We start from the raw sequence: 1,153,433 nt of genomic DNA, 5'->3' as shown, positions 1-1,153,433 counted from the left end.
TTCCTAAGGGCTTTTCAAGCGTTCCAGTTCCACTCAACCGTTAGTACCTATCGCATAGAGAGTAATTGTTACTGTGATTCCTGTGCAGGACTGGGTTTCTAATTGTTGGTTCTTGTTCTTTCCCTATCTGCAGAAATCACCGGGGGGTCCTAGAGACTGGCGAGAGAGTGGGTGGACGGCATCCAGACATTTCTAGGAAGCCCTTTAGAACATCTTATCTTGTTTTAATCCCCCTTTTTCCCGGGAGGCATTTATACATAGTTGTGTTATCCCTGCACTGTGTGTTGTGCGTTCTGGAGAAGAGGGGGACTAGTCATCCATCCATCGTTCCTGCTGACATCTTTCAGAGGTTAGTGGTAAATACCATTGACGTCGTGACAGATTGACAAGCCCACGAAATTCGTCAGCCTGAGCGATGGATACAAATACAGTGTTGGCTACCTTGTTGGAGAGTGTAACTGCTCTCCAACAGGAGGTACATGCCACACGACAGGAGAATGCGGACCTCCGAACAGAAGTGAGTTCGCTAAGACGGGAGGTGGCAGGCATTTCTCGAAAAGGGAGGAGTTATATTAGGGAGGCAACACTTCCCCCCCCTTCTCAAAATCCGGATGGGGCGGCCATGGGAGGTGGGTTCTTTGCTTCTCAACCCTCTACTCCCTCACCTTTCAGTCCTGGTCCCACAGTCCATGTCATCCAGAATCCAGGTATACCATTGGCACCTCCCGAGCGATTCTATGGGGACACGAAGAAATTTGAAACATTTCTAAACCAGTGTAGGCTCCATTTCCTCTGTGAACCAACCATTTTTGTGGATGATGCTTCCAAGACGTCGTTCATGATGTCATACATGGGGGGAAATGCCGCCAGTTGGACTATTCCGTTGATGGAAAGGAACGACCCGGTGCTACACAACTTCCAGGATTTTTGTAGCGAAATGAGAAAGTTGTTTGATAGGAAAACACACATGCTGTCTCTAGATCGTGAACTGATGACACTTCGTCAAGGATCACAGGATCTGTTGACATACATCACCACGTTTAATCGGCTAATAGTGGAAACAGACTGGCCCCCTGAAAAACGCACCTCTTTGTTTTATCAGGGATTACGTGGGGAGTTAAAAGACGTGCTCTCCCAAGTGGTACAACTACCCAAGACATGTGACGAATTGATAGATCTTGCGGTTCAACTTGACCACAGAGTGCCAGACAGAAAAGGGGACAAGAATAGAGAAGAAGTACGTTCGTATTTTCCGAAGCCTCGCCCTCCACCAGAGGAATATACCAAGCCTGGGATGGGAGTAGAACCCATGCAAATCGGAGGGGTGAGGGGTCCTTTAACTCCTGAAGAAAGAGAGAAAAGACGCCTGCAAAAGCTGTGTCACTATTGTGGGAAAAGTGGCCATTTCATAAAAGAATGCCGGGCTAGAGGAAAAACATCCAATCCTAGTCCGGGTCCCCGGAACCAAGTTGCAGTAACACAGGAGTCGGAAAACTGAAGAGCCCAAGTACGGACGGGGTCTCCGTCTTGGGTTTGGACAAAGAAAAAAGGATCCCTTTATACCTTGCAAATACCATGCAGCCTTCAGTGGCTCATATGTGTATTACTGTGTCTTTGAGAATAACCGAGGACAATTCGTTTACAGTGTCTGCCCTGTTGGATTCGGGAGCCACAGGAAATTTTATCGATCAACAGTATGCCCGGAGGATGGGCATTCCTAATGAGAAGAAAAAGATCCCTGAAATGGTGAAAGCCGTGGATGGTAAGGCCCTGACCTCTGGCCCTGTTCGTTTTCACACAGTATCCCTAGTGATGTATGTAGGTGAGAATCATCAGGAAACCATACATTTCGACATCATTGACGCTCCTCCGTTCCGCCTCATCCTCGGAATGCCCTGGTTGACATTACATGATCCCGTTGTGAAATGGGCTGCTCGTACGGTGTCTTTGACATCTCAGTACTGTCAAGAACATTGCTGCCCTCCAGAGGCGTCAGATGACAACAGTGAAACACAGGCCGCTCTTCTTGCCCAAGGATGTATAGAAGGAATGTACTGCTGTGCTACCTCTCTTCCCTGTGAATACTCTTCTTACCTGGATGTCTTCGACAAAAGGAAAGCAACAAGGCTACCACCACACAGACCTTATGATTGTCGAATTGATCTCGTTCCCGGGGCAGATATACCCTGCAGCCGAGTGTATGCTCTGACCGAGCCTGAAACACGATACTTGAAGACATACTTGGAGGAACTCCTTGCTTCGGGGTTTATTCGCCATTCTACCTCCCCTGCTTCGTCTCCTCTCTTCTTCATATCGAAAAAAGACTGCGATGAACTCCGAACGTGTATAGATTATAGGTCTATCAACAAAGTGACCATAAAAAAATAGATACCCGTTGCCCCTCATACCCGTTCTTCTGGACCAGCTTCGAGGGGCTCAGGTGTTTACCAAACTGGATCTTCGTGGTGCTTATCACTTGGTACAGGTGAAGACCGGTGATGAATGGAAAACCGCCTTCCGTACGAAGTTCGGCTTATTCGAGTACCAAGTGATGCCTTTTGGGCTATGCAACGCCCCTGCCGCATTCCAGTACTTCATGGATGAAGTATTAAGAGGGCTGTTGGAAACGATCTGTATCGTATATATCGATGATATCCTGATATATTCTCGTAACATCGCAGAACATATCTGCCACGTGAAAACGGTACTGGATCGCCTTCGCATCCATTCCCTGTTCGCCAAGCTAGACAAGTGTCTTTTTCATGTTGAGGAGGTGGCCTTTTTGGGATACGTCATCAACGCCCAGGGGTTCCAAATGGACATGAGCAAGGTAGAAGCGATAACCCAGTGGCCAGCCCCTACACATGTTAAGTCTGTACAGAGTTTCCTTGGGTTTGCTAACTACTACAGACGGTTTATCAAGGATTTCTCTCGCATTCTTACTCCCATATCCAGATTGCTGAGAAAGAATGTATCCTTTGAGTGGACTCTAGAAGCGGATCAAGCCTTTGAAACGTTGAAAAAGCGATTCACTCAAGCTCCTATTCTGCGGCATCCGGATCCCAATCTGCCGTTTGTGGTTGAAACGGACGCCTCACAATATGCCTTGGGTGGGGTGTTGTCCCAGCGACATCCAGAAACGGGACAGTTACATCCAGTGGCCTTTTACTCCAGCAAACTCACACCCTGTGAGGTGAATTATTCTATCACCGATAAAGAACTGTTGGCCGTTAAACGGGCATGTGAAGAATGGAGGCATTAACTGTTAGTGGCTCTACATACAGTCGAGATTTATACGGATCATCGAAACCTGTTATTTCTGAAAACTGCAAGAGCACTAACTCCCAGGCAGCTACGATGGTCTCTCTTTTTCTCGGACTATGATTTTATCATAAAGTATAGACCTGGACCCCAGAATGGCAAGGCTCACGCTCTATCCCGCAGGGTGGACCTCACAGAACCCCTGCGGAAGGACGATACGGAGCCTCCTCCCATTATTTCTCCTTCGGCCTTTCCGGAATCGACGCTGGCTCTTGTGATATCACGGGATTTCTTGGACGACATCAAAGTAGCCGTGTCAGGAATCGATGGCGCTGCATGGATACAGGAAGAACCGGAACATAGAAGTTCCAAGGATGATCTACTGTACCATTATCATGCTTTATACGTGCCCTTGAAAACCCTCCAGGAGCGGACCATGCATTGGTGTCATGATTCTACGCTGGGAGGTCATCGGGGAGAGTACAAGACCATCGCTAATATGGAACGTTCCTTTTGGTGGCCCTCGCTGCGAAAAGATGCCAAAGACTATGTACAGAATTGTGCTGTTTGTGCTCAGAGTAAATCCAGTCATTCCAAACCTGTGGGATTACTACGCCCCATCCCCATTCCACCTTCTCCTTGGCATACAGTATCAATGGATTTTATCGTGGAATTGCCCCCGTGTGAGACCTATACCACGATTCTAGTCGTAATAGATCATCTGACAAAAATGGGTCATTTCATTCCCCTGAAAAAACTGCCTACCTCCTCTGAATTGGCCTTGGTGTTTCTCCAGCATGTAGTGAGAGCTCATGGTATACCTAGAGTCCTAATCACTGACAGGGGTTCTCAGTTTACCTCTCGTTTTTGGAAGGCTCTTTGCCAAGCATTGCATATGGAAGCTCGGTTATCGACCAGTTTCCATTCTCAAACAGATGGCAAAACAGAGCGGCTTAACCAGTCCCTGGAACAATAGTTACGGTGCTTCACTCTGCAGAACACCGGTGACTGGTTTCCTCTGGTCTGGATGGCGGAATTCGCCTACAATAACGCTGAACACTCCACCCTAGGGTGCTCGCCTTTTTTTTGTTCCTATGGGTTCCATCCTTATATGCTCCCTTTCGAGTGGCCTGTCACCTCCGCTCACCCTTCCATTCAGGAGCATCACGCTCATCTTAGGGCTGTCTTGATCGACGCTAGAAACCACTTGGCTCTGTCTCAAGCAGCCCAGAAACGATGTGCTGATCGAAAGAGGGTCCCTGAACCCGAGTACAAGGTGGGGGATAAGGTTTGGTTGTCCACTAGGAACCTGCGTTTGAAAGGGCGGGGTAAGTTGGCTCCCAAGTACATAGGGCCCTATGGGATTGAGGGGATTGTCAACCCTGTGGCTGTTCGATTGTCACTCCCCCTTTCTTGGCGGCTCCACCCTGTATTCCATGTGTCCCTGCTTCGTCCCTGTCGGGTGGGTATGCGTCTTCCTTCTCGCCCTGGCCCCATTGATCTTGACGGGGATGATGAGTATGAGGTGGAGGAGATTCTGGATTCCCGTCTGTCCCGTGGGAGGTTGCAATACCTGGTTTCATGGAAGGGGTATGGAGTTGAGGACAGGACTTGGGAACCTTTGGCCAATTTGCATTGCCCTCTGTTGGTAGACCGGTTTCATGAAGCTCATCCTGGCAAGCCTGGTCGACCGCCGGGACGGCGGTCCTTGAGAGGGGGCTCTGTAGCGTTTACCATGGGTGACAGGGTCTGGAAGGGACGGATAGCGGTAGTCAGACGATGTGGTTACCGCATCTCGCCACTAGAGGGAGCCTGGCGATTGCGGGACTACATTCCCCAGAGACCCATCAGACACGGAAACGGAAGCGTTGAATGTACAAAAGCCTTCCGAGGTAACGGCTCGGGGCTTGTCAATCAGGACCTTGCATGTAGTCTGGACGGAGCCATGCCTGTTTAGTCGGAGCGGAGATCCAGGTACTTTGTTAGTCTTGAGCAGAACGGATTCTGCTTCCCAGTTTTTCTCGAGACAGTTATTCTTGTATTATTGCTACATTCAGTGAGTCCCCGCATTGATAAGACGGGCGGCCTCGCTCTAGCGAGTGGCGTTTGTGAGACCCGCGCAGGAGCGCGTTGTCGTCTCCGTCACTGTATTTGTCCTGGGGAGTTCCTTTGGTGCATCCAGGCGTGCCGGTACCGGTGCGCTTTACAAGAAGAAACCCTTGCTGATTTTGTTTATTCTTTATTTTTGCACCTTCCTTGCTGATTTTGTCTTCATCTGAAACCTTGACCACTAGTTGCCAGGCTGCTCCTGAGACGGCTTGGTTCTATCGGATGAAGTACTGTTTCCTGTTTTATTTTCCTAAGGGCTTTTCAAGCGTTCCAGTTCCACTCAACCGTTAGTACCTATCGCATAGAGAGTAATTGTTACTGTGATTCCTGTGCAGGACTGGGTTTCTAATTGTTGGTTCTTGTTCTTTCCCTATCTGCAGAAATCACCGGGGGTCCTAGAGACTGGCGAGAGAGTGGGTGGATGGCATCCAGACATTTCTAGGAAGCCCTTTGGAACATCTTATCTTGTTTTAATCCCCCTTTTTCCCGGGAGGCATTTATACATAGTTGTGTTATCCCTGCACTGTGTGTTGTGCGTTCTGGAGAAGAGGGGGACTAGTCATCCATCCATCGTTCCTGCTGACATCTTTCAGAGGTTAGTGGTAAATACCATTGACGTCATGACACAACCATAGGTTTCAGGGAAGTTATAGTTAGAAATTAGCATATAAAAAAACCTTTGAAATTCACTGAAAAAAAAACACAGGTTTCAGGGAGGTTATAGCTAGAAACTAGCATTTAAAACCCCTTAGCAATTCATTAAAAAAACACAGGTTTCAGGGACATTATAGTTAGTTGGACATTTTACTCATACAAAACCAGAGAAATTCAGCCGTTATAGTTAGTTGAGCTAAGTATAACTTGTGCCCCCGCAATGCACTGCTGATGACTTCAAATATTACATCATTCATGTACGAGTAAAATGTCCAACTAACTATAACGCCCCTCAAACCTGTGTTTTTCCAGTGAATATATGTATATATATATATATATATATATATATATATATATATATATATATATATATATATATTCACAGAAAAAACCATAGGTTATAGACCATATATAGTTAGGAATTTGCATTTACAAAACCTTGAAAATTCACTGAAAAAACCATAGGTTATAGACCATATATAGTTAGGGATTAGCATTTAAAAAACCTTATTTTATTTGCACAAAACCATTGAAATTCCATATATAGTTAGTTGCACTAACTATATATCGCGGACCCGCAATCCACTGCTAATGATGTCACATATTACATCATTCATGACATGGTCAGTGACATCACTGATGACATCACTGATGACATCTCAAATGACATCACTGATGACATCACTGATGACAACACCCAGTGACTGTATGTTTCTGTAAAGTTAAAATATGTCTTACATATTGAAGAATGAGTGGATGTATAAGTGTCTGGATGAAGGATTTAGTAGGTGCATGACTGACTGTATGAGAGAATGATTAAATGTGTCTCACTGAGTGTATGGGTTAGTGATTAAAGTGTCTTAATTTGGCAATCATTATTTATGTTGTTCTGTAAACTGCTGCATGTTTAAATCAGTAGCTATATCAGTAACTATATGGGTTATTGAATGGTTGCCCAAGTATTTGTATGGGAGACTGAGTATGTGTGTGGGTGGCTGGGAGGTGTATAACTCTGTGCATAGATGTGTGAGCAGTTGATTCCCTAGGTGTATGGGTTCAAAAGTGCATGTAGAAACAGCTGTATGGACAGTTGACTGTGTGCATGAGTATATTGGTGAGTGAATGGATATCTCAGTGCTACATGTCAAAGTAAGTACATATGTAAAACACACTCCATGTGAGAGTTGACATATATAAATAACTGAACATAAGAGCCAGTGAATGTGTGAGTGGCTGTATGAATCATTGTGAACTTGTATCAAGGATTGTATAAGAGAGTAAATATGTGTTACTATATGTTTGAATAAGTAAGGTGTGTATAACTGTATAGTTGAGGAAATGGAGATGTGATTGATTCTTTGCATGACTGACTAGGTGTGTGAGTAACTCCATGGATGTGTGACAGTCTGTGAGTGCCTGTTTACACTGAGTGTATCTAAGGTTATATTAGAGTCTGAAGATGTATTATCACATAAATGATATCATCAGTGATGTAATCAGTAATGTCAAATGAGATGTCAGTGATGTCATCAGTGATGTCATTTGAGATGTCATCAGTGATGTCATCAGTGATGTCACTGACCATGTCATGAATGATGTAATATGTGACATCATTAGCAGTGGATTGCGGGTCCGCGATATATAGTTAGTGCAACTAACTATATATGGAATTTCAATGGTTTTGTGCAAATAAAATAAGGTTTTTTAAATGCTAATCCCTAACTATATATGGTCTATAACCTATGGTTTTTTCAGTTAATTTTCAAGGTTTTGTAAATGCAAATTCCTAACTATATATGGTCTATAACCTATGGTTTTTTCTGTGAATTTCATTGGTTTTTTAAAAGCTAATATCTATAGCTGTAAAATATATTCTTTATTAAGTGACGTATCACGTAGCCCGTGAGACGCCTCATGATGCATCGCATAACCGTGACGTATCGTCTCTGCAGCGCAAACCAAACCCAAAACGTAAGCGCGCCAGAACGGGCTTAAAGATATATATGTATTTTTTTAACCTTAATTAGACAAAATCCACACGTGCACATATCACAAACGTTCAAAAAACACAATATGTCGGACTCCCGTTACGCTGCCGGTTAGCTGCCCGGTTAACGTACCAGGAAGCACCTTTACCGCGAAAAATCGCAATTTTTTTTTTCTTTTGCCCCGCAGGGAACTTTAATAGCCCCCTCATCAATCCTAGGGGTTCAGGAGGGGTCTGCCTTACCCCTTTCATTCATTTACACCTTTTTTTTTTCCACCTCTTGTCTCTCGATCCTACCGTGAGACATGATGGCGGCCGCTCCGGACTGTTTACAATGTTGACAGCCAATCAGCTACTCCTCAGACTCCCGTTACACTGCCGGTTAGCTTCCCGGTTAGCTGTCCGGTTAGCTGCCCGGTTCGCGTACCAAGACGCGTCTCTACGGCGAAAAAATCGGATTTTTTTTTTTTTTGGCCCCGCGTGGCTTTATAATATCCCCCTCATCAATCCTATGGGGTCAGAAGGGGTGTACCTTGCCCTCTTTCCTTCATTTCCCCCTTTGTTTTGGTCTCCTCTTGTCTCTCGATCCTACCGAGAGACAAGATGGCGGCCGCTCCGGACTGTTTACAATGTTGACAGCCAAGTAGCTACTCCTCAGACTCCCGTTACACTGCCGGTTAGCTTCCCGGTTATCTGCCCGGTTCGCTTACCAAGACGCGTCTCTACGGCGAAAAAATCAGATTTTTTTTTAATTTTTTTTTGGGGCCCCGCGTGGCTCTATAATATCCCCCTCATCAATCCTAGGGGGTCAGAAGGGGTCTACCTTGCCCCCTTTCCTTCATTTCCCCCTTTGTTTTGGCCTCCTCTTGTCTCTCGATCCTACCGAGAGACAAGATGGCGGCCGCTCCGGACTGTTTAGAATGTTGACAGACACCGGAGAGCCAATCAGCTTCGCTTCGCAAAGTTCCGATACGCGAAAAGTTCGCTAACCGGAGCGCTACCCGGAGCGCTGTTACAGATATATATCTTGTTTTAAACGTTAATTTCTCAAAATCCACTGAAGCACATATATTGAGACCTAGCAAAGGCACATCGGGCTAACAGTCCCTACAATTTTGCCAAGTTTCGTGGAAATCCATTCAGCCGTTCGGGCTAAAAGTGAGGCCAACCGCCCTATGGAAATTAACATGGGAAAAACGCATTTTGGGACCCCCCTTTTTTCTCGGCCCCCCCTTGACGAACCCCCCCCCCAAATTTCCAGGAGCTAACCAGAAACAAAATGTGCCATTTTCCTGAAAATTTCAGCCAATTCCGTCCACAAACGCCAAAGTTATTAGGCATAGAATTTTCAAAAGTTCCATAGAGAAAAAATCCTAACTATATATACCTACTGGCTATCGCCAGTAGGTAATATATATATATATATATATATATATATATATATATATATATATATATATATATATATATATATATATATATATATATATATATATATATATATATATATATATATATATATATATATATATATATATATATATATATATATATATATATATATATATATATATATATATATATATATATATATATATATATATATATATATATATATATATATATATATATATATCAGCTCCGTATTCCTAGTATTACCCAGCCGGGTTCAGGAAACAGCACTCACGAGCACAGCAGTGTGTTTAGCAGGGGGGTTTATTCAGAACAGACGTGTTTCGGGAGAACACTCCCTTCGTCGGTATTCACATCAGAGTGGCAGTATGCAGCACCATAATCTATGTTTGTCAAAACTATTAAAACAAACAAGGGACTATACCACAAGCGCGACATTATGCGCCATCTTTGAATGTGCAATCTAGACATATGCTATATAGAATTGCTAGCAAATCAGTTACACCAGATATAAAGCCGTGTATCGGCACAGTTTGTTGTCTTGAAAATAAACCACATTATATATATTCAAAAACATTTGGTGGCTAAGACAACGGTTCGTTGTTCAACACAACTCACACCTCAGACAAAAATCACACAATAGATGCGAGAACGTCTGGCAAATCTTGCCGTGGATCTGCAATTGCAGCCCAATAGGACTGTCACACTAAAGGTGTAACAAAAACCAAAGCAATTCATCAAAGCAAATATCGCTTAAGGTAGCATCTTCCATCACAAAATCTCCAGAATATAATACATTTCATAACATCATACTATACTTGTTGCACTCACACAATACTGTAATCCATCTTAACAACCCAAGTGAGAGGCCAATTCTTCTCCCATGTTCAGACCTTTTGGCGCCTTAGTCTCCGGATCTATAATATATCGAGACTCAAGTCTCCTAAGTGTGAGCATTAGCGGGGTTGTTAGTTGGATCCTGGGACCAGGTACCAACTTGAACTGCAATACAAATAAGTATGTTCAATATGTCGGAGCGAAGAGATGCGGCTGGTGGCATCTTCAAGAACAAAAATCCAGACATTTCCAGACCGTCACCTATAAGAAATGTGACTACCCCTAACGCCTTGACATCCCAATTTTACAAATTGGAGAAACTTTATGAACGCGAACTCCGCAAGTGGTGGGAGGGAACCTCACTGCAGGGCTACATCGAGGTACAGAGGGTACCTAGAGGATTGAGAATCTTCACTGTCCCTGCGTACGAAAACCCAGACCCCCTCTTGCTAGAAACCTGGGCTGCCCACATAGCCAATTCATGCAAAGGCATGTTGGAAATTTTAATCCAATTTGCATGGAGTGACCGTGATAAAGTTGTGAAAGAAATTGAAGAACTGGAGGGGCTAATCTCACAGAATACGGATAAAGAGGAACAAGAACTCCTTAGGGCTAACATGAAGAAAAGACTTCAGAAATATGAAACAAAAATTAAACAAAGAAAACAAGAAAGGTTTGAACGTGACGAGCGGGACTATGCGATGGGAAGGGTCCTGACGTTTTCAAAAAAATATGACCAGCCACGCAAGGAGGTCACAAGAAAAAGCCAAATGCCTAAACCAACCGCGGAAACCAGAGTGGAGACGTCGGATTCCGATGTTAATGCCAGTGAACTATCTGGAGATGAAGCAACTGGCTTGGCGACCGCCCCTGAATTATCGGCTGATAAGACCCCTTTTCAACAGGAGTTCAAGGTCATCCAAGAGAGCTGGCTAAGAGACGGCAAGAACAAACCCCCAGAAGAGGGAGGCAAACCTGATGTGGGGGCTGGAAAGAGAAGAGGCAGAGGCAACAGCCAAACCAAAACAACCACGAGGGTAACCAGGAGCCAGAGGAGAGGAAGATGGTGAGGGCCTCTGAACAACTCACCATTGTAAATCTGTCCGAAAGGCAATTAACACCAGCTGAAGAGTCCATATTAAAGCTAGGACTCACATTTTGTCCGAATAAAAATATGGAGTACACGCAGACGCGGATGGATCTGTATACATTTATTCGGAAGGTCAAGCTACACAAGTTTCATAAAACCAAACCTACGGTTAAAGAAGTCAAGCAACTGAGACAGAGTCGAAAGGATACGGACCTCCTAACAGTTAATGATCTAACAGCCTGTGAAGTCCTACACAATTTGAGGCGAGAAGGCGACATGGAAACCAACACAGTGGACAATACATTCACTCAAAGATTGGTAAATGTCAACATTGATCAGGTTGCACCCAAGAGTGATTTCAAGTTGGCTTCTAAATTTGTCCCCCAGCTTGCAGTGGATCCGATTGATATCTTCTCTGATGCGGTCACCAGGGATCTGATGGCCATGAGAACAACACAAAATATTCAGAAGATACAATTCAATACCACTAAACAACAAAAACTAGCCATTAAAATATTAATGGAAGACAGGACTATTGTGTGTAAACCCTCCGATAAGGAAGGCAACATTGTCATCATGTCGAGGCCCAAATATGTTGCAGAAGCATGCGCCAACTACAGGATGTTTCTTGTTATGCCCCAATAAAAAAACAAGAATATCTAGCAAGCATTAACAATCTTCATGTCTTGCTTAAAAAGTGGTACGACAAACAGATGTTAGACTTGGAGGAATACCTATTTTTAAAGACCACCAACCCTATCTTACCTTGTTTCTATCACCTACCCAAGGTTCACAAAGACATTAATGATCCCCCAGGGAGACCTATAATCTCCTATATAGGAGGATTGACAGAGAATCTCTCTAAATTTCAAGATCATCATTTGTTTAGCTTTGTACTGTCTTTGAGATCATATATAAGAGACACCACGGATTTCATTGAAAAGGTGGAATTTCTGGATTGGCAACCATCTTACATACTAATTACCCTGGACATCACAAGTTTATATACTTGTATAGATCATGCACAGGGACCTGAAATATGCAATGCATAATATGATGTTATTGGAATTAATTGCATTCTGCTTGCTTAACAATATCTTTCTCTTTCAGGACACTATGTATCGCCAATTGTCTGGTACGGCCATGGGCTCCTGCTTCGCCCCCAGCTATGCAAATTTATTCGTAGGCTGGTGGGAGGAGCAGGTAGCCTGGGACCCCAGACTTGCCACATGGAACAACAAAGTGGTGGCATGGAGCAGATACATAGATGATCTGTTCCTAGTGTGGGATGGATCAATTGAGGAAACCAATCAGTACATTCAGATACTCAATGACAACGAGCATCACTTGAGATTCACTGGGGAAATCAACAGGGAAAAGGTCAATTACCTGGACCTAGAAGTGAATGTCAGTGATGGACGCATTTGCACACAACTTTACCGCAAACCTACTGCTGGAAACAGCGTTCTACACGCGTCCAGCGGTCATCCCCGTAAATTGATCAATAATATTCCATACGGGGAATTTTTCCGGTTGAAACGCAATTGCAGTCAGAATGAACATTTTGAGAAAGCAGCTAATGAATGTGTGGAGAGATTTGTAACGAGAGGGTATAATCCCCATCTTCTCCAAGAGACCCTTAGTAAGGTCAGGAAAATACCCCGCACCAGTCTTTTTGTCAAGAAGTCAGTCCCCAATACAGAAGGAAGATTTCGCATGATAACGCCCTATGCTGCGGACTCCTTCAAATTACGATCAATTTTGTCCAAACGTTGGCATATTTTAAAATCTGATCAAATTGTTGGGCCTGACATTCCCAGCGTACCTTTAATAACGTTCAGGAAGGCGAGATCCCTACGTGATCAAATAGTCCATAGCTCTTTACAACCTATCCACAAACAACTAGGCACTTTGAAGGACACAAAAGGCTTTTTCCCTTGTGGACAATGTAAAGCCTGTGCAGCAAGCAAAAGGACATTATTGTATGAGGTCCCTGGCTGTAAGGGTGGGAAGAAAATAAATAAATTTATGTCATGCCACACCGACTATGCAGTCTATTGCCTAGTATGCCCCTGCATGTTAAGGTACGTTGAAAGTACCATTAATCCCGTCAAATTAAGGATATTGGAACATATGCGGGCCATTGTAAGCAAGGATTTTTCGTATCCAGTGGCCCGTCACTTTTCCATTAAACATGACAGTGACAGAAATCTTTTAAGATACTTTTGTCTGGACCAAGTAGGAGAGAATCCAAGAGGGGGCAATAGATTGCTCACACTTAGGAGACTTGAGTCTCGATATATTATAGATCTGGAGACTAAGGCGCCAAAAGGTCTGAACATGGGAGAAGAATTGGCCTCTCACTTGGGTTGTTAAGATGGATTACAGTATTGTGTGAGTGCAACAAGTATAGTATGATGTTATGAAATGTATTATATTCTGGAGATTTTGTGATGGAAGATGCTACCTTAAGTGATATTTTCTTTGATGAATTGCTTTGGTTTTTGTTACACCTTTAGTGTGGCAGTCCTATTGGGCTGCAATTGCCGATCCACGGCAAGATTTGCCAGACGTTCTCCCATCTATTTTGTGATTTTTGTCTGAGGTCTGAGTTGTGTTGAACCACGAACCGTTGTCTTAGCCACAAAATGTTTTTGAATATATATAATGTGGTTTATTTTCAAGACAACAAACTGTGCCGATACACGGCTTTATATCTGGTGTAACTGATTTGCTAGCAATTCTATATAGCATATGTCTAGATTGCACATTCAAAGATGGCGCATAATGTCGCGCTTGTGGTATAGTCCCTTGTTTGTTTTAATAGTTTTGACAAACATAGATTATGGTGCTGCATACTGCCACTCTGATGTGAATACCGACGAAGGGAGTGTTCTCCCGAAACACGTCTGTTCTGAATAAACCCCCCTGCTAAACACACTGCTGTGCTCGTGAGTGCTGTTTCCTGAACCCGGCTGGGTAATACTAGGAATACAGAGCTGCCATATAACACAGCGGACACCATCGCGGTAAAAGCACCCGCTTGGAGAGTGACTCGTTTTCATGGTGTAAACTGGAGCGTATATATATATATATATATATATATATATATATATATATTACCTACTGGCGGTCGCCAGTAGGTATATATAGTTAGGATTTTTTCCCTATGGGATTTCTGAAAATTCTATGTCTAATAACTTTGGCGTTTGTGGACGGAATCGGTTGAAATTTTCAGGAAAATGGCACATTTTGTTTCTGAGCAGCTCCTGGAAATTTGGGGGGGGTTCGTCAAGGGGGGGCTGAGAAAAAGGGGGGTCCCAAAACGCGTTTTTAACATTGAGTTTTCCATAGGGCGGTTGGACTCACTTTTAGCCCGAACGGCTGAATGGATTTACACGAAACTTGGCAAAATTGTAGGGACTGTTAGCCCGATGTGCCTTTGCTAGGTCTCAATATATGTGCTTCAGTGGATTTTGAGAAATGAACGTTTAAATCAAGATATATATCTGTAACAGCGGTCCGGGCAGCGATCTGGTTCGCGTACTTTTCGCGTAACGGAACTTTGCGCACGGAAAGCTGATTGGCTCTTCAGTGTCTGTCAACATTCTAAACAGTCCGGTGCAGCCGCCATCTTGTCTCTCGGTAGGATCGAGAGATAAGAGGAGGCGAAAACAAAGGGGGAAATTTCCATAAGGGGGCATAGTAGATCCTCCCTGACCCCCTAGGTTTTATGTGGAGGTTTTAAAAGGGCCCAGCAGGGTTCAAAAAAATCTTTTCTTGTTTTTTTTTTCGCGTTGAGCGCCTAGTACGCGAACCGGAAAGCGTTCTAGGCAGCGTACTATAAGGATAATAGAATGATATACTTTTCAAAGACTAAATGTTAATTATTTGTTGTTTTGTTTGTTGTTTTTGTTGTTTTTTTTTGTTTTCTTTATTTTTAATTTTTTTTTTTTATTTTGATTGTTTTTCATAATTTATTAAACTTTCTAACATTTCAGTGTCTGAAATGTCATTATTTTCTTGAAATATTGTTTGCAAGCTGTGAGCTTGTAAAATGTCCTCATTTGCAAGGAGGGCATCTACTGCTTGGACACATTGCAGCAGTTCATTATCCAAGCTTTGATCCATAAATTCCATGTCAATTTGTTCAATCAATTCCTGGCTGCTTTCTTGCAGGTCCATTTCAAAAGAAACTTGGTTTTCGCCTTCCATTTTGCCTGAAATTTGGATTAAAAAAATATATATTAGTAGAGATAGGGCACTGTTGGGATTAATTTTAGATAGTCAGTTAGACAGTTTTTATCAGTGAATTTATCTTTTGGCAGTGTATAGTATCAGAGTGGAAATAGGACTATAAAAAAGTGTATGTGATTTAACCAAGACAAGCCTAACTCCATTCATAACTATAACAGAGAAGTCTATCTAAATACATTACTAGTACAGAGGGATAGTGTATATGTAGCAGAAAAAGTCTACTATATTAAGTTATAGTGCACAATATATTTCATTTTTAAAAATTATAACTTACCTTCACAAAGAAGTTGAAGTTTTTGGAAGCTATTGAAATGTGATGTACAACAAGAAGTAGTAGTCAAAATGGCTGTGTTTTCTTCTCTTCCTTTATATATTCAAGTATATAACCAATCAGATGTCAGGTAATAAAAGTAGAAAATGAAAGTAACATTTTCATTGGTTGTCAATTCCAACACTTCAGATGTGTTTTGTGAAGTAATTTACCTCACGGTACTTGGAGAGGTCTACAGGCTAAATGGCTAAATTAAATTTCAATCAAATTTGTGAGAATGAAAGGGATTGTTATGTAGTATGAGCTAATGTATATTTGGTGAGAGTGTCTCCAGTCGTTTTTCTGTAAATTACTTTCCCACCTTTTTTTGGACCGCTTCCTGGAAAGCGGTCCGGTCCGCGAACTAGGAGCGTAACGGGAGTCCACCATTTTGTGTTTCGGTCGAATCAAGGTATAAAATGGAGGGTAAATAATGTTCTGAATGGGTAGAAGGGGGCATGGTACAAGTAGTTTGCCCCCCTACGTTTTCTGAGGGTGGCTGAGGAGGACTATATGTGCGAAGAAAAAACTTTTTTTTTTAAATTTTGCGCGGTTAGCTTCCAGTTCGCGTACCGGATAGCGCTCTTTGAGCGTAGTCTGTTGAAAATTACAGAAAAAAGTTAGAAAAAAATAATAATTGTGAGTGATCAGATGAAGGGTAGCTCTGAGAAGAGCTTTTGGTTTTATGGTACATTTAGGTACTTATAAGTAGGTACCAATACACAGTCTTAAATTCAGAATGAAAATTCTGTTGCCCTCATCTGAGAAGTGAACTCCATCTCCTCTGTAGATATCTTGCATGTAGTAACGCAAGTTATCGTTGTACAGAGAGCCCATTCCATGGTCTCTCATGAAAGCTGAAACAGATTTGTTTACATGCTTCCTCGCTTTCTCAATTTGTGGAGAAAATTGGTTGGACCACCTCCATTTCTGTCTTTGGCATATATTGGAATATACCAAAGCAGTTTGAGGAAAAAGTGCCATTAATTGCTCAAAGGTGTCCTTTAAAAGCATTTCCAGACCTACCCCTGTCAAAGTGCCCAAATCATTACCTCCACAGTGCACTATTAACAGGTCAGGTTTTGGCAAATGCATAAAGGTTTTCACCAATGGTATCAATTGGTGACATTTTAATCCTCTTTGGCCCAACCACTTAATTTCCACATCCTGTAAATTGAGGTTGTGTAAATTTCTGTTCTCAGCATACCTTTGAGCCCAGTGGATGTAACTATGTCCAACAATCCAGACCTTAAACATGGTTGGAGAAGGTTGTGCTGCAGTCAGATGAAGTGTGGTAATGAAAGGGCAGTTGAAACAGTAGGAGTTTGTAAAGAAAAAAAACTGTGGATTTCCAATGCTAATGAATCATTAGCAGTGATTGGTGCATTTCCATTTCTGAAAACAGAAAGTTAGGGTGCATGGATGTGTTCTTTGAAAGATGTAATTTGAATGGTCAAGGAAGAAACATTTAATGAAAGATTGCACTGGATACGCAGGTGCACTGAGAGTTCAGAGTTCAATTGAAACATTGTTGTGTGAATTTGCAAACATGAGAGGTCTTCCAGGAGGTGGTTGCTATGGAAAAAAGGCAGAGAGGGCAGAGGGGGGAAGGGTTTTGATTTGAAAAAAGTGAGGGAAGAGTTATGATTGGCTAATATGAGAGATATGTGAAATGAATATCTGTATTTCTGTGCTTTCAATAGCTGCAGCCTCTGGAGTGCATCGTTTTTCTTCTGCTGAAGACAATTTGGTGTATTTCTGAGATTGTTTTCAAAACTCAAAAAGTATTTGCTAAGGTGAGAAAAGATTTATTTATTTTAGATAGAGAATAGTATGAATTAAGGAGAAAATGATGAAGAAAGCTGTGTTTTAAAACTGTGGCTTTGTCTGTAGTGATATAGAAATAGATTTTGTTACTTTGAGAAATTGTAATTGCATATTCGGTGTAGCATTCTGGCATGCAGTAACACAAGTTATTGTGGTACATGGAGCCCATTCCATGGTCTGTTATGTAAGCTGAAACAGATATGTTGTTTTTAAAAACGAATTTTGAAATCAATTATATTTCTGGATATGTACTGCTAGAGCTTCATAGGTTGTTTTGGGCCATATTTATAAGGCATTTGAGTGTCTATTATGCTATTTTACGTTCTTCATGGTGCAAATTTCTTGTAAATACGCTCCCACTTGTGCTTTGCAAATTTAGATTTTGATTATGGGAGTTACATAGCCATGTTAATAATGTCCAAACAATGGTGGTAGGGCATTCAAGAAAACGCTTTCCTGTGTCTCTAGGACATTTTCAGTCCTTTCCTCTTGAAAACAGGTATACAATTGATTTATATGCTGTGTTTAAAAACGAATTTTGAAATCAATTACATTTCTGGATATGTACTGTTAGAGCTTCATGGGTTGTTTGGGGTCATATTTAGAATGCATTTTAGTGTCTTTGATGTTATGTTTACCTTTTTAAATGGAAAGCGTTCTTTATGGGGCAAGTGTCTTGTAAATACGCTCCCACTTGCGCTTGGCAAATTTAGATTTTGATTATGGGAGTTACCTAGCCATGTTAATAGTGTCCCAAAAATGGTGCTAGGGCATTCCAGAAAACACTTTCATGTGTCTCAAGGACATTTTCAGTCATTTCCTCATGAATGCAGGTATACAATTGATTCATATGCTGAGTTTAAAAACGAATTTTGAAATCAATTACATTTCTGGATATGTACTGTTAGAGCTTCATAGGTTGTTTTGGGCCATATTTATAAGGCATTTGAGTGTCTTTGATGTTATGTTTTCCTTTTAAAATGGATAGTGTTCCTTATGGGGCCCTGAGCAGTTCTTAGCCATGTTATTTAATGGGAAGTGGATAACATGGCTAAGAGCATTTGCTGGAAAATGCATGAATATCGCTGACTGTTCAGCGATATTCATGCATTGCGGCCGTTTTTTTTTGCATTTGCGAGCAGTTCTTAGCCATGTTATCCAATGGAAGGTGGATAACATGGCTAAGAGCATTTGCTGGAAAATGCATGAATATCGCTGACTTTTCAGCGATATTCATGCATTGCGGCCGGTTTTTTTTGCATTTGCGAGCAGTTCTTAGCCATGTTATCCAATGGAAGGTGGATAATATGGCTAAGAGCATTTGCTGGATAATGCATGAATATCGCTGACTTTTCAGCGATATTCATGCATTGCAGCTGTTTTTTATCGCATTTGCGATAAATCTTGCTAAGGAGAAAATGATGAAGAAAGCTGTGTTTTTAAACTCTGGCTTTGTCTGTAGTGATATAGAAATAGATTTTGTTTCTTTGAGAAATTGTAATAGCATATTCGGTGCACCATTCTGGCATGCAGTAACACAAGTTATTGTTGTATATGAAGTCCATTCCATGGTCTCTTATGTAAGCTGAAACAGATATGTTGTTTTTAAAAACCATTTTTGAAATCAATTAAATTTCTGAATATGTCCTGCTAGAGCTTCATATGTTGTTTGGGGTCATACACCTTTTTTGGGAAATTATTAACATGCCTATGTAACTCCCATAATCAAAATCTAAATTTGCCAACCGCAGGTGGGAGCGTATTTACAAGAAATTTGCACCATGAAGAACGTAAAATAGGATAATAGACACTCAAATGCCTTATAAATATGACCCAAAACAACTTATGAAGCACTAGCAGTGCATATTTCCAGAAATGTAATGGTTTTCAAATAATGACTTATTTCATTGGTAGGCCTTCACATGTATTTTCTCCATGGTTTTTTTCAGTGAAAATCTTATCTGCAACCATGTGTTGGCCTCACCTCAAATAAACAAAACAGGTGTTGGACCGAATGTGGATCAATGACACACATTCATCTCAGTCCAAAGATCTGGGCCTATACAAACCTTTAGATAGGCTACATCTTATCGTCATCCTGAATTAATCATTTAAAATATTAGGGAGAGATTTATGATTGTTCTATGCCTGTTTTGTACCACTGAGTGTCATTTTTGTGAAGCAGTGCTGGTGCAAAAGATTTGCTATGTTAAATAATTAGTAGGGCATTAAGTTTTAGATGACTGTTATTCATTTACTGTTTGGTAATAGTGGTTAATAACATTTTTTATTATATTTTCCACAGATTCAACTGCAGATTCTTTCATAGTTTGGAAAATGCCTACAAAAAATAGAATTAGAAAGGCGAGAAAACGTCAAAGACAGCAGGATGATGTTTTATTGCAGCAGTCCTCTTCCCCAAATACTTGTCAAAACACCAAGAAAGGTCCGGGTAAGAGCACGAAATCATTCTTAAGAAATATTTGTAGTAAAAAAAGTATTTCTCCCAAAAATGTTTCAGTCCACAAAAAGAAAAGCAATTTAAATGGAAAGGAGAGACCCATCAAAAATGTTACTGGTAGAGGAAGAGATAACTCTGTGCATGATAGTAGAAGGAAAGAACAGTTTAGGGACATTCGACATCGAATGTTCCGTAACAGGATAATAGTTAATTTATTGAAAAATATTTAAAAAAAAGGCCAACAGAAAGCGGCATTTTATAAGAAGAAGAAAAATGTAGAGAAAATTATTGATCATGCTTTTGAAATTAAGCGAAAGTTGTTTATTTTGGTAATCAATAGAATTAGGAAACTAAGCAAGGTAATTTCTGATTTCAAAACAAAAAGTAGATGGAAGAGAGTAGTAAATCGTACTAACTTTTGTGAAGTTTTTTCCGGAGAATGGATGCATAGTTCGAGTTGTGAGGCATTTTTTAATGAGGAGAGTTATTTTCAGGATAATGATTTGGTGTTTGCAGTTGACACCAGTGGTCGAGCTTATGAAGTGAAGGATGGTTGTCCAGTTGAAAAAGAACAACTTGTGACAACAGAGACAGAAGAGGCGCTAAGTGATGAGGTTTTAGGAAGACGTCCTAAGGGTCCTGTGTACATTTGGAAGTGTAGTTCTATTTGCAGTGTGCGACAGGTTTCCATCAATTTGCTTTGTGATTTTATACGGACATTTAATAAGAAAAGTTTGAAGCAGAAAATGAAGTTGTTGCAAGATTTAGATCCTTGCAGAGTGAGACAAATGACAGGTTTGCGTGGTCATTCACTGGCTTGTCTTTCCAGGAGAGTATGCCAGAGTGTTTTTCATCATTTCAGGATGCTAGCAGTGCATCATAATAAAGTGAGAAAATTAGTGAGAATGTTGTATTATGCTAAGAGTCCAGCAATTATGCTTAAACAATTATGTGGTGCTCTTTTGCATGGTTCTGAAATAGATGTGAAGAATATTTGTGAAGAAATTGAGTTTTGTTACTTTGGTAGTAGAGATGAGAATGTTCAAATTGACCCTGAAGTAGAGGGTAATGTTGAAGATAATGTACAGGTTTCCAGTACAGATAATTTTCAGAAGGAAATTGCCACGTTTCAGATGAAATCAAGTGGGAGGCCTAATTTCACTTGTGTATGTTGTCGACGCACTTATTATAAGAATCAGACTAAGTTAGTGGATTTATATGCAAAAAACTGAAAGGGAAAATAATAGTGAATGGAAGGATTTTGCCACATACTTGATGGTAGAAAATTGTTTTGATTTGGGAGTGGATCAACGTGTGTGTACTTATTGTTGTAATAAATTAAATCAAAACCAGATGCCTGCTAGGGCAGTTCATAATAATCTGGAATTGGTTGAGATACCTTCAGAATTGAAGGATTTAAATACTTATGAATCTATTTTGATTCAAAGTATCCATCCCTTTCAGGCTATTGTAAGAATGGAGCCAAAGACAGGGAAGTTGCCTCCAGCAGATTTACAGAGAGGATTAAAGGAAAGAGTTGTTTATTTGCCTCTAGATTTGAACAAAAACATTAACACAATTGGAGTTGAGAAAGTGGAAGAGGAACCTCTGGTTATCTTGGTTAATGGGGTTCCGACAAAGAATAAGAAAATATGGCAAGATTTAGTGGATGTTAGGAAAGTGAAAAATGCAACTTTGTATTTGAAGAAAAATAATAAGTACTATAAGAATGTATATGTTGCAGAAGAGGAAGTAAGAGATGAAGAGGATAGCGTTTTGTGTGCTGGCCAAATTGAGAAAGTAGAGGTGTCTAATAGTGAAGAAATATATGAACATTATAGTGTTCATCCTTTACATTCCAAGGAAGTCATGGGAAATGCTATTGAGTTGTTTCAAATGAAACAAGCCAAAGGGAGTCCCATTAGTGTTTGGGAGGAAAGTTTGGAAGCTCAGTGTTTCCCACAGCTATTTCCCACAGGTCAAGGAGGAAGATATGATGAGCGACCTCATCAAATTCCTGCGTCTGAATACCGGACTTTACGATTGTATGCAGAAGATCCTAGGTTTCGTCAATGCATTCCCTATTTGTTTCATCTCCTGTTTGAAAGCGATCTGTCAGGACTGTCATATGCAGTGAACCACATTTTAAAAAGTGGTATACAGATGCGAAACATCTCGGCAAGTGACTTTATGCATAAAGTCAATGTCCAAGACAGTATTTTGGATTCTCACTTAATTAATCTCATGGCGTGTCAGCGTGGTACTAATGAGTACTGGTACCGTCGTCATGGTGATTTAAAATGTATGCTGAGGAACTTAGGAACTCTAACATGGTTCCTCACTCTGAGCTGTGCCGAGTATGGCTGGGAAGACTTACTTGAATTTCTACGAGAGGCAAATGGAAATATTGAAAACATTGAATTCAAGACACCTGGAGAACTGTGTTCTTTGGATCCTGTGAATGTATGCAGGTACTTCAATCATAGATTTGAAGCTATGATGTCTTTCATCACAAATAAAAAGAATCCACCTCTTGGAGAGGTGTTGGATTTCTTCTGGAGAAAGGAGTACCAAGCAAGAGGTGCCCCTCATATACATATGTTATTGTGGATCAAGGATGCACCTAAATTTGGAACAGATCCGGATGACTTAGTGATGAATTTCATAGAACAGTATTCTACGTGTGCTGTTCCAAACGCAACGGAGAAGAAAAGCCTAAGAGAACAAGTTCTACGTTTCCAAAGCCATCGTTGTGGAAAGTACTGTCGTCGTAAATTCAGAAACAAGGACAAGTTCTACACCAAATGTCGTTTCAACTTTCCACGACCGGTGATTTCTAAAGGAAGAGTGAACAGTTTGATGTCTTCGCTGCGACATAATGTGACGAGGAAATCACCCAAGAATACATACAATTTGAAAAGGAACGAAGAGTCCAAGTACATCAATGACTACAACCCAGTGATTTTGTCCATGTGGAATGCTAACATGGATATACAGTTTGTGGCTGACAACTGTATGGCTGTGGCTCGGTATGTCACATCTTACATCACCAAAAAAGAAAAGACAGAACTGAAGGATATGTGGGAGGACATTTCCCATGAAAAGAGCCTCAGCAAGAAGTTGTACAGTTTCAGTCTGAAGATGTTGTCGCATCGAGAAATCGGAGCTTACGAATGTTCTGATCGATTGTCTTCAGCAAGTCTCTATGCCAAATCCAGGAGTATCGTTTGGGCGAGTCTTGGTCTTGCTGCAACGCGAAATCGAGTTCTAAAACCTGTCCGGGAAATTGAGTATTTGGCAGAAAAGGAACCAAACAGTACCGACATTTTGAAGACCAACATGTTGGATACATATTATCCAAATCGAAGCAGTCACCTTGAGAATGTTTGTCTATATGAGGTTCTCCAAAATTATATATTCAAGAGGAACATCAAAGAAGATATTGAGAAAGGAGTGTATGCTGTAATTGGAAGTGAGGGATGCCTGGTCAAGCAAAGAAAATGCCAATTAGTAAACCATCGAAAATTGAGTGGTGAATCTCCAGAAAAAGAGTTTTTCTATTTAGCACTTTTGCAACTTTTCAAGCCTTGGCGTGCAGAAGAGGAACTGCTTGGAGATTTCCTCTGTTACGAAGACTCTTTCAATGCAGCCAAGGAGTCCATAGAATGTCCTGCTTTTCCTAAATATCAAGAAATGCTAACTTTGGAAATTGAGCAGGAAGCAACGATTGCAGCTGAGATTGCCAGAGACAGTTCTCAGGACAGTCAGAGTTCTGTTTCATTGAGTCAAGATCCACTTGGAGGACCTATTATCGAAAATGAAGCTGCCACTGCTATGAATGAAGTAGAAAGAGCCATGGCACATGCTCAGGAGGATTCAGTTAACTTAGAAGACTTGGAAAAACAACTCAACGTTGAGCAGAGGAAAATATATGATGAAGTTACCAAGGAAATTGAGCACGGATTAAGTCATGAGAAGAAAGAGTGCTCATGTACATCGTTGAAGCCTGTCCGACTGTACGTGAGTGGAGAAGCGGGAACTGGAAAAAGTTTCCTCATTAAAGCAATTTCTTGTTATTTGCAGGAACGGACTGAGTCATCGCTGTCTTGTGTTGTCACCGCTCCTACTGGACTGGCAGCACATAACATTAAAGGTATTACTTTGCATCGTCTACTGATGCTGCCGGTGGAGCATGACAACAAATTACAATACAACAAGTTATCTGGGGATGCTTGCTGTGAAGTTTCAAGAGTCTTGAGGAAAATGAAACTACTTATCATTGACGAAGTAAGCATGGTTTCCAATGTCATGCTTGCCTTTGTGCATTTGAGAATGCAAGAAGTACTTAAAACTGAATATGATGTGTTATTTGGTGGCAAACACATCATTGTTTTTGGAGATCTTCTGCAGCTGACACCAGTAAAAGGTCAACCTGTGTTCAAAATACTCACGCATGAAGATACCAGGAAGTGCCTAGGGAGCATTGGCAACGTCAATATATGGTTAAACTTCAATTATGCTGAACTGCATGAAAATATGCGTCAGGCAAAGGATGAAGATTACAAGAATATTCTACAAGATATTAGAATTGGAAAAGTGACCGAGCATGGGAAAGAAGCTTTAAATGCACGATTACTGTCAAATTTATATCCCAAACAAGAGATTGTGCCTGAGAATATTTTTCAGAAAATTACTGAGAAGAAATCCGGGGTATGTTTGATGCCAACTCTTGCAGAATATGCCATCTTCAACAACAAAATGTTGAATTTAGAAAAGCAAGAGATTGTGAAACTTGAAGCTATCGACAAATTAGAGCATATGGGATCAACAATTATTTTGTCAGAGAATTTGAAATCAAAATTGGATTCATTAGAGAAGACTATATCTAAAACAGCGGGTTTTGAAAAGACTTTGAATGTGTGTTTAAATTGCCGAATCATTTTGAGAAGGAATTTACATGTTGAAAGAGGTCTGGTAAATGGATCAATGGGTAATGTTGTTGATTTTGAGAAATACAGAAATAGAGATGGAATAGAATTTTTAAGAATTAAATTTGATGGCATTGAGGAAGTACAGCAAATTGGTCGTTGTTCTGCTAGGTTTTTGCTTGTTAAAGACTTATATGTTCGCCGTAAACAGTTTCCTGTTTGCTTGGCATATGCGGTGACAATCCATAAATCGCAAGGTTTAAGTGTAGACAGTGCATTGGTGAATATTGGCAGTTCTGTGTTCAAGGAGGGTATGGCATATGTGGCATTGTCACGAGTTAGAACTTTATCGGGATTGTACTTGATTGACTGTGATGTCACAAACATTTGTGCGGATCTAGATTGTGTTAAGGAATACAATAGGTTAAGAAGAGAGTATGCGCCACATTTGCCTCAATATCCTTTGTTTGAGAAACGTGTGGTAGGCCGGAAACGTAGAAATATCAGTAATAGTAGGGAGGTTGTTGCAAAAAGACTAAAAGTCAATGAACCGAAAATTGTTAGCAGAAAGAAAGTGGATTCTGTTGAAGATGTTGTCGGTTTTCAATTTGAAAACAGTTCTGGTGTCAACTGCTATGCAAATGTAGTGGTTAATGTTCTCTTTTCACTAGAGAGTTTAAGAGAACAGATTCTGTTGAATTCAGAAAAAATTTTATGCTGTTTGTTGAATTCTGTTTTCGAGAAATGTAGCACTGATCGAACAAAAGTAGAAAGTGTGTCTGAAGTTCGTTATCTGTTAGATGAATGTTCAGGTCAAACAGACTTCTCTGAAAATAATCAGCAAGATTGTCAGGAGTTTTTAATGTATATGCTTGATGTTTTGCAAGATGAGGGTGTAGATGTAGATTACCTGTTTGGGCTTTCTTATCAATGGCAGCATGACTGCGAGACTGTATGGTATCAAGTACTACTAGTGTAGACTCAGAAAGATTTATATATTTAACTTTGCCAGACAGTAAATCAGTGTCCTTTAATAAGCTAGTAAATGCAGCGGTTCACAACATGGAGTGTAGCCAATGTAAATGTGATATGATGTCACCATTATTTATACGTAGATATGGCCAGTATGTCATTTTAATGATCCAACGATGTAGGCCTGATGGATCAAAATTGTCAACTTTAATAAAAAATTTTGTGGGTTCTCAGCTGTCAATATCAGGGAGGACTTTTGTAACTGTAGCAATTATCTATCACGATGGTTTATCAACAACATCAGGACATTATACAGCTTACTTAAAGTCTCGAAACGGCTGGTCATTCTGCAATGATTCCGTTGTAACTTTCAAAAAAAAATTGCCGTTTGACCTTAAAAATTCTTATCTGGTGTTTTTAAAACCAAAATTTTAAGTAGAGGGAATGTAAGTCTGCAATGCTGTCTAGATTAAAAATCCAACTATATAAACCTGATGCAAGTAAGTCTGCTTCATAGTAAGCAGTATCAGTGTCATAGGAAAAGGAGAACATGAGTGACAAAGAAGAGTAAGATATTAGTAGTCCAGGATTGTGAAAATAATCTCAAATGTTTTCTTTTTGAAAGTTGCGAAAATAGAAAATGTCGGGATTTGATTGGAAGAATTACAAGACTTGCGAATCGCGGCAACATGATTTGGCCTAGTGGAAACATGTGATAGAATGAGAGAAGTCTTTTTTTCTATGTAACATATTTTTCGTATCGATGGAGGTTTTCTTTCAGAAAGTGGCGGGCTGAAAATATTTATAGCACAACAGAGTGGATGCTGTTTATAGGAGATCCTTCGACGTCATTGAAAGTAAGTTAATTTTAAGGAGTTTTGAAATCAGTTTTCTTAGTTTGTATGGGTTTTTTAAACACAGTCATTTTGATTGTGTTTTTTTTCCCCGCTGTTACATGATGAATACCTTCAAGTCACTGATTTAAGTGAAATTTGATACATTCTGAGAACAGCAAAAATAAACCATTTAACATGTATAATTAATGTTATGCTTTTTGAAATTATGATATACATTTAGAAATGTGAGGTAGATATGGAGAAGCTGAGTCTTCTGTAAGTGTCAATTTTAATGCTTACAGTGCTGTACTTCTAGGTACTGTTTTTAAAAAAAAAAAGAAATAGGCCTCACCTCAAAGAAAGCTCTTGAAAGCACACATCTTATTTGCATCCTAAAACAATCATTTAAAATGTTTGACACAATTTTATGATGGTTTTACATCTCTTTTGCGCTGTTATTGCATCACTATTGTGAGACATAAGCAATGCAAAAGAAGCATCATGTTTCAAAATAGGCCTCATTTCATCAGCATGAAGATACTGTTTGTTTAAAATAAATATCTTTAGGATTGTGTAGGGGTCGTAGAGAAGTAGAGGTTTCTGTAAGTGTCAAAGTTGTTTAAAAACTGTTTCTTCTTGAACCTTTTCCCTTCTTTTTTCTAATTTTTAAATATATGTTTTAATATTTTTGGAAATGTTTGTTCTCTCTTTTACAGATTGAATGTATGAAAAATTTGCTTGAAAAGTTAACATGAATTATAAGGTAAATGTTTTCTACTTTTTTAACCTGCATTCCACTGCTGATGATGTCACTGACTATGTTATGATTGATGTAATAAGTGGGCATGTTTTACTGCAATGGTAGGTCTTCACATCTATTATCTCGTCTGTATTCTTCAACAAGCATAAATTTGATATGCAACCCAGAGTACGGTTCACCTTAAACAAACTTTTAGAGAGGACACACCTTATCGTCACCCTCAATCATTCATTTAATCTATCACATTTAACATCTATTAGTTCTACTGCTTCATTTCTTTAATCTTTACTTTCCTGTGTTTGCTACTTCTCTCCTTCCTTTCTCTATTACTTAATTTTTCTACTCCTTCCAGTATTTTTCTCAGTCCCTCTCTTCTCATACTTCTTCATTATTATTCACTAATTCTGTCTCTATTAATGTTACTGTTTCTGAATGATCTCCAAAAATTTTTAAAACAAGAACAGTAAGTATAAGGATAGGAAAAGACATTTATGTTACAAGAAAGACAACTATAGGAAGTAAACAAAAAAAACTGTTACTCGCAATCCACTGCTGATGATCTCACTGACCATGTCAAAAATTATGTAATATATGACATGATCAGAAGTGAATTGCGGGTAACAGTATCTTTTCTTTACTCCCTATAGCTGTCTTTTTTGTAACATAACTGTCTGTTTCCTTTCCTTATACTTACTGTTCCTTTTTTAAAAAAAAAATTTTTTGGTACGCTCAAAGTTCGCGTACCGGAGTGCGAACTGGGAGCGAACTAATAGAAATAGAGCTTGGCAGAGTTCAAAGAATTCTACCAATTTTTTTTAATAATGGGGAGGTAGTTCTGAAAAGAACTGTTTTTTTTGTTTTTGTTGTTTTAAATTTTTTTTATTAGTTTTCTGAACATTTTTTATATTTTTTTGTTTTTTTCTGAACATTTTGTATTTTTTTTTATTTTTTGGGGGGAGGGGGGAAACAAAAATGATTCATCGAAGACGGCTCAACAGGAGCAACAAAAAAAAGAAGAATTTACTTTTTGGGGCGTTTTGGGCACACATGATTGTTGATGGCTCTCATTATAAGGGTAATGCTACTTTCGCGGTAGCAAAGTGTCTGGTTGCACCACACACAGACTTGCTTCACTTCTCCCATGTTGATTTGGATGTTCGGGATCACCTCCCTTGCCTCCGGTCCCGATACCTCCTGAACAACAGATCTTCTTGCCATTTCTGGGGGATTTTGTTGTTGGTCGCAAAGCTGGGCATTACTGTAATTGTTAGGATGCCACCGACTCATGTGCCTGTGCATTGTATGATTCCCATAGCTGTACTTTTTGTCTGTGCCCCTTGAAAGACGATTGCCGCAAATACGACAAAAGACGTATCTGGCATTGACTTTTTTTTGGTTAGGTGGAAATTTAAAAAATTGCCAGATGTAATTTTCTTTCCTGTTATATCTCCTGGGCTCCTCTGGCAAAAACTCTGAATGTTCTTCCTCTTCCTCTTCTTCTTGATTTTCCTCCTCTTCTATAATTAGTGAAGCAGGTGGTCCTTTCTTCCCATGAGGAGGTGGAGGAGGTGGTGGGGGCACACTGGCTGAAGCAACCATTGAAGCCATTGCTGAAGAATCAAAAAGGGTCTTTCTCTCACCAAGATGAAAGTCAGAGTGAGGAAAGAAGGAGGGGTTTTCATCATTTGGGAGAAGGAAAAATTCTAAACCAATGAAAAGTGTTAATTTTATATCACATGACTGTTAGATCTGGGGGTCTCTAGTTGGCATAGGTAAGTACCTTGGACCAAGTAGGGACCCTTGCTTCTAGTCAGGGTGAAGGAATACACACAGTAGATAACCTCCGCTCTCCTCTAGGTAGCTTGGCGCGAGCAGGCAGGCTTATCCCCAAGGCAATGTGTATAATATTTGCACTCAACACAACAATAATCCCCAATCCACCACAAACTGAGACCACACAGGTAAGTATATTTTATAAAAATATATATAACTTTATCTAGTTTCAGGCAGTAAAAGGCAGTAATACGATAATCACTTTTTCAGGTAAAGGTTGCACTTAATCTTAGTGGTTGCAAGTAATTTCAGGAAGTTCTTATGTCATCAAATGTCTCAAGTCTCTCAAATCAGTATCCACAAGTGACCTAACTGATTTAAGTCACGTAGGTTTTGAAATAAAGGTCTAGCAATGCCAATGTGCTAAGTTATCCCAAATCAGCCTTCTCAAGCAATAAGCCCCAAGCGCGGCGAGCCCGCCTCACCAGATACTCCTGGGACTCCTTGTTTACTGATCACGCTCAGCCTCGCAGCCCCGGTGGATTTAGGCGCACCGCGCCTCACAGAGCACACTCGCTCCTTGCCCCGGCCGGTCCCAGCAGCCCTCCGCCCGCTCTCGGTTCCTCGGGGAGCGGCGGGGGACTAGCGCTGCGTTCCAAGCAGGGACAGGCAGGCCAGGGGCAGGGGGCACTCACGGCGCTCCCTCGGCGAGGTCGGGTCGGTCTTCCCCGGCTTCGTCACTCCCACGCAGCTTCCTACCAAGGAGGGCGCCGAGGACCAATCCGGTCGCGGCGTTCACGCCAAGCCTCCACACACGCCCGGGAGTCAGCCAATGACAGCGCGGCTCCCGGGACCAGCCCCTGGATGATGCTGAGCCGGCAGCCAATCAGTGCGCGGCCTCGGCGATGACGCGGCGGCGCTGGGCCAATCCCAGCGCGGCGTTACTGGAGGGGCTCGTCTTGCTGGGCCAATAGGAGCGCAGCGGCTTCGATCTTTGCTGCTGCAGCTCCTGGTTTTTAAAAAAAAAAGAAATAGGCCTCACCTCAAAGAAAGCTCTTGAAAGCACACATCTTATTTGCATCCTAAAACAATCATTTAAAATGTTTGACACAATTTTATGATGGTTTTACATCTCTTTTGCGCTGTTATTGCATCACTATTGTGAGACATAAGCAATGCAAAAGAAGCATCATGTTTCAAAATAGGCCTCATTTCATCAGCATGAAGATACTGTTTGTTTAAAATAAATATCTTTAGGATTGTGTAGGGGTCGTAGAGAAGTAGAGGTTTCTGTAAGTGTCAAAGTTGTTTAAAAACTGTTTCTTCTTGAACCTTTTCCCTTCTTTTTTCTAATTTTTAAATACATGTTTTAATATTTTTGGAAATGTTTGTTCTCTCTTTTACAGATTGAATGTATGAAAAATTTGCTTGAAAAGTTAACATGAATTATAAGGTAAATGTTTTCTACTTTTTTAACCTGCATTCCACTGCTGATGATGTCACTGACTATGTTATGATTGATGTAATAAGTGGGCATGTTTTACTGCAATGGTAGGTCTTCACATCTATTATCTCGTCTGTATTCTTCAACAAGCATAAATTTGATATGCAACCCAGAGTACGGTTCACCTTAAACAAACTTTTAGAGAGGACACACCTTATCGTCACCCTCAATCATTCATTTAATCTATCACATTTAACATCTATTAGTTCTACTGCTTCATTTCTTTAATCTTTACTTTCCTGTGTTTGCTACTTCTCTCCTTCCTTTCTCTATTACTTAATTTTTCTACTCCTTCCAGTATTTTTCTCAGTCCTTCTCTTCTCATACTTCTTCATTATTATTCCCTAATTCTGTCTCTATTAATGTTACTGTTTCTGAATGATCTCCAAAAATTTTTAAAACAAGAACAGTAAGTATAAGGATAGGAAAAGACATTTATGTTACAAGAAAGACAACTATAGGAAGTAAACAAAAAAAACTGTTACTCGCAATCCACTGCTGATGATCTCACTGACCATGTCAAAAATTATGTAATATATGACATGATCAGAAGTGAATTGCGGGTAACAGTATCTTTTCTTTACTCCCTATAGCTGTCTTTTTTGTAACATAACTGTCTGTTTCCTTTCCTTATACTTACTGTTCCTTTTTTAAAAAAAAATTTTTTTGGTACGCTCAAAGTTCGCGTACCGGAGTGCGAACTTGGAGCGAACTAATAGAAATAGAGCTTGGCAGAGTTCAAAGAATTCTACCAATTTTTTTTAATAATGGGGAGGTAGTTCTGAAAAGAACTGTTTTTTTTGTTTTTGTTGTTTTAAATTTTTTTTATTAGTTTTCTGAACATTTTTTATATTTTTTTGTTTTTTTCTGAACATTTTGTATTTTTTTTTATTTTTTGGGGGGAGGGGGGAAACAAAAATGATTCATCGAAGACGGCTCAACAGGAGCAACAAAAAAAAGAAGAATTTACTTTTTGGGGCGTTTTGGGCACACATGATTGTTGATGGCTCTCATTATAAGGGTAATGCTACTTTCGCGGTAGCAAAGTGTCTGGTTGCACCACACACAGACTTGCTTCACTTCTCCCATGTTGATTTGGATGTTCGGGATCACCTCCCTTGCCTCCGGTCCCGATACCTCCTGAACAACAGATCTTCTTGCCATTTCTGGGGGATTTTGTTGTTGGTCGCAAAGCTGGGCATTACTGTAATTGTTAGGATGCCACCGACTCATGTGCCTGTGCATTGTATGATTCCCATAGCTGTACTTTTTGTCTGTGCCCCTTGAAAGACGATTGCCGCAAATACGACAAAAGACGTATCTGGCATTGACTTTTTTTTGGTTAGGTGGAAATTTAAAAAATTGCCAGATGTAATTTTCTTTCCTGTTATATCTCCTGGGCTCCTCTGGCAAAAACTCTGAATGTTCTTCCTCTTCCTCTTCTTCTTGATTTTCCTCCTCTTCTATAATTAGTGAAGCAGGTGGTCCTTTCTTCCCATGAGGAGGTGGAGGAGGTGGTGGGGGCACACTGGCTGAAGCAACCATTGAAGCCATTGCTGAAGAATCAAAAAGGGTCTTTCTCTCACCAAGATGAAAGTCAGAGTGAGGAAAGAAGGAGGGGTTTTCATCATTTGGGAGAAGGAAAAATTCTAAACCAATGAAAAGTGTTAATTTTATATCACATGACTGTTAGATCTGGGGGTCTCTAGTTGGCATAGGTAAGTACCTTGGACCAAGTAGGGACCCTTGCTTCTAGTCAGGGTGAAGGAATACACACAGTAGATAACCTCCGCTCTCCTCTAGGTAGCTTGGCGCGAGCAGGCAGGCTTATCCCCAAGGCAATGTGTATAATATTTGCACTCAACACAACAATAATCCCCAATCCACCACAAACTGAGACCACACAGGTAAGTATATTTTATAAAAATATATATAACTTTATCTAGTTTCAGGCAGTAAAAGGCAGTAATACGATAATCACTTTTTCAGGTAAAGGTTGCACTTAATCTTAGTGGTTGCAAGTAATTTCAGGAAGTTCTTATGTCATCAAATGTCTCAAGTCTCTCAAATCAGTATCCACAAGTGACCTAACTGATTTAAGTCACGTAGGTTTTGAAATAAAGGTCTAGCAATGCCAATGTGCTAAGTTATCCCAAATCAGCCTTCTCAAGCAATAAGCCCCAAGCGCGGCGAGCCCGCCTCACCAGATACTCCTGGGACTCCTTGTTTACTGATCACGCTCAGCCTCGCAGCCCCGGTGGATTTAGGCGCACCGCGCCTCACAGAGCACACTCGCTCCTTGCCCCGGCCAGTCCCAGCAGCCCTCCGCCCGCTCTCGGTTCCTCGGGGAGCGGCGGGGGACTAGCGCTGCGTTCCAAGCAGGGACAGGCAGGCCAGGGGCAGGGGGCACTCACGGCGCTCCCTCGGCGAGGTCGGGTCGGTCTTCCCCGGCTTCGTCACTCCCACGCAGCTTCCTACCAAGGAGGGCGCCGAGGACCAATCCGGTCGCGGCGTTCACGCCAAGCCTCCACACACGCCCGGGAGTCAGCCAATGACAGCGCGGCTCCCGGGACCAGCCCCTGGATGATGCTGAGCCGGCAGCCAATCAGTGCGCGGCCTCGGCGATGACGCGGCGGCGCTGGGCCAATCCCAGCGCGGCGTTACTGGAGGGGCTCGTCTTGCTGGGCCAATAGGAGCGCGGCGGCTTCGATCTTTGCTGCTGCAGCTCCTGGTCACGAACGGCCGCTTTGGAGGGTGTTTCTTGCCCCGGGCCGCGACGGTGATTTGGCGGCAATAGATTTTCGGGGCCCCAGGTCGCGGTTAGACCGTTTCTAACCAGCAGATCAACAGGGGGGATCCTGGGCGCAGGGAAACACCGCGGGCCTCGTTTCACCCCTGAATCTGTGCCGATGAGCACAGCGATCGCTCCTCACAGCTGGCAATTAGAAACACGCGTTGGGGCAAAACACCACACGATCTTCTCAGCAGTTCTTGGCAAAGCTTGGGAACCTTTTGATCCTGGGTTCCAAACAGGAGGCCAGCTCTTCTCAGGCCCTTGGAGATTCAGTAAAGACACAGCACACAGCAAAGTCTTGGAAGTTTCAAGCAGGCAGGGCCACAGCACACAGCAAAGTCCCTTTCTTCTCCTCTCCTTCAGTTGGACAGCAGGATAGGTCAGCCCTTAAAGCACACAGCAAGGCAATCTTCCATCAGCTCCTTCAGCAGTCCTTCTTCTGGCAGAGGTTCCTCTTGATTGTAGAATCTGATTTTCTGTAGTCAGGGGTCCTTCTCTTATACCCCAAAAAGGCTTTGAAGTCCTTTGAAGTCTTTTGAAGTCTTTGTGCAAAGGGGGCCCTGAGCCCGGTCCAAACCAGTTCTGGGGGTCTGGGGTGTTTCTGGTTTCCTTCTTCCTCCCTGTCCCAGGGACAGAGGTGACAGTCGCCCAGCAGGAGGTGGAGCCAGCTTTGTGGTTAGGCAGGCACAGCCCTTCACTATCAGGTGCTATCTCCTCCCACTTCCCTGGCAGCAGATGCTGCCTTTCATCCACGGGGCTGGCTCAGATAACCCCCTGGGGCTCTGCAGACCCTGTCATCCTCAACCCAGACAGTCAATCCACAAACAGTCCCAGGCACACAGAAAGGTTTAGACAAGAGAACAGCCACTTTCTAAAAGTGCCATTCTCAAACACAGAATTTAAAAACAACCCTTACTAAAAGATGTGTTATTAAATTCTGAGTTCAGGGATATCTTTCACTTATGTCCCATCTTGTTCCTATGGGAAGATAGGCTGGGATCCAATGGGACCAGCCTCCCCCATGTTACTCTATGGAGCAAGATAGCCTTACAGCAGTGAGCACACAAAATGGCTGCTGCTCACTACCAGAGCATGTTACCTGCACTAGTACATGCTCTACCTTATCCATGCACTGCACCCTGCCCAGGGGGGTACCTTGAGCCTTCCATAGGGGTGACTGGTGTGCACAGACAGGGAAGGGTTAGGCCCAGCCAGTGGGGACACTGGCCAGGCGGACATGGCAGTCCACTGACTGCACACAGGCCCTGCACTGGCAGGCCTGAGACATCATTTTAGGGCTACTCATGTGGGTGGCGCAATCTGCGCTGCAGGCCCACTAGTAGCATCTGTCATCACCAGCCCTGGCACACACAGTGCACTTTACTAGGGACTTCATGGTGACACAAATATGCCAATCAGGTATACCCAATCAATATATCAATTTACAGAGGGAGCACTTACCCTCTGACACTGATCAGCAGTGGCAGAGGGTCCAAAGCATCTAAACCAGCAAAAACGAAATCCAGCACAGCATCAAAAATACATGAGTCAGAGGCAAAAAGATGGGGGAAAAACCACGCCAAGGATGTCAGGTCTAACACGTGTCCCCTCCAGCTGAAAGTGGGGAGAACTACCCAACCTCTTGGGAGTCCTCATCACTAAGGCGGAAGAATCTGGACAGACCATTAGCATTGGCGTGTTCTGTACCAGGGCGGTGCTCCACCGTGAAGTCCATCCCCTGTAGGGAAATGGACCACCTCAACAGTTTTGGATTCTCACCCCTCATATGCATTAACCATCTGAGGGGCCTGTGGTCGGTCTGAACACGGAAGTGAGTCCCAAACAGGTAGGGCCTCAGCTTCTTCAGAGCCCAGACCACAGCGAAAGCTTCCCTTTCGATTGCACTCCATCTCTGTTCCCTGGGGAGTAGCCTCCTACTAATGAAAGCCACCGGTTGGTCTTCACCCTCCTCATTGATCTGTGAGAGTACTGCTCCCACGCCTTGCTCTGAAGCGTCAGTTTGCACAATGAACTCACTTGAAAAGTCAGGTGCCTTAAGCACCGGTGCTGTGCACATGGCAGTTTTGAGGGTGTCAAAAGCAGTTTGACAGGCCTCAGTCCAATTCACTTTCCTGGGCTGATTTCTAGATGTCAGCTCTGTCAAAGGGGCTACAATGGTGCCATAACCTTTGACAAACCGTCTGTAATACCCGGTGAGACCTAAAAAGGCTCTCACCTCAGTCTGGGTCTTGGGGGGTTCCCAAGCCAGAATGGTATCAATCTTTGCCTGTAGGGGCGCCACCTGGCCGCTCCCCACCTGGTGTCCCAAGTACACCACAGATCCCTGCCCTATCTGGCACTTACTGGCCTTGATAGTGAGGCCTGCCTTTTGCAGAGCCTTCAACACTGCGCAGAGGTGTTGCAAGTGTTCCTCCCAAGTGGAGCTGAACACAGCAATGTCATCCAGGTATGCTGCGCTGAATTCCTCCAGCCCTGCTAATACCTGGTTGACCAGTCTCTGGAATGTGGCAGGGGCATTTTTCAACCCAAAGGGCATGACACGAAACTGGAAGTGCCCCTCTGGTGTTGAAAATGCTGATCTTTCCTTGGCCCCCTCAGTTAAGGCAATCTGCCAGTAACCTGAAGTCAAATCAAAGGTGCTCAGGTACCGGGCAGCTCCCAACCGATCCACCAGCTCATCAGCTCGGGGGATGGGGTGCGCGTCAGTCTTGGTGACCGCATTGAGCCCACGGTAGTCCACGCAGAAACGGAGTTCCTGGGGGCCACCAGGGGTAGCAGCTTTCTTAGGCACTAAGACCACTGGGCTAGCCCAGGGGCTGCTGGAGGGCTCAATGACCCCTAGCGCTAACATCTTAGAAACCTCTTCTTTGATGCTAGCCCTGACCTTGTCAGCCACTCTGTAAAACTTCTGTTTCACAGGCAGGTTGTCACCAGTGTCCACATCGTGGACACACCAGTCAGTGACACCTGGGGTCAGGGAAAACAGGGGGGCGAACTGACCCAAGACTTGGCGACAGTCCTGTTGCTGCTCTGGGGTCAGGATGGGTGAGAGTATCACCCCATCAACTGACCCATCTTGCTCCTTGGTTGCCAGGAGGTCAGGGAGAGGATCACTATCCTCCTCCCCTCCTGCATCTGTAGCCATGAGCAAAGTCACTGCTGACCTCTCAAAGTGGGGTTTGAGGCGGTTTACATGCAACACTCTCAGGGGCTGCCTGGGAGTCTTCAGGTTAACCAAGTAGGTAACCTCGCTCTTGCGCTCCACCACCTCATATGGCCCAGACCACTTGTCACGGAGCGCACAAGGCTCCACTGGCTCCATCACCCACACTTTCTGCCCAGGTTGGAACTCCACAAGAGAGGTGTTCTGATCATACCATCTCTTCATTTCCTCCTGGCTAGCCTCCAGGTTCTCTTGAGCGAGCTTCCTGAAGCGCTTGGTCTGATTGCGGATGGCCAGCACATAGCTGAACACATCCTGAGGGGTTTTCCCACGGGATTTCTCCCACCCCTCCTTCACCAGAGTGAGAGGTCCTCTGACAGGGTGGCCATACAGCAACTCAAAGGGGCTGAACCCTAAGGATTTCTGAGGCACCTCCCTGTATGCAAATAACAGGCATGGTAACAAGACGTCCCACTTCCGCCTCATGGGCTCCTCTAGGCCCATAATCATGCCCTTCAGGGTGCGGTTGAATCTTTCAACCAACCCATTTCCTTGAGGATGGTAAGGTGTGGTAAACTTGTATGTCACTCCACACACCTCCCACAGAGACTTCATGTACCTAGAGATGAAGTTTGTACCCCTGTCAGAAACCACCTCTCTGGGGAATCCCACACGGGAAAAGATCCCCATTAAGGCACGGCCCACCACAGGGGCTGTGACTGTCCGGAGAGGGACTGCTTCAGGGTATCGGGTGGCATGGTCCACCAAGACCAGGATAAACCTGTTGCCTAAGGCTGTCTTGGGGTCCAGGGGCCCCACGATGTCAATGCCCACCCTCTCAAAAGGTGTGCTCACCACAGGAAAGGGTTGGAGGGGTGCCACGCACTTCCCTCCGCTCTTGCCACTGGCTTGACAAGTTTGGCAAGACTTACAAAAGGCAGCGACGTGCTTCTTCATCTGGGGCCAGTAGAAGTGGGTGACAAGCCTGTAATAGGTCTTGTCTTGCCCCAGATGTCCTGCGAGAGGCACGTCATGAGCCAGGCCCAGTAGGAAGTTCCTGAAGCGCTCGGGTACCACCAGCACACGGGCTGCACCGGGCTCAGCGAACTTAGGCTCACTATAAAGTAAGTCATCCTCCCAGTAGATCAAATGTTCCTTGGACCCCAGGCCTGCTGCCTGGTCTGCAGCCTGCTGCCGCACACCAATGAGGGAAGGGCACTCCTTTTGAGCTTGGCAGAATTCCTCCCTGGAGGGACCACCATCTTGCTGCCACTGGGACAGCTCAGGCAATTCCCCTAGTTCGGCCACCTGTTCCCCTGTAGGTTCCAGGGCATCCCCCTCAGGTTCTGCTTCCTCCTGGACCGTGGGAACAGTGGGGGCTGGTTTCCCGCGCCCTCTGCCCCTTCCTCTCTTGACAGGTCCCTGGGCCATTGTTCCAGGCTCCAGTTCTGCTAATCCACCCTTACTGGCTGCCATTGCACGTGTGGTCACACAGATCCACGCAGGCAAGCCCAACATTTCCAAGTGAGTCCTGTGCTCTACATCCTTCCATGGAGAGCTCTCCAGGTCATTACCTAATAGACAATCTACAGGCAAGGCATCACTTACAACAACTTCCAATGTACCGGAGACTCCTCCCCACTCAAACGGAACACGTGCCAACTTGCAGAGGCGCACTGAACTGTCAGCTGCCACCACAGGACGGAGTACATCGGGAATGATCTGCTCTTCAGACACCCATTGACACCTGACAGATGTCACACTGGCCCCTGTGTCTCTCAGAGCTTCTATCTCTTTTCCATTGATGGTCACCTTCTGCCCATATTTCTTAGTGTTTAAGGGCAGCAAGGTTTCCTGGGCCATCTCTTGGTCTCCTAAAGAGACAAGGGTCATCACTGCTAACCCCTCCTCCCCACTAGAAATCAAATCCCCTCCCAAAGCTACACTAGCTAATGCCGGTGTTGGAGCACCAGTGGGTGCTGGAGGTTTCTTTGGACATTTGGGGGCAATGTGCCCCACCTCCCTACAGGCATAGCAAGTAGGTGGGGGCCTGTTGTCCTGCTTGCCCTTATGGGGCCAGGACTTCTTAGACTTGGGGGGTTGAGACTCTTTCTCCTGGGAACTATTTTGGGGCCCTTTAGAAGACTCCTTTTGATTACCCGTGTCCCCCCCACTCTTCTGCTGGGGACCCTGTCCACCCTTGGCTGGGGTACTTACCACCCCCTTGTGGACCCTGGTGCTAGTCCAGCGGTCCGCCTCTTTAGCAAGCTCACTGGGATCAGTTAACTTGCTGTCTAAAAGATGCTGGCGCAGCTCTGGAACACATAAACTACTTAAGTGCTCCCAACTAATCAAGTGACACAACCCCACATAATCAGTAACTTTGCTGCCCTTTATCCAACCTTCCAGTGCACGCGTGTACATACTCACACACTCCACCCAAGTACTTGAATCAAGCTTCTTGAAGTTCCTAAACTTCTGGCGGTACTGTTCTGCAGTGAGCCCATACCTGAGGCACAAAGCCTCCTTCATGGAGGGGTAGGCTAAAGTACCTGTTGCTTCTAAGGGTGCCAAGACATCCCTCCCAGAGGCCTCAAAGTGCTTCCATAAACCTGCCCCCCAACTTTTCTCAGGCACTTCATTCATCTTTAGGGCTAGTTCATACGCTCTAAACCACGCATTAATATCCTCACCCCTCTGATAATTCTGTACCAGATCCTTTGGTATGTATACCTTACCCGCCTGTACTGGTTGTGCGCTGCCACCATTAGAGCTGGACCCCCCTTGCTTTTCTTTGATGTCCAGCTCCCTCATGTTCCTCTCATGAACCAATTGGAGTTTCTTCTCCTCCAAAGCGAGAGCATGTCTTCTCTCCTCCGCCGCCTTCTCATTTTCAAGGCGCATTCTCCTTTCATCTGCTTGGGCTCTGAGTTTAAAAATCTCAATCTCATGAGCCCTAGCTCTCTGATTTTCCTCCACCTCCTCTGGAGAAATAACCCTACTGGAATGGTTGCTGCCAGCCTTAGATGCTGGCCGCGCTGGCAAATCACTGAGCGAAAAAACATTCTCCGGTGCGCCTTCCACTTCAGTAGCTTCTTCTGAGACATGTTTGGCCTCCCACCAGGCCCTTAGAGCTTTCTGCAGCTCTTCCTTGTTTGCGCTGCCCTTCACTGGGCATCCAAGCTGTTTGCAGAATTGTTTCAGGATATCCTTTCTGTAGTTGTACAGCTCCTGAATTTCGAATTCCACTTCCAATTCTACTCTCACGCTTGCCGCTTTCACAGACATGATGCTTCCTAACCTTTTCAACAAAAGGTTTCACCAAAAAGAAAAAAAATCTTGCGCAACCTGTGCTGCTAAACTAGACTAGTGATGTACAAGAGATCACTGCAGGTCAAGTGCAATTATTAGTTCAGAATCTGCACCGCTGTCCAACAATGTTAGATCTGGGGGTCTCTAGTTGGCATAGGTAAGTACCTTGGACCAAGTAGGGACCCTTGCTTCTAGTCAGGGTGAAGGAATACACACAGTAGATAACCTCCGCTCTCCTCTAGGTAGCTTGGCGCGAGCAGGCAGGCTTATCCCCAAGGCAATGTGTATAATATTTGCACTCAACACAACAATAATCCCCAATCCACCACAAACTGAGACCACACAGGTAAGTATATTTTATAAAAATATATATAACTTTATCTAGTTTCAGGCAGTAAAAGGCAGTAATACGATAATCACTTTTTCAGGTAAAGGTTGCACTTAATCTTAGTGGTTGCAAGTAATTTCAGGAAGTTCTTATGTCATCAAATGTCTCAAGTCTCTCAAATCAGTATCCACAAGTGACCTAACTGATTTAAGTCACGTAGGTTTTGAAATAAAGGTCTAGCAATGCCAATGGGCTAAGTTATCCCAAATCAGCCTTCTCAAGCAATAAGCCCCAAGCGCGGCGAGCCCGCCTCACCAGATACTCCTGGGACTCCTTGTTTACTGATCACGCTCAGCCTCGCAGCCCCGGTGGATTTAGGCGCACCGCGCCTCACAGAGCACACTCGCTCCTTGCCCCGGCCGGTCCCAGCAGCCCTCCGCCCGCTCTCGGTTCCTCGGGGAGCGGCGGGGGACTAGCGCTGCGTTCCAAGCAGGGACAGGCAGGCCAGGGGCAGGGGGCACTCACGGCGCTCCCTCGGCGAGGTCGGGTCGGTCTTCCCCGGCTTCATCACTCCCACGCAGCTTCCTACCAAGGAGGGCGCCGAGGACCAATCCGGTCGCGGCGTTCACGCCAAGCCTCCACACACGCCCGGGAGTCAGCCAATGACAGTGCGGCTCCCGGGACCAGCCCCTGGATGATGCTGAGCCGGCAGCCAATCAGTGCGCGGCCTCGGCGATGACGCGGCGGCGCTGGGCCAATCCCAGCGCGGCGTTACTGGAGGGGCTCATCTTGCTGGGCCAATAGGAGCGCGGCGGCTTCGATCTTTGCTGCTGCAGCTCCTGGTCACGAACGGCCGCTTTGGAGGGTGTTTCTGGCCCCGGGCCGCGACGGTGATTTGGCGGCAATAGATTTTCGGGGCCCCAGGTCGCGGTTAGACCGTTTCTAACCAGCAGATCAACAGGGGGGATCCTGGGCGCAGGGAAACACCGCGGGCCTCGTTTCACCCCTGAATCTGTGCCGATGAGCACAGCGATCGCTCCTCACAGCTGGCAATTAGAAACACGCGTTGGGGCAAAACACCACACGATCTTCTCAGCAGTTCTTGGCAAAGCTTGGGAACCTTTTGATCCTGGGTTCCAAACAGGAGGCCAGCTCTTCTCAGGCCCTTGGAGATTCAGTAAAGACACAGCACACAGCAAAGTCTTGGCAGTTTCAAGCAGGCAGGGCCACAGCACACAGCAAAGTCCCTTTCTTCTCCTCTCCTTCAGTTGGACAGCAGGATAGGTCAGCCCTTAAAGCACACAGCAAGGCAATCTTCCATCAGCTCCTTCAGCAGTCCTTCTTCTGGCAGAGGTTCCTCTTGATTGTAGAATCTGATTTTCTGTAGTCAGGGGTCCTTCTCTTATACCCCAAAAAGGCTTTGAAGTCCTTTGAAGTCTTTTGAAGTCTTTGTGCAAAGGGGGCCCTGAGCCCGGTCCAAACCAGTTCTGGGGGTCTGGGGTGTTTCTGGTTTCCTTCTTCCTCCCTGTCCCAGGGACAGAGGTGACAGTCGCCCAGCAGGAGGTGGAGCCAGCTTTGTGGTTAGGCAGGCACAGCCCTTCACTATCAGGTGCTATCTCCTCCCACTTCCCTGGCAGCAGATGCTGCCTTTCATCCACGGGGCTGGCTCAGATAACCCCCTGGGGCTCTGCAGACCCTGTCATCCTCAACCCAGACAGTCAATCCACAAACAGTCCCAGGCACACAGAAAGGTTTAGACAAGAGAACAGCCACTTTCTAAAAGTGCCATTCTCAAACACAGAATTTAAAAACAACCCTTACTAAAAGATGTGTTATTAAATTCTGAGTTCAGGGATATCTTTCACTTATGTCCCATCTTGTTCCTATGGGAAGATAGGCTGGGATCCAATGGGACCAGCCTCCCCCATGTTACTCTATGGAGCAAGATAGCCTTACAGCAGTGAGCACACAAAATGGCTGCTGCTCACTACCAGAGCATGTTACCTGCACTAGTACATGCTCTACCTTATCCATGCACTGCACCCTGCCCAGGGGGGTACCTTGAGCCTTCCATAGGGGTGACTGGTGTGCACAGACAGGGAAGGGTTAGGCCCAGCCAGTGGGGACACTGGCCAGGCGGACATGGCAGTCCACTGACTGCACACAGGCCCTGCGCTGGCAGGCCTGAGACATCATTTTAGGGCTACTCATGTGGGTGGCGCAATCTGCGCTGCAGGCCCACTAGTAGCATCTGTCATCACCAGCCCTGGCACACACAGTGCACTTTACTAGGGACTTCATGGTGACACAAATATGCCAATCAGGTATACCCAATCAATATGACAATTTACAGAGGGAGCACTTACCCTCTGACACTGATCAGCAGTGGCAGAGGGTCCAAAGCATCTAAACCAGCAAAAACGAAATCCAGCACAGCATCAAAAATACATGAGTCAGAGGCAAAAAGATGGGGGAAAAACCACACCAAGGATGTCAGGTCTAACAATGACCAAGTATTACATCATTAGGAAACCAAAAGTGAAATGAACCAATGAAAAGTGTAATTATCGAGTCACATGACCTGCTGTGTTTACGTTTCGCGCTTTGCTCCGCTTTCCGGTCCACTTCCGGGTCCGCTAACTTGGCGCGTCCAATGACGTATTACGCGATAACGCAAAACGTCATGCAAACGTAACAGTTACGCTAAAGGAACGTTTACTGGTTCGCGTACTAAGCCGCGGCTTTAAATTGAGCAAACGGGAAGCTGACCGGTTCGCGGACTGGGAGCGAAACAAAAAAAAATGTTTTAAACAAATTGTCCAAAGAACATGAAAAATATATTTCAAGATTTAAAGAAGAATATATTTTACAGCTACAGATATTAGCTTTTAAAAAACCATTGAAATTCAATGAAAAAACCATAGGTTATAGTCCATATATAGTTAGGAATTTGCATTTACAAAACCTTGAAAATTCAATGAAAAAACCATTGGTTTTAGGCCATATATAGTTAGGGATTTGCATTTACAAAACCTTATTTTACTCGCATAAAACCATTGAAATTCCATATATAGTTAGAAGCGCTAACTATATATCGCGCACACGCAATCCACTGCTGATGATGTCACATATTACATCATTCATGACATGGTCAGTGACATCACTGATGACATCATCCAGTGACTGTATGTTTCTGTAAAGTTAAAATATGTCTTATATTTTGAAGAATGAGTGGATGTATAAGTGTCTGGATGAAGGATTTAGTAGGTGCATGACTGACTGTATGAGTGAGTGATTAAATGTGTCTCACTAAGTGCATGGGTTAGTGACTGGGTTTTAATTTGTGCATCATTATATCTGTTGTTCTACAAACTGCTGCATATGTTGATCAGTAGCTATATGAGTAACTGTATGGGTTATTCATTGGTTGTCCAAGTATTTGTATGGGAAAGTGAGTGTGTGTGTGTGTGGGTGGCTGGGAGGTGTGTAACTCTGTGCATAGATGTGTGAGCAGTTGATTCACTAGATGTATGGGTTCAAAAGTGCATGTGGAAACAGCTGTATGGGCGGTTGACTGTGTGCATGAGTGTATTGGTGAGTGAATGGATATCTCAGTGCTACATGTCAAAGTAAGTACATATGTAAAACACAGTACATGTGAGAGTTGACATATATAAATAACTGTGCATAAGAGCCAGTGAATGTGTGAGTGGCTGTGTGGATCATTGTGAATTTGTATCAGGGATTGTATAAGAGAGTAAATATGTTGAGGAAATGGAGGTGTCATTGATTCTTTGCATGACTGACTAGGTGTGTGAGTAACTCCATGGATGTGTGACAGTCTGTGAGTGTCTGTTTACAATGAGTGTATCTAAGGTTATATCAGAGTCTGAAGAGGTTCATCGTATAATCACATGAATGATGTCATCAGTGATGTGATCAGTAATGTCAAATGAGATGTCATCAGTGATGTCATCAGTGATGTCATTTGAGATGTCATCATTGATGTCATCAGTGATGTCATTTGAGATGTCATCAGTGATGTCATCAGTGATGTCATTTGAGATGTCATCAGTGATGTCATCAGTGATGTCACTGACCATGTCATGAATGATGTAATATGTGACATCATCAGCAGTGGATTGCGTGTGCGCGATATATAGTTAGCGCTTCTAACTATATATGGAATTTCAATGGTTTTATGCGAGTAAAATAAGGTTTTGTAAATGCAAATCCCTAACTATATATGGCCTAAAACCAATGGTTTTTTCATTGAATTTTCAAGGTTTTGTAAATGCAAATTCCTAACTATATATGGACTATAACCTATGGTTTTTTCATTGAATATATATATATATATATATATATATATATATATATATATATATATATATATATATATATATATATATATATATATATATATATATATATATATATATTCCTTTACTCTCTTCCACCAGCCTCTGCTCCACTTCGCCACGCCTCTTACCGCACGGTGGGGTGCGTTAAATTTTCAACAACACTCGATCCAATCCTCGGATCGCTTCCCAAAGAAGAGCACTCAAGCCATGTAGCGCAGTTCACATGCCATATTTTATTCATAGCATTTGCAGTTTTATCAAAGGAGGGTTTAACAAACGCGTTTCGGCGTCTCCGCCTTCGTCAGTGTAAACCTGCTCAACATTTTGTGTGTGTTAAATAAAGTTTCATTACGACTTTCAGTCGCGTGATAAAATGGAAATAAAAAACGGCACAACATATACAATTTTAGTCATTGCGGCGGCCATCTTTGAGTGATTAAAATAACTTATGCTCACTTTTTTTTATTTTATTTTTTTATTGATGTAAGGGGCCTAATTTTATTGGGTGCTATTGGATAACATGGATTAAACAATGAAGAAGAGATGTGGGCCCACATAGGATAGGTCCTAAGAAAAAGGGTGATCAAATCTGCCTACCTATTATATTTGTCCTCAGCTGAAACTTCCCTACACTGTCCGTTTTTTAATTGATTTACAAAGTACTCCAAAATCCCATTGGACATAGCCCATTCAGGGCTACATAACCTGAAGTGCCATGTTATCCAATGGCACCTAATAAAATTAGGCCGCTTACATCAATAAAAAAATAAAAGTGAGCATAAGTTACAAAATTGCATATAAAACACTGTGAATAAACAACAGTTGAATCCTTTATAATGGGAGAAACCAACAATGAATTGTTGATAGATGTTATGAATGATATCACAATGATCAAATAACAGGTGTATTCTCTATAATAATGAGATGAATGAACAATGAATTAATGATGGGTGTCATCAAAGACATCATACTAAGTGCAATTTTGATCACTCAAAGATGTCCGCCGCAATGACTAAAATTGTATACTTGTTGCCGTTTTTTATTTTCATTTTATCACGCGACTGAAAGTCGTAATGAAACTTTATTTAACACACACAAAATGTTGAGCAGGTTTACACTGACGAAGGCGGAGACGCCGAAACGCGTTTGTTAAACCCTCCTTTGATAAAACTGCAAATGCTAAGAATAAAATATGGCATGTGAACTGCGCTACATGGCTTGAGTGCTCTTCTTTGGGAAGTGATCCGAGGATTGGGATTGAGTGTTGTTGAAAATATATATATATATATATATATATATATATATATATATATATATATATATATATTATTCACCAAATGCCCGGAAGCTTTGGAAGGGCACTCGATAGGAAGCCAGCCATCTGGCTTTCACTTGCTGGCTCCTCTCACATTCACGATAGAAATTCATTTGCCTGATGCGTTTCGATGTATGGCACATCTCATCAGAGGCTTAATATCAACAGCATTACAGGCGAGGCTCTCTCAGAACCATACAGCACAGGAAGCCATGGAATAAAAGTGACTCCTTTTAACCTTCACGACCTTACTAAAGGAAAGAAAAACATGCTTTTAAAAAAGGACAGCAGACAGACACCCACTTAGGGAAAATAATTGCTCGACAAGGGACCACCTTTCCCAGCATGCAGCATGTTGGACTTTGCAAAATGCGGAGCCCACGGAGTGAAATGAACCAATTAAAAACTTGCATGCAGAAATAAAAGAGAGCCTCTCCTGTAATGCTGTTGATATTAAGCCTCTGATGAGATGTGCCATACATCGAAACGCGTCAGGCAAATGAATTTCTATCGTGAATGTGAGAGGAGCCAGCAAGTGAAAGCCAGATGGCTGGCTTCCTGTCGAGTGCCCTTCCAAAGCTTCCGGGCATTTGGTGAATAATATTTCTAACACGGCTGCCCTGCTGTGTGAAGGAGCAACATCTCTTCAATGTGCAAGAGAGGCTGTGGTCGGAACAGCTCCCAGAACCATACAGCACAGGAAGCCATGGAATAAAAGTGACTCCTTTTAACCTTCACGACCTTACTAAAGGAAAGAAAAACATGCTTTTAAAAAAGGACAGCAGAGAGACACCCACTTAGGGAAAATAATTGCTCGACAGGGGACTGTAGCGATCACCCTGGGGGACAAGGTCTGGAGAGGGCGGCTAGCGGTAGTCAGAAAAGGAAGTTACCGCATATCGCCACTAGAGGGAGTTCGGCGACTGCGGAACTACAATCCCCAGAGGCCCATGAGACTAGGAAACGGAAGCGTAATGATTACAAAAGCCTTCGGAGGTAACGGCTCGGGGCTTGTCAATCAGGACCTTGAGCGTAGTTTGGACGGAGCCATGCCGGTTTAGTTTGAACGGAGAACAAGGTACTTGTAAGTCCTGAGCAGAACGGAGTCTGCTCCTAAATCTTCTCGAGACAGTTTCTTGCAACTTTGTTACTTTCAGCGAGTCCCCGCAATTGGTAAGACGGACGAACTCGCTCTAGCCAGTGGCGTTTGTGAGACCCGCGCAGGAGCGCGTTGTCGTCTCCGTCACTGTATTCTTCCTGGGTAAATCATTCGGAGCCTCGAGGCGTGCCGGTACCGGTACGCTTTTCCAGGAGAATCCCTTGCTGATTTTGTTTTACCATTCCTTGCTGATTTTGTCTTCATTTCGAACCAGGATTGTTATTTGCCGGACTGCTCTATAGACGTCTTGGTTCTATCGGATGAAGTATTGTTTCCTGTTTTATAATCCTAAGGGCTTTTTTCAGCGATCCAGTCCCACTGCACAGTTAGTACCTTTTAGTAAAGTACATCTTGTCTATTTATATCCTGTACCGGTCTGGGGTTCTAATTGTTGGTTATTATTCTTTCCCCATCTGCAGAATTCACCGGGGGTCCTAGAGACTGGCAAGAGAGTGGGTGGACGATATCCATATATTCCTAGAAAGCCCATTGGGACATCTTACTTTGGTTTTATCCCCCATTTTCCCGGGAGGCACTTACGCATAGTTGTGTTACCCTACACTGTGTGTGGTGCGTTCTGGAGACGAGGGGGGCTAGTCATCCTTCCATCGTTCCTGCTGACATCTTTCAGAGGTTAGTGGTAATTTCCATTGACGTCGTGACAGATTGACAAGCCCACGAAATTCGTCAGCCTGAGCGATGGATACTACTACAGTGTTGACCACTTTGTTGGAGAGCGTGAATGCGCTCCAGCAGGAGGTACATGCTGCAAGACAGGAGAATGTGGACCTTAGAACAGAAGTGAGTACGTTAAGACGGGAGGTGGCGGGTATTTCTCGCAAAGGGCGGAGTTATATTAGGGAGGCAACACTTCCCCCCCCTACTCAAAACCCGGATGGGGTGGCCATGGGAGGTGGGTTCTTTACTTCACAACCCTCTAATCCCTCACCTTTCAGTCCTGGTCCCACAGTTCATGTTATCCAGAATCCAGGTATACCATTGGCACCTCCAGAGCGGTTCTATGGGGACACGAAGAAATTTGAAACTTTTTTGAATCAGTGTAGGCTCCATTTCCTTTGTAAACCCACCATTTTTGTGGATGATGCTTCTAAGACGTCGTTCATGATGTCATACATGGGTGGAAACGCCGCTAGTTGGACTATTCCGTTGATGGAAAGGAATGACCCTGTGCTACACAACTTCCAGGATTTCTGTAGCGAAATGAGAAAGCTGTTCGACAGGAAAACCCACATGCTATCGTTAGATCGTGAACTGATGACACTTCGTCAAGGATCACAGGATCTGTTGACATATATCACCACATTCAATCGATTAATCGTAGAAACCGACTGGCCTCCTGAAAAACGCACTTCTTTGTTTTATCAGGGATTACGTGGGGAGTTAAAGGACGTACTCTCCCAAGTGGTACAATTGCCCAAGACATGTGATGAATTGATAGATCTTGCGGTCCAACTGGATCACCGAGTTCAAGACAGAAAAGGGGACAAGAATAGAGGAGAAGTGCGTTCGTATTTTCCGAAGCCTCGCCCTCCACCAGAGGAATACAACAAACCTGGGATGGGAGTAGAACTCATGCAAATCGGAGGAGTGAGGGGTCCATTGTCCCCTGAAGAACGAGAGAAAAGACGCCTGCAAAAGCTGTGTCATTATTGTGGGAAAAGCGGTCATTTTATTAAAGAATGTCGAGCTAGAGGAAGAACAACCAATCCGGGTCCAAGTCCTCGTAACCAAGTTGCAGCCATACAGGAGTCGGAAAACTGAAGAGCCCAAGTACGGACGGGATCCCCGTCTTGGGTAAGGAAAATGAAGAAAAGATCCCTTTGTACCTTGCAAATACCATGCAACCTTCTGTGGCTCATATGTGCATTACTGTGTCTTTGAAAATAACTGAGGACAGTATTTTCACAGTGTCTGCTCTATTGGATTCGGGAGCCACAGGAAATTTTATCGATCAACAGTATGCCCGGAGGATGGGCATTCAAAAAGAGAAGAAAAAGATCCCTGAAATGGTGAAAGCCGTGGATGGTAAGGCCCTGACCTCTGGCCCAGTGTGCTTTCACACAGAATCCTTAGTGATGTATGTTGGTGAGAATCATCAGGAAACCATACAATTTGACATCATCGACGCTCCACAATTTCGTCTCATTCTCGGAATGCCCTGGTTGACATTACATGACCCTGTTGTGCAATGGGCTGCACGTACGGTGTCTTTGACATCTCAGTACTGTTAAGAACATTGCTGCCCTCCAGAGACGTCAGACGACCATTGTGAAACGCAGGCCATTTTTCTTGCCCAAGGATGTGTCGAAGGAATGTACTGCTGTGCTACCTCTCTCCCCAGTGAATACACGTCTTACCTGGATGTCTTCGACAAAAAGAAAGCAACAAGTCTACCACCACACAGACCTTACGATTGTCGAATTGATCTCGTTCCCGGGGCCGATATACCCTGCAGCAGTGTGTATGCTCTGACTGAGCCTGAAACGCGATACTTGAAGACATATTTGGAGGAACTCCTTGCTTCGGGGTTTATTCGCCATTCTACCTCCCCTGCTTCGTCTCCTCTCTTTTTCATCACGAAAAAGGACTGTGATGAACTACGAACGTGTATAGACTATAGGTCTATCAACAAAGTGACCATAAAGAATAGGTATCCTTTGCCCCTTATTCCTGTACTTTTGGACCAGCTAAGAGGGGCTCAAGTGTTCACCAAATTGGATCTTCGTGGTGCTTATCACTTGGTACGGGTAAAGTCCGGTGACGAGTGGAAAACGGCCTTCCGTACGAAGTTTGGCTTATACGAGTACCAAGTGATGCCTTTTGGGCTATGCAACGCCCCAGCTGCATTCCAATACTTCATGGATGAAGTATTAAGAGGGCTGTTGGAAACGATTTGTATAGTATACATCGATGACATCCTGATATATTCTCGTAATATCACCGAACATGTCTGCCACGTGAAAGCGGTGCTTGATCGTCTTCGTATCCATTCCCTGTTTGCTAAGTTAGACAAGTGTCTATTCCATGTTGAAGAGGTGGCCTTTTTGGGATACGTCATCAATGCCCAGGGGTTCCAAATGGATATGAGCAAGGTAGAAGCAATAACCCAGTGGCCAGCCCCTATCCATGTGAAGTCTGTTCAGAGTTTTATGGGGTTCGCTAATTACTACCGACGGTTCATCAAGGATTTCTCTCGCATTCTCACTCCCATATCCAGATTGCTGAGAAAGAACGTATCCTTTGAGTGGACTCCAGAAGCGGATCAAGCCTTTGAAACATTGAAGAAACGTTTCACTCAAGCACCTATACTGCGACATCCGGATCCTAATCTACCGTTTGTGGTCGAAACGGATGCTTCACAATATGCCCTGGGTGGAGTGTTGTTCCAGCGCCATCCCGAGACGGGACAGTTACATCCAGTGGCCTTTTACTCCTGCAAACTCTCACCCTGTGAGGTGAATTACTCAATCACGGATAAAGAACTATTGGCCATTAAACGGGCATGTGAAGAATGGAGGCATTACCTGTTAGGGGCTCTACATACAGTCGAAATTTATACGGATCATCGAAATCTGCTGTTTTTGAAGACTGCGAAAGCGCTAACTCCCAGGCAGTTACGTTGGTCTCTTTTCTTTTCGGACTACGATTTCATCATAAAGTACAGACCTGGAACCCAGAATGGCAAGGCAGATGCGCTATCCCGCAGGGTAGATCATGCAGAACCTCAGCAGATGGCAGATGAGGAGCCTCCTCCTATTATTTCTCCTTCGGCCTTTCCGATATCAACGCTGGCACTTGTGATATCAGGAGAATTCTTAGACGACGTCAAGGTGGCAACATCAAAAATCGATGGCACGGCATGGATGCAGGAAGAACCAGATCATAGAAGTTCCAAGGATGACCTACTATATCATTATCATGCTCTATATGTGCCCCTGAAAATCCTCCAAGAACAGACCATGCATTGGTGTCATGATTCTACACTAGGAGGTCATCTGGGAGAATACAAGACCATCGCTAATATGGAACGTTCCTTTTGGTGGCCCTCGCTGCGAAAAGATGTCAAAGACTATGTACAAAAGTGTGCGGTTTGTGCTCAGAGTTCGGCCAGTCATTCCAAACCTGTGGGATTGCTACGTCCCATTCCCATTCCACCCTCCCCTTGGCATACAGTGTCGATGGATTTTATTGTGGAATTACCCCCGTGTGAGACATACACCACCATTCTAGTTGTAATAGATCATTTGACAAAAATGGGTCATTTCATTCCCTTGAAGAAATTACCTTCCTCCTCTGAATTGGCTTTGGTGTTTCTTCAGCATGTAGTGAGAGCCCATGGTATACCTAGAGTATTAATCACTGACAGGGGTTCTCAGTTTACCTCTCGTTTCTGGAAGGCTCTTTGCCAAGCATTGCATATGGAAGCTCGTTTATCGACCAGTTTCCATCCTCAAACAGATGGTAAAACTGAGCGGCTTAACCAGTCCCTAGAACAATACTTACGGTGTTTTACTCTGCAGAACACCGGTGACTGGTTTCCTCTGGTCTGGATGGCGGAATTTGCATATAATAACGCTGACCATTCCACCCTAGGATGTTCGCCCTTTTTCTGTTCCTATGGGTTCCATCCCGATATGCTTCCTTTTGAGTGGCCTGTCACCTCCACTCACCCTTCCATTCAGGAGCATCACGCTCATCTTCGGGCTGTTTTGATTGACGCTAGGAACCACCTGGCGCTGTCTCAAGCATCCCAGAAACGATGTGCAGATCGAAAAAGGGTTCCTGAGCCTGAATACAAGGTGGGGGATAAGGTCTGGTTATCCACTAGGAACCTACATTTGAAGGGAAGGGGTAAGCTGGCTCCCAAGTACATAGGGCCCTATGGAATTGAGAGGATTATCAACCCTGTGGCCGTGCGATTATCCCTCCCCCTTTCTTGGTGGCTCCATCCAGTATTCCATGTATCTCTGCTTCGTCCCTGTCGGGTAGGAATGCGTCTTCCCTCTCGCCCTGGCCCCATTGATCTTGACGGGGATGAGGAGTATGAGGTAGAGGAGATACTAGATTCCCGTTTGTCCCGTGGGAGGGTGCAATACCTGGTTTCATGGAAGGGGTATGGAGTTGAGGACAGAACTTGGGAACCTTCGGCCAATTTGCATTGCCCTCTGTTGTTGGACCGGTTCCATGGCACCTATCCTAGCAAGCCTGGACGACCGCCGGGACGTCGGTCCTTGAGGGGAGGCTCTGTAGCGATCACCCTGGGGGACAAGGTCTGGAGAGGGCGGCTAGCGGTAGTCAGAAAAGGAAGTTACCGCATATCGCCACTAGAGGGAGTTCGGCGACTGCGGAACTACAATCCCCAGAGGCCCATCAGACTAGGAAACGGAAGCGTAATGATTACAAAAGCCTTCAGAGGTAACGGCTCGGGGCTTGTCAATCAGGACCTTGAGCGTAGTTTGGACGGAGCCATGCCGGTTTAGTTTGAACGGAGAACAAGGTACTTGTAAGTCCTGAGCAGAACGGAGTCTGCTCCTAAATCTTCTCAAGACAGTTTCTTGCAACTTTGTTACTTTCAGCGAGTCCCCGCAATTGGTAAGACGGACGAACTCGCTCTAGCCAGTGGCGTTTGTGAGACCCGCGCAGGAGCGCGTTGTCGTCTCCGTCACTGTATTCTTCCTGGGTAAATCATTCGGAGCCTCGAGGCGTGCCGGTACCGGTACGCTTTTCCAGGAGAATCCCTTGCTGATTTTGTTTTACCATTCCTTGCTGATTTTGTCTTCATTTCGAACCAGGATTGTTATTTGCCGGACTGCTCTATAGACGTCTTGGTTCTATCGGATGAAGTATTGTTTCCTGTTTTATAATCCTAAGGGCTTTTTTCAGCGATCCAGTCCCACTGCACAGTTAGTACCTTTTAGTAAAGTACATCTTGTCTATTTATATCCTGTACCGGTCTGGGGTTCTAATTGTTGGTTATTATTCTTTCCCCATCTGCAGAATTCACCGGGGGTCCTAGAGACTGGCAAGAGAGTGGGTGGACGATATCCATATATTCCTAGAAAGCCCATTGGGACATCTTACTTTGGTTTTATCCCCCTTTTTCCCGGGAGGCACTTACGCATAGTTGTGTTACCCTACACTGTGTGTGGTGCGTTCTGGAGACGAGGGGGGCTAGTCATCCTTCCATCGTTCCTGCTGACATCTTTCAGAGGTTAGTGGTAATTTCCATTGACGTCGTGACAGGGACCACCTTTCCCAGCATGCAGCATGTTGGACTTTGCAAAATGCGTAGCCCACGGAGTGAAATGTACCAATTAAAAACTTGCATGCAGAAATAAAAGAGAGCCTCGCCCGTAATGCTGTTGATATTAAGCCTCTGATGAGATGTGCCATACATCGAAACGCGTCAGGCAAATGAATTTCTATCGTGAATGTGAGAGGAGCCAGCAAGTGAAAGCCAGATGGCTGGCTTCCTGTCGAGTGCCCTTCCAAAGCTTCCGGGCATTTGGTGAATAATATTTCTAACACGGCTGCCCTGCCGTGGGAAGGGGCATTTGGTGAATAATATATATAATTAGCCATTACCCGCATTATTGTTGGATTTTACCCAAACACTGTATTTTTCATGTGCATTATGCTTATTTTTCTATGTGTCAGCAATAGTCTTTCCTCACTTGTTATTATTCACACAATACTGGAGGTTACCACCAGGGGGTGGTAACGGAAGGATTAGCAATGTATTAGAAAATCTATTGAATGTTCAGTTAGTCGCAGCGTGAACAAGGGTACTTGTACTCGAAACGCGTCGCTGATGGTTCTGTGAGAGACTAATAAACCACATTTGCTGATTTCTGTGGTCCGTTCCTTTCCTTTGTTGGCGTGGAGGCGTGGGTCCCGAGCGCAGAGCAAGCGAAGAAGGAAACTTTGGTATTTGCATATCTAAACCGGGAGAGGATTTGCTTCCGTTAAACGGACCCCTTCGCCTTTTGTTGGCAGCCGCTTACAAATCAACTTGCTTGTTTCTCGACTGGGAATCTTAGCGGCTGCTCCCATGATTGCTACGATTGCTACGATTTCACCTGTGACTGGCGGCGGTGGAGCGGTTCACTGAGTTGTGTCGGAAGACGCGGAGCAGGGGACAGCTTCCGCCAACCACGAGCGGTGAGTGTAAAAAGCACTTTTATTCACGGCGGCGAAGAGCATATACAGCGTAATTGCAGCGGGCTGGAAGAGATATTAGCCCGCTATTGTCCTTTAAACACACGGAACCTACTATGAACGAGGATGAAATTGACAAACTGCGGGAGGAAGCTGCATTAACTTTATTTGACGGGACTAACAGCCATCCCGCCCAGGCACCAACACAAAGTGGAAGTAACCCTACACAGACTAAGAATGTGAAACAATTATTTAAAGAGTTAGAGAAACTCCGTAAAACCGAGTGCACCAAATGGTGGGAACATAAATCCCTCAGCAAATATGAGGAAGTTGGGCGTGTCCCCCGTGGGCTGCGCATATTATTAGCACCAAGCTTCGACAATCCGGACCCCGCTATGTTCCTTGAGTGGGGTGAGAGTAACCTGGCGGCTTCAATGAATCTTGTATGTATCCTCATCAAGTATGCAGCCAGTGATCGTCTCAAATTGCTGGAACAGATTAAGATATTGGAACTTGAAATTAATGCTTGCCCAGATGTACAAGAGGTGAAGAAACTTAAAGACACTATGACTGAGCGTTTGCATAAATATGAAGAAAAAATAAAAGAACGCAAGGCATCTAAATTCTCACGAGATGCAGATGATTACAGTCAGGGTCGCATCTTTACGTTTGCACGCAAATATAATAACGCGAAAAGGCAAGCATATTCCAAGAAAAACACTGGAGCGAATTCAGTTGATAATGTTTCAGCAGCCCCTAGTGCACTCGCAAGTACCTCCATTGCAACAGTCTCTGCTAATGATGGCACTAGCAGCAACTCTACATCAGGGCAGAGTGAGTACAACAGTGACTCGTTATCCACATGCTCCTCCACTTCAGATTTAAACTCCATAGGACTTGCAAAGCTAAATCTACAGCAAGAGATGGATTTCGTAGTGGAGGAAAGATTGCAGACTCTGCGGTCTTGGCAGCCAAATACGCAAACAAACAAAGGCGGAACAAGCGCCGGAAAGCAAGGAGGCGCAAATGGAAACAGCGCCGCAGTACAACAGCAGAAGAAGAAAAAGAAGCCATGGGTGAAACGCAAGTAACAGACAACACTGTTATTAAAGCGGAAGAACAATTATTATCCCTTGGCTTAAACTTTTCTCCCATTCAGAGCTTCAACTACGCCATGACCAGGGTGGATTTATTTTGTTTCATTAGAAAACTAAAATTAAAAAAACATTTTACTCTCAAATCCACCAAAGACAGGTGAGAAAATATTTTGACAATCTCTGAAGCCACTGCCAACGATACTGATATTGCTTCACTAAATGCAGCGGATACGCATACATTTTTGGATGCTAACGATTAATTGAATGGTAGTAATGAGACTGACCACGACCCTGATGAAGCCACACAGACCAGGCTTCGCAGAATATCAATTCAACAAATTGGAGCGGGCCTTAGCCCATTTCGGAGTAAATCTAAATACATCCCTATGATGCCCAGGGATGCTGTGGACGTGTTCCACGATTGCGTCATCAACGATATGAAAAAACTTTATTCTAAATCCAACAATAAATATCGAAAAAAAGAAAAACACAAAAAAAGAACATATGACAATTTAATGAAAAAGCTGGGCAGTAATCATGAGATAGTCATCAAGAAATCAGATAAGGGCGGTAACTTGGTGATCTGGCCCAAAACAGATTACATTAGTGAAGCTAAACGACAATTAGACGATCCCCTCTGCTATATGAGAACTACTACCAAAGAGTATGAGGGTGCAAAAAATAAGTTGCACAAAATGCTGGGGCAATTCAAGCGAGAAGGTCTGATATCTTCTGAAGAATTCAAATTTATGTGTGTGGACTTCCCTATTTTACCATCTTTGTATTTAATACATAAAATACACAAAGCCGTGGTTCCCATACCCGGCAGACCTATTGTATCTGCTATAGGAAGCGTGGGTGAGAAAGTGGGGGAATTTATTGATTATTTCCTCCAAGACTTTGTAAAAGAGTTACCCAGCTTTGTGCGAGACACCAGTCATTTTTTGAGTAAAATTGATGGAATACCATGGGACTCTGATATGTGGCTAATCACCTTAGATGTTGAAGCGCTTTATACAAGCATAGACCACCAACAAGGGTTGGCAGCTGTTAAACATTTTCTGTCTAAGCGCTCCATCACACACTATGAACACAATAAGGTTATTATCGGTCTCATGGAGTGGTGTCTACACAACAATTTCTTCACCTTTGGTAAAGAGATATTCAGACAACTTCGGGGCGTGGCGATGGGGGCCTGTTTCTCCCCCAGCTATGCGTGCTTGCACGTTGGCTGGTGGGAGGAGCAGGTCCTCATGGTACGCCACAAAATGTGGATGGACAACCATGTTGTATGCTTTTTATGATACATTGACGATATCTTTATTGCCTGGCGAGGCAGTGAAGTTGAAGCGTTAGCAATCATTGATGACATCAGCAATAATCATCTCAATTTAAACTTTACTGCTCATATAGACAAACATAAAATTCAATTTTTGGATGCTGAAGTTTATATTGATGACAACAAAATTCATACCACTCTGCATAGGAAATCCACGGCAGGCAATGCCACCTTGCACGCTACCAGTATGCATCCCAAACATACGATAGCAGGTATTCCCTATGGCGAGATGCTGAGGCTAAAAAGAATCTGCAGCTCAGCATCTGATTTTGAATCTTGTCTTAGGGACCTTACTATACGCTTAAAAGCTAGGGGCTATTCAGAAGCGGTCATAAAATCTGCCTACACTAAGTCTCTCTCTCGGCCGAGGGAGAGCCTGTTCACAGACAACATTGATGAGACATTGATCACTCCTGCATCTGAGCTCCCCATTACTTGTCCACGTATGATCACCACTTTCAGCAAGGAGGAAAGGAAGATTAGAGCCATTCTCAATAAAAATTGGCCCATTGTGCTGAGTGATCACGTGTTGAATACCAGATTACCCTTAGCCCCCTCTGTTACCTTTAGGAGAGCTAAAACGATGGGGAACTCGCTTGATACACCCACCCCTGAGTTGAAAGCCAAAGCACCCTGGTTAAGACCTACCAGGGGCTTTTTCAAATGTTCGAGTTGCAGGGCATGCAATTTTGGTATTTCCACTGTACATTACAATACTCCCTTCAGCACTTTACCTAAAACCATCCAGGGTAATTTTTCCTGTAAAACGGATTATGCAGTCTATGTTTTAACTTGCACCTGTGGGCTTAGGTACGTGGGCAGTACGAAGCTCCAGGTGCATGTCCGCATTCTACAACATTTACGGGCAATACTGCATAATGATGCAGCTTATCCGGTCGCAAGGCATTTTAACTTATTTCACAACAAAGACTTATCTTGCCTAAATTATTTTGTGATCGGATCTGTTCCAGTGCTGAGAAAAGGTGGGAATAGAGAATTGGCACTTAGAAAGTTGGAAGCACGGTTCATTCTAGAGCTCGACAGTCGTTGGCCCAACGGGCTCAACAACATTGAAGAGTTACATCACTTCCTAGAGTAACACACTAGAGCCCCTCTAACACTTAGCCACCTGCCCACCTTTATAAAGATATGTATTATTACTACAGCAGCAGTTCGCAAGTTAGGTTCCCTGTTTGCGATCTGTACAACTATAATGCTCTGGTTTTAAGATTCTATGCTGATTGTATATTTTCATGGCACTTTGCGTCTTGTTGTCCTTTTTCAATTTTGATCAGATGTTCTGTATATATTGTGTGTTTTTGTTACGGTGCTGAAACCATATATGAATTTTCATATGGGATATAATGCTTTTTAGATATAGACCCATTTTTAATGTTTTCATAAGGAATTCTTTCGATACTAGTTTTTATTATATGGGATTTTTACATCGTTACTATTTATGGTATATATTGCTTACTAGCTGAGGGACCTGGGTTTTAGGATGCATCAATATTCTGTATAGTATGTTCAACCATATGATAATGCGCTACTTCCTGCATATGAGTAGAATAATTCCTCGTATTCACTTTTTGCACTTTATTCAATTATTTGCACTTTTTTGATCTATTGCTGCTATTTCAATTTTGCTATTTGCACATGATGATCTAATTCCTTCTATTGAGATGTGATGTTTTTCTGATCAATCGATCACTCTAACCATTCAGGCATTATGCTATTTTGCACTACTAGGATTTATTGACCTATTTTTACTTCTGGATTTTAACCTAGTTGTATTGTAGTGTGTTATGAGTATTTTTAGCCATTACCCGCATTATTGTTGGATTTTACCCAAACACTGTATTTTTCATGTGCATTATGCTTATTTTTCTATGTGTCAGCAATAGTCTTTCCTCACTTGTTATTATTCACACAATACTGGAGGTTACCACCAGGGGGTGGTAATGGAGGATTAGCAATATATTAAAAAAGCTAGTGAATGTTCAGTTAGTCGCACCGTGAACAAGGGTACTTGTACTCGAAACGCGTCGCTGATGGTTCTGTGAGAGACTAATAAACCACATCTGCTGATTTCTGTGGTCCGTTCCTTTCCTTTGTTGGCGTGGAGGCGTGGGTCCCGAGCGCAGACCAAGCGAAGAAGGAAACTTTGGTATTTGCATATATATATATATATATATATATATATATATATATATATATATATATATATATATATATATATATATATATTACCTACTGGCAGTCGCCAGTAGGTATATATAGTTAGGATTTTTTCTCTATGGGATTTTTGAAAATTCTATGTCTAATAACTTTGGCGTTTGTGGACGGAATTGGCTGAAATTTTCAGGAAAATGGAACATCTTGTTTCTGAGCAGCCCCTGACAATTTGGGGGGGTTTCATCAAGGGGGGGCCGAGTAAAAAGGGGGTCCCAAAACGCGTTTTTCCCATGTTAATTTCCATAGGGCGGTTGGCCTCACTTTTAGCTCTAACGGCTGAATGGATTTGCACGAAACTTGGCAAAATTGTAGGGACTGTTAGCCCGATGTGCCTTTGCTAGGTCTCAATATATGTGCTCCAGTGGATTTTGAGTAATTTAGGTTCAAAAAAAGATATATATCTGGGCGGAGCCTAACCACACATCTGATCTGATTGGCTGTCAGCACTTCATCCAAGAAGTGTTGGCAGCCATCTTGGGACCAATATACATGATAGCACCTCATTAAAAAGCATTGTAGTTAATAGAGGGTTTTAGGACTTTAGTTACATTATAAATCATTTGTTGATGGTACCATACTCGTTTTAGGAATTGTGGTGGGTTCTAAGGTGATTTTACCATGTGAAAAAACCTTCTGCTGTGATATCATGAATATTGTTTGAAAGAAAACTAATATCTCATGATTTTCCCACAGTGGTTTGGAAGGGGATCTGTAAGCTAAACTGAAAGCATATTTTCTGTAAATTCACATTATCTTTCTCAGTCATGTGAAAATGAAGTCTGACATTCTCAGTAAAACATGTACATCCAACAAGGACAGAGACTGTCAGTTGATTCCTTTGTGTTCTACTGCAGCCTCCTAGAGTGTTCTAAAGAACAACTAGAGCGCTAACAGTCCTACTTATTACAAAGGTATGGCACACCTGAAGCCATCTTGATTGGAATAAAGTGGTAACTCTTAAAACATTTAATTTAAAAAGAAACAACATTAAACATTCTGACATGCAGTCTCCCAAAATGGCCACCAGAGACAAAAGAGCCCAAATGTAGCCCAAATATCACCCAGATGTAGCCCAAGTATAGCCCAATGACAGAATGTCCCAGAGTGTTCTAAAGAACAACTAGAGCGCTAACAGTCCTACTTATTACAAAGGTATGGCACACGTGAAGCCATCTTGATTGGAATAAAGTGGTAACTCTTAAAACATTTAATTTAAAAAGAAACAACATGAGGGGGTATATTTTGCCATAGAAAGTATGATTAGTGCTGCAGAATGAAAAATTAGGGCACATTTTGAGTGACTTCTCAAATCCTTTTCTATTTCATTAAAACATTCTGACATGCAGTCTCCCAAAATGGCCACCAAATACAAAAGAGCCCAAATGTAGCCCAAATATCACCCAGATGTAGCCCAAGTATAGCCCAATGACAGAATGTCCCAGAGTGTTCTAAAGAACAACTAGAGCGCTAACAGTCCTACTTATTACAAAGGTATAGCACACCTGGAGCCATCGTGATGGGAATAAAGTGGTAACTCTTAAAACATTTAATTTAAAAAGGAACAAAATGAGGGGATATATTATGCAATAGAAGGTATTATTAGTGCTGCAGAAAGAAAAATTAGGGCACATTTTGAGTGACTTTTCAAATCCTCTTCTATTTCATTAAAAAATTCTGACATGCAGTCTCCCAAAATGGCCACCAGAGACAAAAGAGCCCAAATGTAGCCCAAATATCACCCAGATGTAGCCCAAGTATAGCCCAATGACAGAATGTCCCAGAGTGTTCTAAAGAACAACTAGAGCGCTAACAGTCCTACTTATTACAAAGGTATAGCATGTTGGACTCCTGCCCAACCCACACACTGCAGGAACGAGGATATGTCCAATCCGCTTCCCCGACTCACCAGCCACTCTCTGACAGGCACAGATGAGAAAGCTGCTGACTCAGAAAAGGGGGTGGAAAATTATAAGGCAACCACACCTTCCACCCATGTAACTTGTCACCAAAAGGAACACCCGCCTCCTTCTTCTGCTCCTGCATAAAAGGGAAACAACAAATACACCCAACAGTAATGTTTCAGTCCCCAGTCTTCCCTCTAAGGCATATATCCATATCCAATAAATATCATCACACACACTTACCATAAGCGTGAGCAGGCTTTGCTTCAAGGAGTTGTCAAATTAATTGGAACCTATATCCCAAGACAATGTCTCTTGGGTGAATTAGGTACTGGACTCTATGATTTGTATGGGTGTTTTGGCGTGGGCGATTAAGAAGAATACAGGGTAAAAAACCCACCGATAGCATTGGTATGTACAAAAAACCCCTGTTAGCGTGGTCTGGGGAATTGGGAACAAAACAAATCCAAGGACGTGAGCCTCTTCCGCGTTGTTATGATTGCAAAAGTAAAGAGAAAACCCAGCCGGGTTCCTCTCGCGGAACGGCCCAAAACGTCACGTCCACCTGAAACGAGGTGGAAAGGTAGCGCATATGCGGCAAGGGATCGCGCTGCGGCGCGAGTATCACCGGTTCGGTCCCCGCGTCTCCGTGACAGGAGAGCGGCGCGCACCGGCGCTCTGCAAACAGGGGCCCCTGAATGCAGGTAAGGATCCCAAATGCGCTTCCTCGAAAATAATACAATAACGAGGGCTGGACAAATAATAACCAGGACGCTGACTACCTTCTAGCTACAGGGGACCCAAACGGAGAAGGGGGGAGTAAACAAATTAAGGTATTAACCCAGAAACGAAGCACCAGGACAAGGAAATAGTATCAAGATAAGGGACAAAAAGGCAAAAATAAGGGGGATAGGGAATTCTCTAATTCTTTCCACGAGCCCGTGAAAAGACAGCAACCAACAACAGGAAACTCCGGAGCCAGGATGCAGGAACCCACAGGTTAGCAATAACAAGCATAGACATAAGGGTAGGACTCCTTTTTATGCTACTGGTGTGTCATGTGATGTTATTAGACATGGTCAACAAAAGAGGACTGGGGACCTAATCCTAACATAGCACACCTGAAGCCATCTTGATTGGAATAAAGTGGTAACTCTTAAAACATTTAATTTAAAAAGGAACAAAATGACGGGGTATATTATGCAATAGAAGGTATTATTAGTGCTGCAGAAAGTAAAATTAGGGCACATTTTGAGTGACTTTTCAAATCCTCTTCTATTTCATTAAAAAATTCTGACATGCAGTCTCCCAAAATGGCCACCAGAGACAATAGAGCCCAAATGTAGCCCAAATATCACCCAGATGTAGCCCAAGTATAGCCCAATGACAGAATGTCCCAGAGTGTTCTAAAGAACAACTAGAGCGCTAACAGTCCTACTTATTACAAAAGTATGGCACACCTGAAGCCATCTTGATTGGAATAAAGTGGTAACTCTTAAAACATTTAATTTAAAAAGGAACAAAATGAGGGGGTATATTTTGCCATATGAATTATGATTAGTGCTGCAGAAAGAAAAATTAGAGCACATTTTGAGTGACTTCTCAAACCCTCTTCAATTTCATTAAAAAATTCTGACATATAGTCTCCCAAGATGGCCACCAGAGACAAAAGAGCCTAAATGTAGCCCAAATATCACCCAGATGTACCCCAAGTATAGCCCAATGACAGAATGTCCCAGAGTGTTCTAAAGAACAACTAGAGCGCTAACAGTCTTACTTATGACAAAAGTATGGCACACCAGAAGCCATCTTGATTGGAATGAAGTGGTAAGTCTGAAAACACTCAATTTAAAAAGGAACAACATGAGGGGGTTAATTTTGCCATAGAAAGTATGATTAGTGCTTCAGAAAGAAAAATTAGGGATCATTTTGAGTGACTTCTCAAATCCTCTTCTATTTCATTAAAAAAATTCTGACATGCAGACTGAAACATGCACTTTGAATACCAGCAGCAGATGTCCCTGGTGAGCAGTAGCTTTACTACAGTGATCTAATGTGCAACTAGAGTGCTAACATTCAGAATTTATGGCAAATGTGTGACACATCTGAATGCCTTCTTGATAGAACCAAAGTAAACAAGCATTGAAAATGCAATAGATCTCGCCCTCGTTTAAGTTAAAGCCATTCTGTTTGTAATGAGGTGGCTTTTTAGCTTTGTTTTTATTAGTGTTTTTTCAACTTTCATGTAAATAACATGCATCTGTATGCATATAAGTATATGTATGCATGCATTTATGTTTGTATTTATATAGATATACAGATGATATATGTTTATATATGTATGTATATATATATATTCACTGAAAAAACCATAGGCTATAGACCATATATAGTTAGGAATTAGCATTTACAAAACCTTGAAAATTCACTGAAAAAACCATAGGTTATAGACCATATATAGTTAGGAATTAGCATTTACAAAACCTTGAAAATTCACTGAAAAAACCATAGGTTATAGACCATAGATAGTTAGGAATTCGCATTTACAAAACCTTATTTTACTCACACAAAACCATTGAAATTCCATATATAGTTAGTTGCACTAACTATATATCGCGCACCCGCAATCCACTGCTGATGATGTCACATATTACATCATTCATGACATGGTCAGTGACATCACTGATGACATCACTGATGACATCTCAAATGACATCACTGATGACATCACTGATGACAACATCCAGTGACTGTATGTTTCTGTAAAGTTAAAATATGTCTTACATATTGAAGAATGAGTGGATGTATAAGTGTCTGGATGAAGGATTTAGTAGGTGCATGACTGACTGTATGAGTGAGTGATTAAATGTGTCTCACTGAGTGCATGGGTTAGTGACTAAACTGTCTTAATTTGTGCATCATTATGTCTGTTGTTCTGTAAACTGTTGCATGTGTTGATAAGTAGCTATATGAGTAACTATATGGGTTATTGATTGGTTGCCCAAGTATTTGTATGGGAGACTGAGTGTGTGTGTGGGTGGCTGGGAGGTGTATGACTCTGTGCATAGATGTGTGAGCAGTTGATTCACTAGATGTATGGTTTCAAAAGTGCATGTGGAAACAGCTGTATGGGCGGTTGACTGTGTGCATGAGTGTATTGGTGAGTGAATGGATATCTCAGTGCTACATGTCAAAGTAAGTACATATGTAAAACACAGTACATGTGAGAGTTGACATATATAAATAACTGTGCATAAGAGCCAGTGAATGTGTGAGTGGCTGTATGGATCATTGTGAACTTGTATCAGGGATTGTATAAGAGAGTAAATATGTGTTAGTATATGTTTGAATAAGTAAAGTTTGTATAACTGTATAGTTGAGGAAATGGAGGTGTGATTGATTCTTTGCATGACTGACTAGGTGTGTGAGTAACTCCATGGATGAGTGACAGTCTGTGAGTGTCTGTTTACACTGATTGTATCTAAGGTTATATTAGAGTCTGAAGAGGTTCATTGTATTATCACATGAATGATATCATCAGTGATGTGATCAGTAATGTCAAATGAGATGTCATCAGTGATGTCATCAGTGATGTCATTTGAGATGTCATCAGTGATGTCATCAGTGATGTCACTGACGATGTCATGAATGATGTAATATGTGACATCATCAGCAGTGGATTGCGGGTGCGCGATATATAGTTAGTGCAACTAACTATATATGGAATTTCAATGGTTTTGTGTGAGTAAAATAAGGTTTTGTAAATGCGAATTCCTAACTATATATGGTCTATAACCTATGGTTTTTTCAGTGAATATATATATATATATATATATATATATATATATATTCACAGAAAAAAACATAGGTTATAGACCATATATAGTTAGGAATTTGCATTTACAAAACCTTGAAAATTCACTGAAAAAACCATAGGTTATAGACCATATATAGTTAGGGATTAGCATTTACAAAACCTTATTTTACTCGCATAAAACCATTGAAATTTCATATATAGTTAGTTGCGCTAACTATATATCGCGCACCCGCAATCCACTGCTGATGATGTCACATATTACATCATTCATGACATGGTCAGTGACATCACTGATGACATCACTGATGACATTATCCAGTGACTGTATGTTTCTGTAAAGTTAAAATATGTCTTACATATTGAAGAATGAGTGGATGTATAAGTGTCTGGATGAAGGATTTAGTAGGTGCATGACTGACTGTATGAGTGAGTGATTAAATGTGTCTCACTGAGTGCATGGGTTAGTGACTAAACTGTCTTAATTTGTGCATCATTATGTCTGTTGTTCTGTAAACTGTTGCATGTGTTGATAAGTAGCTATATGAGTAACTATATGGGTTATTGATTGGTTGCCCAAGTATTTGTATGGGAGACTGAGTGTGTGTGTGGGTGGCTGGGAGGTGTATGACTCTGTGCATAGATGTGTGAGCAGTTGATTCACTAGATGTATGGTTTCAAAAGTGCATGTGGAAACAGCTGTATGGGCGGTTGACTGTGTGCATGAGTGTATTGGTGAGTGAATGGATATCTCAGTGCTACATGTCAAAGTAAGTACATATGTAAAACACAGTACATGTGAGAGTTGACATATATAAATAACTGTGCATAAGAGCCAGTGAATGTGTGAGTGGCTGTATGGATCATTGTGAACTTGTATCAGGGATTGTATAAGAGAGTAAATATGTGTTAGTATATGTTTGAATAAGTAAAGTTTGTATAACTGTATAGTTGAGGAAATGGAGGTGTGATTGATTCTTTGCATGACTGACTAGGTGTGTGAGTAACTCCATGGATGAGTGACAGTCTGTGAGTGTCTGTTTACACTGATTGTATCTAAGGTTATATTAGAGTCTGAAGAGGTTCATTGTATTATCACATGAATGATATCATCAGTGATGTGATCAGTAATGTCAAATGAGATGTCATCAGTGATGTCATCAGTGATGTCATTTGAGATGTCATCAGTGATGTCACTGACGATGTCATGAATGATGTAATATGTGACATCATCAGCAGTGGATTGCGGGTGCGCGATATATAGTTAGTGCAACTAACTATATATGGAATTTCAATGGTTTTGTGTGAGTAAAATAAGGTTTTGTAAATGCGAATTCCTAACTATATATGGTCTATAACCTATGGTTTTTTCAGTGAATATATATATATATATATATATATATATATATATATATATATATATATATATATATATATATATATATATATATATATATATATATATATATTCACAGAAAAAAACATAGGTTATAGACCATATATAGTTAGGAATTTGCATTTACAAAACCTTGAAAATTCACTGAAAAAACCATAGGTTATAGACCATATATAGTTAGGGATTAGCATTTGCAAAACCTTATTTTACTCGCATAAAACCATTGAAATTTCATATATAGTTAGTTGCGCTAACTATATATCGCGCACCCGCAATCCACTGCTGATGATGTCACATATTACATCATTCATGACATGGTCAGTGACATCACTGATGACATCACTGATGACATTATCCAGTGACTGTATGTTTCTGTAAAGTTAAAATATGTCTTACATATTGAAGAATGAGTGGATGTATAAGTGTCTGGATGAAGGATTTAGTAGGTGCATGACTGACTGTATGAGTGAGTGATTAAATTTGTCTCACTGAGTGCATGGGTTAGTGACTAAACTGTCTTAATTTGTGCATCATTATGTCTGTTGTTCTGTAAACTGTTGCATGTGTTGATAAGTAGCTATATGAGTAACTATATGGGTTATTGATTGGTTGCCCAAGTATTTGTATGGGAGACTGAGTGTGTGTGTGGGTGGCTGGGAGGTGTATGACTCTGTGCATAGATGTGTGAGCAGTTGATTCACTAGATGTATGGTTTCAAAAGTGCATGTGGAAACAGCTGTATGGGCGGTTGACTGTGTGCATGAGTGTATTGGTGAGTGAATGGATATCTCAGTGCTACATGTCAAAGTAAGTACATATGTAAAACACAGTACATGTGAGAGTTGACATATATAAATAACTGTGCATAAGAGCCAGTGAATGTGTGAGTGGCTGTATGGATCATTGTGAACTTGTATCAGGGATTGTATAAGAGAGTAAATATGTGTTAGTATATGTTTGAATAAGTAAAGTTTGTATAACTGTATAGTTGAGGAAATGGAGGTGTGATTGATTCTTTGCATGACTGACTAGGTGTGTGAGTAACTCCATGGATGAGTGACAGTCTGTGAGTGTCTGTTTACACTGATTGTATCTAAGGTTATATTAGAGTCTGAAGAGGTTCATTGTATTATCACATGAATGATATCATCAGTGATGTGATCAGTAATGTCAAATGAGATGTCATCAGTGATGTCATCAGTGATGTCATTTGAGATGTCATCAGTGATGTCACTGACGATGTCATGAATGATGTAATATGTGACATCATCAGCAGTGGATTGCGGGTGCGCGATATATAGTTAGTGCAACTAACTATATATGGAATTTCAATGGTTTTGTGTGAGTAAAATAAGGTTTTGTAAATGCGAATTCCTAACTATATATGGTCTATAACCTATGGTTTTTTCAGTGAATATATATATATATATATATATATATATATATATATATATATATATATATATATATATATATATATATATATATATATATATATTCACAGAAAAAAACATAGGTTATAGACCATATATAGTTAGGAATTTGCATTTACAAAACCTTGAAAATTCACTGAAAAAACCATAGGTTATAGACCATATATAGTTAGGGATTAGCATTTACAAAACCTTATTTTACTCGCATAAAACCATTGAAATTTCATATATAGTTAGTTGCGCTAACTATATATCGCGCACCCGCAATCCACTGCTGATGATGTCACATATTACATCATTCATGACATGGTCAGTGACATCACTGATGACATCACTGATGACATTATCCAGTGACTGTATGTTTCTGTAAAGTTAAAATATGTCTTACATATTGAAGAATGAGTGGATGTATAAGTGTCTGGATGAAGGATTTAGTAGGTGCATGACTGACTGTATGAGTGAGTGATTAAATTTGTCTCACTGAGTGCATGAGTTAGTGACTAAACTGTCTTAATTTGTGCATCATTATGTCTGTTGTTCTGTAAACTGCTGCATGTGTTGATCAGTAGCTATATGAGTAACTATATGGGTTATTGATTGGTTGCCCAAGTATTTGTATGGGACACTGAGTGTGTGTGTGGGTGGCTGGGAGGTGTATGACTCTGTGCATAGATGTGTGAGCAGTGGATTCACTAGATGTATGGGTTCAAAAGAGCATGTGGAAACAGCTGTATGGGCGGTTGACTGTGTGCATGAGTCTATTGGTGAGTGAATGGATATCTTAGTGCTACATGTCAAAGTAAGTACATATGTAAAACACAGTACATGTGAGAGTTGACATATATAAATAACTGTGCATGAGAGCCAGTGAATGTGTGAGTGGCTGTATGGATCATTGTGAACTTGTATCAGGGATTGTATAAGAGAGTAAATGTGTGTTAGTATATGTTTGAATAAGTAAGGTGTGTATAACTGTATAGTTGAGGAAATGGAGGTGTGATTGATTCTTTGCATGACTGACTAGGTGTGTGAGTAACTCCATGGATGAGTGACAGTCTGTGAGTGTCTGTTTACACTGATTGTATCTAAGGTTATATTAGAGTCTGAAGAGGTTCATCGTATTATCACATGAATGATATCATCAGTGATGTGATCAGTAATATCAAATGAGATGTCATCAGTGATGTCATTTGAGTTGTCATCAGTGATGTCATTTGAGATGTCATCAGTGATGTCATCAGTGATGTCATTTGAGATGTCATCAGTGATGTCATCAGTGATGTCACTGACCATGTCATGAATGATGTAATATGTGACATCATCAGCAGTGGATTGCGGGTGCGCGATATATAGTTAGCGCAACTAACTATATATGAAATTTCAATGGTTTTATGCAAGTAAAATAAGGTTTTGTAAATGCTAATCCCTAACTATATATGGTCTATAACCTATGGTTTTTTCAGTGAATTTTCAAGGTTTTGTAAATGCAAATTCCTAACTATATATGGTCTATAACCTATGGTTTTTTCTGTGAATTTCATTGGTTTTTTAAAAGCTAACATCTGTAGCTGTACAATGTATTCTTCTTTAAATCCCAAAATATATTTTAGATGTTTATTGATAATTTTTTTTTAATATTTTTTTTCTTCGCTTCCGGTAAGCGAACCGGGAAGCTTTCTGTTAGCTCATCTTGATGCCGCGACCTAGTCCGCGAACCGGTAAACGTTTCGTTAGCGCAATTGTGACGCGTCGCGGAAGCGCAACGTATCATTGTTGCGTAATGCGTCTTATGACGCGCCGCGTTAGCGCTCCCGGAAGTGTTCCGGACCGCGAACCGGAAACGATCCGGGACGCGGCACGCACCGCGTAACGTAAGCGGAACAGGTCATGTGACTTGTTTATCAAACTTTTCATTGGTTCATTTCACTTTTGGTTTCCAAATGATGCATGACTAAGTCATGTGACCTAAAAATAACACTTTTCATTGGTTCAGAACTTTTGCTTTTCCCAAATCATGAAAACCCCTCCTTCTTTCCTCACTCTGACTTTCATCTTGGTGAGAGAAAGACCATTTTCCTGTAGTTCAGCAATGGCTTCTATCCTTGCTTCAGCTGGTGGACCCCCACCACCACCTCCACCTCCTCATGAGAAGAGAGGACCACCATCTCAATTCATCTCCAACAGAGAGGAGGAAGAGGATGACCTAGAAGAAGAGGACACAGATGAACCACAGTTTATACAGGAGTTGCCCCGTGTTTCCCGACGGAAAACAAGTTTCATACGGCAGTTTTTTTCAATCCCTCGAGGGGAAAAGAAGGTCAATGCGAAGTATGCCACCTGCCTCATTTGCAAATCCAGATTATCTAGAGGCACTGAAAAAAAGTATAGTATGGGAAACTATACTATGCATCGCCATATGGCCAGGTGGCATCCACTAAACTACAGCCGGGCAGAGTTAAGGGACCTGCAAGATAATCCCCCAACAACTCCTGTGGCCAGGTCAACGTCAAATATCTCTTTGACAGGAAGAGAGGCACAGGAAACCATGCCAAACATACAGCAAAACTTCAAACACATGAAGTTTACCTGCATATATTGTGGTGCTCTGCTCTCATGTGGGAACATGAGCGTGAAATTAATCAACATTGCATACGAAAACCACAATTGCCCTAACCCACCCAAACAGTAATTTTTTTTTTGCTCCTGTTGAGCCCTTTTCAATGCCTGTTTTTTGTTGTTTCCCCTCCATGAAAAACACAAAAAAACATAAAACTGTTCTAAAAATACAAAAAAAACAAAAAATGTTCAGAAAAAAAAATAAAATAAATAAAACAACAAAAACATTAAAAAAAGTTCTTTTCAGAACTACCTCCCCTTTCAAATAAAATTGCTAGAATGTTTAGCACTCTGGCAAGCTCTATTTCTTTTGGTTCGCTTTCCGGTTCGCTGCCCGGTTCGCGAACTTGAAGCGAACCAAAAAAATATTTTTTTTAAAAAAAGAAGAGTTAGTATAAGGGAAGTAAACAGAGAGTAATGTTAAAAGAAAGACAGCTATAGGGAGTAAACCAGAGATACTGTTTAATAGATCTATTTATTAATTCAGGATGACGATAAGGTGTGATCTCTCCTGAGGTTTGTTTAAGGTGAGACCTACTCAGGGTTACAGATCAATTTTACACTTGTTGAAGAATACAGAGCAGATAATGCATGTGAAGGCCTACCAATGAAGTAAGTCATGTCCTCTTATTACATCATTCATGACATAGTCAGTGACATCATCAGCAGTGCATTGCGGGTAAAAAGAGTAGAAAACATTTACCTTATAATTCTTGTTAACTTTTTAAAATATTTTTTCATACTTTCAATCTGTAAAAGAGAGAACAAACATTTCCAAAAATATTAAAACATGTATTTAAAAATTAGAAAAGAAAAGGGAAAAGGTTCAAGAAGAAACAGTTTTTCAACAACTTTCACATTTACAGAAGCCTCTGCTTCTCTACGTCCCCTACACAATCCTAAAGATATATATTTTAAACAAACAGTATCTTCATGCTGATGAACTGAGGCCTATTATGGAACATGGTGCTTCTTTTTCACTGCTGATGTCTCACAATAGTGATGCAATAGCAGCGCAAAAAAGATGTAAAGCCATCATAAAATTGTGTCTAACATTTTAAATGATTGTTTCAGGATGCAAATAAGATGTGTGCTTTCAAGAGCTTTCTTTGAGGTGAGGCCTATTCCTTTTTTTTAAAAAAAACAGTACCCAGAAGTACAGCACTGTAAGCATTAAAATTGACACTTACAGAAGACTCAGTTTCTCCATATCTACCTCACATTTCTAAATGTATATCATAAGTACAAAAAGCAGAACATTAATTATACATGTTAAATGGTTTATTTTTGCTGTTCTCAGAATGTATCAAATTTCACTTAAATCAGTGACTTGAAGGTATTCATCATGTAACAGCGGGGAAAAAAAACACAATCAAAATGATTGTGTTTAAAAACCCCATACAACCTAAGAAATCTGAATTCAAAACTCCTTAAAATTAACTTACTTTCAATGACGTCGAAGGATGTCCTATGAATAGCGTCCACTCTGTTGTGCTATAAATATTTTCAGCCCGCCACTTTCTGAAAGAAAACCTCCATCGTTTTGAAAAATATGTTACATACAAGAAAAGACTTCTCACATTCTACCACATGTTTCCACTAGGCCAAATCATGTTGCAGCGATTCACAACTCTTGTAATTCTTCCAATCAAATCCCGTCATTTTCTATTTTCGCAACTTTCAAAAAGAAAACATTTAAGATTATTTTCACAATCCTGGACTACTAATATCTTACCCTTCTTTGTCACTCATGTTCTCCTTTTCCTATGACACTGATACTGCTTACTATGAAGCAGACTTACTTGCATCAGGTTTATATAGTTGGATTTTTAAATTGACATTATAATTAAAAGTTTTGGACCAATAATCTAGACAGCATTGCAGACTTACATTCCCTCTACTTGATGAACCTTTTGCAATTCCTCACAGGAAATCCCGAGATTCTTTCTTTAAAATTTTGGTTTTAAAAACACCAGGTAAGAATTTTTAAGGTCAAACGGCAATTTTTTTTTTAAAGTTACAACGGAATCATTGCAGAATGACCAGCCGTTTCGAGACTTTAAATAAGCTGTATAATGTCCTGATGTTGTTGAAGGACCATCGTGATAGATAATTGCTACAGTTACAAAAGTCCTTCCTGATATTGACAGCTGAGAAGCCACAAATTTTTTTATTAAAGTTGACAATTTTGATCCATCAGGCCTACATCGTTGGATCATTAAAATGACATACTGGCCATATCTACGTATAAATAATGTTGACATCATTTCAGATTTACATTGGCTACACTCCATGTTGTGATCCGCTGCATTTACTAGCTTATTAAAGGAGACTGATTTACTGTCTGGCAAAGTTAAATATATAAATCTTTCTGAGTCTACACTAGTAGTACTTGATACCATACAGTTCTCGCAGTCATGCTGCCATTGATAAGAAAGCCCAAACAGGTGATCTACATCTACACCCTCATCTTGCAATACATCAAGCATATACATTAAAAACTCCTGACAATCTTGCTGATTATTTTCAGAGAAGTCTGTTTGACCTGAACATTCATCTAACAGATAACGAACTTCAGACACACTTTCTACTTTTGTTCGATCAGTGCTACATTTCTCGAAAACAGAATTCAACAAACAGCATAAAATTTGTTCTGAATTCAACAGAATCTGTTCTTTTAAACTCTCTAGTGAAAAGAGAACATTAACCACTACATTTGCATAGCAGTTGACACCAGAGCTGTTTTCAAATTGAAAACCGACAACATCTTCAACAGAATCCACATTCTTTCTGCTAACAATTTTCGGTTCATTGACTTTTGGTCTTTTTGCTACAACCTCCCTACTATTACTGATATTTCTATGTTTCCGGCCTACCACACGTTTCTCAAACAAAGGATATTGAGGCAAATGTGGCGCATACTCTCTTCTTAACCTATTGTATTCCTTAACACAATCTAGATCCGCACAAATGTTTGTGACATCACAGTCAATCAAGTACAATCCCGATAAAGTTCTAACTCGTGACAATGCCACATATGCCATACCCTCCTTGAACACAGAACTGCCAATATTCACCAATGCACTATCTACACTTAAACCTTGCGATTTATGGATTGTCACCGCATATGCCAAGCAAACAGGAAACTGTTCACGGCGAACATATAAGTCTTTAACAAGCAAAAACCTAGCAGAACAACGACCAATTAGCTGTACTTCCTCAATGCCATCAAATGTAATTTTTAAAAATTCTATTCCATCTCTATTTCTGTATTTCTCAAAATCAACAACATTACCCATTGATCCATTTACCAGACCTCTTTCAACATGTAAATTCCTTCTCAAAATGATTCGGCAATTTAAACACACATTCAAAGTCTTTTCAAAACCCGCTGTTTTAGATATAGTCTTCTCTAATGAATCCAATTTTGATTTCAAATTCTCTGACAAAATAATTGTTGATCCCATATGCTCTATTTTGTCAATAGCTTCAAGTTTCACAATCTCTTGCTTTTCTAAATTCAACATTTTGTTGTTGAAGATGGCACATTCTGCAAGAGTTGGCATCAAACATATTCCGGATTTCTTCTCAGTAATTTTCTGAAAAATATTCTCAGGCACAATCTCTTGTTTGGGATATAAATTTGAAAGTAATCGTGCATTTAAAGCTTCTTTTCCATGCTCGGTCACTTTTCCAATTCTAATATCTTGTAGAATATTCTTGTAATCTTCATCCTTCGCCTGACGCATATTTTCATGCAGTTCAGCATAATTGAAGTTTAACCATATATTGACGTTGCCAATGCTCCCTAGGCACTTCCTGGTATCTTCATGCATGAGTATTTTGAACACAGGTTGACCTTTTACTGGTGTCAGCTGCAGAAGATCTCCGAAAACAATGATGTGTTTGCCACCAAATAACACATCATATTCAGTTTTAAGTACTTCTTGCATTCTCAAATGCACAAAGGCAAGCATGACATTGGAAACCATGCTTACTTCGTCAATGATAAGTAGTTTCATTTTCCTCAAGACTCTTGAAACTTCACAGCAAGCATCCCCAGATAACTTGTGGTATTGTAATTTGTTGTCATGCTCCACTGGCAGCATCAGTAGACGATGCAAAGTAATACCTTTAATGTTATGTGCTGCCAGTCCAGTAGGAGCGGTGACAACACAAGACAGCGATGACTCAGTCCTTTCCTGCAAATAACAAGAAATTGCTTTAATGAGGAAACTTTTTCCAGTTCCCGCTTCTCCACTCACGTACAGTCGGACAGGCTTCAACGATGTACATGAGCACTCTTTCTTCTCATGATTTAATCCATGCTCAATTTGCTTGGTAACTTCATCATATATTTTCCTCTGCTCAACGTTGAGTTGTTTTTCCAAGTCTTCTAAGTTAACTGAATCCTCCTGAGCATGTGCCATGGCTCTTTCCACTTCATTCATAGCAGTGGCAGCTTCATTTTCGATAATAGGTCCTCCAAGTGGATCTTGACTCAATGAAACAGAACTCTGACTGTCCTGAGAACGGTCTCTGGCAATCTCGGCTGCAATCGTTGCTTCCTGCTCAATTTCCAAAGTTAGCATTTCTTGATATTTGGGAAAAGCAGGACATTCTATGGTCTCCTTAGCAGCAGTGAAAGAGTCTTCGTAACAGAGGAAATCTCCAAGCAGTTCCTCTTCTGCACGCCAAGGCTTGAAAAGTTGCAAAAGTGCTAAATAGAAAAACTCCTTTTTTTCTGGAGATTCGCCACTCAATTTTTGATGGTTTACTAATTGGCATTTTCTTTGCTTGACCAGGCATCCCTCACTTCCAATTACAGCATACACTCCTTTCTCAATATCTTCTTTGATGTTCCTCTTGAATATATAATTTTGTAGAACCTCATATAGACAAACATTCTCAAGGTGACTGCTTCGATTTGGATAATATGTATCCAACATGTTGGTCTTCAAAATGTCGGTACTGTTTGGTTCCTTTTCTGCCAAATACTCAATTTCCCGGACAGGTTTTAGAACTCGATTTCGCGTTGCAGCAAGACCAAGACTCGCCCAAACGATACTCCTGGATTTGGCATAGAGACTTGCTGAAGACAATCGATCAGAACATTCGTAAGCTCCGATTTCTCGATGCGACAACATCTTCAGACTGAAACTGTACAACTTCTTGCTGAGGCTCTTTTCATGGGAAATGTCCTCCCACATATCCTTCAGTTCTGTCCTTTCTTTTTTGGTGATGTAAGATGTCACATACCGAGCCACAGCCATACAGTTGTCAGCCACAAACTGTATATCCATGTTAGCATTCCACATGGACAAAATCACTGGGTTGTAGTCGTTGATGTACTTGGACTCTTCGTTCCTTTTCAAATTGTATGTATTTTTGGGTGATTTCCTCGTCACATTATGTCGCAGTGAAGACATCAAACTGTTCACTCTTCCTTTAGAAATCACCGGTCGTGGAAAGTTGAAATGACATTTGGTGTAGAACTTGTCCTTGTTTCTGAATTTACGACGACAGTACTTTCCACAACGATGGCTTTGGAAACGTAGAACTTGTTCTCTTAGGCTTTTCTTCTCCGTTGCGTTTGGAACAGCACACGTAGAATACTGTTCTATGAAATTCATCACTAAGTCATCCGGATCTGTTCCAAATTTACGTGCATCCTTGATCCACAACAACATATGTATATGAGGAGCACCTCTTGCTTGGTACTCCTTTCTCCAGAAGAAATCCAACACCTCTCCAAGAGGTGGATTCTTCTTATTTGTGATGAAAGACATCATAGCTTCAAATCTATGATTGAAGTACCTGCATACATTCACTGGATCCAAAGAACACAGTTCTCCAGGTGTCTTGAATTCAATGTTTTCAATATTTCCATTTGCCTCTCGTAGAAATTCAAGTAAGTCTTCCCAGCCATACTCGGCACAGCTCAGAGTGAGGAACCATGTCGGAGTTCCTAAGTTCCTCAGCATACATTTTAAATCACCATGACGACGGTACCAGTACTCATTAGTACCACGCTGAGACGCCATGAGATTAATTAAGTGAGAATCCAAAATACTGTCTTGGACATTGACTTTATGCATAAAATCACTTGCCGAGATGTTTCGCATCTGTATACCACTTTTTAAGATGTGGTTCACTGCATATGACAGTCCAGACAGATCGCTTTCAAACAGGAGATGAAACAAATAGGGAATGCATTGACGAAACCTAGGATCTTCTGCATACAATCGTAAAGTCCGGTATTCAGACGCAGGAATTTGATGAGGTCGCTCATCATATCTTCCTCCTCGACCTGTGGGAAATAGCTGTGGGAAACACCGAGCTTCCAAACTTTCCTCCCAAACACTAATGGGACTCCCTTTGGCTTGTTTCATTTGAAACAACTCAATAGCATTCCCCATGACTTCCTTGGAATGCAAAGGATGAACACTATAATGTTCATATATTTCTTCACTTTTAGAGGCCTCTACTTTCTCAATTTGGCCAGCACACAAATCGCTATCCTCTTCATCACTTACTTCCTCTTCTGCAACATATACATTCTTATAGTACTTATTATTTTTCTTCAAATACAATGTTGCCTTTTTGACTTTCCTAACATCCACTAAATCTTGCCATATTTTCTTATTCTTTGTCGGAACCCCATTAACCAAGATAACCAGAGGTTCCTCTTCCACTTTTTCAACTCCAATTGTGTTAATGTTTTTGTTCAAATCTAGAGGCAAATAAACAACTCTTCCCTTTAATCCTCTCTGTAAATCTGCTGGAGGCAACTTCCCTGTCTTTGGCTCCATTCTTACAATAGCCTGAAAGGGATGGATACTTTGAATCAAAATAGATTCATAAGTATTTAAATCCTTCAATTCAGAAGGAATCTCAACCAATTCCAGATTATTATGAACTGCCCTAGCAGGCATCTGGTTTTGGTTTAATTTATTACAACAATAAGTACACACACGTTGATCCAATCCCAAATCAAAATAATTTTCTACCATCAAGTCTGTGGCAAAATCCTTCCATTCACTATTATTTTCCCTTTCACTTTTTGCATATAAATCCACTAACTTAGTCTGATTCTTATAATAAGTGCGTCGACAACATACACAAGTGAAATTAGGTCTCTCACTTGATTTCATCTGAAACGTGGCAATTTCCTTCTGAAAATTATCTGTACCGGAAACCTGTACATTATCTTCAACATTACCCTCTACTTCTGGGTCAATTTGAACATTCTCATCTTTACTACCAAAGTAACAAAACTCAATTTCTTCACAAATATTCTTCACATCTATTTCAGAACCATGCAAAAGAGCAGCACATAATTGTTTAAGCATAATTGCTGGACTCTTAGCATAATACAACATTCTCACTAATTTTCTCACTTTATTATGATGCACTGCTAGCATCCTGAAATGATGAAAAACACTCTGGCATACTCTCCTGGAAAGACAAGCCAGTGAATGACCACGCAAACCTGTCATTTGTCTCACTCTGCAAGGATCTAAATCTTGCAACAACTTCATTTTCTGCTTCAAACTTTTCTTATTAAATGTCCGTATAAAATCACAAAGCAAATTGATAGAAACCTGTCGCACACTGCAAATAGAACTACACTTCCAAATGTACACAGGACCCTTAGGACGTCTTCCTAAAACCTCATCACTTAGCGCCTCTTCTGTCTCTGTTGTCACAAGTCTTTCTTTTTCAACTGGACAACCATCCTTCACTTCATAAGCTCGACCACTGGTGTCAACTGCAAACACCAAATCATTATCCTGAAAATAACTCTCCTCATTAAAAAATGCCTCACAACTTGAACTATGCATCCATTCTCCGGAAAAAACTTCACAAAAGTTACTACGATTTACTACTCTCTTCCATCTACTTTTTGTTTTGAAATCAGAAATTACCTTGCTTAGTTTCCTAATTCTATTGATTACCAAAATAAACAACTTTCGCTTAATTTCAAAAGCATGATCAATAATTTTCTCTACATTTTTCTTCTTCTTATAAAATGCCACTTTCTGTTGGCCTTTCTTAATATTTTTTAATAAATTAACTATTATCCTGTTACGGAACATTCGTTTTCGAATGTCCCTAAACTGTTGTTTCCTTCTACTATCATGCACAGTTATCTCTTCCTCTACCAGTAACATTTTTGATGGGTCTTTCCTTTCCATTTAAATTGCTTTTCTTTTTCTGAACTGAAACATTTTTTGGACAAATACTTTTTTTACTAAAAATATTTCTTAAGAATGATTTTGTGCTCTTACCCGGAGCTTTCTTGGTGTTTTGAAAAGTATTTGGGGAAGAGGACTGCTGCAATAAAAGATCATCCTGCTGTCTTTGACGTTTTCTAGCCTTTCTAATTTGATTTTTCGTTGGCATTTTTCAAATTAAGAAAAGATCTGCAGTTGAATCTGTGGAAAAATATAATAAAAAATGTTATTAACCACTATTACCAAACAGTAAATGAATAACAGTCATCAAAAACGTAATGCCCTACTTATTATTTAACATAGCAAATCTTTTGCACCAGCACTGCATCACAAAAATGACACACAGTGGTACAAAACAGGCATACAACAATCATAAATCTCTCCCTAATATTTTAAATGATTAATTAAGGATGACGATAAGGTGTGGCCTATCTAAAGGTTTGTTTAGGCCCAGATCTTTGGACTGGGGTGAATGTGTGTCATTGATCCACATTCGGTCCATCACCTGTTTTGTTTGTTTGAGGTGAGGCCAACACATGGTTGCAGATAAGATTTTCACTGAAGAAAACAAAGGAGATAATACATGTGAAGGCCTACCAATGAAGTAAGTCATTATTTGAAATCAATTACATTTCTGGATATGTACTGCTAGAGCTTCATAGGTTGTTTTGGGTCATATTTATAAGGCATATGAGTGTCTATGATGTTATTTTTCCTTTTTAAATGGAAAGCGTTCTTCATGGTGCAAGTTTCTTGTAAATACGCTCCCACTTGCGCTTGGCAAATTTAGATTTTGATTATGGGAGTTACATAGCCATGTTAATAATGTCCAAACAATGGTGTTAGGGCATTCCAAAAAACGCTTTCATGTGTCTCAAGGACATTTTCAGTCATTTCCTCTTGAATGCAGGTATACAATTGATTTATATGCTGTGTTTAAAGACGATTATTTGAAATCAATTACATTTCTGGATATGTACTGCTAGAGCTTCATAGGTTGTTTTGGGTCATATTTATAAGGCATTTGAGTGTCTATTATGTTATTTTACCCTTTTTAAATGGAAAGCGTACCTCATGGGGTAAGTTTCTTGTAAATACGCTCCCACCTGCGGTTGGCAAATTTAGATTTTGATTATGCCCTTACACCATTTTTGGGACATTATTAACATGCCTATGTAACTCCCATAATCAAAATCTAAATTTGCCAACCGCAAGTGGGAGCGTATTTACAAGAAACTTGCCCCATGAGGTACGCTTTCCATTTAAAAAGGGTAAAATAACATAATAGACACTCAAATGCCTTATAAATATGACCCAAAACAACCTATGAAGCTCTAGCAGTACATATCCAGAAATGTAATTGATTTCAAAAAATCGTTTTTAAACACAGCATATAAATCAATTGTATACCTGCATTCAAGAGGAAATGACTGAAAATGTCCTTGAGACACATGAAAGCGTTTTCTGGAATGCCCTAGCACCATTTTTTGGACATTATTAACATGGCTATGTAACTCCCATAATCAAAATCTAAATTTGCCAAGCACAGGTGGGAGCGTATTTACAAGAAACTTGCACCATGAAGAACGCTTTCCATTTAAAAAGGAAAAATAACATCATAGACACTCATATGCCTTATAAATATGACCCAAAACAACCTATGAAGCTCTAGCAGTACATATCCAGAAATGTAATTGATTTCAAAAAATCGTTTTTAAACACAGCATATAAATCAATTGTATACCTGCATTCAAGAGGAAATGACTGAAAATGTCCTTGAGACACATGAAAGCGTTTTCTGGAATGCCCTAGCACCATTTTTTGGACATTATTAACATGGCTATGTAACTCCCATAATCAAAATCTAAATGTGCCAAGCACAGGTGGGAGCGTATTTACAAGACACTTGCCCCATGAGGAATGCTTTCCATTTAAAAAGGAAAAAATAACATCAAAGACACTCAAATGCCTTATAAATATGACCCAAAACAACCTATGAAGCTCTAGCAGTACATATCCAGAAATGTAATTGATTTCAAAAATCGTTTTTAAAAACAACATATCTGTTTCAGCTTACATAAGAGACCATGGAATGGGCTCCATGTACAACAATAACTTGTGTTACTGCATGCCAGAATGCTACACCGAATATGCAATTACAATTTCTCAAAGAAACAAAATCTATTTGTATATCACTAGAGACAAAGCCACATTTTAAAAACACAGCTTTCTTCATCATTTTCTCCTTAAATCATACTATTCTCTATCTAAATTGAATAAATCTTTTCTCACCTTAGTAAATACTTTTTGAGTTTTGAAAACAGTCTCAGAAATACACCAAATTGTCTTCAGCAGAAGAAAAAGGATGCACTCCAGAGGCTGCAGCTATTGAAAGCACAGAAATACAGATATTCATTTCACATATCTCTCATATTAGCCAATCATAACTCTTCCCTCACTTTTTTCAAATCAAAACCCTTCCCCCCTCTGCCCTCTCTGCCTTTTTTCCATAGCAACCACCTCCTGGAAGACCTCTCATGTTTGCAAATTCACACAACAATGCTTCAATTGAACTCTGAACTCTCAGTGCACCTGCGTATCCAGTGCAATCTTTCATTAAATGTTTCTTCCTTGACCATTCAAATTACATCCTTCAAAGAACACATCCATGCACCCTAACTTTCTGTTTTCAGAAATGGAAATGCACCAATCACTGCTAATGAATCATTAGCATTGGAAATCCACAGTTTTTTTTCTTTACAAACTCCTACTGTTTCAACTGCCCTTTCATTACCACACTTCATCTGACTGCAGCACAACCTTGTCCCACCATGTTTAATGTCTGGATTGTTGGACATAGTTACATCCACTGGGCTCAAAGGTATGCTGAGAACAGAAATTTACCTAACCTCAATTTACAAGATGTGGAAATTAAGTGGTTGGGCCAAAGAGGATTAAAATGTCACCAATTGATACCATTGGTGAAAACCTTTATGCATTTGCCAAAACCTGACCTGTTAATTGTGCACTGTGGAGGTAATGATTTGGGCACTTTGACTGGGGTAGGTCTGGAAATGCTTTTAAAGGACACCTTTGAGCAATTAATGGCACTTTTTCCACAAACTGCCTTGGTATATTCCAATATATGCCAAAGACAGAAATGGAGGTGGTCCAACCAATTTTGTCCACAAATTGAGAAAGCGAGGAAGCATGTAAACAAATCTGTTTCAGCTTTCATGAGAGACCATGGAATGGGCTCCTTGTACAACAATAACTTGCGTTACTACATGCAAGATATCTACAGAGGAGATGGAATTCACTTCTCAGATGAGGGCAACAGAATTTTCATTCTGAATTTAAGACTGTGCATTGGTACCTACTTATAAGTACCTAAATGTACCATAAACCCAAAAGCTCTTCTCAGAGCTACCCTTCATCTGATCACTCACAATTATTATTTTTTTCTAACTTTTTTCACAAATTTTCCACAAAATACGCTCCCCGGGGCGCTACCCGGTTCGCTAACCGAAAGCTAACCTCGCGGAATTTTTTTAAAAAATGTTTTTTTTCCGCACATATAAGCCTCCTCAGCCACCCTCAGAAAACCTAGGGGGTCAAGATAAGTCTACCATGCCCCCTTCTACCCATTCTAAACATTATTTGCCCTCCATCTTGTATCTTAATGCGACCGAAACACAAAATGGTGGACTCCCGTGACGCTTAAGGTTCGCGAACCGAGCCGCTTTCCGGGAAGCGGTCCTAAAAAAAGGTGGGAAAGTAATTTACAGAAAAACGACTAGAGACACTCTCACCAAATATAGATTAGCTCATACTACATAACAATCCCTTTCATTTTCACAAATTTGATTGAAATTTCATTTAGCCATTTAGCCTGTAGACCTCTCTAAGTACCGTGAGGTAAATTACTTCACAAAACACATCTGAAGTGTTGGAATTGACAACCAATGAAAATGTTACTTTCATTTTCAACTTTTATTACCTGACATTTGATTGGTTATATACCTGAATATATATAAAGGAAGAGAAGGAAACACAGCCATTTTGACTGCTACTTCGTGAAGTGCACAACAAAAAATCAACTGATAACTTCAACTTATATTTAAAAGGTAAGATATTATTTATAAAACTTAAGTATGTTCTGTACTGAAACCTAAAAAAAAACATTTTCTGAGAATTATATTCTATCACTCTGTAATACTTATAGAAAAAAATAGACTACTCTGTTTTAGTTATGGCAGAGCCATTCCAAGAATTTGCAAGACCATAGGCTAAAAAGGAACGTGCGCGAAGCCCCCTCCAATTTACATAAGTGGCCCCTTGCAAGGAGACCATTCACAGGCACTGAGGGGGCCCCATTGTCCAGCATTTTGACGCCCCCACAGTTTTAACTTTAAATCCACACGCATATCTCACACCTTCATAGGTGTGAGAATTGATTGTGGTCTAAAAGTTAAAACTGTGGGTGCGCCAAAATGCTGGACAATGGGCCCCCTCAGTGCCTGTGAATGGTCTCCTTGCAATTGAGGGAGCGTCTCCTTCTCCCTCCCCTATACCTCCTGACACCATCCATGGGAGGCCCAAGGAGGGGGCCCCCTGCAATAGACCTTAATTGCAGGCGACACCTTTCTTTGTGAAAAAAACACTATATAAATAACCAAACTGCCAATCTGTACTGAAACCCAACAATGCCCTTTCTGTACTGATATATTTTTAAAAAATTCATTTTTCAGAATTGAAAATGGAAGAACAACAAAACAACATGAAAACTGAAACAGAAGAAAAAATTGAGACACAAGATTACATGGATTTCTACGACGACACAATAAATAATGAACTTGTGCAATGTGTAGATGCAGTAGATTTTCTACTAAAAAAATGAAGAAAAAAATGATCACGATTTTTTAGATTTTCTTTTAAATTTTGAAAAACAAAATGAAAAATAAATTTTAATTTCTTAATTCAAAAATTGTTTGACACATTATTTATTTTTATATGTTTATTGAATGTTAAAAGTTTAATGAATTATGACACACAATCAAAATTTAAAAAAAAATACTTTTAATATGAAGAAAACAAAAAAAAACAACAAAAACAACAAACAATTAACATACAGTATTAGAAAAGTCTATCATTCTTTTATCCTTATAGTACGCTGCCCAGAATGCTTTCCGGTTCGCGAACCTGGCGCTCACCGCGCAAAAAAAAAAGAATTTTTTTTTTGACCCTCCTGGGCCCTTTTAAAACCTCCACATAAAACCTAGGGGGTCAACGAGGATCTACTATGCCCCCTTATGGTAATTTCCCCCTTTGTTTTGGCCTCCTCTTGTCTCTCGATCCTACCGAGAGACAAGATGGCGGCCGCTCCGGACTGTTTAGAATGTTGACAGACACCGGAGAGCCAATCAGCTTCGCTTCGCAAAGTTCCGATACACGAAAAGTTCGCGAACCGGAGCGCTGCCCGGAGCGCTGTTACAGATATATATCTTGTTTTAAACGTTAATTTCTCAAAATCCACTGAAGCACATATATTGAGACCTAGCAAAGGCACATCGGGCTAACAGTCCCTACAATTTTCCCAAGTTTCGTGGAAATCCATTCAGCCGTTCGGGCTAAAAGTGAGGCCAACCGCCCTATGGAAATTAACATGGGAAAAATGCGTTTTGGGACCCCTCTTTTATCTCAGCCCCCCCTTGCCGAAACCCCCCCAAATTTCCAGGAGCTGCTCAGAAACAAAATGTGCCATTTTCCAGAAAATTTCAGCCAATTCCGTCCACAAACGCCAATGTTATTAGACATAGAATTTTCAGAAATCCCATAGGGAAAAAATCCTAATTATATATACCTACTGGCGACCGCCAGTAGGTAATATATATATATATATATATATATATATATATATATATATATATTACCTACTGGCGATAGCCAGTAGGTATATATAGTTAGGATTAATTCCCTATGGGATTTCTGAAAATTCTATGTCTAATAACTTTGGCGTTTGAGTACGGAATCGGCTGAAATTTTCAGGAAAATGGCACATTTTGTTTCTGAGCAGCCCCTGAAAATTTGGTGGAGTTTCGTCAAGGGGGGGCTGAGAAAAAAGGGGGGTCCCAAAACACGTTTTTTCCATTCATTTTTCCATAGGGCGGTTGGACTCACTTTTAGCTCGAACGGCTGAATGGATTTGCACGAAACTTGGCAAAATTGTAGGGACTGTTAGCCCGATGTGCCTTTGCTAGGTCTCAATATATGTGCTCCAGTAGTTTTTGAGAAATTAACGTTCAAACCAAGATATATATCTGTAACAGCGCTCTGGGCAGCGATCCGGTCCGCTTACTTTTCGCGAAACGGAACTTTGCGCGCAGAAAGCTGATTGGCTCTCCGGTGTCTGTCAACATTCTAAACAGTCCGGAGCGGCCGCCATCTTATCTCTCGGTAGGATCGAGAGAGAAGAGGTGAAAAACGAAGGGGGAATTTATTGAAAGGGTGCAAGGTATACCCCTCTTGACCCCCTAGGATTGTTGTTGGGGTTATTAAAGGGTCCCGTGGGGAAAATTAAAAAAAATGATTTTTCACGGTAGAAGCGTTTCCCGGGCCGCGAACTGGGCCGCAAACTGGTAGCGAAACGGGAATTCGCCATTTTGTGCTTCGTTTTAATTGTTTAGAGAAAAAATTATCGCCGCACATCGGCCACAATGCATGAATATCGTTGAAAAGTCAGCGATATTCATGCATTATCCAGCAAATGCTCTTAGCCATGTTATCCACCTTCCATTGGATAACAGAAAGCTGATTGGCTCTCCGGTGTCTGTCAACATTCTAAATAGTCCGGAGCGGCCGCCATCTTATCTCTCGGTAGGATCGAGAGAGAAGAAGAGGTGAAAAACGAAGGGGGAATTTATTGAAAGGGGGCAAGGTATACCCCTCTTGACCCCCTAGGAATGTTGTTGGGGTTATTAAAGGGTCCCGTGGGGAAAATAAAAAAAAAATTATTTTTCACGGTAGAAGCGCTTCACGGGCCGCGAACTGGGCCGCAAACTGGTAGCGAAACGGGAATTCGCCATTTTGTGCTTCGTTTTAATTGTTTAGAGACAAAAATTATCGCCGCACATCGGCCACAATGCATGAATATCGCTGAAAAGTCAGCGATATTCATGCATTATCCAGCAAATGCTCTTAGCCATGTTATCCACCTTCCATTGGATAACATGGCTAAAAACCGCTCTGTGCGTGAGCTTTTTTTTTTTTTTTTTTTTTTTTGCTGCGTGACGTTTGTTAACGTTCGATTCGATGGAAATCAGGAAGTGTTGAACACCATTTTGTCACTGCGAGTAAATATTTTGTTATAAATGAATCCTTATTGATAAACATTGTCTGCGCCATCTTGCGTTTTTGTCCAATGCCACAATTTTGTCGTGCACGGCAGCCATTTTAGATGCCTTGACCAGGGCCACTCTCTGCACGCCGTCGATTCTCAGCATGGCTCCCCACCCTCGCACGCATCTCCCCCACGCAATGGTCACCCCCGCTCTCTCTCTCATGCATGGGCCATATACTTCCCCCATCTGCGCTGCTCTTCTCTGAGAATCACACCCTGTGCCCGTTCGACACCTCCCTTTCACCCTATTCACTACCGCACCCTCTGACACTTCTCTTCCTCTGTGTCCGATTGTCCAGGCCGGACCTAGGCTATCACCTAGCCCTGCGGATGTAGTGTATGGCTCCAGCTGTAGAGTATCCAGACATGCCAACCCTCCCGATTCAGGTGTGAGACTACTGATTTCAGTGCTAGTCTTTCGTTTCCCGATTCCTGCAAGGAAAAACCCGGGGGCATATTTCCAACAACTAGCGGTAATTTTTGTCTCTAACTTGTTTAGAGACAATAATTATCGCCGCACTTCGGCGAATTTTATCGCACATAAACCTTGCTATTAGCAAGGTTTATCGCAAATGCGATAAAAAACGGCCGCAATGCATGAATATCGCTGAAAAGTCAGCGATATTCATGCATTAGTCAGCAAATGCTCTTAGCCATGTTATCCACTTCCCATTGAACAAGCGCATGGTCTTTTAAAGATTTGTGAAGTACTCGGGGCGGGGGGGGGCACTGGCAGCAATTTGCAGGCCAGGCAGTGTTCAACACGTGCATCACCCTTTCTCTGCCTGCTATTGCGCTCCATGCTTCGGAAAGGTAAGAAAAAGAACGTGCATTTGAGTTTGAAATGTCCGATCTTGTAGCAGTACACTTGCAAAGCCCACACATGACAATAACCCGATTCAAGGCCCCATTCACCCGATTTTTAAAAAAATATAGTACTCCAAGACAGTTACATTTTAAAACTTTATTAATATTTAAATATAACGAACGCAACAAAAACTGTAAATATATTTAACCATTTTTTGAAATTAACCAGAACTATAACGATAACAACAACAACAACAATAATATAACTTTTATGCCTAAATTACGCAAACATTTAGCTAATCTGCTAAAGGGGGGAGTCGCCATTTCTTTACAATAATCAATAATGAAAAATCCACATCAATAGGGTTGCCCGTTTTGTCGATGCAGCACTATAGTGCAATATACACAGCACCTGGGGTGTCAAGAGTGAACAGGTCTTTCTTTGTTCCTTAAGATGTTATCTCCGAGAATGCTGATGCATTGGTGTCTGTACACTTCTTTGTCAATTCTGTCAAGATGATAACTGCTTTATAAACAGACGATATCTTTGTTTCGTCATTAGTGTTAAGTGTGTCTGAAACTACAGTGCCCTTCTGTTTTTTTTTCTTCAGGCTCTACAGAGTTTTGTGTGTTGTTCTTTTGAGCGACAATTATTCCAGAGGTTTCAGGTTCACTTGTTTTGTTCTGCAGTGAGTTAACAGCTTTAGAGAGTTCATGTTTATTTGCTATGTCCTGCTGTTCGTGAACTGCTTCAGAGACGTCAGCCTCATTTTTTATGGTTCAGTAGATCCTGGACCTGCCCGGCCGCGCCCAAAATGGCGCCGGTGTAAATGGGACTCGTAACTGCTTGTTCTGTACTGGTTGCCCAACCTTGATATCACGAGATACATATGCAGTTTTGAAGCACATGGCGGAGGCTTGTCTGCTGTAGTGGGGCGCCCCTTTATCGTTTCAGTCGCCATTCCGCCCGCTTTTGCTACACTGTGCCTCATCCGCCATTCAGCTGTTTACCGCCCGCTCTTACGGCTACAGCGTCTCGCTCACCATGTAGTTGAGTTGCTCCCACTCTTGCGGTGCAGCGGTAGGCGGCTTCCACAGGACTCTTAAAATGGCGGCCGGCTCTTCGGATTGGGGCCTGGTCCAGTAAAATGGCCCTGGGACACCTTGGAACTCGGACGCTTGTCTGCCAGGGCTTGGGTTCCATTCTCGAAAGCGTCCCCTCAGCCTTGAAGATTGTACAAAAGTCTTGGGGGCCCTCGACTCCCGCAGGCTTCCGGTGGGGAGCGGCTGCCATGATTGCTTGCGGAATGGCCACGACGGAGCTACGAGATGGTGGTGCTCTCATGGTGACGCCAGCTTCAGTCTGAAACATCCAGAAACAAGGTGGGGCTTTCATCGTTTGGGGAAAAAAAATGTTTTAATCCAATGAAAAGTGTTATTTTTAGGTCACATGACCTAGTCTTACATAATTAGGAAAAGAAAAGTAAAATGAACCAATGAAAAGTTTTATTAACAAGTCACATGACCTGTTATGCTTACGTTACGCGCTGCGCGGCGCGCTCTGGATCGTTTCCGGGAAGCTGCGCCTTGCGCACCGGAGCACATCCGGGTGCGCTAACGCGTCGCGTCATATGACGCATTACGCGACAATGCAGGTGCAGAATATAGTCAAAATGTCTCCACCAACCAGCGGTCGGAATTCCACCGCTTTCAGCAGTCCAAAAAGTTCGGTCAAATCTTAAGAGCAGGAGCAACTCAACTACATGGTGAGCGAGACGTTGTAGTCGCAAGAGCGAGCGGTAAACAGCTGAATGGCGGAAGAGGCACAGAGTACCAAAAGCGGGCGGAATGGCAACTAAAACGGTAAAGGGGCGCCCTACGACAGCGTGTCTTCAGGTGAAACGGATTGTGGGACAAGGTCCAGAATGAAAGATTCTTCAAAAGGGAAAAAATTCCGCCGGACCCCGGGAGCCGGCCACCTATGCCGGGGGCGATCTCAGGCCTCACCAGGGCAACACGACTTGGGGAGGGGGCAGGAGCCAAGCGCCCCCTCTCAGTCCGCGCCATCTCACCGCCCCTCGGGAGCCTCCGTCAAGCGGTTTAGGGAGGCACCGTATCACATTGTTTTCCAATGCAGTCAGGTCCACAAATGGACCCCACTACTTTGAATAGTGAAGCTGCAGCAGGTGCAAATAAGGTTTAAACAGTGTTACAAGAACTGCTTAGAACTCTGAAGTATGGCACTCAATAACCAGGACTTATGCCATTTATGTAAGGCAGTGACATGGAAGCAACTCAGGGACAAAAAGCATGAACGAACATTCACGTATGAAAATCTTATTTGGAGAAGGGGTAGAATCCAAACGCCCCCTGCCAGTTCGCGCCACTACACTGTATGTGGAAAATCTGAAGCCATCATTCTACAAACTCTCAACGCTTGTTATCAGTGCATGACTTTCATGCTCGATCGATTGAGCTAGCCGGATCGGGCAATAAAAAGTATAAAATAGTTATGTAAATAGTTATTTAATAAAATGTTTTATTCTGTTTCTTTGGTGGTGTGTTGTGTATATTTATAATATTTGCATAGGGTTTGCCGTTATTTTGGGCGGTGTGGGTGGCGGAGTCGAGCTGTTTTGCAGCCCTCATGGTGTGGAGCTCAATTCATTTCACTATTTTCGTATTTCTCATGAAGGGTTATTCCTAATGTTTGTATTTTACCGAGGTTAAAAAGAGATCGAATTAGTGGTCTACTGATTTTGCTCGATTACTTTTATTTTTTTACACGATTTTTCACTATCTGCAAAGACTAAACAGAGTATTGCGACTTTGTGCTTGTTTGTAAATAGAGAATGATCCAAAGAGAACCAATTGTAAAACAGTAAATGCTTGGATAATAATCAATCAAATGGAGAGACAAGCAGGTACGACGGATTACAACAGGGGTAAAGGTCTGCGTTAACTACCGTTCACTATCTGCAAAGAGAGAGTACTACTAAGAGAAAAGAGGGGAGTGGGGGGGGGGCAGCGTTCAAAGCACATCAGCGTGCATAAACACGAAAACGTTTTTACCTATCACGTACTTGACATTTGACAGCTTTTGATGTTTGCTATTAAAAAACCATTGAAATTCACAGAAAAAACCATAGGTTATACTCCATATATAGTTAGGAATTTGCATTTACAAAACCTTGAAAATTCAATGAAAAAACCATTGGTTTTAGGCCATATATAGTTAGGGATTTGCATTTAGAAAACCTTATTTTACTCGCATAAAACCATTGAAATTCCATATGTAGTTATAAGCGCTAACTATATATCGCGCACCCGCAATCCACTGCTGATGATGTCACATATTACATCATTCATGACATGGTTAGTGACATCACTGATGACATCACTGATGACATCTCAAATGACATCACTGATGACATCACTGATTACAACATCCAGTGACTGTATGTTTCTGTAAAGTTAAAATATGTTTTACATATTGATGAATGTGTGGATATATAAGTGTCTGGATGAAGGATTTACTAGGTGCATGACTGACTGATTGAGTGAGTGATTAAATGTGTCTCACTGAGTGCATGGGTTAGTGACTAAACTGTTTTAATTTGTGCATCATTATATCTGTTGTTCTACAAACTGCTGCATATGTTGATCAGTAGCTATATGAGTAACTGTATGGGTTGATTGGTTGTCCAAGTATTTGTATGGGAAACTGAGTGTGTGTGTATGGGTGGCTGGAAGGTGTGTGACTCTGTACATAGATGTGTGAGTAGTTGATTCACTATATGTATAGATTCAAAACTGCATGTGGAAACAGCTGTATGGGCGGTTGACTGTGCATGAGTGTATTAGTGAGTGAATGGATATCTCAGTGCTACATGTCAAATTAAGTACATATGTAAAACACAGTACATGTGAGAGTTGACATCTATAAATAACTGTGCATAAGAGCTAGTGAATGTGTGAGTGGCTGTATGGATCATTGTGAACATGTATCAGAGATTGTATAAGAGAGTAAAGTAAATATGTGTTAGTATATGTTTGAATAAGTAAGGTGTGTATAACTGTATAGTTGAGAAAATGGAGGTGTGATTGATTTTTGGCATAACTGACTAGGTGTGTGAGTAACTCCATGGATGAGTGACTGTCTGTTTACACTGATTGTATCTAAGGTTATATTAGAGTCTGAAGAGGTTCATGGTATTATCACATGAATGATATCATCAGTGATGTGATCAGTCATGTCAAATGAGATGTTATCAGTGATGTCATCAGTGATGTCATTTGAGATGTCATCAGTGATGTCATCAGTGATGTCACTAACCATGTCATGAATGATGTAATATGTGACATCATCAGCAGTGGATTGCGGGTGCGCGATATATAGTTAGCGCTTATAACTATATATGGAATTTCAATGGTTTTATGCGAGTAAAATAAGGTTTTCTAAATGCAAATCCCTAACTATATATGGCCTAAAACCAATGGTTTTTTCATTGAATATATATATATATATATATATATATATATATATATATATATATATATATATATATATATATATATATATATATATATATTCACTGAAAAAACCATAGGTATTATTAATAGCGCAATGTGAATGTAATACGCTATATTTTTTATTCCAAAACATTTTATAGACATTTTCAGCAACAATGTCTAAAATCAATATAAAGTCTTTTATGTATTTATACAGTTAGAAATGTAATTACAATTATAAAAGACATGTATTTATACTGATAGTATTTTTTCTATATCCATCAATTGACATATGACTGCATTTGCACTTTAAAAAAAGGGTTGAGCACTCTGTAACGCCATGTGACCAAGGCCGCTGGGACGGCCGAAACGCGTCATGGCAGTCTGTCTGTTTGACAAATAAATGTATGCTGGTAAAAAGTTGGTCCTTGCCTCGTAATTCGTAATGGAGAGCGCAGCTGCTGCGAGGTATTGCCAGGGACGGAGAACAGAAGGCTCTGCAACACCAAATGGTCGAGGAAAAAATACTGGCACCAGACTGCTTGCAGCTGTTAGACGTCGATGGATCGACATTTCCTCAAGACCGCCAGTCACCACGGAACAACATGGGGAGATTTAAGGTATTTTACCTGCTTGGAGCTAAGTCCACATTGACAGCCCCTGCCCTGTCTGTTGTTCCATGAGGCTGGTTGTTGCAGTGTAAGGGGACCAAGGAAGTCGGCCGTGGCTGTTCGTCTGGATGGAATAACACACAGCCTACCTGCACCAGCGCGGACCTACCGTTCTGCCTCACTCCTCCACACCACCCGCCCAGGCTGGACGGTACAGTGCCTTCTGAGAGCTGTAGTTTACTCATTGACACTGAACTACTTTGGGTGTGGCGACACCATTAGGGGGAGGAGCAGCGTTTGCTGGGAAGATTTTTTAACAGGTGGACTATTAGGTGTGCTCAGTGCTGGGCGCTGAAGAAGGCTGACTACGCCGAAATGCATTCGCCCGCTGCCACTGCCTAAAGATGAAATAAAGCGAGCTGGCTTCTCTGAAAACCCCTTCAGGCCTCTGAGTCCTTCTTTCTGCGAGAGGGACTGTTTCCAAAAGTAATTGCTGCGCCTGCCAGGGATGCAGAACAGAAGGCTCTGCAACACCAAATGGTCGAGGAAAAAATACTGGCACCAGACTGCTTGCAGCTGTTAGACGTCGATGGATCGACATTTCCTCAAGACCGCCAGTCACCACGGAACAACATGGGGAGATTTAAGGTATTTTACCTGCTTGGAGCTAAGTCCGCATTGACAGCCCCTGCCCTGTCTGTTGTTCCATGAGGCTGGTTGTTGCAGTGTAAGGGGACCAAGGAAGTCAGCCGTGGCTGTTCGTCTGGATGGAATAACACACAGCCTACCTGCACCAGCGCGGACCTACCGTTCTGCCTCACTCCTCCACACCACCCGCCCAGGCTGGACGGTACAGTGCCTTCTGGGAGCTGTAGTTTACTCATTGACACTGAACTACTTTGGGTGTGGCGACACCATTAGGGGGAGGAGCAGCGTTTGCTGGGAAGATTTTTTAACAGGTGGACTATTAGGTGTGCTCAGTGCTGGGTGCTGAAGAAGGCTGACTACGCCGAAATGTATTCGCCCGCTGCCACTGCCTAAAGATGAAATAAAGCGAGCTGGCTTCTCTGAAAACCCCTTCAGGCCTCTGAGTCCTTCTTTCTGCGAGAGGGACTGTTTCCAAAAATAAATAAATAAATATATATATATATATATTTTTTTTTTTTCACTGAAAAAACCATAGGTTTCACACCAGTTATAGTTAGGAATTAGCATTTAAAAAACCTAGTAAATTCACTGAAAAAAACATAGGTTTCACACCAGTTATAGTTAGTATAGTCATGAGTGATGTCACTAACCATGTCATGAGTGATGTAATATGCAGTGCATAGCAGGCGCGCAAGTTATAGTGAGTCCAACTAACTATAACGTGGAATTTCACTGGTTTTATGTCAGTAAAATGTGCAACTAACTATAACTGGTGTGAAACCTATGTTTTTTTCAGTAAATTTACTAGGTTTTTTAAATGCTAATTCCTAACTATAACTGATGTGAAACCTATGGTTTTTTCAGTGAATTTCATAGGTTTTTTAAATGCTAATTTCTAACTATATATAGGGCTTCAAACCTATGTGTTTTTTAGTGAATTTCTAAGGTTTTTTAATAGCAAATGTCTATAGCTAAGAAAGGTAATTTTTTTAAAAAATGAATCCTATATTGTATTTTTTATTTTTATTTTTTTACCCTGGAGCGCTCCCGGTGCACATACCGGTGAGCGCACTGGTAAGCGCAGTATTTCGGCGCTCCCCGGTGCGCGTACCGTGGCGCGTCCCGTTAGCGCATCCTAAAAAAAAAAGTAATGAAGGGGTGAGCATGAGGAAAGAGGAATGGAAGATGACTGAGAGTGAGTGAAGGGGAGTCACAGAATGAAGGGATGAAGGGAGTGAGGATAATATAGAGGGATTGAAGAAAAAGGAGTGAGGAATTAAGTATATAGAGGGACTAAGGGAAGGACTGACTCAAGTGGAGTACAATGAGTGAGGAAAGGACAATGAGTAAGGGAGCAAAAGAAGGAAAGAAAGGGCAAGAGGACTAAAGCAGTGGTACAGAGACAATGTGATTTGGTGATGAAAGTAAAGAGAAGGACACTGAAAGATAGGAAATGCGGGGTAGTGATGGAACCGGAGTAAAAGAACTGGGGTTAAGAATGATGTGAGAAGAGCAGTGAAGTTGTTGTAAGAGAAATGATAGAAGGTAGATAAACACAAGTAAGCATAACACAAGGAGAGTGAGGGACTGAGGACATAGAGGTAGTGAACGAAGAAAGAGGTCAAAAGAAAGAAGCAAAGAAAGATAAGTGAGGGAGAATGGGTGAGTTATACTGACAGAGTGCGACAAAAGAGGCGAGTGAGTAAAGAGGAATTAGTAAAAGTGCCAAGGAGGACAAGATGGGAAAAGGAAGTAAAGTAGAGAGAATGAAAGCTGAAAAGTGGTGCAAGGGAGAGAGGGGATGCAGACAGTTGAAATGGAATTGAGAGGTTGTGGAAGAAGTGGAGTAAAGGAACAGAGTGAGAGAAAGGCAGTGTGAGTGAGTAAAGAGAGCTGAAAAAGGGTGGAAAAAGGAAAGTGAGTGTGAGACAATGGGAATACAATATAAAGTACACAATTCAAACTATAGAATAACTTGTACAACATGTTAGATAGTTTTTTCTGTTCTCAGAATATATTGAATTTCACTAAAAACAGTGAGTTCAAACTCTTCATCATATAACAGCGGAAAAAACCACAATCTAAAAGATTGTGTTTAAAAAAAAACATATAAACTTACAAATCATATATGTACAGTAATCTTTGATTCACTTACTTTTCCTCGAGGCCAAATAGTAGATCGTGAAGGTCCTTTTCGAAGGAAAATACTCTGCTGTTCTCTAAAACTTCCATTTCATCGACTTTCTATTAAAAAAAAAGCTCTAAGAACATCTGAAATATATCTCAATGTTTTCATTTCCTCCTTGTGTTAAGTCATAACTCTTTGCTCATTCCTTCACCTTTCCTTACGGCCAAATAGTGTCAGATATATCTGTATGTTTTCAAATTACTCAAATCTAATTCTGAAATTACTGTTTACCCGATGTTCTGAAAGAAAAGCTCATACAACATTTTCACAATGTTTAAAAATTCATATTCCCATCTTTGGATCACTCATGTTCAACATTTCCTATAATACTGATATCACTTACTATGAGTTCCACTTATAGTACCTATATGAGAACTGGATTTTTTATATTCTGTTGATCAGTTTTACTCACAATATAATTTTAAACAGTAGACTAACTTTTATTAACTACTCCCGTCTTCATAGGACAAATACCTTTACTTAAATTTTGGTTCTAAAAACGCTAGGTAAGAATTTTTTAAGTCAAAAGGCAAACGTTGTTTGAAAGTCAAATGAGTATCATTGCAGTAACTCCAACCTTTTTGACATTTTAAGTAGCATGTATAATGCCCTGATGTTGTCGAAGGACCGTCATGATAAATAATAGCTACAGTTGTAAAGGTTCTTCCTGAAATTGATAACTGAGAAGCCACGAAATTTTTAATAGAAGTTGTCAATTTAGTTCCATCAGGTCTACATCGTTGGAACATTAAAATGACATACTGACCATAAGTTTGTATAAATAATGTGGACAGCATTGTACACTTACATTGGGTACACACCATATTATGATCAGCTGCTTTAACTAGATTATTAAATGACACTGATTTGCAGTCTGGTAAAGTCAAATATATAAATCTTTCAGTGTCTATTCTAGTAGTACTTGATAAACTACAATTGTCGCAGTCATGTTGCCATTGATAAGAAAGGCTTAAAAGATTTTCTACATCTACACCTTCATCTTCCAATACACCAAACATATACATTAAAAATTCTTGACAATCCTGCTGAATATTCTGTGGAAATGTTTCTTGACCCAAACATATATCTAAAAGATTTCTAATTTCTGAAACACTTTCTATTTTTGCTCTATCACTGCTACATTTCTCAAACACAGAATTCAATAAACCGCACTATCTTTGATCCCGATTTTCAACAATCTGTTCTTGTAAAGTTTGAAGAAAAAAAACAACATTAACCACTACATTAGCATAGCAGTTGACACCAGAACTGTTTTCAAACTGAAATCCAACAACATCTTCATCAGAATCCTTTTTCTTTCTGTTTTCAATTACATTTTCATCTACTTTTTGTCTTTTTGCTACTACCTCACTGCAATTATTCTAATTTTTTCTTTTTCGGCCTACCACATGTTTTTCAAACAGAGGATATTGAGGCAAATGTGGAGCATACTCTCTTCTTAACCTATTGTATTCTTTAACACAATCTAGATCTGCACAAATCTTTGTCTCATCACACTTAATCAAGTACAATCCTGATAACGTTCTGACTCGTGATAATGCCACATATGCCATACCCTCTTTAAACACAGAACTTCCAATGTTCAACAAAGCACTATCTACACTTAAACCTTGAGATTTGTGAATTGTCACCGCATATGCCAAACAAACAGGAAACTGTTTTCGGCGAACATATAAGTCTTTTTCAAGCAAAAATCTAGCAGAACAATGACTGATTTCTTGTACTTGCTCAATGCCATCAAATTTAAACACACATTCAGAGTCTTTTCAAAACCAGCAGTTTTAGATGTACTCTTCTCTAATGAATCCAATTTTGATTTCAAATTTTCTGACAAAATAATTGTTGCTCCCATATGCTCTATTTTATCTATAGCTTTCAGTTTCACAATCTCCTCATTTTCTAACTTTAACATTTTGTTGTTGAAGATGGAACATTCTTGCAGAGTTGTCATCAAACATATCACAGATTTGTTCTCAGTAATTTTCTTAAAAATTTTCTCTGGAAGAATGTTTTCATTTTGATACAAATTTGAAATTAATCGTGCATGTAAAGCTTCTTTGCCACGCTCACTTACTTTTCCGATTCTTACATCTTGTAGAATTTTTTTATAATCTTCATCCTTTGCCTGTCGCATATTTTGAAGCAGTTCTGCATATTTGAAATTTAACCATATATTAACATTTCCAATGCTTCCAAGGGACTTCCTGGTATCTTCATGCGTGAGCATTTGAAACACTGGTTGTCCTTTTGCTGGAGTCAACTGCAGTAGATCTCCAAAAACAATAATGTGTTTTCCTCCAAATAACACATCATACTCTGTTCTAAGAATTTCTTGCACCCTCAAATGCACAAAAGCAAGCATTAGATTTGAGACCATGCTTACTTCATCAATGATAAGAAGTTTCATTATCTTCAGGACTCTGGAAACTTCAGAACACGCATCTCCAGATAGCTTGTTGTAATGCAATTTATTATCATGCTCAACTGGCAGCATCAGTAAACAATGTAGAGTAATCCCTTTAATGTTATGTGCTGCCAGTCCAGTTGGAGCGGTTACAACACAAGACAGCGGTGATTCAGTCCTTTTCTGCAGATAAGTTGCAATTGCTTTAATCAGAAAACTTTTTCCTGTTCCCGCTTCTCCACTTACGTACAGTTGGACAGGCTTAAATGATGTACATGAGCACTCTTTTTTCTCATGTCTAAATCCATGTTCAATCTGTTCTGTGACTTCATCATATATCTTATTCTGTTCAACGTTTAGTTGCTTTACCAAATCTTCTAAGTTAACTACATCCTCTTGAGCTTGTTCCATAGCTCTTTCCACCTTATCCATGGCAGTGGCAGCTTCATTTTGGATATTTGGTCCTCCTAGTGGATCCTGACTCAATGAAGTAGAACTCTGACTGTCTTGAGAACTGTCTCTAGCAATCTCTTCAGCAATTGTGGCTTCTTGCTCTATTTCTTCGTTCAACTTTTGCAGATAATTTGGAAAAACAGAACATTCTATGGTATCCTTGGTTGCATTAAAAGAATCCTCGTAACAGAGAAAATCTCCAAGTAGTTCCTCTTCTGTACGCCATGGCTTAAAGAGTTGCAAAAGAGCTAAATAGTAAAATTCTCTTTTGTCTGGAGATTCACAACTCATTTTCGATGATTAATCAAATGGCCTTTTCTCTGCTTCACTAGACATCCTTCGTTTCCAATGACAGCATATTTTCCATTATTCATATCTTCTGTGATTTACCTCTTATAACTATAGTTTTGCAGAACTTCATACAAACAAGTGTTCTCAAGGTGAGTACATCTATTTGGATAGTATGTATCCAACATGTTTGTCTTCAAAATATCTGTACTGTTTGGTTCTTTCTCCGCCAAATACTCAATTTCTTGTAGAGATTTCAAAACTCGGTTTCGTGTTACAGCAAGACCTGGACTCACCCAAATGATTGTTCTAGATTTGGCATAGAGACTTGCTGATGATAACCGATCAGAACATTCATATGCTCCAATTTCTCGGTGCGACAACATCTTCAGACTGAAACTGTATAATTTTTTACTTATACTCTTTTCATGTGAAATGTCATCCCACATTTCCTTCAGTTCTGTCTTTTCTTTTTTTGTGATGTAAGACGTCACATATCGAGCCACAGCAATAGAGTTGTCACCAACGAACTGAATATCCATGTTAGCATTCCACATGGACAAAATCACTGGGTTGTAGTCGTTAATATACTTGGACTCTTCGTTTCTTTTTAAATTGTATGTATTTTTTGGTGATTTCCTCGTCACAGCATGTCACAGAGAAGACATCAAATTATTTACTCTTCCTTTAGAAATCACTGGTCGTGGAAACGCGAAACGACATTTTGTGTAGAACTTGTCCTTGTTTCTAAATTTTAGACGACAGTACTTTCCACAACGATGGGATTGAAAGCGTAAAACTTGTTGCCTTCAATTGTTTTCTTCAGTAGTTTTCGGAACAGCACAAGTTGAATACTCTTCAATGAAACTCATCACTGTGTCATCCGAATCAGTTCCAAATTTGGGTGCATCTTTAATCCATAACAACATATGTATGTGAGGAGCACCTCTCGCTTGATACTCCTTCCTCCAAAAGAAATCCAAAGCCTCTCCAAGGGGAGGATTTTTTTTGTTGGTAATAAAAGACATCATAGCTTCAAATCTATGATTGAAATATCTGCATACATTCACTGGATCTAAAGAACACAGTTCTCCAGGTGTTTTGAATTTTATATTTTGTATGTTTCCATTTGCCTCTCGTAGAAATTGAAGTAAATCGTCCCATGCATACTCAGCACAACTAAGAGTGAGGAACCATGTAGGAGTTCTTAAGTTTCTTAGCATACATTTCAATTCCCCATGACGACGGAACCAATACTCATTTGTACCACGCTGACATGCCATGAGATTGATTAGCTGAGATTCCAAAATACTGTCTTGCAGATTGACTTTCTCCATAAAGTCCCTCGCCGAAACATTTTGCAGATGTGCTCCACTTTTCAGTATGTGGTTCACTGCATAAGAAAGCCCAGACAAGTCACTTTCATACAGTAGATGAAACAAATACGGAATGCATTGACGAAACCTTGGATCTTCAGCATATAATCTTAAAGTCCGGTATTCAGCTGCAGGAATTTAAACTGATCGATCATCATATCGTCCACCTTGACCTGTTGGAAATAACTGTGGAAAATAACGAGCTTCCAAACTTTCTTCCCATACACTAATGGGACTTCCTTTTGCTGCTTTCATTTGAAACAAATTCAATTGCATTCCCCATTACTTCTTCGGAATGCAAAGGATGAACAGTATAATGTTCATATATTTCTTCACCTCTAGACACATCAACTTTTTCAATTTGGCCGGCTAAACAATCACTGTCTTCTTCTGCAGCTATTTCCTCTACTCCATCACATACATGTTTGTAGTACTCATTGTTTTTGACCAAATACAACGTTGCCTTTTTGACTTTCCTAACATCCACTAAATCTTGCCAGATTTTCTTACGCTTTGTCGGAACCCCATTAACTAGAATAACTAAAGGTTCCTCTTCCACTTTTTCCACACCAATTATATCAATATTTTTCTTGAAATCTAGAGGCAAATAAACAACTCTTCTCTTTAATCCTCTCTGTAAATCTGAAGGAGGCAATTTCCTTATCTTAGGCTCCATGCGAACAATAGCCTGAAAAGGATGGACACATTGAATCAAAATAGATTCATAGGTATTTAAATCCATCCTATTCAGCAGGAATGTCTACCAACTCAAGATTATTATAAATAGCTCTAGCAGGCATTCTGTTTTCATCTAATTTATTATAACAATATTTACAAATACGCTGATCAAAACTCAAATCAAAAGAATTCTCCACCAACAAATAAGTTGCAAAAGTTCTCCATTCACTATTATTTTCCATTTCACTTTTTGCATATAAATCAACTAACCTAGTCTGAATCTTATAATGAGTCCGTCGACAACACACACAAGTAAAATTAGGCCTTTCACTTGATTTCAACTGAAACTTGCTAATTTCCTGGTCAAACTTTTCTGTACTTGAAATCTGTACATTGTCTTCCACATTACCATCTATTACTGTGTCAATTTCTACACTGTCTCTTTTTCACAAAAATAACAAATCTCAATTTCTTCACAAATCTTCTTCACATCTAATTCAGTTCCATGCAAAAGATCACTGTTTAACTGTTTAAGCTTAAGTGCTGGACTTTTTGCATAATACAACCTTCTCACTAATTTCCTCATTTTGTTATGATGCACTGCTAACATCCTAAAATGATGAAAAACACTCTGACATACTTTTCTTGAAAGACAAGCCAGTGAATGTCCATGCAAACCTGTGTTTTCTCTCACTCTGCAAGGATCTAAGTCTTGCAACATCTTCATTTTCAGTTTTAGACTTTTCTTACTATATGAACATAAGAAATTACAAAGCACATCGATTGAATCCTGTCGCACACTACAAATACTACTACACTTCCAAGTGTACACTGGACCCTTAGTACGTCTTCCTAAAACTTCATCAGTTAATACCTCTTCTGCATCTCTAGACACAAGTTTCTCTTTTTCAATCGGACAACCGTCTTTCACCTCATATGCTCGACCGCTGGTGTCAATTGCATGCACCAAATCATTTTCCTGGAAGTAACTCTCCTCATTAAAAAATGGCTCACAACTTGAACTATGCATACATTCTCCAGAAAAAACTTTACAAAAATTAGTTTGATTAATTACTCTTTTGCATCTACTGTTTGATTTGAAAGGATCTATGACAGAATTTCGACTACAAAAATATCGACCTACAAGAATATCGAGTCAACAATATCGAGGGCAAAAATATCGACATCCTATCTACAACATGGTAAGTACAAAAATATCGAAAAAATAATATCGTTGGAAAAAATATCGATGTTAAAAATATCGATTTTTTTTAATATATATAAATGTAAAAGTAAGTATATAACACTAATAAATAAAATATACATATTTAAAAGTATCTAATAATGTTTAAAATTAATAAATAAAACATATATATTAATAATACATTAATTAAATATATACAGTAAAGATATAATATATATGTACTGAACAATAAGTATTAATAATTAATTTACTAATTTCTAAATTAATGAAATATATTCTAATTTACTAATACATGTACAAACATAAAACAATAACATACATAAAATGTAAGTAATATAAAAAATAAAATAAACATGTGATATTTTAACAATTAATTATATAAAACGTTGGATAGCGTAAGGGTAAAAATTACTATTCCTACTCCAGAGAGTGGAACAGTAGGGAAAGCGTTTGATAGCGTAGTGATAAAATTACTATTCCCACTCCAGAGAGTGCAACAGTCGAGAAAACTGACCCTGAACCCAAAAACCACCCCTTTACCCACGAACTGAAAACTGACCCTGAACCCTAAAAATACCCCTTTACCCAAGAACTGAAAACTGACCCTGAACCCTAAAAATACCCCTTTACCCAAGAACTGAAAACTGACCCTGAACCCTAAAAATACCCCTTTACCCAAAAACTGAAAACTGACCCTGAACCCTAAAAATACCCCTTTGCCCATGAACTGAAAACTGACCCTGAACCCTAAAAATACCCCTTTGCCCATGAACTGAAAACTGACCCTGAACCCTAAAAATACCCCTTTACCCATGAACTGAAAACTGACCTTGAACCCTAAAAATACCCCTTTACCCATGAACTGAAAACTGACCCTGAACCCTAAAAATACCCCTTTACCCAAAAACTGAAAACTGACCCTGAACCCTAAAAATACCCCTTTACCCATGAACTGAAAACTGACCCTGAACCCTAAAAATACCCCTTTACCCATGAACTGAAAACTGACCCTGAACACTAAAAATACCCCTTTACCCATGAACTGAAAACTGACCCTGAACCCTAAAAATACCCCTTTACCCAAAAACTGAAAACTGACCCTGAACCATAAAAATACCCCTTTGCCCATGAACTGAAAACTGACCCTGAACACTAAAAATACCCCTTTACCCATGAACTGAAAACTGACCCTGAACCCTAAAAATACCCCTTTACCCAAAAACTGAAAACTGACCCTGAACCCTAAAAATACCCCTTTACCCAAAAACTGAAAACTGACCCTAAACACTCAAAATACCCCTTTACCCAAAAATGACCCTGAACCCTAAAAATACTCCTTAACCCAAAGTTAAATAATATTATTTAATTAGCAATTAATAATTAATTAACAATAACAATAAAGTAAATATATTAGCACATAAGCTGTAATTAATATAATTTAATAATTAATATCATTTTTCCCCAATTAATTAATTAACAGTAACTAAAAATTATATATATAAATAAATTACTCTAATAATGTAATTAACTAACTAATATTATTTAATTACCAATTAATTACTAATTTAAAATATGTACAAAATTATATTAATTAATTAACTAATTAATATTAATTATTTGCCAATTAATTAGGTATAAATATTTAAAAACATATATTAATTAATTAATTATTATTAAATTACTCCCCACCCTATTCCCCTATAAACCCACATCCCGCTACAGAAAATATATATCAATTAATCAATTAATTATTTCCCAATTAATCAATATTAATTAGCAAATAATTATAATTAATTAATTAATCCTACTAATTATTAATCAACTTACCATAATTAAATTACTTCCCACCCTATTCCCCTATAAACCCACAACCCGCTCCGGTACTAAAACATCAAATTTCCTTATAAATTTCTATATTATTATAGAAAATGTATACACATATAATAGTAATTATTTTAAATACTTAAATTAAACATATAACACATACATAATAAAAAACTATAAAATAATACAAATATCGATATTAGTGTCATCGAAATTATTAACATCGATATATATGCTATCGATATTACTAACTTCGATATTACTTACATCGATATTAAGTATTTCGATATTACTTACCTTGGGTCGATATTCTGTCCTACGATATTCTTGCTTTCGATATTATGCTCCTTCGATATTTCAGACTCGATATTATGGTAGGTCGATATTTCCAACTCGATATTTTGACTGTCTACCGATTTGAAAACATCAATTGTCTTGTTAAGTGTCCTAATTCTATTAATTACAAAAATAAATAATTTTTTCTTAACTTCAAAAGCTTGATCAACAATCTTCTCTATATTTTTCTTTTTCTTATAAAAAGCAGCTCTCTGTTTACCTTTCTTAATGTTTTTAACAAATTTAAAACTACCCTATTGCGAAACATTCGTTTACGAATGTCCCTAAATTGATTTTGCCTTCTATTCCTATACATAATATTGTCTCCTGCTGAAGTAGTTACATTTTTAGGGGGCCTGTCCTTTCTCTTCAAATTTGCTCTCTCCTTCTGTAAATTCACATGTATATTATCATTTTTTTAAATCTGCATATGTTCTGAAAAAAAGGCTTTGTTGTCTTACCAGGAGCTTTTTTCGCGTTTCTTTGTAGTATTTGTTGTAAGAGACTGCTTTAATTCCGTTGCTGTTTTGGGGTTTTTTCCGCTTAGCATCTTTCCTTCTCCTCTGCCTTGAGGGCATATTTCCTTACTATTGAAATCTTGATTTGAATCTGTGGTAAACAAAAAAAAAACACATTATAGACCACTATTACCAAACAACAAAGCAATGACAATAAGTAAACAATATAAACACTATAATGCTTATACATAATGACCTTATCTCTGTTTTTTAAATGTTATTCTAAAAAAATATTTCGGGCACATGAATTGGTTTTACATTATTGACAAGGATTAGATAGTATCTGCATGATTAAAAAAAAGCACATTTCACAATCATATCACCTGTGTTTCCTCAGATTAGTAAGCAGATTGTGCACATGAGGTGAGGCCTGTCCTGGGGAGCATAGGCGATGAAGCCGTTGTCTAAGACTGCACTGGACTGGACTTCATGAAGCCTATCCCCCACTGCACTCTTAGACACAGCCCTCACCTCCTATATACCCCTGGACAGACCTCTCTTGCAGTACACTCTTCAACACAAGCATCACCTCCTCTGCACCCCTGGACAATCCTCACCTCATCTGCAACCCTGAATAGACCTCAACTCATCTGCACCCCAAGACAGGCCTCAGTTCATATACACCCCTGGACATGCCCCATCAATTATACCCAATATATTGAGGCCTGTCCAAGGGGCGCAGATTAGATAAGGCTTGTCTAAGGGTATATTTATTTAATCTTTCAGACACTATTTATTCCTTCTCAAAAATGTAAAAGCCATTCATTTACCCCAAAATCGTTTTTTAAATAACATTTTAAAAACAGAGCGCAGGTCCTATGTACAAGCATTCCATTTCAGTACTAAAAACTCACTATTTTACAAAATACATTTCCTCTCTCTTGCAAACATTCCTACCAAGCATTATCAAAAAACATGACACAAACCAACAGCAAAGAAGCTCAGTGTGCTTCTTAATCTGAAGTAACATAGGTGACATCATTGTGAAAGTTTCAAATATATTTATTTAATCATGCAGATACTATTTATTCTTACTCAAAAATGTAAAAGCCATTGATTTGCCCCTAAAATCGTTTTTTCAATAACATTTTAGAAACACAGCGCAGGTCCTATGTACAAGCATTCAATTTCAAATACAAATCCTCTATCCTCTAAAAGTGACGCACCAGCGGCGCAAGGCCTTTATAAATAAGGCCCTCAGTGTGCTTCCTAATCTAAGGTAACACAGGTGACATGATTGTGAAAGGATCAAATATATTTATTTAATCACCCAGACACTATTTATTCCTTCTCAAAAATGTAAAAGCCATTGATTCCCCCCAAAATCGTTTTTTAAATAACATTTTAAAAACAGAGCGCAGGTCCTATGTACATGCATTCCATTTCAGTACTAAAAACTCACTATTTCAGAAAATACATTTCCTCTCTCTTGCAAACATTCCTACCAAGCATTACCAAAAAAATGACACAAACCAACAACAAAGAAACTCAGTGTGCTTCCTAATCTGAGATAACACAAGTGACATGATTGTGAAAGGTTCAAATATATTTATTTAACCATGCACACACTATTTATTCCTTCTCAAAAATGTAAAAGCCATTGATTTGCCCCAAAATCGTTTTTTGAATAACATTTTTGAAACTGAGCGCAGGTCCTATGTACACGCATTTAATTTCACTACTAAAACCCATTGAATTGCCCTAAAATCGTTTTTGAATAACATTTTAGAAACAGAGCGCAGATCCTATGTACAAGCTTACATTTTCACTACTGAAACCTCACTATTTCCCAAAATACAAATCCTCTATCTTGCAAATTTTTAAACCAAGCATTATCAAAAAACATGACACAAAGCAACATTAAAAAACCACAATCTGCTTCCAAATCTTTTCCATAGAGCATAAAAGTCTCTATCTATATTAAATGACTCATAGCTCACCTTTACAAATGCTTTGGGAGATCAGAACAGTGTCAGACACACACACCAATTTTTCTTTAGCAAAGCAAAAGGTATGCACTCAACACACTGCAACCATGACTGGCACAGAAAACCTCTACTTCTACACACATATGCCTCATGTCAACCAATTAAAACTCTTCTCTCACTATTTTCAAACCAACACCCTTCCCCCTCAGCCCTTTCTGCCTGTTACCATAGCAACTCCCTCCTCACTGAGCTGTCAGGTTCAAAAGTTTATTCTACAATGTTGCAAATCAACTCAGCAAGGATGTTTGACCTGTGAATACACAAGCTTATGCGGTGCAATGTTTCTTAAATGACTTTTACTTAACCATTCAAATTACATCTTACACAGAACAGAACCATGCACCCTAACTTTCAGTTTTCAACTATTTGAATCCACCAATCATTGCTTGTGATTGAAGAGCAGTGAAACTCCACAATTATTTTTTTGTAAACTCCTACTGTTCCAACTGCCATTTCATTCCCACACTTCATCTGACTGCACCAGAACCTTCTCTCACCATGTATTCTGTCTGGATTATTGGACATAGCTACATCCACTGGGTTCAAAGGTATGCAGCTATGAGAAATGTTCACAACCTTGATTTACCAAATGTAGGCATCAAATGGATTGGCCAGAGAGGATTGAGATGTCACCAATCGATACCATTGGTGAAAACCTTTTTGTATTTGCCACACCCTGACCTCTTAACCCCTTCGCTGCTAGGCCTTTTCCCCTCCTGTGCTAAGCCTTTTTTTGGCGATTTGGGGTAGTGCCCGCTTAGGCCCTTGTAACTTTTTGACCACATAAGGTATCCACGCCAGATTTGCGTCCGTTTCTTCCAACATCATGTGGATTCTAAAGGCGCCCAGGGTTTGTGGATTCCCTTGGAGGGGTCCCAGAAATTAACCAAAATATAGTGATTGTATTTGTTTTTTCAGAAAAATGGGAAAAACGGGCTGCAAATGAAAGCCTCTGGGTTTTTCCCTGAAAAAGTTATCAAAAAAGGGTTTGTGGGGCTGAAATCTCCATTGTCTCAGCTTTTAGGGAATGACAGTCTTTTGTCAGAGAACCGACATTTTTTACACAGTTTTGGCATTTTTCTGGGACATAGCTTTTTTTTGCTATTTTTAGAGCTTTCCACCTCCTTCCAGTTAATGGTAGAAATAAGTTTGGAAGCAATAATGGATCCTAGAAAGCTGTACATTTTCGAAAAGTAGACAAAATTCTGAATTCAGAAAGGGGTCATTTGTCTAAATCCATGAAGGTTTCTTTATAGAAACTAACAGTTAAATATTGGAATAATTGAAAATTTGTTGAAAAAAACAGTCTTTTGTCTCAACGTTTTTACCTATAACTTTTTTAATTTTGACAGCTCTTGGAAAGCAATATACCGTTACATTTGTTAGACCTTTCTGGTTGTGGGGATATATAGGACTTGTAGTTTCACCAAGAACCCGACGAACCCAGATCCAAAAACTGAGCAGCAACTTGCAATGGTATTTTTTCATTTACTGGGTATAGAACACTTTGTCTTGGAAAATGTATACATGGAAAAATCTGTATGAAAGACACCTATGTATTTCTGATTTGAGTACAAATTATAGAGTTCAGAAACAGTATATAATTGCTAATTTTCAAACTTGGGAATACTCATACTAGCATGAGAATTATTGGTCATTTTTCAAAAATTCTTTTTTTTTTTACACAATATCTTTCACTGAAAGGGAGAAATGCATGAAAGCTCATTTGGTAATAACAGTTGATTTACAAATCAGAATTACCCCAAGTCTCCTGATAAAAACGGTACCTCACTTGTGTGGGTCGGCCTTGTGTCTGCGACAGGAAACGGCGCAAAATGCAACGTAGTCACACCTAAATTTTGCAGTTACAAATTGACCCTTTTTTGGCAAAGTGCCTACCTGTAGTTTTTGCACCCTAGCTCTGCCGGCACCTAGGGAAACCTAGCAAACCTATACATTTTTGAAAGGTAGACACCCAGGGGAATTCAGGATGGGGTGACTCGACTGCCTACCACCAGGTTTTGTTACCCAGAATCCCTTGCAAAGCTAAGAATTCGACCACAAAAACCACATTTTCCTCACATTTCTGTGGTGGAAAGTTCAGGAATCTGCGTGGATCAACAATTTTCCACCCACCCAGCATTCCCCCAGGTCTCCTGAAAAAAATAGTACCTCACTTGCGTTGTTAGGCATAGTGGCTGCGACATGAAACAGCGCAAAACGCAACGTGGTCGCACCTCAATTTCCCAGTGAAATTTTGCGCTTTTTGGACAAAGAGACTACCTTTTGTTTTTGCGCCCTAGCTCTGCCAGCACCTAGGGAAACCTAGCAAACCTATACATTTTTGAAAACTAGACACCCAGGGAAATTCAGGATGGGGTGACTCGTCTGCCTACCCCCAGGTTTTGTTACCCAGAATACCTTGCAAACCTAAGATTTTGACAAAAAAAACACATTTTCCTCACATTTCTGTGGTGGAAAGTTCTGGAATCTGCGTGGATCGACAAATTTCCACCCACCCAGCATTCCCCCAGGTCTCCCGAAAAAAATGGTGCCTCACTTGCATGGGTAGGCATAGTGGCTGCGACAGGAAACGGTTCAAATCATACGGTGGTGAATTTACAATACCCAATTGCAAAACGACCTTGATTTTGGGGGGGGCACCTGAGTTTTCGGCCCGGGGCACGGTGGTATTCTTTGGAAAGTAACAAACCCAAACAGTTCTGAAAAGTAGACACCCGGGGGAGTCCAGGGAGGTATGGAATGCGTGGGTCCCCCAATGTTTTCCTACCCAGAACTCCTTGTAAACCTTAAAATTAGGTAAAAATATCACTTTTCCAAACTTATTTGCGTGGGATCTCTGTGACAGCAAAAATGTTCTACCACCCAGCGTTCCCCTTGTTCTCCCGAGTAAAAGGATACCTCACTTGTGTGGGTGCCCCAAAGCAGAACAGGCCAAAAATGCATTTTGAAAAAAGTAGTATTTAAGTTTTGCAATCATTTTACTCGGGAGAACAAGGGGAACGCTGGGTGGTAGGACATTTGTACCGACATGGAGATCCCACGCAAAAATGCCTACCCACGCAAGTGAGGTGCCATTTCTTTCGGGAGACCTGGGGGAACGCTGGGTGGGAGGAAATTTGTGTGAGCCCAGTGATGCTACGCTTTCCCACACAAAAAAATGTGAAAAAACTGATTTTTTCAGCAAAAATTGATGTTTGCAAAGGATTCTAGGTAAAGGAACGTTGGAGGATCCACGCAAGCCATACCTCCTTGGAAGCCCCCGGGTGTCTACTTTTCAGAAATGTGTGGGTTTGGTAGGTTTCCCTAGATGGCCGTCTGGCACGGGGCCAAAAACCCAGGTAACCCCTCTTGCAAAAGCTGGTGGTATTGAATCAATACCACCAGCTTTTGCAAGAGGTGTTGACTCAATACCACCAGCTTTTGCAAGAGGGGTTACCTGAGTTTTTGGCCCCGTGCTAGACGGCCATCTAGGGAAACCTACCAAACCCACACATTTCTGAAAAGTAGACACCCGGGGGCTTCCAAGGAGGTATGGCTTGCATGGATCCTCCAACGTTCCTTTACCCAGAATCCCCTGCAAACAACAATTTTTGCTGAAAAAATCAGTTTTTTCACAGTTTTTTTGTGTGGGAAAGTGTGGCATCACTGAGCTCACACAAATTTCCTCCCACCCAGCGTTTCCCCAGGTCTCCCGATAAAAATGGTACCTCACTTGCGTGGGTAGGCATAGTGGCTGCGACAGGAAACAGTTCAAATCGTACGGTGGTGAATTTACAATACCCAATTGCAAAACAACCTTGATTTTGGGGGGGGGGGGCACCTGAGTTTTTGGCCCGGGGCTCGGTGGTATTCTTTGGAAAGTACCAAACCCAAACAGTTCTGAAAAGTATACACCCGGGGGAGTCCAGGGAGGTATGGCATGCGTGGGTCCGCCAATGTTTTCCTACCCAGAACTCCTTGCAAACCTTAAAATTAGGTAAAAATATCACCTTTCCAAACTTTTTTGCGTGGGATCTCCGTGCCGGCAAAAATGTACTACCACCCAGCGTTCCCCTTGTTCTCCTGAGTAAAAGGATACCTCACTTGTGTGGGTGCCCCAAAGCAGAACAGGCCAAAAATGAATTTTGAAAAAAGTAGTATTTAAGTTTTACAAGTTAAGCCCCCCTGCCTTAGTCACAGACCTTTGGCCCACCCACACAAGTGAGGTATCATTTTACTCGGGAGAACAAGGGGAACTCTGGGTGGTAGGACATTTGTGCCGACACGGAGATCCCACGCAAAAATGTATGGAAAACTGTTTTTTTAACCTAAATTTATGGTTTGCAGGGATTTCTGGGTAGGAAAACATTGGGGGAACCCATGCATGCCATACTTCCCTGGACTCCCCCGGGTGTCTAGTTTTCAGAACTGTTTGGGTTTGGTAGTTTCCAAAGATGCCCGCCGAGCCCCGGTCCAAAAAGTCAGTCCCACCCCCCCAAAAAAAAAGGTAATGTTGCTATTGGTTATTGTAATTTCTCCACCGTACGATTTGGACCTTTTCCTGTTGCAGCCACTATGCCTACCCACGCAAGTGAGGTACCATTTTTATCGGGAGACCTGGGGGAACGCTGGGTGGGAGGAAATTTGTGTGAGCCCAGTGATGCCACGCTTTCCCACACAAAAAAAGTGTGAAAAAACTGATTTTTTCAGCAAAAATTGATGTTTGCAAGGGATTCTGGGTAAAGGAACGTTGGAGGATCCACGCAAGCCATACCTCCTTGGAAGCCCCTGGGTGTCTACTTTTCAGAAATGTGTGGGTTTGGTAGGTTTCCCTAGATGGCCGTCTAGCACGGGGCCAAAAACCCAGGTAACCCCTCTTGCAAAAGCTGGTGGTATTGATTCCAAAGGTCTGCAGGCTTCTAACTACTAGAATTCCTATCAGCAGCACAAAGGAATTAAAAGCACAAACTGGGCTCACACTCGGAGGCCCACTGGAGGGCTCAAAACATTCATGATAGCCAGCAGGCAGTCGATGGGAGAGGCTCTGCAGCACGAACTACAAAACCCAGGAGGCACACTCATGAGGCTCCCAGGTGGGCCAATTAAGGAATATGCAAATGAGTACAAGTGCAGCATGCAGAGACCGGAGACTGTGGCTTCCCCCCTCTGATGAAAGAGCAAGAGCTCTGAAACGCATAAGGGACTGAAAGGGATTGAAATAATCTGGATGTGCAAGCCGGTTTGAAAAATAAATAGTTCTGATGAACTTTCTTTTGTGGAGTAGCGTCTTCATGCTTCAGGGCAAACTTTGTTGGAGTTTTTACACGGCAGCCTGGCCGTGGAAGATGCACCACCTAAGAACCAAAGGTCTGCAGGCTTCTAACTACTAGAATTCCTATCAGCAGCACAAAGGAAGTAAAAGCACAAACTGGGCTCACACTTGGAGGCCCACTGGAGGGCTCAAAACATTCATAATAGCCAGCAGGCAGTCGATGGGAGAGGCTCTGCAGCACGAACTACAAAACCCAGGAGGCACACTCATGAGGCTCCCAGGTGGGCCAATTAAGGAATATGCAAATGAGTACAAGTGCAGCATGCAGAGACCGGAGACTGTGGCTTCCCCCCTCTGATGAAAGAGCAGGAGCTCTGAAACGCGTAAGGGACTGAAAGGGATTGAAATAATCTGGATGTGCAAGCCGGTTTGAAAAATAAATAGTTCTGATGAACTTTCTTTTGTGGAGTAGCGTCTTCATGCTTCAGGGCAAACTTTGTTGGATTTTTACACGGCAGCCTGGCCGTGGAAGATGCACCACCTAAGAACCAAAGGTCTGCAGGCTTCTAACTACTAGAATTCCTATCAGCAGCACAAAGGAAGTAAAAGCACAAACTGGGCTCACACTTGGAGGCCCACTGGAGGGCTCAAAACATTCATAATAGCCAGCAGGCAGTCGATGGGAGAGGCTCTGCAGCACGAACTACAAAACCCAGGAGGCACACTCATGAGGCTCCCAGGTGGGCCAATTAAGGAATATGCAAATGAGTACAAGTGCAGCATGCAGAGACCGGAGACTGTGGCTTCCCCCCTCTGATGAAAGAGAAGGAGCTCTGAAACGCTTAAGGGACTGAAAGGGATTGAAATAATCTGGATGTGCAAGCCGGTTTGAAAAATAAATAGTTCTGATGAACTTTCTTTTGTGGAGTAGCGTCTTCATGCTTCAGGGCAAACTTTGTTGGATTTTTACACGGCAGCCTGGCCGTGGAAGATGCACCGCCTAAGAACCAAAGGTCTGCAGGCTTCTAACTACTAGAATTCCTATCAGCAGCACAAAGGAATTAAAAGCACAAACTGGGCTCACACTCGGAGGCCCACTGGAGGGCTCAAAACATTCATAATAGCCAGCAGGCTGTCGATGGGAGAGGCTCTGCAGCACGAACTACAAAACCCCGGAGGCACACTCATGAGGCTCCCAGGTGGGCCAATTAAGGAATATGCAAATGAGTACAAGTGCAGCATGCAGAGACCGGAGACTGTGGCTTCCCCCCTCTGATGAAAGAGCAGGAGCTCTGAAACGCGTAAGGGACTGAAAGGGATTGAAATAATCTGGATGTGCAAGCCGGTTTGAAAAATAAATAGTTCTGATGAACTTTCTTTTGTGGAGTAGCGTCTTCATGCTTCATGGCAAACTTTGTTGGATATATATATATATATTCACTGAAAAAAACATTGGTTATAGACCATATATAGTTAGGGATTAGCCTTTTCAAAACCTTATTTTACTCACACAAAACCATTGAAATTTCATATATGGTTAGTTCCACTAACTATACATCGCGCACCCGCAATCCACTGCTGATGATGTCACATAATACATCATTCATGACATGGTTAGTGACATCACTGATGACATCACTGATGACATCTCAAATGACATCACTGATGACATCACTGATGACAACATCCAGTGACTGTATGTTTCTGTAAAGTTAAAAAATGTCTTAAATATTGAAGAATGAGTGGATGTATAAGTGTCTGGATGAAGGATTTAGTAGGTGCATGACTGACTGTATGAGTGAGTGATTAAATGTGTCTCACTGAGTGCATGGGTTAGTGACTAAACTGTTTTAATTTGTGCATTATATCTGTTGTTCTACAAACTGCTGCATATGTTGATCAGTAGCTATATGAGTAACTCATTGGTTGTCCAAGTATTTGTATGGGAAACTGAGTGTGTGTGTATGGGTGGCTGGGAGGTGTGTGACTCTGTACATAGATGTGTGAGTAGTTGATTCACTATATGTATGGGTTCAAAAGTGCATGTGGAAACAGCTGTATGGGCGGTTGACTGTGCATGAGTGTATTAGTGAGTGAATGGATATCTCAGTGCTACATGTCAAAGTAAGTACATATGTAAAACACAGTACATGTGAGAGTTGACATATATAAATAACTGTGCATAAGAGCCAGTGAATGTGTGAGTGGCTGTATGGATCATTGTGAAGATGTATCAGGGATTGTATAAGAGAGTAAAGTAAATATGTGTTAGTATATGTTTGAATAAGTAAGGTGTGTATAACTGTATAGTTGAGAAAATGGAGGTGTGATTGATTTTTTGCATAACTGACTAGGTGTGTGAGTAACTCCATGGATGAGTGACACTCTGTGACTGTCTGTTTACACTGATTGTATCTAAGGTTATATTAGAGTCTGAAGAGGTTCATTGTATTATCACATGAATGATATCCTCAGTGATGTGATCAGTCATGTCAAATGAGATGTTATCAGTGATTTTATCAGTGATGTCATTTGAGATGTCATCAGTGATGTCATTTGAGATGTCATCAGTGATGTCATTTGAGATGTCATCAGTGATGTCATCAGTGATGTCACTAACCATGTCATGAATGATGTAATATGTGACATCATCAGCAGTGGATTGCGGGTGCGCGATATATAGTTAGTGGAACTAACTATATATGAAATTTCAATGGTTTTGTGTGAGTAAAATAAGGTTTTGAAAAGGCTAATCCCTAACTATATATGGTCTATAACCAATGGTTTTTTCAGTGAATTTTCAAGGTTTTGTAAATGCAAATTCCTAACTATATATGGCCTATAACCTATGGTTTTTTCAGTGAATTTCATTGGTTTTTTAATAGCAAATATCAAAAGCTGTCAAATGTCAAGTACGTGATAGGTAAAAACTTTTTCGTGTTTATGCACGCTGATGTGCTTTGAACGCTGCCCCCCCCCCTCTTTTCTCTTAGTAGTACTCTCTCTTTGCAGATAGTGAAGAGTAGTTAACGCAGGCCTTTACCCCCGTTGTAATCCGTCGTGCCTGCTTGTCTCTCCATTTGATTGATTGTTATCCAAGCATTTACTGTTTTACAATTGATTCTCTTTGGTTCATTCTCTATTTACAAACAAGCACAACGTCGCAATACTCTGTTTAGTCTTTGCAGATAGTGAAAAATCGTGAAAAATCGTGTAAAAAAATAAAATTAATCGAGCAAAATCAGTAGGCCACTAATTGGATCTCTTTTTGACCTCGCTAAAATAGAAATATTAGGAACAACCCTTCATGAGAAATACGAAAATAGTGAGATGAACTGAGCTCCACACCATGAGGGCTGCAAGACAGCTCGGCTCCGTCACCCACCCCGCCCAAAATAACGACAAACCCTATGCAAATATTAAAAATAAATACAACACACCAGCAAAGAAACAGGGTAAAACATTTTATTAAATAACTATTTACATAACTATTTTATACTTTTTATTGCCCGATCCGGCTAGCTCAATCGATCGAGCATGAAACTCATGCACTCTGATAGCAAGCGTTGCTACTGATGCTATGCAGACCAAAACTGGTTTTCAGTTTGTACATTTTTCTAGATTTTTCCATCCAAGATTGGTTGAGTTTGTAGAACGATGGCTTCAGATTTTCAACATACGGTGTGGTGGCGCGAACTGGGAGGGGGCGGTTCGCTCCTGCCCCCTCCCCAAGTAAGATTTTCATACGTGAAAGTACGTTAATAGTTTTGGTCCCTGAGTTGCTTCGATGTCACTGCCATTCTCAAATGGCATAAGTTCTGGATGTTGGGTGCCATAGTTCAGAGTTCTGAGCAGCGCTTGTAACACTGTCTGAAGCTTATTTCCACCTACTGCAGCTTCACTATTCTCAAAGTAAGTGAGGGTCGTTTGTGGACCTGACTGCATTTGAAAACAATGTGATATGGTACCTCCCTAAACCGCTTGACGGAGGCCCCCGAGGGGTGGTGTGATGGCACGGACTCGGAGAAGACGCTTGGCTCCAACCCCCTCCCCAAGTCTTATAGCACTGGTTTAGCCTGAGATCGCCCCCGACATAGGCGTCCGGCTCCCGGGGTCCGGCGGAACTTTTTGCCTTTTGATGACTCTTCTATTCTGGACCTTGTCCCACAATCCGTTTGACCTGAAGACACGCTGTAGTGGGGCGCCCCTTTACCGTTTTAGTTGCCATTCCGCCCGCTTTTGCTACACTGTGCCTCTTCCGCCATTCAGCTGTTTACCGCCCGCTCTTGCGACTACAGCGTCTCGCTCACCATGTAGTTGAGTTGCTCCCGCTCTTGCGATGCAACGATAAGCGACTGCCACAGGACTCTCAAAATGGCGGCCTGCTCTTCAGATTTGGGCGTGGTCCACTAAAATGGCCCTGGGACACCTTGGAACTCGGACGCTTCCCTGATAGGGCTTGGGTCCCATTCTCGAAAGCGTCCCCTCAGCCGTGAAGATTCTACAAAAGTCTTGGGAGCCCCCGACTCCCGCAGGCTTCTGGTGGGGAGCGGCTGCCATGTTTGCTCGTGGAATGGCCACGACGGACCTACGAGATGGTAGTGCTCTCATGCTGACGCCAGCTTTAGTCTGAAACATCCAGAAACACTGTAGACTACCAATTCGATCAGTTCCGGTATAGCCCCAACATGACCCGGTAGAGAAGAACTTGCCCTCCCCTCTTTGACTGATGGTTCTTGTTGCCTGTCCCCTCTGTTGTCATTTTACAGAACTTTTTGGACTGCTGAAAGGGGTTGTCTTCCGAACGCTGGTTGGTGGAGACATTTTGACTATATTCTTGACCTACGTTGTCGCGTAATGCGTTATATGACACGCCGCGTTAGCGCACCCGGAAGTGATCCGGGGCGCGGCGCGCAGCGCGTAACGTAAGCATAACAGGTCATGTGACTTGTTAATAAAACTTTTTATTGGTTCATTTTACTTTTGTTATTTTAATAATGAAAAGCTTGGTCATATGACCTAAAAAATACGCTTTTTATTGATTTCGAAATATTTTTTTTAAACATATATATTATAATATTCCAGGCTAATGTACTTTCCCGGAAAATTTACAACTGTCCTGCAAGTAAAATATATTCCTTTTTCGAGAAAAAGGGCGTTTCTTTGTTCCATGACGGAGCCGTTGAGTAAAAGAGACTCGGCCTGCTGTCTTAGTCGCCGATACGCCTGATTATCAGATTCTTATCGATCACTTTATGTTGCAGGAGTGGAAAACACAACTGCCCTTGACCATTTATCTTTACTGCGTTCCTACATATTATACCTTTTATCCGTCATGTAATTGGACTGCTTTATTTCACTTGCCTTTTACTGATTCGAAAACAGTGACTAAAAGTAAAAACTTTACCAATGTAAATACTACTACCATGTTTTGTTTTAAAAACCTTTATTGTGAAAATGTCAGTATACAAATACGGGCCTATAACCACGTGGGCCGGCCACGGAGCAAACTGAATTCGTATATGATGAGGAGACATTTACATTATAGAGGAACGTAACGAGCGGGCCATTAGGTTGCAAGAACTAAGGTGTCTAACAGTTGCGGAATCGGTGGACGTACATTTTGTAATTAAAATACGACAGGGCCACTTACAAAAAAATCATCTAGATATACATTTGCGGGCAAGTACCATGGGTGACGTTAATTCAAACTTTCAATACTACAGTAATCAATAACACATCAGAACTTAATATCAATAGGGATGTCAAAATATTCAATCAATTCTCGTCCCTGCCCGCCATGAGCATCAAAACTGCATTCATATCTCGTGATATCAAAGTTGTTCAACCAGTACACAACAAGGAGTTACGAGTCCCATTTATACCGGCGCCATTTTGGGCGAGGCCGGGCAGGTCCAAGATATAGTCAAAATGTCTCTACCAACCATCGGCCAGACCAGAACCCCTTTCGGCCCTTTATGCTACAAGATGGTGTCTTCCATTCAGAAAATATTGTTGGCAGCATTTTGAAAGGAAAGATAAACAGCCGTTCTCCTAGTGAGTCTCACTTTGTTACATTTAGGAAGAATGTTGAAGAGTAGTATGTGGAAAATCTGAAGCCATTTTTCTACAAACTCTCAATCAGCCTTGGATGGAGAAAAAAAATCCTGAAGAATGTACAAACTGAAAACCAATTTTTGTCTGTATAGCATCAACAGCAACGCTTGAGTCAGCTTTGTGTCAAGCCGCCATTTTGATTCAATCAATAACGTCCCCCTGCACACATTCAGGGACCTGGTCGTGTCTTCAGTTGAAACGGATTGTGGGACAAGAAGCAAAAAGGAAAAGGAAAAAAGTTCCGCCGGACCTCGGGCGCCGGCCGCCTATGTCATGTGCGACCTTTGGCCACACCAGGGCAATAGTGAAGCTGCAGCAGGTGCAAATAAGCTTCAGACAATCTTACAAGCACTGCTCAGAACTCTCAACTATGGCACTCAACATCCAGGACTTGCCATTCGGATCTTGGCGCCTTGTGCTGGTTCCGACCTATTCACACATCGATCCACTACTGACATCACCTCATAAGCCAACGGGGCACCCCACGCCGACTTTCGGCGCAGCATTGTAGGATGGCCACACCAGTGCGGCAACTTACTGGACACCACCTCAGTGCCATCCGGATCTCGGCGCGTTCGAGTCACTGTACCGCAAGAGCGGGAGAAACTCAGCTGGACACGCCGTCTTTCGGCGCAGCATTGTAGGATGGCCACACCAGTGCGGCAATTTGCTGGACACCACCTCGGTGCCATCCGGATCTCTGCGCGTTCGAGTCACTGTACCGCAAGAGTGACCGCAACTCAGCTGGACACGCCGTCTTTCGGCGCAGCATTGTAGGATGGCCACACCAGTGCGGCAATTTGCTGGACACCACCTCGGTGCCATCCGGATCTCGGCGCGTTATGCTGCCTTCGGCCTACTGTAGCCGCAAGTGCGGACGCAACTCAGTTGGACGGCGAGTGAAAAGATAAGGGGTGCCCCACTGCAGCCGAGGAGCCTCCATCTTGGGGGCACAGGCCAATGGGGCGCCCCATGCCGATTTTCGGCGTGGCATTTTAGGATAGCCACACCAGTGCAGCAACTTGCTGGACACTAACTCGGTGCCATCCGGATCTCGGCGCATTGTGCTGCCTTCGGCCTATTCGCACATCGGTCCGCTACTGACGCCGCCTCACGTGCCAACGGATTTTCTACGCTTTTTGTAGCCCTATGCCGCATAACAGGTCATGTGACTTGTTTATAAAACTTTTCATTGGTTCATTTTACTTTTGGTTTCCTACAGATGGAAGGGTTGGTCATATGACCTAAAAATAACACTTTTCATTGGTTTAGAACCTTTTTTTTCCCCAAACGATGAAAGCCCCACCTTGTTTCTGGATGTTTCAGACTGAAGCTGGCGTCAGCATGAGAGCACCACCATCTCGTGGCTCCGTCGTGGTCATTCCGCGAGCAATCATGGCAGCCGCTCCCCACCGGAAGCCTGCAGGAGTCGAGGGCCCCCAAGACTTTTGTAGAATCTTCACGGCTGAGGGGACGCTTTCGAGAATGGAGCCCAAGTCCTAGCAGGCAAGCGTCCGAGTTCCAAGGTGTCCCAGGGCCATTTTAGTGGACCAGGCCCAAAACCGAAGAGCCGTCCGCCATTTTGAGAGTCCTGTGGCAGCCGCCTATCGCTGCACTGCAAGAGTGGGCAGAAGTCAACTACATGGTGAGCGAGACGCTGTAGCCGCAAGAGCGGGCGCAACTCAGCTGGATGGCCGCCACCTGGGGAGGCCCGTTCACGCCGCCTCCCCCACACCCCCCCGGGCCGCCCCACGCCAATTTTCAGAGCAGCATTGTAGGATACCAAAACCAGTGCGGCAGTTTACTGGACATCACCTGGGTGCCATCCACATCTCAGCGCGTTCTGCTGCCTTGGGACTATTCGCACTTCAGACCGCTACTGACGAGGCCTCCCCCCGCACCACCCGGGACGCCCCACGCTGTTTTTCTGAGCTGCATTGTAGGAAACCAAAAACCAGTGCGACACCCAGGTGACATCACCTGGGTGCCGTCCAGAACTCAGCACGTTGTGCTGCCTTGAGACTATTCGCACAAAAGACAGCTTCTGACCATTGTTGTTTTTTTTGTCAAAAAATGTTTAAATGTATTTACAGTTTTTGTTCCGTTCGTTATATTTAAAAGTTAATAAAGTTTTATAATCCTACTTTGTTGGAGTGCTATATATTTTAAAAAAATCGGGTGAATGGGGCCTTGAATCGGGTTATTGTCATGTGTGGGCTTTGCAAGTGTACTGCTACAGGATCGGACATTTCAAACTCAAATGCACGTTCATTTTCTTACCTTTCCGAAGCATGGAGCGCAATAGCAGGCGGAGAAAGGGTGATGCAAGTGTTGAACACTGCCTGGCCTGGCAAGTTGCTGGCAGTGCCCCCCCCCCCCGCCCGCTCCTAAAAGAGGACACACACACACCGCCGCCCCGAGTACTTCACAGATCTTTAAAAGACCATGCGCTTGTTCATGAGGCTTAAATGGTTTATCACCCCTTCTAGAACCCCTGCATCGACCCTCTGACGTTTCCTGGAAGAATTACCACGTAACACAATACCAAGCCCTGTCACCTGAAACCCCCGAGGAATCGTGGGGCATATTATCAAGGGGGTTTATCTCCGCTTTTTTGGCTTAAAAAGCCAAGAAAGCAGAGATAAAATTATCTCCCTATTACCAAGGTGTCGCTAACACCAGTTAGTGACAGCTAAAAGGAGATAGCGACCATCTTGGGCCCCGCTTTGCATGTCAGTGATATTTATCACTAATGACATGCAAAGTGGGCGTGCCAAGATGTTAGCGACTGGAAACAGTCCTTAACATCGCTATCTCCTATTACCAACTTTTGGAGATATTCGCGCTAAGCGCGAATATCTCCAAAAGCTAACACCTGCCCTGAGCAGTTCTTAGCCATGTTATCCAATGGGAGGTGGATAACATGGCTAAGAGCATTTGCTCGATAATGCATGAATATCGCTGACTTTTCATCGATATTCATGCATTGCGGCCGTTTTTTATCGCATTTGCGATAAACCTTGCTAATAGCAAGGTTTATCTGCGATAAAAATCGCCGATGTGCGGCGATAATTTTTGTCTCTAAACAATTTAGAGACAAAAATTATCGCTAGTTGTTGGTAATATGCCCCCGGGTTTTTGCTTGCAGAAATCGGGAGGCGGGAAACTAGCACTGAAATCAGTAGTCTCACGCCTGAATCGGGAGGGTTGGTATGTCTGGATTCTCTACAGCTGGGGCCATAAACTACATCCGCAGGGCTAGGTGATAGCCTGGGCCCGCCTGGCATCTAAAATGGCTGCCGTGCACGACAAAATTGTGGCATTGGAAAAAAGGCAAGATGGCGCAGACAATGTTTATCAATAAGGATTCATTTATAACAAAATATTTTATCGCAGTGACAAATTGGCGGTCAACACTTCCTGATTTCCATCGAATCGAACGTTAACAGACGTCACGCAGCAAAAAAAAAAAAAAAACACGCACTGCCGCTGGAAGACATGTATCAACATATATGAGCCTCCTCAGCCACCCTCAGAAAACATAAGGGATCAGGATACGTCTCCCGCACCCCCTTATACCTAGTAATTTAATTAAAACGAAACACAAAATGGCGAATTCCCGTTTCGCTACCAGTTTGCGGCCCAGTTCGCGGCCCGAGAAGCGCTTCTACCGTGAAAAATCATTTTTTTTTATTTTCCTCACGGGACCCTTTAATAACCCCGACATCATTCCTAGGGGGTCAAGAGGGGTCTACCTTGCCCCCTTTCATTAAATTCCCCCTTCGTTTTTCACCTCTTCTTCTCTCTCGATCCTACCGAGAGATAAGATGGCGGCCGCTCCGGACTGTTTAGAATGTTGACAGACACAGGAGAGCCAATCAGCTTTGCATCGCAAAGTTCCGTTTCACGAAAGGTAAGCAGCCCGGAGCGCTGTTACAGATATATATCTTGTTTTGAACGTTAATTTCTCAAAATCCACTGGAGCACATATATTGAGACCTAGCAAAGGCACATCGGGCTAACAGTCCCTACAATTTTGCCAAGTTTCGTGCAAATCCATTCAGCCGTTCCAGCTAAAAGTGAGGCCAACCGCCCTATGGAAATTAACATGGGGAAAACGCGTTTTGGGACCCCCTTTTTTTCTCGGCCCCCCCTTGACGAAACCCCCCAAATTTTCAAGAGCTGCTCAGAAACAAAATGTGCCATTTTCCTGAATATTTCAGCCGATTCCGTCCACAAACGCCAAAGTTATTAGACATAGAATTTTCAAAAGTTCCATAGACAAAAAATCCTAACTATATATACCTACTGGCGAGACGCCAGTAGGTAATATATATATATATATATATATATATATATACATATATATATATATTCACTGAAAAAACCATAGGTTATAGACCATATATAGTTAGGAATTCGCATTTACAAAACCTTATTTTACTCACACAAAACCATTGAAATTCCATATATAGTTAGTTGCACTAACTATATATCGCGCACCCGCAATCCACTGCTGATGATGTCACATATTACATCATTCATGACATGGTCAGTGACATCACTGATGACATCTCAAATGACATCACTGATGACATCTCAAATGACATCACTGATGACATCACTGATGACATCTCATTTGACATTACTGATCACATCACTGATGATATCATTCATGTGATAATTCGATGAACCTCTTCAGACTCTAATATAACCTTAGATACAATCAGTGTAAACAGACACTCACAGACTGTCACTCATCCATGGAGTTACTCACACACCTAGTCAGTCATGCAAAGAATCAATCACACCTCCATTTCCTCAACTATACAGTTATACAAACTTTACTTATTCAAACATATATTATACTACATATACTATTTACTCTCTTATACAATCCCTGATACAAGTTTACAATGATCCATACAGCCACTCACACATTCACTGGCTCTTATGCACAGTTATTTATATATGTCAACTCTCACATGTACTGTGTTTTACATATGTACTTACTTTGACATGTAGCACTGAGATATCCATTCACTCACCAATACACTCATGCACACAGTCAACCGCCCATACAGCTGTTTCCACATGCACTTTTGAAACCATACATCTAGTGAATCAACTGCTCACACATCTATGCACAGAGTCATACACCTCCCAGCCACCCACACACACACTCAGTCTCCCACACAAATACTTGGGCAACCAATCAATAACCCATATAGTTACTCATATAGCTACTTATCAACACATGCAACAGTTTACAGAACAACAGACATAATGATGCACAAATTAAGACAGTTTAGTCACTAACCCATGCACTCAGTGAGACACATTTAATCACTCACTCATACAGTCAGTCATGCACCTACTAAATCCTTCATCCAGACACTCATACATCCACTCATTCTTCCATATGTAAGACATATTTTAACTTTACAGAAACATACAGTCACTGGATGTTGTCATCAGTGATGTCATCAGTGATGTCATTTGAGATGTCATCAGTGATGTCATCAGTAATGTCACTGACCATGTCATGAATGATGTAATATGTGACATCATCAGCAGTGGATTGCGGGTGCGCGATATATAGTTAGTGCAACTAACTATATATGGAATTCCAATGGTTTTGTGTGAGTAAAATAAGGTTTTGTAAATGCGAATTCCTAACTATATATGGTCTATAACCTATGGTTTTTTCAGTGAATTTTCAAGGTTTTGTAAATGCTAATTCCTAACTATATATGGTCTATAACCTATGGTTTTTTCAGTGAATTTTCAAGGTTTTGTAAATGCTAATTCCTAACTATATATGGTCTATAACCTATGTTTTTTTCAGTGAATATATATATATACATACATATATAAACATATATCATCTGTATATCTATATAAATACAAACATAAATGCATGCATACATATACTTATATGCATACAGATGCATGGTATTTACATGAAAGTTGAAAAAACACTAATAAAAGCAAAGCTAAAAAGCCACCACATTACGAACAGAATGGCTTTAACTTAAACGAGGGCGAGATCTATTGCATTTTCAATGCTTGTTTACTTTGGTTCCATCAAGAAGGCATTCAGATGTGTCACACATTTGCCATAAATTCTGAATGTTAGCACTCTAGTTGCACATTAGATCACTGTAGTAAAGCTACTGCTCACCAGGGACGTCTGCTGCTGGTATTCAAAGTGCATGTTTCAGTCTGCATGTCAGAATTTATTTAATGAAATAGAAGAGGATTTGAGAAGTCACTCAAAATGATCCCTAATTTTTCTTTCTGAAGCACTAATCATACTTTCTATGGCAAAATTAACCCCCTCATGTTGTTCCTTTTTAAATTGAGTGTTTTCAGACTTACCACTTCATTCCAATCAAGATGGCTTCTGGTGTGCCATACTTTTGTCATAAGTAAGACTGTTAGCGCTCTAGTTGTTCTTTAGAACACTCTGGGACATTCTGTCATTGGGCTATACTTGGGGTACATCTGGGTGATATTTGGGCTACATTTAGGCTCTTTTGTCTCTGGTGGCCATCTTGGGAGACTGTATGTCAGAATTTTTTAATGAAATTGAAGAGGGTTTGAGAAGTCACTCAAAATGTGCCCTAATTTTTCTTTCTGCAGCACTAATCATAATTCATATGGCAAAATATACCCCCTCATTTTGTTCCTTTTTAAATTAAATGTTTTAAGAGTTACCACTTTATTCCAATCAAGATGGCTTCAGGTGTGCCATACCTTTGTAATAAGTAGGACTGTTAGCGCTCTAGTTGTTCTTTAGAACACTCTGGGCATTCTGTCATTGGGCTATACTTGGGCTACATCTGGGTGATATTTGGGCTACATTTGGGCTCTATTGTCTCTGGTGGCCATTTTGGGAGACTGCATGTCAGAATTTTTTAATGAAATAGAAGAGGATTTGAAAAGTCACTCAAAATGTGCCCTAATTTTTCTTTCTGCAGCACTAATAATACCTTCTATTGCATAATATACCCCCTCATTTTGTTCCTTTTTAAATTAAATGTTTTAAGAGTTACCACTTTATTCCCATCACGATGGCTCCAGGTGTGCTATACCTTTGTAATAAGTAGGACTGTTAGCGCTCTAGTTGTTCTTTAGAACACTCTGGGACATTCTGTCATTGGGCTATACTTGGGCTACATCTGGGTGATATTTGGGCTACATTTGGGCTCTTTTGTCTCTGGTGGCCATTTTGGGAGACTGCATGTCAGAATGTTTTAATGAAATAGAAAAGGATTTGAGAAGTCACTCAAAATGTGCCCTAATTTTTCATTCTGAAGCACTAATCATACTTTCTATGGCAAAATATACCCCCCATGTTGTTTCTTTTTAAATTAAATGTTTTAAGAGTTACCACTTTATTCCAATCAAGATGGCTTCAGGTGTGCCATACCTTTGTAATAAGTAGGACTGTTAGCGCTCTAGTTGTTCCTTAGAACACTCTGGGACATTCTGTCATTGGGCTATACTTGGGCTACATCTGGGTGATATTTGGGCTACATTTGGGCTCTTTTGTCTCTGGTGGCCATTTTGGGAGACTGCATGTCAGAATGTTTTAATGAAATAGAAAAGGATTTGAGAAGTCACTCAAAATGTGCCCTACCTACTTTGTAATAAGTAGGACTGTTAGCGCTCTAGTTGTTCTTTAGAACACTCTAGGAGGCTGCAGTAGAACACAAAGGAATCAACTGACAGTCTCTGTCCTTGTTGGATGTACATGTTTTACTGAGAATGTCAGACTTCATTTTCACATGACTGAGAAAGATAATGTGAATTTACAGAAAATATGCTTTCAGTTTAGCTTATAGATCCCCTTCCAAACCACTGTGGGAAAATCATGAGATATTAGTTTTCTTTCAAACAATATTCATGATATCACAGCAGAAGGTTTTTTCACATGGTAAAATCACCTTAGAACCCACCACAATTCCTAAAACGAGTATGGTACCATCAACAAATGATTTATAATGTAACTAAAGTCCTAAAACCCTCTATTAACTACAATGCTTTTTAATGAGGTGCTATAATGTATATTGGTCCCAAGATGGCTGCCAACACTTCTTGGATGAAGTGCTGACAGCCAATCAGATCAGATGTGTGGTTAGGCTCCGCCCAGATATATATCTTTTTTTGAACCTAAATTACTCAAAATCCACTGGAGCACATATATTGAGACCTAGCAAAGGCACATCGGGCTAACAGTCCCTACAATTTTGCCAAGTTTTGTACAAATCCATTCAGCCGTTCGAGCTAAAAGTGAGGCCAACCGCCCTATGGAAATTAACATGGGAAAAACGCGTTTTGGGACCCCCCTTTTCTCTCAGCCCCCCCTTGACGAAACCCCCCCAAATTGTCAGGGGCTGCTCAGAAACAAAATGTTCCATTTTCCTGAAAACTTCAGCCAATTCCGTCCACAAACGCCAAAGTTATTAGACATAGAATTTTCAAAAATCCCATAGAGAAAAAATCCTAACTATATATACCTACTGGCGACCGCCAGTAGGTAATATATATATATATATATATATATATATATATATATATATATATATATATATATATATATATATATATATATATATATATGCACAAGTGTGGCTCTCTCACCAAACTATCGCAGCCACCGCCACAGCAATGTTGGAAAGAAAAGCCACGCCATCCAACGTTCGTTATGGGCTAAAAACAATTTATTTAGCGTTCAAGGCCACCAGATCTTACGCGTTTCGGGCGTCTGCCCTTGTTCACAGATCATTTGTCAGTAAGTTCACAATGGCTTAAATGCAAAAAGTTTTTCCCGGGCATTTTTTTCACAACCACGTGTCAAATTAACATAGAAGACACACTACATAACTTAGGCTAAAGCAGTCTTTCCTCTAAGCCAGTGCCATAAAAAATGATTACATGATTAAGATAACAGCATAAATGCGTTGTTAAAATCACAATCATGATACAATTTATTTTATAATTAAAAAATAAATATATTGTAATCTATAAAAATACATATGCATTTTTATAAAAAACATGTGACTGAGACAATGTGCAAATATCGCAATTTTATAGTGATAACAGTTGGTCACTAATAAATAAATAGCACACTATGTACAAAAAGATATTAATATTGATTAACTAAAACCTAATACCAATATATAACAATGTACTGTCTCAGATCTATTGGATAAGGAACTTATCCAATATGATATCAGCATAAATGCTCCGTGTAATGATTATGATTCATGTTATATGAACACTGGAGTGAATCGTGCAATACGAAAGAGTTTGATGACTACCTATTATCATGCCCCCTTTGTCTGTGTCCGAATAAAAGTGCTCGTTAGGTTTTGGAATTGTGTGTGCCCCCCAAAAAAAAGGGAATAGAAAGGGAAAAAATTAAAGAAAGTTTTGTTTTCTTTTCTTGTTATCTTTCAATGTAGATAGTCGATGGGAGAAAAACTCCTTACCACTATCAAACATATGTGCCATGATGGAAGGGATTGATTCAGTGAATATAATTCGAAAAAGAGACTTTGAAAAGAGCAAGAGAGGCAGGTACTGGCAGGGACACTTTAAGTGAATATAAGCTGGTCAACAAAAGGACATTACAGGAATACATGAAGGTCTTCCGTTGTATTAAGACCGTTAGGGAAACGACTGTCCAGTTCTAGAATGAACTGAGATTCCAATCTCCTGAGCATGAGATCCCTATCCCCCCCCCTGATGGGTTTGGGTACGGAGGCTATGACAAAGTATGTTAAGCATTCAAGATTATTCTGATGGATGGCTTTAAAGTGACGGGCCACAGGATATGTGCTGTCGTTGTTCACGATGGCTCGCAGATGTTGTAGAATTCTGACATGCACCTGTTTGCCGGTACTGCCCACATATCTTAGGCCACAGGTGCATGTCAGAATATATACTGCAAATTCAGTTTTGCAGTTATGTTTCCCCCTAATTTCCACAGGGTCGGGTTTGAAGGGTGTGGAGTATTTGGTGGTGTTTACCCCAAATTTGCATGCTCTACAACTAGAACAACGAGTAAATCCAGGCCTAGCCATCCAATTATCTTGTTTGATCAATTCTGGAAAATCTCGACTGAGCTGTGTTCTCATGCTCAATCCTTTCCTGTAGGTGATATTGGGTCTATCTGCTATTCTAGGGGCCAGCACCAAATCAGTTTTTAATGCTGGCCATCTTTGGTTGATGATGGACCGTATTTTGCGTTCCTGTCTATTGAAAGTCAGAATCAATCTGGGTGGACTGCTGCTTGATTCTGTGGTTACTTCAGAGCTGGAGTCTGAGCTGGATATATATTACCTACTGGCGATAGCCAGTAGGTATATATAGTTAGGATTTTTCCTCTATGGAACTTTTGAAAATTCTATGTCTAATAACTTTGGCGTTTGTGGACGGAATCGGCTGAAATTTTCAGGAAAATGCCACATTCTGTTTCTGAGCGGCCCCTGAAAATTTGGGGGGGTTTCGTCAAGGGGGGGCCGAGAAAAAAGGGGGGTCCCAAAACGCGTTTTTCCCATTCATTTTTCCATAGGGTCTTTGGCCTCACTTTTAGCTCGAACGGCTGAATGGATTTACACGAAACTTGGCAGAATTATAGGGACTGTTAGCCCGATGTGCCTTTGCTGGGTCTCAATATATGTGCTCCAGTGGATTTTACGAAATTAAAGTTTAAAAAAACAGATATATCTGTGACAGCGTCCCAGATAGCGCTCCAGATCGCGTACTTTTCGCGTAACGGAGCTTTGCGTAGCGAAGCTGATTGGCTCTCCGGTGTCTGTCAACATTCTAAACAATCCGGTGCGGCCGCCATCTTGTCTCTCGGTAGGATCGAGAGACAAGAGGAGAAGAAAAACGAAGGGGGAATTTAAAGAAAGGGGGCAAGGTAGACCCCTCTTGACCCCCTAGGAATGATGTTGGGGTTATTAAAGGGTCCCGTGGGGCAAATAATAAAAATTTGATTTTCTGAGGTAGAAGCGCTTCTCGGTTCGCAAACCGGGTCACAAACTGGTAGCGAAACGTGAATTCGCCATTTTGTGTTTCGATTTAATTAAATTACTAGGTATAAGGGGGTACGGGAGACGTATCCTGACCCCTTATGTTTTCTGAGGGTGGCTGAGGAGGCTCATATATGTTGATACATGTCTTCCAGCGGCTGTGCGTGAGCGTTTTTTTTTTTCCTGCGTGACGTCTGTTAACGTTCGATTCGATGGAAATCAGGAACTGTTGACCCCCATTTTGTCACTGCGAGTAAATATTTTGTTAAAAATAATTGTTATAAATTAATCCTTATTGATAAACATTGTCTGCGCCATCTTGCCTTTTTTGCAATGCCACACTTTTGTTGAGCTTGGCAGCCATTTTAGATGCCTTGACCAGACCCACTCTCTGCACGCCGCCGATCCTCAGCATGGCTCCCCACCCTCGCAAGCATCTCCCCCACGCACTGGTCACCCCCGCTCTCTCTCTCATGCATGGGCCAGAAACCTCCTCCCATCTGCGCTGTTCTTCTCTGAGAATCACACCCTGTGCCCGCCCGACACTCCTCTTCCTCTGTGTCAGATTGTCCAGGCCGGTCCCAGGCTATCACCTAGCCCTGCAGATGTAGTTTATGGCCCCAGCTGTAGAGAATCACCCCTCTTCAAAGGAGTTACAGTAGATCAAGGCCCCCACCCGATGAGATCCGTCACACCACACGCGTTCCTACTATCTGATAACCATCCTGTATTGTGCTTGGGGAGGGGATTCTCACTGTGAGGGTGTGTGGGTCTGAGCCTGAAGCGGAAGATTCCAGGGATGCCTCTTTGTACATCAAAGTTTTTACAATTATGTGTCACATTAAAAATATATAGCACTCCAACAAAGTAGTAGGATTATAACACTTTAATAACTTATAAATATATACAACGCAACAAAAACAGTAAATACATTGAAACATTTTTTTGAAAAAAGAAGCAACAATGGTCAGTAGCTGTGTTTTGTGCGAATAGTCCCAAGGCAGCACAACGTGCTGAGTTCTGGACGGCACCCAGGTGATGTTACCTGGGTGCCACACTGGTTTTTGGTATCCTACAATGCAGCTCCGAAAAACGGCGTGGGGCGTCCCGGGGAGTGCGGGGGGAGGCCTCGTCAGTAGCGGTCTGTTGAGCGAATAGTCCCAAGGCAGCAGAACGCGCTGAGATGTGGATGGCACCCAGGTGATGTCCAGTAAGTTGCCGCACTGGTTTTGGCATCCTACAATGCTGCTCCGAAAAACGGCGTGGGGCGCCCCGGGGGGGGGGGGGGGGAGGCGGCGTGAACGGGTCTCCTCAGGTGGAGGCTCGTCTGCTGTACTGGGGCGCCCCTTTACCGTTTCAGTTGCCATTCCGCCTGCTTTTGCTACACTGTGCCTCATCCTCCATTCAGCTGTTTATCGCCTGCTCTTGCGGCTACAGCGTCTCGCTCACCATGTAGTTGAGTTGCGCCCACTCTTGCGGTGCAGCGATAGGCGGCTGCCACAAGACTCTTAAAATGGCGGACGGCTCTTCGGATTTGGGCCTGGTCCACTAAAATGGCCCTGGGACACCTTGGAACTCGGACGTCCCCTGAGCTTTGAAGATTTTACAAAAGTCTTGGGGGACCCCGACTCCTACAGGCTTCCGGTGGGGAGCAGCTGCCATGATTGCTCGCGGAATGACCATGACGGAGCCACGAGATGGTGGTGCTCTCATGCTGACGCCAGCTTCAGTCTGAAACATCCAGAAACAAGGTGGGGCTTTCATCGTTTGGGAAAAAAAATGTTTTAATCCAATGAAAAGTGTTATTTTTAGGTCATATGATCAAGCCTTCCATCATTAGGAAACCAAAAGTAAAATGAACCAATTAAAAGTTTTATAAACAAGTCACATGACCTGTTATGCTTACGTTACGCGCTGCTATAAAAAGCGTAGAAAATCCGTTGGCACGTGAGGCGGCGTCAGTAGTGGACCGATGTGCGAATAGGCCGAAGGCAGCACAACGCGCCAAGATCCGGATGGCACCGAGGTGGTGTCCAGCAAGTTGCCGCACTGGTGTGGCCATCCTACAATGCTGCGCCGAAAGTCAGCGTGGGGCGCCCCGTTGGCCTGTGAGGTCGCGTCAGTCAGTGGGGGCTGTTTGAGGATCTGACTGCATTGGAAAGCAATGTGATGCGGTGCGTCGCCCCCAAGATGGAGGCTCCTTGGCTGCAGTGGGGCGCCCCTTGGTGTTTCACTCGCTATCCAGCTGAGTTGCGTCCGCACTTGCGGCTACAGTAGGCCGAAGGCAGCACAACGCGCCGAGATCTGGATGGCACCGAGGTGGTGTCTAGCAAGTTGCCGTACTGGTGTGGCCATCCTACAATGCTGCGCCGTAAGTCGGCGTGGGGTGCCCCGTTGGCCTATGAGGTGGTGTCAGTAGCGGACCGATGTGTCAATAGGTCGGAACCAGCACAAGGCGCCAAGATCCGGATGGCACGGAGGTGGTGTCATAGTTGAGAGTTCTGAGCAGCGCTTGTAACACTGTCTGAAGCTTATTTGCACCTGCTGCAGCTTCACTATTGCCCTGGGGTGGCCAAAGATCGCCCATAACATAGGCGGCCGGCTCCCGGGTTCCGGCGGAACTTTTTTCCTTTTCCTTTCTGCATCTTGTCCCACAATCCGTTTGACCTGAAGACACAACCAGGTCCCTGAATGTGTGCAGGGGGACGCTATTGATTGAATCAAAATGGCGGCTTCACACAAAGCTGACTCAAGCGTTGCTGCTGATGCTATACAGACAAAAACTGGTTTTCAGTTTGTACATTCTTCAGGATTTTTCCATCCAAGGCTGGTTGAGAGTTTGTAGAACAATGGCTTCAGATCTTGCCCTCCCCTCTTTTGACTGATGGTTCTTGTTGCCTATCTCTTCTGTTGTCATTTAACTGAACCTTTTTTGACTGCCGAAAGGGGTTCTGGTCCGACCGCTGGTTGGTGGAGACATTTTGACTATATCCTGGACCTGCCCGGCCTCGCCCAAAATGGCGCCGGTATAAATGGGACTCGTAACTCCTTGTTGTGTACTGGTTGCACAACCTTGATTTCACGAGATAGGTATGCAGTTTTGAAGCACATGGCGGGCGGGGACGAGAATTGATTGAATATTTCGACATCCCTATTGATATTAAGTTCTGATATGTTATTGATTACTGTACTATTGAAAGTTCGAATTAACGTCACCCATGGTACTTGCCCGCAAATGTATATCTAGATAATTTTATTGTAAGTGGCCCTGTCGTATTTTAATTACAAAATGTACGTCCACCGATTCCGCAACTGTTAGACACCTTAGTTCTTGCAACCTAATGGCCCGCTCGTTACGTTCCTCTACAGTGTAAATGTCTCCTCATCATATACGATTCCAGTTTGCTCCGTGGCCGGCCCTCGTGGTTATAGGCCCGTATTTGTATACTGACATTTTCACAATAAAGGTTTTTAAAACAAAACATGGTAGTAGTATTTACATTGGTAAAGTTTTTAATTTTAGTCACTGTTTTCGAATCAGTAAAAGGCAAGTGAAATAAAGCAGTCCAATTGCATGACGGATAAAAGGTATAATACGCAGGAACGCAGTAAAGATAAATGGTCAAGGGCTGTTGTGTTTTCTACTCCTGCAACATAAAGTGATCGATAAGAATCTGATATTCAGGCGTATCGGCGACTAAGACAGCAGGCCGAGCATCTTTTGCTCAACGGCTCCGTCATGGGATGAAGAAACGCCCTTTTTCTAGAAAAAGGAATATATTTTACTTGCAGGACAGTTGTAAATTTTCCGGGAAAGTACATTAGCCTGGAACATTATAACATATATGTTTAAGAAAAAATAATGTTCGAAAGCAATAGAAAGCGTAATTTTTAGGTCATATGACCAAGCCTTTCATCATTAGAATAACAAAAGTAAAATGAACCAATGAAAAGTTTTATTAACAAGTCACATGACCTGTTATGCTTACTTACGCGCTGCGCGCCGCACCCCGGATCGCTTCCGGGAAGCTGCTCTTCGCGCACCGGAGCACTTCCGGGTGCGCTAACGCGGCGTGTCATATAACGCATTACGCGACAACGTAGGTCCAGAATATAGTCAAAATGTCTCCACCAACCAGCGGTCGGAACACAACCCCTTTCAGCAGTCTAAAAAGTTCTGTTAAATGACAACAGAAGGGACAGGCAACAAGAACCATCAGTCAAAGAGGGGAGGGCAAGTTCTTCCCTACCGGGTGACATCAGTGACATCACTGATGACATCTCAAATGATATCACTGATGACATCACTGATGACATCTCAAATGACATCACTGATAAAATCACTGATAACATCTCATTTGTCATTACTGATCACATCACTGATAATATCATTCATGTGATAATACGGTCAACCTCTTCAGACTCTAATATAACCTTAGATACAATCAGTGTAAACAGACTCTCACAGACTGTCACTCATCCATGGAGTTACTCACACACCTAGTCACTCATGCAAAGAATCAATCACACCTCCATTTCCTCAACTATACAGTTATACACACCTTACTTAATCAAACATATACTAACACATATTTACTCTCTTATACAATCCCTGATACAAGTTCACAATGATCCATACAGCCACTCACACATTCACTGGCTCTTATGCACAGTTATTTATATATGTCAACTCTTACATGTACTGTGTTTTACATATGTACTTACTTTGACATGTAGCACTGAGAAATCCAATTACTCACCAATGCACTCATGCAGATAGTCAACCGCCCATACAGATGTTTCCACATGCACTTTTGAACCCATACATCTACTGAATCAACTGCTCACACATCTATGCACAGAGTCACACACCTCCCAGCCACCCCCACACACACACTCACTCTCCCATACAAATATTTGGGCAACCAATCAATAACCCATATAGTTACTCATATAGCTACTGATCAACACATGCAGCAGTTTACAGAACTACAGTAATAATGATGCACAAATTAGTCACTAACCCATGCACTCAGTGAGACACATTTAATCATTCTCTCATACAGTCAGTCATGCACCTACTAAATCCTTCATCCAAACACTTATACATCCACTCATTCTTCAATATGTAAGACATATTTTAACTTTACAGAAACATACAGTCACTGGATGTTGTCATCAGTGATGTCATTTGAGATGTCATCAGTGATGTCATTTGAGATGTCATCAGTGATGTCATCAGTGATGTCACTGACCATGTCATGAATGATGTAAAACAGTGGGTTGCGGGTGCGCGATATATAGTTATTGCATCTAACTATATATGCGAATTTCAATGGTTTTGTGCGAGTAAATTAAAGTTTTGTAAATGCTAATCCCTAACTATATATGGGCTAAAACCTATGGTTTTTTCAGTGAATATATATATATATATATATATATATATATATATATATATATATATATATATATATATATATATATATATATATATATATATATATGTATATAGATATATATATATATTACCTACTGGCGCTCACAAGTAGGTAGTTATAGTTAGAACCCCGTTTGCATAGGAAAATAATTGTTTGATTTGCTAATAACTTTGGCCTCGTTTGACGAATCTTTCGCAACATTCTAAAAAAAAAGTACTATCCAGGTCAACTCCTATCCTGAAAGCTTGGGGGTGATTCGTCAAGCGAGGGCTGAGGAAAAAGGAGGGGTCTCAAAAAGTGTTTTCTCCATGTTAATTTCCATAGGAAATTTAGCCAAGTCTACAGCCCGAACTGCTGAACGGAATTACACCAAATTTGGCAAAAAGGTAGCGCTTGGTTCAGAAGGCGACCTTTTTTACAAATGGTGTAAATCCGTCTGTAGCTGCTGAGAAATTGGAAAAATAAAAGTCAAAAAATCAATTTCCCATAGGAAACTTTAGCCAAAGCTACAGCCTGATCTGCTCAATGGAATTACACCAAAATTGGTAAAAAAGGTATTTCTTGGTTCAGAAAGCGACCTTTTCTTAAATTGTGCAAATCCGTTTAGTAGTTGCAGAGAAAATAAAAAAATTATAATATAGATATCTAGGGGCACGGTGGGTTCGTGAACCCTCCCGGCCACGTGCTTCATTGTAATTGGCTGCCAACACTCCAAACCAGGAAGCCTAAGCAGCCATCTTGTGACTCGATAGAACCGAATCACAAGAAAAGAGTACGAGAAAGTGAAAAATAAAGAAAAGGGGGCAGAGTAGAAACACCCTGACCCCCTAGGCCTGCTCAGGGGGTCCCACAAGGAATCCCCCAATGTTTTTTTTTTTTTAACGTACGAATGCGCAATGAGTGTGCAAATCTGAACACATTTTTTTTTAATTAAGCGGGGGCTCCCTCACTTCATTTAAATGAGCCCCCAGGTGGGCCAGCTCCAGGGGGCAATCGTATAATTATACCACCACCTCCTCGGGGCTATGTAAATTAGGTGCGGGAGGGCACACAGCCCTCTCGCAGCCCCGGGGACCACCACCACCCCAGGGCTTTGAAAATAGAGGGAGGGGGGCCGTTAGCCCCATCCTAGAGCGCTTGATGGCCCTGGGGACCGTCACCCCCCAGGGCCAGGTCTTGCAATGCCTCGAGGTGTCCACCCTCCGGACATTGCCGTTTGCTATGACAGGGCGGGAGCATTGCTCGCACCCTGTGATAGCAAACCCTGGTTTGCTTCATTGAAGCGAGAGGAGTAAAAACCTCACTTCAATAAAGGAAAGGAAAATTGCTTTTGGGCAAGGGAAACTGCATGTCAGTAGCTCCCGTTGCCCTAAAGGTATGCCGGCTCCCACAGGAGGCAGGGAGCAGATGGGAATGTGGGGGCATTGGGGCTCCCCCCACGGTCCCCAACAGAGAGGCCATTCCCCAGGGGATGGGGTCCCCGGGGCTAAAAGGGGCCAGGGAGGAGGGCCACGCGCCCCCCTCCCATTTGAGAATAAATAATATGTAGATGTGGGCATGCCTCGGGGGATGGGGTCCCTGAGGCGAATGTAAATGAATGAAAGTGAACGATTTTTATTTATTTCTTTAAAAAAAAGTTTGGAGTCGCTACCCTAGAGCGGCCCCCTGGCGTGAACATGAAGGGTGCGCAGCTCTCAGCAGCCCCCTAGTGTGATTACTAAGGGTGCGTGGCTCTCAGCATGGCACTCAAGTACTTCTCAGGTCTTTAAAACACTGAGGTGCATATTCTCAAGGACACATCGCAGAGTTAACAGCACTTCATCACAGCCAAAATGGTGATAAATTTAACGTACCATTCACAAGCTGGTGCAAACAGCCGATATCACCAGTTTAGCAGCATTAGCAGCCTCAAAAAACATTGTCACGGATGAACATTGTCACGGATGACCCTGGCAAATATCGCTAATGAGATGCAGAGTAGGGGTTCCCATGCAAAAAGCAGTGAACACACCACTTCGCAACTTTCTCAACCACCAGCAAGATCTGCAAAGAGAATACAAAACAGGCGATAAGGTGCAGTTTACACCTGCTCTGACCTAGTGTAAAGTCGGACTACAACCTCCAATATGAAAGGGAGCCCAGCCTACAGCTACACCTGAACGACAACTGATGCAATGGAGTCAACGATCATGCAGCTCGGACACCCAACAGTGCCCCGAGATCCCTACCACCACCCTCTTGTCCGCCATCCCCCCTGACCACCCCGACAAACAAATGTGACAGCAACCTTCCATAATCTGAAATGTAAGAAATCAGCTGATGTTGCACAATTATAACAATCAAGATACATGTGAGGCTGGACAAATGAGAATCACAGTCATCTATGGATTTACATATAAAACATTTTATTTAAACAAAACAACAAATTAAAAGTAGGTACAGCCATGGCGTGTCATCCCTCGAAAAGCTGTGAATCACAGCCTGCATGACGAAAAGCAAGATAAGATTGTGCATCATGCGCCCATCAAAGGAGAGAGAGAGAAAGAGTGAGAGAGAAAGGAAGAGAGAGAGAAGGAAAGAAAGAGTGAGAAAGAGAGGAAGACAGAGAAAGTGAGAAAGATTGAGAGAGAGAAAGAGAAAGAGAGAGAGAGAGAGAGAGAAACAGTGTGAGAGAAAGGAAGAGAGAGAGAAAGAGTGTTAAAGAGAGAAAGGAAGAGATGGAGAGGGAGAGTGAGTGCCGACACTGCAGACAAAACCCTCACAGCTCACCTTTCTGCCACCTGTGCTGGGACATACACAGCCCTCAAGCTCACTCATCTGAAACATAGTATAGAATCAGTAATGGCAGAGTACATACAACTGTACATGCCTTCATTGCTGTCGCACCCCTGCGCACCCAGGCTGCTGCACCCCATCCACTCCCACCACAAAGAGGTGTCTGCCCGCCCTTGCGCACCCAGCTTGCTGCACACCATCCACTCCCACCACCCAGAGATGACTGCCCGCCGCTGCGCATACAAGCCTCTCTGCTCACCTTCTGCCACCAGCGTGTGCCCAAGAGGGCCCACCACGTGCCGAAGCAACCTCCTCAGCGGTCACTGGATTCCGCGGCACAGGCCCCCAGTGCCTCTTGGTGCACCGCAGCGATGAGTCATGTCTGTACAGCCAGCTGCCTTTGGCATACACGCGGTCTAGCCGAGCTCACAATTCAAATAGGGTCTTGCTTGCCAGGATGGCGTATCGAGGCCACCCATCATCACAAGCTGCACACCCGCTCAGCTCTGGTGGCAATAACTCAATGGAACTCAAGTCATCGCCACGTGGCCTCGGCTGCCACTAACTCTGTGTACTTCAAGTCATGGGAGAGAATGGAAACAGCCTCCAGCACGTGCGCCCGACCCTTTTTATTGGCAGGGTCACATGTTCTGTGGTGCCTGTGCTGCATGGGTGTGGTGTGGGTGTAAACCAGTTGTGAGGGAGTGGCTGTGGCATGCTGACAACTAGACCTGTGATCAGCAGATCACTACAGGGAAGACCTGGGACATGTAGCGTTGTCGTTCCTCCCTGTAAGCGGAGTGACTGGCCTGGCTTATGTTAGTCCTGCGTGAGGCTGTAAACAATGACCCCAGAGCTCTGTCCAACATGGAAGGTAGGGGGAATCACTGACCCTACATCCATCCATACTTCCACACACGACAGATCGTGGACATTACATATCTGTGTGGATATGAATGCTTATTGCACATTCAGTGAAGTGTTGCAGCAATACAGGGCCATGCAAAGCCCAAATTTCAGTTTTTGGCACATAGAGGGCAGCCAATTAGAGCCAAGCTCATGCTCAGGGGTCAGGCTCCACCAACATATGTACTTATCCAATCACTCCGCCAATCCCCAAGCACTTATAAATTCACTATACACTCTCCTTGCAGTACTCTAATGATCCAGTCTCTACCTATGTACTTATGCAATGACCCAGACAAAGTTACATAACCGAAGTCTTTCCGACTGCCAGAGGTAACATGGTTGCGTGTGCTGTCCACAGCACAATGTAATGTGGTGGGGCCCAGCGGCATCAATGATCCTGCATCCATAATGAACACACAGACACAGTTAGATAGATAGTGGAACTGGGTATGGGCATGTGTGCTCTGCCCCTTTTTATTACCAGGGTCACATGTCCAGTGACGTCTGAGCTGGATGCATGTGGGGTGAGTGTAAGCCAGCCCTCAGGGAATGGTTAGTGCTGGCAACAAGAACAACAGTAATTATCGGATCACACACAGAGATTCAATCACAAAGGGTCTACAACTTGTGCTGCACTAAGATAGGGGCACCATATGTGAAATAATACACAAAAGATTGTTTCGTACAGGGTCAATGACTTGTGGTGCACTGAGGTAGGTGCCGCAGATCTGAAATCATACACAAACGATTCTATCATAAAGGGTCCAGGAGTTGTAGTGCACTGAGGTAGGGGCATCAGAAACATTCAGCGTGTGCACAGCCAGCGATGATGCGTGGTCCAGGAGGGCCACACTGGTAGCAATGTCTGTTGCCTACTGAACTGCGTCATCTGCAATCGCAACTCGATCTGAATTGTGAGCCCTGCTGTCCGCAGTGTAGATCGAAGGAAGTAGTCAGCACAGACATCGAGGATTGCTTTTTGTCACTTCCTCTTGATAAAATCTGAGGACATAGAGTACAATTCTCTCTGCAATTAATAAATCAAGGCTAAATTCAAATTGTGAATTCTGCTGACCAGAGTGTAGGCGTATGGAACAAAAGATGAAATATGTATGGACTACATTGTCGAAATATGTAGGTTTCAGGGACGTTATAGTTAGTTGTCTACTGGACTCTGAAATAATGAATCAAGACTGAATTTTAATTGTGAGCCCTGCTGACCGCAGTGTAGGCTGGAGGTAGCGGTGTGCAAATCCCCACAGCCATGTGGCATTGACTTGAACTGCACAGATTGGGAGCATTTGGTCTTCTTAACCGATTATACAGCGGATTTATCAAGCTAAAGTGCGCTCGCAAAGGGCCAGATTCTGAGAATCTGGCCCTTTGCGAGTGCAATTTTTGCATTTGGGATTCATCATCCCAAATGCAAAAATCGCTATTTGCGAAATCGCATATTTGCGAGGAATTGGATTTAAGGCATCTCTATTAGAGATTCCTTAAATGCAATTCATTAACCAATTTGAAATTGCGAATTCGCAATATTTGGTCGCTATTTACCACGAAGTCTGACTTTGTGGTAAATAGCGAAAAATTTGAAAAAAGCACTTTAGTTGCATGTTACACACACACATGTCCTTTGGACATGTGTGTGCGCAACACCTGTGTAAATTTGCATTTATGGGGTGCTACAGGGTGTCCTTTGGACACCCCTGGCACCCTTGAAATCGCTATCTTATTTGCGATTAGCCAATTGCTAATCGCAAATAAGGAATACTCCCCATTCATTTACCAGGTTGAGAATGGGATGATCATTTAAAATTACTGAAACAACCATAGGTTTAATGAACATTATAATTAGAAATTAGCATTTAAAATACCTTTGAAATTCACAAAACAACCCATAGGTTTCAGGGACGTTGTAGTTAGAAATTAGCATTTAAAAAATCGTAGAAATTCACTGAAAAAAACATAGGTTTCAGGGACATTATAGTTAGTTGGACATTTCACTTGTACAAAACCAGAGAAATTCGGCCTTTATAGTTAGTAGAGCTAACTATAACTTGCGCCCCCGTAATGCACTGCTGATAACGTCACATATTACATCACTCATGACATGGTCAGTGACATGACTGGTCTGTGAAAAAAGGGGGGTCCCAAAACTAGTTTTCTCCATGTTAATTTCCATAGGAAACTTTAGACAAAGATACAACCCAAACTGCTGAACGGAATAACACCAAAGTTGTCAAAAAGTTAGGTCTTGGTTCAGAACACGTGCTTTTTAAAAAAAAATGGTGTAAATCCATTCTGTAGTTGCTGAGAAATTTAAAAAAAATAAAGATATTGTTATCTGAGCACCGAGGAGGATTCACAAACCCTCCTGAGCATGAGCTTAATACTGATTGACTGCCAACACTCCAAACCAGAATGTGTTGGCAGCCATCTTGTGAAAACAGTAGAAAAAAATTAAAAAAACAAGGTCCCATAAAAGCATTAAAACAAAATAATAGGGAGGAGCCAAGCTTGACATCGTGATGGCCGCACGGTAGCTCGGCTCCGCCGGCCTCCCTGCCCAAACTCATCTATCCTGCCGCCCATCCTGCCCAAAAACGATAACATTTTATTGATGAAGGTCTGCTGATAATAACCACCCGTCCTGGTGGCTCCGGCGTTCAGTGGGTCCGCAGCGGCGTCCTCCCAGGAAGTGCGGCCTCCGTGGTGTGGAGACCGGGGCCTTGCCTTCAGCGAGTAGCCGGCGAGGCGGTGTCGGTGGCGGCCTCGGGTGGAGGACGGAGACCGGCCGGAGGAGGCCGTTGTGCGAAAAAGCCGGAGGCAACTGAACGCACCTGGGACTACTGTCCGGTGATCCAGAGGTGCAGTGCGGCAAGTTGTGTTTGGGGGACACCGTGTTGGTGGCTCCCCCCCTTGTTGCCCTGCCCGGCCATTCCAAATTTCATCGCTCGGTGGCGGAGAGTGGCTCCAGCGGAGCGGTGGCGCCGGCGGGTCCCCCTCCTTTGGTGGCCCTCATTTCTGCATCGAGGTTGCTGTTTGGATGTTTGAGGGGGATCCCGTGGGGGCCCTGCTTGCGAGCCCGCCCCAGGAGTTGGTTCCGAAAAGACCGCGCGGTAATCGCAAAATGGCGACTGATGCCGTGTGCTGTGGAATGCCCCGGGATGTCGATGCTGTACCTCTGTACTGTGATGGGGCCTGCACTGGGGAGCGTGAACCCACGATTGGCGACGTCCTACGAGCGCTGAAGATTTGGCAAGTGACCTTGGCCCGGGATTCTTGTGTGCAAGTCAATGTGGTAACCGCCATTGCTCCCGGGCCGTCCCTCAGAGATGCGGATGGGCCCGAGGTGGTTGCTGTTTGTTTCCCGCATTTTGGTGGGGGTAGCGATGTCTTGGTTCGCCTGCGGGAAGATTTGCTGGGGACCATTGACACTGATGTACATGACTGCCGTAAACAGCTTTTGCATTACCGTCGGTGGAGGAGATCTCATGGGTTGCTTCCATTGGCCGTGCAGTGGCTGCTCCACGGCCTTTTCTCTCCGCTTTGTTTTATGCCCGCTACTTCGACATACACCATGGCGATAGCTAAGAAAGGACTGGGGTGAGCCCGGTTTTTAATCCGGAGGACTGCTGTTCGGTGCACGGAGTTATGGACTGCCCCAAATTGAGATAATTTGTCGAATCCTTACTATGTATGGCTACCTGAAAAACATGCCAGTTTCGCTTTGGGCTGCACTAATTGTTTGTATGGACGGGGGGTGGGGGCCGTGCGCCTTGTTACATGGTATCCTCCCCCCTGGCTTTTCTTTTTCCCTTTTTATCTGCTTTCTTCCCTTTCCCTATATTATCTCATTCTATATTTCGGGTTCATGTTTAGGGTGACAGGCACGCTGCTGGGAGGGGTAGGCCATAGCCTTCTGCAGGGGTGCAGGGTGGGGTGGGTGGATTGGGGTCTATTAGATAGTTACTTGTTTCTATGGCTCTTTTGTGTCCTTTTCTTGGGTCTCCATGACTGTGCGTGATTTCCGCAGGGTGAGTGCCTGGGGGGGGGAGGTTTGGGTATTCCTATATAATATGGTACTTTCAAGTTCTGCTTATCTTGACTTAGCCGCCCCGCCCCTAAGAATGTTTGCTGTCTGGATTGTTGATCGCCATTATCGCCATGGGGTGGGTACAGTAACGTGGAGTCCCCTTTTCCTTTTTTCTAGTATTTTCGTTTTCTTTTACTCTCCGGGTTGGGCTGTATAACGATTACAACTTTATCCGTCTCACTGATAATTTGATTTTCATGAGAGTGATGTTCTGCTTGTCTTTGGGCACATGAGGTTGCGGGTGGGCACTGACTGAAGAAGAATTGCAAGGGCATCTATGGCTTGAACGCTTTGGACTATTCTGATGACAGATCTATGGATTCCCTGTTATAATGTTGTTGGTTCTGTTCCCCGCCATGTGCACCAGGATGATTATTATACAACCGATCCTTTATTCTTTAACATAAAATTAACCTTCTGTGATCCTGTGCCGGGGGGTTACACTCAGTTAGCATTATGGACTCGCAGCATTGTGTAGTATTGCGTAACCACTCTGTAATTTTTATTGACATTGGTGCTTTCCAGTTTGTTCTGTGGCCGGCCTCTGGGTTGTAGGCCCGTATTTGTATGCAACCATCTACACAAATAAAGGTTTTCAAAAATTAAAAAATTAAAATTAAAAAAATAATAAAAAATCTCCGAATTTGCACTGAATGCGCAAATCTAGCCCAATTAAAAAAACATTTTTTTAAAGCGTGGGCTCCCAAGCTTCGTTTTCTATAAGCCCCCGGTCCCGGGGGCAATGTCCAATTAATTAGCGGGGGTCCATGGGGGCCCCCGCAGTCCCAGGGACCACCACCTCCCCTAGGCTTAAATAATGATATGTGGGAGACATGCAGCCTACCTGCAGTCCCGGGTACCCCAACTTCTCTGGGGCTATTTTCAAGATCAAAGTGTGGGGGCTCGAGCCCCCCCACACTGCCCTGGGGACAACCACCTCCCCGGGGCATTGAATATGTAAATACGGGGGTCCGTAGTGGACCCCCAGCCCCAGAGACCACCACCTCCACGGCGCTCTTTACATGTTAGGAAGAAGGCCAAGCGGCCCCCCTCCGGGAGCCCTCAATGGCCCTGGGGACCGCCACCCCCCAGGGCCAGCTTCTGCAATGTCCCCGGACATTGCCGTTTGCTATGACAGGGAACCTGCTCTCGCTTACAAGAAGCAAAGCAGAATTTCTTATGGGCAAGGGGAGCTGCATGTTAGCAGCTCCCCTTGCCCAAAAGCAATGCCAGCTCCTGCAGGAGGTGGGGAGCCGGTTGAGACCGTGGGGGCAATGGGGGTCCCCACATGGTCCCTAACTTGAGGGCTGGCCCAGAGGGATGGGGTCCCCAGGGCTAGAAGTGGCCCAGGAGGGGGCCCACGCGGCCCCTCCCTTTTGCAATTAAAAAATAACTAGACAAGGCCGGACCATGAGGGATGGGGTCCCCGGGGCCAAAATTGGCCCCAGGAGGGGGCCCACGGGGCCCCCCTCCACATTTTTAAAAATAAAGAAAGGCTGGCCAGGCCCTGGGGATGGAGTACCTGAAGTCAGGAAAGCCCAGAGAAGGGGGGCCACGCGGCCCACCGTCCAAAAATAAATATACAAAATAAATGGCCAAGCCCCTGGGGATGGGGTCTCGGGAGGGGGGGGCAAGCAACCCCCTTGCCGTTTAGAAAAAATAACAGTACAAATAATGGGTCTGGCCCTGGGGGATGGGGTCCCCTGAGCTCAAAAAATACTAAAAGAAGGGGAGCCACGCAGCCCCCCTTCTAAAGAAAAGCAAAAATAAAAGAAAAACTGGCATCTTGCCTGAGGCCCCGCCCCTCCCTGCACCACTGTGCAAACACTCCTCCTGGCATGTTCTAAGTTGGAGGATTAAGTCCCCTTGAATCCTGATGGTCCCTGGGAGCCAATTAGCCCACCAGGTACCTCCAGTAAGCCCTACACAGTGGGATTGCTGAGAGGTGGTCAGAGGCCACGCCCCTTTTCCACAACTCTGCAAACGTGCCTCTTAGCGCTCTGCTGGTAGGGAAATGAGGTCCTCTTGTGTCCTGAGGATCTCAGGACACAAGTGGATTTCATCCCCCGAGCAGCAGTGCTGTACAAAGGGGGCATGGTCTCAGACCACTCTCAGCAATCCAGCTGTGTGGGGCTTACTGGAGGTACCTGCTGGGCTAGTTAGCCCCCAGAGACCCTCAGGAGGCAAGGGGACTTCATCCCCTAACCAAGAGTGGTGGACAAAGGGGGCGTGGCCTGTGTCAACCTATCAGCAATCCCACTATCTGGAGATACTGGAGGTATCAGGTAGGCTAGTGGCCCCTAAGGACCCCCAGCAGCGAAGTGGACGTTAATCCCCATCCAAGAGTGTGCCAGGGAGCATGTTTGCAGAGTGGTGGTGAAAGGGGGTGAGGCCTGCTATGAGAACATAGCAATGCTGCTGTGTGGGACTTACTGGAGGTAACAGGAGAGGCAGTCGGCCCCCAAGGTTGCACTTGGGGGCCAACTACGCCTCCTGTTACCTCCACTAAGTCCCACACAGTGAGATTGCTCAGAGGTCTTCAGAGGCCACACACCCACTTTCTCTACCACTCTGCAAACACGTCACCTGGCATAGCACTGGTTGGGGGTTTAAGTCCACTTTACTCCTGAGGGACTTTGGGGGGGAAAAGCCCTTGTGGTACCTCCTGTAAGTCCTACGCATCAAATTGCAAAGCATTGGTTGGAGGCCCAGCCCTCTTTCTTCACCACTCTGCAAACGTGACTACCAGTTAAAGAAGCATTTGTAAATTAATAGGTCTTGCATTTCCAAGAGTTAGAGCTATTTTGATTGTTAATGTATACGTTTTGGGGAATTGGAGTAGATGTACGTTGTGTGTAGTGGAATTATGTGGTATGTTGTGCAGAACCAAAGGGGATGATGGACGGACCCCCAGTCAACTGATCTGGGTTGAATCCATCATCATTCTTTAGCTCACTCCGCCACCCCAGTTCAGACAGGCCACACGCAAATCAGTCTGACCCTGTGCCTCATGGGAACAGTCCAGCCCGAACTCCCAAGCCATGTCTTCCCTGGACCGGAAACAAGCATCCTGGGACCGGTTTCTGGCTAATCAGCTGTCATCAGCCAGAATAGCTTGAATCCAGTGGCAAAGTGAGCAAGGGACCCAAGTATGGGCATACCCTGCCAACATACGGCGAACAAAGGAAAACCAAAGGGCATGATGGACATACTGTTGAACATTGCAAGCACTCACCCCCAGTAAACTGATCTGGGTTTAATCCATCATCATTCTACGGTTTAGAAAGGTCCCTACAGTTAAGGTATGATCAGGAGGGTCTAACTAAACTAAATAAACTAAGGAAAGAATTTAAAATGCTGGTAAGGACTAAGAAGAGAATTTTTAAACAAAAATGTTGGGAGAATTTACTGGAAACAATAGAAACAAAATATGTGAAAGGGTTCCGGAAGTTGATCCAGGATGCCTCAGGTTGGACTCCAGTAACCCTGAGCTGTGTAGTCGACGAGGATGCATGGGAGGAGCATTTAGGTCAAATATATATGGCTAGTAAGGTGCCAGTAATAAGCAAGGGTAGGGTCTTTAAAGGATTGGAGGTAAAAGAGCTAATTCCATCCTTCTCAGTAGAAAAAGTGAAAGAAATAATTAGGAAGCTAAATCTAACTCGAGCTGCTGGGCCAGATAATTTGCCTGCTGTGATAATTAAAACTCAGCTAGATTGGTGGGCACATTTTCTTTCCAAGATGTTTTTAGCTGTTCTGGAGTCAGGGACTATTCCAAAATCCTGGCGGGGGTCCGTTATTAGACCTCTGCACAAGAAAGGTGATAGGAACGATCCTTAGAACTGTAGATTAACTAATCTGCTAGATATTAGAGTGAAAGTATTTTTGAAAACAATTTTGGGCAGATTAAAAGACTGGGTGGATTCACATTCGATCGTACCGGTCGAACAAGGAGGCTTCAAAGAGAGGCACTCAACTATAGATCATTGTTTTGCCCTATGGGTATTAGCACGTAAATCTATGGAACAGCAGGGCAGATTATACTGCTGCTTTGTTGATTTTGGTGCAGCATTCGACCTTGTGGATAGGGAGTGCCTCTGGAAAACACTAAGAAGGCATAATATTCCGGAGGAGCTCCTAACAATAATTCAAGTGTTGCATGAACAGACCTGGGCACAGGTCATTAAAGATATAAGAGGGGGTTTGACTCTGAAACTAGCTATAAATAATGGACCTAGACAGTGTTGCGTTTTAGCCCCACTTCTATATTCGATATTTCTCGCAGACCTACCATCTTCTTTGATGACCAATAGAAGTGCAGGCCCAAAGGTTAGTGGGAAGCATGTATCCTGTTTGCTGTATGCAGACGACTTAGTAATATTGGACCAAACGGAGTTGGGTTTTCAAAGAAAGTTAATTGCCTTCAATACATACTGTACATCCAAACGCCTTACAGTGAATATGGATAAAACAAAAATTCTGTGCTTTGGTAAGAGAAATCAAAAATCTAATTGGACTTTGGGGCAAACGAAATTAGAAATTGGTAACCATTATAAATATCTTGGGATATGGTTTGACAAGTCTCTAAAATGGACTACGCACCTGGAGGCCCGGAAAGTTAAAGCCCTAGCTTCAGTTTGCGGGCTGAAAAATGTCAATAGTAGCTATGGTGACATGTCCCATAGACTCCTGTTGAAAGCATTCAATGCAATGATCCCCCCACAAATGTAATATGGTGCAGAAATACTATGCTTAGGAGGAAAAAGTACCTGGAACAGAGAAGAGGGGAAATGTTTAAAAGCACTATTGTCATTACCTAGCTCATCAATGTTACAGTCAATTAGGTTAGAGCTAGATGTGACTTCGTGGGATGTTCAGGTACAAGTAGGTTTGTTAAGGTTTGGAAATGGCTGGGAACAGGAGAAGAGATGAAAATGTCACGATGGTGTATGGAGGAGATTCAGAAGAGTGAACTTAGGTGGGCGAATGAAATAAGAAAGAAACTGTACTCCATCTGTGATAATTTAAAAGTGGAAATGGACCCGCAGTCCCTGTATATTGCAGAATCAAAGAGTGAACTTAAACTCCTAGGGAAGGGATTGTCCAAATCAAACGATATGGAGTATCTGTTAAAAAAGAGCCTGTGCAACCCTTGATAAATAGCTGGAGGAAAGAATATTGGTATCCCTACTTAGACACCCTGCCAAATCTGGGGTTTAGGATGGAACTTTTAAGGGTGAGAACTGGGATTAACCCAGCTCGGTCAAATGACAAAATAAAAATGAATTGTTGGGTCCAGAGGGCACATGATGCACATGCAGGATTGGTACGGAATGTAATTGCTTGCATATATTAATAGACTGTCAAAAATTAGTAGTCCGGAAAAAACAGTTTTTACGACCGATATTTGTAAAATATAGCATTGGGTCCCGTCTGCAAGCAATTGAGCTCCTCACAGTCACCTTGGTATCGCCATTGCGGTGGCAAAGTTTATCCAGGCTGTTAAAAAGTTGTTCATGGAATAGGAAATGGAGAATCAGATTGAATAATGACAAATAGAGAATTAAGTTTTATTATTTTAATATCTTAAAACAGGTTTTAGTGAAGTCAATCTACCCTTAGGATGTTTGAATGTATTTTATTTGTTGTATGAAATTGTTTTTCTTTTTAACTTAATTTTTTCAGTTTATGCAACAGATACAACTAACCCCCCCCCCCTTAATTGGCATCGTTACCACACATGTACACAGATCGACCTTCTTATTATGGCACTTGGGGATATAGGCTTCACCTGGATAGTCACGGACACATGAAGAATAACAGATTAGCAGGCAAATAAATAACATTGTGAGGAAGCAGAAAGGCCTCGCACCCCTCCTGTAATAAATAAACTCTAGGAAACCCCCCTCCCTCTCCATCAGATCCCGACCCCCTTGGCGAGAACAATTCATCACTTGCCCCATCAGACTCGCTCTGGGAAGACTGCCCTCTCTCTGCCAGTCCCGAGGTACACATGCTCCGCCAGGCAAGTAAGTCCTCCTGCAGTTTCTCATCCCTCCGAGTGAGCTGCATATGAGTTTCCTCAGCCAGGGACCACTCTCTCACATCTCTAAGCCAGGTGGGCACCTCCTGGGCCCTCTGTCCCATCCAAGTAATCACCACCCTATGCCTGGCAATCACCAACATCAGTTGCAACAGTTTATAGGAGAGTTTCCGTTTCTTGGGCTTGGGGACTAACGCCAGTAAACAATGCAAGGGATTCATTGTGATCTGAAGGCTTGTAGTGGTGACTATGTGATCTACCACGCCCGCCCAGAAACTCCTGATCAAAGGGCAGTCCCAGGCTAGATGCAGGAAGCCCGCCCAGCGTACTACATCTGGGGCAGCTGTCCACCCTGTCTCCAGACAAGCACCTCAACGAGATTGGGGTTAGGTAGGTACGGTGCAGGAAATTAAAGTGTATCAATTTGAATTGTGCATTGCACTATACCTTGCATGTGAGGGACCCTACTCGCTTCCGTTGCCCCTGTTCCAATGGAGCACCAAGATCCCCCTCCCATGCCGCCCAGGAAGGTGGCACCAGCGGAGTGGAGTCCTGTTTCATAGCAGCATATAGCAGAGAGATTAGTCTACGCCCCCTGACGCAGGAAAGAAGAATGTGTAAGGTGTGAGTCATCGGTGGTGCATCCGGGCACTGAGGCCAGGTTACCTTTACCACATCCTGCAGTCTCCGATAGTGCAGGTACTGCCCTCTTCCTAGGCTGAAGGCCTCCTCCGCCTGCTCATAAGTCAAGAAGGACTCATTGGGGTATAGATCGGAAAGAACCCTGCATCCCCCCTCCCGCCAGTTGTGAAAGGATACAGTGGAGAAGTGTGGCTCAGGGGTTAGAGGCGGCAGACCCGGAAGCTGAGATCGGCCCTGGACCAGGGTTCAATTCCCCGCCTCGGCGGGTCTTGGGCTAAAAAATTCCACGGACTCGATAATTCTCGCTCTGGTGCCTTCTCGACTCACGGGTTCACACTCTGCGACTCTGGGCAATAGCTTGCTTAATCTCCACAACGGCCCCTCGCGGCGGGATGCCTGGCTTTCACCTTGTGGATACCCTGCCGGGGTTATCTCACAGGGGAATACCAGGACGGGTTCCCTAAGCAAGCGCTTAGATACCGACCTCGGTCAGTGATTTGCGCTATATAAATACATTTACATTCACATGTTTTTCCATTGCCACGAAAGGGGCTAGTATCCAGACCGCTAGTTCCCTATGAAAGGGCGCCTGCCGCAAGACTCTCTCTACAAACCGCTGCCAGATGCCCGCCGTGTGACGCACAACATAAGGCAGGTTTTCATCCGCTCCCCTTCCCTGCATCAATGCGACCTGTAGCTCTGCGCGGTCGCTCTGCCCGCTAAGAGGCACGTCTCTCAGTTATCCACATCTGAGAACCTCCTGGCGGCAGGCTGCAGTTGTGCCGCGTAGTAATATAAGTTGATGCGCGGTGCCTCCAGGCCTCCCTCCTCGTAGTTACGAACGACAGTGTGGAGAGCTACCCTGCTGCGCCTACCCGCCCAAAGCAGGGACGTAAGCAGCATGTTGGAAGTGCGAAAGACTTGTGGAGGAAGAGGACACAGCATATTCTGGAGGCTGTATAGTGTTCTGGGAAGCATTACCATCTTTGCGACGGCCAGCCGTCCCATTAAAGATAACGGCAAGGAATTCCAAAAGGACACCGATTGCTCTAGGGACTTGAGTATCCGATCGATATACCGGGCTAGCAATTGTGAGTCCTCCGGGGCCACCTGAATTCCAAGATAACAGAATCCCTCCCATTCCCAACACAGCCTGAGATCTGGCAAGTCTTCTAGTGGCACTGAGTCAAAGCCCGCCAGCGGAAAATCAGAGACTTGCCGCGTTTGAGTTTCAGTCCCGATGCCTCGCTTAACCGATCCAGGTGGGTCAACAATTTCGGCAGTGCCTCCCTCTGGGTTGTCAAGTAAAACAAGGCGTTATCTGCATATAAAGAGATGACATTGCATGTGTCTCCCACCGGAATGCCCCACTGCATCATCTCCGTGCGGACTCGAACAGCAAAGGGCTCTATGGCCAGGGCAAATAGGAGTGGTGAGAGGGGACACCCCTGTCGTGTACCCCGTCCCAGTCGCCACGCTTCCGACCGCGCAGCTCCAAGTGTTATCCTAGCATGAGGGGCCATATATAGGATGCGAATCCAGCGATAAAAGTTAGGGCCCAACCCCACTGCCCGGAGGACCTCCAGTAGATACCCCCAATCGACTGTATTGAACGCTTTAGCTAGGTCGATCGACACCAGAACCATCTGCTCCTCCCTGCCACTTACCTCATGCTTAAGCGCCGCAGGTTCATGGCCATGTTGTGCCCGGGAATAAACCCACACTGGTCTGCGTGGACCAGGTGGGACATATGCGGCGCCAGGCGCGTGGCTAGTAGCTTGGTCAATATCTTCACGTCTGTGTTGATCATCGTGATCGGACGATATGAAGAAGGGTCATGCTTATCCCCCCCCCGGCTTCAGGATCATACAGATTTTCCCCGTGTCATACTCAGTGGAAGAGTCCCATTCTCAAACGCCTCGAGAAAGACTTGCAAGATATGCTGGAGCAGGCGCTGCTGGCTCACCCATGCCATCTTTCGGGTGATTTGGAAAGCGACATTGAGGCTCTGCAGCTATGGCTCACTGACAGGCTGGACGACCTTGCCCCTAAGGCAGCCCCCCGGTCCTCGGCGGCACGGCAATCTGCACCGTGGTTTACGGAGGCGCTTCGTGTGGCTCGCAGCCAATGCAAGGTGGCCGAGAGGGCCTGGCGCCTTCTGTATGATGGGGAGGCTAAACTCGCCTATAAGGCGGCGGTGAAGGCCTACCATCGGGACATCCTGGGAGCCAAGAGGGAATGTTTGGCTAGGAGGATCGAGACATCTGCGAACTCCTGTAAGGAGATCTTCACCATTGTGAAGAAGTTTACGACCCCCAGCTCCCATTCGCCCCCATTAGCTTCTTCGGATGCGTGGGCGTGTGATCTTGCCGGTTTTTTTACCAATAAAATCAAGGCGATTCAGGCCTCCTTCGTGGAGGGACCGGAGGATGGAAGTGGCATCATCGGGGTGGGCTGCGGACTTCCGCACACACCTGCGGCGGTGCTGTCCGATTTCCCTGTTGTTTCCAGCGATGTGTCCAGGCTGCTGCTGGCCAATCTTAAATCTGGTTCGCCACTTGACCCCTGCCCCGCCAAATTCCTGGCTGGGATGGCGGCAGTGGTGAATCTGCTGGTCAACCCCATCCTCAATGCCTCCTTGAGGGAGGGGAGGGTCCCTAGCTCTTGGAAAAGAGCGATGGTGATCCCCCTCCTAAAAAAAACGGGTCTCGACGCCGAGGCTTTGGCCAATTATAGGCCAATTTTGCTTCTTCCAGCTCTAGCGAAGATCACGGAAAAACACGTCCACGGTGTCCTGTCGAGCTTTCTGGAAGCTAACAATCTGCTACACACATCCCAATCCGGCTTCTGTCCTAATTTTAGTACGGAAATGGCTTTGTTAGAGGTCACTGAGATCATCAGGGAGACCTTGGATGTCGGCGGTAGGGCCATGTTGGTCATGTTAGACCTTTTGGCGGCTTTCGACACCGTCCCCCACAAGGCACTTTTAGTTAGGCTGTATGACATCAGCCTTAGGGGGACGGTGCTCAGGTGGTTTACATCTTTCCTTGAAGGCCGCCGCCAGACGGTCTGGGTTTCCCAGAGTTCTGCCGAGATGCCGCCACTGGGAGTTGGGGTTCCACAGGGTTCTGTGTTGAGCCCCACGTTGTTTAACATCTTTATGTCCCCTTTGGCGGCCTTGGTGGAGGCATATGGGGCCCAGATCGTCTCCTACGCCGACGACACGCAACTCCTCTTCACATGCGGGAAAGACCAGGAGTTTGATGGAGAGAGAATTAGGGACTGCCTTGCTCTGGTCTTCGACTGGTTCCAACGGAACAGTCTGAGGGCCAACTCCAGCAAGTCTGAGGTTCTATTCTTTGGTTGCGTCGCCGATCCGGAGTGGCAGCAATGGTGGCCGTCCGACATGAGCCCTCCTGCACAGTCCTCCTTGGTGGCTAAAAATTTGGGTGTCAAGCTGGACAACCAGCTGTCGCTGAGAACACACATTCTTGGTCTGGCTGGCACCTGTTACGGAATCTTGAAAATGCTCCGCAAATTTCTGACCCTGCTGTCTGAGGAGCACAGGCAGATTACTGTGCAGGCTCTTGTTGGCTCAAGGCTAGACTATGCTAATACCCTCTTTCTTGGCCTCCCTGATTACCTGGTTCAGCACCTACAGGTGGTGCAGAACTCTGCCGCCCGGGCTATTTTTGGCCTGCGCAGACGAGCCCGAGCTTCCGGGCTGTTACAGGCGCTACACTGGCTGCCCATCCGGAAGCGGATTCAGTTCAAATCCCTGACTTTGATGCACAAAGCCCTGTTTGGATCAGGGGCTGGATATTTGCGGCGGAGACTGGCTTTCTATCGACCAGTCCGCTCCTTGCGTTCGGAATCCCTCTATAAAGCGGTGGTCCCGCGGGTGAGGAAGGCCCGCGCGGGAGGGCGTTCTTTCAGCTGCAGAGCTCCCCAGCTGTGGAATTCGCTTCCTCTTTCGCTCCGCAGCATTGCCAATTTGCTCAAGTTCAGGAAGAGCCTGAAGACCTGGCTTTTTAATCTTTAGGCTGTTCTCACTGTTTTCTTTTTGTTTCTTTTCTCATTTTCACTGTGTTGTGTTATTTTTACTCTGAGTTGCAGGTGGAAAGCGCCGGGACACTCCTCTCGAGTAGCCGTGTGCTATATAAAAGTCTCATAACATAACATAACATAACAGCAAGAGGAGGCGGGAAAGTGTACCCGCGAATGCCTGATAAAATTCAGGAGGGAACCCATCGCTCCCCGGGGACTTAGCGTGCGGCAAGCGGCCCAATGCTGCATGCACCTCACTCAGCGTCAGGGCCTCATCTAACTCCTCCCGTGCCGACTCAGGAAGGGACTGCAGGGTCTGTCCCTGGAGGTAATGGAGATAAGAGGCCTCAGTGATAGCGGGGTCTGCGGAATATACCTGTTGCAAGTGGGATTGGAGACCTCGGAGGATGCCCAGTTCTGAGTGAACCATGGCCCCGGTAAGGTCCCGCAGGGCTACAATACTCTCCGGGGCCTGCTCCCTCTGGAGGATCCAGGCCAAAAGGAGGCCTGATTTGTCGCCCTCCCTATGAAGGCGCTGTCTATATTGGCTGAGGGTATACTTGTCAAGCCGATCAAGGATGTCATATACGCGAGACCGAGCAGTCTGTTCCTCCTCCCGCTGTAAGGCATCAGGGACCATAGAGGTTTGCATGTTTAAGAGAGTATCCGCCGCCTTCTGGGGGTCCTGGTGGAGCTGTTTCTGAACCCCATAAGTGAGGCCCACACACGCCCCTCTCACCACCGCCTTCAGGGCATCCCACCTAGTGGCTAAGGTAAGTCTCTCCCCTCCCAGTTCAGCTCCACATAGTCGTTAAGAGCGGTTTCTACATGAGCTTTCCCCACCTGGTCCTGAAGGATATCTGCGGGCATCCTCCAAGTCCTGGGGCGGGAAACCAGAGCTCCCCAATGCACCATGCACGCCACTGGGGTGAACACATGTACCAACAGACAAAGGGTGTAAGCATGGGGGCAGCCACGGCTCCGTCCATAGCAAACATATATATGGCCTTGTTTGAATCTAGGCACATATATAATGAAATGGCCCCATTCTTTGAGTCTGTTTCCCATTGGTGGCGTTATATCGATGACATCTTTTTTATCTGGACCAATGGGGAACAGACCTTACAAGAATTTTTAACCTGGCTTAATCTGGCAGATACAAACCTTCGCTTCACTGCCCATATTGATACAACACAAGTTGAGTTTCTAGATATTTACATCAGAAATAATTCCAACATCCTTGAGGTTGATCTATACACCAAGCCAACGGCGAGGAATACCTTACTCCATTTCACCAGCTACCACCCGAGGAGCCAAAAGGACAGCATTCCGTTCTCGCAGTTCCTTAGGGTGAGACGAAACTGCACCAATTTGAGAGACTACGACATACAATCAGACACAATGAAGAAGAAATTTCTTGAAAGAGGATATCCCCATCGCCTCATTAGAGAGGCATATAAGAGAGCCCGGTTTTACGACCGAGATGCTCTACTTAAATCCCAAAAAGCAAAGCAAGAACCAAAATTGGTATGCATTACTAAGCATTCAACCTTAGATGCCACTGTGAGACAGATCATCAATGCCAACTGGCACCTTCTAAATATAGATCCAACCCAAAAAAGATAGACAAACAGATGTTCGCGCATCGCCGCAATAAAAACCTAAAAGATTTAATAGTACATTCACGTTACACCGGACAAAATAATAAACCCCCATTCATACAAAAATCCATAGACGGAAACAACGCTGTAAGAGGTACCTCCCGATGTGGATCTTGTCAGTCTTGTAACGGCATCATCACGGGAGAGACATTCAAATTTAATGAATTCAACATCACAGCCAAAGAACTATGGACGTGTAACACACGTAACATAGTTTATCTGATTTTATGCCCATGTAACTTGGGCTATGTAGGTGAGACCTCAAGAACTATGAAAATAAGACTTACAGAACACAGGTCCGCCATAAAAACAGCCAAACATTCAGCCCCTCTTGTCAGTCATTTCTCTGAATTCAAACATTCGCCCTCTGACATCAGATGGCGGATTTTGGAGAAAATTTAAACCCCTAACAACAGTGGGGGAGATACAATTAGAAAGAAAAAAGAGGTTTTCCTTACGTACATTTACCAAAGGACTAAATAATGAGTTACCTTGGGAAAATGCTATAACATAAAGCTGTATCCACATTAGGCACCAGTTAAGCCCCAACCTCAATTTAAAGACATGACAATCGTATTTTCATTATATTCACCCCCCACTGTCCCCCCTACTGCCCCCCTTTTTTTCCCCTTTTGCCTTATCAAATCATTTTCCTATATCATATGAATGGAATAAATACCCATTAACAACCATCCTATAGACAATCCCCATCTGTGTCTTTTAACATTCACATCGTAAATGAATTATCATATTCGACAAATCACTGCGGGTGGGAACTACTATCACTAAAAGCGAAATGTTTTCCCTTTTAGAAACTATGGAAATGAGGGATGTGTTCGAAGCCAGCGGGCAACTATCTATCCGTTAACGTTTAGCTACATATACATATAAGAGGCGGGTCCATCATTTCCCGCTTCCCATCCCCAAAAACAATATATACACGAATGAGAACGGCTGTTCCAAATTTGAATCCTTCCAGAAGGTATAGACGCCATCCTACACGACTTCGGCTTGTCCACGCGGCTCCTACAAATTAGGTAAATATTACTGTGCGATGTCCCCACTCGGCTGTAATTAAAGATTGCTGTGATTTACAGGCACAATCAACAAAAACTACTGGGTTTGGGCTCCCAACAGCACCGCTTGCCACAAGCTACTAACCAACAACCAGAATTGCATGTGCTGCTTATAATTTCACTCTCTTGTTTTTAGTTTAAACATCTGACAATGAAACAAATGTTTAAGTTGACCAAATGTGTCATTTATTTATTTTGTTTTGAAGGAAAATTATTTTGTTTAGATCTGTGAAAAAATTAAAGTTTTTTTTATGCAAAATTTTTAAGACCTTATGTACAAAACCAAACAACATATATTCAGAATGAACAATTTTTACAAATGAAACGATTAGAACCTTTAGACAACATATATACAATCAATCATACAACTCACAAACCACGCTATTTACATATTATATACAAACACAACAGAAAACGGAAACATGTGAATTATTTCAACAATGTAAGCACTTTGATTTACAAAGAAGCCAAAAAACATTTGTGTGTCATCAACAACTGTTTAGCAATTTATATCACAGTTTTATATTTTAGGCTTAAGAAGTCTACGCGTTTTGAACTCAAATTAATAGTTGAGTTCTCGTCAGGACCAAGGTCTGTAAAAGAGAGAAAGGGAAACTTATTGGTGTGCTGTTTTCACTATGATACTACGCTGCCTATCCCTACTACCAGCTACCGTCTCTTACCTCTCAACCGCTTTGAGACCAGAATCGCGTGTGGGGATTCCGAAATACAGAACCATCTGTCATGAGAAAATTTGAAACTCCATTATCTACTCACACCTGAAACCTTGTCAACAACAGGCAAGCATTCACTTCTCACATAGTGCTTACATAGTCAAGGGGCGGGTCTGTCCTCCGCAGTGAACCAAAAAGGGGGTTGTTTGGCGGGCGCCGAGTATCTGTGGGGAAGAAAGGACTTGCCAATTTGTTGAGATGAAGGTTCAGAGGCGATGTATCACCGAGGGGTGGGTGTGTCCTCACCTGACACAAGTGAATGAGTCTCAATGGCCGACACCAGTGGATGAGTCTTGATGGCCGAGGTAACCGTAAGCGTTGAAGTGTATCTGAAAAAGGACCGAGCAATCCTGTTGGTTAGGCTGTTTAGAGTTTGTCTATGTGCTAGTTTAGATGGCGACTCTTACCTCTAAAAGGTAACGTCAATACGGAGCAGGGTTCCGTTGTTTCTGCCAGTCGTCCTCCGTGCGCAATGCTTCCGGGTCCGCAAAGGATCTTGGGAGCTGAGTTAGATGCACAGTGTGCAGCGCTTTAAATGTCTTAAAGGGCCCAAGCGAGTGTCTATTTGGGCACTTGTGAAATGAAGTTGGCAAACGATTATAAATAAGTCAACGCGTTATTAGTTATCCGAAGTTCGATTTTTGGTGTACCTGAATGATATCAGTGAGCAGAGTATGACTAAGAAAAATCTTTGTGCACGCTGTGGCGTGTGATGTATTCTGGGAGTTGTAGTGCTCAAATTTGAGACATCATCAAAATAGTGGGTGCTCATAGATTCTCGGAGAGCCGATTATATTTTGTAGGTCCATGACTTGCGGTGATTGTTTAGAATGTCCAGTGGATGTCCTTCTCAAGTGCAGTTGTAATGCATTATAGTGACCAAGACATCGAGTGGGAGCCCACATCACTAGTGACTATTGCTGTTGGTTGGAAATGAACCAGTGCAGTTAGGTCCATAGTGTGAGTGTAGATGTCTCATGACTGATGTGAATTCAATAGTGTCTCAGAGTTTGAACATTTCTGACATTTCATTTAGCCCATAGAATGCTGTATTGAATTTGACAATTAACATCGCCTCAATTTTGGTCAGTTTGGCATCTAGGTTTCCACCTCTGGCATCACTTTCAACCTTTGCAATGACTGTCCAGATTAAATCTGTATCTTTGTGTTGTTTTTCATTCCAGTGATTTACTAGGGGAGCTGTGGCCACATTGTTCCGAATTCTTGATTTGTGTTGTTGTATTCGCAGACGGACTTCTTGGTTGGTTTTTCCGATATATGCCAGCTTACAAGGGCATATGATTCCATATACCACGTAGCGTGATTTGCAATTTGAGAACTTTTCATGTTTCCAACTAATTTGGTTATATGTGAAAACAGTTCCTTCTACCGTGGTGTCACAACATGTGCATGTTCCACATTTATGATGTCCCTGGATTGGCGGAAAATTTAGCATGGTCCTTAAGTCTCGATTTGTCTTTTTGGGCAAGGCAGCTCTTATTAGTTGGTTAGCAACACTGTAATTCTTTTTGAAAGCAAAAAGTGGCTCTTTGTTGAAAGTTTGATCCAAATTGCGTAGCAGATGCCAGTTTTGTTTCACTACTTTTTTCAAAGCATTTGAATTGGGGCAGAACGTAGAAACAAAGACCAACCTGTCTGTGTCCTTTTTTGCTCTTCTTTCTAAGAGGGTCTCCCGTGGTGTCCACCATGCACTTTTGGCTGATTTCTTGAGAAGTTTTTTTGGGTAACCCCGTATCAGTAAATTCGCTGTGAGTTTGTCAGCGTGCTTCCAGTATTCTTCCTTGCATTGGCAATTACGTCTCAGACGCAAATATTGCCCATATGGGAGGTTGTCTTTTAGACTGCGCGGATGATTGCTGCGAACGTGCAGTGCCCTGTTGCGATCGGTTGGTTTTTTATGGAGTGTTGGTATTAATTCACCTTCATAGGGGTACACTTCTACGTCCAAAAATGGCATTTTTTGTGCTGAATGTTCCATGCTGAATTTTATAGACGGTGTCCTATTATTGATCCAATCATGGAATCTTTCAAGTTCCTCTGTTGGTCCAGACCATATGAAACAAATATCGTCTATATAACGATACCAATGGCTTATCCATTGTGTGTATGGATTATTGTTATAGACGAATGCCTCCTTGTATCTTGCCATGAATAATACAGCTAATTCAGGGGCAAATGGGCATCCCATTGCCACGCCACCGACTTGGAAGTAGAATTCTCCATCAAAATTGAAGTAATTCTTTTTTAAAGCGAATTCTGCAAGTTTTAGAATGAAATCAGTTGATATCGGGTGAGGTCTTGGTCTTTCCTCCAGAAAAGCTTCAAGGACATAAATGCCTTCATCTTGCGGGATTGAAGTGTAAAGTGAGGTTATATCCATTGTAACCATTAGTTGGGAGTTTTTGTCAAATTTGATTGTCATCAACTTATTGATAAAATCTGTAGTATCTTGAATATGCGATTTGATATTCAGTAAAAAAGGTTTGAGAAAGAAATCAACAAACTTAGAGATAGGTTCCAATAAAGAATCACAGACGGACACTATTGGGCGTCCTGGGGGTGTTTTTTCATTTTTATGTATTTTAGGCAATACATAAAATAGAGGAGTCCTGGGGTGTTTTATTTTTAGGTACTCATACTCTTTTTTGCCTAGGAAACCATGTTCGAAGCCAGCATCAATGATTTTATGTAATTCATTTTTCAATTCAAAGGTTGGATCTTTATTCACCTTCCGATAGCATGTCTCGTCATTTAATTGTCTTTTGACTTCCATTGTGTATAGTTCTTTGTCCCAGATGATGATTGAGCCACCTTTGTCGGCCTGCTTTATAATGACCGATGTATCTGTTTTCAAATTGTTTAAGGCTTGTGACTCAGCTTTTGATAAATTGAATTTGATGTGCTTCTTCTTTTTCTCCATTTCCATGACTGCTGACAGTAAGGTCCGTTCAAAGGTAATAACCTCCTTTGGTATTTTACTTGTAGGCGGGCAAAACGATGATTTGTTCCTTAGTCCCGTTATATCAAGCCTAGGTTGGTAGGGCTGTTCTAGAAAGAATGTTTTTAATCTTATTTTTCGGCAAAATTCAATGACCTCTGTCTTTAGTTTCACGAAATCTATATATTTAGTAGGGACAAATGTTAAACCTTTTGTTAGGATATTTTCTTCTTCAGGTGTCAAGATTTTATTAGACAAATTAAATATCGGTGAGGGTATTAGTTTTTGTAATTGTGTCGTCTTGTTGACATCTCCCATGTTTGGGGGGCAAATCGAGTTTTTCCGCGTGGTTTGGGTTGGCCCCTGCCTAAAAAAGGGCTTTGTTGTTGTTGGAATCCTTGGTTTTGTTGGAATCCTTCTCTCCTGTTGTTATTTCTCCTAGGATTGGGGTCGTCTCCTTCGCTCCCACTTCCAGTTGACAACGTGTCCGAAGAGGTTGTGAATTTATTGAATGATCTACCCTGGTATTCTTGTAGATGTTTTCTAGAATCAGGTTTGGTGTAAAAGTCCGATTGTAAGTACGGGTATACTTTTCCAAGTTGAAGTTTTTTTTATCTTTTTCGAATTGCACCGTCTTTTGGTTTATTGTATAGTCTTTGAATTCCCTGATTTCTTTTTGTAGTTTTTCTAACAATGATTTCGAGTCTGTGATTAATTCGTTCGTGGAGATTGCTGTTTCCAGTTCTTCGATTTCCTTTAATTGTGCTTTTGAAAGTCTTTGGGCAGTTTCGATTGTTAACACCATCAAATCACGGCTGCATTTCGTCTCGATGTAACTATAACCCTTTTTATATATAGGATCTTCTGTGAATATTACCGGTACATTTTTGATCTGCAATCCTGCAGGAATTGTGCCACCTCTCAGATGCTGAAGCAAAAAATGACCATGCAGGTCGGTACGGATTTGTTTTTTCTTTAAGCGTGTTAGTTTGTCTATTTCATTCTGGTTCTGGGCCGAGACGCTCAGAGAAGCAGAAGCGAATAGGGGTGGGTCAGCGAGTAGGTTTTTTATATGTTCTTCAGTATACACAAAAGTTTCATTTTTACATCTACACTCACAATATGGACCTAACCACACTGGTTCATTTCCAACCAACAGCAATAGTCACTAGTGATGTGGGCTCCCACTCGATGTCTTGGTCACCATAATGCATTACAACTGCACTTGAGAAGGACATCCACTGGACATTCTAAACAATCACCGCAAGTCATGGACCTACAAAATATAATCGGCTCTCCGAGAATCTATGAGCACCCACTATTTTGATGATGTCTCAAATTTGAGCACTACAACTCCCAGAATACATCACACGCCACAGTGTGCACAAAGTTTTTTCTTAGTCATACTCTGCTCACTGATATCATTCAGGCACACCAAAAATCGAACTTCGGATAACGAATAACGCGTTGACTTATTTATAATCGTTTGCCAACTTCATTTCACAAGCGCCCAAATAGACACTCGCTTGGGCCCTTTAAGACATTTAAAGTGCTGCACACTGTGCATCTAACTCAGCTCCCAAGATCCTTTGCGGACCCGGAAGCATTGCGCACGGAGGACGACTGGCAGAAACAACGGAACCCTGCTCCGTATTGACGTTACCTTTTCGAGGTAAGAGTCGCCATCTAAACTAGCACATAGACAAACTCTAAACAGCCTAACCGACAGGATTGCTCGGTCCTTTTTCAGATACACTTCAACGCTTACGGTTACCTCGGCCATCAAGACTCATCCACTGGTGTCGGCCATTGAGACTCATTCACTTGCGTCAGGTGAGGACACACCCACCCCTCGGTGATACATCGCCTCTGAACCTTCATCGCAACAAATTGACAAGTCCTTTCTTCCCCACAGATACTCGGCGCCCGCCAAACAACCCCCTTTTTGGTTCACTGCAGAGGACAGACCCGCCCCTTGACTATGTAAGCACTATGTGAGAAGTGAATGCTTGCCTGTTGTTGACAAGGTTTCAGGTGTGAGTAGATAATGGAGTTTCAAATTTTCTCATGACAGATGGTTCTGTATTTCGGAATCCCCACACGCGATTCTGGTCTCAAAGCGGTTGAGAGGTAAGAGACGGTAGCTGGTAGTAGGGATAGGCAGCGTAGTATCATAGTGAAAACAGCACACCAATAAGTTTCCCTTTCTCTCTTTTACAGACCTTGGTCCTGACGAGAACTCAACTATTAATTTGAGTTTGAAACGCGTAGACTTCTTAAGCCTAAAATATAAAACTGTGATATAAATTGCTAAACAGTTGTTGACGACACGCACATGTTTTTTGGCTTCTTTGTAAATCAAAGTGATTACATTGTTGAAATAATTCATATGTTTCCGTTTTCTGTTGTGTTTGTATATAATATGTAAATAGCGTGGTTTGTGAGTTGTATGATTGATTGTATATATGTTGTCTAAAGGTTCTAATCATTTCATTTGTAAAAATTGTTCATTCTGAATATATGTTGTTTGGTTTTGTACATAAGGTCTTAAAAATTTTGCATAAAAAAACTTAAATTTTTTCACAGGTCTAAACAAAATAATTTTCCTTCAAAACAAAATAAATAAATGACACATTTGGTCAACTTAAACATTTGTTTCATTGTCAGATGTTTAAACTAAAAACAAGAGAGTGAAATTATAAGCAGCACATGCAATTCTGGTTGTTGGTTAGTGATTTACAGGCACAGCAACACCTCATCATTACTATGTTTCCCTCTCTTTTTCATTGTAGTTTATCGACAGCATCTACCGCATCGACATACAAAATACTTGCTCCATTAGCATCTTCTTAAGACCTTACACCGTTTCCTAAAACATCGCTGTCACTCACGTGTAAGGTAAAGGTTTACCTCCGTTATCTACATATTTGTTTCCTATCTGTTACTGTCCGCATAGGCTTCGTTTTCAGCCCGCCAGTTAACTGCTGTTCAATTTCACTAATTAAGACTTGCTCTAGCTAAGTCCAACGTTTAACCTAACTATAGATAATAGTTAATTCATGATATATTTTTTGTCTACAGTTTTACCAAGTATACACCGGAACGAATTTACCCAAAAACACGGGTCGGCACTCGTAGTGACCACGTGGTCAAAAACACACCGCCCATACTTCTTAAACAGCCTTTCGAACAGGTAAACAGCTGCTAAATGTTTGTTTGGTAACAGAGACTATTTACGAACCTGCTCTCAATTCGAGTGGCGTCACTAGGGGGATGCGGGGGGTGCGGACCGCACCGGGTGTCACCCCATCATGGGGTGACACCACTCTGGTTACGCAGCGCTGGCTCGCTGTGTAACACAAAGACAGCTACAGCTCTGCACTGTAGTGCAAACAGACAGTGCAGTCTCACCTCTGCTCCTTTGCTTTATTATAGTGCAAGCGGCCCGCCGTAAATTAAAGGGAAAAGAGTGTCTGCCTCGGCACCTGCTGCCTTCCCAAGCTTGTGTGTGGGGGCGGTGTTCCCTGGGGGCTGTGTTAGGAGGTGCCGAGGGCCTAAAGGCTTTGAAGACTGCGCACCATGCCCCTTTCAAAGGTGGTGAGTATTTCACGTTTGATTTATCATAACTTTTTGGAGATGAAGTGCTAAAATGTAGCGCTATAATGCAGTGCTTCACATCACTTGTGTAAAATTGCCTAAATGAAGAGGCATTCGAAGTTGAAATTATCGATCCTGCATTGATTTATCATAGTCTCTTATAAAATGGGGTTCTGGTTTAAAAAAGCAATTGATAACGAAGATTCTAAATGATCAGAACACATTCCCAGTTAACACAATCGTTTCCTATTACAGAGGCCTAAAGGAGCTGTAATCCGCTAACTATAGTTATTAGAAAATGAGATCAGTCCGACTGAGTGAGATTAGAAGTTGTACCGTTATTTCCTATAATACGCCACCAGGGAGTGATCAGATAAGAACCGAGCCTGGTGGGTAACCTCAAGGGACACGTCGGACTCTGCGTTTGTCACTAGTACCCTATCCAAGCGACTATGTGTGTTGTGAGTGGGGGGGAAAGCAGGTGTACACCTTCTGTGTCGGGTTTCTCTGGTGCCAAATATCAAAAGCACCTATATTCTCCATGACCTCCCTAAGCTTCGCAGTCATACGGGGCTTTGTGCCAGCTCGGGGCGGAGACCTATCCAGCGTGGGATCAAAGACACAGTTAAAATCCTCAAACCAAAGAACTGGCGCCTCCGGGTCAGGGAGCAGGACTTCCTGAAGGGTCTGGAAAAAGACTGGGTCATCCGTTTTGGGTGCGTATTAGTTTAGTATGGTGACGTCCCTGCCATTCAGTTTCTCCCAGAGAAGCAGGTATTTGCCATTTATGTCTGCCTCCACGTATTGGATAGCAAACGGGACCCCGGGTGCCACCCATGTCAGGACCCCTCTGGCGTATGTGGAAAACGATGAGTGGAATACCTGACCTCGCCACTTTTTCCTCAATTTCTTGCCTCCATCATCTGCAAGGTGGGTCTCCTGGAGGCACGCAATGGAAACCCCATGTCAGTAAAGGAAGGGCAGGACCCTATGTCGCTTTGTGCATGTGCCTAGCCCCCTCACGCTCCAGCTCATAAACTTATACCCCATGTCTGATGACGTAGCCGAACCAGCCATAGTACTCTACCCTTGGTGCCACCCCAACCCCGTGCCCGAAATGTGATACATACGACACCTGAAACATTCCCCCTCAATAACCCCTCCCAAAACCCCCACCACCCCCACCCACGAGCAATATACTAGCAACAACAAAACATGTCAATATGCCCTTTCCCTGCTGGTGCCAGGACGTGCACTGTCACCCCATTCGCCCACCAGGGCTGATCCACCCAACAGATAAAAAGAAGACTCCCCTCCCCCCACCCAGCTCCCAGCCCAGCCAGCTACCTCAGCATTAATATAGGGCTCGGACCGTCAAAGGTGAAATATACACAACTTTTAGAACCCTCTGGCCGCCGAAGAGCAGCACCTTCCCCCCAATCCAAGTATCCTGAGAACACTCTCCCCATCGTGAGAGGTTCCAGTTAGGCCGGCCAATGTTCACGGTGCAGAACAAGTCAGATCACAACCAGACACGTCCCTCAGGACGGGGCCACCGAGGCGACCAGCGGATTCCCAGCTGTTTCAGGAATCATGACGTGGTAGGCGCTAAAGCGTCTGTGGTGGGCTGTAGAGTGTCTAGGACCAGTACCTCATCCCGAGGGGGAGTCCACAAAGGCGCCGGAAGGCCCTCAGTCTCTGACAACTCTAGATGGAGGGTCCCATCGTCTCCCACCATGACACGCCGCCTCTCCTCGCGTTCTGCAGTGTCTGATGAGTGCCTACGCCTCCTCGATGGTCGTGTCCCCCATGTACTTTGGGCTCCCCCATTCGCCTGGCGGGAGGTCATCCCCCCTGACCTCTAGCCCCTCCCACACCTCTTCTGGGGCTTCAAAGAAATGCGCCTTTCTCTGGGATATAACCTTAAGCTTAGCAGGGTATAGAAGCATGTACTGTAGGTGTAGCTCCAGAAGCCTCTACTTGACTCCCAGGAAGGACTTCCGCTGCTCCTGGACCTGGTGGGTGTAGTCCGGGTAGATGGACACCCTGGAGTTTTCAAAAGTAAGGTTCACCGTTTCCCTTGCCGCCCTCAGGATGCAGTCCATGTCCCAGTAATTCAGGATCTTAGTGATGAGGGCTCGCGGTGGGGCGCCCGTCCTCGGGGGCAGAACCAACGCCCTGTGAGCGTGCTCAATTACAAAGACATCAGACAGACCCGTGAGGCAGAGTGTTGTACGGATCCAATGTTCCAGAAAGCGCTCCGCATTGCCCATCTCCGAACGTTCCGGAATGCCAAGAACCCTAATGTTACTGCGGCGTGCCCTTCCTTCCGCATCTTCCGCCCTACGCTCCAGTGCCCCCGTCGAGGCGGTGAGCTGCGAGACTGTCTTTTTGAGGGACGCCACCTCTCCCGGCAGCTGGACGATATTCCCCTCCGCTGTGGAAACTTTATCTGCCACCTTTCCCAGATCCGTTCGTAGTAGGTTCACATCAATGGACACCGTTTCTATCTGCCTCTCCAGGGCAGAATGGGACCCCTGGATTGCCTTCAGCAGCTCCGCCCGGGAGGGCTCATCGGGGATCTCACTCCCTTCGTCCTGCCCCGACTGACGCGTGAGCCGCTGCGAGGGGTGTCGTTGAGTGGTGTACTGCGTTATGGTGTTTGGCTGAGAGGCGCGGGCCATCTTGTCTTTACGCATTGCAGTAGCCTAAAAGGACCGCACCTGGGTGTCCGGGCAGCAGAAATGTCCCTAAGCAGTCCTACCCAAAGACCCGTAAGGATGTGCGGAATCCGCGACTGACTCCCTGGCCCCGCGTGGCCGCGTCCCCCCAAAACACCAGCTCCTACTCACCGCAGCGTCACCCTCGAGATTCTCAGCCCATGCAAAGGAAGTCCCTCGGTACCGGGTCACAATGTCTCAAAGCTCCACAAAGACCGGACTCGGTGCGGTCGTAACGGACACCCAAGGAGAGTGGGCACCACGCCAGTGCTGCAGGAAGGCCAGGTCCATAGGTCAGCTTCAGGCGTCGCCACTTCCCCCGCCGCGTAACTGGAGCAGCCGCGCGACAAAAGGGGCCCAAAGTCCTTGAACACGAGGAGAGGACCCTCACCACTCCTCAGGTCCCTCAGCTCCTACCGCCCCTCCTCGTGCGCCATGTGCATAGTCCAGGAGTCAGGCGAGGCCCCGGCCCCTCAAAGAATGTCGCAAATGTCTGCCGGTACATCCCGCGCCGTGACCCAGCTCTGGTCCTACACCTCTCCAGCGGAGGCCTCAGCTCCAGGCTCACCCATCACACCGGGTCCGCTCCTACAGGGCTGCGATGGGCCACAGGCTCACCTCACCTCTCGTAGTCCCCCTGAGTGCCTCCCTCGTTGTCCCGCTAATCCTCGCGAAGCTGACCCAGATCGCGGGCTGCCTCCGCCCCGTCAGCGCAGGCCGCAGTCCCGGCCTGGTCCGCCACAAAAGGTGTGTACCCATAGGGTCCTGGCGGCGTGCGTGAGGTCCTCGTTCCTCGGGAGGCCCCCAATGGCAGTGGGTGCCTCCCCTACTGGCCAGCCTTGCGGCAGGGTCAGTCTCGAGAAGGGCAGAGAGCGAGGGCCGCACCGGCCACAATAGTGCAGACCGCCACCCCGGCCTCACTCCCCACACCGTGTGTGTCCATCTCCGGGCCCCGACAAGCCCTTGAAGCTCCGGATTTCACGGGAGGCCCCCTGATGGCAGTGGGTGCCTCCCTAACTGGTTCGCTACTTATGCGGGACAGGCTCAAGGAGTGCTGGGAGCGTGAGTCGCCCCCGCCGCTCCTGTGTAGGCCGCTGCTTCAGGCCCACCGGCCACCCACCGCGGGGCTCATTAGGGCCGCAGGCGATCCTCTTTATGCCAGAGGCCCCGGATGGCAGCGGGCCTCTCCTGCGGTGATGCTTTACTGGTGGCCCAGCCTCGATGGGGTCCGGGTGCGCGGGCCGCCCCCGCCGCTCCGATGCAGGCCGCTGCCTAGGTCTCTCGGTGCATCTACCTGACGGAGCCCTGGAGTTCCACTCGTCACGGGGGGGCCTCGATGGCAGCAGGCGCCGCCTTGCCAGAAGCACTCAAATCACAGGCCGCCTCTGCCACGCCAGTGTAGGCCGCAGCCCCCGGCCTCGTGTGAATCCGGCCTTGCCATCTCATAGCCCGGGCTGCTGCCACTGCTCTCCGTCCACCGGGCGTGCAAATCCCGGAGCAGGATGTGCCCCTAGGTAACTGGGACTCGTGGACCCCCGTTGCTCGGTCCGAGAACCCCCGGAAAGGATATCTTGCAGGATTTCTGTGCTGGCCTGCCGGGAGCCGAAGGAGCTCACGTCCTGTCAGCCATGCTGCTTGGCTACGCCCGTAAGAAATTGTTTTTGATATAACTATGCTGGAGGATATAGAACCTCATAGTCCTTAAGGGAACGAGATGTGGCTTTAGTCATTATTTTGTTCCTTTCTACAGCTCTCTTGCTTCTTTCTGCACCCCTTGCCTCTTTCTCAACCCTGTTGCCTCTTTCTGCACCTCTGTTCCTTCTTTCTGTAATTCTTTTGTTTCTTTCTGTACATCTCTTGCTTCTTTCTGCACCACTCATGCTTTTTTCTGCACCGCTCTGCCCTCTTTCTGCACGTCTGTCACTTCTTTCTGCACTACTCTTGCTTCTTTCTGCACCACTCACACTTCATCCTGCACCGTTCTTCCCTCTTTTTGCACCTCTCTTGCCTCTATCTGCTACTCTGTTCCTTCTTTCTGCTCGTCTTTGATTTCTTTCTGCACATCTCTTGCTTTTTTCTGCACCCCTCTTGCTACTTTTTCCACCCCTGATCCCCCTTTTTGGATCTCTGTTGCTTTGGTCTGCACTTCTCTTGCCTCTTTCTCCACCCCTCATCCCTCTTTCTTCACCTCTGTTACTTCTTTATACAGTTCTCTTGCTTCTTTCTGCACCTCTGCCCCATCTTTCTTCAACCCTTGTGCCTCTTTCTGTACCCCCTCTTCCCCCTTTCTGCGCATCTCTTGCTTCTTTCTGTACCCCTCTTGCTGATTTCTCTACCCCTGTTCCAACTTTTGGCATCTCTGTTACTTCTTTCTGTACTTCTTTTGCGTCTTTCTCTACCCCCTTCCCTCGTTCTGCACCTCTGTCCCTTCTCTCTGCACTCCTTTTGTTTCTTTCTGCATGTCACTTGCCTCTTTCTGCACCCCTCAAGCCTTTTTCTGCAGCCCTCTTCCCAGTTTTTGCACCCCTCTTGCCTCTTTCTATACCTTTGTTGCTTCTTTCTGCACTCCTCTTGCTCTTTCTACACCTCTTGCTTCTCTCTATACCCCTCTTGCCTCTTTCACGCCCCTCTTCCTTCTTTCTGCACCCCTCTTGCCTCTTTCTGCACCTTTGTTCCTTCTCTCTGCACTTCTTTTTTTCTTTCTGCACCTCACTTGTTTCTTTCTGTATCTCTTTTGCCTCTTTCTCTACCATACTTTCCCCTTTCTGCATCTCTGTTGCTTTTTTATGCTTTGTGGCTCTTTCTGTACCCCTCATCCCTTTTTCCGTACTTCTCTTGCCTCTTTCTGCACCTCTGTTGCTTCTTTCTGCACTTCATTTGTTTATTTCTGCTCCCCTTTTGCCTCTTTCTGCACCTCTGTTCCTTCTTTCTGCTACTCTCACTTCTTTCTACACCCCTTATGACTCTTTCTGCATCCCTCTTGCCTCTTTCTGTATCTCTGTTGCTTCTTTATGCACTTCTTTTGTTCCTTTCTGCATCTCTCTTGCTTCTTTCTGCATCCCTTGCCTCTTTCTCCACTCTGTTGCCTCCTTCTGCACCTCTGTTCTTTTCCTTCTGTAATTCTTTTGTTTCTTTCTGTACATCTCTTGCATCTTTCTGCACCACTCGTGCTTCTTTCTGTACCCCTCTGCCCTCTTTCTGCACTTCTGTCGCTTCTTTCTGCACTACCCTTGCTTCTTTCTGCACCACTCACACTTCTTCCTACACCCTTCTTCCCTCTTTTTGCACCTCTCTTGTCTATCTGTTCCTTCTTTCTGCACCTCTCTTGTTTCTCTTGTTTCTTTCTACACCCCTCTTTCTACTTTCTCCACCCCTGTTCCCCCTTTTATGCATCTCTGTTGCTTTGTTCTGCACTTCTCTTGCCTCTTTCTCCACCCCTCATCCCTCTTTCTTCACCTCTGTTGCTTCTTTATGCAGTTCTTTTGCTTCTTTCTGCACCTCTGCCCCTTCTTTCCTCAACCCTTGTGCCTCTTTCTGTACCCCCTCTTCCCCGTTTTTGCACCTCTCTTGCCTCTTTCTGCTTCTCAGTTCCTTCTTTCTTCTCTTCTTTTGTTTCTTTCTTCATCTCTCTTGCTTCTTTCTGTACCCCTCTTGCCACTTTCTCTACCCCTGTTCCAACTTTTGGCATCTCAGTTTCTTCTTTCTGTACTTCTTTTGCCTCTTTCTCCACCCCCTTCCCTGGTTCTGCACCTCTGTTGCTTTTTCTGCACTTTTCTTACTTTTTTCTGTACCATTCGTGCCTCTTTCTGCACTCCTGTGCCTCTTTTTACACATCTTTTCCTTGATTTTGCACTTCTTTTGTTTCTTTCTGTACCTCTCTTGCTTCTCTCTACTTCCCTCTTGCCTCCTACTCCACCCCTCTTCCCCCTTTCTGCATCTCTGTTACTTCTTTCTGCAACCTCTTCTCTCTTTTTGCACCTCTGTTGCTTCTTTCTGCACTCCTCTTGCTTCTTTCTGTACCCCTTGTGCCTCTTTCTGCACCCCTTTCCATCTTTCTGCACCTTTCATACCTACCTCTCTCTGTACCTCTGTTTCTTCTTTCTGCACCTCTTTTGTTTTTGTTCTACAACTCTCTTGCTTCTTTCTACACCAACTTGCCTCTTTCTCTACCCCTATTCCCTCTTTCTGCACCCCTGTTGCCTTTTTCTGCACCCCTGCTGCCTCTTTCTGTACCTCTGTTCCTTGTTTCTGCACTTCTTTTGTTTCTTTCTGCATAACTCTTGTTTATTTCTGCAGCCCTCGTGCCTCTTTCTGCACCCCACATCCTTCTTTTTGCATCTCTGTTCCATCTTTCTGCACTTCTTTTGTTTCTTGCTGCACCCTTCTTCCATTTTTTGTATTCCTCTTGCTCCTGTCTGCAGTTCTCTTGTTATTTTCTGCACCTCTCTTTCCTCTTTGCACCTCACTTGCCTCTTTCAGCACTTCTCTTGCTTCTTTCTGTATTTCTCTGGCTTGTTTCTGTACCTCTGTTGCATCTTTCTGCTCCCCTCTTGCCTCTTTCTGCACCTAATTTGTTTTTATCTGTACTTCTCTTGCCTCTTTCTGCACCCCTATTGCTTCTTTCTGTACCTCTGTTGGTTTGTTCTGCACTGCTCTTTCTTCTATCTGCTACTCTCTTGCATATTTCTGCATCCATCTTGCCTCTTTCTGCACCTCTGTTGGTTCTTTCTGTGCCTCCCTTGCCTCTGTTTGCATCCCTGTTCCCTCTTTGTGCAACTTTCTCGCCTCTTTCTGCACTTTTCCTACCTCTTTCTGCACCTCTGTTGCTTCCTTCTGTACTTCTATTGCCTCTTTCTGCACCCCTCTTGCCCCTTTCTGCATCTCTGTTGCTTCTTTCTGCACTTCTCTTGCTTCTTTCTACATCTTTCTGCAACCTTCTTCCCTTTTCCTGCACCTCTTTTGCTTCCCTTCTTTCTGCACTTCTCTTGCCTTTTTCTGTGCTACTCTTGCTTCTTTCTGCACTTCTCTTGCTTCTTTCTATACCTCTCTTGCTTTTTTCTGCACCCCACTTGCCTCTTTCTGTATCCTTCTTCCCTCTGTGTGCACCTCTCTTGCTTCTCTCTATACCCCTCTTGCCTCTTTCACGCCCCTCTTCCTTCTTTCTGCACCCCTCTTGCCTCTTTCTGCACCTTTGTTCCTTCTCTCTGCACTTCTTTTTTTCTTTCTGCACCTCACTTGTTTCTTTCTGTATCTCTTTTGCCTCTTTCTCTACCATACTTTCCCCTTTCTGCATCTCTGTTGCTTTTTTATGCTTTGTGGCTCTTTCTGTACCCCTCATCCCTTTTTCCGTACTTCTCTTGCCTCTTTCTGCACCTCTGTTGCTTCTTTCTGCACTTCATTTGTTTCTTTCTGCTCCCCTTTTGCCTCTTTCTGCACCTCTGGTCCTTCTTTCTGCTACTCTCACTTCTTTCTACACCGCTTATGACTCTTTCTGCATCCCCCTTGCCTCTTTCTGTATCTCTGTTGCTTCTTTATGCACTTCTTTTGTTCCTTTCTGCATCTCTCTTGCTTCTTTCTGCATCCCTTGCCTCTTTCTCCACTCTGTTGCCTCCTTCTGCACCTCTGTTCTTTTCCTTCTGTAATTCTTTTGTTTCTTTCTGTACATCTCTTGCATCTTTCTGCACCACTCGTGCTTCTTTCTGTACCCCTCTGCCCTCTTTCTGCACTTCTGTCGCTTCTTTCTGCACTACCCTTGCTTCTTTCTGCACCACTCACACTTCTTCCTACACCCTTCTTCCCTCTTTTTGCACCTCTCTTGTCTATCTGTTCCTTCTTTCTGCACCTCTCTTGTTTCTCTTGTTTCTTTCTACACCCCTGTAATGGCCGGATTTTCCGCTTAGATGGGATCAGCCCCCAGGGGCCCCTATGACCCAGCCAAAACGTACTCACCTTCCCTCCTTAGAACGTATTCACAATGGATAGATATACAGATATATATAGGTCGCATCTAAGGATGGGGAATAGCAATGCACATGCATAGATTTTCTACAATATCTTATTCACATCAGTTGGTCTCGCGGTCACCCCAACCCAGACCGGTCTACCCTAGGGCAGATATGACACACAATCCGGTGCGTCTACACATGGGCCTGCAGAACCCAATGCTCCCTTTTCCAAACGATCCACAATCCGGTAGATCTACACGCCAGTGTCCCCCCTGACGCTCTCACTTATGCAAGCCACAATCCTGTGGGTATCCACGCTGGTATCCTACCCAACGTTCTCACTAACGCCGCATATCAACGACGACCACATTCCTATGAACAGTTATCGGGACAATGTCTTAGTTATCTACTTGGGATAAAACTATAATAATGACTTTTAGTACGGTTCCCAAATTATATGATGTACCTCCTATTCTTGGCATCAAAGGTCCACTCACTCCCTCTTTGTTCGATCACTATTTACCTGATCGGGATTTCATATCCGTTCATATAAACAATTTTCGACTAGGCGATCCATTTACCAAGATTGAACAGGAACACAAGGCACACGTTTGTTCTATAAGAACTAGGGTATTTATTAACAATAAACACATATCACATTACTATGCAACATAATTTCTGTAAAGAAAAGGTAAAGATTAGAATGCGCGCTAATTGGGAAAAGGGCAGAGGTCACCTTATTAATATGAAGTCTGGGCTCGGCAGTCATCTAGGTTCCCTTCTCGTCTCTGTGTCCTGGCTCGCCTCGCAGTCACACCCCAGCCGTCACAAGTACACGTCTGCACCGCTAGGCTTAACCTCGTCTGCTTCCCTCCAGGCCACAGGAACCTCGCTGGTTATTAGCTACCGTCTCTCTCTCTCTCTGTGCCAGTGCGCTCCGCGCTAAGTCTCCTTCAGCCTTGCTCAGAGAGTTTCGGTCTTAAATCTTTCTCGGACTTCAAAGATGGCGACTGCCCGCCATGAAATAATTAATGGCAGAGATGCTAATGGCTAGATGCCGCCTACGGACTAACTGACAAACTGACTAACACCTTCGCTAATATCAAAGCCCGTTCCTTCATGGAAAGCTACGGCCAGTAACCTGCCGCCCACCAAATTCTTGTACCTCCCCGTACCAAGGACACGTTCCCAGCCGGCCGGCCTGAAGTTGTGTCTTCGGAGTGGAGAAAAATACATTCCTTCGATAAGGGCCAGCCTGAGCCGGTTCTCTCCAAGCGAACAACAGCTTGAAACTAAAACACTACACTTGACCTAGAAGGCCTTCTCGAGCTACCAGGCAGAAAGCAAAATGGAGTCTGTCTCGTTTACGGCCTACAGGGCCCGCAATATGCGTAACTCCATGGAAAATATCCTAACACGTTAGCAAATGGGCAAATCATGATTAGTACTTATGTATCTATCCCCTAACTTAAATTCATAAGCCCTACATTAAGGAAAGTGACACGAAAATGCTCTAATATATGGAAGGCAGGGGTCCTGTCTATAGTCCTAATCCCTATACTATGGGGGTGATAGGCTGGAGTCACTCTCCATCATTCTCCCTCTTAAAGGAGCCAGAAAAGGTCAGCCATTACATTACACCCCTTGACTCCAGTCTATTAACCACAAATTAAATAGAACTAACATCAGTAGAAGAATAATAGGAAACAAAATTAACTGACCTATGTCTCTTGCTAAGTCTACAAAATTGGAGCAGGGAAGGGATGCACTGAATAAAGCAACAAATAGCTATCAGAACACAAATAGCAACGATAACTCCCCCTAAAATCTGTCGTAAAGAATGCAAGTCAGGTAACCAATTAAAGAGCCAGTCAAAGAAACCCTGATCTATGTGTTGTCTAATTTCTGCAGTCAAGTCGTGGAGTTTGTCAATATGGGATTGGATCGATTTAGAATGGTCAGACAAATTAAAACAACATAGGCCCTCAAAATCAGAACATTCATGTCCATGTTTTAACAAAAGATAATCAATAGCAGCGCGATTCTGTAAAATAGCTCTACGTTCGCCTTGGGCGTCTAACAAAAGATCAGATAAGACCGTAGAGGTTTGGTTGATGGACTTAACCATCCAGCAGGCCATCTTGCCGATCGTTTTGGCATTATAAACGGCCAATGCAGGCACTCCAATGATAGAAAAAGCTAAACCAAGATATTCTGATTTAGAATAAAGATGGACAGAGGAATCACAGTCCTCATGCAATGACATTGAATCACGTACAATACGGGAATGTGAATTAGGATGTGAGGAAAACATTAATAAACTCAATCTAGTGACGGCACATGGGCCACCAGAAATATTTGCAGGAATATAGGGCCAAGATGAATTTCCGCACGAAAAGAGCCATCCAGCTGGCAATAACATTGAACGATAATGACTAGGGGCAACTAATAAACATTGACATGTCATATTATTTTTCACAGAAAGACATGAATTCGGAAGTCTCTTTAAACACAATGATCGTTGATGAGCTGAAAAAGAAGTCGCAGCCTGTAGCTTCAGCTTAATACATTCGGTGATAGCTTTAGGATCACACGTCATTATAAAACATAGGTCTCCAGGGGTAATATTAAAAGTAGTAATTCGGGAATGAATAGAGATATCGAGGTCTGGAAGAGCAGTACATGATGGACAGAACTCATGGGCCGCGAAGTCGCCCAGAATAACATTTGGTCGGGCATTCGAGATATTAAAAATATGTTGCAAAGTCTCAGTAGATGCAGGGACGGCAACCAGACAGGTCGCTAAAATGTCAGTGACAGACTTCATTGGGGTAAGACAGAAATGTGGAGAGTTCGTCACCCGCTTTGCGAGTGTAATCCAAAAGTTAGATGAAGAGCTCCACGCAGACCGTGGAGCTCGGATTATCCCATCAACCGGCGTCGGTGGATCCTCTCCCCTCCCGGTGTAGCAGGCCAAAAGGAGTCCAACGCCGACACATCCTGCAGCAGCAGTCCAGAGAATGATCTGAAAGAATACAAACACAGGCCTTAATCATTCTCGTAAATAACATTTATCAGCTGGGACAGCTTCCCAGCCATCTTTCCCTGGCTTCATCACCAAAACGGTGTTGTCATGACCGGTCGCAATAATATCAGCCTGTTCAGGAGTATTTTTAGGTGATTGCACCCATATCTTAGCTCCAGGAAGATCAGATGATCCGAAGCCTTTTTGTCCTCGCACAGTTAGCAACGATGGGGCAGAGCCTTTTTTGATCTCACCACTGAAGACAGGCATAATCAGTAATTGAGCAACACGGTCAGACTTTTTAATCATTAAGTCAGTCTCACTGCTATTAAGCAGGAGAACCTTAATCTCTCCCTGATAGTCACTGTCAATTACTCCTCCGAGCACTTGTATGCCTTTCAGGGCCAGGCCAGATCTAGGGGCAATTAATCCAAAACTACCGGCAGGTATACAGACACCAATGCCAGTTTCAACAATGATTCGATCTTTTCCTGGTAATTTTGCATCATTTAAAGCATGCAAGTCGAGGCCTGCGGAACCTGGGGTCGCTCTACATGGAGCCAAAGCACCGGGGGTAATTTCCCAATACATAATAGTGTTTGATAAAGAATTAGGCTTTACATCAACATTTGGAGGAAACAAACGCATCAAAGGGGATTCAGCATGTAACAAAGGGCGATTATTCAGAATTAATAAAGCTTGAAACAATACATCCCTCCAGCTGCTGTATCGGTCATCAGTCAATTTGCGCAACTGTTCTTTCAACAAACCATTCATTCTCTCAATCAGTCCTGAAGCTTGTGGGTAATACGGAATATGAAACACCCAATCAATATTATTTTCCGCACAGAATTCCTGCACCAACCTTCCACGAAAGTGGGATGCGTTGTCTGATTGAATTTGGAATGGGACACCATAGTACAAAATAAGCAGCTCCAGGGTTTTAATGGTATTCACTTGGGTAGCGTTCTTGCAAGGGAAAGCGACCAAAAGGCCACTGTAAGTGTCAACAACTGTACAAATATATTGACAATTTCTGCTCATAGGGAGCGGACCGATATAGTCAATCTGCCAAATTTGAGCGGGCAATTTACCTCGATGCAAGTGGCCTCGAACAATTTGAGGCACCTCCTTTTTTCTAGAATGCTGACAAATGGGACAATGTAAAATGACATCTTTTATCAAAGAAAAAGGAATATGAATTCCTCTATCGGCAGCCCACCTGCTAGTTGCTTTCTCTCCAAAATGTCCTGCTTTCTGGTGGGCCCACTTCGCCAATCCCGCCAAATCAGAATCTTGCATGTCCACCACTGCCTCAGCAATTTTAGATTTTTCATCTGCAATGTTATGGAAGAATTTATCAAGGGAGTCAATTGGAGTGTGAGCATCCACGTGAAAGATTGTTACAGTACTCTGCGGGAGCAACTCCCAAATTTCTTGCCATAATTCCTTTCCCCACAATTCTTTTGAATGCAATTCCCAATTATGAGAATGCCATGTTGGTAACCATACCGCCAGTCCATTCGCAGTGGACCAGGAATCAGTGAAAATATGACATGTGCCAGGCAATTCCTGTTTCAAAACTTGGTAAACAGCATAGAGTTCAGCATACTGACTACTCTTACCATCTCCAGTCGTACTCAATAATTTCTGCGTGATCGGGTTATACGAAACAGCTTTCCAATGTCTTTTGTCACCGATGAACTTCGCTGAACCATCCGTAAACCACACATGTTTTCTATCCTCCACGGACAGATCATCAAATGATTTACCCCACTTAACGGGAGACTTCTGCACCACGGGTACCAAACAATCGCTTTCAGTCTCATTGGAGGGCGCCTGCGCCACTCGCTCATGTAAAACCGCCACACCTTTCGGACCCACACGTGCCCTGTCCTGAATGTACCATTTCCATTTAATCACACTCGCCTCCTGAGCATGTCCAATTCGATGGGACTTCGGTGAACTCAAAACCCACTGCATAATGGGAATTTCAGGCCTCAAAATCACAGCATGGCCTAGGGTCAGTTGCTCGGTATCCACCAGAGCCCAATAACAAGCAAGCAATTGTTTCTCAAAGGGTGAGTAACGCTCACCAGCCTCAGGTAACTTTTTGGTCCAAAAACCCAATGGCACTTTTTGTCTGCCCTGCTTTTGCCACAGGCTCCAATTGGCATACAGACCTTCCACGGACACATTCAGATCCACATCACCTTCACTCACAGGCCACAAATCCAAGGCATACTGAATAGCTTCTGTAGCCAAATTAAAAGCATTCTGTTGAGACTCACCCCATTCAAACGCATTCTTTTTACGAGTGACTCGATATAATGGAGCCAGAATCTGACTCAGATGGGGAATATGCTGACGCCAAAAGCCAAACAAGCCAATGATACATTGAGCCTCTTTCCTGTTCCTAGGAACTGCAAAATCAAGTATTTTTCGCTTCACTTGTGGGATCACTTCTCTGTGACCTTCATGCCAATTGATTCCTAAAAATTTCACATTTTGGGACGGAGTTTGCAATTTGTCAGGATTAATTTCCCAACCTTTCGCTCGCAAACAGTCAATGATCTGATCTAAATGGGACTGTACCTGGTCTTGCGTTTCACCTTGAATCAAAATGTCGTCAATATAATGACAGACCTGAACACGTGAATTCGTGGGCACTTCAGACAAATGTTCTGCCACCAGCCGGTGACAGATCGTAGGACTGTGTACTTAGCCTTGAGGAAGACTCCGGAAAGTCATTTGACGTCCATTCCATGTAAAACTGAACTGTTCTTGACATTCGGGGGCAATCGGAATTGAAAAGAAAGCATTAGCAATATCAATAGAAGCATACCACGTACCAGGATGCTTTTGAATTCTCTGAATTAGCGTGACAATGTCAGGCACTGCAACAGTCAATTTGGGTGTATTTTTATTCAATTCTCGATAATCAACAGTCATGCGCCAAGAATTGTCACTTTTGCGCACGGGCCAAACGGGATTATTCCAAGCAGACGTGACCGGAGTAATGACTCCCGCGTCAACCAAATCCTGAATTGTAGCAGTAATTTCTTCATGACCACCTGGGATACGATATTGCTTTTGAGAAATTACCTTCGTAGCCAAAGGAATTTTAATAGGTGGCATTCGCAAACGGCCAACCCGTACGGGTCTGGTCGAAATGTACTGTCTAGTTCCAAATTGATAACAACCATCATCCAAATGCAAAGTCATTCCTTTTAAAATGTCAATTCCAATTATATATTCCAAAAGTGGTACAACTAACACAGAGTATTCTCTACGAGGAATCCTACCAATTTTAATTTCAAGTGCAGTTTGAACTGCGGGTGTTTCTTTACCACCCAAACCGGTAATCGTGAAAGACTGTCCATTAAATTTCTTTGATTTACCATGAATTAAAGTGGCCTCCGCCCCAGTATCAACTAATGCTCGGGCCCTTTGGATATTACGATGTTTCCAAAAAATCTCAATATCTACATAGGGTCTGTTGTCTCTGTGAGCCCACTTATGTACCGGAGCTTGACCTATTTCCTAGTCATTTTTCCTGCGTTCCGTCAACCAAGACAAATCAGGGTAAATGCTCTCAGTTTTCTTTGGTATCAAAATATCTTGTTCATATCCGTCCCCAGTACGAAACGGATTATTGTCATGTTCAAAAAATTGCGAATTGCGGTCAGAAAGTCTGTTACGATCTTCTCTTTTTCTCATGTCAGGGGAATAACTCCTTTCCTCTCTTTGTCGGTTGGAAACACGATCATCTCTCCCCCTCTCACGATCATCCTCTCTCCCCCTCCCGCCGTTACGATGAGGGGATCCATCACGTTCATAACGCCGATCATCACGGCGATCAGAATTCACACGTCGCCTCTCATCACCACTGTCATCCGAACCACGGTCATACTCATTCTTACGCACACGACGGGCACCCTCCTTTCGATCCAAACCACGCTTACAAAACATATCCCATAAGCGATTATTAGGCTCACCGTCAATGTCCTCCCTTTTGACACCATCAGCAACGAGAGCAAGAAACATGTCACGTCTAGAGAACTTATAGTCCCCACCAGTACGACCCTCAGGTCGAGATTGTCTCTCAGGTTTAAACCACTCACCCAGCTCACCAAGCTGACGAACAGACTCAAGCACAGCAGACAAAGGATTGCCAGTTTGATTAATCAATAATGTCATCATGACCTGCTTATAAGCAACAGGCGAAGAACGGATAATGCGATTGCGCACAGAAGATGTTAAAAGACCATCCAGCAATCTATCAGCAGTACTAAGAAAGATAGCCGTTTTCATGACTTCCTCCTTTAAACGTTGCGACGCATCGCGCAAAGTGTACCATGGTTTTTCATCAGTGGGCCAATCAGACTCAGTTGGATATTTATGATTACAGCCGTCAGACGCAAGCTGGAGCAAAGTAATTTGACCAGCACCATTATAATTTCGAAAATGATCTTGAATCGTAGAATCAGAACTCAAAGAGCAAAACCGTAAGCAATCAACAGCATCAAGCATAATACCGGCAGCGCCAAGTTCATAAATGCGCACCATCCAGGTAAGCAAGGCCTCACCAGGCCGTTGTCGAAATAGTTGTAAAATGTCACTAACCTCCTGCTGAGTAAAATCTTCAATACAGTCTAAAGCTATACCAGCCGGATTACCAGGGGCTTGTTGTAATTTGCGTCGAAACACAGGGTGAGCAGAAACCTCAGGAAGAGCTTCCGAGGAAGCCCGCATCTTAGATTTGACAGAACAATCGGGGCAAGATACGTCATCCGAACGGGAAGAACGAGCACGGTCGTCGTGAGGACCTGTATCAGTACATGAAGCAGATTTACAATCACGTCCGGAGCGAGAAGACTCGCGCTTGTCACCCTCCTCCGCCGAGGAGTCAGAAGTATGTGAATCCCAGATATTACCGTCCCACTCATCGGGGTTCCAATCCATTCCGGATTTTGCTACAACCAGACGCACTTTACGTGTAGATACACGACCACGACGATGTTTATACTTATATCGTGCAATGCGGACCGCAGCTCTTTCGGCAATGGTCTGATATGTTTCAAGTTTGTCGGCAAGCAATTTATTTTGACAACGCAAAAGAGTATGCGCATTTTGCAACTCAACACACTGTCCTTCCATGTCCTTAAACTGCTTCTGTAGCTGAACAAACTTCTCATGCAGTATTCTGTAGGCATTAAGAACAATCCAACCTCTGCGTCCTAAAATAGGAAGCTCATCACCCTTCACTACCGGCGCTTTCTGTAAGCACGATACCACATCGGCAGGCTCCGCCTGCTCCAAGCAAGAAGACCAATTTTCACTCAAACCAGTAGAATCAGCCCACTCGCGGGCCAAAGCCTCGTAAGGCGTACACTCCCAGCCGGGAATCTGAATCGGTAACTTGAAAACCGACGGAGATTTTTTCGCAAACATATTGACACAAAAAAGTTATATACACAATTATAAACAAAATTTTATACGTACGAGCCGAGCGCAAACCAACAAGATTAAAACAACACAATGCACACAGGCTTCGTAAACAGTTTGTGACGCCAGATGTATAAACGGATTTTCCGCTTAGATGGGATCAGCCCCCAGGGGCCCCTATGACCCAGCCAAAACGTACTCACCTTCCCTCCTTAGAACGTATTCACAATGGATAGATATACAGATATATATAGGTCGCACCTAAGGATGGGGAATAGCAATGCACATGCATAGATTTTCTACAATATCTTATTCACATCAGTTGGTCTCGCGGTCACCCCGACCCAGACCGGTCTACCCTAGGGCAGATATGACACACAATCCAGTGCGTCTACACATGGGCCTGCAGAACCCAATGCTCCCTTTTCCAAACGATCCACAATCCGGTAGATCTACACGCCAGTGTCCCCCCTGACGCTCTCACTTATGCAAGCCACAATCCTGTGGGTATCCACGCTGGTATCCTACCCAACGTTCTCACTAACGCCGCATATCAACGACGACCACATTCCTATGAACAGTTATCGGGACAATGTCTTAGTTATCTACTTGGGATAAAACTATAATAATGACTTTTAGTACGGTTCCCAAAATATATGATGTACCTCCTATTCTTGGCATCAAAGGTCCACTCACTCCCTCTTTGTTCGATCACTATTTACCTGATCGGGATTTCACATCCGTTCATATAAACAATTTTCGACTAGGCGATCCATTTACCAAGATTGAACAGGAACACAAGGCACACGTTTGTTCTATAAGAACTAGGGTATTTATTAACAATAAACACATATCACATTACTATGCAACATAATTTCTGTAAAGAAAAGGTAAAGATTAGAATGCGCGCTAATTGGGAAAAGGGCAGAGGTCACCTTATTAATATGAAGTCTGGGCTCGGCAGTCATCTAGGTTCCCTTCTCGTCTCTGTGTCCTGGCTCGCCTCGCAGTCACACCCCAGCCGTCACAAGTACACGTCTGCACCGCTAGGCTTAACCTCGTCTGCTTCCCTCCAGGCCACAGGAACCTCGCTGGTTATTAGCTACCATCTCTCTCTCTCTCTGTGCCAGTGCGCTCCGCGCTAAGTCTCCTTCAGCCTTGCTCAGAGAGTTTCGGTCTTAAATCTTTCTCGGACTTCAAAGATGGCGACTGCCCGCCATGAAATAATTAATGGCAGAGATGCTAACGGCTAGATGCCGCCTACGGACTAACTGACAAACTGACTAACACCTTCGCTAATATCAAAGCCCGTTCCTTCATGGAAAGCTACGGCCAGTAACCTGCCGCCCACCAAATTCTTGTACCTCCCCGTACCAAGGACATGTTCCCAGCCGGCCGGCCTGAAGTTGTGTCTTCGGAGTGGAGAAAAATACATTCCTTCGATAAGGGCCAGCCTGAGCCGGTTCTCTCCAAGCGAACAACAGCTTGAAACTAAAACACTACACTTGACCTAGAAGGCCTTCTCGAGCTACCAGGCAGAAAGCAAAATGGAGTCTGTCTCGTTTACGGCCTACAGGGCCCGCAATATGCGTAACTCCATGGAAAATATCCTAACACGTTAGCAAATGGGCAAATCATGATTAGTACTTATGTATCTATCCCCTAACTTAAATTCATAAGCCCTACATTAAGGAAAGTGACACGAAAATGCTCTAATATATGGAAGGCAGGGGTCCTGTCTATAGTCCTAATCCCTATACTATGGGGGTGATAGGCTGGAGTCACTCTCCATCATTCTCCCTCTTAAAGGAGCCAGAAAAGGTCAGCCATTACAACCCCTCTTGCTACTTTCTCCACCCCTGTTCCCCCTTTTTTGCATCTCTGTTGCTTTGTTCTGCACTTCTCTTGCCTCTTTCTCCACCCCTCATCCCTCTTTCTTCACCTCTGTTGCTTCTTTATGCAGTTCTTTTGCTTCTTTCTGCACATCTGCCCCTTCTTTCCTCAACCCTTGTGCCTCTTTCTGTACCCCCACTTCCCCCTTTTTGCACCTCTCTTGCCTCTTTCTGCTTCTCAGTTCCTTCTTTCTTCTCTTCTTTTGTTTCTTTCTTCATCTCTCTTGCTTCTTTCTGTACCCCTCTTGCCACTTTCTCTACCCCTGTTCCAACTTTTGGCATCTCCGTTTCTTCTTTCTGTACTTCTTTTGCCTCTTTCTCCACCCCCTTCCCTCGTTCTGCACCTCTGTTGCTTTTTTCTGCACTTTTCTTACTTCTTTCTGTACCCCTCGTGCCTCTTTCTGCACTCCTGTGCCTCTTTTTACACATCTTTTCCTTGATTTTGCACTTCTTTTGTTTCTTTCTGTACCTCTCTTGCTTCTCTCTACTTCCCTCTTGCCTCTTACTCCACCCCTCTTCCCCCTTTCTGCATCTCTGTTACTTCTTTCTGCAACCTCTTCTCTCTTTTTGCACCTCTGTTGCTTCTTTCTGCACTCCTCTTGCTTCTTTCTGTACCCCTTGTGCCTCTTTCTGCACCCCTTTCCATCTTTCTGCACCTTTCATACCTACCTCTCTCTGTACCTCTGTTTCTTCTTTCTGCACCTCTTTTGTTTTTGTTCTACAACTCTCTTGCTTCTTTCTACACCAACTTGCCTCTTTCTCTACCCCTATTCCCTCTTTCTGCACCCCTGTTGCCCTTTTCTGCACCCCTGCGGCCTCTTTCTGTACCTCTGTTCCTTGTTTCTGCACTTCTTTTGTTTCTTTCTGCATAACTCTTGTTTATTTCTGCAGCCCTCGTGCCTCTTTCTGCACCCCACATCCTTCTTTTTGCATCTCTGTTCCATCTTTCTGCACTTCTTTTGTTTCTTGCTGCACCCTTCTTCCATATTTTGTATTCCTCTTGCCTCTGTCTGCAGTTCTCTTGTTATTTTTTGCACCTCTCTTGCCTCTTTGCACCTCACTTGCCTCTTTCAGCACTTCTCTTGCTTCATTCTGTATTTCTCTTGCTTGTTTCTGTACCTCTGTTGCATCTTTCTGCACCCCTCTTGCCTCTTTCTGCACCTAATTTGTTTTTATCTGTACTTCTCTTGCCTCTTTCTGCACCCCTATTGCTTCTTTCTGTACCTCTGTTGGTTTGTTCTGCACTGCTCTTTCTTCTATCTGCTACTCTCTTGCATATTTCTGCATCCATCTTGCCTCTTTCTGCACCTCTGTTGGTTCTTTCTGTGCCTCCTTTGCCTCTGTTTGCATCCCTGTTCCCTCTTTGTGCAACTTTCTCGCCTCTTTCTGCACTTTTCCTACCTCTTTCTGCACCTCTGTTGCTTCCTTCTGTACTTCTATTGCCTCTTTCTGCACCTCTCTTGCCCCTTTCTGCATCTCTGTTGCTTCTTTCTGCACTTCTCTTGCTTCTTTCTACATCTTTCTGCAACCTTCTTCCCTTTTCCTGCACCTCTTTTGCTTCCCTTCTTTCTGCACTTCTCTTGCCTTTTTCTGTGCTACTCTTGCTTCTTTCTGCACTTCTCTTGCTTCTTTCAATACCTCTCTTGCTTTTTTCTGCACCCCACTTGCCTCTTTCTGTATCCTTCTTCCCTCTGTGTGCACCTCTCTTGCTTCTTTCTGCACCCCTCTTGCCTCTTTCCGCACCTCTTTTGATTGTTTCTACTGTTTGCTTCTTTCTGTACCCCTCTTGCCTCCTGCTATACCTCTGTTATATCTTTATGCACTGCTCTTGCTTCTTTCTGCACCTCTCTTGTGATTTTCTGCACCCCTCTTGCCTCTTTCTGCACCTCTCTTCCCTCCTTCTGTACCTTTGTTATTTCTTTCTGTACTACTCTTGCATCTTTCTGCACCTCTTTTGCCTGTGTCTGCAACTCTATTGCCTCTTTCTGTACTTCACTTGCCTCCTATTGCACCTCTGGTGCTTCCTTCTGCACTTCTCTTGCCTGTTTCTGCATCCCTCTTGCCTCTTTCTGTACCCATGTTGCTTCTTTCTGCACCTCTCTTGCCTCTTTCTGCACATAAAGGGCTACTTTTAAACGGACCTCAGGCTCAGCAGTGCAAACGTACAAGTGCAGAAAAGGGCTGCTGGCCTTTAAACTGCCATGACCTATTATATGCTAGGGACTTAGAGTTAGTTTTAATCCCCCTGCCCTATTATGTACTAGGGCCTTACTGGGGAGATCATGCCAATCACAGGGGTACCCCAACCCATAGTGTACCCTATTATATGTAGGTGTTTTCACTGTATTCTATGTGTCTTTCAGCATAGCACTAGGCCCGGGCACGGTTAGGTAGTGCCCAGGGTCAGTCAGAGTCAGTTACCACCCGTACCAGTCAGCAATAAGTTGGGGGGTGCCCAGGACACAGGGTGACTTTGCAATAAGGCCTCTTTCTGCACCTCTATTGGTTCTTTCTGCATATCTCTTGCTTCTTTCTGCACCTTTCTTTATCTTCCTGAAATTATGTTGCCTCTTTCTGCATTTCTTTTGCTTCTTTCTGCACCTTTCTTCCTCTTTCTGCACATGTCCTACCTCTGTAGGCATAGTTAGAAATTAGCATTTAAAAAACCTTATAAATTCACGGGAAAAAACATAGGTTTTAGGGACGTTATAGTTAGAAATTATCATTTTCAAAAGCATAGAAATTCAGTGAAAAACATAGGTTTCAGGGATGTTATAGTTAGAAATTAGCATTTAAAAAACCATAGACATTCACTGAAAAAACCACAGGTTTCAGAGACGTTATAGTTATTTGGGCATTTCACTCATACAAAACCATAGAAATTCGGTCGATTTAGTTAGTTGAGCTAAGTATAGCAATGCACTGCTGATGACTTCATATATTACATCACTCATGACATAGTTAGTGACATCACTGATGACATCACTGATGACATCATCCACGTGATAATCTGATGCACTTCCTTACTCCCTAATATAACCTTTGATACACCCACTCTAAAATACAAACTACCATTCTCGAAACCATAGACACACCAATACCAATTACTACATACCCACTCACTGATTCCTAGGTCTACACACACATCCGCTCATGCACCCATACAGTCACTCATACATGCAGTCACTCATCAATACAACCACTATCATATGCACTCATACACCTATACAGACACTCACACACCGCCACTCACCCATAGAGTTATTTACACAGCAAGTCAGTCATGCAAAGAATCAATCACCCTCCCATTTACTCACCTATACAATTATACACACACCACTTCACTTATTCACACAGATACTAACACATACTTACTCTCTTATACAATCACTGACACAAGCACACACTCATCCACACAGTTACCTCTCAAAATCACTCACTCTCACATATAGTAATTTATATACTCCAACACTCACATATACTGCCTTTCACATATGTAGTTGCTTACACATGTACCACTGAGACATCCATTCACTCACCAGCACAGAAATACACACACTCACCCACCCATACAGCCCCTCACAGACGTACTCTTGAACCCATACTCCCAGTGAATCACCCACTCACATATCCATGCAGTGAGTTACACATACCCCTCCCACCCACATAGACACTCAGGCACCCATACAGGTACTCAGACAAGCAATCAATAACCCATATAGACACTCATGTAGTTACTCACCAACCCATGCAGCCGCTTACACACCAACAGACAGATTGATACAGACATTTACTCAGTTTAGTCACTAACCCATGCATTCAGTAAGACATGTTTAATCACTCACTTATACAGTCAGTCACGCACGTACTAAATCATTCATTCAGACAGTCATACTCCCACTTATTCTTTAATACACCTTGGCCTATATATATAAAACATATTTAAACTTTACAGAAACACAGTCACTGGATGATTTCATCATTGATGTCATTTGAGATTACATCAGTGATGTCACTGACTCAGTCATGTGTATTATGCTCAACTAACTATAACGGCCGAATTTCTCTGGTTTTGTACCAGTGAAATGTCCAACTAACTATAACGTCCATGAAACCGTTGCTTTTTCAGTGAATTTCTATGGTTTTTTTAAATGATAATTTCTAACTATAATGTCCCTAAAACCTACGTTTTTTTCAGTGAATATATATGTATATCCCAAACATTCTTTTGTCGATTGGGGCCCCTGACACTGCAGTGCAGCCTCAGCTATGGGGACAGAAATTCCCGGTAATCAGATACACAACAACCTTTGCTGAGGCCAATTCACGGAGCTTTAGCAGCATTTATTTTAATGCAAGATTTGGCTGCAGGTACACAAACCTGATGCGTTTCGGCAGAATACCTTAATCATAGGTAAGGAGGTAACCAGACACAGGTGCTTTTATATCCATGTCCCCACGTGACTTTGGTTAGTGAATGTTATATAATATATATAATCACTGAATTCACTGAAATACTATCTTAAAACATGGTGATTTCAGTGTCTGAACAGAGGCAGTGCTCGGCTTCTGAAAGGGGCACCACGCTCTTGAATTACTCTCCAAAATCTCCTCTCCTCTTCAAAGAAAGGCACCAGCATGCTACACAGTGACAGAAGCTCAACGTGTTTCTGGGTGCCATTTTGAGTTACCTTTAAAAACACCACGTGATAATTCTGCCTATTACCACAGAAGAAATACTAACACTATTTCCATTCATTTATCGATTTCCAGATGTAAATTAAATCATTCTAACATCAGAATCACATTATTGCAAATTATCAGAAAGAACCCAGGTTAGGTTGCCATAAATGTTTGAGTGAACAATTGCGACTGTGTTCTTACAATTAACAATATCTGTCTTTCAAAAAAGGAATCACAAAATTCTTTGGTTACAGTTAACAAAACACAATTAATATATGAATCCTGACAAACCAATATTAATCAATACTACCAACACAGCCCTCTTGGGCATAATGGCCCAAGAGGGCTGTGTTGACTTAAACATGTACATCATAACTTAACAAAATACCTTTGTAGGGAAATAATGTGACAAAATGCTTATTGTAACTGAAACTCCTTTAAATTATCTTTCCTTCTTTCAATTAAGTGATTTATATTTCTTGTCTTGATTAGGCATGAAAACTGCAAACACAATTAGTTAAAACCAAATTAGAAGTATTCCACAATAAAGTAATAACACTCATTTTCTATATTGAGGAGTGGACTGTGATCATTAAAATTCAAAGATGTACAAATTGCTCTTCATCAGTGTTCAACCCATTTGGCTCCTCCATATTAAATTGTAAAATATATCTGCTTTCCGATCTTGTAAGTGTTTTTTCTCTATCTCCACTTCTTATTGTACATGGGATTGCATCTACAATGATATATTCTAGTAATGGTTTTTTCCCTTTGTGTATTGACCAAAAGTGTCTAGCAACAGTATCTGTGCTGCCTCCGTGTTCAATAACTCTAAGATGTTCTAGAATCCTTTTGTATAGAGGTAATTAGTACTCCCAATTTACATTCTTAGACAAAGACAGATCATCACATATAGCACATGGTCCTCTCTACAGGTATATTACCTGTTAAGTACCTTCCTATTTCCAGTTAAATTATTCTCTAAAACCTTAATATTCCAACCGTGTTTGCAGGCTTTGCACTTAGCACATTTAAAAAACCCTTTCCCCCTCCAAGCCAACTGTTTGTGGGGTCTGTCTGAAGGTCACTTTGTACTAATCATGGACAATGGTTTTCTAAATGTAAATGCTGTTTTTTTATCACATTGTGTGCCAATAATAGAATTGTTTTTCAGTACAGGCCAATACTTCTGCGAAATGCATCTTACTGTGTTGGGTGCTATAAGAAGTTATCAGCCTAGGAGTATTGTTTGAATTCCCTTGTCTCTTTGTTGTTTTGGTAATAATACCAACATTTCCTCCTGTTTCTTATTTCCTACCTCCTCCACTGCTCTAGTTAGTGTGTGTTCCCTATATCCTTATTTTCTATCATAATTGATCACTTCTTATACATCAAAGAAAGTTACTGTTCCTTCACTGATCATACCACTAAAGCGGTCATTCAATTCATTCACATTAATACAATCCACAAATTCTTGTGCTGAATTTTTAGAGCCCTTCCATGCCGCAAAAAGGTTGTCAATGTATCTCCGCCATAAGTTAATATGGTGAGCCCACTTTTCCATTTCTAAACTAGGGATCAACTGTTCCTTCCACCAGCGCCTATGCAAATTAGCGTAACTGTGGGTGAAACAGGTGCCCATAGCTGTTCCTTGTCGTTGTCTGAACCATTCCTTATGAAATACTAAGATGTTCTCATATAAGCAGAATTCCACCATCTCCAAAATCATCAAAGTATGCTGATAGCATTTCATAGGTTTCAATTTTAAATAGTGTCTAGTTGCCCTAAGACCATCTGTATGTGAAATGCTGGTATATAAGATGATGGTACATCTAGTATTAGAAACAAGAAGTCACTCTCCAAAGACACATCAAAAAGGAATTTTGAAAAATCTAATGTGTCACATAGGTATAATGGCATACGACAGACATGTGGCCTGCCAAAGCTGTCTACATATTTCAAAGTATTTTCTAAAAGGCTTCCTTGTGCTGGTATTATAGGTCTGCAAGGGGATTGATTTTATTCTTGTGGTGTCACATAGGTATAATGGCATACGACAGACATGTGGCCTGCCAAAGCTGTCTACATATTTCAAAGTATTTTCTAAAAGGCTTCCTTGTGCTGGTATTATAGGTCTGCAAGGGGATTGATTTTATTCTTGTGGTGTTTGAGAATAAAGTATATTACTGGTACCTTTAGGATGATCAACCTTGAAAGAATCCAAAATCTGGGTTTGAAATACCAAGGAAGCAAGATGGCGTCTGGCTGACGGCATTGAGAGCACTCCCGATTCCGATATAATTTAACTGATGAAAATGGTGCTTTAAAATATACGTACCTATATGGAAGCGGTATGGTGCGACGGCGATTTCTTTGAAGCGGCGAGAGGCTGATCCTGGGACTATTGGCGGCAGCAACAGCAGTGCTGACGGAGCTACGAGCTCGCAGCGTCGCATCAGACGAAGCCAGTGTAAGCGGTGGAGATGGCGGAGTTAGCGCGACCGGCAGAGCCTGCAGAGCCAGGGAGAGCGGCGGAGCGCCGAGTTTCGGATACGGAGATAGCCTGAACGATGTGATTCAGAGCAACGCGATCAGAGCCTTGCTGAAGGCACACCAAGCAGAGGGAAGCTCTGCAAACTGCAAAATGGCCCCAAAAACTACACAAGGGGGAAAAGGAAGAGCCTCAGACCCCGAGCAGCAACCGGCCCAACCCATTAAGCACTCAACATCCCAGAAGGAGCTGGGGAAGAGCAAGGATGCCGATGATACCCCAGGTGAGAATGGGGGAGCAAGTAAAAAGAATGACATAGGGGCAGGGAGCAACACCAGGGACAAGAAGACGGGGGCTGTGAACATTGGGACAAATAATGGGACAAACAGTGGGGTCTCTAAGAATATTACAGGCTAATTTTTGCCAGCCAATCAAGCTAATTTAGCCAGCAAGAGCACACTGGCCCCAGGAAAAAGTGACCACCCCTAAGGGCAAGAAAAATGTGCAGCAAGATCTAAAGATTCCCGACCCTCAGCCAACTCCACTTGAAACGCAATGGGGAGAGATTATGGATGGTCTGGGGACGGGCAGGAATTGTCACAGGATAAAAACAGCCCTGATATAACGATACCTGAACAACAGGATGTTACCACAGGCCCTCATGGTGTGACGGCGGCGATGGGGCTGGTGGCAGCTAACCTGATGGGCGCTATTGACACAGAGGTGCACAAGACAAAAATCGAGGGAAAAAAAACTGGCTTGCAACTAAGAACCTGCAAGGTGCGATTAGGAAAGTTGCAAAGATCTGTACAGACACAAATACAAGGGTGTCTCATTTGGAGGATCGCACAGGCACCCTGGAAGATTGGCAAGCCAAGGACTCTGCTGTGCTAAATGGGTATGAGAAGCAATTTGTAGATGTCGATGGAAATTAGAAGATCTAGAAAATCGCCAAAGGCAAAACAATCTTAGGATCCTGGGCATCGAAGAAGGGAAGGAAGGGGACAACATAAGAGCTTACGTCTTAAAGCTTCTAAAATGAACATTTCCAGAGTTAAGCCACTGGGAGTGGGAAAAGGAAGTTCAAAGAGTACATCGATTCCCAATTACTCTGAAGAAGAGCACGATAAGGTCCCAAGGAGAAAGACAGAGACCAAGGGCAATATTGATTTACTTCGGCAATTTTTTTGCTGAGAGAGGAAGTGTATGCTAAAGCTCGCCCCAACGCCAAATGCACATTCGAGAACCAGTCCTTTTTTACAACCCCAGATTAGTGCCATATGACAGTGGAAAGGCGGTGGAGACTAAGAGAATTGCTGGATCCATGTCACCAAATGGGCTTGCAGGCATATTTAATGAACCCAGCAAGGTTGAAAATCATATACAAAAACACCACCAAAGTCTTTACCTCCGAGATACAAGAGAGGGCATATATGGACACATTAAAATCAGGTGGTCAGGACAATACTGCCCCATGATATTCATACTAATATTTTGTTATAGTGAGGCATATAGTTTAGGTACAGGACATTTGGGTCCATGGGGTGGGTAGGGCAGAGGGCTGAGTGTTGAGGGTGTGAGAACATATATGAGGAGAGTAGGATAGGAGACGAATTAGTAAAATTTCTAGGGTATACTTAGTCGGGGAAAAAGGTAAATGGGGAAGGATCAGATTTTTAATAAAAATGCACTAGACATATAACACACGGCAGAGAGAGGCTGATGGCCAGACTCCATCACAGAGACCTTAGGTCTGCTTGCTTCATTAGGTGGGGGATGGAGGGGGGCAAAGGGGGAGGGTTCAGGGAGAGGGTGGGGAACAGGGGGGAGTAGGGGGAACACGTGGGTGGAAAAAGGGATAAAAACATCATCATCAGAGAACAATAAAGATCAGAGCAGTTTACACAGGATAATGAAGGGTGAGTATAGGAAAAATGTAGGCGGATAGTTACAATTAACATATGTGGGGTAAATGATGCAAAAAAGAGGAGAAATCTGAAGGAATACCTAAGGGCAATGTACGCTGATATTATATGTATGCAAGAAACTCATATTGAAGCTTCTCGTAAATATTTATTAGAACAACTGGGCTATCAGCTATTAACATGCACAACACAAGGGACTAGAACACGGGGGTGGCTATATTGGCACGACGGAGGACACTGGTAGTGAAAAAACAGAAGTCAGATGCCTTTGGTCGATGGGCTATGGTGGAATGCCAGGTGCAAGGATTTAATTTTACTTTGTGTTCTGTTTATGCTCCCACTGTGGATGATCCGGATGTTTTTAATCATGTTAACACACAAATGGCTAGCTGGCCCACGCCAATTATCATGTGTGGGGATTTGAATATCAATGGCCTATATGGCTTGTGGAAGAACGATCCAGCTAGGTTCTCTGGCCGAAGAAGAAGAGCCATAGGGCATTGGTACAACTGATGCAAGATATTGGGCTAATCGATCTATGGGAACAGCAAAACACAAATGGAGGGGCAGCACATATTATTCTGCTCAGCATAATGCCCTAGCAAGGCAGGAATATTTTCTGATTTCACCATCATTAATATCTGTTTCTAAGGTTAAAAAGCTGCCGCGGGTGATGTCAGATCACAACCCTGTGATCTTAGATATATCTATTCCAAGCCATCAAAAAGAGGTATCTAACTGGTCATTCGAGAGAGCGTTGTTACAGGATGCTAAATATGTTAGCCAGATGGAAAGCTGGCTCAAAGAATTTTTGGAGGTAAATAGAGGGTCTGCTCCTCCAGCGGTTGTTTGGGATGCCATGAAGGCTGGCATTAGGGGTGGAACTTTGAGTTACTCATTAAAACGAAATAAGATAGAGAAAGAGGAGATAGAGGGGAAGTTAAGAACAGTCACTACAATAGAAGAAGAGTTCATTCAAGCGATTAGGGATAAGCACGATGTGGAAAGGATAGTACAAAAACTGGCCATAGCTAAAGCAGCAGTAGGGCAATTATTTGCAGCCAAAGCAGCAGGAAAATACTTGGCTTGGAAACAAGATCAGTATGAGTTCAGCGAGCAGATAGGCCACTTATTAGCTATTAGGACACAACAGGCGGCCACTAAGGGGGAAATACTAAAGATCCAGTCAGAAGGGGGGGTCATCGCTACAACGCTAAGGGAGATCTGCACATTGTTTATTTATTTATTTATTTATGCAATTTTTAAAGCGCTGTAATTACCCAGGGGTGTCTCGGCGCTGTGAGCTATGTTTGATATCACTAATGTGAGATCACTGAAAACCTGTCGTTATACTTTCTAAATGATCAGGTTACTGAGAAAACAACATGTCTTTAGTTGCTTTCTAAAGATAATCAGGGTGGGACTAGTTTTTATGGTAAAGGGAAGAGAGTTCCACAGTTTTGCAGCAGCGATGGTAAAGCATCTGTCTCCCCAGTTAACTCTCCTCGTTCTGGGTATGTTGAGCAAGTGGGCAGTATTAGAGCGAAGCGTTCTGGGGGTGGTGAGAGGTTTAAATGAGTTCCTGAGAAATTTAGGTCCAACGTTGTTAATTGCCTTATAGACAATACAAAGGGACTTGAATTTTGTGCGACTTCTGATCGGAAGCCAATGCAGTTGTTTCAGATGTTTAGAGACAGAACTGAATTTTGAAATGCCCAGTAAAACTCTGGCTGAGGCATTCTGTATCATCTGAAGTTTAGAAATGACCTTTTCTTGTGCGTTCAGGAGGAGGGCATTACAATAGTCAGTTCGTGAAAACACCAGTGTTGAGATTAGTGTTTTTCCTGCTGTTTATGGAAGGTATGGGAGTAGTTTCTTGATTTTCCGTAAGGTATTAAATGATGAGGAAACTACCGAGTTCACATGATGGTGAAAAAGGAGTTTATCATCAAAAATGACTCCTAAGTTTCTAACTTTACTGACTGGTTCAGGTGGGGTGCCCATTTCCTCCGGCCACCATAGGGGAGACCACAGTGGCTGGATCTTGCCAAACAACATTACTTCAGTCTTTGTTGAGTTTAATTTCAAACAGTTGGAAGACATCCAACTGCTGATGGCCCCCATGCCATCTTTGAAATTTGCTGCTATTGTGGGACCGTCTCTATGCACAGATAATACCAACTGGGTATCATCTGCATATGTTGTTAAATTGATGTTATAGGCTTTTATTACCCTCGCTAAGTCCGAAACATATATGTTAAAAAGGGTCGGACTTAGCGAGGAACCCTGTGGAACTCCACAAGGAAGAGTCAAGGTGGGGGAGGTATATGTGCCTAATTTAACTGCCTGTTTACGGTCTGCCAGAAAGGATGTAATGAGATCCTTGGCTTTGTGTTTAATACCGATGGCCTCGACACGGTCGATCAAGGTGGAATGATCGACCGTGTCGAATTCCGCCGATAAGTCCAATAGAATCAACACAGCTTGTCCGCCGTTATCCATCGTTGATCTTATTTCGTCTGCTGCCTTGATCAGGGCAGTTTCTGTCCCGTGACCTTGTCAGAAACCGAACTGAGTGTCATCTAAGAGGTCATGATTATGAATATATTCGGACAGCTGTTTGTTCATGATGGATTCAAAGATTTTAGCTGGGAACGTCAAGGATGCTATGGGACGGTAACTGGAAGGTAGTGAAGGATCAAGTGATGGTTTTTTGAGAAGGGGTTTAATTATAGTATTTTTCCATATTGTAGGGTATGAACCTGTTAGGAACATGGCATTACAGATGTGAGTTAAAGGTAAAGTAGTGATGTCTGGGATAGTATTGAGTATAGAAGGGTGGCAGGGGTCCAGTGGGGAGCCAGATTTAATTGACAGGATTTTCAGGATTTCTATCAGAAATTATACGATCTTGACATAAGGGTGGGGAGCGGTGAAATAGAGAGCTATCTGGAGAGCGTATTCATAGAGAAGCTTACTAAGGAGGATAAAAGGGCATTAGAGACGAGCTTTTCATTAGAGGAAGTACAGAGAGCTATTAAGGATTTACCCGAGGGGAAAGCGGTAAGGCCTGACCTATTACCGCTGGAATTTTATAAAAAAATTCTCCCGATCTTAGAAGAGGATATTCCTAAACTTATGGTTTCTACACAAAGTGGAACGACACCTCCTGAGTCTTGGCGGGAAGCCACTATGGTTGTATTTCTTAAAACCTCCAACGGATCCCGGGTCTTATAGACCAATAAGTTTAATGAACAGTGTCACAAAGATATATTCCAAAATCTTGGCCAATCGGTTAAGCTCTGTGATTGGCAAGATTATTTCTCCCCGACAACACGGGTTTATCCCCGGGAGTGGCACCGCAGACCACATAAGAAGAGTGTGTATGCTATTTGATGGAACGGCAGCATCACGAGACCCTATGGCTTTAATACTTTTAGATGCTGAGAAAGCATTTGATAGGGTCTCGTGGGGTTTCCTCTGGGCCGCACTAGAGAAAGCAAACATAGGGATGGCTGTATTGGGGCCTTGAAGGCATTATATAGGGATCCAAGGATCAGGCTCAGAGTTATGGGAGAGCAGAGCGGGACAATAAACATCGGACGGGGAACTAGGCAAGGGTGCCCCTGCTCCCCATTACTCTTCGCCTTCTATATAGATTCTTTTATAAGAAAAATAGAGCTAAACCAAAGTATTCCACCAGTAGTCTTGAACGGGTACGAAACTAAAATCTTAGGGTACGCTCACCACTTAGCCATTACGACAGGAGATCCGGCTTTAGCACTAGTCGAAATAGAAAGGGAAGCAGCACTATATGGAGCGTTAGCTGGGTATAAATTAAACCAGGGTAAAACACAAATTGTAATTAATCAAAAGATAATGATGGCGGATCATAGAATAACAGAGACAGCAGTTTACCTTGGGATTACTGTAACTTCAGATCTATCAAACATAGTGGAAAAGAATTGGGTCCAGGGATCAGAAAAGCAAAAAAAGACTTGGATAGACTAAACAATTTGCATCTAACAACAATAGGCCGCAGTAATGTAATAAAAATGTTATTCTTGCCAAAGCTGCTATATCTATTTCGAACTATCCCCCTAAAATTTATTAATAATTGGTTTAGCGAAATAGAGAGAGTTGTGAATCGCTTCATATGGGCAAAAGGCAAAACACGAAGGGCGCTAAAATTCCTGTCATTACCAAGAGAGCGAGGGGGTCTGGCAGCACCTGATTTTAAGGCTTATTATTGGGCGATAGTCCTGCAATATATCAGAGGGCTCTTGGGTGGGAATGGGAATGAACGGTGGAGGGCCAGTGAGAGTGTCCCAGACACGTATGAGCTATTAATGAAAGAATCCAACAAGTGGCTGCTTAGGTTTAATGAAACCAGTTACTACAAAAAAGTTAAATTTAAGACACTAGGAGCTGCAATCTCAGTCTGGTCTCTGATTCGGAGGAAAATGAAATTGGGGAGGATGAATTATTATACTCCATTGTTCAAGAATCCGTTGTTACCAGGCGTATTTCATGACCAAGTAATGAAGGGCTGGGACATTTTAGGGGTTAGAACTATCGGGGATCTCACTGATGCAACAGGCTTTATAACATTTGATAAAGTGCAACGGCTATATAATCTAGAGCGTCGAGATTTCTTTAAATATTTACAGATACGGTCAGCTTTGCTAAGAAAACAGGAAGGTGACATTAATTATAAGAAAGAGGAAATTATGAAGTATGTGAGAGATGAGGAGGGCTGAACTATATCTCAAATATATGGGGAAATGATCCAAATTAAGGAGGACGACTGTGAAAAGGTGCTTGAGAAATGGAGAAATAAGCTAACCTTGTCAGGAAATGAGGTTGAAAAATCGCTCAAATTGGCAAACTCAGTGTTAAGAGTAGCTAATCTCCAAGTACAGCAATATAGGACTATGTTTGAGCTTTATTATACGCCACACAGAATTGCACGATGGGGTGGGACGAGTGGTATAACGTCCCCGAGGTGTCAAAGCGGGCAGGCAGATACAGTACACATGTTTGCCTCATGTCCTGCTCTAGATCCATTCAAACGATCATTAGAGCAATTTTTTGATCAAGCATTAGGGATCCCTATCAGCTTGGCAAGCAAAGTAATGGTCTAGGGGTCACCAAAGATGGGGTAGAAAATCGTCATGATGAATTTATATACTTAGCAATGACAGTAAGTCGGTTGTGTATTGCAACTGTGTGGAAAGACCCAAATCCGCCAACGTTTCAGCAATGGATGGCACGATTGCTTGCCACATATACACTAGAGAAAGCATTATATGACAAAAGGGGATGGAAGGCCAAACAATTGGGCAAACAAATGTGGGCTCCAGTAGCGGAATGGAAACAGAGGTTTGAAAACGGCTAGAAAATGATCCTTCTTGGTTTCCATTATATACTGTGTTTGAATATGTTTATTTGCATATCTTGGAGGGAAATCCTCTTCTTATGTCTTTCCTTTTTTTAGGTTGGTTTAATCAATCAATGTATATATTCTGTGTAATAATGAAATAATGAATTGGAAATTCTTGATGATGAATAAAAAAAGAAAAAAAAGGATGATCAACCTTAAAAAAATATATATTTATCAGTACTTACATTTTCTATGGTATCAATCTGTTCTCCTTTTTGATAACAGTTTAAGTTCAATTTAACATTTCTATTATTGATAGGTATTCCTTCTTTCCCATTCTCACATAGCAATTCTAATCCAAAAGCTGACTAAATGCTTCCTTTAAATACATTTCTCTTGGCCATAACACAATATTACCACCTTTGTCTGATGTCTTAATAACACAATGCAATCTCTAGGAAAGGCTTCTCAATACTGGTTCATAATTAGATTTATGTTTGAATCTTCTTTTGTTTTTACCCCATTGATCTAACTTCTTTAAAACATTGATGACACATTCAGAAAAGTAGTCAGTTGCGTCATAAGTTAGTTGTGGAACAAACCTAGATTGAGGCATGAATGAATCATGACTAACTTCTAGGTCTAATTCAGTAATAACTCTTTGTTTATCATACACACCATCAGTAGATTCAGAATATCTCTCTAAATGCATTAAGGTATCCAAGAAGTCAATGTCCTCTTTCTTTAAATTACTTGGTTGTGTAGTCACCAGTCCAAGTTGTTTAGCCCAATCTTTGTTCGTTTGCAATTCATAGAATTTCATCAATTTCATTTTTCACATTTATTTGTATAAAACAATCCTCGTTTGACAATAATGAAATAAAGTCTCTGGGCGGTAGGCCAGTCCTAAAGACCAAATCTGTAATTACGCACAGTCAATTATTGATTAGTTAAGTTTATTACTATTTTATCCATCTCTTCTCTGGTTGGTTCTATTTCTTGCTGTTCCTGGTTCTTTCTGCTATGTTTCCTTCCTGATATTGTCCTCCTACTCCTTCCTCCCTTTCTGCAATGCCGCTTCCTTTTTTGTTTCCTTTTGTGCCCTTGCTTCATCCCTGTTTGAACCTTTTGTCCATATGTAAAATAAGAAATTTGTCAATGCTTGTCAATCCTCCCATGGACCAGGGAGAGCTTTCAGTGTTAATCTCAGAGCTCACATCTGAACTCATGTCTATTGCACTGTCCTGCCTGGTTCTATTGTACTCCACTAAAAAAAGCTTTTGTAAATTGGCAAATGTTTTAGCAAATGTATCTGTCCCAACTCATCATCTCTCTGACCTCTTTGAAATTTCTGTGACATTTTAAGCTTGAACCTTTCCTCTAACTTGTTTAAACGTTCTTTCAAACTCTATTTGAATTTTGTCAGATAATCATTGTTGTTAAATTTTCTGTTTAATTATTCACTTCCTTTATTTATTTCAATAGTGAGTTTCCACTAATGTTTGCATATTTCGCTAATGCATTTGAATTTTAATGTTGTGTTGTTTTATTACCATACTAACTTGTTGATGTTGGTCCTAATGCTCTGCCTTTACTGTAATTTTAATGTGCATCTCTTTTATGGTATATGTTAGAACCGGCTGTCTCTAGTTGGCAGAGGTAGGCACTTCTGACAAATAGGGACACTCCTTTTCTAGTCAGGGCAAGGGGATCACACCCTTCGATAACCCCTGCTCACCCCCTTGGTAGCTTGGCAGAGCAGAACAGGCTTATCTCAGAGGCTGTGTGTTACGCAATTATGACCACATACAGTAATACAGTGAATACACTACAAATGGACACGACACCGTAGTATTATAAAAATAAGTATTTTATATAAGGTTTAGCACAAGACCAAATAACGACAAAAACTGTACACAATCGGAATAAATACTCTGGGAAGGAAAAAGGGATAGTTCAAAGGTAGTTTCTTCTTTAGCACAAAAAGTCTTTAGTATCAAGCAATCTTCTTCTTTGGCAAGACAGTTCTTAGCAACAGGGTAACCCACACGGGGCTACACGACGTGGAGGCAAAGTTAATCCAAGGGTTCGGCGTCGACCGCGAGGAGCGCTGCGTCGAGCCCGGAATCACACGGACCCCTAACAACACAGTACCTTGGAAAAGGAAGCACACGATAATCAGCGGCGTCGAATGGTCCGGCATCGCGCCTTCAGTGTCAAGCAGGCCTCAGCAGGCGTCGTCGATGATGCGGTTGCACAGAGTGAGCAGTGCTCACGGCGTCGGTGGGCACACGGTTGATGCGAGCAGCAGCGGTGCAGGCACGAGGTCCTCTGGAGCTAGAGCCGTACTCCCACTCACTGGCGTTGCTGCTGGCGTCGGTCGGGCCCGGCGTCCGGTCGTCGTGATTGCTGGTTCTTTCAGAGGGGCTGGATTCACACTTCCAGCAAATAGCACTTTAGCAGGTGAAGTCCTTTAGCCCTGTGACTTCAGCAGGAGACTGGCACTCTTCCAGTCCTTGGAGATTTTCTTAGCAAGCGTGAGAGTACACACACAGTTCCTCTCTCCTGGTTCCTTGGCAAAAATAAAGAAGCACTGCAGGATTCCCCCAACAACAGCACACTGGCAGAAGGGGTAGGCAGTCCTTAGATCAGCAGGCCTCTTGTCCTTGGTTACAGGGTTCCTTGTCAGAAGTGATCTGATTTCCTAGTTCAGGGGTCCTTCTCTTATACCCCTTTTCGTCTTTGATCCCTTTGTCTATGCCGGGGATTTCCCAACATCCTGGGTCTGTGGTGGGTGGAGCTAGGCAGTAGCACCTGGCCTATTCATTGAGCAGGGCTGGGTCCTCAGACGCCCAGCAGGAGGTGGAGCCAGCATTGACACTGGCAGGAGCAGAGCTATCGCCCTCCTGGCAGGAGGTGGGGCTAGGATCGTCCAAGGCAGGCACAGAGCCATCAGTCGCTTAGCAGGAGGTGGAGCCAGCATTGTATCAGGCAAGGCAGGCTATCAACAACTACTCTCCCCCTACCCTCAACGTAAATGTCCCACTCGTCCCACACTGACTCATCCAGACCTGGGGAGCCACCCAGCTCCTGTCACACACACGCAAGACCAGCAGAAACCAGAAATGATTAGGCAAGAAAATAGACACTTTCTAAAAGTGCTATTTTCGAACCCGGAGTCAAAAACCATCCACACCAACGGATGCGTAATTAAACCCCGAGTTCAGGGATACCAAACTCGACATTGCACCAGGCTCCCCGAGCCGGCTAGGATCATAGCGTTAATAATCCCGGCGGCTCATTCTATCCAACGGAGAGCAGGCTACCTCGCAATAGTGAAGCACGAAGATGGCGGTACTTCACTATCAGGACATGCCAACTTGGTCAGGCGTGTCCTACCTTATACGTACAATGCACCCGGCCCGTGGGCCTACCATAAGGGTGACTAACATGTAGTCAAGGGAAGGTTTGAGGGGCTGGCAAGTAGGTATACCTGCGCAGCCTGCGTGACAGTACAAGACTGCACGTGGGTCTCGCAATGACCGACCCGTAGACATTCTTTTACGAGGCCGCTCCTGTGGGTGGCACAACACGTGCTGCAAGCCCACGAGCGGCATTTGTATTTACAAGCCCCGGCACGCCTGGTGCACTAGACTAGGGACTGATAGTAAACCAAAATAGGCCAAACATGGATACAATAGATACATCAATTTAACCTCGGGAGCACTTGCGCTATGGCACTGATCAGCAGTGACACGGCGCCCAAAGCATATACCAGCAAAACATCGTAAAACAGTAGAGGCAAACAGAAAAAATGGAGGAGAGACGCAAGCCAATGATGTCAGGTCTAACACGTGTCCCCTCCAGCTGAAATGTGGGGAGAACTACCCTTGACCTAGGGAGTCCTCAGCACTAAGGCGGAAAAATCTGGACAGACCATCAGCATTGGCGTGATCTGTACCAGGGCGGTGTTCCACCGTAAAGTCCATCCCCTGTAGGGAAATGGACCACCTCAACAGTTTTGGATTCTCACCCCTCATCTGCATCAACCATCTGAGGGTCATGTGGTCTGTCTGAACCCGGAAGTGAGTCCCAAACAGGTAGGGTCTTAGCTTCTTCAGCGCCCAGACCACAGCAAATGCTTCTCTCTCTATCGCACTCCACCTCGTTTCCCTGGGAAGTAACCTCCTACTGATGAAGGCTACAGGTAAGTCTCGGCCCTCTTCATTCACCTGAGCTAGAACAGCCCCCACGCCATGCTCTGAAGCGTCCGTCTGAACAATAAATTCTTTCGAAAAGTCGGGGGCCTGGAGAATGGGTGCTGTACACATTGCAGCTTTCATGGTGTCAAAGGCTGTTTGACAGGCATCAGTCCAGATCACATTTCGCGGCTGCTTCCTGGAAGTCAGCGAAGTCAAGGGGTGCACAATGTTACCATAATCCTTGACAAACCTCCTGTAGTAACCCGTGAGACCTAAGAAGGCTCTCACCTGAGTTTGGGTTTTGGGCGGTGCCCAAGCCAGGATGGTATCAATCTTGGGTTGCAGGGGGGCCACCTTACCGCTCCCTACTTGGTGCCCCAAGTACACCACAGAACCCTGCCCAATCTGGCACTTACTGGCTTTGATTGTGAGGCCTGCTCCGCGCAGGGCCAACAACACTTCCTGGAGGTGGCGCAAGTGTTCCTCCCAGCTGGCGCTGAACACTGCGATGTCGTCCAGGTAGGCGGCACTGAAATCCTCCAGTCCAGCCAAGACCTGGTTGACCAACCTCTGGAAGGTGGCAGGGGCATTCTTCATCCCAAAGGGCATCACCCGGAACTGGTAGAGCCCATCTGGTGTGGAGAATGCTGACCTCTCTTTTGCCCCATCAGTCAAGGCGATCTGCCAGTACCCAGACGTTAAATCGAATGTACTAAGGTACCGGGCAGCCCCCAACCGATCGATGAGCTCATCAGCTCTGGGGATGGGATGCGCATCGGTCTTCGTGACCGAATTGAGTCCTCGGTAATCCACGCAGAACCGGAGTTCTGGTGAAGCACCAGGCGCTGCAGCCTTCGGGACCAAGACCACTGGGCTGGCCCAAGGACTGCTAGAGGACTCAACCACCCCTAACGCGAACATTTTGGAGACCTCCTCCTTAATGTACGCTCTGACCTTGTCAGTCACCCTGTAAGCATTGTGCTTCACAGGAGGGCTGTCTCCGGTGTCAACATCATGGACACACCAATGAGTGACACCCGGAACCAAGGAAAACAGATTCGGGAATTGTCCCAACAGTTGGCGACAATCCTGTTTCTGCTCAAGGGTCAGTGTGTCAGAGAGGACTACACCATCCACTGACCCGTCTTGCTCTTTAGCACACAGGAGGTCAGGAAGAGGCTCACTCTCCTCCTCCATTCCATCATCTGTCGCTAGGAGCATGCCCACTTCGGACCTTTCTAAGTGGGGCTTCAAACGGTTGACATGCAGGACCCGGAAGGGGTTCCTGGGAGATTTCAAGTCCACCAGGTAGGTGACATCGCTCTTCTTCTCCACAACCTTAAACGGTCCAGTCCACCTGTCCTTGAGCGCACAAGGTTCCACAGGGGACATGACCCACACTTCCTGACCAGGCTGAAGCTCTACCAGAGTGGCATTCCGGTCGTACCAACGCTTCATCTCCTCCTGGCTGGCCTCCAGATTTGCCTGAGCAAGTTCTCTGAAGCGCCGAGTCTGGTTCCGAAAGGCCAGCATGTAGCTGTATACATCCTGGGGAGGTTTCCTGGGAGATTGCTCCCAGCCTTCCTTGACCAGACTCAAAGGTCCTCTTACCGGGTGACCGTATAAGAGCTCAAAGGGGCTGAACCCTAGAGCCTTTTGCGGCACCTCACGGTAAGCAAACAACAGGCATGGCAAGAGGACGTCCCATTTCCGCCTCATTGGTTCTTCAAGACCCATAATCATGCCTTTCAGGGTCCGGTTGAATCTCTCAACCAGCCCGTTTAATTGAGGGTGGTAAGGAGTGGTGAACTTGTAGGTTACCCCACACTCCTTCCACAGAGACTTCATATAGTTCGAAATGAAGTTGGTGCCTCGGTCTGACACCACCTCTCTGGGGAACCCCATCCGGGAAAAAACACCCATCAGTGCCCGTCCCACCACGGGGGCCGTCACTGTTCTGAGAGGGATGGCTTCCGGGTACCTTGTGGCATGGTCCACCAAGACCAGGATGAACCTGTTGCCCAGGGCTGTCTTGGGGTCCAGGGGCCCAACAATGTCAATCCCCACTCGGTCAAAGGGGGTACTGACCACTGGAAAAGGTTGGAGGGGAGCCTTCTGCTTCCTTCCGCTTTTCCCACTTGCCTGGCAAGTGCGACAAGTCTTACAATGGATGTCTACATCCCTTCGCATCTGAGGCCAATAAAAATGGGTGACAAGCCTGTCATAGGTCTTGTCCTGCCCCAGATGTCCAGCTAACGGTACGTCATGAGCCAGACCCAGTAGGAAGGCTCTGAAGCGCTGGGGTACCACCAGCACACGGGCTGACCCAGGCTCAGCAGCCTTAGGCTCGCTATACAGGAGGTCGTTCTCCCAGTACACAAAATGTGATCCTGACTGATCACCTGAGGATTGGGCTGAGGCCTGCTGCCTCATGCCCACAAGAGAAGGGCACTCCTTCTGTTCCGCACAGAATTCCTCCCTGGAGGGACCACCATCCTGCTGCCAATAGGTCAGCTCGGGCAGATCTCCCAGTTCGGCAATTTGTTCCCCTGTGGGCTCCAGGGCATCCCCCTCAGGGTCTACCTCCTCCTGGACCACGGGAACTACGGAGGCCGGTTTCCCGCGCCTCCTGCCTCTTCTCTTCACAGCTGGGTCCTGGGCCGTACTTTCAGGCTCCGGGACCCCATCAACACCCTTACTCGCTGTCATGGATCGAGTGGTTGCACACGCCCACTCTGGCACACCCAACATTTTCAAGTGCGCCGCTATCTCCACCTTAGCCCAAGGGGAGTCTTCTAAATCATTGCCCAGGAGACAATCGACAGGCATGGCGGGCCTCACAGCAACCTGAAGAGTACCTGAAACTCCCCCCCATTCAAAGGAAACCTGAGCCACCTCACACTCTTTCTGGGAGTTGTCGGCAGCTATCACGGGGTAGAATGCGTGGGGAACCACCTGCTCTCTGGACACTAAGTGACACTTGACAGCTGTCACACTCGCTCCGGTGTCTCTGAGAGCTTCCACTCTATTGCCATTAATGGTCACCCACTGCCTATATTTACTAGTGTTACTAGGCAGAGGGGGTGGAGGGACCATTTGCATGTCTCCTAGCGAGACCAGGGACATTTCTGCGGGACCCCTCCCACCATGGACAACCATCTCCTCCCCTCCCAAGGCTTCACTCGCCAACTGACGAGGGGGTGCACGCGGCGGTGCATTCGAATCCTTTTTGGGACACTGGGGGTCATAAAACCGGTGTCCCACCTGCCCACAACCGTAGCAGGTTAGGGGGCCCCTATGAACAGGTTTACCCGTCGGGCCCCTGGCTTCTTCTCAGGGGGAGGCTGGGAACCTTTCCCTTGGTTCCCTTGGGGATTACTTTGGGGCCCTTTCTGAGACTCCTCCTGTTTACCCTTGTCCCCCCCACTCTTCTGCTGGGGACCCTGCCCACCTTTGGCTGAGTCTCCCACTGGACCCTTGTGGACCCTGGTACTGACCCAGCGGTCCGCCTCCTCAGCAAGTTTTCTATGGTTAGATATCTTGCTATCAATCAGGTGCTGGCGCAGCTCTGGAAAACAGTTATTAGACAAGTGCTCCCAAGCAAACAAATCATAAAGAGCTTCATAACTTTCCACTTTGCTGCCCTTTACCCAACCATCCATGGCTCTGCAAAAATAAGACACATATTCCACCCACGTCGTACCAGGCAACTTCTTACATTCTCTAAAAGCTTGTCTGTACTTCTCGGGGGTTAAGCCATATCGCAACATTAAAGCATCTTTCATATGAGCATACGACATCCTATCCGCAACAGGCATGTCTAACAGGGTATCTCTTCCCTCATTCACAAAGCGACCCCACAACCCCGCTCCCCAATTCTTCTCAGGGACCTGGTGGGCCAACAATGCTAACTCATATGCTTTAAACCATTGACCAATATCTTCATTCCTATTGTAATCTTTGATCACATCTTTCGGGAAGTAAAACTTACTTTCTGCAGGCTCGGATGGAATGCTGCCACCAGAGGGATTCAAATCTAACTTCTTAGCTTGGATATCCAGTTCCCTCAACCTGGCTTCACGCTCCAAAGCTAACTTCTCTCGTTCAAACTCTAACTTTTTGATCTCCAAATCAGCTTCCCTTCTACCTCTTGCATTTTCTAACTCCAACTGCCCATTTATTTTCAGCCTTGCCATCTCCATGTTGTAAGCTCGCTCTTTCGCCCTTTCTTCCCTTTCTTCAGGGGAATGACCTTTGGAGGAAACACTGCTTCCGGGAGAGGGCACAGGTCCATTCACTGGCACCTCCTCATCCCCTTCCTCTGTGGGTACCACCACCACATCAGAGGGATTTCTGGACTCCCACCAGGCCTGTAATGCTTTATAAAAATCATCTTTTCTCGAGAGGCCTGTGGTAGGAACTTTAAACTGGTCGCAAAAGTGTTTCAGCTCATCTTTCTTGTATTTCTTAAGCTTGTTCCTCTCGAACTCCTCCACAACAACGATAGCAGGGGCAGTGACTCCGTTGTCACTCATGGTTAAAACTGGCAGTGTTCAAAAAATCAAGTTTCAGGAAAGCGGAGAACAAAAATAGGATCCTTCCGAATTAGATTGTGACTGCGTTATGGTCTGCTTTCACTACGTAGCGTACACTAATCACTGTACATGGGTCATAAATGCAAGGTCCTAATCCTCTCGCTGCTGCCAATGTTAGAACTGGCTGTCTCTAGTTGGCAGAGGTAGGCACTTCTGACCAATAGGGACACTCCTTTTCTAGTCAGGACAAGGGGATCACACCCTTCGATAACCCCTGCTCACCCCCTTGGTAGCTTGGCAGAGCAGAACAGGCTTATCTCAGAGGCTGTGTGTTAAGCAATTATGACCACATACAGTAATACAGTGAATACACTACAAATGGACACGACACCGTAGTATTATAAAAATAAGTATTTTTATATAAGGTTTAGCACAAGACCAAATAACGACAAAAACTGTACACAATCGGAATAAATACTCTGGGAAGGAAAAAGGGATAGTTCAAAGGTAGTTTCTTCTTTAGCACAAAAAGTCTTTAGTATCAAGCAATCTTCTTCTTTGGCAAGACAGTTCTTAGCAACAGGGTAACCCACACGGGGCTACACGACGTGGAGGCAAAGTTAATCCAAGGGTTCGGCGTCGACCGCGAGGAGCGCTGCGTCGAGCCCGGAATCACACGGACCCCTAACAACACAGTACCTTGGAAAAGGAAGCACACGATAATCAGCGGCGTCGAATGGTCCGGCGTCGCGCCTTCGGTGTCAAGCAGGCCTCAGCAGGCGTCGTCGATGATGCGGTTGCACAGAGTGAGCAGCGCTCACGGCGTCGGTGGACACACGGTTGATGCGAGCAGCAGCGGTGCAGGCACGAGGTCCTCTGGAGCTAGAGCCGTACTCCCACTCACTGGCGTTGTTGCTGGCGTCGGTCGGGCCCGGCGTCCGGTCGTCGTGATTGCTGGTTCTTTCAGAGGGGCTGGATTCACACTTCCAGCAAATAGCACTTTAGCAGGTGAAGTCTTTTAGCCCTGTGACTTCAGCAGGAGACTGGCACTCTTCCAGTCCTTGGAGATTTTCTTAGCAAGCGTGAGAGTACACACACAGTTCCTCTCTCCTGGTTCCTTGGCAAAAATAAAGAAGCACTGCAGGATTCCCCCAACAACAGCACACTGGCAGAAGGGGTAGGCAGTCCTTAGATCAGCAGGCCTCTTGTCCTTGGTTACAGGGTTCCTTGTCAGAAGTGATCTGATTTCCTAGTTCAGGGGTCCTTCTCTTATACCCCTTTTCGTCTTTGATCCCTTTGTCTATGCCGGGGATTTCCCAACATCCTGGGTCTGTGGTGGGTGGAGCTAGGCAGTAGCACCTGGCCTATTCATTGAGCAGGGCTGGGTCCTCAGACGCCCAGCAGGAGGTGGAGCCAGCATTGACACTGGCAGGAGCAGAGCTATCGCCCTCCTGGCAGGAGGTGGGGCTAGGATCGTCCATGGCAGGCACAGAGCCATCAGTCGCTTAGCAGGAGGTGGAGCCAGCATTGTATCAGGCAAGGCAGGCTATCAACAACTACTCTCCCCCTACCCTCAACGTAAATGTCCCACTCGTCCCACACTGACTCATCCAGACCTGGGGAGCCACCCAGCTCCTGTCACACACACGCAAGACCAGCAGAAACCAGAAATGATTAGGCAAGAAAATAGACACTTTCTAAAAGTGCTATTTTCGAACCCGGAGTCCAAAAACCATCCACACCAACGGATGCGTAATTAAACCCCGAGTTCAGGGATACCAAACTCGACATTGCACCAGGCTCCCCGAGCCGGCTAGGATCATAGCGTTAATAATCCCGGCGGCTCATTCTATCCAACGGAGAGCAGGCTACCTCGCAATAGTGAAGCACGAAGATGGCGGTACTTCACTATCAGGACATGCCAACTTGGTCAGGCGTGTCCTACCTTATACGTACAATGCACCCGGCCCGTAGGCCTACCATAAGGGTGACTAACATGTAGTCAAGGGAAGGTTTGAGGGGCTGGCAAGTAGGTATACCTGCGCAGCCTGCGTGACAGTACAAGACTGCACGTGGGTCTCGCAATGACCGACCCGTAGACATTCTTTTACGAGGCCGCTCCTGTGGGTGGCACAACACGTGCTGCAAGCCCACGAGCGGCATTTGTATTTACAAGCCCCTGCACGCCTGGTGCACTAGACTAGGGACTGATAGTAAACCAAAATAGGCCAAACATGGATACAATAGATACATCAATTTAATCTCGGGAGCACTTGCGCTATGGCACTGATCAGCAGTGACACGGCGCCCAAAGCATATACCAGCAAAACATCATAAAACAGTAGAGGCAAACAGAAAAAATGGAGGAGAGACGCAAGCCAATGATGTCAGGTCTAACAGTATACTAACTAAATAAAGAGTATTCAAATCAAATCAAATTGAAAATTTCACTAATATCTCCATTATTCTTAGTGAGGGGAGAGTGTTGCTTTCAACCCATTCCTTTCACATTTTTGGGTCAGGGTTCTCATAGCTGGGTGTAAACATAATTTTCAACCCTCTCTGTATCCTACCTACTTCTATGTAATGTTGCAAAGAAGCAATTTCCCACCATTTAAACAATTCAATTTTTGACAGTTTCTCAAGTTTAGAAAGCATCTCCCAGGTTAATATCTGAATCTGTGTTGTTTTTTGTGCATCCTATTTCATCACTGAATAGCTTTTTTGCCACCTCCTCTCTCAGTTGAATCTCACTTTCTGCCATATTGCCATAACAGATATTTCTAGTGCCCTACGGAAACATCCCAATCAGTATACCGCTGTGGCAGGACATGCTTCTTCCCGGAAAATCCACACAGCTCACCAGGGGAGCTTGCTGTGATGCTTGGCATTTTCCGACACTTGTTATCCGATCCTCAACCACTAGCCGGTATCCAGTGAAGGGGTGGCCTGGAGACTGCACATGATACTTTCTTAAAACAGAGCAATTTGCCCCCAGGTACTGAACAGCAGTAGTGCTCGGCTTCTGCGAGGGTCACCACCCCCAGGAATTACTCTAAAAAATCTCCTCTCCTCTTCAAAGAAAGGTGTTGGCACGCTTCACAATGCAAATTGCTAATTTTATAGAAAATCCGTATCGTGACAGAAAGTCAACTCGTTCCGGCTACTCTGTTGCATTGGAAGATGAGGTTTCGGAAGAGGTGTGCAAAAGAATAAAAAACAGGTGGAAACACGAAGATAAACGGGAGGAAAATCTGCGACCATACTGGGTTGTCAAGGATGAACTGTCCATAGTAGACGAGTGCCTGTTCAGGGGGACGAGACTAGTGCCACCCGCGTCGGTGAGAGACAACCTGGTCGAGATAGCCCACGAAGGACATATGGGCATCACCAAGACTAAACAAAGACTCAGAGAGAGCTACTGATGGCCAAGCATGGACCTTGCCACAGAAAGGAAAATTAGAGACTACATTCCTTGCAGCAAGTGACAAGGTCTTGAAGCAACCGACACCCCCGATGGTATGCAGGCCGCCACCGTCTGGACCCTGGGAGGAGTTAGCATTGGACATTGTGGGTCCTTTGTCTGGAGAGCTGCGCACGCCGTACATCCTAGTGCTCATGGATATGCATTCTAGGTGGCCTGAAATAAAGTTAGTAAGTGAAGTCACAACTAAGACCGTCATTGGATTGATGAAGCGGGATCGATACCCTCTGCCCAACATCACCCAAATGATGAGCATGCTTGAGGGAGCCAAGGTGTTTTCCACTCTCGACCTCACCTCGGCCTACTTCCAGATAAAGCTGCACGAAGAGTCACAAGAACTCACAGCATTTGTGACTTCTATGGGCACGTACAAGTTCAAGAGGATGCCCTTCGGGTTAGTCTTGGCGGCCGCCGTATTTCAGAGACTCATGGGGAACATTTTGAAAGGCATCCCAGGTGTCATGTGCTACCAGGACGATGTGCTCATCTTTGCAAAGAACCATGAGGAGCATGATGAGAGGCTGAGGCGAGTACTGGGAAGGTTCAGGTCACAAGGACTAACGGTAAAAAGGGATAAGTGTGTGTTTGGCTACGCAGAACTGGATTTCTTGGGACACAAGGTGACAGCTGAAGGAATATGCCCCAAGGCTAAACTACAAAACACCATCGTTAATCTGGCGCCTCCGACGAGCAAGGACGAAATCAAGTCAATGATGGGAATGTTGGAGTTCTACGGAAATTCATAAAGAACCTGGCAGGAAGGACTTACGCCATCAGACTGCTGCTAAAGAAAGAGACAGAGTTCAACTGGAGTCGGGAGTGTCATAGGGAGTTTGAATACGTAAGGAGGGCACTTGCAGAGGCCCCCAGCTTAAAGTCGTACATACCAAACCGGGCGACTGTGGTCACCACCGACGCAAGCGCTATGGGGCTGGGAGCAGTCCTAACCCAAGTAGGCAAGGACGGAGAGGAAACGATAGCCTTCGCCTCAAGGTCACTCCAGAAGTCCGAAAACAACTACTCGGTGATTGAAAAAGAGGCCCTGGCAGTATCATGGGCATTAGGGAAATTCAGAGACTTCCTGTGGGGCACACAGTTCACTCTTCGTACTGACCACAAGCCACTGGTGGAAGGATTCAGCAAAAAAGGCCTGGATGCCATCTCCAGTAGGATCAGGCGCTGGGTGGTCGGGCTCCAAGAATACACCTTCGGTGTCGAGTACGTCCCGGGAACGCGAAATTTCGCAGCAGACTGTCTGTCAAGACTGGTAAATGAGAATGAAGCGAGGGAGAGTCAAGAGAAGGTGGATGATGAAGCGGATGAACTTCAGATGGAAAATGTCTGCGCCATCCAGAGGGCACTAGGAGAGGAAACATGGAAAAATGCATTGAAGGAAGATGAGGTCTTGGAAGAGGTGTGCAAAAGAATAAAAAACAGGTGGAAACACGAAGATAAACGGGAGGAAAATCTGCGACCATACTGGGTTGTCAAGGATGAACTGTCCATAGTAGACGAGTGCCTGTTCAGGGAGACGAGACTAGTGCCACCCGCGTCGCTGAGAGACAACCTGGTGGAGATAGCCCACGAAGGACATATGGGCATCACCAAGACTAAACAAAGACTCAGAGAGAGCTACTGGTGGCCAAGCATGGACCTTGCCACAGAAAGGAAAATTAGAGACTGCATTCCTTGCAGCAACAGTGACAAGGTCTTGAAGAAACTGACACCCCCGATGGTATGCAGGCCGCCACCGTCTGGACCCTGGGAGGAGTTAGCATTGGACATCGTGGGTCCTTTGTCTGGAGAGCTGCGCACGCCGTACATCCTAGTGCTCATGGATATGCATTCTAGGTGGCCTGAAATAAAGTTAGTAAGTGAAGTCACAACTAAGACCGTCATTGGATTTTTGGAAGAGGTGTTCATCAGGGAAGGGCTACCCAGCAGCATTCTCACGGATAATGGGGTGCAATTGTGTTCTAAAGAAATGGAAGACTTCCTTGGAGAGAGGGGCATCGGACACAAACGTTGCGCTCTGTATCACCCCGAAACGAATGGCATGGTCAAGCGTTTTAACAAAACCCTCAAGGAGAGCATATAGTTGGCCAAAGCCAGTGGCATAAGCTGGAAAGAAGCATGGAGGCGGGTAGAAGCGTACAGGTTCACACCAAACGACGGGAGTCACACCATTCGAGTTGCTCCGGGCAAGGATACCCAATACCAAGCTATCCCCGGGGTGGATGGGGTGGCACAAGGGATGGTCAGACCACTCAAAAGAAGCGAAAAGCCTAGAGAAACAAGAGGGTGCGATGGCGAAAAGGAAGGAAAGATACGACCAGTTGAAATCTACACGAGAGGCCGGATTCAAAGTAGGGGACAGCATCAAGATCAGAACCCCAACTGGTAGAGCTATCTGGTCAGGATACAGTAGTCCAACCAAGATCACCAAATTGTTCAAAAACGCCGTGAAGACTCAAGAGGGGAAGATCTGGAATCTGGGGAGAGTAGTGAGATTTCACCCACCCGGGCATGACTCCAATACTGAGGGAGAGGTGGAGAGTGATGCGGAGAGGAGCAAAAGTTCCAACACTAAGAAACTGTTGCCATTCCCCCACCCAAGTGTCAGGCCCAGCAGGAGAGTGACCAGACCCCCCAGACACTTTGATCAATATGTCATGATGTAATATTGTTGTGTTGTTATATCTCTTGTGTTCATTCCGCAGGGGAGGGGGATGTGTGGTATCTCCCACCTTCATTTCCCCCCGGCGACTCCGCGTGTAATGGAGCTGCTCGCGGTGACATCACTTAGAATGTCACTGCGACCAGCGTTCGAAGGCGAGCGCCGGGAGGAACGAGAGCGAGCTGTCTGCGAGGAGGCTGTGGCTGAGGTCGCAGGGTTACCACTGATCTTAATAAATGTCAAGAGGTTATACCTACAAGGCGTCTTGTATATTCTTTGGCCATCACTACAATTGGTCACGATTACTTACGAGCACCATTTCGAGTTCCTTTTTAAAAAACCCTCGTACCAATCCCGCTTATCACCATAGAAGAAATAATAACACTATTTTCACTTGTTTTCCGATTTCCAGATGTAAATTAGATAATTTCTATCATCAAAATCACATGATTGCAAATTATCAGAGAAGTCACAAATACCCCATGTAGGAAAGAACTTATTTTCATATGATTAGCCCTCACTTTTTGCCTGGAACATGATGTTATTTTGACTTGAAAGAACACTGGGTCCCTGCTGCTAACCAGGTTCCCTGTGCCAGATCTCTTTCCTAAAACTGTACCAAGATAGGCACATCTTCAGCCACATCTATAAGTCCCTTTTAAATGGTAGCCGTGGTACCTAGGGCATTGGGATTGAAGAGGATCCAGTAGGGCTGCAGCATAAATTGTGCCACTCTAGGAACCCATCACCAAGATCATGCAAATTGCCATTGCAGGCTGCATGCCTTGGTGCAGAGAAAACTGAATAGTCAACCTTCATGCCCACAGACACTGCATGAGGCACAGGTAAGCCACCCTTACTACAGACCTTACAGCCTTAAGGCAGGGTGCACTATATCCGATGTGTGGGCATATCTGCATGGACAGATATGACCCTACAATATCTAAATCCACTATTGGAAATTGTAAGTGCACAGGGAGGCCATAGAGAGTACATGGGCCGAACACCCATCATTACGAGTTCCCCAGCGCTGTGATGGCTTCACTGTACCCTAAGATGTTTGGTACCAAACATCTTGTCCTAATAAGCCCTAACTGATGTCAGTCCTGGATTTATTAATAGATGCAAACAGAGTACACCTTAGAGCAGAAGTCTTCAAACGTTTTTAGGGTGAGCCCCCCATCTAAACCTTTTTAGACGGCGGGCCCCCCCTCTCCCACCACCACTTAACAAGAAATTCTAGAAGCTGGTGCTCTGCATCATCGCTATCCATTCCCACCTGCAGAGTGCAGGTTGTATAAGGCAAATATTATTAAAGTAAAAGTGTTTAGTAGGCTGAAGTTTTTATACTGCATATGGTTAGGTGTCAGATGCTTATTATAAACTTCAAATGAAAAGTCTCCAAGAAAACTTTTGCACAAAAAAATTACAATGATGCTTTCTTTTTCACCTAAAACACAAACTTTTGCATAAATCAATAAAAACAGTTTCAAAGCTAATATGACTGGTGTGCGTGTTTTTCTCCAAAAAGACAGATAGTCAATGCTTGGATGGATTCTTGCTACTGCAATCCTGAGGTTGTGCTTATTTACAAGCCCCTTGAGCCACCAGTGCGTCACATTTCGTGACACACCGTCGGCACATTTTGCTGCCCCATATTTACAAGAACGGGAAAAGCCACCCTGCGTGGCTTTTCCTGTCCTTGTAAATATGACCCCTTCACACACAGCACTCTGCGTGAAAGGGGGTCCTGCAAAACATGCTTTCTGACACACTTGAAAAATCTGTGATTGTGTGGCGCATAGCCAGGTGTCACCAGTAGGAGGCCATCTACAGTTTTTCAAGAAGGCCTAGGGGACATCTACATCAGACACATATACGATATAAGTGATTCAAGAGGATATATACCTTTCTTCTCTAGCAGCATCAAGAGCCATTCAGTTGTTAACATAGTTGGCTTATAAAGAAGATAGCCTTCCAAAGATTCAGCAACAGCTCCCTAAGATCGCATTTATATTTGCCCTATGAAAGCCAAATAGCATATTTCATGATATTTGCTATATCAGGCTTGTGTACTCAGCTCTAAAGTATTGGAACACTTTAAATGAGCAAATCTTAGTGATACATTGAATTCTTACAGGGGACACAAGGTTTCAGATGTAACAACAAGGTGGTTTGCCTGTTTGCCCCGTATGCAGAGTTGTTTACCTTTGGATGTTAATAAGTGAACTTAGTATTATAAGGTCTGATGCTTTAGATGACTCCTTATATTCTCTCTCTCTTTTTTGCTAATATATATAGGAGTATGTTTGTAACGACCAGATTTTCAGACCAGATATCACCAGCTCACCAAGACACCACCAATCCAGCCGAAACGTAACCATCTCCCTCCCCAGAGCCTACTTACCACAGTACCTAGGTACCTTCCTGGGGATGGGGAATTAGCAATATACAAGCTCATATCATCAAAACACCACTAAATCTATAGGATTACTAGGAATACTGACTGATTACTAAGGAATTCCATGTCACATCCTATGATCTCACCTTATAGTCTCACGGCAATCTGGCCCAGACTATGCTACTCTCTTCCTCATGGTGGAGAGCAGTTCTAATGCATCTACCATTACACACCGAACACAATCGGTGCTCACGCAAGCCACAATCCGGTGGGTATACACATTGACCACAATCATTGCTCTCATTAATGCCACTCTCTCTAGCGGCAATCTCACTACACACCATATCCTCCCGGTGCTCTCACAAGCCACAATCATGCGGGTATACACATTGATCACAATCAATGCTCTCACTAATGCCACTCTCTCTAGCAGCAATCTCTGTCCTATGAATACCTTCAGCGCTCTCTCTGTTGGGAAGTTTCTCTATATGTCTAATATCTACTGAGGGTGTCTCATACACAATCTTATCCCTTATGTGGCGAATAGGAGATCCAATCCTCTCACACAAGAATGGACAAATTGTAGCATTCAGAGGTTAGCTCCTGACCTGATCTACACACAATCTTCCATGCTCAATTATCTGCAGGGAAGGGAGTGTCACATCCTTCTCCTGTCAGCATTTGGGTAAAAAGAAGGGTTAGCTCTGTCCTAGAAGATAACAACCAAATGAAATTACTATATGCAAAGGTTATTCTCTGATTTAGGAGCTCCTTGCTCCCTTGATCAGTTACCACTTAACCTGGACGGGAAACACATCCGTCCACATAACAGCACCTGGCTAGAAGAAAGGTTAGTCTCATCATAAAGAAATAACACCTGCACAGCTGTTCACTAAGAACTGGGGTCCCTTTATTACACAATAGCAAATTATAACATCACAATAACTAGCAATCTAGGCATAACCTGAAAGGTAAAGGGAAATAGACACATCTAAGGAATACACAAATCTGCGGGGTCTCTTTATTTGAATGGCAAAAAAGATTACTAACACATTCACATATAGCTGAAAGAATATTGGAACTGCAGATAGCTGAAAAGGAAAATATTGGATTATAACAAGACTGCACACCGCTAAAAGAAAAGGGATTAATCAGTGCAACAATACAGTGGGGAATATAGCCTAGGAAATAAAGGAAAGTGAATGATTAAGTGTAAAGCAAACTAGTTTAGAATACCTCACCCTATAAGAAAGGAATGTTTCTCTCTCTCTGGTGGGATCAGGGCTCTCTCCCTCTGTCACCACGGCTTCACTCCACTGGCTCCAACTGAACTTCTAACTGCTCCAAGCTCTTCCATCTGCCTGGTAACCATTCCATAGATCAGCTCTCCAATTCACAGTCCCAGCTGGCTAACTGACTTTGTTCATGTCAGCTTGCTTCTGTCTCCAAAGCATCTCACTCCAACTGCAAAGCAGCTTAATCTGACTGCAACTGCTTCTGACTTCTACCATTCCAAGATCCATCTGACAACTCTGCCTCTCTGCACTTCGCTAATATGGAATGCTCTCCCCTAGTGGAAAGTTCCAGCCAGTAGCCTCCTCCCACCAAATTCATGAACCAGCTCCCTGCTCCAGACGCTCTCACAGTGATCAGCTGCTTGTTTCGTATAGAGACTTGAGCCCCAGGGACATTTCTTGATAAGATTCAGCTCTGGCCGGTTCTCTCTAGTTTGCAAAGAGCGAACAACACCTCATAACTAAAACATCACACTTGACCTACAAACATCTCAGTCTGCAGAGGCAGAAAGCAAAATTGAGTCTCTCTGGTTCTGGGCCTTGTAGGCCCGAAAAGGATGAAATAGACACATAGCTCTATCAAAGTACATACACAAACCCTACCAATAGGTAATATAAAGTCAGAACTACAGGATCCACCCTCTACTATAGGTCTTCAGGCCTGAGAATGATGAAAGGACACATAATTATGCCAAAGCCAATAGGTAATAGATGGATTAGAGTCAGAAATAAGGGATCTATCATCATATAAAGCGGCTATCCTCTAGTTTATGCTTCTAGGTCTGAAAAGAGGCCTGAAAAGGACCAAACAAGCTAAGAATAGGGATCTAGGATGGTAGCAAGCTAAAGTCACCATCACTCAGAAATAGAACCAAAAACCCGGTCACGACAATTTTCTACCCGTATATTTTATAACGTTTGAAACGGCGCTATGGAGCCAACAATTTTGCCGAATAGTACGAATATGGGTTCTCTCCCCTAGGGCTTTGGGCTAGCTTTTATGACGTTAGTGTTTGCTCCTTTATTAGTTAACAGGGGTGGTATCTAGTAGGCGAAAAATGTAGATTTATTGGCTTCATTGCACATTTCAATATGGCGGCCAATTTATTCAGACTTACAGAAGTACTTCTTCTATGTCTGATTACAACCCGGTAGAGTCGCACAATGCAGGACATCCGCTGAGGTTAACGCGTGTTCCGATTGAACATGGTTACAAGACTGGACAGGATAGGTGAGCTTGGTATCTTGAACCGCCTTCTGGTACACATATAGAGGCAGTTTGACTCAATACCCAATACTACGGGGTGAATACGCACAGGGCATTCGCACTTTGAAAAGGTAAGTAACCCGATGCGTGGGCAATAACCAGGAGTGACTTTAAACTATGGTTAGCAATGAGTGGAGGAGGACATTTTTTAGGTCTTGATGGTGTTAGCAGCGCCCATGCACTGCTCTCGCCATGCGAGGGACTTTTGGAATCAATACCGATTGCTAAGCGTGCACACGAACGGACAGAAGATGTGCACTCATGGCATTTTTTACTGGGGATTACACGTGACATCAGATCATGTAAGTGACTGCGTGATTAGTTAGTGCTCCTCTGTAGACATTTGTCGTGTTTTGTGGTGTTCTGCATCTTCAAGCACGAGACTTGGCAGCCACTCAAGGTCCATGCACTACCTATTTCTCAATGGCGGAGCGACAGCTCGAGGCTGATTGCAGCTCATGTAAAGCTCTCCAAATCCTTCGGGTCGAGTTCACGCTAAGAGGAAAGCAAATGCCAAGCTCATGGCTGCTGATGCAAACCCCACCAGTCATGTATGGACTCAGCAATACCTCGCAGACCCTTTTCATAGCAAATGGCATTCAGACAGATGACATCCTCGGACCAACGGGAAACTGATTTTAACTCTAATTTAGGGACTCCCCATTGCCCATCCCCAAGGAAATCATCGTCGATTGACAAGGGTTCAAAAGTTCGGTTTAGGTCACCAGCAATCACAATGTTGTTATCTTGGGAATGGGTGTTAAGGAGGGAACCCAAGGCTGCTAAAACCTCTGACCTCCCACCCCTGCTACCCCTAACATAAACATTGTAGATATCAAGATGACCCAAAATACCTGAGTCTACTCTGATGAGTTGTATGTCTCTGTTTCTGGTATCTATAACCTTGATAGTTAACGGAAGACTCTGGCGGACCCAAATGGTTAAGCCACCCATAGGTCTCCCATTTGCACCCTTGGATGCTGGCACAGAATAATGTAGGTATCCCTGGACAAAAGATGGTTCACATAACCAAGTCTCCTGAAACATGCACATATCAAAACTAATAACAAAGCTTACCGAATCCTGAGAGTCTTGTTTGGAACGCAACCCTGCAATGTTCCATGAGACCAACCTCCCCAGACCCACCTTGTTGCCACCAGGGGATTTAGATGTAATAATTACAGGGGTAAGTGTGGACTGGCCTTGAGCGGATACACTTGGCATCTCTAGATGTGAATTGGTTTTAAAACCAGCCCTATTCGTGGTATCACTCTCTGTAATAAAGCTCAGTGGAGAGGTAACATCCCGCAATGCAATCCCTGCGGCCTCTGCAATTACTGGGACATCCATACATTCCCCACCATTCGGTACCACCAGATTTCCGCTGTCTGACATCAGTAGTACCGCTGTTTGTCAATCATTGTTGTCTAACCCCGAACAATTCCTTACATTTACTTTTCCTACGGTATTTGGAATTGGAGACAAAATATGGGGACAGGTTTTCCTTAATTGGATCTGTGATTGAGATGGCGCACTGGATCTAAACTCTAATGTAAAGAGGTTGTCAGCAAGGAATGCAGATTTCAAAGTTGACTCTATAGAGTCACATGAGAAATTTGGGGAACTTAACCTTTTTGCCTCTAAGATGTCCTCCATGATTACCGAGCGGCATCCTCTAACATAGCGTAGCCAGTGGATAGCCTTGTTAGTTAGGGAGTCTTGGCGCTCGCTGGTACCTAACTTCGAAGGCCTTAGTTTGGGAACATTGGTCATATATATTGTGTTCCTTTTATAGTAACTAGGAGGAGAGGGTCCCAGTGAGAGCACAAAGTAATTTAAACCATTAATGAATGAATCAAGAAATGATTTTATATCCACAGAGTTTTAATTCACTCAGGGAACAAATGTAATGGATACATATTAAGAACAATCAATCACATTGACGGTCATAAAGTGCCCCGGGCGGGAAAGCGGGAAGTGATAGTGATGAGGATAAGGGAGTGATAGGGTTTAAGTGACAGTAAAATCAAACATTCGAAAAAACTCTTTAGCTATAATTCAGATAGCAGCAGTGTCAAGAAGGAATGACAACCATAATCGAAAGAGGCATACAACACCATGTACAATATCTACATAATATTGGCGTGAAGTTGCCACAAAAGGAACAACAGTCGACGTTTTGACCCTCTTAACAATGCAGGTAATGTAATCCTTGCAGCGGGGTCTTCATCAGGACATGGGGTAAGGGGCAAGTGGACCTATTAAAAATAAATATAAGTTAGAGGGGTACTAATCCAACCTCTAAAGGTTTATCACAATGGTAGTAGGACAATATTACTAAAGAAAACTAAATAATCAGTACTGATTGTATCTAGATGCACTATATAATTGAGAAATAAAATTAAGTCTGATAAATCCAAACATGAACATTTACATAAGGGACATTAGTACATAATATCCAATTAATTTGGAAAGAAACCTGAGCTACCAGGAGGGAAAATGGACACACAGGTAGGTAAACCACTTACAGTCAAGGCAGAATGTGGTTATAATACAATTACCTGAATTGGTTCAAACGTTGCCTAAAAGTCAGAGGAGAAGCCAAGAAGTGCTTAGGATCGTCACTATCAAGTGAGGGCCTCATATAGGGAGGGACAGCACCTAGGGATTGGGGATGCGAGTTAATATAAATCACAAAATGGCGTGTATGGCGCTATGGAAAGAGACAAAATTACTGGCGGTTAGTTCTAGCATTATAAAATGCGGTGAAGTAAGGAGCAAAACTCACATGTAAAAAATCGAGCAAAGCAGCGTCAAAGTCCCAATTGCTTTGCTTACAATGTGACATCTTGTCATAATAAATATGGCTAAAATAGGGAAAGATTAGGCTTAAGTTATTAACCACAGCGCTGATTCATTGAGGAATGATGTACGAGGCGCCAGGGAGAATGAAGAAAAAGTTGCTGGCAGTTATTCTTAGCTTGTTAGCATAGGTAAATAAGGTGGAGTAAGGAGCAAAACATACCAAGAAGGTTGAAGTCCTCTCATATGAATTCGAGCAAAAACCGCATCAAAATCACAAATGCTTTGCTTTCAATGTAACTGGACAATCACAAGGCATCACAGCATACTAAATATAGCTGAAATATAGTAAGCTTTATTAGAGAACGAATTCCCCCTGTTCCGGGGGTTATTGTCCTCAACATTTGTCGGGCCCACAACCACCCCTAATGGTTTCGTTTGCAGACTAGCTAGACAAAGCGTTTTTTCCCTTGTCTCTTGTCTACTGCCCTCTCTTCCCCAGGCTTGGGTTGAAAACCCTTCCTTCCTGTCTTTCTGGAGTGGTGGGCCGGTACTCAAACCAGCAACTTTCCCCGTATTCTGTTCACTGCGCTTATTCAAGCTTTTAGCTAAAGGGTACTTTAATTGCATCGTGGGTTTTTGTGGGGAAAACATTTCGCGCAGCAGGTATAGCATTAGATGTTAATCTAGTAACCCCCTCGCATTTGTCATTGACAATAGAAGTTAAGCTAATGACCAAAGCCCCCAGGGACTCTATTTCATCCCGTAAAAGTATAACAAGGTTAGTCAGAGCACCAACTTCCACGGGTGGTGCCTTGTCCCTGCTATTATCAATGATTGAAGGGACAAGGGGCTCATTGTGGATTTCGGCCAGAACCGCAAACCTGTTGCCAAGAAGTACTTGCGAGACGGGTGGCCGAGGCTGGTTTACGCTCTCGGGGTCAAGGTGGATAGACAAATCATCATTATTGAGAGTCTCGACAGATGGAGTTAAACAATCCCCAGATAGGTTAATCATGCTATCCTTGAGTTTTCTTTTGGCCTTAAACATTTCTGGGATTGTTGTTGGGAGTGCAGCGGGGTCATTTACTTGCTTTGAGGGAACCCATCCCTTTGGGCTCGGGGCAATCTCACTCGTACCTCCTTGATCAGTCACAAGAATATCCCTGCACTCATCCACAAGAGCTTCAATACGGTCCATTACATTATTTCCGGCTTATTGGTTTGTCTTTTTTGATGATTTCTTCCCCTTACGAAGATTCGAGGGATTACCAGATCCGCCCTCCCCTCCATTGCTTTACGTTTCCCCATGGGGCCTATAGAAACTTCCGCTAGAATATCAACAAATTCCCGAGAAGTTCCACTTACAGTATTGATGATGGATATCTTCTAGTTAGAGAGTTGTTAGGGATGTGGCCCAGCCCGGCCTCGGTCGGCCCTGGATGGCCACAGATGGCCTGCCCTTTGCCCGGGCTTAGCCCGGCGCCGTCCGCGCGTCCCACGAGCCGGAACCTTGTGCTGGTAATATCCGGTTTGGTAGGGGCGTGGCCGGGTAGTACTGGTGCCTCTCACGCTCACCCCGGTGTTCTCCTCGCTGCTCGCTGCTCTGGCGCTGCGTCTCCCGCAAAGGGGGAGACACGAGGTTGAATTAAAGGGCCTGGCTTGGTGGGGGCATGGCCGGGTAGCGCTGGTGCCTCTCGCGCTCACCCCGGTGTTCTCCTCGCTGCTCGCTGCTCTGGCGCTGCGTCTCCCGCAAGGCGGGAGACGCAAGGTTGAATTAAAGGGCCCGGCTTGGTGGGGGCGTGGCCGGGTAGCGCTGGTGCCTCTCGCGCTCACCCTGGTGTTCTCCTCACTGCTCGCTGCTCTGGCGCTGCGTCTCCCGCGAATCGGGAGACGCGAGGTTGAATTAAAGGGCCCGGCTTGGTGGGGGCGTGGCCGGGTAGCGCTGGTGCCTCTTGCACTCACCCCGGTGTTCTCCTCGCTGCTCGCTGCTCTGGTGCTGCGTCTCCCGCAAAGCGGGAGCCGCGAGGTTGAATTAAAGGGCCCGGCTTGGTGGGGGCGTGGCCGGGTAGCGCTGGTGCCTCTCACGCTCACCCCGGTGTTCTCCTCGCTGCTCGCTGCTCCGGTGCTGCGTCTCCCGCAAAGCGGGAGACGCGAGGTTGAAATAAAGGGCCAGGCTTGGTGGGAGCGTGGCCGGGTAGCGCTGGTGCCTCGCGCCCTCACCCCGGTGTTCTCCTCACTGCTCGCTGCTCTGGCGCTGCGTCTCCCGCGAAGCGGGAGACTCAAGGTTGAATTAAAGGGCCCGGCTTGGTGGGGGCATGGCCGGGTAGCGCTGGTGCCTCTCGCGCTCACCCCGGTGTTCTCCTCGCTGCTCTGGCGCTGCGTCTCCCCAGTAGCAATTTGTGTCTGTGAGATCTCAATGAATGCCGTCATCAGGATTCGTAGCCGCTGGGGACAACACAGAGCATGGGCCGTTACCGGGTCCAGCAGAGTATCGATATCTGTAGGCATGACTGATGGGAGTGTTAGACAGATGTCTAGCACGCATTCTTCATCGCAAAGCAGGCAGCGTAAAACAGGTAAGATGCAATCTTGCCAGATTGGTCTGAATGACAGAAACCATGTGGTATTTAATTCTCGTAGACGAGGTAAACCTAAATTTTGGACGATGCGCTCACGACACTTCATCTCCAATAGAGCTCTCTCTAAGGTGCTTGGAGTGACGCTGGTGATTTGACTTGCCATATCGGAGCAGAAGGAGCAAAAATAGGATCCCTGCAATGAGTACAAAAAGTAGTGCCAGTCCGCCAAACACAGAGTGCACGAAGTTGGGAATTATTCAGAGGACTGCTTGCAAAGTTGCTACAGTCCTGAACATACGTTCCTAAATACATGTACAATAACGCTCCTATCAGACATGTTTAGGATACGTTCCAACATTTCAGAGAAATGTATAGGGCAGTTTGTATTCAAAATGGCTTGTATCCCGGCAGAAGTCCTTGCGACTTGTAGATCATAGGTTTCTTTGGCCGAGGTCAGTGGCACAGTTTGTTGTAAAAGAATGGCTTTCATTCTGCTTAGAGTAATAATTCGAATAGAAGAGATGTTCAGTGAATGCCATAGAGGTGACTCCCTGACTGTCTGTATTTGTGGAAATAAGACTTGGAATACCTAGCAACATGCCACAGCAGCTGTGATCATTCAACATGAGGTAACTTCCATTTGAAAGTTGTCAAAAAATTGGATTAATCACTGCAGCTGGTGAGCCTTACAGGATAAATTTGTAGTGGAACCATCACAGGCCCTGTGGAAATTAATACCCTGACAAAGGAGAGAACCGCTTAGTGCCTTTTTACAGTTTGTACCGCTAAGAAACACTTCACGCCCCCAACTCCAACAACTGTGTGTGTAAGGTTAATCACAAGATGTCTTGATGTATTCTTTGCCCAACCTTTCATATTTGCCTGCTGGTATATGTTTTAGGCAATACTGAAAATGGAAAATTGTAACAGGCAGAGTAATTTTACCATGTATGATCCACTCAGTAGCTGGTTTTTCCGCTACCGTGAATGGTAATTTTTCCAGTTTTTCAATGCTCAGCATCGTATAGTCTGCTCCCCTTTGTCAATCAATCAATCAATCAATGCATTTATAGAGCGCAATACTCACCCGGAGGGTCTCAAGGAGCTTGGGGAGGGGGGTCCACTACTGCTCGAACAGCCAGGTCTTGAGCTGCTTTCTGAAGGCGAAGTGGTCTTGGGTCAGGCGGAGGTGGGTCGGGAGGGAGTTCCAAGTCTTGGCGGCCAAGTAGGAGAAGGACCTTCCTCCTGTGGTGGCTCTTTGGATGCGGGGGACTGTGGCGAGGGCGTGGCTGGTCGATCGAAGCTGGCGTGTGGGAGTGTAGAAGTTGAGGCGGCTGTTGAGGTATCTTGGGCCTTGGTTGTGTAGGGCTTTGTGTGCGTGGGTGAGGAGACGGAAGGTGATTCTCTTGTTGACTGGGAGCCAGTGCAGGTGTCCGGAGATGTGGCTGTGTCGGGGGATGTCGAGGATGAGTCTTGCTGAGGCGTTCTGGATCCGCTGGAGTCTCTTCTGGAGTTTGGCAGTGGTTCCGGCGTAGAGGGAGTTGCCGTAGTCCAGTCGGCTGGTGACGAGGGCCTGGGTGACCATCTTCCTGGTCTCGATGGGGATCCACCGGAAGATCTTACGTAGCATGCGCAGGATGTTAAAGCACGACGAGGAGACGGCGTTGACTTGTCTGGTCATGGAAAGGGAAGAGTCCAGGATGAAGCCCAGGTTGCGTGTGTGGTCTGTTGGTTTGGGTGCACTGCCCATGGCGGGGGGCCACCAGGAGTCGTCCCAGGCGGAGGGCGAAGAGCCCAGGATGAGGACTTCCGTCTTGTCTGAGTTCAGTTTCAGGCGGCTGTTCATCATCCACTCGGCTACGTCTGTCATCCCTTCGTGTAGGTTGGCTCTGGCGGTGGCGGGTTCGTTGGTGAGGGAGAGGATCAGCTGGGTGTCATCGGCGTAAGAGATGATGTTGAGGTTGTGTTGGCGTGCGATGGCTGCAAGGGGGCTCATGTAGACATTGAAGAGGGTGGGGCTGAGCGAGGAGCCTTGAGGAACGCCGCAGATGACTTTGGTGGCTTCTGATCTGAACGGGGGAGGCGGACTCTCTGTGTCCTTCTGGCGAGGAAGGAGATGATCCATTCTAGTGCCTTCTCTTGGATTCCGACGTTGCTGAGGCGCTGCACTAGGGTGCGGTGGCAGACAGTGTTGAATGCCGGGGAGAGGTCCAGGAGGATGAGGGCCGCAGTTTCCCCGTTGTCGAGCAGGGCTCGGATGTCATCGGTGGCTGCGATGAGGGCGGTCTCGGTGCTGTGGTTGGCCCGGAAGCCAGACTGCGAGAGGTCGAGGGATCCGTTCGTCTCGAGGAAGGCGGCCAGCTGCTTGTTGAAGGTCTTCTCGATGACTTTGGCCGGAAACGGGAGGAGCGAGATGGGGCGGTAGTTTTTGAGTTCGGTGGGGTCCGCTGATGGTTTCTTCAGTAGAGCGCTGAGTTCGGCGTGCTTCCAGCTCTCCGGGAAGGTAGCGGTGTCGAAGGAGGTGTTGATGATGTCCCGCAGGTGGGGTGCGATGACAGCGTCGGCCTTGTTAAAGACGTGGTGAGGGCAGGGGTCGGTTGGAGATCCGGAGTGGATGGAGTTCATCGTGCGTCGGGTTTCTTCGGTGTTGATCGGGGTCCAGGCGCGGAGGGGGGTGGTGGGGGGTGCAGGTGCAGTTGTGGGGTGCGTTGGCTATGTGATGAAGCTGTTGTGTATATCTGCGATCTTGTTGTGGAAGTAGGAGGCGAGGGAGTTGCAGAGGTCTTGTGATGGGGTGATGTCGTTGTTTCCGGCGTTGGGGTTGGAGAGCTCTTTGACGATGTTGAAGAGTTCCTTGTTGTTGTGTGCGTTGTTGTCCAGTCGTTCCTTGAATGCGGTTTTTTTGGTGGTGTGGATCAGTTGGTGGTATTTTCGAGTGGCGAGCTTGAGGGTGGTCATGTTGTCTGGTGTTGAGTCTCTGCACCTGGCTCTCTCGAGGGCTCTGCAGTTCTTCTTGGAGCTCTTAAGTTCGTCGGTGAACCATGGTGCTTTCTTACTGCCGGGTCTGCTAGGCGGGGTCCTCAGAGGGGCGAGGTGTGCCAGTTTGATCTGTTTATCAGTGAGATTGAATCTGAAAACAGTGACGTAGTGTTGATTAAACGCCAAGGCACACAGCCTGCACGCAAGTTTTGTAGCGTCCAGCCTAATAGCATGATAGAACGTAATTGAGACTGACCATGTTGCAACATGACCTCTTGTTCCATAATGTCTATGGCAGAGGATACAATGCTGTCCAATGAATATATCCTGGACGACAGAGTCGTTAACCCACTGTCTACTACAGAGAGAGATTTCTCTAAATTAATACGATCAATTTCTCGTATTCGTTCTGCAGTCTCTGCTTGGGTAATCTTCAATATCTCATTATAAGCAGCATAGATACCGGAATATATGAAAAGTTTTTGACACGGTTTTCTTGGTCTGCACCTTCTTTAAGTAAAGATAAGTGTTGTTTTACATCCTGCGGTGTAGCTTTCTGTAGTCAATCAAGGCAGAGTTTCCCTACACTGTATGTTGTTACTACCCCTGGATGCTGTCTTTGAACATAGCGTGGGTCTGGTCTATTGATAGTGAAACCCTGTGTTTTGTTCAGGAATCGATTTTGACAGTTGTTTGTGTCTGTGGGCCAGAGCAACCATTGTTTCCATTCTGGATCTGATCTGTTGTGATGCAAAATATTATGTATGTTGACATTCCCCTGTGTAGTGCTATTACTTGCAGGTGTAGGTATGGTCGGTGTGTTCATGTCTTTGATCTTGGCTAACCCAAGGCAAGACGTTTGTTGGACAGTGTCATTCAAAAACATAATTTGCTCAGGGATGATACAGGTTCTAAACAAAGCTTCTACCCCCTGCACTTGCCAATCTTTTGTACCACAGACAGATTTTGTTTCAATGTTGTCTTTCCAAAAGTCAAAACCCTGTTGAGATAGTTGGGCAATAAAGGCTGCAGAATAAATCGGTTTCGTATTTGTTAGTATATTTTTTGTTCCCGTCTTGTTCACATTCTTAAAATAAAACAATTCTGGATTTCATAAGTTGAACCCTGAAAAATATGGAAATTTCATTGCAAAAGTTTTTGCGTTACCCTTTGGAGGTGTAGGACAATGTTCCCATTGGTTATACATAAATACTAGGTGACGTAGTTTTATGCAAGAAATTGTGGCCACAATGGTTATAACAATACATTTGTTCATAGTCCAATGAACCCTCTAAATATTCATGATTTGTGAATACTACAGACATTTCTAGATCAGACATCATGTTATTAACAGTCTTGAAGTCCCAATCATCAGAAAAGGTACTAGAGGTAATAAAGTCACTTAATGAAATTTTAAATAATTGTGGAATCTTCAAATGTTCCGACGGCCAAAAATGTCATATTCAGTTCTGTCCCAAACTATAACATCTGATATATTTACGGCTGTGATGTTCAATGCTGACAAGTCTCTTGCTTCACGATGGGATGATTTGTGTGGCTGGAAAAGTAAGTTCACTCTTTTACTTGCTGTGTCCATTTGAAAAATCTTCCATTTAACAGCATACCCAGAGTTATTACCAGAGCTAACCAAAGTAAAAAGAAGAATACTCCAAAAACAATCCATAGTTCAATCCATGGTGAAACCAGATAAGTCTTTTTCAGGAGATCAAAAAAGTCTGTTGTTTGTTCTTTGTGCTAGCATTATTTCAGGTTCGCTGGGATCCTCAGAAAACGTATCAAAGTTAATGAAATAGCCAGGGGCAGTTCAGTCAATGGTTGGAATTGCATCAGGATTTGTTGAAATCGCTGGAACCAGTTGATCACATGTTACTTCGTTGTAGACAGGTGTATCAGGAAGAACTGTTATTTGGGTCTCAAGAGGGACAAGTTCCATAGCTTTGTTGCATAGTCCTTCTTTTCTCACTGTAGAATCTTCAAAGGTTCTGAGTCTCTCAGTTTTAACCTCTTGGATTTTAGCTAGCGGAATGCGTCTGCTACATTGTCGGAGTCCACTTGGCCTACTGCTTAGTAACGGCCACATAGTGTGGTTTGACCAGGTCGATGGACATAAATCTTTTCTCCTTTTTAACCAGCAAGGGGCATCAAAAGTACTGTTCTTGATCCGCGGATTGCTAGGACAGGTACTGGTTGTCTGTAAGAAGGCCCAAATTCCGACTTTTGTTTGAAGCTACCGGTGACACATCAGCAAAGAGGGCCTGTATATCTGGCCCTATGGAAAGAACAACATAGTCAGTGTCTTTTAGCACAAACCTACCGTTTTCTGAATAGGACAGATTTTGAAACATTGAGGTGGTTTTGCATAACATACATTTCGTAACAATATTTGTTTTACAACAGCAAAAGATGCTCATATATACGCATTTATATGCGTATGAGTCCCAGGTAGAACTACATCTCCCAGGTACTCTCAGCCGGGCTTCCGGTAAATCATATGTGACAGCCTTGAAGTATATGGGTCAGTCACTTTGAAGCGCAATAAAGGTTTAAAAAAAAAATAGCCTAGGCGTGAATGGAACTACATTGCCCAGGCATCCCTGGTTTGAGATCCAGGAAGGACGTTGTCACGTTGTGAACATGCGCAGTAAAATCAGGAAGTTATGCTGCCTGAAAGCGTCTTGCGTTATATAGGTTTCTGTAAAACACGTCTGGGTACGCAAGTGAAACCATATTTCCCAGGCACCCGTAGTTTTGAGATTTATTTCACCTTATTGAACAAGTGAAGCAAAACCAGGAATCTACGCAGAGTGAAAGCGCCTTATACTTTTGATGGACACGCCTAAAACCTGCGTCGGAGATGCAGAGAAAACAGACGGGGCACAACCTGTGAACAATTCCAAATTTGCGAACATACGTGACAAGACTTTTCAATTCTTTTAAGGACAAGGAGGCAAGGATTATGCTTTCTCATTTCTTTATTAGAAATGCTCAGCAGTCAATTAGAACAGTATGTAAAACAAAAAACTACCATACCCATGAACACTTGGGTATCACATGACAGATCATAGAGTCACCAGTATAAAACGTCACACAGAGAATACCAAATCCTCTTCTTTGGCGACTAAAACAGCTCAAAATGAAAACGGGCAGTCCAATATGATGATCAGAAAGGAAGTAAACAGCGGCACCAGAAATCCATGAAGAGGACGAAATGGATGCTTGCAGCCGTAGACAACTGGGAATTGAAGCTAACAGCCAGGCAGGACTAACCAGGCTGGACAGAAATCTCTATTTAGGGTCAGAACCTGAAAAGAGATATAGAGCCGTAATACACATTTCTTGTGCACAGAAGATCAATAAATAGGGGGGGTAAAAACAAGGAACAGTAATAAACAAAATACCATATGCAAGTATACTTCGTTCCGCCCAACTTGTTGACATACCGAACCGCCGAAACATTGTCCATGCGGAGAAGTATGCAACAATTGGACTGGCGAGGAGATAAACAACGGACCGCAAAAGACCCCGCTAGGAGCTCCAGGCAATTTATATGGAGAGACAACTCCCTCTGAGACCACCGTCCCTCCATCGACAACGGACCGCAACGGGCTCCCCAGCTCCACAGGCTGGCATCGGACTCTATCACCACTTCCGGGGATGCTCCGAACAGGGCTCGCCCATTCCAGGCATCCATGTGGTCCAACCACCACTGTATCTCCCACCTCGTTTCCTCTGAAAGAGGGACCAGTTCTGAATAGCGAAAGCCTTTCTGGAGACGACGGATCTTCAAACGTTGAAGTGCCCGGTAATGAAGAGGGCTCGGGAAAATTGCTGGAATCGAGGATGCTAACAGACCAACAATTCGTGCTAAAGACCTCAACGACACACTCTGTCTGAATATAACTAAATTCAACTCCCTCTTGATGGAACAAATCTTCTGATTGGGCAAGAGGAGCTGACAGGAGATGGAAATGACCTGGAAACCCAGAAATTCTATCACCTGAGAAGGAAGGAAGACAGAATTCTGAGGATTCGCCAGAAAACCCAGAGACTGTAAGAGAGTGACGGACCATTCCAAGTGCGTCATCAGCTTTTGAGGACAATCTGCCATAATCAGAATGTCGTCCAGATAGATAATCAGACGAACTCCCCGAGCGCGCAAGGATTCTACGACGGGCCTTAGAAGCTTTGTGAAGCACCAAGGTGCCAACGAGAGGCTGAACGGGAGAACTTTGTATTCAAACCAATCCCCCTGCCATTGGAACTGCAGGAACCGACGATGTGGACCATAAATCGGATTCGACAAATATGCATCCTTTAGACCAAAACGGACCCTTCCAGAAGAAGATCCCGCAAAAGGTGGATGCCTTCCATCTTGAAGTGGCGAGAAACCACCCCACCATTGAAATCCTTGAGATTGAGTATCAACTGGGACCCGCCCCCTTTTTTCTGGACCAGCAAAACCGTGCTGGGGATGGCGGGAAGTCTGAGGAATTGCCCCTTTTTCCAGAAGAGAATCGATCTCCGCTGAAATAAACTTTTGATCTTGAAGGGAAAAAACTAGGGGGGTAGGAGGGTGGGACTGATGCTGGGGATGGTAGAATTCTATCTTGTAACCCTGAACAGTCTCCAACACCCATGCATCGTTGGAGATCAGACACCAATTTGGTAGAAAAAATTGAATCCTGCCCCCTAATGCAACTTTCGAAGCCGGAATCAACCTCACCTGAAGTGTTGGTATCCTGATGTCCTCCTTGATTTCCGCCTTATCTTCCTTTCTTTCTTATATTGACCTCTCCCTTTGCGAGAGGGGTAGAAGTTGGTTCTGTTATTGTAACCGGAATCCTGTCCTCCACCCCTTTTGGACTGGAATCCCCGCTGGGAATTCTGGTTGGAGCCTCGGCTGAACGATCGTCCCTTGTGTCGTCCGGCCCTAGCAAAAACTGGGCGAAAGGCTCTTCTTAGGGAAGCTTGAGCCTTACCCAGTCCACTAAAGGTAGCCACAAATGTCATTAACTCCTTCAGGAAAGGCTGGCCAAATAGCAAGCCTTGAGCCAGTGGACCAGACTCAAACGAGGACAGTTCTGCCAATTTGGGATCCAATTTGAGAAGGATGGAGCAGCACCGCTCGCAAGACATCACACAATTTGCATTTCCCATTTGACAAATAAGCCTTTGGGACCATTCAATCAACTCGTTCGAATCAACAGGAGCTGAGGACTCCTTGGCCTGAAACCCCAGGTCCAAGATTTTAGTAAGAGGACCCAGTAAATCTAACATTTTATCTTGGCAGGAATGCCATGACCTGTCAATACCCTTTTTCGGGTCCCTTGCATATTTTTTAAGGTACGTGACCATAGTAGGGTCGACCTCCAGAGTGTCAGCTAAGTTGTCGGCCAAATCAGGACGCGGACACTCGGACCGAAGGCGAGCTCTGACATCCTTTTCAAAAGGCTGACGAATATGTGCCTGAACATATTCAGCCACGGCTGGGGACGGAAACCAGGAGGATGAATTGGGATGAACGATTTCAGAAGGTTCAAAAGTAAGAAGTGGAGGATGCGTGGGAGCATCAACATAATGCTCTTTACGAGCTTTCTTTGAAGGAGGGGGTCCATCGTGATCAGAAGACAAAGAAGAATGAGTCTCATCAGTATCTGCCTGCTGAACCTGTGACGTCGAGGCCCCCACGGAGGACTTACTAGAAGACCGGTCAGAGGATAAAGCCTTTACTAACTTTTGAAAATCAGACTTATGGGGATTACTGGGAGACTTAGAAGAAGCACGAGTGGTAGAGGACGGCAACCAACCCCGTTGTTGCGCATATTTGGAAAGATGACGTTTCAAGGGAGTAATTGTGCGAATAAGCGCTTTGTTGACGGAATGCTGAATCCCGTGGTCCAAAGCCTCAACTATGTCTTGCTCCATGGAGCCAGAGGCGTCATAATCATAATAATACTCCTCATCTTCATAGTAGTCTTCCATAATTACACCAAGTGTAACCACCAATTGCCCACAGAGGAGATGAAAAATGAAAATGCTAAAGGCACAATGCAGGGGAGTGACCAAACCCCAAAGCAAGCCAACAGAAGACAGGTAAACCATGTCAATATAGAAATAAATAAATAGTGAAGGGAGGGCTTGCCAATAAATGTGTCACTCTAGGCAGAGCCTATGAAAATTATGCAGCCCAAAGCAATATTTTTTGCCTATGGGCGTAAATGGGGCCAAAAGTAGCAGGCAGTGGGCATAAGCAGTCCAAAGACGCTGGCAGTTGGTGAAACTCCTTGAAAGAACGGAGATAAACAATAGAAATGGCTGCCGCGCATGCGCGGTAACGGCCGCCTGCCACACAGAATCAGAGGAGCTCTCGCGCACCCCGCATGAGCCTCCTCGCTCCAGTCTCCCGCTCCACAATAAGATTCAGGCACAGGCGCAAAGCGCCCGAACCGGGGAGGTGAACACACGCTCCTCGCAACAAGAAGGCAAAGATAAAACCGCCGAAAACAACAAAGCGCAAACACAGCAAAAGAAGCTTTGTACAAGTGACCAAGGACACAGCAGCAAAGCGCGAACCAAGCGCGAGGCAAAGTGAAAACAGCACAAAGCACACCAAGGCACAATAAGGTAATCAAAACAGTTTAGAAAGCAGTACTGAGAGAAATGCACTTAACTGGCTGCGGAGCAGCAAAGAAAGAGGATTTGGTATTCTCTGTGTGACGTTTTATACTGGTGACTCTATGATCTGTCATGTGATACCCAAGTGTTCATGAGTATGGTAGTTTTTTGTTTTACATACTGTTTTCTAATTGGCTGCTGAGCATTTCTAATAAAGAAATGAGAAAGCATAATCAGAGCCTCCTGTCCTGACACAGAATTAAGGTGATGACAAAAAACGGTATTTAAGTAGACACGCTTGTCCGTCTGGTTACCTCCCATTCCAGCTAAGTTCAGTCAGGGGTACCGACGGACAGGTAAGGAGCGATCAGGCCGACTCTCTCTGTGATTTTCTGTTATTCTCTTTACGAGTAGCCTGTTTATGCTTTCCTTTAAAAGGGACTTAGTGTTTTTTGGTCTGATGTCGACTTCTTTATAGATGGTCCTTGTAATAATAATAATAATAATAATAATAATAATAATAATAATAATAATAATAATAATAATAATAATGACTTTTGGCTTAAGCAGACATGCTCTCCTGTTTTGATAAGATGCGGGGTATGAATGGTTCCAAGTTGCATTTGACAAATGGTTCCAGCTGCATTTGACATGCTGTTACGTAACAAACCTTTTCACACCATGAAGACGTCTCTTTATAAAACATCCAAAGAGTGTGGGTTGGCCAAAATAATATACTGTTCTAAGCCATCTGTAGATACACACTAAGACAAATATCGTGCTTTGGCTAAAATCAGAGATTATAATATACTACTCTGAGTTGCCTGTAGATACACATCATTTTTACATTAGAACAACAAGGACCCCTGGATCTTGCCATTGGTCAGAGTTTTACGTGACAGTGTTTTATTGACGTGATAGGTAACCAATTTTCAGAGGATTTCTACTCTGATTTTGGCTTTTTTAATGTTTACCTGCAATACAGAGCGGTGCCTCATTCCCTGAGCGGATGCCAGGTGAGGTGAGTAGTACTCCCGCACAGACGGGTGAGTGAGACAACATTTTGAATTTCTTTTTGTGACTTGTACAATCAGAGGTACTTGATATATTTGACAATATCGACAGCAGTGTAAAGAAGATGTAAATTTGGACAGTAACTTGTTTATGTTTGGTCTTTAATAATTACATATAAACATTTTGTTTTTTGTAGGAATGGGTCCAATACTCCTGTGATATTTGACCGTTTTCAAGATACACTGGTGATGGTAGGCTGTATCGAACCAACTATTTTCTTTTAAGACTTTGTATTTAGTTTTCACACATTTTATGCACTATATTGCAGTAACGTTTCTATGTATTTATTTCCTGATGAAAGCCTGGATTAAAGAATCCATTGCTGCCTCCCGTAAGGTTGTATGCGGGGTCCCCCAAGGTTCTTCACTTTCCCCTCTTCTGTTTAATTTATACATTTACCCCCTCATTTTTATGTTACAGCAGCTCCAGGTCACGGTGTTCAATTACGCCGATGACCTCCAGCTAATTTTCAACCTTTCTCACTCCCCCTCATCTTCCCAGAACGTTCAATCTGTCATGTTGTTCATCCAGGATTGGATGAACTGCAACCACCTCAAACTCAATCCGGACAAGACGGAGCTAGTCTTGACCGGAGGTGGTTGCAGTCCCTGGTCCCCTTCTCACTGGCCTCTTTCACTTGGTGTTCCCCCGCTCCCTGTCCCCAAGGTCAAAACCCTCGGTATCCTCCTCAATCCTTCACTCTCTGTTCACTCACAGGTTAATTCGGTTGTTTCCTCCTGCTTTTTCTCCCTCAGAACCATTAGGAAGATCTCTCGCTTTTTCTCCCTACCTGCCCTAAAGATCATAGTGATGGCTATGGTGCTCTCGCGCCTTGATTACGGCAACATCATTTACAACGGCGCTCCGGCCTACGCCATTCACCGTCTGCAGCTAGTGCAGAACCAGGCTGCCCGCCTGATCCACGGCCTGCCTAAATTCCACCGTGCCACTCCTCTATTGCAGGCACTGCACTGGCTGCCGGTGAAAGAGCGAGCCTTGTTCAAGCTTGGCTGCCTCACTTTTCAGGCCAAAATGGGCACCGCCCCGGAGTTTATTTGCTCCGTCATTAAGCCTTACACACCGGGCAGAGAGCTTCGCTCCACCCATCAGGCACTCCTAACCACCCACCGATTCAGAAAGAAAAAGGTGGGCGGAACAAAATTTGCAGTTCTCGCTCCTATGTTTTGGAACTCCCTTCCTGCGGAACTCCGCATGACACCTTCTTACACTGAGTTCCGGAAAGGTCTTAAAACCCTGCTCTTCTCCCGAGCTCACGCTGCCTAAACTCCCTCCGCTCCTGTTGTCTCCTCGCAATCCAAAAGCGCCAAGAAACCGCGTGGTAGAAGCGCGCTATACAAATGTTTTTAAATTCAAATTCAAATTCTGAAACATGTAGATCTGTCATCCTTGTGGACTTTTTACAGTTATTTTTTCAAACTGTATACGCACTGTTTGTATGTTTGACACTAGGATAGCGCTTATTAAAATTGTCCAGTATCCTGGTACTCAATTTTAAATTTCACTTGTTTTTCACATTGCACTGCAATCATCCTCAGCACCCCTTCTAAATAAGAATTCGATCTCATTGTTTCTTGGGATTTCAGTTGGCCACTGATCAATACATCTTGAGTTCCCTTCTGATGTTGAGAAGGGTGCAGCCCTTGGTTGCACTAGGATTTGCAATCAAGAGGAGATCCCAGTTGATAAAAATTGCCACCACGGTGGGCTAATGGGATTTCATTCAGTCTTTAAGTAGTCATCTTTCTGACATAAACACTAGCTTTTTGCTGTCCTTATTTTTCTGTTTACAGACCAGTAGTTTTTTGGGTTGTTTTATAAGTTTTAGTGCAGAATACTGTCTGGTCTTTCTTTAAATATTTTCCCCAGGACACCCTGTTTAAATAATTTGTGATACTGTTCCTGGTCACGTACCACGGGTTGCAGAAAAACACTGTGCCTCCGCACTCTCAATGTCCTTAATCTAGTCTTCACCAGTAAGCATAATACTCAAAGTATCCATAAAGCTGCTCACAAACAATACTGGGAATCTTGTACTTGTTAAAATACCTATTCAGGTTTTCCATAGGACTGATGTGCTGCCACCACTGCCGTCTTGTTTGTATATACCTATCTCGGGTTGTTCCTTGGGTCCCCAGCACTTCTACGTCATCGGAGTATAGTTTTGACTTGAGTCATGTTCGCATCCCACTATTTTAGTATATGGTTTGGTCTTCCCCTGGTGACCACTGTGTATTTGTGCTACTTACCTGTTTTATTTGCAAAGTATTGTGTGCAATGTATTCATCTCCGGGTAGGATATATTTTTATGTGATGCTGCACCAGGATGACAGAAATCCTGGAAGGGAAGAAGAACAGGACAATGTGGGTTGGGATACTTTTGAAGAGGGACACCAGGGGTTCCCCCTAGTGACCTCGATTCATAATATGGGCAGGAGGAATCAAATCAGTCCACCCTGCCAACCTCTGAACCCTCAAGGAATAGTGCAGTTGGCACAGAGGACATTCCCATGGTTCTCCCCGGGAGGGTCTAGAGTAGACCAAGGAGGTCTAGGTCCTCCTCTATAGAATCCAATGCTTCAGGCATTTCCCTAGGGACCTCCATATCTAGTAAGAGGGACAACTCTTTGGAAAGGGAATACCAAAAGCTCAAACATGAAAAAGTCAGACTTAAGCTGAGGAGAGATCAGTTGGCCCTTGACAAAGAGTCCCTGGAAGTACAAATGACTGGGACAAAATTGGGACGAAATTGGGACTAGAGTCCCATGGTGGAAGCAACATTGTTCCTAGAATCAGAGAAACGTCTTTAGACAATAGGAATCTGAGCAGGATAGTCCCTCCTTACCAGGAGGAAGATGACATCCATAAATGGATCACAGCTTTAGAGAAGGCCTGCTAAGTTCAGAAGGTCCCTCGAGAGCAGTAGGCAGCTATGTCTGGCTCTCCATTGCTAACAAAGGTAGAGATAAGATCCTTGTGTTAGAGAAGAGAATGCTGACAATTACTCAGTACTGAAGAGTGCTCTCATAGATGGGTTTAGCTTAACCACTGAACTGTATAGTATTGAGTTCAGAGACACCCAGAAGGCACACACCCAAGACTGGGTATACTTTGAAGACAGTGGTCTTACTACTCTGGAAGGATGGCTTCATGGAAGCAAGATACAGGACTATGAAGTAATTTGATAATGAGGGAGCACATCTTTATTAACTGTCAGAACCAACTTTTGCACCAGTACATGGTGGACTCTGATCTGACCTTTCCTCAAGAATTGGGAAAGAAGACAGACAAATGGGTCCGCACCAGGGTCAAGCAGAAAAACCATGGTAATGGAGGTGACCAGAAGAAGCAGGATTCTTCTAAATCCCAGGATAAAAGTGGGGACAAGGGTAAAAATAAAAAAGAATTCTCACAAGAGCCCCAAAAACGTGCATCTGGGGGTAAATTCCAAAAAGGCAAAAAGAAACCTTGGTGTTGTTTATATAAGATAAAGACCCATTGGACAATGGATGCTGATGGTCCAAATGCCAAGGGAACGTATACTACCACTGCCTCTAAGGCACCTGCTCCCCCTAGCAAAAGTACAAGTGGTAGTACAGCAACCAAGGGGTTTGTGGTGTTAACCTTGGTTCTGAGTTGGGCTCTAACTTAGTCAGAACTCCAGCTCAGGCTGTTCTAGTTTGTGATGGTGGCATTCACCTTGCCACTCTACTGGTAAGTCCCACTAACTTGGGCAGGTAGAGACAAAAGCCTTTGGTCAATGGTAAAGAAGCAATGGCTTACAGGGACACAAGGGCCAGTGTCACCATGGTGATAGAGAAACTTGTGTCCCTTGAACAGATCATACTTGACAAGCGTACCACGTCACCAATGCTAGCAATGTCATTACTGACCATTCCTTGGCAGTTGTGAATTTCAGCTGGGGAGAAGTAACTCAACCTTAGAGGGTTGTGGTATCTCCAGACCCACCTGTAGATTGTCTGTTGGGCAATGATCTACAAACTTCAGCCTGGTCTGAACTAGAGTTCAGGACTCATGCAGAGATGATGGGCCTCGCTGCCAGTGTTTTTGCTGTCACCAGGGTTCCGACCAAACAGCTCGGCACTGAAGGAGCACAGGATCCTGGAAAAATTGACCAGGTGCCTCCTAAGTGAAGGAGCAGGATAGGTAAAGCTGTATCCTCCTCTCAAACTCCCAGTGAAGATCAGTCTCCTGAGGGAGATGATCTCAGTTCCTGTGAAGGAACTGTCCCAGATGAACTTGGGTCTGACCAGGCAGAATTCTTGGGAGCAGGGGGGCGTCCAGGACAGAACTGAGTTTGGAGCAGCTGACCTGTCCCTCCCTTGAACCCCTCAGACAGCAAGCTGCTGCTGAGCAAGCAGTGAGATCGGTGGGTCCCATAGGATCTATTGGGAAGATGGGCTTCTGTATTCTGAAAGTAGGAGGTGCACATGAAGTACCCTATGGGGACCTTTGTTCCTGGATAGTGTGGGGGGCCACTTCACTTGTCTTGGGGAGCTGCTGGGGCCACAGGCTCCAACTCCCATACTTTCTGCTCTGGCAGGCAAACAGTTAGTACAGCCTTTGGTCATGTCATGCTTTTTGGAGTTCTTGACTGGCCGACATATTTTTGCTGGCCTTCTTCATGTACTCAGTCATACGTAAACGCAGGCCAAGAACATAGTCCACAATGTCCTATTTAGGAGGTTGCTCCCAGCCTTCCTTAACTAGACACAAGAGATCCCTACCTGGATGTCCAAACAAAAAATTGAACAGAAGTTCAAATTGGCTGTAGCCAACCCCCTTCTGAGGAACCTCTCTGTAGGCAAAGAGAAGGCAGGGTAGTAAGACATTCCATTTTCGCTGAATTTTCTGGGAGTCCATTAATCATACCTTTTAGGGTCTTGTTCAACAAGCCCATTGCACTGTGGATGGTAGGGTGTGGTTTGCCCACACTCTTTCCACATGGCAGTGATGCACTAGATATGAAGTTTGTACCACTTTCACTGACCCCATAAGTCTAAAGACACCAAGGAGTTTTGTCGCTCCTGTGTCGTTTGCCAAGCTAGTGGTAATCGGGTGGCACAACAACAACCCTCCTTATTCCACTTCCAGTGGTTGGGAGTTCCCTTTGAAAGGGTAGGGATTGCCATTGTAGGTCTCTTGAATTCAGCTGAAATGTCATTGATGGTATTTACAAACTTGTTAATCTCTTTGCTCTTATCAGCCATAATTGCCCTGCACTGCTGAACAATGTGTATCATGCAACAAACTCTGCACTCTTTTGTCAGTAAGATATCTAAAGCAGGCTTATTCTGAAGAACCATAGCCCTAATGGCTACCAGTTCCGAGTTGACAGCAGACAAGGCTCCACCAGTGTTGTAGGCCAAATGGTTAACCAAGGTACATAACTTTCTAATCTTCAAGTCATTCAAAACCTCTCCTACAAATTGATCATAGTGCCAAAGAAGACACCTACTCAAAGCTCTAAGCTTGTATCTTACATTAAATATTGTATTATATTGGAATTGTATTTATGTAGTCCTTACTACCCCTGATGAGGAGACAAAGCACTTTATTGGTGAGCAGCACCCTACTCCGGAACCCATAACGGATAAGCGGTGAATTAGTATAGTGTAAAAAATTAAAGTAATTTGAGTGATGGATATGTTAGTCAATTATTTGGATTGAGAAGGAAAGTGGAGAGATAGAAGAGGGAAAAAGGTTTGCATTTATATAGTGCTTGCTACCCCTGATGAGGTGTTGAAGCGCTTTTTTGTCGAGTAGCATGCTACTCTGGAACCCATAAAGGATTAGTGATGAATTAGTATAGAAAAATATTACATTAATTTGAGTGGTGGAAATGTTAGTCTGTTATTTCGGTTGCAAACAATAGTTGAGGGACGTTTTGGAGCTCTTAGCATTAGAAGGAGACTTGGGATGAGTAAAAGGGAGGGGGAGGGGAAGTGTCAGAGGGAAGGGTTTAGAAAGGCTTGTTTTGAGGGATTGGAATAGTAAAATAGGTAGGAGATGATGCAAGGAGGGGTAGAGTGGGAAGAGTCTAGAAAGGGTTATTTTGGGGCTCATAGTAGTGGTTTGGGGTTTGGGATTATTGAGAGAGTGAAGGTAGAGGATATATTGACAGAGGTATATGGTGATAAATAGGGTAGTGTATTGGAAATAGTAGTAGAAAGAGATTTGAGGTGAGGCAGAGAGTTGAGGTAGAGGATATATTGAGAGTGGTTTAGGGTAAGAAATAGGGTAGTGTACTGAATATGCAGAATTAGAAGAAAAGTAATAAATATATAGATCCATAAGTACATAGAAGGTAAATAGATGCTTAGAGGAGTGTAGTATATGTAGATTAGAGATGCATTAAATAAACTCTGGCTTTCAGGTGGTAGTGTATTTTAAATACATTTTTTTTAATATATTTGTTTATAATTCAATAGTGACGCAATTGTAGATATATAGTTATGATAAAAGATTTACTTATTTATGTAGACCTTTATATACAAGTTAAAACAGAATAATAAAACTATTACTAATTGGTACATTTGTTGAGCTGAACTAATGAATATCTATATTTTTTAAAACATAATTATTCTACACATTTATACAAAGCAATACACATATGTAGGTACATATCTATGGTCCAAAAATGCCTATATACAGAGGGATATTCTGTATATTTCTGTTTGAGTATGGTGGATATGTGGGGAAGAGCCATTTCTTGAGCAGTTTTCTGAAGATGGTTATCCATGGGCCTTATGTGTATGTGTGGAGAGGGGGTAGGAGTTCCATAGCTTGGATGCTTGAACAGAGAAGGATGTGCCATCCATGTTTTTTTTCTTGTACGTTGGGATTTTGAGGTGAGGTGCCACTCTAGTGCGTAGGTTCCTTTGATGAATGTGTGTGGTGATTTTATTCCTGATTAAGTGTGATCCTGTTTCATATATCGCTTTGAGGGTGATATAAAGCAGCTTGAACATGGATCTTCTTCGCGGGATTCCATGACCTCTTGGCCCAAGGACAGCACTCTCCCCAGCAGCTCTGCCAGTTCAGCCAACCGCTCCAGCACTTGAGCTCCTTCCCGGCTGGGTTCGAGCCAGCAGCCCGTCCCTGCCCCGCAGGTTCTCCTTTGCGTTCTGTGGTTTTGGCCCCTTTTGTTTCATTTGTTTTATTGTGGTTTAGTTTAGTTTCTGTTATTGTTGATTTCTGCATGAGTGCATTAGTGTTATTTGGGGTTCTACTCGTGCGTCACCCCCTCACCTTTCCCACTGCCCCTGCGGCCCGCCCCCAATCCAGCCCTGCTCCTGCCTGCCTTCCGATGCTCCCGCCTCCCTCCCCTACATATGGCGACCGCTGCGCGGTTGCGCAGCGGGCGTGCCTAAGGCAAGCCCGTCTGCGACCTGACCGCGACCAGCACCCCAGAAACCCTGGTTCTCCTAGACCCCTCTGCTACGACTCGACCACCCTCCCCGCACTACACCCCGGAAGACACACCGACTGCGCAATATCCTCGCCTAACACCACCAACAGGCAGTTCTCCTGCAAACTCTGCTGCAGATCCTTCATTGTCGACAAAGCTCCCCTGACCGCCGACTGCCAGCCTGAAGTCAGTCACCACGAGGGACTGACTTGCATCCTCCACAATGTGCACTCCCTGCACAGACAAGCCATTGAAATCTGGGACCTGATCGACACCTTCTCACCCGACATCACCTTCTTCACTGAGACCTGGACCAATGCCACCTCTGGCCCGACATCGCCACCGCCATCCCGGATGGCTACAAGTTCCAGAGAAAGGACCAGCCGTACCGCCCAGGAGGGGTTCTCGCCATCGCGCACAAGACAGCTGTCCGACTCTCCACCTCCAGCTCAACTGACCACCAGTCCAACGCGAACACCTCCACTTCCAGGTCCAGGCCAGCCCCAGGACCATGCTACATGGCACCCTCATCTACAGACTGCTGGGACTCTGCACCCAGCCCACAACAACCATCGCTGAGCTCGCCGCACCTCATTCCATCACCTCCACAGACTACCTCCTACTCGGGACCTGAACTTACACCTTGCCAGAAACCGGTCCCCGGAAGCTTGTTTCCTTTCCAGTAAAAGAATTGGCTTGGTAGTTTGGTCTGCCCTGTTCCCATGATGCACTGGGCCAGGGACAGACTAATTTGCATATAGCCAGGTTCTGAGCTGAGGTGGTGCAGTGAGCTAAAAAACGGTGATGGATCAAGCCCTGATCTGTTGACTGGGTAGGAGTGTTCTGCTTAATTCAGATACTCTGTCCATCACCACCCCCATTTCTGAATCGTTTTGTCCACCATAAGCGTGGAAGGGTATGCTCAGACATGAGTCCCTTGCTCACTGCACCATCAGGATTCAAGCAAGCCGGGCCGAAGACGGCTGTAATGCCAGAAACCGGTCCCCAGAAGCTTGTTTCCTTTCCAGTAAAAGAATTGGCTTGGTAGTTTGGTCTGCCCTGTTCCCATGATGCACTGGGCCAGGGACAGACTAATTTGCATGTAGCCAGGTTCTGAGCTGGGATGGTGCAGTGAGCTAAAAAACGGTGATGGATCAAGCCCTGATCTGTTGACTGGGTAGGAGTGTTCTGCTTAATTCATATACTCTGTCCATCACCACCCCCTTTTCTGAATCGTTTTGTCCACCATAAGCGTGGAAGGGTATGCTCAGACATGAGTCCCTTGCTCACTGCACCATCAGGATTCAAGCAAGCCGGGCCGAAGACGGCTGTATTGCCACCCAGAAGCTTGTTTCCTTTCCAGTAAAAGAATTGGCTTGGTAGTTTGGTCTGCCCTGTTCCCATGATGCACTGGGCCAGGGACAGACTAATTTGCATATAGCCAGGTTCTGAGCTGGGATGGTGCAGTGAGCTAAAAACCGGTGATGGATCAAGCCCTGATCTGTTGACTGGGTAGGAGTGTTCTGCTTAATTCAGATACTCTGTCCATCACCACCCCCTTTTCTGAATCGTTTTGTCCACCATAAGCGCGGAAGGGTATGCTCAGACATGAGTCCCTTGCTCACTGCACCATCAGGATTCAAGCAAGCCGGGCCGAATACGGCTGTAATGCCAGAAACCGGTCCCCGGAAGCTTGTTTCCTTTCCAGTAAAAGAATTGGCTTGGTAGTTTGGTCTGCCCTGTTCCCATGATGCACTGGGCCAGGGACAGACTAATTTGCATGTAGCCAGGTTCTGAGCTGGGATGGTGCAGTGAGCTAAAAAACGGTGATGGATCAAGCCCTGATCTGTTGACTGGGTAGGAGTGTTCTGCTTAATTCAGATACTCTGTCCATCACCACCCCCTTTTCTTACACCTCGACAACAGCAACAACCCAGACTCCAGCACTCTCATCGACAATCTCGACAACCTAGGTCTGAAGCAGCTCATCAACACACCCACCCACAGAGCAGGGCACACCCTCAACCCCATCTTTGTGGGAGGAACCGACATCTGCTTCAGCCACACCACCAAGCCCCCCTGGACGGACCACCACAGCGTCCATTTAACCTTCAACACCATCACCGCAAACAAGCCCGCCCCACGCCCACCACATCCGAACTGGAACAAGGTCACAGAGGAACTCCTCAACGCCACCCTCTGCCAAAACACCCCCGTTGCCACGACCAACACCAACACCGCAGACAGAGAATTTCACCACTGGATCTCCTGCTGCGTGGACATGCTCGCACTGTTTCGCCTCCACGACAAACAACGCCCTCTGAAGGCCGCCTGGTTCACCACAGAACTCCAAGAAGACAGACAGGCCTGCAGACGCCTCAAAAAAAACTGGCAAAACCAGAAATCCACGGAAGCGCGGACCAACCACAAGAGCACCTTGAAAGAATGCCATCAGTGCATAAGAGACACCAAACAGACCTTCATGAAAGACAAAGTCCAGACCAACGCGACCGACACCAGAAAACTTTTCAGCATCATATAGCAGTTTGCAAGACCCGCCTGCAAAGCCACGGACATCACACCCTCCCAGGAACTCTGCGACAAGCTCAGCACCTACTTCCATCGTAAGATCAAAGACCTCTACGACAACTTCAGCGAACCAGCCCCAAACACCCCCCCCTACCCATCACCGCCGACAAGCCGGCCATCTTGTCTTGGGATCCCGCTTCCATCAAACTCATCACCACAACCATGAAGAAAACTCACTCTGGAGCAACTACGAACCCCTTCCCACTGCATATTTTCCACAGAGCCACCGCCGCCATCGCACCCGAACTTGGTCACGCCATCAACGCCTCCCTCACATCCAGTATCTGCCCAGATGATTGGAAACAGGCAGAAGTAAAACCCCTCCTCAAGAAACCTACGGCAGACCCCATGGACCTGAAAAATTACCTGCCCAACTCTCCTCCCCTTTGCGGCCAAAGTCACTGAGAGACTCGCAAACACCCAGCTGACCGCCTTTGTCGGAGACAACTCCATCCTAGACGCCTCCCAATCTGGATTCCCCAGCAACCACAGCACCGAGACCGCCCTCCTTGCCGCCACAGATGACATCCACATGCTACTGGACCAGGGACACACGGCGGCCCTCATCCTGCTAGGCCTCTCCACAGCTTTCAACACCGTTTCACCTCGCACACTCACAGCCAGACTTCACGACGCAGAGATACAAGGAGCCACCCTCGACTGGATCCAATCCATCCTCTCCAGTCAAACGCAGAGGATCAGACTCCCTCCCTTCCGATCCGAGCCCACCAATATCAACTGCGGAGTCCCCAAGGGATCATCTCTCAGCCCTACACTTTTAAAAATCTGATTGGCCCCCCTCGCCGCCATTTTCAGACAACACGGACTCAGCATTGTATCCTATGCCGACGACACCCAGCTCATCCTTTCCCTCACGAAGAATGCCGAAGACACCAGACTGTGCTTTCAGGAAGGAATGAAGAATGTGGCAGCCTGGATGAAGGACAGCTGTCTGAAGCTCAACTGAAAGAAAACCGAGGTCCTCATCCTCGGACCCTGCTCCACTGTTGGGACTACACCTGGTGGCCACCCGCCCTCGGGAGTCCACCCAGCCCTACCAACCACGCCCGGAACTTCGGCATCATCTTCGACTCCTCCCTCTCTATGTACCGGCAGATCAACAATGTAGCCTCCACCAGTTTCAACTGCCTTTGCATCCTCTGTAAGACCTTCAAATGGATCCCCTCTGACTGCAGAAGAACAGTCACCCATGCGCTCCTAACCAGCAGACTGGACTACAGTGATGCCCTCAACATTGGAATCAACAAAACTCTCCTACTTAGACTCCAAACCATCCAGAACGCCACAGCCAGACTCATCCTCGGAACTCCATGACGTGAGCACATGACCCAACACCTACGTAGCCTCCACCGGTCCCGGTCGAAAAGAGAGTCACTTTCAAACTCCTCACCCACGCCTACAAAGCCCACAACAACATCGGACCCAACTACCTCAACGAGAGAGTCTCCTTCCACGCACCTGTAATGGCCGGATTTTCCGCTTAGATGGAATCAGCCCCTAGGGGCCCCTATAACCCAGCCAAAACGTACTCACCTCCCTCCTTAGAACGTATTCACAATGGATATAGATATATATATATATATATGTATGTACAAGTCGTACCTAAGGATGGGGAAATAGCAATAAACATGCATAAGTTTTCTACTATATCTTATTCACATCAGTTAGTCTCGCGGCCACTCCGACCCAGACTGATCTACCCCAGGGCAGACATGACACACAATCCGGTGCGTCTACACACGTGGGTCTGCAGCCCCAGTGCTCTCCCTTATTTCCAAAGGGTTCGCAATCCGGCAAACCTACACGCCAGTATCCCCCCTGGCGCTCTCACTTACACAAGCCACAATCCTGTGGGTATACACGCTGGTAATCCACCCCAGCGCTCTCACTAACGCCGTATATCAACGACGACCACATTCCTATGAGTACCTATCGGAACAATTTCTCCTTTGTCTACTTGGGATAAAACTATAATAATAGAATTTAGTACGGTTTCCAAATAGTATAATGTGCCCCTTATCCTTGGCATCAGAGGTCCACTTCGCTCCCTATTTATGTGATCACCACTTACCTGATTGGGGTTACTCATCCATTCACATAAACACCGACCACCTAGAAGCCACGTTTACAGGATTGAACAAGAATACTCGGCACACATCTGTTCACTAAGAACTAGGGTATTTATTGTCAATAACATATAACACAATACTATGTAACACGAATTATGCAAAGAAAAGGAAAAGGTAAGGATTAGAATGCGCGCTTATTATAAAGAGGGCGGATGTCACCTTATTAATGTGAAGTCGGGACTCGGCAGTCATCTAGGTTCCCTTCTCGTCTCTGTGTCCTGGCTCGTCTCGCAGTCACACCCCAGCCGTCACAAGTACACGTCTGCACCGCTAGGCTCAACCTCGTCTGCTTCCCTCCAGGCCACTGGAACCTTGCTGATTATTAGCTACCGTCTCTCTTTCTCTCTCTGTTTCAGTGCGCTCCGCGCTAATTCTCCTTCAGTCTTTCTCAGAGAGTTTCGGTCTTAAATCTTTCTCGGACTTCAAAGATGGCGACTGTCCGCCATGAAATGATTAATGGCAGAGATGCTAACGGCTAGATGCCGCCTACGGACTGACTGTCGACTAACTAACACCTTCGCTAATATCAAAGCCTGTTCCTTCATGGAAAGCTACGGCCAGCAACCTGCCGCCCACCAAATTCTTGTACCTCCCTGTACCAAGGACACGTTCCCAGCCGGCCGGCCTGAAGTTGTGTATTCGGAGTGGAGAAAAATACATTCCTTCGATAAGGGCCAGCCTGAGCCGGTTCTCTCCAAGCGAACAACAGCTTGAAACTAAAACATTACACTTGACCTAGAAGGCCTCTCGAGCTACCAGGCAGAGAGCAAGATGGAGTCTGTCTCGTTTAAGGCCTACAGGGCCCGCAATATGCGTAACTCCATGGAAAATATCCTAACACGTTAGCAAATGGGCAAATCATGATTAATACTTATGTATCTATCCCCTAACTTAAATTCATAAGCCCTACTCTAAGGAAAGGGACACGAAAATACTCTACTATATAAAAGGCAGGGATCCTGTCTATAGTCCTAATCCCTATACTATGGGGGTGATAGGCTGGGGTCACTCTCCACCATTCTCCCTCTTAAAGGAGCCAGAAAAGGGCAGCCATTACATTACACCCCTTGACTCCAGTCTATTTAACCAGATACTAAATAGAACTCACATCAGTAGAAGAATAATAGGAAACAAAATTAACTGACCTATGTCTCTTGCTAAGTCTACAAAATTGGAGCAGGGAAGGAATGCACTGAATAAAGCAACAAACAGCTATTAAAACACAAATAGCAACGATAACTCCCCCTAAAATCTGTCGTAAAGAATGCAAGTCAGGTAACCAATTAAAAAGCCAGTCAAATAAGCCCTGATCAATGTGTTGTCTAATTTCTGCAGTCAAGTCGTGGAGTTTGTCAATATGGGCTTGGATTGATTTGGAATGGTCGGACAGATTAAAACAGCATAGGCCCTCAAAATCAGAACATTCATGTCCATGTTTTAACAAAAGATAATCAATAGCAGCGCGATTCTGTAAAATAGCTCTACGTTCACCTTGGGCATCTAATAACAGATCAGATAAAACAGTAGAGGTTTGATTGATGGACTTAACCATCCAGCAGGCCATCTTGCCGATTGTTTTGGCATTGTAAACGGCCAACGCAGGGACTCCAATAATAGAAAAAGCTAAACCAAGATATTCCGATTTAGAGTAAAGATGGACAGAGGAATCACAGTCCTCATGCAATGACATTTAATCACGTACCATACGGGAATGTGAATTAGGATGTGAGGAAAACATTAATAAACTCAATCTAGTGATGGCACATGGACCACCAGAAATATTTGCAGGAATATAAGGCCAGGATGAATTCCCGCAAGAAAAGAGCCAGCCAGATGGCAATAACATGGAACGATAATAACTAGGGGCAACCAATAAACGTTTACATGTCATATTATTCTTAACAGAGAGACACGAATTCGGAAGTCTCTTCAAATACAGCAATCGTTGATGAGCTGAAAAAGAAGTTGCAGCTTGTATCTTCAGCCTAATACATTCGGTGATAGCTTTAGGATCACATGTCATCACAAAACACAGATCTCCAGGGGTAATATTAAAAGTAGTAATCCGGGAATGAATAGGGATATCGAGGTCTGGAAGAGCAGTACATAAGGGACAAAATTCGTGGGCCGCAAAATCGCCCAGAATAACATTTGGTCGGGCATTCGAGATATTAAAAATATGTCATAAAGTCTCGGTAGAAGCAGGGACGGCAACCAAGCAGGTCGCCAAAATGTCAGTCACAGACCTCATCGGTGTAAGACAGAAATGTGGAGAGTTCGTCACTCTCTTTGCGAGTGTTATCCAGAAATTAGATGACGTAGTCCACGCGGAACGCGGAACTCGGATTTTCCCATCAACCGACGTCGGTGGATCCTCTCCTCTCCCGGCGCAGCAGGCCAAAAGGAGTCCAACGCCGACACATCCTGCAGCAGCAGTCCAGAGAATGATCTGAAAAAATACAAATACAGGCCTTAATCATTCTCGTAAGTAACATTTATCAGCTGGGACAGCTTCCCAGCCATCTTTCCCTGGCTTCATCACCAAAACGGTGTTGTCATGACCGGTCGCAATAATATCAGCCTGTTCAGGAGGATTCCTAGGCGATTGCACCCATATTTTAGCTCCAGGAAGATCAGATGATCCGAAGCCTTTTTGTCCTCGCACAGTTAGTAACGTTGGGGCAGAGCCTTTCTTGATCTCACCACTGAAGACAGGCATAATCAATAACTGAGCAACACGGTCAGACTTTTTGATCAATAAATCAGTCTCACTGCTATTAAGCAGGAGAACCTTGATCTCTCCCTGATAGTCACTGTCAATTACTCCTCCGAGCACTTGAATACCTTTCAGGGCAAGGCCTGATCTGGGGGCAATTAATCCAAAACTACCGGCAGGTATACAGACACCAATGCCAGTTTCAACAATGATTCGGTCTTTTCCTAGTAAGTTTGCATCATTTAAAGCATGCAGGTCTAGGCCTGCGGAACCTGGGGTCGCTCTACATGGAGCCAAAGCACCAGGGGTAATTTCCCAATACATGACAGTGTTGGACAGAGAATTAGGCTTTACATCCACATTTGGAGGAAACAAACGCATCAAAGGGGATTCAGCATGTAACAAAGGGCGATTATTTAAAATCAATAGTGCTTGAAACAGAACATCTTTCCAATTCTTATATCGATCATCTGTCAATTTACGTAATTGTTCTTTTAGCAAACCGTTCATTCTCTCAATCAATCCCGAAGCTTGTGGATAATATGGAATGTGAAACACCCAATCAATGTTATTTTCCACACAGAATTCCTGTATTAATCTTCCACGAAAGTGGGATGCATTGTCTGATTGAATTTGGAATGGGACACCATAGTACAGAATGAGCAGCTCCAGGGTTTTAATAGTATTCACTTGGGTAGCGTTCTTGCAAGGGAAAGCGACCAGAAGGCCCCTATAAGTGTCAACAACTGTACAAATATACTGACAATTCCTGCTCATAGGGAGCGGACCAATATAGTCAATCTGCCAAATTTGAGCGGGCAATTTTCCTCGATGTAACTGGCCTCGAACAATTTGAGGCACCTCCTTTTTTCTAGAATGCTGACAAATGGGACAATGTAGAATGACATCTTTAATTAAAGAAAAAGGAATATGAATACCCCTATCGGCAGCCCACCTGCTAGTGGCCTTTTCTCCAAAATGTCCCGCTTTTTGGTGGGCCCATTTCGCCAATCCCGCCAGATCAGAATCTTGCATGTCCACCACTGCCTCAGCAATTTTAGAATTCTCATCTGCAATGTTATGAAAGAATTTATCAAGAGAGTCAATTGGAGTGTGAGCATCCACGTGAAAGATTGTTACAGTACTCTGCGGGAGCAACTCCCAAATTTCTTGCCATAATTCCTTTCCCCACAATTCTTTTGAATGCAATTCCCAATTATGAGAATGCCATGTTGGTAACCATACCGCCAGTCCATTAGCAGTGGACCAGGAATCAGTAAAAATATGACATGTGCCGGGCAATTCTTGTTTCAAAACCTGGTAAACTGCATAGAGTTCAGCATATTGACTACTCTTACCATCACCAGTTGTACTCAATAATTTTTGCGTGATTGGATTATAGGAGACAGCTTTCCAATGTCTTTTCTCACCGATGAATTTTGCTGAACCATCCGTAAACCACACATGTTTTCTATCCTCCGCGGACAGATCATCAAATGATTTACCCCACTTAACGGGAGATTCCTGCACAACAGGTACGGAACAATCACTTCCAGTCTCATTGGAGGGCGCCTGCGCCACTCGCTCATGTAAAACTGCCACACCTTTCGGACCCACACGTGCCCTGTCCTGAATGTACCATTTCCATTTAATCACGCTCGCCTCTTGAGCATGTCCAATTCGATGAGATTTCGGCGAACTCAAAACCCACTGCATAATGGGAATTTCAGGCCTCAAAACCACAGCATGGCCTAGGGTCAATTGCTCGGTATCTACCAGAGCCCAGTAACAAGCAAGTAGTTGTTTCTCAAAAGGTGAGTAACGCTCACCAGCCTCAGGTAACTTTTTAGTCCAAAAACCTAATGGCACCTTTTGTCTGCCCTGCTTTTGCCACAGACTCCAATTGGCATACAGACCTTCCACGGACACATTCAAGTCCACAACACCTTCACCCACCGGCCACAAATCCAAAGCATATTGAATAGCTTCTTTTGCCAAATTAAAAGCATTCTGTTGAGACTCACCCCATTCAAACGCATTCTTCTTACGAGTGACTCGATATAATGGAGCCAAAATCTGACTTAGATGGGGAATATGCTGACGCCAAAAGCCAAACAAACCAATAAAACATTGAGCCTCTTTCCTGTTCCTTGGGACTGCAAAATCAAGGATTTTTCGCTTCACCTGTGGGATTACCTCTCTGTGACCTTCATGCCAATTAATTCCTAAAAATTTCACATTTTGGGATGGACCTTGTAATTTATCAGGATTAATTTCCCAACCTTTTGCTCGCAAACAGTCAAGGATCTGATCTAAATGGGACTGTACCTGGTCTTGCGATTCACCTTGAATCAAAATGTCGTCAATATAATGACACACCTGAACTTGTGGATTCGTGGGCACTTCAGATAAATGCTCTGCCACCAGCCGGTGACAGATCGTAGGACTATGCACATAGCCTTGAGGAAGACTCCGGAACGTCATTTGACGTCCATTCCACGTAAAACTGAATTGTTCCTGACACTCGGGGACAATCGGAATTGAAAAGAAAGCATTAGCAATATCAATAGAAGCATACCATGTACCTGGATGCTTTTGAATTCTCTGAATCAAAGTGACAATGTCTGGTACTGCAACAGTCAATTTAGGTGTGTGTTTATTCAATTCTCGATAATCAACAGTCATGCGCCAAGAATTATCACTTTTGCGCACGGGCCAGACAGGGTTATTCCAAGCAGACGTGACCGGAATTATAACTCCCGCGTCAACCAAATCCTGAATTGTAGCAGTAATTTCTTCATGACCACCTGGGATACGATATTGCTTCTGAGAAACCACTTTCGTGGCTAAAGGAATGTTAATAGGGGGCATTCGCAAACGGCCAACCCGTACGGGTCTGGTCGAAATGTACTGTCTAGTTCCAAATTGATAACAACCATCATCCAAATGCAAAGTCATTCCTTTTAAAATGTCAATTCCAATTATATATTCCAAAAGTGGTACAACCAACACAGAGTATTCTCTACGAGGAATCCTTCCAATTCTAATTTCAAGTGCAGTTTGTACTGCGGGGGTTTCTTTTCCACCTAAACCAGTAATTGTGAAAAACTGTCCTTTAAATTTCTTTGATTTTCCATGAATTAAAGTGGCCTCCGCTCCTGTATCAACTAGTGCTCGGGCCCTTTGGATATTACGATGTTTCCAAAAAATCTCAATATCTACATAGGGTCTGTTGTCTCTGTGAGCCCACTTGTGTACTGGAGCTTGACCTATTTCCTAGTCATTTTTCCTGCGTTCTGTCAACCAGGACAAATCAGGGTAAATACTCTCTGTCTTCTTAGGTATCAAAATGTCATGTTCATATCCGTCTCCATTACGAAACGGATTTTTGTCATTTTCAAAATACTGTGAATTACGGTCAGAAAGTCTGTTACGATCCTCCCTTCTTTTCATTTCAGGGGAATAACTCCTCTCCTCTTTATGTCGGTTGGAAGCACGATCATCTCTCCCCCTTTCTTTTTCCCCCTCTCTCCCTCTCTGGTAATCACGATGAGGGGACACATCACGTTCATAACGCCGATCATCACGGCGATTAAAATCCACACGGCGTCTCTCATCACCACTGTCATCAGAACCACGATCATACTCATTCTTCCTCACACGACGGGCACCCTCCTTCCGATCCAAACCACGCTTACGAAACATATCCCATAAGCGATTGTTAGGCTCACCATCAATGTCCTCCCTTTTGACACCATCAGCAATAAGAGCAAGAAACATGTCACGTCTAGAGAACTTATAGTCCCCAGCAGTACGACCCTCAGGTCGAGATTGTCTTTCAGGTGTAAACCACTCACCCAGCTTACCAAGCTGACGAACAGATTCAAGCACAGTAGACAAAGGATTGCCAGTTTGATTAATCAACAAAGTCATCATGACCTGCTTATAAGCAACAGGCGAAGAACGGATAATGCGATTACGCACAGAAGATGTTAAAAGACCATCCAGCAATCTGTCAGAAGTACTAAGAAAGATAGCAGTTTTCATGACTTCCTCCTTCAAACGTTGCGACGCATCGCGCAAAGTGTACCATGGCTTGTCATTAACAGGCCAATCCGATTCAGTAGGATATTTATGATTACAGCCGTCAGACGCAAGCTGGAGCAAAGTAATTTGACCAGCACCATTATAGCTCCGAAAATGATCTTGAATAGTGGAATCAGAACTCAAAGAGCAAAAGCGTAAGCAATCAACAGCATCAAGCATAATACCGGCAGCGCCGAGTTCATAAAGGCGCACCATCCAAGTAAGCAAGGCCTCACCAGGCCGTTGACGAAATCATTGTAAAATGTCACTAACCTCCTGTTGAGTAAAGTCTTCAATACTATCCAGAGCAACACCACCCGGATTACCAGGAGCTTGTTGTAATTTACGACGAAACACGGGATGAGCAGAAACCTCAGGAAGAGCTTCCGAGGAAGCCAGCATCTTAGATTTAGCAGAACAATCGGGGCAAGATACGTCATCCGAATGGGAAGAACGAGCACGGTCGCTATGAGTAACCGTATCAGTATAAGAAGTAGACTTACAATCACGTCCGGAGCGAGAAGATTCACGCATATCACCCTCCTCAGCCGAGGAGTCTGAAGCATTTGAATCCCAGATATTACCATCCCACTCATCAGGGTTCCAATCCATTCCGGCTCTTGCTACAACCAGACGCACTTTCCGTGTAGACACACGACCACGGCGATGTTTGTACTTATATCGTGCAATGCGGACCGCAGCTCTTTCGGCTATGGTCTGATATGTTTCAAGTTTGTCGGCAAGCAATTTATTTTGACAGCGCAAAAGAGTATGCGCATTTTGCAACTCAACACACTGTCCTTCCATGTCCTTGAACTGCTTCTGCAGCTGAACAAACTTCTCATGAAGAATTCTGTATGCATTAAGAACAATCCAACCTCTGCGTCCTAAAATAGGAAGCTCATCACCTTTCACTACTGGCGCTTTCTGCAAGCACAAAACTACATCAGCAGGCTCCGCCTTCTCCAAACAAGAAGAACAATTTTCACTCAAACCAGTAGAATCGGCCCACTCACGGGCCAAAGCCTCGTAAGGCGTAGACTCCCAGCCAGGAATCTGAATAGGCAATTTAAAAACCGACGGAGATTTTTTCGCAAACATATTGACACACAAAAATTTATATACACAAAATATTATACGTACGAGCCGAGCGCAAATCAACAAGATCAAAACAATACAGCGCACACAGGCTTCGTAAACAGTTCGTGACGCCAGATGTAATGGCCGGATTTTCCGCTTAGATGGAATCAGCCCCTAGGGGCCCCTATAACCCAGCCAAAACTTACTCACCTCCCTCCTTAGAACGTATTCACAATGGATATAGATATATATATATATATATATGTATGTACAAGTCGTACCTAAGGATGGGGAAATAGCAATAAACATGCATAAGTTTTCTACTATATCTTATTCACATCAGTTAGTCTCGCGGCCACTCCGACCCAGACTGATCTACCCCAGGGCAGACATGACACACAATCCGATGCGTCTACACACGTGGGTCTGCAGCCCCAGTGCTCTCCCTTATTTCCAAACGGTTCGCAATCCGGCAAACTTACACGCCAGTATCCCCCCTGGTGCTCTCACTTACACAAGCCACAATCCTGTGGGTATACACGCTGGTAATCCACCCCAGCGCTCTCACTAACGCCGTATATCAACGACGACCACATTCCTATGAGTACCTATCGGAACAATTTCTCCTTTGTCTACTTGGGATAAAACTATAATAATAGAATTTAGTACGGTTTCCAAATAGTATAATGTGCCCCTTATCCTTGGCATCAGAGGTCCACTTCGCTCCCTATTTATGTGATCACCACTTACCTGATTGGGGTTACTCATCCATTCACATAAACACCGACCACCTAGAAGCCACGTTTACCAGGATTGAACAAGAATACTCGGCACACATCCGTTCACTAAGAACTAGGGTATTTATTGTCAATAACATATAACACAATACTATGCAACACAAATTATGCAAAGAAAAGGAAAAGGTAAGGATTAGAATGCACGCTTATTATAAAGAGGGCGGATGTCACCTTATTAATGTGAAGTCGGGACTCGGCAGTCATTTAGGTTCCCTTCTCGTCTCTGTGTCCTGGCTTGTCTCGCAGTCACACCCCAGCCGTCACAAGTACACGTCTGCACCGCTAGGCTCAACCTCGTCTGCTTCCCTCCAGGCCACTGGAACCTTGCTGATTATTAGCTACCGTCTCTCTTTCTCTCTCTGTTTCAGTGCGCTCCGCGCTAATTCTCCTTCAGTCTTTCTCAGAGAGTTTCGGTCTTAAATCTTTCTCGGACTTCAAAGATGGCGACTGTCCGCCATGAAATGATTAATGGCAGAGATGCTAACAGCTAGATGCCGCTTACGGACTGACTGTCGACTAACTAACACCTTCGCTAATATCAAAGCCTGTTCCTTCATGGAAAGCTACGGCCAGCAACCTGCCGCCCACCAAATTCTTGTACCTCCCCGTACCAAGGACACGTTCCCAGCCGGCCGGCCTGAAGTTGTGTCTTCGGAGTGGAGAAAAATACATTCCTTCGATAAGGGCCAGCCTGAGCCGGTTCTCTCCAAGCGAACAACAGCTTGAAACTAAAACATTACACTTGACCTAGAAGGCCTCTCGAGCTACCAGGCAGAGAGCAAGATGGAGTCTGTCTCGTTTAAGGCCTACAGGGCCCGCAATATGCGTAACTCCATGGAAAATATCCTAACACGTTAGCAAATGGGCAAATCATGATTAATACTTATGTATCTATCCCCTAACTTAAATTCATAAGCCCTACTCTAAGGAAAGGGACACGAAAATACTCTACTATATAAAAGGCAGGGATCCTGTCTATAGTCCTAATCCCTATACTATGGGGGTGATAGGCTGGGGTCACTCTCCACCATTCTCCCTCTTAAAGGAGCCAGAAAAGGGCAGCCATTACAGCACCCAGGAGAAACCTCCGCTCCGCCAACCTCACCCTAGCAGAGGTTCCCCGCATCCACAGAAATATAACCGGAGAAAGAGTCTTCTCATACATCGCAGCCGAGGCCTGGAACAAGCTCCCGGTGAACATCAGATGCTCCCCGACCCTGCACACGTTCAGGATGGACCTCAAGACCTGGCTCTTCGACTGATCCAGAGCCGTCTCTCCCCCCCACCACCTTGAAACCCTCATGGGTGAGTAGCGCGCTACATAAACCCCTATTGATTGATTGATTGATTGATTGATTGACCTTCTGGCAACCAGTAAACAATGCAGGGCTTTCAAGGCAGGAAAGATGTGATCTTGCAGTTTTATATGTAAGAGTAGTCTGGCAGCCGAGTTCGGAATCTGTTGCAGTGTTATCATGGTCGTTAATGGTGATCTGTGGCAGAGTCTATTGGCATATTTGAGTTTGGACAGAACAAGGGAGATGGTAGCCTGGGCCTTGTGTGGAAATCCCAAATAGGGGAAGATGTGTTGCAGAGTTTCTATAGTAACAAAGTTTAATATTGCTGGTTTGTTCACTTGGACATTCATTGATAGCTTGGGATCCATGGTCATTTTGAGGTTTATTACTTCCTTTGTTACTTTAGGTGGTGTTCCTGGATCATCAGGCCACATGGAGAGTGGGTCATAATGTTTCCGATCGCCACATATTAGTATTTCTGTTTTGGAAGCAATCAATTTGAGATGGCTCCATGTAAATCCCTTGATCCAGGGCTCTGAGTGTAATGAACAGGTCATGCAGACACATCCCCCTTGGGGTCCAAAAATTCCACACTGTACAATACTTACCCAAGGCAGGAATAAAACAGTCTCATACACAATCTTTTCTTGCCGGGAGAACAACAACAATTTCTCTGACGACACGCGCTGCCTAGGAGGGAATTTCACCGTCCTCTCTATAACAGAATACTTGTCCAGAGAAAACACCACATACGTACATACAATCTCCTGCCACAAGGAAGACACCAATTCGTGAATTTTGGAGTGGATTTATTAGTAATATATGATACATTGTAGGCCAATCTGTACCACTTTAGCCAACAACCAACTAACAATTAGACGATTACTAAACACAATCAGGAAAACATATGTAGAAGTATATGTATATAAATGCATGGAACCTGAAAATAAAGTTATAGTAAGCAAAAGCAGTAGGAAATTAGAGATTAGTGGAACACTTCACCAACTGTTTGTCCATCCCGCTCCACTTCGCCAAAGGGGAGTACGGTTCTTCGGCCGAGCTAGGAGACAGTAGTGACACTATACGCCCCACCGCCACAGCTGCACGTCTGCCCTGTGATGAACTTCCACCGAACAGAACCCAGACACCTCCTTTAGTACCAGTGGAAATGTAAGACGAAACTCCTGTTATCCTCGCCCCCTTTTCTCATCAGAGTCCGTACCACTCCACCCCAAGGCCACAACTTCAGCTGGCCACGCGCCTATTATGGCTTCAGAGCAGAGCGAGCACATAACTCTGACAAGAACCAGTTCTCCCTAGTCAGTAAAGTGCGAAAAACAAGTGAAAAGGAAAACATGCCCGTCTCACCTAGTGAAGCTCAGAAAATGGCGACAGCTCAGAAAATTAAGTCACTCAAGCAAAAGCCTCTATTCGCGCAAAAGAGTAAAATTAGTATGCAAGATGCCATGAGAGCATGTCAAAGGCAATAGTAAGCACTGCCATACAGCAAGGTAACTTATTCTTACTAGGCAGGCCTACACATCACTATATTATGCTAAAATATGCTAAATAAGACTGAGATGGTGATGGGCGATGGTCATTATCAAGCTATTTATCCACATAAATAGCACATTCATTACATTCCACCCATGACCATCGTCCAACACCATCAAACATACAACAACTTCAAACAGTATGCAAACCATCTCTGGAGTTATAAGAAACATCCCCCACAGAATGGGCGAAAGCAATTCTAGGATGGAGCATATTAAAAAGATTAGGCATACATTGAATACAACAGCATAATGCAATTAGAAAACAAATAACTAAGAGTGCACCGCCCAAGATAGAACAAAGCATACCAAAATCAGGTAACCATCCAAAAAGCCAGTCCCACCACCCTTTATCAATGTTCTGTCGAACTTCAGATGATAATTTATGCAAATCAGTAATATGAGACTGGATGGATCTAGAGTGGTCAGAAAGATTAAAGCAACATAATCCATCAAAATCAGAACAGCCATGATCATGTTTCAACAGCAAATAACAAATAGCAGCTCTAGTCTGCAAAATAGCTTGTTGTTCACCACGAATGTCAAGCAAAAATTCAGATAAAGCAATAGAGGTGTGATTCATTGATTTAACCATAAGACAAGCCAACCTGCTAATAGCTCTAGCGTTATAAATCGGCAGTCCAGGGATCCCTATAATTGAAACAGCCAAACTAATACATTCAGATTTAGAAAGCAAATGTAAATTAGACTCGCAATATTCATCCAACTGAGGAACCTTACGTACGGTCAGACTATAAATAGAAGGATTAAAAAAAACATCACAAGACTCAGTCTCATTAGAGCACAAGGTCCGTCTGAAATGTTCGCAGGAATAAAGGACCAAGTCATATTTCGCAAGAAAAAAAGCCATCCAGTCGGCAATAGAACATCTCTAATATGACTAGCTGTAAGAATAGTATGGTTGCAAAACATAGAATTATGAACTGAAGAGCACATAGTAATCCTCTGATCGGAGCACAAAGTCTTTTCATGTTGAAATAGGGTTGACTAATTCTTTTCCAATTTCATTTGTACACATTTGCAACACGTAAAATTGTAGCAAACATCACCTTCAGTCACGTTAAAAGTAACTATTTTAAACATACACAACCCATCAGAGTTAGTAGTCTCTGGACAAGACCTACAAAATTCATAAATTGAAAAATGTGACCAGACATCATTGATATCGGCCTCAATGTCAGTATGGGAAACGTTGAAAAACTGGAGTAAGACAGCAGCAGGAGTTGGCAAAGTCACAAAACAAGTTGAGACCACTTCAAGGATGCTTTTCATGTTCGACATGCAGAAATATGAGCGATTCAAGATAGTCTGCACCAAATATTCCCAAACATTAATCTTCTGGGTGAGAAATGAGTTCGCTCTAAGCTGACGGTCGACTGCCTCACCTTGGGACCCCTCCAGCCATTCTTGACCCCACTCGCACCATGCCGAAAGGAGTCCAGCGACGACAAATCCCGCAGCAGCACGCCATGCAATGATCTAAAGAAAAAAAATCAAAACAGGTATTACTCATTCTCGAAGGTAACATTTATCCGCAGGAACACAATCCCATTTGTCCTGCCCGGGTTTCATGATCAGAATCGTATTATTATCGCCCATGATAATCACTTCAGCCTGTTCAGGGGGTTGATTGGGCGACTGAACCCACGCTTTGGCTTCTGGATCTTTATCAGTTGAGCCGAAACCTCCTTTTCCACGTACAGTCAGGAGGGTTGGGGCAGTCCCCTTTCTCACCACCCCTCCTAGGACGGGCATGATGACCAACTGGGAAACTCTATCTCTGGGCTGGACCACTAAGTCCATGTCACCACTGTTCAACAGGATCATTTTGATCTCACCCTGATAATCAGAATCAATTATACCACCCAGCACCTGGATGCGTTTTAGAGCTAATCCAGAGCGAGGGGCAATCAAGCCAAAGTGTCCTAGTGGTATTTGGACACCAATTCCAGTTTTGATAAGAACAATGTTTCCAGATTTCAACATATGCTGCTTCAGAGTATGTAAGTCAAGACCAGCAGCTTCATGAGTCGCTCTGTGCGGAGCCAGAGCCCCAGGAACCATTTCCCAATAAACAATCGTGTTAGTAGCCGCATCAGGCTGAACATTTATTGGTGGGGTCAACATTCGCATTAATGGAGTCTCAGCATTATTCAAGGGTCTATTATTGAAAATTTGTAATGCCTCAAATAAATTATATCTCCAACTTTTAAAAGAACCATCAGAAAGCTTTTTAAGTTGATCTTTCAAAAGACCATTCATGCGCTCAAATCAAGCCTGCGGCTTGTGGGTAATAAGGTACATGAAAAATCCATTCAATATTGTGTTGTGCACAATATTCCTGCACCATTCTCCCTTGAAAGTGGGAACCATTATCTGATTGAATCTATAATGGAATTACATAATACAAGATTAACAAATCCAAAGTTTTAAGTGTATTTACCTGAGTAGCACGTTTGTATGGGGATGCAATTAAATATCCTGAATAGGTAGCCACAACAGTACACACATATTGACAGCCTCTAGTCACTGGTAATGGTCTTATGTAATCTATTTGCCAAATCTGTGCTGGTAACTTACCTCTGTTCAACTGACCTCTCACTATTTGTGGGATAGATCTGTGTCGAGAATGCTGACAAATGGGACACTGTAAAATCACTGTTTTAACCTTATCTTGGGGAAGATGCATCTCTCTATCTGCTGCCCACCTGCTAGTAATTTGTTCTCCAAAATGTCCACACTTCTGGTGTGCCCACCTCGCCAAGCTAACCAGGTCAGAATTCTGCGCCTACACCTCTGCCTCGGAGATTTTAGCATTTTCGCCTGCAATGAGGTTAAACCACCCATCAAGTGAATCAATCAAACAATGAGCATCAACATGTTATACAGTAACAGTACTTTGGGGAAGCATATCCCACACTTCTTTCAACAGTTCTTTTCCCCATACCTCCTTTGCATGAATCATGCAGTTATGAGCATGCCACGTGGGAAGCCTGTAGCTAACCCATTGGCAGTAGACCATGAATCCGTATAAATATGACAAGTTCCAAGTAACTCTTGTTTCAAAGCTTAATAAAAGTCCTGCAAGCAAAACTTCGACCTACAATTACATACAGTAGCTCAGCAATGAAGGGTAAAGATGCAATAGCTGTAGAAAATACAATAACTAACGCATATAGATCCATCTTTCACCTCCCTAGGTTTGCTTACCCGGCCCAAATACGTCTGGAGTTTGGGCTTCAAAAACAATCAAAGACGTGCCTGTCTGTCTCGCTCGCTACATAACCCTACTGCATGCTAACCGCCTTACTGTGCCTGTTATTCTTGCTCTTGAACTTAATAAAACAAATTTGAAATTAAAAACAATCAATCGAAAGAAGGGGGGCATACGTAAAATGCTGGCATAAAATCAAAGAAGCAGCAGAAGGATCCCTGAACAGCCAAATTTGGACAGAGTTATTACGCCCAGCAAAATCACCAGCTAGAGAGTACCTGCAGGACTCAATTAAACTATTAGGACTGACACAGACCTCTGGAGAATTACACTGTCACGCTCAGTATTTAAACAAGCATTTGCAATGCAATAGGTATCGCATTAGGAAAGTTTGAGCTATTGGTATTGTAAATGACACATTTTTTATTCATGTGTTGGTTTTGAAAATAGCGAAATTAATAGCTTTGTCATTTACAATGCAAATAGTTTTAAATTTTGCAAATGTGAAGCCTATAGCATTTGTAATGCAATATGTGTTGTATTTACGTGACTTAGATGTATTCATATTACAAATAACAATGGTTTTTAATTTTTTTAAATATTTAATACTTAAATAAAAGTTATTGTAATTTATAATGGCAATAGCTTAAACTTTTGTAAATAATTTTTGTGAAGATTTTGTTAATTGTATTTTATTGTGACGAAAATCCAAGCACAGAAGTGAAATAACATCTTTTTGTGACATTTCTAATAAAGCTTGAAACATTGACAGAACATATTTGAACCAGTTGTTGTTGATTGGTTTCACAGAATGATGCTGTGGTGGTGCTGAGTGATGTTGTAGCGGCGACGAGTGATGCTGTGGTGTTCAGTGATGCTGTGGTAGCGCCTAGTAATGTTGTATTTCCCCTGAGTGATGGTGTGGTAGTGCTGAGTGATGCTGTGGTGAAGCGATAGAGTGAGTGCGATAGATAGACAGAGAGAGGGCGATAGATAGATAGAGGGAGGGCGATAATAGATAGAGTGAGGGCGATAGATAGAGTGAGTGAGGGCGATAGATAGAGTGAGTATGGGCGATAGATAGAGGGAGGGCGATAGATAGGGGGAGGGCGATAGATAGATAGAGGGAGGGCGATAGATAGATCGAGGGAGGGCGATAGATAGATCGAGGGAGGGTGATAGATAGATCGATGGAGGGTGATAGATAGATCGAGGGAGGGCGATAGATAGAGGGAGGGCGATAGGTAGAGTGAGGGCCTATAGATCGATAGATAGAGTGAGTGAGGGCAAAAGATAGATAGATAAATAGATAGAGTGAGAGCGATCGATAGATAGATAGATAGATAGATAGATAGATAGATAGATAGATAGATAGATAGATAGATAGATAGATAGATAGATAGATAGATAGATAGATAGATAGATAGATAGAGTGATGGCGATAGATAGACAGAGAGTAAGGGCGATAGATAGATAGATAGATAGATAGATAGATAGATAGATAGATAGATAGATAGATAGATAGATAGATAGATAGATAGATAGATAGAGTGTATTTATGTTGCATTGAGCAGTGTAAGTATGAGGTGTGTAATTATATGGCACTGAGTGGTATTATGTGGAGTGTATTTATGTTGCATTGAGAAGCATGGAGTTATATGGCGTGTAATTATGTGGCAATGAGTGGTATTGTGTGGAGTGTATGTTGTATTCAGTAGAGTGTAATTGTGTGGTGCCCCCGAGTGATGCTATGGTGATGCGATAGATAGAATGAGTGCGATAGATGGAGTGAGGGCGATAGACAGATAGAGGGCAATAGACAGATAGAGGGCGATAGATAGAGTGAGGGCGATAGATAGAGTGAGGGCGATAGATAGACAGATAGATAAAGTGTGTTTATGTTGCATTGAGTAGAGTGTAAGTATGAGGTGTGTAATGATATGGCACTGAGTGGTATTATGTGGAGTGTATTTATGTTGCATTGAGAAGACTGTAATTATGTGGCGTGTAAATATGTGGAACTGAGTGGTAATATGGGAGAGTGTATGTCGTATTCAGTAGAGTGTAATTTTGTGGCGTGTAATTATGTGGAACTCAGTGGAATTTGGAGTGTTTGTTGCATTGAGTACAGTGTCATTATGTAGAATATAATTATATGGCACTGAGTAGTATTGTTTGGAGTGTATGTTACATTGAGTGCAGTGTAATTATTTAGCATATAATTATGTGGCACTGAGTGGTATTGTGTGGAATGTGTGTTGCATTCAGTAGAGTGTAATTAAGTGGTGTGTAATTATGTGGCACTGAGTGGTATTTGGAGTGTCTGTTGCATTGAGTGCAGTGTAATTATGTTGCATATAATTATGTGGCACTGAGTGGTATTATGGGATGGTTATTTTGTATTCAGTAGAGTGTAATTGTGTGGCGTGTAATTATGTGGCACTGAGTGGTATTGTTTGGAGTGTATGTTGCATTGAGTGCAGTGTGATTATGTAGCATATAATTATGTGGAACTGAGTGGTATTGTGTGGAGTGTGTGTTGCATTCAGCCGAGTGTAATTATGTGGTATGTAATTATGTGGCACTGAGTGGTATTTGTAGTGTATGTTGCATTGAGTGCAGTGTAATTATGTTGCATATAACTATCTGGCACTGGTTGGTATTTGGAGTGTATGTTGCATTGACTGCATTGTAATTCTGTGGTATGTAATTATGTGGCACTGAGTGGTATTTGGAGTGTATGTTGTATTGAGTTCTGTGTAATTATGTGGCGTGTAATTATGTGGCACTAAGTGGGATTTGGAGTGTATGTTGCATTGAGTGCTGTGTAATTATGTGGTGTGTAATTATGTGGCACTGAATGGTATTTGGAGTGTATGTTGCATTGAGTGCAGTGTAATTATGTGGCGTGTATTTATGTGACATAGTGGTATTTGGAAAGTATGTTGCATTGATTGCAGTGTAATTATGTGGCACTGAGTGGTATTTGGAGTGTATGTTGCATTGAGTGCAGTGTAATTATGTGGCGTGTAATTATGTGGCACTGAGTGGTATTTGGAGTGTATGTTGCGTTGAGCGCAGTGTAAATATGTAGCATAACATTATGTAGCACTGAGTAGTATTGTGTGGAGTGTATGTAGTGTTCAGTAGAGTGTAATTGTGTGGCGTGTAATTATGTGGCACTGTGTGGTATTGTTTGGAGTGTGTGTTGCATTGAGTGCAGTGTAATTATGTAGCATATAATTATGTGGCACTGAGTGGTATTGTGTGGAGTGTGTGTTGCATTCAGTAGAGGGTAATTATGTGTTCAATTATGTGGCACTGATTGGTATTTGGAGTGTATGTTGCATTGAGTGCAGTGCAATTATGTAGCATATAATTATGTGGCACTGAGTGGTATTGTGTGGAGTGTGGGTTGCATTCAGTAGAGTGTAATTATGTGGCGTGTAATTATGTGTTACTGAGTGGTATTTGGGGTGTATGTTGCATTGAGTGTCGTGTAATTGTGTGGCGTGTAATTATGTGGCATTGAGTGGTATTTGGAGTGTATGTTGTATTGAGTGCAGTGTAATTATGTGGCACTGAGTGGTATTTGAAGTGTATGTTGCATTGAGCGCAGTGTAATTATGTAGCATATAATTATGTGGCTCTGAGTGGTGTTGTGTGGAGTGTATGTTGTATTCCGTGGATTGTAATTGTGTGACCTGTAATTATGTGGCACTGAGTAGTATTGTTTGGACTGTATGTTGCATTGAGTGCAGTGTAATTATGTAGCATATAATTATGTGGCACTGAGTGGTATTGGGTGGAGTGTATGTTGCATTCAGTAGAGTGTAATTATGTGGTGTGTAATTATGTGGTACTGAGTGGTATTTGGAGTGTATGTTGCATTGAGTGCAGTGTAATTATGTGGGGTGTAATTATGTGGCACTGAGTGGTATTTGGAGTGTATGTTCCATTGCAGAGTGTGTGAGGGTGTAGAGTGTGAGGGTGTAGAGTGTGAGGGTGCAGAGTGTGAGGGTGCAGAGTGTGAGGGTGCAGAGTGTGAGGGTGCGCATAGTGTGAGGGTGCAGAGTGGGCAGTGTGTGTGTGAGGGTGGAATGTGTGCTTTGTGTGCGAGGGTGCAGTGTGTGTGCAGTGTGTGTGAGGGTGCAGTGTGTGTGAGGGTGCAGTGTGTCAGTTTGTGTGAGGGTGTGAGGGTGCAGTGTGTCAGTTTGTGTGAGGGTGCTGTGTGTGTGAGTGCACTGGGTGTGTGGGTTCAGTGTGTGTGAGTGCAGTGTGTGTGTGAGTGCAGTGTGTGTGTGAGTGCAGTGTGTGTGTGGGTGCAATGTGTGTGAGTGCAGCATGTGTGGGTGCAGTGTGTGCAGTGTGTGTGAGGGTGGAGTGTGTGCAGTGTGTGTGAGGGTGCAGTGTGTGTGAGTCAGAAGCATCTCATTGATAGAGCAGATTAAAGACTAAAATGTCACAGTTTTGGATCATAAAATAGAAGTTTTATTTTGAATCGGATTCAGGAATGTAGAGAACAATTGTAGGACTAGAGCACCCTCACTGTGGTGGCCGGAAGTACCTATGTAGTGGGGGTCACCAGCTGCTCTGCACTCATTACGTTCTAAATATGGAAAAGGTTTCAGGTTGAGAAAAGCCAAGTTCTGTAATAGAAAACACGTGGAGTATAACAAATTATTCATGTGAAACAAACAGAAATATTCCACCAGGCAACACAATTTTAGCTTGGCAAGTAAGATGCCAAGAAAAGATAGAACAAATTACCCGATCTCTGCTCTATTCTCAATTCTTCTTTTTGTAAGTTTTTTAAAAGGCAGGCTTTTAAGATGGCATGTAGTAGTTTTGAATGGGGCACAGCAGAAATAAATCAAACCCCGAATAAGTAAAACCCGGAATTTATCTGAAAGCGTCCCGCAAGTACATGAAATTGGACCTGCAAAACAGTTGTATGAAAACATTCTGATTGTTGCTCGACTCCATGACGCAAACACATCCTGTACGTCTGACTTCCACCCGCTCTCATCTCATGAGGCGAGGTTGTGCACTTTCTTGTGCTCGAGCGAGCCTCCCTTCTTCTGGAAGTTATTTCTCGACTGTGTTATTGACTTCTAAAACAAGCAGAATCCTACGCTGTGAAGTGCAATGACGTATCATAAGCACACAAAAAAAACAAGAACGAAAGACAGGCCAAAGCAGGGTGAAGGATTGGAGCATGAAACAAAAGGCGAGTGTGTTATGTAGAACTTTTTGGAGGTAAGGATGAAGGGTAGTCGAGATTTAGGGCCATATATAGGTAAATTGCGAATACCGAATCCTTAATACCGAATTTTACCGAATCGGTATTAAGAATTCGGTAAACGTGATGTAGGAAAAAAAACGTTAATCTTTACCGATTCGTTACAATTCGGTAATAAATACGGAATCTGAACTAATAGGTAAAAAATTAAAAATACCGAAAGCCAATTACCGAATCGGTGTTACAGAATCCATTACCGAATTCGGAAATACCGAATCGGTAATTCAAAAAATCGCATTTTGGTGAATCACCCAATCCTGATACACCCAATTACTTCCCAAACAGGAAGTGGCCACACCCAGCCAGGTGCACAGGAGCTGGAGCTCACTGTGAGGCAGGCAGGAGAGCTGAGGAGCCAGCAGCAACACAGCCACACAGCCACAAGCAAGGCAGAAAAACAACAGAACAAGCATTGAAATGGCAAGCCAGGACAGGGAGAAGGAGGGAGGTGATAGAAAAAGAAAACTCAAGTTCAGTGACAAGGAGCTTGAGGTCCTGATCCAGGATGTCAGCCAAGAGCACCACAAGCTGTTTGGAGCCCAGTCCCACCAAGTGCCAGAGTCACAGAAGAGGCAAATCTGGAGTGGCATTCGGGACAAGATCAATGCCATAGGTGTGACCCTGCGCACCATAGAGGACATCAGAAAGAGGTGGTACGACCTCAGGAAAACAGCAAAACTGAGGATGGCAGAGAGACAGAGGCAGGCTTGCAAAACAGGAGGAGGTAAAAACCGAGCCCCAGTACCAACACCACTGGAACAGATGGTGGAGTCCACCATCCAGCCGGAGAGTGTGAGTGGCGTGGGAGACGCTGACAGCTCGGCCAGAGCAGCAAGAAAACAAGGTAAGAAGCATGCCCAGCATGCTGCGCTACCCCCTCCCCAACCCCAATCCCCATAGTGGTAAAAGTGCTCCCACTCCACACCATGTCTTACTGGTCACCTGCAATGCATTATGGGTGATGTAGTCAGTGTGAACTCATGATCAGGACAGTCAGGCCAGCAAACACAAGAGCATGGTAAATTAATTGGATAGGTCAGGACAACCACTGTGCACTGTAGGCATGTAGTTTAATGTAATACCATTGCAGACAGAGCATTGAGTATATTTACATTTGTGTCATTACAGGTGAGTCATCTCGCAGTGCAGCAGAGGGCAGCAGAGGCAGGTCAGCCAGGCCAGAGCGGAGGCAACATGATGAAGACAGCATGCCTGCAGGGAATACTAGCTCTGCGCCATCTCAGCCAGCCAATCCTCAACCACAGCCATGACCACAGCGCCAGGGAGGGCCGCAATCCTCTCTCACTCAGTCACCACTGCGACGTTCACCAACACCACCAACACCACCACCACAGTCAGGCAGGAGGCATGCCGTGATCACCCTCCAGCAGATGGAGGAGTCAGAGGAGGAGGGCAGACTGGGCGAACAAAGTCCTATAGGAGATAGATCCAACAGGGAGCGGGCTGGTTCTGCATCCGAGGGCGCCCACATGTCATCAAGACGCCGCAGGGCAAGGCCAGACAGTCCAGTAGCATCCGAGCAGGGTGACAGTGTGTTTGCTGGACTGGAAGGCAACATGCTGAAGGTCCAGCGCCTGCAATGGAGGGAGATGAAGTCAATGCACAGGGAGGTGGCAAACATAAACAGACATATGCACAAGATGGAGAAGGGCATCAGTGCCATGGGGGAAAATTTGTGTGCAGGGATGGAGAGAGTGGCTACCTCGGTGGACAACCTCTGCAGCCAGCTTTAGCAGGACCGTGTTGGCAGGCGCCGGGAGAGACAGAGACTCCAGGCCTATACCAAGTCGGTGAACCAGCTGGCCACTACCACATCACTGATGTGTCGCAGGTCCATCGCCATGCAGGAGGAGATGACGCATTGCAGCAGGGATGTGGCCAGGGGGATGGTGTCCATGACCTCAGTGCTAGAGCTCATGCAGAATGCCAAGGCGTCCAATATGGAAGGGGGGAGGGACAGTGAGGAGGCTACCAGCCGTGGTACCATTACACCCTCACCCACCGAGTGCAGGAGGCGTAGTGGACGAAACGTGCCAGCACAGGAACATTCCAACACACCAGACAGTGTAGATGGGGAACGTGCACGTGCAGCACGTGGACGCAGGAAGTGAAGGACAATGGCTGTGTACATGCATGTGATGGGTGATGTAACCCATGTCCAATTGGACAATGCTCGCAATGCTGGAGGTGTGCCCAATAAACACCTCTACATGTAACTGTTAATGACTCAGTGTCGTTACTCACTCAGAAATAGTTTGACGTAATCTCTGCCCGTCTCTGTCTCCCATCATGTTCAATAGCAACACCAGCTGCGCAGGGCTCTGGCTGAGGGTTGTCCTCGTCCTCGTCCTCTGACTCAGTTACTTCCACTGCTCTTCCTTTTTTAGTGGCCAGATTGTGTAGCATTGCACACATAGCAATTATCTTGCAACATTTGATGGGGCTGTACAGACGTGCACCTCCTGTTTTGTGGAGGCAACGGGATCTGCTTTTGAGCAAACCAAAAGTGCGCTCCACCACGTTGTGTGTGCTCCTATGTGCCACATTGTATCTCCTCTCCCTTCGGGTGGTTGGGTTCAGATATGGTGTGAGTAGATACGGCCGGAGGGCATATGCGCTGTCAACTATTAACAGAAGTTAGTGGCATTGATTGGTGTGACCAACAACTTGAGCCAGGGTGTACATCAGGGTGTGTCACATTTACTTACCTAGTATGTATCCATCGCCAAATTCACCAGCAAGCAGACGTGTATCTATGCCACTGTTCCTGACGATGTACGCGTCGTGGCTACTCCCGGGGATTTTGGCCACGATGTCTGTTATAATGTATTTGGCATTGCAGATCAACAGCACATTGATTGAGTGGGTGGATTTGCGGTTTCTGTAATTGTATTCACTTGCTGCAGGTGGGCAGATGGGAATATGGGTCCCATCGATGCAGCCAATCACGTGGGGGAAATGGGCAAGTTGATAGAACTCCACCTTGGTTCTCTGCAGCTCCGCCTGTGTACTGGGGAAGGAAATGTAATGTTCCATTCTGTCCATAACGGCGTCCAGGAAGGTGTTGAAGAAACGGGATAGACAGCTCTGTGACACTCCACCCACTGCTGCTATCACACCCTGGAAACTTCCTGATGCAAGGAGGTGCAGGCAGCAGAGTACCTGGACATGGGTGGGGATTGCGTGGGCCCTTGGTGTCTGATGCTCCAGATAGGGTCTTAGGTCCCGTATTAGCTCCAGGATGGTGTCTGGGTGCAATCTGTATCTCTCATGTATTTCAGGGTCTGTCAATTGGAACAATGTGATGCGTAATCTGTACATCCGCTCTTCATGTCTCCAGATCCTCATTCCTGCTGCTCTCAGGCGTAGCCGCCTTGCTATGAGGTAGAGGCCTGCCATTGTGTTCACACAGATGCATTTTGGGTCTGTTTATATGCACTGCACCTGATTACCACATGCTCCTGAAACGTGGTAAATACCGATTCGTTTTTACCGCTTTTGGTCATATTCGGTATTAACGAGGTTTGCTACATTGCATTTTTGGGGGTTTTACTGATTCGTTTATTCCGATTCGGTATTCATTGTTTCGGTAATTTCAAGTCGGTAAATATATTTATTTACCGATTCGTTATTATCGAATCGATTCGGTATTACGTACATCTCACATGGCTAAATAAATGTCGGTAACACCGAAAAAGAACCTTTTTCGGTGTTACCGACCGGTATTTGGCCACCTACATATGGCCCTAAATGGCTTGTCCTGGATCACTTCATATGGTCACAGGCGTGCTGAGTGGGGCAGCTTTGAAGTCTCTGAGGCACAACAGACAAATGGTGGTTTGTGACATGAGGAATGTTGGGGTAATTAAAGGTGGCCGAGCGCGCGCCCTCAGTTCTGTTCCTATTGTGAAGCGCTCTGACACCTTCGGGTAAAGTCCGCGCTATATAAAAAAGCATAAATAAACAAATAAATAAATAAATAAGGCCCCCTCCACTCAAAAGAGCTCCCATCCATGCATACCCTTCGGGGCTACTTCGGTGCCACATGCTGCGATGCTGGATTTTGCTAACAGCCATAGCATACGCACAAAAGATGAAACCCAGGCAGTGGCAGATAATCTCATTACTCAAACATGCGATACCTTACAAGGCACTAAACACTTTAAAACGAATAGAGTTGAAATTAAGCATTCCTTTTAGCAAAAAAAAAAAACAATTACCCCATGCTTGAATGCCACTTTCCAGTGTGTTTACTTCACTAGAAGTGCCACCGTACATTCCTGTGTGCATTGCTGTAAATTTCATAAACAGACCTTGGAACACGCTGGCCTTGATGTTCAACTTAAATAAGACTGGCACTCTGAATAAAAGAGCGCCACTCCCACACGGGGGCGGGGAGGAGCGCGTCCGCGCGCGAGAGAGAGAAAGAGAGGGGGGGGCGCGAGTGAAAGCTGGGTGAGGGAGGGTGTTTTTTTTTATTTTTTATTCAGTGTCCTCATTGTTGGTAAACTCACGCACACAAAAAAAATCCACACAAACATCGCTGTAAGGGCCACGCCACTGTGATGACCAGTCCCCGCAGTGTGTATAGTTATGTGCGTACAAAATAAAAGGGGGGGCGTATAAATGTGGAAGATGTCAACTATAGCACGCGGAGGGCTCAGGTTCCCATTCCCTGACCCCATGCGATGCTCGGTTGTCCAATGCCGGTCAAAATAGCCTGCCTCATGTGGAAACACTGAGAATGAAAAAATATGCCCAACCGATAAATGTGGGTGCAGGCATTGTAGGTTGTAGGGCACAATAGCTGGGACTGAAAGAGAACAGATCGCGCAAGAAATCACTGTCCACACCTCTTTAAGGAGCAAGAAAGGCCACTTTATTTTAAGACAGGTGCATCATAAATTTCTTGAACACATTCATTATTTATTTATTTTCATAAATTCAACTCTACAGTAAGCCTACAAAAACCTAACTCCCAGAAACCCGAAACTAACTCTTGCCTACACCCCTAGAACTACCCAACGAGCTACCCTTCAGGATGGCCAACCCGCTCCAGGCTGCCCACCCCACTAGCAAAACCCGCCTCCTAAAAGAACAAAGACACCTGTCCTAACAGTGGCAAACCTAAGACCAAAGCAGCGCCTAGAGCACCGCAAAATAAAAAACCCAAACTAAATAAAAGGGGAGGGTGGGTGGGGCAAAACAAAACCTCCCTTCCCTTGCCTCCCACCACGCAGTTCCCAACCGCCAGCCTGACTTCCCTTTATCTACTCCCCTAATCAGTCCCACCTGTTACCCTGACTCTCGCGCGAACGCACCCAGGGAGAGACCAGCTCGCGCCTGGCTCTCCCTGGGTCCCCCCTCGCGCAAGAAATCACTGTCCACACCTCTTTAAGGAGCAAGAAAGGCCACTTTATTTTAAGACAGGTGCATCATAAATTTCTTGAACACATTCATTATTTATTTATTTTCATAAATTCAACTCTACAGTAAGCCTACAAAAACCTAACTCCCAGAAACCCGAAACTAACTCTTGCCTACACCCCTAGAACTACCCAACGAGCTACCCTTCAGGATGGCCAACCCGCTCCAGGCTGCCCACCCCACTAGCAAAACCCGCCACCCAGGAAAACCTTTAGCGTTTTCCTGCCCCACCTAAAAACGGAAAGGAAGGAGCACACCACAACTGCACCTGAAGAACTTTGCTAATCAATTCCCTGAGCTCCAGAAGGTAAAAAGAAATGCCCAATGAAGACAGATGTACCCCGTCCTCACAAAATAAATGCTGTTCTGAGACTTTTAAATGGTAATGATCCAAACTGTAGATACCTAAATGGTGACAAAAAAGTCGCATTGTTCTATTCACTTTCCGTCGAGCTTTTTCCAGGGCGGAATGGCTCCTCGCCCCACGCCATTGCAAACGAGGCACAAACTCAGTCCATATCAGCATGGTGCTCACCCATGTGGTCTTGATGACTTCCAGGTCTTGTTTCATTAATTTCAACAAAGTCAAACCGGAGAGTGAAACCAAGTCATTTTCGCCAAGATGCAGCACCAGTAGATCCGGAGGGCCCCCAAAACACTGTGAAACCAAAGAAGCCAAGGCGGGAAAAAGACCACCCCAGCGCATGCCCCCCGTTCCATGCCAGGAGACTTCATGCGTCAGGCTGTTTAAACCAAGTGATCTCCCACAAAGCTGACTTGCAGCGGCTAAAGCTGCCCGTTTAACAAAAGAGTGCCCCAGGATCCACACCCTCCTTTTGGATCCAGCGACTGAGTGCCAAGGACCTAGGAGAAAAAGAAATGTTAGACAAGCAAAAAGTGGACTATTTTCTCACATACTTTTCGCAACACTTGGAGCGCCAACGTCCAATGCGTCGAATTTGTGACCAATCCCACCCCAACCTAGCGGCCTCCGTCGCTGCCCCAATCCTGAATGAATGGGTACCAAATTGAGAAGGATCCCTTCCCAGGCCCAACAAAACCTTGCGTAATACAGCCAACAATTGAGGTGCAACTATAGGGCTACCGTCAGCATGACAAAAAATGGTCCCCGGGGTATAATTTGGGGAGGACACAAACACTTCCCATTCCCCCACTGGGCAACATGCAGAGACACCACTCCTACCCAGGAACACCCACTTACCCCTCCCCATCTGATCGGTTTTGGACATCCGCAGCCACAGCCGCACTCTGTTGTGTTCCAACACCACCTCACTGCTGGTCATACCCACTCTACCCCGCAAACCCAACAACTCAGAGGCCCGAAATGCCCCAAAGAATAACCAGACAAAGCACAAACGAAATTTGGAACACTCAAAAGCATCATGGCAACACACCTCTAATTGTGCTAAGAGCAACTGAAGCAAATCAAAAGTCACAGGCTGCCGAAGCTGCCGACCACCAGCCCGGAGCCTGCTCAAACCTTTCAAAACTTTACGAACCAACACCCCCCCAACAGGATCCCTCCCCCACCAAAGCTGCCCATAAAAAGAAACCCCAGCCAACTTGCCAGAAATGGTTGTGGGAGAGAGGCCTTTGTCCGCTAAATGTAAAACAAACTGTAAGAGGAATTGTTCATCAGATAACCCGGCCCTGAGCGGCCCCGCCAGTTCCTCACCAAACTGCAGAAACTCATGCCAGGCCTTCACATAACCCCGCCGTGTGGAGTCAGCCACTGAATTTTCGACCAAATGGTATACCCTCAATCCCCCAGGTCCCATACGTACTGTGGGATCGCCGTTGGTTCCAGGTCCGCCCCAGGAGCCAATTTGCAGAATTCGGACCACTGAAAGCGAGACAAAGAGTCAGCGATGCAATTAGAAGTTCCAGGAACATGCCGAGCTTTAAAGACAATATTTAGTCGTAGACACCGCAGCATGAATGCGCGCAAGAGCCTCAAAACACGCAAGTCACGAGCCTTTTGGTGGTTGACAAGGTGAACTACTGCCATATTGTCCACATGGAACAAGATGGAGCGATTCTGAAATTCCTCCCCCCAGATATACAAAGCAACCAGCAGCGGGAAGAGCTCCAGAAACGCTATGCTGCGACCCTTTTCCTTCCAATGCACCGGCCAGCCGGCCGCGCACCAACGACCTTCCCAAAATATACCGAATCCGTGAGCTCCCGCCGCATCCGTGAACAACTGCACTTGCCACACCATGTCCTCGTCCGCAAAAAACAAGGACACGCCATTGAAATCTTGCAGGAAACGGAGCCAGACGGTCAAATCGGCACGTACAACGGTTGTAATGCGCACCCGATGATGGGGAAGGCTGGCGCCGGACATTGAAAGGCCCAGATGTCTACAAAACGTCCTGCCCGCCCGAACAACCCGGCAAGCAAAATTGAGGTACCCCAAAAGCTTCTGGACGGTCCGCAAAACTACCTTCCGCTCCCCCAACACCAGTCGGATGAAATCAGACATTTCTCGCACTTTAGCCGCAGGCAATCCCGCCAACATAGTCATGGTATCAATTTCGATCCCTAAGAAAGTCAGGGATGTACAGGGACCTTCGGTCTTATCCGGCGCCAAAGGAACGCCCAATTCCTCAGCCAGAGCCTGAAAAATTGCCAAAGCCGACTGACACTGCCCAGAGTGACCCTCACCAATGAAAAGAAAGTCATCAAGGTAATGGCAGACCAGGATGTGGCCACTGACAAAAGTGAAGCGCCACTGCAGAAATGTACTGAATGTCTCAAAGAGGGAACATGACACTGAACAGCCCATGGGCAACACCTTATCAACGTAGAAACAACCATCAAAATGCATGCCCAAGAGACTGAAATCCCAAGGATGGATGGGCAAGAGCCGGAAAGCCGACTGAATGTCACTCTTCGCCAGCAAAGCCCCCACACCAGCCGTGCAAACGAGCCGCAAGGCATCATCCACTGAAGCATAAGTGACAGTTGAGTCAGCTGGATCAATAAAATCGTTAATGGATGCACCCTCGGGCCATGACAGGTGATGGATAAGGCGAAACTCCCCCACCGCCTTTTTAGGTACCACGCCCAGAGGAGAGATGATCAAGTCAGGGAGAGGGCAACTCGGGACAGGACCAGCAATCCGACCCGCTGCAAGTTCGGCATCCAGCTTCTTCCGCACAACATGAGGGCTCTCCTTCGCAGACTTCAGATTGTCAGACCACCGACCTACCCTGGGACCTTGATAACCAATCCTGAACCCAACTCTGAAACCCCAAGACAAAATCTTAGCAGCCTCAAAATCAGGATAATCCACCAACCAGAGATCCAGAACATCCTGCTTAATAGGAGTAGGAGCCCTTATAAATAGAGTGCTGAGGTTGTCCCCTGCCCCCCGAACCCCTTCCTTGATCTCCAAATCGCTGTCCGGGAAAACACTGTGTGAGCGCATGACGTCCCCCACACTGCGAACACTCATGTTTATATCTGCAAGTTGGTTACAGGAACCCCTGTTAAAATGCCAGCACGTGCCAGAGGAGGATGACTGTCCTCTGCCCCACACACCCGCCCCAGGAAGAGCGGGGCGAAATGGAAAGGGCCGATAATGCACCGGTTGCCCGCTAGCCGTGTGGGTCGTAGCGGGCGGGTGAGCCGATGCCATCCACTGCAGCCACAATTCTGAATCAACCTCACCCCATGAACGCTCAGGAAAAGCACTCATATGGGCCCTGAACTCCTCATCATACGACAACCAGGCAAAGCCTCCAAAATAACTGTGAGCTTTGCGTATGACATCAGCATATTTAAACATGTCTACAGCCTTACCCGGATGACGCTGACAATAAACGCTGGCATAAATAAGAAAGGCCGAAGTCCAGTTCTCGATCGACTTCGGGACCCGAGGCCTCCAAGCCAATTCTAATTCCTCCTCCTTCGACCCTTCCTTAGCTTGGACATCTCTATGTATAAGCCGAAACACATCCACAAATTCACCAGACCATATGTGATTTTTTGTCTTTTCGGACAAATGGGACCCCAAAGGCATCCCCACCCCAGAATAAGGCAGTTTTTTAGGCAGGATACTATCCTCCGTAACAGGTGTGGTAGCAGCCCCCCCACTCCCCACTGTAGAAACTTCCCTTGAAGATTGCACACTAGAAACATTCGAAATCACAGGCCGCTCAAGCCTCGGTGCCAGAGCGACTCGCTCACCAACAACCCCATCACCCATACCAATTGATCTTGTACTCTTAACAGGGAGACTCTCCCTTGGTTTCCACACGGCCCACCACCCATCCTTACCTCTTGGCAACTGCGCCGACTGTGGTTGAGCATCCACACGATCCCCCTGAGAAGGTCCAGACCTCACTGCCCCTCACACCGCTGCATGGTCCGCTCGAGACTCCTGCAAAATACGAGAAACAGGGGGTTGCCCCAGCCCGCCCCTCTGGGCCCGTGCTGCCAAAAGCCCAACATCTTTATCTCTCAATTCCCCTTCTTCCAAATCATCATCATGAAAATTCTCATAGAAAGCTTCGTCAGAAAATGCAACTTGTGTACTGCCACTTGGCAAAGCCCCATCACCAATACCCCCATCATAAAACTGCCAGTCAATGTCCTGAAAGCTGTGCTCACGCAAAACTGCAGAAGAGATATCCGCTCCAGATACCTCCCCTGTGAGCCCACCACTGGAAACAGCCGTAGGGACAGTTCCCGGGCCCGTAGAACCAGCCAACAGCCGCCCAGCCGGAGGCACGGCTTGAAAACTGCGGCCGCTCAAGCCAGACAATGAAGAATCCGCAAAACCATGCCCCCCCACAGCGGCAAAGCAAGCGCCCCTCGAGGACCGAACAACCGACGCCAAACCAGAGCCACCACCCAGCCCAGTCGCATGCCCAACTTGGGGAACACCTGGCTGTCCCCGCGGGACCGGGAACAGTGCCTGACTATGAACAGTAGGCGCCCCCCTGTGATCCAGACCCAACCCACCAGTAGCCAGGGGCTGCAAGGGCGCAGTGTGGGGACCATTCGCACCAGGGGCCGTGGACCTGGTGGCCGGGGGGGGGCGATATGTGGGGCACAGCACCTGCTGGGTCCAAGACAGTGGCCGGTGTAGGAGCCCCAGTGGGGGAAAATACAGGCGGCGCAGCAGTGGGGGGCCCAAAGTCGGCACATCCCTGTAACGAGGTACCATTAATGGGGGGGGGGGGGCTGGGCCAGGCACTGGCGTGGCAGGTGAGAGGAGATAACATTGCCCATTAACCCACAGGTACGGGGAAACCCCTTCCGGCAAGACAGGCACTGGGGTTAATGTGTCCGCATGCACTGTGGCAGGGAAAGGAGACCGAGCATGCCCCTTTAATTCCAGGCTCCGCCCCCGCTTCGCTTTGGGACCCGCCTGTGGCTTCCCAGATTTCCCGGGAGCAAGACCGCCTGCACGCTGAGCCTGCCGGCCCACAGAGCGCCCCCGCCTCCCCCCGGGCGCCCCGCGCAAACCAGCACTCAACAACGGTAAAGCACATACCTGCTGGAGGTCGCCCGGGACACTCGGCGGAGGCTCCGCAGCTGCGGGAAGCGGAACCGGCCCGGACACGGCTGCCGGCATGGCCGCCTCGCCGTCTTCCTCCTCCGCCGGGCCTGGGGACATACACGCCGACACCGCCCTGGACACACCCTCCGCAGCCTTGCGAGGGGGGCGGGCCAGTCCGACCCACGCCTCCGCCGGCACACCCGGCCGCAGCAGGTCCTCTCGCCCGGCCTCACAGAGAGTCTGCACGGCCCTCCGCACCTCCGCCGCCTCCTCCATGAACCCAAAGTCACCAGGTAACAGCGTGACGCAAAACAAAACCTCCCTTCCCTTGCCCCCGCCACGCAGTTCCCAACCGCCAGCCTGACTTCCCTTTATCTACTCCCCTAATCAGTCCCACCTGTTACCCTGACTCTCGCGCGAACGCACCCAGGGAGAGACCAGCTCGCACCTGGCTCTCCCTGGGTCCCCCCCGTGTGGAGAAAGCACCAAGAAGTCACTCAGCTGTCCACAGGCAGGATATTTCAAGGAGCACGAGCAGGGTCACTGGTATCATGAGATGCCGAGCTGTGGTGTTTTACACAGAGTTATGGATTTGCTTCATAATATATCATTTGCAGCACAATTTGCACATTTTAACCCCAAAAAATCGTTTCTAGCTCAAACAGACCAAGTAACTAACAAGAAAGGGTGCGCAACAGGCTTTCCGTGCCGGAGAGAAAATGGCACCAGCGTGAAGAACAGTACCTCAGAGGACACCCTTTTTATCGCCCGAAAAGACGTATATAATGGCGAACTTCTGTAGCCGGGAGGAATAAAGCGGCAGAAGCGAAAACAAACACCTCACATTAGCTAGAGATGCCCCTGTGCAGTACAAGCATTTAAACAAGCTGTCGGGAAATATTGTTAAATCTGCAACGGCGGTTTACGCTGCTGATCAGCTGCTGTAGGGGAGGAGGGAAGGGGGGGCAAGTTGGAGGCCGGCACAACGTGTATGTATTCTGACGTGTCGTTGAAAAAAGCCTGGATGGGTATTTCTAAAACTTTTAAAGTTTCTAAAATAACAAGAAGTGTAATGAAGAAAAAAAAAAGCGTTCGGGAAATGTTCTGAGGGCAAGAGTGGGAACGCAGTTGCAGTTACAGGTAGCATGGCAGAAGGGAGGATGCATGAGATCGGAATACGAGAGTGAAGAAGAATCTAAATCTGTGGGAGGTTTTTAGGAAAGGGTGACTGGGCTCCGCACTGGGTGGCAGGAGTTGTTACCTAGATGGGTGGCAGTTGTGGTGCCGGAGCTCAACCTGTAAATGTCCCTTTGTGCCTCACCACAGGCGACAGTCGCAGCCACCAAAAACTTACACAGCTCTCTCTGCCGGAGTGTAGCGACGTTGTTCCTTTTTACATTTTGCGTTTCATTTACCCTTGCATTCCCTAACAGCATTTGCTTTATTCCTGATGCTTTGTTTGTGTAGTTCTTCGTGCAAAGTATTGCTTATGTACAGCGAGCAGTGTGAAAACAACAGCTCTTATGTGGCTGTGCGAGTCCTGTGGGCTAGGACTGAGAGTCGCAGAGTTCAGGCCAAAGGCAGAGCAGACATCTCGCAGTGCCTGTCAGTGAGATATAAGGGAGTTTTGAACACATGCTCATCCAATCATTGGCCTCTCTGTACATTGCACATAGAAATGGCCTAGTGTGGCAATTGTAATTGTAATTATCAGGGCTTTAAGTGGGTTGAAAAATTGGGGTGTCTCGCAAGGGGGCTTGGCCGGTGTAATTAAGGGTGTGGATTAAAAACACACAAGCTAAAAATCTGTGCTTAGCACAGTGTGCCGCCTGACTATTATTTTGCTGCTTCTGCATCCAGAAATATAATACAACTTGTAACATTACACCTACAACAAGCCAGGACTATGGATATTGTCAATGGCTGTTAGTAGCAGAAGATGAAAAAAAAACAACAAATAGGCATTCATTGCATATATGCTTCTGTTTTGAAATGATGAGACTGTGAAGAACTATAATGTGTCACTGAAAGGTTACATCAAAGGCCGTGAAGAGTGGTCCTGCTGCAGAGTTAAGATTTTTTTTCCACCTAGACCTAGGGTGAGGGAGAGCCCGACAGGGACACGATTCAGCACCTGCTTGTTAGTACTGCCGGTGCTGAGCACTAGCTGGACCCGGCCCACTTAAAGCCCTGGTGTTTATATGTGGAACTGTAAGGAGGCGGTACCTAGTTATCGAAAAAGTGACAGGGCTGAGGAGGCGGTACCTAGTTATCGAAATAGTGACAGGGCTAAAGTTACAGAAAGTGCATTGCGCGCGGGTAAGGGCGTCGTGTGTGTTGGGAGCATTGATGCAGTGAAGGAGATGCAACGAAGTGCGGGCAGGAGAGAGATACGACTGTGCTGAGGAGCAAAGAGGTGAGGCGTGAGATATGAAGATGGAGCATTTCAGAAAATGATGAACAAGAAGCATGGATAACGAACAAAGTGACTCGAGAAGAGAGTGGTGTGAATAGAAGAGGAGTGATTGAGGCACTCCGAAGACTTTGCCCCTTCCGCAGACCATACGAATGTTCAATTCAGCCAGCTTAAAAAGGTTGTCACTTTATATATGACAAGCAGACAATCTTCTAAAGCAGCAAAAAAAACAAGCAGGGAAGTGCAGAGAGCAGCTCGAGCCCTCTAATCAAAAGTAAACACGCTGTGTGCTGTGAAGCGTGAAAGGGAGCTCGAGCCTGCTATTAAAATGTGGCAACAGAGAGAGAATGGGGCGCGCGCTGAAATGGGAGGGGGTGGGCTGCCTGGCATTTGAAAGTAAAGAGGAAAACATGAATTTACGAGCATGAGCTGTCGAGGGCAAAGGTGCGCAAAAGAACAATGGAATACACCCAGATCTGTGGCTGGTGGGTGAGTGGTTTAAATGTTTCTGCACTCCATACATCGTTTTGTTTGCTTTTGTCTTAATTGCCATTAAGTTTTTGGTTCACCTGGAATGAAGGATTTCATGTGCCACGCAGTTGATATAACTTCGGAAGCAGTGATCACTTTTAGGTGAGGGGAAAAGAAGATGCGAAAATGCAAGTCACAGCCTGGCAGACGTGAAGTGTGAAGCAGTGGGCGGGGAATCTGATGCCTTTGAAGCTCTCGCTGCCTTTGATGATGGAATGCGAGTCACGGAAGGCAGGCGCTGGAGAGGGAGGGGGTGGGCTGCCTGCAACTCGGTGGACGGCCTGCTGGGAGAAGCTTGTGTGAGGGAGACTGGGCTGCCTTTGATGATCGAATGCAAGCTCATGCACGAGGAGCTTGTGGTCACGTGATTCACGTGAACTGTTGGAAATCCTCATCGTAAAAAGTCAGTTTTGTGGTTTGGTTGCAATAGGTCTCTCTGCGAGACCTAAAAAACCGTAACAAAGGTATGCCGACAATTGTCAGTTGCAAGAGATAAAAACACGCTATCCAAATGATCACACGGATGGGTAGTACTGAATACGTACAAAGCTTTAAAACCGCAATCTTACTTGAAAATCGGAATAAAAACTACTACAAAGGAAAAATTCTTAAAACTCTGCCTGGGGATTGGTGCAATTAATCAGTTTCTTCCCCCTTGGGGGAGAAAAGGCGGTGATCAGCCTTGTCGCCTCTGTGGCTGCGGAGCGGAGGACCTATTACACGTTATTTGCACCTGCAATAACCTAAGAGACATAAGAATAAGCCTTTTAAAACTTGTGTTCAACCAGTACGGAGTAAGGACCCATAGACAAGCAGTCCTGCTGTGTTTCAACCCAGAGAAAGTGCAGCTAAACGGTCGACTAACAACGTTTTTCGACAGAACAGCTAAGCGACTGGAAAATTTACGTATGTTGCCCTTGGAACATTCAACAACAGAAGCTTTGCCAAACGGATATACCCATTAAATAGAACAAGTGGGAGAAGACTCACTAACTGAGCCAACGTCCTAAAAACTCTTCTTATTTTAGTAACATTTAGAATAGTAACAGGTGGTAAAAAAGGCTTTCCACAGTGATCTACATTATATCATTCCATTGGTGTTCCTCCTAACGAAGCGTCGCAAGTTGTCGACGGAAAACAAGAGTTAAGGCAATGACATTGTGGAGTCTCCCTACAACGGGCACGGCCCTCTTTACAACAACACTGCGATCCGCTGGAAAAAGACTTTATGGCACATTGGAAGAGGTCAAATAACAGTGGCATCTGCCCTCCTCCACCTCTTATTTCACCTTTTTTGATGAGTAACTGAAATTAAATGTGGACTATACAACACTATTTTAAATATATATGAACAGATGTTTTATAATACGTTTTAATGTATGCAACGGTTTTAATTAATCATGCATAATAACACTTTAATTAATCAGCATAAAGTTCTGCAAACTGACTTCTTTTTCCCTCGCCAGTTGTGCTCAATAATTTCTGGGTAACAGGATTATATGACACTGCTTTCCATTGTCTCTTTGCTCCAACATACCTGGCTGAATTATCCGTAAACAACACATGCTTTTTGTCCTCCACGGAAAGATCACTAAATAGCTTACCCCACTTAACAGGAGATTCCTGTACTATAGGTATGTTGTATTCCATGTCTGTCTCTTCTATTAGCGCCTGCGCCACTTGTTCATTCAATTTTGCTGTGCCTTTAGGACCCACCCTGGCTCTATCCTGTATATACCACTTCCATTTAATCACACTGGCTTCTTGTGCATGTCCAATTCTGTGAGTTTTAGGAGAACTCATAACCCATTGCATTATTGGAATCTCAGGTCTCAAAATAACATCATGTCCTAAAGTCAACTGTTCAGTATCCATTAAAGCCCAATAACATGCAAGGAACTGTTTTTCAAAAGGGGTGTAGAGCTCACCAGCATCTGGTAATTTCTTTGTCAAAAACCCTAAAGGCACTTTCGTTCTGCCCTGCCTTAGCCATAAACTCCAATTTGCATATGGTCCCTGAACAGTCACAATCAGAACAAAATCGCCATCTCGCACCGCCACAAATGCTGGATAGCCTCTTTTGCCAATTCAAACGCTGTTTGCTGTGTCTCACCCCACTCAATTTTTTTTTCTTTTGTGTGACTTTGTACAAAGGGGCCAAAATCTGACTCAAATGAGGGATATGTTGTCTCCAGAATCCAAACAAACCAATACATTTCTGAATCTCTTTTCTATTTCAGGGCACTGCAAAGTCTTTAATTTTCTGTCTCACCTGAGGAACCACTTCTCGATTTCACTGATGCCACTGAATACCCAAAAATATCACACTCTGTGCTGGGCCTTACAATTTAACAGGATTAATTTACCATCCCTTACTTTGCATATGTGTTACGATTTGGTCTAACTGAGTTTGTACCTGTTCTTGTGTCTCACCTTGCATCATTATGTCATCAATGTAATGACAAAGCTGCACTCCAGGAATTACTGGCACCTCATCTAAATGCTCTGCCACCAACCGGTGACAGATTGTTGGACTATGCAAATAGCCTTGGGGTAAACTTCGGAACGTCATTTGTCTGCCACACCATGAAAAACTAAATTGTTCCTGACATTCGGGAGCTATAGGAATCGAAAAGAAAACATTAGCAATATCAATGGTCGCATACCAAGTCCCTGCATGTCTCTGAATTCTTTCTATCAAAGTAACAGTATCAGGGACGGCAACAGACAAAGGTGGTTGTAACGGACGCGACAGGGAGAGGCAGGAGACGTGTTTTAGTTACTGGATTTAATTTGTGCAAAAGAAAGTCGATACAAGTTTTCCGGGGTACAGTCTTTCTAGGGGAGCGACTTCTTTCCTTCCGGCTCTTGGATATGACCCCTTCCTCTCTTCTCTTGGTCAGAGGCCGTCTCCGCTCTCCACCTTCCACTCCAACGGTGGAGGGGGGAAACAAATAGAGGTATATTAGGATCACTGCCGGGATATGTGACAACCAAACCACCAAGGGTGGGAGGGTAGTGAGGATTGCCCGGTGCTCAAGAACACTCTAGTGACCGTGAGGGCTTACTTCTCCATTTCCCTCCGGCTCCCTCGGTGATCCTCCGAACCCTTGGGCTTCTCTCCTAGGCTCCACCTCAGCGATCGAGCCGTCCCGCTGTCCTCCTCCTCGCAGTGCGCACTCGGCCAAGTCGTCTTCTTCCCACCATTCATAGCTCTCGTTCCAGTTGCTCCACGCCGCTCCGCTCCTTCTCCTAACCGCTCCTCCGGTGTATAGACACACCTGGTACTGATCACCTTCCTCCTTTAAGGTGGAGTCGGGCCCCTCCTCCTCAAGCCCTCGGTACCATTTAAAGGGGCCGCTGTCAATGTCCTCTTCATCACAGCTGTAGCGCTCCTCAACCCGGTTCCACGAGGGAGGAAACGGGGGCTGTGAAAAGAAGAGGGAGGGGTCACAGGTTACTGTTTCTCCTGGGGGCACCAAGGGCACCCCCTTAAAGTGGTGTATGTTTATTCAGTTTGCGGTAATCTACTGTCATGCGCTATGAATTGTCACTTTTGCGCACCGGCCATACGGGTTTATTCCAAGCAGTAGTAATTGGAACCACCACTCCTACATCCATTACATCTTAAATTAGAGCACTAATCTTCTCATGTCCACCAGGAATTCTGTATTGTTTCATAGAAATTACTTTAGTCACCTAAGGCACCTCCACAGGAAGGATTCTGAAACGACCTACTCGAACAGCATTAGCTGAAATATAACATTTTGATCCGAACTTATAGTATCCATCATCTAGACATAAAGTCCTTCCTTCAACATGTCAATTCCGATAATATATTCAGAAAGGGGCACAATCAACACACTATATTCTCTTTTTGGTATTCTTCCAATTTTTAACTGAATATTAATTTGCACTGCTGGGGTCTCTTTACCACCTAAACCTGAAATTGTAAAATACTTTCCTCTAAAATTCTTGGGATTTCCATACATTAAAGTGGCCTCCAGTCCTGTATCTACTAGGGCTTGGCCCCTCTGTACATTGCGATGTTTCCAATAAATCTCTATATTCACATAAGGTCTATTATCTTTGCAAGCCCAATTCTGTACCGGAGCTTGACCTATTTCCTAGTCATCTTTATGTTTGTTTCGTGCCCAGGATAAATCAGGGTAGAGGTTTTCGTATCGGCTAGGAACCACATCCTCTTCATATACTCTTTCTTCAGGATACAGGTTTCCCATGTTCCTATCACTCTTCTCTCTACGATCTAAGGATCTCTCCCTTTCATTCTAACTCTACGGTCTAAAGATTTTTCCCTCTCGTTTCTCAATCTGTATTCTGGAGATCTTTCCCTTCTCCTCCTATATGCATCGTCATCACTTCCATCTGATTGTCTTTGTTCTTGATTCTGTTTGTTAAGTCTCCTGCTCCCTTCTTTCCTGTCTAAACCTCTTTTTCGAAACATGTTCCACAAACTTGTAGTAGGTATTCCATCTATTGCATCTCTCTTCACCCCATCCTCTAACAAAGCTGTAAACAAATCTCGTCTGGACAGTCAGTTATTGACAGTACGAGTTTCGGCTCTAGAGGGTCTCTCGATTTTCATCCACTCTCCTAGTTCGCCCAATTCGAAAACAGCCTCAACCACTTGCGCTAGAGTATTCCCAGTCTTATTAATTAACAAAGTCATCATTACCTGCTTATAAGCAGGAGGAGCAGTACAAATTAATTTATTTCGCACAGAGGTATTAAGCAATCCCTCCATCAGTTTGTGTGCTTGATCTAGCAAAATAGAGGTCTTATTACCTCTTCCTTCAATCTCTGTATTACATCTCTCAAAGTATACCAAGGCTTCTCATTCACTGGCCAATCTGATTCTGTCGGGTATTTAGGACTGCATCCAACCACAGCCAATTGCAACAAACTAATCTGTTTGTCATGTGCATAGTTTCTGAATTGTTCCTAAACTGCCGAGTCTGTGCTCAACATACAAAATTTCACTGCATCTCCCTGATCTAACATCACGCCTGCAGCACCCAAATCATAGATGCGAACCATCCATGTAATTAAATGCTCACCAGGTTTCTGCCGAAATCTGTCTAAGATATCATTAATCTCTTGCTGTGTAAAATCCTCCAAACTGTCTAAATACACCCCCTGTGGGTATTGCGGACCACCCTGCAACTTTCTATGGTGTATTGGCTGCGCATTGACCTCTCTTCGGCCTTCTGATTTATTCTCTCTCTCTGTTTTAATAGGCTCCTCTCTTCTATTATCTTCCTTACCCGAGCCTGAAAACTCTGAAGAATCCCAAATATTTCCAGCCCACTCCTCGGGATCCCAATTGAGTCCTGCCTTTGTAATGGCCAGATGCACCTTCTTCCTATTAATTCTTCCTCTCCTGTTCCTATATCTGTACTTTGCAATCCGCACCGTAACCCTCTCAGATGCGGTCTGGAAAGACTCTAGCTTATCTAGCAATAATTTATTTTGACAGGTTAACAACGTAGAGGCATTCTTTGCTTCAACACACTGTTCTTCAAACGCTCTACACTTATGCTGTAACTGTACATATTGCTCATGCATGATCTTATAAGCATTCAGAAGAATCCAACCGCTCCTCCTAATGTAGAAAGTTCTTCTCCTTTCCGTATAGGCACCTTTTGTAAGCATAAAACCACCTGAGCCGGTTCGGCTTCCAATAAACACGCATTCCAGTTCTCACTCAAACCAGCACAATTATCCCACTCATGGGCCAATACTCCATAAGAAGTAATTTCCCATCCAGGAATCTCAATTGACAATTGGGAGTTGGCTTTCATTTTTCTAGAAAACATAATTTCTTTCCCCTTAGAATCCACTTCTTCGAATCCTGTGAGTCACGACGCCAAAATGTAATGACCCAATTTTTGTCAACAACAGGTCATGCAGACACATCCCCCTTGGGATCCAAAAATACCACACTCTACAATACTTACCCAAGGCAGGAATAAAACACAATCTCATACACAATCTTCGCTTGCCGGGAGAACAACAACAATCTCTCTGACGACACACGTTGCCTAGGAGGGAATTTTGCTGTCCTCTCTATAACAGAATACTCATCCAGAGAAAACACTACATACGTACATACAATCTCCCGCTGCAAGGAAGAAACCCATTTGTAAATTTTGGAGTGGATTTGTTAGTAATATATGATACACTGTAGGCCAATCTGTACCTCTTTAGCCAACAACCAACTAACAATTAGACGATTACTAAACACATTCAGGAAAACATATGTAGAAGTATATGTATATACATGTATAGTACCTGAAAATAAAGTTATAGTAAGTAAGAACAGTAGGAAAATTAGAGATTAGTGGAACACCTCACCAACTGTCTGTCCATCCCGCTCCACTTTGACCAAAAGGGAGTCCTGTTCTTCGGCTGAGCTAGGAGACAGAAGTGACACTATACTCCCCACCGCCACACCTGTACGCCTGCCCTGTTATGAACTTCCACCGAACAGAATCCAGACACCTCCAGTAGTACCAGTGGAAATGTAAGACGAAGCTCCTGTGAGCCTCGCCCCCTTTTCCCATCAGAGTCCGTACCACTCCACACCAAGGCCACAGCTTCAGCTGGCCAGGCGTCTATTATAGCGTCAGAGCAGAGCGAACACATTCCTCTGACAAGAACCAGTTCTCTCTAGTCAGTAAAGTGCGAAAAACAAGTGAAAAGGAAAACATGCCTGTCTCACCTAGTGAAACTCAGAAAATGGCGACAGCTCAGAAAATGGATTCACTCAAGCATAAGCCTCTATTCACGCAAAAGAGCAAAATTAGTATGCAAGATGACATGATCGCATGTCAAAGGCAATAGTCAGCACTGCCATAAAGCAAGGTAAAGTCAGAAACAGAAAGGGGCATAATCAAACCCTACTTTGTAACTTATTCTTTCTAGGCAGGCCTACACATCACTATATTATGCTAAAATATGCTAAATAAGACTAAGATGGAGATGGGCGACGGTCATTATCAAGCAATTTCTCCACATAAATAGCACATTCATTACACTGAGTCAATTGAAAATTGGCGAGTTTCCAATGTCTTTGGGGCTATCAAGTTGAAGGAGTACTTGTGTATCATCTGCATAGTTATGGCAAGTGAGAGGAAATTGATTGATCACTACCGGTAATGACTTCATGTAGATGTTGAAAAGCATGGGCGAGATGATAGAGCCTTGAGAGACTCCTGCTTTCGTGAAGTATGGTTTGGACGAGAAAGGGGGGGGGGAGTATGGATGATATTATTTCTGTTGCAAAGGTAGATGTGATCCAGTCTAGAGCAGTCCCATCTATGCCAGCTTCGTAGAGTCTTTGTATCATAGTGTCATGGTCAATGTATGACTTTTTGGGTTCTTCTGGAAATCATCTGGTAGTTAAGGAATTTTTGATGATTCTTCTTACTGGAGTGGCAGCAGATGTTGTTAGAAGAATTGTCTTAAAGGTTTGCTTTGGCCAGGTCCATAAATTCCTTGTGTGAAATATGTTGGAAGAAACAGAGAGACTGGGCTAGAGTATTCTTGGAATAATAATAATAATAATAATCTTTATTTAGATATAAAACATATCTTTAAAAGAATTTACAAATTCACAACCTGACCAAGTATAAAGATAAAAACTTCTAAGAAATAACCACACAATATAAATATAAAAACACAATCCATTGGCAATCTTTAAAAAAACAGGAATTTTTGTCTCATGGTGTACTTTAAAATCACAAAAATTGAAACAGGGCACCAGCTTGCATTGAGTATCACCAGATTATGTCTAACATTACTGAAAATAATGCCAGTTGTTACTCATTTCGGTGTGAGAGAAAGGAAAATTAGGCACTTTAGCATGGTCTCCTTGAATTAAAGATGTAATATGCTCGCTGAACAAATTTTGTAAATTTTATGTTTAGCACTATGTTTTCCGGGTTTAAGGCTGCCATGATGGCTTGCCTGCAGATCCGAACCCCCAGCCTATTCCATTCTAATTTTAGTCCGGACCTGCGTTCTGTATTAAGGGCTGGGCAGAGGCAACTTACATGCAACATGGTTTCGGCTGTTTTCCCACACCCTCTACAGGAGAGATCTTCCGATGTACGTCGCCATGATGGTAAATCCTGCAAGAAACGCCAGTCACCCAGTCTGATGGCAATAAAGCCACGTTTCGAGTATAATGGGTATGTGCTGGACAAATAACTGACTGGGGCTGGGTGTCTGTAGGAATTTATCATGGCCCAGGCGTGGCTACGTTTCAGAAAAAGTGCTTTATCAGTGAGACAAGAAGTCATTCTCACACATTTTTTATGGCTTTTTTAAAAGCTATCTGGCCAGGGTTTAGGGCCCACAAATCGCTTGCTGACATTTGCTTAATGGCGTCTGGAGTAGTCCGTACAAACCCCCCGGGTTAATCTGGCTGATTTCTTGCCTGACTAGGGATTCTAAAGTTCCTGGCTCAGCTTGTCTTAACTTGTGACACAGGTTAAGGTACGCCCCGGTGGCTGAGGCCTCGTAGTTTGTCAGCCCCATCTCCAACCTAATCTGTGCTGCGGAGGATGTCTTTGGCAGCCGAAGCACCCTTTTATAAATTTTAGTTGACTGTTGGTTCAGGGTTGTGTTCATTTTACCACTGAAAATCTCAATCCCGTAGGATAAAGTGGGGCCAACTTTTGCTCTCATTACCTCCAAGAGAGGGGCTAAGGTTGGGCCGGAAAGATCTTTAGCAAGTTTGCCTAGTGACACCATTAGGGTCACTGCTTTGGCTCCGATCACTCTGCGATGTTTTTTGTAGCCACATTTTGAGTCCAGGTGGACGCCTAGGTAATTATAGTTCTGGCCAATTTCTAAACTGACATTGTTGAATGACCAACCGCCCCCTGTGTATCGTTTCTTACCAAATGTAACTACTTGCGTTTTCTTCAGGTTAACCTCGAGTTGATTTTTGATCGTGTAATCAAACAATTTGTCGAGGAGTCTTTGTAACCCAACCCTGGTTAAACTGAAGAGAGCCAAGTCATCGGCATATAAAAGATTACTTAGAATCATGCCACCCACCTTCGGAGAGTGACTATTAGTGTTGTCTAGGGCCACTGACAGGTCTGCTACAAATAGATTAAAAAGAAGGGGGGCCGGCACGCATCCCTGCTTCACTCCTCTGGTTGTCATTATTTTACGTGAGAGATGTGTGCCGGTCCGCAACTTCACCCGCACCCACGTCCTAGTGTGGAGCTGAATTATTCCCTCTAGTAATTTCTCTGGAATCCCCCACATCTTTAGTTTGGCCCATAGGGCCTCCCTGGGGACTCTGTCGAATGCTGCTTTGAAGTCAACAAAGCAGCAATGAACTAATCTTGAGGTTACAACTGCCCTGTCGACTACAGTTGATATTGCTAGCAAATTGGTGCGGGTTCCTGAATTTGCCACAAACCCTGTCTGATTCATTGGCAATAGCTTATTGTCCTTTACCCATAACCTTAGGTCCTCTAGTAGAAGACCAGCATAGTGCTTTGCTTCTATGTCCAAGAGGGCAATGAGTCTATAATTGCTCGGATGTGCATGAGATCCGGATTTATAAATTGGGTGTATTATGGCTCCCCGCCATGACTCTGGTATTATGGCTGTTCTTAATGCCAATGTTCCTGACCAGAGGGCGATATCTGAGTTAAACAAAGTCTGTGGCAGGCCATTTGGGCCTGGCGCCCATCTGATCTTGCTTTTGACAATAATTTCGAGACCCTTTCCTGTTTTATACTCCACGTGGGTCCGTGGTCTTGGCTCGTCTCGGTTACGTTGGCATTCCCGGTGGGGTTTGGGTAATCAGGAGACTTAAAATGATTGAATAGGAAATTTTCCCAGTCTGATTCCAGGATATTAGCCGATCCTGTACACACTGTTCCTAAGCTGGTGTGGTTAATAAGCGCCTAGAATTTCCTTGAGTTTTTTTGCTTACTTTCCCACACCAGTTTACTCCAGAATTGATTTTCATGTGCCCGTTTATCCTTTTTGATCGCTTGCTTGAGTGATTTTTGCAAGATTTGATAATTGGATATGCAATCACTATTTCCCAGAGAGTTGGCCAGTGCCCGCAGGGCCTTATTTCTCGCTTTCTTTAGTGACTTCGTCGTCTTAGATAGTGTGATAAGATGCGTCGAAGTAACCCTTTGGGCTTGATGCCTTACAGGAAACAAATGGTTCAGGTGGGAGCATAACATGGACCATTGTTCTGTTGGACTGGCCTCTTGCTCCTGGCCCAGTCTTATTATATCCGAGCTTGCCCAAAGAATATTCGAGCTGATTTCTTCTGTCCACTTTAGGCGCTTTAAATTTTATGTGTGGATTCCCCGAAATGTCGATGGTGCCATTTTATGATGCTTTGGGTTTATATTAAATACTGTGACCTGGGGCCTATGGTCGCTTTCGGTTCTTGGGTGTATTTTGAAATCGGTAATGCAGTTTAATAGGGGTGCGGTGCAGATCGTGTAATCCAGGTGCGATTGCTTTGAGCCATTTGTCCATGACCACTTTAGAGGAGTATCCCCGGCTGTTCTCCCATTTATGACAAGGTAACCTGCACTATAAAATTGGCTCACGCATACGTCACCTAGATTACTTTGAGTTTGTATTAACGGTTTGGTTTGCATTGTGGCCTCGGAGATTTGGATTAAAGGGGGGCCGTCGTTGTCGGCAGCATTCCCCTGAAATAGGTAGGTGTTAAAATCCCCAGTAACTATACAGTCTGAATTAGGTTGGTCCATGACTATATCATTCATAATCTCGGTTAGACGAGTCAGATGGTCCTTTTTAGTGCGTGTACTTGGGTTGATATACACATTTAGAAGAAAGAGGGGACGATGTTTCCGCCAGGGTTCGATCTTAACCCCTAAGATCCAGTCTTCCTTAAATGACCATCGTGTAATCCGGGCTTTTAAAGAGTTTGATGCATATGTTGCTAGTCCGCCTTTCGAGTGACCAAAGCGACTGTCCCTGGTTGCTGGATTCCATGTCTCAGTGAACCCAAGCACTGGGCACCCCTGTAAAGCCCAGGTTTCCTGTAGTGCTATTATTGAGTGATTCCACAAGAAGGATTGCGTATCTGGGTCCCCAATTTTTTGATGTAGTCCACTTATATTCCAGGAGCATAATAAGGTAATTTGTTCCGATAATAAATTGGATGCTGCTCCTGACTGTGGTGGGTGTGCTGATATTTTTGTGCCGGTGGACATGATCTTGGGGTTAGATGGTCATTTGTGCCTTTTAGTTGATAAAATTGCTGGGAGCCAGTCCCACCTTTGACCAATGTCTTTAATGGCTACATCTCTAAATTGGATGTTGCAGTCTTCTTCTCGCCCTAAGGCGTTTTTTAGGATTGAGTAGGTTTTGTCTTGACCCTTCTGCCTTGTTATCCCGTTTTTTTGAGGTGGCGTTAGGTGGTTAAGGAGTGTAATTGGATAGCCTGGCATAGAGTATGGGTAGACTCGAATACCCCATTCCCTTAGAATTGCTTCGTTGTTCAAAAACATGGATGCCCACTTTGCCTCCTTGAATGTCACCAGAGTTACCTCCGATGGTTGTGTTCCCCTTGGTGGGAGGAACTCAATAGCCTCAATGTCATTAGATACTAAACCCGCCAGTCCAGGGATCCCCTCTGTCAGTTTGAGTATGTTTGCTCTGTTAAGGATGTCGTGGCGGCCCTTTGATTTATATTCAGGGGCTAATATGATGTAAGAGAGCGATGTGACCTTGGCAGTCTCAGTTTGATGGTGGCATATTGTGTTTTTATTGAATGTCGATCCTTCATTATGCTTGTTCTCCTGGGCTGTTAAGTTAGTCCTGATCTTTGAGGTCGAGCAATGATTTATGAGATGGTCTGGTCTCTGGTTGTGGATCGTTTTGGTCAGGTTCTGACCCATCATTGAAACATCACCCTGCGCTGGGGGTGTAACGTGCCCTGTTTTTTGGGACACTTCAATTTCTTTGGGTCTTAATATCCCTTTTTTGACTTTTGTCGTGTCCTTATTTACTAAGGCCGAACCGGGCTCTTTTTTGGCTACTCGCATTGGAGAATCAATTATTTCCTGGGGGCTCCCCATTATGGATTGGTTATTAGTTACTGATAGGTCCTCTTTTGGCTTGGGCACAGGCTTGGGCTGTCGCACTCAGGGCCCGTTTACTTGATACCGTTGAAAAAAGCGGGTAGTATCCCGGGTTAGCAGCAGTTGTTAATGCCTTGGCCTTATTTCTTTGTTTGCATTGGCGTTTACGTTCTCTTTTGCTTAACTGGGGTCCAAACCCTGGCTGTTTGTCCTGGGTGGTAAGAGCCAAACACTGGGGGCTGACCAGTAGGCCATTCGGAGAATTAACCGAACTGGTGGTACCTCTATGTGGCGACCCCGTCTTTCCCTGCTCGGCTTCTACCTGGTCAGATTGTATGTGACCTGGATTTGGTTGGACCCTTGCCTGGTTTAAGCGGGAGTCTATGCCCTCAGTTGGCTTGGTGCCTTCTTTAGCGACTGGCTGGAAAGTGGCATAATTCTGGATCCAATGTGGTGACTTTTGTGTTGAAACTCCCGGTGTGGTGCCTGGATTGCTGGCCCTCAGCATCCTTACCTCCTTTAGTACACTGGCCAGGAAGTCGGGGAGCGATGATAGAGAATCAATTATTGGGGAGCAGCAGCATACCGACTGAATTATTTTTGTCGACGCTTGAGCACCTATAATTAGATTGTTCAGTTGGTCTAATGTATTATCTATCCCTGCCGTAAATACGGCTAGCGTGTTTAGGAGATCAACCTGTACATCCAGTTTGTCCGAATGGTAGTGTAGGGCGTTGACTGTTTGTTGAAATGTCTGCAAAAGTTGGGGCCAAACGCTGGTGGCTGTGTAAACGTCATGATTAGAGTTTGAGGCGGTGGGAGAGTCGTTTGCGGGGTTTTGGGTATCTTTGAAAAAGTAGGACAGATCTGCTAAAAGCTGGTCACTTGGGTCGGCTTTATTAGAAGTCTTTTGGGACGGAGGCATTGTTAATTCATATGGTACAAATGGTACAAATGAATGCAGAACCGTGGGCAATGAACTTGGCTCCGTCGGTTGAGCAGTAGGTGTACTAATTGGATGAAGGGTTTGAGCGGTACTATTACTCAATGCAGTGTTTTGGGAGTGGATTTGGGCACAAATTAGCTTCCGATGATGGTTCCGGCCGGTCTTCTATTACAATGATAGGTTCTTCTTCTCCATTGGAGGTTGCCAAAGTGCATAGTTTCTGGGTTTTTGCTGTGGAATCAGTCAGCATTATCAGTGGGCTCTTTGATGTAGTTTGCGACAGAGAACCACCCTTGGTGCTGCCGCCAGAACAGCCGGTTGCTGACCCAAAGCCTCACCCAAGGATGTGTCCTGTTGGCGATTGACTTTACATGATTCTAGATTGGCACCACCCCGACTTCCAAGACTTCCAAGACTGGACAGTGGTTTGATTGGAGTGGCACCAAAGGTAAATACCTCCCTGGCTTGAGCTGACTTATTATTTTCGCCTTCCCAAGGCTGGGCGTTCGACTGTTGTTGGAGAGGGTAAGTTAATTTCCACTCCCAAGGCGGATTCCTGCTCCTGATTACCTCCTGGAGCTGATGCTGTTGAGAGATTTTGGGTGTGGTTAAAAAATTATTTGACAAATCCAATTGCTTTCCTTCATGTGATTTTAACTTAGTCTTGGTCTTGGTCGTGGCCTTTTGGAAGGAACTGTGGCACCCTTCAGGTGAGATTCCGTCCACTGATAGGGTTTCACTGGCTGGAAGGGAAACCTTGGCCGATGTCGGTTGCCTAGTCTCCTTTCGTTTTGGGACCGATGACGCCTTCCTTACTTTCCCCGACCTCATCTTTGTTATGACTTTTCATTGTGGCTTCTGCTCCTCACAGTGCGGTTTTAGGTAATCCTCGGCAATGTTCAATAGCCTCCAGCGCTGGGGGAGCGGTGATGGGGTGGGTTAGATGCTTCAGTGGGGTAGGTGAGTGAGGTGGGTGGGGTGGCTGGTGGGGTGTTTGGGAGACCGCAAAATGAGGGGAGGAGGTGTGGGCCAGGGGGGGTGGCTGTTAGAGTGGCTCACCTCAGATCGCCTCAGGTCACCTCAGGTCCGGTCACCTCGGCAGCACACCAGCACACCAGGGTCACCGTGCGCCGGGAGTGCTGTTCTCCCTCAGTGCCTCCCTGTGCTGCTCTGCACCTCCTCTGATGCTCCTCTGGCTCCTATGATTCCTTCTCCTGTGCTCCTGTACACCAGCTCCCAGGCACTTGTAGGCGCAAAGCCTGTGTTCCCCTCTGCCGTCAATCCCTTTTTCCGGCAGGGAAACACGAACGCCAGCACCGGGATCGCAGCGGCCAGGGTGGGGGGAGGGGGGCGGAGGCTACAGCCGGGTAGAGGCTTTCCTTGAGCACACACACACTGGCTTGGTTGCTTGCCGCCCAGTGCCCAGCGCCCGGTGCCACGGTGGCTTGCTGCAGTCTTTTTTCTTTTCTTTGCCGGTTTTGCCGGTTTGCTGTTTTCTTTGCCTGCTCTCTCGGTCCGCGGCTCGCAGCGGCTCCTCCCCCAACTCCCTTCCTCGTTCGTCACGGAAAGAGCTCCTGCCCGAATGTTTCCTTCTAAATGATTCTTGGAATAGTTTTTTGGGAAAAGGGTCAGCGCTGGTGCTTTGTCTTAAATATGAGTCCAACATGTCTGCCTTGGCTGTGTAATGATTTGCCAGTTTGTCTGTGAAATCTTGAGTAATGGGATGAGCTCCTTCTAGGCAATTTGGTTTTTGAAGTACATTGAGAATTTTATAGAATTCTTTATTTGCACATTTAGCTTTGTGAATTCTGTCTGAATAGCATCTTTTCTTAGCTTTTTTGATAGCTGACTTGTCCTCATCATCATTTAGCTTTCTTTCTGTTAAAAACTTTAAAAGCATTGTCAAAAAGTGACTGCACATATTAAAACTCAAAATCAATTTGGTACCATAGACGTTGTCCGGTAAGTAGCAACAGCACTTATTTAAACATAAGACCATAAGAATGCCGTGTATGGTTTCGCTCATCCGCTACATATTTATAGAATTAGGATAGAAAATAAGATACACAACAATCTAAAAAATATAAAATACAAATTATTCTATACATTAACATTTTTAAAATATAGCTAATACAATCATATTCTCAGCTATAAGCCTAAAGATATAAATATGCTTTATAGTTCATATACTGTACAGTTCTCATGCTGGCTCAGCCTGATCGTCCGCACCTTTAGGAGGCATAGACTTCTGACTAGATCTGCTACGCGACCTAGAGGTTATCTCATACCTAGATATATTCATCACAATGGTATTATACCTCAGATGCATTGGACTGATGAGGAAAACAATATAGGCAATTAAGGGTAACACCAGTATATTAATTCTCATATATATATCAAGAATTGTAATGTTAAACTTTCCGTGACACCACCGCTTAGAAGTCCCAAATATCCGAGAATGAACTTCTCTTCAAATAATCAAGAAATGAACAGGAGCATTCAAGTAAAGCATAATTCATTTATCAATTGTAAACAATCTCTCCGGATCCATGAAATTTACACACAAATATATTTTGCAAGGAGTCTTGTAATCTTTTTTGTTCATCAATTATTCTTTATTTTCATTTTCAGTCAATTGCATCAGCCCAGCCAACGTGTTTCGTCCAAACATGGGTCCTTTATATCAACAAGCCTTTCTACCGCTCACTTGAACGGATGACAGGCACATTTATTTGCCATGGCTCACGCCACAGGGTGGCTCTTTATAAACTTTCTTTAACTACATATCAAGGAGGACTTGGAGTGCCAAACTTTGAGCACTCTTATCTGGCCTCTCAGTTATAGTGAGTATGCCTTTTCCCTATCAGGGCAACACAACCATATGCTCTGGCACTCTCTCTACGGGGCACACCACATGGAGGACTGGTAACTTCCTTGGCAGAAGTGGCCCCCTGGCATGAAGCAGGTATTTTTACATTGGGAGCCTTATATTACAACAGCACTCTCCTCCCTATGGATGAACATGGACTTCCTCAGGATTCCATAGTTTCTGGATATAAACTTAACATAGAAAAAGCAGGGAGGAGGAGCCTAGCCAGCGGCCGAGATGGCCGCCTAGCTCCTCGGCTCCGCCGGCCCTGACGCCCTTCGCCGAGATCCTGTTCAAAATCCTGCGCCTCCTAGCATCACGCTTCCCGGCGCTGCACTCCTGACCACTATGCAGTGTCCCCGGTCGGAAACGGAGCTGCCACGGCGGAGTTAAGCCTCGGTCAACATTCCGGCCTTCTGCAGAGGGAGCAGCCGGGCCATTGTTGGTGGGGACGGCCGGAGGCGACTAAGACAGCGGCGGCCGCTGCGGAGAGGGAGGAGCCGGGGCACCGGACCTGGAGCTCGGCGCTGGTGGATTTCTCACAGTAGCCTTCTCCCTGACAGCAGCCCAGCGCGACTCGCTCGCAACATTGTTTCCGGCTCCTGCTTCATGTATCCCGGCCCAGCAGAAGGGGTCCGGGATTGTTTCTTTGTTGCAGTTTGTAGCAGCGGTCGCCATCTTCTGCAACGGACGCCCTAATCCTGCCGGTGGGTCTCCCTGCGCTACAGGTACTCCTATCCTTGCAGCCTTTTCACGACCGGCTGCCTCTACGTTTCCTGCTCCATCGGGGCCTCACAGAGGTTCATTATTTGCCTGATATCGATGGCTGGTGCCGGGGGCTTGCTTCCCTGGGCGCTCAATGGCAGTTTACCTAAGATGGCGGACACAGCAGCACCCTCCATCCTCGATCCACCGCTGAGGCTCTGCGACATCCTGGCTGCACTGGGGGACCTACGATCGGCCTTCCGCGACTTTGCTACCGACTTGGGGGACCGGCTTGATGGGGCCCTGTTGGCTGGCCAGGATGACTCTCCAGTGCGGCGCGTTAAGCCATATCCTCAGCCGACTGTCGGTGGATTACCCGAATTGGGGTGCGGGACGGTGACGGAGGGACGTGTCCCAGAACCCGCTGCGGTACTCCTCGGTCCTTCTCTGGAGGAGTATGACAATATTGCTTCCTTGGTACGACCGGGGCTCGGGTCCCCGTCGCCGCCTCGCCCATCCCCTTTGTTCTTGGGTGCCACGTTGCCGAGCGCCCTCTTGGACTTGCTCTCTGTGCACCGGCCGGCTGCTATTTTGGAACTTATACACCGTTCTGCTTCCTGTTGTTCTAGCCGGGGCTTGGCAATGGTGCACCCTCTGGCTCTTTACAGTCAAGCAACGCTCCAGTTTGCCTTGTCTCCTGCATCTCAACTTTTACGGTGGTCTCCATGGTGGTCCATTTCGTCCAAGCTGGCTGCACTGACACTGGTTTCGATTGGACTGCGGATTCGAAGGGGTCAAGGCTGAGGACGGGGACTTTCTTGTTGCACACTGGAACATATAAGACTGGGACTGGGACTTGTGACTGTTGGAGGTACAAGTAGCATGGGTGTTAGGTTGGGGCCTGGGGTTGGGTGACCGCGGGTAACGATTTTGTTTGCTTACATAAATCCTTGGCCCTCCTCCGATCAACCGTGACATTCTATTCTTTTTCTTAGCTTTCTCTTCATCTTCATCTACATTTCGGGCACTCTTCTGGGGCGACAGACACACTGCTAGGGGGGGGTAGGCCGTAGCCTCTGCATGCGTGTAGGGTGGGGGGTATATTTTCTTATTGGTTTTTTCTTTCTATGGGCCTCCTTTTTTCTTTCTTTCTTCTTCCTTTCTCTCTTCTCTCTTCCTACTCTTATTCTTCTAGCTAGCTCTTTCATTACTTCTTTCTTGGGTCTGTGGGGGGAGTGGGTGCTTATGGGTAGCGTTTGGGGATCGCCATTTGATATGCTTTTTAACTATCCTGGCTACATTGAGTGCGATCGCTTGCCTTACGGATAATGCTTGCTGATCCTCCTTGTGATTGCTGCCCAGTATAAGTCCTAACTGCATTGCTCTGATTCATCTCCTTCCAGACCTGTTGCTATGGACTCATTTTAGAACTTTATTTAAAAATTAAACCTCATTATCCTGACGCCTAGCGGCACGACTGTGTTTAACGTAACCTGGTATATCTGTGGATCTATTGCTTTGTCGCTGAGAGGTGTCATTACTTGCTGGTGTGCCCATTATTGTCGAGGCCGGCCTGAGGGTTGTAGGCCCGTAATTGTCTGCACATACTGTTCAATAAAGGTTTTCCAAAAAAAAAAACATAGAAAAAGCAGTTCTTCCTCTAAATAAATACTGCCTTCTAGACATGTTTAAAGACACAGGGTTTACTTGGAGCTCCAAAAATATGAAATGCCTAGGTACCTTATACTCAAACAACATTAAAGAAACTATTAAACTTAACCCCTTCCATGCTCATGACGAGCTGAGCTAGTCATGAGGCACAGTGGAGCTGTGCTTATGACGAGCTGTGCTCGTCATGAGCAATGGGGTTTCGATTAGGATCAGCACAGGAGGGGAAAACCCTTAGCAGCCAAGGTGTTAAATTGAATGAAATTATTATAAAAATTACGGCTTTAACGGAGGGCTGATAACCATTATTTTTGTCCTGGTGGGGTAGACTGGCAACTATTAAAATGATGTCACTACCGATAGTCAATTTTTACCTCTCCATGTTGACTTTGGTCCACCTCCAGCACGCTGTCACATGGGAGGTAAGCGCCCTGGGGATTTACAAGAAAAAGAAGTCTGAGAAACTACAGTGGCGGTTTGCATCACTAGTCATCCTCCTAGCCAAAAGAAACATAGCCATGCATTGGAGGTCCCCCACGGGACCACTGGAGGTGGCCTGGATAGGAGAGGTAAATAAGTGGGGGACAGCAGAAGAAGAGACCCTGAGAGAGGAAGAGGTAAAAGGTACACGCAAACACCCAATCTTTATGGAATGGGCGCATCTTCTCATACAATTTAAGCTAGAGACAGCCGAAGAGGACGCCCCAGAGCTGACACAACCCCCGCCCTGTGGCCCCACGGAAGCCCCGACCCGCGGCCCCCATCCACCGCGCTTCTCCCCCCCCCCTCCGCCCCCCTTATTCTTTCCCTGGTTTTCTTTTTTTGGGGGAGGTACTCCCCTTCCATTGTTACTAGCTTAGTTCCAGTCAGCAGTTCGAAGTCCAACTCAGTTACACAAATGTAATCACTTGCACACCTCCAAAAGGGTAATACACTAACGGAAGGGGCAATAGTTCCATCCGACCCAGTTAACACACCATGCGAGGGATCAGGCGTACACAGAACCGACATACTACGATGAGACAGTTTGATAGCAAACTCAGGAGACCCGCTCTTGTTCCCTTTCTTCCTCACACCTGCTACATTCCAAAGACTGGAGTTAATTTGCTGTTGTCGAACAATGATTGCTATTGGTGAACACTGTTTACATATATGCTGACAGACCTGTGATTTATTGTATATCCCGCAAAGGATTTTGTTTGAATATGTAAAACCCTAATAAAAAGATTTAAACAAAAGAAAAATTAGTGAACAGCCTACTGGAACAGTTATCTAATGTATCATTATACAGCCAACATGTGTTTTGCCCCCCTGCGATCAAAAAGCCTGAGACGCTCTCAAGGCTGAAATGTATGAGTGCATTATAAGACATTTTTCTGCTGGCATTTTGATTTTTGTGAGGTGGATGGCACTCTGGGCCCGATTCTTAAACTGTCATTTGTAGTACTTTTGTGTTACCACAAATTGGTATTCACAAACTACGTGTAGAGTTTAGAACTCCACTGGTCCTACCTTTTTATGTGTCGAGTTCCCCGCTACAACTACGGAGACCCTGCACACGTACTTATAGATCTTAGAGTAAATGTGGGCGGGACGAAGAGGAATGGGCAGGAAAAGGGGGAGGTGGACTACTAAAGAGCAGGGAAGGTTCAGAGAGGAATGTCGCCAATTCACAAAAGTGTTAGACTTCTGAGATTTACCAAACTGCACTACTAGGGTTACTACAGGCCAAATTTAAAAACTATAGCAAGCCAAGCACCACATATGGTCAAATCCTCGTACTTCAACACTTTTCCATAGGAAATAATGGAGCCACAAGCCTTCTACCAGAAAAACATTAAAATGTATTTCTTTACATTATTTTAATCAGCATTCTTAAAACATTTTGTTTTTAAAATTAAAAACATATAATGCATTTAATTAGTTATTGCCCCCACTCGGCCTGCACAGCTAACAATGGAAGGACCTCATATAACCTTCCTAACTGGAACCAAAAGGCACCCTTTAGATAGCTACCACAATGGCTAACACTAATATACTCACCAGAAATGTTTGGGGCATGCAAACTCCTTCCCGTAGATATGCAGTATACTCTTATTTAGGCCGCCATTCAACGTCTATAGAGTTTCTACAGTAGTCTCACCTCAACTGGGCAGAGGCTGCACAGTTGCAGATGCCCTTGCAAGGGCAGGTGCACTTCACCAACTACTCCACAAATGCGTTCAGGGTCCTGGTGTGTATCAGAGCAGGAGTTCCCATTGCTTCGGATACCACGGTTACAGATCCGGAACGCGATAATTATTAGTGGATGGCTGTTAGAAATGGGATTCCTGGTTGGCTAAGGTATGCACAGAGGCAAGACAGGAACCACCACTCTAGGTCAGGGTAAACTAGATACCCACTTAAAGATAATCTGTGCTCATCCTCTGGTAGCAGGCACAGAGCAGTCAGGCTTATCTAAAGGGGCAAGTGTTTGTGCAACACACTCGCATAGTAACACAATGAATACACCACAAATGACTCCACACAGGTTTAGAATAATGGATTATTATATTCTGGACAAAACAAGAACAAAATGACAAAAATTCAATGTACAGAAGTTGCGCTGTTGAATTTAAAAAATACAGTAAAATACTTAGAAGCAAGTAGTGCTTAAAAGGTTTCTTTAGTTCATGCTGGACCGGGGCAAAGCCAAAGTTTGGGCTGGCAGCGATGGAGTGCCGGCTGACTACAGGACCCACTTAAACAAAGTAACTTTCCTAGACAGGTGCCGGAGTCCAGAGGTGTTGAGCAATGTGCTGTATTCTGCCATGCAGTCGAGGGGATGTGTCGATCTCACCAAGCTGCAGGGGCGGCGATACGCTGTCCATTGCGTCTATCTCTAGAGGTAAATTGCTGGTTCTAAGGCAATGCGCTAATTTTATTCCAGCAACCAGGTTGATACACTTTTCTGCTACACGCAGACAGGTGATATGTCAAAATCCATGGTGCAAGTATCTGGGCCACATACATTAAGCCAAGCACAGGAGCAGGGGTAGAGACTTTGGTATCCCCGACTCTCAAGCAAAAGGAGGCAAGCCAACAAGCCCTTGGAGATCACTTGGAGTAAAGGCAGTCCAGCTCTTCTTCAGCAGATTCAGAAAGCAGCAGGGTAACAAACAGAAAAGTAGGCCTTCCAGATCAGTAGTCCAGTTGAGTCCTTTAAACAGCACATCAGTTTTTCTGGCAGAGCTTCAGTTACAAGTCCAGTAGTGTCTGATTGTAGGGGGTCAGAGACCCAGTACTGATATCCAAAAGTGCTTTTGGTGTGAGGGAGACTTCAAATCGGCTCTCTGAAGTACGTAAGGGCCCCTTTCACCCCAGTCCTGTCTGCCAGTCTATCTGTGGGGGGTAATCAGTCCTTTGTGGGGGGAGGGGCATATCCTATTCAAGTGAAGTGTTAGCCCCTCCCTGCAGGGCCATGAGAATGCAGCTGTATGTAGATGGGTACTCAGACACACTTATTCTTATTGTCTTTTGACTGTCTAGAGGGAATGCACAAAGAGTAGCTGTCACCCACACCAAACATGTATTGGAGACAGGATGTCAGGCACACAGAGCAGTAAGTGCAGGGAAATGTTCACTTTCTAAATGTGGTATTTCTAAAACAGTAATGCTAAAACCAACTTCACCAGTAAGGAGGATTTATCATTACCATTCCAAAGATAGGAAACATAAAAAAGATATTTCTCTCTGATCAGGAATTACCACTTAAAAGTGTATAAGGGAATTCCCACTATTAGCCTATGAGAGGGTTAGACCTCACAGTAGTGAAAAACAAATTTGGGTGTTGGTCACTACTAGGACATGTAAAGATTAAAAACGCATGTCCTACCTTTTACTTACATGGCACCCCGCCCTTACTGTTACTCAGGGCCTACCTTAGAGGTGAAATATATGATAAAATGGGGTGTTTGAGGTTTGGCAAGTAGTTTTATATGCCAAATCTCAGTGGCAGTAGACTGCACACACAGGCACGGCAGTGGCAGGCCTGAGAACTGTATGGCTACTTATGTGGATAGCACAATTAGTGCTGCAGGGCCACTAGTGGCATTTAAAGTACAGGCCCTGGGTATATGGTATACCACTTTACAAGGGACTTACCAGTACATCAAATATGCCAATCAGACATACACCAATGCCATCATGTGTAGGGGGGAAGCAAATGCACTTTAACACTGGTTAGCATTGGTAAAGTGCTCAGAGTCCTAAGGCCAGCAAAAAGAATCAGCAACAACAGGAGGTAAAAGGTCTGGGGGAAGGCCACCCAAAGGAGCCAGGTCCAACAAGTGTCCCACTCCCAGCTAAAAGTGAGAAGATCTAACCAACCTCTATGGATTTCTCATCACTAAGGTGGAGAAACCTAATTAGACCATAAGCACTGGTGTGGTCCACCACATTTCTGTGTTCTACCCTGAAGTCCGTACCCTGTAGGGAAAAGGACCACAGCAACAGTTTTGAAGTCTCACCCCTCATTTGCATGAGCCAACCGAGGGGCCTGTGGTCAGTCTGAATCAGGAAGTGAGTGCCAAATAGGTATGGCCTCAACTTCTTCAGGGCCCAGACCACAGCAAAAGCTTCTCTTTCAGTAGCATTCCACCTCTATTACCCCAGGAGTATCCTCCTGGAGATGAAAGCTACAGGTTGGTCTGGGCCGTCCTCATCAAGTCGGGATAGTACTGCCCCTATGCCATGCTCTGAGGCATCAGTCTGAAAGATAAACTCCTTGAAGAATTTAGGAGCCCTGAGCAAAGGAGCTGTGCACATGGCCTGTTTAAGGGAGTCAAATGCAGTTTGGCATGTCTCTGTCCACATCACATTTCTGGGCTGCTTCTAGGAAGTCAGCTCAGTCAAAGGGGCAACAATGGTGCCATATCCTGTGACAAACTTTCTATAGTGCCTAGTGAGGCCCAAGAATGCCCTGAACTCAGTATGCGTTTTGAGGGGCAGGCAGGCCATGATGGCTCGTATCTTGGCTTGAAGGGGTTTCACGTTCCCCTTGCCCACCACGTGTCCCATGGACACCACATACCCCTGCCCTATCTGTGTCATAAACCTGCCTACCCCTTCATGTCCCTACACAGGTCCCTGGAGAATCACGCTACTCATGACCTTCAGACACATGTAATAAACATGCCCTCTAGACACATGTAGTATTCTCCTTATTAAAACCCACCCCTGTCCCGTGCGCCCCGCACGCTTCATAGTCAGTGTGGTTAGGTGTTTTATACATTTGTGCTTCGTGCCTTTTGACATTTGTATTCATGATCAACCATGCCTTTAAGATTTGAGCCTTACGCTGGTTTCGTGGCCTGATCTCATTGTGTGCCTTTTATTTCAGAGGTTTGGACTTTGCGCGCTAGCTAAACCTGAGACCTTGTGCTCTGAAGGTCTTGTCATTCTCTCCTCGCATCCCTCGCACGCACATTTTGGTGCTCGTCCAAGAAAGATTGAAGACTCCGTCTTCACGCACGTTCTTGTGCGTAGCAGGGAGCGGCTGGGTGCGGTCTAGTATTTAAACCGCACCCAGCCTTCTGGAAGGCGCTTTGCCTTCGGATTTCCTCCAGTGAAGGTTGCGTCTTGTGGCAGCTCAGCTGGGAACTTACCTGATGGCATTTCGGTTCCGGCAGGACTCCAAATCTGTTCATCTTCGAGGCGGTTCTTCTGTTACACCGGAAAAAGAATCCTGAAAGACAAAGAGTTTGAAAGCTAAGCACTTTAAATATTTAAAGGCGCCCTTCGCAAGAAAGGTCAACAATAATTTTTGGAACTCTAAGCTTGCAGAAAAAGATGCAAAAAAAGAGACTTTGGACATTTCTGATTTATGTTAGTTTATGCATTTCGGATTTGAGGAACATGTGTTTACAAGAGAAATGTATGTTTTATGCTGTGAATAATCTAGATTTTTAGGGTAAGAGTGAATCTTAGTTTCTGAGCCTAAAGAAAGGTGATGTGAAGAAAGACATTTAGGATATCGTGTTTTTTGGTCTATGTGTATCTTTTTTTTTGATCACAAGAAAATACAAGAACCCCCAAGACAAAGAAACAAGAAGTTATTTTCAAGTAAGTGATAGGAATTAGTTCGGATAGTTTGCGAAGAGACATTTAAAGATTTAAAGGTAATCCTTCCTTTTATCTTTTACCTTACTACAACCTAACTATACAAGCTGACCATCTATCCTAGAGGACCTCTGACGACTTCACCATCACAACTTCCAAAGAAATACTGGACGAAAGCCAACACTACGCTGATCGCAGGTAGGGGAATATCCGAACACCCAGACTGGCTTAGGTTTCAAGAAAGTTAGTTAGAATAGCTAAAAAGGCCTCAGGATAGTTAGGAGAATTCCTCTTTGATTTGATTATTAAAGTCTTTTGTGCTTGTTGCTTCGCAGGTCGACAGCAAGAACAAAATTCTACACTTCAACGTCCAGTACCGGCCCTCCTCCCTAATTCCTAGGTTAAATCTTGCTGTTAATAATTAGAATCAGTAAGTTTTAGTTAGTGATTTGGGAAGTTGGTCCCTTGCGTCTTTGCGAAATCATCTGCGTCATCCAAGAGGGCTTCAACCAAGGACAAGGTAAGGGACGACGTGGATTGGTTTGACAATCTGGCACTTACTTGCCTTGATAGTCAGGCCGGCCTTTTGCAAACCCTAAAGCAATTCCTGGAGGTGAAAAAGGTGGTCCTTCTAGCTGCTACTGAATACAGTTATACCATCCAGATAGTCAGCAGGGAGGGCCTACATACCAGCAAGGACCTGGTTCACTAGCCTCTGGAAGGTGGCAGAGGCATTCTTTAATCCAAATGGTATCACCCTAAACTGATAGTGGCTCTCTGAAGCGGAGAAGGCTGACCTCTCCTTGGCTCCTTCTGCTAGAGCGATCTGCCAGGGCCCTAATGTAAGATCAAAGGTACAGAGATACTGGCCAGCCCCTAACCTGTCAATCAGCTCATCAGCCCGGGGGATGGGGTGAACATCTGTCTTAGTCAATTTAGTCCTCTGTAATCCACACAGAACCTCAGTTCAGGTGTGGTGCCCGGTGGGGCAGCTTTAGGCACCAGAAACACACGAGTGAACCAGGGGCTACCAGAGGGTTCTATCATCCCCAAATACAGAATTGTGGACACTTCAGCCTTATCGCTGGACCTCACCTTATCTGACAACCTGTAAGACTTATTCTTGACAGGGAGATTGACCCCTGTGTCCATATCATGGGTACACAGGTGGTTAGTTCCAGGGATAAGGGAGAACAGAGAAGAGTACTGTCCTAACACTGGGTGGCAGTCTCTCTGTTGTTCAGGATTTAGAGTAGGGGAAAGGATTACTTCTTTCACAGACTCATCCTTCTCCTTTGAGTCCAAGCGGTCAGTGAAAGGTTTACTCTTCTCTATTCTGCCACCACCATTTCTGTGAGCTCAGACCTCTCAAAGTGTGGTTTGAGGTGATTTACATGCAGCCCCCTGTGGGGTTGACTAGGGGTCTTGAGGTCCACAAAGTATGTGGCATCCCCCTTTCTTTCAGTCACCTCATGGGGCCTTCATGGGACAGCTCACCTCTGGCTCCTGTTCGTCATCGACATCTCCTGGTCCTCGTGGCTATAGAGTCAAGCATCCCTTCTTCGCACCTGACATCGGTGGGCATTCATCTACTGAGCCCCTGGTCATTCTGAAGTGACCCAGACTCTGTCCCCTCTGTTTTCAGGCTCCTTCCTTCAAAGAATCCAGGCTTGGATTCCACTGGACCCTTTTCACCTTCACAGCAACAGTATTTCTTCACAGCCCTCCATTGAGAACGACGGCGGTTTCCAACACCACTCCAGACCTAGGCACCCGGCTCATCTGAGATAGGTAACTCAGGTACTACGGTATCCATGGGTGGGGTGGCTCTCCAACCTCTTAAGTTCCAAAGGGTTTGCTAAATGTCCTCCTAAAAGGGTCCTTAAACTTTAAAATTGCTACCACGACTTTCCCATGGAATTACTCCGTGGGTTCCTATCTTCTCACCCTGGGTGGTGCCTTGGGGTCCCAGCGATTCTACATGCTCCAGACCTTGTCTTGATCCGAGTTGTGATTGTTATACCACTATTTTAGTATATTATTTGGTCTCCCTCTGGAGCCCACTGTGTATTGTGCTACTTACAATTGTTCTATTGCTCTCGTATTGTGTGCTTTGTGTTCTATCATTGTGTAGAGGATACTAGAGTGTTATATTAATAAATACATATTTTTATATAACTACTGCGTGGTTCTCCGTTCATTTAGTCTATAAAGGAGGTGATATTCTGGTAAAACAAGCTGCTTTACATACCTTCAAAATGGACCAGAGGGTAGTGACTATCTCTGTCGTATGCCACCACAACTTGGTGGAATGCATAGGGAAGAACCTGTTCTGGGAAAACCAACCGACTACTTACTTTAATCATACTAGCTCCTATATACTTCAGAGCCCCACCCCTTGCCTACTGATGGTGATCCATTACCTATACTTGCTAGTATTTGAGGGCACATGAACCTTCGGAACCATATCACTGTCACTGAGGGACACTAGGGTGACACCAGTAAACGCTCCCCTGTTAACTGAGACAAACTCCTCCCCATCACAACGCTTGCCACCCCTTGAATAATTCCTCCAGTGGGAGGGTGTGCTCTTTTTGGACACATGGAATCCCCTTGTAGTGTCCATACTCATCACACTAATTACACTTGGGAGTTCTGGCCTTCTGGCTCTTGTCAGGGAAGTGTTTTCTCTGGTGGCAGATTGGGAATTTGAACCAGACCCTTTCCCCTGCAAGTTGTTTTGGGGGCCTGAAGAGAACTCCTCCTTTTTTTCTTCCTTCTCCTGGTGGGAACCCCTACCACCCTTTTGGAGTCCCCTCCCAAGATACCTTTTTGGACACTCTGGTGCTGCCCAGAGGTCGGCTTCCTCAGCAAGCTTCCTGGAGTCAGTAAGCTTACTGTCAACCAGGTCTTGGTGCAGCTCTGGAAAACAATTACCAAGAATGTGCTCCTTTAAAAACAAGTTTTACAACCCTTCATAATCATTAACTTTGCTGCCCCTCACAGAGCCCTTCTGTGCCTTACCAGCATAGTCCAAGAAATCCAGCCATGCAATTCCGGATAAGCAAATGGGCAAAGTAGGCACTGGCCTATGGGCCCCACTCGTTTTAGGGGCCTGCGACAACAGATCAAAATAATATTGATTTGACCTTGAAAGAAAATTACAACCAAGCTTTACTAAATATTGTTTCCAAAAGATAGAAAAAAAAGAAACTCAAAGAAACAGAAACTTCACATTAAAGACTCGATGGAGAAAATACTGTATTAATGTTATGTACCCATTAACAACTTAAAGTACATATCCAGAGACAACAGATCCACATAACAGTTTCTATCTTAAAAGCTCATTGTTTGGCAGCTGTCAGTTTGTAAAAAAAATACAGTGAAGTGAGTGTGAGGAAATAATTTGTGAGGGGGCCCCGAAATTTTGACAGCGTAGGGGCCTCCACAGGGTTTAATCCAGCACTACACCCAGGTTTGTGTAGGGAATTTGTGATTGGCCCTGAACCGTTGCCTGTACTTCTCAGGGGTCAGCCCAAACTTGCTGACTAAAATGCCCTCCTTGGCAGTGTTAGTTAGTCTGGACCCCCACCTCTAATGTAAAGAGTGTGTCCTTCCCAACAGTGGGTACATACTGCCATAAACCACCCCTGACCCCTGAACTCCTCCGGAATCCTGTGCACTTTCAAAGCCACTTCATAGGAAGCTAACAATGAATCTATGTCACCCCCCTCCATAACTGGGTACCATATCTTTTGGGATATGAAATCTGGACTCATGTGCAGTCACAGCAGCTATACTGCCACCAATATTGTTGGTACTGGACCCCACTTGGAGGGCTTCAATATCCAGCTCTATGAGGCTAAGTTCATGGGCCATCTTCCTTTGCTCCATGGGCAGTCTCTCTTTTCTTCTAGGGCTTTCCCTTTCTGTAATTTTGCTAGGGCAAGGATCTTCCCCTTGTCCTTCCCCATGTTGGCAAGCTCTAGCTTTAATTTGCATTCTTCCCTCCTGTCCTCCAGCTCCTCTAGGAACAGGTTCTTTGAGGACACACTGCTGCCTGGTCTAGAGTGGACTTCGGGTCCTGGGAAGAAATTGCTACCAGTCTCTGTAGGCTGCATGACAAGACCATCTGTCAGGTCTCACTATGATCCTTCCACAGACTCTGATCTCTCCTTCTCATCCTCTTCTCATTCTGGAAGGGCTTCTGTCCACGCTCTTAAGGTTGCCTGCAGCTCTGCCTTCTTGGCACTTCCCTTATGGAGCACCCTTATCTCTTGGCAGAACTCCTTGCGCGGGGCCACTGTGTATTCCTCCAGATTGTCCAGCTCGAATTTCATATTCCCAGTTAGGACCACAGATACTGCAAAAAACAGGGACTTGGAAAAAAGGACTTTTGAAAAAATCTAAAGATGTTAGAACAGGGAGAATTAAAAAAGGCTCAACTTGGTCTAAGTATAGAGTTGTAGTGAACAATGAGTTACTACCTGATGTTTCACAAACATAAGTCTTATCCTCACCATTGATCACCAGTGTTAGAAATAGGATTCCTGGTTGACTGGGCAGGAACCAGCACTCTAGTCAGGGTCAGCTAGATACACACAAAAAGATAACCTGTGCTCACCCTCTGATAGCTTGGCACAGAGCAGTCAGGCCTATCTAAAAAGGCAATGTGTAAAGTATTTGAGAAACACAACACACACAGTAACACAATGAAAACACCACAAAAAGACTCCACACCAGACCAAAACTGCAAAAATCCAATGTACATTAGTTGAGATGTAGAATTTTAAAAGAATAAATGGAGTAAAGCGTTTAGAGGCAAGTACTTCTGAAAAGGTTACTTTAGATTGTGCTGGACTGGGGCAAAGTCAAAGTTTGGCCGACCGAAATGGCGCGCCGCTGGCTACAGGACCAACGCAGGCCCTGGTGAACAAAGTACCTTTCCTGGTTGCAAACAGCGAGATGCATTGATCTCAAGATCCGCAGGTACATGATGTGTCAATCTTCTCCACACAGTGAAGAAGATACATGTATTCCGAAAATGGGTATCGGAGTATTGAAGCCTTGAGTGATGTGCCGGAATCTGTGATGCAGTCAAGGGGATGCGTCAATCTCACCAAGCTGCAACGGCGGTGATACGCTATCCGATGTGTCGATGTCTAGAGGCAAAGCGCTGGTTCCAAGGTGATCCGCCGATTTTACTCCTGCAACTGGGTAGATGCGCCGGTTCTGCTAAACACAGACAGTAGATCCGTGTTGCAAGCATCTGGCCCACATCCAGTGAGCCAGGCACAGGAGCAGGGTTAGAGACTTTGATATCCCTGAGTCGCAAGCAACAGGAGGCAAGTCTACAAGCCCTGGGAGATCACTTGGAGTGAAGGCAGAGTCCACCTCTCGTTCAGCAATCAGAGGGCAACAGTGCAACATAGAGAAAAGCAGGCCTTCGAGATCAGGAATCCAGTTTAGTCCTTTAAGCAGTACAGCAGCTCTTCTTGCAGAGCTTCAGTTCCAAGTCTATTAGTGACTTATTTCAAGAGTCATAAACCCAGTACTTATACCCAAAAGTGCCTGTGATAGGGGAGTGACTTCAAAGCAGCTCACTGAAGTGCACAAGGGCCCCTTTCACTTCAGTCCTGTCTGTCAGTCTATCTGGGGTGGGGGGAATACGTCATTTGTGTAGGGATAAGACAAATTTTATTTAAGTCAAATGTTAACCTTTCACTGCCATCCTGCCCAGGCAAGGCCATCAGAATGCAGCTGTATGCAGGTGGGTACTCAGACACACCTATCCTTCCTGTGTTGTGGCTGTCTAGAGGGAATGCACTAAGGGTAGCTGTCACCCACCTCAGACATGTGTTAGTGACAGGCTGCCAGGCACACCAAGCAGTAAGTGCAGAGAAATGTTCACTTTGTAAAAGTGGCATTTCTAAGACAGTAATGTTAAATCCAACTTTACCAGTAAGGAGGATTAGTCATTACCATTCCAAAGATGTGATACATGAAAAAGCCACTCCTCTCTGATTAGGAATTACCACTAAGAATGGGCGGAAAATCCGTTCCGCTCGCGGATTTTGCGGATTTTCGGTAAATTCGCAATCTGCGAACTCTCGCGAATATACCAAAAATTTGCACGCAGCGGATTTTTTTTCTTGGTGATACAATATTGCTGCGTGCGGCGTTCACTTACCGTCATTCAGCGCTTGCCGAGTTGTTTTTCTCAATATTTTGCGAGTGCTGCGCCATTTTGGATCTTGCTGCGAGATCCAGCGGGAGTTTGGCGACCGCGATTACGTCATCGCGGCTTGCCACCTTGCACAGCGAGAGTTTGTCAACGCGAGTACGCAGTGATCACGTATCGCGGGAGTTTGCAATTGCGAACACGTAGATGCGGCAGGCAGCAACAATCTCGCACTCGCGAAATTACAAAATTAGCAATTCTACACAAGAAATCCACCAGCAAGCAGCATAAACCTTCTGAAAATGATGATTTTTATCAGAATAACTCCTCAGGTTGACATTTGCCTGCACTTTTTTTTGCAAGGAGTCCATTTTGGGGTGGGGGGGAGGAAGGACGTGCCCCACAGTCTCCAACTTCCTGTTGCTGTCCAGCAGGCTCCTCCCAGTGCTTTCTTCATGTGCTGGTCACTTTCATTCGGATCTTGACCTGGAAGGATTACTTTTTGTGGATGCTGCTGGATATTTGGATTTGAGGCCTTTTTGACTTTCTTTGGATCACTTTTGGATTAGAAATTTCACAAGTAAGTTTGTTTGGGGCATTACAGTTGCTGCAACTACAATTTTGGAATTTTCGATTTTTGGGCTGTTGTTGTGGCCTTTTGACCAGGGGTAGTGAGTGGTGCATGGGCCTAGTCTTTCTGTGGGGTGTCTTGAATTTAAACAACATCATGGAGGGCAGGGATGGCATGGGATTGTGCTGATTCTTCTCTGGGGTTTTTTTGGGCTGTTGCTGTGGCCTTTTGACCAGGGGTAGTGAGTGGTGCATGGGCCTAGTCTTTCTGTGGGGTGTCTTGAATTTAAACATCATGGAGGGCATGGATGGCATGGGATTGTGCTGATTTTTCTGTGTTTTCCGATTTTTTGGGGTGTTCATGGGGACAGGCCACGTGGGTGGGGACCCTTTTGAGTGCTGGTACAGGCAGGCCCTGGCCATGTGCTGGGAGGAAAGTGGCCATTTTGAATGCAGGCAGTGTTCTTAGGCCTGCAACCATTTTGCTTAGCTTTCAACCATTATGCCCAGGGGTAGTGAGTGGTGCATGGGCCTAGTCTTTCTGTGGGGTGTCTTGAATTTAAACATCATGGAGGGCATGGATGGCATGGGATTGTGCTGATTTTTCTGTGTTTTTCGATTTTTCGGGCTGTTGTTGTGGCCTTTTGACCAGGGGTAGTGAGTGGTGCATGGGCCTAGTCTTTCTGTGGGGTGTCTTGAATTTAAACATCATGGAGGGCATGGATGGCATGGGATTGTGCTGATTTCTCTGTGTTTTTCGATTTTTTGGGGTGTTCATGGGGACAGGCCATGTGGGTGGGGGCCATTTTGAGTGCTGGTACAGGCAGGCCCTGGCCATGTGCTGGGAGGAAAGTGGCCATTTTGAATGCAGGCAGTGTTCTTAGGCCTGCAACTATTGTGCCTAGTTTTCAACCATTATGCCCAGGGGTATTGAGTGGTGCATGGGCCTAGTCTTTCTGTGGGGTGTCTTGAATTTAAACATCATGGAGGGCATGGATGGCATGGGATTGTGCTGATTTTTCTGTGTTTTTCGATTTTTGGGCTGTTGTTGTGGCCTTTTGACCAGGGGTAGTGAGTGGTGCATGGGCCTAGTCTTTCTGTGGGGGGTCTTAAATTTAAACATCTTTGAGGGCATGGATGGCATGGGATTGTGCTGATTTTTTGTGGTTTTCGAGTTTTTGGGGTGTATAACTGAACTGATGTTCCTCTGTCTTCCATTGCTTTTAGGTGCACAAGACTCAAGAGAACCACCAGTGCCAGGAAGAAGTCCTGCAGCGGTGTGTGTGTGTGTGCAGAATAACGTCACGCGACGTCACGTCTGGCCACAGACAACTCTGCAACTCGTGCACCTGCGGCCTGCTGTTCTGACCTCTGAAGAAGATGGCCCCAAAAAAAGTTCCCCGTAGCTCCTCTAGCAAGAAAGTTGCCAGTAAGGAGCAGAAGAAGCAAGTTACCAAGGAGACTGGTGTGCCGCCCGCCACATTTATTGGGAGTAAAAAAAAAGTGTGCATGCAGCAGCAGCGGGATCTGCTGGGGACCAAGCTGGGAGCAGCACCCCTGCTCCATTGGGCTCAGTGCCACCACCACCACCTCGCCAACTTAAGTCCAAGCCCTTGAGTGCTGCAAAGGCACTTAGTCTAGTTGTTCAATTACCATCGACCAGTGATGTTGGCTCATCGCAAGAAAGTACCAGCAATGTCCCTCAATCAACACAGGTTGTTGTAACTCATCTGACGAGTGTTGAACAACCACAGCCGCAACAACAACCACATGTGCAAGTACAAGCCCAAGTACAAGTGGAAGGAGAGGCAGCGCAAGGAGATGCGCAAGCAGAGGTGCATGGAGGGTCACAAGTGCCCACAATAGTTGTTCCTCCCAAAGTAGGGGCACATCAGGAAATCGACAATCAAGCCGAGGTATCATTTGAGGAAGCCACTCCTCCTGATGATCATTCATTGTCTTCCACATACCTAGCAAGGAAGAGATTAAGGGTGGTGTCTACATCTTCTTCAAGCACACCTCCTTCTGATGATACGGATCAAAATTGGGAACCAGCACCACTGCCGTCTGAGAGTGAGGCACACTATGATCTGACAAAGGTAGTTAAGCGTAAAAGGAAGCTCGTCCAAAGTCTCATGGTTATGGAGTGTGATGAGGCTCAACAAGAAGTGGCGGATACTGCTGCTGATGAAGACTCTCACGGCAACGACCCAGTCATCATAAAGGTCACTGCAGCCCCAGCGGGCATGCAGCAAACAGACATTTTGTCCCTAGCCCGAGAAGCTGCTGAGCATGATGATGTTGTCAACGAGGAGGCAATGGAAATACCACAATCATTGGAGTTAACTAGTACACCAACACCTACCACTTCCATATTTCTTCTTCGCCAGAAGGGACCTCCATCCACCTCGACCTCAATTAGTGGTGATGAAAGTGCACAACGTAGTAAAGTTCGGCAATCCACATCCTCCACTGCATCTGGCATTAGAAGCATGACCGCCGCCTCCTCCGGCCCCCACAGACATTTCAAGTCCGCAGTTTGGAACTTCTTTAGTGTTTGCCCAAAAAAGGAAAACTTCGCCATTTGTAGCATTTGTAAGCTTGCAGTTAGTTGTGGTAAGTTTGGTACCAACTATGGTACCGGAGGCCAGAGAGGTCATCTTAAGAGACAGCACGCTGTCCAATGGTTTGCGCACCTAAAGGAGATCAAGGAAGCCCGAATTGCAAGTCAAGAAAACGTTGATGTTTCATCTGATGATGACGAGGAGGAAGAAGACGTGTCAAACACTTCACTTACACCCAGTACCCCTGTCAGCAGCACACCCCATGTGAGCAACACTAAGAGTGTGGGAGAGAGTGAGACACCAATGCGAAAAAGTTCATCAGCGAGCGTAACTGGGTCGAAGAAGTCATCATCACCATCCTGTAAATGCATGGTCCAGGGCAACATTAGAACCATGTTGTTGTCAGAGGCGCCAGATGATCGCAACCACCCACTGACGCGTCTGTATAACACTAAGCTGGCTAAAATGCTAGCTCTGGACCTTCTCCCTTTTTCTTTTGTAGAAGGGGTTGGTTTTCTAGAATTAGTGGCAGCGCTCTGCCCTAAATGGAAGGTTCCTAGCCGGTTCTATTTTGCCAGAGTTGCGGTTCCAGCACTACATGAAGATGTGCTGGAGGTGATTGGGGCAGCTTTGCAGAAGAGTGCTGTTCACACTATACATCTGACAACAGACATGTGGACCAGTGGCGCAGGTGCTGATTACATGTGCATCACTGCACACTGGGTCTCTTTTTAAGGGGTTAAAGCAAAGCTAAACGCAGGTGTTGACCCGGACCAAGTTTTTAAAGCTGCTCGGAAACATGCAACACTAGCCATGTTTGGCTTGGAGAAACATCATACAGCAGAAAACATTTTGAATGAGTTTAACACAAAGGTCTTTCACTGGCTGTCCCCAAAAAAACGCCAGATTGGTTATGTTTCCACGGATAATGGCGGCAATGTAGTTAAGGCCATGGATCTGGGTCACTATTTCAGAGTGCCGTGTTTGGCGCACTGTATAAACCTGGTTGTTATAAAATTCTTGAGTGAAGACAGTCCAGCGTGCGAGTTAGTGGCCACCTGCCGAAGAATGTGCAACCATTTCAGCCATTCTTTTAAGGCCCGGAAGCATCTGAGGAGCCTGCTACATGAACGTTGAATGCCAGTGAAAGCACTCTACAGGAGGTGCCAACACGTTGGAACTCAACCTTCTACATGCCTGAGCGTCTGTATGAGCAGTTTACGGTACTCGATCACTATTTCTTAACACTGGGTACAGCTCAGAAGGACCTGAGGCTAGATGCAGCGCAATGGAAGCTAGTTAAAAGCCTGACAGACATGCTTCGTCCTTTTGAGGTCTTCATTCGTGCAGTCAGCAGGGAGGACTGTAATTTGAGAAAAGCTATCCCATTGTTGCGCATGTTGGAGCACCAACTGAAGGCGGTGTCTTCTATGTTTCAAAAAGATGAAGAAAAGAAAGACGCTTTTGTTTTGGTGGAGAAATTATTAGAGCGCCTACTTGGCGATGAACGTCTTAAAATGATTCACTCAGAACAGCATTACATTTGTGCTACTATTCTGGATCCACGCTACAAAAAGGCGCTGGCAGGCCGAGCATTCTTTCCTTTTGATGATGAAGATGTTACAAAGTACAAATGTTGGCTAGCCTTGTCAGCCATGAAGTTTGAAAGAGAACGGCAGCAAATTGAAGGAAAAGGCAGTACATCAGCATCAGCAGGCCATCCCCAGTCAAAAGAATCCACTTCTGCACCTGTGGCACAAGTGACCTCTCAGCCGTTAAAGACACCGGCAACCGGATCATCTGCACCAGACACAATAGTAACATTGGGTGAAGAAGAGGATTGGCTAACTTTCCTTGGGTTTGGTTCTCAAAAGGTCCCAGCAAAAAGTAAGCAAAGTGGAGGAACCTTGGAGAACCTTGAGTCGATGGTGCAGGACTATCTGAATGACTCAACAGAGGTCTATGTTAATGCTGACCCATTGGCGTATGGACATGGGAAAAAAGAATTGTGGGCACAGCTCTCCAACCTGGCTATAAACTACTTGTCTTGCAAACTCGCAAGCGTGTCTTCTGAACGTGTTTTCAGTGCTGCTGGTGGCATTGTAACTTCCAAACGGAGCCGTCTCTCGCCCAAAAATGTGGAGAGGTTAACAATGATCAAGATGAATCAGCACCTCATACCACCAGATTACAAAGTACGAGAACACACGCCGGATGAAGACGAGGAGGACAGCAACGTAGATGAGGTAATTTCTTCTCTGTTAGGTGACACTGACCTACTCCTGCCTGAAGTCGCAGAGTATGAGGACAAACTCTTATTCTTATTCCCCGACACCGAGCCCTGAAAATGAGACAATGAATCAATCAATTTCTTTTTCGTCCTTATTCACTTTTATTCCTGTGTGTCTGTCTTTCTTTGTTTTGCACAGTTAATATAATTAAAACTTTAATCACCTAATCATAAAAACAAGCCCATCAGCAGAACTGTCTTCACTTGTTTGCTTATTGATTTGAAGGTGCCGCAGTCTGCATTCCTCAGGTTCACAAGTTCACAAGTACATGCTCCTCTATCCACCTACTCCAGACTCCTATTTCCCTCAAAGCAGAGGGCTGGATTACGCCCAATGAAGAAAGACTCTGCACTTGTGGGGGTGTTCTACTTCTTTGCGGGTGAGTTGACGGCTCTGGGGCCATTGCTGGGAAGCTCTAATACCGGATAAAAGTGGTTTGGACCAAATCGGAGGCGAAAATTTTTTGGCGTTTTTGCTGACTTGCTTGCCTTTGAGGTGCTCTTTGGGGGGGTTCCGGGTGCTTGTGGGTGGGTTTTGGGGTCTGGGAGCACTGCTGGGACATTCTAATTTTGATTGCATTTGCTTTTCAGGAAATCCGTGGTGGAAAACGGGAGTTATGACCTAGCTGCACAGCGCGTTTGGACCAAAGGCCGATAAATATTGTAAGTATGAGATTTTCCTTTTTGGTTGTTTAGGGGTGTTGTGCTTTTTTGCAGGTGGGTTGGCGGGTCTTGGGGCATTGCTGGGAAGGTCTAATGCCAGATAGAAGTGGTTTGGACAAAATCCATGATCAATCAATCAATCAATCATAGACATTTATAGAGCGCTCTACTTACCCGGAGGGTCTCAAGGCGCTAGGGGGGGGGGGGTGCTGCTACTGCCCGAACAGCCAGGTCTTGAGCTTCTTCCTGAAGGCGAGGTGGTCTTGGGACAGGCGCAGGTCGGTCGGGAAGGAGTTCCAGGTCTTGGCGGCCAGGGAGTAGAAGGACCTTCCTCCCGTTGTCGTTCTTCGGATGCGGGGGACGGCGGCGAGGGCGTGACTGGCTGATCGGAGGTGTCGTTTGGGAGCGTAGAAGTTGATGCGGTTGTTGAGGTAGCTCGGGCCTTGATCGTGTAGGGCTTTGTGTGCGTGGGTGAGGAGACGGAAGGTGATTCTCTTGTTGACCGGGAGCCAGTGCAGGTCTCTTAGGTGTCCGGAGATGTGGCTGTGTCGTGGGATGTCGAGGATGAGTCTGGCTGAGGCGTTCTGGATCCGTTGGAGTCTCTTCTGGAGCTTGGTGGTGGTTCCGGCGTAGAGGGCGTTGCCGTAGTCCAGTCGGCTGGTGACGAGGGCCTGGGTGACAGTATTCCTGGTCTCGGTGGGGATCCACCGGAAGATTTTCCGTAGCATGCGCAGGATGTTGAAGCACGACGAGGAGACTGCGTTGACTTGCTTGGTCATGGAGAGGGAGGAGTCCAGGATGAAGCCCAGGTTGCGTGCGTGGTCTGTCGGTTTGGGTGCAGTTCCCAGGGCGGGGGGCCACCAGGAGTCGTCCCAGGCGGAGGGCGAGGATCCCAGGATGAGGACTTCCATCTTGTCCAAGTTCAGCTTCAGGTGGCTGGTCGACATCCACTCGGCTACTTCTTTCATTCCTTCGTGAAGGTTGGCTCTGGCGGCGGCGGGGTCGTTGGTAAGGGAGAGGATCAGCTGGGTATCGTCGGCGTAGGAGATGATGTTCAGGTTGTGTTGGCGTGCGATGGCCGTGAGGGGGCTCATGTAGACGTTGAAGAGGGTTGGGCTCAGCGAGGATCCTTGGGGTACGCCGCAGATGACTTCGGTGGCCTTTGATTTGTACGATGGTAGGCGGACTCTCTGGGTTCTTCCGTCGAGGAAGGAGATGATCCATTCCAGTGCCTTCTCCTGGATTCCGACGTTGTAGAGGTGCTGCACTAGGGTGCGGTGGCAGACGGTGTCGAAGGCCGCGGAGAGGTCTAGGAGGATGAGGGCCGCTGTTTCTCCGTTATCCATCAGGGTTCGGATGTCATCGGTGGCAGCGATGAGGGCGGTCTCAGTGCTGTGGTTGGCTCAGAAGCCAGACTGTGAGGGGTCGAGGGATCCGTTCGTCTCGAGGAAGGCGGCCAGTTGCTTGTTGACGGTCTTCTCGATGACTTTGGCTGGAAATGGGAGGAGCGAGATGGGGCGGTAATTCTTGAGTTCGGTGGGGTCCGCTGTTGGTTTCTTGAGTAGAGCGCTGAGTTCGGCGTGCTTCCAGCTCTCAGGGAAGGTGGCGGTGTCGAATGAGGAGTTGATGATGTCCCGCAGGTGGGGTGCGATGACAGCGTCGGCCTGGTGGAAGACGTGGTGAGGGCAGGGGTCGGTCGGAGATCCGGAGTGGATGGAGTTCATCATGCGGACGGTGTCTTCGGTGCTGATAGGAGTCCAGGCGCGGAGGGTGGTGGTGGGGGCGGTGGTTCGGTTGAGTCGGACGTGGCGTTCGTCGGTTGGGTGTTGAAGCTGTTGTGTATGTCCGCGATCTTGTTGTGGAAGTAGGAGGCGAGGGAGTTGCAGAGTTCTTGCGATGGGGTGATGTCGTTGTTTCCGGCGTTGGGGTAGGAGAGCTCTTTCACGATGTTGAAGAGTTCCTCGCAGTTGTGTGCGTTGTTGTCCAGTCGGTCCTTGAATGCAGTTTTCTTGGTGTCGCGGATCAGCTGGTGGTGCTTCCGGGTGGCAAGCTTGAGGGTGGTCATGTTGTCCGGTGTTGGCTCCCTTCTCCAGGCTTTCTCGAGGGCTCGGCAGTTCTTCTTGGAGCTCTTGAGTTCGTCGGTGAACCATGGGGCCTTCTTGCTGCCGAGTCTGCTGGGCGGGGTCTTCAGCGGGGCGAGTTCGTCCGCGCAGTTGCTGATCCACTTCGTGAGGTTGTCGGCGGCCTGGCTGGGGTTCGCTGAGCTGGAGGGAGGGTGCTGGCTCAGGGAAGCGGCGAGCTTGTCGACTGTGATCTTGCTCCAGTTTCTGCGAGCGACCTGTTGCTGGTGGTGGTGGATCGTCGTTCTTCTGAAGGTGAAGTGGACGCAGCTGTGGTCCGTCCACTGGAGTCCTGTGGCATGGCTGAAGGCGATGTCTTTGCTGGATGAGAAGACGGCGTTGAGTGCGTGTCCGGCGAGGTGGGTGGGGGTGGTCACCAGCTGCTTGAGTCCGAGGTTGGCGAGGTTGTCGAGCAGGGTGGTGGTGTTGCGGTCGTTGTTGTTCTCCAGGTGGAAGTTGAGGTCCCCCAGGAGGATGTAGTCAGCGGAGGGGAGGGCATGCGGGCTGACGAAGTCGGCGATGTCCTCGCATGATGACATTTTTTTTTGCTATTTCTGACATTTTTCTCAATGTAGCGTTTTTAGGGCCTGTTTGGGGGGCTTCCTGGTGTTTGTGGGTGGGTTTCGGGGTCTGGGAGCACTGCTGGCTATTGATACTTTTGATTGCAAGAGGTTTGAAGCAAATCCATGGTGGCAGAGGGGAGTTAGGGCCTAGCTGCAGAGCGCGCGCGGAGTGATTTTGGAAATTGCCATGAAAATGACTGTCCCCATTTTTGTACTTTTGCTTATTGGCTGTTTGGGGGTCTTCTACTAGTTTTCGCCTGGGTTGACGGCTCTGGGGCTATTGCTGGGAAGCTCTAATACCGGATAAAAGTGGTTTGGACCAAATCGGGGGTGAATTTGTTTTTGCGTTTTTGCTGACTTGCTTGCCTTTGAGGTGCTCTTTGGGGGGTTCTGGGTGTTTGTGGGTGGGTTTTGGGGTCTGGGAGCACTGCTGGGACAGTCTAATTTTGATTGCATTTGCTTTTCAGGAAATCCGTGGTGGGAAACGGGAGTTATGACCTAGCTGCACAGCGCGTTTGGACCGAAGGCCGATAAATATTGTAAGTATGAGATTTTCCTTTTTGGCTGTTTGGGGGTGTTGTGCTTTTTTGCAGGTGGGTTGGCGGGTCTTGGGGCATTGCTGGGAAGGTCTAATACCGGATAGAAGTGGTTTGGACAAAATCCATGATGACATTTTTTTTGCTATTTCTGACATTTCGCTCAATGTAGCGTTTTCGGGGCCTGTTTGGGGGGCTTCCTGGTGTTTGTGGGTGGGTTTCGGGTGCTGGGAGCACTGCTGGCTATTGATACTTTCGATTGCAAGAGGTTTGAAGCAAATCCATATGGCAGAGGGGAGTTAGGGCCTAGCTGCAGAGCGCGTGCGGAGTGATTTTGGATATTGCCATGAAAATGACTGTCCCCATTTTTGTACTTTTGCTTTTTGGCTGTTTGGGGGTCTTCTACTAGTTTTCGCCTGGGTTGACGGCTCTTTGGCCATTGCTGGGAAGCTCTAATACCGGATAAAAGTGGTTTGGACCAAATTGGAGGCGAATTTCTTTTTGCATTTTTGCGGACTTGCTTGCCTTTGAGGCGATCTTTGGGGGGGTTCCGGGTGTTTGTGGGTGGGTTTTGGGGTCTGGGAGCACTGCTGGGACAGTCTAATTTTGATTGCATTTGCTTTTCAGGAAATCCGTGGTGGAAAACGGGAGTTATGACCTAGCTGCACAGCGCGTTTGGACCGAAGGCTGATAAATATTGTAAGTATGAGATTTTCCTTTTTGGCTGTTTGGGAGTGTTGTGCTTTTTTGCAGGTGGGTTGGCGGGTCTTGGGGCATTGCTGGGAAGGTCTAATACCGGATAGAAGTGGTTTGGACAAAATCCATGATGAATTTTTTTTGCTATTTCTGACATTTCGCTCAATGTAGCGTTTTCGGGGGCCTGTTTGGGGGGCTTCCTGGTGTTTGTGGGTGGGTTTCGGGGTCTGGGAGCACTGCTGGCTATTGATACTTTTGATTGCAAGAGGTTTGAAGCAAATCCATGGTGGCAGAGGGGAGTTAGGGCCTAGCTGCAGAGCATGCGCGGAGTGATTTTGGAAATTGCCATGAAAATGACTGTCCCCATTTTTGTACTTTTGCTTTTTGGCTGTTTGGGGGTCTTCTACTAGTTTTCGCCTGGGTTGACGGCTCTGGGGCTATTGCTGGGAAGCTCTAATACCGGATAAAAGTGGTTTGGACCAAATCGGAGGCGAATTTCTTTTGCATTTTTGCTGACTTGCTTGCCTTTGAGGTGCTCTTTGGGGGCGTTCCGGGTGTTTGTGGGTGGGTTTTGGGGTCTGGGAGCACTGCTGGGACAGTCTAATTTTGATTGCATTTGCTTTTCAGGAAATCCGTGGTGGAAAACGGGAGTTATGACCTAGCTGCACAGCGCGTTTGGACCGAAGGCCGATAAATATTGTAAGTATGAGATTTTCCTTTTTGGCTGTTTGGGGGTGTTGTGCTTTTTTGCAGGTGGGTTGGCGGGTCTTGGGGCATTGCTGGGAAGGTCTAATACTGGTAGAAGTGGTTTGGACAAAATCCATGCGGAAAAGCCTTTTGGCACTTTTTGTAACTTACTGTTCTCGGTAGGGTTAGCCCTAGCAGCAGGATTGCATGTGTTTCAGGGTGTTCTAGATTTTTGCAACTGAGTTCTAGGGTCTTAGAGCACTCGTGGGAATGTGTAATTTTGGTTGCAAGTGATTTGAAGAAAATCCATGGTGGGAAAGGGGGGATTTGGCATAGTTAAAGAAAGCGTTTGCCACTATTCTTAACTTAGGGCTCGTTAGGGTTAGCAGTATTTGTATTGCATGTGTTTGGGTGGGGGGCTGTTTGTGGGAGGGTTTGCGAGTCTTGGAGCGATGCTGGGTATGGATACTTTTGCTTGCTTGGAAGTGGTTTGAATACAATCCACGGTGGGTAAGGGGGTATTTGGGCCTACTTTTACTTTCAAAGTACGTTTTGTCACCAGTTTTCTACTAGGCCTCGTTTTTTGAGATCTGATTGGGGGTCTTCTACATTTTTGCGACTGGCTTTAGTAAGGGTTTGGGTGGGAGCACTGCTGGGAAGGTCTAATTTTGTTCTAAAACACAGTTTACAGTACACCTAGCTTGAGGGGAAAGATCCGCTAAATTAATTTGCCCATACTTATTTATCCTTCAAAAGGAGACTCAGACAGAGTACGCACTTTCAAAAATATTGTACTGTCTATTAGAAAACTCAAAGTGTGACTTTTTGCACTACACAGCGTACATACCTTATATTTATTTGTCAGTGGTGTTCTAATATCACTTCCTGTTTTTCCATCAATAATTACAGGCCGGGTTTCAGTCTGTGCAATGGGAAAAAAGGATGAAGTCAGGCTTCACATTAGCGAGCCGCAATTCAGCATCCGCCAGGCAGGCAGTGGACAGGGTGTCTTCTGGTCACCAACATTGATGGACGAAGCGTCAGCTGGAATGGAGGAGTGCCGCTAATAAGAGGAATGGTTTGATGCGTGCAACTTACTTACCAAATTCAACAGGACAACTACAACAACATACAGATACAGTATCCATTCTTTTCTAATGATTTTTTAAGTAATGTTATTGCTGTGAACTTCTATGAGTGTGACTCTGCATTTCTTGGATCTCTCTCTGCTTCTAAATTGATCCCTACAGCCATTCTATAGGTTTTACTTCGGCTATTTTTTAAACCTAATTTAATGTAAGAAGTGTTTCTCTGAGTGCAGAGATAGGCAAGTGAAAACGCTGCAGCCCTGTACTGTCGCATTCTGTCATTCACGGTTGTCGAAAGTACTACTTACTTTTCAGTAACAATGCATGCAGTAGTGCATGAACTTCCTTTATGTCACTTAAAGGATTTATGGTTAGCTTTGTACCCAAACATTTCTTTATCTTCAATTATTGTTTGTCCATGCTGCGCTTTTTTTTTCTTCTCTCAACAAAACTTACCCAAAAAGAAACCCCCATTCCCATCCATTTTCCAAACCCTAACCCTCTTCCCCCGGCTGTGTGGTTTTTATTGATGTATGACTAAATGACAGCAATAATTCCACACACTTGCTGGGGAGGATAAGGTCATAGCAACAGGCTGGTGAAGGAATCAGAGGATATATTCTAGACTTACTCAGCTTCAGTACTATTTCTTGTAGTAGTAGCCAATGTCAAAGAAATTCAACGCAAGTACTAGTTATACTTTCAATACTTTACCATTTGTTAGGCTACATTGTGGCACTGTTCTAGTGTACTGTCACCTGCTATATTCTCTATCGTACCGTTGTAATGCTCCAGTAAGGACAAAGCAGGTTTCATTTTCTTTTTTTCCATAGGCATGCAACTGCCACTAGTACCACCGCAATGAAGACATTTCATCCACCCAGGATTGCCAACCTTAATCGCCATTTCCCGTGGAGCCAGCCCTGGGCCTAGCCCTACTTTCAAACACAAATTACAGGTAAGATAAGCGTTTGGTGGGAGGTAGTATAATGGAGTATTAGGAGAGACGAGAGATTGACGGTAGTACTACTAAAGTCCTAGGACTCTTGAATTCACTTACTCTGTTAGAGGCACTTAGTGTTGAAAACATTTAGCCATTTACACTTAAAGGAAGAAAATGACACAGACTTAAGTTTCAGTAAAACAAACTTACTGTTAAACCCCCACCCACCAGACTCAAAAGCAGTAAAAAACAGGTATGCTCAGATAAAGTTTCAAAAAGTATAGTTGTGTAGCCCTAACAAAATAATCTACCGCAAGACCCTCCCTAACCCCAATGAGTGTCCTTCAAAAGTCCCAAAAACAACCCAACTCCCCATTCCCACCCCCCAAAAGTCTCTAAAAAAGGGGCAAGGGACACTATGGCAGGATGCTGTTCACTTTAGCGGCCAGGGCATCATACTCGTTGCGGAGGGTGGCATGGTCGGAGCGGAGGTCCTCCACCAAGGTCTTATATGTTAGGACCTCCTGCTCCAGGCAGGACACTCTGAGGCATAAGCGGTGCTGGCGTGCCTTGCAACACCTGTGGGGGGCAGCTGCTGTCTTTGCTGCTCGGCGGTGACGGTTGGCTTTGGTAGCCCGGCTCCGTACCGCTGGAGCACTGCGCTGGCTGGCGGCCCGTGGGGGCACGGAGGAGGATGCAGCTGTCCCAGTGGATGTACCAGTAGACTGCGTGTCTTCCTCCTCCAGGGCCACCAGCCGCCGATATTCGGCGACAGTGGCATCCAGCCTCCGTTGCCGGGCCATTCGAGCCTGCTCCTTCCTTGTTGGTTTGTTTGATTTGGAAGGAGCAACTATATAAAGAAAGAAAGACATAGTCTGTAACCAATGCTCCTTAAGATTAACACAAAATGATTGAGCAGAAAGTTGTGTCACAGTACAACTAGCAACTTGAAAGCACAGTACATAACTATTGAGGCCAGTATCTATCTAACCTCCCACTTCTTCATCCTTGCTCTAACATTAGTGGGAGTTTAAGGAACAAATTCTATGAGCACTATGGACTTCCATTACAGTCGACTATGACAGTACACCAGTCTTATTCTTCTTCTTCTCTCTTGTTTAGGAAAATTGGTACGTTATCTTATGCAAGCCGGCATAATGCCAGTGCAGTGAACTTGCACCCGAAAAAAACAGACGCACACCATGATGAGTGAGACAGACTTGCGTTACTGTACCGGTCCAGTACATACAGGTGGTGAAGCTCTTACTTTTCTATTACGGGTGGCACTGAGAATACTCTGTTAAAAGGGCTACTGCTTAATTAATTTAACTTTCACCCTACAGTGCAAATGAGTACTAGAAAAGGAAAATGAAGAAGCTAAATAATCTGATTATCTATCACTTCACATGGGATGTATTTGAATACATATGGGATGACTTTAGGTGCTTTGCTTTTTATTGAGTGAACAGTGATACACCCACACATGAATGACGTACTACTACTAAACTAAACTTATTAAGAGAGGTAGGGAGTGTCCACCATAATAACCGGATATATGCTGTGCTTGCAGTTGCAATACAAACTACTGCTACTATTCATGGTAGTATTTGGACAATATTACAACTTCTTTTCCTTGCCTTTCCTACACTGGAACGGACTTACGGGTGCGGTGTTACATGCTCTTCAAAGTAACACTTAGTTCATCCAGTGACCGTCTACTCTCTCTAGATACACATATGCTATCTAAGAGTCAGATAGTACCATGATCCAGGCATCCATCCATTCAAAGTATATGCACACATACAGTTTCTGTTTCACCCACCCAGGCTGTTCTCCTTCCACCCATCCTTGCTTCATCATTCACCCAGACATGCACCATACCAAATTCTTTCCTTCCCAGCCACCTCGGGACCGAGCAAACACATATCATTCTTCTTTGCCAGTCATTATTAAATTTCTCGTCCTTCCACACTTACTTACACCCATCTTTCGCTTTTCATTCATCCCATCCATCAAGTTCATCTCAGATCTGATTGGGATTCTTCTCGCCAAAAACTTCACAGCTAAGTTGAAGTACATTTAGAGGAGGCTACTACCTGGTTGATTTATAATACACCTGTGCAGAAAGCACAGTCTGCAGTCTTCAATCTCAATAAGTAAGGAATATATAGCTTACCTCTGCCAGCCTCCACCATGTGAACCCTCACAGGCACATTGGTATCGTCCGGCACTTGCATCGCCGCCTCCTCCCCAGAAGTGTTCTCCACATCCAGCACCACCACCTCCGCGCTGGCCCCTCCACCAGATGTTCCACTTACAAAGTACATTTAAGAATGTTAGAATACACCGCTCACTACTATATAATATTTGGTCTAGGAATAAAGAAATGTGAAAAAAACAGAAAACAATGTAATCATTTGTGACTGTCTACTCTAAAGTAAAAATGTCCCTTTTTCCAGGGATGGCTGTTGTCTTGCTGCACTTTTTTGGCACAACTGATGAATGCTTGCTTTTTATTTTTAACACGCACCACTTTTTCTCCTAACAGACAGAAGCTTGACTTCTAAGAACACGAGCAAGATCAAGTTCAAACCAGGTGAGAGCTCGGCTCGACCACAAGAAATGTGTTCAATTAATCGTCAGCACTAAGCAATTTTCCATTTTCAGTTAAACGTTTAGTTTTATGACAAACTTGATTTTAATAAATGTGTTTACTTTTAATAAAGCTTTTAAACTTAAATGGACTCTGTGGTTTTTGTTCCTCCAGACTAGAGTGGCTGAGCTAAAGGTTTTGCAATTTTTGCAAGCATGAGTCCGTGCCTCTGACACTTCTTGACTCTGACTCCGTACTCTTGTCCTGCGTTGGATAATCATCATTGGGGATCAATCATCAGTGATTTTGGGAGCTAAATGACTCTGCCACAGTATCTAGTCAGTAAGGAGATTGGGGGTTCAACTACAAAGTCTGTTATCACTGAGGTATGTGGAAAGTCTAACAGCGCCTATTATAATTGATAAGCTAAGCAATGCATTATTTAGTGTCCATAGTTCTGTTTGTGCAGATTTGTCCCTGCAACAGTAGTAGAATGGATTGTCCTCCTATCCAAACCAAGAGTAAAGTAGTATCTTATTCTTTCTTGGTGGTCATTCACCTTTTTATTGTTAGCAATTGTCAAAGCATAAACATTTAGAAGACTTGAAAAGACATTATGGACAATCCCAGAGGACTGCACTCAGTGCATAGAGCTATTGCTGACTAGAATGGGAGTCCAATGGATTTGCCAAATGTGCAATCTTAGTTAGCTACACAGACAGACTAATAAGAATAATCTGGTAATACCACAGGGAGTCATAGTCGAGGCAGGATAAGAATTTAGATACAGTCTACAAGAAGATCAAAGATGATTTAGAAAAAATTGAATGAGGAACGCTAGGAAAAAATAGGTACTCTATATTAAAATTAAAACTTACCGGGGCCAGCAAAGGAGCCCTCACCTGCCCGATCCTGGCCTGCCTCCTGTTGAACAGCAGCCTCGTCCTCCTGTGTCCTCTTGCCCCTGGGGGGAGCTGATGTAAAACATGAAAGAAAGAAAGACCAGAAAACATGGATGATATTTGTCAACCAAATCAAACATTTCAAAAGAACAATAACAAAATATTTTGGCGAAATAGCAAATAGACAACTATTCCACAGGATATATTGACCGATATCATGTGGTCTACTACGCTATTAGTATTGCTTGATTTGCGGACCGTCGACTTGGAAAGTTCTTATGTAACTCACTAAACAAACTACTAAAAAGGTTTGCTTTGGACTGGCAGGCAGCAGTCCGCAGCACGCGAAGTGACAGACAAAGTCCATCCTGATTGCAGATCAGCGACAATACTAAAATGTTTCCTACTACATTAACCAGTCATTAAAATACTCAAACTATCAATCCACCACCACTATTTCTTCTTATCGCCATGTGTACAAAGGAAGGAATGGACTTGAGTCTGTAGGGGCTGATTTAGAACTTTTGCTCCATTGTTGCGTGACTTTTGTGACGCAGCGGCAGAACAAAAGAGGCGCCATGGTGCGGCGTATATTAACAACGTGACGCATATGGGAGATGCAAAAAACACAGTTGATGGACAGAATGCAGAACAATGTCTTAAATTCACCCCAGTACAAAGATCTGGGCCTAAATCCGTAGTTTTTTTGCACTCCACACCACCCTAGTTCAGACAATGGCTATATGCAAATCAGCCTTGACCCTGTGCCTCATGGGAACAGTCCAGCCCGAACTATCAAGCCATGTCTTTCCTAGACCGGAATCAAGCATCCAAGGACCGGTTTCTGGCTATCAGCCTTCTTCAGCCTGGATAGCTTGACTCCAGTGATGTGGAGAGCCTGGGACTCACGTCTGAGCATACCCAGCCCACTCGGGGTGAAAATTGCAAAAAACACAGTTGGGAGATGCATCACGTTGTAAAGCACTGCGCCATCAAAGGGTGTTCCGGCGCAAGGGAGGGCGTTCCTGCGCAGGAACGCATCCTAAAAGTGGCTGAGGGAAATCTACAAGATTTCAATCATTCACTTTGAGGACAATAATGCGTGACTCAAACCCTGCGCCTGCTTGAAGCAGACGTACGCTTGACGCAGCATTGGGGAGATAGGGCACCCTCAGAGCATTGCTGGAGCTGCGCCATCGTTGCGATGCAACTCCAGCAATGCGCCGCCTTTACGGCACAGATGCGTAACGTTTTGGTGACGTTTTGGGCCCATGGTGAGCCGCATTGTAAATACGGCGCACCATGGGTGGTGGTGGCGTGGCGCACAATTACTGGCGCATCCCTGCTACTTTGCAGGGATGTGCCGGTAATTAAATATCTGAACCTTAGTGTCTAGCATTATGCAGTTCTTTAAACTACACTCATACATAATTTCACAGGCCAATGAAATGAACACAAAATCGAAAACAAATAAGCATAGTAGCAACGCTACTGAGAAGGAGAGCAGTGCACCTGAAATGCACAGAACATTTTGAGATACAATTTACCTACAATGTAATCAGCAGCATTAATGCTCTTGGTAAAAAACAAAAATTTGCAATATAATAACACACAGAGCAGGAGAAAACAGAGTAGTAAAGAAATAGCTACTACTACTCACCAAGCCCGGGGATCTCAAGGCCGAGCAGGTCGAGCAGATCGCGTTCCCGGTCCAGGACATCCGTCCAACGGTGGGTTGCCTGGTTGTAGGTGCGTCGGACCCGAGAGTGTTGGTACATGGCCCGGCACACCTTCTCCCACCGCTTCCTGCGCTCCTGGATCCCGTACCCGCTAGCGATCTTGCCGCCTGCCATGATGGTCCTGGGGAGGCGGCGCTGAACATAAAAAATTAGTGCGCCCACCTCCTCCGGGCTGAAGATCGCCCGGGGTGCGACCTGCTCCCCCCTCAAACGCCCGCACGGGACCCTTCCCCTTCTCTGCATGCTTCCCGGCTCCCTTTACCATGGTCTGGGCAGAAAGGAAGCTAAATAATAAAGAAGAAATAGAATAGGGAAGAAGAAAAGAAAAGAGTTTAAAAAAGTAGTTTAAAATGAACCAAAAGTAGCAGAAAACACAAAAATATAGAGCTAGAAAAATAGAGGGATAGATAATAAGTAAAATAGATTAAAAAAAACTTCAAACAAGCAAAGGATGGCAGAGATTCAGAGAGGATACAAAAAGCATGCCCAGAACCATAGCAATGAATGAGAAACAAGATGGCCGCGCCCGTTCACGACTGCGTGGGTAAGTTCGCGCAAAATTTTCCTCGCGATCACACGCGAAATTGTACTAGCGAGCCGCACATTTTGCGAGATTACACATCGCGCCCGGAAACGGAAATACGTCATGCAAACAAGATGGCCGCGCCCGTGAACGACCGTGAGGGTAACTTCGCGCCGTTGCGCTACAAGCGGCTCGCCAAAACGCACAAAACCTTGCGAACTAACACGCCGCAAAAAAACAAATCGCATATTCGCACGAATTCGCGGCTTCTGATATCGATCTCGCGCAAATTCCCGCCCCGCGAATCCCGCGAAATTGCAGAAAAACGAGTTTTGCAAAACTGAAAGCACTCAGCAGGTGCAAAAGTTCAAACTCATCATTAGTAACCATTCCCTGTAGTGCTTCCTGACTGGGGCCCCTCCAGAGTTCAGTTACTAGTTGCAACAATTGTATGACCCTGCTCTGACCCTCACAGCAGGCTCATAGAATAGCTACAAGTAGGCCACAAAGGTCCTGGAAAAAAAATTGCACTGCAACAGAAGGATAAGGAAGCAGGTGCCAAAATGGAATTTTAAAACAGTGACACATTAATAAATCAACCCCAAATTAATTCATGTCAGTTGAAGCAGGGCAGGTGTGCTTGCTTGTCCCCCCATAATCTACAGTGATGAACCAGAGGGTGGCATTGATGTACCAGAGGGTGGCATGGGTGAAACAGGGTGGCAGTGTTGAAACAGAGGGTGCTGTGAACCTGTGATGATGAACCAGATGTAAGACAACATAGTCGCGATCGTTGCGAGCCGACAAGTAAGTTCGCAATTGCGAACTGGTACGAAACCCTCGCGAACTGGCAGAAACCCTTGCGAACACAAAAAAAACAAAAGATCCGCAAATTCGCGAGAATTCGCGGATTTTGCGGATTACGAGTTCGCAAATACGCAAATTCACGAACGCCAGATTTGCACAATTCGCCCATGCTTAATTACCACTTAAAAGTGTATAAGGGAATTCCCAATGTTAGTCTATGATAAGATTAGGCCTTGCAGTAGTGAAAAACGAGTTTTGGTGTTTGTCTCTTTAAGACATGTTAAAAGATTAAACACACATTTCCTACCTTTTACCTACATGGCACCCTGCCCTTGAAGTTACTTAGGGCCTACCTTTGGGGTGACTTATATGTACAAAATGGGGAGTTTAAGGCTTGGCAAGTTGTTTTAAATGCCAAGTTGCAGTGGCAGTTAACTGCACACACAGGCACTGCAGTGGCAGGCATGAGACAGGTTTGAAAGGCTACGTATGTTTTGTATTTGTATTTGTATCGGGGTTTTATATCGCGCCAAATCACTGACAGGTGTCAAGGCGCTTCTGACAGAATACAGCAACAAGAAGTAGGGTGAACAAGAGTACAGATTATCGGCCTATCTTACAGAGATGCAAAAGCGTCCCTGAATAGCAGTGTCTTCAGAGATTTCCTGTTGGTGCACAATTACTGCTGCAGGCCCACTAGTAGCATTTGAAGTACAGGCCCTGGGTATATGGTATACCACTTTAAAAGGGGCTTACCAGAACACCAAATATGCCAATCAGGTATACACCAATGTCATCACATATAGGGGGAAGCGCAAGCACTTTAGCTCTGATTTTTAGTGGTGAAATGTTCATAGTCCTACGGTCAACAAAAATAATCAGCAAAAACAGGAGTTAAAAGAAAAAATGTCTGGGGGAAGGCCACCATAAGGTTGGCAGGTTTAACAATGGACAACTAGAAGACAACCATATACTGATTGGAGCCATATATGCTCCCAAGTCCGACCAGGCAGGATTCCTGGATATCTTGTACGGGGTGCTGTTGTGATGAAATGGGATTGCCTGGTTGCTGGGAGGGAACTTCAACAGTGTCCTGAGAGTTTATTTGGACCATTCCTTTCCACTTCCTTCCCAAACTGATGCCACCTCAAATGCACTGGCATTGTCTGATTGGCACTGGCATTTATCTGATATATGGCGCTAAAGCAGAACCCTTATGTGGGAGCACTTGTTCTATTCACACGTGCACGACCTGCATGTTCAGATAGATCACCTGGTTGGCATCCCTGACCTAGTCCCTCATGTCACCCATATTGACTACCTTGGTAGAACCCACTCAGATCACAATCCCCAATACCTGAGACTAAGCTGGGGCCTTGAACCTTCTACCATCCCCACATGGCGGTTACAACCGGCTGCGCTAGATGACTCTTCCTTTCGTGCTTCCCTTTGCAACAACTTAACAGAATACTTTGACATAAAAGCTAAAACAGCCACCTCCCATTGGAATAAATGGGAGGGGTCATTGCCTGGGCAGCACTGTCAGCTCGATTGAAATATCTCCCAGGTTGAGTGGGTGCTGCTGAAATATGAATCCCAGGCGCAGCAAACTACAGAGGGCAGGAAAAGCCTAGCATGGGCACACCGGGAACACACTGCGTTGCTGGACAGGATGTGCCACCTTAACTATGCATCTCGCTCTGCTAAGGCACAGACTGAAGCAGACAAATCGGGGTCACTATTCGTCTGGCTAATCTGCCAGGAACAGCCGCAAAATCCCATACTGGCACTCTGCACTTCATCTGGAACCCTTCTATGTACACAGAAAGACATTCATGCTGAACTCACGCATCATTATACTTCTTTATACACATCTGTGAGAAGTTGGCCTGATACATGATGTCTCCAATTCTGGGGGCACCTTGTATCAGTCCAAACAATCCCTTATGGTGATGGCTGTAAGTCAACCTTATAGACAAGCTATCCTAAGGGTACACGGACCAAGCAGCCTTAAAGGCTTAACTCAAGAGGGCATGTTAAGCGAGCTGTTTTACCAATCACAATCCTGTAATATCAAATGAAAGGACACCACACAAATTATATATTATAAAAATATATGTATTTATTACTAGAATAATCCTCTGTACTCATTATGAGTGCAGAGGCACAAGCGTTTAAACAAAAGCACAGTTAAACATATAAAAGTTGCACAATTATGGATGAGGCCCAGGGGCCACTCAAACCGTATATTAAAAAAGTGGTATAAGTATCACTAATCAAAACAGTGGTCAGGCCTAGGGCCTGGGGAATCGCTGGGAGCAATCGGGACTAGCAATGCTGAAGTTGGGAAAAGCCCGCGGGATTCGGGTGCAGCGCTGAAAGCACACACATGCACCAATGCAAAGTCAATGGTGCGTAAAAGTTATCGAGTTACTGTTTTAAGAGTCTTCTGACTGACCTAGAAGAACAAAACTTTAGACCTAGACACTAGAGGTGTATATCAATACAGGAGCACCGGCGTTCAAGAGTTACCTCACCCACAGGAAGCGGGTGCACAGGTGCAAAGTCGTGACGGCTTTCGACGTGTGGATCTATGGAGCATGGAGATGATGAAGCTGCAGGAGGCCAGAAGAGAAGTGTCCGGTGCGATCCAAGGGTGGATCGAAGCTGAAGGGTACCTGAAAGCAGAGGGGACAGAGTCTGGGTCACTCAGCAGTGACCAGGGTGGAACCAGGAAGGAACCAGGCAATGTCGGGCGCAATCAGGTTGTTATCGAGAAGCTTGTCTCCGCTGCCACGTGGACTCTGGGGCACTGAGGATGTCTAGGAGTGGACCACGAGCTGTCCCATAAAGGCTCTCACTGTCGGCGGTGTCGGCTTCCGGATTAGAGCAAACAACCCTTGGCAAGCGCAACCCACGCAGGATTCGAAGATCGCTTCTTACTCGGACCAGGAAGGTCAGAGCGGGTGCTCCTTTTCAGGGGAGTGAGGGCCAGTCCAGAGCAATCAGATTGGCAGAGCAAATTTAAAGGTTTGTCGGTACTGGGGCCGCTAGCCAACGGGCAAGCAACCGGACCAACGCGTTGAGCAGCAAAATGCAGAAGGGCCCCACGCAGCACTCGGAGAGTGTGGAGGGGGTAGCTTTGGTGCAAAAGCTGCTCAGGGCTGGGGCTTCTCAGACCCCAATGCACAGCATTGAGGGAGCCTCGGGAGCTGCACGGTCAGCGCCTTGTGGTTTTTCCAAGATGGCCGTCCCAGCGCTTCAGGTCACCTCCACGGGTCTCAGATTCACTGGGACTGTGGATCGTGCTGTAAGAAGGCAGGAACGCTGGGTCCTGTTGATCTCTGTCACTCGAGTTCTGGCGGGATCTGCAACAAAGCAAACAGTGAGGTGCTGGATGGTGCCTGTTTGCACAGGATGGTCACTCCTTGACCACAAGGGAGATTCTTCAGTCTTCTACGTCGAGTAGGATATCGAAGGGTCCAGAGTTTCATTTCATAAGTTTCAGTCAGGATAATCTGTGTGCACTAGCACTGCTCCCACTCTTATACCAATCTAGTGGGCTGGATGTTATGTTATTTTTTTTTTTTTTTAGCGCACGGATGCCGCAGCCAAGAGGCGTCCCGGCGCTTGGAGAATTGGATAACACAACACATCAGAGAAGGCAAGAAAACAAAACTAAACTGTAGAGAAGAGGAAGGTCTTCAAAGCCTTCCTAAAGAGAAGCAAGTCAGGGATTGAACGGAGAGGAGCTGGCAGAGAGTTCCAGAGGGCAGCCGCCAGCACTTAGAACGAGCGTCCACCCATTCTAGCTCGTTTAAAACGCGGCACAATGGCAAGATTCAATCCAGCAGAGCGGAGAGTTCTAGCAGGGACATAGTGCAGGATAGTCTGTGAAAGAATAGGAGGGGAAGCTAATTTAAGAATTTTAAAAGTTAAGCAGAGGGCTTTAAACTTAACTCTTTGCTCAATCGGTAGCCAGTGGAGATTCTGGATGGTTCGACGAGCTGAGACAAATTTCGGGAGGCCGACAAGCATCCTGGCCGCCGCATTTTGGACCCTCTGAAGGCGGGATAGTTCGGCCTGATTTAAACCCAAAAACAGAGAGTTGGCGTAGTCCAATCTGGTAAGGACCAGAGCTTGGACTATAATCTGTCTTGTCTCAGCATCAAAAAATTTAAAAATAGGTCTCAGACACTGCAGAGTACCTAGACATACGCCAGCCACACGCTTAGTATGGGAGGTGAAAGAAAGCTTATCATCAAACCACACCCCGAGATTTCTGACTTCACTCACGGGGGTGGGAGCAGGGCCAAGATCAGAAGGCCACCATTGATCTCCCCATAGCCCACTTTCCCTACCAAAAATAATGACCTCGGTCTTAGAGGCATTAAGTTGAAGTCGATTGTTCGCCATCCAGCCAGAAACAGCTTTTAACGCTGACTGGAAGGTGGGGGCGTCCATGTTGGAGTCACCATTAAGTGCCACCGCCAGCTGCGTGTCATCGGCGTATGACACTAAGGAGAGACCAAAACTATGGGCTACCTCCGCCAAAGGCTGAACATATAAATTAAATAAAGTGGGGCTAAGAGCCGAACCTTGGGGAACGCCCTGAAGTATAGGGCGTGAAGCAGAGACAAAAGGAGGTGTAAACACTTTGAAACCTCGATCCTTAAGAAAGGAGCGGAACCACTCAAGTGCCATCTCTCCAACACCTGCCTCCATCAGACGATGTAAGAGAATCTGATGGGACATCGTATCAAAGGCGGCACTAAGATCCAAAAGGATCAGTGCCGCCGTCTGACCCTGATCCAGCATCTTCCTGATGTGCTCCACCACAGCCAAAAGAGCAGTTTCGGTGCTATGACCTGCACAGAATCCGTTCTGGGAATTATCCAGTAGATTCGCTTCTTGCAGGTGAGATGATAGAATGCGATTAGCATGCGCTTCCGCTAGTTTGGCTGGCCAAGGAAGAAGGGAAATGGGTCGATAGTGTTCTGGCTTAGTCGGATCAAGGGCGGGTTTTTTAAGGATCGGAATGACCATCGCCTGTTTTCAAGCCTTGGGAACACTGCCCGTACTAAAGGACAGATTGATAAGATCATGCAGGGCAGGATAACAGCATTCGGCAAATTCCCGGAATTGAGCGGGTCGCATGGAATCGTCTGGAGAACCGGTTTTGACTTTTGTCGTCAAAGCTAAAAACTCATCCCGAGTCGGACTAGGAATAGTTAACAGTGGTTTGAGAGCCGAAGATGTAGACATATTCTACCTGATGGGAAGCTGAGAAAATGATCTGTAAATGGCCTCCACCTTTTCTACAAAAAACGAGGCTAGATCCTCACAGTGTGCCATGGAAGGTTCAATAGTAGCAATGTCCGTCCTCTTGCTTGTAAGGTCCTTACACACCCTGAAGATGACCTTGGTGGGGTTTGTACTATTCTTAATCTCCTGAGCGTAAAAAGCAGCCCTAGCTGCACATATGGCCCGATGATACACTCTAGTGCAGGCCCTGTAGGCCGCCTTGAGGTCAGTATCATAAGTTTTACGCCATGCGCGTTCTGCTTTTTTGCAGGAGGCTTTAAGTATTTTAAGAGATTCATCATACCACGGGCTAGAAGGACTAGATCTAGTCTTACTCCACTTGGCTGGAATGAGCATGTCTAGCGACTGATTGAGCCATTCGCAGAAACTATCATAGCCACGGGAGACTTCAGTAGGAGGTAAAGGATGGTATTTCATCAATAGCTGATGGAAATGCTCTAAATTCTAATTTCTCCAGGGGCGTCTGAGACTGGCTGGGGTGTTGTTTCTCGGGGGAGGTAAAGTTGTGACGATACGAATATCAATCAAATGGTGATCAGTCCAGGCCATAGGTCTGGGAAGCAGCACTGAAATATTAGTCGCAAGATTCGTCAGGACCGGATCTAGTAGGTGGACACCAGTATGGGTCGGTAATTGTACCATTTGGGTCAATTGAAGCGCTTCGAGATCAGCTAATAAGCTATGGACCGAGTTGGAGAGTGGAGCGTCCATATGCAGGTTAAGGTCGCCTATGATTGTAAAATTAGCTGTTTTTAAAACTAGGGAGGAGATCACCTCCGGGAGGCTTTGGCGAAAAGCGCCATCAGGACCAGGGGGCCTGTAAATTAGTAGTCCCGTAAAAGTGAAGTGGGGGTTCACTGAGATGTTAAAAAGGGCACTCTCACATCCTGCTATGGTGATAGGTTTCCAAATGCAGGGGTAGCATGATTTTACCGCAACTGCTATACCTCCACCTCTAGCATTGCGGGGGAGGGAGTGCATGGTGTATCCCGCGGGCAGGGCTAGATTCATGACCGCCATAGACTGATCATGCAGCCAAGTTTCCGTGAAGAAAAAGATATCCGGATCATCATCAGTTATCAAGGAGAAAACTTCTTGAGAATGGCAGGACAATGATCTGACGTTCAGATGTAAGACTTTAAGAGTAGATTGGGTGGGAGAGTCTACAGCAATATCTTGTTTGCTGTCGACTAGAGACTTAGACTGAAGACCCTTAATAGGCAGAGGCGAAGGTAATTTAAAAGAACAGGTGGGGCACTGAAACGGCCCACTAAGAGGATCCAGGGCGCCATGACGGCAATCTCGTACCTGGTGTCGCAGTAAACGAAGATTCTCAGCAGATATCATCCTGAGTAAGCCAGAGTCCCCTGCCCTAGCCCTGGATTACCTGTAAGGTCCCTCCTATGGGTGGGACCTAGGAAGGGGGTGGTTACACCCCTTTCCCTTTGTCCAGGGTCGCGCTGGGACTGGGGCTGGAGTGCCCCAGAACCGGTTTGACCGGATTATGCAAGGGGAAGCCTTGTGCTCCCAGGCAGTGTCTGATTTCATTCAACCCACCCTGCCCCAATACACTATCTCCTGTCTGGGGAGGTTTAGCACCTCCCTGCGACAGGAAACCCTTGGTCCAGGCCTCCTCTGCCAAGTTTCGGTCCGCAGCAGGAGGTCAGACTCGTGTTGGTGGCAGCAGCATTAATTTTGTGATGCTGAGGCTCTGGTTTGAATTAACCGCGTTTCAGCAAAGTAATATGTCTTCTCCCTCTAGAGGGGTGGAATGCTACCTCCGTCGCCAGGACTGGTGAGGGGGTAGTATTCCAAATCGCATGACACCTTACACGCCATGTTTTGATAAAGCCAAACCAAAGTTAGCACATAACCGCAATGGATTATAATGCACTTAAGAGTATATGGTATGGCAATATCCCGGAACAGCTAAGGGAGTTGGTCCCGACAGCTGCAGACAGGCTCAGCTCATGCTAGAGCACCATCTCGCATAAAACCAAGCACTCTGCCTCCAGGATTGTTAAGGCCTGCCATAGGAGTGACTTATAGGTATACATGTGACCAGATATAGGTTTAGATATAGGTATACTATATCTAAGCAAGGGGTGATTACATCACCTTGCCCCGGCTGAGTTATCAGCCAGTTGTGTCAATTTAAGGACCAGCCAGGGGTGACAAAAGATATGCTGCAGCCCCTGGTAGGCCTTGGATGCACCTATGCCCTAGGCACCTATAGTGCACTGTATAGGGGCTGACAAGGTGTCCAGTACCAAATTGGTTATGTACCTATAGTACATGGGGTCCATTTTAAGGGAGAGCAGATAGCCTGGAGCCCTGAATAGCAGGATCCCAGACCAACTAAGTCGAAAACCAGCTAAACACAAGGCAAAAAATCTGGGGTAACCATAGTCAGGTATACACCTTCCTACAAAATCAGGGGCTGCTAGTTCGACTAAATATATTGACTCCTTCCCGATTAGCATGCCCCTCCCCATATGTCACCAGAGCAGATCTTGATAGTGGCATAACACTCTTTGAATTTCAACAAGATATCCATGTGTTTGCCACTGGCAAGACTCTGGGACCAAACAGGCATCATCCTGAATTCTATAACGCATATGCTCCCTTTCTTGCCCCTCGTCTACAGACACTGTATGACAAGGCCCTGTGGCTGCCTGCCTACTTTCCACACTTCACGAAGTGTTACTTAAATCTCTACCGAAACCAGATAGGAACACCACAACACTTGGGTCTCACCAAGCATTGACACTTCTTAACATGTACTACAAAATCCTTGCCAAGATCCTAGCAGATCGTTTAGCTCCTTTGGTTCCAACTCTCGCGCATCCGGATCAAAACGGATTTGTTGCGGCCCAAAACACCTCTCTTAATCTGCACAGATTCTTTCACGAGCTGGAGTATACCCCTCCTGTCTGGAATTGAGCAGGCTCCCTGGTATTAGACCCGGAAAAAGCCTTTGACTCGTTGGAATGGGCCTATCTGTTCGGTGTGCTGCCCTGATATGGCTGGGGTGCTCATTTTATTCTGCTAGTCAAACTTCTTCATACTCAAGTAATAGTAGACACAGGCAGCCTTATATCTAAACCCATATTGACTGATGCCTGATATCCTCACTATTCTTCTCTTTAGCCATGGAGCCACTGGTGCACGTCTTTTGAGCACAGGTACAGTGTTGGGGAATACTGCTAGGCAACAGGCTGCATTTGATTTCCCTTTACGCAGAGGACATGCTCCTCTGTGTCAGGGATATCTATGATTTCCCAGCTGAAAGTGCACTGATGCTCAAAAAGTCCACAGAGTTTTTAGGTAAACTCACTGCCACAACACCAGACCCTGAAATTCGAAACAATGATATCCTGCTGACACGGTTACCCATAACGTTTTGCTACCTAGACATTCGCATTGATCATAGACCTGCTGAACTCCTAAAAGGTAACTTTTACTAGGGCAGTGACCGCACTGCAGATGCAGATGGCTTTCTGGATGTCCCAACCGCTCTCAGAGGCAGGTCGCATACCTCTCACAAAAATGGTGATGCTGCTCCACTTACTATACTTCTTTGCCTTTCTCTGTTGATATAAAGGGATTTGCCTTTCTTTGTTGATATAAAGGGGGAGATTGGCAAAGAAGGGTTCAGATTAAGAAGGTGGATAAAAAATAAATATCGCCTTAATATAATGAATGCAAAAACACCAGTTGATGGACAGAATGCAGAACAATTTCATACATTCACCCCAGTACAGAGATCTGGGCCTAAATTCATTGTTTTTTGCTCACCAAGCCACCCCAGTTCAGACATGGCCATATGCAAATCAGTCTTGACCTTGTGCCTCATGGGAACAGTCCAGCCTGAACTGCCAAGCCATGTCTTCCCTGGACCGGAATCAAGCATCCTAGGACCGGTTTCTGGCTATCAGCCGTCATCAGCCAGGATAGCTTGACTCCAGTGGCGTGGAGAGCACGAGACTCAAGTCTGAGCATACCCGTCCCACTCGGGGTGACCAATGCAATAACAACAGTTGATGGACAGATGGCAGAACAATTTCATACATTCACCCCAGTACAGAGATCTGGGCCTACATCCATTGTTTCTTTGCTCACCAAGCCACCCCAGTTCAGACATGGCCATATGCAAATCAGTCTTGACCCTGTGCCTCATGGGAACAGTCCAGCCTGAATTGCCAAGGCATGTCTTCCCTGGACCGGAATCAAGCATCCTAGGACCGGTTTCTGGCTACCAGACGTCATCAGCCAGGATAGCTTGACTCCAGTGGGGTGGAGAGCACAGGACTCACATCTGAGCATACCCGTCCCACTCGGGGTGACAAATGCAAAAACAACAGTTGATGGACAGAATGAAGAACAATTTCATATTTTCACCCCAGTACAGAGATATTGACTGGGTGTGAGTGTTTGATTGGTTCAGATGCTCCGCCCATCACCACCCCCTTTTGTACCGCTTTGTTCGCCATAAGTTGGCAGGGTATGCTCAGACGTGAGTCCCTTGCTCACTTTAACACTGGATTCAAGCAAGCCGGGCTGAAGACGGCTGGAATGCCAGAAACCGGTCCTCGGAAGCTTGTTTCCGGTCCAGGGAAGGCATGGCTTGGCAGTTCGGGCTGGACTGTTCCCATGAGGCACAGGGTCAGACTGATTTGCATGTTGCCATGTCTGAACTGGGGTGGCAGAGTGGGCTAAAGAACGGCGATGTATTAAACCCAGATCTGATGACTGGGTGTGAGTGTTTGATTGGTTCAGATGCTCCATCCATCACCACCCCCTTTTGTACCGCTTTAACCCCTTCACTGCGGCGGCAATTCTGCCGCAGTGCAAGGGGGCGGGGGGGTCGCACGGCTCACCTGCGCTTGTGACGGAACCGCTCCGTCACGCGCCTCAGGTGAGCTGTGCTAGTGACGGAACGGTTCCGTCACGAATGCGCCCGCTCAATAGAACGCGCCGCGCAGGCGCGAAATCAGCGCCGCGCAGGCGCGTCGAGCGGGCCGTGACGGAACCGTTCCGTCACTAGCACAGCTCACCCGAGGCGCGTGACGGAACGGTTCCGTCATAAGCGCCGAAGGGGTTAATATAATGAACACATTGTGTTTGAACTTTCTTCTAGAGGAATTATAGTTGAATAACCCCGTTATGAAGGGACCTGAGCAGTGGTAGAGGGGAAGGACCCTACCAGGGAATGCAGTATTTTGATTTATCAAAGAGTGAGACCTTTTTTCAGCACACTACAAGTTGAATACAGAAACAAACTTTGACGACTCAGTGGGTGTTCCTTCTCATTTACATATTTCCATCATATACCATACCGTTCTCTTATCATCAACGCTTACCGTAAAAAGAAAATGGTTTCGAATGATCAATTTTTTCCTAGGGGTGGTCAGTTTTTTATCACTGCCGGCGCAATGGAAGTCAAGAGAATTTTTGTGAGGAAAATAAGTTGTAAATTAGTAAATTGGAAATTTCTTTATACATTGATTTTATAAAATACTGGCAATTTCTTTATACATTGATTTTATAAAATACTTGCACTTTATACTGAAGTTTAAAAAGTGTGTTTTTTGCATGTATGACATAACAACAACAATTTACTATCGAGATATATATATTTTATAATTTTTGTTGGGTCCTCATAACCATCGGCATTCGTTGATACACTAGTTTGACGGGCAGCTGAATATTGGTTGTTGCTACTTGCACAGCTCTCACTTGGTGCAACCATTGAACCCCTGTTCTCTCCTGCCAGTTCACCAAACGATGCCAAATTCTCTGTTTAGCTCTCTTGTCACTCCCCATATCGATCTTACTTATATATGTTACTGAGGTAAGCCAGTCTGTGACAATAGGGGGCTCCGCCACTATCCACTTCAAGCATATTTCTCTTCTGGCTATTAAGATTAGGTAAAACAAACTCTGCTGCTCTTGGTTTAACGTGGTATTAATTATTGGGTCAATTTCAAATATAATTAAGGTTTGACTTATATCGATGTTGCGTCCCATTACTTCTTGTAAATTTACACTACCTTCCAGAATGTATGCGGTGTTGAGCATGTTTCAAATAAATGTAAGGTTATTTGCTTTTACTAAATCACAGCTTTTACATCTATGTACTTCCTTGGAGAGTTTAGCTATCCTCGCCAGTGTCCAATATAACCTGTGAAAGGTGAAAAATGCTAATTTAACATTCTTATATAGTAAATTCTGTGATAATTGCCATAAGTTTACTAGATCCAGCACTGCCAACCATCTCATTTTGCATACAACGGTTTCTGCTTCTTCCTTCTGCTTTACCAGTACATTTTAACAAATTATAACTTCAAATTTTATTTTGGCACCCTCCTGAATCATGTCTTCACAACCCCAGTCCTCTTGCCATGTTCACGATTGACTTTGCCACCATGATTGCAACTGACAGTTTTTACATTTTTATAGTTTTCCATGTCTACCACAGTATTCCAACTTATCATATTTTGTCCATCTCTCTAGTCTCTCCAGCTTGTTATGACTGTTTCTATTAGTGGTAAACTAAGCTGGTCCATCAGACAGAGTGATGTTCCTGGTGAGTTCAACATTGAGGCAGCCCGAGTATAGTAATGAATCACTAGTATTTTTTTCATATTATAAAAGACCTGTGACATATTTGTTTAATACTTTCAATCGTACCTTTTTTTAATATTTGGGAGCTACAAATTGGTACAAAAATGTATCCTGCCCTACTTCCTTTAACGTAGCACTGAACAAAAATTGAACTCAATCTCTCGTCATCACTCCGACGCTCCAGACAACACCCCTAGGCCTTAGCCAATCGGCCGAGAGGGGGAGGAGTCAGAGGAGGGGCCCAGGCTTAAAAGCACGCCGTAGCGCGAAAGCAGGCGATTTTAGGCTTGTCATTCATTGCCAAAGATCGGTGCTGCCAGCGCTCTCTATTTAAAAAAAGAAAAAAAATTGTCACGGTTGAACTTTGCGTGCTAGAATTTTTGGTAAGCAAAGAGGTTGTACAGAGTTCCCCAGTGGGAGCCAATAAATTGGCTCAAGCTAGCTTTTCTCTCACTAGGTGTGACAAGGGAAGTGCATGATGTGAACCCTTTTCGGAATTTGAGGATACCTCACACAGGTTACCGGTTGGACGACTACTGTCATCCCATCCGATGGCCGTCCAGCGTCATCATTGGTATCCTGCTCCTACGGCAGGCTGGCGGTGCAATGCCTGTCGGGCAGCATGGGGGGCTGCACTTTGGCGGAGTTCTTTTATTCCGAGCCAACGGGTGTGTGCGTGTGAGGGGCCTAAAAAAAGTGCAATAGTGAGCGTGAGTGTATTCTAAAAAAAGTCAGTAGAGTCCATTAAAAATTATTTTAATAGTCTGGCTCACTGCTTTATTAAAAGGAAATTAAGGGGTATTAAGGAGTGATGGGCAATGTGATCAATCCTTATTCAACCCTTAGTGTGAGTTTGGTCGACATGTTTCTTGCCATAAGGGCAATTCATCAGGACCTTCGGTGCTCATATAATTGCTTAGAATCCTCTTAAGTGAGAGGACTCGAATATACGACCTGTACAGTGTCGCACAATGACTGTTTCCTTTTATGGACCTCCTGGGAACTAGGGAGGAAACAAACAAGCAGTTACTAACATTGCTGTATTTGTGGCCCGAGTACATCATGTGGTGCCAACAGGAACGTGACAGTGATGTGTGCCGGGAAGTGGAAACTGCACGGACCCTGTCAGTGTTTGGAATTTCTGTGAGAGAGAAGGGGTGAGCCAGAACGAGGTGATACTGCGTCCTGTGTGTGGCTGGCATGCTTCAATCATTGCATGCATCGTAATGATTGCTGAACTCACGACGAACAGACATACTGTATGGGGTGTGCTAATAACACTAACACCAGTCATTGTTTTGAACCTTACAGCAGTCGAGTGACGTGAGGAGCTTTATTTTTATAAAAGAAGGCAAATTAAATTAGTAATACGCTAAAACCGCACAAGAATAAACCATTTGACACTCTGTCTAATACGAGGTGGTGGCCGGCGCCGGCGTGATTAACGTGATCAGCATGAAAATCACAAATAGAATGCCATGCTCGCCGGGTTGGAGTAGACAATATAAATAATAGACTTACCCGTTAATCCCGTTTGTAGGTCCCACAAGCTGTCCAGGTGGGGCCAGCAACAAGTGAGGAGTTCCTACAAAAGAGTAAGGCGCACCGCGAGGCCAGGAGGTTAATCAAGCGGCTCGGCTCACCGTAGACTAAAGAACGGCTGGGAGATCAGCCGCAGCGTGCTCAACAGAGCGCACGCGGAAGTCAGCGGGGGTTAGGGGTTGTCTCCACACCTTACCTCAAGAGTCGCTGGTAGCAGGCATCTAGGCACCTACCCCTCCCACGTCAATGCCAATAGCAGGACAGCCGGTACAGTTGTGGAGCAACGGCCGGTGCAGATAAGGGCGGGTTGTGCGCGCACCAAGGGGGCGTGTCCCTTCGGTTGCTAGGCAACGTCACGCGGGGGTAGAGAGCAAAGAAAGTCTTGCTCGAACAGCGAGGTAAAGGAGGTGAACAAGGGCGCCATCTTGGAACGGGAGTTAGTTCATTTAAAGCGTGATGGTAGTCACTCGGAGCTGGACAATACAGTCCTGGGTAAAGACTATCTGGCTAAAGTCGTCCAGGGCACCCCATCATTGAGCCCCAGTTCATCGCTGTGTAAACGATGTACCCATCTTTGTTCAAGTCTAAAGAGGGCTTGTTGGTTGATGGCTGGTAAACATTCAAGGACAGTCCACCGAATGTTCTCTGTGGAATGATTGTTTTCTTTGCAGTGTTCATAGAGTTTAGTGTGTGTCTTATGGCAGCGGATATTACTGTTGTGTTTGACAGGGCGCATGGTCATCCCAATGTACAGCATCTTACATGGGCAAATGAGGACATAGATACACCTGGAGCTATTACAATTGGTGTGTTTATTAATTGTCCACGTAAAATCTCTTTGGAGTTCGATGGTTTTACCTTGGATGGTCTGGGGGCACACGACGCAGGAGCCACAGCGGTAGTGCCCGGTGACTGGTGGGAGGTCCCAGAGAGTATTGACTGGCTGGGTACTTGTTTTCTTCGGACAGGTATGAATCAGGGTGTCCTTTAAGTTCGCTGTCCTCTTAAATGCAAAGCGTGGGCGCGGTAGCTCCATCCCTGCAGAATTGAGAATGCCCCAATGTGAATTAACAGTCTTTTTTATGAATGTTGAATGTTTGGTGAACGAGGTCACACAGGTAATCGTATCGTCTTGCTCTTTAGGATACACTTCGAGTAAGGATTCTCTGTTGTTGTTTTGCGCTCTTTTGGTAGATGTTTTTAGAAGTCGTGTAGGGTAGCCCCTGTCCCGGAGCTTGTTTTGTAGAGTTTTTGCTTCCTGTTTGAAATCATTGATGGAACTGCAGTTTCTCCGTAAGCGGAGGAATTGCCCGAAGGGTAAGTTGTCCCTCAGGGCCCTCGTGTGGTGGCTGTTGTAAGGAAGTAAACTGTTTCTATCAGTATCCTTTTTAAACAGAGTGGTACTGATCGTTGTCGGATCCAGGGAGATGGTAAGGTCCAAGAATGGTATTGATTTTTCGGAAATAGTGCCTGTGAACTTTAAGAATGGGTCTTGTTGATTGATCCAGACACAGAAAGCCTCGCAGGTAGGTCGGTCACCCTTCCAGAACACGTAAATGTCATCGATATATCGACGCCAACATGTGAGATTTTCACGAAACGGATTGTGTTCAGGAGGGTAGATACAGTTCTTCTCAAATGATGCCATGTAGATACACGCTAGGCTTGGCGCAAAGGTCGAGCCCATCGAAGTTCCACGGACTTGATGATATAGATTGGACTCATATCTGAAAAAGTTCTCAGTGAGTGCAATGTGTGCCAGCTCCATAATGAAGGATATCGGGGTAGGGGACACCCAATCCTCTTGTCGCATAAGTGAGTCTACCGCTTATAGCGTTGCTTGTTGAGGAATATTTGTGTACAACGCTTCCACGTCAAGGGTCAGGAGAAGATCGATGTCTTCTCTACCATCCATGTCAGCAATAAGACGTAGCACATCTCTGGTGTCTTGTAAATAAGAAGGGATGAGTTTCACCAATGGTTGAAAGAATGCGTCGCAGAATTGGGACAGGGGCTCCAACACCGAACCGATACCGGACACAATGGGTCTCCCCGGGACCGGGGTGGTGCCCTTGTGTATTTTGGGGAGGGTGTAAAAATACGGTATGACCGGGTCCGTTGTCACCAGGAATTCTGCCTCCTTCTTGCTGATCCACTCATTTGTCTCTGCTTCAATGACAAGAGCCATCACGGTGGTAGTCAGTCGTTTGGTAGGGTCCTCCGTCAGAGGTCTGTAATGTGTTGTATTGGCGTCTACATTCACGGTCATAATCAATCGTCATAGTTTTGTATGACCGTTGCTCCCCCTTTGTCAGCCTGCTTGATGACAATTGAGATATCCTTACCAAGGGAGGTAGCTGCCTGTCTCTCTGCATTGGATACATTGTTGAAAGGTTTGATGGATGGTTTGTTCTGCATAGTCCTAAGGACCGCTCTCTCAAAAGTCAGGACTTCAGGTGGTACCATCCCGTCAGAGGGGGTGAAGGTGGAAGGTTTCCTCAAACCTGTGTCTTCTCTGGGGACTTCAGGACGATTGTCAAAGAAAGCTCGGAGGCGTATCTTCCTGAAGAACTGCTTGAGCTCAATCATTTCCCGGAAGGAGTCAGGGGTCGGAGTGGGGACAAATCCAAGGCCTTTTTCCAAAACACTCTTCTCTGTTGGGGAGAGGGTTCTTTTCGATAGATTGACGATCAGACTCGTCTCCCTCTGGATGTTGAGCTCCTGGTCTCCATTACAGTCGGTTCTGACTTCTGGTCCTGCCACTGTACTCCCTTGCGCCCGCCTCGCTTTCGCCCTCTTCCTCTGCCCAAACCTCTGCCTTGAAAAGGTGGCGGATTGAGGGGGTAGAATTGCGGGGGGCCTTGTGGATAGAAAGGGTATTGCCACGGTGGTGTCATATGGGGTGGACCATGGAACACTGGTCCTTGATGGTAACCATGTTGCCAGGAACGCGTTGGTCGTGTATTCCTCGCCGGGTAGCCACCACTGGAGTCACTACTTGTGGAACCACGTCTGGTGTCATCGCTTGAATTATCATCCGACGAATAATTACTCTTTTTCCCTTTGAAATCATCTTTAAGATAGGGATATACCTTCTCCTTTGCGAATTTAGCAATATCCTTCTCCAATTTTGTTGTTTTTTGTTTGAGTAAGAATTCATGGTGGTCAGCCATTTCTTGGTTGATCTCGGATAGCTTTGTTGTGAACGCTGTTTTATTATTCTTTGAGGTAGCGTTTTTCATGGTCGCTTCAAGGGCTGAAATCTTCTCCTGTAATGCTTCAGAGAGACGTTTCGCAGTTTGGCTAATCAAAAATAACAGATCCTTGGTGCATTTCCAGGAGACCTGGCACCAGTCTACTTTAAAGCGTTTATCATCCAAAAACAATCTTGGAATAATGTTTACAATTAAGCCCTGTGGTGCTATGTTGCTCCTCAGGTACTCTGTCATCATAATCCCATGGATCGTTATTCTAATTAGTTCTTTCTTCATTTCACTCAGTGTGGTCCAATCATCAGGAGATGCACCAGATGCAGAGGCTGGGGGATTACCGAGTAGTGATGGCGTGTTTCTTAGCGCTTCAGCTATAGTGTCTTCATTGAAGCTGAGACCCGGGACATCCTCCATGTTGAAGTACCGGTGTGGACAGGGTGCCAAGGACTACGCAAGCCAGAACAGAGTGTCAAAAGTAGTTGTTCTATCACAGTAAATACTGCAGCGGTTTGGTCCAAGATGGCGAAAAAGTCTTCGCCACTGGTAACCTCAGAAGGAAAATTCCCGTGCAAAAAGCACGCTGGGATTGGTATCAAACAAGGGGAATAAAAGTGGACGATTTTTAATGGGGTCCAATGTACTCGTCCTGAGAAATAGTAAGCAAAGAGGTTGTACAGAGTTCCCCAGTGGGAGCCAATAAATTGGCTCAAGCTAGCTTTTCTCTCACTAGGTGTGACAAGGGAAGTGCATGATGTGAACCCTTTTCGGAATTTGAGGATACCTCACACAGGTTACCGGTTGGACGACTACTGTCATCCCATCCGATGGCCGTCCAGCGTCATCATTGGTATCCTGCTCCTACGGCAGGCTGGCGGTGCAATGCCCGTCGGGCAGCATGGGGGGCTGCACTTTGGCGGAGTTCTTTTATTCCGAGCCAACGGGTGTGTGCGTGTGAGGGGCCTAAAAAAAGTGCAATAGTGAGCGTGAGTGTATTCTAAAAAAAGTCAGTAGAGTCCATTAAAAATTATTTTAATAGTCTGGCTCACTGCTTTATTAAAAGGAAATTAAGGGGTATTAAGGAGTGATGGGCAATGTGATCAATCCTTATTCAACCCTTAGTGTGAGTTTGGTCGACATGTTTCTTGCCATAAGGGCAATTCATCAGGACCTTCGGTGCTCATATAATTGCTTAGAATCCTCTTAAGTGAGAGGACTCGAATATACGACCTGTACAGTGTCGCACAATGACTGTTTCCTTTTATGGACCTCCTGGGAACTAGGGAGGAAACAAACAAGCAGTTACTAACATTGCTGTATTTGTGGCCCGAGTACATCATGTGGTGCCAACAGGAACGTGACAGTGATGTGTGCCGGGAAGTGGAAACTGCACGGACCCTGTCAGTGTTTGGAATTTCTGTGAGAGAGAAGGGGTGAGCCAGAACGAGGTGATACTGCGTCCTGTGTGTGGCTGGCATGCTTCAATCATTGCATGCATCGTAATGATTGCTGAACTCACGACGAATAGACATACTGTATGGGGTGTGCTAATAACACTAACACCAGTCATTGTTTTGAACCTTACAGCAGTCGAGTGACGTGAGGAGCTTTATTTTTATAAAAGAAGGCAAATTAAATTAGTAATACGCTAAAACCGCACAAGAATAAACCATTTGACACTCTGTCTAATACGAGGTGGTGGCCGGCGCCGGCGTGAAGAATTTTTCACTTACTAATTTTAAAATTGAACTCAATCTCTCGTCATCACTCCGACACTCCAGACAACACCCCTAGGCCTTAGCAATTTGGCCGAGAGGGGGAGGAGTAGAGGCGGGCCAGGCTCAAATGTACGACATAATGCGGAAGCGCAGCAGACACGCCGGTGGCGTGCCGAAGGTGCGCCAAAGGCAAGCCTGTCTGCGCCCGAACCGGGCCCAAGGCCAGGACCCCTGGCCCTGCTATAGCGCAGGTAGATGTTTCTCACAACCCAAATCCAGTGGTAAAGACATGTGATTATAGCTACCCCACTGACAAATTGAAGGCTCTCCAGAAACCGTTGATGCCTACTTGTACTAGAGCCCACTCTATTACAGAGTTCAAAGCATGCGCACATTGCGGTTTTAGCTTTACTCCCAATTTAGAAGCCAGGATCACCACTTCATCTCGCAACCCAAATCCTCAAACTCCTTATAATAAATCCTTCACCTTTATTACTATTAATTGTCGCTCGTTGTCGAAACAGAAGTCTGACATCTTCGATTTGCTTTTCAATGACAAACCTGATGCAGTCTTTCTGACAGAGACCTGGCTCCAATTAGAGCTCAGGCCCAGACATCGAAGCAGCGTTACCCGCTAACTACGCCATAGTAAGGAAGGATCGCAATACAAAAATAGGTGGAGGGATAGCGATTATTTTTAAGAATATATTTAAATGCGACTTTGAACATCTGTCCATTCCAATAGGTGAAGCTGCTTTATTCAAGCTGACTTTTTCTCCTAATTTTACGTTTTCAGGCATACTTATTTATCGTCTCCCAGATTCCCCTTCAACCTGGTCATCAACTTTTGCTGAACTTATTGCTCCATATGCCATAAAAATAGCCAACTTTACCCCTCTAGGAGATATAAACTTACATCTAAAAGATACAGCCTGTAAAAATAGCGCCAATTTTATTTCTGATATGGCTTCCCTAAATCTAAATTTACTTACACCCCCTCGCCGCACGGCCACCAGCTGCTGCGTGTGCCCCCTGCCTGCCTTCTGCCTCGCTGCTGACTCGTTTGCCGGCTGCCTCCGCTGCGGTTGTTTTTTCCCTTTGTTTTGTCGTGAATTTGTGCCTGTATTGTTTCAATCTCGTTTTGCCCTGGTTTTGCCGAAAATTAGTGCCTGTTTGTATTTTTTCACTTTCCCCGTGTTTAGCTTTTCCTTCCTTGTTGTCCGCCTACCGCGCCGGCCCCGCCCTCCCTTCCCGCCACCGCTGCTTTTCCCCGCCCCTTTTTCTTTTTTGTACCCTCCCCGCTCCCGCCTCCCAGCTGCTCCGCCCACCCGCGCACTTGGCCTTAAATGGCGACCGTGCGACGCAGGTGAGTGTGACCCACTTGTGGGACACCCCCGCGCCGCACGGCCACCAGCTGCTGCGTGTGCCCCCTGCCTGCCTTCTGCCTCGCTGCTGACTCGTTTGCCGGTTGCCGGCTGCCTCCGCTGCGGTTGTTTTTTCCCTTTGTTTTGTCGTAAATTTGTGCCTGTATTGTTTCAATCTCGTTTTGCCCTGGTTTTGCCGAAAATTAGTGCCTGTTTGTATTTTTTCACTTTCCCCGTGTTTAGCTTTTCCTTCCTTGTTGTCCGCCTACCGCGCCGCCCCCCGCCCTCCCTTCCCGCCACCGCCGCTTTTCCCCGCCCCTTTTTCTTTTTTGTACCCTCCCCGCTCCCACCTCCCAGCTGCTCCGCCCACCCGCGCACTTGGCCTTAAATGGCGACCGTGCGACGCAGGTGAGTGTGACCCACTTGTGGGACACCCCCGCGCCGCACGGCCACCAGCTGCTGCGTGTGCCCCCTGCCTGCCTTCTGCCTCGCTGCTGACTCGTTTGCCGGTTGCCGGCTGCCTCCGCTGCGGTTGTTTTTTCCCTTTGTTTTGTCGTAAATTTGTGCCTGTATTGTTTCAATCTCGTTTTGCCCTGGTTTTGCCGAAAATTAGTGCCTGTTTGTATTTTTTCACTTTCCCCGTGTTTAGCTTTTCCTTCCTTGTTGTCCGCCTACCGCGCCGCCCCCCGCCCTCCCTTCCCGCCACCGCCGCTTTTCCCCGCCCCTTTTTCTTTTTTGTACCCTCCCCGCTCCCGCCTCCCAGCTGCTCCGCCCACCCGCGCACTTCGCCTTAAATGGCGACCGTGCGACGCAGGTGAGTGTGACCCACTTGTGGGACACCCCCGCGCCGCACGGCCACCAGCTGCTGCGTGTGCCCCCTGCCTGCCTTCTGCCTCGCTGCTGACTCGTTTGCCGGTTGCCGGCTGCCTCCGCTGCGGTTGTTTTTTCCCTTTGTTTTGTCGTAAATTTGTGCCTGTATTGTTTCAATCTCGTTTTGCCCTGGTTTTGCCGAAAATTAGTGCCTGTTTGTATTTTTTCACTTTCCCCGTGTTTAGCTTTTCCTTCCTTGTTGTCCGCCTACCGCGCCGCCCCCCGCCCTCCCTTCCCGCCACCGCCGCTTTTCCCCGCCCCTTTTTCTTTTTTGTACCCTCCCCGCTCCCACCTCCCAGCTGCTCCGCCCACCCGCGCACTTGGCCTTAAATGGCGACCGTGCGACGCAGGTGAGTGTGACCCACTTGTGGGACACCCCCGCGCCGCACGGCCACCAGCTGCTGCGTGTGCCCCCTGCCTGCCTTCTGCCTCGCTGCTGACTCGTTTGCCGGTTGCCGGCTGCCTCCGCTGCGGTTGTTTTTTCCCTTTGTTTTGTCGTAAATTTGTGCCTGTATTGTTTCAATCTCGTTTTGCCCTGGTTTTGCCGAAAATTAGTGCCTGTTTGTATTTTTTCACTTTCCCCGTGTTTAGCTTTTCCTTCCTTGTTGTCCGCCTACCGCGCCGCCCCCGCCCTCCCTTCCCGCCACCGCCGCTTTTCCCCGCCCCTTTTTCTTTTTTGTACCCTCCCCGCTCCCGCCTCCCAGCTGCTCCGCCCACCCGCGCACTTCGCCTTAAATGGCGACCGTGCGAACGCGCGCAGCGGGCGCGCCGATTGTGCGCCGAAGGCGTGCCAAAGGTAAGCCCGTCTGCGCTCGTCCGCGCCTGGACCGCGCCCAGTGCCAGGACCCCTGGCCCACGAGGACCCCGACCGACCCGCCTGACGTACTCCGCCGCCACCCTCACCGCTCTCAACACCGGCCGACTCCCACATTGCCATCAAGCCACTCCAAGACGTACCCACGGACCTTTCAGCTGCCAAGCCTGCAAGTTCACCTGCATCCGGTCCAGCCCCGCACCAGCACCCGCAAAGTCGAACTCCAGCAGCACCCACCTCAAGTGCATCCTGCTCAACACCCGCTCCGTCCACAGACACGCCATCGAACTCTGGAACCTCCTAGACGCCACAGCCCCTGACGTTGCCTTCCTCACAGAGACCTGGATGAACGCCTCTTCAGCTCCCGACATCGCCATCGCTATCCCAGAGGGCTACAAGATCGTCCGGAGGGACCGAAACGCCAACCAGATGGGAGGAGGCATCGCCATCATCCACAGGAGCACCATCCGTCTCACGACCAGCGTCGACAACACCCTGACCAGCGCCGAACACCTGCATTTCCAGATCCACACCAACCCGAAGACCACCCTCAGAGGCACCCTGATCTACCGACCCCCTGGACCACGCACGCAATTCAGCGAGGACATCGCCGACTTCGTCAGCCCGCATGCCCTCCCCTCCGCTGACTACATCCTCCTGGGGGACCTCAACTTCCACCTGGAGAACAACAACGACCGCAACACCAGCACCCTGCTCGACAACCTCGCCAACCTGGGACTCAAGCAACTGGTGTCCACCCCCACCCACCTCGCCGGACACACACTCGACGCAGTCTTCTCTTCCAGCACAGACATCGACTTCAGCCACGCCACAGAGCTTCAATGGACGGACCACAGCTGCGTCCACTTCACCTTCAAGAGAACGACGACCCACCAACACCAGCAACAGGCCGCCCGCAGAAGCTGGAACAAGATCACAGCAGACCAGCTCGCCACCTCCCTGAGCCAGCACCCTCCTGCCAGCTCAGCGAACCCCAGCCAGGCCGCCGACAAATTCACAAAGTGGATCAGCAACTGCGCGGACGAACTCACCCCACTGAGGACCCGTCTAGCAGACCCGGCAGCAAGAAGGCCCCATGGTTCACCGACGAACTCAAGAGCTCCAAGAAGAACTGCCGAGCCCTCGAGAAAGTCTGGAGAAGGGAACCGACACCGGACAACAGGACCACCTTCAAACTTGCCACCCGGAAACACCACCAGCTGATCCGCGCCGCCAAGAAAACAGCATTCAAGGACCGGTTGGACAACAACGCACACAACTGCAAGGAACTCTTCAACATCGTGAAAGAGCTCTCCAACCCCAGCGCAGGAAACAACGACATCACCCCATCGCAAGACCTCTGCAACTCCCTCGCTTCATACTTCCACAACAAGATCACGGACATACACAGCAGCTTCGACAACCAACCAACGCACACCATGACCGAACAACCACCCCCCACCACCACCCTCCACGCCTGGACCCCGATCAGCACCGAAGACACCATCCGCACGATGAACTCCATCCACTCCGGATCACCGACCGACCCCTGCCCTCACCACGTCTTCAACAAGGCCGACGCTGTCATCGCACCCCACCTGCGAGACATCATCAACACATCCTTCGACACCACCATCTTCCCTGAGAGCTGGAAACACGCCGAACTCAGCGCTCTACTCAAGAAACCAACAGCGGACCCCACCGACCTCAAGAATTACCGCCCCATCTCGCTCCTCCCGTTTCCAGCCAAAGTCATCGAGAAGACCGTCAACAAGCAGATGGCCGCCTTCCTCGAGACGAACGGATCCCTCGACCCCTCACAGTCCGGATTCCGAGCCAACCACAGCACCGAGACCGCCCTCATCGCCGCCACCGATGACATCCGAGCCCTGATGGACAAGGGAGAAACAGCGGCCCTCATCCTCCTAGACCTCTCCGCGGCATTCGACACGGTCTGCCACCGCACCCTAGTACGGCGCCTCAGCAACATCGGAATCCAGGACAAGGCGCTGGAATGGATCATCTCCTTCCTCGACGGAAGAACACAGAGAGTCCGCCTACCACCGTACAAGTCAGAGGCCTCCGAAGTCATCTGCGGCGTCCCCCAAGGATCATCTCTGAGCCCCACCCTCTTCAACGTCTACATGAGCCCCCTCGCGGCCATCGTACGCAAACACAACCTCAGCATAATCTCCTACGCCGACGACACCCAGCTGATCCTCTCCCTGACCAACGCCGCCAGAGCCAACCTGCACGAAGGGATGAAAGAGGTAGCCGAGTGGATGACGACCAGCCGCCTGAAACTGAACTCGGACAAGACGGAGGTCCTCATCCTGGGCTCCTCACCCTCCGCCTGGGACGACTCCTGGTGGCCTCCCGCCCTGGGCACCGCACCCAAACCGACAGACCATGCACGCAACCTGGGCTTCATCCTGGACTCCTCCCTCTCCATGACCAGGCAAGTCAACAACGTCTCCTCGGCGTGCTTCAACATCCTACGCATGCTACGGAAGATCTTCTGGTGGATCCCCACCGAGACCAGGAAGACCGTCACCCAGGCCCTCGTCACCAGCCGACTGGACTACGGCAACGCCCTCTACGCCGGTACCACCGCCAAGCTCCAGAAGAGACTCCAGCGGATCCAGAACGCCTCAGCCAGACTCATCCTCGACATCCCACGAACCAGCCACATCTCCGGACATCTGAGAGACCTTCACTGGCTCCCCGTCAACAAAAGAATCACCTTCCGCCTCCTCACCCACGCACACAAAGCCCTACACGACCAAGGCCCGAGCTACCTCAACAGCCGAGTCAACTTCTACGCTCCCAAACGCCACCTCCGATCAGCCAACCACGCCCTCGCCGCCGTCCCCCGCATCCGAAGAGCGACTACAGGAGGAAGGTCCTTCTCCTACTTGGCCGCCAAGACCTGGAACTCCCTCCCAACCGACCTGCGCCTGACCCAAGACCACCTCTCCTTCAGGAAGAAGCTGAAGACCTGGCTGTTCGAGCAGTAGCGGCACCCCCCCACCCCCCAGCGCCTTGAGACCCTACGGGTATGTAGCGCGCTTTATAAGTGTCACTGATTGATTGATTGATTGACTAAACTCGGGTCCGACGCATGCCGCTTTCTTGCTCACCGGCCCTTCCAACTAGTTGGTCAGACCATTATTTGATCGGATTTGTCCTTACTCTACCACTAGACAAAGACACCACTGTCAGCTCACGGGAGGCACTGAAACTGAAAAGAAATTGGAAAAAAAACTAGATATGAACAGTCTCAATGATCTCTTAGACACACAAAAGCCAGCCTTTGATCAAAGTGTAGATCACTTCTCGACCTCAGTGCAAAGATGGCTCACTGATGCCATAGAAACCGGTCTCCCTCTGGCTAATCAAGAAATTAACAACCATCGTCCACCTGCGCCATGGTATGATGAGTCACTTAAATCTGTAAAAAAGAATTGTAAGATCTTAGAAAGAAAATGGAGAAAGAACTACGCCTCTGCGTCCAAACAGGTCTACAAAATTGCTTTGAACAAATATCATAAAGTCTGTAAACAGGCACAAGCAAGCTTTGTTACTGCAACCATTTCCAATGCGCAAATTGCTCTAAAACCCTTTTTAACACAGTAAAAGAATTAGCCGGATCTAAAACCTCAATACAACCTCCTGCACTGACTCAGTCTAAATGTGAGGAGTTAGCTTCCTTTTTATCCACAAAGTTAATCAAATTTATCAAGATATTGTATCTGAACAGAAAGCACATCCTACCCTAACCTATCCTTCACCACCCCTTTTCGATATGTCACATTTTCCCTCTAATCAAGCTGACAATTTCAGTGACCCAGATCACTCTCCAAGGGCATGGCCCCTACTCACAACAGGTAGTGTAACTTTATTCTTAAAGGACATCAAATTTGGATCTCCGAAAGATCCATTACCCGTTTCTATACTAAAATAGTTAAAAACCTGAGCACTATCTGTGATAACTCATCTCCTAAATGCTTCATTGGAGAAATCCGTTATCCCGTCAACATGGAAACATGCGATGATACATCCCCTGCTTAAAAAGGCGAACGCGGACCCAGAGCTGTCCAGTAACTACCGTCCTATATCATTGCTCCCTGTATTGTCTAAAATGTATTCATGCTCACTTAACTCAGTATGCCACAACACACCACCTTCTCCATTCCTCTAAATCACGATTCAGAGCGGGCTTTTCCACTGAAACCACCCTACTTGGGGTTATGGAAGGTATTCGTCACCATCTAGACAACGGGGAAACAGTGGCGCTTATTCTTTTGGACTTGAGCGCTGCTTTTGATACTGTATCCCACACGGTGCTTATCAACCCACTCAAATCACAGGGTATTGGAGGGGCTGCCTTAAATTTGCCGATGGGGTACCACAGGGATCGATCCTCAACCCTATATTGTTCAATCTTTATGTAAAACCACTGGCTGAGATGGCTGAGAAATCCGGATTATCTATGTTTTCCTAAGCCAATGATTCTCAAATTATTTTTTCCCGATCTGCTCATAACACAGCCGCCCCTTCTACTCTAAAGACTGCCCAAAATAACATAGCATCATGGATGCAAAATAATTTTCTGAAATTAAATGGAGAGAAAACAGAGGTACTGGTGTTAGGAAAACAGAAAAACCTCTGGAACCAGCAACATTGGCCGTGCAAAATGAGTGACCTTCCATCTCCCTCATCACAAGTGCGTAACTTAGGTATCATAATAGATGAGGCCCTTAGTATGCATCCCCAATCAGTCAATGTTGCAGGCACCTGCTTCAACATCATTAAATGGCGGCAAAAAATGTGTTGGATGCTACCAGAAGCGACCAGAAAAACCATAGTCAATGCCTTAATTACATCAAGGCTTGACTACGGAAATGTGCTCTATGTGAGATCAAACAAATCGGTAATTCACAGACTGCAGATGACTCAGAATGCCGCAGGTAGGCCCCTATGTGGAGTCCCCAAGACCATGCATATCTCAACTCATAGACGCAATTTACACTGGCTGAAAATTGAGAGTCGAATAAAATTCAAGGTGCTTACCTATATGCACAAAATTAAATACAGAAGTGCCCCCAGCTATCTGCTAAGCCATACATTCCTTCTCGCAATCTTCGATCAGCCACTCAAGGAAGGTTTGTCATCCCGAAATTTAAATTAGCCCGGATGGGCGGCAAATCCTTCTCACACTTAAAGCCCTCACTTTGGTATTCCCTTCCCATCGCTCTCCGCAATGAGACAAACAATATCAATTTCCTCAAGTCACTGAAAACTTGGTTGTTTGATAAATAGAACATTCTCTGTCTATCACGCCTTGACCTGCCTTCTGCGCCGGGAAACCCTTTGTTGGGTAGCGGTTGCACATTATAAATTTAAAAACTAAACTAAACTAAAAATGATGCCTCGAAATGTTTTATCTGGTTTCGTCAGCAGCAACCTGCCATTCTCAAAATGGAACACATATATATATAATTAACAATTTGGCAGAGGCAAACAGCCTTTCTTTAGTTTCCTCATTAGTTTTTTCCAGAAAAGACCTACCTCCTTTGAAGCCCCAATAAAGTAGCTGACAATGATCTGTATTTTAGCTAAGCATGCTTTTGAAAAGGAGAGTGATATGCTATTAAAAAAAAAAGGTTATTTTTGGAAGGATACCCATCTCAGTTAAATTAACTCACCCATAACTCTTTAAAGGTAAATCTTTCTATCTCCTCAACAGGGCCTAAATATGCTTACTACCCTTTTCTGGCTTATCAGCTAATTGTTCCAATTTCCAAGTGACTAAAACCCCTTGGTACCTGAACTGTTCTTTCAAGCCTTGGGATTCCAAACCATTATTTCCATTTTCTCTTGGTTGATCTTATAACCTGATAGGGAACCAAATTCCCTGGCCAACCTATTTTCATCATTCAGTTCGTCACATCTCACGTGTATAATATTATATCATCTGCCCACAAGGCCACCTTTCTAGTTATCCCTCTAGCTTCAAAAGGCAGTGTGCTTATCTTGGAGTGTAGCAACTGAGCGAAAGACTGTGTATATTTTAAAAAGCAAAGGGGAAAGTGGCAACCTTGTCTCGTCCCTCTTCTTATTATTGATTTTACTGGTCAATCTTCTGTTTAATATTATTTTGACATAGGGCACTATATAAGGTTTTAATAAGCTTAAACACAGTGGTACCAAACACTAATATATCCAAGACTTCCCACAGATATGTCCAGTTCACCCTATCAAGTGTCTAAAGAGGATATATCTAAAGGTGCAATGTGTGTCTGCAATATCAATACAGCATATTTAAAGTTGTGTCAGCTCATTTAATTGCATACCCACTGTAAAACCTTGGTGGTTCGAGTGAACTATCGACGGGATACCTTTCATAATATGATTTGCCAACATACCCACAACCACTTTAAAATCCTTGTTTAATAATGATAGTGGCCTAAAGAAATCTATGTTTTGACGGGCTTTACTTAGTTTTAAAATGAGCAATATCGCGGTTTCATTCCAAGACAGGGGAATATCTTCTACACCATGTACAGTTACATTGAAAATCTCTGTCCATTGCAGGAGCACACATGTTTGCCTCCTGCAATACATTAACTAATGTGATAATAGACATATCAGATTACCTATCAGAGGTACTTCAAGCAAGAATTACCATATCAACGGAAGAGATAATGTTAGGAGTAGCTGACTATAAACGACCTATATATATGTGCAGGGTTGGATATTTATGGCTATGGCTGTTTTTCGACTCTGCATAGCCTCATCTTGGCTAGACCAAAATCCACCTGCTTTCTCACAATGGAGGGCAAGATTACTTGCGGCTTGTAGCCTGGAGGTGGCCATATATAAAAATAAAGGGATTAACAAAAGGAAAAGGGGCACGCTGATTTGGGAACCACTACTTCAGTGGATGCAAGACCACATTTAGGGCTGGAACCTATGCTGAAGTCTTAGACGTTTGTAGATATTATAGCGAGTTTTTAAGCCAAAATATTCTACGATGGTGTACATTGCAATGAAATGTTTAGACTTTGAATATGTTACAATTGTGCATTGTTTGGTTAACTATCTAACTATAACTGAATTGTCTTCACAAAGAATGTATGTAATGACTTGGTTTTTTTCTTTTTTTTGTATCCTTATGGAATGAGATCTTGGTCTTCTGGGGGAGAGGGGGTATGTGTACAATGGGTAAAAAATTCTGAATAAAGATGTTTAAAAAAAAAAAAAATCTCTGTCCATATTGGTACCAGCTGTTTTTGTAGAATTTTACCTGCTCCCACTGGATGCCGTAGGGACCCATTGCCTTCTCCTTTTGTTAAAGCCTTTGTTTGATTATTAACCGCATCCCCTGGTATATCTGTCATTAAACTCACTGCCTGACCTTCTGTTATTGTTACCAGGTTCCTATCTGCGAGCCATCTTCAAATTTGAAACGTATCAGGATTCCCTTCTTCCGCATGTAGGGCTCCAAAGCTTTTCACTATTTCTGCTTCTATCTTTTCTGGGGACTCTAATGCTCGTCCTGATTCTTTGTCTACCAGTGTTCATATGGCATTTTTAGTTTCAGCTGTTCTTATTTTCAAGGCCAACAATGCTCAGCAATTTCCCCCAAAGTCTAAGTTTAACATCCTGCTGACTTCCCAGCGTTTTAGTAACTGTCTCCCCATGTTAGACCTAAGCTCACTCTAAGCGACTTTTAAATAATTTTCTTGCTTTCATCTGTTTGCCAGGATCCATTGAGCTTAGAAGTTGTTGTTCTTCCCTTTGGCTTATAATGCCTTCCAACTTTCTCCATTCTCCGGATACTCCCTTCACATATCTGTATGATATTTTAGTTATCATCCTCTTATTTAGGCCTTATAAGTGTCCCACACTAGATTACAAGGGCTTGGGTATCTCTATTTTAAAATATTCATGGGAGTGCCGATTTATCTCCTTTACAATCCAGTTTTCCTTTACCAATATTCTGTTCAAGGTCCATCCAGGTCTTTCTCCTGTTACCTCTAGTGTTTAACTAACTGCTGCATCATCTGATATATGTGCCAGAAGATTCGCTATTTCCCTTCACCATATGAATCAGAGTGTTTCCCACCCAAAAAATAATCACTTCTTGAGTGAGGCCTATATGTTTTACTGCAAAAGGCCCAACCTGCTTGGTCCCCCCTTTTCATCTGCCAGATATCTTGTAGACTTAAATCTAACATAATATCTTATATTTTAGGGGATACTTTCCAGGTTTCTATATATTTTCTTTTGAATCATCTATCAAGTGATAATTTAAAACTGCATTAAATTCCTGCTATTACATAGGGGGAGGCTGTGCGGACTAATTTCAGCTCCAATTAGCTTATAAATATGGAGTAGTCACAGTTTGGGCAATAATAGCCCGCAATTCAGTTCTGGCATATTCCAAGTGTAGCGATGACCAATCTTCCAGAGTTACCTGTTTTGTGCTCTAGCACAGAGATATCAGAATTTTTCCTAATAATCATTACAACCCCTTTTGAGATAACTGTTTGTACAGAGCACAAAATCTCCTCAACCCACCTGCACTTAGATAATAGCTCCTTACATTTAGTTTGTTGTAGAGGTGTTTCCTGCAGTAATTTGAGTCTTGGAATTCCCCACGTATTGCAGCACCAGATTTTGTTTTTCATTTATGCACTACCCATTTACATTCCATGTTACTAACTACACTAGTATCCCCATCATTTTTTTAATGTTCCACCTTCTCACATCCTTTTATCTCCACCTCCTTCTTTCTTTTTATTGTGCAATGAGTTTACTCTTTGATAGTTGCGTATCTTGAATACACCATCGCTCTTTTCCTTTCACTGTATGAATTGGACCTGTTTTTAGGTTTCACCTGCACAGCACTTGCAAAATCCATTATATGTAATATATCTTAAAAGGGGCTTACATCCCACTTTCATTTCTTATTGTTCTGTGTGCTTTTTAGTTGACTTTTCCTCCTTTCTATTGGTTGTAGGCGTTCTTTTCCTCATGCCTCATGTGTGTTTTTCTCTTATCAGTCTCCCGTGGCTCAGGTACTCAGTCTCATCCGCCGCTTGTCCCTTTGACGAGTGGAACTTCTTTAATTTGCTTGCTGCACAGCGTTTATTGTATTATCTTCCCGTGCCTGAATGTATTTAAGGTGTGCTTTCAAACAGCCTTTTTGTGACAACAGCACACATTTAAAGCGTGTTTTCACACAGTTGTTTATGTGCTTTTTCTGAAGTCTTTAAAAAAAAAATAATGCATTGTTTTATTTGAGCAGACTGCTTTCAACATTTGACTGCTTTCTTTTGAAGCAGAGTCCTTGTAAATAGTGTTTGCATGGCTGCACATATTCAAAGCATGCTTTTGTTTGAGCAACAATTTCTTCTATCTAATCTGATCCTCTCAGCACCCACTGGGAATGTTTTTGGGAGCTCTATGATTTATAAATGTTTGGGGCACACTGACACTTTTTAATTAATGTAAGTGTTATTTTCCTTAAAACATTTTACAAAATATATTTGGGCAAGCGTTGTTTGTTACAGCATTTGGTTAACTTTCTCAGATGGTTGCATGCATTTAAAGTGTGCTTTATCGAAGCATGTTGTTGCTTTTGTCCGATGAAGCTGTGGCATGGCTACTGTGAAGGGAGAGAGATAATGAGTGTGAATTGAAACAAATTGGTTCCAATTCAGATCAGTGGGCTGCCTGGTCAACTGCTTGTAAGTAGGCCTGTATTTGTTAACATTCTTATTTGATGGCCGGGTTAAACACAGCCTTCAGTTATAAATAGGAAAAAATTATTCGTCTCAAACACAAAACTCCACATTCAGATGATTGAGATGGTCCTTGCTAACCCTACCTGGATACCGCCTTCAAACATGTTTTGCTAGTTTGTGTCTTTTTGTAAATTATTTTAAGTACAGTTTTCTCTCTTGGTTGTCTGGGCAGAATACCTTATCACCTGATATTCATTGAAACACGATCCACCTTGAGCTAACATTTTTGCCCATCAACTACATCAGGCATCGCAAAAGCCACACAATTGATGGATGGAATGCATAACAAATCGAAACATTCACCCCCAGTCAAAGAGATCTGGGTTAAATTTATCATTCTTTTTCTCACCATGCCACCCCAGTTTAGACCTGGCCATATGCAAATCAGTCTTGACCCTGTGCCTCATGGGAACAGTCCAGCCTGAACTGCCAAGCCAGGTCCTCCCTGGACCAGAAACAAGCATCCTAAGACCGGTTTCGGGGTTTCACCCCTCTTCAGCCAGGATAGCTTGATTCCAGAGGCACGGTGAGCCCAGAACCCCAATCTGGGCATACCTGGCACACTTTGGGCGAGAAAGCAAAAGACACACAATTGATGGAAGGAATGCAGAACAAATCAAATCATTCACTCAGAGTCAAGAGATCCGGGTTAAATCCATCATTCTTTTGCTCACCATGCCACCCCAGTTTAGACCTGGCCATATGCAAATCAGTCTTGACCCTGTGCCTCATGGGAACAGTCCAGCCCTAACTGCCAAGCCAGGTCCTCCTTGGACCAGAAACAAGCATCCTAGGACCGGTTTCGAGGTTTCTCAGCTCTTCAGCCAGGAAATCATTTTTTGTTGTGGTATGACAGATTTTAAAACTTCTGCACAAATCTGAAATATTTTTGTCATGGAGGAACAAGAAGAACAAGCAGGTTTTTGCAAGGCAGACCTTATGTGAAGTGAAAAGTGCACAGTTGCGGCATCTGCCTGCCTCCCACTCTTCAACTGAATTTGCCAAGAATTAAAGACAAAGCATTAACCTCTGATGTAAAACAGAAGAAATAAAGATATGTCCATCTAATAGCTGAAAGGGACAATGTGAAAGCGGAAAACACTGGATACATCCTGGCTTGAACAAATTATGTGATCCTAGGTAAACCTCTGTTTGATTTAGTAGGCTGTAATGTTGTACCATGTATATTAAGAATCTAGGATGTGGGGAAAGGAGGTACCAAATAGGTTCACAGCCGGGAAGAGACGTTTGATGAAAGTTTGACTACAAGATCCACCTGCCTGTTTACCCTCATTGAGCTCTAAATAGGACACTACTAAAGAAATGCTAATATAGCGACCAAATGGGTCGGTATGTAGGTGTTGGTGAATGGAAGTTTCACAACTGAATGCAAACAAAAAGGATACTAACAAGATCCTTGTGAGTTCCTGATGAAAGCCAACTAGCCCAGTGAGGCATTGGTGTGATGGTTGAAACAGGTTGACCCAGGGTTACAGAGAATACTAATTTCCTTAGTGCATCCCCATCTATTTTTAACCCCGTCAGGGTGCCCTTTGACAATAAAATTAACCCTCAGGATGCCCTAGACTTTTTAAAATCTAGGATCCCATCCAATAACCAAAAAGCTACCTTTGCAACCAAGGATGGGCCCACCCAGATACATTAAGTATCTGGACGAGGACTCTATGATGAAGCATGCTACCTTAAATTTCCAGGGTGTGTGAGCCCTTTTAATACCACAGGGTGATTCCCTTGGGCTGGCATGGAGATATAGGCTAAGCACAGTAGGGGTTCGCTTCTGTTGTTTTTCTATGATTAGGTGTTTGGGAAGGTGAGCAAACCCAGTATCACTTCTCACTCACGCCTCCTTGGAATATAGTAATAAGAATCTAAGCCAAATATATATAATGCATTTGTCACTCAACTGTCATGTGGCTTCTACCTGCCAGTCACACTCTAACTTCAAGCACCAGGAATTAAAGACAAAACATTGACCTCTGCTGTGAAATAGGGAAAATAAAGATGTCTATTTAGAGGCTGAATTGTACAAAGTGAATGCACAAAATCAGTGTGCTGCCCATGGCCTTCGCTTGCCAGGCGTAGTGGTGATTGAGGGCAGTCGTCCTAGTGCAGTGCGCTATCGAGCAAAGGGCCGTTGCACTTTAGATTGACCGCAAACTGAAAATTCCAAAGCAAATTTTGGTTAACTTTTCATCTTGTAGCCTCAAAGAGCAAATACTAAGTAATGCCCTGAGTTTAACGGCACCGTCTTATAGAAACTTCTATGCAATTAAGTTTGATCTTGGTAAACTACTGCAGAACACTAGTGGGGGCTTGGTGTTGTGAGTCACTCACCTGAAAACCAGGCAGTTCCGATGAGGCAACGTTATTCCACGAATTCCCGTGGGACCTAAAGGCGTAGCAATGGGCATACACACTGCTCTCTCAGGAGTTCCTAAGGGTAAGGAGGATTGGGATGAGAAAAGTGACATACCGGCTTCTTCAATGAGGGTCAGGAGGACTGTTGGGGTCTGGTCACAGTCTTCACCGATATCGGACTATAGGATTGACTGCGCCATACTACAGGTGCTGGAGTGCCGTTCGTTCTCACTACGGGCGATACATCAACCCCACCCGTTTCTGTCTTTTTGAATTGTGCCTTATTCCAGGCAACAGGGAGACGGTACCCTTTGATATACAGGTTGCTTTACGTTAGGATCTATGATGCTGAACAATGGGAAAGGTGTCTTTTCTGAATATTGATCCACTTGGGAATCGTGCTCAAATTTAAGACATTGGAGCATTTTACCCACAAACTCCGCCTTCCTTATTTGAACACATTGCCGGATAAAGAGTTTGAACACAAATCCAGCCTAATTTTGGCATTTTAAGAATCATATACCTTTTTACCTACATCCTGGTCGGTTTCTTGATTTGATTTGATTCATGATTGAATAAATAGGAGAACCCCTTTATTACGAGGATTGTATCACTGGACTTTCATATAAGGATACTGTTGCCAGGAATCTTACTCGTACTAATTCCTGTGACTCTTTGTGAGAAGGGGAATGCTCGGGACGACTGAACCCCGGCTACGCAATTTACTGAGGACACATATATTCCTGTCACCCGTCATTAGCACATAAGTGCTTTGTGTATAAGCCCTGACGAAGTTCCTGTGGCACTAGGGGAACGAAACGCGTTGGCTGTGCTGTTTTCATGAAAAGAATGAATACGAATAAAGAGAAGAATTATCAAAAATACTTTCTGCTCAACTGACTCTTTTGGAGTGCACCTTCCTTTTCTTTGGACACTGTAGCGTCTTGTTCTCTGGATACTGGCCGAGCGGACTCTGGGTATATTCTGCTTAGGTATACCTTATTCTGTAAGGAGAAGTCTGTAAGTAATACCATTCAGTAGGAGCAAAGAGGGCAGCACTAAAGCATGCATACGTCTGTAACGTACTCTAAATGCCTAAGAAGTAACACGAAAGGGAAAGGAAAATAGCACGTTGCTCATGGTTAATGTTTTATGCAAATGCATAGTTGGGAAAATGCAAACTTTCACACAAGTCTGTAATTAGCAAAATTAATACAGCACGTTGCTCACGTGGTGGTGCATACAGGTGCTCAGTCTGTCTGCAACAAGCATTATTACATCCAATTACACTGCTAACATAATGTTTCCTCTTATTGGGTATTTCATGCCATATAGTGCAGGGGATTGTAACTGAGCAGTGGCACGCAAAGCGTGCTATGGTGTGGGTGTGATACTTTTGAGCAAGAGAACAGATCAATTAAACAGGCTTAGGGGGTGAAGGCCCAGATAAAATTCCCAACAATACTGATAATTATGTGGAAAAATTAAATGTTTAACCTCAGGCAGGGAGAGCGAGTGGATGTGCTGATTTGCAGGATGAAAAAATAAGGTTAAATCACCATATAAAATGGTGAGAGAGGGCAATAGGAGAGAAAGAATTAAAGATGATGAGAAAAAAAACAGTAAGATAGATCACCCAAAAGAAGCTCCCAAACTGGCCTGAAATATTAATGGATATTGTTTGGATATATGATGTTACAACGCGTACTTTTAGCACGCATACCATTACCACGGATTTTTTACAACGCAGGTCATGTTACAACGGATACCTTTACAACGCAATACACTACAACGCAGATACTATTACAACGCAAGTATAGGTAAGTATATAATATTTATATTGTAAATAATTATTTTTGTAATATTTAATTTAATTATTAATTATTAAAATATTAAATAATTATATTAATGAAATTAAATTAATTGTAATTTTATTATTTGTAAATATATATTAAAAATACCCCTCTACCCCAAAACCCAAACCCAGCCCTAAAACCTAAAAATACCCCTGTACCCCAAAACCCAAACCCAGCCCTAAAACCTAAAAATACCCCTGTACCCCAAAACCCAAACCCAGCCCTAAAACCTAAAAATACCCCTGTACCCCATAACCCAAACCCAGCCCTAAAACCTAAAAATACCCCTGTACCCCCAAAACCCAAACCCAGCCCTAAAACCTAAAAATACCCCTGTACCCCAAAACCCAAACCCAGCCCTAAAACTTAAAAATACCCCTGTACCCCATAACCCAAACCCAGCCCTAAAACCTAAAAATACCCCTGTACCCCAAAACCCAAACCCAGCCCTAAAACCTAAAAATACCCCTGTACCCCATAACCCAAACCCAGCCCTAAAACCTAAAAATACCCCTGTACCCCAAAACCCAAACCCAACCCTAAAACCTAAAAATACCCCTGTACCCCAAAACCCAAACCCAGCCCTAAAACCTAAAAATACCCCTGTACCCCAAAACCCAAACCCAACCCTAAAACCTAAAAATACCCCTGTACCCCAAAACCCAAACCCAGCCCTAAAACCTAAAAATACCCCTGTACCCCATAACCCAAACCCAACCCTAAAACCTAAAAATACCCCTGTACCCCATAACCAAATACCACTAAAAAATGTTAAACTTACCTATAATAATACTTACGATGTAATGGTATGCGTTGTAATAGTATGTGCGTTGTAGTGTATTGCGATGTAAAGGTATGCGTTGTAAAATGACCAGCGTTGTAAATGTATGCGTGGTAACGGTATGCGTGCTAAAAAATCCGTGGTAACAGTTACATACCATATTGTTTTAATAATGACTACAGCAGATAACACTAACCACTTTCTCCTACAAACTAACTCAACCCTCAGTGGTCTAGTTGGCCCTGCTCCCATAAAGAGAGTGCATTTTTCACCAACTCTATAATATTGGCACTGGAGCTATATAAAGTGAATGGAGTTCATCAGACCTACTTTATGTAATGTATGTAAATTGTTCCTTCTCCAGCATTGGATGTTTCATAGATTCACTTTCTTGAATCAGAATAGCATTGTTACAGAAAACAGTGCTCCCTACAGTTGTAAATACGTTAATTATTGTGAAGAAATGGGTGTATTATATGGTTTGTCTGAGACCTCATTGCGTAATACACTTACTAACCCCTTTAGGTCCAGTAGATTTTGTCTTTCAAACCCTTAGCTCAACCCTGGGTAGCTGTGGCACTGAGCAGCAAGGCTTACAGAGGAAATAGTGTTGTTATATTCCATAGATGTACCCTATATAGGCGCAGATAACATTGCAACCTTTCACCTATTTCCTTCCCTACATTACATACATAACGGTTCTTTGGGACTAACCTTTTACCTAGATACAACACTGCATCCAGAACACAGGTTTTTCCCTAGTTCGAATCTCATACATTATGCAAGAGGTTTCTTGGAAGCACAGCAGGACTGCCATCTCCTGTATAATATCTCTGCATACCGTTCAGGCCCAACATCCTCCTTTAGGTCGACACAGTAACACAGCAAGTTAGGACCCCTGGGGAGACCTTTGGGTATATATACATCACATCTTGCTTAGAAGGAGAGAGGAGACCCGAGACTTCCCAGCTGACACACTGACCAGAGACGCTGAGGTTGCTGCATGCAGATACTCCAGCTCGCTGTAGTCTAATACCCCTCGCGGGGTGTCCAACTCGAGACCAGAACGGGGTCCCATATTTTCAGGTAATAGGGTTGACTAGATGCTAGGGGATTCTTAGCATAACACCTACATAGATGCTAGGTACATTTAGGTATATCTAGTTAGGGAGGCATCATAGGAGTACGCATTTTATCATGTATGTATTTTATGTACTTGTATATATTCATGATTACTGCAAGGAGGTAGAACTGTACCATCCTTTTACTTTCATAGTCCTTCTAATCATATAACAACTGTTAAATACATTTGTATTGAAAATGCCCAGCCTGTTTATTCTGTGTATCTCTCTGAGATAAAGAAGGTGAGCACGAGGGTCTGAGCAAAAGGTAGTTTATTGTTTCCACGATTCTGAGGGATCAGGGTTGTCATGTTCGAAGGTTGCCAAGAACTATTTTCTCCCCGATAAGAGGAGATTCTAGTGGCACTGTGAGCTAGCTAATACAGACAGGCTAAAATACCCCGCGGGGGGGGGGAGGGGGGCACGGAATCACTCCGCCATCAATCCCACAGTTTATGTTATCCAAACGCGCAGATCCTGTATGGGTTATATAGGAACTACACAACAGTGTAAAGCATTTAAATAGTACTGATGGAGAAGTCGAAATCACACTCAAGAAACCGGACACCAGTTTATAAAATCAGACTATTTTTATACACATTATATTATTCTATTTAGACACTTGAATGAAAAAGAATCAATCACTGGAGGGTTCCGGAAATATGGGTTTTAGAACTAATAATGAATCAAAACATTTTCCATCAAACGAGAAAACGCCTTGGTAAATTCTAAGAATTTGACACTTAGAAACTTCCATGGAAAACTGGGGTAACTGTCAATGCAGTCAGGTACAAGTACTTGGTGTGAACAACTCCGGCAGGGAGCTATTTAGGGGTACCAGCAAGGTCCTTAGAAACAGTTACCTTCACAGAAGAAGCAGTCTTCCAGCAGTTCCAAGCACATTATCTGTGTTGCAATGGATTCCTATGGAGGGATCCTGATGCAATGGATGAAGGATGCAGAAGATGCTCTAAGGATGCTGCAGGTCTTCCTGCAGGCACTCTTCGGTCCACGAAGGTCGTGCTGGTGTCCTGTTTGCAGGGGTTGACTTCCCACGTGGTCCTTTCCAGCCGGGCTGAAGTCCAGTCGCCACTGGACTACCGGTGTCCCGGTCACAGGCCAATCCTTCCTGGGTTGATAACTCCACTTCAGAGGGTCCCAGCCCCTCTACGTCAGCACCCTCCGGCTCAGCGAACTCAGGTACAACTCTATGCGTCAGGTCTTAGTCCCTGGCACTGCCTGGTGGCAGTGGTAGTCGCTTGAAGATTTTGGGCTACCAAATTGCGTCAGCAGGCTTTTTCAGATGTTGTGTCCCTGTGCTGCAAACAGGAAGCCCTTCAAGTCTCTTGGCTTTACTGAGCTCTAGAGACTGCTTCTCCTTGAGTAGGACATGGCAAGCGCTGTCCCTTCCTTCGCTTGACACAAGGTGTAGCAAGTGCAGTCCTCTTCAGTGTAGCTTTTCGTAGTTGGTCCCTCAGTGCAGCAGGGGAGTCTTCCTTTGGTCCTTCCAGTCGCACAAGTTACTACTTGTGTAACAATATATCTGTAAGAGACATTAGTTAGTGATAGAGTCCTTACCTTAGAATATCCCCAGGTGCCAGACTGGATCCGGAAAGTTTTTCTTTGCAGTACCCTTGCGCGTCAGTAGGTGGCGTCCTGCGGCTCCACGTCAGCACTGGTGTCGTCAGCGCCGAGACGACGTCATAGAGAGTACTTAGGCACCACCCATGCGCGCTGACGTCAGGTCTGTACAGGACTTTCCGCGCCAGGAACTCAGAGCCATGCAAGATACTGACCATTGGTGCATAAAGCTCGGGCCCTAAAAGGGGTTGACCTTATCCCTAGTAACCAGTTCGCAGAACTGGTTACTAACCAGCTAACTAATGTCTCTTACCGATATATCGTTACACAAGTAGTAACTTGTGCATCTGAAAGAGACACGTTAGTGATAGATTCCTCACCTTAGAATAGATACCCCAGCAATACCAACCCCGGTGGTGAGCCTGCGAACAAAATTACACCAAGAAGTCATGGAGAACAGAACGGCTAAAGAAGCCTTGTCTCCGGACTTGACTGTCAAGGCAGTAGTGCTTTGTAAACGTGTGCAGCGAGGCCCACGTAGCTGCCTGACAAATGTCCTGCAAGGGATCGCCGCGTCCCAAGGCAGTAGTGGCTGCAGTTGCTCTGGTCGAATGGGCACGCAGCCCCACAGGAGGCTCCTTCTTGGCCAAGGAGTAACATGCTTTGAGGCACAGAATGACCCATCGGGAAATGGTCCGTTTGTGCAGAGCCTGACCTTTTTTGGCACCCACGTAGCCAACAAAGAGCTGATAATCCACCCGGAACTGTTGTGTATGCTGCAGTCAGAAAGAAAGCGCACGTTTTGGGGCCAGGCGTAGCCTCTCCTCTTCCATGGAAGGATGAGGAGGCGGAAAGAAGGTGGGCAAAGTGATGGTCTGCCCGATGTGGAAGGGCGTGACAACCTTTGGCAAAAAAGAAAGACCGGTCTTTAAAACCACCTTGTCCGGATGAACAGAAAGGACAGGAGGTTTAGAAGAAAGAGCCTGGAGCTCACTCACTTTTCTGGCAGAGGTGATAGCTACCGGGAAAGCCGTCTTTAGCGTAAGAAGAGGTAAAGGACAGTTATGAAGGGTCTCAAAAGGAGCGCACATCAGAAAAGTCAAGACAAGATTCAAGTCCCATTGAGGCATTATGAAAGGCACTGGAGGGAATGTGTATGTAATGTCTTTGAGGAAACGGTTAACAACCAGGGACTTAAAAAGAGAATGCTGTCCAGGAAGGCGGAAATGGCAGACAGATAACCTTTGATAGTGCCTAGAGCAGAGCCCTACTGGTCCAAAGACAGAAGAAACAGAAGAACCTCAGAAAGAGGGGCCGAAAGGGGGTCCACAGCCTTTCCTGTGCACCATGCCACAAATTTGTTCCATTTGTTGGAGTATACCGTGTGAGTGGAGGGACGCCTGGCTGCCAGAATGACATTACAGGCTTCGAAAGGAAGGTCGAAAGCCGTCAACTGTCGCCGCAAAATCTCCACGCAAGGAGGTGGAGGCTGGAGAGGTTCAGGTGGAGGACCGTCCCCTGCTGCCTTGACAGAAGATCCTCCCGAAGAGGCAGATGGATCGGGGGATCGATGCTCATACTGAGTAGCTCGGCATACCATATTCTTCAAGCCCAGTCCAGAGCCACAAGAATAACTTGGGCCCAGTCACGCCTGATCTTCTTCAGCACTCTGGGCAGAAGTGGTATAGGCCGAAATGCGTACAACAGACCGCAACTCCACTCGCAACGCGTCGCCTTTGAAATTCCAACGCGCAGAACTGATGACATTGCGCATTCTCTTCAGTGGCAAATAGATCTAACCAAGGCTCTCCCCACTGCTGAAAGAGACCTTGCACCACATCCAAGTTCAGACGCCACTCATGATCCATCAAGCACCGCCGGATGAGTTTGTCCGCCCTGGCATTCAGAAAACCTGCCAGGTGTTGAACCACCAATGTAATGCCCTGATGTTCCAGCCATGTCCAGAGGCGTAGAGCCTTCTGTCATAGGGTCCAGGACCCCACCCCGCCCTGTTTGTTGCAATACCACATGGCAGTTGTGTTGTCAGTGAACACCTGCACTACACTTCCCCGGACAGAAGGAAGGAATGCCTACAGTGCAAGTCGGATCGCCCGCAGCTCCAGAAGGTTAATATGGAGCCGGGACTGCGCCGGAGACCAGAGGCCTCTGATCTCTGCCTCTCCCAAGTGGCCTCCCCATCCGAGGAGGGACATATCAGTCACCACTGTGTGCTCCGGTTGGGGAAGGGAGAGGGATCTGCCATTGACCCAATCGCGATTAGTGAGCCACCACTGCAAGTGTCGTGCAGTGCCCTCCGAGATCTGGACATGATCGTACAGGTTGCCCTGTTGTTGTGCGCATTGGAACTTCAGGTCCCACTGCAGAGCCCGCATGTGCCATCTGGCATGTTGCACTAGCAGAATGCAGGAGGCCATCAGGCCCAGAAGCCAGAGGGTCATCTTGACTGAAACCCGGGATAGAGGCTGAAAGATCGGAATCATAGCCTGAATATTCCAGACTCACTGCTCGGGAGGATAAACCCGAAACTGCGTCAAATCCAGAACAGCTATGAGGAAGGGGTGCTTCTAAGAGGGACTCAGGTGCGACTTTGGCACGTTGAGGGAGAGCCCCAGCAAATGCAGGAGGCCGGCCGTTGTCTGAAGGTGGGCGACGACTGTCTGGGGCAAGCCCGCCTTCAACAACCAGTCGTCGAGGTAGGGGAAGACCGACAACCCTGACCTGCACAGATGAGCTGCGACCACCGCCATCACTTTCGGTTGGCCCGAGTGGCGCTGGTAAGGCCGAAGGGGAGCACAGTAAACTGAAAATGCTCCTGGCCTACCATGAACCACAGGTAAGGCCGGTGGGCCCGCAAGACGGGGATGTGAAAATATGCGTCCTGCAAGTCCAAGGCCTTCCTCAGGACACTGGGGCAACACCTGAGCAACAGCGACCCACACCGCATGGGAGTAGCGGCCCAACAAGCAGGCGGTGATCACCGACCACAGCCCGAGGCTGGCCGAAGAGAACGACCGCTTCCCAAACTGGTCCAGCCTTGTAGAGTCCTTATCCGGTGGAACCATGGGAAAGGCATTCTGCGATATCGAGGCCTGAATGACCAGGCTCTCAGGCGTAGGGTGAGTGGTCAAAAAAGTGGGGTCACCAGGCACCGTTCGGTGTCATCGGGCAACGTTTTTATCCACTGGGGCCCCCGTGGCCGGCCTCGATCAAGTGCCCAAAAGGACCTCTCTAAGGGCGTCATTAAAGGGAAGCAGCAGCGCCGCCGAAGTAGACGCTGTCTGGAGCACCTTGATGAGGAGGTTGGTCTTGAGTGCCACCGTGTGGAGGTCAAGGTTGAGGACCTCAGCAGCCGTACGAAGGACCATCATGTAGGAGGCACCCTCCTCCATAGTAGGCGGGGAGAGGCGAACCCAAGAGACATCAAGGTCGTCTGAATCCTCTAAGTCGTCCACCCAATCGAGTTCGGAGTCACATTGCCGAGCAAGCAGGTCCTCGGACCCTTCCCAGTCGTCGTCCGCCTCTGGTGTAGAGGGGGCTGATCGCGGCGGCAGAGCCGGAGCCGGAGAGGGGACGAACAGTGTCAGGAACAGCGCTGTGAATGCCACTGGCCGTGGTCAGACCGGCGACGGCTCCCAGTGCGGATCCCAGGCCAGAACAAAATGCTCTGGGATCCTGGGCAAGGGTGGGATGAACGGCACCCAGGGTGGCGCCAGGGCTGGAGCCGAGGGTGGTGCCGGGGCCATCAACGCCGCACCCCGTGGCGCCAGGGCCGGAGCCAGCAGGCGGAGCCGACGGGCCAGCAGGATCTGGACACGGGTCTGCGGGGCACGAAGGTGTGCCAGCGGGAGCTTGAGGCCTGGAAAGGCGGTCCAAAGCAGCAAGGAATTCTTGCATCTGTTCAGGAGTTGCCGACGGACCTGGGTATGGCAGGTAGACCGCAGGACTCTACGACTCTAAAGGAGCCGCAGGGGAGATGCCCCTGTCCCCCTCATCCGCCTCCGAGGAGCGACGGGGGGACGTCGGAAAACGAACACGCTTTTTTGACTTCTTTTTATGGCGCAGCTTACCGGAATCCAAAGGCAAAGACTTGGAGTCCGAGGAGCGAAGTCTACGATCCCGCGAACGGCCCTAGTCCGGGAGCGGCAACTCAACGAATGCTGGACCTCCAGCAACTTCCGACCCTGCAAGGCCTGGGGGGCCATGGCACGGCAGTCACAGCAGTCCCGGGAGTCATGGTCGGCCTCTAGGCAGTAGAGGCAAACATCGTGGGGGTCCGCTACCAACATGTTTCGGCGACAGGTCCCACAGGACTTAAAGGGTCCATCCCTACGTGCACCAAGAAAAAAAGTGGGGAGACAAGTCTCAAAATAGTGGTCAAAAAGAGATCAAGGTACGTGCTCAATCCGGATCTGCGCTTACTGGTGCAGAAAAAGAAAGAACTGCCGTCAGCGCGCATGGGTGGCGCCTAAGTACTCTCTGTGACGTCATCTCGGCGCTGACGCCAGTGACGGATGCTAAGTTGCAGGACGCCACCTACTGATGCTCAAGGGTACTGCCAAGCAAAACTTTCCGGATCCAGTCTGACGCCTGGGGATATTCTAAGGTAAGGAATCTATCACTAACGTGTTTCTTTCAGATAGTAATGATCGGAGGTCTTGGGGACACTTTTATGCTAGGAAAATGTCCTTAAGGCAGGATGCGGTTGGCAGTCAATAGGCTACCAGGTTTCCTCCCACCTGGTGATAACTTCCTGTGGGGCATGGCATCTGGCTATCAGAGGATGAACCATTCTGCCAACTCCCAAGATGGCAAGACCACTTTCTCAGTGTTCAGACATTCCTACCTCACCCCCGGGTTGTGGCCACCTTAGGGCTGCATGTCCTTGGGAAAACCGTTTTGGCAACTGGTTTACACTCTCTGCTCCCATGCCAGTCTGTCTGCTCAAACAATGTGTCAGCCCTCCTCTCTAGTGTCATGCATTTCTCGTTTGAAACCTGTCTTTTGGGGCTAACACCCAAGTGGCTTCCTACAGAAGGGAGCTAACACCTCCCTGACATGCAATCCCTCATTGTTCTCCTTCCGGATAGTTGTTAGCACAACTCTCCAGGAAGGCACAAAGCTCGCTTGTGAAACAGGTTCCATGTGTGCCCGGAAAGGCTCAGACATTTTAAAGATTCAGAAAAGGGGGTGGTGATGGACAGAGTATCTGAATTAAACAGACCACTCATACCCAGTCAACAGATCAGGGCTTGATCCATCACCGTTTTTTAGCTCACTGCACCATCCCAGCTCAGAACCTGGCTACATGCAAATTAGTCTGTCCCTGGCCCAGTGCATCATGGGAACAGGGCAGACCAAACTACCAAGCCAATTCTTATACTGGGAAGGAAACAAGCTTCCGGGGACCGGTTTCTGGCATTTCAGCCGTCTTCGGCCCGGCTTGCTTGAATCCTGATGGTGCAATGAGCAAGGGACTCACATCTGAGTATACACTTCCACGCTTATGGTGGACAAAATGATTCAGAAAAGGGGGTGGTGATGGACAGAGTATCTGAATTAAACAGAACACTCATACCCAGTCAACAGATCAGGGCTTGATCCATCACCGTTTTTTAGCTCACTGCACCATCCCAGCTCAGAACCTGCCTACATGCAAATTAGTCTGTCCCTGGCCAAGTGCATCATGGGAACAGGGCAGAAGAAACTACCAAGCCAATTCTTATACTGGGAAGGAAACAAGCTTCCGGGGACCGGTTTCTGGCATTTCAGCAGTCTTCGGCCCGGCTTGCTTGAATCCTGATGGTGCAATGAGCAAGGGACTCACATCTGAGTATACCCTTCCACGCTTATGGTGGACAAAATGATTCAGAAAAGGGGGTGGTGATGGACAGAGTATCTGAATTAAACAGAACACTCATACCCAGTTAACAGATCAGGGCTTGATCCATCACCGTTTTTTAGTTCACTGCACCATCCCAGCTCAGAACCTGGCTACATGCAAATTAGTCTGTCCCTGCGCCCAGTGCATCATGGGAACAGGGCAGACCAAACTACCAAGCCAATTCTTATACTGGGAAGGAAACAAGCTTCCGGGGACCGGTTTCTGGCATTTCAGCCGTCTTCGGCCCGGCTTGCTTGAATCCTGATGGTGCAATGAGCAAGGGACTCACATCTGAGTATACCCTTCCACGCTTATGGTGGACAAAATGATTCAGAAAAGGGGGTGGTGATGGACAGAGTATCTGAATTAAACAGAACACTCATACTTAGTCAACAGATCAGGGCTTGATCCATCATCGTTTTTTAGCTCACTGCACCATCCCAGCTCAGAACCTGGCTACATGCAAATTGGTCTGTCCCTGGCCCAGTGCATCATGGGAACAGGGCAGACCAAACTACCAAGCCAATTCTTATACTGGGAAGGAAACAAGCTTCCGGGGACCGGTTTCTGGCATTTCAGCCGTCTTCGGCCCGGCTTGCTTGAATCCTGATGGTGCAATGAGCAAGGGACTCACATCTGAGTATACCCTTCCACGCTTATGGTGGACAAAATGATTCAGAAAAGGGGGTGGTGATGGACAGAGTATCTGAATTAAACAGAACACTCATACCCAGTCAACAGATCAGGGCTTGATCCATCACCGTTTTTTAGCTCACTGTACCATCCCAGCTCAGAACCTGGCTTCATGCAAATTGGTCTGTCCCTGGCCCAGTGCATCATGGGAACAGGGCAGACCAAACTACCAAGCCAATTCTTTTTTTTTTTTTTTTGAAAATTTCTTTTTATTGTTGCATCATGCGGATCATCAATAAAAGCATTACGCCTTCACGGGGGAGCGTCAACATTCCGCACCCCCCGTATTATGCGCAACTTTTGGAACACATCAATACATGGCAGTTATCATGACATAATCAATTTGTGTTGTGTCTTTTCACCCCGATCCCCCCCCCCCAACCTCCATGTAAACTCCCCCGGGCAACTGAGAGACCACTATTTGAGGTCCCCCTTCCCGCCCTCTGCCCCCCCCCGCCCCCCCAAAGAAGCTCGTCCTCTTTACCTCCACTCTACCACCCAATCCCCGTGCCCTCCTCACTCCTCAAGGCATGTGTCGTGAGCATACGTCGTCTCATCACCCCAGTCCTTCCAGGTTCAACAGGTTCAGACCAGTCACACATGAGACCATCCCGGTGATCAATTTCGCCCCCCGCATTCCCCCCCCCCTCCTGTCCACCCCCCTACTCGAGTCCATGGTAGTGCCGCCACTTGGCCCAGATTTTGCGGAATTTTCTCGGGCATCCCCGCGCTTTATACGTAACCCTTTCAGCCGCCATGTACATGTCCAGGCCTCGCCTCCAGTCATCCAGGTTGGGCCTTCCTGGCGCCCCCCACATTCTCGCTATATCTCTTTTGGCTACTACCAACGCCAGCAACAAAAAGATGAGTGAGTGCCGCGTGACATCCACCTCAGTTGACATGCCCAGGAGTGCCAGCCTGGGGTCCCTGGGAATGTCCACCTCCAATACCACAGACAATTCAGTGAAGACCTCATTCCAATATTCCTGGACCACGGAACAACCCCAAATAATGTGGAAGAAATCACCCAGTGGATGTTGGCATCTTAGGCAGGAGGCATTAGTAGCCCTCCCCATCCGGAAGAGTCTTGCCCTGTCAAAGTAGGCCCGGTGTAGAACCTTGAACTGGATGAGGCGAAGCCTCGACTTTATGGCCACTTCTCGAGGGTGCATGAGGATGAGTTCCCAATCCAGGTTTTCTAGTGTGCCTACATCACCCTCCCATCTCTCCCTCAGAGCCTGTAAGTCTCCCAACATATTGTTTGTCAGCGTTTTATATGTCATGGACACCGCCCCCGTGTGTATCTGTTCCTGGAGCAGGCGTCCCTCGAGTGGCGCATACTGGGGAATGTCAGTAAGGGAGATGTTTTGTGCCCCCCACGCATGCCGTAGTTGCAAGTATCTGAAGTATTGGGTGTTATGGAGGCCAAAATCCTGCTGTAGCGCCTGAAAGGTCTTTAGCTCCCCCCTCGCTATGACATCCCCGATCGTAGAGATGCCAATGTCATCCCACTTTTTAAATCCCCGTAGTTTGTGCAGCTCGGCCAGCCAGCTACACGACCACAGGGGGGTTTGACGGGTGGGTCTTTCCTGCCATCCCATTTTTACCGTGGCTCTACGCCATGCTGTCAGGGTAATTCTAGTCGCCGGGAGAAGCTTACGTCCTCCCTTCCCCCCGTAGAGGAAGTGGAGCACCGTCTTAGCGCCCCATTTGGATTTTTCCAGTGCATAAGTTGGGTGGTCTGCGGGAGCATGTAACCACTCATTAATGGGGGCCAGGTGTTCAGCCCAGTAGTATGCCTCCAAGTTAGGTAGCGAGATTCCCCCGCTGTACTGGTGGCGTTGCAGGGTCGTAAGTGCCACTCGGGGTTGTTTCCCCAGCCACAAGAAGGAGCGGAGGTCAGCGTGGATTCTCGGTATAGTTGGAGTAGGCAGAGGGTAATATTCGTTTTGGAGGGCATATAAAAACTTCGGCAAGAGGATCATTTTATACAGGGCGGCCCTGCCCAGGATGGTGAGTGGAAGCTGTCTCCACCTATCCATCTCCGTCTTCGCTGCCACCAGAACCCTGTCTATGTTATCTGTATATGATCGACGTGCATCTCGGGTGATAAAGACCCCCAGATACCGGAAGCCTTCTGTGGTGTGTAGGAGGTGTTCGGGCAGGCACTCCCCCCTAGGGGCCCCTTGCGGGTCATACATGACCGATTTGTGCCAGTTAATGGTATGTCCCGCTACTGCCCCGAAGTCCCCCAATTCCTTAAATAGCGCAGGGATAGTCCTAGCCGGGTCCGTGATATACAGCAGAACGTCGTCAGCGTAAAGGGAGATCTTCTCCTGTTCCGCGGCCGACTCCCCCCAGTGAAACCCCACCACATCCCGGTTATGCCGAATGCGGATCGCCAGGATCTCAATCGTGAGGGTGAAAAGGAGCGGGGAGAGCGGGCACCCCTGTCGTGTCCCCCGCTCTATCGCAAACTCCCTGGAGAGCCTGCCATTGACCCGCACCCTCGCCCTGGGGTTCGAATATAGCAGCTTCACCCAGCCTAGAAACTTGGGCCCTATCCCAAAGCGTTCAAGGGTGCCCATCAGGAAGGGCCAATGCACCGCGTCGAACGCTTTCTCTGCGTCCAAGGAGAGGAACCAGTGGGGTTCATCCCTGTCACAAACTTCCTGGAGCCAATTGTGAGTACGCCGTAGGTTGAGTTTGGTGGCCCTGTCCGGGAGAAACCCAGATTGGTCTGGGTGCACTAGACCTGTAATGATCTGTCGCAAGCGTCGCGCCAAAATGGTGGCCAATAGTTTGGTCTCGATATTAAGGAGAGAGATCGGACGATAGGAGGAACACTCCTCCCTGGGTTTATTCTCCTTGTAAATCGGGACTATGGTGGCTAGGGTCAAATCTGGCGGGAGACGCCCGGCGTCAAACACCTCGACAAACAATCCCTTCAGGTGGCGGGAGAGGAGGTCCCCCGTCCGTTTGAAAAACTCCGCCGGGAAACCGTTTGGGCCCGGCGCCTTCCCGGGCTTCAATAGCGCTAACGCCTCCGTGATTTCGTCGAGGGATAGGTCGGCTTCCAGGGCCTCGCTGTCTTCGGGGGTCAACTGTGGGACCTCCATATCACCCAGGAACGCCTGCACTACCTCCGCGTCCCCGAGGTCCCTAGCCCTATAAAAGTCTTCGAAGTAGGCCGCAAAGGCCTCCGCTATGGAGTCATCCGTGGACGCCCGCGCGCCCCCGGGGAGTCCGATCCCGTCCACCCACCTGGCCGCCCTCTCCCGCCTACTCAGCCAGGCCATAAGTTTCCCTGATTTGTCGCCCACATCGTAGAGACGGTGGAGGGTGGCCAGTGCCTGCGTGCGTGCCTCATTCGTGGTTAATTCCTTGTAAAGTTTTTGAGCATCTAGCAGTTTCCTAAGGTCTACCTCCCTCTTTGACCTGTGGTAGTCGGCCTCCAGAGTCAGTATGGTCGCCTCTTCAGTTGCTATAGCCTCATTACGTTTCCTCCTAGCCTCACCCACCCTGGATTGGAATCGATCCCTCAGGACTGTTTTCATGGCCTCCCACAGTGTAACCCTAGACTGTACCGAGCCCTCATTCTCTGCCACAAACACTCGAATATCTGCTCTGATACCACCCAGAATCTCAGGAGTCTGTATGTCCCATGCCGACATATGCCAGTGAGGCCGTCCTCCCCCCCACCTCGTCGTATGTGTGCGAACAGTGGGGAGTGATCTGATATGCCCCTCGCCCTATATTCGGCCTGGTCCTCCAGTGATAGTTCCTGCCTCGAGGTGAAGATATAATCCAATCTTGAAAAGACTTTGTGTGCCCCGGAGAAAAAAGAATATTCGGCCTGCGCGGGGTGGAGCCACCTCCAAACATCAGTGAGGCCGAGTGTGTTCATCTGGCGAGCAAGCGCCGTGTCTGCTGTTACTGTGTGGGAGCTGCTAGACCTATCTCGTGCCGTGCACATCACATCATTGAAATCCCCCCCTATGATTTGCACCGTGTCAGCCGTGTCCAGTAGTATGTTGGTGACCTCCTGCATTGTACGTGCCTGAAGCTTGGGTGGGGCATAAACCGACAGCAGCGTATACCCGCGTCTCCTCCAGGTCCCCTGCACCCCTGCAAATGTTCCCTGTGGATCTAACCATGTGCGCGTTACAGTGAAAGGGGTCGTTTTTCTAATGAGTATGGCCGTGCCCCGTGAGTCCATGGTGTACCCCGCATGTGCTAGGACTACGTATTGGCCTCGTGCCAGGAAAGCGCATCTGTTCCCTCTCAAATGTGTTTCCTGAAGGAAGATAATGTCTGGCGCTGCGCGTTTAATGTAGGCCGTGACCAGGCCCCTCTTAATTTTGGAGCCCAGGCCGTTCACGTTCCACATGAGCGCCTTCACCCCGGGGCCGTCTCGGGTTGGTCCAGTTAGTGTACCTGCCATTGTGTTGCTCGGTGATCATCCAAGGCCGGGCCCCGGGGCCCGGATGGCAGTAAGTGTGACCCTCCCCGACTCCGCTGCTTGGTGTTGCGCTGTCCCCCACCCCCTTCAACAAACAAACACCCCAACATGGGGTAATAACAGTTCCAACAAATCCCCCCCCACCCCCACCCCACCTCCCTCCCCTTCTAGCTGCGCCCCAACATGGAGCCATACTATCAATGGGAGCAGGTCAGTCGCCCTCCCGCACATCCCTCCCCAACTCAAACAACAGTCAGAGCGAACTCTGAGGAAGAAAGAGTAAAGTACTTGAGGGGTTTCGTGCCAACTTGCGTGCTCCTAATGCGCCGAGTTGCCATCTCCATCGAGTCTCACATTAGCAATGTTCATGAGTGGGAGTCCTGTGTGTCCGTTGACGGGCCTTGCCCCGACAGTTCCAGCTCCATGTGTCGGATCTCCTTGACCAGCGGGTGTAAAGATTCTTGCAAAAGTTCCAGGTCCTCAGCTCCGGACGAAGGGCCCTCCGAATCCTCCATGTCGTCCCCTTCCGATCTAGCTCCCCTCCGGGGTGCGCTAGCTCTCGCACCTGTCGTCGGGTTGGGGGACTCCGACCCGCCAGTCCTCCTGTTCTCCGCTCCCCTGGTTCTATACGGAGTCGCCGCGGTCTTGTTTTGGGTCCTCCGGGAGCGTAGTCTCTGGGGCCTGGGCAGGTCCCACCGTGGCTTGTTGCGGGCGGTTTTGTCCATTGCCTCTCGGCTGGCCACATCCCTACTGTTCAGGATGGGGCGCTCCTCCAGCCACTGCCATGCTTCCTCCGGATGAGCGAAAAAGAGCGCCTTGTCCTTGTAAATCACTTTCAGCTTGGCGGGGAACAGAAGCATGTACCTAATTTGGAGGGATCTCAACTTAGCCTTGACTGAGTCGTATGCACGGCGCTGCTTCGATACCTCTTGGCTATAGTCAGGGAAGATCATGATCGTAGCATTCTCCAGGCGGATCTCCCCCAGTACTCTGGCTTCCCGCAGGATCAGGTCTCTGTCTGCAAAGTTCAAAAAACGGGCGATGACCGGCCGGGGTCGGGCCCCCTCCGGAGGTTTAGCCAAGAGCGCCCTGTGCGCCCGTTCGATAATGAAGCAGGGAGAAAATGGCGCCGTCGGGAAGGTGGTCTTGAGCCAGTTCATTAGGAAGGCCGCCATGTCTTTGCCCTCGATTCCTTCTCTGAACCCCACAAAACGGAGGTTGTTGCGCCTGGACCTGTTTTCCGCATCGTCCACCTTCCATTGAAGGTTACGGTGGGAAGCCTGGAGTTCCGCCACGTCTCTCCTGAGTGCGGTGATCGCCTCGCCATCCTCCTTCAGCCTTTCCTCCGCAGTCGACACCCTTTCAGATAGGTTTCGGAAGTCCTGGCGGAGCAGAGTCACCTCCGTACCAACCTCGCCGATCTTTGTTTCCAGCGCCGAACGCGACGCTTGTATGTCCGTCCTGGACGCCTGGATGGCCTCCAGCAGTACAGTCATGTCGGGGCGGGAGCCCGGTGGTTCGGCCATCGTCTTCGGGGCTGCAAAGTTGTCCATGGGCCCCTGCTTCAGCGCCCTGGAGGCCATTTCCTTCTTCCCCATGGTCCCCACGCGGACAGGGGGGGGGGGAACAGCGAGACCCGATCCGTGTGTCCCGACGGGGGCAGGCGGGGAGCAGACGTTGGGTGGCTTGCCCCGCTCTCAGCCTTCGCCGTCCGTGGGCGCTTCGCACCGGTGGATGTAGATCGGGGAGGTGCTCCGGCCGGGGTGGTCTGGACGTGTCCGGATGTCGTGCAGCTCCCTCGACATGTCTCTCCTTTCCGACCCCTAGCTCTCCACAGTGTCCCGGCGGGGCGGGATCCCGCCGCAGCACTCACCGCCCGCCGCCATCTTGGCCCAACGGCTCTCCCGGCCAAATGTCCAACGCGGGTCCGGAACGTCTCCCCGGCTCAGCGTCCCAGGTACGGATCAGTCAGAGGGTGGCACTGCACGGTCTGTCCCTCGGCCTGGCAGCCGCTCGCCGAGCGGTGAGTCAGCGATCTCGCCGTCCTCCGCACCTCGCCGCCGCCATCATGGATACCCGCTCCGCGGCGTAGCCTCTCCGCACTCAAAAATCCGAGAAAGCCCACACAACCACCCGGATCACTAGCACACCGTGAAACGGAGAGGTTTTTCTGCAGGGTGGCGTGGTTTTTAGGCTCGATGGCAAGGATTAAAGCCGTATTTTGGGGCAACTCGGCCGGAGCTCCGGCGAGGCACGTCTAGTCAGCCATGCCGTTGGCCACGCCCCCCTGCCAAGCCAATTCTTATACTGGGAAGGAAACAAGCTTCCGGGGACCGGTTTCTGGCATTTCAGCCGTCTTCGGCCCGGCTTGCTTGAATCCTGATGGTGCAATGAGCAAGGGACTCACATCTGAGTATACCCTTCCACGCTTATGGTGGACAAAATGATTCAGAAAAGGGGGTGGTGATGGACAGAGTATCTGAATTAAACAGAACACTCATACCTAGTCAACAGATCAGGGCTTGATCCATCATCGTTTTTTAGCTCACTGCACCATCCCAGCTCAGAACCTGGCTACATGCAAATTGGTCTGTCCCTGGCCCAGTGCATCATGGGAACAGGGCAGACCAAACTACCAAGCCAATTCTTATACTGGGAAGGAAACAAGCTTCCGGGGACCGGTTTCTGGCATTTCAGCCGTCTTCGGCCCGGCTTGCTTGAATCCTGATGGTGCAATGAGCAAGGGACTCACATCTGAGTATACACTTCCACGCTTATGGTGGACAAAATGATTCAGAAAAGGGGGTGGTGATGGACAGAGTATCTGAATTAAACAGAACACTCATACCCAGTCAACAGATCAGGGCTTGACCCATCACCGTTTTTTAGCTCACTGCACCATCCCAGCTCAGAAACTGGCTTCATGCAAATTGGTCTGTCCCTGGCCCAGTGCATCATGGGAACAGGGCAGACCAAACTACCAAGCCAATTCTTATACTGGGAAGGAAACAAGCTTCCGGGGACCGATTTCTGGCATTTCAGCCGTCTTCGGCCTGGCTTGCTTGAATCCTGATGGTGCAATTAGCAAGGGACTCACATCTGAGTATACCCTTCCACGCTTATGGTGGACAAAATGATTCAGAAAAGGGGGTGGTGATGGACAGAGTATCTGAATTAAACAGAACACTCATACCCAGTCAACAGATCAGGGCTTGATCCATCACCGTTTTTTAGCTCACTGCACCATCCCAGCTAAGAACCTGTCTACATGCAAATTAGTCTGTCCCTGAGGATTCAAGCAAGCCGGGCAGCAATGTGACAGTTTTGTAAAACCTGAATCCTGAAACAAATTACATTAATTTCTACTTGAGATACAAGTTGTGCTTATTGTAACAAGTTGTTTGATTACTTGAAGTGCCCACTTTGGTTAAACCGCTCAAACGTTAGCACAGCTGAGGGGTCATTGTGTAATCCTGCACTCGTCAATTGGATGACTAAGCCTTTCAATCAATCAATCAATCAATCATACATTTGTAAAGCGCACTACTCACCTGTTAGGGTCTCAAGGCGCTAGGGTGGGGAATGCTGCTACTGCTCAAAAAGCCAGGTCTTGAGGAGTTTTCTGACGGTCAGCAGGTCTTGGGTCTGCCGTAGCTGGATGGGGAGGGTGTTCCAGGTCTTTGCGGCGAGATGGGAGAACGATCTGCCGCCTGGTGTCGCTCTTCGGAAGCAGGGGACAGTAGCGAGGGCGAGGTCGGCGGAGCAGAGCTGGCGGGTGGGGGTGTAGAAGCTGAGTCGTCTGTTGAGGTACGTTGGTCCGGTGTTGTGGAGTGCCTTGTGTGAGTGGGTGAGGAGCTTGAAGGTTATCCTCTTGTTGACTGGGAGCCAGTGCAGGTCTTTCAGGTGGGGTGTAATGTGGCTGCGGCGAAGGATGTCGAGGATCAGGCGTGCAGAGGCGTTCTGGATGCGTTGGAGCCGTCTCATGAGTTTGGCCGAGGCTCCTGCGTAGAGGGCGTTTCCATAGTCCAACCTACTGCTGACAAGGGCCTGGGTGACTGTTCTTCTCGTTTCAGTGGGGATCCACTTGTAGACCCTACGGAGCATGCGGAGGGTGTTGAAGCAGGAGGAGGAGATGGCGTTGACCTGCTTAGTCATATAGAGGTGTGGAGTCGAGGATGATCCTTAGGTTGCGTGCGTGGTCGGTGGGTGTTGGAGCAGTTCCCAGTGCGGTCGGCCACCAGGAGTCGTCCCAGGCCGAAGGGTTGGATCAGAGGATGAGGACCTCCGTATTGTCCGAGTTCAGCTTCAGTCGGCTGATCCTCATCCATTCAGCAACGGCCTTCATTCCTTCGTGATGGTTGGTTTTGGTGGTGTGGGGGTCCTTGGTGAGGGAGAGTATCAGCTGGGTGTCATCGGCGTAGGAGAGGATGTTGAGGTCGTGCCGATGGGTGACGTGGGCGAGCGGTGACATGTAAATGTTAAACAGAGTTGGGCTGAGTGATGAGCCCTGGGGTACTCCGCAGATGATCTCAGTTGCTTCAGAGCAGAAGGAGGAAGGCGGACGCTCTGTGTTCTGCTGGAGAGGAAGGAGGTGGTCCAGGGCCTTCTCTTGGATCCCAGCGTTGTGGAGGCGTGTTCGTAGTGTGTGGTGACAGACCGTGTCAAAGGCGGCTGACAGATCCAGGAGGATGAGGGCCGCCGTTTCTCCGTTGTCCAGCAGGGACTTGATGTCATCGGTGGCGAGGATGAGGGCAGTCTAGGTGCTGTGGTTGCTGCGGAACCCGGACTGGGAAGGGTCCAGGATGTTGTTGTCCTCGAGGTAGCGGGTCAGTTGTTCGTTGACGGTCTTCTTGATGACCTTTGCCGGGAACGGGACCAGGGAGATGGGCCGGAAGTTCTTGAGGTTCTTGGGGTCTGCTTTGGGTTTTTTGAGTAAGGCGTTGATCTCGCCGTGCTTCCAGCTCTCCGGGAAGGTTGTTGTCTCGAAGGAGGTGTTGATGACTTTCCGAAGATGGGGTGCAATGGATGTGCTGGCTTTGTTGAAGATGTGGTGTGGGCATGGATCTGGCGGAGATCATGATTTTGATGGTGTCATCGTCGATGTTGGTCCAGTAGAGCAGGCGGTTGGTGCGGATGGTGGTCATGGGGGCGGAGGTCCCAGTGGTTGTCGGGGCGGTCGTGGCATTGAAACTGTCATGGATGTCTGTGATCTTGCGGTGGAAGAAGGTGGCCAGCGAGTCGCACAGGTCTTGCGAGGGTGGGACGTTGTCGGTGTTAGAGCTGGGGTTGGAGAGTTCGTTCACAATGTTGAAGAGCTCTTTGCTGTTGTGCGCCTTGTTGTCTAGGCGGTCTTTGAAAGAGGCCCTTTTGGCAGATCTGATGAGGTGATGGTGTCTGCAGGTAGCATTCTTGTGGGCGGCGTGGCTGTCCGGTGTTCGTTCACGGAGCCAGATCTTCTCCAGCTTTCGGCAAGTTTGCTTGGTTGCCCGGAGGGCTTCAGTGAACCAGCTGGCTTTCTTGTTGGTATGATTGTTGGAGGGTTTCTTGATCGGGGCGAGGGTGTTGGCGCAGTCGTTGATCCACTGTCTGAGGTTGCGGGCGGCGGTGCCGGTATGGTCGGCGGGTGGCCTCTGGGCGAGGGTGGTGGTTAGCTGGTCTTCAGAGACTTTGCTCCAGCAGCGGTGTGGCATCTGTTGGGTGTGGTGTTGCGTGGTGGGTTTCTTGAAGGTGAAGTGGATGCAGCGGTGGTTGGTCCAGTGGAGTTCGGTGGTATGGTTGAAGGAGACGTGGGGGCTTGCGGAGAAGATGGGGTCAAGCGTGTGACCAGCGGAGTGGGTGGGTGTTGTGACGAGTTGTCTGAGTCAGAGGTTGGCTAGGTTGTCGATCAGGGTGGTGGAGTTGGTGTCACCATTGTTCTCGAGGTGGAAGTTCAGGTCCAGAGGAGGATGTAGTCCGTGGAGGCGAGAGCATGTGCGCTGACGAAGTCGGGATGGAGTCGCTGAACTGTGGTCGGGGTCCGGGTGGTCTGTAGATGAGGGTTCCTCTGAGGGTGGTGTTGGGGTCGGTGTGGATCTGGAAGTGCAGTTATTCGGCGGTGCTGAGGGTGTCGTCGGTGTTGGTCGAGACTCTGCTTCTGTACTTCTACAAATTTTACTATCAGGATATGTAAACTACATGTCCTACTGGTGTCATATGTTGCATCCCCCCTCAGGACTCAGCAAACCTGTCAGATGAGTGACTTACACAGATGTACAGTGAAAGTAGTGCTTTTGCCATTACTTTCGATGGCAAAGTCGGGATAGCAGTGCACGACAGCTCTGCCAGTCAGCAGCGGCAGACTGGGGGTCTATTTTTCCTTGGGGAACCACTAGTGTGGCACAACCAGTACTGCAAGCCCTGGATACCACTCTAAAGCACATTCCCTGGCTACCAGAGTTCCATATACTAGGAGTTTACAGGTAAGTTAGCCATTTCCAATTGGGTACAGTCAATTTGACATACACTTTAGGATCAGGAAACTGAGGTCTGTTTAGCAGGTCCCAGTGCACTCTGAGTCGAAAAACCAGCAGCACCAATCAAAAAACTTGGGGGTGATCACACAAAAGAAGCCATTTCCTTAAAATTAATTAATATGCACTTAATTTAAATTATTTAGAAAGTGTTTGCAAAAACATATAATCTATACTACTATTATAAAGGAAGAACTTTGAGGCTTTGAGGCGGGTAAACTCGGGAACCACAGCGCCAATCCACACACCCGATAAATCGTTGTAATCCTCAGGTTGTGCAGATGGACATAGGCTATATAAATGAAAAATAAATAAGTTATTAAAAAATATAAGTTAAAAAAAAGTAGCGTGCTGACATCAGGAGCGGCGTACACGCGAGGAGCGGCATACAGGACGGAGAACAGCGCGGGGAGGAGCGGCAGAGATCAGCGCAGGGAGGAGCAGTGACGAGGAGCGGCAGAGATCAGGGGAGCAGCGGACAGGCGGTGAGGATCGGCGGGCAGACAGTGATGAGGTAGGGTGCCAAGTTAGCAGTCAGCAAAGCAAACGTGAGGGAGGAGCGGTGGCGGGGAGGAGCGGTGAGCGAGCCACAGGTACCGGAGGAAAAACATGCCGGTATGTGGCGTAGTTTGGCTCCGCATTGGTCATAACAGAAAAAACCTGCGGGGTACCTATATAGGCGCAATGCCGGCACGCTGGCATCAGTTAGTTTAACAACTTTCCATGCCAGGATCACAGAGCCAAGATGAGAACTGACCACTGTATGAAAAAGGTAAGGCACTGAGAAGGGTGTCCCTTTTACACTGCAATAGGCTCGCATAGCACAAGTCAAGTCAGAAATTTGTATAGAGTGCTACTCACCCAGAGGGTCTCAAGGTGCTTAAGGGAGAGGGGATCGCTACTGATCGAACAGCCAGGTCTTGGGTTGCTTCCTGAAGGAGAGGTGGTTCTGGGTAAGACGGAGGTGAGAGGGGAGGGAGTTCCAGGTCTTGGCCGCCAGGTATGAGAAGGATCTTCCTCCCATGGTGGCTTTTCGGATGCGTGGGATCACGGCGAGGGCTAGGTTGGACGAACGTAGTTGGCGGGTGGGGGTGTAAAAGGATAGGCGATTGTTGAGGTATCTGGGTCCTAGGTTGTGGAGGGCCTTGTGTGCGTGAGTGAAGAGATGGAACGTGATTCTCTTGCTGACAGGGAGCCAGTGCAGGTCTCTCAGGTGCTCTGATATGTGGTTGTGTCGAGGTATGTCCAGGATGAGTCGGGCGGAGGCGTTCTGAATGCGTTGAAGTCTTTTCTGCAATTTGGCTGTGGTTCCGGTGTAGAGGGTGTTTCCGTAGTCTAGTCGGCTGGTGACAAGTGCTTGGGTAACTATCTTCCTTGTTTCGGTGGGGATCCATCGGAAGATCTTTCGGAGCATGCGTAGGATGTTAAAACATGATGATGAGACGGCTTTGACTTGTTTGGTCATCGAGAGGGAAAAGGCTAGGATGAATCCCAAGTTGCGAGCATGGTCCGTTGGTTTGGGTGCGCTGCCTAGGGCCGGGGGCCACCATGAGTCGTCCAAGGCAGAGGGGGATGATCCTAGGATGAGGACTTCCGTCTTGTCCGAATTCAGTTTTAGGCGGCTGTTCTTCATCCATTCGGCTACGTCTTTCATCCCTTCGTGTAGGTTGGTTTTGGCGGTGGTTGGGTCTTTGGTGAGGGAGAGGATCAGTTGAGTGTCGTCAGCGTAGGAGATGATGTTTAGGTTGTGTTGGCATGCGATGGATGCGAGGGGGCTCATGTAGATGTTGAAGAGGGTGGGGCTGAGCGAAGATCCTTGTGGTACGACGCAGATGACTTCGGTGGCCTCTGATCTGAAAGGGGGGAGGCGGACTCTCTGGGTTCTTCCGGCGAGGAACGAGATGATCCAGTCCAATCCCTTATCTTGTAATCTGACGTTCCTGAGGCATTGTACTAGGGTGAGGTGGCATACCGTGTCGAACGCTGCGGAAAGATCCAGGAGGATGAGGGCCGCTGTTTCCCCGTTGTCGAGCAGTGTCCGGTGGCCGTCTGTGGCTGCGATGAGGGCGGTCTCGGTGCTGTGGTTGGCTCGGAAGCCGGACTGTGAGGGGTCAAGGGAGCCGTTAGACTCAAGGAAGGCGGCGAGCTGGCTGTTGACGGTCTTCTCAATGATTTTCGCGGGGAGGAGAGAGATGGGGCTGTAGTTCTTAAGTTCGGTGAGGTCTGCTGAAGGTTTCTTTAGGAGGGCGCTGAGTTCGGCATGCTTCCAGCTTTCGGGAAGGTAGCGGTGTTGAAGGAGCAGTTGATGATGTCCCGGAGTTGGGGTGCGATGACGGAGTCGGCCTTGTTGAAGATGTGGTGGGGGCATGGGTCGGTTGGAGATCCGGAGTGGATGGAGTTCATCATGCGGATGGTGTCTTCGGTGCTGATTGGGGTCCAGGCACGGAGGGTGGTGGTAGGGGGCTTCGGATCAGTGGTAGGGGGAGAGGACTGGTCGCCGAAGCTGTTATGTATGTCTGCGATCTTGCTGTGGAAGAACGAGGCTAGTGAGTCGCAGAGGTCTTGAAAAGGAGTGATGTCGTTGCCGGCGCTGGGATTGTTGAGCTCATTGACGATGCTGAAGAGTTCTTTGCTGTTGTGCGCGTTGTTGTCTAGTCGGTCTTTAAATGCTGATTTCTTAGTGGTGCGGATCAGCTGGTGGTGTTTGCGGGTGGCGTTCTTGAGACCGGTCATGTTGTCTGTGGTTGGGTTTTTCCTCCAGGCTTTCTCGAGGGTGCTGCAGTTCTTTTTGGAGTTCTAGAGGTCGTCGTTGAACCAGGAGGCTTTTTTGCTTCCTGGCTTGTTGGGACGGTTTTTCAGGGATGCTAGTTCGTCAGCGCAGTGGGTGATCCATTGTGCGAGATTGATTTGGGTCCGTAGATCTGGCGGGAGGGTTTTGGTTCAGTGATGTGGTGAGATGGTCGATGGTAATTTTGTTCCAGCTTCTGCAGGGAACCTGTTGCGGGTGGTGGTGGGTCGTGGTCTTTCTGAAGCTGAAGTGGACGCAGCTGTGGCCCGTCCAGTGGAGTCCCGTGGTGTGATTAAAGGAGATGTGTTTGCTGGAGGAGAAGATTGGGTCGAGCGTGTGTCTGGCGTAGTGGGTGGGGGTGTTCACCAGTTGTTTGAGTCCGAGATTGGCGAGGTTGTCCAGTAGGGTGGTGGTGTTGTTGTCGTTGTTATTCTCCAGGGGAAAGTTGAGGTCTCCTAGGAGAATGTAGTCCTTGGAAGGGAGGGCGTGTGGGCTGACAAGGTCAGCGATGTCTTCGCTGAATTGTGTACGGGGTCCAGGGGGTCTGTAAATGAGGGTGCCTCCGAGTGTTGTCTTGGGGTTGGTGAGTATCTGGAAGTGGAGGAGTTCGGTGGCTGTGAGGGTGTCGTCGGAGCTGGTCGAGATGCGGATGGTGTTCTTGTGGAGGATCGCAATGCTTCCTCCTGTTTTGTTGATGCGGTCCCTTCGGATGATCTTGTATCCGTCCAGGATGGCTATGGCGATGTCAGGTGCTGATGAGGTGTTCATCCAGGTTTCCGTGAGAAAGGCGACGTCCGGAGTTGTGGTGTCGAGTAGGTTCCATAGTTTAATGGCGTGTCTGTGGACCGAGCGGGTGTTGAGCAGGATGCATTTTAGGTGGTTGTTTTTGGAGCTCTGTGTGGCGTTTGTGGTTGTAGTGTGGGTCCTGATGCAGCAGAACTTGCAGGATTGGCAGGTGAAGGGTCCATGGGTGTGTCCTGGGGCAGCTCGGTGGCAGTCGGGGAGTCTGCCGGTGTTGAGTGCAGTGAGGGTTGCGGTGTCGTATGTTCAGCAGGGGGGATGGCCTCTGCGGGGGCCAGGGGGTCTGGCGCTTGGCGCGGTCCAGGCGTGGACGGGCGCAGACGGGCTTACCTTTGGCGCGCCCGCTGCGTGTGGACGCTGCGCGTTTGCCACTCTGCCATAAGTGGAGCGTGGAGGGGGGTGGAGCGAGGGAGGAGCAGCTGGGAGGCGGGAGCGGGGTGGCGAGTGGGGAGGGGATCGGGCTAGAAGGCACAACAAAATGGCACCACAGCGAAAACAAAAACAAAACAATGCAGGATGAGATCGGGGGCAGTGAGTCACAATCTGGCACAGATATTAATTAAATAAAGCAATGGCACAGAATGCAGGACGAGATGACGATACGATACTGGCACAGATATTAATTAAATAAAGCAATGGCACAGAATGCAGGACGAGATGACGATACGATACTGGCACAGATATTAATTAAATAAAGCAATGGCACAGAATGCAGGACGAGATGACGATACGATACTGGCACAGATATTAATTAAATAAAGCAATGGCACAGAATGCAGGACGAGATGACGATACGATACTGGCACAGATATTAATTAAATAAAGCAATGGCACAGAATGCAGGACGAGATGACGATACGATACTGGCACAGATATTAATTAAATAAAGCAATGGCACAGAATGCAGGACGAGATGACGATACGATACCAGTGAGCCAAGGAGCGGGTGGAGCGACCGGATGCTGACTAGAAGATGGGAGTGTCAGTAAGGTATCTGCAGCTACATAGATGACGTGTTACTGAAGTTAAGTAACTTGTTTATCTGAGAGACTTTTAGCTGCGGATTCCTTACCTTGTAATTCATACCTAAGCAATACCTCTTGGGAGGAGGGTCTGCGAAGCCAATTTAAACCAAACATTCCTGAAGGACCTAAAAGGCAAAGTGCCAATTGTGACGGATTTGAATGTCTAGATCAGAGGTTGCCTTATTGGGGGAACGATGGTCATGCTCAATAGCTCAGGATACCAGACTCTCTGTGCCCAATCCGGAGCAACAAGAATAACTTGGGCCCAGTTGTTCTTGATAACTCTGGGCTGAGTGGAATAGGCTGTACAGCTAGTCTCATCTTGGAAACTCAAACGCGCAATACTGCAGACTTTGCCCGTTTTCAGCGGTGGCCAACAGATGTAACCAAAGCTGTCCTGACAGCTGAAAGAGGCCTTGCATCACCTCCGGGTTGAAGATGCAATTTCGTGATCTGCTAGTTATCTTCTGCTGAGTTTGTCCACCATGGCATTCAGAGAGCCCTCGCTGTGTTGAACCACCAGAGAAAAGCCCAGAGACACAGAGCCTCTAGACAAAGGGTCCACAACCCCACTCTGCCCTGTTTGTGGCAGTGGCATTGTTCGTGAATACCTGCACCAGCTTCCCCTTGCCTGAAGAAAGAAAGGCTTTCAATGATAGGCGAATTTCCCAAACCTACAAGAGGTTGATGTGAAGCCAGGCTCTGTCGGAGACCATAGTCCTCTGATCTACACCTCTCCCAGATGATCACCCCATCCCAAAAATGACATCTGTAACCACAGTCAACTCTTGTTGGGGAAGGGGAGGGGGATACCACTGACCCAGTTGTGGCTTGTCACGTACCACTGCAGATCTTTTGCAGTTCCCTTCGCGTTCTGGACCATGTAGGAGAGATTCCCCTGATGCTACACCCACTGGGACTTCAGGTCCCACTGCAGACCCTGCATATGCCAACACATACGCGTCACAATCACGATGCAGTGGGCTGGGAGGCCCAAAAATCTCAGGGTCATCCTCATCGAAATCCAGAGGCTAAAACAGTGGTATCATAGCCAGAGTATTGTGGACTCACAATTCAAGAGGATGGGACCGATACTGCACTGTATCCGGAAAAGCTCCGATAAAAAGAGCCAGCTGAGAGCGAGTCAAGTATGACTTCGGTACATTGACAGTGAACCCCAGCGAGTGCAGAAGATTCGCCATAGTCTGGAGGTGGGAGACGACTGCCTGGGGTGAGCCCACCTTCAACAGTCAATTGCTGAGGTATGGAAAGATTGGAACCACTGATCTCCGCAGGTGAGCTGCAACCAGAACCTTCACTTACATAAACACCAGAGGGGTGCTATTAAGGCTAAAGGGGAGCAGGGCAAACTGAAAGTGCCTTTGGCCTACCGTAAAGCACAGGTAATGTCTGTGGGAAGGCAGGATGGGGATGTGGAAATATGCATCCTGCAAGTCCAATGCTACCATCCAGTCTCCTGGGTCCAGGGTAGACGGAACTTGTGGCAGTGTGAGCATCTCTAATTCCTCCTTTTTCAGGAATAGACGGATAAGGTGCATGTCAAGGATAGGACAAAGGCCTCTTTCCTTCTTGGGCACCAGGAAAGTAGCATGACCTACTCTGATGCCAGCACCCTCTCTACGGCTCCATTGGCCAGAACATCCTGACAGAGTAAGGAAAGGAGGACCCCTGTCAGCCAGTCATAAGTGGGTGGCATTGGTGTAGTGATAGTCACAAAAGGGAGGGAGTAGCACCTTTGGATGATTTGCTAAACCCAACAGTCCAATGTTACTGAACACCAGTGGTGCAGATGATGGAGCATCCTGCCCCTAACTGGATGTCCATGATGGTCGGAGGGCAAACTAAAATTGTTTGAAGGAGCAGATGTTGGAGGGATGGTAGACTGGTCCATGTTGTTTATGGGTTCAGAGTCCTTAGCCACGAAAAGGCTGGGAAGCCGGTAGGCTGTAGTGGCTGGGAGTGTATGGACACAGTGGGGGGCCCCTCTTCGTAGCCTTGCAAGGGGCAGAAGGTGGACTGGGGATGACCAAGAGCCATAGACAAGCCCTAGGAAAAGCCTGCAGTTCTTAAATCACTTCAGTGCCAACTCTGCTTCCTCTCCAAAGAGATGTGAGCAATCAAACGGCATGTCCATAAGTGAGGCTTGGACATCACCTGAAAAGCTAGTGGCTCTCCTCCAAGCGCAAGGCCACAGACGATGAAATTATTCTACCCAGTGAATCAGTTGTGTCCAGTTCACATAGTATGGTGAATGTTGCTGCGTCTCTCCAGTCAGCAATAGCTTGGAAGAGTATGGCTCGGTCTTACTCGGAAGCCATAGGCAGCACTTGTGCACATGAATCCCAGATCATATGTGAATATCGGACACAAATCCATGGGGTGTTCCCTGACCGCAGTGCAAGGCTGGTGGACGAGAACATTCTCTTCTAAAAGGTAGCCAGCTTATTGATTCCCTATCTGACAGAGTGGTAGGGAATGCGCCAAGGCTAATCGGAGAGATTGTTGGACTGCTAATGAGTCTAGCCGACTCTTTCTAGCATTGTGCGCGTTGAGTTAGCATTTGCAGCGCCATTTTGTCTTTAGCAGCCATTTTGCACTGTGATCGAAAAGAAGCTTCTGTCTCATCAACTGTATGCTCAGCGAAAAGCTGCTTTGAGTTACTTCTTCATATCATATTCAAGGTTGAATCCTAACACACTAATGAATAGCTTATACTGTCCTTGCATGCCTTCCCTCTACCGTAGCCCTGCTCCAACACTAGCGAACGTTGAGCTTGAACAAGACAACTTTGAGAATGTGATAACATGTACCCGTTCTGCAGATGATAGCTGACCCTTCCGTACCTCCTTTGTTCATCAGTGCCCGAGCTGGAAAATTCTAGTCTGAGCGGGTCTTTAGGGGTGTTGGAAATGCATATTATGTTTTACCAAGTGTACTGAAGTCAGTCCCATTGGTAGCATCTAAGGAGGCTAGTCTGACTGGACTCCACTCGAACGCAATTGCTATTAAATAACTTGGTTTGTATTCTCGACTGTCTCAAACTCATTTCTTGGAAGGCCGAGAGGTGGTCGCGAGTGACCGGGTGACCCTAATTGGGTCACTTCCTTCAAGGTGGAGGCTTCGATCGCCATGCCCTAGGGTTCCCAGGAATGGGGGGATGGTGGGGGAAATTGTCCTATGCAGAGGGGCCCCTGTGCAGGGCTTTGATCAGGCCAGAGTAAGATGTCAGGAAGGGCTTTATTAAAGGGGAGTAAAGGTTCAGAAGGGCCAACTCCTGGCTGAAGCACCTCTGTGAAGACATTCGTCTCGACTGTCACTGAAGGCAGCTTAAGGTCTAAGACCTCAACCTCCCTAAACTCTACCATAGCAAAGGAGGCTCCCTCCTCTGCAGGCACAATAGGAGGAGAGACCAAGCCAGTGTCAGGTGAGGTTCTAACCCACTGGCCTCCGCTAGCTCCTCATACCAGTTGTCTTCATTCTCATCTAGAGGATGCTGGTATTTAGACTTCTCCCATTCTTCTCCCTCACCAGGCCTGTCAAATGCAAAAGGCACCATCTCCAATCTGGAGAGCATAGTCCGGGTCCAGTAAAATAACTGGAATGGGATCCATAGGGCCCAACAGGTGCAGAGGACAAATCTACTGGAGAGGATCCAGGAGGGGTCCATCCTGAGCCCGGGGGGCTAGAAGGTGCTCCAGTGAGGCCGGGACATAAAAGTACAAGGTGAATAGCCTCATAAAACTAGGCTGGGGTCATTCCAGCTCTGGGAATATCAAAGGAGAACAGAGCAGACCCTAACTCAGGCTCTGCCGAATAGCCAGCCCTGGGGTTCAGACGATCCCATGCCTCGTCAGAAGACTTTGACAGGCACAACAGTTGAAGAGTTCTTCAACTTCTTGTGTTGTGGAACTTCCTTCATGACTTAAGAGTGACGAAGAACGCTGGGTGCAGTTCCACAAACTATCCCAGGACCTTAAGCATGACCAGGATCATGAGCATTGCAGGTTGTCTGACGTTCAGCAACAAGGAGCTTGAGGGATTGCTTCCCCAACACCTCTGAGTGCATGGCGCAGCAGTTCCAGCAGGTCTTGGAGTCGAGGGCCCCCCCTCTAAGCACCATAAACACACCTAGTGTGGGTCAGTCACAGACTCCTGTCTGTGACAGGTACCACATGGTCTGACTCATGCTTTTTTATGGGACATCCATTTACACCAGGAGGGAAAATCTCTCAAAAAACGTGTCAACGAAATTCGAGAAAGAAGCCAGTGAAAAAAGTGACTGAGGGTAGCTCTAACCAGATCAGCGATATCAATGTCAGTTTTTTTGCTTGACGCTTTCCATTTCCTTGGACACAGAGCACAAAACACTTATAGGTGTCAGTGATCAGATCTCCGCTTTGGGACCTTTCAAGGCCATAACAATAAATCACTTCACAGAACAGGGAGGTGGGAGGGCAGTAAGGAATCTGTGATCAGATAGAATATCTACCAGAAAGAGCATTACCGAAGGGAAGTAACTTGTTCTTCTGGTGGATACTTCTAACCACAGGTTCCTAACCTTTACAATATATACCAAAGCAGTACCTCCAAGTGGAGGGTCTGTGGATAGGCTCAGACCAAAAGGTTCTGCAGTACGGAGAAGGCAAAATGCAGTTCCCATCTGACCTGGCTGTCAAGGCAGTAGTGCTTTGTGAACATGTGCTCCAACGTCCACATCGCAGTCTGGCTTCCTTGCCAATGCACTGGTGGCAGCTTCGGCCCTGGTGGAATGAATCCTATGCCCTTCCTGAGTCTGCTTTTTGGCCAATGAGTATCAAATATTAATGCAAAGGACTATCCACCTTCAGAATCCTTTTCTGATCTGCCTTCCCTTTCTTAGTCCCAGAGAACCCCACAAAAAGCAGATTTCCCTCCCGGTGGTCTTTCAAGAAATCAATGTAGAAGTTTAAAGCTCTTTTAGGGTCCAACCAGTTAAGTCTATCCTACTCTATCAAGGGGTGGGGTGGAGCAAACTGCATTGGGTGGGTTATGGATTGCATGATTGAAAAGGAATCATGACTTTCAAAAAGGCAAACCTAGTCCACAGCACCAGCTTGTCTGGAAAAAAGGTGGTTTAGGGTGGGTGCACCAAGAGCCTCTGGACCTCAGTCACACAAATATGAAGACAGTCTTTAGTGTCTTAAATGCAACAAGCAGCTGTGCATAGGCTTGAAGGGTGTGCACATGAGAATTGTCAAATACAAATTATGGTCCCACTGTAGCATTAAAAAACGTAAAAAGTGTCAAACCTTAAATAAATCTCAACATGCGATTTGAACAAGGACAACTGGTCCGACAAATGTATAATGGTTAGAGCAGTCAAACTCAAAGCTGGGGAACCAGGTTCGAATTTTGGCAGGGACACTCATCATCCTGTGATTCTGAGCAAATCACTTAATCTCCCTGTGACTCACAAAATGAATGTGTCTGTTTGTAACGCAACTGGTGTGTAAAGCACTCAGATACCTTTGGGTCAAGTTTGCGCTATATAAAACACCCAAAAATAAATAAAATAGTGTCCCCAGCAAGGCCTTGCTGGGCCAAACAAATACAAAAATATCCAACAACTTGACTTGCAAAAGGTTTTACCTACAGACTCAACACCAGTTCAAAAATGTGGCCAAACAGCTGGCATATATAAACTTAGTGGAAGGGTATCTGGCAACCAGGATAATCTCCATAAATTAGGTTGGCAAATCAAACACTGCCAAATGCCACGTCTCAACTCCCACACATGTAAATGTAGACTGTAAAGGTTTGAATGGTGAACCCTAGCCTGCTGCTGCTTCTCCTGAAGGGGTAGCCTTATCTGAGTGCAGATGTACATGTTCCAGAAGTTCGAGGTACCACACTCTCCAGGCCGAACACAGGGCCTCTAGGATCACTTGAGCCTGGTTGTTCCCGACTTCTTAAGAACTCAGAGCAGAAGAGGCAGAGGCAAGAACGCATACAAAAGCCCCAACCCCATCAAAATGAGTCTCCAAGTGGAACTCAACGCACAAGCACATGGATATATGTTTTTGGTAGTGGCAAAAAGAGCTAGCCAGAGTTCTCTCCATTGTCAGAAGGAAACTTGTGCCATGCAAAGGTGCAGAGCCTCCTGGTACAGGACCCAGGATCCCACTTTACCCTGCGACTGCGAGAACCTTAATCAGCTTCCCTTTGATAAATGGTAGGAAGGCCTTCAATGCAAGGCGAATGGCTGCAGCTTCAACAGATTGAAATGGATGCTGTTTTTCGTGGGGAACCAGAGACCTCTGGTTTTTGCCTCTTCCAAATTACCTCACCAACCCAGTAGTGATGCATCGATCACCACCACAGCTTTAAGTGGGGAAGGGAGAGGGGTCTGCCGTTGGTCAGGTTGTAGTCTAGCAGCCACCACTGCAGATCTTGTGCAGCCTTCTCAGAAATCTTGACATCAAGCATGTGTTCTTAGTCTGGGAGCACTGAGACTTCATATACCACTCCACAGCCTGTATATATCACCTGGCAAAGAGGACAAGCAGGATATACGAGGCCAACAGGCAAAGAAGCCTCAGATCTGCTCTTACTAAGATCTAGAAATAAGCCAGAAACAATAGGATCATAGCCCCAAATTCCTGGAAAGTTACAATGGAAAAAAAGAACTGAACTGCACCGAGTCCATGACAGCTATAAAAGGAAGTCTCTGTGAAAAAAGTTAGGAATGGCTTCTGCTAGTTGATCATGAAAACCAATGTGTCAGAAGGTTCACTATCACCTGGAGGTACTTCTATGACTGACTGTGATGAGCCTGCCTTCAACAGCCATTCGTGAAAGTTGGAGAAGACTAGTATTCCCAACTTCTGAAGATGGGCAGCAACCACCAACATTACTTTCGTTAACACCCGAGGCACGATGGTAAGAACGAAGAAGAGCACGATAAACTGATATTTTTATTGGCAATACTTGAACCACCAGGTTTGAGGGACTGCGTGATGGGCACAAGAATGCAGGAGTCCTTCAGGCTCTACGCTGCCATCCAATCACCTGGATTCTGGGCAGAAAGAACTTGGGCCAGTGTGCCCATTTGAATATGTCTTTCTTCAGGAAGACATTCAGAATGTGTGGGATTTAAAACCAAAGAAGGCATCCATCTTTCTTTCTTTGGTACGAGGAAAAAGTAAAAGTAATAACCTTCGGCAACGTTGTATCTGGTAGAGACGATTCTAGCTGCAGATTCCTTAACGTAGAATATTCCCCAGGCGTGAGACTGGACCCGTAAAACTTTCTTGCCCAGCATCCCTGCGCGCCGGGGGGCAGTGCCACGCGACTCCGCTCGACATCTTCCGCGAGCGTGACGTCAGCGAGGTCACATAAGCCCCAACCCGGCGCGCTGACATCAGTTTACTTCAGGGGAACTTTTCCGCGCCACAACGCGGAGCCCCAACAACAAATCTGAGGAGAGCATGGGAACAGTGTGCAAAAAGCCAGAAGACAAAAAGAGAAAGAAAAACAAAAAGTGAGAAACATCGCCAGGTGGCACAAAGGCACCAGAAGGCAGACCAGAGTAGGAAAAGAGCAGGGCACCACTCTGAGGAACAGCCAGTGCAACCAAGGCGAAAGCACCAAGAGGCAGGAAGCACTAGAAGGCCAGAGCAGCGAAGCCACAGCAAGAAAAGCATAAAGCACTGTTCCGTGGAACCACCCTGCAAGCCAAGGCGAGAGCCATCCTGGATGCACAAGCAGAAGAAAGTGCCATGACAGAAGGAAAGAGAGAGATAGAGAGAGAGGCTGCAACTGCAACCCCTAGGGGGAAGGGCCAGAAGCCCGGAACAAAGGAGCAACAGTAATTCATCCCCAGACTATACTGCCAAGAATTGTCAAACTTCCTGAAGGAAGGAAGGAGGTCAAGGACAGGTAAAAGAACCCCCAATGAAGAAGACCAGGAGGAGATCAGAACTCTAGCAACAGAGAGAAAGAGCCAAAATAGGCCCTCATGCTGGAGAGAACTAGCCGGAGGATGCCTGACCAGGAAGAAAAGGAAGAGGACACTCACAGAAGACAAGACGCCCAAAAGGAGGCGACTGCAGAAAACCCAAGCAGAGGGTCCTCGCAGAATGGGGAGGAAGGGTGGGTCGTGAAGGAATCTGAGGCTCAAATCGTCTCTACCAGATACATTGTTATCGAAGGTAAGTAACTCGTACATCTGAAAGAGAGTACTAGCCGCAGATTCCTTAATGTAGAATAGATACCCTAGCCATACCCAAACAGGAGGAGGGTCTGCGAGAGCACCTCCCCAACATCAGACGAGCACAAGCCCAACAGGGGACCAGACACGGTGACAGGGAAGAATAGCCCCGTCCACCACAACAGGGGATAAGTCACAGGCCCTGACCGGAGCTGAATAAAACCTCAGTATTGTGGCAGAACACCAGTCCCCACAGTGGACATGTCATAACGACAAAGAGGCAACCTAACCTTCACCAACAGGAGAAGCAATGGTAAACAAAGGAGGCCAGACCGCCTTAAGCCCAGATCACGCACCAGGGACCTCCACCGGAAGCCCCAAGGTACAGACAACACAGAGGAAGAAGACCCACAGACTAAGGGGAAGGGGTAGAAGGACAGCCAAGCCCTCCACCGGGAAACAACACAGTGAAGAGGGCAGCTGAGCCATTCACGGCTCGAAGTCAAGACAGAACAGCGCCTCAGCAATAAGGCAGGCAGAAGAACAAGATCGAGACCTCACAATGGCCACAAATGACAAAAAGAGGATCGCCAGGGCCCAAACCAAGGTCGCCGGCCATAGAACAGAAGAGCAGGCGGGGCCAGGCAGCTGCTGGCCATGCCACGAACCTAAACGCCTGGACCACATCAAATCAGAGCAAGGGCCAAGGCAGCAATCCGTCCCGAATGGCCCCAAAGGGAACTGCCCCGGACGGAACCAATCCACTAAGCAGTGGATCCCCGGCCTCAGGCAGCGAACAAGACAGGGACGGCCGCACCGCTAAAAGTACCGACGGAAGAAGAAGAAGATCGCACCTGCGACATACCTTGATGCCACGGAGAGCAGAGGCCCGAAGGACTACCACACCTCCCAAGAACATGGGACCCCTCTTAGGAAAAAGTATCCACAGCAGAGGACGACAAAAAAACCTGGCTTGCCAATCAGCCAGAAAGAACGCACAAAAGGCCTAATCGCAGGCCAACACGGCTAACCACCAGCCAAAATCACAATCAAAAAGGAGCCGGACCAGCAGCCAACAGCACCAAAGTCCAACAAGGACCGGAGGGCACAGCAAACTCACAGAACACCCACCACAGGGGTTACTCACAACAAGTCCCCGGAACACAATGGAAAAACACCTCCCAAAACCAGATGACATACCAGTCACTGAGGGGGAGAAGGAGGAGGAGGAGGAGGAGGAGGAGGAGGAGGGCGGAGCACCGCCAGAAACCTCTGAATGGCAGAGTCCGCAGGGGCGTAGAACAAAAGGGTGCCATCAAAGGGAAGGACCACCAACCGTTCCCGAACGTTCTCCGGGAACACACTCTCCCAGAGCCATGCATGGCGACAAAGGGCAACTGAAGAGGCCATGGTACGACCAAGCACCTCGGACACATCCAGAGCAGAGCGAAGAATGAATGCTACCAGCTCCCAGCCACCCAACACATGGTGCCGGAGATCAACACCGGCACCCTCTCTAGAATCGGTAGACAGAAGGGACTGAGCCAAATTCCACAAGCAAGAAGTGGCCCTTGCCAGGACACAAAGAGTGTTAAGGGCCTGCAAGGCCGCACTGGTGGAGGCAAAGACATTCCGCCCCAAGGAATGCAACCAGCGTGCCTCCCACGACGGAGGGGACAACACAGATGACAGGGAGGGAAAAGCCGTCTGCAAAAGAGTGCCTATGGTCGAAGGGTGCAGAGAAAGACAGATAGGATCATGAGGCGCATGACAGTGGTGGTGCAGAAGGTGCTGCGGCACAGGGTCCCCGTGGCGGGTCGACCCCAAGCCCCCATGAGGGAATTGTGGAGCGAAGCATCTAAGGGCAAAAGCAGCTCCCGACCACCAGAGCCCTGATGGAGGACCTCCAGAAGATGATCCATGGGGAAGTGGGCCGCTGGATCTCCCATGCGCAAAATCCCCGCAGTCGTGGAGACAACGCGAGCGAAGGCCGAAACCTGCATCCGTAGGGCCCAGCGGTGGGGAAAGCAGCTCCTCTGCGGGCGACAGCTGCAGACTAAGGCGGCCGTCCCCCAGGTCAACCGGAGGAAGGAAAGGCCAAGTCCGGAAACTGGGAAGGGGGACCGAAGAATGAGGAACCTGAGGCGCCTCCGTCGAAGACTGCAGCTGTGGCGATGGCAAAGAACCGTCCTTAGTCGACGCCGGGGAAAAGACAACTCGGCGACCCGTCTCCGGAGAGGATGACACCATCAACCGCCCAACCTCTGGGGGCGAAGAGGAGGCGTCCGAAGAGGAATCGACAACTTTGTGCCGGCTCAGCGCCGTAGAGTCCACAACCGGAGTCGGGTCAAGGTCGACTGGCGCCGAAGGAGACGCCGGAACGACCTCCGCCACACCGCTCGGTGCAGGAGACGGAGGATGGGTGGGAGCGGCCAAGGAACGGCGCCGAAAAGGCGCTGACTTGACCTCAGACGATGCTGCCGCCTGCATCGAGTACAAGGGGGGCCCGGGGACACACCCGACCCCTAGCCAGCCCCTGCTGCCTAGCAGCTGCCGGCGCCTGAGTGGCGTCGCCTCAGCCTCAGACAAGGCCTCCGCCTGTCCAGAGGCCCGAAAGGGACTCGGGGACACACCCCGAGCCCCGGCAACCTCCAGCGACACCACAGGGATCCCCACAGAGGTTTGCGGTGAAGCAGAAGTGCCGTGGTCCGAAGGAGGGAACCCTGTAGAGCCACACCCCGACGACACCACATCCTCTGAACCTGAAGCCGAACCTGTTGGCTTTGGGGGCGTAGGCGAAGGTGACTCTGCAGAGGGCCCCACACACGGCAAGGGATCCGCAGACGTCCCAGGAGGAGAAGGAGGAGGAGCCAACAAGGCCTGTAAAGCCGCCGCTTAGGCCTCCATCCGGGCTCTAGTCGCCCCCACGCCGGGGAACGGCGGGAAGGGTGACGACGTGCGGGGTCACACCACCCGCGGAGAGCCCACGCCCCCAACAGGCCACAAACTGGTCCACGGGGACAAACTGCGACACCAACAGGTGAGAGACGCTCCTGCGGCACAGGAGAAGGACGATGTTGGAGGCGGAAGCGGCGGTTCTTGAAGCCGTCCGCAGGGGACGGACACGTGATGCCGCCGACCTGGACCTGGAAGCCGAGAGGAGTTTCATCCGGCGCTCACGCCGGGACTTCGGCTTCAACTGTTGACACGCCTCACAGTCCGTGGAGTTGTGGTGCTCCCCCAAACACCACATGCAGATGGATGAGGATCAGTCGCGACATCTGGTGTACGCAAGACGAGCATGCTTTAAAAACCGAAGGCATTCACACACTGTACGAAGAAAAACGCTCCAGAGCAGAAGGGAAAGGCCTGAACCGGCCTGTACCACTATGCGGGTCCGCGTTGCACGTGGAAAAGAAGAAAACTGATGTCAGCACGCCGGGGTGGGGCTTATGTGACTTCACTGACGTCACGCTCGCGGAGGACGTCAGGCGTAGTCGCGTGGCACCGCCCCCGGCACGCAGGGATGCTGGGCAAGAAAGTTTTCCAAGTCCAGTCTCACGCCTGGGGAATATTTTACGATAAGGAATCTGCGGCTAGTAGCCTCGATCAGATCAAAAAAAACACAAAACATATGGTGGCAGAGAACCACACTAGTGTGGACTGCTCACCCAAAGCAATCCATAGCATCGCATCAACACTAGCACAGATAAGCTATCTGGTTGCATCCTGACCATCTTGAATGGTTTGAGCCAATAAGGAGCTAAACTCCACTGGGACTGTTGGTGAGATCGCACTGGCCAAGTCCTTGAAGGCATGTGTATAGAGGACTTGTAAGCAACCTGCTTTCACTGAACCCAAGGCTAGCCTGGCTGAAAAAAACATTAATTTCCTTCAATCCTTTTCGACTCCCTGTCTGGGGTAAGGTGGGAATTGAATGAATTAGGATTCACCTTGCTAGTGGAAGCTTGGACAACCAAACTGTGGAGAGAAGGATGCAGTGTAAGACAATCAGGACTGCCACCTGCCTGTTCGCCGTTAGGCAAATGGTATGGCTTAGACCAGGTGTCCATAAGTTTCAGCTTGGGCAGGCTTTATTGAAAGGGAGAAAGTGATCAGAGGATGCAAACCCAGGTTGCAGAACATCTGTAAGGATGTTTGTTTTAAGTTCAATAGAAAATAGTCGACCTAAACAAGTAAATCTAGAGCCCAAGACGACACAATGGAGCTCCCCCTTAGATGCACATGCTCCCAAATCCTGGACAAACTAGACACCCTAACTGAGGTTCTGGGTGAGTTACTGGAGAATCTGAAAGTGACAAATAAGTCAACAACACGGAACCAACCATAAGGGAGCACACTTATGCCCTAGCAAAGACACCTTGACAACCAAGATATTAAACTCAAGAGCGGATACACCTGTACCGGCCCACTAAGAAAACGGACCTGGCCCTGCAAAGGGCAGCCCCCCAAGAGAAGGCCAGACAGCAAGGACAATGGCTGATACAAAGACCATAACCAATATAGGGTCAGCAAGCAACATAATTGACTCAATGTGAAATTAATCATCAAATAAAGAGTTTGAACTCGTTGTGACAACAGGAAATAAAACAACATTTTAAAAAAGTAAAAAAAAGAAATCCTGGAATAAAATCTTACCAAAAACTAAGGGCTAAAGAATTGTGCCATCCAAGCTCAGCCTGGCTCAAGATCAGGGGAACTTAGCAGAGATCCAACACCATCAACCGCAGCACTGATCACCAATGATAATCAAGAGCCAAAGTCACCAAGCCCAAGTATAGAGACCCAAAGAGCCTACACTGTGGCTACCTCTACACCCCAGACCATTCTTCAGAGAAACGCAACAAGTCTCCTTGCGGAAGGCACCATTGCCATCAGCAAATCAGCTCAAAACGGCGACAAGGGCAGTACAATGGCCAATCACACTTGAGGCCTAGGAGGCACTCAGGGCAGTCTTGCTTTCCTCTCCAGAGCAGTTGGGTAAGACTCCAAAATACCATGGCACAATATGAACACTCTTCAAAATACGACTCTTGGCACTTTAGCTTTCCAAAATATATTGTGAGCAAAGCTCAACACTTGTTTGCAAAGTAAAGGGGAATAGTTATTGCAACAAGTTCACGCATATCAAATGGCAATAATAAACATGTAAAATAAATGCATGTAGTGAATTTATATACACACACACACAAGAATAAATGTTTACGAAGACAGCTGTATGAACACAAGAATAAGTAATTAGGACTTTGAATACTTCACCGGCTGTCTGTTTGACATCATCCTCAACAGCACGACTGGAGAACTCATTGACAGTCTCGAGCAGAAGGTCTCAATCTGGTAAACAAAGGCAGCCCAGGGCAGTGCGTACGTTCCACAGGAGAGTTCCTGTCTAAACACCACAAGGTCTCCATCTATATACTTTATATTAACAAGAATAGAGACTTCTAGAAGCTCCCCCTCCCTTCATCTGTGCTGTAGGTGCTGCCTACACTCTCTGCGTCAAGGTCACTCACTGGAGCTGGCCAGGCTCCTGAGGAAATATAAATTTTATGGTCAAGAAATGTTCCCTAACGTGTACCCCACCGTCTCTATGTACGAGCTTAAAGTGCATGTAACTTCCCTCCTGTGCCAGCTATGAAGACGCACATACATTTGCGTCCAACGTTAACATGTCCTCTTTCAGATCCACCCTGAACGGGTTGAATATTCCGTTCCTAAGTATGCCTTGCCAACGTCTTTATGTGGTGTACTTTACACGTTTTTCAGCTCTGGCGAAGTAGGCCCTGAATTCTGCCATTGAGCCTTTTCCTGCCTTCTGACTCTGAATGCCTCAGCCTGGGCCTGCCTCTGTACCCGTGACCTCTGCCTTACTCCCTGCGCGGCTAACGGCGCTTAGCTCAGCCTGTTGCCTGCCAAGACTGTATTCAACCTTCGAATTATCTGCTCCGCTCCTCAAAAATACATTCCTGCCTACTAGTTCAAGTAAACATCCTTCCAGCTGCAGAGCAAAGGGCCCGGCCTCACTGTCTCCGTGTCTCCGTGCAAGTAATTCATAGCTCCTGTTACCATGGTAGGCCCATGCCCCCCTCGCATCTCATGCAGACACGTAGACGCTTATACACGCACTCACAGTCAGTATAGAATAGCCTCTGCCCAAGAGACCTTTCCCTCTAGATAATATGGTTCCCAAACATCAGATATCAGATATGATATAGGAACGAGTTGATCTGACATGCCAGACTTCTGTCTCTTTCCTCTAGTGTAAATGTCAAGTCCCCTGCACCCTCCAGCTTCACGTCAATCACACGTCATGCAGCTGCGCGCGCATCCAGATCTCAGATTTCTGCTGACATTGCAAGATTCTGCTATGTACCCACCCACTTGTGACACTTTCATGTGACGTTTCTAGCACACACCTCTGTGTTCACGCCTAGTTCACGCCTTCTGATTACGTATTGCTAACACGTGTGTGCTCTTATCTTGTTTCTCTCAGCTGTTACGCCTACTGTATTGGTTTCCATTATATGATTTGAGTATAAAAGTTATGTATTGTCAATAAAGCATGGCTCTATCCCTTCCTGAACCCCAGTGGTGTCAGGAACCCGATATCCGGTTCAAGAACCATTCCTTTTTAAGGAATAAAACCCCTAAGAACTCTAACACCACGGACTCTGCGTCTTTCTTTCCGATTGAGCTATTTTATTTTTAGTACTTACCTGCATAGAAATTAGGACGGTAATTAAATATTTACCACATTATTTTGGCGCCCCAACAGGGACCCCTCCCCCACCCCACGCGCCGGTTGGTGCGTTGCAACCTTTGCCCCCTGCCATAAGTCAAGACGGACAATTACGCGTACCCGCAGGATTTCCTGTATCTCCCTCAGGCCTACGGAGGTGACGGAGACTGCGATCAGCACCCAGACGAGGCGGTGAGGAGTGCGGAGGATCCCGACCAGAGCCTAGCCGAAAGAAGCAAGGTCCGAGGTGTCAAGAGGCCCACCAGTTCCGAAGTATTCACGTATCGAGTCGAGTCGAGTCCAGTCCGGTCCAGTCCAGTCGAGTTTTCCGAGGCCTTCTGTTCCGTGCTTCCCGGTGAGTACCATTGCTGGGGACGCATCTAGACGGGTGCATTATTATGTATCCGGTAAAGACGGGTTTGGGTACACAAACACGGTCTGCACTGTTTTAGACAGTGTATCTGTACTGTTTAGCAGTACATCAGGCATTCAAGTTCTTGCACTGTTCTCAACAGTGTATCTGTACTGTTTAGCAGTACATCTAGTATCAAGGGTAGTCATATGTGTTCAAAATGTTTTCATGTGATTAATGTCGTGGTATGAGTGATTGTTTGATGTACATTACTGTGTTTTTGTGTAACTAGCTGTGTTCAGAGTAAGTAACAAGTATCGAGTATCCAGTACTAAGTAACAAGATGCCGTTTTTCAATAAATTAAGACAGATAGGAACTAGGAAAGGGATACTAGAGGAAAAAAATCCTGTCCCCCCTAGGGACACTCCTGGAAATTTTATGTACCATAAGCATGGCTTAGATGCCATACTGTACCTAGATTTATGGGCTGATTACACCAAACACCTAGAAGAGAGACACAGGTGGCCCGTTACAGGAACATGGGATGCCGAGTGCATCATGAGAGTAGAAGAAGCGCTATGGAAAAAGAAAGCCAGACAATCCCAGAAAGATGCCATAGAATTGTGGCGTGAAGAATCACATAAACGTGCCGAAAAAGCACTCCGAAAAGAAGATAGACATAGAGAAGAGTCGGATGAAGTCCGAGAAAACGAATTAGTTAATGAAGGGATCCGAGTAAAAGCAGAACAAGTAGACCGCATGCGAAACACTCTTGTAAATGGCATGTACTTTGTGGCCGAGGGTTTGCCTAAAGCCACTTCAGAAATACCGAAAGATCTGCCGCCACCATTGGTTCCAACTAAAGTAAGTCACAGGACCACCAAAGACATATTCCTTGCTTCCTATCTAGACGATGTAGCTCCCGCTTACACCAATCCACGTGCCCACGTACCGCCTACTGACGGTGACGGAGGTGGCAACCCGCTCCAAGAAAATGTCCAGCCATTACCGCAACAAAGTTCACCCGTTCGACAGCCTGCTCCACATGCTCCTCCACCTCCACCACTTCCCACATCTAAGATTAATATACTAAATCCGTTTGCGCCTGATCCTAGTAAGAGACAAGTTCAGGTACAGATACCGACTCCACAGACACACAATGCTCAAGTCTCCGTCTCAGGAGGTGCGACAGGAGGTTTCCAGACTCCGCCATCAACACACAGATTGAACCTTAGGGACATAATGAAGCAACGTACACCCCAAACACCACGTTTCGACATGCTTAAAGAACCCCTTCCAATTTGCAGATATGATCCAGTACCCGGTAAAGACGATAGAATGTTGTTAGCATCACTACGCTTACGAAAAGTTGCAGATTACCTAGTGTTATTTCCAGGAATGACTGAACACCTAGATAGAATATATCATTTTATCCAGACTGGGGAAAATCCTGAAAGTATTAAAGAGGCCCTGGCTCACCAGAAAGTTGACACTCAAGGTTGTATATTACGTTTCTTCATAAATTGCTTAATAAGAGAACGAGACAGGCCTGGAGTAGACAAGGAAGAGATGGAAGCACTAAACAGGTGGGGTCAAAATATAGCCGAAGGAAACCATGATAAACTGAATTGTATAGCAAGCATGTACAAGAAAATCAGAAAAGCAGTAATAGAAATACACGAAAAAGAACAAGAAAAAGATAAAGAAAGTGACAGGAATGACTCCTCCGAGGAGGACGGACCCGAAGAACCTGACACGGCTAAAGAAATGATAGCGTATGTGGGTAAGGGAAATTACCTTAAGAAAGGCATTCGCCCGGAAAGCAAGAGAGTTTTTCTCTCTGGCATAACAAAACCGAGTTCTCCTGAATATCTGTTTCAAGGTACCGATAAAATTCTTCAAGAACGAATGGGGTACCATGTACTCAATTCTATGGATGAACAAGAACTAGCCCGGTCAGCAGTACTATGGGCTGACAATCCTAGCACATACAATGATAATACAGTAGCACAGACATTTCTGAACCTTTCCCCAGACGAGCAGAAATTAGCTGGTGTGTACATGATTCAGCATCTCATCACGTTATACAGACAACAACATTCTGATCCAGGTCCCTTACCGGATACATTAGAAGCACTACTTATGAATAGATGGAGAGGCCTAAGTACCAAGCTAATTCAAATAATTCTAGAACAATGGCGCAGATATAACGCTTTCTTAGGCCCACAATATGTTTCAGCTCCGCCCCCAGAAAGAAAAATGTTTCATTTTGACAGGCAGAATCCTTTACGAGAAGTACACCCAGTTATGAATGCCAATAATACCTTGGAACGTGTGTTTGTGTACACACCTTTAACAAAGTTGGAATTGTTAGAAATGAAGAAACTAGTACCCTGTCATGATAAAGACCCTGCAGGTTTCCACCGAGAACTTAAGGACATGTTACTCATGGGAGATTACACGTATACGGATATTATGAAATTGTTAAAAGTACTGCTGCCCACCGGCATTTACGAGAAACTCAAGGAAAAAGAATGGGAGGTGGGAGATAAAAAGATTATTTGGACTGAAATAGAAGACGAGGAAAAAGCTCGTACTCCAGGGCTAGGCCTTGGGGACAAAGCTAAAGCATTACCAGGTTTAATAGTACAGGTTTTGCCAAGATTATTGACAACTAAAAAGGAAGACTGGGACGCAATCTCAGCCTGTAAACAGAAACACGATGAAGATACTAGTGACTTCTATTCAAGATTCGAGAAATGTTTCATTATTAATAGTGGCCTGAAACCAGGTAGCGAGTCATACCCACATCTTTTTGTAACAAAATTAGTCGAGAATTCCCTGACACAAGTTAAGAACCGTGTATATAAAGTTGAAAGTACATGGCAAGCAAATACGCCATCCCAGATGTTACAAATGTTACAATATCACCAGAACAGAATTAGAGAAGAACAGGATCACGAACAGAGACGTATGAAAGACACGAAAATGAAAATGTTAGTGGCCCAGTCGGTTCCAGCCGACGGTCAGAGAAAGGGTGCGACCCAGACAGGTAATTCAGCAGCTCCCGTTAAAGGGACATGCAACTATTGCAAACAGCCAGGTCACTACGTACATGAATGTCCAGTCCTGAAACACAATATATCAACAGGTAAAACTAAAGAAAGACCGCGTCAGCCTAGACAAGACCAGGCCGAGCAACAGACTTCACAGAATATACAGCCTATGCATGCTCCACCACATACAGTACAGACCACAGCGGTATCACAGCCACAGCCACAGCCCATTGCCGCGACGCAGCAAGTTTCACAGCAGATGTACCAGTATGCCCAATCTGATTATCCCGATTATCAGCGATACACATGAAACAGCCTAGAGAGGGAGGTTGGCTTGCCTCTTATTGAGATTCCTGTAGATCAAGAGGGTCCTTATGTACACAGTCAAGTATTGGGAAAAGACAGAAAGTTTTTAATTGACACAGGGGCAAGCCGCACAACAATCAGCCATGATGAAGTCCCAGGGGCACCCCTCTCAGGCTCACAGAATGTTTCCCTTGGTTTTTCAGGACAGCCTATTGTAAATGAAGCATCGAAACCAGTCCCCCTAGCAGTAGGTCCATTATCACGCGTTACAGACTTGTTACTCACGAAATCATGTCCAGAAAACTTGCTAGGTATCAAAACATTGAAGGCTCTAGGAGCAGTGATATGTTGTTCTCCGGAGGGAGTTAGACTCTTTCTACGTGACTTTAAGGGTCACTATGTATTACGAGAGTTTGATGTCAGATTGAAAAATGTACCGAAACACCTGTGGGCACAAGGCCCAACCGATGTAGGTTGTATGCACATCACACCATACCGTGTTACACTCAAACCAGGAGTTGTTTTGCCACGAATCAGACAATACAAGTTACCACCCGATGCTGTAGTGGCTTTACTGGAAATCATTGAAGAGCTCATTGCCCAAGGAGTGGTCGTAGAAACCGACTCCAATATCTGTAATTCCCCTATCATTCCGATTCTTAAACGTACTGATCCCAATGCACCGCCAGTATATCGGCTGGTGATTGATTTACGAGAACTGAATAAATGCATTGTTCCACAGTATCCTGTGCTTCCCGACATCTCATCCTTATTGACTGCTATTGATTCAGAAGCGACGTTCTTTACTGTAATTGACCTCAAGAACGCCTTCTTCAGTGTACCCATTGATCCAGAGAGCCAATATCTCTTCGGATTCAGTTTAAATGGCCGAAGTTTCAAATTTTCACGCGCACCTCAAGGATTCACAGAAAGCCCCAGCATCTATAGCCAAGCACTGAAAAGACAACTTGACTGTATCCAAATGCCAGTTAACACTGCCTTACTACAGTACGTCGATGATCTGCTGATCACCGCACAAAGTGAACCCGAATGTGAACAAGCATCACTGACAGTTTTACATTTTCTGGCCGACAAGGGACACAAGGTGTCTCCTTCGAAGCTACAATTCTGTGTTCAGCAAGTTGTGTACCTGGGTCACTTGCTGTCCAAAGTGGGGAGACAGCTCACTCCTGACCGCATCCAGTTAATTGTAAACATGCCACAACCCCAGACACAAAAGGAAGTGCGGGCCTTTATAGGCCTCACCTCGTACTGCAGACAATGGATTCCTCAGTATGCATTTCTAGCTAAACCACTCATTCAGTTGACAACACAGGAGGCAGCGACTTCGATTGCCCTCCCTTGGACTCAGGAACATACACAGGCTTTTGAGGAATTAAAGAAAGCTTTATGTCAAGCACCAGTTTTAGCGACACCATGTTACAGCAAACCTTTTACACTTTTTGTTACAGAACGTGATGGTACAGCGTTGTCTGTCCTCACACAAGATCAAGCAGGTTCACATAAGCCTTGTGCTTATTTTTCAAGTACATTGGATTCAGTGGCCCAGGCTCTGCCTGCGTGCTTAAAATCAGTTGCAGCGACAGCCCTAGCAATCAGACAAAGCGACTCAATAGTATTAGGACATCCATTGACAGTACAAGTTCCACATTCTGTAGAGGTCCTTCTAAACCGAACACAGACTCAACACCTGACTATAGCACGACTGACAGGTTATGAATTAACGCTATTCCAGCCACACATAGAAATCAGACGCTGTAACATTCTAAATCCTGCAACATTGTTACCTTCGATTATGACAGATTCAGCCCCGCATGATTGTATAGAGATCATTAATGCAGTAACAAAGCCCCGACGAGACTTAACAGATGTTCCACTGACAAATCCAGACCTGACACTTTACGTGGACGGTTCATGTATGAGAACAAACACAGGAGAATTAGTAGCCGCGTATGCAGTGACCACTGAAACTGAAGTCAAAGAAACACATCGTATTGATACACTGTCCACTCAAGCAGCAGAGCTTATCGCTCTGACCCGAGCCTGTATAGTAGCCAAGAACAGAAATGTTAACATATACACCGACTCACGTTATGCTTTCGGAGTCGTACACGACTTCGGAGTGTTATGGCAAGAACGAGGTTTCTTGACCTCTCACGGTGCCAAGATTCAACACGGTCCCCTCATTCAAGCACTGTTAGAAGCAATACATCTGCCTTCAGGCATATCTATCATGAAGTGTAAAGCACATACTAAAGTTACAGACTCTATTTCCCAGGGTAACGACCTGGCAGACCAAACAGCAAAACATACAGCATTGACTCACACCCAGACAACTGATGTAACAAAGATCATAGTGCCGACACATTGTATGACAGTTAGGGATCCCACACTAGATGTAATCGATATTCAGACACATGCTACTCCAGATGAAATAAAGAAATGGACTGAACTAGGAGGGATCCAGACAGATCAGGGATGGATGACGAAGGGAAAATCTACATGGTTTCTCCCCGACTCTATGGTTCAAGTCATGATAAATACAGCACATAGTCCAGCACACCTAGGAGAAAAAGCTATGTTAGACAGTTTACAGAATCTCTGGTACAACAAACATTTACGAGCAGCAGCAAAACAGAAAGTGCGTACTTGCATGATCTGTTGTCAGTTCAATCCAGGTAAAAGCGTCCCTGTAGAGCAAGGTGGATTTCATCCTCCCGATCACCCTTTTGAAGTCCTCCAGATGGATTATATCCAGATGGAACGTTGTCGAGGATTCAAGTACGTCCTCGTAGTTGTTTGTGCACTTTCCCGTTGGACCGAAGCATATCCAGTCCCAGATTACACTGCCCCGACCACTGCCAAGCAGCTGGTTCGAGAATTCTTCCCACGGTACGGCTTGCCTCGTATCGTGTACTCAGATAACGGACAGCCATTCTCATCCGAGCTCATGAAGCAGGTTTCACTTCTGCTAGGATACCAGTGGAAATTCCATTGCGTCCGACATCCCGAGGCAGCTGGCCTTGTAGAAAGGCACAATCAGACACTGAAAACACGTCTTGCAAAAATATGTAAAGAGAAAGGGGTCGACTGGATAGTCGCCCTGCCAGTTGCACTATTCTACATGAGAATGATCCCACATTCGAGATCAGGACTATCGCCGTATGAGGTGGTCTTTGGCCGACCACCAAATATGTGGGGGACGCCCATGCCTAAGAAAATAACCGATGTTGACTGTAATATGCTGACAGATTACCTTGCCTCCTTGATGTCTGCACTCCAATCATGTCGTTCACAGGTTGCCGCAGCCTTTCCCGACAACACTGATGTGAAGCCACACGATGTCCGTCCTGGAGATACTGTCCTGATACGAAATTTCGATAGGAGGAGTCCGCTGGAGCCCCGTTGGCAGGAGCCGAAGCTCGTCCTTCTGACCACGAGGACTGCAATCAAGGTTGAGGGCCGAAAGGGGTGGATTCATACGAGTCATATTAAAAAGTGTAATGAACTGTTGCCAGAGACTGACTCTTCCACCCCCTCAAAGGACTGCCCCGATTCTAGTGACTTTAAAGTTCCCAAGAGAGAGAAAACTCCGCAAGAGGAGTATAAATCAAAATTGCGGTCTAGCAAGTCAGACAGTTTAATTGTTTAAGTCCTACCCTAGGTGAATCGGTTAAATTAGTTTCTGACATGTATCCCCTAGACCGAGATAGAGAGAGAGACAACTCAAGAAACGTGCATATTGTAAATCACTTCGTAGTCACTGTATAGTGACATTATTGGTTATGTTTTTTCTAAGCCTTCTGATGATTGCTGCCAGTATATTGTTGCATATATATTACCCTATCTTCAAGCGTGCCCAATCTGCTTACAATGTCACTGCCGAACATTCTTTTAGTGAACTACCCCCACACGAGTTATCTTACAGACTTGCGCTGCGCAACAACACATTCATTAGTATGTTACATCACTCCCATCAGACTAATAATGCTACAAACTGTTGGATATGTGGCCGACTCCCTCCCTATCAGGAATACAAGGGAGTTCTGCCTCTCTTTCCATACCCGTTCACTCACAATGGCTCATGTGGTGCATGGTTTAGATTAATTAATTCTTTAGATTCTGATATTGCTGTTTTCGAAGGAAATTGGGTTTGGGGAAACCTGAACTTAGTTCTGCTTAAAGCCCGTTACCCTGACAAGAAGGGACTTCCCACTAGGACAGGAACTGATCTAGAAAATGAAGTATATGGATTAGGTAATTATACAATTAACCTCATGATTCTTACTGTTGAATCTGAAGCTGCACCAGTTCTCCCTGCTATGTCAGTATTGCCAGTCACGGGTGACTTATGTGTCAGAAAGAAGGGTTCAGTACACTTAGGTCATAGTAAATGTACTACTGTGGTCGAATTCAGTGATCAAGGCAAGTCTACATTTAGAGCTACTCGTCATTCCTACTTTGTTTGTGGCCATACCGCATACATACGCTTACCTCCAGATTGGGATGGTACCTGTTACATTGCATTCCTTCTGCCACCTGTTTTCCTAGCCCCTCCTGATTATCACAGAAATACAAATCTAGTAAACAATAGACTCCGAAGAGATCTCCCGATTGTCGACTATACTGAAACGGCATGGGAGCAATATACAGACTTCAATAAAGGTTTCTTCCCCTACTTAGGTACTGTCTTTAATAGTAAACTGATACGAAAATTAACTAGAACCCTCGAAGCAGTGGTGAATGAAACTACTTCCGCTCTAGGCAACTTAACAGAGGAGCAATCTGCCATGCGGGTTGTTGTTCTTCAAAATCGTCTTGTTATTGACGTCATCCTAGCAGATAGGGGCGGAGCCTGTAAGGTCATCGGGTCGAGTTGCTGTGTTTTCATTCCAGAAAACGCGCCAACAGTATATAAGGCTATCACACGTCTTCATAAAATTGCAAGTTTGATACATCAGAATCCAGGCACCTGGCGTCAAGGTCACTCACTGGAGCTGGCCAGGCTCCTGAGGAAATATAAATTTTATGGTCAAGAAATGTTCCCTAACGTGTACCCCACCGTCTCCATGTACGAGCTTAAAGTGCATGTAACTTCCCTCCTGTGCCAGCTATGAAGACGCACATACATTTGCGTCCAACGTTAACATGTCCTCTTTCAGATCCACCCTGAACGGGTTGAATATTCCGTTCCTAAGTATGCCTTGCCAACGTCTTTATGTGGTGTACTTTACACGTTTTTCAGCTCTGGCGAAGTAGGCCCTGAATTCTGCCATTGAGCCTTTTCCTGCCTTCTGACTCTGAATGCCTCAGCCTGGGCCTGCCTCTGTACCCGTGACCTCTGCCTTACTCCCTGCGCGGCTAACGGCGCTTAGCTCAGCCTGTTGCCTGCCAAGACTGTATTCAACCTTCGAATTATCTGCTCCGCTCCTCAAAAATACATTCCTGCCTACTAGTTCAAGTAAACATCCTTCCAGCTGCAGAGCAAAGGGCCCGGCCTCACTGTCTCCGTGTCTCCGTGCAAGTAATTCATAGCTCCTGTTACCATGGTAGGCCCATGCCCCCCTCGCATCTCATGCAGACACGTAGACGCTTATACACGCACTCACAGTCAGTATAGAATAGCCTCTGCCCAAGAGACCTTTCCCTCTAGATAATATGGTTCCCAAACATCAGATATCAGATATGATATAGGAACGAGTTGATCTGACATGCCAGACTTCTGTCTCTTTCCTCTAGTGTAAATGTCAAGTCCCCTGCACCCTCCAGCTTCACGTCAATCACACGTCATGCAGCTGCGCGCGCATCCAGATCTCAGATTTCTGCTGACATTGCAAGATTCTGCTATGTACCCACCCACTTGTGACACTTTCATGTGACGTTTCTAGCACACACCTCTGTGTTCACGCCTAGTTCACGCCTTCTGATTACGTATTGCTAACACGTGTGTGCTCTTATCTTGTTTCTCTCAGCTGTTACGCCTACTGTATTGGTTTCCATTATATGATTTGAGTATAAAAGTTATGTATTGTCAATAAAGCATGGCTCTATCCCTTCCTGAACCCCAGTGGTGTCAGGAACCCGATATCCGGTTCAAGAACCATTCCTTTTTAAGGAATAAAACCCCTAAGAACTCTAACACCACGGACTCTGCGTCTTTCTTTCCGATTGAGTTATTTTATTTTTAGTACTTACCTGCATAGAAATTAGGACGGTAATTAAATATTTACCACACTCCGATGAGATTTCTGAGGCAGAGTATTCACATTATCATCCTTGGCCACTATACCCATCCCACTGTATGTTCTAGTAACTTATCTCTCTTGCTCAGTGAAGTGAGATACAAACAATGTACGCAAGTAACCTGGGCCTGCCTGCTTTCGCAGCTGAAAGACATGGTCAGACAGACAACATGAAACCATGTTCACAAAATGTAGTTTAAGCAAAATGGTCAATACATGATCTCACAGTGTATAACTGCCTGTAGCATTACAAGGGTCTAGGAGTCACCATCACCACACAAAGGGGAAAAAACATTGAAATAAAGAACTGCCCCTCACCAACCTCGAGAACTGCCAAGCCTGAAAGCACCGCCGCTGTTCAAAAGGCCAGTCTGAGACAGCAGGCTAGGGGCTGACCTTTTTCAAATGCCCCAGGACCATGGGGAAATACACAACCCATACAGCATGCAGAAGTATAGAAGAACGGAGATGAAGTCCCCTGGTAGGGGAAGTAACACTCAAGGTTCATCTCCCTTCATTGCCTGCCAAACCCACGGAGCCTTAACCCACACAACGCATATGGGTAGGGAAGGCTCAGAAAACCTCCCAGAAGGGCCACGAAGCAGAACACTATTCCATCCAAAATATAGCTCTCGAGGACACGAAGATATCCTAAGACAAGGGAACATACTTAAGACTCCTGAATCAGACCCATGCTCTAGCCGGGGTCCCGCACGTCGAAATTGAATCAGTCCAGTACACCAACTCTGCACCTGGGCCCCCTGACCCCCCACCTGAACCCCTCCCTACCCTTCCCCCTCTCCCACCCATGAAAAGCGCTCAGACCTAGGTCTGTGCTTGTTATGCGTGTGTGCAGCAGCAGTGAGATAGGTGATCTTACATCTAAACATTTAATACCAAAAATACTTTCCCCCAGCAGAAAGAACAGCAAAGTAACCTCCTTTATCTAAATAAACTATCGAAATAGCACAAGTTTAATTACATCCATCCATTGACCTATACGTGACTCAGGCCACCAGTCCTAACCAAAGCTGAGACTGATTAATTAACTTCCTAGGAGTTAAGCGAGTCCAGAAACTCCTTTGCCTTTACTTCTGATGAAAAGTATAGGGTTCAACCCTCTTTAAGCTGCGCTGGGTTAACAAGATATACTTGCAGATGTTTGTCCTGAACCGGTTTAATCAATTGTCTCAGTCTCCAGCGCCTCTCAACGGTCACATGGCAGAAGTCTGGCCTAACAAAGAAAGAGACTCCCTCGATGGATCTTCTTGAATCGGGTCTAGCCTTTTCCGCTATAGATTGCCGGAGTACAAAGTTTCCCAGAAATATTCGTATCGCCCTTGGTTTGTCACTGTTCCTTGCCCCTGGATGTATCCTAAACGGAGTGCGGTGTGCCCTCTGAATTTCTGTCAGCCAATTCCACTCCGAAACTTACGGGAATGCCGCTTTGAAAAGGTTGACCATGTAGGTCCTGGCATCCGACCCCTCGGCCCCTTCTGAAATACCCACTACTCGTAAGTTATTTCGTCTCAGCCTATTTTCCATGTCCTTCAGTTTCCACTAGATTTCAATAACTTGAGTGCTTTGTGCCTCCACTTTAGTAATAGCTGTGGCTGCCTCAGATTCAGTAGATACAATCCTTTCCTCCAGGTCTGTTACTCGCTCCCCCACATTAACATATGCTTTTGATAGCTTTCTTACCACGCCTTGCATCTTGCGCATCGCTGCTTGGGACCTCCGATTATCCTGGCGTGCTTCCTCCCTCTGCGTGAGGATAGTCTGGTAGATCACGTCTAAGAGTGGGGGTGAGGTACTGGGGCCTCAGCATTTGGGCTCCCCTGAAGTGGCATGGCTGATGAGTGATCCCACGTTAGATCCTGCCTCGACTGATTCAGCTTCCTCGGATCCTTCTCCTTATACTTTTCCTTGTCTTTCCTCTCCTTTAGAGTCATTGAAGCCAGTGGAGGACATAGGCCTTCTGCAGCAACTCCTACACCTACACCTACACCAGTGCCCTGTATCTGTCCTGCCTCCAGTTGGCTACCATGAACCCCTAGGTCCATGACTCCATTAACAGCGTCAATAACGTTGCTAGCGGCCCTTCAGCTCCCACCAGCTCTTGCCCCATATCCCCTACAGTTAACGAACTCCGAAAGCTCATCAATCTGGTCACCTGCATCATCATGCCGCTATCATACCTGTTATGTTTTCATGAGGCGCTGTTCCGGGTGCGGTCTCAGTGACTCCTGCTGCATACGCTGCCTCCACTGTATCATCGCTTTGATCCTTGGCACTCTGCCCTTTGCCACTACGGGCAAACAGCTCCGGGATAGAGGGAGCAACTTGCCGCGATCTAGCTGCCGCATGTTTCTTTTTTAAGGACTTCAGGGGGTGTAAGGGGGGTCTGGGGGGGAAAAAGCATAAAATGGGAATCTTTGGTACAATAGAGTATGGGTTTTCTAGTACAGGATATGGTAAATGTAAGAGGAGAGTTCTTTCTACCCAGGCAATGGCAATAGGAATGATGGAAAGGTCTAAAACCCTTAATGTCGCGTCTTAGTATATATTCAATTAATATAGGGGGGCTGAACGATTGGAGAAAAAGGGCCAGGTTGTCTGAGTTTGTGAAAACAGAACCAATCGACATCCTGTGTCTACAAGAAACACATCTACCATGGGCTAAAAGCAGTTGCTTAGGTTGGTGAGCTATGATATTCTTGCATGTACATCAAAAACCTCAACCGTAAGGGGGGTGGATCCCGAAATGTTTTAGATACTGGAGAGGGAGTTGGCTACATGGCCTGCGCCAATTCTGGTATGTGGAGACCTGAATATTGCAGCTGACCTGGTTGATGAAAAAAATATTTATGCATGCCGTAAGCCTAGGGTGTACAGGTCCTTTGCTCCCTGATGCAGTCTCATGGGCTGGTTAATGTATGGGGAAGAAAGGTGCCAGACGACCCTGGGTATACATACTTCTCATGCCCCTACCAGAAGTACACCAAACTTGATTACTTTTTAATTTCAGCCACAGAAATAACTAAAGTGAATATCAGTAAGCTCCCCAAGGTTTTATCTGACTACAGTCCGTTGGTAATAAGTTATGATGGTCTAGGACCAGTCAGGAAACAGAGGGCCTGGACATTCAACAAAAAACTACTGGCAGACACCCTATTTGTAGAACATATGAGGAAATGGGCCCATGAATTTTTTGAGGCAAACCGGTACAGTGCATCCAGAATTAGTGTATGGGACGCAGTCAAAGCTGCATTAAGGGGGGGGGACAATAAGCTATGCCGCCCAAGCAAGGAAAAAGCTACAGATAGAAAAAGATAGGCTCCAGGCAAATTTGATAAGAGCAGAAGAACAACACTGCCAGGATATAATACAAGGGAAGGAAGGAAAGGACAGCCAAATTAGAATCTGCTCGGTAAGAGCAGATATACAGGAGCTGTTGGCGGAGAAAGCATCAGCAGAATTTAGGACATACAGGGGGGAAAATGTATTAAACAGGGGAACAGGCAGGCAAGGCTTTGGCACTGAGGATCAGGCAGGATAATACAAAGAATATAATAACTGAAATTGAGGATAATGGGCTGGTGTTTTCTGAACCTCATGACATGCTTGGGGTATTCGCGAAATTTTTATCAAGCACTTTATAAGGAAGAGGTAGTGGGTGAGGAGTCCCTCGAAAGGTATCCAGATGGAGGACCTAAACTGGGAGAGCGTGAGAGGGAAAAGTTGGAGAGCGATATCACGATCGAAGAAGTATGCGAGGCTCTATCAGATCTTGCGGGTGGTAAAGCGGCTGGGCCAGACAGCATTCCATAAGAAGTATAAGAAGTATATAAGATCCTGTCAAGTGAGGTGGTTCCAATGCTTCTGGATTTATTTAATGGAATTATTTATACCGGAAAAATACCTGAAACCTGGAAATGTACAAATATTGTGGTTTTCCATAAAAAGGGGAAGCCGAAGGAAAACCCAGGGTCGTATAGGCAAAATTTGTTGATAAATGCAGATAATAAACTGTATGCTAAAATTCTGGCGACGCGTTTGGGGAGGGTCATTTGTGGTCTGGTATCCCTTGGCAGCCTGGCTTCATTCCAGGTCGAAGTACAGCAGATCATATCAGAAGGGCAATCTCCCTGTTTGAGGCTCATGCTGTCTGGAGGGGGCAAGGGGGGATTAGGAGAATCGCAATGATCCTCCTCAACGCGGAAAAAGCATTCAATTGCGTCAGATGGCACTATTTATGGAATGTTCTCGAGGGGAGAGGTTTTGGCCACAGAATTTTGATTGCTATTAAGGCTATGTACTCAGACCCAGTTGCCAGAATACAATCGAATGGTGAGTACTCTGATAAAATCAAGATAACTTAGGGAACCCGTCAGGGGTGTCCCTGCTCCCCCATCCTATTCGCGCTATACATCGATCCATTGGTGAGGCAGATTCTGGCCAATTATGAGATCAAGCCTGAGATCACCAATGGATTTGAAAGTAAAATATTAGCCTACGCTGACGATCTGGCTGTGATATCAACGGAACCTGCCGAGGGGGTGCGGATACTGGTGGAAATTACTAAAGAGTTCAGGCGCCATTCAGGATATCGGTTAAATGAGGGGAAAACCCAAAAATTATGCTCAAAGAATATCATCAAATCTGATCACAGATATGTAAATTCGGCAACATATCTCAGAGAAATAATTAATGCGGCCACTGAACTAATCATAAAAGATAACTTCGACCCATTGTTAAAAACAATAGAGAAAGACCTAAAAAGAATGGATATGCTGCACCTGTATCTTATAGGTAGGAAAAATGTCCTGAAAATGACCATGTTGCCTAAAATCCTCTATTTATTTCGAACTATCCCCTTCTTAATTGAGGAGGGTATGATGAAAAACATGGAATCAATATTTAATAGCTTTCTATGGCAATATGGGAAGATCAGGAGGTCATTAAAATATATGACTCCCACAGGAGAGCAGGGGTCTAGGAGTCCCGAATTTAAGGCATTACAACTGGGCCTGTTTGTTGACACAGATGTCAATATTGTTTGACCCAGCCTCAAGCAAAGGGTATACTCAAGAGTTGGCTCCCGAGGTCTGTGATATCCCCTCAATATATGAGATATTAATGGGAAACGAGGCGGTAGGCGCCCTGCTAAAAAAAACTGACCGTAGGTACTTTAAGAAGATGTGCCATAAGCTATCTACAAGTGCCTGTGCACTGTGGAAAGTACTGCAAGTCTCAAAGATCAATTTGTATACGCCTCTGTGGAAGTGTGGACACTTCCCGAACTTGAGTCTAGACGGGCCATGGAAAAGCTGGGAGCAGCAGGGTATCCGGACGGTTGGGGATATAATTAAGGAAGGTAATATTATGGAATTTGAGGCTATTCAGCGGAAGTATGTGCTGTCCAACAGTCAAATCTTCAAATATGCTCAGATCACGCAAACAATCAGAGCCATGCGACCACGCCTTTTTCCAGGTAATAGCTGCCCAATCTTGGAGTACCTATTAAAGGGGGGGGGAGAAGGATTAAAGATATATATTGGGATCTAACTGAATTAATGAACAACGATCTCGAGAAACAGGAGACGGCATGGGCATTGAAATTTCAGGACCCAGACGTAGATCTGGACAAGGCTTTACAAATGGATAAGGAGGTTTTAAGGTCCTCAAACTTAAAAGCTCAACATTTTAAAACACTGTACAATCTTTATTACACACCCTCTAAATTATTTGATTGGGGCATGAGGGTGGATAATGAGTGCCCAAGAGGGCAGAAAGGGCCTGCAGATATATTGCACATGTTTTTTTGCTGTGTTAAACTTAATATTATCAAATAGGAAATTGAGAGATTTTTGCAGGGGCTGCTAGGTTCGAAGATCAGCCTATCCACGACAATTATGATCCTTAGGAATGAAAGTAAGCTGGGTTTTAATAAGTAGATGGAAGCTTTCATCTTTTTGGCGGTAGCGGTATTACGTATCCTTCTGGCAGCAGCCTAGAAAGACCCGAACGCCCTCTCATTCCAGATGTGGTTGGCCAGGCTCCTTGGTATACATAACATCGAATCCTCACTTTATGCGCATAAGGGAAGGAAAACAGACGAATTTGGGCTCAAAATATGGTTACCACTGAAGGTGTGGAGGGAGGGGCAATCATGAATTTAGGCCCTCCGTATGTATATATAGGTATTTATCTGTACGTGTAATTTATGCCAGATATAACAGCGGAATCTCATGTATTGTATATTGTATGTTTCTCCGGTTTTTATATGAATGTATCTATATATTGGTATCAATTTATCGTATGACAACTACATGTATTTTTTTTATATCCTGTTTTATACTTGTAAGATGAATTATCTCGGAAATTAGGGTGATGGATTTTCTGTTTTGTACCAATGTAAAGTCCCAATACATTTAAAAAAAAAAATCTCTGCACCTGGGCAGCACAGCGATTCAACCAATGACACTTGGAGAACTACAGAAAAAGCACAGAAAATTCTCAACAAAGGCAAACAATTCCACACCAAACCTGGATAACCGCATCCCTAATGATTGAAGAGAACTCTCAGGCAGAAAAACAGTCTCCCTCACCTGCGCCCTACTCGATCCTTAGGAATGCAAAAGGTTCCTCACCAATGCAAGCAATTCAAGACAAAGCCCCTACTCACACACCAACCCAAGGATACAACTCGGAGGGGAGCCCACAAGCAGTGAATGGTGGTGGGTTGTGGGATCAATCAATCGACCCCTATCATCAAATTGAATCGAAGTTACAGAAATAGGACTGAACCAGATGACATCTAACCTAAGTCTCTGCTCTTTAAACATCCATAGTCTGAAGGACAAGATCAATGATCCTGAAACACTCCGATACCTCCACACATTTATAGTTATAGCGCTACAGGAAACTTGGGCATCAGAACCAATATCAATCCTGGGCTTCTCTCATATGCACCAGCGCGGAAAAAAAGCTTGGGGGGATATCGAAGTTAATGGAATACATCATCAAACTGGAAGGACACCATCAAAGATCTCCATTAATAGTGACAGGGTTACTTTAATATGAAGCTACTTGGACATTCTGTCAGCAGCAGAGTAATTGAGGCCCAGGAACGGGAGTGGATTATCTCTAAACAAACCCAATTAAATACAGGGAGAAAGGACTTAATGGGCCAAACTCTGCATCTGGGGCTGCAGTTTCTAAATGGACCCACTAAAGGGAATATTCCACCAGCCCTCATTAATAGACTACACGTATATCTTCCCAATATACTTTCAGTCCTCTCCTTTAAAATGTGCTCAAGACCTAAAAGTGACCACCTTCCCCGAGAGGAGGAATTCGCAATCACACCTAAGGAGAATAAGTGCACAGCAGGACTTGCAGGGATTATTTACTCAATTTAAACATAATTAAATGGCCCTCAGACACAATAGGGAGCTTGACACAGGAGGCCGAATGCCATCTGCATAATTCTCAACAGCTCCAAGGCACAGCCCCCAAAAATAGGAGGCATTCACAGTACCTTACACAAAAAGGTTATCCACAAAAGCAAACCCAGTAAGGGAGCAACATGGTCACATCTCTCTTAAATGCCAAAAAAGTATACTAGAAAGGCTAACTAAAGCAGACAGTCAACAAGGACCTTCGAGCAGTCCACCGCTTTCCAATCAAATGTTGCTAACCCGAGGGCCTCCAATAGGGATTTCACTCAAACAATATGGGCCATCAAGAGGCAAAATACAAAGACCTTCTGGGGTAAGCTCATATGGGATCTCAAGCACAATAACTCAAGCATGTTCTGGAACACTGTGAATGCTTTGAAAAATCCTACTCATTGTAGGCAAATCTCATAAGATGTCTGGGCTGCACCTTTTTGTATGCCCACTTGAATCCACAAGCTGGTCCAGACAACTGCACACATCTTGAAGGGCCAGCAACTGGAAACGAACTGCAAAATTGGCCCGAGCTAGGAGCTGGACACTTGAAGCCACTCCATCATCACAGCCAAAAACGTGCATCGGCAGATAGCCAAGGGGCAAAACAATTGGGGCCCGGGATCAAACGGCATCCCCCAGGAAATCTACAAGACAAACCCGACAAAATGGACTTAAGAAATGCTGCCACTTTTCCACATATCCTAGCTGGAGAATCGATTCTAGCCTCCTGGAGAGCCACCATAATTTCTCCCATCTTTAAAGTAAGGAATAAACTTGAGCCAGGAAACAACAGGCTGGTAGCCCTGATTGACAATGAGGCGAAATATTATGCCGGGATCCTACTCTAACACCAAAGTGACTGGACCAACTCAAATGCTATAATTTCTCCTAGCCAAACAGGCTTCACCAGGAAGTCAGGCACTATAACAAACAATGATGGCTCGGTCACTCATCTTCGATTCCTCCAAAATCTCAAAGTCCCCCCTCTACCTTTGTTTCATTGATTGCCAAGCTGTTTTTGACAGAGCAGACCGCAACAAGATCTGGGAAAAACGCAACAACTGGCTATTTCCATCACATCTCCTGAAAGCAATTGAAAACCTATATTCTTAACATCTGGGGAGTGGAGGCAACCGTCCAAGGACCATTTCAACAACAAGCAGCCTTAAACAGGGGTGTGTGTTGGCACTGATGCCATATTATTTATTTCTCACAGACCTCGCCCCAACAATATACTCCATCAACTTGCATGTCCCTAAATTAGGGTTGATACAGATGTAACCTTTTGTATGCAGACGACCTGGTGCTACTGAGCAGCACTAGGATCGGGATGCAGCGCCTCAAGCCTACTCCCTGGTGAATGAGATGAAAATAAACAGAAAAAACGAAACATAATTTTTGCCACAAGGTCTTCAAAGGAGAGGGTCAGCAGATGCCTTTATAAGAACAGGATCGACGAAACAACATGCTATAAGTACCTCAGCCTCCCTTTTGATAACGGTCATTAAAGCAACATAAGGAGTAAAATGAAAGGAAAGGGACTGCCTTTACGACAGGACTCTCTGCCATATTTATGAATTTGAATGGAGACTCGTGCTGCCTGATACTAGAAATTTCCAAAGAAAAAGTGTACCCTACCCTGGCCTATGGCAGTGAGGTCTTTCGATGCAGAGACACACTGGTCTTGGACACCATAGTAGTCTGTATATATATGCATATCTTTCAGCTACCCCAACAGACCTCACCAGCCCAGATCAGGCTGGAGTTTTGACTAACAAAGCAGGCCCACGCCAGGTGTGCAGCTTTTGTCATCTGCTTCCACAAGCTCAAAACCTCCAAGGAGAAATCAATCAACCATCACATCTGGGAGAAGATCACTAACAAATCATGCTCGCCCGCCCGAGAGTATCTCAACAAAATGATCAACTTGCTAGGATTGGTAGGATTATGGGCAGCAGCAGTGAGCCACCATTAATTTAAAACACCAGTTTCAAAATCCACCAAGACTATGAGACCACAGCAGTATCTGGGCTAAGTTTTAAACTCGTACAATACACAGCTGGGAGGTTTTTAGGTATTCCAGAATAACTAGGCGCACAACCTGGGTGGCCGCAAAGTAATGGTTACAAAAAGTGGTCAGTATAGGCAATGAGGCGAGCGGTAATCCCTCACAACCGCTCTAGGATGGACCAGAAAAGATCCACACAATTACAAAAGACAACAATGCCCCTGCACAATACAATATCCATTGATTCTTAATAATACTGGTATCAGTTGAAGTGGTGGAAGTGATAAAGCACATCAAAACTTTAGGTCAAACTTCGAGAATGAATATACATAAGTTAACATATATCAGTTGAGAAACGGTCTGTTCTTGGTGTAGTCATTTCTGTTTATTGTTCCATTTCATAAGCCAACACGTGTTTCATCGCAGGGAACAAACTGCAAATCTTCAGGGCTGGATAGAAACATAAAAAATACATTTGCGAACATGTTCTATTCATGAACATATTACGATGGTGACTAAGTCGTGTTAACCAGGGTGATAACAAGCATGCCATTGAGTGACTCTGTGTCAATGTGACTCGAGATCACTAACTTGGTGACATTTGTGAGCTAAAAAGTTTTTATGAGGTTGGATAAAACCTACAGATTAAAAACACTGGCCGGAAGGAAAGTAAGGTGACAAAGTGAAAAAAGTGTTGTGTGTTTGAAAAGACGGTATCCCAAGTGACTAGTACGTGGTATATATAGACATCTGGAAAAACATGGCAATTGTAATTACAATCGTTAGAGCGTCCGACATTGTGCACATAATTTGGAAGATAAATGACTCTTTTTTTGGGGGTATAGTCTAAGACTCAGTGCACTCCTTTCTAAGAGCTCTTAGCCTCGTTTATATTTAGAGAAGATCATTGTACTGGGTGGATGTTGAACCTTGAATTATACACTTCTGGGATTAGATATAATGTATTCGAATGACTAAAACTCCATTGTTTATGCCAAATAAGCTTGGGGAAGAAGGCCGGTCAGTGTGTAGACTCCGTTACATGTCTACAAAAAGAATTGGGGAATGAGAGAGAAAAGACAAGGGAGAAAGAATTATAAGGATTGCCGGGTGTAGGACACACATGCTCTGGAATATTAGACTAGAAGAGAAAGGGCTGTCACTTATCCGTTTATTCCCTTATTTACTTTAACGGAGGTGTCGGTTAAACAGGAGTTCGTGGAATTACAAAACACTCACCCTCACAAGTAATAGGCGAAAATACGTTAGTGAGAACACCCGGTCGGGGCGTTACGTGGAATCCAATATTCAGATTTCCAAAACGTATGTGCTCAAGCTTTGCGGGATTTGATGAATCTATATGGTATATATAATATTATAGACATATTGTTATTCTTTCATTTTCTGATCAGTACAAACTCAGACAGGGGAAGCAACAATCCGTAATGTGACCTACCTCGATTGTTTACAATTCGAGTAAAAAACCGGGAGGAGAAAAAAGTATTCGGGTTGGGCGGATAAGTTGGTACAAACACGAAGGCGGGTGCACCTAGATCGGTAAAATGAAAGAGTTTAGGCAGAGGATTTGTAGGTTGGAAGTATTCAGATAGTCCAGGACGGATAACGTCTGGCGTAATCTTCCAGTTAACACAAGGGAGCTCGCTTACCTCGTTGGTACCGTTCTCCCTCTTTTGGTTCCCGGCGCCGCATTTCGAAGACGGACACGTGACACGTGACAGGAAGTCAGGCCGGAATAAATACCGGTGTTCCGTTTAAAGCAAAAAAGGCTAGAACGTTGGTTGATTTCTTCTTTTTACATTGGATGGCAAAGAAAAGAAGAAATACTCTAAAAATAGAGTATCGAGTGTATTGGGATAGTTCGTATGCGATTATTCCTGTTGAAGTACTGATACTTGTTTATGTATATAAAACGAGAAAGTAACTCGCAAGTATGCACATGGTTTAGCGGAACCGTTAGAAGGGTGATCTGTCATCAGGAGACTCATGTTGGGAGTGGTAAGCCCCTCCATATTTTGGTAGTCTGTTAGGTTATCGACACATAAGTTCACTAGAAAACTATGTGACTGAGCATGTGAGAAGATGTAAGAAATCTACAAAAGAGCACATTTGTAATTAAAGGACACCCAGCAAAGGTACATTATCAAAGGACACAAGAGGTATGATAGATTTACGTAATAGATCCTCTTGTTAATATTCTTCATTTTTGAGCTATATTATGTGGTCATTGAATGAGTGACATAGGTATGTAGCTATGCTAACTAGTTATGAACACAAATGAAAAAACACATTTATAAAGCGGGAAAAATATAGATTTCAGAACATGTTATATAGGAAAAAGTACATTGTCTCGGTCTGTAATTATAAAAACTCAATATATATTGCTGAATTGATGTTTAAGGTTGGATTTGGTCTATTAGGGAAAAGAAACAACAGAATCAGAAGAGACCAATTCATCGAAGGTTAATGGGGTCTAGTTCCCTAGAAAAAATTGCAGTTCTGGGTCATAATTTAACCCATATTCGATGCTTCGAAGACGCATGATCCAAGTGGCTTCTTTACGTCTTAGTGTAACTCTCGGTTGCCACCTCTCACATGGACAGGCACAGTTTCGATTCCAAAGAATGATACTAGGAAGTCTTCTGCATGGGCTTGACATTTAGCTACTTGCAGAGCTACTGGATATTTAGGATCTTGTTTTTGGATGGCCCTCATGTGTTCTGATATTCTGTCTTTCAAGGTCCTTACAGTGCTTCCAACGTATTTCTTGCCACACTGGCATTCTATGATGTATACCACATATTTCGTGGTGCAGTTGATGTTTACTCTAATGTCATATACTTCTTCTTTTGGTCCCTTGAAGTGCTTGGTTTTATGTCTAGCCCATTTGCACATAGTGCAAAAGCCACATTTGAAAAACCCGTTACTGCGTTGGGTTAACCAGTTAGGGGTCATGTCAATGCGTGGGACTGTAGGGCTAAGTCTGTTCCTCAATGTTCTCACTTTGCGGAAAGTAATCTGAGGAGTTGTAGGGATGATTTCTTTTAGTGTTGAGTCATCTCTTAGCAGACCCCAGTGTTTAGTCATGCTGTTCCTGATCGATTGGTGAAGTGCGTTGTATTCAGTGATCATTCTCACTGTTTTGTCTTTCACCTTATTGGAATCCTTAGTTTTCAATGTGTCAGGTCTCTTAATCTTATTTAGTTTCTTTTTTGCTTCTGATAGGATGGTTTTAGGATAGCCACGTTTCTCAAATCTCTTTTCCATATCTTGTATTGTAGTGTTGAGATCTTCATCATCACTGCAATTTCGTCTTGCACGGAGGAATTCTCCAAAAGGTATTGATCTGATCTGGTGGAAAGGATGAAAGCTATCTGCTCGTAGAATGGTATTACAGGATGTAGGTTTCCTGTAAAGTTTGCTCAGTAACCTATTGTCTTTGACATAGAATTCCAGGTCTAGAAATTCTATGTGTGATTTACTCGATTTCATGGTAAAACTCAGTTCCCAATTGTTCTGATTGAGGTGGTCGAAAAAGCTCTGTAATAATTCATCTGTGCCCGTCCAAAGTAAAATGCAGTCATCTATATACCGACCCCAGAATAGAATGGAGTCAGTATATATGCTGCCTTGGGTACCCCAAATGTGGTCAGCTTCGAAAGCACCCATAAAAAGGTTGGCGAAAGAGGGAGAAAATTTCGAGCCCATGGCTACTCCTCGTTTTTGTGGGTACCACTGTTTGTGAAAGATGAAAAAGTTGTTGTTTAAAATTAAGTTCATCATAGAAATTAACATTTGTGTGTGTGCCCAGAGAGATGCCGGACGGTTAGACAGAACACGGGTGATTGCTTCTATACCTAGTCTAGGATTAATGCTGGTATAAAGTGCGACAACATCCATGGTGACTAAGGTAGTGTTCGGTTGCCATTCTAAGTCACCCAAAAGGCTAAGGATATGCTTAGAGTCTTGTATATAGGAAGGCAAATTTCTGACAAGTGGGCCCAGGAACACATCCACATATTCTGCCAGTCTCTCGGTAGGTCCTCCGATTCCAGAGACAATAGGTCTGCCTGGTGGAAAGGGGAGATCCTAATGAATTTTTGGAAGGGTGTAGAGCCATGGGTATGTTGGTGTGAGTACTTTAAGATACATGTACTCATCATCGTTCAGGAAACCATCTTCTTTCCATTTCCGTAGATGGTCATAGATAGTGATTGTCAATGTACCCATAGGGTTTTGTGCAATTGGTTTATAACAAGATTGGTCTGCTAATTGATTCAGTATTTCGTTGTTGTAGTCATCTGCGTTCATAACCACAATATTACCTCCCTTGTCTGCCTCACGAATAATAATGGTAGGAATCTGGGTAAGTGTGGTAAGGGCGTGACGCTCTCCTTTAGTTAGATTGTCTTTGAATGTGAAAGTTTCATTTAGTTTTTTGGTATTGATTTTGTTTAGGTCTTCCAGAACTCGTCTATGAAAATTGTCAATACTGTTGCCACCTGGTAATGTTGGTGTCCATGTGGACTTGCCTTTGAGACCACTTACAACCCCAAGGTCTGCATCTATATTGAGATCTTCCAGAAGTTGCCCCATTTCCATAGGGCTATCTTCCCGTTCAGTGATTGACAACAGTAAATGAATAGCTTGTATATCTTTTATTGTGTGTACATCATTGACCAAAACATCAGGAATATTTCTCACATTTTTATTGCTAGGTGTTTTTCCTGCAAAGTACTTTTTTAATTTCAGACTGCGGACAAATTTAAAGAGATCTATTTTAGTTTGGCAGATATCACCTGTAGAGTATGGATTGAAGCTAAGGCCTTTAGAGAGTAGATTGGTCATGTCAGGAGTAAAGTGGGAAAGAGGAAAGGTTAATTACTTGAACCTCTTTATTCCCGTTCTCTATTTCCTTGTTGTTCCTGATCTTAGTTTTTTGTGATAATCTTCGTAGACCACCCCTGCTACCTCTGTGGGTTTTTGACTTTGTACCCCTCTTTGGGATTGAACCCTGTTCCCTTTGCGAATGCGTTCCATTTCCACTAAAAAAGGAGTACAATTTGCATCTAAGTTATCCCCCATTTCTAGTTCTGGTTCGCTTGTGCCCCCAGGATTCAGGGATGTGTTGCTGGATGAAACGGAGCTGGGGGCAGATGTGTTGCCTCTGGATTTTTTGGGGTTATTCAGTCGAATCATTGCATCGTATTTACGATCATAAGTGAAGATTCTACCATTGCGGTAGTCTCCATCATCTCTCTTTATTTGTCTGGCTTTTCTATTTTTAATTTCTTCCTGGTGTTTCAGTAAGACCTCGTCTAAGATGGTGTAATTTTTCACCGTAGGTTCTGGCAGATTAAGGTCTTTTATTTCATGTTCTAGGATCGCAATTTTCCCCAGTAATTTAATGGATTTGCGATCTGCGCTTTCTATTAAGATGTCCATAAGAACAAAAGAATTGTTAGTGACAGAATCTTCCCATTTTTTCAAAAGATCTACATCAAGATCGTCGTAGGTTGGAAAGATTTGAGAGCGTAATCCTCTGGGTATTTGTTTTTAGCCCATGTACTGCTTCAAAGTGGTAGCATCCCACCATCGTGAGTTCTCTTGTTTTTTTAGTCTTTCAAGTTTTTTAAATTTGTCTTTTAAGCCCTCAATCCGAGGGGGACCAGAATTGGCCGTGGCAGTATGTGTAGGCATGCCTTTGGCTAGATTCTCGAAGAGGTCCGCAGCTATTTTGTCTCTGTCCATGTTGAGGTAGAGACGTTTAGATTGGTGTGCTTAAGGGTATAAATACAAATAAGGAATCTTGGCGGGGGGCAGCCCTCTCTGGAAATCAATTGGTACAATACACAGCTGGGAGGTTTTTAGGTATTCCAGAATAACTAGGCGCACAACCTGGGTGGCCGCAAAGTAATGGTTACAAAAAGTGGTCAGTATAGGCAATGAGGTGAGCGGTAATCCCTCACAACCGCTCTAGGATGGACCCAAAAAGATCCACACAATTACAAAAGACAACAATGCCCCTGCACTATACAATATCAATTGATTCTTAATAATACTGGTATCAGTTGAAGTGGTGGAAGTGATAAAGCACATCAAAACTTTAGGTCAAACTTCGAGAATGAATATACATAAGTTAACATATATCAGTTGAGAAACGGTCTGTTCTTGGTGTAGTCATTTCTGTTTATTGTTCCATTTCATAAGCCAACACGTGTTTCATCGCAGGGAACAAACTGCGAATCTTCAGGGCTCGATAGAAACATAACAAATACATTTGCGAACATGTTCTATTCATGAACATATTACGATGGTGACTAAGTCGTGTTAACCAGGGTGATAACAAGCATGCCATTGAGTGACTCTGTGTCAATGTGACTCGAGATCACTAACTTGGTGACATTTGTGAGCTAAAAAGTTTTTATGAGGTTGGATAAAACCTACAGATTAAAAACACTGGCCGGAAGGAAAGTAAGGTGACAAAGTGAAAAAAGTGTTGTGTGTTTGAAAAGACGGTATCCCAAGTGACTAGTACGTGGTATATATAGACATCTGGAAAAACATGGCAATTGTAATTACAATCGTTAGAGCGTCCGACATTGTGCACATAATTTGGAAGATAAATGACTCTTTTTTGGGGGTATAGTCTAAGACTCAGTGCACTCCTTTCTAAGAGCTCTTAGCCTTGTTTATATTTAGAGAAGATCATTGCACTGGGTGGATGTTGAACCTTAAATTATACACTTCTGGGATTAGATATAATTTATTCGGATGTCTAAAACTCCGTTGTTTATGCCAAATAAGCTTGGGGAAGAAGGCCGGTCAGTGTGTAGACTCCGTTACATGTCTACAAAAGGAATTGGGGAATGAGAGAGAAAAGACAAGGGAGAAAGAATAGTAAGGATTGCCGGGTGTACGACACACATGCTCTGGAATATTAGACTAGAAGAGAAAGGGCTGTCACTTATCCGTTTACTCCCTTATTTACTTTAACGGAGGTGTCGGTTAAACAGGAGTTCGTGGAATTACAAAACACTCACCCTCGCAAGTAATAGGCGAAAATACGTTAGTGAGAACACCCGGTCGGGGCGTTACGTGGAATCCAATATTCGGATTTCCAAAACGTATGTGCTAAAGCTTTGCGGGATTTGATGAATCTATATGGTATATATAATATTATATGTTTTACAAGGAGAGAGGTAGGGAGAGTAAATTGACACTTTTGTTCCCCGGTCAATAATCAATAATCAAAGTAAGAGTGTCTTCAAAGTAAGCTAGACCATGGTAGGGAGCATGAAAAACAACCACACTGGGATGTTAAAGAAAGCCCTCACTCACCACCTAGTGATGACATGCTTCATCATCGGGCCCCACCAAAGAGACCGAGTGTCTCTTTGGTGTGCTGCAACGCCAGTTTTACTGCGGAGCGGGATGGTGAGTTCAGGACGTGTTGAGTGCAATTAGAATAGTGAGTGGTGAAGGTAGTAAAATTGTCAGTAGTGTATCTGAGGTAATAATTTTATTCTATGACCACTAAAGACAGAGATTTTAAAATATGTGTAAGGAAACAGTCCACTATAATTGAGTGGTGGGTTCCTATACGTTTGTCAACATGTTTCTTGCCATCGAAACGGTGTTAATTTACCCGGCAATTCATCAGGACTGTGTGTGATAAACTCTGGCGGTATGGGCGTGCTAAGGCCCACCCTTACCTAGGGGCATGAAAGTGAAAATAAACTAAAGGTGAAAAAGTGCAAAAAAATTAGGAAGGAAGAAAACAAGTTACTTACCTGTAACTTTAGTTCCCCAGTATTGGTAACTTTCATAGATTCCCATGCTTTGTATCATTCCCCGTCGTCGGAATGGGAGTCAAAAATACCATAGCTGTAGGTACAAAAGACAATGGAAAAAGGCCTAGGCCTCATTCCCTTTTGTAGCATATCACCCTCTTTGTGTAAAAGAGACCAAACTTTGGCATCAGCCAATCAGAAGTGCCTCACCACTTAGAACCTTCCTGAAGGAACCTCAGAGCCTCAGATTTTCGTAGCCATTGTGTACTTAGACACCATATCTGTTGTAGGCTGAGCTTTCCCCGGGGAGGTGGGTGGGCGCATGGGAATCTATGAAAGTTACCAATACTGGGGAACTAAAGTTACAGGTAAGTAACTTGTTTTCTTACCCCAGTATTGGAACTTTCATAGATTCCCATGCTTTGTATCAGAGTAGCAAGCAGTTGGCAATATAATCACATTTTGCTTCGTAAATTATAGCAATAGAAAACATGACATTAGATACAAAATGTGCAAAAATGGAAGGTGGGAAAGAAGGAAAGCTCACCATCAGTGGAAGAGGTTCCTCAGGACAGCCTGTCCTACTGCTGCATCATCTTGTTGCAGAGATTCCAAGCAGTAATGCTTGGTAAAGGAGTGAACGCTGCTCCAGGTCGCAGCTCTGCAGATATCCTTAATTTGCACCCCGCGAAGAGTGCTGTTGAAGAAGCCACAGACCTTGTGGAATGTGCTCGTATCTTTCCAGTCAGAGGTTTTCCTGCAGCCCTGTGACAATGTAATATGGCACTCGTGATCCATCTTGAAACACCCTGTTTGGATAGTGGAAGGCCTTTACTCGGTCCCCCGAAGGCCACAAACAGTTGAGACGATTTTCGAAACCCTTTAGTACGTTCTAAATAGAATTTTAAGCATCGCTGCACATCCAACGAATGCAATGCTTTCTCCGCTGGCGTAGAAGGTTGAGGGAAGAACGTCTTCAGAATGACCGGTTCATTCAAGTGGAAATCCGAGGGAACTTTTGGCATGAACCTAGGATTAGTCCTCATGATCACAACGTTCCTCTTGAATTGAAGAAAAGGTTCTTGGATGGTCAAAGCTTGTAATTCTCCCACACGCCGAGCCGACGTGAGAGCAAGGAGGAGAGCCAATTTCCACGAAAGATATTTGATGTCAGAACGATGGACTGGTTCAAATGGACCCTTCATAAGTTGAGAAAGGACCAGATTCAAATGCCATGCAGGAGGAGGCGGTCTCACCGGTGGAAAAACCCTGAACAAGCCCTTAAGAAATTGCTTGATTATTCTGGAAGACCACAAGGAAGGCCCGGAGTCTGTCCTTCTGAACCGTGACAAAGCAGCCAAATGGACTTTAATTGATGAATGGGCCAGTCCAGATTTGGCCAAAGACAGCAGGTAAGGTAGGATTTGATAAGGTTTGGAATTGAATGGATCAATGCTTTGTTTTCGACACCAACAACAAAATCTCTTCCACTTAAGGCGGTAAGTTTTGTCAGTGGAAGGGGCCCTTGCTTGGGACAGAACTTCTTTAATCTCCCTTGACAATGGCAGATTCATAAATTCTCGCTGCTCAGGAGCCATGCATTCGCGATCATGCCCCTCCTGAGACCCATGGTGTTTGATTCTAAAACCTTTAAAGTGAGACATTTGAATTTTCATTTTTGCGCTCTTACCATGATATTGACTTTGATCGCTCAGTTGAAGATTTTCTATGAAGATTTTCACTCTTAATGCATAGTCACTCCCAGTCCAATTCACGTATAGTGCACCGCTCTTCTCCTAGTTCTTATGAACCCTGGGTAAAGAGGTGGTGTTAACTATAGCGCTATTCAACCACAGCTAGTACATTGCCACCTTTGGAGCACTATAGATCCACAGAAGCAACCAGTACCAGTACTAAGTGTTTGTTCTGTCCTACTCGTATGTCTCTGTCCTTTTACCTTCTAGGTGCAGAAACGAAAAGTAGAAGCCTCCTAAACCAGGAGTAATTAGGAAGAGTTTGTTCCTTCCTAATTTTTTTGCACGTTTTCACCTTTAATTTATTTTCACTTTCAAGCCCCTAGGTAAGGGTGGGCCTTAGCGCGCCCATACTGTCAGGGTTTATCACACACAGTCCTGATGAATTGCCGGGTAAATTAACACCGTTTCGATGGCAAGAAACATGTTGACAAACGTATAGGAGCCCACCACTCAATTATAGTGGACTGTTTCCTTACACATATTTTAAAATCTCTGTCTTTAGTGGTCATAGAATAAAATTATTACCTCAGATACACTACTGACAATTTTACCTCCTTTACCACTCACTATTCTAATTGCACTCAACACGTCCTGAACTCACCATCCCGCTCCGCAGTAAAACTGGCGTTGCAGCACACCAAAGAGACACTCGGTCTCTTTGGTGGGGCCCGATGATGAAGCATGTCATCACTAGGTGGTGAGTAAGGGCTTTCTTTAACATCCCAGTGTGGATGTTTTTCATGCTCCCTACCATGGTCTAGCTTACTTTGAAGACACTCTTACTTTGATTATTGATATATAATATTATAGACATAATGTTATTCTTTCATTTTCTGATCAGTACAAACTCAGACAGGGGAAGCAACAATCCGTAATGTGACCTACCTCGATTGTTTACAATTCGAGTAAAAAACCGGGAGGAGAAAAAAGTATTCGGGTTGGGCGGATAAGTTGGTACAAACACGAAGGCGGGTGCACCTAGATCGGTAAAATGAAAGAGTTTAGGCAGAGGATTTGTAGGTTGGAAGTATTCAGATAGTCCAGAACGGATAACGTCTGGCGTAATCTTCCAGTTAACACAAGGGAGCTCGCTTACCTCGTTGGTACCATTCTCCCTCTTTTGGTTCCCGGCGCCGTATTTCGAAGACGGACACGTGACAGGAAGTCAGGCCGGAATAAATACCGGTGTTCAGTTTAAAGCAAAAAAGGCTAGAACGTTGGTTGATTTTTTCTTTTTACATTGGATGGCAAAGAAAAGAAGAAATACTCTAAAAAATAGAGTATCGAGTGTATTGGGATAGTTTGTATGCGATTATTCCTGTTGAAGTACTGATACTTGTTTATGTATATAAAACGAGAAAGTAACTCGCAAGTATGCACATGGTTTAGCGGAACCGTTAGAAGGGTGATCTGTCATCAGGAGACTCATGTTGGGAGTTGTAAGCCCCTCCATATTTTGGTAGTCTGTTAGGTTATCGACACATAAGTTCACTAGAAAACTATGTGACTGAACATGTGAGATGTAAGAAATCTACAAAAGAGCACATTTGTAATTAAAGGACACCCAGCAAAGGTACATTATCAAAGGACACAAGAGGTATGATAGATTTACATAATCACTCCTCTTGTTAATATTCTTCATTTTTGAGATATATTATGTGGTCATTGAATGAGTGACATAGGTATGTAGCTATGCCAACTAGTTATGAACACAAATGAAAAAACACATTTATAAAGCGGAAAAAATATAGATTTCAGAACATGTTATATAGGAAAAAGTACATTGTCTCTGTCTGTAATTATAAAAACTCAATATATATTGCTGAATTGATGTTTAAGGTTGGATTTGGTCTATTAGGGAAAAGAAACAACAGAATCAGAAGAGACCAATTCATCGAAGGTTAATGGGGTCTAGTTCCCTAGAAAAAATTGCAGTTCTGGGTCATAATTTAACCCATATTCGATGCTTCGAAGATGCATGATCCAAGTGGCATCTTTACGTCTTAGTGCTAACTCTCGGTCGCCACCTCTCACATGGACAGGCAGAGTTTCGATTCCAAAGAATGATACTAGGAAGTCTTCTGCATTGGCTTGACATTTAGCTACATGCAGAGCTACTGGATATTTAGGATCTTGTTTTTGGATGGCCCTCATGTGTTCTGATATTCTGTCTTTCAAGGTCCTTACTGTGCTTCCAACGTATTTCTTGCCACACTGGCATTCTATGATGTATACCACATATTTCGTGGTGCAGTTGATGTTTACTCTAATGTCATATACTTCTTCGTTTGGTCCCTTGAAGTGCTTGGTTTTATGTCTAGCCCATTTGCACATAGTGCAAAAGCCACATTTGAAAAACCCGTTACTGCGTTGGGTTAACCACTTAGGGGTCATGTCAATGCGTGGGACTGTAGGACTAAGTCTGTTCCTCAATGTTCTCCCTTTGCGGAAAGTAATCTGAGGAGTTGTAGGGATCATTTCTTTTAGTGTTGAGTCATCTCTTAGCAGACCCCAGTGTTTAGTCATGCTGTTCCTGATCGATTGGTGAAGTGCGTTGTATTCAGTGATCATTCTCACTGTTTTGTCTTTCGCCTTATTGGAATCCTTAGTTTTCAATGTGTCAGGTCTCTTAATCTTATTTAGTTTCTTTTTTGCTTCTGATAGGATGGTTTTAGGATAGCCACGTTTCTCAAATCTCTTTTCCATATCTTGTATTGTAGTGTTGAGATCTTCATCATCACTGCAATTTCGTCTTGCACGGAGGAATTCTCCAAAAGGTATTGATCTGATCTGGTGGAAAGGATGAAAGCTATCTGCTCGTAGAATGGCATTACTGGATGTAGGTTTCCTGTAAAGTTTGCTCAGTAACCTATTGTCTTTGACATAGAATTCCAGGTCTAGAAATTCTATGTGTGATTTACTCGATTTCATGGTAAAACTCAGTTCCCAATTGTTCTGATTGAGGTGGTCAAAAAAGCTCTGTAATAATTCATCTGTGCCCGTCCAAAGTAAAATGCAGTCATCTATATACCGACCCCAGAATAGAATGGAGTCAGTATATATGCTGCCTTGGGTACCCCAAATGTGGTCAGCTTCGAAAGCACCCATAAAAAGGTTGGCGAAAGAGGGAGAACATTTCGAGCCCATGGCTACTCCTCGTTTTTGTTGGTACCACTGTTTGTGAAAGATGAAAAAGTTGTTGTTTAAAATTAAGTTCATCATAGAAATTAACATTTGTGTGTGTGCCCAGAGAGATGCCGGACGGTTAGACAGAACACGGGTGATTGCTTCTATACCTAGTCTAGGATTAATGCTGGTATAAAGTGCGACAACATCCATGGTGACTAAGGTAGTGTTCGGTTGCCATTCTAAGTCACCCAAAAGGCTAAGGATATGCTTAGAGTCTTGTATATAGGAAGGCAAATTTCTGACAAGTGGGCCCAGGAACACATCCACATATTCTGCCAGTCTCTCTGTAGGTCCTCCGATTCCAGAGACAATAGGTCTGCCTGGTGGAAAGGGGAGATCCTAATGAATTTTTGGAAGGGTGTAGAGCCATGGGTATGTTGGTTTGAGTACTTTAAGATACATGTACTCATCATCGTTCAGGAGACCATCTTCTTTCCATTTCCGTAGATGGTCATAGATAGTGATTGTCAATGTACCCATAGGGTTTTGTGCAATTGGTTTATAACAAGATTGGTCTGCTAATTGATTCAGTATTTCGTTGTTGTAGTCATCTGCGTTCATAACCACAATATTACCTCCCTTGTCTGCCTCACGAATAATAATGGTAGGAATCTGGGTAAGTGTGGTAAGGGCGTGACGCTCTCCTTTAGTTAGATTGTCTTTGAATGTGAAAGTTTCATTTAGTTTTTTGGTATTGATTTTGTTTAGGTCTTCCAGAACCCGTCTATGAAAATTGTCAATACTGTTGCCACCTGGTAATGTTGGTGTCCATGTGGACTTGCCTTTGAGACCACTTACAACCCCAAGGTCTGTATCTATATTGAGATCTTCCAGAAGTTGCCCCATTTCCATAGGGCTATCTTCCCGTTCAGTGATTGACAACAGTAAATGAATAGCTTGTATATCTTTTATTGTGTGTACATCATTGACCAAAACATCAGGAATATTTCTCACATTTTTATTGCTAGGTGTTTTTCCTGCAAAGTACTTTTTTAATTTCAGACTGCGGACAAATTTAAAGAGATCTATTTTAGTTTGGCAGATATCACCTGTAGAGTATGGATTGAAGCTAAGGCCTTTAGAGAGTAGATTGGTCATGTCAGGAGTAAAGTGGGAAAGAGGAAAGGTTAATTACTTGAACCTCTTTATTCCCGTTCTCTATTTCCTTGTTGTTCCTGATCTTAGTTTTTTGCGATAATCTTCGTAGACCACCCCTGCTACCTCTGTGGGTTTTTGACTTTGTACCCCTCTTTGGGATTGAACCCTGTTCCCTTTGCGAATGCGTTCCATTTCCACTAAAAAAGGAGTACAATTTGCATCTAAGTTATCCCCCATTTCTAGTTCTGGTTCGCTTGTGCCAGCAGTATTCAGGGATGTGTTGCTGGATGAAACGGAGCTGGGGGCAGATGTGTTGCCTTCGGATTTTTGGGGGTTATTCAGTCGAATCATTGCATCGTATTTACGATCATAAGTGAAGATTCTACCATTGCGGTAGTCTCCATCATCTCTCTTAATTTGTCTGGCTTTTCTATTTTTAATTTCTTCCTGGTGTTTCAGTAAGACCTCGTCTCGTTTTAAACTCGGATAAAAAGTAAATACCTGACCAATAGCCTGGGAATTCTACTGTCTCAATCGCGCAACAGTCCCTGATTGAGGACAGAAGGGCATATGACCTGCTGGCTATTTGGCCTTGCAACAGAAAATCTGGTCCATACCATTTGCCGTTGCAAGTCTACTCTAGAAATACGGCAACAATGGCTGCGTCCACTATGAAATTTACAAGGGATGCACTCCTGCTGGCAAACCATTGTGGCCTGCCTAACTCCTCAGATCAGAGATCAATCTCCCAAACCGTAAAGTACATTCATGGAGTAGAGTGGGCCCTGAATAAAGCCGCAGGCACTTAATCACCTTTGGACATAGCCAACCCATGCCTTCAGCTACTTGATCCCAAGCCTTCACCCAAATGAAAACTGACTCTTTCAAATAGTGTCAACACTTACAAACATTAGTTAACTACAACAAACTGTGTGATCATATATATAAATGCTTCTTATGCACCAACATTTTGGCCACCGTTTTTAATTCATGTTTTGTGATCGTCTGGATTTTTATTCAGATGCTTTTTTTACTCTGACTTTTGCATAATTGAACAATTTCAATTAATACAACAATAAAGATTGATATGATAGGACTCCTTCATCCTGAAAAATATTCATGCCCACTGCAGAGCTCACTGTATACATTTAAAGTTTGTCAATGCTAATTTAGTGTGTATTTGTAGTCAGCCCAGTTCACCCTATATTCTCAAGCCGTCATAAATTCTTTTAAAGCTATGTAAAGTTTTCAGCTTGATGTTGGTCATTTTTTTTATTACAACACGAAGATCTTGACAACTTCTTGATGGGGTGCTCGAGTTCACTCTAGTGAGGGTTGTCTCAAGACCTTTCATAACATTTATTTTATTGTATTGAAGAACAAGTTACTTACCTTCGGTAATGATGTATCTGCAAGAGACATACATTAGTTATAGATTCCTTACCTTAAAATTACCCCCAGGCGTCAGGCTGGATCAGGGGAAATGTTTTCCTAGCAGTACCCCTGCGCGTCGGCAGTTGGCGTTGGTCGACTCAGTGTTAGTCGTCGGCATTGTGGTCACCGGGATGACGTTGCGGTGCCTACTTAGACACCGCCCCTGCACGCTGACATCAGTTCTGGAACGACTTTCCACGCCAGAAGCTCAGAGCCATGCAAGACACTAACTACTGGTGCACTAAACTAGGGCCCGGTAAAGGAGATCCTATTCCCTAGAAGTCAATTCGCAGAACGGGGAGGATGGGTGGGGCGGTAAGGAATCATTAACTAATTTATGTCTCTTACAAGTACGTGGTTACCGAAGGTAAGGAACTTGTTCATCTGAAAGAGCCCATTAGTTATAGATTCCTTACCTTAGAATAGATACCCAGCATTTCCAACCCCGGAGGTGGGTCTGCAAACTAAGTTCACACCAGGAAGTCCTGGAGAACATAACAACAGAAAAAAGCAGTCTCTCTGGACTTGCCTGTCAGGCAGTAATGCTTAGTAAACTTGTGCAGAGATGCCCACATGGCTGCCTGGCAGATGTCAACCAGTGGAACTCCACGTCCAAAAGCAGTATTATCTGCCATCACCCTGGTAGAGCGGATGCACAGTCCTATTGGAGGTTCCTTTTTAGCTAAAGAATTACAGATCTTAATGGACGACCCATCGAGTGATCGTACGATTTTGCACCACCCGACCTTTCTTGCCGTCCACATAACCCAGAAAGAGTTCGCCCTCGCGGAAGTCTTTAGTGCGGTCAAGGTAGAAAGACAGCGTATGTTTTGGGTGGAGTCTCTCCTCTTTGGAAGGGTGTGGAGCCGGTAAGAAGGTGGGCAATGTGATGGATGGACCTATGTGAAAAGAGGTAACCACTTCGGGCAGAAAAGTGGGCCTAGAAACTGAAAGTAGAGGGGACAGCGTCTGGGTCACTTAGGAGTGACCAGGGGCTCGGTAGACGATCTCCCACGATGTCGGGTGCTTCAGGTGTGTTGATGGAGTTCTTGACTCTGCAGTTATGGGGACCAGGAGAGGACGAGGACGACCAGGAGCCAGATACGAGCTGTCCCACGAAGGATGTCCAGTGCTGAGGGTTCGGTGTCCGGCAGGAGCACGAAGAAGCCTTGGCAGCAGCAACCCATGCAGGTCAAAGAGTGTACGGTTTGGACCAGCAAGGTCCAGGAGACTCACCAAACACAGGGGAGTGAGGGCGAGCCTGGAGCAACCAGGGAAGCCCAAGAAAAGCAAAGTTGACCCTAAAATGGACCCACAGGCCGGAGGCACAGTTGTAACGAGAGGACCTCGAGCGATTGCACCAAACAGCCCATGGAGCACTTGGTGCGAGGAGATCAAAAATCTTGGTAGAAAATGGTGCCAGAGGCTGGGGCTACACAGAGCCCAATGCACTTGTTAAAGGAATGCCAACAAGCACATGCACTTGCAAATGAATGCGTTGCACAGGGGTTCAGGTATTGCAGCCCCCATGAGGGATACTGGCCTCAAACTCGGTAAGAGGGCAGCTAAGGCTTCGAGGGACATAGAAACCCACCTCCTGTGCTGCTGGAACCTTCAGAGGCCAGATGAGCTCAGGATCAGCAGACCGGTCAGCAGCGTTAGGGTGCCTGTGAACGCAGAGGAGTGACTCCTTCAATCCAAGGGAGATATCTTCAGTTGTCCTTGATGCTCCACAGGTCCTGCACGGATACTGCATGGTGCACAGGAACAGACGATGCTTCAGACGCAGAGGGGACACGAAGTAGGGCCCAAGCGAAGTCCAGAGTACCACACTGTTGAAGTAAATTGGTTTCTGGTTCAGAATCTGGTTCACGTCAAATATAGGGCCTTACAGCCAGAAAAGCCCTCAAGTACCCATGGAAGAAGGTTGGCAAGATTTAGCAGGCCCTTCCATGGGAGTGTCTGGACAGTGGGGAGGTTACTCCCATGTCCTTTGTCCAGTTTCGCACCAGAACGGAACCCAAAGGCTCCCAGGACTGGTTTGAACTAGACTATGAACAGGGACACCAAATGTGCCCCTCATGCAAACTTTCAGTCGCTGGCTAGTGCACCCACCCAGCCCTAATACACTAAATCCAGTCTGGGAGGAGGTCACACATTCCTGTGACAGGATGCCAATAGTTCTGCCTTTCCCTGCTCGAGCTTAGCTCAGCAGCAGGAGGGAGCAAATGTGTCTCTGGTCAGAAACAATCATTTTGTGGAGTTTGGGACTAGAAGGCTGGAACCAGAAACACCAAGGACCCCACAAAACTCGCTTCTGAGGAGTGGAATCATACCTCCCACGCCGGATACCGGTGTGGGGGTATGATTCCAACATGTTTGACAACAACAGGTTAGTTTCAGCCGTTTTAGAGTTGGTCATTAAGTGGTGCCATAATGCCACTCTATATGTAATAAATTGCTGCTTCACTGACACACCGGGAGAATGGACTCTGTAGGATGCAAAGGTGTTGTGCTCATGCAGTGGCACCCTCTCACTTAAGACCAAGCGGCCTGCTATAGGGGTGACTGATAGGTTTTAAGTGCTGTAACCCTTAGATATAGTAAACCTATACCTTAAGTAAGAGGTGAATGCACCAACTTATCCAGGCTGCAATGGCAGGCCTGTAGGTTCCATTTTGCACGGCCTCTCATGGGAGGCATAATACATGCTTCAGCCCAAGGGATGCCTCTGGGGTACCTATGCCCTGGGTACATGAATACTATATACTAGGGATTGACGAGGGTAGTCCAGTATCCAGTTTGGAGTGTACCCAAGTACATAATATAACAGTTTAAGGAGTAAGCAGATTGACTGGGGTCCTGATTAGCAGGATCCCAGGCGGACTAGTCAAAAACAATATATTTAGCATTTAACCGTACGAAGCAGATCCTCCTTTCCTACAACGACCCACAGAGAGGTTACGCTTGTTCACCGCCGACCTTTCTTAGCATCCACATAACCCACAAAGAATTGATCGTCCACCCGGAAGTCTTTAGTGCAGTCAAGGTTTTAAGACAGCATACGTTTTGGGTCCAGACGGTGAAGTCTCTCCTCCTCTTTGGAAGGGTGTGGAGGCGGGAAGAAGGTGGGCAATGTGATGGTCTGACCTATGTGAAAAGAGGTAACCACTTTGGGCAAAAAAAGAGAGACTAGTACAAAGGACTACTTTGTTTGGATGGACAGAAAGAAGGGAGGTCTGGAAGATAAGGCTTGAAGCTCACTCACCCTGCGAACAGAGGTGATGACAAGCAAGAAAGCAGTCTTCAAAGTAAGGAGAAGAAGAGGGCAATTATGCAGTGGCTCAAAGGGATCACATATAAGAGAAGTGAGGACAAGATTCAAGTCCCACTGAGGCATTAAGGAAGGAGGAAAGAGATGAGTAATGTCCTTGAGAAAACTGTTAACAATAGGGGACTTGAAAAGAGAAGGCTGATTAGGAATGCAAAGAAAGGCCGAAATGTCCGAAAGATAGCTTTTAAGAGTGCCTAGAGCTGGGCCAAAGAAAGAATGAGGAGAACCTCTGAAAGAGGGACAGAAAGGGGATCCAAAGCCTTTGCTGTGCAACATTCCACAAATTTATTTCATCTAGAGGCGTATAACGTTTTATTGGAGGGACGCCTGGCTGCCAAGATGACATCACAGACTTCGGGAGGAAGGTCAAAAGTGGTCAACTGTTGCCGCTCAATCTCCATGCAAAGAGGTGGAGAGGGGACAGGTTCGGGCGGAGGACCGTTCCCTTGCTGCTGCAACAGAAGATCGTCCAGAAGAGGCAGTTTGATTGGAGGATCGATGGCCATGGTCGAGCTCACGGTACCAGACTCTTCGAGCCCAGTCCAGACCGCAGGAATGACTTGGGCCCAGTCGCGCTTGATCTTCTTCAGCACTCTGGGTAGAAGTGGTACAGGCGGAAAGGTGCAATTCAATTCTACTTGTGACGAAAGGTACCGCCTTGGAAACTCCAAAGTGCACAACTGCTAACATTGCATGTTCTCTTCGGTGACGAATAGATCTAACCAAGGATCTCCTCACTGCTGAAAGAGACTTTGCGCCACCTCAGAGTGAAGACGCCATTCGTGATCCATCATGCACAGGCGGCTGAGTTTGTCCACCCTGGCGTTCAAGAAACCCACCAGGTGTTGAACCTCCAGGGATAAGCTCGGATGTTCCAGCCATGTCCAAAGGCGGAGCTTCTTGACATAGGGTCCACGACACAAACCCTGTTTTGGTGTTGTCGGTGGTGTTGTCTATGAACACCTGCACTACTCTTCCTTTGACAGAGGGAAGGAATGCCTTCAGTGTAAGACGAATCGCCTGGAGCTCCAGGAGGTTCATGTGGAGCCCAGACTCCACCGGAGACCAGAGGCCTCTGATCTCCGCCTCCCCCATGTGGCCACCTCATCCCAGAAGTGATGCATCCATTACTACTGTGAACTCAGGTTGGGGAAGAGAGAATGGGATCTGCCGCTAATCCAATCCTGGTTTGTGAGCTACCACTGCAACTAACTTGCAGTCCCCTCAGAGATCTGGACGACATCGGAAAAATTCCCCTGATGCTGCGTCCACTGTAACATCAGGTCCCACTGCAGAGCCCGCATATGCCATCTGGCATGATCCACCAGCAGGATGCAGGAGGCCATGAGGCCCGGCAGCCTCAGGGTCATTCTCAGACGAAATCAGGATTGCGTTTGAAACATCGGCATCATAGCCCAAATATCCCAGACTCGCTGCTTGGTAGGATAGACCCGAAACTGGGCTGTGTCCAGAACCGCTCCGATGAAAAGTACCTTCTGAGAGGGAATTGGATGCAACTTCAGCACGTTGATAGTCAACCCAAGCGGATGCAGGAGCTCCGCCGTAGTCCCGGAGGTGGGAGACGAAAGCCTGGGGCAAGCCCGCCATCAACAACCAGTCGTCGAGATAGGCGAAGCCTGGAACCCATGATCTGCGCGGATGAGCTGCGACTACCGCCATCACTTTCATGAACACCCGAGGGGAGCTGGTAAGGCCAAAAGGGAGCACGGTAAACTGAAAATGTTTGTGGCCTATTGTGAACAGTAGGTAAGGCTGGTGGGCAGGCAAGATGGGGATGTGAAAATAAGTGTCCTGCAAGTCCAATGCTACAGTCGTAACTGCCTGGCAGGGAAGGTCTAAATGATACTCCAACATACGATGGTGTAGGTGGCACGGAGGGAGGGGTAGTCTTGAAGGGGAGGGAGTAGCCCTTTCGGACTATTTGCAAAACCCACCTGTCAAACGTGATGATGCGCCATTGGGGAGGTGATGGCGGATCCTGCCGCCCACTGCCAACTGGTGGCGCTGAAAGGTCGGACTAAGAAGGCTTGGAGGCTGCTGTAGGGGGGCATTGGTGTACTGGGCTGCCGCTGGCCCCCAGACCCACGACGTTGGGTCCATGTTCCCGGCCACGCAGTGGCTGGGTAGCTTGCCCAGACCTGAGGCTCTGGGCGTAATGTGGTGGGGTACCCCTTCCGTAGCCACGAAAGGGGCGAAAGGCAGATTGCATGGGCCGAAAGGCTTGAAACGCTTGAGCGTGCTGTTCGCCTTGTCGCCAAACAGAGGACGTTCATCAAAAGGCATGTCCAAAAGAGTAGATTGGACATCCCCAGATTAGCCAGTTGACCTCAGCCAGGAGTAGCGCTACAGGGCTACGGACGTTGAAATCATTTTACCCAGCGAGTCGGAGGTATCCAGCCCACACTGGATGGTGAACTTCGCTGCGTCTCGACCGCCTGCAACAGCATGGGTGAGCATGGCCCGGGTCTCCTTTGGGCACTGAGGCAGCACTTGCGCAGGTATCAAGCTCACACTGGATGGTGAACTTCGCTGCGTCTCGACCGTCTGCAACAGCATGGGTGAGCATTGCCCGGGCCTCCTTCGGGCACTGAGGCAGCACTTATGCAACTGTGTCTCACACAGTGTTTGTGTGTAAATGCACAGGAGACAGGTGGTGTTCACAGACCGCAGTCCTAAGATGGCAGAAGAAAACTTCTTCCCAAGATGGTCCAGCTTCTTGGATTCACATGTTTTTATATTTCCCCCTCAATTGCCTTTAAAGTTTCTTACACTGTAGTTCTTCCAATGCAGTTGCTGATCCCCAGTCTAGAAGTGATCATACCATGCATGTCTAACCAGGCTCTGGTTGCTTGCTCCCAGCTGGCAGTGAAAGTGTTTCCTTTCCTCGTTGCAGCAGACTTCAGTGGATGGATTATCAAGGTTACTCCAATGTAGTCACTGCTTCCTACCAGGTCAGGATGCCTCTGCCTTCTTCCTTCTGACGTAAAACACTGAAGCCCACAAAACCGGTGGTGTAGTCTCATACCATTTGCCTGAACTGAAGCTGTGCTGCCCACTATTTACTCAAATGCTCATTTCCTCTTTGGCGATTGCTATCAATATCTTTGGTGTTCAAGCAAAATATCTTTGTCAGGCCAGAATTCAGGAGCATTTCAAGTGACTTCTTCGGTGCAAAAATCTTTGCCATCATTACCAACTCCTAGCCTTAGAGTAAAAGATACCTTAGACACAATTTCCGCCACAGCGACCTTGTCAGACGCCGCCTCGTTCCACCACTGATTACATCATATACTTGCCATAATAAAACATGGAAATTCAGCTTTAAAGGCATCAAGCGCTCCTGCCAGGGGCGGCACAGTCCAAATCATTTTACAAGGATCCACGGTCACAGCCTCTTCCATTCTAGATGATTCTCCCGGACAGATTTCATGGATTTACCTGCTTAATATTTTAAACACCTAATGTGGTGCCACATTTAGCATCAGAGAGGCTGCCTACTCTTATTCTCACTTAACTGCTATTGCTGGAAAAATTGGATTCACCTACATAGATCACACCCCAATTTCAGAACCATGTTCATATTAAAGCAATCATTACCTATGTTCCCACTGAAAGAAAAACGTAAGTACGGAGTTTCGAATATGCCTCACATTAGAGACTACTACACCACAAACCGAGAAGACCTGCAAGCATATTTTTGGGATAATTCTTTTGCAAATGCCTCTATTTCAAGCTTGTAGACGTTTTACTAGTTTCTAGGCAGATATCCAAAAATGTAAACCAATAAGAAATCCAAGTTTTGTTGCACAGCACCAATGTGTATTTAGCAGTCCAACGTTACAACTAAATTGGCGCAATCGGCGACATCTTGGGAAGAAATCTGGCGGGATGAATAATGTTTTTAATCTCCTAGCCTCTGGGTTCTGTTACTACATATATAGAGAGGGAAATTAATCCATTTGAAAGCTTAATTTGAATGCATTTGTTATTTAGTGCATTTATTTACAATCCAGTTTTAATTTGTGTGCAATTGTGGATTAAATTGTGCTTATGAAGCGTGAGTAAACAGTGGCAGCTGGTGTCACTTGAAAATGGAGAGGCATACATAGGATACGTTGCTTCACCGGTATTTAAATCACACAAACTCTAGCTTTTGCAGTATGGGAGCCCATAACATGAGAAGGGATCTCTTCCTTTAAGAGATTGAGTTTGCGTTCGATAAATACCAGGGACAAAACAATAGAGGTGTAGCAGGTGCATGATACCTATAATGGCCTTGTGACATTTTTGATTTTACAATGCAATTAGAAGCAGGCGGCTGCTACACATGTCTATTCTTTTTCCCCTCTGTATTCGATCTTTCACAGTATGGAGAGCACTTAACATGAGCAATAGTTACATTTGCGCAGGACTCAAACCATAAAAAACCAACTAAAAACAACTTACCTGATCTTTCCATGCCGGGCCGACTCTTTTAAAATTCACTGTGCTGACGGTTTGCTGCACTGAAGAGCTCTGCATGTTGAGCATGGGGAAACAACACGCCTCAGCCAATGAAAGCAATGCTCTCATGCGGTTTATAATCGTTAACAGGATAAGAGCACTGCAAAGATTGGCTGGGACACATGAACACAACGCTCCATAGGAGACCGATGGGGCTGTGTGTCTGGTTCCCTAGCTCACAGATGCCAATGGCTGGGAAAGTCTCAACTGCGCATATCAGGCTGGTCACTAGCAAAAGACTGGCCAACCTGACATGCAGTTTGGATACACAGCTCCAGGTGGTCATGGCATGTAAACCACACTCTGCTGGCATATTGTGTACGCTATAACTACTGTCATGCAGGAGGTCAATGCCCTCTTGCCCAAATGGAGAAGCTGCCCCTGAATAAACAGTTTGTTAATGTACTTGATACAAAATAATAATTAGCAATTGTTTATCAGTCAGATGTGCTCAAAGGTTAAGCATATCAATAAAACCGCTTACATAAATGTGACTAAAAATGTCACCTTCAGAAATCCACGTATAAACAGGATGGCTACACATTTGCATCCTGTTATGGCATTTTTAATCTTTCATCCTCCTGAAATAGATAAGTCAAGTGTCACAGAGTCAAGTTTTAGGAAAACGGTCATTTATAGTGTTGTAAAACTGTAAAAACGTGCAGTGGAAACCATGGTGTCATTGTGATTAATCTTTGTGCCGGACGTTACTTATGTCAGACATTAAAGGAAGGGCAAATTAATACTAGTCTAGGAGTGTGCTCAGTTCAACACAAAATACGCAAACCGCTATGGAAGTTAGAGTGTTTATTGATGTGTTTAAACTTTTTACATTCCCCACAGACTACACAGAGGAGCTTGCAGGTTGAAATTCAAATTTTGTGCATAGTGCCAGTGGAAATAAAAAACAACTGTTACAGAAAACCAAACAAATAGAAAAAGAGAAAGGCAAGAAAGAAAGTACATTACAGACTACTAAAACTCAAAACTTAGAAAAGCGGTGAGGGTCAACATTAACTATACAAGTGATACAGCGATAGGATGGTGATTGAAGCTAACCTTAGTACTCTCAGTGGTCGCTCTAAACAAGCAGTATCTCTTTCTCAAAAGGCAAAAATTCAAGGAATGAAGAGAAGGATTCACAATTCACCCTGCCTGTTACCTGGCACAATATTGCTTGCAATGTGGACTTAGTTGCCTGAAGATGTATTCGTTCTACATCAACCTTGTGTGCATAAAAGCAGAAATTTGCTGTAAATCTATGTCTAGCAGCTGAGCCCAGACTTGTACCCTTCAGACCTTGGACTGTCCGATAGCACCTGTTACTCTGCACTGTAATGAGAGCAGGTAATAGTACTATATGCAAATCTTTCACTAGCACCCAGTGTGGCATCAGATCTCAAGTTAAAACTCAAATATTAGAGTGCATCCATCATATCAGAGATGGGGAGGCGGCCCATTTACTCCACTCAACTCCATCAACTATGCAACTACCTGTCTCCCTTACATTTATGACGATCAACACAAAATTTGCATTTATCTCATTTGGAAGTTCCTTTACGCAAAAGTCTTGGCAATGCCCACGTATCCATTTATCTCATTTGGAAGTTCCTTTACGCAAAAGTCTTGGCAATGCCCACGTATCCATTTAATAAAAAGAATACTGCTCTGTTGTGTGTACATATATGTATATGTTTATCTAAGTATACACATATATACACTTAGATGTGTTCATATACTAATACATACATACGTGCATATTGTATAAAAGCCAAATTTGATTTAAAGAGTGACATTCCATTTTTACAAGACAAGTCAATACAAATGACCTTCATATACAAGAGGTCTATCAAACAAAAAAGGATAGAAATCAACATCTTACACTTATATTTATATATATATATATATAATAATATATAGTTTCGAAACCACAAAATACATTTGGACTGATAATCTGATTAATTTAATAACAAAAAAATAACTACACCTGAAGCCAAATATCAGTAATAGATTTATCATTGAAGATTTATATTTCATATATCATTATTTCGCACCCATCTCAAAAGAATGGAAAGAAATTGCAGTCTACAGTAGTTTTTTTGTCGGCGAATGATCAGAGTTCAGTGTTTAAGATGAAGCCACCTCATAAGCAACAGTTGGTCAGTAGTTGATCCCAGACTCGAAATCTCCCCTCCCTCCCCATTTTGCCCTCTTTCGTGCCTAAAAGGCTAAGTTTGCGTCCCTTGCTCTTAGATCTGCATCTGTTCCAGGTATTTGTATGTGGGATTTTCATAGCCATGGTTCTGCATCTTGCTCAGGTGGCGCTCCTCTGGGGTAAGCATTGGGTCAACCTGTGTGGGAACAAATTAAAGGTGTTATCAATGAAGGTTGATAGTTCTGCTAACAGACCACAGAAACTTTGTTCATGCACATCAGTTTGGTTGAGTAATTTCTCACCCCAGTTTTTCTTTAACTCTCAATAATTACATATGTCAAAATTTCGTTAGCAACATAATAAATAGAATGACCTACAGTAACGCATTTGGCCACTTTGTGCCCTCCCAAAACGAGTTACTTACCTGTATGTCCAGCTCTCCAGCACTGGTATTTTTCATATATTCACATGTTTGAATCATTCCCCATTGCCAGGCTGGGAATCCTAGTAACTTAAGTTGTAGTAAACAATCAAATATAAGGAATGATTGTTAGTTGCACAGATCAACTCATTTGAAACAACTTGAACTTCTCTTAACGAGATAGAAGTGCTCGAGAGCTCCTAACCCCCTAGATACCATGGAAGCTCAGATTTCATACCACAAGGGTGAAAAGTACACATATGAATCAGTAAGCTTCTGACTACGGAGAAGGGAGGGTCGCATGTGAATATAACAAAGATAACAAGGCTGGAGAACTGGTGTTATGGAAAAGTAATTTCTTCCACAACATTGGATAGCTCATATAGTCAGATGTTTAAATCAGAATATCAAACAGTACATAACATTTGAATAGAGAGCAGCTGGCTCACTTTATTTAAACAGGTGATACAGAACTAAGTGCTCCCCTACTGAGCCAACTGCTACATTCAAGTCCCAGCAGTAATCCCTGCGTTTTTTATGTGCAAGCATGGTAAACATCCTGCAAAGACACACCAGAATAGAACAAGCTGTTGTTGCTATGCTTCTGGTGGATTGAGACCTCACGCTGCTCTAAAAGATGATTTAGGCAGACGGTCAGTATGCAATGCCTTATATGGACAGCGAGGAGGCTCTTCCTCTATGGCTGAATGAGGCAAGTAATTGATTAAAGAACACACGTGCTTGGTTTTATCCATCTAGAACCTGATGTACATGCGGACAAGCAGCGAGTGCAAGGATCTCTTTGCAGTGGTGGATGGATTTGGGAACAAAGAACGTAAGATTCATTTAAGTGTGTAGGAGTTAAGTCAGGAATTTTGTGTGGGTTCATAATATTGACTAGTCTTTGGTGATGTGAAGGTATAGATTTACCGGGGAACACCAGTGATTCTTTGGCCCTCCCTGCTGAGGTGAGAGCAAGCAGAATCACAGCGTTCTATTAAAGTAATTTCACACGCTCTCTATTGATGGGTTCAAAAGGAGGCAACATCAGTTGGCACAACAGTGTTTAGTTCCCATGGAATTTCAAGTCAACACTGGAGGTAGAGGCCCTAAAAGTCCTTTCACGAAGAACGACTTCCTTACCTTCGGTAACTATGTATCAGGTAGAAATTGGATATAGCCTCAGATTCCTTGCTTTAGAATCTTCCCCATGCTTTAGACTGGATCTGGGATTTTTTTTCCACACAGTATTTCTATGTGCTGACAGAGGACGTCGAGTGACTCCACAGCGACGTCATACCCAGATGTGATGCCAGCGGAGTCCATATAGCTCCCCTGCCGACGCGCTGATGTCAGTTTCTTCATGACCATTGTCCACGCTATAAACGTGGAGCCACACACAGAAATTGCCTATTGGAACAGTGTGCCAAGACGACAGACACCATGTGTCACAAACCTGCTAAATGCAAAAGTGAGAGACAGAAACAATCAACAGATACACAATGTCTAAAAAGACTCAGAGCAGAAAGCAAGAACAGCAATGTTTTCATAAATCTCCAACGAGAGAGATATAACCACCAAGAGTACGAAAGTACTGGACAGAGAAGAACTAGAAATTAAACATGAATGCACCTGTAACACAACAAGGATATCTGCAAGGAGAATATCCCATTATCAGGCTCATAAGAAAGATAGAAAGCAAGTTCCCAGTGCGGGGAGGACGGAAGGGGCGCAAGGAATCTGTGGCTAGACCCTGTCTCTAACAGATCAATTGTTACCAAAGGTAATCTGATAAGAGACATCTAGCTCAGATTCCTTACTTTAGAATCAGATACCCAAGCAATACCATTCCTGGAGGAGGGACTCTGAAATGAGACTATAAAAGAACGTTCCGGTATCCTTAGACAAGGATACCGGAAGAAAGAACAACTGAGGAACAATACCACACGCAATCAATAAGCTATGCATATATCAAACTCAGTCACAAAAGTCCCACATAAGGAACCAGGTGCAGAAGAATTGTACACCGAAAACTATGAAAAAGAGAAGGCCGTCTGACCTAAAACATCAAAGTCAAAAGAATGCAACAGGAAAAACAAGAACGTTTCAACTCCGACAGCATCTGACCCCGACATAAAATGTGACAATAACCAAAAGAAACCACAGGTTAGACTAGATAACACCAACAGTGTGAAGGAAATATATTCATGGCAAGAGAAATGCCAGTAATTTATCTAACAAGCCTATAAGTGAACGTAGAATGAACCTATAACACTGAATAGGTCGTGGGGAACACAGAACCTTTGAAATGCTACTGATCAATCTCTTAATATTGCAGAAGAATCATGCTAGCGGAGTTGCAACAATCGCAATAACTATCTATTAAAAGCGGCCCTAAATAGAAGAAAGAGCTAGAGACATGAAGAGCTCCAGGAAATTCACTGAAATATACATATGTATATGGAAATATATATACGTAAAATATTATCAAGAAACACTTGTAGATATCTAGATAGATACATCTATCCCCCTGGAAAGAAAATAGAGGTAAGAACCTAAAAGTAGGCTTACGCCACCACAAGAGAGAAATAATAATTTGGATATTGCCTTTAAAAACAATACGAAGAGATATGCAGAAGTACAATACACAGAAGCAACCCAATGCCAATAACCACCACTAAGGGGAGGAAGGTGCATGAAAACTAACATAAAATAAGGTAACATAAGAAGGGTTCAAGCGAAAGGAACCCCCGAGCACAACCCAGTGGCGTACCCCAAATCAAGTTTTACTGGACTTTAAATGGTGCGCCTAGAAGCATCCATATAAAACATAATAAAAATTCTCCAGGCCGCAGTCAGAACAAAAGACCAAATAGTAGCAAATAAATCTGTAAGGAAATAAACAAATATATATATATATATATATATATACTACTATTATAAAGAGAGAACCTGCACCTTTTGGCCAGGTAAACTCGGGAACCACAGCGCCAATCTACACACCCGATACATCTATGAAAATGTCAGGGTGTGTAGATGGACATAGGCTATATAAATAAAAATAAAAAAGTACATTAAAAAAATTAAGTTTGTAAACAAAGTAGTCCCCTGAAAGTAGCGCCGGCCGGGACCTAGCGCTGGCCGCTACGCGACGTGCGTGATGACGAAGGAGGAGGGCGGTGCAGTGAGGAGCGGCTGTGCAGTGAGGAGCGGCGGCACAGGTAAGGAAAGGGATAGTGAGATTGTGTGATGCAAATGCAAATGTCGGAGCGCGAGTGAGTCAGGGCGGGAGGGGGCGCGAGTGAGTCGGGGCGGGAGGGGGCGCGAGTGAGTCGGGGCGAGAGGGAGTCAGTGCGGGAGTATGTATGAATCGTACTCCAGCCACACACCTGTTCTGAATGAAGACGAGGCGAACCCAGGTAGATGGTGCAAAAATTATTGTTTTAAGCCCAACACCACCGCCACGACGCAATCCAGCCCGCATAGGGCCTTGGTCACATGAATATATATATTATATATATATATATATATATACATACATATATTCATTTTTTCCTGGTTTTATTGTGAACATGGCTTCATATTGGACCTTTTCACAATCAGCACGTTAGGGCACTTCTGCACTTTATTTGCATGGAAATGCTCGGTGAGCAATAAGAAGAAAACACGTTACTTACCTGTAACTGTAGTTCTCCAGTATTGGAAGCTTTCATAGATTCACATGCCTGAATCATTCCCAGTCGTCGAGACGGGAGTCTTCGGTACATAAAAAACAATGCTTAGTAGTATAGCAAACTAAAAAGAGGCCTAGGCCCAATTATCTTTTGCAACCCATAACCCTTGTTATGTAAAAGAGACCAAACTTTTCCCTGAACCAATCAGAGCTCCTCAACCTCTAGAACTCTCCTGGGAGAACCTTTTGCTCCTCAGATTTTCGCGAACTTGTGCATAAAACACTCTTTGTGCTAAATCCAAGGTGAGCCTATCAGGGGAGGAGGGTGGGTCGCATGTGAATCTATGAAAGCTTCCAATACTGGAGAACTACAGTTCTTGGGTGTTTTCTGTGAAGGTGATAGATCTTCACCAGAGCAATCCCTTGGCCTTTATCTCTGCTTCGGAAAGGGTGGAAGCCACCACGGTTCATAAGAAAGCTGCGCTGCGAGCAATTTCATGTGACGTTCCTTCAATGCCATCATGTGGAGATGCGGACAGGAGCCGCAGTCGATGGAATGGTGCTGCTTGTTCAGACACCATTAGCAGACAGTATGTCGAGCCGTGATCAACATCTGTCTCCCACAAGAACAACACAGCTTACACCCAGATGACATAGTTTTCGCACACTGTTCCAGAGGTAGAAAAGAGGAAGGGGCCAATAACGGGCCGAAGTCCGCGCCGAATCGGCCTTGAAAGTGCGGAAAAGAAGGAACTGACGTCAGCGCTTTGGCAGGGGTGTTATATGGACTCCCCTGACGTCCCATTCAACGTCACTGCAGAGTTGCTCGACGCCCTCTGCCGGCAAACAGACGTACTGTAGTAAATAAAAATTCTGGATCTAGTCTGCGCCTGGCGAAGATTCTAAAGTAAGGAATCTGCGGCTAGATGTCTTCATCAGATTGGTTTTATACTTCTCTGCAAGAACAAAAATGAGGAAGAGTCTTCCATCTTTCAGAATGTGGAAATTGCGGCCAAGTGAACCCTAACCGATGAATACTTACGATCACTCTTGTCTAGTTCTAGCACGTAAGGTAGCATCTGATGGGGCGGCATGAACACTGGTGTAAGGCTAATTTATTTGTACCAAGTGTAGAATATTTTTAACTTGCCATTTTAAGTGTCTGTTGTGGAAGAAACATGCTTGCAATAGGATGCCTCAGCAGTCAAAGAATACTCAGATGACTATATTCTAAGTGATCAGGAACCACACAGTCTGGCTCAGCAACTTGGGATGGAGAATCTGTTGTGTCTGGAGAGCAGCCTGTAATGATTCTTAACCTGGATCACTTGGTAATTCGGACAGCCTCAATTGGTCACTATAGCAGAACTTGCAAAGCCAAATAAGGGCAGCAAGAGAAAGTAGCCTCCCTCCTAGCTCTAGTAATAAATGGAAACTGAGGAAGTGCAAAAGAAGATATTTGATCATGTCATTAAAGGGCATTGCATGGGATCCCCTTGATGGAACTTTCTGGCTGGCACAATACTGGCATTTCTTGTTCTACAGGGTGGCAAATAGGTCTATGGTTGGCTGGCCTAACTTTCAAAAGACTTACTCCACTTGATCCTGATAGAGTTCACACTGGAGGCAATCTGAAAAAGCATAACTGAGTGGAGCTGCCAATTCTTTTTGGCATCCCGGTAGATGTTCCTTCTGCAATTTCCATCTCGCTGAGATCGGCACATAGCCACAACATCTATGCTTCTTCTGATAGAGAATGGGACTTCATTCCTCCTTGCTTTGAGATGTAGTAGATAGATGTCATGATGTCCGTCCTGATAAACTCAGCTTGTTTTACTACCCTTGGGTAAAGTGATTGGAAGCCTATTCTGGTGGCTTTTAACTCCAGGATGTTTATGTGGAGTTTCTTCTCAGCCTCTGACCAGAGGGCTCTTGGGGTAGCTCTTGAATGTGTTCAACCCCATCCTTCGAGGGACATATCTGTTGCCATAGTTAGACTGTTTGTCGTAGGATGGAATGGAATATCAGCTTTGAGGTTTGATTGAAAGTCCAGATGTCCAACACAAACCTTGCTGTGGGTGAGTTTGAACTCTTCACTCCAAGAGCCAGTCGTCTATTTCCACTGGAGCACCTGCACCTACTGAACAGGCCTTATCCGAAGTCCACAGAAAGTAATCAGGCAGGTGCAAAAGGAAGGGAGACCTGAGAGGGATTTGTATATTCAGAAGGGCACTGTTTTTTCAAGTAAAATGCCAATACCTGGAGCTCTTTCTGCCAGGGGAAAAGCCTTCCCTAGATGAGTTTTCAGGATTGCCTCTAGGAACTGCAATCTCGTCACAGGATAGATGGAAAATCTCTTAAAGTGTTCAAGGTCTTGTAATATGAAAGACAGGCGCTTGTGGAGGCACACATATCTTCCTTTGACGGACCCTTGATGATCCAGTCATCCCAGTTATGATATCCTTGGTGACTTAGTCTTCGAAAGAAAGCAGCTATCAGTGCCAGGCACTTTGTAGAGATTTGGGGTGCAGACATCCGCCCAAATGGAAGTGCCCTAAATTTGTAATGATGGCGACCATAAAAATCACACATACTGACTGTAATTTGGATGTATCACAACATGAAAGGAGGAAACCTGAAGACTCAGGTCAGTGAAGTTGGTTACAATTTGGAACAATTGTTTTTTCATGAAGTTGTTCAGTTCTCACAAATTAGCCTCTTAGGCAGCAACAAAACTGGAATAGAATGCTTGATTCCTTTGATGTTTTGGGACCTTTTCTGTGGCTCCTTTTAGAAGAAGAGGATAATCTCTTGCTGTAGTTCTTGCAAGTGCAGATGATGTTTCTTTCTGGGCAGAAGGGTGCATGTGTTTTATATAAATTCCAGAATTTTAGGAAAATGCACTACTTTGAGCACTTAGCAATGTGTAGATATTATTTTCCAATGGTGAGAAAAAGCAGAGCTGTTACCACTGAAAGAGTACTAGGGTTGGTGGAGCAGGGTGGGCAGGTGTGGAGGAGGCAGCTGGCTAACGTCAAGCTTTCTTCTGGTTTTCCTGGGAATATGATGGGATGATCCCCTCTTGGCTGATGTTCTGCAGGACCTAGGCATTGAAATATTCCAGTGGAAGAGTTTTCTTGACTGCAGCCTATCTAGTGGAATACTAAGGTCTTACTTCGCCCCACTACTGGGAGAGGCCCGTCCTGGAGACCTGAGATCTCTATGAGCCAAAGAAAGAAGTGGTAGCATCATTTTTGAACTGCAAAGCTCTTAAGGAGATCATGGTGTCCATCTTGAAGTTCTGCAGAGCGTCATCTATAAGCGTTCCAAAGTTAGGCAATCAAAAGGCATGCTGAAATTATGGCAGCAATGCATTTGCACCCTCCTTGATTATTGTGCTAGACTGTTCACTTTTCTCCTCTGAAATAAGCCTGGGATAAGGTTGGTGTGAGATCTGGCAATCGCCCTTGGGACACAGGGGAAAACACCCATAAACGGGACCTTAATGTTGCGAGGTGGTCACTCCAGGACAACTAGGGCCAAACCAAGACAGGTTGAAGCATTTTTGCGTACATCACCTTGCATCAAGTGGCCCTTCCTTAAAGTTTATTTACACTGCTGTGATTGGAAATATTGCTGACAATTAGAATCGCAGAGTCTTACAATATTTGACTTTCAGGCCTTTTTGCTTTCATCCATAGAACCACAATGTGGCATTTGGATCTTCAAGTGTGGTCCTTTTTGCTTATCAGTCAAAGGTTATCTTACATGTGTTTTTTGTTTGGTGAACAGATGATATACCCCAGGGAAAATATATAATACAGTGGGTTCCTTTTAATCATTTTATGAAATTGTGGATTTCCTGATGAAAGTATTTTTACCAAAACACGCGCAGTGACTAAAAGCCACAAGAAGATGTAAAGGAAAATGCAAGTATGCATCTGTTCTTGGCATGTAGAGCTGTAGATTCACAGGCTCTGCACAGCCTGCCAGTTAGTGTTGGGTCCGGATGTTTGCACTTTGTTTTTCTTCGAAGAAGTCTTTACCAGTCACGAGGTAGGTAAACACATGAGCATCAACTTCATTGTTAGATTGTTTTCCCCGCAGAAGGTGGTAATGGAGTTAGTAAGAGTAGTAGAATAGAGATGTCCATGTATATGTAGCTAAGTAAGATATCAGTGCAACAGGTATAGGTGCCCGGGGAGGCGGGTGGGCGCATGTGAATCTACAGCTCTACATGCCAAAATCAGATGCATAGTGGATAAGTAGCATTTTCCGTTAGAGGCATGTGAGGTGTAGGTCACATGCTTTGCATTGACTATATAGCAGAAATCTCCCAAGCCGGTGTCTAACCTGTAGCTGTTGCAGTGGCTTGAAAGAGTGTACGTAGAACTGCCTGGTCCACACTAGCTTGCTGAATTGCTAACACATCTACACAATAGTGTTTTAAGAATGTGAGTTGTAGACCATGTTGCAGCTTTGCAGATGTCATCTACGGGGATGTTTCCTAAGAAAACCATAGAAGCCCCTAGTTTACAAGTGGAGTGGGCTCTAGGGGAATTGCTAATGTTAGTTTCGCATTTGCATAACATGTCCGAATGCATTTGACTATTCACCGTGCAATACCGGATTTTGAGATGGGATTGGCTTTATGAGGTGGAGCAAAGGCCACAAAGAGTTGTTTCGTTTTACGGATTAGTTTTGTCCTTTCTATGTAGTAGGGTAATGCTCTTTTAAAGTCTAAGGTATGTAGAGCACGTTCTGCTACAGATTCTGGTTAAGGAAAGAAAACATACTCCAAGCCAGGTTTAGAACAAGCATTTCCACAATAGACCACATTTTTTGGCTCCAGGAACTATTTTGGAAAACGGTGAGAGTGGAGGGTGGCAGCCTCTTACTCATCTTTGTGGGCCTTCGGGTCGCATTTGACTTAGTGCCGAGGGAAAAGCTGTGGGGAGTATTGAGAGATTTGGGCCTGCCCACTTATATGTTGGATATCCTGAATAGAGTCCACAAGAATAACTATGCTCAAGTTAGGTGTGGGAGGCATGGGGAATTGTCGGCTCCCTTCCCTGTGAAGAAGGGTGTACGCCAGGGTGCATCCTGGCCCCAACCTTATTTTGTCTCTACATAAATGGGCTAGTAGACCATCTGCTTAGAGTAAAAGATAATAATGCCCCAAGGTTGGTGACCGGGCGGGTGCCCGCTCTGATGTTTGCAGACAACACTTTGTTGTTGTCCAAAACATCAACGGGCATCCAGCGCACCCTGGACGGTATTGCATCTTTCTGCGCACTGTGTGGGCTAGAGATAAACCTGGATAAGACCAAGTTTATGATTTTTAATCCCCCTAAACAGACTCACCCTAACCCCCTTCTTAATATTACTCATCTGGAAAGAGTTAAGACTTTTGAGTACCTGGGTATTACCTTAACAGAAAACTTTGATAGGGGATCTCAGATAGCAAAGGCGTCTCTTAGGCTATCCCAAGTGGAGGGAGAAATCAGTAAACTCTATAGAATTACGGACTTTAAGCCTGCGGCCCCGGTGGTAGAAATTTATAGACTTCAGGCCAGAACGGCTTCCATGTACGGAGCAGAACTATGGGGATACAAACGCATGACCAACCTCATGAGGGTAGAACATGCCTTTATGCGGAATCTATTTGGCCTACCAGCAAGCACACCGCTAATCCCCCTGCGTATGGACTTGGGTCTAGAACCTATAGAGGAGACCGCAGCAGCACAGCCGATGATGTATTGGAAGAGGCTCTGGTCCGTGCCTGAATTAGCTTCTTACAAAGAAGAATTTATAAGAGCATATAAGAGCAACAACTTGATGTCCGCACCAAGACCTGTATCACTAGGCGTACCACAAGGATCCTCCCTATCCCCAACTTTGTTCAACCTAGTTATGGAACCTCTCACCACCTTGCTGCAAGAATCCAATGTACACTTCCACATGTATGCTGACGACACCCAACTCTATCTCAAACTACAATCACCCAAAGACATCACGCTCTTGAACTCAACAATCAGAAGCACCCAATCGTGGTTGGCCGCTAATCATCTCAAACTCAATGCCCTTAAAACAGAGTTCCTTCTGATCTCACCACCCGCGAAGAGCACTACCGCACAAATGTGGCTTAAAGACCTAACGGCACTCAATGTCCAACCCACCATCGTGGACTCAGCGAAATCTTTGGGCATAACACTTGACACCAATCTCAGCATGCAGGAACACATCAACAAAGCAACTAAGGGAGCGAACTACCAAATCAACACCCTTAGGAAACTTAAACCTTTCATTCCAACCAAAGACTTCCAAACTGCGGTACAATCTCTAGTCATACCTCGAATAGAATACGGCAGCACCGCCCTCTGCTGTCTCCCCCTAGCCACTACGGCACCCATCAGAGCCTCTCTAAACGCCGCAGCGAGACTTATCACTGGATCAAAAAAACACTCACACATTTCCCCTGACTTCAAATCCCTGAATTGGCTGCCGTTTGAAGCCAGAATACACCTGAAAATCGCTTGTCTGACGCACAAGGCTGTCCACCTGAGCTCACCTAGATACCTCGCTTAGAAGCTGACGATTTCTGGAGGCTCCAGAAACACTAGAGGTACAAATAATCTTTTGCTAAAGCCTAAAAGATTCCGCAAGGAAAAAACCTATAAACGCTCCTTCTCAGGAATGGCTCCCAGGATTTGGAACTCGCTCCCCCCTGAAACCAGGCTCATCACCTCTACCATACTTTTCAAGAAAGAAGTAAAAGCGATCCTCATGGCTAAATACACTTGAACCACTACTGGGGAAAAACTACAAAGACTTGATACTCATCTGTACTACTGGTCGAACCCTTTGTATTTTTATTTCGACTTTGAAATTGACTTACTGATTGTTTTATGTTATCACTTCAATGTACCTTTAACATGATTGATGTATCTGCGTATACATGCTCCCCTCCTCTGTAAAGCGCTCTGATATCTGCGAAGATCTTGTTCGCGCTATATAAAACTTTCAAAATAAATAAATAAATAAAGGTGTGGGCTACTCTAAAAAGTAAGAACATTCCTTGGCTCTTGGACATTAGGGCACTCTGTGAGCGTGTTGGTTTATCTGAGTTGTGGGAGAATCCTGAAGAAAGCGGACTAGGGAAAACTAAATCTGAGCTGCGGTGTCATCTAAGATATCAGAACTTAAGATCTTTGCAGAGATGTAGGACTGTGGGAAGATTGATGGTGGAGTTCCTCCAAATAAAAACTGAATCTAGAATGGAGGATTTTCTGGACTTAATCTATCCTTCTCTTGGGAGGAAACTCTACATACAGTTAAGGATTGCCAGCCTTCCACTTAGGGCATTAATCTGCAAATGGGCTAACACAGAGAATATTGCATGCCCGGCATGTAATTATAAGCAAGAAGATGTATACCATGTTTTTTTCTTCTGCCCTGCACATCAGGCAATAAGGAAATGTTGGTTGATACCACTTTGTAGGAACCTAGGTTTTAGTCAATGTGCCCAAGCCTGCAGGGTTCTAAGATATGACATCCATCCCCCTATCACACAAGTTACTACTTGTGTAACGATATATCTGTAAGAGACATTAGTCAGTAATAGATTCCTTACCTTAGAATATCCCCAGGCGTCAGACTGGATCCGGAAATTTCTGCGTAGCAATACCCCTTCGTGTCGGCAGGCGTTGTCTGCGGCTCCGCGTCCTTCGTCGGCGTCGTTAGCGCCAAAATGACGTCGGAGTACTTAGACGCCGCCCATGCGCGCTGACGTCCCTTCTGATACACAGCTTTTCCGCGCCAGATATGCAGAGCCATGATAGAACCAACAATGGTGCCATGAAACTAGGGCCCTGAAAGGGGATAACCTTAACCATAGATATCGGTTCGCAGAACGGGGAGGATGGGTGAGTCGGTAAGGAATCTATCACTAACTAATGTCTCGTACAGATATATCGTTACACAAGTAGTAACTTGTGCATCTGAAAGAGACACGTTAGTGATAGATTCCTTACCTTAGAATAGATACCCCAGCAATACCAACCCCGGTGGTGGGTCTGCAAACCAATATCACACCAGAAAGTCCTGGAGGACGGAACGGCCAAAGAAGCCATCCCTCCGGACTGGACTGTCCAGGCAGTAGTGTCTTGCGAACGTGTGCAGCGAGGCCCACGTAGCTGCCTGGCAAATGTCCTGTAAGGGGACTCCTCGGCCCAAGGCAGTAGTTGTTGCCGTGGCTCGAGTGGAATGAGCCCGCAATCCAGCAGGGGGCTCCTTTTTGGCCATGGAGTAACATGCCTGAATACACAAGATGATCCACCGCGAAATGGTCCTCTTGTGTACCGCCTTTCCTTTCTTCGCGCCAACGTAACCAAGAAAGAGTTGGTCATCCACCCGGAACTGGCGTGTGCGATCTGGGTAATAAGAGCGCGCATTTTGGGTCCAGACGGTGGAGCCTCTCTTCCTCTTTCGAGGGATGCAGAGGCGGAAAGAAGGTGGGCAAGGTAATGGACTGCCCGATGTGGAAGGCCGTGACAACCTTGGGCAGAAAGGAAGGTCTTGTACGCAACACCACCTTGTCCGGATGAACAGAGAGGAAAGGTGGAGTAGAAGAAAGAGCCTGGAGCTCACTCACTCTCCTGGCAGAGGTGATGGCAACCAGGAAAGCAGTCTTCAGGGTAAGAAGACGGAGAGGACAGTTATGGAGCGGCTCAAAGGGAGCACACATGAGATAAGTGAGTACAAGATTCAAGTCCCACTGGGGCATCACGAAGGAAACAGGAGGGAACATGTGTGTGATACCCTTCAGAAACCGATTTACAATGGGGGACTTGAATAAGGAAGGCTGATCAGGTAGCCGTAAGAAGGCGGAAAAAGCAGAAAGGTACCCCTTAAGAGTGCCCAGAGCAGAGCCCTGCTGGGCAAGGGAAAGAAGGAAGAGTAGAACTTCAGAAAAGGGTGCAGAGAGAGGGTCCACAGCCTTTGCTGTGCACCATGTCACAAATCTGTTCCACCTGCAGGCGTATACCGACTTTGTGGAGGGACGCCTGGCTGCCAGAATGATATCACAGACTTCGGGAGGCAAGTCAAATGGCCTCAACTGCCGCCGCTCAATCTCCAAGCTTGTTGGTGGAGACTGGACAGGTTCGGGTGCAGGACCGTCCCCTGCTTCTGCGACAGAAGGTCCTCCCGAAGAGGCAGACGAATCGGGGGATCGACTGACATGCCGAGTAGCTCGGGATACCAGTATCTTCGTGCCCAGTCCGGAGCCACAAGGATAACCTGGGCCCGGTCGCGCATGATCTTCTTCAGCACTCTGGGCAGCACTCTGGGCAGAAGTGGTATAGGCGGAAAGGCGTACAAAAGACCGCAACTCCACTCGCGACGAAAAGCGTTTCCAAGCGAGTGCCGCCTTGGAAATTCCAACGAGCAGAACTGATGACATTGCGCGTTCTCTTCTGTGGCGAATAGATCTAACCAAGGCTCTCCCTATTGCTGAAAGAGGCCTTGCGCCACGTCCGAGTTCAGACGCCATTCGTGATCTATCATTCACCGACGGCTGAGTTCGTCCGCCCTGGCATTCAGAGAGCCTGCCAGGTGTTGAACCACCAGGGTTACGCCCTGATGTTCCAGCCACTGCCAGAGGCGCAGAGCCTCCTGGCATAGGGTCCACGGCCCCACCCCGCCTTGTTTGTTGCAGTACCACATGGCGGTGGTGTTGTCCGTGTACACCTGCACTACACTCCCCTGTACAGAGGGGAGGAATGCCTTCAGTGCTAGACGAATCGCCCGCAGCTCCAAAAGGTTGATATTGAGCCGGGACTCCGCCGGAGACCAGAGGCCTCTGATCTCCGCCTCGCCCATGTGGCCTCCCCAGCCCAGGAGGGACGCGTCTCCGTCACAACCACGTGCTCCGGGTGGGGTAGGGAGAGGGATCTGCCACTGACCCAGTCGCGGTACGTGAGCCACCACTGCAGTTGTCTCGCAGTGCCCTCCGAGATCAAGACATGATCGGACAGGTTGCCCTGATGCTGTGCCCACTGAAACTTCAGGTCCCACTGCAGAGCTCACATCCGCCACCAGGCGTGATGCACCAGAAGGATGCAGGAGGCCATCAGCCCCAGAAGCCGCAGCGTCAACCTAACCGAGACTCGGGATAACGGCTGAAAGATGGGAATCAGAGCCTGTATATCCCGAACCCGCTGTTCGGGAGGGTAAACCCGAAACTGCGCCGAGTCGAGAACCGCTCCGATGAAGAGGAGCTTCTGAGAGGGACACAGGTGCGACTTCGGCACATTGATGGAGAACCCCAGCAAATGCAGGAGGTCGGCCGTAGTCTGGAGGTGGCTGACGACTGTCTGGGGTGAACCCGCCTTCAACAACCAATCGTCTAGGTAGGGGAAGACTGACACCCCTAACCTGCGCAGATGAGCTGCGACCACCGCCATCACCTTCGTGAACACCCGCGGGGCGCTGGTAAGGCCGAAGGGGAGCACAGTAAACTGAAAGTGCTCTTGGCCTACCGCGAACCGCAGGTAACGCCGGTGGGCCGGCAGGACGGGGATGTGAAAATAGGCGTCCTGCAAGTCCAACGCTACCAGCCAGTCTTCCGGGTCCAGGGCAGCTAGGACCTGAGCCAAAGTCAGCATCTTGAACCTCTCCTTCCGGAGGAAGCCATTGACGTTCCGCAGGTCCAAGATAGGGCGTAGGCCCCTTTGCCCTTCTTGGGTACCAGAAAGTAGTGGGAGTTACATCCACACCATACTTCTGGCCCAGGAACGCGCTCGATGGACCCTTGGCCAAGAGGGCCGTGACTTCCTCTTGCAGAAGTTGAAAGTGATCCCCCGACACGCGGTGGCATTGCGGTGGCATGGATGGAGGGGTCGTCTTCGGACGATCTGCAGCACCCACCTGTCCGACGTGATAGTGCGCCAGTGGGAGGTGATGGCGAACCCTGCCTCCCACAGGCGTCACATGGGCCTGAAAACTCGGACTAGGAAGGTTTTGAGGCGGGTGCTGTGGAGGGAGGTGTGGACTGGCCTCGCCGTTGTCCCCGACTGCCGCCACGGCGGTTTCCACGGCCGCCACCGCGCTGTTGAACATTTTGCGGCGCGTGGCTGGCAGCACGTGTGGGGGCCACGAAAGGAGCGAAAGGCACCCGTTTGCTGGCGTGGGGCCGAGAGGCCCAAGGACTTGGCCGTAGCCCTGGAGTCCTTAAAACGTTCAAGCGCATGGTCTGCCTTGTCGCCGAAGAGGCGACGGCCATCGAACGGCATGTCCAGAAGTGTGGCCTGGACATCGACCGAGAAGTTGGCGGACCTCAACCAGGCGTGGCGTCGAACCGCCACCGTCGTTGCCATTGCCCTGCCCAGTGAGTCCGTTGTATCCAGCCCACACCGGATGGAATATTGCGCTGCATCTCGGCCCTCCGCAAGGGTTGGGGGAGTTTAGCCCGGACCTCCTCCGGACATTGTGGCAGCACGTCCACAACCGCGTCCCAGAGTGTTGGTGTAGCGGCCCAAGAGACAGGCGGTATTGACAGAAAGTAACCCTAAGCTTACAGACGAGAACACCTTCTTCCCGAACTGTTTGTATCTCTTGGATTCCCGGTCGGGCGGGGCAGACGGGAATGCGGTCTGGGAATTGGAGGCCTGGATGACCAGGCTCTCGGGGTGGGATGGGTGGACAAAAAGCATGGGTCGGCCGGGGCCGGGCGGTAGCGTCTGCCCACGTTCCTATCCACAGGCGGGCCTGTGGCGGACTTGGACCAAGTGCCCACAAGAACGTCACATAAGGCCTCATTGAACGGCAGCAGAGGCTCGCTGAAGCTTCACTGCGGTTTGAGGACATCAGTGAGGAGGTTAGTCCTCACGGCCGCGACGGGGAGCTCAAGGTGTAAGGCCTTGGCTGCCTTCGTCAACACTACACTATATGTAGACCCCTCCTCCGAAGCCACAGTCGGAGGGGAGTCAAAACCAGTGTCTGGCGATGTGTCAAGACCACTGGCCTCCCCAAGCTCATATGTCCAGTTCTGTTGTGCCAGAGGGTCCTCAGACCCCTCCCAATCCTCCTCGTCACCCTTTACCTGTAAAACAGGATTAGTAGACGGGGCCTCCTCATGGAAATAAAAATCTCCAAAGGCCGTCGGAAGCGGCGCCCAGTGGTGCCGTTCCGGCGCCAGAGTCGGACCATAGGGAACATTGGGGACGGCGTCCACAGTGGGTGCCGGGGGCGACACCCGTGGGGCCGGCGCCGGCGAGGTCGACCGGCGACGACCCGGATCCGGAAGCGGATCCAGTGAGGTCCTGCGGCGCCGGGACCGAAGTCGCCGGCGGCGTCAGGGCCGAAGCACCCGACCTGCTAGGGCCTCCAGTCGGGACCGTTGGGCCCGAAGGCGCCACAGAACCAGACTGAGGAGGGAGGGACCTCATGGCCATGAGGTACCGCTCGTTCTCCGGCATCGCGCCGTGCCCAGGGAACCTAAGGCTTGGGGCAGGGGGCGACGCTTGCGACTCCCACGGAGCCGTGTGGGCGGTGTCGCCCGAGCCCTCGGCCACATCCTGCGAGCGTCGGGGTGAGTCGGAGGAACGATGACGTCTCTCTGACCTCTCATGCCTCTTACCTGAGGACTTGGAGCCTGACAACTGGCGTCCACTCCCGGAGCTGCGATGACTCCGACCTCGCGACCTATCCCTCGACCTCCCGTGGGACCGGGACCTGGAGTGGCGCGGTGTCGACTGCCGGTGCTCGAGCCGCTTGCGGGACCGCTCCCGCCTATCCTTCGACGTCAGGGCCCGGCAGTCGGAGCAGGTGCGGTCGTCGTGATCGAGGCCTAAGCACTTCAGGCACCGGCCATGGGGGTCCATGACCGACATCAGTCGGTCGCACTTCGAGCAGGGTTTGAACCCGGGCATCCCAACCAGCACCGATAAAGTCGAAGACTCGAAGAAAGAGAATGATCAAAAAGATCAAAAAGTTCAGTCAAAAAATGACTAGGGGTAGAGCTTCTCCGGATCTGCGCTAGCTGGCGCGGAAAAAAGAAGAACTGACGTCAGCGCGCATGGGCGGCGTCTAAGTACTCCGACGACGTCATTCCGGCGCTAACGACGCCTTAGACGGACGCGGAGCCGCAGACGACGCCTGCCGACGCGCAGGGGTATTGCTACGCAGAAATTTCCGGATCCAGTCTGACACCTGGGGATATTCTAAGGTAAGGCATCTATCACTAACGTGTCTCTTTCAGATGTCTTTGCTGTATCACGGTTCTTATTTGGTATGTGGTGTAGACGGAGAAGTTTTTTATAATATTTGTGTCCACTTATTCATTGTATTGTACAGTCTGATAACAATCAAGTTTAATTCAATTTTAGGTCAAATTTTTTGCTGGATCTGTAATTTATTGTTTTATTATTCTTGTGCTTTTATGTATGTATTTTATCAGCACTTTTATGGTCTGTGGCGACCGAAATAAAGTTATGAATGAATGATATGGAAGGCAGAAATCACCTTGGGTAAACATGTAGGATTAGTCCAATTTGTTTTGGTGTACCTGTAAAAATGGTTCTTGGATGGTTAGTGCCTGAAGCTCACCCACTCTCCTCAGTGATGTAATAGCTTTGAGGAAAGCAACTTTTCAAGTGAGAAATTGTAGCTCATATTTCTGTAATGGCTCAAAGGGTGGACCCATTATTCTGGTGAGGACAATATTGAGATTCCACACTGGGGCAGGTGGAAGTCTTGGGAGAATGGCTCTTCTGAGTCCTTCCATAAATGCCTTAACAGGCACTCAGAAGAGAGATAGATGTTGTCTATTTTGAAGGTATGCAGCTATTGCAGCAAGATGTAAACGTATGGATGTGTACGCTAAATTTGAACGCTGTAGATACAGTAAATAGCAGATGATGTTTTGAACGGAAGCATTAAGCGGGTTGATTTGATTATTATTATAAATCGCAAACCACTTCCACTTTGCTGGTTAGCAAGCCCTAGTAGTAGGACATCTAGCCTTTTTGATAATGTTCATGCAGTTTGGCGGAAGATTGAGGTAGCCAAACTCTATGCCTTCAGGTGCCAGACCGCAAGGTTGAGATGACCAGGATCATGATGTCTTACCTCTCCACACCTCTGCCTGAGGAGATTGGGTGTAAGATGTAGTTTTTGGTGATGGACGACTGATAGCTCCAACAAGGTGGTTTACAACGGTTGACAGATCCATGTGGGAGCAACTAGGATTAGTGTCAGGGATGCCTGTTTGAGCTTCTGAACCACTAGTGGAATGAGTGCGAGAGGCAGAAAAGCGCGGGCAAATCTCCCTGAGCAATTCATCCATAGTGCGTTGCCTCTGGACAATGGGTGTTGATACCTGGATGAGTTTTGCGTTTTTGTGTGTGGCGAAAAGATCTAGGTCTGGGAAGCCCCACATCTGAAAGAATGGGAGGAGAACGCTAGGGTGGAGTTCCCACTTGTGGATCTGTTGTCCCTGTCTGCGGAGCAGATCCGCTATTTGATTGTGTACTCCTGGGAGGTGCTCTACGAGGAGATACATTTTGTGATGTATGGCCCACCTCCAGATGGTCTATGTTAATTGTGACAGTTGGAGAGTGTCCCTCCCTGTTTTTGTATTAAATACATTGCTGTCATATTGTCTGTGCGTATCAGGACAGCTTTGCATGCCAGGTAAATCTGAAAGGCTTTGAGCGCTAGAAATAAATCGCTAGAAGCTCTAGATGATGCAGTTGAAGCTGCTTTTGATGCAGGGTCCACATGCCCTGAATTGTGTGAGTTTGGAGATGAGCTCCCCAACCACTGAGCGAAGCAGTCTGCTGTTAGCACTATCTGAGGAACTGGGTCGATGAAGGGCTTCCCACTGGAAAGGTTTTGTGGATTCCACCACTGCAGAGAGCGAGGAGTGTGGCCATCCACCAACTCTAGATCTGATAACTGACCTTGAGACTAATTTCACTGACGTGCTGAGCATTCTTGAAGGGGACGCATTTGAAGTCTTGCATAAGGAACTATTAGGATGCAAGACGCCATCATTAGTAGTAACTGCATGAACACTAGAGCTGGTAATGAGTTTTGAGGCTGGAATTGGGAAAATAGGTTTAAATGTTGCAGATTCTGGTCAGATTGGGATGGGCCAGAGCTTTTTGTGTATCTATAGTGGCTCCCAAGTATGATTGCATGTTGGAGGGATGGAGATTGGACTTGGATAGATTCACTGTGAATCCAAGACCGTGGAGCAGCTGCACTGTTTTGTGAGTATGTCGTAGACAGTTTGCTTGCAAGCTTGCTTTTATGAGCCAGGTGTCTAAGTATGGGAAGACATGAATGTGTTGTCTTCGCAGATGAGCAGAGACCACTGCCAGGCATTTGGTTTAAACCTTGGGAGCAGTAGCGACTCCGAATGGGAGTACTTTGAATTGGTAGTGTTGCCCTCCCCAGCACAAACCTGAGGTATTTGTGGTGAGTGGGGTGTATTGGAATGAGGAAGTAGGCTTCCTTTAAATTTAAAGTTGACAGAAAGTCGCATTGTTGAAGGAGAGGGAGTACTTGTTGGAATGTCACCAGATGAAAGTGATCAGATTGGATGTATAGATTCAGGTCTCGGAGGTCCAGTAAAGATCTGAGAGAGACGTCTTTTTTGGGGATTCAGAAGTAGAGGGAGTATACACCTGCCCCTTGATATTGTAATGGGACTGGTTCTATAGCTCCCTTTTGTAACAGAGAGAGAACTTCTTGTTTGAGAAGGTTGAGATGTTCTTGTGACATTGTGTGTGATGTTGGAGGAATGTTTGGGGGAGTGTTTGTTAGTTCTAGGCAGTAACCATATTGGATAATTTGTAAAACCCATCTGTGTGAGGGGATTGTGTTCCAGAAAGGGAGAAATTGGGAGAGAAGTCCTCCAACAGGAGTGGAATGATCAGGGGTAGAGGAAGGAATTCACTGTTTGGTGTTTGCAGGGAAGTGAGTGTTCAGTTTCCTCTGCCTCTTCCCTTGTCGGTGTTCCCTCTAAAGATTTACTTTTCTGTAGTGAGGGAATGGCCACAATGACATGCTTTGATTTAAATGACAAAGGTTTCATTTAGACACCGACATGGGGCTGACTCGAGCCGGAAGGCTTTGATTGTGTTTCGGTGCCAGACCGGAGTGCGGGCGTCCGAAACTTTCTCGGTGCCGACCTTGGCTTGAGGGCAGACGAGGGACCGGAGCCTTTTTCTTTGACGAATGTTGGGACAGGGGGGTGTCTGTATTCACAGTACGCTGACCTGGTGTCACTTGCTCTTGTTCTTCCATGTCGGAGTCTGCTTCGGACATGTGTTCCCCCCTCTTTTTCGGCTCCTTGTGAGTGGAATTCTTCCTAGTCGGAATCTTCACCCAAGATGTCCAGTGTGGAGCCGCTTTGTTGGTGCATTTCGTGACGTTGAGCCCGACGGCCATGGAGCGTTTTCTTGGATCGAAACGATTGGCACATGTTGCAGTCTTGTTCCTCATGTTCCGGGGATAGACAGAGATTGCACACTTCGTGCAAGTCGGTCCGCGAAAACTTACCACGACCCCCGGGACAGAACTTGAATGGAGTCAGTTCCACCGACTGCTAGCAAGCACAACGCGGGTAGGCCCAACAGCCCTCTAAGAATCTTCTGTACGAAGACTGATTCAAACGATATGCGGAGAATGGGAAACGCAGTCGAGAACAATACAGTCAGGGAAGTGGATTGCTCGTCGAGGGAAAATAGAGAAGCGCCGCAATTCACATCCGAACTCGATGGCGGAAAAAAAAATCTAATAATGAAGTCGATACCCATGCGCACTATCGCCACCTTGCTTGTGACTGGAAAAAACGTATTCTAAGAACATGAGCCTTGAACATGAGTTTATTGTATTATTGTCACAATCACATCAAAATCGTAACAGTTTTTACATACCGAAAAATCCAGTAACACTGTTACAAAATTGATTGTGAAGACACAGTATTGTTATGTGTAGTTGAATATATGATGCAATTTCATGTGTTTCAAGATTTTCCAACTTTGCTAATTATCAATAAAAATAAGGTTTCATAGAATCTCAGCTGTATATTGTTGTGAGCCCTTTTTAATGTAGATAGGTTGCTGAATCCCCCCAAAAACTTTGAGTTGCCTAAGGTGTTTGTACACTGATCTGGCAATCATATTACCCGAGGATGCCAAGGTATTAGAGGCTTTTATGGAAGTAGCAGGTATAGAGATGACACTGAGCCCAAAACTGTTTGTGTGTCTGCTATCACTGTCAGGAGTGCAGAAGTCAGAGTGATAGGACTTTTTTGATCTACCCAGAGTTCGTTGTCACTAAAAAGATCGAATCGGACTTCTGGTAGCCAGCATGCTGGCATAGATTCAGGTGCCATTCACTTTTTTTCCAAGCAGGGTGTTGACTGCCTGAATTGTGGCTGATGTATGCATTATTTTGAGATCTTCTGATCTGATAAAATCCAGGATGGGAATGAACCTAGTGGTTTTCAGAGGTTGTGCCTTGAAGCCATTAAGAAAGCATTTACTGCGCCACTGAAAGATCAAACGTTTTTGCTGCCACCAGGGTGTGAAAGTGGGTAATGTCATCAGGCAGCATGTACAGTAGTGTAGGCGATTATCAGCCATTGTTAGAGGGATTGTTGGCCTCCAACTCATGACGTTCATCATCATCCACTCTTCATCCTCTTGGCCTTCTCCAAAATGTTTGCCTTCCTCCATATATGACATTTAGTCTTGGTCAGACATGCTATGTTTTCCCCCTCTCTTCATGTCAGTGGGACGGGGCTTGGAACTCCATCTGAAGTTGTGGAAGCAAGAAGGAGTGGTGAAATGTTTCTCTGTTCGAGGAGGGAGCGGCAACAGAGGTTTTGGTATCCAGGAATGAGAAGGAGTTGGTGGCAGCATTGATGCTTTTGGAGGTGTAGACTGCTGTGGAAGTAAGCTCTAGAATGTGTATCACCTATTGCTATGTATCACCGTGGGTAAAGCAGATCATAATGGTTCAGGTGACCTGCAAAGCTCAGAAGTGGATAGCCATACTCTTAGTGACATAATTCCACATTAATCAACATCAGGAAAGTGTCAATATTGTCGATGGAGGATACCCAGTAGATTTTGAAAGTGTCATTGTCGAACGGCTCACAGATGGCATCATCGCCAACAAGGGTCTTGTCACGGACTATGGAACAGTGTACAGGCCTTACTAGTGGGGTGCTAATTGACAGGACATTCAACAACAGGGCTTTTCTCATTGACACTGGATCTCAGGTTTGAGTACTTGGGTGGCAAGTTTGAATGGATGTCAGAAGCACTGGAGTTCTTTTGCGTTGCATTTGATGGTTGCAGGTGGGGGCTGTGGATATTTCTATAGCACAATCTATCTGAGGAAGCTCCACATGCTTCCTTTTTTGGACTGTCTTCATGAAAGTGCTTGGCATGACACTTTTCACAGAATCTTCCTCAAATGAGGGAGTATCCACTTAAGAAGGGGGAACTCTGTGCCTTACCAGCAAGTAAAGAACCAACTTTCTTTTCGGTGTATTAAGTGTATTTGAAGTGAAGGTCTTACAGATGTCACAGCGAGATGCTTTATGATTAGTGTAAATGCAATTATCATGAGGATTATCAATGTAAGTATTAATTTGTCTGCAGTCGAAACAGGACTTCAAGAGAGATCTTTCCTCCTTATGAACTATAGTGGCAAATGGTTAGAGTGGCCAGTACTGAGATGACAGTCCCAGATATTCTAAAAACAACTCACAGTTTAATGAAAGTGGAAGAGGGGTCTTGCAGAAATTCTGGGAGGAGGAAATCTAGACTGTAAATGTAACCCATCTAAGGTCAAAGGCAGGATAGGGTAGAGCTGTTCTCAGGGACTCCTTCACACATGATTAGTGGTAGAAAGATGAATTACATGGTCCCTTAGAGGCAATAGGAAAGCTCAGCATTTTCACTTACTTCATTGGCCTAAGTTAGAGTTGTTTAAAATTAAGTGGATGTGCTACTAAACAAACATTGTTATTGAGGTTCATTTTAACACTGTTTTCTGCTATTTACATTTACAAGGGGGTTTCTCAGCCGGATGACAGGCAATGATTTAAGGAAAGTAAATATACAAAAGCTCCAATGCTGGAGAAGTATGGATTTCACAGTTCCAGGTGTCTGTTCTTTTGACTAACCGTATCTAACCTTAAACATGATTTTCTCAACTTCTTACCCAAAGAACCTGTCACATGTGTTGGGTACATTTTTGTATCACAGCTTTGGGTTTGGTTTAAACCAGAACCTGCTTCTTGGATAAAAAAAATGACCATTCGTGTTCCTGATTTATCAGCTCAGTATAATGCTCTAGACAGCAGCCCAATATCATGGATCAAAAAAGGCAGGAAATAGCAGAATCTTGGACAAATTTAGCCTGTATATCAAGTCTTTTATTCCCATCTTTAAGGTCTTCTATGGTATAACCCTAATTTACTACCAACCACAATGGGGAGTATATTGTTTGTCCTAAGCGAAACAACATGTAGTTTGTTCAAGAACTACCATGGAGTATTATGTGAACTCATTTCTGAGATGGGGAAATCAATCTCCATTGAGCGTCCTGAACTTCTCATATGTGTGAAATAGGTAAAAGGTAACAGAGTAGGAGGTAGGTGCCTGGAAGGGAGGCTGACGTCAGAAAAGATTGAGAAACAACTTGGCAGTATCTTTAATAAATAATAATCTCGAGGCAAGGGATGAGTGCTATAAAATTATAATGTTATTCAGTTGAAAGTTTAGACAGCATATTGTCAATGTTTAGCATCAACATCCTGGTTACAAGTACTCCCACTGGAGAGTGCTCCTATGAGGAAGAAGGAATGCTCTTCCTTTTGCAACCCTTCTCAAGAGGGTTTCTGATCCTAGCTGCAATGCTGATAGACACTGGTGGTCTTCTGTCTGCATGCTCTTTGACCATACACTCAGCACCACAAGTGTCTGAGTAACCTAAGCGCCCCTCAGTCCTTCCTTCACATTCCCACCTCCAAACGCCAATGGTTAAGTAGCTGGGCAAACTCCGCAGGAGTTGGTCAGATGGCTGGCTGTACAGATTGTATAAGCAAGACATCACCAACGTTGTTCAAATAGAATAAAAGTGGTCTTACCCTTCTCTGAAAGGAATCATGTTGTTCAATAGAAATCAGGAAGTATGCACTAAGAAACCAAATACTACATACAACACCAGAAAGTTGTAATTGTAATCAAAAGTACTAACTCCAAACAGACTTGGAGTAAATGATCTAGAAACAATTCTCTGCCCCTCATCTACTGTTCCTCCCAATTGTTATCTTAAGAGAGTGGACTTTCATTTATGAGATTTCTACAGCCTGTGGACCTTCAGCTGCAGGTCTGGGCATGTGATCTTTCCACCACAATTCATGGTTGTGTTTTTACTCCTCTATTCTTCTTGTGCTATTAGACCCAGGCTGCATGGTATAATGTCTAACCATGTGAGTTATCCTGTTCCATATTTACTTCACGGCATGTCTTTTCTCTCTACATATATTCTCCTACTGCCCCTGATACATCTGCAGGCATTAGCATCATCGCCACAGATTTCATTTAAGGGACTTCATTCAGTCTTGCAAATTTCTGGCAACAAATAATAGTATCATTGCTGGTTCTTGTGCTAGTTATGGGATGCATGTTCATTCCATTATGTTTACGAGTAACTACAGTGTGTTTGGGACACTAAGTTCATTGAAAGTAGTGTAACAAACCTTGTCAGCCTAAGCTCAGATACTGGGAACAGTTGGTCAACTTGTGTAGTGGAGGCAATGATGGTTTTTGGAGGAACGGCAGAGACTTGTAGATTTTGGTCTGGATGGTTGATAATGGTGAACAGACTAAAGATTATGTTAGATGGTGTTTTACAGTGGCTAACTGAGGGTGTTCTTGGGTATCCTACACTGCATTTAAACTGCTGAGAGAGAATAGTTGGCAGGAGATTACTGACAGCTGTAAATATACATTTTGTTGAAAGTATGTCAGACGATGGTGTACAATGCAATTTGACTTAACAGGAAGCTGTGAATGTTTGTATAGGTTTAGTTTGTGGGCTATGTTATGGGCTCTGGATCAGAGAGGAGGTATAGGGGGTGGCAAAGATCAGATCGCAGAAGTGGATTCTGAGATCATAGAGATGATGGTGAGATAACATTTTAGTCTTCATGGACAAATAGAACAAAGTAAGAGACAAATTTTCTGTCAATGTTTTTGACGGAGGAGGGTTTAAAGGCTCAAAGCCAAGCTAGATTTCAAAAAGGTGGAAAGCATCTGCCCATCAAACAATGGAGAAAGTCTGGGCCTTTTCTAATGTGTGTTCCCACTGTTGACGCTTAACTTAACCTAAACTATTGACAGCAAGTGTACGTTTTTGCAAAACAAGTAACTCTAACCAGAAATAGACAACGTTAGAAATATAAATGGGCCCAGACAACTTTATTTACAGCTTTACTTGCAAATGAGTGGTTTTTAAAAAAAAAGTTACTCAAGCACGCCTGGGGAGACATGCGAGAAGTAAACATCTAGACTTCATTCTGACCAAGTGACAGGTGAGGGAAACGTGGAACACCAGGAATTCTCTAGAGGTTGCCACAAAAGTGTTGCAGATTGGAAGTTGTAAATCAACAAAGACAAACATTTCACTCCAAGGATTGGCCATGTAGTACTAACACTGTTTGGTGACTTGACGTTGGAAACTGGAGCTGGTCTTTGATCAAAGGCGAACAAGCTATGACAATGCAGCACCTACGGCCCTCATTGTATAATGATCTACCAATCCACGCTAGTTTGTTCTTGTGTGTTCTTTCACTATCTCTGGAAGTCTCACATTAGACGCTTTCCATGACCGCTTCTAACTTACTCGTGTGTCCTATGCACTTTAGAGACAGAGAGTCAAATAACAAAAGCTCTATGTACACTTGAAAATACTGACCTCTACAATGCCATGGCTGATAGTACCATACTGCCTCTTTCTCAGTAACACTAAGCTGATAACAATCACAGTGGCTATTGCAACAGCTATTACGAGTAGACCAATCAAGGCACTGCTGCTGAAGGTAAATTCTTCACGTAAGGACCCCTCCGAATCCTGCAAAGTGGAAAAGAGAAAAAGACTACGTGACTATTCAGTTACAATTTCTGAGGCACATGCCTCAGACTCATTCACTTGAATATCATGTTTATTGAATGACAGTGCACAGGTGTAGTTCTGATTGAGTTCTATTTACACCCCGGAAGGCATTGTCAGCTACTACCTACACTAATGTAGTCCAAACAACGTGGATAATAGTTCAAGACATTGACTTAAAGTTAATCTCCTGTCTTTGACAAAATTGACACTAGACAAACGCATACTGAAGATGCAATAGTTCCTTCCTTTGCAAAAATGAAGAGAATATTAACAAGAAAACAAATACTTACCTGTAACAATGGTATGAATATCCTCGCCAGATTCATATGGTTTCAATTACAGGCTTGTAGTTCGCTGAAAGACTTCATTCAGTTATTACAGCACTTAAGTGTCACACCTAATCACAATGTTCGTATAATATAGTTTAAGGAAGAGGCATTGTCCCAACGAGTCACATCAACATATTCACGTTCATGGAGCACTTCGAGTTTTCGATTTTATTTTTTAACTTCTAATCTGCTCTGTGATACCAAATACATGCACCACAAGGGAGGTTGGGTGGTTGGCATGTGGTACTTGAGCAGAGTGCAGAGCCCTGCTGGGTAATGCTTTTTACAAATACCCGTGTTCTTTCCCACAGATTTACACTTTCAAAGTAAATCCATTTTGATGACGGGCTAAATAAAACCTCCCCAAGTGCTTGCTCCCACCCCCGTCTCTACAATCTGCATGTCTGCTACTAAAACTGAATCAGGATTGTGTTCTTTCATGCAGACTCATGTCACATATTTGTAAATCTCAACTAAAGTTAAGAGGCTCAGGATCGTTTATGTTGGCTCTAATAAAACAAGCACTACCCATTCCTGGTAAAGAGTTAGCTTTTTGTACCAGAGTTGGATACATGCTAAGAAACACCAGCACACAAGTCTGCTTAAATACGGGTTTCCCTTGCAGTATGAGGAAAACTACTGAAAGACGCTTTTTTTACTAGGCTTCGCTCTATGAATCTAATATGTCAAAGCTCTCCTTTTGTTCAATAAACGCGATAAGCGAGTATCCTGAATGGGCGAGACATCATCTATGCCAGCACAACATTCCACAAAAGAGTCCTCAGGTAGACTGGAGAGACTGAAGTCCAAAATTGTCCATTAGTCAGTTTTTCTGTCGATCACGAAGTCTGATGAGTAGGACTGCTGCTTGATCTCAAACTACTGTCTGGAATTTTACCGATTCGGTATTAAGAAATCGGTATATCCTATGTAAGTAAAGATTCTGTAAAAAATACCGAATCGGTGATGTTACTTATTACCAAATCGGTAATTGAGATTCGGTAATAAGGAGTACCTGCCCATTCATTTCTATGGGCTTGGAGCCCATAGGAATTAATGTGAAGATATTTAGTATTACCGAATCGGTAATACCGGGAGGTATTTCAAGGGTGCCAGGGTGTCCAAAGGACACACTGTTGCACCTCTGAAATGTGCATGTGTGTACATGTGGCGCACATACATGCCCTAAGGGCATGGATGTGTGCCACATGGCACTTTCAAAAAAGTAAAAAAGTGCTTTTTTGAAGGAAATCGGTTATTACCACCAACTTGAAGTTGGTGGTAATTATCGATTCTTAAGGCTCAAAAGCACTCTTTAATGTGCTTCCTACATTGCATCTAAGGAATCGGTATTACCGATTCCTTCAATGCAAGAGCAATAAGGAATCGGTATTTACCAATTCCTTACCTACATTGGGAATGGCTAAATACTGGTCGGTAATGCTGAAATTTACCGAATTTAGGCATAACAGACCGGTATTTAGCCACCTACATCTGGCCCTTAGTTCTTTAAAAACAAAGTGAAGGCGCTTTTGAAGCTGAGCATGTGAAGCAGAGGACAATAATGTCCAAGGCACTCTTCCAAAGCAAAATGTGGGATGGGTGAAGGGAAACTCCGGTCCCACTTTAGGGGAGTTGCTTTGATTTTGTTCGCTCACAAGCAGAGGAATCATAGATATCTTTAAAGTAACGCTGCGGCTCTCTTAACCACTGAAGGATTGCTCATACTTGCTGTTGCAATTTACTGAGCAATAAATGCCAAGTTAAAGAACCAGCTGAAATCGAATGGAGAACTAAAAATAATCGCTGTAAACACTCCACTTTGCGTAATCAACATTTACATCCTCACAGGCAACAAACCCCTCTTACCTATGTAAAAGTAAGACTTTCTCCTCTGTGCTAAAGAGCCACGGCTCAGTTAGCAAGCCAGGTCTCACCTTGACTTCACTGAGAGCAAACTAGGGGGTGTGTGGGCCCTCGGGGACAACGCAAACACGACATCTCATCTCTGTCCACCTTTCAATCTCAAATATAGCGGGAGTTTCAAGGAAATGTGAGGTACAAAAGTACTAGTAGTATTCATTTACAAACTCGGATGACAAAATCTGGTTCTAAATATAAACCTATTGGACTAAAACTGCTGGTACACTTTGGTCTTTTACAAATGTTAGACTAAACTCAGCTAAAATAAGAAAACAATTTCCTTCACGGTGATTCTGGTACGATTAGTCCTTGCTCTTGTGGAAGTTCATAGGTCGTAGTTCAAATGTCGCATCCTTGCATGTTTGGCTCACTGGCTCCACTGCTTTTGCCTGCTCCAACAAAAGATGGTCCCAAGTATTTGAGCTGCTGAACGTCATGCACTTTACGAGATCATTGCCTGAGGGTGGGGAAAGAAAGGCAAGTAACATCACCTCCCATTATAACAAAGCATCACATGAGGGACCTATCCTGCACTCCCGAGAGGGCTATGAATTTGTGAAACATGGTCTAGCTGAGAAAAGTCCCAGACTTCGAGAACCTCTACTTCAATTACCATAAATGTGGATCGTGATAGTCTGCTCAAGGTAACCACTTGGAACGTCACTCTTTGAAGAATAACATAGATTAGTTGCAAGCTGGGAAAGGGAGCGAAAGAAGCTTACCTCATCCTTACAGAGGTAAATGTCAGCAGCAGTGATGCCTGTTCGCAAACAAACAAGTGTACCCTCGTAAAAAGTGAGAAAAGGACGAAAAGGGAAGTCATGTCCCTAGGCAGTAAGGCTCCCACACAGAGTTCCCCAACACTTACTGTAAGGAATCATTTGTCATTTCATCTGACACAGGATAGTGACAGACAGCCTTTCAGATGTTATGATTCCTGAGCACAGTACAGTAAGTAAAGAGCCTGAAACTTGGTTGGAGAGAAAAACTTCTGAGGGATGTATCTGCCTTTTCCTCAACGAAGTGTAAATGGTGCTACAAAATCCTCATTCTCACTTGGGTCAAATAAATCACAAAAGCATATGAGACTCCCTGCCTTTAATGCAGAGGCTGGCAAAAAGTAGGTCAAGCCCCCCACCCCCACTTAAAAAACCCTTGGCCTAGGACTCCACTGTGATTTATTCTCATGTATGGAGAACCCCATGTTATGCCGTGTCCTTTACCAGACACAAACTTGCAAGTCTCTCCTAGAGTATGAGCTTTAATTAGTCAGACATTCAGGCCTCTGTGAAGATGTATGCCCTGCGGAAGAACAAGTCTAGTTCATGAACCCTCCTGTAGTCGAGTTCAGTCCTTAAGGAAAGCATACGTATTTGAAATGTCGACTTCTTATAACAAATCTATCAATAATCCTTGATAAACATGATAAACCCCATGGCAATGTACTGCTAATCCAATCAACTTCCAAAAATTGTGGGCATGCTAAATGACCTGCACATCTACTTATATCAGTAGTCAATTTATCTCACCAGTGTCCTTGAAACCACAATACTTAAGGGTGCTCTCATCGTGTCACAATACCCACCCACCAGGGTATAAATCCACTAGGGCTGAAACCAGCCTAGAACAATGTCCAACAATAACACTGAAGCACACCAAATGGTCGTAACTCTAATCCACATTCAATGATCCGTGGTTCAACCAGTCAAAATGAGTGTCCTTTGAAAGAATTTCATAATTGTGGACTCATGTCCATTTGATTGATTTATTCCATTTCATTATAGATAGAAAACAGCAGCAACAGACGTACGTTTCGCCCCCCCTGGGATTTCTCAAGGCTTAGATTCAATTAACTGAGTTCACATTCTGTGTCTCGAGTTGCAAAGTTCCAGTTAAATATAATAGGTTGCAATTATTCCAATAAACAATGTGAAATGTAAGCCCGACTGGCAGTCATGTCAATCTCTGTGGTAAGGAATATGCTACTTACCAGTATGCATCTGTTCTTCGCATGTAGGGCTGCCGACATTCATATCTTGTGCATGATCGTCACCTAGTGTTGGGTCCAGATGATTGCACCTTGTTGTCCTGGAAGAGTCTTCGAAGTATCACGAGATAGGTGACTCCTCCCCTGGACTACAGTGCGCATGGACATCTTCTCCATCCTCAGATTGTTTTTCGCCATTGTGGCAGAGATGGAGTATAGCAAAGTAAGAGATGGCCATGTAAAAGAAAATACTGCAGCTGCAACAGGCACCAGGGAGGAGGGTGGGCGATATGAATGTCAGCAGCCCTACATAGCAAGAACAGATGCATACTGGTAAGTAGCATATTCCGTTCGAGGCATGTGAGCTGCTGAATTCATATCTTGTGCATAGACTGTATAGCAGTATCTCCTCTAGCGGTGGTCACCTGTACCAGCTGCAGCAGTCTGAAAAAGAGTTTTAATGACAGCCTGGCCTACACCAGCTTGCTGCTTTGATTGCACGTCTATACAATAGAGTTTCGTGGAAGTGTGTATGGTAGACCATGTAGCTGCCCTACATATGTCTTCAAGGGGAATATTCCCTAAGACAGCCATGGATGCCCCCATTTTACGCGTAGAGTGTGCTCTTGGGGGAACTGTTAGAGTGCGTTTAGATTTTTGATAGAATATTTGAATGCATTTAACTATCCATCTGGCTATTCCGGATTTTGAGATGGGATTACCTTTATGTTGCGGTGAAAAAGCAACAAACAGTTGCTTTGTTTTCCGAAATGATTTTGTCCTGTCAACATATTGCAGAGCTCTCCTTACATCTAGTGTGTGTGGGGCTCTTTCAGCTACTGACTGTGGGTTTTGGAAGAAAACTGGCAGTTCTATTGATTGATTGATATGGAAAGTGTATATGACTTTTGGCATTAACTTAGGGTTGGTCCTAAGTACTACCCTATTCGCATGTACTTGCATGAAGGGTTCTTGAATTATTAGTGCCTGAAGCTCACTTACTCGCCTGAGGGAGGTAATGGCAATCAAGAATGCCACCTTCCATGTTAGAAATTGCAATTCACATGAGTGGAGTGGTTCAAAAGGAGGTCCCATAAGTCTGGTAAGTACCAAATTTAAGTTCCAGACTGGTGAAGGTGGGTGCTTTGAAGGGATTATCCTTTTAAGACCCTCCATAAAAGCCTTGATTGGTGGTACCCTAAACAGGGAAATGTGTTGCCTCTTCTGGAGATATGCTGCTATAGCAGCAAGATGTAGCCTTATAGAAGAGTATGCTAGACTGCATCTTTGAAGATGCAAGAGGTAACAGATAATGTTTTGGATGGAAGCATCTAATAGATTGATTTGGTTATTGTTGCAATAAATTACAAATCTTTTCCATCTAGCTGCATAGCATGCTCTAGTAGTTGGTCATCTTGCCTCCTTGATAATGTTCATGCAATCAGGAGGTAAGTTAAGGTATCCGAACTCTAAGACCTCAGGAGCCAGATCGCTAGGTTCATCTGATTGGGATCTGGGTGCCTGATTTCTCCATGGTTCTGAGTTAAAAGATGGGGCGAGAGGCGCAGCCTTTGATGGGGAACTACTGAAAGTTCCAGGAACGTTGTGATCCATGGCTGTCTTGCTCATGTGGGAGCAATCAGGATCATTGTGAGTGACTGCTGACGTAGTTTGCGTGCCACCAGCGGAATCAGTGGAGCTGGTGGAAAAGCGTACGCAAATCTGCCTGACCAGTTCATCCATATCACATTGCCCTGTGACAACGGATGTGGGAACCTGGCGGCAAAGTACTGGCATTTTGAGTTTTCGTTTGTGGCAAACAGATCTATCTCTGGGTGCCCCCATTTCTGGAAGAATGGTTGGAGAACTTGGGGGTGAATCTCCCATTCGTGTAGCTGTTGGCTGTGTCTGCTTAGCAGATCCGCTACCTGATCGTCTTTCCCTGGCAGGTGTTCTGCTAGGAGAAAAATGTTTCTTGGAATTGTCAATATGCTCTGTGCTAAGTGGGACAGCTGTGGAGAGTGTGTCCGTCCTTGTTTCTGGATGTAGTACATCGCTGTCATGTTGTCCGTCCGGATCAACACAGCCTTGTTGTACAAGTATTTCTGGAATGCTTTTAGTGCCAGAAATATTGCTAGCAACTCCAGTTGGTTGATATGCAGTTTCTTTTGTTTGATTGTCCAGAGCCCTTGGACTGTGTATTGAAGTAAGTGGGCTCCCCAACCTGTCAGTGATGCGTCCGCTGTTAGTACTAGTTGTGGAACCGGCTCTTGGAACAGTCGCCCCTTGGAAAGGTTTTGTGGGTTCCACCACTGCAGAGAGTTGTAAGCGGGCCTGTCTACCAACACTAGGTCCTTCAGTTGTCCCTGAGCTTGGTTCCAAATCCGTGCTAGGCATTCTTGCAGTGGACGCATTTGAAGTCGGGCATGAGGGACAATGAATATGCAGGAGGCCATCATGCCTATGAGCTGCATGAACACTCGAGCTGGCAAAGAGTGTTGTGGCTGAAATCTTTGAATGAGAGTCTGCATGTTGGCTATCCTGGCTGAATTTGGATATGCCTTTGCTACTGAGGTATCTATTGAAGCTCCCAGATATTGCTGTATGTGGGAGGGCTGAAGATGCGATTTTGGGTAGTTTATGGAAAAACCCAGGCTGTGTAGCAGCTGGAGTGTCTGAGATGTATGGCTTGCACACTGCGCGTACCTGTTGGCTTTTATGAGCCAATTGTCCAGGTATGTAAACACGGGGATGTGTTGCCTTCTGAGGTGTGCAGCTACTACCGCTAAACATTTTGTGAATACTCTTGGGGCTGCGGTTACCCCGAAGGGGAGAATCTTGAACTGATAATGTTGACCTTCTATTGTGAACCTGAGGTATTTCCTGTGAGCTGGATGTATAGGTATGTGGAAATATGCGTCCTTGAGGTGTAGTGTTGCTAGGAAGTCGCCTTGCTGGAGTAACAGGAGTACTTGTTGTAGAGTGATCATATGGAAGTGCTCCGAGAGTATGTATTGGTTCAGCGGTCTGAGGTCCAATATTGGTCTGAGGGACCCGTCCTTTTTGGGAATCAGGAAGTATGGTGAGTATACTCCTGCCCCTTGGTGTTGAAAAGGGACTGGCTCTATGGCCCACTTTTCTAGCATGGATTTCGCCTCTTGTTGTAACAGGGTGATGTGTTCTTTGGACATAGGACAGTGTTTGGGTGGTATGTTGGGTGGAGTAGAAGTGAGTTCCAGGCAATAACCATACTGGATAATTTGTCTCACCCACCTGTCTGTGGTAATTGCGTTCCAGACTGGTAGGAATTGTTTGACTCTGCCTCCAACTGGTGTTAGATGGTCTGGAGGGAGTGTGATGAAGTCACTGTTTGGTGGCAGTGGAGGCTCTGGTGTTATTGCCGCCACGTCCTCTGCCCTTGTTATTACTGCCCCTATAACCTCCCCTGTTGGAGCCTTTGTTAAAGGAACTTTGGGTGTTGCTTTTATATGTAGAGGAAGTTTGTGAAGTGTTGCCTCGTGCGGTGCCTCTGTAGGAGGAGCGACTAAAGGAACCTCAGTGTTGTTGAAACTGCAGTGCACCCATAGATATAGCAGTTTCGGTATCTTTTTTCATTTTATCTAAAATGGTATCTACTGCAGGGCCAAATAGGAAGTCTTGATTACCTGGTTGGTTGAGGATGGTGGATTGCACCTCATTCTTAAAACCAGAGATGTGTAGCCACTCGTGTCTGCGTAGTAATACGCTAGTATTAATGGACCTGGCTGCTGTGTCGGCTGCGTCAAGCTCACATTTAATGGAAGCATTGGTAATAAATTTGCCTTCTTGTATGAGGTCATTAGCCTGAGCTTTGTAAGGTTCTGGCAGGTGTTGCAGTAAACCTTCAAGCTGGTCATAGTGTGCTCTATCGCAGCGAGCTAGTAGAGCCTGCGTGTTTGCAATCCTCCATGAATTAGAAGCCTGTGAGGCCACTCTTTTGCCTGAGGCTTCCAATATCTTAGACTCTTTGTCAGGAGGTGGAGCATCTCCTGTTTGCGAGTTAGCTCTTTTGCGAACGTTTGCTACTACCAGTGAGTCTAAAGGCAACTGGCCTTTAATGTAAGCAGGGTCTGTACGGGCCGCCTTATATTTTTTTTCAATCCTGGGATTGAGTACACGTGCTCTGGCTGGATCTTTGAATATATCTGGCACGTGTTTTAGTACCCCTTTCAGCATAGGAAGTGTCCTGACATTTTTCTCAGAGGTAGGAAAAGTGTCAAATAGAAAATCTTCTTCTATTGGGTCAGTGTGCATGTCGACGTGTGGTATTTTGCTGCCCTATCTAGCAGTTGGTTAAACACAATGGTATCGTCGGTAGGCGACGGCTTTGTAGGGTATGGGGAGGTGTCAGGGATGGGTTGTGTGTCATATGGATCATTCTGGTCCTCCCATGTGTCATCCTGTGGATGTGAATCCTCTGGTTTGTTAAAATAATCTTGAGGATCTTCCCCCATGTTATCCTCATCATTATAGTCTGAATGTGTAGGAGAGTAGGGCACAAAAGACATATTGGGATAGAAAGGAGGAGGAGTAAAAGGCCTAGAGGGAGAAGTCCCAAAGTCCTTTTTCTTTGGAGGAACAGGGGAAGGAGTGTCTGTTTGCAATGGTCTCTTTTTCCGGTAACAAACTGTAATTTGCCAGTCTAAGGGTTTATAAACAGTTTAGATTGTTCCTCTGATTCCGGATCGGGATGGAAGAGTTCTTCTTCCAGTGTCCGTGTCTTTGGCTCCGATGTTTTTGGCTTACTGACTTGTTTGTGACTTTTTGGCTCGAGAGCCTTTGGTTGTGGAGTCTTTTTCGGCTCGACTGTTGTTTTGGGGTCGGTAACCTTTTTCGGTTCGACGTCTTTTGTTGGTTTAGCAGTCTTTCTCGGCTCGACGACTTTTTTTGGGTCGACGACCTGTTTCGGATCGACCGGAGCTTTTGGTTCGATACGTTTTTTATGCTTGACGGCTTTCTTAGGCTCAAAGTTTTTTTATCGACTCGATGACTTTTTTCGGTCCGACAGGCTTTGTGGTGTGATCCTGTTTTTGTTGATCCACACTCTTTTTAGGATCGATGGCCTTCTTTGGTCGTGTGTTCCTTTTGGATCGACGACCCGCTTTGGTTCGAGGCTTTTCTTCGGCTCGATAACTTTTTTTGGTTGGGCGACCTTCTTTGGTTCGACCACCTTCTTCGGCTCGACGACTTTTGGCTCAACGGCCTTCGGTTCCACGACCTTTGGCTCTACGGCCTTCTTCGGTTCGACGACCTTCGGTTTGACGACCCTCTTGGGTTCGACAACCTTATTGGGGAGAACGCTACTTGGAACTGGGCTATCGGAAGGCTTTGTTTTTGGCTTCGGAGCCGAGCCGGAAGGCGGGGCTTCTGAAGGAGCTTGTCTATCTCGGTTAAGGCCTTTAGGCGATGCTTCGACCGAAGCCTTCAGTTTCGGGATAAGCGGCGTTGGGGTCTGTGTACTCACGGTTTGCCCCGGCGGGATCTGGTCATCGGAGTCCGACTGGCCCTCGATTGTGATGATCTCTAGATCCGAGTCCGCCGCTTCTGGGAGGTAGTGTTCATCATCGAAGATGTTCTCCGGTTCCGGTCGCTGCATCTCTTGCCTTCTGGCCCGTCGAATCCGGATGGTCTTCTTCGAACGGAATTGGTCACAAGCTGGGCAATTTTCTTTGTTGTGCTCCGGTGATAAGCACTTGTTGCATACTGTATGTTAGTCAGTATGCGGGAATTTGGAGTGACATTGTGGGGACCTTTTGAACGGGCTCCTTTCCATCGACAGCGGGCCCACTTGGCGTTGAAAGGCCCAACAGCCCGCGTCGACGACCGGATCAAGATGGAAAGTTTGGTTGAGTCAAGAAGTACCGAGCGAGAACAATACCGTCGAAGTCGAAGGCCTTTAAAGAAGTTTCGTTTCGGTTCCAAAGTTGGAGTAGAGGAATAACATCCAAACACTATGGCGGAAAAAAACAATCTGAGGATGGAGAAGATGCCCATGCGCACTGAAGTCCAGGGGAGGAGTCACATATCTCATGATAGTTCGAAGACTCTTCCAGGACAACAAGGTGCAATCATCCGGACCCAACACTAGGCGGCGATCTATGCACAAGATATGAATTCAGCAGCCCACATGCCTCGAACACAGCGTTACTTTTATCATGAACTGTGGAGGAAACTTTTCTCTTCCACGAGTATAGGACCATGATAAGTCCTCTCTTGTTTTGAGAGGCAATCAGTGCACCTCGTAACCGCTGCCGGTGGAATTATGAACAGACCCAAGCAGTTCAAACTTCTAGAAGGTCGTAGAAGCTTTTGGGCAGGTGTAGGAAGCTGGCTCTCTATATAATGAACCAAAATGAGATGCACTGTGCAGAGAGTCCAGTTATCTTTATAAGTGTAAAGGGGCTTGCTTTAACAACCCCAAGGTGCTCTATTAGTGGTAGTGCGGTCGAGCAGCAGTAGGATTATCAAAGGGGAGTGTTAGGCATTTGTTAAACACACTGAGTCAATAAATGAGACCCACTGTACAAGGAAATCCAACACCAATTTAGAAAAATAACATTGATTTTTATATTAATTTAGACACCAAGATCTTCGAGATAAGGTGAGTACTTTTCAAGTTGGCGATTTTCAGAAAAACAAATCACATCAGGCAGCCCACCTTAGAGGTGTGACTAGCCTGGTGGTACAAGACGCCTGCTTGCATAGCATAATTTCCCACCTGTCCTGGTGCCAAATGGATCTCAGGGCATCTCCAAGGTCTGGGGGAAGCCAGGGTCGCATATCAAAGGCGACTGGGACTGTGAAGCCCCTGGCCTTGATATGTCAAATCACTAGCCTTCTTGCTAGAGGGGGTGTGAACACCTTGCGTCCAGAACAGCCATCATTTCTGGCCTCAAAGCGTGGGCTCCCACTTGCGGGAGGTCAGAAACATGTCTGTGGTGGCAGGCTGGATGAGACTAGCTAGCCAGCACACTAGATAATTGTAGGTTTTTCAAGGGGCACCTCTAAGGTGCCCTCTGGGTGTATGTCACAATAAAACTTGTAATGGCAACAGTACAGATTTATTTCTGATAATCAAATTTAGAGTTTTAAAACAATGGCAAAATGTTGTGTAATACAGCAGCACACGGTGTAGCCCACATCGATCATACAATGCTCAGAGAGCTACCACCCTCTCTTTACAGCATGAAAGAGAAAAATCAAATGTAAGGAAACAGTAGAGACAACTGCACATGCCATTGATCCCATATGCAATCATATTTGGCTGGAAAACCTCTTGATTCATATACAGGATTTTCCGGCACTGCGCACCAGTCCAGCCCTCTGCGCCATTTTGACACAGAGTGGGGGTTAGGGTACTTCCATTTGGCTGCTATGTCTCACTTGGCCACCCTGGTGGCCAGACCCAGAAAAGCTCTGTCCACCCGAGAACCTCCTAAGCACTGCAAGACCCCCAAAATAAGGACCAGGGGAGTGAACAGGGCCTCCCATCCCAGGACCACATTTAGCTTGCTCAATACAGCTGACCAATATTGGTTTAAAGCAGTGCAGTACCAACCTATGAAATAAGTCAGCCAGAACTTCTGGAAATCGCTGATGACTTGGGGTAAGAAGGAAACCAGCATGATGCAGTCTGACAGGGGTGAGACAGGCGCAGTGAAGATAGTAGGTTTGGATCAGTCTCAACCTGGATGAGATGGTAATCACTCAGGGGGCCATAAGGGCATCCTAGCAGTCTTTGTATTTAAAGGGGCCTAGCCACAGCTCCAAAACCACTCGCAGGTGATCCAGTGTCGTTGGAGAATTATTAATTAGAGAGCGGCAGATCTGGGACACCACTTCCTTCCCCCAGACTACCCACGAGGAGTTTGGCTTCCATTGGACTGAATTCAGGAATTGAAGGGCCATATGTATCATAGTTCCGTTTTGCGATTCCTAAATAGCGATTTTTAAGGAATCACTATTTAGGAATCGCAAAATGGTATGTATGAAGAAATTCGCTTTTTTTTAGCGATTCCTTAATCTTCCTTAATTGCGAATTCGCAATTAAGGAATAATTTCCAATGCTTTCCTATGGGCCAGGAGGCCCATAGGAATGATTGCAAAATAATTCTCAAATTGCGAATTCGCAATTTGCTAATCGCAATTTGAGAATTATTGCAAGGGTGGAGGTGTGTCTCAAGGACACCCTGCTGCACCCCTGCAAATTACATGTGTGTGCATATGGCGCACATACATGCCCAATGGGCATGTATGTGCGTCATATGCCACCCTCGCAAATGCACAATTGTGCATATTGACAAGAAATCGCAAATTACCACCAACTACAAGTTGGTGGTAATTTGCGATTTCTAAACCTGAAATCGCAAGTCTAAAAAGCTTCATACATAGCATTTAAGGAATCGCTAAATTGCGATTCCTTAAATGCTTAAGCAAAATAAGGAATTGCAATTTCTCATAAGGGATTCCGGGTCTGTGAGTGGGACCCATTGTGTAAAGGTGCCTATAGTAATCGGCAAAGGTCTGCACAATGGCAACAGGGGAGCACTGATCGTGGCCTTCGGGGTCTACAATCTCCAGGATTACCCGATTTGCCAAGAGGTGAGAAGCAAGCTAATAAAGGAGTTTGCCATTTTTGTCCCTCCAGCCATAGACTCTGGCTGTGGAAGTACTCCACGTTTGCTTTGCCGTTTCTAGGGATATATGGCGGATTTCTTCCAGCAAGAGCTTGAGTTGCTTATACGTGGCCAGGTCATGCTCCAGAAAAAGGGCTTGAGCTTCCAGCCGGGAAAGACTATCATTCGGACCATGTGTTTCTTTTTGAGGTAGCCTTTAGCAAAACCACTGATGTTGGCCTTGCCAGCCGCCCACAGGGTACTGAGAGACTGGATCGCGCCATCATTGCGTTGGAAATAAAGCTTAAGTTCGTCTCCCAAGTTCCGGTTTGTAATCCATGTCTTGTAGAAACCAGGAGTTGAGCCACCATATAGAGCAGTGAGCCCCAGTGCGGCCTCCCAAGTGAAGGAGAGGTGAGTGGTCAGAGATTCCCAAAATGAGGGTTTGAAAACTGGTGGCCGTTCGACATTCAGAGGCAGGCATGAATATCAAATCAATGCAGGAGTGAGTATGGAGTGCCGCCTAGGTGTATTGGAGGAGGCAGGGGTTCCACCTTGTCCACACGTCACAAAGGTACATTCTAGGAGATGTTTAGCGCCTGGGCGACGATTAAGGGAAGGGATCACAGTAGCATTGGGGTCAGGAGTCAAGTCTGCATTAAAGTACCCCCCAATCACCATTACTCCTTGCAGGAGGTCCGAAAACAATTCTTAGAGATCTCAGAGGTAGGGCTCATGAGTCGCTATGGGCATATCGAGCGACACTAGATTCAGTGTATGCCCATCCAATGTTCCCGTGAGGGCCACAAAGCACCCCTGAGGATCCTTAATGTCCCTGGTTACCGTGAATGGGAAAGAGCGGTGTAGGAGGGTTGCTACGCCATGAGAGCTCCACATGAACCCCGCATGAAAGACCCTATTGTATCTCTGGCGCCTCAAGAAGGAGCAATGATTCCCTAGGAGATATGTTTCCTGCAATGATAAGGCGCTGGGGAGGAATGGCTGCGAGTATTTTAGGACTGCAATGCGTTTCACATGATCTTTGAGCCCACGGACGTTCCACAAAAGGATCTGAAGGGGGTCTAAGTAAAGGTAGGGTGACGTCATGATTGTGACTGGCGAAGAGAGTGGGCTCACCAATCTGAGGCACATGTAGGCCCCTGGGTGTCATCCTTAGTGGAGTAAGCTCTGTGCTCAGCGGTCTGTGGGTGCGCGATACAAAAATGTAGTGTCACATGCTGAAAACAAAGAGAAGAAATGCAACAACAAACTGTTTCCCCAATATTCCCCCCACTCCATACTTCATTCCCAGAAGCATCTGCCGCCCTAAAGACAGAACCAAAAGCAAACAGCGAATTTGGGAGTGGAGTAGTGGACCCCTCCGTGTTGCAGGAACATGAGAGTTTACAAGTTCGGGACTGTCCGTGGTTGTCAAGGCATGTGTGGGGCATCGTCTGTAATGCAGGCGACCGCATTCTCAGATCACATGGCTCCGAGAGAGGTCAGTGTCTTCCAAGCCAGAAACAGGCGGGGCTTCAGACCATCTGCAGGGCTCACCAGGACTGGACACTGGGGCTCGCGTCGGTCGAAGTGGAGAGGCAGGCACAGGAGATATGGGTGTGCTCTGCACAGTTCGAGTGGTTAAAGAGGAAGCCATAAATAACAAAGGGGGGGGGGGGAGAGATAGGGGGTGGATTCCTTCTCCCAAACAATATAAACAATAAAAATCCACCTGATTGGGTGATGTGTTCCCTACTGTGGTGGGGAGCACATAGTGTTTTTAAAATACCCCTCACACACCAAAAGGACCCTTGGTGTCATGCTTCATCATTGGGGTCTTCGCACCCCTCTACGGGATGCGGCGTGCGACGACCTATGACTACGCGGGAGCACTAATCATCCAGACTATGCGTGGTGCGTGTGAGGGTTGGTTGTGAGTATGTGGTGAGGCAGTTTAAGTGAGTGAATGGTTAAAAAGTGCCTGGCTCGTGGGGTAGGTCAGAACTATTTTAATGAGCCCCCGGGCTGGTACTATTAAAATGGGTGCAGATTGAGGTGATTATGTGATATTAAGCACATCGCCTCTTGGGTGCGTCGACATGTTTCGGAGATCAACTCCTTCTTCAGGAAAGGGTGCACCACACCCCACCTTACTCACGTTTTCCTAAGTAAAAAAGTGAATTTACAAAAGAGTGGAGATGTAGTACTGTAATGTGCCTACAAATTCAATGGAGTTCTCTCCACTCCTAATTTTTTGTACATGGTGCAGTAACCTGTAAGAAATGTATAAATGGTGTTGGGTCACTAGACAAAATTATGTCATGCTACTCGTGCAGGTGACCCTGTAAAAAAGGGGACAAATACATTACAAACACACAAATAACATAAAACACACACTCTAGAGCATTAGATTCCTTGTGCCCCTAAGACTTAACTTAAAGTGTGAAAAGTCAGGTTATAGAGGGTAAAAAAGGCATACTTTGTGTTCTTGGTACAATGCCTCATGAGCCTCCACACGTTGGGGGTTGCTCAGGCTCATGTAAGTAAAAAATAGTATAGCAGTTGTAGGTACTTACAGTTTGGTGAAATACAATGGCCCCATCTTTTTATGAACATTTACTCACGAGTTACAGCAATCGTAATATCCTTGCTCCCCCGAACGCGGCTCCGCGGTGAATGCGGTTGAGCGCCCAGGAGGCGGTATTTATAGCGGTAGAAAACCTCGCTTGTCATGTTAATTGGTCATTAAATAGGCGGAAGGGCCTAATATGGGTATTCCGCTCGTCCGTCATCTTGGCGTTTGTCAGAAGCAGTGTTAGTAGTTCGGAAGTATTAGGAGCTCATGCGCGAATACTGTCGTGGCAGCGTCTTTGGTATGCGCGTAAGCTCAATAGTGCCGCAGATGCGCGAGAGAGGCCACTGACACGTATCTAAAAGATACAAAAGCGGTCCTCCAACTGTTGAAGGACCTACCTTTTGACCCTAAGACTCAACTATTGCTCAGCTTAGACGTCGAGAGCCTGTACACCAGCCTGCCCTATGACGAAACACAATGTATCATCGAGGAAGTACTATTTAGTAACCCTTGGAAGTATCAGACACCCAGAGGTGTTGTCCTGGAGTGCATTTCATTGGCACTCACTAAAAACTTTTTTTTGATACAACACCACCCTGTACCTCCAAAGCCATGGGACCAGCATGTGCAGTACTTTCGCTCCTAGCCTGGCGGGCCTATACGTCCCCCATTTGGAAACCAATAAGATCCTAAATTCGACCAATCCCTTCAGAGACAAGATCCTCATCTGGAGGAGATACATAGACGATGTCTTTGTAATCTGGGAAGGTGAATTACAGTCAGTAACTGATTTTATGACATGGCTCAACACTCAGAATGCCTTACTCAAATTCACCTCTATCTCTAATGAGTCTCTAGTGTTCCTAGATCTGAACATCTACCCAGAAGCAGGCCCACTCAAGACAACAACCCACTTTAAGCCAACTGCCAGGAACTGCCTACTGAGGTTTGACAGTTTTCATCCTCGCCACCTACGAACAAACTTATCATATGGCCAATTCCTCCAATTGCACTGACGTTGCCCAGTTTAAAACACAAGCAAAGGACCTTAAAACAAAACTACAACACAGGCAATATCTAGACCGCATAATTGATGCCGCAATGAAACGAGCAAGGAACAATAACCGAGATGCTCTCCTGGAAGACAAGATGAAAACAAACAATGAACAAAAAAGACAAGTATGTGTGACAACATACAACACACACTCGAATGAGGTCACCAAAATCAATAATAAAAACTGGCGAATCCTGACCTGCAGTGAACTGGCTTTTGAAAAACCTATGTTCGCACACAAACGTGGGAGGAATCTTAAGGACATGTTAGTCCACACCTGCCCTAAAGAGAGCCAACTATCCACACCCTCTATGCATGGAATACAGGGACATTTCCCATGCGGTTACTGCAGCAGTTGCCACCTCACCAGCAAGAGCAGACACCTAACCTTCAAAAACGGCACAACATGGGAACAAAGGAGTCTCACCACCTGCAACAGCAAAAATGTAATTTACATGATTACATGCCCCTGTGCATTGGAGTATGTGGGAATGACAACCAGAGCCATCAAAACACGTATGAATGAGCACAAGAGCAATATCAGGTGTAAAAAAAGTACCACCAAAATGGCAACGCATTTTTTGGAAGCCCAACACTGTGTAAATGACATCAAATGGACAGTGATTGAACAACTACCAACGGACAAGGGCCTGTTCCATAAGGAACAACGTTGGGTTTTCCGTCTGGGAACACACATTGACGGACTCAATGATGAAATCCCTTGGGGCCAAGTCACCTGAATGACCATCCACATTCCAACAAAATCAACTACTGCCTTTTGACTGATTAAGGGACTATTCACCCCTTTTATCTCCAACTATCCAGCTCCTAAATGAAATGAAATATCTTATTTTCTCTGGTTTGAAGCTCTTTCATAACCTTCTCTATTATGTAGAAATAATTATGCAGCCTGTATCTACACGTGAAAATCTACTCGGGAAACGATCACGTGCCCTACCCATCCCTCGGCATAACCTAATGAACGCGAGAGAGACGTGTGTCTCTCTCTCACGCATGTGCGGCACTATTGAGCTTACGCGCATACGCATACCAAAGACGCTGCCACGGCAGCATTCGCGCATGAGCTCCTAATACTTCCGAACTACTAACACTACTTCTGACAAACCGCCAAGATGACGGACGAGCGGAATACCCATATTAGGCCCTTCCGCCTATTTAATTACCAATTAACATGACAAGCGAGGTTTTCTACCGCTATAAATACCGCCCCCTGGGCGCTCAACCGCATTCACTGTGGAGCCGCGTTCGGGGGAGCAAGGATATTAGATTGCTGTAACTCGTGAGTAAATGTTCATAAAAAGATGAGGCCATTGCATTTCACCAACCTGTAAGTACCTGCAACTGCTATACTATGTTTTACTTACATGAGCCAGAGCAACCCCCAACGTTTGGAGGCTCATGAGGCATTGTACCAAGAACACAAATTATGCCTTTTTTACCCTCTATAACCTGACTTTTTCACACTATAAGTTAAGTCCTAGGGGCACAAAGAATCTAATGCTCTAGAGTGTGTGTTTTATGTTATGTGTGTGTAATGTATTTGTCCCCTTTTTTACAGGGTCACCTGCACGAGTAGCATGACATAATTTTGTCTAGTGACCCAACACCATTTATACATTTGTTACAGGTCACTGCACCATGTACAAAAAATGAGCGGAGTACTACATTGTGGTCTTTTCTTCCTGTTTTTCCTATTAGGTTATTTGCATATTGGCTGAGAACTCCATTGAATTTGTAGGCACATTACAGTACTACATCTCCACTCTTTTGAAAATACACTTTTTTACTTAGGAAAACGTGAGTAAGGTGGGGTGTGGTGCACCCTGTCCTGAAGAAGGAGTTGATCCCCGAAACATGTCGACGCACTCAAGAGGCGATGTGCTTAACATCACATAATCACCTCAATCTGCACCCATTTTAATAGTACCAGCCCGGGGGCTCATTAAAATAGTTCTGACCTACACCACGAGCCAGGCACTTTTTAACCATTCACTCACTTAAACTGCCTCACCACATACTCATAACCAACCTTCACACGCACCATGCATAGTCTGTATGATCAGTGCTCCCGCGTAGTCGTAGGTCGTAGCACGCCGCATCCCGTAGAGGGGTGCGAAGACCCCAATGATGAAGATTGACACCAGGGGTCCTTTTGGTTTGTGAGGGGTATTTTAAAAACACTATGTGCTCCCCACCACAGTAGGGAACACATCACCCAATCAGGTGGATTCTTGTTGTTTAAAGAGGAAGCCACCCACCCGACTCTGCATCTCCTGCTGGAGCGAATAAGTCTCCTCTGAGGATTGGAAGTCCCAGCTGCTGTAGAGAGGGTGTGCGATCATAAGTGGGAGGAAGGAATGTCCGCCTGTCGGTTGAGTGGTTGCTCTTCTATAACCCAAGTCCATGCCTCTTCAGGTGTATCAAAAAAGTGTGTTAAAGACCATCCTGAGGCATGCCGGGAACATGAGCCTGTATCGAAGGTTGAGGGCACGAAGCTTTAGTTTGACGGCAATGCAAGAATGACATTGTGATTGTACCTTCATCACCTTATTCCCTTGATAGCAGAGGGTAGGCCGAGAGCGAGCCTCCAGTGAGATAGCATCCCTGTCTTTAACCTCTTGGCTGCTAGGCGTTTTCCCCCTCCTGTGCTGGATTTTGCCATTTTGCTGTTCCCATGACGAGCTCAGCTCGTCATCAGCACACGACACCGGTGGGTGATGACGAGCTGAGCTCGTCATCAGCATCGAAAGGGTTAAAGTTGAGCAGACAAGCAATTGGGCAGCCGGTGGGTGCAATCTGCAGGGAGCAGCGAACCAACCAAAGGGCCTCCCCGTATCCTGTGTGGGCAAGCGGTGCTGCCTGCTCACCAAACGCAACCGCCTCACCTACCGGACCACATCCTCACGAAGTACCTCTCAGAATCCCATCCATCAGCATTCCAAGTGCTATGGAGTCGGGGACAGGAAGGCCTCAATTGGACGTCCCTGCTCCCCCGGTTAGGCAACACCACAGCGCTGGTTGAGGCCCAGGCGCTGCCGGCGGGCACACTCAGAAGGAAGCAGGGAACTGCCCACTGGGCCTCCATGTCTCATGCAGGGGCCAGCACAGCTGACTGCTCACCAAACGTGGCCTCTTCACCTACCGATCGCATCTCCGCTAAGCGTCACCCAGAATCGGGGCCTCCTTCAGCTTCAGACAGCCGTGGAAGGAGCAGCAGCACAAATCGTCTCACTCTGGAAGGCTCCCAACCGCTAATAAGTGAGATAAGTGTTGTCAGTTTTGTAAGTATGAAGCTACTGCTGCTAAATGTAATCAAATGGATGTATAAACTAATCCAGATTGCTGTAAATGTAAGAGACAACAGATAATGTTTTGTACTGAAGCATTCAGGGGATTAATATTGTTATTGTTACAATATATAACAAAACGTTTCCACTTTGCTGCATGACATGCCCTAGTAGTAGGTCTCCTAGTCTCCTTTAAGATATTTATACAATCTGGTGGCAATTGTAAATAACCAAACTGTGACTTAAGGAACCAAATCGCTAGGTTGAATTCCTTGGGACTTGGATGCCTCATTTCTCCATGACTGAGTGGGGAGAATGGAGTTGAGATGCAGCTTTTGGTGTGGAACTACTCACAGCTCCAGCAGGGTGATGAACCAGGGTTGACATGCCCATGTGGGAGCTATAAGAATAAGCGTGAGGGTTGTTTGCCTGAGCTTCCGAACTACCAGCGGAATGAGTGGGAGAGGTGGAAAAGCGTAGGCAAATATCCCTGACCAGTTCATCCATAGGCATTGCCTTTGGAGAGCAAGTTTGGGAACCTGGAGGGGAAGCTTGGGCATTTTACGTTTTGAGCTGTGGCGAACAGGTCTATGTGAGGAAATCCCCATTCCTGAAAGTAGGGAAGAAGAATTTGGGGATGAAGTTCCCAATCGTGGATTTGCTGTCTCGGTCTGCTGAGAAGGTCTGCAATTTGATTGTTTACTCCTGGAAGGTGTTCTGCTAGGAGATCAATTTTGTGATGTATGGCCCATTTCCAAATGGCTTATGCTAGGCTTGGCAGTTGGAGAGAGTGTGACCCCCCCCCCCCCCCTCCCTGTTTTTGTATGTAGTACATAGCTGTCACGTTGTATGTGCGGACTAAGACAGTTTTGCATATAAGGTGAATTTGAAAGGCTTTGAGCACTAGAAACACTGCTAGTAGCTCAAGGTGACAGATTTTTTTTAAACATGTTTTATTGACATTTTATACCTTCATATACATCTTACGCTTATATTTTTTGCATCACGTTTTTTACATTATTGTTCCATATTTCTGCGCCAGCTTTTTACGAGTGCAATAGCACAGTTAGAACAGCTTGTGCCTAATGTAAGGTCTGTGCTTGTATTCGCTTATGCTTTTGTTGTAGTATGGTCCCTTGTATTGTATTGCATCCTTTCAATATGCTGCGGTGGGAGAACTACCGGTGTGATTTCATAACTGCTAACTTTTGGGTCTAACTGGGGTTGACTGTGGGGGGTTGTGGGTTGAGTTCAAGCAGGAGCATTCAACTTGTAGGTTATTAGGATGTTGGTGATATGCATTCAGGTGTGTGGGATGTTGCAACAGTTTACACTGGCCTTTCCCTAGTCCCTGATGTTTGTGTAGGCTGTAGTGGGGTGTGTTCCTGGTGCAAGGCTGATTGACTCTTCGCTATGCTTCTTCGAGCACATTCTGGGTCATTTGAGCTATCTGGGATACAGTGGGTGGTTCATGGCGTGTTCTCTTGTTTGAAATGGTGTAGGAGTTGAGCCCATTCCATGGATATGTGTTATTTACGTGTCCCTCTCACTTCATTTCCGATTGCTTCCTCCTCTGCTGGCCGCATTTATTCACTGCTCCTACCCAGGCTACCACAGGGGTCCCACTGGAGCCCACTGGTACATGGCTATTCTTCTCTTAGCCATCAGTATTGCCAGGGACATGAAGCGTGTCTGCACCTTGTGCGACATCCACCGCGGGAATACTCCCAATGCGCAAGCCTCCCATGTGTTCATGTCTAGTACACCTGTGGTTTTTTGCAGTGCCTTGTATACAAAGCTCCAGTATGATTGCAGTGTGGGGCAACTCCAAAACATATGTTGAAAATCAACCTCGGGGGCCGACAACGGGGACATAGGAACTGCGTCTCTGGGTAATATAATTGAAGACGCTCTGGTGTGAAGTATGCCCTATGTAGGATGTAAAATTATATGTTTTTAAAGCGTGCATTTCGGGATACTTTTTTGGGGGTATTCTATTGCTTGTTCCCACTCTTTATAATGCAATGGTATTTCCTCTTCCCATGTCTGTATCAGTGGGTCCAGTGATTTGACTGAGTTCTCGGATGGCTTTGTACAGATAAGTGATTAAGTGCCTGCCCACACCCATGTGAAGAATAGTGTGTATTACTGGATGTGTCGCCGGTTCCCCTTCGGTTAGGTTCCAGAATGGGCAGCAGCTGGCGATGATTTGTCTCTATAGCAGGAATTGTCCAGTAGGAAGGTCATGTTCCTCCATTAATTGGTTGTACGGACTTAGTTGTCCGTCCTCAAATAGGGATTCACCTCGAGCAACGAGTGATACGTCCACACCGCAAGGTCCAGGCTGTGCAATATCTCTCGTTTCTGGGTAGTCCTATCAGCAGGAGCAGTGGAGAGTAGATGGACCTCCCTGCGGACATACGGGTTATCCTCAGCATACATGTGCGGGCTATTGACACCTGTAGTGGGTATATAAGTATGGGTCTGGTGCCGGGTAGCAATAGACAATAGATTGCTGACAGAGGTATAGGTCCTGTCTCGGTGTTGGTTTCTTCTAGGTAGCGCTCCGCCGTCCAATGAGAAAGCCACTGCAACTGTGCAGCTAATAAATGTGCTTCGAAGGATTGGTCCCCCATGGTCTGGTGGTAATTGTAATTTGCACAGAGCTACCCTATGTCGGCCTGTGCCCCAGATAAGGGAGATAAGTAATGAGTCTAATTCCCGAAAAAAGGGACAAGGTGGGATGACCGGGATATTAGCAGAGTGGTATAATAATATGGCTACTATGATAATTTTGGCCAAGGAAACTCGTCTAATTTCGGCATGGGGAAGCGTCTTCCAAAAGCCCAGCACCGCCCTTACGCCCGCCAGCAGCTTACAATGGTTTCCCTCATGGTATTGGGGGAGTGGTATAGCTGGACTCCCAAGTATCAAGGGGCATTGTCACTCCAGGGGGGCTCTAGGTGATTGATATGTAGGTTCCTGTACTTTAGAGTCCATATTCCATGAATTGTGTGACTCTGTAGGTGAGCGCCCCAACCAGTGAGCAATGAGTCTGCTGTAAACACGGTCTGTAGAACAAGGTTGAGAAAGGGCCGCCCTTCGCATACATTTTTGTAGGTTCCACCTCTGCAGAGAGCGATGGGTGCGGCCATCTACCAATACTAGATCAGCCAGCTGACCCTGTAATTGGTTCCACTGACTTGCTAAGCATTCTTGAAGGGGACGCATGTGAAGTCTTGCGTTAGGAACAATTATAATACACTTTCCATCATTCCTAGCAGATGCATGAATATTTTCGCAGGTAATGACTGGTTGGGCTGAAATTGAGTGAAAATGGACTGAATATTGTGAATCCTGGCTGCATTGTGAGAGGCTAGAGCTTTCTGAGTGCCTATTGTGGCTCCAAGATACGTTTGTGTGTTGGAAAGCTGTAGGTGAGACTAACACATTTACTGTAAACCCTAGTTGGTCAAGTAAGTGAATAGTGGTTTGAGAGCTTTGGAAACACATTTGGTTATTGCTGGCTTTGATGAGCCAGTCGTCCAGGTATGGAAAGACATGGATGTGTTGTCTTCTTAGATGTGCTGCGACTACTGTCAGGCATTTGGTAAATACCCTGGGAGCTCGAAGATCACAGAACGTTTTCTTTGAATGGAAAGATTTGCATGTGTTGAAGCTCTGTTCGTTGTGCTCCGGAGATAAGCACAAGTTGAACACTTCGTGCGAGTCCGTGCGCGGATACTTCACTTGGCACCTAGGATAGAATTTGAATGGAGTCTGTTCCATCGACTGCAAGGTGAAACACAGCGGTGAGTCCCGATGGCCTTCCACAAGTTTTCCGATCAAAATAGAAGTTTTGTCGAACGATAAGGTACGCGGAGAAGTGGGAGACGCTTTTGAAAACAATACCGTCGAGGGTAGAGTGGATTGAGCACCGAGGGGAAATCTGAAGAACGGTTTCAAACTGGAGCACAGCAATACACTTCCGAACCCAATGGCAGAAAAAAACAATCTAACAAAGGAGTGGATGCCCATGAGCACTATCACCGATAGGAGGAGTCACCTACCTCGTGAGTGGAAAGACTTCTTCGAAGAAAAACATCTTGCAAACATCCAGATCCAACACTAGATGGCAAGAGTATGCAAAGCATGTGATCTACAGCTCACATGCCTTGAACACCTCTTTTCTAAAGGTGGCATTTTCAAAATTGAAATCTAAAACCCAACATTATCATTGAAAAAGATTTTAAATAATAATACATTTAAGTCTAAACATGACATTTCTACCAGCTCCCAATCAAAACGTAGCACTTATTAAAATGTAATAAGGTAACTCAAAGTTATATAAACGAGAGAGGTAGGTCTTACAGTACTGAAACACAATATTTAGGAGTTTTTCCACTACCAGGACATGCAACATTTTAAAACACATCCTACTTTTTAGATACAATGCACCCTGCCCTACTGGCTTTTAAAGACTGATGTTGAGGGTTACTTATATACATTCTAATAGAAAGTTTAGGCTGGTAAAAGATTTATTATGACAGTTTTGATTGCCAGTTTAAAACTGCACTTCAGGCTGCAGTGGGAGGCCTGAGGCAGGTGCCAAAGTGCTACTGCAGATGGGTGGCACAATGAGAGCAGTAGACCCACTAGTAGCATTTACTTTACAGGCCCTTGGTACACGTCGTATCATATACTAGGGACTTCCAAATAAATTAAATGTGCCATTTAGGTGTAAGCTAATGTTACTATGTTTTACTGGTGGAACACAAGCTTTTTAGCACTTGTGAGCCGTGTTTAAGTGAACAGAGCCCTTATAATAACAAAAGCAAAGTCAGAAAACAGGAGAGGTGAAGAAAAGGCATTGGAGGATGACCTTGCTGCCAAGTTAAACAGAGACACTACCTCCAGTTACAAATGGAAACTTGACAGCTGTTTTGACTGCACCTCAAACCCAATGACGGGAACTTCTAAAACTACTTCTACTTTAAAAACACTACTGTTAAAAACAAGCATTTACAATGCAACGGTCTCGGCATTGCAAAAGTTAGAGCTATTAGTATTGTAAATGACAACATTTTTATTTATGTGTTGGTTTTGAAAACAGAGAAATAAATGGCATTGGCATTTACAATGCCAATAGCTTAATCTCTCGCAAATGCCACACACAAAGACACAGACCCACACACACACAGAGCCATCCCCCACACACACACACACACACACACACACACACACACACACACACACACACAGAGCCACACACACACACACACAGAGCCACACACACACACACACAGACAGACACACACACACACACAGGCAGACACACACAGACAGACAAACACATTGAAAATGCAATAGGTCTCGCCTTTGATTAAGTTAAAGCCATTTGCTTCGCTAATGGTATTGTATAGCAAAGAAAATGACTAACTTAATGAAAGGTGAGACCTATTGCATTTTTTCATGCTTGTTTTCCTCTGTAACTTTAGCCCAAGCCTCCCAGGAGAGGGTTGTCTCTGCACACAGTAAATGCAAATAGCAAATGAAGTGAGAAAATAAATGTACTAGTGCGAAAGAGAAACAGTTCATGTGCACATCATATGGCAAGAACACAAATCCCATCGCACCTGGGATCACTGTACATTGTGGGAATTTTGCTGAGACTGCCCTTCCCCCTCCCCCTCCCCGTGTTGATTTTGTGTTTGCTGTATTTAGTTCCAAGTGTTCCTACAGGCAACTCAAGTGAGCCGCTGGCTTTAAGAAGGTGAGAGCTGGCAGCTGCTGACGGCACTCTCATTTCATCAGATGTGAGATTCTGATCAAATTATTTGACTGACAGGTGCTTTGAATTGCCAATGAGAAAATAAACGTGTAGGCACTAGCTAGTACCCTCCCTTTGACTTTCGCCCCCTTTCAATTGCCCCAAGGGCCTCACAGCAGTGTCTGATATCTACACCTCCTGTGTAAATGCTCCGGTTACTATAAAATGAACGCCATAAAGCGCTCCACTGCTTTTTGCAGTTAGGTGTGCGCTACCCAAAGATCTAAAACCCCACAATTCAGTAAAATGCTGCTCCCACAGACACACACCTCGGTTCGATCCCGCCCTTATTGGAGCCCCCTGTGCTCCGGACGCTGTCGGGGATCACTGTACACTGGTCCCCTCTGCCTCGGGGTAGGACACCATGTGCTCGAATACAAAGGAGAAACCTCGAACAGTACAACACCCCACCTCCCCTATTGGAACAGCCCCCTATGGCCCTGGTGAGGGCAAGTAGACCGGTCTGGGGCTGCAGAAGGTCGGGTCTGTTTATTTTCCATTAGAACCTCCGCATATTTGAGCCGTCACTTTTGAGATTGTGTTTTAGTTGCGCCCCCTCCCCCACCCCCTCACACCCTGCCTTCCTGTGGGGGAGGGGGTGGGTCTACAGATGTCAGTCACACTGATTCTTCCGGAGGAAGAGCAGATCTTTATTTTCTTGATGGACTTTCTTGTGGAAATGCTGTGTTCGCCGCTAGTGCCACTGCCAGAGCCTCGTAGCACTGTGCGTGCAGGGGATCACAGATGATGTGCACGCCCTCCAGGGTGTGAGCGAGGACACAGAAGGCACCGTGACTTGGGCTGTGACCACGACCTTGAACGAGGTTCATTGGTTTTCCAGGCGCCGGCCCTTGCCAGTTTTCCAGGTGTCAGAACAAAGTGTAAAATACAAAAGCAATAAAGACGGCGGCTGGGCAAACACATGTTGTTAGTTCTTTGCCACGCCTGTTCGCCGGGTATCCACGGACAGGACAGGGTTGCGGATGCAGAGATGGGGCTCGGGAGCATAAGGTGTGGTGTAACAGGACAGCGGGGATGGCTGGGTTTCTGGGGAGGCGGGGGGGGGGTGAGGCTTAGGCTCAGAGCTGCTGTCTTTGGAGGGGGTGGGGTTCGGTTTGAGTCTCTGCGTGGTTTATCGTCCTGGGGATCCTGGGCAGGGTGATTGGTCTCCTTGGGGGGCTGATGTGGAAGGGGGCAGGCACCGTGTTTATGCAGCCTGGGGAGGAGGCAGCGAGGAGTTTCATTGCTGAGTTAGGTGGGGCGCCGCATTTCTGCTGTTTTGGCTGAAGGGGTTTCATGGTCAGGATGGAGGAGACGGATTGGGACGGAGGCACGCCAGGGGGTGGGGAGGGGCAGTAAATTGGACAGCTGGGGAGGAGGTAGCGAGGGGTCTAGTGGCAGGAGGGATGGGGGGGCGAGGCCATAGCCAGAGGGGACCGTTGCGGACGAGGCATGGGGAGTGTTTTTTGCCTGTTTGTGTGTGTGGGGGCGTGTATGTGTATGTGCATTTGTGCGTCTGAGCCCGCGTGTGTCTTGAGTGGCTGTTGATCCGTGCACACTAGGGCCGTGGTGCATGAGAGGTGAAGCGGCAGACATCTCCGCTCCCTCCTGACCCAGTGGGGGGTCAGCGGACAGCTGGGGTCCTTTAAGTTGGAAGAGTAAAGGAAACTCCTAGCGTCACATCTTTGCAGTTAGCGCTGTACACCTTGTGTGCCTATGTGCGTGCACGTGGGAGACAGGTGTGTGCGCCCATGTGTTGGAAAGGCGGACACATATCAAAGAAACATCATCCAACCTGTCAATACATATCATCCCATCCCCGAAGGCGAGGCACCTCAATATCCAGGAGGTACACGGGGCTCTCGGTCTACCAATTGAATTAATGCTCTAAACACCAGAACAGAGGCCAGCCACCCGCATAATGAAGCGCTGGATTCGCCGAGAGCAGCGTTGGGTCTATGTGAATGCACCTGTCAGAAAACGCACTGTCCTAGCTGACTGAAGGCGAGGCACTTCAATATCCAGGAGGTACACGGGGCTCTCGGTCTACCAATTGAATTAATGCTCTAAACACCAGAACAGAGGCCAGCCACCCGCATAATGAAGCGCTGGATTCGCCGAGAGCAGCGTTGGGTCTATGTGAATGCACCGGTCAGAAAACGCACTGTCCTAGCTGACTCAGAGCCCTTTCTCTGGCCCTTGGGAGCTCCGTACCCTAATGCACTCCCTGCACAACTGGTCCAGCTCTCTGAAGTGCCTTTCATCCGCACCTAGCGCTATATATAACACAATAACGCAGATCCAAGTGTACTTTGTCACCGCCAGGTCTCGGTGCATTGTGGCGCGTGTACTGTGGAGGGTTAAATAAATCAGTGTGTGTGTGTGTTGGGGGGGGGGCTCCTCTAGGTTCTAAGCTCCTAGGCTTCTATCAAAAGATCAATGGCGAAGTTCGCAATTCTGGGTGCATTGGATGGCCGCTGGGGAGGGGGTGTGGCGTGCACAACTTGTCCTAATACTATTTTCAAGTATTTCCAACACAGACACAAATCAGTGAAACACTCGGCGGCATAAAGTAACAAGCATTACCCCTTCCTCCAGCGCTTCCGCCGCCTCCATTGCTGCTCGTCCTGGTTCCTTCGCGGGCGTCGACGCACGTCCCCAACTCCGCCGGGTTTCCGAGGCGAAAAGAAAAACGAAACTGAAGAAGCTCACGCGCGACCAAATCCTAAGGCGCGCGTCGTAATCAGACTCTGCCATGCTGTTTGAATGCTCCGCATGGTGCGCGTGGCCAGCTCCTGTCTCCACTCCTTGTCGGCTGAACTGATCACTATAGTTCTCTGGCGAGACCGCGCTTCGCGCGTTTCTAGCCGAGACCTAAAAAGACAGCAAGTCTCCTAAGTGGTTGCAAGAACAAATACGTGGGATTACACTGAACAAAGGCCCAATGCTGGAAAACATTTGGGAACATATCTCCGGCCCAGAACATTTTAGCACCTTAATGGTTTCTCATTGCACATCCTGATTTTAACTGCTTATTTTGATTATCTGATTAGAAGTCCTATTCCTGGAACGCCCAGCACCGCCATATATGATTTATCCATATGCAATGTATGCATATCAGAAGACGGAATTTTGTTATTACTTCTTCAGTTTAGTCGTTTGTTTCACAAAATGCAAATATTTCTGAATTGGTACATGGACCCAGGAAAGATAACAGCTACCCACAATGGAAATGATTTGACTCAAAACTCAACTATATTGCTGGAAAATGTTGGTTTTTGAGAGCCACATCAATACAGTGCACGCTCAACATCTGTCTGTGCCTAACCCCTTTATGGGCCTGCACATCTTAGCTAAGAGTGAAAAGGTAGGGCAGACACTAGGGTCTCGAACCTTGTGACTGAGTTCCCAATAACAGGGGTTCTTACAATGCATGCATTTGGTGGGTCTTTCTCTTTATTAAGTGACCGAGGCCTCAAAACGAAGATCACAACCCCCCCAAATCTACTTTACCCCCAGCAAGGGTGACCCTATCTTTAAGGTCTTACGTCAAATTGAACATGCAGAGTAACAATGAAATTGAGAAGCAGGGAGCATCCTTGGCCCAGAACACCACGTCAGCAGAAGTGGCCATTTTTTCGCCAAATAGGTTTGCAGTCCTTTCTGAGGCCAGCTCTTCAGCTGGGAGAAAAACTCAGAGCGGTACTGGCATGAGGAATGAAACTCCTGACAGGAGTCAGGTGATAACACAGGGCTCAGACTCAATTCAGGAGATGTTGGCACTGCTGTCCCTAGAGATAAAGGAAAGTTTTTCTACCTCTGAAGTGAACCAGAAAAAGATTGAAGACACATGTACTAACCTAGAGGAAGGTATTTCTGCACTAACGAATCGAATGGAGGAGCTAGAGAATAAAATGGGAGAGCTTACATTAGATGTAAAGGGGAACACGCTAGAAGTGAGTAGGCTAAAGGAAAGAGAGAGAGACCTTTCGGAAAGATTGGAGAGACTTGAAAACAATTCCAGAAGGAATAACATCAGGATTCTGGATTTAGTGTAAGGATTGGAGGGGGATAACATTAAGACCTTTGTTATTGATAATCTGACTAAGACCTTAGTTATTGATATTCTGACTAAAGCATTCCCCCAGGTTGCCTCAGCGTCTGTCTCGGAGGCCGAGATTCAATGGGTCCATAGGGACCCATTCAAGCTAAATCCAGGACAGAAGAAACCTAGGAAAATCTTGGTGTATATCCAATTGTATTCCCTTAAGGAACAACTACTTGGGGCTGCGCTGAAGTTCAAATCTATCAAGCTACAAAGTTCAACTTGCAGAATAAGATCTGATATTTGTCGTATCACAGAGGATAGAAGATGGGAACTTGGCAAGCGGATAGATTCTCTAAAAGAATTAGGCGCGCAAGTCCAATTAAGATTCCCTGCATTCCTGAAGGTCATGCTAAACAACAAGGTGTATAACTTCAGATCACCAAAAGAGGTGGACACTTTTTTGTAACATAAAAAATCAGCAGCTAAATAAAAGTGAAGTATGGGGTTAGTGAAGGGAGCTCAGCAGTTAAAACGTTCGTATATTTTTTCTTTTGAGGTTAGTGGGCCTGAGCCCAAATTGGCAAAACGTATTTGCCAAGGAACGGTCAGGGAGGGTTCCCAAGGGCCGGGTGGGAGGGCGGTGGGGTGCTTCACGTGTGTGGGTAGGGAGCATTGGGGGGCGAAAAAAAATCCTAAATATGACCTCATATGACTTAATTTTTATCTGTAGATATAGTCTGGGGAAGAACAAGGATTATGAAAGGGGATAGACCTGGGGTAGTCTCTTGAGATTCTAAGTTGGAATATGAATGGTTTGAGAGTCAGGAGAAGGCAGTGTTTGGTTTTGCAACATCTTAAGGATAATCCGGCTAAGATTCTTATGCTTCAAGAGACACATTTGCTGCAGTCAGAATGTAAGGCTTTGTTTGAGAAGCTAAGATGGGTGGGGAAGGTAATAGCTTCTGACCAACAATGTTGTTCCAAGGGAGTGGTTATAATTATTAAATCAAACACAGAAGTGGAGCTTATTAAGTCACAGACAGTAGAGGAAGGTGGGTAATGGCAGAGGTGAGGTGCAAAGGTATTAAATACACTTTAGCCAATTATTATGGCCCTAATGAGGATGACATTGATCCTCTAAATAATTTGTGTTTAGCCTTGGTGGATTTTGAAGCCCCCTTAATTTTAGGAGGCAATTTTAATGTTCTGCTTAATAATAATTTAGATAGATCCTCCCCAGAACACAAATTGTGGTGCCCCGTGTAAAAGCTTACTTAGTGACGATGTTAACATTTTTCACCCTCTGTGATGTTTCGTGGAAAAAAATGGGAGAGGGGACAGAATATTCTTTCTATAGCAAAAAGAACCACCACTATTCAAGAATTGATTACATATTAATTGACCTCTCCGAGTTAAAATCAGTAAGGTTAATTAGATATCAACCGATCCACATCTCGGATCACGGTGCTATGGTTTTAAAATTGGATCTTCCCTCTGAGCCTATCTTGAGGAGGTGGACCTTGAATAAGAGATTCCTTTTGCAACTTTTAACCCCACATGTTACTAAAGAGAGAGACAGTTACCTTTTTCCAACATAACCTGGATTCGGCCCCTTTGCACATAGTGTGGGACGTCTTTAAGGCCTGGCTTAGAGGGGAGTTTAAAGGGGGCTGTGGCGTGGGTGTAGGTAGGGACCGGAGACTTTCTGGTTATATATGGTTTTATTTTTGTGAAGGATTTATTATGGCGTGACGTGATAGTGTGTTCCCTCACAAGGGGGTAGACTCTGTGGTTTGTTTCTTTGTTCAGCAGTCCTTCCGTCCTGGTCCTTGGTTTCTCTCACCACCGGCCATGTATGAAAAGAGATAGAGAGGAGATACTGTCAGGACTCGAGTCGTCTACCGAGTTACCCAATGGCAAACTGGGAGTGAAGGGGTCACCGCTGGTAATGTGTATGTACACTAGGATTTTATACATGGGGCGCGAGGAAGGACGGTAGTGAGGAGAGGGTGAAAAGGGAGATGCGGGGAAAACGGGAAAAGGACTGGTTATTTACAATATGTACACAGGGTAGTAGCAAGACGTTCACCGAACTATGGAGGAGAGTCTCCCCGCCTCCCCACCCAGCCTGCGAACCTTTGCCGTACCTGTTTCAGCCACACTCCTCCCTCGGGAGTGTGGCCTGGCGGTTCGCAGGGTCGTTGGCCTCCTGGCTCCGCTTCACTTTCTGCACACTCTTGTCTCCTCTCTCCGCTCCCGTAACCGTCTCAGTCTCAGTCTCCTGGCAGCCATACACAAACTCCAAACACCTCCAGGGTGTCGTCACCCGCCATAGTCTGGACTTTAGCTAATCCCATGGTCCTGGCGTCAGTCGGGGGCATGGTTTCCTCATCTGTAAACGCCCAATTAAAGGCACTGTCTCCAATTTCTTTCTCCTGCGATGATACCAGCGGGTTCGTACTCCACTCGTTCTGGAGGGAGGGAGGGGAGGCAGAATCAACAATCCACCAGTCACTGGAGGGGGAGACCCTCCACCCGCCGGTTCTCCCCTTTACAGGGGCGGTTGTCGGCTGGGCTAGATCAGAAAAAAGTGAGATTGAAGACTTAGAAAAGCAACTAGCACTTGCAGAGACAGCCTTAAAAAGGGAGCAGAAGTCCGATGCGGAGGAAAAAAACCCTCGCAGCTAGGGTAGGGGATCTACAGATGAAGTTTAGGCTCAAAACTGAAGCAATAATGCTCCAAAAGTGGGAGGCAAGTAAGATGAGTGATTTTGATCGGTGGGAGAACTGTGGCAAATTACTCGCTATGAAAAGTAGATCTGCTAGGTCCCGTAATTTCATTAATAAGACCAAGGCAGGAGCCAAAGTGGTGGAGGAAAAAAGGGATATTGAGAAAGCATTTGTGGAGTTTTTTCAAGGCTTGTATAGCGAGGAGCTAACGGTCGAGGATTAGGTTATTGATCAGTGGCTGTCTGAAAAACAACTATCGAGATTGGATTCAGGTTCTCAAGCAATTCTGACCCAAGATCTAGAGGGTGAAATAAGTGTAATTTTAAATAACACTAAGAAAGGGAAAGCAGCGGGTCCCGATGCAATCCTAACAGAGGTTTATACATTATTATCTGATGAAATTATCCCAATCTGGTTGAGATTGTTTAACAAGATCCTCAGAGGGAGTTCACCCCTGCCAGATTCTTTGAATGAGGCTGTTATTTCCGTAATCTTGACGCCGGACAAGGATCCAACTCAATGTCAATCCTATCGCCCCATATCACTACTAAATTGTGATTATAAGATCATTGCAGGTGTATTAAATGCTCGGCTTAGCAAGATAGTGGGGTCAATTATTCTTCAAGATAAAAAGGGGTTTTTACCGGGGAGGCAAATGCTGGACATGGTTTATTCCTTAATAGGTTCGGTCGATCTGGCAACAACACTAGGGACCCCTAAATAATACTCTAAAGGCTTTTGGTTTTGGAGTCAATTTTAGGAAAGTCCTAAAAAAATACATAATTCCCCCGGGGGCCAGATCTTGGTTAATGATAATCTCACTGCGGCGGTCACAATACAGTGTGGTACAATGCAAGGGTGCCCATTAGCAAGGGTGCCCATTATCACCCATCCTCTTTGATCTGTACATCTAGCCCCTGGCTCAGAGTTTAAGGCAGAATGACAATATATCTCCCTTTTCAAAATCAATGGGTTTACTAGGAAGGTAGCATATGCAGAAAATCCTACTCTATTTTCCTCTAATGTTAATCCTACGCTTTCTGAGCTACTGGCTGAAGTACAGTCTTTTGGGAAAATGTCAGGGTATCAAGTCAACAGTGATAAGACTGAGATTATGGCTTGGAATAACCCAGCACAGGGGGTAAGGCTTTCTAAAGAGCTAAGGTATTTGGGAGTGATAGTAACTCAGGATATAGGTAAGATCCCCAAAACAAACCTAGAAAAAGTTTCGAGGGAGGTGGAGTTTTTACTGAAGAGATGGCAGACTCTACCGTTATCCGATTACGGGAGAGCTAATTTGATTAAAATGTGTGTTCTTCCTAAATATGCCTACATTTTTAATAATATTCCCCTTGAATTTGACAATACTGCTCTTCTGAAAATACAGGGTAAGGTCACCTCGCTTATTTGGGCAAGCAAAGGGATCAGGCTATCTTGGAAGAAGCTAAGGCGAAAACTGGCTAAGGGAGGTTTGGGCTTGCCGGACCTTCATTTGTATTGTTGGGCATATCAATTAAAAAATTACAGGCTGTTACTATTGAAACCAGATAGCGCCATTATTGGTAGTATGTTTAAAGCCATGCTTTTTGATATGGATGAGGTAGGTTTTATGTATAAATTTGGAGCTCCAAAATACTTTAAAAAGATCAGGCTTAAGACTCTATATATGACGGCTAAGCTATGGGCGGAGTGTCGGGCTAGTTTAGGACTGTCTTATTACAGTGACTGGGCTCCAGTGTGGGGCTCTCCAGGAACTCCGGAATGCCTCACAGACACTATCACAGCCATTAAAAGAGGCTGGAGTCTTACACTGGAAGGCTATAATGGATGAGAACATCTGTTACCTTGGGAAGTTTGGTGGAACCTTACTAGTGGAGCTCTTTGTAGATTTAAATTTTACCAAATCTCTTCATGGTGTAAGAGCCAATGTAGGTTAATCCCCGAGGATACCTCCCTGGAAGATGAGTTGCAAGATCCAACGGCAAAAAAAAGGAAGTAGGCTGGTGGTACCAGCATCTTCTTGCGGCAGCAGATAATAAAATAGAGAGTCCATACATGGCCTGGGAGAGGTGCTTGCCGAGTGAAGATCTGGAAAATGCACGGCAAGTATCTTTGGAAATCTTATATCCATTGATTAAATCTGCTGCACTCAGGAAGAACCATTTTTTCACTCTGCACAGGATACACTGGTCGCTCGTGAAGCTTGCCAAAATAAGGGGACGTGGAGAGGCTAAGTGCATGAGATGGGGAGCCCCGAATGCGGATGATGTTCATATTTTTGTGGCTTGCCCCCCCATTCAAGATTTCTGGGGCAGTGTGGGTAAGACCTTGTTTGATGTGCTGGGCATGGAGGTTGAGATAAGCCCCTCTCTTTTATTATTGTTGGTATTATATTGAAGCCTGATGGTTTGTTGGGGCTCCCGGGGCTCGAGAGTACATTGGTATTCTATCTTGTCCTTTTGGCAAGAAGGGAGATCTGCAAGCTTTGGCGCCAAGCTCTCCCCCCAACCTGGAGAGCCTGGTGGAATGCGGTACGATACTTTAGAGACTCGGACCAAAAGGTCAATCAGAATAGGGGCAGAGCAGATGTGGGGTTGTTATGGATTTTGTTAGATCACACTGTTGGTGTTTAACTTACTTTGTACTATCCAATGATTAGACCTCACTAGAGAAACAGTTAATTGAATCCTGAACGAAGGCCAAAAAAAGAGAAAGCCTGGCAGCGGCACTTAAAAATACATAGTTTGTAATCTGGACCTGTTCTGCAATAAGACATCTGTAACGGGGTCAAAGGTCTCTGGTCACTGGATCTGCACGTTATAATTAGGTATTTGGTAGCTAACAAAACAATGGTCTATTGCTGTTGCTCGAGGTCCATCCAACTCTGTTATTAGGAATGAACATAGATGCAATGCCAGAATTAGATACAATTCAATTTATGTAGTTGTGGGTCTCCAGCCGCTCACTCCATTGCACTGGACCAAGCTCCAGGTTAGTTCCCTAAAATAGTCTCAGGTGTACCAATACTGCTGTTGTGAAGACAGCATAAGAACTCCATTACACTACCAACGCACTGAGCTAACTAAACACCTTTGGAGTAAGGTTCAAATACATAAACAAAAGTGTTCATAACAGGCATGTGTACCCTACTACTCTGAACCCCTCCCTCCCAATGTACTGGAATGGCTTCCATTTAAGGGAGTATAGGACTGGCTCTGGTTCATTGTCAAATCCTCTGCTGTTACAGCTGGCTTTGCGTCAAGAGCGTGGCTTCGTTTCATCTACAGTTCTGTCAAGACACTGCTCCGACTGATTTCTGCTAACTCCAGCACTCACAAATTTTCTAATTTCATTTTTGAACTGCTTATACCATTTTTCAGAATGACACCCTATATTATAATATATATGTGATCAAGAGCACGGCTGTGGTCAAAACGTGTTGTTTTCTGCCAAAATGAACACTGTATTTGGATCAGTGTGGCTCGAGAATAATCTGTTTTAGGATATATATATATATATATCTCGCTCTCTCTCTCTCTCCTGGAAACTCAAACCCCTTCCTGATTCCACACACAGCGGCAGGCGAGGAAAGAGACACAGACCTCCGTAGTTTTCTTTGGGCAAAGATGTTATTTATTAAGAGAGACCCAACACAACACGTTTCAAGCCCGTAAGCCCTTGTTCACGTGTCGAAGTGGAAAAAACGCCATCTACCATTTAAAGTGCATAATACCACCCCCAGTTTCTGACATCATAGATCACATGATAGTGGGCATAAACAACAGACTGTAGTTGCTACAAAGATCGTTTTGTAGTTTTAAACTGTAAAGGCAGGTTAACACGGTATGGCATACTCTATATATGTACACATGTTTAGAAAAAACTTTTTTTGAAAAACATGTAAAGTGCTTAAGTGTCATAATATTCCTATAATAATAAATACATATTCATATTTAAAATTCTCATTGGATAAATCCAAGACTGCCTGTGTTGCTAAAATACCCATACTGAATTATTGCCGGATGAATCCGCTTATTATCATTTCAACCACTATGGCCTATGAGTCAGACGTGTGTGGCACCACATACATATTTTTATAAGGATTTCTTTGATCAATCATATTTTCTATTATATATATATATATACATATATATATATATATATATATACACCCACATATACATCAAAACCTAAACATTCCTTAACTGTCATCCAGTAAATACTAGTATTTATGCATGATCACACATGCTGGTAAAGTGAACTACTTTTTGTAGCGTGGAATAACTTCATGGTACATAAATTCTCCATAGAAAAAGCAGCCTTGTTTATTCAGGGCACACAACTATAGTTTGACAAGCATTTGCAAACAAAAAGGACCAAATGAGCAAAGGCAAATTTCCTGTGCACAAGAACAGTCATTGACAGCAAGTCAAACAACTTTGAATTAACAGCGAAAGTCAATTCCCTTAAAAATAAACCAGATTACACATTTTTCCAGCATGAAGGATTGACAAATTATCTGGATAATAATTACTGTAATCTCAGTCCATACCCTCTCTCTGTTACCAACCAATGAGAATTGGTGTCACAGTTGAGAAGTAGCATGCTGGGTCGTCCTTACATGGAGGACAGGTCAGCCGGGGTAGCTGTGAGAACACATACCTTTCAACTCTAGATTATTTTGGTTATCCCAATGCCTTTGCATAGCTTCAGCACGAGTATTTTAGTGCTCTACAGAACTAAAGCTCTAACCCTGTTATGTACACAGAGCCACACCTGCACATTCGGTATGGTTCTTCTTTTTATTTTAGGACAATGTTAAATGCCCACATACATACCGGCTCATCCGCCAGTCCACTGACTCTCTCTGCATTGAAAATCATTTCCTTCACATCAAGGGTCTCATCAATTACCTGAAAACAGTTCACGAAGTCATTTTACACACAAAGAAAACCAGCATATGGCACAATGAGCAGAAGGAAGCATGGGATTTAGAAGAAGGAGCAAGGAAAGTTTGCACCTGTCCAACCTACAAAGCGTCACAAAGAAATCATACTACACAGCGTTACTATGTCTACTCCAAAAACGCACACACTGCTAAAACTTTGCCCATTCCGAGCAGGAAACTGAAGCAAAGATAAACTAGGGTAACTGCCCTATCCATGATGCTACAGGAATTTCCCTCCCCTCTGGTCATCTAACTTCTCGCTGAGGCCTCGCATCGGTTTCCCACCCACCATGGTTAGTAAAATCAGCAGCATCTACTGGAAAAGGAAACAAGTATCACACAGGAGAGTTAGTAAAGGCTACAGGAAATGGGTAAAATGTGAAAAGTAATGATCTGCCGGGAAGCAGGAGCAGCTTACCACTTTCTTCTCCATCTTACTCTTGCGGTTGATCGTCTTCTCCTCTGCCCCAATCAGTCTATTCAGGTCGGCCATGCCAGACCCTACGCACACAGAAAAAAATTGTTTATATATTAGGAAGGAAGTGAGCTTTGCAGAAAGCTAGAGAAGCAGCCATGAATGAAACAAAAAGAGAAAGCAGCAGCAAAAATCCCAACCAACCTACTAAATCAACCAAAACATGGATAACACTTAATCGGTTTTATGATTGGAAAATACCTATCCCTCATTGTTCCTAGAACCAGCTGAGAAGAATGTATTTTAGAGATTCATAGGTCGAATAGAACGACGATTGGAAGATCACAAGTACCATCAAACTACTGGGTTGCTTTGCGAAGGATAAAAAAGGTGGTCATTTCACTCCAAAGAATATGTGTAAGTACACAAGGCAAACTTATTGCACACCATAAATCATGAATACATTTATGCACTGGTGGTGTAACTAGAATGAAAACTCAGGAATTTAAATCTACAGTCATGCGTCGATGCAGAGTCTAGTGAATTTCCAGAGTATTTAAAGCATACAATGAAAAAACATAAAACAAAAGGCTGAAAAGACAAGGAGCATTATTTATGGACTCTGATATTTTAACGCTGCAGCCTTGCGCACCCTGTAAAATGACCAATCTTTTCTTCTAGTTCCATAGAAACTATACCCATGTGCTGCACAGACGGCAGAGCGTCAACTTCAAGTTCTAAGAAAGTTTCACTCTTCCATACACTAAAGTGAGGGATTGAATGCTTATAATAATAAAAGCAAGCAAAGAAGACAGCATTGGAGGAATACTCCGGTGTATCCAGGTATTAAAAAGATGCACATAGACTTTGTTTCTACAGTAACGAAGTTTCTTGCCTGTCGGTGTAGTTTTGCAGCTTGAAGAATTTTCTACATTCAAATCCTGTGCATTATTGCGCCATCTAGTGGTTGGCTCCGGAATTGTAGTATTTCTTTCCTTTTTAGGTCTCGCCTAGCGTTGCTGCGCACATGCGTAGCTCGCTCGTCGAGATTGATTGCTAATGAGAAGTTTCAGTAGAGGGCCTGAAGCCCCGCCCCTCATTTCCATTGGCCGGCGTCACCGTTTATGCTAAACAGTGGCCTGCCATTGAAAATTAGGGTTTTTGGTTGCCGCCCTTTGGCTTGCGATCCGGACTCGGCCGCCTGCATCACGGCTGTCGTGAAGCATTTTCTTATCTTTATGGGGCCATGTGTTTAACTCCATGGCTGCTAAGGGTTCCCCCCGGTGCTGGGATCCCAGATTTTCCATTGTTCATGACTAGCTCAGCTCGTCATGAGTGCAGCTCCGCTGTGCCTCATGACGAGCTGAGCTCGTCATGAGCATGGTAGGAGTTAAACACATGGCCCCATAAAGACAAGACAAGAGATCCCCATGCTCCGGTCCTCTTTCACTTTTGGGACTGCGCTGCCCTCTCCGTGCCTCCTCTCCCCATCCGTCTTCCGTCAGCCTCCCTCCGCCTGTCTCTTCCATCTCTGGAGCCCCTTCTCCTCACCTCCCTTGAACCCCAAATGGGGGGAGTTCATCACTCTGCACTCCCCCGCCCCCTGCAGCAGGGCCTGAAGGCACATACATCCTACGCTGTCTGCCCCAGCCCCCTCACTGCCTCTCGCTACTCAATGGTGATACCTGGAGCGGCAGATAAGCTGGACATTTTATTGACATTGTTTAATAAAGCGCCCACCAGCCTCACGGCTTAAAGCACACAAACCAGACGCTTTACAGAGCTGTGGACAACCGTCAAGCGCTTCACACTGCAAGCGCCCCCAGCAGCTCTTTCAGCCTCTCCACAAATTGTTTTCGTGGGATGCTATTTAACGTGTCTGCTTTTTATAGTGTTCTGAAACCCATAGGGGTCATGTTCGCGCTATAGAATACTATTCAAATAAATAAATAACACAACTATGAAGAGGCGCCTAAAATAAGCCAGGACTGTTGGTTATGACAGTGCTTGTTAGCATTATCAATGTTACAAGGATGAATTTATTGTGAATATGTCAATATTAGTGGCGGATCAAAGCCGTAGGCTGTGGCATTGTGGAAATTTCCGCCTGGGGTTACTACATGGCGGGGGCAGGGGAGTAATGTGGTGGTGGGCCTACTGTCATGCGGGGCCCGTCTCCAGGACCCAGTGTTTATGTCAGCAGCCCTACATGCCAAGAACAGATGCATACTAGTAAGTAGCATATTCAGTTCGAGGCATGTGGGCTGCTGAATTCATATCTGTGCATTGAATACATAGCAGTCCCTTCATTAACGGCGGCCGCCCGTGCCAGCTGCAGCAGTTTGGAAAAGTGTTTTTGAGAACAGCCTGCCCTACAGCTGCCTGCTGTTTGGAGTGCACATCAACACAGTAATGTTTCGTAAATGTGTGTGTGGTAGACCATGTTGCTGCTTTACATATGTCCTCCAAGGGAATGTTTCCAAGGAAAGCCATAGAGGCCCCCAACTTCCTGGTGGAGTGGGCTCTTGGCGGGATGATAAGAGTGCGTTTTGCTTTTGCATAGCAGATCTGGATACATTTAACGATCCACCTAGCAATACCAGCCTTGGAAATAGGGTTACCTTTGTGGTGTGGCGCAAAGACGACAAAGAGTTGTTTAGTCTTTCTAAAATCCTTGGTCCTATCAATGTAATACAATAGGGCCCGCCTAACGTCAAGGGTGTGGAGCATCCACTCTGTCAGTGACTCAGGATTTTGAAAGAAAACAGGCAATTTGATTGTTTGGTTGATGTGGAACTGAGACACAACCTTGGGCAGGAATTTAGGGTTAGTGCGGAGCACCACCCTGTTGGAATGAATTTGGATAAAAGGCTCTTGGATTGTGAGGGTTTGCAATTCACTGACCCGCCGTAGCGATGTAATTGCTACAAGGAAAGCCACTTTCCACGTTAAGAACTGAATCTCGCAGGAATGCAGTGGTTCAAAGGGAGGACCCATCAGTCTGGTAAGAACCACATTGAGGTTCCACTCAGGAGCTGGTGGAGTCCGTGGCGGAATGACTCGTTTGAGACCTTCCAAAAAAGCTTTGATGGCAGGCACCTTGAAGAGCGAAAGGTGTTGTCTATTTTGGAGATACGCGGCCATCGCAGACAGATGAATGCGAATGGAAGTATAGGCCAGATTACACTTGTACAGATGGAACAGGTAACAGATGATGTCTTGAATGGAAGCATCAAGCGGGTTAATGTTGTGGTTTGCACAATAAATGGCAAACCGCTTCCACTTTGCCGCGTAGCAGGCTCTAGTAGTTGGCTTCCTTGCCTCCCGAATGATGTCCATGCAATTGGGAGGTAAGTTTAGGTAGCCAAACTCTAGTACTTCAGGAGCCAGATCGCCAGGTTGAGCTGTTGCGGATCTGGGTGCTGAATGTCGCCATGGCTCTGCGTCAGAAGGCTGGGGGTGAGACGTAGCCTCTGATGTGGTACCACGGACAATTCCAGAAACGTGGTGTACCATGGTTGACGAGCCCATGTTGGAGCAACCAGGATGAGAGTCATCGAGTGTTGCCTGAGTTTGCGTGCCACCAGCGGTATCAGTGGTGCTGGGGGAAAAGCGTACGCAAATTTGCCTGACCAGTTCATCCATATCGCATTGCCCTGCGACAGTGGGTGTAGGAATCTGGCGGCGAAGCTTTGGCATTTTGCGTTCTCCTGAGTGGCGAACAGGTCGATCTCTGGATGACCCCACCTTTGGAAGTACGGCTAGAGCACTGATGGATGTATCTCCCACTCGTGCATTTGGTGGCTGTGCCTGCTGAGCAGGTCCGCCATCTGATTGTCTCTGCCTGGGAGATGCTCCGCCATGAGGAAGATGTTCCTCTGAATGGCCCACTTCCACATGCTCTGAGCCAGATGAGACAGCTGCGGAGAGTGTGTGCCTCCCTGCTTCTGAATGTAGTACATCACCGTCATGTTGTCCGTCCGGATCAACACGACCTTGTTGCATAGATGTACTTTGAAGGCCTTTAGTGCCATGAAGATTGCCATCAGTTCCAGAACATTGATGTGCATCTTCCCCTGTTGTTGCGTCCATAGTCCCTGCACAGTGTATTGGAGTACATGCGCTCCCCATCCTTGGAGAGAAGCGTCCGTTGTCAGGATAATCTGTGGCACAGGCTCCTGAAACGGTCGGCCCTTGCAAAGGTTTCGTGGATTCCACCAATGCAGAGAGTTGTACGCCCGACCGCTCACCAACACTAGGTCTTTCAACTGGTTGTGAGCCTGAGTCCACTGACGTGCCAAGCACTCCTGAAGCGGACGCATATGTAGTCTCGCGTGCGGGACAATGGAGATGCAGGAGGCCATCATGCCTATCAACTGCATGAACACTCTCGCTGGAAGCGAGTGTTGAGGTCTGAATCTTTGGATCAGCGACTGAATGCTGTCGACTCTCACTGAATTCGGCTGTGCTGTGGCCGCCAGAGTATTTATAGTTGCACCCAGATACTGCCGTATGTGGGCGGGCTGGAGATGGGATTTTGGATAATTCAGTGAGAAACCCAGATCGTGCAGAAGGTGAATGGTGTGGGACACGTGGTCGGCACACTGCTGGGCCGACTTTGCCTGAATGAGCCAGTCGTCCAGATAGGGGTAGACGTGAATGTTTTGACGTCTGAGATGTGCCGCCACCATCGCCAGGCACTTTGTGAAAACCCTGGGTGCCGTGGTGACCCCAAAAGGCAAAACCTTGAACTGGTAGTGCTGGTCTTGTATGGTGAACCTGAGGTATTTTCTGTGTGAAGGATGTAGTGGAATGTGGAAGTACGCATCCTTCAGGTCCAGAGTTGCCAGGAAGTCCCCCTGTTGAAGCAGTGGGAGAACCTGCAGCAGTGTGAGCATATGGAAATGCTCTGATAGGATGTAAAAGTTGAGGGGCCTGAGATCCAGGATGGGTCTGAGGGAGCCGTCCTTTTTCGGAATAAGAAAGTACAGGGAGTAAACTCCCGTACCCCTTTCCTGCAAGGGCACGAGCTCTATTGCCCCTTTTTGCAGCATGACTGTGACCTCCTGCTGCAACAAGTGCAAGTGCTCGCCGGACATAGGACGGTGCCTTGGGGGTATGTTGGGTGGAGTGGATGTGAGCTCCAGACAATAACCGAATTGGACAAATGTCCTGACCCACCTGTCCGTGGTGATGGACTTCCACACGGGCAGGAACTGCTGGAGTCTCCCCCCGACCGGTGTTGCGTGGTCGGGGGGCAGTGACAAGGTGTCACTGTTTGATGGCGGTGGAGGACCTGGAGCTGCTGTTGCCACATCCTCTGCCCTTGGTGTTGTTGCCGCGGTAACCACCTCGACCCTTGTTGGTATAAGAAGTTTGGGTGTTGCTTTTGTAGAACTGCGCTGACTGCGAGAGTTGACCCCTTGAGGTGCCCCTAGTATTATAGCGACGAAAGGACCCACTCCGAAACTGCTGGGATTGCAAGGCACCCATAGATTTTGCGGTGTCGGTGTCCTTCTTCATCTTTTCAAGGGTGGTATCAACCTCAGGGCCAAACAGGTGGTCTGGGTTGACCGTTTGGTTCAAGATGGTAGTTTGAATGTCCGGCTTGAACCCAGATATCCTTAGCCATGCATGTCTACGAAGCATAACGCTAGTGTTAATAGCGCGTGCGGCGGTGTCAGCCACGTCTAGTGTGCACTTTATGGAAGCATTGGAGATAAGCTTCCCCTCCTGTATCAACATTTCCGCTGCTTCCTTGTATTGGTCTGGCAAATGCTGTAAAAGGGTCTCTAGAGTATCATAGTGTGCCCTGTCATAACGCGCCAGTAGCGCCTGCGTGTTGGATATGCGCCACATATTGGCTGCCTGCGCTGCCACTCTTTTTCCTGAAGCCTCAAAGACTTTCGATTCCTTGTCTGGGGGAGGAGCATCGCCCGTAGTCTGTGAGTTGGCTCTCTTGCGGGCATTGGAGACAACCAGGGAATCCAGAGGCAACTGTCCCTTAATATAAGTTGGATCAGTGGGCGCCGCCCTGTACTTCTTGTCGATTCTCGGGTTGATGACTCTCGCCCGGGTGGGCTCTTTGAACACCTCAGCAGCGTGCTTCAAAACACCCTTCAGCATTGGCAGAGTCGTTACAGTCTTTTCAGAGACCGAAAAGGTGTCAAAGAGGAAGTCGACGTCCACTGGGTCAGCATGGAGCTGGACGTTGTGATTGGCTGCTGCCCTCTCAATGAGGGCATTGAAGGCCGCAGAGTCCTCAGTGGGGGAAGTTTTGGCTGAGAAAAGCTGAGGCTCCTGTCCAGAGTGCGGGTCCCCAGGATCGCCACCAGCAGACCATGGTTCAGTCACATCCTCTGGGTCTGTGTAAATGGGATAGCTGTACTCATCCTCATCGTCGCCTTCACCTGCCTCGACATTGGAATGAGTGGGCGAGAGTTCGTGAGCCTGTGGCGAAATGGGCTCTATTAATGCAGGAGTACCAGCAGAGTCCATCTTCCTTTTGAGTGGAATCTTGTATGACTCCAATTGTGGTTCAGGGGTGATCTTTCTCTTCAGGAGGGAAAATCTGCCCGTGTTGGCGTCGATGAAATGCTCCTGACGCTCCTCCTCTGCAAGTGGTCGTTGCCGTGGGCCGGGGACCACCAACGACTGCTTCGGCGTCGAAGACACCTTCTCGGGCACGCCGGCCCTTGGTGTAGCCGCGAAAGCCTTCGGCGCCGTCTTAGGCGGCAAGGTGAAAAGGATCGGCGTAGGCGCCTTCGCCGGTTTCTCCAGAGGCGTGGGCGGCACAGGGTCCTTCGGTTCGACTGCTGCGGCCCCTTCCCTGATTCGTTGTAGGGACTCCGTAACCTTCTTAGTAAACGAGGCGGATGGACGCGCCGGTTCGACAGAGTCTTTAGCGGCTGGCTTTGGAGCGGAGACCGACGATGCACCCTTCGGAGTCGACGCACTTGGTGAGGCAGAGAGGGACTTCGGGTCGTCCTGCCGCTTCTCCGGGTCGTGAGTGGACCTTTTGGGGTCGTCAACCATTTTCTTGCCTTCGAGTCGACCCCTGCCAGCGTCGACCGACTTCGGCGCCGATGCGGCTGCGTTGGACCCCTTAACCTTTGGCTTCGATGTAGTAGCCTTCGGGTTGGCCATTTTGGCATGGCTCTTCGGCTCGACGGCCATCTTCGATTTCTTCGGCGCCTCGGCCTCCGAAGTCTTCGACCCGACCAGTGCGATCCGCACTTTCGGTTTCGATATTTCTGGCGTCGAGACAGTAGGTTTCACTTTCGGTTTTGGAGGCACCGGGAGTGATTCTGTATTAATGTTTGTGGCCGGGCCGGAAGGCGGAGCCGTGGAACGTACATCAAGGTCTCGGGTAAGGCCCGAAGGCGATCCCTCGACCTGGGCCTCATGAATTCGGACGGCCCCGGAGTCAGTCTGAGGAAGCTCCTCGTCCGAGCTATCCTCTACGGTGGCAAGGGCCCCGTCGTCGTCCCCTACCTTCTCGACGACTTCATCGAAATCCTCGGCCTCTGCGTCGTAGTCTTCCTCGACCTCCGATGCGGGGTTAGATTCCGTGATCTCCTGGATACCGTCGTCCTCGACATCCCCAGCATCGAAGATGTCCGTAGGCGGTGGGGCAGATTGCTGGGCCTCCAGGCGCGCAGCTCGACGGAGCTTGAGCGTTTTCTTGGACCGGAACCTGGAACAGGCCATACACTTGGCCTCGTCGTGGTCCGGTGACAAGCACTTGTTACACACCGGGTGTACATCGATATGTGGGTACTTTGAGGCACACACCGGGCATCGTTTGAATGGACTTCGGTCCATGATGGATGAAGAGTCTGGAGCGTCGACTAGGCCCCTCCGCGCCGAAAGCACGCGGAAGTACAATGTCGGTTCGGAGCCGAGAAGTTACGAACCCGAACGAAAGACAATACCGACGCAAGTCCTAAAGACCTTTTGGTCTCAAGCAAAGTGAAGTTAAGAACTATCGATTCCGACAGGAGGGAACCGAACACATCTGAACCCAATGGCGGAAAAAAACAATCTGGGGATGGAGTCGATGCCCATGCGCACTGTAGTCCAGGGGAGGAGCCACCTATCTCGTGATACTTCGAAGACTCTTCCAGGACAACAATGTGCAATCATCCGGACCCAACACTAGGCGGCGATCTATGCACAGATATGAATTCAGCAGCCCATATGCCTCGAACACCAGATGCTTTACAGAGCTGTGGACAACTGTACCGCGCTTTACACTGCAAGCACCCTCAGCAGCTCTTTCAGCCTCTTCGCGAATTGTTTTTGTGTGATGCTATTTAACGTGTCTGCTTTTTATACAGCGCTCTGAACCCCGTAGCGGTCATGTTCGCGCTATAGAATACTCAAATAAATAAATAACACAACTACGAAGAGGCGCCTAAAACAGTTACAAGGATGAATTTGGTGTGAATATGTCAATATTAGTGGCGGAGCAAAGCCGTAGGGGCCCCTAGGAGTATACTGTCAAGGGCCCCCGTATCCTATCACCCCCCACCCGAGCTTATCAAGACATATTTGGCGTCACTGATTTACAAACTGGGGCCAAGGAGTGCTTGGTGCATGGGGCCCCAGGGCACAGTCACGAGGCTGCGAGCACAGAAGACATGGCATGCAGAGGTAGGGTCTCTGTGCTGTTAAAGATGCTTTTTTTGCACCGCACCAACGGCCCTTCTTACTGGTAGTTTTTATCCTTCAATTTTCTCCATCCCATCTTTCAGAGTCTGTTGCCCATCTTTAGCCTGATTCTTTCATCACTGTTCCTGCTTTCACCACATCAGCCAGCCAAGCTGTCTTCCAGCACTGCTGCTACTCGTCAATATACTGAAGCCTCCCTCTCACTGGCGCTGCTGGCCTTTACCTCTGTCACTCTTATTTCAGTTTTTCATGGTTTCCCTCTCCCCCACCCTGCGCTCTCTCAGTTTTCCTTGCTTCCCCACACTGTTCGCCTCTCTCTCACAGTTTTCCTCACTCCCCATGCTACTCTCCTCTCAGTTTTCCTTTGTCCCTCACCCTGTTCTACTCTCTCCCAGTTTCTCACTCCCCCACCCGTTTTTTCTCTCTCTCTCTCAGTTTCCCTCGCTCCCCCACCCTGCTCTCTCTCTCCCGGTTTTCCTCTCTCCCCCACCCTGTTCTCCTCTCTCTCTCACAGTTTCCCTCTCTCCTCACCCTGTTCTCTCTCCCAGTTTTCCTTGCCCCCCCACCCTGGTCGCCCCTCTTTCCCGGTTTTCCTCGCTACCCCATCCTGATCTTTACTTTCTCACAGTTTTCCTCCCTCCCCCATGCTGCTCTCCTCTCTCTCCCAGTTTCCCTCATTCCCCCGCCCTGTTCTACTCTCTCTGCCAATTTTTCTTGCTTCTCCACCCTTTTCTCAACTCTCTCACATATTTCCTCACTCCCCATCCTGTTCTCCTCTCTCACAGTTTTCCTCACTCCCCATGCTGCTCTCATCTCTCTCCCACTTTTCCTCACTCCCTCATGCCTCTCTCCTCTCTCTCCCAGTTCTCCTTTTAACTCCCCTTCTGTCTGGTGGTTATCCATTTCTTTGAGTTTCCTCCTCACACTCAACCTTATGTCTCTTGTTCTATTGCCTCTGCCATGTTCCCTCACACCTCTGATACTTGTTCTGACAATTTTACTCTCTCCTCCATTTCTCCTAGTATTCTTTGCACCTCAGTCTCTCATTAGTTCACTATCTCTTCCAATATTTTGCTTACCTCCCACTCTTCTTTGGTAAACTGTAACTCTACTATTTCACTCTCACCTCATTCTTGCCCACTTTCACTCCCACTCAACCGCTCATTCTCCCACCCTACAGTTCATTCTCCCTACTGCTCCTTCTCCCTTCCGCTCATTCTCCCACTCTACCGCTCAATCTCCCTACAGCTCCTTCTCCCTTCCGCTCATTCTCCCACTCTACCGCTCGTTTTTATGACAGTGTAAAGCGCTATACAAAAAACAACGTTCTCTTGAAGTGCCAATCACTGCAACATCAGATAGTCATGGACTGCACTTCACCGTCGCCCGAGTCCAGAGTGGCCTTGAGGTGAAAGTAAGTCAGTCCCGAGCTGCACTGACACAGAAAAGGTAAATAAAAAATGCTTTCTCAACAGCTTCCCCAAAGCCAGGACACTTCCCCCAATCCCCCAACTCAGCCCGCCACCTTGGTTTCTAATGTAGCGCGAATTCGACCCTAAAGTATTGGGCTGCGTTACATGAGCACCAGTCACTTTACAGAAGGACACACACATTCGTTGTTTTAAAAAAAAATGTTTTGGGCACGTTGATATTAACTGATTTTACTGAAGCTCGGAACGTTGAACCGACGCTGAGACTAAAACCTAGGTGACCAGACTTCTAAACTCCGCTATCATTCCCGTATGGCTTGTTCCCCTTAGCACTGTCAGCGTTCTTATGGCGGTGTAAAGCGCTATACAAACAAGCATTTAAAATGCAATAGGTCTTGCCTTTCATTAAGTTAAAGCCATTTGCTTTGCTATACAATACCATTAGCAAAGCAAATGGCTTTAACTTCATCAAAGGCGAGACCTACTGCATTTTCAATGCTTGTTCGTTGTTGTTGGTCGGCGTCCAGGTACCATCATTTCGGTGTACTTCTGTGGCGTCAACGGGTTTCCCCTGGAAGCTCCCACCTTTGGTCGCCATCTTCGGATTCTCTTTTTTTTCTCTCTCTCCACCTATTGTCATCTTCCTTGGCCGAGGAGGGTGGGTTAGCTATTGAATCCAGAAAATTCTTCAAGCAGCAAAACTACACTGACAGGTGAGAAACTTTGTTTTGCAGCGTGAATCTTTTCTGGATTCACATGCTGTGCATAGACTTTGTAGCGGTTTGCTAGTCTTGTGGTGGCTGGGTGGAAGATGAACTTTGGTTTGTGAATAGATCTTCTAAGCCCTTTTGTCCTACTTGTGCTTCCCTGTTCATTTCAATGTCCACACAGTAATGCTTTGTGAATGTGTGCACTGAAGACCATGTTGCAGCCATGCAGATGTCTTGAATTGGAATGTTAGCTAGAAATGCTATAGTTACTCCTTTCTTTCTTGTGGAATGTGTCCTTGGGGCACCTTGTAAGGTTTGTCCTGCTTGCCTGTGGCATAATTGTATGGCGGGCGTTATCCATCTTGAAATAGTGTTTTTGGTTACTGGCCTTCCCAGAAAACTGTTTGCAAAGGATACAAATAACTGTTTTGTTTTCCTGTATTCCTTAGTTCTTTCTATGTAGTACATGACCGCTCCTCTTGTGTCAAGTGCGTGCAAAGGTTTTTCCGCTTTGGTTTTTGGATTTTGAAAGAAACTTGGTATTTGTATCCTCTGATATATGTGGAATTTTGATACCACCTTTGGTATGAATTATGGACCTGTCCTCATGACAATCCTGTTACTATGTATTTGGAAGTAAGGTTCCTGTAGTGTTAGTCCTGTAGTTCGCTAACTCTACATAGGGATGTTATTGCCACTAAAAAGGCAGTCTTAAGCGTGAGCATTTGTGGCATTGCTTTGTGTAGTGGTTCGAACTGTACTTTCATCATCTGTGCGAGAACTATGTTCAGTTTCCAAGTTGGTGCTGGCACCATTTTTGGAAGTGCAATTATTTTTGCCCCCTCTAGGAACCTTTTGACTACATGTGAAGTGAAGAAGCGTTTACCAATTTTCGCCTCTTATATACACGACAATTGCTGCTAAGTGCACATTTAGTGATTTAAAAAAAAATATATATTTTTATTGATTTTCAACCTGAACATAACCCCCCCTACAGGCACAAATACATCAGAGGCACCATACTGGTTACATCGTAAAAAAGTTGTTCTCAACAGTGAGATTCGTTTCTATATCAGAATCAGTAGCATGTTAGTCTTCCCAGCCCCGTTTCTTTCAACTAGTGTAATCACCACAACATGTCTCCAGTGTACCCATCCTTTCAGCTGGTGCTCCGTTTGAAGCTCCCGCAATCAATTGCCTCCCTCCCCCCCCCCTCCCACTGAACATCTTTCACCGGTGTGCTCTTGTGGTCTAATCCAGGATTTTCAATCCATTGCTACATGCAGGAAATGCCAGTATCCTATCCTACTCTGGTTGCTTCCTAACTCTTGGTCTATTGTATCTTGCCGACTTTCCCCTACAGCCTCCTTCTTCCTACCTATGCGCTGGGTGCTTCAGTATTTTCCTGAGAGGCCTCTGAAGAGTCAGAGTCCGAGTCCGTTAACGTCAGCAGCACCACCAAGGCCTCCCAGGCCTGCGCCGTCTCCATCGCCTTTTCATTACTCGCTCTTCTGGCCAGTTGAAATCTGACCGGACTCTCACTAGCCGCCCATGCCCTAAATTCTGCTTTCCATCGCTCTAAGCTAGGACCCCGCCTGGACTTCCAATTCCTGGTAAGTTCCCGTTTGGCTAACAGTAACCCCAGATCAATGAATTTGCTCGGGCGCTGATCTCATCTCGTGTCGACGGGCCCTCCAATTCAGAATGGTCTTCTACGATCGGAAGTATGCACAGGCTGTGCAGGTCGACTCGTCGTGTTCCAGTGATAGACAGAGGTTGCAGACCTTGTGATGGTCACAATGAGGGAATTTTGCTGACATACCGGGCATCTCTTGAATGGAGTTCTGTCCATGAGGTGTAGGCTGTACGGCGCCGATAGGCCCAACGACCCGCGTCGACGCACCGGAATGTAGCTGGTGATGTCGAAAAGTCTATTCGATGTCGAAAATGTTTATATAAAGTTTCACGCTTCGAAGTTGCTGAAAAAGTCTTTTCAAGCCGGAGCGGAAAACTTTCATCCGAACCCAGTGGCGGAAAAATACAATCTGAGGATGGAGTCGATGACCATGCGCAGTATTGTCCAAGGGAGGAGTCACCTATCTTGTGACTACAAAGACTTCTTCCAAGAAAACAAAAACCTGCAATCATCCGAGTCCAACACCAGGTGGCGATCTATTGCAAAAGTGTACGATCTGCAGCTCATATGCCTCGAACATATGTATTTATCTGAGCCGGGGTTCAGCACGCTCTATGTATGGTGTAGAAGTGAATAAGTTGGAATCTTGCATTTTGTGTACCCTTCCATGCCCGCTCCACTAGCTTAGCCCATGTCGATTCAGGTATATCCTTGCCCAGATACACCTCCCATTTTCCTCAAAGCTGGGTCAGCGGCTGAAGCCCATCTTCTCCCAGTCGCCTATATAGGCACGTTACAGCCTTCCCTGTCGCCATCATTACGTATTGGAATGTCAAGGATGTCTGCAGCTCTAACAGCCCTCCCCCCAGTGCTTCTGAATCGCCGTTACCAGTGCAGCGTGCAGCAGGAAGTCACCTCTGGGCAAGCCGTATCTTTCCTGTACTGTTTGGTAAGGCAAGAGAACTCCCTCCTCATATAGGTCACCGACCATCTGCAACCCCAACTCCTCCCACTCTACCAATGCTGACCAGTCCACTCCATGCGGTAGGGCCGTACACATTCCTAGGGGTATCTGCGGTGCATATGGGCGACCTCCGCTTGTCCTACGCTTGCTGCTATTCCAGCATGCTCTTAGCGCTTTCTCCTCGTGGGTCAGTAAGTCGGCCCGCAACCTCTGGCCCAGGATCACAAAAGACAGCACATGTTGTGGCAACCATCGGTCCTCCGGGCCATCCGGCCCCCTGAACTCTCGAGCAACCGCCTGCGTGAGCCACTGTAGTTGGGCCGCCAAATAGTATAGCTCAAAGTCCGAGACTGCCCATCCCCCCTCTGCCCTAGGCCTCATCATCGTGGTTAGCGCCACCCGCCTCCTGCCGTTCCCCCATAGAAATCCTCCCACCATTGTTCTGAGCCTTCGAAACACCGGGCCCGGGATCAAAATAGGCAGTGTCCTGAAGTAATCCAGCAGTCTAGGTAGGGCCACCATCTTTAGAAGCACCACCCTTCCTGCCACTGAAAGTGGCAAAGTAATCCAGAATGCCATGCTCCCTTTGACCCCTCGTATTGCTCGGTTTACATTCCCCTCCAACAGATCTGCCTGCTCGTGGTGTATGTTAGTTCCCAGACATGGCAGGCAGCCGGCTCCCATCGTATTCCTTTCAATCCGCCAGGGGCTCTCGCCGCTCGGCATGCCGGGAACATTCGGGTTTTCTCCCAGTTCACGCACAGCCCCGGCACCACCCCAAATGCCCGCAGCAGCGCGGTTGCTCCCGCTAGATCCTCGCCAGGGCCCTTTAGAAACATCAGCAGGTCATCCGCATAAAGCGTTATGTAATGCATGTCTCCCCGCAACTCCAGCCCAGTATACTTTTCTCCCTGTTCTAGCTTGCACCGCCAGAGGCTCAATCGCCAGTGCGAACAGCAGCGGGGAAAGCGAGCATCCCTGTCGAGTCCCTCATCCCACCACGCAGGGGCTGACACCATCCCACCCGTTTTCACCCGGGACATCGCTGAATCATATAGTATTTGCGTCCATTTCACAAACACCTCTCCTAATCCCATCTTTCGCATAACCTGAAAAAGAAATGGCCATTCCAAGCTATCAAATGTCTTCTCTATATCCACCAAGAGAATCAAGGCGGACGGCTCCCGGTCCCTACAATGTTCCAGAATCCTCAACAACCTCCTCACATTTATAGACGTGTTACGTTTGGGTATAAAGCCCGATTGATCCCGAAGTATCAACTGCGGCATATATGGAATTAGGCGAGTTGCCAAGATCTTACTCAAAATTTTGTAGTCGGTTGTTAACATTGATAGCGGGCGATATGCCTTCCTATCTGTAGCTTCTCTCCATAGTTTCAGGAGGGGAATAATAATAGCCTCCCTGGTGGTCTTGGGCAATCTCCCTACTTTGTATGCTTCCCGATATATCAATTGCAACCGCGGGACCAAGCAGTCTGCATATCTGGCATAAAATTCAACGGGGAGGCCGTCCACCCCAGGCGTCTTGTTTTGAGCCATATGTTTAATCGATGTCCGAATTTCTCCGGCCATTATATCACTACCCAGCAGATCCCCCTGCTCAGGGCCGGCTCTAGGCATGTGCAAGCTGTGCACCTGCACAGGGCCACCAAACCCCAGGGGCCAACACGCCAATATATATCCTTAATATATTAATCCTCTGAGGATGGATACATATTTGCGTGGTGGCCCCTGGCAGGGATTTGGCGGCCTCCGGCTCTGTTCCACTTCTAAACTCCCTGGCCCCCTCCCCTCTAAACTGGCCTGCGCGCTCCACCCCGCCCGGACCCCCTCTTCCGGGCCCCCTACCTACGCTCCCTGCCCAGGGCCACCATGAGCCTAGAGCCGGCCCTGCCCTGCTCCTTGTTCAAACTCGGCAAGGCCACCTCCTCCAAGTATTCCATTGCATCATCAGAGCCCGGGGGCAGTAAAGCCCCGTATAATACTCTAGAAACAAGCCGTTTATCCCCAATTATGTATACACCATTTCTCCTGCGGGAGCCACCATGCTCAGTATGGGCTCCCCCTCCCGTCATCTTGCTAATACATATGCCCCTGACCACAACCTTGAAAGCATCCCACTCAATTGCCGCTGACGTCGCAGTCCCCTCGTTCTCCTCAAAGTATTGTGCAATGCCCTCCCCCAGCTCCTTGCCAAAAACTGGGTATTCCAGGGCCTCCGGAATACGCCGCCAGGTCAGTATTGCCACTCTCTCTCTGCTCCATCTTATCCGTATTAACAACAGATTATGGTCCGACAACGTCCTGGCCAAATACTCGCTACCCAGCACCTTGGCGTGAACAACAGGGGCGCATAATATAGCATCCAACCGCACATGCAGGTCATAGATGCTCGAGTAATATGAATAGTGCCTCTCTTCCCGATGCTGGGCGCGCCACGTGTCAACCAGTCCGCAATTTTCCTGCCAAGCGCTTGTTGCCTTGGAATTCCTATGCGCTGAAGCTCCAGACAACGGGGGTTGAGACCTATCATACTCTACGTCTGTTACGGAATTAAAGTCTCCCCCCAGTATCGTTGCAGTAGTTAGATAAGGAGCTAGGCTACCCGACAATTTCTCAAAAAAGGAGGGTTGATCTGTATTGGGGCATACACACTGCACAAGGCCACATCCCCCCCACCTAACTGCCCCAATACCGCTAAAAACCGTCCCTCTGGGTCAGTCAAGTGCTGCACTGGTTGGAAAGGGACCCCCGCTCTAATCCACACCAAGGTACCCCTGGCAAACGCTGAGTAAGTCGTGTAGAACAATTGCCCCTCCATCTTTTCTTCAGGGCCAGTCCTTCAGCTCGGTTAAAGTCTCTTGGAGCAAAGCTATATGTACCCCTCGCCTCACTAGGTAAGCATGCACCTTGTGTCGCAGTTGCATTGTATGAAGCCCCGGAACATTCCAGGTAATACACTTTAGATCATGTAATGTCCCCATTGGTCAGACATTTCCTCCCTCGCACACACCTCATATCTATGAGCACACCGGTGCCGCCTACTCCCAACCCCTCGTCTCCACCCTCCCCCAACTCCCTCCCCCCCAGAACAGGCGATACAACATTAGAACCCATGCAAACTATTATTCAAACACCCCCGCTAAGCTCCTAGGGAGCCAAACCTACCCAAAATTACGGGAGGTAAGCCCTAAGCTTTTGAGAGTCGGACGCTCCGTTGTCCTCCTTCCCACGCTCAAACCCCTTAGTACTGAGCAAACCCCTTCCGGGGCCGCATATCTACTAGGTCTCTTCTGCATATATTCCACTGCCCCATCTTATCCTTGCCTCTAAATAGCCAGGGGCTGGTCAATCAAGTCCGCAACCAGTCCCCCCCACCCCCACCCCCTTCACTCTTTCCATGTCCGACCAGTGTCTACTTCACCCATCGACGATCTCATCCGCTGTCCCAGATGTCACATGGGGTAGCTTCTGGCTGCCAGCATCCGATTGGTCGTTATCCACTTCCAGGAATCCCCTTTCCGAGTCCGTCCGTTGAAGATCCCCTCCCACTCGCGAGATGGCCGTGGCGGCCTGCAAAGCAGCCGCGAGCTCTTTCTCCGTTTGTGTGTCCGTCGGTCTTTGAGTTGCTGGATTTCGTCACCGGGGGAGTCTGTCTGCTCTGCCGGGGCCCCATCCTGTCCGCATTAACGCCACTCCCCGCCTCTCCAAGTCCTGCTTTGTACTTCTCCAGCCAGTCCCAGGCCTTCTCAGGGCTGTCCTGGAACGACGACTTGTCTTCCATTGTTATTTTCAGGCGAGCCGGAAACAGCAACGAGTATTGAATGCCCTCTTCCCGAAGTGCCTTCTTGACTGCCAAGAACGATACCCTGCGGCGTTGAACCTCCAGCGTGTAATCCGGGAACAATGTCACCTTGATGTTGTCTACTGTGTAAGGGCCTGCCAGCCTGGCCTGATTCAGCAGGAGATCCCTGTCCTTTTAATAAAGCAGCCGAGCCACCACCGGCCTCAGCGGTCTTCCTGGGGCCAATGGCTTGGCAGGTACTCTATGAACCCTCTCCAAAGTGTAGAAAGACGTCTATCCCACCGGTGCAACAGTCGCCTTCAGCCAGTCCTCCAGGTACTCCATCATGTTGGACCCCTCCACCCCTTCAGGAAGGCAAACCACCCGTATTTTGTTTCTTCGATTCCTCCCTTCTGCCTCCTCCGCACGTCTCTCCAGTATCCGTAGTCTATCCTGAAAGTCGGTCATCTGCGCTGCCATTGATTTTTGAGCCGGTTCCAGGGCTTCTATGGTGACCTTCGTTTGTTTCACCCTGTCGACCAATTTGGCGTGGTCCGCCCGGAGCAGCCCCAGCCCCTGTGCAACATGCCCTATGTCCTTTTGCAAGGCTTCCCTGGTATCAGTTATGGCCTGTAGTATTTGATTGACTTGCTGCTGGAGCATTCCGTCCGAATGTTGTTGCGGCCCCCCTTGGGCATCCGTGTCCTCCTCTTGTTCCACCGGTGTTCCCACTTGCTTCCCCCGTGGATTCCCCATGGTCTTTTCAGGCACTGAACGTCAGACTGCCAGTCTCTCCCCGTGACTCGCCTCCTCTCTACAGCCGCCAGCTGTGTCACTGCACTTCAAACAGGCTGACTGCCCTCGCTACACCGTTCGTTGCTCTATCCTGGGACCATTCGCCTCAACTGAGTCCTCTGCCGAGCCCTGTCACATCCTACAAGCTACAATCTCAGGTCTTCAGGGCAACCGTGCCCCAACAGGGCCTGTCTGGATCGTTTCTTAAACCTGGCCCGGTCCTGCTCCTCACAACTGCACTCCTCCAGGTATCCAGCTCTCAAGCAGTGCCAGCCATGGAACCATTTCTGTCTGGCGACATCCAGCCTTGCCAAGTGTCTCACTAGTCCACTTCGCCACAGCTTTGATGACTCCCACTAAATGCACGGCATGACCTGGCAGTCAAGCCAGCTGTGTGGGCGTGGGTGTTCTCCCTGCCTGTCTTATAAGCCCGCAGCCTCACATTAACAAACTCCACGGCTGTCCCCTGCCGATGGCAGTCTCCAGCGCCTCCCTCCGTCTCCGTCTCCACTCTTCTTGAGCTCTCCACCCTGGCACCACCAAGTTCCCAAGTGTGGCTGCTTCCTCAATCCAGGCGGTCCGGTTGTACCCACCGTGAAATCCTCAAAGCGGAGGGAGGCACCCCTATATATGCTCAGCCACATTCCAGGAGCAACGGCCAGTCGCAGCGCGGCCCTTCGCACTGGGAGCATTTCGGCCCCCTGGTCTTCCCTGTCCCCAGGCCAGTGTCCAGCAACAGGTGGTCTAGTCAACCCAATTCTCCCACTGTGGTGCCTGTACCTTCTTTAGTGATCTCTTCAGAGGCCGTCACAGCAGCCCATTACTTCACAGCCTCTGGTGCGGCAACTACCATGGACTGCCCAGCCCTCAGGCACCAAATTCTTTGTCGCTCTTCTGCCCCCTTCCAGTCACCGTGGATATAGCCTCTCCCCATGCTCGAGATCCACAGCGGTACCACTGTATGTCCCAATCTGTGATCCTTAGTAAACAGCTCCCTTGTCCCTTCGCATTTCAGGCTCTAGTGCACAACCCCCGTCAGGGCCGCTGCCTCTCTTCTTCCCCCCACGGGCCGGCTCAGTCCTTCCTTAGCCCGGTCCCTGCTGGCACCTCCACAAATACCTCTGCACCCTCCGGGGGCCGCCAATCTCGCCTCCGGGCAGGGGGAGGGGGCCCGTCACCTCCGTTTAAATCGCTGCGGGATCCAATTTCCATCGGGAAGAGGGGGGGGGGGAGGCCGCGCCTGTTGACGGCGCAGACGTCCCGGACCTGCTCGTGACGCCTCTTCACCCCTGCTGCCGTCCGTGCCTCTGACACCACGATCGGCCAGCGCTGCTGATCATCAATCCGAGGGGCCGCTAAGAGCCCTCGCTATGCTCCTCAACGGTCGCAGCCTGTCTCCGCGTCACGGACAGCCATTCCTGCAACTCTGGTCTCTCGCTCCCTCAAAGGCCCTTGTCCCGGATATCAGGGTCATCGAGTCTCGGCGACGCCATTTTGATCTTGTGGCGCGGCTCCTCTCCAAGCGGCTGTTTACCTTGTTCCGCCGCAGTTAGGTTCACTTTCCGGACCACCAAATCCACCAGCCGATCTCTTCTTGTGGCCAAGGAATTTGGGGGCTACTTTTTTGCGCCCCTACACAGGATAATCTGCAGGGGCAGCGCGGAGCTCTGTGCTCACGCGTCCGCTCTCATCTGCCTCAAGCCACGCCCCCTGCACATTTAGTGATGTATAGCAAAACTTACCTTGTAGTAAATGTGTCAAGTACTTTGGCACAGTCATTCATTTGAAATCTTCTTCGAAAGGTGCTTTTTAAGGCACCATTGTGTACATCTTTTCCATTTAGCTGTATAACATTTTCTTGTTGTTGGTTTCCTAGCTTCTCTTAGAACAGCCATTGTACTTTCTGGTAGTTTGAGATGTGTGAATTCTAAGTCCCCAGGAGCCATGCCGCCAGGTCTAAGCTCCCTGGTTCCCGGGTGAAGTACTTTCCCATTTTGCATTGTTAGCAAATCCTTCATTTTTGGAAGTTTGTGCCTTGTTCCTTGAGACATCCTAATTATTTCTGAGAACCAAGTTTGTCTGGCCCACTGTGATGCGATGAGAATCATTGTCATTTTGCTGATCCTGCATCTGCTGATCACCTTGTTCAGTAACGGTATTGGTGGAAAAAGCGTAAGCAAATATCCCTGACCAGTCTATCCATAGTGCATTCCCTAGGGTCTGAAGCGTCACCTGGATGCGAAGTTTTGGCATTTTGCATCGTTGGGTGTTGCAAATAGGTCTTTTGTGGTGTCCCCCATTTCCTGAAAATATTTTGCAGTTCTGTCTGATTTAGTTCCCACTTGTGGGATGATGTGGTTTGCCTGCTCAATCGGTCTGCTTCTATATTGTCTATTCCTGGTAGGTGTATTGCTATTATCTCTATTCCCCTTGGGATTGCCCATCTCCAAATCACTTGAGCTAGCATGGAGTGTGTTACAAACTGAGTCCCTCCTTGTTTTTTTATGTAAAACATTGTTGTCGTTTTTTCTGTTTGTATAAACATCCCTTTCAGCTCTTTCTGAAAGGCTTGTAAGGCTAAGAATACTGTCTTTAGCTCTAAGATATTGTTGTGCTTAACTGCATTCTGCTGTGTCCACAATCCCCTGACTTTGAAGTTGTTCACGTGTGCTCCCCATCCTATTAGGGACGCATCTGTTATGTTCACTTTTGGAGTTGGTGGTGTGAAAAGTCTCCCCTGTGCAATGTTTGTTTTGTTCCGCCATGCCATCTCCTGATGAACGGTCTGAGTGACAACCATTAGATCCTCCCAACTACCTGTTGCCTGTGGCCATTGTGTCGGGAGCCAATTCCTGAAATGGTCTCATGTGTAGACGAATGTTGGGAAATAAATGAATGCATGAGGCCATCATTCCTATTAATTTCCCCACTGTCCTCACTGTCAGATGATGCCCCTTCTGGTATAGATGAGTCTCCTTCAATAAGTCTGATCATCTCCTCTTTTCACTTGGGAATGCTTTCCCTAACAAATTATTTATGACTGCACCTAAGAACAGCTTTAGGAGTTCTGGCTCTGGTGAAGATTTCTCCCAATGTATGGAGAACCCCAGTTAAACTAGTGTCTCTATCACCTGTTGTAAATGCTGTTTGTATAGACTGTAACCAGTCATCCAAGTAGGGGTAAACATGAATCCCCTTCCTTCTGAGATGTGCTGCCTCTGCGGCTAGGCAATTTGTAAACACTCTTGGTGCAGATGTTAGTTCGAAAGTCAGTACTTTGAATTGGTAGTATCTTTGGTGCAGATGTTAGACCGAAAGCCAGTACTTTGAATTGGTAGTATCTTTTGTTCACCACAAATCTTAACAGCCTCTTGTGTCTTTTGTTCATCGGTATGTGTAAGTATGCATCCTTTAAGTCTATTGTGGCCATGCAATCCCTTTCGTGCAATTGAGGTAGAACCTCGAAGTGTAGTCATTTTGAATCTTTGTGTCTTTATAAATTGGTTTCGAAACCTTAAATCTAATATTGGTTGTAATGTTCCGTCTACTTTTGGAATTAGGAAATATGTTGACTATACCCCGTTGTTCTTTTCTTTGTGTGGTACGTGCTCTATTGCATGTTTTTCCTGAAGTTCCTGCACCTCTTTGACTAGGTGAGATAATTCTGCTTTTGAATGTATCTTTTGCTGTGGTCCCCTGTTTAGAAGTTGTTTTGTTAGCTCTATACAGTAACCGTACTGTATGCTGCTTAAAATCCATTTGTCTGTGGTTATTTCCTTCCAATTTTGCAGGGAAAATCTACTGGAGTGGTATGTTGGAGGAACTTTAAACTGACAGGTTTTTGTATATGTTATTTTCCTGTGAGAACCTTCACTGCTGTTCTTCATGAGTGTACCTTTTTTTTAGTGCAGTCACTCACTAGGGGTTTGTTGTCCACCTCTTTGTAGCTGTCCTCTGCCATGGGGACTCCCTCGTAAGGATTGCCTTCCTTGTTGGTATTGCCAGCTCTGCTGCGGAACCTGGCTTGCCCCTTGGTACGTTTGCTGGTAACTTTGATGTGAGGTAGCAGGTTGGTGTGTACCTCTCCCTGCTGGTCTCCTTGATGGTGTGCCTCTACGCATGCCTCTGAATTGTAGAGCACCCATGGATCTAGCAGTCTCATTGTCTTTTTTTAATTGATTGAATTTTTCATTAACCACACTTCCAAACAGTTGTATCCCATTGAATGGTGGGTTAATGACGTTACTTTGCATTTCAGGCTTGAAGCCTGATATTCTCAGCCGTGCGTGCCTTCTTTCTGTGATACCAATCATCATTTGTCTGCTTGATGTTTTTGCAGCAGCTAGGGCTGATTTTAAACATGTATTTGCAATGTTTTTACCCTCTTCTACCAAGTGGCTAGGTCTTCTTTGGAATTGTTCAGGTAGATTCTTTAACAATTCTCCTACCTCCTGCCAATGCTGATAAGCATGTCTGTTCAGCAATGCATTGGAATTAGCTATGCGCCATTGATTCCCTGCACTTCTTTCTACCTTCCTCCTTACAAGGTCCATACTCTTGCTTTCTTTGTCGGAGGTGGTCCCACTGTTGTTGGTACATTTGCTCTGTTCCTTGCTGTGGAAGTAATAATAGAGTCAGCTGGTACAGATCCTCTGATGTATATAGGGTCTTTAGAGGAATGCTTACATTTCTTTCTCTCATGTTGCGGGCTCCTTGAATGCCTCTTTTCCCTGGTCCAGTACACTTGGCAGCATTGGAAGGAATTGGTTTCTTGATTGTGTTGGCATCAAAGTCTCTAATAAAAAACATGACTGTGGTTTTTCTTCCTCCAGCTGAACTCCATAAGTTTCTGCTGCTTTTTAATCACCTGGTTATACATGCCAATGTCATCTGGTATTGATGGCCTTGAATGATCTGTTTCCCCAGCCTCCTCAGGTGATTCGGCGTCGAGATCTTGCCATTGGAGGTCCAGATTTTCCTAGATCGCAGATGCGGCATATGTTTGTTTGTCATCTTCAATGTCTTCTCCGAAGAAGAATGCTTCTTCCTTTTCTTCTTCGATCGACTCGGATGTTGTCAGAGGTAGTAGTTCCTCAACGACCTTTTCGCTTTTAGTACCGGTTGTTTTCAGTGGTATCTTGAATTGCTTGAAGCTTTTGTTGAAGTATTTTTTACGTTGTAAAATGTTAGCCGTTTCGGCTTTGAGCCTCTACCTTTTCTTCTCCATCTCGGCCACGTGTGTTTCGGCGTCAAGACTTTCGGCTTTTCGTTTTGCGCTCGTAGATGCTGATCCGGTCGTCGACGCTTGCTTGTACCTCTCTTTTCCAGGCTGTCTTTCTACGTCTTGGTCTTTTCGAGGGTCTTTGCCATTACAGAGTCCATATCCAAGGATCCTACTGTGTGTTTTTGCTGGGATGCAGCTGCCGTTCCCAAGTGCTTCGGCGCCAAGGCTCCCTTTGAAAGTCTAGACTCTGACTCTTCTAGTTTTTTCGATGTCGACAACTCTTACATCCTTCAAAGACTTCTTCTCGACCTCCACACCTGAAACATCTCTGCCTAGCCGCCTTCTAGCCCTTCGGCGACGTTATCTTCCTCCTCACTGGAGAGGCCCAGGTCTCGCAGCGATGGCGGTGGTCCTTGGCCTTGCATGTTGTAGTTGACTCACCCCTGCCTTTCTCTCAACCTCAACGTCTTCGGGGTGAAGACTGAGCACACTTTACAGTCCTCGCTTCGATGATCCAGTGGTAGGCAAAGGTTGCAGACCCGATGCTGATCCTTCTGAGCATACTGATGGTGATAGTTCTTGCAAAACTTGAACGTTGTGTTGTCCATTACCACGTACAGGGAGCCCCCTGCATGCGCATTTTCAGATCGTCGTTGAGGATTTGTTTTTTCGTCGATCTCCGGTCATTTTGGATTGAGATTGTAATTCGAAACGTTCTACCGGTGTTTTTCTTGAATGTTTTCCTTATTTTTGTTGATTCTTCTCTCCAAACTTGGGAGCTCCTTTCGTATTGATCCAGACCCAACAGCAGAAAAAAAAATCTGAAAATGGCGACCAAAGGTGGGAGCTTCTGGGGGAAGTCAGTCGATGTTGCAGAAGGACACTAAATGGTGGCACGTCGACGCCCACCAACAACAACAACAAAAAAGGAAAGCAATACTACAATTCTGGACCCAACCACTAGATGGCGGAATAATGCACAGCATGTGAATCCAGAAAAGATTCACGCTGCAAAACAATGGTTTGGCGGGGGCGATAGCAGGCGTCAGTGATCAATTTTGAATTAACTAGCAGGAAAAATCTCAGATCTGAAGCATAGGGGAATTAAATTCTTAAGTTGCGATTATTTGTAAACAGCCTGCCACCTGATTGTGGTTGAAGGAAAGTAAGGTATAACGGCAGCCAAATTGCTTTGCCTTTATGCTTTGGCCAATCAGAAGTATCGTCTGCAGCTTTCAGTGTGCTCTTTAATGTTTTACATACTTTTCGCTGGAAGGGTGCACATCCTCCCTCGGAGGGACATAATAACAAAACCAGAGAAGCACAAAAATCTGTCTCTGCACTAAGTTTTATCTGCCCATTTCAGTGCTAGTTTGAGGGTTCATATGCACGAACACATACTTATGCCTCTCTAGCAGGGATGGGTGCAAAATGACAATAGTTGCTTACACCCAGATATGCTAGAGGTAAGGGTAGCGAGCTTGGAGTAAAGGTACCGGAGAAAATGCTGCGATTTTCACGCTATGGCAACTGTGGTGCTTTGACAGACCACACAGCATATAAAACTGCTAGGAATGACCAAGTTACCAATGTTATGATCAAAGATGGCCGCCACTTCTTTAAGCACAGGAACACAAGCAGATCTTCACAGTAGCAGAGGCTTTCAAATGAAACATACGTTTTCAAAATCATGCTAAACAAAATGAGTGGCAACGTGCTCTTTAAAAGTTAGCTGTCATCTCCCTACTTTGAACTAGTAACATCCAGCTTAATTTGCAGTCTTCAGACATCCAATGTAAAAGCAAGACAACATAAACATTAATAAAAATCTTAACACCTTCAGCCTTGCTACACATGGCAAACTAATGCAAGACAACCGCTGAGTGGCTGAACCCATACCATACACACCAACTTTAGAAATCCTGCTCCCAGTGGGGGACATATGAAGTGTTCAACTTCACCTTGCACTTTACAGGAGAGGTTTTATGTTAAATTGCAGTGGGGCCGTAGCCTTAAAGGGACCGGCCAATCACAAATTGCATTGTCTCATGGAGACATTCAGGCAGGAACGGGTATTAGTGCAACAAATATAAATGCCACATCAGCTTGCGCACAACATCTTTATAGAAACGAGCCAAATGATGGAATGCTAAGTAACATTCAATTGGTCCTTGGCTAGGCGTCCAATCTGCAGACTGAAGAGTATACAGGGCTCAGTCAATGGGCTCCTATCCTAACCTGCCCACTGCTGGTTCCGTCAGCACGGCAGCCAATCGCTGTGGTTGCTGCTCACTTCCCCTGTCTGGTTCAAACCACAATTGTGCAGCCAATGCATCCTATTATGGACCTGCAGCATGTCCTGCTATTCCAGTACTAAGAGCAACAACATGTTTTGCAATGTCTCATTCCAGTCATAAGGCAAACTCTTTAAATCTATAGGTTCTGAGGTGTGTAAAGAAAAACCTACTATGACAACAAATATTGCATAAAATGGTTAGTTCGCCCAGTAATAAACTGCACCACACTGAAGACTCCTGTATATTAGCTTCTATTGCTCTCTCTTATATATCCACATCTAAGCCAATTTATCAAACCAGAATCTGTTTATCTGCTGCTACAATACTGCGGTGCAAATGCATTTAAAACTATTAGTGGAAGAGACCAATAAGGAGCTCTGAAAGCAACACAATCCTAACAAAGTATCGCTGGTTATAGCCGGAGAGGCTCCCCTGCACTACCATACCAACACACATGAAAGGTAAACTAGCCTCCATATTTCCACCCAGGTGAAATAAAATACAACTCAGCATGCCTAAAACTTTGTATTGAGCTGGGCCACACCTAGCTTCCTGAAAAGTATCCAGGATTCCTTCCATTCAGGGCTTCATATGTATCATAGAATATGTTTACATTGAAAGGTTCAATATAGTGCCCTTAAAAACAGAAAAGTGGTCTGCTCTCTCGAGCTAAAATACTTTGGCACTGTTATTTCTACTGCAGACTCCAATAAGTTACCTAAGCACCCCAGGTGTCTAGAAATCAAACGAACCCACTAAGGGACCTCGTGCTTGACCTATAAGCTCATGGTTGTTACATTAAGTAATTGGCACAATCACTTCTTTAGTGATGTACCTTTATCTACAGCAGCATGTTCAACAGTAGACACCTGCCATTGCATATAGAGGAAAAAAGCATCCTCTTGAAGGGGCCAGAGCCTTAGATGTGAATTGGATAGAGACACTTTAAGCAGAACACATTCCACAAGGTAAACAAGAATAACATAGCAGCATGAAGCCATCGCCTGAGAGCTACAATGAAGCCAGCATGGAACTAAAACAAAGCTACTCAACAGTGGGATGGGTGGACATGATGAAACAGGTCACAATGCAGCGTTATCAAACCAACCTTTTCTCACAGGAAGGTGTAAATCCGGCTGCGTGTCTAGGAGGTGGGCGGGGGAAATAAAACAAAAAGCAGAGAAGGAAATTATATTAAATGTAAGACTTCTAACTAGGGCCCTCTAAAAACACCATGTCAAAGGTCCAAATAATAGTTTTACGTGCATATCAATGTAAGTTGTACTCAAACACCTGTTGCTGTCCCTCTATAGTTACCCGGGTGCTTCAGCACAAATCAGGGTGGGCTGTACGCATTTCTAGGGACTGGAGAAGCATGCTTGTTATGGTTGTGAATATGCTGGAGTAAATCCTACACACGCTAGCTAACTTAGGCACTAATGAGTTGCAAGAGGTGAGAAGGAAGATTTTGGCAGAGCAACGAGAAAGTTCTTATTTTCTCAGGTGGTTATAAAAAGCGGATACTAAAAGGAAAATCGAAGTAGTTCTCATTTGAACATGGTAACATGCAAGCAGGATTTATAAATGTTTTTAGGTATACAGCGCTGGGTTGGTAGTAACAAGGTAATATCAGATTTTAAAAATCAATCCCTACAATTAACTGCTATTAGCAGTCAACAAAGATGATCATTCTTACAAAGCTACAGTAGGTCAACCCTCAATATAGAGCTTTTAAGAAGGAAAATGCTACTTACCAAGTAGGCATCTGTTCGTTGCGTGTAGTGCTGTAGATTCCTGCCATCTAATGTTGGGCTATGAAGTTTGAAACATGCTTTTCTTCAAAGAAGTCTTTCAAATCACAAGGTACATGGTGACTCCTATTTATGCTGGCATTGTGCAGGAGCACAGATTCCATGTTAGATTGTTTTTAACCCAGCAAGGGTGGGAGCTGTAGGGGGGAAGTGTTTTGGGTTGGTGGAAGTCTCATTGCTGGAACCTCCTTGGCTCTTCCTCTACTGTTGTTCAACATATACCCACCTTTTGTGTAGTCACTAGGGGTGTAAGGGTGGTAGGCTTGCTGTTGCTACCCCTGGTAAGAGCCTATGTCTGGGGAGATGGTGTTAGAACCTCTACAGTATTGCTGCCTTTGAAACTTTGGCTATTTGGCAGAAGAGTCCCCCTGGTTTTAGCCCTATCAGTATCCTTTTACTTTTTCTCTAACATTTGGTCGACGTGTGGCCAGAACAGGTTTTCCCCATCAAAGGGGAGATTAAGTAGGTGTTAATACACCTAAGGTTTATACCCCAAGATTCGGTGACATGCATGTCACCGAATGAGGATAGTTATATTGAACAATCATGCTATCCCCACCCCCAGTCAGCAGTGCCTGCTGCATCGAGGGTGCAACGTCAACATATAAATGCGTTCGAAATTGTTTTGCTTTCTGTTCCTGGCTCTTGCTGTCGGTATTTGGACAGCTGGCGTTGAAGCAACTCCTGCATGAAGTCTCAATGGGCTCTACTGCATTGTGCAGGCAGACCGACAGATTTGGCAATATGCAAGTAGTTATGGGTCCCAGTGGCAACCTCTTGCCTGCAACATCCAACGTCTTACTCTCCTTGTTGGCCGTCCGAACATCTCCTGTGAGCTAGCATGCTTACGTGCAGAGTGGACGACTAAGGAGTCCGGTTATACATGTCCCCTGATTATGGTGGATCAGACGGTGAGGCCCTGCACATACATTCCTTCCTTAGGGTTACTAAACTTGCTTTAACAGTGCCCTTAAAGAGCTCTGTAGTTGGTTTTAACCTGCCCTTAAGCATGGGTAGGAATTGAACAGTATGTTCTGTCTTGGAGAGGATCTCAACTAAAACGCCACCTTCTGGAGTAATGCCCTCTTTGTGGTATTTGGCAGCCTATATTGTTACCTCATGGATGGGAGCTGTATCATCAAGGTGGGAGGGGGGGGGTTTGGAAGGATAGATACAAGTCCAGGTCAGAATATCACCGGGTGGGTCAATAGTCTAGTCTTCCCAGGAGTGTGACCCTCTTACCTGGTTTTTCAGAAGTGTTGTATAGCTCACCCTGGTGGTAGTGGCTGTGCGATTTAGCCAAGGTCTGAGGTGCACACAGAGGTGTCATTTTTTTGGCAGTGTGGCTGAAGGGGGAGCTGAAGGGACAAAGTGGATAGGGCTTGTGCCTTAGTCTTTCCACTTCTTTTTGTACTTTAAAGCTGGTCCTGGTGCTAAGGCCAAGTCTCCCTCGAAGTTTAGTTTCTGACATGGTAAGGTGTTGAACACTTTGGTCAGTGATTTGGTCATCAATCTCCCAGTCTGTGGATAATTATATATAGAGTTTTTGGTGTTTGACACCCGTGATTGCAGGGCGGGAGCCAGCTCTGTGGGCTTTTCTTGAGGTCAACCTGTGCCAGAGACATGTGGTGCCCCAGAGGGCTGGCTCGACTTCGAGGCGCTAATGGTTCAAGTCCTTGGGGGTGGTGCTCCATTTCACCTTGAAGGGCTTTGGAGGGTTTGGTGTCAAAGTGCCAGTTATACTCACATCCTAGGGCGTTGCCTTTCTATGTGGTTCTGTTACCTTGACTTCAGGCTGAGATTATTCTTCCTCGTAGTCTGAACTAGAAGAGAAGGCTGCCGAAGGCAACGGTTGGTGGGCTGGAATGTCAGAGGGTCCGTCTCCCTCAATGTCTTTGGCACAGGGGATCCTTGTCGGGGGTGTCTTCAGCAGAGTGTCTGTACATCTTATCATATGCCCATCATCTGTCCTTATTGTGACAAAGAGTCTTTTTAGTCCTGAACACCAAGCAGGCCATACACCTAGTGGTGGTCGTTCCAGGGGTATTTTGTGTTATAGCAGCGTTAATGCTGAAACGCGGACCTTTCAATCACTAGCTATACATTTGCAAGGAAAATAGAATGTACAGGATGAGGAGGGACTTGGGGACTCATGGCCCCTAGCCAGGCCTGCGGCCCAACGGTGTAGAGTTTGTTGATCCGCTGTGTCACAGATCTCGCCAGCACGTTGGGAGTACACTGTTTTATACTGTAATTGGTGTAAAAAAAAAGACCAGGGAACGTGGTGAAAGCATCAAAGGGTGCCTCCATCCTGGAACTCCTGTCGTCATGTCCGAACCATTTGACGGAAATAAAAACATCTAACATGGATCTGGTGCCCAAGCACAATGCCAGCATAAGGAGAAGTCACCACATGCCTCGAAACTCGAAAGGTTTCTTCAAAGAAAACGAACATTTAAACATCTGAGCCCAACGCTACATGGCAGGAGCATGGAGAGCATGTGTATCTACAGCAGCACATGCTAGGAACATCTACTTTCAGATTTTTTTTTAATAACAGTCAATTTCTAACCTTGAATGTGAGGATTCCCCAGTTTGGTATTCTAACTCTGCTCTATTCAAAGCATGCCTCGCAGATGTAAACTACTTCTAGAAACATGAAGCACTAAATATGTGGTACCTTCGACATTAATCAAAAAGTTATTATTCTTAAAAAGGTCACATTTTGAGATAAGAAAGTGAGCCATAAAAATCCAACCAAGAATGTATACTTCTCCCTGTCACCTTTGGGAAAAGACCAGAAACTGCTAGAATGTTGGCGTATGTTCTCAGTTTTGAGATACAGGACCCAAGGAAAGCACAGACCCCAAAAAGAGCAAGAAGAAAAGATAACATACAAACTACAGTTTTCAAAACGCTCCATTCATCAAACCAACCTAGAGAGTAGCATCAGGACTATCCTTCCATTGCATTTGAAGAAGTAACTTTTGACAATTGGTGATTTAATCTCTCCTCTTCTTACTCACAACCTCAAACACTATTCAATATTGTGCAGAGCGGGAAAGGCCATGGCTTATCAAGCACAACTTGCCTGCAAAAGCCAAATTAATGCCGATTTCGAACTATCTTATATATTGAAAAAAGATGCGCCTAGGGCTTAAACCCATAGTCAGAGCAGTGACTTCTGCCAAAGACCGTGAGGAGAAACTACTCCAAGAGATGGGAGCAGGGCTATACTAAGGGAATCCTAAATCTGCCAATAAGGGCGATATTCAAAACTACTTTTGAGGATGACCTCGTTTCATTCAATATCAGTTTATATTTTATGGATAGCCTAAAAATCTGGCACAGATGTAGGCATCCGGGACCTAAGATGGGAACCTCGAGGCTGCATCACAAGGCTGCATGTCATACTGCAACTTTTGTTTTAAGTGGCTCTTTAGAACAAGTCTCATTCCACCATTTTTTCCACTGTCCATGGAATAGGAAATACATTCACAATTGTATTAAAGTGAAATGCTTTCAAGATGGGTCATTGTACAACTATTGGTAATGGCTGAACAGCACAGGAGAGAATCTCTAACTGGAAGTTATGGGTACACCCACAGGAAGGGGAGAAAAAGAGTCAGGAAACAAACAGCTGTAAACGCTCACATATTCTAGATAGTGTAAAAGGCCTCTTGTAAATATCCAACATCTAAAATACAGCCCATAATCCTCCAGAGCAGGAAGATAAAAGAGAACCCTTCTGTATATGAAAGCAGCAGAAAATTAAACCACGTTGTAGGGAAGGACACCTTTTTGACATGGCCACCACCATTTTCTGCCTGGCATTTGATGCAACTTTGACTGAAGTGCACTGGGTTCCTGCTAACCAGGTTGTCAGTGCCAGTGTTCTTTCCCAGAAACAAGATAACTGTGCAATTGTTACACAATTGGCAGGACCTTTAGCGCCCCTGTAAGTTCCTAATTAATGGTACCCCTGGTACCTAGGGCATTGGAGTTAAAGAGGGTCCCGAAGGCTGCAGCATGTAATGTGCCACCCTAAGGCTCCCACCACTAAATTCAAGTAGACTGCCATTGCAGGCTGCATGAAATGGTGCAGACAAACGTAAAAACAACATTGCACACACCCTGTGGGCCTTGCTAAAGGACATTGCATGAAATATCTGCAAATCCCCCCTACAGCAGGCCTTGAGGCTCTAAGGCAGGCTGCATTATATTACATGTGCGGTCATATCTGCATGAGCAGCTATGCCCTTGTGCTGTCTAGTTCAATTACTAGATAGTACAAGTGAACAGGGAAGCCATCGTAAGTGTATGCACTGGGCTCTGGTCATTACATGTTCCCCAATGACATGATAGCTTCACTGAAACCCATGGTAATTGGCATAATATACCTTGTCTTAATAAATAACTATTGATGCTAGTAGAAGATTTATTAAGACATGCACCCATAGAGAACCGTATACGGTGCCCCCTTGAAACCCTACCAGCCTCTAGTGGGCTCGTTGACCAGTGTAGACTAGCCTGCCACCACAGACAGGTTTCTGAATCCCGTGCAATTGACAGCCAACACATTCAGACGGCTGAAACAATGCCTGCTATGGATGGAGGGGTTGTGACCTCCTCCAAGCAGAATGGCTAGTAATCATCATATCAAGGCAGGAGGCTTCAAAGACCTCTGCTCCCTTTGATATGCGACTCAGACTATCCCCCAGACAGGGGAAATGCCACCCATGCTCGGGGTCCATTTGGCACCAGGACTGGGGGAAAAATAAGCTAGCCAGGAGGGGTGTTCACTATCAGAGAAGTTACACCCCTTGAGGTGGGCCACCTGAAGCGAATTTGTAAAGTAGAACTCCACGATATTGGTTGATGGTGAAATTTGATTCACTGGATCAGGGTTATGTTAATTACCAACAGGAAGTAATCATATAGGGGGTTTAGGCACCCTAATGGTAAGTAGTCCATTGGCTACTTCCTTCTACTCTCCCTAACACCCCTAAAATGAGTATTTAGGTGGCACTCCTGACACCAGGAACTCATTTGATGGACACAAGATGAAGACGACAAAGAAGAGCAAAGAAAGCAAGAACTGAGGACCAGCTGTAAACTTTTTGACGATAAACACTGCCTGCCTGCACCGGTCCCAACAATTGCGACAGATACATCCTGCTGCTGTACATCTGCCAAGAACCCAGGTAGGCTGCCAGCACATTGCAAATTGCTAGCAATGTCCCTTGAAGTAGAGGAGCTACTCCTCTGCAGCTTGCAGTCACTAAACATCAAAGTCTGGTTAACCGCTCTGCCGCGGTTAAGTTTTACCGACGCAGCAGCCACCCAGGAAGAGGTAGTCATGCTCCAGTAGGTCAGATCCGTCTCCCCACCAAGTGAGAAGACGCCAGAAGCGACCAAAGCCGCACATCACCGGACCCTTTGCAGCAACTAAAGCCTGTTTGAGTACAGTCCAGACTCCAGCGACTTCAAGACCAACTGTCTTGTTTTGTCCCCTCAACTGGCAGGACTGACAAACACGAGCACCCATGACACACAAGCCCAGCCGACCTAACCACCCTGCACCCGAGTGCCCCAACCAGAGTTCCCAAGAACTGACTGTGCTTCCTTGCTCGCAGGGCCCTCCTGAACTGAGCCCCCCTTTGTGAGCTCCCAGACTTATGCCCAAGTCCCCCTTTGCAGCCGGTTTCTAGTTGTCCCTCCTCTCCTTTGGTGTAGCGCGCAAGCTGCCAACCCGACCAGCACCTATACATCTAGGCGCTCCAGGGCAGGAAAAGACTAACTGTTGGCGGTTCTTTGGACCTTGACCCCCAAAACACCTTAAGTCCTGAAGAGGATCCCCGGAAACGTATTGCAAGTAACGGTATTCAGTATATGCTTTTTTTCCCATAGGAAAGTATTAGTGGGTAATGACGCATTCATGTGAACATTTTCCTTACCTGTAAAAATCAATATCTCTAACAGTACTTACTTGATTACGAAGTTCCTGGTGTTGAAATTTATAAAACAAATACGTGTTAGTTTTGTAAATTGATCTCTGATTTAATCTTGAGTGTGTGTCTCATTTATTGCCTCTGTGAGTACAACAAATGCTTAGCACTACCCTCTAATGAGCCTAAACTGCTTGTCCTCACTACCACAAAAGAGAGTATTTGGGTATGTTACTTGTGCTTCTGTAAACCAATATGGATCGCCTGGAGTCTATGTATAGTGTACCTCATTTTGGTGCACAAATAGAGAGCCAGCTTCCTACATTAGTGGTTCAGTGGTGGGATACAGGACTTTGCATATGCTGATACCACTTGGTCAGTAGGTGACTCCACAAAGTAAATCCCCAATTGAATATATATCTTGTTGCTACTCCAAGTTCTCCTCCTGGAAAAAGGAGCGTGGACCCAGAAGATAGTGCACATTTTTTGTTTATTGCCACCAGATTAGTCCGCCATGACGCATTTCGGCCGGTTGACGGCCTTGATCACATGACATAGCTTAGACAGTGTTACCTCTTTTTAAAGTGCTAGTGCAAACAACTTCACCATGTACATAGAAAACATATTGCATCTTGGCAGTCGCATCGCAGGCTCGTGGTGTGGCGTGGGGGGAAACCCCGAGCAATAAATAAATAAATATATACATATTTTATTTGTTTCTGTATTTCTAATTTGAACTGTCAGGGCCTTAGTTAAGTCCCTCAGTACTACTGTATAAGAAATTAAAAAAGTATTCTAGGCAGCTAGACCTTAAAAAGTGTTAGAATTTTTTTAAATTTTCTAATAAGGTTCCAACTATTTAAAAACATGTTTGGCACAGTTAGCCAGGAGCTCAACCGGTCTCCCAATAAACACATTAAATAAGTGCAACTTAAAAACCTCTGTAAAGCTTGTGATACAGCCATGGGACCTAAACCCAATGAAGCACATCTCTAGGAGGTGCTTGTCAAACACGCTAGAGCCCTGGCAATGGAAGATAACCCTAGCACTACAGGGGATAGCACTGTCAGTGAGAATAAGGATCATTTCTCAGATACCCCTACTGATAGCACCCTTAATGGGACTACCACTAACAGTACCCCAGAGGAAGTAGAAGATGAAGATCCTGATCTTCAAAAACTAACCAGAAGAGTAGCACCGGAGGCCAAAATCTTGGCCATAGAAAAGGAAAAGGCTGAGATGGGCCTAGAACCTATCTCTGGTGGCAGCAACATATTAAATAGGGAGAAGGATGAAGCTTTTGACCATCAAATTCTCAAAGGGATTGTCTCAAAATATGTAGAAGGTGATGATATTACCAAATGGTTTACAGCCTTTGAGAAGGCTTGTAAGAAGAGGAATCTCGGCTAAAAGTATTGGGGCTCTCTACTCTGGGAGCTGTTCTCAGGCAAGTACAGGGATAGATCCCTGACACTTAATAAGACAGATGCAGAGTCCTATGACCTCGTGAAGGGAACCCTGATTGAGGACTTTCGACTCATTACTGAGGAGTATAGAATTAATTTCAGGGAGACTCAGAAAACCTTGCGTCAGTCCTGGGTTGATTTTAGAGACTTTTCAGTTAAAACAGTGGGTAGTTGGTTGAAGGGAAGTCAGGTGCACGGTTATGATGGGTTTTATAATTTAATTACGAAAGAGCATCTGTTGAGTAATTGTACTTCTGAAAGTTGCATCAATACTTAGTGGACCTACTTAGTTTGATTTCTCCCGAGGAGGTGGGGAACAAAGCTGACCATTAGGTCAAGACTAGGCAGGGACTTTTTGAGGCATGGGCAAAGTGGGCTCTGGCCAGGTCCCCAGCTTTTCAGCCCCCTCCCCCCCAATAGTCCACTCTGTTCTTCGGAGAGTCTTGCCCTGTAGACCTGAAATAATTCTTAAACAGATTGTTTTAAATACAGTTTTCCCTTTATCTATTTTTAATGTGGGTAGTATGTGAGAGTCTATTACAGACATTTTGCAGAGAAATGTTTAGTTTATGTTTCATGCAACATCCATTAAAAAAAAAGTTTCTTTTGGCTTAAAACAGGACCTCACATATGAGAAATGAAAGGGTGTCACAAAGATTACCTGCAGTATTATAAGTGAACGGCTGCTGTGTTACAATACTGAAAAAACACATCACTTTCTCTAAATATTCGATGTAAACACATTCAGGATTTGGATGAGTGTGTCTGTGCAATGCCAAGGAGGGCATGAAAGAGTTGAAATTGGATCCTAAATTCAAAGCTGTTCCAAACAGGGCCCCCCCAAAAAAGGTGTTACTAATACCCCTTACAGAAAAGAAGCGTCACAGTAAGGAAAAAGGTAGGAAGTCTTCTAAAGGCCCCCATAAATCTGTTCAGTAGGGTTGGCCCGAAACACTTCAATATCCAAGGGTGGGTACCAGGGTAAGAACCGGGATTCCAAAAAGGCTTGGTGTTCCAATTGTAAAGCCAATGGACACTGAAAGGGGAACTCAGCCTGTCCCAAAAACGCTTCCTCTAGTGCACCCCCAGTTACCACTGGGTTGGTTAGTCTGCAGATGGGATCCTTGGTGTGCCTGGACCAGGTCAGGGAGCACACTGAAGCCACTTTAGTCTCAGTGGGTGAAGTTATTTTAGCTGTACTGGCTGTCTGGCCCAGTTTTCTGGAAAAATACAGACAGCAACCACATGGGGTTAGAGTGGAAGCTCTGAGGGATACAGGTGAAAGTGTCACTATAGTGACTGACAAACTGATATCCTCAGAGCAGCATTTGACTGGAGAGACCTATCAAGTCATCACTACTGATAACCAGACTAAGGTCCATCCCATGGCTATTGCATCCTTAGAAAGGGGAGGGGTTACTGGCCAAAAGAAGGTGGTTGTGTTTTCTGCAATTCCAGTAGAGTGTCTGCTAGGGAATGACCTGGAGCCCTTAGCATGGCCTGAGGTAGAGCCAAGTCCCATGCAGCCATGCTGGGAATACCTAAATGGATGTGCATAAAACCCAGAGCACAAAGCAAGGTCCAGGGTGAAAGAGGAAATTGAGCCTGGAATAATGGTCCAATCAGCCAAGAGAAAAGGTAAGAAGTCTGGAAAACTAACTTCTGATTAGCCACAAGCTCAGGTCCCTTCTCTTCAGGGAGACCTTTCCATGCCAGAAGGAACTGTTCCCCAGGAACTTTTGGTCTTGCACGACAGAACTCCTAGGCCGACCCGCTAGGGAAGAACTGTGCCAGGGACAGAAGATCTATCCCAAACGCTTGAGAGCCTGAGACAGCAAGTTGCTGACCAAGAAAAAGGAGATGTCAGTGGCTCCTACAGAACCTATTGGGAAGAAGGACTTCTGTATACCGAGGCCATAGGCCCCAAGCCTGGTGCCACTAGAAGAGTGGTAGTGTCTCAGGAGTTCTTACTCTCTCTAGAACATGACACCTTAGCAGGACATCTCGACCAGACAAAAACCAGGAGTAGGTTAGTCACCCACTTCTACAGGCCAGGTATGTCTCAGAAGGTGAAGGAGTTCTGCAACTCTTGTTTTGCCTGTCAAACCAGTGGCAATATAGGTAACCACCCAAAGGCCCCCTTAATTCCACTTTGATTGGTTGGGGTGCCTTTGGAAAGGGTAGGACTTGACAACAGAATCAGGAGACAGATTTATACTGGTGGTAGTGGATCATACCACCAGGTATACTGAGGCAATTCCCCTAAGGACTGTTACTGCTCTTGCAATTGTCAGGGCCCTCATCAGTATCCTTACTAGAGTGACCTTTCCTAAGCAGGTCGGGTCAGACAGAGGTACAAATTTCCTGTCTGGCTACAAAAGTCATGTGAGCAGAGTGTGGGGTGGCATTAATGTTTACCACCCCATACCTCCTACAGACCCATGACCTAGTTGAGAAATTCAACAAGACCATGAAAGGTATGATTATTGGAATCCCTGAAAAACTGAGCAGGAGATGGGATGTCCTTTTGCTATGCCTGCTTTTCGCCTATAGAGAAGTGCCACAAAAGGGAGTGTGCTTTAGTTCCTTTGAACTTCTGTTTGGTCATCCTGTGAGGGAACCACTATGTCTAGCGAAGGAAGGCTGGAAGAGACCTCTCAAAGAGCCTAAGCAAGACATTGTGGACTATGTGCTTGGCCTACGTTCAATAATGGCGGAGTACTTGGGTAAAGCAACCAAAAACCTTGAGGCAAGCCATGATTCCAGAAGCTCTGGTATGACCAAAAGGCTGCACTGGTGGAGTTCCAAACAGGGAAGAAGGTAGGGGTCTTGGAGTCTGTGGCACTTAGACCCCTTCAGGACAAATGAAGTGGACCCTACCCTATCCTTGAGAGGAAAGGTGAGGTTACTTATCTGGTTGACCTAGGCACTTGCAGGAGCCCCTACAGGACCCTCCTGTAAATCACCTGAAACGTTTCGATGACAGGGCTGATGTGGCCATGGTGATGGTCACTGATGAGGATTGGGAAGCTGGGAATGAACTTCCATGACCACCTCTCCTACAGCTCAAATGATGGGTCAGTGGAATGATTTGTCTACTCAGACATCCGCTCTGCCCAACAGCAAACTGACTGCAGGCATGTCCTGGAGCAGTAGGCTGGGCTCTTTTCCTTAACCCCTGGGCAGACACACTGTTGTACCCATGATATTCAGTAAGGGACCTTAACTAATTGAATAGAGGCCCTCGGAAGGACTTGTGAAACATGCACCGAGGAGTGGGGGCATGATGCTACGGAGTATGTTGAGCCTGGTGGTTGTAAGAGGAGTGGATTGAATGGCGTGCGCCTGGTAGCAGTGCTTTAATGAGATCATAATAGGAATGACTCCATTTAAATGGTTAACTGGGGAATGACCCAGTGAAGGTACACACCCATAAGGAGCTGCATGGTGCCCCTAATGATGATACCTCTGGGCAAAGAAGAGGATGTGTACTGAATGGAGAGAATGCTGAAGTGGTACGTCACAAAGGAATGGTAGTTGGATAAACGATAGGATCTTTGATGGATGAGTGGAACAGTGGTGCCACAACAGTATTGGGCAAGCTGCAATATAAGGGCACCCAGTGGGTATGATTTAAATTTTGTGGAAACATACCCTGAATCAGGCAATAATTTTTGTCCTTAAAAAATAAAATTTAAAAAAAATGTGTTTATTAGATGCATATATGGTGCATCCATTTTATTTTCTACTTCACAGGTTTTTGCATTTCTTACTATACTGTGTAGGAGAGTATTCGTTGTTGTCCAGAGGTAGGTGGCTAAAACTGAGGAAGCCCACCGAAAAGCGTTGACGCTCTTGTTTTACCGAATTTGCTGTAATTTCTCAATAGAATACATGTTTATCCCTCCAATAGATCATGTATCGGGGATAATGGTCTGGGTGGATCAGTATTTGTAAAATAGAAAAGTGTTTGTTGTCTTAAATGTGTCTCCATCTTCTAGACTTACATTTTTTATGTTTGAATTATGTGTTTTTGTGCCGTATTTTAATATGTCAATGTATAACAATGTTTTAACTTATATGAGGGTGATTTGATCCTTGGAGTATTTGTATCTATTTTTTAAATGCATATGGTGTTTATGAAAAACTATACTTTTTTCCGAATTGTGGTGGACTAGTTTGATAGAAAAAGTCTTTGCTGCCTTGAGGTATTTGGATGAAGATCTTTGTGTATAGTAATGAAGTGGTTTGTTGGTAGCACAACATTTTCCTGAGGGCAAATTCGATTTTACTGTACCCATCATGTAGTCACTGGAGACAGCACTTCTGTAAAAAGAAAAACCTCCAGACTTTCTGACCGAGTTAAGGAAAGCATCAGGGCTGAAGTCAGCAAGATTTTTAAGTTAGAGGTTATTGAGGCCCCTGAAAGTCCCTGGGTTAGGCCACTGGTCTTAGTACCCAAGCCTCATTCTAATGGTGATAAACTAGAGCTGAGGTTTTGTGTGAACTATAGAGGTCTCAATGCTGTAACCAAGACAGATGCAAATCCTTTACTAAGAGCTGATGATCTGATTGAATGATTAGGGGCAGCCACATTTCTCAGTACCTTTAATTTGACATTAAGATACTGGCAGATTGGTCTGACCCCCAGAGCAAAAGAAAAGATAGCATTCTAGACCCCAGATTGACAGAATGTAAAAAGCTGGCTCTATATAGTGCACCAAAACGAGGTACGCTTTGCAGAGTCCAGGCAACTCTTATTGGTTTACAGAGCCACTAGTAGCAAATCCAAATGCTCTCTTTTGTGGTAGTGTGGGCAAACAGTTTATTGTTATCAGCGGGTAGTGCTAAGCATTTGCTGTACTCTCAGAGGCAATAAATAAGACACACACTCAAGAATGAATCCGAGACTAATTTAGAAAAAAATAACACATTTTAATATAAATTTTGACACCATGAACTATCTTATCAAGCAAGTACTTTTTGAGTTATAGATTTTTACAGGCAAGTAAAATATTCACTTAAATGTGTCTTTATGCGGTAATGCTTTCTTATGGAAGAAAAGGCATTTATTGGATACAGTTACTTAGCAATAGCTTCTCAGGGGTCCCCTTCAGGACTTAAATGGTAGGGGGCCAAGGTCCAAAGAACCACCGGCAGTTAGTCTTTACCTGCCCTGGGGTGTACGGGAGCATAGGAGCTGGTTGGGTTGGCAGCTTTGCATGCTACACCAAAGGAGAGAGGAGAGGGACACCTAGAAACCGGTTGCTGGGGGGGGACTTGGGGACAAGTCTGGAGCTCCCAAAGGGGGGCTTGGTTTGCGAGGGCCTTGGGAGCAAGGACGCACAGTGCTGGGGTGCTCGGGTGCAAAGTGGTTAGGTCTGCCAGGCTTGTGAGTCACGGGCGCTCAAGGTTGTCGGTCTCGCTGGTTAAGGGCAGCTGGGCCACTCAAAATTGGTCTCTGAGGTGCTGACGTCACTCCACAGCTGCTCATTGTAGTCCGAACTGAACTCAAACAGGCTTTGGCTGCTTAAAGGGGTCCAGTACCAGGGGTATTGGTGATGTGCAGCTCCAGTTGGTTCTGGTGTCTTCTCACTTGGTAGAAGTGACAGATCTGACCTTCTGGAGCACGACTACCTCATGCGCGGCTGCTGCTTCGCTGAAACCGGGGGGCATCAGAACGGTAGACCGGACTTTGCTGTTTGGTGTCTAAAAGGTGCAGTGGAGTAGCTCCTCTACTCCAAAGGAGAGCGCTGGCAATTTACAAAGTGCTGGCAGCCCACTGGGGTTCTTGGCAGATGCATAGCTGCAAAACAAGCTTCTATTGTCGGAACAGGTGCAGGAAGGTTTTGGTGGCAAAAAGTCCACAGTTGATCCTCAGTTCTCGCTTTATTTGCTGTTCTTTGTCCTCTTCTTGTGTCCATCGAATAGGAGTTCCTATTGTCAGGTGTGCCACCAAAATACTTAACTTAGGGGCATTAAAGGGAGTGTAAGCTAGTAGCCAATGGGCTACTTACCTTTGGGGTGCCTACACCCCCTATATGACCACTTCCTGTGGGTGGGGAGTGGGTATAACCTTGACCCAGTGTATCTAATTGAACCAAAAACCATCATGCTGGAGTTCTCCTTTTTGTGTTCACTTCAGGTAGCTCACTTTTGGGGTGTAACAAGTCGGACAGCGAACACGCCTCCTGACTAGCTAATTTTCCTGCCTGTCCTGGTGCCAAATGGGTCCTGGGCAGGGGGAAGCCGGGGTCGCATGTCAAAGGCGGCAGAGGCCTTTGAAGCCTTCTGCTTTGATATGCTGATTATTAGCCATCTTACTTGGAGGAGGTGACAACACCTCCGGCCAGAGCAAGAATTGTTTCTGCCCTCAGAGAGCGTGGGCTTTCACCTGCAGGGGGTCAGAAAGTTGTCTGTGGTGGCAGGCTGCTCTTTACCGGTCAGCCAGCACACTAGAAGCTGGTAGGTTTTCAGAAGGCACCTCTAAGGTGCCCTCTGAGTTCATGCCTTAATGCACAAGTTACTACTTGTGTAACGATAAGAGACATTAGTTAGTGATAGATTCCTTACCTTAGAATATCCCCAGGCGTCAGTCTGGATCCGGAAAGTTTTGCGTAGCAGTACCCTTGCGCGTCGGTAGGCGTCGTCTGCGGCTCCGCGTCCGTCGTCGGCGTCGTGGGCGCCGTGATGACGTCGTCGGAGTACTTAGACGCCGCCTCCGCGTGCTGACGTCAGTTCTTAGCCACAGCTTTTCCGCGCCAGAAGCGCAGAGCCATGACAAAAACCGACACTGGTGCCAAGAAACTAGGGCCCTGAAAGGGGATGACCTTAACCCTAGATATCGGTTCGCAGAACGGGGAGGATGGGTGGGTCGGTAAGGAATCTATCACTAACTAATGTCTCTTACAGATATATCGTTACACAAGTAGTAACTTGTGCATCTGAAAGAGACACGTTGGGGATAGATTCCTTACCTTAGAATAGATACCCCAGCAATACCATCCCCGTGGTGGTGGGTCTGCGAACCAATATTCACACCAGAAAGTCCTGGAGAACGGAACGGCCGAAGTAGCCATCCCTCCGGACTTGACTGTCCAGGCAGTAGTGCCTCGCAAACGTGTGCAACGAAGCCCATGTAGCAGCCTGGCAAATGTCCTGCAAGGGCACACCTCGGCCCAAGGCAGTTGTAGTGGCCGTGGCTCGAGTGGAGTGAGCCCGCAGCCCAACAGGTGGTTCCTTCTTTGCCAAGGAGTAACACGCCTGGATGCACATGATAATCCATCGAGAAATGGTCCTATTGTGCACCGCTTTCCCTTTCTTAGCGCACGCGTACCCAACAAAGAGTTGATCATCCACCCGGAACTGGCGTGTGCGATCCAGATAGAACGAGAGCGCACGTTTTGGGTCCAGACGGTGGAGCCTCTCCTCCTCTCTCGAGGGGTGCGGAGGCGGAAAGAAGGTGGGCAATGTGATGGACTGCCCCATGTGGAAGGCCGTGACCACCTTAGGCAAGAAGGAGGGCCTAGTCCTCAAAACAACCTTGTCCGGATGGACTGAAAGGAAAGGAGGCTTACAAGAGGGCCTGGAGCTCACTCACTCTCCTGGCAGAGGTGATGGCTACCAGGAAGGCAGTCTTCAAGGAAAGAAGGCGAAGTGGACAGTTATGAAGTGGCTCAAAGGGAGCGCACATCAGAAATGTTAGAACCAGGTTCAAGTCCCACTGAGGCATCACAAAAGGAACAGGAGGAAAGGTATGAGTGATGCCTTTCAGAAATCGGTTTACTATAGGGGACTTGAACAAGGAAGGTTGGTCAAGCAGCCTCAGAAAGGCTGAAAGAGCCGAAAGATAGCCCTTGATAGTGCCCAGAGCAGAGCCCTGCTGGGCAAGAGAAAGAAGGAAGAGAAGAATCTCAGAGAGAGGGGCATTGAGAGGATCCACAGCCTTTGCTGTGCACCATGCCACAAATCTGTTCCACCTGCAGGCGTATACCGTTTTTGTGGAGGGACGCCTGGCTGCCAGAATGATGTTGCAAACTTCAGGAGGCAAGTCAAATGGCCTCAACTGTCGCCGCTCAATCTCCATGCATGGAGGTGGAGACTGGACAGGTTCGGGTGGAGGACCGTCCCCTGCTGCTGCGACAGAAGGTCCTCCTGAAGAGGCAGACGAACCGGGGGATCGACTGACATACTGAGTAGCTCGGGATACCAGTACCTTCGTGCCCAGTCCGGAGCCACAAGGATGACTTGTGCCCGGTCGCGCTTGATCTTCTTCAGCACTCTGGGCAGAAGAGGTATAGGCGGAAAGGCGTACAACAGACCGCAGCTCCACTCGCGACGAAAAGCGTCTCCGAGCGAGTGCCGCCTTGGAAATTCCAACGCGCAGAACTGATGACATTGCGCGTTCTCTTCGGTGGCGAATAGATCTGACCAAGGCTCTTCCCAACGCAGAAAGAGGCCTTGCGCCACGTCCGAGGTCAGACGCCATTCGTGATCCATCGAGCACCGACGGCTGAGTTCGTCCGCCCTGGCGTTCAGAGAACCTGCCAGGTGTTGAACCACCAGAGTCACGTTCTGATGTTCCAGCCATTGCCAGAGGCGCAGAGCCTCCTGGCATAGGGTCCACGACCCCACACCGCCCTGTTTGTTGCAGTACCACATGGCGGTGGTGTTGTCCGTGAACACCTGCACTGCACTCCCTCGGACAGACGGGAGGAATGCTTTCAGTGCCAGACTAATCGCCCGCAGCTCCAACAGATTGATATTGAGCCGGGACTCCGCCGGAGACCAGAGTCCTCTGATCTCCGCCTCTCCCAAGTGGCCACCCCAGCCCTGAAGGGACGCGTCCGTCACAACTACGTGCTCCGGTTGGGGGAGGGAGAGGGATCTGCCGCTGACCCAATCGCGGTCCGTGAGCCACCACTGCAGCTGTCTCGCAGTGCCCTCCGAGATCAGGACATGGTCGGACAGGTTGCCCCGGTGCTGGGCCCACTGAAACTTCAGGTCCCACTGCAGAGCCCGCATCCGCCACCGTGCGTGATGCACCAGAAGGATGCAGGAGGCCATCAGCCCCAGAAGCCGCAGCGTCAACCTGACCGAAACCCGGGATAACGGCCCGAAGATCAGAATCAGGGCCTGTATATCCCGAACCCGCTGTTCGGGCGGATAAACCCGAAACTGCGCCGAGTCGAGAACTGCTCCGATGAAAAGGAGCTTCTGAGAGGGGCACAGGTGTGACTTCGGCACATTGATGGAAAATCCCAGCCGGTGCAGGAGATCCGCCGTAGTCTGGAGGTGGTTGACGACTGCCTGGGGCGAGCCCGCCTTCAACAACCAGTCGTCTAGGTAGGGGAAGACTGAAACCCCTAACCTGCGCAGGTGAGCTGCGACCACCGCCATTACCTTCGTGAACACCCGTGGGGCGCTGGTAAGGCCGAAGGGGAGCACGGTAAACTGAAAGTGCTCGAGGCCTACCGTGAACCGCAGGTAATGCCGGTGGGCCGGCAGGACGGGGATGTGGAAATACGCATCCTGCAAGTCCAACGCTACCATCCAGTCTCCTGGGTCTAGGGCAGCCAAGACCTGAGCCAGTGTCAGCATTTTGAACTTCTCCTTCCGGAGGAAGCCGTTGACGTTCCTCAGATCCAAGATAGGGCGTAGGCCCCCTTTGCCCTTCTTGGGTACCAGGAAGTAGTGGGAGTAGCAACCACGACCTACTTCTGGAACGCGCACGATGGCCCCCTTGGCCAAGAGGGCCGAAACTTCCTCCTGCAGGAGCCGCAAATGATCCCCCGATACGCGGTGGTGTTGCGGTGGCATGGCTTGAGGGGTCGTCTCGAAGGGGAGGGAGTAGCCCCTTCGGACGATCTGCAGCACCCACCTGTCCGAAGTGACTGTGCGCCAGTGAGAGTGGTGATGGCGAACCCTGCCCCCCACTGGCGTCACATGGGCCAAAAAGCACGGACTAGGAGGGTTTAGAGGCGGATGCTGCGGGGGCAGGTGTGGACTGGCTCCGCTTGCCTCCCCGACCGCCTCCACGGCGGTTTCCACGGCCGCCGCCGCGCTGGACGACAGTTTGCGGCGAGTGGCTGGCGGCACGCGTGGGGACGCCCCTTCCTTGGCCACGAAAGGAGCGAAAGGCACCCACTTGCTGGCGCGGGGCCGAGAGGCCCAAGGACTTGGCCGTAGCCCTGGAGTCCTTAAAGCGCTCAAGCGCGTGGTCTGCCTTGTCGCCAAAGAGGCGACGGCCATCGAACGGCATGTCCATGAGGGTATTCTGGACATCAGCCGAGAAGTCGGCGGATCTCAGCCAGGCGTGGCGTCGAATCGCCACCGTCGTAGCCATCGCTCTGCCCAGCGAGTCAGTTGTATCCAGTCCGCACCTGATCGAATACTTCGCTGCGTCCCGGCCCTCCACTAGGGCTTGGCCGAGTTTGGCCCGTACCTCCAACGGACACTCTGGCAGCAATTCCGCCACCGTTTCCCATATAGAATGGGTGTAACGGCCCAAGAGGCATGCGGTGTTGGAAGACCGCAGTCCCAAGCTGAGGGACGAGAACACCTTTTTGCCATAGGCCTCGTACCTCTTGGATTCCCGATCGGGGGGAGCCGTCGGGAAGGCGGTCTGGGAGTTAGAGGCCTGGATAACCAGACTCTCGGGGGTGGGGTGGGTGGACAGGAAACATGGGTCGCCCGGGGCCGGGCGGTGGCGTCTGGCCACGTTCCTATCTACAGGCGAACCTGTAGCGGGCCTGGACCAAGTGCCCAAAAGAACGTCCGACAAGGCCTCATTAAACGGCAGCATAGGCTCCATGGAGCATGACTGCGGCTTAAGGATCTCAGTGAGGAGGTTAGTCCTCACGGCCGCGACGGGGAGCTCAAGGCCCAACGCCTTAGCAGCCCTCATCAACACCACACTATATGTCGCGCCTTCCTCCGAAGCCACGGAAGGAGGAGAGACGAATCCAGGGTCTGGAGAGGTGTCCAGGCCACTGGCCTCCCCAAGGTCTCCTGTCCAGTCCATGTTAGACTGACATTCCCTTGTCAGAGGGTCCTCAGACCCCTCCTAATCCTCCTCTTCCCCCATCTCCTGAGACTCAGGGTCGTAAGTGAATGAGGATGGATCATAGGGATGGAATTCCCCGACCGGCGTCGAGATCGGCGCCGACAGGCTCCGTCCCGACGCCGGAACCCATAGAGAGGAGGCATTGGGGACGGCGTCGGCCGAGGCCGACGCCGGAGGGGACACCACACGGACCGACCCCGGGGGGGTCGTAAGGTCCACCGGGGACGATCCAGCGCCCGACGAGGGCCGAACGGCACCCTGCGGCGTCGGGCCCGAAGGCACCGACAATGCCGGGACCGCTGAACCCTGTGGCGCCGAGCCCGAGGGCAGAGGCGGCGTCGGGATCGTGGAGCCCTGCGGTGCCGGCGCCGAAGACGCCGGCGGCGTCGAGGCCGAAGCACCCGACGGCGTCGGGGTCGCAGCCCCGACCCACTAGGGCCCACAGACGGGTTCGCTGGGCCCGAAGGCGCCGCGGAACCCGTCGGAGAAGAAAGGGACCTCATGGCCATGAGGAAGCGCTCCATCTCCTCCGGCGTCGCGTTCAGCCCAGGGACCGGGGGGTATGGAGCAGAACGCGGCGCCCGCGACTCCTGAGGAGCCACGTGGGCGGTGTCACCCGAACCCCCGGCCGCATCGCGCGAGCGTCGGGGGGAGTCGGAAGAGCGATGATGTCTCTTCGACTTCTTATGCTTCTTACCGGACGACTTGGACCCGGAGGAGTGGCGCCGACTCCCGGAGCTGTGACGGCTCCGCCCCCGCGACCTGTCCCTCGACCTCCCGTGGGACCGGGACCTCACACGGCGCGGGGCCGACTGGCGGATCTCGAGTCGCCTGCGGGACCGCTCCCGCCTGGCCTTCCTCGAGAGGGCCCGACAGTCGGAGCAGGCCTCGTCGTCATGGTCGACACCCAAACACGTCAGGCACAGGCGGTGCGGATCCGTAATCGACATGAGGCGTTCGCACTCGTCGCAGTGCTTGAAGCCGGGCATCCCTAACGGCACCGTCGGAGTCGTGAAGACTTCGAAATAGATCAAAAGATCCAAAAAGTTAGTCAAAAAATGACTAGGGAACTGCTTTTTCCATATCTGCGCTGGCTGGCGCGGAAAAAAGAAGAACTGACGTCAGCACGCGGAGGCGGCGTCTAAGTACTCCGACGACGTCATCACGGCGCCCACGACGCCGACGACGGACGCGGAGCCGCAGACGAAGCCTACCGACGCGCAAGGGTACTGCTACGCAAAACTTTCCGGATCCAGTCTGACGCCTGGGGATATTCTAAGGTAAGGAATCTATCACTAACGTGTCTCTTTCAGATAAATACACTACTGTCATCAGCAATGCTTTATTAAGATAAGGTGTTTGATAACAAACACCATAGGTTTCATTGAAGCCATCACATAAGCTGTGAAACGTGTAATGACAGTGCTCATTCACATATACTATCTAGTAATTGAGCTAGACAGCACAAGGGCATAGCTGCTCATGGTGATATGACTGCACATGTAACACAACACAGCCTGCCGTACGGCTGTAAGGCCTGCTGTAGGGGTGACTTACATATATTTAATACAGTGTCTGGGGGCATGGCACAAACTGTGTGCCATGTTTTGTTTTCACTGTTGTCTGCACAGTTTCATGGAGCCTGCACTGGCAGTCTGCAGGAGTTTGGTAATGGGTTGCTTGGGTGGTACAATACAAGCTGCATGGCTTAGGGACCAACTTTAGCACCCATGTCCTAGGTACCATGCGTACCACTTACTAGGGACTTACTGAGGTGCCAAAGGTCTTGTCAATTTCGGAACAATTGCACAGTTACCTTGTTTTTAGGGAAAAACACTGGGACCGGGGACCTGGTCAGCAGGAACTCAGCGCACTTTGGTCAAAGTTGCATCAAATACCAGGCAAAAAAAAGGGGGTGACCATGTCAAAAAGGGGCACTTTACTACACAACCCACCCCAAACAAAAGAGGATGAGACTAAACTTTGCCAAGAGAGTCTTCAATGTCTAAGTGGAATAACCCGGAAAGGCTATCTGCATTGGCATGGTCAGTCCCAGGTCGGAGCTCCACTGTAAAGGCCATTCCCAGTTGGGAAAACAACCACCTCAACAGTTGGGATTTCCACCTTTCATTTGCAACAGACATCTTAGGCATGTGGTCAGTTTGTACAAGGAAGTGAGTACCAAACAGGTATGGTCTCAGCTTTTTTAGGGGCCAAACCACAATGGCTTCCCACTCAATGGCACTCCAATGCTATTTCCTGGGGAGTACCCTCCTGCTATGCAAAGCAACAGGCTTGTATGGCCATCATCCTTAGTCTGAAATTGCATCTTTCGGGGTGTCAAAAGACTTTTGACAGCTCACTGTCCAGTTTACCTTTTTTGGTTGCTTCTTAGAGGGAAGTTCTTGTGAGGGGATCACAATGGTACCATATCCCGTCTAACATCTATTCAGCTACATCTCAAAACTCATGGCAAAGTGTCATCCGACACCGGAGAGGGAACATTTACTTGTTGCATAAGGGACACAACAATAACCAAATTCTATGATTAAGTTGCTCACTGAAAATTGACAAATGCTCTTAACAAGTATCCAATCTGCAGCTACCCTCTTCAAATCAGGGAAAGCTCAAAATGGTGCAATTTCTTTGACAGATGGGCAACATAAGGTCATACGCAATTAGCATTTGAAAAATATAGCCGGTACCTTGTTATGCCTTCTAGAACAAATGCCTACATAGGCTATAACTGCTCTGACCTATAAATGGGCACTCTTAAGAGCATTTTTTTCTTCTAACTTTGGATGAAGGTAAAATTACCTTTAATAAAAACGTACAAAAAAATTAAAATGGTGAAACCACCCACTAAGACCCATTTTCGCCTTGTCTCAGGGAGCTCTTGGCAATGTGTAGGACACTTCCCCATTATTGCGCAGTCGTGTTGTGCACACCTACCTTCTGGTTCCACCAAGGTGGTGTACGACTTCACCTGGAACGGACGGAAGCTCTTATCTTCAGGCCGGGGGAGCTCTTCGCTTTCTTCCGAGCTCACCTGGACGTCTACTGGAGACTCAACAATGGAGGAGATGAACTGGTCTACATCTGTATGCTGCTCCTGTAGCAGCTCATCTGCAGGGAAGGAGATCATTTAGAATAAACATTTAATTTCCATTTGGTCTTCCAGAGAGCATATCTCTTTTCTCCATGTGCTTGCAATTTGTTCTATTGTGTAAAGGTTAATAAAGATGCAAAGCAACTGCACTAAAAACCACTCAATACTAGTCCAGTTTTAGTAGGGATGAAACTTTTAAGGTCTAGTTGCCACTATATAGTCCAATTACAGACTTGCCTTTTTTATGTAGGGGGCAATTCAATTTAGGGTGCTAATGCTTAGGGGCTCTCTCAAAGCCAGAAATGGAACATGGTCAGAAAATGAGCTTGAGGTCATTGGACCTGGATAACAAACACCTTGTCTAGATGCAGCTTCTAGCCCAATAAATCAAAGAAATCTGTATTGGGTCTTAAAGGAACATCCAGGATCTTACAGTGACTGAAAACTAGAACAAAAGAGTTAGCTAGCGTATTTTTAAGCAATAACCTACCACGGATAGAAGAACATCTACATAAAGAGTTTTACTAATTTGTGAGGGATTTAAGGCTGAAAGGCTAATGATGATGAGTTCAGACATTCTACAAAAGATACACACCAATGAAGCTGGCTGATAACTGAGAAAAACAGCTCAACTAAAGAGATGCCACTTCATATCTATAAAACGATATAACTATAGATTCCTCGCCTAGAGAATATCCGCCCGTACCAGACTGCATCCGGAATTTTTCACAGCAGTGCTCCCACACGCCCTGGGGGAAGGGGAGGAGCATACAAGCATCACCCCTTCGCAACAATGTCAGTTTCTTTTAGAATGAGTCTTGTTAGACGGACCGGGAGGGTCGGCCGAGGATAAGGGGAGAGGTCTCCGGGGAGAGCCGTCTCCAGCGATCGTGCAGACGAGTAACTTCCCCCCCACAGATGTACACCACACAGGAATAAGGTTTAACGTTCTTTATAAGCAATCTGAAGTACGGTGGAATGGTACAAGGAGGTCTGGACACAGGGGTCCCCTCGACTCTAGTCTCTTGGTTTGGGGAAAAGGGGTAGCGGGACAGTCTTGTTACCAATCTGGTAGATGCGATGATAAGAGGGATAGCTCACAATCCTCGAGCTCGGCGTTCTAGATGATCGGGCTGCGGCGGAGCCAGCAGGTCCCGAGAAGGTGGTAGTTACAAACGGTCCGCGGCCACGCCAGCAGGTCCCGACGAGGATGAAGGTTTCAGAAGGTTGCGGCAGCGCCAGCAGGCAAGGCAGTATTTCGCAAGGCAGGGCTACGGCAGCGCCAGTAGTCCGTCAAGGATGAGTTCTTCACTGCGTCTCTCGACTCCAGGATACAACTGCCTTCCTGCTCTGGAGCTGCCCCAGTTATAGGTCTGGCGCCCTTTGAGGTCCGGACCCTCGCACTTGGAGGTCGGGAGGCCCAGGATGAGGGAGTCCAGACACCCAGCAGGGGGGTGGAGCCAGCGCCTGGGGGAGCTGGGGGCGATCGGCACCTGGCGGGGGAGAGCCATCGACACTTCTTTCTCCCATTGACCTGCCAAGTGGTCCGTTCACCTCCTGGGTGGATGGTGGTGCCGGGATGCCGGGGCCTGGCCAGGCCCAGGGTTAGGGTCGATCGGAGGCCACGCGGCCTCGTGGTGCAGCGTCCAAGATGGCGCCCAGGCCGGGCGAGGGGGCCGGTAGTGATTCGGGCCCATGATGCAGAGATGTCCGGAAGCAGGAGTCCCGTATGAGTCGGGGAGCGGGTGGTTTCTGTGGGTAACACCTGGAGGGCCGGGCTCGGGCCTTGTCATGCGGGGAGGGAGCGAGCCCTTCACGTGGCCTGTCCAACAAGTCTTTTGGCGCCCTCAGGCACTGGGCACAAAACATCTGAGGTACCGGACTGCAGATCTCCAAATTGGGGCCTTAGAAAATGGTAAAATGAGGCAACTTCTCAGAAAGGGGAGGTGAGTGTGCAGTGAGGAATCTGGAGTTAGATACAATATCCACCTTAGAGATAAAGCTCTGTTAGGCAACGAACATGGAGCTTGATTGGTACATTTCTGGAGCCAATGCCCATGCACATTGCAATTAAGGAAAGAGTCACTATACCTTGAATAGATGGCAGGAGTATGCAGAGCATATGTATCCCCAGCCACATAAGCCACAAACAGTGTTACAAAATGTAAGTAACTTGTTCTTTTGATGGATACTTGTTACTTTAAATTCCATACCTGTTGAATAGATACCAAAGTAGTACCCCTCCCCCCATCCCAGATGGAGAGTGGTAGAGTGGACACAGACCATAAAGTCGTGCAGAACCGAACAGGCAAAGTACCCTTCATGTCATAACTGGCTGCCAAGGCAGTAGGGATTCACAAACGGTTGCCCCAACGCCCACGTCACAGCCTGACAGATACCCAGCACATGGACTCTGCATGCCAACTCAGCAGTAGCAGAAGCAGCACTGGTTCAGTTGGAGAATGCACTCCTTCCTTCTAGAGGTAGCTTCTTAGTCAAAGCAAGTTTTAGTGCGGAGGACTATCCACCATGACAGAGTGCTTTTCTGCGCTGCCTTGCTTTTCTTTGCCCGAAGGAACCCCACAATGGGTCTTTTGAGGCCTTATCCATTGAGTCTCTTTTTTTTTTAAGGATAAAGCGGAGAACGTTGGGAGGGTTAAGGAGTGCCCAACATGAAACAGTCATGAGGGGCTGCTGGTCTGGAAAACAGGTGGTGTAGGATGTCTGCAATGAGAGTGCCTGGAGCTCACTCGCAATATGAGCTTAAGTTATTGCTATAACTAAGAGTTTTGAGAGTCAGGAGGTATAGTGAGCAGCAGTTCATGGGCTAAAAGAGAGTGCACATGAGAAATGTGAGGATCAAATTAAGATGCCACTGCAGCATCACAACCCGTTTGGGAGGGGGCATGTGTGTCAAACCTTTAATAAAATGGATTACAATAGGCAATTTAAACTGGGAAGGTTGGTCCTGTAAACATGAGAAGGCTGGACGGCCAGACAAATTACCTTTAAGAGCGCCCAATGCAAGGCTTTGCTAGGCAAGAGACTAAACAAAAAGTAAAACATCCGAAATTTGGCTTGCAAGGGGCCAGTGTTGAGGACTCCACAACAGGCAACAAACTTGCCCCAGCGTAGATCGACTTTGCAGAAACACATCAGGATGTGAGGATGACATGCACAACCTCTGGTGGCGATTCAAAGGCAGCTAGTTGGAGCTTCTCAATTTCAATGCATGAAAGTGAAGATGGCACAGGTTCCGGTGAAAAACTGTGCCCTACAGCTGTGACACAAGATCCTCCCTCAGCAGTACCCTTATAAGAGGACAAATCCTCATGCCCTGAAGTTTCAAATACTAAACTCTTGGCCCAATCTGAAGCATGACCTCTACCCAGCCATTCCTGTTCTTCAGAACAAGTGCAAGAGACAACGTGGCAAAAAATGCATACAGGAGTCCTGTGTTACACTCCAGCCTGACTGCATCTTCACGAGAGAGCATTAAGGGGAACTTAAAGGTGCAGGATGCTTGACACCACACATTCAACTGAGGCAAAAAGTTCAAGCCAGGGCTCTTCCCACTCAGGGAAGATTTTCTGTGTCACCTCAGGGTGCAAGTAGCAATTAGTTATCGACCAGGTGTCACTGACTGAGCTTATATACCTTTGTGTTCAAAGATCCAACCAGGTGTTATACAATCAAGGCAATGCCCTGACAGTCAAGCCAACTCCAGAGGTGCAGTGCCTCTTTATGCAGGACCCAAAAAAACAATCTTCCCTGCTTGTTGCTGACTGCACAGTGGTGGTGGTGTCCATGAAAACCTGAACCAGCCTTCTCTTGATGCATGGCAAAAAAAACTTTAATGCTTAACAGATGGACTGTAACTCCAAAGACTGTAACTCCAACAGATTTATGTGGAGCCAGATTTCCATCAGAACCTCTGTTCTCTTCCTCTAAACTGCCCAAACCTAGTAAGTTTCCATCACCATTAACTCTGGGTGGGGAAAGGAGAGGCCCTGCGGCTGGTCAGCTTGTGGTCCAGCAGCCACCACTGCAGATCTTTTGCAGTTTCTTCCGAAATCTGGATTACATCCAACAAGTTTCCTTGGTGTCTGGTTTCCTAAGAAATCAGATCCTACTGCAGAGCCCTCATATGCTGCTAATCAATGGGGAGAAGCAGGATCCATGAGGCCAACACTTCAAGCAGTTTCAGAGCGACTTTCAACAGAATCCATTAGAGGCTAAAACATTGAGATCATAGCCCAAATAGTCCTGGACTCATTGCGGTGTAGGAAAGTTCATTAACAGCACAGTGTCCAGAATGATACAATAAATGGGAGGCTCCGCGAAGGAGTCTGGTGTGACTGTGTAGGAAGCTGGCTCTGTTTATGGTATACCACTAAGAGGTTATGCAGTGCATAGACTCAACAGATTCTGCTAGAAGTGTACAGGGCTCAATGCAAACTCAAAAGTGCTCCATTTGTGGTAGTGTGGGCAAGCAGCCTTAGGCCTAACACAAAGAAGTGTAACACATCAGTTGTGCACACATTGACCAATAAATGACCCAGATCTTTGCAAAAAGGTAAGTACGTTTTTAAATAGAAATACTTTTTCGTTTCAAAAGTGGGCAAAGTTCAGGTATGGACAAACACTGCATCACCAGCAGCAAAAGGGCGGCTTGTGTGCAGAGGTCAAAGTTGAAGATCAGGCCCAATGGAGACTTGGGGTGCTTGAAGACACACTGCTTGCAGGCAAGTAGATTGGTTGCAGGGCTCAAGCTTCTGAGGTTAAAGCAAGCACAGGGAGGGCCACAAGGTAGCACCAAACATGCACCACCAACGGCACAGGGGCGTCCGGGTGCAGGTTGCAAACAGAATGCTAGGCACCGAATGCAAGTGAATGGAGAAACTTGGATTTGAAAAGAGGCTGCAAGTGTCGAACCAGAGGCTTCAAGAGGAAAATCAGAGACATCAGAGTTAAGTTGGGATGATGTAGGTCCCAGGGACACCATCAGTCGAGCTCCTCAAGGCCCAAGCGCTTCGGAATCAAGGGGTGTCCTTTGACGTTGTGGAGTCCAGGAGAGGTCAGCCAACGCTGGACTTTGACTCCGGATTGCTGAGGAACCTTTTCTGGATTGGTGGGCCACCTGGACACTGGTCGGAGGAGTTAGGTGGAGACTGGTCAGAGATTGTGGATACATACGGAAGGCACCACAGTCCTTTTAGTTGCTTACTTGTGGACAGAGTTTATGTCCTCTCGAGTTCTGGCCTTCTTCAAAGGTAGGGAGAGGGAGGTCGCTGACTAAAGGATAGGCATAATTTCTTAGCAGGATCGTCGCGGGCTGCAGACAGGCCAGTAGGGCTGGGGCCAAGTCAGTGGGTGTCGACAGTCTTGTCTGCACAGCGACTTCTTTGTCCTTCTTAGGTCGGCAGGAACTAGTTTCAGGGTAGACAGGTAGGGCAAATGGGCTTCCTTGCCTGGGGTGTCTATGGTCTCAATATTGTCACCCTCCTGTGGGAGGGGCATAGTTCTAGCCATGATTGGAGGAGTGCCCCCCCCCCCCCCCCCCCCATCTTCATGATGGATGGGACTGAAAGATGGGCTTCACCTCGCCTCCTACACCTTAGGGGTGGATTTAGCAGAGGTGTGAATGGCTCCTATTCTTCCTAGTCTTTACTGACGGTTTTCCCACCCAAAGTGGGGGGGGGGGGGGTCTAAACCGGAGGCTGCCATCAGCTGCTAGCAGCTGGGGGTCCCATTACAAAGACTGCAGGCCTTTGAACCTTCCCTCTCGAGCGCTGTGCCCATCCTGGGGGAGGAGTTGTGACACCTCTGCCCAGGATGGGCTTTCTTTCTGATCCCAGAGAGAAGGGGCTCTCTACCCAGGGGTCCAGAAGCATGTCTGGTGGTGGCAGGCTGCTTAAAGCCAGTCTGGACCACACCAGGATTGGTAGGTTTTCAGGGGGCACCTCGGAAGTGCCCTCTGAGTACATGTCTCAATAAATCCCACAATGGCATCAGTTTGGGTTTATTGACAGGAGTAGTTTAGTACCAAACACTCTTGTGTTCAGATAAGCCTCTAGGTGCTGTGGAGATCGATGTTCCAGCCCATGTACTCTGTATGGCTTCCCTGGCACTTACAATATCCAAGAATAGACTTAAATATTGTAGGGGCATATCTGCTCATGCAGATATGTAAACATATGTGATATAGTGCACCCTGCCTTAGGGCTGTAAGGCCTGCTAAAGGGGGGGACTTACCTATATTTTAGGCAGTGCTAGTTGGCATGGCACACAGGCAGTGTGCCTTGTTGACTTTTTTATTTTGTCTGCAACAGGGCATGCATGCTGCAGTGGTAGTCTGCATGACCTAGGTGAGAGGTCCCTAGGGGACCCTCTTCAGTCCCAATGCCCTAAGTACACAGGTACCATTTACTATGGACTTACAGTGGAATCGTTTTAGGGAAGAAGCACTGGCACAGGGGACCGGATAGGCAGGTACTTTGTGCAGTACAAACGAAACCACACCAATTTCCAGGCAAACAGTGGGGGGCTAACCATGTCAAAATAGGCACTTTCTCACCCTTCAGCTCATTGATCAAGAACCCCAGGGATGTTAGGTGGTTCATCGCTGACTAGAGGTGGTCTATGTCTGAAAGTGGTGAGCCCATCTTCCACAGCCAGTACTTAATATAGGGGAAACCCGGTATCCGCAACCTCTCAAGATGTGGCCCAACCACCACCTGCATGTAATGTAATGTAATGTAATGTAATGTAATTTGACTTATATAGCGCACAAATCACCCGAAGGTCTCAGGGCGCTTGCTTAGGGAACCCGTCCTGGTATTCCCTTGTGAGATACCCCCGGCAGGATATCCACAAGGTGAAAGCCAGGCATCCCGCCGCGAGGGGCCGTAGTGGAGATTAAGCAAGCTATTGCCCAGAGTCGCAGAGTGTGACCCCGTGAGTTGAGTAGGCACCGGCGCGAGAATTAACGAGTCCGTGGAATTTTGAGTCCGAGACCCTGCCGCGTCGGGAATCGAACCCTGGTCCACGGCCGCTCTCAGCCTCCGGGTCTGCCGCCTCTAACCACTGAGCCACACTTCTCCACTTCATTTTGCATCATTTTGTGAACTCCCAAGGGTCGCTTGTAAGGCTGAAGTGAAGCACTGAAAATGCTCCTGGACAACCTTGAACCGTACGTAATGTCTGTGGACTACAGGACGGGCACATACAAATAGGCATCCTGCAGGTTTAAGATAAACATCCAGTCACTTGGATCTAGTGCTGACAAACCCTGGGCCAAAGTGAGCATTTTGAATTTGTCCTCTCAAAGGAAGGCATCCAGAGGGCAAAGATCTAAAATAGGATGAATGCCACTTTCCTCAGGAGGAAGTAGCAACCCTCACTACTTCGGAGGCTGGCACGTTCTTGATGCATTTTTCGGCCAGTACAGCCTTCACCTCTAGTAGCAAGATGGAGAGGTGATTCTCTGAGAGCCACTCAAGTGGGAAGAAGTTGAGATGGGCTGGAAAGGAATCGATGGGGATGAAAAGCACGATCTGCCTCCCACACATCGACTGTGTGCTGCCAAAGGCAAGCTAAAGTGGCTTCAAGACTGATACTGCAGGGGTATGGGGATGAGTGGAAAGGTGTCCCTGGTGACTGCACGATGCCTGACTGATAATAGTCCTTGGCTCCGAAAGTGCTGAAATGGTGGAGGAGTTTGGAGGTGCCTATATGCTGCGCCCCTCGACTAGCCTCAAAACGGATGGAACTAAGGTAGACAGACCTAAAGAAGGCACTATGGCTCTACTTTCATTGAAATGCTCTAGGCCAGAATCAGTCTTTTCTTCGCCAAAGGCAGGGTCCATCAAAAACCACAACCATTCGAGACTCATGTACATCTCCAGAAAAACCAGTGGATCACATCAAAGTGTGGCGGCGGAGCATCACACCAGTGCCATTGTATACCATAAGCAGTCAGTAGTATCCAGGCCGGCCCCGATGACATACTTTGTCACATCCTAACCATCTGACTGGTCTGAGCCAATGACGCCCAAAACTCCTCCAGTACCACTGAAAAAGTTTCCATAACCATGTCCCAAGTGGCAAGCATATAACTGCCTAAGAGGCAGACCGCACTGACTGATCACAGTGCCAGGTTTGTGGAGCCACAGCCTCGCTAAACAGGAGCAAGGGCCTAGATCAAGCCAGTCCCGGGTGCAAAACTTCAGCAAGTACATAAATGTTGGATTCCACTAAAGGTAGCTGTAGGTCCAGGACTCAGCTGCACACCTAATTGCCACAGCTGAAGTTGCTCTCTCTCTTATAGGGGATCTAATGGGTGATCCAAACAATGCCTATGAGGAGGTATCCAGCCCACTGGCTTCTTGCAAGTCCATGTAAATGTCATAATCGTGTGGGGGTAAATCATTCTTGTCATCTCAGTCGTCATTGTCAGGTTTTTTAGAATTTGAACTAAAAAAAAAGATGAAGCCTCTGAGGAACGCCTCATGCAAGAATAAGGCTTTGTCTGAATCGGAGCGTACTGGGAATAAGTGCATTTGCGTGGAGTTAAGGCCTGCCTCAGACAAGGTTGAAGCAGATTTGGCTTGAGGTCAGAAACCAAAGGGACTCTGCCTTCTGCACCGGCAAAGTTAACACCAGCATTGTTGGGGAAAGGACCAGCTCAGATATTTTGGAGCTGAAATGGAAGTCTGCACTAGAATTTGTGCAGAACCACAGGCAGGCTCTAGGGGTTCAGATGGAGCAGAGGACGGATCAGTCAACAATAAACTGCCCAGAAGCCCCTGTAGATCCTTGGGGAGCAAAGGAGCGTTAAGATGAGTTGGAAGAGTGCCTACAATATGCAGCAAGGCCTCCTTGAAGACATCAACCTGCTGCGTTGTTGATGGCCACGGAGTCAGGGCATAATGTGATCAGTCGTGGAATAGGCTCCACGACTGGGGATCAAGTGCAAGATCGGTTGGCACCTTGACGCTCTCCTGACATCTCTTTGTACAGAGTGGTGTGATGGGGTTGAGTTCAGCTTCAATTTCTTGCGTTTCTATTTGGACTTACTGAAGACCTCAACAGTGTAGACCTTTCGTGGGAACTCTCCGAGAGGAGGACCCAGTATGCACACTCGCCTTATAGTGAAACTTATGCGAGGTCTGAAACTTCTTTTGGTGTTTAGCAATGTACTCTTCGCATCAGGGACTCAGACCATCTTCGGGAGCGTGAGGTCACAATATTCACATATCTTGGAGACCAAGCACTAGAGGCAGACCTCATGCAGTCCATCACCAACATGCTTCATACAGTTTGAACACTGTAATCTTCTGTAGGGACATTTTATCCTTGCACACTGGAAAAGAATTTCAAAAGAATTTGTCAACTGATTCACACAACGCAAAGAAAGAAACTGACATCGCAACATAGGGGTGACCGTTGACTTCGGCTTTTCTCCGTCACATCCAGCAAAGGACAACATCAATACTGAGCCGCATAGTGCCACCGGGAACACTGCTATGAATATTTCCAGATCAAGTCTGGTAACTGGGTTGATAGTCTACAGGTGAGGAATCGGAGGGTGTAAGCGTCCATCAGAAATCAAATACAGTACTAAGACAAATGAAATCACAATATTTCACATAGCAATTGCCACAGGGGTTCTAAAATTTTACATTCTGAATTCCAAGATGGTATTTCATCCTTCAAGATGCACATCAACCCAACCATTGAACAATCATGGATTTCCAAACGGCACAAAAAAAGTAATCATTAAAATGCTCACCAATATCTTCTTGGATCTCTTGCACTACATAAGGAATCTTGTACAACTGTGAGAGACTTTGATTTATCCTCTCTTCAATCACATGGAGGTGTGTCATTACCTAACAGAGAACAAAAGGCAAAGGTTAGTTTGGGGCCAGGTTACACAAATTCACTCAGTGACGACAACACTATGGAACACTTAAAGCATGAGGATGTTCACAAGGCAGTTTAATACTACACAAATCTGAGGATTAAACACCACGTTCTAAACTCCGCACTCTCATAGTAGATCTCGAATGATCCATTTCTGGACATCCTCCCCACACTGGCCAGCAGCTGAGATCTGACCAGATAGTCACATTAATGTGCACCACTGGCTGCACTTTACAGGCATATCTCCATGCTGCATTGAGCGAGCACTGTAGGCTATTCAGAGCAATGATCCCCATTCACCCAGAAGAGCTTCCAACTGACGGAAACCATAGCAGAGAAATGTTGTCAACAACTGTTTTAAAGTAAGAAGGGATATATGATTTGCGTTGCAAAATCTCAAAGTCTACCAAAGCAGCCTTACTACATGGGCATACTGCCAAAGGGCACTGTACAAACATGCTTCCTTACTTTCAAGAATACTTCAGTGGGGGCACAGAAGGGGTGATCAGTGGTATCCGATCCACATAACAGAACATTTCACAAAAATTCAATAAACCAAACAGCAAAATGTCGGTTTAAAACTGGAATACTATGGCATTCTTGTTCTGCTCCAATCCTATTTAGGTCGAGCAGACCTACCTTCAATGCGTAAGCATTGATGGTGTCTGCTTTATTAGGTCGAGCAGACCTACCTTCAATGCGTAAGCATTGATGGTGTCTGCTTTAGACCTATTGTGACCCGTATTTAGGAATGAAGACACGAGTCAGACGCGCGCTTCTCTTTGTCAGTTTTGACCTCGGGAGCGCGCGTCTGAGACGCGCTTGCGAAGACGAACTCCCAGCCCCTGCTTTCGCTTCGCTCTCCTCGCATGCATTAACGGCGCACAGACACAGCCAGCCCCCACCCCTTTGCATGTACGCACACACACACAGGTGCGCGCACACATACACACGCTGCCGCCCCCCCACCCCCCTGCACACACACAGACACACACGCATACACACGCCGCCGCAGCCCTCTACCCATAAGCACTCACAACAATGACAATAGCGTCTCGCACACAACACTACCGATCTCCTACCCTCCAGGACGGCCACTTGGGACAAGCGCCTCGCCATTCATGTCTCTCCGCCCCTTGAGGATGCAGCCCCGCCTACAATCTCTACCGTACTGCACCCTTTCCTGTACGTCCCAGCTCCGCCTCGACTCATGCAGCGCCCCCTTACTAATATTTGGCAAGCATTTATATTGAATGCACTTTACCCGGTGCGATTCCCTCACCTCGCGCCTCTCGTACTTCGCGGCCCCAGGCAGCAGCACCGTAGAGCCACATCGCTGGCAATGCACACCCTTACTGTTCTTGCCATTGGCAGACACGTCCAGCCTCCACGTCACTGACTGCTTGGACGAAAGCAACCGCACGTGAAAACAAGACGGAACAAGCTCCGCCCAGACAGCGCCAACAGGCGAGGTCGTAACAGGGGCGTGCTTGGTGACGAATGCGGAAGAAAAAGGGCACGTAGAGTTAGGGTAAAGTAGAGATGGGAGAGTCAACAATATTGTAAGTACTGAAGGGCAGAGGGTGCCGCAGAGCAGGATTGAGGTGCAGCGGCACAGCCGTGATTTTTAGGCCTCCCCAGTGTAGCACGAGTAATGCGGGGAATGACAGAGGAAAGCCCGCACAGCTCTGTTTGCGTCCTGGTGCTAGAATAGACCGGGATGCTGCAGGGTAATGCCGAGGTGCACCATCAGAGCTGTGTTTGCGGTTCAGTGCTGGAGTGTCATGGAGCACAGTTATCTCAAACATATACATCAGCGTTATTCGGCGCTACATCCACTATAGACTTCTGTCACGCTGAAAGCAAACATTTCTAAATCATTAGGTATGCAACTTCTGCTTTCACAGTTTACTGCAGACTGGGATCTTGTGTAAAAATTATCGCATTATCCAGGAACGGAGGCTTCTCCATCGGCTACCTGTAAGAGATGGTACCTTTGGAATCGAACTGCCTTACACTGACCCAGTACCTCTAACCCTGGGATGCCCAATTCAAGCCCACAAGGGTTTTTAGAATAACCACTCACTATGTAAATGATTTTTACTATAGCGATCGCTTTCTGTGCTGCTTGGTTTTTTTTGGATCCATTTCACTGCTGCTCCGCTGAAATGCCTCCCTGACAGCAGTTGTCTGCTCAGTCAGTGCAGAGAACAAGGGGCGGCTCTGGTTTCTGTTGCCCGTAGAAAGCCAGGACACCTCCCCGGGTTTCCTTTCACGGGTAATACCTTGTTGCTGATTCCAGGGGACAGGAATAATTGGGGGAGTGCACCTCGGAGGATCGCATCTCACAGATGATATCAACGCCTGATTTTTGATTATAGGAACAAATCAATGTAAGTGGCCCGTGTGAGTGCGGGGCTGATGGAATCAAGGCTGCACACGGAAGTTGGGACTTCCGTCTCTCGTGGCTGGCGTGTGCCCTTATCCTGTACGTGCACCGTGTACGTGGAGTGGCAGGTGTGTACAATGCTGTCTTCCAGCACACGCCCGCTCAGTATATTTGCAGTTTACACTGAGTGAAATTCATATAAATCATTTTTAGTGTTCGTGGCATTCGCAGTGTTCACTCGTGTATTCTGTGCAGAGGCAGTCCACAAGAGGTGAACAGTGTGTGTGGTGCGATGGTGAATATTACACCGACTCAACGGGTTCACAGTTTGTAGGGATTGAAGGAGGGATTAAGACAGTGACTTATTGCACACACATTCATGGCTTTCACAGTGCAGGGTAATCAGTGCATTCATGCAGTACATTGGGAGTCAGATGCGAGTTAAGCGGTATATCTAAGTCTATCGTTGCATTCACAGTGTACCTGGAGTGCGTAGTGATTGGTTCTGTCACCTTCCACAGTTCGGCTAAGTACATTCGCAGTGCACATAGACGTAAAGGTGTATTTGGTGTTATCACTCGGACTACACTTCCTCCTTGAAGTTAGACGTGGAGTGCAAGGGGTGTGCATTGCACTAATTTTCAGTGACTTACCCGTGCAATTCACACTGCACTCAATACATCTTAATTGTACATACCGGGAATGGTGCATTCCTGCATCTCCTAGTGCCTATATTTGGAGTGTACACAGAGTGATGGTTGTATGTAATGCATACATTCCTGGTGTTGGCATGGCACACACATTAAGTTATGCGCTCTCTTCACTCAGAACGCACTTGGATATAACTTATTTAGCTCTATAATTGTAGGTATATCTCTTCAATGGAAGGGCAGTTTACATCATCAAAAGAGTTTTATGTTATGCTGTCACAAATGTAAGTTGTAATCAATCATTGAAAATGTATGTTTCAAGTAATCCATCACCGTTCTTTCGCGTGTTGATTGTAATATCAATACATCTAAGTCACGTAAATACAACACATATTGCATTACAAATGCTATAGGTGTCACATTTGCGAAAGTTAAAAGCATTGACATTGTAAATGACAAAGCTATTAATTTCACTATTTTCAAAAACAACACATAAATAAAAAAATTGTCATTTACAAGGCCAATAGCTCAAACTTTCCTAATGCGAGACCTATTGCATTGCAAATGCTTGTTACATATGCCCCTGCTAGAAAAATGTAGATTCCAAACAAAAACTGTTCTGTAGCATGAAATCTGATACAAAGAGATTAAACATTGTAGTCATAAGACCTCTGCTTTACAGACTCCCATTAAATAAAAACACTGCTTATTTCTAAGAGGATCCTGTAGCCAAATTTATCATGTGCATAAGAAACAAAAATAAAGTGAGGGAAAAGATTACACAGCCAATTTGAAAACCCACAAAAAATACACACATGTGCCATATTCATTGGTTTTAAAAATCAAAAAGCAGAGGAGATAATAGTATTTGGGGTGTAACCACTCGACTTCCAGCGTTAAACAATCAACAAATGCCTTTTTTTTGCAGGAGCCCCTAAGAGTAAGAGACCGTCACCGACTAGATTCCACGAATGGCATGCTTCATCATCGGGTCGACACTCAAGACACCTAGTGTGACTGAGCAGGCCCAACCTCCCTGGGAAGGCAGCACTTCTGAATGACTATCAGTGGGGTATTTAGAATTCCCTTAAATTCTATTGATCTATTCTGTTTCCAGAAATTGGGCTAAGATTAAAAACAAAAAGGGATGTAGATTAGGGACATGTCAATGTTCATGTTACATCTTCAAACTGTCGTGCCTGACATGTTTCAGCCATCTTGGTGACCAGGTCCTGAGGAAAGCCAGAAGACTCTGTTTGGGCCACGGTGGCTGAAACAAGTAGACAGTGACCGTTTGGAGATGTAAGGGACCATTGACATGTCCCTAAACTACATTCCTTTTTGTTTTTAATCTTACCCAAATTCCTGAAAACAGAATACATCAAGCAGATAGCTTAAGGCAATTTTAAACACCCCACACAGACAGCACTGACAATTTGATTTAGAAGTTCTCCCTCCCCAGTGACCTTAAGCCCGCTCAGTCACACAAGGTGTCTAGAGTGTCAACCCGATGATGAAGCATGCCACTAGTGAGTTCCAGTGGGTGAAGGTATCTTGGAAAAAAACTCCTAGGGACTCCTGGTTATATTCATTGCTTTACCTTGTGTAAACAAAGTTCTTCACCTAAAGAGGTGAGCATTTGACTATGAGAATCCTCAACCATTAGACTAGAATAGATTTTTATATCATTTTAAGAGTTGTAACGGAAATCTAAGATTTGCAATGTTTCTGTGCTTTGATCCCAGAACAAACGAAACACCCACCCAAGAAGCTTTGAGTAGAAACCAGAAGGAAAGAAGACTAACATAAAAATCAAAACGTCAGTCGGTAGAGGTCATCAACTGGTAAGATGCAAACTATAACAACAACAACAAAAACTCAAGATGAAAGGGTAATCACCTCTTAACATTTAACTGATGCAACTTGTAAATGGTGGAAATCATCACTGCTCTGGAAAATGCTTATACTTTGAGGTCATAAAGAAACTTTTGAGCATTTTCTATTACCATGCCCACAGTACGGTGGTTGTTGAAAATATTGGTTGAAACCATTAAGGGCCAAAGTAGATCACTGTGGAATGACTGAGTAGTGCATGTCAACGTGGCAATAGTTACTGTGTCAAAATACACAGCCTACGGCTTGAAATCACAGGTCAATACATTAAAGTGCGACAGGTAAAGAGCATTAAAACAATAAACACTTCGTTGGAACCCACACAATCATGAGTATTTTGCCATGTTGCCGTTTATTACTACTACTTACTACTTTATTATTTTTAAGGCGATTTAGATGGTTTTCTAAAATCATCTTTTTTGCTACATATTGAAATGTTATTCTGATAGCAAGTATGGACGGTTTTAAACTGACTGTCTTCACATTCAAAAGATTTTCTTAAACCCAATAATTGTATCTGACATGTGAAATTATTTCCAATTGAAGAAGCACTACCCACATGTATCTGTTCTTGCTTCTCATGTTCAAAATTGTACATTTGGACGCAAGGCTGCTAAATTAAACAATGCTTGTTTGTGGTGAAAGCCTGGTGCAGTTGCTATATCCAAGAGTGGGTGTGTGGCTTACATACCTTTACAGTATAAGAATGTCATAAGGCAGGCTGAAATGTGAACTGTATGAAGTGAACAGCAGCAGTTGGGGAAAACTTAGGAGCACCTAGTCAAAATGCTCTATGTTTAAAAGTGGGTACATTTATCCAGGATGGAAAGAAAATAGCTGGTATATGAACGGAGTAACAAGATGTCTGTACACTTGAGTCTCCCAGGAATCAGTCATGTTTCAATTGGAAACCATGTTACCTATTTAACCACATGTCCTGTCATTATTCCCATTTCATGCTGTGACTAATGAATGATTTTATATTATTCAAGAGCCAACACAGTGGTATATCGGATAATATTCTAGCATGTTTTTCCTACTAAGATCACTTTCGCTAACTGAGGAAGTTTTAACTTACTGATAGAGTAGCCTTAAAATTGACGTAGCAAAGGATTACTTTGTATATGGTCTAATCGAAACCGAAATTGAAATTCTACTTTCGGGTGAGTACAGTTTAAGGAAGGACCTGTGAGTGAATATTTAGATTGAAGTTAACTCTGGTTACAGTGTGATCTGTGGCCTCTTTGGGCTACAAAGAAACACATTTTGTGTTGTTCTAGCATGTCTGGCATTATATGAGGAAACAGAAAAAGAAGTTTGTCCAAAGCTCTAGATTTGCCTAGCAAAGGTCAAGTCGAAGACCACCATATGTCTTCAAATTTTGTAAAGTGAAGGAGGACAATGTGAGAGAAAACTAAAAGAGAATCGCTGCATAATAGACACTCACCCCTACATGTTGCTGTGCTGGTTATCAAATTTCGACACAGCCGTTACCAGCCATGTTCTAAAGTACGAAGAGCAAGGATAGTGAAACTGGGTTTTCAGGTGTGAAGGATGGGAGTTCTTCACAAGGAATAGGTTCGCCTATGTATAATTACTGGGAACCAAGTAACCTATTGTAACACTTGACTCAATTTAGCAGCAGAGCAGAGCAAAACATACTCAGGGGAGGTGGTGTGGGCTAGCATTACCAATTGGGTGGCATGCAAGAACACTCAAATTATTGTCCAGTCAGTACTTTTAAAAAGTACCTTTTGAACACATTGAAATACAACTACATATATATACATACAGGTAGATGGAAATAACTCTGGTGACTCCCTCGTAACACATTTTACTCCTAGTGGGTCCTGAACCTCATAATCACAATAGCCCCCACGTATACCTGATAAAACATAAAATGCAATGGAGAGTCATTTTACATTAGGCAAGCCTACTGGCTTTGTCAAAGGATCACCAAAATAATATTAACAAACGATCAGGCAGGCCTAGTAGAACATATGCCGGGAAGCACAGTATTTTTGTGTTGAAGTGTTTATCAACCTCATCGAGGACCTGTCTCCAGTATGATGTAAGCGTTGGACATTCCCACAGCAGGTCGGTCAGTGTGCCCTCTGACCCGCAGCCTCTCCAACACCCTGGGAGGGGGAGTAAGATACCAATATGTCGGTATCTTGGTAGCTGTTTCTATGCTGGAGATGTTGAGCGCCGAGTTTCTAGTCCAATAAAAAATGTGCCCGTTATAAATGGGCAGTGTATTGGACTGGCTAATGTCAATTAACCCTAGGCAATGTCAATATAGCACAAACCAATAAGGACGCTGAGTAAGGAGCAACAGAAACAAATAGCGGAGACAATTTATCTTCAATAAAGCACGTTCAAAACTCGAGCCTATTGCTGGACTCACCCACAAGCCCCGGATTTACCTGCAGCCTGGTTCCCTTGTTAGCAGAGATTGCCGTCGCACTGCTGGCCCTGTTGTCGCGGTCCGGGGCAGACAATTGACTACACCTCTAGGCTGCCTGCGGGAGGCGCGCGCAGTTGGCTTCATCCAGAAGCGCTAGCCCGGCATCCCGCAGCGCGGGACGCACGCAGGCGTGCCGGGGCGAAGCCCGGGCCCATCCGCGCCCGTCAGAGCCCGGAGGGGGCCGGGCTGGGCCACATTACTGACATTTTACCACCGAACTGTAAGTTTGTGACTCTCTGCCTGGGTCTTGTACTTTGAAGGCGAGCTGAGGCGTTACCACTGGTTGGCATCGGGGCACTTAGATTATCATGAGTAAAAGGAAGGCTGGGGATAGGGTGGTGGGCACCCTAGATGCTTTTTAGGTCTCGCCTGTCGATGCGCATGCGCATCGAGCAAGGCGAGAGTATTGGGACTTATCTACTCTTTATCTACACTGCAAGGAATCGTGGCGATTCCTTGCAGTGCCCGTGACTTTTAAGCTCAATGCGCATTGAGCTTAAAAGCACGTGCACGTCCGTCTTTGTTTACCCGCTCCGCCCCCTCCCCTTCCCGCCGTGTCGCATTTCTCCTCCCCTCCGTCTTGTTTATTTTACCCGCTCCGCCCCCTCCCCTTCCCGCCGTGTCGCATTTCTCCTCCCCCTCCCCTCTCTTCCCTCCGTCTTGTATGCCACTCGCAAACGCTCCCTGTTCTTGCTCTTACTCGCTTTTCTTGTTTATTTTTAGGCCTGTTAGTTGAGCTTTTAAAGTACTAACTTACCGACTCCTGACAACTCTTGTAATTAACTGTCTTAATATGGCTATAAACACTACGGAACCAGCCATTGTAACTATATGCAAACGACATACCTTATGGATACTGTCTCAATATTATTACTGTTTAATTTCAATTGTTGATATAGCATATCACACATATATTTTGTACATTTCGTCAGGTTCTGCCTTTTCCCTACTTTTGTCTCTCTCCCTACTAATGATATTTCTACCCTTCTCTTCATCATGGATAAATCCTTTTCCCTCCTCAAGATGTCCCCCAATCTTTCCAATCTGGGAAACGAGCTGTTTCCCCTAATTACATAAGCATGGCCACGCCCGCTTCCGGGCTTTTACTAGCGCTCTCACACGCACACTGGTCGGAAGTACTGCAGTTTCAGCCGAGAGCCGCACACCGCTTCAGCTTTCGACCCACGTTTCTGTTCCTGCGATTCTGCCACCTTTTGGTTGCTTTATGACCTGTGTTGCAGGATGGAGCCACTCACAGCAGTTGTTGCCTCCCCTTGGCTCTGAAAACCATTTGGCTACTGCACTTCGCCGCCACAGAATTAAGCTCGATTAGGTAAAACTAATTGCAGTATGCGGCTACCTTAGCCTAACAACCCCACTTTTTCTTCACCTTCATAAATTAATTCATGACCCGCTCTATCCCACCAGCCGCATATGAACCGACCGTTTTCCCGGACCCCATCCTGCTCATGTCATGATTTCACATCACTGTGCTGGTAAGGACAATCTTTTACGCCCCATCCTAGTGCCAACAGAGCTCACGTGCATTATATGTGTGCTCAATACTTTCCATTCGTTCCTCCCCAGCTCATTTGACCGGTTCCTCTGGATGCCAGAACCGACGCGCCCGTGGTAGCACCTATCGTGGGCATTGCAATTTTGCTTGCCTTGCCCCAATCCCAATTGGATAGTTCTCCTTTCACAGGTCAGCATCCTACTCTCACAGTCCTAATATCGCGACACGCCCACTTCACACACACAGCAGGGCATGTTAATCACTATTGATCATGTTTTCTCACCCTCACTCACCCTCAACCCCTCACCCTCACTCACCCTCAACCCCTCACCCTCAACCCCTCAACCCCTCACCCTCACTCACCCTCAACCCCTCACTCACCCTCAACCCCTCACCCTCAACCCCTCACTCATCCTCACTCACCCTCAACCCCTCACCCTCACTCACCCTCAACCCCTCACCCTCAACCCCTCACTCACCCTCACTCATCCTCACTCACCCTCAACCCCTCACCCTCACTCACCCTCAACCCCTCACCCTCACTCACCCTCAACCCCTCACCCTCACTCACTCTCACTCACCCTCAACCCCTCACCCTCAACCCCTCACCCTCACTCACCCTCAACCCCTCACTCACCCTCACTCTCACTCACCCTCAACCCCTCACCCTCAACCCCTCACCCTCACTCACCCTCAAACCCTCACCCTCAACCCCTCACTCTCACTCATCCTCACTCACCCTCAACCCCTCACCCTCACCCTCACTCACCCTCACCCACCCTCAACCCCTCACCCTCACTCACCCTCAACCCCTCACCCTCACTCACCCTCAACCCCTCACCCTCACTCACCCTCAACCCCTCACCCTCACTCACCCTCAACCCCTCACCCTCACTCACCCTCAACCCTCACCCTCACTCACCCTCAACCCTCACCCTCACTCACCCTCACTCACCCTCACCCTCACTCACCCTCACCCACCCTCAACACCTCATCCTCACTCACCCTCACCCTCACTCACCCTCACCCTCACTCACCCTCACCCTCACTCACCCTCAACCCCTCACCCTCAATCCCTCACCCTCACTCACCCTCATCCTCACCCTCACTCACTCTCAACCCCTCACCCTCACTCACCCTCAACCCCTCACCCTCACTTTGATAAGTGGTCCAAAAATTATAACTATTGGCTTTGTAAAGAAGAAAGCTATTAATTTAGCTATTTAGAAAAAACAACACATAAATAAAAAACAAAAAAATAAATAACACCTATAGCTCAAACTTTACTACTGCGAGACCTATTGCATTTCCAATGCTTGTTTAAATAGAACCGAATCTGTCCTAATACATGAGATCCAGGCAACAGAGCGTAGGCTCTCGCTTGAACCCATATTATCCAGGGGAGGCTCCTTGCCTAGTGCCCAGATACCCCATTCACAGTCTATTATTAAATGAGAACCTATTTGTGATACAATTCCTCTCAGCCTATCAAGAGTGTTGCCTATGTCCCCCTCCTTGGGTACCCCGCAAATCCAGCATAGCGTACAGAGTCCTGCTATGGTAAAGGTTAGGGGGAAAAAAGCTTCAGTGGGATAGGAGCTGAACCGCCCACTAAAAAAAGGAAAGGTCGTGGCACAACCAAACAAAACCCATTGACTGCCATCAATGAATCAAGTGGGGTTTATGTTTTTGGAAATCCGGGTGTTAATTAGATTCAGTTGATGCCAGGCTTAATAAGATTGAACAACGCTTAGCTTGTAGCATCCAAAGGGATCTCGAGCAACCTACTATTCAGGCTAATGGGGTGGGGTCCCATGTAGCACCTTGGCGGCTGTACATAAGACACAGCGGGGAAACTTGTCAAATGCTGATGGGTTGAATCCGTGGTGAGTGTAGTCTGTCCACCCTCTACCAGTGCCAACAATGGTAGTGCTGTTCCCTTGATACAGCAGTGTGGGGCAGATGGTAATAGAAGACAGGATGAGCAAGGCATAGAAGGGGGCTCAGCTTTGTTATCTAGTCTCCATCTTCCCCCAGAAGCCACACCCTATACGGTTATTCTTGCGAACGTACCCCCCACTCCCCCTGGGAACTCGAGAGCATTGGTCAACGCTCAAAAATAAAGCTCTCCACTTCCTGAGTAAGAAGACAGGGATTTGTCAGAAACTGTTTGATGAATTTAAAATGGTACGACGTATCAACTGGGTAGGCCACTCATTTAAATCTATGGCTGGTGACTGTGTGGTATTGAGTTTTAGGTCACCTCCCTTGGTCCGTTATATTTTAGAGATGGCTGGGCACTTTCCTCCTGTTGCAGAGGAAATTAGGTCACTCCCCCTAGGGTTTTTTTTTTTTTTTTTTTATAATCGATGGACGTCGCACAGAAATAGGGAAGTACGGGTCCCCCAAGGAGTCTATAATAGGTTAGACTACCCCATCCAGACCAACAATCGCTTCAAGCTGCTGTCAACACTCGAAGACATAGACTGACTGAGAGAGAGCGACACTGCACAGCGGGCTATAGGTAGTGGGGTCAATATGATGGTAGTTGGGAACCCACCTATTAGCACCTGTAGTAATCAGGGATGTGGGTGTGTCATCCCTCAGGATACATTGATAACTGGCTCAGAAAATGTACGCACGGGAAGCGCACTGTGGGACATTCTGTCATGTAGATTGGTTTTACCTTCGCACTGTGTTATGTTAGCATGAGCTTATTAGAAGTTTAAACGCAATTTTCCTTTTCTGCAGCCTCTGCACACGACACATTTTGTTATTAAAGCTTTTGGCCTAGTAGAATATTTTGCTTCACACGAGAATAATATGTTTGCTCATAATATCAGCCTTGCTTGGTAAGCTATGTCTGTACAGTGAGTGCTGAGGCCTTCAAGGTTAATTCAACACAGCGCTTGATGTTCGGTTTGATCAGCGCACGGTCTAGACATAATACATATGCAGCTGTGGCCAACTCTGGGTTTTAGGCGCGATTAATAATGCACTGCACAGAGCATGAAACACACACTTGATGAATATTCGCATGCAGAGAGTTGGTGCAGGAGATGATGTGATCCATTTCTGCTACGACCAGAGGTATGGGCCCGCCCTTCTAAACCCAAAAAGACCATCTGTAGATATAATATACTAGCAAGGGTGGGTAAACTGAGGTTCTATTTAGACCTTTTCCCTTTAGCATTTTAACATGCTTTCTCCCTTTGTATTTTATGGAATAGTAACTATGCTGCTAACCTTGTTCCTTATAATATGTTTGCTTGTATTAGCTAAGATACTGCGCTTGAGAACACTGCATTAGAAATAAATATTTCAAACTTGCACGTGTCATCATTTACTCCACGTTCTGGACTGATATGTTAGTATAACGAAAGGGTGTTCATGTGTTCCACGTTACCGGAGGGGTTCTAAGTCCATGTTCTGGGTTGTCTAATCATTGGGTGTAAGAACCAATGAGACACTGATTGCTAGTCTGGTAGGGGATTTTGGATACTAAGGTGAGTTTTGGCACACCCTAATTCACTGAGGTCCCAAGTCTCTATGCACAGTTCTGTGTAAGAGCAGGATCCCATGGTCAACACTTGAGGAAGATGGCGGCCGGATAGGAGTCTCCGGCTGTGAGCTCCGCACTCGCCACACACAGACATGACAAGGAACAGCTAAACAAACAGTAGTTGATCTAACTACAATTATTACAGTTACCTCTCTTTATGGGAATGGGCGCACGGGATTCCGAGTCCCCTCGAGCAGCATACGGAGCTGCATACGGTGGTATCTGGGCAGCAGCGTCGGAAGCCAGCAGAGGTTGCCGGTGCGCAGCAGCAAGATTGTCCTTCCTCTTCCGGGGCATAAGCGGCAGCAATAGACACAGCAGCGGCAACGCGGAAGAAGCACCTTTCCTGAAACCAAAACAAGCGAAACAAGCGCAATCCCGGGGGAGAGGCACTGCTGAGCTCATACTGAATCGAGTATTCGCGGCAAAATCAGACGCAAAGATTACACGCTGCAAGGAAGACTGCAAAGAGGATTTCGAGATCGTGGAAAAGAGAAGGCTGCTCACCAGGACTTTGGGACAACAGGAATCCATGAGCAAGGTACAGGGGGGGCCGGAGGTGAGGGAGTAACTGTGCTGGATTTACTTGTGGGGTGTGGAGGGGACAGGGTCATAGAGAGTAGCAGTGTAATTAGAGGAGAGAAAGGAGAGAGGGAGAAAGAAAAAGAGAGAGACTTTGAGGTTGAAACAGAAACGGACCTAATCATATCAGGTACTCCTGAAGTAGTGGAGAAGTCACTTAAACCAGACTCAGAACCAGGAGCTAGGAGCAAGGAAAACTCGACTGAAGAAGTAGAGGGCGGAGCGGGGAACAAGCGAAGGTCCAGCTACTGCTTAAGAAATAGGCAGTTTTCCAAACAAGTACTCCCAACCAAACAAACTGTTATACCGGTTATACCCAAGGTTACAAAAAGAAAGCAAACTGCCAAATCACAGCAAAAAAAAGGACAAAAACATTAAAGCGAAAAATCAGACAGAGCAGATAATTAAAGTTACTCCCTCTCTCAGATCCTTCTTCAAAGTACAGCAGCAAGTTCAAGTAGGGTGTAAATTCTCAACTACTCTTAGTCACCCTAATCCCCGAGATAAAAATATCTCCCCGGTCACAAGCATAAACACGAACCCAATCTGCACCACTATACGCACTGTACCCCCTGCTACCCCTGTCACCCCTAAAATAATTAACGGAACTAAAGGGAGTGAAAAATCTCAGGGAAAGAAACAAGAACCAGTAATCCTCAAAGACTCACAAATGGAGGAGGCGAGAGATACAAACATGCCTACTACCTCTAGTACTAGCATACCACAGCATGAAAAGCTAGTGGCAACAGAACCTTCTTACAAGGTAGAACAAACAGAGAAGCTCTTGGAAAAATTCATGGACAAAGTCCTAGGAGAAATGAGAGAGAAATTCTCAGTCTCGGAGGCTAATCAGAGCAAGATACAAGAGGTATGCGAGGTTTTAGACCAAAAAATGAACGCCCTCGGAGAAAGAGTTGCCATAGTCGAATCAGTGGTGGAGGATCTCAGTAAGAGAGTTGACACAAACCAGAAAGAAATAAGAAAACTCAGAGAAAATGAAAGAAGCATGAGCGAGAAAATGGAATCGCTTGAAAACCAGGCGAGAAGGAATAACCTAAGGGTCCTTAACGTGCCGGAGAATATGGAGGGTACGGACATTAAAAAATTTGTCTCTCTTTTTGAAAAACATTTCTTATGGTCCAAGGAAGTCAATCTTACTGACGACATACAGAGGGTACACCGCGACCCTTTCAGGAAAAACAAAGACAGGAAGACACCGAGAAAAGTCCTGATAAACTTTAAAACATATACACTGAAAGAAAGACTACTTAGTGAAGGTCTAAAACAGGGTACTTTGAAAGAGGACAACTGGTCCTTCAGGATTCGCTCAGACATATCCAAGACTACCCAAGACAGACAGTGGGAGTTAGGACAACATATGCAGGAACTAAAATCTCTTGGAGCCAATGTCCAGATGAAATTTCCTGACGCATTAAGGATAATGTGGAAAAATAAGATGCACAACATCAGAGACCCCAGAGAGGTAGAAACCTTTATTGAGCAAATAAAAGATCAACTACGAACTGAAACAGAACCCCAAGCAAGATGAATATCACAAAATCTAGGCGAAGCAACGAGCTCGAATAGGGCGAAGAATACCGCCCCAAAAGAAGAAGGGAGGCTTCCTCAGGGTGGGAAACAATGAACCCCACAAAAAAACGCAAATATCTCATAAAAAGAATGCACGGGTGGGGAGCAAAATAGGGAAAAAAAATTAAAAAATGTCCTCAGCGCTCACAGTAAAAGGAATTATTGGGACCCACAGAACACGGAAAAAACAAGATGCTCATAACAGGAATGGCGACAAAATATAAACAATTCAAGGTACTCTCTTGGAATGTTAATGGACTCAGGACACCTAGCAGAAGGAGAAGGATTCTTGAATATCTGAAGGAAGTAGACAGCAAGATAATTATCCTACAAGAGATGCACCTCCTAAGTACGGAATGGGAACAAATAATGAAGAATCTGAAATGGGTTGACACCTATGTTTGCACAAATCAAGAATGCAATTTTAAAGGCATAATAATAATTCTTAAAAAAACACTTAAAGCCAAAATTGAGCACAAATCAGTTGATAAGGGAAGATGGGCTTTTATTAAGGTAAGAATATACGAAAATTCATACACCTTGGCAGGGTATTATGGCCCAAATATAGATGACCCAGCCCCCCTACAAAAACTGTACACAGAACTACTGTCAACAACTGCCCGATAATATTAGGTGGAGATTACAATATTTTAATAGATCCGAGCCTAGACAGACATCCCCCAGGGAAACAGTCAAATCTCCCAAAAATGAGAGAATGGCTAGGTAATTATAAAAATGACCTGGGTTTGCTGGATATGTGGAGAGAGAAAGGAGACAAAAAATATCCCTACACTTTTAACAATAAAAAACTTGGTCATAGATCACGAATTGACTACTTCTTAATAAATGGTACATTGCGAGACAAAGTCAAGAACATAGAACATTTACCAGAACATCTATCTGATCACTCGGCGGTACAACTAACCATGCAAATAACGAAAAATAATGTACAATCAAGATGGACGGTAGACCGCACAATATTACTAGATCCACAGGCAGCAGAAGAACTGGAGACAACAACAGCCAATTTTTTTAAGGAAAACCAAACTGGTACATCAAAACAAAATATCTGGGACACATATAAAGCGGTTATTAGAGGCAAGTTATTAAGTTTGGGTTCACACAGAGCCAGGGCTGCAAAATTGGAAATTGGAGGTATGGAAAGTGATATTAAAGAACTTGATCTCAAGATAATGGTGGACGCTACTCCAGATGTAAAAGAATCGATAGAGAAACAAAGGCAAGAACTAAAGGAAAGACTGGTAAATCTCCTGGAAAATAAAGTAAAGACTAGATGGGAAGCCAGTAAGTTATCTAATCATGAATATGGAGAAGGATGTGGAAAACTGTTGGCCTGGAAGACGAAAAAAGAGCAAACTAGTAACAAAATAATCTGCATTGAATTGAATTGAAAAATAATTTGTATTGCGCAGAACAATAACCCGAAGGTATCAAGGCGCCTAGCGAAAGGTCAAGAAAGACCAGAAAAGGAGACATTAAGACCTTAGACATATGCTTGCTTGAAGAGAAGGGTTTTTAAGGCAGTGCAAAAATTCTGTAGGGACGGGAGGGATCTCAGATCCAAAGGAAGTTCGTTCCACCACTAAGGAGCAAGGGTGGAAAAGGCTCTGCCGCCCCATCTGGCTTTTCGTACACGGGGGGCTGCTAGAAGCAATTTCCCAGAGGAACGCAGGTTTCTTCGGGGGACATAGTGGGAAATAATGGATCCAATTCCAGTGTCGCTCTTTTTAGCAATGGCTCTGTAGGTCATACACAGGACCTTAAACCGGATACGCTGTTCTACCGGCAGCCAGTGCAGTGTTTTCCTGGCTGCAGTGGCTGAAGAGCGTCTGGGAATGTCCAGGACGAATCTGGCTATGGCGTTTTGGACTACCTGTAGGCGCTGCAGCTGTCCTTTATTAAGTCCAGCATACAGCGCATTGCAATAGTCCAAACGCGAGCCGATGAGAGCAACAGCTATTTGTTTTCTTGCCTGAAGGGAAAGATATTTCCTGACCCTACGGAGGGTGTGAATCAGGCCCCAACAGGTGGAAACAGTTCTGCTCACCTGGCTGCCTAGGTCAAGGGCAGGATCTATTATCACCCCAAGATTTTTAGCAGAGGATGTGGGGGAAGGGCAAGTACCAAGGGAGTCAGGCCACCAATTGGCTGACCAGATGTTTTCTTTTCCCCCAAACACCATCACCTCCGTTTTCTCCCCATTCAGTTTCAGAGAGTTCTGAATCATCCACTTACCGACCGCCTCCATGCAAGATCTAAATTTGGAGGCGATTAGTTCATCTGAATGGGGTAGAGAAACGAGGATTTGAGTGTCGTCTGCGTACGAGACTACCTCCATCCCGAAAGATCTTATTAATTTGGCCAGTGGGGTAACATAGATATTAAAGAGGGTCGGGCTAAGGGCTGACCCTTGAGGAACCCCACATAGCACAGGACGGGATGGAGATAGAAACTCCCCAAGCTTGACTCTTTGTTCCCTCCCCGTGAGGAAGGAGGTCAGGAGATCAAGAGCTGCGTTCTTCACCCCCACCTCCCTCAGCCGTGATGTAAGTACCGAGGGGGAGAGGGTGTCGAAAGCCGCAGTTAGATCTAGCAGGACCAGGAGAGATGTCTGGCCCTCATCTACTGATGTACGGATCTTGTCAAGTACGATGGTGAGGGCTGACTCGGTACTAAATTCTTTCCTGAATCCATGCTGGGAGGAGTCTAAGCATCCAGAGCTTTCGACAAAGGCAGCAAGATGTTTGTTAAGATGTGTCTCAAGCATCTTAGCAGAAGCGGGGAGCAGGGAATTAGGCCGGAAGTTTTTTAGGACCCCCGGATCCAAAGAGGCCTTTTTCAACAGGGGTTTCACTACCGCCTTCTTCCACTCTGCAGGGAAGGTACCATCTCTAATGGCAAGATTCATTATCTCCACCAAGGGAGGTAAGAGGGTCTCCCTACACTGTTTAATGACCTTCAGAGGGCAGGAATCCAAAGGTGATCCGGATTTAGTCTTGGCTAACAAAAGCTCAAGATCTTGTAAGGTCAGCGAGGGAAAGGTGTCCAGAGTGCAAGGAGTGGAGATTTCAGTGATGGTAGAACTCATCTCTACAATAGGTGTGGATGCACTGAGAACAGCTCTTTGTTCCTCAAGGGCTAGGTGAATATCCTGGATTTTGGAGTGAAAAAAGGAGGCGATCTTATCACAGAGGTCCTGCGAAGGGATGACAGGGTCAGGGACTTGCAGTCTGACCAGAGAGTCAACGGTTTTAAAGAGTTCCTTCGGGGAAGAAAGCGAGGAGGTCGCAGTCACAAAATATTGTTGTTTAGCCTGCAAGATTTCCGCCTTGTATTTTTTGACCAGAAGTCGATGCGCTTCCTTATTTTTGAAGTCCCAACTGGCATGCCATAGCCTCTCCATTCTCCTCACTTCTTGCCTAAGAAGCCTAAGGGAGTCGGAGAACCAGGGGGCAGAAGGTCTCTTTCTAGCGCGGCGTCGGGATTGTTCTGGGGCCAATTGATTCAAGGCCTCGGTCGTGACCTGTTCAAAGTGAGCGACTGCAGTCTGTACACTATGTGGGCCAGTGATGGCAAGGTTTGCAGCCCAGGGCACAAAGGAATTGCTGTTAATATTCCTGAAATTTCTAGTAATCTCTATTGTATGGTTTGCTAGTTTAAGGGAATTTACCCTGTGGTGTTTCAAGAGAAAAGGGACCGCCAGGTGGTCAGACCAGGAGAGATGAATCGGATCCTTGGTAGTCAAGCGAGGATCATTGGAAAAGATGCCATCCAGGGTGTGTCCTGCAAGGTGGGTAGCTCCCGTGACACGTTGCGTAAGCCCGCAGGATTGTAGGGCCTCGGTAAGACAGGAGGTATCAGAGAGGTCGTGCCGTTCTAGGTGGTAATTAAAATCACCCATGATGGAAAAATTATCTTGGCCAAAATAGGGTTCAAGAGATTGGAGAAGGTGGTGCGTGAAGTGTGTTCTCGAGCCGGGGGGACGATAGATTAGAATACCGTTAAAGAAGGGGCATTGTTCTTCCTTTATTGAAAAGTAAAGAGCTTGAAAACTGTCAGGGAAGTCAGTCAGGGGTACAGTGTGACATTGAAGGTGATCTCTATAAAGGATCGCTATCCCCCCTCCCACTCGTCTCTGCCTATCGAGTCTAGTCAGGCAGTAACCTTCCGGAACGGCCTCTATTAGATCAGGGTCAGAGGAGTCCTTAGCCCAGGTTTCAGTCACAAATACTAAAGTGGGCGTTCTGTCCAGTACCATCTCCTTGAACATAACCCTGTTCTTGATCAGAGAGCGGGCATTAACCAAGATGCCCTCTACTTCTGCTGAGTTGGAAGTGGATGTAGTGGGGAGTTCAAAGGTAGGGTAGATGGGAACGGGTTGGGAGGTCTAGACGAAAGGTAGCAGCCATAGCAGGGTGGGAGCATGAAGTCATCCGGATCGTAGGTATGATGGCAGCGTTTATTACCAGGTTTAAGGGCCAACATATCGCGACGAGAATAGCTGCAGAAGGAGGATGACATTTTGTCAGAGTCCCGGGCCCAGCCGTCCAGCGCGTCCTTAGCGCGGACGGGCGCAGACGGGCTGGACTCTGGCGTGACTCCGGCGAGCATCCGCAAACAATTATTCCGCTTTTAAAATTCTGGCGCTGGTAAAATACGAGCGTCACTCGGGACGCGGTTAAAAATGAACCTTGTCCTCAGTAGTTACATCCAAACAGAGCAAATTAGGGATAGAGGAGAAGAACCTCCGGCTTCCGCCTCAGAGGGTGAGAAAATGAATCAGCTGGCTCTCCCTACCTAAGCCCCCTTTATAACAACTAGAGCGCGGGGCGCGCCTACCCGCCCAAGATGTCCGCCAAACAGCCCTCGCCTCCCCGGGACCAGCTCTCAGCGTCGACACTCAGCTGAGAGCGGCCCAGGAGGTAGAGGAAGGTAGGGAACAGAGATCAAACAATTATTCCGCTTTTAAAATTCTGGCGCTGGTAAAATACGAGCGTCACTCGGGACGCGGTTAAAAATGAACCTTGTCCTCAGTAGTTACATCCAAACAGAGCAAATTAGGGATAGAGGAGAAGAACCTCCGGCATTCAACGAAATAATATAAACGAAACTGAGGACTCCATAATAATGCAGGAATTTGTGAAGTTTTTCTCTAATTTATATAAGGAGGATGTAAATCCCACAGAGGAACAGATCCAGAAGTACCTAGAACATATACCCCTTCCACAACTAACCGAAATGGAAAAAGAAGAGCTAAATAAAGATATCACAGTAGAAGAGGTTAGAACCATCATAAAAGGCCTAAAAAAAGGTAAAGCAGCTGGCCCGGACACCTTACCAAATGAGTTCTACCAGATTTTAAGAGACTCTCTGGCGTCACCATTAACAGAATTACTAAATCTAACATATAAAAAAAGAGAAAAAATCCCAGATTCCTGGAACGACGCAACAATTAGCATTATTTTAAAGCCAGGAAAAAACCCAGCAATATGTGAGTCATACAGACCCATCTCACTGCTTAATTGTGATTACAAAATTTATATGCAGGTCATGGCAAAAAGACTAGCAGTGATAATGACTAAACTGATAAATCCTGATCAAGAAGGCTTCATAAAGGGTAGGCAAATACAAGAAATCACACACAAACTTTTTGCCGCAATAAATCTAGCCATCGCAGAAAAAGTACCACTAACCATAATCACTTTCGACGCTGCCAAAGCGTTTGACAGAGTAAACTGGTCATTCCTTAACAGAGTCATCAATAAATATAATCTAGGAGAAAATTTCGGCAACATGGTGGCAGAGATATATACCAAACCAAGGGCTAAAATATTAGTCAACGGGAACCTCACAAACAACATTGACATACAAAGAGGGACAAGGCAAGGATGCCTACTGTCACCCCTGCTTTTTAATTTATATATTGAAGCCCTTGCAGTCTCGCTAAGAAATCATGCCACAATAACCCCATTTCAGCATCAGGATTGGTCGAAAAAAGTGGCACTATATGCCGACGACTTGATGATTTTTACAAATGACTATAATAGCTCTTCGTTGCAATAGAGTCCACAATAACCAAGTTCGGAAGAGTCTCAGGATACCTTACAAATCAAGAAAAAACCGAGGCTATGAGCTGGAACACAACCGTCAACAATCCATATACAAAAGAAAAAATAAAATACTTAGGTATCACATTAGTGAAAGACATAGAAAAAATACCACAGATAAATCTGAATAGAATTGCCATTGAAACCACGAAATTACTCAAAGTATGGGATGGGCTACCTCTTAGTTTCCTGGGGAGATCAAATATAGTTAAAATGTCTATTGTGCCTAAATTCACCTATCTATTTAATACAATTCCACTGGAATTCAAGAGAGATGCCTTGAAGAAGATACACAGAAAAATCACAAGTTTTATTTGGTCATCGAAAGGAGCAAGGATATCTTGGAAAAAACTAAGGAGAGGAAAACATGAAGGGGGAATAGCAAGTCCAGATCTTATTGAATACTGTAAGGCATTCCAATTTAAAAATATGAGACCACTTCTTAAGACCTCCCAGTTTCTGGGGGCGTGGCTTGTGCGCCGCTTCAGCATGGCGTGTTGCGCTTGAGCTCCGAGGCGAGTTTGTCCCGTCGAGCTAATTTCTCCGTTTCTTGCTGCCCTTGTATGCGGAAAAGGCAACCCTCAACAGCGGAACATGCAGAGAGCTGTTTGACGAGGTTTTCCTGATGTTTTGGTCACCGGCTGCATGATTTCTGCCTCACGCTTCAAAGGCGCTCGTCTTCCTCAAGAGCGGCCGCCATTTTCCCGCTTTTGACGTTCCTGACATCTTACCTCAGATGCGCCGCTTTGGATACAAGTTTGCAGTGCCACTTCACTGCCCAGTGCGTTTCTTCTATGAGGCCTACAACTGGTAACATTTTTTCCTTTTTTCTGTTATATTATTGCTGCTTGGCTGGGTCTTAAGCTGCTCACGCGCTGTTTCTCTCGGAGCGCTTCTCTCATAGAGGTGTCGATATTTTTTCTACGAACTCATTACTGTGCTCCCCTGCTCTGCATATAATATCCCGCTAGTACTATCTTAGTGCACACTGAGCTCAGCTTGCTATATCTATTTTTTGTGAGACATTCTGCGCAGCTTCTGCTTTTCTTTTTCCCTCAAGTGGTATTCTTGGAGTTTACTCCTTAAGCACTGCAATTATGAATCGCTCTTCGACCACCAAAGACTCAAAGGATGTTGGCACGTCGTTGAAGAGGCTTAAGTCAGTCTCTCCGACGCCCGAGTCTCCTCAGTCAGACACTGCTTCCACATTGAACACGATATTGGCGCGCCTTAATGAAGTGCACGATATTGCGCAGTCAACAAAAACTAACACAGACTTGTTACAAGTGGAGGTGTCTGCTATCAGAAATGACTTTAAAGCCCTTTCTCTTCGTGTATCAGCTACAGAATCACGAATCAGTTCTGCGGAGGATGGTATACAAAAACAGTCTAGATCCCTCAACCACTTGGAGCGCTCAATGGCGGCATTGCGCAGAGATCTCACTGAGCAAGAGGACCGTAATTGTAGATCTAACCTACGTATTTTTGGTTTACCGGAAGATTCAGAGAAATCCTCCTCCTCTATGATAGAGTTTTTATCTCACTGGATTCCGGACACCTTACAAATCTCATTCCACAGAGAGTTTGAGATAGAAAGAGCACACCGTGTTCCAACGTTTCGACCTAAAGCGGCAACCCAGCCAAGAGCAATCATTTTTAAACCACTGCGGCATCAGCATACTGAATTGATTCTCTCTCATATGCGGAAAGCTAAGCAAGTTATCTGGGATGGTCACCGAATCTCCATTTCTCAAGACTTTGCTAGAGACACGGTTATAAGGAGAAAAGGCTTCCTGAACCTTCGGAAACGTCTCTCTGAAATGGGCATTCCTTTTTCGTTTTCTGGTCCTTCAAAGTTCCGCATTACTTATAAAGGACGCTCTAGAATTTTCGATCAGCCGGCGGACTTGGCTACATTCCTGGACAACCAGTTGGAGATAGAGATGGAGATCCAAAGAGCAACTTCGCAGACTCCTGGTGCCTCGGGCACTTGATCTGTCTCTTGTTCGTTTTTTGGATGTATTTTTCTGTATGCCTGCTTCTTTCCTCTCTCCCATTGAGCTTATCTGTTGGTCTTCCCTTCTGGGAATGTTCGTGCTAATTCTGTTCTTCTTCTATCCATACTAATTTCGATTTTATCTTTCTCCCTTGCATTGTACTTGTCTATCTTACTCATAGGATTCTTCCTAAAGTACCCCTTTTTATCTTTCCACTGTTTTCTCACTCTTCTATTCTGCTTCCTTTCCTGGTATTTTTACCTATCTTGCTCTTCTCTTTTATAATCATGCCTTTTCTCTGGTTGTTTTTTCTCCTCTATCCAGAGCTTCTTGTTCATATCCTCTCTCTTTTATTTCCTACGTGTCGTCTTTCTCTGCTCTTCCTGCTTATCTTTTCAACATTTGCAGTACTTTTTCTATCTCTTTTTATCTGCCTATTTTGATATTTTCCTACATTTCTTTTCTTATACGTTTCTATGTTCTTGCTTCTGTAATTCAGATTCATAGTATTGTTATATACAGCTATAGCTTGTGCTTTAACTATGTAGTTTTCTTTTAGGATATTCATATTGTTCACCATGCATGTATCTACTGTTCATGATTCACCTCATATAATTGTTTTGTTTATCAATTATTCTAATAGTGTTGCTTATTATAGATATTTCTCTCGCTAGAATGCTGTTATTCTACATTTGAGTGTAGTAATTTCTTCATTATCAGTTTTGATATTTACATTATTACGCTGTCTTGCTATGCAATGTTTTGATTGTTACCAGTTCCGATCTTTCCTGCTATCAGTTATTATATTTTAGTTTGGGCTATTGGTTTTACTCTCCCTTGCTCCTAGTACGGGTCCCTTGCTCGCCTTTTCCACGTTCTCCCTTGCATGATGCTGGTCTCTTTTAGGCCTCCCCTTCTGCTTCTTCTCTCTCTCCTTTCTATTCTCTTTTCATCTCGTCTTTCTCTTTCTTTCTCCTGGTTTTCCCACATGGACGCTCCCTCAGTGTTTCTTCTGTTTGTTGGTTGGTCCCTTGTATTTATGACGTTGGTTCTTTTTCTGTTATCAGTGTCATCTCTTTTGTATCCTTATTTTTTCCCATGCCGGGTTTAAATGTGTTATCCCTTAATGTTAAGGGTTTAAATCACCCAGTGAAGAGGTCGAAAATCTTAGATTACTGTAAATCTCTGTCTGCAGATTTGGTTCTCTTTCAAGAGTCCAAGATCACTACTAAAGAAGCGTTGTTTTTGAAGAAGGAATGGGTTTCGGATGTTTCTTGCTCTGATGCCTCTGGCAAACGAAATGGGGTTGTAACATTAATTTCGAAGAACTCTGGTTTATCGATACTCTCTTCTGATCATGATTCTGAGGGTCGGTGGCTGTTATCTAAACTGTCGGATGGACAACATGATTTATATGTTATGAATATCTATGCTCCGAATGTTGATGATCCGGCTTTCTGGAAATCCATTACCAAAAAATTAAATGATACCCCACACGCTGGTAATCTCATTGTTGGCAGCGATTTTAATTTACCGATGGACCCTCTCTTAGATAGGAATTCTGCTTTTCAGTTTCGCCCTCCTAAATCCCACAAACAAATGCTTAACATGTATCCATTTCTCATCTTCAGGATATTTGGCGTCTCCATAATCCCACTGGCAGTGATTTTTCTTTCTTTTCTTCGCCTCATTCTTCCTTCTCTCGTATTGATTATCTCCTAGTTCATTCTTCTCTTGTTTCATCGTTTTCTTCTCCGCTTATACACCCTATTTTGATTTCTGATCATGCTGCCGTCAGTTTTACGCTGTCATCCTTTGCCCCTAAACCTCGCGCTCGTTCATGGAGATTAAATACTGAAGTGTTACATGATTCTTCTCAGTTTGATGAATTTTCTAAGGCTATAGACACTTTTTTCCGTGAAAACGAAGGTTCTGTCTCTTCCCCAATCGTTCTATGGGACTCCTTTAAATGCACTTTCCGTGGTCAGGTCATTAAATGTATGTCCAAACGTAATTCAGCTATTAAAAAAGAACTTGCAGATCTATCTTCTGAAATCAAGACTCTAGAAGCTTCCTTTCGGCATTCTAAGGATCCAACTTGTTTACAACAAATAAAGTTACTAAAATACAAATATAATACCATTGTTACTAAAAGGGCCCATATTGGTGTTCAAGCACAAAAATCCAAGAAGCTGCTCTTAAAGAATCGGGCTGGAAAACTGTTGGCTGCTACCTTAAAATTTCAAGATTTCTCGTTTAAGTCCTCACAAATCTCTTCTATTACTGATCACACCAGCTCTAAAAAATTCCAAACAGGGGAAATACTTGAAGTTTTTCGGGACTTTTATAATAAATTGTATACCCCTTCTAATCAATCCTCTTTTGACAAATGTCAAGATTTTTTTAAATCGGTTCCGATTCAGTCGGTCTCTGAGGATGATCGTTCGTTTCTAAATAAACCTATTTCCCCTGAAGAAACAGTGTCTGCGATCAAGGCTACTCGTTCTGGTAAAGCTCCAGGCCCTGATGGTTATCCAATACTATTTTATAAAACTTTTCTCCCTTCGCTTGTCCCTAAGTTGCAATCTGTCTTTGATTCTTTTGTTAAGGATGGATCTGTTTCTGGTACGGCTGCTGAAGCCACTATAGTTGCGCTCCCGAAAGAGGGAAAAGATCATTCGGATCCTAAAAACTTCCGACCTATTTCTCTCCTTAACATGGAAGCAAAGATTTTTGCCAAAATTCTGGCTAAAAGATTAGAATCCTTTATTCCCCATCTTGTGCATCCTTCCCAAACTGGTTTTGTAAAAGGTCGTCTTGCAAGAGACAATATACGCACTTTCTGTCATTATCGGTGCTGCTAAACGATCTCAACACCCTGCTGCGGCCTTGGCCCTTGATGCGGAAAAGGCCTTCGACAAGGACTCTTGGCCATTCCTTCGAGCTGTTTTATGCGCGCATAACCTTGGTGACTCTTTCATTAACATGGTAATGTCCTTATATTCCCAACCTAAAGCTAACATTAGAGTTAATGGTGCTACATCTTCGTTTTTCAATCTTCGTCAGGGCACGAGACAGGGCTGTCCCTTATCCCCACTTTTATTTTTATTATCTATTGACCCTCTTCTTCGTTTGATTGAACTACACCCAGATATCAAAGGTTTTTCTTTTGGTTCTCACTGTCTTAAAACTGCTGCATACACGGATGATGTTCTTATTTTCTCAGATGATATTGCCTTGGCCATCCCTGCTATTTCTGACACCATCTCCTTGTTCTCAACGGTCTCGGGTTATACCCTAAATAAGGATAAGACAGAGATGTTCCCTCTGAATGCATATTGCTTTCCTGCTCATATGGGCTCGGTTGGCTTTAAGTGGCAGGCTACACATCTGAAGTACTTGGGTATTTACTTTTGTTCTACTCTTCATGCCACCGTTGCTTATAATGAATCTCAGACTCTCCTCAAAGTGCGTCGTCTTTTGGATACATGGTCTCCGAAACATATCTCATGGTGGGGTCGCTTCCAAACTCTTAAAATGATGATCACGCCGATTATTAATTTTGTTTCCTCCATGCTTCCACTTAAATTATCCGATTCCTTTTTTCGAGAAATTGACGGTCTGACTTCTAAATTTCTGTGGAATGACAAACGGGCTCGATTGGCATATACATTTTTACGTCGACCTTGTGATATGGGAGGTTGTAACTTTCCTGATTGGGAAAAATACCAAACTGCCTTTTTGGCCTCTCAAAGTGCTTTATGGTTCTCTCCTCCAACTCTTCATGTTCCCTCTTGGTTGCTCATAGAGCAGGAATTAGCATTGCCTTTACCTACTGCCTCTTTCTGTACTACATCTACTTTGCATATTCTGTTTTCCCGTTCTATCATTATTGATACAATTGCTGCGGTCAGGAAAGTAGATAAGAAGGTGGCAATTCCTCTACATAAAACTAGGTGGTCATCTATTTGGCGGAACTCCAAAATTAAGCTTAATATTAATCCCACCCTCATGTCCTACTGGGCGGACAAAGGAATCTCTCTTGTTCAGCATCTTTATAGTGATTCTGGTGAACCATTGCCTTTTTCTACCTTGGCTCAAAAGCACTCTCTAACAAATCTTGACTTTTATACTTTTCTTAAAATTAAGGTAGCCGTTTCTAAAGTTTGTCTTCATCCCTCTTCCTCCACCATTTCGCTTTTTCACATTTGGCTCAAAACTGGTCATGTTGCCTCCAAAATTTATAAATTTCTGTCCTCTGCTTCACTTCCTGCACAGACGGTTGCGCAACAAAAATGGTCACGTCATTTTGATAACGCCATTACGGACCATATTTCTTCCGAAGCTTGGCAATCCATTGGTAAATTAGCTCTCCGTAATAAAATAGCTCCTTCCCTACTGCAATCTAAGTTTTTCTCTATCAATCTCCTCCATTGGACGCCTGTGCGTCTTCATTCGCTCAACCTTAAGGACGATGATCTCTGCTGGAGTTGCGGTTTGGTGGCAGGCGATTTTCCTCATATGTTTTTTCATTGCTCCTTGCTTCAACCTTTTTGGGACCTCATTCAGAGACATTTATCTCTTATTTTTAACATTGAGCTCCAACTTTCCTTTCCTTTAATTTTATTAGGCCCATTGGCTGCTCCTACTCCTCTCCCTTTAGACCCTTTGGAATTACAGTTACTGGATCTTCTCCTGACTGTAGCGGTCAAAATCATTCTTATGGAATGGAAATCCTTTTCGTCGGTCTCTTATCATACGTGGTGGGCTTGGGTATCCTTTTTACGCAGTGCTCACACCTCGGTTGACCAGGCGCACCTCTCGCCTTCCATTTCTAAAGGGGTTTGGACAGCCTTGGATGATTACATGGAATTGTCCTCGAAAGGATTGGTCCCTCAGTTTCCTTTTGATTTGTCTGTCTAATGGTTGTTTGTTTTTGTTCTAGGTTGGGTCAGTCCTGTGGGAATCCTTCTTCTTCTTCTTTTTCTTTTTTCTTCTTTCTTCTTCTTCTCTTTTTTCTCTTTCCTGTCCTCTCTTCCCGTTCATCTTTTCTATTGCTTTTTCTCTTCTTTCCTTTTTTTTATTCTGCTTCCTCCCTTGTCCCCATCTTTGAATTTGATAGTGATACGTTTGCTTATTGGCTGATATGGCCACCACTTGATCAGATCCTCTACCTATAATAGATTGATTTTTTCTTTTATATACAGCTAATTTATTTACTTCTCAAGCCTAGCCCATGTTTGTATGTTTCTCTTATGTAAAATTGTATCACTTATATTATATTTGGTTCTTACTATTTTTATTATTATTTCTCTCAATAAAATTTTCTTGAAATCAAAAAAAAGACCTCCCAGTTTCTCCCTGAATATATGCAAATCATGACTGACAGGTGTGATCATTTCCTATATAAATTTGGACACCCAAAATTCTTCAAGAAAATAAAACTGAAGATATTAATAATGCAGCAAAAATATGGTACCAAGTTAGAAGCACCTTAAACATACCATACTATAGCTCACATGCCCCTATCTGGGATTCGCCAGGCACTCCAGAATGTTTAAAAGACTCCTTGGCCCTCCCTTTAAAGGAAAATGGAATTGTGAAATGGGGTAAACTGATGACAGGAAGTATCATAATCCCCTGGAACCAGTTAGCTATAAAAACAAACGAAACAGTGTCCAAATTTAAGTACTATCAATTGACAAGCTGGGCAAAATCGATCACAGATAAAAAAGAAGGAAATGAAAACATGGAGAAAGAAATGCTGAAATCCTCCCCAATAAAAAAGGAAATATCTAGGTGGTATTGGGCTTTAATCACAGCAGGAGAAGAAGATGTACAGATTCCAGATACATTATGGAGAAATGACATACCAGATGTAGATGTATATAACATTTGGACAAAATCGTTGGAAAAGTGTTGGTCTCACATAAAACCAGCCGCGCTGAAGAGAAATCATCTTTTACAATACATAGGGCATATTGGACCCCTAAAAAATTATCTAAATTCAAAGGTGCCACCGTCAAAGCTTGCCCAAAATGCGGACTGGAAAGGGCAAACGATCTACACATGTTTATAGACTGCCCCATGATAGACACCTTCTGGAAAGAAGTGGGTAAGATGATATCATGGGTTCTGGGAAAACAAGTAAATGTAAGTATAACTCTTAATATTTTTGGGATTGACTTGAATAACTAATTGGTTAAGTTAACTAAAAACCAAGAAAGCCTATTGTTTGTACTGATACTTCTGGCTAGACGTCAAATTTGTATAAATTGGATTAAACCAACACCGCCTCAGCATGGGGATTGGCTAAACTCGGTAATAAAAACTAATAGACATGACAGACAACGGAAACCGGGTAAAAAGTTAAATTTTTGGGAAATCTGGGAAAACTTTTATAATTTGGAGCAGGACTCTTAATGAGCGAATGTGGTCTCGAAAAACAAAGTCCTATGATTAAAGCGGAGACAATAATTCAGACTGGAATCATTCCCGTCGAGTAGCCAGGAAGGCTAGCTCATTCTCACGAAACCAGAATTATTGATTATGGTAAAGGTCACAGGAGCTCCCAAATCCTAAATACAACGGATGTGAGAAACACCCCTCCTCAGATAGACCAATAAGGGGTCGTGAAGGTATAAAATGTTTGGATGGAATGGGTTCCCGAGTAAAACCTTAAACATATATGTCGCAAAATGAGGACAAAAAAAAAAGCAGGATCCCTGCGACAATTCCTATTGATTTTGAGGTACAACCCCTTTCAAGATCCCTTAGTATAGGTCAACTATTAACAATGGAATCAAACACAAATGAGGTATTGTTTACCACTGGGTATGAAGGCCCTAGTCCCTCAAGACCATTTATGACACTATCCTCTTGGAATATAGCAGGCCTAGAAGTGAAAACAATGTCTACAGATTGGTCTGCATACATAGAGTGTACGGGTGTATGGGTATTCCAAGAGACTTGGTCTGTAGAAGGAGTCTTTCATGTAGGTTATCTAAACTTCCATAAAGCAGCATCAAGGGGAGAAAAGGGTAGACTAGTTGGTGGGTTGACTTGTTGGGTACGGCAACTTGAGGGGCTAAGGGTGGACGAGGTCTACATCGATAGCCCTGACATTTTGGCCATAAGGGTCAGCTCAACAAAGGGCCTCAATTTAACAACTTACAATGTGTACTCGAGGGGCCAACCTGGTGGCAGGAGTTCTAGTGTCATTACAACTTTAGAAAGCCACCTGTCCCAGGAGGTCAACACTAGCAATCAGATCATTGCCGTTGACTTTAATACCACCTTCAAACACCTGGATTTTGAAGATGGAAGGCTTAGTGAAGACGTGGATTCATTATGGGGTGTCCCCCACTTGGATCTTCAATCCATAAGGAAATGATCTGAGGCCGCCCTTCAATTGAAGGGGTTTTGTTTGGAGTTGGGCCTGAGGGCGCTTAATGGAAGGACGAAGTCTGATAGACAGGGTGTTGTGACCTTTGATAATGGTAGGTTTAACAGCAGTATTGATTATATAATTGCTAATGTGGAGCTGTGGCCTTTAGTTTTAGGCATGAAGGTACAGAGTAGGCCTGAAAGCGACCACAATCCCCTGGTTTTTAAATGTAATGATAGAAGTTTTTCTAGCTCTTCTCAGAGGGAAGGCGATGGTCACCCTAACATGTTAACTATTACCAATGACCTAAGAAGGGTTCGGTGGCTGCGGGTAGCCACTAACGAAAGGGATGTTGCGCAGATCAGGGCTATGGTCTCAAGGTCTTTGGACAAACTTTCGGACTGCGAGTCCCAGGAGGGGTTAAATGCTAATATATTGGGTGTTCATAATGAACTCTTCAGTGGGTTGAAAAGGTTTTTTATAAACACAAACCCACGTTAAAAGATTAGTCCGCTGAAGCCAAGCTCGTGGTATAACAAAACGTGCAGACTTGCCCATAAAGCATTGGTGGAAGCTATAAAATCGAGGTCCCAGGGTTCCATCAAGCGGTGCAGAGCTAATTATAAAACAGCACTAAGACAAGCTAAGAGAGTCTGGGACGAGGACAGATGGATGGATCTGTTACATGCCTGTAATGGGAGAAATATGATCCAATTCTGGGATCTACTTAAGTGGGGGAATAGGCCGCAGTCAAAAACCCTGAGTAACCACGTTGAACCTCAGCAATGGGTGTCATTCTTCGAAGCACAGTTTAGGGCATCACATAGTAGGAATGATTCCACCCCGCCTATTTTATTTGACAATCCACTGGAGTTTATAAACAGAGAGGTGGCGTTAGTGTTGGAAATAATCCTGAGTGGCAAGGCTCCAGGGCAAGATTGTATCCCTGCCGATTTATTTAAGCAGGACAAAGAGTTATGGGTCCCTTATATAAAGCTATTAGTCAATGCTATAGCTCGTGGAGCTCCGATCCCAGCATCTTGGTCCAGAGCAGAGATTATACCGATCTACAAGAAGGGAGATCGATCTGCTCTGGCCAATTATAGACCCATAAGTTTAATTGATGCCGTGCAAAAGATTGTTGCACGATTAGTATTGGGCAAGATACAGGGATGGATGACTGAAGCGGACATCTTGAAACCCTTACAGGCAGGGTTTCGGTCTCACATAGGGACCCTTGATCAAGCCTTCAGATTTGTATTAATTTATTGGAAGGAGGTTACCCTAGGCGGGGGTATGCTTTTCGCAGCATTCATGGACCTAAAATCCGCTTTCGATCTTGTCCCAAGGGTAAAGTTGTGGGAAGTATTACTGAAAATTGGGATGCCCAAAGAGTTGCTTGCCATTTTGGTCAAACTGCACAAGCATACCCATGCGCAGGTGCGTTGGGGCAAACCAGGTGAGGTTACTGAAAAGTTTGAGTTGAGCAAAGGCGTCCAACAGGGGTGTGTGCTGGCTCCCACCCTGTTTTCCTTATTTATTAATGGGGTGGTCCAGTATTTTACGAACCACTCAACGGATGCGCCAATGTTAGCTGGCATTAAAGTGCCACTGCTCATGTTCGCGGACGACACCTTGTTAATATCCAAAACGAGACAGGGATTGCAGCTGGCACGGTCTCGTTTTGGGGTGTTTTGCAGTGAACATGAGCTTGTGGTGAACGTAGGGAAAACCAAGTTTATGGTGCTCCATGGGTCAAAGTCAGTTACAGCACACGTCTTTATGGATGGTGATCTATTGGAGCAGACTAATGTTTATAACTACCTGGGTGTCACATTTAACGACAAATTGAGTTGGAAGCCCCAAGTTGATATCTTAGCGCTAAAACATGCTCAGCTAGCTGGTGCCCTGCTTAAGGAGCACAGGTTGTCTTTAACCAAGCTTGTTGCCCTTATTTTTAAAATCTATACGACCAAAATCTGCCCAGCCATCCTATATGGTGCCGAAACTGGGGGTTTTGTAACTTATCCTCACTTTCTACTGCCCAGAATACATTTATGAGATCAATAGTGGGTTTGCCCCAATCCTCCCCTCGAATACCATTGCTTTTCGATCTTGGTTGTCAGGCATGTGAAGATGTCGCCAGTTATAGACTGCTGGCATTCTGGAGGCGTCTCTGGATTACTCCGGAGCTCCACCTGAATGCCAGGGCGTTGTTGGAAGTAAGGGGGATGAGCCTTTCTTATAGGATCCCATGGCTGACTGGTGTTAAATCCCTGTTGACTGATATGGGGATGAGGAATCTTTGGGATCACCCAGAGACTGCGGAATTTCCATCCAAAAGGTCCTACAAAGAAGCATACTGGGAGTTGATAAAAGTCAGGAGATTCTCCGCCCATATCAGCCCGTCTCTGTCGAGGGATTTCCTTGATATCAGGGATGAACCCCTTCTGGAAGGCGATTAGGATCTTATAACGAAACAACTTGATCGCAAGCTTTAACATCAGTTCAGGGTAGGAACACTACCCCTTCGATGGTTAACAAGCAAATGGAACCCTGCTACTAGTAATAAGAGCCTATTTTGCCAAGACCAGATAGAAAATATTGATCACTTTTTATTTGTATGCCCCATTTATCACAAACCGAGGAGCACCTGGTTGAAACCAGTATGCCTGCACATGGGAACCAGATCAGCAATGGTTGCGAAGAGAATACTGTAAACTGATTCTTCCAACCTCGCTGTAATAGGAGTAGCCAAGTTCTTGAGCTGGGCATGGGTGCTACGTGATAAAAAAAGGGGGGGGGGGCAAAATAACGATATAAAGCTTTAATCGCGGTCCTTGAAATCAGGGATTGGAGTTGGTTATATGCAACAGAATTTACAACAATGATATTAATAGATGTTCAAAGTCTTTATGCTGGTTTACATATTTAATCTTTTTTTAGAACTGGTTTTAAAATGTAAATATATATGTACTTATTTATTAATTGTGTTGGTGTAATATCTTAAAGTTTTTGATTTTCATAACCTTTGGTGTATTCTTTTATGGATGAAATATGTAATAATTTGATATCCTCTGTCTTTTATGAAGAGGAATCGCAATAAAGACTTATGAATACACGTAAAAGCAATAATAGTTGTACTTTGGCAGAATGGTTATATGTATTTATAATACAACATTGGCAAAATATTAGAGCAAGAAAGAAACAAGCTGAGATCTCTAACAATGACAATGCAGTGGGCCAAAGCACAAAAGTAATTTTGTAACTGAGCAGTACAGTAAAGTCTAGCCTTCCACCCCTGGTGTTTACCTTAACAATGGGAGAACAATCATGGAACTATATATGAGCATACTGCATTATGCTATCACACTAATGGCGACATACTTCTTCAAAATAGTTGCACATGCATTTATAATGTAATGGTGCAAATACGAGACAGATAACAATGCAGTAAACCTCTGAAGCCCAAGAGCAATTCTGTAGTGAAGGAGAATATGACTTATCAACTAACAATAGTAGACTGTACAGTGCTAGGGCAGAGACGGTGAAACATACACAACCTTTCAGCTAATACGTATCTACATGGACAGTGCAATGCTAGCACAGAGAAAATGAAGCACACAGTCTTAAACCAATTGAAATGCAGCTAATTAAAGGCACACTAATAGGACACAACAAGTCAGGATAAATCAATAGGATGAGGCCCTTCATCTCCTCCTGGACCTTAACATTCCACAGTGCCCGCTCCAATCTCTCCAACCCCCTCTCTGGGAACGGCACAACTATTGGGGGGAAGGGGGGGGGGGTGATGCTATGGGCTGACGTCAGATCTGCACGACTCCATCTGTGAGCTTCCACTGAGGCAAGTTCAGCCCCACGTTTATATACTAAAATTTGTCTTACGCCACATTTGGTTCCCTTCTTGCATGTTCTGAGCTGTTATCAGTATTTTCCAATTTTGCTCTCTCTGGTACTCATCAATCATCCTCCCAGGCCATTTCTGGGTCAGTATATTCTCAACGGTATGTTTCTCCCACGATCCACCTGGCTGCCCCAGTGTATCATACACAGAACTTCTTTACAGAACGCTGTCTCAATTGAATGTCGAAAACAAGCATAGCAAGCTCACCGAGGCCCGATACCATAAATAAGTCACCTTGGCAGCACTTAATTTGTCTAGTAGAAACAGCAAAACAAGTGTCACAAGATTCTCGGCTAGCGTTGCATGGCACAAGGGTTTTTTGCATACGTTTTCACTCATCAACACTGCCTAAGCTAGTTAACCCTTTGCCTCACAATGTCTTCTGGACACTAGTCCCTATGTACTATAGGTGATATCTGAAGAGGCAGCCTTGGTGCCTCCTGAATACTGCTTCCTCCGAAAGGACCTCCCAAAAGCCAGAGTTTGAAGGCACCCAATAATTTTGCGATATTGGTGTCATTTATTTAAACATCTTAAGCTAAATTGTGGGTGCTGCGATTGCTTAAAAAATAAATAAATAGAAAAAAGGGCAGGTGCCGCGATTGTAGTAAAAGTAAAATAATTGAAAAATAAAGTGTGCAGCCGGATTTGACAAAATATATTTTTAGTTAACTTTTGAAGCAATGGCAGTATTGCGCTTTAGCTTAAGATTTTTAAATCTAAAGCGCAGGTGCTGCGATTGTAAGAAAAGTAAAGAAATTGAATAAAAAATTGCGTGTGGCTGAGTTTGGCGAGCCGCAAATAAAAAAAATAAATGCAGGGCCTCCATTATTGCAGCTGGGGTGTGCTGTGCTGGTTAAAAAAAGAGTTGAGGAGAGCGTGTTAAAAGTGATTTAAGAAAATAGTGCTCACAGACCGTAATTAAAACATGTAGAGAAACAAGACATGTAATGGGCAGTTCTCATGCAGGGAAAAGGAGGTTGTTGCAAAGTCATCCTGTGCCCTGGGCACTACCCAACTTTTTGCTGACTGGTACTGATGGTAATTGACTCTGCCTGACCCTGAGCTCTGCCTAACGAGGCCCAGGGCCAGTGCTATGCTGAAAACACTTAGAATACAGTGAAAACACCTACATACACTAGGGTACACTAAGGGATATGGTTCCACTCTGATAGACCTTACCTACCTCATATGGCCCTAGTACATAATAGGGCAGGGGGATTGAAACTACCTATCAGTCCCTAGTATATAATAGAGAATGGGTGTTTAGAACCCAGCAGATCTTTCTGCACTTGCATGTGTGCACTGCTGAAGCCTAAGGTAATTTTAAAGTGGCTCTGTGTGGCAGGACTGCTTTTAAAAAGTAAATTGTGCCCAAACTCTACTTTTGCGTTTGGGGCACTTAACAGTGGTTGGCCTACAATGTTTGGGCATATTCTGTACCCCCATGGTCTCCCCTAGGTGTCCCAGGGGTGGGGGGTCAGGTATCTATAAGGTGGACCCTTCCAAAATTAGTTTTATATGCCCTGGATAAAGTGAAATCACACATTTCACTCAACACATTGTGAGCATTCCAATTTAAAAATATGAGACCACTTCTTAAGACCTCCCAGTTTCTGGGGGCGTGGCTTGTGCGCCGCTTCAGCATGGCGTGTTGCGCTTGAGCTCCGAGGCGAGTTTGTCCCGTCGAGCTAATTTCTCCGTTTCTTGCTGCCCTTGTATGCGGAAAAGGCAACCCTCAACAGCGGAACATGCAGAGAGCTGTTTGACGAGGTTTTCCTGATGTTTTGGTCACCGGCTGCATGATTTCTGCCTCACGCTTCAAAGGCGCTCGTCTTCCTCAAGAGCGGCCGCCATTTTCCCGCTTTTGACGTTCCTGACATCTTACCTCAGATGCGCCGCTTTGGATACAAGTTTGCAGTGCCACTTCACTGCCCAGTGCGTTTCTTCTATGAGGCCTACAACTGGTAACATGTTTTCCTTTTTTCTGTTATATTATTGCTGCTTGGCTGGGTCTTAAGCTGCTCACGCGCTGTTTCTCTCGGAGCGCTTCTCTCATAGAGGTGTCGATATTTTTTCTACGAACTCATTACTGTGCTCCCCTGCTCTGCATATAATATCGCCGCTAGTACTATCTTAGTGCACACTGAGCTCAGCTTGCTATATCTATTTTTTGTGAGACATTCTGCGCAGCTTCTGCTTTTCTTTTTCCCTCAAGTGGTATTCTTGGAGTTTACTCCTTAAGCACTGCAATTATGAATCGCTCTTCGACCACCAAAGACTCAAAGGATGTTGGCACGTCGTTGAAGAGGCTTAAGTCAGTCTCTCCGACGCCCGAGTCTCCTCAGTCAGACACTGCTTCCACATTGAACACGATATTGGCGCGCCTTAATGAAGTGCACGATATTGCGCAGTCAACAAAAACTAACACAGACTTGTTACAAGTGGAGGTGTCTGCTATCAGAAATGACTTTAAAGCCCTTTCTCTTCGTGTATCAGCTACAGAATCACGAATCAGTTCTGCGGAGGATGGTATACAAAAACAGTCTAGATCCCTCAACCACTTGGAGCGCTCAATGGCGGCATTGCGCAGAGATCTCACTGAGCAAGAGGACCGTAATTGTAGATCTAACCTACGTATTTTTGGTTTACCGGAAGATTCAGAGAAATCCTCCTCCTCTATGATAGAGTTTTTATCTCACTGGATTCCGGACACCTTACAAATCTCATTCCACAGAGAGTTTGAGATAGAAAGAGCACACCGTGTTCCAACGTTTCGACCTAAAGCGGCAACCCAGCCAAGAGCAATCATTTTTAAACCACTGCGGCATCAGCATACTGAATTGATTCTCTCTCATATGCGGAAAGCTAAGCAAGTTATCTGGGATGGTCACCGAATCTCCATTTCTCAAGACTTTGCTAGAGACACGGTTATAAGGAGAAAAGGCTTCCTGAACCTTCGGAAACGTCTCTCTGAAATGGGCATTCCTTTTTCGTTTTCTGGTCCTTCAAAGTTCCGCATTACTTATAAAGGACGCTCTAGAATTTTCGATCAGCCGGCGGACTTGGCTACATTCCTGGACAACCAGTTGGAGATAGAGATGGAGATCCAAAGAGCAACTTCGCAGACTCCTGGTGCCTCGGGCACTTGATCTGTCTCTTGTTCGTTTTTTGGATGTATTTTTCTGTATGCCTGCTTCTTTCCTCTCTCCCATTGAGCTTATCTGTTGGTCTTCCCTTCTGGGAATGTTCGTGCTAATTCTGTTCTTCTTCTATCCATACTAATTTCGATTTTATCTTTCTCCCTTGCATTGTACTTGTCTATCTTACTCATAGGATTCTTCCTAAAGTACCCCTTTTTATCTTTCCACTGTTTTCTCACTCTTCTATTCTGCTTCCTTTCCTGGTATTTTTACCTATCTTGCTCTTCTCTTTTATAATCATGCCTTTTCTCTGGTTGTTTTTTCTCCTCTATCCAGAGCTTCTTGTTCATATCCTCTCTCTTTTATTTCCTACGTGTCGTCTTTCTCTGCTCTTCCTGCTTATCTTTTCAACATTTGCAGTACTTTTTCTATCTCTTTTTATCTGCCTATTTTGATATTTTCCTACATTTCTTTTCTTATACGTTTCTATGTTCTTGCTTCTGTAATTCAGATTCATAGTATTGTTATATACAGCTATAGCTTGTGCTTTAACTATGTAGTTTTCTTTTAGGATATTCATATTGTTCACCATGCATGTATCTACTGTTCATGATTCACCTCATATAATTGTTTTGTTTATCAATTATTCTAATAGTGTTGCTTATTATAGATATTTCTCTCGCTAGAATGCTGTTATTCTACATTTGAGTGTAGTAATTTCTTCATTATCAGTTTTGATATTTACATTATTACGCTGTCTTGCTATGCAATGTTTTGATTGTTACCAGTTCCGATCTTTCCTGCTATCAGTTATTATATTTTAGTTTGGGCTATTGGTTTTACTCTCCCTTGCTCCTAGTACGGGTCCCTTGCTCGCCTTTTCCACGTTCTCCCTTGCATGATGCTGGTCTCTTTTAGGCCTCCCCTTCTGCTTCTTCTCTCTCTCCTTTCTATTCTCTTTTCATCTCGTCTTTCTCTTTCTTTCTCCTGGTTTTCCCACATGGACGCTCCCTCAGTGTTTCTTCTGTTTGTTGGTTGGTCCTTTGTATTTATGACGTTGGTTCTTTTTCTGTTATCAGTGTCATCTCTTTTGTATCCTTATTTTTTCCCATGCCGGGTTTAAATGTGTTATCCCTTAATGTTAAGGGTTTAAATCACCCAGTGAAGAGGTCGAAAATCTTAGATTACTGTAAATCTCTGTCTGCAGATTTGGTTCTCTTTCAAGAGTCCAAGATCACTACTAAAGAAGCGTTGTTTTTGAAGAAGGAATGGGTTTCGGATGTTTCTTGCTCTGATGCCTCTGGCAAACGAAATGGGGTTGTAACATTAATTTCGAAGAACTCTGGTTTATCGATACTCTCTTCTGATCATGATTCTGAGGGTCGGTGGCTGTTATCTAAACTGTCGGATGGACAACATGATTTATATGTTATGAATATCTATGCTCCGAATGTTGATGATCCGGCTTTCTGGAAATCCATTACCAAAAAATTAAATGATACCCCACACGCTGGTAATCTCATTGTTGGCAGCGATTTTAATTTACCGATGGACCCTCTCTTAGATAGGAATTCTGCTTTTCAGTTTCGCCCTCCTAAATCCCACAAACAAATGCTTAACATGTATCCATTTCTCATCTTCAGGATATTTGGCGTCTCCATAATCCCACTGGCAGTGATTTTTCTTTCTTTTCTTCGCCTCATTCTTCCTTCTCTCGTATTGATTATCTCCTAGTTCATTCTTCTCTTGTTTCATCGTTTTCTTCTCAGCTTATACACCCTATTTTGATTTCTGATCATGCTGCCGTCAGTTTTACGCTGTCATCCTTTGCCCCTAAACCTCGCGCTCGTTCATGGAGATTAAATACTGAAGTGTTACATGATTCTTCTCAGGTTGATGAATTTTCTAAGGCTATAGACACTTTTTTCCGTGAAAACGAAGGTTCTGTCTCTTCCCCAATCGTTCTATGGGACTCCTTTAAATGCACTTTCCGTGGTCAGGTCATTAAATGTATGTCCAAACGTAATTCAGCTATTAAAAAAGAACTTGCAGATCTATCTTCTGAAATCAAGACTCTAGAAGCTTCCTTTCGGCATTCTAAGGATCCAACTTGTTTACAACAAATAAAGTTACTAAAATACAAATATAATACCATTGTTACTAAAAGGGCCCATATTGGTGTCCAAGCACAAAAATCCAAGAAGCTGCTCTTAAAGAATCGGGCTGGAAAACTGTTGGCTGCTACCTTAAAATTTCAAGATTTCTCGTTTAAGTCCTCACAAATCTCTTCTATTACTGATCACACCGGCTCTAAAAAATTCCAAACAGGGGAAATACTTGAAGTTTTTCGGGACTTTTATAATAAATTGTATACCCCTTCTAATCAATCCTCTTTTGACAAATGTCAAGATTTTTTTAAATCGGTTCCGATTCAGTCGGTCTCTGAGGATGATCGTTCGTTTCTAAATAAACCTATTTCCCCTGAAGAAACAGTGTCTGCGATCAAGGCTACTCGTTCTGGTAAAGCTCCAGGCCCTGATGGTTATCCAATACTATTTTATAAAACTTTTCTCCCTTCGCTTGTCCCTAAGTTGCAATCTGTCTTTGATTCTTTTGTTAAGGATGGATCTGTTTCTGGTACGGCTGCTGAAGCCACTATAGTTGCGCTCCCAAAAGAGGGAAAAGATCATTCGGATCCTAAAAACTTCCGACCTATTTCTCTCCTTAACATGGAAGCAAAGATTTTTGCCAAAATTCTGGCTAAAAGATTAGAATCCTTTATTCCCCATCTTGTGCATCCTTCCCAAACTGGTTTTGTAAAAGGTCGTCTTGCAAGAGACAATATACGCACTTTCTGTCATTATCGGTGCTGCTAAACGATCTCAACACCCTGCTGCGGCCTTGGCCCTTGATGCGGAAAAGGCCTTCGACAAGGTCTCTTGGCCATTCCTTCGAGCTGTTTTATGCGCGCATAACCTTGGTGACTCTTTCATTAACATGGTAATGTCCTTATATTCCCAACCTAAAGCTAACATTAGAGTTAATGGTGCTACATCTTCGTTTTTCAATCTTCGTCAGGGCACGAGACAGGGCTGTCCCTTATCCCCACTTTTATTTTTATTATCTATTGACCCTCTTCTTCGTTTGATTGAACTACACCCAGATATCAAAGGTTTTTCTTTTGGTTCTCACTGTCTTAAAACTGCTGCATACACGGATGATGTTCTTATTTTCTCAGATGATATTGCCTTGGCCATCCCTGCTATTTCTGACACCATCTCCTTGTTCTCAACGGTCTCGGGTTATACCCTAAATAAGGATAAGACAGAGATGTTCCCTCTGAATGCATATTGCTTTCCTGCTCATATGGGCTCGGTTGGCTTTAAGTGGCAGGCTACACATCTGAAGTACTTGGGTATTTACTTTTGTTCTACTCTTCATGCCACCGTTGCTTATAATGAATCTCAGACTCTCCTCAAAGTGCGTCGTCTTTTGGATACATGGTCTCCGAAACATATCTCATGGTGGGGTCGCTTCCAAACTCTTAAAATGATGATCACGCCGATTATTAATTTTGTTTCCTCCATGCTTCCACTTAAATTATCCGATTCCTTTTTTCGAGAAATTGACGGTCTGACTTCTAAATTTCTGTGGAATGACAAACGGGCTCGATTGGCATATAAATTTTTACGTCGACCTTGTGATATGGGAGGTTGTAACTTTCCTGATTGGGAAAAATACCAAACTGCCTTTTTGGCCTCTCAAAGTGCTTTATGGTTCTCTCCTCCAACTCTTCATGTTCCCTCTTGGTTGCTCATAGAGCAGGAATTAGCATTGCCTTTACCTACTGCCTCTTTCTGTACTACATCTACTTTGCATATTCTGTTTTCCCGTTCTATCATTATTGATACAATTGCTGCGGTCAGGAAAGTAGATAAGAAGGTGGCAATTCCTCTACATAAAACTAGGTGGTCATCTATTTGGCGGAACTCCAAAATTAAGCTTAATATTAATCCCACCCTCATGTCCTACTGGGCGGACAAAGGAATCTCTCTTGTTCAGCATCTTTATAGTGATTCTGGTGAACCATTGCCTTTTTCTACCTTGGCTCAAAAGCACTCTCTAACAAATCTTGACTTTTATACTTTTCTTAAAATTAAGGTAGCCGTTTCTAAAGTTTGTCTTCATCCCTCTTCCTCCACCATTTCGCTTTTTCACATTTGGCTCAAAACTGGTCATGTTGCCTCCAAAATTTATAAATTTCTGTCCTCTGCTTCACTTCCTGCACAGACGGTTGCGCAACAAAAATGGTCACGTCATTTTGATAACGCCATTACGGACCATATTTCTTCCGAAGCTTGGCAATCCATTGGTAAATTAGCTCTCCGTAATAAAATAGCTCCTTCCCTACTGCAATCTAAGTTTTTCTCTATCAATCTCCTCCATTGGACGCCTGTGCGTCTTCATTCGCTCAACCTTAAGGACGATCTCTGCTGGAGTTGCGGTTTGGTGGCAGGCGATTTTCCTCATATGTTTTTTCATTGCTCCTTGCTTCAACCTTTTTGGGACCTCATTCAGAGACATTTATCTCTTATTTTTAACATTGAGCTCCAACTTTCCTTTCCTTTAATTTTATTAGGCCCATTGGCTGCTCCTACTCCTCTCCCTTTAGACCCTTTGGAATTACAGTTACTGGATCTTCTCCTGACTGTAGCGGTCAAAATCATTCTTATGGAATGGAAATCCTTTTCGTCGGTCTCTTATCATACGTGGTGGGCTTGGGTATCCTTTTTACGCAGTGCTCACACCTCGGTTGACCAGGCGCACCTCTCGCCTTCCATTTCTAAAGGGGTTTGGACAGCCTTGGATGATTACATGGAATTGTCCTCGAAAGGATTGGTCCCTCAGTTTCCTTTTGATTTGTCTGTCTAATGGTTGTTTGTTTTTGTTCTAGGTTGGGTCAGTCCTGTGGGAATCCTTCTTCTTCTTCTTTTTCTTTTTTCTTCTTTCTTCTTCTTCTCTTTTTTCTCTTTCCTGTCCTCTCTTCCCGTTCATCTTTTCTATTGCTTTTTCTCTTCTTTCCTTTTTTTTATTCTGCTTCCTCCCTTGTCCCCATCTTTGAATTTGATAGTGATACGTTTGCTTATTGGCTGATATGGCCACCACTTGATCAGATCCTCTACCTATAATAGATTGATTTTTTCTTTTATATACAGCTAATTTATTTACTTCTCAAGCCTAGCCCATGTTTGTATGTTTCTCTTATGTAAAATTGTATCACTTATATTATATTTGGTTCTTACTATTTTTATTATTATTTCTCTCAATAAAATTTTCTTGAAATCAAAAAAAAGACCTCCCAGTTTCTCCCTGAATATATGCAAATCATGACTGACAGGTGTGATCATTTCCTATATAAATTTGGACACCCAAAATTCTTCAAGAAAATAAAACTGAAGATATTAATAATGCAGCAAAAATATGGTACCAAGTTAGAAGCACCTTAAACATACCATACTATAGCTCACATGCCCCTATCTGGGATTCGCCAGGCACTCCAGAATGTTTAAAAGACTCCTTGGCCCTCCCTTTAAAGGAAAATGGAATTGTGAAATGGGGTAAACTGATGACAGGAAGTATCATAATCCCCTGGAACCAGTTAGCTATAAAAACAAACGAAACAGTGTCCAAATTTAAGTACTATCAATTGACAAGCTGGGCAAAATCGATCACAGATAAAAAAGAAGGAAATGAAAACATGGAGAAAGAAATGCTGAAATCCTCCCCAATAAAAAAGGAAATATCTAGGTGGTATTGGGCTTTAATCACAGCAGGAGAAGAAGATGTACAGATTCCAGATACATTATGGAGAAATGACATACCAGATGTAGATGTATATAACATTTGGACAAAATCGTTGGAAAAGTGTTGGTCTCACATAAAACCAGCCGCGCTGAAGAGAAATCATCTTTTACAATACATAGGGCATATTGGACCCCTAAAAAATTATCTAAATTCAAAGGTGCCACCGTCAAAGCTTGCCCAAAATGCGGACTGGAAAGGGCAAACGATCTACACATGTTTATAGACTGCCCCATGATAGACACCTTCTGGAAAGAAGTGGGTAAGATGATATCATGGGTTCTGGGAAAACAAGTAAATGTAAGTATAACTCTTAATATTTTTGGGATTGACTTGAATAACTAATTGGTTAAGTTAACTAAAAACCAAGAAAGCCTATTGTTTGTACTGATACTTCTGGCTAGACGTCAAATTTGTATAAATTGGATTAAACCAACACCGCCTCAGCATGGGGATTGGCTAAACTCGGTAATAAAAACTAATAGACATGACAGACAACGGAAACCGGGTAAAAAGTTAAATTTTTGGGAAATCTGGGAAAACTTTTATAATTTGGAGCAGGACTCTTAATGAGCGAATGTGGTCTCGAAAAACAAAGTCCTATGATTAAAGCGGAGACAATAATTCAGACTAGCAATCAGATCATTGCCGTTGACTTTAATACCACCTTCAAACACCTGGATTTTGAAGATGGAAGGCTTAGTGAAGACGTGGATTCATTATGGGGTGTCCCCCACTTGGATCTTCAATCCATAAGGAAATGATCTGAGGCCGCCCTTCAATTGAAGGGGTTTTGTTTGGAGTTGGGCCTGAGGGCGCTTAATGGAAGGACGAAGTCTGATAGACAGGGTGTTGTGACCTTTGATAATGGTAGGTTTAACAGCAGTATTGATTATATAATTGCTAATGTGGAGCTGTGGCCTTTAGTTTTAGGCATGAAGGTACAGAGTAGGCCTGAAAGCGACCACAATCCCCTGTTTTTTAAATGTAATGATAGAAGTTTTTCTAGCTCTTCTCAGAGGGAAGGCGATGGTCACCCTAACATGTTAACTATTACCAATGACCTAAGAAGGGTTCGGTGGCTGCGGGTAGCCACTAACGAAAGGGATGTTGCGCAGATCAGGGCTATGGTCTCAAGGTCTTTGGACAAACTTTCGGACTGCGAGTCCCAGGAGGGGTTAAATGCTAATATATTGGGTGTTCATAATGAACTCTTCAGTGGGTTGAAAAGGTTTTTTATAAACACAAACCCACGTTAAAAGATTAGTCCGCTGAAGCCAAGCTTGTGGTATAACAAAACGTGCAGACTTGCCCATAAAGCATTGGTGGAAGCTATAAAATCGAGGTCCCAGGGTTCCATCAAGCGGTGCAGAGCTAATTATAAAACAGCACTAAGACAAGCTAAGAGAGTCTGGGACGAGGACAGATGGATGGATCTGTTACATGCCTGTAATGGGAGAAATATGATCCAATTCTGGGATCTACTTAAGTGGGGGAATAGGCCGCAGTCAAAAACCCTGAGTAACCACGTTGAACCTCAGCAATGGGTGTCATTCTTCGAAGCACAGTTTAGGGCATCACATAGTAGGAATGATTCCACCCCGCCTATTTTATTTGACAATCCACTGGAGTTTATAAACAGAGAGGTGGCGTTAGTGTTGGAAATAATCCTGAGTGGCAAGGCTCCAGGGCAAGATTGTATCCCTGCCGATTTATTTAAGCAGGACAAAGAGTTATGGGTCCCTTATATAAAGCTATTAGTCAATGCTATAGCTCGTGGAGCTCCGATCCCAGCATCTTGGTCCAGAGCAGAGATTATACCGATCTACAAGAAGGGAGATCGATCTGCTCTGGCCAATTATAGACCCATAGATTTAATTGATGCCGTGCAAAAGATTGTTGCACGATTAGTATTGGGCAAGATACAGGGATGGATGACTGAAGCGGACATCTTGAAACCCTTACAGGCAGGGTTTCGGTCTCACATAGGGACCCTTGATCAAGCCTTCAGATTTGTATTAATTTATTGGAAGGAGGTTACCCTAGGCGGGGGTATGCTTTTCGCAGCATTCATGGACCTAAAATCCACTTTCGATCTTGTCCCAAGGGTAAAGTTGTGGGAAGTATTACTGAAAATTGGGATGCCCAAAGAGTTGCTTGCCATTTTGGTCAAACTGCACAAGCATACCCATGCGCAGGTGCGTTGGGGCAAACCAGGTGAGGTTACTGAAAAGTTTGAGTTGAGCAAAGGCGTCCAACAGGGGTGTGTGCTGGCTCCCACCCTGTTTTCCTTATTTATTAATGGGGTGGTCCAGTATTTTACGAACCACTCAACGGATGCGCCAATGTTAGCTGGCATTAAAGTGCCACTGCTCATGTTCGCGGACGACACCTTGTTAATATCCAAAACGAGACAGGGATTGCAGCTGGCACGGTCTCGTTTTGGGGTGTTTTGCAGTGAACATGAGCTTGTGGTGAACGTAGGGAAAACCAAGTTTATGGTGCTCCATGGGTCAAAGTCAGTTACAGCACACGTCTTTATGGATGGTGATCTATTGGAGCAGACTAATGTTTATAACTACCTGGGTGTCACATTTAACGACAAATTGAGTTGGAAGCCCCAAGTTGATATCTTAGCGCTAAAACATGCTCAGCTAGCTGGTGCCCTGCTTAAGGAGCACAGGTTGTCTTTAACCAAGCTTGTTGCCCTTATTTTTAAAATCTATACGACCAAAATCTGCCCAGCCATCCTATATGGTGCCGAAACTGGGGGTTTTGTAACTTATCCTCACTTTCTACTGCCCAGAATACATTTATGAGATCAATAGTGGGTTTGCCCCAATCCTCCCCTCGAATACCATTGCTTTTCGATCTTGGTTGTCAGGCATGTGAAGATGTCGCCAGTTATAGACTGCTGGCATTCTGGAGGCGTCTCTGGATTACTCCGGAGCTCCACCTGAATGCCAGGGCGTTGTTGGAAGTAAGGGGGCTGAGCCTTTCTTATAGGATCCCATGGCTGACTGGTGTTAAATCCCTGTTGACTGATATGGGGATGAGGAATCTTTGGGATCACCCAGAGACTGCGGAATTTCCATCCAAAAGGTCCTACAAAGAAGCATACTGGGAGTTGATCAAAGTCAGGAGATTCTCCTCCCATATCAGCCCGTCTCTGTCGAGGGATTTCCTTGATATCAGGGATGAACCCCTTCTGGAAGGCGATTAGGATCTTATAACGAAACAACTTGATCGCAAGCTTTAACATCAGTTCAGGGTAGGAACACTACCCCTTCGATGGTTAACAAGCAAATGGAACCCTGCTACTAGTAATAAGAGCCTATTTTGCCAAGACCAGATAGAAAATATTGATCACTTTTTATTTGTATGCCCCATTTATCACAAACCGAGGAGCACCTGGTTGAAACCAGTATGCCTGCACATGGGAACCAGATCAGCAATGGTTGCGAAGAGAATACTGTAAACTGATTCTTCCAACCTCGCTGTAATAGGAGTAGCCAAGTTCTTGAGCTGGGCATGGGTGCTACGTGATAAAAAAAGGCGGGGGGGCAAAATAACGATATAAAGCTTTAATCGCGGTCCTTGAAATCAGGGATTGGAGTTGGTTATATGCAACAGAATTTACAACAATGATATTAATAGATGTTCAAAGTCTTTATGCTGGTTTACATATTTAATCTTTTTTTAGAACTGGTTTTAAAATGTAAATATATATGTACTTATTTATTAATTGTGTTGGTGTAATATCTGAAAGTTTTTGATTTTCATAACCTTTGGTGTATTCTTTTATGGATGAAATATGTAATAATTTGATATCCTCTGTCTTTTATGAAGAGGAATCGCAATAAAGACTTATGAATACACGTAAAAGCAATAATAGTTGTACTTTGGCAGAATGGTTATATGTATTTATAATACAACATTGGCAAAATATTAGAGCAAGAAAGAAACAAGCTGAGATCTCTAACAATGACAATGCAGTGGGCCAAAGCACAAAAGTAATTTTGTAACTGAGCAGTACAGTAAAGTCTAGCCTTCCACCCCTGGTGTTTACCTTAACAATGGGAGAACAATCATGGAACTATATATGAGCATACTGCATTATGCTATCACACTAATGGCGACATACTTCTTCAAAATAGTTGCACATGCATTTATAATGTAATGGTGCAAATACGAGACAGATAACAATGCAGTAAACCTCTGAAGCCCAAGAGCAATTCTGTAGTGAAGGAGAATATGACTTATCAACTAACAATAGTAGACTGTACAGTGCTAGGGCAGAGACGGTGAAACATACACAACCTTTCAGCTAATACGTATCTACATGGACAGTGCAATGCTAGCACAGTGAAAATGAAGCACACAGTCTTAAACCAATTGAAATGCAGCTAATTAAAGGCACACTAATAGGACACAACAAGTCAGGATAAATCAATAGGATGAGGCCCTTCATCTCCTCCTGGACCTTAACATTCCACAGTGCCCGCTCCAATCTCTCCAACCCCCTCTCTGGGAACGGCACAACTATTGGGGGGAAGGGGGGGGGGGGGGTTATGCTATGGGCTGACGTCAGATCTGCACGACTCCATCTGTGAGCTTCCACTGAGGCAAGTTCAGCCCCACGTTTATATACTAAAATTTGTCTTACGCCACATTTGGTTCCCTTCTTGCATGTTCTGAGCTGTTATCAGTATTTTCCAATTTTGCTCTCTCTGGTACTCATCAATCATCCTCCCAGGCCATTTCTGGGTCAGTATATTCTCAACTGTATGTTTCTCCCACGATCCACCTGGCTGCCCCAGTGTATCATACACAGAACTTCTTTACAGAACGCTGTCTCAATTGAATGTCGAAAACAAGCATAGCAAGCTCACCGAGGCCCGATACCATAAATAAGTCACCTTGGCAGCACTTAATTTGTCTAGTAGAAACAGCAAAACAAGTGTCACAAGATTCTCGGCTAGCGTTGCATGGCACAAGGGTTTTTTGCATACGTTTTCACTCATCAACACTGCCTAAGCTAGTTAACCCTTTGCCTCACAATGTCTTCTGGACACTAGTCCCTATGTACTATAGGTGATATCTGAAGAGGCAGCCTTGGTGCCTCCTGAATACTGCTTCCTCCGAAAGGACCTCCCAAAAGCCAGAGTTTGAAGGCACCCAATAATTTTGCGATATTGGTGTAATTTATTTAAACATCTTAAGCTAAATTGTGGGTGCTGCGATTGCTTAAAAAATAAATAAATAGAAAAAAGGGCAGGTGCCGCGATTGTAGTAAAAGTAAAATAATTGAAAAATAAAGTGTGCAGCCGGATTTGACAAAATATATTTTTAGTTAACTTTTGAAGCAATGGCAGTATTGCGCTTTAGCTTAAGATTTTTAAATCTAAAGCGCAGGTGCTGCGATTGTAAGAAAAGTAAAGAAATTGAATAAAAAATTGCGTGTGGCTGAGTTTGGCGAGCCGCAAATAAAAAAAATAAATGCAGGGCCTCCATTATTGCAGCTGGGGTGTGCTGTGCTGGTTAAAAAAAGAGTTGAGGAGAGCGTGTTAAAAGTGATTTAAGAAAATAGTGCTCACAGACCGTAATTAAAACATGTAGAGAAACAAGACATGTAATGGGCAGTTCTCATGCAGGGAAAAGGAGGTTGTTGCAAAGTCATCCTGTGCCCTGGGCACTACCCAACTTTTTGCTGACTGGTACTGATGGTAATTGACTCTGCCTGACCCTGAGCTCTGCCTAACGAGGCCCAGGGCCAGTGCTATGCTGAAAACACTTAGAATACAGTGAAAACACCTACATACACTAGGGTACACTAAGGGATATGGTTCCACTCTGATAGACCTTACCTACCTCATATGGCCCTAGTACATAATAGGGCAGGGGGATTGAAACTACCTATCAGTCCCTAGTATATAATAGAGAATGGGTGTTTAGAACCCAGCAGATCTTTCTGCACTTGCATGTGTGCACTGCTGAAGCCTAAGGTAATTTTAAAGTGGCTCTGTGTGGCAGGACTGCTTTTAAAAAGTAAATTGTGCCCAAACTCTACTTTTGCGTTTGGGGCACTTAACAGTGGTTGGCCTACAATGTTTGGGCATATTCTGTACCCCCATGGTCTCCCCTAGGTGTCCCAGGGGTGGGGGGTCAGGTATCTATAAGGTGGACCCTTCCAAAATTAGTTTTATATGCCCTGGATAAAGTGAAATCACACATTTCACTCAACACATTGTGATACAGTACTGCCCAAAATCGACTTTGGTTGTAGGAGCACTGTGGAGGGAGGATTTGCAATATATTTACATATTTAGAACACCTAAAGTCTACCCTAGGTGTTCCTGGGGTGGGGGTCCTATAATATATGTAGCATACTTATAAAATATGTTTTTATAAGCTCTGGCGCTGTAAAAATGGCCCAAGTCACTTTTCCCATTGCAAATCCAATGTCATAGGTTAACATTGGAAAAGGTTATTAGTTAATAACTGGAGAAAGAAAAGCCATAAAACTAGGATCAAAGGACTCTGTAGAACAGTAATGATAAATCCAACAATATGGTATTGTTGAATTTATTGTGAAATGTACAGACAAGAAGTTATAAGACTTCTTTTTGTCTGTAAGGCAAAATTCAACCCTGTACTGCTCTGTCCTGATTGGTCAGAGATAAGTGGGTGAGCCTGGCTGTTTTGAAGAGGTGATAAATGACCCTGGGGTTAGGAAGCCTCTTGGGGAGGAGAGGTTGCTAGGCATAGGGATGCCAGAACAAGGGGAGGGTCACTAAATAATGCTCTTCAAGGGAAGGGGAAGAAAAGTTAAAGACATCAGTTTCATTTACAACTCTTCTCTTTGACCCAAGGCGTATGCCAGGCTTAAGAAAGGAATGAGTGATGCAAGGGTGAGAGACTATGGAAATTAGCCATCCTAGGAGTGTGTTAGCCAGGTCTTCTCTGTCTACTGAAAATTCTAACATATTGAATTTTGGAAGAATAGTGGTTTCTGGGTTAGCATTTTGCCACACTCTGGAGGAAATGGTCAGACCTTTGTGTGGAACCCGGCAGCTCATTGCACAGGAGTGCCCTCCTGCCTGACTCCAGAGAACACTGTATAAGTATCTGAGAAGCCTGAGGTAATTTTAAAGTGGCTCTGTGTGGCAGATCTGCTGCTAAAAACTTAAGAAAGCAAGACTGGCTGTGCTGGAATTTTGATGTGCATTTCCAAAGGACTGCACCATCTGCAACTACCGCCTGTGGATTACTTTGCTGTAAAAGGACTAAAAAGTGGACTCCCTGCAAGCTACAGGTTAACAGAACTCACCTGGACATCACCACAAAGAATCCCCATCCTGGAGTACTACCAGTGGATTTGTAAGGGTTTTGTTCAGGTGGATTGTGGGAATTGAAGTCTCACACTTTCAAGGACCCTTTTGGAGATTCCAGAACCTTGGATTTTGTGTTGGATGCTGTTGGAAGTGGGGGTCCTTATCCCTCACCGCTTCCACCAAATGCTGGAGGTGGGAGTCCCCAACCCCTGGTTTCAACGTTAGTCTAAGTAAGGACACCGTCTGCGATAGCCCTGCTCACCCCCTTTGTAGCTTGGCACGAGCAGCCGGGCTTATCTCCAAGGCACAAGTGTACAGTACGTGCAACCACACTCACAGCAACCCAATGATGTCACCACAAATAGACTCCACACAACTTTTTATAAAATGAGTTATAATCTTTATATGAGGAGTTATACGATATGACCACACGATACAAAATCAACATATAAGAATAGGTAGTATTCTTTCCGGTGGGTTGGTAGATTCTAATCCCAACCATCGACAGTTAAGCTCACTTCTAACCGTTTCCAAAAGGTTAGGCAAGTTGTTTGTATTGCTGGAATCACACACGTAAAAGCAAGAAATATTGCAATGCGTAACGATATTCTCTTGTACTGTGCAACAGAAAACCAATGCCCTATGTAGCATTTGCAGTTCAATAGGTCTCGCATTACAGAAAGTTTACAGAAGAGAAAGTTTGAGCTATTGGCTTTGCATTATTATTAGCAAAGCCAATAGCTCAAACTTTCAGTAATTCAATACCTATTGCATTGTGTAAGAAACTGACTGTATATACTATACTAAAATTAGGTATAGTGTGCACAGAGTCCAATGGAACCCCAAAGGTAGGCAGAGGTAAAAGTAGATAGAACCTTACTCTCTATTTCTGGTAGTGTGGACAAGCAGTAAGGTTTTATCAGAGGGTAGTATTAAGCATTTGATGTACACACTCAGGCAGCTAGTTATGTCACACACTCAAACGCTGAACTAGGACCAAATTGATTTGTATAAAAATATTAAGTTATTTTATTTCTAGAACAAAGCCAAGCCTGGTGGAGGTTAGTGAAATAATACTTTGCAAATTCTTATGCAGTAATTTATAGTTGAATGCAAGTTTAAATGCAGGTGGCTAAATTACAGGTAAGTCAACAGTTTGAAATTACTTTGCAGTTACTATACAGATTACTGTGCAGGTTACTTTTTAGATTACTTTTTCAGTTACTTTTGCTAATCAGAGTGATATGCCTAGATATCACGGAGACATTACTAGACAAAAGGTAAGTAATTCACTTTTTATACATATGCAGTTTCAATTCAAAGAGCTTCATTTTGACAAACATGTCATAAAAGCAGTTACAGCATACAATACAAAGTTTATCAAAAGGAAGTAGTCTTTCAGGCCCAAAAAACTCCTTAAAAAAAAGTATATACAATATAATATAATATAATATATATTATAATATTATATTATATATATATATATATCAATTCGTCAAGACAAATTAAAAGTAGAAATTTGAATTGAATGATAAAAACACTAGAATACAACAAATACACAGTATAAAATGATAATATATAGTTCAAGTATACTAGGAACCACAACTCAGAGGAATGCAGTCCATAGAACATACAACTAGCAAGATTATTACAGGATAACAAATAAAGATAAAATGGAACTTTTAGTTAAAACACCTACGTAGATGGAGAATAAAAACACGTCTGAAGGTGCAAACGGGACAAATACCAAACGAATACAATAGTATTTACATTTCATCCTATAAAGAGATCAAGTCAATGTCCCCCCCCCCCAGAGGAAAAACCAACTTGTGAAGGAGATTAATTATTCTCAGTTGCTACATGTTTTGATCTGATGCACCACCTCCACCTTGAAAATTTGGCTAGGGGACTTGCATAGCAAGGTGAAGGGTCCATCGTCAGAATTCTCAATGCTTCTCTACTTTGCCTAGTGCCCTGGTTCTTACATGTTGGCACTAGCCAGATCTTACAGGTAGCGGCATAAGTAGGACAAAGAGAATATATGAGTAAGTTTCAGCATGTTCAATACAGTGTGGGCCCTTATTGTCTCTCAATGCTGACCATTTTGCAGTAAAAGATTTTAGAGGCAGGGGACCCACTCTGAATTGAAAATAAAGTTTACGGTCAGGGGGCTTAGATATATTGTCCCAGTAAGATTCAAGACGGGGCACGGTTTTGCTAATATGAACCTCCCAGTCAGCGTGGTACTGTCACTTGCTCTAATACTATTTAGCCCCACCATTTCCCAGTATCTTTCATTTAATGCTTCCTTGGGTAGAGACTGCAGATTAGATGGATTGTCCTACAAATTGGTCAGGCCCATCGTCGACAGAGCAGAGCCCCTTGGAGGTCTCAGAGCCAGCCTATTTTGTGGAAGCCGCCAGCCTCTAAAACATCCCTAAGACTGCTTGCATAGGAGGACAGCTCAGGATTACTCCATATTCTAAGCCAGTATAATATGGGACGAAGCCTAGCTAGATCAACCAATGTATACCTTCCCATGTCACTAAGCAGTGGGAGAGAAGGGGTGCTTTTGGAGATGTTGGTGATAGTTTGTAGGAACTTATTTTCAGCAGAAGCTGTGTCAGATTCCAAACCCCCAAAGCTCCGAGCTATACAAGACTGAGCTAACCACCTTTGCACTATAAATCTGTAATACAGGACTTATTGGTTTAGTCAGAGATGAGCTAAATTCTTTACTTACTAGTTGTCTATGTTTTAACACCCTTCTTTCGATTTGGGGCCTCCATATCATCTTTTTCTCTAAGGTGATGCCTAAGTATGTAAAGGCATCCACTTCCTCACAGTGCCCCGCCCCCAGCAAAGAGCTACAACTTCTCGCGGCACCCGCTTCGCGGGTGCCACTCGTGGAGCTAACTTCTGCCAAAGACAATCTACAGCCCAGTACCTGCTGTCCCTGCTACAGGAGTAGCTTTTGGATACCGTCCTAGCGCTGCTGGGAGACGCTGACCACCGCGAGGCCGCAGAGGAGGGAGAGGCGCCGGCCCCGGGACTGCGAGGACCAGCATACACCATCTCCAGCTGGTCCTCTTCCCGTGAGAGCCGCGCCCCCTCACAGTGCCCCGCCCCCAGCGAAGAGCTACAACTTCTCGTGGCACCCGCTTGGCGGGTGCCACTCGTGGAGCTAACTTCTGCCAAAGATAATCTACAGCCCAGTACCTGCTGTCCCTGCTACAGGAGTAGCTTTTGGATACAGTCCTAGCGCTGCTGGGAGACGCTGACCACCGCGAGGCCGCAGAGGAGGGAGAGGCGCCGGCCCCGGGACTGCGAGGACCAGCATACACCATCTCCAGCTGGTCCTCTTCCCGTGAGAGCCGCGCCCCCTCACAGTGCCCCGCCCCCAGCAAAGAGCTACAACTTCTCGCGGCACCCGCTTCGCGGGTGCCACTCGTGGAGCTAACTTCTGCCAAAGACAATCTACAGCCCAGTACCTGCTGTCCCTGCTACAGGAGTAGCTTTTGGATACCGTCCTAGCGCTGCTGGGAGACGCTGACCACCGCGAGGACGCAGAGGAGGGAGAGGCGCCGGCCCCGGGACTGCGAGGACCAGCATACACCATCTCCAGCTGGTCCTCTTCCCGTGAGAGCCGCGCCCCCTCACAGTGCCCCGCCACTACAACTTAGCACTCCTTATAAGCGCTACCTAGACCGCGCATCGCAGGACGCGCGCGGGTCGAAGTCCGGGGCAAAGAGCGGGCCGTTTGAGGCCGTTCGAGAACGGGAGAGTCCGGTCCGGCCCACCCCCCTAAGAACTACACCCTGGTCAACCCAATACAGGTATTTATCATTTTCTTGACCTCTTCCATAACCGGACAGGTAATATAGTATCCTCTCAACGTAGATATTCATTGCAAAATGAACACGAGATCCACCAAGCAGAAAAAATCAAAAAAGAACGGAATAGGAGAAAAATTACTAGGTCCAATGGATGACTTCTTGGCCAAAGCAAATACATTTATTGATCAGAGTATAAGTTTAATCGAGGGTAGAGTTTCTACCGAACTTGCAATTGCTCGTCGATCCTCAATGGGATTACTTGCAACCGCAAAAACTCCTGAAGTACAGCCAGCCCCAACTCAAACGGTGGTGACTACAAACAGACTTAGCCTGCCAAATAATGTTGACCTTTCAGCATCCCAATTATCTGTAACCTTCACAGAAAGTGACCTTGAAAAAACCCCTGATATCTTTCCTGACCCTACACCTGAAGAAACAAGGCAAAAGAGAGGGAGGCAGGAGGGAGCCATAAAAAAACGGAATGCAAAGAAAAACCCAGATCACATTGCAAATTCCATAGCAACCGAGCACCCAATTCTGGTAAGCGACACAAATTCGCCAGCGCTACCCAACCATTCTGCTCCCCCAACTAATAATGTGGTAACAATACATCACTTACCACATGACCTTCAAGAATCTTTAATCCCAGACCCCCCAAGCCCAAAACACACAGGAAGACAAAGAGAATCAGCAAGGCTAATTAAAGAGATAGCCTCCCTCTTAAATTCCTACATTCGTCCGTTAGAATCCAGACTTAGTAACATAGAGAGTCAGCTAACAAAAATTACTGGCTCTCTCAAATCTATATCCTCACAACCCCATATCAAACCACCTGCAAACCCATCTACTACTCTCCCAGTACTTAGGAAACCTGCAATCTTACCTCCCCCGCAGCCCAAAAAACAAACCACAGTAACACTCCCAACAAACCCTCCCATTGCACAAAAGCCAACTCCCAAGTCCCTGGTTATTCCCCCGCAAGCCACTTCCCAACCAACACCAACAGTAAATACTCCAACCACAAAAACACCTGTTCCTAAAACTCCTCTCACAACAAACACAAACCCACCAAAAACAAAAGGTGCCCCGAGAGGGACAATTGAACAAACACCTACCTTTAATTTGCCACCTGAGGCTTCTCCATATGTGGTGGTTATGACGGGGGTCCCCGAACTTACAGGCGAGGGGACGGAACCCAACTGGTCATTAAAGAACAAAGTCCAGTATTGGTTGAATACAAACTGCCCCGTCCCGCCACCCTGGAAAAGCAAAATAGCATCAGTTTGCCGGACCCCGTGAGTAGGCTATAAGAAAAAATCCATCCGGGGAGACTGCATAGTAATTACGTTTGAGGACCCCAGCATAGCCGAATATATCTGCTCCTGGGAATATAACAACTCCTCAGGGGGGATTGTAACAAGACCCTTGTCTTACTTCTACCCAAAGAGGTATAATAACAACAATTATTCACGTAACACCGACAACATCTGGAGGAAACCAATCCCGCAGCCATGGGAGCTAGATATTGCCGGCCCAAACCTATCAATGCGATACAGCGACCCTACCAATTCCTGGTCCCCACCTAATCAGAATCACCAGCAGAGAGATGCACCATGGCAGATTATGGGCCCACAAAATAGATTCAGGAACTGGGAGCAGTGGGAGAGACCATCCCACCAACCATTCGGACCTAACTATGGAGACACCGGTAATGGGCAACACTGGTTAGGCATCCCGACCATGAACCGGTTTAGCGGCCTGGAAATGGTCGATTGACCAATAATTAAATCCCCGGAGCCCTCATTAATAACCTCGGCACCTTCCGTTTCTACCTCACCTCCCTCACAAACGAACAATACTGTTTTAGAAAATGCATCTATTCAGCTTTCCGTGATCTTTTGGAATGGGGCCGGCCTCCGAAACAAAATTGAGGACGGCTCGGCAGCCGCATTCTTGAAGGACTATCAAATCATCTGTCTACAAGAAACCTGGGCAACGACACCCCTTCACCTTGTGGGGTACAGGACATTCATATCTCCCGCTCTCCCCAGTACCTCAGGTAGACCTAAAGGGGGCTTAGTAATCTACATGGCTAACACAATTGCTGACACAAAGATCTTCAAGGTAGACCTCTTATCGAACTTTCAGATCCTTACTCTCATTATAGGAAAAAAACTCTTTATTACAATAATAAACATATACAATAACCTGGAGGCCGACAACTTAGTGAGTGTTCTTTCTTTAATTCAAGACAAAATAACTGAACACTCTCACTCCAAACAGAAAACGGCTAATGCCCACGTAATTTGGGGAGGTGATTTCAATTTACATCCTTGCCCCAACATCGATATTTGTGGAATGGTGGACGAGCATGACAACCCTTTAATCCACTTTATCCACTCAGGAGTGGGGCCAGTTATGAATAAAATACTCTCCGATCTGGATTTGCAAATCATAAACCCCATCCAACAGTCAACCAATAAATTGGAACCTACGTACAGAGGAAGGGGCCACGAGACTACTGTAGACTACGTAATAGTTACAGAAGGCTTGAAAGCTCAAATCAGTAGTATCAAAATCTTGGAAAATCATCTCAGTGACCACTCTGCATTAAGTCTAATTCTCCAAACACACCAACCAAAATCTTTGATGGCAAACATAGCTAACACGCTAACACAGAACAGGCTCGAACTGGGTAAGAGCAATGGTTTTACAATAAAATGGGAAAAAGTAGATCCCAATATCCTCACAAAAAGGTTAGTTACTTCTGCATACAAAAACATTGATCTGCCTTGATCCTCATGCGGAGCCGAATCAAATCCTGGAAAATTTTAATGTTATAATAGAACAGGTCAAAAACCTGTTAACCAGAACTCCTAACCAAAATAATAAAAACATCACAGGTTGGTTTAACCGAGACTGTACTAAAGCACAGACCAACTTGAGGAAAGCTCTTGGAGAACCAAACAGAGACAAAATAAAGATCCAAGATCTTCGACGGGAATACAACACTGCTAGAAAAACAAGGAAAAAAGAATTAAAACTATCCTTGTGGAATGCCTTGCACGAGAGCGCTCTCTTGAAAGACAGCCAGGCTTTCTGGAAAATAGTTAAATCTCCTTTGCTAACTGATTCCAGCGGTCCAAAAATAGAGGTGGCTATTGACGAGGCTACATGGGTGAACCATTTTTCGAAAATCTTCCAACTGACACCCAATAGCGAATTACATCAGTCTAATAACAATCCAGTCGCCTTTCCTATATCTCTGGAAGTTGATCTACAGGACTTTGAAATGGCGCTATCTTCAAGTAAGTCTGGGAAAGCCCCTGGTCCTGATGGGGTCCCAGTCGACCTTTTCAAATTTCTACCTGACCTCTGGGCTCCAATAATCACAAGAGTCTGTACAGCAACAATGGAACTCGGGTTATTAGATTCATGGTCATCATCTATAATGGTCCCAATTTTCAAGAAGGGGGATCGACAAGATGTCAAGTGCTACCGTCCAATCTCGCTTCTCGACTCCCTGGGCAAAGTGGTTGGCAGAGTCCTCCTTGGAAAGCTGCAACAGTGGGTAGCAGACAAAAACATCCTTTCGGACCTACAGTTCGGCTTCAGGGAGGGCTTTGGAACCATCGAACAAGCACTAAATCTTAGTCTGTTGACATCCAAATACACCCACGCCAAAACAGGTAACATTTTTATGACATTTGTGGATTTGTCCTCCGCATTTGACTGTGTCTCACACGCCAAGCTCTGGTCGCTGCTGAGTGTAATGGGGGTAGATCCTCCTCTTTTGGACTTCCTAAGGGAGCTTTACAGTGAAGCCACGGCGAGCGTGAGGTATGGGACAAGAGGAGAACTAACAGCACCATTTAGGGTAGAGCGGGGAGTGAGGCAAGGCTGTGTCCTGGCCCCCTTTCTCTTCTCACTCTATACCAACGGTCTTGAAGAGTCTATGTTGAGAGGGGGGAGAGACCTCCCAAGAGTAAAAGATCGCCTGATCCCCGCACTGCTCTATGCGGACGACGCAGTCATTTTAGCTCGAACTCCGAATGAACTGCAGAAATCACTATCCAAATATGCAGATTTTATGGCTGCCTTGGACTTGCATATAAATGTGAAAAAAACCTTTGTCATGGTAGTCGGCGGATCAAGAAAACCTGTTAAGTCCATCTTTCTGGAAAACCAAAAAATTGAAAAAACCTCACAATACCCTTACTTAGGTATCATGATAGATGATGCCCTAAATTGGAAAGCGGCGGTAGAGGCCAGGAGACATCTTTTTAAACGAGCGATCATGGCACTGATGAAATTTTCAAATAAACTTGGAAAAAGATCTCCAGTGGAACTGCTACAGATTTATGCTGCGAAATGCCAATCCATCGCACTATATGGCGCAGGGATCTGGGGGCATACAACTACTGGCTCCATACAAAAAGAGGAAAATATCTTCATGAGATTCCTCCTATCAACTCCACGAGGCACCTCTACCTACGCCTCACACATAGAACTGGGAATCTCATATATTGAAGATCTTATCAAAATCCAAATTGCATTGAGCCACTTGGATTCCCTGAGACTATCTTCGTTGATTACAAAAAAAATCTGTTATGCACGCAATCATCATACAGCAGTCTCCGAAAATTCAGCCATATCTGACTCTAGAGATCACCACATATGAAAAGATGCTCCTAACAAGGTTCAGAATGAACCTATTTTTCAGACTAGTGACATTTCCGGAAAAAAATAACTGGAGCACTCAGATGGACCTGTGCCCTTGTGACGATCACTCTCAACAGTCCACTATGCATACAATACTTTTTTGCAAGTTTTTTCATACTCACCGAAAGTCATGGCTTATCCCTTTATTAAAAAAATGGGGTTATAGACAATGTCGTCCAGCTATGTTGGCACTCCAATCTTTGGACTCTGAATACACTGTGTACCATGTACTAAATTTTTTAAAGTGCATTATGAGGCACAGAAACAATCTGTAAAAGCAAAGTACTAACTCATATTCTATGTAAATTGCTGCCAAATTGACCTTTTAACTGTATACTCAATTGCACTATTTTAATGAATGTTTGTATAACTATGTCATCTTTTATGGTTTTGCAACTGCTAAAAAAAACGAATAAAGATTATTATTATTATTATTTACTTGGATGTCACACCGTTGCTCCAATTAAGGGGGTTTGCCTTGTTATTTCATAGGCTTGTTTTTAAGCTCAGTTGGTGACCAGCGCGGTCTGATTTATTTATTTATTTTTTGGGGCACACCCAAAATGGCCGTGCTAGAACCGTAAGATACATTTTATCTTGACAGTGCGATGGTAACTTAAATACCAGCCGATCGATATTTTGGCATTTGTCATACATTTGTAGGCAGTGGATAAACAAATCTTTGTATAGCAACTATATTTTGCCCACTCTTCTGATTTTGATTTTTGAAATCTATTTGTATTTTTAGATGCTTGACATATCGTGTTGCTGATAATTTGTTGGGGGTGGGGGGGAGGGGGAGGCTCTCCCGTGCCTCAAAGAATGTGTTATCTGCTTGTTATATAAACAAGCAGATAACAAGACCTAACAAAGAAGCTTGTGAGTTGTGCCAGGCGCGCGCCACTGCGAGCATATGTTTTGAATTATCTTGGCTGTCAAGCCGCGTTAATTCAAAACATATGGCCTTCTGGTGCGCGTAACAGACGCCAATAGGCCATAGGCGGAGCTACTCGACCGCCTATGGCCGATTGCGTGTTCCGTTTATAAAGCACACGCACACAAAGGCCAATTGCAATGCACCTAGCAAAAAAAACACGAAAAACCACGAGCAGCCTGGAATTTGTTAGGTACGTTTTCGGAAGCCCTGAGAAAAAGACTCTTAGGCCACGCCCACTGCTGACGCAGTGGTATGGTAGGCCCGAGCTCTAAAAATTGCTAGCAGTTCTAGACAGTTTATGTGGAGTTGTTTTTGTTGTAGAGTCCACATGCCCTGAATGTATGTTTTTGAAGATGAGCTCCCCAACAAGTGAGCTGCTGTTAGCACTATCTGTGGAACCAGGTCGACAAATGGCTGCCCCTTGAAAGGTTTTGTATGTTCCACCACTGCAGAGAGCGATGGGTGCCCCATCCACCAACACTGAATCTGATAATCGACCTTGAGCCTGGTTCCACTGACGTGCTAAGCATTCCTATAGGGGATGAATTTAGAGTCTTGCGTAAGGAACAATTAAAATGCAAGATGCCATCATTCTCAGCAATTGCATGAACACTCGAGCTGGTAATGAGATTTGAGGCTGAAACTGTGATATTAGAGTCTGCATGTTGCGGATCCTTACTGGGTTTGGATACGCAAGAGCTTTCAGAGTGTCTATTGTGACTCCTAGATACACTTCTGTGTTGGATGGTTGGAGATGAGACTTGGTGAAGTTTACAGTGAACCCGAGGTTGTGAAGCAGTTGGACTGTTTTTTGAGTGTGGCGTAGGCAGCCGTGTTGCGAGCTGGCTTTTATTAGCCAGTCGTCTAGGTTGGGGAAGACGTGAATGTGCAGTCTTCTTAGATGAGCTGCGACTACTGCCAGACACTTGGTAAAGACCCTGGGTGCTGTAGTTACTCCGAATGGGAGAACTTTGAATTGAAAATGTTGTCCGTCCACCACAAACTTGAGGTATTTCCGGTGAGCAGGGCGATTGGGAAAATGGAAATAGGTGTCCTTTAAGTTCAGAGTGGACAGAAAGTCGCCTTGCTGAAGGAGTGGGAGCACCTATTGGAGTGTGACAATGTGAAAGTGGTCGACTGAATGTACACATTTAGTTCTCTGAGGTCTACTATAGGCCTGAGAGAGCCGTCCTTTTTGGGAATTAAAAAATACAGGGCGTATACTCCGTTCCCTTGGTATTCTAATGGGCTCTAAAGCGTGTTTTTCCAAGAGAGAGAGAGAACCTATTGTTTTCGGAGGGTGAGATGCTCTGGTGACATGCATGTGATCTTGGAAGAATATTTGGGGGAGTGTCTGTAAGCTCCAGGCAGTAACCATATAGGATAATTTGTAGTACCCACTTGTCTGAAGTGATTGAATTCCAGACAGGTAGGAATTGGGAGAGACAGGGGTGGAGTGATCAGGGGATAGCGGAAGGAAGTCCCTGAGAGGGATTGGTTGTTGCCCTTGTAAGAGGAAGAATTTTCGGTGGACGTTTTTGAACCACCCCTATAAAAGGAGCGGTGAAAGGAAGCCCTATTGGTAGGTAACTGCAAAGCCTGCATGAACTTAGGGACCTCAGTGTCATTTTTCATCTTTTCCAGCGAGGTATCAACAGCTGGGCCAAAAAGATGCTCCTTGTCGAATGGCTGGTTAAGGATGGAGGTTTGCACCTCTGGCTTGAAGCCTTATATTCTCAGCCAGACAAGCCTGCGTAAGAGTACACTGGTGTTGACTGCACGAGCTGCTGTGTCTCCTGCATCTAGGGTACACCTAATGGATGTATGGTGATACGTTTACCTTCCTGAATAAGGTCATTAGTCTTCGATTTGTATTCATCTGGTAAATGTTGTATGAGTTTCTCTAACTCATCGTAATGAGCCCTATCATAGCGAGCCAACAGAGCTTGAGCGTTGGCAATGCGCCAGTGATTTGCTGTCTGGGAAACAACTCTTTTGCCAGAGGTATCAATAAGTTTAGATTCCTTATCAGGAGGAGGAGCATCACCTGTGGTTTGTGAGTTAGCTCTCTTCCGAGCGTTGGAGACTACACAAGAGTGTAAGGGCAGCTGACCTCTAATGTAAACCGGGTTGGTGAAAGTGGGTTTATATTTTTTAACCACCCTAGGTGCAATTATCCTTGCCCTTGGGTGTTTAAATACCTCATCCGTGTATTTTAACATTTGAGCAATGGTAAGGTATGAGTAGCTCTTTGGGAAGAAGTAAGCATTTCAAAAAGGAAATACTCTTCTAAAGGCTCCTTATGGAGCGCCACCCCATGATATTGAGCAGCCCTGTTAAGGAGCTCAATGTACCCAATGTTGTCGTCAGGTGTAGAGGCTCTGGAGGGATACTATTCAGGGTCATGGTCTGTGTTTGGATCGGTAGGATAATCTTCGGAAGGGTCAGTGTCCTGTGGCTTATACTCATCCCCATCCCCTTCATCCTGTGGGTCAGGTGAAAGTGGTGGTAGTGGTGAATTTGATGGTGTGATGAGCAAGTTGGGATCAGTGGGAGAAGGAGGTGGAATATAAAGGGGAGGAGGGTTAGTACCCACACTCTTTCTTTTGCGAGGAATGTGGTAGCCCTCCGATAGGTCCATTCTCAGTTTTTTTTCGGAAGAGTGGCATGAATATGTCCTGTTTCAGGGTGAATCACCAGTTTTTTCTGCTTCGCATTCGAAGGCAGGGCATCGGGCCGAGGCTTTTTAGAGGGAGTGTCTTTCTCTTTATGTGCCGGTTTCAGCATCAAAGGTTTCGGCTCCGAGCCTTGGGGGTCGAAGGTTTCGGCTCTGAGCCTTTCAGTGTTGAGGGTGGAATCTTGGGCAACGGTGGTATTGTGACCAACACATGCTTGGACTAGTATTTTGGCGCCGAAGGTGTTGGTTCGGCACCAGAGTGGGGCTGGCCTGAGCCAGAAGGCTTCTCTTTGTGTTTCGGCGCCGGGCACGAGGGCGGGGTGTCAGAAACTTCTTAGTGCTGACCTTGGCCCGAGAGCAGAGGAGGGACTGGAGCCTTTGTTTTATGTTGAGGGGGCAAAGGGGTATCTTTACTCACGGTACGTTGACCCGGAGTAACCTGCTCCTCTTCTTCCATGTCGGAGTCGGCCTTGGACACAGAGATCAGTTCTTCTTGGCTCCTTGAGCTTGATGTTCAGTGTCGGAATATTCGCCGGAGATGTCCGGTGCGGAGCCACTGTGGTGTTGCATCTCGTGGCGTCGAGCCTAACTGTCACAATGTGTATTTCTCGATCAAAACGATCGACACGCGACACAGTCGTTCTCATCGTGTTAGAGGACAAGCAGAAGTTGCAGACTTCGTGCAAGTCAGTGCATGGAAACTTAGCATGACACACGGGACAGAACTTGAAGGGAGTCTGCTCCATTGACTGCTAGTGTGGACGGCGTGGGTAGGCCCGACGGCCTGCCACTAGTTTCCCGATCGAAGATTTTCCGAGGTGAGACGATATGCGTCGAATGGGGAACCACGATCAATAACAATACTGTTGAGGGTAGTGGATTGCGTGTTGATGGGGTCTGAAAACGGTACTGGACCGGAGCGCACCAATACACATCCAAACCCGATGGTGGAAAAAAACTTTCTATGGATGGAGTCGATGCCCATGCGCACTATCACCCAAAGGAGGAGTCACCTACCTCGTGACTGGAAAGACTTCTTCGAACATAAACAAAGTGCAAACATCCGGACCCAACACTAGATGGAGATCTATGCATAAGCTTATGATCGGCAGCTCATATTTCTCGAACATATTGTTCTCATCAATACTGTGCCTTACTAACAGCATTTGCAAAGTATATATTTTTGGCCCTGATGAAGCGACAGGTTGTGAAACATGCGTTGGCCTATGATGTTTTGAACCTGTAAAAGTAAAAACCTCTTGATTATTGATCAATTTCTAGTCATAGAGTATCACTCCTGAAGTTGTAAAGCTCTCAAAAAACAATCTGTGTTTTACTAAAATACTTTGAGGATGAGTTATTGCAGCCTGTTTTGGGCCGCAGCCACTCTGGCTGGCACTATGTTGTCCCTAGTTACCAATGATTCAAGTACCCGGTCTACACCATCGTCCCTTTCTTTCTACTCTGTGTTAGGGGCCTTCTCGGGCAACTACATCCCTAGATGCTGCTGGATGGCAGCAGCTAACACAAAGGTGCATGAAAAAGACCACGGCTGGGGCAGGAGCCTATGGATCACATGCCCACTGTTATATTAGGCTTGATTTGTTTGTCAGTCTGCCCCAGTGTATTTTTTCCATAAACCTCTTTCTATTTTTAGTTATTGCAAATGAGCTTATGCTAGTCACTGACAGCATTTCTACAATGTCCCTAGTGTGTAAATGTCCCATTTCAAATGGTATGATTTACTTCAAGAATCCCACTGTCTTCTACTGCCAAAAGACCCACCAATGCAGAATGCGCTACGGAACCTTTTAATATGCATTGATTGGGCACAGGAACCTTCTGGCATGAGATGCGCAACCAGGCCACAGGAACAACTACTGGCTGATTGGCAGCTGTTCATCCCAATCTCCTCTCACTGACTGAGCCTGACAAGCAGGCTGAATGATAAAGGCAGTTAACTCTCATGGTCCTGCTTGGACATGCACACTAAATGGCAATTGGGTCGACAGCTCAACACTCTCCCGTCTTCTCCCAAAAAGTTAATGTCATGATCAAAAATTAGGCCATCAGCTTAGGTAGGTTGAGAGTGTTGGTTGGTTATAGACCTTAATAAGCTAGCTACTAGTCGAGTATGGTAGTCTTTGCTGACTTTATCTTTAACATCACAACTAGCTGCGTAGTGAGCACAGAAAGATCCAGATGACTCAAGAAGCATTCATTGTCATGCCTACCTAACACCACATTAGCAACTATTTCAGCTCTGTGTGGGTTTTCACACCCATGCTAAAACAGGTATATTTTAAGATTCAGGGCAAACTGCTGATCAAACTATATTTATTCACAGCTTCGACACAGCTGATCTCCGACTTAAGTTATCATGCTCAGCTTAACACCAAAGAAACAGAGCGTATGCTCATTAAGTTCATCAATAACGTTCAGAAATGTGTGCATCTGTGTAGTCCAGTCATCATTGCCAATAGATAGACGTGTATCTAACAGCTTTCAGACTTTTTTGTTTGCTAATAAAAAAAAATCCATTGACTCCTTAACATAAAAAAAGAAAAGTAGTATTACAAATACTAACAATTCTCTGACATCCTGCTCCTCAGCTAAGCTGGTAATTGGTCTGTTTGTTGTTTATGTGGATCTTAATAGTTTCAATCATGTTAAATATATTTAAATTAGTTCTAACAATTATATTTCAAAACAAATTGGGTTTCGAAAGTTTGCTCCGAATACGTTTTGATCAGATGACTGAACATTAATATCAAAAGCTATACAGAGCTGGCTGTGCATCACGACTGAAGTAACAACAAAAATACTGGTTGTAAAAACTACTTTAAACTCCATGTACAACAAGTCACTGCCATGGTAGGACAAGATCACACCTCTGAACATAGTGCAACTCCACCTTTGGATACAAAGTCTTCAGAGCAGCAGCCCATAAGCAGCAAACAGCACTCATGAGGTTACTAAATACGTCTGTAAAGCAATGCTTTAAGTACCTGAGATTTCATTTGTGCTGCCTTTTCCGGGTCTACAGCTAGGACATGTTGGTAATGGCGGACAGTGTGGAGACGGTCTTTATACTCAACACGCACGTATCGCTTCAGGGCCTGCAAGATACGATGAGGCTAGAAAGAAAGAAATTATCTGTTTCACCAACGCCCAAAAATCTTTATCAGCATTTAAAAATTGGGACTAAACTTGAAATATCTTTAAGAATTTTAACCAAGTAGAAAGACATTTGTATCCGAGATTCAATAACAAATTGCTGGCATCACAGACTAAAACAAATTACCGTCATAAAAGAAAAGAGGCCTGATTTGATGTCCTTGATTCGTAAGACACCTAGGGGCCAGTTGTCTGCTTAAAAAGTGTGTCCTGATGTCTTTTTGAAGAAGTCGTGTAAGATGGTGAATTTGAAGTTTCTACAGCACTTAAGTCCATTACCTAGCTCGACAAGAAACCATACCATAAACTACCAGAAAGGTTGACAGTATGCAGAGCATGTATTTTAGTGGTCAAGAGGTTTTTTTGTGTAACCAGGAGAGTGGGGGTCAGAATTCTACTGTATCCTAATGACCAAATGTGTGTTTTTATAGACAAATTGATGTGAAAGGAGCCACCAGTTCTCATCACTGAAAATTGTGGTGCAGTTAATAATAACCTGAAAGCCAGCGTAGAACTGTTTCGTCTATTCCAAAGGAGGCTGCCATTACTCAATGTAACACATTTAAACAGTAGAGAGCATACCCAAGTACAATACCAAAAGAGCACTTGGAGTCCAGTCAACGAGAAGCAAAAACCATACAGATTCTAACGTAATTCTAACCATACAAATTGTGGGAATATGCAATACAAATGGCTTTAACAAAACAATAAAAATATATCATATTACATGCATTCTACAAACCAAAAGAGGCCACTTAAATCCATTCTAACCTAGTCCCAATCCGAAACGTCAGTGTAGAACTCTAGTCAGAGTTTCCCCCAAGTGTGTTGTAAAAGATGTACATGCAGGTTTAACCACCTTTAAAATCAATCTCAACACTTTATGGAATCACTGTTCTTTTCTAAGAGTCAGGATCGGCATTTTAGTCAGTAAACATGTGAAAATAATAAAAGAAGAGAGCCGGGCTATTTCACCAGGTTTTTAACAACACATGGCAAGGTACTCAGAAAAGTGTTGCCCTACAGAATGAGGTACAACTGGTATACCCGTGGAGGATCTGACTGCAGTGCAGCACGGTAATTCTCCAATGCAATGCTACGGCGGTCGTTCAGCATTGCCTCTACACGAGCCAGGTGAGTCTCCACTAGTTGTTGCTTCTCGCTTGCTGCTTCCTTCTCCAGGGATTCCACCCTAGCTTGGAAATGCTGAAAAGACAAAGAATCATCAGGTCAGTCATCTGGCCTCAATTATCAGTATTTCAAGAAGGAGCCTCGCATGCTTTTAACAGATTGCTGTAACCAAACACCTTCTCACACCAAGTCAGGCTACACTGCTAGTGACACATTCTCAGTGACATCAGATGGCCTGACTCAAAATCACCTTTACTTCTCGGTCTCTTATTTGTAACTCACAAATGGGGGACTTTTCTTCCATTTGCCGTAATGCATCATTGATCAGGAATCACGTGCAGCGATCAATAGCAATGAAGGGTCCACTCCAAGATGAGCAGGCGAGAGTGTGAATGGGTTAGAGCACTGGGCAGTGGTAAGTATGTAATTTCATTTGGGGATATGAAGAGGATTTTGTGTGAGGAACATAAGGAAATGTTGTGCATGCAGCCCATTTATCTCTTAATGGGCTGCATGCACAACATTTCCCCCAACAAGCTCCCCTGCTTATGTGCCTTCTGCCAGAAGAAAGCAGCTCAACAGTACCTACTTCTCCCCTCTTAAACACATTAGAAATCTTCTATCCATGCAACCTCTTGACAGGCCTTCCAAGATTCGTTCCAAGTTCGCAGATAATGGATCAATTTAGATAAGTAAATAGGAATTGTTTTTAAATTTGGGTGCCCTATGGCAGCCAGCTTCACAACCGTTGCTAGGTCATAGAGCCAGTACAACCTAACTGGGCATTGCACAAGTGCAACGTGAGACCGAGCCAGAACACCACCCTGGCAGCCTGTCCCTAGAGGCCATGGCAAACAACACTGCTGACCCTGTGCTTAAGAAACCTTGAGATGGTACTCCCTTAAACTCGGAAATCTTACATCCCAGATTTCCCATCTGTTTGCATAATGGAAAGCAATAGCCCCATACATCCTTACTGCACTTGTCTTATCAAGATACATGCACTACATAATCTACAACGTATATTGCACGGGTAGGGAGAATGAAAATGCACTACAAGAACATTGGTAGGCGATGTTAGGACATTTAAGGGAATACACAATGCCACACGGTACATTTGTAACTACCTTTTTGAAGCACTTCATCAGCCGCTAAATGTTATTCACCAATGATAGGCCTAGCTTTATTACGACATCTTTTATAAGCAAACAATCAACAGAAAAAGAGCTTGTTGAAGTACTACTTAAAGAGGGGCTTTGGCTCTGCCCATAAGTTGATTTCTCTGAGAACAGCATTTAATTGGGCAGAATGTGTGCTTTAATCGATAGAGTGCTTTTATTGCACTTTGTTTTATGCCTTGTAAGACATCTTATGCTAAATAAGTCAGGACCAAGTCGGTTATGGTGACACACCTATGATCAAGGCAATAGGCCTGATTGATTTAATGGGAAAACCTTATGTCAGGTGCAATCAATCGGCTTTGAGAAATTGCCCTAGCCTAGTGACCTAATGGTGCATAGATCAAACACTGTTGAACTAAGCGGCCTGCTATCATTTAGTTATTTGTGATTTCATTGTATATTCTTTTGTACCGTTTTATATAGCTCAAACCAGGCCCCAAGGTATTAGAGAGCTTTAAGTGAGCACTAAATTACATTTTCCAAAGTCATATTAACTTTTGTTTAAGCACTGTAAGTTTAAGTGATTTTTACATCACTTTTTTCCATCTTTGAGCAGATGAAGAGACTCAAATCTACTTCCCCAGTTCCAGTCAACAGCTCTGGACGTTAGGCCATATCTCCTACCATAAAACGATGATCATGTTACGCTTCTGGTACCATAATACAAAAATAATCTGAATTTTCCAGTGACATACTTTGGTTTCTCAAAAGTAGTTTACGTTGATTATATACACAAGGTTCATATACGCAGTGGCCACAAAGCTGTTTAACACTATACACACTCTTTCAGAACATGATGAGCGATGCACTGCATTCCAGAAAGAAAATGAGCACTGGCAAACCCAATATGGCTCACCTATGTGAGAGCTTAAGGTCTTTGCCAATGTCTTTTAGCCATGTTGTAGAGCAGAGCGGCTGTTGCAAAGCAAGGGTATAAAAAAAATAGAAAGTACTTTTGACATGGAAATGGGGGAAGCTGAAAAAAGAAAAAAAGAGTTTTGACATAGCGAGCGCTGGAACGCTTCATAGTGCTTTTTTCCCTTTAGGAGGTTGGGGGGCAAAACAGACAACAGGGGGATGGAATGGAAGAGGCAAATGCGGACAACTAAGAGTCAACATGGACAACGAGAGGGTGGGAGGGAAGAGGCAACATAGACAAAGGGTGGGTGGGAGGGAAGAGGCAACACAGACAAAGGGTGGGTGGGAGGGAAGAGGCAACACAGACAAAGGGTGGGTGGGAGGGAAGAGGACACAGACAAAGGGTGGGTGGGAGGGAAGAGGCAACACAGACATAAGAGACAACACAAAAAGGGAGGGTGGGAGGAAAGAGGGTGGGGATCAGCAGTAAAGGGGCAACACAGATAGCTGGAGGTTGAGGAACAGTTGGGAAGAAGCAACAGGGACAAAGGGGAGTAGGGCTGGGAGAGAAGATTCAACTGACAAGGCGGGCAAGGGATGGGAGGGAAGAAGCAACAAGTAAGACGAGTGAAGATCGTAAACAATAAAAATAGTACCTCAGTCACACTGCCAGCCGCGGAAGGCGCTTAATCAAAATGAAGCAATTAGTGCTTAGTCCATGCTTCAGGTGAAAGAAGCGGAAGTGAAGACGGCAGGCACTGCCCGATTTGGAGTTAGCAAATGAAAGTGGCAATGAAGCCCATGAATGGTAAGCAAAGGACGAGTTTCAAGACCCTTGCTGAAAAACAATATCTCTTGCACTCGAGATCGCATATGCCTACACATGCACTGTTCTAGGGGAGACCTAACAGTGCGATCTGCAGCCATGTTTCTTTGAAGGAGCAAAGACGGTTTGGTTAGTAGGACTGTTTCGATAAGTGCTGTGTGTTACATGCCAGAGCTATGCAATACGATTACCTGGATAAGAGTTTGTCTTTCAGCCTTTGGCAAGTTCTTAGCCTGGTGCTCTGCTTCTTCCCACTCCTTTTTCACCTTAAAGAAAAACAAAGCTTTAGCATAGCTTTTACAATAACAATGTGTTGCTTTTCTCATAAAAATAGCAGCTTAGCAGGGCTACAATTAAGAACTATCTGAAAACAGTCATGCAGATAAGTCACTTTTTGATGGTTCAATATCCATGACCCCTTCCATTGAAATTTCCAAGGGCTAAAATGTCCACGTTTTACTTATGACTATACCTAACAACATGTAACCCGCTGTGATTGTCAACAGATTGGATGACTGATCGGATCAGATAGACTATTTCAATCCACCTGCCAAATACTCTGGGTAGGTGAGGGGAGGAGGTAATAATAACACAGCTATCAGGGCTGTCACAAGGAAACAGCAGCAAGTACAGTATCTAAGCATGAACAGCTCATTGTCACACCCAAGAAATACGTTATATCAGTCATGACACACAGCAATTCATATGCACTTTTAATCAAGGGGATAACTATAAAAAGGGCAGCATTGGAGACTATATTTATGCCGGTGACCTCTGCAAAACTGGGTTCATGAATAAATGGTCAGATGAGACACCCAGAAAACGGAGTTGAAGTTCTGGCTCCCACACGTAACCTAACTCTGACTCTGAGCAAATGAGAGTTGGAAACAGGTATTTTGAGTGGTTTTGCTGACAGCTGCCTATGCCAGTTTGGTTTTGATTTTTAATGTCAAATGGAATAAACATAAAAAATAATTAAAAGCAAAGTTTAGTATCACGTTACAGTATAAAAAACAAGTTTGGTTAGCGAGATGTGGTACAGTAAGATAGGTAGCCTAATGGCAATAAGATAAGCGAATATAGCAAAAGCATGCACTTTTCACAAACTGTAGCAGGAGGAATAGACAAACACTGCCACAGTGGACATCAACAAAAACTAACATGTATAATTGTATCCATTCACACGTAAATCAGGAAAGGCAAGTTACACTTCACTGGGATCTTCTGGAAGGCGACGGGTGCCAGCCCTCACCAAAATCTCCCAGTTAACCCCTACTTGTTCAGTTAAGCTGATGGTGAATTGAACTCTCTCCTCCTGAAGGAGCTGGAGAAGCCTGGCTTAACAGTAGGTTTAAGAATCAACTGGTAGCGTGTTCTATTTATGTTAACGCCTACATAATGAGATAAGAATGACTGACTACGTATTTTCAGTTTAACTACAGCACTCATTTCATAGAAGTACGTTTAAAGTAACTTAAACAAAAGTTTCTTAAAGCTTTATTGCCTTTTATACCGCCGTTTTTAATGCCATATTGGGTTCTCATTACTTTGTAATTCTGTAATCATTTTCACTAGAACCACGCTGCCCAAAAACATTATATTATTATTATTACATTTATTGAGCGCACAGCTACCCGGAGGTTTCCCGGCGCTTGCATTGGGAACCCGTCCTGGCTTTTCCCTGTGAGATAGCCCCTACAGGGCATCCCCAAGGTGAAAGCCTGGCATCCCGCCGCAGGGGGGCCGTTGTGGAGATTAAGCAAGCTTAATGCCCAGAGTTGCATAGTGAGAACCCATGATTAGAGCAGGCACCGAAGCGAGAATTATCGAGTCCGTGGACATTTGAGCTCAAGACCCTGCCGCGTCGGGAATTGAACCCTGGTCCCGGGTCTGACCTCAGCTTCCGGGTCTGCCTGCTCTACACCGTGAGCCACACTTCTCCACATTCACGAGGATCAAATGCAAGCAAGAGTTCACCCAAACCATTTTGCTGACCGTTTGCAGAATTTCACAGCCATCAAACAAAGAGGCATCATAAAGATGTACCCCATTATTCATATGATTGACAAGCCTAACAACCCTGATACCACCCTTATCAACACCTCATGCTACATAGTCAAATGGACTTTGATCCCACTGTCACTAGATGTCCTCAACAACTTAGTGAAATTATTCTAGGCCACTAGACACAAAGTAGAACATGACTTGTCATCTTAATACTACAGCGGCATTATAACACCTTCGAGATCGCCATGTTAAGTATGGCACCTTGCCAGACACTGAAGCACTCTGACCGTCATTCAAGTCTGATACAATTTTATAATTAAATATCTCTATGCTCCAACATGTGCCGTGGTGTGACATATACACTATTTCATCAGCTTACAACTCACCGGAATTGATAGAAATCAGAATTTTGACTGATATAACTTTGATCTCAAACATTTACTTTATTTTAAGTCCACCTGAATTGAAAATGTATTCCCATCTGCATGTTTGAGTGTTCTGCACAACTGCAGTACAGTGAACCTGGTTGTACTTCTAATATAATATTGCTAATAGGTTTGCCTTTCTGCGGATTACACTATTTGCTTTGTTGAAGGTTCACATCATGTGAAATGGATGTAATCAATGTGTTAGCAGCACCAAAGATAAGTAATGCAATTGTTGTACCACTGTTGATGTGACCTAGAAGGCCACCTAAATTGAAATAGATTTGCTGCACATAGGTTTGTGTAAACAGCACATTAGGACGCTGTTGACCTCCTGAGGCGGAAGCCGGGAGCACCTTTACCTTGCGCTATTTTAAAACATATTCTTGTGTGCTGTTTTTAAACTTATTGTGACTGGCTGCACTTACCCTTCCCTTTCCTCCTCACTTCGTTCACCCGTGCAGACGATTAGGTACTGCTACGGGGACTGCGAGGGAACCGCCATCTTGGGAGTAGCCCGAGTTGCCGCTGTAGCCTTCCTTCAATCTACAGATCGGATTGTATATAATGTGCATCCCTTCCCGGCCGCGCGGCAGGCGCGCCAAAGGCAAGCCTGTCTGCGCCCGCGCCGGACCGGGCCTAGGGGCTAGCCCCCCTGTCCCTCTACCTACATATTCTAAGGCGGCTCTACTAAATCTACAAGACTTGGCCTGCCCCCTCTGCCTAGCTACCATCTCATTTAAAAGATTTGGGCATTTTCCAAACTCCATCTCATTACTGAAACCCTCGCCTCCATCTTCTCCTCGGCATGGACAAGGTAAGCCGGCATTGACTAAGGCTTAACATTTTTTTACCTGAACACCAGATCCCTAGTAAAGCATGAACTCGACATTTTTCTTCTCCTTACCTTTCAAAAACCTGATATTTTACTTCTCACGGAAACCTGGCTTAACATTGAATCATCCCCAGATATCTTAGCAGCACTCCTGGATAATTATTATATCCTACAGGTAGACCGTGATTCAGGGAAAGTAGGGGGTGGAGTAGCTGCTATAATCAACAAAAGCTACACATTTTCCAAAATGTCGTCTTTCGACCTCACTGCAGTTGATAATCCAGTCATTAAGCTTGACTATTTCAGGATACTTCTGTGTGCATTGATATAGACCCGCCCAGAACATGCCATTATTCCCATTTTCCCTGTGTGACCAATTGGCCACTTTGGTCACCAATTACACTAAGATCTTACTAATTGGTGACTTCAATTATTGGTTTAATAGTGAGCTTGCCGGCCAGTCGGCTAGTGAACTTACAGAGCTCCTCACAGTACTTAATTTCAGTCAACATATCAATACCGCCACCCATACCAAAGGGCATATACTTGATCAGATCTGGAGTTTAAACCTTGATATCTCTTCCCCCGCTGTCTCCCCATGTATTTGGTCCGACCACTTTTTGATTCAATTTAACATCTCCACCCTTGAGACTAAAACAAATGCGACCACCAAGGAAGGTCTTATCAGAAAATGGGGCTCCCTAGACACTGCAGCCTTTTGGGAAAATTTAGAGAATACCATAGCCCCCACCCCAACACGGACCTAAATGAAACCTTGGTCAACATTTCCAACTGGCTTGCTACTTCAAGCGACATCTATGCCCCACAGAAAAAACTTAAAACTATCAGTCAATCTGATGCTCACAAATGGTTCTCCCCTGATCTCAATGCAAAAAACTGTTCGTTCGTCAAAAAGAGCGAGCATGGAGAAGATCCTATGATCCGCTCGAAAAAGTCCCTTACTTGGCCGCCCGCGCTGACTATATGAAGGCCATTCTCTCAGCCAAAGCTGCCTTCTTTTCCAACATAATTGAGTAGTCTAATAATAATTCTAAGGATATTTTTTCCATAGTCAACAAACTCTCGAACCCGGGTAGAACCCAGCCCAATCCAGTGGTTACTCAGGATTTTTGTAATACCCTTAATCAATACTTCCTGGATTAAATCGTGACTATCAAATCCAGTATCCCTATTACTACACTCGCCCCTTCGGAGTATACACATGTCTCAAACACTCGCCTGCAGGATCACTTTCCCTCCCTGGTCGTCCCCTGTCTTCTTACCCTTCTGAATAGGGTAAAGTCTGGATCCCCTCGAGATTGTTGTCCAACCTATGTCTTAAAACATGTATTTGCCACTTTTCCATCCCTTACTCTAGGTCTTCTCAACACATCGTTAACTTTAGGCATGGTACCCAACTCGTTCAAGGAAGCAGTTGTGGTGCCCCTCTTAAAAAAACCTAGAGCGGACCCCACCATCTTAGCAAATTATAGGCCAATCTCCCTTCTTCCATTCCTTGCCAAGGTATTGGAAGCTTATGTTACTTCTCACCTTTCTAATTTCATTGAACAAACCAACGTCCTGGATCCTGCCCAAGCCGGGTTTCGACCGACCCACTCAACTTAGTCGGTTATCACGGCAGTTTTGGATTCACTGAGTCATAATGCAGATATGGACATCCCCCAGGCCCTGGTCCTACTTGATCTGTCGGCTGCGTTTGACACGGTCAACCATAATATTTTGCTCGACCGTATCAGACTAGCCGGCATTTGTGGCGCAGCCCACGATTGGATCAGGTCATGTCTCAGTGATCGCTCGCAGGCAGTTGGTCTCCCTCCTTTTTCTTCCCCTGCACTCCCTATGACCTGTGGGGTTCCCCAGGGTTCCTCACTCTCCCCTATTTTATTTAATATTTATCTGCTCCCCTTGCTTCAGTCTCTCAAAACTTTCAAAGTTACCACTTTTAATTATGCAGATGATCTGCAACTCACTTTCACAATCGACAATTCACCTGACTCAATCCATTCATTTCAGAAAACCATGCTTTACATATGTCATTGGATGGATGGTAACCAATTGAAGTTAAATCCGGATAAAACAGAACTGGTCCTCTTTGGCAAAAGCCAGCTACTCTGGGGCCCACACTACTGCCCATCCGAACTAGCCCCCTCCCTACTCCGTCCATCTCGGTTAAAAGTCTGGGGGTGTTTATCGACAGTGACTCATCATTAAAACCTCAAGTAAATTCGGTGGTGGCGACATGTTTCTTTCAGCTCCGAAAAATAAAAAAGATCAGTCGGATGCTTACACAGTCAGCCTTGGCCCAGGTGGTGATGGCCTTAGTGTTGTCCCATTTAGACTACGCCAACTCCATCTACCTGGGCCTCCCTGCGGCCCTCAGTAGGCGCCTGCAGATGGTTCAAAATCAGGCAGCAAGACTTATATATCGCCTCCCGCGCTGGCAATCTGTCAGATCTCTAATGAGGCAACTTCATTGGCTTCCTATCACACAGCGTTTCATCTTCAAAATCGCCTGTATGGCTTTTAAGACTTTGCATGCCCGTCCAAAATTCATCCAAGACCTCTTACCTAGATATACCCCTTCCCGCAGTTAACGATCTGCCTTGCAAATTCTCCTCTGTGTCCCCCGGTTGAAGTTCCAACGCAAGGGTGGGAGAAGATTCGCCACCCTTGCTCCTAAACTGTGGAATTTCCTTCCCTTGGAAATTCGTTCTTCCTCCACTCTGCTCTCGTTCAGAATGCATCTCAAAACCTGGCTGTTTGTCCAATCCACGGCCTAACTATATCTCATCTGTTCACTCTGCATTCATATAGCTCCTATTGGTCAGCGCCATGAAACCTCCGGGTGTACGAGCGCTATACAAAACCTTGGTAAGATAAGATAAGATAAGCACCGCTGCCCTAAAGTGTATCCTTCTGTGCTTTCCACATTATTTAGTCTACTTAAGACTCACCTGAATTGAAATGAGCTTTTGGACTGCCTATATTTTCTTAGAATAGGCCAGCTGCATTGATGGTGACCTATGGTACTACTGGAATTACCAGGTCCTCCATCAACGTCCGCACGCTACCTTTCCTCAGGCACCACTTGTGTCACCCAATCATCTCTTAGAATCCCATCTACCATTCATAACACATACCATGACTAATCGCACAATGCCCATTACAGAGGGTCGATCTAGGCCACATTTGGAAGGAACAATCAACTCCTTCGAACACTTTTAAAAAAAAGATATTTGTTTTTTATTAAGGTTACAAGTAAAAAGAAAACATGGCATTACAGTGCAGTGTTAAAAAACATAATTAAAACAAAAATTACAGAGTCATATGTCCAAGTACATGCATATCTAGACCTGTTCAACATTAGATGCAAAGTCTGTACTGCATAAGATCAGGCTGAGCATCCAGTTATATTCACAGCAATCTCTACAATGATACATTAACCCCAGATGTGCCCCTATTTACTTCGGTTCCAGTGGATGCAATCCGCAGCTGTGTAGGGGCATCGTTGTCATCCCGCGTTGTTAGGAGGTAGGATTGAATTGGCTGCCAAATATCTACGGACCTAGCAGCAGGTGGCTGCAGTTGTGCATTTTTATCACTAGTGGTATTGCAGTATGTCATACTGTTAAGCTATGCATGCAGAGTGGTGGTATACTTACAACCCCTCTTAATAGCCACTCCGCGTTTAGCGATGAGGAGTGCGATTGCAACAAATCGGCGCTTGGATTTGTGGAGATCTTGCATGTGCCCCAACAGGGGCATGCGTGTAACCTCCATTCAACCATACAAGAGATTTCCACAAAGACTGATCTCCAATAGCGCTCTATCTTGATACATGTCTATGTTATATGTGCAAAATCAGCCTCTGGGAAGCGGCATCTCGGACATTCGTGTTGACGAGAGGGGTCTATACGATGCATTTTGTTAGGTGTCATATGCTCTCCACAAAAATTTTAAATGCAGCAACTTGTGCCGGTGGTTAGGGGAGACCCAGCGTTTTTGTATACAAAAGCTACCCCACTGCACATATGTAAGCGGGTAACCAAGGTTGCGTTCCCAAGCCGCCGGCAACCCCGGTATCATGACAAGGAAGCATTGCCACTGCTGCCTCATACATCCGAGCCATCAGAGGACTCCCATCCCCATCCTTAATTACCTCTGTCAGGATTGGGAATTCAGGGGGGTTCCAAAGGGTAACTATACAAGCTTGCACGCAATGCCCTCTGCAGCCTTTGCAACACAAAGTGACCTATTATAATGGTCTCTCTGACGCGAGGGTCCTCCGTGCGTGAGAAAATATGTCCGCCGGGAACAAGTCGCCAAATGTCATCAGCTGGAATTTGGCCAATGTGTGCTCTACTAAGGTCTCCTGCAAAATGGGAACCCAGCCGTTACCCGCCAGTGGCAACGTGGATGAATGTAACATACGGGATCCAGTTACCGGTAGTAACGCACAAGTTTCTTACCTTCGGTAACGATATATCTGTAAGAAACAGTAGTTAGTATTAGATTCCTTACTTTGGAACAGAGGTCTTCAATCTGTGGGGCGCGACCTCCAGGGGGGTCGTGGAGTCCTGGAAATGGGGTCGCAGAACAGATTCTGTCAGTTTGCCTTAGTGGCGTCGGGCTGATTGAGGGTGCTCACGGCGGAGGCCTAATTCACACCGAGGGGTAAAAAACATCAAAGCCTCATTAACAAGTAAAAGGTCTTTTACAGACCTGTGAAGTAATAGAGTGTGGCTTTGTGTGTGTCCAGTGATGCCGTTTCAGCCGGGCTCACATACACGACGGAGGGGAGGGGTGGGGTGGCTGGGGGAGGAGGCTGTAGCCCTTTGAGTTCAACTGTCGCCGCTCAATCTCCAAGCATGAGGTGGAGACTGGACAGGTTCGGGAGGAGGACTGGCCCCTGCTGCTGCAACAGAAGGTCCTCCTGAAGAGGTAGACAAATCGGGGGATCGACAGACATGCTGAGTAGCTCGGGATACCAGTATCTTTGTGCCCAGTCCTGAGCCACAAGGATAACCTGGGCCCGGTCGCGTCTGATCTTCTTCAGCACTCTGGGCAGAAGTGGTGTAGGCGGAAAGGCGTACAACAGACCGCAGCTCCACACGCGACGAAAAGCATCTCCGAGCGAGTGCCGCCATGGAAATTCCAACACGCAGAACTGATGACATTGAGCGTTCTCTTCTGTGGTAAATAAATCTAACCAAGGCTCTCCCCACTGCTGAAGAGGCCTTGCTCCACGTCCGAGTTCAGATGCCATTCGTGATCCATCATGCACCGACGGCTGAGTTCGTCCGCCCTGGCGTTCAGTGAACCTGCTAGGTGTTGAACCACCAGTGTCACGCCCTGATGTTCCAGCCACCGCCAGAGGCGCAGAGCTTCCTGGCATAGGGTCCACGACCCCGCCCTGTTTGTTGGAGTACCACATGGCAGTGGTGTTGTCCGTGAACACCTGCACTACACTCCCCCGGGCAGAGGGGAGGAATGCCTTCAGTGCAAGCCGGATCGCCGGCAGCTCCAGAAGGTTGATGTGGAGCCGGGACTCCGCCGGAGACCAGAGGCCTCTGATCTCCGCCTCTCCCATGTGGCCCCCCAGCCCTGGAGGGAGGCATCCGTCACAACTACGTGCTCCAGTTGGGGTAGGGAGAAGGATCTGCCGCTGACCCAATCGCGGTCCATGAGCCACCACTGCAACTGTCTTGCAGCGCCCTCCGAGATCAAGACATGGTCGGACAAGTTGCCCTGATGCTGGGCCCACTGAAACTCAGGTCCCACTGCAGAGCCCGCATCCGCCACCGGGCGTGATGCACCAGAACGATGCAGGAGGCCATCAGCCACAGAAGCCGCAGCGTCAACCTGACCGAGACTCGGGTTAACGGCTGAAAGATCGGAATCAAAGCCTTAATATCCCGAACCCGCTGTTCGGGAGGATAAACCCGAAACTGCGCCGGGTCTAGAACCGCTCCGATGAAGAGGAGTGTTAGAAGGGCGATCCCGGGGCGGGGGGGGGGGGGGGGGGGGGGGGGGGGGGGATCAGAATGTATTCTCCTGACCTTCCCGTGATCCACCTCTACCAGGAATACTGTACGGGTCTAAGATCGTACACACTGAGCTCACAACAAACTTATGAACGGACATCACACCGTGGATTTCAGTAAGCAAGTTCTTTATCAACAGTAGAGATTTAGGCAAAATGAACACGTATTTACAAGCGATCAAAGGATCGTAAAGTCTCTGTTATGGGGAGCAAGGAAGCGGGACAGCCTCAGTATCAGGCCAGTACGAAGCGTACCCTGCGCACAGCTCTCACTCCTCGAGCCGGGGATACGGGCGATGGTGGTCGTACCAGCTGCTGCACTCACTCCTCTCGCTTCAGGTTGTGTTGGTAGCGTCGATGGTCCAGCCGAACCAAGGTTCTCCTCGAGCCGCGACGAGGTTAGCAGGGCTCGATCCGGAGTGAACAGAGTGTCTGTCAGTTCTTGAGGAGCCGCGACAACGTCAGCAGGGCTCAGGGTGTTCAGCGAATGTCCTTCGAGTTTCAAGGATGAGCCGCGACGAGGTCAGCAGGGCTCCGAGGTTCCAGTTCTGTCTTCACGAGAATGAGCTGCGACAGCGTCAGCAGGGCTTGATGAGTTCTAAAGTTCAGTCTTCTCCTCAAGGGGTTGAGCCGCGATCAGATCAGCAGGGCTCTCTCGTCCACGATACAACTGCCCGCTAGTTCTTGGGCGACCCTGGATATAGCGCAGTGGCCCTTTGATGTCCGGACCCTCGCAGGCGGAGATCTAATGCCCCAGGGCTGGTCGTCGAGGAGTTCAGTCGGCAGGCCCTTTTGATCCTCTTGAACATGCGTCCGGGGATTCCCGGACACCCAGCAGGGTCTGGAGCCAGCTCTCGGGGAGGCCAGAGGTGCGATCGAAACCAGCCCACGGGGTAAGGCCAGAGGTGTGGGCGAAACCAGTCCCCCAGGGAGGCCGGAGGTGCAATCTAAACTCCTTGGTCCTATCTCACTCAGGAAGTCCTCTACCCCCCCCCCCCCCCCCCAGCCGGGCATGGCGCGTCTGCAGCCTACGTTTCGCTGGGACCGGGGTCAGGCCAGGCTATGGGGTCAGGGACCTCAGGAAGGGTAATGGCGGCCGGTGGCCCTGTGGGGTGATGCCGGTTCAGGGTGCCCGGTACCGGGAGGAGCATGCAGGGATGGTCGTCCGTTGGTAGGGTCGTATAGGGACCAGGGCGGACAGGGAACGGGACGACCAGGGGTTGCGGGGCTAGCTGGACACTGAGGAACAGGGGGGAACCACGCCACGAGGCCAGGTCCAGCAAGGAGCTTCTGAGAGGGACACAGGTGTGACTTCGGCACATTGATGGAGAACCCCAGCAGGTGCAGGAGGTCAACCGTAGTCTGGAGGTGGCTGACGACTGTCTGGGGCTAGCCCGCCTTCAACAACCAGTCGTCGAGGTAGAGGAAGACAAACCCCTAACCTGCGCAGATGAGCAGCGACCACCGCCATCACTTTCGTGAACACCCGTGGGGCGCTGGTAAGGCCGAAGGGGAGCACGGTAAACTGAAAGTGCTTGTGGCCTACCGTGAACAGGAGGTAATGCCGGTGGGCCGGCAGGACGGGGATATGAAAATAAGCGTCCTGCAAGCCCAACGCTACCATCCAGTCTCCCGGGTCCAGGGCAGCTAAAACCTGAGCAAGTGTCAGCATCTTGAACTTCTCCTTCTGGAGGAAGCCGTTGACGTTCAGCAGGTCCAAGATAGGGCGTAGGCCCCCTTTGCCCTTCCTGGGTACCAGAAAGTAGTGGGAGTAACAACCACACCCTACCTTTGGCCCAGGAACGCGTTCGATGGCCCCCTTGGCAAAGAGGGCCGTAATTCCTTTTGTAGAGTTTAAGTGATCCCCCGACATGCGGTGGCATGGCTGGAGGGGACGCCTTGAAGGGGAGGGAGTAGCCCCTTCGGACGATTTGCAGCACCCACCTGTCCGATGTGACAGTGCGCCAGTAGAGGAGGTGATGTGATGGCGAACCCTGCCCCCCACTGGCGTCACATGGGCCTGAAAGGTCGGACTAGGAGGGTTTCGAGGCGGATGCTGCAGGGGCAGGTGTGGACTGGCCTCGCCGTTGTCCCCGACCGCCGCCATGGCGGTTTCCACGTCCGCCACCGTGCTGGATGGTAGTCTGCGGCCCGTGGCTGGCAGGACGTGTGGGGGCGCCCATTCCTTGGCCACGAAAGGAGCGAAAGGCAACCGTTTGCTGGCGCGGGCCAAGAGGCCCAAGCACTTGGCCGTAGCCCTGGAGTCCTTAAAGCGCTCAACCGCATGGTCTGCCTTGTCGCCAAAGAGGCAACGGCCATCAAACGGCATGTCGATAAGGGTATTTTGGACATCAGCAGAAAAGTTGGCGGACCTCAACCAGGCGTGGCGACGAATCACCAGCGTAGTTGCCATTGCTCTGCCCAGTGAGTCAGTGGTATCCAGCCCACACCGGATGGAATACCGTGCCACATCTTGACCCACCGGAAGGGCTTGAGCGAGTCTAGTCCCGACCCCCTCCGGACATTGTGGCAGCACGTCCGCGACCGTGTCCCACAGAGAGTGGGTGTACCGGCCCAAGAGGCACACGGTGTTGACTGACCGCAACCTCAAAAGGAGAATACCTTTTTCCCGTATTGCTCATACCTCTTGGATCGGGGGGAGCCGTCGGGAATGCGGTCTGGAAGTTAGAGGTCTGGATGACCAGGCTCTCGGGAGTGGGGTGGGTGGACAGGAAACAAGGGTCGCCCGGAGCCGGGTGGTGACGCCTGGCCACGTTACTATCTACAGGCGGACCTGTAGCGGGCTTGGACCAAGTGCCCAGAAAAACGTCTGACAAGGCCTCATTAAACGGCAGCAGAGGCTCAGCCGAGCTTGCCTGCCGTTTAAGGACCTCAGTGAGGAGGTTAGTCCTCACTGCCGCGACGGGGAGCTCAAGGCCCAAGGCCTTGGCAGCCTGCGTCAGCACCACACTATAGGCAGCCCCCTCCTCCGTTGCCACGGTAGGAGGGGAGACAAATCCAGTGTCTGGCGAAGTGTCCAGACCACTGGCCTCCCCAAACTCACCTGCCCAGTCCTAAGAAGACTGGCAATCACGTGCCAGAGGGTCCTCGGACCACTCCCAATCTTCCTCGCCACCCATCTCCTGATACTCAGGGTCAAAGGATGGGGCCGTAGAAGTATAAATCTCCTAGCGGCGTCGAATACGGCGCCGAGCGGCACCGCTCCGACGTCAGACCCGAATCGAGGGTAGGTCCGGGGACGGCGACGGGGGCAACACCCCGGGGGCCGGCGCCGGCCAAGTCGTTAGGTTAACCGGCGACGACCTGGATCCAGAGCTGGATCCGGCAGGGCCCTGCGGCGTCGGGACCGAAGGCGCAGACGCCGAAGCACCCGATGACGCCGTGCCGAAGCACCGGGCCCGATTGGGGACCCAGTCGGGCGGCTTGGCCCGAAGGCACCGCGGAACCCGATGGAGGAGTGTGCGACCTCATGGCCACGAGGAAGGCCTCTATCTCCTCCGGCGTCCCGTGCTGCCCAGGGACCGGCGGGTATGGAGCAGGCCGCGACGCCTGCGGCTCCGGCAGAGCCGCGGGGGCGGTGTCGCCCGAACCCCCGGCCGCGTCGCGCGAGCCTCGTGGGGGGAATGGGGGGGGGGGGGGAGTCAGAAGAGTGATGTTGCCTCTTCGACTTATTGTGCCTCTTACCTGAGGACTTCGAGCCCGAAGACTGGTGACGACTCCCGGAACTGTGGTGACTCCGGCCCCGCGACCAGTCCCTCGACCTCCTTCCGGAACGGGACCTCAAGCGGCGCAGGAACCCCCGGCCGCGTCGCGCGAGCCTCGTGGGGGGAATGGGGGGGGGGGGGGGGGGGGGGGGGGGGGGGGGGGACTGGGGGGGGGGGGGGGGGGGACTGGGGGGGGGGGGGGGAGTCAGAAGAGTGATGTTGCCTCTTCGACTTATTGTGCCTCTTACCTGAGGACTTCGAGCCCGAAGACTGGTGACGACTCCCGGAACTGTGGTGACTCCGGCCCCGCGACCAGTCCCTCGACCTCCTTCCGGAACGGGACCTCAAGCGGCGCAGGAACCCAACTGGCAACAGGGTGTTGAGTGGTGCTGGAAGCACCAGATCAGCCTCTGGTGTGTGATATGGGATCCTGACATCTGTATGATACCAGTGTCTGGCAAAACTTTGCTGCGCTACCAAATAGTAAATCTGAAAGTTCGGTACCCCAAACCCACCCTTTGCATACAACAGCATTAAGGTATCCCAGCCAATTCAGGGTTGCTTACTGCCCCACACGAGTCATATCAGCATCGTACAAAGGTCTGTGAAGAATCTGTTATATAACAGTATAGGAATGTTTTGGAAGAAATATAGAAATTGTGGAAGAACCACCATCTTGACCTGGGCAGTTTCAACCATCGATCTATATTACATCGCAGTTTCTCCATAACCAGGCCATAATACAGCTGGAGAATACAATCCTTTTCTCTGTGGCTGGGGACCCCAAGGTATCGAACGGAGTCATCACACTAGGACAGTGGGTATTCCACCGTTCTATCGCAGGTTGCTTCCGTCAACTGGAAAACCTCAAACTTCTCCCAATTGATATGTAAGCCCAACATTGTACTATATCTTGTCACCTCCCAGAGAAGTGGTTAAATTTTCGCCCAGGTGCCTTACATACAATATAATATCATCAGCATACAGCGTAAGTGATTGGGGACCGGTGTTAAATAGCAGCCCCGATGACAATGCCTTTCTTGTAAAAGCTGCACCAATGGATCAAGTGCCACTACACATAACAGGGGAGAGAGTGGGCACCCCTGCTGTGCCCCAATCTCGTCCTGTTTCGCTTTTGTTTTGCTGCCATTTTGTTGTTGTGCCTCCCAGCCCGTCTCTCCACCCCGCTCCCGCCTCCCAGCTGCCCCTCCCTCCCACTGAAAGATTAGGACTGACCTGTATGCCCCAGCGCTGTGACCGTCCTGACTCGTGCAGAAGCGGTCGCTGCCCACGCTCCCTGCTGTCCTGGTATCGTAGCGTTTTGCTGCTCATTGCTGGCAATACCTGATTTGCTCTGCTCTCACTGCTTATAATTATAATAGTGCCGATTAATAGCGTAGTGCTATATTTGCATAGCCCACATAGCGTGTATTTCTATTTGTGCCTGCTTGAACTCGTAGCGCTTTAGTGCAAAGTTCGCATTGCCTGTTAATCGAATTTGTGCCTGATTGTGCCGGTGCCTCTGCCCACATCATAGCGACATTGCTGCTTGTGCCCCAATCTCGTCCTGTTTCGCTTTTGTTTTGCTGCCATTTTGTTGTTGTGCCTCCCAGCCCGTCTCTCCACCCCGCTCCCGCCTCCCAGCTGCCCCTCCCTCCCACTGAAAGATTAGGACTGACCTGTATGCCCCAGCGCTGTGACCGTCCTGACTCGTGCAGAAGCGGTCGCTCCCTGCTGTCTTGGTATCGTAGCGCTTTGCTGCTCATTGCTGGCAATACCTGATTTGCTCTGCTCTCACTGCTTATAATTAGAATAGTGCCGATTAATAGCGTAGCGCTATATTTGCATAGCCCACATAGCGTGTATTTCCATTTGTGCCTACTTGAACTCGTAGCGCTTTAGTGCAAAGTTCACATTGCCTGTTAATTGAATTTGTGCCTGATTGTGCTGGTGCCTCTGCCCACATCATAGCGACATTGCTGCTTGTGCCCCAATCTCGTCCTGTTTCGCTTTTGTTTTGCTGCAATTTTGTTGTTGTGCCTCCCAGCCCGTCTCTCCACCCTGCTCCCGCCTCCCAGCTTCCCCTCCCTCGCTCCGCCCCCCCACTATCCACTTATGTCAGATGCATTTGCATGCAGCGTTCACGCGCAGCGGACGCACCCCATGCGCGCCGAAGGTGCGCCAAAGGTAAGCCCGTCTACGCCCGTCCGCGTCTGGACCGCGCCCAGCGCCAAACCCCCTGGCCCCCGCAAAATCCACTCCAGCCCGCATAACGTACGACGCCGCAACCCTCTCAGCACTCAACTCCGGCCGTCTCCCAGAATGCTATCAAAATGCCCCAGGACACACCCATGGACCCTTCACCTGCCACTCCTGCAAGTTCGACTGCATCAGAACCCACACCAAATCCACAAACGCCAAACAGAGCTCCATAACTATCCACCTGAAGTGCATCCTGCTCAATACCCGCTCGGTTCACAAACACGCAACTGAACTATGGAACCTACTAGACACCACATCGCCGGACGTCGCCTTTCTTACGGAAACCTGGATGAACGCCTCATCTGCTCCCGACATCGCCATAGCCATCCCAGACGGCTACAAGATCATCCGAAAGGACCGCATCAACCAAACAGGAGGAGGCTTCGCCATCGTCCATAAGAACACCATCCCCATCACGACCAGTTCCGACGATAACCTCGCTGCCGCCGAACACCTTCACTTCCAGATCCACACCGACCCCAAGACCACACTCAGAGGCACCCTCATCTACAGGCCACCAGAACCCCGCTCTCAATTCAGCGAAGACATCACTGACTTCATCAGCCCACACGCCCTCCCCTCCGAGGACTACATTCTACTGGGAGACCTCAACTTCCACCTGGAAAAGAACAACGACAGCAACACCACCACCCTTCTGGACAACCTCGCCAATCTCGGACTCAAACAACTTGTAGACACCCCCACCCACTATGTCGGACACACTCTCAACCCAATCTTCTCCTCCAGCAAGCACATCTCCTTCAATCACCCCACAGGACTCCATTGGACGGACTACAGCTGAGTTTACTTCAACTACAAAAAGTCCACGACCCACAACCACCCACAACCAATTCCCCGCAGAAACTGGAACAAAATTACCACCGACCAGCTCTTCTCATCCCTTCACCAAAACCCTCCTGCCAAATCATTTGACCCAAACCAAGCAGCCATCAACCTCACACAATGGATCACCCACAGCGCTGACGAATTAGCACCCTTGAAAAACCATCACATCAAGCAAGGTAGCAAAAAAGCCCCCTGGTTCAATGATGACCTTAAGAAACCCAAGAAGATTTGTTGCACCCTCGAGAAAGCCTGGCGAAAAAACCCAACCGCTGACAACCTGGCCACCTTCAAGAACGCCACCCGCAAACACCACCAACTGATCAGATCCACCAAGAAATCAGCATTCAAGGATCGACTCGACAACAACGCCCACAACAGCAAAGAACTATTCAACATCGTCAAAGAGTTTACCAACCCCACAGCCGGCACCAACGACATGACTCCCTCTCAAGACCTCTGCAACTCTCTAGCCTCGTTCTTCCACAACAAAATCGCTGACATACATAACAGCTTTGGCGACCAGTCCACCCCACCCACCTCCGAACCAAAACCCCCCTCCAACAACCTTTGCGCCTGGAACCCAATCACCACTGAAGACACCATCCGCTTGATGAACTCCATCCACTCAGGATCGCCAACCGACCCATGTCCCCACCACATTTTCAACAAAGCAGACTCCATTATCGCACCCCATCTCCGAGATATCATCAACTGCTCCCTCAACTCCGCTACCTTCCCGGAAAGCTGGAAACATGCCGAACTCAGCGCCCTCCTGAAGAAACCCACAGCAGACCCCACCAAACTTAATAACTACCGCCCCATTTTGCTCCTCCCATTCCCTGCCAAAGTCATTGAGAAAACCGTCAACAGTCAGCTCGCCGCCTTCCTCGAATCCAACGGCTCCCTCAACCCATCACAGTCCGGCTTCCGAGCCAAACACAGCACCGAGACTACCCTCATCGCAGCAACAGACGACATTCGAACTCTACTGGACAACGGAGAAATAGCGGCCCTCATCCTACTTGACCTCTCCGCAGCCTTCGACACAGTTGGTCATCGCACCCTTATACAACGCCTCCGCAACGTCGGAATACAAGGAAAAGCATTGAAATGGATCATCTCATTCCTCGCCGGAAGAACCCAGAGAGTCCGCCTCCCCCCTTTCAAATCGGAAGCCACTGAAGTCATCTGCGGCGTTCCACAAGGATCATCACTCAGTGCCACCCTCTTCAACGTATACATGAGCCCCCTCGCATCCATCGAGCGCCAACACAACCTCAACATCATCTCCTACGCAAACGACACCCAGTTGATCCTCTCCCTCACCAAAGACCCCAACACCGCCAAAACCAACCTACACGATGGGATGAAAGAAGTGGATGAAGAACAGCCGTTTAAAACTGAACTCAGACAAAACGGAAGTCCTCATCTTAGGATCATCCCCCTCCGCTTGGGACGACTCATGGTGGCCACCGGCCCTGGGAAACGCACCCAAACCAACGGACCACGCACGTAACCTGGGCTTCACCCTGGACTCCTCCCTCTCGATGACCAGACAAGTCAACGCCGTCTCATCATCATGCTTCAACATCTTACGTATGCTCGAAAAAATCTTCCGCTGGATCCCCACCGAAACAAGAAAGACGGTCACCCATGCACTGGTCACAAGCCGACTGGACTACGGAAACACCCTTTACGCCCGAACCACAGCCAAACTACAGAAAAAACTTAAACGCATCCAAAACGCCTCAGCCAGACTCATCCTAGACATCCCCCGCCAAGCTCACATTTCCGGTCACCTGAAAGACCTCCACTGGCTCCCCGTCAACAAGAGAATAACGTTCCGTCTCCTCACCCACGCACACAAAGCCCTTTACGACCTAGGACCCGAACACCTCAACATGCGCCTGACCTTTTACACCCCTACCCGCCAACTACGATTGTCCAATCAAGCCCTCGCCGCGATTCCATGCATCCAAAGATCCACCATGGGGGGAAGATCCTTCTCCTACTTAGCGGCCAAGACCTGGAATTCTCTCCCCACCCACCTCCGCCTTACACAGAACCACCTCTCCTTCAGAAAACAACTAAAAACTTGGATATTCGATAAGTAACGTACCCCCCCTCCCTCAAGCGCCTTGAGACCCTCTGGGTGAGTAGTGCGCTATACAAATCTTAACTTGACTTGACTTGAAATGTGTCCTTCAATGTGCCATTAAGTTGAATACGTGCTGTGGGCAATGTGTACAATAACCTGACAACTGCCAAGAAACGTTCCGGAACCCTCAGTCGTCCCATTGTAGCACATAAAAAGGGCCACTTAAGCGAGTCAAAAGCTTTCTCCGCGTCGAGAAGGACAGCATCTGCCGGGACTGTCGGTGATATTCTGTGCATTGTGGCAAATAACGCACTAACATTAGGAGCTATTGACTTGTGGGGAATAAAACACGATTGTACTGGAGAGATTAGTTTCTCCACAATTAAGGCAAGCCTTGTTGCCAATATTTTAGCTAGGATATTATTGTCAAAGTTTAAGAGGGAAAGTGGACGATTTGAGCTACATTTCCGCATGTCCTTACCGGGTTTCAGAAGCAAGATTATAACCGCTTCCCTCAAAGTGGGTGGGCGTACCCCCGCCTCCACTGCCTCCTGGTACATGTCTATAAGATGGGGTGTAATGAGGGTCTTATATTTTTTTATAGAAACAGTCTGTAAACCTGTCACGTCCTGACGCTTTACAGACGTCCAGAGCATTGATAGCCTCAGTTACTTCATCCTCCGAGAAGGGCTTGGCAAGAATTTCCTGATGCGCCTTTTCCATCCAGACCAGTGAGACCTCATCGAGGTAGTCACAGTTGTCTGCAGGGAGTCCGGTAACTCTTGAGGTGTATAATGCTATATAATACTGAAGTACCTCTTCTAGGACCCTGACATTACCAGTTATCCACACTTCATCATGTCCTAATAATTCGGCTATATAGGTCGGCCTACGGGACTGCTGCATCAGTCTAGCTAATGTTCTACCCAGCCTAGCGCCCTCCCCATACCGACTAGCCACTGCATATTTGCCTAGAAAGTGCGCCTCGCGCTAACTCCTTGGAACACTTAGCAACATCTTCTTCAAGTTGCACCTCATCTGAAGAAAGTGAGTTTTATAGTCATTTGCAAGAATTTGTTTTTCTAATCAACACTTCGTCCACATTGTTTTTTTCCTGACATTCAGGTACCATCTGGTGCAAGGTGACAAGATACCCAAAGCCCTTGAGCACCAAAGGGAAGATACCCATTCAATGTGGGTAGAAGCCCAGAATGAAGGTGACAAGATTTGTCCTGAATAGAAAACAGTCCTTACTCTGATGGAAAAAACTTCTTTTTTGTCTCTTAAACAGCACCCAACTTTAGCATGTTGTCAATGTTTTAGGTTTGCCAGGGTTTCTGGGTAACAGAAGCTGGTGAGAGCCAGTCAAGTCACCCCATTCTGGATTGCCCTGGGTGTCTAGTTTTAAAAAATGTATAGGTTTTCTAAGTTTCCCTAGGTGCCGGCAGAGCTAGGGTTAAAAAACTAGCGAGGCACTTTGCAAAAAAAGGGTCATTTTTCATTGTGAAAATGTGGTGTGTCCACGTTGCGTTTTGAGCAGTTACCGGTCATGAGCACTAGGCCTACCCACACAAGTGAGGTACCATTTTTATCTGGAGACTTAGGATAACACAGAATTGTAGAGCAACTTGACTTTCGATGCATTTCTGCCTTCGAAATAAAAGAGAATGTGCAAATAAGTCATTTTGAAAAATTACCTATAATTCTCATGCTAGTATGGGTACTCCCAATTTCGGAAATGTGCAAATATCTACTGTTTTTAAACTCTATATTTTGTTCCTATTTCAGAAATACATACGGTAGGTGTCTTTCATACCGATTTTTCCATGTATACATCTCCCAGAATAATTGCTATATACCTGGTACATAATAAAAAAAACATTGCAAGACGCTGCTCAGTTATTGGCTCTGGGTTCATCGGGTTCTTGGTGAACCTATAAGTCCCATATAATCCAACAACCAGAAATGTCCAGCCGATGTACCGGTATATTGCTTTCAAACAGCTGTCCTAATTAGAAGTTGTTACAGGTGAAAACGACACAAATGGCTGTTTTTTTCAACTAATTTTCATTTTTTCCTATATTTAACGGTTAGTTTCTATAAAGAAACCTTGAAGGATCTACACAAATGACCCTTGCTGAATTCAGAATGTTGTCTACTTTTCAAAAATGTATAGCTGTCCAGGATCCAATTTTGCTTTCATACCCATTTCTACCATTTACTGGAAGGAGGTTGAAAGCACAAAAAATAGCAAAAATAGGCTATGACCCAGAAAAATGGCAAAACTGTGGAAATAATTTTGTTTTTTCTGACAAAAGTCTGCTTGTCCCTGAAAGCTGAGAATATGGCGATTTCAGCAACACAACCCCTTTTTTGATACCGTGTTCAGGGGAAAAACAGACTCTTTCATCTGTAGCCCTTTTTTCGCATTTTTCCCCGAAACAAAAGAAAGTTTTTCTGTATTTTGGCTAATTTCTGGGTCCCCTCCAGGGGAATCTAAAAACCCTGGGTACCTTTAGAATCCCCGTGATGTTCGAAAAAAAGAACGCAAATTTGGTGTGGATACCTTATGTGGTCAAAAAGTTACAGGGGCCTAAGCGTGCACTACCTCAAATAGCCCAAAAAAGGCTTAGCACAGGGGGGAAAGGCCTAGCAGCGAAGGGGTTAAGGATGTTCTGTGTTTGTAAACATACCATGATAAAGTCTGCCGAGCATCAGTCCTGACTAGCCTATCCTAGACCACAACCACATAATTGGAAAAAGCGTCAGAAGGTGACTTTAGGCCAGAATGAAGCACTTTGTGTTCATTTTGGTTCTTGATTATACAAAATCACAGGAAATGTTTGACTTGGGCAGACAGAAATGTGGAAATTCAACCCTGCAGCAGACATCAAGCCAGCCTGGTAAAGCTATGCAAATATCCGACATAGAAACAGCACACTAAACTGATCTCTGTTGATCCGTAGGTTTACCATCAAGTACTTAACAGGACGTTATCCCAGTTTCATTCCCTTCTCTTTGACAGGAAATAGGGAAAGAAAAAAAACCTGATTTATAATTCGCCGAATATTTATTTCCTGTGAAGCCTGGGTGGGAAGTTTTTACAACCATTTTTTAGGTCTTGCCTGCAATAGTGCAATTGTGTCTCCCTTGCTAGAGATATTGTATACAACAAGATGCTTGCAGGCCCCTAGCTTAGCATTTGTTGGCTTCAATGTCCCTCTTATTTCCTGTCTTCTAATTGGCCAGCATATGCTTGCTTCGCTTCCTCTTCATTTAGCTGGAGCATGGACCATGTACTGATTGCTTCAGCCTAACTGCTGTCCTTGCGGTGAGTGCGCTGCGATTGGGGTACTAGTTTATTTTAGTCTTCATTCCTCTCGTTTTTTTTGAACCTCTTGCATTTGTAGTTATATGTTACTATGCTGCAGGCACTTCAAAGAAGTCCTTTTCTCATTTGAAACAGATGTTTATAGTGAGGACAGATTTTTTTTGTGTGTTACTACAAATGTTTTCTGCTTCCAAATGTATTGCACTGACTGGACATGGGCGCAATTGCTTTAAGTGATTGGATTTTGCGCCAGATTTTTCTTTCTTCCTTTTTATTGCATGGGGAGATTACCTGATTTGCTCAGAATCACAGGGGTTTTGTGCCAAGACCTAACAAGCACTGGCAAAGCGAATAGGTGCCAGCTTTGAGACTATTGTACTCCCATTGCCTTATGTTCATGCTGTACAGCCTGGGAAATACAGACTTTGGCAATGATCTGTAATCAAGATGTATAGCAGTGTCGATGTTGTGCAGCATGGCTTAAAAAAAAAAAAAAGGATTAGGATACATCTAGGGGTAATGCACTTTTTTCTAAAAGCGCATTAGCCCTGCCTGCATCATAGCGCTTTTTTCAATTTTGCTTTAGCCACACTGCAGAGCACCCATGCTGCTATGCAGCAAAGCTACAAAACACCTCCAAAGCAAATAGCTTTCTTAGGCGAGACCTACTGGCTTTGCCAAAGCTAGTTTAATTTAGAGTGGAGAACCCAAAACACTAATTTGGTATACCTTGCAAAAGGTTTAATACGCACCTATCTCTGGTTAACTGATGCAATGCTCAGATGGGTATTACATATGCTCACTACTGTAGGGCAATTATCAATGTGGCAAAATGGCAGACTATTAGCTCAGCTTCAATTGGGACCTATGGCGTAAGCAGGACGACTGCTTTCTTTTAATAGGTCACATGTATGTACAGGTATTCCCATTACACACCATTTGAACTTGACTTTTAAAAATAAGCTCCCCTTCCTCATCTACCAACGCCCCCCACATATACAGATTTGAGCATCTTATCAACAATTTTCATCTTGTCTTTCGTTCTCTGCATAGTTGGTGAATTATAACTTGTGCAATTTCATTTGTCTGCAAATGTCAGATGTTACTATTTCCAACAAAAAGTAATCAATGTTACACCTTCAGAATGATGAAAGCCCGAGTCTCGCATGCCGAGAATTTAAACTCTGCAGCGCAGCATTTGTCTCTGTTGAACATTCAGTTCACTGAGTCATCATCCTGACAGTGGAAGCTTAAAACCGCATTTCACAGATCCGATGCGAGAAAACGTGAGGCTCAGTCACAATACTCGCCTCATTTAGAGGCTCTGGCTAAAGTCAATCGTGTGTATCTATAAAATAACGAATTATAGGCTGGCATCTCAATGATTGACAGAAAAATCTCCCTATGATCATCTTTCTGAATCGAATATATCTTTCCATTCCGCAAAAAAAAATCCCGCATACCATCACTCCGCATTTTTAAGTCCGCAAAAAGCATTACTCCTCAAGCCATAATTCCGCAAATTTTCACAACGCATATGACTTCACTCCGCATGCAATTATAACGCAAATGCATGTGTGGTGAAGTCATATACTTTGTAAAAGTACTTTATTTAAAAAAAAAAAATATATATATATATATATATATTAATAATACACACATATATATATATATATATATATATATATATATATATTGTTGGACTTGGCCCGTCTGGCAGGTCCGCCCCTGGAGTTTTTATGGTATATGTTACCTGGGGATGGTGATTCCCCCTCTGAGTGCGTGTGAAGAGAGAGCGACCTACCCTTCCATAGGAATACATGGGGAATGGATGAGTCCTCGGTAGTTCCCGATGCGTAGGGTGTGCAGGGTCAAGTCTGGTATGTATGAACTCGTGAGATTGAATGCTGCGCAACGGTATATGTGGTATGCGTGTGTCTAGTGTAGAAGTCCCCCTTTTAGAGGTTGGCATATTTGTGGAATGTGTGCCTGGCGTATGATTGGCCGAGGCTGGCTGGTGAGCCTGGCTCCCAGGATCTGGGAGGGTCTGCCCCGGTGGTGAATGGAGTGTTTAGCATGCTGATGTGAGGGGAGGAGTGAGCCTGGGTCTGCTTGTGGATTGACTGTCTGGTTTGAGTGTCATGAAAGAGGCTGGGTTTTCACCAGACAATGCTGGCTCCACCCCTTGGGGTGCGGCTGATGTTCCTAGCCTGGCCAGTGTAAAGAATCCCCCCATAACCAGTTCCAGCTGGTTCTCTCCCTGTCTGCCCCTTCAGACCAAGAATGTGTGTATAAAAAGGGTGCTGTGACACTCTGGACTTGTTCTTGTCCTCAACTTGAATCTACCAGGGGCTGCTGCTGCTTGGGCTCAGGGTTGGCTTGCCTCTCTGGGCCCTGCCCTACTCCTGGACTCCTGATGGTCTTTCCCCTTCTAGGAGCTGCTACGCTCCACCTGAGGTCCTGGACTCCCTATGGACTTTACTACCTTCATCTGGCACTTGGGAGCGCTTTCTTCTGACCCTTAGCGCTTGGGAGCGCTCTATTTTCCCCCTATAGCGCTGGGAGCGCTGTATTTCTACCCTAGCGCTTGGGAGCGCTGGATTCCTTGAGCCGGTGCCACCCGGCAATTGCCCTGTTCCACGGAGGTGCCAGACGCCCAGCGAGTGCCTATCTCGCCTATCCCCTTGCTTGGCATATTTACGAGGGAGCCTACTCCTCGCTACCTCCCCGAGTTCACCGCCGCAGCCCGGAGTCGGCTGTGGAGGCGCTGCACCCGCCTCCCCTTCCAGGGCCACGCTGCCATTGGCGGCCCCGGAGAAGGCATTGCCACACCGCCATTGGTCCTGGCCGCCGGGACTCCTACCGCGTCATTGCTGGGCCGCGCAGGGATTGGCCCGACCTTGGGGGCGTCCCCATGCGCACCCGGAAGTCCAGGGAACCCGGCCGCCTCGTCAGGGGACCGCAAGAAGAAGAAGTAGGACAGGTAGCGGCGGGAGCCTACTCCGCGTGCCTGTATTGTCCCCCGATGTCGCCGAACCCCCGCCGGGGCCCCCGAGATTGAGGGAGGGCCCCGCCAAGCGAGAGGAGACCAGCGGAACTGAGGAGGACGGCGCACCGATCCGGTGAGTGCCGAGAGAGAGAGAGAGGGGGCGTCGGGACACATTGCCGGTGCCCGCCCCTTTTCTTCCGCGAAGCCCTTGCTTTGCACCGACAGGCCCAGAAGGCCTCCAGCGAAGCCGAAGTCCCCCGGGAGGGACTCCGGCCACTCCCCCTTTGTCCCCGAGTCCCGAGTGGCTCCTTCATGGCCCGTGGGGCCCCCCAGTAAGATCGAGTCCCCCGAGAGGGACTCCCTCGTGGTTCATGAGCCCCGAGAGGCTCCACCTGGTGCCCTTTGTCCCTCCGAGCCTGAGAGGCTCAGCCCAGCGTCCTTGTCCTGAATCCGCGAGGCTCGTTCTTGGCGCAGTTATTCCCCCCGAGCCTGCGAGGTTTCCACAATGCCCCCCAGCTGCCCAGCACTTCGTGGGCAGCTGCCACGTGTAGGTTTTTCCCTGGCTACCTGCAGCCTGCCCTGAACATCAAGACTCTTGGGCGCCCTTGCCCCAGAAAGGCCAGCTGGCCTGTGGAATGCTGTGGACTAATATTAATGTGATCCCTGCAAGTATTCTGTGTTGCACCTCTACGGGTGCTCCTGTTATGTTGTGTACCTTGTCCTCCCTTCCCCCCTGAATACCAGATGTCCCCTGTATGTGATTCCTGGTCAGAGTGAGTTCTACTGCTAGTTCGAGGAAGCTCCCAGTCGATATGTGTTCTAATGCTAGATCCATCCTGTGCATACCCCTGGCAGGGGCCCCTTGGCCCTGCCCTGTACCTTCTTCCCTGTAACCCCTGCCCGTGCCCCTGGCACCTTGTACAATGTGTGTTCCTATGTGTCCTTCTTAATACAAAGACTATTTTCATATATACTTTGTGTGGAGTTCCTTTTGTGGGAGGCCTGGGATGTTGCTGTTGGTGGGTGAGTGCGCAAATGCTTCACACATGTCCTCCGAGATAGGCTTGACTGCCCACGCCGCGTTACCTAAAGGGTGAGCAGGGGTCGACTTTACATAGGAGTGGCGGTCTCTGACTGGCTGTGGCGCAAGCCCTGGCCGGCAGGGGGTCCCATTTCCTACATATATAAACACCCTAAAAACTAATTCCACCCTAGTCCCTTTAAATACCCCAGCACCCTTAAACACTAACCCATCCTGACCCTAAAAATACCCCTGTACCCCGAAACCCAAAACAACCCCTGAACCCTAAAAATACCCCTGTACCCCAAAACCCATACATACCCCTGAACCCTAAAAATACCCCTGTACCCCAAAACCCCAAACAACCCCTGAACCCTAAAAATACCCCTGTACCCCAAACCCAAAACAACCCCTGAACCCTAAAAATACCCCTGTACCCCAAAACACAAAACAACCCCTGAACCCTAAAAATACCCCTGTACCCCAAAACCCAAAACAACCCCTGAACCCTAAAAATACCCCTGTACCCCAAAACCCAAAACAACCTCTGAACCCTAAAAATACCCCTGTACCCCAAAACACAAAACAACCCCTGAACCCTAAAAATACCCCTGTACCCCAAAACCCAAAACAACCCTTGAACCCTAAAAATACCCCTGTACCCCAAAACCCAAAACAACCCCTGAACCCTAAAAATACCCCTGTACCCCAAAACCACCCCTGAACCCTAAAAATACCCCTGTACCCCAAAACCCAAAACAACCCCTGAACCCTAAAAATACCCCTGTACCCCAAAACAACCCTTGAACACTAAAAATACCCCTGTACCCATAACCCAAACCCAGCCCTAAACCCCAAAAATACCCCTGTACCCCAAAACCCAAAACAACCCCTGAACCCTAAAAATACCCCTGTACCCCAAACGCAAACCTACCCCTGAACCCTAAAAATACCCCTGCACCCATAACCCAAACCCACCCTTAAAATACCCCTGAACCCAAAAAAACCATATACTTACCTTACAACTTACCTTAAAACATATACTTTTACCAATCATGCTTTTACAATGATTTTCGTCGTAAAAGCATGCGAGATAAAAGCATATAATATATAAAGGCATGCGTTATAAAAAAATGCGGAGTAAAGGTACCTGCGTTATAATGGTATGAGGAGTGAAAGTATGCGGAGTAAAAAATGCGGAGTGACGGTATTTTACCTTCTGAATCCAGCCATCATAATTCACTCCACCCTCCACAGAGGAAGAATGCACGGTACTTCATGCATGAGTATGTAGTATATAACTTATTCTTCAATCTCGGGTAACAATAGAAGCTCGCAGCCTTCAGAATACACAGACACAGAAAATTTGCTACTTTCTAGGCAATCAAAGTCAGTGAAAACATAACTTTCCCTTTATAGGTCGAGCCTACCAGACACTGCATGCGCGGTCTGTTACAAGGCATATTGTACTTACCAAGAACAGAGAGGCTTGTACGGGGGGGATGTACTCTTGCCATTAGGCACTCTTCGTACCAAGTGGGGGAAGAGACCTGGTCATTCAAATTTCTGAGAATGGCTGGGTAACAATACTAGGATGAGTACCAAAAGTGTCCAGGAATGCAATATTCAACCTGATTAATTTCTATAAACTACATAGGGCCCTACCTCACTCCCAACAGCATTCATAGATATTTCAACTTGACTGATGCTGCATGCCTGAGATGTGGAGATAAAGGAGCGGCGCTCAAACATGTTATGGCACTGTCCTACCATACAGAATTATTGGGTGGAAGTAAGGGCTGTCACTGCAGAGGTTATAGAGAAAGAAGTCCCCTGTTCCCCAGGACACTACCTGCTAGGCTGGTTCCTCCATCATCCAAAACAAAGGTCACGAGCAGATTCCAAGATTTGGCCTTCATATTAGCAAAGATGGAAATTTCCAGGCAGTGGAAGTCCTCAGCAGGCCCCATAGTGACCACTTGACGAAGGGAACTAGCGAAACGGGCACGCTACAAAAGAGAGGTACCACTGATTGCTGCTAGGAAGGGCATAGGTACGATTGACCCGGCCCGGGCTTGGGAGGCACTAGTGGATTGGCTACAAAACCCAGATTCCCAATCACAGGTACAGTTTCCCGGGAGATTCGCATGCCCTGCCATCTCCTTGAAGAATGGAGCTGACTTAAGATGGTGTATCCCACGAACCCCAATTACAAATAATTAAGGAGAGCCCTCCGACTAATATTTGCTGCTACAAAAAGGGGCCCAATCGATTGAACCTCTTTTACTGAATAATGCACCATAACAGAACACAACTCAAAGGAGGGAGGGAGGGAGGGAGGGTCAGGGGCTAGAGGTTGAAAAGTTATTTGGCGATGACTACCATAAACGTGATGCAGTGGGCCTCTATTGGATATTACTGTGGTACGAGCATTTTTCGAACCTCTACCGAGGCGAAGTTTGCTCTGAACTCCCAACTATAGTACCTGCCCCCGAAGCTGGTGAAGTACAGGAACCACTTGACAAATTTGACATCCATGAGGTCGAGTAAGCAATAAATAATATTGCCCCTGGAAAGGCAGCAGGCCCTGATGGCCTTCCAGGGGATTTGCTTTTACACCACCCCACACCATGGGCTCAGTTCATCCTTCGTGTAATGAATATGATAGCCAGAGGAGCTGATGTTCCAGACTCCTGGAAAGGAGCCGAGGTAGTACCAATTTTTAAAAAGGGGAGTAGAGAGGACCCTGCCAACTACCGGCCAATCAGTTTGATTGACGTGATACAGAAGGTGGTTGGCAGGGTCCTTCTTTCAAGAATAAGAACCTGGATAGACGATGGCAACATCCTTTCACACTTCCAGGCAGGATTCAGGCAGAAGGTCAGCACGATGGACCAGGTCGTTAGGTTCTTCATGATCTATTGGAAGTCAGTTACCCTGGGGAAAGGGAGTTTATACCTGGCTTTCATAGATCTGAGGACGGCTTTCGACCTGGTCCCTCGTGACAAACTCTGGAAGGTGCTTGAGCACCTGGGCATGCCACCCTACATCCTCGACTTCTTAAAAAGATTACACTGTGACAATTATGCAAGGATTAGATGGGGAACGCAAGGGGAACTGACTGAGAGGATCGTGGTAAACAGATGGGTACGCCAAGGGTGCGTGTTGGCCCCCACCCTATTTTCTTTATTCATCAATGGGGTGGTGGGCCACCTTAATAAGGAACCAGCAGATGCCCCAACACTAGCAGGGGAGAAGACACCCACCCTTCTGTTTGCCGACGATACCCTTTTAATTTCAAAGTCACCCGCCGGCCCCCAGAAATTGCTCAACAGATTTGATTCATTCTGCAAGGAGCAGGGGTTAACCATCAACACCGATAAAACCAAACTGATGACCATAAACCCGTCCAAACGTTTTAGGAATAACATCTCCCTAAACAAGGTCCCTCTTGATGTGGTTGACTCGTTTGATTATCTAGGGATCAGAATTCCGAAAGGCATGAAGTGGGCAGCCCACCTAGATAAGATGCTGCTAAATCACAAACGGGTGTCCGGGGCCATCATCAGGGAACAGAATCTCTCTGTGAGTAGGCCGGTTGCCCCGGCGCTTGCTATCTATGAGGGGAAAGCATTGCCCTTGGCCCTTTATGGAGCAGAACTGTGGGGAATGGAGACGCTCGGTGATTTAACTAAATCTGAGAATACATTTTTAAGATCCATTACCTCGCTTCCTGTCTCAACCCCCCTGAAACCCTTGTTTTACGACACAGGTAGAAGGAACATACAGGACATTGCTAGACTTCGTCCCTTACTCTACTGGGTTCGCCTAAAGAGGTCCGCAGAGTTGTCCAACTATGCCAGGGCCTTCAACGAACTGCTGGCCCTTGACTCAGGGCGTAGGATAAAATGGCTGTCGGACCTCAGACACTTCACTGGCCTCATCGGGCTAAGCGAGGCCTGGGCTTCCCAGATACCCCCCTCCAAGCTGGAGCTTAAACATGTTTACTGGGAATGGGTGTCGAAACGGGATCAATCCACCCAAAAACTAGGGAAATTAACAGAGGGTTTCTTCGAGCATAAAAGCACCTGCAGCCTGGAACCCTACCTCGATTTTATACAGGCACCTAGGGATAGATCCCTATACATCCAGATGAGATTTGGAACCCTGAAAGTTAACAGCTTTACTTCACAATGGAAAGGTCCTTATCATGTCCCCGAAGCTTGTCCTAGTTGTGGCCATCCCGAGGAGTCAATTGCCCATCTGTTCCTGGCATGCCCGGCATACAAAAACGCCAGAGAAAAGTGACTCAAACCAGCATGCAGGGCACTGGGCTATATGAGCCATGTTGCAGCCCTGCGCATCTGGAAAACTGATACCTCCCCTTTGACAATTGTTTGTGGTGTGGCCAAATTCCTGGGCCGTGCCTGGCTAATCCGACAAAAGTATCGTGACAATTGCAAGGCAACTACAACTGCCTAACAAGGAACTCTGTTTTTGGTCCAGTGCGCTCACCGCAAGTCGGGAACAATATGGGTTGTGACCTTCCTTTCTGCCGTAATGGAAACCTCGGACCTACGGACTAATCACTATTTTAAAGACATGATGTTATATTTCCCTCTTCTGTTTTATTTTATTATCTGTGTTGAATTTTTAACTGTCTTTTTAAGAAAAATTCTACATATAACTTTTTTATTCTGTAAAATGCTTTTATGATACATTTTTTTATTGAATAAAGCCTATCAAAATTCAGATATTACTGTATGTTGTGCCGTATAAGTGTTGAAATCACAATAAAATCTGTTAATAAAAAATAAAAAAGGGACCTGGAGCCTACCCATTGCTTATTCTCATATACCCACTCCTTATTTGTGTCCAGGCTTGCCATTCTTGTGAGTGTCCCTCTCGTTGAGCATTACCTCCTAACAATTTCTTTGATTGGCGCATGTGCCTACAAATGATGTGGGTGGCGATAACAAAGGAGTTTTCTGTTTTTCAAACTTTAGCCACGCTGCACAGCCAAATATTAACAAGGGTGAAACCTATTGGCTTTGCTAATGCTTATCTGAACAATCATGTATTCATTTTCTTGTGCTTATGTTAAGCCTTTCACAAGGAATTATGGGTGATTTAAGTTAAATCATCGTATTCACTACATTAACTGAAACAATATTTCCTTTGTATCAGAGTTTTATTTTTTTAGTCCTAAATTATATTTAATAATGCAACGTTTTTTGCCATGAATGCCTCTTTTACTTCGCAAAGTGCAAACCGCGTGGAAACTCGATGGGAACTCCAAAAGCATCAGAGGTCTTTCTCACGCCATTAGCGCTATGCTGCTCCAAAAACAATCTTGCCTATCTAGTTACAAGTAATGAATAACCCGCTTTACTACCCACTGGTGAAGGTCTTGATGTAGCGTCTTGTGAGTCAGAGATGGCTGGACCCTTTTAGTTCCTAGCGGATCCGTAGGACAGTGACCTATCGCGTGGGCATGTCATTAATTTCATGATGTAAACTGTCCAGTTTATACACTGATGAATAAAGACGTGTAATAACAAGCTTCGCCTGTGGTGTGATTATTTATAAGTACCCAGGTTGGGACAGGACGCTAAAACTGGTTAGTGGGACATCCAGTCACCCAGGGCAGTAGTGTTCGGTTGGTGGGCCGAAGAGAATGTGCTCTGCGCAGAATGCTTGTGGTGCTGCCAAGAGGACTGCTGCTGAACAGATTTATGTTGATGGAGTAGGAGCATGAAACTCGGCTCGATTCACAGAAGGCTTCCGCACTTGTGGCGGGACGTCAGTACGCAGTTACCCATTGCGGAGCCTCCGCCACGAGAGCAGAGTCCCTTAGTGACTCGGCCTTGAGTGGCTTGCCTCAGGAAGCCACGGGGGCAATCAAGAGGGATGGTGGCGAGATTAGAGAGATAAGTGCAGACACACATCCCTCCAACATCTTACCACAAACGCAGTCCTGATTATACAGGGCACACTACCGGCATTTAGAGTAGCCTCACACAAGAAGATACATTCCTATTTGAAGGTGACCATTCAATTTAACAATAGAGAAAGGGTCAGTATATTTGGCACCTCATGTACCAAAAACATTAAATAAAATATATCATTCTGCTCGCTGTAAGAGGAAGAACACACAGTTGTGCAGGTTACCGCAAAGCCAGCTACCGGAATGGAGAAAGGGAATGAAAATGATAAAGGTGGAAATGTGCACTAAGTAGTCAATAAACCCCAAAAATGCTTAGCATTACAGACACTACAATGCATAATGGCTGTGCTGTTGAACAACATGGAACAAAGGGGCAAAAACATTTACCCACAACCAAATTCAATCACAACCCTTCAAAAGCCCACACAGCAGAGCTAATCAGAATGGGAAAACTGCCAATGATCTTTTAAAAAGACAAAAAAAGACACTAAACCAGCGAGCATGGTAGAAACTAAAAGTTATCTCAGAAAACACAGGACCGCATGTTGCTGGACAACACAAGCAGCTACAGAGTCACAATCAGCATGAACAGACAATAACACAGACAGCTGCCATAAGTCTGGAATTTGAAGTACTCCTAAGTCGTACGGTCCGATGAAAATCTATAGACGGACGTTGAGGGCAATTTAAACAGAGTTCAGGAGAGCGCCACGGTTAGCTCGAGTAAATACCTCGCACAAGAGTATGTAACAAAGCGTTCACCTCTAAAATGAGGAAGTTAATATCCACAGCACAAAATCTTGGGAGTCAAAGGTAGCAACAGAAAGAGTAAATGAGGTGTTGCCAGTTCTATTTCATGCCCAAATGTAAATAATGCAACACATATCCCATTGAACCAATGGGAAATGTACAGTAAGCCACTAAATAAAAATGCAAAATCAAGACAACTAAGCGTTAATGAGTGGAAGCCAGATTCTGGCTAGATGGGTGGGAATGCTCTGAATGTGAAACAAAAAAATCGCATTGTTGGTATAAGAGGTGTGTAAGAAAGTGCCATCTTTCTTGCATGTTATGCCCCCACTTTTTTGCTGAATTGCTGATGTACTTTGACTTAGTGTGCCCTGGGTTCCTGCCAATCAGGTACCCAGGGCATGTGTTCCTTCCCTAAAACTGTGTTGAAACCTAAACCCAATTGGCATCCCTGGCCACAGGTAGGCCCCTGGTAAATGGTACCCTAGGTACCCAGGGCACTGTGACCAGAGAAGACCCCTAAGGGCTGCAGCACTTTATGTGCCACCCTTAGGGGCCTTGTACCCTGACCCACACACACACTGCCTTGGCAGGCTGAGCGTCTTGGTGCAGAATTAACCAGAAAGTTGACATGGCACACATCTCTGTGTGCCATGCCCATAAACACACTGCCCTGGCATACCTCAGTCATCCCTATAGCTGGGTACATTATGCCAGTGTGGGCACTGGTGCATGAACCCTGTGCCCCTTCAGTACCCAGGGCCATTCCTGGGCACTGTAAGTGCAGTGATGCCATTAAGAGTATATGGTGCTGGGAGATTGTCATTACAAACTCCACAGCACCATAATGGCTACACTGAAGATTGAGAAGTTTGGTATTAAACTTCTCAGCAGATTAAACCCACACTGATGCCAGTGTGGGATTTAATGTAAAATGCACTACAGAGGGCATCTTAGAGATGCCCCCTGAAACTTAACCAACTCCCAGTGTCCTGACTGCGTGGCTACCGAGGCTGCCACCACCAGACATGTTTCTGAACCCCAGGGTCGAGAGCTTGCGCTTTCAGGGGCCTGAAACCATGCACATCCTGGGACGAGGTGCCAAGCCTCCTCCCCCAGGATGGGCAGGGGAAGCTTCAAAGGCATGCAGCCTTTTGTGAGCTTCCCCAGGCCAATTGATATACTCAGCAACTGGTCCCCACTGGTTCTGACCCCCACTCTGGCGGGAAGACAGGCGGGAAACCGTAAGTGAGGAAAGGGGTGTGCCAGCCTCTGCCAACCCCACCCCTCAGGTGGGAGAGGCGAGGTGAAGAACAACTCCGGGCTCCCGCCATCTTGAGGATGGGGAGCCCTGCCCAATCAGAGATAGGCACCTGCCCCCCATCCCACAGGAGAGGAGCAGGATAGGAGGTGTACTCACCCCAGGACAGGGACCCATTGGTCAGTGCCCTTGCCCTACCTGCAACACCCCTAAATTTAGTATTTAGGGGCACCCTGAACCTTCCTTCCTCAGATCCCGATACCGAAACAAGCAAGAAGATCAAGAAACCAGAAGACCTGCCATGCAGCTGCTAAGAAGAGGACGACACCAACTGACTTGGCCCCAGCCCTACAGGCCCGTCGACCCTCGAACCTGCTCGTGCTAAATCTCGGTGCCTTCAGTGGTCAGCAACCTCAAAAATCCAGGAGGACCTGATTGCCTTGAGACTCTACCAAGACTGGGACTACCACGAGCAGTGGTTCTGCTAAAATAAGCAACACCCCTGGTGCCAGCCAGGAACCGCGAATCCAGCACACTCTGCAACCGCCGAGCCCGGCATGTAACTGAGTGGACAAAGACCACAAGGATGTCCCCCCCCAGCGATTGTGACCACAAATCCAGTGCCCAAGGATCCTCCTCGACGACACTGGCGACGCCTGCAGCCTCACAACAAGAAACTCCTCCAACCGCAACCAGCTCAGGGTAAGATTTCCTGACGTCAAAAGACACCCCTGCACCCGGCGCCCCACGCCCCCCTGTGCCCAATTCCTGGGTGTCTACCTATCCTCCAAGATCCCAACTTACCTCTCGAAGTGGTGGTCGCACCTAAAGAATCTCCGTCCCGAGCCTGCAGCCTTTCTTCAACTTCCAGCTTTCCCACTGAATAACATTGAGCGCCCGACGGCTCAAAAGCTCCCTGCACCCAGCTGCCCGAGTGCCCCTGGGAGTGCAACCTCTGTCCTAATCTGCTTCCCTATTTGCCCTGAGCAAGTGACCAGGAGCCCAGCTCCCACAGCCGCTTGGCCTGCTTGCCAGCAACCACCATCCTAAGGTCCCCTGCCTCCCTTAGGCTAGCATTTGGCCTAACTCTCTCTGCACCCAGCTGCCCCTGTGCAGCTGAGGGTGGAACAACTGCACCTACCTGACCCTGGGAGACCCCCAAGTCTATGCCCGGAACCTTAACTCTGCCAGTCGATTATTTACCCAAAAGCCGATAATGATACCCTACGGAAGAAAAGTAAGTTGACTGGTTTCACTTAGAAAAATTTCCAAGTGTGGAGTTTTGAAACCTTAAAATATTCACCTAAAATCAGCCGAATCATGAAAACGAAAATACTCACCTGTTATCAGGAGATATCCCAGTGCTGGATCTTGGTGCCCAGCACTGACCCTGAAAAGTAATTACAACTGTACTTACCGGTAACTTGAATTTCCTTCAATAGGATAACATTGCCTGGTTTTTGCTGAAAAAGTTTCTAAGTGTCGATTTTTGAAACTTACACATTTTTGCTAAAAATTGCCTGTATGACAAACGCATTCTTTCAATTGTTTACAGGAGATGCACCAGTGCTGGGTCTAGGATCCAACACGGAGTAAGAAATAGTAACAATAACACTACTTACCTGCTAAGTGAATTTCCTCCCATAGGATAACATTGGTGATTCTATGTGAAAAAGTTACTAAGTGTCAACTTTGGAAATGCAATAATATTCATTAAAAATCACAACTGTAACCAAAACGCTTTTACTCAATTGTTTACAGATGTCCCAGGACTGAATCTAGGGTTCAGTCCTGTGGTTAGAAAAGTAATCCATAAAGTAATTAATTGCATTTAACTAGAAATTCCCATTGAGCTCAATGTCACATTGTGTTTGAAATTGTGTTGCCAATTGCAACAACTGCAACTATTGTACTCAAAAGTCTATTGCCTATTTGAAAAGTATTTAACTCAAGTATCTCATTCTGAGAAAGTATATTTTGATACCTATTGTTGGTTCTAAAATAAAACGATATATTTTTTTATACAAACCATTGGCCTAGTGTTCAGTTCTTGAGTGTGTGAGACAATTTGCTAACTGAGTGTGTACAACTAATGCTTTACACTGTCCTCTGATACTACCTTCCTGCTAGACCAAGCTATCACTTTAGAGAGTAAGGTTATATCTAACTTTAGCCTCTGCCAAACCTCTGGGGACTATGGACTCTATGCACACTGTACCTTACTTTGGTCCAGTATATACAGAGCCACTTTCTTACAAGGTGGCCTTCATTTCGGTACGGATCAGGTGCCCAGAGTGTGAGAGGCAAAATCTGATGTAGTGGCTGACCCAGAAGTAAAAAAAACTCTAGTATACAGCAGTCCTTTCAGACTATCTAAAGGAGCAATGGGGAAGGAAAGTATTAGCGTTCACCATGATAACCAAAGTGAACGATGAGATTCCCTGGAGTCGTGTTGCATTAGGAGAGATGGATCCCCTGTAGCTGGCCTGTGGCACAGAGTAATTGGGTGCCTCACAAGAAGCACCAAACTCGGTTTTAAACCAGGCCATCCTAAGAGCCTCAGTTAATGCTTCACTAAATGGCAGTAAGGGCGAATGCAACTGATGACACAGGCAAACCTTGAACCGTAGATTTGCCTTAGTTTTTAAAAGCGAGTAGCATTAAATCCCAGTACTATGGCACTGCGGACAACAACGTAAATGGACGCACTCTCCTCAGTCAGGGGTCCCCAAGGAGAGTGCCAACTCAGTTTAGGCAAACTGCCTTAGCCAGCATTTTGGAATTTGAGCTACATGCCAGCATCAGAACGGGGGAGTAAACTGCCCATGTGCTCATGGTCATATTCGCTGTAGGAAACCTGTTCTGAACCACAAATCGCTTCCAACCCTCTGTAGAACTGCTGTTGGCAAGGTAACAGTAGGGGAATCATCCAATGTCACATCATGACAGTCTGAGATCTGGCTGATGGCAGTTATGGAACAGACACCAGAATGGAGTCTAAAACCGGCACAGATGTGGGCCCTACATGAGGGGTCTGCAGCAAAGGTGGTGAGGTATGAACTGGAACCATCTGGGGCCTTCAGACACACCAGAGGTTTGTAAAAGGACTGGGGATAGACAATAAAACATCCTTGTGCGAATGGAAAGACCGACTCTAATGCAATCTCTGGACCCCACTAAGCACCTTGAGACCCTAACTGGTGCGTAGTTGCGCTTTACAAGAGACTTGATTGATTGGACCCCTAGTTGTGCATATGCACTTTTAATCTGTGTTCTTTTCTTTAATCTTGTAATACTTATTCTGATAGATACTCCATCTAACCGTAGATCCTTCACCCACCAGACAAATCCTGACACTTTTGCAATAGCTTGTGTGTGACAGTAGGTGGCACCATCTGCCTCTGAAGCAACTTCGTCCGATCTCCAGATATGCCAAAAAATAACAGTACAGAAAGCTGACTTCAGTTCATCATTCGGTCCAGGTTGCCCCCCAAGAGGTGAATGACCAATTGAGAACAGTGAGAGTGTGTTTAGCCTACCATAGAACCTTATTAACTCTTAGAAGCGCATTCCACTGAACGGGGAGAAGGGCGAGCAGTGAGAGTTTTAGAGCAGCCACCAGAAAGAATGTTACTAAAAGTAGTGATACTTCCGATGGATACTTCTAACCTCCGTCTACTCACCTTATGAAAGTGCAGAAGGGACTACTACCAGAAACACGGTCTTCAGAGTTTGAATCTACAAAGTACAAATAAGCAGAGTGTTAAAAGGAGCACACATCAGGAAACTTGGAAGGAATGTAGGCCCCACTGTAGCATATTGAGGGGGGCTTGAAAAAAAAATATGTGAAGGCCACTTACAAAATGCATCACATCAGGTGATTTGAAATAAGAATGCTGATCAGGATAACAAAGAATGGCCGAAAAGGCTAATTCATCTTTTGACGGTGCCCACCGCAAAGACTAGCTGAATCAAAGACAGCACAAACAACAAGCATTGAAAACGCAATAGGTCTCGCCTTTGATTAAGTTAAAGCCATTTGCTTTGCTAACGATATTGTATAGCAAAGCAAATGGCTTTTACTAGACCTATAGCATTTGTAATGCTTGTTTGGTCCTTTTAACACCTCTAAAGTCCACCGTTGGATCAAAAAAAGCCCAGTCCTCTTGATATGAAAAGAGACTTTCTAACTTGCAAATTCCGGTCTGGAACTAAACTGTCACCAAAACATATCCAGGAACCCAACACCTCCCGGGAAGAGAAAATGTCCCCCAATGCGCAAAGAAATGCCCATCTTCTCCAATGTTCTTGGAATTGAGCAAACTTTTGAGAATGAGAGGTGCATTCAAGGTATAAGAAATTGCACCCAGAAGCTTCATTGCCCACGTGTACTCAAAGCGCTTGTGGAAATCTATTTGCGGAGTTGAGATTTCTACCAACCCATGGGCCTTTTTGATCAAAATAAACATTTTATTTTCCGCTGTTAAATTGCATGCCTAGTGTCAGCTGATAATACTAATTCTATGCCAGAACAGTGTAATCACAGCCTGGCACCGTTACTGTGTCCTTTTCTAGGAAAAGTGATGTGGTGTGCCATGAAAATATTTGTGTGTCCATCACATTTTTGTGTCATAAACAAGAAGGCTGTCATAAGCGCGTGTTAGGAGCTGTATAAAACAACGCAACAGCTACTATGACGCAATGCTTCTGGCTAAACTATTTTCTGAAATAAATCTGTATTAAATGAGTGACATTTAAAAGCTGAATGTTCAAAAACTCTAAACAACCTTCTGTTTGCCAGGGCAACGTTCTCACACGTGATGTTTTTGTCGAAAAATGTGTGGATAATGAGCTAATCGGAGGTACGACTAAGGAATGTCGGGAACGGGTGAGGGCCACCGGGCACAACTGACTGGACTCTGAACTTCTCTTGTTTGCACGCTAGCTCACAAATGCTGCAAAACACGGATCACTGTAAAAAAAATCAAATTATTATCAATACTTGCTGCGGTGTAGGTCTGGTTCCCAACCATGCTGCCTTTCTTCCTGTAGTAATGAATCTCCTATATTTGTATCTCGTAAATGTGTTTAGCAAGATGCAGCTATCGATAGGGGTCCAATCCCCACCTCCCACCTCCTCCCCTCAGAGCCAAGAGTTGTTTCACCTCGTTAAGCCTTTGTGCAGAGAAGTTGCCCAAAACCTGGGGTTTTGCTTAGTCACTATGCGCTTGCGAAAGGACGACAAGCGGAGGCCTTTGAGTCCCAGCTGAGCTAGGTTTGTCGTGCAAAGGCTTGAGTGCATTACAGCGCTTTCTGCTCATCCCGCCTGACTCAGAGCTATGCTGTGCAATGAGGATGAGCAACTGCGGACACCGAGGGGCTGCGAATGGAGGGTCTGTCCCGGCTGCGCCCGTCATCCTGCCGCAATTGTAAAACAAAAAAGCATTTCCAAAGCGACAGCAATGATTAGGGCAGAAAAACCAGACATAAATGTGCCAACAACATCAGAAACAATTGAATATTTGTAAATTTCGCATTGTGAAAGGCATAAAAACTGCAAACAAGCTCAGTATCCGGGCTGCGAGGAGACCTGGGAGGGCGGGGGCTGCCCACGCATGCGCGCCAATCATAACTTTCGTTATGAGGAGCGAGCCAAAGCGAAGTGCGGGAACCGAAGTCCCGGGTCCCAGGAGGGGGTCCGGGTGAAGACCAGCGGATAGCACGGCGGGGCTCCCATGCCTAAGGGGAGAGCCCCGCGTCGTGTTGGCAGTGGAGCTGGAGTGCAGAGATGACACCAGCGCAGCAACAAGAGCCCGGTGAGGTAAGGGGGGGGGGAGGTGTGTGTGAGAGTGTGTGTGTGTATATGTGCATATGTGTGTGTGTGTGTGTGCATGTGTGTAACTGACTGCCAAATATTTATAAAGCGCTCGAATGCCGCGGCGTCTTGGCGCTATAGTACAGCGAGAGCGGTAAGAGCAGGTTTTAGGGCCGAGAGAAAATCCAAGTTTTTAATGCCTTTCTAAAGCACATTTTAGATTTTTGTGAGCGCAGTACGAGGGGCAGCGAGTTCCATAATCTGGAAGCTTGGTAAGAGAAGGATTTTCCACCCCATCGGGCTCTCCTTATTCTTGGCTGACATACTAGATCTTGGTTGGCTGATCTCAAAGTGCGGGATGATACATATCGAGGAAGGAGTTTGGTGAGATCGTCAGGTCCCTTGCCATAAAAGGACTTATGGACCAGGCAGAGGGCTTTGAATTGTATTCTGCGCCTAATTGGAAGCCAGTGAAGTTCACGTATGACTTTAGAAGTTGGATGACTCTTTGGTAGATTCAGCAGGACCCTGGCTGCGGCATTTTGGATTGCCTGTAGCTTGGTCAGTTGTTTTTCTCCTGTGCCCAATTAGAGTGAATTGCAATAATCCACTCGGGACATTACCAGGGCACCCATCACCGTCTTTTTTAATGTTGGTGGGATGTATGGTAAGACTTTCCTTAGGACCTTGATGGTATAATAGCAGGCGGAGGTCACCTGGTTGATTTGCGCCTTACAGGAGAGATCTTTATCCAACATGAAGCCAAAATTCCTAACCTTATCTGCTGGACCAGGACAGGAAACCGCCTCAGGAGGCCACCAGAGGTCGATCCACACGGAAGGTTTCTGGCCGAACTCAATTATTTCGATCTTGTCCGTGTTTAATTAAAAAAAATTACAACTCATCCAGTTTTTTACACCAAGGAGGCATTTCTTGAAACGCTCTGCTGTAGCTTCGATTGACTGGGATACCGACACTACGATGTGTGTGTCGTCGGCGTACAACACCAATTGTAGGCCATGAGATTGAATAAGGGCGGCTAAAGGAGTGACATATAGGTTAAACAATGTGGGCGATAGTGCCGAGCCCTGGGGGACCCCACCTGGGAGGGAGTATGTGTGTGTGTGGGTGGGTGGGTGTGTGTGTGTGGGGGTGTGGGTGTGTGCGCGTGTGTGTGTGCGTGTGTGATTGAGAGAGGCGAGAGGCTGACTTGCCGTGAATGTTGAACAGGAGATGTGCACGGCGCCAGGCTGGGCGTGCGCGCCCACGAGATTAAATCGCCGAGGGAAAGCGCGTACCCATCCCCTGTCCAACATTCCCAGCAAGTGCACAACATAAGGTCTTTCGCTGGAGGCAGCGCTTCGCGCTGCTAACACCAGCAAGACCTAAAAAGGCATCAGACAAACAGCCAGCCTGCAGAGTATTAACCACCCTTTTCTAGCAGCAGGGGACAAACACAGAGTAAAGACCTGCGTAGATCCACTTTGAGGCAGGGCGGCGAGCAATCAAATAAGCTAACTGACAGAGGTATACACGCATACAGGAGGCAAGAACCCATCGTAGACAGGACAAGTGTGCTAGAGACCCTCAAGGGGTAAACACTAGAGTGCAAAAGGCAGAATAGTGAGTATTTTCAGAGGCAGAAAAATATCAACTGAGGGAAGATCCCACTGGGCTCAAGTATCATTGCTACTTCCAGACTGCTGCTCGTGACCTGCATAAAGATACCAGCTGACCGAATCTGCCCTTAAATGGAGGGTTCTTGAGGGATACCACAACGAGACTCAGTCACTAAGATATTGTGAAAATCCTGCCACTGCCACATAACATTTAGGCAAAGGGGCGGGGGCACCACGCCATCAAGCCTGTTGCAGTACTACATGGCAAACGTACTGTGTCAACAACACTTAAATTAACCTGCGTATGACGGATACAAGAAAGGCCTTGAGGGCACTGCTCCATTGGAAATCATAGGCCTCGGAACTCAACATCATTTATGCGACCTCAATAAAGCATCCACATATCCGTCAGCACAGATTCCTCCTCCGAAGGAGGAAGAGACCATCCTGCCACACATAGGGTTGGCATCCAGGGCAGCCTTAGTGTTCGAAATGAGAGTCTCTAGTTGGCAGGGGTAGGTACCTTTGTCCAAATAGGGACCCTTGCTTCTAGTCAGGGTAAGGAGGATACACTTCCTGCTCACCCCCTTGGTAGCTTGGCACGAGCAGACAGGCTTATCTCAGAGGCAGTGTGTAAAGCATTTGTGAACACATACAGTAAAACAGTGAAAACACTACACATGGACACCACACCAGTTTAGAAAAATAAGTAATCTTCATCTAAACCAAAATAAGACCAAATGACAAAAATCCCTAATACAGTATCCAAAATAACCCCAAACATAGGTTATTCAGTCAAATCAAGCTTCTAGCAACAAATAACTCCACCTGGAGTTATAATGAGGTTGTGACAGATGAAATTCCAAAGTACGGCGGCAACCGCGAGGTGCGCGTGTCTGGCCCAGAGTCAAGCAGACCCACAAAGAACCAGTACTTTGGAATTGATGAACGAAAGACGGTGCACGGCATAGGGGAGGTGATGCTTCGTTAAGGCCAGCGTTGTCGTTTCCTTACGGCCCCAAGGGAGGTGATGCCTCTGTCTCTTATTGTAGTGATGGGGAGGTGAGGCGTCCGTTCCTTACGGTGTTGGGGAGCTGAAGTCACGGATGGCAGTGAGGCGGCTGTACCTTACAACAGTGCAATGTCGATGGATTCGGGAGTCACCCACGTCGAGGATCGGCTCCGCATTGATGAAGCACCCGGTCAGTGAAGTAGGGGACGCAGTGCGAGTCGGGACGGTGCGTCGTGGATTTTGCGAGCGATATCCTCGGCTCTGGTGCAGGAAGCGGCCTCATTGGCGGCTTCGGAGGCAATGCGGCACGGCGTCGGGCCTACGGTGCAAGTCGGGGGGGGGGTGCGTAATGCTCTTCACGAGTGGTGCCCATGGATTCGGTGTAGGGTACGGCGTCGCTCGCCGGCGTCAGTGCTGTAATTTTCTTCTGTGGCAGCTGAAACAGCAGTTCCAGATAGAGAGAAAGAAGGGAAGAAGTCTTCGTGTCCCGGAGACTTCAGAACAGGAGGCACGCTCAGTTTCAAGCCCTTGAAGCAGGTGACAGCAAACAGCAAAAGTCATTTTTCTCCTTTCCTTGGCAGCAAGCAGCCACTGCAGACCAACCCAGAGAGCAAACAGCACAGGGGCAGTAATCCTCCTCAGCTTATCCGGCTCTTCTCCTTGGCAAAGGTTCCTCTTGATTTCCCAGAAGTGATCTAAAAGTCTGGAGTCTGGGCTCCTCTTTTTATCCACAAAAATCCTTTGTTCTCTGAAGGCAGAGAGTGTCTGTACCCAGCCAAAAACAGTTCTGTCCTCACTGGTGCAGCTTCCTGACAGGAGGTGGAGACAGCACTGTTTAAGGCATACCAGACCCATGCAGGTGCAAGGGAATCTCCTCCCCCTATTCTAAATGCGCCCAGGTCTATTCAGCGCAGCCTGAGTCATCAGACTCCTGGAGCCACTGCCACTCTCTAGCCCCTGTCCTCCAAAAGCCAAGCATGCATTAAACAAACTTCGCAGAGGCACACTGGATGGTAAGGCAAGAAAACACCTACTTTCTAAAAGTGGTATTTTCAAACACAGAATGTAAAAATCCCCCTCACTAAAAGATGCACTTTAACTTTCTGAGTTCAGGCATACTAAACTTTATTTCTCTACCTTGTTCCCAGGGCCTGTTATGTCATTCTGTCCTATGGAAACACATAGCCTTGCAATAGTGCAAAACGAAATTGGCAGTATTTCACTATCAGGGCATGCCACACACATCAGAGCATGTCCTTCCCTTCACATACAATGCACCCTGCCCACAGGGGTTCTTTGGGCCTACCTTAGGGGTGACAAATATGTAGAAAATGGAAGATTTAGGGAGTGGCAGGTGTGTGCACCTGCCAAGTCACATGGCAGTAACAGACTGCACGCATGCTCTGTAATGGCAGGCCAGAGTTGCATTTTACAGGCTGCTTCTATGGGTGGCAGAAGCAGTGTTGCAAGCCCAGTAGCAGCAATTGATTTACAGGCCCTGGGCACACACACAGCACTGTACTAGGGTCTGACTAGTAAATCAAACAGCCAATAATGGAATCACTAATCCATAGCAACAATTTACAACGGGAGCACTTGCACTTTGGCACTGAACAGCAGCAGCAAAGTGTCCAAAGCATCTAGACCAGGAAAAACGGAGTCCAACACACAGCAAAATACAGGAAGCAATGGCAAAAAAATGGAAGGGAGACCCACGCCAATGGTGCAGGTCTAACACTTAGATATCCAAATCCTGTCTGTAAGGTTTCCTCAAGGCTATGCATACTGCAGGCAACTTTTTGTAGAAGTGCCTGCAGGTTAAATAGGAAAAAGTAATGCTCTAGATGGCCATGCAGCCTCAGAGCCATCAAGTCTGGGTCAGTGGCTCTCATTTCTAAACTTCAGGATTATAGCCCGAAGTCATGGACTCTCTGCAGCAGGGGGAATGCCTTCCTGGTAAGCATATCCAGAACAGCCCCAATAAAGGGATGCATCTGAAAAGGTCAAAATAAGGTCTTGGGCTCATTTACGGACAATAGAAAAGCCCCTTTAAAATGTACAAACATTGACCCTGTTGGGGGATTGGGCAGGCAGGGCATAGAAACCCCAAGAAATGCGACATAGTTCAATCGATCAATCAATATGTGTATAGCGCAGCTAATCACCCCGGGGGAGATCCAGGCGCTGTACTGCAGGTATCAGTCAAAGAGCCTTGTCTGGAGTCCCTTCCTGAAGTGGGCCATTGAGGGTGCACTGAGGAGGGGGGGAAGGTGTTCCAGACTTTGGCGCCGAGGTGAGAGAAGGAACGCCCTCCGGCGCAGCTGTTGCGGATATGTGGTGTCTGAGTGAGGGCGAGGTGTGTGTAGCTGAGGTTTTTGGTAGGTTGGTGGAAGATCGGGCAAAGTTTCATGTTGGCTGGTCCTTGGTTGTGGAGGGCTTTGTAGGTATGGGTCATGAGCTTGAAATTACATCTCTTCTAGAGGGATAGCCAGTAGAGGTCTTTTAGGTGCTGTGTGACATGTGTCCACTCAGGAAGGTTAAGTATCAGTCTGGCTGCTGCGTTCTGGATTTTCTGGTGTGTTTGCATGAGTTTGGGGGTGGTGCCAGCATAGAGAGCATTGCTGTAATCAAGCAGTCTGGTGATGAAGGCCTGCGTCACAGTTTTACTTATGCTGATGGCGAGCTAGCTGAAAATTTTGTGGCGCATGCAGATCGTGTGGGAGTAGTCTGAGGAGACAGCATTGACCTGAAGTTTCATGGAGAGTTTGCGGTCCAGGATGATGCAGACGTGGTCTTTTGGCATAGGGGTTGATCCAAACTCCGCTGGCCACCAGGAGTGGTTCCAAAGGGCGGTGTAACTGTCAAAGATCAGAACGTCTGTTTTGTTCACATTGAGTTTCAGGCAGTTGTCTTTTATTCATGTTGCAACGTTCTTCATACAGTTATGGAATGTTGGTCCTTGTCGAGGTGGAGTCCGCTGAGAGTGAGAGGACGAGCTGTGTGTCATTGGCGTTAGGAGCTGATGTTGATGTTGTGCGATCGGACGATGTCTGCGAGTGCTGTCATGTAGATATTGAAGAGGGTTGGGCTGAGGGATGGGCCTTGTGGCACCCCGCAGATGGTGTGCTTGGGGTGCAAGGTGAAGGGAGTGAGGCAAACTCTTTGGGTGCATTCCGTGAGGAAGGATGTCAGCCATCTGAGAGCATCGTCTGTGATCGCAATTCGGCATTGTGAGAAAGTGACTCTTGATATGGTTAGCCCCTACTTTTTGCCTGGACATTGATGTGGTTTAGATTGTAGTGCACAGGGTCCCTGCCAATAAGCCCCTCTGTGCCAGTGCTCCTTCCCTAAAAACGAATTATCAATTGGTCCTTAAGGCCCATGTAAGTCTCTAGTAAAAGGTACCTGTGTACCAAACGCAAGGGGACTGAAGAGGGTCACCCAGGGACCCTCATCTAGGCCATACAGACTGCCACTGCAGCATGCCTGGCCTACTGCAGAAAAAATAACAAAGTTGCCATGGCACAATACCTGTGCGCCATGCCAGCTAGCACCGTCTCAGATATTGGCAAGTCACCCCTCTAGCAGGCCTTACCAGCCCTAAGGCATGGTATATGCAGAGTGTAGGCATATCTGTATGAGCAGATATGCCCCTACAATATTGGTGTCTATTCCTTAATATTTTAAGTGCCTGTGAAGCCATAGAGAGTACATGGGCTGGAAACTCGACAGTTTGAGTTCCACAGCACCATGATGGCTTCAATGAACACAGGACTGTTTGGTACCAAACTACTACTCGCAATAAACAAACGTTGATGCCAGTGGGGGATTTATTGTAACAAGTACCAAGAGGGCACCTCCGAGGTAACCCCTGAAAACCTACCGATTCTGGTGTGGGTACTGACTCGTTTTAGGCTGCCTGCCACACACAGACATGTTTCTGGACTCCTGAGTGGAGAGCCTCTAATCACTGGGACCAGAAACAACGCACAACCAGGGCAAAGGTGTCACACCTCCTCCCCTCAGGATGGCCAGTGCAATAAGGGGAATCTTCAAAGGCCTGACGCCTTTGTAAGTTGACCCCCTTATTTGCTGCTAGCAGCAGAAGGCATCCCCTGGTTTACACTTCCACTTTGGGCGGGAAAACATAGAAAGGCTAGGAGGTGTGCCCACCTTTGCCAACTTCACCCCTCAGGTGAAGGAGGCAAAGTTAAGCACACTCTTCAGGCTGCTCCATCTTGAAGCTAAGGAGACTCCTCCTTAGAGAGTCCCTTCCACAAGAGAGTGGCAAAATAAGTGTAGTCATCCTAGGTAAGGTGCCCATTGGCCCTACATACTACTCCCATAAAACACCCCCTAAATTTAGTATTTTGGTGACTCCCCCAAACCTAGAAGTTAGTTATCTGTGACCCAAGAAGAACGAAGAAAACGCCATGCTGCGAAGCCTGAAGACTAATACTGACTCGGCCCCAGCCTTACAGGCCTGTCTCCAGCTTCAAAGACCCTACGAGAAGACGATGCAGCCAGCCATTTCCAGAATCCCTGAGGAAGACTGCCTGAACTTTGAAAAAGATCAAAACTCTAGAGGACAGTGGTTCTTTCCCCAAGACTCCAACACATAGGACTCCGGTGCCCTGCGGATGCACGAGTCCTGCCCACTCTGCCCCCCCCCCCCCACGCCTCTGCCCAGTGTCCAGGTGGACCACAGACACAGAACAGGTTCCCTAGCAATCCTGACCTGAAGCCCAACGTTGGCTTACCGCTCATGGAGTCCACGATGACGCCTGCAGCCTGAATCCTGAAGCTCCCCCTTACCGCAACTGGCAGGAAAACACAGACATCTAAAAGCAACCCTGCACCCGAAGCCCCTGGGCCTCGATGAGCTGAACCAACAGTGCTCTCACGACCCTCTACATCTCTACCTACCTCTGTTGTCATTGGTATCCCTCCTGCAACCTGCGGTGCGATGACTGCAGCCTGTTTGTTGAAAACAGTCTCCATTTAAAAGCATTGGGGGCCTGATGCTGAAATTGCACCCGGCCACCCCTGTGCCATTAGTGGTGTAGGTTTGGTGCTGCTTTGTGGCCCCCGTGCTGGTCCTAACCCCCAAAGCTTGGCCACTGCAACCGATTTCTCTATATGCAAGCAGTGTGGCTTCGAGCACCCCAAATGTCTATCGAAACGCATTGGGTCAAACTCAGATTTTGACCTCTGCATCAGACTGCTCTTGTGGTGGTGCAGTTTTGGTAATTACCTCACACGTGCAGACGTTTGGTCCAGAAGACTGGAATTTTGAGTGTTGTACATAACCTGTTAAACCGCATTATTGTTTTCCTCCAAAGGATAACATTGAATGTTTCAGAAATTGCACTAAGAGTCAACTTTTTAAAGTGAAAGGAAAATGCTACTTATTACCAGTATGCATCTATTCTTGGCATGTAGAGCTGCAGAGTTACACACTGTGCATAGATCGCCACCTAGTGTTGGGCCTGGATGTTTGCAGTTTGTTTTTGCCTGAAAAGTTCTTTGGAAGTCACGAGATGGGGGACTCCTCCTTTGGACCACATTGCGCATGGGCATCGGCTCCATCCTCAAATTGTTTTTCGCCATTAGGGAAATTATGGAGCTTTGCAAGAAAAGGAAGGATGTCCATGTAAGCTGTATCTAATTAAGATAATACTAGAACCGATAAGGGTAGCCGGGGAGGTGGGTGGGCGTGTGTAACTCTGCAGCTCTACATGCCAAGAACAGATGCATACTGGTAAGTAGCATTTTCCGTTCAAGGCATATGAGCTTCAGATTACACACTGTGCATAGATTGTATAGCAGTGCCCACTCAGCGGCGACCACCCCTAACGGGTGCAGTAGTTTGAAATAGTTTAAGAACAGCCTGGCCCACATTAGCTTGTTGTTTAATTTGCACATCCACACAAGTGTTATGTGAATGTGTGCGGTGTAGACCATGTAGCTGCTTTGCAGATGTCATCTAAAGGAATGCTCCCTAAAAATGCCATTGAAGCCCACATTTTCCTTGTAGAGTGGGCTTTAGGAGGAGCAGATAACGTACGTTTAGCTTTGTGATAGCACATTTGTATGCATTGAACAATCCACCTAGCTAACCCAAATTTTGATATAGGTTTGCCCTTGTGTGGTGGTGAGAAAGACACAAAAAGTTGTTTGGTCTTACGAAAGGGTTGTGTTCTCTCAATGTAGTAGAACAATGCTCTTTTGACATCTAGGGTATGAAGAGCTCATTCTGCTACTGTTTGTGGCTGCGAGAAGAAAACAGGCAGTTCCACAGATTGATTGAGGTGGAAGGAAGAAATGACTTTGGAAAGGAATTTTGGATTGGTACGGAGAACAACTTTATTGTGATGCATTTGCAAGAAAGGTTCTTGAATGGTTAGTGCTTGTAGTTCACCAACTCTCCGTAGTGAAGTAATAGCTACTAGGAATGCAACCTTCCATGTTAAAAATTGTAGTTCACATTTATGTAAAGGTTCGAAGGGAGGTCCCATTAGCCGTGTGTGAACAATCTTTAAATTCCACACTGGTGAAGGTGGTTGCCTGGGAGAAATTATTCGCTTGAGGCCTTCCATGAAAGCTTTAACAGCAGGCACTCTGAACAGAGATAGATGCTGTCTGTTCTGTAGATATGCTGCTATGGCAGCAAGATGCAGTCTAATAGACGTGTAGGCTAAGTTACATTTTTGAAGATGTAATAAGTATTCTATGATGTGTTGAATGGACACATCTAGAGGATTAATATTGTGGTTGTGACAATATATTACAAAGCGTTTCTACTTGGCTGCATAGCATGCTCTAGTGGTTGGACGTCTAGCTTTTTTTATGACGTTCATACAGTCAGGAGGAAGGTTAAGATATCCGAATTCTAGGATTTCAGGAGCCAGATAGCAAGGTTGAGTTGAGCTGGGTCCGGGTGACGGATCTCTCCACGGTTCTGGGTTAAAAGGAGTGGAGATAGGTGTAGCTTTAGGTGCGGCACTACAGACCGTTGTAGCAGTGTGGTGTAACACTGCTGTCTGGCCCACGTTGGGGCAACTAGAATGAGGGTTAGAGAATGCTGCTGTCGTTTGCGTACTACTAGTGGCATTAGTGGTAGAGGTGGAAAAGCGTACACAAATTTTCCTGACCAGTTAATCTATATCACATTGCCTTTGGATAGTCGGTGTGGATTTGGTGGCGAAGCTTGGACATTTGGCGTCTTCATGGGTGGAAAAGAGGTCTATCTGAGGTTGTCCCCACATCTGAAACAAGCATTTACAATGCAATGGTTTTGCCTTTGTTAAAGTTAGAGCTATTGGCATTGCTCTTGACATTATTTTTATTTATGTTTTTTTTAACATAAATAAATGGCATTGTCATTTACAATGCCAATAGCTTAATCTCTCGCAAATGCCACACACAAACACCCACAGACACACCCACACAGAGCCCCCCACACACACAGCCACACAGAGCCCCCCCCCCCACACACTGCGAGAACCACACACAGAATGTGTCCTGGGATAGTGCACTCCTCTCGGGGCACGACGGCGTCACGACAGCCCTTGTGCAATGTGTGCCCGCCCCACTGCACGCACATTTTTTCACACTCAGGCGGACACACACAATACACACTCTCACACTGACACTCAAAACGTAGACACATATGCAGAGACTGAGAGACATGCAGACGGACGAGCTGACACGCACAGGCACACTCACTCAGCCACACAATGCGCAGACAGACGTACACACATGAAGAAACCCGCACAGACACGCGCACAAACACACAGGCGCATACACATAGTACATACACACATAAGTATGTACACACATAAGTATGTACACACATAAGTATGTACACACATAAGTATAGTAGTCCTTTATTGTTTTTACTTTGCGCAACTAATATGTGGGACCAGATGGGTCAGGCCGTCACATACGCACATTGGATTTCCTGCCAGCAAGCTTACCTGGTCACATGGAAGGGCGTGTGATCCAGAGCCCCATGGGAGGCAACACCACAACATCCGGAACAGCAGGGATGGGTGGTATGTACCCTTCAACGCTAGCAGTGAGGCCGAAAAAAACCACTAAGAGGTGCTGTAGAATAACTTCAGTAATCGTGTAGGTCTTGCTAAACCTGTACCAGTGTGCTGTGGTGACCCCATATGCCACTGGAGACCACAGGTAAAGTTGCTACTTTGAGAAGTGCTGAGACTTGCAATCGTCTAGGCAGGGACACTTGTGCTGTAGGATCCTACATCCATACTATCCCATACTGAGGCAACCCATTATGCCAGTAGGGGCTGCCGATACCAATGTTGCCAAAGGATCGAACTGCCACCCAAGGAGAGACTAAGGCTACGTTTGGTGGGTTGGACCCGCACTGTGCGGGAACTGCCCCCGGCTCACCAGTGAGGGCTGCTTAGGATGCTGTGAACCACATCTCAACCAGACTTGCTCCAGACGTGAGCTGAAGAAAGGAATATTCCCCCCATCCCTGCAGCGCTGCTCAGGAGCGAGAGCCTGCGCTGCCAGGTGCTGCGACGTAGGCAACCTGATTTGATCTAGCAGAGCAGGACTCTTGGGAGCTCACGCCGATGGCACCCACTGCACAGAGCAGGTAAGACGATAAATGAGCTGGTTGTGCATCTCAGGACTCGCTGCTTACGGTGACACAAAAAGTTGAAGAAATAAAGGGGTTCTCTTGACTAAGGCCTAATAGTCAGCATTCCCTTGATACAACATCAAAGGAATTTTGAAGAACCCCAAACATGTTACATGAATTAGGGTAGGACAGGGTTTTTCCTGACAACTACTAGAGCTCTGACCTCATGGGGATTGTGTTGTTGCTTCTGAATGTCTCATTCCTTTGCATGTGCAGAGTTAGAAATAAAATAATACCTTTTCTTAAAAAAACAAGTATTTGACTGTACATTGATTTATTGTTTGAATGGTTTGCACTTTGAATTATGAGTCGCATTCACTGACCTGTATCTACATCTCCCTCCCCGCCTCACCCTCCCTCCCGATGGAGCCTTATTTGCTCGACCACAGCGACCATTGAGAGTCAAGTGCAAAAGTGGTATTTGGCCCTGTTGCTCAGGGTCCATAGTACGTTGGGCATCGGGACATCAGGCGTAAAAGCCCCCACCACCACGGTTGGGCCCTGTAACCTCTGCATGCTCCATGGACCTCTGAAAGTGGTTCAGACATGGACCAGATCTACTCCTATGTTTACCCACGTGGAGATTAAGAGTATGGCAGTTTTGTTTTGCATGTGTGTGTGTTTATATGCAGAATTAAACGTGCAGATTTCCAATTTACCATTGGGATATTCGTAAACATTAGCCACTCCATGCAATGAATAGAGGCAAAGTAATAATAGTGTGTTCATACATCTTGGAAATGCACTGTCACGATTAACGACATTAACTCTCGGTTTAAGTCATACACTATTTGAAAGCATAGAGTCTAAAAGACACAATGACTGAAAAATACCACCAAATATCACAAACACTCTGGAGGGTTGGATGTGAAAATAGTCGCATCGGACTGCTGGTAAGAAAAACTAAATACAATTAAGCGAAAAAAACATCTGCAATTATACTTTGATCTAATTAAAAAGAAATATGTGTGTAGTGGTATTTTGTAAATGGCAGGGTCTGTCATGAGGCTTACTGTATAGTGCTACTGTGAGGAGAATGTTTTTCATTGACAATGTTTCTTTCCTTCCATTATTCACCCTTTTCTGTTTTTCTGTCATCCTTGTGTATATAAAGTGTGTCCTCCAGATGTAGTAAATCCCCACTGCCAGGTCCGGAGCCGATAACTGAGCTTCCTCTCCGCTTCCTCGACTGTTTCCACTGAGACAGACCAGGACGACATAGGTTGTATGAAGGGACAAGGGGCCGAAGGTCGTCAGCAGAGGGAACGGTGGAGAACTAGGCTATGCTCTTAGGAAAGAAGCCTCCGAACTGGAAAGGGAACTCTCAAGTTCATTTTCTGATTTGGAATAAACAGCAATGGAGTTAATTTAATGCATAAAAAAGATCCTAACTTAATTGAATGGGAATGCAACTCTTGTGAAGCGAAGATGCTTCAAAGTTCACTGCATAAAGAATTTTTGCGTTTATCTTCGAGGTCAAATAGAACCTTAAGAGGGTGTGCTTCCTTTATCGTATGACTCTACAGGCAAGGAAGCAGGAACGTCACTGAAGACAACATGCCACACCAGCACCCGGAAGAAAAGGCTCTATTCTGGTGGCTCTTACCGCATTGCTGCATTTTAACATATGTTGCCTCGTCGGAGACAAAATAGGGCCCTTTGAATTCTATTTTGTAGTTGCTAATCTGCAAAGCATCAATTGCATGGTTCTGAGTGAAGTCATTTTCAGTCTTATCTATCTTTTATCGTTATCTTCCGGTTTACATCATCTTTTCTATTGCACGGTTTTTCCTTTTCTTGCTTGTTTACCTTTAGTTGTTATGTCTCTCTACTGCGTCACTGAACCCATGAGCTTCATCCTGCTTGCTCAGACTCCATGGCATCCTGCCAGTTTTCTATGTTTTGTGTGTGTCATAGATTAACGTAATGTGTTCCAGTGCCTGGAAGCCTTGAGCCTAAAATACACCTTCTAAATACATGATCTTGTCCTGCACTCCTTTATGGTTCTGCATAACAGGCAATCCAGGGTACCTCAATAGAAGCTCCACTGTATCTTTCAACCCCCTTCTCCCTCAGCACCAGTGCTGCTTTCAGTCTGATGGCATATCAGAATCCAGTCCAGAGAGACTAGGTCGCACTGCCCTACAGGCGGCATGATGGTGACACTGAGTGCGTGGCAGGAAGACATTAAAGGACAAACACGATGGCAGCAATGGCAAGCTGAGAGATGGAGCTAAAAATCAGCACATGTATTTATAAGTGCAACAAACCTTCTTGAAAATTAGGGCTACTATAAAGAAAGGGGAGGCAACAGAAATGGGAGAAGGACAAAGAGGAAAGGTAAAAATAAAAATTGGGTAGAGGTGCAATACAGTGCAACTAAATCAATTAAGCCAATAGGCTGGGCCTGTAGCAAAGACTTTTTTGTTCTGAGTTTTAAAACATATAAAGCAGTACGAGAGGCAGGCCAAAAATAGTTCAACCAAGAGAAGAGTGTGCAAAATGCAGTGTTGTTGGTAGCTAGTTAACAAGGGGCCCCCAAAAACCCAAAGCACTAACACGCAAAGGACGCAAACTCACCTTTTCACTGGACTTTTGAGCAGTGCAATCACCTTCTCAAAACCGTGCGGCTCGTAAGAAGGGCTTTTGGTAGTCAAGAGAGGTCATTCTTTTAGTACCTTCTCTCACATAACGAGTCGAAATCCACAATCGGAGAATCCCAGATGTAGACGGACACTCGTATAACTGGCCTGCTGCCTAGGTTTTGAACTTCTTTTGCTTAAATGAACTGCGCCCCTATACATGGGATTATGTACATTATGTTCAACCCATGGACTCATAAAGACGCAAATGAATGGTCGAGTGAGTAGTGTTGAATGACTGGGACATTAAACTGTAGTTTTAGTCCCATTCCATACCATCTGAAGCTTTCTTAGGGCTCAGGTCTCAAAAAAGTGATGCAGGGCCCGACTTTGGTTTTATGGCAACATCTAGTGGCGTGAGAGTTAGGGTGACCTGCCTTAGCGAGAATCTATCACTGCAGGGCAGTGTTGAGCTCTGAAGAAATTGGGGCCTGAGGAAATTAGCCCCAGGTGCTTCACCCTGGTGTCGGTGCAGCTCCATGTACAAGAGATAAGGGAGCTATATTTTTTAACTTTATTTACAGGTGCCTTAGCATCGGAGCACACTAGAGATAGATAAAATGTTACCTCTGCCACCCACACTCAAAAACACAAAATGTTTAACAGATTTTAAATAAAAGAAGTACGAGTTCCTTACAAGGAGGGGCCGGGTGCTCTCACGGGCGGCGGCGGGGCTCCTCTTCCACCATGGAGCCCTGCCGGTGGGTGCAGCTGCTTCTCCTTGTCCGCGCTGGGGGGGGTGGGACTTCGCTGCAGCTCTTCCTCACCCGGTCCCGCTTCTTGGGGCCGGGTGCTCTCACGGGCGGCGGCGGGGCTCCTCTTCGACCATGGAGCCCTGCCGGTGGGTGCAGCTGCTTCTCCTTGTCCGCGCTGGGGGGGGGGGGGGGGGGGGGGGGGGGGGGGACACTTCGCTGCAGCTCTTCCTCACCCGGTCCCGCTTCTTGGGGCCGGGTGCTCTCACGGGCGGCGGCGGGGCTCCTCTTCGACCATGGAGCCCTGCCGGTGAGTGCAGCTGCTTCTCCTTGTCCGCGCTGGGGGGGGGGGGCGGGACTTCCGGGTCGCCCCCTCAGCTTCCGGGTCGTCGCGGGCAGCGCGGCAGCCCGTCTCAGCTACTGCAGGCGGGGAGTGAATTCACCGAGGTGTGGGCTCCCTCGAGGTGAAAATAAACAATACCGGCAAGGTCCCTGGGCGCCTGCCAGGGGACAATTTAATTACAAAATAGCGAGGTGAGCACTCGCTAGGGCAGAAAAGCGCTATGAGCAGAAAGGCGGGTGCCGGCTCAATGCCAGACCAGATTCGGGGGCGTGCCCGAGAACTGGCTTTCGGCTGACGTCGCCAAAAGCCAAAAATTCTCGGGAACGCCCCCGAATCTGGTCCTGCATTGACGGACAAACGTGTCTTCCAATGGCTAGCCTCCATTTATGGAGCTAGCCAATGGAAGACGGGGGCGGATTCCAACCCCTATACTATACTCATTAGGTTTTTCCTAGCACATGCGTACTTCGTACGCATTGGCTAGGCAAAACCTAAAATGGTTGAAGAACTTTCCCACTCGTGGATTTGTTGTGTCTGATGACTCAACAGATCTGCCGTGGTATTTTTTACTCCTGGAACATGCTGGGCTAAGAGGAATATGTTTGAGGTATAGCCCACTGTCATATGTTCTGCGCTAGCTGAGAGAGTTCCAGGGAGTGTGTTCCGCCCTGTTTCTGTATGCAATACATGGCTGTCATGTTGTCCGTGTGGACTAACATAGCTTTGTTTGATACTTGCTTTTAGAAAGCTTTCAATGCTAGGAATATGGCTAGTAACTCTAGATGATTGATATGTAGTAACATTTGTTATGGTGTCCACCTGCCTTGCGTGGGGCAGTAGGTGGGCTCCACAGCAGGAGAGTGAGGAGTCCGCTGTCAAGACTATCTGAGGATCTGGCTCTAGGAACGGTCGTTCTCTGGAAAGGTTTTTGGTGTTCCACCACTGCAGAGAGCGATGAGTACGACCGTTTACCAACACTAGGTCTGTTGATTGACCTTGAGCCTGGATCAATTGGCGTGCTAAGCACTCTTGGAGAGGACGCATTTGAAGTCTTGCATGGGGCACTATGAAAATGCAAGAGGCCATCATCCCTATGAGCTGCATGAACACTCGTGCTGGAAGGGAGTGTTGTGGCTGAAACTTTGTGAGAAGAGCTTGCATGCTGGCTATCCTTATTGGAGGGGGATAAGCTAACACTGTTGAGGCGTTTATTGTGGCACCGAGGTATTGTTGTACTTTGGATGGTTGCTGATGGGACTTGGTGAGGTTTATTGTGAACCCCAAGTTGTGAAGCAGTTGAATAATGGCATGAGTGTGTTGTACACACTGGTTGTAGGAACTGGCTTTTATGAGCCAGTCGTCCAGGTATGGGAAGACGTGGATGTGCCGTCTTCGTAAATGTGCTGCCACTACTGCTAGGCTTGGTGAACACTCTTGGTGCTGTTGTGACTCTGAATGGGAGTACTTTGAATTGATAGTGCTGTCCGTCTATTACAAATCTGAGATACTTCCTGTGAGCTTTGTGAATGGGAATGTGGAAGTATGCGTCCTTGAGATCTAGAGTAGCAAGGAAGTCGTTTTCTAACAAAAGAGGAAGAACTTGTTGGAGTGTGACCATGTGAAAATGCTCTGACTGTATGTATATGTTTAGAGGTCTGAGGTCTAGAATAGGCCTAAGAGAGCCGTCCTTCTTTGGGATAAGAAAGTATAGGTAGTAGACTCCCTTGTTTTGTTGGTGCAGCGGAACAGGTTCTATTGCACCTTTTTCTAGTAAAGCTATTACCTCTTGCTTTATCAGCGATAGATACTCTTGTGACATTGGGCGGTATGTTTGGGGGGAAGATGTTAGTTCTAGACCGTAACCTGATTGAATAATTTGTTGCACCCACCTGTCTGATGTGATGTTGGTCCAGGCAGGAAGGAATTGTTGTAGTCTTCCCCCCACAGGAGTGGAATGGGGGTGGGCGGTGGGGGTGGGGGGGGGGGGGGGGGGGGGGGGGAAGGGGGGCAGGAAAGTCATTGGGTAGGGATGGCGGCAGAGCCGGAGTTGCTGGTTTTGCCTCTGCCTTTGTTTTTGTTACCCCTGTAAGCCCCCTCTTTGGTACCACTTAGTAAATGTGGATTGGCTAGGGGTCTTGTAGGAAGTGGAGGGGCTATCGGAGGAGTAGCCTCTTGTGTTGCCTCTATATGATATTTATTTATTTATACAGCGCAACAGCTACCCGAAGGTTTCCCGGCGCTAGGGGACGCAGAAGAAATGAAGGAGAGAGAAGAGAGGGACTATTGATTAAAAAGCCATGTTTTTACGTCTTTACGGAATTTGGAGTAGTGTTGTTCAATGCATAGATGGTAGGGAAGAGAAATCCAGAGTGAGGGAGCCAAATAGGAGAAAGAATGTCCACCCATTTTGACTCGTCTGATCCTAGGGGTTTTGAATTTGTGCTGGTTAGAAGATCGAAGCTGGCGGGGGCGATATTGATGTACCAAGGCCTTTAGGTACTGAGGTGCTTTCCCGGAATTAATCTTATGCATATAGCATAATGCTTTAAATTTGGCACGATTGTTGATCCGAAGCCAGTGAAGATCACGTAATGAGGCTGAGATGGGAGTTCTGTTAGGGAGTTTGCAAAGCAGTCGAGCAGCTGAGTTTTGTACAACCTGTAGCCTGTGTAATACTGCCTCGCTTGCGCCCAGATATAATACATTTCCATAATCCAATTGTGATGTTATGAGAGCATGGATTACAGTTTTTTGGGTAGGCAGCGGAAGCATCCATAGGATTTTACTCAGCCATTTTAGAATGACAAAGCAGGTGGAAGCTACTTTGACCGCTTGTTGCCTCATTGTCAGTTGGTCATCGACAATAAAGCAGAGGTTGCGAGCCGATTGCACAGGAAGCGGGAGAGATCCCATCTGGGACGGCCAATGTTGAGGGCCCCAGAGGGTTTTGTTGTTACCGAAAAGGAGGAGTTCGGTTTTCCCACCATTCAGTTTTAATTTATTAGTGTGCATCCAATCGGCAATGTTTGTTAGCCCCGAACGGAGCATAGAGGTGTCGTACTTAGTTTTGGCTGAAAGTGAGAAAATAATCTGGGTATCGTCGGCATAAGAATATACCGGTAGCCCAGCTTGCTCCGCTATTCTAGCCAAAGGGCTTACACAAATATTAAAGAGCAGGGGACTCCATACTGAAAGACATGGACTTTGGAACTAGAAGTAGGGGAGAAAACTTGGAAGGATCTATTCAATAGGAAGCTGGATAGCCACTTGAGTGCAAGGCCAGTAATACCACAAGATTGAAGGGTGGTTAGGAGGATGGTATGGGAAACAGTGTCGAACGCGGCACTTAAATCAAGAAGAAGAACAAGTACCACTGTTTCTCCTTTATCTAACTGTATCTACCTGTAGGCGGATATGATGAACGACGAAAATAACGTCTGGGATCTTGCAATTGCAAGGCTCCCATAGATTTAGCTGTGTCTGTGTCTTTTTTAATTTTTTCTAAAGATACATCGACATTAGGACCAATAGGTGTTTCTCATCAAATGGCTGACTGAGGATAACATTTTGTACTTCAGGTTTGAATCTTGAAATGCGTAGCCAGGCATGCCTATGCAAAAGGACACTGGTGTTAATTACCCTTAAGGCAGTATCTGCGGCATCTAGGGCACAACGAATGGAAGTATTGGTGATGTTTTTACCTTCCTGTATGAGTTCATTGGCTCTATTTTTATATTTATCTGGTAAATGCTGCATTATGGATTCTAGTTCATCATAATGTGCCCCGTCATATCTTGCCAATAGCGCTTGAGTATTGGCAATGCGCCATATGTTAGCTGCCTATGACGCTGTTTGTTTGCCGGAGGCGTCAATGAGTTTAGATTCCTTATCTGGTGGTGAGGCCTCACCTGATGTTTGTGAGTTGCCACGTTTACGTGCGTTAGAAATTACTATGGAATCTAGCGGTGCTGGGCCTCTAAGGTAAACTTGATCTGGAGGGGCAGCTTTGTATTTTTTCTCAATGCCTGGGTTGAGGACTCGAGCCCTGACAGGATCTTTAAATACCTCTGTTGAATGCTTAATGACCCCCTTAAGCATTGGCAAAATAGAAGTGGACCTTTGTGTAGTGTCAAAAGTGTCCAATAAGAAATCTTCCTCCACAGTGTCTGTGTGCAAGTCGACCCCATGGTATTGGGCAGCCCTATGTACTAGTAGGTTAAAACCTATAGTGTCCTCTGGGGGAGAAGGCCTGGAGGGAAATACATCATCTTGAGGGACCTAAGGCACATCAGGGGTGGTATAATCATCCCATGGATTAGGTGATTAAGGGGAAATATTGGTCCCTACTGGGTCATGTGCACCCCCACCTGTGTCATCAGAGTCTGTATCTACATCACCATCTGGATTAGGGGATGGTGTAGGAGAATGATGTGGTGGAGGATGAGGAAGAGTATGGGGAGGTAGAGAAGGGACCCTTAATGGAGAGGTTGCACTGTCTCTCTTCTTTGGAGGAGGAGGTGCAGGCACCTCTAGTGGTCTCCTCTTGGAACTAAGAGTCAATTGGCCAGTCTTAGGATCCTTTACAAGAGTCTTTTGAGTAGGATCTGGTGTAGGAAGCTCTTCTGTGGAGGGTAGATCCTTCGGTGTCGAAGTTCTCGGTTCCCGAGATTTTTTCGGCACCGAATCGGTAGCTGGTTTAAGGTCTTTTGGCTTAGAACTGTGACCTTTTGAAATGTCCTTAACCGGAATGTGTTTTTTCGGTTCCGGAAGTTTTTTCAGCTCCGAAGCATGGGAGTCAGGACCCTTAGGCAGTTTTTTACTCGGCTCCGAGTGCAGTTTTGACGTCGATAAGCTGGTGGCTTCTTTTTTGGTGTTGGTATGGGATCGACACCGGGAAAAGGCTGACTCGAGCCCGAGCCACCTGAAGGCTTAGTAGTCTTCTATGCCGGGCCCGAAGGCGGGGCGTGGGAAGCAATCTCTCGGTGTGCACCCGGGCCTGAAGGTGAGGGTGTGACTAAGCTTTTTTGGAGGGTGTCGAGAAAGGGTTGGGTCGACGTTCTTACTTACGACCCGCTGAGCTGGAGTGATGTCCTCGACGTCTGAGTCTTCGGCATCAGAGGTGCTGGCACTTTATTCGGCCTGCTGCTGTTCTGGCACGTCGACGCCCTCTTGAAAGATGTTGTCCGGGATTGAATCTGACAAGCGAGCCATGGTTCTTCGAGCTAGTCGGTCCCGAATCGTCTTCTTGGAGCAGAAGGAGGCACAAGCGGAACAGTCTTTGGCCTTGTGCTCTGGGGAGAGGCAAAAGTTGCACACCTCACGTAGATCGGTGTGGGAAAACTTCGACCCACATTGAGGACACTTCTTAAATGGCGTCCTTTCCATGAGCCAGAGAGTAACGCCTAGGTAGGCGGACCGGAACCCGAAGACTTAGAAGCCGTGAAGAGTCGCGTCGATGGGGACCGCGATAACAATACCGTCGAACTGGGTGAGGATTGTGCATCGAAGGAAATTAGGTTCCAAACCGGAGCGCAGGAAATACATCCGAGCCCAATGGCGGAAAAAACTAATTTGAGGATGGAGCCGATGCCCATGCGGAATGTGGTCCAACGGAGGAGTCACCTATCTCGTGACTTCCAAGGAACTTTTCAGGACAAAAACAAACTGCAAACATCCGGGCCCAACACTAGGTGGCGGTCTATGCACAGAGTGTAATCTGCAGCTCATATGCCTCAAACATAATTTTTAGTTAAAAACGTACTTACCTTATTGCGAAAATCTCAATCTCAAAATAAAATACAACCACAGCTTATTTTTATAAAACTGGAGTGGATCTCCTTTTTGAATCATCTGTCCATTATTGATTAATATTGTGCAATAAATGTCTCCTCTGTGTTAGGCTGATGGCTGCTCGCCCACACTACCACTAATACAGCGCTTCAGGTTTTACACTAAGGCCTGTAAACCTTTGGAGAACCCCTTGACTCTGTTTATGTTATAACCACCTAGTGGCACACCATAAAAAGAGCCAGCGTCCTACAGGCATAGTTTATTGATGAGTGTGTGGTGAGAGATTGTGCTGAAAGCTGCAGAGAGGTAGCTCTGATGTCCTTAAAGCATACTTGGGCAGAGTCTGCCCTCTTACCGATATGGAGCGGTATCCTTAGATTACCATACCACAGTTACACTACCTAGCCTTGCATTTTGAATTTAGCATTGCACCCTGGCTTTTGTAGCTCATATACCATAATTTGTCTCCATTACTGACACTCTAATTGATCAGTTGGTTGCCATTATTGTTATATTGATTCATGCTTACATTATCTCAAGCCTGTATGCATTCACTCAAAGTTTAAGCTCCGACCTTCACTCTAGGGAAAATATTTGTATTAATATGATTTTTTTTAATGGTCATATGTATTTGTCATGTTATTTATTTTTATTTGACAATTATGTTTTCCCTTACTTGTTGTTTGTCAGCGTACCATGTGTGTATTATTGTCGTTTCCAATCGCTTATACACCTTTGCAGCTGAAGGCATATCTATAGGTATGAATGCAAGCTGACTAAGGCTTCTAGAGGGCTACGCGATCATAGGTATGCACAGCTCTATCACCATTACTTCACATCAAGATCGAATGTATTGACTTATAACGTTTAAGTTTTCATATTTAAGGCAGGGAGATCAGGGTGTTCACTGCCACAATTTGGGATGGCAGCGTTATGCACATATTATGGCAGATCATGCAGCGTTTACTGCGTAGAACAGAGCCACTTCTTTTACCCGCTGGGAGGACCCAACCCGTGATGAAGGGCAAGTCATGAAATGCATTGGGTGTTATGTATTAATGGATAATTGAAGACCAATGATGGATGTATAGGTGATCTCTGAACACTATTATATTGATGAAGCTTACACCAACGACATGAATAAAAGGATTGTTTGAACAAGTTCCTCTACGTTTCTATCTATGTGGATTTTGAAGAAAAGCTTGTCCATTACATTTAAAGAGAGGCAAAAAATTAAATAGTCAACATTTTTGCGAGTGCTGGCGGGGACGTTTATTCCTCTGCAGGAAAACACATCAAATTGAGCATTACGCAGGACCCATTGAGGTTTGTTACTTCATTCAATTGTATCCTACCAGTAGTATTTGATTTAAACTTGTGAACATGTGTTATGGTCATTTACGTTCATTTTATTTGCTACAGTCTGTCATTGGACCATGTCTCTCGCATTGTTCTTACATTGTTACAGTGGATTGCATAAGAAGAGACATAACTATAAGCCAATCCTGCCTGCTATTATAGGTATGCAGGGCTATCTCTGGATACTCTTGAAATCCCATCCATGGTTGTTTTGTATCCCTTCCTCATACCGGATAAATATTCGGAATGGCATTATGCAATCTCGTCACATACACACTGTTGAATGGGTTCCCATTCCAGTCTTTCTGTGAATCCTGAATGTAAGCTTCTCTCCATGAGCACGATGGGTGCTTGTGGTCACTTTTTGGATTAATTCACACGGAAGTTTAACATGCGCCACCGCGTTACCTACTTTGGTAGATTTTGACTCACTGAAGCCCTGGCACTGCAATATATTTGCGAACTAGCTCCTACCCAACTCACCAACCCTCATGGTCAGATAGACAATTGAGCATCGAGTAGCCCGGATTTATTTGTTTTTTTCATTTATGACCTTATATCTGGGGCAGCGGATATCTACTGACTCCATCTTGTCAGGTAGGTAAGCTGTAACTCGATGAACTTTCATTTTAAGCTTAACTCTCCCAAAATACAATTACTTTTTTCATTATTCCTGATGAGCCCTATTGGTTTCTTTAACCTATCAGGAGCCTACAGCACCCTTCAAGGTAAGACTCTCCCTTCTTTCCTCCTCATCCTCCCTCCACCTCCATTCGCTCCAACATTGATTGTTATTTTCTCTTACAGAATTATCCTAGGTTCCTTAAGCGGACCTCTGTGCAAATCCAATTTTACTTACTATTTAAGTCCCTTTTTTTAACTTACCTTTTTCTTGTACCTTTTAGGCCAATCATTGCCATTGTGCCATTCCATTGACCACAAGACACTATAGACTTCGATTGACCTACCTTCTGCAAAGTATCTACAGAGTAGGTAGTCATGCGTCTTTGCCCTTTTTTATGCACTTGTCAATTTCCTATTCACCATGCACTTTCAACGTTCAAGCACTTTTATTCTTTCCTTGATGACTAACATTTTGTGTATAAATTGTATTATGTACTCAAGTACAATGGTTGACCTTTATATTTCTGAATGATGTTTATTATTTGTGAAGCATGCAGGAGAGGCTCCTCCATTAGGGTGGTGGAGTGTTGCTCCATTAATTAAAATGCCCCAAGAAAATGCCCCAGAGATTAAAAAAATGGTAATATAGTTAATGTATTACCATTTTATTTTTAACTAACCACGTCCCGAGCCAAGTGCCAGGACGGGGCCGGACCATTGCTGTTGAGTGGCAGCAGCAGGGAGAAGTGGTGAGCTGGGGGCATACGTTTAAAGTGCGCCTGTCACTTTAGCCAGCTGCCTTGCAAAAACCAGTAAATTTGAGCACTTTAAACCTCTCTAACCCAGCTTGAGAGAAAGCACAGGCCTCCAGTGCCCTTGGGGCAACTGTGAGAGCCTGCACCATTCATTCCTGATGCTTCTCTTCAGCTGTTTAACAGCATAGGAGCAGCACCAGGATTGGTTAGGGGACTTGGCTGGGGTCCGGACTGGAGCAGAGACGTGCAGCAAGGTTAGTGACTATTTTATATATTTTTTAAATGTATTTAACTACAATGTTCTAATGCTTACTAAATCGCAGACATGCATTACATTACCATTTCAAGTTAAACATTTTACCGTTGTCTTGCCGAGGTTAGATTATGGCAGTGCTACCCTCTGTGACCTTCGCAAATACTCTTTGGCTCCATTAAGGGCTGCATTTAACTCGCCTGCTAGACTGGTTACTGATACCAAGCGAAAAGATAACCTATCCCCAGTCCTAAAATCCCTCAATTGGTTGCCCTTCGAAGCACGAATTCAATTAAAGATTGCGGTTCTTACACACAAAGCCCTTCACCTTAATACTCCTACGTACCTTGCCAAAAACTTAAATTATCCTCTGGCATAAGAGCTTCAAGAAGCGTCCCTACCCTCCTCCTGAAACCACTCATCCTTAAGAAAAAGAGAAGTTATCACCAAGCTTTCCCGGAGCTGCCCCTAAGATTTGGAACTCTCTCCCACCGGAGGTTCGCAGAATCTCCTCAATGACTGCATCCAAAGTGGAAGCCAAAAGATTCCTAATGAACAAATTCATAACCTAATAGGGTTAGACTCACGGGCCGTTGACATTGCACCTGCTAACTTTGTTCTTACTTTTGATACAGCTCCCCCTTGTACACTGTGTTTCACCCTTGCTTCCCGCCTACACCTGTTCTTTGTATTACACTCCTAGTTGTATTTTGCACTGTATTTTCTTTCTCCCCTTCCTCCTATGGATATTGTTATAGATATTGCTTTTGTTCCTTCCTCCCATCATATTGTAAAGCGCTCTGTTATCCCTCTGGATCTTGTTCGCGTTATATAAAACTTTATAAATAAATAAAAACTTTAAAACAAAAATGTAATGCATGTCGGCAATCTAGTGAATGTACTTACAGGTGCATGCACCCACTCATTTGCCCGGCCCACCACTCTCCAGTAGTTGTCAGACATCACTGAAGTATGAGTCATGTTCGTAAGTGTGAATCGTAACCCCATCTGCCTATTTAGCAAATATTTGTGTAATAAGTCTACAGCGCACAGTTGTTATTGGATATATATTACTAGCAGATAAGGCATATGATTGGAATAAAAATTTAAGGACGGTTTGACGGACTTGTGCTTCTTGTCAGGCATAAATTCCACACAACAAATTTACAAATGCCTGCAAGTGGTTTGTTACCCTTGAAAGCCATTGTGATGGATTTCAAGATGGCACTTTCTAAACATTTAAAGTGTGATTGACAGGTTTTGCTTGTCATGACTTGCGATTTAAAACAGCAGAGAGATTCAAAATAGTCACCCCTTTAAAGACTACTTCAGAACTATTTTTACACACTTAAAGCTAAAAAACTATTAAACAAAGTTACACCAATCTAGAAAAAGTATTGTCTTGTGAGTTAAGTCCTGCTTTCATGCCAAGTTTGGGTTAAATCAGTTTATCTGTTGGGACTGTAGATGTGAGCACCATTTCCTACCGGAGCTAAAATGAGAATCCAAAATTATGTGTTTTGTCAACCACCACATTTAAAAAACAAAATCCTCTTGGACTGTTTTTCACAAACGTTGGAATGCTAAAACGTAGCTGACCAATTAAGTAGACTGACATGTTTCGTGTAAATCCATTCACTAGGTCACAAGTAATAGGCAAATCAAAATGCATTATCAATGGAAACATTTATGAACCATAACTACACAGTGGCTATCGCTACTGTATAATAAAGCCAAGTAAGAAACTAATGGAGCTCACAGTAAGCAAGATGTTGCCATTGAACACAACTTGTTATGGAGCCTTTTCTTCGGATTCTCACTAAAAACCCTGCCCAGCATCGACACCGTCAAACCTGTGTAACCTTGTTAATCTTGCAAAATGGAACCCTCCCACAAGGTTACAAGGAAAGGCTCACCCGGTCCATGCGGTTGTGGTTTCTGATCTCCAGCTGCTCCTTGGCCTTTTGGAAGCGTGCATGCTCGCTATCGTCAGCGGGGGTCTCAAAGTAGACTTCCACATCGTCTGTGGGCTGCGGTGTTGGGAGAACTGGAAGAGAGAATAGAATGCTGAATAAACTTCACATGAAACCCAGTTGGTGAACTGACATCCAATTGCTTTGTCAGATGATCGAGGATTTAAACTTTAAAAGAAAAACCCAGTCATCAAGACTGAACTAAAGTAGAAAGATGTCCATGGCGCCAACAAACAAGAGGAACATAGTGTGCGCTTCATTTCCCATTCTGCCTTTGGTATTTTCCTCAACTCAATAGAACTTGGGTTTTTATTCACTCCAATAAGTAGAATATTCTAGAGCTCCTCTGAGATCTAGTCAGTCTCTCTCCCTCTCTCAAAAAAACAAGGTTATAGGGACGTTATATTTAGGCTCAGGGTTCACATGTACAAATCCATGGAAATTCAGCAGTTATAGTTACCTGAGCTAACTAGAACTTACGCACCCGCAATGGCCTATGACCTCACATACTGATTCACTCATGACATGGTCAGTGACATCACTGATTAAATCACTGATGACATCATCCACAGAATCACTCCCACACCAATACAGTCACTCACACACCCAAAACAAAAAACGCTTTTCGTATGGAAACTTTGGTCCTAACTATAACTACCTACTGGCTATAGCCAGTAGGATATATAAATATATATGTTACCTAATGGAGGTCGCCAGTAGGTAGTTATAGTTGGGACTAAAGTTTTCATAGGAAAAGCATTTAAAGGTTTGCCAACAACTTTGGCACCGCTTGACGAATCAACAACAAGTTCTCAAAACTTCTTCTTTTTGGTTCAGCTGCTGTGTTGAAAGTTTTACGGTGATCCGTCAAGCGGGCGCCCCCCCAAAAAAAAGGGGGGTCCCAAAATACTTTTCACCCATGTTAATGTCTATAGGGATTTTGCATTTTTTGAACACTACTACAGCCCGAACTGCTGAACGGAATTACATCAAATTTGGCAGACAGCTAGATCTTGGTCAAGAAAGTGTGCTTTTTGTGATTTGGTGTAACTCCGTTCAGTAGTTTGTTAGATATCTAACTTAAAAAAAATTAGATATCTGGGGGTGCAAGTCCTTGCAGTGGAATCACTAATCCTACTAAAAATTGATTGCCTGCCAATAATTCAGCTAGGGAGTGTTAGCAGCCATCTTGGGAATCCCACAAAAAAAAGAATAAAAAAAAGAAAAAGGGGTTAGGGTAGGGACACTTTGAGCCCATAGATTTGGTGCAGGGGTTTCCCAAAAACCTCGCCATGGCTCAAAAGCATGGAAAAAAAAAATCTTGGTAAACCCGATTTCTGTTTACTTAGCCCACAAATGGGCCAGTTCCAGAGGGCAATGGGGTCTGAAAAAGGAGAGGGGCGCACGGGCCCCCCTCCAGGAGCTTAAAGTAGCCCCAGGGACCACCACCTCCCCGGGTCTATATTACAAATGAGTGTGGGGGGCACATAAACCACCAGCTAGCCAGGGCACCGCCTCCTCCCCAGGGCTTTACTTGAACATAGTGCGGCGTGGGGCTGCGCAGTCTAAGTCACCCCAAGGTTTTAATAAAATTCAATGTGGGGGCCTCACGGACCACCCGCAGCCCAGGGGACCGCTTTCTTGATGGGGCAAATAATTTAAAAAATTGCAGGGGCCCCAATGCACCGTCGGCCCGGCCAACCCCTCCCGCAGACCTGGGGACTGCCACCTCCGCAGGCAAATCTAGTAAAATAATGAAGGGGGTCCTTTGTGGACCACCACCTCCACGTCGAAAAGAAACGAGGGGCTCTAGGAACCAATAATGGCCCTGGGGACAGCCACCCTCCAGGGCCAGTTCCAGCAATGTCACGGGGTGCCCACTTCCAGGACATTGCAGTTTGCTATGCTCGAGCCATGCCATAGCAAACAGTGCTCCGCTTTGAGCAAGTGACAGCATTTTGCTCTTGCTTGGTCAAAGAGGAACACAATTTGCTTTTATACTCAGGGAGCTGCATGTCAGCAGCTCCCTGTGTGTAAAAGCAATGCTGGCTCCTGCAGGAGGCGGAGAGTTGGCAGGGACCAAACGGGCCTTCAGGCTCCCCCACGGTTCACAAATAAGAGGCCCCGGGAAAAGAGATTCCTGGTGCCAAAAATGTCCTGGAAAGGGGGCGCTCAGCCCCTTTCCCTTGAAAGAAAATGTATTTTTTTTTTTTTTTTTTTTAAAAAGGCCTACCCCGGGGAAAGGGGGTCCCTGGGACCGAAACCGGCCAGGGGAGGGGAGGGGGACTATGCGATATATATGTACATATATATCCGCACTGGATGGGGCCCTTGTCTTGTGTGATAAAACAAACAAAAAATGTACAATAAGAGCAGGTCCCAGGGCGTGGGGTCCCCGGGCCAAAATCAGCCCAGGGAGGGGGGGGAAATCGGGGGTCTTGCAAACCCCTCTTGCATTCTTTTAAAAAAACAAATACATTTCAAAAAAATAAACACCGGTCCCCGGGGGAAGGAGTCTCCGGGCCGTAATAGCGTAATAGCCCCCTTCCCGTTTCAGATAAGCCCTGGGAAGGGGGGCCCGACAGCCCTCCTTCCCGAACAAGGAATAAAAAAAATAAACAAACTCTGGCACGTAGGTAGTATTAGTTTGTGGCATATAGTGCTGTAGAATTCACATTCTGTGCTTACTCCTGTCATCTAGTGCTGGGCCCGGATATGTGTGTACTAACGAGGGATAGTGACTCCTCCTCTTGCTCGTAATACACATGATCATGATAGTGACTCCTCCTCTTGCTCGTAATGCACATGATCAACGACTCCATTATTCGATTGATTTCCTCAAGGATGGAAAGTGGAGCAAAGCGATATATAGAGAGATGTCCATGCGAAGAAACAGGAAATTGAGATTAAAAGATCACTGCAACGGCCACTGGTGTCTGGGGAGGGAAGATGGGTGCATGTGGCTCTGCATCACTACATGACACGAACAGATGCTTGCAGGGTAAGGAAAATGCTACTTACCAGTATGCATCTGTTCTTGGCATGTAGAGATGCAGATTCACAGACTATGCATCGATCGCCATCTGGTGTTGGGCCCGGATGTTTGCAGTTTGTTATTATCTTGGAACAAGTCTTAGGAAGTCACAAGATAAGTGACTCCTCCTCTGGACAATAGTGCACATGGGCATCGACTCCATCTTCAGATTGTTTTTTCACCAATAAGGGAAATTATGGAGTTTTGTGAGAAACAGAAAGAGATGTCCATGTATGTTTTATCTAATGAAGATAATACTGGTACAGATAAAGGTAGTCAGGGAGGTGAAAGGGCGTGTGTGAATCTGCAGTTCTACATGCCAATAACACATGCATACTTGTAAGTAGCATTTTCCATTCGAGGCATATGAGCTGCCGGTCACACACTATGCATAGATTGCATAGCAGTACTGTCCCTTTAGTGGCGACCACCAGTATCTGTTGCAGTAGTCTGAAATAGTGTTTTGAGTACAGCCTGGCCCACACTAGCTTGTTGTTTTGCTTGCACATCTGCACAATAGTGTTTTGTGAATGTGTGCGGTGTAGACCATGTAGCTGCTTTTCAGATATCATCCAAGGGAATGTTTCCTAAAAATGTCATGGAAGCCCCTATTTTGCGAAAGTGTACGTTTTGCTTTGTGATAGCAAATTTGTATACATTTGACAATCCACCTTGCAATTCGAGATTATGATATGGGATTGTCTTTATGTGGTGGTGTAAAGAAGTGCTCTTTTTACGTCTAGTCTATAAAGAGCTCTTTCTGCTACTGTTCGTGGTTGCAAGAAGAAGACTAGCAACTCTACAGATTGGTTGAGATGGAAGGGAGTAATAACTTTTGGAAGGAATTTGGGATTGGTTTTGAGAACCCCTTTGTTATGATGGAGTTGTAAAAACGGTTCTTGAATAGTTCGTGCCTGTAGCTTACTGACTCTTCTGAGAGATGTGATCGCAACAAGGTAAGCGACTTTCTATGTAAGAAATTGTAGCTCAGATTTATGGAGAGTGTGAGAAGTTGGCCTGGTATGTGATGCTCACTAATTCTAGTGATCACCTTGTACCATGCCAAGCAACCCTTATGATGATTGGTTGTAAGTCAACCTTATAGACCAGTTATCCTAGTGGTAACGTGGACAAAGCAGTCTTAGGCTAAACTCTGAAAGGCATGTGAAGCCAGCTGTATTACCATATACAACCCCCTTGAATACCACATGAAAGGACACCACACAGATATATATTGAAAATATATATATATTTATTAACTACAAATATCCCCTGAACTCTTTATGAGCACAGAAGCACAAGCGTTAAACAAACCACAGTTTAAAATACACAAAAGTTGCACAATATGGATGAGCCCTAGGGGCCACCTAAACCATATACTAAGAAAGTGGTATAAGAGATACCAATCGAAGAGAAAACAGGCCTAGGGCCTTGGGAATCGCTGGAGCTGTTCGGGACTAGCAGTGACTAAGTCGGGAAAGGCCCGCGGGACTCGGGTGCAGTGTTTAAAGTGCACGCACTCACCAATGCAATGTCTATGGTTCGTAAAAGTTAAAAAGTTAGTTAATTAGGAACCTTCCGAGTGACCTAGAAAGCTAAAACTTAAGACACAGGCCCTAGAGGTGGGTACCAGTGTGGGAACACCGGCGTTGCCGAGTTACCTCACCCACAGAAGTCGAAGTAGTGTCGGGTTTCGTCACGCTGGTCGATGGTGCTTGGAGCTGAAGATGCTGCAGGCGGCTCGATGTGAAGAGTTCCGGTGGATCCAAGGGTGGATCTGAAGATGTGAAGACCTGAAAGCAGAGGGGACAATGTTCAAAGTCACTAGCCAGTGACTACCGTGGAACCAGATTGGAACTAGGCGATGTCGGGTGCAAACAGGCGTTGAGGTGTAGCTTCTCTCTGCAGCCACGAGGACACCGGGGGTCGAGGACGTCCAGGAGTCGATCACGAGCTGTCCCACGCAGGCTTATTTCTGTTGGCGGTGTCGGCAACTTGATTGAAGCAAACAGGCCTTGGCTAATGCAAGCCACACAGGAATCGAAAAAGGCTCATCACTCGGACCAGCAAGGTCAGAGCGGGTGCTCCCTTTTACAGGAGCGAGGGCAAGTCTGGAGCAACCAGACCCGCAGTGTAGTTCGTCGGTTTCGTCTCCAAGATGGCCGCTGACCACGTGGCTAGTGGCCGGGATGGCGCGACGAGTGGCACAATGCAAAAGGGCCCCACGCAGATCGTGGAGATGCTGGGGGGGCTGATCTTCGGTGCAAGGGCTGCTCGGTGGTGGGGGTTCTCAGTCCCCAAAGCACAACGTCGAGGGTGCCTCGGATGCTGCGCAGTCAGCTCTTCGGGTGTCCTTCAAGAGGTCCGGTCCCACGTCTCTCGGTACCTCCAAGGGTCCCTTCTTTGCAGGGACAGTGGATCGGGCTGTGAGAAGTCTGGGAGTCTGGGTCTTGTCAGGCTCTGGGCTCGGGCTCCGGCGGGAGGCGGCGGCAAAGCAGACGTCGAGTTGCTGGTTGGTACCTGTGTTCACAGGGTGGCCACTCCTAGGCCACAAGGGAGATGCTCTTCAGTCTTCTGTGCAGCAGAATGTCGAAGTCCAGTCGTCTTCTTTGTTTAAAGTGGATCACCTGCTAGGTCCCTCCTCTGGGTGGGACCAGGAAGGGGGGCGGTTACACCCCCTTTCCTTTGTCCAGCTCCTCGCCAGGCCTGGGTCTGGTAAGTCCCAGGACCGGTTTGGACTGTCTTATGCACGGGGACACCTTGTGTGCCCTGGGCATGTCTTAATCTATTCAGCCCTGTCCTACCCAATAAACAAAATCCTGTCTGGGGTGGTGCTCGCACCTCCCAAGGCAGGAAACCCTTTGTCCAAGCCTCCCTCGCTGGAAGGACTCCCAGCAGCAGGAGGTCAGACTTGTGTCTGTGGTGGCAGCGTCCATTTTGTGACGCTGAGGCTCTGGTTAACTTTAACCGGGGTTAAGGCTACACACATGTCGTGTCCCTCTAGAAGGGTGGAATGCTATCCCCGTCGACAGAACTGTCGAGGGGATAGTATTCCAAATCGTATGACACCTTACTCGACATGTTTTGATAAAGCCAAACCAAAGTTAGCATATAACCGCGAGGATTATAATGCACTTAAGAGTATATGGTATGGCAATATCCCGGAACAGCTAAGGGAGTGGTCCCCGACAGCTGCAGACAGGCTCAGCTCATGCTAGAGCACCATTCCAATTATTTCCAAGCACTCTGCCTCCAGGTTTGATGAGGCCTTCCATAGGAGTGGCTGATAGGAACATATGTGTCCAGTTTAAGGTTAGATATAGGGATACTACATCTAAGTAAGAGGTGATTACACCAACTTACCCCAGCTGAGTGATCAGCCAGTTGTGTCAAATATGGAGGCCAGGCCAGGGGTGGCACAATACATGCTGCAGCCCCTAGTAGGCCTTGGAAACACCTATGCCCTGGGTACCTAGGGTACACTGTTACAGGGGCCAATAAGGTGAACCAGTTCCAATTCGTAATGCACCTAGGGTTCTTTGGCAGTAATTTAGAGAGAGAACAGCAGGCTGTGGGTCTGATTAGCAGGCCCACAGCCACATTAAGTCATAAACCAGTGAAGCAAAAAGCAAAAAAATTGGGGTGACCATAGGATAGCAGACCCTACTCTCCTACACAGAGGTTCAAATGGAAAACCCATTAACCTAGTGAGGACGATGTTTAGATTCCACACTGGGGAAGGTGGTACCTTGGGAGGAATTATTCTTTTGAGGCCTTCCATAAATGCTTTAATGGCAGGTACCCTGAACAATGACAAATGTTGTCAGTTTTGCAGGTAGGTTGCTATGGCAGCGTGATGTAATCTGATTGATGTGTATGCTAGATTACATCTTTGAAGATGCAGCAGGTAACATGATGTGCTGAATGGACGCATCTAGAAGATTCATTGTGTTATTGGCACAGTATATCACAAATCTTTTCTACTTGGCTGCACAGCAGGCTCTAGTGGTGGGACGTCTAGCTTCTTTGATGACGTTCATGCAATCAGGTGGGCGACTGAGGTAACCAAAATCTAGGAGTTCAGGAGCCAGATCGCCAGGTTGAGCTGTGCTGGATCTGGGTGTCTGTTCTCTACATGGTTCTGTGTTAAGAGTTGTGGGGAGAGATGTCGTTTTTGGTGCGGGACTACTGATAGTTCCAGCAATGTTGTGTACCATGGCTGTCTGGCTGGTGTTGGAGCAACTAGGATCAGTGTTAGTGACTCTTGTTGCAGCTTGCGTACCACTAATGGAATGAGTGGGAGAGGCGGAAAATCTTAGGTAAATCTGCTTGACCAATTCATCCAGATCACATTGCCTTTGGACAATAAGTGTGGATATCTGGCGGCGAAGCTTGGGCATTTTGTGTTTGAATGTGTGGCAAAGAGATCTATCTCTGGATGCGCCCACATTTGGAAAAATGGTTGAAGGACTTGTGGAGGAAGTTTCCACTCGTGAATCTGTTTTGTCTTATGACTTAACAGATCTGCCATCTGATTCTGTATTCCTGGAAGATGTTGGGATAAAAGGAGTATGTTTTGAGAAATTGCCCATCTCCTTATGCTCTGTGCTAGTTAAGAGAGCTGCAGAGTGTGTCCCCCCTTGTTTTTGTAGATAATACATGGCTGTTATGTTGTCCGCCCGGACTACAACAGCATTGCCTGATGTGTTTTTAGAATGCTTTTAATGGCAGAAAGATTGCTAGTAGCTCCAAATGATTGATGTGGAGTAGCTCTAGGAACGGTCACCCTTTGGAAAGGTTTAGGGTGTTCCACCACTGCAGAGAGCAATGTGTGCGGCCGTCTACTAACACCAGATCTTTTAGCCGACCTTGAGCTTGGTTCCACTGACGTGCTAAGCATTCCTATAAGGGAGTATCTGGAGTCTTGCATGAGGTACTATGAATATGCAAGAGACCATCATTCCTATTAGTTGCATAAACACTCGAGCTGGAAGTGAGTACTGCGGTTGGAATTTTGTTATAAGGGCCTGCATACTTGCTATCCTGGCTGGATTGGGATATGCAAGGCCATTTGAGGTGTCTATTGTGGCATCTAGATATTGTTGGATGCGGGATGGTTGGATGTGAGACTTTGGGAGATTTATTGTAAACCCTAAGTTGTGAAGTAGTTGGATTGTGGTGTGTGTGTGATTTACACACTGGGTATGCGACTTGGCTTTTATGAGCCAGTTGTCCAAGTATGGGAAGACGTGAATTTGTTGTCTTCTTAAGTGGGCTGCTACTACTGCTAGACATTTTGTGAATACTCTGGGTGCTGTGGTAACTCCGAATGGGAGAACCTTAAATTGATAATGCTGACCGTCCACTACAAATCGAAGATATTTCCTGTGGGCAGGGTGTATGGGAATGTAGAAGTATGCGTCCTTGAGATCTAAAGTGGCAAGGAAATCGCCTTGCTTGAGTAGAGGAAGGACCTGTTGAAGAGTGACCATGTGAAAATGGTCTGATTGTATGTAAAGGTTTAATGGTCTGAGGTCCAGTATGGGTCTCAGGGTCCCATCCTTCTTTGGAATTACAAAATACAGGGAGTAAACCCCTGTGTTTTGATGGTTCTATTGCACGTTTCTGCAGGAGGGAAAGCACTTCTTGTTTTAGAAGCGTTAAATGCTCTGTTGACATTGGACACTGATTGGGTGGTATGTTTGGGGGAGTTGAAGTGAGCTCAAGGCAATAACCGGATTGGATGATTTGTCTCACCCACCTGTCCGTGGTAATGGTGTTCCAGACAGGTAGGAACTGTGTCAATCTTCCCCCGACCGGGGTAAATGGTCCAGGGGAGCAGTGCAAAGTCATTGTTTGGAGGTGGAGGTAGTGCGAGTATTGGTAGTTTTGCCTCTACCTTTGCTGTTTATTGCCCCCTGTAGCCTCCTCTGTAATAACCTCTGGTAGAGGAGGTCTGGTGGGACTTTTATAGGAAGTGGAGGAGTTCTCAGTGTTAAAGCCTCAAGAGGCACCCCTATAGGAGGAGTGACTAAAGGAACTACTGGGAGCTTGCGATTGCAAAGCTCCCATTGATTTGGCGGTATCTGTATCTTTTTTCATCTTTTCTAAAGATGAATCTACCATAGGTCCGAATAAGTGTTCTTGGTCAAAGGGTTGGTTCTGTATGGTAGTCTGAACCTCGGGTTTGAACCCTGAAATCCTTAGCCAGGCATGTCTGCATAAAAGAACACTGGTACTAATGGCTCTGGAGGCTGTGTCTGCCGCATCTAGAGCACATCGAATGGAGGTATTGGTTATTAGTTTATCTTCCTGTATGAGATCATTGGACCTTGTTTTATATTGATCTGGAAGTTGTGGTAGTAGGGTCTCTAGTTCATCATAGTGCGCCCGATCGTACCTAGCTAGTAAGGCCTGTGTGTTGGCAATTCTCCATATGTTGGCTGCTTGTGACGCCGTTCTTTTAACAGATGCGTCCAAGAGTTTTGACTCTTTGTAAAGCGGTGGAGTATCGCCTGAGGTTTGGGAGTTAGCCCTTTTCCTGGCGTTGGAGACACCAAGGAATCTAAGGGAAGCTGGCCTTTATTGTATGTAGAATCAGTTGGGGCTGCCTTGTACTTTTTTTCTACCCTGGGGTTAATGACTCTAGCCCTTATGGGGTCTTTAAAGACTTCAGGAGTGTGTTTGATTACCCCTTTTACCATTGGGAGAATGGAAGTAGACCTTTGAGATGTTACAAAAGTGTCCATGAGGAAGTCTTCTTCTATAGGGTCTGTACGTAAATTTACCTCCTGGTATTCTGCAGCCATAATTTGCCCATGGGTCATTTTGGATGCAAGGATGACTAGGTTCCCTTAAAGGTTCATCATCCCCTTCATCTCCAGTGGCGCCCTCATCATCTGGAGGAGGAGGAGGAGGAGATTGTGAGGGGACTGGAGATGGGATAGGAGCGATGTATTGTGGAGGAGAAGGAATCCTTAAAGGAGAAGTAGCAATGTCTCTTTTCTTTAAAGGAAGTGGAGGTGCTGTAGGTTTGTCCATTTTCCTTTTGTTGGAAGGACTAATTCTAAGATAGAATAGAATAGAATAGAAGCCATTTGTAAAGCGCCTGGTTACTCAAAAAAAGAGTGTCCCCGCGCTGAAAACTGCAAAGGAGCTCTGAGGAAGGAACAAAGGTAGGTCAAACAGGGCAAGGAAAGAAATAGTAATTAAGTGCGAGGGAATAGGAAAGTTTTAAGTATTCCCCGAAACCTAATTTCGGAGGGTTCCGTACGAATCTCGAGTGGGAGCTCGTTCCAGCCCTTGGCAGCCAAGTATCTGAACGAGCAGCCACCCATCCTGGCTCTGGTGATTTTAGGGATTTTGAACAGCATCGTTCCAGAAGATCTCAAATTCCTAGTAGGCCGATGTATTGTGAGTAAGCGATGAAGATATCCTGGACCAGTGCCGTGGGCGATACGGTGGGCAAAGCATAAGGACTTCAATTTAATTCGCTCCTTGATGGGGAGCCAGTGGAGTTTGGACAAGGCAGATCTCCCTGAGGCTCTTCGAGGAAGTTTGAGCACAAGGCACGCAGCGGCATTCTGAGCACACTGGAGTTGGTGAAGTCCCTTTTTGCTCAAACCCAGTAGCAGGGCGTTCCCATAGTCCAGATGGGGGGTTACTAGGGCATGGAAATTGGTCTTCCTGGAATCCATGGGAAGGAGGTCTAATACCTTCCGAAGAACTTTCAGTACGCTGAAACATCTGGCTGTGACTTTGCTGATATGGAGCTTGTATGAAAGGTTAGAGTCCAGTATGATGCCCAAGTTACGCACCGAAGCCACAGGACAAGGAGGACTGCCTAATTCCGAAGGCCACCACATGTGAGACCATGCGGAAGAAGATTTTCCTACCACCAGCAGCTCAGTTTTGTCGCCATTAAGGCGAAGGCAGTTGTTATTCATCCAAGCTGCCACGGAAGAGAGACAGTTGGAGAAATTGGTGGCATCTTCACTGTGGTCGGGCGTAAGCTTGAACATCAGTTGGGTGTCATCAGCGTAGCTGACAATGCCCACCCCATAAGTCTCAACTATGCGAGCCAGGGGTTCCATATAGATATTAAACAAGGTGGGGCTCAGACTCGAGCCCTGAGGAACCCCATGGCTCGCCTTTCTGAGAGAGGACCTAAAGGGGGGGCAGTGCAACTGAAAGTTCCTGTTAACCAAGAAGGACTCCATCCACGCAAGGGCTGACCCCTTTACTCCAATACCAGATAGCCGAGACAGCAGCGTTGAGTGCAGCACGGTGTCAAAGGCTGCACTTAGGTCTAAAAGTACCAACGCTGCTTTCTCTCCCTCGTCAACTATGTGCCTAAGACTCTCGGTGGAAAAGAGTAGGGCTGACTCTGTAGAGTATCCAGCTCTAAAACCTGATTGTGTGGGATGCAGGAGAGAATGTTCTTTCAGATAACTCATGAGCTGCCTATTCACTACTTTCTCCACAATCTTAGCACAAAAAGGGAGGAGTGAGATGGGGCGGAGATTCTGGAATTGGGAGATGTGGATGTTGGCCTTTTTAAGGGGGATTACTTGGGCGGTTTTCCAAGCATCTAATACCTTGCATTCTTTAAAGGAAAGCGATACAATAAGGCTGATGTGGTCAATTATTGTGGTCTCCATGACTCCTCTGCAGCGAGTTGGCGGGCAAACATCGCTCGGAGAGCCAGATTTTATGCTGTTTGCGATGCTAAGTAACTCTTGTTTATCTGGAGTAGTAAAGCGCGTGAGATCAGAGGTACCCGTGTTGCTGTTATTGGCTTCTGCAAGTTTACTAGAACTGGCCTCATCCTTAGTAAAGGTAGCATGGATTTTGTCAATCTTGTTTACAAAAAAATCTGCAATGGAGTCACACAATTCTTTCGAGTGAGTATCTTGAGCTTCCAATCTGGTTGGAATCGTGAGTTCTTTATAAATAGAAAACAGTTCTTTAGTGGGGTTGTCCGCTAAATCAATTCTATTTTTGAGATGGCAGCTTTTTTCCGATCTCATTAGTTTATGGTATTTATTTAGTTCGCTCTTATATAGTAGTTTATCCTCTAGATTCTGGGTCTATTTCCAGAGGTTTTTGGGTTGGATCAGTCGCAAAAGCTCGTCCTCTGGAGTTTGTTGTTTCGGTGCAGATTTTTTGGGATCCGTGTGTTTGTGTGGCACAGTTTTTGGAGTGGTCTTATGCTCCTTAGGTTTGGAATCAGGAGCTTTCTTGGGTTCCGAAGGTTTGCTTGGGGTCTTTGGCACCGGTTGTTTGTTTGTCTCCGATGATTTTTTCGGATCAGAAGTGTGTGTGCCAGGTGTCTTGGGAACTGGTTGTTTTGTGGGTTCCAATGCTTTTCTCGGATCCGAAGGTTAATTGCTAGTGGTTTTCGAAACTGGTTGTTTCCGATGATTTTTCAGATCCGAAGGTTCAGTCTCTGTGGATTTCGGTGCCGAGTGCGCCGATGTGGATCCAGGCATTGGTGCAGATGAAGACAATGGTTTCTCTTTTGGCTTGTCTTTTGCTGTCGGTGCCGAGGATGGGGTTTTGGCACCGACGGTAGGTTGGCTCGATCCAGAGTGGCTTATATATTGAGTTCTTTGCCGGGCCCGTTGGTGGGGCTTGGGAAGTTTTATCCCGGTGTGCACCTAGGCCAGAAGGTGAAGGTGTTACCGAAGCTTTTGCATAGATTGGTTGGGGGGGCGGGGGGGGACTGGGGGGTAGGAGGGTTTGACATTAGTACTTACGACCCGCTGCCCTGGAGTGATGTCTTCGACGTCGGATTCTTCGTCTTCGGAGGCGCTAAATGTGCCCTCTACCATCTGCTCCTCCTCTAGTATATGGATGCCTTCTTGGAAGATATTGTCCGGTATTGATTTTGAAGATCGAGCCATGCTTCTTCGAGCTCGACGATCTTGTATGGTTTGCTTGGAGCGGAAAGAGGCACAAGCTGGACAGTCTTTGGCCTCATGCTCAGGTGAAAGGCAGAGGTTACACACCTCATGAAGATAAGCGTGTGGAAACTTGGATCCACATTTAGGACACTTTTTGAAAGGAAAACCAAAGGGGGTGATGGACGGAGCGTTGACAATACAAACACCCCCTGTCAACTGATCTGGGTTTAATCCATCACCGTTCTTTAGCTCACTCCGCCACCCCAGTTCGGACATGGCCATATGCAAATCAGTCTGACCCTGTGCCTCATGGGAACAGTCCAGCCCAAACTGCCAAGCCAGGTCTTCCCTGCACCGGAATCAAGCTTCCCATGGCCGGTTTCTGGCATTCCAGCCGTCTTCAGCTGGGCTTGCTTGAATCCAGTGGCAAAGTGAGCAAGGGACTCGAGTCTGAGCATACCCTGCCAACTTAGGGCGTCCATCATCCCCTTTTTTATCACTTTTTGAAAGGAGTCCTTTCCATGAGCCAAAAGGCCCAATGGCGCAGATAGGCCCAAAGGCCTGCGTCGACGACCAGAACCGAAGAGTTGAAGTTTGTAGAGATGCGCGTCGATTGGGAAACGCAATCGAAGACTGTAACAACACCGAACTGGAACGCGAACACATCCGAGCCCGATGGCATAAAAAAACTATCTGAAGATGGAGTTGATGCCCATGCACACTATTGTCCAGAGGAGGAGTCACCTATCTCATGACTTCCAAAGACTTGTTCCAAGACAATAACAAACTGCAAACATCCGGGCCCAACACCAGATGGCGATCTCTGACTAGTGTGTGATCTGCAGCTCAAATGCCACAAACTTAACATTTGACGTTCAAGGCATGTGTGACTATACATACACATGCTGTGCATAGACTGTAGAGCGGTCCTCCGGCAGAGTCTTCTTAGCTTTAGCACTGCATCTAACGATCCATCTGGCAATGCCTAACTAGGATATAACCCTCTCTTTACAGGGTTTGGAGAAAAAGGTTGTTGTGACTTCCTAAATGGTTTGGTTCAGTTAACATAGTAACCAAGGGCTAACTTTACATCCAAAGTATGAAGACCTTGGTCTGAAACTGAATTAGGTTGTGTGAAAAAGACAGGAAGTTCAATGGACTGGTTATGGTGGAGGTGAGAAATCACCTTCGGGATGAATTTGGGGCTGATGCAAAGGAAAACCCTCTCCCTATGAACTTGGAAGAAGGGTTCTCCTGGGCTTAATGCCTGTAGCTCACTGACTTGCCAGAGTGAAGTTATAGCGACCAGAAATGGCACTTTCCAAAGTGAGGAACAAATGGGGGCAGGAGTGGTGGGGCCCAAAGGGAGGACACAGGAGCATTGTGAGTACAATGTTGGCATTTCATGCCAGGGCCAGTTGGGACCAGAGGATGAATGACACTCTTGAGACCTCAATGAAAACTTTAATGGCCGGAATTCTGAAGAGAGAGATGTGTTGTGTATTCTGAAGATAGGCAGCCACGGCAGGCAAGTGTAGTTGGAAGGAGGTAAAGGAAAGACAAGAAACCTACAAGTGGAGTAAGTAGCAGACAATGCCTTGCATGGTGGCGTTAAATGGGTCAATATCATGTGAGTGATAGAAGTACAAAAATCTCTTTTACTTGTCTGCACTGTAGTCCCGGATGGTAGGTCTGCACGCTTCCTTAAAAATGCTCATGCATTCAGGTGGAAGATTAAGGTATCCACATTTTCTGACCTCACAAGCCAAACTGCAAGGTTGGGACACATGGGGCTAGGTGCCAGATTTCTCAATGGTTCTGCATGAGAAGGTCCAGTCTGTTGGGGAGCCTCTTGTACGGAACCAGAGGAAGTTTGAGGAGTTATGAACCAGGGCTGGCGCGCCCATGAGGGGTCACCAGGATGAGACCGAGTGACGTCTGCTGGAGCCTCCGAACCACAAACAGAAGGAGGGGGTGTGGCAGAAAAGCATAGGCAAATATCCCTGACCAGTTCATCCATAGTGCATTGCCGTTGGACCACAGGTGTGGAAACCTTGAGGCGAAGTTTCGGCATGTGGTGTTTTTGGCCATTGTGAACAGGTCTATTTCTGGAAATCTCCACGTCTGGAAGCAGCAGAGGACTTGCGGATGGAGTTGGGTGCTGCATCCTGCTGAGGAAGTCGGCACTCCATCAGCAAGTATATTTTGTGGTGGAGATCCCACCTCCAAAGGCTCTGTGAGAGTTGTGGAGAGATTGTGCCCCGTTTCTGTAGATAATACATTGCTGTCATATTGTCATCTTGAACAGCCTTGCCTATCAAGTGAGGTAGGAAAGCTTTCAATGCTAGTGGAGCGACTCGGAGTTCCAGGTAGATGATATGGAGGCCTTTGTGTCTGGGCTCCCATTGGCCTAGGACAGTCAGACAAACAACCATAGCCAAAGACCGGACCCTCCATTGTGGCACTCAGACTCTCTAGCCTGTAGCCTAGTTAATCCACGTTGTAACATTGCGGCCCCTTTTGTTAATAAAGCGCCTCTTTCTGCTCACCCAGATAGTAACATGCAGGGGCTGATTAACCAAAGTACCGCCATTTAAAATTTAAATGCAGTAACCGTGCCTGTCCAAGTCATCGGCACCAGGCTTCCCACCCAAGTATCACTGCATATAGGCGACCTTTTAACCCCCGGTGTCGCTCCTCACTCGGGCCTCTCCCTATTCACTTACTGATTACGAGGTAAACTGCCAGCAAACCCAGTCGGCTCTCCTCACCGCCATGTAGTACACTACCTTGACACCAAAGCGCCTCTCTTGAAGCGGTAACAGCCCGCCTCCAGCCAACGTCGGAAACCACGTGGGGAGCGTCAGTCTGTCCCATCCTCCTCACAACTAGAACGCTAGCCATTGCGTCTATTCCGGCAAATGTGGCTTCCATTTCTACTCCACCGGAATTCTTGTAATATACATAGTGCCCCAAGGAGTATCTTCGTCCTCTGTGAACTTAATACATTGGAAAAACGGGGACAACGATATTTAAATCCCTTGTCAGTATGGTTTTTTCACATAATAACTAAGTAGTTTCTATATACGAAACTTCTATTAAAGTATAAGAGGGGTTAGTGATACTTATACTTCCCCTGCATTAAACGTGAAAGGGAAAAGTTACACCAAATAAAAGGCATTCAAGGAGATAAAGAGAAATTACCACTGTCCTATTTCTAAGAAGACTACATTTGGGGAGGTACCCTCTTCAGTACGACTCTAGCTCAGTGATGGTGATATCTCTATTCTACTGCTGACCTGTGTCCCTCACTGAGGCTTCAGATTTGACTCAGTATATTCCAGGGGCCATCTTTACTCTGAGACACCACGATCAACCAGGTATTGATCCAAGGGGAAGGCTAGGACACTTTATTAGAGATGATAAAATCCCATGTTAAAACTATTCTGCCTGGGGCGATTTTAACCGAATACTAGAGGGAACGCAGCACCGAGAGGTCTGTTGGTGACAAATTAACCCCTAATTTTTCTTGAGGATCCAGCCTTTAGGAGGGACTGGTCTTTTATCGCCTGGAAATGTACGAGGGATTGGCTGATTCTCATAATAAATACAGCTAAGAGAACAGCCGCTGCCCTCTAGGAAAATGAACAGGGTATTAAAACCACAATCTTTTCTGCCACCTTCAAAAAGAAACTGGAGGAGATAAATAACGAGATAGCCGAACAGAAGGACTATCTACTTCGATCTAAAGTGGATAAACTACAGAAGGACTTAAAAAAAATTCTAGGGAGGTCTACCCTTACATTACTGATGAATATTCACAGAGAAAAATCGAAGATATGAAGAATGGTACTAATAGAGACAGGAGAAGATCAGATAGAACCAGCACTAGTAGTGGGGATAGCGACAATGAGAGGAAGCGACGTAGAAGGGGGAGATTTAGGGGTTTCTTTGGAGGTCCCCGTCCCCAATACAATACCCCAAACGTTAATTTTCCAAATAACAACGTTGGATGCCCCCCCCTGTACCAACCTCAATTTCAAGGTATGCCAGGAGGCCCTATGTCAGAGGCCCTATGACACATTACCCCCCAATGCCTAATCCTTTTTTAGGGAGGGGACATGTTTCGCAAACAGAAGAACATGACAGGGGTGCAATGGGAGGAATTAGATCAGAGAGTGATCAGGAGTATGGCACAAAAAGAACCAACCCCAGGGTCGAGCTGGGACTGATCTCCTAGGTAATAAACCTAACGGATAAAGAATTGACAGATATACAGCTTGAGGTCTTAGAAAAGGGTCTGGGATATGTGCCCACGAACACACCGGATACCTTTAAGATAAGACAAGAACTCGTGAGCTTCTTTCGCAATATCCATTGAAAATCAGTACCAAGACAATACAGAAAGGGGTGACATCAATCTCTGTTTAAAGTGCAAGTTTACTCCCTCTTTAGGGCAACTTCATGTGGAAATAGAGGCCTTTGAACAGGCAGTTATTGGTGAAGTGGAAACACTTACACAAGAGAGGAATATGACGTTCATGAACCTTTCTAAAAGAGAACGAAGAGCATTGGAGGAACTAAGAGATAATGAGGAATTGGTGATAAAGCAGGCGGACAAAGGGGGAGCTACGGTGTTACAACGCAGAACAGCGTATGAAACTGAATGTTTGAGACTACTGGCTGATAGTAGGAACTATAGACATCTGAGACAGGGCTCTACTGAGACCATCAAGAAAGAAATAATATCGGTGGTGGATGAGGCATTGCAAAATCAATGGATTTCTGATAAGGAGGGAGATTTCTTTGTCAATCACAACCAGTAACTCTAAATTTTTATACCCTCCCGAAAGAGCATAACCCAACGAGGCCCCCACCAGGGAGGCCGATTGTCTTGGGGATGGGATCATTATTGGAGGCCTTGTCGCAATTTTGTGACTTCTTTTTCAAACCAATTGTTCAATCAAGACCAGCATATCTTAAGAACACAACTGAGGTCTTGTTATTGTTGAAGGACTTGGATTTCAACCCAATATAAGATCGGTCTGGACGTGGAATCCTTGTATACTAATATACCCCAAATGGAGACATTGAGAGTGGTGGAGGACATCTTGTATGCAATGGATTGGGAGAATTCCACGCTCAGACCGTTCAATTTACACCTGGCAGAGATTGCCCTTACAAAAAATGTTTTTGAGTTGCAAGGTGCCTTTTGCCTCCAGACCCATGGTACCTCCATGGGTAGTGTTTTTGCGCCGAGTCCGGCGAGGTTGTATATGTCCGCGTTTGAGGACCAATACATCTACACCCATGGAGGTCGCTAGTTCCACCATATTAAGGTCTGGAGGCGTTTTATAGACTATGTCCTCCTGGTCTGGAAGGGAGAAAGAGAGACAATGGATAATTTCCTTACTTGGCTCAATAGTAGGAACCTCCTCCTCCTTTTTACGTCCACAATCACCAAAGAGAGTTTACCATTTCTGGATTTGACGATCTTTCCTGAAGATGGGGGCTTGAGAACAAAAATGTTCCATAAATCTACTGATAGGAACAGTTTACTCTCATTCAAGAGTTTCCAGCCCAAATCCCAGAGGGAAAATCTCCGGGTGGGACAATTTTTGCGCTTGCGGCGCAACTATTCCAGCATAACAGACTTCCGCGAGGAAGCAGAGTCTCTTCAAAAGAAACTTCTACAAAGAGACTACCCTGCACGGGTAGTGAAGAGAGCAAAGAAAAGAGCAAGCAATTGTCACCGGGAAGCCCTCCTAGAAACCACTGAGAAGTCATCGATGGAAAGAACGGTCTACGTCACCACTTTTAATACAGCCTCCAGTAGCATTCAAAAGATCGTGTTACGCCATTGGCGAATCTTGAATTCTAATGGTTTATCATTGGAAAAACCTTTCTTTTCTTTTAAAAAGAGTCAAAGCATCAAAGACATCTTGGTACATACAAGACCAAGAATGAACAGCAGGACCAAGATGTGCATAGGAGAAGGAAACCGGACGGTGTTCCTTCCTCCAGTAACTGGCCACACAAAATGTGGAATGTGTGATGTGTGATGTATGCCACCTCACAGAGAATACTAAAACAAAAGAAGTCGGACTGACCCACCCCTGGGAGCAAAGGAGACACACGAACTGTAATTCCTCTTTTGTTATATACATGCTGAAAAGCCACTGTGATTTAATGTATCAGGGAATGACCACCAGAAAGGTGAAAACAAGAATTATGGAGCATAGATCCACATTCAGATGCCAATGGAATGTGAGTAAATTAACGACCCATTTCTTGGAAAAGAATCATGCTGCTGAGGACTTCACTTGGACAGTAATTGAAAAACCTAACATTAATATGAGTAGGGGAAACCCAGAAAGATCCCTCTTTCTTAGAGAGCAAAAATGGATCTATAGGGTATGGAGTTTTTCCAGGGGGTTGAATGATGATATCCCCTGGAATATGCTGAATCAAATCTGAAGCCTCAGTGAGGGACACAGGTCAGCAGAAGAATAGAGATATCGCCATCACTGAGCTAGAGTCGTACTAAAGAGGGTGCCTCTCCTATTGTAGTCTTCTTAGAAACAGGACAGTGGTCATTTCTCTTTATCTCCTTGAATGCCTTTTATTTCGTGTAACTTTTCCCATTCCCGTGTATCAAGTTCAATGCAGGGGAAGTATAAGTATCACTAACCCCTCTTTTACTTTAATAGGAGTTTTGTATATAGAAACTACTTAGTTATTATGTGATAAAACAATACTGACAAAGGATTTAACCCCTTGGCTGCTGGGGTAATTTTCCTGCTGTGCTGGGGGGCGGGGGGCGTGCACAGCGCCCCGGTGCTCATGACGAGCTCAGCTCGTCATGAGCTACAGTGCTCCTGTGCTCATGACGAGCTCAGCTCGTCAAGGCCACATCCGTTTCCTTAGAACGCTCAGCATAGCAGGGTAATTATCTTGTCATCAGCACACAAGCACCGTGGCTGATGACGAGCTGAGCTTGTCATCTGCATGGGAGGGGTTAAACATCGTTGCCCCCGTTTTTCCAATTTATTAAGTTCACAGAGGACGGAGATACTCCTTGGGGCACTATGTATATTACGAGAATTCCGGTGGAGTAGAAATGGAAGCCACATTTGCCGGAATAGACGCAATGGCTAGCGTTCTAGTTCTGACGAGGATGGGACAGACTGACGCTCCCCACGTGGTATCCGACGTTGGCTGGAGGCGGGCTGTGCCCGCTTCAAGAGAGGCGCTTTGGTATCAAGGAAGTGTACTACGCAGCGGTGAGGAGAGCCAACTGGGTTTGCTGGCAGTTTACCTCGTAAGCAGTAAGCGAATAGGGAGAGGCCCGAGTGAGGAGCGACACCGGGGGTTAAAAGGTCGTCTATATGCAATGATACTTGGGTGGGAAGCCTGGTGCCGATGACTTGGACAGGCACGATTACTGCATTTAAGTTTTAAATGGCGGTACTTTGGTTAATCAGCCCCTGCATGTTACTATCTGGGTGAGCAGAAAGAGGCGCTTTATTAACAAATAGGGCCGCAATGTTGCAACGTGGATTAACTAGGCTACAGGCTAGAGAGTCTGAGTGCCACAATGGATGGTCCGGTCTTCGGCTATGGTTGTTTGACCCTTGGAAATATTCCAGATATTAAATATCTGTTACTGACATAACGGGCGAATGTGAATGTTTTTCTTTAAGCCCCGCAACAAACGTGTCATACAAGTCTTCTTTATGACATGAACAGGATTGGGGGTGTACATTTTTAATGAGTCTCTTTGCTTCCTTTACAGAGAGTACTAATAGGACGCTGCCCCCCTCCCCCGCCATTTCGATGTTTTGATTAAAATAAACTCGGTAAGTGGCGGGGGGTCTTTAGGTTGGATGACAGTGGTGTCTCGAATAATTACATCTGATTTCACTTGGTATTTAGAGATACATATGGATTGCTATATACTAGCATGATATTAAACCGGAAGAGCAGCCTTTCCCACGAGATTTAATGTGGATGGAGGAAGCTCAAGGTTTTTTTTTTTTTAAGAATGGGTGGAGGATAATGTGAAGCTTGCCACCAAATAGATTTGCTGGTTTAGATTGATGTATGGTAGTGGTTACATTGCACAGGAATATGGGCAAGGGCCACTGAAATTAGCATAGGTCTGTTTTTTGTCTCCGGTTTTTATTGGTTTGTGTGTACAGGTTCCCTTCACAAAGCGAAGGGCTCTTATTGTAAGGTGATGATTGTTTCCCTTTTCCACTGCAAAAAAATCTTTTGAAGGAGAAGGGTTGTCACTCAGGGTCACAGAGGTGAGAATCCTGAAGTAAGCCGGGGCATTGTCAATTGCCGGCTGAAACATGTCGGCACTTATGCAGTGTGGAGCAGGTGGAATTTCATAAATAGTTCCTCTACCTAGCATCCACGATTTATTTTTAAATTCTGGACGGGGACCAAATATTAAAATTGTAACAAGGATCCCTTGGTACCAGTTTTTAACACCACTGATTTTGCATCACCTTCTCACCTTTGAGGTCTCGCTAACCTTTCACTGTATGTTGTATTGTCTTCCCCGCCCTATTGCTCCACCTCCAGTGTTGGGTGAACACGGAGGTGTGTTAGCCTGCCCTATGATGAAGCATTACACAGCTTGCTGTGTGTGAGGGCAGTTTTAAAAGCAAGGTGCATTTCCTCCGCTCACCCTTGGAAACCTTTTATGTTCTATTTTGACCCCTTTCTTTTTTGTGATTAAAGTCTGAACGGGAGGCCGAAGGGGGTCCTTTGTTTCCTCTCACCCCTCTGTTCTATTGCGTTTTCTGTAATGAGGGAGTAGTGCCCGAAAAGACTGGATCGTGGCAGGGCTCAGACAGGCCAATTCTACCTCAGAGTTGAGAATAGCCCCCAGGTAAAGTTGGATGAGGAGGGGTTGGAGGTAGGATTTTGTGGAGTTGATTGTACACTGCATCCCTGCTGGCCTGGGAGTTGGCTCGCTTATGAGCAGTGGTGACCACCAGAGAGTCAGGCGGTAGCTGACCACAAATGTAAATGGGGTCAGTAGCGGAGGCTTTATATTTTTATCCTACCTAGGTGTTATGAACCCGGCTCAGTCGGGGTACTTCAATATGTCAGGAGTGTGGTGTAGCATGGCGTTAAGCATGGAGAGGAACTGAGCAGAGCGTCGAGTGGAAGATAGGGTTTCAAAAGGAAGTCCTCCTCTAGGGACTCGGTGTACAGATCCACCATAGGAAATAAGGCGGCCCTACCAATAAGTTCCTGATAGGACGTGGAATCGTCCGGAGTAGATAGACGGGCAGGGTACATGTCAGGGTCAGTGCCTCCTGGTGGGGTGTAAACCATGTTGTCCCCTCCAACCCCCAAGCCCACCTGTGTCAGAATGAGGAGATACCTAAAGTGTGTTGTCAAGGGGGTCTCCTGGAGAAGCAGGTGGGGAAGGTGAAGGCAGAAGAACAGGGTGAGGGGGTGGTTGTGCCGGGTAGCCTAATCCACCTTCTTGCAACGTTCTGGTGGAATCTGAATGTCCAGAGCTTCCTCGAAGGACAGATGAGTTTAGAGTGTAAAACATCAGCAGATCCTGAAGGATGGGCAAGGATCCACCCTGTATGCAGGTGGATAACCAGGTGTTACTGCTTTGCCTCAATCTCCTCCTGTAGTTTGTGGAGAATTGGTTTGACCGTGCCAGCGTCATTCCTGGGGGTTGTGGTGGAAATCTTCAGCCCTGAGGGCAGCTTCAGTACAGAGGGTCTGGTCATCTCAGAGACAGATGTTGTGCGCTTCGAGTATCGGCTCAGTGCCGGTGTTGAAGTAGCTGGTGTCGAAGTGGCTGATCTCGAAGGTTTCTTCAGTGCCGAGGCGGAGCTGGTCAGAGCCTCCAACGTGCTTTATCAGTGTCGACCATGACCCAAGGCAGTGGTGGTCCAAAGAATGGTCTCTGGTGCTCCCGGGTGGCTGGGTGCCCTTTGGAAGAGGGCTGCTTGGATTGAGAGAGGTGTTGAGGAGGACGGTGGGCTGTACTCATGGACTGCTGTGTTGGTGGAAGATCCTTGATCTCCATATCCGAGCCAAAGCTTTTCTCTGGGCAGAAAGCCTCTTTATCTGCAGCTGACCTTTGTGGATGATGTTACCCCCTCTATGTCCTTGGGTTCAAAGAGGATTGGAGTGTTGTTGGCTCTGTTGCATGACATCTCGAGTTGACATGCCCGACGGTTAGGAGGAGCCTTCTTGCGATGAAAGGTGAGCCAGGCATTGCAAGCAGCCTCATTGTGTTCAGGCGACAGGCACAAATTTAAGACCTGATGGAGATCGGTATGAGGATATTCGGCATGGCAGCAAGACAATATCAGAATGGCATTCATTCCATCAGTTATGAGATATGGTGGAAAGATGCGACCAAGAGAAGTAGGACCTGATGGTGAAAGTCCCAAGACGAGAGAAGGAACCCATTTGAACCGAAAAAGAGTACTGCAATGGTGTCCACCTGAAGCACTGGAGCACACGTCCGAACCAGACGGCTAAAAGAAACAATCTAACAATAGAGTTGTGTGACCATGCACATTACCAGCAAGAAGAGGTGCCACTATACCTCATGGCTCAAAAGACTTCTTCAAAGAAAAACATCTTGCACACATCCATGTCAAATACTAGATGGCAGGAGTATGCACAGCATGTGTATCTACATCCACACAAGCCTATCACAACTCTTGATCTTTTTTCTCAGCCTAACCTTGTTTTCTCCAGACATTTTTTAACACTGCTCTGGCAATGTGTGGTCTGAAACAGCCCAAACAGCATACGGTTGTGATTCTCCATTTACCTCAAGGGGATGCCCCATCACAAACAGCATCCAGGACTGCCGTCAACTCTCAGCCCCTTACACAATTTAACTATAATGTGCTTACAAGTGTCTGTCACAGTACAAGGAGTCTGCAATAGCCAACTACTGTGACTGCCTGCGTTCCACGACTGCTACAGCACACATGCATAGTTTTGCAGCTGACCAAGGCAAGTTGGAGATAAAGCCAAAGTCAGAGTAATGACAATAGGGTGTAAAATCTAAAGGTCTAGAAGAAGACTTAATAGCAGATAATGCATTAATCTACTACAAACGCTCCTGATTGATACACAAGAAACTATCCCTGGAGAAGTTCAGAAACTGCAGCAATACACACAAATGTTTATGTCACATGCATGACCTATAAGCTTATCTGTGGAGAGAGGGCAGGATTCTGCCAGATCCAGTGGCCCTGCAAGAGGTGGGACTGTCCAGGAGGAGAAGCCCAGCATGTCTCTGGACGTAGGGATATCCAGAGAAAGGGGATTGCCTGATAGTGCCGCAGAGTTTCTCAAAGGTCCGTCGCGGGAATCACAAAAAGCCTATGCAATTGTATCATCCTGGTCAGGGCTGCAACTGCCTTTGTGAATGTACGAGGCAAGTTAGGGTTACACCTGTACTGGTCATCGAATCAGCCAAGCCCGGGACCCTTCCTTCTTTGCTTAGGCCACCCAGTCCAAATCGACCTGAATCAATCGCATGGTCAGACAGGGGCCGCAGCAGCCACATCCTCTCTGAAGCACCAGGATCATCGATCAATGCTCGACTGAACCTGGGCAGGTAGCTGTGCCAGGAGAGGGAGTGGCTGGGGGAGGGTGAAGACTAGGCTGTTGCATTAGCACAATGTGAGCGCAAGAGACTAGAAACCAACTTCCTACCTGCTACACCACCAGGTAAGAACACACAATGTGCATGAACTGCCTGTGCATTTGACGTGTGAGGCACTAGAATCAGTCCATGAGCCAGATTCATGCTTCTACCACATTTGCTCGAAGGGGCTAGCTTCTCAAGGGTTGCATAGCTTTCAGAGCAATGAGACTTGTCTTCACCGTTAATCGAGACACCAGGAAAGAAATACTATAGTAGTTGCTTCTTCGGCACCATGGTTTTATATATATATGCCATGAGGGTCGTGCAGTAAAAAAAAATTAAAAAAATAAAAGCAAAAAGAGCCAGGGAGAATCAATTTCCCTTGAGTGACAGCCAAAATGAGTCAGTACCCCGTGGTGTTTGAAACCTTTCAGATTGACGTTACTACACGTTTGAAAGTGGCTGATTTACCTATGAATTCATAGATATGTGCCTTCCTGATTCTTAAAAAAATGTTAATACCTCCAACACTTCAAAATTAATATGGAGGCTTGCATATTATGAGTACTTTTGGGAAATGGGATTATCCATTTTGTTCTGAAGAAGGTGGTAGCACAATGTCAAACTCACCAAAAAGCGTTGAGGTATTTTGTGTGCAGAATCTGTTTAACATTGTGATACCATAGATGTGAACCCTTTGGCACATCAGGAATCTTGATCAATGTTTAGAGCAGATCACCATCAGTTTTATAGACATATCTTTGTTGTCTTATTTCCTTCCCAAGTACTATTCCTTTCTCTTCTTTGTACCATTTGGGTTTATATTTTGTGCTAAATTGGGATTTGTCTTATGAGATATTGCTGAATATCTGTAGTGCAATAAAAAAAAAAAACGTTAAGTGAAATTTGTTTTTATATACCAATTGTTGACACATTAAATGTGAACTGCACATGAACTGGCATAGTGTTTGCTAACATGTCATTAATGTTTTGTGTACTTTTCTACCTCTGTGATGCTTGTTTTGTAATATAAATCGAGTAATGAAGTATGCTTGATGGATATGATTCGGTGTGTTGAGGTTAGTGTGGTGTAACACAGGTTTCCCAAGGGCAGATTTGATTTTACTGCTTATATAGGTAGGGCAGATAGATACATTTGACGTTTTTATACCACACCTGGCTAGGTTTGGTATAAAAACGTCAAATGTATCTATCAGGGCTAGGTGTGGTAAAAAAACGTCAAATTTATCTATCTGGCTAGGTGTGGTATAAAAACGTCAAATTTATCTATCTGGGCTAGGTGTGGTATAAAAACGTCAAATGTATCTATCTGGGCTAGGTGTGGTATAAAAACGTCAAATGTATCTATCTGGGCTAGGTGTGGTATAAAAACGTCAAATGTATCGATCTGGGCTAGGTGTGGTATAAAAACGTCAAATGTATCTACCTGGGCTAGGTGTGGTTAAAAACATCAAATGTATATCTGGCCATCTTTTTGTTTACCCGAATTAGAGTGGTCTAGGCCAGGTAGTAACCAGACCCAAGCCTTTATTGGTTCCATTATATAGGTAGGGCAGCATGTGGGTGAAGGATAAGGTGCTGAGCATCTTGGATCAAGGGATTATCTTCACCAGGAGCACTAACCTACATAATGAATTAAATTGGCTTGAATTGGCCAGTATTTAGCACTGTTGTGAGCTTAAAAAGTACTTCTAAAAGATGAGCACTGCGCTTCACATTGAAGTTATGTCTGTTGATGTTGAGGTACAAGCTTGTGCCATACATGTGCCTTCCCTAAAAAACTGGAACGAGCTCACCCACTCTACTCAGAGTCAAGTGTGGAAAGGGTTGTACCTGGTCCAATTGGTAAAGCCATATTTGGACGGACTTCAGTGCAGCCAGTCTGTTTTGTGGCACCCCGAACAGACAGAACAACAAAGGATAAGGTAGACGTGTCGCACAAGTTACTACTTGTGTAACGATATATCTGTAAGAGACATTAGTTAGTGATAGATTCCTTACCTTAGAATGTCCCCAGGCGTCAGACTGGATCCGGAAATTTTTGCGTAGCAATACCCCTGCGCGTCGGTAGGCGTCGTCTGCGGCTCCGCGTCCGTCGTTGTTAGCGCCGGAATGACGTCGTCTGAGTACTTAGACGCCGCCCATGCGCGCTGACGTCAGTTCTGATACACAGCTTTTCCGCGCCAGATACGCAGAGCCATGATAGAACTAACACTGGTGCCATGAAACTAGGGCCCTGAAAAGGGATGACCTTAACCCTAGATATCAGTTCGCAGAACGGGAAGGATGGGTGGTTCGGTAAGGAATCTATCACTAACTAATGTCTCTTACAGATATATCGTTACACAAGTAGTAACTTGTGCATCTGAAAGAGACACGTTAGTGATAGATTCCTTACCTTAGAATAGATACCCCAGCAATACCAACCCCGGTGGTGGGTCTGCGAACCAATACTCACAACAGAAAGTCCTGGAGGACGGAATGGCCAAAGAAGCCATCCCTCCGGACTTGACTGTCCAGGCAGTAGTGTCTTGCGAACGTGTGCAGCGAGGCCCACGTAGCTGCCTGGCAAATGTTCTGTAAGGGGACTCATCGGCCCAAGGCAGTTGTTGTTGTCATGGCTCGAGTGGAATGAGCCCGCAATCCAGCAAGGGCCCTCCTTTTTGGCCATGGAGTAACATGCCTGAATACGCAAGATGATCCACCGCAAAATTGTCCTCCTGTGTACCGCCTTTCCCTTCTTCGCGCCCACGTAACCAACAAAGAGTTGGTCATCCACCCGGAACTGGCGTGTGCGATCTAGGTAATTAGAGAGCGCACGTTTTGGGTCCAGACGGTGGAGCCTCTCTTCCTCTTTCGAGGGATGCAGAGGCGGAAAGAAGGTGGGCAAGGTAATGGACTGCCCGATGTGGAAGGCCGTGACAACCTTGGGCAGAAAGGAAGGTCTTGTCCGCAACACAACCTTGTCCGGATGAACAGAGAGGAAAGGTGGAGTAGAAGAAAGAGCCTGGAGCTCACTCACTCTCCTGGCAGAGGTGATGGCAACCAGGAAAGCAGTCTTCAGGGTAAGAAGACGGAGAGGACAGTTATGGAGCGGCTCAAAGGGAGCACACATGAGATAAGTGAGTACAAGATTCAAGTCCCACTGGGGCATCACGAAGGGAACAGGAGGGAACATGTGTGTGATGCCCTTCAGAAATCTATTTACAATGGGGGACTTGAATAAGGAAGGCTGATCAGGTAGCCGTAAGAAGGCAGAAAGAGCAGAAAGGTACCCCTTAAGAGTGCCCAGAGCAGAACCCTGCTGGGCAAGGGAAAGAAGGAAGAGTAGAACTTCAGAAAGAGATGCAGAGAGGGTCCACAGCCTTTGCTGTGCACCATGCCACAAATCTGTTCCACCTGCAGGCGTATACCGACTTTGTGGAGGGACCCCTGGCTGCCAGAATGATATCACAGACTTCGGGAGGCAAGTCAAATGGCCTCAACTGCCGACGCTCAATCTCCAAGCTTGTTGGTGGAGACTGGACAGGTTCGGGTGCAGGACCGTCCCCTGCTGCTGCGACAGAAGGTCCTCCCGAAGAGGCAGACGAATCGGGGGATCGACTGACATGCCGAGTAGCTCGGGATACCAGTATCTTCTTGCCCACTCCGGAGCCACCAGGATAACCTGGGCCCGGTCGCGCCTGATGATCTTCAGCACTCTGGGCAGAAGTGGTATAGGCAGAAAGGCGTACAATAGACCGCAACTCCACTCGCGACGAAAAGCATCGCCGAGCGAGTGCCGTCTTGGAAATTCCAACGCGCAGAACTGATGACATTGCACGTTCTCTTCTGTGGCGAATTGATCTAACCGAGGCTCTCCCCATTGCTGAAAGAGGCCTTGCGCCACGTCCGAGTTCAGACGCCATTCGTGATCCATCATGCACCGACGGCTGAGCTCGTCCGCCCTGGCATTCAGAGAGCCTGCTAGGTGTTGAACCACCAGGGTCACGCCCTGATGTTCCAGCCACTGCCAGAGGCGCAGAGCCTCCTGGCATAGGGTCCACGACCCCACCCCGCCTTGTTTGTTGCAATACCACATGGCGGTGGTGTTGTCCGTGAACACCTGCACTACACTCCCCTGGACAGAGGGGAGGAATGCCTTCAGTGCTAGACGAATCGCCCGCAGCTCCAAAAGGTTGATATGGAGCCTGGACTCCACCGGAGACCTCTGATCTCCGCCTCTCCCATGTGGCCTCCCCAGCCCTGGAGGGACGCGTCCGTCACAATCACGTGCTCCGGGTGGGGTAGGGAGAGGGATCTGCCACTGACCCAGTCGCGGTCCGTGAGCGACCACTGCATTTGTCTCGCAGTGCCCTCCAAGATCAAGACATGATCGGACAGGTTGCCCTTATGCTGGGCCCACTGAAACTTCAGGTCCCACTGCAGAGCCCGCATCCGCCACCTGGCGTGATGCACCAGAAGGATGCAGGAGGCCATCAGCCCCAGAAGCCGCAACGTCAACCTGACCGAGACTCGGGATAACGGTTGAAAAATGGGAATCAGAGCCTGTATATCCCGAACCCGCTGTTCGGGAGGGTAAACCTGAAACTGCGCCGAGTCGAGAACCGCTCCGATGAAGAGGAGCTTCTGAGAGGGACACAGGTGCGACTTCGGCACATTGATGGAGAACCCCAGCAAATGCAGGAGGTCGGCCGTAGTCTGGAGGTGGCTGACGACTGTCTGGGGTGAACCCGCCTTCAACAACCAGTCGTCTAGGCAGGGGAAGACTGACACCCCTAACCTGCGCAGATGAGCTGCGACCATCGCCATCACCTTCGTGAACACCCGTGGGGCGCTGGTAAGGCCGAAGGGGAGCACGGTAAACTGAAAGTGCTCTTGGCCTACCGTGAACCGCAGGTAACGCCGGAGGGCCGGCAGGACGCGGATGTGGAAATAAGCGTCCTGCAAGTCCAACGCTACCAGCCAGTCTTCCGGGTCCAGGGCAGCTAGGACCTGAGCCGAAGTCAGCATCTTGAACTTCTCCTTCAGGAGGAAGCCGTTGACGTTCCGCAGGTGAAAGATAGGGCGTAGGCCCCCTTTGCCCTTCTTGGGTACCAGAAAGTAGTGGGAGTAACATCCACACCCTACTTCTGGCCCATGAACGCGCTCGAAGGCCCCCCTTGGCCAAGAGGGCCGTGACTTCCTCTTGCAGAAGTTGCAAGTGATCCCCCGACACGAGGTGGCATTGCGGTGGCATGGATGGAGGGGTCGCCTCGATGGGGAGGGAGTAGCCCCTTCGGAGGATCTGCAGCACCCACCTGTCCGACATGATAGTGCGCCAGTGGGAGAGGTGATGGCGAACCCTGCCTCCCACAGGCATCACATGGGCCTGAAAACTCGGACTAGGAAGGTTTTGAGGCGGGTGCTGTGGAGGGAGGTGTGGACTGGCCTCGCCGTTGTCCCCGACCGCCGTCACGGCGGTTTCCATGGCCGCAACCGCGCTGTATAACATTTTGCGACGCGTGGCTGGCAGCACCTGCTGGGGCGCCCCTTCCGTGGCCCCGAAAGGAGCGAAAGGCACCCGTTTGCTGGCGTGGGGCCGCGAGGCCCAAGGACTTGGCCGTAGCCCCGGAGTCCTTAAAACGTTCAAGCGCATGGTCTGCCTTGTCGCCGAACAGGCGACGGCCATCGAACGGCATGTCCAGAAGTGTGGCCTGGACATCGGCCATGAAGTTGGCGGACCTCAACCAGGCGTGGCGTCGAACCGCCACCATCGTTGCCTTTGCCCTGCCCAGTGAGTCAGTTGTATCCAGCCCACACCGGATGGAATAACGCGCTGCATCTCGGCCCTCCACAAGGGTTTGGGCGAGTTTAGCCCGGACCTCCTCCGGGCATTGTGGCAGCACCTCCGCAACCGTGTCCCACAGAGTGTGGGTGTAGCGGCCCAAGAGACAGGCGGTATTTACAGACCGTAGCCCTAAGCTTACAGACGAGAGCACCTTCTTCCGAACTGTTTGTATCTCTTGGCTTCCCGGTCGGGCGGGGGCCGACGGGAATGCGGTCTGGGAATTGGAGGCCTGGATGACCAGGCTCTCGGGGGTGGGATGGGTGGACAAAAAGCATGGGTCGTCCGGGGCCGGGCGGTAGAGTCTGGCCACGTTCCTATCCACAGGTGGGCCTGTGGCGGGCTTGGACCAAGTGCCCACAAGAACGTCACATAAGGCCTCATTGAACGGCAGCAGAGGCTCGCTGGAGCTTGACTGCGGTTTGAGGACCTCAGTGAGGAGGTTAGTACTCACGCCCGCGACGGGGAGCTCAAGGTGTAAGGCCTTGGCTGCCTTCGTCAACACTACACTATATGTAGACGCCTCCTCCGAAGCCACAGTCGGAGGGGAGGCAAATCCAGTGTCTGGCGATGTGTCAAGACCACTGGCCTCCCCAAGCTCATATGTCCAGTCCTGTTGAGACTGGCACTCCAGTGCCAGAGGGTCCTCAGACCCCTCCCAATCCTCATCGTCACCCGTTACCTGTAAAACAGGATTAGTAGACGGGGCCTCCTCGTGGAAATAAAAATCTCCAAAGGCCGTCGGAAGCGGCGCCGTTCCGGCGGCAGAGTCGGACGGTAGGGAACATTGGGGACGGCGTCTACAGCGGGCACCGGGGGCGACACCCGTGGGGCCGTCGCCGGTGAGGTCGTGAGGTCGACCGGCGACGACCCGGATCCGGAAGTGGATCCAGTGAGGTCCTGCGGCGCCGGGACCGAAGTCGCCGGCGGCGCCGGGGCCGAAGCACCCGGCGGCGTCGGGGCCGAAGCACCCAACCCGCTAGGGGCTCCAGTCGGGACCGTTGGGCCCAAAGGCACCATTGAACCCGACTGAGGAGGGAGGGACCTCATGGCCATGAGGTACCGCACGATCTCCTCTGGCGTCGCGCCGTGCCCAGGGACCCAAAGGTGTGGGGCAGGCGGCGACGCTTGCGACTCCCGCGGCGCCGCGTGTGCGGTGTCGCCCGAGCCCCGGCCACATCGTGCGAGCGTCGGGGTGGGTTTGAGGAACGATGACGTCTCTCCGACCTCTCATGCCTCTTACCTGAGGACTTGGAGCCTGACGACCGGTGTCCACTCCCGGAACTGCGATGACTCCGACCTCGCAACCTGTCCCTCGACCTCCCGTGGGACCGGGACTGGGACCTGGAGTGGCACGGGCCGACTGCCGGAGCTCGAGCCACTTGCGGGACCGCTCCCGCCTAGCCTTCGACGTCAGGGGCCGGCAGTCGGAGCAGGTGCGGTCGTCGTGATCGAGGCCTAGGCACTTCAGGCACCGGCGATGGGGGTCCGTGACCGACATCAGTCGGTCGCACTTCGAGCAGGGTTTGAACCCGGGCATCCCTACCGGCACCGATAGTCTCGAAGACTCGAAGAAAAAGAATGATTAAAAAGATCAAAAGTTTAGTCAAAAAATGACTAGGGGTAGAGCTTCTCCGGATCTGCGCTAGCTGGCGCGGAAAAAAGAAGAACTGACGTCATCGTGCATGGGCGGCGTCTAAGTACTCCGACGACGTCATTCCGGCGCTAACGACGCCGACGACGGACGCTGAGCCGCAGACGACGTCTACCGACGTGCAGGGGTATTGCTACACAAAAATTTCCGGATCCAGTCTGACGCCTAGGGATATTCTAAGGTAAGGAATCTATCACTAACGTGTCTCTCTCAGATAGAATAATTTTTATCAACAGTCAATATAAAGCAGAGAAATGCTATCACCAGAACTGCTCAAGTAGGAATCCTAGACATTAAAGAAAAGTTCAAATAGTCCCAACAAAAAAAAATACCATACAAGTTCTGCCCAATATCACCATATGAATCTATAGATAAGCATCCGTACCGTAGCAACTCTTTATAGGATCATCTTGTGATGATATGAGCCACAGGGCAAGTCCCACAAATAGGACTTTGACAGTAGTAAATGGCATTCAGGAGCCTGTGCATGTACAATAGCATTTCTGCTTTTTTGGCATCTACATTCCCATACTTGAGTAATTTTCTTTCAGGTTGTACCAAAGGGAACAATAAGAAGAGAATGGCAGGCAGGCCAACGGAAGGAAGGACAAATACCACTATTTTGAATAATTTAACACATAAGGGTAGGTTCAGTCTCCTCCAGGCTCATTGGAAGGATAAAATGCATGGGGTAGGCAATGTTATTAACATTTTTTTACAACAATCCATCAAACTAAAGTTAAACTCGCAAGTGGTCACACAGCATAATGGTCACACAGACCGCAGAGTAACCCTCATAGCTGCCTAGCAGATGACTCCAATATGTCACTGAAAACATATTTGCTGCCTTGGCTCTGAAAGCAACTACATAGCACTCATGCAGCAAGCCACCCAGTAAAAAACTAAAGCTTAGTAGGCCTTTTGAGCATGTATTTGTGCTTTTCTCCCATCGTCTTCCTCCAGAACCCTTGTCAATTATGCAAAGGGAAGGCCGCTAAGATTACAATACCATGACACGAAGGCAGCCTCGTACTGAACTTTTGGGATGTGGACATACCCAGATGCAAAGATGCAAAAAGGAGCATTAGTAGTGATAAGACTGCAACAGCAGAAAATCATTATATAGTGTGAAACCACGAGTGCACTTGCACAATACAGTAATTGGTTCATCAGGGCAAGGTACAATGGGGTGGGGCACATATTTATTGACGAGCCCCACAAAGATGCCCTAAGCAGAACGTTAGATAGAGACTGAAATTGTGCAATACGTGCATTCTAAGTGGAGGTATTGGAGCTTGGAGTCAAGGGCAGTGTTTGCATTGTCATAAAAGTATTTCTTAGAGAACATGGAACTAATGAGAAAAGCAAAGGCGGTACTTGCTAGGAACACAAAGATAGAATCGTCAGCATACTCCAGAAACTGGAAAGAAGATACTCTTCTGAATCTGGTAGGATACCAGTGCCAGTACACTACACTTTACAATACTAGCAGAAATTTGATAAAAGACTAGATTCCCAACTCCACATTACTAAGAGCCCAATTTAGATTTCAGAAGACGGATTACTCTGCGACAATGGTGACGGATATCCCGTCTGCCGAAATATAAATCCCAAAAGATATTATGGGATTTATATTTCAGCAGACGGGATATCTGTCCCCCTTGTGACGGAGTAACCCATCTGCTGAAATCTAACTAAGGCCCTCAACCATTTGCCGACCAATTTCTCAAGACTATTTAATCTCAGTTTTCAAGTTTATCCCAGAATCTCATTCATTTTACGATTTGAAAGTTTTTGGAGGGCTATCAAAATCAGCTACTGTTGGAATTGCTTCCGCAGGGCATTCTCATGTTTAAGTATGACCCTTTACAAGTTTAATTATGACTCACCAGCATGGTTTCCCCTTGCACATAAGGAGCCATTGTTTGTCCAATAATTTAACCCACTCCACAAGTTGAAAACCTCTTTCATGTCACAATCTGAATCCATGTATTCTTTTCTTTCAGCAAGAAGGCAACTAGCTGGTTGATGCTTAGCTTTACTTTTAGTCCCTACTAGTCACTACTCTTCCAACTGCATTTCATAATTTATCAAAACACATTTCCTCTTCAAGAAGACATTAATGAATTTATTTTGTGTTGTAAAATTGTACAAATCTATATGCAGCATTGGTACAAGCTGCATCTACACTCATTCAAACACCACAACAGTGCATAGCTTCTTGCATGTCTCTTTTAGTGGAATTCCTGCCAGCCTTTGCAGCAAAAAGTGTGGCAAATGGCTGCCTTTTTCTCAAATGTACCCGTAGCGAAAAGAGTGCAGAAAGATGTCAGTGGCTTCTGCAGCACTGCTACTTATTCTAAAACGGATTTTAGCTACTTCTGGTGAATATAGAACACAGACTTTGGGCAAAATGGAGCACACACAGAACAGCGCAGGCCAGCGGTATGTGTATTCTTGCAAGAGCAAGATTTATTTTGACAAAGGACAAGAAAAACAAGCTGCGAGTTAAAGAGGAGATGAAGAAATATATATATTTTTTAAATCACAATCGCCTACCCTCTGTAGCATATGAATTCACTCTGCAAAACAGTACATTTGGAGAAGCAACAGAAGGCACAACAATCAAGATGATATACCCCCGACACGCAAAGAAATGATGCTGCATTTGAGAGCAATCACCGCAATCAAGGAAAAGTGCTGATTATAAAATAGGTAGCAAGCATAGAGGAAAAAACCTTACTAGACACAAAGCCTCACCCAAGAGGCAAGCGTAACAAGAGAATGACAGTGTCACAAACACCAGAATCAACCAGGTGCAGGACGGGGTGAAGGCAGGACACTGCTCCTGATCCTGGCAGAGGAGACGAAAAGCTTTGGACACGACAGGACAGTAGATAGATGTCTTTCTGAGACAGGCCAGTGAAATTAGATAGGGCAGGGGCCGGACTTACTCAGTGTCTCACATACAGCCATACAATAGTCCATGGACTCAAAATTGTTCTGGTTGCCTCTGCAGCCTCCATATATAAAACGAATGCACTTTTTCTTGCTGAGGTCGAAGTACCAGCGGGGCATAGCGACCCGGCAGGGACCAATCAGGGGCTCCTGGGAACAGACAGCTGTGAGGAGATGGGGTAAAACATCAGCTAGAGAGGAGCAAAGCTTTGGGTTATGCTTAAAATAAGTAAAAACACACCACAAAAGAACAAGACACAAGGCATGAGAGTTTTAATACATACAAAGGAATCCTTTATTTACGTTGGTGCAATTTTCATGTAGAGGGAAACTCCTCTGTAGATTCAAACTCAAGGGACACAGACCATGAAATGTGCTCTTGGCCAGACAACAGCAACTGTCACATTGCACCTTCTGCTGCAGAGTTAATGACCCCAAAGATATAGAGTCCCTACAGTCAAAATCCTCTACATTATTTGTAGGGAGAAGATCTCAAACCCTTTTCATCCTAACAGCAGTATCAACATGAACTCAACAAGCACGGACCAAAATCTATGCAGATTGATTGAGTGCTTGTCAATTCTTTCTGCTATGAGAACAATCACTCCCACATTCCACTAGCTGGTGCTAACCTAAAGAGGAAAAATCCTTACATTGCAACTTCCACTCATTATAATCTTCTAAGAAAGGAGCCTCATAGCTTCATAAGCACCTCCACCAAAGAACACCGGTAAAAGTCCCTCATTCTTTCATGAGCATTTACCAATCCTATTAACACCATGGCTGCTAAGGCTTTCCCCCCCCCAGTGCTGATTTATTGTGTTTCCCATTGTTCATGACGAGCTGAGCTCGTCATGAGCGTCGAAGGTGTTAAAAAGGGGCACTCTTGCACAGCATTCCCTCAAAAATATAGAACTAAATTTGAATAGTAGATTAACATGACACTTAGTTTAGCAAAACTATACTCTTAAGAAAAACCTTAGCAATTTCCTATTTTAATATATAAATCTCACATTTTGGTATACTAAGTGATAAAGTATATAAATCCCTAAACAAGCAATTGAAGAGTCCACTCACTGATCTGGCCTTGACCACAATGATATACCACAACAATACAAAGTAACAAAAAAAAATAGAAAGAAACTAAAAGAGGCCACAGAAATTAAATATAGCCGCCATATGCTTGCCATAGTTTAAAAAAAATGTAGAGAACAGTATTTGCACAATAAAATAGGATTCTAATTGGTGCGAAAAAAAGGGACCATGGGCAGGGTCATCGTAACATTAAGACCTAGCTTAAACATAAAGGTGACCAACACAAAAAACTGAGAAGGAAACAGCACACTGGCACATCAGCCCTTATACTGTAGTGCATTTATCTTAATGAAGAAGTGCACATCTGATTTGGCAAAATGCAGTCCCTTAGTTGATGTGGCCCGACTCCCTGACTCATACCGCATGTTGTGGTGGACAGTAGCAAAATATTGATGACAGATGGAACCCCTATGGACGGGGAGTGAAGACCAAAAACTGCTCTTCATATGCATTATTTTTCTTTATACAGTTTTTGGATTATTTGAGGCTGGTGAACTACAGAGACAGTGGGAATGCTTAACCAAAATGGTACTTTAAGGAATAATGTTTATTTATGCTCGACTTGTATTTTGGTTAGGATGTCTTAATAAGGCTATAGTCAACCTCTTGAGTCCTCACCAACATGATTGTCAGTCTCTTCACCCTATCTTCACCATTCTCTTGCTACTCTCGAAAGTGTAATCTTAATCGGTTATTCTTGTTGGGAATTCATTAGTAGGTTTATTTCCCTCTCCAGGAGACAGTTTTAAAATTTCTTTTGTATCTACCAGCACTACATGCACAACTACCTCCACAGCTTCAGTGGTTAAGAGCAAACTGGTGTTGGCTGGGGATGCTATTGTAAAATGGCCATGATGCAGTTTCAATGCACTACCCCCTGTAGTCGACACACTGCCTGTTCTCCTGGACCCATAATCCCTGTTTCAGAGACCCTTTTTGTTTACCAGCTTTGCTGGTTCTACTCAATCTACAAGCAGCATCTCCCTTAACATCCCCTGGTCTCTACTCTACCCTTCTACCAGTACATCTTAGAGTAGGTCACGCATTTGCTATAGAAATAGCAAAGTTTCTCTGCTTGGATCCACTGATCAATCACTGCTGTTTTTCAAGGGGTTGACATTCAGGAGATAATTTCACACATCCAAGTGGATTAAAAGATTTCAGAGATAGTGCAGAGGAAGGAGGGCAGGAGTGTTAACTACAAGGATGTTCATTACTTGTTGCTTGAAGTCTTTTCTGATTTACAATATAGTTGGCTTCACAGTTAAGCACTGTAATCCGGCATCGCATCACAGGCACATCAAGAGGTTGCAACAAAATTTGCAAAGCAGCATCCCACACAACCTATATTTCTTTACGGATGGCTTTCTCAAGCTCAACTGCCAAAAAGACTATTCCCTTTGGGGACTTTTTAATGATCAGAAGGAATTGTTAAGAGATTTCGGACTATGACAAACATAGGGAGGAGCTGAAAGAAATACTCCAACAGAGAGGGTACCCCAAACGACTCATTAGGACAGCCTACAAAAAGGCATGGTATTTTGACCGTGATGCACTTTTGTCAGGGACCACCCGCCCCAAGAAAGAGAATTTAGTCTGTGTCATAAAATCACTCTTCCTTAAACTTCAAAGTCAAAAAGGTATTGAAAAAAAACTGGTATATATTAAATGTCAGTGAACAGGAAGCATTGCAAAAAACGATTGTAGCCTACCGCATGAATATGAATCTTAGAGGCAAATTGGTGCATGCGAGAGACAAGCATCACAAGACTCAAATACCAACAACCATCACAGGCCCGCCCATTATGGGGAATCACAAGTGTGGAACGTGCGTGGCATGCAAAACCGCAGTGGTTACTCAATATTGGGAATACAGAGGAAAAAGAGGAGTATTAAGGGATTTTACTAATTGTAGGAGCACCAACTTGGTATATCTCATTCTCTGTCCTTGCGACAAGGGATATGAGGGTGAAACAGGCCGCAAATTTAGAGTTCGCTATTGTGAACATAAATCGGCCATCAGAACTCGCTTAGATGGCTAATACTAGAGAAGGTCAGAGGCATCCCAGGACAAGATATCTCAGAAGTGCGGAAACACAGATAGACTTTTTGGATTTTTACGCTTGACTCAGTCAAGGAGGGCCTTAATGAGATAGTATGGAAGGTTACATGAACTTAAATAGTCTCCCCATAGGACTCTCAGGTTCCATGGTTATAAATCTTGTCTTATCACAGATATGTAATGCCATTAGCATCCTCTTAATATCTTGCTCCTACATGAGGGTGTCCCTACGCAGGGCAGGCCTGCTTGCTCACAATAGGTTTTAATATATATATATATATGTTGCAGGATGCTAATCTTTGAATAAAGAAAACTCGCCTGACAAGCTGTGTGGTCTGAGTCTCCTGCGCCGAATTTAGTGTGAAGTGGTCGGAGTTTGCTCTGGAGATATATATATATCTCCAGAGCAAACTCCGACCACTTCCAACTAAATTCGGCGCAGGAGACTCAGACCACACAGCTTGTCAGGAGAGTTTTCTTTATTCAAAGATTAGCATCCTGCAACATATATATATATATCATCACACAAGTTTCGCCAACGCTTGGAGGAGCCTCACACAGGTAGGTGTTTGTAAAGTGCGTTTATTCAGGAAGGCTGCAAGCAGTTTCTGTAAAAACCGACATCGTATGCCTACGCGTTTCGAGTCCTTAGGTGTGATCAGCACAGGAGGTCGTGCTCACGAAGGATCAATGGTGCAGCAGCGGGAAGTATTGACCACCTCACCCCACTGTGGTTTTAATTAATTTTTTGCACGTTGCTCATAGACGGACTCACTGGAGTAGTACAAGGCAACCACATGTACCAAGAAACATTGCAACCGGTAACGCCCACTGGGGCGGGAACTATCAAATATATGGTTGGTGAAACCGGTCTTGTGCAAACATGCTGCCCATGATGAAGAGTCAGGAGGACTCGAAACGCGTAGGCATACGATGTTGGTTTTTACAGAAACTGCTTGCAGCCTTCCTGAATAAACGCACTTTACAAACACCTACCTGTGTGAGGCTCCTCCAAGCGTTGGTGAAACTTGTGTGATGATATATATATATATATATATATATTTGGAACACAAATTCCCTGTGCATTTGAAAGGCACACAACAGCGCCCTGCCCTCCAGCTTTATCACGCAGCCTTCTCTTTGCTTTGCTCTTCATTTCTCTCTGCCGACGCGTTTCAAGGCCAGATAGCCCCTTCTTCATGGGCAAATAAATATTACACTCGAGGCTTTCATTTTGTTTCCGGTATTTATTTCATTTCCATGACCTTCCAGGAAGCGGAAGGTGAATGCTGAACCCCTGGTGATTTATGGGGCATGGAGTCCGTAAGTTCGAGCATAAGTTTAAAAATTAAAATGTCCAAAAAAAAAGCAAAGAGAAGGCTGCGTGATAAAGCTGGAGGGCAGGGCGCTGTCGTGTGCCTTTCAAATGCACAGGGCATTTGTGTTCCATATATATATATTTATGCACACTCTGAGGAGTCAGAGGGTAGCTCCATCCTTAGTCATACATAATACCTCATTAGAACCATTCTTAATAACTGATATTTCAGTCTTCCTTCAGATTGATACATCAGAAGTGTTAATAACTCCCCTCTCCCAGCAACATACTATATATAAGCAAGTCATGATAGGGAATACCTCAGATCTCCCAAGATCTATTAGAAACAAAAAAAACGATGCCTCTTTTTCATGACCCGCTACTAGACCCATAATATGTATGTCCAAGATTATGGGTACAGGATCATGCAAATATTGAGATAATCGGAGTGCAGTGTCTAGATTTATCGCCCTCTCATTAGATAATTTCTCGGATGGGGAATCCATGATGAATAAGTACAGAAGGACACTATTCATTTTTTTCAATTATAACCCTTTTACGTGGTTCTCATATTTCCCCCTTATTGTGGGAGTACAAAGTATTATGAATGACAGGACTCCACTTCAATATGGCGCGCGCGCACGCACCATTGGGCTGCGAGCATACACATCTACTGGGTCTCGTGATACAGCCTGTGACACGTGGATGTTTGCTTAAATACTGACATCACGGCGGCAGACTTGATGTTCTGAAGCTGCCGGCCGTGAGGAATCGCACAATATCACACACAACCAGTAGAAGCTGCCGCTATAGGACATAAAGCACAAGTTACTACTTGTGTAAAGATATATCTGTAAGAGACATAAGTTAGTGATAGATTCCTTACCTTAGAATATACTCAGGCGTCAGGCTGGATCCGGAAAGTTTTTTTATCAGCAGTACCCCTGCGCGTCGGTAGGTGGCGTCTTGTGGCTCCACGTCCGTCGCTGGAGTCGTAAGCGCCAAGATGATGCCACGGAGACTACTTAGGCGCCACCCATGCGCTCTGACGTCAGTTCTGTACATGACTTTCTGCGCCAGGAACACAGAGCCATGCAAGAAACTGACCACTGGTGCCATGAAACTAGGACCCTGAAAGGGATGACCTTAACCCTAGAAATCAGTTCGCAAAACGGGGAGGATGGGTGGGGCAGTAAGGAATCTATCACTAACGTCTCTTACAGAAATATCATTACACAAGTAGTAATTTGTGCATCTGATAGTGATAGTGATAGATTCCTTACCTTAGAGTAGATACCCTAGCAATACCAACCCCGGTGGTGGGTCTGCGAACAAGATTACACCAGAAAGTCACGGAGAACAGAACGGCTAAAGAAGCCGTCGCTCCGGACTTGACTGTCAATGCAGTAATACTTGGTAAACGTGTGCAGCGAAGACCACATAGCTGCCTGACAAATGTCCTGCATGGGAACGCCGCATCCCAAGGAAGTAGTGGCTGCAGTCGCCCTGGTAGAATGGGCACGCAGCCCCACAGCAGGTTCATTCTTAGCCAATGAGTAACATGCTTTGATGCACAGAACGACCAATCAAAAGATGGTCCGTTTGTGCACGGCCCGGCATTTTTTGGCACAAGTGGCCCGCCAGCACGACCTAAACATCTCCTACGCCGATGACACCCAGCTCATCCTCCCCCTCACCAAGGACCCACACACTGCCAAATCCAACTTCCACGAGGGAATGAAGGCCGTCGCCGGCTGGATGAGGAGCAGCCGCCTGAAGCTGAACTCAGATAAGACTGAGGTCCTCATCCTCGGACCCACCCCCTCAGCCTGGGACGACTCCTGGTGGCCGACCACGGTGGTAGCAGCATTGACACCCACCAACCACGCACGCAACCTTGGATTCATCCTCGACTCCTCCCTCTCCATGTCGAAGCAGGTCGGCGCCGTCTCCTCCTCCTGCTACAACACCCTCTGCATGCTCCGCAGGATCTACAAATGGATCCCGACCAAAACGAGAAGAACGGTGACACAGGCCCTCGTCAGCAGCTGGCTGGACTACGGCAACACACTACGCTGGAATCCCAGCCAAGCTCCTGCGTAGACTGCAACGCATCAAAAACGCCTCCGCCTGACTGATTCTCAGCATCCCCCGCCACAGCCACATCACTTCCTACCTAAGAGACCTACAATGGCTCCCCATAGACAAGAGGATCACCTTCAAGCTCCACACCCATGCACACAAAGCTCAACACAACGCGGGACCAGCCTACCTGAACAGCAGACTCAACGACTACACCCCCACCCGCCAGCTCCACACAACCAAGCTCGCCCTCGACGCTGTCCCCTGCATCCAACGAACAACCTCCGGCGGCAGATCCTTCTCCTACCTGCCGCCAAGACCTGGAGCACCCTCCCTACCCACCTACGGCAGACCCAAGACTTGCTCGCCTTCAGAAGACTCCTCGAAACCTGGCTCTTCGAGCAGTAGCAGCACCCCCCAGTGCCTTGAGACCCTCACGGGTGAGTAGCGCGCTTTACAAATATCTGATTGATTGATTGACCCGCGTAGCCAACAAAGAGCTGGTCATCCACCCGAAACTATTGTGGGCGCCTCATATAGAACGAAAGCGCACGTTATGAGTCCAGACGGTGGAGCCTCTCTTCAAGGATGCAGAGGCGTAAAGAAGGTGGGCAAAGCGATGGTCTGGCCGATGTGGAAGGGCATGACAACCTTTGGCAAGAAAGAAGGACAGGTCCTTAAAACCACCTCGTCCGGATGAACAGAAATGAAAGGAGGTTTAGAAGAAAGAGCCTGGAGCTCGCTCACTCTTGTGGCAGAGGTGACAGCTATCAGGAAAACAGTCTTGAGAGCAGGAAGACGTAAAGAACAGTTATGAAGGGGATCAAAAGGAGCGCACATCCGATATGTCAAGACAAGATTTAAATCCCATTGAGGCTTTCTAAAGGGCACAGGAGGAAACGTGTGAGTAATGCCTTTGAGAAAACGGTTATCAACTGCGGACTTAAAAAGTGCAGGCTGATCTGGAAGCCGAAGAAAGGTGGAGATGGCTGAAAGATAACCTTTGATAGTGCCCAGAGCAGAGCCCTGCTTGGCCAAGGACAGAAGGAACAGAAAGACCTCAGAAATAGGGGCAGAGAGGGGATCCACAGCCTTTGCTGTGCACCATGCCACAAATGTGTTCCACCTGCAGGCGTATACCGTCTTAGTGGAAGGACGCCTGGCTGCCAGAATGACATCACAGACTTCGGGAGGAAGATCCAAAGCTGTCAACTGTCGCCGCTCAATCTCCACGCATGGAGGTGGGGGCTGGACAGGTTAGGGTGGAGGACCGTCCTCTGCTGCTGTGACAGAAGATACTCCTGAAGAGGCAGTCGGATCGGGGGATCGGTCGCCATGCTGAGTAGCTTGAGATACCAGTATCTTCGTGCCCAATCCGGAGCCACAATGATGACTTGGGCCCGGTCGCGCCGAATCTTCTGTTATAGGCGGAAAGGTGTACATCAGACCGCAGCTCCACTCGCAACAAAAAGCGTCGCCGAGCGAGTGCAGCCTTGGAAATTCCAACTCGCAGAACTGATGACATTGCACGTTCTCTTCGGTGGCGAATAGAACAAACCAAGCCTCTCCCCACTGCTGAAAGAGACCTTGCGCCACGTCCGAGTTCAGACGCCATTCGTGATCCATCAAGCACTGGCGGCTGAGTTTGTCCGCCCTGGCGTTCATAGAACCACCAAGGTAATACCGTGATGTTCCAGGCAGGTCCAGAGGCGCAGAGCCTCCTGACATAGGGCCACAACTCCACCTGCCCTGTTTGTTGCAATACCACATGGCGGTGGTGTTGTCCGTGAACACCTGCACTACACTTCCACTGATAGAGGGAAGGAATGCCTTCAGTGCAAGCCTGATCGTCCAAAACTCCAAAAGATTGATATGGAGCCGGGACTCTGCCAGAGGCCAGAGGCCTCTGATCTCCGCCTCTCCCAAGTGGCCTCCCCATGCCAGGAGGGACGCATCCGTCACCATTGTGTGCTCCGGTTATAGAAGGGAGAGGGATCTGCCATTGACCCAATCGCGATTTGTGAGCCACCACTGCAATTGCCGTCCAGTGCCCTACGAGATCTGGACATGATCGGACAGGTTGCCCTGATGCTGTGCCCACTGGAACTTCAGGTCCCACTGCAGAGCCCGCATATGCCACCTGGCATGGTGCACCGGTAGGATGCAGGAATCATAGCCTGAATATCCCGGACTCGCTGCTCGGGAGGATAAACCCGAAACTGCGGCGAATCCAGAACCGCTCCGATGAAGAGGAGCTTCTGAAAGGGAATCGGGTGAGACTTCGGTACGTTGATGGAGAACCCCAGCAAATGCAGGAGGTCGGCCGTAGTGTGAAGGTGGGTGATGACTGTCTGGCGCGAGCCCGCCTTTAACAACCAGTCGTCGAGGTAGGGGAAGACTGACACCCCTGACCTGCGCAGATGAGCTACGACCACCGCTATCACTTTGGTAAACACCCGAGGGGCGCTGGTAAGGCTTAAGGGGAGCACGGCAAACTGAAAATGCTCCTAGCCTACAGTGAACCGCAGGTAACGCCGATGGGCCGGCAGGACGGGGATGTGAAAATATGCATTCTGCAAGTCCAACGCTACCATCCAGTCTCCAGGGTCGAGGGCAGCCAAGACCTGAGCCTGAGTCAACATCTTGAACTTCTCCTTCCGGAGGAAGCGATTGATGTTCCTGAGGTCCAAGATCGGGCGCAGGCCCACTTTGTCCTTCTTGGGGACCAGCCAGACCCCCAGGCTCTTGATTTGCTCCTTTGGTGGGGGCGGCTGGCCAAGGCTGGCAGGCCACCAATTTTCAACAGTGGTGGGTGGGTTGTATCCCAGCATCATCACCACCATTTTTGCACCGTTTAGCTTTAAGAAGGATTTATCCATCCATTCATGGATCTTGTCAAGGCAGGTGGAAAGATTATCATACGGGGCGTCTTGAGTAGTCAAGGAGATGATGAGCTGGGTGTCGTCTGCATACGTCACCAGTTGTACCCCCAGGGCAACACCACCTCAGCCAATGGCCTCATATATATATGTTAAATAAGGTGGGGCTGAGTGAAGAACCCTGGGGAACACCACACTGTAGACGCATTTGGGGGGAGGATACATTGTCCTCAACCACCGCAAACGACCTGTCGGACAGGAAGGAGCACAGCCAATTAAGCGCGTGGCCCGTGACACCTACTTCTCTTAGCCTCTGAATCAGAATGGAATGATTCACGGGGTCAAAGGCCGCGCTGAGATCTAAAAGTTGTATGGCCGCACAACTCCACTGTCCATGATCTTCCTTGTTTCTTCCACCACTGTGATCAAGGCTGTTTCAGTACCCTCCTTGCTTCAGAAACCTGTCTGTGTGGGGTGTAGGGAGTTACTATCCTCTAAGAAGGAAGAGAGCACGGAATTTACATGCTTCTCAGCAAGTTTACTAATAGTTGGCAAAAGAGATATAGGTCGGTAGTTTGCCCAGTCTTCCGGACTAAGATGGGGCTTCTTTAGCAAGGCCCTAACTCTTGCCTGTTTCCAGGAAGGAGGCACAATGCCTGATGCTAAGGAGGAGTTGATCACCTCCTGAATCACTGGGCTCACAGAATCGGACATCAACTTCAATATGGTTGGAGGTGCAGGATTTAGAGGAGAACCAGAATTTAGATTCTTTAGAAGCATCTTGGTAGTCGGGCCATCTAGAGGGGCAAATTGCTTGAGCTCAGTTACGCCCACATAAGGGAATAAGGTAGATTCAGTGGGAGGGTGTTGAAAGGATGAAAAAATACTAGCCACCTTTGTGGAAAAGAAGTTAGCAAGTTCATTACAGTGTGTAGTTGCTTGGCCAGGGTCAGCTGTAAGAACAGGGGGGGGGCAACAAGAGATTTGAAGATTTTAAAAATTTCTCTAGGCGCATTGGCCGCTGATCTAATTTATATCTGGAAGTAGTTGGATTGTGTAGTTTTAAATTCCTGTTTATACTTCCTTAAGGCTAGCCTATAGCTCTCCTTACTGGCTGCAGTGTAATCTTTCCTCCAGCTTCTCTCCTGTTTACACAGCAACTTGAGAGCTTTCAGCTCAGGGGTGTACCAGGGTTTTTTGTTTCCGCCGCTTCTGTGGGATAAAATGCTCTTAGGAAGGGTGAGATCCAAAGAAGCCTCCACCCATTGGTTAAACCGCGCATCAGCCTCCAGAGGATCATTCGTTAAATCGGGTAGCGTTTTCTTAAGGTTCATATTTCAACTGTCGGGTGGGATTTTAGACCAGACTCGGGTTGTCCTCTTGGTAATATTTGCCGGTTCATGCTGTTCCTCCGGGGTCAGGGAAAAAAGTAATAGTGAATGATCAGACCAGGGAACCCTAATCGAATTGTCAAAACGAAGGGTATCTATATTGGTATAGCAGTGATCTAAGATGTGTCCTGCTTTATGCGTTGGACCTGTAACTATTTGCTTCAATTGGAGCTCTTCCAAATTGGAGGTCAAATTACGACAAGCTGGAGAGTCAGGCTGATCGAAATAGATATTAAAATCACCTAAAATGGTGAAGTAGGGGGCAGAGCTTGCACAATTTATTGCATTAATAGAAAGGTCCTCACAGAATTGGCCATAGTGGCCTGGGGGTCTATAGAGCATAAATCCAGATAAAGTGCAGGTAGGGGAAAAAGAAATTGCAAACTTTAGGCTTTCAGCCCCTGAGATTGTAATCTCTTCTGTGTTACAGGTCAAAATGTTCCTATAGATAATAGCAATACCTCCCCCCCCCGGCCTTCTGAGCGATTTTGCCTCAGTATCGCTAAGTTGAGCGGTAGAGCCCGAATAATGTCAGTCTCCGAGCTATCATCCATTCAGGTCTCTGAAAGTAAGAGCACATCAAGGTCTCGTTCCTCCAGGAGCATGTGGAGCTCGATCGCATGTTTTGGCAGTGATCTGCAATTCAGTAGTGCGAGGCAGAACCCATGAGGTGTATTCTCTGTCCCACAGGGATTGCCTGAGTTAAATTTATAATTGCATCCTGTGCAAGGTTTAAAAGTCCTTAAGTGTGTGTTAAGCTTAGTACAAAGAAAACTTTCCCTCCTTAGTGCGAGTAGATCGTCACGACTATAACTTTTAAAGGGCCAAATTAGGTTTGAACAAACAGGGTGCCTGGACCCTGGGCTCGTACTGGCCCGGACGGGCACAGACTGGCATAGACGGGCACAGACGGGCACAGACGGGCACAGACGGGCACAGACGGGCACAGACGGGCAGGACTCTGGCATGACTCCGGCGTGAGTCCGGCGCGTCCGCAAAACGCGTCCGCTACGCGGAGTAGACACGTCCCCTTTTGTAGAGAGCTAGAGCGCGTCAGGGCGCAACCACACGCAATATGGCCGCTGTGACGCCTTCACCTCCCCGTGACCAACTCTCAGCGTCAATACTCAGCTGAGAGTGGCCCAGGCGGCGGTGGGATGATAGAAAGCGTTTCCACCGGACTAGACTCTTCCAAGTGAAGCGGAGGTAATTTGCACACACAGTTTAAAAAACGCGCTAAAAATGCTCATTTAATCAAGCATAATTCTAATGAGACAAATAAGAAAAGGCAGAGCAAAGAACCTCCGGCTTCCGCCTCAGACGGTGAAGGCGGAAAATGTGGGAATGGTCCACGCCCTCAACTTCAACGAGAATAGGTAAGTCCTTGAATTCTTTTGGGGTTCAGCGACATACAGTTTTGCATTCCTGGATCGCCTTTGGATTCCTAAGGGCAGACTTTGGAGTCATGCCCTGATCACAGACATACATCATGGTGGTCTGTCACAGACATTTGTTTTAAACAGTTTCTTCAAGGTTTCAATTCTGTAGTCTTAGGAGTGCAAATAGCTCACTTACACACTGTTAAGAAGAATTATGAAGAAATAAAATGTGTCAACCGATAAGGAAAAAGTTGGGAGCGACCTCCCCATAAAGGCACATAAAGAAAAGAACAGACATCAGCACACAGAGGTAGGGCTTTTGGGGTGGACAGAAGAGAGTGCAGAGCAGCATGATGCCACCGAACGGTGAGCAGGAGCAAAGTTGTTTTAAAACTTCTGAATCCAGTCTGGCGCCTGGGGATATTCTGAAGGTCTATAATATGCAGTTAGATGTATCCATCAGAAACTTTTGCTCATGCACTATGTGAGGAGGAGGAGCGGCAGGAGCACGAAGAGCAGGAACATCACCCGACTTCCTGGTTGCCAACGAACCGGAACCAGGAAGTGTGCATCAGCGCCGACCAGCTGAAGGAGGAGGAGTCACGTGAGCAGGAACATCACCCGACTTCCTGGTTGCCACCAAATCGGAACCAGGAAGTGTGCATCAGCGCTCTAGAGGCCGACCAGCTGAAGGGGGAGGAGTCACGTCAACAAGCGGAAGCCGGGAGGAGAAAAGGCGGAGGTTTTGAACGGACGGTGTGCCGGGATGGAGAGGAGGTAGCGGAGCACCTGGCGGCGGAGGACCAAAGAGTGGAGAGCGTGTGGAGAAAGGCGGCGGCGGAGAACCGAACAGAGAAGAGCGTGCTGAGAGCAGAGGAGACCAGCGTTCCAGACTCTGCTTCCAAACCCGGTGGGCTGGAGGGAGAAGCCACGGGTCCTACTGCTGTGGTCCGAGAGGCGGGCCACAGCCCAACGCAAGTGTGGTGGAAAGGGGCATTTTGGTGGGGTGTGTGGGGAGGGGGGAGATAAACGTTGGGGAGGCAGGTCGGGCACGTCCGAGGTGAGCCTTGCACCCCCCCCCCCCCCCCACCCTTTTTGGTGACGGTAGCACAATATTGAAAGCTGATGGAGCATTAATCCCCGGTTGTTTTCTTTTCCCTGAGGCTCCGAGAAACTGGGAAAAGCCCCCGAGGGACCAAGACCACCCCTTGAGGCTCCAAGACCCAAGAGAATCCCCACAGAAGAAGAGAACTGGACAGCCCTGATCTGTAGTGTGGTGCAACATTGGGCTTCATTTACAATAATAAAACCCTTAACAAGATCACTACTCTGGTCTCGTGCTCTGTACCCCACTAGCCGCTGACACACTACAAGGCAAAAAATGACATGCAACACAAGTTATACACTATGGATATTGCGGATATGAATTTATGTTTGAAAAAAAATATCTGATTATATGCAACCTGCAAAGAAGGAGAGGGAAGCCTAGTCCAAGTAAATAGTTTTTCCTTGACAGCCTGTCTCAGGGCTCACAAACAAGTAGTTCAAGCTACCCTGCATTGAATCAATTTATTCTTATTTTCACATTCTATTTCTGTTAATTAGATTTCTTATGGATCATGGTATCTAACTATTTTATGCAATGATGGTGCTGCTACTTTAGCTGCATAGCAGAATTTTAAAGGAATTTGAGCCTTATTCTTAAGATGCTAGTACTAATTCTGAAAACAAAAGTAATGCAGCACTTCAACAGGATCTAACTAACTTCAATCATATTTAACTGGATTCTTTACTGTGCTTGAAAAGTTAAAGAAGAATATACACCCTTAATCTAAACCTATCAGAGATGGTACCTTGGACATCAGAATGCTCACTTACAGAATGCCCTTCTCTATATATGGTTAAAACTTACTTCTTGCAGGAACTTAATACTCAGTCACTAAATTAGCAAATAGTATAAGACCAGCCAGGAAGCGACATGTACCCAGTGGGCTTGCAGGACTGATTGTGCCATCCTCTTAAGTAGTCCTTTAAACATGTCCCAGGCCTGCCATTGAAGAGCCTGTTTGTGCAGTTTTAAACAGCCATGTCAATCTGGCAAAATAGTAATGTGGTGCGTTACAGAGGGCGTAAACGCATCCTTGATTTTGGGCACACACTCAGGTTTAGTCTAAATAGACCGACTCCATGAGGATTTGAATATTCACTTTATTTCTATATTTTTTGAAAGTTCATTATTTTCATGGTTTTCAATATAGTTCACAAATCACATGTTCCCAACTGTTGCGGAAATATTGCAATCGCTTTTGTAGATTACACATAATGCTCCAATGCATTTCGGGCGAGATGCCCTTTTTCTAGGAGCTCTGAAAAAATATGAAAACAAAAACACATTTACCATCTCGAGCCGAGATACTAGTGTCAAACAACAAAGGATAAATCACATAACCAGTTACAAGTTTGCAAGCTACGAGTGCGTAGGAGTGTGGTACCTTATAAACCAGTGAGCGGAAGGGGATGGGGGTTGATTGTGGCGGCGGGAGGCTTATGGATCAAAAGCACTTACGTGTTTGAATCCGAAGCGGGTAAATAAATCCCTGTGGGAAACAGGTAAACAGCGTGTTAAACGGACAATGAGATCCAACGTTAAACTAGTTAACGTAGGTCTCGGGCGGAGCTCCGACTTACTTCCAAGGGGTGATCTGTCAGTGTTGTATTTCCATGGCGGGAGCTTGCGGAGTTACCGCGGAGTGGGAGAAAATGGTTCGAGAACTACGCTGAGTTATCAGCTGGGAAAGTGAGAAATAGGCAAAGGACTAATGTTACTGGGTTGGTGTAGCAGCCATCTTGGAATGGATGGGAGGAGTGGGTGCACACTGGTTAAACAAGTAACAATAGAGGATCGTAAACATTCTCAAGCAATTAGAACAAAGGATACAAGGAGAAACATCAATACCAAACGGTGTTATAAAAAACAACTTAGTTCAGTGCGGTCATTGAGACCAAAAGGCTTCAACGCCTGCAGTCTGTATATCCAGGCGGTCTCACGCTGGAGAAGAGTTTTGTTATTGTCCTTTCCTTCTTGTCTGTCAACAATTTCTAGAACCAAGAATTTGAGCTGAGCCACATTGTGGTTGTGTTCATTAAAATGTACTGCAATGCTCGATTTTTGGTTTTTTGTGCGAATGTTGGATTTATGTTCGTTGAGACGAACTTTAATTTTTCTGGTGGTTTTACCCACGTAAATCATGCCGCATGGGCATTTCAAAAAATATAGAAATAAAGTGAATATTCAAATCCTCATGGAGTCGGTCTATTTAGACTAAACCCGAGTGTGTGCCCAAAATCAAGGATGCGTTTACGCCCTCTGTAACGCACTACATTACTATAGACTTTCGACGTGCATGGACGGTCACGTCACTTGTTGGTGCACCCAAAACCTATTCTTAAATTCTACATAACGGATAAAAACTTATCAATTCAACACTAAATCAGTAAACAGCCCGTGCGCCACGCCACAACAAAACGAATCTGGCAAAATAAACATTTGCCAGGCCCAAAACGTACCTTTTTATACATATGTCACCCCTAGGGCTTTCCCTGGATAGCTCAGAAGGGAAGGTTTAGTGTGTTTAAAAAGTTGGACATGTACTTGTAGTAAAAAACAAATTTGTTTTTCATTACTGTAAGGCCTATCTCTCTCATAGTATTACATTAGAGTTGCCTTATAATATTTTAGAAGTATAATTTCCAAGTGGGAAGAGATAACTGCTTTTTGTTTGGTGTCTCTGGAATCCTAATTTAAAATCCTAACTTATGGTTATGTCAGATTTTAAATATCAATTCTGAAAATTCCACTTTTAGAAAATTAACATTTTCTTGCCTCATCCATTGGGTGCCTGCAGCCTGTCTCTGGTCACATGACTGGGTGTGGATGGCAGTTAGGCTCTGTATTCCCCCCCTAAACAGCTACCCACAATGGGAGCTTAAGTGTGACTGGATTTGCCATCACTGGATGGATGGAAGGGTGGAGCTGGGCCCAGTCTCACTTACACTTGAAGAAGCTGTGTTCTGTCTCCAAACAGAGGGCTCAACAACCCTGCATTGTCTCCTCAGCCAGCTTGGAGGCAGGGCCGGGGAGGTAGGGAATTCCATGCACTTCAAAGACACTGCCTAGATAGAAGCTTCTAGAACCTTCCAGAACCATGGCACCAGTGTATAAAAGAACAACTACAGACACCACCGCTTTAGTACACTTCTGGTCCTGTGGATACTCTGCCACGAAGGAGGACTTATGTGCTACTACTAGCACAGCCATTCCGCTAGACTGCTACTCTGAAGAAGCTGTCACTTTGCCCTGCTGACCTCTTGCCTTGGGAAGAACTGGACCTGCAACGCCATTGTGAACTCAGGGCCCTAGAGTGACTTAAAGAGCTAGTCTGTGGCCTCCTGATCTGAGCCTCGGGAATATAACAGGCTCCCCCACAGCTCCTGGACCCATCTTCAGTGAGTTACCTACCCCCAAGAGAAGCCTCTCTGGTCCTGAGCCCCGGTATGACTCAAGCGCCTAAATTAAAGCTGTTGGGTTCTTTGTGACCACGAAGAGGCCAGTTCGCACCAGAACTGTGCCGCTCACAGTGCAAGTCCATCTTTTTGCACAGGAAGCATAGATTGCCCCTGTGTACTGCAACATGAGGCTCCAGCCTGCCCGTCCGTGATGCCAAGCCTTCTCCTCGTGCCATGCTGGCCACCACCAGCAAAGCTCTCCCTGCTCCCGGCGAACTTCAACGTGAACTGGACTCTTGGTACAAACTTGAGAAGGTAAACCTTCAGTGGGACTAATCTGGGACTCCATATGACCGTGCTAGGCCTGAATGTTTGACTTAATCCCAGTCTGGTAAGACCAGATAACCACTGTGGGCGCTATCTGTTTCTAGGTACCCAGTCTAGTGTGACCAGATAACCACGGTGGGCGCTTTCTGTTTCTAGGTGATACATAACAGTTATGTTAGGTTATTCATTAAAAATGCATAACTCCATTGCAACTGATTGGATTTGTGTTGTTTTAGTCTTGTGTTATAATTAGATTTTGTTCAATTTTTCTAACTTGGTTTTGGTGTTTTAACTATTTTACCATGTGAAGTGTTGCACAAATACTTAACACATTGCCTGTAAGTTGAGCCTGACCACTTAGTGCCAAGCTACCAGTATGTAGGCACAGGTGAGGTGTTTGCTTGTGCCTTATCCTGACTAAGATTGTGGTTGAAGCTTGACCAGGGCTCACACCCCAGTCAACCAGCAACCCAATTTCCAACACAGAGCATCAGTGGGACCCATGACATGAGATGGATAGGTTTCTGGGTTGCATGGTCATGTGTAGTAGGCGGTCTGCATATGGACAGGAGTTAGGGCGGCATGAAGGCGGCCTTGAGATCCCAATTCTGGAATACATTGGTGGCAACCGCTAAGGGCACAATTTCTGTTCATGATTAAATCGGCAACAGGAGCAATTCTTGGTTATCGCAGCAAGATCTGGTGTGGTCGCTCTTGTGGCAAGCCCACTGATCCGCAATTCTAGCTTGGAACAATAATTCTGGAGAGAAAGCAAAACCACTCCTAGGACTCCTATATCACTCCAGTCATCTTTCTCCTGGAAAGCACTCTCTGTACCTATGTCATGCTGCTTCTTGAACTTCCTTGGACAGTTACCCCTCCTGCAGGGTTGGCAAGCTCCTTCCCTCCAGTAAGACAAGACACCAGATGAGATAAACTCACCTCTTGGAAGATGGCTATCATGCAGATATCAACTTTGGTTGTATAGCAGTCATCTGAGAACCATGCAGAGGACCCCATTTCTGGGTCAAAGAGAACTTCGAATTGGAACAACAAGTGGATCAGTGGCTCTCACTTTTATGTGAAGTCTCCAGCCTGGAGTACCCACACCAGAAGCGCAAAGAGGCATGAACTTTATGCACCTGGCTATCAACAGGCACAATTAACAGTGATCAAGGGTGGGGGTGGACTAAAAGGTGGCCATGCGTAAATGATCCCTTTCACCATGAACAGCATACACGGTCTTCCCACCTTTCACCCCAACTAACGACCAACTGTAAGACTAATTAGTAGCTCTTCTTAGAAAAAATACCTCTTCAAATTTCTAAAGGAGCCTAGATCTCCTCCCTGCAGCTTCCAGAATGTCATCAATATACTTCCACTGTCTGGAAGAAAAACACCTCATCTGCAGAAACAGGCCAGATGCGAAAAAAATTAAACCATAGTCCTTTATTACTCTGGCTCACTCATACAGAAAATGCATGTACAGCCCAGTCATCACTCCAGTCATCTTTCTCCTGGAAAGCACTCTCTGTACCTGGGTCATGCTGCTTCTTCAACTTCCTTGGACAGTTACCCCTCCGCAGGGTTGGCAAGCTCCTTTCCTCCAGCTCGACAAGACATCAGATGAGATAAACTCACCTCTTGGAAGATGGCCGTCACGCAGATATCAACTTTGGTTGTATATCCCTTCCCTATGTATATAGAGATAACTCTAATCACTAGTATATGCGGTAGACCTTTGTACTCTCTACCATTCCTATGTGACTCATCGAGTATATCCATCCGTAGCCCTTCCCTATGTATATAGAGATAACTCTAATCACTGGTATATGCAGTAGACCTTTGTACTCTCTACCATTCCTATGTGACTCTTCGAGTATATCCATCCGTAGCCCTTCCCTATGTATATAGAGATAATTATAATCAAAAGTCTCTTCTTTGTGTGACTTTACATCTTGTACATTTGCAATTTTTTTCTGTGTGTCTCTCTTATGTAACACATGTAATCCGAAGTCCTTGTTTTGCAACTGGTTCTTATGTAAAGTGCTCCGACACCTTCGGGTAAAGTTCACGCTATATAAAATCGCATTAAATAAAAAAATTAAAAAATAAAAATATACAAACTCATACAACATACATATGAGCTTTTAGTGCTATGATTTAGGTTATCGCACAGAAACAGAATGTTACACAAGCTGGTCAGCAGACCAAAACTCAAGTGAAACAGATAGAAAGGTCCGATTACACTTATAAATTCACAAAACACGTTATCTTATCGTTACCTTTCTTCATTTTAAAACCTTGACTGGGATAGTCCATCGTCAGTAAAATCAGGGCATTCTTGGTGTGCACCTACAGGTCACAGGACAGGTCAAACTTTAGTTATGTCAAGGGGCAGACTAGGCATCTGCGCACACACTTGATTAGTGTGAAGCTAGGGCCAATATCAAAAACCAGGATGCCATATACTCTCAGTTGGTCACTCAGTGCAGAGTAAAAAAATTGTTGTGATTCTCCAGTCTTGATATCTTTTATATATTCACATGCTTGAATCTTCCCCCGTCGTCATGGTGGGAGTCCCACGGTAACAGTAAAATAGCAGTATGAAGTTAAAAGGACAATTTCCTTTGAGAATCAACAGTATTTAGTAACCAGCTAATCTCATTAAAGAACATCCAAACTCCAGCCAATCACTTTGCAGACCCCGGAGTATCCATCCCCTGCAGAGCCACCATACTTCAGATTTCGAGCACAAGTGCAGTTAGACAAATAAAAGAGGTATGGAAGGGTGCACCTGTAAGGGGAGGATGGAGGGCCGCATGTGAATCTATAAAATATATCAATACTGGAGAACCACAGTGTAAAGGTAAGTAACTTGTTTTTTCTCCAATATTGTATCTTTTATAGATTCACATGCTTGAATCAGACTAGTAAGCAGTACATAATAACAATTGGAGGTGGAAAAAACAGGTGAACCATCCCACCATGCGACATAACGCCATCACCTACAGCGAACCAATCAACTTAACTTCAGCGGATATACACATATATATATATATATATATACACACACACACACACGAATAAGATTTGGCAGAGATAACAATAATAACCAAAAAAATTATAAACATAATGACAATAAGAATTCTTAATAGACCTCAGAAACTGAGGCCTACCTTAAGCAAACAGACAACGAAGAGCCGCTTGACCAACAGCAGCATCCGTCTTTCACAAAGTATCCAGACAGTAGTGCCTTGTGAAGGTATGGACTCTTGTCCATGTCGCTGCCCTGCAGATGTCTGGTAGGGACAAACCAGTAAATAGGGCCGTGGACGTTGCCATCTTCTTCGTGGAATGGGTAGTCACTTTAGAAACAAGTCGGCGACCTGCCCTTATGTGGCAGTAGGTTTTAGTAGAAGAAAACCAACGAGCAATTGAAGCTCTAGGGGCAGAGAAGGCAGCTGAGTAGATTTGCGGAAAGATTTAGTCCTTTGAAGGTAAAACCTTAAACATTGTTTGATGTCCAAGGAATGCAGAGATCTCTCTGCTGGTGTAGACGGAGCAGGAAAGAACGAAGGCAGGACTACAGGTTCATTCAGATGGAAGGTGGTAGGTACCTTGGGCACGAACGAGGGATTAGTGTGTAGCACCACTCTATCCCGCGGGAATTGAAGGTAACGTTCTGTTGCTGTGAAGGCCTGAATTTTACTAATACGTCTAGCAGACATGATGGCTAATCGGGGAGACACATTCCAAGATAGAAATTTTATGTCAAATTAGTGAACTGGCTCGAATGGCGCTTTCATGAGATGAGAAAACACAATGATTTCCTACACCAACCTGCAGGACCATAGGTATGACTGGCTCGAACGTCTCCTATACCTTGAAATTGCGGCCAAATGTACCTTCACCGAAGAATGACCAAGGCCAGCTTTTGCTAGCAACAAGAGATAAGGCAAAACGTCCTCCGGAGATTAAGAGAGAGGATGGCACAAGTGAATCATACACCAGGAGCAGAATCTTTTCCATTTGGCTGAGTAACACTGGACCGTAGAGTGAGCATGGGCCTTGTTAAGAATGGAACGGCACTCCTCAGAAATATCCATGTCCCCAAACTCAGTGTGGTGAGGAGCTAGGCCAACAAGTTAAGAGATTGAATTTGCGAATGAATCACCTGGCCTTGGCCCATAGAAAGTAGATGACCCGAAGGATGAAGACGTAGTAGACAGGCTTCTGATAGACGAAACATCTCTGTGAACCAATATTGCCTTGCCCACACCGGGACAATGAGAATGATGAGGCAAGGTTCTTGTTTCATTTTTTTGTAGGACCTCGGGTATCAGTGGAAACGGAGGGAACGCGTAGGCAAACGTCCCTTCCTAGGAGAAATGAAAGGCGTTTCCTAGGGAACCTGGCTGAGGGAATCTGCTGGCGTATAACTCACATTTTTTGTAGAGTAATGTAGCGAACATTTCCAGGCTTGGTGATCCTCAACACTGAAAAACTCTTTTGAGTTGAACAATTCCCATTCGTGGCACTGCTTGGAATCTCTGCTTAGTGAATCAGCCCATTCGTTGAGCACCCATGGTACGTGTTGGACTTGTAATGAGATATTGTGGTGAATCAATCAATTCCAAATTTGTTGCGCCAGACTTGAGAGAGCCTGAGATCTTGTCCCTCCTCCTTTTTGCAGGTAAAACATTGAGGTTGTGTTGTCCGTGCTGACAAAGATTCAAGAACCTTTTATCCTTGGAAGGAAGGAATGTAGCCCTAGAAACTCCGCTGTCCGTTCCAACAGGTTGATGTGGCATTGAGATTCCTGGTCCATCCACTTACCCTGAACCTGATGATCCTGGAGGAGAGTTCCCCATCCCTAGATGGAGGCATCCGTTGTCATAACCATCAAAGGCTCTGGTGTAAGGAAGGATAGGCCTTGTGAAACATTGCTTTCGACTTTCCACCAAGACTTCGCCCTGATCATTTGAGGCGTGACTGATATAATGTCCTTGAAGGAGCCTCGAGCTTGTACCCCCATTGGGCGTCGAGCTCTTCCCAAAGAGGCCTCCTCCGCAACAGACAGTGAGGAATCAGCGGAATGTAAGATGACATCATCCCCAAAATTGATTTCTAAATCTTAACAGAAACAAACTTATTTGATGACATGGACTTAGCCATCTTTAGAAGACGAGAAATTCTTTCCTCTGTGGGAAAAGCCATTGAGAGGTTGGTGTCTAATCTCGCTCCCAGAAACACCAGAGACCTGGAAGGAAGGAGTGAAGACTTCTCTTAGCTGAGATTGAGACCCAGAGAGCAAAAAAGGTGAAGATAGGCATTTGTGAACTTTCTTGCACCTCGAAATGACAGAAGCCTTGATCAACCAATCGTCCAGGTAGGGAAAAACATGCTGACCTGAATACTGAAAAAAGGCTACTACTGACGCCAACCATTTGATGAATACCCTGGGCGCAGACTTTAGCCTGAAGGGCAGCACCTTCACCTGGTAGTGGCACCCTGCCACTTGGAACCTGAGAAAACGACGGTGCTTTGGATGAATAGGAATGTGAAAATACGCGTCCAGAAGATCCAGAGAGGTCATTTTATCCCCTGAAAACAAGAGAATGAGAATCTCTTGGAGCAACAGCATCCAAAATGGTTGGCTTTTGATTAACTTGTTCAACAACTGAGGTCCATGACCTGCCTCCATTTTTCAATTCTTTTCTTTATGAGAAAAAAGTGGGGGTAGAATCCCAAGTTGCGCTGACTGCGTGGCACTATCTCGATTGCCTGCTTGTCGAAAAGGACTTTTATCCCCCTTTTGAGAAGCACCAGATAGCAGTGAGCAGTCTTTTTGGGGGATAATCCAGAGGTTGTTTAAGAAATTCTAGAGTGAGACCGTGATTGAAAACGCCTTACACCCATTTGTCTGCCAATTTGGAGTTCCTTTGCAGAAAGAATTTGGAGCAGTCTTGAGCTGAAAGAAGTGTGACTGGCGTGGCGGATGCCTGATGAGCCTCATTGTCTCCTGCCTGCGTGATGGGAATTTCCTCCCGAAGCGGGACGTCTTTGCACTGGATCTCTGGAGTAAGTTGGTGCTGGCATCTGCCGAAAGGACTGGGCAGAGTTTTGAGGACAGAAACCTTGCTGTTATAGGAGGTTGAAAACACTGTTGAGGCTGGGACTGAGCTGTAAATTGACCTTCTCTTCTTCCTCGAAAGGAAGAGAACCTTCTCTGTTGTAAATTGGGTAAGGATTTCGCCATATCCGTGTCCCATTTGATAACCTGGAGTGCTTCATCAACATGCTTGCTGAGCTTATTCTCTCCGTCAAATGACATGTCCAGCACCTTCCAAAAAAGGCACGACGTCTGACTACATCTGCCTATCGTACTTTCCAAGATGGCCATTGCATTGGAGGCTCTGATGGCGGTAGCAGCCAGCGCAGACAATCTCTTCCCAATATTGTCCAACCTATGCCCTTCTTTGTCTGGTGGGGTGGTACATGGAGAAGCACGTTTTTTTTATCTTCTCTGAACAGCCTGCATTATTACTGAATCAGGCTTCAGATAGCCGATGAGACATGCAGGATAGTCTTCTGGTGCCCGGTACCTCATATCCAGCTTTGTAATGAATGCAAGCACAGACGCTGGATTCTTCAGTAACTTGATTCCTTCCTGCCACAAGAAGTCGATAATAGGGATTGACTTACCAGAAATTTGTGTGGAAGCCTTAAAATCGTACAAGAAGCATTCCGCTTGATTGATGGGCTTAGGAAGGTCAAAGCGTTTTGATGATCTCTCAAGCAGATCGTGGAAGCCAGCGATATCTGCAGGGGGAAAATCAGCGACTGGCAGCGAGGGGGAAGGCGGTGTATGCGCTACATAATCCATCCACTCGTCATGGACATCAGTGTCCACTTGTATCTCTCCCTCTGCCAGTGGATGGTCTCCACTGTCCGGTGCCCTAGAGGAGATCTGCAGAGGAGGTAGGGACTTCTGTTTTGGCAGTGCCAGTGGGGTTTCCTGAACCGGAGTCCTAGCAGACTCCTCCTGCCGAGAAACTGGTTTTTGGACCACACTGGCTTCAGGGAATAGATTATAATAGTCATCTAGCATCAAACGCAGGTCTGTAACCAGTGACCTTGGCACATTAATGGAGGGTTCTTGACGGTCTTCCTCTTTCTGCTCATAATATGGGTAGTGCTCCTGGAAGGTATAGAGAGGTTGCGCACCTGAGCGTCTATCTGAAAAGGAATAGCCACCTTCAAAGTTATCCGAAGGGTTATCTGGCTGATCATCAGATTCCTGGCACTTTACTCTCAGTTTAGAGGGGCTGTAGGCAGGGCCAACCCGACCTTCATCCTCCGATTCCTGAAAATCCAGGAGGCTAGAAGGACGCAGAGGCGATTTAAAAAAAGTCATGTAATAGAGATTTTGAGACTGGCTTGTCCATTTTCCTCGCCAACGGGATCGTCAACGGGTTCATCACTAGTCTGTGTCAACGGCGTGGAAGTATCCGTCAACGGAGCGGAGACGTTTGTCGACGGCACAGCATACAATTGGACAGTCGACGGTGAAGCTCTCATAGACGACGAGCTCTTCAACGAAGCCACCGACATCACTACTTCGGTCTTCGTCGACGAGACAGCTGTTGTCGTCTTCACCGTTGATGTCGCTGACCAAACTGTTAACAGAGTCTTCTTTAGACAGTCGTAAGCAGAGAATGCTTCATCGACTGGTCCGACGACAGGCGGATTTTTTGTGAGGGAATAAGTGGCGCAGAAGGAGGAGCAGAACCAGATCTTTTTTGGGTCTGAGAAAAGCCAGGTTGCTCTTTTTTACCTCTCTTTTCCACTTTAGACTCCTTACTCAGATCTTTGTTTTTACGGACCTCTCTGACCAGAAGAAGGATCTTCTTCCTTCCTTTTCTTTGAGGAGGAATGAGGACTCTCCTCACTCTCTGAATCAGAATCCCTCATAGATCTTTTCTTCTAAAGCCAAATAAGAAATCTTCCATCACAATCTTTTAGGTTTGTGAGAAAACTGAACAGCCCCTTTCTAGACTCTGACATTCTGTAGAAAATACAGAAATAAGTAATAAACTCACTTTCTAGCAGCACCTCAGTTGAAGAGAAGGTTGAGGAAAGAGAATTGCCAGTTGAAAGTTAATGAGTTCAAAGAAGAAACACTGCGACTGAGCAGAGCTCTGGGAGACTCCCTAACACATAACGTGCAGTATGAAATCTGAGGTATGGTGGCTCTGCAGGGGATGGATACTCAGGGGTCTGCAATGTGATCGGCTGGAGTTTGGATGTTCTATAATGAGGTTAGCTGGTTACTAAATACTGTTGATTCTCAAGGGAGATTGTCCTTTTCACTTTATACTTCTATTTTACTGTTACCATTGTTGTATGGCGTTTTAGGATCAGAGTGACATTTTCCAGATTCATGCCCTTATATAGGTACAATTCACATTCCCCTAGTATAGGCATAGAAATCATACCCATATTTAGACATAGTCCATCCAGTCCAAATAAAGGCATGGCTACTTCCACCCGTACCGAAAAGTCACAACGATTTCTTGGTAAAACGGCTTAAGCAGTCAGGGACATCCCCTTGCTTGAATATTGATTTTATGGCTTAGAAACCATACAATGCTTTTACAGTATTATTTCATAATTCTATTCTCGCTGTACGCATTATACTTTGCAACCTGCATTACGATTGTAGCAGTTCATTTCTTTTACATGAGAAAGTAGACTGTTCAATAAATCCTTTAATTGAAAACGCCAGTCTATCTATTTCTCTGAAACTCTGTTGAAACGAAGCATGCACGATTGACTGAGTAAAATATCTATCTATTGTTTCCACGACTCTGAAGATACGTTTATTCTTGGGGAAACAAAGTTGTCATGTTTATGCGGTTGTCAGAAACGAATCCCTTCTTGTGAATTCGAGAAAGTTTCTAGTGACTTCTGAGCTAGCTGACACTCACTATTAAGTTTAATATATTCGATAGAGACCTAGTAGACACCAGACTACACCTCATGCTTTTTCTTGGCAACTTCCACCAAATGCACTCTGAAATGCTGTTTTAAGGAGGAAATCCGTATGGCAATGATTATTTATTATGCACATAATACCGGTATCGTTAGATTCATCCTCCACATTATGGAAGGCTTTTAAGATGGTCATTCGTAGAGTCTGCATCTCGAAGCAATAATGGGGTATTGCGTGCACTGCGTGGCACTCTCGCCATGATAGAAACGGATATTCATGAACTTGAAAGAGACTACTACTACAGAAACCCCGACCCCTCAGTCCTAGCTACCATAAGAGAGAAAGCTTTGATCTATAAAGAAGAGGCACTACTTTGGTAAAGAAGCTCTGGTGCGGCGATTTGTCGAGGGAGATCGTCCAAGCAGAACACTGGCTGGGGTGCTGGGCAGACCCCACGCAGTTACATATGTGTTGGAACTATGAGGATAAGATTCTCAACTAATAGCTGACCCTTTACAACTGACCGAAACAATGGCCTCTTTGTATGCCCGCTTATATACTGCTAAAATTGGCTGTGAACGAGAGATGCTACAAGAATTTTTTTGACACTATCGAAGTTCTCTGGCTGGAACAGGGGCTGTTTGGATGTCACAATCACTCCAGAAGAGATTGCCCAGGCAGAGAAAGCACCGGGCCTTGACGACCTGACACCAGACTTCTACAAGGAGTATGCCCCCATTCTCATCCTGCAACTCATTGAGATGAACCATGAGGCGCTAACATTTGGCAGACTTCTCTCCCCCCCCCCTCCCCCCCCCTCCCCCTGAGGAAGGCGGTCATAGTGACTATCCTAAAGCCAGACAAACCTGCAGACTCCTGTGACTCATGCCGCCCACTGTCCTTAATAAATATTAACAACAAGATTTACACAAAAGTACTGGTGAATTGTCTCCTGCCATTGATAGTTCAGTCGGATCAGTTGGGCTTTTTTCCTGGTCGGGCGACATTGCACAACCTGCGCACCATCTTTGCAATGATGCATCACTTACATCCCGATATTCTGGTGGTGGCCGCTCTATTAGACTCCCCATAAGAGTTTCACACTATGGAGTGGATCTTTTCTGTTTCCGTTGCTCATAAGACTGGGATTGCGCCATAACTTTATTAGGAAAATACAACTTTTAAGCACCCTTCCCACAACAAGCCTCAGACTCCATGGGGACACATCAAATCCAATAGCTATCAACCGCGGCACTAGACAGGGGTGCCCCCATCCCGGATTTTCTTTTTGATCGCCATGGCGCCCCTGGCAGCCTGATTGAGACAGCATCATGTGGAACGGGGTATAAGTTTCACTACTCACATCATTATTGTTTTTATGTATGCGGACGATGTGGCACTATATGTACAGGACCTGGAGGCAAAGTTGGGACAAGTGATCCGCTTTGGCGGGAATTCAGGTCAACTGGTTAACGTTGATTCTTTTCCCTCTGACGGACTCTGTAAGTCCTTACACAGCTAAATATCCGCTGAAATGGGCGGAAGAGCTGGTCAATTACTTGTACGTATGGTTCAGCAGATATCCGAAGGAGGTGTGGCGGGTGAACTAGGGAATGCCATGGACTGGTTAGAATCTAGAGTCTACTTTCAAAAGATAGCCTTGTCTCCACCTCCCTTACCACAAGGTCTGGATCTCCACAGAGCCGCAGGAATACAGGCAATACACTTCCACTGCCTGGGAATGTCTTCGTCCCCCATCTTGTGGCAAATCAGGGGTATCCAAAATGGATCTCACTGGATTCAGTACCTTGATTCATACACGCCCAGTCTTACTACTGCACCAGTATGGCACACACACTCACCAGCCACACAGGATGCCAGCGAAATGTTTTAAGTGTCATTTAGCATCGGAACTGCACACGTATGCGTAACACCGGGACAAAAACAGTTCCAGAACCAGTCAGCTAGTAAGGACAGAGGTACACACCTGTATAACATGTAGGGGACATACCTATCCCAAATATCAGAGGCCAATAAGTCTCTCAACATCCTCTACTAAAGAGCACACCATAGATCACCAGACACAAAGTCCTTCCAAGCATGTTGGAGCACCAAACCTAGATACTCCATAGTATAATTTTCTAAATCGACCTCCCAACCATCAAAATGCAAGTTCCCACTTCCAAAGGCTCCATGTTACTACAAAGGGCTCTGATAATAGTGAAACTGACATTCTAGCCAGTAAGGTAAGTCGTTCTGTAGATTACCAATAAGCTGAACAATTGTAATACCAGAGTGAGGCAAGGCTTTATGCATCTTACAAGAAAGTATCTTTTACCTGAACATTTCATGTGCATAAATATTCAGCAAATCCAAGGGCCATGGTATAAGGATAAAATAGATATGTATGAACCAAACAGAATACGTTTTAATTTAGCTGGTTTCGCATTAGGTTTCCTAGCACGGTAAACACTAAGCAGGAAATGAAACCCCAATGCTCAAACCCTTGCCAATAAATCTTTGGTATAATGTGTTATGTTACTCTCTTCCTAATTCTTGCTGGATGCAAGTACATGACCAGCACATGGGGAACATTGAAGTTGCTTAGACCTTACCACTAAAACGTAATTTGAAATCAGAGTTTATGACATTAGAGCTCTCCAACCTTTATCCTTCCAACTCAACCAAAGTAAAAGTACAATCCTTAACAGCCAGGTGGCCCACAAATCTGTATTTGGGAAGCAGACTTATTGCAAAGCAAACATCCTTCTCCCCTAATCCCTGGTCCCCTCCCCATCCCGCTTCTTTTCCCCAATATGAGCCGCTTCTGCTTTTGCGGCTGGGAGAGCAGGTCCCACAACCCCCCCACCCCCCAAACCAACCCCCCCCCCCCCTCAACCTGCTGGCAGACGCAGGCTCAAAACCCCTTTCACTTGTCTTCCTACCATGATGGGCAACAAGTTGGCAGAAGGATCCAACATCACCTGCCACACTGGCAGTCCATAACATCAGACAAGTGGGTACTTCAAATTGTTCAGCTGGGTTACTCCATTTCTTTCTTAGAAACCCTGCCTCCCATGCCACCATTCCAAGACGGCTGAGGGATGACCACCCTGTAGTGGCGGCTGACGAGCCGCAACTGAGTCAGTGGCAGGCCTGTTATGACGGGCACTTTTACTGTTCTGTCCTCCAGGACTTCCTTGTCTAAATTTGTTCACAGATCCACACCCTCACACCCTAGGAGGTACTTCCTGGGTATCTATTCTAAGGTAAGAAATCTATGGCTAGAAGTCAAGTTACTTACCATTGGTAACACTTTTTTAGGTAGAGACTATCTAGCCGCAGATTCCTTGCCGACCCTCCCATCCTTCCCGTTCGGAAAACGAATTTCTCTGCACAGGGTGACCCTTGTAGGTCCTTAGTATCTGCACATTAGGCTATCAACTTTGTGTTGTGGCTCTGTGCAGAAATGTCTTGAAAATAAACTGACATCAGCGCACTGGGTTGGCGCCTATATTGGTACTACATTTGCAACTTCCAGCGGAGATGACAGAGTCGAACAATGCCACATACTTGTGAGCAGAGACACTGCTAAAAAATGTCCAGATCCAATCAGACGCCTGGGGAATATTGTAAGGTAAGGAATCTGAGGCTAGATAGAGTCTTGACCAGATACGACATTACCAAAGGTAAATAACTTTAACTTTCACGTCACTTCCAGGACTGACCCGAACAATGCCACTTACTGATGGGCAAAGGTACTGCTCAAAAATGCCAGATCCAGTCTGACGCCTGGGGAATATTCGAAGGTAAGGAATCTATGGTTAGAAGTCTCTATCAGATAATATTTGTTAACCAAGAATTAATATTAGATACCCATGGGCACGAAGTGATAAAAGGTGAGGCCTTATTCTGAGTTAGTTTATCAGATTCTTTGACCTTAAAATAAGTTATCGAGGAGATTAGTCTATTCAATGAACAGTGTCAAGAAACAGGGGGCAAATGAACTAAAGCATATTTCAGGATGTGCTTTGGTAGCTTCAACTCATGATTTAAGCATGAAACACATCAAAAATATGGAAAAAGCTACCATCTGCTGAATACAAAAACGCAAAGCATATGCAAGGGGAAAAAATGTCTATCACAGAAAAGAAAGGAAAATGCTACTTACCAGTATGCATCTATTCTTGGTATTTAGAGCTGTAGATTCGTATAATGTAGCATAGATCGCCAGCATAGATCGCCATCTGGTTTTAGGCTTGGATGTTTGCACTTTGTTACTGTAGAAGTCTTTGTAGTCACAAGATAGGTGACTCCTCCTTTGGTTAGTAGTGCACATGGGCATCTACTCCATCTCCAGATTGTTTTCGGCTTAAAGGGTGATGATGGAGTTAGATAGAAATAGAAAGATGTCCATGTGTAAGGTATCTAAGTAAGATATTACTGCAACAGACACAGGTATCGGAGGAGGCGGGTGGGAGTATACGAATCTACAGCACTACATCCCAAGAAAAGATGCATACTGGTAAGTAGCATTTTTCGTTCGAGGCATATGAGCTGTAGATTGTATACTGTAACATAGACTATACAGCAGTTGTGCCTTAGCGGTGGCTACCTGTATCTGCTGCAGCAGTTTGAAACAATGTTTTTAGTACAGCTTGGCCCACACTAGCTTGTTGTTTTGTTTGCGCATCCACACAATAATGTTTAACCTCATAACTGCTATTACACATTCCTCCCCAGTGCTGCGCTGTCCATTAGAACTAGTGCTGAATGGACGTTCAATGGTCGTGCGCAGCACTGGGGAGGTAGCGCTGCTGACGACCATTGGCCGTCAGCAGCACTTAAGGGGTTAATGAATGTGTGTGGTGTAGACCATGTTGCTGCTTTACAAATGTCATCCATGGGGATATTCCCCCAAGAATGGCATAGATGCCCCTATTTTGCGTGTGGAATGCGCTTTAAGGGGACTTGATAATGTACGCTTTGCTTTTGATAGCATACTTGAATGGTTTTAACAATCCACCTGGCAATTCCAGATTTTGACATAGGATTGCATTTATGTGGTGGTTAGAAAGCTACGAAAAGTTGTTTAGTTTTCCAGAAACTTTTTGTTCTGTCAATGTAGCAAAGAATAGCTCTTTTAACGTAAAGCGTATGAACAGCCTGCTATGCTACTGAGTCTGGTTGAGGAAAGAAGACTGGTAGCTTAACCGAATGGTTAAGGTGAAATGGAGAGAATATTTTAGGTAGGAATTTAGGGTTTGTCCTAAGAATCACTTTGTTGTGATGTATTTGCAAAAATGGTTCTTGTATGGATAATGCCTGGAGTTCACTAACTCTTCTGAGAGATGTGATGGCCACAAGAAAGGCTACTTTCCATTTGAGAAATTGTAACTCACATTTGTGTAAAGGTTCAAATGGGGGACCCATGAGCCTGGTAAGGACAATGTTTAGATTTCAGATTGGAGAGGGTGGAATTCCGGGAGGAAGTATCCTTTTGAGACTTTCCATGAATGCTTTAATGGCAGGAACCCTAAACAATGTCAATTGTTGTCTGTTTTGCAGGTAAGCTCCTATGGCTGCAAGATGTAATCTTATGGATGTGTTTGCTACATTAAATTTTTGTAGATGCAAGAGAGAACAAGGTTTTGAATGGAATCATGTAATGGATGGATTATGTTGTTATTGCAGTCAATCACATAACGTTTCCAGTTAGCTGCATAGCAAGCTCTAGTAGTAGGACGTCTAGCCTCCTTGATAACATTCATGCAGTCTGGTGGGAGGTTGAGGTATCCAAACTCTAAGACTTCAGGAACCAGATCGCTAGGTTCGGTTGAGCTGGATCTGGATGCCTTATGTATCCATGGTTCTGTGTGAGAAGCTTTGGGGTAAGGTGTAACTTTTGCTGTGTAACTACTGAGAGTTCCAGAAGCATTGTGAACCATGGTTGCCGGGCCCAAGTTGGAGCAACTAGGATCATTGTGAGAGACTAAATCTGCATGACCAGTTCATCCATATCGCATTGCCCTTGGAAAGTGGGTGTGGATACCCGGAGGCGAGGCTTGGGCATTTTATGCTTAAGTGTGTGGCAAACAGATCTATGTCTGGTTGGCCCCACATTTGAATAAATGGGTGAAGAACTTTGGGATGAAGTGAATCTGTTGAAACTGACGACTGAGCAGATCTACTATCTGATTGTGTGTCCCAGGTAGATGCTCTGCTAAGAGGTATATCTTTTGAGGAATGGCCCATCTACATATTCTTTGTGCTAGTTGTGAAAGCTGTAGGGAGTGGGTCCTCCCCTATTTTTATATGTAGTACATTGCTGTCATGTTGTCCGTCCAGACAAGGACAGCTTTGCCTACGAGGTGTACCTGAAATGTCTTGAGAGTGAGAAATATGGCCAGTAACTCCAGATGATTGATGTGAAGGCGTTTCTGTTGAGGGGTCCATATACCCTGAATGATATGGGTTAAGAGATGAGCTCCCCAGCCGGTGAGCGATGAGTATGCTGTTAACACTATCTGTGGAACTGGGTCCAGGAATGGCCGCCCTCTGGAAAGATTTTGTGTGTTCCACCACTGCAGAGAGTGATATGTGTGGCTGTCCACCAACACCAGATCTGTAGGCTGACCCTGAGCCTGGTTCCACTGATGTGCCAAACATTCCTGCAATGGACGCATTTGGAGTCTTCTGTAAGAGACAATTAAGATGCACGAGGCCATCATCCCTATGAGCTGCATAAGAACTCGAGCTGGTAGTGATTTTTGTGGTTGAAATGTTATGAGAGCTAGCCTACTGGCTATCCTGGCAAGATTGGGGAATGCTAGTGCCTTGGAAGTATCTATCGTAGCACCTAGATACTGCTGGGTGTGGGATGATTGAAGATGTGACTTGGTAAGTTTATTGTAAACTTAAAGTCGTGCAGCAGCTGGATTGTCTTGCTTGTTTGTTGTAGACAGTCTGTGTGTGACTTGGCTTTTATGAGCCAGTCGTACAGGTAAGAAAACCCATGAATGTGTTGTCTTCTTAAGTGGGCTGCTATCACTGCAAGATATTTTGTGAAGTCTCTGGGCGCTGTTGTCACTTCGAATGGAAGGACTTTGAACTGGTAGTGTTGATCGTCTACTACAAACGTAGGTATTTCCTGTGAGCAGGGTGAATAGGAATGTGAAAGTAAGCATCCTTGAGATGTAGAGTGGCAAGGAAATCGCCTTGTTGGAGCAGTGGAAGGACATGGGGCAGAGTGACCATGTGGAAGTGATCGGATTGTATGTACAGGTTTAAGGTTCTGAGGTCCAGTATTGGCCTGAGCGTACCGCCCTTCTTTAGGATGAGAAAGTAAAGGGAATAAACCCCTGCACCTTGATGATGTGGAGGAACTGGTTCTATTGCATGTTTTTGCAAGAGAGAGAGAACCTCTTCCTTTAAAAGCGTAAGATGTTCTGTGGACATTAGCCGTTGTCTGGGTGCTATGTGAGGAGGGGTAGAGGTGAGTTCAAGACAGTAACCATGCTGGATAATTTGTCACATCCACCTGTCTGCGGTGATGTTGTTCCAGACAGGTAGGAACTGTGATAGTCTTTCTCCGATCAAAGTGGAATGGTCTGGAGGAAGCGGAGGGAAGTCATTGTTTGGTAGTAGGGGAGGTTCGGTTGTAGTTACCTCGTGCTTTCTCCTAGTTATTATTTCATGTGTACTTACCCCTAAAATATCCCTTGTTGGGGGATGTGTGTGTAGGATTTTTATAGGAGGAAGCTGTAGCCTCTGTGGTAATGTTTTTGGATCCGCCCCTATAGAATGAGTGATGAAAGGACACCCGTGATGTCTGAAATTGTAACGCTCCTATAGATTTAGCAGTGTCAGTGTCTTTTTTCATTTTTTCGAGGGCTGTGTCTACAGCTGGCCCAAAGAGGTGTTCTTGATCAAATGATTGATTTAAAATAGTTGTTTTCACTTCTGTTTTGAAACAGGAAATGCGTAACCCGCATGACTGCGGAGTAAAACACTAGTGTTAACAGATCTAGATGCAGTGTCGGCAGCATCAAGGGCACATATGATGGAGGCATTTGTAATTAACTTATCGTCCTGGACTAAATCAATGGCCGTGGCTTTGTATTGGTCAGGTAAGAGTTGTATAAGATTTTCAAGCTCATCGTAGCGAGCCCTGTCATATCTGGCAAGTAGATCTTGTGCAGTGGCTATTCTCCAGTGATTGGCTGCTTGGGAAGCAACACGTTTACCTGATGCATCCAGCAGTTTAGACTCTTTATCTGGGGGTGGTGCATCACCAAGAGGTTTGGGAAATATCCAGTTTTCTTGCATTGGAGACTACCAAGGATCCTAATGAGAGTTGTGCCTTGATGTACATGAGATCTTTAGGGGCAGGTCTATATCTTTTCTCAATGCGTGGATTGAGAATCCTGGTCCTGACAGGGTCTTTAAATATGCTGGGTGCATGTTTAATTACCCCTTTAAGCATGGGCAATGTGTGTGACTTTATGGGACTGAGCAAAAGTGTCCATTAAGAAATCTTCTTCCATGGGGTTTGAATGTAGTGACACGCCATGGAATTGAGCAGCCCTATTAATAAGTTAGCTAAATCATAGATTGTCGTCTGGGGTGATGGCTTAGATGGGTATGCATCTGGATCAGGAATGTCTGAAGGATCTGCAGGATTGTCAATCATCCCATGTATCCTGTGGAGGGGTAGTGTTATAATCATTAAGGTCATCTACAGGATCATTACAGTGTTCCTCCCCACCCCCTAAATCATAATCATCCTGTGGTAGTAAGGGTGAGCATGGAGATAATCTAGGAGATTGTATAGGAGAGTTTGTAGCAGAGAAAGGTTTAGCAGGAAGAATAGGAGAAGAGGGTCTTAAGGGCGAAGTTGCAAAGTCTCTCTTCTTAGGAGGCACCTCAGGTGTATGGGAGGTATCAGATTTCCTTTTGTTTGCTGGAATACTGATGATATGGCCTGTTTTAGGGTCCACCTGTAATGTTTTTTGATTTGGGTCGACAAGATCTGGTCTAAACAGTTCATCCTGGTAGTCTGTTTTCAGTGCTGATTTTTTCGGTTCCGAACGTGGCTTTAGTTTTGTCTGTAGAGCCTTAGGAGGAGTTTTGTGCTCCGTCGGCTTCAAAGTTGGCGTTGAGTCGGAACTATTTTTCAGAGACGAATTTTTTTTATGTTTGTCCGGTTCCGAGGACGTATGGTCTTTCGGTGCAGAAGGGCTCGGTATTGAGTCCTTTTTTGGGAATGGGGTGTATCCCCAACTTCAGCACCGAAGGTGGCTTAAGGATAGTGATATGTGGCTTGCTCTGTTCCAAGCTGCCGGAAGGCTTTTCTTTTTTCTTCGGAGCTGGGCCCGGAGGCAGGGCTTCTGAAGTTTTCTTCTGGTCTTGACTAGGGCCTGCAGGCAAAGTCTTGACTAGAGTTGTTTGCTTTTCTGGTGGGGCAGCAGCAGGGGCTTTTGTACTCACTTGTTGCCGTGGAGTGATGTCATCGGACCCGGAGTCGTCATCTCCTTCAGGGATGATCTCAAGCTCCTCCGAATCCTCGGTCTCTGGAACATCGGGACCATCATTAAAGATGTTTTCCGGCACCGGTGCAGCTTGTTGAGCCATGACGTGTCGTCGAGCCTGGCGATCACGGATGGTTTTCTTCGATCGAAAAGAGGCACAAGCTTGGCAATCCTTTTTCTCGTGTTCTGGCGATAAGCAAAGGTTGCAGACCTGGAGATGGTGACTGTGTGGAAATTTAGCTCCACATTGGGGACATTTTTTGAATGGAGTTCTTTCCATTAGCTGTAGGCATGAATGGCGTACATAGGCCCAACTGCCCACGTCGACAACTGGAGTTGAGAGATTTGAGTTAGCACGTCGAAGGCACGCGAACGAGACAATACCGTCAAAAAGGATGAGTTGCGCATCGAAAATGTTGAGAAAACACGGTGCTGAGCCAGAGTGCAGCTAGTCCCATCCGAACCCGATGGCGGAAAAAAACAATCTAGAGGTGGAGTCGATGCCCATGCGCACCACTTACCAAAGAAGGAGTCACCTAACTCATGGCTACAAAGACTTCTACAATAACAAAGTGCAAACATCCGAGCCCAACACCAGATGGCGATCTATGCTACAGTATACAATCTACAGCTCATATGCCTCGAACAATTGCTTACTGGGATCATGTATCAGCTACATGGTGCTCAAGCCATATCGACAATAAATTAATGAGGCGTTGACAAAGCCCTGCAAAAGCAGTCTTCTTTTCAGTCTCACCAGTCGCTAACACTTTGTCCAAACTAAAGAGCCGTAAACCATCTCACTGTATTTTTCAGAAGCCAAACTCCTCAACAACTGTAAGTGTGGATAATCATTCTCTAATCATATGAAACCTCTTTTCTTCAAACCGGTTTTATTTTTGAGTTAACTAATTACTCTCGAGATTTATGCATTTCTATTCTTTTGTTATTTTTTAAAAATAGTCTACTTTTATTGAATGCTTGTAGACCGTTTACCCTGTACCCTTTACTTCATACCTTTAAAACTTCTCCTTTAGCTACACATTTCTTTAATCATAGCATTACTTTTGTCCTTTATTACTTAAACTAATCTCCCTCCCCCCCCACCCTCCGAAAATGTTAAAATTCCAAGGATTTAGTTTCCCAAAATATTTGAGGTCTCCCTGACCAGCAAGTAATTATTGACCATAAAATTCATCAAATAAATTAACATAATGGGATTTTGTTTCATAGTGCAAGAAAGACAAAAGGGCATTAGAACATACTAAAAAAAACATACGATCAGAACACAAAATTGCTAACTACTAATTCTTGGAGGGGTTGTGGGCTGCAAGGGTGGGAGGGGATTTGTGTTTAGTCGTGTGGAGGACACTCTTGCAATAACCTTGATACTTTGGGTTTGGCAGTAATGGAAATATAGTAAATTTAAGCTGAGTTGAGCACTCCCTGCAACACCAGAATATCACAAGCTCCAAACGCAGCAAGGTTAAGTCAGCATCCTGTCCCTAAGAATTCAGTAAATAAATTATTATGAGCAATGGCAAAACCATTTTCTTGCAGCACTTAAAAATGGCAGAAGCCAAAATGTTTTTAAAATAAAGTAAGAATTGTGAGATGGCAGAACAGAAGGTAGACCCAAAGAGAGGAGAGAATGCTCAAGAACCACCAATTGAAGGACTATATGGTGGAATAATCTTCTCAATGAAATTCATTTCGAGAGGGGTGTTTGGTGTCTGAAGGAGTTGTGTAGAACCAGTCTCAATAAAAAGACAGTTACATTGGTAAGGTGACTTGCTTTGTGAAAAAATCATTACTACCTCAATCCAGTGATACTAAAATAAATAGTGAAACATCACTCGAGTATAGACAAAAGGGCAAAGTAACAATTCAAATGAACAAAGCTATATTCATAATATTGCAATTCGTTTATAATTGGCACATTTAGGAAAAGGAAAAGATGAGGCGATAACTGCAGAAGCCTACTGGAAACACCAGAGAAGGAAAGATACCTCTCGCTGTCTTAAACAGGAAATCAAGATAAAGATTTGTATATACACCATATCCACACTTTTGGCTGGAGAGGGGTGAAGGGAAGTACACAAAGGTATTTTGTTCATATTTAAAAAGAAAGCTTTAAAGGTACCTTTCACATCAACAACAAAGTCCTTCTGCGAAAGGGTTTTGGTGTTACTAGCTTCTGTTGGGGTTTCATCATTGTACTCCTCATCTTTGAAGCTGTCGTAGTAGTAATCTCTATCCTCCACAACGTCCTCTTCCTCTTCCTCCACAGCAGCAGTGAAGTCCTCTACATCGGCCTCGGTGGGGAATTCGCTTAGGAGGCAAGAACATACAGGTGATAATGGGCTATCTCAAGTGGCTATAGAAGAGTTCCACTGAGGCAAAACAGACTGCTGGCTCAGGCAATCTGCGTGGAGATGGGTTGTTATGGGAGAGGGGTAGCTTAAAGAGAAGTCATACAGACTTTTATGACAAAAGGATATACATAAGATATATTAATCCAAATCATACCTTTTATATAGATCATAATCTTCTTCATCTTCTTCTTCATCATCTTCATCATCATCTTCCTCCTGCTCCTTAGAAAGAGCCTCATCTGGAATTTTGGTCTGAGGACAACATACATATTCTGTGCCTCGGAACTGGTCTGTAGCACATGGCAGCAGCATGCCATAGCTGTGCAGTATCATGACTTCAGTCATACAGGCCTAGAAAAGCACAAGAGAACCTCACTGAAATGCGTAGGATTCGTTGGCTGTACAATACTCAGGCATGGGTTCTGGCAAATGGGGATGCTAAGCACAGGAAATGTGGTTAATTCATTTAGAAAGAGTAGAGATATCATAGAGGATAGGATACCAAACTTCGAGCTTAAAGGTCATCACATTCTTGAAAGGACAACCAATCCTTACCTGTAGCATCCCACAACCCAGAGGACCACATAACGAGACCAGTGCATTTTTTTCAGGCAAATCCCCACTTTCTGGATGCCTGAATCTGAACTCAATGATTTTCTAGACCAGTAAATTAAACCCAATTACATTTGTCTTTCTGTACCACAGATATGAGAAAATCAGGTGTGCCCAAATTTAGAAAGGCTTTTCTGGAGATTGACTTTTGGCTGGTGACATCCATTTAACTCCGCATTTACAATGGGAATGTTGGGCAACTTCGTATCTGACCTAAATGTTTGGCATACATTTTTTTCTATTTTGGACTGTAACATAAATGAGTAACATATTTTCAAGGTACCAATGCAGTGTAAGATTTTACCCAGCAGACTGTACAACTACTCAGATCAGGTCAGATTAATTAAGGGGAGGACTATTCCAAGACTTGATTCTATAGAGGCTATTAACTCATGGGCAGGTAGAGCAAACACAAACAGGGGACTCCGCAATGAATTCAACTTAAGGCCCCTCAGATCACTCAATTCGTTGTTTGAAACTAAAGCCATTGCACAATCCAAATGGACTCCAATTATCAACATCAAGCCAATCCAATCCAATCCAAAAAATCTTTATTTCGGTCATTAAGACCATAAAAGATGCATAAAACAACATACAGCATTTTAAAATCAGCATTTAAGTACATGTAAGTGCAAATGGATACAAATCCAGAAGTTAAAATTAGGTGAGATAAAATGGATAAGAAAGATGCATCACAGTACGTATCAGTTAAAGTAAGATAGACATTTTGTAAAAACTTTTCCATAGGCAGCTAAAGATTATTTTGGCTGGAACTATCACCTATGTTGGTGTGACCTTAGTCAGCTTGGACCTAATACGCCACATGGCGAACAAATATTTTGAGACTGCAAAGACAATGTGAGGGGAGGAGTCAGATTTCAATATTCTATACGATGTTGAACAGTTTCTTATTGCCATGTTTCTGCATAAAGGCACCAACCAATACTTCCTTGGGGACCTGTAAGTGGGACAGAAAAACAAGACATGGATTTCCTCCTCATCACAGGAATTGCAGCCAGGGCATAATTTGTCCCCTCCATTGGTCCATTTGTTCGTAAAGGATTTGAGGGGTAAGGTTCCAAACCGCCACTGAATAAAAAGCTTTCTTGCTGTGACCGGGTAAATAAAATCCAAAAAAGATTCAAATTTGTAGGTAATTTTGGATTGGGTGAAACAGTGGGTTAAAATGCCGATGCTTGGTGCAGTAATTTGGGATGCAAGATTTTGTTGCCTGTAGGCTTTCACTAGTCTTTTCCGAGGGACCTCATTGCAAGCAATTTCGGGGGCCAGCCACAGTTCATTGAAGCCTAGCCGGAACAGTTCTTTTTTGACAAAAGTTAGCCAGGGGATCTTGTCATTGTGGTTGAGGTTCATAACATGCACAAGATCTCGCCTGTAGTGGCTAAGCTCCTTAGTTGACCACAGTCTATGCCAGAATCTTATAGGATTAAGTTCAGCATCCTCCCTGATAGACGGTAAGCCCAGGTCAAGACGGAGGGGAAGCAAGGGGGTTGCAGCTGGGAGAGCCAAAAGGCGCCTCATAAAATTATTCTCAACACATACCATCTCATTTGCAGCTTGGTGTCCCCAGAGTTCGCTGCCATATAGTGCAGCAGGTTTTTCTTGGGTTTTGTACATCTCGACTGCAGGAGCTATGGGTTTATATGTTGAGGTATTTACAATCTTCAAGATAGCCCCAGACAGTTGAGAGAGCCTTATTCTCGAGCTTGCAATCTGTGGACACCATGAAAGATTCTCTTGGAGGGTTACGCCCAGGTATTGAAATGTTTTTACCCTCTCTAAGACCGTGGAATTTAGGGATGGGTTAGGTCTAGTTGTGGAGGAGGGGTTAAAGATCATATACTTGGTCTTCCCGGCGTTGTTCTCGAGGCCATACTGCCTGCAGAAGAGATCAAAGCCATCCAGAATTCTCTGAATTCCCATGGGCGATTTGGAAAGCAGGAGGGTATCGTCAGCAAACATAATTGCCGGTACCCTCCTGCCTGCCAGGACCGGGGCGTCGTTGTCCCCAACATTGGCTAAATGCGAGATGACACTATTCACATAAAGGCAAAAAAGGGTTGGGGCAAGGACGCACCCCTGCCTGACCCCCCGGGAAACAGGGAACCTTTGTGTCAAAGCACCACCCCGCCCACAACGCACCTGGGCGAAATTACCCTGATGGAGTCTTATAATTGCCTGGAGTAAGTTGGTGGGTACTCCCATCTCCCTCAGGACCTCCCAGAGTTTTTTCCGTGGTACAAGGTCGAACGCTGACCTCAGGTCTACGAACACCATGTATAATCTCCCGCCCTCGATGGTCACCGTTTTCCAGTAAAGGAGAACGAGGCGGAAGATTTGGTCCATGGTGGACGTATTTTTCCTGAAGCCAGCCTGGAGGGGACTTAAAATTTCATGTTCCTCCATCCAATCCATGAGTTGGTCCAGTAAGAGTCGGGAATAAATCTTCTGGGGGACATCTATCAGGCTGATCGGCCTGTAGTTGGATGGGAGCAGAGGACAGCCCTTCTTGAAGATAGGGACTATCTCTGCCCCCAGCCAAGTGCAGGGGATCGCCATTCCACATGCTATTGAGTTGAAAAGAATGAGAAGGTAGGGCGCCCAGATCTCCGAATGTGACTTAAAAAGGTCACCAGGTAGTTTATCAAGGCCGGGGGCCTTGCCCGTTGCTAGGCCATCTATTGCGCTGGCCACTTCCCCTAACGTAAACTCCAGGGTATCTCCAGGGAGGGAGAGGAGTGTTGCAATAGTAGCATCAGTGTTTTCTAATTCCTCTGCATAAAGTTTCCCAAAATGGTCTTCCCATATATGTGCAGCTATATTGGGTTCGACCGCAGCTTTGGGTTCCCCTGAGCCAGTAGAGACTATGGACCAGAATCTTCTAGTGTCCTTGGCTATTAGTGCTGCCGAGAGATCGTGCCATCTATCCCAGTCCCAGTCTGACCTCGCACGGACCATAATGTCCTTATACAGTTGTCGCAAAGCGGACACCTTAGTACGGGAGGCACCCTCTTTGACTGCAGCAATAAGATCAGATTTGGCCTTTCTACAGTCAGAGTTGTACCAGGTGGAGGTTCTAGTTTTGCGCTTGGGTTTGGGTACCTCTGGATAGAGGACCTCTCCCAAAGCTCCCACTAAGTCTTCGTGTATGGAGGGTAAAATTTTAAATAGATCCTGAGCACTGGAGCGACTGATTACTTCATCCAAAGCCTCAAATCTTGGGAGAACGAGATTGTAAATTTTCCCAATATTTTCTTCCGACTTGGAGAATTTCTGCCATCTCACCCTACGTCTGTTAGAGGTTAATACAAGGTTTCCCCGTTCATCTCCTTCCCCCGAGGAGGAAAGTCCAGTGGGCTCTGGGAGATAGGTCAGGGAAAGTGAAAGGGCGTTATGATTAACGGTGGGCGGCCAGCTACGCTCCGTCTGCGGAGTGTGCGTAGTGCCGCCCACTCCGCATTTTGCGGAGCTGGCGGAGCCAGGCGGCACTACGCACGCTCCGCAGACGGAGCGTAGCTGGCCGCCACCCGCCTCCCTCCCGCCCTCCCTAAATACTTTAAAATAAAGGAACGCAATAATTTTAAAAGCACTTACCTTGCCGCCGCTGGCCGCCGCGTTCCCCGGGGCTCGTTATCTTCCGTCTTCCGTATTTTGCAGTAATGCGCATGCGCGGACGGCCGCGCATGCGCATGTTCACGAGAAAATGCGCATGCGCGGCCGTCCGCGCATGCGCAATATTGAAAAATACGGAAGACGGAAGATAACGAGCCCCGGGGAACGCGGCGGCCAGCGGCGGCAAGGTAAGTGCTTTTAAAATTATTGCGTTCCTTTATTTTAAAGTATTTAGGGAGGGCGGGAGGGAGGCGGGTGGCGGGGCTGGCGGCCAGTGGTTTTGCGGAGTGGGGCTACGCGGAGTGCGGAGGTGGGCGTAGTTTCTCGCCCACTTCGCGTAGCTCCGCGAAGCCCCACTCCGCGAACTCCGCCCAGGGTTAGTTATGATCACTATCAGTGCGGGGGATTACATTAAAATCCTCAACCTTTGGCCACAGACTGGTATCGACAAAAATGTAGTCCAGTCTTGACTCATGGTTTGGTCTATTAAATGTACATTTAGAGGGGGTGTCTGAAGGTGTGCGACCATTACAAGCTCTCAACGCATAGTTGAGAGTTAGTGACATAATTTGAACCGCAAGTGGAGACCAGGATCTGGGATGGGGGGATTGGCACACTGGTATACCCCAGTAATCGTCTTCTGCCATGAGGGCCCCTTCCCTCAAGCCCTCTAAGGGTTCAAAATGACAGTTAAAATCACCACCCATGATCACCTTATAGTCTGACGGCAGCTGGCTCAAAAAGGACGCAAGGTCCACTAGTGTCGTGGACTCCGCCGTTGGTCCTACTGGGCGGGAGTAAACATTTATTATTGCCAACTTCGGGGCACCCGTCCAGGTTAGTAAGACACACTGGATATCTTGGGAGAACGTGGCTATATTCTCCGCTATGCACCCAGTGTGAGATGCTATCCACACCGCTAGACCACCAGAGGGCCTCCCCCTTCCATTCCAAGTAGCAGGAATTTCAAATACAGCATAACCAGTCTTGTGAACCGGTTCCCTCGCCCATGTCTCTTGAAAAAGGCATATCTCATTATTAGATATCAGGGAATCCCATTCTTCAGTTTGTATTTTGTTAAAAATACCTGCAACATTCCATGAAAGTACCCTCAGGGTTCTGGACTTAGTATGGGATGTAGGGCCCTGCCCCTCATGAGTGTCACCACCACTACCTACATGGGAGGTGGAGATCCATGTGGGGGGAAATAGATTGTAATTACTTCCAACTGGATAAATTTGGGTTGTGGCAAGGACGTCGCCAAGCAATTGTCTAGGAGGGTTAAAAACTTGAACAACAGAATTACCATTAAGTTCACTTGGGGCCCCTTCTGCAATAGAATGACCAGGGAAGCACCCCTCGAGTCAGTCACAAGAATCCAAACCAGAGAATGCTTCAAATCTGTTGCTAACTTCCAAGGGTGTGAAAGGAAGCAAGTGGTCCATCCCCCCCATTTGGGAGGAATGGTCCAAACTCCTATAATTGGAGCCATATCCCCTCTGAGGGACAGATTCCCACCTATGAGCATTCTTTGGAATCAAGGGGACAGGGTGCGAAGGAGGATAGTGGTTGGTTTGTTTAGGACCGTTGAAACCTGTCAGGGACATAAAGGGCCAAGGGCATGACAGGGGAGCCACTAGAGCTCTAGGGTAAAAATAGGTGAGATCACACGGCATGATGGATTTGCCTAAGTTCCCTGGCATCCAGCTCAAAATGTGCCTGACAGCTTCCGGGTCCCTGAAGTTGATCACAATCAGATCACCTTCTATGTCTTTCGCCCTCCCCCCCAGCCAGGAGAGTCGGCGCACATGCACTATGTCCCCATTTACATTCCCAGGGAGCGGTCTGTTCTTGGACAGCCAATACATGGTCTTATTTTTGAGTTGTTGAGGGCCTTCTCGCTTATCAGGGTCAAGAATGGGAACACCTGTAAGCACCACTACATAGGGTAGTGATTCAGGGGGCAATTCGACCTGTGGGATCCTACGTTTTTGTACTATGCTAGGGGGTTCCCTCTCTTCAACCGACTGAATTGGTCTGGGTAGGATACTATTTCCACCCTTGGGAATAGCACCATTCGAGTGCATGTCAGAACTAGAAACATTTTTAGAAGTTAAACTTCCCAAGAGATTGCTTTCCACTGTTCTGGTAGGGAGATTGGACATAGGGAGAGAGGCCGTAGAGGTAGTGATAGAGGTTGTATGAGCCGCCTTAGCTAGGTTGGTAGAAGTCGGGTGGGCCTTCTTGGGTACAGAAGGTTTTAAACTATTGGATGAGCTGGCTGGAGCTGATACTGTACTAGATATGGGAACAACTAACTGGTTGTCCAGTTTATTGAGAATAGTCAGCTCTAAATTCCCTAACCGCTCTTCGATGGCCCGTAATCTGTCCATGATTGGGGAAGTGAGCGTCCTGAGCATTTGTCCAAGATACTCCAAAGTAGGGGCGAGTGGGAGAATCGCCTCAGAATCCGCAGTTGGAGGGGTGGTAACTACTACGGGAGATGGTGTGTCTTGTATAGTCAGTGTGGGGATATCAGGTCTTGTGCCTTCAGTTGATTTAGAAGCAGGTGCTGTTCCCCCCCCCCCTTCCCCTTGCCAAATTCAGTATGACTAGTTTTACCTTTATGTATAGGGCCCCCCTTCCTCATTCTCTTTTTGGGCGGAGGACCATGAGTTATCTGGGCCACAACCTTCCTCTGGTTTTTAGGATTAATTTTTCCAATTGGGATGTGAACTAGCGGGAGATTCGGGGCTACATCAGAGTTACAAGATGGTAGGGGGGCAGGAGGAGATGGACTGAAGGGATCCACAAGAGAAAGTGGCACAGAAGAAATGTCTCTTAGGAGTTCTGGGACACCCTGAGATGTAAAGGGGTCCTCAGTGATCAGCTCTGTACTAGGTAGTCGATTGAGCAGTGCCGAACCCAAGGTGGATCTAGCCTTGTGACCCTCGATGGAGCGACGACGCTCCATCCTTTTTTCTTCCAGAGCTTCTTCTCTTTCAATGTCAGAAATGGATTTCTTGAAGTAATTATCCAATGTGCCCTTGTTGGGATTTGCCCCCGCATTCCCAGGTGAGGCGATGACCAATGAGACGGAAATAAACAACTATGGAAAGTAACCAAATATAACCGTCGTACAAGTTACCTAGCCAGCAAGATTAAAGAGAGAATTGACAGCCACTAGACAATCACATCAGGCGCGTGGTGCAGCACAGTGAGGAAGAATACAATAGGTATTCAGGTCCAGGGTATACGCCACAGAGTCTCAGGGACAGGGCCCAGCCCAGCCTTACCAGCCACCTAACGGCCACACAACGGCCCGCTCTTTGCCAGGTCTTAGCCCCGGCCTTTGCGCCGCGCGCGTCCCGCGTGCGCGGGGCTGAGAGTGATTATCAGAGGGAGTGGCAGGTGGGGGCGGGAAGAGGACCAGCTGCGGCCGATCTGCGCCGCTCTGCAGGCTGGTCCTCGCAGTCCCGCCTCTGGGTTTCTGTATGCAGAGTTACTTTCCGTGAACGCGTTGGTGCTCCGATGCACAACAGGGGACCAGGAAGGAGATTCCTAGCAAAGTCTTGCGCCTTCGAGCGGCACCCGCGGAGCGGGGGCCGCGAGGCGTTGGTTTGGCAGGCAGATAATAGCAGGCAACCGGGACAGCACTCCCCGCACGGCAAAAGGACAAATCCAATCAGCACACACTCCGTGATGGTTTTGAGCAAGTGGAGGGGGCGGGAAGAGGACCAGCTGCGGCCGATCTGCGCCGCTCTGCAGGCTGGTCCTCGCAGTCCCGCCTCTGGGTTTCTGTATGCAGAGTTACTTTCCGTGAACGCGTTGGTGCTCCGATGCACAACAGGGGACCAGGAAGGAGATTCCTAGCAAAGTCTTGCGCCTTCGAGCGGCTCCCGCGGAGCGGGGGCCGCGAGGCGTTGGTTTGGCAGGCAGATAATAGCAGGCAACCGGGACAGCACTCCCCGCACGGCAAAAGGACAAACATCAAGCTTTTTCACCTCATTCTGGCTTATCTTTTGCATCCTCATCCCACCTCTCGAGAAATGGCCAATGGGCAGCAAGAAAATCTATGAACTGGCCCTAAGGAGGTTAATCAAGATATCGGTGTGTGAACTCCATATACTTAAATGGGGGAGTGGGCAGTGGGGAGAGGGAGAAACATAGCCTACATCACAGTTGGGCTAATTACACAAGTGCTCATAGGTGTCATGTAGAAGGCAATGTCACAAAAAAGGAGCAAAAGACAACTAAAGAGGTAATAAATGCAGGTATAGCTCAACATCGTTCGTTTCAAAACTTTTATTCGATTAGCACTTAGCAAAATCATAAAAAGTACATCATAAAATTACAGTACATGTTTAAATCACAATGTATAATACAAATAAAAACTGATTGACTTTAAAAACTATGGATAAAAACAATTATGGCGAATTGTGTACAAAGAGGCATAAAATCATGAGAATGGTAGCTCAAACTGTACAGCGGATTTTCAAACATGATTTCAAAAACCAAGCTACGCATTTAGCGGCATTTTGTGAGTCTAACGACTGCAGGGCCAGATAAGCTGGCCGACAGGTTCTCAGGCCCATTGCACGAAGGGGGATAATCCAGCGCTTGCGGGGTTGCTCGTAGTATCGGCAGAACAAAGTTACATGTAATGTGGACTGAGATGATATTCCATCACACAGACATTTAATCAAATCATGGGACCAGTTTAACTCAGTGGGGAAAGTAACAAGACGAAAGAAAGAATTAAATCGAAGCCTAGTTAAGACACATTTTTCATAATTAGATAAGAAAAAAGTTAAATATGGCTGGATACCAGGGGAGGTCTGGACCATTAAGATCTGCACATTAGTTGGCTTAATTACTTCTTGAGAAAGACGCAAATCTCGGAGATGGTTTAAACAGAGATTTTTCAGGGCGCTCCTGGAGATGTCTGATGCTGAAGTGGGCTCAGAGAAGTAAGATGTGCAGTTCAAATCCTTTAAAAATTGGAGACATAAAAGAGCCAAGGAATTTTGCTCCAACAAGCCAAGGATAAACAGTCAGTTATTAGTGAACTGGTTAAATGGCATTGCTGTTTATTCTAAATACGGTGCCATAAGAGGATCGGTTGACATCTGATGTTATCTATTAAATAGTCGATGCCCAGCTCGATATGGCAACTGTAAATTGGGGCGCTTTGAGGAAGTGCCAAGATGTATTTTAAAAACCCGTTTTGGACCTTTTGTAGTGTACGGGAGCGTAGCCCCAAACACCTGTGCCCAGCTCGATACGCTACGCTATGACATTTAGCGTGATACATTTTAAGCAACTCGGCTGGGGCTGGTTTGCCCAATTTACTTGAAAAGGAAACAAGAGCAGAAGTTGCTCTCTGATAGAGTAACTTTTTACTAGACACTGCTTGTTTCCAGGATAATTGGTCATCCATTAGAATACCTAAATAGGGATATTCCCTGGCACGTTCCAATCTAACTTGTTCTATAAAAACAGGTTTAGGGTTCTTCGCCTTGGGCCCGAAATGCATAACAAATGTTTTTCTTTTATTTACTTTCAACCCCAAGGAAAGCATAAACTGGCAGTAGTTGTCTTTGTAGCTGTATTAATGTTCTTGCTAAGATAACTGAGTCATCCGCGTATAATAGAGCGGGAATAGGGCGGTGTTTAATAGATGGAAGGTCCTGGCTCCCTACAAACATGGCCGATTCCAGCCCGTTGGTATACAGATTAAATAAGAAGGGGGCCAGGACACAGCCCTGTCTGACTCCTTTGTTTACTGGGAATGAAGGAGATAGTTCGCCGCCGATCCCATATCTCATGCAAGCGGTAGCATCAGAGTAGAGCTCGCGGAGAAATTTTATAAGTGGGGGGTCTACCCCCAATTCACTGAGAATGGACCACAGCCTAGAATGTATCACGCAGTCGAATGCTCCGCTGAGATCGACATAAACTAGATACAGATTACCTCCTTTTGCCCCTACATACTTGCCTATTAGGAGGGTGAGATTCAGTGCCTGTTCAACAGTGCCAAGTCCCTCCTAGAATCCATACTGGAGATCGGTTAGGATGTTATTCCGACGCCCAATCCTGGGGACGTTCCAAAATCAGACGGCCTGCGACTTTCCCCAAGGAGTCCAGGAGGGAGATAGGCCTGTAACAGGCTGGATTGTTGCGTTCACCCTTTTTAAAGATAGGAAGCAGAATAGAGGAAGACCAGGAATCTATTAGGCCTATCTTTGACACTGCTGCCATTACCTGGGTGACGAGGGGTGACCAAAGTTCTATGTTACTTACAAAGATATCAAGTGGGACTCCGTCGGGGCTGGGGCCTTACCAGTTTTGGAGGATGATAGTGCATTAATGACTTTGTTTAGGTCGAAGTAGAGGTCAATGGGATATATTGGATCCTTGACACTGTCCTTACCCATCTGAGCCACAGTTGTAACGTCGACGGTTGAACCACCAAATATCTTTGAAAAGTGAGCCACCCACTCGTCAGCCGTCACAGCCACATTTAAGTGTTGAGAGGCTGTGGCATCAACCAAAAAGGGTGATTTAACTGTGCGCCAAAACAGGGAGCTGTCTTTACGTAGACAGCTCTCATGTAATTGGGCCCAAAGATTTTTCTTTATTTCCTTTTTGCGGTTGTGTTGTGCCAATTTGTAAGCCTTTGTAAGTTTGGCAATCTCAACTAGATCTCTATTTTGACTGTGAAGGGCTCTTTTTAGGGCAGTTAATGCTTTACGGCAGGTAGAATCAAACCATCCTATGGATTCCTGTTCTCTGGGTTTATGATGACAGAATAATTCTGCCCGTATGACTTTTAAGATCTCCAAAAAGCTGGATATAATCAACTGGGGGGTGGAATCCTCTGCCAGGCAGTTGTTCAACCAAAGGAGGGCTTTAGAAATAACTTTGCCAGTAATTACTTCAGGGTCAACTTTGGACCATTTTACTGAGAAGCTGTTTACCTTATCCATGGTCAAAGATTGTTGGTTTAATAAGCTGATCCTGGTGGGGTGAGAAAGGGATGTTAATTGACAAGTTGATACTATTTGAGAAGTGGTCGCTGGAAATATCAGAACCTGTTTTAAATAGTTGCAGTTGTCCCTTTATTTGGGAGCATAGAATATAGTCAATGAGACTGGACAGACCCCTACCGTGAAATGTAGGCTTAAATTCAACGGGTGGGTCCGCAAGGTCATTAGCATATTCCAGCTCCAGGGAAAAAAGACAGTCATTCAGGGTATTGCCTAAATAAGAGTGTGTGAAATGGGTCAAGGGGCAGCCGTGTTCGTCTTGGGAGACCACAAATACCTTTCTTGTAATTGTTACACAAAGGAACATTGAAATCCCCCCCAAATCACATAGCAAATCGAGAGGGGTACTTATTTCGTTGTTCTTTTATAAAAGAAGTAAATTCAGTTAAAATCTTAACACAATCAGCAGGGTGGAGGTTATTGTAAAAATTAATAACCAAATGTGACATGTACTTATTGAATGAGACCATTATAATTTGAAAACTCACATTAGTAAGAAGGACTACTACGTTCGTTGATGGTAAGTTATTTGAGAAATATGCTACTAGGCCGCCCTTTGATCTACCATGTGTTGTAGTACTAGCTGGAACGTGGTATGTTTTGTAGCCCTGAATGTGCATGGGCTCGGTGGCCTAAGTTTCCTGTAAGCATACTATTTGGTGATCATTCACAATATCTAACCATGGTTTGAGATTTATCTTAGAACGGAGACCTGCTACGTTCCAAAATAAAACAGAGAGCGTCCGGTTAGAGGTAACTAAGTTACTTGTAGTCAACGAAACATCAGAAGGTAAAGTTCCTGGGCGTAGGAAGGTGTGTGTTGTTGAGACAGTGGAATAAGGTACCAAATGATCATTAAGTCCAGAAGGATTATCTTGTACTAAATCTAAGTCTATTGAACTTAGGGAAGGTGCTTGCCTGGTAACACTAGGGGGCTTAGTCAATGCTATTACTTCTAGGGGGACTGATGGTTCGAGGGCTAATTCTACAAGAGAGGGTGGGATTATTGGTTTGGAATTTGCCATTGAAACTACGATACCATCCGTACAATGTGGGCTCGAGGAGCAATAAACTGGATGCAATAATTTAGCCTTGTGAAAGGCGAGACCTGTGCTATCCTGATTAATGCAGGCTGGTGGTCAATCCACCATTTCCAAGCAATCATATCTATTTGTTAGTGGAACACCTCTCCATCCAAAAGAAGGAGCAGCGTCTCTACCTCCATGTCCTGGCCAGTCAACCCAATCTCGTCTTCTATCCCAGTTTCCAACTTGGGTCCAGTTCCATTCTGGACCGTCATTATATCTGGGTGTCGGCGGGTAGAAATAAGAAAGTCTTTTGGTATCTATCCCATCGTTAGTTCATTGCGTACCCCAGGAGCAAATATGCTCAACTGTGAGTGGATCCTCAAAATTAACGATGACGCAGTCTCCCTGGGTTCTTTTTGGCTCTTTACCTATCCATGGGACCCTGCGGACCGTTGAGACTCTGGTGACTGAATACGGTGGAAGAGGCCTGTTAATGGATAACCAATGTAATACTTTGTTTCTCATGGACCAGCCTGGTTCTTCAGAGTTAGTACTCAGCTCGGGTACCCCGGTCAGGATCACCACATACGGACTAGCTTCTGGGGGTAAGTGGATCGAATGACCACCCATCCTCCTAGTCCTAGGGATAGAATTTTGGACCCCTAGTGGCTTAGCTTGGACAGGCGCCTGAGTAGGTAAAGGAGCTGGAGCTTTTGTTACAACGGGACCCTTTTTCGCCGCTGTAGGTGGGGGTTTTTGTAATACAGCTGACACTGTGGTGGCCGGTTTTGATGCTACCGCCCCTTCCTTAATGGTTTTGGGGTTAGATCTTTGCACCACAGTTTGACCGAGACCTGTACCCTTTTGGGTTTTTGAAACTGTGGTCAGCGCTGCTATCTGTTTTTCGATCTTTAACAGAGTCTGTTCTATAGGTTGCCCATAAGATTTAATTAGTTCCCCTAATCTAGTCAGTAGTTGGTTATTTATGCCACAAATTTCACACCTTCCTCCCGCATTACTGATAACACTAAGGTTAGCGGTATTTGTGGAAAGGTTAATTGTTTCTACGGGTGTGGGATTTGGCTCTTGTTGTAACGAAACAGCTTGATGTAGAGACTGGGTAATAGGTGAAGCTAGATGGTTTGGCTGATTCGTGGTACAGATCGATTTGCGGGATTTTATATTTTTATTTTTCTTGGGTATCGCTCCCTCCCTCAATCCCCTGTTTAGTGCTGTGGTGGGGTCCTCCCTGCTCGGACTAGAAAAAAGAGTCGGGGTTTTCTCCAATGACAATGATGTCTGTGAATCTGATAGCTCTGAAGATACAGACAAGTCAACAGTACCTGGGAGAGTATGTGAATCTATCCGCTCTTCCAGTAGCGTGCCGGGTTCTGAAGGGCGCAAGGGAGTTTTAGCGGAGGCTAGCAAGCCCAATGAAGACCATTTGGCCATCGCCAAATCCTGCGAAACCCTCCGTTCCAGCAGGATTATACCCTGATCAATGGCCTCGTTTGCCCTGAAAATAAATTGGTCGATTAGGCCGGTTACCTGGGCAGCACTTTGTGCTTTTTTACTTCTGGTACCTCTTGGTGACATGATCAGGGTAACTAAACAATCAAAGAGGTTGCAGTGTAACAGCAAATATAGAATGGTAGTAAAACGATGACAATAAGTAGCGCACTACAAATGTTAATGAGGTGGCCCAGTCCAGTCTTACCCGGTCTTATACGGGCTTAAACGGGCCAGCCCTTGGCCCGGGCTTCGCCCGGGGTCCCGCGACGCGGAGGGCAATGTCAGCTAAATACGCCTCCTGGCGCTTTAGCGGCGCCGCTGAGGCTGCCGGGAGATGTAGTCCCGGGGCGGCGGCAACGCTGGTGGTGGTCCCCGTTGACTCCTGGCGGTAGTGGCTGCTAGGTAAGCCCCCTAACAATGCTGGTGCTAGCTGGTAGCGTTTCTCCGTCTCTTGTGGCTTCTGCAAAGTTTTGCTCAACATCGAAAATAAGGAATAAAGTACAAGGTGTAGCCCTTTAGTGTAAAATAAATGCTCAATGTCATCAGAACTGCCTACGGTATAGTTATCTACAGGAGCATCATATTAATTCACAGGACTGTCCCTGCCAGATTGCCGCATGGAGAGCTATTCACAAAGGAACTCAATTAGGACAGTGGCTAGCCTGCCCAATAAGCCAGCCATGCAATTTCAGCTCTTTAGGCTCACTGTTCAGTTATTCGCAGTTCCACGGGGTTCTCAAGACTCCTCTTCATCAGAGCAGTGCTATGTAAATGTAAATGTACAGGAATTTATATAGCGCAAATCACCAACTGGTCTCTAAGCGCTTGCTTAGGGAACCCGTCCTGGTATTCCCCTGCGAGATAACCCCAGCAGGGTATCCGCAAGGTGAAAGCCAGGCATCCCGCCACGAGGGGCCGTTGTGGAGATTAAGCAAGCTATTGCCCAGAGTCGCAGAGTGTGAACCCGTGAATCGAGTAGGCACCGGAGCGAGAATTGTCGAGTCCATGGACATTTTCGGACTCAAGACCCCGCCGAGCCGGGAATTGAACCCTGGTCCCGGGCTGACTTCTGCTTCCAGGTCTGCCTCCTCTAACCAGTGAGCCACACTTCTCCACCTATCTGGGGTACTCAGAAATATGACAATCCCAAAGATGCTGGCGCTAGGACAGTAAGTGGTGTAGGCCTATAGGCAGCGTGACAGAGCCTTTCCATGGCCCAGGGGACCCAACCCGGCTGCTCGCGTTCCACGCCATTAAGATGCCAGTGTGGGGGACCACACAAGGAGTTGGGGGGGGGGGGGTCATCCCTCACTTTCCCTCTCCCCCTGAATTGGACCGTCCCCAACCGAGAAACCCCTGGAGACCGGTGCAGAGGCCAAGGGCCGCAAAAATTGCAGAATGAGCTGCGGGGTCCAGCAATAAGAACAATCGTTAGTTACCTGTAAACAGGTGGTTCTCCAGTATTGGTGTCTTTCATAGATTCACATGCTTGAATATTCCCCGTCGTCGAAGTGGGAGTCCCACGGTAAATAAAATAGCAATAATTCTAAATATAATAATATATATACATATAATACATGAAAAAGAATAGAAAACATAATAGGAATCTCAAAAAACCATTCTTACATAGGAATGCATGGTAAAGAGAAAAAACTACTGTAACACATTAGTGTCATTATGTTAGTCCTAATTACAGCCAATCAGGCGTCAGCACCCTCTAGAACCTTCTCCTCAGAAGCTTAAGCCCTCAGATTTTCATAGCACAAGTAATAAAGAGCGCATGAGGAGAAAAGAGCCTCTGAGGGGAGGAGGGTGGGTCGCATGTGAATCTATGAAGGACGCCAATACTGGAGAACCACCTGTTTACAGGTAAGTAACAATTGTTCTTCTCCAGTATTAGGGGTGTCTTTCATAGATTCACATGCTTGAATAGAATAGAAAGCAGTAACCTCCGAGAACTGAGATTGCAAGGCAAATAAATGGAAGAAAACCAAGACAGTATCAGAATAATACAGTCATGTAACATCATAGCAATCACAGTAAAACATCAAGGAGGGAGGAACAGAGGCTCACCTTAATGAAACAGATGGCGAAGCACTGCCTGTCCCACAGCGGTATCCGCATCATTGATGGTGTCCAAACAGTAATGCTTGGTGAAAGTGTGCCTGCTGGACCATGTCACTTCACGCCAAATCTGATGAAGAGGCACAACAGCAAACAAGGCGGTGGATGAAGACATCGCCCTCGTAGAATGAGCCCTCACTGAAGACTGCAGTGGTCTACCAGCTCGTTGATGGCAGAAGGCAATGGCTGAGGAAAGCCATCGAGCTATAGTTGGCTTGGAAACAGGATGTCCCTTACAGAAACGTCCGTAGGCGATGAACAGCTGGTCGGACTTGCGGAAGGAGGCAGTTCTGGCAATATAAAACTTAAGGCATCGTTTGATGTCCAAAGAATGCAAGCGCTGTTCTGCCGGAGACTTTGGGTCCAGAAAGAAAGTCTTTAGGAACACAGGCTCATTCAAATGTAAGTCTGTCGGTACTTTAGGTAGGAAAGAGGGGTTGGTGCGGAGCACCACTCTGTTTGGCCTGAACTGAAGGTAAGGCGGCTTGATAGTGAAAGCGTGCACGGCGAGATGAGGTTAAAGCCAAAAGAAGCGCAACCTTCCAAGTGAGGAATTTGATATCCGATTTATGGATAGGCTCAAATGGTGACTTCATAAGTTGGGATAGCGGGGGGCGGAGCTTGCCGGCATCAATGGCGGACGCCTGAAAGCGTGGCTTCGCCACATCACCCGCATGATCCTTCAATAATCCTCTACACTTCGGCGCGGTCTGTCTGACGAGGACCTCGCCTCACCCCCGAACGCCGCCGGCACCCCCGGGGCCATTAACGGGAGCCGTGCGCCGCTGGTGAAAGGAGGAATCGGCGGGCTAGAGCGCCGGGAGGGAAGGCCTTGGATCCGCGACCTTGCGTGACCTGTCTCCGGAGTGCGTGGTGCGGAGTGCAGCTCGGCCCGGGCCGCAAGCCCGGGAGCCGTCGGAGGTCTGTCACCTGGCTCTTAATATTCAGCTCGGAACTTCGGGGGACTCCAGTGACGATCCCCGAGATCAAAGAAGGTACGGAGCCAGATGCGAGAGTGCCCACATTGTTTCCTGGGCCCACGCGCTACCGAGGTGAGGGGAGAGATTCGCCCGGCGCTTTGGCCAGCCAGACTGTGGTACCTGAGGCGGAGGCTAAGCCCGGGGGGACACAAGACTGCCGTGGGGCCCCAGCGACCCCGGTGGACAGAGTGCTGTATGCAGGCCTGGGGGCTGGATTTCGCCAGCGCGGCGCACTGAGGATACGGGGCGGGAAACTGCGACGTACGGGGCGGGAAACTGCGACGTACGGGGCCCTTTACACTTCTCCTCCTGGTGGACGGCTCCCACCTACCGCAGCGCATTCCCCCTATACCCCCCCCCCACTCCCCTCTGCAAGACTACAGCTGTACCCAACTGCCACAAAGCCGAGGAGAGTGCCTGGCCCTGGGGGGCGCATGCGGCTGTCACCACACTTAGGCAGAGGCGACTCGGAGTCGTGAGGAGGCCTCTGAGAAAGCGCCGATTTGACCTGGTCCACTCTCCTTCCCTGCGGAGCGACAGGCCGCTTCACGGTGGATATCCCACGAAGCGGGATAAAGGAACAGTCCGACTGAATGCTGCGGGCCCCCCCTGTTGGGGACTTACCGGGGGCGCTGTTTGAGACTGCCCCGGAGTGCCCTTTCTGCTGAGATTGCTTTGCGTCTACCTCCCCAGTGGCTTGGGAGTACCAGACACGCAGTGGGACGCGCTGGGGAGCCCAGGTGACCTCACACTCACTGTGCCACAACCGACTCCGAGACTTGCCCTCCCCAGAGACTGCGTTGTACGGAGAGGCCCGACAGAACAGAGGCGCTGCAAGATGGGGAAAGGGGATGCGAAGCAGTTTAAACTGCCTTTTGAACAGCGACGCACTAAGACCCAGGATCCAGGAGACCCGGACAACGGGCAGCCTTCAGCCGCGCAAGACAGCTCGATCTACTCCGGTATAAAGGAACTGCTGGTTACTATGGAAAAGGCCTGCAGGACAGCATGGCGTCGATTGGGAGGAAGATAGACGCCCTTACCTACCGGATGGACAGGATGTCAGAAAGGGTCGATAAACACGCAGAGCACCTCGACATGTCCGAAAGACGGATCACTGAGGTGAAGGAGGGGCAGATGGAACTCAGTAGGGACCGCAAACACATGGCAAAGCTACTACAAGTGATCCAAGACAAGTCGGAGGATTTGGAAGCTCACTCCAGGAGGTCCAACATTCGAATTACGGGGATGGAGCTGTTTGTTGAGAGGCTGCTCACCACTTTGCTGGGGGAAGGCGTTTTTTCCGACATGTTCATAGTGGAGAGGGCACACCGCTCTTTGGGCCCCAGACCGCGCCCAGGAGCCTCCCCCAGGCCCATAATTGATAAGCTCCGGAATTATCGGGACAGGGATACGGCACTGTGAGTAGCCAGGGAGAAAGGACAGCTGCAGTTCGAGGGATCTAACATATCACTGTATCCAGATTTCACTGCAAAGGTACAGGAAGAATGGAGACGCTTTGCCCCGCATAAACAACAGATGCGTGATCTCGGATTGGACTACGCGATGCTGTACCCGGCGAAACTGCGGATAAATCAAGGTGGGCACTCCCACATTTTTACAGACCCGAAGGACCTTCAGAAGGTGCTGAAGTCCTGGGCAAAAGAGCGGCGGAGCAGCCCTGCGGGACGTCCAGAGGAGCAGGAACCTTCTAGTGGGCTTGACGACCAAGAATGACCACTTGACGTCCTTGGGACCGTCCTGGTGGACTCCGGTCAGAGTCACACGGCGGAGCGGTGGCTGGCGAGCAGTACTGACCGGGGGCCTCTGCGATATGACTAACTGCGCCGATGGTGAGAGCTGTTGGTACCTCTGAGGCGAGCACGGACTCCGAATCACTGTACCTCACTTGCTTTCGTAGACTCTTTGGCATATTATACTTTCCCTCAGATTTGTGGGCTATATGGGTTTGTGTGCATTGGCTATTCGCTCCCACTTCTCTTCGGATTTCCGGACCGGGGTTTGCGGGCGGTGGGTGGGTGGGGTTCTGGGACTTGGCAGACTGTTATTTTTCATTGCTAGATATCTGGACATGGATTGCCGTTGTAGGACAAATAAGGGGTGATGGGGCGGGGTGTGGGATGGTTGACGTTGTTTAAAGTCAAATGCTAAAAGGACTAATTTTGGTAACCTCTGCCCTAGCGCTGATAGCACAATGGGTTCCGGCTGGGCCCTATGTAACAGGTTTGGGGGGGATGGGAGGAGGGGGGATTTTCTTACCATGCTAGGCCTTGTTGGGGTTGGTCTGCTGTGGGTGGAGGGGGGTGAAGGCACGGTTGCCATCATGAGACAGAGGGAAAGTTGTGGTTATTATGTTTGGTTTCGATGTGCATTGCCTCAAAGATTACAATGTGCTTACTGTACCCGATTGATTGCCCGTAATTTAGCCTGCCCTACACGTCTGACTGCGACTTTAGAACCCGGGCAGCGTCCTCATGGCTGAGGTAGTTGGTGGGCGGGCTGATGACAGGCCCGGAATGATACATGCCCTCACATGGAATGTCAGGGGGCTTAATGATCACAGGAAACTCAGGAAGGTGCTATGCTATCTTAGATGCCACAATATTGATATTGCACTCTTACAAGAAACGCACCTCCCACTCACGAGCACCATGCTGCACACTAGGAGTTTAGCGGGACACATAGCGGTTTCTGGGTTCACCACACACGCGCGCGCGGGGGGGTTTATAAAGTGTTCACTTGTTCTTCCGTAGTTGCTTGTATCTCCCCTGCATACTTTACCTTCCCTCCCTGAAACCTTAATACTTCAACATGGCGAGGACCCAAACCGCCCTGCATGGGACTTTCCAGAGATTCCTACAGCCTAATGACTTGCGCACAAACCTTTCAAATGATTTCATGGAACATTAGGGAGTTGCAAACTCCAGCCCATTGCTATAAAATCAACTCGCTCCTTAAGCATAGAACTATTACAGGAATCACATATAGTTCATTCAAAAGCTGAGTGGCTTCTGAAAAGGTGGCATGGTCTAAAATATTCCACTAATTATTCCGCCTACATCAGAGAAACACTTATTTGGGTGCTGGTAAGTACTCATTTCTAGATTCTGATCAAGGAATCATCTTCCGATGGCCCATTAACGCTGCTCAAGCCAAGCTGGATGACTAGCCTCTTTTACTGGGTAGTATCTATGCCCCATATTGCAATCAGCTCGCCTTTCTCCAACGCCTCACCTCGAATCTAGTGAAGTGGATGCATCTCACATGGATCCTAGGCAGGGAAATTAATAGATTCCTCGACGTAGCTTTGGATCACTCCCTGCTCCCCACATCTTCCACCATTACCAATGCTCATATTCTGGCCTCCAGGCTTCAGCAGTGGTCCCTTCCTAATAATGGAGGCATTTAAGTCTTAAGTCAAACTTTACTAGTACTACTCTCCAGTACATGATTTGTACATTCGCCTAGATAGAAAAGTATGCTCTGCAGAGACCTGCATCTCTATTTTCTTCCCCAGTTATCTGGGCTGATACCTATCTGACCATAACTCCTTTGGGACTGTGGTGGGGGAGGACCCCTTCCCCACTTAGAGATTGCACACTTCAGCCCTAGAGGACACAATTTTTAAAGGCAGCATGTCCACCCTGATTTCATTTTTTTTAGAAACATTTGATGGGGTTTTCCTCATTGTAGGATCAATACACGTTGTTATCCAACATTACATGCATATTACTGGTAGACATAACATGAGCACTGAGTCTTTGTTACAGGTAGGCGAAAATTGAGACGGACAACGAGATGGGGTCAAATAATTCTTCAGTTGAATTTACTTTCCCCCCTGGGGGAGATTGTCCTCCCTCTTGTGTGTCCCAAAAAGAAAATTAGGAACCGCTAACTGCGAACTCTAGTAAAAACCAGGGGAAGGTGTTTGGGGGTGGGTGTGTGGGCGAGCAAGAGAGTACTTGTCGCTGTGGCTATGCTGTTGGGGTTACGGGCTTAGGCAAGATGTGACTCAGTCTGGACTCCTGTCCACTCAGATAGTAGAGCACTTTGAACAGGAGGACTCAACCGCCTCTCCAGCAGTGGAATGAGAGGGTTTAAGGTGGTTATCAGGGGGTCCTGCTTATTCTCTACCTACGGTGAATTCAGAAGCATCTTTGGAGAGCGTGTGAAGGGTGAACAGGAATGTTGATATGCAAAGCTTTGTGGGAGACGACCCCACATGACGTTCTCACCTCTCACGGATACAGGAAGACAAAGCCAAATTGATGTAAAGACGGTGCTGCCTAAACTACCTGTCCTATGATGCTTAGTCTTACTCAGAAGGAGGTAAATCGGGCCGCCTGCTTGCCTGGCTGATGAATAGAGACTCCAAACAGCATCCCATAACACAACTTTAAGAGCCGGACAGCCCTTTCTCCTAATAGCAGGGTAACATCCACAGGGCTTTTGTGGCTTTCTATACCACACAATATTCCCCCACCCCCTTGTGAAGGCCAGAGAGCCAGTTATTCAGACATTTCTTGATTGGGCGTCTCATCCAATTTTAATCGAGGTAGAACGGGCACAGATTGATGCCCTATATTGTTCAGAGAAATCAGAGCAGCCATCACTGACCTGGCCACATGGAAAACAAATGGGACTAAAGGACTCGTGCCGGAGTTCTATAAAACATAGGCTCCTAGCTTAGTGCCCCGGCTGGTAAAACTACTTGAGGTTGTTCGCGAGTCAAGAAGACTCCTCAACACACTATGGGCAGCACTGTAGGTATCCCTAATGAAGCCCAAAAAGACACCACTAACTCAGCCCTGTATCGCCCCATAGGCATTCTAAATATGAATGATAAAATCCTGAGTAAAATATTGGCTACAACGAGCCAACAAGCACTCCCCCCATCTGGTTGACATGGATCAGAACAGGTTTGCCCCAGGCAGATGCACAACACTGAGTATTAGACAACTCCATTGGGATAGACAGGCAGTGCGAAGACATTGGCCTCAAGCCACTGCTCTGATCTTGGACCTAGAAAGGTTGTTTGATTTCCTCGGCTGAGGCTACCTATTTGCAGTATGGAAAATGCTACTTACCAGTATGCATCTGTTCTTGGCATGTGGAGCTGCAGATTCACACACTATGCATAGATCATCATCTGGTGTTGGGCCTAGATGTTTGCAGTTTGATATTGTCTTTGAACAAGTCTTTGGAAGTCACGAGTTAGGCGACTCCTCCTCTGGCCAATAGTGCACATGGGCATCAACTCAGTCTTCAGATAGTTTTTTCGCCAATAAGGGAAATTATGGAGTTTTGTGAGAAACAGAAAGATGTCCATGCATGTTGTATCTAATTAAGAAAATACTGGAACAGATAAAGGTAGCCGGGCGTGTGTGAATCTGCAGCTCTACATGCCAATATTAGATGCATACTTGTAAGTAGCATTTTCTGTTCGAGGCATATGAGCTGCAGATCACACACTATGCATAGATTGCATAGCAGTACTGTCCCTTTAGCGGCGACCACCAGTATCTGTTGCAGTAGTCTGAAATAGTGTTTTGAGTACAACCTGGCCCACACTAGCTTGTTGCTTTGCTTGCACATCTAAACAATAGTGTTTGGTGAATGTGTGTGGTGTAGACCATGTAGCTACTTTGCAGATATCATCTAAGGGAATGTTTCCTAAAAATGCCATGGAAGCCCCTATTTTGCGAGTGGAATGGGCTTTAGGGCGAATAGAAAGTGTACGTTTTTGCTTTGTGATAGCAAATTTGTATACATTTGACAATCCACCTTGCAATTCCAGACTTTGATATGGGATTGCCTTTATGTGGTGGTGAAAAGGAAACAAAAAGCTATTTTGTTTTGCGAAAAGGTTTAGTTCTCTCAATATAGTAAAGAAGCGCTCTTTTTACATCTAGTGTATGAAGAGCTCTTTCTGCTGCTGTTTGTGGTTGCGAGAAGAATTCTGGCAACTCTACAGATTGGTTGAGATGGAAGGGAGTAATAACTTTTGGAAGGAATTTGATATTTCTTCTGACAACCACTTTGTTACGATGGAGTTGTAAAAAAGGTTCTTGAATAGTTAGTGCCTGTAGCTCACTGACTCTTCTGAGAGATGTGATAGCCACAAGGAAAGCGACTTTCCATGTTAGAAATTGTAGCTCAGATTTATGCAGAGGTTCAAATGGAGGACCCATTAACCTAGTGAGGACGATGTTAGATTCCACACTGGCGAGGGTGGTAACCTGGAAGGAATTATTCTTTTGAGCCCTTCCATAAATGCTATAATGCCTTTAATGATGTGTATGCTAGTTTACATCTTTGAAGATGCAGCAGGTAACATATGATGTGTCGAATGGACGCACCTAGAGGATTAATTGTGTATTGGTACAGTATATCACAAATCGTTTCCACTAGGCTGCATAGCAGGCTCTAGTGGTGGGACGTCTAGCTTCTTTGATGACGTTCATACAATCAGGTGGGAGACTGAGGTAAACAAATTCTAGGAGTTCTGGAGCCAGATCGCTAGGTTGAGCTGTGCTGGATCTGGGTGTCTGATCTCTCCATGGTTCAGTGTTAAGAGTTGTGGGGAGAGATGTAGTTTTTGGTGCAGGACTACTGATAGTTCCAGCAATGTTGTGTACCATGGCTGTCTGGCCCATGTTGGAGCAACTAGGATCAGTGTTAGTGACTCTTGTTGCAGCTTGCGTACCACTAATGGAATGAGTGGGCGAGGCAGAAAAGCGTAGGCAAATCTGCCTGACCAATTCATCCATATTGCATTGCCTTTGGACAATGGGTGTGGATATCTGGCGGCGAAGCTTGGTCATTTTGTGTTTGAAAGTGTGGTGAAGAGATCTATCTCTGGATGCCCCCACATTTGGAAAAATGGTTGAAGGACTTGTGGATGAGGTTCCCACTTGTGAATCTGTTGTGTCTGACGACTTAACAGATCTAAAAAAAAAAAAAGGAAATGATGGACGGAGCGTTGACAATACAAGGACTCTCCCCCAATTCAAGCAACCCCGGTTGAAGACGGCTGTAATGCCAGAAACCGGTCCTGTGAAGCTTGATTCCGGTCCAGGGAAGACATGGCTTGGCAGTTCGGGCTAGACTGTTCCCATGAGGCACAGGGTCAGACTGATTTGCATATGGCCATGTCTGAACTGGGGTGGCGGAGTGAGCTAAAGAACGGTTATGGATTAAACCCAGATCAGTTGACTGGGGGTGAGTGTTTGTATTGTCAACGCTCCGTCCATCATCTCCTTTGGTTTTTCTTTGTTCGCCTTAAGTAGGCAGGGTATGCTCAGACGTGAGTCCCTTGCTCACTTTGCCACTGGATTCAAGCAAGCCCGGCTGAAGACGGCTGGAATGCCAGAAACCGGTACTGCAAAGCTTGATTCCGGTCCAGGAAAGACATGGCTTGGCAGTTCAGGCTGGACTGTTCCCATGAGGCACAGGGTCAGACTGATTTGCATATGGCCATGTCTGAACTGGAGTGGCGGAGTGAGCTAAAGAGCGGTGATGGATTAAACCCAGATCAGTTGACTGGGGGTGAGTGTTTGTATTGTCAATGCTCCGTCCATCATCCCCTTTGGTTTTTCTTTGACTTAACAGATCTGCCATCTGATTCTTTATTCCTGGAGATGTTGGGCTAAAAGGAATATGTTTTGAGGAATTGCCCATCTCCATATGATCTGTGCTAGTTGAGAGCTGCAGAGAGTGCGTCCCCCCCCTTGTTTTTATAGATAATAAATGGCTGTTATGTTGTCCGTCCGGACTAAAACAGTTTGCCTGATGCGTGTTTCTGGAATGCTTTTAATGCCAAAAAGTTTGCAAGTAGCTCCAAATGATTGGCCATTTGCCCTGTATGGGGTGATGTAGTAGATGAGCTCTCAAGCCGGTGAGTGATGCGTCTGATGTTAATACGATTTGTGGCACCGGCTCTAGGAACGGTCGACCCTTTGGAAAAGTTTTGGGTGTTCCACCACTGCACAGAGCGATGTCTGCGGCCGTCCACCAACAGGGGAGGGGAGTCGGGGGAAGTCATTATTTGGAGGTGGAGGCAGTGCAAGTATTGGTAGTTTTGCCTCTACCTTTGCCTCTACCTTTGCTGTTATTGCCCCTGTAGCCTCCTCTGTAAAAAGAATTCTGGTAGAGGAGGTCTGTGTGGGACTTTTATAGGAAGTGGAGGAGTTATCAGTGTTAAACCCCTATAAGAGGAGCGACAAAAGGAACTTCTGGGAGCTTGCGATTGCAAAGCTCCCATTCATTTGGCGGTATCTGTATCTTTTTTCATCTTTTCTAAAGATGAATCTACCGTAGGTACGAATAAGCGTTCTTGGTCAAAGGGTTCGTTCAGTATGGTAGTCTGAACCTCAGGTTTGAACCCTGAAATCCTTAGCCAGGCATGTCTGCGTAAAAGAACACTGGTATTAATAGCTCTGGAGGCTGTGTCTGCCGCATCTAGAGCACATCGAATGGAGGTATTGGTTATTAGTTGGCCCTTGTTTTATATTGATCTGGAAGGTGTTGTAATATAATAGGGTCTCTAGTTCATCATAGTCGCCCTATCGTACCTAGCTAGTAAGGCCTGTGTGTTGGCAATACTCCATATGTTGGCTGCTTGTGACGAGTTCTTTTAACAGATGCGTCCAAGAGTTTTGACTCTTTGTCAAGTGGTGGAGCATCGCCTGAGGTTTGGGAGTTAGCCCCCATCCTGGCGGAGACCACCAAGGAATCTAAGGGAAGCTGGCCTTTAATGTATGCAGGGTCAGTTGGGGCTGCCGTGTACTTCTTTTCTACTCTGGGGTTAATGACTCTAGCCCTTACGGGGACTTCAAAGATTTCAGGAGCGTGTTTGGATACCGTTTTTAACATTGGGAGAATGGAAGTGGACCTTTGAGATGTTGCAAAAGTGTCCATGAGGAAGTCTTCTATAGGGTCTGTACGTAAATTTACCCTGTGGAATTCTGTAGCCCTGTGTATAAGCTGAGTGTACCCTATAGTGTCCTCTTTAGGGGATGGAGGGGATGGTCCAGATGGGTAGACATCCTCTTGTGGTACATTAGGAACATCTGGAGTGCCATAATTTTCCCATGGGTCATTTGGGATATAAGGATGACTAGGTTCTCCTAGAGGTTCATCATCCCCTTCGTCCTCAGTGGTGCCCTCATCATCTGGAGGTGGAGGAGATTGTGAGGGTACTGGAGATGGGATAGGACAGATGTGTTGTGGAGGAGAAGGAGGAGAAGGAATCCTTAAAGAAGAAGTAGCAATGTCTCTTTTCTTTAAAGGAAGTGGAGGTGTTGTAGGTTTGTCCATTTTCCTTTTGTTGGAAGGACAAATTCTAAGATGATCTGTTTCTGGTTCCATTTCCAGAGTTTTTTGGGTTGGATCGGGTCGAAAAAGCTCCTCCTCTGGAGTTTGTTTCGGTGCAGATTTTTTCAGGTCAGAGTGTTTGGGTGGCACAGTTTTTGGAGTTGTCTTATGCTCCTTAGGTTTAGAATCAGGAGTTTTCTTGGGTTCCGTAGGTTTGCTTGGGGTCTTTAGAACTGTTTGTTTGTTCGGCTCCGATGATTTTTTCAGATCCGAAGTGTGTGTGCCAGGTGTCTTGGGAACCGGCTGTTTTTTGGGTTCAAAGATTTTCTCGGATCCGAAGGTTGATTGCTAATGGTTTTTGGAACCGGTTGTTTCCTTGGTTCCGATGATTTTTTTCGGATCTGAAGGCTCAGTCTCTGTGGATTTCGGTGCAGAGTGCGCCGATGTGGAACCAGGCTTTGGTGCAGACTAGGACAAGGGTTTCTCTTTTGGCTTGTCTTTTGTTGTCGGTGAAGAGGATGGGGTTTTGGCACCGACGGTAGGCTGACTCGATCCATAGTGCCCTGAAGGCTTATATGTTGACTTCTTTGCCAGGCTCGAAGGCAGGGCGGGGGAAGTTTTATCCCGGTGTGCACCTAGGCCCGAAGGTGTTACAGAAGCCTTTGCATGGATAGGTGGGGGGAGGGGGGTCGACGTCAGTACTTACGACCCGCTGCCCTGGAGTGATGTCTTCGACATTGGATTCTTCAGCTTCGGAGGCGCTAAAGGTGCCCTCTTCAATCTGCTCCTGCTATGGTACATTGATGCCTTCTTGGAAGATAATCATCCGTTATCGATGTTGAAGATCGAGCCATGCTTCTTCTAGCTCGACGATCTCGTATGGTTTTCTTGGAGCAGAAAGAGGCTCAAGCTGGACAGTCTTTGGCCTCGTGATCAGGTAAAAGGCAGATGTTACACACCTCATGAAGATCGGCGTGTGAAAATTGGATCCACATTGAGGTCACTTTTTGAAAAGAGTCCTTTCCATGAGCCAAAAGGCCCGATGGCACAGATAGGCTAGAAGACCTGCGTCGACGACCGGAACTGAAGAGTTGACGTTTGTAGAGATGCACATTGAATGGGAAACGCGATCGAAGACAATACCGAAGAAAGGGTAAAGGATTGCGTGTCGAAAGGGTGATCAGTAACAACACCGAACTGGAATGAGTCGAACACATCCGAGCCCGATGGCGGAAAATACAATCTGAAGATGGAGTCGATGCCCATGCGCACTATTGTCCAGAGGAGGAGTCACCTATCTTGTAACTTCCAAAGACTTGTTCCAAGACAATAACAAACTGCAAACATCAAACATCCGGGCGCAACACCAGACGGTGACATATGCATAGTGTGTGATCTGCAGCTCATATGCCTATCTAACAGCATACAAAAGCGGGTAGAGGCACCAGACAGGGATGCCACCTACCCCTGATACTCTGCCCTTGCGGTGGACCCCGAGCTGGTCATGGTTGCCTCTCAGGGAAGGACTGGGGAATTTCACTATCGAATGGGACACAGAGAATCTCCTATATGCAGATGATGTCCTCTTCTACTTTAAAGATCTGACTGCTGACCTCTCCTACATAGCCCAACTGCTAACCTGATTTGGTACTCTCCCTGAGTTGCAGGTGAGCTGGACTAAGTCTGGCTTTTTCCCTCTCCTTTCTACTAATATGGGAGAGGGCCCGAATAGCTGGGAATAAAGGTCCTCTCACTACCTGGGCATTACTCCATACCATGCCTGAACAACTGGGTGACTATCTTACAGCAGCGGTATCCTCCCTCTGGGCCAAAGTTACCTCCTGGAAGTCATTGTAGGTGTCTGTAAAGGGACATAGCCATTGCAAAGATGGTGATGCTCCCCCTCCTGCTATACTACTTGGCGAATCTTCCTGTGATACCCGGCCTGATGGTATTTCAAGAATTGGACAAGATGCTGGTGAATCGAATCTGGCATAACTGCTGAAAGAGGGTGGCTCTATCGATGTTACTGCTACCTCAGAAGATAGGGGATCTGGGAGCCCCTAGTTTTGAAATATTTCTTAGCTGCCAGCTACAATGGCCTGCTCGTTGGCTGGCAGGAAACAGACTTGAGGAGGCGGGGACAGATGGGCCCCTTTTAAATCGAGGAGCAGTCCTTGTGCTGACTGTGCCAGGGGTTCACCTGGCGAGGGGTCTTCCCTGCTTAATGCAGGTGGCTCTGCAGTGTTGTACCAGGGGACGTTGGTTAACCTGGGTTCTCCCCCTTATGATTCTTCTATCACCCTCCTAGGCTTTACCAAAGGACCCAACAACCTTTATACATGAGATCTGCAACCCTGCAACAGAGCTTGTCTCTTGACCCTAGGTCACCTATTCCACAATGGGCAGTTGCTGACTTTGGAAGATCTGAGGAACAAATATAACCTATAACCAAGCCAGTTACTGATTTACAGTCTCCTGCGTCGATTCCTGCAGAATCGCTGGCGGGTGGGGGGCAGCTACGAATTGTCTCATCGACTGCCTGCACACCTTGGAGGATGGACGACCACTGATCCTAGATTGCGCGGAAAATAGTTACTCACACTTAAGTCCCTCCGGAACACCTTAGCAAGGCCTGGGAGGCTGAGTTTGGTGGAGATGTGCACGAAAAGGAATGGGCGAGGGCTCTAAAAGAACCTGACAGGACCTCCCAAAACAATAGTTCATATTGGGCGAATTTCATGTGCTTCTTATTGATCACTCGCCTCAACATATTCACTGCATATTTCCAGGTGTCCCCAACACCTGTGCCCGCTGCAGGCCCTCGGTGGCAGCACTCAAATATATGCTCTGGGACGTTCCTAGTTGTACCCATTTCTGGAGGGAGATTACCTAGACACTTTATTTGGTTGCCTGAGCACCCCAAGACACATGGGAGGCTGGAGCTGTTTGGATTTACAAACGGTCAAAGAGACATAAAACAGTTGTTCGATTTATGGATCTAGCCCTTGCTAAATGGGCAACAAGGAAATGGAAAAGTGTGATTCCCCCCAGTGGTGCGATGTGGAGGGCTGTGGTGGTGCGCGGGGTGGAGTGAGGGCAATGGCCTTACACAGTCAGGAGTCAACACCCTATAGCGCCAATGTGGGACCATTTACTATCTCGGTTCACTGAACTGGAGCCGTATGACAACTCCTTTCCATTGATCCAGGGTAGCTGTAAGCCCTCATTCTTCCTGGCGGCCGTGCACACTAGACGAACTTTGCACAATGCAACAGGGTGACAAAACTACCCATCCCTGCCCTGTCATAGTATTGCAATAATTACAGGACCTAGAAAAGGCACACTAAATACTCGGACACAGTTTGAACGCTCACACAATTTCACTCTTCTAGGTCCCGCCCAGTCTCCTTCTCCTCCCTGACATTCCCCTCCCACCAAATTTCACCCTGTCTTGCCCTCATTTGGGGGGTATGTCATCCAGGAGCTAGATAGGCTACTCCAATTATGGACTTCCGCCCCCCTCCAACGCTTGAAGCCCTATGAGCCTGAACGTCACCTTCGTTTGTCGCAGGCTAGCTTCCTTACATGGCCACGTTTCAAAAGAGCCACTTTAGGAGTTCGGGCTTTTTCAGTTACCATCCCCCAGATTTGGAACAAGTTACCATACATACATATACGCACCAAGACTAATCCCAACACACGCATCCACTCGTCAAAGACAGATGAGCACGGACTCCGGTAGCATTCATGTAATTGCTTTTTTCCTAGCAACAACTTGCCATTCTGCGTTTCGGTCACCACTAGTGACCTTGATCACATGGTAAACGCTCTGCAAACCAGTGATTTTAACCCTTAGTGTCAAATGGTGTGTTAGCTAAACATTGCCTGAACAACAATTTGAACAATATTTGCAGTATAAGCTTTGAGGTCATTCGCTTTATTATTTTACTGCAAAGTATATTATATTCGACATCTCAAAAACGTAGTATAACCATTATACTAATAACAGCTAAATTCATATATAAATAACACTATCATAAAAAAAAGTTGATCATGGCAAACACAAAATTTTCTCTTTGCATTTGTACACATTGATCATCTCATCGGCCTCTGCTATATTTCAGATTACTGCTTAAATGCATATAATTGGACAAGCATAGCCTCATAAGCACAAGTTACTTACCTTCGGTAACAATATATCTGTAAAAGGCATTAGTTAGTGATAGATTCCATATCTTAGAATTACCCCCAGGCGTCAGACTGGATCCGGAAAGTTTTCGTCAGCAGTACCCTTGCGCGTCGAAAGGTGGCATTGTGCGGTTCCGCGTCAGTCGTAGGCGTCGGGATCGTCAGGATGACGTCACAGAGCTACTGAGACGCCGCACTGACGTCAGCTCTGTACACAACTTTGCGCAACAGGAATGCAGAGCCATGCAAGATACTGACCACTGGTGCATTGAAACTAGGGACCTGAAAGGGATGACCTTAACCCTAGAAATCAGTTCGCAGAACGGGGAGGATGGATGGTGCGGTAAGGAACCTATCACTAACTAATGTCTCCTACAGATATATCGATACCGAAGGTAAGTAACGTGTGCATCTGAAAGAGACACGTTAGTGATAGATTCCTTACCTTAGAATAGATACCCCAGGAATACCAACCCCGGTGGTGGGTCTGCGAACCAAGATCATACCAGAAAGTCACAGAGAACAGAACGGCCAAAGACTTTGCTGTCAAGGCAATAATGCTTAGTAAAAGTTTGCAGGGAGGCCCACATGGCTGCCTGACAGATGTCTTGGAGGGGGACACCACGTTCAAATGTGGAAGTAGCTGCTGTCGCCCTGGTGAAATGGGCGCGCAGCCCGCCCGGAGTGTCCTTTTTAGCTAGAGAATAACAGGCTTTTATACACAAAACGACCCACCGGGAGATAGTCGTCTTGTGGACAGCCTGGCCTTTCTTGGTGCCTAAGTAGCCAACAAAGAGCTGGTCAATCACCGGAACTGTTGTGTGTGATTTAGGTAAAACTAGAGCGCATGTTTTGGGTCCAGGCGGTGGAGCCTCTCTTCTCTCTGGAAAGGTGCGGAGGCGGAAAGAAAGTGGGCAAGGTGATAGCTTGCCCGATATGGAAGGCAGTAACAGCCTTTTGCAAAAAGGAAGGACGAGTGCGGAGCAAAACTTTGTCCGGATGAACAGAAAGAAAAGGAGGTTTACAGGAAAGAGCCTGGAGCTCAATCATGCGCCTAGCGGAGGTGATGGCAACCAAGAAAGCAGTCTTCAAAGTCAATAAACAAAGAGGACAGTTGTGAAGTGGCTCAAAGGGAGTGCACATCAAATAGGTAACAACCAGATTCAAGTCCCTTTGCAACATCACAAAAGGAACTGGAGGGAAAAGGGGAGTAATGCCTTTGAGAAATCTACGTCCGACAGAGGACTTGGAAATAGGGGCTGATCAGGGAGCCTGAGAAAGGGCGAAATTACAGAAAGGTAGCCCTTAATAGTGCCCAGAGCAGAGCCCTGCCGGGACAAAGAATAAAAGAACAAAAGGACTTCTGAAAGAGGCAGAAAGGGGATCTACAGCCTTTGCTGTGCACCATACCACAAATGTATTCCACCTGCAGGCGTATACCAATTTAGTGGAGGGACGCCTGGCTGCCACAATGACATCACAGACTTCAGTAGGCAAGTCAAATGGAATCAACTGTCGCCGCTCAATCTCCAGGCAAGGAGGTGGAGGCTGGACAGGTTCGGGTGGAAGACCGCCCCCCCTGCTGCTGAGACAGAAGATCCTCCCGAAGAGGCAGTCGGATCGGGGGTTCTGTGCTCATACTGAGTAGCTCGGGATACCAAAGTCTTCGAGCACAGTCTGGGGCCACAAGAATGACTTGGGCCCAGTTGTGTCTGATCTTCAGCACTCTGGGTAGAAGTGGTATAGGTGGAAAGGCGTTCAATAGACTGCAACTCCACTCGTGATGAAATGCGTCGCTGAGCGAGTGCCACCTTGGAAATCTCAACGTGCAAAACTGCTGACATTGCATGTTCTCTTCAGTGGCAAATAGATCTAACCAAGGCTCTCCGCACTGTTTAAAGAGACCTTGCACCACCTCCGAGTGAAGATGCCATTCGTGATCCATCATGCACCTGCGGCTGAGTTAGTCTGCCCTGGCGTTCAAAGAACCTGCCGTTTGTTGAACCACCAAGGAAATGCATGACATACGGTCCACAACCTCACCCGGCCTTGCTTGTTGCATTACCATATCGCGGTGGTGTTGTCTGAACACCTGCACTACTCTCCCCTTGACAGAGGAAAGGAATGCCTTCAGTGCAAGTAGGATCGCCCGGAGCTCCAGAAGGGTGATATGGAGCCTGGACTCCGCCAGAGGCCTTTGATCTCCACCTCTCCCATGTGGCCGCCCCATCCCAGGAGGAACGCATCAGTCACCACTGTGTGCTCCGGTTAGGTAAGGGAGAGTGACCTGCCGCTGACCCAATGCTGGTTAGTTAGACCCCTCTGCAATTGTCGTGCAGTGCCCTCCCAGATCTGGACGTACTCTGACATGTTCCCCTAATGCTGCGCCCATTGGAACTTCAGGTCCCACTGCAGAGCCCGCATATGACATCTGGCATGATTGGTAAGAAGGATTCAGGAGGCCATGAGGCCCAGCAGCCTCAAGGTCATCCTGACCGAAACCCATGACAAGGCCGAAAGATCGGAATCATAGCCCGAATGTCCCAGACTCGCTGTTCGGGAGGAGAAACTCAAAACTGTGCCCTGTCCAGAACAGCTCCGATAAAGAGGAGCTTCTGAGAGGTAATCAGGTGCGACTTTGGCACGTTGATGGAGAACCCCAGCAATTGCAGGAGGTCGGCCGTAGCCTAGAGGTGGGAGACGAGTGCCTGGGGCGAGCCCGCCTTCAACAACCAGTTGTCGAGATAGGGGAAGACTGAAACCCCTGATCTGCGGAGATGAGCAGCAACCACCGCCATCACTTTCATGAACACCCGAGGGGCGCTGGTAAGGGCAAATGGGAGCACGGTAAACTGAAAATGCTCGTTGCCTACCGTGAACTGCAGGTAACGTCGGTGGGCCGGCAGGACAGTGATATGAAAGTAAGCGTCCTGCAAGTCCAACGCTACCATCCAGTCTTGCGGGTCAAGGGCACACAAGACCTGAGCAAGGGTGAGCATCTTGAACTTTTTCCGGAGGAAGAAATTGATGTTCCGAAGGTCTAAGATAGGACGCAGACCCTTGTCCTCCTTTGGAAACAGGAAGTAGTGGGCCTAACAACCACGACCCACTTCTGGCATCGGAACGCGTTCTATGGCCCCCTTGGCCAAGAGGGCTTCAACTTACTGCTGGAGAAGTGTCAAGTGATCAAACGACATGTGGTGGAAATGAGATGGCATGGCTGGAGGGGTCGTCTCGAAGGGGAGGGAGTAGCCCCTTCGGACTATCTGTAAAACCCACATGTCCGAAGGGATGGTGCGCCAGTGAGGGAGGTGATGGCGAATCCTGCCGCCCACTGTCAATTAATAGGCCTGAAATACCAGACTAGGAAGGTTTAGAGGCAGGGCTGACCCATCCGCTGGCCCCGTGACCCACCTCTGCAGTTCCCAGTCCGCAGCTGCGCTGAGACTGTTGCTGCGCAGGCCTGTGGCTCTGAAACAAACGTGTTTGGGTGCCCCTTCCGTGGCCACGAAAGGAGCAAAAAGCAGAAGCCAAAGGAGTGCCCGTGGCGGAAAGGCCCAGGGACTTGGCCGTAGCCCGCAAGTCCTTAAAGCGTTCCAACGCACTATCTTCCTTGTCTCCAAAAAGGTGAGTGCCATCAAAAGGCATGTCCTTGAGAGTGTTCTGGACATCCCCTGAAAAGCCAGTTGTCCTCAGCCAAGCGTGCTGGTGCTACAGTAGCGCCACTGTCGTGGACATCACTCTGCCCAGCGAGTCGGCGGTGTCAAGGCCACAATGTATCTTGAACTTGGCAGCATCCCTCCCTTCAACAACAGCTTGGGAGAGCACTGTCCGGGCCTCCTCCGGACACTGAGGCAGCACCTGCGCCACCGTATCCCACACAGAGTGGGAATAACGGCCCAAGAGGCATGTGGTGTTCACAGACCGCAACCCTGAACTGGCGGAAAAGAAAATCTTCATCCCAAACTGCTCCAGTTTCTTGGATTGCATGTCCCGATGTGCGGAAAGGAATGCGCTCGGGGACGCAGAGGCTTGGACAACCAATCTCTCAGGGGTAGGGTGATGGGAGAGGATAATAGTTTGCCCGGGCCGGGCGATGGCGTCGGGCCACGTTCCTATCCACAGGAGCCACTGTGTTGGGCCTGGACCAGGTGCCCAAAAGAACATCCGAAAGTGCTTCAATAAAGGGCAGCAGCGACTCTGTAGAGGAAGGTACAGGCTGAAGCACTTCTGTCAGGAGGTTAGTCCTGACGGCTATAGTATGGAGCTCGAGGTGGAGAGCCTCGACTGCCCTACGCAACACCACGGAATAAGTACCACCCTCCTCCGTAGCCACGGTAGAAGGAGACAGTGTGCCAGATTCTGGAGAAAAATCCAGTCCACCTGCGTCCTCTAAATCCTCTGCCCAGTCAGAGTATAACTCGCATTGGCTGCGAGAGGGTCTTCAGACCCCTCCAAGTCCTCCCCTGCCTCCGTAACCTGCTGGGCAGGCAGGAAATAAGGAGGAGGATGGAGAAAAGGGATAGAAATTCCCCATCGGTGTCAGAATCGGCGTCGATCGACACCGGTCCGGCCCAGTCCCCATGTCTGGATGGAAGCCAGGGACGACATCGGCCGGGGGCCGCCGGCAGCGGTGCTGGAGACGTCGACGTCGGTGGAGGTCGTACGAGGTCAACTGATGTTTGCTGGGATCCATGAATGGTTCCATGGGGGTCTTGCTGCGCCAAGGCCAGAGCAGTCGACAACGCCGGGACCGGAGCCATCGACGAAGAGAGGCGAGGACCCCCAGTCGAACCAGCGGGGCCCGAGGTGGGCCCAGACCGGCCTAATAGGCAAGCCATGGCTGACAGAAAGTCCTGCAGCTGGGCCGGAGTTGCAGACGGACCCGGGAAAATGTTGCGCGTCAGGCTAGGGAAAGGCAAAGAGCGACAGCGGATCTTCGACTTCTTGTGCTTCCTCTTACCTGACCCAGAGGGTGAAGCCTTCGCCGAACGATGGTGGCGGCTCCGCGACCGGTCCCTCGACCTCCCGCAGGACCAGGACCTTAAACAGCGCGGAGCCGACTATCGGGCCTCAAGCAACTTTCGGGAGCACTCCCGCAAAGTTTTCGGAGGCATGGACCGGCAGTCAGGGTACTAAGTGGGGTCATGGTATGTCCATGGTGTATATGAAATGTATGTTACACTCTTGTTCTTGGGCTGTAGCCAACCGGTGCTTGCTATTAGCGGTACTCAAGAGCAAATTCTTCATTCTTTTTATCGGAGAGATCTCAAACTGTTGACATGGATAACAATAAATCTCAGCCTTTCAGCCTGCCTTGTGGGGTGCCTCAGGGGTCATCTTTGAGCCCTACGCTCTTTAATATCTACGTGATATCCCTGGCTGCCCTGATTAGATCGTTTGGCTTTCAGTGGACCTCTTACGCCGACGATACCCAAATTGTGCTGTCCTTCAAAGATGGTCAGGCAAAGGAAACAGGGGCCCGTTTTCATGATTGCATGAAGGCTATTGCACGTTGGATGTCGGCAAATTGCCTTAAATTGAATTCCAAAAAAACTGAGCTGATCGTTTTTTGGTAATAACCCCCATATTTGGACCCCAGAGTGGTGGCCTATTGATATGGGTAACCATCCTGTTCCTACTCTCAAAGTGAAAAATGTAGGAGTTACAGTAGACAATAGACTAGGCGGCTGCAAGACTTCTGTCCAATACCCCTAAATTTGTGTTGGTCCGAGGAGAATTAACTCAATTACATTGGCTGCCAGTGAAACAGAGGGTCAGTTTCAAGGCCCTCTGTATAGCTTTTAAGGCCCTTAATGGTGTCGGTCCCGATCATTTGAGGCAAATATTCAAATGGTATACCCCTAGTAGAACCTTGCGATCCCTGGGAGCTAAATTGGTTCAAATACCCACTTTCAAGAAATCTAGCTGGGGTGGAAGGAGTTTTGTTACCTGCACGTCCAAGGTATGGAACGAACTGCGTTTCACCTGAGGAACACCGATAACCTTCCTTCCTTCAGAAGGGGTTTGAAGACCTGGATGTTCTCTCACTAACTGTTTTGACCACCGGTTGGGCTAACTTAGCGCCAGGACACCCAAGGTTAATTGTGCGCTCTTTATAAATTCAATTAACATAACATAACAAATTACAACATTCTCCTGAACGATAATGTACCACAAAGACTTACCATATAATAGTATACTTTTGCACAATAACAATAATAAATACACTCATATAAAAATATTATTATTATTAATATTGGGGATTTGTAGAGCGCATGGCTGCCCTGATGCTTCCCAGCGCTATGCAGTTAGTAACTGATTAGGTGCCAGTAACTTCGAGATATTACTTGAACAGCCAGGTCTTGATTTGCTTTCTAAATTGTAGTTCACTGCCTATCCTTCTACAGTCCACCGGGATGGGGGTTCCAGAGTTTAGGAGCCAGATGGGGAAAAAGCTCTTCCATCGTATCTTTCCCTCATGGCCTTTGTGTTAAGTGGTCTTCAGTACTGGACCGTAGCTGTCTGTTTGGAATGTAGAGGGATATCCACTTCCTGATTTTATCCGGACCTTTATTGTGGCATGCTCTGTGCGTAATAACCAGGACCTTGAATTGTATTCTTGCTTCCATCGGTAATCAACGGAGGTCCAATAGATGCTTTTTTACTGATTCCCGAGTGGGTACATTACAGAGCAGCCTGGCAGCTGCATTCTGCATGATCTGCAGTCTGCGCGTCACGTATTTAGGTGCCCCCATGAACAAAGAGTTTCCATAATCTAGTAAGGAGGTGACCAGAGAATGGACCACCTTCTTCCTGAGGTGTGTTGGCACCCTTTCCAGGATTTTCCGTAGTCTTCTCGATATTCCAAAACAAGTTGCGGCTACCTTCTGGCCTGTGTCGCCATACTTAGGTCAGATTCTAGCCAAAAACCTAGGCTTTTTATGTCTGTAGGTATCTGTACCTTACCTAAGCAAGCTGGCCAGTCTAAAACGGGCCTTGGTATCGATTTATTTTCAAGAAACAATATCCGTTTTCTCCCCATTCATCTTTAGGCAGCTTTGCGTAATCCACTCTTTGACTTTAATCAGACAGGAGGACATTTTCTCCCCATCTCTACTGTTTTTCGGGTCCAATGAGATCACCAATTGAGCATCGTCGGTGTACGAGGTCATGGATATATCAAATTCTTGCACAATCTTGGCCAGGGGCTCCATGTATACATCCTGTGTATGTCCATGGTGTATATGAAATGTATGATACCCTTGTTCTTGGGCTATAGCCAACCAGTGCTTGCTATTAACGGTACTCAAGAGCAAATTACAACGAATATATGATTTTTCCACGATTACAAGTTCCACGCATGGCATTACCATGCGAATTTTAGTTCGCATGTGTCTTTTCCACGCAGCATTTTACAACTCATGTTTTTACACCGCAATATGAATATGCTACTTACCAGTATGCATCTGTTCTTGGCATGTAGGGCTGCTAACATTCATATCTTAGCATTAGATCGCCGCCTAGTGTTGGGTCCGGATGATTGCACATTGTTGTCCTGGAAGAGTCTTCGAAGTATCCTGAGATAGGTGGCTCCTCCCCTGGACTACAGTGCGCATGGGCATCGGCTCCATCCCCAGATTGTTTTTCGCCATTGTGGCAGAGGATGGAGTGAAAAGTGTAAAGGATGTCCATGCTAATGATTGAATACAATAGTATATCTGCAGCTGCGACAGGCACCGGGGAGGAGGGTGGGCGATATGAATGTTAGCAGCCCTACATGCCAAGAACAGATGCATACTGGTAAGTAGTAAGTACCTCTTATTTTCTCTCTTCAACAGATGGAGGTCACCGTATTTAATTATGCGGATGACCTCCAGCTGGTCTTCAACCTTTCTTCTCCTTCTGCTACACTAAATTTCCAAACTGTTATGCTTCATATCAGGGACTGGATGAACCACAACCACCTTAAACTCAACCCTGATAAAACAGAACTGGTGTTGACGGGTGGTTCATCCAGCCCCTGGTCCCCTCTTTTCTGGCCCCCCTCTCTTGGTCCCTCTCCTGTTCCCTCTCCCTCAGTCAAAACCTTAGGCATTAAACTCAATTCGCAACTCACCCTTCACTCCCAGGTCAGCTCTGTGGTATCTTCTTCCTTTCTTTCACTGCGCACAATTCGCAGGGTGTCCCGATTTTTCACTTTCTCCGCACTAAAACTCATCATCCTGGCCATGGTGGTGTCCCGCCTGGACTACGGGAACGCCCTGTATGCCGGCATTCCCGCATACAGTCTGCGTCGCCTCCAACAAATACAAAACCAGGCGGCCCGCCTGGCCTTCAATCTTCCCAAATTCCACCACTCTACCCCTCTCCTGAAACAACTGCACTGGCTCCCCGTGCGAGCTAGAATTCAATTCAAGCTCGCATGCATTACCTTCCTGGCCCGCTCCAGTTCGGCGCCAGCTTTCATCTCCTCGGAGATCGTCTCTTATGTCCCTACTAGGGCCTTACGATCCTCCACCCAGTCCCTCCTTACCATCCCACGCTTCCGGAGAAAGAAGTGGGGTGGATCCAAATTTGCTGTCCTTGCCCCTACCCTCTGGAATTCCCTTCCCCTTGAACTTCGCTCCATCCCCCTCTATTCACAATTCCGCAAAAACCTCAAAACCCTCCTTTTTACTAAATCCTTTGATTAACTGCCCGTTTTGATCCCCCTACTTCCACCCTCAGTCCCCGTTAGCTATAGCGCCAAGAAGCCGCTGGTATACGTGCGCTTAAGAAGAACTTTTAAACTCAAACTCAAACTCTAGCATATTCAGTTCGAGGCATGTGGGCTGCTAAATTCATATCTTAGCATAGAATACATAGCAGTCCCTCCATCAGCGGCGGTTGCCCGTGCCAGCTGCAGAAACCTGAAAAAGTGTCTTGAGAACAGCCTGTCCTACAGCCGCTTGCTGTTTGGAATGTACATCAACACAGTAGTGTTTTGTAAAGGTATGTGGTGTAATCCACGTGGCTGCTCTGCAAATGTCCTCTAAAGGAATGTTTCCTAGGAAAGCCATGGATGCCCCCAATTTGCGTGTGGAGTGCGCCCTTGGGGGTATTGTTAAAGTGCGCTTGGCTTTTTGATAACAGATTTGAATGCACTTAACAATCCATCTGGCTATTCCTGCTTTGGAAATCGGGTTGCCTTTGTGTTGTGGTGAGAAGGCAACAAAAAGTTGTTTTGTTTTCCTAAAGTGTTGTGTCCTGTCTATGTAGTACATCAACGCCCTCCGTACGTCTAACGTATGGAGCATTCTTTCTGCCACTGTTTGTGGGTTCTGGAAGAATGCCGGCAAGTCGATAGTTTGGTTGAGATGAAAATGTGACACCACCTTTGGAAGGAATTTGGGGTTAGTACGTAGCACTACCCTATTTGGATGAATCTGAATGAATGGCTCTTGGATTGTGAGCGCTTGTAGCTCACTAACACGCCTTAGTGACGTAATAGCAATTAGGAAAGCTACTTTCCACGTTAGGAATTGTAGTTCACACGAGTGCAGTGGCTCAAATGGTGGTCCCATCAGTCTGGTGAGGACCACATTGAGGTTCCACACCGGAGCTGGCGGTGTTCTTGGGGGAATGACTCGTTTCAGACCTTCAAGGAACGCTTTAATGGCAGGCACCCTGAAGACCGAGAGATGCTGCCTGTTTTGAAGGTGGACTCAAATATTTTGGGAAAACTACACAACCAGTCAAAAAAAGAATTTCACAACACCAGTCAAGAATTCGCTGTCAGACGGAAAATGCCCCATTAGTTGACCACTATTTGTTAAAAAATCATAAGGAGTACGAACTACTATGGTATGTGGTAGAAGTGATAAAACCCACTATTAGGCAACCTAATGTGGACCACTTATTAACCCTCAAGGAACAACGCTGGATCTGCTTGGCAGACTCAGTTAGACATGGTCTGAATTCGTGTTCCGAATGGCATGCCTTGGCATGTCTTTAATCTGTAGAAGCTTTGGGTCAACTAATGCTGTCATCCGAAGTCTGCCACTATTAATAGATCTATTTCTGACATGTTTCAATGATCAAAAGACTGATGTAATTATGTGACATTTTTTGTATCAACATTGTTTTTTGAAGAAACGATATTGTAACTTTGTCACATTGAATCCTGACAGACTATTCCCTTAACTATTTGCAACATACACTACATTACACAACTCGGTCAAGCTTCAACAATATTTCCCAATCTAAAATGGCGACCGTTTTTGTGTCTCTTCGCGTTTGCCAGCACAGTTGATTTTATTGATGTTTTGTGCACATACATCTGACAGTTCTCTGTAAATATTATGGCAAACACTGTCTAGAATTAATGTCCTTATAATTTCACAGACAAATGAAACGATTGACAAATCGTACATTTCCGATATACTTCCGGTTTCTATTCCGAATACTTCCGGTTCAGATGCATATAACTGATTGCACCGCGTCTCATCATTGTTTAGCAAACAACTGATGACGACGCCTCCTGCCAGCTCACACAGCTTTTTTCAAGTAAGTAGCAGCGCCGCACACGTTAGATGCAAGGCACCTCAATCTCTCGTTTTCGAATCTCTTTCTCGATCTGCATAAGCAAGATAACGCTGCCCCAGAGCTTTCCAATATATGCAGCTTTTCCGATTCTTTTTGTGCCATAACAAACTAATGTTCCCTCAGTGCTTTTGCATATTGTAGTTCAACCGTTTGAGGTCTATCCGCCACTAACTTTTAATAACACGCTATGGCTGGGCAAGGTTTTTTGTTAATTAGACTACCAGTTCTGCCATGTGACATTGACACCGCTAACATAGTCCGGTGCCAGTAATAACGTGTCATTTGACACTACTTGTTAATAAACTTATTTGTAAGATGTCTTAGATTATTTAAACAACCCACTATTAATTTCCAACAGAAATTGGTGACGGCAAGAAATTTGACAAGCAGCCTCCACGCGTTTCCATTTAAATTGAAGGTATGATATTTTTGGTGTAATTTAACACACACTTCGAACTCACGCGTTATGATTCCGGCTCCTCATAAGTTTGCATTTACATATTTGTAGCCAAAGATCCGCGTTGGACACCACTTCCATATGCCATTGCTGCTCACGTACCCATATGCGACCTCTGCCATATGCTACGGCATTTTCCGTGCCCCTAAGAAACCATTTGAGGATTCAAGGTGACAAACCATTCTAAGTGTTTCCGATGAATGTGGGGATATATTTACCATTTTAATCAATGTAAAGTAAATGGCAACCTTTAATATGCGGTGACATAGGTATGTTTGCAAATATTACCTGTTGTATTTGAAGGAAATTTTTGATTATCTCCCCCCCTTTTTTTAAAGGATTACTTGTCCAGATTGATGTTATAATATATTCAGTAGTCCAGGTAATATAAAGTGAATGACAACCTCCAGCGTAGGCTAACCTATAAATGTCTGAAACTATATTACTTGCCGAATTCAAATGAAAACAACCCCCCCCCCCTTGTTTTTAAAAATAATGCTTTTTCATCAAAGAACTACTATATATGCTTTGCATTACTGTATTTATTTTATTGGGTATATCATGCTAAGATATGCAGATTTATGAATTCATCTTCATTTTAGGAATTGCTTCTTAATGGTTACTAGGAAGGAGTGACCTCTAGGAGTATACATGTGTACATTAGTTTTATTCCATATATAGAGCCTCGATTTTCTTTTTTGTGTGTTTTCTAATGTACTTTCAATTTTAAAGACATTTGTTCATTATGCTGTATTTATCATTTTCGCATAGGGAGTTTTCCTGCATAAAAAACACCGTCCTGATGATGGTCTAACAGACGACTGCTACCTAGACCGAAACGTCGACACTCCATCATCTCCCGTTTGGTTGTCCTATCACCAATTCACAATCCATCTTTATTAACTAATTTTGGTTGTGTCTTTAATTATCTGGAGTTGATGTATTGAGTTATGAATTGTAGTTATAATTTGATTGACCTCTGTTCATGACTTTTTTGCTTTATTTGATTTGTACTTGTCTCCCTACTTTGGTTATAATATAAAGAGAACCTTTTTGAACACTTAATAAGATTCTTGCTCTATATGTTTTGTCCGCCTTCCATCAATTTATTTGTCATAGTTAAAACAAGACAGTTATCCAGTGGATGCATGAGAGTTCGTTACATGTGTACAACTCATAAATGAATTGTAATTTGTCTCAAACAAGTCCCTTGTAGCACCCCTTGACCTCAACTGTTTTGAAGGTAAGCTGCGATGGCGGATAGATGTATCCGAATAGAAGTGAACGCTAGTTTGCACTTATAAAGGTGTAACAGATAGCAAATGATGTTAGGGATAGATGCATCTAGCGGGTTTATGTCATTGTCTGCACAGTAAATGACAAAACGCTTCCATTTTGCGGCATAGCATGCTCTGGTTGTCGGCTTCCTCGCCTCCTTGATGATGTTCATGCATTCAGGAGGTAGGTTGAGGTATCCAAACTCTAAGACTTCAGGAGCCAGATCGCTAGGTTGAGCTGTTGCGGATCTGGATGCTGAATTTCTCCATGGTTCTGCGTCAAAAGTCTGGGCGTGAGGCGCAGTCTTTGATGCGGTACCACTGAGAGTTCGAGGAACGTGGTGTACCAGGCCTGGCGCGCCCACGTTGGAGCAACTAGGATGAGTGTCATCGAGTGTTGCCTTAGTTTTCTCGCCACCAGTGGTATCAGAGGTGTCGGGGGAAAAGCGTACGCAAATTTGCCTGACCAGTTCATCCATATCGCATTGCCCTGCGATTGCGGGTGTGGGAACCTGGCGGCGAAGCTTTGGCATTTTGCGTTCTCCCTTGTGGCGAACAGGTCTATCTCTGGACGACCCCACCTTTGGAAGTACGGCTGGAGTACTGATGGATGTATCTCCCACTCGTGCATTTGATGGCTGTATCTGCTGAGCAGATCCGCCATCTGATTGTCCTTCCCTGGGAGGTGTTCTGCCATGAGGAAGATGTTCCTCTGAATGGCCCACTTCCACATGCTCTGAGCCAGGTGAGACAGCTGCGGTGAGTGGGTGCCCCCCTGCTTTTGGATGTAGTACATCGCGGTCATGTTGTCCGTCCGGACTAACACCACTTTGTTGCACAGATGTACAATGAAGGACTTGAGCGCCATGAAGATCGCCATCAGTTCTAGATAGTTGATGTGCATCTTCTGTTGCTGCGTCGTCCATAGTCCCTGCACCGTGTAAGTGAGCAGATGAGCTCCCCATCCCTGGAGAGATGCGTCCGTTGTCAGGATAACCTGTGGCACTGGCTCCTGGAACAGTCGGCCCTTGCAAAGGTTGTGTGGAGTCCACCAATGCAGAGAGTCGTATGCCCGACTGGTAACCAACACTAGGTCTGTTAATTGTCCCTGAGCCTGTGTCCACTGATTTGCTAAGCACTCCTGGAGCGGGCGCATATGCAACCGTGCGTGAGGGACTATGAAGATGCAGGAGGCCATCATGCCTATCAACTGCATGAACACTCTCGCTGGAAGTGAGTGTCTTGGTCTGAACTTTTGGATTAGAGACTGCATGCTGTTTATCCTGACTTGGTTTGGTTGCGCCTTGGCCGTCAGGGTATTGATTGTCGCACCCAGAAACTGCCGGACATGTGCCGGCTGAAGGTGTGACTTTGGGTAATTCAACGAGAAACCCAGGTCGTGAAGGAGGTGAATGGTAGTCGACATGTCCGCGGCGCACTGTTGTTCCGACCTGGCTTGAACGAGCCAGTCGTCTAGGTAGGGGTAGACATGGATGTTCTGCCTCCTGAGGTGCGCTGCTACTGTCGCCAGGCACTTGGTAAACACCCTTGGGGCTGTGGTGACTCCGAAGGGTAGGACTTTGAATTGATAATGCGTGCCTTGGATAGTGAACCTGAGGTACTTTCTGTGGGACGGGTGTAGTGGAATGTGGAAATAAGCATCCTTGAGGTCTAAGGTTGCTAAGAAGTCTCCTTTGTTTAACATGGGAAGAATCTGTTGCAGTGTAAGCATATGGAAATGCTCTGACAGTATATACAGATTGAGGGGACGGAGATCCAGAATTGGTCTGAGAGATCCGTCCTTCTTTGGAACGAGGAAGTACAGGGAATATACCCCTGTGCCTTCCTCCCCCACTGGCACGAGCTCGATTGCTCCTTTTTGCAGCATCACCACCACTTCCTGCTGCAATAAGTGCAAGTGCTCTGCGGACATAGGTCTTTGCCTTGGTGGAATGTTGGGTGGAGTGGATTTTAACTCTAGACAATAACCGTACTGGATAAGTTGTCGCACCCACCTGTCTGTGGTGATGTTGATCCAGACGGGCAGGAACTGCTGTAGTCTCCCCCCGACAGGTGTTAAGTGGTCGGGGGGCAGTGACAGAGAGTCACTGAGTGCTTGGGGCAGAGGAGCGTGAATTGTTGTTCCCTCTGCCGCGTCCTTTGTTGCTGTTTCCCCTGTAGCCCCTCTTGTTCTGTTTGGGGTACGAGGATTGTGCTCCACCTCTAGGGAATTGTGACTGCTGACCCATCTGTCCTCTGGTGACTCCACGGGCACCTGAGCGACGAAAACTATTGCCACGAAACTGCTGTGATTGTAGGGCCCCCATAGATTTAGCAGTTTCGGTGTCTTTTTTAATTTTTTCTAGGGTGGTGTCAACATCTGGACCAAACAGTCTATCAGGATTGACTGGTTGATTAAGTATGGTTGTTTGAATGTCAGGTTTAAACCCCGATATGCGGAGCCACGCCTGTCGTCTCAGCATGACACTAGTGTTAATGGCCCTAGCGGCTGTGTCCGCGGCATCAAGTGCACACTTTATGGCCGCGTTGGAGATCAGTTGTCCTTCCTGTATAATCATTTTGGTGCCCTCTTGAAACTGTGGAGGCAGGTGTTGCACAATTTGCTCTAGTGTGTCGTAATGTGACCTATCATAACGTGCCAGTAGTGCCTGTGTATTTGCAATACGCCAGAAATTGGCAGCTTGCGCGGCCACTATTTTGCCTCCTGCCTCTAGCACTTTGGACTCCTTATCCGGGGGAGGAGCTTCACCCGTTGTTTGGGAGTTGGCCCTTTTACGGGCATTTGCGACCACCAGGGAGTCAAGCGGCAACTGTCCCCGAATGTATGCAGGGTCTGCAGGCGCTGGTCTGTACTTTTTTTCAATACGTGGATTGACCACCCTCGCCCTGGTAGGCTCTTTAAAGATGTCCGCAGCATGCTTGAGGACCCCTTTGAGCATAGGCAGTGTCTTTACAGTTCTTTCCGAAACTGAAAAAGTGTCGAATAGAAAGTCTTCTTCAACTGGGTCAGCATGCATGTCCACATCATGATTAGCAGCTGCCCTCTCAAGGAGTGCATGGAAACCTGCAGAATCCTCTGTTGGGGATGCACGTGTACTGAAAACCTGTGGGTCCTGTCCCACATTTTGGGCCCCAATGTCATCATATGAATCCGGCTGTGCACCTGGTTCATTGACCGGGAAAGTGTATTGGTCATCTTCATCATAGCCCTCACTTTCAGAGTGGTCTGGAGACGGAGTTGGGCTCCTTCTTGGAGGGGGCTGGATAGGTTCCATGAGGCCTGAGGCGTCCTGTGGAAACTTTTTCTTTTTCAGGGGGATGACATAGGATTCCACCGGCTGTGAAGTGATCTTCCTTTTGTAAAGGGTCAATTTGCCCGTTTCTGCGTCTATAAAGCACTCTGAATCCTCTTCTGCGTCGAGTACTCGACCTGAAAGTGCCCCTGCCGTAGAAGATTCCGACTTCTTTGGCGTCGATTTTGATGAAAAGGCCTTCGGCGCCTCTTTCGGCGGCAGAAGGAAGAGGAGTTTACTTGCAGGCTTGACCGGAACGTCTGTCGCCTTCTGCGGCGATGGCGCCGGCGCCGACGAAGCAGAGGCCTTCTCCCTAATTCTTTGTAGTGAAGAAGCAATGAGAGACGCATCGGTGACAGTGGCCTTTGTCACCGACGAGGAGGCCTTCCCTTCGGATCCGACGTTCTGTTGGTCCTTCGGAGGGTTGGACGATGATGCCACGTCCGCCGACCCCGAGTCCTTGGACCGATGCGCAGATGTGCCAGCCTTCGATCCGTGTGACTTTGATGGCTCTGCCCCCACCACGCGTCCGACAAACGAAGTCCCAGTCGGAGCTGGAGCCGTGTCGCTGGCTTTGGCGGGCTTTGCCGGCGTCGCAGCGCTTGTCTTGTGCGTGCCACCCTTCTTAGAGGATCTCTCCTCCGGCGCCGATTTCGACACTGTGGAATCGCCAAATTTCTTCGACTTCTGTGGACCGGAGGTCGACGGAGTCGATGAGGCAGCAGGCTTAGTCGTTTTTGGTGGTACGATCGCCATCTTAGGGACGCCCGAGTCCTTAAGTTTCGGTTTCGGTTTCGGGTCGGCCATTTTAGGTGTAGTCGATACCGTAGCTTTCAGTTTCGGTTTCGATACCCTCTGCTCAGCAAGTATGTCCGTGGCCGGGCCCGAAGGCGGGGCCGTGGCTTGCGCTACGGGGTCTTGGGTAAGGCCGACAGGCGATCCCGTGACCCGCTCTTTATGTCCGTAAACTTTGGGGCATAGCTCGTCCTCTGAGCTATCTTCCGCGGCCCCATAAACCTCTTCGACGTCCCCTACCTCGTCGACGTATTCAAGGCCTTGACCCACGACTCCGTCGTCGTCTTCCGGATCTGCCTCGACCTCCGTCTCAGGCGGGGAGATTTGAAGATGATGGCTGTGGTCCTCCTCTTCTTGGTCGTCGAAGATGTTATCTGGATCCGGGGCCGTTTGTTGGGCCTCAAGGCGCACCGCGCGCCGAATCTTGAGTGTCTTCTTGGACCTGAAACTCGCACAGGCCCTGCAGTTTCCTTCGTTATGGTCTGGCGAAAGGCATTTGTTACAGACCGGGTGCACGTCTATATGTGGGTATTTGGACCCACAGAGCGGACAGAGTTTAAACGGACTCCGCTCCATGGTGGAAACTCGCTGTCGAGTCGCGATGAGAAGGCCTCGATGTCCGAAGAGTGCAAATACTCCGCTCATTCCGGCTCCGAGAGACGGAAGAACTCGAGACCGCACGCAAACAATACCGACGTAAAGAACACAAGGCCTTTTGGCCGTTTAAAGTTATGTTTTCTCGGTTCCGACAGAGACGTCGAGACCGCATCCGAACCCAATGGCGGAAAAAAACAATCTGGGGATGGAGCCGATGCCCATGCGCACTGTAGTCCAGGGGAGGAGCCACCTATCTCAGGATACTTCGAAGACTCTTCCAGGACAACAATGTGCAATCATCCGGACCCAACACTAGGCGGCGATCTAATGCTAAGATATGAATTTAGCAGCCCACATGCCTCGAACATAACGTTACGAAACATCTCATGTCCCATTGAAATTTACATAATGATACTGATAGGCTACATGCAGTAGGAAGGAAAAAGATCGAGGTTTTAAACAATAAAAAAACAACAGATTCCCTTACATTTTATTTTTCTTTTTTTCATAATGCGCTTAAATAATACCTTTTTTATCAAAGTTTAGATTCTTATCTGTCCCCTTTACGTCTTTCACCATCAGCCCTTTCATCCACCGACCACGGAAACAAGCGTCAAAACACGTCTATCAAAACTGATAAAGGACTTCTATTATGACGTACACGTCTCCTTGTTGGTGAGGCTCTTTCCTTGTTCGTTTTGAGGCATTGTAGAGCGTTTTAGGTTTTCTTCTAATTTATTTATTAATATCCGCTTGTTTTTTTTTTGGGGGGGGAGAAACCCCCACCCCCCACAAGCCCATGCAGATCGTACAGGCAGAACGACAGGAAGGAATACCAATCGCGTGGTAAAGACGGTCGTTGAAGGCACCCGCGTTCTAAAGACGTTTGCGTGGTAAGTGACCCGTGGTAAACGTTATGCGTGGTAATTCCTTCGTGGTAAATGATGTTTCCCAATTACAACATGCTCCTGCACGATAATGTACCACAAAGACTGATCATATAATTGTAGCCAATCCATATACATGTTAAAATTGATTAAAAAAATGTACATAAATATATATAAAAATACCGTCATATACTAATTCATAAAAAATTGTGCAAGTCTTCACTGTTGTTTAAAGCTGAAGGGAACTTGACCATGTCATGAATGATGTAATATGGTAATATGAGACGTCATCAGCAGTGCATGGCGGGTGCGCAAGTTATAGTTAGCTGAACTAACTATAACAGCAGAATTTCTCTGGTTTTGTACGAGTGAAATTTCCAACTAACTATAACTTGCCTGAAACCTATGGTTTTTCCAGTGAATTTCAAAGGTTTCGTAAATGCTAATTTCTAACAATAACATACCAGTCACGTTTCCAGAGTGGTGGAGAAAGGAGAGCGGGGCCTCCAAAACAACTCTTAGCTATCCCACTGTATGGGATTTACTGGAGGTAACAGGAGTAGGTAGCCCCCAACGTCAACCTTGGATGCCAACTATCCCTTTTATTACCACCAGTAAGTCCCACACAGCAGGATTGCTAACCCCGCCCCCTCCCTGCACAAACGTGAACCCTAGCACGTTTTAAGTTGGGGGATTAAGTCCCCTTGAATCCTGAGGGTCCCTAAGGGCCAACTAGCCCACCAGGTACCTGCCGGAAGCAGCACAGAGCTGCTTTGCAGAGAGGTGGTCCAAGGTCACGCCCCTTTTTACACCTATCTGCTAAGCACCTCATGGGCGCTTACTGGAGGTACCTGGTGAGCAAGTTGGACCCAAGGGACCCTCAGGATTAAAGGGGACTTAATCCTCCAATTAACAACATGCCAGAGGGCCAGTTTGCACAGTGGGGCGGGGCCTGACGTGACAAGTGTGCAAACGCACCCTGTGGCGCATTTTCAGTTGGGGGATTAATTCCCCTTGAATCCTGAGGGTCCCTGGGGGCCAACTAGCCCAACAGAAACCTCCAGTAAGAACCAGAGGATTCAAGGGGAACTAATTCCCCACCTTAAAACGCGCCAAGGGGCACGTTTGCACAGTGGTGCAGGGAGGGGGCGGGGCTCTGGCGATTTGCAGGTTCCTTTTTTTTTTTTTTTTTTAAATGTTGGGAGGGGGGCAGTGTGGCCCCCCCTTCCCTGGACCCCGCCCCCGGGGCCTGGCACCCTTATTTTTATTTTTTTTTTATTATGCAGAGGGGGACCGCGTGGCCCCCCTCCAAATGCCAATTATGGCCCCCAGGATTCCAGGGCCTGGCCATCCTTTTTATATTTTTTTTTGGAGGGGGGCAACGTGGCCCCCACCCTCAGGTTAATTATGGCCCCGGGGACCCCATCCCCAGAGGCCGGCCTGCCGTTTTAAAATGTTTTTGTTATTTATTTATTTTTAGGGAGGGAGGGGGGCCACATGGCCCCCCCTCCCAGGCCCCTCATGGCCTTGGGGACCCCATCCCCCGGGGCCTGCCCTCTCTATTGGGGACCATTGGGGGGGAGCCCCAATTCCCCCACGGTCCCGCCATCTCCCCGCCTCCTGCAGGAGCTGGCATTTCTTTTCCAAGAGGGGAACTGCAGACATGCAGCTCCCCTTATGGAAAAGCAATTCTGCTTTGCTTCATTGAAGCGAGAGCCGGTTTCCCTACTCTCGCTTCAATGAAGCAAAGCAGGGTCTGCAATGGCAGGGTGGGAGCCGCACGGCTCCCGCCCTGCCCCCGCTATTTCTTTGGTGCATGCCCACGGGACCTGGCCCACCCGGGGGCTCAATAATAACAAAGTGCGGAAGCCCGCGCTTAGTTTTTTTTTTAATTTTTAAAAATCGGCAGGATTTGCACACTTAGCACGAATTCTGCAGTTGAAAAAAAGAAAATGCTTTTTTGAGTCCTTGTGGGACCCCCTGAGCAGGCCCAGGGGGCAGGGTGTTTCTACCCTGCCCCCTTTTCCTGTTTTTAAACATCTTTTTTCACTGTTTTCTTGTGACTTGGTTCTACCGAGTCACAAGATGGCTACCAACAATTCCTGGTTCGGAGTGTTGGCAGCCAATCGCAGTGAAGCTTGTGCACGGGAGGGTTCGAGAACCCACCGCTGCCCCAGATATCGAAACTTTTTCTTTTTCAAATTTCTCAGGAACTACTGAACGGATTTACGCCATTTAACAAAAAGGGCTCTTTCTGAACCATGACCTACCTTCTTGCCAAATTTGGTGTAATTCCGTTCAGCAGTTCGGGCTGTAGCTTTGTCTAAAGTTTCCTATTGAAAATAACATAGGAAAAACACGTTTTGGGACCCCCCCCCCCTTTTTCTGGGCCCACTTGACGAATCACCCCGAAACTTTCAAGACCGGAGCTAAACAGAGCAGGTCACTAGTTTTGAAAATTTCACGAAGATATGTCAACCGCCACCGAAGTTATTGGGAAAATAAAAAACTCTTTTCCTATGGAAACTAGGTCCTAACTATTACTAACTACTGGCGACCGCAAGTAGGTAATATATATGTTCCTCTTTTTCCCTTTTTATTGTACCATTTGTATGTTTTTACTGATATGATTTTTATTAACTTTTTAAAAGGTGGATCCAGGTAACTGTAGTTTATACTGAGGGCCCAGCAGAGTACCTGGAGGGACTACATACCATATCACCTCTTGGCGTATTGGAGTGTGATAAGAGGACTTTGTATTTGTTATATAAAATGTTTTTTAAAAAATTATTGCTTTTATGACACAAGATGTTGAAATAAAGCTTCATGATTGATATATACATTCACATATACAAAGGAATTAATTTAGGGGAGAACAACAGTTATCCACAAGTTACCTCTTTGGCTACGTTGTGCCAATGCTGGTGACTCTTGCATACATCCATGCGCTCCTTATGAAAGAACTTGCACTTCTCTGGGACGAGCAGGACATCGCTGACAAACTCGCCAACTAGGAAACAAACAGCTCTTATTAAAATGAAAGAATCTGCCAATTCTAAAACTGATTCTTAAAAAGACGAACAAGCCTGTGGGCAAATATAGCAATCTTGCTGTCTACTTCTGTTCCCAGAAAGTAAATTACTCCAGAAGCAGCAATTCCCCTCTACTTTAAGACCACAGGCTACTAGCTCTCACAAGATTTAACTATCAACAATAAGATCTTGAATGATGAATTGCAACAACACATCTTCTAATTCAAATAAGATGTATGCATCATGTCATTTTTTCTTTTTCGAAACATGTTTACAAATAATCCCGACATTTTATTACTCGAGTTATTACTCGAGTTAAAAAATACCAAGGGTTGTAGCACTTATGTGATCAATATCTATAACAGACCACATCGATCATGTGAAGAATCAACAGTTGTAACCCACCTGAGTAATCTTGTGGCGGGATTTGATCAAAATGCACAAATGATTATAGGCGGTGATTTTAACAGAGGTTTTGAACCCATAATAGGTCTAGAAGACATCTATAAGGATGAGGACAGTGCCAACAATATCCCCTTAGTAGATACAAATTACAAAGCACCTTGCTCAGTGAGCGCCCTACAATTACTGAATTTGACATTAGAATCAGGCTTACGTGCATGTAATGGGCGGTTGCCATCAGACTGTCCCAGTAGACCAACGTTCACCAGAGGGGCACACTCCAGCCACTTAGATTATTTACTAGTCTCCCTGAACTTATGGCCTATGACCATCGACCTAATAGTGGATGATCGCACGGAAAGCGACCATTATCCTCTGATTTTATCTGTCCAAACCCAGATCTTTAAAACCCTTGACAAAAGTGCTAATAGCACAATGTCCTTGCCACAGGATCCCCTAGTGGCAAATAACCGCAGATCCCTGAAATGGCCAGTAGTATTAGACAACTCTAAAATCATTAGACAAATCTATAATGTATTTGTGAGTCATATGTCTTCTCTCTTAGGTAACTGTACTGTCATCCAAAATCCTAGTTTGATAGAATCCCACGAATATTTAATTAACCAACTTGGCGGGATCCTGACCAGGGCAATAAAAAGACCACATAACGCCCAAAAGAACAAACAAACCGGGATCACCTGGTATAACCAGGATTGCCGGAAAGCCAAGACAGACCTAATCATAGCGGTCAGGGGGGGTTCAATGGATATTGTGAGAACCAAGAGAGTTCAGTATAAAAGAATCTTATTAAAGGCCAAGAAAGAGTGGGACGAAAGGGTTTGGTCCGATTTATTGGACGCATGTAAGTGTAAAGATCAGACCACTTTTTGGAGCCTCATTGCTAGAGGCACCAGGGGGGTGACAGAATGTAAAGACAAATTTTTAGAGGAAAAAACATGGGTCGAGCACTTTACTATGTTATATTCTTGTACAAGTTCAGGTGAGAGTGGAGGTTGGGATAGTTTGCAGGCCCCTTTGGCAGCGTATGATGCACCCCTTGTTTTTTCCCTAACAGAAACTATCTCAGCAATTAAGGCAGTCAAGTCAGGGAAAGCACCAGGCCCTGACAGAATACCAGGTGATCTTTGGAAACATGAAAACTACATCTGGGCTCCTTACATCAATTTATTATCCAATGAAATTGCTCAAGGAGCTCCTATTCCGGAAACCTGGAAGGGGGCAGAGATTGTAGCTCTGTTCAAGAAGGGTGATAGGCCGGTAATGCAAGGGATTTGACCTATCAGCCTTATTGACGTGCTACAAAAAATTTTTGCACGACAGGTTCTTGGTCGGCTCACCTCTTGGATTGAAGAGCACTCTATTTACACAAAATATCAGGCAGGTTTTAGATGTAAGATAAGCACTGTAGACCAGGTTTTTAGATTTTTATGTTTAGTCTGGAAATATACCATTATAAGGAGTTCCCATATATACGTGGCCTTTGTTGATTAGAAGGCAGCTTTTGATATGGTTCCTAGGGCAGCCCTATGGAAGACATTAAACAAAATGGGTGTCCCTGGAAATATCCTTCAAATTTTAACCAGACTCCATGAGAACAATTACGCACGTGTTAGATGGGGACCGAATGGAGAAGTCACTGAGAAAATAAAAATAGCAAAAGGGGTAAGGCAAGGGTGCGTAATGGCACCTACCTTATTCTCTTTATACGTCAATGACATCCCTGACACTCTTTTAGGCTGCGAGCATGACTCTCCCAAATTGAGCGGGCAAGCCGTTCTGGCATTACTATTCGCAGACGACACAATTTTAATTTCTCAGACACCTAGGGGGCTCCAAAATCTTTTAAACACATTTAGTTTGTATTGCCATGACAAGGAATTAGAAATCAACCCCTCAAAAATAAAAGTTATGACAATCAACCCCCATAAAGGTTTTAATAAGGTTTTTAAGATAAACAATGAACCTATTGAAAAAGTCCCCAATTTTAAATACCTGGGTATTATTTTAGACAGTGATGTCACATGGAAAACACAATTGGAGAATTCAAAACTAAGGCTAACCCAAAACCAGGTACCGATCTTAAAGAAGCACAAGAATAGCCATTTCAAAGCGGTCTCACCAGCCATCGAATTATTCAAATATAAAGTACAATCTTCTTCACTTTATGGTGCGGACCTTTGGGCCTATGCTTTAAAGGATACCTTCCAAGTGAGGGAAAATTCCTTCATTAGGCAACTTCTAGGGATACCTGGGTCAACACCACTGACACCCGTATTATGGGACCTTAACTTTAGGTGTACTGATGATTATGCTTCTCTTCGCCCGCTACTCTATTGGGTTCGCTTATGGTCCACTGAAGAGCTGGCTGATTATAGAGAAGCATTGCAAGAGATATTGGCTATAAAGAATACCACGCGCTTGCCATGGCTAGAGTACGTCAAAAAATGGTTCGAAAAATTAGGGTTAAGTGACTTCTGGTTTGACCCTGATTCCCTTACAAATAGTTCAAAAAACATCTTGAAGCAAAGGTACTGGGACTATATCAGAGACTCAGTGCTTGCAAATCCCAGAACAGGAACTCTAACTTCGAATTTTTTTTAAATTAAAATGAATATGCAATTAGAGCCCCTCATGGATGAAATGTACCCTCCACTGGCTAAAAGCCTATACTTAAAGTTCCGGTATAGCATTTTGCTATTAAAAGATAGAACAACCAGCTGGAACTGTAATAAGGGGTTGACCGGGGCTGCTGGCTCTAATATATGCGAGTTCTGTGAAATGGGGATGAAAGAAGATGAGTCCCATGTTCTATTTATATGCCCAGCATACCTTAAAGCAAGGAAAAAATGGCTTAAGCCAATCTGTAACAGGTTAGGCCTTAGACAAATTAAGGTTGGACTTAGAATATTCAAAGGAGATACTGCACAACCAATCGTGTTTAGCCTAAGTCGTTTTCTCCTATGTGTAGCCTTGATTAGGAGAAAGAAAAATCAGAAAACCTAAATGTAATGGGCTATTTTACCATGTTATTGACTGTTTATTAGTTATAGTGCTGCCTGTTTTATTGTTATGATGTATACCACTTTTTAAACAAAAACAGATGTCTAATTTATTATTTTACTATTGTGTATATTTATTCAGTGTTCTCAATGGAAGAGGGACCGACCAGGATCTAGCCAACCCCAGTTTTGATGATTTATTGCGTACTTTGCACAAATAAGATGTGATGACATTTTTACCCACTGCTGCTATTTGTTATGTACTATAATGATGTGTTATGATTTTAATGTATGGTATCTTACAAGGTTTTTTAAACCGAATAAAGATTGAAATGAAATGAAACATGTTCCAATGTACATATTCTTAGCTCAAGCTTGACAGCATTAAGTTATCAACAGAAAAATAGCTTTAAGAAGTTACAGAGAGAAGGGCTTAGGCTTCGCATAACTGTTACTTTCTTGAAGTACACATTCTGATTGTGCAAACGTTACGTGCTTCCGCTGAAACACAGTTCTTGTTTTAGTATTGCACCTTTTGTCTTATGGCAAAGCTAATGCTCAATATAATGAAACTAAATGGATTAAAGTGCCAAGACAACGATGAAAGCTATAGGTTTGAATAGGATAGCGGCAGTAGGCATGGCTAGTTTAATTATATGTTAAAAACATTAAGAATGTTCGGGTGGAGTGTCATTACATTGTGTTAAAAGTTGGAAGAAAGGTATTTTGCTACATGGAATCTCACAGATCACAATAGCATGCAAAAACTTTGGTGTTAGTTACCCCTTATCAATAACTCTCTGGGCAGTAGATAAGTACCTTGTGTAGCCATTTAAGGAAGGGGTATATATTGCTTTGCAAATTGTAAATTTTAACATAATTCTAAATGTATGACTGTATACCAATAGTTACCTTGTGAGAAATCTTAAGAGGAATACAGAAGGCCTGAGATAGTTATGGTAACAAGGCCTGAGATATGAGATATGGTAATATGGCCTGAAATAGTTGTGGTAACAAGTCAATGATAAAGGGTTTAGTCCCAATTAGTTCAATGGAAACCGTTATATCAGAGTTATGTCAGAGGCTATGAACATAATCCTATGGTGAAAGGCTATTATAACTGCAGAAGATGTGACTTACTTATTGTAAACATCGTTTGTTACAGCCAACTGTGACTGCACTGTGTTAAAGCATGAAGACTGGCTTTGAATTACACCGATTCTTACAGATTACTGTGCAAGGCCAGGGATTGGGTGCTGGTTTCTCACTCTGGCATTTCCCTCTAACAAAACAAGCAAGATCTGCACTTTGATAATCATTAGCAATCCTCTTAGAACAGGTGGAGTATTGCTTTGCGAACTGAATGTATGCCGATGACAGCCTGCAGGAAAGCTTATGCAGAATTCAGCAGGCCTGTAGTGCTTGTGGTAACAAGCCAATTATAAATGCAATAGGCTTGATTATTTCATTAGAAAAATGCATGTCAGATGACAAGGGTCTGATCCGTTTACCATAAAGAGTTACATCAAATGCTGGAGTCCTGATGTAGGAAACATATTTATAAAAGCCAACAAGCCTTTACGAGTAAATTGGTATTACACTGTTTAGCAGGGTGTAGTTTGGTATTCTGTTACATGGAATCTCAAACTAGCTTAGTAAGGAAGGGTTTGCGTAGTAGTTCTCTGATAAGCCTTTGGTGTAAAAGATGTGAACTTTAATATTCCGCATTTGACCTTCTTAAAAGGAGTTGTATTTTTCTGCAAACTGTAATTTTCTATATGTTTGCAATTTTTCTGACAGTTTGCCTGATTGCTGCCTTGTGAGAAAGAAATACTAGTTAGTGTTGGCAGCCATCTTGGGACTCTGCTTCACACCGAGACCTAAAAAAAGGTAAATGAAAAAGGGGCCAGGGTAGGAATACCGTGACATCTAAGCCTTCGTCTTGGGGTCCTGGAGATACCCCCGGCAGGGCAAAAAAACGTTTACATTAAAAAAATATTTTGCTGCAAATTATTATTTTAAGTGCGATCTCCCACGCTTCTGTTAAGGGATCAGGTCCCGGAAGCAGTGGTGGGGCACAGCACACCCTTCCCTCCACATGGCTTTTAATTAACATAGGAGGGGGTTGTTCTTAGCCCCAGGGGACCACCACCTCCATAGAGCAGCCCATGCAAATAGGAGGAGAGAGGCAGCGCAGTCCCTCCTGGAGCCATAAATGACCCTAGGGACTGCCACCCCCTCAGTGTCCAGCTTCTGCTGTGGCCAGAAGGTGCCAATCCCCCTGGCCTTAGTGGTTTGCTTTTGCTTAGCGGGAGCCAACTGCTATGTTTTTGGAAAGGGTGTTCTTCTGAGCTGGCCACCTATGCAAGTCTTACAAAAAACACCCAGATAATCAAACTCAGAGACCCTCTCAAGGGCTTCCCCATCTAATAATATAGTTCATCTTGCGATCTCCAAACACCATATTCTTGGTTTTGTTACAATTGATTTCTAACATATAGTCCCTCCAATATAGGCAACACTCTCAAGCAATAAGGATAGGCCCCGGGGACTTTAAGACAATAACAGGGAGTTATCAACAAATAATAAACATGGTATCTTTGTACTTTTGATGTTGGCAGAATCGTTCTCACAGTGGCATACCTGCACGAGCCACGCACTCAAAACAAGCCTTGGCATAGACAATAAGTCTCGCCTTTGGGACCTTATAAGTGTTTAGTTATCCAGCACAATATCCTTGCTGCAACAACATCAAGTGTTGCATGGCTGAAAACTTATAAGATCTCAAAGGGGAGACCTATTGGCTATGCCAATGCTTGTTTTGAGTGCGTGGCTCGTGCAGGTATGCCACTGATGTAGAGATGCTGCGAGTGCTTTTACAGGAACCCCTGTGACATTGTGCCTCTTCAAAATGTATCTTGGGTCTGGTATAATACTCCTAGCCCCTATTCCCACACCAAATGCATCCTTAAATGTCCCATGTACAGCCGGGGTGACACTCCTATTACCCCTGCCCTCGAGTGACACTTTACCAGTCACTGGTGGTGGACGTGGTGGTGGGCAGGATGGTGGTGGACAGGATGGTGGTGGACAGGATGGTGGTGGACAGGATGGTGGTGGACATGATGGTGGAGGTGGACGTGGTGGTGGTGGAGGTGGTGGTGGACGTGGTGGTGGACGTGGTGGATGTGGTGGTGGCAGACGTGGTGGTGGCTGAAGTTGTGGTGGCTGACGTGGTGGTGGTGGATGTGGTGGTGGTGGATGTGGTGGTGGTGTTGGCGGACGTGGAGCATGTGGTGATGGTGGACGTGGTGATGGATGTGGTGGTGGATGTGGTGGTGGTGGACGTGGTGATGGTGGTGGACGTGGTGGGGGTGGTGGACGTGGTGATGGTGGTGGACGTGGTGATGGTGGTGGACGTGGTGATGGTGGTGGACGTGGTGGTGGTGGACATGGTGGTGGTGGATGTGGTGGTGGTGGATGACTATTGGGTAGGAGGGTGCTGGCAGAATGTGGAAGGAGAAGAGGATCTCGAAGGGGGCACATGGGAGAGCAGAGAGATCGGCCGAATATTAGAAACAAACAAGCGCTGAAGAAAAGAAAAGCGCACTGCTGCCATTGTTCACTATTCGGCTTAGCAAGTGCAGCTGTCGCGCTGGTTTAATAAACCTTAAAAAGCAGCAACGGAAGAGAGGCAGTGACGGGTGGAAGTGCTTCAGGAAGTAAACAAGCAGTCTTCACTGTTTTCACTTTTCAAGCACTCGCACTCGTGGCGGCATCCACCTTGCGGGAGCAAGCAGCAGCCATATGTTTGTAATTAACGTGGCTATGCTGCTGCTCACTCCCGCAAGGTGGATGCCGCCACAAGCACAAGTGCGAGTGCTTGAAAAGTGAAGACCGATGGCTAAAGGCCCTCCTAGAGCAGCGCTGCCCAGGCGAGATCTAAAAAGGTACCGTAAGCACTCATTGATGTATAAGAGGAAAAGCATAGGGGCCAGTACGCACCCTGGGGGGAATACCTCTCAGAATTGGTATTTCATATGTCAGTTCTCCTACAGGTCCCCACCTGACCCTGGCAAAATTGTGTATAGGGCCTGGATTAGTGTCAACAGCTCTCTTGGGACCCATTGTCAATGCAGGGTTTCTCATAATTTCGGCCTTGAAACAAGGTCAAACGCTGATCGAAAAACAATGAAGGCCACAAATAAACTCCCATTTTCCAGATCTACAGTCCTCCACTTGATGACTAAAAAGCGTATGATTTTGTCTGCTGTGCTAATTTTGTGCCTGAAACCAACCTGTAAATGGGATAGCGAATTATCTTTCACAATCCAATCCCATAACCTATTGAGTATCTGGGAACTAAACATTTTTTTGGATATTATGGATTAAACTTAAGGGTCTATAATTGTTCGGGACAGCTCCATCTCCATTTTTGTGGATCAGTACTATTATTGCACCTTTTTTACCACTCACCCACAGACAGACACACTCATACACCTTACTCAGAGACTCATGCACCGACTGAGCGACACACTCTGACACTCATGCACTCACTCAAAGATCCATTCAAGCACTCATTCACCCACTCACAGACCCACAGTGAAAGAAAGACACACTCACAGACCCATTTAGCGACACACCCACTCTTACACTCATGCACCCACTCACAGAGCCACTCAGACTCTCGCATGCTCTCATGCTCTCATATGCCACTCAGACACTCATGTTCCCACTCACAAATCCACTCGGAGAGACAACCACTCCCACCAACTCAAGAGACTCCTCCATCAATTTCCAGACCTTCAAAGGCACTCATGTACCCACTCAGACCCAGACACGCAGGCACTGACTCACAGACCCACTCAGACATTCATGCACCCACTCTCAGACCCACTCAGGCACTCCAACAACTACTTACACACCCAGTCGCACACTGGCAGACGCACTCACACCCATACAGCTGCTCACACGCCCACAAACCCTCTCATACACCCACTCACAAACCCACACACACTCACCTACCTATACAGCCAATCACACACCCACTCTCAAAGGTTAAAGAAATTTAAAAAATGTAAAACGTTGAAATTCATTAAAACAAGCATTTGCATTAATATTAGCAACGCCAATAGCTTATACTTTCAGAATGCGAGACCTATTGCATGTCAAATGCCCGTTTCTACGGATGTTAGCAGGCAGACAAAACAGTGATCTATCATGACTGTAGGCCAAAGTACTTTTCAAAGAAAAGAACATGTATTTATTTTACGCCTGTGTTACGGTGAACGCATACGATGGATTTCAGGTAACAGGTATTTTGTTCTTCGTATTAACAGTCTCCAGTTTTTTTGTTTTTTTTAATAACTAGAACTTCCACATGCTTGATGCCTTTTCTCTAAAGGTACGTCTGCTTTCCAAGTTCTTGCAGTTGACAAGTGCAGTTTTGGTTTGATCTGCTTTATTTGTAGAATCAGTGGCTTGAGAAATTGCATCTTCTGTTTTGCACAAGAAAGAGATTTAACCACGGAGGTATCTTACTGGTGCAGAAGCTCCATACTTCTATGATAACTAGAGTGCTCATAAGATTCCAAGACAACGTAGTGAATATTTTGTATTCTTTCGTGAAGGGCAGTGATTGTGCTCATTTCGGAGGGTGGGGGCAATGTGGCAAAAAACGTCTCAAAAGTGCCATACTCAACATGGAGCTAATGGGGGTGGGGTCCGATCCTTTGATGGGAGTTGGTGCAAGGGTCTCTTATATTCTTGAGTAGATTTGCGTGCCATGTATGAAGCTCAGGAGGAGACACAGTCAAAGAGCAGCCCACTGCATCTTGTAGTCTGCAGTCATTGGATGGAGCCACAGTGAGTTTAAAGCTTAATTGTGGGTGCCGACTTTGCTACAAAAGTAAATTAATGGAAAAAAATGTTGTTCACATCCTTTCATTTTCTATTTATTTACTTTTGATGCAATTGTGGCACCTGCGCTTTAGATGTTTACAGCTAAAGCGCAGGTGCCACAATTGTAACAGAGTAAAGAAATAGGAAAAAAGGCGTGCAGGCTCATTTGCTTTCTTCTACATATTAACTCTGAAGCCATTGTGGCACCTGCGCTATAGCTCAAGAAGTTTAAAGCTAAAGCGGAGTGTGCCGATATTGTAAGAAAAGTAAAGAAATGGGGGGGGGGGGCTACCAATACTGCAGCTGAGTTGTGCAGAGGTGGTTAAAAAAAAAAGTGTTGGGAGAGAGCACGTCCTGCCTGCAACAGCAGCCAGAAGTGAGTGATTTGAGAAAATAGTGCTCACGGGCAGTAATTAAAATATGTAGAGTAACAACACATGTAACAAGGCCTGTCCTCATGGGAGGTTACGATAGGAGACAAGGAATTACTAAGGAAGGACTAATAAGCCTATTGACGAATAAAAGCCACCATTTACAAAGTTCGCTAAAAGGAGCCAATTGAAACTATGGTCAGAGTTTCAAGTCCATACCAGAATACAGCATGTTTGGAAAAGACAGCGCAATCGCTGTCTAGGCGAGACTCAAAAATCCTAAGGATACAAGGACGTTCTAGTTAGGAAATATTTATTTTTTAAAGCAGTAATTCACTGGGGTAAAAAACAAAGGATACAGGAACGTTATAGTTAGGAAATAGTATTTAAAAAACGCAGAAATTCACTAAAAAAACAAAGGTTACACGGATATTATAGTTCAGCTGAGATTTCGCTCATACAAAACCAGTGAAATTCAGCAGTTATAGTTACCTGAGCCAACTATAACTTATGCCTGCAAAGCACTGCTTTTGACCTCACATATTACATCAGTCATGACATGGTCTGTGACATCACTGATGACATCACTGATTATATCATCCACAGAACCACTCACACACCCATAACATTTTATATATAAACCTTCTACGCTCACTCACACAACAACTTACAAATCCATTCAAAGACCTATACTACTGACACACACTCACTCCTACAGCCAATCACACAACCACACTCACCCATTTAGCCATTCACTCACCCATACAGTCACTCACATATCCATTTATACAACCACTCACTCACCCATACAGCTACTCACAAATCCATTGACTCATCCACAAAACCTGTTAAATACCCATTGACACATCCATATCAGTCATGCACCCGCTCACACATTGATATAGCCCCTCGCACAAATAGTTATTGTACAAAACCACCACTCACACACCCACCCACACATCCATGTACACACCATGTCACTCACCCACAGAGCCATTCACACAGCCACACAGTCACCCATGCAGCACCTCACAAACACACTAATCCACCCAGAGCCACCCACACAGCCACCACAGTCACTGATACAGCCATTCACATCCACACACACTCACCCACACAGCCATTCACACACCCAATACAGCCACTCAGACACCCATTCCCACATGGATACAGTCACTGTGCCACCCAGATGAAGTATATTAGAAACAGTACCACAAATTAGTACAAAAAGAAAAGTAATGTAACTTTTACAGTCGCTTAATACACACCTTTAACCTTTACGACACACCTACACTCATTGGAGGATATATCACTAAAAAAACAAAGGTTGCAAGGACGTTATAGTTAGGCTCAAATTTCACTCGTTCAAAACCATAGAAATTGAGCAGTTATTGGTACGTGAGCCAACTATAACTTACGGCCCGCACTGCACTAGGTCTCAATCACAGACCCATTGAGAGAGTCATGCAGGCACTCATATATTCATGCAGGTACTAACAAATCCTCTCACAGACCCACACTGGCACTCAGAGACTAACTCATGGATCCAAGCAGGTACTCACACACCCAGGCACAAACCTATGCAGGCATGCATATACCCACTTAGAGACCCATGAATCTACTTACCAACCCACTTACAGATTTTTACAGGCACTTGCACACCCACTCATTTATGCAGGCAGTTAGACTTCTTTAGACAGTCATACACCCACTTACACACCCACACAGGCAATCACAGGCACTCACAGACCCACACAGGCACTCATAGACCCACACACCCAGTCATACTGGATGTGTGCTTCTGGTTTGTGGATCTGTGGAGTTTAATACAAATTCAAAAATAAGGATTTAAAAAGAAAATAAGCCAGTGTTTGGGAAAAAGGGTGGGTCTAAAAAGACCCTTTGTGTGTATGGTGTGTAGATGATAACTACACATAAATCAGGATGCAATATTTTACATTATTACGGAACACCCTGTCGCCTTTCTCAGTGAAATACACTCAATCATTTCTACATATAACACCCATATCAAAATGTAAATTGTTGTGGTATATGGAGTCCATGATGTGGTCTCGGAGGAATTCAGAAATCGTTTTTTATTGACATGTTTCCTGAGTTTGTCTATCTGTGGACAGAATTAATTTGCTCACTTCCACCTTTGGTAAATGTTGGATAACATCAAGGCAGTGTGTGGGAAAAGTGCCATTAATTTACCAAAGATATTCTTCATTAGGATTTCCAGTCCAACCCCAGTGAGTGAGTAGATTGTAAATTTGAGAATCAGAGTGGTATGGAAATATTGCTCATGAGGGTTGTAATTTAGTACTTTTTACAGAGTATAAATGCCATGCTTTAGCATCAGATTTTAAACTGGGTTTATGCGATCCTGTGCGGATTTGCGGACCTGCCACAAAGTTATACGTTGGATCAAGCTGCGCACCACTGTGGACTGGCAAATACTCTTACAGCCACTACTTAATTGGGCTTCTCAACAGGAGTCTTACAAAGGGTCACAAAACAGTGACCATTCAGAAGGGCATTAGGAAAGTAAAATCTGAAAGAAAGGTTGTGATTTGCTTACATCAGTACCACTGAAAGCAGAGTGGGCAGGGTTGCCAATAATGGTTCCTATGTACTAGGAGTGGTAAACCGTTCTTGTACATCTACTTCAGATTTTCACTAAAAAGAGTTTAAGTGATACTGAGAAAAAAACTGGTGAACAGCAAACACATTTCACAGATATTTCAACTGGGTTGCGCTCTTAAAAAGAAAATATATATATATATATATATATATATATATATATAATGGGTGTGTATATAAGGTGCATATAAAATATATAGGTTATACACAACAGTAAAAGGGAAAATAAAATAGGGTAGATGATGATATTAAGGAAAATCACAGAGAGCAGCAAATGAGGATTAAAAATGTCTGAAGAGACAATAGCTATTTTATTAAGCTCCAATGAATGAATGTGTTTGGAAGTAGATGTGGGTGATGTATTACACTATATCATTTGATAGTATATAATTTGCACCAAAACACAGAGACACTGGCACACCGAGAGGGACATCAATAAAATCAATGACCTAACCATTTATTCACCAACACAGCTACTTACATACTCATTATCACAGATCTGCAGGCACACTCATATCATCTCAGATACATATAAAGCTTTTCATGTACCCAGTACTGACTCAGAGGGAGATGTACAGAGCCATGCACCCTGTTATATGTGAAGTTGTCCTCCACACAGCCACTCATATACCCATTTACAATACTATAGTCAATCACACACCCGGTAAGACAGCGACAGATGCACTTGTACATTCACTCGCACAGTTACATACCGCAATATTCACTAAAACGGCAAGTAAGGAATCCATACAGTCACTTACATACACGTTTACAGACCCATAGTTATGAAGAGAGCTAGTCATAAGCTGCCTTAGTAATTCATGTATCCAGTGACACACCCACATAGGGACTGATATACATATTCAGATATGTACTGAAAGCTGACACTGTACTGTTACTGTAGAACCTGTGTGTGCAGTTTTAGTACCAGGCAGCCTTGGCATTTAAAACCCCTTGTCAAGCCTTAAACTTTTATATTATTACATATAGGTCATCCCTAAAGAAGGCCGTGGCTATAGGGCAGGGTGCTATGTACTTAAAAGGTAATAAATATACTTTGAAGCTTCAGTAAGTCACACATGCACTTAGAGACCGATACACCTAGTTATACGTCCAGTTTCCCATCCATACGGCAACTCACATAACTATGTACAAAGCCAATCACACAGCCAGTCAGACAGCGAAAGAGGCAATTACACATTCCATCACACACATACAGCACACTTCTGTATCTAGCAGTAACTGAAGCAGTTGAACACATAGTTAGATACCCCAATACTCACTAACACACCAATTAATCCATACAGCAACTTACATTTACAGACCCATAGATTTACTGAGAGCCAGTCATATGCTATCGAATAAGTTACTTACCTTCGGTAACAATATATCTGTAAGAGACATTAGTTAGTGATAGATTCCTTACCTCAGAATATGCCCAGGAGTCAGACTGGATCCAGAAATTTTTGAGTAGCAGTACCCTTGCGCGTCGGTAGGCGTCGTCTGCGGCTCCGCGTCCTTCGTCGGTGTCGTGGGCGCCGTGATGACGTCCTCGGAGTACTTAGACGCCTCCTCTGCGCGCTGACGTCAGTTCTTAGACACAGCTTTTCTGCGCCAAAAAAAGCAGAGCCATGCTAAAAACCAACACTGGTGCCATTGAAACTAAGGCTCTGAAAGGGGATGACCTTAACCCTAGATATCGGTTCGCAGAACGGGGAGGATGGGCGGGGCGGTAAGGAATCTAATACTAACTACTGTTTATTACAGATATATCGTTACCGAAGGTAAGTAACTTGTTCATCTGAAAGAAACAGGTTAGTATTAAATTCCTTACCTTAGCACAGATACCCCAGCAATACCAACCCCGGTGGTGGGTCTGCAAACCAATAATCACACCAAAAAGTCCTGGAGGACGGAACGGCCAAAGAAGCCATCCCTCTATTTACAATGGGGGACTTGAATAAGGAAGGCTGATCAGGTAGCCATAAGAAGGCGGAAAGAGCAGAATGGTACCCCTTAAGAGTGCCCAGAGCAGAGCCCTGCTGGGCAAGGGAAAGAAGGAAGAGTAGAACTTCACAATGGGGTGCAGAGAGAGGGTCCACAGCCTTTGCTGTGCACCATGCCACAAATCTGTTCCACCTGCAGGCGTACACCGACTTTGCGGAGGGACGCCTGGATGCCAGAATGATATCACAGACTTCGGGAGGCAAGTCAAATGGCCTCAACTGCCGCCGCTCGATCTCCAAGCTTGTAGGTGGAGACTGGACAGGTTCGGGTGCAGGACCGTCCCCTGCTGCTGCGACAGAAGGTCCTCCCGAAGAGGCAGACGAATCGGGGGATCGACTGACATGCTGAGTAGCTCGGGATACCAGTATCTTCGTGCCCAGTCCGGAGCCACAAGGATAACCTGGGCCCGGTCGCGCCTGATTTTCTTCAGCACTCTGGGCAGAAGTGGTATAGGCAGAAAGGCGTACAATAGACCGCAACTCCACTCGTGACGAAAAGCGTCTCCGAGCGAGTGCCGCCTTGGAAATTCCAACGCGCAGAACTGATGACATTGCGCGTTCTCTTCTGTGGCGAATAGATCTAACCAAGGCTCTCCCCATTGCTGAAAGAGGCCTTGCGCCACGTCAGAGTTCAGACGCCATTCGTGATCCATCAGGCACCGACGGCTGAGTTTGTCCGCCCTGGCATTCAGAGAGCCTGCCAGGTGTTGAACCACCAGGGTCACGCCCTGATGTTCCAGCCACTGCCAGAGGCGCAGAGCCTCCTGGCATAGGGTCCACGACCCCACCCGCCTTGTTTGTTGCAGTACCACATGGCGGTGGTGTTGTCCGTGAACACCTGCACTACACTCCCCCGGACAGAGGGAAGGAATGCCTTCAGTGCTAGACGAATCGCCCGCAGCTCCAAAAGGTTGATATGGAGCCGGGACTCCGCCGGAGACCAGAGGCCTCTGATCTCCGCCTCTCCCATGTGGCCTCCCCATCCCTGGAGAGACGCGTCCGTCACAACCACGTGCTCCGGGTGGGGTAGGGAGAGGGATCTGCCACTGACCCAGTCGCGGTCCGTGAGCCACCACTGCAGTTGTCTCGCAGTGCCCTCCGAGATCAAGTCATGATAGGACAGGTTGCCCTGATGCTGGGCCCACTGAAACTTCAGGTCCCACTGCAGAGCCCGCATCCGCCACCGGGCGTGATGCACCAGAAGGATGCAGGAGGCCATCAGCCCCAGAAGCCGCAGCGTCAACCTGACCGAGACTCGGGATAACGGCTGAAAGATGGGAATCAGAGCCTGTATATCCCGAATCCGCTGTTCGGGAGGGTAAACCCGAAAATGCGCCGAGTCGAGAACCGCTCAGATGAAGAGGAGCTTCTGAGAGGGACACAGGTGCGACTTCGGCACATTGATGGAGAACCCCAGCAAATGCAGAAGGTCGGCCGTAGACTGGAGGTGGCTGACGACTGTCTGGGGCGAGCCCGCCTTCAACAACCAGTCGTCTAGGTAGGGGAAGACTGACAACCCTAACCTGCGCAGATGAGCTGCGACCACCGCCATCACCTTCGTAAACACCCATGGGGCGCTGGTAAGCCGAAGGGGAGCACGGTAAACTGAAAGTGCTCTTGGCCTACCGTGAACGCAGGTAACGCCGGTGGGCCGGCAGGACAGGGATGTGGAAATAAGTGTCCTGCAAGTCCAACGCTACCAGCCAGTCTTCTGGGTCCAGGGCAGCAAGGACCTGAGCCAAAATCAGCATCTAGAACTTCTCCTTCCGGAGGAAGCCGTTGACGTTCCGCAGGTCCAAGATAGGGCGTAGGCCCCCTTTGCCCTTCTTGGGGATCAGAAAGTAGTGGGAGTAACATCCACACCCTACTTCTGGCCCAGGAACACGCTCGATGGCCCCCTTGGCCAAGAGGGCCGTGACTTCCTCTTGCAGAAGTTGCAAGTGATCCCCCGACACGCGGTGGCATTGCGGTGGCATGGATGGAGGGGTCGCCTCGATGGGGAGGGAGTAGCCCCTTCAGACGATCTGCAGCCCCCACCTGTCCGACGTGATAGTGCGCCAGTGGGAGAGGTGATGGCGAACCCTGCCTCCCACAGGCGTCACATGGGCCTGAAAACTCGGACTAGGAAGGTTTTGAGGCGGGTGCTGTGGAGGGAGGTGTGGACTGGCCTCGCCGTTGTCCCCGACCGCCGCCACGGCGGTTTCCACGGCCGCCACCGCGCCGTTGAACATTGTGCGGCGCTTGGCTGGTAGCACGTGTGGGGGCGCCCCTTCCGTGGCCACGAAAGGAGCGAAAGGCACCCGTTTGCTGGCGTGGGGCCGAAAGGCCTTAAGACTTGGCCGTAGCCCTGGTGTCCTTAAAACGTTCCAGCGCATGGTCTGCCTTGTCGCCGAAGAGGCGACGGCCATCGAACGGCATGTCCAGAAGTGTGACCTGGACATTGGCTGAGAAGTTGGCGGACCTCAACCAGGCGTAGCGTCGAACCGCCACCGTCGTTTCCATTGCCCTGCCCAGTGAGTCCGTGGTATACAGCCCACACCGGATGGAACAACGCGCTGCATCTCGGCCCTCCGCAAGGGTTTGGGCGAGTTTAGCCCAGACCTCCTCCGGACATTGTGGCAGCACGTCCGCAACCACGTCCCACAGAGTGTGGGTGTAGCGGCCCAAGAGACAGGCGGTATTGACAGACCGCAGCCCTAAGCTTAGGGACGAGAACACCTTCTTCCCGAACTGTTCGTATCTCTTGGATTCCCGGTCGGGCGGGGCCGACGGGAATGCGGTCTGGGAATTGGAGGCCTGGATGACCATGCTCTCAGGGGTGGGATGGGTGGACAAAAAGCAAGGGTCGCCCGGGGCCGGGCGGTAGCGTCTGGCCACGTTCCTATCCACAGGCGGACCTGTGGCGGGCTTGGACCAAGTGCCCACAAGAACGTCACACAAGGCCTCATTGAACGGCAGCAGAGGCTCGCTGGAGCTTGACTGCGGTTTGAGGACATCAGTGAGGAGGTTAGTCCTCACGGCCGCGACGGGAAGCTCAAGATGTAAGGCCTTGGCCGCCCTCGTCAACACTACACTATATGTAGACCCCTCCTCCGAAGCCACGGTCGGAGGGGAGACAAATCCAGTGTCTGGCGAAGTGTCAATACCACTGGCCTCCCCAAGCTCATATGTCCAGTCCTGTTGAGACTGGCACTCCAGTGCCAGAGGGTCCTCAGACCTCTCCCAATCTTCCTCGTCACCCGTTTCCTGTAAAACAGGATTAGTAGACGGGGCCTCCTCATGGATATAAAAATCTCCAAAGGCCGTCGGAAGCGGCGCCGTTCCGGCGTCGGAGTCGGACCGTAGGGAACATTGGGGACGGAGTCCACAGTGGGCGCGGGGGGCAACACCCGTGGGGCCGGCGCCGGTGAGGTCGTGAGGTCGACCGGCGACGACCCGGATCCGGAAGTGGATCCAGTGAGGTCCTGCGGCGCCGGGACCGAAGTTGTCGGCGGCGTCGGGGCCGAAGCACCCGACCCGCAAGGGCCTCCAGTCGGGACCGTTGGGCCCGGAGGCGCCACAGAACCCGACTGAGGAGGGAGGGACCTCATGGCCATGAGGTACCGCTCGATCTCCTCAGGCGTCGCGCTGTGCCCAGGGACCCGAAGGTGTGGGGCAGGCGGCGACGCTTGCGACTCCCGCGGAGCCGCGTGGGCGGTGTCGCCCAAGCCCCCGGCCGCATCGTGCGAGCGTCGGGGTGGGTCGGAGGAACAATGACGTCTCTCCGACCTCTCATGCCTCTTATCTGAGGACTTGGAGCCTGACAACCGGTGTCCACTCCCGGAGCTGCGATGACTCCGACCCCGCGACCTGTCTCTCGACCTCCCGTGGGACCGGGACCGAGAGCGGCGCGGGGCCGACTGCCGGAGCTCGAGCCGCTTGCAGTACCGCTCCCGCCTAGCCTTCGACATCAGGGCCCGGCACTCGGAGCAGGCGCGGTCGTCGTGATTGAGGCCTAAGCACTTCAGGCACCGGCGATGGGGGTCCGTGACCGACATCAGTCGGTCGCACTTCGAGCAGGGTTTGAATCCGGGCATCCCGACCGGCACCGATAGAGTCGAAGACTCAAAGAAAGAAATTATCAAAAAGATCAAAAGTTCAGTCAAAAAATGACTAGGGGTAGAGCTTCTCCGGATCTGCGCTAGCTGTCGCGGAAAAAAGAAGAACTGACGTCAGCGCGCATGGGCGGCGTCTAAGTACTCCGGCGACGTCATTCCGGTGCTAACGACGCCGACGACGGACGCGGAGCCGCAGACGACGCCTACCGACACGCAGGGGTATTGCTACGCAAATATTTCGGGATCCAGTCTGACGCCTGGGGATATTCTAAGGTAAGGAATCTATCACTAACGTGTCTCTCAGATCTGCGCAGATGAGCTGCGACCACCGCCATCACCTTCGTGAACACCCGTGGGGCGCCGGTAAGGCTGAAGGGGAGCATGGTAAACTGAAAGTGCTCGTGGCCTACCGTGAACCGCAGGTAGCGCCGGTGGGCCGGCAGGACGGGGATGTGGAAATAAGCGTCCTGCAAGTCCAACGCAACCATCCAGTCTCCTGGGTCCAGCGCAGCTAACACCTGAGCCAGTGTCAGCATTTTGAACTTCTTCCGGAGGAAGCCGTTGACGTTCCGTAGATCCAAGATAGGACGTAGGCCCCCTTTGCCTTTCTTGGGTACCAGAAAGTAGTGGGAGTAGCATCCACACCCTACGTCTGGCCCAGGAACGCGCTCGATGGCCCCCTTGGCCAAGAGGGCCGTAACTTCCTCCTGCAGAAGTCGCAAGTGATCCTCCGACACGCAGTGGTACTGCGGTGGCATGGCTGGAGGGGTCGCCTCGAAGGGGAGGGAGTAGCCCCTTCGGACGATTTGCAGCACCCACCTGTCCGTTATGACACTGCACCAGTGGAGGAGGTGATGGCGAACCCTGCCCCCCAATGGTGGTACATGGGCCTGAAAGCACGGACTAGGAGGGTTTTGAGGCGGATGCTGCAGGGGTAGGGGTGGAGTGGCCTCACTGTTGTCCCCGACCACCTCCACGGCGGTTTCCACAGCCGAAACCACGTTGGAAATTAGTCTGCAGTGCGTGGCTGGCAGCACGTGTGGGGGCGCCCCTTCCTTGGCCACGAAAGGAGCGAAAGGCACCCGTTTGCTGGCACGGGGCCGAGAGGCCCAAGGACTTGGCCGTAGCCCTGAAGTCCTTAAAGCGCTCAAGCGCATGGTCTGCCTTGTCGCCAAAAAGGCGACGGCCATCAAACGGCATGTCCATGAGTGTATTCTGGACATCGGCCAAAAAGTTGGCGGACCTCAACCAGGCGTGGCGACGAATCGCCACTGTCGTTGCCATCGCCCTCCCCAGTGAGTCGGTGGTATCCAGCCCACACCGGATGGAATAACGTGCCACATCTTGACCCTCCGCAAGGGTTTGGACGAGTTTAGCCTTGACCTCCGCCTGGCATTCTGGCAGCACGTTCGCGACCTTGTCCCACAGAGAGTGGGTGTAGCGGCCCAAGAGGCACGCGGTATTGGAAGACCGCAGTCCCAAACTCAGGGAGGAGAATATCATTTTGCCGTATTTCTCATACCTCTTGAATTCCCGATCGGGCGGAGCCGACGGGAATGCGGTCTGGGAGTTGGAGGCCTGGATGTTCAGGCTCTCGGGGTGGGATGTGTGGACAGGAAACCAGGGTCGCCCGGGCCGGCAGTGGCGTCTGGCCACGTCCCTATCTGCAGGCGGACCTGTAGTAGGCCTGGACCAAGTGCCCAAAAGAACGTCAAGCAAGGCCTCATTAAACGGCAGCAGAGGCTCAGCCGAGCTTGACTGCGGTTTAAGGACCTCAGTGAGGAGGTTAGTCCTCACGGCCGCGACGGGGAGCTCAAGGCCCAAGGCCCTGGCCGCCCGCGTCAACACCACACTGTAGGTGGCCCCTCCTCCGTAGCCACGGTAGGGGGTGAGACAAAACCAGTGTCTGGCGAAGTGTCCAGACCACTGGCATCCCGAGTTCACCTGTCCAGTCCTGCTGTGACTGACACTCACATGTCAGAGGGTCCTCAGACCCCTCCCAATACTCCTCATCACCCATTTCCTGATAATCAGGGTTGTTAAAGGATGGGGCCGGTTCATTGAAGTAAAACTCTCCAAGCGGCGTCGAAAGCGCGCCCAGTGGCGCCGTTCTGACGCCGGAACCGGATCGAGTGAGGTATCTGGGACGGCGTCGCCCGAAGGCGGAGCGGGAGGTGACACCCTAGGGACCGGCGCCGGTGAGGTCGTCAGGCCAACTGGCGACGACCCAAATCCGGAAGCGGATCCAGCAGGGCCCTGCGGTGCCAGGCCCGAAGGCGTCGGCGGTGAAGCACCCGCCGGCGTCGGGGCTGAAGCACCTGACCCGCTAGGGCCCCATGACGGGTCCGCTGGGCCTGAAGGTGCCGCGGAGCCCGTCGGAGGAGAGAGGGACCTCATGGCCACGAGGAAGCGCTCGATCTCCTCCGGTGTCGCTTGCTGCCCACGGACCGGAGGGTATGGGGCAGGTTGCGAAGCCCGCAACTCCGACGGAGCCGCGTGGGCGTTGTCACCCGAACCCACGGCCGCGTCGGGGGGAGTCGGAAGAGCGATGACATCTCTTCGACTTCTTGTGCTTACCGGACGACTTCGAGCCTGAAGAGTGATGGTGACTCCCAGAGCCATGATGGCTCCGACCCTGTGACCGGTCCCTCTACCTCCGTACGGACCGGGACCACTCGCGGCGCGGGGCCGACTACCGGAGCTCGAGCCGCTTGCGGGACCGCTCCCGCCTAGCTTTCGATGTCAGGGCTCGGCAGTCGGAACAGGCCTTGTCATCGTGGCCGAGACAGTGAAGGCACCGGCGTTGAGGGTCGGTTACCGACATCAGTCGGTCGCAGTCCTCACAGGGTTTAAAACCTGGCATCCCTACAGGCACCGTTCTGAGTCGAAGACTCGAAAATGATCAAAAGGGATCGTAAAAAGTTTAGGCAAAAAATGACTAAGGTGCCACTTTCTCTGGATCTGCGCTGCTGGCGCGAAAAAAAGAAGAACTGTCGTCAGCGCGCGGAGGCGGCATCTAAGTACTCCGACGACGTCATCACGGCGCCCACGACGGACGCGGAGCCGCAGATAACACCTACCGACGCGCAAGGGTACTGCTACGCAAAAATTTCCGGATCCAGTCTGACGCCTGGGGATATTCTAAGGTAAGGAATCTAATACTAACCTGTTTGTTTCAGATACAGTTACTTACATATCCAATGACACACTCACAGAGTGACTGATGCACTCATTCACACATGTAACTAAGAACTGACACTAAGTCTCCCATCCAAATAAGTAGCCCTTTAAAGATGCATTGGGCCTGCTACTGCCGTTCCTGTGTGTGCAGTGTTACTGCCAGGCCGACTTGGAATTTAAAACTCCTTCCAAGCCTTAAACACCACTTCTACCACATATAAGTCGCTCATAGTGTAGACAGTAGGTAACCTTCAACAGGTAAGAAATGTACTTTGAAATTTCAGTGAGTTAAATGTGCACTTACAGACCTATATGTCCAGTTTATATTGTCTCCCACCCATACTGCCACTCATATAACTATGTAGAAAAGCATAGAGCCACTCCCAAAGCCAGTCAGACAAAGGCACTTACATTTTCAGTGACACACATTCACAACATATGTATCTAGCAGTAATAGAGTCAGTTACAGACACAGTTACATACCCAATCACAGGAAGCAATTTACTCATCCTTACACTAATTCATAAATACACGTATACATCCAAAGTGGAAGACTTACACTACATCTTACACACTGATATAACTACTTACGTAGGTATTTCATTGCTTGCAGTATGCAATGTATTAATAAGTACTGTAAAAGTAAGGAATATGCTACTTACCAGTATGCATCTGTTCTTGGCATAGAGGGCTTCAAAGTGGTACATTATGAATAGATCGTCATCTGATGTTGGGCTCGGATGATTGCACTTGTTTGTCTCTTGGAGAAGTCTTTTGCAGTCACGAGGCTGGGGACTCCTCCCTTGGGTGATAGTGCGCATGGGCATCGGCTCCATCCTTAGATTGTTTTGCCATAGTAGGGTTAGATTGAGTAGTATGATAGAATACAGAAAGAGATGCCCATGTAAGTGTATCTAAATAAGATAATGTTGGAACAGACACAGGTTTCCGGGGAGGCAGGGAGGGCATGTACCACTTTGCAGCCCTCTATGCCAAGAACAGATGCATACTGGTAAGTAGCATATTCCGTTCGAGGCATATGGGCTGCAGATGGTACATTATTAATAGATTACACAGCAGTTACCTCCCTAGCGGTGGTCACCAGTGTCTGTTGCAACAGTCTGAAATAAAGCTTTTAATACAGCCTGGCCCACATTTGCTTGTTGTCTTGCCTGCACGTCAACACAGTAGTGTTTCGTGAAGGTATGCGGTGTAGATCAAGTTGCTGCTTTGCATATGTCATCTAGGGGAATGTTCCCTAAGAATGCCATAGATGCCCCTAGTTTGAGTGTAGAATGAGCTCTAGGGGGAACAGTTAGTGTTTTTTTTGCCTTTATGTAACATATCTGTATACATTTTACAATCCACCTGGCAAATACCTGCTTTAGATATAGGGTTGCCTTTATGTGTTGGGGAAAACGCTACAAATAGTTGTTTAGTTTTTCTGAAAGTTTAGTGTTCTTTCTATGCAATATAATATTGCCCTTTTGACATCTAGTGTATGTAGGGACCTCTTTGCTACCGTCTGTGGCTTTGGAAAAAAGACTGGTAGTTCCACTGGCTAATTGATGTGGAATGCTGAAATTACTTTAGGCAAGAACTTTGGGTTTGTTCTAAGAACCACCTTATTCTGGTGTAACTGTAGAAATGGTTCTTGTATTGTTAATGCCTGTAACTCACTCACTCTCCTGAGGGAGGTAATGGTTATAAGGAAGGCCACCTTCCATGTAAGAAATTGTATTTCACACCTATGCATAGGTTCAAAAGGTGGCCCCATTACTCTGGTGAGTACTATGTTGATGTTCCAGACTGGAGAAGGTGGTAGTCTTGGTGGAATAACTCTTTTGAGGCCTTCTATGAAAGCCTTAATTGCAGGTACCCTAAACAGGGATAGATGTTGCCTGTTTTGCTGGTATGCTACTCTAATGGAGGTGCAAGCAAGGTTACATTGCTGTGAGTGTAGTAAGTAGCATATAATATTTTGTGTAGATGCGTCCAGAGGGTTGATGTTGTTACTGTTGCAGTATACAGCAAACCTTTTCCACTTTGCAGCATAGCAGGCTCTAGTGGTGGGACGTCTTGCTTGCTTAATAATTTCCATACAGTTTGGAGGTAAATTTAAGTATCCAAATTCTAAGACCTCAGGAGCCAGATCGCTAGGTTCAGTTGTTTGGGATCTGGGTGCATTATTTCTCCATGGTTCTGTGTGAGGTGCATGGGTGAGATTCTTAATTTTTGGTGTGGCACCTGTGAGAGTTGTAGGAGCGTGGTGAACCACGGCTGCCGTGCCCACGTGGGTGCTACCAGTATCATGGTCATTGAATGTTGTTGCAGTTTTCGAACCACTAATGGAATTAGAGGGAGAGGGGGAAAAGCGTATGCAAATTTGTTGGACCAATTTATCCATAATGCATTGCAATGCGACAGGTGGTGTGGGTACTGATGAGTGGCAAATAGATATATCTCCGGTTGTCCCCATCTTTGGAAGAATGGCTGCAGTATTTGGTTGTGCAGTTCCCATTCGTGTGTTTGTTCTGACTCTCTGCTTAAGATGTCTGCTATCTGATTTTGAACTCCTGGAAGGTGTTCAGCTAACAGATAGATGTTTTGAGGAATGGCCCATCTCCAAATTTCCTGCGCTAGTCTGGATAGTTGGAGAGAGTGTGTCCCCCCTGTTTTTGAATATAATACATTGCTGTCATGTTGTCTGTTCTGACCAGGACTGCTTTGTTGAGAATATACATTTGAAAAGCTTTTAATGCTAGAAACACTGCTAGTAGTTCTAGATGATTTATGTGCAGTAGTTTGTGCTGTACACTCCATCTCCCTTGTACTGTGTATCTCTCCATATGAGCTCCCCATCCGGTGATCGATGCATCCGCTGTTAGTACCACTTGTGGAATTGGTTCTAGGAACGACCGCCATTTGGAAATGTTTGTTGTATTCCACCACTTCAGAGAGCGATGCGTGCGGTCGTCTACCAACACCAGATCTGTAATCTGACCTTGAGCCCGATTCCACTGTGTAGCTAGACATTCTTGAAGCGGACGCATTTGTAGTCTGGCATATGGGATTAACAGTAAGCAAGAGGACATCATCCCTAATAACTAAATGAACACTCGAGCTGCTAATGAGTGTTCTGGTTGAAATCTTTGAATTAGGGTGAACATTGTCTGAATCCTGACTGGATTGGGGTATAATATGGCTTTCTCTGTATTTATAGTAGCCCCTAGACATTGTTGAACCTTGTTTGGTTGCAGGTGGGATTTTGTGTAGTTCACCGTAAACCCTAGCTGGTGCAGCAGTTGAATTATCTTTTGTGTGTTTTGAAGACATTCCTCTTGTGACGTGTCCTTTATTAGCCAGTCGTCCAAGTAAGGGAAGACATGTATTTGCTGTCTTCTTAGGTGTACTGCAACCACTGATAGGCATTTTGTGAACACCCTTGGTACTGTTGTGACTCCAAACAGAAAGACCTTGAATTGATAATGTCGTCCTTCTATTACAAATCTGAGGTATTTTCTGTGAGCTTTGTGAATTGGGATATAAAAGTAGGCGTCTTTTAGATCCAGTGTAAAAAGAACGTCCCCTTTCTTCAGTAAAGGATGTACCTGTTGGAGCGTGATCATGTGGAAATGTTCCGAATTTATGTATGCATTGAGAGGTCTGAGGTCTAGTATAGGCCTTAGAGATCCGTCTTTTTGGGGAATTAGAAAGTATAGAGTATACTCCTGTTCCTTGTTGATGTAGAGGAACCTCCTCTATCGCATGCTTTTGTAGCAGCGATAGTACCTCCTGTTTTAATAATGTCAGATGATCTTGACTCATTGGACGCTGTCTGGGGGGGGAGGTTTGGTGGGGTAGCAGTGGGTTCTAGGCAATAACCATGCTGGATAATTTGTCCCACCCACCTGTCTGATGTGATGTTTTCCCGGACAGGTAGGAACTGTGATAGGCGTCCCCCGACCGGTGTTGCATGGTCTGGGGGGAGCAGTATGAAGTCATTGTTTTGGGGTAGGAGAGTTGCGGTTGTTGTTGTTTCCGCGACCTCTACCCTTGTTGTTGTTACCTCTGTAACTGCCTCTAGAATTACCTTTAGGTGATGTTGGTGTAAAAGAGGTTGATTACTGGGTTGTGCCTGTATTTTTTGATCCGCCTCTATAGGAGGACCTACGAAAGGAACCTCTCTGAGATGGCTGTTGCAATGCTCCCATTGACTTAGCCATTTCTGTGTTCTTATTCATTTTCTCCAACGCCTCATCTGTGCTTGAGCCGAAGAGTGCTTTCCCATCAAAAGGCTGGTTCAATAAAGAAGTTTTACCTCCTATTTGAACCCTGAGACCCTGAGCCATGCATGTCTTCTTAACATGATACTGGTGTTTATAGTTCTTGCCGCAGTGTCTGCTGCGTCTAAGGCGCACTTAATGGAAGTGTTGGTTATTATCTTCCCTTCTTGTATCAGCTGCTCTGCCCTTTTTTGATGTTCCTTAGGGAGATGAGTAATGAGTTTCTCTAACTCATCATAATGAGCTCTATCATAGCGTGCAAGTAGCGCTTGAATATTTGCTATGCGCCAGCTGTTTGCTGCTTGAGATGCTACTCTCTTGCCAGAGGCATCTATTAACTTAGACTCCTTGTCAGGAGGAGGAGCTTCTCCTGTTGTTAGTGAGTTCACCTCTTACGAGCATTTGAGACTACTAATGAGTCCAGAGGTATTTGGCCCTTAATAAATACTGGATCTTTTGGGGCTGCCTTATACTTTTTGTCAATTCTTGGGTTTAACACCCTTGCCCTCACAGGATCTTTAAATATATCTGATGTGTGAGTGAGGAGACCCTTAAGCATTGGTAGGGTCCCTGAAGATTTTTGTGCAGCAGGTAGTGTTTCTAAAAGGAAATCTTCTATCTGAGGTTCCGTATGTAAATCTACCTTGTGGTATTTTGCTGCCCTATTAATCAACTGTGCAAAACCCGAATTATCATCAGGGGAAGAGGGTTTTGTGGGATACAGGTCAGGGTCATTATCATTATCTGTCACTGCATCATAATCTTCCCATGGGTCTGTGCCTTCTGGGATATTATTGTTATCATCCCCAGGAAGGTCCCCATCCCCTGTGTCACTTTCTACATCTGTTTGAGGTGTAGATGGGCGTGGTGTAAAAGGTCGAGGGATAGCTGGCAGAGAATGAGGAAGAGGAGAAGAGGGTGTGTCCATAGGCTGTGGAGAAAGGGGAGGAGTTGTATTTGTCCCCATTGTTCTCTTCTTAGGAGGAGGAGCTTTCCCCTCCAACGGTTGAGTCTTCCTCTTTTTAGGTGGTTTTGTCACCACCTTGCCAGTTTGTGGATCCATAAACAAAGTCTTTTGTTTTGGATCGGTCTCTTGCTCCTGTGTCGGTACCGAAGCCTTTGGGTCCGATAGCTGCTTTTGCTTCAGTGTCTCAGTGTTATGTGTTTTCGGCACCAAGAGTTTGATCGAGACTGATTTTTTCGGTGTCGAGGGAGTCTTCGACGTCGAAGCATGTTTCGGTTTCAACATGGAATGTTTCGACTTCGAGCTCTCTTTGGTATGGAGCTTCGGTGTCGATGTCGACCGTTTCTCGGATCCGACATAGTGGGAGACCGAGTGTTTTGGTTTCGTTGCCGAGTCAGAAGGCGGGGCGTCGGAAACTTTTTTCAGTTGTCTGACCGGGCTCGAAGGCGGGGTCGACACCAATCGGGGTTGGTTTTTTGGCCAAGGGAAGTCGTTACTCACGGTTTGATGAACGTTGACTTCTTCAACATCAGACTCGTCCGCTTCTGACCTTCGATCCTCATCCGAACCCGATGGCGGAAAAAAACAATCCAAGGATGGAGCCGATGCCCATGCGCACTATCACCCATGGGAGGAGTCACCAGCCTTGTGACTACAAAAGACTTCTCCAAGTGAAAAACAAGTGCAATCTTCAGAGTCCAACACCAGATGGCGATCTATTCATAATGTACCATCTGCAGCCCATATGCCTCGAACATGTATTGTTTACTAGGTTTTCAGACATCTACCTGTAATTTCAAAGGAAGATTAACATGCCGAAAAAGACAGAAACTAGTAAAACTAAGGAAATAGTACTGTCTGCTTACGACTGACAGTGACAAGGTACACAATGCAGTTAAAGAGAAAAGAGCTGCTGGTAAGAGCACAAACAGGTTTCTAAAAAAAAGTATGTGGAAAATATGGAAAATGTAAAAAAACATGCTAATAAAAAGTGATGTATACAAATAGCTTAGAAAGAAGGAGGAAGTGAAAATCGGAGTGGGAAATCTTATAAGAAAACAACTAGTGCAACAAGAAGATCGGATCAGTTTAAGGAAATTAGAGAATGTTTCGTAGTGGGATAATACAGAATTTGGTACAATTCATGAAGCAGTACAAGATTAGAAGGGAGACACTGAGGCAAAAACAACATATTGAAAGTGTAGCAGATAAAGCATTTTTTGTGAAGCGGAAACTATTTTGATTCTGAAGATAATGAGAACACTGGACAAAATACTTTCGTCTACAAAGAGAAAAAGTCAGAAAAGACAAATAAAATTATTTTTTTGTAAAATCTTCATAAGAGAATGGAAGCATACTTCTAGTACTGAGCCTTTCTTTAATGAAGAAAGCTACTTGCAAGAGAACACATTAGTGCATGCAGTTGAAACAGCTGGTCGATGCTATGAGGTAAAAGAGGATACTTCCATGGAAATGTTACTAGAAATGTAGAGGAAGAGATAGCTGAAGTGGTACATGGAATGCGTAGACATGTCCCTATGTACAAATGGTAGTTTAGCAGTATTTGTAGTGTTCACAAGGAATCAATAAATATATTAAACATTTTCTATGTCATTTTCCAGGTAAAAGTATGAAGCAGAAAAAGCAATGTGGCAAGAATTAAATCCGGGCACAGTAAAGAAATATACTAATTTACAAGGATATTTACTGTGGTTTCTGTTAAACAAAGTGTACACAAGCACCTATTATTATTTCTGAATGTTGGCTGTTCATAATTCAAAAATGCAAACTTTAGTCTGAAGACTTTACTTTGTAAACAGTGTAGCATTGTGTTTAGGAGAAATTAACAAGCCACTTTTGTATGTTACAGGATCAGTGGTTCAAAAAGTTTGTGATGATATTACATTTTGTTTCTTTGGTCCTAAAGTAGTGTCTGGGGAAAATGAAAAAATTGGTATGTCCAGGTGTAGTGGAAGAGAACCACAATGCCAGTACTGATAACTTTGCATGAGAAACAATAGTAAAGTTGAATGAAGTTTCTACAGAGAAACCAACCTTTGATTGTATGTTGTCAAAAAGTGAGCAAGAAAAAATAGAAAAGTGGCTAGAATTTGCTGTGTAGTTATTTGTGAAGAACGGTTCAATTTGTCAACACGGCAGAAAATGTATAGGTATTGCTATAACAAATTAGAGGACAAAAAAAAAAAACCTGCGAGAGCAATACATAAGTTAGAGTTGGTTGAACATCTAAATGTTTATGAAACAATATGTAGGAGAGTAGGATCGGTTTCTTATAGCTACCCCCACTTTTTGCTGATGTTTCACCATTTTTGACTTAGACTGGCTGGGATCCTGCTATCCCGGACCACAGCCTAGCTGCTTTCTCCTCTAAATTGATTGCATGTACTTTAGGTACACTCAAGATTGGATTCAGGTGTACCCTTATAAGTTCCTAGTATATGGTATACTATGTACCTAGGGCATAGGTACCCCAGAGGCCTCCCAGGGGCTGCAGCATGTATTATGCCACCCCGGGGAGACCATTCAGAAGGCGGCAGGCCAGGCTGCCTCCCAACCGGATGTCAAATCTTCGCAAATCTTCGCAGCCTGAAGATAACGTTCTTCCGGCGACCAAAGCATTTATGATAGAACAGTTCTCAGCCATAAAGGAGGACATTTTGGAGCTCCGCTTTCAGCTTTCCTGGGATGTACGCGAGATGCGGTGGGATGTCTATGCCATTGGGGAGCGGGAGGCGACCTTGGAGTAACAGGACTTGGGCACTGCAAATGAAATCCACCAACTCCAGCGAGATGTAATTCGTCTCACGGAACAAAATCTAGATCTCCAGGCCCATGCCGAGGATTTGGAGAACCAGTCCCGGCGGAACAATATTAGAATTCGGGCGGTCCCGTAGAAGGGGGAGAGAGATAACCTTCGTGAGAATGTTGGTGAGCTGTTCCGACAGATCCTTGGCGAAGAACAGGAAATACAATTGGATCGCGTCCACCGTGTTGGCTTGCCGCGAAGTGCCAGAGCTCCGCCACCAGACATACTGGTCTGTGGTCACGATTTCCAGATTAAGGAGAGGATCCTTCGGAAGGCCCGTGATCTCAACCCGGTGCAGTTTCAGGGCCATCAACCAGCGCTTTTCCAAGACTTGGCGGCCTCCACCCTCGTCAAGCGCAGAGGCTTTAAGCCCATCACTAACCACCTTCGTGAACAGGGCATCCCCTACTCATGGGGCCACCCATTTCAGCTTATCTCAAGCACAAGGCCAAGCTCCTGCACGTTTATTCACTGGACGTTGCCTTCGAGACCTTGGGACTGGAGCGGCCTGCTTCTTTGCCTGGGACCGCCGGATCACCTGCTAGGCGGCGTAGACGCTGCACCGAGTGGCAACGAGTTGGGAAGTCCCCACCCCACCCCCCGAAGGTGAAACCGGACATGTCCGCGAGCCTACTGGAGAGAGAAGCTGCTGTTACCTCTGTGGCGTTGGTGACTGACTCTGGAATCCCTTGAGATCCACTTGCTTGGCACTGGTTCAGTCCTTAATCGGCGTCGGAGCCGGGAAGTTCTTGGATGAGAAAGAGTTCTTGTTTGTTACTTCAGTCCTTGTGAATCGGAAGAGCCCTGTATCAGGTGCGTGAAGGGTTCCATGATGGCACCATGTCCCCCTAACAGTTGGTTCTGCAAGACTGACTGTAGTCACTACATGCAACTTGAGTCTCCTTCCTATTTGTGTTGTTCCGCATTGTGGTTTGGGGTCTGGGGTTTTGTTTGGGGTTGTTTTTGGGGCTCCGCATCAGCTCTCCATTAGGCCAAGAGGGGATCCAGCCCGCAGGCCATGCATCGTTACCCACTCTGCACTGCTGGCATTGGGTGCCACATTGGCTGTTCCCTTCCCTCTGAGGGGTTATCGGTAGGGAACCGAAGATTGTGAGCCTGAACGTTAGGGGCTTAAACAGCCCTGTTAAGCACTCGGCCATCCTTTCCCTATTGGAGAATGTGGTGGGCGATATGTGCCTGTTGCAGGAGACCCACCTCCTTTTTAGGGATACTAAGCGGATGAAAGATAGACGCTTTCCCTTACAACTCTGGTCCTCAGGTCCTGCTAAGAAGCATGGGGTGGCGATCCTTTTTAGTGCTCGCGCACACTGCAAAGTCCTTTCTCAGGTGGCTGACAATAAGGGGAGATTTTTAGCTGTCCTCGTCCAATGAGGGGAAACGCAGCTCATGGTGGGGTCACTATATGCCCCGAACTAACGACAAGAGCCCTTTCTGCGGGCATCCTCTCCAAGGTTTTAACGTCTCCAGATGCATCGATCCTGGTGGGTAGGGATTTGGATATTGTGATGGACCCGGGGATGGATAGGTCTGAGCAGCGGTCCTACCAGACAGGAGCAATGTCGCAGGGGGGAGACAGTGGCTGCTCGAGGGTGGGTTGAATGATGTTTGGCGCGTCCAGCACCCACTAGAACGCGACTACACCTACTACTCTGCAGTGCACAAAACGTATGCACGCTTAGACCACTTCTTAGCCACATCCTCTCTCCTACCTCATTTGTCAGCAGCAGACATTACACCACACTCCCTCTCAGACCATGCCCTTATCTCAGTACTGTTCACCTCCAATGCTGGCGCATCCGCGACTCCCTCCTACATTCGGAATCGGTGGTCGCACGAATACGAGACACTATCACTCACTATCTCGCAGACAAAGATCAGGATGGTACACCATTAGCGTTGGTATGGGAGGCATTGAAGTTGGTGGTGCGGTGTGAGTTTATTGCGCTCGCGGCATCGTATGCGCGGATGCGCAAAGAAATGCGCGCAGAGTTGGAGAAGGAGGTGGGCGCCTTGGAAGCGATACACAAGAGGACGGGGGCCCCAAGAGTTTGAAGGGAGTCAGAGACAAAGCGGCGCATGCTGAAGCACCTCGACTTAGAGCAGAGCACATCCTATTGCGCTTGCGACATACATTTTACCTTTGTGGGGACAAGAGGGGGGAGGATGCTGGCGCATAGGCTGCGAGCGCGAGCTCAGTTGACGGCCATACAATCCATTAGAGACCCTCAGGCAGTTGAACATACCACTGGCCCCCTCATTGTGGAATCCTTTCGGCAGTTCTATCAGGACCTGTACAGGGGGGAGGCGGTGGACGATGGGGAAATGGCGGACTACTTGGTGTACTGTGACATTACACCTCTTTTCCAAACGTTGGATGACGCTTTAGATTCCTCGATTCGCATAGAGGAGGTCATATCTGCGATTGCTCGGCTGAAGGTAGCGGGCCGGATGGCTTCTTTGACATATTTTATAAAACCTACTGTGTGGAGCGGATTCCTATTTTAACCCGTCTCTTCAACTCCTTTCTTGATACGGGAGAGGTGACTCCCTCCATGTCAGAGGCAGCGTTACACTCATTCTTAAACCTGGGAAGGACCCTAGGGACTGAGGCTCAAGTAGGCCGATCTCTCTTCTCAATATCGATGCAAAACTCTTTGCGAGTATTTTAGCGGCGAGAATCAGTCCATTGATGGACGGAATCATAGACCCGGATCAGGCAGGCTTTATCCCGACACGGCAGGGGGAAATAATACCAAATGGCTTCCTCACCTCATCTACCTGGTCCACCGATCTCAGGCTCAGGCCTTTTTTCTTTCCATCGATGCGGAGAAAGCATTCGATCGGGTGGACGGGGAATACATGTTCGCAGTTTTAAAGGCCTTCGGGATGGGTGACAAATTTGTGCGCTGGGTTCGGTGCCTCTATGCGGCCCCTAAAGCAGAGGTGCAAGTGAATGGGTGCAAGTCACCCCTTTTCCCCATCACTAGAGGGACACGACAGGGGTGTCCCTTATCCCAGTTGCTTTTTGCGCTCTATATGGAGCCTTTTGCCAGACGCATACAATCAAATATGGATATTACGGGGATTAAGTTTGGCGCTGATACTCACAAAATTAGTTTATATGCTAATGATTTTATTCTATTGCTTACCCAGCCTCCAAGTCGGAAAGGTTGCAGGATTCAAAGTTCATTTGTCAAAACCACAAATCCTTAATGTTTCTATTCCCGATGCAGAGGTACACGATTTACAGCAGGACTTCGCTTTTCAGTGGGTGCACTCTGATATTCAATACCTGGGTGTCCGACTGACCTCCTCTATCGCTAAAACGGTCTCCCTTAACTACAGGCTACTGGTTGATCAAACTACCAAAGCACTTTCAGACTGGTCCCGCCTCAACTTGGCCTGGTATGGGAGGTTGGCGGCGGTGAAAATGACAGTGCTCCCGCATGTCCTCGATTTTTTCCAGATGCTACCTTAGTGTCCCCCGCCGGGCACTCTTTGGAAACTGCAGGAGCTCCCTAAATTCTTGTGGGGCAACAAACGGCCAAGGCTTACTCTGTCCCTCGTCACCACACCAAAGGCTGCAGGTGGGCTGGGCTTTCCCTTGCTGACGGCTTACTATCAAGCGTCCTGTCTCCGATACATCACGGAGTGGAATAGGCCCTTGTCCAGCAAGCACTGAAACTTTATGGACCAGACGGTAGCAGGCTGTAACATCTGGCGTGAGCTGTGGCTGCCCCGCAAGCACAGAGTGTAGGGCCTTTACTCTTTCCGGTGACCTCCCCGACTTTGAAAGCCTGGGATCAATTAGCGCTACGTAGGGGTTGGACTACATTTCCCTCCCCGATGACTACCATTGTTGATAACCCCGATTTTCCGCCGGGGTGTGCGTCCCCAGTCTTCCACCGCTGGCGGGAGGAGGGCTGTAAGAGCGTGGACTCCCTCTTCGACCTTGAAGGCCTGATCCCGCTCCCCCAACTGCGTAGGGAATACTTCCATCTACCAGAGGCCGATGCTTTTTATTATTCGCAGTTAGCGCACTGGGTGACCCAACTATCTAACTTTGCCTTAATGTCCCGCCCTTTGACTACTTTTGAAAAATGGTTAGTTAGCAAGAAAGATGACCGTAAGCTCATATCTGAACTGTATGTGATGATTCTGTTGCGCTCCAAGAAACAGAGTACGAAGGCGCAAGTTCGCTGGAGACTGAGTTGGAGCGCCCCTTGACACGTAAAGAATGGGAGCATATCTTTTACCGTGTACACCACACTGCCTCTAACACTGCGGGTACTGAGTCTGCCTATAAGGTGGCCGCATATAGGTACTATACTCCCACGCGCGTCAAGGCATGAGATGTAGCTCAGTCAGGCCTCTGCTGGCGGGGTGTGGCCTTCCGGGTACTTTGGTGCATCTGTTGTGGCATTGCCCGAAGTTGATGCGGTATTGGAAAGCGTTTCTTGATGACCTAAATGTTGCTTTCCAGATTACATTTCCTCGGGCCCCTGAGCACACACTGCTGGGACTCCCTCCTCGTAGTCCTTTTCTTTGCGTTCCCTGAGTGGTAGACAGATTGCATTAGCTCTGCTCACGGCGCGGCAGGTTCTTTTGGAGCAATGGGGTTCCTCAGCCACACCTGACCCGCAGGATTGGATCCAAAGGCTTTGGCATATCTTGGCTATGGAACACTTCTCATTGGGCATTGATGGAAAGGGTTCTGAATATGCGAAACTATGGGGTCCTTTCCTACAACTACTTTCTAAAGATCTGAGGGAAGTCACATGCCCAAAGTACCTACAAATTCTACAGCTTATCCCTTTAGAGCACAGCTTTCCAAACTTTTCATGTTGGTGAAACATTTTTGGGAGATGCATCATTTTGTGACACAGTAAGGCAGTGTAGCGAGTGAGCCCGAACCACCTAGTTTCTCTGCGGTAGAACATTTTGAATTAAAAGTGGGCAAATGGTCTCCCTTCCTCTGTCTCCCTCTGTCTGTCTGTCTCCCTCTGTCTGTCTGTCTCCCTCTGTCTGTCTGTCTCCCTCTGTCCGTCTGTCTCCCTCTGTCCGTCTGTCTCCCTCTGTCCGTCTGTCTCCCTCTGTCCGTCTGTCTCCCTCTGTCCGTCTGTCTCCCTCTGTCCCTCTGTCTCCCTCTGTCCCTCTGTCTCCCTCTGTCCCTCTGTCTCCCTCTGTCCCTCTGTCTCCCTCTGTCCCTCTGTCTCCCTCTGTCCCTCTGTCTCCCTCTGTCCCTCTGTCTCCCTCTCTCCCTCTGTCCCTCTGTCGCCCTCTGTCTCCCACCCTCTGTCTCCCGCCCCCTGTCTCCCTCCCTCCCTCTCCCTCCCTCTCCCTCTGTCTGTCCCTCTCCCTCTGTCTCAGTCTCCCTCCCTCTGTCTCAGTCTCCCTCCCTCTGTCTCAGTCTCCCTCCCTCTGTCTCAGTCTCCCTCCCTCTGTCTCAGTCTCCCTCCCTCTGTCTCAGTCTCCCTCCCTCTGTCTCAGTCTCCCTCCCTCTGTCTCAGTCTCCCTCCCTCTGTCTCAGTCTCCCTCCCTCTGTCTCAGTCTCCCTCCCTCTGTCTCAGTCTCCCACCCTCTGTCTCAGTCTCCCACCCTCTGTCTCAGTCTCCCACCCTCTGTCTCAGTCTCCCTCCCTCTGTCTCAGTCTCACTCCCTCTGTCTCAGTCTCACTCCCTCTGTCTCAGTCTCACTCCCTCTGTCTCCCTCTCTCTCTGTCTGTCGGTCTCCCTCTCCTTCCCTCTGACTCCCCATGACTCCCTCCCTCTGTCTCTCTGTCTCCCTCTCTCCGTCTCCCTCTCTCCGTCTCCCTCTCTCCGTCTCCCTCTCTCCGTCTCCCTCTCTCCGTCTCCCTCTCTCCGTCTCCCTCTCTCCGTCTCCCTCTCTCCGTCTCCCTCTCTCCGTCTCCCTCTCTCCGTCTCCCTCTCTCCGTCTCCCTCTCTCCGTCTCCCTCTATCGGTCTCCCTCTATCGGTCTCCACATCACTGGAGTCAAGCTATCCAGGCTGAAGAAGGCTGATAGCCAGAAACCGGTCCTTGGATGCTTGATTCCGGTCTAGGAAAGACATGGCTTAGTAGTTCGGGCTGGACTGTTCCCATGAGGCACAGGGTCAAGGCTGATTTGCATATAGCCATTGTCTGACCTAGGGTGGTGTGGAGTGCAAAAAAACGATGGATTTAGGCCCAGATCTTTGTACTGGGGTGAATGTAAGACATTGTTCTGCATTCTGTCTATCAACTGTGTTTTTTGCAATTTTAATTTTAGCCAGACTGGACTATTGTAACGCCCTTTATTTGGGGATAGACAAGTGCCAGTTGCGCCGCCTACAGTTGGTACAAAACGCTGCGGCTAGGCTTGTATTGGGTCTCCCCAAGCGCTTCTCGGCCTCTTCTGCTCCCAGTTCACTGCATTGGCTTCCAGTGGACCGTAGAGTCTTGTTTAAGACCCTTTAGGAATCTCAGGTCAGCCAATAAAAATGTGTTAATGGTTCCTAGATTTAAAAGGACGAAATGGGGGGGGGGGGGTGAGGGGGGGGGGCCTATTTTCTTCTGGCAGCTAGGGTGTGGAACGCTCTTCCCGTCTCCCTCTCGGGCCAGCAAACTCACTCCATTTTTTGTAAATCCCTAAAAACCTGGATGTTCTCTGTGAAGTAAATCTTAGTATGTATGCTGTTTGTGCCGGTCTGTTCTAGAGCGCCTTGATGCCCTTGGGCTTAGTTCACGCTTTATAAATTTTCTTTCATTCATTCATTTATGTGAGTATTGATGTATATAAGTGAATATATGTGAGAGTGAGAGATTCTGTATAAATAAGTATGTGTTTCTATAAGTGATTGTTTAAGAGAGTAAGTATGTGTAGGTTTCTGTAAAAGTAAGTGTAGTGGTGTGTGTATAGCTGTATATGCAAATAAATGGAGGTTTGATAGTTTATTTGCAGCAACCTCGGTTCGTATCCGAGTCACGGCACCATGAATAATACCATTAAAAGAGATTGGAATACCAGATTGGTGGATTATTTCTTATTAACGGATATTCCTTTTTTTTTTTTTTTTTATTATTTTTATTGAAGTCTTAGATAATCAAGCAAAATCAAACACTAACATATCATATGCTAGGCAAAATATACAGATAACAAAATGAAATCAGAAGACACACAACAGGCCATCTCCTAAAGATGAATCACAGAAAAAAGAAAAGGAACCAACATAATCAATTTGAATCATTAAGATCGAAGTACGAACCCCAGATTTTCTCAAATTTACGAATCGCCCCAACTCTTTGAGCATACAAATGTTCACTATTTCTGACTTTTTGCATTTTATAGCACCATTCATATAGATTGGGGCAATATTGTGAACGCCAGTTTTGTAGAATTAGCGATCTCGCTACAGCCATAGCTATGTATATTAGTTTAACTAGTTGCCCCTCTAACATCAATTCAGGATCAAATCCAAACAAAATCAATTTAACATTAACCGAGATTGATATTTTACACTGGTTTTGTATATATGCAAATAATTCTTCCCAAAAAGGTACAATTTTGGTACAATAAGCAACAATATGAGACCAATTAGCAGGATTATAATGCAGACATCTATAACAGCTGGAAGAGCAGTTAGGATTATTAACGGATATTCCTGTTGCAAGGAAGACATTACTCCTGCACTTGAGCAAAACTGACCATTATACCTGGTTGGCGGATTCATGCCTTATTAATCACAAGTGTTGAGCTCAGAGATATATTGTTTTTGAATTTGATAGTTTATTTGCATGTGTGAGTATGTGTGTGAGTAACTATGGATGAGTGTCGGTGTGTAACAGGATGTATAGGTGTATGAGTACATATGATGAGTGAGTACATGTATGAGTGACTATATAGAACTGTTGGTGAATGAGTGGATGTGTATGTAGATGGTGGAATTACTGTATAGGTTGTTGTAAGTGGTATTGGTATCACCATTTTTTTAAAATTTTAGTTTCTATTTTTGAATGTGTGTATCAAAGGTTATATTACGCTGAGAGGAGGTCTGCCACTCTTTCACAAGGATGATGTCATCAGTGAGGTCATCAGTGATGTCATTTGAGATGTCATCAGTGGTGTCATGAGTGATGTCACTGACCATGTCATGAGTGATGTAATATGTGACGTTATCAGCAGTGCATTGCGGGCGCGCGAGTTATAGTTAGCTGAACTAACAATAACTGAGGAATTTCAATGGTTTTGTATGAGTGAAATGTCCAGCTAACTATAATATGTGTGAAACCTAGGTTTTTTTCAGTGAATTTCTAAGGTTTTAAAATGCTAATTCCTAACTATAACGTGGCTGAAACCTATGATTTTTTCAGTGAATTTTTAAGGTTTTAAAATGCTAATTCCTAACTATAACGTGGCTAAAACCTATGGTTTTTTTCAGTGAATTTCAAAGGTTTTGTAAAGGATAATTTTTAAATGTATTAATGGTTATATGTTTTAATACTGATTTACTACATTCTTTTAAAGTATTTATTTTTAGAAATTAAATTTTTTAAATTACATTACATATTTTTAATATAAATTGAAAAAAAAAAAATTTTTAAATAGTGAAATTGTAATATATATTTTTTTAATTTAGCATTTTTTTTAATGTATATATATTTTATATAGCAGGCAATGATATCCTACGGAAGGAAATTCAAGTTACTGGTGAGTACGGTTAAAATTACTTTTCAGGGACAGTAGTGAGCTGAAAGATGCAGCACTGAGGTCTCTCCTGATAACAGGTGAGTAAATCGGAATTCGTAGTTCGCCAGATTTTAAAGGGATTTTTTAAAGTTCCAAAACTCCACACTTAAAAGTATTTCCAAGTGAAACCAGTCAATGTTCGCCTATGGAAGGAAATTCATATTACTGTAAATATGGTTAGAATTACTTTTCAGGATCAGTAGTGAGCTGAAAGATGCAGCACTGAGGTATCTCCTGATAACAGGTGAGTAAATCGGAATGCGTAGTTCGGCTGATTTTACAGGAATATTTGTACGTTTCAAAAATAGACACTTAGAAACTTTCTGGTGAAAACCACACAATAGATTCATATGGAAGGAAATACAAGTTACTGGTAAGTACGCTTAGATTTACTTTTCAGGGTCCGTACTGGGCTCAAAGATGCAGCACTGACGTCTCTCGTGATAACAGGTAAGTAAATCGGAATATGTAGTGCCGCTGATTTTAGAGGAATATTGTGCTCAATAGTTAAGGAAGGGGGCGGGCCTGAGGTGACATGTGTGCAAACACGCCCTGTAGCGCGTTTTAGGTTGGGGAATTAATTCCTCTTCAAGCCTGAGGTCCCCTGTGAGCCAACTAGCCCACCAGGTACCTCCAGGATGCGCCAGGGAGCTGCGTTTCAGAGAGGTGTTCAGAGGGCACGCCGGGTTTTACAACACTCTGCAACGCAGCTCCGTGGCGCTTACTGGAGGTACCTGTTGGACTAGTTGGCCCCTAGGGGACCTCTGGATTGAAGAGGAATTGGTTCCACAACTTAAAACGCGCCACAGGGCATGTTTGCACACATCTCCTCAAGCCCCGCCCCCTACCTTAACCACTGTGAAAACGTGCCCCGTAGCGCATTCTAAGTTGGGGGATTAAGTCCCCTTTCATGCAGGGGGTCCCTGGGGGCCAATTAGCCCACCAGGAACCTCCAGAATACGCCAGAGGGCTGCGTTGCAGAGAGGTGTAAAAAGGGGTGTGGCCTCATTACAACTCTCTGAAACGCAGCCCCCTGGCACGTTTGCAGAGGGGGAACTAATTCCCTTTGAATACTGGGGGTCCCTAGGGGCTAATTAGCTCACCAGGGACATCCAGTATGCACCAGGGGGCTGCGTTGCAGAGAGGTGTAATGAGGCCACGCCCCTTTTTAAACCTCTCTGCAACGCAGCACCCTAGCAGACTGGGGGTCCCTGGGGACCAACTAGCCCACCAGGATCCTCCAGTATGCGCCAGGGGGCTGCGTTGCAGAGGTGTAATGAGGCCATGCCCCTTTTTACACCTCTCTGCATCGCAGCCCCCTGGCGCGTTTGCAGAGGGGGAACTAATTCCCCTTGCATACTGGGGTCCCTGGGGGCCAACTAGCCCACCAGGATCCTCCAGTATGCGCCAGGGGCTGCATTGCAGAGGTGTAATGAGGCCACGGCCCTTTTTACACCTCTCTGCAACACAGCCCCCTGGCGCGTTTGCAGAGGGGGAACTAATTCCCCTTGTATACCGGGGGTCCCTGGGGGCCAAATAGCCCACCAGGAACCTCGAGTATGTGCCATGGGGCTGCGTATGCGTCTCTGCAAGGCAGCCCCCTGACGCATACTGGAGGTTCCTGGTGGGCTACTTGGCCCCCAGGGACCCCCAGTATTGAAGGGGAATTATTTCCCCCTCTGCAAATGCGCCAGGGGGTGCGCTTGCAGAGTGGTGCCTTAACCCCTTCCATGCTGCCGCGATTCCCCTGGTGTGCTGTAAACAGCACGAACAGGGGCGGGCCGTGACGAACCCCAGCCGTCATCAGCAAACGAGCACGGTAGTGCATGACGGCTGGGGTTCGTCATCAGCATGGAAGGGGTTAATATTTTTTGGGGGGGGATCACGCGTATCCCAGGATTTTTTCACAATAAAATTAAAATGTTTTGGGCCTTTGTGGTCAGGAACCTCCAGTATGCACCAGGGGGCGTCCTTGCACAGAGGTGTAAAAAGGGGCGTGACCTCTTTACAGGTCTCTGCAAGGCAGCCCCCTGGCGCATTTGCAGAGGAGGAACTAATTCCCCTTCAATACTGGGGGTCCCCGGGGGCCAACTAGCCCACCAGGAACCTCCAGTATGCGCCAGGGGGCAGAGTTTCAGAGAGGTGTAAAAAGGCGTGGCCTCTTAATACGTCTCTGCAAGGCAGCCCCCTGGCGCATACTGGAGGTTCCTGGTGGGCTACTTGGCCCCCAGGGACCCCCAGTATTCAAGGGGAATTATTTCACCCTCTGCAAATGCGCCAGGGGGCGCGTTTGTAGAGTGGTGCCTTAATTTTTTTGGGGTAGGGATTGGCAGGGTGCTTGTAAAAAAAAATAAAAAAAATTGGGGGGCCTTGGGAGTCCTTGTGGGACCCCCTGAACAGGCCTAGGGGGTCAGGAACCTCCAGTATGCACCAGGGGGCTGCCTTGCAGAGAGGTGTAAAAAGGGGCATGGTCTCTTTACACGTCTCTGCAAGGCAGCCCCCTGGCGCGATTGCAGAGGGGGAACTAATTACCCTTGCATACTGGGGGTCCCTGGGGACCACCTAGCCCACCAGGAACCTCCAGTATGAGCCAGGGGACTGCATTGCAGAAGGTGTAATGAGGCCACGCCCCTTTTTACAACACTCTGCAACGCAGCTCCGTGAAGCTTACTGGAGGTACCTGGTGGGCTAGTTGGCCCCCAGGGACCCCCAGTATTCAAGGGGAATTACTTTCCCCTCTGCAAACGTGCCAGGGGGCGCGTTTGCAGAGTGGTGCCGGGAGGGGGCGGGGCTTGAGGTGACCTACTGCATCACTCTGCAAACATGCCCCCTGGCACGTTTGCAGAGGGGGGAACTAATTCCCCTTGAATACTGGGGGTCCTTTGGGGCCAACTAGCCCACCAGGAACCTCCAGTATGCGCAAGGGGGCTGCGTTGCAGAGAGGTGTAAAAACGGGCATGGCCTCTTTACATGTCTCTGCATGGCAGCCACCTGGTGCATTTGCAGAGGGGGGAACTAATTCCCCTTGAATTCTGGGGGTCCCTGGGGGCCAACTAGCCCACCAGGAACCTCCAGTATGCGCCAGGGGGCTGCATTGGAGAGAGGTGTAATGAGGCCACGTCCCTTTTTACAACACTATGCAACGCAGCTCCGTGGTGCTTACTGGAGGTACCTGGTGGGCTAGTTGGCCCCCAGGGACCCCAGTATTCAAGGGGAATTACTTCCCCCTCTGCAGAAAAGCCAGGGGGCCCGTCCTTTTCCTTGTGGGACCCTCTAAGCAGGCCTAGGGGGTCAGGGTGTTTTTACTCTGCCCCCTTTCGCGTTTTTTGCAGTTTTTTTCTTTTTTCTTGTGCCTCGGTTCTACTGAAGCACAAGATGGCTGCTAACACTTCCTGGTTTGGAGTGTTGACAGACAGTTTTTAGCCAATTAGCATGCAGCTCGTGCTCGTAATGGTACGCGTACTGTCCTCGGACGGTACGCGTACGGTACTTCGTCTATAGATATATCTATGATTTTACTTTTGATTTTCTCAGGAACTACTGAACGGATTTACACCATTTAACAAAAAGGGTAATCTGCTAACCAAACTCTACCTTTCTGCCAAATTTGGTGTAATTCCGTTCAGCCATTCGAGCTGTAGCCCTGGCTAAAGGTCCTATGGAAAATTGCATAGGGAAAACACGTTTTGGACCCCCTTTTTTTCTCGGCCCCCGCTTCACTAATCACTTCGAAACTTTCAGGGAAGGAGCGGAGCGGAGCAGGCCATTTTCTTGGAGAATTTCACGAAGATTCGTCAACCAGCGCCAAAGTTATTCCAAATAGAATGTAGCGGATTTCCTATGGAATGTAGGTCCTAACTATAACTACCTACTGGCGACCGCCAGTAGGTAATATTATATATATTACCTACTGGCGGTCGCCAGTAGGTATATATAGTTAGGACCTAGTTACCATAGGAAATTCCGAACATTCTATTGGGAATAACTTTGGCGCAGATTGAGGGATCTGCCTGTAATTTTCCTTAAATTTGCCTCGCTCCTTCCCTGAAAGTTTCGGGGGGATTCATCAAGTGGGGGCCAAGAAAAAAGGGGGGTCCCAAAATGTGTTTTCCACATGTTAATTTCCATAGGGACATTCTGACAAGGCTACAGCTCGAACGGCTGAACAGAATTATACTAGATTTGGCAAAATGGTAGGGACTGGTATGCAGCAGTGCCTTTTGTATGTTTGTTGTAAATCCCTCCAGTAGTTCTTGAGAAAATTGAATTTGAAATTTTTCAAATGGCATTTTCTATGGGAGCTTTAGACACGGCTACAGCCCGAACAGCTGAACGGAATTACACCAAACAAGGCAAAATGGTAAGGACAGGTATGCAATAGTGCCTTTTCTATATATGGTGAAAATCCCTCCAGTAGTTGTTGAGAAAATGAATTTGAGCTATATATATATATGCGCTCACCGTACGGTACGCGTACCGTACGCGTACGTGCGAGTTTCTGATTAGCTGGCAGTCGACTGTCAACATTCCAAACTGTCCAAACCAGGTAGTGTTGGCCACCATCTTGTTTTTCAGGAGAACTGAGGCACAAGAGAGCCCAAAACAAGAGTGGAGAAGACGAAAGGGGGCAGGGTAGAGACCCCCCAACCCTCTAGCCCTTCTCAGGGGGTCCCAAAAGGACCCCCAAATGGTGAAAAAAATAAAAAAATCATGGGGTACGCGCACCGTGCGCGTACCCCGCGATTTTATTTTTGCACTTGGTGGTCCTTCTGGGACCCCCTAAGAAGGGCTAGGGGGTCAGGGGGTCTCAACCCTGCCACCTTTTCGCGTTTTCCACTCTTGTTTTGCGCTCTCTTGTGCCTCACTTCTCCTGAGAAACAAGATGGCTGCTCAGGTGGTCCCAGAAGGATAATAACATATATAAACATTATCCGCTAATAGAATTAGCATTTACAAAACCTTTGAAATTTACTGAAAAAATAATATAGGTTTCACGCCTGATATAGTTAGGAATTAGCATTTAAAGAACCTTGCAAATTCACTGAAAAAACCATAGGTTTCAAGCCTTATATAGTTGGGAATTAGCATTTAAAAAACTTTGCAAATTCACTTAAAAAACCATAGGTTTCAGGCCTTATATAGTTAGGAATTAGCATTTAAAAAACCATTGAAATTGCTCCTATATAGTTAGTTGTACTAACTATATTTCGCGCACCTGCAATCCACTGCTGATGATGTCACATATTACATCATTCATGACATGGTCAGTGACATCACTGATGACATCACTGATGATATCATTCATGTGATAATACGATGCACCTCCTCACACTCTAATATAACGTTTGATACACCCAGTGTTAAATACAGACTACCATTCTTGAAACCATTGACACACCAATACCAGTTACTACATACGCACTCAGTGATTCCTAGGTCTACACACACATTCACTCATTCACCCATAGAATCACTCATATATACAGTCACTCATCAATACAACACTATCATATGCACTCATACACCTATACAGACACTCACACACTGCCACTCATCCATGGAGTTACTCACACACCTAGTCAGTCATGCAAAGAATCAATCACACTTCCATTTCCTCAACTATACAGTTATACACACAACACCTTACTTATTCAAACATATGCTAACACATACTTACTCTCTTATACAATCACTGATACAAGTACACAATGATCCATGTAGCCACTCGCACATTCACTGGCTCTCATGTATAGTCATTTATATATGCCAACTCTCACATGCACTGTGTTTTACATATGTACTTACGTGCACATGTAGCACTGAGATATCCATTCACTCACCAACACACCCATGCACACAGTCAACCGCCCATATAGCTGTTGCCACATGCACTCTTGAACTCATACACCTAGGGAATCAACTGCTCACACATCTATGCACAGAGTCACACACCTCACAGCCACCCACACACACACTCAGTCTCCCATTCAAATACTTGGGCAACCAATCAATAACCATATAGCCACTCATATAGCTACTGATCAACACATGCAGCAGCTTACACAACAACAGACATACTGATGCACACATATAGACAGTTTAGTCACTAACCCATGCATTTAGTAAGACACATTTAATCACTCACTCATAGTCAGTCAAGCACCTACTAAATCCTTCATCCAGTCACTTATACATCCACTCATTCTTCAATATGTAAAACATATTTAAACTTTACAGAAACACACAGTCACTGGATGATGTCACCAGTGATGTCAAATGAGATGTCATCAGTGATGTCATCAGTGATGTCATTTGAGATGTCATCAGTGATGTCACTGACCATGTCATGAATGATGTAATATGTGACATCATCAGCAGTGAATTGCGGGTGCGCAAAATATAATTAGTACAACTAACTATATAGGAGCAATTTCAATGGTTTTTTAAATGCTTAACAAAGTCAGCTGGCAGAAGCAAGGAGGGAAATGAGTCACTTCATTTAAATTCACTGGGGAATTTTGCCCTCTGGTGGGCGTTTCCTTTAACAGAATTCTGAGACTCTTAGTACTCCCTTCCCAAAATGAAATCCTTTGGGGGATTTCCGCTCAGACAGCTTTAGTATGTAAAGGGATGACTCCAGTGAGCTATGAACAGCAGACTCCGGCTACTTTTGACAAAACTGCTTGAGGCAGCCCATCATTCCCTTTGCTTTCGGTGGGAGTGCAGTTCTCTCGGCCGGGACCGGCCAAAATATATTTCGAAAAAGAAGATGCCCCCTGCGAAAACGCACTTGAAAAACAGGCGAATCCTGTCATTTTCCACAACATTCTTTATTCTTTACTGCCAGGCATCATGGTGTTCAAATAAAATCAATGGCCCTACGCGTTTCAGGGCTCCTGCGCCTTGTTCACGGGCCCCTAAAGTCAGCTGGGGGAAGCAAGGAGCGAAACGAGTCACTTCATATATATTCACAGGTGAATTTTGCCATATATATGTGTGTGTGTATAAGTATGTGTGTGTGTATAAGTATGTGTGTGTGTATAAGTATGTATATGTGTATAAGTATGAATATTGGTGTATAAGTATTTTTATCTGTGTATAAGTATGTATGTCTGTGTATAGGTATGTCTGTGTATATGTATGTCTGTGTATATGTATGTCTTGGTATAAGTGTATGCATAAACCACAAGACCACATCTCCCCTGCCTTGAAAGCCCTGTATTGGTTACTGGTTGCCAAAATATCCACGTTCAAGCTGCTTTGTATCACCTACAGAGCGATACATGGAATGAGACCACTCTTCATCGGGAATAAAATCCCCAAACGCATTCTTCATAGGAACCTCTGTTCTAGAGTGGCACCTCGCTTCAAAATCCCAAGATACAAGCAAAACACCATGGGTTACACATCCCTCTCTATTTAAGCAGCTAAAATACCCCCCCCACACACACATAAGATCCCCCGACAACCACCTAATCTTCAGAAAACGACTCCAGAATTGGATCTTCTCCACATAAGCACCATACGCAAACAGAAATACACAGCATATTCCTCTGTATAGAGGAATTTATTTGTACTATAGATAAGTACCTATAAACATGTAGAATAATTGTTTAAAAACATAAATAAATAAGTACAACACTTGAAAACCGGAGTTTATCGAATGCATCTTTATTCTACTTATACTTCATCTATGTACCTTTCATGCTCTTGGATCTACATATTTATTAGTTTCCTCTTTAAAGAAAAGCATATTCAATGCAGTACCCTATTTCTCACCCTATATCTCTATCAATATCTTTAATCTATATATACTTCCTTCCTTCCTTTATGCATCTATAAACTTTCCATGTACTTATGGATCTATATATGTATTACTTTCTTCTAATTCAACTGATCCAATGCACTACCCTATTTCTCACCCTGTACCTCAATCAATATATCCTCTACATCCACTCGCTCATTCATCTCAAACCCCATACTAGTATTATCACCCCCAAAACAGCCCGTTCAGGATTCTCCCCAACTCTACTCCTCCTTGGATCATCTAACACCTATTTTACTATAATGATCCCCCAAAACAAGCCTTTCTAAACTCTTCCCTCTGACTCTTCCCCTCCACATCCTTTTTTACTTATCCCAAGCCTCCCACTATTGCTATGACCTACAAAATAAACAAAAAAGTCTGCATCCTTCACTATTCTATCCCTCCATTATCCTTCTCAATCAAAATAACTGACTGATATCTACCACTCAAATTACTTTCATAATTCACCACTAATTCTTTATGGGTTCCAGAGTAGCGGATAACTCGCCAAAAAAGCGCTTAGACGCCTTGTCAGGGGTAGTAAGTGCTATATAAACGCAATTACATTACAATACAATACTGCAGGGGGAGAACATGCCTGGTTCTCTGTCAACCACACGCCCGCCAAAGCTGCCAGCACCGAGTCGGACAGTCTTTCAGCTCCCTTGCAGCAGTATCTGGCCCGGGCAACTCTCACAGCAGAGGCCAGCAGCAAGACTACATCCATCAGCAAGCACTCCCGGCAGCAGGGTTCTGCCAGAGGGTCTGCTGCGACGTAGGCCATAGCAGCTCCACTTCAGCTGGCCTGCCATAGTTTTCTCCAGAGGTGGGAATCCGGTAGCAGATTAGACAGACTTGAACACTGCACCAGGTCTACAATATGTGGAAATACATATTTAAGCATGATGCCTTAGTTTGGGCATGGATTGTTAAAGGGTTTTTAGCGGGGGATAAAGAGTTGCAGCAGAACAAGTCTCTAAAGAATGGTGGCTAAGCTATGACTCCCGGGTACTAGCAGGGGGTGACAACAGGAAACAAGCATTGGAAATGCAATAGGGCTCGCATTAGGAAAGTTTGAGCTATTGGTCTTATAAATGAATTTTTTTTAATTTATGTGTTATTTTTTAAAATAGCTAAATTAATAGCTTTGTCATTTACAATGCCAATAGTTATAACTTCCGCAAACACGTATAGCATTTGTAATGCAACATTGAGGTTCCGTGACGATCGTAAGTGATGTTTTTGACTCGCACGAATATGGTCGAGCCTGGTATCTATGAACCGCAAATGACGAGTTTAGTGGGTGTACGCGTTTTCGCTGTGCTAGCCTAAACCGTTCGTTTGTTTCGTGGGTTTCTTCATCCGAGCCCACGGGTTCCATCTTAGATACGGCATCCATTTTTGTCTCTTGCCCTCAAGTAGCCAGCGAACGGACGCTGTCCGCTTCGCGACCCTGGGATTCCCAAACTCTTGCGGAAGACACGTTTCCTTTGAAAGTGTCTTTATGATGAGGGGGATGATACTGTAAGGCAGATGGCCCCGCTCGAGGCTCATCTTGCCGTGCCGGTCTATTGTCTTAGTTGTGCATTCATTAGGCACGTCCCCTTTGATGCCTGCAGCTCGTGTTTCCCGATACCACCCCTTTTACACCCTTTTCGATCTTCTCACTGTTTCTGTCTTCCTCCGCACCTGTTTCTGTCCCTTCTTCGATTTGTTTACTGCTGATTGGAATGTACTAATGGTGGGAAGATGGGCTTTTACAGTTGGGAACTACCAAACGTTTCTGTACTTATGTTCCGGGCCCTGAATACATGAAAGCAACCCCTTATGGTCTTTACGATGGGAACCGAGTTGTAAACCTTTGTGTACTATGTTATCTTATGCATGAAAACTGTATAAAAGGAGCGATCCACAGAGGCAAGTTGAAGCAGACTCCTCGAACCTACACGTGTTGTACTTCCTGTGACTTCTGTGTTCCCTGCAGTAATAAACCTCGAATCTTTGACGTCGAAGGAAGTGTCCCGTGTCTCTGTCATTTGTACGCCGGAACAGGTTACCCACAAAGGTTTTAGGTGTTATCCCTGGCACCGCTGGGTCTTAAGAAAACCCAGTCCTTCAGTTGGCGCCCCACGTGGGGCTGCATCAGTGGTACCGGTCCAAGCCCGACGATCGTGAGGAACTTTGTGTGAAATCTCCGAGGGAAGGTGCACCCCGCTTCATCGATCCTGTTGTCGACACAAGTGGCCCGACGACTTTTCCCGCGAAGATCCCCGCCTCCTGACGGCTGCGACGGACTGCTGCCCTGACTGTAGACCTGTTTTTGGCGCCTGGCGTAGTCCTTGGTACAGCAAGACGATTGACGGGCCTTCCTGGTGACGCCATCGATCTTTGAGTTAAGTATTTGTGGGTCGCTCCCAGAGTCCTTAGTTGTGGGTGCTTAGTTGTTGCATGGTTCCATTGCATTTGTGGTTCTTAGTACTTGGTTCTTTGTTGTGATATTTGACGTCTGCAGTCGCCAAAAACCGAGGGTTTTTGCTCTTTGCAGGGACATTGTTAATCCTATAACCCTTGACGTTTGTGAAACTCGGTTAGTGTGCAAGATGCCTGGCCGTAGTACTTTGTTCAGTTGTTTTAGAAGTTGTGTTGCGGATTACCGACTGGAGGACTCGTGTCCGATACCTCCGGTTGGAACTCCAACTTATGAGCTGTACAGTAAACACGGTTTAGGTCCAATTACATTCAATGAGTGTTGGGTTTGTTATACTAAAAAAGACGGTGTCCTTAGTTGGCCACCTCATGGTAGTTTTGAGGCCCCGATTTTAGACAATCTTGAAGCTAAATTGTTTCAGAGAAAAGCAAGGCCGGCCATGTTTGATTCCTTTCAGTTGTGGCGTAAAGAAGCCAAACAGCGAGAAATCAAACAGATTAAACGTAATAAGAGACGGAATTGTTACCACGGTAAGAAATGCAGAGCAGTTCCAGCGAGATAAGGAGGAAAAGGAAAAGGAAGTTTTCGATAGATTACAGCGTATGACTATAGATAAGTGTTACCCCGTTTTACCGACGGGTACAGATAAGAAGGAGGAATCAGTAGAGGACCCCTTGTTGTCCTATCTCTTGAAGTCACCACCTCCGTACGCACAGGGTACCGTAGCTCCTGTGGTTCCCCTTGCCCCTGTTCCTCCACCTGCTCCTGCTCCTGTTCCACAACCTGTCCCCGTTCTTCAACCCGTTCCTGCTCCTCTACCTGCTCCTGTCCCTACTGCTCCTCCGCTTGTACTTCCTCATACTCCTGTTCCCGCTGCTCCTGCTGTTCTGGTTACTTCTGCTGCCTCTTCTGTTCCTGATACTTCTCTTGTTACCCCGTTGTGTTACTCTTCTTCTCCATCTGTTCGACGTCGTACCCCTTCTGTTGCTGCTAACTTCTTTAATTCTCTTGGACCTATTCTTGAGTCCGCTGGTTCGGACGGTCCTCAAAGACGAAGTCAGCTTCCCGGTAGTAGGGAACGTGACACAATGTATAATATGGCGATGGGTTGGATGAAATACCCCCTTAGAAATCCTCCACGTGTGGTGCTTGATACGTTTTGTCAATTCAACGTACCGACACAAAGGTTCGTGTTTGAAGAAATGTGTAAGGTTCTACGTGACCAAATATCGGCTGATGCATCTGACGATGTAATGACTGCTCTGACTAATCTTCAGCTCCAGTTTGCGAGCGGAATGCTGGTGGGCACCAATGTTCGACGTGCTGTCGAGCAGTTGTTGTCTTTTCGTCCTTCTATAATGCCTCGGGCATTGTTTTTAGAGGACATTGAGGGACCGCGTGCAGCGCCTGGTCAGTATCCCATGCGTGAAGTTCCACCAGTGTGGATGCCAGGTAACCCTGGTGCTAACCCTCCGATCTTACCATTCTTCCAGAGAGTGTGGATACACCTCCCGTGGAAACGATCGGAAGTTTTGCAGGTGAAGCAATCTTTGCCTGATCCTCGCAAAAATCCTGCGGGGTATTATAAGGAATTGTCTCAGCTAGTGGATGCGACGGTGATGAATCTTGCCGATATCGATATGTTGTTTGGCAATGTCGTACCGCAACCGGTATGGGCTAAAATTCGTCAGGAAGACCATGCGGCGGAATTAGGCGGTGATTGGAACGCATTAGGGGCTGCTGATGCTTTGCAAGTTGGTGGGGCCAAGCCTGATCAGTTAATTGCGGCTTTGCCCCAGAGAATTATCGCTCTAATGAAAACGCTTATGCCAGCTATGAAGGTGAATTGGGACAAACTGTCCGCTTGCAAACAAAAGAAGGATGAGAGGGTCTCTGATTTCTTTACGAGATTTGAGGAGGCATTCATTGATCATAGTGGTCAGGATATGGGTACTGAGGGAGGTCAGCGATTGTTTGTGGATAAGTTTGTCTCAAATTTGTTGCCTGACTTAAGCAACAAATTACGAAATTCAGAAAGTGCGTGGGCTGTTTCCACTTCTGCTCAAATATTGGCCACGGCCCAATACTATGAGAATAGAGAGAAAGAGGAGAATGATCGTGCCGATAAGAAGACGAAAGAACTCAAAACTAAAGTGTTGTTGCAGCAAGCGTATCCTCCACGTTCGAATCAGAATGATTCGCAACAACGGAATCGATCGCAGTCTCAGTCGAATAGGTCACAATCACGAAATGACTCCTCTTCGCAGAGATCTTCGTTAGGGTACAATCAGTGTGCCTATTGTAGGGGAGAGGGTCATTTGAAATTCGATTGTCCAGTTTTGCGTGATCGCAATAGTGGTAATTCATCTAGAGGAGGTCGTGGTGGTCCTCAACAGACATCACGTGGTAGAGGTCGCGGTGCTCAAAACGATCGTTCCAACAATTCTTCTGACTCTAATAATTGTTTCGATCAACGCGGATCATCGCAAGGGCGATCTGCTCAGTACAATGTGGACGATTATTACGTTGATCAGGACGCTGACGACGGTAATTACTAGGACAGCCATAGACAAGGAGAGGGAGTAGTATCAGTTCCGGTTGATCAGAGAGGGCCTTACGTCGCAGTTGCCACCTCGGGCGTCGTTGAGCCTTTTCTGTTGGACACTGGTGCAGCGAAAAGTTCCATCATGCATTCGAAACTCCCTGGCGCACCTTTGTCTGGCTTAACAGATGTTTCCGTTGGATTCTCTGGCGCCCCTGTTAGCAATCCGGTTTTGTGCCCTTTGCCTCTTACAATTGGGCCTCGTGAGTTGAAAGCTCCGTTGATTTTGACTACTGGTTGTGGTGAAAATCTCTTGGGCTTGGATTTGCTGAAACGTCTATATGCGACCTTGTATTGTTCTCCTGCGGGAGTAAAGCTTACGTTGGGTGAGAGAGTTGTCTCTCCTATGTACTTATCCATCGATAAGCTTCCACCGGAATTGAGTTCTCTTCCTGCATCTTTGTGGGCGACAGGTCCCAATGACGTGGGCCTGCTTGACATCTCCCCTTATGTTGTTCACTTGAAATCTAATGTGCGATTGCCACGTATTCCCCAGTATCGTATCTCCCTTGATGGTGAACGAGCGTTGTTAGCAATCATCTACGATTTGATTGAGAAAGATGTTATCGAGGAGACTCGGGGAAACGTGTGCAATAGCCCTGTACTGCCCATTTTGAAGCGTACTGATCCATCGAAACCCCCTGTTTATCGTTTTGTTATCGATTTACGGGAGGTGAATAAAATTGTGATTCCTCAGTTCCCTGTGGTGCCTGACATTACGGCTCTACTGACTCTGATTCCAGCCTCTGCATCCTGGTTCTCAGTGATCGATCTGAAGAATGCTTTCTTCAGCATTCCGATTGCTGAGGAAAGTAGGGACCTTTTCGGTTTCTCTCTTGGTGGCCGCAGCTTTAGGTTTAAACGCGCTCCTCAGGGCTACTGTGAGAGTCCATCGATATACAGTCAAGCCTTGAAGGGCCAACTTGATGCGTTTGTGTTGCCGGCCGGTGCGGCCTTGATCCAATATGTCGACGACTTATTGGTGACTGCAGATACTCAGGACATTTGCAAACTTGCTACGGTGTCGTTGTTGCAGCATCTCTGTGACTTACATCACAAGGTGTCACCTTCTAAACTGCAATATTGTTGTCAAGAAATAACCTATCTAGGTCACTTATTGTCAAAGGAGGGAAGAAGGTTGACCCCAGAGAGAATTGCAGCGATTGCTCGAATGACTGTGCCAACAACTCAGAGAGATGTGCGTGCCTTTTTAGGTATTACGTCATACTGCAGGCAATGGATTCCAAATTTTTCATTGCTAGCGAAACCATTGGTGGCTCTTACGTGCAAGGATGTTCCAACTCCTTTACCATGGACAGAAGAATGTCAGAAAAGTTTTTCTGAACTACGTGATGCGTTGTGTTCGGCTCCTGTGTTAGGTACTCCTGACTACAGTAAGCCGTTTACACTATATGTTCACGAGAGGGAAGGTTGTGCGTTAAGTGTTTTGACGCAGCAATTTGGCGGTAAGCAACGTCCATGTGCATATTTTTCCTCGACCTTGGACCCAGTAGCTAGAGCATTGCCGAGTTGTTTGAGAGCAACAGCGGCAGCTGCGGTGTCCATCCGACAATCTGCAGGATTGGTCATGGATAATATGCTTACGGTGATGGTTCCGCATGCAGTTGACACTCTCTTGAATCGTACGAAAACTCAACACCTGACGAGTGCAAGGTTGTCTGGTTATGAGTTGACGCTTTTGGCAAGTCACATTCAAATAAAACGTTGCGACGTCCTGAACCCGGCGACTTTGTTGCCAATCAGTATGGAATCAGACGAAGTAGCACCTCATGACTGCTACCTACGAACGGAGGAAGAAACAAAAGGTCGTGTTGACCTGAAGAATACTCCATTGGAAGATCCCGATGGGACCTTGTATGTGGATGGGTCGTGTTTTAAGTTGCCGAATCGCGATGTAACGACTGCGTATGCTGTGGTGACGTTGAATACTGTTGTGGAAAGTGCGAGATTGAATCAGAATTCTGCTCAGGCGGCAGAGCTGATTGCTTTGACTAGAGCGTGCGTGTTGTCGAAAGGGAAACGGGTGAATGTGTTTACTGACAGCCAATACGCATTTGGCGTGGCCCATAGCTTCGGACGTTTGTGGAGAGAGAGAGGTTTTATGACATCGCATGGTACGAAAATTCAGCATGGACAGCTCGTGAATGATCTTTTGGATGCACTTACATTGCCCAAGCAGGTGGCGATTATTAAATGTAGTGCACACCGTAAGGTGACGGATGATGTTGGTCGTGGCAATGCGTTTGCGGATGAGATTGCTAAGGAGACTGCCCGGAATCTTAGTACTAGAATGTATGTGACGAGTTCGGTTAGGTGGCCTACAGAGACTGGTATGTGTGAGGACACTATCGAGAGTGTGAAAGCGATTCAGAACGAGGCCACTGAGTTTGAAAAGACGAAAAGGAAAGAGAGTACGGGAAAGTTGGATGCGAATGGCTGTTGGATTGATTTGTCGGAGAATAAGAGGTGGATGTTGCCGGATGCATATGTGCTAGCTGTTGTGACGATGGCACACGGCCTGGCACATATTAGTGTGAAAGGTATCTGCAAGTTGTTGTCCCCTGTATGGAAGAATGACGGTATTGCTAAGTGTGCTGAGAGATTGGTTAAGAATTGTATGATATGTATGATGTACAATCCTGGTAAGGGAACCCCTACACATCCTGGCCATTTTGCTCCCCCTTCATGTCCCTTTGAGGTGATTCAGCTAGACTTCATCCATATGGAGAGATGCAACAACCTGAAGTACGTTTTAGTTGTGGTTTGTGCATTCTCCCGATGGATTGAAGCCTACCCTCTCAAAGATAACACTGCCCTGTCCACTGCGAAAATCCTACTGAAGGAATACTTTCCTCGGTATGGAATGCCACGGATTGTATGGTCTGATAACGGAAGTGAGTTTGTGGGGAGTGTGATGAAGAGTGTGTGTAAGGGCCTTGGAATCACACAGAAATTCCATAGCGCCAATCATCCCCAGTCAGCAGGTTTGGTTGAAGGGTATAATGGCACCCTTAAGTTGAAGTTAGCGAAGATTCAGGCTACGACTTGTCTCTCGTGGCCTGACGCTTTGCCTTTAGCTCTTCTGTCAACTAGGGCGACTGTACACTCCCGAGTAGGGCTTAGCCCCTACGAGATTGTGTTCGGCCGCCCTGCGAATGTTTGGGGGGTCCCTAGACCGAGTGTGTATTCTGATCTTGAGTATCCAATGTTGATCGACTATCTGCATGATCGGACTGCTAAACTGAGGTTAATTCACCAACAGGTCTTTGAAGCACTGCCGACGCAGACGGAGGGTCCAGGCCACCAGCTCCAGCCTGGAGACTGGGTGGTGACACGAAACTTTGGACGGAAGCGCAACCTTGAGCCCCGCTTCACCGGACCCTACCAAGTGCTCCTTGCCACGAGGACTGCTGTTCGTTTGGAAGGACGCAAAAACTGGGTGCACGCCACCCATACTAAAAAGGTACCTATACCTTTACCAGCAGACTCGTGGGTGAGGAAGGGCATTGCCTCGTCCGAAACAGAAACTGTGCAGACCTTCGTCCCTTTTAGCGACGCTCAGCCTGTTGGAGAGACCTCAGTGCAGCAGGACGACATTGTTGAACATCTGCCATCGAAAAGCTCAAGATCTGAACTATTGACTGATCAGCAGAACTCTGCCTTATCATCGGATCAGTTGTTTGACGAACAGACACGTCCTGGGAGAAGCCGATATTTTCTGCGATCCAATATCAAAGACTAATAAAAGCTTTTTGCTTTCTCCCTTGACATCCACGTTACCCCATTGACACTATTTAGTCTGAACACACTCGTATACTTGTGATTTTTGTAATATTGTGAGTCTTTTTCCATATATGTGTTTTTGCTTCCACAGCTAGGAAATTTTGTATATATTTGTAAATAAAAGATACCTTACATCCGGGTGGACCGTAGGGCCGCGCGGGTACTTCCTTCTGGTTAGTAGGTCTTGACACTAGTTCGGAGACCGTCGGTTCCTGGGAACTCCTGGGGATTGACTATTGCTACACAGAACGAAGTGCGTCAAAAACGTTGCGGACGGTTTTAGAGGATGGCATTCTCTAAGCTGTTGGATTTAGAAAAAGCTCAGGCCCAAAGATTCAAGCTGCAGCAAATTGCTCGTACAAAATGCTTCATGTTTCAGGTGTTCCTTCTGTTCTTAACTGTTTCTTCGCTATTGGTGGGTGGGGTGTATTACATGATACAGTCGTTCTTGCCTTCTGCCTCACCTACCACTTCTTCTGAACCTAAACCTACATCCACTGTTTCTCCTCATTCCTTCCACATCCTACCCCAACACGAGCAGGTTAGACGTGCGGAATTTATGAACAATTCCTTCGTTCAGCTCCTTCATCAGCATCAGTTGGTGGTGAACACTACCAATTGTTGGGTGTGTGGGTTAATGCCACATACCACCGATAAGGGAATTCCGTACTTGGTCCTTCCTTATAGTTCCCAGGGTTCAGCTCGAGCATTTCAAACAATGTTTCAAAGCGCACTAGATTCCTACCCCAATCGAGAGCCACGTCGTCCACACTTTGGTCCCGGTCCGTATCACAAGCCTTTGGCAATAGCGATTGCTGATTTAGATAGGGATATCTATGAGCCGTCGCTCATCCCAGAGGAAGAGGTGCGAGCCTATAGGGATCTGAGTGAGGCCGAGTATAGTGCGCTCGTGGGTGAAAGACAGCTTAAAAGCTCGTCTCCAATATGGATCGTACCCCACCTTGGTAATTTCTGTCTAAAAGGTCGTGGCCGAAGCCCGAGAGCTCACCTTGGAGAGAGTGCTTGCTCTGAGACGTATGTCTTACCAATGCTCTCTTCCCCTGTTTTCCTGACTGCCAAGGCTACGTACTTTGTCTGTTATGACTGTGCATATACATGGTTGCCCCTTGACTTTGCGGGCACATGTTATATTGCAAACTTGTTGCCACCGACTTTTACAGTCGCCTCCGATTACCACAAGACCCGAGTTCTGAGGGGCGTGATTAGCGAAGAGGACACTGCCGGTCAAGAGGCAGGAGACTTTTTCAAGGGTTTCTTTCCGTTTTGGGGACCTATGGTCAATAGTAGGAACCTGAGACAGTTGACCCGAGTGGTGGAATCGACAGCTAATATCACTGCCAGTGCCCTTGGTAATATCACAGCAGAGCTTCAGGCGGATAGGCTTATGACGTTACAAAACCGTATGGTTTTAGACGTTGTCTTAGCAGATCGAGGTAGAGTATGTAAGGTGATCCATTCGAGCTGTTGTATTTTCATTCCAGATAACGCTCCGACTGTCTATCAAGCCATCTCAAAGTTGCATAAGATCTCTGAGTCCATACACGTGGACGTAGGGGATTGGACGCTACTTGGGTGGTTTTGGGGCCTAATGTCGACTTGGGGTTGGAAAATTCTGATGATCATCGGGGCTGTTGTAGCATTCCTGTTCACGTGTTGTCTTTGTGTGCAGTGTGGTCCTGCCTTATGTGGCCTCTGTGCTACGACGTGTATAAGACAGCCGCCTGTTACCAAAGGAACTCTGATGGATAGAATTATGTTACAGCAACATCTAGATGGTCTGATGAATATCGAGATCGATTATGATTCCGACTAGTGCTTGCCTACATGAGGGCAAAAGGAGCGTCTGAGGTTCCGTGACGATCGTAAGTGATGTTTTTGACTCGCACGAATATGGTCGAGTCTGGTATCTATGAACCGCAAATGACGAGTTTAGTGGGTGTACGCGTTTTCGCTGTGCTAGCCTAAACCGTTCGTTTGTTTCGTGGGTTTCTTCATCCGAGCCGACGGGTTCCATCTTAGATACGGCATCCATTTTTGTCTCTTGCCCTCAAGTAGCCAGCGAACGGACGCTGTCCGCTTCGTGACCCTGGGATTCCCAAACTCTTGCGGAAGACACGTTTCCTTTGAAAGTGTCTTTATGATGAGGGGGATGATACTGTAAGGCAGATGGCCCCGCTCGAGGCTCATCTTGCCGTGCCGGTCTATTGTCTTAGTTGTGCATTCATTAGGCACGTCCCCTTTGATGCCTGCAGCTCGTGTTTCCCGATACCACCCCTTTTACACCCTTTTCGATCTTCTCACTGTTTCTGTCTTCCTCCGCACCTGTTTCTGTCCCTTCTTCGATTTGTTTACTGCTGATTGGAATGTACTAATGGTGGGAAGATGGGCTTTTACAGTTGGGAACTACCAAACGTTTCTGTACTTATGTTCCGGGCCCTGAATACATGAAAGCAACCCCTTATGGTCTTTACGATGGGAACCGAGTTGTAAACCTTTGTGTACTATGTTATCTTATGCATGAAAACTGTATAAAAGGAGCGATCCACAGAGGCAAGTTGAAGCAGACTCCTCGAACCTACACGTGTTGTACTTCCTGTGACTTCTGTGTTCCCTGCAGTAATAAACCTCGAATCTTTGACGTCGAAGGAAGTGTCCCGTGTCTCTGTCATTTGTACGCCGGAACAGGTTACCCACAAAGGTTTTAGGTGTTATCCCTGGCACCGCTGGGTCTTAAGAAAACCCAGTCCTTCAACATGTTGTGTATTTACGTGACTTAGATGTATTGATATTACAAACAACAATGGCAATGGCAATAGCTTAAACTTTTGTAAATACATTTTGTGAAGATTATGTTCAGTGTTTTTTATTGTGATGAAAATCCAAAAACAGAAGTGAAATATTAACATCTTTTTGTGATTTGTAATAAAGCATGAAAGCTTGAAAACAGCTTGAAACATTGAAAGAACATATTTGAACCAGTGATGCTGTGGTTGCGCTGAGTGATGCTGTGGTTGCGCTGAGTGATGCTGTGGTTGCGCTGAGTGATGCTGTGTTTGCGCTGAGTGATGCTGTGTTTGCGCTGAGTAATGCTGTAGTTGCGCTGAGTAATGCTGTAGTTGCGCTGAGAGGTATGTGCATCGGTGGAGCTTAGTGGGTGCATTGATGGAGCTGTGTGGTGGGTGCATTGGTGGAGCTTAGTTGGAGCATCGGTGGAGCTGTGTGGTGGGTGTATCGGTGGAGCTGTGTGGTGGGTGCCTCGGCGGAGCTGTGTGCTGGGTACATCGGTGGATCTGGGTGGTGGGTGCATCTGTGGAGCTGTGTGGTGGGTGCCTCGGCGGAGCTGTGTGGTGGGTGCATCGGTGGAGCTGGGTGGTGGGTGCATCGGTGGAGCTCGGTGGTCGGTGCTTCGGTGGAGCTGTGTGGTGGGTGCATCTGTGGAGCTGTGTGGTGGGTGCATCTGTGGAGCTGTGTGGTGGGTGCATCTGTGGAGCTGTGTGGTGGGTGCCTCGGTGGAGCTGTGTGGTGGGTGCATCGGTGGAGCTGTGTGGTGGGTGCATCGGTGGAGCTGTGTGGTGGGTGCATTAGTGGAACTGGGTGGTGGGTGCATCGTTGTAGCTGTGTCGGTGGAGCTGTGTGGTGGCTGCATCGATGGAGCTGTGTGGTGGGTGCCTCGGCGGAGCTGTGTGGTGGGTGCCTCGGCGGAGCTGTGTGGTGGGTGCATCGGCGGAGCGCTCTATCTATCTATCTATCTATCTATCTATCTGTCTGTCTGTCCCCCTCACCGCCTATGCTTTGCCTGCATCTCTCAGTTATTGCCAGCAACTTGTTTGTCTGCAGTCCCTCTCGTGCCTGTCTCTGACCAAGCATCTACCGATCTGTCTCCCTCTCTGTCGTTTTGTACAACTCTCTAAACCAGATGCTATGTCATGGAAGCCTGAATGATCAGGACACAACATAGGCTATCACACGAGAGACACTTATTTGTGATATGCCTGCTATACACTTCATCATTGTGCCCCTTCTGCAGCAGCACATGCACTGTCACAGGCGCACCCGTAGGCACCCGGTGAGACCGCTGACATTCGCCAGGTTTGGACCGCACAGCTCTGTCCCAGTAAACAGAGCCTTTCGCCAAAGGTGCAACGCACTATCTCCCACCGACCTGAACCAAACTCGCGTGTATCTTAAAATGGTATGAGAAGCGAAGACATGCACAGCGTGCATGGTAGGAGCTGCAGAGGAGTGGGAAGTACAAACACCATGCAAGTCAAAACTTGCACTCTAAATATCATGCAGGAAGAAAAGCTGCTGCACCGAAGGAGGCATGCGATAACTATCACTGACTTATCCGATAATATTTGGACTATCACCTGAGCCTCGGTGCGCTGCAGGTTAGGTATCTCGTGCACATCTGTAAAATAATAAATTTAGCCCCCAGCACACCGACTCGAGCATCCACCCGAACCGCAGACATTGGGCCCCTCTAATCCCATTTTACCCCCTGCCCCCCTCACCTTTAGCCCCTCTTCTCCCGGGCAGGCCTCGGAGCTGCCAGGAGCGGCGCGCGCTGAAATTTACAAGCCAGGAAGTTTGGTCACGTTCTGGCGCGAGCCCCACCAGCGCTTTATCTCAGTTTTAATTATATGATCGGGTGCGCTGATGGTCTTTAACTGGAACGAGCAGAAAGAAAAAAAGTTTGTGCTTTGGGGGCGGCGGCAATATGCTTCCTCTGTGTCTGGGTAGCAGGTACAGGGAGAGTACCGCACCCCCCCTGACACGAGGAGGGGGCCAGAGAAGAGACACACCGGCCAGAGGCCACAATGGAGCTGTTCTCACCCAGCTGCAAACACACACCGTATGGTAAACATTGGTTTGTAGTGCGTTCAACAAGCGGCATCCAAAATATGATAAATACGGTAATTACAAAAACGTGCATTTTTTCAATATCTGTGTGCCAATTTAATATACTAGACGGTTTCACTACACGGAGTGCAATTTATTAAAAATAATAGTTTTTGAACACAAGCGTGGAAATATTTATTATCACATCTCGCCATTGCACTAATGGCGTTCCCATGAGTTACACGACTTTGTTTCATCTTTGTCACATGCACTATGTATGGTGTCGATATTGTTATTAGATATGGAGCTGAATTGATCAATACTTCAAAGTTTACATCGTTTAAGACTGTTCTGAGATTTGGCTGCCAAGGAAAATGAGGCACATAAAAGTAGTAAAAGATGTGCCCAGGGTCACGGAATGTGGTCAAGTATCAGAGCTAGGATGTGAGACTAGGTTCACTGGTTACACATAGTGTGATGCAGCCAAAGGGTCTTAATAGCCTTCATTCTTCTGTTCAAAACCGAAGGTCATAGCTTTGTGTTTAATTCATTCAGGAGATAACTTAGAACATGTTAGATAAATTCGCATATCATATGTTAAATCAATCGGACTCTCTATATGAAGAAAAACACAGCGTTTTATGGAAGAGACGGCAAGACATGAAACACTATTTTTATGTTAATATCACTGGCTTCCCCTTACAAAAGAAACAGGCCGATTCCAGGAAAGCTCAACAGGAAAAGAGCGAAAACAACAACAGAAGCCGAAGAAACGTGCCTGGGACACCCACAACGTTTGATGTCATTTTACAGGCCTCCACATCTGAAGTTCAGCTGTTCTGCAGATGAACTTTCCTTTACTAGGAAGAGAGCATAAAAGGAGATACGGCGCGAAACTGAAAGTACGGCCGGCCGGCCGTGAATAATTAGGGGATGAGCGCACGCTGAGAAGCTGCCTTTGATGTGGTAATTCGAGGCAGGCGGCTGGTGGCTTTGTGCACGCGCTTTTTAGGGCTTGCGCTTGCGCAATGACCTAAAAAGCACATGCACTGCAAGAAATCGCCAGTGGAATCTTGCTTGGTAAACCCTGGATAAGCCGCTATAGAGCTTCGCCAGCTATGCGCTATGCGCATCAGCAGGCGAGCCCTAAAAACATCTTATTACAACTGGAACCTGCTCTTTGGGCTGGTGAAGAGAGGACTGTGCCAGTGGTGCCTGGGCTGTGGAAAAGTCACTCTCGAGCCCCAGGCCGAAGTAGAGACTCCACTGGTTAGTCCGCCAACCCCATGTTCAGGCAGCATGGCGAAAAACATTGAAGTAGCCCGTCCTGACTTGTCAGTAGCCACCCGCAAGCAATCACTGGTGATTTGCAATGTGTAGCCAAGAAGACCTCCAATACGGCCTCAAAAGTTGCACCAGTGTTTGCCAGACTTGGGACAGTCATCAGTGTGGACTGGTCTCCACAGATGGACAGTAGTCCTCACCAAAGGAAACGGGTGAATCTGGGGCGTCCGGTTGTCAGTAGTCCAGCCGATGCTGGACTTCTACAGGCCAAAAGAGGACTTTGAGGGACAACGACCCCTGTTGCCAAAGTTGCCCCACATTACCTGTGGACCGGGGAATAACTACAAGGAGACGTCAGTTGACCGTGCAGCATCCAAAGCATCTTTCAGCATCCCCAACATCCTGTATCCACAGCATTAGGACTACTTCATTGAAGTCTATGGCAGTTTTGATGTAAAGTGTGGAACTGGACTTAAGACTGCTTTGGTGAACAGGTAACTCTCCTAATATTCCTTATTAGCCTCCCTGTCCTTCTTCCTGTTAAAATTGGTCACCTAGTTGGGGCCACAGTAACCAAACAAAACTCTTAAAAAATTCTCAAAATTTTTCAAACTTTTCATTTGGTTAGCAATGCTGACTGCACTGGAGAAGTGTGGCTCAATGGTTAGAGTGGCAGACCCTGATGCAGAGGTCTAGCCCGGGACCAGGGTTCAATTCCCCGCCTCGGCGGGTCTTGGGCTCAAAATTCCATGGACCTGATAATTGTCGCCTCGGTGCCTATTCCAATCATGGATTTCCACTCTGCAACTCTGGGCAATAGCTTGCCTAATCTCCACAACGGCCCCCACAACGCTAAGGATGCCTGGCCTCCACCTTGGGGGTGCCGAGGAGTGGACGCCTCACAGGGAAAGCCAGGATGGGTTCCACAGCGGTATTCGTACAAGCGCCTTGAGACCCTTGCGGGTGAGTAGTGCGCTATACTATACTGTATCAATTTACATTTACAATTTACATTTACACTTTGGACTAAAGCTGAGATTAACATTTTCGTCAATAATCTACAAAATCTACATCTCGGGAAGCCTCTGGTGGATTTGCATATCTTGGTGTCGAAAAATTCATAAACTATCTTTTTTTTATAAATTAGTGTCGGATTTCCTTTGTGTTGTGTGACTTTCTTATTCTGTTTGCTGCTTCTAAATGCTTTACACAAATTCCTCCATTTACGCTCAGTCACAGCTACCCAGGGTTGAGCAAGAGGTTTTACAAAATGAGCCTGACTGGATCCAAGACGGTTTACTTAGCATATTACACAGTGAAGCCACACAACCACACCAAACAATACACCAGATTCCTCACAAGAACTATTGACAACTTAACACCTTCCTGACTTCTTTGGGCAGAGTGTGGCGGGGTGGGGCACGAGAGCGGAAACAGTTCAGTGCCCTCGACTTGGAGAAGCACTTGCACAAGATTCTTGATTTCTTTTGTATCACCTTCACTTCATGGCCCCGATCAGCATAACGTTGCATTCTTCTTGCGACTTAGCACCATGCTCCTGAGCACGAACACCGTAAGTCACACCGCCTCCTGGTGTGTAACAGACATATGTTTCCTACAATCCTGGCACAGTTTGAAATTTGTAGTCTTCGGTGGGGACAGCTTTCCCTTGCCCACTTTAGAGGCTCTTTCATTTACAAGCCAAGTCTAATCGCACCGCATGTTAAAGTTTCTCTTCATTGCTTAACTTACATTTCTGAGGTCATAAGGGCAAACGTATTCAGTAACTGAATTTTAACATAAAACGATTTGGATAGTACAGCGCTAACTGCAAGGACATGATTAGCTGTTGAGCAAAAAGTGTCGGTCTGCATTGCTCCATGATGTCGATATTACTTAAGGCACAGGAATTCTGAAATTCTGCAGCTGTGGCATTTCCTGCATAGTTCTAGATGTGCCTCATATACTCCATCATCTGCTTCTTCATTTTCAGATTTCACTCAAGAAATGGCTTCTAGCTCTAAGGATTCCAAAGTTACCAACAAAGCATCAAAATATAGTTGCTCATAACAGCAGACCCTTAGAAAAGATAACCTCATGGCCTTTCAGTTACTGATAACCGTATTCAAGTTTCAAACTGGTACTGAGGGGCACCTTTGCACAAACAACATTGATAAGTGCTGAAATGAAAAAAATAATTAACTAATTCAGATTGTGACACATAATTTGGTCTTCCATTGATGCATATTTTCAGTGGCCTGGATAATACTCCATAGATATGAAAAAAATACCTTACTTGGGTTGTACACTGGTCATGTACCAGTTATAGTTAGGCTGAGTGGTGAGTCAGTAATTAAGACTCCGACAAACCCAAGAATGTATTGACACCATGAGCTAAAAAAAAGGAGCTCAACTATCCCGAAGAAAACTAGGCATCAGAATGGTATTTTTATGGAAATTAGGCAAAAAGCAAACTGTGGGAATTTCAATATATGCATTACATTACATATATGTATACATTACATACTTTGTGACATGCAGAAAATGGAAATCCAGGAATGAAAAAATTAATTAAACGACAAGTATGTCAGGTTACAGCTCACCTATGCAGGGGTGGTTCACCAAAAGCAAGAACGGTAGCACAGTTAAAGTGTTACCATGCAAAGGTATACATTCAAGGAGATGGGTCAGTATATAACCATCTGGAAGAGTCTGTTTATACAACCTGCAGCTAATGGGGGATCATGCCGGTCAATGGCAGGTAAGATACGCACGGGAATCTTCTTTAGGAGGGGTTTAAGGGGGGAGGGGCATTCTATCTCACCCTGAACGCCAACATCACTGCTAAAATAGTATGGTACAAGGTTTCGTCAAGTTGGAACACCTAAAACACAGCCACAGGGTACAGCCTATGGTGAAACAGTTTTTCTTTTTTCTTAAAGGCACCCTCCTACAACTTGATGGTAGAAAGAGACACATTCCTGTCTGGCTGCCCATTCCATGTCTTCACTTCAACGCACTGGCTAAAGTTTCCAGGTTTACTATTCTTTCTTTTCAACTCTTCATTTGCAGATCTTGAATTTGGTTCATGTACTCATTTCACTGGAATGACAACAAAGAGCTCACCATTCAAAAATAACCATAACTAGTTGCAATGAACTTGCAAAAGGATCAAATAAGAGACAAAGCAGAAACTAGGTTTGGCTGTGCAGCCACTAGATGAAACTAGGAGAGTCATAGTTCTAATCCTTTGTTATAACAGAAACAAATCCGACAGGTAATTGCAGTACAAATCTAGTGCGTAAGGGGCCTACTGGATCCCTGCACAGATCCGGTATAGCTTCAAAAGAAGATTTTAATAGCACAGTGCCTAGTTCAACTGCTTGAGAGGCGAGTGCCTTTATAACCAAGTGAGACTACAATACAACAAAGACTATTGTCTTTAAATGTCTGGTCGCAGGATCTCCTTGAATGCAGCAGGTAGTTTAGATTTCCTTCGCAACCCTTTGGCAGACCATTGGACACTTACCGAGACACTTAAAGGGTACTACGATGTGAGAGTGGCCTTTGCATTGCTTCTTTCCCTTCTTGCACCAGTTGTCGATATTGACGGGCTGGTTTGCTTCCACGACATTCATAATCTGAAGTTCAGGATACACCTACAATGATAAGTGATATATCTATTGAACACTTATGACGTGAGCGGATATTTTAGTCATTTTTAATATTTCATAAAGTTAACTTAACTAGCGTTCAGGTTTTTGTGAACTAATGTTCTGGGTTGAAAAGAAAGTCACTTACCTTTAACTATAGTTCTCTAGTATAGGATCTTTCATAGATTCACATGTTTGAATCAACTCAGTCATTGAGCTGCGAGTACCACAGCATGCACAGAGAGTAGCACAATGTTAATAACTGGCAGAAAACCTTGAAAGTCATAGGGGTAGCCTAATCACATCATTTTATAATGATCCAAATATCAGCCAATACAGCACAGAGCATACACTTCATCCATCCTCAGCCCTGGTCCATAGGCTCAGATTCTTAGCAGAAGTGTTTGTATATTTAACATAATATAGGAGAGGTTGAGAGAGGCAGGAGGGTAATTCGCTTGAGAATCTATGAAAGATAGCAATACCGGAGAATGACAGTGACTTTTTCTTTATCCAATACTGGATCTTCCATAGATTCACATGTTTGAGTCAGAGTAGCAACATCACAAAATAAAATGATCAATGAAGTATTAAAGCTTTTCAAACACTCACCCCCAGCCACAGATCTGGTTTAATCCATCGTTATTTTGCTTGCCACGTCCCCTCAGTTTGGACCAAGGAATATGCAAATCTGTCTTGACCCTTCTTGCCTGAACTGCCAGGCCAGGTCCTCCCTGGCTAGCTTGAATCCAGTGGAGCAGCGATCAAGGGACCCAAGTCTGGGCATAATTTTAGCCACTTAGGGAGCACACAGCAACATCACAAAATAAAATGATGGATGGTGTTTTGCCGTTTAAAACTTACAAACCGGTCCCAGGATGCTTGTGTTCTAGTCCAGGGAGAACCTGGCCTGGACGTTTGGGCTGTTACCTTGTGCAGCAGGGTCAAAGCCGATTTACATATGGCGGGGTCTAAACTGGAATGGTATGGCGAGCAAAAGAACGATAGATAAAACCTTTTCACCTCGCTAACGCTGTGCTGGACTTTGCAGTTGCAGAGGGATTCCTGAGCTTTCAACTTAAGACCTCGCGGAACCCGCTTCGCGGGTCCCGCAGCGCCACTAGGATTTGCTGGAACTGAGGGGCTGCGAGAGGAACAACAACAGCAGGCAAGGCTGCGAGCGTAAGGGGCCGGACTTCGTGTACCAGAAGTCCCGGCTACCCTCGCCTCCCGCCATCGGGCCGCTCTCCTTGCCTGCCACGCCCCCCTCACATTCATTCATTTAAAAAGGTTGCTGTACCTGGAGGCAGCGGGACACCTTTTCACCTCGCTAATGCTGTGCTGGACTTTGCAGTTGCAGAGGGATTCCTGAGCTTTCAACTTAAGACCTCGCGGAACCCGCTTCGCGGGTCCCGCAGCGCCACTAGGATTTGCTGGAACTGAGGGGCTGCGAGAGGAACAACAACAGCAGGCAAGGCTGCGAGCGTAAGGGGCCGGACTTCGTGTACCAGAAGTCCCGGCTACCCTCGCCTCCCGCCATCGGGCCACTCTCCTTGCCTGCCACGCCCCCCTCACATTCATTCATTTAAAAAGGTTGCTGTACCTGGAGGCAGCGGGACACCTTTTCACCTCGCTAACGCTGTGCTGGACTTTGCAGTTGCAGAGGGATTTGCTTGTTGATGAAGCTCTAGCATTAGATAATATCCTCCTGAAATCACCTGGTATTACTAGAAGGCGGAATTTGTTGAATTCAGCAGCCAATCAGCCAATCTCAGAGAGTTGGGGTCAAGATAAAGTACTTGGATATTGCATCTGGTCAGCGGTTCTATGATAGTTTCAACAGAATTCTGATTTATTCCGAGAGAAGTAGCTCTGTGAACCAGTATTGTTTGGGCCACCAAGGAGCTATTAAAATGAGTCAACATCGTTCTCTCTTCTTCTTTGCTAGGACCCTCAAAGTCGGTGGGATGGGTGGAAAGGCATAGGCATACGTCCCTGACCTAATGATTGAAAAGACATTTCCCCCATAATCCACAAAGGTTTTGCATGCTGACATACTATCAGCATTTGTGGTTCAGGTTGATCACAAATAGGTCTGGACTTGGCTTAGCCCAGCGCGAAAAAATGTTGTTCAGTTGTTGCTGCTGCAATTCCCACTTGTGGCATTCTTGAGGAGTACTGCTGAGGTACTCGGTCAGGAGCTAGGTGTTTGTGGAAGATGTTTGGCTTTTAGTTGGAAACACTTTTTTATTCTTGAAAGAATAGCTTGTATGTGCGGGGGGGGGGGCTTGGGATGGGGCACTTGCCGCAGATTGCTAGTTTCTGCAAGTACACTGCCCAGCCTTCTAAAGAGGAGTCTGTGGTGGGACAGACCTGTGTTGATGTTCTTGTATTGAACCCACAACAGTAAAGCGTTCCTCATTCTTTTTGTCACCTGTATGATATTCTTTTAATGGTCCCTGGATCCTCTTGAAAGAGTCTCATGTGATGAGACAATGGGGTATGAAAGGGATGCAGGAGAACATAATTCCTAAAAGACTTGAAGTCTTGGCCATTTAGCATAGATGTCCTACTCTTTCTTTGGACGGAAAGGCCTAGTGTTGCACTTAGACTAAAAATGCTCCTACAAATTGTACTTCTCCAAGGGCTTAAACAAAATTTCTTCTGGTCTAAAAAAAGCACCATTTATTTTAAGAGCCACTAGCAGTTTCTTGTTGATCTCTGTGTGGCTTTGAGTTTTCTTTGACTAGCCAGTCATTTACATATGGAAATATTTGATGTCCTGGTTTTCCTAGGTGAGATGCTACGGGAGCCACACATACACGCTGTGAATATTCTCGGGGCTGACTTGAGTCCAAACAACAACACCTTGAACTGATAATGGCAACTAGCCATTTCCAATCAAAGGTATTTGCTATGATTAGCATGGATTGGAATGTGCAAATACACATCTTGCAAGTCTAATGATGTCATCTAATCTCCTTAATTAAGCAGTTGTAGGACTTCTTGCAACTGACCATGCGAAATGATTGGGTTTTTTTTTTAGAAATTTGTTCAGATTTCTCAAATATAAAAAAATATTTTTTTCCTGCTCAGTAATTCTTTTTTATCAGGAAAAAATGAAAACAGAGTGCTGTTTATTTTTTACTAGTAATTGAGGACTTGCCTTTGTGCCCCAATTTGCAACATTATAAGAATATTGCTTGTAACAGACAAAGGATTTGGTGGGAGCCTCTGGGTGGTGGTGTTGCTGGTTTCTGAATTCATTCTAGTGTGTGGCCGAAGTATTGGCAATCCAAAACCTAGCAGCCGGACGATATATTTGCCCATCCTCAATAAAAAGTTGAGCTTCTTCCTCCTACAAGTATTCCAGGATTCATCAGGATTGCTACTTCTATAATGCCATTGTGTTCTGGAATGCTCATTTCCTCAAGATTGATTGTTTGTAGATCTTCTGAGGAGCCTGCTTATTTTAAGACGCTGGTAGTGGTGGTCTATATTGATCGGTGTAGCCTTGACAACACAGCAGTTGAACTAGTTGATCTGTTAGGTTGATAACTTCCTCTAAATTAATATTGGCCCCTTCCCTGTGCTCCACAAAAGGGCTGTGGTTGTCTTTATTGGAGGATTCCCAAGGAACATATGGGGTCCTTATCTATTTTAATTGACTGGGGAGCTTCATCAACATGCCTATCAAAGAATGAATATGATTACCCATTATAAGGCATGTCCATTATTCTACTCTGTACCTCCAGTGTAAACGAAGTAGAACTGAGACAGACTTGCCTACGTAACAGTCTTCACAGCCAACAGTCAGAAATCTGTTGTGGCAATAGCCACTGTGGTATCCATGCCAACGGGAGGAGGAACATGGTGGCGGCAGGCTGACGGCTGCTGCGGGGCTCCTCGCTCTGGAGGCACCACAGGCAGTTTTTATATGAATTTTCCCTATGAAGGAGCAGATTTTTCTGAAATATGCGGTGAGGAGTGGAGGGCATTGTTCTGGGAGTAGTATTGAAGGCATTTCTGAGTTCTCTCTCAGTGTTTGTGCTTTCTTCGGAGGTTTGCGGTGAGCGCTCTCGGGCGCTAGGACCCCGGGGGGAATGTGCAAGCGGCATTACGCTAGGAAGCGGAAGACGGAGGAGCTGGATCGAGTTGGCGTTTGCGTCTGCTGGAGAGTTGAAGTGGTTGTTGCAGCGAACACGGGGGCCCTGCTTCGGTCTGAAGAGGAAAGGCGAAAACTAGAAACACCTCGAGACCAAGGTTTTGAAAGTCGAAGGAGTCTTTGGCATCGCTCCAGAGGGGCGCTTCTCTCCCGCTTCAGAGGCCCGGTGTGCTGGGGACATCTATCAACCCTAAGATTTTTGGGAGTGCGGTACAGCGGTAAGGAGGTTCTAAGAGGGGAGGTCTGCATGGAGGCAGACACATCGACAGTAGCTGCATCTGTATTCCATCAAATCAGTTCCAGCAGAGTGAGCAGTGATACCAAGGATAGTGGCGCAGAGGTGGGGCAGCCATTACAGATAAGCCTGGGGGTTACCATTGCTGGTTCTAATCAATCTGAGTGCTCTGTACCTAAAGAGAGAGGGGGAGAGATTAGGAACAGGTATCAGCTCAGGTCTAAGCAGGACTTGAGGAGACAGGGGGTCTGGGACCTAGTAGAGACAGGAGAGAGAGGGGGTCCTACACCTTTATCCCCAACCAAACAGAAAAAGAAGGGGGGGGAACAAGGAAAGGTGGGACAGCTAAGGTAATCAAGCAGTTCCAGGCACAGAAGGAGCACTCCCTCACTTAAAAGCTACTTCCAAATAATGGAGCAAGTGGCAAGTTCTAATGAAAAGTCAGGAGTAAAAGTAGTAGATGCAGAAGCAGCAGTAGAAGGGGTAGAAGAGGTAGGAGCAGTAGTTGCTGGGACCGTATCTCAACTAGGTAAAGTGGCTACTCCTCCTATCTTGCCCCTGAAGAATAGGTATGCCATATTCAAGTCGGCCCTTAATGAGGAGGGTTTAGAGGTTACGGCACACTCCGGCCATGATGATGGTATTACGATTAGCTCACAGGAGCCCTCTTCTTTATTACTGGTAGCACAGGAGCCTCCTGCTGTATTAACCTCTGTGAGTTCAACTCCTGTTTCTGCTACTGCCCCGGCTTTGAGCTCTGCGGCCCACTCCATTCTTCAGATTCCCCAAACAATTCTAACTAAACCCCCATTTCAGTCTTTTCCCCCTAGTAATCTTGTTACCCAGAACCCTGCCTTAACTATTAGTCGAGTATCGGCTGAGGTTGAGGGGGATAGACTTGGTTTTCTATTCCAAACAATGAGGGAGGATTTACTGGAAAAGTTTGAGATTTCTGAGAGCAACCGAAAGGGGTTGCATGACAGATTTGACGCACTAGAGGCTAAGCTGGAGGGAATAGCGGTTCGAACCAGTTCGTTAGAGAGTAAAGTTACCACGCTCTCAGAAACAACCATAGGGAACTCTAAGGATATTGACGCTCTCAAAGCACAAAATCGAACACTTATGATGGACATGGAGAGACTGGAAACGCAAAGTCGGCGGAATAATCTTAGAATCCTTAAAATACCAGAAGGAGAAGAAGTTGAGGACATTAAGGGGTTTGTCTGTAGGTTACTACGGGAAGGTGTACTAAAGGATCGGTTAGATATTGACCTAGAGGCCGAGATCCAGAGGGTGCACAGAGACCCTTTTAGGTTGCATCCGGACCGCAAAGCACCGAGGAAGATTCTGGTCTACTTCCAAACCTACAGGGTTAAAGAACTTATACTTAGCAGATGTCTCGCACGTTCTACTCTCCACTATAATGCTAACCCCTATCAAATTAGATCTGATATAGGGGGAAGATTGCTCAAAGGCAGTGGGAGTTGGGTTCTAGGATGCCAGAACTTCGTTCCCTGGGAGCTCAATTTCAAATGAACTTCCCCGCTTTACTTAAGATCATGTGGAACAATAAGATGTATAACTGCAACCACCCTGAGGAGGTGGACGAGTTGCTATTAAAAATGAGGAAATAGCCAGTCTCAAGCAATAACCAGTTACAAGCAATTAAGAAATAGGAAAAAATAAAGGGAGAAAAATGATAAGTGAATTGTACATTGCACTCTCACGAAATTGAGGCAGTTAAATGTAAATGTACACTGGTTGCACACACTTACACACCTACACTTAGCAGATAAGATATAAGAATGGTATCGATCTTTCACCACAGGAGGTAAAAAAAAAGGTGAATGTAAAAACAAGGGGTTAAACATATAAATACAATATATTAACAAGCATTTGCAATGCAATAGGTCTCGCATTAGGAAAGTTTGAGCTATTGGTATTGTAAATGACATTTTTTATTTATGTTTTGTTTTTGAAAATTGCGAAATTAATAGCTCTGTCATTTACAATGCTAATAGTTCTAACTTTCGAAAATGTGACATCTATAGCATTTGTAATTCAATATGTGTTGTATTTACGTGACTCACATGTATTGATATTACAAATAATAGCTTTTAATTTTTTTTAATAATTAATACTTAAATAAAAAAGTGATTGTAATTTATAATGGCAATAGCTTAAACTTTTGTAAATAACTTTTGTGAAGATTATGTTCAGTGTATTTTATTGGGATGAAAATCCAAGAACATAAGTGAAACATTAACATCTTTTTGTTACATTTGTAATAAAGCTTGAAACATTGAGAGAACATATTTGAACCAGGTGTTGTTGAATGGTTGCACAGATTGATGCTGTGGTGGCGCTGAGTGATGTTGTGATGGCGAACGAGTGATGCTGTGATGTTCAGTGATGCTGTGGTAGCGCATAGTGATATTGTGGTGCCCCTGAGTGATGCTGTATGCTATGCTATGTTTTGTTTTGCTATCCTATGTTTTGTTTTGCTATGCTATGTTTTGCTATCCTTGGCTTTTATTTGTTATGCTATGCTATGTTTTGTTATGCTATGATATGATATGCTTTGTTATGCTATGCTAGGTTTAGTTATGCTATGCTATGCTATGTTTTGTTGTGTGTGGTATGCTATGCTATGTTTTGCTATGGTATTTTTTGATATGCTATGCTTTGTGTTTTGATGTATTTTGATTTGCTATGCTATGCTTTGTGTGTTGCTTTTTTTATTTGCTATCCTATGCTTTGTTTTGCTATGCTATGTTTTGCTATCCTATGCTTTTTTATGCTATGCTATGTTTGGTTATGCTATGCTATGCTGGTGAGGGTGTGTGAGGGAGAGAGGGTGAGGGGGTGAGAGGGTTGTGAGGGTGAGAGGGTTGTGAGGGTGAGAGGGTTGTGAGGGTGAGAGGGTTGTGAGGGTGAGGGGGTGTGAGGGTGAGGGGGTGTGAGGGTGAGGGGGTGTGAGGGTGAGGGGGGGGTGAGGGGGGGGGGTGAGGGGGGTGTGAGGGTGAGGGGGGTGTGAGGGTGAAGGGGTGTGAGGGTGAAGGGGTGTGAGGGTGAAGGGGTGTGAGGGTGAAGGGGTGTGAGGGTGAATGGATGGATTCATGAATTGATAAATTGGTGGCAAGACAGATGGAGAAATTAAAAGATAGTTGGTGGAATGGATGGAAAACACATTGATTTATTAAACCGCAGGGTGTATAGACAGACGGATGAATGGGTAGATTCATACACGGATTAGCATGCTGACAGATGAAAAGGTAGGTGGGCGAGTAGAAAGGCTGAATGGTTGAATAGTAAGACAAATACCTCAGTTGGATTCCACCTGTAAAGTTCTGTATACGTTTTTGTGCCAGGTTGACATCTAAGGCATAATGTTTCATGCCTTCTCAGGTGGGAAGCCTGTTCCCAAGATTTACACTGATCAATTCTGCCAGGATTATGAAATTACTAAACAACTTCACCCTCAAAACGTGTACATACTGATTAAAAAAAAAACACAGCACCGTGGTTTGGATTAAGGCACATGGCTCTCCCCCCCCCACACAAACCCTCTACTGGGATGAGAAAGAGACATGTGAGCAGGATAGGGAAGGGGTTTGTTGTAGCAGCTCCCTTTCCAGAGGAAACGAAGCAGGGAGCCGAGCCCATGGCTGGGTGCTTGGCAACTGTCCACATATAAACGCTTCACCAGGACCAGCAGAGATGCTGTCTCTGGTTCAGACCTTCCCTAGAGGTGTCCACGGTCATCGCGAATATATTTAAACACAGATCTGCCTTGTTTGTGCTGTTATCCAGGGCAACTGCTGTGAATCTAGCCTTACCTCCCCACATAAATACATATAATAAACGATTATAACATACGCCTTTCTACAGTTCAAAGTAAAAGTAAAACATAGGAACAATGTTGGTTTAAAATAGGGTTAGCTCCAGTCAGGATTGGTTTCAGAGCGGTATCAGCAAGGGAAAAAGGTAAGTTAGTTAGAGACTTCTGAGATGTAGCGCCAAGCAATTATTACCATTCTCACCGAAGTTAGCGCTACAGAATAATTCACCACATATCAAAAGTACACATTTTGGATCGCAAGAGCCTCTTAGAAGGTTGGGTATTCAGCAAACAGGTGCACTTCAGTACTACTGGAAGTGTATGGCTAGCTGTGAACTGGACGGGGTGCCGGAACCACTACAAAAATGGACCACAGCGCTATAAGTTTGTCCACGCTGAGGGTATGGCTGGTGAGAGGGGTGGAAGTCTGAGACTTTAGAGGGCTCAGAGGCACTACAACAGCTCAGAAGTCCACTCAGCTCAGAAGTCCACTCAGACGAGCACCGCGTTCTCCCGGGAAACATGCTTATAATAGCGCCAAAAAGTCTTTCAGAACTGTGGCCCCGAGTTTCAACAAATATTATTAACCCAGCATGGAGAAAGGTGGATCGATTCAAAACAACAGACTGTAAGGTGGTTGCACATTTAGAGTAGGCAGTAAGCACAGACTGAAACGGATGGATAGATACAGAGGCATATTCCGAAATAGTCACAGACCGGTTTGTACACAGAAAAGCGGCTGTTGCATCGAAACGCTTATCGTATGTGACCTACTTGTCTTGTAATGTCGGGCTTTGAAAATGGTTGCTTAATATATAAAAAATTATGAGACTGTGAAAGAACTATACAGAGTCTCTTAGAAGTTATCTTGACGGCAGTGAGCAGTGGCACTGCCGCAGAGTTAAGATGTATCTGTTCATGGAGGGTGAGGGCGAAAATTGACAGCCAGATAGGGACCCATCTCGGAACCTACTTTTTGGAACTGCCGGTGCTGAGCACCGGCAAGACCCGCCCCACTTAAAGCCCTGGCTTCACATGAGCACTAGTAACGTTACATAAGGACAAGTTCATTTTTGGTAGACACGGGGAGATTAAGTGCTTTTCCCAGAATCACGGGATGTTGAGCCAATGTTAGACTCGAACCTGCTCCCACCATTGTCAAAGTCAGCAACACTTATGCTGCATCCTCCATTAATAATGAATGCGCTATATTTGCTTCAGGCCGAGTTACTAGCATGAGTGTATAAATGAGTGTGTGTGTGCAGGGGGGGTGGGTGGGCGGCAGCGTGTGTATGTGTGCGCGCGCGCCTGTGTGTGTGTGTGTGTGTGCAGGGGGGTGGGGGATGGCTGTGTGTGTGTGCGTGCGCCGTTAGTGCATGCGAGCCAAGCGAAAGCAGGGGCTGTGTGTGTGTCTGCGCAAGCGCGTCTCAGAAGCGCGCTCACACGGACAAATCTGAGACAGCAGAGGCGCGTGGCCGAACGCGGTCTCAGATTCCCAGGAAACTAACCACAACAGATGTCGAGCTAGACCGCATGCTACGCATGCGCAAGTCTAGCTCGACCTAAAAATGAGAAGGATTAGTCAGTTAGTAGGGAAGAATTTTTTTTTTTTCACGTAGGGTGGTGTTTCGGGAGTGCGGAGCCCTCTAAGACGTGTTCACGTCTGACATGATGGGAGGGTTCCTCGGGGGAGAGGGGGTGGAGGGGGGACGAGGGGTCACAGGGGAGGCGGTGAAAATATAAAAATGTCCTCATATGCCATAAGTCTTTATGTTGCCAGTTTAGAATGTGAATGTTGGCCACTGCTGGCTACTGGTGCGGTTGCATCAGACAATGGTTTCCGGTATGGTAACCAGTAGTAAATTCCTTTCCTGGAATCTTAATGGTATAGGGAGCCGGAAGAAGCAATTAAGGGTGTGTGAATTCTTACAAAATATCGAAGCCCATGTATACCTTTTACAAGAAACACATTTAGAAGCTGAAGTGTGCTGTCAAGTGTTTGCAAAACTTAGCTGGGTACAGGAAGTTCTTTGTTCCAAGCAAAAGGGTTCCACTAGGGGAGTAGCTATAATTGTTCGTGCTAATAAGGGGATCAGGGTCCAGAACTGGGGTACTGATCAGTATGGGCGATGGCTGGTGGCAGTTCTCTCTATTGGTAGTTCCACCTTTTCGTGTGCTGTTTATTATGGCCCTAATGAAGACAACTCTAGCTTTCTTCGGAAGTTAGAGGAGAGTATGATACAGCACACTGCCCCAGTTATATTAGGGGGCGATTTTAATCTGATATTGGACAGCCAGTTAGATCGTACCTCTAAAGCTAAATATAACCCCCCAAATAAATCCCTTTTAGTTCTGAAGAATATTATGAAGGACTTTACCTTACAGGATGCCTTGAGAGTTAAGCACGGTACCCTTAGGGAATATTCTTTTTATAGTAAAAAGTATAGACAATACTCCAGAATAGATCTTTTTCTTTTAGACCAAGTGCTCTTGCCTGATATTGTTTCAATCTCATATATCCCAGTAGGTCTGTCGGACCATTCTGCGGTTAAGCTAAAAATCAATTTTAAGACTAGCCCTTTAGAGTATAGGTGGACCTTGGACAGAACAATTCTTTTAGACTAAGAGATTAAAATCAAAATCAAGGAGAGTTTGTTGGAGTTTTTCCTATTTAATAGTGGTACAGCTTCAGAACAAACAGTTTGGGAAACACTTAAGTCTTTTTTAAGAGGTATTCTTGGCTCACAGATGGTGTTGAAAAGAAAACTTAGGAAAGAAAAGGACATTTATGATCTTGATTTAATAAAAAATAAAAAAAAAAAACAACAACTACAGTTAGCGGTTTTGGAGGATAGAGGAAGGATTCCTGCACTCGAAAAAAAGCTTCTAGAGTTGCAGATAGGCTTCAAAGCACAAGCTGATAAGATAATTAAGGACAAGTGGGAAGTTAGTAAGCTTCGGAATTTTGACTATGGAGAGAAGTGTGGTTCCCTCCTGGCCTGGAAGGTTAGGACTGAGAGGAGCAGGAATAATATCAGCTCATTAATTCAGCGAGATTCGGGCTAACAGAAGATGTTGAGATCAGGAGAGAGGCTAGAGATTTTATGGAGGAATTATATCAAGAAGATAGTAGACATGGGGTACAAGAGCTGGAGCAGTGGTGGGCTTTGAGGGATCTGCCCCAGTTGAGTGAGTCTGATAAAGCTTCTTTAGTCGCAGAGATTACGGAAGGGGAGATACGGGCTCAGCTGAAAAAGATGTCTAGAAACAAGGCCCCCGGTCCGGATGGACTGCCGACGGAGGTGTATAAGGGCAATCTGGAGGAAATCCTAGCCCCACTACTGGTACTTTTTAACAAAATCTTTGTGCAGGGAGAGCATACTGCAGCTTCTTGGTCGGAAGCCACCATCACCTTGATAGCAAAGCCGAACAAAGATCCTAAAAAAATTAAGTCGTATAGACCTATTTCCCTTCTTAATTCAGATTTAAAAATGTATTCTGGTATACTAACATCTAGACTGGCGAAAGTAATTAAGTCCATAATTCATCCAGACCAGAGGGGGTTCATACCAGACCGTCAGCTTAACAAACTTACGTTTCAAGTTGTTGGAGCAATAGACATTGCGATAGAGAGAGGACTGACGCTTGCCATTGTTCCGATTGATGCAGCAAAGGCATTCGACCAGGTTAACTGGCGATTCTTATGGAAAACTATGGCAAAGTTTGGGTTCCCAGCCACATTTATTAAAGGGGTTGAGACACTATATAGGGGTCCCCGGGCCAAAGTATTGGTTAACGGCAGTTTGACTAAGTGGTTGAATATTTCAAGGGGAACGAGGCAGGGTTGTCCCCTGTCTCCCCTCCTCTTTGATATTTATATCGAGCCCTTTGTCTGCTCCTTGAGATCAGATCCAGTAATTACACAGTTTAAAATGGGGGATTTGGTGCTGAAGACAGCATTATACGCTGACGATCTTCTCCTTTACACGACCAATCCTGTTGAGGCCATTCCCAGGTTATTTGAACTGGCTGAAGATTTTGGTATAGTGTCGGGGTGCAGAATCAATAAAGATAAAACTGATATAATGAGTTGGAATAACCAGGCCCCGATACCAGAAGCTAAACTAAAAATCAGATACCTGGGAATATACCTCAATCATAAATTACAGGATGTTTCGAAAACTAGTTGGCAAACGATGGTAAAGGAGATGAGGAAGCTGTTGACCAGATGGAACACTCTACCCCTTAACATCTATGGTAGAGTGAACCTGGTCAAAATGATAATTCTGCCTAAAATTACCTTCTTATTCAACTCCATTCCCCTAAATTTTAATAAAAAGGATATTTCTAACCTTCAAGGAAGGATCGGGTCTTTCACTTGGGCCACCAAGTCCCCCAGGATTGCCTGGAGGAAATTGAGAAGGGGATTGAAACTAGGTGGGCTGGCTCCCCCTGATTTACTTTTTTATTGCTATGCTTTTCAGTTCAAGAATTTTAGACTTTTGGCAAATAAGTTGGACTCTTCATCGCATGGTCGTCTCTTTCAGGCTATGTTATCAGACCTACCACAAGGCTTAGATTTATTTATATGTAAATTTGGGGACCAGAAGTTTTTTAAAAAGGTCCGTCTGAAGCTTCTACAGGCAGCACTCAATATTTGGCAATCAATACGTAAAATTCTGGAGATCCCCTATTACCATTCTCAGGCCCCAACATGGGACTCTCCGGGTACCCCTGATTGCCTACTAGATCGGCTGGCTCTTCCATTGAGAGCAGCAGGCTTTACGAAATGGGGGACCTGTGTAATAACTCGGTACTTTTAGACTGGGAATCCCTATCGAATTTAACAGGAGCTCCATTACATGATTTAAATTCTATCAGTTGCCCTCTTGGTGGGGGAGGCAGTGCTTGGCAAAAGATGAGGAGACCCAAATTCTGGAATCAATTAGTAGGGGGAGAGGATGTAAGGGGGAGATCGCACTTTGGTATAATACACTAGTGGGAGCGAAAGATAATTTGGAAGCTGAAATTACCAAGCTATGGGACAATCTCTTAATCCAGAACCCCGAAGAGATGTTGAAGGTTTGGACAGACACATTTACACTTTCACAAAAAATTATAAAACCATCCAATCTTAGAAGGAACCACCTGTTTACGGCATAGGGTTTACTGGACTCCTGCAAAATTATCCAAGATCTCAGCAGAAGAGTATTATTGTCCAAAATGCAGGCTCTCTGCCGCGGACGACAGGCATATGTTTGTCGACTGCCCAGAAATTATGAGTTACTGGAGACAGGTGTGTGGGTTCTTAGAGGAGGTAGTACTAACATCGATCACTTGTAGTCCCAGATTGATTCTTTTCGGCCTTCCTCAGGACTATGATATTAGAAACAGTACCTCACAGTTTATCTTTTACGTTATTGTTATTGCTAGGAGGGAGATATGTAGGGAATGGGAGTCCGTAAACCCTCCCAGATTTGCAGACTGCCAAAGGAACATCATGGCTTAGTCGTTTAGACATGTTGTGTGGTGGGGAAAGTGCCATTAAGATCTGGTCTTCATTAAAAGCATGGTCTGAGAGATAACACACAATGAGTCCAATGATTATGCCAGAGGTTTAGTGGTCCTGTCCTCCCAAAGGGGCAAGATACATTGATAACGGGAGTTGGACTAGGAGACGACCTACCTCTGGGTGACTTCCATAGGCTATGCACAGACTCCAGGGCGGAATAAATTGGTTTGTGCTAGTGGCCCGGAGAAAGCCCATCTTGAGTTGATATTTTCTGGTGGCATTTATGAGGATAAAATAAAAAATAAAAAACAACGTTCTTTCTCATTCGGATAGGATTGTTCTTGATTTTTTATCTCTACAAAGGAACTTGAGGTATGGCTCAATATTTGATCACATATGGCAGTTCTATTTTGCAAAAATTGCCAGTGCATTATTTGCTCCGATAGATGTGGCTGCCGTTGCTGAAAAACGTTTACTGAGTTATTGAGACTTCTTTCTCTGTCCGGTGTTCCAGAGTATGGAGATGTTGGGTTCCTTGATTGCCATTGGGCTTGAATCACCAGTAAATCTGCACAGGGTTGATGTTGGAGTGTTGCACTAGGGTTGATGTTGGAGTGTTGTCGGATGCTTTATGTTTTTTACCCAGCCTAAGAATTATTGCACCACTGTTGCTGGGTTCTTCATAAGCTTCAATCCATCTGACCAAATATGATCAGTGATTAGAATTGTTTTAATTGATTTGATTGAAGGCTCTTTCAAGCCATTAACAGTAATCATTCTCTTATGTTGGTACTGTACTGGCAGGTCGAATCTGAGGCTCCTCAATGGGAGTGTGAGAAAATCCTATATAATTTGTAGCTGAATCTACTGTTTAGGGTGACAAGAAGAGGAGAGCGGGGCGAGGGGGGAATGTCTTCTGGAATGGGAGATGGGTTGATGGAACTTGGGAAAGGTGGTTGCATTTGATTACCCTCTTTCTCATCATCTGCAACTAGTGAATTAGAGTGGGCTGCCAAAGTTGAGTGCATTACTAGAGGCGAGGAAAGTATTGACCTTGAAGGAGAACGCATGGGGTGTGTGGAATTGCAGGTCTCATTCGAGGGCTTCACCTAGGTCAAGCTTGTCTGGACAGTTGTACATGAGGTTCAGTTTAAAATTCTAAAAATAGTTTAAAAATAGTCATGAGTAATGAATCTCTGACCATATTGAATGTTCAAATTCAAGTTCAAGTTCAGGAATTTGTATAGCGCACTACTCACCCAGAGGGTCTCAAGGCGCTTGGGGGAGGGTGTGCCTTATTTATCGAATAGCCAGGTTTTAAGTTGCTTTCTGAAGGAAATGTGGTTCTATGTAAGGCGGAGGTGAGTGGGGAGAGAATTCCAGGTGTTGGCCGCTAAGTAGGAGAAGGATCTTCCTCCCATGGTGGATCTGTGGATGCTCGGAATTGCGGCGAGGGCTTGATTGGAGGATCGTAGTTGGTGGGTGGGTGTGTGTGTAGAAGGACAGTCGTGTGTTGAGGCATTCGGGTCCTATGTTGTAGAGGGCCTTGTGTGCGTGGGTGAGGAGACGGAACGTTATTCTCTTGTTGACGGGAAGCCAGTGGAGGTCTTTCAGGTGACCGGTAATATGAGCTTGACGAGGGATGTCCAATATGAGTCTGGCTGATGCGTTTTGGATGTGTTGGAGTTTTTTCTGTAATATGGCTGTGGCTCCGGCGTAGAGGGTGTTTCCGTAGTCCAGTCGGCTAGTGACCAGTGCGTGGGTGACGGTCTTTCTTGTATCGGTGGGGATCCAGCGGAAGATTTTTTTGAGTATGCAAAGTACGGTGAAGCATGAGGATGAGACGGCGTTGACTTGTCTGGTCATCGAGAGGGAGGAGTCTAGGATGAAGCCCAGGTTACGTGCGTGGTCTGTAGGTATGGGTGCTGTGCCCAGGGCCGGTGGCCACCATGAGTCGTCCCAGGCAGAGGGGGGATGACCCTAGGATGAGGACTTCCGTTTTGTCAGAGTTTAGTTTTAGGCGGCTGTTTTTCATCCATTCGGCTACTTCTTTCATGCCTTCGTGTAGATTGGTTTTGGCGGTGTTAGGGTCTTTGGTGAGGGAAAGGATCAGTTGGGTGTCGTCAGCGTAGGAGATGATGTTGAGGTTGTGTTGTCGCGCGATGGATACGAGGGGACTCATGTAAACGTTGAAGAGGGTGGGACTGAGTGATGATCCTTGTGGTACTCCGCAGATGACTTCGGTGGCCTCTGATTTGAATGGGGAGAGGCGGACTCTCTGGGTTCTCCCAGCGAGGAAAGAGATGATCCTGTCCAAAGCTTTTCCTTGTATGCCGACGTTGCTGAGGCGTTGTATAAGGGTGCTATGACAGACTGTGTCGAAGGCGGCGGAGAGGTCAAGTAGGATGAGGGCAACTGTTTCTCCGTTGTCCAGTAGCGTTCGGATGTCGTCTGTCGCTGCAATGAGGGCGGTTTCGGTGCTGTGTTTAGCTCGGAACCCGGATTGTGAGGTGTCGAGGGAATTGTTGGATTCAAGGAAGGCGGCGAGCTGACTATTGACTGCTTTCTCAATGACTTTGGCAGGGAATGGGAGGAGAGAAATGGGGTGGTAGTTCTTAAGTTCAGAGGGGTCTGCTGTGGGTTTCTTCAGGAGGGCGCTGAGTTCGGCGTGTTTCCAGCTTTCTGGGAAGATAGCGGGGTTGAAGGAGCAGTTGATGACATCACGGAGATGGGATGCGATGATGGAGTCTGCTTTGTTGAAAATGTGGTGGGGACATGGGTCGATTGGCGATCCTGAGTGGATGGAGTTCATTAGGCGGATGGTGTCTTCAGTGGTGATTGGGTTCCAGGCGCTAAGGTTGTTAGAGTGCGGTTTTGGTTCGGAGGTGGGTGGAGTGGACTGTTCTTTGGACAGGTTCTCAAAGCCGTTATGTATGTCGGCGATTTTGTTGTGGAAGAAAGAGGATAACGAGTCGCAGAGGTCTTGGGAGGGAGTAATGTCGTTTGAGCCTGCGGTGGGGTTGGTAAATTCTTTGACAATGTTGAATAGTTCATTGCTGTTGTGGGCGTTGTTGTCGAGTCGATCCTTGAATGCTGATTTCTTGGTGGATCGGATCAATTGGTGGTGTTTGCGGGTGGCGGCCTTGAAGGTGGACAGGTTGTTAGTGGTTGGGTTTTTTTTGCATGTTTTCTCGAGAGTACGGCATAGCTTCTTGGATTTCTTAAGGTCATCGGTGAACCAGGGAGCCTTTTTGCTACCTTGTTTGATCTGGTGTTTTTTCAAGGGTGCTAGTTCGTCAGCGCTGTGGGTGATCCATTGTGTGAGTTTGGTGGCAGCTTGGTTTGGATCCGATGATATGGCAGGAGGGTTTTGGTTAAGCGATGTGAGGAGTTGGTTGGTGGTGATTTTGTTCCAATTTCTTGGAGGAACAAGTTGTGGGGGGTTGTGGGTCAAGGTCTTTTTGTAGTTGAAGTGAACGTAGCTGTGGTCCGTCCAATGGAGAGCTGTGGTGTGATCGAAGGAGATGTGCTTGCTGGAGGTGAAGATAGGGTCAAGCTTGTGTCCGGCAAGGTGGGTGGGGGTGTCAACAAGTTGTTTGAGTCCGAGATTGGCTAGGTTGTCCAGAAGGGTGGTGGTGTTGCTGTCGTTTTTCTTTTCCAGGTGGAAGTTGAGGTCTCCCAGTAGGATGTAGTTCTCGGAGTTGAGGGCATGCGGGCTGATGAAGTCAGTGATGTCTTTGCTGAATTGTGTGCGGGTTCCTGGTGGTCTATAAATGAGGGTGCCTCTAAGTGTGGTCCTGGGGTCGGTGTGGATCTGGAAGTGGAGGTGTTCGGCGGTAGCGAGGTTATCGTCGGAGCTGGTCGTGATTCGGATGGTGTTCTTATGGACAATGGCGATGCCTCCTCCTGTTTGGTTGGTGCGGTCTTTTCGGATGATCTTGTAAGCGTCCGGGATGGCTATGGCGATGTCGGGCGCTGATGAGGCGTTCATCCAGGTTTCTGTAAGGAAGGTGACGTCCAGTGATGGTGTAGAGTAGGTCCCAGAGTTCAGTGGCGTGTCTGTGGACCGAGCGGGTGTTCAGCAGGATGCACTTCAGGTGGCTAGAGTCGGAGCTGTGTTTGGAGTTAGTGGATTTGGTGTGGGTCTTGATGCAGGCGAACTTGCAGGAGTGGCAGGCGAAGGGTCCGTGGGTGTGTCCTGGGGCAGCTTCGCAGCATTGTGGTGTGCGTCCGGGGTTAAGGGCAAAGAGGGTGGCGGCGTCATACGTTATGCGGGTGGAGGGGATTTTGCGGGGGCCAGGGGGTATGGCGCTGGGCGCGGTCCAGGCGCGGACGGGCTTACCTTTGGCGCACCTTCGGCGCGCATGGGGCGCGACCGTTGCGCGTGAAAGCCGCGCGCAAATGCATCTGTCATAAGTGGAGAAGTAGAGGGGGGAGGGGCGAGGGAGGATCAGCTGGGAGGCAGGGGCGAGGTGTAGAGGACGGGCTCCGAGGCACAACAACAACAAAATGGCAGCAGCAAAAGCGAAACTAGAGAGAGGCTGGGGCACAAAGCCAAATTAAGCAGCTTAGACAATCTGTGAATAAAGCGCTACAAAAATCTATGCACAAGACAAGCAATGCACTTTTCAATCAGAGCAACACAGCGAGCGCTACAGCTATAATTATTTCTAGTACTCTGCAAAGCTTATCCCACTACAGCGCTATTATAGACGGCAGCCAGAAGATTTAAAATGATCAGATGAGAGCAAAGAGCGCAGCCCAACGATACCCAAAGTAGAGCAGGGAGCGTGGGGAGCGACCACTACTGAGAGCGTCAGGACTTGAACTATACCTTCCTGTGCTGTTTGTGACACCTGCGTAGATGGGTCGTAATCAAATTGCCACTAGTCATCCTGGTCATCTTGAAAGGACTTGTAAGATCTTCTACTGTCTGGAGATTGGCAATGTGTGGGGTTTGCCAAACCAGCTTCTTCAGGATTGTATTTATATAGCGCTTACTATCCCTGACGAGACGTCGAAGCGCTTTTTCGGCGGGTAGCACGTTACTCCGGGACCCATAGAGGATTAGTGTTGAATTAGTATAGTGAAACATGCAAGTACTTTTTATGTGGTGGATAGGTTAGTCAGTTATTTGGATTTGGAATGATAGCAGATGGATAGAGGAGGACAAAGGTTTGTATTTATTTATCACTTGTTGACACATTCAGGAAGCCTATAAAGGATTAGTGGTGAATTAATATGGTGAAATATGAGGTAATTTCAGTGGTGGATATTAGTCTGTTACTTGGAGTGAGAAGGATAGCGGAGGGATAAAAGGGGAAGAAAGATTTGCATTCATATAGCACTTGTTACCCCTGATGGGTGTTGAAGCGCTTTTCTGGCGATTGAATAGTTCCGTTCCAGACGCACCACACGTGGCTGCGATACATAGACGACGTGTGGTGCGTCTGGAACGGAACTATTCAATCGTTGGAGTCATTCCACGTATGGCTTAACAACCGCAGCCCTGACATTAAGTTCAGTCTTACTTTTGATTCCAAATCATTACCGTTTCTAGACGTGGAAGTCAAGGCAACAACGGACGGGTTGGCATGCTCCCTGTACCAAAAAAAGAGGGATAAAAACAACGCCCTACATTTTAAAAGTTACCATCCTCGAAGTCTCAAGAACAATCTTCCCTAAGGACAGTTTCTTAGGGTAAGAAGAAATTGTTCAAGAATTCAAGATTTTGACATTCATGGTCAAACACTGGCCAAAAAACTACAGGACAGAGGCTATCCAAGGAAGCTTATCAAGCATTCCATGAATAGAGCAAGGTGGACACCCAGAGAGCATTTGCTTGAGAAGAGACTCAGACCACCAACGCAGCGTATGGTGTGTGTGTCAACATTCGGACCCCACACACACCCTCTTCAGAAAATCATTTGTAATTCTTGGCATCTAGTTGAAGAGGTCCTCCCTGATGTTGGATCACCCCTATTTGCTCTCAAGAAGAACCGCAGTATAGGGGAGCAGATCACATCCACACGACCCCAAAAAAAGCGTGATACCCAGAGCACAATATTTGGTATGAATCCAGTGAAGGGTCACCGTAAATGTGGTACTTGTTCCGTGTGCAATCTTACAGTGGAGGGATCTCTTTCCACAGATGGAAAGAAATTCTGGCGGCACGAGGAACACACCAATTGCAAAACGAAGTACGTGGTATATGCCATTCAATGTCCATGCCAAAAGGTGTATATTGGCAAGACAACACAGGAAGTCAGACAAAGGATTATCCAACATCGGTCCAGAATTAACAATAAAATCCTCACTGCCCCGCTGGTGACGAATTTCTTACAGAAGAATCACAAGGTTGGAGGAATTGAAATGGACTGTGCTGTCAGTAATCAAAGTAGGTGGAGGCGGCGACCCCGAAATACGCTTATCTCAGAGGGAAGCATATCTTATACTTAAATTTGATACAGCCAACTCCGGACTGAATGATCTGTCCGAAATAAACAACCTGTGAGCTACCCCCGTTTCTATTCACGGGCTACCTGCAGCCTTTACATAACGTTTCATAATACGGTATGTCTGTCCTTTGTGGTTACGGTTCCAGCATGTTTCTAAATGTCTTGACTTAAACGTTGCAGTGTCTGGAATGGTCTTCTCAGGCTTTTCAAGCGGCTTTGATTTTAGAAATTTGCTGGTGATGTGGACTACATGTCCCATCATCCCCGGTTACACACGCGGCCATGTTAAGCATCCCATGCTCGCGGCGTGCTAATGCCAAACGCCGCCCGCGAGCGAAGAGAGCAGACCGCCTATACCGAATAGTGAGTACAATCCCTGTTGACAGTGCCGCTGCGCGTCTTTTGATGCAGTAAGAATGAGCAGGTGTATCTAAAACTTAGATTACGGCATTTTCCAGGCGAGTTTGCGCTAAACACTGCCGACAAACTAAGAAGCACTTGAACGTGCATTGGAGATTCCTGAGCCATGGCGCCGGTCGCCCTCAACAAAGTGAGTGTAACGCTGGTAATAGCTAAACCCCATTCTTTATTTGTGTAGTAATAACAAGTGGGTATACTCAAAAAGACCTTCCATTTTCCCCCCAGGTTGGCTCCTGCCGGAAATCGCCCACAAACTACGGATCCTTTGATACATCTCCATTTACATGCATAAATAACGCACCTCTACACAGGTAGGCTTCTGTCCACGCTCAACCTACCATTTAAAATGTTGTGGCATCTGTCGCATAGAGATGTTCTGATTACCATTCCTATCCGGTTACAGAACCCTGGTACGCCTGTGGCCTTCCATTTCACTGCAACCACTTATGAGTGACATCCACCTGTCATGCCCAGGTACACTTTGACACTATTCTCTGAGTCTCGAGTCTGAGTTTTTTAACTAATTTTAACATTCGTACACAACTCTTACACCATTCTCCTTCATTATTATTATTTCCAGTTTCAGCTCCATCCAGTCCGTGTCCTGAGGAGAGCCCATACTAACATTGTGGTTCGGAACGCGTTGACCCTAAGCCTTGGAAAAAGAACAAGGGTGCCACTAGGGCCGGTTAAACTTATACAGTGTTATCCCTAGTTTTGTAACCCTTCAATTTATTTTCCTATCCCTGGTTTAGTAAGACAGGCAGGCGAATCTTTTGAACTATTTGTCCGCCTGTCTTTTTGTACCTAATATAAAGGACTGGTTCCTAATGTGAATTTATTGTTAGGTATTTGATTTATTGCTCTTGGTGTTGCCTGTATGAACTGATAGTATAGATTTTTGAGCACTTGTACATTATTGCAAATTTCACTTGTCTGTATGTATTTTTTTCACTGTTCGCTGACTGTCTGTTTGAAGACATATATAAATCAAAGGTTTAATGTTTTTCTAAAAATACAAAAAAACTAAAATAAAATAGATGACCCTCCAGAACTAATTGGGTGGGTGGGATCAAAAATCTAAAAAACAAATTTGTCTGGCTTTTTTGTTTGTTGAGCATACCTAAAACCGCGACTCCCCCTCCGCCGACGAGGCCCCCTACCTTAGAAGACGTAATGGAGGCGATCGCTGGAGTTCGCTCATCCTTGGAGACCCGCATTGACTCAGTGAATATTGAAGTGACACTCTTGCGCGCAGATCTTCATAAAATGGACACTAAAGTCAAGGATATAGAAGTCAAGACCCTGGCACTTGTTGACAATACCTCAACTCTACAACAGCAGGTGACTCAACTCCAGAAACAACAACACCAAATGGAGGTGCTCCTGGATGACTATGAAGGGCGTGCGAGACACAATAATCTCTGCATCCTGGGTGTTCCGGAGCGCCTTGAGGAGCCGGCCGCCGATCTCTTTGTGGAGAAACTGGTTCTGCAACATCTCCAACCAAAACAACTCTACAAACTATTTCTCCATAGAAAGAGCGCTCAGGGTCCCTGGGGGCAAGCCGAAGCCGGGCGCTCCCCCCAGCCCTATCGTTGCCCGGGTATTCAATTTTCGTGACCGTGATGTCATCCTCCAAACGGCACGAACAGGACCGCCACTGCGTATTGACAACGCGCAGATCATGATCTTCCCGGACTTTACCGTGAAAGAGCAGGCTCGGCGGCGCAGCTTCCTGGAGGTGAAGAGGGCACTCCGTGCGCAGTCCATCAGGTACTCCATGCTGTTTCCCGCGAAGCTGCGCGTCGAATCGGAGGGCAAGATCTGGTTCTTCGAATCCCTGCTGAGGTATGGGACTGGCTTGAGGGATGGCGCCAGTCTACATCTGACCAGAGTCGTCGCAGGAAATCCATAGACCGATCTGATGCTGAGATACCACCGGAAAGTCAGGATCTGTTTGTGGAAAGCTTCCAGGGGGAAAAGTGACAAGCGGCCTCAAGACTCATATGACAATTGAAACACTGTTGTTTTTGACCATCTACACCTGCAATGTCTGCTTTGTTGCCCTTGACATCAAAATGTCTCCCTGCTGGCTCACCCGGTGCAGATTTGCACCTTCCTTGATCTACTACGTCACCTTCAATGCTGGGACTGTCCTCGCTGCTCACGACCGCGTTGATCGCCAGTTCTTGCTCTCAGTGGGCCCGCCCTCCTCGGCGCTTTGAACTCCACCTTATAGACTGCGGCCCTTTCTGATCCATATGTATCCTTTTTGGTTCTGTCATGATTGTACATGTTGTTCCGATTGCTGTTTTCCGTTTGCTTGTGACTAATATACCTCCTGTGTATTGCTTAGGGTAGGCCGGACTGACCCACCTATTGCTCTTATACTGGAAGTGACTCTTGGCCCCCCGGGAGAATTCCCAAAGCGTGGGAAGGTGATGTTTATAATGCCTAACCGGGATGAGTACTCTTCTAGACTTTGACCTTCCTTGATTATCCTTGCCTTATTAGTTATTACGTGCTATCTGTTTACACTGGGAGACGTCTCGTACTATTGTCAATTGCCTGAAATGGGGGGGTCTCGGCTCTTGGCGCGGGGCTGTCCTGGGCCTCATATGCTTACTAATTTCTACTATGTAAATGCTATTATGGATATAAGTTGTTTTTCGCTGCACCAGTCGTTATTATCTTGTCTATAGATGGCGGGGGCACCCACGGCTCTCCACGTACCTCATTAATGTTTGGGAGGGCGACAGGCACTCTGCCTAGTTGGGGAGTGGATAGTTTCAAGTCCGCAGGCAGGGGGGCAGGGAGGGGGGTCGAAAGGGGAGGGGGGGGGGAACGGGAAGGGGGAGGGGGAGGGCATGGGGAGGTCATGGGTTGTTGGGAAGTTTGCTCAGACAATTGTATTGGTATTGGTTTTGTTTCAGTTTACACACAGCAGAGAATTCTTAGACTTGAAACGTACTACTCAGCACTTTACGCCCCCACAACACACTCAGTATTCTCAATTAGATAACACCGACTCCTTCCCCAGAGGGGGACATTCGCTTAGACCGCTAGCTTGGATGTCGCCGCTACATCCGATTCCTTTTCAGTCTCCACAATGCAACAGTTTCTTAGCTGTGGACCCAATTACGCACCACAACAAGCCCTCGCGAGACGTCCATCACTCGCTGCTCGCACACGCCGGGTCTTTCCAGCACTCTGTCACTGTCTCCTTTGAGGCTGCTCTTTCCTACAGCACAGGCTCAGTGCCCCAAACACCACTAATCCGTACACACCTTCCGTTTATTAAGCCACCATGACACCCTCATTGACGACTTCTCTCTCTCTCATGACGTGGAATGTTAACGGCCTAGGTAGTAAAATAAAGAGAGGGTTAGTCACGCAATACCTCAAACGTCACGCTCTAGACCTGGTTCTCCTCCAGGAAACTCACTTAATGGGCAATGCGTGCCAAGCACTTCACCGGGGAGGCTATAAACTACATGTACATGCTGGCTTCACCTCCGGATCCAGAGGGACCGGAATCCTCGTTCGGAAAAACGTTGCACTGACACCTACAAAGACGTGGGCCGACCCCTTGGGCCGCTTTGCTGTGCTGGAGGCCACCTTGGACGGCAAACCGCTAAACGTCATTTCAGTATACGTCCCCCCAGCCTTAGGCGTGGCTGCTCTACAGACCTTACAACGCATAATGTTAGATCTCCCACAGGGACCTCTACTCTTTGGAGGAGACTTTAATATGACAATGAACGACATTCAAGATCGGCATCCTCAACGCACGTCACACAGGTCGGGCTCTGATTTATTTGATTTCACACAGACGATGGGGCTTGAGGACCTATGGCGCGCGTGTCATCCGACTACTTCTTACTTCACACTCTACTCCAATGCCCACAAGAGCAGTTCTCGCATAGATTATCTGTTTTCTCCCACCACTGACCTGGAGTTTTTTCGCCACCCCAAAGGGCTCCCCAGGGGAATCTCAGACCATTCCCCATTAACTGTGGAATTCACATACCACCGCTGGAGGTCCCGTGGCCCCATAATCATAATGCCCTGGCTCCTCAAGGTCCCTGATATAAAAGACTGCCTACTTGAACACAGAATATTATTTTGCGGAAAATGTGGGCTCGGTGGAGTCAGCCGTGACCATATGGGAGGCATACAAGGCAGTACTTAAGGGTAAGGCCTTAGCTCTCAAAAGTAGCTACAATCACAAACAGAGTGAACACCTAATTCAGGTTGAGTCAGACCTGACCCACCTTGAATCACTCCACAATGCACACCCCACAGACAAAACGGCGACTCGCCTCCGCGCGAAACAACTGGAATTTAAGCATTAGCCCTCGAAAAGGCACAGGCCAAGCTCTTGAAAACTTGCCATCGCGTTTATGAACTGGGCGATTGGGCAGGTAAAATGCTTGCATGGTTCGAAAAACGTGAACAGGGATCTCGATGGATCCCGGAGCTGACCCTGCCGGATCGCTTTACTGTCACAGACCCGAGCGACATAGCGTAGGCCTTCGCTTCCCATCTGGAGCGAATCTATACGGCCAAAGCACATTATGGCGCCGAGGAGTCTAAACTACTTCTGGCCGAGATGAGACTTCCCTCTCTCTCCGAATCGGACGTGCAGGAACTGGAGGCAGACATCACAGTAGAGGAGGTCGGCAATGCCTTGTTTGCCATTCAATCTGGTACAGCTATGGGCCCCAATGGTGTTCCAATTGAGTTCCTAAAGGGCATGGCAGGTGAGATCCTTCCGCACCTCAAAGCAATGTTCGAAGAGTGTCGAGATGCCGGCCGCCTGCCACTTGACCAGCGACTGGCATCAATAGTGGTCATCCGTAAACCGAACAAACCGGCTAATGACTGCGGCTCTTACCGACCAATTTCTCTCATTAACTCTGAAGTGAAGATCCTGGCAAAACTCCTCGCTGCCAGACTTATGACAGTCCTCCCTGCCTTGATCCACGATGATCAATCGGGCTTTCTACCGGGCCGCAATACAGCACTCAACCTCCGCCCGCTTAATAATGTCATGAGCAGGATACCAATACTTCAAGAAGACGCGGATATCCTTTCCCTAGACGCGACGCTTGCCTTTGACTCCATTGAATGGTCATACCTTTTCGAAGTCCTCCTCCGCTTTGGTTTTGGTCCTAAATTTATTCAATGGATCCGACTGCTATATACTGATCTATGGGGTCAAGTCTATGTCAATGGACATACGTCCAGACGGTTTCCCCTGCACAGAGGTACCAGACAGGGATGTCATTTGTCCCCTTTGTTGTTCGCACTTACCCTTGAACCTCTGGCTCATTGGGTCAGAACTGACAATTCCATCCGCGGCATCCGTTGGAATGACGAGACCATTGACAAAATCTCGCTCAACGCGGACGACATCCTAGTCTATGTCTCCTCCCCAAATCCTCCCTTAACAGCCTGCTCCACGTCATCACTAACTTTGGCAAATACTCGGGCTTTTCCATCAACTGGTCCAAATCACTGCTATATGTTCTTAGAAGCCCACCTCCTTCTCTCCCACGAGGCTATTCCATTGAACTTGCCCTGGAGGGGTTTAAATACCTTGGAATCTTTGTCACCCCTGACCCCAAACTATTCTATGAGCGCAACCTCAGAGGCCCACTTCAGAGACTCCACACTGACATCTCACATTGGAGATCATTACCACTTTCACTCCCAGGCAGAGCAGCCCTCTTCAAGATGCTTGCACTCCCTCGATTTTTGTATGCCCTGCAATACTGCCCATTTCCCGTAGCTGATTCCTATTTTAATACACTTGAAGGAGACCTCCGCCTCCTCTTATGGAACGGCGGCTCTCCCCGAATTGCTCTCCTTTCGCTTACACAAGGGTGGTATGATGGAGGAATTGCCCTCCCAAATGTTCGACTCTATTATTGGGCTACCCAATTGATTGCCACTAACTCTTGGATTTCTGGTTCACCCACTAACCCTGCTTTCCATCTAGAGAGATACCAGACGGGCCGTGGGGGCTACCTTGAAGCCCTATACGGCAAGCACTCTCGTACCCGGTATATAGGCTCGATGTCCCACACAATAACGATTTGGCGTCGAGCGAACAAGCGACTCGGGTGGGCTAACACTCTTACAATATCCACCCCACTTTGGGCTTCACATCAGCTAGGTTCCCTCTGTCATTATCAGGGCTTTGACAAGTGGGACACAATTGGCATTTCCACTCTGGGCGACATGCTTCACAAGGGCAAATTACTGACCTTCGAAGAGCTCCGGAAGACATACGACTTAGCCCAATCTGAGGCCTTCCGTTATCTACAAATCAAACAAGCCATACTTACCAGCGTCCCTGATCTCTCCTCTCTCCCACAGTCCTCGCCCCTAGAGGACAGACTCTTGTCAGAACCCCTCCAGGCCAAAGCGATATCCTACACCTATCGCAAGCTATGTAACAACATGCCTAACACCTTCCAACTTCTACGAGACAAATGGCAAAACAACATCGGGGTCTTGGAGGACGCTGAATGGCAAGCGGCGCTAATGTCCCCGCGTGAATCCGCTATTAACCATAGATTTAGGCTTATACAATTAAAGATACTACACAGAACATACATGTCTGCTCCCCTTCTAGGCAGGATTGGTGGACGGACCTCTGACCTCTGCCTCCGTGGTTGCGGTCAGATTGGCACCTTCTATCACATCCTCTGGGAATGCCTGGTGATCCAAGACCTCTGGAAACGCGCTCTCCGTAAGATGGCTGATGCCCTAGGGAAATCCATCCCTCTGACTCCCAAAAGTGAACTTCTTAATGTGTGGGACCCCACAGATCTAACTGCACTCGAACAGCAATAGGTGGCTCTGGGCTCCCTTTTATTGAAACGTGAAATAGCAATGCAGTGGGGCTCACCCTCTAAATAAGGTCAGGGGTGCCCGAGTGTTTGGGATAAGAAATGGGGACGATGGAATACTTACAGAGGTGGACTGTGTACCTCCCCTTCAATTGATATGGCGATGTCTAGACGGGGTTCCCCCTAGTAATTGTGCCTATGATGCACTGCTGTAATGTACGTATTCTATGTCAAGATTGTACTTCGAGATTACCTGCTGATTACTGTCTCTGCTTTTGTTCAATAAAATATTTAAAAAAAACAAAGAATATGGAATTTGAGAAGTGAACATGTTAGTCTGTTAATTTTGATTGAAGAGGATAGAGGAGGGATAAAAGAGTGAAGGATTTTTTTTGAGGTCTTAGCAGTAGAAAGGGGCTTTTGGATGAGTAAAAAGGAGTTTTGGAGGGGAGGAGTTAGAGGGGAGAGTTTAGAAAGGTTTGCTTTAAGGGATCGGTGTAGTAAAATTGTGTCAGATGATGCAAGGAGGGGTACAGCAGGAGAGAGTCTAGAAAGGGTTATTTTGGCGATCATAGAAGTGGTATGGGGTTTGGGATAAATGACAGAGTGGATGTAGAGGATATATTGATATAGGATGAGAGATAGGGTAGTGCATTGGAAGGAGTAGTAGAAAGAAGTTTGAGATGAGTCAGAAGGTTGGACTAGAAGATATATTGAGCGAAGTATAGGCTGAGAAATAGGCTAGTGCATTGGAATTGATAAATTAGAAGAAAGAGATAAATATATAGATCCATAAGTACATTGAAAGTATACAGATACATAAAGGAAGTAAGTATATTTAGATTAAATATATTGAGAGGCACAGGATGAGAAATAGGGTTTGTGAACACAAAAATGGTCGCTTGGGGTGCACTGTTTTAACAAACAGGTCTTAGCACAGAACAAAGGAGAAATTTGGAGGGAAAACAGATTGTCACCATTGAATGAGAGGGACAAACTACAGAGGTTGTACTTCAAATCCCACAATTCAACATGTTAAATGCAGCAATCATGGGCAGGGAACACCACAAGTTTAAAACACAAAACAGGTGATAACCTGCAATCACAGGCAGGTCAAAACTCAGAATATTCAGTATTTAGATTGTAAAGATTTGGGACGCGGCATTGAGAGACCTTGCTAGGGAAGGTCTGTTCTGCTAGGAGTTGCACTGAGATGCCTTTTTGCGAGAAAAGGCTGATCCTGGTGTTTTGTTTTAGAGGTTTGGACTGTTGGTAACTGCATCATTGTCGTTGGTGTTGTTTTAATACATATAGTTGAAATTGTCAACAATATTTTCGAATGTGTTAACCTCATAGATGCTAGTAAACATCCCTCCCCAGTGCTGCGCTGTCCATTGGAACCAGTGCTGAATGGACGTCCAATGGTCGTGCGCAGCACTGGGGAGGTAGTGCTGCCGTCGGCCAACGCACCGACGCAGCACTTAAGGGGTTAATATCAACACTGTTGTTGTTGACGATCTTCAGCTACAGTGATACAGATGCTGGTCTGGTCGACAGTGAAGAAACTGGTCTGGAGTTGGAAAAGGAATCTTTAGAGAGTCTTTTTGGTGCAGATGGCTCAGATGATGATTAATTGACAGATTTTGAATGGAGTTTATTCGGTCAGAATTGCAACTTCAGGAAACACTTTTGATTTTGATGTAAGAGAAGGTTATGAGGGAATAACTTTATTCGGTTAAATAACCCTCAAAGTACACACAACAAATAAAAACAAGCTTAAACAGAATCAATTCACGGGGAAAAAAATACTGGGTCCTATATACACCAATACAGCCGCACTACAATTATCGAAAACATTTTAATCAGTTCATTAAAATATTCATAATAGCAATAATGTACATAACTTCAACATTTCCCTCCAGGCAGTTTAAATACATTATGAAAACACAATAAAACATCCCATAAAAAAATACAACAAACTAAAATATATATATTACTTAAAGTATCGACCACTCTGACCATCAGGTTCACTTTATAGTCATTTGTTTGAACCAGCAACAATTTCCCTCCTGTGCATAAGCAATTCTATCTTCACATACCATATAAGGGCTGTGCAAATATACAAAAAAGTGACTATGCATAGTGCGTAAAATGCATGTAATTAACTGCAATACATAATGGAAAACAATAAACCAACGAAACTCATTATTCCAAAGCCTTTAGGGTTTTTGCTCACCTATACCACATTGCTTCTAAAAATGTACTTACACAAATGATGTTTTTTGTTATGTATCACTTTTCAGGATCCTAAAGGCTTCTAGATGACTGCCTGTGGCCATGCTACGACAAGACTAGCCATTTACGGCGTATGTAGAAGTACTCCTTGCAAAAAAACTGTACATGCTTTTCGTTTTCAGGAACCAGGTCGCAAAAAGGGCAGATGTCAGTTTCTTGGTTTGCCGACCATTTGCTTGTAAGGATTCTCAGTGGTAAAATTCCATTACGAAATTTTATATATAAGTTTCTGGTTGGAGAGTGAAAAATTAAATCTATAAATTCTTCAAATAGTGGAGAGAGCTTATGAGCCAAGAACATAATAGTTGCAGGGTCATTGAGGGTATTCATAACAGATTGGTCATTTTTATAAGCCCAATTCCTATATTTAAGTAGTTTAATATCTGATTTTGAAATAGAGTGGGGCTCATCCCACAAGTTCTGCATACCAAGTTTGGAAAACCATCCAGAAACATATTTAACCCAAGGAATTTCCCTGGCTCCTTGACGGTTCATTACCTCTATCATAGATTCTTTAAAGACTATACATTCTGGTGTAAGCCATAGTCCGATCCAATATATTAAAGTTTTCAAAATGGCCCGGTGAGCAACTCGTTTTATTCCAACATCAAGATACATGGGGATTAATGGGGTACTAGATGGTAAGCCTAATAGCCTTCTAAAAAAGCTGTTCTATGCAATGGTTAACAACTGTAAATTACCATAACCCCATATCTGTGCCCCATAAAGAGCGGCACCCTGAGCCGTTGCTCGGTAAACTTCCAAAGGGGGAAATAACACTCGAATTTGTTTTATTATAAAACCTTAAAATGGCATTGGATCTGTGTTCAGTAATTAGTTTCGATTTCTCCAATTGGTTTGTCCACCCTAAATTGTCTTTAAGTCTGACCCCCAAATAATCAAAACTATGTACTCTGCCCAGGGCCTCGCCCCCGGCATGAATACCACGACTTTCTTTTTTCTTCTTTCCAAAAACAATAAACTTAGTTTTGTTTATAATCAGTTATAAGCTTCTCAAGTTACAACATTTTAAAAACGTATCAATTAAAATTGAGGCCCATCGGAGATTTAGATATGAGGAGGCAATCGTCAGCAAAGAGTAAAATAGGAATCTTTTTGTTACTTAAAATTGGAGTCATTGTTGCAATGTACTAGGGTGTCACAACATCATTAATGTATAGAGAAAATAGGGTAGCACACAGCCCTGGCGAACTCCTCGCTCTATGGGAATATGATCCATCAATTCTCCATTTGGACCCCAGCGTACCTATGTAAAAATATTCCCATGTAATTTACTTATTAAATGCACTTGGTTGGCCAGAGCACCCATGTTTAGCAGGGCTTGCCAAAGGGCCGATCGTGGTATAAGATCAAACGCTGCTCTACGATCAATAAATGCCACGTAAATTTGTTTCTGAAGTAAAATATATTTCCAATATAAAACAATAAATCTAAAAATGTGATTTGTTGTACTAATTCTTGGTCTAAAACCTGCCTGGAGGGGAGATAAAATCTCTTGTGTATCAACCCATTCCAAAAGTCTCATCAGGATTTGTTTCGAAAAAAAATTTGGGGCATTATCAATGAGGCTGATAGGCCTACAATTAGATGGCTCCCCCAGATCACTTTTTTATGTATAGCTATAATTTCAGCTCTGAGCCATGAGTCAGGGACCTTCCCCCCAGCTGCAATAGCATTAAATAACAAAGATCCAAAGATCAAAGGAAGACTAGTACCCACATTCCGATACGCAGATGATTCAGTGCGGATGGCACGCACCCTTAAGGCGCTGCATATATTAGGGCACGCCTTTTCCAAGTTTGTGGCCTCACAGGATTCGCATACCAACTATTCCAACTCACATATTATGGCATGCAGGCCTAGGTGCAGCCAGCTCTCAACTCTATAGGTCAACTCGAACCAGTTGACTAATGTAAGTAGCTTCCCTAAGGAGTAATTTTTTCAGCCTCTGAGGCATGGACCTCTAGCATTATACAACTCAAAGTACAATTATCTAGGGCAACCGGCTCCCTTCTTAGTCTCCCACAGCTTATCACTGATTAGTTTATTGTTTGCGCCGCCCTTTTAAAACAAAAATATTGTTTTTTGTGACAGCCTGACTAAGATATAACCCTAACTGTATACCAGAAAAATGAATTAATTTACTAATACAATTGATCTTGATTACATCAATCTAGGTGCGTTTACCTTTTTTTTCTTTTTATTTATAAATGCTGTTAAAGTAATTATCTAACTCCCAACAGAACCTATCTTACCTTTAATTTCAGACAACCAGCACCATATACTCTTAACGGCATTACTGAACTTGCAATGTCTAAGAATTGGTTTAGACACTGTAGGGGTAAAGGGCTCATGCAACTGCACCCCCACTACTGGTATTGTGCACCCAGCTAGAGGGGTAGCTGACCTATGCCAGGGCAGTGGGTTGTAGGCACTCTTCCCTTTTTTCTGCACCAAAACATGCAGTGTGTGTGTGTGTGTGTGTAGAAGTACAGGGCCTTTAAGGGTGGCACAATAAGTGCTGCAGCCCTTAGAGGTAACCCTGGCCACAATGTCCTTGGTATCTATGGTACCATTTACAAGGGACTGACATGTGGCCAAAGAGTGCCAATTGGGTTTGGTTTCAATACAGTTTATGGAAAGAACATCGGCCCAGAGTACCTTTTTGGCAGGAACTCAGGGTCAACGTACATCAACAGTTTGGCAAAAAGTGGGGGCAACAATGCAAAAAGAGGGCGCTTTCTTACAGGGGGGGGGGGGCTTTATTGAGCCAGATATATGCACAAGTCTTAACACAAAAGAGGCAGCACTTGCACTCTGGGATTATGAGGAGACTTGTCGCTTCACAAAAAAGGGAAGAACAGATTATGGCAAATATATCTCTGAAAGCTCTGAACTGCATAACACACTATCATTGGTTGCAGTGGGGATGATGGGAACGTTTCTATTGCTTTACCTAAGAGCGGACAATGTTGAATACCTTTTGTGTTTTGTCATCAGTTTTAAAACCAATTTAGCTGCTATTCTCTGTGCCTGCAATGGGAAAACAGGTGACGCAATGATTTATTTTTTATTTTTTTCTGTAAATTCTATAAAGGATTTACCAAGATGCTTTTACTGCCACATAACTTTTTTTTAAAAATAAATATAGTTATGTTAGGCATGTTAATGAAGTATTTATGTTTATTTTGCAATGACCTTCTTCCATATAGTCATAAGAAAGCAAAAGACCTGGTCCACCATACTAGTCCTTTAACAAAACCCTGCCTGGAAATGACTAAGGATTTCATTATCTAGCATCCAGGATATCGGTTGTCAAGGACTTGCTTGGAAGAACATCTTCTGGGTGTTATCAATCAAACTGATAGGATGGTAGTTGCCAGGTACATTACAACAGCCCTTCCAATGAATTGGGAAAATCTCCACACATTTCCATGCAGTAGGAACTGGAGCTCAAGCTACTATTGCATTAAAAAGTGCAGCAATACAAGGTACCCAAACAGAGGGCTCTGAGCGGTGTAAATCTGCAGGAATTCTGTCTAATCCAGGAGCTTTCCCAGTTCTCTGGGTGTTAATCATTTAAAATGTATGGGGATGTAACACTGGGCATCAGATGGTCACCGGATATTATACACGTATCAATTGAAATATTTCCATGTGGAGGCATAAACGGCCATGCTCTAAGGGGCACGTTAGTGTCACTGCAGTTAACAGTGGGAACCGTAATAGTATTTCCCTGTGTGGGTATTGTATATAGCCTCCTGAAGTATTCAACCCATTCATGGGGTGAGATGTAGGTCGCCAATTTAAGATGCTTTTTGGGATCCTCATGGGCAAGTATGTGCTAGATTGTTGTAGACTCCCTGGATATGGCCGCTTCCAATAGGCCCCCTCCAAAGTTCAGTTTCCCAAACAACTTTGGCAGAGTCAAGATTCTTCTTGTATACAGTCCTGGCCTCACATATTCTAGTTCTAGCTGCCATTAGTGGATGTGCCTTTATCTATGGTCTCATGAGAGCCATTTTTATGTCGATCAAACTGGGGGCTTACCAAGAGCATACAGGTATTTGTAGCCTGATCATTGCTTACCACTGTTTGGCTTTCCTGTCACTCATTTGACTGCTTAGTTGCGTCCCAGCTTGTCAATCTTTTGCTTATTCCTCCCCTGAAGTACTGCCTCTTTACCACATCTGCCATGACTTATATGTTTATATTGCTTTTGAGTTAAGCACTCCATGGGAGTGCATGTGTTTTATAGCAGTCACTCTCGTATACATCTCTCCCCCTCCACTCTTTGGTGCTCTGTCACCCAAATTCTTCTTGCCACTTTTCTCCATGTTCTGCTTGCCCTCTCGAGAATTCTCTCCTCCGCTGCTTCCTCATCCATGCCCTTCTTACCACCTGCTACACATCGCTCTGTCACCCATTGCTCAGACCCTCCAGGATTTCGCGATTTCGCGATTTGCAAAAAAATCGCGAAATCGGCAGTTTTGTAAAAATGCCGCGATTTTTACAAGACTGCCCGCGAAATTCCTCCCAATTCCCAACTTTTGGGAAACGAGGACCTCTTGTGGCCATCTTGTTGACTGTTGACGCGCTGACTTTGTCAATTAGCTTCGTGTATTCAAGCCCAAATATGACACAGCGGTGTGCCAGTTTAATCTGAGATCTAGTGCCAAACTATGACGGGATGATAGGAAGATAATCTCCAGACCTGACATCCACTCGTGGAGCACTTGTCTCTGGAGATTAAAAGGCATAACGCTGCCCGGAAGTTCATTTATAATGACGCTCACTTTGCAAAACACAGCTGCTGAATACTGAAATGAATTCCCCGTGGCAATGAATTTTGGTTTGGCTGACAAAAAGAAAGTTAGGTTTAACAACAGTGGCAACGAAAAACAACTCCTAAAGGTATTCAAAATAATCACCGTTAATTATATTTGCCTCAAAGAAAGAACCCGCACCATCCTAACAGTTTAGCCGGTGTTTGGTTGTGGTTCCACCGCCTTGACAGCAATTTCTTTAAAAGCCACAGTACCGGCATAACGTATAAATGCAAATATTCCAATGTCATTTAGCATGTGAGATGGTCTGATGATGTATGCCTGTGTATACATTGTCATGCTGCCTTTTTGCTTATGCAGTTTAGTGTCAACAATAACCATTTTATTTTTTATTCCATGATGACGTGTTTGCTTCCGTACAATACAATGCGAAAACAGTACATGGGTAACAAAAGAGACAGGAGAGATGTTACCCGTGAACCTGAGAGGACTAAATTCATGGTGAAGCACAGAAAAACGGTATATCTGTGCAGCTGTTTGAAACTCAGCCCTTGCTCTGTTAAAGCGTGGATCAGATGAATTTTAGCTTAATCACCAGATCGTAAAGATGTATGGGCATGCAGGTGAAATTCCATATTGCAATAGTGAAATGTGCAAGGGCTACAGTGAGAGGAGCATGTTCTTAGAGTGTCCTTTGTATGCAGCGATGGTAGTGGCTGCACTTTCCTAAACTGTTCCTAGCTCACATTGTGATATTGCTGTTGAATAGCTTTCAGCCCACAGCGTGTAGAAATCATACATCAAATGTATTGCGGCCAGCGTGATTGTGCTTTAACTTCCTATGTGTAATACGATTGGTGAACTGCGTGCGAAGTGAGCACGCAACAGATGTTTTGCAACAGTTGTGTTCGCAGTGTATGCATTTTGGATGCAATTAAACAAATATACCAGCTATGCAATGTTATGGCCATGTACAGTGTCTTGCAACTCTAGAATGAATTTCGTGTGCCTTGTAGTATGAATAGTAATTGCATAGTGGGTATTGTGAGTAGGCTATGGCTGCAGTAGGTGCTATGACAGGAATGATTGTAGTTATTCAACCCTAAGTTAAGTGTGCAGTGTGAACATTGCGGGGCATTCAGCTGAAATGCTACTACACGTTGTGCAATGGGTGAAGTAAATTTGCCTGCAAGAACTGTGGATGTGCATATGGCTTGTTCCGATATTAAATACAAATTTGTGCCAGCACATAGAGTGCTTAACTACTTCCTCAGTTAAGTGGAAAATCTCTGTGCGTCCAAAGCACACAGAACCCTACAGGGAGAGAGCTTTACTGCGCATAAGGGATTGGCTGGCTTGAGACAGCTGGCCAAACCCTTATGCTCAATAGTGGGAGTGTCAACCTCTCCGCCGCCAGCAGTGTCATCCCCTGGGACCGCCTCAAGAATCGTCAGTGTGGGCCCCTGCTGCAATGGTCGGTTGGGGCTTCAATAACTGGCCCTAGACTGCTTCGGGTGAAGCCATGGAAAGTAGACTACGCTCAGAGAGGTCTACTTAAAAAATTACATTTTAGAGGATCAAAGCTATTTGGTAATGTACTTGATGACATTGTGCAAAAAGGAGCGGAGGAGTAAACAATTCTCAAACCTTTTAAGCTGGGGTCTATAAAGTAATCCTTTATGTTCAAGCGTCCTCTCCAAAATCTTCAGGACAAGAGTCCCCTTTGAGGCCAGGCTATGTTTGCTCAAGTTGGCCTACGAGGACTGGACCAGGTAAGCAGGAGGTGACCTCCCTATGCAGTCTGTCTCACTTAATTGGAACAGTCACTACGATCCTGCGCCCTTGGGAGCCTGAGAAAGAGATGTCCGGCCTCACGGATCTAGGAACAGCGGTGCCCCAGCAGGGGTGCCTACATTGTCGCTAGAACATCCCAGGGAGCTCTCTCCTATGAGGTTAGGACTGGAGCTGTGCTTCTATAGAGCTACAGACACTTTAAACATGCCTAATTCAAAGTAGAATACTCTGCTAAAACAGTATCCATTGATTTCAGGGTGAAAATTAATGATTAAGAGTAACATAAAGTGCCGCTAAATTGCCGCTAAATTTCCATATTTGTGCCGCTAAATTTCCATATTCTTGCCGCTAAATTTGCTAATCCATGCCGCTATATCCTGGGGGGTCTGATTGCTATCCCATCCTATCCTTGCCCTCTATGTTGCTTCTCCCCACCCGCTCCCTCGCCCCTTGCATGGTGCGCGCACCGACAAAATGATGTGACCACCAAGAAAAGTGACAGACACCTTAAGGCTTACAGGTAACTTCTGAGGTTTCAGCCGTTAAAGCGGAGGAAAAGCCAAAAATAAATGTTGATGAACTGGGGGAAAGGTCATATTTCAGAATAAAGAGGGATTTGAGAGAGTCAGTGGGCAAAGGAAGAGTATGCCTGTAGGAAAGTGACAAGGGGTAGAGACTGGGTCTCTGAAGATCAACAATTATGGACGAGAATCACAATGATCAGTCTAAGAGGAGAGAAAGACAAGACTTCAAGGCACTAAATGGCTTTTTAAGTAATCCGGCTTGTTCGGGATGACCAGACACAGTAGAGCTATAGAAAAGCCAAATGTTTTCAGGCCCTAATAATGTCAAACAATAGTGTAACTGGGTCACATTCAGACAACCCCAATGACTGATAGGAATTTAGAATCCTGTGGTTTTCGAAATACTGGGAATGTTTGGGCACAGTGTTAAAATGCTCTCAAACCCAAAGTTGACACGTGAACGCTGTATAAAAACAGTACAAATTGACATTGTTAATCAGGCTGTGGAGTCTATTCCAATATTATGCTTGTTAAGACATGGTCAAATAGTTGAGACGGATGCCAAAAAGTAGAAAATTCAAGCCTCATTACATACTGACCAATGTAACGACTACAAAAAAAGATAGCCGAAAAATGTACATTAACGAACCATGGGCCGTACTTAACTGAACTACAAAACAGAGCATGCATTGAAGAGAGAACAGACTCTTCAGCTAGTTTGGAGCACTTCATTCAGATGTACATGAAAAGGTTCTCTTTAGTTTCAGGTTTCTGCTTCTACTAAAGTCAATAGGGATGACATTTTCTGGAGAGTAAAGGATGGAGCAATGCAACTGTGAAGGGCATCTAAAGGATTCAGTTGTCTACAGTCTAGGTAGAGGACACTGGAATCCAACTTACCTCTTGGCAGTACTGCAGAACCTCTTCTTTGGTACCAAAGCAGCTCTTGGATCCGGATGGGTCTGGTTCCCATTTTCCAGTCTGTATGTTCATGTGCATGTTGAGCTTCCCACAAAACATGGCCACTTGAGGCTCAGCAACGGCAAAGCCAGTACCGGCATTGGCAGCCAGTGCCTAGACAAAAGGAAAATATTGTTAAAGCAAATCAGCACTTTCGCAGTGATCACCATTTCCAGCATACAAAAAAGCACAAAAGATTGCACCATCTCTGCAAATGAGATCTCTTAGGAGAGGAGTTTGTTAACCAATGACCTAGTAACTTTATGGGAAGTTTAAAAAAGAAAGTAACAAAATACAAACCAGAATACTAGAGCACTGCAAAACCAAACAAACGTTCCTACACTACTTGCTTCTTGAGGTAAAAAAAAATCTAACAATGCAACTTTCCAGAATGGCGACAGGAGTTTACAACAGCGCTTATCTCACGTTCAAATGCAAAATATTTAGAGGATATTTACTTATGTTTTCGTGGTGTTTTAGCTCCTAATCTGAAATGTGTGGGTTACCTGTTCATCCTACTTTATTGTTGTAAACAGTAGAACTACTACATGGGGGCAATCAACCAAAGGGCTGGTTTACAAACCAATGCAGGTTCACTGTACCTCGACTAGCTAAGCACCAGGCTGGTCAATGTACAATAGCCTGACTAGATATTGCTTTAAATATAGATGATCGGGTAAACGTCGGCAATACAAGCACTACAAAAACGAAGGGCAAACCAAAAAACATTACGTTAATAAAAACACCTTTCATGCTTATGTTTTTTGGGTCGAGGACCGTAGGCTGCGCTTGCGCAGTTCGGTCCGGAGATTTAATGTTTCTTAGAATGGGGGCTTGAACCCGCCCCTCTTCTCCATTGGCTGGCTTCCTAAACGGAGGCCAGCCATTGGAGGAGAGGGGCTCACTCCGTTCAAGCCCCGTCTTTTTCCGATTCGGGGGGGGGGGGGGGGGGGGGGGGGGGGGAGTCTTTTCGCTTCTTTCTTGTTTTCTTTCTCTCCTCTTCCCATGGGCTGGAATTTTACCTTCCAGCCAATGGGAAGAGGAGAGAAAGAAAACCACGCCCCAAATCAGAAAATTACGCTGCTTTCTCCAAGGTATTTCTGCCTCGCCTCGTAGAAAGATGGTGGTGTCATGGTGTTGTGCAGGTACGTTTTTGCGGTCTGTTCCCTTATCAGGATGTCGCCTTTGCTGTGTGCATGACTCCTCGGCAAGGGTGGTAAAGTTTTTGGTGGGCTTGGTGTGTGCACGATTGTGGCTCCGTGTTTGTGCACGTAAGAACAGGCTGGCTCCCAGTTGCTGGCTGGCTGGTTTGCCCAGTTGCTGCCTGCTTCCTCGTTTTTAGCACGATGTCGCCTTTCGTGTGTGCATGACTCCTCAGCAGCTGTGTGAAGGTTTTCGGTGGGTTTAGTGGCGTGTGCAGGATTGTGGCTCCGTGTTTATGCACGTAAGAACAGGCTGGCTCCCAGTTCTTGACTGGTGTGCTGCCTGCCTTGTCCAGTTGCTGCCTGATTTGCTTCGTGATTCGCCAACACGTCTATTTGCAAGTGACGTGTCTGAAACAGAAGTGCTTGTTCCTCCTCTGCAAAGTGAACAGTGTCGAAGCGTGTGGTTTTAAGACCCAGAGGCTGAGTCGGGCCTTGGTGTTTGCTGGCGCGCTGGGCTCTCTTCTTGTCAGTGCGAGGAACGCTCAGCTGATTGCCTTCCGTACAATCCTTCGCAGACTCTGGAGAGCTCACATCTAGTATTCATCAGTTTTAGATTTCACTACAAGGATTTCAAGATTCCTGAATAGTGCATCAAAACCTCCTCTTAGAAAGCACTGCCATGTTCTCTAATTGTGCTTGTGAAACCTTGAGCGGAATATTTCGGTGTCTCACCAAATGAAGCCTTTGAATTTCCGTTTATTTCCAGGGTGCATCGGACGAGGTGTTCGCAGCTGCCGGCCACTAGGTACCAGCAAGCCTCCAGCCTGAATCGGGTGAGAATTCATGTTCTTTACATGTATATTCTGAGCAGATAGTTATTTTTTTTACTGTTCGCTGAGGCGCATCTTATTCGTGCCCCTTCTTTCGGTACACGCAGAGCTTGGCATTCACCTCATCTCCCCTCCTCTCACTTCCTGACTCCCTCCATCTAGCAGACTCCTGGTGCGGAAACTCGCTTGGACTCTAACCAGAAAGCTCCGGATAGCAAGTCTAAACAATATTTTGAAGAGTTGGGAGAGGGCTCCTGCCCTCCTCACATCATCCGAACTTGCTAAGCACTTTGAGGCATCCTTCAGTTTGGCCAAAGCTCTTCACGAATCACCAATATAAAATAATATTTGATTCTAGGCAGTATTTCTGAAGTCTGTCCTGTCACATTTAACATCACTGTCCAGTTTTGAACATCTTTCTAAAAAAACTCTGCTTGTGATTCATAAGAAATATAAAAGTATTTGCTGATGCCTAGGATGACACAATCCTCCTCTCCCACAAATACTGCAGAGTCTGATTGTGCGGTCCCCACCGGTGAGGACTGCTGATCGTACACACTGAACGCACACCACACTTATGAACAGACACCACACCGTGGATCTTGAGTAAGCACGTTCTTTATCACAGTTAAACGGGAATCAGACGCCCATCCAGGTCTGGAGCAAGCTCTCGGGTAGGCCAAAGGTGTGATCGAAACCAGCCCCCAGGGGCAGGATAGAGGTGTGAGTGAAACCAGTCTCTCAGGAGGAGGCCGGAGGTGCCATTGAAGTCTTTGGTCCGGAGTACTTGGAGGGTCCTCTACCCCCCAGCCGGGTCAGGCGCGTCTGCCGCCTAAGCTTCTACGGGGCCGGGGTCGGCTAAGGGTGGCAGAGCCAGGGATGGCGGAAAGAAAAGATGGCGGCCAGTGGGCCTGTGTGGCAATAATGGTGTCTGGTGGCCACGTGTAGGGATGCAGGAAAGGGGCTACCGGCACTGGGTTGGGGCATGCGGGGAGCGTGGTGTAGGGCTCTGGGCGGACCGGGGACAGGTCGACCAGTAGTTCTCGGGGAGCAGGGCTGCGCAAACAGGGTGCTGAGGATCGGGGGAACCACGCCACGAGGCCAGGTCCAACACCCCCCCACAACCCCACACACACCCAACCCCACACACACACACACAAAATCCCCCCACACACAACCCCCCCCACACCCACCCCCTCCCACACACACCCCCCACACACACACACACACCCACACCCACACCCCCACACACACAACCCCCCACACCCACAACCCCCCCACACACACAACCCCCCCACACACACAACCCCCCCACACACACAACCACCCCACACACACAACAACCCCACACACACACAACAACCCCACACACACACACAACAACCCCACACACACACAACAACCCCACACACACCCACAACAACCCCACACACACCCACAACCCCAAACACACACACAACCCCACACACACCCACAACCCCACACACACCCACAACCCCACACACACCCACAACCCCACACACCCACAACCACCCACACACACACAACCACCCACACACACACACCCCACCCACACTCAACCCCCACAACCCCACACAACTGCCCCACACACAACCCCCCCACACACACAACCCCCCCACACACACAACCCCCCCACACACACACAACCCCCCACACACACACAACCCCCCCACACACACAACCCCCCCACATACACAACCCCCCACACACACAACAACCCCACACACACACAACAACCCCCCACACACACACAACAACCCCACACACACCCACAACAACCCCACACACACCCACAACCCCAAACACACACACAACCCCACACACACCCACAACCCCACACACACCCACAACCCCACACACACCCACAACCCCACACACACCCACAACCCCACACACACCCACAACCCCACACACCCACAACCACCCACACACACACACCCCACCCACACTCAACCCCCACAGACCCCGCACACTCAACCCCCACAACCCCACACAACTGCCCCACACACAACCCCCCCACACGCACAACTCCACACGCACAACCCCACACACTCACCCAGAACCCCACACAGACAACCCTACACACCCACACACAACCCCACACACAACCCACACAAACCACCCCAAACCCCCCCCACACACACACCACCCTACACACACCCCCACACACACAACCAGACCCCCCACACCAAACCAGACCCCCCACACACACAACCAGACCCCCCACACACACAACCAGACCCCCCACACACACAACCAGACCCCCCACACACACAACCAGAACCCCCACACACTCATCCACAACCCCCCACACACACCCACACACCCACACCCACAACCCCCCCACACACAACCCCCCCCACACACACACACCCCCACACCCACACACACACACACCCCTACACACACACACAACCCCCCACACAAACACACACCCCCCACACACACAACCCCCCACACAAACACACACCCCCACACACACAGACCCCCACACACACCCAGACCCCCCCCCCACACACACACAGACCCCCACACACACCCAGACCCCCACACACACACCCAGACCCCCCCCCACACACACACAGACCCCCCCCCACACACACACAACCCCCCCACACACAACCAGACCCCCCACACACAACCAGACCCCCCACACACAACCAGACCCTCCACACACCCCCCACAACACACACACACACACACACCCACACACACACCCCACACACACCCCCCCACACACACACCCCCACACACACCCCCACACACAACCCCCACACACACCCAGACCCCCCCAAACACACACCCAGACCCCCCACACACACCCAGACCCCCCACACACAACCAGACCCCCCACACACAACCAGACCCCCCACACACAACCAGACCCCCCACACACAACCAGACCCCCCCCAACACACACACCCACAACCCCCCACACACACCCCCCCACACACACACACACCCCACACCACCCCCCACACACACCCCACACCCCCACACACACACACACCCACACACACACCCCCCCACACCACCCCCCCCACACACACACACACACACACCACACACACACACCCCCACACACACACCCAGACCCCCACACCCCCAAACACACACAAAGACCCCCAAACACACACACCCAGACCCCCCACACACACACAACCATACCCCCCCACACACACAACCCCCCCACACACACACACCCCATACACACACCCCCCCCCCACACACACACACCCCCACACACCCAGACCCGGCCACACACACCCATACCCCCCCCACACACACACACACCCAGACCCCCCGCACACACAACCAGACCCCCCCCCACACACACACACACAACCCCCCCCACACCCCCCCACACCCCCCCACACACACACACCGCACACACACACACACACACACACACCCCACCACACACACCCCACACACCACACCCCACCACACACACACCCAGACCCCCCCACACACACCCAGACCCCACACACACGCAACCAGACCCCCCCACACACACACACAACCCCCCCACACACACACAACCCCCCCACACACAATCTCCCCACACACACAACCCCCCCACACAACCTCCCCACACAACCCCCACACACAACCCCCCACACACAAACCCCCTACACACACACACTCACAACCTCCCAACACACACAACCCCCCACACACACAACCCCCCCACACACACAACCCCTCCCCCCACACACAACCCCCCCACACACAACCCCCCCACACACAACCCCCCACACACAACCCCCTACACACAAACCCCCTACACACACACCCCTACACACACACCCCTACACACACCCTACACCCAAACACACACACACCCCTACACACACACCCTACACCCAAACACCCACACAACCCCTACAACCCCCCCCCCACACACACAGACCCCCCACACACACAACCCCCTGCACCACACACAACCCCCTGCACCACACACAACCCCCTGCACCACACACAACCCCCTGCACCCACACACACCCCTCACACACACAACCCCAACCCACACACACCCAGAACCCCACACACCCAGAACCCCACACACCACCCCACACACCACCACCCCACACACAACCACCCCACACACAACCACCCCACACACACTTCCCCTCCACACACACTTCCCCTCCACACACACTTCCCCTCCACACACACTTCCCCTCCACACACACTTCCCCTCCACACACACTTCCCCTCCACACACACTTCCCCTCCACACACACTTCCCCTCCACACACACTTCCCCTCCACACACACAACCCAACACACACACAACCCAACACACACACAACCCAACACACACACAACCCCCCACACACAACCCCCAAACACACAACCCCCAAACACACACTACCCCACACACACATACACCCACACAACCCCCCACACACAACCCCCCACACACAAACCCCCTACACACAAACACACACCCACCCAAACACCCACACAACCCCCCACACCCCAACACAACCCCCCACACACACAACCACCCACACACACACGCACACACAGACCCCCACACACACACAGCCCTACACACACACACCCCCACACACACACACACAACCCCCCGCACCCACAACCCCAACCCCCGCACCCACAACCCCAACCCCCGCACCCACACACAACCCCACACACACCCAGAACCCCACACACACCCAGAACCCCACACACACAACCCCACACACACCCAGAACCCCACACACCACCACCCACACACACAAAACCCACACCCACACACACCATGCACCCACACACACACCACGCACCCACACACACCACCACCCCACACACCCCCACACACACCCACCCACACACACACAACCACACCCCCCATACACACACACATCCCACACACATACACACCTCACCACACACCCCACACACCCAGACCCCCACACACCCAGACCCCACAACCACCCACACACACGCCCACACCCCCACACACACCACCCCACACAACGCCCCCACACACACAACCCCACACACAACCCTACACACACCCAGAACCCCACACACACAACCCCCCACACACACGACCCCACACACACCCAGAACCCCACACACACAACCACACACACATCCCCCCCACACACACAACCCAACACACACACAACCACACACACACAACCACACACAACCCCCTATCCATCGCCCTCCGTCTGTCTGTCGCCCTCCCTCTGTCTGTCAGTCGCCCTCCCTCTGTCTGTCAGTCGCCCTCCCTCTGTCTGTCAGTCGCCCTCCCTCTGTCTGTCAGTCGCCCTCCCTCTGTCTGTCAGTCGCCCTCCCTCTGTCTGTCAGTCGCCCTCCCTCTGTCTGTCTGTCGCCCTCCCTCTGTCTGTCTGTCGCCCTCCCTCTGTCTGTCAGTCGCCCTCCCTCTGTCTGTCAGTCGCCCTCCCTCTGTCTGTCAGTCGCCCTCCCTCTGTCTGTCGCCCTCCCTCTGTCTGTCGCCCTCCCTCTGTCTGTCGCCCTCCCTCTGTCTGTCGCCCTCCCTCTGTCTGTCGCCCTCCCTCTGTCTGTCTGTCTGTCGCCCTCCCTCTGTCTGTCTGTCTGTTGCCCTCCCTCTGTCTGTCTGTCTGTTGCCCTCCCTCTGTCTGTCTGTCTGTTGCCCTCCCTCTGTCTGTCTGTTGCCCTCCCTCTGTCTGTCTGTTGCCCTCCCTCTGTCTGTCTGTTGCCCTCCCTCTGTCTGTGTCGCCCTCCCTCTGTCTGTGTCGCCCTCCCTGTTGCCCTCCCTCTGTCTGTCTGTCTGTTGCCCTCCCTCTGTCTGTCTGTCTGTTGCCCTCCCTCTGTCTGTCTGTTGCCCTCCCTCTGTCTGTCTGTTGCCCTCCCTCTGTCTGTCTGTTGCCCTCCCTCTGTCTGTGTCGCCCTCCCTCTGTCTGTGTCGCCCTCCCTCTGTCTGTGTCTCCCTCCCTCTGTCTGTCGCCCTCCCTCTGTCTGTCGCCCTCCCTCTGTCTGTCGCCCTCCCTCTGTCTGCCGCCCTCCCTCTGTCTGCCGCCCTCCCTCTGTCTGCCGCCCTCCCTCTGTCTGCCGCCCTCCCTCTGTCTGCCGCCCTCCCTCTGTCTGCCGCCCTCCCTCTGTCTGCCGCCCTCCCTCTGTCTGTCGCCCTCCCTCTGTCTGCCGCCCTCCCTCTGTCTGTCGCCCTCCCTCTGTCTGTCGCCCTCCCTCTGTCTGTCGCCCTCCCTCTGTCTGTCGCCCTCCCTCTGTCTGTCGCCCTCACTCTGTCTGTCGCCCTCACTCTGTCTGTCGCCCTCACTCTGTCTGTCGCCCTCACTCTGTCTGTCGCCCTCACTCTGTCTGTCGCCCTCACTCTGTCTGTCGCCCTCACTCTGTCTGTCGCCCTCACTCTGTCTGTCGCCCTCACTCTGTCTGTCGCCCTCACTCTGTCTGTCGCCCTCACTCTGTCTGTCGCCCTCACTCTGTCTGTCGCCCTCACTCTGTCTGTCGCCCTCACTCTGTCTGTCGCCCTCACTCTGTCTGTCGCCCTCACTCTGTCTGTCGCCCTCACTCTGTCTGTCGCCCTCACTCTGTCTGTCGCCCTCACTCTGTCTGTCGCCCTCACTCTGTCTGTCGCCCTCACTCTGTCTGTCGCCCTCACTCTATCTATTGATCGACCTCTATATATCTGTCTATCTATCGCCCTCCCTCTATCTATCTATTGCCCTCCCTCTATCTATTGCCCTCCCTCTATCTATCTATCGCCCTCCCTCTATCTATCTATCTATCGCATCACCACAGCATTACTCAGCACCACCACAGCATCACTCAGGGGCACCACAACATCACTATGCGCTACCACAGCATCACTGAACGCCACAGCATCACTCGTCTCCACCACCACATCTCTCAGCGCCACCACAGCATCAATCTGTGCAACCATTCAACAACAACTGATTCAAATAGGTTCTCTCAATGTTTCAAGCTTCATTACAAATGTCACAAAAAGATGTTAATATTTCACTTCTGTTCTTGGATTTCCGTCACAATAAAATACACTGAACATAATCTTAACAAAAGTTATTTACAAAAGTTTAAGCTATTGCCATTCTAAATTACAATAAGTTTTATTTAAGTAATAATTATTAAAAAAATTAAAAGCCATTGTTCTTTGTAATATCAATACATCTAAGTCTAGTAAATACAACACATATTGCATTACAAATGCTATAGGTGTCACATTTGCAAATGTTATAAGTATTGGCATTGGAAATGACAAGGCTATTAATTTCATTATTTTCAAAACCAAAACATAAATAAAATATTTGTCATTTACAATACCAATAGCTCAAACTTTCCTAATGCGAGACCTATTGCATTGCAAATGCTGGTTTTCTTTCTTCCCTATTCCCCTTTCTTTTTGTTCAGCCCTCCCTCGCCTCTGAATAGACCCCTCCCACCAGGTGCCCACTGCACATGGACAGTCACCCAAACTTTATCAGGCACCTTAATGGGTCTTTGCAACTCTCCGGCCCCTGCTATGCCCTCGTCACAGCGCTTATGAGTAAGGCACAATAGCTCTTAAGCATATATGCAATGTCATTGTAATGTCACTGTCTAATGATGGTCTATTTTGCAATGGCACCTATAATGTATTGTTACTTTTCTTTTTTGAGGAGGGAAAAATCAATAAATAGAACTTAAGTAAAGAAGTGATTCGATTTACTCTTGAGACACAAAATAGTCCCCTCATGCCCAGGTGGAATGGCACATCAACAGGTAACTGCTTGGCGTGTCACTCCTCGGTCAAAGCTAAAGCCAACTCTTTGTACATTTTAAAAAATGGGTAATAATAGTATTGCAGCTCAAACATGTAAAACTCGAATCTGCCAGTATGGTATACATACAAAGCATACCTTAAATTGCATAACTTGCCATGTATAATACTTGCTTGGTTATTTTGCATTGCCATTGGAAAATTAATATTTTGTGGATGGCAGACAAAGCGAGTTATGGCATTCGTAGGTGCGTTGCTCACCATAACTCTAGAGTTTCGGTCGATTTTTTTATTTGAGCACTAACCATAACTCTTTTTTAACCGTTTTTTCCATTCACTTCTAGGGTGTTTTTTTTTTAAAGATACATTTTATTCCCAACTGTGCTGGACAGGCTTCGGCCACACACAGTGGGATTTGTTGCAGGGCATGACTGCATTCAGACTCCACTGCACACAGCCAATGGCTCTCCCCCATTTTTTCTCTGTCTCTCTAAATATAGATGTAGCTATAGATCTCTAAATATAGATGTAGCTATAGATCTAAAGCCACCACTGGTATAACATCGCAAGGTGCCGTGGCCCACCCAGCCTCCTGATTTGTAAACCGTACACCAAAGAATGATCTGCACAGCCCACTCTGGCAGATTGTACAATTTGTGCCATGTGGCTGCAGAGGTGCTTGGTGCAGTCGAGATAACCTCTAAGGGGGTAAGCCAAGACAATGGGTATAAATATACAATCAAACACCCAACTGCACAAGGGGTCTGTATTGAGGGGACAACCTTGAGATACTACTGCGGGAAAGAAGACACCTCTCGGTCGAGGCCTCTAACAGCGGTGTGTGGCTAGAATGCGCACGGAGAGCACAACATTAAAGAGAAAATCAATACAAATGCAGATGAAACAAGAAGCCAAAACACTGTGCTGTAAGAATGCGTGCATGCAACGGAACCTGCAGATGCTGCAGTACATTGGGAAAGGTTGTGTGCAGCTACCAAACATTTGTGATTTGCGAAGCACAGCATTGCTACTTTGTAAATGTAAATGTGTTTGTATTTATATAGCGCCTTCTACCCAGAGATCTCGTAGCGCTGTATTCATTACGCTGTGGAACCCTTCCTGGCTTTCTTGTGACATGTCCACTCCTGGGCACCCCCCAAGATGAAGCCAGGCATCCAAGCGCTGCTGGGGCCGTTGTGGAGATTAAGCAAGCTACTGCCCAGAGTCACAGAGTGGGACCCATGATTAGACTAGGCACTGAGGCGTGAATTATCAGGTCCGGGGAGATTGAGTCCAAGAGCCGCCGAGGCGGGAATCGAACCCTGGTCCCGGGGCAGACCTCTGCATCAGGGTCTGCCGCTCTAACCATTGAGCCACGCTTCTCCACTTTGAACAATGTATATTAGCAGAGGTGGAAAGAACCAGAGGGGAAACAGTTTGGAGCTACAAACAGCAATGGGGACATTTGTTTGGGACCACTGAAAAAAGAAATAAGAAAAAAAAGGTCGCCAAACAGGTGTGGCTCGGAAAGTCATGTAATGGTGAGTCTGTCTATGAGATCTTGATTTGTGGACGTGGGAAAGAAGGAAAGATCATCGCCCCGGTACTTGGCCCATGCAGTCCTGATTTTCCGGTGCTTCTGCGGGCCACCCCAGGCCTGAAACACCGCCACTTCGGCAGACATACATTTATCTCATGCCGATTTCCGGGCTGCCACCCCGGGGGGAGAAGAAGACTTCCATTGTTGGGCAATGTCGCGCTTGGCCAGTGTGAGTCTCAGAAAGAGTAGGTGTCTTTTATATATGTTCCCCCCTATGTCATCAGTACTGTTGAGAAGGGTCAGGCGCGGATCAGCAGGGAGGTCCCACCCCAGTACCCGCCCTAGGCAGGACAGTACTCCCGACCAAAAATGACGCAACACTGTGCAGTCCCAGACCATGCGTAAAAAGGATCCGTCATCCGACTGGCATCTGAGGCATGTGGGGGATGGAATAGTCCCCATCTTCCAGAGACAGAGGCGGGTACAGTACACCCGATAGAGGTATTTAAACTGTATCAGTCTATATCTCGATGACACTGCTGAACCCCTAGGACTGGCAAGAGCCTCGGTCCAGTCGTCATCAGAAAGGGTCGGTACAACTGCCTCCCATGCTGCCCGCGTCCGGTGCAGGTTCGTCTTAGTATGTGTGGTCAATGTCTGATAGAGCTGACGGATTTTGTGTTTCCCCAGATCACCCATCAACAGTCAACCCTCCAAGGGATGGAATTCTGGTGCCGTCGTTAAGTTTTTTTTATCAGGGGAGACAGAGCGTGGCGAAGCTGGAGATATTTATGGAATTGGGATTTGTGTAGGTCGAGCTCCTCCTGCAGCCTTTGGAAGGATTTTAGTGTGGGACCGCGCATCACATCACCCAGTGTCGAGATCCCTATTGTATCCCACCAATGGAACCCAAGCAAAGCCGCGACCGATCGGAGGCATGTGCCCCGCCAGAGGGTCGTCTCGCACGTCAGCATGCCCCACCAACCCATGGACTTCGAAACACTTCTCCATATCTGCATCACTGTGTGACAGGCCGGGGGGAGAGCTTCCAGGGTAGAGTTACTATACAAGAGATCTAGCAGTGGATAGACCTCTAGGAAGAGCCCCTCCACCGCGTAAGACGGATCACCCTGCGGATTATGCCACCATTCATTGAGGACCAGCAGTTGGGACGCCCAGTAATAAGATCGTACGTCTGCCGCCGCGATACCCCCACAGTAAGTAGATTGGACACAGGTCGCCAGAGCCACCCGGACCACCCCGCCATCCGACAGGAAACTGTTCAGGAGAGCATTTACTTGACGAAACCAGGACGGAGGAATGGGATGAAGGTAGTTTTGCAATCTGTATAATAAGCGCGGCAAGCACACCATTTTAAAAATCGCGGACCTGCCATAAAGAGACAGGGGAAGATGGGACCATACCGTTGTCTCCTTCCGGACCACAGGAAGCAGAGGGGCCATGTTAAGCGGCCACGCCGAGGTGGAATTCCTGGTGATATGGACATTGAGGTATTTAAATCCGTTGTTTGCTATGACGAGTTGTGAGGCCCAGTCTCGACACCCCTGCTTCCCACATATCGGAAAAAGCGTCGACTTAGACTGGTTGGAGCGAAGCACCGTCGTCTCGCCAAACACCCGCAGAATCTCCAACACCCTCGGTCCCGTAACCCTGGCGTCAGAAAAGAAGAATAGTGCATCGTCCGCGTAGAGTGCGATTTTATCTGTGTACTCTGGGGACCAAACCAGGCCCCTACAGACCGCATCCAGGCGCACCCACGCCGCCAATGGCTCGATGGCTAGAGCGAAAAGAAGCGGGGACAAAGGGTATCCCTGCCTCGTCCCCCTCTGGATACGAAAGGGGTCCGAGCGATACCCGGCCACTTTCACGGAGGCCGTCAGGTCAGTGTATAGAAGTTTAACGTAAGCTCGAAAGCGTTGCCCCAGATTAATAGCCTCCAGTAATTTAAAAAGGTATGTCCAGCTCAGGGAGTCAAAGGCCTTGTCAATATCAGCCAGTAGGACCGCTGCAGGACGTCCCAGGCGGTGGGCCTCAGCGTTATGCGCACGACGTATGTTATGCCTGGTGGAACGGTGCGGCATGAAGCCTGACTGGTCCTGGTGGACGAGATCTAGAATACAAGTGCGAAGGCAATCGGCCAACATCTTCCCCAACAGCTTCGGCTCAAAGTTCAATGAGGACATGGGGCGATACGAGCCCGGGTCTTCCGGCGGTCGGCCCGGTTTGAGGAAAACAACGATTTCGGCATGTCGCCAATCCATGGGCAAGATTTCCTGCTCGAGAGCCTGGTGTAGTGCTCCGAGAAGGTGGGGGCCAACGGTCCCCATGTGAGGACGTAGGAAGTCGCCAGGGAATCCGTTGGGTCCAGGTGTACGGCCCGGGTGGATATTGGTGAGGGTGGCTTGCAATCCATCAAGAGAGATGGGTTTATCAAGGGCGTCCCGCTGCTCATCGGATAAACGCTTCGGAGGGATATCTACGAGGAAGGCATCTATGAGCGAATCTGAGAGTTCCTCACTGGCACTGTATAGAGTGGCATAGAACTCAGCGAAGACCTGCACCACTGGCTCCGGGTAGGAGCACAAGGCGCCGGTAGAGGATCCAAGTATCGGGACCTGCTTCGGGGGCGGACCGCGCCTGGCAGAGTCTGTGGAGCATCTGACTGGATTTATCACCCCATTGATATATCCGGTATTTTGTCGCCAGCCAGGCTTCTTTGGCATTATTTGTAAGCAGCTGGCTCAGCTGCTGTGGAGTATAGAGCAAATTGCGGCGAGCACCACTCCCCGAGCCCTCCACCACCGCGTTGACGCTCCTCCAACTCTAGAATCTGTGCCAGACTACATCTCTATTCCCCGTCTGATAGCTAATATCTACCCCGTGTATCGTGGGTTTGAAGGCTTCCCAAAGCGATATCTTGGATGTAACCGACCCGACATTCGAGGCAAAATAATCAACCGTAGCATGATGAAGTGCCTCCCGATACTCGGGATCTTTAAGCAACTATGGTGACATGCGCCAGCGATAGGGGGACCGGCTGGTCTCCAGACGGAGTATGAGCTGGGTGGGGGGGTGGTCCGACAGGCCTCGGTGGAGGATGGAGGTGGTCCTAACCCTATGTGTGTAGCTATGTGGGAGAAATATGTAGTCTAAACAAGAGAGCGTGGGGTGTACTGAAGACACATACGTGTAGCCAGCCTTGAAGGGGTGAACGGCCTGCCATGTGTCCATCCAACCTAAAGTGTGCGCCAGGATGTTGAGTTTGGATCAAGGGGGGGGGGGGGGGCGGTCGGAGGCTACGCCCGCCACCTATCCAAAGGGGCCATAACGTCATTCCAATCATCCCCCAAGTATAATCAAGCCGTCAGGAAGTTCTCCCCAGAGCTGCATCAGTCTGTCCACAAACGTCTGGCCAAGGGGGGGTGGAGCGTACATACTACCTATTGTCACCTGTTCACCCGCCAGAGTACCTGAAACGACTGTAAAACGGCCGCCAGGGTCAAGCCATTGTCGAATAACCTGAAAAGGGACCCTGTGATGGAAGCACATGCGCCCCTGGAGAAACCCGAATGATACACCAAGTGGTAGCCAAATCTGGAAAGGCACGGGCCTTATTGCCTTGTAGGTGGGTCTCTTGTAGGAGCAGAATATCGGCAGAGTATCGCTTGGCTTGGGTCAGTACAACGCCTCGCTTGACCTTATTTAGCAGGCCCCGCACATTCCAGGATACAATATTAAGGTCTCCTGTGGGGACGTCCCTAGCTGTGTGTGTCATGGGGCCTATATGAAGCAAAGCGTAGATGCCTACACAAGCTTGTGAGTCGGTGCGGTGCAAACAACATACAACCTAACTTGGAAACAAACTTTCCAACCACCCCACCCCCTATACTTCCTGGAACATGGAGTATCTGTCGAGCCAGAGTCTCGTCCAGGCCCTCCAACGAGAAGACCACAGCAGACCCTCTAATGGATCCCTCCCTCCCACCCCTACCCATCAACTTAGAACAAGATGGCGAGTCAGGCCCAACCCAGCCAAAGAGTATGTAATAGGACCCTTCGACATAGCGTTCGGGCTCATAGTGAGTCATCCCTGCCGACACCAGAAGGGAATAGAGCAGCCAATATTAGCACAACCCCAGAGTACCTCACTCCGCTGCATCGGTCTTATCCTGGGAGCGCCAATTGGAGCGGGAGCCGTGCCGCCGGCGAAAGGCATCTTCACCCTGATGGTCACTCTGGTGTGAACTTTGAGAGGAGTCTGAGTCGTGAGGTTTAATGTGCTGGCGATTGTCAGTCTAGGCGAAAACCTCCTATGGGGTGTCAAGAAAGTAGGATTTGGATTGATAGAGTACTTTCATGCGGGCTGGAAACATAAAAGCGTAGGATAGGTTCGGGTCACGCAGTCGCCGCTTCGCAGCTACAAAGGACTGTCGCTGCTGCTGGACAATCCGAGTGTAGTCAGGGAAAGCCATGACGGGATGGGACTCAGACCATTTTCTCCTTGTGTGTCCGGGCAAAACGCAGTATGGTATCTTGGTCTGCGTAGTTAAGGAGGCGAGCAATGATCGGACGCGGGCACTCACCCGGCTGTGGTCTCCGAGCCAGGGCTCGATGTGCTCTCTCGACCATAAAGCAGGATGAAATGTCCTCAGCGGGTAGCAGCGCCTGAGCCAGTTTGAGAGGAAGTTCCCCATCGAGGACCCCTCGCATCCCTCTGGAAGCCTACCAGACAGATGTTGTTGCGGCGGGCCCTCCCTTTGCGTCCTCGGCCCTAGCCGCAAGCTTCTTGGAGACCATGGCCAGCTTGTCAACCTTCTTCTGGAGGGCAGACACAGTATCTTCCACCGTCAAAACCCTCGTCTCGGCCTCCGTGATCCGGTCCACCACTTTCCAGAGATCCTGGCGGAGGAACCCCACCTCGGACCCCACCGCTCTGATCTGGGCGGCTGTGGCGTACTAATCCATGGTGGGCTGCTTATGCGCCGCCGCGCCAGCGCTGTTTTTACCCATAGTGGGGTGGAAGTCCACTCCCCGGCGGTTTGAGGCAGCATAGTCCACAGAGCAGCAGAGCAGGGGAAAGACGGCAGGGCCCAGGCCCACCGTGTGGCAAGACAGAGCACCCCCGCCGTCCCGTCGCGCAGGCGTCACTCCCCGGTGTCCCGGTCCCAGCCAGTCAGGCCTCCAGGCGTCTCGGCCCCGGCTACAGCAGCAAATGTCAGGCCCACCTGCGGTCCGCCGCCCGCAAACCATACACAGCCGCAGCAGAGGGACGGGGCACTCCACCTGCGGCGTCCCTGTCCTCAGGGGCCAGCTCCGGACCCCGCCCGGTGCACTCCTGACGTTGGTAGGCTCCACGGCCCCAGCCCCCTCGCCAAGATGGAGCAGGCCCCAGGCACCACCAGGGCTCCGTACCCGGCGCAGGCCTCACTATTCCCCGGGGTCTGGCCCAGCTCCTGCAGTCACACCAAGGGCCCGTGGTCACGTAAAGGCCCCACTCCGCCTCCGCCAGGCACCAGCAGCTAACTCTGTCGGTAGAGGGGGCATTGGGGCAGCAAAGCGAGACCGACCTACTGCTAGGATCACTGGCCGGCCAGCCTCGCAAGGGGCACGTAGATGTATGGGCCCTGGCTCCAGCCCTCCTCCGTTGCACAGCCCGCCAAATCGTATGACAGACCGGGGGTGGGGGCTCCACCGCAACCGCACATCCCGGCTCAGGGCTGGGTCCGCTCCAGTCTGCCACACCCCGGGGCCTTCGCACCCGGGCAGCTTCCTCTAGGCCCAGGCTTCCTCAGCAGCGGGGAAGGAGAGGGGGGATGGGTGCCGCGGCATCCTCACGGCAGCCGCCGACTCCGGAATCGGGCGCCTGCCTAGCCACAGCTGGCCGCCCCAGCAGATCAGCCCCCGCGCTCCAGGCGATCGCCACGGGACGTTCGGCTTCAGACCCTTCGCCACCGCCGCCCTCGTGGAAGCCGTGGCCTGCCAGCCAAGAACAGACGCGGCAGCAGATGCGGGTCCCCCCGGACCTCCGGGACACACCGTCTGACGCCTGGCATCATGCCCTTCAAAGTGCCCTGCAAATTCAGTCCGTCGGGACCAGGGTAATTGACGGATGATGTCTCTGGCAAGGGCAGACTGCGGAGCTCTAACGAGACGCTTTCGCCATGATCGGCTCCCAAGCCACGCCCCCCTTCTCATTACTGACACGAATGTTCTCTCTGGGAGACTCTAAAGGCTCCTTCTTAAACCACTCCCTGCTGGTGAGCAACAGCTTCAACCACCGTCCAGAGGTTTAGGGTGGGGGCCAGTGTAGGAAAACATGAACTCACTGAGAACTGCTGGTATCAAGAGGAGGGCTCAGTTGTAATGGGCTACGCGAATCTTCATCCTCCTGCAAGTTACAGTTTGCCACTTCTATGGAAAGTGGGATCTGGCTCAGCCAATAGGAATGCCTAGAGTGCCGGCAACTATTGTTTCCCTTCAATCTAGGATCAGTGGCAGGAACATAAAGCAGTCGGTCTTTTTTGCAGGTACTGGGTCGGGATGTGTGGGGAGAGGGGTTGGCTGCCCACAGCCTGATCACACAAATGCCGTTGGGCATTAACCACTGTTAAAGGTCATTTATTAATTACGCACCCATGCCTGCAGCTCTGGGCCACACTTGGGAAACGGAAGATTGAATACCTGAGCAGAAAGCCATAATTAAAATTAAAGTTATAAGATGCAATGTCAAATAGTATATTCTCAAATGAAAATAAATTATTAAATTACAGCAAAACACCTCACATGAAAAATAAAGCAAGTGCAGTCTGATGATTATAAATGATGTAAATATGAAGAGTCAATAGAATTATAATGTTGCATTTCATTCAAGATTTGCTCCAAGCACAGCAGCGCAAAATTATGTACTATCTTTCACATGAATCAATTGATCGGTAACCACAAAATTATCGAACTGAAAAAAGTCAAAATAAAAGGTGTCTTTTTGGTGGGAGTATGTGCGGCACTTTTGAATATAGCAGGACAAGGGGACATTGTGATTGTCATTGAAGCCTTGCAAACCGACCGGTATTCTGGTTCGGAGACGGAGGTAGCGGAGGGACAGTGCCTGCTACAGATGTTTCAATAGCTTTTCAACAGGGTTTCATGAGCTGTGAGCACACTATGAATTAGAGCTGGGCTTGATTAGCCATTTAATAGGAACGTGTGGGCAGGTTTTCAGGTTATCCACAAGAAGTATGATGGAAATGTGGGTACCAGTAATTCAACTTCATTGGTAAAAAGGCATGTAAAGCTCAACTCAAAAGAAAAAAGATCAAAATAAAAGATCCATACTTTACACGTAGAACAGGCAGCGATTTTTATTTTTTTAACACATTTTATTCGGTTGTTCTGTTGAGTTTTGGGTCGCAGCCCTACAAAGATTTGTAGACAATAAAATATAGCAGAAGCACCAACATTTTTAAACAATTGCAAGGCCTATGAAACATGCAGGCTACGTAAACCAAACAAAATGCAGACTGTGCTGGACTTCGGCAAATGTACATATGATTCCTTAATAAAGTAATGGGCAATCATCAGAATATGGAATAGGCCAATCATGGAATATACGTATAGATAATGGCTCTTATCAGGGGTCTGAGGCGATTTTTAACACCAATATATTGTGGTGAAAGAATATGGGCCTCATACCAATGAGACGGCGCACAATAAATCAATAGCCTGGTTTGTAATAGAATTTTGTGCTAATCCAGAAGGACGCATCAAGAAATTAATCGTAAAGCGGGAAAGGGAAACGAGCATTTGCAATCCAATCGGTATCGCATTTGCGAGAGTTTAAGCTACTGGCATTGTAAACGACAATGCCTTTTATTTTATCTGTTTTGATAATTAACGCATATATAAAAGGCATGGTCATTTGCAATGCCAATAGCTCAAACTCTTGTAAATACGAGACCTATTTAATTTCAAAGAAGCGGCTGCCATTGTCCCGGGCTGCCTGCAGTAGGAGAAACTCATTAAAGAAAATGGTGCTTACAGACTAAATAAGACAATGTGGAACAACAGAAGTAAAAGGGCCAGTCCTCGTGGGAGGTTACAAATGAAGACCAGGTGGTACGATCAAGTAACTAACAAGCCTATTAAAGAATAAGAAGCCAGCATTTACAAAGGACAATTACACAAGACAATGAAAAATATGGGCGGAGCTTTAAGTCCATCCTCTAATACGCATGCACTGCCCATGATCAACCTAAAAAGCTGAAAAGAAAAAAAAGTTGGTTGCACGCTACACGAGCAATCCAGGACAACCCCACATTTCATTGAGGGAGAGATGCTCCTTCTTAAAAGTTCTGCTGCATAAAATCTCCAATGTAACAGAATGTCATCCTGCTTACTCTCTAGATGCACATGGCTGGCTTCAATTTTATAAGACCTCTTTAATCTGTCCAAACACCGTATCTGCCCACTGTTGGGAGATCGAACTGCAGTGCTTCAGACACAGACTGCTGGAGAGGTGACATGGGTGAAGGCAACTATGGAAACTTAAAAGCAAATGCATTTTTTCATCAGCGATAGGGTCAACTCAAATGGGTGGCCATCTGAATCCCGCTGTCTTAATGGAGAGAAGGCCTCACTCCCACCCCTTGAAGACAGATTGGCAACCTGAGATGCTGTGGAGGGTGTTCAGTACCGAGGTCAGTCATTGGGACTTCTTGCCCACTGTTAAGGATGTGGGAATAGACTGTTATCCTATCTCACTAGAAGAATCTCCTCTTTAACTGGTGGCTCTGCGAGGAACACGAGGAGGTGGTAGAGGATGATGCTACAGAGGGCTTGGAGTTAAAGTACATGTAAGAAAGTAGGATCTGCTTCGTATGGTTACCCCCACTTTTTGCTTGATGTTACACTGTTTTTGACTAGTCTGATAGGGATTCTGCTAATCAGGACGCCAGTCTATCTGCTTTCTCCCTAAAATGTTATGCTATGTACTTAGGTACACTCCAGTTTGATACTGGGGTACCCCTGTCAGTCCCTAGTATTTGGTACACATGTACCCAGGGCATAGGTACCCCAGAGGCATCCCATGGGCTGAATCAGGTATTAGGTCACCCATGAGAGGCCATTCAAATGAGACTACAGGACTGCCATTGCAGCCTGTGGAAGATGGTGCATGAACCACTTACTTTAAAAATAGGTTTACTATATCTATAGGACACTTAAAACCTATCAATCACCCCTCTAGCAGGCCTTGACAATGCTGAAGGCAGGGTGCTGGGTTTTACATGAGAGGGTACCCCTGCAGGAGGAGAGCACCCCTGCAGCCTTCGGAGACCATTCTCCCGGGTTGTCCTTGACGCAGCCAGATATATAGGTAGAGGTGCACTATATGCTTGTGTAAAATGCTAATTTGGAAACGGCTGCAACAAAACACGTCATGTTTGGTATCAAACAACTTGGAATCATACCTCCACACTGGTAAGTGATTCCACTATTCTGAAGTGAGCTTCAGGGTTCCCTGGTCTTCCCGGTACCAGACTTTGACCCGAACAGCACAAAATGGTTGCTGCCAAATAGAGACACATTTCTGCCCCCCTGCTGCTGAGCCAAGCTTGAGCAGGGGAAGGCAGCATAATAGGCATCCTGTCACAGGGAGGTGTGACTACCTCCCAGACAGGATTTAGTGTATTGGGGCTGGGTGGGTGCACTTCCAAAGTGCCTGAAAGTCTGCACGAGGGGCACACTTGGTGTCCATGTGCATAGTACAGTTCAAACCAGTCCTGGGCGCTGTTGGATCCTGCTCTGGTTCGAAACTGGACAAAGGACATAGGAGTATCCTCTCCACTGTCCTGACCCTCCCCTGGGAGGGTCCCCTGAATCTGTCCAACCCTCTTCCGTGGGTACTTAAGGGCTTACCAGGCTGTAGGACCCTAGATTCGACGTGGATAAGATTATGATCAAGAAACCACTGACCTTCGACTGTCTGGACCCTCTGGACTTCGCTGGACTTCAACTGGCCCCAACTTAGTCTCCCTCTGCGTCCAAAGCATCGTCTGTGCCCATGCACCATACAGGGCTCTGTGGAGCATCAAGGACAATTGAAGTATCTCCCTTGGGGTGAAGGAGTCACTCCCCTGCATTTGCAGGCACTGTAAGGCAACTGATGGTCTGCTGGTCCTGAGCTCATGCGGCCTCCGAAGGTTCCAGCAACACAGGAGGTGGGTTCCAACGTTCCTTGGGGTCGACCTGCCCTCTCACCAAGTCGGAGGCCAGTACCCCTCGTGGGGACTGCATAACTCGAACCCCTGTGCACATCGTACTTTTGCAAGTGCAAATGCTTGTTGGCGTTCCCTAACTAAGTGCATTAGGCCATCGATTGCCCCAACCTCTGCGTACATTTCGTACAAAGGACTTCGGCCTCCTCGCACTCTGTGCCCTGCAAGCTGTGACTTTGTGAAACTGCTAGAGGTCCCCTCGCAACTTCTGTGCCTTCGGCCTGTGGGTTCATTTGAGGGACAACTCTGTGTTTCTTGGACTCCCCTGGCTGCTCCAGGCCTGCCCTAACCCCCCTTGCTGTGGTGCATCTCCTGGTCCTTGCTGGGCCAGACTGTACCCTTACTCAACCTTCTTCGTGGGTTGCCGTTGCCAAGGCTTGTTGGTGCTCCCACCAGACACCGAGCCCTCAGCACACTACATTCTTCGTGGAACAACAGCTCCTGGTCAACCTCACTCCTGAGCGACCCAGACTCTGTCCCATCTGCTTTCAGGTATTCTTCAAAACAAATCCACCTTTGAATTCCAATGGACACTTTTCTTCTTTCCCGCAGTGGTATTTCCTTAAAGTCTTCCATTGAGATCGACAGCGGTTTCCGACACCACTTCAGCCCTATGCACCTGGCTTCCCTGAGATAGGTAACTATAATACTACAGTATCCACAGGTGGAGTGGCTCTTGAACCTCCTATGATCCAAAGGGTTTCTTCGTAATCCACTGGGAAGGGTCTTTAAACTTTAAAAACTGCAACACGACTCTCCCGCTGAATTGTAAGTAGCATGGGGTCGTAGTCTCACACTGCACCCGTCCTCTGTGGGGTCCCTCCTTGCTCACCTTGGGTGGTTCCTTGGGGGCCAGCAATTCTACAACCTCTAGACACGGTCTTGACTCGAGTCGTGGTTCTTATACCACTATTTTAGTATATGGTTTGGTCTCCCCCGGGAGCGCACTGTGTATTAATGCTGCTTACGATTGTTTCCGTGCTACAGTATTGTGTGCTTTGTGTTTATCTGCGTGTAGCAGATACTGCGAGGTATTTAAGGTGTTATAATAATAATAAATATATATTCTTATAACTACTGTGTGGTTCTCCATTCATGTAATCAATACAATAAGGTTGCATTCTGGTAAAACAAGCTGCTTAACATTCCTTCAAGACTAAGCCTGAAGGCTGCTCTCCACAGCTACCACTTGGATAGCTTTCTAAGGTTATCTTTGACCTCTTAAATCACCATAAGGGTTGTTTGGACTGGTGCAAGGTGCCCACTTTAATTAGTGGACATCATATTTTTTTTTTCATTTCAAAAATCTTTATTTCGATCACAGATCATAAAAGATGCAGAACAGTATATACAATTAAAAAACTTATTAAACATAGTGTGATCCGAATTTAAGAAAATTAGTTTAAATATTGGGTAAGACAGTGGAAAGAACCGCTGGTGGTGTCCATTATACCAGTCTTTTCATCATTCCGCTTCGGGTGAACCACAATGAAGTTAAAAATTTTGAGAGTGCAAACACTACAGGAGGAGAGAGGTCTGATTTTAAGACTCTATAAGCGGTTTGGTAAGATCTAAATCCCAAGTTCCTGAGCATCGGAACTAACCAATATTTCCTGCTCCGCTCGTAGCCCTTGCAGAAGAAGACCGCGTGCATGTCGTCCTCCTTCGGGTGTGCACACAATGGGCAGGATGATACGGTGGAGCGCGATGTCCAGGACGCTGTGAACGAAGCTAGAGGAAGGCATCCATAGCGCCATTGTAGAAACAATTTCCTTGTTAGTGCAGGGGAGATCTCATCTAAAGTTTTTTCGAGGGAATAGGTATCTTTCATTTTCAGGAATAAGCTTGTCAGGGACCCCTCTCGAGTGTCATTAGAGGCTCTAGTGAGCATCATGGCATAGTAGGCATTCGCGAGTACCTTTTTTGGGATCTTGGTACATGAGTTAGAAGGATCTGTCCATAGTTCCGGAAAACCCATTTCCTCGAGGTTTCCCTTGACGTAGGTCAGCCAAGGAATCCTCTTTGTGTTCCGTAGTTCCAGAAATTCCTGTAGTTCCTCTCTATAAGTTACCAGGTCTGGGCTACACCACAGACGCCTCCAGAATTTCAGGGGTTTGAGTCCTAACTCCTCTGATATGGGTTTAATTCCCAGGTCTAATCTGAGTGGTAATAATGGGGTACTCTGGGGGAGGGCAGCTACCTGTCTCAAAAATTTGTTCTCAGTGGACTGTAGCTTGGGATGCTGGGTGTAACCCCACAACTCACCCCCATATGTAACCCCTGCCCTGGCTTGTGTTTTATATATGTGAATAATTGGGGTAAGTGGTCGATAACTTGATTTATTTGCCAGGCGCAAAGTGCCGCCCGCCAACTGTGCCAGTTTGATGGTCACTTTGGCCTGGTGCAACGTCCAAGTTAAGTGTTCGTTTATAGTAATCCCCAGGTATTCGATATTATTCACCCGTTCTAATTGAACCGTGCCTAGCTTGGGAGGGGCTCTATTTCGGGAGTTGGGATTTAAAATCATGAATTTTGTTTTTTGGGGATTAACTTCCAGTCCCCGGTCAGAGCAAAAGTCTAGGAAGCCATCCAAAATGCGTTGGATCCCCATCGGGGATTTAGACAGCAACAGGGTGTCGTCTGCAAACATAATTGCAGGCACCCTGTTGCCAGTCAACTTTGGGGCGTCAGAATTGGCAATCCTGTTTAGGTGGGCAACAACCCCGTTCACAAAGATACAAAACAGGGTGGGTGCGAGCACACAACCCTGTCTTACACCTCTGCGAACGGGGAATCTTTCGGTTAGTTTGCCACCTTTGCCACACCTTACGCGGGCGTAGTTGTTACAATGAAGCCTCATCAGGATTGCCAAGATATCTGCGGGGACGTTCAGCTCTTCCATGACTCTCCACAACCTTGCTCTAGGCACCAAATCGAAGGCGGCGCGTAAGTCTACAAAGATGGTATAAAGACTGCCGCCCTCGATTACCGCTGTTCTCCAATAGAGCAGGTGTAGCCTGAATATTTGATCTGTGGTGGATACACCCTCCCGGAATCCTGCCTGGTATGGGGACAGGATATCCATTTCTTGAATCCACGCTTGCAAACGATTTAAGATCAGTCTGCCAAAAAGTTTTTGGGATATGTCTATCAGACTGATAGGTCGATAGTTGGATGGGAGCAGGGGGGATCCCTTTTTAGGGCTCGGACTCCTCCCCACTGAAAGTGGGAGGAGTTTCGAGAACTAATGTTAAAGAAGAAAAAAAAGTATCTCCTAGGGCTTTGGCCGAGACAAATTCCACACATTCCTTTGCGTGTTCTGTCATCTGGCCAGTGATTCGTGTTCGTTGTGTTGTCGTTTTAATAGGCTTGAAGTGATAGGGTAAATGTAGTTTTGTTCCGCCATTTTGGGCATATTTCGTTCGTGCTCGCGCAAAGAAGTACATTAATTATAATTAGGAGCTGTCAGGGTGCCTCCGTAAGTGAATGCAGATGGCCGGGCGCGTTCACCATTCAGCAGCGCTCAGCGCGCAGCTGCTGCATGCCAGGCCGGGAAAGGGCTTCATCAGCCTCACTCATCCGAGGCTACACTTTTTTCTCCCCATTTGCTATTTTGGCATACATGCTGCAATTTGGAGGTTCTTCTTCAATTTGCTGTAGTATTTCTTATGTAGCAGGAAATTACTTCCTAATGTGGATTGCAAACGTTCTTGTTTTTAAATTAATGGTAGGCGTTTTGTCTGTGCTTTTATTAGTGGCTTTCCCCCCTTCCACCTTAAATGCTGCTAATTGCTTATCATGGCATTCCTGGGCTGCTACAGTCAGTGCAGATCTAATGGCTTTTGTGAAGATATGTTGCTTCTGGTGGAATAGGCTGCTGCGTTCAAACAGTAATCTTCGCAAAATTGTTTGATGCTCCTCTGAAAGAATGCTGTTGCTGTAAACATGTAACCCACCACAGAACGAGCTCACCATGGCGCCTGTGAATGTGAAGCTGTTTGTGTAGATGATCACGCATCCCTGCATACCCCGCACAGTCAGCTGTCCTGCCTATGCTGACGGTAGGAGAGCAGGAAACAGGACAGGTTTAAAAAGAAAGGCGCAGCACCATGAGGTGAAACATGCCGAGGATCGGCCATGCAAAACGACCTGCGTTACGGGACAAATATTTTTTTACGGATTCTGGGCAACTTCATCAATGAAATTACACCATATAAAGTATTGTATTAATAAGGATAGCAAAGGTGCTATATTTGATCAATGTATTCCCTGAAATAGCATTTAACAAACCACATATTACATGATTTGTTCACTATGTGGTTTCCTCACACATCCCCATATATTTTGGTTAAAACATCTTGCATGTGTGAACACCTTTCAAGCAGAGGGCTGCCAGCTTCTTCAGTGACACTATAGTTAATTTGTAGCCAGTCACTTCCGTTCATATACATCGCAATACCCAAATTGCTTTGCTAACATTTGCGTACATGTTGTGTTCATTGGACTATACCATAATTCTCAAACTCCGATTGGACTATACCATAATTCTCAAACTCCGAACGTTGCAGAATCTGCAATAGCTGTAAAGTTTCAGATTACCCAGCTCTCCCGTGTTGCTTCTTTGCTCTCTCCTGCTTTTGCCTAATTCTTTTTTTGTTTGTGAGCACTGTTTTCTTTAATGAGTTTCTCCTACTGCAGGCACGGCATGCTTTCCTGCAACATTCAGCGCGCCATGCACATTTTAACTTTTTGAGCAGCAGGGTCAATGGCGGCCGCTTCTTTGAACAGGTCTCGCATTTACAAGTATTTGAGCGATTGGCATTGTAAATGTAAATGACAATGCCTTCTATTTATGTGTTAAGTAGCAAAACAGATAAATAAAAGGCATTGTCATTTACAATGCCAATAGCTTAAACTCTTGCAAATGCAAGACCTATTGCATTGCAAATGCTTGTTTTGCACTTTGGCTGCAGCTTGTATAAAGAGACTCGCCATCCTAAGTGTGCAATTCATTCCTTTCTTAGTTCGTCTCACCTCCTCCCTTCTTTTCTACTCTCCCCCCGCCCCTCCTATTTTCTTGCCATCGCTGGTTGCACTCTCTCCTCTCCGCTACTAGTAATACCCGATGCAGAGTGGGGGTGCAGAGTGGCGGTGCAGAGTGGCGGTGCAGAGTGGCAGTGCAGAGTGGCAGTGCAGAGTGGCGGTGCGGCGGTGCAGAGTGCAGAGTGGCGGTGCAGAGTGGCGGTGCAGAGTGGCGGTGCAGAGTGGCGGTGCAGAGTGGCGGTGCAGAGTGGCGGTGCAGAGTGGCGGTGCAGAGTGCAGAGTGGCGGTGCAGAGTGGCGGTGCAGAGTGCAGAGTGGCGGTGCAGAGTGGCGGTGCAAAGTGGCGGTGCAGAGTGGCGGTGCAGAGTCCAGAGTGGCGGTGCAGAGTGGCGGTGCAGAGTGCAGAGTGGCGGTGCAGAGTGGCGGTGCAGAGTGGCGGTGCAGAGTGGCGGTGCAGAGTGGCGGTGCGGCGGTGCAGAGTGGCGGTGCAGAGTGGTGGTGCAGAGTGCAGAGTGGCGGTGCAGAGTGGCGGTGCAGAGTGGGGGTGCAGAGTGGCGGTGCAGAGTGGCGGTGCAGAGTGGCGGTGCAGAGTGGCGGTGCAGAGTGGCGGTGCAGAGTGGCGGTGCAGAGTGGCGGTGCAGAGTGCAGAGTGGCGGTGCAGAGTGGCGGTGCAGAGTGGCGGTGCAGAGTGGCGGTGCAGAGTGGCGGTGCAGAGTGCAGAGTGGCGGTGCAGAGTGGCGGTGCAGAGTGGCGGTGCAGAGTGGCGGTGCAGAGTGGCGGTGCAGAGTGGCGGTGCAGAGTGGCGGTGCGGAGTGGCGGTGCGGAGGTGCAGAGTGCAGAGTGGCGGTGCAGAGTGGCGGTGCAGAGTGGCGGTGCAGAGTGGCGGTGCAGAGTGGCGGTGCAGAGTGCAGAGTGGCGGTGCAGAGTGGCGGTGCAGAGTGGCGGTGCAGAGTGGCGGTGCAGAGTGGCGGTGCAGAGTGGCGGTGCAGAGTGGTGGTGCAGAGTGGCGGTGCGGAGGTGCAGAGTGCAGAGTGGCGGTGCAGAGTGGCGGTGCAGAGTGCAGAGTGGCGGTGCAGAGTGGCGGTGCAGAGTGGCGGTGCAGAGTGGCGGTGCAGAGTGGCGGTGCAGAGTGGCGGTGCAGAGTTGCAGTGCAGAGTGGCGGTGCAGAGTGGCGGCGCAGAGTGGCGGCGCAGAGTGGCGGCGCAGAGTGGCGGTGCAGAGTGGCGGTGCAGAGTGGCGGTGCAGAGTGGCGGTGCAGAATGGCGGTGCAGAGTGCAGAGTGGCGGTGCAGAGTGGCGGTGCAGAGTGGCGGTGCGGCGGTGCAGAGTGGCGGTGCAGAGTGGTGGTGCAGAGTGGTGCAGAGTGCAGAGTGGCGGTGCAGAGTGGCGGTGAGTGCAGAGTGACAGTGAGTGCAGAGTGACAGTGAGTGCAGAGTGACAGTGAGTGCAGAGTGACAGTGAGTGCAGAGTGACAGTGAGTGCAGAGTGACAGTGAGTGCAGAGTGACAGTGAGTGCAGAGTGACAGTGAGTGCAGAGTGACAGTGAGTGCAGAGTGACAGTGAGTGCAGAGTGACAGTGAGTGCAGAGTGACAGTGAGTGCAGAGTGACTGCAGAGACAGTGTGTCAGGGTGCACATTGTGTGAGTGTGCAGAATGAGTGTGCAGGGTAAACAGTGTGTGACTATGCAGGGTGACATTGGGAGTGTGCAGGTGAGCAGTGTGTGAATGTTACGGGGCAGTGTGTGAGTGTGCAGAAAACACCACACACACATAACGCACACACAAACCACACACCTCAGTCTCTCAACACCACACACTTGTCACCACTCAACACAACACACTCACCACCACACTCACTCCCCAGGCTCACCCCCACAGACTCACCAGCACACAGAAAACAACACACACAACAACACACCCCCAGCCGTCAATGAATGCTTTCACCATGCACAAACACCAACAACCATCATCCATCTGTGCACGCTTTTACCAAGCACACACCCACCAGCCGTCAGTGCACCCTTCCACCAGGCACACACACCTCCAGCCGGCAGTGCACTTTTCCACCAAGCAATCGCAGTATGGTACACTTTACTTTTAAACATATTCATATAAAGCACAGCATGCCACCATTGGTAAAATTACAATTCAACCAACATACTTCCACTACACACCACATGCACACACTCCATAACACATGGCAAAAAGACATTGGCATTTACAATGCCATTAGCTCAAACTCAAATAAATCCGAGCCCGATTGCATTTCTAATGCTTGTTATAAATTGGGACTACCTCTGCTCCCCTCCAAGTATCGGGCACAGTCATTCCCCCCTGGATGGCATTGAATATTAGTGTGAGGTACGGTGCCCAGATCCCTGGTTCCTGTTTAAACAGGTCCCCCGGGACCCCATCCAATCCCGGGGCTTTTCCAGCAGCTAGACCTTTAATGGCCTCCCTCACCTCTTTTTCAGTGAATGCGGCCCCTGAGAAGGTAGGTGTAATTAAAAGTCTCTCACTACTAAGATCCCCACCTCCCTCTGCATACAGCGCTTCAAAGTGGGCCTGCCATACTGAGGGGGCTATGTTGGGCTCTATTGCTGAAGATAACTCAACCGTGCCATTCGCTACTACACGCCAAAATTTACGTGAGTCTCTGGTTGACAGTGCTTTCACAAGGTTCTCCCAATAGTCGTAGTCCCATTCCGCCCTAGCATTCACTAGAAGGGATTTATACTTATTTCTCATGTCACGGATTTCTTCCCTGCTAAGGCGTCCCTTAATGGCAGATAGCAAATGGGCCTTGGCCTTCCTACACGTGGCGTTATACCAAGAGGTCTTTGGCTTGTAGCCCTTCCTTTTCATAGAGGTTGTGAACATGTCTTGTTCAAGGGAGTCAATGATGTTTTTGTGGATTAGTGCTAGCTCTCCTCTGGTGTCTTCATCTTGGTCTTTAGTGCCTAGATCGAAGGCACTCTCCAATAATGGGATTAACCTTTCATAAAGGCAGGGTATTTTGTCCGTGCTGCTAGCCAGCTTCTCCCACTTGACTTTCCTACGATTGTTTTCAAGTAGGAGGCCCGACTTGTCATTGCCAGATCCCTGTGATATTTCCTCGTTCCCGGGAAGGGAGTAAGTCAGTTCCAGGGAGTTGTGGTCAGTATCCGATCTTGGGCACACTTTAAAGTCGACTATTGCTGGCCACATGAAAGTTTTGACCATGATGTAATCGAGTCTGGATTCACTACCAGGTTTGTTGTAAGTGGGGTTACTTGGTATATCCAAATTACAACGGCCATTACATGCCCTGAGACCAAGATTAAGAGTAAGGGCATTTATTTGTAGGGCTAGGGGGGTCCAAGCCCTTGGGGGTGGTGCCGCCGTCTCTGGTATGAGCCAGCAGGAATCTTCATCTAGGGAAGGACCATCACGTAATCCAGGCAGAGGTTCATAGTGGGAGTTAAAATCGCCCCCTACCAGACAGGCGAGATCACACGGAAGAACCTAGCTAGCTCGTCTATAGTGGGCGACTCTTTGTGCATTTGGGTCGGCCTAGAGTAGATATTAATGACTAGTAGCTTCGATGAGTCAGGCCATTCTAGTAAGATAGCCAACAGATCGTCGGAAACGGTCTCCCAGTTGGAGGCTTGGCAGCCTAGATCCGTTGCTACCCCGATCATTAATCCCCCAGATGGTCTCCCCTTTCCCCCCCACTTGGCTGTTTTGGAGAAAGAGGCAAAGCCAGGTAGATCTATTGTTTCTCGCGCCCAGGTTTCTTGTAGGAGTATTAAGTTTTTGGATCTAATATAGGAGCCCCACTCTAAGCAGTCTACTTCACTAGAGAGCCCTGCCACATTCCACGAAATTACTGTTATGTGTAGTGATTGGGCACGTGGCGGGCTCACAACAATGTCGATGGGCTCGGGGTGGGCCCTGTGGTTTGGAGAGGGATGGGTCAAACCCAATGGACTGATAGCAGTGGGTAAGGAAGGGTTCGTCATGCCTGGAGTCTGGATCGGTTCACCTGAGCTTGCTGTCGATGAATCCGCCAGTATAGATGTATTCATGTCAAATATGGGAACTGTAAGTGTATTGCTGACAGTTGGGGAGGTTGCGGAGGCAACATTCCCCTTTCCAGCCACCTGTCAATCTACCATATCTAAATTACTATATCGATTTTGTGTTGGTAGAAAGGCAGGGTAGTGAGTTCTATATGGCCCGGGAATTCCCCTCCTATAGCCACCACCCCCCCCTCCTCCTCCTAGTGACGGTTTCCCACCCAGCCTCATCCCCGTAACCAGGGAAGTACTCAGTTGGTCTTCCCCTGTGTGAAGGGTAATTGTTGGTCTCTCTGGGGCGAGTTTCCCAACCCTCCAATAACTCTTGGTGGTGTCCCCACCTGTGATCCTCTGAGTTATATAAATTGGAGGGGTAGAAAAATGAGAGGGGAAGTGTTTGGATGGTGTTGCCAAAGTCCTCATCAGCAGCACTGGAGCAGATATATGCAGCTGTGTTGGGGTCTCTGAAGGAGACCAGAATACAGTCTCCTCTGATGGATTTCCTAGTGTGCCCCACCCATGCTACTCTCTTGGTCGTAGAGATATCACTCGCTGTTCCTCTCGGAAGTGGTCTGTTTACCGAGAGCCAGTTTATCACTTTATTCTTGAGTGAAGTGTATGATTCAAATGTGGGGGGGTCGAGTTCAGGGACCCCAACCGAAACTACGGTGTAAGGGGCGGCTTCTGGTGGGAGGTTTACAAACTGTAATTTTCGTTTGGTATGTGGTTTCTCTCCCTCGAGTGGGGGGTCGTGCTTGGTTTTTGTCAATGGCGTAGGATTTGATTTTGATAAAGGGGCAGGTTTAGGAGTAGCAGTATTTGGATGCTGTGTGGGTGTCGGGGCTTTGTATGCAACTGTGGGTTGTGGTGCATTGATTTTTGCAGGTTGTGTGGAATTAGTTTTTGAGTCTGATGGTTTATCGTTTGTTACAGCCTGTGGATTATTGCCTTTAACAGGTTTAAAGCCTGTACCCTCTTTTGATGTTTTAGTCCCACTATTATCAGTTTTCCTAGCATCGGCAAGTTGCACAGTTGCCTTTTCAATACTCACTAATCTTGCTTCTATCTTAATCAGTCTCGCCTCAAGGGGATTTAATAGAGACCTGAGCAGTGAACCTATATCTTCCAAAGTGATGTCATCTGAGGAGGTGTCTAATTGGACGTTGTCAGTAGATTGTGGAAGTGGGGTTAATTTGGGTAGTCTGGAAGTGGTTGACGTTCCCGATCTTTCCACCGTGGGAGCAAGGGCGGTTAGTTTCCTCCCCTTACCTCTAGCTTGTTTGGATTTGGGAGTTTTGGACCTAGGTTCTTCTAAGTTTTGTGGCCCTTGCTTCTTTTTTGGAATGGCCCCCTCTCTGGCTCCCTTATTGTTATCGCTATTGGGTTCTGCAGTTAGAGCTATCTCTGTGTTCTGCGATGGTGTGGGCTGGGTGTTTTGGGTAGTGGGTAAAACCATAAGGCTCATGTCCTCTAGATCACTTGGAACATCAATAGTGAGTTCTGGACTGGTTGTTAAGGTGTCCGTGAGGTGGCATGGTACCTGATCAGAGCTATGCGTGATGGGCCTACCCGAGCTATTTTCTGGGGTTCTGGCTAGTGCCATGGGTCCCATAGATGATCTCCTTACCCAATCTATTTCTTGTGATATTCTTCGCTCCAGGACCTGGATCTCCTCAATCAGGAGTGAGCCAGCCTTGGCAAAGTAGGTGTCAATAGGGCCTTTAACCGCTCCGGCTGCAGCAAGGGTAGATGTTTTACTTCTTGTTTCCCGTGTACACATTTCTCAAGGTGTCAGTAGTCTTGGTGGGGCAGGCAAAGAGAAGGGGCCCGGACCGGACTCTCCCGTACTCGAACGGCCTCAAACGGCCCGCTCTTTGCCCGGACTTCCCCCCCGGCCTTAGCCCCGCGCGCGTCCCGCGTGCGCGTTGCTCTCACTGCCTATCAGGGGGAAGAGCAGAAGGAGGGGGCGGGAAGAGGACCAGCTGCGGCCGATCAGCGCCGCTGAGCACGCTGGTCCTCGCAGTCCCGCCTCTGTCCTTGGGGTCAGCTACAGTGTCCCTGAAAGCGCGTTGGTGCTCCTATGCACAAGTGTAGACCCAGGAAGTGGCTCCTCAGCAAGGTCTCTTGCCTGCGAGCGGCTCCCGCGAAGCGGGGGCCGCGAGGCGTTGCAGAGTGTAGCAGAGTGGCCAGAAAGGCGGACAGGCAAACAGACGAACAGGCGAAGGGCACCCAGCAAGGTTGGTGATGAATCCCAAGACGCTCTCACTCCGTGGCGATTTTAACTGGAGGAGGGGGCGGGAAGAGGACCAGCTGCGGCCGATCAGCGCCGCTGAGCACGCTGGTCCTCGCAGTCCCGCCTCTGTCCTTGGGGTCAGCTACAGTGTCCCTGAAAGCGCGTTGGTGCTCCTATACACAAGTGTAGACCCAGGAAGTGGCTCCTCAGCAAGGTCTCTTGCCTGCGAGCGGCTCCCGCGAAGCGGGGGCCGCGAGGCGTTGCAGAGTGTAGCAGAGTGGCCAGAAAGGCGGACAGGCAAACAGACGAACAGGCGAAGGGCACCCAGCAAGGTTGGTGATGAATCCCAAGACGCTCACCATAAGGGTTGTTTGGACTGGTGCAAGGTGCCCACTTTAATTAGTGGACATCATATACCAGGCCAACATCTAATAGTACCTCCTAGCTTTGATCGGCAGCAAGGTGGTGGTCTAAGCAGTAGCAATGGATAACAGTCTGTGGTCTGGCAGTGACCATGCCAGTTTTGCACAACTGGAGTACTTCATCCTTAGAGCAGCCAAATGGATGTTCATCAAATGGCCTTGTGCAGGGCCACTGGCTTAAGATCCAATGACTTAAACACAATTGCTAGTGCTTGGAAATCCTATCACTGGCAGCAACATCAATGAGGTCCGAGGACTTAAGCAGCTACTTTGCCCAAGCTAGGAATACACCCTTCCTTCCTTCCTGGACAATGCATATAGGTGCATCCGTCAAACAAGCCACAAAAGGCACCAGCAACTTGCTACAATTCTTAAAATTAGCTTTTCTCAGCAAGGGATCAGTGAAATTGTACTGTTTCTGGCCGTAAGTCTCTTGAACCACTTGTTCTCCAATAAAAATTCTGTTTTGCCCTTCAAGGAAGCTCAATCAAAACAGAGCTAAGAGTTTTGTAAAACACAGAGTAGACTTTTTTTAGGACCAGTCTACGTTATCAGAAGGCTGAAAATATAGGTTCAGACAAAGGTTTTCATTAGGCCTGGTAACGAATTTCTGCATCACTGTCCAAATCAGGCTTTGATGGAGTTATTAAACAAACCCACTATTGTGTAAATACCCTAATTTTTTTAGTGGGAGCACTGTCTTCATGGACACGGCTTCTGAATTATTTGCCATACATTGACATTAGCATCTCTGCGGCTGTTGGTACCATGTCCTGGTCAGTCCAACTCCCCAAACGAGTCGTCTTGCTAGGAGGCAACTTCAGATTCACCCACAAGGGTATCGTACATTTCAGAAAAGCCAGCTGTGGCGTTCAGTTTCTGGACTGGCAGCGGAATTGGGATCTACAGTGAGATTAATCACTTTGGGTTAGTCTTCTTGTATTCGAAACAGCACCCAAAATCGATAAGCAGTGCTGAAGGTTAGGCGAAAGCTGCCCTCTAGTGGGCAGGAACTGCACCATGACCGTGAGCACATTGATTGGCATGGATTCTCTGTCTTTCTCTTCTGCAGTCATCCAGAAAAGAGTCGAATCATGCTCCCCTTGTTCTCTGGAGAGCATGCATGCCCAGTGAATGTCCACTTTAAATGCGCATTAACGCCTAACAGTTTACCCAAAGTGGAGAGTTCTCAAGTTGGAATAGCAGATCTGTCTGGAGATTTTAGTTAAGTGAAGCAATTAAATGTGGAAGATTACCAAGCTACATCAATGTCCAAGTACCGCTTAAAAATGTTCAGCATCATTTTCGCTTAAATTTACCAGTAAATGTCATGCTTTTTGGGTTCCGTTTCTTCCTACTACGCTTTAGAGTAGGCAGTGTCACAAAAGTGGGGTGGCGGCGGAGAGGGGGTATATAACCCTTGCATTTAACAATAAGCAAATAATAAAAATAACCATGAGACTCCTATAACCTCCGCTTGATAGAGCTCATAGTCTGTGTATAACAAGTTCATTAAATCATTACAATAAGCCTATTGTGCGCACTCGCAGATCGATGTATTTCAAGTCAACAAAAAGCTCCGATTCTCAAACAAATGGATAGGCTCCGTGTATCCAGCCGGAACTGGCGGCTTTGGGACGTTATCTCTTTAGTAACTATGGAAACCGACCTCAGCTATGTGAGCTATTCCAACAATGCAAAATAGACAGCTCCCAGAAACAGTAGGATCTGGTCTGGAAACAAGGGTGGCGGGGTTTACACTACAACATTCACCGGAAATCCATTTTATCTTCCGGTTCACTAAGTTTGCTAAACATGCAATATGTAGTAACGAGACCACCTGGCTACGAAGGAGATGTGACCAAAGCCCTCCCTCATTGATTGCCATGTAGGTTTTGACGTGATAGATACTGGCCCACCGAGGTAAGAGAATGATGACAGGGAAGAGGGTCTACAAGGCTTGGGAGTGCATGGTAATAACAGGAGGGGAAATAAGCATTGGCAAAGTAATTCGGTCTTGCCTATGCAGGACCTATTTATTTTATTTATTTATTTATTTAATGCCATTTATAGAGCGCGTACAATTACCCTTAGGCGTCTCGGCGCTGAAATTGCATTGAGGTTTCACCCTGGAGCAGAAATGCGGAGATCGAAATCACTGATTAAACAGCCAAGTCTTCAGGTTTTTTCTAAACTGAAGAAGAGTGGGGCTAGTTCTTATGTGGATAGGCAGAGTGTTCCAGAGTTTAGGGGCCGCAGTTGAAAAGCGGCGATCGCCCCAGGAAACTGTTCGACTGCGTTGTATCACCAGGTGATTAAGAGAGGTGGATCTGAGCGTTCTCGGGGGGTTATAGAGGATCAGTTGCTCTCTAAGGAATCTGGGTCCTAGTTCCTGGAGCGATTTAAAGACAATACACAACGCTTTAAATTTAACCCGGTTGTGAATGGACAACCAGTGGTATTGTTTAAGCGTGTCCGAGATGGAAGCAAATCTGGGTTTTTTTTAAAGCACTCGGGCGGCGGCATTCTGCACTGTCTGTAATTTTTTTATGACTCTGTTCTGGGCATTGAGCAGCAGACCGTTACAGTAGTCCAGTGAGGACAACACTAGTTAAGAAACCAGTGTTTTTGCTGCTGATTCTGGCAAGTAAGGAGTGATTTTTCTTACCATTCGCAACTTAAAGTGAGCATTGGCAGCCACCTTTTTTGCTTTGCTAATTTGTTTTAGCCATGACGTACACCAACGTGGCTGCTGTTCAGCACTGCTAAAAGTTTGTGGCATAGAGGAAAGTGGCATGCCGCGTAGTGGCATGTAGTGGCGTACAGTGAAGTAGGACAATGTAGAGGGCAGTGGCGTAGAGTTCAGTGTTGCAGAGTGTAGTGGTACAGAGAAGAAAAGTGGAATAGAGTGCAATGACGTAGAGTGCAATTGAGCAGAGTAGAGGGGCATGGAGTGCAGTGGCGTAAAGTGCTGCTGAGTAGGGTACAGTGGCGAGTTTAGTGATGTGGAGTGCAGTGGTTCAGAGTAGATTGGATTAAAGTTCAGTAGCGTAGAATGCATTGATTTCCAGTTGAGTGGTGTCAAGTGGATTGATGCAGGGTAGAGTGGAGTGGTGAAGAGTAGAGTGGAGTGGAGCAGAGTGCAGTGGAGCGAGGTAGATGAAAATGGCTTAGAGTGGACTGGCGTGGAGTACAGTGGCATACAGAGCAGTGGCATAGAGTTCAGTGTTGCGGAATAGAGTGACATGGAGTGGTGCACAGTAGAGTGGCCCAGACTGGAGTGGTGTAGATTGCAGGCGTAAAGAGTGGTGTAGAGTGCATTGACATAAAGTAGAGTGGTGCACAGTAGAGTAGAGAGGAGTTGAGTGAAGTGGCACAGGGTGGAGTGGTGCAGAGTGGCATAAAGTGGACTTTGCCTGATGTGGTAGCACACTTTCATTACAGACAACACATGTTCAATTGAAATGGCCATTACATTTGCACATACATACAGCTTTATTGACTGAAGTATACATCACACAAAAGAGAATGTGTGGAGAAGTTACCACCAAGTGTATTGATTTGTTTTGATTGCATTAAAATATTTGTCTCCTCTACACTTCGGAATTACAAAAAACTTTGCTTTACATGTGCTTTCCTATTTTTGAAATGTCTGCAAAGTTCATTAACACATATTTAAACTTTGTTGTGAGCTAGAAAAGCCCTTTCATTTAATAGCAAGATTTTCACATAAATCCTCACACTTTGAAGTAAGAGAAAGTAAAGTAAACAAGAGAGAGCCTGGCATCTGACCTCAGTCTTTGAATGCATAGCAAAATCGACAAGATAAGTACAAGATTTAAATGCCTATTTACAGAAAAGGGGCACTCAGAAGGATACAGTAAATAAGCGGTGCTCCATGCGAGGGATGAACTCAAGCTGGACAGCCTAAAACAAATAAAGCCAGAACATAGAAAGCAAGCAAATGTGAGTTACAAACTACAAAGCCAAAGGTATGCAATGGGCGGAATGCATTCCCAGGGAACCTTTCAGAATGTTCCTAAGGTGTCTATAGTAAACCAGACTAGCTGTCTGGTAGGCTTCGACCTAAAACAAGCATTGGAAATGCAATAGGTCTCGGATTTATTGGAGTTAGAGCTAATGGCATTGTAAATGGCAATGTCTTTTAGCCATTTGTTATGGAGTGTATGCACGTGGTGTGTAGTGGAATTATGTGGGTTGGATTGGAATTGTAGCAATGGTGGCATGCTGCACTTTAGATGAATATGTTTAAAAGTAAAGTCACCATACTGCGATTGCTACAATAGTTAATTGTGGATGCGTTAACAATTGATGTGTGAACTGATGGCTGGTGGTGTGTGTGCCTGTAGAAATTGTGCACTGATGGGTGGTGGTGTGTGTTCCTGGTGGAAGCGTGCACTGCCGGCTGGAGGTGTGTGCGCCTGGTGGAAGCGTGCACTGACGGCTGGTGGTGTGTGTGCCTGGTAAAAGCATGCACAGACGGCTGGTGGTGTGTGTGCCTGGTAAAAGCATGCACAGACGGCTGGTGGTGTGTGTGCCTGGCGAAAGCGCGCACTGACACCTGGTGGTGTGTGTGCCTGGTGAAAGCGTGCACTAATGGCTGGTGGTGTGTGGTGAAAGCGTGCACTGATGTCTGGTGGTATGTGCCTGGTGGAAGCCTGCACTGACGGCTGGTGGTGTTTGTGCCCGGTGAAAGCGTGCACTGACGGTGTGGTTGTGTGTGCGTGTGTGTGGTGGTGAGTATGTGATGGTGAGTCTGTGATGGTGAGTCTGTGGTGGTGAGTCTGTGGTGGTGAGTCTGTGGTGGTGAGTCTGTGGTGGTGAGTCTGTGGTGGTGAGTCTGTGGTGGTGAGTCTGTGGTGGTGAGTCTGTGGTGGTGAGTCTGTGGTGGTGAGTCTGTGGTGGTGAGTCTGTGGTGGTGAGTGTGTGGTGGTGAGTGTGTGGTGGTGAGTGTGTGATGGTGAGTGTGTGGTGGTGAGTGTGTGGTGGTGTGTGTGTGTGGTGGTGTGTGTGTGTGGTGGTGTGTGTGTGGTGGTGTGTGTGTGTGTGTTGTGTGTGGTGTGGTGTGGTGTTATGTGTGTGGTGTTGTGTGTGTGTGTGTGTGGTGGACTTAGTTAGAGTTTGCGTACCTTGCACACACACACACTGCTCACCCTGCACACTCACACACTGCTGTCTGAAACACTCACTCTGCTGAGTCACTCTCACTCTGCCGTCACTCATGCCGTCACTCTCACTCTGCCGTCACTTATGCCCTCTGCCGTCACTCATACTCTGCCGTCACTCATGCCGCCACTCTCACTCTGCCGTCACTCATGCCGCCACTCTCACTCATGCCGCCACTCTCACTCATGCCGCCACTCTCACTCATGCCGCCACTCTCACTCATGCCGCCACTCTCGCCAGGGATGTAGAATTCCTATAGCCCGACGCCCAGGACATTTTGTTTGGGGTCAAGGGCAACAAGTTTTAGGACAAGCAGGCCCAACCCCAGGGATGTAGAATTCCTATAGCCCGACGCCTAGGACATTTTGTTTGGGGTCAAGGGCAACAAGTTTTAATGTGCATTTTGTCCTTGGGACAAGCAGGCCCAACCATCTGCAGCACAAACACTTTGGCTGCCAGTTTGCAGTACCACATTAAGGATCAGGGAAGGGCACTGCCTGTAGTTAAGTTCATATGTGTGTGCATATGTTAATGCTGTTCAAACTTGCATTTATGGTTCATTAATTGAGAGCCTTTATTATTAGGCTGAGCGCTCTCAGTAAATGTAAGTTCTGACAGCACTACGGACAGTGGTTCCAGTATAAAAATGTGGAAACACGGTTTCAAAGTTTAGCAATATGAGGCTATGCATAATGCTCCCAGAATGCTCTCTGATTAGATGCAAATATTTGCAGCAGCTTGAAAGCAAGATTAATGATTATTTACTTACACTATAAAATGTTCCTAAAAAATGAAAGTAGGAACAACTGTTTTGCTAAACTACTGTAAAATTTCAGGTACCATTTCTTTGCAGCATCATTTAGTAAAATCTGTTGATGCATGCTTGTATTTCCCCAAAATATTCATATTAGAAAATCAGTGTAACCGGTTTCAATACGATTTTGGAAAGAAAAATAAACAAGCATTGGCGAAGCCAGCAGGTCTGAAATGGTGGTCAGCTTTTTAGTTTTGGCAATGCGTGACTTGTTTTGGCATGGTTATTGTAAAACCTTATTGATGTGAGAGCTGCCAGATCCTCACCATTATAACAAACATTGGCAAAAACAAAAATTGTTTTTGGTCTCAAAAAGAGCACGCACTGCTACATTAGTTACTGGCACTGAACCTGAACAAAACTACTTTGTCTGCAGATATGCTTCTTGTGAAAGAGCAGAATGCTGTCACTCACCGTGAAGCCAGCCGATACAGAGAGAGAATTTTAAGAAACACCAAAGGTCATGGTTAACGCAAGACCAAATTAGGGGCCCACTTTTTAAAGAAAGTCTCAAAAGTGCACCCTTGGTATATGTCCTTGCAGTAAGGGCAGCTATATGGCTTTCGTGAATTCTCAAGAATTTACAGCAGTCGGGCACGAAATAGTACTCCTAGAAAATATTTGTGAACTGCATTTTAGCATGAGTAAATGTGCATGTGTAGATTTGCTCTTGCGATAACCTGAGAGTTTGCAAGTTTAATTTCCCTCCAACCACTTTATTCCCAACTCTGGAAGAAGGTTTACATCTGCCATTGTCAGGAGTAAATTTCCAACATTTCTCAGTATTGGATAAAATTAGAGAAGAGTTTTTGAAAACCCTTAAAACATGCAAGTTAGTAGGTTTGCATAGACTCAAAAGGACACTCCAACCCTGGAGCTATTGTTTACCACTACCTTCAGTCCCAGTATTTAGATCTGCGGAAACGTAGCAACATAAAGGGCTTGCTAGTATTCTAACACTACTATGGTAGGTGCCCTGGCATAATCAGGGAGGCTATATAAGAGCTCTTATATAATGAGATTGCTGCCATGACTTTGCGCCGCACAACATGGCACCAAAGGGACAAGTGGATTTTGTTACAGGACAAGTAGATTTATGAAGCAACCTGTCCCATGGACAAGTAGATATTTTAATAAATCCCCCCCTGTCTCACTCTGCCGTCACTCTCACTCTGCCGTCACTCTCACTCTGCAGGGCCATGTAATTGTGCCAGCTCCATCAAAGCATCTCGGCCTTGGTCTCATCACTTGTGCCCCGACTGTGAACAAAAATAAAAAAGCCTGCGAGTGGTGCGACCGGCCATGGCCTATTGCGTGATCTGTTAAAAAACAGCACGCACGCGAAGGCCAATGAAAATGGACCTTGGAAATAACACGCACGAACTGCATGGAATTTCCAGGTCCATTTTCAAATCCCCTCGGAAAAGGACTGTCGTTGCGCGACACTGCATGCGCAGTGTACGGCAGGCCCGAGCCCTAAAAAGGAGGTCTGCCACCACATCAAAAGCATTGCTGAGTAACTGCACTGTAGGACAGGACAAAGAATGGGAGAGGGATTAAAGATGGAGGCATCCCCCAGAAAGGCACAAAGGGGACATGGGTGGCATCAGCATCTCCCTTGTGGAACACCAAGTATTTTTTTTAAGTGATATGGTAGCTTTTTGGGGGCCACTGTCTACTCTGCACAGATAAGAGTCAATGGACCAAAGCTTTATCAAAGGCAGCGAGACATCAAATGCTGTTCAAGCCACGGCTTGACAGACTAGAAATGTGATCTAGTGGCCCAAGTATGTTTTATAAAGAGCAGGACACCCTGTTAGCTCACCTCATAGTTTCCCTTTTTGACAAGGCACAAGGGTTTCTACAGGTGCTATGCATGAGATGATACACATTAGATCTAAAGTGCCCAAGTCAATGTGCTGGTCCCTGCCTTCGACTAGCAAGAATAGGCCAAGTCTTGGTAGGCCGGGTGACTACTGGGAGTCAACTAAAGACGTGGGCTTCTTCATAAAAGGATAACAAGACAGAAAGCTGGTGAGTAAGAGTTGAATCAGAAATAATGTGGGTGCAACAGAAAGCACACCAAGTCATAAGCAGAGTGAAACAGGCAAGTCTTCATCTCCCCGTGGAACTTTAGCAGGACTCGTGCTGGGATGGCAACCCGGAGCCAGGACCCTTGGACATGGAGAGATCTTACATGTGGGTCTGCAATGGAGTAGAGGAGGGTGCAAACAGCATGCGATGACGGAGAACTGTACCCGACGAGTCCTCATCTCATTAATTGCCTCCAGGCATCAGAATGGTTCACAGAGCCACTCCTGGATTTTCTGAAACTTGGTGCAGACCTTACTCAAGTGTAGTTTTCATCCAGGCTTAGGTGGCAGGATACCTTCCCACTCCAACTCAATCTGGCATGACTTAGAAGCCCAAGGAGCTGGCAGGTTAGTATATGCCCCTCCCCAGCAGTCTCCATGCCAATGTCAGTGGCCTTTAGACACCTGGTCGACTCTATCCCATATGCACAAGTTAGTTACCTTCGGTGACGATATATCTGTTAGAAACAGTAGTTAGTATCAGATTCCTTACCTTAGAATATCCCCAGGCGTCAGACTGGATCCGGAAACTTTTGAGTAGCAGTACACCTGCGTGTCGGTAGGCGTTGTCTGCGGCTGCGCATCTGTCGGCGTCGGGATGACGTCACCAGATTACTTAGACACCGCCCTCGCCCGCTGACGTCAGTTCTTACACAGAGCTTTTCCGCACCAGAAACGCAGAGCCATGATAAAAACAAACACTGGTGCCATGAAACTAGGGCCCTGAAAGGAGATGACCTTAACCCTAGATATCGGTTCGCAGAAATGGGAAGATGGGTGGGGCGGTAAGGAATCTAATACGAACTATTGTTTCTTACAGATATATTGTTACCGAAGGTAAGTAACTTGTGCATCTGAAAGAAACAGGTTAGTATCAGATTCCTTACCTTAGAATAGATAACCCAGCAATACCAACCCCGGTGGTGGGTCTGCGAACCAATAATCACACCAGAAAGTCCTGGAGGACGGAACGGCCAAAAAAGTCATCCCTCCAGACTTAGCTGTCCAGGCAGTAGTGTCTTGCGAACGTGTGCATCGAGGCCCAAGTAGCTGCCTGATAGATGTTCTGCAAGGGGACTCCCAGACCCAGGGCAGTCGTAGCCCCCGTGGCCCGAGTGGAATAGGCTCTCAGCCCAACAGGAGGCTCCTTTTTAGCAAAAGAGTGGCATACCTTGATGCACAACACGACCCATCGAGAGATGGTCCACTTGTGCACCGCCTGACCTTTCTTAGCGCCCACGTAACCAACAAAGAGTTGGTCATCCGCCCGGAACTGGCGTGTGCGATCCAAATAGAATGAGAGCGCACGTTTTGGGTCCAGACGGTGGAGCCGCTTTTCCTCTTTAGAGAGATGCGGAGGCGGAAATAAGGTGGGCAGGGTGATGGACTGCCCGATGTGGAAGGCTGTGACTACTTTGGGCAGAAAAGAGGGTCTTGTCCGCAACACAACCTTGTCCGGATGGACAGAAAGGAATGGAGGCTTGGATGAAAGAGCCTGGAGCTCACTCACTCTCCTGGCAGAGGTGATGGCAACCAGGAAAGCAGTCTTAAGGGTAAGAAGACTGAGAGAACAGTTATGAAGTGGCTCGAAGGGAGCGCACATCAGAAAAGTAAGTACAAGGTTCAAGTCCCACTGATGCATCACGAAAGGAAAAGGAGGGAACATATGAGTGATGCCCTTCAAGAATCTGTTAACAATCGGGGACTTGAACAAAGAAGGCTGATCAGGTAGCCTTAAGAAGGTGGGAAGGGCAGAAAAGTAGCCCTTGATAGTGCCCAGAGCAGAGCCCTGCTGGGCAGGAAAAAGAAGGAAGAGGAGAACCTCAGAAAGATGGGCAGAAAGGGGATCCACAGCCTTTGCTGTACACCATGCCACAAACTTGTTCCACCTGCAGGCGTATACCGACTTTGTGGAGGGACGCCTGGCTGCCAGAATTACATCACAAACTTCAGGAGGCAAGTCAAATGGCCTCAACTGTCGCCGCTCAATATCCAAGCATGGAGGTGGAGACTGGACAGGTTCGGGTGGAGGACCGTCCCCTGCTGCTGCGACAAAAGGTCATCCTGAAAAGGCAGACGAATCGGGGGATCGACAGACATACTGAGTAGCTCAGGACACCAGTATCTTCGTGCCCAGTCCTTAGCCACAAGGATAACTTGGGCCCGGTCGCGCCTTTTATTCTTCAGCACTCTGGGCAGAAGTGGTATAGGCGGAAAGGCGTACAACAGACCGCAGCTCCACTCGCGACGAAAAGCGTCTCCGAGCGAGTGCCGCCTTGGAAATTCCAACACGCAGAACTGATGACATTGCGCGTTCTCTTCTGTGGCGAATAGATCTAACCAAGGCTCTCCCCACTGCTGAAAGATGCCTTGCGCCACGTCCGAGTTCAGACGCCATTCGTGAACCATCATGCACCGACGGCTGAGTTCATCTGCCCTGGTGTTCAGAGAGCCTGCCAGGTGTTGAACCACCAGGGTCACGCCCTGATGTTCCAGCCACTGCCAGAGGCGCAGAGCCTCCTGGCATAGGGTCCACGACCCCACCCCGCCCTGTTTGCTGCAGTACCACATGACGGTGGTGTTGTCCGTGAACACCTGCACTACACTCCCCCGGACAGAGGGGAGGAATGCCTTCAGTGCAAGCCGGATCGCCTGCAGCTCCAGAAGGTTGATGTGAAGCCAGGACTCCGCCGGAGACCAGAGGCCTCTGATCTCTGCCTCTCCCATGTGGCTTCCCCAGCCCTGGAGGGACGCGTCAGTCACAACTACGTGCTCCGGTTGGGGTAGGGAGAGGGAGAGGGATGTGTCGCTGACCCAATCGCGGTCCCTGAGACACCACTGCAACTGTCTTGCAGTGCCCTCCGAGATCAAGACATGGTCGGACAGGTTGCCCTGATGCTGGGCCCACTGAAACTTCAGGTCCCACTGCAGAGCCCGCATCCGCCACCTGGCGTGATGCACCAGAAGGATGCAGGAGGCCATCAGCCCCAGAAGCCGCAGCGTCAACCTGGCCGAGACTCGGGATAACGGCTGGAAGATGGGAACCAGAGCCTGAATATCCCGAACCCGCTGTTCTGGAGGATAAACCAGAAACTGCGCCGAGTCCAGAACCGCTACAATGAAGAGGAGCTTCTGAAAGGGACACAGGTGTGACTTCGGCACATTGATGGAGAACCCCAGCAGGTGCAGGAGGTAGGCCGTAGTCTGGAGGTGGCTGACGACTGTCTGGGGCGAGCCCGCCTTCAACAACCAGTTGTCGAGGTAGGGGAAGACTGAAACCCCTAGCCTGCGCAGATGAGCTTCGACCACCGCCATCACTTCCGTGAACACCCGTGGGGCGCTGGTAAGGCCAAAGGGGAGCCCGGTAAACAAAGTGCTTGTGGCCTACCGTGAACCGCAGGTAACGTCGGTGGGCCGGCAGGACGGGGATATAAAAATAAGTGTCCTGCAAGTCCAAAGCTACCATCCAGTCTCCTGGGTCCAGGGCAGCTAGGACCTGAGCTAGTGTCAGCACCGTGAACTTCTCCTGCCGGAGGAAGCCGTTGACGTTCCGCAGGTCCAAGATAGGGCGTAGGCCCCCTTTGCCCTTCTTGGGTACCAGAAAGTAGTGGGAGTAACAACCACACCCTACTTCTGGACCAGGAACGAGCTTGATGGCCCCATTGGCCAAGAGGGCTGTAACTTCCGCTCGTAAAAGTGTCAAGTGATCCCCCGACATGCGGTGGTATCGCGGTGGCATGGCTGAAGGGGTCGCCTCGAAGGGGAGGGAGTAGCCCCTTCGGACGATTTGCAGCACCCACCTGTCCGATGTGACAGTGCGCCAGTGGAGGTGGTGACGGCGAACCCTGCCCCCCCACTGGCATCACATGGGCCTGAAAGCTCGGACTAGGAAGGTTTTGAGGGGGATGCTGCAGGGGCGGTGTGGACTGGCCTCGCCGTTGTCCCCGACCGCCGCCACGGCGGTTTCCACTTCCGCCACCGCGCTGGACGGTAGTCTGCGGCCTGTGGCTGGCAGGACGTGTGAGGGCGCCCCTTCCTTGGCCACGAAAGGAGCGAAAAGCAGCCGTTTACTGGCGCGGGGCCGAGAGGCTCAAGGACTTAGCCGTAGCCCTGGAGTCCTTAAAGCGCTCAAGCGCATGGTCTGCCTTGTTGCCAAAGAGGCGACGGCCATCAAACGGCATGTCCATAAGGGTGTTCTGGACATCAGCCGAAAAGTTGGCGGACCTCAACCAGGCGTGGCGACGAATCGCCACCGTCGTTGCCATCGTTCTGCCCAGTGAGTCCGTGGTATCCAGTCCACACCGGGTGGAGTACCGTGCTGCATCTCGACCCTCTGCAAGGGCTTGGATGAGTTTAGTCTGGACCTCCGACGGACATTGTGGCAGCACGTCCGTGACCGTGTCCCACAGAGAGTGGGTATAACGGCCCAAGAGGCACGCGGCGTTGACTGACTGCAGCCCTAAACTCAGGGAGGAGAACACTTTTTTCCCGTATTGCTCGTACCTCTTGGATTCCCTATCAGGGGGAGCCGTCGGGAATGCGGATTGGGAGTTAGAGGCCTGGATGACCAGGCTCTCGGGGGTGGGATGGGTGGACAGGAAGCAAGGGTAGCCCGGAGCCGGGCGGTGGCGTCTGGCCACGTTCCTATCGACAGGCTGACCTGTAGCGGGCTTAGACCAAGTGCCCAGAAGAACGTCAGACAAGGCCTCATTAAACAGCAGCAGAGGCTCAGCCGAGCTTGCCTGCGGTTTAAGGACCTCAGTGAGGAGGTTAGTCCTCACGACCGCAATGGGGAGCTCCAGGCTCAAGGCCTTGGCTGCCCGCGTCAGCACCACACTATAGGCAGCCCCCTCCTCCGTAGCCAGGGTAGGAGGGGAGACAAAACCAGTGTCCGCCGAGGTGTCCAGACCACTGGCTTCCCCTAGCTCACCTGTCCAGTCCTGATAAGACTGGCACTCCTGTGCCAGAGGGTCCTCATACCCCTCCCAATCCCCCTCGCCACCCATCTCCTGAGGCTCAGGACCAAAGGATGGGGCCAGGTCATAGAAGTAGAAATCTCCCATCGGCGTCGAGAGCGGCGCCGTACCGGCACCGTACCTGAATCGAGGGAGGGATCGGGAACGGCGCCGCCCGGAGGTGGTGCCGGGGGCGATACACTGGGGGCCGGCATTGGCGAGGTCGTGAGGTCGACCGGCGACGACCCGGATCCGGACCCGGATCCTGCGGGGGCCTGCGGCGCCGGGATTGAAGTCACCGGCGGCGTCAGGACCTAAGCACCCGACGGCGTCAGGGCCGAAGCACCCGACGGCGTCAGGGCCGAAGCACCCGACGGCGTCAGGGCCGAAGCACCCGACGGCGTCGGGGCCGAAGCACCCGACGGCGTCGGGGCCGAAGCACCCGACGGCGTCGGGGCCGAAGCACCTGACCCGCTGGGACCCCCCAGTCGGGGCCGCTGGGCCCAAAGGCGCCGCGGAGGCCGAAGGAGGAGCGAGCGAGCGACCTCATGGCAGTGAGGAAGGCCTCGATCTCCTCCGGCGTCGCGTTCTGCCCAGGGACCGACGGGTATGAAGCAGGTCGCGACGCCCGCGGCTCAGGCAGAGCAGCGAGGGCGGTGTCGCCCGAACATCCGGCCGCGTCACGCTGGCGTCAGGGGGAGTCGGAAGAGCGATGACGTCTCTTCGACTTCTTGTGCCTACCTGAGGACTTCGAGCCCGAAGACCGAGGACGACTCCCGGAGCTATGGTGGCTCCGACCTCGCGACCGGTCCCTCGACCTCCTCGCGGACTAGGATCTAGAGCGGCACGGGCCGACTGCCAGAGCTCGAGTCGCCTGCGGGACCTCTCCCGCCTAGCTTTAGACGTCAGGCCTCAACAGTCGGAGCAGGCCTTGTCGTCATGGTCGAGGCCCAGGCAATGAAGACACCGGCGGTGGGGGTCGGTAACAGACATCAGCCGGTTGCAGTCGGCGCAGGGTTTAAACCGGATCTGCGCTTGCTGGTGCGGAAAAAAGAAGAAGAACTGACGTCAGCGCGAGGGCGGCGTCTAAGTACTCCGGCGACGTCATCCCGGCGCCAACGACGCAGACGACTAAGGCGGAGCCGCAGACGGCGCCTACCGACACGCAGGGGTACTGCTACGCAAACGTTTGCGGATCCAGTCTGACGCCTGGGGATATTCTAAGGTAAGGAATCTGATACTAACCTGTTTCTTTAGATTCAATATGTTCTACTCTGCCTCCATAGACATCACCCATTTTTAATGCTATCAGCACCAATGAAGTCATCAGGGTTTGTGTTCCTTTGCCCTGCATTGAAGTTTCTTGCTGCAGCTAGGACATGCTACTACATTTTATTTGTGAATTCTGTGTTGACCTACGTTCTCGGACAGATTGTTTTCCTCTCCTGTGTTTCATGTTAGGCAATAGCAGGCAAGAGCACATATCAGTGCTGGTTTGGTCCATGATGTGCAGCTTGTTGTTCTCGGCCACCTCTCAGCTTCCTAACCTCTTCCCAACGTCCGGATTCTGGGGGTGTTCTGAGGCCTTTTGGACCTTCCGCTGTAAAGAGCCTAGATAATTGTGCTCCTCACAGATACCCACTCTGAGGAGCAATTGCTGTGTGACTATAGGGTACCAAGTAGGATTGTGCACTTCATTCCACCTCTTCTCTGCCTCTAAAGTGTGGAGGGAAATAGGGCAAAGAATGACAAAAGAGGACAAAGGGTGTGTCACAGAGCCAGATTACACCACGCATGGCTCTGTGACATCACATGAGGGGATGTGTCAAAGCTGACTTGGAGCCATGGTGCCACCTGTTGGCACAGAACAGCTATTGCAAAATTTAACGGATCCAGTCTGTCGACTGGAAGAAATTCAAGAGGTGGGGAATCTGCAGGTAAACAGAATATCCACGAGAAAGATTGTTGATTAAGACATTAAAGAAAAAAATACTTATCTTCAGAAGCATGGTCAGAACACCAGGTCTGGTGACAGCGTGGCACCAGAAAAGTGCCTGCAATCTGCATGCTAATAGTCAAGCAGCATTGCTCTTGGATACCCTGGGTAAAAATTATATCAAAACAACACACAATTAAAAGCCAATTAAAGTATTCTATTCCTCAAATGGTGCTGCAGACTTGGGATATTCTGCACATCTAAGGATGCACAATGCTAGGTGATATTCAGCACCTTTAAGAGTGCACATGCTGAGGGATATGCAGCACCTCCAAGGGTGCAACAAGTATTGTAGAGATTCAAAGAGTAACAAAGGCTTTTGGGATTCTCCACCTCCTTACGCTGGGGACATTCTTCATCTCCAATGGTAAAACAGACTGTTCTGCCCTTAGAGGTGCATGATATTCGCAAACTCCGGAATACCCTGCACCCTAAAGTGTGAGATGGGCTAGCAATATTCTTCAGCTCTACAAACAGGTTATAAAATATTGAAGGAGTGTCTCTTTGTGATAAGTTGTTGAAATGCCTCCAGAGTATGTCGCGGTGAGAGGATGCAGAGCCGGCCTTTGCTTAGATAGCGCTCTGGGCGAATCCAAATTTTACGCCCTCTTTATCTGTGTTAAAATTTTTAGAGGGGTAAAAGAAGTCGGGAAATGTTAAGGTGCGCCAAGAGAAGAAAATCAAACCAAATGAGGACATGGGTACCAGCAGCCTTACTAAAAAGTGTTTAAGCACAGCTAAGGCAAATGCAGAATATGGATGGAAGCACCTGCTCCCCTCTGAAGGGCAGTGCCCTGGGCCCAACTCGCCCATGCGTAAAGGCCAGCCCTGAAAGGAAAAAGAAACAGCATGAATAAGAGATGCAAAGCCAAATTCAAAATAAAAATGCCCTCAGTGGTCTCTGGAAAAGGAGACAAGATGTTTGTTCCAAGAAGGCAGCAGCGGAGTAAGATGGAGGCCGCCATTATCTGTACTTCGCCCTTGCTGACATTGGCACTTGGAGATGCTGGCTATGACCCAGCATTTCCCAAGAGCTCAATTTGCAAACCTAACCACATTTGCAAATATCACCTTTTCAAGCACGTTAAATACAACATATCATGGAGGGAGGATACATCTCTGTTCAAAGGTCACATTCAACGTGGTGTCTCGAGACTAAGAGAGTTCCACTGGTGCCTTGCCACAGCCTAGGATTTCCGGATAGGTTCAAAATCACATAAGGAAAGATAATAAAAATGTCCAAAAAATGAATATATTAAATTGCAATAACTTGATAATATATATGCACAATATATTACAAAGAAGTATATGATGTGGCGGGTAAGGCCAGGCAAGCTCAGTTTTCCTCCAGAGATCGATAGACAGAGAATTATTAAAACTTTACAACAGAGTGACATTTGGATTTACAGTGCTTTGAGACAGCAAGAATGTGTATAAAGAGCTACAGAAAAATTGTTACTAGAATTAATCTGATTAAATAAAATAGCCCACACCATAGTACATTATTTGATGCTCAAATAGTGGGTGTAAATCAATTTAGGCTTACTATGCTAGCTTCTTAAGAATGAAAATCCGAGTTAATTTAGCTAACATTTGGAGCGTCCTGCTTGTACAGAGAGCTACTGCCAACAACCACTCAACCCAGTTAGTCAGATTACCAACACTGAAACGCTAATGGGTCTGCACACAGGTGGGTTAAAATATTACAATATTTCTACATAGGCAGTTTATGTATTGCCTCCTCGTGGCGACTTTGGAGTCACTGACAAAAAAGGACTCCCCATCTCTCTATGCAGAAGATTCATTATGTCTCCAGTCAACTTCAGTATACCATACACCACAGTTGATGGTAAAATGGATTCAATTTCACAGGTTCCTGCGAATGTCAAGGATTGCCTGATTATTTGCAAAATCCAAGCTGAATTAATCTGTATACAATAGTGATGTCTCAAAGCCTCAAGACCGTGTACTCAATAATGGGGGAGGGAGGGAGGGGACGAAATCCTTCTTGCTTGTACCTCGGGATGCGATAATAACCTATTAGCAAACGAATTTATGGGCAAGAAATCTCCCAGGCTGCTCTGCTTCACCTTCATACAAAATGGATACAAATACCATTTTTGGATAAATGAGTGGCTTAACGCAAGCAGTGCAGAAGAGTCAAGCAATGTGGAAGTGTAAGGCAGAGTACTGATAGTGGGACTATCAACCCATGCGTCTGATGGCTGATAAAACAAGCACTGGCAAAGTCAATAGGTCTCGTTTATACAGGAGTTATTGTTTTTTTTCAAAGTATTTTAGCCATGTTGTACATTGGCCAAGCTGTTGTGAAGCATGGTTGAAAGTAATGAAAAAAAAGTGCGGTGGTCAGCGCTAGATGCGTCATAGCTATTTTTTACCTTTACTTTTATCCACGCTGTACAAATATGGCAAAACAAAACATTGAAGGCCAATAGCTCTTGCACAGGTGTGACCTACTGGCTTTGCCAATCCTGGTTTTCTGCAGATCGGACAACAAACACTGAGCATGTATCTAACATACATTTAAGCAGTGACTGGAACTCAGCACTGACGTAAAAAAACATTTCTAAAAGACGGGATAAACCAACAGACCACTGCAGGACACAGTTATCATAGGTCTTCAAGCAGCGTATTCAGAACACATGAAAGGAGCTGGAGAAAAAGCACGCTGGCAAAAATTTACAAAACAAATAAACATAGACAAGTTTCAATTGGCACATTTCGATTTCAAGGATGGCAAATTGTAAAACAACTGCCACGCCCTACCTTCTAAAAACAGCCCACGGTAACACAAACATGTGTGACTTTAAATAAAGGTACACTACTAGAACTAACATTTTAATGTGTCTGCGCACTTAGTCTATAATCTCAAACTACAACTGCCAACAACCTGTCCTGCAAGTGGTGCTATGTATGTGTCTGAGGACACAAGCGCACGGTGGATGCTTGCGCTATTGTATAGTATTGTATTCAATGTCTGAGAGATATGGGTTTCACACCTGCACCACCTCCACCATTTTCCTACTCAAACTTTTGTCTAATTCAAATTCAGTTATTGCATATTTCCTAACAAGTGCTACGACACAGCCAACGCTGGCATCGCCATAACGCTTTATTTTTTAATCTCTAGTGGCAGGGAGGGAGGGGAGGCAAGCAACAACAGCAGAAGGGGTCAAGCAACATCAACGGGAGAGGGGAGGCAAACAACAACGGCGGAAAAGAGGAGGCAAGCGATGAAGGAAGGGGTGAAATAAACAATGACAGGCGAGCAAGCGATGGCTGGAGGAGGGACAAACAACAAGAACAGGAAGTGGGCAGGCGCAAACAACAAAGGGCAGGCTACAATGACGAGGAAGCAGCGACGACCGGGGAAGAAAAAATTATTTTAAAAGTACTTGAATCAGAGCATAAGCAGTGGAAAACACTAATAAAGCAATAAATTAATACTTGGTCCATGCTCCACCAAATGGACCAACACACAAATAGAAAGTAAAACCGCCACGCACTGATCAATGAGAAGCAAGAAGATGAGGGACGATGAAGCCAAATAATAATTGGTGGGCTCTAAGACCCTTCAAGTTGACACAAGTTCTTACATGCAACAGCGCACAAGCGCAGTCTCAGGCGAGGCTTAACAAGAGGAATTGCTTGGGCAAATGCATCAATTTGAGTAGAACAAGGACATTCATGCCCTTAAAAAAAGGTGGGAAAATTGTGATTTTATCACCACACACCCGTTGTTGATACAATCTGCAGGGAAAAAAAACAGCCGCTGTTTTCTGCAGCCTTTTTGTTTCCCATTTTTAGCTGTATTTTGCCTAATTTCTCGGTCCTCTCTAGTGGAATTCACAAACCCCAAGTACCCTTTGGAATCCTCATGATGGAAAATAAGGACACAAATTTGGCATGGATACCTTATGTGGACAAAAGGTTAAGGGGGGTCTAAGCGCAAACCACCGCAAATAGCCAAAAAAAGGGTGTGGCATGGGAGGGGGTGTGGAGGCCTGGAAGCGAAAGGGTTAATTGAAAATGGTGCAGTGATATTGTCAATGTTGTCACAGATGTTATAAGTGATATAAGTGGGTTAATTAGTAGTGCATGTCGATGGCACAACAGATGTTTACATTTGTTCATTTTTTTATGCAATGAAATATAAAATCATTTACATTGTGTTTACATTTAGAACACGTTTTCTTAAAATAATCACTGCTTTTCAAACAAGTAGATGAATGTGTATTTCTGATTTTAGAAACGAAAATATGCATTGTAAATAATGGTTTAAATCTACATTTTATATAAAATGGCAGACAGTTTTAGCCTACACTGCAAAATATGCCCGTTCGTTTTAAGTATGGGTTATTGATGGGCTCTGCCATCACAACCTGTGACGTAAATAAATGTGAATTGTTTATGTTAAAAAACACCCACTGTGATTTAGGCCATAGTATGTGTGTAGTTAAAATGGTTGCCTAACTTGCTCGCTTAAGAGTACAGATTTGTTTTCTTCTTTAAGACTTACATCGCGCCTATGATTTCATTTCCTTGCCTCCTGGACAGATCACGGAGGTATGGTGCGCCTTCGCTGATGAATCCCAACTATTTGCATTTCAAAAGCCAACTGGCAAAGGCCTTGAATTAACAAGACACTGATGCAGGGGCGCGGACTGGTGTTTTTTAACGTAAGATTTCTAAAATTATTTCAGAGTTGGTCACACTTCCAATCAATCCTTCTAGTACAGACAGCTCTTTATTCCAGCAGGCAGGGCGTCCATTTTAAAAGCGCCATTCTCAATCGCTGCAAAATAACTTGTGTCTTATTCAAATACAATGGGCGTCCATTTTAAAAGATCCAAATTCCAGAGCTTCAGCTGCTTGGGAGGTGCTGGAGTACCATGGGTGCACAGCTGAACCTACTGTTGGGGTTTGGTGCTGAAGGCTGGTCTTTTCTTGGATCTGGTTAAACACAAACAATTTGGGAAGCTCCTTATAACGCTCAGGTGGGGGAGGGCACCATCTACATTTTCTAATCCCAGTACTGGAAATCGGCAGCACCCGACTTCAAACACCAGGGGCCGTATTACAGAAGGTGACCTGGGGGCGCAACAGGCCTTTGCACCCGCTTTGCACGCTCCCGGGTCACTTTGGTATTATAGAAGGGGGCGCAGAAGCTTGTGCGTCCCCGTCTTTACTACCAATAGCGCACCTAATGTACCATCGCTACCTTCGTAGGGTGTTCCCTCATTTTAATAGGAGTGTGCCCTATACAAATGAGGGAATTCCTTCGAGACTGCGCCCGTGCCATATTAAAAAGCCAGCAGGAGGTGCACTGTTAGTGCGCCATTTAAAAGGTGGCCCACTGTCAGGTCGCCCCCTGAGCGCAGCCCTCTGCAGGGGATAAAGGGGGCCCCATGGACCCCCCCAGACATCTCCTTTGAAAGTGCAGGCGGGTGCCGCCTGCACAGTGAAAACACAGAGCAGCTGCTCCGTATTTTCACATGAATGTGCTGGCCCCAGGGAAGCGCGAGCTTGAGGTTGCCCTGGAGGAAGCGCATTCACCCTAATAGGGCGCATTATCATTGTTTGCGGCCAGCGCACCTTTTGAAAGGTGCGCTGGGCACAAACAATGATAATGTGTAATAAGGCCCCAGATTGCAAATATGTTTCTCGCAATCCGATAAACAGTTAGAGGATGTGCGCATGGGCTGCAGGTTTAAGTATAAGCAAATTGGAACAGTATTAGCTACACCTTACTGTTCCACTTTGTTTTAATCAGACCACAAGTTCGCCACAGCACAACTGAATAAACTACAAGTGAATAGGAATATGAGGCACTATACAAAGGTCACAATAGCCACATGATATACACGATGTCGCATCTTCTACTAATCTCCCTCACTGATCATGTTGGGACTGCTCAGTCTCTTAGTTGATATCTGGTGGCTGACACTGGACCATTGGCATCCTGATGGATGAGGAAACTCTGTGGCTAAAGGCTCAGATCCACCTGCTAGTTGCGTGTCTCCCCAAGACTGAGCCTCCGATGATGCCCGCGTCCTTTAAGATTATGGCCATTTCTCCTGACAAGGCGAATGGTCCTGTCCAAACCTGGCTCTCACCTGCTATAATTTTACTCTGAATATTATGGATGGAGAAAACGCTTAATCTCAGTCTGGATAATAAATTTAAATCCTCCTGCCCATGGCTATAAAATCTCAGCACAGGGCTCGTTGGCTTGTCGCAGTAAGCCATTTATTCCAGCTGGCAGATTTAGGTCTGCTGCTCACGTGGTGGCTCGGCACATTTAGATGATGTTACTAGATATAACAAGGGGAGTAATTTTGGTCCCACCGGAGTGTCTCATTCTGCAGGTCAGTGAATAATATTGTAGTCCTTTATGGTCTGCTTTTCTGTGGGAAGGCCCTGATGTCGGAACATGTCTTGTGTAATCCTGGCCTCCAAAGGGACCACAGTATCTCGAGGTAATTTCCTAGACGAGATTTCTGACCTTAGAGCTAGGTGTCTACTGCCTTTGGGGATGGCACAAAACAAGAAAACTAATAACAAGCAACTTACTTGTATGTGCCCTCGTATGAGCGACAAAGAAACAATCTCAGACAAGTATACTAAATGAATGCGTTAAGGAACAGGTTTAATGTATCTTCCACAGACAGGAAAATGAAAACATGCTATAGGGTTCAAAGTAAAGACAAGCATTGGCAATGCCAATAGGTCTGGTTGTATAGGAACGTTGTATGGGAATGTGACGCATTAGCAGTAAATAGCATGGGAATGGATATGTATTTGTGTGGGAGCAAAGAACTGTGGAATAATATTGGTTGAAGTTAAGGTAAGGTTACAGTTCCACTGCCAAACCGGACATAAACATCCATATAGGTTAAGGAGTGTCTTCCTCCCTCCCATCTGTGCTGCTGCAAGAGAAATATGCCATAGTAATCTAAGACACTTCAATAACATTGCATGTTCATGTCTGTGCTCCAGAAGGGTCAGGCTCTGGCAGCTGGATAAATAAACAAAATGATCTCCGCTGTGTGGAGGGCAAGCACTTTTTTGTGGAGGCACACAACTTTTCCCCAATCAAAACATATACTCCTCGCTCACAAAATGTGGGCGGAGCGAAATACCCCGTCTAGTGATGCTCACAACATTTTTTGCAGGACAGCTGCAATTTAATGTTCACAGGTCTGGGAGGAACTGGAACCTACAAAACAATTATCAGGGATTCAGGCACTATATTATCAGCCGCAACAAGCATTGGCAAGGACAATAGGTGTCACCTACGCGAGACCTTTTGGCGCCATCACTTTTTTAAAGCTGTAGCACAGCAACCTGTGCCGCTGTGCAACATGGCTTAAATTAAATCCAAAAAGCACTATGGCAAGTTAAACTCTGGCAGTACCATAACGATTTGTTTTAATTACTTTGAGCCATGCTGCAAACCAAGCCACACTGCTGTGCAACATCTTATAAAAATAATTGACAACGCCAATAGGTCTTACATAGGCAAAACATATTGGCTTTGCCTATGCAAGACCCTTTGAGCACTCCATGCATGGCGAAGGATTCCAATTAGTCATTTACAAACAATGCATTCAGTTGTGGTTAATTTAAACATAAATGTATGTTTTTAACAATTACATGACGCATTTGGCACAATGCTCATGTGAAAACCGAGGCCTGCTAGGGGGTCACATATGACGACAACATTTAGACAACATTTAGCAAAACAATTTTTCGCATGAACTTCATTTTAAAAAGGGACAGAGCCCAAAATCTACACCATCAGGTTTACTGCCCTCCAAGAGAGGTGTTCATGTGGCACTAGCCAAATACTGCCAAATAATTGGGGGCTGATGCAAATCAGTTTCAACACCGGCATAGCCGTCACGTTTCGTACAGTGACTACGTGACCAAGCCCTGGTCTTACCTTTGATTTCCGAGACATGTAGTCCTGTTTTTAGGTCTTGCCTGGCGTTAGCAGCGCGCATGCACTGCTCTCGCCATGCAAGAGCCTTTTGTAATCAATACTGTTACGGAAGGGATTTTAAGCCCGCCCTTGTTTTCAATTGGCACGCTGTTTTGAATGTGGCTTCTCACCAATAAGCCACACCCAATCACTGCACTCCAACCTGGGAGGCAAATATATCATTACACCTTTGAATAATATACATTTTTAATCATGTCTTACCACCCCTGGCACAGCAAGACTGCAACACAAAACAAACCGCACCTTTTGAAAAGGAGTTTTATTTAACAAAATTTAAAGACTATCACTTTTAGAATAAGGCTTGGGGTGCATTACATAATACTCTCTAAACAAAGGCGGTCTCCGATAGCACATGCATTATATTCAAATATATGTAGCAAACTTATAATCTAAAGGCATGAATCAATAAATAAACTGATTGATAAACAAGCAATAACTGATATGAGGTAAGATACTCTGGACGTCCTGCAATAGATCAGAAAGCTATATACACAGGGCTTGATTTGGAGCCGCGGAAAATGGCGGCTTAGGGCTTCACCTCCTCCCGTGGCAGACAGTTCCCGACGATCTTAGTGCAAATCGGGACTAAGCGACGGACTGTTGAACCGGAATGTGAGGGCTCCCAGCTGCTGGCTTTTGAGCGAATTTAGAGGTCCCACGACAGAGAAACCGGTGATCCGGCAAAGCCTGGGATGCGGACCACAGAAACGGAACGGCGGGGCTCATGAGGCACTTGAGCTCGGCGGACGCCGGGCAGAGAAGGTGACGATCTAATCAGGGCAACGATCTAATCAGCTATCAGTAAGTGGAGCGCATATCTCTCAGGATCACTCTCCTACCACATAACGCCCTGCCTAAAGACAGCTTTTGGCCGCCATAAGTGTGGCAGGGTATGCTCAGACGTGAGTCCCTTGCTCACTTTGCCACTGGATTCAAGCAAGCCGAGCTGAAGACGGCTGGAATGCCAGAAACCGGTCCTCGGAAGCTTGTTTCCGGTTCAGGGAAGGCATGGCTTGGCAGTTCGGGATGGACTGTTCCCATGAGGCACAGGGTCAGACTGATTTGCATATAGCCATGTCTGAACTGGGGTGGCAGAGTGGGCTAAAGAACGGTGATGGATTAAACCCAGATCCTTTGACTGGGTGTGAGTGTAGGAGAGTAGGGTCTGCTATCCTATGGTCACCCCAAATTTTTGCTTTTTGCTTCACTGGTTTATGACTAAATGTGGCTGTGGGCCTGCTAATCAGACCCACAGCCTGCTGTTCTCTCTCTAAATTACTGCCAATGCACTCTAGGTGCATTACGAATTGGAACTGGTTCACCTTATAGGCCCCTGTAACAGTGTACTCCAGGTACACAGGGCATAGGTGTATCCAAGGCCTACCAGGGGCTGCAGCATGTATTGTGCCACCCCTGGCCTGGCCTCCATATTTGACACAACTGGCTGATCCATCAGCTGGGGTAAGTTGGTGTAATCACCTCTTACTTAGATATAGTATATCTGTATCTAACCTATCTGGACACATGTTAACCTATGCGCCACTCCTATGGAAGGCCTCTACAATCCTGGAGGCAGAGTGCTTGGTTTCATGTGAGATGGTGCTCTGGCACGAGCTGAGCCCGTCTGCAGCTGTCGGGAACAACTCCCTTAGCTGTTCCGGGATATTGCCATACCATATACTCTTAAGTGCATTATAATCTTTGCGGATACTTGCTAACTTTGGTTTGGCTTTATCAAAACATGTTGAGTAAGGTGTCATACGAATTGGGATACTACCCCCTCGCCAGTTCTGACGACGGAGGTAGCATTCCACCCTTCTAGTGGGACACGACATGTACATAAAGTTAACTCGAGCCTCAGCATCACAAAATGGATGCTGCCACCACAGACACAAGTCTGACCTCCTGCTGCTGGGAGTCCTTCCAGCGAGGGAGGCTTGGACAAAGGGTTTCCTGCCTTGGGAGGTGCAAGCACCACCTCAGACAGGATTTTGTGTATTGGGTAGGACAGGGCTGAATAGAATGAGACATGTCTGGGGCACACAAGGTGTCCCTGGGCATAAGCCAGTCCAAACCGGTGCTGGGGCTTTCCAGCCCCAGTCTTGGCGCGGAACTGGACAAAGGAAAGGGGGTGTAACCACCCCCTTCCTGGTCCCACCCAGAGGAGGGACCTAGCAGATGATCCGGCCCCCAGATTTGGAATAAGAGTAGGAGCTGTGTCCCAAGACTTCAGATCATCCTGAACTCGACTTGAAACTAAGAAGAAAACTGGACTTCGACATTCTGCTGCACAGAAGACTGAAGAGCATCTCCCTTGTGGCCAAGGAGTGACCACCCTGTGAATACACGCACCAACCAGCAACTCGACGTCTGCTTTGCCGCCGCCTCCCGCCGGAGCCAGAGCCCGACAAGACCCTGATTCCCAGACATCTCAGAGCCCGATCCACAGTCCCTGAAAAGAAGGGACCCGTGGAGGCACCGAGAGACGTGGGACCGGACCTCTTGTAAGACCCCCGAGAAGCTGACTGCGCAGCACCCGAGGCACCCTCGATGCTGTGCTTTGGGGTTTGAGAAGCCCCACCACCAAGCAGCATTTGCACCGAAGATCAGCCCCCCAGCATCTCCACGATCTGCGTGGGGCCCTTTTGCATCTCGACGCGCCATCCCGGCCACTTGCAACGTGGCTAGCGGCCATCTTGGCAACGAAACCTACAAACAACACCGCTGGTCTGGTTGCTCCAGACTGGCCCTCGCTCCCCTGAAAAGGAGCACCCGCTCTGATCTTGCTGGTCCGAGTGAGAAGCTTGCATCGATTCCTGCGTGGCTTGCATTAGCCAAAGCCTGTTTGCTCTGATCAAGAAGTCGACAACACCATCAGCTAGAGCCTTCGTGGGACAGCCCGTGACCAACGCCTGGACGTCCTCGACCTCTTCGTGTCCACGTGGCGGCAGAGACAATCTTCACCTCTTCGCCTGTTTGCACCCGACATCGCCTGGTTCCATCCTGTTTCCACGGTAGTCACTGGCTAGTGACTTTGAACATTGTCCCCTCTGCTTTCAGGTCTTCAACTCTTCAGATCCACCCTTGGATCCACCGGAACTCTCCTCGACAAGCCGCGTGCAGCATCTTCATCTTCAGGCACCATCGACCTGCGTGGCGAAACCCGACTTTGCACCTGTGCACCCGCTTCCTGTGGGTGAGGTAACTCAGCAACGCCGGTGCTCCTGCACTGGTACACATCTCTAGTGTATATGTCTAAAGTTTCGTCCTTCTAGGTCAGTCGGAAGGGTCCTTAAACAGTAACTTTGTAACTTTTACGTACCATTGACATTGCATTGGTGTATGCCTGTGCTTTAAGCGCTGCACCAGAGTCCCGCGGGCCTTTCCCGACTTCTTCACTGTTAGTCCCGAACAGCTCCAGCGATTCCCCAGGCCCTAGGCCTACTTCCTTTCAGATAGGTGGTTCTTATACCACTATTTTAGTATATGGTTTAGGTGGCCCCTAGGGCTCATCCATATTGTGCAACTTTTGTATATTTGACCAGTGTTTTGTTTTAACGCATTTGCTTCTGTGCTCATAAAGAGTATAGGGGATATTTGTAGTAAATAAATATATATATTTTCAATATATATCTGTGTGGTGTCCTTTCATTTGGTATTCAAGGGGATTGTATATGGTAAAACAGCTTGCTTCACATGCCTTTACAGAGTTTAGCCTAAGACTGCTTTGTCCACACTACCTCTAGGATAGATGGCCTATAAGGTTGACTTACAACCAATCATCATAAGGGTTGCTTGGCATGGTACAAGGTGATCACTAGAACTAGTGAGCATCATATACCAGGCCAACTTCTCACAGTGAGTGTTTGATTGGTTCAGATGCTCCGTCCATTACCACCCCCTTTTGTACTACTACTGACTAAAGACCCAGCATCGGCGCGTTTCACCCTCTTATCACCCACGCGCTCACTTCTGCAAAATGGCGGCCAGAATCTGAAGGGGAGAGCCTTTGAATTCCTGTGCCCTGCAAAGACGGAGAGCTGCTCCCACGCATTCGCTCCTATTGAATAAGCCTGCTTACCTGAACGGGTGACTGAATCTACACGCTGGGGGCACACAGTAGCTGCTGTCTGGCACTCACACGGAGGAGATCTCCAAGACAAAAAGGTGGGCGCGCGCTAACGAAAGTGAAGGGATTTACCGATCGGCAGTGGTAACGGGGAAATTAATGAAACTGAATGCACTAGTACTCTGTGAATATAGCGCTAAGGAGCAAATAAACGGCGAGTTCATACCTAATGCGAGGAAGGCATCAGAGGCACATCAGTAAATACAGCATTAGGGAGTAAACAATTTACAATTAATGCCTAATGCGAGGAAGCGTTGAAGGCATAATAGCAAACATAATACAAGGGATTAAATAATCTGCAAATCAGTGGCTACTGCGAAGAGACATCAGAGGTACATGTAGGTGGTGTGTGATTGGTGCGAATACTGGGGCAAGACCGGTGTGATCGGTGCGAATACTGGGGCAAGACCTGATGACATAAATAATTGTTCTGCAACTACCAGAGACTGTTGCGGACGGCTCTGTTGAGGCTGACATTGGGGTGTGGCGGAAAACACTGATCTGATGCTTAAGATCATTTGAGCTCTCAACAACCCTGAGTTAGCTGCTCCGCACACCCCCCATACCACGAAGACCTACTCAGTCAGCGAGGTCTACTCCTTGTTGCTGCAGAGTTCTACTGCGGACCATCAGATCACCTGATGATAAACTGTGTCTATTACAATATCTGATCACCTGCCAATGCCTTGACACGGACTCACAATCTCCACAGCATATAATATAGTATACATATACTTACCATCACACACCAGTGTATCCCCGCAACCTCTAGAGCCACAGAAGTACCTTTTGAACTGCAGTCAACCCGAAAGCTACTACTCCAGCTCTCCGCTCTTAGCATCATGGGCGAGAAGGAGGGGAAAAATCTTAAGAGACTCAAGGCAGAACCGCTGCCACCGATCTCGCCTATCAAAGGCAAGAAAGACATCAACGAAACGATGGACATAATTCTAAACAAATTGGCGGAAGTACACGACCTAGCAAAATCCACGAAGGAGGAAATCACGGCCATAAGACAGGACATTCGTGACACCAATTCTAGACTCACTGAGACGGAGGCAAGGATAAGTCAGTTAGAGGACTCTGAGAAAAATGTCTGCAAGACTCTTAAAAACCTCACTGTGTCCTCAGATCACATGTCAAGAAGGCTGTCGGAACTGGAGGACCGGAACCGTAGGGGAAACCTGCGCATTTTTGGCATACCGGAGGGTTCAGAAGAATCCTATGAATCTTGTGTCTCCTTCTTAGAATCCTGGTTTGCGAAAGCTACTAATCTCAACTTCCATCAGCCACTTGAATTCGACAGGGCCCGCAGGGTCCCCAGCAGAATAACTCCTAACCAAAAAGGGCCTAGGCCGATCGTCTGCAAACCATTGAGATATCAACATGTAGAGCAGATACTGTCCTTTGTACGGAAAAAAATTCATATCTTATGGAAGTCGAGTAAGGTGTACATCTCGCAGGACTACAGTATAGAAACTGTGGATATAAGGAAGGCCTTCCTTGCACTTCGACCAAGGCTACGCACACTGGGACACCAGTTCGGTTTTGTAGGCCCCGCAAAATTCCGAGTGGTCATCCAAGACTCCCCTCAGATCTTTTTCGACCCACTAAAGCTAAAGAAACTCCTTGATGGCCTGGAGGAAACCAGCATGGACAAGATGGCGCCGGCTTCCGTACCTACTTTTTCATAAGTATCCTTACAGAGATATTGTCTTATGGTACACAGTTTACTGTCTTGGATTCTTTTCCAGGACCTGCACTCCAGATAAGCCATACTATACCTATTATACTTGCCTCAGGGACAGCTGAAGGTTGGCTACTGTAGATAACAGGAATGGCCACTAACTTAGCGTTGTAGAAGTAAATATTTCCTCCATCTCAGGTTAATCGATGGCTCAAGGGTTACCTCCAGGATGACTGTCTTGAGCAACTCTGGTCTTATTATAGATCTGCAAGTTGAATTCAATGTTTGGTATTGATAGTCATTACAGCCGCTAATTGGTCACTGTAAATTGTGTCAATGTTTTGACCCATTCATGTGTTCTTCATAATGGGGACATTGTGGTTGTGGGATGATTCACCTTATCTAGTTAAGTTGCATTCAGCTACATAATAATGTTGTATACTAGTACCCATCTTTGAACTAAATGATAATGCTATAGCCCGAAGTAATTCTATTCTCCGCATGCTGAAGTCGTAATACTGTTTGTTTCTCGACTCAACTCCGTCAGCCTATCTTAGTTTAAGGTTCTGTTGACTCAACTCCGTCAGCTTATCCCAGTTTATGGTTGCATTGACTTATGCACCTAATGTTTTATAGGTTAGTCAAGTTCAAACCTTACAATGACTTTTGTTTAAGCCATGGGAGGGTAGCCGTTTTCCCTCTTCACCATGCCTACTAGTCAGGGTGGGGTGGGTGGGTGGGTTGGGGAGGAAGGGGGAGGAAGGGGGAGGGAAGGGGGATGGGATGGGGGTTTGATTTTTGCTTTGCTTATTTTGTATGTTGCTATTATTTGCTGTCTAGTCTGTTCGGTCACTTTACTTGTCAGTTGCTCATGTGACACTGTTAAAGGATGCACAAGAGAGATTTACCTCAGGACCGAGGATTCTTCAATGCCAATATGTGGGTATAAGACCCCTTGTTCATGCAGATCCAGTTATTGTAATCACTGCTGAATAGATCTTGTTACATATGGAGGGATGATATATATGTTTCATAGGTTCCTTAAACCTATAGCTTTCACCTACATAGGGGAAGACCTGATGCTCTACCAAGAGCCACACCTTCAACCTAACATGATTTGTTAACACTACCTGATGACACACTCCACAATTAACACACCGCTTGGTATCTCGAAGAACAAGTTACTTACCTTCGGTAACGATATATCTGTAAGAAACAGTAGTTAGTATTAGATTCCTTACCTTAGAATATCCGCAGGCGTCAGTCTGGACCCGGAAACCTTTGCGTAGCAGTACCCCTGCGCGTCGGTAGGCGTCGTCTGCAGGCATCCCCTGCGGCTCCGCGTCCGTCGTCGGCGTGATGACGTCGCTGGAGAATATAGACGCCGCCTCCGCGGCTGACGTCAGTTCTTTGCACACAGCTTTTCCGCGCCAGAACACGCAGAGCCATGTGAGAACCAACACTGGTGCCATTTGAAACTAGGGCCCTGAAAGGGATGTCCTTAACCCTAGGTATCAGTTCGCAGAACGGGGAGGATGGGTGGGGCGGTAAGCAATCTAATACTAACTACTGTTTCTTACAGATATATCGTTACTGAAGGTAAGTAACTTGTTCATCTGAAAGAAACAGGTTAGTATTAGATTCCTTACCTTAGAATAGATACCCCAGCAATACCAACCCCGGTGGTGGATCTGCGAACCAATACAATCCTACACCAGAAAGTCCTGGAGGACAGAACGGCCAAAGAAGCCATCCCTCCGGACTTGACTGTCCAGGCAGTAGTGCCTCGCAAAGGTGTGCAGCGAGGCCCACGTAGCCGCCTGGCAAATGTCCAGCAAGGGGACTCCCCGGCCCAAGGCAGTAGTAGCCGCCGTGGCCAGAGTGGAATGGGCCCTCAGCCCAACAGGAGGCTCCTTCCGAGCCAAAGAGTAGCACGCTTTGATGCACAGAACGACCCACCGAGAGATGGTCCCTTCTTCGCACCCACGTAGCCAACAAACAGTTGGTCATCCACCCGGAACTGGCGTGTGCGACCCATATAAAATGAAAGTGCACGTTTTGGGTCCAGACGATGGAGTCGCTCTTCATCCTTTGAAGGATGCGGAGGCGGGAAGAAGGAAGGGAGGGTGATGGACTGCCTGATGTGAAAAGCAGAGACAACTTTGGGCAGGAAAGAAGGTCTAGTTCTCAGAACCACCTTGTCTGGATGAATGGACATGAAAGGAGGTTTGACAGAAAGAGCCTGGAGCTCACTCACTCTCCTGGCAGAGGTGATGGCAACCAGGAAGGCCGTCTTTAAAGTCAGGAGACGGAGAGGACAGGAATGAAGTGGCTCAAAGGGAGCACACATCAAGAAGGTTAGAACCAGGTTCAAGTCCCACTGAGGCATCACAAACGGAACAGGTGGATACATGTGTGTGATGCCCTTCAAGAATCTTGTTACAATGGGGGACTTGAACAAAGAAGGTTGATCAGGCAGCCTCAGAAACGCCGAAAGGGCAGAAAGGTAGCCCTTGATAGTGCCCAGAGCAGAGCCCTGCTGGGCAAGAGAAAGAAGGAAGAGAAGAACCTCAGAAAGAGGGGCAGATAGCTGATCCACAGCCTTTGCTGTGCACCATGCCACAAACTTGTTCCACCGACAGGCGTATACCGATTTCGTGGAGGAACGCCTGGCTGCCAGAATCACATCACAGACTTCAGGAGGCAAGTCAAATGGCCTCAACTGTCGCCGCTCAATCTCCACGCATGGAGGTGGAGGCTGGACAGGTTCGGGTGGAGGACCGTCCCCTGCTGCTGCGACAGAAGGTCCTCCTGAAGGGGCAGGCGGATCGGGGGACCGACTGACATGCTGAGTAGCTCGGGATACCAGTACCTTCGAGCCCAGTCCGGAGCCACAAGGATGACTTGGGCCCGGTCGCGCCTGATCTTCTTCAGTACTCTGGGCAGAAGTGGTATAGGCGGAAAGGCGTATAACAGACCGCAACTCCACTCGCGCCAAAAGGCGTCGCCGTGCGAGTGCCGTCTTGGAAACTCCAACGCGCAGAACTGATGACATTGCGCGTTCTCTTCTGTGGCGAATAGATCTAACCAAGGCTCTCCCCATTGCCGAAAGAGGCCTTGCGCCACGTCCGAGTTCAGACGCCATTCGTGATCCATCGAGCACCGACGGCTGAGTTCGTCCGCCCTGGCGTTCAGAGAACCTGCCAGGTGTTGAACCGTCAGAGTCACGCCCTGACGTTCCAGCCATTGCCAGAGGCGCAGAGCCTCCTGGCAAAGGGTCCACGACCCCACTCCGCCCTGCTTGTTGCAGTACCACATGGCGGTGGTGTTGTCCGTGAACACCTGCACTACACTCCCGTTGACAAAGGGGAGGAATGCTTTCAGTGCCAAACGAATCGCCCGGAGTTCCAACAGGTTTATATGGAGCCAGGTCTCCGCCGGAGACCAGATGCCTCTGATCTCTGCCTCTCCCAAGTGGCCTCCCCAGCCCTGGAGGGACGCGTCAGTCACAACAACGTGCTCCGGTTGGGGAAGGGAGAGGGATCTGCCTCTGACCCAATCGCGGTCCGTAAGCCACCACTGCAGTTGTCTCGCAGTGCCCTCCGAGATCAAGACATGGTCGGACAAGTTGCCCTGATGCTGGGCCCACTGAAACTTCAGGTCCCACTGCAGAGCCCGCATCCGCCACCGGGCGTGCTGCACCAGAAGGATGCAGGAAGCCATCAGCCCCAGCAGCCGCAGCGTCAACCTGACCGAAACCTGGGATAACGGCTGAAAGATGGGAATCAAAGCCTGTATATCCTGGACTCGCCGTTCCGGAAGATAGACCCGGAACTGCGCCGAGTCGAGAACCGCTCCGATGAAAAGGAGCTTCTGAGAGGGACACAGGTGTGATTTCGGCACATTGATGGAGAACCCCAGCTCGTGCAGGAGGTCTGCCGTCATCTGAAGGTGGTGGACGACTGTCTGGGGCGAGCCCGCCTTCAACAACCAGTCGTCTAGATAGGGGAAGACTGAAACCCCCAATCTGCGCAGATGAGCTGCGACCACCGCCATCACCTTGGTGAACACCCGTGGGGCGCTGGTAAGGCCGAAGGGGAGCACGACAAACTGAAAATGCTCGAGGCCTACCGTGAACCGCAGGTAATGCCGGAGGGCCGGCAGGACGGGGATGTGAAAATACGCATCCTGCAAGTCCAACGCTACCATCCAGTCTTGCGGGTCTAGAGCAGCCAAGACCTGAGCTAAAGTCAACATCTTGAACTTCTCCTTCCGGAGGAAGCCAAGATAGGACGTAGGCCCCCTTTGTCCTTCTTGGGTACCAGAAAGTAGTGGGAATAGCAACCACGTCCTACTTCTGGCCCAGGAACGCGCTCGATGGCCCCCTTGGCCAAGAGGGCCGTAACTAACTCCCTCAGAAGTGCCAAGTGGTCCCCCGACACACGGTGGTTCTGCGGTGGCATGGCTGGAGGAGTGTTCTCGAAGGGAGGGAATAGCCCCTTCGGACGAGCTGCAGCACCCACCTGTCCGATGTTATTGTGCGCCAGTGGGAGAGGTGATGGCGAACCCTGCCTCCCACCGGCGTCACATGGGCCTGAAAGCACGGACTAGGAGGATTTAGTGGCAGATGCTGCGGGGGGAGGTGTGGCCTGACCTCGCCGCTGTCCCCGACCGCCACCACGGCGGTTACCACGGCCGCCACCGCGTTGATAAGTCTGTTGCGGCGCGTGGCTGGCAGCACGTGTAGGACCGCCCCTTCCTTGGCCACGAAAGGAGCGAAACGAACCCGTTTGCTGGCGCTGGGTCGAGAGACCCAAGGACTTGGCCGTGACCCTGGAGTCCTTGAAGCGCTCCAGCGCGTGGTCCGCTTTGTCGCCAAACAGGCGACTGCCATCAAACGGCATGTCCATTAAGGCATTCTGGACATCAGCCGAGAAGTTGGCGGATCTCAGCCAGGCGTGGCGACGAATCGCCACCGTCGTGGACATCGCTCTGCCCAGCGAGTCGGTCGTATCAAGACCACACCTGATGGAGTATCTTGCTGCGTCTCGGCCTTCAATCATAGCCTTGCCGAGCTTAGCCCGTACCTCCGGCGGGCATTCAGGCAGCAGGTCCGCGACCGTGTCCCACAGAGAGTGGGTGTAGCGGCCCAAGAGGCACGCGGTGTTGCAAGACCGCAGTCCCAGACTCAGGGACGAGAAGACCTTTTTGCCATACTGGTCGTACCTCTTTGATTCCCTGTCGGGCGGGGCCGACTGGAATGCGGTCTGGGAAGTGGAGGCCTGGATCACCAGACTCTCAGGGGTGGGATGGGTGGACAGAAACTTGGGGTCGTCCGAACACGGACGGTGGCGTCTGGCCACGTTCCTATCAACAGGCGAACCTGAAGCGGGCCTGGACCACGTGCCCAAAAGAATGTCAGTTAAGGCCTCGTTGAACGGCAGCAGTGGCTCCTGTGGGCATGACTGCGGTTTGAGAACCTTAGTGAGGATGTTAGTCCTCACGGCCGCGACGGGGAGCACAAGGTTTAAGGCCTTGGCAGCCCTCATCAATACCACTGAATAGGCAGCCCCCTCCTCCGTAGCCACGGTAGGAGGTGAGACAAAGCCAGGGTTGGGGGGAGTCATCCAGACCACTGGCGTCACCCAAGTCACCCGTCCAGTCCATGTCGTACTGACACTCGCGTGTCAGAGGGTCCTCAGACCCCTCCCACCCCTCTCCGTATTCTACATCCTCACCATACTCGGAATCAACAATGTAGACCGGCTCCTCGGATTCGGAGAGGGAATGGGGACGGCGCCGCCAGGGGTTGCCCCGATGGAATTGGCGCCGGAGAGGCCGGTTGACCAGCCGGCGTCGACCCTAAGGGCCCCTGCGGCGCCGGGATCGGAGCCGTCGGCGGCGCCGGGGCCGGAGCACCCGACGGCGTCGAGGCAGGGTCACCCGAGCCGCTAGGGCCCCCGGACGGGTTCACAGGGCCCGAAGGCACCGCAGAACCTGCCGGAGGAGAAAGAGCCCTCATGGCCACGAGGAACGCCTCTATCTCCTCGGGCGACGCGCCCTGCCCAGGGACCGCAGGGTATGGAGCAGGCCGCGTCGGTGACTCACGCGGAGCGGCGGGGGTGGGGCTACCCAAACCCCCGGCCGCATCGCGCGAGCATCGGGGGGGAGTCGGGGGTACGATGACGCCCCGACTTCTTGTGATTCCTACCTGAGGAACCAGATGAATGGTGACGACTCCCGGAGCGCCCATGATGGCTCCACGACCGCTCCCTTGAACGCTCTCTTGACCTCCGGCCGGACCGGGACCGCTCTCGACGCGGGGCCGAGACCCGGAGCTCGAGCAGCTTGCGGGACCGCTCCCGCCTAGCCTTATTCGTCAAGGCCCGGCAATCGACGCAGGCGTCCACGTCGTGGTCGGGGCCCAGACACCGGAGACAGAGTCGGTGATGATCCGTGACCGACATCGTCCGGTCACAGTCGTCACAGTTCTTAAAACCGGGCATCCGACCAGCACCGTAGAAGATTCAAAGGATCAAAAGATCAAAAAACTTGGTCAAAAGACCGGAGTACTGCTCTTCGGATCTGCGCTAACTGGCGCGGAAAAAAGAAGAACTGACGTCAGCGCGCGGAGGCGGCGTCTATATACTCCAGCGACGTCATCACGGCGCACGACGCCGACGACGGACGTGGAGCCCGCAGGGGACGCCTGCAGACGACGCCTACGGACGCGCAGGGGTACTGCTACGCAAAAGTTTCCGGATCCAGACTGACGCCTGGGGATATTCTAAGGTAAGGAATCTAATACTAACCTGTTTCTTTCAGATAGTGGATAAACTAAAAATACTTTCCCTAAATGTAAAGGGTCTTAATCAGCCAATTAAGAGGCAGAAGATCCTGGATTACCTACGTAGACAGAAAGGACATATTGTCCTCCTACAGGAAACTAAGATTGATGCTTTACAGTTCAACACACTAAGGAACAAATTCTACACCGAGTTGGTGGGGTCTGAGGCCATAGGCAAAAAGAATGGAGTTCTAACACTGATAGCGAAGAAATCAAATGTCGATCTGCTTTCTACTACAGCTGATAATAAAGGGAGGTGGGTTACAACCAGGCTGATCAAAGATAGTATGGAATTCTATGTCACAAATGTTTATGCACCTAATACCAGTGACCTAAGCTTCTGGACAGACCTCGCTAAACAAATTGAAACTATTCCTGATTCGGCTGTGCATGTCCTGGCTGGTGATTTCAATCTTCCTATGGACCCAACCCTTGATAGAGACTCCAAATGTGTTTTCCGTTCTCATAAATCCCATAAAGCCTTCACTAACCTGTGCACCCGCTTTCACTTAGTTGATTCGTGGAGACTGCAGAATCCCACCGGAAGGGAGTATACATTCTATTCCTCTCCTCATGATTCGTACTCACGTATCGATTATCTCCTTATCACACAGAATGGCATCCCAAGAATAGACGATACAACAATAGAACCAAGGGTCATATCTGACCACTCTTGCATCTCATTATCCATCACTAATGTGAAACCGTCTACCCGGCAATCGGTCTGGCGGTTGAATGAGGAGATACTAGAGAAAGAGCAGCACCGGACTACCATTGAGTCTGCTATAAAATCGTACCAGGAACTCAATAAAAGGGGGGATACTTCTGAGCTCATTCGAGGGAAGCCTTAAAAAGCACTATGAGGGGGGTAATTATCAAAATAAGGTCAGCTATGAATAAAGAGTACAATAAAGCCCTAGAAACCCTTGAAAGTGAGATATCAATTTTAGAAGACAAACATCAGACAGATCGGGACGGTGCTATACTGAATGACTTGGCTAATAAGAAATATGAATATAATAAAATCATGAGTAAAAGAGCAGGGGTCTGGCTAGATAGGAGAAGAAGGTTTAAACTATGTGAATCAAACAAAGCGCGCAAGAGCTTGGCAGCATACCTAAAATTCAAAGTACAGAGGAACACAATTACCTCCATTAAAGATAATGCCGGGGGAGTTCACTCGGACCCAGACAGGATTGCTGAGATATTTAAGGACTTTTATGAAACTTTGTATGCAAAAAATAAAACAGTAGAAGAGGCTAGAATTCCAGACTACTTAAATGAATGTGATCTTCCATCACTCTCCTCTGATGAGCAATCGATCCTTAATGTTCCAATCTCGATCGTTGAAATAGAGAAAGCGATTAAATCACTAAAATGTGGGAAGGCCCCCGGCCCTGATGGGTTTACTGCTAGATTCTATAAATGCTTCCCCTCTCTCCTATCACAACCGCTACTACACCTGTTCCAGGAACTCAATGACACCGGGGAACTAAAAGGTACACTCTCTGAAGCTATCATTCCCGTCCTGCCCAAGGAAGGGAAAGACCCGACACTCCCTAAAAATTATAGGCCCATTTCCCTCATTAACCTAGACTGTAAAATTCTTGCCATGATCCTGTCTAATCGCCTTCAGCGAGTCCTTCCCAAACTTATTCACCCCTCACAAGCAGGCTTTTTAAAAAACAGGTTGTCTAGTGACAACACCAGAGTAATGGCACACATACTTGAGAAGGCGAAACTCCTTAACACTCCTACAGCGGTGACAACGCTGGACGCCGAAAAGGCATTTGACAAAGTAGACTGGACGTACCTGGAGGCGGTGCTAAATAAATTTAATCTAGGGAGAACCTTCACGAAGCTAGTAATGTCCCTATATTTCTGCCCCTCGGCAAGAGTAAGAGCGGGAGGTTCGTTCTCCTCCTCTTTCTGACTCCAACAAGGTACAAGACAGGGGTGCCCCCTCTCCCCCTCATTGTTTTATTAGCAATTGAACAATTCCTCCAACACATAAGAAACAACAATGCCATTTCTGGTATTCCCTTCAAAGGATGCACGATAAAACTTACAGCATACGAGGATGATGTGCTGGTCGTATCAGAGAAGGCGGAGGAGGCTATACCTGCCCTTATGTCCACTATTGAGGAGTTCTCGCGGGTCTCAGGGTATAAATTAAATAAAGATAAAATAGAGGTTAAATTATTAAACAATATAGGCGGCAAAGACATTATTGGCGACTCCGGACTAACTTGGCAACCGGACTGCTTTAAATATCTAGGGCTAGACTTTGAGAAGGACTTAATCTCCACATTAAAAATCAACGAAACCCTACTACTAAAAAAGATTTCCACATTACAGGAGGGGTGGGTGTCAAAGTATCTTTCCTGGTGGGGCAGGGCGGAAACCCTAAAAATTATGGTGACCCCGCTGGTAAACTACTTGGCGAGTAGGTTACCAATGACATTCACAGACGACTTCTTAAATAAAGTGGACAAACTGTTTGGTACTTTTCTCTGGCAGGGGGAGAAAGCCTGGATATCAACGAAAAAGCTACAGCTAGCTAAAGACAAAGGCGGCCTGGGTCTCCCCAACTTTAGAAATTACCAGACGGCGTTCCTCTGCAAACAAGGAGCACAATGGCTTACTGCAAACCCATCCTATACCCCATTATGGATAGACGTTTTGAAATCTCTTATTGACAACTCCCCACTCCTGGCGCTACTCACCATGGACCTCTCCCACTTACCACACTCTAAATACATTATGCTGAATACCAGACGCGCTCACTTAAGACTTGATCAGTTCCACAAATCCAACTTAAAAATTAAAAATTCCACAACGGTGGCCCTATGGTGGAACCCTTCCTTTAAGTACAAAGGCAAACCTCTTTATTGGGAATCCTGGTCCGTGAAAGGCATTAACTTGGTGAGCGACCTATTTGATGGGGCACACCCCTTACCGTTCTCCTCACTCCAGGCTTTACATAACCTAGCACCCCTAGACTTTTATGACTTCCTGAAGCTGAAAGCCCTTATCTCGACGTGCCATCTCAAACCCTTTGCTCCGTGGCTTCTGACCCAAATACCACGTCTCCTAGCAGCTGGTCACTTTGTCTCTAGAGTATATAAGCTCCTTCTCCCTCTACCCAGGAAGTCACATAGACAATCTGAACTTAAATGGGAAGCAGAACCCAACTCTACGGGCCTTACGCTTGACTGGGACATGATCCATAGCACTGCCTTCTCTAATAAAGTCTCCCCAATCCTTTTCCAGACCAAGTATATGTTGCTAAATTAGACATTTTGGACACCAGACAGACATTTTAAAATCCGCTTGAAAGATAGTTCGATTTGCTGGAACTGCCACTCAGAAGTAGGCGACCTGGCCCATATGCTTTTTAACTGTCCCTCTCTAAAAACATACTGGGGGAAAATGTTTGACTGCATAGAACATATATTCAAGTTTAAACCTACAAGGGAATTCATATATATCATACTAGGAGCTCTTGATCCGAACTTACCGTATGCACAAGATCGGCAACTACTGGACTTGATGCTCACACTGGCATGCAAGGTGGTTTTTTGTAAATGGAAAAATACATCGGAGATATGTTTTAAAATTTGGCAAGATTGGTTATCCTTCCTGAGAGGAGCCGATAACCCGGCCTTGCATTCCTCCCCTTGGCACTCTTCCAAAAAAGAAACTCTGGAAATCTCTTGATGCGTCTTCATTTACTTTTGATCCCCACGTGACTTTTTGTATTTTCCCAGAGTGTAATCTAACACTGCGTTCTATGTTGTGACATCTTATATACCATGCTTTAGCCCATTTGAAATGACAACAGCTACCCCCCAGGTAAATCACTGTGAGCATGGTAAACCATTGTAAGCATGTGTGTACAGATCATAGGTCTTACTGAAGATCTTGGGAGGACGCCAAAGACAACTTACATGTAAAATCCCTCCTTTATATGTACCATATATGTATCATCTGAGCCCTTCGGCTCTCTTGGATCTGACCTAACTGACGGCGGTTTGTATTTGTATGTAACTATACATTTATTTATTTTTTGTTTACTTGCATGTATTTCTGATTCCAGGCAACACCATGAGATTGTAATTTGGCTTTATTTCTGTTTTGTGCGACAGCACACGTGATTCAATGTATGTATTTGTCGACTCAATGTCTTTAATTTATTTTCCTTTCAATAAAAATGACTTGAAATAAAAAAAAAAGAAAGATATATACACAGAGTAGAGGATCACTCTGGATGTGCACCTCCCACACCACAAAGAAACACCTCAAACGATCACAGCTACTGGCTCACATCACAATGGCAATAACCACAAAACTCAATACGTAACCTGATGCATACACTGCCCACTTCTGGCCGGGGGAAGTCTTCACACAGCTGGGGATCAGAGGTCAGCAATCAGGGTTCATTCCGAGATAGACACGTCTGCCCTCACTCGGAATCCAAACTCTCAAACTTCCACTTCCACCAGACCAGTGGAGGCTCCCCCTTTTAATACAAATCCAAACATAACGAAGCTTCTAGCAAGCCTGACCCCTTCGTTCTATTGAGAGCCTGTACCAGTCTGTTCCAAGGCCACAGCATCGGTTGATCAGGCCTTTGCTTATGGCTTCGAGACGGACCATGCACATTCCTCTGATAAGAACCGGTTTTCTCTAGTCAGAAAAACAGGAGGAAAGCAAAACATGCCCTCTTCAGCTCTGCAGCACAGAAAATGGCTTCAATCATGAATATGGAGTTAGTTAAGCCATGCACACAGAAAGGCCCAAAGCAAGATGGAATTGAAAAGCAAGATGGCATGAGAGCATTTCAAAGGCAATAGTCAGCACTGCCATAAAGCAAGGTAAAGTCAGAAAACAGAATGGTCAAAGCCAATAGTAAGAACTCATAATTCTCACCAATGCACACACATTCCTGCACACCTTCAAATAAACATCCCACACGCTCTGCTCTTGGCAAGACTGTTCCACTCCGTAACAGCTCCCACTGAAAGACAGCAAGATTACAGAACAGAAGAGTAGCAGGCAAATGCAGGACCATCCTACATTAAGGAACACACTCAAATCAACCAAAATGGTGGAGGTGAGGGTCATCACAGGGCGCCAAAATCACAAGAGCGGCCCATTTATCACAAGCGTTTCATTGTTTATGTTAAATGCTGGCGCGTGATTGAAAATCGGGCTTTTGGGTTACCGCCTTGTCCACTTTTGGCACCGCTCACCCGGACTGGCGACCGCCATCTTGTTTTTCCTTCTGGGGATAATGGACAGCACCTCTTTTGTAACAATCAAACACTGAAAGGGGACCTGCCCGCAATAATTTTAGTCAATGGCCTAGGAGAGGTCCTTTGTATTATAAAAATTGTCCTGAACCCAAGCAACTCATATAACAAGTTAGATTTTATCAAAATATATTTTTTATTTTCATGAATTCATTATCATTGTATATAGATATAAATAGTTATACATCCAAATAAATAAACATCTTGACAACAATTAAATGGTGGTTCTGACTTCATACTAACATACCCTTCACATTCTTACAAAAAACATTCACACATCATGCATCCTACAACACTAGGCAGAGATGATTTTTAGATGACAGGGGGACCGATGATCAGATGTCCGGGTTGGTTCAGAAGGTTCCTAAATAGGAACAGACGCCAACGCGCGTTTCGGTGTATGGCCCCGTCCGGGGCAACACCTTCATCAGGGCAAAGTGGGGTAGAGAAGAAGGAACCACACATGTACAGAAAATCTGTATGGAGAAACATATTAAAAACATATATTTTAGAACACATGCTTGCGTGGGTTCAAGGCACAATAAGGCAGAAATATATAAATACTCATACAAATAATGACTAACAGTTTGTACCGTCCAGACTAGGCCCAGAGACAACAATTATGCAGTAGAGGAACCACACCAATATATAGACATTTTTAGAAAAAGAGAAGAAAAAAGCACTTTAATGCCTAGATGGAAATATTAACGAAGGACATCTCCTTTAGCCTGATATAATGTTAGTGCTGTCTAAAATTTTTACCTACTGGTAGCAGAAGGGGCTGGCGTATGGTTAACCACAGTTGAAGGCAATTTGCTTATGCCAGGAAAAGATCGTGTTGCCGTGGGTGAATGGCTGGGATAGAGGGAATCCCGTCCCCAATTGTATGTGGCGGAGTCAACCCCAAGGGGGGTAACGCAAGGATAAGTAAGATTGTGAGTCCCTGGGGTGGAACAAAAGGCACATCAGTATGCTTGTCTTGCCCTAAATTAGTTTTAGCCTAAAAGTGAAATGGTAAGGTACAGTGTCACAGTTTTTAAACGCATACCTTCACATCAAGAGGGAGATACCGTGGAGGACAGTTGGAGGATGCTGACCTTGTCTGCTACCCGTATAGAATAAATATACCTGAAACATCGGAAATGGCAGTTTAGTTTAAACGCTAACTATTAGTATCGTCCTGACACCAAGAGAGACACACGTTATAACAACATAGGGAATTATTTCAGGGGTACCTTTTCTAGGTTGGGGCGAAAACCACAGTTGGATTCTGGTCAGAGCTGGGGCCGCCGGCTGGGAGTGTAGGTTAGACTTATCTACAACAAAGGGAAGAGAGGGGAGGTGGGATGAGTGAAGATTAGGCTGCAAGGAGCATCGGCTGAAGGTAAACGTTAAGATAGGGGCTAGCCTACCACAGAGGATGTCTTGGGCGAATTCGTCAGTACTGCCGTCAGGTAGGTTTCGAGTTTAGTCTGATCCCTTCTAGATGGAACCTGGGGGGTGACAAACGAGTATTACCGAAATGCGGGGATTATACAAAGAAGGCGGTTATGGGTTAGAGCTGTGACTGCTCAATTTAGTCAGCAGACTTACCTGGCGCATAGGCAAGGGGCAGTCTCCAGTCGGCGGTCCGGGTCGCTCGCACGAGGATAGGCAAAACGTACGGCGTTTGAGTGTGACTATATATACTGAATATGGGTGCCGGTATTGGGTTCAGGTGTAGGGACGCGAGGGAATCCTAGCGTTTACGCGACATAGAGGACGGGTTTAGAAAGGTATACATTCCTGCGGTGAAACCGCGGCGGCCATCTTGTAATGGGGACCCATCATTACAGAACAGAGATTGAGATTTAGAGTACTTTAAGACGATCGACAGACCAGAGGAATACTCTAGGCAGATAGCGAGGTACAATTAAACCAAAATTTACAGTAGGGCATTCGCCCATGGGCATTCCTCGTTCAGGCCCTTCTCCATGCTGTTGAGAAAAAAGATCCAAAAGACCTCACGTTTTTTTCTCAGCGATGTGGGGTTAGTGCCTGCAGGAGTTTGAATTTTTTCCAGTATGGACCATCTGAGGTCGTTTTCGGAATGCCCCTTGGATATCCAGTGTTCAACTAGAGGAGCTCCTCTTTTGCCAGTGCGTATGTTGGATTTGTGCTCTCCAATGCGCAACCTGATCTCCCTTCCTGTTTCACCAACATATGGTGTTTTGCATGGACATATGATGATGTAAATACAATTGGAGGACCTACAATTGCTCATTTTAGAGAGGTGGATGGTACGGGTGGGAGTCACTATTTCATTTCCCACTAGAGCATTTGGGCATGCATGGCATTTACCACATTTATGGTTTCCCGTCACTGGACCGGTCCCAGTGATGGAACTCTGTGTTAAGGGTTCCGGTCCTCGCATTTTACCTCTTACTAAGTGATTTTTGAGGTTTTTGTTGCGTTTAAATGCAAAAATGGGTTTCGGTAGCGCACTTTGGTCTTGGTTTAGGTTAAGCAAAAACCAACTAGAGTTGATTGCTTGTCTTAGTTGGTTGTTTATGGTCGAGTGTCGGGTGATACAGACAATGGATTCCCTGGGGTTAGGGTCCCTAGGTTCGAACATGGCTTCTCGGTTATAATAACGAGCCCGTTTGAAGCTATCCTTAACCAGCCGGTAAGGATACCCCCGTTGCAACAAGCGCATTCATGTCTACAACGAGATGTCGCCTTTCTACGAGAACGTGCGAGCTTGGTCTCGCTTTATCGACGACGTTTTTTTCATTTGGGAAGGGGATGACATCACCCTAACTGAATATATTGCATGGCTCAATTCAGCAGACCCCAATTTGAGGTTCACGAGCCATTTCAGTCAAGACAAGATTGAATTCTTGGACCTATGGGTCGAACATGGCAACGAGGAGATCACAGTGTCTCTTTTTACCAAACCCACCGCCCGAAACACCATACTGCAATATGGAAGTTACCACCCCCGTTGCCAACGTGACAACATCCCCTTCAGTCAATTCCTTCGCATCAGAAGGAATTGTACAGACATCAAAGACTTCTTAACTGAGGGAGATGTACTCAAGGAGAAGTTGTTGCAACGGGGGTATCCTTACCGGCTGGTTAAGGATAGCTTCAAACGGGCTCGTTATTATAACCGAGAAGCCATGTTCGAACCTAGGGACCCTAACCCCAGGGAATCCATTGTCTGTATCACCCGACACTCGACCATAAACAACCAACTAAGACAAGCAATCAACTCTAGTTGGTTTTTGCTTAACCTAAACCAAGACCAAAGTGCGCTACCGAAACCCATTTTTGCATTTAAACGCAACAAAAACCTCAAAAATCACTTAGTAAGAGGTAAAATGCGAGGACCGGAACCCTTAACACAGAGTTCCATCACTGGGACCGGTCCAGTGACGGGAAACCATAAATGTGGTAAATGCCATGCATGCCCAAATGCTCTAGTGGGAAATGAAATAGTGACTCCCACCCGTACCATCCACCTCTCTAAAATGAGCAATTGTAGGTCCTCCAATTGTATTTACATCATCATATGTCCATGCAAAACACCATATGTTGGTGAAACAGGAAGGGAGATCAGGTTGCGCATTGGAGAGCACAAATCCAACATACGCACTGGCAAAAGAGGAGCTCCTCTAGTTGAACACTGGATATCCAAGGGGCATTCCGAAAACGACCTCAGATGGTCCATACTGGAAAAAATTCAAACTCCTGCAGGCACTAACCCCACATCGCTGAGAAAAAAACGTGAGGTCTTTTGGATCTTTTTTCTCAACAGCATGGAGAAGGGCCTGAACGAGGAATGCCCATGGGCGAATGCCCTACTGTAAATTTTGGTTTAATTGTACCTCGCTATCTGCCTAGAGTATTCCTCTGGTCTGTCGATCGTCTTAAAGTACTCTAAATCTCAATCTCTGTTCTGTAATGATGGGTCCCCATTACAAGATGGCCGCCGCGGTTTCACCGCAGGAATGTATACCTTTCTAAACCCGTCCTCTATGTCGCGTAAACGCTAGGATTCCCTCGCGTCCCTACACCTGAACCCAATACCGGCACCCATATTCAGTATATATAGTCACACTCAAACGCCGTACGTTTTGCCTATCCTCGTGCGAGCGACCCGGACCGCCGACTGGAGACTGCCCCTTGCCTATGCGCCAGGTAAGTCTGCTGACTAAATTGAGCAGTCACAGCTCTAACCCATAACCGCCTTCTTTGTATAATCCCCGCATTTCGGTAATACTCGTTTGTCACCCCCCAGGTTCCATCTAGAAGGGATCAGACTAAACTCGAAACCTACCTGACGGCAGTACTGACGAATTCGCCCAAGACATCCTCTGTGGTAGGCTAGCCCCTATCTTAACGTTTACCTTCAGCCGATGCTCCTTGCAGCCTAATCTTCACTCATCCCACCTCCCCTCTCTTCCCTTTGTTGTAGATAAGTCTAACCTACACTCCCAGCCGGCGGCCCCAGCTCTGACCAGAATCCAACTGTGGTTTTCGCCCCAACCTAGAAAAGGTACCCCTGAAATAATTCCCTATGTTGTTATAACGTGTGTCTCTCTTGGTGTCAGGACGATACTAATAGTTAGCGTTTAAACTAAACTGCCATTTCCGATGTTTCAGGTATATTTATTCTATACGGGTAGCAGACAAGGTCAGCATCCTCCAACTGTCCTCCACGGTATCTCCCTCTTGATGTGAAGGTATGCGTTTAAAAACTGTGACACTGTACCTTACCATTTCACTTTTAGGCTAAAACTAATTTAGGGCAAGACAAGCATACTGATGTGCCTTTTGTTCCACCCCAGGGACTCACAATCTTACTTATCCTTGCGTTACCCCCCTTGGGGTTGACTCCGCCACATACAATTGGGGACGGGATTCCCTCTATCCCAGCCATTCACCCACGGCAACACGATCTTTTCCTGGCATAAGCAAATTGCCTTCAACTGTGGTTAACCATACGCCAGCCCCTTCTGCTACCAGTAGGTAAAAATTTTAGACAGCACTAACATTATATCAGGCTAAAGGAGATGTCCTTCGTTAATATTTCCATCTAGGCATTAAAGTGCTTTTTTCTTCTCTTTTTCTAAAAATGTCTATATATTGGTGTGGTTCCTCTACTGCATAATTGTTGTCTCTGGGCCTAGTCTGGACGGTACAAACTGTTAGTCATTATTTGTATGAGTATTTATATATTTCTGCCTTATTGTGCCTTGAACCCACGCAAGCATGTGTTCTAAAATATATGTTTTTAATATGTTTCTCCATACAGATTTTCTGTACATGTGTGGTTCCTTCTTCTCTACCCCACTTTGCCCTGATGAAGGTGTTGCCCCGGACGGGGCCATACACCGAAACGCGCGTTGGCGTCTGTTCCTATTTAGGAACCTTCTGAACCAACCCGGACATCTGATCATCGGTCCCCCTGTCATCTAAAAATCATCTCTGCCTAGTGTTGTAGGATGCATGATGTGTGAATGTTTTTTGTAAGAATGTGAAGGGTATGTTAGTATGAAGTCAGAACCACCATTTAATTGTTGTCAAGATGTTTATTTATTTGGATGTATAACTATTTATATCTATATACAATGATAATGAATTCATGAAAATAAAAAATATATTTTGATAAAATCTAACTTGTTATATGAGTTGCTTGGGTTCAGGACAATTTTTATAATACAAAGGACCTCTCCTAGGCCATTGACTAAAATTATTGCGGGCAGGTCCCCTTTCAGTGTTTGATTGTTACTTTCCCCATCGACCTGCCTAAATTGATGTGGGGTCCCCCTCCGATTTGAAGCACCTCTTTTGTAGCCTGCAGCGTCTTTATTCCAGAACTGTATTCATACACAGCTCTACCAATAGCAGCGCTACTTTCTAACAGAGCACTGGAGACTACACTCAGCTCGGATAAGAAAGCACCTCAGTCACGTTAGCAATGTCCCTCTCCCTGACCCTACCCCCTCTTATGCAGTACTGGCTGCACACACGGTGTCTGCAGACTACTTCCTCTGTTAAATTGCCACAGGCGACTAAACATTGCGCTCCAATGCACCTAATCTTTGCCCTCTAGCACCCTCTTATAAGAACTGGAGCCTATACATAGATCTGCCTGTGCTCCACCGCTGGTCTGCTCTGCAGCGTCATTTCAGAGTCCCAGTTTAGACCCACCCTGCCCCAGAGGCCGTCGGGTTATTCCTTTACTAGATTCCACGCACATCGATCTGCCTGTGAGCCTTAATCGTGACTTCCTGGTTCCTTGCCCTGGATATTCCCATCTTAAATCCAAATTATAGCTCTGCCGATGCACCTCGTCCCCGGCCAACTGCATTCCATTATGCATCACCGGGGCCAGCCGCAGGTGTGTCTGTGCCCGCTCAACCCTCAGGAGCAGAGTACAGTGAGGTACTATTGCTTTCAGATGACAGTCCCAGGACAGTGTGTGAGCGGAGGGTGGGGGTCGCGGGGAGACACAGGCTACCTTATACATGGAGAGCAGCAATTTGCAGATCATGAACGCATTAGTAAGCTACTCATTTGTCTGGGTGGGGGAGGTGGTCTGCTGTGAAACATGGGACGGGGAAGTTATGGTTACTGCAATCTCGAGACAGTCGGCTTAATGTTCTGGTACGTTTCAGTGCTACAGTTTTTAACATGTCCTTATTTCCCATTTGTTGCTCTTCACCCGATGCCTCTTAGTGTAATATTTTATGTTACAGAAATGATTTAATCACGCTTGCACACCCTCTCTCCTCATACTCACTTTTGGATTTTAATCCTACGGACCAGTTTGCAAAGATCATAAATGCTATTATCAATAAAGCTTTTGCCGATGGAATCATAAATGAAAAAACTAAAAAATTCCTGATCACGAACCATCCAAAGAGTCCGGCAATACACATGTTGCCGAAGATACACAAAGATTTGGTTCAACCTCCCTTTCGACCCATAGTATCGACAGTTGGGAGCATACACCAACCCATAGGTCAACTATTGGATAGACACTTGCAGGCAAATGTGATGAGGATGAAGACATTTGTAAAGGACACGACCCATTTTTTGGAAAGACTAGGCATGGTTCAACTGAACGAAAATGAAGAAGTTATGTTATGCAGCATGGATGTTAAATCTTTATATACTTCCATTCCTCACCAGGATGGAATTGAGGCGATAGAACATACATTGCTCAACACAGAAATGGATTCAGACTTTAAAGTGTTCCTCATGGAGCTACTTCACTTTACTCTTTTTCACAGTTATTTTGAATGGCAGGGGAAATATTATTTGCAGTTGACCGGGACGGCCATGGGAAATTCGGCGGCCCCGGTCTACGCAAATTTGTATGTGGAACATTTCGAAACTGAACATATCCTCAACCAAGAGCCATGGAAGTCCAAAACAAAAATGATATTGAGGTACATAGATGATATGTTTGTGATTTGGACAGGTTCAGAACCTGAATTAAAGAACGCCATTATTGAACTCAACTCACGGGATGAACGCATCCAATTTACATCTGAGATTGATGCCAATAAGATCATGTTTCTTGATGTAGAAATACGTAGGAATGGGTCACACTTTGAAACGGATATCTATCGTAAGCAGACAGACCGCAACAATCTGTTGCATTTCAACAGTTTCCACAATAACCCATTGAAAACTCACTTGCCTTACTCGCAAATGTTGCGAGTGAAAAGGATTGTTTCATCCCCAGCAACATCGGAGACTAGAATCCAGGAAATGGAAGAAAGATTTAAGAAAAGAGGATATCCTCAAAAAATATTGGATGAGGCTAAATCAAGATGTGCACAAAAAGACAGGAAAACCTTGTTGATTTAAGCACCAAAAAAAGAGAACACAAGATTTGTTGTGGTATCAAAATACTCAACAAAGAGTAAAGCTTTCAAAAACATTATCACCAAACATTGGGCGATATTATCTCAAGAAGTTGATTTCAACAGGATATTCGATGAAATGCCCCTTTTTGCATATCAGAGGGGTACGAATTTGGGTAACATGATCAAGTCTCGTACGAGCAATCCGGAGGAAGTTTTCCATGGCACATTGCCCTGCCACAATTGCAGTCACTGCAACAACATTATCAGAGGAAATGTAATTACCCATCCTAGTAAGGGCCATAAGATCAAACTACGTGTTTCAGCAACTTGTGATTCTATGAACATTATATATCTCTTGAAATGTCCCTGTGGACAAGAATATGTGGGTAAGACTGAGAGAAAGATGAAAGTGAGACTTAATGAACACAAGTCGAACATTCGCAACAAACAGACTAAATCGACTGTTGCAACCCATTTTTGCCAAGCTTCGCATAATGTGAGACAACTTAGATTTACCATTCTAGAAATTGTCCAGAAACGTGAGGGTGTTGACAACCACAACAACTTGCTACGCAGAGAAAATTTTTGGATTTTCAAACTAGAAACACTTAAACCAACTGGAATGAATGACCGAACTGAATTTAAATGCTATCTATAAGAGTGATCAAGACATAATTGATTTAAAAGTACTCTGCATGTTTTCTTAGTATTGCCCGTTTTTTGCAACAATGATAGCTTGTCATTTGATAACCCTCTTTTGTCATTTAGCTTCACAGGAATGCTGTTTAACTAGGTACACTCACAATCATTTCAGTTGTGTTCTTTACCATTGTTGTTACTTTGGGTTAATAGTGTTGTTATACCATTGAAGCCTTTCTTCACTTGGATTACGTTTTATCACCTAACTAATTTTCACTTGTGTGATATCGTCCTTCCCTATCCATCATGGCTACCTGTTTTCACTCGTTCATTCACCATATTCCTGTCTGTCTTCGATCTTAACTAATCACAGAGGGACTTTGTCTGTTGTTTGTGTTTAGTAAACGCATAGCGTTTTAACGTGGGCTTTCGAGCTCGCGGTGGAAAATACTTTCGTGAAGCGGCTTACGGGCGCGCTATCTCAACGTTACGGGTAAGCGGGGGGAATGGTACTTTCGGATTCCTTAGCATTATAGCTGTTTCACAACGCACTGCTTACTGGGCACCTTTAAGTAACAGCGCACTTTTCACTCGATCATTGTTTTCACACGGAGCTCTCGTTTTCGGTGGAGGTTAACTTGCATGATTTATATCTTGCACCGATATCTGGTTATCTTTGGTCTTCCAACCTGACAGTATGTGATTTGAATTTATGATATCGATTGTGTAAACCGCAATATTCACTTGGTGGCAACAGAAAATTGGTTTAACATACTGTTTATTACGATTGTATTAATTTATTAGTGTGATTAAGACATCAGTTGTGATTATGATTTTGAAGTCCCTGACATATCCTCACATTTGGTTTTTAGAATCCAGTCCCTGATGAAGGCTAGCATATAGCCGAAATGCATTGGACGCAAACAAATTAATTGTCAAAAGGCTGGATTGTTGATTTTGATTTTGATGAAGCAACTTTGAAAAAATGAAATAATAAACACTAAGAAGTCAGAAGACAATTTGTTTTGGAATACATTTTGTGGAACTTTACCAGCCCAGCGAATGGGTTTCATGCTGTGACCAGAGGACGTTGCTCAGTTAAGGGTCACGCTAATATTTTATGTTACTACAGCAGCCCCTCCTCTATTAATGCATGTTTTTTTCTCAGCATCACTTCGCTGCACGCTAGTTTATTGTTTTGACCCTCTCATTAGTGCAATAGTCATGTTACTGTTTCCGCCCTTTCCCTGAATTGTTGTTAACAGGTGTTTGTACCTTTGGAGGCGTGGCCTCCAGGAACTGTGTACAATGTTCGGTTTGGGCTGGCCGCCCTATGGCAGATATGACGCGGAGGAGGTAAGTTGGTTCAGCACTCCTGGGCAGGGAACAGCATTGGATAAGGTGTCCCTGGGCTGGGGGGGGGGGGGTCTTCAGAACGGGACACAGCGTTTTAGTTGCAAAATCAACAGGTGTGGTCTCCAGTGCTGGTCATCATAGCGCTTCAGAGGAGGCCTCCAGATCTGACCATCTTTTCTATGTGACTTCCAGATCTGTACATTAAATAAATAAAGAGAAATAGCAGTTTTTTCCCCCATTCATTGGCTTTATTGCGTTGTACATAAAGTGTTGTTTTATTTATAAGAGGTGCTGCCATTGTCGATCGTTCCAAGGGACAGGCATGTGCATTCTCTCGGTAGCAAACGCCTGCTGATAGTTAGGCCATGTGCTGTGGCCCACCCCCTGTAGGAGGGAATAACACAGGTCCCTGCAGTGTAGAGGCGACATTCCGCCCTAGGCAAATAAATACCTGAGACGCTTCGTTTACGCAGTGGGGGCATTCCTGCAGGACCACACGTTCCAGGAGCCAGCGGGGCAGAGAGCTGTGTCGCAGCCCCTCCCTCAACACACCGAGAGGTTGAGATACTGCTTGAGCCTCCCGCTTCGCGGGAGACCCTCCGTTTTTGCATCGGAAGCATTCCTGCAGGACCAGACGCCCCAGGAGACAGCGGGGCAGAGAGCCGCGTCGCAGCCCCTCCCTCAACACACCGGGAGGTTGAAATACTGCTTGTGCCTCCCGCTTTGCGGGAGACGAGTCGTTTGTGCAGCGGGGCCATTCCTGCAGGACCACACGCCCCAGGAGCCAGCGGGGCAGAGAGCCGTGTCGCAGCCCCTCCCTCAACACCACCGGGAGGATTTAAACATCTTACTATTCCTGCCCCGCGTGACGTGCGCGGGCGCGTGCCGGGCGAAGCCCGGGCCAAGGGCAGACCCATCTGAGCCCGTCTGAGACTGTCTGAGGCTGGGCTGGGCCACATCCCTTGGTCCCCGCCTTTGGCGTGCCCCGATGGACAAGTTGCAGAGACTGTGAGTAACTGGTTTGCTTTATACCAACCAGTATACCCCCTTTTTGGTAAAGGACTTCTTACAGGCCATACAGAGCCTGGTTGACTGTTTTTAATTTTCGCAATTCATTTAGTATTAACTACGCAATGAGCTTTGTGTTTGTGTTTTGTGGACTTTATCTGGTATACTGCTTTGCCAAATATGCTACTTTAGTCATGTCAAAGCATGAAGGAAACAAAACACGCCGAGCCTGCAGGCGCTACCATTGATACTTATCTTGTGAAGGCAGTGAGCGCCTTAAATGTTGAAATTGATAGGGCCGAACGCGGACTTTCACTAGGTTTAGGTAGCCTGCCGACCCCCGTAATTCTGACTGAACCCTCTGCGGAGCTAATTCATCCCTTTAGCCCAGGTTTTATACATTATAAGGATTGTGCCGAGGTAGCCCCAATATCATTGCCTCTAGAGCATGATTGCCAATGAGGAGCCTACCCCAAGAAAGAAAAGGGGATGTAGGAAGCCCCAACTTGAACAGGGGATGACTAGTATTGGTAAATGATCTAAATCTACTCCTATCACTAGTGCAAGAGAGCAACCAGCTGGCTCTGGGGCATTAAATGATATACAGGTCAACCAGATTATTAATGCCCTGGTTATTAAATTTGAAATATATCTAAAACCGTTGCACGTTAAAATTGACATACTTAATGGGGAAGTTACTAGGCTAGTTGGGGAATTGACACTCCATAATGAGTTACTCAAAACAATGAGTGATAGATCTATTGAATGTCCCCAAATTATCAGTAACCCTCGAATAGTAGTAACACCGGAAGAGGTATTTGGTACCGATAGGTGGCCGATGACCAATTCCAATACTCACGATTTGGTTACAGGGGATAGTTTAGTCCCTACAGGCCTTACTAAACCTGTGGTAGGGAATGATCATACAGGGGTTGACCATAATCCAAATTTTGGTAGAAAGGAGAGCACACAGTAGATTAAAACCTGGGGAGAGAGAGTACCAGTGGAGGGGAAACGTTGCAGTAGAATTACCGCCCAATTTCTCTTCTAGACTCATCCATTAAAATCAATACTAATACGGTTTCAGGAAAGGGCGAGGAACGCTTGAACAGTGTATTAACCTAGATTTATTAGTCGTAAAATGCACTTATGATAAGCAAGGTTCCCTCTACCTAGGCTTTGCGGATTTAAGTAGCGCGTTCGATTTAGTGGACAATTCGATTTTATGGAAAATTTTACGAGAGCTTGGCCGTTCCCCAAGATGACAAGCATATAAGTAAAGGTTTGACTTGGATACACTTCACTGCAAAGGAATGAAATCTCACTAAGTGCCAAGCCTCACAACTTCATCCATATACAGCAAGCTTCAAAATAGACTAGCTTTGATGCAAAGGGTCCAATTCTAAGAGTATCAAACAACGCAAAGGAAGCTATGTATGCCCATGTACCACACAATCGACTTTAAAGAAGTGCAAGGCATAAAAATGAATTGCAATATTTTAATATTCCTCCCAAACACACATTCTAAAGAAGAAAGCACTATGAAACATCCAGCGCTGACGATCATAGCACTTTTTAGGTTGAGCCTAAGGGCAGCGTGCATACGCTGCTCTAGGAGAGGAGCTTCAGAAATCGGTCTGCCCTTTTCAAGCCCTTGTGCTTGTGCTGGCATCCACCTTGCGGGAGCAAGCAGTGGCGCGCACGGGCCATCTGTTTTTAATTAGCGTGGCCGCTCGCACTTGTTTTCTTCTCCCGTCTTCGGCATCTTTCATATTTCTCTTCCCTGTTGTTTGAGTTGGATTCTAAAGTTGTGTGCTATTTGAAATCTGCAATGTATTTGTGTGCATGGTTTTCTGCCCTTGTTCTGTACCTGGCTGTGGGTGCTCAGTGCGCACTGCGCGGTCCGTCTCCTCCCGCTCTGGGTCCAGAACACGGCACTTCTTGTGTGAAACAGTTCTCCCACCGGTCTCTGCATGCTAGTCAAGGAGAAGTGGATTTTACTGGTGAGGATTGGATATATTTCAGGAAATCGTGACCGCCTGACTCTCCTGCCAGCCAAAGCTCTTATAAAGATTTGTGATTGCACAGCAAGATGCAGGAATTTGCTGCAGACCTTTAATTAAGCCTCGTCTGCCTTTTGCCAACAGGAAACTGTGCCACTAGCTGCCAGCCGCATTTAATAGGAGGAATGACGGTCCGAGTTAGAAAAGCTGTTCGTTTTTTTTTTTTTTTTTACAAAGGGCACGCGGAAGGACGGCAATGAAATGGCACTTCGTACAGACCCGGTTTTCTGTATTAGCCAACTTTAGGGGTGTTTTTTAGGATGGCAGAGAAAGTAAAGATCAAGAGTGAAATGACACAGGATAGACTGTATACATTTATAGAATTAATTCTTGTTTTTTATACTGAAGAAGTTAGGTCTGTTTGGGATGGGATTGGAACTCACATCACCAACTGATCTCCACATTTAGAAAGTATTTATTTCGTGCATTCCGAATTCGCCCAGCTGATCACTCCCTGCCCCTTCCGTCCTTACTCCTTCCTCCTTCAAGATGCATATCAGGGAAGGGCATATCTAGAAGTAAAAATCAGAGATGGAGGCAAGTAGGAACCGCAGAAATTAAACATGTTTTTAAATACGCTGAAAAAGTAACACGGAGTAAGAGGATAGCACAGCTGTAACAAGACTCAATTGTGAGAGTAGTCACAAACACACACTCAAGTTGTATAACCACAAAAAATTAACAAACAACGCTCACTCGCCGCGTCTGGGTGCTGCTGATATGTGGATTCCTCGCAGCTGCCAAAAATAAAGATAATTAGAGATGTGCTCACTTCACTGCTGTGAGAAATGATGTTACTGAATTTCAGGGCACCAGGAAGGCCAGTCCAGATCTCACAGAAGATATTTGGGAATTCATTAGCATCTGCTAATTCTCAAGAGTGAGGCAGTGGGACCGGATGAGAGTTGAGATTGTAATAACATTCCTTGAGACTTTGTGCAGCCCCAGTCAATAATCCCCCTGAGTTGAAATACAGCTTCGAAAACCAGTAGATGTTTTGACATCTGCCAAAATGACATTCAATGTGCCATTCCCTCATGATGGTCTAACTGAGCATTTATGTGCAAAAAGTGAGAATGGGTAGAGCCCACTGCTCACACCTAGCTTCTAAGGGCCAATCTCTCCCACCTAGATTCGGTCAGCCTGCTGTGTCCCTAGCTTTTGCAAGTTTTTTTTTAGCTCTTGTGACCCGTCCTGGGCCACAGCAGTGAATCCCTGAGGCAGACAATATTAAAATGCCTAAAACGAGTTAGTGAACTAGGCATAACGTAACTACCATAGCGCTTGTCCCTGAAGGGCAGTAACAAAAGTTACCTGGTACATGCGTAATTACCCCCCACAGAAAATAAAAACAATTTGAAGCCTATTTTTTATATCAGCAGCTAGCTGGGAGAGTGGCTGCACAGCAGAATAATGTGGTTTCCTACCGGAGTTATAAAAATAATCCTGTGTCCAGCAGCGTGGAGTTTGTACAACAAACGCTGCTTCCCCACGCCTCCTCCCTAAAATCTATTAACAAAATAAACACAAAAAATGCAGATAGCACAGACCGGACTAAGGCAAAGTGCTCGTGAAAAGCACTCATAACAGAATAATAAAACATAAAAGAAAGAGCTATGGGCAACAACGGTCTGCAAAGATCGAAGAAAGCAAGATGGGGCACAGTGTGAGGCAACACGAAAACAACTAGACTGTGTCCAGCAGGACACTACATCCCTCCCAAAATTTAATGAAAGGAAAACGAATGTCCAGCCTGCAAGAAAACAAAACAACACAATTTACAGCCCCAACGGAGTCTCTTCAGGCGATCGGCCGGGAGATGTTAAAGTTCTGGACCACAAGGTCAGTCAACTGAGATTCACTTCAACGGGGTAGTTCAGATAGTCCTGGTCTCGCTGCGTTGTCTTTTATGTACAGTGTTCAACACTCTGGGTATCTTGGAGCATCATAGGAGTGACCCTTGTGGGGTCTCGCAGGTGTTCTGAGTCCGGTGGATGACAACGCTGGTTGGTTGTTGGAGAGGACTGCGGCACAAGAGGTCTTTCCTTGGATTCGCTGATCTTGACGTTTTCAAACTTCCTGCCGGCCAAGTACCTTCCGACTTGCCTTTCTTGCCTGACTTCTCTCTCACTGGAGCCTCGAAGACTGGCCTCTCCTGTGTGGACTCCTCTCTCACTGGAGTCTCGGGGGAGGACCGTCTTGCTGGGTGTGATGGGACCGGGTGAGCCGTGCGGAGCTTCGCACAAGCCGCGCAAAGGTGTCGCTGAGGAACTGCCAACGGACTCACTGCCTAGTCTCTCATGTCGCCGCAAGGATTTTGGTGTGATCAGCCTGGAAGGCCTTGCCGTTTGGACTTCGGTTCAGTGCCTTCTTCAGACTATTTCTCGGTGACAGGTGATCACCTGGGGCCTCCGTGCTTCCCGTTGCCTGTCGTGGAGCTGTCATTGCTGCACCTCTCCAATACGGATTCCTCGGTCACAGGAATTCCGCCGAGGCCCTTGTCCCCTGGACTGCCACGTGACCGTGTGGACTGTGCGGGACACTGTGGAACTTCGGACAGGGCCACAGTCGAATCTTGTGTATTCCCCAAGGGTGGATTGTCTAGTGCACGGGTGTGCTCTGCTTCGGGCGGCTTCAGGTTCACTGGGCACACAGACGGTTCTTCGATGGTCAACCTCCTCAAGTGCAGGTTTGTCTGGATTGCTGGGATCCACATGGATGGTGCGATGCTCCTTTGACATCATCGATGTTCCTGTATGCTGAACGTGGTTCTTTATCTTCCTTCGTGGAGTGATGTTGTGTTGTGTTACTCCTTTCTCTTCGTGCTCTCTCGACGCGGTCCAGTCTTCTCTCTTGCTTGCTCACTCTAACCAGGCTTCTCCATGTAGCGGGCCCTCTACATGTTTTCCCCCTGGTCTTGTCCATGCGGTGGGACACTGTCTTCACTTGGCTTGGTGACTGGACCTGTTGTATCTTCCTTTTACTTGATCTCTTCTTTTGCTTTTAATCAGGAAACCCTTCCTTGCTCATTCTCGTAATGACTCTCCTTCCTTGTCGAGTTTGTTAGGCTCTACGGTTCCTTCTTCAGTTGTTCTTCTGCAATTCTCTTGCAAATTGGCTTCTTGTCTTCTTCCCTTTCTTTGTGGCATTGCGCCCTTCTTCTCCATGTTCCTTTTCGTGACGCGGTCTGGTCATCCTGCTGTCTTTGTCTTCCTGGCCAGTCTTCTCCAGGCAGCGTGCACTCCGCCTGTTTCCTTCTGGTCTGGCCATGGCTCTCGGACACAGTCTTCTTCTCTTCTGTGACTGGACCGGTCGTCGCAATCTCCTCCGTTGCTTCTTCTTTTGGCGACCAGACTGGGTGGTCAGCTCTTTGCTTGGGTGCTACCATTTGGCGGGTCGGTTTCTTTGCTTGGGTGAGACCATTTGGCGGGTCGGCTTCTTTGCTTGGGTGCGACTATTTGGCGGGTCGGCTTCTTTGCTTGGGTGCGACCATTTGGCGGGTCGGCTTCTTTGCTTGGGTGCGACCATTTGGCGGGTCTATAGAACAGTGAGCAACCCAATATACCCTTGAGGGCTTGGGTACAAATATGTGAAAGGGTAGGAGGTGCCTCTAGGGGAATTTGTTCAATCAATGTATCTTTATGAATTAAAAGTTCAAAAAGGACAAATTAATGGTCCTACAGTGGGATGACTCGATAATAATTTGTTCTAGTAAGTAATACACATCAATGTTCAACATAAAACAAACATAAAACATGAACAGAAACCAGGTGTATATGAAAATCTTTATTTTATCAAAAGATTAAGAGGCAATAGAATTATGGTACAAATATATTAACAGGCCTACAGGAAAAACAATGATATATGGATATTATACTCTGTAGGTCCTGATAACGCCTTTCCTTACATTGATTCTAATACAACGATTTGAATATTAGAATCAATGTAACTAAATCGGAATAATTGACACTGTGGCAGATTTGATTAGTGTGTTTAGATTAAAAAATGAGGCTAAGTCATGCTAGCTATGATACTGTGACAAATGTGTTTTCTTCCAGTTTAAAATTAAAATCATGTTCTCTCCACCTTATGAGACTCAATCAGATGATACTAAGTCAATCAGACAGCTTAAGGTTTATTACAACGTTTTGAATATTAGAAGATTACCTAATGTAAAGTGAACATAGGTATATCATCAATTTTTGACATTAGCCATTGACAGTACTGAAGAGTTAAAGGAACTAATGAATGTGTATGTTTTGATGATGTTTTTCTTTATGTCTATGTATGTTTTCAGTAAAAATACAGGTGTATATTTCAGAAAAATAATTAAATTCATGTATTTTAATGTAATTGTAAATATTTTTTGTTTAATTTTACATAAGGGCATTACAAATATCATTCTAACAGTCCTGAAGATGGTCTCACAGATAAACACATAGGAGACCGAAACGTCGACCATCGCTTTTTTCCTAGCCAATTGAAAAAATTTAAGAAATAGGAAAGGAGTTATCAGGACCTACAGAGTATAATATCCATATATCATTGTTTTTCCTGTAGGCCTGTTAATATAGGTGTATGTTGTAATGTACATATGCTTGTTTCCTCTTGGTTATCTTATGACATGGTAACATTCCTTTACTTGTACATTCTGTTCCACTCCTGGGTATTCCATGCTCACTTGAGTCTTGGAGCCTGGAGGAGTTGGCAGAGTCTTTGAGAGCTGTTGGTGATGTTCTGACATTAAACCTACTACTTCAACTTATCCAGTGTCACTGAGTCCTTTTAACACTGGCGACGATTGGCAGCTTGGAAGGGACAAGCCACATCACCACTTAACCCTAAACCCACATTTCATCTCGTTGTGTATTGGATTTAAGATTTTCCTGGACTTCTGCATCTATTTAATTGGATTTCGTTGGATTTGTTTTTTCCTGCCTGGATTTTACATTTTAATTCTTGGATTTTACCACTGGATCTCAGACTTGTTTTTCTGACTCTTCTGACTAAACCTCGCTTGTTATGGATTTTGGATTTTGAGATCTATCTTCGACATTCCTACTTGGATGCTCACTGTCTGCCCATTTTCATCAGGTACTCTCTGTGTTGTGCGCTTTTCACCCTCTTTTCTAGTGTTTTTCCTCGACACTTGGCCTGAAACCATCCTGTTTACCTTCGAGTGTCAACGGCCTTACCTGCCGTTTCCCGCATGCTCTGCCTCGCTCTCCGTTCTGTCCTTCATCTTGGAACGCCGTCTGTATGGCACTGCTTCCCCGCGCACCCGGCCATCCTGCCTGTTACGTGTTCCTTGTTCCTGCTCTTCCGGCTGGCGCTGCGTGTGACGAATGGACGTGGTGACGTCACACGCATGCGTGCCGCCATTTTGATTGCTTCAGTTGCCTAGTTAACTTTCAGCGCACGTCTTGGGCATAAAACTCGTCAGACTTCGTTCGTTTCACCCGGTTTGGTGAAATTGTTATTTCTCATTGGACTTCCTACGTTTTCACCCGGTTTGGTGAGAATTACATTCTGGATTACTGACACTTATTTTTTTTGTCTTCATTTTTTGTTGTTGGTGACTATCTACATACACTGTGTATCATTTCAGACTCTTCAGTGATACACACACTCAGACTGTGTATTTTTATTGTTCATGTGATACACACACTTTATTATTATCTAGTTGGTTTTTTTTTGCTGGTTAACTCCTCCTTATTTCTTGACAATGAGTTCCTCTTCTTCAATGACTCAACCCCCTGCTTTTCTTTGTGAGAAAGGTGAACCTATTCTCCCTTGGAAAAGATGGAAAAATCTTTTTGACTCGTATCTATTAGCTATTGGTGGTGAAAAATGTTCAGCTGTAAGAAAACAAGCAATTTTACTGCATAACTTAGGTGTTGAAGGTCGTAATATATATGACAGTATTGATGAAATACCCATCAATGATGGTTCTGGTGATTCACCTACAGATGTTTTTCACATGTTTTTAAAAATGCAAGAAGATTATTTTGGTCCCAGAATTAATGTAGTTTTAGAACGTCATAAGTTCTTTGCCAGAGTACAAGAACCTAAGGAAAAGGTTGGTTTATACGTTGCTTCTTTAAAAACATTGGCACGTACTTGCGAGTTTGGAGAACTCCTTGATTCGTGACCAGTTGGTCAGATGTACGAATAGCCCTAGAGTACAAGAGAAACTCTTGTCTAAAAATCCTTCCCTAAGAGAGGCTTTAGCCATTGTTGAAGGTATTGAGAATACTTCTGGTTGGGCTAAGGAGATGAAAGAGCACAAAGTATCGCCTGATAGTTCCTCCAGCTCCAGTAGTATTCATCAAGTTGCCCAACCTATGAGTCCTTCTCAACCGTCTACTTCTGATGATAGTATTTGTAAAGTTATGCAAAACACCAAGCCTAAAACTTCTTTTGATCGTAGTAAGATCAAGTGTTATAGATGTGGCAGCTCTAATCATTCTTCTTCCCAACTGTTATGCCAAATCTTCCACTTGTCTCAAATGTGGTATTAAAGGACATTATGCCAGGGTTTGCAAATCCTCTACTAAAGTACACTCTATTGAATGCCCAATACCTTCTTCAGATGCTCCCAGATTGGTAATTTCTAGTGTCACAAGTGATGGCAACATTGATGCTGATCCTATCTTCATGCCTGAGTGTAATGTGATTATTGGAGGGGAAGATTTTATAGTCCTAGCAGACTCTGGTTCTCCTTTCACCATAATTGGAAACGAGAATTGGAACAAAACATTTCCTAAAGTTGACTTGTTTGTTAGCTACAATGGTTCTCGTGTTGAAATATCAGGTTACACTGTTATGAGAATTCATTTCAAAGGTCGTGAAACTGTTGGAAAAATTTATGTTGCTTAGAGGTGACAATCTCTTAGGGTGGAGGCACCAGAGGGATTTAGGAATTATTCTTAATCCCAATGCCCTCAAACCCTCGGACCAGGTCATGCTTATTGATCAAATCTCTATCTCCAACATTTTCTTTGATGAATTTCCCCATGTTTTCTCTGACAAATTAGGTTTACTGAAAGACTTTGAACATCGGATTATTTAAAAAAAAAAATGCTGTTCCATGTGTATTTAAAGTTAGAAAGGTTCCTAACATGATGCTTGCTCCTCTTAAACAAGAACTTTCTAGACTTATAGATTTGAATGTTATTGAAGAAATTGAGTCTTCAGAGTGGTTGGCCCCAGTGGTTTTGGCCCCAAAGGATGGTGGGAAGAACATTCGCATGTGTGTGGACCTTAGGGGGTTGAATAAATGTATTTGGGTGGATCGACACCCCTTCCTAATATCCCTGAATCCATCACTATGCTTGCTGGAGCCAAAATATTCTCTGTTCTTGATTTGTCCTCAGCTTACCACCAGGTCCCACTTCATCATGATTCTAAACACCTTACCTCTTTTGTCACTCCTCTGGGTGCATTTTGTTTTGTAAGGATGCCTTTTGGGTTGGCATCTGCTGCGGCTTGCTTTCAAAGGATTATGAAATTGGTTGTAGGTGATGTTTCTAATGTCATTTTTTTCCAAGATGATATTTTGGTTTTTGGCAAAGACAATACTAAACATGAAAAAGTTTTAAAGGCAGTTTTATTGAGATTGGCTGATAAAGGTTTAACGGTTAACAAAGCTAAGTGTAAGATTGGTGTAACCTCTGTTACCTATCTGGGTCATGTAATTTCTGGTGAAGGAATACAACCCAAGTTGGAATTAGCAAAGAGTATTGCTGAGGCTCCCACTCCTTCTGATAAGGATCAAGTCAGATCATTTCTTGGCCTAGCCGAGTTTTATTCCAAGTTTATAAAAAAACTTTGCCTCTGTTGTGGAGCCTATTAGGAACCTTCTTAAAAAGGGTGTCCATTTTGACTGAAATGATGATTGCAATGGTGCGTTTCTTGTTGTAAAAAAGACTATCAGTCAACTACCTAGTTTGGGTCATTTTGATACCAAGAAAAAGACATTTCTTTCCACTGATGCCAGTCTTTCCGGTTTGGGTGCTGTTCTTTCTCAAGTGGACAATGGTGAGGAAAGAGTTGTAGCATTTGCTTCCAGGGCCCTAAAAAAGGCTGAAGGGCATTATTCTAGCATCGAAAGAGAAGCTCTTGCTGTGGTTTGGGCTATTAAACACCAAGTTTTATTTGTGGGGAATTCCTTTTATTGTAAAGTCGGATCACAAAACCCTTAATTCAAGTGTTCTCTTGCATGGAGAGTGAGAGATTAACTCCTAGGCTTAAACGTTGGAGCGAAGGCTTAGAAGAGTTCAATTTCATTGTGCAATATGTTCCTGGGTCCTTGAATAAGACTGCGGATTGTCTCTCACGTTTACCCTTACAGGATCAAGATGAACAATTTGACTTAGGTACGGTCAAAGTGTCTTGGGTTTGTGAAAGTGCTTTTTCTTTGGAAGATTGGGTGCTTGCTCAATCTAATGATCATGTCTTTCCTTTGGTCAAGGATTTGGTGGTTAAAGGTTGGCCTTCTAACAGTAGAGATATTAACTGTGAGCTTCTGCCTTTTTGGTCGATTAGCGATGAACTTACTATCGTTGATTGTATTGTGATGCGTGGAGAAAGATTGATTCCTCCTTCTGTGATGAGACCTAAACTTATCAACCTTGCTCATGATGGACACATGGGTAGGAGTTTTACCAAAGCTCGCCTTAGAGAAAGGTACTGGTGGCCCAATATGGACAGTGAAGTTGAGTTGGTTGTCAAGGATTGTTATCAGTGTGCCATTAATGATAAGTCTAAAGTTGTGAGTAAGGCCCCACTTTCACCTGTAACAGTTCCTGACCAACCTTGGTCCAAGTTGGGTTTAGACATCATGGGTCCTTTTGATTTACTAACACCCTCTGAAAGATTTGTGATTCTTCTTGTTGACTATACTTCTAAATGGGTGTCCACTAAATGTGTAGCCTCGGTCACTTCTAAAGTGGTCATTGACTTCTTGCATGATGAATTTGTTTCTGAAGGCATTCCTAAATGCATCATTACAGATAATGGTGTCCAGTTTATCTCCACCGACATGGAGTTTTTCTTGAATGACCATAGTATATCTCATCTTAGAACTGCACTCTATGCACCCCAGGCAAATGGTCTTGCCGAGCGAATGAATCGTGTGGTCAAGGGGTGCGTGCAGAGAGCTAATGAAATGAAATGTTCTCTCAAGGATGTCTTGCGTGATACTTGGTGGGCACATCGCACCACCATCAATTATATTTCCAAGTCTTCTCCATTTTTTTTGTTACGAGGTAGACAAGCTTGTTCTAAATTGAATCCTCCTTGGCTCCTCTTCAATCTTCGCTCCCTTTGGATAAGGGGGATGTGGAGGATAGAATTCTTTCCCACCAACAAAAGTATAAAGAGCGTTATGATCTGAAGAATTCTACCAAACCTGTGTTGTGGAGTGTGGGAGAATGGGTCCTGGTTAAAAAACCAAGATTCTCAAAAAAAGGTTCTCTGAGTTCATGGGTCCTTTTAAGATTACTAAGATTCACAGAAATGTGGTTACTTTGCAAAATGGCTGTAAATGGAGCATGTCCAGGCTTGTTAAGTTCTCTCCTGGGTTTCCTTCTACTTCTTCCAATTTGGATTGTTCCTTTCCCTCTTTCCCTCCTGATGGTCAAAGTGCTGTTTCCTCTAGAAGGTTTCCTCAGGGAACTCATCAAGCTCCTGTACGCTACAGAGACTACGTTTAGGTTTTCTGTATATTTAATCTTGTTGGGTGCATTTCCTTGAGGTGTGATGAATTGTTTGTGCTTCTGTTTTATTTCTTTCATTACTCTTTTTCATTTCCTTTAGTATAGGGGATGTGTTGTAATGTACATATGCTTGTTTCCTCTTGGTTATCTTATGACATGGTAACATTCCTTTACTTGTACATTCTGTTCCACTCCTGGTTATTCCATGATCACTTGAGTCTTGGAGCCTGGAGGAGTTGGCAGAGTCTTTGAGAGCTGTTGGTGATGTTCTGACATTAAACCTACTACTTCAACTTATCCAGTGTCACTGAGTCCTTTTAACAGTGTACCATAATTCTATTGCCTCTTAATCTTTTGATAAAAATCAAGATTTTCATATACACCTGGTTTCGGTTCATGTTTTATGTTGAACATTGATGTGTATTACTTACTAGAACAAATTATTATCGAGTCATCCCACTGTAGGACCATTAATTTGTCCTTTTTGAACTTTTAATTCAGAAAGATACATTGTTTGAACATTTGGCGGGTCGGCTTCTTTGCTTGGGTGCGACCATTTGGCGGGTCGGCTTCTTTGCTTGGGTGCGACCATTTGGCGGGTCGGCTTCTTTGCTTGGGTGCGACCATTTGGTGGGCCGGCTTCTTTGCTTGGGTGCGACCATTTGGTGGGTCGGCTTCTTGGGTGCGACCATTTGGCGGGTCGGCTTCTTTACTTGGGTGCAACCATTTGGCGGGTCGGCTTCTTGGGTGCATCACATTGTGTGAACGTCCGTGGTACCGGACTTGCGCGATGGCACTCCATGTGCTCTTCTCCCTCATTGCGGTGGGGTCTTGTTGTCACGTGGCGCGCATTCTGCGTCCTTGCGCTTCCGTTCCTTCTGGTACTTGCTGCGCACGTGTTCAGTGGCTTCCTCTGTTCCAGGCGCCCGCGTGTAGTTTCCGAGGTCTGTGAAAGAAAGCTGGGTGGGGGTGGGATCTACAGTTTCACTGTTGCCGAGTAAGCAGGGCAGGGTGTGTTCAGCATAGTTTACTTGTGTGCCGTAAGCAGGGGTGTGACATGTACATTACAGTTTTACTTTCGGAGAGGAGGCAAGGCCATGAGGAGTGCATTGCAGATTTAAAGCAGGGGGTGCATATATTGCATTTTATTTTCGGAAATTATGCATTTCAGTCTGGAGTTGTTCTTTATAAAGTAAGCAGGGCTCGGATGCGCGAAGTACAGCTTTACTTCATAAAGTAAGCAGATGGTGTTCACCCCTTTACGTGTGGGAGGTCAGCAGGGATGTGATGTTTAGTTTTTATTAAGTGTGTAAATAACGTTTACCTTTATAAATATAATATATATGTGTCCGTTTTACTTGTATAAAATGAGCTGGGCACTCTGCACATCGCTGTACTCTTCTACAGAATGCAGGGAAATAAATGGCACATTTCACTTTCACCTGCATACTGTAAGGAGCGGGTGGTGTGTGTGTGTCACAGTCAAATTAGTGCCTGCATGCAGGTGGTTACTTACCCTTCATTTCTAGTTACAAAGCATGGATGAAATGCGCACATTACAGTTTAACTTCTATTGAGTGTGCAGGCAGCTTTACTTCTATAACAGAAAATGGGGTTTTAAAGTTCTACTTCTGTACGCAGGTATGGGAGTGGTTCGCTGCAGCGCCACTTGGGTCAAGTGAGCAGTAGCGATGTGTACATTCCGTTTCGTTGGTGGAAAGTTAGCAAAGGTAATGAGTTTACTTCTATAAAGGAAGAGGGATATGAAATAATACACAACAGAGGCTAGTGAGTGTACCTTACAGCCTTACTCCAGTAGAGTCAGCAGGGATCTCACATAAGACATAACAGTACTATAGCAATATCCAGATATAATAGTTACGTAGGAAAGATGTGTTTATTGTCGTTTCACAATTTGTGTGTACTATAAACACGTGTCACCGTTTAAATTGCTTGTGAACGTATGTAATGCACAAGTGTGGAATACAGTACCGTACATGTACTGTGTGGTCAGCATCACAACGCTACTTTATATACTCCTGAAAGTATCACACAGTTACCTGCTTTACGCCTGTTGTGATGTTGTATATACACAATGTAGCTGTTTTAAGTGAAAACTGTTAAACATAGTCCACCAATACCCTACATGCGTTTCTGAATTTATATTGTTACATTATACAAGTAACACTAGACTATTCACATCACACCCGACCACCTTTTTAAACAAGCATCGCCTTTGGGACCTTATACGTGTTTGGTTATGCAGCACAATATCCTTGGTGCAACAACATTAACTGTTGCATGGCTAATCAGTAACCCAACTCTACTGTTTAATTTCACATACTACCGGTTACAGAGGGCGATGAAAGAACTCTACACAATGTACCCAGAGGAACCTCAACAACTGATCTCACTGCAGTTTCTATCTCACTGCAGTTTCTATTAACGGCACCTACAGCGGCACACATAGTCTCTAGGCTTTATGCTAGGTTGCAAGAGGATATCGCAGGTAACACTGACAAAATGAGACATAAATGGAACGATGTAATGTTTGAACCGTTATCCACGGAAGAATGGTCCACGACATGTGTGCTAACTGACATGCTCACCCCGAATGGTAATGTAAGAATAATTCACTATAAGTACCTGCATCAAATGTACTACACACCGCACAGGTTATATAGATATGGTTTGAGTGCAGACTCCAGATGCAAACGGTGTAAAATGGAAGGGGCAGATTTCATTCATTTAGCTTGGCATTGCCCCAAAATTGCTAACTATTGGAGTCATGTGACGGAAGCTGTAAGTGTAATGTTAGAAACACCCATCGAATGTTCGATAAGAGTATGCCTGCTAGGCCTAGTCCCTAATATACGAGCGAGAAAACGTAAGTACTGTGTAATAGCGCTGTTGATGGCTAAGCGCAGAATCTCGCTCCACTGGAACAGCACAAGGTGCCCGACGCAGAGGAAGTGGTTGGAAGACCTCACATAATGTAAAGACACACTAGTCACCTATGAGGAGGAACTGCCTGCAGGTTCTAGACCCAAAGACTACTGGACTTACTTAGTTGAATATCTGAAAGAGAGACCACTGACAGGCACTGTGGAAACTGACAACTGTCAGGTATGCACGGTTATACAAGGACACACCATAATTGAATAAAAAAAGGAGGGAGAATGCTGTGATGCAGTGATCACTGTTTGGTTAAAGAAAGGTTATGTATGGTTACTTAAAAAAAAAAAAACTAAAATGAGTTCTAATGAAATGCTTTATCAACTATATTTGTCACAGGTGCATCACACTTAATATATATACCTGTCAAACGTCGCCAGACCCCCGGGTTGCCGGTCAAAGGGCTGTGTTAGTCTGTTACATATTCCATTATCTTTAAACTTAACATGCTGCCGGCCCCAGGGTTGTAGGCATACAGCTGTGTACCTTGTGTAAGAATCAATAAAGCTGCTGTTTGAACCAAAAAAAAAAAAAAACCTGTTGCATGGCTAAACACTTATAGGGTCCCAAAGGCGAGACCTATTGGCTATGCCAATGCTGGTTCTTCTACTGAGGTGAGGGCAAAGAAAAACAAGCATTTGCAATGCAATAGGTCTTTCATTTATCCGAGTTTCTAGAACACAACACCTATTGCATTACAAATGCTAGTTTGCAAAAACACCCATGGGGCGCTTTAACTTTATTATCAAACTCGCCCCTTTCTTTAGACAAGCCATGTCCAAAGGAAGAGGTGTGGTTGCCATTAAAGCGAAAGTGTGGTATTGGGTGCTTTTACAAAAAAAAGCGTTTATCAAGTTGACAAACAAATGCTTTTTTTTGTAAAAGCGCCCCATGCCGCACTTTCACTTTAATGGCGGATACGCCCCTTTCCTTAAACTTGGCTCATTTCAGGGAAGTGGCGCAGCCGTCATTAAGGTGTAAGTGCGGCATGGGGCAATCAAAATAAATAAATAAAGAAATAGGTTTTTTTTAAAACATGCAGCAGCGTTAGGCAGGGCAAGTAAACCAAAGGCATAGCCACCACTATCAGCGTGTCGTGCAATGTAAAAAAAATGATAAAGCTGTTGTGAGCAAGCATGTCATGCCTTCAATAGCAGGCATGCGAAAACCATTCAACAAAATAGTGCTCGGAGGGTGTAATTAATGCCTACAGAGCAACAACACATGTAACAAGCATTGGCATATCCAATAGGTCTCGCCTTTGGGACCTTATAAGTGTTTAGCCATGCAGCACATTATCACCCACCGGGCAGATTCTGTAATGGAACTAGTACTTCTGTAAAGTGCTTTGAAACCTTAATTCGCGCTACATAATGCAAAAGATAAACAAGCATTAGAAATGCAATAGGTCTCGGCTTTTTTGAGTTAAGAGATAATGGCCTTGTAAATGGCAATGTATTTTATGTATGTGTCTTGGAGTGTGAGCATGTGGTGTGTGTTGGAAAAATGTGTTTTGCATTTGAATATTAGCAATGGTGGTGTGCTGTGCTTTAACGCATTATCTTGAAAAGATAAAGTGTAGCATAGAGCGATTGCTACAATATTTTATGGTGGATGCATTAACAATTGATAGGTGCATTGATGGGTGGTGGATGTGTGTGCCTGTAGGAATTGTGCAGTGATGGCTGGTGGTGTGTGTGCTTGTGTAGCGTACAGAGATGGATGGTAATGTGTGTGCTTTGTAAAAGAGTTCACTGACAGCTGTTGATGAGTGTGCTTACTGAAAGAGTGAACTTTGGTGGTGTTGTGTGTGGCTGATGAAAGTGTGCAGTGACAGCTGCTGGTGTGTGTGTGTGTGTTTGGTGAAAGCATGTACTGACATTGTGTGTTGTGTGTGTGATGGATGTGGGGCACTGATGCATTGTCGTGTTTGTGTTTGGTGAAAGCGTACATTGATGGCAGTTGGTATTTGTGCCTGGTGAAAGTATGCACTGACGGTTGGAGGGGTGTTGTTTTGTGTGTTTTTTTGTGTGTAGTGATGAGTGTGTGCTGGTGAGAGGCTGGTGTGTGTTTAGTGTGTGTGTAGGTGTGGTATGTGTGTGTGATGTATGTGGTGTGTGGGTTGGTGTGTGGTCCTATGTATGTGTGTGGTGAACTTACTTTTAGTGTTTGTCTCCCGCACACTCGGACAGTGTCCCTACACACACACTGCTCACTCTGCACACCCACAATGTTCATTTGCATAGTCACACACTGTTCATCCTGGACACTCACACACTTTGCACCCTGCACACTTACACACTGTTCACCCTGCATACTCAAATACTCACACACTGTTTACCTTGCACACTCACAGCTGCAGTCACTGTCACTCTGCAGTCACTGTCACTCTGCAGTCACTGTTACTCTGCAGTCACTGTTACTCTGCAGTCACACTCACTCTGCAGTCACTCGGCAGTCACTCTGCAGTGACACTCACGCTGCAGTAACTCTGGAGTCACACTTACTCTGCAGTCATTCTGCACTCGCACTCACTCTGCACTCACTTCGCACCTACAATCACTCTACACTCAATCTCCAATCACACTCACTCTGGAGTCACTATGCAGTCACACTCACTGCAGTCACTCTGCAGTCACACTCACTCTGCAGTCATTCTGCACTTGCACTCACTCTGCACTCACTCTTTCTGCACTCACTTTCTCTGCACTCTGCACCTGCTCTCACTTTGCACTCACTCACTGTGCACCTGCACTCACTCTGCAACTGCATTCACTTTGCCCCTGCACTCACTGTGTACTCACTCTGCATTCTGCACTCACTGCCACTCTGCACTCATTCTGTACTGACTGTTGGTACTTATCTACACACAGCACTCGACAGCACACAGCACTCGACAGCACACAGCACTCGACAGCACTCGACAGCACACAGCACTCGACAGCACACAGCACTCGACAGCACACAGCACTCGACAGCACACAGCACTCGACAGCACACAGCACTCGACAGCACACAGCACTCTGCACTCAACTGCACACAGCATTAAATGGGAAAAGAAAGCACACGTTTTTAGTGTAAAATGTAAACAAATTGTCAACTGTTATATTCCCTAAAAGAAAAACCGAGCACCATTTTGTCGACATTGTGTAGCAATATGCCGTGTTTGCCTAAGCAGTGGAAATGCATCTGCGCATTTTGGTCATTAAATAGACTGGAGTGTGCACTGTTTTATTCGGTACCTAAACGGAACCAGCACTGATTTACTCAGTAGGGGAAAATCATCTTGCACTGCTTTAGTCCAGAATTGAAAGTGCTCTGTTTATTCCTGGACGTAACGGAGTGTGGCCTGTTGTGCTTCTGTAACCGAAAGCAACGTGCCGAGGTTTACTTCCGAAATAGACTTGAATGGGGACCCTTTATTCACTAATGCAAAGGAGTGTGGACCTTTTATGCTTCAGTAAGGAAAGTGCACTGAGAAGCGAGCATCATTGTCCGTCTCTCTCTCCAAAATACATCATCATATTTCATAGATTGTTTGAAATTGTATATTTTTGGGTGGGAGTTGGTGGGGTAAGGTTGGACCCAGTGACCATCCCCTTGAGTTTTGGCAGCACAACAGTGTGTTTCATTTGATGTTAACATCTACCTTTAAAAATCCTGTACTTGCCAATTAATGTTGAACATTAATGGCATTCAGTCGAATTTAAATAGGTTTATTTTTTTTTAAAGGCTGGTCTTGATTGCTGTCAAATAAGGTGTATATTGGCGAAAGCAGTAAACAGTGCTGTAACTACAGCGCAAAATGTTTTCTTTGGTGGTAATATTTGGTCGGACTTTAAAATTATTGTGGTGGATGCTGTTAATAATGTGCTAGAGTAACCTTTTAAATATGAAGACAGTGTGTTTGCAAATGAAATGGTAGCCTAGGTACAATAATTGTATGATTTGGATGAATACAGGTCTGTGTAATGAGCACTGCAAATAGTTCTATACTACTACAAATCATACTAAAAAGGTTAAAAGAAAGATGCCTTTCCCAATGGCACAAAAACACGAAAAGCCTGGCATCTGCCTTCAATTACCGGCACCTCTGACAGCTCGTAATTGAGAATTCATGGCATTCTCCTGGCTGGGGAGACAGCATGCGCGCACTTACAGCTCAAGAAAACTACAGAGTCGTGAATGCGCGAACGGACCCTGATATCTGGTAATTGGGAATTTATGGCATCTCATGCGCGTTCTGGCACGGAATATGCAGGAAGTTTAGAGAGCAACATTCCTAGGGCCTATTGCGTGAAGCCTTACAAAAACACAGCTGTGATAGGATCAATTCCCATGCAGATGGCACAGAACACCACGAAAATTCTTGTGCACTGAGGAATTTTAACTTCACTATTCTGAGCCCCTTAACAATACGGCTTGGATCTCGCTCCACTGCTGACGCAGTGGTGACGTAGGCCGAGCCCTAAAAAGGAATGAAAGACTAAGTGCTTGCAGATTTCGGAGGTGGGGGAGCAAAAAGATGTACTCTGTAGAGTTACGCTGTGGCTACCTGCTGTAGATGTTTGGTTTTTCTCCACAACAGTTAGGGTAAAATGCTGATTGCTAACGTTCTTCTGTTTTGTTTAACCTGAAGCATGATCATCCGGTGAACAAATAGTTAACCCCTTTGGCGCGGCACGGATTTCGCTGCGGGAGGGGTGGTGGGTGAGCGCGGCGCTTCAGTGCTCGTGACGGAACCACGCCGTCATGAGGCACAGGCGGCGTGTGCTCATGATGGCGTGGTTCCGTCACGGCCCCCTCCGCTCATTAATTGAGGTGGGGAATTAATGCCGCGTGGGCGGAGCGGCAGACGCATGAGGGAACAATGCCGTCATGAGCACGACCCGCCTGTGACTCATGACGGCGTGGTTCCATCATGCACACGAAAGGGGTTAAGCATCACAATGTAGCTATTTACTGAAACCCCACAAGGATCGTTCCCTTCCTCCCCAAGACATGAGTGGTCTTTAAGGAGCTTTAACTATTGTAGCAGCTGTTTGTTGCCTTCCAGGGTAGGCTTGTTGGCCAAGGCCCGCTCATTAGACAGTGCTGACGATTCCGCTGAAAAGTAAGATGTCACCGGAATTGATTTTGTTTCTGTCCCTTTGTGTTTTTGAGAAAATTAAAGTGCACTCTTGTGGAGGTGGGGTTGAGGTGACACGCTTTCTAATGAAAGTGCCAAGATCTGGAAACGAAACCGGACCCAAAACAGATGGCAGACTCTGTGTCGCCGCTGCTGGCTCCTATTATATAATGCCAGTACCAAATCAGAAAGCGAGCACAGTAGAGAAGCACAGTAGAAAAAATCAGGAGCCAAATTTAAAGGAGGTGAAAGTGAGTTATCCCAGTGTGCAAGTGAAGGCTGGGCTGGAGTATGCTGCATCTTGGGGCAGAGTACCAGATGTTTATTGCCAACCAATGAATGTTAATTAGTCCGTCGGCCTCTAGTAGGATGAAAGGCTGAGCAGACGTGCCAGGGTTCGATCCTGAGGTTGTGAGGTCAAACATAAGATAAATAGGGTGCTTGCCCTAAAGTTAGGATTGCACTATATAATGCCCGTGCCAAATCAGAAAGCGAGCACAGTAGAGAAAATCAGGAGCCGTGTGTGTATGCAGAGGCCTCGCTACCTCTGCCTTGGCCGCCACTGTCAAACCATGATTCTGCTGCCTTCCTCCTTCTACAAGCCAACAACAATGGGCCTAGCATGACAGCGAATGCACAAGTTTTTCATTGCAAACAGAGCATTGGCAGGGCTGTGCATGTGAAGGGAGGGTTGGTTAAAAAGAATGGCGCGAGAGAGAAGCGGGGCGAGAGCACAGCAGCGCGGTGAGCGCACTAATTATAAACAGATGGTGACATGACCCCATACAGATGGCATCCCTGCTCATAACCGCAAGCCGTAGGCGGATACATTTCCTAGGAAAGGTGAGACATCCACCCGCCTCTGCCCAATTGCGTGCTGTCTTTTTAGAAAGTCACAAACAAAGTCCAATAGAAACAATGCTATTTAAAAAAAAAAAAGCACAAGCATGTGTAAAGTTCAGAGTGATTCCAAGATGTCGTTTTCCTAGAGCAGGCCATGCGCGCTGCTCTAGGCTCGACCTAAAAAGGGGGTGTCCTTATGGGAGGTCACAAATAAAGACAAGGTAGTACAAAGGAGTGACTAACAAGCCAACTTACAAATCAGAAGCCAGCATTTACAAAGGACGATGACACAAGCCAATGTCAAATATGGGCGGAGAGTGGGTGGGGCTTCAAGTGTATACTCCAATACAGCATGCCTCGCAGAGCAGCGCATGCGCTGCCCAGGCTCGACCTAAAAAGAATGCAAGGGGGTGCTAAGGACAGAAACAAGCAATAAAAAACTGGGAGGGGGTAGGAGGGACAGGGCTAACATCAAGGACAGGAGAGGGGGGAGAGATGGGGATGGGTAGACAGGGCTTGCAAACAAATGCATCTATAAGGAGAGCTAGATGAAAAAGAAAACAAAACACCTCTACACTCGCCGGGCAGTAAATGGAAAGTGGCCGCAGAGAAAGGAAACTGAACTTGTTCCAAGCTGCATGGATGACCTGAAGTGCCGAAGAGAAAGTGGATGCCGCAAGAGGCCCTGGCCGATGAGAAGCGTGAAAATGAATGATGTGGGAGTAAACCATTGGTAATGAACGGTAAGTATGGGGGGGGGATGGGCGGGGGGGCTCTAAGCCAATTTTTAGGCACTGTTTTCTTTTGTTAGCAAGAGAGTTTTTCAATGACAGTGCTGTCTAAGCAAAACCTAAAAACAACTGTCAATGGGGCTACCACACCCCATGACTAACCTCGCTCCAATATAAAACAAGCAATAGGTCTAGTATTTAAAGAGTTTAAGCTTTTGGCATTGTAAATGACAATGCCTTTTATTGAGGTGTTGTTTTTAAAACCGATAGATAAAAGGTATTGTCATTTACCATGCTAATAGCTTAAACATTCGCAAATGCAAGACCTATTGCATTACAAACGCATTTGTGCTATACATTTTGTTTTCTTTTTTTAAAGCTTATGGGGAGAGCGTGTCCTGCCTGCAAAAAGCAGGCAGGACAAAGCTATGTGAGAAAATAGTCCTCTGAGGCTGTAATTAAAGCATACCGAGTAACAACACACGTAACAGGGGGTGTCGCCATGGGAGGTTGGAAAATGAGACAAGGCGGTACTAAGTAGGGACTACTAAGCCCATTGACCAATGAACAGCCACAGTTCACAGTGGACAATGACACAGGACAATGAAAAATATGGGTGGAGATAGGCGGAGCTTCAAGTCCCTACCTGAATACAGCATGCCTCGCAGAGCAGCACATGTACTGCCCAGGCCGACCTAAAAGGGATGGAACTTTGGGAAGGCAGTTGACCCCTAACCTCGTTCATCCCATCAGAGTAGGATCTCATGTGGGAAAATCTGTTTTACACATGGTGCGTCGATAGCCCACTATAGACATAGGCAATGGGAGATAGATATCTAAGTATAAACCTAAATCGAAGAATGTCCGTTTCCTGAAATGCCATCTCATGCGACATCATTGACCGCAGTAATTGCCTAAAAGGTATGTCCACAGACGTGTATACCACTGCAGAAGACCAGCATGGAGTCAAAGCTGCACAGTAAACTGGCTACTTAGTAGGCAGCTGAATACATTCACTCACAATGTGGTACAGAAAAACAAACCTGTGAGGCAAAAGAGAGACTGCAGTCCAGACAACAGGGTACTCGAAAGCATTAGCGGAGACATGTACATGGGGACTCCATGACATGCTGGAGAATCTGAAGGGTATAATATGCTGGGGCAAAATCAGGCTTATGCCCATGGCCAGATCGAGTCAGCATTTCAGAGGAATACTAAATTTATCATTTCACTATAGGGCAGTCCACATTAGAAAGAATAGAGCACATATCAAAGGTCAGTTATGTTATGTTATGTTACGATTATTTATTGTGCGCACAGATACTCCAGCCAAGGAGCGTCCTGGCGCAGAGGCAAGGTAGCACGTAACACAACACCAGGCTAAGAACAAAACTAAGGGACAGCTAAAACAGGAAGGTTTTTATAGCCCTCCGAAAGGTCAGAAGGTCCTCCAGCAAGCGGATTTCAACAGGCAAGGAGTTCCATGCTGACGCAGCCATTACCTTAAACGAGCGGCCTCCCATACGGCTAAGCCTGAATCTGGGAACCACCGCAAGGGCCAGACCCTGAGAGCGAAGGCTACGGGCAGGGACATAAAAAGACAGACAGCTCGACAGGATTTCCGGGCCTGTACCTCTCAAGATTTTAAAAGCAAAGCACAAAACCTTGAAGAGGATGCGCTTCCTAACCGGAAGCCAGTGTAGGGAGCGAAGGACACCTGTCACTGAGCAGAATCTGGGCAAGCCCACAATCGCCCTTGCCGCAGCATTCTGAACCCGTTGTAAGCGGGTTAATTCGGCCTGGTTGGCCCCAGCCAGGAGAGAGCTGGCGTAATCCAGGCGGGAGATGATAGTAGCCTGGATCACCAACTGCCTGGTCGGGGCGTCAAAGAACTTGAGAACAGGTCTCAAGCCTCTCAGGAGACCGAAACAACAAGCCGCGGTTCTTTTAGTATGTCCTACAAAAGAGAGGCCCGCATCCAGCCATACCCCCAGATTTTTCACTTCCGATACCGGGATCGGAGTAGGTCCCAACTCTGAGGGCCACCAGTGGTCACCCCACAGCTCCACTCCCTTCCCGACGACCATCACCTCTGTTTTAGTGGCGTTTAGCTGGAGGCAATTGCCTGTCAGCCAGCTAGCCACCGCCTTCAGTCCGGACTGAAACCTAGGGGCCTCAATCTCCGCATCCCCGCTGAGAGTAACCGCCAGCTGAGTGTCGTCGGCATATGAGACCAAGGTAAGGCCCCACTGCCTAGCGACATCAGCCAGCGGTCTCACGTAAAGATTGAATAACGTGGGACTCAGCGAGGACCCTTGCGGAACCCCCATGGCCAGTGGCTGGTAGTTGGACTTGAAGGGAGGGATGGCAACGCAGAAGGAGCGGTCATCTAACAAGGAGCGGAACCATTGCAGCACCTGGCCGCCAATGCCAGTCTCCTCGAGCCGGCGTAGGAGGATGCTGTGATCTACCGTATCAAAGGCGGCGCTAAGATCTAACAAAATAAGCGCCGCCGTTTGACCAGCATCCAACTTTGCCCGGAGATGTTCCACCATCACAAGTAACGCAGTTTCCGTACTGTGCCCAGCACGGAATCCGTTTTGTGTGGGGTCGAGGGCCTTGGTCCGAGTCAGATGTTCAGACAGGGCCAGGTTGACGTGGGCCTCCGTGATCTTGGCTGGCCAGGGTAACAACGAAATGGGGCGGTAGCTTTCAGGCTTGGAAGGGTCCAGGGTGGGCTTTTTAATAATCGGGGACACCACAGCTTGTTTCCACTTAGATGGAACAGTCCCTGTTTCCAAGGAAAGGTTGACAAGGGAACATACGGCTGTACGTCCCATAAAAGCTTGGTCTCGAAAGAGAGCAGGCCTTACTGGATCGGATGGAGACCCAGATTTGACTTGCAATGCAAGTTTGTCAAAACCATCCAAGGTGAGGGGGGGGGAAAACAAGCAGTGTAGTCTGATGGTGGACCCCATTAATATTTTCCTCAGTGAACCCTATGCTGGGGAATGTCCTATATATAGCTTGGACCTTCCCCAAGAAGTAAGATGCAAGGGATTCACAGTGGGAAAGGGAGCTCACGGTCGTAGAGGTAGTCCGCTTCGCTGTAAGATCTTTAACAGCCTTAAAAATAGCTTTAGACGGATTCGGACTGTTCCGGAATTCAGTGGCATAAAAAGCTGCACGGGCTCGGCAGATAGCTCGATGGTAAAGCTTAACGGACTTGGCATATGCAGCTTTCAGGTCGGCTCCATAGGTTTTCCTCCAAGCCCTCTCTGCTCGTCTACAGGCACCCTTTAGGGCCCGGAGAGTGCCATCATACCAGGGACTCGACTCTCTGGGATTGATTTTAGTTGAAACGATGGGTATCAGAGAGTCCAAGGCCCTAGTTATCCATGAACAGTAACAAGGAATCAAGAAGTTAACAACCAGTGACAATGTAGGAAAATAAAAGCAGTGTACCAAATACTGCAGCCCATATTATATAAGGAAACAAATCCACCACTAGGCAAAAGAAGCTCATTTTGTTAACCATCCCTCAACATCTAAATAAAAACATAAATTAAAATGTTTGTAACAGAGCAAATAACCCTACGACAAACTACACTTCCTGGGACCCATAGGAAATTAAAAAGGCACATGAAGAAATTCTAAGTAGCCAACTAGAGTGAGCCAGGAGAAGCCTAGGCTAGGACAGCAAGTTATACAAATCATTTGAGGTCCATAAGCCTTCTAGTAGAAGGTGAGAAAGCGTACATACTGTAATATGGTCACTGCTAGCACCATTTCTTAGATTTCTTTACTCATGGGACTGACAAAACAACACAAGTAAAGCTTCTCTAATTGTGGTACTTTTGATTGCAAACTTCCGTTTCTTGGGAAACCAGATGCAAAAGTAAGTCGGTTTTGACACATGCTGACCAATGCAGGGTGCCTTGCAAAACTAAATGCACAGAATCAGACAACCAGTATAGCCAAATACAAAACCTGATCCAGACCCTAGGAAATATATATGAATATCCATATAAATTCATGTGCATGCACTTCAAAAGATATCATGCTTAGATAAGATCACATTAACATGAGGCCTGGAGCTCAAAAGGGCTTCTTATCTGACCTTGACTGGACAAGCTTCAACAAGCTGTTCTGTACCTCCTTACAGGTCAACTTGCTTGTCTTGACTACATGATGTTTCTTATTCTGGTTGTGCAAGTGTTACACAGTGCAGAGCCTGCCTTTCTGGTCTGCCCATATCTGGCTGTTTTGCATGGTGCTGACATTGCATATCCATGTCAGCCATTTTTGGTTTGGTGCCTTATTCTACTTCCGCTGACATGGCATTACTTTTGGTATATAGCACCTAGAAATCTGTCACTCTGGCAAGAAGCGGTCTGAGAGCCCCTAAGGTGGCAGATCTGACTTCTTCCTAGCTAATTAGCAATGATGCATGCTTTTGGAACCATTAAATAAATGTCACTCGGTTTCTGAGCAAACCTGCTATGTCTGGTGAGTTTCATTCATTTGCTCCTGTGAGGGTGCCAGTATTTCCCCATCACCTAGTACCTCCTGCACCAGACCTTTAACCATACAAGGAGGGGGCGGCGAGTAAAAAAGCAAGATTGAATACCAACCTGATGTATTCTCTTCAGAATTTCCCCTTAAACATTCCAAAGTCCTTTCAGCAGCTCAACTCTAAACTCTAGAACACAAATCTACCTATGGGGCGATGGCTTCCCCAGATAGCCCTCTCAAAGTGTAAATCCCCATACAAGGGAGGTATTACTACTCCCAACATAAGGACGTATTACAGGGATGCCCACTAAAAGGTGCTCAACAAAGGGTGCTATTCCATGAGCAGAGAACCGGTGAAAAATAGACTATGCAGGGAGTACCACTTCAAGATCTTCTTTGCCAATGGTGGATTGGCCTCTCCACTTCCTCCGGCCACTAAACTGTTTATAAAAGCCTGGAGAGAGGCTCTCGAAGATTTGGGCTGGTGACATAAATTACTAAGACACTGCTGTGTGCTGGAACGTAGCTACGACAGATTGTGTGGCTGAAGGAATTCCAACAATGGGACCAGATTGGGATTTCTAGTTTAGGCAATGCACTGTCGGGAATCAACTTGAAGTCCTTCAAGGATCAGCAGGGGAGTAAAAGTTGTGTTGTAGTCAGTTCCTTTCTTTTCAGCTGAGACTCACTATATGTATATTTTGGATTTGGAAGAAGTGCCAGACTTCAACCCACTGGAAGCTAAGTTGTTACTAGGAGGTCTGTGAAAATACAAGAGAATGCAGATCTATCAAACTTTAGTGACCAACACGGCAGATTCATTCAAGGGGCTGTGCCAGGCATTGTCGAGAGACCTAGGTAGTCTCTCAGAAGAAGGCTGAGTGAAGTCTAAGGCATCTCCGTGGTAGGCTTGGATATTCTTTATGTCCCAACTAATTCCGCTCAAGTAACTTCATAGGGTATATCTTATATGACACAAATTGTAAAAGATGGGGTGATGGCCTCCCCAATGTGGCGGAGGTGCTCGTCCAGGCTAGGGCAGGGGACTTGAAACACACAGTGTGGGGGTGTTCTGCGCTTACCCCTTTTTGTTAGGGGGTTTTCTCCACACTAGGCTTTGTATTGGGTTTAAGTTAGCCTGGAGATCCCAAATGCAGCATTCTGCACATTAATGTAGACTTCGACACTATCCAATACAAAACAGTTTTTTCTGGCTGGGTCTGGTGGTTGCAAAAGAGACAGAGCTCGTCAATGGAAAGACAGTGCAGCTCCCTCCTAAACAGAAAGCAAGAATGGTCTGGACCGATGCATCAGACTAGAAAAGCCCATACACAAGGTCAGAGGCCGTCCATAGAAGAATTCCAAATTCTGGTCAGAAAGGTGCAAATATCATGGAATTATTCTGGAACTAGCCATCCCTTTAATAGCAATATTAGATGATGAAATTCTTACATACAGAACAGGTACATAATATAGTGATGGGAATGTAAAGGTTGTTTCATGCTTTACCGGCTGTAAGCCTTCAGAATTTAATCTGTAACTGGAAATGTTGTCGGGGAAAAAAGGGGGCGGCGGTTTGGGGTGGTCAAGGTAGTTTTAAAAAAAATATTAAACCTTTGGATATGTTAATGACTCATTTTGCTGTTTATAATGAGAAGAAAATAAACCTAAAATATTTGCCATTTAAAAAAAATTGACAACCAACCAAAGCATCTATAACAAAGAAGCACCAAATCTACATCTCAAGGACACAACACTAACATCAATGGGGTGGTGTAGCTGAAGGACACAATTATAAATCAATGACAAAATGTTAATACAGTTCCAGTTCATAACCGGCTGGAAGTAGAACTTTCTCAATGGAATGTTTCCTTGGTTTTTCATCTCTGTTAATATTACACTCTGGAGAATTCGGAGGACAAAAGAAGGTGACACAACTACTCAAAATTTGAGATGGAGTGGCCTGGCATAAACCTGCATAAATACATATAGGTCTTTAGGTCACACTCGTGCTTATGATTGGGTAGCTTTCTTGTTTAAATCAGTTCCCTGTTCCGTATCCAAAGGCTTTTCTCCCTATTCTTTTGTTTGTCCCATTCCGAGAGTATTGCCTCTAACGAGCATTTCGACTTTTCAAATTATATCTTTCCACTGCCATCAGCCCAACCCACTTTGTAGGCAATTTCTTGATTTTATTATTTTATTGTGAGGGCCCAGCAGCAGCACTCTGCTACTGCTTCACTGGCTTTTCATTACTGCACTGCTACACATAGGCATACTTTATCAAGAAGTGGATAGAGAGAAACCTATCCAAGCTTCCCCCAACACTGAGCTAGCATATTCCGGAAAACAACTGATATAACCTTAATAACTGTGAGGAGTCTCTCTCACAGAGAAACATCTAACTCTGGACCGGATAGATGCAACAGAGAGAGAGGATTTGGAAGCTTTTTTGTGTGCATGTTCTCCTCAGTTTGGGGTAGGGGAAAAAAAACCAGGGAGCAGTGAAAATGGCCATAAAATGGGAATTGAGAAGAACGCTCCAATACAACAACAACAAGAAGTTCTAGCCAAGTTTCACTATTTTTCAGGGAAGGACGAAATCTTAAGATTGATGTGAAACAGGAGACACCTCTTTTCAAAAATCACAAAAGAAAATTACATCAAGATGCATGGATAAGGCATTACAATCTTGCATATTGTTTGTGGTCAGTGATAACAAGATTCTACGTTTATTATGTCCACCAGACAAGCAGACACCACTCAATGCAGCTTTGCACCTTTGTCTGCTAGTTCACAGTATAACATTTCGGATTTGTGAAGAGGATTGTGTGAGACTAAGTAAATGTTTTTATCTACATGACTAAGTTGTTCACACATGTATATACGATTCATTTATGGAAAAACCTTTACTTTTTAGGGTTAGTGCGCTGAAGATATGCTGTGACCGTTGAGCACAGCTTGCATTACTGACAGTAGTTCAACAATAAATGTATATCTACTTGCAAAATGTAACAATTTAAGGGTATTTATAATGCTCCATGATTATACGCAAATACATGTAGAAAACAAGACTGGTGGTTGTTTACTTCCCAAATAAAATGTACACAAAACATTTGCTTTTTAACAAAACATGTTTTGCTAAACTACAGTGAAACCTTAAATACTTCTTCGCTGAGGCATCATTCAGTAAAACGTGTTCGAAGCATCACAATATGTAAGCTATTAGTAATGGGGAATCAATGTAAAACGACTATTGAGCAACATGAAAATAAACCAGGGCCTGGATTCTTAAATTCACAACAGTCTTTCATAAGCATTTCGTTTTGTAATGATGTAGACTAAATATTTTCTGGCATTCACACGAGTGTATAGAGATAGGCTTGGAAACCGTAATCCTAGCAAAAGTTTGCAAAATCTATTTTTACAAAATCAAATATACATGTGTTCATCAGCTAGTGGGTAAATATGCTGAGTGAGTGCAAAGTCACTTTCGGTACACTCCTATTTGTTATTACCTTGGAAAAAGAATTACCTCTGCCCTTGTAAGAAGTAAGTTTCTAACTTTTCCAGCCACGAGATTGGAGAGTTGGTGACTATGCTCAGAGATTCAAATTTGTTGGTGTGCAAAGATCATCATGGAACTACTGCTTCACAAAACGTTCAGCCCCGGTATGTAGAATTAAAAAAAGTGGTAATATCAGAGTGGAACCCAAACCATTATACAATATGAGCTTTGTCATACATTGAAACTAACCTTATATAAAAGAAAAATTCAGTACTGATCTTGTTAGATTTGTCTGCTGCATTTGATAACCATTTCCCATGACATTCTTCTGTCTTGAATTGAAAACTGCGGCATATCTCGTACTGTCTTAGCCTAGATAAAATTTTTCCTTACCAACCGCAGACAAACAAGGGCCTTAGGATAACTTCTCTCAACCGAATGCCCCATCACTTCGGGTGCAGGTGTCCTACAGGGTTCCTCTCTTAGCCCCTTTTTGTTAACATCTACATGGCCCCATTAATCTCCTCATTCGACATAGAAACAACCTCCTATGCAGTTGGCACACAATTGATCTTGGTCTTAGACAAAGAGTCCAATAAAGTAAAGCTCAACTTCAAGCAATGACTATTCGAGGTAATCTGCTGGATGAGACTCAACCAATCTCAATGCAATACAGATAAAACCAAGTTAATGGTAATAGGCAAGGATAATCCTTTCAATCCTATCAAATGGTGGCTAGAAGACGCACCTGCTCTGCCCAATACTGTGGAAGTAGTTAAGAATCTTGGGGTAAAAGTCAATGCCTCTCATTTCAGTCACAAGCCCTTGCAGTGACTGGAATGTGCTTCAATCTAGTCAAAACTCTTTAAAAGTTTTTTTTTACCTCATTCCCTTCTCTGCAAGGAATACAGTGGCAGTAGCACGTATCCTGTCTAGATTAAACTATGTTAATAGCCTGTTAGCAGGAGTTAACAAACAAGTACTAGAAAAGCTACAGGTTGTACAACATGCGGCAGCCTGCCTGGTGTTGAAACTGCACTGCAGATCATCTGCCTCGCAGCCCATAAAACACTTCACTGGCTGCCTACTCAAAAAAGAATTCTATTTAAGCTTCTGTTAATCACCTTTAGAGATTCAGGACCCAAATACTTAGCGGCTAAATTCACTCCGTACATCGCTACTAGGACACTTTGATCCTCCTTAGCAAACCTACTAAAATCCCTTCAAGTACAAAACCAAAGGAGGAAAATACTTGATAGTCCTGGGAACCAGAACATGGAACCTCATGCCTACACAGTTGGGGTTATCGGAATCAGAAACCCAATATAGGAAAGCCTTGAAAACTTGGCTCTTTGGGTCCACCAACGCATTCAGTTTGTCACTAGTATAAATTGAGATACATCACATGTCTGATGCCCTTTGCTTATTTCCACACAGCACCAGGATGCTCCTTTTGGAGTGATTGTTGCCCTCTACAAATATCCAAATCAAATCATAATCAGAGAAGCTAGTATCACAACTCTGATATAGTGAGAATGCTATCCATGTGTGTCATCTCACTACATGGCTTCAAAGGGACAAGTGGTTTCTTTTTTTATTCTTTTTTTTTAATCTGGAAAAGTAGGGCAATAGAGGGAAAAATCTGTCAATGCACCTAAAAAAACACGAGTGTTGCACCTGCAGCATATGTTATACCCAGTGCGACTAAAGGTACTGATCCAAGGGAAGGCATTTTTATTTGATTACCCAGAGGAGGTCTGGGAGTGGTAGGAGAGGAGAGACATTGTAACAGCACCACAACCAGGTACTAGCATCAGATGGATCATAGGTTTTTGCTCCAGAGGAGGAACTCAACTAAGTTGCCACGCGCCGCTGAGGAACCCCAACACAGAGCCACTAGCTTCGCGGAGAGTCATGATAAACAATGATGAGACAATACAACTACAGAATACTCCCGAACACATACCAGAGACAAGCATAGACACACAGCAGTTGGACTCTGGAACTCTAGAAAGAAAGGTTATCACTCAGCCAGACTTTGTACTAGATACCATGGCGGAGGCAGTTCACCAAGTTGAAGAATCCTGAGAACATTGCCATTTATAATGGCCACCTAGGAGGGGAAGGAGAACGACCATGGAGGCCTGGGAGTGCAGTCAGCTGAATTAATGATACTATACAACAATTTGCTTCGGTTAACCCTTTACATAACGATCCATGCAAGAAACAAATACTTTTAAAACAAACAAAAAAATGTTTTTGACGTAATGTAAAATATACTAAACGTAAGCTTTAGACGTCATTACTACTATAATTGAAACATGTTTTATTCCATTACATGGTGTTTCTGGGTTAACAAATATACATATAGTTAAGCATTGTTTTTTGTTCCTAAAGCAGTGACTTTTGGAACCATAATGCAATTTCTTCCACCTGCATGTTCATGTCAGGTACCAGTCGTCTCCGGTAATGGGAGGGATTGTGAAATGTCACTGATTTTTTGCCCCCTCCCCCACCCATTTCGTTAGGAGTCAGGGGCCCGTCTCCGTGAAATATTTCCCAGCATGAAAGGGATAGCCGCGGCCGGGAGCGGAGAGCACATTTAGCCTTTTTTTCCTGGAGACAGTGCTGGGTCTCGAGGAGCAGGACGGCCACGGTGACTGGACCGGGCGGCCCCACGCTCCCAGCGCTGCTCCTGACAGGCATACTGCCCGCCTCACATAATTCACTTCACACCACTCGTATCGATCGACAGCCGTTTCCCGGGTCTCTCTGCGTGTGCGGCCTGTCTGACTGCCTGCACCCACATCAGCACATACACACACACAAAGGCCATGCAACGATAACTTTTCCCTCCCCTTAAAGGGACAGAGCTCATACTTCTCAAAGTGTTACCATAAGGAAAATAGAAAAGACGCATGTTTCCTCAAGTGCCTCCTGCTGGTAAAACAAGCGGGCTGGGAAGGCAAACTGAAAGTGCGCGGCACAATAGCTGTTCGTGCACACACGCTTACGCACTGAGCATGCGTGCTGCCAACCTTGACAGGGGCAGGGATGGAGCGCGCGGCAGTCCAGGGCTCCCATGAGCTGACGGAGCCCCGCATGGAGCTCACCCCGCAGAGAGAAGTCCCACAGAAGCCCACCCCACCCGGTAAGTGGAGCATGCTGTATGTGTGGAGCGCGTGTGACCAGGGCATGCTGTATGTGTGGAGCGCGTGTGACCGGGGCATGCTGTATGTGTGGAGCGCGCGTGACCTGAACATGCTGTTTGTGTGGAGCGAGCGTGACCGGAGCATGCTGTATGTGTGGATTTCGGGTGAGCGAGCATTTAAAAAAATGCAATTGCAGGAGGCTGACTTGCCTCGGAAGCTGGACAGGAGACGTGCACCTGCTCCAATCGCTCTGCGCGTTCCCATCTCCTGTCCCACTTCCAAGGCAAGTCCCTAACAATAGAGCTCACTGGAGACAGCAGCGCTTCGTGCTGCTTACACCAGCTCGACCTAATAAAAAGAGAGGTGGCGTTGAGAAAGGCCCAACCAACTAAATCAAAGGTCTGGAAAAGGGACCTCACATCAATAACCTCAGTTGATCTAGCAGCCCACTGTAAATCTGCTCTCCTCCCAAGCAGACTTGATCGATGTTCAGTTACTCACGGACTCCTACAACTCGACCATCTCCAACATCCTGGACGACATTGCACCGCTCCAACAAAAACATGCCTCAAGAAAAATATGCAAACCTTGGTACAAGGAAAATTTAAACACGGAATGCCACAACCTTAGGGAGCTGAACGTTCCTGAAGATCCAATCCCTCCTTGGAACAACTAAAACTCCTTAGAGAGGTTAGAAGTTTTTACAGCAAGCAAATCAAGAGGGCCAAGGCAGACTACTTCAGACATCAACTGGATCAAGCTGCAAACCGGCCCAAGAAACTATTCGAGTTGGTTAAACAGCAATCTACTGTCGTCCCAAACAACTCTTACTCTGGAGGCAGCCCACCTTCTTGCGATGAAATCAGGGCTCATCTCCACTGATCTCGCTACCAAGAAGGCGCTCCTACCATCCCCAGGGTCCGTACCACCGCTTGACCTCTCAGAAAAGGGCGAACCTATCAGCCTAAATACCAAGAATAATGCGATATGGGACACCTTTACCCCTTTCAGTGAAAAAGACATCAACAAGATTCTTCAGAACATCAATCCATCTAACCATTTTAGTGACCCGCTACCTCCAGCCATCTTCAAAGAAATCAAGAATGCACGCATCCCCACCTTGACAAGGATTGTAAACGCTTCTCTTTCACAAGGCACGATCTCAGACTGCCTAAAAACAGTGCAGGTGTTACCTATTCTAAAAAACCTAACTCAGATAACACTGACCTCAAAAATTTCCGCCCTATCTCAAACATCCCCACATTAGCCAAACTACTTGAAAATGCGTATAAACCCAACTCTGTGCTCACATAGAGAATTTCCAACTCCTAAACCAGCATCAATCCGGTTTCCGGAAGGGGTACAGTACCGGATCGGCTCTCACGCATGTGATGGATGACATCTTAAAAATGCTCTATCAAAATGACTCATGCCTCCTAATCCTCCTGGACCTTTCTTCTGCTTACTTGTGGTCAATACTGGATTTATGTCCATCCTCCCTTCCTTTGAAAAGCGCTCTGATATCCCTCTGGATCTTGTTCGCGCTATATAAAAGTTTATAAATAAAATAAATAAATATCCCCCTGCCTATAAAAAATGAATGTGACATTCTGTAATGTACTAGCGCTTGTAAAAATCTCTCTCAATACGTTTGGGTCGAATTCCAGCTATACAAAAACTGCAGAAAAAATGCATGAAAAGGTCAAAACAAATTCTCAGCATAAGGAAGTACAAAATAGATGCCCATTTACTGGCTTATTTGTACAAAGTGAAACCAGAAAACCTGGATAAACTGCAACATTCCCGCATAACTGGAGACCTTTTAGGTAAATATATTAATAATATAGTGTTCTTATTAACAGTTGTACAAAAACAGATCGTGGTGATTTAATAGACTAATGGTGCTTTATAATATTCGGGGCTCCCGTGTAGTTTTTAGATGACAATTGTATTGTTTCGTAGTGCACTAATGGTCCAGAAACTATCACTTTTATTTAATAAGTACTTCTCGTGCAGTGCTGTAATGTGATGTGATTTATTAATTTTAGAGCTTTGATTATGGAAATACTCTTTCTTGAATTTTGAAGCGACTATATCATTTTACCTGGTGTTAGTTGTGCGATTTATAAAGCAAACATTTTCAGGGCTGGGCTCGTACACATTCTCTGAGATTCGAGCCAGACCCTAGGCTTGTCTCTCCAAGTAAATCTTTTGGCTCGCCCATCCCTAACACCTTACTCATGCGAAAATCTACTGAGCAAGTTCAAATCCTCTTGATAACATTTTTCCACTTCGATTAAAAAAGGTAAGGTTATTTCCCATAAAGAAACCTCTTTCCCTTTCGGCCCACCCTCCTTATTGGTGCTCTCTTCTAACCCTGGAGAGTGGTCCACTTATGCATTGTCAGGAATTAATTTTATGGATGCCCATAAACTTTTAGGTTTGTGGGCTTGAATAAACTCAAATTGCATTCCAGCCCTAGAACACCAACTACTACTTGCAGTAGATTTCCATACTTGAACAGCTAAGGGGGCAAATCGTTTTGCAAGTGTTAAACCACGTTTTGCACATGTAACTCAACTTACTCCAGAAAGTAATCGGACAAATAACGGTTTGAGTCTCAGGAACTTGCAGTGCTCATTTAGTAGTAACAAATAATTGTCCAGTCATTGGTATGGCACTTGATATATCTGCATGCATTTAGAAAGCAAAAGAACAGAGACAGCGAGATGACGTGAAGGAAAGAAAAGTTAAACAGTGTGATCAAGTTATTATTTACAGTAACATTTTGTAAGATCAACTAAATGCTTCACAATGAATATGCCAGCACAATTAAGATGCTCCCTGTAAAAGTAGGGTAAGAAAAAAATAAAGAGCACACTTAAAGAATACTAGCATATCCAGCGCTCTGCTTTAATCAGAGTGAAAGGACGCAGGGTCGAACGGCGTAGAGTGGAGTACAGTGTCAGTTGATTACACTGTCGTGGAGTGTTGTGATTTAGAGTGGAGTGACGTAGAGGGTGTTGCTTAAAGTGAAGAGTGTTGGAGGGTGGCGAAGAGCGGAGTAGATTGTCGGAGTGGAGTACAGTAGTGTGTCACAGAATAGAGTGGAGTAAAGTGGCACGAAGTAGCAAAGAGTTGTTTAGAGCATCGTGGATTAGTGCATTAGAATGGCAGAGTGGAGTAGACTGGAGTGGCATAGTGGGTGGAGTAGAGTGTCAGTGGAGCAGAGTTTAATGGAGTAAAGTATGATAGAATGGAGTACTGTGGAGTGGAATGCTACAGAGTGGAGCTTAGTAGAGTGGCCTGAAGTGAAATAATACAATGTACAGTGTAGACTGGCATAGAGTGCATTGGTTTGGAGTAAAGTGGTGTGGAGTAAAGTGGTGTAGAGTAAAGTGGTGTAGAGTAAAGTGGTGTAGAGTAAAGTGGTGTAGAGTAAAGTGGTGTAGAGTAAAATGGTGTAGAGTAAAATGGTGTAGAGTAAAATGGTGTAGAGTAAAATGGTGTAGAGTAAAATGGTGTAGAGTGCATTGGCGTAGAGTGCATTGGCGTAGAGTGCAGTGACAGTAGCATAGAGTGCAGTGGAGTAGAGTGCAGTGAGAGTAGCATAGAGAGCAGTGGCTCAGAGTAGGTTGCAGGGGCATTGAGTGCAATGCCACAGAGTGGAGTAGAGTGACTTAGAGGCAAGTGGCATACTGTGAAGTAACAGAGTGAAATGGTGCAGAGTGGAGTAGTGCAGGGTAGAGGGCAGTGGCGTAGAGTGCAGTACAGTAGAACTGAGAGGTGAGGAGTGCAGCACCATAATGTGCAGTCATACAAAGCAGTGTCAGAGTGCAGGGTAGTAGAGTGCAGGGCCATGAAATGGTTCATAGCAGAATGGTGCGAAGAGCAGTGACGCAGAGTACAGTGGTGCAGTATAGAAGACAGTGGTGTAGAGTGACGTAACGTGCAGTGGCATAGAGTATAATGCTGTTGAGTATAGTGGTGTAAAGTGCAGTGGTGCAAAGTAGTTGGCGGAGGAGTGCATTGGTTTTTGCATAGAATATAGTGGTGCTGAGTGGAGTGGCATTGAGTAGTGCCGTAGAGTACATTGGCATAGAGTAGATTGCACCTCTACACTCTACTCTGAAACAATCTACTCTACGCCACTGTGCTCTATGCCACAGAAGTTTACGCCACTCTACTCCACTCTGCAACAATCCACTCTTCGCCAGTGCAATCAACACTACGCATCTACTTTATGGCACTGCAGTCTACCCTGCACCACTCGACTCTACTCTGAAACAGAGTGAAGTGGCCTACACAGTGGCTAAGAGTGCAGGGGGTGCATAGTAGAGTGAGGCAGAGTGCATTGGCATGTGCACAGTAGATTAGAGATGAGTGGAGTACATTGGCATAGAGTGCAATAGAGTGGTGTAGAGTGCAGTGGCATAGAGTTGAGTGGCAGTGTGCAGTGCTGCAGAGTAGAGTGTCAGAGTGCAGTGGTGTAGAGTATAGTGGCGTAGAGTGTATTGGTGTAGAGTGCAGTGGAGTACAATGGTGCACAGTAAACTGACATAGAGTGCAATGGTGTAGAGTATAGTGCCAGAGTATAGTGGCGTGCAGTGGCGCAGAGTAGATTGGAATAGAGTGCAGTGGCGAAGAGTGTATTAGTTTTGAGGAAAGTGGTGTAGACTGCACTGGTGTAAAAGGGAGTGGAGTGCTGTAGAGTTAAGTACTGCAGAGAGGAATAGAGTGGCGTGGACTGCACTGGCATAGTGTCGATCATATCAGAGTAGAGTCTAGTGGCGTAGAGTGCAGTGGTATAGAACAGAGTGTCGTATAGTGCAGTAGTACAGAGTAGATTGGAGAGGTTTAGGGTGAATTAGTAGAGTGGAGCAATGCAGAGTTCAGTGGCACGAAGTAGAGTGTTGCATATTATACTGTCAGAGTGCAGTCGTGTAGAGTGGCGTAGAGTGCAGTGGTGCAGAACAGAGGGGGAATAGATTAGAGTTGCGTAGAGAGCAGTGGCGTAGAATACATTGGTGCGGAGTAGAATAGAGTGGCATAGAGTGCAGTGACCCAGAGTAGAATATAGTGGTGTATAGTGCAGTGACAGTACAATGGCATTGAGTACAGAGACACAGAGTATAGGTTCAAAGAGTGCAGTGGTACACAGAAGACTGATGTAGAGTGCACTGGTTTTGAGTCCAGTGGATCCATTGCCATGGAGTGCAGTGGTGTAGAGTAGTGTACAGGAGAGTGCTGTGATGCAGAGTGCAGTGGTGCAGAGTAGATTGGAATGGTATAAAGGGGATTGCATAGAGTGCACTGGTGGAAAGTGGAACGGTACAAAGTAAAGTGCATTGGCATATGCAGTTGTGTTGCAGAGTAGGGTGGCATAAAGTACAGTGACAAAGAGTGCAGTGGTACATGGTAGAGTAGTGTGGGGTAGAGTGCACTGGCATAAAGTGGAGTGGAGTAGAGAGGCGTAGAGTGAAGTGGTGCAGGAAAGAGTGCAGTGACGCCCTGTGGAGTGGTGCCGTGGGTTGATGTGGAGTATGCATGGAATGGTAAAGTGTTGCCATTACAGACAACACATCTTCAATTGAATTTACCCTTATATTTGCACTCCCATACAGTTTTACTGGTTAAAGTATACAGCATACAAAAGATAACGTGTGGAAATGTCATCACTCAATGGATGGATTTGATCCATCACGACAGTTCATTCACAGACATTTCAGATTTTGTTGTGCTAGAAAATAAATAATATAGTACATCCATCCATAAGCAGACACCCCAGGTAGCCAGCATGATTGTCACATAAATCCTCTCACTTTGAAATCAGAGGAAGAAGAATTAACACCAAGCTCCCTGGAAGACACAGCCTGACATCTGACCCCGGTCTTTGAATGCACAGCAAATGTGACAAGATAACAACAAGATTTAAAGGCCTGTTTACAGAAAGCGAGTTTGTGGAAGAATACAGTAAACATGATTATGGTAACAGGAGGGACGAGCACCAGCTGTACAGCCTAAAGCAAATAAAGCTGGCACATAGAAAGCCAGAAAATGTGAGTTACAAAGCACACGGTAAGCAACGGGCAGAATGCATTCCTAGGTCAACTTTAGAACGGTCTCCAAAACGACTTTAGCAAACCAGACAGTTCGGAGAAACATAACCAACACAAAAGAAGCGTCTCTGTATATAGAAAAAAACACAAACATTCAAAGAATTGCCATGTGCAAAGAGCACTGGTATAATCCAAGTCTAGTAAAATAATAGAGCTGGCAAAGTAAAGTCTTCTTGAAATAAAACCTATGCCACAATAGGAGCAAGTCTTATCAAAGTTGTGATCTAATGACAATTATTACCATATCTAGTCACTTCAAGGCTTGAGACCCAATGGGACAGGTCATCTGAGATCATCTGTGTTTTCTAGAGTACAAAATGATTTCTGAAGCATCTTGTTCCTAAAACAAGTAGATATTTTATAAACTACCACACCCACGATGATATCTCCAAGGTCACACTTCAGAAGAGAATGTAATTCAAACCAATTACTGACAAGCTATGAAACATCAGATATGAAATGAGCGGTTCCTTCTGGAATTACTTTTGAGTTAGACAAACCCTTGCATTTCACAGATCGGATAGAGACAGCAACTACCGGCACACTGAAATAAGAGATGATATTTTTTAAAGGTGAGGAAGATAAAACCATTGTGCAGCTGGCAGGCTTTCCAACCAATAGCAGATCCCGACTCAGAAAGAGGGCACAAAGAAGCAAGGAGAGAACGAAAACCAAAACCTCACTCAATACTAATAACGGATGCTGTGTATGAACTGCTAACTTGGATAATCACCTTCAAAGAAACCACTGTAACTCTCTAATCTAATGGAATGCATCTATGAGGCAACAATGAGATGTTATAGACCCAATGTATGAGAAATGCTATACTGGAAATGTTGCTAACAACATTTGCTTTACAAACTGTTCTTGATGGGGCGGGAAATATTCAAGGGATTCTTTCCTTGGCGGCGGAAACGGACCTCGAGTCCTCCATGGTTTTGCAAGATTGGGATTACATCCGTTTTAGTGGATTTTCATTTACCATACACATATTCGATTTGAACTATGATGTAGTTTGCATTCAATGGGCGGGGGTTATGGCAGACGAACGAAGGTTCCCACGGTTCTAACAAACATTCAATGTCTACGGTAGGTTTGAATAGGCTGTTTGGAGAGGCTGTAAAAGGAGAGAATATTGGCACAACTAAAATGTATTTGAGGGGTCTCTCTGAACCAAACAATATGGTTAAAATTGTCTATGTAAATGGGCAAAGTCTAAATGCAACATCTAAGCAAACGGCTCTCTAGGATTAATTATGTCCTTGTAAGCCAAGCTTTAGCCGTACTTGTACACACAAAGATAGGCCCACTTTTTGAATCTGATCATGTTAGGGCATTATTAAGCTAAACATAGGTGTGAAACCAGGAAAGCAAAGTAAATGTTATTTCATTTACACCCCTTGCTGGTGAGAACCCATTTACTAAGAATAGAGGTAAAGGCACACATTAAAAACGTATTTGACTTTAATGATGAAGCATCCCATGCTGCCGAGGAGTATGGGCTGTTTTCAAAATGATCTAGCAGGAGAAATGTATAGCTTTGGTGGCAGCGCATTAAAGGTTCGTCGTGTTTGGAATACAAAAACGTAAGTGAAAAATGAAAGATCTGTTTGCATACAATATGCAAACTTCACAAGTGATTCAAGGGCTATTCTTTGAGTCAAAGGTACACCAAGTGATCTTGTTAGCAGTTGCCCTTTCATCTCTGGATGACCTCCAACAGTTTCTCAATACTTGGGGGTAGCATATTCATAAATTCAAGAACTGAGCTGTCTACAAAACATAGGAAAATCGTGTTTCCAAAATCTCATGTTACCAGGCGGGGGGATTGATTCCCCTAAAACATGGGTACTCACAAACTTTCTCTCAGGGGCCAAATATACAGTGTGGTTTGTGTCCGAGGGCCGCACCAGTGAGGGCGGGGTCAGTGAGGAAGGGGGCTGGGCTAGAGCAACAAAAAAACCTGTGACCATGAGGTTGATCACAGGTCCCTGCAGCGGACGCCTTCATCCACTGAGCCACCAGACCTGGCATACACACATCTCTCTCTCTCTCTTTCTTTCTTTTTTTCGCTCTCTCTCTCTCTCTCTCCCCCGGTCTCACTCCCTCTCTCCCTCAGAACTAGAGCAACAAAAAAAACTGTGACCATGAGGTTGATCACAGGTCCCTGCAGCGGACGCCTTCGTCCACTGAGCAACCAGACCTGGCATACACACATCTCTCTCTCTCTTTCTTTCTCTCCCTCTCTCCCGGTCTCACTCCCCCTCTGTCTCACTCCCCCTCTGTCTCACTCCCCCTCTGTCTCACTCCCCCTCTGTCTCACTCCCCCTCTGTCTCAATCCCCCTCTGTCTCAATCCCCCTCTGTCTCAATCCCCCTCTGTCTCACTCCCCCTCTGTCTCACTCCCCCTCTGTCTCACTCCCCCTCTGTCTCACTCCCCCTCTGTCTCACTCCCCTTCTGTCTCACTCCCCTTCTGTCTCACTCCCCCTCTGTCTCCCTCCCTCTGTCTCACTCCCCCTCTGTCTCACACCCCCTCTGTCTCACACCCCCTCTGTCTCACACCCCCTCTGTCTCCCACCCTTTGTCTCCCACCCTGTCTCCCTCCCTCTGTCTGTCTCCCTCCCTCTGTCTGTCTCCCTCCCTCTGTCTGTCTCCCTCCCTCTGTCTGTCTCCCTCCCTCTGTCTGTCTCCCTCCCTCTGTCTGTCTCCCTCCCTCTGTCTGTCTCCCTCCCTCTGTCTGTCTCCCTCCCTCCCTCTGTCTCCCTCCCTCCCTCTGTCTGTCTGTCTCCCTCCCTCCCTCTGTCTGTCTCCCTCCCTCTGTCTGTCTCCCTCACTTTCTCTGTCTCCCTCCCTTTCTCTGTCTCTCTCCCTCTGTCTGTCTCCCTCCCTCTGTCTGTCTCCCTCCCTCTGTCTGTCTCCCTCCCTCTGTCTGTCTCCCTCCCTCTGTCTGTCTCCCTCCCTCTGTCTGTCTCCCTCCCTCTGTCTGTCTCCCTCCCTCTGTCTGTCTCCCTCCCTCCCTCTGTCTCCCTCCCTCCCTCTGTCTGTCTGTCTCCCTCCCTCTGTCTGTCTGTCTGTCTGTCTGTCTGTCTCCCTCCCTCTGTCTGTCTGTCTCCCTCCCTCTGTCTGTCTCCCTCCCTCTGTCTGTCTCCCTCCCTCTGTCTGTCTCCCTCCCTCTGTCTGTCTCCCTCCCTCTGTCTGTCTCCCTCACTTTCTCTGTCTCCCTCCCTTTCTCTGTCTCTCTCCCTTTCTCTGTCTCTCTCCCTTTCTCTGTCTCTCTCCCTTTCTCTGTCTCTCTCCCTTTCTCTGTCTCTCTCCCTTTCTCTGTCTCTCTCCCTTTCTCTGTCTCTCTCCCTTTCTCTGTCTCTCTCCCTTTCTCTGTCTCTCTCCCTTTCTCTGTCTCTCTCCCTTTCTCTGTCTCTCTCCCTTTCTCTGTCTCTCTCCCTTTCTCTGTCTGCCTCTCCCTTTCTCTGTCTGCCTCTCCCTGTCTCCCTCTCCCTTTCACTGTCTCCCTCTCCCTTTCTCTGTCTACCTCTCCCTCTCCCTCCCTCTGTGACACGTGGCCTCAAAACGCCTTCCCCGTCGTCCTCCGGTGCTCTATGTTGGTCCCAATGGTTGTGATGTCACTGAGCACTAGGCGGGGGGTTGCGTGGCTCTGGGTCTCAGTTGAATGGGCTTGTGTCCACTGCGCACCCTGGTCTCGCCTGTTAGCTTGTTGGTCTAGTGGGGTTAGGTAGCAACCCCCTCCTCCTCACTCCTCAGGTTGCTGGTGGGGCCCCCTCCCATGCTTCACAGGTAGGAGCAATGATGAATCACTGCTGTACAGGAGGGCACGCCACTCAGATGCAGGGACATCCCCCGTATTTTATGCCTTCTTCTGTTGTACGACGAGGAGGGTTCCCGCTGCGCTCACACAGATCACACTGTGCCGTCCAGATCCGCGGAGTGCAGCCGCGAGCTGAGCTCTCTGGCCAGGAACTGCTCCGGCACCACCCTCCTCCCCAGCGGGCCCGCACTATCCTCTGTGCTCACTGGTCTTGGAGGGGGGCACCTGTAGAGCTCTGTATTCTCCCCCGACCCTCGCTTCGTAGACAGCATCACGGAGCAGCATAGAGGACTGGGCCACCTCACCAGCCAGCATGCGTTTTGACACTTACCGGGCTATTGGATGCTGAAACTATGACATTTCACAATTCAAAACCCTACCTCCGACATTCCCGTTTTGAAAAATGAGCATGCTTTTCTCAAAGTGACTTTAACCGGGACTGGCAACTTTAATACATTTTATTTTTCATTATCTGTTTTTAAAATATGTATAACTATGTACTTTTCTTACTCTAACACTTTTTGAATATATTTCAGGAGCTAAGCATACCAGTGAGTCATACAATGTTTAGTTAAGAACTTGTGAATAAACACACATATACATTTTAATTTCTTATGATAATATGTGATTGTTTTGTAGCATGTATTTTCATTTGTATTTTCACATGAGGTAGAGTTGTTTTCTGCCACTCAGAATACAATAATTATGACTGTGTCTTGTAGGTGCTGATTACGTGACCTGGGTTCATAGACACTGATCATTTCAATGGAAAAAGTTTACGGCTTTAAGGGAGCAGGGGGTCTGCATGGATCTACATCTTACAGCCCCCAGACTTCTCAGGGCGATCTTCTCCCAAAGGACCCTTTCTACCAGCCGCACTGGCTGAGGCAGCTTCCGGGACACAAACAGCCGCACTGGAGCAATTAACAGGTCTTTAAAAGACCATTTGCATGTTAATGGGGCTTTGTTGCATTTCACCTCTTCTTAGGTCCCTGTAGCTCGACTCAATCACTGGAATCGCCCTGGCCCCGCAGCAGAGTCTCTCAGAGCTGCGCTGCTGAAACACTCAGTGTTTGCAGACACTCTAAACATTTTTTCAAAAAACACGTCTACAATGTCAGCAAGGTCGGCGAGCCGCAAAGGAAGGCTTGCCGGGCCGCCAGCGGCCCGCGGGCCGTACTATGAGTACCCGTGCCCTAAAAGAACAGTTTCAATAGGCATATTCTTAGATTGATCAATGGAGGACAAAAATTATGTGAAGGGCCATGGATCTGTCAAGAGTGAACTATGCACTTCTGAGAGAAATTAAGAGGTATATGTGAAGGTTGTCTCCAGCTTCTCTCTCAGCTGAATAGATTTTAAAAACAATGATTGGCAAAGTCAACAGCTCTCGCTTAAGAAAGAGCCACTGGATTAACCAATATGTTTTAGCCAAGTTGTACATCCGCCTGGATGCTGTTCAGCATGACTAAACAAGCATTTGCAATGCAATAGGTCTCGCATTAGGAAAGTTTGAGCTATTGGTATCGTAAATGACACATTTTTTATTTATGTGTTGGTTTTGAAAACAGGGAAATTAACCCCGTCCATGCGGCCGAGATTCTGTGCCTGTGCGGCAGAATCGCGAGTGGGCGGGTTTATGACGGCCACCAGCAGTCAACGAGCACGACGGCTGGGGGCCGTCATCAGCATGCAAGGGGTTAATAGCTGTGTCCTTTACCATGCCAATACTTTTAACTTTCGCAAATGTGACACCTATAGCATTTGTAATGCAATATGTGTTGTATTTACGTGACTTAGATGTATTGATATTACAAGTAACAATTGCTTTTTTTTAATAATTAATACTTAAATAAAAGTTATTGTAATTTAGAATGGCAATAGCTTAAACTTTTGTAAATAACTTTTATGAAGATTATGTTCAGTGTATTTTATTGTGACGAAAATCCAAGAACAGAAGTGAAATATTAACATATTTTTGTGACATTTGTAATAAAGCTTGAAACATTGAGAGAACATATTTGAACCAGTTGTTGTTGAATGGTTGCACAGATTGATGCTGTTGCGACGAGTGACGCTGTGGCGTTCAGTGATGCTGTGGTAGCGCATAGTGATGTTGTGGTGCCCATGAGTGATGCTGTGGTGGTGCGGAGTGATGCTGTAGTGATGCAATAGATAGAGTGTAATTATGTGGGTGTAACTATGTGGCACTGAGTGGTATTTGGAGTGTATGTTGCATTGAGTGCAGTGTAATTATGTGGCGTGTAATTATGTGGCACTGAGTCGTGTTTGGAGTGTATGTTGCGTTGAGCGCAGTGTAAATATGTAGCATATAATTATGTGGCACTGAGTAGTATTTGGAGTATATATTTGCATTGAGTGCAGTGTAATTATGTGGCATGTAATTATGTGGCACAGAGTGGTTTTTGAAGTGTATGTTGCATTGAGTGCAGTGTAATTATGTGGCGTGTAACTATGTGGCACTGAGTGGTATTTGGAGTGTATGTTGCGTTGAGTGCAGTGTAATTATGTGGCGTGTAATTATGTGGCACAGTGTTATTTGGAGTGAATGTTGCATGGAGTGAAGTAATTATGTGGCACTGAATGGTATTTGGAGTGCATGTTGCATTGAGAGCAGTGTAATTATGTGGCGTGTAATTATGTGGCACTGAGTGGTATTTGGAGTGCATGTTGCGTTGAGCGCAGTGTAATTATGTTGCGTGTAATAATGTGGCACTGAGTGGTATTTGGGGTATATGTTGCATTGAGTGCAGTGTAATTATGTGGCGTGTAATTATGTGGCACCGAGTGGTATTATGAGGAGTGTATGTTGTATTCAGTAGAGTGTAATTGTGTGGCGTGTAATTATGTGGCACTCCCGCTCCCCCGTGGCACTCCCCCTCCCCCACCTTGAGAAACAGCAGTACTCTTCTGTGGTGTGGCAATAAGCTACCCACCCCAAAGAGGCCAGTATCTGAAGTTGGATCTTCTAATTTGCTCATTTAAATATACACTAGTAGCAAATTACTGAAAGGCATAGATTTTACCTAAAAGCCTGGAATCTGTGTGGGAGGATGGAGCAGACTACGTCATAATCTTATCTATCGCCTCCACCATTAATTTGTATTTTGTTGCTGCTGCTCATTTTATATGTTTTTCAGAGTACCTCGCTAACATTCCAGACCACTCAATTGGACCCTAACCATTCTCTTGTGTGGCTTTTCTATCCATTAACCTTCATGCATTGATACAAGTCAACCTTATGTAATTCCTTAAAGATTGTTTGCAGCTCCACAGATTCTCTATTTTCTAGCTTTCGGGTGATTCAGGGGCCAGCAGTTGTGACTGATCTATCTGTTTTCAAAAATGTGTAATGAGAGTAATGAAATTAGTTTTTTTTAAGTTGGCCTAATCCCTCCTGTACACATAGGAGAGTATAATTGAGATGCCCTCTTCACCAGGAGCACAAAGCATTGTTTTATTACACAAAAGTTTAAGGCTTCTGAGTGGACTCATCGGAGCATATGTCATGACTCACTGTATTTTGCCTGTGCCTCTTCATTGCTCCTCGGCAACTCCTAGGTTAAAAACTCTGAACATACATTGTGCCTGGGTGCATAATTCCCATTACGCTGCTTGCTTCCTGAAGATCTTAAGATTGTTTTTTGACTCCCCCGAGCTTGTAATCTCTCTGGTTGCATAATGCATTTTCCTTTTCAGAGCTCCATACTGCTTCTGGGTAAACTCGCCGATTGCGCCTCACAGAGATAGCACCCTTTCCCTCTGGGTAGTTTTTTCTCTAACTATGTTGGATATCAGTATACAGAACTGCATCTGTTTTCAAACATTCTCCAGCAGACATAAGTATATGTCTGCTATGCATTCGCTTCTACATTGTTAGACCACAACATAAAAAGGCATCCCATATTGACCACACAATACTTGCATACTTTGTTTCCATCCATATAGTTTCAGTTAAATTCTCTACCTATCAACCTTTTCTTTTCAAGACATGCCAAGGTAGACCGAAAAACACAAAAGCTCCCCTTCTTGCGCCTCGTCTGAATGTCCGTGCACTCCGAAGAACATCACTGGGCTTCTGCCGCCGGCCCGAAAACCGGAGGTTCGGGAGCGTCACGCCTGTCGTGGGGCAGGACTTCCGCCCCACGACAGGCGTGACGGGAGCAGTGTGGACGAGGGGCTTCCATGCCTGAGGGAGAGCCCCGCGTGTGCCAGGAGACAATCAGAAGGAGCCGAAGTGGCGGCTGAGGCCGCCGATGCAAGTGCGGGCTCCCTTGAGTGAGGGAAGCCCAGCATGTTCCAGGTGATGCGGCGGAGTGACGGAGCCTGTAGCAGTGCAGCGATGAAAGAGCCCGGTGAGTGGGGTGGGGGGGTGTGCGCATGTGTGTGTGTGCGCGCGAGCGCATATGTGTCTGTGTCTGTGTCTGTGTGTGCATGTGTGATTTATTGCAGGAGGCTGACTTGCTCTGGAAGTGGGACAGGAGATGTGCACGGGGCATGGGTGAACGTGCGCGCATGCTGAAATCGCCGACGGCCCTGCGCGTGCCCTTCTCCTGTCCCACTTTCCCAGCAAGTGGATAACAATAGAGGCTTCGCTGGATGCAGCCCTTCGCGCTGCTTACACCAGCTCGACCTATAAAAAGTTAGTGGCGTTAGGGAGTGCACAAGTGGAGTGTTGTAAAGTGGAGTGGAATGGAGTGTCGTGGAGTAGAGTGTAGGGTTATGGAGTGGTGTAGAGTGTTGTGGAGTGTCATGGAAGGAGTAGAGTGTCAGAGTTGAGTGGCATACAGAGGAGTGGCATAGAGTGGAGTAGAGTGGAGTAGAGTGTCGTGGAGTGTCAGAGTAGGGTGTGTTGCCGAGTAGAGTGTTGCAGAGTGAACAAATCATTGCTGCTAACTTTTTAAGTAAAATCATTTTAAAATTTCACCTTAGTTCTTGTTCCTTTTAATGTTTCCACTTGCATTTTCACTGTAAGTCAGCCGGTTGCACTCCCCGTTCCACCGCGGGCTCTTTGGTCCAGATTGTCGTGGAGGGAGTAAACTTCCAGTTTCACGGAGGTTGAGGTTGGCGTTCTAGTCGCCTCCTCACCCCCTTTAAAAACAGATGACTAACCGAGCGCGCAGCGGACGCGCCGGTGGCGCGCCAAAGGCAAGCCCGTCTGCGCCCCGGACGGGCCCAGGGCCAGCCATGCTGGCAGTTTTGACCTAGGAGCCGTGGTGGGCCGGCACGCCTATAATCGTGCTGAACTGCTATCAATGGACCAGGTCACTAGCGCAGGTTTGAAACGCTGTGATGATATTTTAGATCTGGCCAGGGGGTGTCCAAGTTGCAGCTTCCACTTTGTTACTAATTTCTCTAATAGGGGCTTTACAGTAGGGAAGGAGTTGGGCGTTCTGGCAGCCCTTATTAATGCTCGCTCAATGGTGAGACATGCAGAAAATATTTTTGAGCTAATTGTGGACTATAAGCTCGATGTATTGTTTATTACCGAAACATGGCTCAGGGAGTCGTGTGAGCCGGTGGTTGAACTCGCTGTCCCTCGTGGGTATCATTTAGCACGTGCGGACCGCACGACGGGGAGAGGGGGGGAACCGCTGTGGTGTTCAGGGAAAACTGGACCTTTGCATGCGAAACCTCTGCGGATGTGTTGGAGGGCGAGGCTCGGGATTTTTCATTCACCCTATCTCCCCACTTCATGCTGGGGGGCACGCTAATTTACCGCCCCCCACCCCACCCACCCCCCCGGGCCAGATTGGTGCTTTCTTCAAGACTCTGGGGGGGGGGGACCATCGCTGTACGGGTTCTGCGCTTCCCTAAATTCCTCCTTTTGGGCGATTTTAACACCCATTTAGATACCCCGGAGGCCCCTGATGCCACGGCTCTACTGGACCTTCTGTCCATGACACAGCTGACCCAGTGGGTCTCCAAGCCTACCCACTCTACGGGTCATTTGATTGATCTGGTGTGTTCTAATTTCTAACTGCATACGGATGATCCATTGCCGGTTTCCTGGTCTGACCATTCTCCGATTACCTTCTCTTGGGATATGGGGAAATCTTCTTGCAGGCCATCTTTGCCATCTGGCCCTCCCTCCCGTAAGATTAATATTCCGGGGTTAATAGAGGCCCTTAATCACTCTCAGGCTGACCCCACTGCTGACCTCGAGGGAGCGGTTGACCGGTTTAACACCCGGGTTAGCCGGGAAGTCGAATCCTCAGGCAAACCTTTGCCTACCAAGGCTCACCGGCCTTCTCCCTCTCAGCCCTGGTACTCCCTTACTCTAAAGGAGATGAAACTGGGCTGCAAGAAGTTGGAACGTCAGTGGCTGGTTGCCTATTGCCCAGTAGCTAAGTCCGATTTGCGCACAGCTCAGAGAATTTACTATACAGCTGTCAGGAAAGCTAAAAGCGATTTTTTACTGATAGAATAATGAAAGCCAATACCAATGGCAAAGAGATTTTCTCTATTGTTAAAAGCTTTAGGTCACCCTGTGCGGAGCATAAGGCCATCCCAGCCTCCTCAGGATGGTGTGAGGAGCTTTCAGTATTCTTTATTCATGATACAATTAATTCAAGAAAGCCTGGGTCTATCAGTGCCACTTTCGAACTCCCCCCCCCCCCCCAATACCCCCTCTCTGTATCTCCTCCAACACACTACTCTCGCAGTTTGCTTTGGATAAGAGGTCTGACATTCTTACTGTCCTTAAATCTCTCAAGTCAGGCTCTCCCTCTGACCTCTGTCCGGCCAGAGTCCTAGCTGGGGTGGCTGACATTGTGTGTACTGAAGTTATGACCATTGTCAACTGGTCACTTCAGTCGGCGATTGTACCGGGACAATGGAAGCAAGCCATGCTTCTTCCTCTCCTCAAGAAGCCGACGGCGGATCCCGCTGTACCAGCCAACTATCGCCCGATATCTTTACTACCAGCATTAGCCAAAGTCTGCGAAAAAGTGGCTTTCCGCCAACTGGAAGCCTTTGTGGAATCTTCTGGGGCTCTACATCCGGCCCAGTCAGGCTTTAGACCTTCTTATAGCACAGAGACAGCGCTGGTTGAAATGGCAGAGGCAATCAGGGAGTGCCTGGATGGAGGCGGCAGAGCGGCTCTGATTCTATTGGACCTCTCTGCCGCCTTCGATCGGTTCCTCGCCAGCTTCTTCTTTCCCGCCTATCTGCCATTGGCATCTCTGGGGCAGTGTGGCCCTGGCTGGAGTCCTTTTTAGATGCCCGAACTCAGCAGGTCTGGATACCTCCTTTTTCATCCTCGGCCAGGGAGGTCTCGACTGAAGTCCCTCAGGGCTCGACTCTGAGCCCTCTGCTGTTCAACATCTATCTGACTCCATTGATCTCCCTGGAGGAAGAGCTGGGTGCCAAAATCATGGCTTATGCTGATGACACCCAGCTTTTATTCACCTGGAATGGCCCCAACCTGTGCACTGGGGCTGCTCAGAGCTGCCTTGCCACCGTGTTTACATGGCAGGCACAGGCTAAGCTCAAGTGCAATGAGGGGAAATCTGAAATCCTGCTGTATGGCCAATTTCCTCCACACTTTGTTGATGCCCTGTGGCCCTCTGATTTTCCCCGGTCCACTTTCGGAGGGTGGTCCGGCCAAAAACTTGGGAGTCTGGTTCGGGGAGGATCTCAGGTTCTCTGACCACATCAAGAGACTAACGGGTGTCTGTTTTGGCACACTCAAGTCGCTTAGTAGATTTTTCCCTTTGCTCCCTCAGCCGGCGAAGGAAATGGTGGCTCGGGCACTTATCTTATCCCGTTTGGACTATGCCAACACGCTTTTTATTGGCAGCCCGGTATATTTGGAGAATAGACTCCAATTGATCGAGAACGCGGTGGCCAGACTCCATCTCTAAGAGGTCCAGTATAAGGTCAAACCTGCGCGATCTTCACTGGCTGCCTGGGGCCCAGCAGGTGCAGTTTAAGGCCCTCACCGTAGCCCATAGAGCAGTGCATGATTCAGGACCTTCTTACATTAGGAAACGTGTGGCCGTTTATACTCCTCGCCGATCCTTACGTTGTGCCTCTCACCGTCTGATGGCCACCCCCCCGCTTCCGGCGCTCTAGACTGGGGGGTCAGTCACTTGAGGTCAAGGTAGCCACGCTCTGGAACAGTCTCCCCATGGCTTTGCGTCACACCCAGGACTTCCGTGCCTTTAAGAGACTTCTCAAAACTCACCTTTATAATCAGGCTTTTTAAATCTTTCTCTTTCCGCACGTCTGCAGTCCTTATCGCGCCAGGATACTCTTGAATAATTGTGCGCGTTATAAGTCTCTCATAACATAACATTTAACATAACATAACAAAATCAGAGTGACACAGAGCGGAGTAATGTAGTACAATGCAATGGCGTAAAGTAGAGTGGGATAGTGGAGTCGAGTGGAGTAGGGCATCGTAGAATAGAGTGCAGTAAACTGGCATGGACTAGCATAGAGGGAGTCGCATAGAGCATCACAGAGAGAAGTAGTGTCAGAGTAGAGTGCAATTGAGTGGAACGTTGTAGAGCAGAGCCTTGTAGATTAGAGTAGAGTGGTATACAGTGGAGTGGCATAAAGTAGTGTGTGTTGGCTTTGTGTAAAGTGTGGTGGAGTACACTGGCACAGAGTAGATTGTTTCAGAGTAGAGTGAAGTGGTGCAGGGTAGAGTGCAAAGGTGCAGAGTGGCGTAGAGCTAAGTGGTGTTGAGTGAAGTGATGCAGAGTAGGGTGGTGTAGAATGCAGTAGGGTGGCGTAGAGTGCAGTTGAGTGGCATAGACTTCAGTGGTGCAGAGTAGGGGTAGGCAGAACTCACAGAGTTTCATTCTGCAGAATTCCGCAGAGTTATATAAAAACGCTGCAAGATTCCGTAGAGTTCTGCAAGCTGAAGGAATTCGGTACAGCGCACTGATTTTTAGCACTGGGAGCTTGTTTCACACTGTAAAATCAGCACAAACTGCTGCCAGAGGGCACTGCTTCTTTCTGCCGCTTAAGTAGATTTTCTACTTGATGGGCAGCATTCTTAACACGAACAGTTGTGACGTGCCAAAACTGTCCGCATTGAGGAATCTCGCCGGGAGGCATTGTAGCGCCCGGAAATCGGAACAGGTGACGCAATTTCTCACTAGGGGATGCACATTTTTGCTTGCACTTGCAAACTTAGTGTAGGTGAACCATGCACTCGAAAAAACACAGCCACATGTCGGTTAGCAGACTGTTGCCGCAACACCACGTTGTAAGTGGAACTAGGAGTAGGCAAAACCCCACAAACTCTGCCAGGGTGCAGAACTTTCACCCACCGCTAGGGCAGATTAGAGTGCATTGGCTTCGAGTGCAGAGATGTAGATTTACAGTGGGGCAGAGTGGAGTGGCCGTAGAGTAGAGTGGCCGCAAAGTAGAGTGGAATACAGTATAGTGGAATAGAGTGCCGTGGAGGAGAGTAGACTATTCAGAGTAGAGTACTGAGGGGTAGAGTGTAGTGTTGCAGAATACAGCGTAGAGTAGAGTATTGCTGGGTAGAGTATAGTGGCGTACAGTGCAGAGTACAGTAAATTGGCATAAAGTGCAGTGGGGTAGAGTGTATTGAGTTTCAGTAAAGTGGTGTAGAGTGCAGTGGTATAGAGTGCAGTGATGCAGAGTAAAGTACCACATAGTGCAGTATAGTGGTGTGGAGTCGAATGTTGCAGAGTACAGTGGCATAAAGTACAATGGTGCATAGTAGAGCGGCATAGAGTACAATGGTGCAGAGTAGAGTGGCAAAGAGTTTAGTGTCGGAGAGTGCAGTCTTGCAGATTAACCCCTTCCACGCTGATGACGAGCTGGGCTCGTCATGGCGTAGCCTCCTCGCACGCTGATGACGAGCCCAGCTCGTCACGTAAAGTGCGTTTTCGCAAAACCCAGCGTGCGGGCGGAATTCCGCTAGCGCGCATGGTGTTAAAGTGTCGGAGTGCATTGGATTAGAGTACAGTGGTGCAGAGAAGAGTAGGGTGGCGTACAGTGCGGGAAGTAGAGCGCAATGGTCTAGAGTGGAGTAGAGGCTCTGCAGAGTAGAGTTTAGTGGCATCGAGAAGTTGGCGCAGAGTCCACTGGTTTTGAGTAAAGTAGTGTAGTGTGTACTGGTGCAGAATGCAGTGGTTTATAATAGAGTGATGTAGAGCGCAGTGGCATAGAGTTGAGTAGCATGCAGTGGCGTAGAGTAGTGTTTCAGAATAGAGTGAAGTGGCATAAAGTAGAGTGCAGTGGGATAGAGTGCACTGGATTGGAGTGGTACAGAGTAGAGTGCAATGGCCCAGAGTGCAGTGCTATACAGTGTAGTGGCATAGAGTACAGTAGTGTAGAGTGCAGTGGTCGAAGAGTGTCATGGTGTAGAGTGGGATAAGGAGCAGTGGCAAAGAGTGGATTGGCATAGAGTGGCGTAGAGTACAACAGAGCGGTGCAGAGTAGCACATAGTAGAGTGGCATATAGTTCAATGAAGGGGTGCAGTGGTGTAGAGTTCAGTGACAGAATGCAGTGGTGTAGAGTGCAGTGGCATATAGTAGAGTGTTGTAGAGTATAGTGGTGTACAGTACAGTGGTGCAGAGTAGACTGGCATAGAGTGCAGTGGCACAGGGTGAATTGGTTTTGAGTAAAGTGGAATAGAGTGCATTGTGGAATAGAGTGCACTGGCATAGAGAGCACTGACAGAGTGCAGTGACGTGGAGGGGCGTAGAGTGGAATAAAGTGGCATACAGTGCAGTGGCACAAAGAACATTGCTTCAGAGTAGAGAGAAGTGGAGAAGAGTGCAGTGGGATAGAGTAGATTGCTTAAGAGTAGAGTGACGCAGCATGCAGTGCAATGGCATGGAGTAGAATGTTGTAGAGTGAGGTGACAGACTGCAGTGGTGAAGAAAATAGTGGCAAAGAGTGCAGTCTTGCAGAGTAGAGTGTTGTTGCGCGCATTGGTGTAAAATACAGAGGTGAAGAGTAGAATAGAGTGACAGAGAGCAGTGACAGCATAATAGACTTGAGTGGCGTGGAGTAGAATGTTTCAGAGTTGAGTAAAATGGCACAGAGTAATTGGCTAAGAGTCCATTCGTTTTGAGTAAAGTGGTGTATGGTGTGATCTGGCAAAGAGTGCAGTGGTTTAGAATAAAGGTGTGTATATCGCAGTGACAGAGCAGGGTGGTGTAGTGTATTGTAGCGTGCAGTGGCATTGAGTGCTGTGACAGAGTGCAGTGGCATAAAATGGAGTGGTGCAGGGTAGAGTGCAGTAGCGTAGAGTGCACTGGATTGGCGCGGTACAGCGTAGAGTGAATTGGCGTGGAGTGCAGTTGTATTGAGTGCAGTACTGCAAAGTAGAGTGGGACAGAGTGCGGTGGTGCAGAGTGGGATAGCCTAGAGTGGTGTAGAGTGCAGTGGTGCATAGTAGAAGGCATTGGAGTAGAGTGCAGTTGAGTGGCACAGAGTGCAGTGCCGCAGAGTACAGTGGAATATAGTTATAATTGTATTTATATAGCGCTTATTACACCTGATAAGGCATCAAAGTGTTTTTCGGCGAGCAGCACGCTACTTCAGAACCCAAATAGGATTAGAGGTGCATTAGTATAGGGAAATATGAATTTAATTTGAGCAATGGACATGTGAGTATGTTAATTGGCTTGAAAAGGGCTAGTGGAGGGAAGGGTTTGCATTTATATAGTACTTGCTACCCCATATGAGGAGTTAAAGCGCTTTTTGGCGAGTAGCACACTACACTAGAATCCAAATAAGTCTAGTGGTCAATTAGTATAGGGAAATATGAAATTAAATTTGAATGAGGCATGAAGTAGGCAGTTTAAACAGATGTTAAGAAGATGGGCAAGTAGCAAAGTATTGTCATAGTTTTCTATATATTTATTCATCCATTCCATGCTTCTGCAACATTATATAAATAGCCAAATATTCAATAACGCTTTGAAAAAGTCAAACTTATGGAATACCTGTGTAATTAGTCATGCCAGTAAGCAATTGTGATGCTGTATTTTTGAGGGGGAACGATGGGGGAGTGGCTGTATGATGGGACTGTACCAAACTAACCGTGCCAATATGACTCCCAAGGTACCATCTAAAATGCAAGTGAGTCTTCTGCCACTTTCATCCTCTAACTAGCTTGCAAGTACAGCAGCCATCAATGAATAGGTCTCTCTCTGTCACATGTTAGAATGGCTACCATTTAATAATAGGCAATCACCGCTAGTTTTGACTCTGCACTGAATCGTAGCAGTCATAGTTGGAATGGAGAGGCCCAGTTTGGAGTTGCAGAAGGAGACACAAATCAGTTGTAAGACTGGTATATTTATCCTATTAACACTAATCGGATTCTTCCAGCTTCCTTGCTGAAAGCAACAAGCAAACCCACTGATCGAAAATCTTCCCTGGCTAAACGTATGACAAGACATTCTGCAACCAATCCTGGGTCACTACGCTTCCCCCACCAATAGAATGTTTGCCCTCTCATGGAGTGCTACAAGAGAAAGAATAAATGTAAAAAAAGTTCCTCCAGAAGCATGCCGCCAGTAGAAGGCCACTGGAAGCAATACTTGGTCCAGGCTCTATGGCACAATGACAGACGCTGACTAGCAAGGAAACGAGAGTGATGTAGGAGCCTCTTGGGAGCCAGTCAATGGGAAGAGCCACGCGGGAGCTAGGCAGTGTTAAGGAAAGTGATGTGGGAGCCTGCCAATGGTAAGCAACGGTAAGAAAAGAAGCAATGGGCGGGTTCTAAGCCCCTTAAAGATTTTTTTTTGTTAAATGCAAGAGATTTCGCAAGCGCTATGTAGGCGCAACATGAACAAACATTTGCAATGCAATAGGGCTCACATTTACGAGAGTTTGAGGTATTGGCATTGTAAATGACAGTCTTTTATTTAGGTGTTGTTTTTAAAACATAATGTATGTCCTTTATTGTAATTTGCACTGCTAACAGCTTAACCTCGCGCAAATGCGACAACTATTGCATTGCAAATGTGTTTGTGATCATTTTTTTAAAAATTAAATGTTGTAAGAGAGCGTGGAAGACAAAGCTATTTGAGAAAATATTGCGCGGAGTCTGTAATTAAAACCTACAGAGTAACAACACATGTAACAGAGGGTGTCATGAGAGATTACAAAATTAGATGACCCAGTACTAAGGAGGGACTACCAAACCTATTGACCAAGTAACAGCCACAGTTTACAGTGGACAATGACAGAAGCCAATTCGAAATATGGAAGGCGAGTGGGTGGAGCGTCAAGTCCCTATCTGAAAACAGCATGCCACGCAGAGCAGCACATGCGCTTCCCATGTTCGACTTAAAAATTATTTGAAAAGGGTTTTCTTCAAACCTTTTACATAGTGCACATTAGACTTAAATGTCCTGCAATCAAAATGTCTCAATTACGTTCAAATAGATCATTGAGTAATGAAACTCGTAATGAAAGAAGCAGCCAGGAGTGCTAAAACGCCATTGGAAGCACTTTTCTCATGACCCCACTTTGATCTGACAATGCTTGGGAGAAGCGAAACTAGTAACTTCAGCATGGTGGAAGAACAAAAAAATCCTCCCACTTTGAGCCCGTCTAAAGGGCGGTGCCCAGCTTTTTAGTACTAAACATATTGTCCCAATATCAGTACTCGAAGACTCATATTAAAGAGAAGAGAAGCGTGATAAGCAATGAAATCTGCAACACAAATTACACTGGAAACCACTTGTATGCGCTTGACAAACAAGTTGGAAGAGTCAAAGATGCCTCACAGGGCAGGGAGGTAAACTGGATATTATCGTTAGATATGAGGTTTTGATCGGGAGTGATATATTTACTGACTCTACAATTCCTGTGTGTGATAGATGTCCTGACACGTTCTCCCGACTGCCGTTACATGTCAAAACTCAAAAACAGTTAGATATTTTTTTTCATTTACTTGACTTACCAGGAGCAACAAAAACAATGGTATCTTAACCTAAACAAACACCACAGATAGATTAAAAACAGAAATACACTGCTTACACTTAATATCGCAGCTGCGTGCACTTGCCCTCACGTTCACAAACAACGACCCACGTGCTACAAAAAAAATTAAAAGCCCAGGTCTATAAGCAAAATTTTAAAAAAGACATTCGCCTTCCACGTCAATACCATGTCAGCAAATCACTAACAAGACCCACTGCGGTAGCAACAGATGTCCGAACAAGCTATTGCATAATCTCTTCATTCCACTGAGCGTTGTTGTGGTTTGTACTTTGTTTTAACCTCTACGCACCATGTTGATTGGAGCCGGCGCGGTTTAAGGATGGCCGTAGCATACAGTCAAAGTCCGAGTTTATCATTTACCAATGCTGTTGCGCGCTTAATAACTAGGTCACACGAGATTACCCGGAGACCAGGCCCTGCAGAACTACAAGCTTTACCTCAGATGGCGCATGCACGTGCACATCAAAGGGAACCCGCTCACTTAACAGTAACTCCAAAGGTGCGTGGGATTGGAAGCAGAGCAGCACTGTACCTGCCTGCGCCCACAGTCGGTCGGCGCTTTTATGTTCACTTACAGACACCAAACCGCAGTAACAAATAGACTTTTTTTTAAACGAAAAAGCATGTCAGCTCGAAAGTGCAATTCCCTTTGATGAATGTCGCTCAAGAAGTTGGTAAGCCATGATTCTACTTGCAAGATCGAGTACTGTAACCAGCGAATGAAACCACCACCCCCGAGTACCACCAGTGCGTGTACATCGAGACGCCAAAATGCAATTAACTCAGTAATGAGCGAAGGAAGTCTTTCCTACACTGGCCCTAAACTTTCGCCTAGAGAAAGACTGTTTCACGACCATTCTTAGACAATAAACAAATTATGCTGCAGATGTAGAATTATGTGGCAAGGATGGTTATTCTATAATTGTGAGTAAGCGCCCAAACATCACATTATTGCAGTGAGCCTAGATACATGGTAAATTACAGAACGCGCCTACAAACATAATAGAGCCCCGTAGGAACTAACGTCTGGGCTACCAATTAACAAAACCATCTATTATTTCTTAGGTCTGGGAACGCGCCATTTGACATTAACTTTTGGCCTCTCCTTAAGGGGCCTTTGGGCCCTTTGATCCCGAGCCGGATAAAGTGTCAAAGTGTGCTTCTGTCGGAAAGTATTGTGCGCGCCTTGTGGGGGTGGTGACTGTTGACAGAGTGGGAGTCCTAAGCGGCCTCTTGGCGCCAGGATGTACAGATTTTTATCGGCGTTTTGTACAAGTATATGTTGGTGCATTTTCTTGGGAAGGGGTCGTTTTTCCCTATATACTGCCCTATACGTTACTTATGAAATGTTCATATAAGTGCGGCTGAAAGGTTTCTCTCCGACGAAATAAAATGCCTTGGTCTCGGTCCTTCTGTTGTATTTTGGGGGTCAATCGTGGCGATCGCCAGATCCCTTCCACTAAACAAATAGTGTAGAGGGTTCAAAGTAATCTTTTACTACAACTCAAAAACAGCTAAACCAGTAAAAAAAATCCTGTGCAGGGTCGCCCAGTGCCAAATCTGAACTCAGGGGCACGCTTAAAACCCACCACGAAGCACCAAAAACTCCAGGCTCACGTTCGAAGGAAGAATATTCATATCCGCATCAGACTTCGAAGCACTCACAAACAGCACAAGGTAAGAGGTCGCAGGTAACTGGCCTATTTTTTCACAAGAATGAATAAATAATGAAGACTGCACAGAGGGAAAAATCATACGAACCGGGATCAAAAGATGTCCAAAATTAAATGGAAAGTCCGGTGACTCTTTAAAAACTGTTCAGATAGACAGGTGCAAGGTCTTAACATTTCTGTATAACTTTGGACTGTTGCCAGCTATGGTGCCCCGCCCAATGCCGCCCGATCCAGTCTAAACTGCAACCATGCAGGCGGGCGTTGCACAATGAACTCCTGTTATCACAGAGAAGCAGAAACACAGACCGTAGGGCATTTTTTTTTTATCAAAACACGAGCCTACCTTTCTGAACTGTTAGAAAGAACTCCAATTGCATGACAAAATGGAGGACTTCCAAGGTCAGATGAAACCAGTTAACAGGGTACAAAATGTCAACTATCTAGCAGAGGCCAAAGGGCAGAATTCTGCATACAAACATAATCTGTTCTGAGAAAATCATATGTATTTCTTTACCAGGAATGCCGCTGGCTGGGTTCTGTTTAGGCGTGCCATTTATTTGCTTTTCATGTGCTGCATATATACCACGTGTGTGATATCACAGTGCTTACGAGTTTGATATGAAAAGACTATTCACTACTTTTGTTTTTTCGCATGATTACTTTCCATGGGAGTTGTCCTAGTTGTCATACATAACGATGCATGCCCAGCAGTGACGCTTGGGAGCCGAGCCCATGGGCGAACATTGAGGCACATGGGCGAACATTGAGGATGCAGTGATAACCTGTACTACTTACCTGACATGCAAGGTAACCTGAGATTCATTTTTCATTGCTTAGTGACCCGATGGGACATTTAATGTGATATATGTGTGATATTCAATAAAAGACAAGTTACAAAAAAAAACCATTCACTACAACATTCTAACATTTATGCTTCAAAAAAATGTTATGCCGCAACAGCAGCTTGCATTTTTCTCTTATGAGTGGTGGGTGGGGTGTACGTGTTCGATAGCCCTAGCCGTTTGCGTAGCATGCATATGGTGATCAAATATCTGCACGTAACCCTAGCATGATGTTCCCGCTCTACACATTAATTAATCAATCAGTGCATTTTGGGAGTTTTAGTCTCGGTTCGGTTCAAAGGGAACAACTGGACCAGCGCAGCGGATTAAAAAAAAAAAGTTTTTAAAAAACCTTACTCTGAAAATTGGTCTCCAAACGGCACTGAAAATATGGCGTCCATTTGCATCTGCGGTTTATGGGCTAGGGGATTAAGAAAATTACACATTTTAATTTTACCAGTCAGTTGGGTAAGTTTCCTTGTGTACATAGCTGACTAACCCATTTCACACAAAAAAAATCTGTTGACATAAGGAGGCATTTAACGTAATTTGCCTAAACTTGTTGGTTGTTAGTTCTCTGCATGGTGGCCAGACATACCTGCTGCCACCCGTATTGCTTTCTCATCTCATTGGTTGGATGGGCAGACCCCACCGACAGATAAAAAACAACATATGTTTGAGAGTGTGCTTTAAAGCTCCATGTCACTTTAGATTGTGCAAGGGGGGGGGGGGGGGGGGGGGGGGGATTGACAAACACCAAGATACCATATTTACAGACAACTTGATTAGACTGTCTCACATCACAGGCAGATCACTATAAATATTCACGTGCAACACTTCTGCTTCTAATAATAATAATAATAATACTGATATTTGTAGAGCGCGAACAGCTACCTCACGAGGAGGTGTCCTGGCGCTAAGTGAGCAATTAAGCAAAGCAGGAGGCAAGGAGATTGCTTAGGTTTTCTGCATAAAGAGCCAAGTCTTTAGTAGCTTCTTAAAGCTAGATTCTGTCGTGGCAGATTGAATGGCGGGAGGCAGGGCGTTCCAAAGTTTCGCCGTGCCAGCAGAAAAGGACCTGCCCCCAAGTCTGGCTTTTCTAGCTCGTGGAACGAGTAGCTGAAGCAGGGAATTAGATCGCAGGTGCCTCTCCTGATGTAAGCGGGGGAGTCTGAGTTTTAAGTAATTAGGGCAGGTCCCTCTTAGCGCTCTAAACGCCAGGGTAAGAACTTTGAATTTTATTCTGCTTGCCACTGGGAGCCAATGCAGTTCGCGCAGATGCGGAGAGACATGCTGTCTGAAAGGAATGTGCTTTATCAGTCTCGCAGCCGCATTCTGCACGATCTGCAGGCGTGGCACCAGATATTTAGGTAAGCCAAGATAGAGGCCGTTCGCATAGTCCAATCTGGATGTAACTGTTGCATGGACTACCATTTTGCGACACTCTTCTGGTAGAAGAGAAAGGAACTTACGGAGGTTCCTGAGTTTGTGAAGACACCCAGAAGTGACCTGCTGTATATGAGAGGAAAAAGAGAGACTCTCGTCCCATCTTACTCCCAAATTCTTCGCATTGGTTCCGGGGGATGGTGGTGGGCCCATTTCAGGAGGCCACCACAGGTCCGAAGGGGGATGAGTGTTTTTAAAAAAGAATATCACCTCAGTTTTGCTTGCATTCAGTTTTAATTTATTTGCATTCATCCAGCCATTCTTCTCAGCATTAGTTGCACTTCGCGCTTTGAGGGTACCCTAATGCGATGCAACACTACACAAATAAAGCAACAAAACCTCTTATTTAGATTTATATAACTCTCAAGAGTAACTTGGGGCAGCTGGGGACTCAACATAATTGGAGGCAGACTCAATTTTTAACTAGGTTTTGATACGTTTTTGGAACTTAGAGGGATCTGATGTGGACGGAGGTCAAAAAGGAGAGAAATCTCGGTTCCAGCTGTGTATTCAAACTGAACAAAGCTTGGGCTGTGGAGTTGTGAGGAGTCTGCTCGACTAAAGAACGGTTTAGAGAACACAAAGCAAATAGCATTGCTAAAGTCCAGACGGGACTGGATAATTTAAATGCCACAACTACCCTATGGGAAAAAGAGAAAAAACAGATTTAGGGGCAGATGTATCAACATCCTGATTTGCGAATCTAAAATAGCGATTTTTTTAGAAATCGCTATTTGAGATTTGCAAATAGGGATGTATGTAGAAAATCGCCGAGACTAAGAGTTTTGCAACCTAGGTCAGGAGCTTGTTAAGAGCCAAATGGAGGAGCTTAGGATCGCTGAATTAGAACTAACCATGAGAATTAAGAATAAGTCTCCTATAGAGGATTCACAGCTGAAGGTTGCCATATTAAAGTCCAAACTTTTGGAAGCCTTTTGCCAAGATCTGGCTATTAAATATTTGCAATTTCGAACAACAATGTTTGAATTTGGAGAGAACTCCGGTAGGGTCCTGGCTAAGAGGCTCTAACAGAAAAACGTGCAGGGATCTGTCAATAAAATTCTAGATGAAGCTGGTGTGGTGCAGGACACTCAGGAGGGTGTGGCCGAAGTGTTTCAGAAGTTTTATTCGGCATTGTATACCGAAGATCCTAGAAGCGCTCAGTGGGAGGCTGATATTGAAACCTTTTTGTTGGGATTGGATACTTCAAAGATCCCTCCTGAGTGTAATGAATGGTTATCAGCTCCCATCTCAGTGGAGGAAATTGAACTTGCTGTACAAACCCAAGCTAATGGGAAGGCCTCTGGACCCGACGCCCTTCCCTTGGAATTTTATAAGATCTTCCTCTGGGAGGTTTGTTCCGATTTACTCACAACGCTAAGGGCTGCGCAGAAAGGTACCATTCCTGACTCTTGGCGCCAAACTACAATTATTTTATTGTAAAAAAAAAAGAGAAGCCTGAACTGTCTCCGTCATCCTACCGACCTATCTCCTTAATAAATAGTGATAGTAAGATTTATTCTAAAATCTTGGCAACCAGGATGTTAGAGGTGATAGTCCCACTGGTATCTTTGCGCCAACATGGCTTTATTCCCGGAAGGGACACAGCTGATCATTTTCGGCGTGTCATTGCTCTTCTGGATTGGGCTCAGGTCACGTCCACCACCCTCGGGTTGATCCTGTTGGACGCCGAAAAGGCGTTCGACAGGGTCTCCTGAGGGTTCCTCGGGGCTGTGCTTCGGTGGAAGCGCTTTGGCAACGGGTTTATTCAGGCAATACTGGCGCTGTATACCTCCCCGGTAGCGGTGCTGCGTATTTCTGGTCAGGAGCAGGGGCATTTTGATATTAGTAGAGGCACTAGGCAAGGGTGCCCGGCTCACCCTTGCTTTTTGCCCTATATATAGATCCGTTCCTGAGCAGAATAGAAGGACACTTAGGGATCCAACCTATTAGTGTTAATGGTATAGAGTATCGTGCGTTAGCGTATGCTGACGATATTGTTGCTTTGACGTCAGATGTCGCATCGGCATTTCCGGCCCTTAAGGCCGCTGCGGAGCTATTTGGATCCGTTTCGGGATACAATTTAAACGTAGCTAAAACTCAGGTAATACAGACACCCAATATGCCATATTCCGATGCCCCAGTAGTTAGAGAAGCAGACTACCTGGGAGTTAAAATTGCTGCTGCCGTAGAGACCATTCCGGAACTGAACATCTTAGCGGTGGTTGATGCCGTGAATACGAAGCTAGAACGATTGGATCACTTACCTCTCTCTCTTTACGGCCGCTGCAAAAAGTTCTAAAAATGTTGGTGCTCCCACAATTTCTTTATCTCTTCCGGACAATACCTTTAGAGCTATCGCAAAAAAGGCTAGTAAAGGATCACTTACATCTCTCTCTTTACGGCCGCTGCAATGTTCTAAAAATGTTGGTGCTCCCACAATTTCTTTATCTCTTCCGGACAATACCTTTAGAGCTATCGCAAAAAAGGCTTGTAAAGGCTAATAGGATTTGTCATAGGTTTCTCTGGGGCTACCGCCGGTCCCGAAGAGCAGCAAAATAGATGTGCCTCCCGCGTGATCGGGCAGTTGGGCAGTACCGGATTTGGTAATTTACTATTGGTCTGTGATGCTACAATCATTAGGGGTACCGTTGTTTGGGGACCGGGTGGAGGTCCAATTATGTAATAGGCCTACTATTTATAAGTTGGGTCTTGGTGCCAATGGTGTTTTAACACAAATTTTGGAGCCTAGTTACTTAAAAAAAACAGGCTCACAGTAGCTATTGCTATGTTTACAATTTGGCAAAAGATCCGACGGAAACTATCCATTCCTAATGTAAATCTTTATACTTCATTCAAATCTGCAAGACTCCTACCGGTATCTTCCAAGATCAAACCATCTTCAGATGGCAGGCAATCGGAATTCAAACTATAGGGGACTTAGTCGGGCCGGTCAAGTACTTTCCTATATGTCTCTCAGGGATAAATTTCGGCTGAAAATTCATGATTTTTTTTAAAATACTTACAGCTTAGAAGCTATATACTTAAACGTCTTAGGGTATCTCCCTCCATGCTTGATAATTATCCCATTTTTGAGCGGATTCAGAAAAAGGCAAAAATAGGGACCATTTATCAACATCTGTTATCCAGTGCCCCGGATGATCTTGAGATGTTAAATCTTAAATGGGATGGTAAACTCTGCAAGACCGGTGTTGATGTGAGACCAGCATTAGAATTAGCCAGCAAGGTCTTAGTCTCTGGAAGCCTCCAAACGCAAAGTTACATGGCGGTATTCTCTGGAAGCCTCCAAACACAAAGTTACATGGCGGTATTCGATCTATACTACACACCTGCAAAAATAGCTAAATGGGGCTGTAGAAAGGGAGATCATTTCGCAAGGTGTGGTATGCATGCAGCAGACTCAGTACATATGTTCTATTCTTGCCCGAGTCTTCGCGACTTTCTATCTGAGGTTGAGCGATTTATTAATTCTACGCTCCATGTTCCGTGTTTATTGTCCCCAGAGATGGTGGTAATGGGGGTTGAAGACTCAGCAAAGTCTAGAACTTTGTGGTTTACGTCTGCATTTCTGTTCATAGCAATGTCAATGATTCGTCTCAGCATTACATCACAATGGCTTAGTCCGGAAGCTCCAACATTTATTAATTGGAGAGCAAGGTTGCTGGCTTTTTATAAATTAGAATCTTCTGTATTTACCTTAAAGGGTAGGCGAAGGCAGAAGTTAGCCTGTAAGATCTGGGCTCCGGTGGAGGCATGGTTAAAGTAACACCCTGGATCATTTCTCTTTTATCTGTTTTTTCTATGTATAATCTGGAAATTCGTACAATGCTGTTGTTTCATGAACTATTCTTTCATTTTTTTGTTTTTCCATTGTGTATGAAATGTGTTGTTTGCATATGTTTTTGTTGCCACAACCATATTGTTTGATTTACAAAAAATAAAGCTTAAAAAAAACACAATTTTTTGCGATTTCTTAAAATTCCTTAATTGTGATTTGCTAATTGCGAATCGCAATTAAGGACTCATTTCCCATTCATTTCTATGGGCCAGGAGGCTCATAGGAATGAATGGGAAGTTATTCTCAATTTGCGATTCGAATAATTTCAAGGGTGCAAGGGTGTCATAAGGACACCCTGAGGCACCCCTGAAATGAACATGTCTGCGCATATGGCGCACATACATGCCCTAATGTATGTGCCCCATATGGCACCTTCACAAATGCCAAAAAGTGCATTTGTGAAAGAAATCGCAAATTACCACCAACTTGAAGTTGGTGGTAATTTGCGATTTCTTGAGGAGAATTAGCAAAAATTAAATGCTTGTTGCATAGCATTTAAGGAATCGCAATTTGCGATTCCTTAAATGCTTAGGCAAAATTAAGGAATCCCAAATTTTGCGATGCGATTTCTTTAATACATACCATTTTGCGAATTTTTTGTCGCAAACGCTGCTTTTTTGCGAATCGCAGCGTTTGAGACTAAAAATTGCCTTGATACATCTGCCCCTTAGTGACTGCAGAAATCTAATGGTTGAGAGACAGATTTTGATCAAGGAGGGGGTCAAGTTTCCAAAACGTATCCACTGGAGGGGAACTGGACCCCTAGACTGGGGCTAAATCCTGTTGACACAACAACCTATAACTTTTCGCTCCAGGGAACATTACCTGTCCATTAGAAATTAAACTGACACCCATAACTAGCCATCCTCCTACAAACAGTTAAGTGCCTTGGTGGAACTGTTTTTAGTGCCATACAAGCCTCCTCTTTAATACACCCTTCCGGCATTGTCCATTACAATCCTATGAGCACACATTCAATGATAATTACCACATTCAAATGTAAACAACTAACAACTTATGCTTGGCATGTTCATGCCATCACCCAACGCGAAGCTGCAGGACCCTGGAAGGGATGATAAACTACCTCTGCTCGGGTAGAATTTGAACCCATGACCTTAGTGTTGGAAATAGAGCCGCCTTCTCTGAGGTCTCACCCCTCTGAGCCATCTCACTAGATTCTTGAAATGGTTACACATGCAAGTGAGACAAATACCCCACTCCATGAAATAAGCATCAACGTTCTTAATAGACGGGAGCAGCTCGTCATCAACAACTATGTTTTAGATGGGATTGCTTGAAAGGCGGGACTAGCGCTGGAACTTTCTAGCTCACTGGAGAAATTCACAGGTCTTGTACAAAGAATGCAGAGGTCAAAGCGCACAACGGCAGCACAGAGAACCCCACCTGTCATTTCAACAATCAGACACATGCAAGGGGAAAACGGTCTCAAAGTCGTGAGCCACAAAGATGAAAGAAACGAGGCAAAACTAGCTAGCTGTCTGCCTCGCACATAAACTGAGCTCACCCTACTCCGAAAACAGTAGTTTGTTCTGTGAGCCACCAAACATCTTAAACGACTGAAGAAATAGCAATGAAGAAAAGAAAACTGAGTCACATGCACGGCGGACTTCATTTTGCACCAATTGAAGGTTACTAAACGCAATCCCTGCCCTCGTTGTTAAAAAGAAATGTAATACCCTTGTATAACATACTGAGCAGTCCCTTGGCCACCGCGCGTTTAAGTCGATGAATAATGAAGTTACACCCAGCACCCAAAATCAGAGTTATTTGTCACATAGCATCGAGGCCTGGCGGGATTAGCACTTGGATGAAGGCCATAGAACTGCGCTAAGCCCCTGTGTACAGCAGGTTATTGTCCTCAATCTGCTGCACAGTGACCACATCGCTTTGCTTGAGCTATTACATAATTTCAGGCAAAGGAGGGCAATCACGAAAAAAGACCCAATGACAGCTACAACTGCCCGTGATTAGGGAGTTGAGGGGTGGTTAGACACGGCTAATGTACAGTGGCAAAAACATCAACTATGTAGTTCAAATAATTTCTAGTGATTTAGATTAATTCAAGCATTCCATCCAACCACTTTTTGCCTTGCCTAACCATGAGTGGCAGCAAAACAAAATACTGATAGTACCCATAACAACTGGAGTTTACAGCCTGAAGAAAAAAATCCCCCCAAAAAAGAGCAGGCACCGTTTCTCATCGATGGCAAATGTTCATAACTCAGGTGTTAATGTCTCAATAGCAACATGTATAGCTATGTATTTGGTAGGAACTGAGCTAAGAAGCAATGGGGCCCGTACAAATATCATGATGCAGGAATATCTCTGACATCTATGAGTTACACAAAAATAACATTACAGTACAAATATGTGTTTAATGCCTAGGAACACACAAATGTCAACAGGGTTGACTCGAACCCAGATCACTGGGTTCAGTGTCAGCAGCTTAGCGGCTAGACCACATCACAAGGATGACACCATACCAAGAGAACCCCTTATCTGTCCAACCAATGCCAACACCAAATCGAGATTGGCTAATAAAGGTCCAAGAGGGGTGCCAAGTGATTAGCTATCCCTCCTCTAACTGTCCCGCAAAGGATGGGCATCCAACTAGACAATTGTCTGAGAGCAATGGAATCACCCTAGCAGACTTGGTTATTGCAGATGAGAGAAGACATGACAATCCCATCCAGCACATTAAAGGACAAAAATAATTCTATAATACAAATACATCTTTAAAGAAACACAACAGAAGAGTGCCACCCTCCAAAGACTTTATAAATGTAACAATAGCGAAACAAAACATTTTTAAACGACGTGAGAGAAAATGTCCCACCTAATGATTTCGTGATTTGCAGAGCCCAGAGTTATAGCATGTGTTTAGGAGACGGTGATACCCCAATACTTAAGCCACTAATGTTTTTAAACACAATTGAAACGTGTTGAGGAGAACCCCCCCCCGTCGACCACCAACAACTGATGTAAGGTAAACGGACTGACACTCCCTGTATAATCTACCAACGTTAGTGTGGGCAATACCCAATGTTCCTGATCTACGCAAAGGGAAAGAGGGCAATGCCGCCACTGCCTGATCTACTGGGAGCAGACACTCTACCATCTGGTAAGGTGAGGGAACAGTCCCAACGCTTCTCCAAGAAGTGGGAAGAGCACAGCCAGAGGTTCCATCCAAGAGAGCTAAAGCCAACCATATCACCTGCATCGTCGCAAGAGGTTGGCGGGGTGTTTGTAACAATTAAAAGGTAGAAGCAGTTAAATTTAAACCTCGCCGAACACACGATTTACAGTCGAAATCATAGCTCCTGATATACTGACAAAAGGGCGGTTGGACGTAACATTCCAATATAACCACTAGACCCCAATGACCTGTCAATCACCTTATCTGTAGATTGCATGCAGTCGTATTATGGGTGAATGTAAATACAGACGTCCAAACCTATATTTAGGTGGGAGGGGGTGGGGTAATCACTTCAGTTTTACGACACCACAAAACATCACATCTAGAGAACGATGGCACATTCCATCTAAGACTGAAGGGGTAACACCCCCCCCCCCCCCCCCGTACACCTGGTCTACGCCTTTATTTGCCCTTCAGTCTACCCTGCAGCAATTAAAAGGAACGCAAAAGAAAAGGGGTGTTGGCTGGAACAGGGGCTTTAGCAAACTACTCTCTCTATACTGCTTTAGCTACGAAATCAAAGGTGCGCTAATAGCAACACCCCTGTTCTCCAGCTGAGCCAGCCCTGACTCACACAGCACACAAAGGGAGGAGATACCATTCTAGAAACGGAGGGTATTCACAGCAGGTAACTAGTGTACTCCTCCCACCCGCCGACCAAAGTGGCGCACTCCCGGTCTGTGCCTGCCTGTGCACAGTTGTCGGTGCACCAAATCAGGACCAGAAAAAGGTGGTTGCTGGTGGCAAAAACCGTTCAAGAGCGCGTCTCGGGTTCCGGCGAAAATTGATTTGAGATGTTTCGTTTACCTCGATGTATCCAGCGAGCGTAGTCCCCGCGCACAAAAAGAGACAGAGGGCGACAGGAACGGTCCCCATGATGCACAGATCTTCCCTCTGCAGAGTCTAAGCCTTCACTGTGCTGAAGCCGCAGCGGCTAGCGAGGATTTGGGTAGACGGAAACGACGTCACAGAACACGCCCGTTCTAGCACTGTGACGGACAGGAGAGATTCCAGGCTGGTGCAGCAGAGGGATGTGATAGGGGAGGGCACTACGATCCCGGCCTGGTAAACTGTGACGCTGTGCTTTCCAGTGTGGGGTGAGACGGGGGTGTGTTGGGCTGGTGGGCAAGGGGATAGGTTCAAGGGGGACAGAGGTAAACGACTGCTGAATGGATCGGAGGCAACTTTGCATGGGATGTGGAAGCTTTTTTGACGGATGAGGATTATTGAGGAGGGAAGTTTGTGCATAAAACGACATTAACCATGGATCTAAAAGGAAATCCGTTGATACTGAGCGGAAAAAGGAGTGAGTAGTGATCCAGCGCTCCTAATGAAAAACTGTCTCACAAACGCTACTTATTGTGAAGGGCGAAGTAACAGGAAGCAGACGGTGAAAGTATTAGGAAATACTTTATTTAAGTAATACACAGCAGATCACAGGAGCGCAGCCTGTTCAAGTCGAGTCCAGGGAACAACTGACACAAACCATTCAACATCAACTGTGTACAGGATTGACTCGAGGGACGCACTTTTGAAGAGAAACATTCTCTTCAAAAGTGCGTGCACAATGATGGAACACTGAGCGGGTGCTAAAACATGAGCGCGCCGTAGCGTGCTATGTTGACAATCAAATAAAGAAACTTACGTGTACTTTACATCTTCTCCCTATTTACATAAATAAAAGAAAACAAAATGACAATAAAAAGTCAATATTTAAGAAAGAAAATAATCTTTAAAACGAGCTGGGAGAGAACAATTCCTGTGAGACCTGTCAGAGGAAACAAGAGAAGAAGAAGATGCAACAACATGAGGGTAAACAGCAGCATCACATGTTGTTTCTTCAATCTGAGAATCTGCAACAAAGTTTGAATTAGGAAGTGAAATTCGAGAAGAAGAAGAACAATTATTAGCAAGTGTGTCTTCATCAGAGGTGGTACCTAAAGGGAAAAAGGAACAAGAGGACGACTCATTTACATATTTGGTAGTGGAAATTTTCCTTGCTTGTTCAGGAGTGAGTCTGACAATGACACGCTTACTCCACCACCCCCTTCCATTAAGAAAAAGAGATCCCTTAGATACTTTAAGGACCTGTGTAGGTAAGGAGAAGGTCGAAAGACCTTTCTTAACCTTGTTATTAAATTTAATCATGACCCAGTCTCCAACATGGAAGGGCTGAATAGGAGAAAGAAACTTTGAATTAAAATTTCTTTCTTGGGATAATTGCTTAGAATCAACATTTACTTTGACGATTTCTTTGTCAAGACAAGCTAAACAAGAGTTGTCCTTAGTTTTCAAATCTTTTAACCAAGAAGGGCAAATGTTCCCATTAGGGTTTCTCTTCCTCAGGAGTCTGAAAGGGGAAACACCAGTTGTACTATGAGGGGTAACCAAATAAGACCATAATTTGCCCCTAAGGAATTTTTCTACATCTAGACTAGAAGACACAGCGGTCTGTATTCCCTCCTTGAAAAACCTATTCATTCTCTCAACTAGTCCATTGGAAGAAGGAGAGTATAATGCCACTTTAAGATGTTTGATATCATAAGACTTGAGGAATGACTCAAACGAGGATGAACAAAAATGAGAACCATTGTCACTGACCAGCTCTCTAGGGGGACCCTCAGAGAGAAAAACTTTACTGAGAAAATCAATGGCAGCAACAGAAGTGGGAGAGTCTGAGAAGTCAAAAACGCACCACTTAGAATGATAGTCAACTAGTGACACAATAAAACGTTTATTACTAGGTAAAACCTCCCAAGGACCAGAGAAATCAATAGCTAGCTTTTGCCAAGCTTCAGCAGGAAAAGGAACTGTATGCAACGGTAAAAGGGGTGTCTTCCAGTGCTTGTCCGAAACCAGACAAGTGGAACAAGACCCAATCCAGTTAGCAACATCACCATCTAAACCAGGCCACCAAAAGTGTTCCTTCAATTTCCTTGAGGTGCTGCCAACACCAAGGTGTCCCTGATGAGCAAAGTCAAAAAGTTTTTTTCTAATACCCAAAGGAGGAACACATAAATCACCCCTAAAAATGACATCATTAGCAATGGAAAGTTCACCAGACACTTGAGCAAAGACTTTCAAAGACGCAGGGAGAGAGCGAATTCTTGGCCACCCAGAAACAATTAGATTTTTAACATTGAGAAGAACTGAATCCTCAGAGCAACTATGCTTCCATTCAGTCTCTGATATACAAAAAGGTGAAAGGACCAAGTCTTCTATGGATGCTACAACACACTCAACATCATCAACGGAATCATCATCAACATCATTTTCAAGTAAAGTAAGTCTTGAAAGGGCATCAGCTCGCAAATTATTGCCACCTGAAATGTGTCTAATGGTGAAATTGTACTCATGTAGCTTAGACAAAATACGAACTAATCTAGAAGAAGCCTTGCCTGTACCATTACCATTGAGAAGATGAAGTAAGGGCTTGTGATCACTGAGGAGAATAAAGTGAGAGCCCCATATAAATGTTTTAAATTTCTCAATTGCCCAGGAACAGGCAAGGTCTTCTCTTTCAATAGTGCTATAGTGAGACTCAGCTACATTTAAGGCTCTTGACGCAAAACCTATAGTATTCTCCCTACAAGAGTCTCTTTGAGTTAACACTGCACCTAGACCCTTTTGACTTGCGTCAACAGCAATGGTACATTCTAAACTTGGATTGAATGATGATAGTGCAGGTGCTTCAACAATAACCTTTTTAACAGTGTCAAAAGCCTTGTTAGCTTCTTCAGACCAAATGAATTTGATATCTTTCTTGAGTAAGGTGCGGAGAGGTTGGGCAAACTGAGAATAATTTTGAATGAAGCGTGAATAGTACTCAGCAAGTCCAAGAAATGACCTTAGGGCATCCTTATCTTTAGGGACAGCAACATTGGAAATAGCTTTGGTCAAACAAATCTTTGGTTTAATACCATATGCAGAAATACTATGGCCCAAGTAGTCAATTTCTTTTACCATGAATATGCATTTCTTAACACCCAGAGTTATGCCAACTTCCTGAAAGCGAGACAAAACTTTCCTTAACACTTTAAGATGCTCTGATCTATTTTTTGAATGAATCAGGACATCATCCTGATAGGCTTGTACATTTGGGATGTCATGCAAAATTGTGTCCATAAATTTTTGGAAGACACTGGCGGCAGAAGCCAAACCAAAAGGGAGTCTGAGATATTTGAATGCCCCGAAAGGGGTTATGAAGGTTGTTAACTCAGAGGAGGACCTCGAGAGAGGAATCTGATGGTACGCACTCTTGAGGTCCAAAAGTGAGAACATTTTCGATTCCGAAATACCTGTCAACAATTCTTGAATTTTAGGTAAGGGATGGCAATCCACAATGATGTTTTGATTAAGGGAGCGCAAATCCGCACATAAACGAATAGAGGAATCCTTTTTCTTAACGACAACAATAGGACTAACCCATAAGGAAGAATTGGTAGGGACAATAATGCCTTCTGAAACCAAGTTGTCTAGAACTTTTTTAAGGTCATCTCTTACATTCAAAGGAACATTCCTCAGTTTATGGCAGACAGGAATGGCATTGGGTTTCAATCTTATCAGATGCTCAAAATCTTTGATGTAGCCCACGGAATCCTTGAAAACCTCTGGAAATTCAGATATTAAATTCTGAATCTCCAAGTTTTCCTCATGAATTACATTAAAAATTGAGGTTTCATTGATTTGGACTGGTGTGTCAGAACCAGGAACCAATTTCAAACCCATTCTAGCCAAATCTTGCCATCCAACAATAAGTTTTCCATCAATGGCAACGTATACTTTCGTAGTAGTAAATCTACCTAAACATTCAATTCTTGAAATAAAATATCCTAACATGTCAATACGTTTCCTATTATAGGCTTTGGGAATGATGTCAAGAGGAGATAAAGTTACATTCTTGCTCCAGATTTCATCAAATAAGGTATTAGAGATGATGGTAACAGGTGCCCCTGAATCTGCCATCATGTCTAATTTTACACCATCAACAATTACACAGCAAGTGGGGTCTTTGACACGTGTAGTGTCTAGATCGAGCTCAACTAAATCAATGGAGAGAATTTTCCTTTCAGGAATAGACAGGTTAGAATCAACATTTTGAATAGAGTTAATGTGAAGATCATCAAATGGAGATTGCAAAAAAGACATTTCAACGTTGGAAACATTTACATTAGGGTCTTCAACAGAAGAAAGGTTATTGATTCTAACACCTTTCCTGTTTCTGCAAACAATATTAAAGTGGCCAATTTTGCTACAAAAAGTACATTTTTTACCCAACGCAGGACATGTGGGGCTGTTACTAAGGTGACTTTTTGATCCACATCTAAAGCAATAAGAATTAAATTTCTTTTGAAAAGGTTTAAATGATGAGTTTTTTTGAAGAACAGCATTAATTTGTACATCCTTTTCATGTTGAAGAGAATTTCCATCGGTGATGCATCTGGAAGAAACAATCAACCTTTCTACACTTTTGGCCATATCCAACACTTCATTTAACGTGGGGTCACGACAACTTAAAATCCTTTCCTGAATTTTTTTGTGATAGCAGTTGTAGACAAACTGGTCTCTTAAAACAGTATCTAGATATGCTCCAAAATTGCATTCCGCAGCCAAATTTCTTAAAACAGAGATGAAGTCTTCCACAGACTCATCTTGATGTTGTTTCCTTTTCATGAAGTTGAAACGCTCCATCATAACACTTGGCTGATCAATAAATTTTTTATTCAATCTTAAAACTGCATCTGTGAAAACATTCCATCCTTCTCCATCTCCTGATGGAGGTACAGACAATGGAAGATTTTTGAAAATTTCTTTTCCTGCAGTACCCAAATGGCTATATAAAATGGCCAGCTTCCTTTTTGCAGAGTATTCATCTGCTCCAATGGCCACTAAGTAATTTTCAAAACTTATGAACCACAACTTCCATGACTCTTTAGGTTTACCAGGATTGGGTAAAAAATGGTTCAAATAAACAATTTGTTGACTAGTGGCCATGATAAAGTAATTAAAACAGGAAGCTTTTAAATTTCTTGTGAAATAGTAATAACAGTATATAACATGTAGTTAAAACGAAATGCAGAAAGTCTTTTAACTTGTAAATATGAAGTAAATACTTTTTTAAAAATGCAGAAAGTCTTTCCTCTTGTAAATATAAAACAAATACCTTTTGAATTAGGTGTGCGCGCTGTTTAAAAGCAACTTCAGGGTCACTGGTTGAAGAAAATCAACTTAAAAATCACTCGTTAAAGCGTTGTCATAGAGACGAGTGAATAAACCTGGCTGTCTGGGCGTGAGCGTAATGACGTTGTGAAGACGATGTCATACGCGTGGTTGGCCGCTAGACGAATCAAACGCTGGTATCCCAAAACTGTGAAAAGAGAAGAAAATGCCTCACGGTTCAGCGCAGTGCCACAGGATGACGAGGTTTCCAGGAATGCAGTAGCAGGTTAAGATCGAGGTTAGCGCGGTGCACACAAAAATGAAGGTATTTGAGGAGGATGCGCAAAAATGGTAAAATGCTGGTAAAATCGCCGGAGTTGCCGAGATGCTTGTCGCCAATATGTGAAGGGCGAAGTAACAGGAAGCAGACGGTGAAAGTATTAGGAAATACTTTATTTAAGTAATACACAGCAGATCACAGGAGCGCAGCCTGTTCAAGTCGAGTCCAGGGAACAACTGACACAAACCCTTCAACATCAACTGTGTACAGGATTGACTCGAGGGACGCACTTTTGAAGAGAAACATTCTCTTCAAAAGTGCGTGCACAATGATGGAACACTGAGCGGGTGCTAAAACATGAGCGCGCCGTAGCGTGCTATGTTGACAATCAAATAAAGAAACTTACGTGTACTTTACACTTATCTCCACAATACTCACCATTAATCATGAATCACATAAACTAACGTGACAATTTTTGAGCGTCTGAATCATGTGACCTAATTAATCAGAACTATTCACAAACTATTTACATAATTACATACAACTGCAGTTTATCATTTCTTACCATGGTTTTAAACATATGACATTTAATTAAGTCACAAAGGCGATTGGATCAACTGATGGTAACTAGATCAAGAATAAACAAGACCAGCTTGTCATTTCAAAATCTAATTTTATTAACTTTATTATTCAAAGAAAGGGCATTTTTAATCAAGAATCTTTATTTTATTAGCAAATGGAAAGCAACATTTTTTAAAGGAAAAGATTATTAGACTGACATTTTAAAGGCAAATGAATCAGCATGAATTAAAGCAAAATAAAGTTTCCATTCCCCAAATTCTAACACCCTGTCTAAAACTCACTTCACCTAGAAAGAATAATCATTAAAGACTGCTGTCCTTACGTGCGCCAAAGAGTCCAACAGCACGTCATACCCTACAGGAATCGGAAAGCGAGGAGAAGATTCCCTCCTCCCCATGGGCCAGGTTTTATACCTTTCTAACTAGCTAATCTTCTCAAAATTGTTCATATTTCTTTGCCATCCAGAGTTCGCATTGGCTGTCTTATGTCAGACCATATTGTGTCATCACCATTTTCAAACCAAGAACGGGCTTTTCTTTAGCCCTATTGTCCTTTGCTCTCATGTCATTTCGCTTCCTCGAAAGTGTAACAATTCACCCAAGGTACAGTTCATGACTTCCTTGCCTTGGCAATCCTGCCGCTTCCTGTCCTTGGAAACTTTCTTTCCATGAGCACGTTAAGCACAACTTATCAAACAGTATTTTCTGACAAAATTGTTGACGTGGTAAAACTTTCCACTTCTGTGCAAGGCTCCTTTATGGACAGAATTCGAATCGCCATCTTTTTCTGCAGGCCTAAGGCCTCTCTCGGAAACTACTTTGTAAACAAACACAAAAAATTAATTAATTAGAGAAATGAAACCCATTCTGTTACCCACCCCCTTTGCCAATTATTACCCCATAAATTTGTGTTACCTAGCTAAGCACACAGAGCAGCATTTATGTCTACCTTCTTCTTTTAGGCCACAAGGATTCTTCACGAGCTTTTGCCACAGAAAAGACATAACATAACATAAGCACACAAATAGGCACATGCCATTAATTAAACAGCCGCATTTAATACTGACAAAGACAATAGACCAGATTAGTTTATTATTCTTCACACACATGCAATTGCAACATAGAGCATAAAAATTAGTCCCACATGTTTTTCTGAATGTATGCATTTTTAAAACTAAGTTGGTTAATAAATTCAACACATGCTTATTAATACAGTTACATTGGTTATTGAAGTTTAACTTTGCGAGTTTGAACAAAATTGTATTCATCAGCTCGCTCCATCAGTAGGAAACGGGCAGAGGGATTTTGTGGAAACGTAAAAAATGTGAGAAAACTGACAGTGGCACGCAGGAGGGCTATAACGAGCGTAGCTGTCCGTACCGTACCGTAGTGGCAGTATAGCCTGGTGTAGCAGTTTTAATGTATTTCTTTATTTAATGCATTCTTATAAAGCGCAGACTTTACCCAAAGGTGTCAAGAGCACCGTACAATAGAACCAGTTACGTTAAATGAGAGAACTGTTACAGGAATGGAACAAATAAAAATAGCATGCCATAGAATCAATAGGGCTTTGTGGGGGAGCGGCCAACCAGCTGGAGGCCTGCTACCCTGAGGGTTTTTGGGGGTTGGGGGGGGAGGCAGAGCCTCCCCTCCCCCCAGGACACCGTACTGGGCTGGGTGCTTTTAGGGCTGGCGGCAGGCTTGGGCTATCTTTGGGCTGGCTTGGGCTTCCTTGGGCTGGGGGGGGAATAAAACAGGACATTTTGTGTCGCTGGTCACCATTTTGGTGGCCAGTGACACAGCAGCCGGGGGGGACCTGTACACAAGCGTTTTTTCTCTTTGTACGAGCGTTTTCTTTGGTTGCGGAGCGTGGGTGTCTCACGTGGCTTTAGCGCTTACCGGTGTTCGGTTGGTCAACGGCGTTGCAGCGAGCAGAATGTCAGGCGTAGTGGGTATGGACGTTCCGCGCGTCCGTGAGGCCCTCCGTCTTCTGGGGGAAACGAGCCGCATGGACCTGGTGCGACCCGAGGTGCAGGTAAGGCTGCCGCGTCGCGCTGCCAGTGGCGCGGCAGCGGCGGTGTTAGCCTGCGAGCGGTCGCTGGCGCGTAAAGAGAATGGAGGGGGAGGCAGGGCGGTAAGGCGGCTGTCAGCGGGCCACAGGGCTGGGCGAAAGTGGTGCCGGGAGGGAGGAAGAGGCCGGTACTTGAGTTTGTGGGGGAGATGGGGGGGCGGGAGAGGGAAACGCCGCGCGTAGGCGCCTTAGAGGTGGTGGGGGGGCAGGGGGGCGGGCGAAGGAGATGCCGAGTTCAGGCGCCCTGGAGTTTTTGGAGGGGCGGGAGGGGGGGTCGGGGAATGCAGGCGCAGGGGGCAGTGATGGCGTCCTGGGGCAGGGAGGGGGGCTGGGGGGGTGCCGGCAGGGGCTCAAGTTCTGGACCGGGCAGGGGCATGGGGGGGCTGATGACAGGGGACAGGGGGAGGGGGGAGCAGGGTCGCCCCTGTTGATTGCTGAGTTGGACATGAAGGGGGAGGAGGGTAGGGTGGGGGGGGAGCGAGCTGGACTGGGGGTCATAGTCAGGGGGGAGGGGAGTGTGGTGGGGCCAAGCAGACCGCCATCGCAGAGTGGGGCGCGCGCGGACGGGGGTGGGGGAGAGGGTGCGATTAGACGGCAGAGGTGTAGGGTGGGTGACTGTTTTGGGAGTGGGGGTTGTGGTGGTTTGACGGGAGGGGGGGCTGTGGGGGGCCGGAGCGAGGGGGTGCGGGCTTGGGGGGGTGGGAGTTGGAGTGGGGGGCGGGGAGGGGCATGGCGGAGATGGGGGGTGGGGGGAGCGGCCGGCACGGAGGTGGGCACTCCGCGGGGTGAGGTGCGCAGAGGGGGTGGTGGCGTTGGTGGAGGAGGGGGCGTTTTTTCCCTGGCATGCTGGACTCCACCTTTTTTCTCTTGGCAGGAACAGCTGGCTAGGCGCTCGGGAGAGCAGCATGCAGCTCCACTCCACCGAGGGGATGGGCCGGCTCTGCCTAGTACGGGCGATCGTGCTCCACCGAGGGACTGCTCGCGGGAGCATGTTGGACGGCGGGGCTGTAGGTCCCCGCCAGCCCCACCCCGAAGGGTCGAAACGGCCGCCGGGGGCCGGGGATGGAGACTGGGTGCAGTGGAACAGGCAGTGGGGTCACATGCAGAGGAAGGGTGGAGGGAGAGTGTGGATTTGAGTAATTTGATGAGGGTTTGTAGGGAGAAGGCGGGGTTGAGCCGGCTGGAGTCCCTAGGGGGCGGCTGGGATATTCGGTGGGAGACAGGTCTGGGTGATGTGGAGCAGGAGGTGGAGTCTGAGGAGGAGGGGGGAAATTCGGGGGGGGGACGAGTAATGTTGTTGGAAGTGTTTTACAGGAATGCACCCGGCAGGCAGCGCAGAGAGTGACGGCCCCCCGGCTCAACTGGTTAGGCGGCGGGATCCAGTGTGGATGCCGGACTTGATACGTGACGGATACTGGGGTGGGCATGGGCATGGACAAGGCGGGGACGGCGGACGACGGGTGGTCCGGGAGCGCCGGGGTGGCAGGTGTCGGGGGTGCAGCGGCAGAGAAGGCAAAGGCAGGGGGGGAGGCGGCCGGGGGCCCCGGGGCAAAGGAGAGTTGCGACGTGCCGGTGCGAAATCTCCCGTACATGGGGGTGACAAAGCCTCTGGGGGCCCATCTGTCCTTAGCGACCAAAGAAAAGATTTGGAAGGGGGAGTATGTGGAGATCCTGAAGCTCCTTCACAGGGAGCTGACGGCGAAGGAGGGGTCGAAAGAAGAGGAACAAGAGTTGGCCAAGCGTCCCAAGGTGCCCATGACGAATGAGAACTGGTCGGCGGCTTTCCTAATATACACTAGCGTATATTGCGAGAAGTATCCGGACAGGTCAGTGGCCTTATTCAAATTTATGGATGTAGTTAGGCGAGCGCAGGTTACGTACGGAGGATATGCCTGGTCTCATTATGATGAGGAGTTCCGGGCACGGATGTGTCGGTCCGGAGCCGAAGTGGGGCGAGCTGGACTCGGATCTGTACCAGCAGACGATGGGTGGAGCGAAGTTTGGTCGCACCATATATACGGCCAGCGGTTTGCCACTTGCGCCGACCCCCTTTTTGGCCCGTCCCGTGGGGGGGTGGGGCAGGGGGAGACCACCGCGTAGTACACCGTTGGGGCCTGCTAGGACTTTAATAAGGCCGCGTGTGGCAGGCAGGTGTGCCGATTCTGACACAAATGCTCCAAGTGCGGATGGAGACATCCAGGGGTGTGCTGCTGGGGGGTCGGAGGGGGCCCCGCCCAGTGGGAGGAAAGGGAGGGGCAAGATCAATGGGCAAAGGCTCATACACTAGTTAGGTTGGACCGGATCAAGCCTTTGTTGGCGGCCTATCCGCGAGTGGAGGATGCGGCCTTCTTGTGACGGGGTTTCAGAGAGGGTTTTCGGTTGGGTTACGAGGGTCCGCGGATCGATCGGTGGGCTGATAATCTGAAGTCCGTCAACGTGCGCAAAGGAGTCGTGAGGGAGAAGTTGTTCAAGGAGGTGAAGGAGGGCCGAATGGTGGGCCCCTTTACGGAGCCGCCGCTGCCAGACTTGATCATTTCCCCGATCGGGGTGGTGCCCAAGAAGGAGCCGGGCAGTTTCGCCTGATACAGCATTTGTCCTGGCCGGAGGGGGCGTCGGTGAATGATTATATCTCAGCGGAGCTTACATCGGTGTCGTACTCGTCGGTGGACGTGGCGCTGAAGATGGTGGCGTAGGTCGGTCAGGGCGCCCTCATGGTAAAATGCGACAGCAAGTCGGCGTTTCGGCTGCTTCCGTTACATCCGGCGGATCACCAGTTGTTGGGGATCCAGTTAGACGGGGGCTTTTTTGGGGAAAAAGCGCTCCCCATGGGGTGCTCAATATCATTTGCATTGTTTAAGAGGTTCAGTTCTTTCTTGCAGTGGGCTTTTTCCTGGCACACAGGCTCAGAGACGGTGACGCATTATCTGGACGACTTCTTCCTGGTGGGACAGCCGGGTTTGACGGACTGCCAGCAGCAGCTGGACAGTTTTACGGACCTCATGGGTTACTTGGGTGTTCCCCTGGCGCCAGAGAAGACGCACGGTCCCAGTACAATGCTGACATTTCTTGGTATAGAGCTCGACTCAGCGGCCATGGAAGCGCGCCTACCGGAGGACAAACGGACGGCAATGTTGGCTTTGGTGGGCTCCATGTTGGACAAGCGAAAGGTGACCGTGCGAGAGGTGCAGGTTTTCTTGGGGCACTTGAATTTTGTATGCCGCGTGGTGCGAACGGAGCATACGTTTTGCCGTCGGCTACGTTTGACTCTACCGCATCATCATCTGCGGCTGTCGGCAGTGGCGAAGGAGGACTTGCGCATGTGGCAGACCTTTTTGGGGCCCTTCAATGGGGTGCCAATGGCTCCGCCGGAGGACTGGGAATGGGACGTCACAATGTCGTCGGATGCGGTGGGAGTCGGCGACTTCGGACTCCACTGGGCGGGGAGATGGTGCGCTGAGCAGTGGCCGCCGCATTGGGAGGCCGGTGGCCGGAGAATTGCGTTTCTCGAATTGTTCCCGTTGGTGGTGGCCGTTACGGTTTGGGCACAGGAGTTCGCGTATAAGCGGGTGTTGTTTCGGGTGGACAATATGTCTGTGGTGCAGGTGGTAAACAGGCAGTCGGCCAGGGACCTGCAGGTGCTGCGTTGCTTGGAGCATGACATATTGCTTCAAGCCCGACACGTGCCGGGGGTGGACAATGACATTGCGGATGCTTTGTCTCGTTCACAGTGGCAGAGGTTCCATGGGCTAGCCACGGAGGTGGACGAACACAGGACGCCGGTGCCAGTGGTGCTTTGGTCAGTGGGAGACGCCGGGTCATTCAGCTGGTGAGGGCGTCGGTTGCGGCGTCCACCTGGAAGGCTTATGAGCAGGCATGGCAGGAATTTCGGCGATTTGGAGCAGTAAGGCAGGGGGACCGGTGGCGGCGAGAGGAACAAGTGGTACAGTTCATGCTGAGTTTGATGGACGGGGGGCTATCGAGGGTGACGATTGCGGGGAAGTTGTCAGCGGTGGCGTTCATGGGGAAGTTGTGGTGGGGTTATTCGCCGTCGGCGGGGGAGTTGGGGTTGCGTCTCCTGGAAAGATGGGCGAGGGTGAAGGGGGAGCGGGTGAGTCAGCGGAGGCCGATTACGGAGGATACGCTGGGGTCCTTAGTGCAGACGCTGCCGTCGGTTTGCCTGGATTGGGGGGAGACTGTCTTGTTTTCCAAACTTATGTTGTGGATGTTTTTTGGAGCCTTCAGGGTTTCAGAGTTGTTTGGTCTGAAAGGGGGACCAGGGGTGTTGTGGGAGGATGTGGACGTCCGGGAACAGGAAGTGGCTGTGCGCCTGCGGAGTTCGAAGACGGATTAGCGAGGTGAGGGTAAGTGGGTGGTGTTGGGACCGGGGAGGTCCACGGCGGTGTGCCCAGCAGTGTGGGGAGACGTTTGGCTGAAGGGCAGAGGAGATTGATTGGGGAAGTTTTTGGATGGGGGACGGCAGAGTGACTGCGGCTCAGGTGTTGTGGGTCCTGCGGCACGCCCTACGGTGGTGTATGGGTGAGGACCCCAAGGCGTTCAGGACGCATAAGTTTCGCATTGGGGCGGTGGCGGAGGCGGCACGGCGGGGATGGGGAAAGGAGGACATCAAACGGTTGGGGCGATGGAAGTCGGACTGCTACAGGATGCGGGGGTACGGGTGGAGTGATGATGTGACAGAGTTTCCCGCCTCTTACATGTGTGTCTTTACAGGTGCAGTGGCGGGGCCAGCTGCGGAGGCGTTGGACATTTACATTGTAGGCCATTCTTTTGTAAAGAGAGCGGAAAGGGCGGAATGGGACAAGCACCGGAGCCTTAATTTGGAACTGGACGAACAGTTATTTCATTGTCATTAATTAGGAGAAGTGGGCATGCGTTGGCACGAGTTGGTGCCGGCGTTGAATTAGGTCGTGCAAGGGGGGGGGGGTCCGGATGTGGTGGTCATACATTTGGGAGAAAATGGCCTGGTCCAGTGTAAAGGTTTAGCGTTGGTCAAGCAAATGAAGAGGGACTTGTTGGAAATAAAGAGTAAATGGGCGGGGTGTCATGTGATTTGGTCCAACTTTGTTCCCAGGAGGTGTTGGAGGGGGGCGGAGAGGCCAGCGGCCATCGATAAGGCAAGGAGGAAGATTAACAGGGAGATGAAGGGTTTTTGTGAGAAGGAGGGCTTGAGTAGCATGGAGCACCCGGAGTTACGGTATGGGGCTGTGTACTTTTTTAGGGAGGATGGCGTACATCTGTCCAGGTATGGGATGGAGTTGTATATCGTTCAATTGAAGAAGGCACTGGATCGAGCTTTTGGGGTGCATAGATACCCGAGGGTGCAGGTGTCCTATGGGGGGGTCGAAAGTCGTTAGTGCGGCTTTCGAGTGGCATTTTTCCTAGTCCATGGGGGGCGGGGGGGGTTGAAGGCCTGGGGTGTTTTTGACAGGGGGGGGAATACATATGATAAGTTATTTAGTCAGGTAGTCAGGCATTGTGCAGTTGGTCATTTGTGGTTATGTTGTTCTTGAGGGAACCATTTTAGGGGTGGGCTTGGGGGGCTGTTAGGTAGTTCATATTTAGTGAGGTCTTGTTTTGTATGGCACAGGCCAAGGGTTTTTGTGTTTGTAAGGTGCACCTGCTTCCAATAAAGCGGCCTTTGTCACACCTTATATTGTGTTTGTGGTCGGTGCTGTCTCCCCACCTCTCCAGATGGGCCCCAAAGGGACGCAGGCATAAGGCACGCAATCTCAAGCACAGCAAGCACAGACTGTAAAAGCAAAAATATGAATATAAATGACAAATTTTACAATGACTAAAGAACTTCCTGGCGAAAAATAGCAGGCCATAGAATCAAAACAACGCAGGCAAACGGAACACAACATCAAACGCAGCAAGCACAGGATGTACAAACAAAAATATAAATATATGTGACACATTTACAATGACTAAAGAATTTCCTGGCGGGGTCTGAGAAGGGGGGGGGGCATTAGTTCTGAAAGTGTCTTTGGAATAAAAGAGATTTGAGGTCCGCTTTGAAGATCTGGATGGAGGTGATGACACAGAGCGAAGGAGGAAGCGAGTTCCAGATTCTCACCGCATTACCTGAGAACGATTGTGCCATTAATTTTTCCCTTTTGAAGGAGGGGGCTCAAGAAGGAACTTTTCCGCATTCCGAGACTGTCTTGAACCTCCAGACAATGTCAGTTTATTTGCCAGATAGCGAGGTGAGGAAGAGTGCAAAGCTTTGTGGGTGATGCACGCCGTTTTGTAGATAGCTCTAGCCTCGATGGGAAGCCATCCGAGAGAAGACAGGATAAGAGTGATGTGGTCACTTCGTTTGGACCCTGAGATGAAGCGAGCTGCTGAATGAAGGACAGATTTGAGGGGAGAGAGGTGAGATTTGGGAAGGCCAGTCTGAAGAGAATTACATTAGTCCAATCTAGAGAGAACTAGCGATTGGACCAAGGTTTTTAGCTCATTCTCCGGGAAGGACCGACGAATACCCCATAAAAGGCGCAGCTGATAACATGCGCTCTTGGCCATGGAATTGATGTGTGAGATTAGGTTGAGTCTTTTGTCAAGTATGACACCTAAGGATTTAGCGCAGTCCACAATGATGGGTTTACTGTTGAGTAGATTCAACTGATCCAACCAGGATTGAACAGGAGGCGGGGAGAGGGAGCTAGATAAGAGGAGGAATTCCGTTTTGGAGGGATTGAGAATGAGTTGGTGCACTAACATCCAGTTGTGAATAGCGTTGAGAGTAGAGCTGAGTAGTGAGAGATCATGAGGGGAAGACACCTTGAGGTATATTTGGGTGTCATCCGCATAGAGATGGTAGAGGATTCCAGATTTGCTTAGGAGGTTCCCTAATGGTCCCAGATGAAGATTAAACAGAGTGGGAGCAAGGATAGAACCTTGAGGGACGCCTTGACCAACCACCAGTGGAGACGAGAGACTGTTCGCAATCTTAATCATTTGGGATCTGTCCGAGAGGAAAGAGGCAACCATTGGAGTACTGTGCCTTCCACGTCCATTCTCTGATGAAGAATGTTCAGGAGGGTGTTGTGATTAACAGTGTCAAAAGCTGCAGATAGGTCAAGAAGAATCAGAAGGCACGATTCCCCCGAATCGAGAATATGCAGCGCATCATCGATAACTTGCAGCAGGGCTGTTTCAGTGCTGCAATTTTGAATAAAGCCCGACTGGAACATGTCGAGGAGATTATTGTCCATAATGTGTTGGGACAGTTGTTTTGCAACACATTTTTCTGTGATCTTTGAAAGAAAAGGGAGATTGGTGATGGGGCGGAAGTTATTGATTTCATTTGCATCTGCAGTGTTTTTTTTAGAAGGGGGGTAACCTGTCCAGTTTTGAGGGCACCTGGGAGGGATCCTTGACTGAGGAAGAGATTGACTAGCCTGGTCCAGTAGGAAAGAGTGTTAGTATAGAAATCAATGGTGATGCCACTGGGTATGGGGTCAGAAGAATGGTTGGAGAGTTTGGTTTCGCGGATGCATTTGAGGAGATCAACCTCCAAGATGGTAGCAAAGTTCCCCCAGGTGACTAAGGCTTTTCAATCCTCGATGGTGGTGGGGTGGGTGACCTGTTCCACCAGAGATTTTACCTTTTGATCGAAGAATATATCGAACTCAGTTGCTTTCTTTGAAGCATTCTCAGGCTTGATGGTTTGGGGAGAACAATTTGGGTTTTTGATGAGGTCGAAAAGTTTTTTGGGTCTGTTTTAGCTGAAGCGAGGAGGGATCTGAAATTAGATGTTTTTTCCTGGAAGATGTGCTGGTGGTATTTAGACTTGCTGATCGTAAAAGAGAGAGGTTGGGGGTTGATGGAGAATGTCTCCAGTGCTTCTCTAAGATTCTGAGGTTTTTCCTTTCGTCATAGAGAGCTTTGTTGAACCAAGGAGCTGATGGGGTGGGTCTTTTCCTTTTGCTTTGGAGTGGAGCAACCTTGTCGATTTCGACTGCAAGGATTGAGAGGCAAAGGGGAGTGAGATCGTTGACATCCGTATTGGGGTCTAGACTAGGAAGTGAATGCATAGCAAAATCACATAGAACCTCAAGATCAATGTTTTTTGTGTTGCAGAACCACGTGGAGACTCTTTTAGGTTGGCGAGAGTTAAAATGTGAGAGACGTGAAAAAAGAAGAGAATGAGGAAATGGTCAGACCAGTCAACACGGATGGGTGAAGCAGTGGTAATCTTGTCTGATTTGGATATCACAAGGTCCAGAATTGAGCCCTTGGCGTGTGTAATTTCCAAGCAGTGTTGGGCAAGATCGTTAGCTGAGAGAAAGGTTACAAGCTTGTTGGCAGCCGAGTCTTCCACAGAGCCCCAGTGGAGATTGAAATCACCTAGGAAGATCTGCTTGTCGCTTTGTGGATATTGGTCACTAATGAAGTCGATGAATTCGTCAATGAAGGAAGAGCAATTTCCAGGCGGGTGGTAGATGATATGGAACCTGAAGGGTGAGCCTGAACTTGGAGTTCTAGGGAAAGGCATTCAAAGGTGCGAAAGAGGGTGGTGGGAAAGGTTTTGATTTGGAGGGCGTTCCTGTAGATAATTGCAACACCTCCCCCAATCTTGCCTGTTCTGTCGTTTCTGGGGAAAGAGTAGTTAGTAGGTAACAAAAGATCAAAAGAAGTGTGAGAGGAGTCATTAAACCAGGTCTCAGTGAGAAAGAGCATGTCGAGATTGTGGTGAGTGATAGTGTCAGAGATTTCCAGTTTGTGTTTGGTTGCAGATCTGCAGTTATGGAGCATATAGTGTAGCTCTGACGCAACTGTTTTGGTCATGTGAGTGTCTGGACTGATGAGGGGGATAGGGATTAGATTCTTGAATGAGGGTGCCCCTTGAGGGGAAAGCTGGTAAGTTCTGAAGGAAGAGATGGTCTGAATGGCAAATTGAGTAGAGTTGTTAGGAGAGGCGAGTGGAGGGGAATTGACATTGATGGTCTTGTAGGTAGCCAATAAGTTGGTGATGTCTGTGGGGGACAGACTGTGGTTGGTTCTATTGGGGCGCGGTAGCAAGGAACTCCTCGGGAGGTTATTAGGAGGGGGGATATCTTAGCACTTAAGAGTGAAATGGACGCTTCAAGCTGGGAAATGGAAGAGATGAGAGAATCAAGTTTATTTTCCAGAGAGAGGTGTGCTGAGCAAGGAGTGAAGGGTGGCTCAATGGTCAAGGGAGAGAGTGGCCTAGGCGAAGGAGGACAGGAGGAGGTGGGGGACCGGGGAGAGTGTTGGGGTGCGAGGGTCAAAGGTGGGGGAGGAAGTGAAGTAGGCGACGGAGGACAGTGGGCTTTGGGGGACTGGGGAGAGAGATGTGATGCAAGGGTCTGAGGGGGGAAAGAAGGTGGTAGAAAGGAGTGAATGGAGTTACTGTGATATTTTTACTGGTGTTGAGCAGAGGTGAAGAATAGAGATCATACATAGGAGAAGAAAGTTGAGAAGTTGAAATGGATGGCTGGAGGAGGAGGGGGAAGGAGTGGGGTTATGGGAAGGCCCCACACATGGTGAGATGAGAGAAGAAGGGGCTGAACAGGTAGAAGAGGTAGACGAGGGAGGGAGGTCAAAGGGAGGCCATAGGAGTCGGAGAAGAGAGAGGGTGCAGGCCAGGTGCCATGGGTAATGAAAGGTGAATGTAGGGGTAAAGGCACCAGGCAGAGTGGGGGGGGGGCGAGCAAAATGAAAGTTGTGGGAGGAATGAGGGACTGTGCAGTCAGAGGGAGGGAAGAGGGAAGAATTACCAAGAGGGAAAACAGGGTTGTGAAGCATAGGGGGGAATGTAAGATGTGGAGAGATAGGAGGTGTGAGATCAGTGGGGGGGGGAGATGATGGGATTACCAAAAGGGGAGGCAGGGATGTGAGGCATGGGAGGGAGGAGAGAAGGTGAAGAGAGATGGGAGAAGTAAGAACAGAATTGAGGGAACAAGAAAAAGGGAGGGGCGGGAAGGGGTGAGGAGAAGAGGGGAGGGAGGGGGAGGGTAAGGCGAGTTGATTGGTAGTTCAGATTGTAAGAAAGGTGGATTAAATAGGGGGGAAATGGGAAGGAATAATGGAGTAAGGGGGTGGGAGAAGACAGTGGGATAATGAGGAGATGCAGGATGTAGAGGTGAAGTGGGGTGTAAAGCAGATGAGGTAAGGGGGAGGTCCCGTTGGGAAGGAGGCAGAATGGGAGGGGAGGGAACGAGAGAAGGGGGGATAAAGGGTCGACCTGTGACTCCCGGGAGAGCGGTCTGAAGGAATGTGTGGGGGTCAAGGGGGGAGAAAGTAGACACGCTAGAAGAAGAAGAAGAGGAAGAATCTAGAGAGATAGTAGTCGCAGGGGTGGGACGAAGAGAGTGGAAGATGTGGTAAAAGAGAGAGAGACAGGAGTCAGAAGCTTGGATCATGACAGTGCCATTGTTATAAAGAGTAATGGTGAGATAGCCATTAAAGCAAGTGGAGGGAGAAATTTGTAACCGCTTCCCATGCGGAAAAGAAGAGGAGGAGGAGGAGTTGTTGAAGGAATTGGAGAAGCTGGAGGACCAGGAAGGAATGTCATTAGTGAAGAAGATGAAGTCATTTTTAATCTTCCCTAGGCGCCCATTATGGAATTGGTCAACAAAGAGGGAATCTGGAAATTGTTCAATTATGTTATGCTTGAACCGTTTAGCTTGTGCTTTGGACATATAAGGGGGATAAATTACTTTGAAGCAATTGATTCCAGACTTAATTCGACTGGAAGCCATCATAAGGAGATGAGGTGAAGATGTGGTGTAGTGGACAGAAAAAGGGGGCCCCTAGGATAGTGAAGGCGCAAAGAGGTGAAATAAGAGGGGTGCGCAAATTCCGGAAATCAATGAGAGTGTAACCAATAGGAGTGAGGTCAAATCAGGACCAAAGGCAGATACCCAACAAGACTGGAAACAGGTAGAAAGGTACAGGGGAGAAGCAGCATTGAATCATGTGTGCATACCTCTTTTGTTTTTAATAGAGGAAGAGGAAGCACCAAAAGGGGGGTTGCCCAATCCAAGATGGCCATCAAAGATTTGAAAGCATTCCTCTTTCTGTTCTAAGCAACGCCTGGTGGCAAAGGCCGCCATCTTAGGGTCAGGCATCCAGGTTCTGGGCATGGGGGGCCTGGAAAGGGGGAAATAACATGGATGGTTGGGGTGTGGAAGCACCACAGAGGGCACATCAGAAAGTAAGCGAGTAAACCACAGTAATTCAGTTTAAAACCCCCAATCACCCCCTCTGTGAACACATGTTCACTCTGTGAATGCATGTTGTATGTGGCAGGGACGCACCTGGAACAGAACCACGGGGTGGGGGCTACGACTCCCAACCAGGACCTGCTCGAGTGCTGGTGGCGCCCGTTACAACAGGCTTTTTTGGGCGCTTTCTTCCCCAATAACGTCCTTCTGTATTAATTTCCTCATTACCACTCTCCAATAGCGCACCTAATTTCTCCATAGCCTCTCTCTGTAGTAAGGAGGAGAGGACAACCAAATCGGTAAGTAGAAGTAGATTTATTTCCAAGTTGCAGCACCCACGACCCAGTGCTCCCGCTGCATACCAGGAAATCTGCCAACTGAATAAAGTTAGCAGAATCCTGGCACGCATCGTTCGCGACCCGCTCATGGAATCCTGCTCAAAAGATACAGAACCACGAGGCATCCTCCAAACACTACAACTTCTCCCTCTTTACAAAGAACAAGATAGATGAAGGAAAGCAAAATAAATGTGAAAATAAATGTCTGCAAACTGTAAATGAAAACATAAAGCATAAACAACAATTCATGACAAGATATAATCATTGAGTTTGGAAGATAACTTCCTTTGCCATTACCAAGAATACCATGCTGAGCATCCGTCGAAACCGCTCCAGGAACAGGACCATCTTGCTGACTGACCTGTGAGGTCGAAACAGCCTCAGGAACAGGACCGTCTCGCTGACTTATCAGTGAGGTTACACATCGAGAAGCAACAGCTTCACTTGCTTTGTTTTCTCCAACCGGAGATGTGACATCAGAAGTGGCATCATGTAACCAGCTGGTCCAGTCACAATTTTCTGTTTCCCTGTTTAGACAATCTGAGCAAAGAGGCAACTGCATCAGAAAGATGCACAAGAGATCTTTTATTCCACCATCCTCTTGAGTCAAGAAGCGCTGAAGCCTTGCTCACCCCAATAACCTGAACAGGAGCAGAAAATTTAGACAACCCTTTTGCAACCCTTTTAGGATTTTTGATAAGGACCCAATCATTTACTTTCAGATCCATATTGTGAAAACGTTTCCCAGCATCATGTGTAGATTTCATGAGGTTTTGACTTTGTAAGACACTAGAAGCAATACCTTTGTCAGGATGGATATGCTTGTCATGTTTGTTTTGCAACCAAATGGGACACAATCTGGTGTGTGCATTTCTACCCCTCAAAAGAGTAAAAGGCGGAACACCTTGGTGCAATGAGGTAAAATATTGTAAGCCCACAATTTGGCATCCACAACATCTTGAACATCTTGGTGAGAAGCTTACAATGAAAAAAGCTCTCGCAACTACATATGTATATATCAAGACAAGGTTCAATGACCAACAGTAAAAAAGAAAACGCAGAAGCAGGTTCTTTGGTGTGATACTTCTTGTTACAGCAAGTTGTTTACTTTTCTCCAGACTTTTGAGAAAGAAATCGCAGACACGTGTTTCGTCGTGTGTGGGTGAGTCAAACACGACTCTTCAGGGCTTAAACTCCCAATACCACTGTGTGGTTGGAGTAAGTCTGGGTCTTTACAAGCTCTGTTTCAAGCAAAGGGTATTCTGTGTATACAAACACAGATGAGGCTGGTTGAAAGAAAGATCAATGGTAGTATATGAACGAGGTTATCATATCTCTTTTAGTAATCCTGTAGAGATAGTGTAGCGCTGTATCCCGCTATGCCTTCAGGCGGGAAGCCGGGAGGGGATTCCTATTCCGTGCCAAGTTTGAAGAAACGGGTAAGTTTCTTCTGAGGCGGTGTGCCGCTTCTGGCAATCCCTCCTCTGTCTGTTCCCGGCGGTCGTCTCTCGTGAGACGACCGCCGGGAACAGACAGAGGAGGGATTGCCAGAAGCGGCACACCGCCTCAGAAGAAACTTACCCGTTTCTTCAAACTTGGCACGGAATAGGAATCCCCTCCCGGCTTCCCGCCTGAAGGCATAGCGGGATACAGCGCTACACTATCTCTACAGGATTACTAAAAGAGATATGATAACCTCGTTCATATACTACCATTGATCTTTCTTTCAACCAGCCTCATCTGTGTTTGTATACACAGAATACCCTTTGCTTGAAACAGAGCTTGTAAGGACCCAGACTTACTCCAACCACACAGTGGTATTGGGAGTTTAAGCCCTGAAGAGTCGTGTTTGACTCACCCACACACGACGAAACACGTGTCGGCGATTTCTTTCTCAAAAGTCTGGAGAAAAGTAAACAACTTGCTGTAACAAGAAGTATCACACCAAAGAACCTGCTTCTGCGTTTTCTTTTTTACTGTTGGTCATTGAACCTTGTCTTGATATATACATATGTAGTTGCGAGAGCTTTTTTCATTGTAAAATTGTCTTGTCTTTGACTTGTTTAGACGGTTAAGGAGGTTTTGCCGTCTGCTCTTTACGCACTACACAACGAAACCCTTGCTTTTCACACACTTTGTAACGTTTCAGCCCAGGCAGTGCGCCCCCGTAGTCCTAATTTTCTAAAAACCCCATGCTCAGTTTCTCATCTTGGTGAGAAGCAACAGCTACCTGAATGGTGTCTTTAACCAACCTATTAGCCCTTTCTTTTTATTATTCTTTTTTTTATTTATTTGCAACAAAAATAAAGTGGTGGTCAGCACATTCAAGGAATACATTTGTCACATAAGCATCATTGGAATAAAACACAGTAGAAACAGAAATTGTCCGATATCAGATATTCCGAAGCAGTACAGTTATAACAGCAGTTTACAATGCAATTTGGTCGTCAATGGGTGTAATTCGGGGGGGGGGGGGCTCACACAGGGTACACCAATACTCATTCCAGTGGGACCATACTTCCACCCATTTCCAGGGGCAGCCCCGAGCATCGTATACTGTCTTTTCTTGGAGCATACACCGATCCATATCCTTTTTCCAGGAATTGAGTGTTGGTGGCGTCCATGCCTCCCACAGCCTAGCTATATTACGTTTCGCGATTGCCAATCCTAGGGTCACCCAGAGTCTCCCCCTCAATGGCAAGTCCGTGGGGTCCCAGATGTTCAAAAGGCATGTCTTCGCCTCCTGTCGCAACTCTACCCCCCATACCTCTTGCATACATTCGAGCACCCGTTTCCAGTAGGTCAACAACACAGGGCATTCCCACAATATATGGAAGAAGGTTCCCACCTCCCCACATCTTCTGCAGAGAGCATCCTCACTTCGGCCCATCAGCGTCAACCTAGATCCAGAGACATAAACCCGATGGAGTATTTTCAACTGGATCAGTCTAAGCCTGGCTGATATTGCTACCTCCTTGGGGGATGCTAGCAAGCCTCTCCCCTCCTCTTCGTCTATCTCAAGTCTGTCTGCCTCCCATTTTCCCTTTAGAGTTAACAGTGGGTCTGGGGAATGGTTAATAAGTTTCTTGTATGTTAGGGAGATGGCACGTTCAGGGAGGTGGCCATCCAACAGTCTGTCCTCCAGGGGGGAGGACTCTGGGGGCTGAGTCCCCGCCGGGATATTGGTTTGGAGGGAGTGCCAAACCTGCAGGTATCTAAAACATTCGTTAGGCGCCAGGTCATAGGTAATTTGGAGTGAGTCAAAGTGCATAACACCGTCCGGACCCCATAAGTCTTTGATGTGTGAAATCCCAATTAGGTCCCAATTGCGGAACCCTTTAGTGCGACCTAGAGTGCCCAGCCTCTCTGAAACCCATAGCGGAGCAGCCATCGTAAGGGTGTCAGCCCAGCCCAATTTACGCTGGACAATATGCCATAATTGAACAGAATGCTGCGTGGGCCCGGTGAGAGAATATCTGCCCGGTCTGGAATAAAGCGCAGCCTCAAAGTTCCCGCCCGGGAGGAGCCATCGGTTCATTCCGTATCCCGGATCGTTCCCATCACAATAGGTGCCCTGGTTTATGGCTGATAGCCCCGTCGAACCATTCCAGTGTGAGGTTCTGTAAGGCTATACGGGGCGTCCCGGTCCACAGCAGATATCTCTGTGCGGGTAGTTTTGGAGGGCGTAGAGGAAATGTGGCAGCGCCATCATTTTGAAGAGCACTGCCCTGCCCAGCAGGGACAGAGGGAGCTTCTTCCAGGTGGCAGAGTCTCTTTTAAGCCGCTGTAAGGGCGGCAATACGTTTTTTTCGTATCTAACGGCCTTCTCTTTCGAAACAAAGATTCCCAAATACTTGAAACCTTCCGTGGATACCCTAATCGGGCAGTCGCGCGGGAGAATCGGGGGGGGGGCTCAATGGAGGACATATAAGAGGGACTTACCCCAGTTGATACTGTACCCCGAATTCCTCCAGAAGCTGGTGAAAATATCCAAGGCTAATATAAGGGACTTGCGAGGTTTCGTCAGGTACAGCAAGATGTCGTCCGCATACAGCGAAATTTTGTCCTTATATCCATCAGCCCATCTTAGCCCCTTCAATGAGGGATCCTGCCTGATCCAGGCCGCGAGTGGTTCCAGCAAGAGGGCAAATAGCAAAGGTGAGAGGGGACACCCCTGTTGCGTCCCCCTGCCTAGGGTAAAAGGCTCAGAGGTTTTGTTATTAGCTGTGTCGTAGGCCAAAGGCTCAGAGTAAAGGAGACGCACCCAACCGATAAAATTAGGGCCAAAGCCCAATTTCTGTAGGACTGCCATCATGTAGGACCATTCAAGCGTGTTGAATGCCATTGTGGCGTCTAACGACACCACCACAGCGTCCTCCTGTAACGTATGACAACGGCCTAGCACAATGTGGAGACGGCGTAAATTGAGTGCTGTGTTACGGTTGGGCATAAAGCCCGACTGGTCCGGATGGACCAATGTGGTTAAAACTGGTTTAAGCCTATTGGCAAGGACCTTGGCCATGATCTTTGATTCGGCGTTTAGCAGTGAAATTGGCCTGTAGGAGGCACATAAATCTCTCGGCTTTCCTTCCTTAGGGATGGCCACAATTGTGGCAATACGTTGGTCTTGTGGCAGTATGCCCATTTCCCTACTCTCCTCAAACATGCGTTTGAGGTGCGGGCTAATGCTGTCCGGTTTGAGCTTGTACAGCTCGATCGGGAGACCATTGGGACCGAGGGCTTTCCCCGGTTGGAGGTCTCGGATGGCCCCACAGAGCTCCTCGGTAATAAGAGGCGTCTCCAAAGTTTCCCGTTCAGTGTCCGAGAGGGTAGGTAGCCCAATATCAGTCAACAGGGCGATAGAGTCCTCTTCCGGCCGATCAGACCCCCTACTGTAGACTTTTTGGTAGTGCTCTGCAAACTCTCTAACGATCTCACGGGGCTCCGTGATAACGGCCCCCGATTCAGTTCTAAGCTCAGCGACCACTCTCTGAGCCTGCTGCTTTTTGTCTAACCAGGCTATGAGCTTGCCTGCCTTGTCCCCTTGATCATATATCCTACCTTCCCTATCTCTTGCCAGAGTCTTCGGGGCGTCAGTAGCCAGGGCCTTTTACTCCGCCGCTTTGAGTTACATCTGATGCACAAGTTCTGGATCTCCTCCAGTTTGTGCCTCGTTTTCCAATACCAGATGATCAGTTTCCACAGCTAGCATTTGCGCCTCCCGTTCTTTCCGACGGCCAGCGATCGCAGAGAGGGCCTCCCCCCTGAGTACGGTCTTAAAGGCCTCCCACAATACTACTGATGATTCTACCGTGCCTTCGTTATTCTCGAAGTACTGGTCAATGGAGAGTGTAAATTGTTTTTTCGTCTCCTCGCTGCGGAGGTACCAAGCATTGATCGGCGCCACACATCCCTCCCTCTGATCACCGACGGTAAGGTGAGCCCACAACGGGGAGTGGTCAGAGATGCCCCTTGCTAGATGTGTGTTGTCCTGAATTGTAGTGCCCTGGTGCATTGGCGCTTGGATGTAGTCTATGCGCGAGAAGGAGCGAGAAGGAGCGGTGTGGGCCTGAAAAGAAAGTATATTGCTTGTGTGTCGGGTGTCGGAGACGCCAAAGGTCCAGGAGGCCAAAAGCCTCCAGGAAATCAGATAACAACATGTGCCCCATCGCTATGTTCCTAGGCAGGTGTCTGCCCGAATCCCCCGAGACCACAGCATTAAAGTCCCCATCTATTAGCAGTTGCCCCTCCCACCTCCCAGAGACCGCCGCAAAGCGCCCCAGAGGGTCGGATTCCGTGACTATGGGAAAATTTTGTCGCAGAAGGATCCCCACTCCCCGGGAACCCGAGGTAAAGCCAGCATGGATCACCAAAGAGTACCCCCATCTATTCAACGCATGGCACGTATTTCCTAACAAGTGGGTCTCCTGCAGGAGTACCACATCAGGGAGGTGCCGCTTAACAAATTGCCTATATTTAACAACAGTGGTCCTATGCATAAATTAATAAAACGGGATAAATATGATACAAGGAATCATCATCAGGACAAAAGTATTGTGCCGCTTGAAAATAGATGATTGAGGCTATTACCCGCAATGGGGGATTCCTACGCCAAAAATAAGGCATAGAAGGACGAGCCTAGGGCTTCGCCTCACTGGTGCATCACGATGTAGCAGTCCAGCGATCAAGCGGCAACCAGAAATCGAACCCCGAGGGCTCGCCAAATTGCGCCTTCACCTAGACACTGGATGACCCCTCCCTTCTGTGCGGGCATCACAATTACCGGGGACTATCTTTCCTTGCTTCTGGCTTCAATATTTAAGGAGGCCCTCAAACCCCGCGTTTACTTCTACTATTCTACGAAACGGATGGACGACTCACTCATTTAGTCCCGTCCCCCAGCATCTCCCGCTGGCTATTGTCTAATGCAATTTTTAGGCACAATACTTTTGTCCTGATGATGATTCCTTGTATCATGGTTATGGAATCGAAACGTCGTCGACCTCTTGTTACGCCAGATATGCAAATGTATACCAAATGAGAAGTGTGATTAATGGTGTAACGGAATTTCTGTTATCTACTCATTTCTCAGAAATCGCTCAGTTTCTGCCTAATTAATCTTTTTCTTTGCCTTTCCCTATCCCTCTACTTTGCCAATTTGTAAGCGTGAAGGCACAGGCTTGTGTCTCACTCTTTGTGAATGTAAGATATTTTCTCTGACAAAATTCTAAATAGTAAAAACATTTTGTGATCACTGCTCGGCTGGACAAAGCACGCCAACTAATATAGTTCCATTGTGTCTATATTTATCCCGTTTTATTAATTTATGCATAGGACCACTGATGTTAAATATAGACTATGTTCCCCGAGGTCCTGTGTTGACTAGTTGAGTGCCCTTGTTGTTTCTTAACAGCTTAACAAATTTCAGTACGATAGTTCTTTTGAGCTTGTCCCCCAACCCATTAACGTTCCAGCCAAGCAGTTTAAGACTTTTATCCCACTTCATAGCCATCAAAACATTTCAGTGTAGTATCACCCCTGTGTAGGGTGACCAACTGGCATTGGTGCAAATTCAGGACGGTGAGTGTAAAAATTCAGGACAAAGGGTCAAAATTCAGGACACAAATTCAGGACAGGAGGTCAAAATTCAGGACAAAACTTCAGGACAATAGGTACGTTTTACAGACACATCAGAGGTCGCGCAATAGTATATAAGTAAGCCCAGCCATTTCCAAACATATTCAACCATTTGCAAACCTATCCATCATGTATCCTTCCATCTATCATTTCACTCATCCATCCCTTCATCCATCCCTTCATTCATCCTTTCACTCATCCTCCATTATCCATCCATCCATCCACCCTTTCACCCTATCAATCTGTACACTTATCAATCCACTCTTCATCCCATCCATCCATTCACTCATCTATTCAGCCATTTACCCTTTCACCAATCCAGCCATCCTTTCACTTACTAATCCTTCCACCATCCACTCTTTTAGCCATCCATCCTCCCTTTCTCTCTCCATCGACCCTTTCACTTAGCCTTCCTTCCATCCGTCCATCCAACCACCCATCCATCCATCTACTTATCCACTCATGAATCCATCCATTGCCCCTATCACTCATCCATCTATCATTTCACTCCTTCACACATCTATTCATCCTTTTGTCCATCTACCCTCCCTTTCACTCACTCATCCATCCTTACACCCACCCTTTCACTCATATGTCCATTCATTCACCCTTGCACTTATCAATCCATCCATCATTTCACTCATCCACCTACCCCCCATCATCCACCCACCCACCATCCACCCACCCACTCATCCATCCTTTCACCCACCCACCATCCAATCCACTGATCCATCCTTTCACCCACCCACTCATCATCCATCCATCCATCCTTTCACCCACCCACCCACTCATCATCCATCCATCCTTTCACCCACCCACTTATCCATCCATCCATCCATCCTTTCACCCACCCATCATCCATCCATCCATCCATCCATCTGTCCTTCCCCTCATCATCCATCCATCCATCCCCTCATCATCCATCCATCCTTCCCCTCATCATCCATCCATCCTTTTCCCTCACCATCCATCCATCCTTTTCCCTCATCATCCATCCATCCATCTGTCCTTCCCCTCATCATCCATCCATCCTTCCCCTCATCATCCATCCTTCCCCTCATCATCCATTCATCCTTTTCCCTCATCATCCATTCATCCATCCATCCTTCCCCTCATCATCCATCCATCCTTCCCCTCATCATCCATCCATCCATCCTTTCACCCACCCCTCATCATCCATCCATTCCCTCATCATCCATCCATCCTTTCACCCACCCCCTCATCATCCATCCATCCACCCTTCCCCTCATCATCCATCCTTTCACCCACCCCTCATCATCCATCCATCCATCCATCCTTCCCCTCATCATCCATCCATCCATCCTTTCCCTCATCATCCATCCTTTCCCGTCATCCATCCATCCTTTCCCTCATCCATCCTTCCTTTCATCCATCCTTCCCCTCACCCATCTATCCATCCCATCCATTTATCCTGCCCCTCATCCATCCATCCGTCCCCTCCATCCATCCTTCTCCTCATCCATCATCCTTCCCCTCACCCATCCATCCATCCCATCCATTTATCGTGCCCCTCATCCATCCATCCTTCCCCTCCATCCATCATCCTTCCCCTCATCTATCCTTCCTTTCATCCATCCTTCCCCTCACCCATCCATCCATCCCATCCATTTATCCTGCCCCTCATCCATCCATCCTTCCCCTCCATCCATCATCCTTCCCCTCATCCATCCTTCCTTTCATCCATCCTTCCCCTCACCCATCCATCCATCCCATCCATTTATCCTGCCCCTCCTCCATCCATCCTTCCCCTCACCCATCCAGCCATCCCATCCATTTATCCTGCCCCTCATCCATCCATCCTTCCCCTCATCATCCATCCATCCATCCATCCATCCTTCCCCTCACCCATCCATCCACCCCATCCATTTATCCTGCCCCTCATCCATCCATCCTTCCCCTCCATCCATCATCCTTCCCCTCATCCATCCTTCCTTTCATCCATCCTTCCCCTCACCCATCCATCCATCCCATCCATTTATCCTGCCCCTCATCCATCCATCCTTCCCCTCACCCATCCATCCATCCCATCCATTTATCCTGCCCCTCATCCATCCATCCTTCCCCTCATCATCCATCCATCCATCCATCCATCCATCCATCTATCCTTCCCCTCATCATCCATCCTTTCCCGTCATCCATCCATCCTTCCCCTCATCCATCCTTCCTTTCATCCATCCTTCCTATCACCCATCCATCCTTCCCCTCACCCATCCATCCATCCCATCCATTTATCCTGTCCCTCATCCATCCATCCGTCCCCTCCATCCATCCATCATCCTTCCCCTCATCCATCTTTCCCCTCATCAATCATCCAGCTACCCTTCCACCCATACATCCAGCTATTTACATTTTCTCTCCATCCTTCCCCTCACTCATCAATCCATCTATCCTCTCTCATTATCCATTTATTCAATCTTTCATTCATCCATTCACCCTTTCACTAATTCATCCAGCCATTCACACATCCCTTCACTTACTTACTCGCCCACCTTTCCATATTAATTTTGAGCTGAGCCCTTTTGAGAAGAGGCCCATCAAGAACTTCACCCTCGCTGCAGGAGCCGTTCCAGGACTGGGACAGAAGCCACCCAGGGCGGAGACAGGATCCACCACAGGGGGGGAAAAGAGCCATCACAGGCGGGGGTGGACTGAAGCCACAGCATGGGGACAGGAGCCATCACAGGCGGGGGGTGGACTGGAGCCACCACATGGGGGACAGGAGCAGGAGTCATCACAGGAGAGGGAACGTGATCCACCAGGGTGGGCACAGGGGTGGGCATGCAGTATTCTAGTATCATCTTGGGCTTCTCGCCCCCTCCTGCACAAGACAACGAGAAGACAGGCTCTCTGTCCAAAATGCCACCCCCCACTGTGATGTACAGTACTTACAGGAGATACTCTAAGAGAACTGATTGAACTGAGTGTCCTCCATACTTTGTTAATCAGTGTGGGTGCGATTGTGCCATTTCTTTATTGTATTACATTATGCATGTTTGAAGAACCGAGGTTTGCTTACAAATTAGTGACAGTAATTAAGCTCGGTGAAGAGAAGCAGGTGCTGCCTCGGTGTAATCGGGCCCTGGGTAGAAATTGAATGTGTGAGCCCCCCTCTAAATAGCAGAGACATAACACATTCAGGGCTGTTTGCATGTGAATGGATGCCCCCTACTCCTGAACCTGCAGCCCCTCCCTCTGTCACCTTCAAGCACCTCTTAACGGGTCATCAAGGGCTGTAGGTGTGAGGGTTGCCATCCCGCTGTGCCTCTACAGTGCTGCTGGGGGTCTGAGCTTTCATACAGCATCGGAGTCAAGAAGGGAGGTGGGGGCAAGCTGTGCCTGGTTAAAATTATGGACAAATGGCGTCCGTTAAAGAATCCTTCACGGACAACGGACAGACAGCCAAAATTACGGACTGTCCGTGAAATTTACGGACGGTTGGTCACCCTACCCCTGTGATTTCCAGTACATTTTTCATGCATATGTCTACATTCCTGGTGCGACCATTTCAAACAACCCACCCTACCCCCAACCGCCCCAATCTCAACCCGCAACCCGCAACCCCGAAACTGGTTAACCCCCCCGCCTCACCCTCCCTGCGCCCCTGCTCCGTAGGTTCCAAACTACCCACATCCCCAATTAGCAGAGCGCCTTTCGCCCAATCCCAACCCGGGAGTGAGGAGACCTCCCCCTCCCCCCAAAAAAAAAACTCCTATAGGGGAAGTGTGCACCAGCCGCCACCCGCATATGCCCCCCTTGCATCACATTCCTTCACCCAAGTTTACACTCCTAAATAGGTGGATCGCCCACAGTGCAGTTCGTGTCCTGCGTCCCGTATTGCGGTGTAGCAACCCCCTTAGAGTTCAGCAACAACTCAGTAGGGAGAGGCCCTTCAATCTGAAAGTTACAACTTTACACATTACAGTTCGTCGGGGTCCTTATCACGTTCCTGCATCCACTAATCGCCATCCTTGTCACGGAGAGACACCCACTTAGGGCTGGCTGACCGTGACCTCCAGGAACGCTGGCTTTGGGCATCCGCTTCTGAACCCCCCGCAGTAGATCTCGGCGAGGCGACCTGAGTGTCTCTCCAGCCACCAGCCTCTGCTCGGCCCTGCGCCTTCGGTGAATCCCTATCCAGCCAGTCCTGCACTTCTGATGGTGCGGTGAAGAATAGAGACTTGCCCCCCGCTATGACCTTCAGTTTGGCCGGGAAGAACATGATGTACTTGTAGCCCCTTTCACGGAGCGCTGTTTTCGCACGTACAAAGGAACGCCTATCCCGTTGGACTTGTAGCGTGAAATCCGGGAAGAATCGGATCGTGGGGTTCTCATGTTGCAGGTCGCCCAACTGCCTTGCCACCTGGAGGAAGGCGTCCCTATCCCTGTAGTTCAGGACTTATGCAATGATTGTCCTGGGCAGCGCACCCGGCTTGGGTCTTGGGACCGGCGCGCGGTGGGCACGCTCAATAGTAAAGATGTTGGACAGACGCTTAGGCTTGAGATGGGCGAGAATAAGGTCTTCCAGGAAAAGTCCCACGCTGGGCCCCTCCATTCCTTCCGGCACTCCTACCACGCGCATGTTGCTTCTTCGAGCCCTCCCTTTCTGATCCTCCAGCTTGAGGGCCATTTGCTGATGCTGATGTACCAGTTCATTGACGCGTTTTTCTAGCGTCTTCGAGGAGGCCTGGAGCTCTCCTATTTCGGATTCATTCGCTTTGGCCTTTTCCGTGGTTTTTCCGAGGTCTGCCCGGAGAAGATTAACCTCAATCGAGATTTTGTCCATTTTTGTCTCCAAGTTGGTGCCCAGTGACTGTATCGCCGTCATAATGGAGGGCAAGGACGGTTCCTTTGGACCTGTTTGATCTTCGGTCGTGGTCCCTGCCGGGGCCTGTCCCATGGGGACCGCATATTTGTCCAGCTTGTTGGTTTGGGCGGCCACGTTGTTTTTCGGCCTCATGTTGGTGGTCCGTTCGCACCCAAGTGCGCGTCCTAGGCCTCGCCGCTCTCCGGCACAAGTATGAAGTAGCGAGGCGGCCGGACCCTACATCCAGGGTGGCCACCCACTTCGGCTGGCAGGGGTGAGCCCCGCTGGTTACCGTCCTACATCACTTACGCCGGGCGCCGGGGCGATTCGCCGCCTCTGCTGCGTCTGGGGCCCTCCCACGTCCTCAGGCAGGCTCTTGCTGTGGCCGGTGTTAGGCACCTCAGTCCCCCCCCGCATCGCCCTCCTTGGTCTAAAGCTCGCCACTGGTGTCTTGCCCATGAGGCAGTGCTGTGTCCCTTCAGGGCCAGGGTGCAGACTGGCCCCTGTAATCCCGTTGGCCCCGGCGTTCTGCGCCTCCAGGTCTATTGCGCTGTCCGCTCCAAGCGCTCCTACAACCACCTCCAGGGCCCCTTATCTGAGCAACCAGTCCTTCTTCAACTTTGAGCCACAAACACAGTTGCCTGAGTCCAATCCCCGCAAGAGTAAAGGGCCCCTTGTCGCTGCTTTAGTCCCTGAGGCGTGTAGACAAAAACAATTCCCAACTGGTATCATGTAGAGACAGTTTCAATTGTGTATGCCATGGGCATTACAAAGAACAGAAACAAGGAGTCAAATGATTCAGGAAAAAAACAGCATAGACGACGCATTAAACAAAGTATATACATCAGGTAAAACTCCACAACACAAGTTACAGTCACTTGGAAGAACAATTATTCCTTGTGGGAGCTTTAAGCGCGGGATGCGTCATATGATTCAGGCTGTGTGGTCGACGGCGTTTCGATCCCCTTTAGTCGGGATCCTCATCAGGACAGGGTTGTTGATGGGTACAGCGCTGTAGGCAAAGAAGGGCAATTTAGGGAGGCTGCTGGCGGTGGGAGTGGGTGGTGCGAAGGTGAACAGTGGCTAATTAGGGCTGTATCACTGAAGGTATACTGTGCTAATGGAGTGGTAGTAGTGGTGGCCGGAGAGGGAAGGAGGGTGACAATTGGGGGTGCCTAGTGTGCAGATGTGGCCGGTCTAGAGTCAATTAGCCGGACAGTGGAGGGTGAAAATCAATACAACTCAACACTCACAAGGTAGCCAGGCAGGAATGCGTGGCTGGCGGCACTTCGAAGTAATTTTGATCGAGTGCTGGGGGAAAAAAATAATGTTTACTAGGAGGCGCGAGGGCGTCTAGTAACTTGGGTCAAGGGTAAATACAACATGCGAAGAGTTACCTGATCGCGGTTCTAAGTAGGACTGCTCGCGCGGTGTTGGCTGCGTCTGTACGGGCAAAGGGAGAGAATTGGGTCAGTGAGATACACGCCGTCGTGATCTGGAAGGCGTGAAAAGACCGCGGTCGGAGCTCGCACGCTCTGGGAGTCAGAGACGCTCTTACCTGAAAATTCAGGGCAACAGAAGGCAATGGCTCATCTGGCGTCTCACGGCAGTGAATGCTGGAGCTGACCGTCGCGTCTGGGTGCCGAGAGTAATAACCCGGCAAACGCGAGGAGGGGGCGGAGTCCGTGCGGAAGCGGGAGGCGGAGTTTTGGGAGTGTCTAGGTGGTGTCAGGAGGCCATAGGTCGTGGGCAGAGCGGGGGCGTGGACTGGGAGGGCTGGGGGGGGGGCAGGAAGACAGAAGCGCGGTTGCCGAGGCAACCTGGACAAACAGGAAGTAACTAGTGCAGAAGACAGTCGGGACCGGGGAAGATTGAAAAAATGCGGACGGCGTTGTATCGGCCTGTCCAGTAATTAGGGACGAGGTTGAAGAGAAGGCAAAACAAGGTGATGCTTTTCCAGTACATCCCTGAAGGGGCATATGAACCATATTGTAATTACATCAAATATGGACGAAGTTGATAATACATGCATAGAACCCATGAGGGCGCGGGAAAAACAAAGTCTGGTTACATTCAATGGTGTAAGGTTTGAAACCGGGCAGTTAATTACAGGGAATGGTCTATACAATTGGTCAAAGATACATTAGTCCCTGAGGCGCCGTCGCTATTCAGGCATCTGCGTGGCCCTCTTCCCCCGGGAAAGGTCTCTAGCCGGGGCCCCCCCGCGCACTAACATGGGCAGCGGGAGTGAGTTGTTGCACAGGCCGTGCCTCCCGATATTCGTAGTGCTGCGGCCACCAGGGCCAGAGTCAGGCCCCCGCGGCATGGAAGGGTGCCCCAGGGAGTCCACTCACCTCCAAGCACTCGGCCGCTCTATCAGGCCCTGTGGCGCCGCCACAGTCCAAGCACCCGCAAGGATCTTCTCCATCCAGGAGGCCTCAAGCCGGGGACTTGCGTGTGTGCCCGGGCCGGCCGCAAGGCTCCAGCACCGTCGCCAGCCGCACTGGGCCCGCCAGTCAGGGACGCTTTCTCCTCGCCGATGGCGCTTCCCGCTGCCGGATTAACTTTTGCCGTCAGCGATCTACAGCGGCAGTAACAGGCGCTCTCTGGAGTGCTACTTGGGGCGGATAATGACGGATTTAGCAGGGGACATACTTAGCTCCGGTGGAGCTCCCCTCTTAAGTGGCCATCTTCGCCAGCGCCTGGCCACGCCCCCCTATTAGCCATTTCAACCAAGCCAATAGAGGCTGGAGAATACAACGCAACCTTGAAATGACTAACATTATCTTCTAAAAACATGCACATTTTTTGAGAAACTAAATGTGTACCGTTGTCGGTAACAATGATAGAGGGCAAACCTTCAACTGCGAAGGCCATCTTTAAAAACTTTATAGCATTATCAGTACTAGCTGAATCACAAAACATATGATAAATCCACTTGGAATGATAATCAACCATTAAAATAAGAAACCTAAGATCAAACGGTAAAATATCATAGGGCCCAGAAAAATCCAAACCAACTTTGGCCCAAGGTTTGTTGGGAAAAGAAACAGGATGCAGGGGCGTGTTCATCAACTTCCATTTTTTATCAGATCGCAAGCTTTCTATGCAAGTATCAATGCAGAATTTAACCTGAGACTAAAGATGGCCACCAATTAATACAGCTTGATAAGTTGTGAGGTTTTGGTAAGACCCAAATGGCTGTGGTGTGCAAATGTAATGATATCTTCTCTAAGACTTGTGGGGGGAACAAAGGAATCATGCCGCATAACCATTCCATTAACAATAGATAACTCAGATGATACCATGGAAAAAGATCTTAACTCACCAGAGAGACTCATTTGCTCAGGTCATCCTTTAACAATGTTGTCCATGACTGGTTCAAGAATTTTACCCTTACTGTATGCTTCTAACCACAACTGCTCAGTGATACTGGGACACTCTTTTTAACATCTAAAGCTGCCACAACACATTCTGTGTCTTCAAAATTTTCAAGTTCAGAGTCCTCTGGAACCGCCATGCGTGACAAACAATCTGCCCTGAAGTTCTTACCACCCGAGATATGTTTAATAGAAAAATGAAGCTCTTGTAGTTTGGACAGCAGTTTACAGAGTCAAGAAGATGCCTTACCAAGACCGGACCTAATAAATATGTGTGTAAGAGGTTTGTGATCAGTAAACAGTTCAAATTCACGTCCCCAAATATAATTCTTGAATTTGTCATTGTCCAATCGCATGCAAGTGCCTCGCGTGCAGTGTGTATATATAATCTTTATTGCTTGATTAATTAAAATCATTGCAATGACAACATCTTACAACTCCAAGAAAAACATATTTACATTACAAACAAAACATCTTCTCATCACATAATAATAAAAAAACTGTCCCATAAATATAATTTAAAAACTTATTGACAAACCCAAATCTAGCTACCTGACATCCCTAATTACAGGATATTATTGCACTTTACACATTTTAAATTGACGGTGTACATTACAGGGGTGTGGAATTTATTAAAATATCTACTTGTCCATGGGACAGGTTGCTTCATAAATCTACTTGTCCTGTAACAAAATCCACTTGTTCCTTTGGTGTCATGTTATGCGGCGCAAAATTATGGCAGTAATCTCATTATATAAGAGCTCTTATATAGCCTCTCTGATTATGCCAGGGCACCTACCATAGTAGTGTTTGAATACTAGCAATCCCTTTATGTTGCTACGTTTCCGCAGATCTAAATACTGGGACTGAAGGTAGTGGTAAACAATAGTTCCAGGGTTGGAGTGTCCTTTTGAGTCTATGCAAACCTACTAACTTGCATGTTTTAAGGGTTTTCAAAAACTCTTCTCTAATCTTATCCAATACTGAGAAATGTTGGAAATTTACTCCTGACAATGGCAGATGTAAACCTTCTTCCAGAGTTGGGAATAAAGTAGTTGGAGGGAAAATAAACTTGCAAACTCTCAGGTTATCGCAAGAGCAAATCTACACATGCTCATTTACTCATGCTTAAATGCAGTTCACAAATATTTTCTAGGAGTACTATTTCTGCTGTAAATTCTTGAGAATTCACGAAAGCCATATAGCTGCCCTTACTGCAAGGATATATACCAAGGGTGCACTTTTGAGACTTTCTTTAAAAAGTGTTTATTACAATTCTCTCTCTGTATCGGCTGACTTCACGGTGAGTGACAGCATTCTGCTCTTTCACAAGGAGCATATCAGCACACAAAATAGTTTTGTTCAGTGCCAGTAACTAATGTGGCAGTGCATGCTTTTTTTGAGACCAAAAACAATTTTTGGTTTTGCCAATGTTTGTTATAATGGTGAGGATCTGGTAGCTCTCACATCAATAAGGTTTTACAAAAACCATGCCAAAACAAGTCACGCATTGCCAAAACTAAAAAGCTGACCACCATTTCAGACCTACTGGCTTCGCCAATGCTTGTTTATTTTTGTTTCCCAAAATCATATTGAAACTGGTTACACTGATTTTCTAATATGAATATTTTGGGGAAATACTAGCATGCATCAACAGATTTTACTAAATGATGCTGCAAAGAAATGGTACCTGAAATTTTACAGTAGTTTAGCAAAAAAATGTTTTTCCTACTTTCATTTTTTAGGAACATTTTATAGTGAAAGCAAATAATTATTAATCTTGCTTTCAAGCTTCTGCAAATATTTGCATATAATCAGAGAGCATTCTGGGAGCATTATGCATAGCCTCATATTGCTAAACTTTGAAACCGTGTTTCCACATTTTTATACTGGAACCACTGTCAGTAGTGCTGTCAGAATTTACATTTACTGAAAGCGCTCAGCCTAATAATAAAGGCTCTCAATTAATGAACCATAAATACAAGTTTGAACAGCAATAACATATGCACACAAATATGAACTTTACTACAGGCAGTGCCCTTCCCTGATCCTTAATGTGGTACTGGAAACTGGCAGCCAAAGGGTTTGTGCTGCAGGTGGTTGGGCCTGCTTGTCCCAAGGACAAAATGCACATTAAAACTTGTTGCCCTTGACCCCAAACAAAATGTCCGATCATTTCCACTTTGAAACACTACACATGTTATATTTCAAAGTGCTAATGGTAAGGTGCAGAAATGACAAATGTACAAAGAAGTTTCTTTTATACGTTTCTTAACCCCTTTCTCTTGCAAAGTGCTAATGTGCAAAAAATTGCATCAATTTGCTGCGATGATAACCCAGCATTTGTTACATTTCATATTAAAACCCTCGCAACAAAATTATTAGGTAATAAAATGTATGAGCCGTTAAAACTATTAGCACCAAGCCATAAAAATAAAAGGGGATCTGCCCTATTATATTAGACATTTTTCAATTGCCATTAAAAATGTTACCAGTTGACATAGTAATGGAACCGATTCACCAGTCAATGACATGATTAATACCTTCTTTGTTGGGTTTATTCCCGTACGTAACCTTAAAAACATTTTTTTAAACTTTGAAGAAAAAATAACATTCAAATACGGCTGAACACGCGGGGATTGGTATGAATTGATCACACACTTGGAGTGGTGTGGCTCACTGGTTAGAGGCGGCAGACCCAGAAGCAGAGGACGGCCCGGGACCAGGGTTCAATTCCCGACGCGGCAGGGTCGTGGACCAGGGTCAGCGGACTCGATAATTCTCGCCTTGGTGCCTACTCTAACCAGGGATCATACTCGGCAACTCTGGGCATTAGCTTGCCTCATCTCCACAACGGCCCCCCACATACGCCGGGGATACCTGGTTTCACCTTGGTGATACCCAATAGGGACCATCTCACAGGGAAAACCAGGACGGGTTCCCCAGCGGTCTACAGCGCGGAGATACCCCATGTGGGGTGATTCAGGCGCTTTACAAGACAACATTACATTACATTACATTTTACACCAAGCATACATTTTCTCAGCTAATGCAATTTTATCCAATTTAAACGAATCAGCTTTAATATGCTTTTTTAAAATTAACTTATTGTTAGGCATTTACAGATCTGGCAGATCACTTTGCAGGCCGATATTTTGTAGGGAAGTTAAAATATAAGATCTCCATTTAGCCGCATAAACAGGTTTTTCAATTTCTTGCCAACAAGTATTCCCTAAAGATGCAAGGACTGATGTTGACAATGAAACCATACATTTAAAAAAACTCCTTTTGATACCAGGCACTGTCTTTGGAGACTAAATTCCAATCGTATTGCTGCTTGACACACTGACCTGGCAATCCCAAAGGTTGCTTTAAAGACCTTAACAATCAGTGGATCAAGCACCTTCACATCTTTCCCTCTAGTAATGGGGGAACCATATATGAGGGTTGGTTTTAACTTGGCTTTGAATACTATAAGAATACACTCATATGATTAACAGTTCAGTGTTTTTTTTAAACATTTAAAAGCATGAATCAATGTCACAGCCTTGGCCCTTAAATCCTTAAAATGACATTTAGAGACATGCGACTGTCAAACATCACCCCTAAGTATCTGTACGTCTTAACAATATCAATTGTACCTGCTCTGGCCTTCCAGGGATTCAACGTCCGTTTGACTACTCCAATTTTTATCACTTTGTTTTTTTAACATTCAGTTCAAGGCTATTCTGTTGTATATAGTCATCAATGGCATAAATAAGTCTTTGTAGGCCGATAGGAGTATGACTCACAAGAATCGTATCATCAGCGTACTGGAGGTAACTAATTTACACCCCCCATCCTAGGAACCTCCCCTTAACAACATCCAGATGCTGAGAAAAATCTGATAAAAATAAATTAAATAAGCAGGGGGCAAGGACACAACCCTGCTTTAGGCCATTGTATGTTCTAATCTTCCTTGATAAGGAATTGCCTTCTCCAAGCATAACTTGAACCCAAGTATCGGTATACAGAAGTATATTAGCTTTCAACAATTTTGTTGATATTCCCCGATCTGACAATTTTTTCCATCCATAACAAATTTCATGGCACAGAGTCAAAGGCTGCCTTAAGATCAATAAAAGCAATATATACATTTTGTTTATTCAAGACAGCCTTTCTCTGCAAGTAAGGTTAGAGCCACAACATTTGTAGTAGTGGATTGTCCTTTCTGGAAACCAGTCTGATTAAATAGAATCATACCCTCCTGGATAGCCCAATCTTGCAATTCTGTTAGGAGATAAGCAAACACCTTTGCATCGACATCATTCAACGAGATTAATCGAAGCAGGGGTTGACACTGGGCCGCTTTTATGAATAGGTTGCACTATGCTACCGTGCCATGATTCTGGGACCACCCCCAGAGTCAAAACTTCCCTAAATAACTTATGCAGAATGCCGGCCCACAGGACACTATTAGCATGAAACAGGGCATTAGGTAGCCCATTAGGTCCAGGGGTTCCATTTGCTCGAAGCCCACGTAACAGGGTCAATACTTGATTACAACTTGGAATTTCTGAATCAAGATTTGGATCTAGACTAGAATCAACAACGTGATCAGTGGAGTTCAAATCGAGACACTTCCATTCCTCGCATTAGTTATTGATATGTTATTTACCTCACAAAAAGCCAACCTGTCTGGGTGATTTCCCATCCAAACCGATAATCCATACAAATTGGCTATAAACGTTACCCAACTGGGTTCTGGTATATTTACAGAAAAAGTCCTACAGCCTCCCATTTCAAGCTTATTAATAACCGCCCAACATTTTCTTGCATTATTTTGCTTAGTGGCGGATAGTAAACTATTCTATAACCCAGTTTGATATTTAAGTTTGGCTTTCCATATTTCTTGTTTGTAGGTCTTCTTAACCACATCAGTGCTAAGGGAATTCCCCTGCAGTGCTGTTACTCCAGCATTCCCATTGTTCATGACGAGCTCAGCTCGTCATAAGCACACGACCAGTGTATTGCATGACGAGCTGAGCTCGTCATGAGCAGCGAAGGGGTTAAGTTCCTTCAGATTTTCTTTATACACTAAATAGGACTGACAAAATCTACGGGCTTATGCCTCATGGACAGCTCTATTAAGTACTTTCTTTAACTTTAATAGTTTCGGGGAAAACAATATTTTTTGTATATTCAGATTCGTATTAATTTTCCTAGTCTTTCCAGTTGAAAATGTCCCCACGAAGGACTTTGTAATAAAATTCCATTTATTAATCATATTTGTGTCACCCTGAAACACCCTGATCACATTCCTTAATCAATGACTCAGCTGTTTGCATAATGTCCTCCTTTTTGACTAAATGCTATACCAGCCTCTTCAGGTTATATGCAGAACATGCAGTATTGGGAAGATCATTAGATTTAAAATGACATTCTACCAAAAAATTTAATTTTACAACCTGCGGGTTGTGATCACTTTCTGGCCGGCCGATTACCTTATATTCAGACAAATTTGATATAAAATTGTCTGAAATAAATGTATAATCGGTGATTGAACATTGCTTGGAGTTCTTAAATGTGGGAGTAAATCTAGATTTTTCTTTTAACTGCAGCCTCAGACATAATGTCGCAGCAATCCTTTGCCAAACCTCCCAATTTATAGTTAGGTTCTCAAAACCGGAATAGTTGCAAATTAAAACCACCTGATACTATTAAGCCAGCATCTGGATATTGGATTATTAATGCACTCAGCACATCCCGAAGGATATACAACTGTGCAGACTTATTTTTATTAGCACTCAGGTACACATTAAGAATATCTAACCTTATGTCAGAGGTGTTTACCACAAGGCATTGTAGCCATCCCAAATTAAAGTCTACCACTTCCACAACTAGGTTTAAATCGGCCGCAATATAACACGCTAGTCCATATTTTGCACGGCCAAATTTAGTGGTTTTTACTGCCGGAATACTATATTCATTAAATCCGGAGAAAGGAGTCGTTTGTTCGCACCATGTTTTTGGGAATAATAAAAATGCGAATGAATTTAAAAATAATATTGTGGGGGCGTGGCCAAGATGGAGACTTGCTGAGACGCATTTTCTGTCTCTCCTGCCGGCCGCTCCACTTTACCACCGGCGTTCAGTCACTTTGCAGCATCTCACCAGGTGGGGGTCAGCTCCCCATGATCCCGAACTAGCGGAGAGCCAGTGGATCGACGAAGCTGTGGTGGTGGGCGGCGCAAAGGTGACTGTCCCGCCGCGCTGCGGTCCCGACCGGCGGCCTCTCGCCGCCCGATACTGTTGGTGTCACGGAGCTCCCGGAACCCACGGGGAGCCTTGCGGCGATTGCGGGTTTGTTGACCTGCCTCCTACGGCTGCTGCTCCAGGTGCGGCGGTCCCCCGCAGACCAGGGAGACAGTGAAGACTGAGCGGACTCGACGCCCCAACTCTGACATGGCAGGGGGGCCACCATTTTAGATGTCAGCCTGCAAAGCCGAGGGGACAGCGCAGGAGGTTGGGAATGGCCCGTCCTTCTTCCCGGCCGTCTAGAACACTGGGACAAGTCTCAGCCGGCCGCGACTGTGACCCCAAAGGAGCCCAGAGACCCTGGGGACCCCAAGGACTATGGCTCCCGGTCTACTTGCAGGACCAATAGCAGAGGCCCGCCATTTTTTGAAGAGGCCCAGCAGCTGACTAGGGCCCTGGTGTTGAGGACAGAGAAGGGGTGAGCACCTAGCATCTGACATCGTCGATATAGCAGGTAAGTGAGCGCTAAGCGGGGAAAGTCGCAGTGGATGGTCGGAACTGGGTGTCTGGGGCTGTAGTGAAGTACGGCAATGACGGGCCTGGCGCTGTGAGGGTTGAGTGGTGCCTAGGAACTGGGTGACCGCCAAACGAAAAGTGACTGCAACCCTGACTCACATCACCGTAAAGGCTACACCAGAAGGGCACGATCCTCATTCAGGGCCAGTGGTACTCCCTATACCCTGACGCTGGTGGCCGGTGCCGGCAACCTGGTGGAGACCCGGCTAGGACAGATCTGGCGATCTCCCTGAGGGGGTGGCCGCTGAGGAGCCCACAGCAGGGGCACAGAGCTGTCTAATAGATTTAGCGGGCGCTGAGATCTAGGTGTCGGCCACCACCAGCGCGCTACTCCTCGCACTAGCCTGACACAGCACTCCCCACCTCAACAACCCAGAGACCTCTGCTGGGATTCAACGAGAGCGGGCATCTATTATGTCTTCAGCTAGGGGGAGGAAAGACAAGGCCCTCAAAGAACTGTTCGCCAAGGCCCAGGCTGGTCAACAGGCAGGGGCCACACCCACGTCCTCAGAAGCTGCCGGCGCCATGAATGCTGAACGGGCAAAATGATTACAAAGGCATTCCTTGAGTCCCTGTTTGTGACCCTCCGAGAGGACATCCAAACACTCAGATGTGACCTCACAGCAGACCTCAGAGAGGTACACAGGGATGTCGGTGGCATCGGCGAACGAGTGACGGAGTTGGAAGACAAGTCCGACAAGAGGGACACGGAGCTGTCCACCTTACAGCAGGAGGTAATCCGCATTCACGACCAGCAAGTGGACCTCCAGTCTCATCTCGAGGACCTGGAAAACAGATAGAGATGGCACAACATACGGATCAGGGGGGTGAAGTCCAGGGTAGAGGCCAATGACATTTTTTAATATACAAGAGAGCTCTTCAACCATATCCTTGGCAATGCTCCAGGTACGGACATTAAACTGGACCGAGCAAACAGGGTGGGACCACCACGTTCAGACACGGCCCGTCCTCTGACATACTGGTCTGTGGGCAGGACTTTCGCACCAAGGAGGAAATACTGCGGAGGGCGTGACAGATTCACCCGATCTCCTTCCGAGGTCAGAACCCGATATTATTTCAAGACCTAGCAGCACTGACCCTCCACAAATGAAAGTCATTCAAGCCGGTCACCTCTTGCCTACGCCAGCGTGATAGCCCTTACAGCTGGGGGCATCTCTTTCGGCTGATCTTCCACACGGACGGCAAGTTGTTTCAAATCCGCTCCCTTGCAGAGGCCTGCCAGCTCCTAGGCTTAGAATCCCTGACGATGGACAGCAGCAATGAGGGCCCTCCATCCACTGCAGATGACACCAAACCTTGCTGGAAGCAGCAGGTAGGCTCTTCTACCTCAATCGACCGACCCCAGTAGAGATCGCCAACGGTCAGAGGGCCGCGCTGGAGTCCATGCCTACAGAGACCACGAAGACCCAACCAGGCTGATATCTCTCACTTGCACAATGCCGTAGGAACCCATTTGATTGACCAGAAACCGGCCGGCGGGGTCGGAGAAACAGTTCGGCCACGTACAATCCCCCATGGACAGACCCTTCCAATCATCAGTCGATGATGGATTTTGTTACTTTTCGCATACATCCCCCAGTTCTTTACTATGGGGTACTTTTGGGAGCCCTATTCTTATTTCCTACCTCTGCCTTTTGTGGAGGCATTCTCTATTGTTAGTTGAAGGGACTTTCCGTTTTTTTGAGGGTTCGGGCCCCTTGTCCACTTCCCTTTATGCACTTCCCAGCTTGGCGCAGATAGATTCCCCCAGTACTATAAAGCACGTTTCAGGTCAGCAGCACCAGGCTCTTGTCTTTGCCTATGGCTCACGTCATCCTCGCCCGAATGAATGGCCCCCCCTACTCTTAAGATACTCTCCTTGAACGTAAGGGGCCTCAATAATCCCGTCAAGCGTAGAGAGATCCTGTCCTGCCTTGAAGCTGCCCATGTGGACATCTGTCTCCTCCAAGAAACGCATCTCCTTTCCAAAGACTGTCATCGCCTTCGGTCACGTAACTTCCCTACCCAACTATATTCCTCTAGCTCTAATAAAACAGCAGGTGCTGCCATCCTAGTCGCTAAGGGATTTCAGGGGAAGGTCCTTCACAAGGAGGCAGAAATAAAAGGGAGACTCCTCACATATCGCTTTACCTTAGTTGGCCTAATATTCACCGTAGGCTCAGTGTATGCCCCGACCGAGGGGCAAGAGCGATTTTTACACACTGCGCTCACATAAGCGACAGCAGCCACTGAGAGATGGATACTGTTAGAAGGGCACTGTAAGGGGGGACCGGATGCTCACCTCATATTCCTAATTCCGCGAACTGGTCTCCAATGTGTCTGAAGAGTGCGTGCGGATTGAATAAAGTGCCATGCCCTGTCGGCACTAGGAATTGTATACATCACTGTAGTGGGGCTACTTCTCGCCCCAGACAATCGCACTGCTAAATGTGCCAATTGCGCAATTGTATGTTATTTTATACCACGTTCGTCCATGTATTCCATAATCTTGTAAATTTCTCATATTGGCACATTTAGCAGTGCGATTGTCTGGGGCGAGAAGTAGCCCCACTACAGTGATGTATACAATTCCTAGTGCCGACAGGGCATGGCACTTTATTCAATCCGCACGCACTCTTCAGACACATTGGAGACCAGTTCGAGGAATTAGGAATATGAGGTGTGCATCCGGTCCCCCCTTACAGTGCAGTTCGACACATATGCCCTACACCTGGATAGCACCCGACGATGAAGATGAAAATTAATTAACTGTTGTACAAAGTACGAGCCAGCACGCTTGAAACAACAATGAGGTTCATTAATGACAACGTTGGAGGCCCCTAAAGAGTTCACGTTTGAATGAAAATGACACTGAATGGATTTACACTTTTCATGTGTTCGCATTGCGCGATTTATTATTGATTGACACGCGTTTGCATTATTGGAAAATGCGCCGGTTGTTTTAATGGACTTTGAACTGGATGATGGGAGATGTAGTAATTAAGAAGAAATACCTAAAATGTATAGCAGCGAGGGCGGGAGGTTTGACACATGGAGCCTAATTGGTTAGAACCAGGGGTTAAATAGGAGAGCGAGTACGGGAGGAAGCTTGATGGGAAGCAAGATGGAGGAAGGAAGGACTGTTTTTAACATCAGATGGCAGGTACGTGTGAAGTAGCATGTAGTGAAAGGGCCCGGTTTATTGTTTGAACGACCAGAGGGGGAGGGGAGTGTATAGAAGGAGGAGGGATTGTGTGAGAAATAATTATGTTTTTGAGCACGAAGGAAGGGAAAGAAACATAGGTAAAGGGTTGCGGCGGTGTTCGCGCTGCTTGCAACTCCGGGAAGGAAGTTTGTAGTTAGATGGGCAAACGGAAGGGTCAGAAAGGGAATTCAAGCAATAATCTAAATACTGCAGACACGCAGGAAAGTTGATTTAGAAACTCGCATGTATAGTACAGGATGAGGGATTGGTTCTAATATTCCAAGACATTTTAGCATATTATGAGGATAAGAAGACAAACTAAGAAGGAATGTATTAGTTAGGCTGACTGTTATTAAGGTATTTTTAAGGCATCCAGTTATTGCACAAAGTTTTAATGTGGTAAAAACTGTTCTGTGATATCGTGCGACACATTTACAATTGAGTTAAACTGGAAATGTCATACTTAAATGAAGAACATAATTAGTGATTGTGATTATTTGTTATTTATTCACAGTGACCCCCGAAGAAGGGCGTTGAGCCCGAAATGCATTGGGTATTTTTTTAAATAAACGCTGTCTGAAATGAATTAATGCGTCAGTCCTGTTCATACTGAAGGTCCGGATAGACATGGTTTGAGCAGTAAAAAATCGAAAATGGCATATACACTGAGCGTGCGAACTCGCATTTAAGTTGGTGAAAAAATATGAGAAATTTACAAGATTATGGAATACATGGACGAACGTGGTATAAAATAACATACAATTGCGCAATTGGCACATTTAGCAGTGCGATTGTCTGGGGCGAGAAGTAGCCCCACTACAGTACTGTTAGAAGGGGACATGAACCTAGTTTCCGACAACGAGGTAGATAGATCGTGCCAACGCGCAGGGCAGACGGGTGCTTTGTCAGCTAAAGAAAAAAAGCGCTTACGAGATTTAGGGCTTGAGGACTTATGGCGTGGTTTCTACTCCAGTTCTAGGGAGTATTCCAACTACTCCAATGCAAACAAAACATGCGCCAGGTTAGACTACCTGCTTACTTCCGCCCCCATGCGTGCACTGGCCACTACCGCAGAAATAGGTACTGCATCTCTGTCGGACCATGCCCCAGTAGTGGCACCTTTACTCTCCCTCCTATGCAGCGGCCCCCACGACACTGGCGTCTGCGCGATACTCTCTTACACCTAAACACAGTAGTGACCCAAATACAGCGCACAATAAAGGACTATCTCTCTCACAACGATAATAATGACACATCCCAGGCTACACAATGGGCAGCACTCAAAACACTCATCTGAGGGGAACTGCTGGCTATCTCAGCTGCAGAAAATGCAGAACGCGAGAGCAAGAGGGCAGATCTCACCCGAAAAACGAAAGAGCTCGAACAAATGCACCAGCGGACAGGGGCGCCACGAATTTGGCATCAGCTGAAAGCCATGCGACAGCAGCTGATAGCCCTAGACCAGGACAAAGCCGAATATGCGGCCCTCTGATTGAGACACACTTACTACACTGGGGGTGATATATGCGGCCGGCGAGAGTGTAGTCTGAGACAGGGGGTCCAAGAGATCCTCGCTGGTGATGGTCTTTGGGTCACGGACGATTCGGATATCGCTGAGGCGTTCCGCGAGTTCTACGCCCACCTCTATGCAGGCTCATCCCACTCCATGCCAGACGGAGTAGAATACCTTGCAAACACGGATCTGTCCACCCTGACTAAAACGCAAGTTGACCTGCTGGACCAGGACACACGGATCGAGGAGGTGGTTGCGGCTATATCGCGCCTTAAGCCGGCCAATGCCCCTAGACCGGATGGCTTTTCGGCAATTTTCTATAAGACCTTCTGCGATTCGGTGGCCCCAATTCTTACAAAGCTCTTTAGCACAGTTTCGGAACCCGGGCCGAAACCAGGAGAAATGCTGGAGGCCTCGGTAGTAGTTATTCTGAAACCAGGCAAGGATGGAACAGAGTGCGGAGCCTACCGCCCTATATCCCTTCTCAACGTCGACCTCAAGCTGTACAGCTGGATCCTGGCTGCACGCCTCACACCATATATGCCAGGCTTGATAGCACCTAATCGAGCGGGCTTGATTCCCCAGCGCCAAACTAGTGATAACACTAAACGGGCTCTGCATCTTATTGAGAAAGCGTCCAAGACCCCTGGTGAATACATGTTACTAACCATAGACGCCAAAAAGGCCTTTGACAGGGTCCACTGGCCATATTTAGAACGGGTCCCTGAACGAGTTGGGATGGGAGAGAAATTTTGCACATGTATTTTCAATTGTTACAAATACCCTACAGCCACAGTGCGGGTAAATGGCTATACATCATCTAAGTTTCCTGTGGAGAGAGGCACGAGACAGGGGTGTCCCTTGTCGCCCCTTCTCTTTGCACTCTACATGGAGCCTCTGGCGTCTCATTTCAGACACAACTCCGAGATAGCGGGAAACACATTTGGGGGAGACACCCACAAGATCAGTCTATATGCAGACGATGTCCTCATCTCGCTGTCGAACCCGACACTCGCACTCCCGGCATGCCTACATGAACTGGAGACATCCGCCCAATTCTCGGGATTCAAAATGAATATGGGTAAGTCGGTGGCACTTGACTTCTCGCTTTCTCACGCCACACAGGAGCTCCTGCGGGTCCATCATTCCATAGAATGGGCGATAAACTTGGTTTCCTATCTCGGTATTCAGCTTACTTCATCCTTGCCTGCCACGGTGGCCATTAATTATGCACAACTACTGGCAAAAATACGCACAGAGCTGAGACAATGGAAGCACTATCCCCTTTTCTGGCTCGGCAGAATTGCGGCAGTAAAAATTACGATCTTGCCCCAGCTCTTATATATCTTCCAAACCTTGCCTCTCTGGCCCCCACTTGGGTGGCTACAGCGAACTCAGCACAAACTGGCGCAATTTATCTAGGGCGAGCGCAAGCCACGGATGAAGCACGCAATAGCGGTCCTACCCCCCAAGGAAGGTGGTATTGGCATTCCCGACATTAAGCTGTACTTCCAAGTGGCGCAATTACGGCACCTAGTACATGTAAATGTACAGGAATTTATATAGTGCAAATCACCAAGCGGTTTCTAAGCGCTTGCTTAGGGAACCCGTCCTGGTATTCCCCTGTGAGATAACCCCAGCAGGGTATCCACAAGGTGAAAGCCAGGCATCCCGCCGCGAGGGGTCGTTGTGGAGATTAAGCAAGCTATTGCCCAGAGTCACAGAGTGTGAACCCGTGAATCGAGTAGGCACCGGAGCGAGAATTGTCAAGTCCATGGACATTTTAGGACTCAAGACCCCGCCGAGCCGGGAATTGAACCCTGGTCCCGGGCTGAATTCTGCTTCCAGGTCTGCCTCCTCTAACCAGTGAGCCACACTTCTCGACTAGTAGAGTGGAGCCGACTAGAGACTGAGAAACATTGGCTGTTTCAGGACCAGGCAATAGCTGGCAGGCCCTTACAGGGGATCCCATTCCTCCGTAAAGCACTCAGACCACCTAAACTCTACGCATCTTCAATCACTCGAACAACACTCGACACATGGGACCGTACTAATATCACACTCGGTCTTACCACTTTCGCCTCACCAATGACCCCCATATTTGACATTCCCGACTTCCAACCGGGATTAGATGCAACCACTTCTGCACATTGGCGATCTGCAGGGTGTCACTCCCTCGGCCACTTGTTTGACTTAGACGGGGTTATATTGTTCCAGAAACTTAAACTTGGCTACGGGCTGCTCGAAATCGACCGACTTACTTACCTTCAGATTCGACACTGGGCCCTACACAGCCAGATTAGACCCCTAGCTAGCAGACTTCTCACCCCCTATGAAAAGTAGTTATTCACACGTTCCTCGGATAAGAAGCTTATTTCAGATTTGTATAAAATGTTGTTACATAAAAACACACACATGTACAATGCTGGCCGAGAGCGCTAGGAAAGAGACCTAGGCAGAACACTCAGCAGAAAGGAATGGGAAGGGATATACCATAGAGCCCGTCATTCAGCATATCATATGGGATTGACCGAAACACTCACCAAACTGGCCACCTATTGGTATTATACCGGAGCGCATACACTCAATGGATCCTACCAAGGGGGGGAATGCTGGTGTGGGTGCGGGGCCCCAGGTACTCTGGTGCACGTGCTGTGGGACTGCACGCAGCTTCAATCCTACTGGACCCAGGTGCTCGATGAGGTAGGCAAACACTTAGATACACAGATATCACGCTTCCCATCGTATGTCATCCTGGGTCTCCCAAACCCACTCACGTACCCTCTAAAATCCCGTAGAGGTCGCCTTATTGCGATAGCACTGGGCTCAGCCATCCAAAATATCTTGATACACTGGCGTACTCCCCAGACCCTTACTTTTACAGGCTGGCTGCACCGCCTCTGGCATGTACTTGGAATGGAGAAATTGACCTTAACCATTTGTATTTGTATTTATGAATTTAATTTATTGATAAAGCGCTAACAATCATCCTAGGTAGGATATCACGTCGCTGAAATACCATAGCAGGGAAGGGGTCAGCATTCAACGATCTTTGGCAGCCACTCTTGTCACTCCTCTCTGTTGAATTTAGGGAAGTCATCTGCCCTAGGTACCTGCGCCTTTTGCGTCTATCGGACCCGTAAGCCGAGGGGACTTGAAGTATTACCCTGCTTAACTGCGCTGGAATGTACATTTCCCCTTTCTTTTTCTTCTTCTTTATTTTTGTTTTTTTTTGGACAAGGAGTTTGGGAGGGGGGAACCCACACTGTTCTTTGAAGTTCTGTATTGTTTATCTCATTGCCTTAAGTCTGATACTGCATAATCAACTGGCAAGGGTATTCCTTGGTCGTGATGTACAGCTTGGGCACTGCCCTCGAAATGCTGAATTTGTAATGAAAATTTTAATACAAGAATTAAACCATAAAAATAATATTGTATCTGGATCAAGCAATAAATGATTCAGGCCATGGACATTCCAGGAGCATAGACTTATTTCATTTACATTATCTTTGATACCTCCGGTTGTTCAATTGCTATCTCCACGGGCAGGGGTGTGGAATTTAATAAAATATCTACTTGTCCATGAGGCAGGCTGCTTAATAAATCTACTTTTCCTGTAACAAAATCCACTTGTCCCCTTTGTGCCATGTAATGCGGCAACAAATTAAGCAGCAATCTCATTATATAATTCTGATATAGCCTCTCTGATTATGCCAGGGTTCATACCATAGTATTGTTTGAATACTAGCAATTCCCTTATACTGCTATGTTTCTGCAGGTCTACATACTGGGACTGAAGGTAGTGGTAAGCAATAGTTCCAGGGTTGGAATGCCCTTTTTATTCTGTGCAAACCTACTAACGTGCATGTTTTAAGGGTTTTCACCAATTCTTCTCTAATCATTTCTCATACTGAGAACGGTTGGAATTTTGCTACTGACAGTGGCAGACTTAAAAAACTTCTTCCAGGGTTGGGAAAAAAGTGGTTGGAGGAAAAGTGAACTTGAAAACATTCAGATTTTCACATAAGCAAATCTACACCTGCGTATTTGCTCATGCTAAAATGCAGTTCACAAATATTTTCTGGGAGTACTATTTCTTGGCCTACTTCTGTAAATTCTTGTGGATTCATGGAAACTGTACATATGCACTTAATGCAAGGATATATACAATGGATGCACTTTTGAGACTTTCTTTAATAATTGGGTCTCTAATTAGGCCTGGCATTAACCATGACCTTTAGATTTGCTTTTTATTCTGTCTATCAGCTGGCGTCCCTGTAAGTGACAGTATTTTGCTCTTTTAGAAGAAGCATATTGGCACACAAAGTAGTTTTGTTCAGTGCCCAGAACCGCTGTGGCAATGTGTGCTGAGACCAACATTTTTTTGTTTTGCTTTTGCCAATGCTTGATAGAATGGTGAGGACCCAGCAGCACCCACACTGTTAAGGTTTTACAAAAACGATGCCTAAACTAGTCACTCCTTGACAAAACTAAAAGGCTGACCACCAATTTCAGACCCATTAGCTTTGCCAATGCTTGTTTATTTTTGTTTTCCATATTCGCATTTAAACTGGTTACACTGATATTCCATTCTGAATATTTTTGGGCAATACTAACATACATCAACATGTTACTAAATGATGCTGCAAAGATAAGGTACCTAAAATCTTACAGTATTTTAGCTAAATGTTTTCTTTTCTTACTTGCATTTTATTGTGAACATTTTTTTTTAAAGCAAAGAATCATCACTTGCTTTCAAGCTTCTGCAAATATTTGCATATATTCAGAGAGCATTCTGGGTGCATTATACAGAGCCTCATATTATTAAACTTTGAAAATGTGTGCACACTTTTATACTGGAACAACCATCAGTAGTGCAGGCTGAGCCTAAAACATTTACTTTTAGTGCTCACCCTAATAATAAAGGCTTTGCGTTAATGAACCATATATACAAGATTGAACATCATTAGCACACATATTTACATATAACACACACTTTACCTTAATTGTAGAGAATGCCCTTCCCTGAGCCACAATGTGGTACTGTAACTTGGCATACAAAGGGTTTGTGTTGCAGGGGGTTGGGCCTACTTGTCCCAAGGACAAAATGCACATTAAAACTTGTTGTCCTTGACCCCAAATAATATGTCCCGGGCGTCGGGCTATAGAAATTCCACATCCCTGCTCCATGGGGCACCTTTGCCAATGATTCTGGCAACCAAGACCGGTCCTCCATTCGCACATTGTTTTTGGGTAACCACATGCAAAACCGACTCCATGCCTGGGGATTAGTAATCAACAAACCAGAACTGTAAGATTGGTTATTTGATGGACCCACTGCTCCTCTAAGAACTGGGTTTGACTTGTTACTTTCAACAATTTTACAACCTTTATCCATCTTAAAGACCAGTACCTTCAAGATCGGGGGATATAGATTGAGGGAATATTTGTAATGGGGATACTCTGGGCAATAGTAGGTTGTAGCATTTCTACCATACTTAACCATTTCTGTGTATCAACAACATGATCTTTGGGCAAAATTCCTGACCCCTGGGTTCATTATCCAGTTTAATCACACATTCCTTATTGATATCTACCAAATCCGATTTTATTATGCCATTAGGTTTGAGAGCATCAGTATGATTACCATTTACAGGTCCCAGATCATTATCCCTCATTGGTAACTGCAATACTGTAGAGGAATCCCGCCTGCTAAAACGTCAACTTGAGGTAGGCATTTCTTAACAGCTGGTTTAAATATAGGATAATAATCCCTAGGCTTTGCTGCTAATGCTGCTAAGGCAACTGCACTTCTGGCCTTATTCCTCTCTTTCCACAGCCTTTTCCTTGGACGTTTAGATAGCGGGGGACAATCACTTGCACATTCCTCAGGGCTTATGCACAGGGGTTTGGCAGTGGTTAGTGACTTGCCTTTCTTGAGTCCATTGGAGACATGACCATCCTCTACATGTTCATCTAGACACAGACTGACCGCGGTCTCCCCGTCTACCTCCTTTAGCAGACCAGAGTTATCACAACCCACTTTCACTTTAACTTCTTGCAGCTTCTTATTTTCAAAATAGACACTATCACCCCCTTCCTTTGTATGGACTAAGTTTCTATCCAAAACTGGATTCCCTGCTGTTTTTTTACCTTCTTTCACAAGAGAACCTACATTTTCTGGGAGCTCAGACATTTTACCCAACATATGAGAACATATACATCTTATGAATTGGTCATTAATCAGCCTGGGCCTTAATCACCAAACCTGTCAGGTCTGTGTATTTTCGAATCAATACCGGCCACATAGACTGCTAAAGTTTTTAACAGATCCACCTGAATTTCAAGTTTATTTGAATGAAAGTCAATTGCACCTGTTATAACATTCATAGTATTTAGCAAACTTTTCCATACACCGATATCATCTGTATTTTCATTTTTTGTAGTATGACCAACAACATTGGGTAAAACGTCATATTTGTCCAAGAATGAAAGAACCGCAGTGCTCAATGAGTTATCAGGCTGACCTAAAATAGAATCAGCAGCATTCGATGGAATATCAACTTGTCCTGGAATCTGAACACCCTGAAGAATATTTATATTATCCATTTTTACCGGAATTAAGATTGCCTGATCATCCAGTAACTGATCCAATACCTGATCATCACCACATTTCCCTGAACTAAATATACTTAACATATTCTTATCCATTTGTTATATCTAAAATCGGTATTCCTAGATTTCCACCTATTTTATCAGCCCCAAACACGGGCATCCCAGATATCAAAAGGCCTTGAGACACTTTGTTAACCTGCACATCCCCCATACAGATAATATATGCGCCACTAACGTTCGAGAGCATAGTGCAGCCTGATAAGTCCAAAGAAATGTCCGCTGACTGATTGACCTTTGCACCAAGCTGCCTCTTCAACTGAGACCCCGCCTTTATGTTCTCATTGGTTGGGGCAACATGAACTTGGGCATTAACTACCATTTTAATCAGTGATTTTTTCGCAACAGATATATCTTGATTTGATTGAACTAGTTGAGTTGATTGTATGGGGCTGAGTGCTTGATTTCCACTATTTCTCAACTCCTTGGGGAGTGTAGGGTCCTCAAATTCTGCTAGGTCTTTATTCACAATTTCCGATAAGAGGGGTGTATTGACGTCACTTTTACTCTTATTTTTGAAGACACCGTTCTGTATAAAGAAATCCTTAATACTAAGCTTGGAAGAGTTGGCCCCTCCTCCTATAGAGAATGGGGTACTAATTTGCCCCATACCCTTCATAGGAGCCCCCGGGCTTGTGTTTGAGCTTGACCCAGTTCTTCCCAGTACACTGTCGTCGCCTGTCTTATTCACCTCATGGGTATTCTTTTTAGAGTGTGTTAGCTTTTTCCTAGCATCTCTTCACCTTTTTTGTGGCAGTTCTTAAAAGGAAGGTTGCGCTTGACCTCTCACACACCCAGATCTCATAGTGCAACCTCCACCAGTCGTAAAAAAAAACACAGAATAGAACCTGTTGGGGACCTTAAAAGGATTCCTGATTTCAGGCAAGCTCCCCTGTCTGCAGTTACACCACTTAGACTGCAGGCCCCAATATAACCGAACCCACAAGCTGCACCCGGGCTGCTTCTGCGGGGGGTGGCTGCAGCTGTTTTCTACCCGCAGGTTTCCGTTCACCGTTCTCCTACCACCTGCTTCACGCTCCCTGTTCGCTCCTACCAGCAGTGATAAGAGCACAGGGGAGCAGCGGCCTGGGTGGCCAAAACTCAGCAGTACACGGTCGGGCTCAATCACTCACACGCACCTGGGGCTCAGTAATATTAACTTCTTAAGAGCAGCAGCACGAGCACCACAAGCTGGGGACTGAGAGCCAGAAGCCAGAAACCATGAAGCAACAACCTTCGACGTTGCTCCTCTCCCCCGCTCTCACCAACAGCAGTAAAAGCACAGAAGCACTGGGGCACCACGGAGTCTCAACCACGCACCCCCACCTGGGGCTCCGCAGTTACTGATTTCCAAACAGCACAAGTACCCCAGCACAAGCAACCCAAGCTGGGACCAGGGAGCCAAGAGCAGGAAACCACAAAAGCGCGAAGCGCTAGGCAGCAATTTCCCTTGCGTGTAGTGGTGCTCTAGTGGGTCTCAGACGGCTTTAGCATTCTGGATGAAAAGGCTATTGTGTGTTCCTTCCCGGATACCCCTTGACAAAAAAATGCAGGGAGACTGGAATCCACCATGATGAAGCATTTTGAACCATCTTGAAAAACATGTAATGCAGGTGCATCAATGATAAGTTTTTTAACCTAATCAAAAGAAGAGGAAATCTCTTCAGACCAGATACATGTTGACCCCTTGTGAAGGAGGGCCCACAAAGGATCAACAGTTTGAGCATAACCCTTAACAAAACGAGCGTAATATTCTGCTAATCTCAAAAATGATTGAAGTGTATCTTTATCTATGGGAGGAGCAGAATGGCGGATTGCCTTAATGAGGGATAACTTGGGTTTGATGCCCTCATCCTAGATAATCCAACTGCTGAGTACCAAACTGACATTATGGAGAAGTGTGGAGACATATGGAGAAGTGTGGCTTAATGGTTTGAGTGGCAGACCCTGATTCAGAGGTCTGGCCCGGGACCAGGGTTCAATTCCCCGTCTTGGGCTCAAAAATTCCACGGACCTTGATAATTCTCGCCTTGGTGCCTATTCCAATCATGGAGTCCCACTCTGCAACTCTGGGCAATAGCTTGCTTAATCTCCACAACGGCCCCCACAATGCTAAGGATGTCTGGCCTCCACCTTGGGGGTGCCCAGGAGTGGATGCCTCACAGGGAAAGCTAGGATGGGTTCCACAGCGGTATTTGTACAAGCGCCTTGAGACCCTTGCGGGTGAGTAGTGCGCTATACAAGTATCAATTTACATTTACATTTGTCGGTTCTAATGGTCATGCCTGCTTCTTCTAATTTACCTAAAACTCTAGATACATTGTTTAAATGTGTTTCCCAACTGTCTGCGAAGATCAGAACGTCATCTTGGTAGGCCTGGACTCCCAGCATATCTCTAAATAGATTATCCATAATCTTCTGAAAAACACTGGCCGGGGAGGCCAGGCCAAATGGAAATCTGAGATACTTATACAAACCAAGGGTGTGACAAATGTCGTAAATTCTTGGGAATCCTGTGTCAAAGGTATTTGGTGGTACGCTGAACGAAGGTCAATGATTGAAAGAAACTTTGCACAACCCAAACTGGCAAGCAGTTTGTGAATCTTAGGGAGGGGGTGGCAGTAAACCAAGATGTTTTTATTCAAGGTGCGTAGGTCTGCACACAACCTAATCTCCCCAGACTTTTTTCCAAACAATAACAATGGGAGAAACCCATTGTGAAGAGTCACTTGGTGCAATGACACCTTTGTTACATAATGACTTGAGCACAGCCTTGAACTCATCCCTGGCACTTAGGGGCAAAGGGCATACTTTGTGAACTATAGGCTGAGTATCAGGCTTAAGTCGAATTTGATGTTGGAAACCTTCAACAGTGCCTAACTTGTTAGAAAACAATTTGGGAAAGCAATCTAAAACCTTTTTAATATCTGAAGTGTGATGTTGAAGTCCCAGACAATCCACCTTAGGATGTTCACCTTCTACTAACCCAGCTCCAGTATAACCTTGGGGAACATCACCAAAAGCAATGGTATTTTCAGAGCCAGGAATGAGGTACAAGCCCATTATTGCAAGGTCCTGCCATCCGATTATGTTGCGGCCCTTGAGAGCTACGTAAACCTTTATAAAAATTGATCTGCCTAAGCATTCAAACCGTGAGTTGAAGTAACCCAACATTTCTATGTCGAACTCACCTAATTCTTTGGGGTTAATGTCTGTCTGAGTTAGAGTAATATAATCTTGCCACTTGTCATAAAACATTACATCTGACAATATAGTAATAGGTGAACCTGAGTCAGCCATGATTGGGATCTCTATTTTCTCAAAGAGTGCATCCCCCAAAGGACCTTTGACATAATGGTAATTGAAAATAGAATTGTATTCAACTGTTACAACAACATCATGTAAATGCTCTACGCAATCATCAAGAGCCTCAAGAAATTCCACAGTGTTAACTCTGGTGGTTCTTCTGCCTGATCTACAAACTCCTTGAAAATGGCCTATCTTTTTACATAATACCCATCTCTTCCCAAGAGCAGGACACATAGGAAAGTTACTAAGATGTGATCTTGAGCCACACCTATAACACATTGTATTGCCTTTTCTGACAAATTGCTTAACAGGCTTGTTAACATTCACAGCATTGACGGAGTCCGAAGATTCATCTGTAGGAGTTTTAACTGAACTTAATGATTGATCACTATGAAGAGCTTTTCATGTGACAATGGACTTTCAATGCTCTTTGCAATATCAATAGTTTCTTGAAGTGAGGGTTTCTTGCAACTAAGAAGACGTTCTTGAATTTTTCTTGAAAAACAAGAGAAAACAAATTGGTCCCGGATGTAGATATCAAGATTGGCTTCAAACTCACAAGTGGAAGCCAAAATTAGTAACTCTGCAATATATTCATCAACAGTTTCATCAGAACGTTGATTTCTTTTGAAACAATGGTGTCTCTAACTTTCTGTTGGGTTTTTGATCATAGTGTCTTGCTAAACGAGCCAAGGCCTCCTTGTAGGAATTCCAGTGATCTGCATCACCAGCCTCACCAAGGGGTGTGGGAAATGGAGGTACATTTTCAAAAACATGTTGAGCAGAGAGACCTAGACAATCATGCAGGATTGCAACTTTACGAGCAGGTGAAAACTTGACAGCATCAATTGCCACTATGTGATTCTCAAATGCCTTGACCCATTGCCTCCGCCTCCAGGGAATGTTAGGTTTACCTGGTTGCTGTAAGAAAGGAGGCAGTTGTGCTAATTATTGTGAAGTAGCCATAAGAATAAGGAAAATGAAACAGAATTAAAAATTGGGTAAGGTAAATTGAAATGAAAAATGAAATGTAAGATAAACAGCAGAAAGAAGTAAATAAATAATGATGCACTAATGTACAGAAAGTGTTGAAAAATGAGTAAAGCTGTCACTGAGGATAAAACGCTGTAATGGAAGAAAAAGCAATGTTGAATTGATTGAACAGAAGATCAGGTGAGCCTATCACCGGCCCGGGACATATTGTTTGGGGTCAAGGACAACAAGTTTTAATGTGCATTTTGTCCTTGGGACAAGTAGGCCCACCCCCTGCAACACAAACCCTTTGGATGCCAGGTTACAGTACCACATTGTAGCTCAGGGAAGGGCATTCTCTACAATTAAGGTAAAGTGTGTGTTATATGTAAATATGTGTGCTAATGCTGTTCAAACTTGTATATATGGTTCATTAATGCAAAGCCTTTATTATTAGGGTGAGCACTAAAAGTAAATGTTTTAAGCTCAGCCTGCACTACTGACGGTTGTTCCAGTATAAAAGTGTGCACACATTTTCAAATTTTAATAATATGAGGCTCTGTATAATGCACCCAGAATGATCTCTGATTATATGCAAATATTTGCAGAAGCTTGAAAGCAAGTGATGATTCTTTGCTTTCAAAATAAAACGTTCTCAAAAAAATGCATGTAAGGAAAGAAAACATTTAGCTAAAATACTGTAAGATTTTAGGTACCGTATCTTTGCAGCATCATTTAGTAACATGTTGATGTATGTTAGTATTTCCCAAAAATATTCAGAATGGAATATCAGTGTAACCAGTTTAAATACGAATATGGAAAACAATAATAAACAAGCATTGGTAAAGCTAATGGGTCTGAAATTGGTGGTCAGCCTTTTAGTTTTGTCAAGGAGTGACTTGTTTAGGCATCGTTTTTGTAAAACCTTAACAGTGTGGGTGCTGCTGGGTCCTCACCATTCTAACAAGCATTGGCAAAAGCAAAACAAAAAAATGTTGGTCTCAGCACACATTGCCACAGCGGTTCTGGGCACTGAACAAAACTACTTTGTGTGCCAATATGCTTCTTCTAAAAGAGCAAAATACTGTCACTTACAGGGACGCCATCTGATAGACAGACAGAGAGACAGAATAAAAAACTAAACTAAAGGTCATGGTTAATGCCAGGCCTAATTAGAGACCAAATTATTAAAGAAAGTCTCAAAAGTGCATCCATTGTATATATCCTTGCATTAATTGCATATGTACAGTTTCCATGAATCCACAAGAATTTACAGAAGTAGGCCAAGAAATAGTACTCCCAGAAAATATTTGTGAACTGCATTTTAGCATGAGCAAATATGCAGGTGTAGATTTGCTTATGTGAAAATCTGAATGTTTTCAAGTTCACTTTTCCTCCAACCCCTTTTTTCCCAGCCCTGGAAGAAGTTTTAAGTCTGACAAAGTTAGTAGCAAAATTCCAACCGTTCTCAGTATGAGAAATGATTAGAAACATGCACGTTAGTAGGTTTGCACAGAATAAAAAGGGCATTCCAACCCTGGAACTATTGCTTACCACTACCTTCAGCCCCAGTATGTAGACCTGAAGAAACATAGCAGTATAAGGGAATTGCTAGTATTCAAACAATACTATAGTATGAATCTGGCATAATCAGAGAGGCTATATCAGAACTCTTATATAATGAGATTGCTGCGTAATTTGTTGCCGCATTACATGGCACAAAGGAGACAAGTGGATTTTGTTACAGGACAAGTAGATTTATTAAGCAGCCTGCCTCATGGACAAGTAGATATTTTATTAAATTCCACAACCCTGCACCGAAGGCTCCTAATATGGTGAGTTATTTGAAACAATATTTGCAAAAAGGTATGCCTGTCAGTGTAAACGTGGACAGGAAGGGCTTACCTGTGTCCTCAAGTCGAAAAAAATTAATCCAAAATGACCGCTAACATAAAACGTGATGACGCAGCCGAACAGTGAAAAGCAGCCCAATCCAAGATGGCCGCTTACGTGTAGACGCGATGATGTGCAGCGTTAGGGAGCACCCTACGTCATCAGATGATCTGGTCCGACTTGAAATTCCAAAAGGGAAATGATTCCGTGTGAGAAGTGCAGCATGTTCCGTGGAAGATGATGAAGGAGAGTCAGGGAAGACCCGCTTCGAGCTGGGAGGCTGTGGGCAACAACAAAACGGAGAAAAGCAGGAGTGGCGGATGAGGAGGAATGGGCCGGTGGGTGCTGGACACGTGGGATGGACCGATCGTCGCCAATTGTAGTAAGGAGACGACAAGCAGATCAGTAAGCAGAAGTAGATTTATATTCAAGTTGCAGCACCCACGACCGAGCGCTCCCGCTACGCACCAGAAAATCTGCCAACTGAATAACATTCTCAGAATCCTGGCACGCATCGTTCACGACCCTCTCATGGAAGCCTGCTCAAATGATACAGAACCACGAGGTATCCTCGCGCTGGGCACAGCGCGAAGAAAATGCCTAATTCTATACTCTCCGACATACATTTCATTTTTTTTATAGTGCTACTCATAGTTCATTAACATTCAGTTTTGTGATTTTGCATGGTATACGTTCTTTGCAGCAAGCACATTAACCCTTCACATTAATTTACGATGAGAGAAAACTGCCACTAGACAAAATTCCGAACTCTCACTAGTAGGAACATTAATCACCAGTTATCTTTACATTTTTATTGTTGCCTGAAAACAGACTGATGCACAAGGAATTTCATGTGCTTTTAAACCAAAATGTATTTTCAAACGCAACGCCTCCCATCAAAGTCAACGCCAGGTGTGTCTGCACCAGTCGCACAGCCCTAAACCCAGCCCTGCTCACAGCAGTAGAGCAGATTACGCATTTCCTGACTTGGTATCGCAGCTAATCTCATATCAAGTATATGAGGAAAAAGATCTTTGTGAGTGGTGGGGTGTGATACTTCCCCAAAATTCCAGTAAACAAAACAATTTAACAGGTTTCTTGTAGATGATTTAAGGGAGAGTAGACTTCTCCCCTGAGAATGTTTTGACATTTTTGGGATCAGATTTCTAAAACGCTGGATACCATTTTAGGGCATTCATGAAATATTCCAGTACTCATGGTGCACCAGGGAAGCATGCTCCCTCCTAGGAGTTTTTTCAAATGTCTTAAGTCAGAAATGATTTCTACTAAACCAAAGTCATCATTTTTTTCATGGGTGGGCCCCTTATGCCAAGGAGTACATTCAATATGACAGTGCCAGAAATGTACCATGGGTACCTCTAAAAATTCCTGCCAGTATACAAGGATCAGCATTTTGCCATTGACACCCCCTATAAAATGAATACAGGAAATCTTATGACAAGAATTACCTCAAATATCAGTTCCAACATTTTGCTATGCATCTACCCTATATACTAAGAATGACGTGCGTCATGTCAGGGCCTTCAGCCAGGTGTGGTGGTAAGTGTTTTGTGTCCCTGCTGCTGGGTATGACTGAGTTAGCGACTTTCTCAGTTAGGCAGTTTGAGTCGCCATATCCAACATTGGTGTCTATATCCAACATTGGTGTCTTTATAAAACATGTCAGAGCATGCAGTTTGCTACAGGCAACACCTCCCATCCATATGCTATTAGTGCCCTTGTCCATAAGGCAATATGCCAGACCAGCAGCAAACTTGCATGCACAACACACATTCACTCACACACACATTTTCTCACACATTCTCACTATATCTCTTGCACTCGTACCTTTGTACTCTGTCACACTCACACATACATACACACTGCCACTCACACTTACATTAGTCAATCTGCTGTTTTTGTGTTAGAAAAGCTTGCCCTGCTGTTTCTGCTATACCTGCCTTGCCTTTTAGTGAAGCTTAATAAAAACATGTTCTCTATACGCTATTCATAAATAATAATATATTGCTTTGTTAATGCTTATTACAAGTATGATGTGAATGAAAAGTGCACTTTCTTAAAACAGCTTTACTGGGCTTATGTTTGTTTTGGCATGTGGCTCAAGCAGTTACAGCATTGGAAAGGAACTAATCTACATTCTAACATGTAATATCACAGCATCCAAATGATTTCAGGAAATGCTTGACTTCTTCGGTAACCATGGTTTTTATTGAGGGCGCTGTTGGGAAATGAATATTTAGAACCCATGCCTCTCCCGTCTTTCACTTACTTTTATGCGCCAAACCCCGTATAAGTTGATTTCTAACATATACACCATGTCCCAAGAATACTGCCGGGCCAATTACTCCCATCCGAGTGCACAGTGGCAGTCAGACTTAGAAGTTCCTATTGATGATAGTGTATGGAGGTACTGCTGCAAAGTCACCCAATCAGTGTCCTTAAATAAGAGGCATAGATTGATACATTTTAAGTTTCTGAACAAAACGTATTATACACCCTCCCGCCTTGGTCGGTATGGCTTATGTGATTTTGACAGATGTGAGCACTACGGGGCCAGATTTCCTCCATATGGCATGAGCATGCCCACCTATTGCTGCTTTTTGGGAACAGATATTTACAGAACTGGGGAATATTGTTGGTACTCCACTTACTCCGGATCCCTTATTAGCCCTGTTGGGATACACTAAACCACACCCCAAAGGGATCAGGAAGCTTCTGGAATTGGGCCTCCTTCTGGCCAAAAGGCGAATAGCTATGTGCTGGGCACGAGATCCTCCTCCCTCCAAATTAGAGTGGGAAAAAGATTTGATTTTCTGTAATACGCAGTCCGAAACATACAGAAAGTTAATGACCCTTCGGAGTCGCCCCAAGAATTTTTGGGAGCTGTATAAACAGTATTTGCTGTCACAGAATGATGCTGGAATAGGCTGTGGTTAAATTCTCACTATGCAAAAACATGACTTCTAAATTGTGATATGCCATTGGATGTGTAAATATAGGATAGATATGTTTATATTTCCCTTTTATTTTTTTCTTTTCTTAATGGGACTGATGTTTGGGGCTGGTATGTCCATGTCGGTAGAGTGCTATCAATAAGGGACTGCTGTCTTCCCTGCATATCAAAGGGATATTTTTTTTTGCACTGTTTATCCTTATTTGTATCTGGCTGACTGCATGATATTCCTCATTGTTATAATGCTACTGACATTGTGGTATGTACACTGCTGTGGTTTGTTTAATGAAATCAAAATTAATTAATTAATTAATTAATTAAAAAAAACATGGATTTCATCCATTAACACTCTGCATTTTTGAGTTTTTGACACTCAACTTATAATGTAAAAAAAAGCTGTGTCCCGGAATAAAGCATGGTGGTGAAAGGAAAGCCAGGAATGGCTGAATGTGCCACAGAATCCTCAATCCAGCACCATACCCAAAGCCTCAGCTCTAGTCTACTCCTTGTGTCATCCCACATTCTCAGTCCACTCTCTTCTCTTGCACCAGTTCTGTTGTTAAAATTAAGTAGGCATCTAGTACCACGAAAGAGTAGGTGTTCTGTGGGTGCTTTTGTAGAAATGTGTGCCTATTCCTGAGAGTTGTGTAATTTGTATATGTGCAGAATAAGGAGCTCGCTCATTTAAGTGTTGGGTGATGCTGAATATAGTGATTTAGTGCAGTGTGAGTGGTGCGAGTATAGGGTGGAAGATGTGCTGTTGTGAGTGTCAGGTGAGCTGCGTAAATGCAATGTGAGAGGATGGCCCATATCAGTGTCAGGTGAGAGGAGTGAGTGCAGGGTAGTGTAAGCAGTGTAAAGGCACGGTAGTGTTATGCCTGTGTGTGGTGCAGGATGAACAGCAAGAGTGAAGGGTGATCTGTGAGAGATACTGGTGAGTGCATGGTGAGAGGAGTTAGTGCAGAGTGAGTGGTGTGTCCCTATGAGTTCCGGCAGACTGCAGTCCCTGTGGGCAGGTAGGAAGAACAGAGTGCCTGTATGAATGCAGCCTTAGATAATTGTCCGTGTGAGTGCAGGGTGAGAGGGAGAAGTGCTGTGCTTCTTTACGTGGTGTGAGTGAAGATGTGCATGAAGATGTGAGTGAAGGGTGAGCTGAGTGAGTGACAGGAGTGCATATGTGAGTGCACAGTGAGCGATGTGACAGTGTGAGAGTAGGTTGAGTGGAATGGCTACAGATTGAGTGATGTGACATACGAGTTTTGGTGCGGGTGAAAGTGGGAGGAATGAGAGTGGGAGGAATGAATGCATGGTGAGTAATTTGCTTGTTTGAGTGAGATTACAAAGTGAAAGTGGCAGATGAGTGAAGTGTCACATGAGTGCAGGGTGAGTAGAGCGTTCGTGTAAGTGCAGGGTGAAAAGCTTGAGTGCATGGCAAGTGGTTTGATTGCAGTCTGGTCATTGTAAATGCAGGGTGAGCGATGTGCTCATGTGACTGCAGGGTAAGTGGAGGGAGAACGGCATAAGTTCATGGCAACGGGTATGAGTGCAGTGTGGTCGCTGTGAGTGGAATATGAGCGTTGTGCTCGTGTGAGCACAGGGTAGGAGGAGGATGAATAGTGTGAGTGTAGGGTAACAGCATGAGTGCAGCGTTATCGCTGTGAGTGTAGTGTGAGCACTGAAAAAGTGGCAAGTGAGTGGCGTGTTGTGTGTGTAGGGTGAGCGGGTGCTTATGTGAGTGCAGGGTAGGATGAATGGCGTGATTGCATGTTGAGCAGCACGAGTGCAGTGTGAGCGTGAAAGTGAATGGCGAGTGATGAGACTGAGGAGTGAATTGTCTGAATGCAGGATGTCAGTTAGCATTGTACCGACTTCTGGCGTAGGGTTCCAGATATATTAAACTATTGCTAATATGGTAGGGGAGGAGGAAATAAATAACGCGCTGATGCTGTAACAATCTTTCAGTCTACTGATTAGGGTTGGCAGCTGATCGGATTTCTTCGGTATTCCGATGTCATATTCAGTACAAAAATAAGCAAAATCACCTAAAGCTGGTATTATTAGCACTTATCTGTGCATACGTTAAACAGCAAATACAAATAGAAAGCACTTTTAAATGGTTCTAGGCATTAATGATCCATGACTGACTAATGATTACAGTTTAAGATTAATCAAACAAAAGGAAACAAAGACATAAAAGTCCTGTTACAAATGAATACATACCCTTTTATTTACAACCCTACTTAGTTCCAAGGCGAGCCCTTTGCAGACTCTTTAAACAACAACAAAAGGCAGGTATTTTTGTTTTTGGAGGGTGCCATCCCTACTCATGAAATCCCTTTTCACTAAATGCACTCTCCCACTGTGGCAGCAAAAATGAAGAAAAAAAAAGGAATTGCAAATAAGCAGAGTAGGGACCCAGGGGTTACTGGAACCAGCGAACAAAACAAACAAACCTTTGTTAACCAGCTCCACAGAGATGTAAATTGTCTTTGAAAGACCTGTGAAAAACTCGGGTGTGGTGGAGATAAGACTCCAAACACTGTCCAACCCAGCCCACAGCAGCTCAAGTAGCACCAGCCCAGGATGAGATACACGACAGGGGAGAGGGTCTAAAGCCCTTTTAGCCTTATGGGTGTTGCACACCTGGTATGTGGCATAGTATGTTTATTTGCAAATGTTCTACTTGTGTGTTACACAGTGTATATGATATGTTTTCTTTATGTTCTTGCCTGTTATGTCATACGCAGTCCTTATTGGAACTACGATGACATCAAGTGCTGAATTGGTTCTGGAACTTAAGGCTTTGGTCACTTGCCTGATGTTCTTTGGGCCTGTCGGTGGTTGATGCGGTCGTGGGTCCTTTTTTTCATTTAATAATTATTTACTAAACAACTGTGGTATCCGGTTAACCTGTGTCTAAATAACAGAATGCTAAAGATTCTAGAACGTTGGGGTTGGAAGCGAGCGGGGAGCAACAGTTAGCAGAGTTACCGGTGGCAAGTGGTTGCCACCTGCTTGCTCTCCAATAAAAGGCTTACTGTACCTCTGTTGTCTGCTTGGTTCTCACACATTGGCGACAAGTGGGTCTTGAGGCTCCAGGAGAACCAACCACGTGTGTGTGTGTCATGTCATGTGTCCCTGAGGTGGAAAGCAGGCAGACAGGGATTTTGTGGAGACGTGAAGGGAGTAATAATTCCTGATTAAGCTGGACATCAATGGTCATGCCGATGAGGCGTATTTGAGGAGCCCTTGTGATTTAGGAGGGTGCACCATACTGCCCGTTAGAGATATGGTATGTGAGAAGCATATCAGGCAACGCTAGCACTGCAGTGGTATTGCTTGTGTGGAGCATTCTACAGATAGTTATGCATCAGTGCATGGAGACATCACTGTAGTGTAGTTCCTATATTCCCAATAGGCTCTGCGCATTGGAATAATATACACTATAGATTTGACATAGGACTGAGGTCAGTATGTCTCTATCGAGTATATTAAACTTAATGGTGTGTGTGCCAGCTAACTCA

At 46.2% G+C, this 1,153,433-nt stretch overlaps 1 protein-coding gene across 10 annotated transcripts; it reads right to left on the bottom strand.

Annotated features, from left to right (window-relative positions):
• Positions 1–447,397: 447,397 nt before the first annotated feature.
• APLP2 (amyloid beta precursor like protein 2) lies at positions 447,398–1,087,537 on the bottom strand. 10 transcript variants are annotated; one of them, XM_086956906.1, is made up of 18 exons: positions 1,087,382–1,087,537; positions 933,712–933,885; positions 895,773–895,902; positions 830,879–830,991; positions 779,757–779,953; positions 779,371–779,558; positions 741,657–741,824; positions 706,549–706,679; positions 641,682–641,756; positions 638,542–638,700; positions 637,326–637,454; positions 571,587–571,686; positions 561,637–561,810; positions 539,503–539,538; positions 512,865–512,947; positions 512,337–512,411; positions 474,863–475,018; positions 447,398–448,956 (listed from the first exon to the last, which is right to left on the bottom strand). In XM_086956906.1, the coding sequence occupies exons 1-18, from the start codon at positions 1,087,448–1,087,450 to the stop codon at positions 448,855–448,857; spliced, it is 2,259 nt and encodes a 752-aa protein (XP_086813032.1). In that variant the 5' UTR covers positions 1,087,451–1,087,537; the 3' UTR covers positions 447,398–448,854. The 10 variants fall into 10 exon arrangements, with proteins under 10 accessions (XP_086813032.1, XP_086813034.1, XP_086813037.1 ...); XM_086956908.1 differs by having other exon boundaries at positions 641,682–641,747; XM_086956911.1 differs by lacking the exon at positions 512,337–512,411.
• Between the last annotated feature and the right edge of the window lie 65,896 nt (positions 1,087,538–1,153,433).

This window comes from Lissotriton vulgaris, chromosome 2_1 (genome assembly GCF_964263255.1).
Source record: "Lissotriton vulgaris chromosome 2_1, aLisVul1.2, whole genome shotgun sequence".
Classification (NCBI taxonomy): domain Eukaryota; kingdom Metazoa; phylum Chordata; class Amphibia; order Caudata; family Salamandridae; genus Lissotriton; species Lissotriton vulgaris.
The sequence above is the reverse complement of the archived record's forward strand: the minus strand, read 5'-3'. Positions and strand labels throughout refer to the sequence as shown.

What these genes read in the sequence shown, in the direction of transcription:
- APLP2 (XM_086956906.1), bottom strand. Translation starts at nt 1,087,450, where the DNA reads ATGGGGACCGTTCCTGTCGCCCTCTGTCTCTTTTTGTGCGCGGGGACT. An exon ending in AGTACCCTTTAAGTGTCTCG is followed by an intron (nt 830,992 to 895,772) that starts GTAAGTGTCCAA and finishes TTTGTTTCCTAG; the next exon opens with TTGGCGAGTTTGTCAGCGAT. An exon ending in GTAAGATGGAGAAGAAAGTG is followed by an intron (nt 512,412 to 512,864) that starts GTAAGCTGCTCC and finishes AACTGTTTTCAG; the next exon opens with GTAATTGATGAGACCCTTGA.